This window comes from Dermochelys coriacea, chromosome 1 (genome assembly GCF_009764565.3).
Source record: "Dermochelys coriacea isolate rDerCor1 chromosome 1, rDerCor1.pri.v4, whole genome shotgun sequence".
NCBI lineage: Eukaryota > Metazoa > Chordata > Testudines > Dermochelyidae > Dermochelys > Dermochelys coriacea.
The window spans coordinates 337,621,702-338,747,951 of record NC_050068.2 but is presented as its reverse complement, the minus strand read 5'-3'; the positions used below and the strand labels follow the sequence as shown (position 1 = coordinate 338,747,951).

The 1,126,250-nt window shown below is 43.6% G+C and overlaps 6 protein-coding genes and 2 long non-coding RNA genes across 27 annotated transcripts; 2 read left to right on the top strand and 6 right to left on the bottom strand.

The window, feature by feature from the left end:
* Positions 1 to 5,282: 5,282 nt before the first annotated feature.
* On the bottom strand, positions 5,283 to 31,661 carry SEPHS1 (selenophosphate synthetase 1). Its single transcript, XM_038418484.2, is given in 13 exon segments — positions 5,283 to 6,592; positions 10,865 to 11,077; positions 13,511 to 13,610; positions 16,489 to 16,579; positions 17,477 to 17,519; positions 17,522 to 17,578; positions 17,581 to 17,629; positions 18,647 to 18,716; positions 18,718 to 18,752; positions 25,099 to 25,178; positions 25,181 to 25,201; positions 27,935 to 28,192; positions 31,505 to 31,661. Coding segments are annotated over 12 exon segments (1,167 nt in total). The 5' UTR covers positions 28,128 to 28,192; positions 31,505 to 31,661; the 3' UTR covers positions 5,283 to 6,377.
* A 69,383-nt stretch (positions 31,662 to 101,044) lies between these two features.
* BEND7 (BEN domain containing 7) lies at positions 101,045 to 168,828 on the bottom strand. Of its 6 annotated transcripts, none has more exons than XM_038409585.2 (9): positions 168,309 to 168,828; positions 164,050 to 164,133; positions 156,865 to 157,164; positions 149,925 to 150,047; positions 146,287 to 146,552; positions 138,324 to 138,549; positions 131,454 to 131,573; positions 106,219 to 106,269; positions 101,045 to 101,303 (listed from the first exon to the last, which is right to left on the bottom strand). In XM_038409585.2, the coding sequence occupies exons 1-9, from the start codon at positions 168,367 to 168,369 to the stop codon at positions 101,242 to 101,244; spliced, it is 1,293 nt and encodes a 430-aa protein (XP_038265513.1). In that variant the 5' UTR covers positions 168,370 to 168,828; the 3' UTR covers positions 101,045 to 101,241. The 6 variants fall into 6 exon arrangements, with proteins under 6 accessions (XP_038265513.1, XP_038265523.1, XP_043354238.1 ...); XM_038409595.2 differs by having other exon boundaries at positions 106,219 to 106,266; positions 168,309 to 168,736; XM_043498303.1 differs by having other exon boundaries at positions 146,287 to 146,567; positions 168,309 to 168,713.
* A 29,575-nt stretch (positions 168,829 to 198,403) lies between these two features.
* On the top strand, positions 198,404 to 221,953 carry PRPF18 (pre-mRNA processing factor 18). Its single transcript, XM_038383629.2, is given in 11 exon segments — positions 198,404 to 198,561; positions 200,440 to 200,517; positions 203,457 to 203,561; positions 205,585 to 205,698; positions 210,503 to 210,592; positions 210,595 to 210,667; positions 213,294 to 213,361; positions 214,861 to 215,001; positions 215,684 to 215,755; positions 217,757 to 217,909; positions 221,346 to 221,953. Coding segments are annotated over 11 exon segments (1,041 nt in total). The 5' UTR covers positions 198,404 to 198,495; the 3' UTR covers positions 221,427 to 221,953.
* Positions 221,954 to 226,428: 4,475 nt separating this feature from the next.
* Positions 226,429 to 772,331, bottom strand: FRMD4A (FERM domain containing 4A). Of its 12 annotated transcripts, none has more exons than XM_038383022.2 (24): positions 772,015 to 772,331; positions 771,428 to 771,564; positions 405,242 to 405,307; positions 355,318 to 355,412; positions 343,652 to 343,744; positions 330,993 to 331,077; positions 323,395 to 323,451; positions 319,156 to 319,178; positions 305,950 to 306,033; positions 297,687 to 297,752; positions 297,446 to 297,503; positions 295,326 to 295,412; positions 277,398 to 277,474; positions 271,465 to 271,603; positions 263,211 to 263,352; positions 251,937 to 252,070; positions 248,555 to 248,677; positions 244,647 to 244,875; positions 243,071 to 243,127; positions 241,620 to 241,857; positions 240,936 to 241,100; positions 238,621 to 239,480; positions 235,784 to 235,880; positions 226,429 to 230,246 (listed from the first exon to the last, which is right to left on the bottom strand). In XM_038383022.2, exons 2-24 carry the CDS (start codon positions 771,470 to 771,472, stop codon positions 230,144 to 230,146), a joined length of 3,123 nt encoding a protein of 1,040 aa, XP_038238950.1. In that variant the 5' UTR covers positions 771,473 to 771,564; positions 772,015 to 772,331; the 3' UTR covers positions 226,429 to 230,143. The 12 variants fall into 12 exon arrangements, with proteins under 12 accessions (XP_038238950.1, XP_043354188.1, XP_038238608.1 ...); XM_038382769.2 differs by lacking the exons at positions 771,428 to 771,564; positions 772,015 to 772,331 and adding exons at positions 233,676 to 233,747; positions 479,260 to 480,033 and having other exon boundaries at positions 230,109 to 230,246; XM_043498240.1 differs by lacking the exons at positions 771,428 to 771,564; positions 772,015 to 772,331 and adding exons at positions 233,676 to 233,747; positions 479,260 to 479,991 and having other exon boundaries at positions 230,109 to 230,246; positions 271,465 to 271,654.
* LOC122456829 lies at positions 590,719 to 621,548 on the bottom strand. The gene is made up of 2 exons (XR_006275918.1): positions 621,479 to 621,548; positions 590,719 to 593,091 (listed from the first exon to the last, which is right to left on the bottom strand). It is a non-coding gene; the product is annotated as an uncharacterized LOC122456829 (long non-coding RNA).
* Positions 599,416 to 603,856, top strand: LOC119848229. The gene is made up of 3 exons (XR_005290222.2): positions 599,416 to 599,498; positions 600,198 to 600,249; positions 603,662 to 603,856. It is a non-coding gene; the product is annotated as an uncharacterized LOC119848229 (long non-coding RNA).
* A 115,255-nt stretch (positions 772,332 to 887,586) lies between the features above and the next one.
* On the bottom strand, positions 887,587 to 967,072 carry FAM107B (family with sequence similarity 107 member B). 4 transcript variants are annotated; one of them, XM_038387601.2, is made up of 4 exons: positions 966,795 to 967,072; positions 902,012 to 902,195; positions 893,787 to 893,940; positions 887,587 to 890,908 (listed from the first exon to the last, which is right to left on the bottom strand). In XM_038387601.2, exons 2-4 carry the CDS (start codon positions 902,137 to 902,139, stop codon positions 890,792 to 890,794), a joined length of 399 nt encoding a protein of 132 aa, XP_038243529.1. In that variant the 5' UTR covers positions 902,140 to 902,195; positions 966,795 to 967,072; the 3' UTR covers positions 887,587 to 890,791. The 4 variants fall into 4 exon arrangements, with proteins under 4 accessions (XP_038243529.1, XP_038243524.1, XP_038243528.1 ...); XM_038387596.2 differs by lacking the exon at positions 966,795 to 967,072 and adding an exon at positions 931,465 to 931,554; XM_038387600.2 differs by lacking the exon at positions 966,795 to 967,072 and adding an exon at positions 912,185 to 912,229.
* Positions 967,073 to 1,104,091: 137,019 nt separating this feature from the next.
* On the bottom strand, positions 1,104,092 to 1,124,040 carry CDNF (cerebral dopamine neurotrophic factor). Its single transcript, XM_038413818.1, is given in 7 exon segments — positions 1,104,092 to 1,106,918; positions 1,106,920 to 1,106,956; positions 1,109,231 to 1,109,372; positions 1,111,608 to 1,111,630; positions 1,111,633 to 1,111,701; positions 1,111,704 to 1,111,733; positions 1,123,998 to 1,124,040. Coding segments are annotated over 7 exon segments (486 nt in total). The 3' UTR covers positions 1,104,092 to 1,106,776.
* Between the last annotated feature and the right edge of the window lie 2,210 nt (positions 1,124,041 to 1,126,250).

The window sequence follows — 1,126,250 nt, the reverse complement described above, 5'->3', positions numbered from 1 at the left end:
AAAGTTCTGTGTACTGTGGAGGAGTTGTAGTGCTGTGGAGTTGTTCCACTCGTTTTTGTGTCTCTGATCAAGTTTTTCTGATATTTATTTTGCATTTCTTGCATGATAGCCAGGTAGGTTTCCTGATCATTTTTTTTTCTTTCCAGTGCGTGGGAGCGTGTGATGATTTCTTGTTTGAGGTGGTCCCTTCTGGACTATGTGAGGTGCAGGAGATGGTGCCTGAGTTTTTCTGAAGTCCTTTTGTTCTACTTGTTTGAAGCTGTATATAGTGGTTAGAGAGTTATAGATGGTGAGACCTCTGGGGATTATATTTTGGTTCTTGCATTTGCTCAGCAAGTAGATGTCGCAGTTAAGTTTTGCTTCTTTTTCCTTCATGTTGTGGAGTTTTTGTTTCAGACAGCATAAAATCATAAACTCTAACAAACAGTGATAGCTGGGCAGTGTCACTTTAATTGTTTGATTCGTCCACTGCAAGGGACATGTATTTGGTGGGTTGTTGTTTTTTTTTAATTGGAAAGTAGTGCTGAAACAATCCTTGTAAATTACCTCCAATCTTCACAGTGCCGTGGAATCAGACAGGGGAACTTGCCTTCACGCAGTTCACACTGTCATATTTGTTTTCATCTCCAGCAAAAAGCTCTTCTAGCATTTCCAACAGGCACTCCTTCACAAGCTTGGCAACCAGAAAAGGCCTTTTCTTTTTAGCTAGTACCAACATTATCCAAAGAGAAGTGGCTGTTGCTTTTTCCTCTACAGTCGCTGATGTTGTAAGAATGACATTTGAAATGTGATATGAAGACTTCAGATTTTCAATTTTGTCACGTCTTGCAACACTGCCAGGAGGATAGGCCCCATTGAAGTTACTGCGCTTTGATTCAAAGTGGCACCTCACGTTGATGACCTTACAGACAGAGAGAGTGATTTTGCATATTAAACACAAAGGATCTGCATTTAAATGAGGTAGCATAATAAAAAGAAAATCCACTGTCCAGTTTGGGTTAAAAGCTGTTTTCACTGTCAACTTTGCAACATTTACTCCTGCTCACATTCATTTTTGGCTCCATTTTCATCACTAATGAAAAAATGGATGATGTCCTAGTGCATTTCATAGCCAATGCACTTTATACACATTCATCTGTCAGTAAAAAAAAATATAATATTGATTCCAAACACTGCAGTAACTTGTAGTGCTCTACACCATTTCTGTAGGATAACTAGCACTTTTGATAGAGTCTTGCAGCTGGTGGTATAGTCAGATTCTTTAACTATAGGGGAATTTTATAGATTTTTTCATTTTATAGCAGCTATATTTATATGATAGAAGGTTGGGTGATTAATCAATTCTGACTTTTGAATCCTGGCCTAATAAACAAGACAGGCTGGAGTGAGTTATTTTTATAGCCATGTGACAAGAGATACTGATGTACAGTTTGAACATTCTGAATATAGAAAAAGGAATGTAGGAGAGAGGGGGAAAAAAAAAACACAAAGGCCACCAGAAGCATTCGATCGAAGTTAATGGCATTTACCAGGGACAATGGCTTTGGTAAGTATTTTCCACTGCTGTCATTTTTCTGGATTTTATAGAACATTTTTATATAGCTGTTTTGCATTTAGCTTTAATGTTTTCTGTTCATTAAATCAAAAAAGTAATAAAACCAAATGATCAAAATTTCTACAGCAGTGTAGGAATAGACCTAATGTACAGTACTATAATTTAGCAAGCATCTTGATTGACTATTAAAATCCACATTAAGATCAGAACTGGAATACAGAAGATGTGGTCTCCTGAAAGCTTCATTTACTATAGTGGAGAGGAAGCTGCTGCTCCAACTCAGCAAAATTAATTAAAAAAATAATAATACAAAACACCCTTGCTCTAAGGTGATAGATCCACACTAAACTAAGCATATGAAGGTTTGTCCTCAACACCAGTGGTTTCAATTTATTTGCCTATTTTATCAATAGCTTGGACAGAGTGAAAATGACTGGCCTTTTTTTTCTTCTTTATGATGTAGCTGCTCAGATAATGGTAATGGGGCCATAGGTAGAGAACTCTAGATGAGTAGAGAAGGTCTGATAGAAGGATAAAGACTGGAAGTGGTATGGATTTTTTTCTTATTACCTTAGAAATATTAAATACATTCTTCGTTTCCCTGTTTTGGTCTCTCTGAAGAGCCAAAGAACTAGGATGGAAGCATTTTCCCCACATGTACTTGGTGGAAATTTAACAGAGGTGATTCTTCCCAGCTGTTTGCTAGATAAGAGTTAAAAAGCAACAAAACAAAATAAAGTATTCAACAATCTGCCTAAACATCCCTTCTCTTTGCAGTTACCCAGGTTTCATTTCCTTGGGGCTCATGTCATGATCCTGATAGTTTTACAATTTTTCCAGGAAGAATAGGGTAACAAGACCTGAATCTCTAGCAAACAGCAGCCACAAAGTAGAAACATTATATTGACAAAACCTTTCAACTTCTTTATACATCATAAAGAAAAAACTCCCCTCCCATTTGGGGTTCTCTCTACAGCAAAAGGCTCTGGAGACATTGAAAATAAGTTTAAAATGCTAGGTTTAAAAAAAAAAATAGTAGTATACTTTGCCTTCCAACTTAATTGTTTTGGCTTGTGAATTCTCTTTTTACTGCCTAGAAGCTTTCCCCCCTTGATTATATTTGTTTGAAGTCTGAACATTTAAAACTGAATGCATTTCTCTCTGCTTATGTACACCATGTACAAATAGCATTGTGTACTTGGCTGATGGAATCTGGCTTTCAAAATAATGCATGATCATTCATTATCTTTGGCACCCACATCTGAAAAATTTGGCCTGAAGCAACTTGCTAAAAACTGCATAGAAAGTTAGTGCCAGAGCAACGATTAGAACTCAGGAGTTGCCAGCTCTTTGTCCTAGGCACAACACTAGAGTATGCCCTCAGTTTTTTTGTTTTTTTAAATGTCTACAGCCTTCTTGCTTTGTTTGAGTTACAATCTGCATTTACCAAGACAAAACAAAAAAAACCTGTGACAAATTACATGTTTCTAGCAAGATTAGTTGTAAAGTGCTCTCTTATTGTCAACTAAATAATCACCCATTTGGAGTTTAGAATGGTTCAATTCTGACTAAGGATAACACTGCACTTGCACTTCAGAATGTAAATTCAGAGAGTTAAAAACTTATTTTAGAGTAGCAGCCGTGTTAGTCTGTATTCGCAAAAAGAAAAGGAGTACTTGTGGCACCTTAGAGACTAACAAATTTATTTAAAACAACTTGATTGCTTTGTCAGGCACTGCAAAATGAGAGAAGGTTTAGAAGACAAGGCACTGGTAGGAGAAAGTTGCTTCTCTGAAAGGTCAGTAAAAAAGGTTCTCAATGAGAAAAGTTAATGTGACCGCTTGATTGTTGCAGATTTTCATTCACCCATGGTCATTTGTTAGTTTTAAATATTCTACCCTTACACATCCTTATCTAAGATGTTGATCTCTTATAACATTCAAGCTATCTTCAGTAAATGTGAAATATTCCCTTCAGATGACTGGTCAACTAACCAGTGTAACAAGATAGATCCACAAAACAGTGCATTCTTCTGCTCAAGGCCAGTCTCATGTCAATCATTGGTCTGAAATGTGACAGATCTTTATAACAAGTTTTACACTCCTAGCATCTGAGGAATGCAAAGTGCTTTATAAATATTTATTTAGCCTAGATGAGATTCCTGAGACAATTAATTTACAATTGGTTAAAACTGATACAAAAGTAAAATATGAAGTGTAGTTGTAGCTGTATCATTCCCAGGATATTAGAGACACAAGATGGGTGAGCTAATATCTTTTATTGGACCAACTTCTGCTGGCTTGAGAGCTTGTCTCTCTCACCAACAGAAGTTGGTCCAATAAAAGATATTACCTCACCCCCATTGTCTCACAAAAGTGAAGTGTCTTCTCCAAAATCAAAAAGCAAGTTAATGAAAGCCAGACCCTGAGTTTTGAGTCTCAGTCCCCAAGTGTAGACCACAGGACATACAGAATGGCCAAAGAGATTTAGATCCAATTTTTTTGTAATGACAACTGGTTTTGGGTGCCCCACTTCAGACCTTTAGCCTCAGAACAAATGAGCACCTGCAGTTACCTTTGATTTCAGCTGAAGTTGTGGGTGCTCAGCACTGCAGAAAATTTGACCCTGGAATCTGATTTTGGGTGCCTCGGATCTGATTTCACAAATGCTGAGCTCCCACAGCTCCCATTTATGTCAATGGAAATTATGCTAATCTTCAGCAGTTGGGGCAGTGGGGGGAACAAGACCAACGTTTTCTAGAGTAGCCACTAAAGGCCTGATCCTGCTACCATTGAAATCAGTGAGATTTTTGCTAAAGATTTCAATGGAAACAAGACCAGACCTTTAAGTATCTGCTGGATGAACGAGCCAGGTTCATCTCTAATGATTATGGGTAACTCTTATTTAAAATTCTTAATTTACAACCCTTTGTTATTCTTGAGGGTGGCTCCTGGACACATTTCTTGCATTAACAACGAAGATTTTCTTCCTTCCCAGCCTGAATTTCAATCAGTTAATGAGACCCAGTGGGTGAGGCAGTACCGTTTGGTCCAATAAAAAAAAAAAAGTTACCTTACCCACCTTGTCTCTAATATCCTGGGACCAACATGGCTACAATAACACTCCATACAACAATCTGGCAAACACATTTAAAGCAATTGGTTCAGCAAAATATGCTGAATTCTATTCAGCAAGAGAGCTGTATAGAGTGCAAGTCTCACTCTTTAGTCTCTAAGGTACCACAAGTATGCCTTTTCTTTTTGGAAGGTGACTAAGCATATGCAGGGCTCTTCCTCCTGGTATGGTTGTTAGTAGTGTTCCTTACCCTAGGGTACAATTACACAGCTTAACCCATTGTTGGGGAAGGCAGGTAAGCTTTTAGGTAAAGAGCATGATGCATTCCTTCCACTCTTCAATGGAATCTCATTTGGGTGTTTTATAGCACTAGTTAATTGATGACTTATGGATAAAAGGATTAAAAATCATCCCAGAGTTTATGCTTCTTAATAAAAAGCATTAGACACTTTTAGATAATCAACTCATCCCACTACTTCGATATCACAAGAGATGTCAAGCTGGATGGAACAACTTTCACAACCTACCTATTCGGGCAAGAACAAGTTTTAATAATTCCACTTTTTTTTTTTTTTTTTTTTTTTTTAAAAGTGCAGGTAGGATTTTTCCATCCCTGTAATTTAAGTACAAATCAAAAAACGTCATGCACTTGTACAAGAGCAATAAAAAAAAATTAAATATTTATTTGAATAACAAGCTTAAGTTCAAGCTGCAAAGTTGGCAATGTAGATTTTAAACACAGATCACAGAAGCGTTCACAAAAGGTATTTGAGCAAAGAACAAAAATACTAAAAATATACTAAACAGCTGCTGATTTTAAACAAAAAAGGCTTGTAATCACTATACAAAATGTAAAATGTATTAAACACTACCATCCACAGAACAGAGGTTTGTTTTTAAAGTGATTATATTTAAAAATTATTTGTGTAGTTAATTATATAGTGAATTGTAAATGAATATTATACAGAAAATTCCTTTTGGTCTGCAATTCCTTTGTTGCACTATAGCACATCCAATCATGTTGCAAAACTGAGCAATTATTATTTTTTCCTTACTATCAATAAAGAAAACAATTATTGATAATACAGTAAATATTGTCAGGTCTACAAATAATGAAATTAAAATTTCTCCTTCAACTATGAAGTGCTTTCCATGCAAAGTTAGCACTTGCTTGTTTAACAGAGTGTGCTACCAAGCAATGTCCAGGGTTGTAGATGCTGTTGAGTAAAACTAAACTTTACAAATCAAAGATTGAATGTAATCATGCAACCCTCTTACTACTTGAGTATACTCACTGTGTCACCTATCAATTTACTGCCTTTCCAGAATATCATTCAAGGCATCCAAAATTAGACAATGATAAATATACATATAATGAAAGGACACACACTGCTATTTGACACTACTACTGGTAATGTCTGTGCTACGTGAAAGCACCTTTAAAAAGAGCCTATGCGGCAAGAGATAAGTGTCTAAAGATTCAAAATGAATCAACAGTATTGGATAACAATATAATTCTCAACTCAGAAGCTGCCTCAAGATTAGGTGCATCTTCAGTTAATGTAACAGGAAAAAAAGGCAATGGATTTTATTTTATTAATTGTATCCACTCAAACTGACCTAAGGCCATCAGATGTGCAGACACAATGAAGTTTTTTTTTTTTTTTCTTTTTACAGTTCTTTAAGTTGTAGGATGATAAAGGAATAGATCTATTTAAAAACAAAACAAATAGCTATTTTATCTAGATTAAGAAGTGGCACCAGGTGTCGGGTTCACGTTTTGAGTGGCCACTTGTGGTGCAACTTCAATGATTCGTGGTTTATCTATTATTCTGGCAGTACGATTGCCCTTCTCTACAATCCCAATAATCCATGCTTGGTGACCCTCGCCGTATTTTGGAGATTTGATCTCGGCGCAGAAACGTGCTGCCTGTTCACGTGGTAAACAGATAAGGAGACCTCCTGCAAAGAAAAAGGATCAGCACATTAACTTCTGGTTGCATTTCAACATCAAAACATTTAGAACCCTGCAGCCCCTATTCAGGCAAACTCTTATTGACTTCATAGGTTCTCTGGCAGAATAAGGACAGCAGAAGATGATTTGGTGGAGGTCTTTCTGCTGTCACTGTAAAACATGAAACTTACTGTTAAATTTATGGTTATAAATAATGTAAGTGTAACCAAATATGCACTGCAAAAGTTAGCAACATGCTACGGGCAACAAAAGATATATTGAAACACAACAAAGGCATGGCAAAACAACAACAAATATTGCAACTCACCCCTACTAAAAATTCACATATAATCATTATGATGAATAAAGGGCCCTATTCTGATACCCTGACTCCCATGTGCATAGCACCTTAATCCTCAAATAATTCCACTGAGTTCATTGGAACCTCACACGGAGTAAGGTGCTGTTCAAGGTGAGTAAAGATGTCAGAATGTGACCCAAAGTTATGTCCAGGTAGGACCCTACAAGTCTTGCTCAGTTGGTCTCTCCGATTTTCATAAGGTTGCTTATGTGAATAGCGTTTTCAAATATACAGTCTTCTCCAGAAATCCCTCTCCCACATGCTCATTATTGATTGAAAATAATACTGTTTGCTAATGAAAGCAGCATATTTATCATTCACTTAGTAAAAATAGGAAAACCATGGTACTTCAACACCTTTCTTTCAACTATTACTTGCAAGACCATCCTTTTTCAGTGCATTGAAAGGTACTGGAATGGATTTTTGGAGATCTGGGTTCTTCCTGTGAGACCTTGGACATGGTAATTCATTTCTCTGTACCTCAGTTTCTTATGTGTAAAAAGCTGAAAATACTTCCCACCTCATTGTGCTGTTGTGAAGACAAATCTAATAGTGTATGTGAAGTGATCAGATTTTATGTCAATAAGTGCCATAAAAAGATCTGTAAATAAGCTGATTTTACTAATCAAACCTTCACAGCACCTGATGATAGGGAAGAGACATATAGGAATTGATACGTTATTAAAACTACCACCACATTCAATACATAGCAATCTCACACAACCCTCTGGTACAGAAAATGGATAGTCCCTGAAGACTTTAGCCAGGGCACGCCTACCTTTATGAAAAATGCCACAGTATCTTAAGTGACCAGAAATAGTAAAGACTTTGGGTCTTATGTCTAATCTAGGATGGCACATCCAGCAGCAGAGTGCCCACTATCATCATAGCAGGTCACTGATTTAAAAGAGACTCTGGGAGCAGAGCACCATCTACTGAATCACCCACAAACATTCCAGAGTACACAGGAGTTTCTTTGAGCTCTTTTAAAAAAAAGTGTGCCAATCCTACTTATCTTGTGTGATCTTATGGATCACAGCTTGTAGGGGTATAGCTGCAGGCTAATAGCATGCCATGGACTTCAGATTTTTTTTTTTGTGCATACAGAGTATCTTCATGTACAAGATGCTCTTCCGATATATGCAAGAAGGGAAAGAAATTACATGGAACAGAAACCATCTTTAATTTAAGGCTGCAGAAGAAGCAGCTTTTCAGTAGTAATGGTAATTAAAAAATAATATATGGTAAACATTATTTCTAGGTGCAATGTGGACTCACTATGTCTGCTACACATGAAAACACCTACATCTCCCAGGCATTTGAAGATATTCACTCTTCTGTGTCTATCTTTAAACAAAAGCAACAAAAGCAGAAAGGCAAAAAAACACACCATGATGTTTAAACTATTCCAAACATAATGGGCCAAATTAATCCCTGGGGGAAGCAAGTGCTATTCCCATGGAAGTCTCTGGTTCAAATTCAACAGTTACTTCATTGGTGATGCAAATGGGTCAGAGAATAAGTTTAAATAATAAAACAACATAAGTTGTTCACTGAATGCCAAATGCAAGTTGCATACCAATTGAACAAAAGGGAGGAGTGGTGGGAAGTACAGTAGGACAAATGATTAATAAAGGTACAAGGAAGTAACCTGCACTCATCAATTTTCCCCCTCAGCCCCTCCTGTTAGTTACCTATCCTGCTATCGTATGACAATGATAAATCTACCTTATGATCTTTAGAAATAGAGATGTCATAAGTTGAGGCTATTTGCAAGTTTCCATTGAAAACAGGTTTCAGAGCAGCAGCCGTGTTAGTCTGTATTCGCAAAAAGAAAAGGAGGACTTGTGGCACCTTAGAGACTAACAAATTTATTTGAGCATAAGCTTTCGTGAGCTGAAGTGAGCTGTAGCTCACGAAAGCTTATGCTCAAATAAATTTGTTAGTCTCTAAGGTGCCACAAGTACTCCTTTTCTTTCCACTGAAAACAGTTCTCATCTGAACACCCCCCCAGTGTGCTGGCCAGGTATATGTCACCAACTCCTATGTGTTATTAAAGTCATGCCACCCTAACACTGGTGTTGGTGGATACTCAAGAAACAGCTGTTATGAGTGCTTTCCATCATTTGCTGTACTCTGCTACAAAAATCTGTTTGCAAAATATGAAGCTACAGATGTAATATTTCAGGAAATTTAAGAAAAAACAACAGGTAACTGCTCCAATTATCCTGCAAGTAAATACAGGAAATGCTCCAAATATCCATAAAGTCCAATTCATGTGTTCTGTAACACCTGTCAAATCCAAGTCCATAAATAGGTGGAAAACTGGCAAGAGGTATTCAAGCAACATCCATCCACATCTACACTGAATGTAAATCATGGAGAAGCCATTTGAAAGGAATTCACAACAGAGTTTGAGACACACACCTTCCTTATGAATCATCTAATTTGTTTTCCAGGGTTTCATCTTTTCCAGGAAAAGACAGTGCTGGCCCAAGGTGTGGGATGGACAGCCCTGAGATAGAAGTGCTCTATTTACAGAGCAGGGATAGCGCAGTGGTTTGTATACCACAGCCTCTCACTCATGAGGGAAGCGCATCAAAGAGTAAGGTTGTTCAATTCAGTCTCCATTCAGTGTTTGGCCTCTCTGTAACTGCTAACTAAGGTAGCAATTAGTCCCATTTGAGGTGGTGTTTGTTATGCAGGTATCTGTCCATCAAGAAAGGGACTCAGACTGGCAAACACATTCACATAGATCCTCAGCCAGCCACTATATGATATTTTTCATCTGTACTGACTGGGTCTGGTTTTGAACTCTTGAAAGGGATCATATTCCATATCCTAAACATTTGAACCACAAAGTCTCCCCAGGACAGAGCTTCTCTTTAAACACTTATGGCTAAAGAACAATTGAACATATTACAGCAAGTTGCATATTCACTAGGCAGTTTATAGCTCTCATTGGGATATCTCTTTCCAGATCTTCAGACTATGTTTTGCTTTCAGGGGCCCTCTTTCTGCAGAGAACTTGAATAATACTTTTTGGGGGGGGGGGGTTGGGGGGAAAGAGAGTGAGTGAGTGAAGAAACAGAAGGGGAGACCAAGAGGAAAAATGAAGTAGAGAAACTTCAAGGAGAAGAAAAGAGCTCTTATTCCGAGAGGCTATATGGCCAGGGAATTAACAAGATACAGAGCTGTTTACCTCCTAGTCTCCAGTTCAAATGCACCTCTAGGAGGTAGTGACCAACAGTTGGTGCCACCTGATGGCTGTTCAGAGGCTTATGTGAAATGAATTTGGTTTTATCAGCCTAATTTCTAATAGATGAATGCAAAATATGACAAAATCATCACTACAATCCGCATCTTACTTGACAGACTCTAGAGAGACCAAGTATTGAATGGGTCTTAGAGACTGAATTCCTTTCTCACTACTAACGATAATATCTCCAGGTCAGGTTTGTGACACATTCACAGGGCAGTGGGGGAATAAACCTGCACTGTTGATGCTTGTGCTATGTACGGATAGAATGACAGCTTTAGTCTCTGGGGTTGGCAATCCCGCACTAAAATTCATACACAGATTTATAAAAGAAAAATACAAAATACTTATTTGATTGGCAGTAGCATTGCAGGCAGTGTTACTTTTGAGAAAATGAAGTGCTGGCTATGTACAAATTCAAATATTCACTGATCTGTAATTTTAAAAGAAATAAAATTTTAAAGAAATTCAGAACCATCACTAACTGTAAATGCTAAATGTTTCAGATATTCCCCACAGGCTGAAAAAGTTAATTGTGAGCAGCTGTATGGCTAACACTCTTACCAACCTGGTAACACCATTCAGAACTCAACACATGTTATTTGTAGCTATACATCTGGAATAATGTGAAATTCTGAAGGGAAAAAATAAGTCACTCACCTGACGTCTCAGGACAAGTCCCATGCATGAGGCCAAACATATTGCCACATGCTTTGCTAACTGCAGCCATCTTGGCTAGGACAGGAAGGTTATGGATAACGAAGGACACCTCATTTCGTTGTTGTTTGGCTAGATTCTGTGCATGCCCCAGGATTCCAAATCCTGTGATATCTGTAGCTGCATGTGCATTGAAAGTGTGCATGAGTCCGGCAGCTTGACAAGAAAAAACAAAACAGGGAAAGTAACACTTACACAGTGTGACAGAGACAATTAAAATGGTGTTACAGACCTTTAAAAAAATAAATATGTAACCTCCCTGCTCTAATAAAAACCATCAAGCTTCAAATCTTTGAGTAGATTATATTGAATTATATTTATGAGCATGTTATATAAAAGTGCTAATGGTGCCAGATCCAAGTTTCCCCAACATTTGGGGATGGAGGTGTTGAGTGCCCCGGATTTTGGCTTGGCCCATTAGCTGTAAGGTTCAGATTCAGACTGAATTGGTTTGTTGGTTTCAAAATTTACTTCAGAACTTTTAATATGAGACCTGTGCGTTGCATTCCGAGGGCTTAGAGAAGAGATCACGTACAGGTCAGGCAGTAGAGACAGACAAGCAGAGCCAACTCCATAATGTTCTAGCCTCCCCACCTAGGCATTCACGGAATCCTTGGGCATTTGTAATTGCCAAGCTCCTGGCTGGTAAAAAGGAATTTTCACATGCAGGACAATAGCTTTAGTTAAGAGCGTTTAAATGCTGTTGAAGGTGACCTACACAAAGGGGAGCGAGAAAAATGTTTTGCCCTCTTTAAGAGCTTTCGGATGTATGAACAAGATTTGAGAGGGGTTTTTTACATTAGAAATGCAGGTCATCTAGTCTATTTTTTCCTGGAACGGGAAGGCAAGTACCAGGGAAGTAAAATCTGAGAAAGTGAGAAGAGAAGAGATTTTTAAAGCATCCCAACACCCTCAATTAAAGCTTAAAAAACTCCCATATTCAGTTTTATCCCCCTCAAAAAAGATGTCCAACAAAAAGATAGGGACACACTGCTTGCTATTTCTATGGTAAAAAATTTTTTAAAAAAGCCCCAAACACTAAAGGAAAGAATTGACATACCACTTTTTCCAGCAGGAAAAAGGGAGCAGGAGGGGGTGGGGAAGCAAGAAAATGAGATGGGGGAAGAGGCGCAAGGGAAAAAGATCCTGAAACAAACTTTTGAATTCAAAACAAATGAAAATCATCATCATTATCAATTTGAAAAGTTTTTGTGAAAATTAAAATTTAAAGTTTTGACCACCCCTACTTTCAGGGCTTCATTTGGCATCATAGAGAAATGCAAAATTAAAAAAAGCAAAGCAGCAGCAGAGACCCCAATTTCCCTTTAAAATATTCTCTTACTCAGGGGTTCTCAACCTTTTTTCCCCTGAGGCCACCCCAATAGTCTATAAAAATTTTAGGGCCCAGCCGATGGGGAGTGGGGGGGCAGCGCGGAGGGTGCCTTGGGTAGAAGCGTAGTTTGACTTCCATATTGTGGGGGCAGGGCCCAGCGGGGCTTGGGCCAGCTGTGTCTGGCAGGGCCTGGGGAAGACTGTGCCACCTCCACCCCTGACTCACCTCAGCAGGCCACCCAGCCTGTCTGGGACACAACCAAAAATTATAAACAACTCAGAGGGAGGAAAGTTAGCTCAAAAAGTTTGAAAACCGCTCAGGGTGCAGGCAAGGGGAAGCTAGGGGCTGTGTGCAATGAAGGCTGTTGGTAGCTAGGGGCTATATACAGACAAGGGGGTGGCTGAGGGTGCAGGGAGAGGGGTAGTTAGGGTCTGTGTGCCAGGAGGGCCCCCCCACCCCCGCATTTGCTGCTCCCCGAGGGCTCTGCCAGCCCCGGAGTCAGGTACCCTCACCTGGGTGGCTCTTACTGGCTGCATGAGCAATCAAACAGAGCTGGGAGCCGAGGAGCAGCCGCAACCCTGGACCCCAGCAGCAGGAGACAGGGGAACGCTGCGGCTGCCCATTCCATGGCACCAGACAGAGCAGCACCTGCCCTGCACTGCTTGGCTCCAGCCTCCACTCTGCCTGGGGGATGGGGCCTTGGGGGTGCTGGGGGACAGGGAGGAAGAGGGGGAGCTGACCCCAGGTTTGCCCCACTCTGCTTAAGGTACTGCAGTTTGGGGGAGCAACCCCCTTCCCCTCCATGCTCCCCGCAACTTCACCCATGGGCTTGGGGCTTCAGCCCTGGTGGGGGCACCAGAACTCCAGGATTCAGCCCTGCACCTCTGGGCATTAGCCCTGCAGGAAGCACTGACACTTGGGGCTCCAGGCTTCAGCCATGGGCCCCATGGACCCCCTGAAACAGCTCACAGCCCTCCATGGGACCACAGAACCCCAATTGAGAAACGCTGCTCTAACTCATGTTATTTACTTCATTCACCAGGAAAATGTTCATCTCAAGCACCATGTGTGCCTTTGCTATATAATTAACCGGGGTCTTTTAATTTTGCTTCATGAACATTGAACAGATTAAAGATGAGAGGCTGAGCTGATGTAGCTTATTTCCCCAATGCAGACAGCTGAAATCAAATGTGGAAAGCAAACCCAAACCCAAATCTAAACAACCTAGACCTCTAGGACATTCTCATTCTTCATACCTGTTCTGTTGAGCCTTGCCATGTTCATCATTGCCTCCTGGTATGCTAGCTCCACATCTTCTTGAGTTACTACTAGCTTTATTTTATTCCATTTTTCTGGCTATTGGTAGAAGGAGAGGCATGATTTAGTTTATTTTCTTAGTTTTGTAGATGTGTGTTTTAAAATGCATTCAAATACATGCAACTGTAATCCAGGATGTACTTCCACTTCTTGAATATTTAGTTTAATTTTTAAGGGGCTAACATTTTAAAGTCAGTGATATTTTACTAATGTTTTTACATTTGCAGAAATATAAAACAAGTTTCTCCATTTATATTTGGTTACCCTGTTGTGCCTAGATATTGCAGTTCATAGGGCATTGTATTTAAAGATTTATTAGACAACATTTAAGTGCTATACATATTTTACACTGCCCTTTGTGTGCAGATGCAGTATGGTAATCTATCCTTTAAATACCTCCCTCTGAGAGAGCTCATGCAGGATTAAAAGAGATGCACCTTACAACATGCCCCAACAACTAGCAAACCAAGGCACTTTTGGACAAAAAGGGAATAATTCCACAGCTGGCAACTCTCCACCAAGAAGGCTGGGCCACCAGTACCCAAGAGGTCAACACTCAGGACTGACAGTAAGAGTTTCAAATGATCTTTCATTGTTTCTCAGTTCTGAGCACTGTAGGGGAGAGCATGCTCATTTTAGCAAGCTGGGATCATATCATCCTGTAAGGTTCACCTCCATTTTAAAGTTACCTTCCTTTTTCCAAATGTTTTCATAGATTTACTCCACATTCCATCCTTTTCTGACATCATGTGCTAACAACAACGTGTATTTATATAGTGCCTTTCATCCCAAACAATCCCAAAACACTTCATGAACGGATACTCAATAAACAGAACTTAATTCATTACTGGAAATAATGCCATATCTAGATTAACAGTTGATTTGTAGTGTTGCTCTGAACTTTTTGAAACAAAACAGGATTAAGATTGGAAGTGAAAAGCATATGTAATGAAAAACCAGGGGAGAGAATTGGAATAGATGAAAATAATAATTTTCCAAGATGGAATCTGGTCAGGACATTGCAATTAACACTCTTATAAGAAGATCTATACAATCATTAATAACCACTAGTGGACATTGGTAGTAACCAATATCTGAAGGAGAGTACTTTTCAGAGCACTGGTTTGGTAATGACTCAAGAGAATTCCACCTACCAATATCATCATCACCACCACTTCCTGTGGCGCACAGTTTCATTTGTAAATTCTCCCAATCAAGTACTGACCCATCTTAGATATCTGCAAGTCAGAGCAATCCCACTCCATACTCTTCAATCTTTGCTCCACTCCCTGCGACTACACAACTGAAGGAGGAAGATGTGGGCTGCAGATCTTCCCTGCATCATTTCCTATCCTCAACTCTCACTCTAAAATCTTCCTTTTCATTTTTGCCTATGAATGACACAAAGCCCACTCATATCTCCTAATACAACATCCTTCCACTTCATTATCCCTATAGCTATACTCTGCAAGAACCTTTCACTACTTCTTTACCACATTTAATGTTTTAGCTCACTTTTTACTCTAATCAATCTCCATATTAAAGCTTTCCTTTCTTTCCTGTACAAAAGTTGCTGTACCGTACAGTCTCTCTTCAAAGCATTTTCTGGTACTAAAGAATCTATTTATATAATAATATAAAGTAATAACCCTTTAGAAGCTTTATATATAGATAAATGTGATGGGTAATCTCCATTTTCTCTTCTTTTTAAAAAAAGAACAAAAGAGGTGGTGCAATCTCAACAGAATTTTTCTTTTGCTCACAATTAAAGATATACATTTCTGCCTCTGTTTTTCCACAGCAGAAAGTGCTTTGGTTGACAGTCAAGGAAAATTAAAAGTACTTGAAATATGTGGCACTTCAGAATAGCCTTCATTTGTGAGTCTATGTCAGTGAAACATGTCAATAAGTGAGATTACGGTCAGAAAAGAGACCATAAAAAGGTCACCTTGCTGTTTCATGTTTATTTCCCACCAATGACTTTTACATTAGGTATTTTCTCTCAGGCCCCCCATCCTGAGATCGGATTGGCATGGGTGGGACTCTGCAGCTACGCAGATTGCAAGATCAGACCTTAGATCTTCTTTTATTTGAGAGAGAAAATAAGCGTTTTTTCTAGCTGCCCATTCTTCAGACTTAATCTAGGCTCTATGGGGGGGGGGGAAATCAAGCTAGTTTCCCACCCCACACCCCCTTTGCTAAAATAGAGATTCTGGAATTAGAATACATCTGGCAATTTAGTGGCCGACACCCAAGCAAATTAGATATCGGCTCACGCTTCTGCCAGTCTATTGGCTCTGCAATCCCCATAATAATAAAAATGCATCTTTTTAAAATGCAAACTAAGCAGTGGTAATTCTGAAGACATACGAGAGCCAAATCACAAACAGATGCCAATTTTACAATCAATCACTTTTCAGTTCAGTAGCTACATGTTTGCCTTAAGTACACATGGAAATATTTCCACGTACATAGTGCAACTCTTGATATTTTCTTAAACTCAAAGTGTAATATATGGACTCTAGAGATATTTTCATGTACCCACATACAGAAAGTCCATGAACACTGGGTGAAATCCTGGCCCTACTGAAGTCAATGTGGACAGTAATTCACCCAGGAGGTCAAGTGCTTTGTTCATCGACAGGCATCCAGATCACGTTTAGTACAGTAGTGCCTAAGGACCAACCAAATATGGACTCCATTGTGCTAGGCACTGTACAAACAGAGTAGCAGACAATCCCTGCCTGGAAGAACTTGTAATCTAAACACAAAAGGCAGACACAGGGTGTGGGGAAAGGGATAAGACAGCAATCCCCTTAAATACTACTTAAAACTAGAGAGTGTTCCAATTTAAAAATGTTGTGGCCCTTCATGCAATATCTCTGACACTTCACCCCATTCTAAGCAGTTTACTCACAATATCTAGCCATTGGTGGACAGCTACAGCCACTTGCGTTCCCAAGGGTTTAGTCAACACAAGCACATCTCCTGGCACTGCATTGTCTGGCCTGCAAACGAAGTGTTCACATAATTACAAAGTGAAATTTACACTTGAATAGGAGTATTAGGTTGGAAATATTTTCACAGTACCATACATTCCATTGCACTTAAAATTGATATTTTTAGAAGACATATACAACTTAAAAAACCCCCATATAATTACCCTGTGGGTTTTGCTGTCACAGGATATTATTGAGGCAGAGAGCTTATGAATATATTTAAAAGGAGATTAGATCTTCATATAAAGGATAGTGCCTGCAGTTGCATAAGATCATGCATTTTTTCCTATTAAGTTGTTGGGAACATTAGGACAGAAGAAACAAAGGACATGTTATCAGTCCTCATAATTCAAGGCATACTTGAATCACCAGCTGGGGGCATAAGAAATTCCTTCTTATGGTATAATACTCCACACAGGGAAGGAGTATTATACCTTCCTCCATAGCATTCAAACATTGGCCAATGTTGGTACAAAGTAATAGATAGCCTGAAAACTGTAAGAACAGCACTGGTGTGACATTTCTTGTGTTCTTAACTAGCATTAATATGGTAGTTCAGATACCATTTAAAAAAAATCAGCATCCTAACCAGTTTTTAAAAGCCAGGCTAGCCATCTCCAACTATCATTCAGATATAAAGATTCCAAAACTTAATTTTCCTCTTGGAAGGAGCATATATGAGCACAACGCTCTTTTGAAAAAGCAAAACCAGTGCGAAAGATGTTGGCAGCAATCTTAGATATCTCTAGGTATCCATCACAAGAGTACCCAAGTGCTGAGAAATACATCTTTATTCATCAGGAAAAATGAAAATAAAGAACATGATATGGTATTAAAGAGGAGAATACACTTTTATTTAACCCTTTGACATGGCACCATGCAATTTTGTTCAGTGATTTAACTTACATTATAAATTCATTAGGCTGACATACGGTAGTGGCCACTCCTCTAGAACAATCCAAGGATTTAACACTGTTTGGCCACCAGTCACAGATGTTCCTGCCTCTCCGCTGCATCTTTGAAACCCTGGATAATTAGAGGCATCACTTTGTCCCTTTCCTGTAGATCAAAATACAGAGGGTCAGCGTTTCCTTTTAGCAGCATTTACCTCATTTCACAATGGATCAGGGCATTAGGAACTCAATCCGCTCCCACAGAAGTCCACGGCAAGATTCTCATTCAGCAGAAGCTGGATCAAGCCCTAAAAAAACATTAGTCTCCAGGAATTGACATTCCACAAAGTACTGTCATGGATTCACAGTTCCTTGTAAAATGTTGAAGGAAACATCCCCAAAAGGTCACACAGGAGCTAAAAAGCTGGGACATAAGCAGGATCACATAGATCCAAGTCTCTGCTCCTTATGGACTGAAGAAAAGTCTGCAAATTCAGAACATCCTCCTTCTGTTTAATCTGGTGCAGCCACAGGATGCTAGTGCCATAGGGGAAGAGGAATTTGGCCCCTGTCCCTGAAAAAGATTGCTCTCTATTCTCTGCTTCCCACTATCCCACCCAGCTGAGCAACCACAGGGTCCCAGGTCATTTCTTCCTCCCAGAGGGCAGCTCTTTTTCTGCTCTGCCATCTGCCACAGATGCTGGTAGTTTCCAAAAATCCACCTCACTTTCTTTGGCACCAGATCAGTAGGGCTTCAAAGGAAGCACGACAACAGCTGGCCCAAAAGACCCCAGAGAGTACCTATGCAAGTTCTTATACCACACCTATCAACATGGTATTCAAGAGCTGTCTCGGGCCCCTACCGTACAGGGCTGAGCAGGAACAGGGACACTGTTTGGGAGAAGACAACTAAAGTACTGGCAGAAAATGTGCAGCCAGAGAAGAGCTGTTCAGGACCAGCCTGTTGGCAAACAGACACAGAAGTCCTATCAATATGCAAGTAACTGATTTTAGGAGTAGCATTCTATGAAACCACCACCGAGTCCCTTTTAAAAAGGCCCAAAACTTTGAGGAAAAAAGCATTAACATGTATACTGCAAAGCTAAATGATCATTTAGGGTAACACACTGACAGGTATAGTTATTTGGGTTCATTTGTTTCACAGTAATCTCATGGACCTTACCCTATCTTGTCATTTTATACTGATCCCAAGGAGCATCAACATGTTGTCACATTCTGTGACCCCATAGCATAAGGTCACTTAAGACAGTGGCACAGGCTATACGTCCCTGCAAAGAAACAAAGACAAAAAAATCCAGATCAATATTCCGTATGTTTAGATAACGCTTCACATGAACAGGACAGTTCTAGTCTTTAACACATGGTTATACTAGGAGATTGTAAAACTGGCATGTTCTCACTCCACAGACCTGCTCCCTGCCTCCACTCTAAATCAGAGTTTCTCTCTTTAATAACAATGTGCTCAGTTCCTCCATACGTCCACTGAAGTCAATGGAGCTATAATATGCCAATTTACATCAGCTGAGGATGTAACCCCATAAAGTTTATATTGCTTTCTGATTCTGTTAGCCCTCCAGAACCAGCATTGCTATGAGGCAGTGAGTTGGATTCTAATCCTTATTTTACATTATCTCAGAATTGTTTACTAAGTTCCCATCAGTTATACCTGTGCAAAACTACTGATGGATATCACTCAGGACCTAATGCACTTAGGCAGACATAACCAAAGGCCTATATGCCTACAAAACAGTTTTTGTCAGAATGTAGAGAGCAGAGAGGAGATAGCTTGATGAAGAATCAGAGCTGAAGACACTGAGCTCTCTGATGAAGAACATGCCTAGTAGGAAGGGATGTCAAAACAAACCTACAACATCAGCCAAATTCTGTTCTCAGTTACATTGGTGTAGGTCTAGGGTAACTCCACAGGCTTTAATACAGTACTCCTGGGGGGATTCTGCGCAACTGCGCACCCGCAAAAAACAGCTCCCTCCCCCACAGAATTCCTATGCTTCCCTGCAGAAAATGGCAGGAAAGCAAAGAGAAATATTGTTACGTATAATTTTTAGGCACAGAATTTTAATTTTTTTGTCACAGAATTTCCTCAGGAGTAATTAAAGTTAATCTGGATTTACATCTATAGAGATGGAACAGAATCTGACCCTATGTTTTTAATATCCATATTTCTGCAATTTCCCCAAAACCTTAATATGATAAAATAACTGCTCCACATATTTAAACACAACAGTTTGGGCCAAAGAAAAAAAAATCCTAGATAGAAAGCAGAGGAAAAAAATATTTAAACTAAAGTGCAAATCTTCATTGTAAGAGTTATATTAGAATGCAAGCTCTTTGAAGCAAAGACCATGACTCTCACTTTACTAGAAGGTGCCCAGCTCATCTTTTGAGCATACTGTTTTATGCCATACAATGTGACCACAATGAACCATCATCCCACTTCAGCCCACACACAGAGCTCCCCCGGAGGTTAGCGGGGCCTTCTGCATATATCTGAAACTGGAATATAATTGAGTATTTTAAATATTTTAAAAGGCTTGCTCACTATGCACACTGAATGGCTCCAAGGAGATCCACTGCTAGTTTTTTAAGAACAATGAGGAGTCCTTGTGGCACCTTAGAGACTAAAATTTATTTGGGCATAAGCTTTCGTAAGGAGGCTCAAACATGTCATTTTCCTTTCTGTACAGGGATTATCAAACTATTAAGCACTATCTTCAGTGTTTACCAAGCAAGCCGCTAGTTTATGCTCTCTTAAGAACAAGAGATAAGGTTTTCAAAACCACAATGACAACAGTTCTCTGGTTTAATGGTAGGAGGTCAATGCATACCCTGCCAATAGGTAAAACCCCAGGGAGACACACTCAGGAATTACAGATCTCAAGTCTGAGAAAACTGAGGTGAAGAAAAACTTGACAACACACTTACTTTGCCTCCAGTATTGGCAAACACCAGAAGGTTCATAATTGTGGTTAGCCTGGGTATAAGTGTCCAAGCTCTTGGATGTTTATCTGGGGCTTCACCCTGCAAACCTTTAGCCATATGATTAGTCCCATTGAAACAAATAGATCTACTTTTAGGAGTAAGGACAACTCATGAAAACAAAGCTCTCTTCTGCTCCTGTACTTAAAACATGACTCTCTCTTCCGCTTGAGGTGGCTTGTAAAACACTCTGCCTATTATTTATGGCTCCCTCCAACACTTCCCATTAGAAGAGCTGTTTCAATAACTTATAACAGGAGTGGGCAAAATTTCTGGGCCAAGGGCCACATCAGGCTTGCAAAACTGTATGGAGGGCCGGTAGGAAAGGCTGTGCCTCCGCAAAACAGCCTGGCCCCCTCCCACTTCCTGTCCCCCCTCAGAACCTCCGACCCATCCAACCCCCTCCCCGCTCTTTGTCCCCTGACCGCTCCCTCCCAGGACCCCTGCCCCTAACCGCGCCCCCCAGACCAACCCCCATCCAACCCCCCCTGCTCCCTGTCCCCTGATTGCCCCAACCACTATCCAAACCCCCGCCCCGACAGGCCCCCTGACCCAGCCAACCCCCATCCCTTGTCCCCTGACCGCCCCCTCCCGGGACCCCCATCCCTAACTGCCCGCTCAAGACCCCACCGCCCTATCCAACCCCGTCTGCCAGGACCCCTCCCCCCGCTCCCTGTCTCCTGACCGCACCCCTTCCCAAACTTCCGCCCCATCCAACTGCCCCCTGGGACCTCCTGCCCTTATCCAACTCCCCCATCCCCTTACCATGCCACTTAGAGCGGCAGAACAGGCTTATTGGAAAGCTTGGGAGGTGGGCAGGTGGAAGCAGTTCTGCCTGCGCAGTGGCATGGCTGCAGGGGAGGGGGAAGTGAGGGAGGGGCTGGGGGCTAGCCTCCCTGGCTGGGAGTTCAGGGACCAGGCAGGACGGTCCTGCGGGCTGGATGTGGCCCACGGGCCGTAGTTTCCCCACCTCAGGCTTATAACTTTGTCAAACTATAACCATTTGGACTGAAACTCTACATGCCTTGTATCTGCCCTCAGGCTGAATGTTGGAAAGTTTCAGCCAAAAATGGTTCAGCCATTTCCAAAATAAGGCTACAAAAAATGTTTGTCCCTGTTAAAAATTATTGCAACTCTTACTTCGAAACGACTCTAGCATCCCCATGCTTTGAAGCAAGGACTTGAAATTTGGCAGCAGGGGGTGGCCTTTGTGTCAGAGATGAGCCTTTTGCTAACCAAAAAATCCACCCAAATTTTGTCCCAGTTATAAGCCCTTGGAAGAAAAAATAATTTTTATATATATATAATATATCCATCCATACCTCCCCTCACAGTTCCTAATATTACTCAGACTGCTCATCATGTGCTACCCTCACAGAGCAACTGCCCCATGATTCACTCAGGGCTACGTGGACTCATAAGGCTTTTCCTGTAATGGTTGCTCCAGCTGGGGCTGAGACCAATCACCGGAACTAGCACTACGGCACCTATTTCTCCTTTCAGTGCCCCCAAGGTGTCACGGAGGAGTAAGCCTCTGACTCACTACAGATAGGAGGGAAAGGAGCAAATTCAGACAAGGAGTATGGTAAGACTGGGACTCTAGGGGAGAGAGAGGAGGGAGGTGAGACTTTGAGCCAGGTGGCTTGCAGGCAGAGAGAATATTGAGATTGGAGGGGGAGCTGGATGGAGGGAGATCTGGGGCTACCTCGACAGGAAGACAGACTCGGAACCAGTGTGTGTGTGGTGAGAGAGGAGATACACATCTTACAAGGAGCTGGGGTTCAGATGGAAAACTGGGAATAGCCAGGCAAAGAGACTGGGACAAGGAGACAGGGAGGGGATGGGAGGAGAACAGATTGGATGAGGAGCCAGGAGTGGGAAAACGAACTTGCTGGACAAGGATACTGGGACTGGGTGTGGGAAAGGGGAAAGACCGGGAGTCAGGGGAAACTGGAACCTCTGAGGGTGCCCATAGGGGGAGGCTAGGATGGGCTGAACAAGGAGACTGGGGTGAGATGTCGGAGGAGCAGAGGACTTGGACTGGAACAAGGAATTAGGAGTTGAGAAGAGACAGAACTGGGACAGGTTGGAAAGGATGAGACAGAAAGGGGTCAAACTTGGGGGGAAATGGTTGGAAGAGTCAGCATCCACACAAGACCCCCCCCTCTCTGGGGCCTGGAATGGAACTCAAGATTCCAGAGTCTCGTTGTTCCTCTGCTGTCAGCAACATCTAGGAAATCCACTGACAAATTGTGTCTCATCCCCCTCTAGTGCTGGTCCATACAGAGCTTTGACAACCTACTATTATATCAGTTACTCCATTAGTTCAAGTGGCAGAGGTCTGCGTGGTGGATTTAAAGGTTCCAACTCTGCTGATAAACCACAAGGGTGTCATTCTGATGCCACATGATGGAATTTGCTTTTTCAGTATACATTTTTTAAAAACCTAGAAAAATCACACACAAACTTTGTTTAAAGAACATTAGTAAGGTTGCAAAGTCAAGCACTCAGAAGTTAGGAAATGTCAAAATTAAGGCTGCCTGAGCAGTGTCCATCCTGTGTTCTGAATGAGGCATAGGTGCTGTAGAAAAAAAATAGAGTAACTCCTCACTTAACACTGTCATTATATTCCTGAAAAATGCTACTTTAAGCGAAAAGATTAATGAATCCAATTTCCCAATAGAATTAATGTAAGGGGGGCGGGGGGGATAGGATCCAGGGAAGTATTTTTCACCAGACAAAAGACATCAATCATTCATTCATTCATTCATTCATGAAGCTTGGTTGAGGTGGTCGAGTCAGAGGGTGGGTATTTCCCGGGAATGCCTTACTGCTAAATGATGAACTAGTACTCAGCTGAGTCCTCAAGGGTTAACACTTTGTTGTTAATGTAGCCTCACACTCTACAAGGCAGCATGAATGGAGGGAGACACAATAGACACATGGCAGTGGCTGCAAACATTCCGCGTGGAAAATGAATAGGATGATGAACCCATGCTGTCCCACAGGCACACCACTCCCTCCACTTTCCAAAGGGCCGGGATGGGGGGTGGGTAGTGTACTTAAAGGGGCAATGCATGTCTTTAAGTATGCTGACGCCACTCTAAGTACATTGCCTTTTTAAGTAGATCAACAAGTTGAGACAGCAGCTGCTGCCAGCAAGCTCCCTCGGTCCTGAACCCTGTTGTGTCCCCACCCTGCTCTGTGGAGATGGGGTACAGGACAAGGACAGGGACACCCTGACATCAGCACCCCTCTTCCCTCCCTCCCCCTGGACAGCAAGCAGGAGGCTCCCAGTAGGAGCAACGGGCAGGTAGCAGCACAGGGCAGTGTGGGGCGGAAACACCTGAACTGACCGGCAATTGATAGCTGCTGGGCAGCTGCTGCACGGACCTTCCGGAGCTGTTGGGGGCTGCCAGCCCATCCTGGTTCCAAGCCCTCCCAGCTAGATCCAACAGGCTGCTCTTCCTGCAAGCAGTGGACAAAGCAGGTGGCTGCCAAACTATGTTATAGAGGAGCATTGTGCAACTTTAAACGCGCATGTTCTCTAATTGATCAGTGATGTAACAACGAAAAAAACCACAACTGGGACATTAAGTGAGAAGTTACTGTATGTGATCGTGTTATTAAAGACTGTAGCATAATGCATATGCTCAAGAGAGATGTATTAAGGTTGCACAGGCAACTTAATTCAGGCATTTCCTAACTTTTGAGTGCTTGACTTTGCAACCTTAATAATGGTCTTTAAAAAAATTTTTGGTGTATAATACGGATCACCACCAGCACACATAGCACTGTAAAAACACATGCATCTCTTCTGTGAGAGAGGCAGTAATATAATCTGAGTACAGAACTGGAAACCAGCCACGAATCCTAATCCAGTTACTGTTCCTGGACTTTAATCCTCACTCTGCCACTGACTTGCTATATAACCTTGGACAAGTCATGTAGGCCCAAATCCTCACAGCTATTTAGGCACCTAATGTGCCTAAGTACCTGTGAGGATCTGGCCCATAATCTCTCTTAACCTCAATTTCTCCATCTGCAAGGTGGAGACAATAAAAAGAAGTGTTGGGGAGACTAGTGATTTTGCAAAGAGCTCTGAAGTTGAAGAGTGTAATATAATTGCCAAGTATGATTATTTAGGCTCTTCCAGTCCTGCAATTTTATCTAATCATTTCAGAAGCCGAGAAAACATCCTAATTGGAATCTGGGTCCCTGAGTAGGTCAGAGGATAAGAGGGCTTTCTACTTAATCTGAATCAGTTTGCCCCAGTGCCTCAGAGAGTACCCCATTTCCCTTGATAGCACTTTCCCAACCAAGTGACTCACTGAACAGCAGTATGGGGGCAACTTTGTTTTTAATCTTAGCTATTCTCCAGACATTCCCACCTTTAGAAGCATTGCTGCATCGGCAAATATGGGAATGACAAGAGAGTGGAAATCGAAAGAGTTTCTTTGTCTCATACATCTCCGAGAGACACAGAACATGACAAACCAACCAGTGCAATGGCTGATTGTACAAGACAGCAAGTTCTCACCAGCGGTAGACAACTCAGATTAATGAAAGCACAAATCAAGCCAGCGATACAGTAATTGCAAAATTTAGGCAACTTACCATCATATAAGGGTCATCCACAATGGGATAAATGTAATCTGTTGTCTGGACCAAAGACAAACCACCATGTCTTAAGGGATGACACAAGTGTCCATCCCAATTCCTGCAAGGACAGGAAACCATCAATCAACTGAATAATTAATTTATCCCTTAGATGACTGAAATTCTCAATAAAAGGGAATTTGTAAACAGGCCTATGAAATACAGCCACGGCTAAAGGAGCAACCACCACGATTTTGTTCCTTCAGGAGGTATATTGTAAACAAATTAAGATGAAGAAAAACTTGAGAATGGGACAGGAAACTGAAGTGGGAAAGCTATATATGCAAGAGCTAAACATCCATGAGTTACAATCTAATGCAATTTAATAATGTATGGCAAGTTTAATTATGATGGGGGTTTCTTCTTTTTTGAAAATGTTTGCCCTGTATTATATCATTCTGGGGGGAAACCTAGCAGGCGTACTTCAAGTTTGCTAGGTGGCTGTTCTCAGACCATCTTGCCAAAACATTTTAACAGTAGTTTTAATCTTCAGTAATAATTTATCACAATCATCATGGCAAATCACAAAGGCACATAGCCTCCTTGCAGATCAAGCACGAAGCTTTTGGTACCCACGAGATCACTGATTGTGTAGCAGCATTCCTTGGTAAACAAGCTTTTGTAATCCATGGTCTTCCATCCTAATAAAACCATACCAAGAAAAATGCCGAAACTGAACTACTCTGACAGAAGCGGTTGGGCTATATAGCCTCAATATATACTTTCCTCACTTTGGAAAAAAAAAATGCTAAGTGTGCTACAGTCCACATCTTAGGTCCTCATCCTGCAAGCTGATTCACGCAGGTGGACCCTCTGTAATTATGTGAAGCTCTACGATCTCAGTGGGATTTCACAGGGGCAAAACATTTCTGCCATACATAACAGCTCAGATGATTAGGGCTCGAGTGGCCCAAATCTGCACTCTCCTACTCATGGAAGTATTCCTGACTGCATTTGGGACTACTCTGAATGAGTCATAACTACTTGTGAGAGTAGGGGCCCAATTCTGCAAATCCTATTATTCCTCCCAAACAGCATCTCAGAAGTACCATCCATACACACGGATAAGGAAGTCACTGGCCTTCTTTTAAAGCACAAAACATCAAAAGAAATACTGCCAAATGCATTTCTTGATGCATTTGTTAAAGGGATATTCATCTTAAAGCACATTTTAAAAAGACTTAGCAAATCTATTAACAACACAGGTGAGAAAACTAAGTTTTGAAAATTCCTTCCAGCTTTTAACTTATTTTCCCTCCCCCCCATTTATTGTTTCCCATTCATAAGGCTGAACCATAAAAACTAAACTAGCAATTTCATTGTTGTTTAGAGCCAGTTTTGCTTTCTAGCTCTCATGAAACAGTTGAAAAACTGCAGAGGACTAATTAAATCCAATTAAACAAGCACCTTTTTTTTTTTAAAATAAAACATTTCTATTATTAAAAAAAAAAAAAAAAAAGGTGACACAAAAATTTAAATTTTGGGCCAAAATGAGTTCAGAGCGTCTCTTATCATGGGTCCTCTTAAATTATATTGCCACTGAGCCTCAAACACAATTACTTCATAGATATATTTCATACAAAGATTGCCCTTGTTTAAGTGGGAACATTGGCTTTCTATTGATTTTCACAGATTCTGCCCTCTTTGGGAAAACAGTGTTGTGACCTGTTAGTCTAATAAGGGTTATTTAGTTACATTAAAATTGTTTAAAGTGAGCTCACTGTATGCCAGATTAAATAATAGTAAAATATTTTCAAAAAAAAAAAAAAAAAACCCCAAACAACTAAGTTGATAAGCCTGAAGTGGAAGAATTTCTAAAATTTGCACTGTGGAGACTAGGCTAAATACACAGTGCTAAACAAACAGATGAACTGAATTAAAAACCTGTCATTAAACATTTTGTCTTGACTAATTTATCTGTATCAATATTAGGTACTGTAGCTGGTATCAAAATTCCCACACGCACCCTGTTCCCTGTGAAGGTTGCTTCTGCAGGTTACTTTTCTGTTCTCCTTGCATCACTATGCAAATACCAAAGAGAAAGCAAATCTGGCAAGAGCCATATAGGTCTTGTAGAGACAGTCTTTCCCATGAAACCTCTACAGGGAGAACAGAAAAGTTATAAAGAACATAACACAATGAGAGGACTGAAAGACTGATTCCTCCCTCCCTCCCTCCCCCTTTTGGCTCACAACAGTGGATTCAATTTAGAAATGAAGGCAGGCTAAACTTGGGAGCTGGATAATTATTTACAATCAATTCTCAGTTTCACTTTAAGTCAGAAAATAAACTGTTCAATATTTTAGGGGGAAAATCCACAACTATAGTCATAGTACTGTTTCAGAATTATCTATTTTGCATTCACCCAAGGAAATACTAAAATGGATACAGTTGTTTTTAGAAATCAGTTGTTACTATTTTGGTTACTGAACTTCCACATAATTCATGTACAGAATCTATTAGAGAAAAAGACTATTGTTCTTCTCATATTATAAGCTCTCTCTACTTTTAGAGAGATTTCATTGCTCCTTTTTTCCCCTTCATAGTTAAGTGCTTTGCAGAAAGGATATTAATAATTGCAGTACAAAATTATTTTTCTTGTACAGCAAGATGACAATCGCAGGTTTATCCTTCGTATTTCTGGACACAATCCCTGTCTTGTTAATGTATATGCATCTGACAACACCTTAATTTTAAAATAAAATAAATTAATAGGCTAACAGCTAACTTGATCTACTGTTTATGGAACAGGGAAACAACAGTATCGCTTGTTACTAGAGAAACAAATACTCACCCAACCTGGGCATAACTGCTCCCAGAAACTGTTCATCTTCTTGAAAATGGTTTTCTTGTAGGGACTCAAGCAGTTTCTGTAAAACATCCTGAGGCACTTTACAGCCTGTGCCTTTAAGTTCAGTGAATCGAGTCAGACGGAAGCTCTTGTCCAGTTCATAAGTTTCTGGGTTAAAGGACTCCCGAACAGACATGGTTCTGAGTGCTACCTCCCCCCCCACCTTGAGCAAGCGTATTTGTGGTTTCTCTGCTGATCAACCTAGTTAGAAAAATTGGGAACATTAGAAAATTCTTAGAACCTACAAGACAGCAAGTTAGTGTATGTACTGTAAATAATATATATCAAAATATTAACGTAGAGGTTTTGGGGAGGGATCTTTTTGTTGTTTTCCCCCCTCTTTACTTATTTTTTTAAAAAAAAAAAAGCAAAGCAAAGCATTGAGCAGACATCATTTGTTACAACAGGAGGGTATATCCCACAGATAAGTTTCCTGAGGCTACAAGGGAATGGTTCCTTTTCCATCTTTTGACATTTAAACTATAACACTGTCAGGCCAGTCAGAGGAATTATATGACTTTTCCCCTACAGTTATGCCACACCAGTGTTTAATTAAAAAAAAAGTCTACAGACCCCATTTAACACAGAGAGAGAGAGAGACAGATAAATAAGTGTTACAGTTTTAGTTACTGGGAACAATCCCTAAGAGGAGCCTTAGGCCCTGATCCTGCAACATGCTCAGGCCTAGGGGTCTTTGTACACTAAGGCTTTGTATACAATGGAACGTTGTCAGCAAAACTTTTGTCGTTTGGGGTGTTAAAAAAAAACAAAAACAAACAAACAAACCCTAAACGACAAAAGTTTTACAGACGAAAAGCGCCAGTGTAAACAGTGCTTTGTTGACAGGATAAAGCTACCCCCGCTTGTTGGGAGAAGAGCTCTCTCCTGCCGACAAACAGCAGGCTACAAAAGGTGCATACTGTAGACAAAGCTTAAGCTCACTGCAAGATCAGAACCTTAGACACTAGCCTCTTTATTTCAAGCTCAGTTCTGGTATAAGAGCACACAACTCATTTGGAGTCAGCAGAAATACACCTGTTCACACCAGCAGTATATTTTCCCTAGAAGGCCTATGTGCTCGTAATATAAAGGATTACAAAGGGAAAACGTTTAATCAGGATATTTCCTCTAAAAGCATATTTTATGATGTTCATACACGAAAGCTGTTCAATAGAAACAGAGTTCATGCCTCTCAGGACTTTATTTGGAACTGAACATATGTAATCAGAGTAAACTGCCCCTTAGAAAGTTAATGTAAAAAGACACTGATTAAATTCATTTAATAAAATTCTTAACAATGCATGTCTAATTTTAGAACTCTTTTTCCACTCTGAATCAGACATACAACACACTCCAAAACTAATAAGAGGCCTAACTGAAGCCTTTAACTTCTACATAGGAATGGTGGGGATATGGTGCCATTTATCTTCCTTGGAGAAAAAGCTTTCCTGGAATTATTTAAAGTGACCTACATACAGTTGTGTCTTAGAAAGCAAATGTCATGCCTATCAAAAGGGTTCAACAGGCAGCACTGACTGACTGCTGATCATGTTGTTACTGGGTTCAGCTGAAAAGTTCAACACCACTACTAGCCTCTATTCAGGACATTTGGTACCATTCAAAAAAAAAAAAAAAAAATCTACAGCCTTATGCAACTGGGTCTCCCAGCATACGGCTTATCAGAAGGCTGCCTCCTAAAAAGTTCTACAAACTCTCAGGGATGTTATTTTATTGACTATGGTATAGAATGGCAATTCAAGTTTTAAAGTCCCTGAAAACTTCTGATTAGGAACTGAACTCCTCTTTACAGTGTTTTCCCTCCTTCCCTGGGAGGCGTGTCAGTTATTTAAAACAAATCTTCAAAAACCCAAGCTTGGGCAATAATCCAAGCGCTCATTACAAGAACGTGTCTTGGAAGAGCAATGCATTTGGGTTGTAACTTTTGTCTTCAATGCAAGACAACAAGGACTAGCAATCAGAGAGGATACTAACTAGAACACAACCTGTCGAGAGAAGTAGGAGAAAAAAAGTGGCTTTTAATGGAAAGATATTTTGATATTTTCCAGAAAAATTGTAAAAAAAAAATAATAATAATAATAATAGCGTTTTCCAAGTGGGGAAACATTTCCCTTCACTTACCGGAACACTGGTGTATTCTTAGCACCCCCTATCCACTTCTATAGGAAAGGATTTAGAGGCCAAAGGCAACAAGCAGAACTTTTTGCATAATCTTGAGCACTAATACACGCACTTAAATATATTCCCTGATTTTAAAAATAAACGTTGGACTAGACAAGTGACAAAGTTATTTAGTTAAAAACCTCAATACGGAAAGGAGCATAAAAGACTTTGGTGAAGATCTGAATGTGCTGCCTGCAATAATTTTGTACACTGCCATGGAAGCAACCTTACAAGATCCAATTTCATGCGACTTTTGGCACCCTGCACAAACATGCATTTCTAGCATTTATATTTGTAAAATAAACAACCCTCCCCATTAGAACAAATCACCCCCATACTCCAGATGTTTGTTACTTTAAAACAATGACAAATATTAAAAGATAGAGTTTAACCCTTGCCACTCTACAACCCAGACCATAAATAAAAATGTACGTTGGAGGGTGGCAAGGGAAAAAATGACTGCAGAACAGGACCAGATACCTACCCAAAATAAACCCAAGGACAGGGAATAGCAACACAAGTGAGGGGTATCTACAAGGCGAAGAACTGCAACAAGCATTTCTCCATGGAGCGTAGCGCAGAGGGCTGTGGAGAGACATGGCTCTGGGACACCTTAAATTTCAAGCTGCTGCCTTTAAAGGCAAGCAAGGGCCTCTACTGCTGCTCTTTGTGCAGCCGTGTAGGAGCCTGGCTGGCTGTGCATAGGAAAGAACCATGCACACAGAAATCCCCTCCTATCCCCCCACAGGAGGCTCCTACAAACAGAGCTTTGCAAGGGGTGGGGGGAGAGAATGATCTCCTTTACGCATGAAATTATTAGCAGCAAAAGTGCGCGGAGCAGGGGGGGGGGGCGGCAGGTAAAATGTCAGCAGCAGCAGAGTTAACCCTTCGCTGGAAGCAGAAATGCAGGGGCAGCGTTTAAAGGCGAAGAACCGCAGCCGCCCCCCATTGCCGCCGCCGCCGCCCCGGGGAGGGCGCGGCGGGGATGGAACGTTCCCCGGGCGCGGCGCGCGCCAGGCTCCCCGGCCAGGGGACGCCACCGCGCGGGGCCCCAGCGGCAGCAAAAATGTCGGCGGGTGAAAAATTTAACCCATCGCCTGCCGGCCTCGGCGCCGAGACTTTTTTAAAGCAGCCCCGGCGGCGCCTCGCATCCCCTTCCCCCGCCCCCTCCCGCGGCCGGGCTCAGGGGCTGGGGCCAGGCATGCCCCGGCGGGCCGCCGCCGCCGCGCGGGGAGCCCGCTCTCCAGTGCGGGGCCGGGTGTTTAACGGCGGAGGCGGATTCCCCTTTAAATCTCCCCGCTTGCCCCCCCCCTCCCCAGGTCTCCCTCTTACCGGCTCGCTCCTCGCCCTCCCTCCGCCTCCTCCCGCGAACGGGACTCCCAACCCAGTCCCACAATGCACCGGGCGTGCCGGGCTCCCTCAGCGCCGCCTGAATGAAAATGTCGCCGCCGCCGCCGCCGCCAGGCGGGGGGGGGGGGTTACCCCCCCTCCACGATCCCTCTCCCAGCTCCGCGCCCCACGCACAGGGGGTTAAACCCCCTCTGCGCACGCCGGGCCCTTCCCCTCCCCGCCACGGGCTCCGCGCCTCACGGGCGGGGGGGTTAACCCCTCCCCACACATGCAGCACCTCCCGCCGGGCCCTGCCCCTGCCCCTGCCCCCCCCCCAACGGGCTGCGCGCGGCGCGAGTCGGCGGGTTAACCCCCCCCGCAACGGCCTCAGCGCAGCCCGGGCCAGGGGCTAACCCCGCGCCCTGCCCCCCTCCCCGGGCTCCGCGCGGCGCAAATGGCGGGGTTAACCCCCGCCCCCACCCACTGCTCCGCGCCGCACGCGGGTTAACCCCCTCCCCCACACCGGCCCCGGCCGGGCCCCGCATCCCCCCCCGGCTCCGCGTCCCACGGGGGCCAGAGGCCTTTAACTGCAGCTACCTCCCTTTAAGGGGAGGGAAGAGCAGAGAGGAGCCGAGACTCAGGGCGCCAGAGCGGGGGAATGAGGGAGAGAGCCCGGGGCGAGGGAGGCCTCTAACCCCCGAGGGGAATGGGGGTGAACCCCCGGTGATCCCTGGCCTGCTACCCCCGAGGGGAGTGGGGGTGAACCCCCGGTGATCCCTGGCCTGCTACCCCCGAGGGGAATGGGGGTGAACCCCCGGTGATCCCTGGCCTGCTACCCCCGAGGGGAGTGGGGGTGAACCCCCGGTGATCCCTGGCCTGCTACCCCTGAGGGGAATGGGGGTGCAACTGCTGGGGATCCCCGGCCCTGCTACCCCCGAGGGGAATGGGGGTGAACCCCCGGTGATCCCTGGCCTGCTACCCCCGAGGGGAGTGGGGGTGAACCCCCTGTGATCCCTGGCCTGCTACCCCCGAGGGGATGGGGGTGAACCCCCGGTGATCCCTGGCCTGCTACCCCCGAGGGGAGTGGGGGTGAACCCCCGGTGATCCCTGGCCTGCTACCCCTGAGGGGAATGGGGGTGCAACTGCTGGGGATCCCCGGCCCTGCTACCCCCGAGGGGAATGGGGGTGAACCCCCGGTGATCCCTGGCCTGCTACCCCCGAGGGGAGTGGGGGTGAACCCCCGGTGATCCTTGGCCTGCTACCCCCGAGGGGAGTGAGGGTGAACCCCCGGTGATCCCTGGCCTGCTACCCCCGAGGGGAGTGGGGGTGAACCCCCGGTGATCCCTGGCCTGCTACCCCTGAGGGGAATGGGGGTGCAACTGCTGGGGATCCCCGGCCCTGCTACCCCCGAGGGGAATGGGGGTGAACCCCCGGTGATCCCTGGCCTGCTACCCCCGAGGGGAGTGGGGGTGAACCCCCTGTGATCCCTGGCCTGCTACCCCCGAGGGGAATGGGGGTGAACCCCCGGTGATCCCTGGCCTGCTACCCCCGAGGGGAGTGGGGGTGAACCCCCGGTGATCCCTGGCCTGCTACCCCTGAGGGAATGGGGGTGCAACTGCTGGGGATCCCCGGCCCTGCTACCCCCGAGGGAATGGGGGTGAACCCCGGTGATCCCTGGCCTGCTACCCCCGAGGGGAGTGGGGGTGAACCCCCGGTGATCCTTGGCCTGCTACCCCCGAGGGGAGTGAGGGTGAACCCCCCGGTGATCCCTGGCCTGCTACCCCCGAGGGGAGTGGGGGTGAACCCCCGGTGATCCCTGGCCTGCTACCCCCGAGGGGAATGGGGGTGAGAACCCCCGGTGATCCCTGGCCTGCTACCCCCGAGGGGAATGGGGGTGAACCCCCGATGATCCTTGGCCTGCTACCCCCGAGGGGAGTGGGGGTGAACCCCCTGTGATCCCTGGCCCTGCTACCCCCGAGGGGAATGGGGGTGCAACTGCTGGGGATCCCCGGCCCTGCTACCCCCGAGGGGAATGGGGTGAAACCCCCCGGGGATCCCCGGTCTTGCCCCGCCGGCGGAGAACGGGTGAATGTAACTAACCCCTGCGGTGGGGAGAATTGTAAACTCCACTGGTTTCCTCAGGTATAGTTGTGGGGAGTGGAGTGTTCCCTACTCGCTAGCTCCAGCCATGCAGGCGGCGGGGGATTGAAATGCAAACTTCTGTGGGCCTCCTGTGTGAAGCCGGGAGAGTGGGGAATCCTAAGCATGCAGCGCCGCTGAGTATGCAAACTGCACTGTGCTCTTTAGTGAATTGTTTGAAAGAGTTGTAGCACAGACAGTTTTGAGATCAGTCTCTGTCTGGACTACTTCAGTTTCAAAGCATGCTCTTCTCTTCTGGGAGAGAAGTATCATTCACCTTTAGGGCATCAGTTGCTTTGTAAAAAAAATCTTTAGTTCATACTAAGACAGAGGGCTTGAAAAAAATCCAAGAAGGATTTTCCTTGGAAAATGCCGTTAACGTCTACAGAATTTAAGCTTTCATTTAAAAAACAAACACCACACAACTAGCCCTTACGTTGCCCAAATAATCCTGTATGGAGGATCACTAATGTGGTGCTGTCTTCCTAAGGGCTTACGTCTACACAGGGAAACCTACCAACATAATGACACCACTTTTACTCCCTGTGCGGGCACGCTTTTCCAGTACCTGTTCCAGTTCAGTTTATACCAATTATAGTGCAACAAATCTGCAGGGAGACAACTCTAGTGGTACAGTTAGGAGCAGGGTGTCTTGGATGTGCTGTGCACCCATTTGAGTGGAGAGCCTTTGGAAGGTGTGTCACTAGCTGGAGCATGAATCCTAGTACCCCGAAAGAAGTCTCTGCATGCTGAGGGGGAGGCAGTTGATGGTCGTATTCCATTAGTGGGGGTTGGCTCCTGCTGCCACCCAGCAGGGGATTTCGGCTAGAGTAGAGGCTGGTCCTAACACCACTTAGGGTTGCCAGTTTTGGTTGGATGTATTCCTGGAGATTTCATCACATGACATAATCTTTAATTAAAGATAAATCTTTAATTTCTGGAGCCTCCAGGACAATCCTGGAGGGTCGGCAACCCTAACACCACTCCAGCAGAGGGTTTTGCAAGATATAAGTGTGAACTCCCTATATGGAACCTTCTCTGCTTGCCTGGTAGGAGGTCTGCCCACCCAAGAGCCCTCTGTTTGGTGGGCTAATGTTGGCAGGGGACCTGTTACCGCTGGTCTTCAGGATGGATGTGGCTTCACTGCTCTTAGCTGCTTTTTCCTGTTTTAGGACAGGATGGGGGTCAGTCCAGGAGAAGAGAAACATCAGCTCCTACTTCTCACCCCAGAAGAGGACTCTGTATTTGGGGGCTAACACAAATTGATTGGAGGACTCTCCAGGTGGTAACTGATTTGGTATGGGGGGTGGTGAGGCAGCAGTAATTGGAAGCCCAGGGTCTTGAGGCCCAAGCAGTGGACTGACCATTAGTAGACAGAGGATAAGGGAGTGTAGCTTGGGAGGTGCATGGCTCTGCATGGTTGTATTTCAGCCTGATGATGAGGCTTAATTCTTGATTTAACAGGTATCAGGAACATTTTTTCAAGCCCTATATATAGGGAAAATACAGGGGTATTTGGGTTAAAAATCTATGCTGAAAAATAAGTCATTACCTCTTCTATAAATTATACTTTATTAACATCAAGAGAAAATTTAAAAATATGACTTTCAACCATTTACATTTGTGTGATAGACTAGAGTCAGTTTCAGGTTTTTACAGTAACTTTTTTTGCTTTCATGTGGTTTGCGTGGGCTGCTCCTATGTGGCAGTGTTTCGATTGCAAACAAATACTGTAAGGGAGTGTTTAAGTCCAAATCTGAAAAATAAAAATGGTGTTTGGTGTCTCAATAGGTACTTTAATACCACCTTTGAACATGTCTGCATTGGGCAAAAAGGTTGTATTTTTAACATGTTAAAATCCTAGTGTAGACAATGTAAGTTGGGGTTTTAGTACATTAAGTAGTAGAGGTAAACCTCACGAAGGAGCCTAAAGTTTACCTCATCCTGATAACATACTAAAATTATAATTTGCTTGTCTACCCTAGGATCATAATATATTTAAAAAATCTTTTAAATCTATTTTTCTAGCAAAGGCAAGGCTTAAGAGGTTAGTTTCACGGAGCACTCAGAAAGACTAAGGGCATGGCTACACTTGCAGACATAGAGCAGTGTGAGTTAAACCAGCCCTCAGAGGGTGCAGTAGGGAAAGCACTGCAGTGTGTTCACACTGTCAGCTGCAAGCGCACTGGTGTGCAGGGCTGCTCGGGGGGGGCAAGTGGGGCAATTTGCCCCAGGCCCCGTAGGGGCCCCCACGAGAGTTTTTGGCTGCACTTCAGCAGCGGGTCCTTCAGTGCCGCTGAACACACCCGGAGTGAAAGACCCGCTGCCAAAGACCCGCCGCCGCTTCTTCTGCTCCGGGTCTTCGGCAGCAATTTGGCAGTGGGGGTCCTTCCGCTCCATGTCTTCGGCGAAGTGCCCCGAAGACCCAGAGCGGAGGGACCCCCGCCGCCAAAGACCCCAGACCCCTGAATCCTCTGGGTGGCCCTGCTGGCATGGCCACATTTGCGTTACTTGCAGCCGCATTGGGGTGGTGCATTATGGGTAGCTATCCCACAGAGCACCTCTTTCCATTCTGGCACTGTGGCTTGTGGGAAGGGGGCGGGGCATTCTGGGTCCTGTCCCAACGCCCCGTGATGCATCGCTTTGCATCCCAGCAATCCCTGTGCTTCCGTCCACATTTGGCACCATCTTTCAATGTTTTTTGTACCGTGTGCTCGGTCTTCCCTTTCGGTCCGCAGGAATGGATCCCGCAGTGCTGAGGAATATGCTGATGGGTCTCACCAGCACATCACGAATGGCAGTCGAGTTACTCCTTAAGCTACAAACTGACAGTGAGGTGTCCGATGATGATGTCGACTTGCATAACACATACGACACAAGATTGCTTGTGGCATTCACAGACATGCTCACCGCAGTGGAACGCCACTTTTGGGCTCAAGAAACAAGCACTGAGTGGTGGGATCACATCGTCATGCAAGTCTGGGATGATGAGCAGTGGTTGCAGAACTTTTGGATGAGAAAAGCCACTTTTATGGGACTGTGTGATGAGCTTGCCACCACCCTGCAGCGCAAGGATACAAGATTGAGAGCTGTCCTGACGGTGGAGAAGCAGGTGGCTATTGCAATCTGGAAGCTGGAAACTCCAGACAGCTGCCGATCGGTCGCTAACCAGTTTGGAGTACGAAAGTCGACCGTTGGAATCATTGATGCAAGATTGCAGGGCCATAAATCACATCCTGCTCAAAAGAACCATGACTCTGGGTAACGTGCAGGACATTGTGGCTGGCTTTGCACAAATGGGTTTCCCTAACTGCAGAGGGGCGATAGGTGCGACGCATATTCCAATTCTGGCACCAGCCCACCTAGCCTCTGAGTACGTTAATCCCCAAGTGTTTGATTGCCTTTTTTGGCTGTGTCTACACTAGGAAATTTAGATGATGCGTTAGGGTCTGAACCTACAAACCTTACTGGGTTTGCCAACAGTATGATAAGAGGTGTTGTTTTAAAATGTATTAGATAACGATAACATGTAGGGCTGGTTGAAAACGGAATTCTGTCCCATGGGAAAGTCCAGTATTTCAACATTTTGTTTCATCACAGACTGAGACAAAGAGTAGAAATCTTGAAGTTTTTCATGAAACAAAATATTCTGATATATTTGAGCTTTAGGAAAAAGTTTGTTTTGATTTGGTCAAAATGTTCCAACTTTATCGTTTTGATTTTTATATTATATTCAAGAATACAATGTAAAAGTTTAAACAATCTAGTCAGAACAAAATGTTTTGATAATAGGTAGTATTTTAACACATTAACATGTTGTAGCCTAGGCTTCCCCGACCCTACGGTTCACTTTGACAAGCTAACGCATGTTAAAATATAACTTGCCCCGTTGAATGTGTTTTGAAAATACACTCTTTATACCTGAGGTAGACATGCCCCCTGAACCTAGTATTCAGTGGAACTTCTTGCTTCAGCAATAGTTGTGGGATTTTAGGGTATGTTTTAGCCCAAGTGTAGGATTGGGCTCTTAATTTAATTTCAAATGCATGATGTGACCATAAGGTGCTCAGATATTGTGGTGATCATCCTGGTATAAGAACCTAGATCGAATAGAATATCATGGTGCATATTTTTAAAGATTTCTTTGCTGGGTTATTACAAATCAAACATTTCTTCTGTTCTGTTCAGAACATTTCTTCTGTTACTGGCTTTTCCCCCTCAGTTGCAGTATAAAACTCTGTCATCATTTATAAGAGTGCCTCCTGCCAATCACCTACCATCAGCTATTTTAATTAACAAAATCAAAGTTTGGGGACTCCCACTCCTTGACAACATCTCCAATGTACTTGCCCTAAGCCAAAAAGTGAGTCAGTGCAAGACCCAGGGGTTCTTGCTGCTACTTTTAAGGCCGTGTTGCTGCCATCTCTCTTTTTAAAAGAGCTCTTATGTTTAAATTTGAAAATTTCGGATAAAATCTATTAAAAAAACCTAAAGACCCATAAGGAACATAATGACATTCAATCTAGTTCAGGGAGCACACACAAACCTCTCTGTGCCCCTTATGTCCCACTTAATACAGCACCTACATGGGATGTAAGGCTTATTATGGCCCTCTGGACTGGAATGTATTTTACCCAATAACTGTTCAGGGAGTCTAAATCTACTGTCATTGCAGCCTCAAGTCGCTGGATGCCCCAAAGAAATCAGTAGGTTTGTGCAGTTGTAACAGACAGCAGAATCTGGCCCACGTTGTATGTTCTCTTGATATGTTTCAGACACATCGTGTTTTATTAAGATAATAGGCCTGATTCTCCTCTCATATGAGTGTAAAATCAGATGCAACTCCAGTAGGGTTACGCTGATGTAAGCGAGAAGGGAATGAAGCATACCAAGTACAGCAATAGCTAAGGGGAATGGAGGGTAGGGGGAATTGCAACTGCTCAAACTCAATAAATTAAAACATGCACCAAGCTGAAACATTACAAATGCAGAGTCTCATTCCAGGGCATGTGCTGTTAACATGTTTCCAAAAATGAATCTGACCTCTTGGAATCTAAAAATATAAAAAGGGCCCAGATTTCAGTCTTTTTCATACAAATTGTATAACTCAGAAATGGTTTGAATTTTTTTTAAATTGATTTCATTTCCAAGAAAGAAAACCACATTAACAACAACAAAAAAAGCCAAGACGCTTTAGCTTAAAACTTGTTTGGCTGCACATGCCTGGTAAATTTTCTTCACAAATGTGGATATTTTGATTTTATGGATAGCATAAGACCCAATTTTGTAATTACAGACTAGATTGGAAAGGCTGTTAGTATATTGTAATGTGCAATTAAGTACCTAATTAAGTAATTGCCTGCTAATTCAAAGAGCCTCTTTTTGTGGAACTGTCTTTGAAAAAGTCCTGTCTAAAAATAAATAGAAACAGAGGAAAATAAATTGTTGCTTTTCTTTTCTGTTTTTAATTAATCTTTAATTTGTGAGAGAATGTAATGCTCCTGGGCCCAGTACTGCAAGATGCTGAGTCGTTGCAAGTTGGAGGTGCTCAACAATTTATAGGATGAGCCCCCATGAAAGGCCAGGACTAATAACATATAGCTTCTTTGCAAACTTCCCTATATAGATCTGTTAATGTACTTAAAGTTCTTCAACTAGTCCAGTCCTAACCCTCTCCTGAGTGGAGATTGTCTATTTGCATGAAGGTTTTTATGATGTGGACAAATGGGGACTAGAATGAGCAACCTCATACTCACTTCTGACTGACATTTTTAGAAGGAGGGTTGGTCTATGGCAAGGGACAGTTGGAGATCAGGTGATGTTTTATGCAAATTGAGCCAGTGTGGTTGTATCTGTTTTGATAAGATATGTACATGTGCCTAAAGGTTTTGACAGCAATTTTAATTAAGTCTAAAAAAATCATAAATGTCTCCCTAGGTGACAAGCTGGTTCTCTTAACCAGCGGTTCTCAAACTTTTGGCCATCACACTATTGCCAACCCACAGTATTCAAAAATCGTGAGTCAAGCACCCAGAGAAAGTAATGAGAGTAAAATAAATAACTCATGATTGTAAAGTCAAATAATACATTGTGGGTTCTTTTTCTTTGCCTTCTGATTTGAGTCTTTAGTGGTACTCAGATCTTCGAGTTTTTCTTCACAAGCAGGAGGGTTAGAAACATACTTTGGAAGAAAAGAAAGCTCAGATTCTCAGCTTGTTCCAGAAGGGTGTTGGCTTCAATCTGGCCCCAGGCCAGGGGAATTGGCAAGTTCAGGGGGGCAGGCAATGAGATATGGGGCCTTATTTCCTAGACCAGAGGTGGGCAAACTATGGCTCATGGGCCACATCCGGCCTACGGGACTGTCCTGCCCAGCCCCTGAGCTCCTGGCCCTGGAGGCTGTTCCCTCCCCTGCAGCCACACCGCCACACGGTGCTCTGTGTGGCGTGGCGCGGATGCCTGTTCTGGTGCAGCCATGCTGCAAGCCCCCAGTGCTCCAGACAGCGTGGTAAGGGGGCAAGGAGTGTGGGGGGGGGGGTTGGATAGAAGGTAGGGGAGTTCGTGGGGTGGTCAAGAGCGTGGATAGGGGGCAGGGTGGTCAGAGGGTGGGGAAAAGGGGGGTTGAATGGGGGCAGGGGTCCCGGGGGAGGCAGTCAGGAAGGAGAGGAGGGGTTGGATGGGGCAGTCAGGGGACAGGGGGTGGATGGGGCAGGGGTCCCAATGGGGGCAGTCAGGAAGGAGGGGGGGTTGGATGGGGCGACGGGGGGCAGTTATGGGTGGGGGGTCTGGGGGTGGTCAGGGGACCGAGAATAGGGGTGGTGGATGGGGCAGGGGTCCCCAGGGGGCTGTCAAGGAACAGGTGGGATTGGATGGGGCAGATGTCCTGGGGGGACGGTCAGGGGGCAAGAAGCGGGGGGGCGGGAGCCAGGCCATGCTTGGCTGTTTGGGGAGGCACAGCCTCCCCTAACCGGCCTTCCATATAATTTCAGAAACCCATTGCGGCCCTCAGGCCAAAAAGTTTGCCTGTCCCTGTCCTAGACCCTTTACCCACAACTCTGGGATCTGGGCTTTAAGCCAAACACCAAGTATTGCAAGAATTGTGATAAACTTCTTTCCTTTTCCACCACTCCTCTGGGTTTACCCTTCCCACAGGATCAGGATCCCAGGGTTTCCACTTTGCTTTCTCCCCACCAGGTTTCCTCCTCTCTTCACTTGCCCCAGAAAGCATCTGTAGACCACCACAAAACAGCCTTCTTCTGCTTTCAGTTCCTGGCTTTATACAAACCCCCCATCTACTCCTGCCCAGATAGGCTCCATCTTCAATTAGTGCTTGACAATCAAGCCTAAGTCTTTCCCCATGTGCAGTGTACTGGGGTATTAACCCTTCTGAGCCACCTGAACCCCTTCAGGGGTGGCATGGGGTGAACACCCCATCACAATTAGATGAGATGCATGCTCTCTATACAGTATTTCTCTTGGAGGAGTTTCCACTTGCAATTTCCCCCAATTTTCCCACCAGGGATGAATTTGTAAAATCTCCCCCTCCTAAAGTCATAGATCTCGAGGTAACGGCAGAGGGCAGGAACAGCTGCATGGGGCCCAGTGCTGCTACACTGCTCCTTCCTCTCCTGGGGACGACAGCGTAGCAATATGGTACATTTAGGCTGATAGTCAGCACAGTGATTCAGTCAGTTCAGGCTTTCTCTAACAACCGGGTCTGTAGTGTGGCTGGTGAGGACTGAAACTATCATGTTATGGCTTTATTTACAACCTTGAAAAGCACATCAGTGCATGGGATTTCTTTCAGATTCTCTACATAGTTGTTCCAGCTAATGTTTTTCTCCCACTGTGCTCTGAGCAGGTTTGCAAGGACTGAGCGTAGAGGACTGGCCTCTTATAGGAGCACACACCAGGAAATGCAACTGGTTGGTGCAGTCAGAGAGGTTTCCGACCAAGTTAAAAGTTTAGTTTGCTAGAACCTCTTCTGTTGCTTCTCTGTATTAGCTTAGCTGCAGAGGGTGAAATAGGGAGAAGCTGAGGGGTATGGTAATAAGGATTGAGATAGCAGCTATGGTCTGCACTGATTGTAGGATCCCTGGACTGGAACCTGGAGTAGTGGGTGGGCCTAGTTTCCCATACCCACCACTTAATTAGGAAGACTACCTGGAATGGCACCCAGCCAGTGGGTCTAGTAAGCCTTTGTTCCCCTGGAAGGAGAAGACTGTCTGGTGATCTGGATGGAAGGTCAAGCCATGAAGAGGAGCCACTGTGTCTCCTAGAGAGCAAGATGGACTGTGGTCCAAGGAAGGGGGCATCAGACTGAACAGAACTAATCCCAAGATACAGCTATGAGGACATAGGCACAGGAACTAGGGCATGGGGGATGCTGTACCACGCTCAGGTTTTACGTGGGGCTCCACTCCTGGCCTGAACACGGGGTCAGGGCTGCTGACCCTGCACCTGGGCTCTGCTCCTGGCTCCACACACAGGGTCCCAGCCTTGCACCTGGGTCTCCACTTCTGGCCCTTCCACACGGGGTCCCGGCTGCCGGCACCACGACCGGAGCTCTGCTGCTGGCCCTTCACCCAGAACTCCACTCCTGGCCCTGTGCCAGCCCCCAGCTGTGGCCCCAGCCTTGGCCTCCTTATACCCGTCCAGGTCTGTCGTCCCCTCCCCCCCCAGACATGATCCTGCTTGAGGGGAGCATGGACAGGGGTAAGGGGGCTGGCTTTCAGCACCCCACACTGTTAAAAGTGTTCCTGTGCCAATGTATGAGGAGGTGCACCAGTGGTGAGTAAACCCCATGACACTAATATTCCACACAAAATGTGTTAAGAGAACACTAAGACTGCATGTTTAAACACCTGGCAGTAAGGAAATGTCAACATTAAGGTTGCATATGTAATTTAACTGCTTCCTGCATTATCATACAATTCTTAAGTATAATCTTAGAAATACATACTTTTTTGTGTGGCATTGCCTACGGTGTTTTAAAGGATTTCTTTCTTGAGGACTTCAGAACTGTCTGGCTTGCAAAAAAAACCTGGCCATAGCACGTATAAATTCCATGATCTGGAACTGCTTGGCCATATGCCACTGATCTGGTCTACGTCTCTTCACTGCAACCCTTAAGAGCTACATGGCTCCTAAGCCGCATCAAATCAGGGCTGTCTCCTGTGTATCTTATTAAGCACGCAGCAACACTCCTCAATCTTCCTACATGTTAAAACATCCGCAAAAACTGTGTTTCTTAGGTCTCTTTCTCTGATGATTCAGTATTATTAGCAGTTAGATGGCTATGTATACTCTTTGGCAAAAGCAAAGTTACACTAAAGCAATGTTGCTTGGTCAGTTTAGCTGCCAAATTTAGGTTATGTAACGATCAATAGAAATATTTCCATTATTTTTCTTTAACAAAACAAATAAGCATCCTCTTGCAGGGTTTGTAACTAATACATTGTAACAGGCTGCTAACATGGGAGAACTAGAAAATAGAACTGATTAGAACCATAACAGTAAACCATGAAAGCAATTATGGTGGTGTCCTAGTTCAAGTTGTGTAGGGATGGAAAATGGTGATAAGTGATAAAAATGTATATATTAGTCCCCAATCCTGCAAAGACACCTTCATGTGCTTAGCTTTACAGTCAGAGTAGTTCCACTGACTTAAATGAACATACATATGCATAAACTCTAAGCACAAGCCTTTGCAGGATTGGGGCCTTATATGTTAAATAGTCTCATATGTTAGTAAAGAGTTTTCAAAATATGCGATTTCTGAATTTGATTGACGTTTTGAACTGCATGCTAAATTTAAATGGCCCCTGGGGTTTCTCCCACTCTTCCCGAGTTCTTGCTAATAAATGTTATTGTCCGCTTTCGCTAACTCACTTTCCACTTCCTCCTGCAAATCATTAAATACATAGTATTAAATAACCATGATTCCAGTACTGACCTCTGATACGCCTCAATATTTACTTCTCTTTACTCAGACAAGGAGATGTTTGTTATGATTTTGTTTTTTGTCACTCATTAGGGACTTTGCCCTTACTCTGTGATAAATTACTTTACTTCATAGTTTCTTTATGAGGGACTTTATCAAAGGCTATGAAAATCCAAGTAAACTATGTTCACCCAGCTCACTGTTATCCACGGTTTTATTACGTTTTCCCCAAATTATTGTAACAGTGTACAGAGTGCAATTTTCCTTTACGGAAGCTGTGCTTACTTATCCACATGTGCTACTACCCCCTTTCGCCCCTCCCCCCTTACACACAATGATGGGAAGGCAAAGTGCATATCTTGCAAAAAAGAAAAGGAGTACTTGTGGCACCTTAGAGACTAACAAATTTATTTGCGCATAAGCTTTCGGGAGCTACAGCTCACTTCACTTCATCGGATGTAATGAATGTAGCACACGAAAGCTTATGCGCAAATAAATTTGTTAGTCTCTAAGGTGCCACAAGTACTCCTTTCCTTTTTTCTGAATACAGACTAACACGGCTGCTACTCTGAAACCTGCATATCTTGCAACTGTCCTAATTTCGCAGCTGGATGTCATTCCACATAGATCTCTCTCTCCGATTCGGGCATTTATGTGACCGTCATTACTGTAGTATCCGAGCACCTATCAATTTTTAATGCATTTATCCTCACAGCACCCCTCTGAGGTAAGGAAGTGCTACTATCCCTATTTTACAGATGATAAATTGAGACACAGAAATTAAGTGATTGGCCATGGTCTCCCAGGAATTTTGTAGCAGAGAGGGAACTGAACGTGTGTCTCGAGTCCCAGATTAGAACCCTAACTGCTGGACTCTCTTTCCTTTCTCCGCCTCCTCTCACCAAAACTAACTGTACATGATTTTAACTCCTTTATTACTGGTTACTGCTGTTATTCCTGTGCCTCAAGATTCTCTGAAGTTCTTCAAATGAGATCCATCAACATGGGAGTGTTTAATCACTTAATGGCATAAGGGCCAGTAGACAGGATAGGGATTTAGGTTCTATTCCTGGCTTGGGCACCGACTTGCTGGATAAGTCACTTCTCTCTGTCCCTTAGTTCCCCATCTGTAAATGGGAACAATAATACTCCATCTCACTTCTTGTGTGTTTAGATTGTGAAGTCCTCAGCACAAGGCTCGTCTCTTATTCTGTAAAAAGAAAAGGAGGAGTTGTGGCACCTTAGAGACTAACAAATTTATTTGAGCATAAGCTTTCGTGAGCTACAGCTCACTTCATCCGATGCATTCAGTGGAAAATACAGTGGGGCGATTTATATATAGAGAGAGAATATGAAACAATGGGTGTTACCATACACACTGTAACCAGAGTGATCACTTAAGGTGAGCTATTACCAGCAGGAGAGAGGGGTGGGGGGGGGAAAGAGAACCTTTTGTAGTGATAATCAAAGTGGGCCATTTCCAGCAGTTGACAAGAACATCTGAGGAACAGTGGGGGGTGCGGGGGGGGGGGAAATAAACATGGGGAAATAGCTTTACTTTGTGTAATGACCCATCCACTCCCAGTCTTTATTCAAGCCTAAGTTAAATTGTATCCAGGTTGCAAATTAATTCCAATTCAGCAGTCTCTCATTGGAGTCTGTTTTTGAAGTGTTTTTGTTGAAGAATTGCAACTTTTAGGACTGTAATTGAGTGACCAAAGAGACTGAAGTGTTCTCCGACTGGTTTTTGAATGTTATAATTCTTGACGTCTGATTTGTGTCCATTTATTCTTTTACGTAGAGACTGTCTAGTTTGACCAATGTACATGGCAGAGCGGCATTGCTGGCACATGATAGCATATATCACATTGGTAGATGTGCAGGTGAACGAGCCTCTGATAGTGTGGCTGATGTGATGGTGTCCCCTGAATAGATATGTGGACACAGTTAGCAACGGGCTTTGTTGCAAGGATAGGTTCCTGGGTTAGTGGTTCTGTTGTGTGGTGAGTATTTGCTTCAGGTTGGGGGCTGTCTGTAAGCAAGGACTGGCCTGTCTCCCAAGATCTGTGAGAGTGATGGGTTGTCCTTCAGGATAGGTTGTAGATCCTTGATGATGTGTTGGAGAGGTTATAGTTGGGGGCTGAAGGTGATGGCTAGTGGCGTTCTGTTATTTTCTTTGTTGGGCCTGTCCTGTAGTAGGTGACTTCTGGGTACTCTTCTGGCTCTGTCAATCTGTTTCTTCACTTCAGCAGGTGGGTATTGTAGTTGTAAGAATGCTTGATAGAGATCTTTTAGGTGTTTGTCTCTGTCTGAGGGGTTGGAGCAAATGACAATTGGATGATGCCTCCAGGTGCTAGTGTATTTCTAGATAAATGCCAAACCAAGAAACTGAAATTCTGGCATTTCACCGTGTACATGTGAATATATCCCACATAACTTCTGTCTTTCTGCTTAGCTAGTCCTGCTGGGTGCCCTCGCTTTAGGTCTTTTGTCCTGTGTTTGGGTAGGCTGAAAACAACAGTAGACTATTCACTTCTTTGCTTTTATGTATTTATTTCCCCACTCATCCCATTGGTTTAATAATGGCTTGCAGCCACATAACTTTGCATGGATCCTGTTGGATCTCACAAGAAAGTTGGCCAGAGTCAGGGCTTGAATGAGGGAGTGCCAGAGAAAACTCAGCATGCCATAGGAATTGGTGTGGGTAAGTCAGTATGTGGGGCTCTTCCCACAATTCCTCCAGGATGGTGGGGTGAGGTTTGAAGTTCCAGCCCCTAGATGAGAGTTCCTTCACTTGTGATCATTCTCACATGAGCAATTGTTCTTGCGTGGTCCTGTTTGCAGGAGAGTGCAGCTGTTAATCCTGGTGTTCTGGTTAAATTCTTGTTAGGGTAATTATAGTCTGTCCACATGAAATTCTCTCTGAAGTTTCTGTTTGGTCTGGTATTTCTCCCTCTCCTCCCAATTTCCTGCCCTAACCAGTTGGGTAATGCTGCTGTGCCCCGTTCAATAGCTTCCCCACTTCCTCTCCTAGAGATACACACAATATTGGGAAAGTCTGTAGTAAATGCATATATTGACCCCAATCCTGCAACTGCATCCAAATGAGCCGGCCTCTGAACCAGCACAGATCCCATTGACTCTAGTGGGGGCTCTTTGGAGGCTTGGATTGCAAAGATGCGATTGCAAGATTATAAAAAAAACAGTGGGTGAAATCCTGACCCTACCGATCCAATATCTTACAATTCCTAGGTGACATCCACCCCCCACCCCCATCCCCACCCCCAACACACACAACTTTTGTTATTCTGGGAGCTGGGTTAAGCTTTGTTGAAGCTGATGGATGTAATTGTAACCCTTCATTCAGGATAATATAAGAAACAATCAAGCTTCTTTGTGGAACAGACAGCTGAGATGATAGGAGCCACGGCCTGGAACACAGGCCATATAGGGCTAGTCAGAAACTCAGCTAGGTCAGTAGAGAGGGTTTTCTGGGCGTCGTTTGAGGGAGCTGTGTGTGTGAAGATGCAGCCAGAAATACTGTAAACCCACGCAAGAAAGCATTAGACAGACACAGCACCATTAGTAGTATGACCCTGGGGAAAAAACAGAGCACTTTTGGGTTAAGCGCTGGCCAGAAGGGGGCTTGAAATTGCAGTGATGTAACAAGGTCCAAGCAGACCCTGATGCAAGAAAAGGTAAGGGGTTCCCTTCCTGAGTTTGAAATCAGCTCCTCCACAGCCCCTATCCAGTCCCAGAGCCAGCTAAAGGCAATCAGCCAGCCTCGGCAACACTTCAGTGTGCCATCCCCCATGCTACTCAAATTTGGCCTGCCTACCCCTCCATCATGACTGAAAGAGGGAGTAGCTGGATCAATCTGAATGAGTGGCATTGCAACCTGGTGCATGGGATCACAGTGCCAGGACAAAGGGGCAGTTGCCTAGAAATCTGCTGCCCTGAGCAGCTGCCTAGCTTGCTTAAAGCTAGATAGAGCAGCACCTGCTGGCCCCCCCTTTCCAGCTTCCCCCAACCCACATCGCTCCCTTCCAGTCCCCCTCACTCTCTGGCCACCCCCCTGCAGCCTTCTTCAGTCCAGCCCTAAGCTCCTTCAGCCCCAATCGAATCATCCCTCCAGACACTTAGTTCCCTTCCTGTTACCCCCACTTCCTTCATCTGCCCCACAAGCCCTCCCCCAGCTCCCCCCATAGTTCCTCCAGCTCCTCTCCAACCTTTCCATTCCTCCATGCCCCCAGCTCTGATCTAGAGCCCCCTGAGCTCCACTCCAACACCCCCCAACTTAACAGCTCCAAGCCAGCCCTCCAGCTCCACCCAGTTCTCTCCACTCCCTGCCCTATGCAAAGGGGCCGCTGCTTTTACCTTGCACTCCATCTCTACGGCGGTCACATCTCCTACCTTCAGACACCCCTCTTGAACCCCCAAACATCCCCGTGAATCATGATTCTCCTGCCTTCTCCACACATGCTTACTGGCTGCTTATACCCAAAGCCTTGGGTTATCCTGTCTGGAGTGGCCCATCATTCCAGCCCCCCCCCCCCCCGCCATGGGGGACCAGCAGGTTCCACTGTCCCCGGCAATGGCAACCTCAGTGGTTGGACTCCCATAGCTCGTGGGCCCTGGTGCAACTGTACCACTTGCACCATTGTAGTTATGCCACTGTGGAATTGTGAACAAACTGTCTCGGTCTGTGTTCAGGGAAACAGGACTTTGCACAGTCTTTGTAAATAAACAAGATGTCATCAAAAATACCTGACTATATCACCAATTTCTCTCCCTAAAGGACACAACTCACAAGACCCCAAATTTTGGCAAAGGGGTCATTTTTCATTAAAACGGAGTGATGTTTATTTTAAAAAGTTTAACTTTTAAATAAAATGGAAGTTGGAGTTTATAAAGCAATGTACATGAGTATTTCTAAAGCTTCTGGCGTTTAGATATTCTAGTTTCCAGATTTCAATCATAACTACAGCATTCTAGTTATGTTTGAAACTTATGAATATCTTATTTACAAGACTGACTTCAAAAGGTTTTATCTAGAAGTTTCCTTAATGTTTTTTTAAAATAGAATAAAAAACCCAAACCTTAAAAAAATTATTTTCGGTTTATTCCTTATGCAATTTCTAAAAAAAAATTGCAAGTCACAATTTTGGAGAAGATCGTGGAAAAATCGTATTACCCGTTTAAGTCCCAATTCATCAAAGTACTTAAACATGTGCTTAACATTTCAGTTCTAAGGACAGCAGTAAATCCAGTGCTCAGATTACTTTTTTGGTGTGACTAGGCTATTCTCACTTCAGGACGTGAGTCCATGCCCCTCCCCCCTATTTTCATTGGTTTTCTACCTGTCTCTGAATTCAAGCTAAGATGTTCTTCCTGATTTTCAGAACATCCCATGAACTTTATTTAATATATGCAATGTTCTCATTACCACAGTCTCTGGGGCATGTAAAAAAAAGACAATTCCTTTTTAAACCAAAAGTTAACTACAATGCCCCCAAAAGAACTACCATCACCATGAATTTCAAGCCTTATACCTTGTCTAAAGTAGCTAGTGCAGCTATACTGGCAAATCCTCCTAGTATAAACACACCTTATGCTGGAAAAGGTTATTTTACCAGTATAGTGTATACCAGTTTTCAAAACGAAATAAGCTATACCAGCAAAATAAAATATAACTGCATCCACACTAGGGCTTATACCAGCATAATTATGTCAGTTTTTTTTTAAAAATATACCCCTAATTAACATAGTTCTGCTGGTATAAGTTAAATGAGGATTTAGCTTCCCATCTCAGATCTGGGGGACTGCTCTCACTTATACTCTTTATCTACCAGGTATGCTGTCCCTTTTCCTTTATAAGTGACTCTAGAGCATTTTTGTGATACTGAATATTAACCATTGTTGCTCTTTCATTGGCTTTCTTTTTGAAACAATATATTACCCAGAACATAGATTCCAAGCCAAAAGACTTTGGCCAGGTCTACACTGGGACCACTAGCATGCTATACCGACACCCCACTCCTAGTATGAATGCAACTTATACTTGTGAAAGTGCAATCTTGCCAGTATAACTGCAACTACGCTAGGGGCTTTTGCTGGCTCTGTCAGTCAGGGCTCATACCGCCTCTCATCCCTGACCAACACAGGTATGCAGGCAAGAATTTGTATTGTAGATTTGACCTTTATTTCCTAAATGGCGTTGATTGCTGCTTTGCAAACTGTTAAGAAGGAAGCTTTGATCTGTATGTTTTTAATTAATTGCCCCACTGATGTCAGTCTCATTTTTCATTTAATGCAGCCAGCATACTCTCTATTTTTCTGTATCACCATTCTCTCTGCATCTGGAATCTGAACAGTCTAAAAGCCTCACCTTCTACCAGCGTCACTGCATCCCCCTTTGTTTCGAAAAAGGGTGCGTAATCATTGTAGCCAGATCTGGAGATACCCGATACGTGGGCTTAACTCTCTTGGGATGCACCCTAAACCCTAACTTCCTGAATTACCATCTCTGCAGTGGGACTGAGCTAGCTATCATATTCCAGCAGCTGGCAGTCACTAAAACATCTGCCTGGCCTGCATTGTGCACAGCTTCTAGTGAGTCATTTAAGAATATAAACTGAGTTCCTGAAAGTTGGAACCACCTGCTTCAGATAATTTTTTTTGGCATATAGTCTTTTTAGTAACTCTCAATCCAGGATTTTTTTTGTGTGTGTGCCAAACCCACAGCAGTAGCTCCTGATTTTAGCAACCTCTGCCCTTAAGTTTAACTATGCACATAGAGTGATTACTCTGCAGGGGCCCAGCACCAGATCTTGCACCACTTAAATCCCTTTTAATCCTCAAATAGAACTTGTGTGACACAGAGAGGACTCATACTCGCTTGCTGCACAGGGGCAAAGTTCACCTGTAGATCTTTTATCTTCAGAGCACAGGCTTACAAATCAGGAGAGCTGGGTTTTGCTCCCACCTCTGCCACTGCCTTGGTGTATGGGCTTGGGCAAGAAGTCACTTAAGCCTAAATCGTCAGAAGTGGCCTCTAATTTTGGGTGCCTAACTTGAGATAGCTTAAAAAGGCTTGCTATTCAGTGGTGCAGTGTTACTGAAGTCAGTGGGAGCTGCAGGTGCTTGGAACCTCTAAGAAACTCAGATTCTAGGTGTCAAGTTGGGCATCCAAAATTAGCAGCCACTTGGGAAAATTTGGCCCTTCACCTCTGTAGATCCACTACCTTATCTGGGAAATGGGCATAAGGATACAACTCCCCTCTGCACCATGCTTTGAGACCTGAAGATGAAGAGTGTGGTCAAGTGGCCTTAGTTATTAAATGCAATTATTTCCATGTGTACTGCTATTAAGTAAAGGCACATTTTTCCTTTCATTGTAGGGACTAAGTCGCTGCCAAACTGTTGCCATAGTAATTTTGCTGCAGTGTGGTCTCTATGAACACAAAAATTCCCATGTCCTATCTGTCAGTCCATCTAGTTCTAGGAGAGACAAACATTGCTAAACTGAGGACAACATTAGTAACTTTCCAGGAGCCCCTGATTTGCATAAAATGGAGTGGACTGCAAACATTGTTTAATGGAGACATGTGACCCATGGAGAGGATAGGTCCCAGCATGCAATACTCCATCTAGCTCAGTGGTCCCCAGACTTTTGAAGGTTGTGCCCCTCCTATCCCTGTGATCAGTGGTCCCCAAAATTTTGAGGGTTGTGCCCCCCCACTCCTGCCTGCCCCACTGCCAGAGCCGAGGTTGGGAGTGGGGCCACACCTTGAAAACTGTGTCCAGTTCTGGTTGCCCCATCTCAAAAAGGATATAGTGAACTGGTAAAGGTTCAAAGGAGAGAAGCGAAGATGATCAAGTGTATGAAATGGCTTACTATGAGGTGAGACTAAAAAGTTTAGGGCTGGTCAGCTTAGAAAAGAGATGGTTAAGGGGGGATATGATAGGTCTATAAAATCATGAATTGTATGGGGAAAAAATGAACAGAGAAGAGTTATTTACCCATTTCAATAATTCAAAAAGCAAGGTCACCTAATGACATTAATAGGCAACACGTTTAGTACAAACAAGAGGCAGTACTTTTTCGCACAATGCATAATTAACCTGTGGAACTCATTGCCAAGGGATGTTGGGATGGCCAAAAGGAGAACAGGGTCCAAAAAAAAAAAAAAAAAAAAAAAAACCTAGATAAATTCATGGAGGATAGGTCCATCAATGGCTATTAGGCAAGATGGTCAGGGATGCAACCCCATGCTCTGGGCGAACTTTAACTTCTGACTGCTAGAAGCAGGCAGGGAAGACAGGGATGGATTGCTCCAACTGCCCTATACACTCCACCTGAAGCTCTAGTACTGCACTCTGTCAGAGACAGGATACTGAGCTAGATGCACCATTGGTCTGACCCAGTATGGCCATTCATGTGAGCTGCATTGTGGACTTCATTGGATTCTCTCTGATATGCAGGCTGTAGCTGGTTCCAATTCTACCCAGATTGGTGGTGAGCAAAAGCTATTACTATTGGAGAGTAGTGAACCAAATTCATTTCACACAGGCTACTGGTACTTAGCTGCTTGAAACTGGACTCAGGCCAATGTTATGGATACCATAGCCAGGTATGAACCACCCTCCATCCCTAAAATTGGCCTTCATTCAGGAAAAGCTAGAAGGATACAGATAGGCCAACATAGAGAGGCTGCATTGGGCTGCTTGTTCTGTGGATGTGGAGTGGACCTCAGTCTTCAAGGCCACCTTTCACCAGCACTAACAATCACATGAAAAACAAAAGGCACATTGTACCCCCATTATCTCTTTTCTACTCTCTCCCATTGCTGGGCTCAATTTCTTTCTTCCTGCACTTCGCCCACATCTGGAACCCCTTCCTCTTTCATTATCTAGTCCAGTTCTGCATTTCCTTATGCTGGAAACTAGGCCTGTGACTGCATAATTGTCTGCTATGGGGAATCTACAGCTTTCTTTGAAGCATCTAGTGCTGGCTACTGACAACTAGACTGATCACTGGTCTGACCTGGTGTAGCATTTTTTGTCTCTCGAACTGGAGGCATGGTCCAAGGCACGAGCACAGCCTGATTTTCTGGTGCCAGATGAGCTCTCAGGGCTATTAGTTAAAACAGTGGTTCCCAAACTTATTCCGCGGCTTGTGCAGGGAAAGCACCTGGCGGGCTGCGTCTGCAGATTTGGCCGATCGTGGCTCCCGCTGGCCACGGTTCGCTGCTCCCGGCCAATGGGAGCTGCTGGAAGCGGCACAGGCCAAGGGACGTACTGTCCGCCGCTTCCAGCAGCTCCCGTTGGCCTGGAGCAGTGAACCGCGGCCACTGGGAGCCACGATCGGCCGAACCTGTGGATGCGGCAGGTAAACAAACCAACCTGGCCCACCAGGGGCTTTCCCTGCACAAGCGGCGGAACGAGTCTGGGAACCACTGAGTTAGAAAAAGCATCTCTTGAGTTGACAGCTGGGTGCAGCTGGTCTAGACTCAGATCATTATAACTACGGGACTCCACAGTGTTATGCTGACAGAGCCATTTTCCAGAGTGGAGGCCACTGGGGTGAGAAAGGGGAGAAGGCTGCAGCTGCAGAAAATGGCCGCAGCCTCTCATCTGCTGAGGGAGCAACACCTGCTCAAGGAGCAGACATTGCTGGCCAGGAAGGGTCCATGGCCAACTCGGGAAGTGCTGATTCAGCAGCCTCCACTGGCTTGGCTCCTGGGCTGCTACACACATCCTCTGGCTCTCTGCTCTGAAATGGGGGCACGGTGGGTTACTTCAGCATTAGTGATCTTGTGGGATGGCTTGGCAGGCACTCGCTAGCCTGGGCTAAGGACACCTCCCTCTGGCTACCGAGGAGCCCAGCTCCATGGGCTAAAAAACTTGGTCCCATGTGTGCAGCTAATAGCTTAATTTTCCTCTTGGAAGTCAAGTTTCTACTGGGCACGTTCATTCCCACATGTTCAAATCTTCATGACTCATTTTTTGAGGGACAACATTCCCCCTTGCCCTGCCCCTTCACCCCCTGTACATACTGCTCATTAAAATCTATTTGCAGATTCTAGGCTCTGGTCTGCACTACAGACCTAGATCGGTGTCACTACATCTCTCAGGGGTGTGAAAAATCCACAGCCCTGAGCGATGTAGTTATACCAACCTAACCCTACCCTCCATTTAGAAAGCGCTATGTTGATGCTCTCTGCTGTCGGCTTAGAGAGTCTTCATTAAAGTGATACAGCATTGCGGCTGTGCAGAGGAAGATTAGGGGTTTGTGGGGCCTTGGGCCACAGCAAGTGGGGGCCCCTCCCCCCCACCCCCAGCACTCCTGTGGAGGAGTGGGGTCAGGGTGCGGGGACTTCCCCTGCTCCCTGGCAGGAGCACCAGGCGGGTGGAGAGAGAGGGGCAAGCCCCTGCACCTGACCGAGCCGGTTGGAGTAGGGCACCCATTTTTCTGGGGTCCCCCAATTGGCCAGGGTCCCTGGGCACAGGCCCCGTTGGTTCCGTGGTTAATCTGTCACTGCAACAGGGCCAATGCAGCGTTTTAAGTGTAGACTTGCCCTAGGGAATGACCATGGTGTGCCACCTGCAGGAGACACTGCATTCTCCTGATTTCAAGTTCACAGGGTGCCAATCCCTTGCATAAAATACAGTCTCAAGGCCGCTCTGTCTTATGTCCAGCTGCCCATGGGCCATGCAGGCAGCTAGGAATTGGATGAAGGTAGCTGCTCCCTGGTCACAAATAAGGCTGGGTAAATAACTGATTTTTTTTTCAGTTTGGTGATCCAACCAAAAGCCTGAAAAAATCACTTAGGATCAACCTGAAACAAAATGTTTCATTTTCATTTTGGGGCTTTAAAAATGTGTTTAATTTTATTTTTAAATAAAATGAAGGTAAATTCTGAAAGAGAAAATATCTTTCCAAAATGAAAAGTTGAAGCATCTTGTTTCTGCATTTCTGAAACAACTGTTCTAAAATTTCTGAAATTCTTTCCCCCCCCCAAAACTATTTCCCAAATTTGACCTGAATTTGCAAATAGTTTGGGTCCACTTGAATCTGCATCTTTTGGCTATCAACCTATTTGCACAACAAATTTCACCCACTTCTAGTCAGAATTCCATTCCCCTGGCCACAAGCACAACCCTGCTCTATATTGAGGGCTTCAAAATGGGCATTTAAGGTAGCTGCAAGGCTACTTTGCCCTGTTGCTAGAGCAGCCCTACTGGGTGTAGAATTTAATCCCATGTTTGCAGCTCTAAAGCCAGGAATGAGCTAACTCTACAGGAATATAAGATGGTCAGAATGCTGTTGATTTTTGAATGGAAAACATGGTGGAGGTTCATGTGAATGAAAGTATTTCCTCTAACTTAAGCTAACAAAAGACAAAAAGTCACCATCTAGCAGACCAGAGACCAAGGAGCAAAAGTGAACATTGTGGGGATCTGATAATGTGTAAAGACAGGAGGTTTGAATAGAAACTGTTGTACAGCCTTCATTACTGCAGTCACTGCTAGTGGAGCAATGCCAAGTTTTTTGTCTGACACTTCCCCCCACCAAAAAAATTCAGATTTGGATTGACCAGAACATTTCATAGATACTAAGGTCAGAAGGGATCATTATGATCATCTAGTCTGACCTCATGCACAACGCAGGGCACAGAATCTCACCCACCCACTCCTGCGAAAAACTTCACCTATGTCTGAGCTATTGAAGTCCTCAAATCCTTAAAGACTTCAAGGAGCAGAGAAGCCTCCAGCAAGTGACCAATGCCCCATGCTACAGAGGAAGGTGAAAAACCTCCAGGGCCTCTTCCAATCTACCCTGGAGGAAAATTCCTTCCCGACCCCAATTATGGTGATAAGCCTAAACCCTGAGCATATGGGCAAGATTCACTAGCCAGCTACTACAGAAAATTCTTTCCTGGGTAACTCAGATCCCACCCCATCTAACATCCCATCACAGGCCATTAAGCCTATTTACCATGAATATTTACAGATCAATTAATTACCAAAATCATGTTATCCCATCATACCATCTCCTCCATAAACTTATCGAGTAGAATCTTAAAGCCAGATAGATCTTTTGCCCCCACTGCTTCCCTTGGAAGGCTATTCCAAAACTTCACTCTTCTGATGGTTAGAAACCTTCGTCTAATTTCAAGTCTAAACTTCCTGGTGGCCAGTTTATATCCATTTGTTCTTGTCTCCACATTGGTGCTGAGCTTAAATAATTCCTCTCCCTCTCCAGTATTTATCCCTCTGATATATTTATAGAGAGCAATCATATCTCCCCTCAACCTTCTTTTAGTTAGGCTAAACACGCCAAGCTCCTTGAGTCTCCTTTCACAAAACAAGTATTCCATTCCTTGGATCATCCTAGTAGCCCTTCTCTGTACCTGCTCCAGTTTGAATTCATCCTTCTTAAACATGGGAGACCAGAACTGCACACAGTATTCCAGGTGAGGTCTCACCAGTGCCTTGTATAATGGTACTAAAACCTCCTTATCCCTACTGGAAATACCTCTCCTGATGCATCCCAAGACTGCATTAGCTTTTTTTGCAGCCATATCACACTGGCAGCTCATAGTCATCCTATGATCAACCAATACTCCAAGGTCCTTCTCCTCTTCCGTTACTTCTAATCGATGCGTCCCCAGCTTATAACTAAAATTCTTGTTATTAATCCCTAAATGCATAACCTTATACTTCTCACTATTAAATTTCATCCTATTACTATTACTCCAGTTTACAAGGTCATCCAGATCCTCCTGTATGATATCCCAGTCCTTCTCTAAATTGGCAATACTTCCCAGCTTTGTATCATCTGCAAACTTTATTAGCACACTCCCACTTTTGTGCCGAGGTCAGTAATAAAAAGGTTAAATAAGATTGGTCCCAAAACTGATCCCTGAGGAACTCCACTGGTAACCTCCCTCCAGCATGACAGTTCGCCTTTCAGTAGGATCTGTTGTAGTCTCCCCTTTAACCAATTCCTTATCCACCTTTCAATGTTCATATTGATCCCCATCTTTTCCAATTTAACTAATTATTCCCCATGTGGCACGGTATCAAACGCCTTACTGAAATCTAGGTAAATTAGATCCTTTGCGTTTCCTTTGTCTAAAAAACCTGTTACTTTCTCAAAGAAGGAGATCAGGTTGGTTTGGTAGGATCTACCTTTTGTAAAACCATGTTGTATTTTGTCCCATTTACCATTGACTTCAATGTCCTTAACTACTTTCTCCTTCAAAATTTTTTCCAAGACCTTGCATATTACAGATGTTAAACTAACAGGCCTGTAGTTACCTGATCACTTTTTTTCCCTTTCTTAAAAATAGGAACTATGTTAGCAATTCTCCAATCATACAGTACAACTCCTGAGTTTACAGATTCATTAAAAATTCTTGCTAATGGGCTTGTAATTTCAGGTGCCAATTCATTTAATATTCTTGGATGAAGATAATCTGGGCCCCCCGATTTAGTCCCATTAAGCTGTTCGAGTTTTGATTCTACCTCAGATATGGTAATATCTACCTCCATATCCTCATTCCCATTTGTCATGCTACCATTATCCCTAAGATCCTCTTTAGCCTTATTAAAGACTGAGGCAAAGTATTTGTTTAGATATTGGGCCATGCCTAGATTATCCTTAACCTCCACTCCATCGTCAGTGTTTAGCAGCCCCACTTTTCTTTCTTAGTTTTCTTCTTATTTATATGACTATAGAACCTTTTACTATTGGTTTTAATTCCCTTTGCAAGGTCCAACTCTACTCGACTTTTAGCCTGTCTCACTTGATCCCTACATGTTCTGACCTCAATAAGGTAGCTTTCCTTGCTGATCCCTCCCATCTTCCACTCCCTGTATGCTTTCTGCTTCTTCTTAATCACCTCTTTAAGATGCTTGCTCATCCAGCTTGGTCTACAACTCCTGCCTATGAATTTTTTCCCCTTTCTTGGGATACAGGCTTCTGATAGCTTCTGCAGCTTTGATTTAAAGTAATCCCAGGCCTCCTTTACCTTTAGATCCATAAATTCTTCAGTCCAATCCACTTCCCTAACTAATTTCCTTAATTTTTGAAAGTCAGCCCTTTTGAAATCAAAAACTCTAGTTGCAGATTTATTTTTGTTAATCCTTCCATTGAACTGAATTAGCTCATGATCACTTAAGCCAAGATTATCCCCTACAACCATTTCTTCTATGAGGTCCTCACTACTCACCAAAACCAAATCTAAAATGGCATCCCCTCTAGTCGGTTCAGCAACTACTTGATGAAGGAATCCATCAGCTATCGCATCTAGGAAAATCTGAGCCCTATTATTATTACTAGCACTGGTCCTCCAGTCTATATCTGGGAAGTTAAAGTCTCCCATGATCACACAGTTTCCATTAGTATTTACTTTATTAAAAACATTAAAAAGGGCTGTATCCATATCCAAATTAGATCCTGGCAGTCTATAGCACACCCCAAGCACTATCCCAGGGGAGGCTCTAATAGTTTTCTTCCTCAATATAATTTTTGCCCAGACGGACTCTGTCTTATCCATTCCATTGCTTCTTATTTCTTTACATTCTACCTCATCATTGATATACAATGCTACTCCACCACCTTTACCTTTATTTCAGTCTTTCCTAAACAAGTACATACCCTTCAATACCTATAGTCCAGTCATGACTACTATTCCACAATGTTTCTGTTATCCCTATAATATCTAGTTTCACTTCCTGCACCAGTAGCTCTAGTTCCTCCATTTTGTTACCGAGGCTCCTCGCATTGGTGTACAAACATCTTAATTTTTGCTGTTTGGCCTCGCTCACATTCTGTACCGTATTAGGCACAGTCATTCTACAGTCAGTATCACCTATTAGACTGGTATCCACACTGCCCTTCCTCCTTATATACATTCTCCAACCCATGGCTGTATCCTTTCTTACTTTGTTTTCTTCCCTCTCAATGCTAAAATCCAGCGTGGAGATTACCTGGACATCTCCCAACCATCTCCCCCAAATGCCTAGTTTAAAGCTCTCTTAATCAGCCTCCATCCTAGAAGTCTATTTCCTTCCCTACTCAGATGAAGTCCATCCCAACAGAACTGCCCTCTGTCCATGAATGCCTCCCAGTGGCCATACATCCCAAAGCCCTCCTTATAGCACCACTGCCTAAGCCATCTGTTGATAGTCATAATCTTGTCACACCTTTGTTGCCCTTCTCTAGGAACAGGCAGAATCCCACTAAAGATTACCTGAGCCTCGATTTCCTTAAGTGTCTTCCCCAGCCTAGCATAGTCTCCCTTAATACTTTCCAGCGAGAATCTAGCCGTATCGTTTGTTCCCACATGAAAGATAATTAGGGGATTCTTTCCTGCTCCCTTTAGGATCCTTTTCAACCTCAGGTCTACATCCCATATCTTAGCATTTGGAAGACAGCACACCCTTTTATTCTCTGGATCAGCTCTGTTTATAGGCCTGTCTATTCTTCTCAGTAAAGAGTCCCCTATCACATAGACCTGCCTTTTCCTGGTGACGGTGCTATTCTCCAGTCTATCCCCTGTTCCCTCTGGCTGCAAGTTCTTTCCATTCCTATTCTCCCTTGTAATCCTCTTCAACCCATCCTGTATCCTTCTGGGGCTCATATTTGTTGTAGTCTCCACTGACTCTTCCCCTTTTCCTATAGGATTAGCCGCTCTTCTCTTCTTCCTTGCCCTTCCACCTTCAGCGACTACCTGCTGAGCCCCTTCTTCATTTTCCAACTCCACAAACCTGTTCCTGAGCTCTATGTCTCCTTCACTAGCCCGTCTTTTCTTCTGCCTGGTTCTTTTAGTCACATGCTTCCACTGACCACTTTCCTCACCCAGTCTCCCCCCAGAATTCCCCATCCCGGCTTCCATCTGCAAGTCTGAGCTTTTCCGTTCAGATACCTCAAGTCTTCGCTCCATAATCTGCTCAAACCCCTTCCTAAACTCAACCAGACTTTCCACCTGCATCTCCAAACCATGGATCTTTTCCTCCAACAGCTCTATCAGAATTTCAAGAATTCATGTTGATTTCACCAAATTATTTTGGTAGAAAAAAAACCTGGAACAATTCTGGGGAAAACACCAACCCTAAATGTTTTGTTTTGGCCTCTTTTAAATGAAAGATTTTGATTTTTTTCAATTTACTTCAATTTAAAATGTTATTTCTTAAAAAACAACTCAGTGTTTCATTTGATACAAAACAATTGTTTTAACTTTTTGTCTTCCTGAAATTTTCAAAAAAGTTTTCAGGTTGACACCCCTCCCCAATTTTTCAAAATGTCTAACCAAACAAACATTTCATTATTTGCATAGCACTCACCATGAGTCCGACCACTCAGATTTCCAGAAACATAATTACACCCCCCTCCAAACCTACCTCCCCCAAAGAAAATATTGAGTGAAAATTCAACATTAAAACAACACTAGTGGTCCGAGGACAGTAATGGCATTTCAAACAAAAACTACTAGCCTAAGTCTGATTCTCTTCTCACTTGTAGTGGTGTGAAGCAAGAGTAAAGTCAATAGAATCACAGGGATGCAACACTGGTGCAACTGATGTCAGACTCTGACAGGTTGAGTATGTAGGGGTTCCTTTTCAACAATACAACACAGAACCAGCTCAAGCCCCCACCCAGTGACCTGGGACAATTACACACACATGCCCCGGGCACCTCTAAGAGGCAATGCTTCCCCTCTCACAAGCACAGAGTCTGAGTGTGGCAAAAACTTTTAATAAAAGGAGGGAAAATTAACTCAGCATTGATTTGGGAAAACACCGCAACCAGGGTTCATAAACATAAACCATGAGGAAAAGACCCATCCCCAAGTAGGTTGGGCAGTGTCCTTTTCCCCTCAGGTTCTTAAGTCCAGTAACCCAAAAGTCCTTTTAATGTGCCTGTCCCTTCTCTGTACCCTACTCACAGTTGCTGTCCTTGGTCAGTGCAGCCCCAGAGTTCAGAGGTTCCTCCACAGAGTTCACCTCCCACCCTGTGTGGAGGGAGGGAGGGGGGTAAGGAGACACTTTATACACTCCACTGCTCAGGCACTCACTCCTCATCCCAAATGACCAGTTGGCACACTTCTGCAGGGCTCTGCTCTGGCCCTCTCTGCAAACTGCCTGCTTGCCACACCTCTCCCCTCAGCTGTCTATTCACCAAGATATCTTCAGGGCCCCCACACTTAACACAGCTCTCAGTAATTTCAGCTATTAGTGGGGGAGCCTCACTACTGGTACATACTGGGCAGTCTTCTACAATAAAGACACTAAAGTAGGCCTAATACCTAGCCCTAGGTATCAGTGATTTCAAGTCCACAGCATATATCAAGACTTTCAATTGAATTTAACTTAGCTCTTTCATTATACCATGGGGGGGGGAGGAGGAGAAAGGGTCAGATAGTCTCTAGGACCCTTAAACAAGGCTTGAGCCACATAGCCATCCCTGCCCCCTCTCAACTCTTTGGAACCCATGTCCACTACCTAGAGAGCGCCATTCAGTTGAGGGTGAGTCCCTCCATTGCGGTACACCAGGTACAGTTCTGCTGCCCTCGGTTCACACAACAAGGATAACAACCCTTTATTATTCCTTCCCCAGTAACAAGGAGACTGGGGATCCAACACCAGCCACAAGTGATCATTTGGGCAAGCAATCCCATCATGCTGAGCACCTAGGGAGGGTAGGTGTGTCCATGCAAACAAGATCAGCTTCTGAAGTCTTTTCCCACTGTTCACCACTAGATGTCAGGGGAGAGCTCATTCAGACCCTGCTTACAGGTTTATATATTACAGCCATTGGGGCCAAATCTTGTTTATCTCATTATCTAGATCTTTAGATATACTTGTATGGCTCCATTACCAAAGTATCTAAACACCTCCCAACCTTATTAATGGATTTATTCTCACACCACCACTGTGAGATTGGGCAGTGCTGTTGTCCCTATTTTACAATTGAGGAACTTGGGCACCGAGGCTTAGATATGGTTGACACACAGTTTTTGTACAGATGTAACTATGTCAGCTAGGGGTGTGGGTTTTTTTTTTAACTAATATAGCTATACCAGTGTAAGTGTTCCTTGTGACTTAATCCCCTTCCCATATGGTACAGTTAAAGAAATACAACTTTTGTGCTTAGACACGGTCTAAGTGACTTGCCCAAGTCACAGGAGTCTGTGGGTGAACAAAGAACCTAGGTCTGCTGGGTCCCAGGCTAGCACCCTAACAATTGGACCTCTTTCTCTGCCAAGTAGCACTTCTTGGGAATGAATTCCAATGAAGACAATGGGCTAGATTCCCAGCTAGTGTAAATCAGCAGAGTTTATTGATGTCAATGGAACTACTCTGATTTATTCCAGCTGATGATGTGGAGCTGACAAGATTATTCCGATGAGTAAGGTAAGTAGGTTTGGTCCACGGTTTGCATGCTCACCCACTGCTTAGAATCCGCCTGCAATATGCAGGGTGTGTTGCATTTTCCTGTGAAGTCTGAACTTCCAGGCTTTCATTGCTGTGTGATTTGACTATTATTAGAAGCAATGATATTTTAGAGGCTGTTCCCTTGTGTATGCAATGGTGTGATAGTATATTATAGGCCAAAGGCAGCAAAGATCAGGATAGAAAATTGCTAATAGGTTCTGTCACTTATGATATCAGAGGTAGTTTTGAGTCTCAGACTTACAGAATGTAAGCAAAACCACCTCATCCACAACCTCATCCACAGCTAAATATTTAGTCATTTTTAACAAGTTAAACAAAGCAAGCCCTTTGATTGGAATTATGCTAATGGCTCTTCTGTTGGCATTTCTAATTCATTTACATTTCATTTTAAAATTGCCTGTGTACATTTCCGATCCTCACTAATACCATTAGCAGATAAAGGAATGAGTAACAGGTCACAGATGCCACAAGATGGCAATAGTTGAAGAGCAATTTGTTTCAGTAAGAAGTCATTTGGATTCTCCAGCAAACTTGTGCCTTATTCAGAAGGGCACCACGCTGTAAAGGTCTGATGCATTAACCTTAGCACTAACATCACCTTTTGTCTTCTGAAAACCTGAAAGCAATTTCTACAAGGTGAGTCTCATTCTTCTTCCCACTGTTGATGGGGAAACAGAGGCACAGTGCAGGTAAGTGAGTTACCTAAGATCATTAGCAGAGCTAGGAATAGAAGTCACATCTCCTCTCCTTGTGTTTTATCCAACAGACCATGCTGCCAAATCTGTGCGGAGGGCTGGTAATTTTGGGACAAGAGCGAGTAACATTCAAATGAGCACAGCCCACTTCAGCTACCATCGATGCAGTTACCCAGGGGGTAAATCGTGGGTCCTAATTTTCCTAGTTTAGGCCTAATTTAAGAAACAATGTACGTTTTGGCTTTCCCTGCAGATTATCTGGCTGTAACCCCACTTATGCGCCTAACAACACTCATTTGGTCTGGCTGTGAGAGTGTGTCACTCAGAAGAGCTGTATCTTGCTGTGCAGGGGCCTACATTGACATTGGAGGAAGGCAACAGAAGAACTCTGCATCTCTGTGCATGGCCTTTGAACCTGTCACACCGTTACATCAGCATTCACATTGAAGCAGCGCTTAATCTGGCCAGGCAGGGCAGTCCTTAGGATTTATGGGGCCCTATGCAGTATTATTAAACTGGTGTCCCTATGCCCTACGGCAGCTTGGACTCACACTTGTATTTTAGATAACAGTGGTTTTTTGAAGGATTTATTGATCCAAGCATTTAAGGCTAAAGATGAATACTCAGATTGTTCATCTAAAAATCTATGCAAGGATTTTTTTAGAGATGTGATTTTATAATCTTCAGCAACGTACTAACGAAATACTTTTAAAGCAAATTTTCAACTAAGGTCCTGTAGATTAACATGTTCTGAGTAAATATTACAGTCATGCACAACTGTTTTTGTCAGTAAATTCGGAAACTGACAGTATATACTGGGGATTGGCAAATGCCTGTTAAATGACTTCAATACCACTTGAATGGCTCGTTAACAGTTTCACTGTTGTGCTAATAGGTCTGGCAGGTAAGAAGGCTTTTTCACTTTTAAGTACTAGATCTGCTCTGGAGGAAGAATCACCAGATTGCAACAGCCAGCTGTGGTGGGAGCCTGCAGGAAGGGTCAGAACAGGGATAGGAAGAGGCGTCCGGGTGCCCTATGTAGCCTTGTATGCCTAAGGATGGCCCTAGTGTCAGGGCTTGGCACTTCATAGCCCCGGCACCTCTGGGCTTGCTGCATCAGTTATGAATGTAAAAAAATTGCTTGAGCCCCAACCATAGGTGCTGACTCCGTGGATGCCCCAGGGCTGGAGCACCCACAGAAAAAAATTAGCAGGTGCTTAGCACCCACCCTCAGCCAAGCTCTCCCCTCACTCCTCCAGTGCCTCTTGCCTGCCACTGGCCCCGTTGATCAACTCCTCTCCATCCCTGTTCCGCAGTGTGCAGGAGGTGCTGGGAGGGAGTGGGCATGGGATGTGCTCCGGGTAGGGGGCAGAACTGGGGGGGAAGAGGCAAGGTGGGGGTAGGGCCTTGGGCGAAGGGGTGGAACAGGGGCAGGGCTGGGGGCAGGAAGAGCGGAGCGGGGATGGGAGTTTGGGAGAAAGGGTGGAGTGGGGGCAGGAACAGGTTGGGTGAGGTAGAGGCTTGGGGGCAGGGGCAGGGCCTGGGGCAGAGGGGGGTCGAACCTCCTGGGTAGAGAGGAAGTTGGCGCCTATGGGCCCAGCACCTCTTTCATTATAAATTAAGCATTGCATTTAAGTGACACAGGTTTGGATCCTTCTGGCTTTTGAGGGCCACATAATACCATGTGTTAAGAGTGCAAATGAAAGGAGTTGATGGAGGGGGATCTATTTTTGGAGAGAGGGCAGGGGAATCTAATATAACACTTACACTTTGTAGGGAGGTCAGTCCTGTACTGGATATGGGCTAAAGCCTGGTTATAGGACATGGCTAAATCAGTGTTAGGTCCTGAGCAGCCTAAAAGTTGCAACCATGTTGTAGCTGAGGGTCCCTGGACCTAGCTGTGTTTGTGGTGAAGATGGGCCCTTAGTATAAAAGCACTTTAAAGTGCCAGGTGCACCAGATCACTAGCTATTTTACTTATTCATTTGTTGATTTTTTACTGAAATATTCCTATTTCAAATACAACCATGAAACATCCCAAGCGTACAACTCTTTGGCACAAAAGCTGGGCCTGGAACAAAACACATGGCTGAGGTATCTATTTCATATCTGAGGGAGGAGAATCCCGAATTCCTCCAGCTTGATTAAAGGCCATTTACTGTTTAGTAAACAAAATGGCAGAGTGGATTGAGCAGTGCCCTGGGCCTCGGGAGACCTGTGTGCTGTTCCTGGCTCTGACACTGCCCTGCTGTGTGCTCTTGGGCAGGTTGCTTCCTCCCCAGTGGCTCAGGTTCCTGATCTCTATCCTGGGGCTATTGACACAGACTCCCTTTGTAAAATGCTCTGGGATCTATGGAAGGTAAGTGTCCTATAAAAGTTAGGTTTATACCAGTGGTTTTCAAACTTTTTTTCTGGTGACCCAGTTGAAGAAAATTGTTGATGCCCATGACCCAACAGAGCTGGAAATGAGGGGTATGGCATGTGGGAGAGGTTCAGGACTGGGGCAGAGGGGGTGAGGATTGCAGGGATGAGGAGTTTGGGGTGCAGGAGGGGGCTCTAGGTTTGGGGGGTGGCTCAGGGCTGGGGCAGGAGATTGGGGCATGGGGTTGGGGCATGGGCTTACCTCTGGCAGCTCCCAGTCAGTGGTGATGTGGGGATGCTGAGGCAGGCTTCCTGCCTGTCCTGGCACTGCAGACTGCACTGTGCCTTGGAAGCGGCCACCAGCAGGTCCGGCTCCTAGTTGGAGGTGCGCAAGTGGCTCTTGCCTGCAGGCACCCTCCCCCGCAGCTTCCATTGGCCGGGAAGCATCCAATGGGAGTGCAGAGCCGGTGCTCGGGACAAAGGCAGTGCATGGAGCCCTGTGGCCCCCCCCCGCCTAGGAGCCAGACCTGCTGCTGGACTCTTCTGCGGCACAGTGCGGTGTCAGAACAGGTAGGGACTAGCCTGCCTTAGCTGGGCAGCACCACCGATGGGACTTTTAATGGCCTGGCCGGTGGTGGTGACCAGAGCCGCTGCGACCCACTGCCTTCCATTCTGTGACCCTGTACTTGGTCGCGACCCACAGTTTGAAAACCACTGATTTATACATTATAATTGCAAAATTCTTTCCTAGCTAGCCCTGGAGTTGTCATTGCTGGGCTCTGGCCTTTTGTAGTCTGACTCATTGAATTACTGACACAGTGGCTTGACAGGAAACAGTGAGCTGGTAAATACTGGATATTTTGCCTGAAAACTTACAGGCAAAAGTTATGGGAAGCCTCAGAAGAGTGTTGCCCAGCTAGGAACAATTCACTCGGGGTCCGACTGTGCAGCCCTTACTCACAATGGTGAGTCTTAGTCACATGGATAATCCCATTGATGGGCAGTCTGGTCTCCTTAGGGGGGTGCCAGACCAGTCCAGGAAAGGGGGAAGCTGAGAAAAGAAGAGAAGTGGGGACAGGGAAAGCATCAGGACCCAATCCACCCTCTCTCAGCTGCAACCATGGAGCTCTGCTTCCACTGCTGTGAGTGGTTCCTTGCAAGCTGCCCAACTCCCTGCTCCCGCCATAGCCTTTAATGTAGCCAGCCACAGGATTGGCTCAAATGTACCTTGCTGCAGCTTCTCTGCTTGCACAGTGCTCAATTCAGTCGTAAGTGGCACCAGCCCATGTCCCCCACTCTCATGCTCAGCTGCATGTAACCTGCCGAGCTGGAGGGACGGGAGACGGGGAGCAAAACATATAATGGGGGGGAAAGAGATTAAGTGGCAGAAATAAAAAACCAAAGGGGAGAGGAAAGAAGTGTTGGCAGACAAGCACCTAGGAGAAACTGATTCATTTGACAAAGTGCTTGACAAAGCCCTAGCTGGGATGATTTAACTGGGACTTGGTCCTGCTTTGAGCAGGGGGTTGGACTAGATGACCTTCTGGGGTCCCTTCCAACCCTGATATTCTATGATTCTATGATTTTTTGGCCCCCACTGTGTGGTTTGGGTCAGGGCTTCAAAGGTTAATGCCCCTGCCACCGAGGGCCCACAGACTCACTGAGTCCAGCTGCTACTGTTATGGGTGGCACACCTGAGGCAGGGGTTGAGTCAGGAATCCTGAGGCTGCCCTGTGCTCTAGCTGCTAGACAAGACAACTTCCCCAGGGGAGTCACGAGAAGTTAACTGAAAGGTACACTGCTATCGATCACCTTCAGTAAAGGGCTGACAGTGAGCATAGTACTGCAATAAATGTTTGATGCAAAATAAGTTTGTGCACTAGGGTTAGGCACAGTTGATGCTATTGAGGTTATGCTGTCAGGAAGGCAATGACTTTAAACACACACAAGCCAGGAAATGAAAATGTTCTCATGGTTACATTATTGTATGTAGTTTAGGTAAGTTAATGTGCTGACTAGTTAGGCTGTTACTGTGTATCTTCAGAGAGATCTGTCTTTGCAGTGAAGGTGAGTTACTGTAACTGAGAGAATCATAGTGTTGCATTTTGAGAAGCAAGTGTTCTGACATCATAATAAAAAAGGCTGACAAAGCAGGATGCTGTCGTCCTCATGAATAAGTTGGAATATGAACAATAGGCAGCTCTCTAATTCCACATTTTACCGGTCATTACCCTCTGATCCCACTGAGGGTTACCAAAAGAAACTAAAAAGAAAAGGAGGACTTGTGGCACCTTAAAGACTAAATTTATTAGAGCATAAGCTTTCGTGAGCTACAGCTCACTTCATCCATCTACTCAAGAAACTCCCTGAAAAAGCACATGAACAGATCTGTGCAGACACACCCCTGGAACCCCAACCAGGTGTATTCTATCTGCTTCCTAAGATCCATAAACCTGGGAATCCTGGACGCCCCATCATCTCGGGCATTGGCACCCTGACAGCAGGATTGTCTGGCTATGCAGACTCCCTCCTCAGGCCCTACGTTACCAGCACTCCCAGCTATCTTCGAGACACCACTGACTTCCTGGGGAAACTACAATCCATCGGTGATCTTCCTAAAAACACCATCCTAGCCACTATGGATGTAGAAGCCCTCTACACCAACATTCCACACAAAGATGGACTACAAGCCGTCAGGAACAGTATCCCCGATACTGTCACGGCTAACCTGGTGGCTGAACTTTGACTTTGTCCTCACCCACAACAATATCACATTTGGAGACAATATATACCTTCAAGTCAGCAGCACTGCTATGGTTACCCTCATGGCCTCACAGTATGCCAACATTTTTATGGCTGACTTAGAACAACGCTTCCTCAGCTCTCGTCCCCTAATGCCCCTACTCTACTTGCACTACATTGATGACATCTTCATCATCTGGACCCATGGAAAAGAAGATCTTGAGGAATTCCACCATGATTTCAACAATTTCCATCCCACCATGAACCTCAGCCTGGACCAGTCCACACAAGCAGTCCACTTCCTGGACACTACGGTGCTAATAAGCGATGGTCACATAAACACCACTCTATACCAGAAACCTACTGACCGCTTTATCTACCTACATGCCTCCAGCTTTCATCCAGACCACACCACACAATCTGTTGTCTACAGCCAAGCTCTACGATACAACCGCATTTGCTCCAACCCCTCAGACAGAGACAAACACCTACAAAATCTCCATCAAGCATTATTACAACCTCAATACCCACCTGGTGAAGTGAAGAAACAGATTGACAGAGCCAGAAGAGTACCCAGAAGTCACCTACTAGAGGACAGGCCCAACAAAGAAAATAACAGAACGCCACTAGCCATCACCTTCAGCCCCCAACTAAAACATCTCCAGCGCATCACCGAAGATCTACAACCTATCCTGAAAAATGATCCCTCACTCTCACAGATCTTGGGAGACAGACCAGTCCTCACTTACAGGCAGCCCCGCAACCTGAAGCAAATATTCTCCAGCAATCACACACCACACAATAAAAAGACTAACCCAGGAACCTATCCTTGCAACAAAGCCCGATGCCAACTCTGTCCACATATTTATTCAAGTGACACCATCATAGGATCTAATCACATTAGCCACACTATCAGGGGCTTGTTCACCTGCACATCTACCAATGTGATATATGCCATCATGTGCCAGCAATGCCCCTCTGCCATGTACATTGGTCAAACCGGACAGTCTCTACACAAAAGAATAAATGGACACAAATCTGACATCAGGAATCATGACATTCAAAAACCAGTAGGAGAACACTTCAACCTCTCTGGCCACTCAGTAAAAGATTTAAGGGTTGCAATTTTGCAACAGAAAAGCTTCAAAAACAAACTCCAAGGAGAAACTGCTGAGCTTGAATTAATATGCAAACTAGATATCATTAACTTGGGTTTGAATAGAGACTGGGAGTGGCTGGGTCATTACACATATTGAATCTATTTCCTTAAGTTAAGTATCCTCACACCTTCTTGTCAACTGTCTAAATGAGCCATCTTGATTATCATCACAAGTTTTTTTTCTCTTGCTGATAATCATCTTAATTAATTAGCCTCTCACAGTTTGTATGGTAACTTCCAACTTATCTGTATGTGTGTGTGTGTATATGTATATATATAGTAATATATATGTTCCATTCTATGCATCCGATGAAGTGGGCTGTAGCCCACAAAAGCTTATGCTCTAATAAATTTGTTAGTCTCTAAGGTGCCACGAATACTCCTGTTCTTTTTGCAGATACAGACTAACATGGCTGTTACTCTGAAACCTGTTCTTCCTCCATCATGTCTCAGTGATTTCCATCTCAAGCAACTTTATTTTATATGCAAATGACACTGAGCCAGATTCTCTGAAGGGGTAAATCAGCATAGCTCTATTGAGCTCAGTGAAGCTACCCTGATTTACAATAGCTGAGGATCCAGCTCACCTTTTCCAACTGCTAACTCTGCAAACTGTACCTCATCCAGGAAACTCGGCATCAAGCCTATCACATCTATCTGAGCGTTAGCATCTCTCTCACTTAGAAAGACATCCAGTCTTGATTTAAAGACTTCAAGTGATGGAGAATCCACCACATCCCTGGATAACTAGTTCCTATGGCTTATTACCCTCACTGTAAAAATGTACTCCTTATTTCTAGTCTGAATTTGTGCAACATAGTCAAACTGACCTAAGCCCTGGTGTTCACACTGCTAGGGCAACAGAAGAATTCTTCAGTCAACCTTGCTACTGCTTTCTGAGTGGTGGATTAACTACAGTGGCTGAAGAACCCCTTCAGTCACGATAGTAAGTGATTTATGCTCCAGTGGTGCAGTTGTAGTATTTCTAGTATAGACATACTCTATACCTCGCATCATTACTGTCACTTTTTTCTGGACCCTTTCCAATTTGTCAACATCCTTTTTGAAGTGTGAACACCACAACTGGATATAGCATTCCAGCAATGGTCGTACTAATGCTGTATATAACGGTAATACCACTCCCTATTCCTGCTTGATAGTCCTCTGTTTAAACATCCATGGATCTCATTCACCCACTTAGCTACAGCAGGGGAGCTCCTGTTCATCTCATGATCTACCATGACCCCCAAGTCCTTTCTAGAGTCACCGCTTCTCAGGATATGGTCCCTCCTATCTTCTAAATGTGGCCCACGTTCTTTGTTCTTGACTCTGCCTTTGGCTGTGTTAAAATGCATATTGCTTAAATGAGCTGACCTTACCAACCAATCCAGGTCAGCCTGCATAACTGACCTGTTCCCATTATTATTTACCATTCTACCTGGTTTTGTGCCAGCTGCAAGTTTTACCCATAACTTTCTATTTTCTTACAGATTATTGATAAAGACATTGAATAGCAGAAGGCCAAGAAGAAATCTGGGCAGTACCCCTCCCCTCCAAATGATGATTCCTTATGTATAATTACTTCTGTGATCTATTAGTTACAGTTTTAAACCCATTGAATAAAGGCTACATTTGTGTCATGCTAAGCTGAGAGGCAAGCTAGGTTCTCTCTTTTTCATGCGGCCACGCCAGCACTAAATGTTCTGCAGGCCAAATTATGGCCACAATGTTACACATGTGCAACCCCAGCAGTTTTCAAATTGCATCCTCAACACCATTGCCTTGGGTGGGTGGAATATTATAAGCACCTTTAGCCAATCCTGCTCCTTACATCACAACTAGAGCTCTTGCATTAAACATGGGCCCTTTTTTTTGTCTTCTGTAAGCCAGGTGTGATCCTTGACAGGGAGAATTTGCAGTGCTAGTGATGGGAGGTCTTAATGAAACACAGCAGGACACGCCGTTCAAAATGGCTGCATACCTAGCGTGGTGGTCCCTTCTTGCTGCAATATTAGAATACACAGTGTGCTTCAAATGGGAGCTCTTGCAAATGCCATGAGAAATGTTAGTAAAGAGGCTGCTGAAGATCCAGTTTACTCTCTGACAAAACTCTAGTAGTACTTACTGTGACATCATACTGTCCGTGTGTATTAATTATATCACATAAACACACACTCCCAAAACTAGAAGGGGCTATCAACTTCCATCAGGGAAACTGCCCTCTTTACAATTTCCCTATGGCCCCATTGTGCAGCTCTGGTGAGCACTTACTGACCCAGATAAACCCATTGACGTAAATGGGAGTAGTCATATGAGTGAGTGTTCCCCAGCACAAGCAAGGGGTGCACAACCTGGCCCTAAATAAGAGGTTGAACTTTTATTTTCAAAGGGAAATAAAGATTAACCAGAAAAAAATACATGCAAATCATCATTGCCTTGTCCACTGCCGGGATTGAACACGGGCAATGGCACTAAAGATTTGCTTTGTTTTTTACTGACACATAATTTGACATTTGATTTGCCTTCTCTTTATTTAGGGCAAGAGAACATGGGCTATACTTGTATGCTTCTCACTCAGCACATAGGCGGATCCTGTCCATAAGTTCAATATGTTTGCTCAGTTCAGTAGGCCAAGTTCACCTCCAGTATGACTCCAGGAAAGTCCATGGGGTGTCACCAAAGATAAATTTGGACCATCTTGTTTGCTTCTCTCAATCAATGTTCTCTTGCTAATGATGGCTAAGGCCCAATTCTGCTTTCTAGAAGAAGACTGATCAAACCCTACTTTGATGTATTCTATTTTGTGTATTTCAGAGTTGGCCTCCCCTCATGATTGCTGCTGTTGTCTCATTGTACATAGGTGCTGGAACTAGAAGTGCTGTTACCTATCAGTTTTATGTTCTTGGGGAACCAGGGTGCAGTACCCAGCTTGTCTGACTCACGAAAGACCTTCCCCCTTCAGCCTCTGCTTGAACCAAAGCCAATCAGTAGAAAGACAAAAAGCAATGAAAAGGCAGGGAGAGACACACCTAAACCCCTCCGGACAAGGGTGACAGGATTAAGGAAACTTTCCTAGCCTCATTTGCATCCATTGCCTCATTAGCATACAGAATGGAGAACAGAGATTCCAAGGCAAGAACCGCATGGAACTCTGGGGCCAGAAAAGCAGGAAAGCACTGCATGATGGGGAATCTCTGCTCCAGATGTAAATGAACCCATGCCTGCACGGTAGTTATCAGACCAATTCTGGTAATAAACCTTTATTGATATCCAAAATACTGAAGCTCCCTAATTGCATTGTGAGCTCCCTCCAAGGAACACAGCCAATAGCCAGGAATCATCATTTCCTATTGTCTAGCCTGAACAAAACAACTTTGGTATACTCCCTTGAGCCATCAGTTTACCCATAAACAAATCTAGTGTTCTCCCTTGAACCATTGTGGTTTCTCTACAAAAACCCCTACCCATGCTCAAGTAAGTGCTCTGATGCCTGGATCCAAAATCTGTATCAGTTCCATTGGGACTTCATTTTCTCCTGCCTGATCATACTGGGGGCTCTGCCTGTCTCCAGCACTCCGGACCCTCAGCCACCACAACCATCTGGGACCCCTGATCGATTCAAGCTTCACGGAGTGGTGAGAACCCAGCTCTCTCTCTCACTCATTCACTCAGTGTAGCCTTCTGACCCTGACTTGTGTGATCAGTTATAGTTTTCTAAACCTGACTTTTATAATCAAATTTAAGTTAGATTTAATATTATCACTGTTTTGTTTGTTTGGCTCCCCTTGTATGGTTATTACCTGGCAATAAATAACTTTCATGGTTAAGCTGGTTGTGTGTCTCTGTCTCTCTCTCCCGCCTCCCCCGGAGGGTGTTTTTTGCTTCCCTATTCGCTCTGCAGCAATGCTCTTCGTACCTAAGCTAAAGATCCCTGCAGAACCTAAAAATCCTGTGGGGTTTGCTTATCAAGTGGGTTACTACCAGAACAACTGTAATGTGAAAGTGGGGTAGGGACGTGCTGAACTGGGGCATACGAGGGTGGCAGACTGAAAGTGCTGCTCGACCCAGCCTGCTCAAACATACTCTATTCCAGTGCGGTACCCATGGCATATGAGGGTGACAGCTTAGAGGTGCTGTTCGACCCAGCCTGCTGAGCCCAGGGTCATATAAAGGGTAAGCTTGGGAGTGCTGATTAACCCGGTCCTCTCAGATGCGGGGGGTGTGTTTGTTTGTTCAATCCTGGGGCTGGAAGAACCCAGCCCTAGGGAACCTAGGTCCTGCAGGATAGCTCCACTGGGAGGGAACTTTCAGCAGGGAGAAGTAGAGCTCCAGATGAGAACACAAGTGACAGAAGCAGTACACTGATAGAATTACAAAACCCCCCTCCCCAGAAGAGTAACCCTAATAAATGAGCATACCCCAAAGTAATGAGCAAATCTGGTAACGGCGCTGATGTACATAGGTGCTGGAACTAGGGGTGCTGCCACATAGGTGCTGGAACTAGGGGTACTGGGGGGTGCTGCCGCACATAGGTGCTGGAACTAGGGGTGCTGCTACACCCTGTGGCTTGAAGCGGTTTACATCATGTACAGGGTATAGTGTGGTTCAATGGCTCTCAGCAACCAATATAAAGATTGTTCCAATATTCCTGTCACTGTATGTTGTCAACTATGAAAAACTCAAGAAAGACAGTTCTGAAAAAAAAGAAAAACTCTTTCCAGTGCTGGTGTTAAAGGTAGAATGTAAATCATAGGCCAGAGATGGTCTTCTCATGCTTGGAAGCTTGTTCATTTCCTTCTTTGCCTGAGGGTGTTCTTTTCCCATTCCTTTTGCTTACAGAAGAAAATTCATCCTGTCTTGCATCCCTTGCTGCATCCTATCTTGTTGTAGGGTAAATTGGTGTATCCCACCACGGACACAGGCACCAGTACTGCTACAGGCTCTGTGTCTGGTGATCTCAGCTCCTTGCTTTAGTAATAAGCCTCTTTGCTGTCTCTGGGCATCACTGTGGTCTGCCTGCCATTCAAACATGCCTGTTCTTACCAACTATGAAGCGAGAGGCTGCTCTAAACCCATTTTGGGATCTAAACTACTATATGCCACAAGGGGCCACAACAATGGTTCCCGTAACCCACCCAGCAATATTGTTAATCTATCCAACTATACTCTTAGCCCAGCAGAAGAATCTGTCCCATCTCAGGGCCTCTCCTTTTGCCCCTCCACCCCCACGAACATGATACAGTTCTGTGGTGACCTAGAATCCTATTTTCGCCATCTCAGACTCAAGGAATATTTCCAACACACCTCTGACCAACATATTAACCCACAGAGACCTTCCTGCCAACACTACAAAAAGAAGGATTCTGGGTGGACTCCTCCTGAAGGTCGAAACAGCAGCCTGGATTCCTACATAGAGTGCTTCCGCCGACGTGCACGAGCTGATATTGTGGAAAAGCAGCATCGCTTACCCCATAACCTCAGTCATGCAGAACACTGCCATCCACAGCCTCAGAAACAACTCTGACATCATAATCAAAAAGGCTGACAAAGGAGGTGCTGTCTTCATCATGAATAGGTCGGAGTATGAACAAGAGGCTACTAGGCAGCTCTCCAACACCACTTTCTACAAGCCATTACCCTCTGATCCCACTGAGAGTTACCAAAAGAAACTACAGCATTTGCTCAAGAAACTCCCTGAAAAAGCACAAGAACAAATCTGCACAGACACACCCCTGGAGCCCCGACCTGGGGTATTCTATCTGCTACCCAAGATCCATAAACCTGGAAATCCTGGACGCCCCATCATCTCAGGCATTGGCATCCTGACAGCAGGATTGTCTGGCTATGCAGACTCCCTCCTCAGGCCCTTTGTTACCAGCACTCCCAGCTATCTTCGAGACACCACTGACTTCCTGAGGAAACTACAGTCCATTGGTGATCTTCCTAAAAACACCATCCTAGCCACTATGGATGTAGAAGCCCTCTACACCAACATTCCACACAAAGATGGACTACAAGCCGTCAGGAACAGTATCCCCGATACTGTCACGGCTAACCTGGTGGCTGAACTTTGTGACTTTGTCCTCACCCATAACTATTTCACATTTGGGGACAATGTATACCTTCAAATCAGCGGCACTGCGATAGGTACCCGCATGGCCCCACAGTATGCCAACATTTTTATGGCTGACTTAGAACAACGCTTCCTCAGCTCTCGTCCCCTAATGCCCCTACTCTACTTGCGCTACATTGATGACATCTTCATCATCTGGACCCATGGAAAAGAAGATCTTGAGGAATTCCACCATGATTTCAACAATTTCCATCCCACCATCAACCTCAGCCTGGACCAGTCCACACAAGAGATCCACTTCCTGGACACTACGGTGCTAATAAGCGATGGTCACATAAACACCACCCTATATCGGAAACCTACTGACCGCTATTCCTACCTACATGCCTCTAGCTTTCATCCAGATCATACCACACGATCCATTGTCTACAGCCAAGGTCTACAATATAACCGCATTTTCTCCAACCCCTCAGACAGAGACAAACATCTACAAGATCTCTATCAAGCATTCTTACAACTACAATACCCACCTGCTGAAGTGAAGAAACAGATTGACAGAGCCAGAAGAGTACCCAGAAGTCACCTACTACAGGACAGGCCCAACAAAGAAAATAACAGAACGCCACTAGCCATCACCTTCAGCCCCCAACTAAAACCTCTCCAACGCATCATCAAGGATCTACAACCTATCCTGAAGGACGACCCATCACTTTCACAGATCTTGGGAGACAGGCCAGTCCTTGCTTACAGACAGCCCCCCAATCTGAAGCAAATACTCTCCAGCAACCACACACCACACAACAAAAACACTAACCCAGGAACCTATCCTTGCAACAAAGCCCGTTGCCAATTCTGTCCACATATCTATTCAGGGGATACCATCATAGGGCCTAATCACATCAGCCACACTATCAGAGGCTCGTTCACCTGCGCATCTACCAATGTGATATATGCCATCATGTGCCAGCAATGCCCCTCTGCCATGTACATTGGCCAAACTGGACAGTCTCTACGTAAAAGAATGAATGGACACAAATCAGACGTCAAGAATTATAACATTCAAAAACCAGTTGGAGAACACTTCAATCTCTCTGGTCACTCGATCACAGACCTAAGAGTGGCTATCCTTCAACAAAAAAGCTTCAAAAACAGACTCCAACGAGAGACTGCTGAATTGGAATTAATTTGCAAACTGGATACAATTAACTTAAGCTTGAATAGAGACTGGGAATGGATGAGTCATTACACAAAGTAAAACTATTTCCCCATGGTATTTCTCCCCCACCCCCCACCGTTCCTCTGATATTCTTAAAAAGAAAAGGAGTACTTGTGGCACCTTAGAGACTAACAAATTTATTAGAGCATAAGCTTTCGTGAGCTACAGCTCACTTCATTGGATGCATTTAGCTCACGAAAGCTTATGCTCTAATAAATTTGTTATTCTCTAAGGTGCCACAAGTACTCCTTTTCTTTTTGCGAATACAGACTAACAGGGCTGCTACTCTGAAATCTGATATTCTTGTTAACTGCTGGAATTAGCCTACCTAGCTTGTCACCATGAAAGGTTTTCCTCCTTTCCCCTCCCTGCTGCTGGTGATGGCTTATCTTAAGTGATCACTCTCCTTACAGTGTGTATGATAAACCCATTGTTTCATGTTCTCTGTGTGTGTGTGTGTATATAAATCTCTCCTCTGTTTTTTCCACCAATTGCATCCGATGAAGTGAGCTGTAGCTCACGAAAGCTTATGCTCTAATAAATTTGTTAGTCTCTAAGGTGCCACAAGTACTCCTTTTCTTTTTGCGAATACAGACTAACACGGCTGCTACTCTGAAACTACTAATTGTGTTTGAGCAAGGACTACAGATTAGAATATGGCAGGGAATAGCTGGGACAGCTGAGAGCTTAGCATGGTAAAGTGCTCGAGCTGACCGAAAAGTTTGAGAATCACACATCCTGCAAAGCCCTTACTCATGTGAGTAAAGCTAAACATGTGCATAAGGAGCTGCAGGATCTGGGCCGAGGATGGCAAATATTGTGCAGGCCTATTAATAATCTAGTTGCTGGTCTTTGTGTGCGTACACACAAACACACACCACCACACCATTTGTGTGTGTGCGCGCGCGCGCGCGTGTGCGTGTGTGTGTGTATAAACAGACAACACATATGCCAAATCATTTCTCATCCTATTAGGAACCTTTAATTGTGCCTGTGTATCATTTTGATGATTTCTACTACTGTTTTACTCTAGATTCTGTTTTCTCTTCAACATCCTTTATGCCGCTGTTTTTAACATGACTGTTTTGGATCTTCAGGTGAATGCAAAATTTTCCCCTCAATTGCTTGTATTTAACATCCTTCCTAACTTCACTACTGATAACTCTGCTATCTTTACACGTGGTCATCACTGCTTCTGTTTTCTTTAATCTTGCAAAAAACGTTGATCTGGTCCTTTCCAACTTAGGCTGTTGGATGTCAGAATGTGGCAGTCCATTGACACTCATTGGATCTTTACAATAGAGCTGGGAAGCTTGGTGCTTGGTGGTGTAAACTGCTTTTGCAGGACTGTGCTGGAAATTAAGAGTCAGATCCTAGGCAGTTGTAAATGGTAAATTGACACAGCTCCAGCAACATCAACGGAGCCATGCTACAGGCACCAGCTGAAAATATTGCCTTATGTTAAATGCCTGATTCTCCACCACTTTTGTCACAGGAAGTATCCTTCTGAATCAGAGCCAAGGTTTATCTAGTCTAGCAGCCTGTCTGTAAATAAATAATAATTTATACCTACGTAACATGGAAGAAAGAGTGGAATGGAAATAAATACAGGTAAAAACACTGACAGTTTATGCTCACTATGCACAGCTACACATGAAGACATGAGATGAACGAGAGTGGAGAATCAAGTCCTAAAACTCCCTTGGGCTCAGTTTCACATGTATTAAATCAATCTCTTTTTCTATTCCTTTGCTATTAGAAATATCCATATATGGGATCAGTTGCACATTCTTCCAGGATACTTTTATTACAAGCTGATGATTTTGTACTTGATTGAACAGCACTGATGTGTTCAGACAAACATAAAAATCATTATTTATGATCATTTTAACCAAATGCCTGACAAACAGGGGAGAGAACAGTCACATGCACCAGGGAAACACGGAACAACATCTCAGCATTAAAAGAGACACAAGAATGCAAGTTCTTTGAAACAGGGGCTTCTTTTTGTTGTGGGGATGTATATTGCCTAGCACAATAGGGCCATGGTCCATGCTTGGGGCTCCTATGTGGTATGGTAATACAAATGAATAATAATAAATAATTTCTCTGTCTCTGTGTCTGTGTTGAGTCCACTGGAGAAGTTATTTCACTAAGATCCATGGGATCATTTGGACACTGTGGCCAATACATGTGGTTTTTCATTTAAACATTGGTAGGCCGAAGTACCTATTCCCCAGATTCCTGCTCCAACTAGCAGAACTTCTTTGTTACTACCAGGGAGCTGCACCCCCATAAAATGGTGTAACTGCATGCCCCCGGCCTTCTGATACTCCCCCAGGGCCAGGCAGACTCAGCACTTGCAAAGTCCTAGAGCCCAGGCTCCAGCTCGAGCCCGAACATCTACACTGCAGCTAAACAGCCCCTTAGCTTGAGCCCCAGCGTCAGCTGGCACAGACCAGCCGGCATGGGCCAGCCATGGGTTTTTCATCGCAGTATAGACATACTCTCAGGAGCACAGACAGAGGAACAGACCATTTAATATTATTGTTTCTAGCCGAGATTTCCAAGTCATGTTATTACTATTTGAAAGTGGGAGGGGGGATTGTAAGAGTTGACATAAGGAATCATTTGAGGGGGATGTGGGGTGAATTCTCTTCAATTGCTGCCCTTCTATTTTTTCAGTTAAGTCATGGGGGCTGAGAACATGTATCTCTGCCCCCTTTTTAGCATGTCTAGGCAATGAAAAAAATGAAACATTATTTCTTAGTATCAGAGGGATAGCCGTGTTAGTCTGGATCTGTAAAAGCAGCAAAGAGTCCTGTGGCACATTACAGACTAACAGACAGATTGGAGCATAAGCTTTTGTGGGTGAATACCCACTTAGTCAGATGCATGGATGCTCCAATATGTCTGTTAGTCTATAAGGTGCCACAGGACTCTTTGCCACTTTTATTTCTTAGTGTAACTCTTCCCCCAGGTTGCCAGTAGCAAAAAAGGTGGGGTTCAATATCTAGGGCAGAGGTAGGCAAACTATGGCCCATGGCACTGCCCTCCCCGGCCCCTGAGCGCCCGGCCAAAGAGACTAGCCCCCTCCCCTGCTGTTCCCCCTCCCCTGCAGCCTCATCTCACAGCAGCACGTGGGTGGCGCGGCTGACTCTGGACGGGCCGCGCAGCTGTGAGCTCCTGCCACTCTGAGCAGCATGGTGAGGGGGCGGGGGTTGGATAAGGGGCAGGGGGTCCCGGGGTGCAGGCAGGGGGCAGTGAAGAGAAGGGGAGCAGGGGCAGTTGGATTGGGTGTGGTGGTCAGGGGACAGAGGGGTTGGATAGGGGCTGGGGTTTCAAGGGGGCGGTTAGGGGCAGGGGGTCCCAGAAGGGGGCGGTTAGGGGACAAGGAAAAGGGCGGGTTGGATGGGTTGAGAGTTCTGAGGGGGGCAGTCAGGGGGCGGATAGGGGGCGGGGGCCAGACTGTTTGGGGAGGCACTGCCTTCCCTATCCAGCCCTCCATATAGTTTTGCAACCCCGATGTGGCCCTCGGGCCAAAAAGTTTGCCCACCACCAATCTAGAGGTTCTTCTTAAAATTAACAATGTACCACTGGAAAATTGTATTAAGGGGACACAGCATTAATTTGGGACAATCACAGCAACAATAAATCAACATGTTTATATGAATAATGAGTAAAACACCCACCTCAGTTTCCCCATATGATGCGGTAACCATCTGATGAACAGATGTGCTTTTAATATACCATTTTCCCTTTTTCCCCTCAGCTGCATCCCACTGATGGGATGTTGTGAGTGGTTAGCAAAGTCCAGAAGTGCACTGAGGCAGGTCCAGCTCCAGCTCCTAGGAAGAAGTGCTACTTCGCTTCTGTGAGGTGCTTGGCTGCTACTTCTAGCTGCAATACTATCTCTGCAGCAATTCAGCCCAATGGCTCCACCTCCTAACCCAGGTATAGAGGTTACAGCTCTAGTGATACTGGGTAGGAGATGCCTTACCACTCTCTGCATCATCTCTTGCCATGCTGCTACCCCTCACTGCGATGTAGCCTCTACACCATCTCTCATCACACTACTATGTCTTATCATAATGCCAAGTTTGGGTCCTCAGTCTCTTTCACTTTATAGAAGTATAATGAATTCACTTCTCGCCTCCTCAGAGCTAAGACCAAGTGTAAGTAGTCTCTCCGCCTATCAAAGGCTGTGATCAAGTGTCTTGATGTTTTTGGTCTTTTAGCCCCAAGATGAAAACCTTGTCTGTGTCTTTTGGACTATGAAGTACAAACATTATCTCTTGAGTTATACCTGTTCTTATGAGTTTAATATCATTGCCAGAGTACAGTAGCATATACAACCTCAAAGCAGAGTCCTTCCTACAAAACAGGAACATCTTCCTTGCCTAGCCAAACTTCAATAGCCAGCCATGCAAGACCAAGAATTTAGTTATGGTGACTCCCCACTCAGGGCATATTAATTACAGCTCTATTCCCCTTTTGTCACATAATCAGAATAACAATATTTCATTACCCCTACAGCCAAAACTTTAATCACTTTTAAACAAAATGACCAGGATGGTCACACTGGGATGGTAAGTAACCAACATGCAAATAAGGCCTGCTTATTCTCTCTCTTACTCTGGTTCACCAATAGATGGGCAGAGAGCGCCTTCCCTGTAAAACTCTCTAATGAGGCAAGTGGCTGCCTAATTCCCATTGATTTTCACATTGGTTGCTTTGCCCTTTGTGCTTTTGAAAACCTCCTGTGATATCAGTTCTTTGCCAGTGACTCATTATGAAACTGAAATACCTGTCACTCTCCTATCAGGCACCTTGGCTGAGCTCTATTCCCAAAAACTGTGCAAGGAATGCGAGTACGGTAAGCTTCTTATTTGCGAGAAGAAAAATAATCGTATCCGTGGGATCTAGTGGCGAATGCATCCAGAGCACTTTCACCTGTGTGGGAAGTTTTGTCTGCCTGCTGCCTTTGGCTGCAGTCCCTTAGACAGCTTATGGGGGTTGGGGAAAATGTTAATTTCTCCTCTTAGATGAAGTGGGACCAGGGGCAATGTTTTTAGTCCCAGGCCAGAGCACCAAAAAAGGTGAATGTATCAATCTATCCAAGAGTCTGAAAAGGGCAGTCAGGACCAAGGGTTGGAGCAGGGTCAAACCTGAGCCTGAGAGTAGCAGAAAAGTTTGTAGTCAAGTTCCAGGCCGGGGTGGATACCAAGGATAACAGTCCAAGTCAAATTTTAAGGTCTGGGTCAGAAGGTGAGATTCAAATCAAGTCAAGGTTGAAGCCAGGGGGTGAAGTGCAGGATTGGTCAGAGCAGCTACAGGAGACACACATTTTTGCCTGGACACTTCCTGGAACAGCCCTTGGGATTATAGAGGGGAAGGAGCCAACCAACAGCCATGAGGCTGTTGCCTGTTAGACTCCTTGAGACAGTGTCTACAGTGTGTCATGGGTAGCGGAGTGCAAGCGGGTTGCAGGCGCTGCTGAGTGGCAGCCTGGAGGTATTTGCTGCTTAGCAGCTCTGCAAGCCTGAGTCTGAGACCCCCTGGGCCCTACAACCACCTGAGAGTCTTTCAGTGCATTTACCCTCACAACACCGCTGTGAGGTGGGTAAGTGCTGTTAAACTCGCTAGGGTAGGGATTGTCTATTTAGCACAGTGTCAGTGATTAGATAACATCACTATGTGACTCTTTTGTGACTGTTCCCCATGCCACAGGATGCTGGGGGCAGCTCCTGGCAGGGCCAAAGCTGCCCATGCTGAATCAAGTCTGTGGAGAAATACGGGGCTGCAGCCTCCAGGGCTGTCAAGCTGGCTCCCCTCACTGGTATTACATTATCTTTAAACCCCAGACAGACTCCTGCACACATCTTGGCCATGCACGGTCTGTGAAGAGAATCATAGAATCATAGAATCATAGAATATCAGGGTTGGAAGGGACCCCAGAAGGTCATCTAGTCCAACCCCCTGCTCAAAGCAGGACCAAGTCCCAGTTAAATCATCCTAGCCAGGGCTTTGTCAAGCCTGACCTTAAAAACCTCTAAGGAAGGAGATTCTACCACCTCCCTAGGTAACGCATTCCAGTGTTTCACCACCCTCTTAGTGAAAAAGTTTTTCCTAATATCCAATCTAAACCTCCCCCATTGCAACTTGAGACCATTACTCCTCGTTCTGTCATCTGCTACCATTGAGAACAGTCTAGAGCCATCCTCTTTGAAACCCCCTTTCAGGTAGTTGAAAGCAGCTATCAAATCCCCCCTCATTCTTCTCTTCTGCAGACTAAACAATCCCAGCTCCCTCAGCCTCTCCTCATAAGTCATGTGCTCTAGACCCCTAATCATTTTTGTTGCCCTTCGCTGTACTCTTTCCAATTTATCCACATCCTTCTTGTAGTGTGGGGCCCAAAACTGGACACAGTACTCCAGATGAGGCCTCACCAGTGTCGAATAGAGGGGAACGATCACGTCCCTCGATCTGCTCGCTATGCCCCTACTTATACATCCCAAAATGCCATTGGCCTTCTTGGCAACAAGGGCACACTGCTGACTCATATCCAGCTTCTCGTCCACTGTCACCCCTAGGTCCTTTTCCGCAGAACTGCTGCCGAGCCATTCGGTCCCTAGTCTGTAGCGGTGCATTGGATTCTTCCATCCTAAGTGCAGGACCCTGCACTTATCCTTATTGAACCTCATTAGATTTCTTTTGGCCCAATCCTCCAATTTGTCTAGGTCCTTCTGTATCCTATCCCTCCCCTCCAGCGTATCTACCACTCCTCCCAGTTTAGTATCATCCGCAAATTTGCTGAGAGTGCAATCCACACCCTCCTCCAGATCATTTATGAAGATATTGAACAAAATGGGCCCCAGGACCGACCCCTGGGGCACTCCACTTGACACCGGCTGCCAACTAGACATGGAGCCATTGATCACTACCCGTTGAGCCCGACAATCTAGCCAGCTTTCTACCCACCTTATAGTGCATTCATCCGGCCCATACTTCCTTAACTTGCTGACAAGAATGCTGTGGGAGACCGTGTCAAAAGCTTTGCTAAAGTCAAGAAACAATACATCCACTGCTTTCCCTTCATCCACAGAACCAGTAATCTCATCATAAAAGGCGATTAGATTAGTCAGGCATGACCTTCCCTTGGTGAATCCATGCTGACTGTTCCTGATCACTTTCCTCTCCTCTAAGTGCTTCAGGATTGATTCTTTGAGGACCTGCTCCATGATTTTTCCAGGGACTGAGGTGAGGCTGACTGGCCTGTAGTTCCCAGGATCCTCCTTCTTCCCTTTTTTAAAGATGGGCACTACATTAGCCTTTTTCCAGTCATCCGGGACTTCCCCCATTCGCCACGAGTTTTCAAAGATAATGGCCAAGGGCTCTGCAATCACAGCCGCCAATTCTTTCAGCACTCTCGGATGCAATTCGTCCGGCCCCATGGACTTGTGCACGTCCAGCTTTTCTAAATAGTCCCTAACCACCTCTATCTCTACAGAGGGCTGGCCATCTCTTCCCCATTTTGTGATGCCCAGCACAGCAGTCTGGGAGCTGACCTTGTTAGTGAAAACAGAGGCAAAAAAAGCATTGAGTACATTAGCTTTTTCCACATCCTCTGTCACTAGCTTGCCTCCCTCATTCAGTAAGGGGCCCACACTTTCCTTGGCTTTCTTCTTGTTGCCAACATACCTGAAGAAACCCTTCTTGTTACTCTTGACATCTCTTGCTAGCTGCAGCTCCAGGTGCGATTTGGCCCTCCTGATATCTTTCCTACATGCCCGAGCAATATTTTTATACTCTTCCCTGGTCATATGTCCAACCTTCCACTTCTTGTAAGCTTCTTTTTATGTTTAAGATCCGCTAGGATTTCACCATTAAGCCAAGCTGGTCGCCTGCCATATTTACTATTCTTTCGACTCATCGGGATGGTTTGTCCCTGTAACCTCAACAGGGATTCCTTGAAATACAGCCAGCTCTCCTGGACTCCCTTCCCTTTCATGTTAGTCCCCCAGGGGATCCTGGCCATCTGTTCCCTGAGGGAGTCAAAGTCTGCTTTCCTGAAGTCCAGGGTCCGTATCCTGCTGCTTACCTTTCTTCCCTGCGTCAGGATCCTGAACTCAACCAACTCATGGTCACTGCCTCCCAGATTCCCATCCACTTTTGCTTCCCCCACTAATTCTACCCGGTTTGTGAGCAGCAGGTCAAGAAAAGCGCTCCCCCTAGTTGGCTCCCCTAGCACTTGCACCAGGAAATTGTCCCCTACGCTTTCCAAAAACTTCCTGGATTGTCTATGCACCGCTGTATTGCTCTCCCAGCAGATATCAGGAAAATTAAAGTCACCCATGAGAATCAGGGCATGCGATCTAGTAGCTTCCGTGAGTTGCCGGAAGAAAGCCTCATCCACCTCATCCCCCTGGTCCGGTGGTCTATAGCAGACTCCCACCATGACATCACTCTTGTTGCACACACTTCTAAACTTAATCCAGAGACACTCAGGTTTTTCCACAGTTTCGTACCGGAGCTCTGAGCAGTCATACTGCTCCCTTACATACAGTGCTACTCCCCCACCTTTTCTGCCCTGCCTGTCCTTCCTGAACAGTTTATAACCATCCATGACTGTACTCCAGTCATGTGAGTTATCCCACCAAGTCTCTGTTATTCCAATCACGTCATAATTCCTTGACATCACCAGGACCTCCAGTTCTCCCTGCTTGTTTCCAAGGCTTTGTGCATTTGTATATAAGCACTTGAGATAACCTGTTGATCGCCCCTCATTCCCAGTATGAGGCAGGAGCCCTCCCCTCACAGACATTCCTGCCTGTGCTTCCTCCCGGTATCCCGCTTTCCCACTTATCTCAGGGCTTTGGTCTCCTTCCCCCGGTGAACCTAGTTTAAAGCCCTCCTCACTAGGTTAGCCAGCCTGCTGGCAAAGATGTTCTTCCCTCTCTTCGTAAGATGGAGCCCGTCTCTGCCCAGCACTCCTCCTTCATGGAACACCATCCCATGGTCAAAGAATCCAAAGCCTTCTCTCCGACACCACCTGCGTAGCCATTCGTTGACCTCCACGATTCGACGGTCCCTACCCAGGCCTTTTCCTTCCACGGGGAGGATGGACGAGAACACCACTTGCGCCTCCAACTCCTTTATCCTTCTTCCCAGAGCCACGTAGTCCGCAGTGATCCGCTCAAGGTCATTCTTGGCAGTATCATTGGTGCCCACGTGGAGAAGCAGGAAGGGGTAGCGATCCGAGGGCTTGATGAGTCTCGGCAGTCTCTCCGTCACATCACGAATCTTAGCCCCTGGCAAGCAGCAGACTTCTCGGTTTTCCCGGTCAGGGCGGCAGATAGATGACTCAGTCCCCCGGAGGAGAGAGTCCCCGACCACCACCACCCGCCTTCTCCTCTTGGGAGTGGTGGTCGTGGAACCCCCAACCTCAGGACATCGCATCTCATGCCTCCCAACCAGCGGAGTCTCCTTCTGCTTTCTCCCCCCAGACATATCATCTGGTCCACTCTCCGCAATGGTACTTGTGGAGAGAACATGAAAGCGGTTAGTTACCTGTGTCTGTGTTACTGGAACCCGGACATTCCGCTTACCTCTTCTGGAGGTCACATGTTGCCAAGCTTCTTCACTGGCCTCTTGGCTCCTCTGTGCAACCTGCTCTATATCTTTAGAGCTTTGTGCCCCTAGAAGCCTATCCTGAGTTTGGTCCAGAAAATCCTCAGTCTCTCGTATACAACGCAAGGTCGTTACCTGTTGCTCCAGACCTTCAATCTTCTCTTCCAATATGGAGACCAGCTTGCACTTTGTACAGACAAAGTCGCTTCTGTCCTGTGGAAGAAAGACAAACATGGCACATCCAGTGCAGGTCACAACAGCTGAACCCCCCCCTTCCATATCACCTACCTACTATGAGCTTCCTCAGAGACGTTGGCAAGATGTAAGCCTCACTGGGCTCACTCCAGGCGAACTCCCAGGCAAACTCCTGCTGTGAGCTGCTCTGCTGTCCCCGCTGCTCAGCTGGTTCGCTGCCGCTCAGAGAAGTGCAGCCTGAGCTCTAGAGAGCTCTAGAGAGCGTCAGTCTCCAGGCCTAGGAGCACTGGACACTTTTGCTGAATGACATGAGACGTTCCCTTTCCTGAGGGGTTGAGGTAGCATGGTTCCTCTGAAGAATCCCAGCTCCCACTGCCTCAAAGCCCAGCAGTGGGACCTCATCCTAGGGCTCCTGCAGAGCACTGTGGAGAACGAGACTGTTTGGCAGTCTCCATTCAGGGCTGCAGAAAGAGTTAATCTGTCACGGACACAGGCTGGGGCACAGGATGCTGAGAAATGCTATCCCTTGGTGCGGTAAATGCATCTGCAAGGGCTGGGCCGGGGGCATGGCAGACAAATCTCACAGACTTATCCTGCATCTGTCATGAAAATGATGCAGGATGTTAGCTATATGAGGGGACTGCTAGTACATAAACCCTTTAAGACAAAGTTACAACAGGACTAGGCAGAGGGGAGGGCAAAATGACCATTCAGTGATGCAACAAAGAGCAGGCTAACTTGATGTTCACTTTGTTGTTTTTCTATTTGATTATTTTGAGTTTGCATTTTCTTCTTTGCTTTGCCTTGGCACCTAGGGCTGTGATCATTACGCCATCCTGCCCCTTTGGATTGCTGTGGCATCTCTATACACATGCAGTTAAGTCTCTCAGTGCCCCACTTTTGGCTTCACTGGATGCCGACAGCAGGCTCTGCCATGTACAGCGCCCTCACGGAGCTCACAATTTCAATGCAAGAGTCTGCCCCCCGGCTGAGGCGAGGAAGGACCATGTTGCAGATGGAGTTTGTCCAGCGGAGTATCTCCTACAGGACCCCGGTAGGTTACAGTACAGTGATAACTCCCACATGTAGATGAGAGAGCCTATTTGTTACACCAGCTAGCTCCATGGGCTGAGGTAGTGGCCCTATCTGCAGCAGCCATCTCCTTCCCCAAACATTGATCATGGTACTTTCAAAAGCACTCAGCATTGGCTAACTCTGCTTCTACTGACATCAATGGAAAACTCCCAATGAACTCATGAAAACACTAGAAGTAAGCAGGGACTATCCTCCCCAATGAAGTTCCCGCTAGTTTCTTCTAACTAACCGTGCACCTCAGATCCAACAAGGCCAGATGCTAAGAGAAATTACAAAGCAAGCTGTTTCTACAGCTCTTGGAAACACACAAAGCACCTGTGCTGCCGTGTGGGTTTCAGACTGACAAAGCCGCTAAGGCCTCCACAAAGAAAGGAACTAGAATAGAAACACAACAGGCTTGTTGCTGAGATTTCTGTCTTCCTTAGTGCTAACCATTTTTATAAACAGTCCGTCTTTGCACTGGCGCACAATAACACTTCTGCAGAGAGAAAGGCAGTGAAATTATTTCATTTCTTAAAGCACAGAATCAATGTTTACAGAGCTTAGCTAAATTATTTATACCTATAATGTTACAGGTTTCACATCAGTGGCATTTATTAACATTTAGTGTATGAGAAATCAGACTTGACCTACTTATGAAAAATGATCTAGTCTCTCTCTACAAAGATAGGATACACAGGGAAGGGGCTAGTGATGAACCTTCATTCTCTAGCCACGAGAGACAACCCGTACCCAAGGCTAGATTTAGGGGCAGACAATGGGGTGCCAGGCTTGGGGGGCTCTGGGCTTTGGGGGTTGTTTTTGTTGTTAGTGACAAAAGGGAAAATAGAATGTTTGAAGTAACAAGTTTCAGGTATTCTGTATGTGGATTCATTTTTCACTAACCTCCTAGAAAGTTCTGGACCTTTGTAGAATCTCGTGGAACCTTCTAGACTTTCTGAAAACTACATTTTCCTCAAACCTCCTAGGACGTTGTCAGTCATGCCCTTGTGGGTATATAAGGGGTGGGATGTTGACAGTTAGTCAGTGAGATATAAGAATGAACTGAAGTGAAGTGAGAGGAGAGCCCAGCTGCAATATTGTGAACCTTGTTTTATTGTGTAATTGTACTTGTGTTTTAGACTTAAAGTGTGTCAGTAATGACTAATAAAGGACATATATTAATGAAATGCCAGAGATATCTATTGAACCCCTATCTATGCAACAATATCTATTGAACCCCTATCTATGCAACAATTTATAAAAGAAATACTGTTACATCTTCTGCCATGCTTAACATGTAATGTGTGACTTTCTAAGACTTAGGGAGAGCAAAAGTCTATGTTCCACATACTGTCTATTTTCCCCCACAGAAAATAAAAGATACTCCCAAAGAAGCCTTCAGGAGCTCAGCATAGGATGTGAAAAGCTCAATTGCAATCTAGTTTGCAGCAAGAGGCAAATTTGATGGGAAAATATCTGAAACAGAACAACTTAGACCAGGCTTTAGGCAGTAGCAATTGTCCCAGTGCAGAAGAAATTGAGGAGCAAAGTGTAAATGATGGAAGTCCTATTACTAAGGAATTAGCAGATTTACCTGAAGATAAGGAATGGAAATGTGAGGAAAGTGATGGAGGATTGTCCAGTTTTCCTAGTGGTGTAAAGGGGAGTGATGATAAAGAAAAATCTGGCTTACATGAAAAGGAGAGAAATGATGAAGAAGAATGAGACTCGCATGATGACAGAAACAGCAGTGAGAAAAATTGCACACCACAAATAGATACGCCAGATCCTGTTTTATGGACAGTAATCCTAATCTAAATCTAATCCTAAATTAAATCTAAATTTAATCCTAAAATCTGCCGATATTGATTGTGTAATTTTGAATGGGTTGGAAAAAATTGAGGATATGACGTTTCCAGTAAATGAGCTGAAGAGACATTTCTCAAAGTCACACTGCAAAAGAGTGATTGAGAATAGTGAGAAACTGAATTGGCAAAGGCTAGTTTATTGAAATCAACTGACAAAGTGTTCTGTTTTTGTTGCAAAATATTTGACAAGAATGCCAAATCGTTGCTTGCGCCGTCTCGGTACAATTACTGGCAGAATTTTAGCTGATGCTCTGAAGCAATATGAAAAGTCACTCGGCCATTTTATGACCTACTCCAAATGGATGGAGGTTGAGTCCATGCTCAAGCTGAATAAATGCATAGATGCAGAAAACCAGCGCATTATTAATGTAGAAACCCAGGATTGGAAGAACATGCTCAAGTGTCTGATCTCAATCACCCTCTTCCTCGCAAAGAATAATTTGGCTTTCTGGGATGCGTTGCATAAATTGTTCACTGAGCAGAACGGTAATTTCTTCAGTTTGGTAGAGCTCCTTGGGAAATATGAGGACACCATGCGTGAGCACCTAAATTAAATTCATAAAGAAGCTATGGACCATTACTGCACCAAAAAAATTCAAAAAAAAGTACTGACCTTATGGTAAGGAATGTGCTTGATAACACATTGATGTGGCTCAGAAAAATGAAGTACTACTCATTAATAATGGACTGCACTCCCGACATTGATCACAGTGAAAAAGATGTCGTTTACGGTAAGATTTGTTGAAGATGAGCATGGTTGTATCCAAGTAATCTACTGGAAAAGGCCTAACAGACTGTTTATGAACATTTTGAATGAGAATAAAATAAAGCTTCAGGACTCCAGTGGCCAAGGCTACGACAACGGCGTGAACATGAAAGGAAGAAAAAGTGGCATCCAGGCAAGGATTCTTGCGCTGAATCCAAGTTTTCTCTGTGCCTTGGTTGCCATTGTGCCTAGTGAACAGGAGACCGCAAACAGGGGAATTTGAGAGGGAGATGTAATATAGTTGTTATGGTTAGGAAAGGCCACATCACCAGTGCCAATGCTACTCCTGTCTCCTCCACTTGCGCCTATATCCAGACAGACAGCCTAACCTGGATACCGCTACTCAGATCCTGGTGTGGATTTGCAGAGACTGTGGCCTGCATTTCCCACTCACAGAAAGCCAAGCTGGGGATGGGGTGGTGGTAGTGGGGGAGACCATCCAGTGCGAAAGGTGCCTGCTGGTGGAATCTCTCAGAAAGCAGGTGGGAGAGCTACTGGAGGAAGTGGCTAAGCTGAGGAGCATCCGTGCCCACGAGGAATTCCTCGAGAGTATTCATATGGAGACATCCAAGACTAAGGAAGCTATCCAGCTATAGAGGATTGCTGTCACATCACCAGGGGAAGAGGATATGGCTCTGTCACAAGCAGGATACTGGCTGCTCGTGCTGCAGGCAGTGCTCCACCCCTACTCCCAATGTACCCATCATGGTGATGGAAAACCAACTGCTGACCTGGCAACGAGCAATGAGGAATCACCCCCAAAGGAGGAGGAGGAGAAACCACGTACCCCCAAGGCTGGGAGGATCACAGCCACCACTCCCAGGAGGAAATGTAGGGGAGTGGTGGTTGATGACTCTCTTCTGAGAGGGACGGAGGCACCCATCTGTCACCATGACATGGCATCCGAAGAGGTATACTGCCTCCCAGGTGCTCGTATCCGAGATGTTATGGAGGGATTGTTGAGGATCATCTGGCCCTCTGACTACTACCCCATGCTACTCATCCATGTGGGCACTAATGATACTGCAAGGTATGACCCTCAGCAGATCAGAAGTGACTACAGGGCTCTGGGAGTACGGGTGAAGGAGTTCGGAGTGCAGGTGGTCTCTTTGATCCTTCCGGTCAAGGGTAGGAGCCCAGGCAGAGATAGATGCATCCTGGAGGTGAATGCCTGGCTGTGAAGATGTTGTCACCAGGAAGGCTTTGGCTTCCTTGACTACGGGATGCTGTTCTAGGAAGAAGGACTGCTAAGCAGAGATGGGGTCCATCTATCGAGGAAGGGGAAGAGCATATTTGGATACAGACTGGTTAAACTAGTGAGGAGGGCTTTAAACTAGGTTTGAAGGGGGCAGGTGACCAAAGCCCACAGGTAAGTCAAAAACATGGAGACCTGGGAGAAGGGTCGGAATTTGGGGGGGAGCATGGTCTGTTATAGCTGGGATAAAGGAGAGACAAGACAGAACTGGGGGATGGGGGGAGGAAAAATCAAATCAGTATCTTAGATGTCTGTATACTAATGTGAGAAGTTTGGGGAATAAACAGGAAGAACTTGAAGTGCTAGTCAATAAACACAACTAAGACATAGTTGGTATCACAGAGACTTGGTGGGATAATACCCATGATTGGAATATTGCTATAGAAGGGTACAGCTTGCTCAGGAAGGACATGCAGGGAAAAAAAGGAGGAGGTGTTGCCTTATATATTAAAAATATATACACTTGGACTGAGATTGAAATGGAAATAGGAGACAGACTTGTTGAAAGTCTCTGGGTAAGGATAAAAAGGGGTAAAAAACAAGGGTGATGCCATGGTAGGGATCTACTACAGACCACCCAACCAGGAAGAAGAGGTGATGAGACTTTCTTTAAACAACTATCAAAATCATCCAAAGCACAGGACTTGGTAGTGATGGGGGACTTCAATTACTCAGAAGTCTGTTAGGAAAATAACATAGCAGGGCACAGATTATCCAACAAGTTCTTGGAATGTATTGGAGACCATTTTTTATTTCAGAAGGTGGAGACAGCTACTAGGGGACAGGCTGTTCTAGATTTGATTTTGACAAATAGGGAGGAACTGGTTGAGAATTTGAAAGTGGAAGGCAACTTGGGTAAAAGCGATCATGAAATGGTAGAGTTCATGATTCTAAGGAATGATAGGAAGGAGAACAGCAAAATAAAGAAAATGGATTTCAAGAAGGCAGACTTTAGCAAACTCAGGTAGTTGGTAGGTAAGATCCCATGGGGGAAAACAATAAAAGACAGCTGGCAGTTTTTCAAAGAGACACTATTAAGGGCACAAGAGTAAACTATCCCACTGTGTAGGAAAGACAGAAAGTCTGGCAAGAGACCACTATGGCTTAATCAGGAGATCTTCAATGATCTAAAAATAGAAAGAGTCCTACAAAAAGTGGAAACTAGGTCAAATTATGAAGGATGAATATAAACAAATAATACAAGTATGTAGGGATAAAAATTAGAAAGGCCAAGGCACAAAACGAAAATCAAACTAGCTAGAGATATAAACAAGAAAACTTTCTACAAATACATTAGAAACAATAGGAAGACCAAACACAGAGTAGGCCCGTTACTCAATTGGGGGGGGGGGGGAGGGCAACAACAGAAAATATAGAAATGGCAAAGGTGCTTGATATTTTTGTTTCAGTTTTCACCAAGAAGGTTGGTGGTGACTGTATGTCTAACGTAGTGAATGCCCCTGAAAATGAGGTAGGACCAGAGGCTAAAATAGGAAAAAAACAAGTTAAAAATTATTTAGACAAATTAGATGTCTTCAAGTCACCAGGGCCTGATGAAATGCATCCTAGAATACTCAAGGAGCTGACTGAGGAGATATGAGCCTTTAGTGATTATCTTTGAAAAGTCATGGAAGATGGGAGAGATTCCAGAAGACTAGAAAAGGTCAAATATAGTGCCAAACTATAAAAAGGGAAATAAGGAGAACCCAGGGAATTACAGACAAGTAACGTAACTTCTGTACCCAGAAAGATAATGGAGCAAATAATTAAGCAATTTGCAAACATCTAGAAGATAATAAAGTGATAAGTAACAGTCAGCATGGATTTATCAAGAACAAATCGTGTCAAACCAACCTGATAACTTTCTTTGACAGGTTAACCATCCTTGTGGATAGAGGGAAAGCGGTAGACGTAGTATATCTTGACTTTAGTAAAGCTTTTGATACTGTCTCACATGACCTTCTCATAAAGAAACTCATAGGGAAATGCAACCTAGATCGAGCTATATAAGGTGGGTGCAAAACTGGTTTGAAAACCATTCCCAGAGAGTAGTTATCAGTGGTTCACAATCATGCTGGAAGGACATAACGAGTGGGGTCCCACAGGGATCAGTTCTGGGTCTGGTTCTGTTCAATAGCTTAATCAATGATTTAGATATTGGCCTAGAGAGTACACTTATAAAGTTTGCAGATGATACCAAGCTGGGAGGGGTTGCAAGTGCTTTGGAGGATACGATTAAAATTCAAAATAAACTGGACAAACTGGAGAAATGGTCTGAAGTAAATAGGATGAGAATCAATGAGGACAAATGCAAAGTAATTAAGTTAGGAAGGAACAATTAGCTGCACACATACAAAATGGGAAATGACTGCCTAGGAAGGAGTACTGCGGAAAGGGATCTGGGGTCATAGTGGATGACAAGCTTAATAAGAGTCAACAGTGTAACACTGTTGCAAAAAAAGCCAACATCATTCTGGGATGTATTAGCAGCAGTGTTGTAAGCAAGTCATGAGAAGGAATTCTTCCACTCTACTCCTCGCTGATTAGGCCTCAACTGGAGTACTGCGTGCAGTTCTGGGCACCACATTTCAGGAAAGTTGTAGACAAATTGAAGAAAGTCCAGAGAAGAGCAACAAAAATGATTAAAGGTCTAGAAAACACGACCTATGAGGGGAGACTGAAAAAGCTGGGTTTGTTGTCCGGAAAAGAGAAGACAGCGGGGACATGATAACAGTTTTCAAGTACATAAAAAGTTGTTAGTTACAAGGAGGAGAAAGAAGAATCGTTCTTCTTAACCTCTGAGGATAGGACAAGAAGCAATGGGCTTAAATTGCAGCAAAGGAGGTTTGGGTTGGACATTAGGAAAAACTTCCTAACTGTCAGGGTGGTGAAGCCCTGGAATAAATTGCCTAGGGAGGCTTTGGAATCTCCATTATTGGAGATTTTTAAGAGCAGTGTAGACAAACACCTGTCAGGAATGGTCTAGAACAGGGGCTGGCAACCTTCGGCACATAACCCATCAGGATAATCTGCTGGCGGGTCACGAGACATTTTGTTAATGTTGACCATCCACAGGCACGGCTCCCTTCAGCTCCAGGTGGCTGTGGTTCGCCGTTCCTAGCCAACCGGAGCTGTGGGAAGCGGCAGCCAGCACAGCCCCGCGGCTCGTGGTTTCCCACAGCTCCCATTGGTCAGGAACGGCTAACCACAACCACTGGGAGCTGCAGGGGGCTTTGCCCATGGAGGGTCAATGTAAACAAAATGTCTTGCGGCCCGCCAGCAGATTACACTGATGGGCCGGGTGCTGAAGGTTGCCGACCCCTGGTCTAGAATGATAATATTTAGTCCTGCAATGAGTGCAGGGAACTAGACTAGATGACCTCTTGAGGTCCCTTCCAGTCCTATGATTCTACGATTCCCTCAAAGTGTTTGTGTCAGATGCAGAGTCATCTTCTTTAGTTTCAGTATCTCTCTTCGGAGTACTGCAGATTACACATCCTGTTTTCAGCATCAACTCTCAGGTGGAAGATTCTCATGGACAATGTTACAAATCTGGCTGTGAAGCTGCTAAGTGACACTCGCTGGGAGAACCGCATTGACAGAGTAAGGCCAGTGAAGTATCAAGTGACTGAGGTTTACAACACCCTGATGGAACTGGCGCAGTTGAATAAAGCTGAGGCCGGAATCAGACATGAGGTGCAGAGCAAGGAAACTCATATTCATTGGAAGAAGAGATAGTTTGGTTACGAGGGCAGAGATGAGGTGACGGGAAGCTCAAGAAGGAGTTTTTTGCTCACTTGTTGAAACCGCTTGAGTGTCCATCGATGAACGGTTTGGACAAATTAAACACTACAAAGAGACCTGGCATTTTTTGTATGACCTGAGTAAGCTGCTGGTGGACAGGAAAACACTCTTGAACAATTGTATGGACCTTCACCGGTCGCTGACACATGGGGAATGTTTGGATGTCAGTGATAAAGACCTTGATGTTGAACTGGACAACATCTATCACATTTTGCCAAAAGGGAAGACTCTCCACTCCAAGTTCTCCAGTTCATTCATGATGCAGAGCTGACAGATGCTTTTCCTAATGTGTGGATAGCTTTGGGGATTCTGCTCAGACTCAGGTTTCAGAGTAGCAGCCGTGTTAGTCTGTATGAGCAAAAAGAAAAAGAGGACTTGTGGCACCTTAGAGACTAACAAATTTATTTGAGCATAAGCTTTCGTGAGCTACAGCTCACTTCATCGGATGCATTTGCAAAGTGAGCTGTAGCTCACGAAAGCTTATTTTCAAATAAATTTGTTAGGCTCTAGGGTGCCACAAGTCCTCCTTTTCTTTTTGCTCATACTCAGGCTCATTAAAACACATCTTCGATCTACGATGGCCAACAAGGGACTGAGGTCACTTGCTATTTTATCACTTGAAAATACCAGTCTTTGGATCTCTCAGATGTTGTGCTTCAGTTTGCCAAGGCAAAGGTGAGAAAAACAACCTTTTGAATTTAAGGACTAGGGTTAACATACTAACGCTGTCACCTACTGTAACACTATTTAATATTGGTCCACGCAATGTCGGGGCACAGTCCAATATCTTGATGTCATGTCCCCAGAGCATGAACTGCCATTTGTCTGGGTTTTGGTGAGCATATGTGTGGCCAGACTTTGTTGCGCACTCAGTCTCAGCTGCGACAAAACCATCGATTTGCTCAAATAGCTAAGGCTTTGCACAGGGTCAGGGCTGACAGAGCAGGAGTTCATTGTTGCCACAGCTTTGGAATTGGCTTGCTCTGGAGTGTTTCATGAAAGGGAGTCTCTCCAATGGCCACCCTACTGATTGACAGCTCTGCCTTTGTTCCAGTGAGTGAAGGAATCTCCTCACTGTCAGATCTAGTTCTATGGCAATAATCACTAGTTCTTATACTAACAGCAATATCACCACCACTTAATGTTCCTGTTTGGTGCTTTCCAACCAGAGATCTCACAGCAGTCTGCAAAAGGAAGATAATTATGATGATACCAGGCTGTTCTAGCTAGTGCACTTCTTCGGTAGATCTCAAAGCATTTTACAAAAGAAGTCAGTATCATTATCCCCCGTTTTTTTTTTTTTTTTTACAAATGGAGAAACTGAGGCACAGAGCAGAAAACTTGCCCCATGTTGCCAACAAAGCAGTGGCAGAGCTGGAACTTGAACCCATTGTGCCAGATGTGGCAATTTCCTGCAATATCCTTGAAAAACCCTTATTAAGTTGAAAAATTTTAGGGGTCCGTTGTTTTTAATGCAAAGGTTATCTATTATTGTGGGCCAGGATTATGTGTCTCTTTAGGGGGGAGAGGTGATGTGAACACAAGGAAGTGTTATGAACTTCAAAGGACTGTCCTGAACAATGGGCCAGACAAGAATGGACTTTTGGGACACTGTCAAGTGATTAGCCTGGGGAATCTCTAGGGGAAGGTGAATGCAAATTCCCCACCTCCTGTTAAGCAAACCCAGCCCCCTTTTGGAGCTAGGCCTGAAAAAGAGGACCATAGTCTGATGATTACTTGCTCCCAAAGGCTCAATATCAGATTCCAACCTGTATAAAGGAAAAACTGAGCTATTCATTGGGGTGCTAGTTCTGAGCTAAAGCTGGCACGAATTGACAGCAGAGAAATCCGTTTGTGGGGTTTGAAGGACTGACTCCTATCAGAGCCCTTGTTGGAGATGGGGTGATCTCATTAGCATACGTTTAGGTTCTTTTGTTTTAATATATTTTCTCTAATGCTTTCACCTTAGGAATAAATATGCTTGCTTAGAAAGAGCTGTGAGATAACCTGTGACTGTTGACAATTACACTGTTCAGAATCTTCTGAGAGAAAACAAAGCACAGACGGTGGCCTCTCTAGCAGTCTGGCTTGGTGGGAATATCACACTGTAGGCAGAGAACTGCAGCCTGGAAAATACTCCGGTCAGGAGGGAGAGAGAAGCAGCTCTCACCCAAGAGAGGTGATAGCTGGGGAGTCCGAAGCCTAGAGTGGGTGCCCTTGCTGGACATGGAGAGGAAATGCAGGTGCAGTTGACCTAATCTGTGACACCCAGGCCTCCTGAATCCCAGTGCAATGCTTTAGCTGCCCCTGGACCTCATCACCTCCTTTTCCCAGCTAAGAAGAAATTCTTTTTCCAATATGAAATCATCAGATTTTGGTAGAGTTGGTGGGAGTTTAACCCCTCGTGCCCCCCACAAATTAATTCTATGACATTTACGACTGATGTGTTTTCTTTGACCAGCTCTTGAATTGTTCTCAGGTGCTGTGGAATAGATCCGAAGAGTTTGAAAGTTTATCTTCATGCAGTTTTTCTAATATCCCAAAGGCTCAGACAGCCTTTTCCTCTGAACCAACGTGCCAAAGGCATTTACACTTCAGATGGTTTTCTTCTTGTCTTGCAATTAATACATTTTTTATAAAGCTCAGGCTTGAGTTTCCTTTCATGTTACAGAGAGGATATCCTTTTCCTGTTAAGCTGCACAAGGATTTTTCCCCAAAGTAATAATCTCTAGTGTAAATAGGTTAGATGAACATATTAGTCAAATGACAAGGCACTGGTCGCTGATGCTTTAATTGAAGCACAGGTGGCTAGCTACGTTGTTTGCTAGCACTTACCTAGCTGTCTCAACTGTGTGAAATGGCAGCCCTACAGTAACATTTGATATTTATTTTTTAGTAGATAGCAAGATTGACCATCAATTGGCTTTTGGATGATATAATGACAACACTGGTCATGTAGCTTAAGCTCCAATTTAGGTTTTGTAAAAATATTTTTAGAAGTTTACATTTCATATTTAGATACATTTAAAAACAAAAGATGACAAAATTAAAACAAAGTCAAATCACACTGAGACAACCTAAGTAGTACAGCACAGGGCAGTTCAGCAAAGTTACGAATGTGTTTGTGATTTGTTCCATCAAGCTCGATGAGCATTAATGGTAGGAGTTATGAAATATATTTGGATCGGAAACCAATTTAATTACCTGGAAGACCTAAGTGAACACAGCTAAACAATTTTTAAAAAGATATTCTACAATTAAAAGTCATGTAACTGATTCAAGCTCTGTACAGGCATGCAAGATTTCAGAAGCTCAATGCAACCTCTGAGATCTATAATGGAATGACCATCAGATGTTTTACTATACAATTCCTCAGAGGTGCTACTATAGACAAGGTGTGGTTGGCTGCTCATTCATTTCAATAGGCCATTGTAATTGATTGATTATTACTAAGGAACATGTTTTCACAGGAAATATTTTCTAAGGCTAAATAATGTTTGATGAGGTGTGATACAGTGAACCTTAGTTACGAACACCTCGGGAATGGAGGTTGTTCGTAACTCTGAACAAAACATTAGGGTTGTTCTTTCAAAAGTTTACAACTGAACATTGACTTAATACAGCTTTGAAACATCTATGCAGAAGAAAAATGCTGCTTTTAACCATCTTAATTTAAATGAAACAAGACAGAAACAGTTTCCTTACCTTGTCAATTTTTTTTTTTTTTTTTAGAAGTTGACATTTAACACGGTACTTTTTTTTTTTTTTTTCTTTTTTGGGGGTGGTGGTGGGGGTGGGATCTTTGCTGCCTGATTGCATATTTTCAGTTCCAAACGAGGTGTGTGGTTGACCGGTCAGTTCATAACTCTGGTGTTCTACTGTAATAAGTTATGAAGACATATGTTGTAGCAGCTTCTTTTGCATTACGAATACTGGTTTGTCTTTCCTATGCATTGTTTCCATAGAAGCGGAGCTTAACCTTTTAATGAAGATTATAAAGGCACCTAATTCAATTAAAATTAGACGTCAAGCATATCAGCATTTAATACTTATGAGATTTCATATAGCCATTTTTCTGATTGGCAGGCGAAATAGTTCAAAATTCAGATAGTTGGGAAAATCTTATTGCTATGGGTTTTTCCATCAGCTTCCCTACAAATGCCATTTTTTTGTACAAGGCTGTTAAAATATTAATAAAAATCTTTGAATTAACAGGTACCCCTTTCTGAAATACAGACATCTAGTACATAACACAAGACACATGTTCAATTAAAGTAATTTATTGTGGGTTTTTCTTTTCTGAACCGACAAAGAGGGTTTTCCCAGAGATTGGTAACACAACACAACGTTAGACACCATTTCACAACTAGCCCCTGGTTGTTTTATTAAGAACAGAGTAATTTAAAAATATCTAAATATTTACATATTAATAAAACATATATACAAGAAGATTGAGATGCTTTACCTAAACATGGAATGATTTTTCTAATAAACCCCATAAAAAGATTGCTGAAGAAAGTCTGAACAGTAGTCACAGTAAGTAAACACAAAATACAATTTTTTAAAATTTACAAAATGTTGATTCCATCAGCTAAGGGTGACATGTACCTGGCAGATTTGCTGCACCAGCTGTAGATTGCCACAGCCCTGCGCAGAAATCCAGGCCATGGGGGAAGCAGTCACATCAGCCTTTGAAGGAAATGCTCTTTAAGGTCTGCAGTGCACATTCAATATAGTCCACAGTTTTAAAGAGAACATCATCACCTTTAATAGTACATATTTTTTAAACAGGAGGGGAAAGATCAAAATTCTGATTTTCAATGGTGCTGAGAATCAGTAGCTCCTGTTGGCTTCAGTGTTATTTGCGGGCATTCAGCAGTTGTGACAATCAGGCCGCCTGTCTTTATGCTAGCTAATGATCATGACAAATATTTCTTTGTGAAAAGCAGCAAAAAACTTTAAATATTTTGAAAACAGTCCCACTCTCTGTAATAGCACTTCTGTTAACACACTCGATAAAAAAGACCAAATAGTTTCAAGGAGAAAGCATCATGATGGGCTGAAAATATACAAAGGAAAACGAAACACGAAAGCAAAGGCTACTGCACTCTGTAGCATTCCAGGAAACACACGCTATTAGTTAACTGGCTGGTGATCAATATATCTGTGGGATAAGATAAGTTCTATATTTTTTCTCTCTCTCTCTCTCTCTTTTTTTTTTTTAAAGTGAATTTAGTGCTGGTAAAGGTGCAGAGTTAAAGGTGCAGAGGGCAGCAGGAGATGTTGCATAAGAAGCAGCAGTGCAACTTTCCCCACCCTGCCACATCAGTAAGCCTCAGTCCTGACCTGAAGGGACCACTTATAGGGTGAGAGGGTAGTTCAATCACTTGGTCAATTCACTCATCCTAACTGCTGAGACTGACAATAGAGTGCCAGTAAATGATGGTGATTTGTATAGGTGGACCTATGCCCATAGGCCCACATAGGCAGTGGTTTTCAAACTGTAGTCAGTGGATGAGTAGAGGTCCATGAACCCTTTTCCTGGTGGTCTACAAAATAAAATGTTTTGAGAACCAGGCAGTGGGGGATTCTGAGAGGCTGGAGAGGAGGTGGGGCAGGAAGATTTTATGAAGTGAAAACGCTGGAGAACCACTGCACCAGAAACTGGCTGGAAACTCCAACTCCTTTCACAAACACATTCTGTATACTATCCACTAGAACGGACATTATCAGCTTTATCAGCATGTACCCTGCTCTAGTCTCCCTGTGGCCAAATACAGTGTGAGCATTGTTATTTAGACAGTGTAGGACAGGCAGTTTGTACCATCTCTCTTCAAACATAGTCAAATGGTGAGCAAAAAGGAAAAGTGGGTCTTCTGAACAATAGAGGACTAACTAATCCCCCTAACCAAACGTTCTTATTAGCTTCCAGGACCCATGAAGGGGGGAGATTCCATCACAGCTCCCTGAACTGTTTTATTTTACTTCTGTATAATTGAAGATGAAACACAGTTAGCATGCATACAATTATGTGGCAAAATACAATCATGAAGAAAAACAAAGGCAAGGGAATTTATTCAGTTGCAGTGGATACCACACTAATTAGACAATGTACTGGATATTGAAAAAAAATCATTTCTAATTATGATGGAAAATCTTGAAACAAATTTGGTGGCTTTATTATCCCATGTTTCATTAAAAATAGGTGAAAACGCAAACTTGAAGGGAAAACTGCACGGAACATCCCGCACCTTGAAGTATGCTGAAATGCCTACACGGATCTTGCAGGAATGCCATTCAAACTGAAGGATGTTTACATCTGCTAATGAAACATTGAGGCAGAAAGTAAAATTTAAGCAGAAAAATCTGGTTTTGAGTCGACCAGCTTATCTGTTGTGATCTCAAGAATGCTACCTGAAGAAAGAGAGGATTTAAATAAATTAGAAAAAATAAATTATATCAATTCAGTCATTTCCTAAAATTGTGTTCCAAATTAACTTACGTGAGTTAAGTAGTCAGATTCAAATGTAGTATTTGTGAGGTTGCTGAATTATCTGTGTGTTTAGATGGCCATGGTTGGGTATCAGTTTAGTTGTCTAAAAAAGATCCTATTATATATCGAATTGGTGAATAGAGGTTTTGCTAGCAAAATGCAGAACACATGAAGTGAGGTGTAAAGTGTTAGAATATTGTACAAATTGCACTACAGTGCTTATATCTTTGAAGTTATATGGCTCTAAAGAGGTGAACAAAGCACCGCATGAATTTTAAGCCTACAGTATGTACTCTGGGTTATTCTTTGGAAAACTTGAAAAATCATGATACTGTAAATGCATATGGCAGAATAAAAACCAGAGATAAGCTGCATGATTATATCACATCTTTTTTTAAACCACATTAAAGTATATTTTTAAACAGAACAATGGAAGATGGACAGAAGAATTACAACTATAGAAGTAAGAACACAGCGCATATACGAGACAGACATCAATCAGTGTAAGAGGCAAATACAACAAGATGAAAAGGGAGGAATTGTAGAATCATGCACTGAAAGGATAAAGAATTATATTACAATAAAGGGATTTATATTTAAGGGTTTGAAGAGGTTTCTAAGCATTTTCTTCACATTGTATTCCAAGAGAAAAGGAGGCAGACCATACAGGATTGGTTCATAGTTATTTTCTTATCTGTTTCTTTAGCAAGAGATCGTTCCCATCTTTTCACAAAGCTGTATCTCCCTGGGACCCAAAGATTGGGATTTGTACTCCTATTAGTGGTCTCAAATTCTTTCACAGCTTGAAATTCACTCCAGTGCAAAGGGACTATGAAAGCCCTTCAGCATTGCTTAAACCCCTTGCTCGGGGCTTAAAGAGGACCTTGTAGTATCCCTGGACATACACATCCTTAGTGTGTAATGTTTCGGCTAAAGATACATAACCACCAGTGCTGAGGTTGGCTAAGATTTGTTCCTGTTTGATATTTTAGGAAAGTGAGTCAGACTGGCGTTAATCCTCACTAATTCCAAATATGCAGTGTAAATCATATGCCAGTATCTAAGCTCTTTTGTCATAGCCACTATTCTTTAAGTAGGAAAGTTAAAGATCCTAATGGGGTGCCCTATATTCACTCTGCTCAATGTTTATCCAACATCTGTCATGGCCTCCACACCACCAAGATACCAATCAGGATCACTGGCTGCCTGGTCTCCCTCAATACAGGTCCCTACAGTTTGGATTTTGGCAGGTCCTAGGCAGTCTTTGCCTATGCTGAAGTGAATATGGGACTGTAACTCTACCAATACTTTCTAGGGGACCCTAATCACAAAGTTTGAAACAAAACCCAAGTTTTTGATAAGTTAAATTTTAACCACCATAATTCTTCCAGTTCACTTTCAAGGCCTCCGAATTCATTAAATCTTTTAAGCAGAAGGGAATAATTAGCATCAAAGATACTTTTTAACCACAACACGATTTGTGCTCCTAAACACAGAAATATGGCTAGGCAAAAAATCCTTCCTTGGTTTTAGGATTTAAAAATAATGAAAAATAATGAAACCTTTGGATGTCATGTTATCTTAACACAGGAAATCATCAGACCAGTATTTCCCTAACTGTAAGCACAAAGGCTAAGGGATCTAAACCCCTCTGTATACTGGGATTCCTCAGCCTGTATCCTCCATGTTCAGATTTTTTTTTATTTTTTTCCGCAGGGACAAAGAAAGGGGTGAATGGGCACCTCAGAGTCATCCCTCTATGCATCTTAAAGACATCTGATTTGTCCATGTTTATCCAAACCTTATTCAATTCACTTGCTCTGGACTCTCGTGTCCCAATTTTGTCCAGTTCTTGGATACCCAGGTAATAAGCGTTTTAAATATACACACCATAAATAGATTCAGCATCCCATTCTTGCTCCCAGTCCCACTTCCTGCAGTACTCCCTTCAAGTAATCTTATTCAAACTCTGTGTCAAAGGTTTTCTCTACATCATGGAAGACTAACATAATCAGTTTGCCCTTGACCATTATAGATTTATTGTTTGTCTTATGGTATTGCCTTGAGGCCCTCCAGAGATCAAGGCCCCATTGTGCAGGGCACTGAACAAACACACAGTACAAGAGCGCCTCTTGCCAGAGAGTTTGCAATTTAAACACACAAGCCAGCTGAAAAGATCACATCCAAGACTCTCCTTAAATGATCTGCCAGTGACATCCCTGCTGAAAACCAGCTTTGTACAAGGGAATCTAATCTACAGGTGAGGATCGCTATAAAGGTTATATTGACCTCCTTTACCAGCCTTCTTGATGGAAGGCATCTATTTTGGCTTCCTACTTCAGTAACCTTTATTATAACTACCATAATTATATTGGCTGTATATCACTTAAACTGATTTAGTCCCAAGAATGGTATAATATTAACTACTGATACATTCTATAAAGAACAGGAGTACTTGTGGCACCTTAAAGACTAACACATTTATTAGAGCATAAGCTTTCGTGGGCTACAGCCCACTTCATCAGATGCATAGAATGGAACATATAGTAAGATTTTATATATATATATATATATATATATAAAATATACACACACACACACACACACACACAGAGATAAGTTCAAAATTACCATACAAACTGTGAGAGGCTAATTAGTTAAGATGAGCTATTATCAGCAGGAGAAAAAAAATCTATATCTTACTATATCTATATCTTACTTTATGTTCCATTCTATGCATCCGATGAAGTAGGCTGTAGCCCACGAAAGCTTACACTCTAATAAATTTGTTAGTCTCTAAGGTGCCACAAGTCCTCTTGTTCTTTTTGCAGATACAGGCTGCTACTCTGAAACCTGTCATTCTATAAAGAGTCACTTGCACATATATAATAATGTGTGAAATTCAAATGCTTGGCTGAAAGCCTTTGGAGTTCACCTTTTTTCCTTCCACACACACAATCTGAAAAAGAAAATGACTATTTCACTGTCAATTTAGGCATCCTCCCACATATCCCAGGGAGATATATATATTGCAAGACAAATATTAAGCCTTAGAATTGTGCACACATGCATATTCAAAAGGTATATGGGCATGCAGTCTGCACACATTCAAAAACGAACACAGGTAATCTTGCAGAAAAGAGAATAAGATCCCCAGGATGGAAATCTTCTTTCTTTACTAATGTGGCCGTCTCAATGCATCACATTCATTTTCACCAATAATGTAAGATGTGAAATACTGAAGAAACTACATTAGGCTCCAATAAAATAATTCTGGTACTGAATAAAATTACCAGAGCAATAAAAAGATAACACTGCATAATAACATAACATTTATTAGGGTTCTCCTTTACTAGAATTGCTTCCATCCCTGATAACAGAAACAAACAGGATATCACTTGGAAGAGACCTTTAAAACCAGAGCTTCCTGCATCTGTTATCAGACTAGAACCATGAAATGCTCAGTGGGTAGCTAAGAAAGCAGCACTGCAGCTCCTATCAGCTAGCATGTGCTCACAGCCCCCCATGAACAAGATGATAGCTGTTTCACTGGTCCTGCTCCTGAGTAACTCCACATGGTCTGACAACAGGATTTCAACCACCAGTGCCTCACTGCTAGCAGTTCATGCTCTAACCCATAGCACCTCAGCACTGAGGATGTCTGAAGACCCATCACAAGCCTTATGTAGAGTAATTTGGAAGATAGTCTGCTGGGTCAAGTGTTGCAATACTGCTCTCATGACCACCACAGAGTGTTTGTAGGGTACATTACAGCACTGTGGGGAGCTGCTGTCAAAGTACTACCCTGGATACAGCAATTTGCTAGCAGTAAACAGCCTACACTTATTCTTTACAGACGTTGCATGACTAATTTCCAAGGAGTCTTTTTCATTAGTATTCATTATATTGTATTGATCTGAGAGAGAAACTGTAAACCCAAGGTCCTGATCATTCAAGACTTTTACCATATTTTTCTCGGGTCTAGAGGTATTAAGTTGCATCTTGGTGAAATTTTAAAACACAGGTAATTACCATCTACATAGTCAAGATTTTCAGAAACGATTAGTTATTCTGGATGCCCAACTTGGAACACCTGATTTTCAGAGGATATGTGCTCAGCACTTTCTAACAGTCAGGTCGTGGTAGGGTATCTCAAGTTCAGCATTCAAAAATAAAATCACTAAAAAAAAAATCTTGGCCTACCAACTTAAATTCCAACTAGAAGTTTCAATTGCACATGGAAATCTTCATCAGTTCCTGCCCTAGACTGTTGCATAATACTGCTGTTTGCTGTTAAACAACTGTCATGTTTGACTCAAGGGTGGGTACATTTTGAGGGAATGGGGTGGGGTTAAAAGTGATCCTTCCATATCAGATAAAGAGCTTTGCAATCCCTTTGTAAACCCAAGATATTATTGCTAGTAGTACACCAATGCAGAACTGAAATACACTATGATACAAATTACTTTGCCAGTCCTTGGAAGTAATGTTGTGTCAAGAATTTTGAAAGTACCCAGAAATATCATGAATGAGCACAAGTTGCCATCTGGAGTCATGAAGATCACTTACTGGTTTGTGTCACTTAGCCGTTACTGTCAAACTGGAGGTTTTATGAATAGGAAATCAAAGGAAAAATAGTGAAATTCTGGTGCATGTTCTCTCTCTCTCCCTCTCTCTTTTTTTTTTTAAAAACCACAAGGCATTCAAAACTCAGACATCTGGGCCTTGTGTGCAGACTACCCAGATTGTATATGCCATACCTAGAATATTGAAAACTGCTTTATGCAAAAATAAATAAATAAAGTGGAACCTGATAAAAAACTTAATGCATTTTACCTGTTTGCAGTAGAGAAATGTCCAGTTTCTCATCGCAGTCAGTCGTCTCTGCTGATTACAAATATAAACAAGAAATCTCATTACTTTTACTGAATATAGGAATATGATTAAAAAGCTACATATTGTAGAGTGCTTTTGCATTTTCTATCTACGCTTCTCACATGCAATTTGCTAGCATCCAGTTAAACAGTCACTGCTTGTGCGAAAATGTCATATAATAAAAATGCAAACTTAGGACAGGTAGTCTGGGTATTAATTTGTAGTTGTGCTGGCCATTGGATGGGTGTAATACACTACCCCCCTTGAAGAACTCAAACTCCTGCTGATATAGGAAGCTTACAATAATTTTGTAAATTTTACGTAACAATTCCCATCCCAGATCAGACCAGTGGTAACACTGAGGCTGGTATTCCGTCTCTAATGATGGCCAGTATCAGATGCTTCACAGGAAGGTGCAAGAATCCCTGAATGTGACCATTATGTAATAGCCTGCCCAAAAGTGATTTTTTTTCCTAACCCTAATCAGTTTGGGGCAGATTTACAAAAGGATTTAGGCACCTAAAGATGCAGACTGGAACCTAGTTGGGTAGATTAGGCCCCTAATTCCCATTGAAAGTCAATGGGAGTTAGGTGCCAAATTCACTTTTGTAAAACCCAGTAGGTTTTATCAGCAAGTTTAGGCAACTAAATCCCTTTGTAAATCTGGCCCTTAGTTGCTGGCTTATGTCCTGAAGCATGAGAATTTAAAAGACTGATCAAAAGCCCACTGAAGCCAAAGAGAGTCTTGTCAGTGACTGCAGTGGGCTTTGGATCAGGCTCTATACCCCATCTAATGTAACTTCAGATGTCCTCATTACACACACAAATTTGCAAAAAGAAAAGGAGTACTTGTGGCACCTTAGAGACTAACAAATTTATTAGAGCATAAGCTTTCGTGAGCTACAGCTCACTTCATCGGATGCATTTGGTGGAAAAAACAGAGGAGAGATTTATATACACACACACAGAGAACATGAAACAATGGGTTTATCATACACACTGTAAGGAGAGTGATCACTTAAGATAAGCCATCACCCACAGCAGGGGGGGGGAAGGAGGAAAACCTTCCATGGTGACAAGCAGGTAGGCTAATTCCAGCAGTTAACAAGAATATCAGAGGAACAGTGGGGGGTGGGGTGGGGGGGAGAAATACCATGGGGAAATAGTTTTACTTTGTGTAATGACTCATCCATTCCCAGTTTCTATTCAAGCCTAAGTTAATTGTATCCAGTTTGCAAATTAATTCCAATTCAGCAGTCTCTCATTGGAGTCTGTTTTTGAAGCTTTTTTGTTGAAGTATAGCCACTCTTAGGTCTGTGATCGAGTGACCAGAGAGATTGAAGTGTTCTCCAACTGGTTTTTGAATGTTATAATTCTTGACGTCTGATTTGTGTCCATTCATTCTTTTACGTAGAGACTGTCCAGTTTGGCCAATGTACATGGCAGAGGGGCATTGCTGGCACATGATGGCATATATCACATTGGTAGATGCGCAGGTGAACGAGCCTCTGATAGTGTGGCTGATGTGATTAGGCCCTATGATGCTATCCCCTGAATAGATATGTGGACAGAGTTGGCAACGGGCTTTGTTGCAAGGATAGGTTCCTGGGTTAGTGGTTTTGTTGTGTGGTGTGTGGTTGCTGGTGAGTATTTGCTTCAGATTGGGGGGCTGTCTGTAAGCAAGGACTGGCCTGTCTCCCAAGATCTGAGAGAGCGATGGCTCGTCCTTCAGGATAGGTTGTAGATCCTTGATGATGCGTTGGAGAGGTTTTAGTTGGGGGCTGAAGGTGATGGCTAGTGGCGTTCTGTTGTTTTATTTGTTGGGCCTGGCCTGTAGTAGATGACTTCTGGGTACTCTTCTGGCTCTGTCAATCTGTTTCTTCACTTCAGCAGGTGGGTATTGTAGTTGTAGGAATGCGTGATAGAGATCTTGTAGGTGTTTGTCTCTGTCTGAGGGGTTGGAGCAAATGCGGTTATATCGTAGCGCTTGGCTGTAGACAATGGATCGAGTGGTATGATCTGGATGAAAGCTAGAGGCATGTAGATAGGAATAGCGGTCAGTAGGTTTCCGATATAGGGTGGTGTTTATGTGACCATCGCTTATTAGCACCGTAGTGTCCAGGAAGTGGATCTCTTGTGTGGACTGGTCCAGGCTGAGGTTGATGGTGGGATGGAAATTGTTGAAATCATGGTGGAATTCCTCAAGAGCTTCTTTTCCATGGGTCCAGATGATGAAGATGTCATCAATGTAGCGCAAGTAGAGTAGGGGCATTAGGGGACGAGAGCTGAGGAAGCGTTGTTCTAAGTCAGCCATAAAAATGTTGGCATACTGTGGGGCCATGCGGGTACCCATCGCAGTGCCGCTGATTTGAAGGTATACATTGTCACCAAATGTGAAATAGTGAACTTTGTGACTTTGTCCTGACCCATAACTATTTCACATTTGGTGACAATGTATACCTTCAAATCAGCGGCACTGCGATGGGTACCCGCATGGCCCCACAGTATGCCAACATTTTTATGGCTGACTTAGAACAGCGCTTCCTCAGCTCTCGTCCCCTAATGCCCCTACTCTACTTGCGCTACATTGATGACATCTTCATCATCTGGACCCATGGAAAAGAAGCTCTTGAGGAATTCCACCATGATTTCAACAATTTCCATCCCACCATCAACCTCAGCCTGGACCAGTCCACACAAGAGATCCACTTCCTGGACACTACGGTGCTAATAAGCGATGGTCACATAAACACCACCCTATATCGGAAACCTACTGACCGCTATTCCTACCTACATGCCTCTAGCTTTCATCCAGATCATACCACTCGATCCATTGTCTACAGCCAAGCGCTACAATATAACCGCATTTGCTCCAACCCCTCAGACAGAGACAAACACCTACAAGATCTCTATCATGCATTCCTACAACTACAATACCCACCTGCTGAAGTGAAGAAACAGATTGACAGAGCCAGAAGAGTACCCAGAAGTCACCTACTACAGGACAGGCCCAACAAAGAAAACAACAGAACGCCACTAGCCATCACCTTCAGCCCCCAACTAAAACCTCTCCAACGCATCATCAAGGATCTACAACCTATCCTGAAGGACGAGCCATCGCTCTCTCAGATCTTGGGAGACAGACCAGTCCTTGCTTACAGACAGCCCCCCAATCTGAAGCAAATACTCACCAGCAACCACACACCACACAACAGAACCACTAACCCAGGAAGCTATCCTTGCAACAAAGCCCGTTGCCAACTCTGTCCACATATCTATTCAGGGGATACCATCATAGGGCCTAATCACATCAGCCACACTATCAGAGGCTCGTTCACCTGCGCATCTACCAATGTGATATATGCCATCATGTGCCAGCAATGCCCCTCTGCCATGTACATTGGCCAAACTGGACAGTCTCTACGTAAAAGAATGAATGGACATAAATCAGACGTAAAGAATTATAACATTCAAAAACCAGTCGGAGAACACTTCAATCTCTCTGGTCACTCGATCACAGATCTTAGAGTGGCTATACTTCAACAAAAAAGCTTCAAAAACAGACTCCAACGAGAGACTGCTGAATTGGAATTAATTTGCAAACTGGATACAATTAACTTAGGCTTGAATAGAGACTGGGAATGGATGAGTCATTACACAAAGTAAAACTATTTCCCCATGGTATTTCTCCCTCCCACCCCACCCCCCACTGTTCCTCTGATATTCTTGTTAACTGCTGGAATTAGCCTACCTTGCTTGTCACCATGAAAGGTTTTCCTCCTTTCCCCCCCCTGCTGCTGGTGATGGCTTATCTTAAGTGATCACTCTCCTTACAGTGTGTATGATAAACCCATTGTTTCATGTTCTCTGTGTGTGTGTATATAAATCTCTCCTCTGTTTTTTCCACCAAATGCATCCGATGAAGTGAGCTGTAGCTCACGAAAGCTTATGCTCTAATAAATTTGTTAGTCTCTAAGGTGCCACAAGTACTCCTTTTCTTTTTGCGAATACAGACTAACACGGCTGCTACTCTGAAACACACAAATTTCTGCATCTTTTTTGAACACTGCTAAGATTTTGATCTCTAGTGGCAAGAAGAGTAAACAGGAGCTCCAATACACCATCTCTGTACTATTATTTCATGTACCACTCCTTATATATTGATATTTATATTTTTTTCCAAGAGGATCATGGTCATAAAGCAACGGGTACATTCCCACTATAGTGTGCCCCGGACTTCGCAGATATCAAAAACTGGCCAAAGTAATACAGATATGTTGAACGACCAAATTCAGTGCACGTCCTTAACAGGGTGGTTTGTGCTGATTATCCTTAACAGTAGGTTGACCAGATAGCAACTGTGAAAAAACGGGACAGGGGGTGGAGGGTAATAGGTGCTTATATAAGAAAAAGTCCCAAAAACCGGGACTGTCCCTATAAAAATGGGACATCTGGTCACCCTACTTAACAGTTTTGTCAAACAGCACCAAACTCATTGAAAACAAGAATTAGTTTACTTTTTAAAAAAAAGAAAAGGAGTACTTGTGGCACCTTAGAGACTAACAAATTTATTAAAGCATAAGCTTTCGTGAGCTACAGCTCACTTCAGCTCACGAAAGCTTATGCTTTAATAAATTTGTTAGTCTCTAAGGTGCCACAAGTACTCCTTTTCTTTTTGCGAATACAGACTAACACGGCTGCTACTCTGAAACCTTTACTTTTTAAATAGCTGAAGGTATTAAAGCACTATGACTTGCTCAGAGCCAACATTAAACAGCCTATTTCAGAGCCCTCATCCAGTGAGCTCCCTTGGCTCCCAACAGAAGATGTTTCAGATGACTATCGGGGAAGCATGTCAAGCTAAGTTCAAGTTCACAAATTAGTAATGAACACCTTGACCCTACAAATGCTGAGGCAGATCACCCTTCCACATTCCATTCTAAACAGGAAGATGTAGTCTGCCTTCAAACACCACACCCATCAGCCATGAGCCAAATCATACTTGTCTCGACTTCAATGGGCCTATCTGCATGACAAGGCAAGCAGGATTAGACCCTCTCATTGGAATTTTGAAACTCTCTTGTATTCTTTGTTTAGAAAGAGTTTGGTAACTGCTGTAAACACTCCTGTAGCCATGTCCTTCAGACCTTTTTCCAAAATCACTTTGCTACTGCGGAATGTGCCCGTCTGGCAAATGTGCACCTGCTATTTTGCTGCTTGCACAGAAGCCTGTATGTGCAGGAATGAAGAGGTTAATAGAGAGGTAGCCCTTATTAGTTCTGCTGTCTTTATTCTCCTTAATCTAGATAAAATACTGGCCAGGAAAGCATAATGTTACTCCTGTGATTCCCATCCAACATACTATCTGCCCTTGTGTCTGCTGCTAAACATAAATCAGCACTATCAAGAATCTGCTATCTCACAAGACACAGATGCCTTGTGTATTAATTAGATCATGAAGAAAGGACCAGAGAAAGCAGAGGACTGAGAGGAGGGGCAAAGACACAAACAGAAGGGGAAAAGAATACCACAAGAGACATAGGAAGACGTGGTAATGATGGAGTGGAGGTCTCAACACATGGGTGGGAGAGACAGCACAGTCCAGCATGGATTTAATATTTGTTAAAAAAAATTCTCCTCTCGCTCCCAGCATTTTCCATTGTAATCAGGCAATATTTAAAATAAACAATAGTACAATGAGGCAACTACTATCATCATGTCAGGTGACTACTTCACGCCAATCACACCTGAAAAGTCTGAGCACATTTCATAGTGCCGCTTCATTTTCCTTTATTATGTATGGTATTTAAAGGCTTTTGAGTTAAACAGTAAAATCATATTGCATGAAGAGCTCTTACTCACGCTGTGCTTTAGGAGCATTTAGTCATACTGTACCAGCATTCCTGTCTATATGGAGGCTTTTAGCAACACACTGCCATTAAATAATGGCTCATATCCTTTTTAAGACATGAAAAGGGAGAGGACTTATAACAAGAGATGTGTGGCTCATGCCCCATTTTTTTATTATTGGAGATAGAGTGGAATAGCCAGAAGGTTTGGATGCAGAGATGATGAGAACAGCAGGGCTGTTTCCTGCTGAGACTAGCCTATTCATGGCCCTCCTTAAATCTCTGCGCCAACGGCTGCGTCTCTGGCTGTGTTGTCGCTGGCTGGTCCACTAACCACCTAGCCATATTCCCCTTTTGTAGCATGGCAAGACTACACAATGGGAGCTACTGCTGGTCAGGGCAGCTGTAAATCACAATGCAATTTGCATTGTAATTTATCCTGTTCTAAAAAGGGAAATGTATACATTTGATTTTCCCTCAACTTCATTTCCCTCTTTCCATGGCCATACTCCCTTCTTCCCCAGAAGCTGCAGAGAGCTGAGTCTAGATGTTGTGGAGGGGATAGAACTGGCAATATGATCCAGTGCTCCAGAATGCATACAAACGTGGATTTTTTTTGGCCATGCCAATTGCATGAAGTGGGACCAATAGTCAAAGGTGAAGAATATTATCATGCTATTTTATTTTAATTTTAACTTCTATTTGTAACATTAACCTCAAAGTCTTTTTTTCTCCCTTGTGACAGCCAACTTGTGAAATCTGAAAAGACTGAAGGCCAATAAAAATTTAATGGCAATGACAGCTTTATTCTCAGATCTAGCAAATTAAAAGAAAAAACCCAAGTCTCAGATCTAAGGCAATAATCTAATGGGACTGAGAAAAATCCAAAGCAAAATAAGACTATTTCCAGTTATGAAAAAATGTTATAGCAGATGCTAACCTTAAATTAATTTCTATTTGTATTAGGATAACAACCTTTCAAAACCTACTGAAGGGAAGTTTTTTCTAGAGAGAGAGCAGGGTTTTTTTTTTTTTAAAAACAGTTTGTTGATTAGCCTTCCCAGTCAGAGACTATTCTGTACCTAATTCTAGGAAATGAGCCAAACATGATAAATAAGGTTGAAGCTGGACAACATCTATGATCTTGTGATCAGAATATAATTTAATTTGAAAATACTCAAGAGGGTAAATACTAAAGAAAGCAGCACTAAAGTAGATCCTCCCCATTCATTTGCTGGAGTTCTCAAGGTATTACTGCCACAGACAGCTAGGGGAATACACTGGTGTTTACACCATTACATTATCAAATTATTAAACCACAGGACTGAGCATGGAAGATTACTCATGAACATAATTTGTCATCATTTGGACATGCAAATAGCTACTTGGCCTCAATAGAAAACCCAGTCAGAGGGTGGACTGAATGCATCAGAGGATTGGTAATGGAATAGAGCCTTTCCCTTCCAAGTCAGCAGTTCAAATTCAGCCCAGCTCAGTAGGGGCCAAACGGCTTTTGGTGGCATTTGTGAAAAACAACAGTAGTCTCAAGCCTGTCCACACACAGTTTGTGCAGCAGCTTAGCTAGAAAGTGAATTAGTTAAATTGGTGCAACCCATCAATGTGGACACTCTTGTATCAGTTTAACAAAGTCTTAAACCAGTTTAGCTTAACTCAATTGCAAATAAGATCTTTAGGCACCTTGGAACTTAGGACTTGGCTACACTTGCAAGTTAGAGCACATTAAAGCAGCCCCAGGTGCCCTAACTCCCAACCTGTCCACACTGGCAAGGCACGCAGAGCACCTGGACTCTGCAGCTGGAGCGTTCCTGGTAATCCACCTCCATGAGAAGCATAATGTTTGCTGCACCTTGGCTGAAAGGCCTGGGAGTCAGTGTGAATGAGGTGTTGCATTACTGCGCTCTGATCGGCCTCCAGAAACATCCCATAATCCCCTTAAATCAAGTGGCCACTCTTGTCATTGTTTTGAACTCAGCTATAGGAATGCGGATATCTCCTTTCAAAGCTCTGTTTCTGACAGCCGGCTGCTTATCTGGTCCAGGACAAAGCAACCATTACTGTGGAATGCTGCTTGCCGTGAGCATGTGAGAGAGAGAGGCAGGGGGGACGGGGGTCTGCTGCTGTCTGAACTTACAAGACAGCATGCTGACACATTCAGCACCCCAAAAACCAACTCTCCCCCAACATACACACAAGACACTTCCTGTCACACTCTGTCCACCCCTCCCCCCATTTGAAAAGCACATTGCAGCCACTTGAACGCTGGGATAGCTACCACAATGCACTGCTCTCTGTGGTGTTGCAAGAGCTGCTAATGTGGCCACGCCAGTGCGCTTCCAGCTGACAGTGTAAATACACGGCAGCGCTTTCCCTGCTGCGGTCTCTGAAGGCTAGTTTAACTCCCAGCGCTCTACATCTAGCCATGCCCTTAGGGTATGCAAGTCTAGCCATGCCCTTAGGGTACTTTTCCATGGGGAGTTATTCCAGAATCAGAGCACCCATACATAGAGTTAATCAGGAATAGCTCTTCTTTAATTACACACACTACTTCAATTTGAATTAATTTTTCTATGTAGACAACCCCTCTGACCTGGACTACACTGTTTATGCACAGATCCAACTATTTCAGTAAGGGGTGTAATTTTGTATGGAAACAGTTACATCGGTGGGTACAGTTATACCAATAAAAAAGGTGCCTTACAGTTTATTCCTATACACGTATACAGCTATAACTATAGGATTGTACTAGTGTAACTAAATCTGTTTCTATACTAATATAGTTAAAGCACTACAAAAACTCTGTAGACCAGAGCTTAAGCTGATTTAAGAGTGTCTGCACTAGAAGTTGCATAAATCAACTTAAAAATCAGGTGGGTGAGGTAATATCTTTTATTGGACCAATTTCTGTGGTGAAAGAACACATGTTGCAAGAAACCAGGGTTTCCTGAATTCCCATTTCTGGCCTTCAAACAACACCCGCAGCCTCACTAAGCTTACCATCAGAAGTAACAGGTTTCAGAGTAGCAGCCGTGTTAGTCTGTATTTGCAAAAAGAAAAGGAGTACTTGTGGCACCTTAGAGACTAACAAATTTATTAGAGCATAAGCTTTCGTGAGCTACAGCTCACTTCATCGGATGCATTTGGTGGAAAAAACAGAGGAGAGATTTATATACACACACAAAGAGAACATGAAACAATGGGTTTATCATACACACTGTAAGGAGAGTGATCACTTAAGATAAGCCATCACCAGCAGCAGGGGGGGGAAAGGAGGAAAACCTTTCATGGTGACAAGCAAGGTAGGCTAATTCCAGCAGTTAACAAGAATATCAGAGGAACACTGGGGGGTGGGGTGGGAGGGAGAAATACCACGGGGAAATAGGTTTCAGAGTAGCAGCCGTGTTAGTCTGTATTCGCAAAAAGAAAAGGAGTACTTGTGGCAAGGTGCCACAAGTACTCCTTTTCTTCATGGGGAAATAGTTTTACTTTGTGTAATGACTCATCCATTCCCAGTCTCTATTCAAGCCTAAGTTAATTGTATCCAGTTTGCAAATTAATTCCAATTCAGCAGTCTCTCGTTGGAGTCTGTTTTTGAAGCTTTTTTGTTGAAGGATAGCCACTCTTAGGTCTGCGATCGAGTGACCAGAGAGATTGAAGTGTTCTCCAACTGGTTTTTGAATGTTATAATTCTTGACGTCTGATTTGTGTCCATTCATTCTTTTACGTAGAGACTGTCCAGTTTGGCCAATGTACATGGCAGAGGGGTATTGCTGGCACAGGGTGGCATATATCACATTGGTAGATGCGCAGGTGAATGAGCCTCTGATAGTGTGGCTGATGTGATTAGGCCCTATGATGGTATCCCCTGAATAGATATGTGGACAGAGTTGGCAACGGGCTTTGTTGCAAGGATAGGTTCCTGGGTTGGTGGTTCTGTTGTGTGGTGTGTGGTTGCTGGTGAGTATTTGCTTCAGATTGGGGGGCTGTCTGTAAGCAAGGACTGGTCTGTCTCCCAAGATCTGAGAGAGCGATGGCTCGTCCTTCAGGATAGGTTGTAGATCCTTGATGATGCGTTGGAGAGGTTTTAGTTGGGGGCTGAAGGTGATGGCTAGTGGCGTTCTGTTGTTTTCTTTGTTGGGCCTGTCCTGTAGTAGGTGACTTCTGGGTACTCTTCTGGCTCTGTCAATCTGTTTCTTCACTTCAGCAGGTGGGTATTGTAGTTGTAGGAATGCATGATAGAGATCTTGTAGGTGTTTGTCTCTGTCTGAGGGGTTGGAGCAAATGCGGTTATATCGTAGCGCTTGGCTGTAGACAATGGATCGAGTGGTATGATCTGGATGAAAGCTAGAGGCATGAAGGTAGGAATAGCGGTCAGTAGGTTTCCGATATAGGGTGGTGTTTATGTGACCATCGCTTATTAGCACCGTAGTGTCCAGGAAGTGGATCTCTTGTGTGGACTGGTCCAGGCTGAGGTTGATGGTGGGATGGAAATTGTTGAAATCATGGTGGAATTCCTCAAGAGCTTCTTTTCCATGGGTCCAGATGATGAAGATGTCATCAATATAGCGCAAGTAGAGTAGGGGCATTAGGGGACGAGAGGAAGATCACCAATGGACTGTAGTTTCCTCAGGAAGTCAGTGGTGTCTCGAAGATAGCTGGGAGTGCTGGTAACGAAGGGCCTGAGGAGGGAGTCTACATAGCCAGACAATCCTGCTGTCAGGGTGCCAATGCCCGAGATGATGGGGCGTCCAGGATTTCCAGGTTTATGGATCTTGGGTAGCAGATAGAATACCCCAGTCGGGGCTCCAGGGGTGTGTCTGTGCGGATTTGTTCTTGTGCTTTTTCAGGGAGTTTCTTGAGCAAATGCTGTAGTTTCTTTTGGTAACTCTCAGTGGGATCAGAGGGTAATGGCTTGTAGAAAGTGGTGTTGGAGAGCTGCCTAGTAGCCTCTTGTTCATACTCCAACCTATTCATGATGACGACAGCACCTCCTTTGTCAGCCTTTTTGATTATGATGTCAGAGTTGTTTCTGAGGCTGTGGATGGCACTGTGTTCTGCATGGCTGAGGTTATGGGGTAAGCGATGCTGCTTTTCCACAATTTCAGCTCGAAATCAGTGGAAATCTGTCAACTTCATGAAAAAACTCGCACAGATACAGACAGACATCATCTTCCTCTCCAAATGCAAACAGATGGACATCATACCGAAAGGACTGAAGGTAAAAAATCCATTACAATCTACATACCACATAGACTATGCTGACAGCTTGTGGCACACACTCTCAAAGAAACTGCGGAACCACCTGATCAACATCCTCTACAGCAAACAGGGGAAGATTAAGAATGAGCTCTCAAAACTGGATACTCTCATAAAGAACCAACCTTCCACACAAACTTCCTCGTGGCTGGACTTTACAAAAACTAGACAAGCCATTTACAAAACACACTTTGATTCTCTACAAAAGAAAAAAGGACACTAAGCTATCTAAACTACTATATGCCACAAGGGGCCACAACAATGGTTCCCGTAACCCACCCAGCAATATTGTTAATCTATCCAACTATACTCTTAACCCAGCAGAAGAATCTGTCCTATCTCGGGGCCTCTCCTTTTGCCCCTCCACCCCCACGAACATGATACAGTTCTGTGGTGACCCAGAATCCTATTTTTGACGTCTCAGACTCAAGGAATATTTCCAACACACCTCTGACCAACATATTAACCCACAGAGACCTTCCTGCCAACACTACAAAAAGAAGGATTCTGGGTGGACTCCTCCCTGAAGGTCGAAACAGCAGCCTGGATTTCTACATAGACTGCTTCCGCCGATGTGCACGAGCTGAAATTGTGGAAAAGCAGCATCGCTTACCCCATAACCTCAGCCATGCAGAACACAGTGCCATCCACAGCCTCAGAAACAACTCTGACATCATAATCAAAAAGGCTGACAAAGGAGGTGCTGTCGTCATCATGAATAGGTCGGAGTATGAACAAGAGGCTACTAGGCAGCTCTCCAACACCACTTTCTATAAGCCATTACCCTCTGATCCCACTGAGAGTTACCAAAAGAAACTAGAAAAGGAGTACCCGTGGCACCTTAGAGACTAACAAATTTATTAGAGCATAAGCTTCAGCTCACTTCATCGGATGCATTTGGTGGAAAAAGCAGAGGAGAGATTCTCTCTGCTTTTTCCACCAAATGCATCCGATGAAGTGAGCTGTAGCTCACGAAAGCTTATGCTCTAATAAATTTGTTAGTCTCTAAGGTGCCACGGGTACTCCTTTTCTTTTTGCGAATACAGACTAACACGGCTGCTACTCTGAAACCTGTCAAAAGAAACGACAGCATTTGCTCAAGAAACTCCCTGAAAAAGCACAAGAACAAATCCGCACAGACACACCCCTGGAGCCCCGACCTGGGGTATTCTATCTGCTACCCAAGATCCATAAACCTGGAAATCCTGGACGCCCCATCATCTCAGGCATTGGCACCCTGACAGCAAGATTGTCTGGCTATGTAGACTCCCTCCTCAGGCCCTTCGTTACCAGCACTCCCAGCTATCTTCGAGACACCACTGACTTCCTGAGGAAACTACAGTCCATTGGTGATCTTCCTAAAAACACCATCCTAGCCACTATGGATGTAGAAGCCCTCTACACCAACATTCCACACAAAGATGGACTACAAGCCGTCAGGAACAGTATCCCCGATACTGTCACGGCTAACCTGGTGGCTGAACTTTGTGACTTTGTCCTCACCCATAACTATTTCACATTTGGGGACAATGTATATCTTCAAATCAGCGGCACTGCGATGGGTACCCGCATGGCCCCACAGTATGCCAACATTTTTATGGCTGACTTAGAACAACGCTTCCTCAGCTCTCGTCCCCTAATGCCCCTACTCTACTTGCGCTACATTGATGACATCTTCATCATCTGGACCCATGGAAAAGAAGCTCTTGAGGAATTCCACCATGATTTCAACAATTTCCATCCCACCATCAACCTCAGCCTGGACCAGTCCACACAAGCAGTCCACTTCCTGGACACTACGGTGCTAATAAGCGATGGTCACATAAACACCACCCTATATCGGAAACCTACTGACCGCTATTCCGACCTACATGCCTCTAGCTTTCATCCAGATCATACCACTCGATCCATTGTCTACAGCCAAGCGCTACAATATAACCGCATTTGCTCCAACCCCTCAGACAGAGACAAACACCTACAAGATCTCTATCATGCATTCCTACAACTACAATACCCACCTGCTGAAGTGAAGAAACAGATTGACAGAGCCAGAAGAGTACCCAGAAGTCACCTACTACAGGACAGGCCCAACAAAGAAAACAACAGAACGCCACTTCAGCCCCCAACTAAAACCTCTCCAACGCATCATCAAGGATCTACAACCTATCCTGAAGGACGACCCATCACTCTCACAGATCTTGGGAGACAGACCAGTCCTTGCTTACAGACAGTTCCCCAATCTGAAGCTAATACTCACCAGCAACCACACACCACACAACAGAACCACTAACCCAGGAACCTATCGTTGCAACAAAGCCCGTTGCCAACTCTGTCCACATATCTATTCAGGGGATAACATCATAGGGCCTAATCACATCAGCCACACTATCAGAGGCTCGTTCACCTGCGCATCTACCAATGTGATATATGCCATCATGTGCCAGCAATGCCCCTCTGCCATGTACATTGGCCAAACTGGACAGTCTCTACGTAAAAGAATGAATGGACACAAATCAGACGTCAAGAATTATAACATTCAAAAACCAGTTGGAGAACACTTCAATCTCTCTGGTCACTCGATCACAGACCTAAGAGTGGCTATCCTTCAACAAAAAAGCTTCAAAAACAGACTCCAACGAGAGACTGCTGAATTGGAATTAATTTGCAAACTAGATACAATTAACTTAGGCTTGAATAGAGACTGGGAATGGATGAGTCATTACACAAAGTAAAACTATTTCCCCATGGTATTTCTCCCTCCCACCCCACCCCCCACTGTTCCTCTGATATTCTTGTTAACTGCTGGAATTAGCCTACCTTGCTTGTCACCATGAAAGGTTTTCCTCCTTTCCCCCCACTGCTGCTAGTGATGGCTTATCTTAGTAGTGATCACTCTCCTTACAGTGTGTATGATAAACCCATTGTTTCATGTTCTCTGTGTGTGTGTATATAAATCTCTCCTCTTTTTTTTCCACCAAATGCATCCGATGAAGTGAGCTGTAGCTCACGAAAGCTTATGCTCTAATAAATTTGTTAGTCTCTAAGGTGCCACAAGTACTCCTTTTCTTTCATCAGAAGTAAGCTACCCACAGACCAGGACACACCAATTCAAAGTCACACCTGCCAGAGTAGTAGATGCAAAACCTGCAGCCATATCTCCACTGCTGTGATGATCAATACTTCCCACAACATGCCTTTCAAGATCCATGGTCCTACACGATTATCACAAGGTGGTGTACTTCAGCCAGTGCATCAAATGCAAGAACAACAACTATGTGGGTGAATCTAGACAATCACAACACTCTTGAATGAACTCACAGAGAAAAATGATAAAAGACAAAAACACCCTATCCTGCCCCGGGGCGAACACTTTGTACAAAATGATTGCTCTATATCTGACCTCTCAGTCCTTGTCCTCAAAGGAAAGCTGCACAACACCTTCAAAAGACAAGCCTGGGAGCTTAAATTCATAACTCTGCTAAACACCAAAAATCATGGACTCAATAGAGACACTGTCTCATGACAACAGTTTGTAACCCACTCTCTCTCATTTGTCCTACGCTACAAATATCTTAATTGCCAACTTCATTTTGAACAGTTTCTTGCAACTTGTGTAAACTCCTTATGCTTAACAATCTACTCCACCTTATATTTAACTGTGACACTCTGATTACCTTTCCCAGTACTGAAGAATAGCTCTGCGAAGCTCGAAAGCGTGTCTCTTTCACCAACTGAAGTTGGTCCAATAAAAGATGTTACCTCATTCACTTTGTCATTCTAATATCCTGGGGCCAACATGGCTACAACAACACTGTAAATTTAAAAATCACACATTTAACTAAACTGGTGCAACTGAGGCACACTGAAGTCAATGGGAACTAATCACCTAAATACCTTTGTGGATATGGGCCTGAGAATTCAGACCAAACTCCAGTTTGTGTTCTAATGGCAAAGCATCCCCATCACAAACCATTGCCTTTGGTACTAGGTTAGCAGTCTATACTCTCACTCCTGGAGAGTATAGACCGCTAACCTTGGTCTCTCCAAGGCAGGTGGAGTGTGGGGGAAGCTTGCACGGTCAGCACCAGCTGCATATCTGTGCTCCCTAATAAGGAATTTCAGTCTCTGGGACTGCCAAATAGACCAGCACCTTTCCCAGGTACTACGTTCATTATGCAGAGTTTTAAAGTAAGAATAAAGAGAACTGGCTTCAAAACATGAAGCAGCATTTTGGAGCTAGAAAGAAATTAGCCCCAAGGTGCTACAGCTCCGCTTTGAGAACTCTTTTGTTAGCATGTTCTGCTAGGAAAATTATTACATAGTTCTGTGATGATGTCAGAACTGAGGATGAGGTAAATAATGAAGAAAAAAAAGCAACCACATATGGAAGATGAAATCCTGGCCTCACCGAAATCAATGGAAGTTTTGCCATTAACTTGAAAGGGGCCAGAATTTCACCTCCCGGCCTAGTTCTCCTCTCACTTACTCTACTTCTACTCCATTGACTTCAGTGGAATTACTCCTGATTTACAAGTTTAAAGATCTACACACAATTTTTAGTTTTAGTGCCAGTATATGTCAATTAAGGGTGTAATTTTTTTAAAAAAATCGTTTTACCAGCACCACTCCTAGTAGGGATACAGTTATACCAATATATATTATTCCCCTTTCCATATGGGAATAGCTAAACTTGTATAAAGCATCGTTATACCAATGTAACTGCATCCACTCTGGGGAGATAGTGCCACTTTAACTGTACTGGTACAACCTGTATATAGACAAGGCCTAAGTGAGAGGACAACCAGACCCAGAGAGATTGGGCTGTAGGTGAAGGGCCAGTAGAAAAAAAATACAGTAAAATATAAGAAACATTGTAAAATAAAGAGTCTTTACAACAATTCAGCTTCCATATACTAATTGGAAAATGGGACTAATGGATTACTGTATTTTTTTTCATTGTCCAGCCACACACTGGGTTGATCGGTTCTCATCTCTGGGCAAGCATAGTTAGTATCCCACTTAGTTTAGTATACTGGGCTCACTATGGATGTAGAAGCCCTCTACACCAACATTCCACACAAAGATGGACTACAAGCCGTCAGGAACAGTATCCCCGATAATGTCACGGCTAACCTGGTGGCTGAACTTTGTGACTTTGTCCTCACCCATAACTATTTCACATTTGGGGACAATGTATACCTTCAAATCAGCGGCACTGCGATGGGTACCCGCATGGCCCCACAGTATGCCAACATTTTTATGGCTGACTTAGAACAACGCTTCCTCAGCTCTCGTCCCCTAATGCCCCTACTCTACTTGCGCTACATTGATGACATCTTCATCATCTGGACCCATGGAAAAGAAGCCCTTGAGGAATTCCACCATGATTTCAACAATTTCCATCCCACCATCAACCTCAGCCTGGACCAGTCCACACAAGAGATCCACTTCCTGGACACTACGGTGCTAATAAGCGATGGTCACATAAACACCACCCTATACCGGAAACCTACTGACCGCTATTCCGACCTACATGCCTCTAGCTTTCATCCAGATCACACCACACGATCCATTGTCTACAGCCAAGCTCTACAATATAACCGCAATTGCTCCAACCCCTCAGACAGAGACAAACACCTACAAGATCTCTATCAAGCATTATTACAACTACAATACCCACCTGCTGAAGTGAAGAAACAGATTGACAGAACCAGAAGAGTACCCAGAAGTCACCTACTACAGGACAGGCCCAACAAAGAAAATAACAGAACGCCACTAGCCATCACCTTCAGCCCCCAACTAAAACCTCTCCAACGCATCATCAAGGATCTACAACCTATCCTGAAGGACGACCCATCACTCTCACAGATCTTGGGAGACAGGCCAGTCCTTGCTTACAGACAGCCCCCAACCTGAAGCAAATACTCACCAGCAACCACACACCACACAACAGAACCACTAACCCAGGAACCTATCCTTGCAACAAAGCCCGTTGCCAACTCTGTCCACATATCTATTCAGGGGACACCATCATAGGGCCTAATCACATCAGCCACACTATCGGAGGCTCGTTCACCTGCGCATCTACCAATGTGATATATGCCATCATGTGCCAGCAATGCCCCTCTGCCATGTACATTGGTCAAACTGGACAGTCTCTACGTAAAAGAATAAATGGACACAAATCAGATGTCAAGAATTATAACATTCAAAAACCAGTTGGAGAACACTTCAATCTGTCCGGTCACTCGATTACAGACCTGAGGGTGGCTATCCTTCAACAAAAAAACTTCAAAAACCGACTCCAACGAGAGACTGCTGAATTGGAATTAATTTGCAAACTGGATACAATTAACTTAGGCTTGAATAGAGACTGGGAATGGATGAGTCATTACACAAAGTAAAACTATTTCCTCATGTTATTTCTCCCCCCCACCCAACCCCGCACTGTTTCTCAGATGTTCTTGTTAACTACTGGAAATAGCCTACCTTGCTTGTCACCATGAAAGGTTTTTCTCCTTCCCCCCCACTGCTGCTGGTGATGGCTCATCTTAAGTGATCACTCTCCTTACAGTGTGTATGATAAAACCCATTGTTTCATGTTCTCTGTGTGTGTATATAAATCTCCCCACTGTATTTTCCACCAAATGCATCAGATGAAGCAAGCTGTAGCTCACGAAAGCTTATGCTCAAATAAATTTGTTAGTCTCTAAGGTGCCACAAGTACTCCTTTTCTTTTTGTGAATACAGACTAACACGGCTGCTACTCTGAAACCTATACTGGGCTCAGTTTCACTCATCTTTTCATAGGAAGCCTATTACCGCTAAGGCTGAGATGCAGCATTCTCCACTTAGGCTCCCCAATATTGGGGAAAGAGCATAGGTGGGAGTGATTCCTGTTGGCCCCTCTTTAAAAGAAAACCTGGCCAATCATTGCTAACTCCCACGGTAGAGCTGCAGCGCTAGCTAACATCCTGGAGAGGCATATGAAAAAAAGCAAACAAGAATGTTGGAAAAATATTCAAAACAAACTAAATCAAATTAGGTCAATGGAGTTATCCACAAAAGTTCTGCATCTCTGCAGACACTCCAACGGCCCCCAGTCTCTCTCCCTGCCCACCTCCTCCACTGCACGTATGAATCTATGAATCTTCATGTCACTGAAGAACTGCACCATAGTATATTCTTCCAGTCGAGGAGGAACAGGTAGCTTTCTGAAGCCTCCATCAACGGCAGGAAAGGATGCTGCTGTGCAACAACAAGCAATCTGATGATTCTCACTAGCAAGCTCACCTCATAACCTCATGTTCAAGGGCAGAGAGTCGGTTTGATAGTCTAGGGGATTTGGTAAACTCACCTTTTTTGAAGAGGGGGATTATTTTATGCTAGCAAACGATCTGCACTTCTTTCCTCTTTTTTGTTTCTATTTCATCTCCTCCTTTCTTTTACACCCTTACGCTTTTCTGTGCATTTCCCATTAGTGTTGACAGAACTGTGCGATAGAAGAATGGAGCGGCAGCGAACCAGCGGGGACAGCAGAGCAGCTCACAGCAGGAGTTTGCCTGGGACTGGTAAGTATCCGAGTGTGTGTGTTTGCTTGCTGAGGAAGTATCCGAGCGTGTGTTTGCTGGGAGGGAGCCTGAGTGAGTGTCTGATTGGCTGCTAGCCTGCAGGGGGCGGGCATTAGGGTGTCTGTGTGTTTGCGTCAGGGAAGCCTGGCTGTTTAAAAATAGCCGGAGCCTCGCGAACCAGCTGAGCGGCAGCGAACCAGCGGGGACAGCAGAGCAGCTCACAGCAGGAGTTTGCCTGGGACTGGTAAGTATCCGAGTGTGTGTGTTTGCTTGCTGAGGAAGTATCCGAGCGTGTGTTTGCTGGGAGGGAGCCTGAGTGAGTGTCTGATTGGCTGCTAGCCTGCAGGGGGCGGGCATTAGGGTGTCTGTGTGTTTGCGTCAGGGAAGCCTGGCTGTTTAAAAATAGCCGGAGCCTCGCGAACCAGCTGAGCGGCAGCGGAGCAGCGGGGACAGCAGAGCAGCTCACAGCAGGAGTTTGCCTGGGACTGGTAAGTATCCGAGTGTGTGTGTTTGCTTGCTGAGGAAGTATCCGAGCGTGTGTTTGCTGGGAGGGAGCCTGAGTGAGTGTCTGATTGGCTGCTAGCCTGCAGGGGGCGGGCATTAGGGTGTCTGTGTGTTTGCGTCAGGGAAGCCTGGCTGTTTAAAAATAGCCGGAGCCTCGCGAACCAGCTGAGCGGCAGCGAACCAGCGGGGACAGCAGAGCAGCTCACAGCAGGAGTTTGCCTGGGAGTTCGCCTGGAGTGAGCCCAGTGAGGCTTACATCTTGCCAACGTCTCTGAGGAAGCTCCGTAGTAGGTAGGTGATATGGAAGGGGGGAATTCAGCTGTTGTGACCTGCACTGGATGTGCCATGTTTGTCTTTCTTCCACAGGACAGAAGCGACTTTGTCTGTACAAAGTGCAAGCTGGTCTCCATATTGGAAGAGAAGATTGAAGGTCTGGAGCAACAGGTAACGACCCTGCGTTGTATACGAGAGACTGAGGATTTTCTGGACCAAACTCAGGATAGCCTTCTAGGGGCACAAAGCTCTAAAGATGTAGAGCAGGTTGCACAGAGGAGCCAAGAGGCCAGTGAAGAAGCTTGGCAACATGTGACCTCCAGAAGAGGTAAGCGGAATGTCCGGGTTCCAGTAACACAGACACAGGTAACTAACCGCTTTCATGTTCTCTCCACAGGTACCAATGCGGAGAGTGGACCAGATGATATGGCTGGGGGGAGAAAGCGGAAGGAGACTCCGCTGGTTGGGAGGCATGAGATGCGATGTCCTGAGGTTGGAGGTTCCACGACCACCACTCCCAAGAGGAGAAGGCGGGTGGTGGTGGTCGGGGACTCTCTCCTCCGGGGGACTGAGTCATCTATCTGCCGCCCTGACCGGGAAAACCGAGAAGTCTGCTGCTTGCCAGGGGCTAAGATTCGTGATGTGACGGAGAGACTGCCGAGACTCATCAAGCCCTCGGATCGCTACCCCTTCCTGCTTCTCCACGTGGGCACCAATGATACTGCCAAGAATGACCTTGAGCGGATCACTGCGGACTATGTGGCTCTGGGAAGAAGGATAAAGGAGTTGGAGGCGCAAGTGGTGTTCTCGTCCATCCTCCCCGTGGAAGGAAAAGGCCTGGGTAGGGACCGTCGAATCGTGGAGGTCAATGAATGGCTACGCAGGTGGTGTCGGAGAGAAGGCTTTGGATTCTTTGACCATGGGATGGTGTTCCATGAAGGAGGAGTGCTGGGCAGAGACGGGCTCCATCTTACGAAGAGAGGGAAGAACATCTTTGCCAGCAGGCTGGCTAACCTAGTGAGGAGGGCTTTAAACTAGGTTCACCGGGGGAAGGAGACCAAAGCCCTGAGGTAAGTGGGAAAGCGGGATACCGGGAGGAAGCACAGGCAGGAAGGTCTGTGAGGGGAGGGCTCCTGCCTCATACTGGGAATGAGGGGCGATCAACAGGTTATCTCAAGTGCTTATATACAAATGCACAAAGCCTTGGAAACAAGCAGGGAGAACTGGAGGTCCTGGTGATGTCAAGGAATTATGACGTGATTGGAATAACAGAGACTTGGTGGGATAACTCACATGACTGGAGTACAGTCATGGATGGTTATAAACTGTTCAGGAAGGACAGGCAGGGCAGAAAAGGTGGGGGAGTAGCACTGTATGTAAGGGAGCAGTATGACTGCTCAGAGCTCCGGTACGAAACTGTGGAAAAACCTGAGTGTCTCTGGATTAAGTTTAGAAGTGTGTGCAACAAGAGTGATGTCATGGTGGGAGTCTGCTATAGACCACCGGACCAGGGGGATGAGGTGGATGAGGCTTTCTTCCGGCAACTCACGGAAGCTACTAGATCGCATGCCCTGATTCTCATGGGTGACTTTAATTTTCCTGATATCTGCTGGGAGAGCAATACAGCGGTGCATAGACAATCCAGGAAGTTTTTGGAAAGCGTAGGGGACAATTTCCTGGTGCAAGTGCTAGGGGAGCCAACTAGGGGGAGCGCTTTTCTTGACCTGCTGCTCACAAACCGGGTAGAATTAGTGGGGGAAGCAAAAGTGGATGGGAATCTGGGAGGCAGTGACCATGAGTTGGTTGAGTTCAGGATCCTGACGCAGGGAAGAAAGGTAAGCAGCAGGATACGGACCCTGGACTTCAGGAAAGCAGACTTTGACTCCCTCAGGGAACAGATGGCCAGGATCCCCTGGGGGACTAACATGAAAGGGAAGGGAGTCCAGGAGAGCTGGCTGTATTTCAAGGAATCCCTGTTGAGGTTACAGGGACAAACCATCCCGATGAGTCGAAAGAATAGTAAATATGGCAGGCGACCAGCTTGGCTTAATGGTGAAATCCTAGCGGATCTTAAACATAAAAAAGAAGCTTACAAGAAGTGGAAGCTTGGACATATGACCAGGGAAGAGTATAAAATATTGCTCGGGCATGTAGGAAAGATATCAGGAGGGCCAAATCGCACCTGGAGCTGCAGCTAGCAAGAGATGTCAAGAGTAACAAGAAGGGTTTCTTCAGGTATGTTGGCAACAAGAAGAAAGCCAAGGAAAGTGTGGGCCCCTTACTGAATGAGGGAGGCAAGCTAGTGACAGAGGATGTGGAAAAAGCTAATGTACTCAATGCTTTTTTTGCCTCTGTTTTCACTAACAAGGTCAGCTCCCAGACTGCTGTGCTGGGCAACACAAAATGGGGAAGAGATGGCCAGCCCTCTGTAGAGATAGAGGTGGTTAGGGACTATTTAGAAAAGCTGGACGTGCACAAGTCCATGGGGCCGGACGAATTGCATCCGAGAGTGCTGAAGGAATTGGCGGCTGTGATTGCAGAGCCCTTAGCCATTATCTTTGAAAACTCGTGGCGAACGGGGGAAGTCCCGGATGACTGGAAAAAGGCTAATGTAGTGCCCATCTTTAAAAAAGGGAAGAAGGAGGATCCTGGGAACTACAGGCCGGTCAGCCTCACCTCAGTCCCTGGAAAAATCATGGAGCAGGTCCTCAAAGAATCAATCCTGAAGCACTTAGAGGAGAGGAAAGTGATCAGGAACAGTCAGCATGGATTCACCAAGGGAAGGTCATGCCTGACTAATCTAATCGCCTTTTATGATGAGATTACTGGTTCTGTGGATGAAGGGAAAGCAGTGGATGTATTGTTTCTTGACTTTAGCAAAGCTTTTGACACGGTCTCCCACAGCATTCTTGTCAGCAAGTTAAGGAAGTATGGGCTGGATGAATGCACTATAAGGTGGGTAGAAAGCTGGCTAGATTGTCGGGCTCAACGGGTAGTGATCAATGGCTCCATGTCTAGTTGGCAGCCGGTGTCAAGTGGAGTGCCCCAGGGGTCGGTCCTGGGGCCCGTTTTGTTCAATATCTTCATAAATGATCTGGAGGATGGTGTGGATTGCACTCTCAGCAAATTTGCGGATGATACTAAACTGGGAGGAGTGGTAGATACGCTGGAGGGGAGGGATAGGATACAGAAGGACCTAGACAAATTGGAGGATTGGGCCAAAAGAAATCTAATGAGGTTCAATAAGGATAAATGCAGGGTCCTGCACTTAGGATGGAAGAATCCAATGCACCGCTACAGACTAGGGACCGAATGGCTCGGCAGCAGTTCTGCGGAAAAGGACCTAGGGGTGACAGTGGACGAGAAGCTGGATATGAGTCAGCAGTGTGCCCTTGTTGCCAAGAAGGCCAATGGCATTTTGGGTTGTATAAGTAGGGGCATAGCGAGCAGATCGAGGGACGTGATCGTTCCCCTCTATTCGACACTGGTGAGGCCTCATCTGGAGTACTGTGTCCAGTTTTGGGCCCCACACTACAGGAAGGATGTGGATAAATTGGAAAGAGTACAACGAAGGGCAACGAAAATGATTAGGGGTCTAGAGCACATGACTTATGAGGAGAGGCTGAGGGAGCTGGGATTGTTTAGTCTGGAGAAGAGAAGAATGAGGGGGGATTTGATAGCTGCTTTCAACTACCTGAAAGGGGGTTTCAAAGAGGATGGCTCTAGACTGTTCTCAATGGTAGCAGATGACAGAACGAGGAGTAATGGTCTCAAGTTGCAATGGGGGAGGTTTAGATTGGATATTAGGAAAAACTTTTTCACTAAGAGGGTGGTGAAACACTGGAATGCGTTACCTAGGGAGGTGGTAGAATCTCCTTCCTTAGAGGTTTTTAAGGTCAGGCTTGACAAAGCCCTAGCTGGGATGATTTAACTGGGACTTGGTCCTGCTTTGAGCAGGGGGTTGGACTAGATGACCTTCTGGGGTCCCTTCCAACCCTGATATTCTATGATTCTATGAATGCCTCAGCTTTTGCACAGTTACATCAGATACTTGCCTAACCGAATGCTACAGACAAAGCTCAGGACTGAAAACGTTGGCTCTTTGGTGCATGGATCCAGCAAACGGCAACAGTTCATTCATTTGCCCTGGTCTATCTCATACTCTTTGGCCAGCTGAGTATTCAGCCTTTAGAGTTCACTATGGATTTTTTTTTTTTTAAAAAAGGGTAATACATAAACACACACAATTTCAATAGGTTAGAATAACTACAGTTGGCTCAGAAGCCTAGAGCTTTACATTGTCATATCGGACACTTGGGTTCAGTGCCTCATCTAGTTCCTTGTTCCTTAAACCAGCACAAACAATGCACTTATTTGCAGCGAGGAGCAAAAAGAGAAAAAAAAAAAAAAAAGGATGCAAGCTAAGGGCTTGGCTACACTTATATTTTATAGCGCTCTAACTTGCTTGCTCAGGGGTGTGAAAAATCACCCCGAGTGCAGCAAGTCAGAGACCTTTAAAGCGCTAGTGTAAACAGGCTCTGAGCGCTGGAAGCCGCGCTCCCAGCGCTCAGAGCTAATCCCCTCGTGGAGGTGGATTACCAGGAGCGCTGGGAGAGCTCTCTCCCGGCACTTGCGACCACACTTGCACTTCAAAGCGCTGCCGTGGGAGTGCTCCTGTGACAGCACTTTGAAGTTTCCAGTGTAGCCATGCCCTAAGAAAGGTGGCTGTAAGGAAGGGTATTGGTGTGATGCAAATGATGTGCCTCACACAATGGGGGTCAGGTTCTAGGACTTCTGGGGACATATCCTATGCAGTGGCGGATTAGCCACTGGGCCAACGAGGCCCATGCCCAGGCCAATTGGGCACCCAGATGTCCCAACCCCCTCCACCAGGTGCTTCTGCCAGCGAGCAGGGTCGTGGCACGGCAGCTTGCACCACTCCGCCCACCCGGACCTCCTGCCGGGGAGTGGGGGAAACTTGCACCCTCCGACCCCGCTCCCCGGCAGGAGCACCAGGCGGGCGGAGCAGGGCAAGCCCCACATCCCACACCCATTTCCCTGGCAGGAGTGCCAGTGGGAGGGAGGACTGCAGGTGGAAGGGGTGAGAAGGGGTCCCCACTTGGTCTGGCCCAGAGCCCCATAAAATAGTAATCCACCTCTGATCCTATGATTCTTTGGGCTGCAATAAACTGAGCTCTATGATTCTCTCAGTGAATTGTGGGAGAACTTGTCTGTCCCTTTGGGTGTATGGGGGAGAATTGTGGGAAGGTACTGGAGGACTCTCAGCATTTGAGAAATTTAGCCTGTATCCTCACTGAGAAGCGGGAAAGTTACTAGCCCGAGTGAAAGCAGCCCCTAACCTCTAGTAGTCTATAGTCTCAGCTGGGAAGCTAGCTTAAAGCACCACTAAACTCAGGTGAGATGGTTGTGTATATGGTGGACAGGAAGGGCTTAGAGGCAACACTTGAGAAAGAGCCTGACTTAACTCTAGATTGAAGACATACCTTAAGACGATTACCATTCAAAACATATCAAAACACCACATTTTGCATTCTAGCGGTAACATGCCAAGAGCGTATAGGCTTCATTTTCAGAGATACTGAGCCCTCACAACTACAATTAAAGTCATTGGGAGCTGTGGGTGCTCAGTGGACTTCTGAAAGAAATCAGGCTCTATGATTTCAGTTTTATGCTAAGTTGTTATTTCTGACATTTTCATGCTTACCTGAGCCTCTTTTTAACCGTCTTCTCGCCAGTTTAATTTGATCCTGTAGAATCTGTACCCAGTCTCTGGGGCCAGGAAGTTTATCCACGTGGTTAGCAGTGCAATATTTTTCTGTGAAGACTAAAATAAAAGGTACCACTTTTTTTAAAGTGTCTTATCAAAATTGAGAAGGGGGGGAAAAGAGGAGGAGGAGAATAAAAACAACAACAAAAACTGAAGTTAAAGTGGCCAAAACTAGGGAGGCAAGGCCAGAGGTCAATTCAATGTTCTGTTTGTATTTATCTTTAAAAATATTATCTTGTGCCTAGATACTATATTGATTAACTGCCTATAAAAACGTGAGAAAGAGAGAGAATGTCTAAATCTCATTTATGTCACATACAGAAAATCTGTATTACAATAAATGGTGAACTTTGAACTAAGCCTCATGAGTGCAGATATTTATAACTGCCTGTTCACCATATTCATTTTGGCATTAGTGGAGAACTGCAGGTCCCCTCCTGGGCCTTCTGGTCTCATGATCTTGTCTGTCAGGCTGCTAGCAAACAGGAGATATGAAGAAGTCCTAAACCTTCAGTGGGCATTTATCATATTGGCAAAAATAGAAGAGGACCCTGAACTTTTATAAACATATATAAAAAAAACTGCTTTAAAGGGGACAATGTCAATCAGGTCCAAAATTTAGATTTTGTAAACAACAAGCTTTTGCAGAGCTTCAAATACTAGATATATTTTCAAAAATTGTTATAATTTCAATGACAAATAAACAGATAAAACATTCCCCTTCTGTGTCTGCAAACCCTAACACATTGCAACATTGAAAGCAAGAAATGAAACTGAGTATCAACAAAGGTGAAACTGACAAATTGTTTTCATTGTCCATCTGAGAGAAAAGTAAATCAGAACATAAATAGTCGAAGTATTACTATGATTAATAATACTATTGCAGTAGTGGCCAACTGTCTCAAAATCTGGAGCATCAGTATGTTAGGGCAATACACAGGAAGACATGGTCCCTGGCTCAAAGTGCTTACAATCCAAGAGGATAAGTGACATAAGAAGGATTTTATATATATAAATATATAAATAATATACACACATACACTCTTCAAAATATTAATAAATAAGTATAAAGGGTCCAAAAATAATGTATTTTTAAAATTATTTCAGTTTTAATAATGTAAGGCACTATTCACAATATACAGGTGTTTGTTTACAATCTATGGCCCCAATCCTGCAGTCTGATCAATGAGGGCATGGGGTAGCCCAACTGGAATCCACAGATGTCAACAGGGTCTCACATAGATGCGGTAGTCAGCTTTGCATGAACTGAAAGCTTTTTGGATCAGGGACTATCTTTTTGTTCTGTGTTTGTACAGTGCCTAAAACAATGGGGTCCTGGTCCATGCCTGTAGATCCCTAGGTGCTACTATAATACAAATAATAAAGTAATAATAATCAACTGATTACAATATCAGAGAGTCTATGATGTGAAAGATTACATTGTCCTTTGAAACAGACATCAACTTGAATTCTATAAATTTAAAAAAAGTTGATAGTAGTTTCAGCTTCTACTCCTCTGCCAATTTTTGTGATTTTACAATCACATTTGCTTATTTTTAAACAAGATTTCTCTCTCTATGTTGTGTGAAAGACACACACACACACACACCAGGAGGAAATGACTACATAGGGAAAACAGTGAAACTGTCGCTACACAAAGTGTGGACAAAGTAGAAAGAGAAAATTTCTCCTCTAATCATTTTCAGGTATAGAAATCTTATATATAACTTGTAATGATAGTAGGTAAAATGTTTTCAGACAGAAGGATGATTTTCAAGTTGACAGTGTGTCCTTAAGTTCTCAGCTAATTTCTCCAATGAATGTAGCTTTTTCTCCATTTCTGTATCTACGTCATGGAAAAGGACAAAAAACATCACTAAACAATATCTGTGAGTTTGGTAGAGTAATGTCTCAATGATAATGCAAACAACGTGATGTTGTTCTTGTGGAGATTTCATACTGGCTCAGTCATTACTTGGAATAAATGAAAGCACAGTGTCTTATAACATAGCTCCTCAGGGGAAAACAGTGCTATTGGAGCCAGGCTGAGTAAAGTTCCACACTGTGTCAACCCGTGGCAACTTGTTGCATTAGTCCCTAGGAAAGAACTCCCCTAATGAAACATGACAAAGGTCATGCACTATCATTTGGTTGATACTCTAAATGCAGTGAATGCAATGCTCTTATTATTGCAGTGCCTAGTAGTACCACCACAGACACATTTCTATTTCCATTACAAATTCTATTTTTGAGGGGTTTGTAACACAGGCTTTTCAACTGAAATGTGGTCATTTTTGTTTAACTGCTTGTGACCGCTGCTTTCTACAGTAGGGTGAGTTTTGCTACTTCAATGGTGCTGCCCCACCTACTGGAAATATCTGTCCCCTGCTCCCTTTCCTCCATGTCAGCAGATTTTAAAATTCATATTCAAACCTTACTGTTCTCTCGAATTTATGACTAACTTGCCCTGAAAAGCCTTTTGTGACTTGTATGAAGGATACCATGTAAAAAAAATAAGTTTTCCTTGTATGCCAATGTTTATCAGCAATACAGTATTCTGTACTGGACCTTTCGATGTTAATATATTGTCAATGCATTGGGACAAAAGAATCAACAAGATGTGAATGGAGGCACTGAGTCAATGAACATTATATAGAAACTGCCATTACAGATCAGATCAGTAGTCCATCTAGTCCAGTATTCTGTCTCTTGCAGAGGCCTGTACCAGATTCTTCAGAGGTGAGTGTGTAAGAAACCCCTCACTGGACAAATTAGGAAATAACCAATTTTTCCCCTGAGTTAGGCAATCTAAAATCAACCTTCTAATAGAAACCTAGTGCTACCACAACCAGGTTCAGAGTCAATACCAGAGAGTCCATCAGAAATATAAGTCAGGACTTAGACATGGTCACAATCAGAATTAGAGAAGAGTAGGACTGTAAGGGACCTCAAGTTGTCCTCTAGTCCAGTCCCCTGCACTCAAGGCAGGACTATGTAATAACTAGACCATTCCTGGCAGGTGTTTGTCTAATGTGTTATTAAAAACCTCCAATGACGGAGATTCCACAACCTCCGAAGGAAATTCGTTCCAGTGCTTCCAACTACCAATTCGTTCCAACTACCCTGACAGAAAGTTTTTCCTAATGTCCAACCTAAACCGCCCTTGCTGCAATTTAAGCGCATTGCTTCTGGTCCTATCCTCAGAGAGCACGGAGGATACTTTTTTGCCTCCTTTTAACAACTTTTTATGTACTTGAAAACTGTTATTATATACTTTCTTAGTCTTCTCTTCTGCAGACTAAACAAACCCAATTCTTTCAATCTTTCCTCACAGCTCATGTCTTTTTAGACCTTCAATCACTTTTGTTGCTCTCCTCTGGACTTTCTCCAATATGTCCATGTCTCTCCTGAAATGTGGCACCCAGAACTGGACACAATACTCCAGTAGAGGCCTTATCAGCACAGAGCAGAGTGGAAGAATGACTTCCCGTGTCTTGCTTACAACACTCCTGCTAATACATCCCAGAATGATATTTGCTTTTTTTGCAACAGTGTTACACTGTTGACTCATATTTAGCTTGCAGTTCTCTATAATCTCCAGAGCCCTTTCTGCAGTACTCTTTCTTAGGTGGTCATTTCCTATTTTGTATGTGCAATTGATTGTTCCTTCCTAAGTAGAGTACTTTGCATTTCTTCTTATTGAAGTTCATCCTTTTTACTTTAGATCATTTCTCCAGTTTGTCCAGATCATTTTGAATTTTAATCCTATCCTCCAAAGCACTTGCAACCCCTCCCAGCTTGCTACTGTTTGCAAATTTTATAAGTGTACTCTCTATGCCATTATTTAAAACAATGAAGAAGATATTGACCAGAACCGGACCCAGGACTGATGCAGGACCCCACTCGATATGCCCTTCTAGCTTTACTGTGAACCACTGATTTACATTCTGGAAATGGTTTGCCAACCATTTATGCACCCACCTTACAGTATCTCCATCTAGGCTGCATTTCCCTAGTTTGTTTATGAGAAGGTCATGCGAGACAGTATCAAAAGCCTTGCTAAAATCAAGATATAACATCTACCGCTTCCCCCAATCCAAAAAGCTTGTTACCCTGTCAAAGAAAGCTATTAGGTTCGTTTGACACATTTTTTCTTCACAAATCCATGTTGACCGTTACTTATCACCTTATTATCTTCTAGATTTTTGCAAACTGATTACTTAAATTATTTGCTCCATTATCTTTCTGGGTACTGAAGTTAAGAAGACTGGTCTGTAATTCCCCCGGTTGTCCATATTCCTCTTTTTATAGATTTGGCACTATATTTGCCCTCTTCCAGTTCTCTGGAGTCTCTCCTGTCTTCCATGAATTTTCGAAGATAATCGCTAATGGCTCAGATATCTCCTCAGTCAGCTCCTTGAGAATTCTAGGATGTATTTCATCAAGGCCTGGTGACATGACATCATCTAACTTGTCTAAGTAATTTTTAACTTGTTCTTTACCTATTTTAGCCCTCAGATCCTACCTTGTTTTCCCTTGCATTCGCTATGTTTGACTTCCTATCGCTACTATACTTTTTGGTGAAAACTAAAACAAAAAAGTAATTTAACACTTCTGCCCTATTTACATTTTCTGTTATTGTCTGTTCCCACTCACTGAGTACTGGGCCTACCCTGTCCTTGGTCTTCCTCTTGTTTCTAATGTATTTGTAGAATATTTTCTTGTTACCCATTAGGTCTACAGCTAGTTTAATCTAGTTTTGTGCCCTGACCTGTCTAATTTTGTCCCTACATACTTGTGTTATTTGTTTATATTCATCCTTTGTAATTTGACCTAGTTGCCACTTTTTGTAGGACTCTTTTTTGAGTTTCAGATCACTGAAGATCTCCTGGCTAAGCCAGGGTGGTCTCTTGCCAGACTTCCTATCTTTCCTACATAGCAAGATAGTTTGCTCATGTGCCCTTAATAATGTCTCTTTGAAAAACTGCCAACTCTCTCAAACTATTTTTCCCCTTAGACTTGCTTCCCATGGGATCTTACCTACCAACTCTCTGAGTTTGCTCAAATCTGCCTTTTTGAAATCCATTGTGCTGTTTTCCCTCCTACCATGCCTTAGGATCATAAACTCTATCATTTCATGATCACTTTCACCCAAGCTGCCTTCCACTTTCAAATTCTCAACCAGTTCCTCCCTATTTGTCAAAATCAAATCTAGAACAGGCTCTCCCATAGCTGCTTTCTCCACTTTCTGAAATAAAAAATTGTCTGCAATGCATTCCAAGAACTTGTTGGATAATCTGTGCCCTGCTATGTTATTTTCCCAACAGATGTCTGGGTAGCTGAAGTCCCCCATCACCATCAAGTCCTGTGCTTTGGATGATTTTGTTAATTGTTTAAAAAAAAGCTTCATCCAGCTTCTTCTTCCTGGTTAGGTGGTCTGTAGTAGATCTCTACCATGACATCACCCTTGGTTTTTACTCCTTTTATCCTTACCCAGAAACTTTCAACAAATCTGTCTCCTACTTCCATCTCAAATCAAGTTCAAATGCATACATCTTTGATATACATGGCAACACCTCCTCCCTTTTCCCCTGCCTGTCCTTCCTGAGCAAACTGTACCTTTCTATACCAATATTCCTGTCATGTGTATTATCCCACCCAGTCTCTGTGAAGCAACTCTCATAGTCGTGTTTATTCACTAGCATTTCTAGTTCTTCTTGTTTATTCCCCATCCTTCTTGCATTAGTATATAGATATCTAAGATGCTGATTTGATTTCCACTCTATGTTTCCTCTTGTCTCTCCCTTGTCCCTGCTATAATGGCCCATGCTCCCCCCAGATTCCGACCCTTCTCCCAGGTCTCCATAGGCCATATATTCTTAACTTCCAGGTTAGCTCATGGCAACTCATAACTAGGAATGAATCGCATATACTTTAAAAGCTCCAGATGGTACAAAATGTAGCAGCCTGTCCACTTAACACAGATCACCCCTTTCTGCACTAGTTCCCTGATTAAGTTGAATACATAGTCTCTGTCCCAATACTCAAAACCCTGGACCATAATTTCCTCTTGCAGCTATATTCTACCGGTTATCAATGGGGGAAGACAACTTAGAGGTGGACAGAACATTCACAGTAGCTTGACCTAGACTATGGAACTCACTCTCACAAGACAAGCAGGACCACAACCTCACTGACATCAGAATTAGATACAAAACTCATTTCCTTTACTAGATTTTCCTCAATAAGTTCTTCCCCACCTCACTGACAGCCACAAACTACTAATCCAGTTATTCATAGAACAGATATGACACAGTCAGGTGCACAGCAAGCTTTTCCATTCTACCCTGCCAATGTGCCTCAACCCTGATCTGGAAGGACCAAGGCAGAATTATGGCAATCCAGGACCCAAGGTAAAACTCAGGAGAGTTCTCCCATGACCCCACATCTCCATGTAGTGGCAGCAGGCTTCAATCTAAAGAATGAACAGTGCATTTCTCTAGTTGGAGCAATTGTTTCAGGCTGTCTTCTGACTCAAAATGGATATCAAGTGTTTTTCTTTACATCCATGAAGGCCAGAAAAAAAATTTAAGTTGAGATTCTTATCTCATCACATGTCTTCAGGGGGAACCTAGGCATGAGCCTCTAGCTTAATCAGAAATTATGGAAAAATTATAAAAAGAAGAATGCACATTTTTCTGACCCAAACGCTAAGGATTCTAAGTTCCTGGCATTACTCAATGACTAGAGCATATTCTCAGCTAAGGATGGAGATACATATATACAGGAAACAAAGCAGAAACATACCTTTTATTGCACCCACAATATTTTGGTCTAGTCCTTTTCGGTTGTCATTGAGTCCTCTTTTCCTCTTGCCATTGGGTAAAGAGTTAGCCAAGGTCTTGTCATCAAAAAATGCACACACCAGCTTTCTAAACAGCAGGCTTCCTGAGCGAGTATAGTTTGACAATATAGAGTCCAGCTGAGATTTGGGCATAAAGACATCAAAGCCTTCAGCAAGTTGCACTTCTGGCTACCAAAGGAAAACAAATATTTTAATTAAAATAGTGTTCACACATGTTATTTTACATGCACATCCAGCAAGACTTCATTGTCACTTAGTGATCACATCCATGAAGCTTATTCAGGAATCATGATAAAAAACGGTTACTCACCTTCTCGTAACTGTTGTTCTTCGAGATGTGTTGCTTATATCCATTCCAATCAAGTGTGTGTGTGCTGCGTGCACAGTTGTAGGAAAGTTTTCCCCCTAGCAGCATCCGTTCAGTTGGTTGTGGAGGCCCCTAGAGTGGTGCCTTCATGGCACTCAATATATGACCCTGCCAACCCGGCACCTCCTCAGTTCCTTCTTGCTGGTTACTCTGACAGAGGGGAAGGCATGTGGGTTTGGGATGGATATGAGCAGCACACTTAGAAGAACAACAGTTATGAGAAGGTGAGTAACCATTTTTTCTTTTTCGAGTGATTGCTCATATCGATTCCAATTAGGTGACTCCCAAGCCTTACCTAGGCGGTGGGGTCGGAGTTATGGAATCGCAGATTGGAGCACCGCTCTGACAAAAGCTGCATCATCTCTGGCATGCTGGACTATGGCATAATGAGAGGGACCGTATGAATGGAGGACCAAGTTGCTGCCCTGCAGATTTCTTGGATCGGGACTTGGGCCAGGAAAACCACCGATGAGGCCTGTGTCCTTGTGGAGTATGCAGTAAGTGCCTGGGCTGGTGTCTTGGCCAGCTTGTAGCATGTGTGGATGCAGGATGTGATCCAGGAAGATATTCTTTGAGATGAGACTGGTAGGCCTTTCATGCAGTCAGCCACTGCTATGAACAACTGGTTCAATTTCCTGAATGGCTTGGTGTGTTCAATATAGAAGGCTAACGCTTGTCAAACATCCAAGGAATGCAGCCTCTGCTCATGGCTCCTGATATGAGGCTTCGGACAAAAAAACAGGCAGGAATAGGTCTTGGCTGGTATGGAAATGTGATACCATTTTAGGCAGAGAGGCCGGGTGAGGTCTGAGCTGCACCATGTTCTTGTGGAAAACTGTGTAAGGTAGGTTGGAAGTAAGGGCCTTTAACTCAGACACCCTTCTTGCTGATGTGATGGCAATTAGGAAGGCTACCTTCTATGATACATAAAGAAGGGAGCAAGTCACCAGCGGAGAGGACCAAATTAAGGTCCCACGCAGGAACAGGCTGTCTAATCTGGGGATGTAGCTGGTCCAGACCCTTGAGGAACCATCCAACCATGGGGTTGGCGAAGACGGAGCGTCCAGAGGCTCCGGGGTGGAAAGTCAAGAAAGCCACTAGGTATACCTTTACGGATGACACTCCAAGGCCTTGCTATTTCAGATGCAGAATGTATTCCAGAATAAGAGGTAATGGAGCCTGAAGTGGGGGCATATGATGCTGGTCACACCAGCAAGTGAACCTCTTCCACTTCGCCTGATATGTGGCCCTCGTGGAGGGCTTTCTGCTGCAGAGTAAGACCTCCCTTACCTGCTCCGAGCACAGGAGCTCCATAGGGTTCAGCCATCAAGCTTCCAGGCCATGAGGAGGAGGGACTGGAGGTCTGGGTGACGAAGATGACTGTGGTCCTGAGTGATCAAGTCGGGGAGGAGCGGCAACATGATCGGAGTGTCGACCAACAGATCCAGAAGCGTGGTATGCCAGTGTTGCTGAGGCCATGCTGGCGCCACCAGAATGATCTTTGCCCCGTCTCTGCGGACCTTGAGCAGGACCTTGTGCACGAGAGTGATCAGGGGAAAGGCGTAGCACAGATGGCCTCCCCAGGGTAGCAGGAATGTGTCTGCGATTGAACGCAGGCTGCTTTTCTGGAAGGAGCAAAACACTGGGCAGTTCCTGTTGCTCCGAGTGGTAAACAGGTCAACCTGGGGAAACCTGCACCTCTGGAAGATGGAGTGAAGTCTAGCCGGATGGACCAGCTGTGGAAGGACCTGCTGAGGTGATCCACCAGTAAGTTCTGGGCTCCTGGCAGATATGATGCTTCCAGGTGAATGGAGTGGGCTATACAGAATTCCCATGGACTGAAAGCCTCCTGACAGAGGGCGAGGACCAGGTTCCACCATGCTTGTTGATGTAAAACATTGCAATGGTGTTGTCTGTCATGACTGCCACGTGGCTGGCCTTGCAGACAAGACTGAAAGGCCTGGCATGCAAATCACACCACTCTGAGCTCCTTGATAATGATATGGATAAAAAGCTCATCCTGTGACCAGAAGCCCTGTATTCGCAGATATCCCAGATGTGCACCCCAACCTATTGCTGATGCATCCTTGACTAGAGACAAGGACAGCTGAGGGCTGCTGAAGGGGACTCCTTTGCAGATTATTAGTGCATCAAGCCACCACTGGAGTGACTCTAGCACCTGCTATGGCACTGTGATCACTAATCCTAGGCTGTCGCGCCCTGGGCGGTATGTCCAAGTGAGCCACGTCTGCAGAGATCTGAGTCTCAGCCTGGCATGTTGGACCACGTATGTGCAGGCCGCCATGTGACCAAGGAGACTGAGGCAATTCCTTGCTGTAGTGGTTGGGTATTCTCTCATGCATGGAATGATGCTTGCTATGGCTTGGAATTGGGGCTCCAATAAACTCTATCCTCTGGGTCGGAGACAAGGTGGACTTGTTCACGTTGAGGAGGAAACCCAGTCTCTTGAACATGGATGTGGCCAGATGGACCTGTGACTCCACCTGTTCTCTGGTATGCTCCCTGAGCTCCCAATCTTCGAAGTAAGGGTATACGTGCTTCTGCCTCCTTCAGAAGAAGGCTGCTACCACTGACACGCACTTGGTGAACACTTGTGGGGCTGTCGACAGGCCGAAGGGAAGGACCGTGAACTGATAATGTTTTTGGTCAATCAGAAACCTTAAGAAGTGTCTGTGAGCAGGGCGAATCGCTATGTGAAAGTATGCATCTTTCATGTCAAGGGCGGCGAATCAGTCTCCTGGATCTAGAGAAGGGATAATTATATTGAGGGAAACTATACAGAATTTCAACTTTACCATGAACTTGTTGAGTCCTTACAGGTCTAGAATGAGTCCGAGACCCCCTTTGGCTTTGGGGATTAGGAAGTAGCGGGAATAGAATCCCTTGCCAGTGAGGAACCTCCTCCAACACTCCTATGGTGAGGAGCACTTGCATCTCCTGGATAAGGAGATGCTCATGAGACGGGTCCCTGAAGAGGGATGGGGGGGGAAACTGGGTCCTGCTGCGCCGATGTGGGTTGTGGTGTAAGTGCTGCCTTCATAAGGAACTGTTTCAATCTAAAGTCCCACTCCTTCTTGGTTTGGGGGCAAAAGCCCTTACAAATCCTGCACTTTTCTGACTGATGTGCTTCCCCCAGACACTTTAAACTAACGTCATGAGGGTCACCCGTTGCCATGGGCTTGTTACAGGACTTGCAGGGCTCAAACCCCTGGGACTTAGGCATGTAAGTCCCACAAAAAGAACACAGTCAGGGTGAAGGGTAAACCGTCCAGCCCAACAGCTAACTAACTACTAACTAGAAATACAATAACTAAGAACGAACTAAGAACTAAACTACTACAAAATATAGATCGAAAGAGAAGCTAGGGAAACATGGAGAGCTTGCAAAGCAAGACGCCACAGTTCTAACGACCATCACTGGCGGTAAGAAGGAACTGAAGAGGCACCGGGTCGACAGGGTCATATATTGAGTGCCATGAAGGCACCACCCCCGGCGGCTCCACAGCCAACCCGACAGGTGCTGCTAGGGGAAAAAACATTCCGATGACTGTGCACGCGGCCGGCACACACCTAATTGGAATCTATACGAGCAATCAGTCGAAGAACAGTTTATTTTACTGAAATAAAAGTAACCAGTGAATGAGCACATTAAAAGGCAAGTCAAATAATTATACAGATTGTCATCTTTATGTACCATTGCAGCTACTCAACACTTACTAAGCTACTTCTTTGTGCACAGCAAAAAACTAAACAAAATCAAAACCCAAAGGGCAAGGATACCTTGCAATATGTAATTACAGGTAGGGCCCAGAAGGTCAGCACCAGAACAATGTCATTTGGAAAAGCCTTTTAAAATAGGGTTTATATGACCCTTTAGTGGATCTGATTCACTCCCATGAGCACGGGGAGTACAATCTGCATCTTTCTGCACTAATGGAGTTCACTCATGGGGCACCAAAAAACAGATATGTTCCCAGGGAGGACAGGTGGTTGTATGGCAACCATCTTCCAGTAGGGTACTGGCTTTAAGTTCTATTCAAAGCTCCACAGGAAGTCAAGTCAGTAGGACCTCGCAGTGCAAGGACAACTCGTGTGTGTGAAAGATGGCAGAAACTGAGTGAATGATTGCTCCCAAATTCTGTGTTGGCTTGTGAATCACTCTCTTTCTCTAATAAATTTCTCTAATAAATGCTCTAATAAATTTGTTAGTCTCTAAGGTGCCATAAGTACTCCTTTTCTTTTTGCGAATACAGACTAACACGGCTGCTTCTCTGAAAACTCTCTTTCTTGTTAGCATGTAGCCTGAGTGCATCCTTAGAATATGATGACATTAAATTAACATCTTATTATAGCAAAAAGAAATTGTGGTAAATCATATAGCTAAATGACACCGCCAGAAGAAAAGGAGGAAAATATCACTACCTTGTATTTCCTACACAGCTAGACTCTCTTATTAAGCACTTTTAGGTCCAACATTTCCCATAGGTCTCTGAGAGGGTCCCCACCTCACAATACACATTGGGCATGAACAATGTGGATTTTTGTGCAATTACACATTTTGGGCAGGTTTGCTCAAGCAACGTTTTGTTTTATTAATGCAAACGTCCACCTGCAAATACTATGGGTATGTTTTAAAAGATGCATACACAGGCATAAGTGGTAGCGTGTACAGGGCTATGCTGCAGGAGAGCTTCTCTCACCCACATAGCTACTGCTGCTTGTTGGGGGTGGTTTAATTATGTTGACGAGAGAGCTCTCTCCCATCAGCGTAGAGGGCTACAGAAGAGATCTTACAGCAGCGCAAGTGCATCAGTACAGCTATGCCACTGTAAGCTTTCTAGTGTAGACATAGATTTCTAAGGCTATGTCTACACGTACAAGCTTACAGCGGCATATGTTATGCCGTGTTATGCCGATGAGACAGAACTCTCCTGTTGACATAATAAAAGCAGCTCATCAATCAGCAGTAGCTATAACACTGTGCACACAATTGTTTAGGCCAGCAAAACTTATGTCGCTGAGGGGGGGGATTTTTTTCAAACCTATGAGCGACAAAAGTTTTGCCAACGTAAGATATTGTGTAGATATTGTCTAACAAGATCCCAGTGATGCAAGGAGGAAATGCCAAAAACAAATTTAATTAATACTGCTGTGAATTACCTGTGGAAAACACCTGTGCATCGGGGGAGAGGGAAGAGAGAGAACAGAGTCAATGTAATGTTAGTTTAGGCTTTTTAAAATAAATTAATCAATTTGTACCTCAGACACATAAATTGAAGGTAAAATGCTGATTTATCACTGCATTCCTTTAGTAGCAAATTATTCTTCAATCAAAGGCAATCAGTACTTAATTGAGATTTCATGGACAACTTTGAATGTGATTTATCAAATGAAATAGCTCTTGTTAGCAGATAATAATCGGGGTATAAAGAACTGGTGGGTAACTATTCATGTATCTGCAAATTATCTGCATTAATAGTAAAGCAAAGACAAGAAAGTTTAACTATAAGTAAGTGATCATTACATTTAAAAAGAGCTAATCTGGTTCATGGGCCAGATTCTGAGCTCCATTGATGTGACTCCAGGGTACCTCAACTGAAACCTTAACATTGGTTTCAGTGAAGTTATCCTTGATTTACTGCAGTCGAATGGAGATCGCTTTCTAGGCAAAGATGTAGTGAAAATAATATTGGCATTGGTTAGTAATTGTACATACAAGGCGCAATTTGTACAATTTTCCAGTGAGAGTATTTATATACTGTACTTCAAAACTGCCTTTCAGTTTTCATAGGTGCTCAGACACGATGGCCATGAGTGCAATAGAAATGCCTATAAATAAATAGAAGGGAAAGAGAAAACAATGTCCTTATGCATTCTTTTTAAAAAGTGATATTATTTAACCCATTCAAAATTTTTAGAGATTTCATTTTATTTCCACTGGTAAATATATCCACCCCCCAACCTCAGCTTTCTTCTTTTGAAAATAAAACCCATATGGTTTAAATAATAATAAAAAAATCTTGCTTATTTTCAGAACTGTCCGAAGCTGCTTTGGTGGTGGGGAAGGTTCAGATGCTGGAAACATACTGAACCAACAAGCGTGTCAGATAGCGTTTGGTAGTTCCAAACAACGGAAGCAAGATGAGGCCCAATTTTTAAGCCAAGCTTCCATTTTCAGGGTGCAAAACTGCCATCTACAAGGAACTGCAGCCAGAATAAATCACCACAGAACTAGTGTGAATGAAACGAACCCTCAAAACTGTGGACGAAATTCCACTGTGCACACAAAGCTTCCTGAAAAATTGGAGATAACCTAAAAATCAAGCCACAAGCACAGAAGTCTTATAAATGTAAATTGCATATCTGAGTCAGAAGTTACCCAATATCTACAATTGCTTCAAACATTTCTAACCACAATACTGCAACAAAAGAACCTTTGAAAAGCATTAAACTACTGTAGTTGCTATATATCGTTACACAGACTCTCTTGCATGACACTGTAATCTAATGAGTGGTGTGGCTTGCATCTATATAACTGACTTATCATGACTGCTCTTTTTTATTATTAGTTTGCACTTCTAGAAAGGTACAACATTATCTACAGGATTCTTTTCATTTACGCTCATTGATACAAAATTTAATTATGTTCTTCTAGCTCACTGTACTTAGGAAATTGGAAATTGCCTTCTCAAAATTAAAAATATATTAAAGAAATTAATGATCAGCTTATTCATCAGTGAACCTTTCAGACATCACCCATCTGATCATTAAACAAAGCCAATCAGCCACCCCTATGGTCACCAGATAGACACTTCATTAATCAAAATATACATATTAACTGAAGTAAGGAGACAATGCCACCTACAACCTTCCAATGACCCAGTCATATACTCTAATAGTTGCTAATTCTAATCCTGCAACTGGATCTGCGTGGGCAGCCTCTTGCACTCAGACAGAGCCTCACTGACTTCAACAGCAGGATCAAGGCCTTTACCTGGATACAACAGGGATGAAAGTTAAATACCCCAATCTTGCAAAGATTTACACACATACTTAAACTTTATTCATGTGAGCAGACCCTCTGAAGCCAACAGAATTACTCAAGTGTGTAAAATTAAGTAAATAAATATGTTTTTTCAGGAGCAATGCTTAAGTGTGGAATAATTACATTAGTCAAGAAAGGCTAGAGTTGTGAATTCCTTACACTGCTCCTTGCAGGGGCTCCTGGACTTACTTTGGCCCTGGATAGCATGGTAGATGGGGACTGCAAGTTTATCTTGTGGGGCAAACAGAGCTCCTGATCCCTACAGAGCACCTACAGCGTGGTTTCTATGGGATCAGGGAAAGAAAATATAAGGCTTTGGAAGCAGCACTCCCCTTTCATGACTCCAAATCCAAATCCTCACTTTTTTTGAGGTAAAGGGAACAATATAGCCTCAAGTAGACTCAACATTGATCCCTAAGTGATAGTGCTGTAAAGTTCTCTGGCATTTTATGCAACTGAAATATCAACTTACATCTGAGGAAGATGATTCAAGAATGATACCAAATCCTGAAACATGGGTCTCCGGCTTTAGAGTATGTTCAGCTGCTTGCAGGCTGGATCTTTCAGAGTTTGCTGACAGCTTCTTTTCCTTTTCTACAGTACTGGGCTTCTTATTCACAGTAATGGGCTCAAGAGTCTTTTGGGGCAATTTTTTCTTTTTATTTCTCTTTCTTGATATTGTTGACTTCTGTGCACAGATCAGGGGAATTGGAGGCTGCTGTCTGTTTTGGGTGCCAACTGAAGGGAAAGCAGATGTGAATATATTTATAGAAACACGTACACCACTGCAGGTTAAACCAAGTTATTGACTTGCTGTATTCATCCTCTGGCTAAGCAGCACTATTTACAATACAGTTTGTGCATATGAAGCATTTCTATTTTCTCAGGTTTGCATAATTAACCCTTAATTTTGAAAAAACTACTTGAACAATGATTACAGTTGTGTGAAATTGTATATCCTCTGACATTATCAAGATCTCATGGTCTTTCAACATCTTTTACTGACATAAATAAGAAAACTCTATATGCATTAGCAATCATGCTCTTTTCTAAACAAAATTGGCTCAAAAAGAACATTTAAAAACTATTTTATCAAGAATTAATAAAAAATATTTAACAGCTTAATTTCTACATTCTGGGAAACTGTTACCTGGACTTCATACCAGTTGGCTTTTTTTGAAGCCTAATGGTTCTTATTTCTCACATATATTAATATTTTACATTTATACAGCATTTTTCAAGGACACGTAAGTGCCTTACAAATTAAGGCCCTACTCCTGCAATCGGATCTGTCTGGATTGACTTTGCGCAGATGTAAAGGTCCCGCCACATGGATCAGATTGCAGAATCAGGGCTAAATAATCAGTAATCAAGCAGCTCAGGGATTGTCTACACTTGAAACACTATAGCAGCACAGCTGCAGCAGCACTTCAGTGTATACACTACCTATTCCAATGGGAGGGATCTCCCATCTCATAGACTTTAAGGCCAAAGGGACCATTGTGATCATCTAGACTGACTTCCTGCATGTCACCGGGCACAGAACCTCACCCACTCTCTCCTATAATAGACCCAAACCTCTGGCTGATTTTCTGAAGACTTCAAATCATGATTTAAAGGACTTCAAGTTACAGATAATTCGCCCTTTACTCTAGTTCAAATGAACAAGTGACCCCTACCGCACACTGCAAAGGAAGGTGAAAACCCTCCAGAGTCTCTGCCAATCTGACCTGGGGGGAAAATCCTTCCCAACCCCAAATATAGTGATCAGACCCCAAACACGTTGGTGAGACCTACCAGCCGGACACCTGGGAAAGAATTCTCTATAGTAACCCAGAGCCCTCCCCATCTAGTGTCCCATCTCCAATCACTGGAGATACTTGCTACTAGCAGCTGCAGATGGGCCACATGTCATTGTAGGCAATCTCATATCACCATCCTCTCCATAGACTTATCAAGCTCAGTCTGGAAAGTTCAGTCAGGTTTTTTGCCCCCACTGCTTCCCTTGGAAGACTGTCTCAGAACTTCACTCCTCTGATGGTTAGAAACCATAGTCTAATTTCAAACCTAAACATGTTGATGACCAGTTTATATCCATTTGTTCTTGGGCCAACATTGGCCCTTTAAGGAAACAACTCCTCACCCGCCCTTGTGTTTACCCCTCTGATGTCTTTATAGAGATCAATCATATCTCCTATCAGCATAGGTAATCCACCTCCCTAAGAGGTGGTAGCTAGATTGACAGAAGAATTCTTCCATTGATCTAGCACTGTCTACACTGGGGTTAGATTAGTTTAACTACATCACTCAAGGGTGTGGATTTTTGACACTCCAGAGCGACTGTAGCTGGGTCAATGTAACGTTTTAATGTAGAACAGGCCTTATTTTTATCCATGGGCAACTGAAAGCCCCATTGAAAATGCTACAGCTTCCAGTGAACAGCAAACTGCCATCCTCTGCGAAGGTTTCTTAATAGGAACCCCATTCACAGTGGTATTTACTTAATGGATTTTGGAGAGCTTTCTGGCAATGATTACAAGGGCTGCAATTTGTACTTTGTCATTTAAATAGGAAGGTGCTTAACTATCAGAATAAATCATTATACTTTCGTGTACACATTTGTATTTTAGGTGCTAATTCTTTTTTTTAATAATAAGAGTGCCAAACAAGTGTCTACATATCACAAACTATAAACTATTTCCCAAAGCTTTTCATCAAGAGGTCCATTAACTTACCAATTTATTTATATTACAGATACACAGCATGGAAAGAAAAACACTCCTGTTATCCTGGATTCCAGTTTTTATTGAAAAAGGTCTAGTCCTGCATTTTTATCCACAAGTCATCCTTACTGATGCAAATAATCCCCCTGAAGTCAACGTAACTACTTGTGTAAAGGATTTCTCATGTGCGTAGAGGCTGAGGACCCTCATGCTTCTTTGAAACCCGAACACCTTTACTCGCAATAGATGACATTACAATACTCATCTCATTTATCCTTAGTTCATAGTAACATTATTTCAAGTATAATAATGTATGCATACAATCACCTTCTTTGTCCTTTCAACTTCCACCACATTTCAATTAAAAGAATTCCCCTCCCCTCCAAATTCTAACTGAGAGCTGTCATAGTTCAGATGACTGCTCCTGTGTTTCCCCCTCATGGTTCACCAAGGGCACCCACTTTCAGACCTCTGGCTTCCCAGCTGTCACCTCTCTTGGGCTGAGACCTGCATTTCTCCTCCTCCTGACTGGGATATTTCAAGGCTGCACAGTTCCCTGCCTACATTGTGAATTCTCCAGCATGACAGATGGCCTAAACAGGCCTGCTTTGCCTTCTCCTCAGAGACTATGAACAGCATAACTCCTCAGAGGTAGGGAACCCATTTAAATCCCTTCTCCCCATGAGGCAGAGTGGGGAACTGAACCAGGGTCTCCCACATTCCAGGTGAATACCCCAACCACTGAGCTAAAAGTTACAAAGGAGCTGCGGCTCCTCCTCCTTCTCCCCTTGCTCCCAGGCCATGTTATGTGGAGTTAGGTAGCTGCCTAATTTATTCCCATAAGAAATAACTCGGGATGCCTAAGAGGGGTTCCTATTAGTGGACCACAAGCAGAGAGAGAGGCCTTTCTGCAGCCCAGATTTAGGAGCATATCTCCATGAGAGAGGCAGGGTTTAGGACACAAGCAGCTGGTTGTCATCTCCCCACTTAGCATGCTGGCTTTTGTGAACTGCAGTCTAAGGTACCTATCTCTCCCCATTTGTTATACAGAGAGCCTAGGTGCCTAACTCAGGCTTTGTGGCTCACACTGTTGTTCTAGTGATCTTCCAGGCATCTAAAAGTTAGGCATTGTGATGCTTAGCATAGCAACACTTAAGTCTCTTTGTGGATCCAAACCTTGGGGTCATAACGGCCTTAATGGGCTGAGTGGGCTCCTATGGCACCTAGGCACTTTTGAAAAATTGACCTCCAGGGAGCAGGGACTTGAACCCTGGTCTCCCAAGCTAGATTCTCTAACCCTGACTATTCTTCATAGTGAAAGCACTTTAGAAATATCCTGACTAAAGATATCAGACACAGATTAAAGGAGAGAGAGAGATCATGGTACCTGCTTGAATCTGCATTAACTTTCTCATGGTCTTCAGCTCTTGGAGAATGGCCTGCAAAGTTGACTGGCAATTACAGGTACAACAGTTTGGTCCCACTGATGAACTGACCCCTGGAAGTTCTCCTGAAGAAGAAGTGAAATAAAATAATAATACAATCAAAAGAGCAGGACAGGATTTCGAAGCTAACAATGTACACTATTGTGAAATTGGACCCAAGGAAAGCACAGCCAATAATTACCAAAACATTTATTTTTGGGAGGAGGGGGCCATTGGGTTTTATCCAGTTCCCAGTATATGCGCTTACATATTCAGGGGGACATGGTATTATAGGGGTTGATGAGAATTGCACAAAACTGTGAACACAATGCACTCTCACAGCAGGGCTCTCTATTGTCAGGCTAGTTCATCTCAGATAACAATAGCTCCAAATCTCATTATAAACATACGTACTTTATCATGGACAAAAAAAACCCATCTCCTAGAACAGCCCTACAAAGAATGGGTAGCGTCTGTGTAATAAAGGTTTATATTAAGAATTAAATAGGGCTACCAATTCTAAAATTTCTTGGATGCTACCTACACATGTTGCTTTACAACATGAAGAACAGAGAATGAAAATCACATCCTCTGGTCACAGAAATTACTGATGGGAAAGAACCATCGGTAAGAAAACCTACATAATCTGCTCCATCCTTCTGCCAGTACAGGTTTGTTTCCTACAGCATGTTCTCTCATGCTGTGTCCCAGAAGATAGTGTTTGCACAACTCCCCTTGGGAGATTATTCAATAATCCAATAGATTGCTTTGTCCAGAATTTCTTACTGATATTTCAGCCTCATTTTCCTTTTCTTAATTTCATTCTTTTACTTCTAGTTCTATCCCATCCTCTAAAACCCTGACCTCTGCCTCAGTCTCCAGACTGTTTTCATCTTTCACATACTTGCAGGTCTTGAAATGGGGTAGCTCCCAAAAGCTCAGAGAGCTGGTACTTTCCTAGCTAGCTGTATCTTGTGCTGGAGAATCTAAAGTTTTTGTTAAAAAAGAATTAAGTTTTTAGCTTTTAAAGGTGCAAAGAAAACCTTCAAAATACAAATAGAATGTCAACAGCTGCAAAGATATCTGTCTGAACCTGCAATCAGACATGAACTGCCCCTATTCATTTCAATGACCATTAATAATGAAGACTTACGATGATTATTTAAATTGGTAACTATTTTACTGTTTTGCAAAGCACAAAAGAAGAGGGATGATCGTATTATGAAGATCTGAACAACCTAATACAAGTCATTTCATTTTTGTACCACATGTGTGCGGACATTGGGAGAGTACCATTGTTTATTTTTTCTCTAACCTGACTAGTAGAGTTATCATGTGCCCTTTAGTTATCATTTAGCAAACTCTAAGGATGTCTACACTAGAGAGCTTACAGTGGCACAGCTGTACTGATGCAGCTGTGGCGCTGTAAGATCTCTCATGTAGCTGCTCTACACCGACAGGAGAAACCTCTCCTGTTGACATAATTAAACCATCCGCAATGAACGGCAGTAGCTATGTCAGCGAGAGAAGCTCCCCTGCTGACATACTGCTGTCCACACTGGCACTTATGTCAGTGCAACTTATGTTGCTCAGGGGAATGTCTTTTGTTCATGCCCCTGAGCCACAAGTTTTGCTGAGTGGAAGTACAGACAAGTAATTAACTCATTTAATCTTCTCTCAGAAGTCCCTCCAGCCTCAATTACTTTTGTTGCTCTTCTCAGAATTCCCTCCTATTTGTTAATAACTTTCTAGTTTCAGCTCATACCTTCTGGATCAGATCCTCAGCAAGTGTAAATTGGCACAGCTCCACTGGCGTCATCCTAATTTATAGTGAATGAGCATTTTCCACAATTCACCCAACCCCTGGGAAACTATGCCTGATGTGGCCCACCATGTTTTACCCCTCTGTTCCTTCACGTCTCTCCTAAGAGTGTCTTCTTCCAAAAGTTCTGTAAGCACTAGTCCTTCCCATAGAGAAGTACTGGCAAAACTAAGCAACTGAATCTCCCACCGTCCCACCAAAAAAATCAAAACAAAGACTGGGAATCAAAGATTAATGGAAAATTTAATTATTTAATCACACTGCTTTGTGTGACATCCCCATAGATCAGACGGGGGGGTGGGATAAGTAGTGGCAATTCTCCCAAGAGCCTCCCACTTGTGGTATCAAAGTGAAATGTCATTCACAGTAGATTGCACAGAACTTCACAATATGACCCTTCCTCTCCTTTTTTACATATTTTGATTGCCATCGGCAAAGTAATTAAGAATGCCATCATTTAAAATTCTCTCCCTGGGAATTTACTGTTACCACCACATTGCAATGAATGGGGAACCTCACACTTCCAAGACCTGCTGTTTCAGGCTCTCTGTGAATTTAGCAAACACAACTGCACCAGTTAACTTGAGTCATGTTTTATGGTTTTGTTTGCAATCTTAAAAAGGTAGCAACTTGCTTTTTTCAAATAAAAAAATAACACCACCTTCCTGAGTGGCAGTGTCAAAGCTGATGTAATTAGGTCAATGCAATGTCAGCATAGACACTGTGTTGCTTATGTCGACAGTTACTGGCTTTCAGGAGCTGTCCACAATGCCCCATACTGACAATTGATACAAGTGCTCCTAATGAGGAAGCATACCACTGACACAAGGAGCCAACTGTGCACACACAAGCAATTTAATAACTGCGGTGGCTGTATGCTGACATAAGTTAGGTCGATATAATTTTGTGATGTAGACATGGCCTTAAGGTTCTTTGAAGGGAGGAATGGGACTTTGTCTTCCCAACTGTTCACAAAATGCTCAGCATAGTGTTAGAGCTACACAAACACCACATAAGGAAGATTTTTATTTTTAGTCTTGGGGCAGATCACTCAGGGTATGCCTACATTTAAATAGCTAGAGTGGCACACAGCAACTGTAGTGCTTCAGGGCTTGTCTACACCTGAAATGCTATAGCAGCACAGCTGAACCACTGCAGCTGAGCTTCTGTGTAGACACTGCCTATACGAAAAGGAGGGGATCCCTGTTAGTGTAGGTAATCCACCTCCCTGAGAGGCAGTAGCTAGGTAGATGGAAGAATTCTTCTGTCAACCTAGAATGGCCTACATGGGGGCTTGGTCGAGGTAGCTATGTCTCTCAGGGGTGTAGATTTTTCACATCCCTGAGACATACCTATGCCTATATAAATTCCCAGTGTAGACCAGCCTTCCAAGTCCCTGAAGAGATTTCCACCAACACTCTATCAAACGACAAAACTTTTGTCATTTACAGGTACTTAAAAAAGACACCCCCCCGCTCCCCCGACAAAAGTTTTGTCGCGGCAAGTGGCAGCGTAAACAGCTCGTTGTTGGCAGGAGTGCTCTCCTGTTGACAACGCGAACCCCGCTCAGATGGGGTGGAATTATTTTGTCTGCAAAAGTGCCAACAAACAGCATTTACACTGCGTGACTTTTAGCGACACAGCCATGTCACTAGAAGCTGTGTAGTGTAGACAAAGCCTTAAGGTCAGTAGAAGATTAGGTTCAAGGCAGCTTCCAAATGTGTACGTGCTTGGTATAAAAATTCAGCACCACCACCACTCCCTGTCGCCTCTAGTAAGGTAAACAGCTATACTGGATGTCCACAAAAAGTGAGTTAGTAATATGATCAACAATAACAAAAAAAATCCCAGTCACACCCTCCCCCCGGGCTTCTCGAGGTCAACCTATCTACTCTATCTTCTTTGAACAATAAACTCCTTGGGACAGGCCCAGTCTTACTTTCTCGCTTGCATGGCATCCAGCATATTGCAGAGGCTTAGCAAATAATAAATAATATTTTAAAGTAGGTATTTTCAGATTTTGCATATTTGTCTCTAGAACGTAGAAACTTTGACTAAACAAATACTGCCAGTAAATACCTGTTCTTCTTTACTGTTACAAATGTAATACATTCCTAATGAAGGCACAGAGGCCTTGACTGAAAACCAAAGGGTCTGTTTTCCCACTGAGGCATGTGGGATTTACATTATAATTCCCATTAGCATTGATAGAAATTACCCATGTAAATCTACCATATGTATTGTAAATGGGAAAAGAGACCACCAGTATTTCAGATCAAAGCAGACTTCTGCCAACTTCATACATATTCATGAAGAGTTTTTATTTTTCTTCCATCATCTCTCTTCCAGTGAATCAGTTACAATAGTGGAGTAAGAAATGGTAGAATGGTCTCAATCATTGTTCCAAGCACAACCGTTATCATTTTTAGAGGACAAAAGCAATTCTTTTCTACTGGTTATAAATCAATTTTTAATTTTAAAAAGAGAGCAGACTTTTTATTTTTATGGAGGAGTCTTTAAAGACCCATCTCCCTCCATTCTGCAGGCAAGCCAGCATGTGAATTTGATACTGGCTTATATGACAGAAGAGACACAAATACATTGCTTGGTGGTTCTCTCTGCATAATCAGCAAGTAACCTAGAATGGTTCTCTACAAATGGATCCGCTGACAGTAAATCATGTTGGTGTAACAACATTACTACATTAACAAATTTATTCTTGAAAAGCACTTAGTACAATTCATCAAAAACAATTTGAGTGTAACCAAAAAGCAATTAAGATGGCACATTGCTGCCAGATCCTCTAAAGAAAATCAGAGAAATAAAATAAAAAAAAAATTCTAAAAAAATAATTTTGGCCCAGATTCTATAAACATTTCACTTACATGCATGAGCGTTTGCAGGATTGGGATGTTAAGCCAGATCCCTGTGCCAGACAGACCTCCACTAAAATCGGTGGGCATTAAATGAGCAGAGGAATCTGCCCATCCTGGTCAGCTTGTAGAATTAATGCCTTAAGGCCTGACCTAATCAAAGCTCCCACTGCCTTCAGCGGTGCAGGATCAGGCCCTTGCTTTGTAATTATGCTTGTTATTTCTTTCCTTTGGTTACAATAATCCCTGCACCCCCTTCACCTTCTTCTTCCACTCTTGTCTGTGCTGTCTTCTACACTTGGAATTCCCACCCTCTCCCCTTGTGCAGGGCACTCATCCTTCATTCATTCAAATCTCTCCTTAATAAACAAAACCCTGTGAGGCCCATAAACCCTAAATACAGACTAACACAGCTGCTACTCTGAAACCTAAATTACTGTATCTCTAAAATATACTGTCACACTAAAACAAAAATTCCACAAAACCTGAGTTACTGTAACATCTTCTGGATCTCTCAATACATGTTTCAGAGTAGCAGCCGTGTTAGTCTGTATCCACAAAAAGAAAATAAGTACTTGTGGCACCTTAGAGACTAACAAATTTATTTTAGCATAAGCTTTCGTGAGCTACAGCTTCAATCTCTCTGGTCACTCGCTTACAGACCTAAAAGTCGCAATTCTTCAACAAAAAGAACTTCAAAAACAGACTCCAATGAGAGACTGCTGAATTGGAATTAATTTGCAAACTGGACACCATTAAATTAGGCTTGAATAAAGACTGGGAGTGGATGTGTCATTACACAGAGTAAAACTATTTCCCCATGTTTATTCCCCTCTCCCCCCCACTGTTCCTCACACGTTCTTGTCAACTGCTGGAAATGGCCACCTTGATTATCACTACAAAAGGTGTGCGTTTTTTTTCTCTCCTGCTGGTAATAGCTCACCTTACCTGATCACTCTCTTTACAGTGTGTACGGTAACTCCTACTGTTTCATGTTCTCTGTGTATATAAAATCTCCCCACTGTATTTTCCACTGCATGCATCCGATGAAGTGAGCTGTAGCTCACGAAAGCTTATGCTCAAATACATTCGTTAGTCTCCAAGGTGCCACAAGTACTCCTTTTCTTTTTGCCAATACATGTGAGTCCAATCATTGTCTATACAGGGATATAGTCAATCCAGGAGGACTGAAACCTAAGCTTCTGAGTGCACGGATAGTACTTTCTCTTGTACAGCATAGGGAATAACAACAGTCATCATTTTTGCATCTGCTACAAATGATGAATACATGTGTGTCCTTATAAGACACACAACAGATATCATTCTATGCAATTATTAATATCTCTGGGGACAACTTCAATTTAGTTGACAATGTTTTTGGATAGAAGCTCACAATTGCCATTTAAAATGTTGATAAACAAGATATCAGAATTGAGGCAGGTTTTATATTAGAAATTCGGAATTTAGGTTGAATGTCAGGGAAATTTCTTGGACAGAAAGATCTAGCAGATTACGGAAGAATCTCCCAAGGGAGTAGAGAAAGCTCATTTGTGACATTTACAGCACTAAGAAAAAATACATTTAAGAGCACTGGAACATCCACCTCAGAGAACAAGCCTACATTGGAAGTGGGACGGACAACATGCTCTAGATTCCATCACAATTTATCCCTAATGGTCTCATAAGAACAAAAGCCTACATGTGCATGTGCCCTGTGTTGAAAAAACTGGCATTTTAGATCATGGCTACAATGGTATTTCATATCTGGAGGTAAAAAGTAATTTAAGCCCGATTCTGCCACCCTTACCGACGCAGAGTTGGATTTTGCTCCACAAGCAGTCCTCTGATCTCATTGTGCTACTGACTTCATTGTGCTACTCAGTGTGAGTATGAGTGACAGAACCTGGCCCTTAGGGAGCTATGAATTCAGTAACAATGGTTTTAATAAGCACAGAAATAAATTCTATAGAATAAAATATTAATATTATGCCCTACCACTAGGAATCCACTTTAAAACTTAAGTCCTACGGGAGCAGCATGCACCAGGCCCACACCCACAGTCTTTTAAAGTGACAACTATATTTAATGTTGTTAATTATGAAGTATCATTTATCAATAATTTATTTATACATACTATAATTATCTGAACATAGGTACATATTTAGTATAGTAAAAAATGGTATTTGGAATATCTAATCTAGATCATACCATTGGATCCTACAGTTCTTGTTTCATTTTGGAAGCTTTTAGACCGAGTCCCATATTGCCCTGAAAAATGGCTAGTTTGAGGTGACACTTCATTCCATGCACCATTCTGAGAAGGATGGAGGCTCCCCTGGGAGTCTGCCAGGGCAGTCAGGCGCTGGGCCCATGCTATATCTAAATCCTGGGGTTCTTCCTTCAGTTTTTCTCCTTCTTTGCCAACTCGCTGATAGATTCTTCCAGTGCTGTCATTCAGTAATCTTCTCATCCCTGTAATTTGTTTTTTAATTTCCCGGCTTTCATCTCCTAATGAAAACAGAGCCACAGTTATCAGTGTAAATTAGCAAAAATGGTAATGGATAGAGATTAGTGATTTTAGATGCCAGTAAGAGTTTCTAGCTGCTGGACTACAAAGCAACGAATAAATAAAAATAAAAGACATACTCGAGTGGTAGTTACGTATTGTGCCATGCTTTAATACACAGCAGTATTAAAGCAGTAGTTGGGATATCCATGGTTAAAAAACCCTCTCATCTTGGCTTTCCTAATACTGTTTTTAAATACTGTACTCTTACATATACCATACCATGGTTTTTAAAACTCTTACGTATACCATACCATGGAATTTGGTTTGCTGTTTTCTGCTGAAGGAAACAACAATGGGTACAGTTGTTTCAAATACACTATCTTTTTATGAGCCTAATCCTATTCAGACATTGACATCAATGGGAGTTTCATCTGAGTTAAAGGGTGCAGGATCAGACTGTAAAGAGAGGAGCCAGATACCTATTAAGGGATAGACCCATCTCCCATTGACATCAACAACATAGCTCCCATTGACTTTAACGGGAAAAGGATCAGCCCCCTGGTCCACAGAATTTCATAATAATGGGATACATAGAAATAAATTAAAAAACAGCTAATATCTGTACAACCGTATATAGCCAAACTTCTGGCTGCCTTAAAATGCAGATTATATAAGAAGAAAATAGAAAATATAAGTACAAGAAAAATGTAACTGTTTCAAATAAATTCAGCACATTTAAATAATAACAATTACATACTTTAATGCTCTCAGCACCGTTTAAGTATTAATTTTATGTATGAAACTACTGATTGCACAATGAATATATATGTTTGGGGCAGATGATAGCTATTTTGCTCATTAAAGTAGGCATTATATTTCATTAGTAATAAGGAAATATTCAAAACTACTTCTGAAATATGAAGCTTCTATTTTTTACTGGTAATAGGAAAAAAAATCAAACGGCATAAGCAAGAGGAATAATGAAGATCAAGGAACTGATCAAATCAATCCTCCTCTTAGAATACATTTAAGACGGTGCTACTTGGCATCATCTGTTCTTTAGAAAAGATTTCAATTTCCATTCTTACATACCACCCCCAAAATAAAACATTTTCAGGAAAAATAGCTGTAAAAAACAGATTTTGAGAAAAAATGTGTAATGGCTCCACTTCAGCAAGGTCCTTAAACACATGCACAACTTCAGGAATGTAAATAGCCAGTCTCATCAACTTCAATGAGACTATCCATGAAAATTAGGCTGATGTGATGCCTAAAATAATTTGATAACTGTTAGACAGTTGAGAGCACAGCACATCATGTTGACCAACATGGTCTCATTGTTTCCTTGTACTCCCCCGTCTGTATCCATTTGCTGTCTCTTGTCTTATAGACTGTAAGATCTTTGGGGGTAGGGACTGTCTTTTTGTTGTGTCTATACAACATATTCTGGGGCGAATTCTGTGCCACTGCACAATGCAGAATTTTGCAGAAATTAACGTTGTGCGTGCAGAATTTCCTTTCCCCCACAGAAATGGGATGCAGTGCTGCTAGCCACTACTAGAGGCTACTGGACTCGACAGAGCCCAGCTTGCACATAGAAGACACTGCTGGGGGGAGGGAGAGGGAGCTAGAGGGTTCCTGGCAGCTGTAGTTTCCAGCGTATTCTGAGGGAAGGAGAAGGCAGCATGCAGGAAACTGTGCAAGCCTGGGACTGAGCATCAGGCTGTTTCTCCCTCTTGGATCCCGGGCTCTGTGGAGGGGAGGGGGACGGGTGTCTGGGTAAAGGGGGCGTCGGAGCTGGGCTCTGGGGAGGAGGGGGTTCGGGTATATTGGCTGGGGGTGGGGGCTAGCAACAGGTAGGCTCTGGAAGGGAGGAGTTGTGGGTGTCTGGCCCCCTGGCTGGGCTCGGAGGGACAGAGGGGAACGTGGCAGAGAAACAGGAACTGGGTTGTCATAGGGGTTTCTTTAACTCTCTACTCCCGGGGGAATTTTTGTGAGCGTCTGTATTGTTGATAGGTATTCTGAAATAAATTACCAAAATAATTGACACTGGCATGATTATGTAGTGTTATTTTGACAAATAAAATTTGCAAAATTTTAAAATATTGTGTGCAGAATTTTTAAATTTCTGGTGCAGAAATTTTAATTTTTTGGCCCAGATTGCCCGCAGGAGTAACAACACTTAGCGCAGTGGGGTCCTGCTCCATGACTGTGGCTCCTAGGTGATACAACAATACAAATAATAGCACCTATGTGCTTTGGTACCTTGCTGAACTGGAGCCTATTTTTTTTTTAAACTAATACACAATATGGGTCTGTAATTGTGCATCCTGCAACCCCAGTGTGCCCATGGGGCCAGCTATGTTGAAGGAGAGCTCTGGTCTTCAGTGGAGAATAAACATGGGAGGACAGCTGCAAAAATCTATCTCCCATCTGACTTGGCTTCAACATTGCCATGGCTGGCTCTGCTCCACTGCAGAGCTGTGAGTAAAAGTGGCAAAATCTAGCCCTATTTTAATATATCACAAGCATTTTTCAAGAGAAATGCACATAACCAAGGTGTATGACAAAATATACTTATTATTTCTAGTTCAACTATAACTCTTTTATGCCAAAATGTAACTAATTTATAATTTTCAAGTGGCCTAACTTCAAGCTGTTTTAATAAAGTTCAGATACTACTTATTCTGAGGAATGGATGTGCTCTCTTTAAAATAACGTTAAACTGTTTCCTTAATGAGTGAGAATTTGTGTACAGAATTTACAATACTGCTTTGAGAATCATCAAAATACTTCAAATTAAAACAGGTACAAACTGAATTCTCCCACTGACAAATGCAGGTGTGCTTCCAGGTGCTAAATATTTAACTGTATTAAGTAACAACAGTGTATTTATAGCAACTTGGATTAATGAAACATCACTGGTAATGTTGTAATGTAATGCCTAAACCCCTACTTCACCAGTATGTTTTCACTATTTTTCTTTACTGTTATACTTTACCTGTATGTAGTATGTTATCTAAATGCAGGTCACTGTGTACTTCTCATATAGATTAATTTCATGGGCTGTCTTTATCACAGTGTTACATAGAACTATGTAATTTTTCTACCCCACACTGTGAAAAAAAATTATATGATTATATGTAGTAGCTAAGAAATGGTATGTTATCATGAAATGAAAATCTCTACTGAGATTACACGTTCATCCTTTGCTTTGGCATTTCCTGACAGAGTGCATAAATTAAACAAATAATCTTAATGTTCTCTTAGCACAGCTTTTTAATTTAACGTCCCATTTTTTATTTTAAATAAAAAGTAGGAAATATTTTAAAAATATAGTCAGTTTTACCTTTTACTTTACACAGCTTCAAAGTTTTGCTGAATTACAAATAACTGCAAGACAGCATTCAAGTTCTTCTATTCAGAACATCACCAGAATGCTGCCTTCCTGGACAAAGGCCAGCAAAACTCAGCTGCCGTATTTGAAGAATTTACACGGACCAATTCAAAGCACTTCAGGGGACCAGGGAGTTTAAAGCACACAACTACACACATGTGCATGCGCAGTGCATCCTTTCTTACGTGCATCTGTAATGAGCCAGCCAAAACTATCATACTCAGGCTATATGCTTTACAAACACTTGGTCAAAAGAAAGTGAATTTCTCCTGGCACAAAAACATGCAACCCTCCTCTGCAAGGACTATTTCCACACCAAAACACAACTTTCAAACTCCAGCTGTTTCTGCTGTAATCCTCTTCAGACTTCACCAGATTATGGTTTTGAAGTACAGGCAATTATGAAGGCCAGTCAGTAGAAAAAGTGGGAATAGGACTGCCATCCTCATGCCTCCCTGCTCTGTGCACATTTCCCTAGATTAAGGAAGTATTTTGGCTGAGAAAGCAGAGGCAGGAAGGGGACTCTTTTTATCAGATCATAGGTTTTCCAAAATAATTGAAAAGTTGTCCTGGCTGTTTTGTAGCTATCTGGTATTAGCCATTTCACTTTATAGCTAAATTATGAACATCTGGTATAACAACATTCCTTCATTGTACACTTTGGCTCCAGTCCTGCAAGGACATGGGCCAACCCCTCAGCCCATGTGGAACCCCAGTGAAGTTAACAAAGGTCCACATGGGTGCAGACATCCAGCTCAGCAGAGCAATTTACAGGATCAGGTTCTTAGGGTCAGATCCTCCATCAGTGTGAGTTTTGCTATTAACTTCAACAGGAGCAGGAGTTAGCCCTGGATGAGCTTAGCAAAGGGGGAAAAAAGTACCCTTTACTGTGTGTACTTGGTGTAAGATTTCTAAAAGATTATAATCAGTCAGATCAAGAACATTTTCCTCTGGAGCAGGACTACTGTACTTTCATGCTACATTACAATGAATTTTTTAAAATGAAAAAGTGTACTTCAAATCCACCCCCCACTAGGAATGTTAGGAACCATTAAGACAAGGATAGATAATAAGACAGAAAATATAATATTTCCTCTATATAAATCCATGGTACATCCACACCCTGAATACTGTGTGAAGATGCGGTCGCCTCATCTCAAAAAAGATATATTAGAATTGGAAAAGGTTCAGAAAAGGGCAACAAAAATGATTAGGGGTATGGAACAGCTTCCATATGAGGAGATATTAATAAGACTGGGACTTTCATCTTAGAAAAGAGACAACTAAGGGGGAATATGACTGAGGTCTATAAAATCATGACTGGTGTAGAGAAAGTAAATAAGGACGTGTTATTATAACACAAGAACTAGGGGGTCACCAAATGAAATAAATAGGCAGCAGGTTTAAAACAAACAAAAGGAAGTATTTTTTCACACACCGCACATTCAGTCTGTGGAACCCTTTGCCAGAGGATGTTGTGAAGGCCAAGACGATAACAGTTCAAAAAAGAACTGGGTAAGTTCACAGAGGATAGGTCCATCAATGGCTATTAGCCAGGATGGGCAGGGATGGTGTCCCTAGCCTCTGTTTGCAAAAAGCTGGGAATGGGTGACAGGGAATGGATGACTTGATGATTACCTGTTCTGTTCACTCCCTCTGGGGCACCTGGCACTGGCCACTGTCAGAAGACAGGATACTGGGCTAGGTGGACCTCTGGTCTGACCCAGTATGGTCATTCTTATGTTCTTATTTGAAAACACAGCTATATAAAAGAAACCCTTTTGCAAGTTTAACTATACAGTAGTAGCTGCTGACAAAAAATCATACTTGGATATAATTCTATTAAAACTAACAAGTAACTTCATAGACTTATGTAACGTCAACTTTTTCTGTATGAATAAATTGTGGAAGATATTATTCCTGGAACAGAATATATTCTTGGAATTACTGAGTAATTTATGCACTGTTCCACCGTTCCAAGTACACATTATTTATTTTATCATGACAAAATAAAGATATTAATCTGCTGACTTCTATTTTAACAATGTGAAATGCTGTAAAATGCACAGACACCTGCATTACAGTACATTTCAGTTCCACTTTATATCAGCCATAAACATCTCTGTTTTGGACACCTCTTCAAAACAAATGCAAACAGCATACTGTATGTGGCATTCGATTTTATGAAACTATAAAAGTTCTTCACTGTTAATTACACAGACAAATGTCTCATCACACATTTGGCTACCAAGATAATAATTAGTTTTCCACATTAACCTTTCAAACATAAAGCATGAATTTCAAGTCAAAAGCACTGTAAAAAGACTCAGATAGGAGGTACCTTACATTATACTTTAACATTTTTGTGAAGATAATAAAACACAAAGACTGAAGAAAGGAAATTATGTATGCAATCAACTTTTTAAAAGCCATTGTGTCTATATGTAACAGTACTGTCTGCATGATACAGTAGTACAATCCTCTCAAGGACTTGCATGCTCATCTCTGAGCTAACATTTTTGTGCTAAAACAGACATGCTGTCAGTATCTGCCAGACAGTTATGGGGCTTTACTGATTCAAACATCAGACCCAGAGCCTGAGCCTGACAACCTTTACTCATATGAATTTAATGGGACTATTCAGGATCAGAGATACTGGATTTGCTTTCAAATGCACCTCTCATTGATGTCAACTGAAAGACTCATATTGACTTCACTGGGAGGTGGATCAGGCCTTAATGAGGTGATGTCTTGAGTATCTTCAAGTCCTGCTGAAGTCCATGGGTTAAGACACTTAGCTCTTTGCTGCAGAGGCTCAGAACCTCTCAAGATCAGACTCTAGATAAGACAGGAGTGGAAATGTAAAAGGAAGAGTACACAGCCACAAAAATGATGAGCAGTTCAGTGATAATCAGTTCTATCAAGCTGTAGTTAAGGCAGACTATATATTACATTTCTGTTTTCTTTACACATTTTTGACTGTTGATTTAATTCAATTTTGCGATGGCAGTATTAGCAGCCAGGCTACAGAGGTGAAAGGACATTACATTAAGACATTACATTAATCCTCTGTCCCACCCAGGGCAGAAGCAACACCAAACAAACAGCAGCTTCCTGGAAATTGAAATTCTGTTACCCAGATGTCAAAGATGTAATACCCCAATTACACAAACTATTGCCAGTGAAGCATGCCAGTGAATATGCAATGTAAATGGGGTGAACAGAGAGCTGCAAAACTGCCCAGTCAGCATCTGGCCCTGAGAGTGAATGATAATTAGCACTCTGTGTAGACTCTAATAAACATTTATGTCTGAAACTACAACTTTTAGCAATGTTAATAAAGGATATATTGGCAATCTGTAAAATAAAAAGGTCTTGAAGAGAATGTCATATTAAGCAATGGCATACAACTCCTGTCTTTACACTGTCCCCTAATTGCAAATGGCTATGCTGTGTTGCTCATAAATTAATCAACACAAGAACATACCTAAAAAAACCGACTGTGTTTCTTTGGTCTCCCCATTAACATCATTGCTGTAGTCAGAGATCTTGTATACCTCATGATGATAATCTGGAATGAAAAAGAATAAAAAAAATTAGAACTCAAGTGATCTGGAAAAAATGAACACTGAACACATTGCTACAGCTTTATTACATCATTTATCAATAAATCTGCAGTTTATTCCATGTACATCAAATTAACCACAGAAAATGTGCTCTGTATCAGCACTCCCTAAAAAACTTTGCACAAACTGAAGAGAAATGAAATATTTCACAGATTTTAGGGACAAGCTACGTCTGGCTTATATTACTATGTTCATTTTCACAGTAAATTATTTCACCAGATGCCTATTATCTGGATTCTTGCCTTACAGATGGAATGCAAATGTATAATGTAAATGAAAACTTTACCCTCTTATAGGCCAAGGGAAACTTTCACACTTTATCTCAAAAGAAAATTAGTGATATACATTATGGATAAATTTTTAGTTCTGTGCCATGATCCTGTGCTGCTGATGTCATTTGGCCATTGAATTCCTATGGGACCTGATTTGGGTACTATATATGGATAAAAAGAAAAGGAGTACTTGTAGCACCTTACAGACTAACAAATTTATTTGAGCATAAGCTTTCGTGAGCTACAGCTCACTTCATCGGATGCATTTAGCTTATGCTCAAATAAATTTGTTAGTCTCTAAGGTGCCACAAGTACTCCTTTTCTTTTTGTGAATACAGACTAACATGGCTGCTACTCTGAAACCTATATATGGATATTGACTCATGGCAATTGATTTCTACAGCTAACACTGATTTTCTATTTCAAATGAAATGCAACTTGGATAAACAGTCTGAGCTCTGACCACAAGTGTGCATTTAGTAAAAACAACTACACTCTTTACATGCACACAAGAAGAGAGTAGCATTTACAACAGGGAATACTGGAGAGAGCAAACCAGGATTCTATTTCTGACTCTGCTACTGACAAACCTGACAGTGACCGTGACCTCGTGACTGTGTGACCGTGCGAAAATCACTTTGGACTGAATAATAAGGTACTAAGTAGCTCTTGTGAGATGTTGCGCACACTCAGTTCCTACTGACTTTAATGAGACTTGAGCATACTCAGCACCTCACCAGGACCGGTTTCTTTAATTCCAGATGTCTCAGTTTCTCCCTTTGTAAAGTGGTTTTTATAACATTCACTTGCTTCATAAAGATGTTGTGAGGTTTCCTTAATTAATGTGTGGGAAAGTGCTTTGAGATATTCAGAAAAATGGCACAACAGAAGCGAGGAGTATTATGTTCACTCTTTTTATGAGATAGGCACCTGCCTCTCTGACAAATTAATCAGGTCCAGAATTTAAAGATCCCCTAATATACGAACTCTATTGTTACTTATTATTTGTAAAGCACTACTTTAGTGTGACTACCTCAAAAAAAATAAAATAAAAAAATAAAAAAAAGACTCTCTCTCCTGCAGCAAACCAAAATCACACATAATACAGCAACATGACAGACAGACAGAAGGGCTGTAAGGGAAGGATGAGGACTGTGAACGTAAGGAAGGAAAGGTGAAGAAGTGAGTGATGATAGGGAAGTCAGAAGAAATGGGGTTTGGTTTTGGTTTTTTTGGATGGGGGCAGGCAGATGGATGAAGGAGAATTAAGTTGCACAGCACATGAAACCAAAGATAAAGTTCCAGGTACACAGGTGGGAAAAGGTAGAGTCTTTTTTGTGAGAATTATAAAAAAAGAGGATTTACCAGAATCTGATACATTATTCATTTTTTCCCTATATTTTTATACCTCCTGATGAAGATTGTCAAAATCTGGGCAAAAGTGTGTAACAGTGCTTAAGAACTATAGTGAGGGGCAGATTCATAATGCTCAGAGAAACAGATTGCATGCTATCTCTATAAAATTTCCCCTGTGTCTTCAGTTACATATGGGACCCTTCACTGTTCCTTAACTGTTGTATGACAGGTTTCAGAGTAGCAAATAAATTTGTTGAATGACAGTTTCTGCATTTCGCCTAGAGGTGGTTGCATTGGAGGTATACACAATCTTATGTACACAGTAGTCTGAATTAGTTCATTATGATGATAAAGTGCTTTGAGATTTCTTGGGATGAGAGAGGCTACAGTATTCAGTAAACATGACAATAGTTTACATAATATAAGTCAATATAACAGTGGGTGTCTGCCTTAGTCCTTTCTTCTGCCTGTAATGTCGTAGACCAGGGCCTATGAAATCCCTATCAATTTCCTCACAGTAAACACTAAACTATGACATTACTGAATGACTCAAGCAGGAAGCACCAGCTGAGTAGCAGGGACACCTATTTATACATAATTATCTTGGTAATCAACTTGCATAGGAAATGGGGTGGGGGGGGGGAAGCAAGCTGAATCTTACTTTGTTAAAATACAATTTTTATCTTCTCCATTCTCCCAGAATCAAAATACAACTTTTTCAGAAATTGTGTTTAGTGTGGTTGTTCTCTTTAAATTTCTATAACCAGAAGGGTTCTCAGACAAACCAAAAATAGCTAAGAATTCACGAGTGAAAGTTAGTTCTCTCTGAAATAAAGTTAAAAGTATTATTCAAAAAATTATTAATCTACATTACAAATGACATCTTGAGACGGAATGTTTGTAAAATAATAATTTACTTTTGACTATTTGTGTTATTCTTCACATCTTACAGTTTTCTCAACTTGGAAATACAAACAACTAATCAGTTTCATTTTCAGATCCTCATACTAGCACAATTCAGCAAGGCTTATATTATAAGCAATAAGAAAAGGAGTACTTGTGGCACCTTAGAGACTAACAAATTTATTAGAGCATAAGCTTTCGTGAGCTACAGCTCACTTCATCGGATGCATTCGAAAGCTTATGCTCTAATAAATTTGTTAGTCTCTAAGGTGCCACAAGTACTCCTTTTCTTTTTGCGAATACAGACTAACACGGCTGCTACTCTGAAACCTGTGATTATAAGCAATGCAAGAGAATATATAATTGTAAAAAAAACCTGTTTCGTTTGGAACATTAAACCCCAAATACATTTCTACTGGCAACATGTTTGCAAATGCTTGTTTTTTACAAAACCTACAGTAATTTTTTGGCCAATTTTGACCTGACAGTATTCCTTTAGATTAAAAAATGATGTTATGTGCAATGCTCAAGATTCTACTGCAATGGTAAAATGAAAATATTTAATTGTTCAATATTTCCTCAAAGTGAGGTTATTTTCATTGTTTAATTCCTTTGCTTCCCGTTTGTTTTCATTTAACGTTGACTGAAGAGGGATGCCTAAATATACTAAGTGCAGAACCGTCACATACCAAAAAAAAAAAAAAAAATTGTGACATTACACCAAAGAAGTCACTTGCCTTGAACTTAGCATGCAGGACACACACAGCATTCCATGGAGATATTTCAGCTCAATACTTTAAAACACGGAAGTCAAATCAATGAGAGTAAAAGATCTAATCAGCTGGAGTAGCAGTACATACCCCCACCAAAATAAAACGCTAAGGCTGTAAAGTCCACCTGTTAAAATGACCACCAGCGACTCTGTCTTATTTTTTTTAAAAGATCGAAATTGAGCGGTCTGGTTTTTTTCCGACAAAAATCCAAGTATTTTCTTAACCATCCCTTTTAAAACACCCTCTTCTTTTCGTAAAGCAAACACACACCGAGCGAACAAGTTACATGCCAGGAATTCTTCCTTTCCCATGTACAATTAATTAGCTGCGTTTATTTTATTTGAAAGGCAACCTCTATTAGGCTTTTCTTTGAAATACGTGTATGTACGCAATCAACAGGAGGGGAGGAAAAAACAAAAAAAAAAAAAAAACCCCCCACAACCCGGAGGAGTTGAATATCGAAAGGGTTCTCTGTTCCCCAAGTGCCATTATTTTGATAATTTCCTGACTCGCTTTTTTTGTTTGTTTCACAGGGGGTTACAAGGAAATCGCCATCCAACTTTGTTTTGGATCGCATCTGCTTTGGAAGCCGTGCCCCCACTGGGGAGAGGGTTTTCAAAACAGAGCCCAGGAGTTAAATAATAAACAGCAGAAGGCAGCAAGACGCTGGAGGAGACAGAGGGGAAGGGAGAAGCCCACATTTCATAACACCCTGCTCTCCTCCTCTGAGACACGTTGAGCCGAAAGTCCCTTTGAGGGGCAAATAAACAAAAAGTCACGCACCCAGCCGCCCCCCCCCCGCCAGCGCCACTTTACCTTGGTTGATCAGTTTAAAGCTTTGGGATTTCCTGCTCCTCTTCCTCTCAGTAAACTCCATGGTGTGGGCAGAAGGGAGGAGGAGGAAGAAAGGAAGGAGAAAGGGGATGGCACTGAGCGAGTGGGAGGCTGAACAGCCACCCGGCCGCAGGACCAAGGTCCGTCCCTTTAATCAGCAAAAATAAGCCGGGGCTGGGAGGTGTCAGTTCCAACTGCGGGTCGGCGGCGATCCGGGACAAGTTGGCTCCGGGCTCCCTCCTCCCCCCGCGGATCCAACCCCTAACTTTGCGGGGGGCTGCTCGCCCGGCGCGGGGGAAGCCCTCGCTGTGTGCGGGGAGCCGGCCGGGCCGCCTCCGGGAAGCGCTCCGCGGCGGGCGTGGGTCGCTACCTCAGCGGCGCCTGGGACCCCCGCTGCCACCTGCTGGGGGAAGCCGGCGCGCACCACAGCGCGCCCCGTGGTGGCTGAGGGAGCCTGGCCCGCAGGCCGCCACCCCGAGGCCGGCCCGCAGCCCCACGCCACGCCGAGGCGGCGGCGGCGGCGGGCCCCAAGGGAGCGCTTTCAGCCTCATGCGAGGGAACGGAGAGGGCGGCGAGGGGATCCTGCGCCAGCCGCTCCTCTGCCGGCCCGGGAATGGGGGCGGATCGGGGGTCTGGTTGTCGGAGGGGGAGGGGAACGCAGGGGCGGCGCCATTTTGTGCCCCCGTCCCCGGTGCCGTCCCCTCAGGCGCACGGGCTGGCTCCCGCGACGGCCTCCTAGAGCCGCGGGCTGCTCCCTTGAGGGAGGCGCGGGCGGGGACCCCGCAGGGCGCTCGGGGGCGAGCCAGCTCCTCTGCTGCTCCCGAATCAAGGGGCGACATCAAGGCAGGCGGGTGGCCTCGCCCCCCTGGCCCCGGGGCTGCGTCCCCGCCGGGCCTGGAGCCCGCTTCTCTCCACAGGCCTGGCGTGCTGCCTGCTGGGGCCAAATCCCACCCTCCTGGCCCGCAGACATTGCTGGGGGGGGGGGGGGAGCCGTGGCCTGCAGTGGAGCTTCCCTGGGGAGCAACGCAAAGGGGGTGGGGCCCAGAGAGGAAGAGGCAGACTCTGCCCTCAAGCAGCCTCCATGGGGGTGAGATCCTGCCTCCCCCGCCAGCCGCTCTCCCCCCATGGCCACAGCACTGCTCAAGGAAGGATTTGTCATGTAAGCAAAGGTCAGGCCCTGGATCAGAAAAAGGCATCGCCTTTCAGACCAGCAGCCTACACCTTGACACCAGGCTTTAATTGCAAGCAAGGAAAAAAGGTGGATGATCCTGCCTGATTTTCATTTAGGCCTGGTCTGCATGCTGTATTTGTACCAGGACAACTATTTCCGTTAGGGGTGGGATTTTTAACCAGAATAAAGAACAAGGAGTACTTGTGGCCTGTGAGACACCAACAAATTTATTTGGGCATAAGCTTTCATGGGCATCTTTCTTTAACCAGAATAGTTATACTGCTACCAGTCCTAGTGTGGATACAACTATGCCAGTATAGAGGTGCCTTATGATGACATAGCTGGATCCACACTGGGGGTTAAACCACTTTTAAGTGCCATAGACCTGGTCTACACTTCAGGGTTAGGTTGATGTAAGCTGCCTTGCGTCAAACTAGCTATGGAAGTGTTCTTCACTTAAGTTTGGCTTCTGCTGATGTAAATGCCTCTCTACACCCATTTATCAGAGTGGTAGCCGTGTTAGTCTGTATCCACAAAAACAGCGAGGAGTCCAGTGGCACCTTAAAGACTAACAAATTTATTTGGGCATATGTTTTCGTGAGTAAAAAACCCCACTTCTTCAGATGCATGGAGTGAAAATTACTGATGCAGGTATAGATATATTGACACATGAAGAGAAGGTAGTTACCTTACAAGTGGAGAACAGTGGAGATCCGCTTCCTGGACACTACAGTGCAAATAAGTGATGGTCACATAAACACTACCCAATCCCGGAAACCTACTGACCGCTATACTTACCTACGTGCCTCCAGCTTCCATCCAGGACACATCACACAAACCATTGTCTACAGCCAAGCCCTTAGATACAACTAACTTGCTCCAATCCCTCAGACAGAGACAACCAACTACAAGATCTTTATCAAGCGTTCTTAAAACTACAATACCCACCTGGGGAAGTGAGGAAACAGATTGACAGAGCGAGACCCAGAAGTCACCTACTACAGGACAGGCCCAACAAGGAAAATAACAGAACGCCACTGGCCATCATGTAGAGCCCCCAGCTAAAACCTCTCTAGCACATCATCAATGATCTACAACCTATCCTGGAAAACGATCCTTCACTCTGACAGACCTTGGAGGCAGGCCAGTCCTCGCTTACAGACATCCCCCCCAACCTGAAGCAAATACTCACCAGCAACCACACACCACACCACAGAAACACTAACCCAGGAACCAATCCCTCTTACAAACCCCGTTGCCTACTCTGTCCTCATATCTACTCTAGTGGACCGAACCACATGAGCCACACCATCAGGGGCTCATTCACCTGCACATCTACGAATGTGATATATGCCATCATGTGCCAGCAATACCCCTCTACCAGGTACATTGGCCAAACTGGACAGTCTATGTAAAAAAAATAAATGGACACAAATCAGACATCAAGAATGGTAACATACAAAAGCCAGTAGGAGAACACTTCAGTCTCCCTGGACAGATTTAAAAGTAGTTATACTTAAACAAAAAAACTTCAAAAACAGACTTCAAAGAGAAACTGCAGAGCTACAATTCATTTGCAAATTTAACACCATTAATTTGAGCTTGAATAGGGACTAGGAGTGGCTGGCTCACTACAAAAGCAATTGTCCCTCTCTTGGTATTGACACCTCCTCAATTATTGAGAGTGGACCATATCCACACTGATTGAATTGGCCCTGTCAACACTGCTTCTCCACTTGTAAGGTAACTCCCTTCTCTTCATGTATCAATATATTTATGCCTGTATCTGTAATTTTCACTCCATGCATCTGAAGAAGTGGGGTTTTTTACCTATTAAAGCTTATGCCCAAATAAATCTGTTAGTCTTTAAGGTGCCACCGGACTCCTCATTGTTTTTACACCCATTTAGTTACAGCACCTTCCGGAGCAGCATACAGACACAGCTGATGTGTCACTGAGTCACTGGGATGATGCTCTGGAGCTCCTCCCTATGAAGCCAGTCAGGACTCTGGGGGAGCATGCCTCCTTTCTCTGAGCATACTGTCTCCAGGGCAAGTAGTTTACACAGCTTCGACCTTCTGGGTCTGACCTCGGAGCATTCAGCATCCCCTTCCACACCGTGCGCTTCCCACAGCGAGTCCAGCTGGGCAGGGCTCCTGGAGGAAGCCAGAGGGCCCTGCACCCCAACTCCGCAGTCAGCAGTGACTCTGAGCCAGCCGGTAAAACAGAAGGTTTATTAGTCGACAGGAACACAGAGTATGTTAGCACATGTTAGCACAGAAATCAGTGACTTTCAGCCAAGTCCATCTTGGGGGGGAGGGGAGCCCAGAGCTAGGGCTCTGGCCCTCCTCCTGTGCCCCAAGCCAGCCGAGACTGCCTTGCTTCCAGCTGCCTGGCCCCTGCCCTACCCGTTACTCCTCCTCCGGCCTTTGTCTTGCTTCCCGGGCTGGAATCACCTGGTCGCATTTCACTCCTGGATCTCAGGTTACGAAAGGGCAGCCATAGCATCCATGCAGGCAGCTAAAGCAGCCTCCGCAAAAGTCACACACAGCATTCATGCAAAACAAGGGAAAATCCTTACTTCATCACATGATGTAATTATGTCAACACGTTTATGATGACTGTTACTGGCTTTCAGGAGCTGCCCCACAATGCCCCACACTGACTGTACAATCGATATAAACATTCTTGGTGAGGGCACGCATTGCTGACACAAGGAGCCAAGTATGCACACACACAAGTGATTTAGTATCTGCAGTGGCTGTATGCCAACATAATTTAGCAAAAAGAAAAGGAGTACTTGTGGCACCTTAGAGACTAACAAATTTATTAGAGCATAAGCTTTCGTGAGCTACAGCTCACTTCATCGGATGCATTTGGTGGAAAAAACAGAGGAGAGATTTATATACACACACACAGAGAACATGAAACAATGGGTTTATCATACACACTGTAAGGAGAGTGATCACTTAAGATAAGCCATCACCAACAGCAGGGGGGGGAAGAAGGAAAACCTTTCATGGTGACAAGCAGGTAGGCTAATTCCAGCAGTTAACAAGTTAATAAGCTTCTTCCCCCCCCTGCTGTTGGTGATGGCTTATCTTAAGTGATCACTCTCCTTACAGTGTGTATGATAAACCCATTGTTTCATGTTCTCTGTGTGTGTGTATATAAATCTCTCCTCTGTTTTTTCCACCAAATGCATCCGATGAAGTGAGCTGTAGCTCACGAAAGCTTATGCTCTAATAAATTTGTTAGTCTCTAAGGTGCCACAAGTACTCCTTTTCTTTTTGCGAATTTATTCCCCCCCCTGCTGTTGGTGATGGCTTATCTTAAGTGATCACTCTCCTTACAGTGTGTATGATAAACCCATTGTTTCATGTTCTCTGTGTGTGTGTATATAAATCTCTCCTCTGTTTTTTCCACCAAATGCATCCGATGAAGTGAGCTGTAGCTCACGAAAGCTTATGCTCTAATAAATTTGTTAGTCTCTAAGGTGCCACAAGTACTCCTTTTCTTTTTGCGAATACAGACTAACACGGCTGCTACTCTGAAACATAATTTAGGTCAACATAATTTTGTAGTGTAGACATGACCTTACAGAGACAAGGTGGATGAGGTAGTATCTTTTATTGGACCAACCTCTGACGGAGAGAGACAAGTTTTTGAGCTTACACAGAGCTTTTCTTCTGAAGAAAAGCTCTGCCCTGGTCTACACAACAAACTTATGTTGGTATAATTACATCGTTCAGCAGTGTGGAAAATCCACATCCTTGAGCAACGCAGCCTAACTCCCGGTGCAGACAGCCTTATGTTGATGGAAGGGCTTCTCCCTTCGACACAGGTACCACCTATCGGGGAGGTACCTACACTGATGGGAGAAACTGTCCTATCGCCATAAGTAATGTCTTCACTAAGCGCTACAGCCCTCTTTGTATGTTCGAAACTTGCCTCTCGCCAACAGAAGTTGGTCCAATAAAAGATACTACCTCACCTACTTTGTCTCTAATATTCTAGGACCAACATTGCTACAACAGTGCGTAGGTATATGTTAAAGTAGTACAACTTCTGTGTGTAGACAAACTCAATTTCTGGGTTTGCTGAAACTTAAAACTAAAAGCTAAATGTTTATTTTATCATATTTTTACAATGTGCATATTTAAATTACCCATCAGCATAATATCAAATTTTGGGGGGATGCAAACCAAGATCAAAAAAAGTTTTGCACAAGCCTTTGTGAATTAAGGCTGACAAATTTCATGTAGCTTAGTTTAACGTGAATACCCAAAGTAAGAGAAAGAGTCTCCTCCAGTGAAGGAACATATCTTGGCATAGCTGGCAATTTGTGTAATGAATTACAGAAGGCCCAGTTTAATGTTTACATAATCGACAGTTGAAATTAATGCTTTAATTTATTTACCAATTGACACCTTCACACATTGGTATTTTACATTTCATGCTGTCTGGTAAAGTAGAAGAGCTAAACTGTTCCCTGGTGTAACTTCTTTGCCGTCGATATGTTAGGGGTGCATTTAGCACAAGTGTTTTGTCTGCAGAGAACAGCCTGGACACACAATCCTGGACCCAAAAACTCCCAAACTTTGGGGAAGGGCAGATCAGAATCTTGTGGATCAGACCCACTCCCAGTCACTTGTGAAATAACAACAAAAGGGGCACACAATAACTTGCCTACAGGTAGGGTTGCCAGCTTTCTAACTGCTAGTAACCAGACCCCCAAGGCCCTGCCCTGTCTCTTTCCCCAAGGCCCTGGCCCTGTTGCTCGCTCCTCTCCCCCATTGCTTGCCTCCACCTCCACCTCCCCTGCTCCGGGGCTGGGACGGGAGCTGCTGCAGCCTGACAAGGAGGCTTCCTGCAGATAGGAGGTGGCCTCGGCTGAGCTGGGGCTGGCATGGGTTAATAACCCGGCACCTTCCACTGCCCTGCAGTAACGGGGCTTTTGGTATCTGGTCAGTACATGTGACCGGACACTGCCATGTCCCATTTTTGACTGGACTTTCCGGTTGAAAACTGGGCACCTGGCAAACCTAAATGGTACCCAGACACAGAAGCCAAAAAACGGACTGTCCGGGTAAAAGCCGGACAAGTGGCAAGCCTACCTACAGGTATTTGAAGAAATACCTTCTTTGCTCCCATCAAAGTCCATACGAAAATTCCTGTTGATTTCAGTGGTACAGATCAAACCCATAGTTAAGAGTAATGATGTGAAATGAATAAAAGAAAAACAGCCTGAATATTACCATTATTATTTTTTATTACAGTTGTGCCCAGAGACTCCAATCAGATTCCTGTTGTGCTAGGTGATGTACAAACACAAAGTAAAAGACAGTGCCAGGCTCAAATCACAATATCAGGAAATATGCCTGATGGTGAGATTTAAATCTAGAATATTAGACTCTTAAGGGAAGTGATGGAAACCTCATAGCTTGGGCAGAGGTGTCATTTTATATTACATTGCTATGGGCACAATCCCAAAAGGCAATCAGTATGCTACTTTGGGGAATTTTCTAAACTTCAATGCTAGACTTTGTCAGAGGAAGTTGAATTTACATACTATCTTAAGTCTTACATCATATTTTGGGTATGGATGCTGAAGCAATGGTGGTAGGTTGATGTTGTAAACTGCGAGCTAAATTAAATGGCCAAAGTAATACCCACTGTAACTTCACTGAAGTCAGGTCTCAAACTCTACAGTGCTGTACCTTAATTTTGTTTGCAAAAATCAGGTTAACTACTGCTGATTCTATTCTGCTAACCTGACAAAAGATTTAAAACATTTGTGACTGCTATGATTAGCACTCATCTTTAATGAGGACAATAAAGGAATTTTATGAAGCATAAGTCCCTCATTCACTGCTATTCTAATCACATGGTAAGATTCTGCAGTGGCCCAAGGGATGTGCCATAACCAAAGAGATCTTTTCTAGTATTTCTGTGGTTCTATGTCTTGTGTTGTTCATTTCTGTGAAGCATTTTGGGATACAATTTGTGAAAGAGATACGCAAGATAAAGTTATATTGGCTGTTGTCTTCCTTTTTTGTTCTTTCCCTTTGTTATATTTTTTCCTTGAAGGGAAACTGTCAATTTGAAATTTTCTGTCTGAAAATTGTGTACACACTAGTTACAAGTAACACCTAAGGCTATTGTCACAGAAAGTTATCATAAACCAATTTCATTTTTCAGTTTGTTGTAGGGTGCCAACTCTGACTGAAGCTATTCTGGGAGATTTTTTTTCCCCAACATGATGTTATGTCACTTTCTTAAAATATCCTATTAAAATCTCCTGGATTGCTTTCAATAGTCACCGGGAGATTGATGCTGATTCCGGGAGACTCTAGGCCAGGGGTGGCCAACCTGTGCCAGAGAAGGAGCCAGAATTTACCAATGTACATTGCCAAAGAGCCACAGTAATAAATTAAAAGAAAAGGAGTACTTGTGACACCTTAGAGACTAACAAATTTATTTGAGCATAAGCTTTTGTGAGCTACAGCTCACTTCATCGGATGCATGCAGTGGAAAATATCACGTTAGCAGCCCGCATCAGCTCCCCGCAGCGTCTGCCGGCAGCCCCACTGATCAGCACCTCCCCCTCCCTCCCCACGCCTCCCACAGTGTGCAGGAGGCTGAGTGGGAGTAGGAGGAGCAAGGGCATGGAAGGCTCAGGGGAGGGGGCGGGAAGGGACAGGGCCTTGGAGGAAGGGGTGAAGTTGGGACAGGGCCTGTGGCAGAGCCAGGCGTTAAGCAGTGAGCCCCCCCACCCCTGGCACATTGGAAAGTTGGCACTTGTAGCGCCAGCCCCGGAGTTGGCGCCTATACAAGGAGCCACATATTAACTTCTGAAGAGCCGCATGCAGCTCCAGAGCCACAGGTTGGCCACCCCTGCTCTAGGCCAATCCTGGAGGGTTGGCAATTGTAGTTTGTTGCCTTTGTGCATATGACAGAACTTAGGGTACAGTCAGTTTCACTCTTTCCCCTGTGTAGTCAGAGCCTGATCCTGCAAACATAAACACCACACACATCAATTTACTCATGTAAGTAGTCCCACTGACTCATACACTTAGGCCCTGATTCCGCAATCTGTGCTGCATGGAAATGAATTAAATCTAGAAAATTGGACAGCCCTTTAGATCAGAGTCCTTTAGTTATTCATAGAATAGATATGACATGGGTAGCTGCTGAGCACTTGTCCTTACTACACTGACAATGTGCCTCAGCCATGACCTGATGGGACCTCCTTAAGAGATCACAGGGTGGTTTGGTCTCCATGTACCTTCATTACTGGGCCTATGGGTTGGGACTGAGTTGGTATTTTTATGCTCTGGACAACTAGGCCTCATCTACACTTAGAATTTATGTTTAAATAGCTATGGTGCACAGAGTTGTGAAAAATCCACATCCCAGAGCGCTGTAGCTATGCCATCCTAACGCTGGTGTAGACACAGCTAGCTCAATAGAAGACTGCTTCTGTTGACTTAGCTATTATCGTTCAGAGAGGCGGTTTTACCTTTAGTGATGGAAAAACCCCTTCTGTTGCTGGCTTAGTTATAGCACATAGCTAGAACTGGACTCAGACTATCAGCTCATTTGTCACAGGCCACTGCCAGATTATTCTAACTAGAGACCCACAGATAAAAGTCTTCTTTATTCTGTTACCATGGCTGCCATGTTCTACCCTACATACCCAGTACCTGCTCTTCCATGGAGGGCAAGTGACTGTAATAAAGGGAACTGGATCAAAGGGGTAGAAAGCTTTTAATTTCATCTTTTAATTCAATTTAAATCTTAGGGCTGCATGAATATTACATTTTAAGAAAATATTGTTCCTCTTTGGTGGAAACATGGGAGTATTATTTATCCAGTTCTAGTCAGGGTTTATTTGGGAATGTTTTATTTCAGAATAACACTTGAAATTTGTATATATTCACAAACAGTCAAAATTATTTGCTCAGTTAAAATATTCATTGAATAATTTGTTTTTTTAAAAAGTCAGTATATTAAAATAAAGCCAAGGCCTTATCTCACAACAAGCTCCATGTGGAGGCAGGATCAGTGCCGACATTGATCAGTTCTGTCCCTGACCCAGTCTCTCTCCTTCCTACTTACTATGTTCTGAGTTACTCTGCCTTCAAAACCAATTTCCCGAATCAATACTGGTCCTTCCAGGTTTGACACATGCACACACACACACTCTCTCTCTCTCACACTCACTCACTCCTGTAAATAGGGATAATGATACGGGTCTCTTTTGTAAAGGACTTTGAGGACAACTGATCAAAAATGCTGTATAAGAGCTAGGTATTATTACTCCAGAACTAAATAATAATGCTTTCTACCTCAGGATGTTCTAGACACTCAGTGCTTCTTTGCTCCAAGGCTTATCCTAAAAACGGGCACATTCAGCTATTTAAAATATGTCGCTGTGTGCAAACAATTATGAAGGCAGGATAGCTCAGGGAAGACAGGAGGAAAGGAGAGTGATGGTACAGGAGCACTATGTTCCCTTCGCCATTTAATTTGAAAACTATATGTTAAAAAAAGCCTTGACTTACAAATCTCCAGACTCAGTTCAAAGTATTACATTCACATGTATAAAGGAACCTGCCAGGTTTGTGCAAGCCAAAGTAGCTGTCAGTTGCAATATTAATATTACTTTTCTTGGAGATGGGAAAAGTTCACTGTGAAATGAAAGACCAGGAGACAGTTGAAGAGGCCGATGAGCGCATCCGGAGTTGCATAGGTGACTGGTTAGCGGGTTAGCAATTCAATTTCAGCTATTTGTTTTTAGTTGAACGTATTCGATTATTTATAAGCTGTGGTAACAATTTCTCCCTGAAGGTTTCCACTTTTCTAGACCGGTTCAGGCAGTCCTTTTTCTAATCTGTTCGCTTGCTAATAGGACACACCCATGCTATGTTTACTGCTTGGGGAGTTCTGCACCAAAAAATTAAAATTTCTACACACAATATTTTAAAATTCTGCATATTTTATTTGTCAAAATAACACAATGTAATCATGCCAGCCCCATGGCAGCTGGGGCTCCCACTGACAGCCACTGGCGGCCTGAGTCTCCTGCCGTCAGCTCCACGCGGCTGGGCTGCCATTATTTTTTCATGCAGAAATCACAAATTCTGCATGAAAAAATATTCTACAGGAAACATTAATTCTGTGCAGATGTGCATTGTGCACTGGCGCAGAATTCCAGCAGGGATATATCCTGTCTCTCTCATTGCAAAGCATCCCTTACATAGAGCTTGAATGTTAAAACAACTGGAGAGTGGGCCACTGCAGATATGGACATCTGGATGTCATGAAGAAATGCTTCTGAAGTTCTGCAGTAACCTGTTTTGTGATCTTCCACAATTTCTTCTTGAAACACTCTTACAACAGTACTTGAAATCTTACTCTGCCACTGCTCTTATTCTCTTTTTCATTTGAGAGAGTATTTTGAAAATTGCTCCTTGTCTTGTTCATTCCCCAGGTTGTTCTCATATAAGTAATATTACAAAATCAAAAAACCCCAAAACCACACAGGGCTACAAAGGGGTGTACTACTTCTTACTACTTTTTGCTACTTAATATCTTCTCTTTTCCTCAGTGAGACCTCTTGAGAAGAGCCATGAAAAGACAACTGACAAACCTGTGTTATTCCCAGCTGCCTTAGAGCCTTCTGAGCTAATATTCTACCTGTTCTCATCTGAAAGGGGCACTTCCCAAAACATTCTGTTGCTGTTTTAACAGCAGTACAGTGTGTAACCCGTACTCTCGCAGTGGTCCCTTCAGCTTCCATTCCTCAAACACAGTTACAAGAATACACCCATATTAGTAGTCAATCACTGCAGCTACACCTGGAAAAAATATCTGTAATCAGCTGCAGGCCCAATGGCACTTTGCAACACTATCCACTCCAGCTCCAACAGGTTATAGGAAGCTGTACAATGAACCTCCCCCCGTTTCCTAACAGCCAGCCTCATGTAAGTCCCGACTGAGGCTAGTAATGGGGACATTACCTCACACTATGCCTCCCCAGCTCAATCCTATCATTGCTTCCAGCTTGCCATAGGGATCTGCTTCTTGATTCTCCTCTATTTCTTGCACATTTGCACCAAAATCAATAGGACTTCGCAAACTAAAAGTAATGTGCGCTTTGGTATGCTACTAATCCACTTATTTGGATCCTTTTACTGCTCCTCTGGGTTGCCCTGATCTTCTCTATCAGCCCACCCAGCTGCTCTGATCTGCTCTCTAAACTTCCACTACGGCTATATTAGCATCCCTGTCAACTCCCAAGGTCACTCTGTCAGCTCCTCCAATCTCCTCTTCCAATGAGAGTCTCTGTACTAAAATATAATGCTTGTAACATAGAACACTGAGGTAAGCTAAAATCATGAAAAGTTGCTACAGCGCCTGCTAGGAAGCTGTATTTCCCCAAATGTTGTTTAAAATTCAGACAACTGAAATGGTTTAGGTCACATTAGGAAATAACAGTCTGCTTTTCTGTTCTGAAAATTAAAGCATTTTTGTCCCAGGGAGAATGTGGAAAACCCCACACCTATTTAGAAAATAGACTATGTGAATTTCATACTTGTGGGAGATTGACAGCCCTGGAGACCAATGTCCTTATTCATCAAGAGGATTTATAAAGCAGCAGTTTAAACTTCCTTGAACCTACCAACCACTGATATGTCTCTCTCTTGATTTGAAGAAGCTGTCTCTAGGGATGAAAGGATAGTTCAAGTCTCCATGACCCATTCATCCTTGACCCCTCTGCCGAAGCAGATGATAGTGTTAATGGGGGTGAGTTTTTTGGGTGACATGGACAGATTCAGTGGAAATTAACGGACTAGACCTGAAAAAGAGCTCTGTGTAAGCTCAAAAGCTGGTCTCTTTCACCAAGAAAAATTGGTCCAATAAAAACCAAAATACCTCACCCAAGTTGTCTCTCTAAAAAACAACTAGAAGCCATTGTGAAACAACTTTCAATAATTACCTTCCTGGGCTGTACTTGAATGAATAATCTAGGAATTAAAGTTACACCACTGAGCCATTCATCTTCAAAGACCATTCAAAAAAAAACAAGCTGTAATCACTGAGAAGTGCTTTCATAGGGTTTTCTACAGTTTCATTGGAAAATATTTGGCATTTGGGTTACTGTAATAGAAGGTCTATTCAACTATAATTTAAGTCAACTTCAAAAAAATGCCTGAAAATTAGGATTTGCACTCACAGGCTCCCTGAACGTGTCATCCTTCTCTCTTGCCCCCTGCCCCAGGTCTGTTGTTCTACCAGATTTTTTAAAAATACACCCTCATTTTTTATTCTTGCAGACCAGTGTGCATTTTCATTGACCAGCCCTTATCTTCCATTGCATCTTTCCTTGAAAGAGTTTCTATCAATACCGACAGCACTATGCTCCTATCACACTGAATGGTCACTGTTGGAAGCTATGTCTCCAGCTGTCACCGATACAATATATCACCAGCAAAGCGTGGAAACTTCATTGCCTGCAGATGCCCCACTTTGGGCTGTGTACTTGTTATATCACAACAAGGGTTGGACTGGGTCAATAGTTGTAGGCTGGAAGCCAAGCTGTGGGGCTGACTCATGCAGGAAGTTCTTAAATGTTTTGGATACATTTGTGCAGTATTGTCTATAATTATGTTTTACCTTGGATTTCTTGTCTTGCGTATGTGTCAAAGGGATAATATTAGTATTAAGAAAAGGAGTACTTGTGGCACCTTAGAGACTAACAAATTTATTAGAGCATAAGTTTTGTGAGCTACAGCTCACTTCATCGGATGCATACAGTGGAAAAAACTGGTAGTAACTGGAAGCTGTGTGAGGAGCTGTATGCATCTGATGAAGTGAGCTGTAGCTCATGAAAGCTTATGCTCTAATAAATTTGTTAGTCTCTAAGGTGCCACAAGTACTCCTTTTCTTTTTACAGATACAAACTAACACGACTGTTACTCTGAAACCTAATATTAGTATTGTAACTGATCAGCGTATAAATGGACTGGTATCTATGTGTATTCTAGCAATAACTTGATTTGCCTGGTGCTACTGAAGCAATAGAAACAATAAATGTATTGTGGCCAGGAAACCAGAGCTAACATCCACTTCCTTGCAAGAAGGTCTGTGAGCTTTCTTATGACCACAAGTGGTCAGGGCCTCCATTTTACATCTCAATCAAAAGAGAGCACACTGTCCCCTGACATACTGGAGTACTGATTCAATAGGGATTCAGATGACAAGAGTTCCACTAATTGAATCACCAATACCTTTTTCTAAAGCAACCAGGTTTTACTTAGAGATCTCCTGTCCCTCCTAAGTAACATTCATATGAAGAAGTAGGGTTTTAAACTCATGAAAGCTTATGCCCAAATAAATCTGTAAGTCTTTAAGGTGCCATCGGACTCCTGATTGTTTCTAAGTAAGAGTAATACTTAACACTTCATATATTTAGAGCACTTTACAGACATTAACGAGTCCTCATAACACTCCTGTAAGTTTGGTAGGTGTTACAGCTCTGTGACATTACCCAGCATACAGTTTTTCTGGACCAATGAACATCTGTGTCCCCGCAGTTGTCCCACCTGGGGTGCCTTTTACACTGCTTTATTGCTGGAGTTACCACTCCTGGTCTCCTCACACAGCTTCCAGTTACTCCGAGTTATAGTATATGAATGCTATGGTTAGTCACTCTTCGAACACACTCCAGAGCAACACCAGCAAATACCCAGTCCCAGACTTTCCCCCAGAAATTTACATCTGGTACTGCCCAGCTCTCTCCTGTACAATACAAACTCATATAAAGTCTGTCATTTTATTAATAGAAAATGATATGCACAAAGCCTCTTATCCCAAATGGAGTTTCAAACACACTGCAGTCCAAACACACTGGTTTAGATAAATCAGTAAAACAAGTTTCTTAACTACAGATTTTAAGTCAGAATTGGTTACAAGAAAATAAAAGTGACATGCAACTAATGACTAATTTAACAAGCTAAGTGAATTCAAGGCAAAGTCTCTCTCATGACATGTTTTAGCAGTTTTACTGGCTGAATCACCTTCAGTCAGGATCACTCCTTCAGTCCAATGCTGCTTCACTCACCATACACCTTCCAAGTTCTGTAACAAGTGAGGGGTTTTACAGACAACAGCATCAACTACTTTGACAAGATAGATGTATTCAAGTCATCAAAGCCTGATGAAATTCATCCTAGTCAGGGGCGGTGGGTATAATAGACCAGGGAAGGCTTAGCCTGCCCTGGCACTGCCGCCCACCCGCCGCTGGACACCTGGGCCATGGTGGCCCTGCCCCGTTCCTTCCTCGAGGCCTCCACCACCTGCTGCTGCTGCCTGCCTGCCATGTCTCCTCCACTCCATCCACCCTCTGGAGGTCCCCGCTGCTCACAGCATCCCTCCTCCTTGGGGTCGGGGGCGTGAGAAGGGACGCAGAGACTCAGCGACGGGTGGGGGAGTGAGGAGGCTCAGCCAGGCACTGGGGCCAGCGGTTGTGCCCAGGGGGGCTGGCATTTGGGGGGCCGGACCGGCACTGGGGACGGGGACTGCGGGAAGCAGCGCAGGCCAAGGGACGTGCTGGCTGCCCTTCCTGCAGCCCCCATTGGCCTGGAGCGGCGAACTGTGGCCAGTGGGAGCCACGATTGGCCGAACCTGTGGATGCGGCAGGTAAACAAACCTGTCCGGCCCTCCAGGAGCTTTTCCTAAACAAGTGGCAGACTGGCTTTGAGAACCACTGCTTTAGAGGACAGGATTAGAATTCAAAATGATCTTGACAAACTGGAGAAATGGTCTGAAATAAATAGGATGAAATTCAATAAAGACAAATACAAAGTTCTGCACTTAGGAAGGAATAATGAATTGCACAAGTACAAAATAGGAAATGACTGGCTAGGAAGGAATATTGCAGAAAAGGATCTGTGGGATTCCAAACTAAATGAGTCAACAATGTTACAAGTTGCAAAAAATGCAAACATCGTTCTGGGATGTATTAGCAAGAGAGTTGGAAGCAAGACACGAGAAGTAATTCTTCCACTCTACTTAGCATTGATAAGGTCTCAACTGGAGTACTATGTCCAGTTATGGGCAGCACACTTTAGTAAAGATGTGGACAAACTGGAGAAAGTCCAGAGGAGAGCAACATAAATGATTAAAGGTCTAGAAAATATGTCTTATGAGGAAAGATTGAAAAAATTGGGTTTTTTCTGGAGAAGAGAAGACTGATGGAGGACATGATAACAGTCTTTGAGTACATAGTGACCCCAGACTTGGGTTGTCAGCAGGGCTTTAGATACACAGCACAGATGTCTACTCCTGGAACTAGTAGAGTAAATAAGTCACAGTTTTTTAAACAGTGAGGGTGACTGGCTAAGCATTAGAACAAACTACCAAGGGAAGTGGATCCCTTTCTAGAGAATAGGCTTTAGTCAAATTATTGGGATCAGTCCATGGGTAACTGGGTGAAATTTTGTGGTCTGGTTATACGGGAGGTCAGACTAGATGATCCATTCTAATGGTCCCATCTGGCCTTAACGTTTATGAATAAATAGTAGCAGTAGTAGGCTGTTATCCTCTAGGAGGACCAGAGAGTGGAAGGGGGATGAGACACACACTTTGCCAGTGGGTTTCTCAGCTATTTGCTGATAACAGAGGAATGTAGAGGACTCCTGCTTCAATTCCAGGTTCTGCATAGAATTGTGCTCCAGCGGTTATTGTCCCCTGCACCTTTATTTTTGTGCCCCTTCTGCTCTATCAACACTCTCCCACCTAGGCTTCTGCCCCTTATCACTCTGCTCCCATCCAACTCCTCATCTACCCAGCTCCTTCCCCTCTCCCCCACTGGACCCTGGGCCTCTGTCCTCCTACTTCAACCTCCTCCCACCCTCTGGCTTCTACAATTCCTCTTCGTGTATCCCCATCATCGTTTCTCACCCTCTGCATTCCAGGATGTTGCTTCTTCTGTCTCCTCACTGCGTGGCTGCCAGCAGGGGAACCTACAGGGCACAGGAGAGACAGCCCCCTTGTTCTCATTTATGGTGCCCTCCTGGCAGCCAGGTGGAGCAATGCCAGGGAAAGTCCCACTCAGCCCCTGCAGCCCAGGGATGGAGCATACTCATTCACTCTGTGCAGATCAGACATGTTCAGTCCAGTCACATAAAGGTGCTATGAGGGGATGGAGCATGCTCAGTGCAGATGGAATATTAGATAATTTAGCTGTCAAACTGTAACAAGTCTCTAATGAGCATATGGAAACAGATTTTTCATGGGGACAGTAAAAGGCACATCCCTGACACCGGAGCGTCTCCTCCATCTCCCCCCACCCCACCAAATTTAAACTCATTGCTCCTAAGCCTGGAGAATGTTTTTAACATGGGCAGAACAATGTATTTTCCCCTAATCTTATTTTCAGAAACAACTGAACTGCTTTAGCTGAAATTTTAAAAAATTCAGCCCAAAGCAGACACAGCATAGGAAATTTCAGCCTAAATTGTTAATTTGGCAAAGTTATATGCAAATGAAAATAGGGTCTTGTAACAGGAAGTGCTGAGGCAGCTTAACTACAGGCACCACTAATAGCACCACCTCTAATAAATGATGACACACCTGCCTACTCCCTGATTAGTTTCAAACAGCTACCATTTAAAAAAATTAAAAGGAAAGAAACTGTGACAGGTTTCAGAGTAGCAGCCGTGTTAGTCTGTATTCGCAAAAAGAAAAGGAGTACTTGTGGCACCTTAGAGACTAACAAATTTATTAGAGCATAAGCTTTCGTGAGCTACAGCTCACTTCATCGGATGCATTTGGTGGAAAAAACAGAGGCGAGATTTATATACACACACACAGAGAACATGAAACAATGGGTTTATCATACACACTGTAAGGAGAGGTTTCAGAGTAGCAGCCGTGTTAGTCTGTATTCGCAAAAAGAAAAGGAGTACTTGTGGCACCTTAGAGACTAACAAATTTATTAGAGCATAACAACAGAACGCCACTAGCCATCACCTTCAGCCCCCAACTAAAACCCCTCCAACGCATCATCAAGGATCTACAACCTATCCTGAAGGACGAGCCATCGCTCTCTCAGATCTTGGGAGACAGACCAGTCCTTGCTTACAGACAGCCCCCCAATCTGAAGCAAATACTCACCAGCAACCACACACCACACAACAGAACCACTAACCCAGGAACCTATCCTTGCAACAAAGCCCGTTGTCAACTCTGTCCACATATCTATTCAGGGGATACCATCATAGGGCCTAATCACATCAGCCACACTATCAGAGGCTCGTTCACCTGCGCATCTACCAATGTGATATATGCCATCATGTGCCAGCAATGCCCCTCTGCCATGTACATTGGCCAAACTGGACAGTCTCTACGTAAAAGAATGAATGGACACAAATCAGACGTCAAGAATTATAACATTCAAAAACCAGTTGGAGAACACTTCAATCTCTCTGGTCACTCGATCACAGACCTAAGAGTGGCTATACTTCAACAAAAAGCTTCAAAAACAGACTCCAACGAGAGACTGCTGAATTGGAATTAATTTGCAAACTGGATACAATTAACTTAGGCTTGAATAGAGACTGGGAATGGATGAGTCATTACACAAAGTAAAACTATTTCCCCATAGTATTTCTCCCTCCCACCCCACCCCCCACTGTTCCTCTGATATTCTTGTTAACTGCTGGAATTAGCCTACCTGCTTGTCACCATGAAAGGTTTTCCTCCTTCCCCCCCCTGCTGTTGGTGATGGCTTATCTTAAGTGATCACTCTCCTTACAGTGTGTATGATAAACCCATTGTTTCATGTTCTCTGTGTGTGTGTATATAAATCTCTCCTCTGTTTTTTCCACCAAATGCATCCGATGAAGTGAGCTGTAGCTCACGAAAGCTTATGCTCTAATAAATTTGTTAGTCTCTAAGGTGCCACAAGTACTCCTTTTCTTTTTACTGTAAGGAGAGTGATCACTTAAGATAAGCCATCACCAACAGCAGGGGGGGGAAGGAGGAAAACCTTTCATGGTGACAAGCAGGTAGGCTAATTCCAGCAGTTAACAAGAATATCAGAGGAACAGTGGGGGGTGGGGTGGGAGGGAGAAATACCATGGGGAAATAGTTTTACTTTGTGTAATGACTCATCCATTCCCAGTCTCTATTCAAGCCTAAGTTAATTGTATCCAGTTTGCAAATTAATTCCAATTCAGCAGTCTCTCGTTGGAGTCTGTTTTTGAAACTTTTTTGTTGAAGTATAGCCACTCTTAGGTCTGTGATCGAGTGACCAGAGAGATTGAAGTGTTCTCCAACTGGTTTTTGAATGTTATAATTCTTGACGTCTGATTTGTGTCCATTCATTCTTTTACGTAGAGACTGTCCAGTTTGGCCAATGTACATGGCAGAGGGGCATTGCTGGCACATGATGGCATATATCACATTGGTAGATGCGCAGGTGAACGAGCCTCTGATAGTGTGGCTGATGTGATTAGGCCCTATGATGGTATCCCCTGAATAGATATGTGGACAGAGTTGGCAACGGGCTTTGTTGCAAGGATAGGTTCCTGGGTTAGTGGTTCTGTTGTGTGGTGTGTGGTTGCTGGTGAGTATTTGCTTCAGATTGGGGGGCTGTCTGTAAGCAAGGACTGGTCTGTCTCCCAAGATCTGAGAGAGCGATGGCTCGTCCTTCAGGATAGGTTGTAGATCCTTGATGATGCGTTGGAGGGGTTTTAGTTGGGGGCTGAAGGTGATGGCTAGTGGCGTTCTGTTGTTTTCTTTGTTGGGCCTGTCCTGTAGTAGGTGACTTCTGGGTACTCTTCTGGCTCTGTCAAACTGTTTCTTCACTTCAGCAGGTGGGTATTGTAGTTGTAGGAATGCATGATAGAGATCTTGTAGGTGTTTGTCTCTGTCTGAGGGGTTGGAGCAAATGCGGTTATATCGTAGCGCTTGGCTGTAGACAATGGATCGAGTGGTATGATCTGGATGAAAGCTAGAGGCATGTAGGTAGGAATAGCGGTCAGTAGGTTTCCGATATAGGGTGGTGTTTATGTGACCATCGCTTATTAGCACCGTAGTGTCCAGGAAGTGGATCTCTTGTGTGGACTGGTCCAGGCTGAGGTTGATGGTGGGATGGAAATTGTTGAAATCATGGTGGAATTCCTCAAGAGCTTCTTTTCCATGGGTCCAGATGATGAAGATGTCATCAATGTAGCGCAAGTAGAGTAGGGGCATTAGGGAACGAGAGCTGAGGAAGCGTTGTTCTAAGTCAGCCATAAAAATGTTGGCATACTGTGGGGCCATGCGGGTACCCATCGCAGTGCCGCTGATTTGAAGGTATACATTGTCACCAAATGTGAAATAGTTATGGGTCAGGACAAAGTCACAAAGTTCTGCCACCAGGTTAGCCGTGACAGTATCGGGGATACTGTTCCTGACGGCTTGTAGTCCATCTTTGTGTGGAATGTTGGTGTAGAGGGCTTCTACATCCATAGTGGCTAGAATGGTGTTTTTAGGAAGATCACCAATGGACTGTAGTTTCCTCAGGAAATCGGTGGTGTCTCGAAGATAGCTGGGAGTGCTGGTAACGAAGGGCCTGAGGAGGGAGTCTACATAGCCAGACAATCCTGCTGTCAGGGTGCCAATGCCTGAGATGATGGGGCGTCCAGGATTTCCAGGTTTATGGATCTTGGGTAGCAGATAGAATACCCCAGGTCCTGGCTCCAGGGGTGTGTCTGTGCGGATTTGTTCTTGTGCTTTTTCAGGGAGTTTCTTGAGCAAATGCTGTAGTTTCTTTTGGTAACTCTCAGTGGGATCAGAGGGTAATGGCTTGTAGAAAGTGGTGTTGGAGAGCTGCCTAGTAGCCTCTTGTTCATACTCCAACCTATTCATGATGACGACAGCACCTCCTTTGTCAGCCTTTTTGATTATGATGTCAGAGTTGTTTCTGAGGCTGTGGATGGCACTGTGTTCTGCATGGCTGAGGTTATGGGGTAAGCGATGCTGCTTTTCCACAATTTCAGCTCGTGCACGTCGGCGGAAGCACTCTATGTAGAAATCCAGGCTGCTGTTTCGACCTTCAGGAGGAGTCCACCTAGAATCCTTCTTTTTGTAGTGTTGGCAGGAAGGTCTCTGTGGGTTAATATGTTGGTCAGAGGTGTGTTGGAAATATTCCTTGAGTCTGAGACGTCGAAAATAGGATTCTAGGTCACCACAGAACTGTATCATGTTCGTGGGGGTGGAGGGGCAAAAGGAGAGGCCCCGAGATAGGACAGATTCTTCCGCTGGGCTAAGAGTATAGTTGGATAGATTAACAATATTGCTGGGTGGGTTACGGGAACCATTGTTGTGGCCCCTTGTGGCATATAGTAGTTTAGATAGCTTAGTGTCCTTTTTCTTTTGTAGAGAATCAAAGTGTGTTTTGTAAATGGCTTGTCTAGTTTTTGTAAAGTCCAGCCACGAGGAAGTTTGTGTGGAAGGTTGGTTCTTTATGAGAGTATCCAGTTTTGAGAGCTCATTCTTAATCTTTCCCTGTTTGCTGTAGAGGATGTTGATCAGGTGGTTCCGCAGTTTCCTTGAGAGTGTGTGGCACAAGCTGTCAGCATAGTCTGTGTGGTATTTCTCCCTCCCACCCCACCCCCCACTGTTCCTCTGATATTCTTGTTAACTGCTGGAATTAGCCTACCTGCTTGTCACCATGAAAGGTTTTCCTCCTTCCCCCCCCTGCTGTTGGTGATGGCTTATCTTAAGTGATCACTCTCCTTACAGTGTGTATGATAAACCCATTGTTTCATGTTCTCTGTGTGTGTGTATATAAATCTCTCCTCTGTTTTTTCCACCAAATGCATCCGATGAAGTGAGCTGTAGCTCACGAAAGCTTATGCTCTAATAAATTTGTTAGTCTCTAAGGTGCCACAAGTACTCCTTTTCTTTTTGTGACAGGTTGTCACTCCTGCGGTGCAGTCTGGGAGCTGTGGGAACTGCTGGGGTCCTCTAACCACTCAGTTGCCTTTAGCCTGGGTCCAGAACTTCCCCCAGTTCAGTCTTTTTTCCACAGGTGTTTCCAGGAGTCTTCTTGGGTGGGGAGTGAAGAACACCAGACGATATATAGCTTTGGTATATGGCAGGAACCCTTTGTTTCAAAGCTTGGTTCCCAGACCAGTCTGTGGAAAAATACTGGCATCCGAAGATGGAGTCCAGCATCATGTGGTCTGATCACATGGCCTTGTAGAGTCATAGCAGTCATTACTCAGAGGCTGTCTGTAGTGTTCTCAGGAAGGCTTCCCAGGTAGGAAATAAGCTTCTCCTAAGGCCTATTGTTTTTTCCTAATGGCCCATTGCCCTAAATACCCTTTCCTACCCACTATCTCGACTGAAAGCATCTTGTCTAGTCAGCGTTACCCGGGTGTAACTATATTTGAAATACAGATACATAGTCAATATTCATAACTTTAGATACACAAATGATACATGCATACAAATAGGATAATCCTATTAAGCAAATCATAACTTTTCCAATGACACCTCACATGACTTTTCTTGCATAAAATACATTATAATTATGTCATAATCATATCATCAGATCACTGCAAAGAATATGGGGTGCAGTGTCACAGAAACCTGCTATAGAAATATTTCTTCCTTCTCCCCCAGATGTGAAATCTCATCCAATTAATTATACAGTAGACAAAATTCAGTCATTAGCCAGTTACAGTGTTTCTGTACATAAAAATGTTATGCCTTCATCATGGCCCTGCTGAATTTGAATGAGAGGTTTATCTCATTGGAAATAGGAGATTCCAGGCTTTTCATTGGAACCCAGCTCTCACTTCTACTCCACTGAACTTCAATTTATAGATATCTTTGATGGATGAGATTATTATGGAGAAAGAGAGTTCTTCTAAGCCCTGATATAAGAGCTAATTATTATGATTATATCTATCAGCATCTGATTGAATCTTGCAGCTAGGGTCAGCTCTAACCAACTTCTCTTCATCTAGGTGGAGATTTCTGGCAGATATTGAGAAAGCTGGGAAAAGGTGCTATTACATATGATGTATGCTGTTACATTTGATGAGGCTGTGGATGTCATCTGTGTATTGCTGTCATTTTCAGTTCTCTTTATAGGCATGGATATTACTGTGGGGGAGGGGAGAATGAGTTCGAGGGATCACCAAGTGAGGGCTTTGGAAGTAAAGGAACAACCTTCTGGGTTCAGTCTGAGCAGAAGGACCTGAGCCAGTTTAGGGCAAAGAGATTCAGCAGGCTGAGTATGGATGTACGCCGATGTTTGTGGGATATCCACCAGAGCAATGAGTGCTGTCTTTTTAATGTGCCCTAGCCTGAAGCCTGACTGACAGGGATCCAGGTTACTGGCAGCTAACAGATGGGGTTGGAGACTGCAGGACTGGGACCATAGTTTGCAAAGCATTTTGGGATTTTAGGGGTTGAGATTTTTGAGACAAAGTCAGACATCATGACATTTTGGTGGCATAACACAGCATTGCCATTGTTAATGTTTCTTGACATCACAAAAGTGAAATCAGGATTGCGGATGCGAGACTGTCCTGGGGAAACTGGTATTGTCCTGAAAGTGTTGGGAGGAGTGGAGTGTGAATGCCTGATTTCCACCAATTGCAGGAAGAGTTCCTCATCTTAGATGGATTTTCAAAACAAGAATATTCTTAAAAAGGGACACCATTAGCTTCAAATCTAGTCAAAACTGTTTTACTAAGGCATAGTCACCTCGCCCACTTTCCGTGTTTGTTATACCTCTTTCCCCTAGCCTTGTCTATTTGTTTGCCCTTTTTTTTTTACATTGGGAGATCTTTGGGAAAGATACCATCCACATTTTCTTTTTTGTTTGTCCAGCAATCAGTATGTTGTGGGTGCGACATTTTACAATTGCAGTTTCCTATGTTTTCTCCCCCTGCTGCTGTGTGAAAGACCCACACAGTTAGGAGAAACTGACTGGCTCAGGCCCTGATCCCAGAACCTGCCCACAGGATGGGAGCCCTGTGCTTGTGCAGAACAGCTTGCAGCATCAGGCTTAACACAGGTGGGGAGACTCTGAAACTGTCTATGAACAATGTTACATCTGCAACTCCATATAAGCCAATCATGCCTTTTTCATTTATGAAACTTTAACTGAACCAAGACAACAAGAAAATAAAATCACAAAAATGAATCAAGCTAACTAGTGAGTGGATCCCTATTTACAAGGTGTATTGGGCACACCTCATTTTGGAGTTCAGTTTCTGAGTCCATCTGCAGTTGCCATTACAGGACCCATCAAATGTTCCATACCTTAATGATGTAGTAACCATTTACACCTGGGAGAATTCTTTGGAAAAAAATTAAAAATTCTGCACACAATATTTTAAAATTCTGCAAATGTTATTTGTCAAAATAAACACAAAATAATCATGCTAGTTTCAATTATATTGATAATTTATTTCAAAATACTAGTCAGGAAGTATGCCTGTAACAATACAGACAACAAACAAGATTCCAACCGGAGTAGAATTAAAGAAACCCCTGTGCCCACATGGATCCTCACTGCAGGATCAAGGTATAAGTTACCCTAAAGTAAGAGAGATGGGAAGGAAGGCAGACAGCAGATTAGTCAGTTGAAAAAATGCATTAGCTTAGTGGGGTCTATCTCCGGTCTCTTCCCAGGGAGAGGTGAGGTCAGTATTTTCCCCAGAAATTGGAATGGGGGCAGGGGAGTGGTTCAAATGTACAGGGAGGTGAGGGGTGTGGGGTGAGACCATGAGGGCGAAGGTGAGCTGTATGGCACCATAGTAAAAACTAAAACATGTTTCACTACCATTTTATTAGATTTAACTCATGTTTTAAAATGATCACACAAATTAAAGTTGGCTATTCAAGACTTCCGTGAAGCACTACATCTACATCCTTCTTGGTTTCTTGTTGTAATTTTGCACAATTCTGTTAATGAACTTCTCAAATGGAGTGTGCTCATCTTTGGTAGCTTCTCATGTGTCCGATATGCTGGAAGGGCATTGTCATAAATATAAAGGGAAGGCTAACCACCTTTAAATCCTTCCTGGCCAGAGGAAAAACCCTTTCACCTGTAAAGGGTTAAGAAACTAAAGATAACCTCGCTGACACCTGACCAAAATGACCAATGAGGAGACAAGATACTTTCAAAGCTGGAGGGGGGAAATGGTTCTCTCTGTGTGTGTTGCTTTTGCCGAGACCAGAGCAGGAATGCAGGTCAGAACTCCTGTAAAGGGGTTAATAAGCAATCTAGTTAGATATGTGTTAGATTCTGTTTTGTTTAATGACAGGTTTCAGAGTAGCAGCTGTGTTAGTCTGTATTCGCAAAAAGAAAAGGAGTACTTGTGGCACCTTAGAGACTAACAAATTTATTAGAGCATAAGCTTTCGTGATCTACAGCTCACTTCATCGGATGAAGTGAGCTGTAGCTCACAAAAGCTTATGCTCTAATAAATTTGTTAGTCTCTAAGGTGCCACAAGTACTCCTTTTCTGTTTTGTTTAAATGACTGATAAAATAAGTTGTGCTGGATGGAATGTATATTCCTGTTTTTGTGTCTTTTTGTAACTTAAGGTTTAACCTAGAGGGATTCTCTATGTTTTGAATCTGATTACCCTGTAAGGTATTTACCATCCTGATTTTACAGAGGTGATTCTTTTACTTTTTCTTTAATTAAAATTCTTCTTTTAAGAACCTGATTGCTTTTTCATTGTTCTTAAAATCCAAGGGTTTGGGTCTGTGTTCACCTATGCAAATTGATGAGGATTTTTTATCAAGCCTTCCCCAGGAAAGGGTGTGTAGGACTTGGGGGGATTTTGGGGGGGAAAGACGTTTCCAAGTGGGCTCTTTCCCGGTTATATTTTGTTAAACGCTTGGTGGTGGCAGCAATAAAGTCCAGGGGCAAAAGGTAAAATACTTTGTACCTTGGGGAAGTTTTAACCTAAGACGGTAAAAATAAGCTTAGGGGGTTTTTCATGCAAGTCCCCACATCTGTACCCCAGAGTTCAGAGTGGAGAAGAAACCTTGATACATAACAAGTGGGGTCGTGCAGGGATCAGTTCTGAGTCCAGTTCTATTCAATATCTTCATCAGTGATTTAGATAATGGTACAGAGAGTACACTTATAAAGTTTGCGTATGATAACAAGCTGGGAGGGGTTGTAAGTGCTTTGGAGGATAGCATTAAAATTCAAGATGAGCTCGACAAACTGGAGAAATGGTCTGAAGTAAATAGGATGAAATTCAATAAGAACAAATGCAAAGTATTCCATTTAGGAAGGAACAATCAGTTGCACACATACAAAGTGGGAAATGACTGCCTAGGAAGAAGTACTGCGGAAAGGGATCTGGGGGTCATAGTAGACCATAAGCTAAATATGAGTCAACAGTGTAACACTGTTGCAAAACAAGTAAACATCATTCTGGGATATATTAGCAAGACACGAGTAGTCATTCTTCCGCTCTACTGCGCGATGATTAGGCCTCAACTGGAGTATTGTGTCCAGTTCTGGGCACCGCATTTCAGGAAAGATGTGGACAAACTGGAGAAAGTCCTGAGAAGAGCTACAAAAATGATTAAAGGTCTAGAATACACGACCTATGAGGGAAGATTGAAAAAATTGGGTTTGTTTAGTCTGGAGAAGAGAAGACTGAGAAGGGACATGATAACAGTTTTCAAGTACATAAAAGGTTGTTACAAGGAGGAGGGAGAAAAAATGTTCTTTTTAACCTCTGAGGATAGGACAAGAAACAATGGGCTTAAATTGCAGCAAGGGAGGTTTAGGCTGGACATTAGGAAAAACTTTCTAACTGTCAGGGTGGTTAGGCACTGGAATAAATTGCCTAGGGAGATGGTGGAATCTCCATCATTGGAGATTTTTAAGAGTAGGTTAGACAAACATCTGTCAGGGATGGTCTAGATAATACTTAGTCCTGCCACGAGTGCAGGGGACTGGACTAGATGACCTCTTGAGGTCCCTTCCAGTCATATGATTCTATACTTCTAGTCCTTCAACTGATATACTCATTAGTTCATTCACATGATCTGGCAGGAGGCAACGTCTTTTTGAGCACAAAATTCTATTCAATGACAAAAAAAACATGCAACTGTAGCTGTTGTGACTTGGAGTAGTAAGAGATGAATTCCTACTTCTTTCATTCTAGGAAAGACAGCACCAAGATTGGGCTGAACCATTAGTGATGATAAAGAAGAAGTTGAAGTCAAATCTTCATTCATTTGTCATATGACTCTCTACTCATTGTTCAAATTCTCTATTCTGTCCTGATCACATGGCAGCCCCACTGCTGGTAGTGCCTCACTCCACTCAACTGTCAGTGTTTTATAAGACAGGCCTCTGTAAAAGCTACATAGAGTTGAGTAGAATCCAGAAGTCACTGTTGTATATTTGTAAGAATCAAGTCTGTGTACTTTTTCAGCTGGCTTAACAAACACTTCTTGTCTTCTTCACATAAGGATTCAATATTAGTGCCTTCATTAGTCAACTTCTGAAATACAATCTTTGCTTCTTCCAGTACATTTTCAATGGACATCTCTCTGATTGATCCAAGTGTAGCTTCTATTGCTGAAGTAAGATCTACTACTGTTGCAGCAGATGCCTGGATGGCATTGTTTTATGACCCGAAAGGTTTCTTGCCAGAGATTGTGTTAGTTTGTCTAAGTGTGAATGCATGTTATTGTGCCAGGGTGTGTGTGTTAGTGTATCTGCATGTGTGTGTGCCAGGGTGTGTTTCTGTGTGTCTGAATGTGAGTGCATGTGATTATGCCAGGAGATGCATCAGGATGTCTGAGGAAGAGTGTGTGTGCGTGTTTCAGGGGGTGCCTTAGTGTGTCTGAATGTAAGTATGTGTGAGTGTGCAGGGGGTTAGTTAGTGTATCTGATAGTGAGTGTGCCTGGATGTGGTTGATTGTGACAAGGGTGGGATAGTGTTCAAGAGTGTGACAGCAGAGGTCACTTGCAAGATCCTCCAGCACAAGTCAAAGATATGCTAAAGTGACAGTGGCAAATTAGAAGCCTCCTGGATTCAGCTGAAGGATGTGAATCTCAAACACCTCATTAATATCCCAATATTTTTTTACACAGCAGTTGAAAAAGTGAAGAACTGTCTCATCACATTCAAAAAAATTTCATACCTGGCTGATGAATGCACGGATGCAAATGGGCGTCAAGTATTAAGTCATTGTATATGTTATCTTCATGTCAGTAATAGGCCAGTACATGCACTTCTAGATGTTCAAGTTATAGGAGACACATTGGCTGCATCTGTGACAACTCACATCTTAGAAGAGTTAAATGCTTGTAAATTGGACCCCAAACAGATGGCTGCTTGTGCATTTGATGGAGCTGCAAACTTCTCTGGAAGACATGGTGGAGTACTCAGAGAAAAGTGTAACCTTAATCTCTTCTATACACACTGCAGAGGCCATCTTAACTTCAGTGCCCAGAAAGATAATGGAGCAAATAATTAATCAATCAATTTGCAAACACCTAGAAGACAATAAGTAGATAAATAACAGTAGCACGGATTTGTCAAGAAAAAATCATGTCAAACCAATCTAATGGCTTTCTTTGACAGGGTAACAAGCCTTGTGGATAGGGGGGAAGCAGTAGATGTGGTATATCTTAACTTTAGTGAGGCTTTTGATACTGTCCCACATGATCTTTTCTCACACAAACTAGGAAAATACAACCTAGATGGAGCTACTATAAGGTGGGTGTGTAACTGGTTGGAAAACTGTTCCTAGAGAGTAGTTATCAGAGGTTCATAGTCAACTGCAAGGGGATATCGAGTGGGGTTCCACAGGGATCAGTCCTGGTTCTGGTTCTGTTCAATATCTTCACAATGATTTAGCTAATGGCAGAGAGAGAACACTTATGAAGTTTGCAGATGATACCAAGCTGGAAAGGGTGGCAGGTGCTGTGGAGGATAGGATTAAAATTCAAAATGATCTGTACAAACTGGAGAAATGGTCTGAAGTAAATAGGATGAAATTCAATAAAGATAATGCAAAGTACTGCTTTTAGGAAGGAATAATCAGCTGATTGCATACAAAATGGGAATGACTGCCTAGGAAGGAGTACTGCGGCAAGGGATATAGGGATCATAGTGGATCACAAGCTAAATATGAGTCAACAGTGTAACACTGTTGTAAAAAAAGTAAATATAATTCTGGGATGTATTAGCAGGAATGTTGTAAGCACAAGAAGTAGTTCTTCCACTCTACTCTGTGCTGATTAGGCTTCAACTAGAATATTGTGTCCAATTCTGGGCACCACATTTCAGGAAAGATGTGGACATATTGGAGAAAGTCCAGAGGACAGCAACAAAAATAGTTCAAGGTCTAAAAAAAACAAGAGCTATGAGGAAAGAGTGAAATAATTGGGTTTGTTTAGTCTGGAGAAAAGATGACTAACGAGTAGCGTGACCAAATGTCCTGATTTTATTGGGACAGTCCCGGTTTTTGGGTCTCTTTCTTATATAGGCTCCTATTACCTCCCACCCCCGTCCTGATTTTTCACATTTGCTGTCTGGTCACCCTTCTAAGAGGGATATGATAGATGTTTTCAAGTACATAAAAAGTTGTTACAAGGAGGAAGCAGCAAAATTATTCTCCTTATTCTCTGAGGACAGAAGAAGTAGCAATGAGCTTAAATTGCAGCAAGGGGGGTTTAGGTTGGACATCAGAAAAAACTTCCTGTCAGGGTAGTTAAGCACTGCAATAAATTGCCTAGGAGGTTGTGGAATTTCTGTCATTGAAGATTTTTAAGAGCAGGTTAGACAATCACCTATCAGGGATGGTCTAGGTCAGCGGTTCTCAAATTTTAGGAACCCGAGAATCTCCGTTTTGATTTAAAAAAATTTCGTGGACCCCCCAAACCCTACCCACTCAGCCCCAGGCCCACTCCCAATTCCTCCCTCAAGGCCCTGCCCCCACCTCACCTCTTCCCACCCCTGCTCCAGAGTGCACCCTGTCCCTTCTCCTCCCGCTCCCGCACACCAGGGAACCGGGAGGGAGGGGGAGGAGTTGATCAGTGGGGCCTGAGGACCCCCTAGAGTAGCCTCACGGACCCCCCAGGGTCTGCGGACCCCAGTTTGAGAAACGCTGAGCTAGATAATACTTAGAGACTGGACTAGAAGACCTATGAAGGTCCCTTTCAGTGCTAGGATTCTATGGTTCTACGACCTACTCAATCAGCATTAGTACGAGCCGCAGAATCTTCAAAAGACATTTTAAAAAGCCATAAATTGAATGTCTTCATTATACTCTTTTTTTCAACGAGAGTCGAAAAAAAAGGAAAAAATAGATGCTCTGGGACGGAAGTTCAAATTAGTTCATGAGCGATCCCTGAATGTTGTCTTAGCGTGACGGCAACCCCTATTACTGGTTTTGAAATGCATCCGATGAAGTGAGCTGTAGCTCACGAAAGCTTATGCTCTAATAAATTTGTTAGTCTCTAAGGTGCCACAAGTCCTCCTTTTCTTTTTACCCTGATGGGGTGGATCTAAGTAGCGAGGCTGGTGGACTACTTTTGCTACTACACTGAACTGGCACACGCACTCACACCCTGACGCGCTCCTGGCACACGCACTCACACCCGGACGCGCTCCTGGCACACGCACTCACACCCAGGCACACACCCACCGGCTCACACAATCACCGTTCCGACCAAGCGCAGGGCCCCCCCACACTCTCCCCTCCCCCCGCCTGCCCAGCCAACCCCGCGCGACGTCCGGCGCTCGCTCTCCCGCCCGCTTGGTGGGGCTCGGCAGGGGGCGCTGCAGGCCCTCGGCTCCAGCCTCGCTCTCCCTTGGCCCCACTTCCGCCTAGGGCCCCGCCTGCCCGGAACTGACGTCAGCCGTGTTGCTGGGGCGCTTCCGGCGGCGGTGTGGGAGTCGGGTCCCGGCTGCGGAGCTCGGCGCAGGACATGGACATTCTCAAGGCGGAGATCAGCAGGAAGCGGCAGCTGCTGGAGGAGAAGGAGCTAGTGGGGGTGCGGGCCGGGGCCGGGGCCGGGGGCCGGTGGAGGGGTTGGGTCGGGTCGCGGTGGGGGCCCGGGAGTGTGCGATGGACCCTGGTTCTTGGGGGACCGTGGGGGTGGATTTAGTTCCTTTAGCCGTTGCCCGGTCAGGGCGCACGGCCAGCTCCTGCCAGTGACCCGCCCGTCGTCTCTTCCTCTAGCGATACCCCGACAGCCCCTCCCATGACAGAGACACACGAGATCCCTTGTTCCCATCATATTTATCCCCCTCCCCCGCTCGATGCCCCTTGGACTGACGAAAAATCTGTGTCCCCTTTCAGTGAGGGGCACAAAACCTCCCCCCCACCCCATCCTCAAGCTGTCTGATATATTCTGCAGCCGGGCAGGGGGAGCAGTGAGGTGGCAATGCTTGCAGTTGACCCAAAATGCTTTCCCAGCACACTGTATGACGTGGTGCTGACAACTGTTACCGGGGGATCTGGCAGCCTTGTAAAGTTTGGGATTGTTTCCTGTGAAATGGAGATGAAGAGAATCGATCCAGGTTCTTTTCTCTTTGCCTCCCCAGGCTTTTGCATTTACATTACGGAGTTAAACCCACTTCCGTGTTCATCAGTATATGGGTGACTAGAAAACAATAAAACTCTGTGGGGTTGTTTTACACTAGCTGACGTAACAAACCTGGAAAAGAAGCTAAAGTTTGTTGCTCAGTTTATTGCAAATGGTCTCGGGGGAAGTTGTTTTGGTGAACTCTGCATGAAGCTATAAACTAAAGTCTCTGAGGTGTGATCTCGTAGTCCTGAGACTGGCAAAAATCCTCCTTAAAGTCAGTGTGGAGTCTGGCCAGAATGAGGACAACAAGATCAAGAACTTTTAATCAAACTTTTTCTGTCTCACATGACTACGCAAATGCGTGGTTACATCACCTCCACCCTGATCTGGGAATTTTATTTAGCTGTTGCACGCACCACAACACCCCAACTTTGCAGGCCATCTGATTTATTTAGTTCTTTAGATGATAAGTTTTTATGCTGAAAAATCCAGACTTTATGTTGTTGTTATTAGAAGAGCTGAGATTATATAGTAGCCGAGGATACTTTATATTAAGTATTGAGATAAGTACACCATAATATCAATTGCCATCACAGACAGGACATAGTTTACTTCAGAGGATTTACTGCCTTTTTGTAGGCAGGGAGAGAGACTTTTGAGCTGGGTTCTATGCAGTGGGTGTTCCGGAGGTCCTAGAAAGCACTTGTACAATCACGGTTGCAAGCCGAGCTGTATTTGGACATGTCCACATGGTCCTGTCAAAAAACAGTGTTTCTATGTGGATGCACTAAACTGTTTTTAGGAAGAAATACAACAGCTAGCTATTGCAGACAAATGATATCCCTGAACAATGTCCTTGTTTAATGTAGATATGCTCACTGTCTCAAATGGTATCAGAAACTTTTAAAAAGTTAGGCCTTCTCAGTAGTGACCCAGCTACACTAGTTGAAACATTAAAATGGTTTCTTACACATTCAGTTTTGTAGCATAGCTATGGCCTCAACATGCACAATAAAGCGTGGGGGGGGGAAGTTGTATAAACCAGTTTCAAGTCCTGATAATATGAAAGCAATAATAGAGCAGCTTGTTCAAACCACTGGGTGTTTTGGAGTGATTGTAGTATCCATTGAACTTACTAGCCAACCAGATTGTACGATTCTTATTAGTATTACTCTGATGTAGTGACTGTCATGAAAGGAAAGTAAATTGGGAGTGCCTTTGAGAATATTTTCCTCTCTGTTAGGAAATCTAGTTGGACTGGTCAAATCTTTGAGGCGTTAGTGAACAGAGATTGGAATCAAGTTGTATAAAACTGTAAAACATTGTTTTCCTCCTCTCTAGGGAAACAGAAAATATTTCAAGCGCAGTGAACTAGCCAAGAAAGAAGAGACAGCGTACTTTGAAAGATGTGGCTACAAGGTACTGTAATTACTCCTTCAGTGGTTCGTGTGCTCACTTTGTCTATATTTAATATCAATATTCCAAATATTGTTGATGATAATTGTTGTTCTTTGTTCAATTTGTCAATGTTATACATTAGCCTGTAAATGAGAAGCCACCTGGAGAGGTATGAGTTTCCTAAAACATTTTTAATGCAGGAAAAAAATGCATGATATATAGCTATTTAAGTTTGTGTTATGGTTTGGCTTTTTTTCTTGTGGAAAGCATGAAATGGCTTGGGATCAAAGCTTGCCTTTTTCTTTTTAAATTGTGTTTTAGGCATGAACGCTGAATCTGGTATAGCCACCTTCTGTTATTTAAAAAAAAATAAAAATAAAGGCCAGCTTGTAAACTAAGAACAAGTTTAAGGTCTTCCTGTTGAAATATCCCAGAGAGATCAGCGGAGATTACATTGAGTGGGTGCTTTGGAAAAACTCAGCCAACTTGTTTAGTATGTGACTTGTTTATTATTGTTCTTGGCCCAAAAGATCCAGTGCTTGAAAGAGTTCAACACAGCACTTACTTTCTTTCAGGCAAAAATACTAGAAAGCAATCTTAAACTCAGGATGCATTTTGAAACAAATGAGTGATCTGGAAGGCTTTGTTTATTTCCTCTTTAACAGCATTGGTTTAAGTAGTTTGCTGGAATTGACAGCATGGTGGTTTATTTCAGGTGTGAGTGTGTGAAGAGATAGGGAGGTGCTCACTTCACTCTAAAGTTGGATGCTTTAATATACTCTTGTTTAATGTTTGTTAGTCAGAAATAAAAAGCCTTGTTTTTAGTAGAACTTTACCCAGTCGGTCAGTCAATCCAACACCTTGTTCAGATATAATGTTTGGTCTTTATAGATATAGACATACAATTTACTTGTCAGAAAGAACCATTGTGACCACTATATGTGCATCAGAAACTGTTCTGAGAATCTAGTTACTGTACAGTCATTTCAGCTTGGAAGAGAGTTATGCTTTGTATTAGTTGTTTGAAGAACCATAAGAAAAAACTGTGCTAGGGATAGTGGTTGTAGCATAATTTCAGTCCCTTGGGATAAGAAGGTCCATATATGTGAAAGGGGGGATGCTTGCAGGTTTTTAGGTAACCTGTAAAGGTTTTATTAACTACTTAAACTATACGTGTTTCCAGCACGCATGTGTCATTTGAATCCAGTCCTGCATGTTTCAGATTTGTTATTTAAATGCAGGATGTGGCTGATAGGAGACACAAACAAAAGTTAAGTTACCCAGGACTGGAGTTGAAATATCTATTTAGCTACAGGAATCTTCTTAAATTAAAACATGATCTATAGAGAGGTTTTAAATGAGCTTTCTAGTTAACTTAGTGCTTTCCTAGAGCCTCCCAGATTTCTGCATTTGAATTTTTAAAATTTATTACTAAGGGGTAGAAAGCAGACTGATTCTTTTTTTTAAGCGGGTGCTTTGCTTTGCTTATACTGCATTAGTAACATGTAAGCATTTGACTCACTTATAAAGAGAAAGAACTAAAGCAAAAATAATTGCAGCAAAGTTATTGCTTGTAACTTTGAGTCCAGCTGACAGAATGGCTTAAATCTTCCCTCATGTGCTGCTAACTGTTTGTTATAAACAAAAACAAAAAAAAAATGATTGTAGCCTAGAGAGTGTAGAAATTTTTCTGACATTGAGGTGTATTTCTCTTTATATGCTTCAACTAGTTCCTTTCTTATCTTTACTTACGGAGTTTTCTATTCCCCCCCCCCCCCTTGCAGTGATGAGTTTTATTTTCAGTAAGTATACTGTCCCCCATCCGCCGTTTAGATGCTAACCATTGGCTTGATCCTCCATTGCTTGCTGACCCAAAACTCCCATTGATATCAGTGGGTGTTTTGGGTGAATCAGTAATGCAAGATTGGTTCCTGTATTTGCTAGTGTAGCACTAAATACAGATTTGTGCCCTGGTCGTGTAGGTCCAAATAGGTAGACCCTTATGGTCCTTTTAATTTCTCATTGCAGGATTGGGGTCTTGGCCAGCAACAATAAAAAAGTTTCATTTCTAGTCTGTCTAGAACATCCATCAAGTCATTGTTTTAGAGAAAACTAGAAACTGGAACTGGCTTAACATACAGTCAAGATGCGGAGATGCCAACGTAATGTAATACACTGTTGAATAAAATGGAAAATAAAAGTACCCTTTTAAAACCTTAGAAAGTTTCTACACTGCTCACCCGCATCCTCTAATTTTTTCCCTTTGTTCCCAAAAATTACCAGCATCAATCTGCCCATCTGATTTTCATTTATTTTCAGCAACTTCACATGTGTAACTTATAGCAGGGCTTTTAAAGGACTCTGCATTGACATGAGTGCTGTTTGTCTTTAAATATCTTTAAGCATAAAAGTTTACAGCACTATGAAAACACCAAGTCATACAACTAAGAGGTGGTTCCACTTAATTCGAGAACCTCCTTTTCTGATGGAGGGGAACTGCTGATACAATGTTACAGCTATGATGAAGGCATGGCGTGTTTTTATGGTTTCACAATGAACTATGTTCATTTGACAAGTTCTTCTGAAAGAAGCGTTTCCAAAAAACAAGAAGTCATTTTGCTGTTTGTATTCAAAATCCACTGTGTCTTTGTATTGCCTTAAAGAGGTCTCCTTCCCCATCTCTTAGAAGTGCACTTAGGGAAACACTGATATTTGTAATAAGCTTAGCCATACTTCCATAGAAGTGTATACTGACATAGGATTCTATCTGTATTGTTTTACTAGTATTGTGGGTATGCCTAGAGGCCTGATCACAACCAGGACCCATTGTGCTATACAATTGCATAATAAGAAGCAGCCCCTGTTCCAGAGAGATTACAGTCTAACTATGTATACCTTTGACACTATAGGTTTACTTCCCTGGATTTGTTATAATAGATATTATTATTATTATTATGTAGGTACAGCAGGAGGAGGAGGAGGAGAAACCAGTGACTTCATCAAATCCAGGGTTGGAGCTAGAGCTGGCAGAAGAGAAGTTACCCATGACTCTTTCCAGACAAGAGGTAAAATCAAATATCACGAACTAACCTGAGACTACAGCAAATGGATCTAAATTTCCCCATTAGGGCTACATTTCTTAATGATCTGTAGCCCTCTATTTCAGGTTGTATTTATCCTGCTACAGAATAATAGTTTTTAATTAAATAATTGTAATCTCAGTGCTTACTGCAGTGGTTCTATTTAGTTCTCATACAAGGGCCTTCTTTTGTCATTGTGCAAAACACTAATGAGAGAGAGCAGTAGCAGGTAAATGCACAGGGACGTTGTTTGGTGGAGAGCCTCTTTTTTCCCCCCAAATCGCTGCATGAATTCTTGCTTCTACTACCCTTCCAGATGATCTTTTGAACTATCTGATGAATATGGGATTAGAGGATTGAAGGCTGCAGGCTGAATTTTTTCAAGTTCTGTTTTTCCAGCTTGTGTGTCTGTGACTTGTGAGTCCAAATCCAAATCAAGACACAAACTAGGTTTTAAAAAATGTTTCTACATCCCCCCCCCAAAAGTTAAGCTAAAGTTACTGATATGCTCTTTCACCTTTTTAAGAGTAAGTCTTACAAGCTCATCGTTAGTAAAACAAAACCTCTCCCCAAAAAACAGTAGAGAGCTGGGAAATTCAGAGTTAAGTTAAATTTACAATAAACTTAACCATGTGGAAGCGTGGAAATTCACAGTTAAGATACCCAGAGCATCTTAGCTGTGCTCCCTTAGCATTGCCAGACACCTATCTTTTCTTTCTGTAGGGAAGTATCAAAAATGTGCCCCGTAGGTTGTTGGTCTGATGTTTGGTTTCATCCATACAGTCTAGTATGGAATGTGATGTCCCATCACCATGCATCAGAGCTCCCCTCGTAAGAACTGTAACTTCATCTGAGAGGAGTTTGTGTCCACATGCCAGCTCTGTAACCACTGATGTTTGACTAGCTGTCTACCACATGGAACCACAGGGCCTGATTTTGCAATATGTACTGAAAGTTCAGTGCCTGTCTGAATTCAGGAGTCTGTGCAAAGAACCATGTTACAGAATGAACATCTCAAACTGCTGCTTTTCCAGACAGTCCGTTGCTATCCTAAAGTGGTGGCACTGCCAAATGTCGCATGTCCTATCAATGAGTGAGAGTGCTGCTTTGCCTATATTAAATGTAAGCTACCAGTGGGCCTGTTGTTTGTTTGCATAAAAGGAAACCTAGACCAAGTTAACAAATTTGCAGTGAACGTGATGAGGGAGGCTGTGTGATTTAGCAGATAGTGCATGGAACTGGGATTGTAGTCTTGACACTACCTGTCGCTTGGTATGTGACCTTGGGTAAGTTAATTTCTCTGCCTCGGTATACCCTCCTTTAAAATGAGGATATGTAAGCACCACATCAGAATATTGAGACTTAGTATATTAATGTTTGTCAAGTGCTCTGAGATCCATGGATGGAAAGGCTTCATGTAAGTCAGCCTTGCAAACACATCATGACATCTTAACAGCCCAAGCACCAAATCTACTCATCCACACTCATGTTGATGAGAGAGGTTTTTCTTTCCCCAGTCAAATGGCTGAGTAGAATTTTGCAAAGTTTAAAGATACTGGATGGAATTTTCTCAAGCACCAAAATGATTTAGATGCACAGGTACCATGGACAGCCGATGAGATTTGGGCTCTTAAGTCACTTGGGCGCTTTTAAAAATCCCTCTCTCCAATCAAAGGTTTATATTCTTGCATATTAGTTCAAAATAAGTCAGTAAGAAACTCCAGGAGTCTGTTTGAGATTCTAAACACAATTTAGATCAGTAATATTTGAATTGAAATGACCTTTAACTGAAATGCTGTGGGAATTTTATATTTAAACCACAAAGTGGAGCATTTTGCTGCTGCTGCTTACAATATAGCGTTTCTCTTCCCTCCTGGCTTAGGTTGCTATTTTATGCTAAGTAAATGAAGTGATTTGGATTTTTATTTTTCTCTCTCTCTCTCTCTCTCTCTCTCTCTCTCTCCCTCTCCAATTTTGCATAAGGGAATACTTTTTTGACTCTTTGCAGGTGATTAGGAGGTTACGAGAGAGAGGTGAACCAATCAGATTGTTTGGAGAAACAGATTATGATGCATTTCAGCGTTTGAGGAAGATAGAAATTCTTGCACCTGAAGTTAACAAGGTAAGTAACAGTTGTATGTGTAACTAGTTTTCTCTGAGCACTTACTGCAACTGAGGATTTTCATAGGGATGAAAATTCATAGAGCAATGAAAATTACCTTCAGTTCCCACCTATAAAGTCTCTGGGAGGATAATTTAAATATGATTTACTTTCTCTTGCCCTATTAAAATGGTCAAACTGGACATGTTAATTTGAAGAAAGTTTTCAGGGCTTTGAGTTGGAAAAGAGATCTCTGGAAGGCAGTGACATCAAAAGCTGCGCTGTTGGTTGCATTCCAAATATGGGGCGGGGGGGCAAAGCAGTGTAGTCTTTTGCTCTGAAACTTTAGCCTACTATAATATAGGCATCCTGTTTGGAGAAGAGTATTTTGAATAGCTTGTCTCTGAGCAGCGACAGATTATCAACAGGAGGGGTGCGCTGTTTCTGGTATGCAGTTATATTTTTTTTCAAATTCCTTACTTCTAGATTTAAAAAATTAAAACTTTTTTCCAATGTAAAGTACAATTCAGCTCTGAAAAGTGACTTACGATAGCATCTTAATTAACAGATATGTTCCTTGTGTGTTAGGGTAGGTCTTCACCAGGGATCGGCAACATTTTGGCACTGGGGCGGTCAGGGAAATCCGCTGGTGAATCTGCGCCGGTTTGTTTACCTTTAGCATCCGCAGGTTCGGCCGATAGCAGCTTCCCACTGGCTGTGGTTCGCCGCTCCAGGCCAATGGGGGCTGGCGGGAAGTGGCGGACTGAGGGATGTGCTGGCCACTGCTTCCCGCAGCCCCATTGGCCCTGTAATGGGATCGGCTGAACCTGTGGACTCTGTAGGTAGACAAACGTCTGGCTTGCCACCGGATTTCCCTGATGGGCTGTGTGCCAAAGATTGCCGATCCCTGGTCTACACGTACGGTGGCATGCAAAGTACAGATAATGCACGCCCAGCTAGCCCTAGTATAAATGTCCTTGTAGATGGTGAGGCATGTCTTAGGCAGGTTGAGCAGAGCAGAGTGCCTTATATGCCCAAACCTCCAGGGTATATTCCCTACATGGGATCTCTACCCGCCCAAGCAGTGCCTCCCACCCTACGCTGCTATTTTTAGCAGCGCGATGTTCCCTGCCACAGTCTTTCCCTGCTGCAGTGAAAAGCTCTAGGAGCAGGGGAAAGGCTCTGGCAGGGGGAGGCTGCAGGAAAATCCAGCAGCACCCTGCTGCCAGAGCTTTCCCCATTCTCTCCCCCTGCCAGTGCCTTTCACTGCCGTGTGTAGCTATACACCACAGTGACAAGTGTGGATGCAGCCTGCCTTTTACTCTGGCATGTAGCTACATGTGTAGTGTCTGTACTCTGTATGTTGCTGTAAGTGCAAACATAGCCTTAATCAGACATGATCTTTCAAGGAAGGAGATGTGTTTTAGAGCTTGTCTACTTGGGAGTGTGTCAGAGTACATTGCAGAACTTTTAGTGCATGATAGCAAGGTGCACACATTGAGTTAGTGTGTGGCAGGCTTGTGCACTGTAGATTCACATCCCAGCTTGCAGCACACTAACTCACCATGTAGACAAGCCCTGAATATTTCCCAGTGTACCCTGTTGTTATCTGCAACACAACTAGAAAGATTGAGCTGGATTCTATTCTCTCTCATTCATCATCAGCATTGTTTACTTAGGTGTCACTGGTTTGAAAACCCTCTCAAGCCTGTCTAAGGACTCCATCAAGCTGCTAAACAGGGGTCTGCCCAGTCAGTCTGGAACCCGGTGGTTTTGTGCAGTATCCATGTCTTTCTTTTCCTTTCTAAAGACTTGAAGCAGGATAAACAAGACAAATGTTTGAAAGAAGTCTTGCTGACAAGGTCTCATCCCACTGAAGTCAATGACAACGCTGCCATTGCCATTAATGGAAGCTGGACTGGCTGTAAGACAGTAAATAAAAATTCCTTCAGGAATTTTTGAACATGTTTCAAGCCCGTGTAGTCGTTTAGCTCCACTTCAATAGGGTTAAAAGTAGGGTGACGATTAATCGCAGTTAACTCGTGCGATTAACTCAAAAAAATTAATTGCGATTAATCGATTAATCGCACTGTTAAACAATACAATGCCAATTGAAATGTATTAAATATTTGTGGATGTTTTTCTACATTTTCAATATATTGATTTTAATTACAACACAGAATACCAAGTATACAGTGCTCACTTTATATATTTTGATTACAAATATTTGCACTGTAACAATGATAAACAAAAGAAATAGTATTTTTCAATTCATCTCATACAAATTCTGTAGTGCAATCTCTATCATGAAAGTGCAACTTACAAATGTAGGATTTTTTTTTTCACATAACTGCACTCAAAAGTAAAACAATGTAAAACTTTAAAATGTACAAGTCCACTCAGTCCTACTTCTTGTTCAGCCAATCGCTAAGAGAAACAAGTTTGTTTACACTTACAAATGCTGCCCGCTTCTTAATTACAATGTCACCTGACAGTGAGAACAGGCATTCACATGGCACTGTTGTAGCTAGTGTTGCAAGATATTTACATGCCAGATGCGCTAAAGATTCATATGCCTCTTCATGCTTCGACCATTGTTCCAGAGAACATGCTTCTATGCTGTTGATGCTCGTTAAAAAAAGAATGTGTTAATTAAATTTGTGACTGAACTCCTTGGGGGAGAATTGTATGTCCCCTGCTGCTTTACTCGCATTCTGCCATATATTTCATGTTATTGCAGTCTCGGATGAAGACCCAGCACATGTTGTTTGTTTTAAGAACACTTTCACTGCAAATTTGACAAAACGGAAAGAAGATACCAATGTGAAATTTCTCGAGATAGCTACAGCACTCAACCCAAGATTTAAGAATCTGAAGTGCCTTCCAAATCTGAGAGGGATGAGGTGTGGAGTATACTTTCAGAAGTCTGAAAAGAGCAATACACTGATGCAGAAACTACAGAACCCAAACCACCAAAAAAAGAAAATCAACCTTTCTGCTGGTGGCATCTGACTCAGATGATGAAAATGAACATGTGTTGGTCCAGACTGATTTGGATCGTTATCGAGCAGAACCCGTCAGAAGCATGGACACGTGTCCTCTGAAATGCTAGTTGAAGCATCTAGGGGCATATGAATCTTCAGTGCATCTGGCATGTAAGTATCTTGCGACGCCAGCTACAACAGTGCCATGTGAATGCCTGTTCTCACTTTCAGGTGACATTTAAATAAGAAGCAGATAGCATTATCCTCTTCAAATGTAAACACACTTGTTTGTCTGAGCAATTGGCTGAATAAGAAGTAGGACTGATTGGACTTGTAGGCTCTAAAGTTTTACATTGTTTTATTTTTGAATGCAGGTTTTTTTGTACGTAATTCTACATTTGTAAGTTAAACTTTCATGATAAAGAGATTGCACTACAATACTTGTATTAGGTGAATTGAAAAATACTATTTCTTTTGTTTTTTTTACAGTGCAAATATTTGTAATAAAAATAAAGTGAGCACTGTACACTTGCTATTCTGTGTTGTAATTGAAATCAATATCTTTGAAAATGTAGAAAACATCCAAAAATATTTAAATAAATGGTATTCTATTATTGTTTAACAGTGTGATTAATCGCAATTACTTTTTTAATTGTGCAATTAATTGCAATTAATGTTTTTAATCGCTTGACAGCCTTAGTTAAAAGCTATTTTGGTTCAAACATCTGAAACTAACAAAAATGGATGATTGAAGCACTCCTATAGTCAAGAACAATTATTGAAAAGATGGAAATAAGTAGATAGCTGTACTCCAAACTATAGGAGTAAAGGAACTTGCCTCAGGGTAAGGCATAGCCTATTGTATTATTAAAGACCTGTGCTATTTAGGGGGACGGTGCACAGATGTTTGGAGTCATTGTAAATAAATGTAAGTGTTTGTTCAGAGCAGAGCAGATGGCTGGATGAGGTCCCACTGATGTATTTTTTGTGTTTGTGAGTTTATTGCTCATGAAAGGTACCATACTGATAGCCCTGAAAGCTGAGTCAGTCCTCCTTGGTTTTTTTTGCTGAAAATATCCGTGTCCACTGGTTGGTTTTTTTCTTAGTCTGTGATCCTACGCAGACTTATCTAGGTAGTTAATTTTAAGCGTGCAAGTGATCCCATTGAGAGCATCCAGTGGAACTATTCATGTTCTTAAAGTTAGCCTTATATAAGTCGGCTTGGCAGAATTTGATTTTAATTGATAACTGTCAGTAAATGTTGATTTCAGCTGACGCTGAAATTGATAGGGAAAAAAATGTCCATCAGTAACAGCTGGCATGTCTGCGGGGATCTGGTGCCATCAGCCGTTTGGCCATGAAAGGAACCCTCTGCAGCTCTGCTGTCACGACCCTGTTGGCTCACTCACCAGCCAGGAGTCCGGGAGCCATCCCCAGGTAGGAGCTGTTCAGCAGCAGTGTGATTTCTCCTGCAGCTGGGGGCTCATCATTCTCTTATAGTTCTAGCCAGGGATCTCTGCTTCACTGGCCCGGACAACCTCTGCTTCCCTCGCACCCTGGGTGTCTTGGACCGCCTCGGCCGCACAGGGAGCCCCCGGCAGTCCTGTTCTCAGCACTGCTCTAACCTCAATCCAGTCCTACCCCCCACAACTGTAAATGTAAAAATAGTTAATAATAGAAAAAGATCTTAAAATAAAAAAGATTAAAATAACCAAAATTAGAAAAAAATAAAAATTGAATTCTGCCAAGCCTTATATTTGTCTCTGCAGGATTTGGCCCTTAATGAACAAACGTGGTAAGCTTCCTTGATTATCTAGTAACTATTCTTCTCCATTTCCTAGGGCTTGAGAAATGACCTGAAAGCAGCTTTGGATAAGATTGACCAGCAGTATCTGAATGAAATTGTAGGTGGACAGGAACCAGGAGAAGAAGAGACACCCAGAATGATCTGAAAGTCCATGAAGAAAATACTACTATTGAAGAATTGGAGGTAATGCAGTGTGGGGGTTTTAACTTTGTTTTTCAATACAGTTCGATGTCATTGTACTGCTATAGAGAAATTTACCTGGTGGTTTTAAACCATAGGTGCTTCCCTAGGGCACCAACATCAAAGGGTACCTTTGTAATAGATGGTCTCTTCCACCAAGAATCACATTAATACTCAGATTACTCCTTGTCCAAAGGACCAATCACCTACCCCAGTTAGGTGCACATTGGATCTCACAAAAAGACAATGCTTTTAGCCATCCTATAATAAACTATCTAAAGATTTATTAAATAGGAAAAAGAAGCGAGAGTTATCTACAAGATTAAAGCAGATAACATATATACACAAATGAGTTACAATCTTAATTTCAAAAGGTAAAGTAAGCTTCTGTAATAAGCAAGCTTGGTGATCCCTTGCTTATGCTTAGAAACCTTGCCTCTGAGTCCAAACAGCATAGAGATACAGTTCCTTCTGTGTTAGGGGTGTAAAGCCCCTTCCTCACTGGAAACTCAGCTGACAGGAGGAATTCACTTGGTTGGCTCATCTTCCTTGGGGAAAGGCAAACAACAAACATTTTTTGGTCTCTTTAATGTTCCATGATAGTTTGGTGTTGATGGACCTTCCCTCTGGGTCGGACATAACTTTTATTGGAGACCAGCCTTCATGCAGGTGAATGACTCTCTTCTGTCCCTTACACAGTCAGAGGCTTACAATACAAAATACTCAAATATTACCTTACATATGGGATATAGATGTTACAAGTGATATTAGTGCAGGCAGCAAGCACTCACCAGTATTCAATAAAGTCTGTACCATACTTATAATCCTAATACCTATTTTAACAAAACTAGCACACAGGGTGAGGGCCAGACTGCTCCAGCTATGTATTTGTCTTTCAATTAAGTGTAGCCGAGCCTAAGGGCTGGTCTGTGCTACAGGAGGGGGATCGTCTAAGTTCGCAACTTCAGCTACATGATAACGTAGCTTAAGTTGACGTTCTTAGATCTCCTTCCCATGGTGTCTTCAGTGGCGGCAGTTGAGACGGGAGACGCTCTCCCGTCCTATTCCCCTTGTGGTTTCTCCTTGAGGTGGAGTACCGGAATTGACGCTAGAGTGATTGGTGGTTGATTTATTGCGTCTATACTAGACATGATAAATCAACCCCTGCTGGATCGATCGCTGCCCGTCAATCTGGCCGGTAGTGTAGACTTATTTCCCTTAATTGTCAACTGTTTTCAGAAGTTAATCCTTTTAACATCTCTTGAAAGGTCTATTAAAAGAGCACGGCCTGATTTATAACTTGGAGCTCATTCATGGATTGCAAGGCCAAAGGGGCCATTGTGATCATCTAGTCTGACCTCCTGTAGAACACAGGTCAGAGAACTTCCCCAGAATGGATTCCTAGAGCACATCTTTAGAAAAATATCCAGTCTTGATTTAAAAATGGTCAGTGATGAGAATCCACCATAACCCATAATAAGTTGTTCCAATGGTTAATTACTCTCACTGTTAAAAATGTACGCCTTATTTCCAGTCTGAATTTGGCTAACTTCAACGTATAGCCATTAGATCACAGTACACCTTTCTCTGCTAGGTGAAGAGCATTATTAAATATTTGTTCCCCATGTAGATCTTATCGACTGTGAGCAGGTCACCCTTAACCTTCCCTTTGTTAAGCGAATAAATTGAACTTCTTGAGGCATGTTTTCCAAATGTTATGTTAGTTTAATTTGCAGGGCGTGACAGTTACTGGCCTATACACTCGTGTAACTAGGTTTTTTTCTCTTTCCAATAGGAGTTCTAATAATCACTAATTATGATGGAGATGGGGCTAATTGTTTTAAAACCTTAATTGTTTAACTTTGTCAAATATGACCTTTGGGTCTGTATTTGTACCAGCTTGGTCTGGGCTAAGAAGTGAATATTTTTGGAAAGTTTTATATTTGGTTGGCCATTTAGTGGTATCTGAACACACATCCACAGTTTTATGCCTTTAAATTGAGATGAGGCTGAACAAATAAAATGTTGTTTAAAGGGACATGACAGGTTAGGTTTTAAATTTGGGTTTTGTTTTAAAAACAAAACCACAATTTTAGGAAATTGATGAAATTAAATTCATGAAATTAAAAATATTATACCCGGGAAAGGGTCTTTTAAAGAATTTCCGTGGAAGTGAAGTTGACTATTAAAATAAAAAAACAAAATGAAAAACTGACCCTGTTAAGAGAAATGTAAAAAAGTAAACAGAAGCTAAATAGTATAAACAGTGGAATACTTCAAGGTGATTGTAGAGTTTTTGGAAACGTTGAGCACCCACAATTCCCATTGAAATCCATTTGAGCTATGGGTGATGAACCCCTTTGCAAATCAGGCAATTATTATAGTCAAGGGATGCTTTTAGATTAAAATCATTATTTAGGTTTCTGAAATGTAAAAACTGGTTCTTCATCACTCGATGTCATTCATTGTTTCATGGATGTTGATGATGTGCTGGGTTATTGTCACTCTGTTCCCAAAATGTTTGAGACTACTGGCTGTAAAAATTGCATTTCAAACACTGGTGAATGCATCTGACAACTTTCCGTTTTTGACAAATATGTATCACAGAACGATGAGAATTGCTTTGGCTTTCCCCCCCCTTTCAGCTTTGGGAGAATCCTTAGGACAAGGTGATGATCACAAAGACATGGACATCATAACCAAATTCTTGAAGGTAAAGAACTTTAACTTGGTTAATTAGTTATATTGAGCAGTAGCAAAGAATTCAAATGTGGCTGAATATCCTCAGGATAGAAATACCATTGTGGTTATTCTGCATGTCAGTTTTTATTTTCACACTTAGGGTGGGATTCTCAAAAGTGCACAGCGCCCGGGAGCTCTCATTATTTCCAGCAGGAGCTGTGGATGCTTAGCACTTCTGAAGAATAGGTCCTTATTTTCCAGTCTTCATTAACATGGTTTGGGTTATGCCTTGTTCTGTGACAATGAATTCAGTAGCAATTGTTCTTAAATTCAGAAAGATTAAGCAGGATTATGGTCACTATGTACTAATACGGTGCATACAAAAATTTCCATTTTTTAAAAAGAAAGCAGTGCATATTGGAGAAATGAAATTCCATCTGTTTTTACACCAGATTTAGTAAGGGGAATTAAAGAGAATTCCCTTGCCTCACCTATGGCTTCACTAAAGAAACTCATGTTTAGGCAACTAGGGTAAAGTAAACTGCTTTCCTGGCTAGAAACCCACCTGGTGATTCAGTCATATATCTTGGTCCTCAGGTAATTAATTAGAGTATCAAAAGTCCCATGACCTTTGAGCTGTAACTAGTCATGTGAGTTGGTATATTGAGTGTTTTTTGATGGTAACCAGACGTAAGAATTTTAAGATAAGCCTGGCTCTCTCCGACAGTTCAGGTATTAAAGTGAGGGCAAGCTGTATGTGTTGGCTGAGCTTTCGAGGCCCTACATTCAATTTGATGGTGTTTCTGTGTTTGTCTGGAATGCATTAATGCTGCATCTGATCATCTTTAAAATTTCAGGGAATGCTGTTTGCAGGTGTAGGGGAAAATGAGGGCACACAGAGCTTCTGCCATGGAGGGAAAGGGTGGAACTGGCTGGGGGCACACAGAACCCCTGGTGATGGGGAGAGAGAAGGGTGGCACACAGGTTCTGGCATTGGAAGAGATTTCGGGGAGTCCCAGAAATAGAGGCGGATAAGAAGGTGGCACACAGGGAGGAGTGCATGTAGTGTGTGTTGAGGGAAATAGACAGATGCAGGGAGCCCCTGGTGTGTCAGTGAGTTGGACCGGCACAGCTATGAAGTGTGGTGCCCCATGTCATGTAGTTGGCTTCACATATAATGCGTTTAACATTCTGCGGGCTGTGTGCTCTAAGGGAGGCTGGGCGCGTGTCCATTCCAAGGTGAGCCTGAGCTGTTGGCATCTCCCACCTACATCTCTGCTTTCAATTTATAGTCCACTTGCCTCCACACTGATGTCACCTCAGCATCTCCCTAGTTTCTTCTTCCTCTCCTCTTTGTACCTTCGTACCTGCCACTCTTATGGCATGTCCGTTCCTTGCCTCTTTCATTCAAGTCCCTCCTGAAATCCTGCTTTTTTAGTTTTGACATTTATGCTGCACTTTTATGCAGACCTTTTACTGGTGTAGCCACTAGGTGGCACTGTGGCATAAATTTACTCCTTCCTTTTCCAGTTTCTTCTGGGCGTCTGGGCGAAGGAGTTGAATGCCAGAGAGGATTACGTGAAACGCGGTGTGCAGGGGAAACTGAACAGCGCCACACAAAAGCAGACAGAATCCTATCTGAGACCTCTCTTCAGAAAACTGCGGAAAAGGGTGAGGGATCTTCAAAATGACCGGGCCCAGCAGGACTTCTCTTCACCTCTGCTTCCTAATTGCGTAGTGCTTCTTATTGATAGTAAGATTGTCTCCATTGTACAGATGGGGAAGTGGAGTCAGAGAGTGACTTGCTCAAGGTCAGTCACTGACACAGTTGGGAACAGAACCCTGGTCTCTGACTTGCACTCCTGTTTAACCACTGAATCCTAGTGCCTGCCTAAAATAAATGCCTTCCCAAATGTCATAATGTGTATCTGTGATCCAATGGGTTGCATATGTTTTATTCACAACTCTGGCACAAGTCACATAACCTGTGTGTGCCTCAGTTACTTCATTTGTACCAGTGGTTTTCAAACATTTTTGGCTGCGTACCCCTTTCCAAATAATGCATACCGCATATCCCTGTCTGAGATAGGGTCACAATATACCTTATGATTAGATTGCCAAGTGTTACTAAACAAAGTGTGTTGACCGCCAATACAGGATTTTTCTTGAGTGCCCCCTGATGAGAACTCGCATAACCCAGTTTGAAAACCCCTGATTTATACAATGGAGATATTTATCCTCTTTAAAGTGCTTGAGATTTGTGGCCGCAAAGCTCTGTGTAAGTGCAAAATACGATCACTTTCAAAAGCTATGTACTGCTCAGAAGTAAAACTAATGTTTTTTCCTCTTTCAGACTCTCCCTGCAGACATCAAAGAATCAATAACAGATATTATTAAATTCATGTTGCAAAGGGAATACGTGAAGGTATGCTTACTTATAAGATTCTAAAGTGTTCAAGCCATGTAGTATTAATTAGATGATATACTGTGAATGTTTCATTTTGGCTTCTCAGAGGCATGTCGTTAGAGAGAAACACATGTTTCAAACAAAACTTATAATCAGCCTCTGCTGGTTAGGCACCAGTAAAGGAGCGGGGAAATCACTGATTGTATAGTTCCTGGAACTGATGGCAAGTTTCCAGGTTCTGGTATGTATTCAATTTTCAGGAAAAGAGAGAAGCTTGGAAGTGTCTTGGATACATCTCCTCTTTATGGTCAAACCCTGGCTTGATTACAATCTGAGTGACTGTTGAAGTCAGTGCCGTTGCAAGTCCAGGCAGAATCTTGCTGTAAATGATTATTATTAACTTGCCAGAGGAAACTTGAATGGGAATTTCAACATATCTCTCTCTCAATTAATACCACATTATGTTGTTTGGTGCTGGTGTACAATATCAAACACATGTAAGACCTTGGTCCCTCCTACATCCTGTGTTGGACGTACCCACATCATAGTCCTGTACAAAACTTAAAGAGGGGGTGATGCTAGGGTAAATTATTGAAAAGTTTTGTGGACACAGTGTGCTTAAAGGAGGAGTTGAGAGGTTTGGCATACAAGAACAATCAAAGTGTTATATTTTACTTTGAGCGTTCTGTAGCCTCCTCCAGAAATGAAACTGGAATGCCAATGGTAGTTTTATACTAGCTTGTGTGGGTAGCAGGAGAAATGGAGCCTTGTAATTCCCTCACTTTCCCAGCCGTAGGATAAGAGCCTTGTGAGGATTTGGGGTAATCTGCCTAATAAACAAGCCTGATTTTGTCTCTCTGACTTTTCCTTAAATTGCTGGCCTAGGGGAATTTAATTCAAGTCACTTTAAGGCCAAAGTGTATTTTCAATTATGCTTTGGGTATTCTAAAGATCCCCTTCCAACTCCTTGCCAAGGAGAGCAATAGGGCTATGGTATATTAGTTGTGGATCAGCTGTGCCTATGTGTTTCACAGGTGCTTGAATTTATACTCACTAAGTCTATTGAACTGGGCACTTTGAGTACACACTTGGAAGCTTTTGTGAGGCTTGGAACTTTTAAAAACACATTGTCTCCTTCTTTATTTCCCCATCTCAATTCCTAGTGCGAGTTGTCCTTTGTCACGTTCCGCTGTCTTGGATACTCTTCGGTTTGTACAGAATGGTGTACACTATGCATGCTATGTATTTAATTACATCCAAATATGTTAAAAGATTGTTAAGGTAGCAAAATCAAGCACTTGAAAATAGGGAAATGCCAGAATTAAGGCAAACCATTAACCTCTGCATCACATACCACGCTGTGTCAAAGCAGGAACAGATGCCAGTTCTCCAGAGTGGAGTTCAACGTCCTTAAGCAGGAAGCCATCCTTTCTCTTCCTACAATCCCCTGCCTTGTTTGCTGTACATCTTCAAGCTTCCTCCTACAAACTGCATCCTTCACTACACAACCCTGACTCAGGCTAGCCTGTGCACTGAATGAGGCAGGAGTCCTGTGGAAAATACAGTATGCGATCATGTAACCAACTTTTGATTGTTACAATTGCAAAATTAAGCATTCTTTGAACATTTTGTAGTAGATTTGTAGTAGATTAGTACAATCCTAATTTAAAAAAAGCCCTCAAAAAAACAAATTTCATCATGTCGAACCATACTGATCCCCCCCAGCATGAGCTGGATATAGATCTTTTGATCTACAGCGCAGACCTCTGTTACTCTGCTAATTGAGTAACTGGTAGCAGTAGTAGGCTGCTATCCTCCGGACCAATCACTAGAGCCAGGGATAAGACTCAAACTTTGCCAGGGGGTTTCACAGCTAGTTGCTGACAGCTGAGGAATGTAGATTTCCAAGTTCTGCAGGCCAGTGCTGTATGGATTCTAGACCCTGTGCTTTTAGCCTGTCTGTGTGTCTCTCTGATTTTCTAAGTATTTATAAACTTACTTTTTTTTTTTTTTCTTCAGGCTAATGACGCCTACCTTCAAATGGCCATTGGAAATGCTCCCTGGCCTATTGGTGTCACTATGGTTGGCATCCATGCCCGAACTGGCCGGGAAAAGATTTTCTCTAAGCATGTGGCCCTGTTTGAATGATGAGACTCAGAGGAATATATTCAGGTAAGGGCTTAAGGAGTGTTAGACTCTGGATTCCAGAGGCTTCACGTTAAAAGTTAGGAAGACCTTTGAATAGTGCAAATTTTATAAGCACAAATAATATGGCAAAAATAAAAGGTAGTAGTACAGGCTGTGCCTTTTGGCTCTGACCGAATGCACTATCCGTTTAATAACCCATGATCCTGGACCGTTGGGGCTCTCCTGCTGTGGCTTAGAGATGGCGTCTAAATAAGTCTTTTTCCATCATCTATCATGATTCTACATTACGGCTGAAATAACTATAAACCCATGCTTTAGTCCTCCTGAGCGCCATCATTTTCTACCTGTAGCATTACATCACATATTGTGTGGAGTTTATCATACTGTTGTTGAATTGACTTACAGTATGAACAAGTTTCCAGGCTTGGTCTTGTATTTCTGCAGCCAGTAGACATGGTGTTTCTCTTAGTGTAACTCTCCTTAAAGGGATACCAACTCGGAAATGGGTACAAACTTCCAGGTTCAGATAGAGCCCCCTGTTAAATTACATCCTGAACTTAAGACTGATTCCTTTAAGACTTGGTGTATGAGCTTCTCTGGGATGTATGGTAGGGTCCCTCAGCAGAGGGGAGCAGGTGGGTCTGGGAGGATTACCCCTCTCCTTGTCCCATATAAATGCCGTTTGGCTGTAGCAGTAGCAGCCTCAAGTAAAGCCCTCCCACCTTCTCTATGGGACCGGCAGAATCAGGTTCCATGGGGCAATGAACTTCCCTACTAGCCAGTGGCCTCCACCCGCTGGGCCCTTTTGAGCGGTTCTTCCTGCCGCAGTACCAAGACTCCCATGGCTTCCAGCTCCTGCTATGAACCATGATGCCATCTCTGCTGTCACATTACCCTGGGGGAAAAGGAGGGTATCTTTTATTTTGCTGATCATCTGAGGAAATGTCTTCCTCACGTTTCCCCCCGTTTTGGACATTCACAGAAGCAGTATTGGCCCTGTAACTAGGGGATGTCACTTAGAGGAAAAGGAAGTGTTACTCAGATTGCTTTGGGGCCCCTGATCTGAGGGCATGTTTGAAGCTGTGTATTTCTGAAATACCTCAAGTTAAGCTTCAGTATCTTCATGCCATTCTCTCTGAATATACTGTACTTGGGGGCCTTTAGGCACTCAAGTCAGAGGAGGGTTTCAACCCTGGGGGCTAAAAACTGAGCTCTAAGGGGGCTTTAATATAAATTTTGTTTGTAGCCTTGGGAAGTCCCTCCATTTATGTTCCTTCTTCTCTAACATGGGGATAATCCTTACCCCAGAGTGCTATGTGATATCCTCTTCGAGTAGCCTTCTCAAGTTGCAGTGTTTGACTGTCCTGCAGAGGTTTCTCTTCCCATATCCCTAATACCGGCTAAATTTGCCTGTCCAGGGGATCCTTGGTTCATCTCCCAACTGTGCAGATTTCTGTACAAATCCGTCCCAATCCTCCTTCACTGTAGGAAGAATTTTCAGGACTACGCTGCTCACCACAAGGCTAACTGTACAATCATATGCAGGGTTAACTTTTAAGCATGTATATGCCTTTGTCTTCACTACCAACACACAGGATAGTCTTTAGTAGATACTGTTTGTGTTTGGGTTATGCAGGATCTTTTCTGCTCAGCCCAACAGTGCACTTGATTGTTTGCTAGAAGTCCAGGGTTACAGCATCCAAAGCAAAGGGTGATCATTTAGGGCTTCTGATTTTTGGTTTTAACCGATAAACACCAGTAAAATGCCCTGCTTTTAAAATAAAATAAAATAAAATAAATGGTGTTTATCCATAAGTACTGAGAAAACACCAGAATGGTTACTTGTCTCTAAGCCCTTGTCTGTGGAGCAGTGATGTGTCCTATGGGGGCATGGCTTTTTAAATCACTTTAAGTATTGCACGTTAATTGGACCATGCAGACCCTGCTGGTGCTCAGTAAAGGTTTCCTAGTGTGCTTTTAACCTAGTGCTGTTTGAAGCTGTACTACATGAAAGTGCATTGGTTCTCAACCAGCAGTCCAGGGCCCCTGGGGGGCCCCGTGAGCAGGTGTCAGGGGGCCACCCAGCAGGCCAATGTTAGACTCACGGGGCCACAGTAGAAAGCCGAAAGCCCCCCCGCATGGGGCTGAAGCCCAGGGCCCTGAGCCTGCTACCCTGAGCAATGTAGCTCATGGGGGGGCCTTGTGGCACGGGGACCCAGGCAATTGCCGCTTTTCTACCCCCTAATGCCGGCCCTGTCTTTTATATGCAGAAAACCAGTACTGTGACACAGGTGGACCTTGGAATCTTTAAGCATGTTGGGGAGGCCTCAGAAGAAAAAGGTTGAGACCCCCTGCAACTAGGGAACATTATAAAGAGTCTTCCTCATTATAGTATTTTACTACTGTAATGAGCAATATATATAATATACATTATAGTATCTAAAAGAGAGCCCAGAAACATTTTTGGACACCTACATAAACTCAAAAACTGCTAACCTCCCCCTTCCCCCAATGAAATTAATGAACCCTGAAAACCAGAAACCCTTGTGATAATGGACAGCACCAGGCCATCTCCAGAAATGTCACTTACCACAGAAAGGCCAAAGCTCCTGCAGTTGCCGGGGCTAAACCTTCTGCCTAAGTCATGTCTCCTGTCAGCTAGAGGTCACGTTCCAATCTAAAGCAGTAAGGGTTGCAGAATTCATGGCAAGCATGTGTCACACCTGCCAGCTAGTGGTACCTTACATTGCAGCCTAGCACACCACAACCGAAGCTGGGGTCACTTTATTCTTCACTCCGTGTGCTGCTTACGAGTGATTTTTTTTTTTTTTTTTTTTTGAGTCAGAATGATACTGTCAGATAGCTAGGCAGTAGTAGTGTATCCAGGATAAGAGAGAGACAAGGTGGGTGAAGCAATATCTTTATGGGACCAACTTCTGTTGGTGAGAGAGAGCAAGCTTTCCAGCTTACCTAGAGCTCTTCTACATACACTCGGTGGCTTTCGAGCTTACACAGAGCTCTTCTTCAGTCTTTTAATTTAAACCTGAGTTTAGTATAAGAAGCAAAACGTATAAAATGGTGAAAGTAATTATCACAGTTAACCTGATAGTGCCAGTTTCCTCTCCTGGAGGAGGTAACCAGTTTCCTAAGGTCTAATCAGCTAGTGACAGTTAGTGATACGTGTTGTCCCATGAATCTGTTCAAACGATGGACTAAATTAATAGATTATGCCCCAGTATTCCCTCTGCTGTTTGGAGCATTCAGCAAATCCTTTCCTTGCAATTACCCTGTCCAAGAGACGCGTGTCCTCCTGGAACATGCCTAACTTTTTGAAAAAACCTGGTCACACTGGTGTGGGTCGCTTCTGTGCCCGAAACTCAAAATTGACCAGGAAATAGTTAAGTTGGTTTGATTGCTGCTTGTTTATTACAGACCTCTCCTTGTTTTCTTGACTTTCTAGGGGTTGAAGAGGCTCATGACCATTTGCCAGAAACACTTCCCAACAGACCCATCCAAATGTGTGGAGTACAATGCCTTGTGAGTCTCTCGGCTGCCCACGGCGTAAATCATTTTCTGCTCTCCAAGACCCAGAGAGAGAGGAGAGAACAGCCCAGACTTCGCTTGAAATTGACTAAAAACTTGGGGTGCGCCTGGAGCAATAGCATAAAGCCAAGGGCTTTGTCTAGAGCTTGATTTCTACAAACCACATCTATTTACGTTTCTTTGAAGCTCTGTGTACGTTACACTCAACCAATCCTGAACCCATTTGGGATTTGGGGGGGGGTAGTGTCTTTATTTTAATTATTCTGGAAATCATAGGGGCTGAACATTATTTCTTTTACCACAGTTCAGAAGCTTAAGTCGCAGTCATCTGTTGCTTTTATTGGACTCTTTCCCATTGAGGTTGGCATGGGCAGATGATTAGAAGGAAACAGTTGAAACTGAATTCTAATTCTGTAAATATGAACATTCAGTGTCTAATCTTCATGTGGTATTTATCAGAAAAAAGACACACATATTTCTCAGCTGAAAAGTGCAGCCAAACTGGTAAAAGTTTTTGATCTTGAATGGATCTGTTTTTTTTTTTTCTTTTTGTAGTGGAGCTTTTAATATGAACCTTGTGAGCTTGGAGTAAGGAATCTTTGGGCTCTTTAGGTTTTCAAGTTCTAGTTTACACATCTGGAGAAGATTGTAGTCTGCTGGGCATTGCAGTTAGAATAATTAGTGGTGGAAACAAGACCTCCCGTGGCCAGGTATAGCATTTCAAGCAGTCACTGACCTTTGCCATCATGCACCCTGAGTAGGGAGGAGTGGGAATGATGCTCCCTCATTTACTTGTACTACAGAAACAGTGGAATATTGAATCGTTGTTGAAGCCGTAGCAATAGTGATTCCTGTGTGCTCAGCAGCCAGGCTGTTCTTCCAGTGTGCCTTGTCCTGTCCTGGAGAGACATTTCCAGGGTTGGAGGGTCGCTCACTTTTTTTGCTTATTTAAATCTTTGACCTCTCTGCAGAGGATGCTAATTACTTCCAGTGATGGGAGCGGTTTTTGTGGTAAAGGACAATTGTCCCAGTAGGAACTGGAGTTAGATCACTCACACACAACACAGGCCACCAGAAGGCCCTGACATGGTGACAACTTTTAGTCACTGCTGACCTGGGCTGGGTTCAAACTGTTTTTAGCAATGAGAGAGGCTTTCTCTCCCAATACCAGTCCCATCAGCCATCAGATTTTCTGAACAATGACACTTTTATGATGTGTACTTGTATGTGCTCAGATTCTATAGTGATAATCTGAATCATTCACAATCCATCCCTTACAAACCCTTGAAGTACCACCGAGTTTCATTTAGCAGTTTGGTGCTTATTTGAGTCCTGATCCTAACTGTGAAGGGGGCAAGGGAAATGTGGTGTTAGAAAATAATTGTTTCCTCCTAATTCATTGTGCTGTGGGGCGCTGATCTTTTGTGTCTACTTCTGCTTTTGGAAAACTTAGCAGAGCCTCTGGAGGAGTCTCCTGACCCTGCTGGAGTCTCTGGAGTTTTAAATGCATCTTTGATCAGAGGAATTCTTCAGTCTAAAGTATGGGAACCCAAGAGAAAACACAGAGAGCTGGTCTCTAAGGTGCCACAAGTACTCCTTTTCTTTTTACAGAGAGCTTCATGGGTTTAGAAGCAATAAAAGCAAGAGCCAGTGAAAAGAGCTTAGGGAAAGGGCTTTAGAGAACAGACTGGGTTTTGTGGGGAGGAGTTGGGCAGTTGTCAAGAGAGCACACTAGGAAGCCTGGTTAATAACCGAGCCTGATGCGTTTTGTACGCACACACACATACACCGCCCCTGGAGAGGGTTTAGTGCAACAGGAAATATTTATAACACCACAACGTTATCCTCCCAGATGGTTTGTTGATCTGATCCTACCTCTTTAGCTTGACCTTAGTTTTGAACCCTCTAAATAATTTAGGAACATTACAAGCCCTGATTGAAAAGAACTGTACTTTGCCTGGAAAGGTACAGTAAGTAAATAGCCCTGGAGTGATCTAAGGCAGAATGATGATATTTGCATTAGTGGGAACCAGATTCCCTTGGCATTTATAACACCATTAGCTAACTCTCCTGTCCCATTCAGGAACAACCAGGATTGTTTAATGTTGCAGCGGCTAATAGTTTAAATGGGGATGTTCCTCCTGGAGGGACCTGGGTTTTGTATGTGAATGTTGCTTTAATCTAATCAGATTTCAGCAGGAATGTAATTTAAGCAATGTCTCCTTGCTGACAGCCCCAAAAATACGGCCCTCCCAAGACAGAATAACTCGAGTCCCTTGCAGTTTATGGAATGGCACTGTATTTAGAGCCTAGACACTGAAAAATACTTTCTCAAGGCATTTTTATGTAAGAGCTTCCAGCTGTCCCGAGTGTGTGAGCCAGCTTCAGTCCCTGGAGTTTTATCACAGATTTGAGGCTCGTCGCATCTGGACTGGCCCAAATCACAGCTTCCAGACTGTGCTGAAATAGTTAACAGTGTATCTCTGAAAAATCCAAGGTAAATAGTTTGAGAGGGTGGATGTAGCCAACAAGAATCAGCAGCTGCTAAGCTGTTCTACAGGTTGGAAGGACACAGAATGTTCAGAGTTAGAGGTCTGGGGTTTTCCTCTGGATTTCACCAGATGCCTGTATATTTTTAAGATCTTTTTGACCGTTTTTGCATTAGCAGGAAACAGTCTTACTCAGAGGAGGCCTTGATCCTGTAGCCTTAGAGTAGAAAGATGGTCTTGTAGCAAAAGCTCTAGACTGGAGCTCCTTCTTTTAAGAACCTGACTGATTTTTCCATTGTTCCAAGATCCAGGGGTTTGGGTCTTTGATGATTTTGTAACCAATTGATTAGGCTATTATTCGCAAGCCTCCCCAGGGAAGGGGGTGTAGGGCTTGGGGGGATATTTTGGGGAAAGATGTCTCCAAGTGGGCTCTTTCCCTGTTCTTTGTTTAAAATGCTTGGTGGTGGCAGCATACTGTTCAAAGACGAGGCAAAGTTTGTACCTTGGGGAAGTTTTTAACCTAAGCTGGTAAGAATAAGCTTAGGAGGTCTTTCATGCAGGTCCCCACATCTGTACCCTAGAGTTCAGAATGGGGAAGGAACCCTGATGTGCTGAGCTAGTTTAACGCAAATGACTTGACCGCTGGCTCAGTTTTCCTATCTGCAAACTGGGCTAATAAAACTTTTTCCTATCATGGCTGAAAGCTGTTATTGGTGCTAAGTATATGGCTACAAAGATACTTATTTCAAATCTGGCTATAAAAAGCCTTCTGACCCAGCCTCCTGGGTAAAGGCTAAAGCTTACTACTCAGTAAGGCCAGCATAGTACTGTTCCACGTAGTTGGCGCTGGTTACAGTTTCTGCTGGTCAGTGGCTGAGCTGTGACAAACAAGAAACTGGGCCCTGACCCAAGAGCTTGCACTCTGTAGTCAGCGTGGCTACAAGACACAGTGTCACTTCGGACTAAAACCCCATGGTGTACAGGCTGTGTAAACAGCACCCGGGCTTTCAAGGAGTGTCTGTTGGGGACATGGCACCTATTGCCTAGGAGGCTATTTCTGGTGTATGGAGAGGGTGTGAATAAACGCTTGGAGTGGGTGAAGGAGACAAAAAGAACCATTAGGGAAGATGCCCTTATGGGAGCTCAGAGAGGGGGAGTCTAGGTACAAGAGGAAGGCAGAGTGGGAGGTTGCAATGGCTACTGATTCGTAGTTATATTTGGCCTCCAGGGTGTTAGTGGGCAGCTTTCTTTAAGCCAGCCCTATCCCAAGTGCTGGTGTGGACTTTCAGGCTGTGAGCAGAGCTGTATTTTCCACATCACAGAAACACCTAATGATTGTAAATGTGGCAGACTCTTCCACAGCGCTCCTGGTGGTTCTTTCCCACATTGCGATGGGAGGCGCTAGGTGCCAGTAGTAAGGCTTCTTTATTGGCACCTTAATAACACGTGATGTTGTTCCCGGTGTAGCAGGTGTTTGCAGGGGTGGTTTGGGTGGCCATACAATTTCCATAAGGAGAGCAGCTGCAAGGTCGTGGCCCAGAGGACACCCATAAATCTGAGAAAGTTACTACTACTTCTGGGTGTTTTATTTAATATTTATACAGGGCCATGGGTGTGAGTGGCACTTCACAGAAATGCACAGAGATGAGGTCTCTGCGTAGAGGATTTTGCAATCATGTTAGATCTTGTCTGGGAGCTGGTGGAAAATTTCTGGTACTTGTAGTGGTTGCTTGCCAATTTCCCACACAGTGCAGAGCCAGACAACCCCTAAACTGGGCCTAAGCCCCTCTGCAAAGAGTGTCCCATCCCCCCATCAAGGGGGAAATCTGCCTCTGAAAGGTTCTAAGTTGCAGTAACTCAGTAGAACTCCCATCCACCCCCAGGCATAGGCAGTGGGGGGACGTTTATTTCAGGGACAATATGTTTAATCTCAAATCAGCGTATGTTAACATGGGCATAAAAGGGTAACAGAAAACTCTGCCAAGCTGGCATTCAATCCAGACCCTCTGACCTTGGGAGAGGAGCCTCCCACAGGCCGTCTCCTCTGACTCCCAAGCACCCAATTCATAGTCCTCCCCAAGAATACCTGAAGGGAGGGAAACAGCTGAAGTTAACAATCTCATCTTCACTGGGAACCAGATAATGCCCTTGCACCATTTAGAAGCCCATGGTTTGATTATTTTTATGTATTAAGAATGGAATATTGTTGCCACCAGGTCCTAGGTACTGTCATTAAAATGAGCAATGTAATTTCCCACCACCCAAGATAGCCCCATAGTGACACTTACGTTGTCCTTCCTTTTACGACAACAGGTTGCAGATATTGGGCAAAACTACAAGCCGAGTTTTCCGAGCACTTTTCCACTAAAGGTCTCAAGGTGGGCACATAAAATCACAGGTTACTTTTGAATATCTCGGCCACAGTGTCTACAGGCTTCTGTAGCCAGACCATGAACGTACCCAGAGAGGAGAGCATTCAACCTTGTTTAATATCTCAGAGCCGCTGCAACATTTCATTTTGAAAATGCTTTAATAAGGAAGTGTTGACAACACTGTTTTGCAAAATGTAAAGGTAACTATACAAATTCTTAATACAAAAAGAATAAATTAAAAGCAGATTTTTTTTTTAAATTCTGCAATTTTTTCTACACCATACATATTTGTCCCTTGATTACAGGTGAACAGAATCCAGTAAAATCATTTTACATGCTCTAAAATCAGTTTCAGAGAGAGACCTAATTTTTTTCCTGTTTAAACTAGAGAATCCATTTTACACAACTTGTAATAAAACTATTGACATTAATATATATGTAAAACTTTACATCTAGTTAACTAAGCAGTAACTGGTCATCTGATAGCACCTGAATGGGGTTTGCTATGTCCAAAACTAAAACTAATACAGAGGGAAAACAAATGTGACCTTTTCAACACTCGACTGCATATAGTATCATTTAAAAATAAACCCTGCCTCACAATATGGCCTGGTGTATGCATACACCGTGCTTCTGGCTAAACCAAGGGAGTTTCATACGTAGAGACTAAGAATGTAACAGTGGCTTTATATCCGAAAAGGGCCTTTATTTAAAAAAAAAAAAAAAAAAAAAAAAAGAGGTTGGTAAGTTGGTAGTCAAGTGCTTGTATATAACAGTTCTGTTTTACCCCTCCATGTTATACTTAACCATGTTAATCTAATTTGATTAACATTGTATGTACATTTGTGTAGAATTGAATTGAGCTAAACAGTAAAACCTGTTTTACTTAATCTGTCTTTACTACCAGACTAGCTCACGTGTGCCTTGATTGCAAACCAGAGAAGCAGACCACAACGCAAAACCCAATCCGTTTCTCAAAAGATTTTTCTGATCTCCAGCCTGTTGGCAATGCAGGCTGACCAAATTGTTTGCAATGTGACTTACATCATGCACTTCAGGGCTGCCACCCCTTTGCCCCTGTGCAAAACTGCAGGGCCTGCTCTGATTCTGGAGCCATTAATTTTGATTAGTAATTTGTATTACAGTAGTCCAGAGGCCTTGTTGTGCTGCTGGGCGTGAATCCTTTTAAATAAAAAAGGCTACACAGAAAAATTATTTACAAGGGAAATGAAAATATAGACAGTTGCTCAAAGCCCCGGAACTTCTTGGGCTAATTCCTGCCTGGTGATTAACTTGGGCCCTCTGTTTGTAGTTAGACTTGGAAGGATTAGAGTTTAATCAGCAATGGATATTAATCAATGATGTCTTCTCTCCATCCAAAAACAGAGGAGGGGCAATAAGAACAAGCCCCTCGTTAGCAATTCATATTTAGAGAGGGAAAATTAAACACACTTGGTATTCTGCACTTTTAGATGAACAGGTGCACTCTCCTGGTTGTCAGATCTGCCTTGTGCTTGGTTAGCAAGATTGATTATTATTGTCAATTATGTTTTTTATTTCTAAATATCTAATGATTCTTGACTTCCACAGACGTTATGTTTGGAATGATTAGTATATAAGAATGGCCATATTGGGTCAGACCAAAGGTCCATCTAGCCCAGTATCCTGTCTTCCAACAGTGGCCAATGCCAGGTGCTCCAGAGGGAATGAACAGAACAGGTAATCATCAAGTGATCCATCCCGTCACCCATTCCTAGCTTTTGGCAAACAGAGGCTTTAGTGTTTTAAATTTAAATTTCCTGCCAGTGCAAAAATTTGTCAGCTCTATGGAGAGGTATTTTTTATAGCTAACAGCACAGAAGTTAGATCTGAGTTCTATTTCCTCCTACATGCTCTTGGGCAAGTCAGATAACCACCCCGTGCCTCACTGGCCCCCAGCCACAGTTCCTACGGTGCCTCCCAGGAGTATTGGGAGACTGCAAGGTAGCAGATAAGTGCAGAATATTAAAATAAGTCAATACATGTATAAACGATGTAGAAACAAGCACTTGTAGTAACTGCTAACATTCATTTTTAAACACTCTCCCTATCCCTGATCTTTCTAAGCCTAGTTATGGGGAATCTGTGCTCTTGAAAGCTTCTGGTCAAACAGTTTTCCAGCGATACTATTACAAGAAAAAGGTGTGGCAGCCCTCAAGTTTACTTTTAAATTTCCTGCCCTCCTTGTCTGGCAGACTAGCATTATTCTTCGAACACACACGCACGCACGCAAGCACACTTTATTTCTTTAAACTAAAGCTAACATCAGTTTCTGCTTTTCACAAAGTAACCCCCTCCAGCCATTTCTTTAATTGCCTTTCCCATAGGAAATCGTCATCCGCATGCACAAATGGGGCGAGAACCTGTCCCATCTAGTGACAATAAAAACAGCATAGCACCGTAGCGAAGATGAGACGTGCCAGTTTCAACCCCCCACCTAGCGTGTGCACTAGTTCAGTACAAAAGTGTCTCTGAGGCTGTTTGATGGCTCCACATGTGTAAAGCATTGCTCCAAAGTACATGTAAACTTGCCGCTCCTGTCACGACTCTCTCCTGTGTTTCCTTTTGGTATCCGTGGACAACTAGAGTCTGTGTCGAGTGCATCAAGGTTACTAATTAATTAGCTTTTATTTATTATGGTCCCTTCCTGCAATCTGAAAATTTGCCTAGTCCGCGGGTTAGTAGAGAACACGACTGAACCCTCCGCTTTATAACATAGCGGGGTCCCTTGGATAGCAATACTTTGGTGATGAGCCCTTTGCTACACTGGCACTACCAAAAGCGTAATAATCAGAACTGTTATGCTAATGTGGCGTTACCATGTCGATTAGCTTGTAATGTGCTTTCCTTTGATTTCATGTTAAACACTTTGTGCATAAATAGGATATCCTTTATTGGTTATTTCTATTCATAGAACGGCTTTTGGCAATTTTCACCTTAATTTATCATGTTACAAAAAAAATTATATGTGTTGGTGGTTAGCCTGTGTCAGCCAGAGATGCTAAGAGTAGCAGTACTTGCCTCTGCTTTAGATAATACCCTTGTAAACCTTTGTGTCTGTCCAGTTTAAACAGCAGCTTTTCAAGACTGATTTTACGATCCCAGTCCAGAGCTCTGGTGTGTCTTCATCCCAATGGGTGGTGGTGGTTGTTGTTTTATTTTTTGGAAGGGCTTGAACTGAGGAAGGAAGTAAAAACAGTTTTCAAATTGTAGGAAATGGGCAAATTTACAGAGACGCTGCCCATGCGCTCGTCTCGTAGGAATTCTGATATCTTGGCAGCAGTGAACTGATTGCGATATTCTGACACATCTCTGAAGCAAGAGGAGCTTTTCTTTACTCCAAATAAATACTTCAGGAGTAAGGAATATATTTCACAACTACTGTTTCTCGCCATCTTAACTAATGTTTTGTTGGCTTCAGATTGCAAGCTGTAGAAATCTTACTATTTTCCCATGCCATAGACCAATAAGATTGTACTTATACCTTGAAAGGCTTTCAGTATTTTAAAGAAAAAAAACCCTGCCATCTGGCTGCTAACATACTTATTCATATATGTTGTCCCCACCTCCCGGCCCTTTGAGCAAGAGGAGTTGTATCTCAGTCCATGGCAATCTGCTTTGAAACACTGCTATCTGTTGGTGGTTGCGGAAGCATCCTGGGGGCCAGTATCTGTAATGGCGTCTCGAATCGCATTTCGAGAAAAGTGCTTAGCACTGAAGCTGGTGCCGGGCGACAGTGCATCTGGGTAAGGCAAATGAGAGGCAGTGAGGTGATCTCAGAATGGCATTGATGTGATCCGATTGAGGTCAGGGGTTCACACTAGAGTCCCAGGCTTGGCTTTTTCCTGTCCATACCACTGGACATCTGCTAGTTCTGGATAGAGGGGAGAATCCAGGAAACAGCTATCGGTGTAGTTCCTACAGAAGAAAGGAGACTGCCATTAGAACGAATGCTACGGCAAGAGTTCATGCAAAAATTCAACCATAGACACACCGCCATGTGACGAGAGTGGGAAAGGAAAGAAAATGCAGCATGTTCGTTGGCACTTTGGGTTGGTGTTGGTTCTGCAGGCAATCATGGAGCTGGCAACTGGGGCCGATTCAGCAAGGAGCCAGCAGTAGTCCTCTCCAGAACAGCTCACCTTAGCGGAAGCAGTACTGGGTGAACAGTTCTCGCTCAGATCTCTCCATGCCAGTTTGGGTTAAGCTAATTTCTTTAGACAAAACCGAGTTCAAATGACATTTCGTGGCCCCTCCTCACAAAGGAATGCACAGAATTGTATATCTGTCTTATTTTTGCCATTTAGAGGTCAAGAGAAGCCTCTAGCCAGTAACACCTGTTCTCATGGGTGCTTTTGATACGACTGATGGCTGAAAAGACAGGGGTCATGTCTAGTGCAAAAGTACATACACCAATACTTTGTTTCTACATGCATTTGTCCCTAAATGAGATAGTGGATGAGCAGCTAGAGGAAGAACCCTCTCTACCAGAGCATAAAGTGTGGGTATATTTGCTCATTTGTATATATGCATGCAACTTGATATGTGCACTGGTTCTCTCTCACATTCTAGCAGCAGCCACTGACTTCTCATCCCTCATAAGTAGGAGGTTTTTTTCCCTGGAGTGATTCTCTGTAGGGTGCTCTTCTCTCTTCTGCCTAGGGGCCAGAGTTGGAGGATTGTGCGCTTGTTCATTGAGATGGGGGAATAAAACCTTGGTTCTTTTATTGACTGACTTGAAGGGGAGTGGAAGGACCTATGCTGTCATCTCAGTGCTTCTCTGCAGCACCTCTCACACATAGCTGTCAAAATGTGAAAACCTTTGTCAGGGCTGAATCTCTGACAAGGACAAGTGGACCTTGGAAATCATTTGAACAGGATAGGCCAGGAAACTAGTGGACAGACGTCCGGATGGCTTTTTTCCATCAGTGACTTCATAAACAAGAGGCTCACGCTGGCATATAGGATTAAAGGCATTAACGTTGCTGTTTGATGACAATGACTTTTGGTGACCGGAGGAGGTTCTGATGGAGCATGGTGCTGTGGCATCTTGGTGTTGTGGTGTTACACGGTGATGGATGATGCATCGCAACATGCTGACATAATGCCACCACCGCCTCACAATGTAAAGGGCTCATGGTGACAGACAGGGATTGCCTCATCAGACAGATTTTCAAAAGTTTCATAGCGTGTTTCAGTTCAGTTAGCGAATATCTTATATTTGGGGCAGATCTACACCAGACAAGGAAACTGTTGCTGGGGTACTGACAGCATGAATAGTTCATTGCTTTGCGAAGTCCCCTGTTGCCCATTCCCAGCTTTTGGCAAACAGAGGCTAATAGCCATTGATGGACCTTTCCTCCATGAATTTATCTAGCTCTTATTTGAACTCTGTTATAGTCTTGGCCTTCACAACATCCTCTGGCAAGGAGTTCCAAAGGTTGATTGCATTGTGTAAGAAATACTTCCTTTTCTTTGTTTTAAACCTGCTGCCTATTAATTTCATTTGGTAACCCCTAGTTCTTGTGTTATGAAAAGTAAAAAAAAAAACTTCATTTACTTTCTCCAAACTAGTCATGATTTTATAGACCTCTATCAGATCCCCCCCTTAGTTGTCTCTTTTCCAAGCTAAAAAGTCCCAGTTTTATTAATCTCTCCTCATATGGAAACTGTTCTGTACCCCTAAACATTTTTGTTGCCCTTTTTGAACCTTTTCCAATTCCAATATATATATATTTTTTTTTGAGATAACCACATCTGCACACAGTATTCAAGATGTGGGCGTACCATGGATTTATACAGAGGCAATATGATATTTTCTGTTTTATTATCTATCCCTTTCTTAATGATTCCCAACACTCTGTTAGCTTTTTTGACTGCTGCTGCACATTAGTGGATGTTTTCAGAGAACTATCCATAAAGACTCCAAGATCTCTTTCTTGAGTGGTAGCAGCTAATTTAGACCACATGATTTTATATTTATAATTGGGATTATGTTTTCCAATGTGCATTACTTTGAATTTCATCTGTCATTTTGTTGCCTAGTCACCCAGTTTTGTGAGACCCCTTTGTAACTCTTCGCAGTCTGCTTTGGACTTAAGTATCTTGAGTAGTTTTGTATCACCTGCACATTTTGCCACCTCACTGTTTATCCCCTTTTTCAGATAATGTATGAATATGTTGAACAGTACTAGTCCCACTACAGACCCTTGGGGGACACCGCTATTTATTTCTCTCCGTTCTGACCATTTATGCCTAAGCTTTGTTTCCTATCTTTTAATGGTTAACCAGTCCATGAGAGCTTATCCCATGACAACTTACTTTGCGTAAGAGACTTTGGTGAGGGACCTTGTCAAAGGCTTTCTGAAAATCTAAGTACACTGTATCCACGGGATTCCTCTTGTCCACATACCAGTTGATCCCCTCAAAGAATTCTAGTAGATTGGTGATGTAAGATTTCCCTTTACAAAAACCATGGTGACTCTTCTCCAACAAATCATGTTAGCCTATGTGTCTGATAATTTGGTTCTTTACTATAGTTTCAACCAGTTTGCCTGGTACTGAAGGTAGGCTTACTGGCCTGTAATTGCTGGGATCACCTCTGGAGCCTTTTTTAAAAATTGATGCCAATTAACTATCCTCCAATCATCTGGTACAGCGGCTGATTTAAATGATGGGTTACATCCCACAGTTAGTAGTTCTGTAATTTCACATTTGAGTTCCTTCAGAACTCTGGGGTGAATACCATCTGGTCCTCATGACTTATTACTGTTTAGTTTATCAATTTGTTCCAAAACCTTTTAGATTTTGTCTTCACAGCACTCCTGTGAGCTAGGGAAGAATTATCCCCATTTTACTTATGAGGAATGGAAGCACAGGGCAGATTACAATGACTTCCCTAAAACTGCATTGGAAGCCTGTGGCTGAGTTGGGAATTGAACCCACGTCTCCTGAGACTTAAGCCACCTTCCTCTCCATAGAAACATTCCCTAGCACTTGGTCCAGACTGCTTTGAAATGTCTCGAGCAAAGGGGCTTCCCTTGCTACCCTTGGCTAGCCATGCTTATCCACTTGCATTCCCACCCCAACTGGCATGAAGCCTGCCTTTACAGGGAAAACTAAGAGCTACAGACTTGCTGAAAGGGCCACCCACATATGCCGACGAGGTTTACAAATGCTTCCAACTTGCTCTTCCAGGAGCTGAGCTGAGCAAAGCCTTGCTATCACTATCCAAACGCCCACACAACCCAAACATCTGCTCCTTATGGATACTGGGATGTCAAAAATCACTTGCAGCACACGTTACAGGGAAGAAGGATGAAAGAACAAAACATTCCCTTACTATACCTCTATTCATCAGTACTTTGGTGAGTTGGAGACTGAGACTCATCCATAGTGGGTGAGTTGTCTGTTGCTTCTCTGAACAAAGGAGAGCGCCCAGGGAGGAAACAGTAAAGAGGAAATGTTAAAGAAAAGAAATGACACACATTGTTAAGAGCTTATTAATACAGTGGGAAAACAAGTTGATGAGTCGCTTTAAGACAAAAGAGTTAGTCACATAAGAAGACATGTCAGGCAGAATTTCAAGCCTTTGATTCATGTTGGGAAATAACAAAATGTGTTGCTGTGATGGCCAAGTCTGTATTCTGCACCTGGTAACAAATTGTACTTGCTTCTGTTTAAAATTTGTTTCCCTAATGGTTTTGTCATTTTACCCAGGGATGAAACCAATAATGGATTCATCTATTTGATTCCTTTTTGCACAGGATGTTGGTCCAGATCCTCGGATGATGTAAATCTACATAGCTCTGTTTCCACCAGCTGAGGATCTGGCCTGGTTTTTTTGTTGCGTGAAGCCTGGAGGAGGGGTTCTGGTGCATGGAAAATGGAGAGAATAATCAGAGTTCTTAAGTTTTTTGCTTCCTTCAACTAGGAGACTTCTCAACTGGTTTCAGATCATATTGCTTGTATCCATGGTAGGGATGTGCTGAGGAAGATGATTACAATGGGGGCTGAGGCAGAATCAAGGCTACGGCTTGGGCCTGGATCCATACCTTGAATGGGGCAAATTTCAGCTCTTCACCCAAGATTTCTGCCATTTTGGAGTCTTGCAATACTTTGGCTGCCTCTGAACTGGAACCAATAAAAATACCCACTCCAGTGTTGAACCTGACCCAAACCCACAACTGTTAGTATGGGTTTGGGGACCAAGAATTTGAATTTGAGCATGCTGAAATGCAGATGAACTTGTTTAGGGATTTGAGGTTCTGTTTTTATCCCCCATCTTTGTTTTAAAGCTCAATTTTCTCTTAATGTCTTCTGGGTTATTGTTGCTATAAAACCAAATGGCACATGTGGATGTCTTTTTGTTTATATTGGAGCATCTACAAATGTAGTAACGGTTGAGTTAAAAAAAAAATTTTTTTTTAGTCTTGTAAAATCAAGTATTTGGGTACAACAGAGTGACACAGAGGTAGACTAAGAACTTCAAGACCCACCAGTGTTTGTCCCCTGGAATGACCATGGGATAAGCCCACCACCTCTTAGTTCACTGCTCCTAGAGGACCATTACAAATGGCTCAAGGTCTCTGCAACCCTAGGGCGGCAGTTCTCAAACTGTGTTCCCTGAAGACTCTCCTGGTGGCTTCACAGAACACAACATTCTGAGAATCCAACACTGGGATATGGGGCACTGCGTGGATCCAGGAGAGGGCCCCTGTTTTACCTAGCTTACAACGTAGGTAGCAGAATGAAAATTCTGGAGAACGAGTGCCCTTGGGGAAGCTTCCTTTCTGATCCTTGAACCATGCGCCTCTGAGCAACCTTCCGGATGTGTGCAAGAATTACCATAGACAAGCATCTCACATTTATACTATAAGATTCCATTGATGTCTGAGAACTTGGACAACCACAATGGCATTCATAAAGAAAATTCAACATGTCCATACAGCATGGGTGGTGTCTACACAGCTTTTACAGACATTCTCCCACCACTGCTCTGACACTGGTGCTAGCACTGGTAGCAGATTGTATGCGGATGACAGACTGATGCAAATGCCTGAACCCATCTAAATTAGGGGTTTCCCCATTGCTAGAACTGCACTAATACTAGACCACGGGTGAGCGAATATCTAAAAATGCTCTGCGTAGATTAGGCTATTGAATACCTGAGAGTGTTCCTGTGCCCAGACCTATCCTCTTTCACCAGTGTCCTCTCCTTGCACTGTACAGCAAAGCACTGTACTAGAACTTGTTCTCTGCTTCAAGTGCCTGGACTATTGCGATCATCTACCTAAAGATTAAATCAAATCTACACTCCATATTTTAAGGCAACTCTGGCATGCCAAAGCCTGGAACCCTGCTTCAGCATCCATGATGGTGGTTTTGGAGTGGCTAGAGAAAACTGTGAAAGACCAAGGAATGCTAATCCTCTAACCCTGCCTCCCAAGACTCACCCAGTCTGCCATGCTACGATGTGGTGGGGACTGCTTGGTGGTGTAGCTGCTAGTTCACTAGATGGTGTTGAACTCCTCTGGCTGTGAGGTAAGGCAGCTAAAAGTGAGCGAAAAAAATAACCAGTTAGACAAGGAGAACAGGGTTAAGGAATTCCAGAACTGTCAGCTCATCAGAGCAGAAGAAACACAAGAAGTTGTGACTAAACACAGCCCAGGAGTTGGAACATCCCATTTACAAATGAATCTCGGCATATACTCCCTGAGCAGCACAGCTGCTGCGAGAATGGCCAGTCCGCATACTCCTGACTCCCTCTGCTGCATGCAAATGTGCCTGGCTCTGCGTTCAGATGCGTGGGGAAAATCTTGTCCCAACCCATCCTCCGACTGTGTGTGATTATATGGGCTGAAGATCCTTCCCCATCTTCCAAACTCACTGCAATCAAGAGTGGGAAATACCCAGTCCCTCAAAACATGAAAACAAATCACTGTTTTATTGCTATTTGAACCCACAGCACCCTTGTGCCATAGCAGTGGCTGGGCACCTGTCCCTCCACATGATCTGAAATGAAGGAGCAAAGCCAGCCTTGCACCTTGGTTGTCTCATTTCAGAGGCTTCACAGGCAGCTCGCAGACCATGGGAGGAGTTCTGTGCTGGTAGCTGTTGGGCTAGCTGGGAGCTTCCAGGCATAGACACCACTTGCTGTACAAAAACCAGCTCCATAGATTTCAAAGACCAAAGATGTTTTTGACCATGCACTAGTAGTAAGATTCATGGGGCTACAGTGAACTTACTAGCATGCGCCAAAAGTGGGCTAATCTTTGTTAATTTTATGTTAATGACAGCATCTACAAACACTGTAATGTAGCAGTAGTGGTTTTACAAGGCATTTCTGCTTTAAGGATCTAGTCGAGGAACCCCTCTTTTGGTTGTTCTATCCCAATGCTCAGATCCCTGAAACAGTGACCTCTCCAAATCAGACATGCTCAGGAGCATAGTCGTCTTTGAAGGACACTGGGGTCTGGTAGACATTTTAGAGCTATGGCTGATCCATCAAATGATTCTAACACTCTCCCACAAGCTGTTAAATTCTTTACCTGCAGTTAAATAACACTCAAAAAGAAGACAGAGGCAAAGTCTAACCTGTTCCTTACAAGTGAAGGTCCCATGTGCCACTATCATCACAATGTGGACTGGCTTTCAGAACATGACTAGGTCCATATTGGCATGGTCAGTGAAAGCGATTTACAGCTGGGGCAGCTAACAAAGGAGACAATAGTTTTTGTTTTCACTACTAGCATTTTCCTTCTTAGATGCCCCAACTACCTGAAACTAGGATTTCCAAAATGAGTCTCTACAGCTCAGGAGGATAAGCATGTTAATTAAATTTTAGGTACTTCCTGCTTCTGTTTGGGGCAGAAATGCCAAAACGTCCCGAACTTCCCATCAAAAAAGGGATAAAAGAATGTTTGCAGAGCAAAGAGGGCTGGGGTGGCTCAGGTGAATGGTAATGGACTGTAAAGCCTTTCACCATTAAATCTTTGGCTCAGATAAATCCAGCCTAGGGTCTCTAGTGAATTAACATTCCCAGCTGATGGCTGTTCAGTGGTCTCTGGGATAGGCTCTGTTCAGCTCTCAATAGGCAAATAGCAACATTTTACAAGCGTCACCACTATTAATTGGCATCCTGGCTGGCAATCTCAACAGAGGCTCCCAGGGCTGAGCAGGCCTAAGAAATGGGATCTTTAGAGGTGGTGTCCTCAGGGCAAGGTTGAGGCACATGGGTAGGAGTGAAATGAGGGAAGCTTGTCAAGATGCTGCCCAGGCTTTACCAGTTCTGTCAATAGAAGCCATCAATCCATCAACCTTCGCTCCCTCGCTCTCACCGAGTTGGGTTAGATTCACGTTTTTTGGCAAAGCCTCATGCATCCTGGATTGCCCAGCCTTATTCAAAACAGAGACTGATGGCAAACAGGTATCGAATCTTAAACTAGTTCATCTCATGTCAGGGAAATGTAGCACAATCTCTGCAATGTATGAACTGCTGCAAGGTCCTGCTATTATTTAATATGAATATTAGAGGAGAGGCCAGAGGTCCAAACAGGATGGGACTCCACCATGTTAGGTGCTGTACAAAGATATGGCCCTACTTTATAGAGCTTACGAGATTCCCCCAGGGGTAAGCAAGCACCTCTAGTAGTTGTATTGAAGGTACTGTATGAATCGAGGGTCTGAGCCTTCAACCACTCACCAAAGTCTTTTTTAGTGGGGCCGCTTGCTCTTTATTTTAAGGAACTGTGCTTTTTTTTTTTGCCATACCATATAGTCTTATGTTCCTAATATAACACTGATTAAATGCCTTACTCCTCTATGTATTTATTGGGGAAAATCTTGAGTTTTGCTACGTTTTTCCTCATTGCTTACTTCAGTGGACCCTGCCCACAGCAATAAACCTAACATGATGCTTAGGATCAACCCCCCACTAATGGGCTTTTTCTCTGCTACTACTCTAAAGGCCTGTCCAAAGCCTACTGAAGTCAATGGAAACATTCCCATAGACTTGTGGAGGCTTTGGCTCAGGCTCTCCTTGCCCTCTGAAGAAGTCATTCATGATGGATGAGCTCCAGGGGAAAACCCGCAGCCAATGACACTCTCTGATAAAGTTCAATCACTACTAATCCACCCATCCCACATGCCTGTGCTTCGCATTGTGCTATGTTCACAAAAGGACAGGGCATGCGGGCTGGTCTGGTTTCATTCATAAATTACCAAAGCGCAATGCAGGCATTAGACAGCCAAGAGTGAACTTGGATCTGCTTCCTTTGGGGCCAGCTCTCACCTGATGTTGCTTTACACATTTGAGGCATCCTCGTTACCCTGCTGTGTGCCACAAAGGTGCTTTGAGAAGATGTGCTGTATTGGGAGCTGCTGTCTGAGGAGGTGGAGCTTGTGTGCGACAGGCGGCTGTGCTCCTTGTGGGAGGCTGTGGACCGCTGGTACCACAGCCGGAGTTCGTCTGATACTGCAGTCCTGCCCGAGCCCTTCTCATGGCCTTCTCTGCCCAGAGACGGAGTCCTTATGATCTGAGAACGGGAGGGGGTCAGTCTCACCGAGTCCACTTCGTCCCCAGGCCAGTTCTCTTTAAACATCCCCCCTGCCGTGTAGGAGTTGGAGGTTTTAAATTGTGCTTTCACGCTGTAGTGTCCCTCCTGGTCGTTCTCCAGGCTGCGCACCACCACGGGTGTGGAGCTGCCTTCGATGTACAGGGGGTACTCTTTGATCCTGTACTGAGAGGAAGGCTGGCTCTGGCTGTGCAGATAGACGCCGGGGTGCCCGGTTCCGTTCCGTGCCGCCAGGTTGGGCATACTCCCTGAATTAGACGAGACCAGGTTTCCCGCAGATTTGTGTCTTTGTCTCTGCCGCTCTCTGGCTTTTGAGGGGGAATCCTCGGCCAGAGTGGAGTAGTTGGGGTTCATCTGAGCAGGGTAGTAGTGCTCAGAGCTGGAATGGCTGGTGCAGGAAGAGCAGTCGTCCATGGGGTCAGAGCCATTACTGCTACGAGTCCTTGGGGTGTAGAAATCGGGGCTCCCCGTCTCGTTCTCTGACCCAAGGAGCTTGCCTTGTGACTCTAAGCTGGAGCTTCTGTGTCTAAAGTGCTGAGCCAAGCTGTGCATTCTGGTCGGGCTGATGTCTACTGACCTGCAGGTGTCAGGAAGACAGGTTTTGAGTCTGCTTGGTTAACAAAGCATGCGGGGTCTGTTTTTAGCATTTAATGCCAAAACAGCATGCGCCAATCAGTGCGAATACACGGAGATAAGCCTGAGAGGTGCTGAGTGTTCAAAACTCCCCCCACCTCCATCAGCCCCTGGCAGAATACGGGGCATACCACGCGGGCATGTTAGTGCAGGAATTGAAGTAGATGTACCCATCTGAGGTGAACTTCCCACCTCCCTGCCCAAAGCCAGAGCAAGTGGGCTTTGTGGAGGGGAACTAAGCAGAGTTATGGGATTGGACTCCAGAGACAGCCTGTGGGGCTGCAGTCCCACTGATTGCTGTGGGTTCAAAAAGGAGCCAACGCCCCCTCCCCATTCCCTGTGTGGGGATTTGGGGCTACTAGGGGAGCACAGAAGCCTCCCAGCATAGTTACCCCACTAGCCACCTCCCTGGGCAATCCCCACCATCATGCACAAGTGGTACAGAGGGCACAGCCCCCGCGGGAGTTTCACCAGCACAGTGGAAGGGAACACAGAGTGCTGTGAATCTGTGCAAACCTTTCCTTTGGTTTCTGTTCTTGGGATGCCATGCCCCCTCCCTGCTGCTTTGCAATGTGGGGGTCCAATGACCCACAAAGCGCAGCCCCAGAGTGAGGTGCACTTTGTTTGCTGTCAGGTAGCTTGTGAAAGCTTTGCAGGCCTTTCCTCACGTTTAAAGTGAAATGGGGTAGTCAAGGCTAGTTAATGCAGCACCATCCCACAGGGAATGAATGTTTTTCTCCTCCCCTCTCAGAAGAGCCGGCTCCATTAAGCAGCTATGTTTTGCTGGTCTCTTGAGTGGCTTTAGATCTCAAGACCGTTACAGTCTGACTGTCCTTTATGCGAACGCCCAGATTTGCATGTGTAGAAGGGTGTTGATTCGCATCCAAATCTGAGTGATCTTTATTCATGCTGCATGGGCTCATCCCCTGTTTATAAAGTTTCAGTCAGTCACTCAAGGAACAGAAATGATACCATGTGACCAATCAGACCCACCTCTACTTGGTCCCTCGGATGGTCACTTTAGACAGGCTTTTCGGCATGCCCTGTTCACTGTAGCAGAGGTTTAACATTACCTAACCTTTCGTGTCCAAAAGGAAAGGGTAATTACCTAACCTTAATTTGAGCACTGATATTAACACCTTGTCACTTTCAAAGAGTTGCATGGAGGTTGTAATGCCCACGAACAGTCAGAACCGTTGGTTAAGATCTCACTTGGACCATTTTAGTTTTTATTTCTTTGAAGTAAGTTGAGGATTCAAGCTCTGATTCAGGAATGAATCCCCACTGAGGACACCACTTCCTTCCTGAATTGAGGCCTCTTGTTTTCAAAGTGTGAAAACAAAAAATACTTTTGTGTAAACAAAGGGAGGCGAATTGTTTTGGGAGCGGCAGGACTTACCTTGTGGAATGGACATAATGCGGACTGCGTAGCCGTAGATCTGGTGTGGATGGCATGCTGGACTGGGAATTCCAATGCGGGAGGCTCCTGATGGGGCTATTTTGCAGAGAGCTGCTCCCTCCTGCCTCTGCACAGCTTCCTGTGCTGGGGAACCGCTTATGACTGCTGCAAAGCAAATGCCGCATTTCAAACTTCAGACAGAAGCACTCTATAGCTAGGAGCTTGAGTCAAGGGCCAAATTCAGTTCTCAGTGACACACATCCTGCTGAAGCGAATGGAGTTCCACACACGTAACTGATCTGAATTGTTTTTTACAGTAAGAAAAGTTCAAGCACAAGCTGTTACAAAGATTCAGCAGACGTTTGAATGAGAGGCTGTCGTCTGTCCTCTCCAACTGCCTTTTAAAATAACCATCAGATATTGACCAGCACTTTGTGTGATTATAGCTGTTACGATCTTCTAGGGCATGATTATTTACCAAAACAGCTAAATATCATTCAAGTGAGTGATGTTTCTGCCATGAGATTTGGGAAGAGCTTTCATTATATAGGCTCAGGTTAAAGACAATCTCTCTCTCTCTCTCGCATGACATTATAAGAAAACATCCGTCATTACCATACCAAATGGGTATCTACAAAAAGGAGCATGTTTACATAGTGGGCAATCTCTGACTATCTGACTCACCTGGAATGACTGTGTGAGGAGCGTTTCTTGACCTTCTCGTAGGGTTCATCCAGGGATGACTCGCTCCACATCTTGGGCTTGATAGGGGATTTGTCATAATCATTCCGGTGGTAGTGCATTTGTCTGAGTCCTTCCAACGATTGTGGAGGAGGTGGTCGGTTATGTAGGGGCGGCCGGGGAGGGAGTCCTTTGTGAGGGGACTGTAAGGGGGATATTGTGCTGGTAACCTGAGAATCCTCTGCAAAGAGAAACAAGGAGAGCAGCTGATGCTTTTGAAGGACACTAGGCAGCAGTGTGGCTTTCACCCAGCATGCCCAAGATTACCATTTGGATACAGTGCCGCAGACAGAGATGCTTTTTCCAAGCATGAATTATATGGTAATGAACGTAGGCCTGATTTTAAGAAATGTTCCAGTTGATGCTCTAGTTCAGTGTTTCTCAACTGATGGTGGAAGGGTGGTGGTTATGAAAGGCAATCAGGGGGGATAATAAACTTTTCAATCTAAAGCGCAGAAAATAAAACTCTTCTAGACCCGTGTGCACCATAGTTCTGCCACTTTCATGTTTGTGCCAGCAACCATCTCCGATTCTCCCTTCCCCCGTCTCTGCCCACACCTTTCCCCTTCAAGGTCAAATATTCACTGTCAACCTCTTGAAAAACATACCGCAATTAAATAGGCTTAGCACTATTCTCATGAACACATTTACTGTAAAAGAGTAAAAAATGTAAGAGGGGGTGCAAATAGTTCTGGACTTTGACTCGGGGATCACCAACCTGGAAAGGATGAGCTACATTCCTCTAGTTCAAACACAAGTTATTGGACTTGATATAGGAATCACCGGGTGATCTTCTCCAGCCCGTGTTATGTAGGAGGTCAAACTAGAGCATCCTAATGGTCCCCCTTCTGGGGGAGCTATGGATGCTCAAAGGCCCTGAAAATCGGGCCTTTAGTGTGAGTCATATGCCCTATTCCACCAACTAGGAGGTCTTAAGGGGTTGCGGATTTGTTACAATATGTATGAGCCTTTTCCTACAGAATACGTACTTATTTCTACTTCTGTACTTTTTATATATAATTGATAAAACCTTCAGGTGGGTTTGATGGAAGGTGGCTGTTTGAAATTATCTGCTCTCAAATGGCAAGGACAGTGTTGTTGTAGCCATGCTGGTCCCAGGATATTAGACAAACATGGTGGGTGAGGCAATATCTTTTACTGGACCATCTTCCGGTGGTGAGAGAGACAAGCCACCGAGTGTATGTAGAAGAGCTCTGGATAAGCTGGAAAGCTTGTCTCTCTCGCCAACAGAAGTTGATCCAATAAAATATATCACCCACCTTATCTCTGTGAAATGACACCGGCATACAGGGGATTTACTCCATTTTCAGGGAGATGCAGTCATCCTTCCCTTTACTGTGCTAGATTTCTAGGGTCTGAGATGGACAACATACCGTCCTCAAGAACAAGGGCATCTGAGAGGGAGCTATCTTCACTGGCGATGTTTCCTTCTGAGAAGAAGAAAAAAAATAATCAAAGGGCATTAATATCACTGTGATTTAACATTGAATCGCAACAGAATCTTCCCCAGTTCATAAAACACAGTCATCCCTTGTTCTCCACCCTACCAAGAAGCAATACGATTTCTATTAATATAGGCCAGCTTACTCAGTCCTTACTCAGGCAAAACGCAGGGCAAAGCCAGAGTAAAAACTCCAGGCCAGCTCCCTTGACATGCTGAGCTCCCTCCTGGGAGTTGCTGAGTGCCTTCAACTCCCATTCGTTTCAGTGGGCTTTAGTCAGGCCCTCCAGAGCTCAGGATATGACCCCCCCTACCCTTATGAAGTTACCATTCCGTTGCCAATTAAAAACAAACACAAGGTGTTATGATTGTAGGATCTTCAACAATGCTTCCGAGTGCCCTCTGAAGCAACAAAAGGAATAGCACCCCAGTCCTTTTGCCAGAAGTGTTCTGACGTACATATCTCCCTGGTGTTTGTGTTTGTTGCTCTGACATATGTACTATTACTGAGCAAAGAGGAACTCAAAATGCTTTAAGGGCAGCAGAACACAGCTAGGTTACAAATAAGGAAGCAAGAGAAGCGGTGATAATTTCAGCTCTGTTTATAAACAGGAAGCGCAAAATCTCTGCTTGTCATGTGGAAAGGGACAAAATCAGCAAGAAAAAGCTGTTATTTTCAAGCTTTGAAGGAGGTTAATAGAAATGACTTTAAAAAACAATCACAGGTTTCAGAGTAGCAGCCGTGTTAGTCTGTATTCTCAAAAAGAAAAGGAGTACTTGTGGCACCTTAGAGACTAACAAATTTATTAGAGCATAAGCTTTCGTGAGCTACAGCTCACTTCATCGGATGCATTTGGTGGAAAAAAACTTTTTTTCCACCAAATGCATCCGATGAAGTGAGCTGTAGCTCACGAAAGCTTATGCTCTAATAAATTTGTTAGTCTCTAAGGTGCCACAAGTACTCCTTTTCTTTTTTTAAAAAACAATGTAAACCATAAAAAGTGTCCTGAGGATTATGCTTTTGTAAACAAATGTGATGATGATGATACTTGGATTTTATATGATACCTCTCGCCCAAGGTTTACTAATATTAATTAGGCAACATTCCTCTGAAGGAAGTATTACTATACCCATTTTACAGGTGGGTACACTGATTCACAGACAGGTTAAGTGCCTTGCTTAAGCTCACATAGCCTAAAATTTACCCATGTCTTCTGAGCCAGCACATCATCTAGGCACCACTCGAGTCCCATGTCAGCTCTCCAACCAGGACAAGGAAGGGATAGGAAAATTCATGGAGAAACAAAGACTCAGAGTCCATTAGAGGAAGAGGGGCACTACTGGGCTACAAGTTAGAGCAGGGCTTTGGGCACCAGGGCTCCTGGGTTCAGTTCCTAGCTCTGGCTCAGTGTGAGTGAAATTCACTCCCTGTGCCAAGGCCTCTATTCGAGGCCTATACATCACGCAAGGCCCACTTAAAGATATACCAGGCCCTGAACCACACTTACCGTCTATGATCAGGGAGGCTCTCTGCGTTGGCTTCTTTCCAGATTTGATGCGGTACTCGTTGATGGCGTTTTCGATCTCCTGCAGTTTCTTTAGGGCATTAAGGTAGGAGGTTTTCCTTTGTTTCTTCAGCTTTTTGCTGACATTGGGGTCGCTGGCCAGTCGCCGAGCAGCCTCAGTGATCTGTGACTGAATTGCAAATTCCCTCTCCAGGCGCTCCAGCTCGGCTTCCTGTCAAATTGGGAAGAGATTCTGGCTGTTCTGGCTGCAAGCTGTTGTGGCCAGATCCTCAGCTGCTGTAGCTGCATGGCAAAGCTCCCCTGACTTCAATAGGTCTATGTTGCTTTACACTGGCTGAGGATCTGGCCCTAAATGGCACTTAAGAAGAGACAAATCCATCTACCAACCTGCCCCTAGTTCGACCACAAGTGCATTGTTAGGACCAGCCTGTGCAACTACTCCTCAAATTTGTGAGCACTTGCTCACATGAGAGAACTCATGACTTCAAAGGGCTGCACAAGGTTGCACAATCTAGCCCAGCGGTTCTCAACCTGCAGCCCGTGGGCCGTGTGTGCCCCAATCAGCACAGAGCTGCAGCCCATGTGACATCCTCAGGGCATATGCAGCCCACAATTGTAAATAGGTTGAGAACCACTGAACTAGCCCTTATTTTGTGAGGATCGTCAATACAAAACTCAATTGATTCCGGCTGCTGGCCCAATATGGCCGTGTCTGCTATTTGTCTTGCAGAACAAACTCATGTATGCCTATGTGGGGGGTGTTTGAAAGCCCAACCTCTCTCCCACACATATTTCTAAGGTGTCTGTCACCATGGTGACCAAGTGCTGTATGAAAATGAAACATCAGGATGTCACACTAAGTCCCAATGCAAAGTCATGGCATTTCAACATAATGTTACTGGTTAGCACTTGTATAGTGCTGATCACCCGTTGAACTAATGTATCAAATTCATCCCGGTTACAGTCCAATCCTACCAAACGTCATTAACGTGAGGTGATGCATAAATGCACTGTGACATAATGTTAGCATGAGACATCACAGAGGTGTGATATGAGGCCATGCACAAGATAGGGATGTGTAATGGTTTTAATAGAAGGCTTTGGCCATGCTAGAGAGCCAAAAAGTTACACCCTGTTTGGCCATGGAAGAGTTAAACTGTGCTTAAGCAGGGTTAACACAGTTAGGGCCAAGTTCTCAGCTGGTGTAATTGGCAGTGATACTTTGACATTAAGTCAGTGGAGCTAAGGCAGTTTACACCAGCAGAGAATCTGACTCTTTGCTTGTAGCCCATGAAGATGAGCACATGGGTTGGAATTTTCAAAGGGGTCTGGCTCTCTTACACACCCAAGTCCTGTTAACTTCCAGTGGGATTTGAGCTGCAAATTAAAACATTAGCTTTGCTAAATGCTCGGTTCTCAGATTGCAGCACTTTTAGTCACATATTCAGTGAAACCCTATCGTTAGCCATATTCAAAACCTCTCCATTTACCAACAGGCATACACAGAGCAGTCGATGCTATAGGAATAACCCCTTCTCAGACTGGAATGGCTCTCTAAAGTTTTCAGTTTGGGCATTTTAGCTTCAAAATCCCTCTGCTGTCAGTGGTGAGTCAGCATTGTTTTAAATCTATAATTATAGCTTCTCTCACATTACTGCCAGTTGAAGGCCTGGTTTTGTTTTGTAGAATGAGTTTTACTTTGAAGATTTCATAAGCTCTGTCAACACTAAACTTATTAACGGTGCATTCGACACAATGGAGGTTTAAGACGGAGAGCCCAATCTGACTTATTCTGGCAAAACGCCCACTGAAAGTAAGCAAGGGTGGATTAAAAATAAATCCAGGTAGGGCTCAGGCCTGCAGTCCTTACTCAGACAACACTCCCAGTGAAGATACTGAGAGCTTGGCTTCAATTGCAGCTTCTGGCCTTAATGGTTTTTTTCGAATTCACCCTTAACATAGTAAACAGCTGTCTTCATTTGCCTCTCCCCCATTAATCTCTTTTTTTGATGGATGCCTGTATGGGTACTGCCTTGGAGCACCAGGGCAGTCATTTGCCTTCAGATGGAACCCTGCCTTGTTGCCAACTCTCTTGACATTTGATGTTTTACTTAAAACCCCAGCTCCTAGAATCACATGATCCTGAGAGAATCTCAACTTTCATTAAAAAAAAAAAAAAAGTTTGTAGCCCTCATGGTTACAGATCAAAGCTTGAAAACATGAACCCTAAAGGCTCAAAAATCAGAAGACAAATAAACAGATCCCAACATTTTTTTAAAAGCTCATGATTTTTAAGACAATCTCATGATTTTGGGGGGACCAGAGTCAGCATTTTTGAACGCTTGAGGTTGGCAGTCCTGTTTTACTGAAATGTACATTACCTGCAAAGGTGGAGAGTGGCTTTATCCTCTTTCCCTACAGAGGAGAATCATTCTCTTGCACGCACGGACCGTGCATCACTATTAATCGAAGGATCGAGAGGAAAACAGACTCCATCCAGCATCCCTGGCCTGGAAGCCATCTCTTAACACTAAGGTTAGGTCTGCACTGGCAGTGGCATGTAGCATACGTGTAGTTACATGCTGCACTGAGAGGCTGGCTGTGGCCACACTGCAGTGCATAGCTACACGTGTTAGGGAAAAGCTTTGGCAAGGGGAGACAGTGGGAAAGGCTTCATCAACTCCCTGCTGTCAGAGCCTTTCACTCAGAGTCTACACTGCCATATACCTGTGCTGGGAGGGGTGGCCTACATGTATATGTACACTACACGCTGCCGAAAAAGGTGTGCATTGTAGACGCACCACAGGACAAGACATGGGAACTTGAAGATCAGTTTAGAACCCTGCAGCAAACAGAGTGCAAAGCTTTTAGGAGTCAGGGCTTTCCTTGTAAAAGCTAAACAAAATGTGCAAGCTCATGAGTATTTTACTTCAGTGGAATTCCTCTCACTGGCTCCATCAAACACAAACCCTAAGAGCTTTGGTTGTTCATGTTTTAAGCAGAAAGAAAATACAATACAATAAAGGGTTAATTCTCCAGCTGACTCCGACCTTAAACCACAGATTCATTCTCTTCTATTATAAAAATAAAAGGAAACTCAAAACTAGAATATCCACAAATGTCTTGAGACCAAGCTCCACAGACAATGGCTTTTCTGTGAATTCTGGGCCCGCCTTACAGCTGCTCTAGGGCTGTTTTCACAGCCATGATTCAGGGCACTGACCCAGCCAATTGTGGGAGAGAGAGCACAGAACAAACACTCCCAGGCAAACTTACACAAACACAAGTCAAGCTGCCCAGAGGTAGGGAGGATGGCTCCTTTGTTTAGCAGTAGGAGGTAAAGTGTGTTTGTCTTGCAACCACAGGACCAGTGCGAAGAATTGATCCAACACTTTATTAAAGGACTTTGGCGGAAACCAATTTTAGTACTGAGTAAGGACTATTGCAGGAAGGGAGGGAGAACAGCTTGAAACACTCAGAATGATATCTGAAGTGGTTTGAAAGACCAGAGCAACTCAGAACCCAATCCTGCTACCTTTAGTCACATGAGTAATCTAGACCTGCACCAGCAATGTCATTCAGCTACCGGTGTGATTAAGGGCAGCTTGCACAGTTAACAGGATCAGAGCCATAAGTGACTCACCCAAAGCTACTTCCGTTTGCCTGTGTCAGAGCTGGGCCTGGAATTCAGGAGTTCCTGGCTCCCAGTCCTATGCTCAGACCAGCATGTTCTCTCACCTCTTCCTTGCCCCAAATACAAGCAAAGATGAGTAAACGAATAAAAAAAATAAATAAGTTAAATTAAAAATTCTGGTTCCCGAGTAATACGCTGAGAGATGTCCCAGGCGTAAGATAGATAGATAGGACTGGACTGGAAGGCAAGTCCTCACCTCTCCTTTAGGCAGTATTTTCTGTTCATCCAGTTTAAAGGCAGTCCCTATTCTTCTCCTTACAATAGGTGGCTCCTCCCCTGGATCTAGGGGGTATTCCCTGGGCAGCTTTCCTGTGAGCTCCTGAAAATATAAGATGCTATTAGTGAGGAGGGGAATACGCAAAAGCAAACCCATCCCGTGTATATTTTTAAAGTGCAGCAAAACTCTGAAAAATGATTGTAAAAATGGCACTGCTAGGGTTCCATTGCTTATCATCTTTCATATCAAATATGATCAGTTGATAAATACACAGAAGGTTTTTCTAACTTCCAGGCCTGTGAGCTCAGCCTGTGCTCTGAAAGTCAAGCCAAGGTCTTTTTTGGCTCGTGCATCATCAACGGGAATATATATTCCGCAACTAGGAGAAAAATTAACATGATCTGTCCATCTAGGGTCTTAGGTGCTGCTCATCAGCAGGATGTCAGAGCACGATGCATGAGCCAGGACAGATGCCAGCTCACATTCCTTCAGCAGTGTTGTCTCTATAGAGAAAACAGTAAGGAAACCAGTTATTTTTGATGGAGAAGCCAGCAGAGCTGATGCTGAATTCACCCAGGGAGCAGAGCTGTCGAGTGCCACTTTTACAATAATTTTTCTGATCACAACTGCATGTTAAAATACTATAATCTAATTCATGAGCTGTCTGAGACAGCTGCAGTAAAGATGGTGATTTAAAACAGTGCCTGGTACCGATATAACATTTTATGAATTGAAATCCTTGCCAAACTCCAAGCTATGTCACGTGCAGTTTTGGAGCAATATCAGACTGAACGGGTCATTTGCAAAGATTAGTTTCAAGTGTGAAGCAGCAGACCCTGCAAACTTTCACAGCCAGGGGATGTACACTGGAATAGATTTGAAGCAGGCAAAGGAGCAAGTGCCAGGATTGATGCAAACTCTGTTTTTTCTGGTACGTACAATACATCTACGCTGATCTGAATTAAAGACATTCAAATGCCTGCAGAGAAAGGCGAGAGTATTGCTACAAGGAACAACCCAGCTTCTTGAGCTGAACAGTCTTTGCACTGAGGACAAAAGGCTTTTGTGTTCTGCATCACCAGCCTTGAGAGAATCCAGCTGGCAGAAAACCTTAAATCATCTGAATCCCATATAACAGTGGCTGACCTTAATGTGCAGTGTGTAACTCGGCTCTCTGCCTCCCTCATGCCCCCACGACCCACTCTCTAATGGGGGCTTTCTTTCTGCTGTTTTCAGGTCAATGGGAAATGAGGCCCTGGCCATTTCAGTCCCTAGCTTAAGCAGTTCCCAGCACAATGAATTCCTAACCCAGCATTGCGGTGAAGTGCACAATGCCCTTTTTCAAGGTTGTTTAAATGCTTCCCGCTCCAGAGTGGCTGTTTTAGATCTTTTTCTGTAACATGTTTATCCTGTTGCACAAAATGGCTGGCTACAAATAGTGCATCAAGATACAGATTCTGGATCTTTCTACTGAACGTCACTGGGATCCTTTATAACCCCAATCTTAACATGAAGTGCAGGAGTGGGGAACGAGTTACATCTTTAATGGCTCCTTTGCCGACATTCCAGAATGCCCAAGGTTTTGTAAGAACAAAAGCAATGCGGGCTACTGCACTGCCGCCATAAACTGGAACGGATTTACAGGCAGGGACCTGAAATGGAATCTGAATTAATAAGCAAGTGAAGCAACATGATGCCACTGTTCTGAATGGTTTGGGCCATGCTAGTTTGATTAAGCCCATGCGTGAACCCCTTTTTCTTCTCCTGGCCTGTCTCTGCCTCATTTTAACTCAGCAATTCCCACAGCAAACAAACCGATTCAGGACCGCCCGAGACAAAACGTTTAAAATAAAAGAGCCAGTGAAACTTTTGACCACTTTCTGCAGCTGATCCAAGCTAAATGGTTTATGGACACTTGGTCTGACCTGATCCTGCAAACCTTACGCAAGAGAGTAGGCCTGTCGAAGCCAATTGAGACTTCATACATCAGGACTGCTCATGCAAAGAAGGGTTGTAGGATGAGGCCTGCACATATTTCCTCTGACATTCTTTGTTGAAAAGCTGTTTTCCTCCTGCTTATCCCAGCTGGTGTTCAAGTCAGAGCCAAGTCTAAACAAAGTGCAATGAGATTTTTTAAAAATGGGCACTGGTCTTTTTTCTGTTTGTTTTTTAAAGTGATACGCACTTTAAATATAAACAGCAACGTAAAGATCTCAGTACCGCTGCCCAGAGCCAACTCTCCCATTCTCTATTCCTGGCAGTGATCTTTGTTAAATTTGGATTTTTCCATGGGAAAACGGGAGTTATGTATGCACGTGTGATTGAAGTGTAAACTTCACATAAGCTGCTGCTAATATTTGTTATGTTTCCAGGCACAAACGCAGCAAGGATCCTAACTTCTCCAGTATTTGAAATGGTTTGATGTTCACGCTGACCTGCTTTAAAACAAGTCAGTTTAAATCAACCCCAACAATAATTAAACAGACACATGCCAAGTACAATATGACCTCATCATATGGCACCCCATTTGCCCCATGGTGATATTTAGGGCAGAAAGGTGATTTTCTCTTGACAATGTTACCTAACATTCTCTTCTACTAGTGGTACCGATGATGTAGCCAAGGGACCTCCTCAGCATTTGTCATGTTACATACAGCTCAGTGAAGGGAAGACCCCACCATGCTGCACACAAGTTCACCCCAAACTGTGCTATTTGTATTTGGGGGGCCCCAAATGGTGGTGATTTAACCTTCCTGCCAGGCAATGGGACTGTGCTGTGTAATAGCTAGGAGTTGGAAGAGCATGCTGAGAAATGAACATAGAAAGAGTGCACCTGAGGCCATGTCTACTCTAGGAAAAGAGGTGAGTTAGCTCACATGTTACAAACACACCTTTCTCCTACTGAAGATGAGGACCAAGTGGCATATACCAGGCCAGGTGACCACACAATGGCTAGACGAGATGTGCCATCTACAGGCCCCAGCTTATTCCCATTGAAGGTAATGGCAAACTGCCCATTGGGAGCCCTGTGGAAGGACGCTGAGTATCTACTAAGCATCCACCACTCATGATGACTTCAATAGGAGCTGCAGATGCTCAGCACCTTGCTGGATCAGGCCTTACGGGTGCACAGCTGGCTTGGCGTGAGTCCAGCTTCTCTAGTGTAAAGAAGGCCTTGTGCCGCACTAGACATGAAATGCCTGGGGATCACTCAGTCTTTAGGCACCACACACTTTCTGAGATAGGATTTAGGAAGGCTTTACTTCTCCTTCCAGTCTCCATCCATTTTCAAAAAAGGCTGTGAGCATATAAAAGTACAAGCCACAACATTTTCCAGGGTTATAAAATTTCTATTGCCTACCGCTTCTCGGATACACAGTTTCTTTAGTTCCTCCAGTCGCTGGCGCAGTGTCTCTTCCAGAGCTTCCTGCCTGGATTTCAATGCAGCCAGCATGTCTTTCTTGGCAGACTGAGAGCTATCCGACTCTTGGGAACCTGTCAATAAACAATGATTTCACTAGGCCAGCTGACAGCAGAACACACATCTGGAGCATTAATGAATTTCACCAAAGCCTACCCTTTGGACGGGTGCTTTCCAAAAAAGAATCAGACAATGAAATGAAGCAGGGTGTTACACAGTCATGTTTGTTTATGACAAGTTCTTCATACTTAAACTAACAGAATGAAGTCAGACATCTGAGCATAAAGAGATTTGTAATTCTCTTCTCTGTAAATAAAGAGTCGTAATTTTTTTAAGCTCCTCTTGAAAATACTACATACGGTTCTTACGAAAGCTCCCAACAGCAAATGGAATTTACAATGCATAGGAAACACATGTTCATCGCTTAAAGGCCAGAAGAGACCATCACAATCATCTAGTCTGACCTCCTGTATAGAATTTCACCCAATAATTGCTGCATCTAGCCCAATTACTTGTGGTTAATTCTAACCACGCAGAAGAAATGTAGTAACCGAAGCTAGATTTTTGCAAAATAGAAACAAAGTTAAAAACCCACAATAGCTAACAGAAGGTCTTTTCATGGCAGTTGTTGTTTCCCATGAATGTATATGTCACGATGTTCAAAGCTGGATGCATAAATCCATATTTAGATGCCTAAATAAGGGGCCTGATTTTCAAGTGACAAGCACCACTGAAGTCAGTGACATTACATTGTTGTAAAGCCAGAATTAACTGACATCAGCATCTGGCCTTGAGCTTTGTGTTAATCTTTGTACTTCGTTTCTTTTAAAAAGAGGTATTGATTGATCTCCTTATTTAATTTCACCACTGAATGGTGCACACATCTTTGTTCAGGGGCTCCCTGCTCAAGGGAATTGTGATTTTGGTTGCATCCATTTTCGGGTGCCCAACTTGAGGCATCTTAAGGGGGTCTGCTTCTCAGAAAGTGCTGAGCATCTAGCCTCTGAAAATCCTGGCCCTTTAAGGTGTCTCAGGTTGAGCCCCACTTTCCAATCTAGTCCTGTATACACTATGGGGCTTATCTGCCATTCTCCTACACCAGTTTCCTGATGCTGATTCGGCTGCTGCAAAGCAATGGAGTGCAGAATCAGGCTCTTATTACCTACCTTAGTCAGATTTTCCAAGAGGCCTTAACCAAGCCTCAGCTAGCATGCCTGTGAGCATCAGGATGAAGCTTCGCACGCCTGTGAGTATAAGGACCTACAGGTGCACTTTCAGCATTGACACCGAAGCGTACAGTCAGTATTCTCAGTCCTAGTTTGTCGAAATCTTTGCTGAGGTTCTGCAAACCTTTGGAGTGACCCTAGGGGCAAATTTATGGCTTTGCATCAAACCCTGATGAAACTCGTGTTTTCAGCTACATTTTGCTTTGAGTTTCTTTGCTCCTACTCTCCTCTCAGACACGGAAAGTGGGAAAAGGGACTACGAAATATACTGGAGGGAAACACCCCACATCAGCCCAAAGGGGATGGACTAGAGCTAATGGAGCTTCTTCCAGCACTACTTTCTGTGACTTGCACACCACAAAACAACATGCGCTTGTTCTGCACAGTGACCCTCTCCTGTGCAACGTGCGTGTGTCTACAGTGTTTACTGGGATGTATTGGAAGTGCAAAACCAGACTGCAGTTCTCTAGAGATCGGCTGGACTCTAGGACAGGACAGGTACCATTTTACAATGTGTCACCAGCAAAAATCAAGACAACTCTATAGAAACGCGGAGCGCATTTATCCAGACATGAAATTAAGAGCATCAAATGGATTTCGTTTGGGTCTTTTTATAGCCTTAACCACAAGTAAGGCCCAGAGTAACACAAGTTCAAGCCAGGGAATGCTCAGCACTGCAAGAGTTCAGTGCGATTTTCCTAAAGGAATTTCCATTTTGCATTCAAGCTCGCAGGGTAAATCCTCTCTAGCACCTCCCTAATAATAATGGCAGTGAGCAATCACTGGCAGTGGGCGAACTGCTGAACTCTTCTATGCAACTGGTGATGAACTGCTGACCTCCAACAACAAGCTGCTCATGATTCCTGCAGATGTTTCGCTCCTTTCTTTTTCTTTTAGAGTAACTGGCTGGAGCGCTTTTTCCTTTCTCTGTTTTCCTTTCTCCTTCCTCTCTTTTCCCCACCCAAATTTAATTATTTTTAAATTTTATATATATATATAAAACCACCTATCACCACAGCATCTAGACGGATGTTTCCGCTGCAACGTTTAAAAACACATAAACTATATGCACCACACCCAGCCGTTGGATGCTTGACCTGACACCTCTAATTATGGGCATGTCTACACTAGAGAATTAAACAGTTTGTGTAGTTGAACTGGTTGTGCTGAACTGATTTAAGCACAGTGCATTGCATCTAGTTGTGCTGTGTCAGCTGTGCTGTGTCAGTTTAAGAGCCATACTAGCCTTGTTCAAAACCCTTTCAGTTGCAATGCTTTCTGGGTACCCATCTCACAGTTCCTGGTACAGTTCCTAGAAGCAATGGATTCTGGGAGATTTCAAGAGGCCCCACCAATACACTGTTGGATAAGTAGGGGGAGGACTAGTGGAACTATTTCAGCTTGTCCACATTCACATTGGCATTAAACCAGTTCAGAATGAAGTGGGTTATTAGACTAATCTACTCCAACCGGGTCTTCAAATGATAAAGTTGTGCAGTGTAGACAAGATTTGTATGACTGAGGACAGGGAATTCTCAGTTCAAGGCCCCCAATGCTAGACTTTGCTTGGTCTGATAGAGTCCATGTCTGTTAATCTTGGAGGCATTTTGCAAGATCTATCTGTTACCACAGCCCTTTTCTGAAGAGATAGGATGAGCTGGGCTTTCTGTTTGAATTCTCTTTCATAAACCCCCCTTTTTTCTTAATGAACGTTTGGATTATTTTTGCATTTCCTAGGATTTTGTGGGCCTGATTCTCACCTCACTTGCACTGGTGTAAACCAAGAGCAAACTCCATCAAAGCCAATTGAGTCACACTAGCGTGAGATGGCTGCCAGGGAGAGAACTCAGCTCTGTATTTTTGTGCTCCTAGAGTGTCCATGAGAAGCTCTGTATATACTGAGAAAATTACTAACACTAGCAGACCTGTGACCACAGCCCCAAATCTCAGACCAATCACAAATGAAGAACCAAAAATCAGAACAAAGCAAGAGACCATAAAAGAAACAAACACTAAACCAAACCAACCAACTAGATGCTACACAAAATAAATACATCAGCCTTACTTAATGCCATTGAATTCAGGCCCATCAAGGCCTTCCAAACAGCACTATTAGCTGAGAAAAGATCACTTGCAAACTGATTTCCACCATACAAACCAAGAGAAGGTGCTTTCTATTGATCTTACCTGCTGCGAGGAGCTATATCTGGGAGGAGAGTTTGGTCCTTTCTAAACAATTTACACCCAATGTGTAACTTACACAACTGCTTACATCACTGCTGAACGTTTTCTGTAGCGATTAATGGCCTGATTCAGTTCTTGCTTAGGCTGGGGCAAATCAGGAGTAACTTCAATGGTGTTACACTAGTATAAAACCAATGTGAGAGCTGGGACTGTCAGACCCCAAGCGAATTTACCAAGGGTTATGGTGGAGTCTCCATTACTGGCAATATTTAAACCAAGCAGAATTTCTTCTAAAAGTTCTGCTCTGGGTATTATTCTGGGGAAGTTCTCTGGTCTGTGTGGTACAGGAGGTCAGACTAGATTATCACAATGGTCCCTTCTGGCCTTGGAATCTGATCAACGCAACACAATGAGTCAGAGGACGATTTGCCATCAGAATTCAGGAGCTCTTAGTTCCCATGTGCATGCGCCTCGAGCGTAGACCCTGCTACCTCTAAGACAGGGTATGTTTTGGTAGTTTGAATAGGTATGTTTACTGCTTTCAATATATTATTAATTATTATTATTATTTGTATTCCAGTAGCTTCTAGAGGGCCCAATCACGATCAGTGCCTCACTGAGCCAGAGACAATCCCTGGCCTGAGGAACTTACAGTCAGGATAGACATCACTGTCAAAAGTGGGGGAAGAAAGGAGTTTAATATAAACCAAAGTGATGGTTTATAAATGTCATGTTAGTTCTATTATTTTTCTGATGAGGGCTAGGGGGTTCGTTTATTTTTATTTATTCATTCTCTGCATTAAATATCTTCTAGGCGAGGAGTGGGGACAGGAGGGAAGGCAGGAAGGGATAAGCTAAAAGGAAAGACAAAGGAAGTGAGAGGGACATGGAGGGGAAAGAGAGAAGGATCACAGAGAGCAAGAGGAATGAGACTGGTTTAGTGACTGTCAGGGATAGGGCTGGAGCAGAGGGGAAAAAAATCCAGAGTAAAAAGCCACATTTTCATGGGCCAGTGACATCTCCTGTGGTCCAGATGTGAGATTCTTGATGGCTCTTTGATGCAATTTTTTCTTGCTTTTCACAAGCTTAATGTCACAAGCAAAACATAATGTAAACGTGGCTATGATTCATGCTGTATACTGGCGGCCTGCTCTAGTCGCCTGGCCTAAAGCAGGCATTTCATCCAAGTCCACGTGGAGCTGGGACTGACATTGCACAGTACGCTCCCCACGCCACACCACGGTATGATTCATGGCTGCAGGAGGTTGGGGAATGATTGAAAGTGACCACAAACAGCCACTATCTCCCAGCTCTGACTAACAAATAGGATATCCTCCTTAGAGACGGCCAGAGACCCGCTCCTGGCTTTCCAGTGTCCATCTGGAATTATTCAGAACAGGATGCACACAGATATCCTGCAGAGCTCTTCATTAGTCACTTCGCTCATCTGCCGTTCCATAGACTGGCCTAGTTGCTGTTTACCAACGAAAACACTCAGTGTAGAGTAGTAGGAAGTTCACCTCTACGGATGTAGTGGAAGTAAGGGGTGAATTGCCATGCTGGGAAGGAAATATCTATCTGCAGGACTAAGGCATTTTCAAATATAAGCAGGCATATTTACAGGAAACCTACAGTTGCAGAAGTGACTGTGTCCATGCCATGCCGTGGGGGAAGGGGATGGGTTATTTTAACACTTACATGTGCAGAGATAAAGCAAAAGTACGGCTCTTCTCCACAAAGAAATCCTACAAGCTCTCCTCTGCTCACCAACCTCCTATTGAAATGAATGGGACTTCTACAGGCAGAGGGGGCTGCAGAATAAGGCCCACACAGATGCATGGCAGCCCATTGACAGGAAGACATGGTCAGAGCAGTGCAAACCTTCACTAGAAACCCCAGAATCATTCCATGCTCAGCTGGGTTCATGTTAAAATGCAAACTATTGAGTTAAACCAGTGATAGACCCAAATCAAAATCCTTGATTTGAAAGTCAGGGGACTTGTCTGATCTCATTTACATGGCTGTATCTCTGTTGACTTCAATACTACAATGCATTTACTCCTGTTTTAAACCACAGTGAGATCAGAACCAGACCTCAAATCTCTACCATTGACAGAACTAACACTTCATATCCAAACAGCCCTAAACGTTAGGTTCCAAATCCAGGTCAGACCCTGGCCCAAACTTCAGAGTATCCTGATTCAGCACGATGCTCTGCGGAGAGAGATTCGAGCCCTGAACTCGGCTCTGCTCACTGGTTGGTCCAGGATTTTGGTTGAGGCCATTCTTTGCTCAAAAGACGGGCCAAGGTTCATGGGAGAGATTCTAAAGGTGCATTACAGTTTGCAGCAAAGACACATACGGAGAGAGGTAGCATGATGTAGTGGATGGGGCACCGGATGGGGAGTCAGGAGACCTGGGTTCTATTCCTGGCTCTGCTGCTTTTGCCCTCTGTTTTACCACTCATCCTTTGTCTGTCCTGTTTATTGTGATTGTCAGCTCATCAGGGAAGAAGCGTCTCTCACAATGTCTTTAGATGGCACCTAGCACAATGGTGCCCCATCTCAGTTGGGACTTTTACGTGTTGCTGTAATAAATAATAATAATATGTGGTTTCATGTGTCATCGACACAAAACCAGGGGACACTTGGCAGTTTCAATCTGAGCTCCTCACTGTGGTTTTTGGTTTGTTCCTTTAGGGGAAGACTTGAAGAAACTCTAAGAAAAAGAGGAGAGAAAAACAAGGAGCGGGAAAGAGGGCCCAGCAGTGAAAAAGGAAAACATTTTCTATTTTCCCGTGGTGATTCATGATAACTCCATGTATTTATAGTCTGGAAATTTACAGTGGCCTCTTAATCACTCAACTCTCATTCTCTCGAGATCCATAAATGGTAGCCCTCTGCTACAAACAATAACACACCATTGTTATGATCGTGTATTAATAATCGTCAGCACAAAGGGAGGAAATGCAAACGTTTGGAGGGAGCCTGGGGAATGTGCTAGCTGTGCACCAGGATCTGGAATGCTGAGCATTAATGACCGTTACACTCCCAGTTCTGGACTGCTCACATTAAACAACTTTTAGGGGCTTGATCAGTTTGACTCTAAGGAGAGATGAACCCAGCAAAATTTCTGTGTTTATCAGAAAGTTGAGTAAACCCAAACTTCAGCCCTTGTTAATGAATTGGCTCTCCGGGCACAGGGTTCTTGTGGGCCAGAAGGAAGCAACCAGGGGTCTGATCCAGAGCCTGCTGTGGTCAGTGGTGTCTTCCCACTCACTACATTGGGTTTTGGATGCAGCCCCAAGCTGCCTCCTCTTCCCTGAAGAGAAGAATGAGCTCCTGCAGCATGGGGTGCTTTGTGCTTGTACAGGGCCTAGCACAATGGGGCCAGAGCCCATGACTAGGTGCTACAGTAATACAAATAATTCTCATGGGTCAGCCATAAGCAGCCAACCTGCTCCTCCTCCCCAGGCAGCAGTTATAGCTTCCCAGCTATACGTGCATGTGGGATCAGTGTTGGGTTCTTAGGAACCCTGGGCTAGATCACTCTTGGGGACTGTAGAACTGCCCCACTCCTGCAGAACAGGGGTTAAAAGCAGCCCTGGAGAGGACTGTGGCTGGGAAAAGGAGTGAAAGCAGCTGAGAGAGTGGCTGACCACAGGTGTGGCCAGCTCACTTAGGGCCCAGCTGGCCCTGATAAGAGGGCTGGGGGCCAAGAGCTGTCAGAATCTCACTCTAGCTGTGGAGTGGGAAGGGCTAGTTGCTTGGGAGCAAGGTACCTGAAGCAGAGCAGTGGTGGGGAAGGGCAAAGGGAACTAGGGAGCTCCAGCCTGGTAAACCCCCAGGCTGCAGGCCTTGGTGAAGGCCTACAAAAGGCACTGGGGCTGCAGAGGGGCATCCCAGGGATAGGCAAAGGGAGCAGGTCCTACCCCCTTGCCAAGGATGAGTGGCCATTACAGACTGCTGTTTGCCCCAGTAAGCAGGGGCTAGATGACGACTGGCAGTAGCCACTGAGGCAAGGTGGGCTTAGAGGGTTGGGGGTTCCCCTGGAAGGGGAGACCCAGAGTGTGGGGATACTGCTTGGGCAGAACCCTGAGGTAAAGGGGCACTGGGGTCCATGAGGGACATGGGACCTAAGGCAGGTGAATCACTGCCAGAAGGAGGCACTCTGGAGCTGAAAAAGAGCTAATTCCCAAGATGACCAGCAGGAGGCGCCGCACCGGTGAGTCGTCGCTTCGCTACAGGGACCCAAGTTCCTATAAAGCACTCCTCCTTCCTACAGATCCCCTTTGTGTGTCCCCTCCTTCATTAGCTAAGGCATCACAGCTGCAGCCACCAGACAGCAGCAAGCTCCATAGTCCTCTATTAAATCTGAGACTGTCCTGCAAATGAGGGGCCCTTGACCAGAGGTTTGGTGGGCCCCAAAATCTGGCTCCGAGTATGGGTCTCTAACAGGGCAGCTGGAAGCTGATGTTCCACCTTGTCACGCCAGGAGCACAGCTTAAACCTTCACCAAAGCAAATACACATACTCCTGGGTTTTAGGTGTGCAGACACAATGGCGGCTGGATCCATCTGAACCACCTGCCCAGCTCCAGGTCAATTAACTCAGCATGCTCTTGGTCAATGTGGCAAGCCTGCTGAACATGTAAACCCAGCACTCTGAACTTATCCAGGTTGACTGGGTTTTAAGCAGGGAACAAAAAATAACAGGCAAAGATCTGCTGTCAGTGGGGTTGCTCTGAGTTACGCTGGTGTAATCGAGATCAGGATTTGGCCTAAAGATGTTTAGGGGCCGGATTTTCTCCTGACTTCCGCCTGTGAAAATCAGGGCTAACCCAGTGAAGTCAATAGAGTCAGACTGGTCTGAGCACAGAATCCAGCACTCTGAATTCCTTGGTATGCAGGGGGTTGAAAATCAGCATACTAACACAGACACTGCATTGGTGGCAAATAGCTTTTGAGCATGGGAATGCTGCCAGCAACGCTGGGATCTCTGGAGGGGCTCTTGATGTTATTTGCTTTCAACAGTGGGAGAGCCAAACAAAGAACTCCAAAAGCCCAACACCACACCAGAAACTGCAATTCCCAGAACAGATACTTGGCACAAACAGTGGATTGTGCGCTGCGTCCTGAGGGACAGGAGAAACAGAAAGGCATCTCTGTTCACAGGCTAGGAAGAGAATTCCAAAACAAGTTGCTCTCGACTGCAGCCAGCTTAAAACGTAACTCTTATTGCCTGTTTTCGAGGAATTTCAAGCTAGCCACAAAGGACGTTCTGCAGCACAGTTGATGTACAGAGACAGTATGGATTTGGTTTTGTAGCCAGTGGCTCTCAGAGGGTACATTTCCTTCTGTAATTATGAAAAAATCCTTCTCCCATGTCACATGTTTCCATTCTTGTGGATTTTAACGAGTCTAAGTGATGTCTTCTACACTTCACTTAAATGACCCATCATCGTGATAATAATGCTTTACACTTCTGGCGAGCTTTTCATCCGAGGAGTCTGCAGCCCTTTAAAACCATTAGTCCTCACACCACTCCTAGGAGGTACGTGCACTGCTGTACAGATGGTAAAGTTGAGGCAAAGCGTGGTTAAGAGATTTACCCAGTTATGGAAGAAGCCATCATGCAAGCAGGAAGTGTTGGAACCAGAAATAGACCCATAGGCAGCAGGTGGTTGGGGCTAGAGCAGACTCAACCCTCCCAAATCTATTTTTGAGCCACCCTGCCCAGATCATGTGCATGCCCAGATCAGCTGGGGAAGCCTCATGTCTAGTGGGGCCAGGGGCAGGATAGGGTGTCATGGGGTGTGGGTCCTGCCCGCTCGTTGGATTCCTGGAAGGTGGAGCTAGATTCCTCAGTCCCCAGGGGGTGCTGGCTCCTGACTGGTGCCTCCCAGGAAGGTTTGATGAGACAGGGTGAGAGTCCCAGGCATGGGGAAGGGATCCTGAGGTGACTGGTGGGGAGAGTCCCAAACCAAAGGAGAGGGAGATGAGGAGGGGGAAGGGGAATTCCAGGAGATGGGGGGTGGGGAATGGGCATCCCAGGATGTGGTGCTGGAGCAATTTTTATAGTGGGGGTGCTGAAGGCAGAAACCATGTATTTGGTTGTTGTTACTACTTGTAGCTGGGGGTGCAGCAGCACCCCCAGTACCCCTAGTTTCAGCACCTATGGTCCCAGGAGAAGGGAGGAGATCCTGAGGGGAATGGGGGAAAGGCGTGTCTCAGGAAGAAGGGGGAGATCCTATGGGGATGTGGTAAAAGGAGAATCCTGGAGAAGGGGGGAGATCCTCAAGGGATGGGGAGGGGGTGCAGAGTCCCCAGGGAAAGGGGGAAGATACTGAGGGGATGGAGAGAGGGGGAGTCCCAGGATAGGGGGTAGACCTTGAGTTGCTGGTGTGGGAGAAGGAGAATCCCAGGGGAGACCATGAGGTGATGTGTGTGTGTGGGGGGGGGGGGGGGCGGGTTGAGAATGGGAGTCCCAGAGAAGGGGGGAGATCTGTGGTTATGGGGAGGAGAAGGAGAGTCCAAGGATAGGGGGCAGACCCTGAGGTGATGGAGGATAGAAGGGGAGTCCCGGGGGATGGTGGAGATCTTGAAGCCCTGTGTCTGTGTGGCAGTGCTAGGGCCAGGAAGGGGGCAGAGTGGGGCATCGCAGGTGCAGGATTTTGCCTGAGGGTGGATACATGCCTCAGGTGACACTGTGGTGGGCTCCTCTGAATTGCCAAGCAGCAAGAGCCAATGGACTGGAGCAGGGAGCTGCGAGGAGACTGCAGGGTGGGCTATGTTGCCCACGTACAGACCTCGGCCTCCTGACTCCTAGTCCTCAGTGGTGGAATCTCTTTGACAGGGATCCCTGTTTGGCTTCTTCCATAACTACTGAGGATTCCACTTTATAAAGAAGCCAAACTAAGGGGTGTCTAATCCCTCCTGCCACTCATGCTGCTACACTTCTATTTTGAGCCCGCTAGCTCAATCAGAGCTAGCACAGGTATGTCTACTTGAGCTGGAAATGACAGCTTCCAGCTCCCCTTAGCCCTGCAGCCTATTACACACTAAACATCTTGACAGAAGCATCTAAGCATTTTCCACACAAAGAAACCTTATAAAACTTGGGGCACTAGGCAGTTCCTAGGTGAACAGTACCTGGAAACTGGCTCTTTGCGGAGCTGAGAGACCAGCTGAGCAGGGGGCACTTCATCTTGGAAGATGAAGAATGAATTTCAGCAGCTAAGAGACAAGGCAGATCAGTGCAGAATCTCTAGAGGAGATTCTACCTTTCTACTACCAGGCGCCCTCTTCAATCCCCCAGCATGTACTTCCCAAATGAGCCACAACGACTGATGGCCACCAACCCAATCATGGGGAGGAGGTGGCTGCATAGGCCGGAGGTCGTGAGAGACAGGCTGGGTAGCAGCAGGGAGATGGGTGCGTGAGGGATTTGGAGGAGCAGGGTGTGGAGATAGGTCAGGTAGCAGCAGGAAGCTGAGAAGACTGGAGATGACATCCTGGGGAGAAAGAGGAAACTAGCAGTGAGAATGGGAATGGGGTCACGTTGGCGCCTGGATCTCTTGTTGGGTTTTGGGGGGGGTGGGGGGAGGAGGAGATGAGAGACAGATATCACATACCCAGAGAGACAGAAGCTGAAAGGAAGAATCTTGTTACTGTCAGATTCATTTCTGAAGATTCATTCACCTCACCTGGCAGCTCTTGCATAATACAAAGCTACATCTTTCTCTTTTCTCCAGCCGAGGGGCAGGAGCCCATATTTCCCATGGAGTTACAAGGTAAAGGACTTACCTGATGACAAAAGACTGCCACTGCTGCCGCTGATAATTTTGCCTTTGCTTCCCATGTTGGCTAGTTTTGAAGTCTTCAGCGTTCCAGTTTCAGTCAGGTCAATAGCGATTTCACTTAGGCTTCTTGCAGCATGAATCTTGGACTGGGAATAGAAACAGAGCTGTGTTTTACAGTCTGGCGTTGCTTTGAGTCACAGAAGCAAAGAATCATTTCACCGTTGCAGGAAGCAGGCCCTCAAAAGCCAACTCAGATTATTTTCCCAAGAATGGAAGGAAACTGGCACTTGAATGCCCACGTTGTCTACTGCCCTTGTTATGTTTAGAATCTGGGGGCAATTCTGCCATTGCTTCTTTGTTTGTTAATAGCTCTGATTTGCCAGGGACTCCCTTCCCCTCTTCCCTGCCCTTAAACCAAAGAACCACATCCAGAGAATCTGAATGTTAAGAGCTACAGTAAGAAACCACCAAAAATGCCAACATAATTAGCATCCTTCTTGCTGGGTAGCTTCCGTGCAGAAGCCATCCAGTGCCCACTAAAGTCAACAGGACTCTTTCCATTGGCTCAGTCAGCTTTGTATCTGGGACTGAATGAGCACAGATTTTCTTAGGCCACCACATGGTCCCTTCATAATAAGGGTTGGGAAGATTGGTAGGAAAATGTGGCACCCATGATATATCTGTTAAGAACAGAGGACTTCACTCTGCAGGGCTGTATAAAGCTCTACAACAGAAAGCAATGCAAGGCTTCAGTCCTTTACAATGGCTGTGCTGTGACAAAAGGCTTGTCTTCACTGCAGTGGCTAGCCTGAGTTACTCCACTACCCCACTTCCACTGAGAGTGGCTGCATTGTGAAACAATACGTGGAGGGCTTTGATGAGCAGCACAGCGGGACTGGATCAGCAGACTCACTGGATTAGCAGCCGATGAGTTGTGCTACCTTGAGTTGCAGCCGATAGCTGCATCCCCACTGCATTACTAGGGTCAGCAGCACTAGAGCTTCAACCCACCCACACCCTGGATGGGCCAGCTAGCTCAAGTTGAAAGCACCACTTAGCTCAAGCTAGAGATATCTGCATGTGGCCAGGAGTTGGGTTGGGGCCAACACTTGAAGTATTCCAGAGCGATGCTGCAGTGAAGACAAGCCCTAGATATTAGCAGTGTTTTGTATGTACATGACAATTTTAGTCAATTCTTGTGTCTAGAATACGCACCTCATCTACCTTACAATAGGAATTGCCAGATTGCCAATGGTCAGCCTAGCCCCGTATCCTGTCTCTGATAGGGCCCAGCGCCAGATGGTTTAGAGCAGCGGTTCTTAAACTTTAGCAATCCGAGGACCCCCATTTTGATTTAAAATTTTTCACGGACCACCCCAAGCCGGCTTCTAATTTTCCCCGGGGGTGTTCAACCCCAACTCTGCCCCAGGCCTCGCTCCCTCTCCACCCTTTCCCCCAAGGCCCCACACCCGCCCCACCATTGCCCTGCCTCTTTCTGCTCCCTGCTCCGAGCGCACCCCGTCCCCGCTCCTCCTGCACGCCGCGGAACAGCTGTTCCGCGGCGTGCAGGAGGCGCTGGGTGGGAGGAGGAGGAGTTGATCAGCAGAGCTGGTGGCCCCGGACATAACTCGCGGACTCTCTGGAGTACCCTCGTGGATCCCCCAGGGGTCTGTGGACCCCCGTTTGAGAACCTCTGCTTTAGAGAAATGTGCAAGAAACCCTGTACTAAGCAGTTATGGAAGAATCAGCCCATGTGGAAAGTTTCTTCCCCCCCTTCAATTAATTAAGGACTGGCTTATGCAGGGCCGGATTAATCTTCTGTGGGCCCTGGCGCCTGAAAAGTGGCCCTGCCCCACACTCCATCCTGAGGCCCTGCCCCTGGTTGGCCCCTCCCCCCCAAGGTCCTTCCCCCACTCAGCCTGTTCCCCCAAGGCCCTGTTCCTGCTTAGCCTCTTCCTCCCCAAAGGTCCTGCCTGCCACTCTCATGGGGAGGAGGGGGCGGAGAGGAGTGAGCTGGGGGGTGGGGGAGGAAGGGGGTGGAGAGGAGTGAGTAGGGCCTTGGGGGGGGGGGGGGGAGAGGCCGAGCAGGGGCGGGGTCTTGTGGGCAGGGTGCGGGGTGCAGGGCCATGGTCTGGGCACCGGGGCTCCTTGTGAGTGTGGGCACAGTGCCATTGTAAACCCAGTATTCTGTACATTGTAAACCCTATTCTGTACATTGGTTATTAAATCCACTAAATAAACTAAAAAGCCAGGCTAAGCAAATAGAAATTCCTCCTCCAAAAAGAACCCAATTGGATGATTTGAGCATGCTGGACATGGATCTGAGAGCTGACTGTTATTCAGCCTCTGCTATGGAAATTGGCTTTTCTTTCAGACTAGTTTTGAACCTAAAATGCTTTTAACGGCTAACCCCCAGTTTTATAGAGGTCTCAGGGAAGGCTTCCCATGTGAACACTTTGTAAAATCCTGGATTTGGACAGCTGGGTGCCCAGGCCCAGCTCATAAGAACCTGAACCTCCACTGCTGTGTGGAGCTTCAATTAATGCCACCCTAAGGACATGCTGACCTTTGGTTAACCAGGAGTTTCTATTAACTCAGAGAACTGGTGTCACATTGTGCCGAACGATCCGGGATTTGCCAGTGGCCTGAAAATCTTCATTTCATGTTTAATTTTTGGGCCCAGTTGTGGAACCTGTCCCTCCATTGGTGGGCATTTACATTAGCAGTCCCATTTGATGCAGTAGGACTACTTGGGTGAGTAATTCCTCCCCCAGGCTAGGAGGGGTACTATAGTTTGGCCTTAATGTTTTCAAGTGGCAAATGTTCACAATGTTTGGACAGGCACCCAAAAACTAGGCTGCTTATGCCCATTGGAATGAAAACAGGGAATCCTAGAAATCTTGCAAGAAAACCTGGTTCTAGGAGATATCCAGCCTTACTTTTTGGACTAGATGACCTTCTGGGGTCCCTTCCAACCCTGATATTCTATGATTCTACTTTGTGCTCTGAAAAAGTTCAGATAGTTTAGATAGGTGAAGGAAGGCAGCAGGGTCTAGCACTGGGAAAGGAGAGTCTATGCTCCATTCCTGGCTCTTACTAATTTGCCATGTGACCTTGGGCAAGTCACTTAACCTCTCTGCCTCAATTTCCACATCTGTGGAATAATAAAGGGGATAAAATGGATCCCTACTTCACAGGGGGTTTTAGGTTTAATTTGTGACTATATGTAAACATAGTGCTTTGATCCTCATGGAAGGTGCTAGAGAAGTATTACTAGTCACACATCCTGTATCTATCTTAGGTAATTATGTGATATTCATTACTGTAATATCTGAGCACCTCACAATTTAACGTATTTATCCCCACAACATCCCTGTGAGATAGGGAACTGTTATTAACCCCATTTTACAGATGGGAACCTGAGGCACAGAGAGATTACGGGCTGAATGCCGAGCCTCCTAGCCATTCAGCCTTCCTCTCCAATAATACCTGCATCACCTCAGGTCAGAAACATGGGGGGAACAGTCTTTCAGCCTCTTGGCCTTGCTGTTTCTGGTCAAAACTGAGAAATGCTGAGGCACGTGAAACTGAACAATATTTTTAAAAGACATTCCCTTAACAACTTTTGACGGTTCATTTCAGTTCTAGCTGGTGGGTCAGGTCGCTTCATATTTTGTCTGAACTGACTATCCATAGAATCATAGGGTTAGAAGGGACTTCAGGAGATCATCTAGTCCAACCCCCTGCTCAAAGCAGAACCAATCCCCAATTTTTGCCCCAGATCCCAAATGGCTCCCCTCAAGGACTGAACTCACAACCCTGGATTTAGCAGGCCAATGCTCAAACCACTGAGCTATCTCTCCCTCCAGTCACTGACCGGGAGTCTGCGCATGACCTGCTTGATATTTGGCTGTCTACTAGTCTGATTTTCAGGGGGTGACAAGTCTTTGATCTATTCACACATTAGTGACTTCTTATCCTCATACAGCATGTGCTGAATGTATTTGTATTACAACTTCAGTGAGATGCACTGTGGTTCATCGCCACTGATCTCCAGGGTGTAAATCAGAGAAGAAATTTGGCCCATCTATCAGACTGTGCATTGGCTAATGTACTTATAGAACAATGCTGAGCAGAGGTAGTAATACTGGATGGTACGGTCCCTTACTGGCATGCAGACCCTGCTAATTGCTGGAAACATGCCTTCCTTTGTGTGTGCGTGTGTAAAGTTAGTGCTGATAAAGATCCTGGCCAGAAGTTCCTGGAGCCTGAAGTCCGCTACTCATTCAGACAACAGCAAGGAGAAGTACAACTAAGAACAAGCAGTGCAAGCTTCCCCAGTAAAAGGCCTGACCCAAAACCCACTGAAGTCAGAGGAAAGCCTCCTCTTAACTTTAACAGGCTTTGGATAGGACTCAGGTCCACAGTCTCTCTAACGTACCTAGAGGGAACACTTCTATAAAGGAGAAGGGTTTAGTTTCTATACTGCTTCTACCCTGGGCCTCTTGTTTGCCTTACAATGATGATGATTAACTTATGCGTTTTTTGTACTTTGGAGGGAACAGGACTCAAATCAATTAACTCATTTGACAGAGGCCACTGAACAGCTAGTTATGTGGCCTGGGCTGGATTTGTATAGGGGCACAGCAGTTAAAGGCTAGACTATATCCCATTACCACTCCCCTGGGCCATTCAGTCCCCCAATTCTGAAAATTCTGAATGAATCATTGCACAGACCTGGTAAGTCTCATTTATTTGGAGGGAAACGTGCTCATTTGGGATTAATTTCAAAGCAGTTTTTAAGATCAATGGTGTCATGTCAATGAGGTCAGATGGTCTATGGAGCCTGCAGTGGCACGAGGGATGGATTGACACCATGGATCAGTTTGGCCTTCTCACTTGCGCTGAAGGATTTTGTGCTGTGTGTGTTTCAATGGGACATTTTTGGACTCTCCCTCATCTTTTCTCACAATTTAACTCATTTAAGCTCTGGGCAACTGGAGAGCCCCGCTGCATTCAAGAGCATCTGTGTTATCAAAGTCCCCACAAAAACAAGTCTCTTGAGACCAATATGGCAAACGTTTGACTGACTTGGTGTAGTCACCAGTGCATAGACATGGCTCTTTGCCTTGATGACTTAGTCTGCTCTGTGCAGAAAAAAGGGGAACTGACAAGAATTTTGCACCATGAAGAGTTCATTCAGAGAGCTGGAAGTCTTGTAAATTTCCACATTCTGTTTGAATTCCAGAACAGAGCAGACAGAAACAGCAGCAGTAAGAGTTCAGGGTCTCCAGGGGCTGGCAAAATGCTCAGTTGTGCATATGATTGTGAACAAAAGCTGTGGATCGGTTTTGCTTCAAGCGGGTCAAAACCAATGCATATTATTTATTTTGGTTTTTAAATCCAGTAGATTGGCTTTGCAAGCAGAGCTATGCCAAATGTCACAGCAACATCTGAAAAGATGCAGGACTTGCTTGGTTTCAGGTTTTGTTATGAACTCAGAATTCAAGCCCGGCTTGTCAGAATGTATTGTGTCATACAGTGTTGCATCTAATCTCATCTCAATTGCTAGAACCAATCTGGGCCCAGTTTTGAGCAAGTTTCAGCAGGTTTATTGTCTTTTGTCAAAACCATGTGAAATTACAAGTTTTGTTGCAAAACCAGGGAATCCTGTACATTTTGCTTTCAAGTTGGGATTAATCTAAAAGTGCAACTGAGGGCTTGTCTCCACTGCGAAGTTGTCGACAAAACTTTTGTCTTTCACGGGTACTTTAAAAAGGTCCCCCGTGAAAGACAAAATGTTTTGCCGACGCAAGTGGCAGTGTGAACGAGGCGCTCCTGCCGACAATGCTGACGCCGCTCGTGGGCCTAGAAGTATTTTGTCGGCAAAAAGGCTGACAAAGTACTGAAAGAGCTTTGTCGCTAAAAGCTGCATGGTGTAGACAAGCCCTCAGATTGAAATTTAAAGGGGTGCAAACCCAAGTGAACTGAAAAAATATTTGCACAAACCCCTAAGAATGGAAGCCATCAAGTATCTCAGCTTCACTTTGGAGTGTCCATTGCTGGTTTCATAAAACAAACACACTCAGGAACAACACTTTGATCTGCTTGATTAGTCCTGCTGAACTATTAAACTTGGAGCGCTATAAAACTTTCATTTTATAGCGCTCTAATTTTCTGGCTCAGGTGTGTGAAAAATCACTCCCTTGAGCACAGCAAGTCAGAGATCTTTAAAGCGCTAGTGTAGACAGGCTCCCAGTGCTCGGAGCTAATCCCCTGCTGGAGGTGGATTACCAGGAGCTCTGGGAGAGCTCTTCCCTGCGCTCACACGTGACCACACTCACGCTTCAAAGCGCTGCCGCGGGAGCATTCCCTCAGCAGCGCTTTGAAGTTTCCAGTGTAGACATACCCTTAAATGAGCCCAGCTGAGAAGTTTATCCATCAGTCTTGGCAATGTCCCTTAAAGATGGGGACAACAGACTAAAATCCCAACCCTTTCAGAGAAAGGGACAAAAATATTTGTGTGTATTAACATCAAAGCAATAGCATGACAGTGGGATTATTGCGACAAAGCATTTTGACTGGGTCAGAAACATGACTGACTGATGATGGCTGGTGGGCGGTGTTGCCTGTGGGCGTGAGAGAGAGATCAGATGCGCACTCACAATCTGAAACACAATCTGCTAGCAACAAAAGAAGCTAGCCATGAGAAGTTCCGGACACTCAAAACCCACCCTCCCACCAAGAGGAAGGGAATCTGCTTTTGTTTGTTGGTGGCTTCTGATTTTGAAAAAGAGCTAGGCACTTTGAAAGTCTCCACAGGGTCTAATGTTCCAGGCTACATACAGGTTTCTCCTATTCACAGCTGCGTAGGGAGATGAGGAAAGTGCAGCTGCCCATGATTTCCACCTGGAAGGCAAAGCTCTAGTGCTGGAAGTGGGGGAAATAAAGCCAGAAGATGAAAGAATGGAGCACAATTCCCTGGAAGTGGGGCGCAAAGGGTATGAATATTTGGAACTTCCTGGGGAATGAGGGGAGAGCAGATGAGGGTTCAAGAATCTGGTGCCCCCAGTAGACAATTCCTACAGTGCCTCTAAGTTTTGGTACACCAGCAATGTTCATATTTAAAGAGACATCACCTGTTTCAAAATCACGTCTGTCTGAAAATTATCTCCCTGCTGCTCTTCTAGGGTGGGTACACCTAAAATGCTAACTGAACAGGATTAGAGAGAGGGGAAAAATACATTCCTCTCTATTTTTTTGAGGTTGTTTCCATTGTGCATTGGACAGCACTTTGTATATAACCAGATTAATGCTATGTCTACACTATGAAGATAAGTCGACATATGTTAGGTCAACTTACAGCCACTGCATTAATTATTGCGGTGGCTGATGTCCTCACCAGGAATGCTTCCACCAAATGAAGAGAGGCAGGAGGGGGCTAAGAGCAAGGGCTCTCACCTCCAAGCAGCTCCCCACTGGGAGCCCAGCTGCCCTCCAGGGCTTCTCACCTCCACGCTTCCAGCCAAGAGCGGTTGAAAGCTGCCCGGGGCTTCTCGCCTCCAGCAGGGAGATCCACAGTGGGAGTCCAGTTGGCTGCCAGGCTCCCAGTGGGGAGCAGGGACCCTAGAGGGCAGCAGGGCTCGCAGTGGGGAGCCCGGGCAGCAGCCCAAGCCGGGATCCTGGGTGGCAGCCTGGCTTGGAACGGAGACCAGGCAGCAGCCCGGGGCCTGGCTTTGGAGCCATGGAATTGACAAGAATGGCAGCCAACAGCCGATGTAAGGAACACAATGTCTACATAGACACTGCATCCCTTAGGGAAGTGTGATTATGACACCACAGAATGGTGCGGGGGTGGGGGGGAGGGGCGGATGGACACGGGACTCAGAGGCAGATGTAGAACCTGAAAGTATTTTTAATGGATTTATTTGAAACGGATCTGACTTCACGGTGGTATCTCTTTGAGAACTGGAGAATATGCTGAAACAATACGGAGAGGAACGCAATCACGTTTGGCTATTCTGGTTTGTTCCAACTAAGCCCTCACCCCCCCCCCCCCGATAGGCCTCTGGGGAAATCAAACTCCCTTGTTCTGGCACAAAACCGACAATATTTTAAGCCATTCCACCCTCATTTCGTTAGAAGCATAAAATGAGGCAGCCCAGGAACCACGCTGGGGACTGGAACCCGCAGGTTGGAGATGTGGTGAGTGAGCGGGAGTCATCTACAGCATGCTCCCCTTCCAGTGAGCGGCTTACCTTACTCTGCTTTCTGTCCAGGTAGAACTGGTGCTGGCTAATGGCCATAGCCCAAATGGACTTGATCAATGCAGGGCAGGCGTACCATGTATGCACAGCAATGCCACTGTGCCCAAACGTTCTCCTGGTCACAGATGCCCTAGACAAGAGGATAGAATGAGCTGTGTTTATGCCAGGGTTTCCTCTGACTCTAAACAGAGAACAAAAAAAATGATCAAACAGCAGGTTGGGCTGCAGAATAAAACCAAGGACCGTGCCAAAAAAGCTGCTCCCCTTATTATTCTGGGCTAAGGGAAAAATCACAGAAGGGAAATGGCGGTCACCTACAGTAATTGAGCCTTTACTTTACGTTAAACATTGACTTGCAAGCTGCAAAAACTGAAAAGCACTAATAGTGATTGCAACAATATCTTGGGGTAATATGGTTTAGTGGACAGAGTTTGGATTGGAGTCAGGGCTCCGGGTTCTCTTCCAAGCTGTGCTTCTGATGCACTGCACGTCCCTGGGAAGTCACTAAGTCCAAAACTTTTAAAAGTATGCAGCTCCATCTTCCCTGGACATAAGATTTGGATCAAGCCACTAGTCTATGAAGTCCAGCACTCTCCCTGAAAAAAAAAACCTGACTTGGTCAGATAAAGGGGTCCCTTTACTTGACCCTGGCTGGGCGTAGTGGAGGAGGCCAGTATCGAAAAGGCTGAGAACACTGCAATACAGGATAACACAGAAACCTGATACCAATTGTCATGGACTTTTGCCTGTGGTGTGTGGCCATGCAATGCAGGGTGGTAGTCAGGTGGTGCAGTGGTGGGGGGTGTCAATGCACAGTGCGGGGAGTAGTGAGGTGGTATCACTGTGATACACATGGGGTGGTGAGGGGGTGCATCTGTGGTGTGCAGGGGTGGTTAGGGGGTGCAGCTGTGGAATGGACAAGGGTGAGCAAGGGAATCTTTCTCCAATGCCCAGAGGTGATAAGATTCCCTGCTGAAGCACAGATTCCCCCCCCCCACATTCTGATTCCCCCCACCCCATCATCTCTTGCCTACAGCTTTAACTGGCTTTTCAGCATCCTAACTTTCACTTCCAATTCAATGCTATATCTGTCAGTGTTCAAGTACTCCTGATTTCATTTCTTTTTGTGAAAGTGGGAGTTTGAGAAATCGACACAAGAAGGAAAAAAAAAAAAAAAGAAGCCAAATTGCAAAGGAAAACTGAAACTAAGCTAAGAACAACTTCAGGAAAAAACAAACCCCAAATCCCAAACCCTGCGGATCCAGAACTGAAACTGCCAGCCCAGGCTTGGCTTTGGAGACCACAGCCACTGTTGTGTCTGGGGCCATTTCAACGGCACGTTTTTATCACAGAACCAAATCGGAAGAATTAAACAATGTAGGATTAAAAGTTTTCCAGCTGAATGTGCTGATGAACAGGCAGATGGTCACTGCTCAGAATCCAGTGAACGGTAATGGGGGGCGAGGGGTGGAAGACTCAGAGTGCTGAGAAACAGCATGATCCAGGAGCCAGGTGAAAGGCTGTCATTGTTGGTATCATGTTTCGGTGTTATCCTATCGTCCAGTGTTCTCAGCCTTTTCCATACTGCCACTGCTTACCCCTCCCCCCTGCACAGAGCCAGGAGCTAGCTGGAAATGCCCTCCCACTTAGCAGTATGGTCACAAACCTCTCCCACCAGTTCCCAATTCCCTGGGAGTTGAAACATCCAGAGTTGAGAGCCCCTCCTCTATTGTTAGGAGCTTTATATTTAAGCCCCTTGGCCCAGACACACTGGCACACTCCGGAGGCTTTGTGCTGGTCTAGTAATGCAAAGCAGCCACAGAGTACTGGTGAATTGAGCTCCTTATATATCCAGGGCCGAAGGCCCAGTTCAGCAAGGTACTTAAGCATGGTGCCTAACTCTAAGCACTGAAAGAAAAGGAGTACTTGTGGCACCTTAGAGACTAACAAATTTATTAGAGCATAAGCTTTCGTGAGCTACAGCTCACTTAATCGGATGTAAGGTGCCACAAGTACTCCTTTTCTTTTTGCGAATACAGACTAACACGGCTGCTACTCTGAAACCTGTCTCTAAGCACTGAGTAGTTCTACTGAGGTCAGATTTAATTACTTGCTTTGACCTCTTGAAAATGTCTTCCTCAGATGATTCTCCTAATCTCTTCCTCTTACTGTAGAGAGTAACAGCTTACATTTCTGTAGTGACTTCCACCCAAGGATCTCAAAGGACTCTACAATTATGAATGAATTAATCCTTTCAATGCTGCTCTTCTTCCCCAATCAACAGATGAGGAAACTGAGGCTATGTCTACACTACCACTGGATCTACGCTCCGGCGATTGATGCACCAGGGGTTGACTTAGCGGGTCTACTGAAGACCTACAGATTGTTCTCCGGTTGACCCCAGTTCTCCATCCCGAATGAGAAAAGTAAGGTAAGTTGACGAGAGAGTGTCTCCCGTTGAAGCAGCACGGTGTAGACACTGCAGTAAATCAATCTAAGCTACGTCGACTCCAGCTATGTTATTCACATAGCTGGAGTGGAGTAACTGAGGTCGACTTACTGTGGTAGTGTAGACATAGCCTAAGACACAGTTAAATGACTTGCCCAAAGGAGGAGGTCATTTGCAGCGCAAGGACTACAACTCATGCCTTCTGACTTCCAGCCTTGTGCATTAACCACTCACCCACACCTCTCCTTCCTTCCTATTCTGCTTGTGAGCGTGGGGAAGCTGACTCAGACTCTGGTTTGGATTGACTCAAAAGAAATGCTGAGAGCGCGCTGTTCTGGCCATGTCCCCACCCCACAGACTATGCAATTTAGCATGAAAAAGTCCACGCCCCTCCACCCCCACGCCAGGAGACTAGAATCTGAAATATGTTCCTTCAGGTTCCAGGACTCCCAGCTGCAACATGGGCTACTGTTTTACACTAGAAACGGCAGTTTGATACAAGGCACTAGAATTAAACATATGCTGTCTGGCTTTTAACATGCTTCTAGTCTACACAGTGAAAAATTAAGAGTAAAAATCATTTGCATAATATAGTGCCTAGTCCACATAGAATATAGGACATGGCATTTATGCAACTCAGTAAAGATTACAGGGAAAGAAATGGGGAGGTTTTCCATGTCAGGGATCCAAACCACCTAAATTCAGATTGCAAGCAGTTTGGCATAGGAGCAGTTCGACTGTGCAGAGATAAAATGGGTGACCATATTTTCCCGCATGCTATTGATTTGCAAATTTAATATTGTCTTCACGTCTCAAAAATACTTGCCTTCCTTTCTGGAGTGTTCTTTTAGTAACTCTGTTTAGTCCCAACTTAAATGACACATTCTGCCTTAGGGTCTAGAGTGTCTGTGGGTCTTTGATTTGTTTGTGGTATGGGCTTCCGCAGGACTGTCTGCTGACCAAGGGTCTGACTGGGTAAGGGAATGTAGGGCTCCTGATTCAGCTGGGTACCTAAGCATGTGCCTAACTTTAAACACATTCATAGCTCTGTTGGCTTCAGTGGGACTACCCATGCTCCTAAAGTTAAGCATGTGCTTAGGTACCTAGCTGAACTGGGGCCAGGAACAGGACCAATGGGACAGGATGGCCTGGTTTACACACCGTTTTTGTACTGCTTTAACAAATGTACAGAAATAAGCCATACTGATATAAGCCCCTTTAGAAGGGTGGGTGGTTGTACAGATACGCAGTGGCACAAAAACTGTATGTAGACTAGTCCTAAGAGAAATACACAGAGCTGCCATGGCTGTGCTGCCCACACGTCTAGCTAAGAGCCTGTTGCCTCTGATCTGGAACCCTTATTACCCCAGGTGACAGATCCGGCACTTTCCTTCAGAATCTTTGGGAGATCTCACTGTACTGTTTATGTAGCATTGTGGGCCAGGGATTGTACATCACTCCATGGGGGAGGGTGACCACAGCTCCTCCAGGAATTGAGAACAGTCTGGGGGGTGATTAGGCAATTTCACAGAGGTTGTGAACAACAACCAAAGAAAAGACTTTTGGATCAACAACCTGAGTTTAAAGTGACTCCGGGCCTGTGGTGTGATCCAGCAAATGGACAGGACCTTCTGTCCAAGGGGGGAGCCCCAATCCTGGGAAGGGTCAGAAAGTTTTGGCCTACTGAAGCCCCAGAAGACTGCCGCGTGACCTCTGGTCAGTGGTTAGCAGGCATGCATACAGGAACTTCTGTTGTTTTTTTATGTTTTCTTTGTAATACTTTCATCTTAAGAATCAATGGGCTTGCTTAGGAAGGGCTGGGTGGTAACAATCATGCTGTTCAGAGCATTCAAAGAGAAAGCGAAGCACAGACACTGGCCTGGCTTGCCGGGAATACCACAGTGTAGGAACTGTGCAGCCTGGAAAACCCCCTGGTCAGGAGGCAGAGAGACATGGGTCTCTGCCCAAGAGAGGTCATGGCTGGGAGCCTGAAAGTGGGTGACCTTGGTGGACCATGGAGGTGGAATACAGGTGCAGTTGCCCTTAACTGTGACCTCCGCCAAACCATGTAAGTGACACAATAGACAGTGATCTTTGTTGTAACATGAACTAGGATTGCAGGCTAATGAGCTGCAAAACATGTTACAGGGCAGCACCTAAATTAAATCTGAGCTGGAAAGACAGGACCAGCTTCTTCTACCCTGGCTCTTGCTGAGTAATACCTTGCTTTGCAAGCTGATTTTAACAGGGACTACTTGTGGAGTCATGTGCTACACACAATGGGAACCTTTCTGCTAATTTCAATGAGCTTTGGATCAGGCTTAATGTGGGGAAGACTCTGACCCAGAGTGATTAAAAGTGTTACAGTCACCTTAACTTGCAAGCCGTCTCCCAAATTAGAGTAAGCAACAAAGAAAAGTATCTAATTAAAAAAAAGAAAAGGAGGATTTGTGGCACCTTAGAGACTAACACATTTATTTGAGCATAAGCTTTTGCCACAAGTCCTCCTTTTCTTTTTTGCGAATATAGACTAACAGCGCTGCTACTCTGAAACGTATCTAATTAAAAAAAAAGAAAAGGAGGACTTGTGGCACCTTAGAGACTAACACATTTATTTGAGCATAAGCTTTTGCCACAAGTCCTCCTTTTCTTTTTTGCGAATATAGACTAACAGGGCTGCTACTCTGAAACGTATCTAATTGAGGAAACCTGGCTTAGATCCAGCTCTCACTTCTACCTGCATTCCCTTCAGTGAAAAGAAAAGGAGGACTTGTGGCACCTTAGAGACTAACAAATGTATTAGAGCATAAGCTTTCGTGAGCTACAGCTCGCTTCATCGGATGCTGTCGCTAGCTTATGCTCTAGTAGATTTGTTAGTCTCTAAGGTGCCACAAGTCCTCCTTTTCTTTTTGCGACTACAGACTAACAGGGCTGCTACTCTGATCCCTTCAGTGAATTCCTGCGGAGTCACACGGGGGTACTCCAGTCCTGAATATGCCCCTCAGTCTGTGAAGTGTAAGTACACTGAGATCCTCCCAGTAGCACATGTACTGCCAGGAAGATTCTCAAAGGCATGAATGAGACCCGCAGATAGCTAACGTTTGCGAGCAATCTGCAAGAGGGCGTTAGCTCCGCAGCAGGTTAGAAGAGAAGAAAAGCGGGGCGGGCGAGGGGGGGGACCCCCAAACCAAACCAGACCGTACGGCTAAACTATCGCCCTAAATGTGAAGCACATGCTGGAAACTTGACAGCAATCAGCAGCCATAAAAATCGCATCCACTGACATGCACCGCCGCAACCGACCCCGCACAGAGCCCAGACGCAGATTGCATTCAATTCCCTCAGTGTCCCCCTCGAACAGGCGCTGTCCACCACGCACACGGAAGGAGCCGCTCCCCTCCCTCCCGTGCGAACGGGCACGACTCCGGATTACACCCAGCGCGCGTGGAAACTCGCCTCCGGCAGGCCGGCTTACCTGCGCGGGTCATGAACTTCCACGGAAAACTTCTTCTCTCGGAAGTACAGGTTCTCCAGCTGCCTCCATTGGAAGATCTGCCGGGGGGGTGGGGTGGGGGGGGGAAAGACTCGGGTGAAACGCAGAGCTCGCCGCCGCGGCCCCGGGGCTCCCCCCGCGCCGCTTCCTCGCCTCCCTCCTCGCTCCGAGAGGCGCGAAGCAGAAATCTCTTTAGCCGGGCAGGGCGCTGCGTGGGTGCGGATTTCCCTGCCCTCCCCCCCCCCCCAACGAGAAACCAAACCGCCCCCCCCCAGCCTTTGTTCGCTTTGCACAACACCCCCCACCCCCGCCCCGGGAGTAAGCAGCCGCCGGTGGTGCTGAACTGAGCTTCCTCCCTCTCCCGGTGCTGAAACTGGCCGGCGCTCAACCCCCCCCATCCCCCTCCCCGGGCCGGCCCTCGACCCCCCCCAACCCCCTCCCCGGGCCGGCCCTCGACCCCCCGGGCCGGCCCTCGCCCCCCCCCAACCCCCTCCCCGGGCCGGCCCTCGACCCCCCCATCCCCGCCCCCGGGCCGGCCCTCCCCCCCCATCCCTCCCCCCCGGCCGGTCCTCAACTCCCCCCATCCCCGCCCCCGGGCCGGCCCTCGACCCCCCCATCCCCGCCCCCGGGCCGGCCCTCAACCCCCCGGGCCGGCCCTCGCCCCCCCCCCCACCCCCTCCCCGGGCCGGCCCTCGACCCCCCCATCCCCGCCCCCGGGCCGGCCCTCCCCCCCGGCCGGTCCTCAACTCCCCCCATCCCCGCCCCCGGGCCGGCCCTCGACCCCCCCATCCCCGCCCCCGGGCCGGCCCTCAACCCCCCGGGCCGGCCCTCGACCCCCCCCCAACCCCCTCCCCGGGCCGGCCCTCGACCCCCCCCAACCCCCTCCCCGGGCCGGCCCTCCCCCCCGGCCGGTCCTCAACTCCCCCCATCCCCGCCCCCGGGCCGGCCCTCAACTCCCCATCCCTCCCCCCCGGGCCGGCCCTCGACCCCCCCATCCCCGCCCCCGGGCCGGCCCTCAACCCCCCGGGCCGGCCCTCGACCCCCCCCAACCCCCTCCCCGGGCCGGCCCTCGACCCCCCCATCCCTCCCCCCCGGCCGGTCCTCACCCCCCCATCCCTCCCCCCCGGCCGGTCCCCAACCCCCCCGGGCCGGCCCTCACTCCCCCATCCCCGCCCCCGGGCCGGCCCTCACCCCCCCATCCCCTCCCCGGGGCCGGCCCTTCCTGCCCGCTAACGCGCGGCAGCCCCGGCCTCGGAGCCCTTGAAGCAGCCTGTCTGCGCGGGGCGGGGGCGGGGGCGGGGGCGGGGGCGCCGGCGGGGCTGGCGGACCATGCATCCGCGGGCCCTCTCCCTGGGAGCGGCTACGTGCCAGCAGCGTTTCAGCCACAGGCCCGGCGGGAGGGAAAGGCCCGGGGCCCGGGCGCCAGTGCAAATCGCCCGGCTCCTACCGCGCCGTTTCATCCCCCCCCCGCCGCCGCCGCACTCGGGGCTGCAAGCCGCTGCCCTCCGCGTCCTGCACGGCAGGGGCCAGGGAGGGTCTTTCGGCTCCGAAGGGGAAAGCAAAGAAGGAGCCTGGGTCGAGGAGCTAAATCCCTTCAGCATCTACACATCCCAACTGGCGCTGCCGAATTCCCAGCTCTCGCTCGCTCTCGCTCTCTCTCTCTCTCTTTTTTTTTTTTAAACAGGCCTTAGTAAGATATAAACCCACAAAAGCCACCGAAAGACAAGCAGGAGGCATTTCCTTTTATCTGCAAAGAATGTGCACTTGGCATGCGTTGTAGCAAAACACGTAGCCCTCCCGCTTGACACGCTTTCCTAGGGAAGAAGAGATTTAAAGGAGCCCAGGTGATATTCGCTGGGCCAGATCCCCAGCTAATGGAAATTGCCCCTGCTGAGGATTGACAGGTGAGCTATTTAGAGATGAGCTTTCATCTGTGATTAACTCCCAGCTTTTACAAACAGGAACTAACCCTCGCAATTTATGTTTATTATGGTAGCAGGGTGACCAGAGAGCACGTGTGGAAAAATCAGGACAGGGGGTGGGGGGTAATTGGTGCCTATATAAGACAAAGCCCCAAATATCAGAACTGTCCCTATAAAATCAGGACCTCTGGTCTCCCTATATGGTAGTCCCCATTGTGCTAGGCATTGTACAAACACAGAATGACCGAGGCCCCTACCCCTAAAGAGCTTACAATCTACATGCACAAGACAGACCAAAGACAGAAGAGAAGGACAGAACATACAGCAGAAAGAACAATACAATGGCTGCAAATGTCATGATGTTTCCAAGGCATCCTCTGATTATGATTATTAGAACCATCTTACAGAGAGGTTCATTGACTTGCCCGAGGTCACATACTGAATCAGTGACAGCGCCAAGAATAAAACTGAGTTCTGGACGCTCAGGCTACTTTTTTCAGCCACTGAACAACACTCTTTCTCCCATTTGTTTAAGAAAAGGCAGCAATCACCCACAGCATGAATGGGTATCTTGGATTCCTTCATCTCTGTCCCAGATTAATCATGGACAAATTGCAAAGCTGCAAACCCTGCAATGGTTATGTATCTGCTGCTGAACAGAAGCACCAGATCCCACCCTGTCTAAGCAAACGCACATAATAAAAGCAGCTTCAGTTGAATTCCTGTCGTAAGGAAGAAGCAGTAGCTTGTTACTTTGAGATAAACCAAAACCGCCCACCCCGTCAATATCGAAGTTACAAAGATAACTCAGTTAAACAGAAGATGTGCTTTGATCTTCATTGATTGAGCAGCCATGGGGGAGGAGGAGGATGAAGATCTAAAAACTAAAGCTATCTACAGCATAGATACAAGTATTCTCCCCTGTCACTACTGCAGTGGCACTGGAATTCAAAACCCGCCAGATATTTGTGTTGTGAAAATTTCCAACCAACAGATGTTTTTTTAATATGTGGGTGTAGAGAAGGAGGTGGAGGGTGGAGAACACACGCCAGCACCTCATGACCCCTTAGCACACAATCATGCTCTCCAGATAAAACTTCAGATGCCCGCAATAGCTGCTGGTGACTTGTCTCACTTTCAGTGCAGCAAAAGCTGCTCAGTTACACTGCATTCTGCAGTTGTCCCAGTGATCCAGCTGAGGCTGGCAAAATAAAATAATAATAATAATAATAATCATAAAAACCCAAAACAAAACCCAGCAGTGCAACATTGTCATTGAAAAAAGAAAAGGAGTACTTGTGGCACCTTAGAGACTAACAAATTTATTAGAGCATAAGCTTTCACAAGTACTCCTTTTCTTTTTGCGAATACAGACTAACACGGCTGCTACTCTGAAAATTGTCATTGAGCTAATTTGTTTCCCAGGTGGAAAAATTAATCACTACACAGAAATGAACTAGCCTGAGACATTTTCCTCTCATTAAAAATAACCCACAAATAACATGGGCACATGGAAGCATCCATGACCTTAGGCAGAGGGGAAAGATGGCCTTGTGGTGAAAGCACTGGGAGTCACGTGATCCGAGTTCAATTCCCCACTCTGCCAAGGGCTTCCTGTGTGACCTCGGGCAAGTCACATAAGAGGCAGATTTCCAAAGTCACCAATGGTAGTTAGCCATTTGTGCCTTGGAAAATTTCCCTCAGTCTCTCTGTGCTTCTAGTTGTCTATCTGTAACATGGGGATACAAAAAGAAAAGGAGTACGTGTGGCACCTTAGAGACTAACAAATTTATTTGAGCATAAGCTTTCGTGAGCTACAGCTCACTTCATCGGATGCATTGGGGATACAGTAACCCTACCGAAGTGCCCATTCTCACAGGGCAGGAGAGATGTTTCTAAATGTGTGGGAGGCGCTCACAGCAGGACACATCAATACCTGGATAAGCAGAAGCTCACAGCTTTCCAGTGTTTCTCCCACTGTTGACTTATGTAGATAAACAACAGATCCTTCCCTTAGTGCAAATGGGACTTTAAAGCCTCATCTGAGTGTCTGGCAGCAACTGCTCCCTACGTCTGTTCATATACAGTCACAGAACCAACCTGGCTAGAGACAGAAACGTGCGTCCGATTAAATCATCCAGGCCATCTTCCTTGACCAGTGCTGAACTGTTCCCTACCACCTATTCCCTTGATGCTTTCTCCAGTCCACTATTGAACAGCTCAAGCAAGGGGGCATGAGTCCATTTGCTACAGTTAAATTGCACTATATCTCTCATGTGATTAAGTCTAACCTGTACCATGCTGAATCATTGCACTGTGTTTCTATTTTCTCTACTTCCTTTTGGCTGTGCCCAGAAAGAGACAAGTCCGGGTCCTTAGGAGGAAAAGGATGAAAGTGATGCTACAATCTGATTTTTAGGGTCTTTTTCTTTGTGTAAAATGCTCGTGTCCTGAACTTGTACATATTTTTCCGTTGCTATGACTCTGCGCTCCTTTAAATTACTAGATGCTATTCAGTCGCCTCCCACTTAGTGCTCAGTGCTGATCTGAGAGTTTCACCCTTCTGATAGGGAATGCAATATGCAAAAATCTTAATCCTCAGAATTTTGGCTGATCACATCCCCAGCAAGAGAAACTATGTCTAATTTCTTTCTTCAGCTGGACCCAATGTAATGTAACCAAGATGTTTCCTTCACTTGTTCCCCAGTTTATTATTGTTTCAAATCGATATTGGTTATTCAGTGACATATGTACAGGGTGTCATTAGCCTGACCTTTTAATGGAGAGCATAGCTTTAACCCATCAAGAGCCATTTATCATGCTGCTGTTTAAATCTTCACAGGGGAAGGGAAGACAGTAAGAAACTGACCATGTGCTTAACATAATCATGCAGAAATCCAATTATAACAGGCAGGACTATTTGTTTTTCTCATTATGATTTTTGTGACAAGCATAAGTGGGTGCACTGACTTCACTTATGTGTTTGCCTGGTTTTACACTGCGACAGAATTTGGTTCATCCTTTAACTCAGTTATTTATAGGGTCAGATCCAATATTCATTGAAGTCAATGAAAAGACTCCCATTGACATCTGTGGAAGTTGGATTGGGCCCATAGTATATAGTAGGCTTGTGAAACTGACAGCCCTGGAGACTGACAACCTGCATCTATCCATAAACTAGGTACTGCTGGGATCGAGGCCACAACACCCCACCAATATAGCTCAGCAGAAGGGTCATTCTGAAACGTGAGAGGACAGATCAATTTCAATGCCCATTTAACCACTGGCATCACTCTTGAGACTGCCTGCAAGGGTGCCAATTAGTGGTTATTGTGGAAGTGGTTTCTCTGATATGGACACATGTCCATTGGGAACTATGCGGAGGTCACCAGCCCGTTCCACCTAGCACAGCACTCAGCTGCTTTCAGATGGGAATAATTTTTGGTGAGCACTGAATGTAATGAGATCATCTAGTCTTCCAATGAATACGGAAGGAGGCTCACCAAGTCTGGCTTTTCAGCACAGCTGCAATTACGTGGTTAAAAGAGATAGAAAAAAAAGTGGCTACTAAAAAACACCCCCCAAAAACAAAAGAAAACCATAACCTCCCCCCAAAAATCCAAACCAAAACACTGTCCCTCCCCCAGTATTTATCCTAGTAACCTCTGACACACATTGTGACCTCTGGCTCATTGCTCCAAGACAAGCTGAAACAAAGCAATCAGCCGAATTTGCAAGATTGCATGTAAATGTGTTTAACCTTTAAGAAGAAGCATTTGCATGGCAATAATAAATTCACATCAGGCAGCATGTGCAGTTTAAACTGGCTAGTGCCTTATTAACTGGTCCATGCTCGGGGGGTGGGGTGGTGATTCTGGTAAGAAGCTGGTGTCGAAAATGGTACAATACTTTTCTGCAAAAGTTGGCAGCTTGGAAAAGGAGCCGGGAGAGGGATTTCAACTGTTGCACAGCACGCTGTAGAGAGTTCAGGTGCAAGCTAGGAGATTTTCTCATCGGAAATTGTTCCAAGGAGCAGTCTAACTAGCCAGGCACCAGATGTTTGTGACTCGCAACAAAGAGCTGCAGTCAGAGCCTTTCAGTCTCCAGCCCCTTTTGTGAGAACATTTGTGGCTAGGGCTACTCCCTAATTAAGTTGAGCCTGGTGGAGAAGAGGCCCGGTGATCTGCATCCCTTTCAGCAATCCGAGTCTGAGCGAATCACTTGACTATGGGCCCAATCCTGGGCAAATAAAGGGAGTTTTGAATGACTTAGGAGCGGCAGGCTGGCTTTACAGAATGAAAAGAATGCTGGACGCTCATGATACGGAAGGAAGGATGGTTTTTGCAGCTAACGCACAGGACCGGGCGAAAAGACAGGGGTTCCACTCCTGGCTCTTCCACACACTCCCTGCGTGGCCTTGAGTGATACACTAAAAGCCAAGCTTTCAGGAGTTCGCGCCCACATGGTGTGACAGACAGCATGTGAGTCTGCTGAACATGTCCACACAATTCATCATGATGGCGCAGGCAGCATAATTGCACACAGGCGCACGCGCACACACACACACACACACACAGAGTTATAGTTGCTGTGCATGCAACTGCACATCCGGTGTTCTGAAAATCTGGCCCTTTGTGCTTCTGATTCCTCATCTGCACACTGGGGAGAATGCCTCCTTCCCAGGGCTGTCATGAGGCTGAATTAGTTAGGGCTGAATGCATGCCCTGCTCAGCTTCCTTTGTGCCATTCAGAATGGGAGAGGAAACTTCCTGTGTCCCTGCAAGGGGAGGTCCCCAGCAGGTGTAGAGAGATCATCTGGCTCCTATGCCTCCCTCCCTGCAGACCCCAGTAGAGGGTGTGCATTGGTGGTGGCAGAACTAGTATGTAGAGCCCATGCACTCTGGCAATCCCGAGGCAGCTTAGGGTCCTGAGGGAAACAGTCAGCTGATGCAGTTTAGAGCAGTCCCCAGATTGCTTCCCGTTGAGCCCAAGAGTAGATGGTGAATCAAGAGTTCCCTGACAGCCCCTTAGCCCTGGGCACAGCAGAGAATCTGGACTTGACATTTGTAAAGCGCGTTGTGATCCTTTGATGGAAGACACTGTGCTTTCACAGTATTAATTACCTTGCGGTAGCATCTATTAACTGCAGTGTGGAGACACAGCGGAGTTTGGATGGCACTGCTTTCATATCCAGTAAACACATTGCTAGATCTTCCCATGGCTGGGAAACCCCACTTCATTCTCAGGCAGTTAAAGTCACTGTCTGAAATCACAGCACTTGCGGGGAGTGATAATGCCCCAAATGCACCGACTGCCTAATGATAGGGATCCACTCCACGTACTTCTGCACCACTCAGTTGAGTCTAGCTGAAAGCTTCAATGTCTTCTAAAGAGCTTTTAAAAACTGATGCAGAAGTGTAATTCGTCCTGGGGTGAAATTTTACGGCCTATGTTGTGAAGGAGGCCAGAGCAGAGGTTATCAATATGGTCACTTCTGACCTTAAAAATTAATGGGTGAAATCCTGGCTCCAGTGAAGTCAATGGGAGTTTGGCACCTAAATACTTGTGAGGATCTGGGCCACAGTATCTAGCAAATGGGGCTCTGCTTCCAAAGGAAGGCTATCTACCAAGACACCAATCAATAATAAGTCTCTTGATGTGACAGTGATGGTTCTGGTTAGACAGGAATGATTAGAGAGATCATTCTTTTCCCTGATCCTTATATCTCTATTTTCCCTCTTCTTTTAAACCTCTTAAAATAAAAAACAGCTTATTCCTGCAGAGAAATTCTCTCCTTGCCACTTGAACTCCCCTCCCCAAACCCTGAAATGACTATACATTAGGGGTCTCCTTTTCAGAGCTGCTATGCACACGCAACTCCCACTGGTTTCAAAGCATGCTCTATGGACATCCCACCCTGAACACGCCTGATCACCTCTGATTTCAAAGGCTAAGCAGGGTCAGGCCTGGTTAGTAGTTGGCGGGGAGCCCTCTCTTGGGAATACTAGAGGTTGTAGCTCTGAAAATCAGGCCACGGGGAGTTCTAGGTCTGTGTTTTGGGTAGAGAAGGGGCTCACAGGGAATCCACTTGGCTTTAGTGCCAAACCACAAATGCCTGTGGAGGAAATCCTACCCCATGTCTCCACCCGAACTCCAAAGCTCTTGCCTAGGTTCTTTCCCCACTCTGAACTCTAGGGTATAGAGGTGGGACCTGCATGAAAGACCCCCTAAGCTTATGCTTACCAGCTTGGTTAAAAACTTCCCCAAGGTACAAACTTTGCCTTGTCCTTGAACCCTATGCTGCCACTACCAAGCTTGTTAAACAAAGAACAGGGAAAGAGCGCACTTGGAGATGTCTCCCCCCAAAAAATCCCCCAAGCCCTACACCCCCTTTCCTGGGGAAGGCTTGATAAAAATCCTCACCAATTTGCATAGGTGAACACAGACCCAAACGCTTGGATCTTAAGAACAATGAAAAAGCAATCAGGATTTTAAAAGAAGAATTTTAATTAAAGAAAAAGTAAAAGAATCACCTCTGTAAAATCAGGATGGTAAATACCTTACAGGGTAATCGGATTAAAAACATAAAGAATTCCTCTAGGCAAAACCTTAAGTTACAAAAAGACACAAAAACAGGAATATACATTCCATTCTGCACAGATTATTTATCAGCCATTTAAACAAAAGGAAATCGAATGCATTTCTAGCTAGATTACTTACTAACTTAACAGAAGTTCTGAAAAGCATTCCTGACTTGGTCCGAGCAAAAGCATCACACAGACAGACCCTCCTCCCTCCCCCACTTTGAAAGTATCTTGTCTCCTCATTGGTCATTTTGGTCAGGTGTCAGCGAGGTTATCTTAGCTTCTTAACCCTTTACAGGTGAAAGTGTTTTGCCTCTGGCCAGGAGGAATTTTATAGTTCCGTATACAGAAAGGTGTTTAGCCTTCCCTTTATATGCCCTATTATATGCTTCCCTCTGATGCCCCATTTCTTGTCAAAGTGCTTTTCATCTGTATCTTACTGAGGTTGATACTATTCACCACAGAATCCTTTATGACATGGTTATTCCATTTGTATATATGGCTACCCTTTAAGACCTGGATCCAGCAAAGCACATAAGCATGTGAGTATTCCTGTTTACTTTAATGGGGTTGCTCATGTGCTTAAAGTTAACCATGTGGTTATGTGCTTCACTGGTTCAGAGCATCATAGGACAGCAATGCTCTGCTCTGTGTGAATGCTGAGCTCCTGAAGGATGTTATATTAACAGCTCTGGAGACTGAATCCCTGGAGACCCTTTATGCACAGATCAGGGGCACAATACAGCTGGTAATGCCAGCTTCTCCAGTGTTCCAGCAATACACCCCAGATTCTGAGCAGCTTTAGGATCTATTCATGTTCTGGATGATCTGGCTGTGCATTTGTCGAGGCTAGGACAAGTGGCTCTGGTTAGGCTGGGGTTAGCAAACACATTTTAGAGACCTTTTCTCTAGGCTAGACACATATTAACACATTTCACTTTGATTTAGCTGGTGGGAGGAGCCTAGGGTTAATTTTTTTAGTTAATCAAGGTGAAAGACTGGGGTGACCAATCCATTAACACATTAACTAATCCTGATTTATACTCAACTTCTTTTCCTAATCCAGACAAACCCTAAAAGAGGGGCCAAGCTCTACCTACTACTCAAACTAAATGTGATCGGTACCTTGTCACAGGGCTGAAAGGTTGGCTTTGCTTTTTGAACAGCTGTTCTCATGGAATTTCTGGCCAGATCAGAAGGAGAAAGTCCTGGGTCTCTTCAGACAAAAACCCATTCTCAGGAGATTCCCAGCCTAAATTGAAGAGCTCATGACAGGAATTATTCTGACCTGGCTGCTCATAACTGAACTAAACAAGGGCAGCCAATGACACTGTGCTGCCATCCTGATTATCACTATAAAAGTTTTTTTTTCTCCTGCTGATAGTAGCCCACCTTAATTAATTGGTCTCGTTACAGTTGGTATGGCAACACCCAGTTTTTCATGTTCTCTGTGTATATATATATATCTTCTTACTGTATTTTCCACTGCATGCATCCGATGAAATGGATTTTAGCCCATGAAAGCTCATGCCCAAATAAATTTGTTAGTCTTTAAGGTGCCACAAGTACTCCTTGTTTGTTTTTTTGTTTTTTACTAACCTAGAGGGATCTTCCACCTGCATTTTGGTGTGTGTGTGTGTGAGAGAGGTTTAATGTGTTGAAGAGGGTGGGTCTGGGATACTCCCAAAGGATAAGAAGAACGACATTGCCAGGAAAATGTGGCTTTACACCTGGTCTGTCTCCTGTCTCCAACACTGAATGTTTTCAGAATTAAAACAAGCAACGAAAAATCTGGTGTACTTTACTAGGCAAAACCTGCCATAGCTTGAAAATCAGACCATGCTATCGCCAAGCCCATCATCCAAAAAGCATAAAGGTTCAGCAATGGGAAAAGAAATAAGCACATCTAAGCACAAGAAGTCAGCAGGTAGCCCTTAATAGAGAGTTAAGCACAATGAATAATTTGTTAGAGTAATGCCACTGAGACTTTGCTAGCCTTTCAAAGCCATATTTCCTGAAAATGTTCCCTCCCATCCCTCCATTACTTGTATACTGGAAAATTTTAATTCCTTCTTGTAATATAAAGATGTTTGCAATGATCACAGGAAACATTGCTATTCCAAGAACAGACCAATTACCCACTGAAGCCAGTATCCTGTCTCTCTGAGATGCAGCCAGTGTTGGATGCTTTGGAGGAAAAGTACCTAACTGTGCAATGTTAGGGCTTGTCTCCACTTACTGGGGGATTGACGCGTGGTCCACCAGGGGTCGATTTAGTGGGTCTAGTGAAGACCCGCTAAATCGACTGCCGATCGCTCTCCTGTCGACTCCGGTACTCCACCCAAATGAGAAGTATAAGGTAAGTCAATGGGAGAGTTTCTCCTGTCCACCCCGTCTGGTGCAGACACCACAGTAAGTTGACCTAAGATATGTCAACTCCAGCTACATTATTCATGTAGCTGGAGTTGTGTAACTTAGGTTGACTTAGCCCCGTAGTGTAGACCTGCTCCTATACAGTGGAGAATTTTGCATATCCCATATCCCTGAAGGTATAAGATAGCCTGTCTCCAGAGAAATTTCCTCCTGACCTTCAAGAGCTAGAGGTTGAAGCATGACAGTTTACATCCCTTTCCAAACTCTTGTTTATTCTTTCAATATTCACTGTAGTAAATATGGATGTTCTTTAATCCATATAAATGTCTAATTCTTTATTCAATCTTGCTTAGTTTTTGGCCTCAGTGACATGGATGAGATGACCTTTTCAGGTCCCTTCCTGCCCTATATTTCTATGATTCTGTATCATGTGGCAATACGTTCCACAGTCTAATCAGACATTGAATGAAACAGTGTTTTATTGTTTCAGAGTAGCAGCCGTGTTAGTCTGTATTCGCAAAAAGAAAAGGAGTACTTGTGGCACCTTAGAGACTAACAAATTTATCTGAGCATAAGCTTTCGTGAGCTACAGCTCACTTCATCGGATGCAGTCAGTGGAAATGCATCCGATGAAGTAAGCTGTAACTCACGAAAGCTTATGCTCAAATAAATTTGTTAGTCTCTATAGTGTTTTATTGTATCTATTTAGAATTTGCCACCTTTCAGTTCCATTGACTGTCCCCTAGTTCTTGTATTTTGAGACAGAGTGAACAGAAGCTCCTGATCTGCCTTCCATATACCATTCAGTATTTTGTATACTTTTAGCAGTATTCTACACTTTGTGTTTGTTTATTTTGAGGGTCTGTCATTCCTTCACCACAGGAAACTCAAGTTTTACCACTTAGTCAATGAACCTACCAACTTGACAATGCCTCTTTATGCCCTAAAGCAAAAAGGATTTCTATTTGTTCTGCAATAAAAGAGCTCTTAATTAGGCTGTTGTTCCACGCCTGTTAATACCCCATTTTCTGTCTGGATCTAGGGAATTTCACTCTGCTCCTTGCTGTTCAGATAAGGCCAAGTGAGATCACATAGCAAGGTTGCTCCTTCTAAACAGTTTATTTATTGATTACTAGGATCATACTCTCAGTACACAGGCTATTTCTCTCTTAGGATACTGGCCAGACTTGACTATTTTGTGACATTCAGAACTACTGATTGCACATTTGCTATATGCTGTTAGGCACTAGGGATCAAATTCTGTTCTCAGTTACACTTGTGTAAATGTAGAATAAGTCTGTTGCAGTTACTCTGGATTTGCACTGGTACTACTGGTATCAGAATTTGACTCAGTGTGGGGAAAATCCAGTAAAATACCTAGAGCTTTGTGGATACCATATGCCAGGAAATGGCAATATTTTGGCAAAATATCTTATTGCTCGACTTCAGAGAACGGACACAACTGGAAACGCTTTTCTGGCTGTCACAGGAGAAGCTTTGTATCACTACAAACTCAGTTGGGGCTTGAAGAGTTTCCTTTGTGATATTCCACATCTTTACCTTTTACTCTGTCCTCAGCATCCTTCAAACCCTGTTTCGGAACTACATTCCCTCTGGTTGAAGAAAGATTTTGGAGCACGGGGAAGTGAACACATCCAATGTTTTATTGCCGTAGACTATCGAGCTAATCCAGAATAGTGCTGTCTCCCATTTAGCTGCAGCAAAGCTACATAAAGTACATGTCATTCCTTCGAGGCCATTCTGTTTCCAGCTAGCAGTGTCTGTTATTGGGCCATATGGAAACACTTTGGCTGACTTTGTTAATCGTTCACTCCCCAGCCTTTTTTGAGTTAATTGTTTGCTAAAACTATTAAAATGTATGTATTGAAGGAAGCCTTTGGACTCTTAAAACAGTGGGAGCATCTCACCAGAACCACAGAGAGATGCCTATTGCTACTACAGTCACTCAAGCATGCACTATTCATTATCATACAGCCACAGGTTATGCCACTTCTGCTTGATCAAATGCTGTTGGGAGCTCTTAGAACACACTGGAGATACAGCTGACTAAACTGAACAAATGCCACTCACAGACATGACAGTTTCCAAGTGGCGCTGTGGTTACCATGCTCTTCATATTCCAACTGCTATTCAACTTCAGAAAAATACCTAAAACAAAGAATCCCTTCCTAATAACTGGTATAAGTCACTGTATGGAGTCTATGGACTCCAACACAAGTAGGCTAATTTATACCAGTTGAAGAACTGGCTCAAACTATGTTGTAAGTTTTATCATGAATTCAATGCCAGGGAAAAGTGCCAGCCTATTTAAATCCTGGGATGGTGGGTGGGGCCCATCAAAGCAATGAAAGACCTGCCCCCTCAGAAGAGGGAGGAGCCAAAGGACCTAAAATGGATGACAAGAAATGAACCAGCAGGGACAGGGGTGCATACAATGCTGGAGACTGAAGTCTTCTGTTTACACATGGAACAGGTACAGCATTGGTTTTGGAAGCGGAAGCTTGTCCAGAGCTGGAAGAACAACCTTAAGGTGTAACAAGAGCGTGAAATTTCCGTGTCTATTGCGCCCTTGCCCTCAATGCTGGAAATGCAAACAAGGGTACCAATTAGGGATAATAGCAGAGAGGGCTGTTGTGATGTAAACACGTGTCAATCAGGAACTGTCTGAGATCACCACATTCACTTCATGCAGATCACTCAACAGTCATCAGGTAACAATTTTCAGTCCTTGCAGACCAGATCTGCATTTGAGCATGTAATTGGGAACAGCATGGGAACTGGAGCATTGTCAGGAGTGGTGGCAGTGCCCTAAAAGCGGGGGGACCACCCCCATGCCATGCCACCCCCAAGTCCCCACCCCACCCCTTCTCCCTGAACCCCCACCCTCATGCCATACATTCCCCCCCGAGGCCCTGGCCTCGCACAGCCCCTTCTCCCCAAGACTCCTCCCTTGCACTGCCCCTTCCCCAAAGACGCTGCCCCAGCACCACCTCTTCTCCTGAGGCCCCACCCCCCGCTCGCTCCTATAGACCCCCTCACCCCATTGCTCACCCGTACTTGTTCTGGAGCTCCTGGATATTGCCGGTGCTTTCTGGAGCTCCTGGACATTGCCAGTGCTTAATTTGTGCCAGGGCTTGGCAGTTCAGAGCCCCGGCACCTCTGGGCTTGGCAGTTCAGAGCCCCGGCACCTCTGAGGTTGCCACGTCAGTTATGAAAGTAAAAACATGGCTTGAGCCCCAGCACTTATTTCATTACAAATGAAGCACTGCCCATTGCCAACCCTCCAAGCCAACTACTTACTCCAAATGTCAGTCAGAAAAACAGAGCGGGGTGGGAGGAAGAAGAAGATTCAGAGTGAATGCTAGTGTAACTGCACTTTGGCATTTCCAGTGATTCAAAGCATAAGCAGGAGGGGTTTAAAAGCACAGCCATATAGTCATATACAGCTCCATAGTGCACTAAGAGCTGCATTCCTATTTAATATCCCTACCCCCCCCCCAATCCATTTGATACTCTGGGCCAGAGACTGAGCCCTGTTGCAACCCCAATGATGTCAATGGAGTTACTCCAGATTTAAAATGGTGCAAATGAGATCATCCTCTGCATGAACTTGCCTCTCTAACCTCATCAGACTTGCTGACAAACCTAGTCAGGATTCCACAGATATCTCGCTGATGTACCCCAGCCATTCACTAGAAAGCTGGTTTTGACTGAATGCTAATGGACTCATGTGAGATCGGCTAGCTAGTGTGGATTACAGTTCCACTTGCACACACAATAAGCTCGGAAAACTCTTGCAGGTGACATAATAGGAAACCATTACAGTCTCTCTTATAAGACAAGCGAGGTTTTTATATGTATTTAATACACATTTCTTGGTTTCAGCTGGTTCCTCGCCACAATTTGCTGCCTGTGCATTTTCCAGAGAGATTTTTTTTTTCCCATTGCAATTTTTCAATTTGTTCTTGGTTTTGGCATCATAGAGAAACTGAATGAGAAGGATCAAAAAAGCCATAAAGCTGCAGGCTTTCCTCCCTACATACTTTGCTTTACATTTACAGCTTCTCTGCAAAAAGTTCTACAAAGTGTTTCTCCCACTCCTCCTGCACTTGGAAAGCTTGAGACAACTTCTGCTTGCATGGAGAGGTGAATCAGATACCACAAGAGACTCTCAGATGCCATGATGATGGGTGCAATGTAAAAACCTAACTAGGCAGAACAAAAATTGTGCCACATTGAATCAACAGGGGTCGCTCTAACCAGAGAAGTTTTCTGGCTTGGGCTTTTTACTGTGCCAGGGAAAGAGAGCTTCAAATAGCATTTGGGGATCCACAGTGCATCCTTGGCCCACCTAACTCATGCCTTCCTCCTGCCAAGCTGCTTATATTAGGGGCAACACTAGCTGTCTGCGTTCCCCCAGTGGATGGGGTCTGCAAGCACTTTGCAACTCAACAGCACTGGGTAGGGTGACCAGATGTCCCGGTTTTTATAGGGAGTGTCTTGACGTTTGGGGCTTTGTCTTATATAGGTGCCTATTACCCCCCACCCCCGTCCCGATTTTTCACGCTTGCTCTCTGGTCACCCTAACTCTGGGTTACGTCTGATAGACTCCACTGAGAAATCATCTAGCCTGCCCGTTCCAGACCCCAAGATTTGTAATCACTCCCACTAAGCCACAGATGTTTCTAAGTCAGGCGGTATTACTGTCATGGTCATCATGGCTTTCACACAACACACAAAACTGCCCATTTGCCAAAGTAAAAACAACAATCTCAGCAAAAGCAATGCAAACTTCAAACTCTCAGCCAGTTTTCCTTGCTTACTGCCACTGCTCTTAGGAAAGACTGAGAGGTACATGGACCCAGCTTGCTGCCATAGGGACGAGAGGGCAGGAGGCAAGTAGGGTGAGGGCCATGGCTGTAGTCAGCGCTAACCTACTTTGGGGCTGAGCAGGCAGACAAGACCGCTCAGAGCAGCAGCAGGGAGAGAAGGGAAGACAAAACACGAGAGAACAAAGGCCTGACTCTCCCAAAGAGAACAGCGCTGTTGCCTCAAGGAGACAGGGTGTAGTCTCCTTTCTCTTGGATTCCTCAGGCTGATTCTCCCTCCCTATCATCCTTGCTTCTGCTTCAATCCTATCATAGGAAGCAGGCTGTGGCAGGGAGGTGCCCTGGAGGAGCAGTTTCTGCTGCTGACCCTGACTTTTGGAAGCAGATTCTAAGGACGTTTCTATTGGGGATTTGGCACTGATGTAGCTGTGTGAGTGCAAACCCCCTAGTGTAGACGCACTGTAAACCATCACTTGCATGAATGTGGCTTACTCTGCACGTAACGATTTACCCCAGTGCAATGCATCTGCACTAGGAGTTCATAGGTGCATCTTTGGTGGCATAGTCACTCCCTGTGTAAACCCCCCCCAACTGTGACAAGGCCTTGGTTAACTAATATATATTCTGATCTCCGCAGCATGAGTTCTGTTTTCCACCGTGGACAACATTTCAGTTTATTATAACTAAAGAACTACATGTGATCATCACCTACAAACTAATTTGCACGAAGAGGAGGAAGGTTGATTCTGCTGAAGCAGGCTGCATGGCCAAATGACAAATAGCCATTTGGCACAGAAACAACGCAGAGCTCTTAATTTAGTGGAAGCATTTACATCTGCTAATGTACTATTCAGTGTTCTGGGAGCTCAGCTGTGCATTGCCCCCTGGAAGCCAGGCTAGGATCTGCCGCTTTCTGATAGCTCACTGGTTCCCAGGTAGGAGGAATATTGTTAGCTGATGTTGCGGGCCAGTCTGCGGAGCAGTGCTGAAAGGTGTTTCTTTCCGCATTAGGTTGCACTGCTAAGGAATAAAGGCTGGGGGCATAACACCAAAAAATGGGAGTCTATATCGGAGAATGAGCTCAGGTGACCCAAACATTCCTTCCGAAGAAATTCCAGGATGTTTAAGCTGATTTTATTAAAATTTCTTTGCCTAAATTATCAATGTGACTACTCATTTTGGGTGCCCCCAGCTTTGGGTGTCTAATTTGAGACACCTCAGTGGGGCCTGATTTTCAGAAAGCACTGAGCACCTCTTCCCTCCAAACCAGTCTCCTCTAAGGGTGTCTCAAGTTGGGCACCCAAAGCTGGGGGCACCCAAAATGACTAGTCACGTTGATAATTTAGGTGGATAAAGAGGAGGTGCCCAGCTTGGCTCATCACTTTTGAAAATGTAGGCCAAGCTTGTGCTTTAGAATAAAGCTGCTTGCAGGTAATGCCTTGACTTGTGGGGTTTTTCACAGCAGAGTTCCCAAACAAGTTAAAGCACAAGTGGGAATGCTTTCCTTCTCTTTCTTCAGGTGTGTGATGAAGCATTTTTATCATTGTTTGATTGATACGGGCCCTTAACCATTAAAATATCCACTCATCAAAGTTAATCTGGCCCCCTTAAATTTGCCATTTTGCTCCCTGAAACATGATGCTTTTTGTCCTGAGGGGGAGAAACAAAACCCAAAACTCCACCAGCCCCTTCCACTCTCACCCTTATTTATATGTCTCCAGTTCTCTTTACTTCTCTGATCGTTTATGGCCTGAGCCAAAGTGCCACCAGATCAGGTAATTAGGGATGACTCCTCTGAACTACTGAGCATCCTCAACGCCAACTGAAGCCAATGGGGTTGAAGGTGCTCAGTATCTTGCAGGATCAGGCCATACATTCCCATTTATGATGCTTTTGGAGGAACTGGGGCAAGACAAGATGAATACAATAGCTTAAGCTGCAGTATTTAACAGTGCTCAATTTTTCCCAGCATTACAGCACTTCAATAAAGTAGGGGCGAGTTCTGCATGTCAACTTTCAGTAGACACTCAGGCAGTGTTGGAAGAAACTCCTTATATCCTCCCCCACCATCCTTATACATCAGTGATATGACTCAGTGCCAGAGTTCAGCACCTTTTATGCTGCCCCTCAATCACGAGAGGTGAGCCCATCTCTTAGCAGCCTGGGAAAGAAGACACTTACCTTTCTTGGTTTCACTTTGTCATGGTAGTCGTACTGAAAAATGCCCTTGTAGCTAAGTCCTAACCACCAAGGAATTCCCTGCTTGTCCTAGGAGATAAAATAGAGGGAATGACATTGTATGGGAGGGGGACATTCTGGACACACCCTGGCAGGAGCTGTGGAAGCTACCTCAAAGTGTGTGTGGGGGGGCACTGTCGCCCAAACCCTGGCCCCAACCCCACACTGCCCCTTCCTCACAGGCCCCACCTCCACGTCGTCCCTTCTCCCCAGGCCCCCACCCTTGTACTGCCCCTTCTCCTAAGACCCCGCCCCAACGCTGCCTCTTCCCCCAAGGCTCCAACCCGTGCCACCTCTTCCCCCGCCAATACCTCGTCCCCACTCATCTCTTCCCTTCAAGACCCCACCCCTGCTCGCTCCTCTTTGCTCCCTCTCTCCTGTTGCTTGCCCTTACAGCTGGTAAAAAGTGGTGGGGCTATGGCCCCCTGATCCCCTCTGTTCAGGTGCCCTTGCTCTCTGGCCCAATATTCAAGGGAAGGATTTCTCTGTGTGTGAGAAGGATCATCTCGTACCATGCCAGAGGATCCCTGAGTCACAAAGAGCCCATGAACATGGCACTTTTATCTTGGGCATATAATAGTTTATGGAATGCACCAAATCACATCAAATTACTAAAAAAACATCCCCATGGAAGGATCTCCTTGGGTTCCCCTTGCAATGATTCATCCTCTCTGATGCCCCCCTTCCTGCAAATGTCTCAGTCTGAACACTGTTCTGTCTGGCCTTGGAGATTGGAGGGGGTGAAACCCAATAGCCCAGCTGACTTGGATTATGTGTGGGAACCCTGACATCAGTCGATAAAATGCAGCGCTAATGGGATCCGATGGCTACCAAGCGATAAGGTCTGACAGACTTGGACTGAAATGCTTTCCATCTGAGTGTGCCAGAAAACTATTTTATGGAATAATGAGTGATATTTGATACAAGCTCTGTTTAGATTTAGTGAACTGCAACCCTCAGTGAAACGATTCCAATTTGCCAAGATGCTGGAGAAGGGCAGGGGGAAAAAATAGCAAAAACAAAAAACAAATTATGCAGCAAGGTGGAAAATGACTATACTAAGCAGCAACATGGGAATCACGCCTCCTAACTGCAGTGTAGCCATACCCTAGGTCTGATTCAAAGGCCACCCAGTGTAATAGTTGCTAGCTGACAACTGACACACACTCACCAATCGAGAGGAGTTCACTGGAACAACCCTCAGTAGTAAGCACTGTGCACAGCAGCAAGCATTTGCAGGTTTGGGCACCAAAACCCAAATCATTCCCTGCAACTTCCACCCACTGAAGTCAATGGAAGCTGGGTGTGCAGGAGGGCTGGGGGACCCTGCCCTGTGACAAGGGATGGGCAAACCATTTCAGGTCAGCAAGATGTAGCCAACAGAGTTCTACTATCTGACTTGTGGCTGCCTCTCTCTGAATACTGGGTGTGGTGAGGGGGACGGGCCAGGGAGATCATATTTAGGGTATTTATTGTCAAAATTGTTTCTATTGTATCATAAGTGTGAAAGAGACTTTGTAGATGTACAAGAAAGTAACGTCCTTGTACCTAAAACCAGGTAGGTCAGTACAGATAATGATGCGAGCCATCAAAACTCCGTGGGTGCTAAACAGGGGGAAATGCTCTGGGGACAGCAAACCTAGCTTCCTTTTTTATATTTATTGATATCACTTGTTAAAAACCTCCACTGCTGGGCAGGCCTGGAAGTGGTAGAGGCGAGATCATGAGTCCACCTTGGTGGCGGATTGCTAAACAAACGGGGTGAGCCTGGAAGAGGGATTTAATGAGGGAGAATCCCAGCATGAAATCCAATCAGAAGACTGCAAGCTGGAGTCAATTGCTCCAGCCCTAGTGGAGGGGATGCTGGAATTTTATCTTGAAGAACAGGATTTTCCTCTACTGAATTGTATTTACCAAACAGTCACTGAATAGTTGAAACAAAGTTTATCTTAACAAAGGAAGTGAAACAGTACTTTCAGGAAAGTGCAGTGTAAACAGAGGCTAGAATTTTTGTCACCATCATCAGTTTAATTCAGTAAATGCCCTTTGTCGGTGGCACATACCTTTACTGCATAATAATGGACTCCATACGTTGGGAGGGATTCTACAATGCTCATGTAACTGCATAATGAAACATAAGAAGAACAACAAGACTGAGGAGTGGGGTTCTCCCGAAAAAGCATCTGCTTAAAAAAAAATAAGTTACTAGACAGGAGACATAGTTATGTGCAGAATTTACAGCCCAGTGTAGACTATCTCCTAGCAAACAAAGGTCGCCCCCCAGCATTGTCCTTCCCAACTTACTTTACAATTGCTTGGCCTCTTGTCTGACCACTCAGTTTCTTGTAATGCTCGATGACTCTGTCCTCACTGGGAAGGGAGACAGAATCTTGTTATTTTTATCTCAGCTCAATAAACAGAGAAGATTTCAATAGGGGAACAGGCATTTCTGTTACCTACGGCTACCAGCCTAGGAAACTAAGAGGGTGTGTAACAGAGACTACCCAGAATGGGACTGTATTCAGCTCCAGAGAAAAGGAAGCCAATGCAGAACACAAGATGGGATTGCAAAGAGAAAGGTTTCTGGATTGTGCTAGTTTTGTTAAGGGAAATGGGATCGACTCCCACAGACTTTCTTCTCTATGCCTCAGTCTCCTCCTCGTTGCGTTTTGTTTTGTTTACAAGAATGCAAGTTTTGTCTCGAGACAAACTGTGGCCCTGTGTTCCCCTTGCAGGCCTGAAGGAGCCTCTTGGCCAGTTGAGCTACTGACACTCACAGCAGGCTGGGTCCCGAGCCTTCAGGAGCACACCTCAGTCCTCATTGCTACCGCACAGAGGACAAAACCATGTATGGGAGTCAGCTTCACTACAGAGAGCAGGCTTGAGGCTTGTTATTACTCAGGGCCAATCTCTTAGCATCCACAGAGCTACAGAGTAAGCCAGACTTGTAACTCCATCCTTAACTGTATTGTCCTTCACTAGTGAAGCAGATATGGATCACAGGTCATAGAACCAGGGTGACGTGAGCTATACTATGAGTATGAGCGGCACTCTCAAGGGCAAATTATAGACCATATTTGGATCTCAGTGACATGGGTCTCCTTTGATTTCAGTGAAGTCACTCCTGATTTACACCCATGTAACAGAACAACCTAGCCCGATTACCCGCTCAAACTGGTTTTATATTGGTGTAGCTCCAGTGGGCCAGCCTGATTCTCTCACCTGCATCAATGTAAATCAGGAGTAATGTTAAAGAAGTCACTTGAGTTACACCAGTGTAAACCGATCTGAGAGGAGAATCTGGTCCTCAGGTGTAAATTAGAATCTCCTGGCCTTTGTGCCTTTTCACTGAAGGGAAGATTCTCTGCTGTGCTTTTGGTATGTCTACACTGCAGTTAGACACCCACAGCTGGTGGGCTGCAGATCCACCTCGCAGGGTCCTAGAGCCCGTGCTCCACCTGAGCTGGAATGGCTATACCACAATTAAACTGCCCTGCAATCCAGAGTCAGCTGGCATGGGCCAGAGGTGGGGTTTCAATTGCAATGTAGACATACCCTCAGACGAACAGCACCGAACTCACAGCCCAGGAGGAGGCTAACGTGTCTTTCAGCCAACTTTGTGCCCTCCCAGTCCTGGGCTGCTCTGGGGGCTACATAAGTCTCTGGCATAACTCAGCCAGCCTTGGAGGCCTGTCTAAGTTATGGCAGCCTCCCTACAGGCCACAGCACTGTCTGGAAATTCTGCAGAGCTGCATGCTGCGGCCCTGTCCCCAGCACACACCCCTATCCAGGGCTTGCAATAAAGTTATCAGGATGCAGCCTTATGGCTGTGCACTAGTGAGTAGGGTTGCCACCTTTCTAATTGCTGGTAACCGGACCCCCACAAGGTCCTGCCCCCAAGGACCCGCCTCTTCCCCCAAGGCCTGGCTCCAGGCCCCACCCCTGCTTTGCCTTCCCCCAAACCCTGCCCTCATTGCTCGCTCCTCTCCCTTCCTCCCCCACATTGCTGGCTGCAAGTTGGAGGCAGCCTCGGCTGAGCAGGGACTGGCTTAGGTTAATGACCCAGTGGCAGTGCCTCCCCCTTACCTGCGATAACTGGACTTTTGGTTCGGTTCCCATTTAGGGTTGCCAGGTCCCCTTTTTGACTAGACTTTCCAGTCAAAAACCTGGCACCTAGCAACCCTAAATGGCACCCGGACACAGAAGCCAAAAACCAGACTGTCTGGGTAAAACCTGGACAGGTGGCAACCCCACAGTGCCTGCCCTGAGGGAATCCTCCCCCCTCAGCGGGAACTGAATCTTTTGAGGCCCCTTTATGCTTCTCCTGTCCTTTTATATGGTGTAAATGGTCAGGTTGGGGTGGGGTGGGTGATGAGCTCACCCCAAGTACTTAGAGACCCCGGCCCTGGAGGCTTTGTGGAAATCTTTGCAAAACGTTTCACTTAGCAACAGTTCTGCTTACATAACAGTGTCTTCTCCTCTTTGTATTTCTTTCCCCTTGTGTTTATTATTGCGCCAGAACCATCCACGCGGAGACAGGATCTTTGTTGCAAAGGTGCTAACCTACCCCTGCAGTGCGGAGCTCAGCTGAAATCATAACCCCGTCTGTGACATCACAATTAGCTGCCATGCAGAGGACAGATCACTGTGACACCTTAAACAGGTGGGGAATCAGAAGCTTGAACGAAGGAGGTGAAGACCCTGTTTTCATGCAAATCATCCCTAATTTGGTCACCCGAGGAGGGCTCCTCCAGACAGCAAGCCCAGAATCCTTAGGCAGCCTCCCGAACCAGTAATCCGGATGGCTGATGTAATATGGGAGCATGTTACTGGCACTTTGCCGTAAAATAGAACATTTCAAAAAATAACACAAAGGGAAGGCGGAAAAACAAACACAAACAAGCAGACAATGGGGGAAAAGGGGTAGGATCATTTCTAAGGAGAAGATTTTTCAAGTCCGCTGCTCTTTAACATCCCTGCCATAGGTTTGTGTGCAAGTGACTTACTTTCCTCATTTATTCCCTCAGGCTATGTCTACATAGGCACTTTTGTCGCTAAATTTGTCACTCAGAAGTGTGAAAAAACAACAAACGTTTTAGTGATGAAAAGTGCCAGTGTGGACTTTGTTGGCAGGAGCCGCGCTCCGGTTGATGAAGCTGCTGTCCCTTGTTGGGGGTGGTCTTATTTTGCCGCTGGGAAAGCTGTCTCCCAGCGACAAAGAGCAGCCACAGAGCGCACCTGACAATGGTGTGGCTGCAGTGGCACAGCCGTGCTGTTGTAAGGTGCGCTGTGTAGATGTAGCCTTAGGTGTGATTCCCCCACTAATCCTGCCGAAATAACAGGTAAATGAAAAAAGCCTGTAAATGTCAGTCAACCAATGGGCACGAGGGAGGGGGGCGGGTCTCAGAGCCCGGGCTCCTTCCCCATCCCAAACCTCTACAATGCTACTTTTAGCCCCGCAGCCCCAGCCCCTGCTAGCCCAAGTCAGCAAACCTGGGCCCTGAGACTTGGTGCTGCGGGTTTTTTTATTGCAGTGTAGACATACCCAATGTGCACTGCAGTGAGGTCGCCTGCAAAGGGTGCTGCTGTTTGGGCAGGGAAAGGAGTGTGTTCACTCTCCTGACAAATGTCTCAGAATAAATGTAACATACAGAAAGTGACAGCCTTAGATTCAATAGCCTAAGATCCAGATTCCGGCCTTGCATTTGTGTAGGTGGCTCCCACTGAAATCAGGTGTGCCATCTGAAGGCAGAATCTGGCCCTTACCATCTAATAGTCACAGACAAGATTAACGTCTGGAACAATCATTGAGTTACATGACTACACAAATGCTGGACGGTCTCCAGCCTACATCATTCCCGCTGATAAAGAAGAACAAAGAGGACTTACAGTCCTTTGAAATGTCCTTGTAAGCCCGGTATTACTTAGGGGCCTGATTTGCCTCTGCTTCAGATAGATCAGGAGTGACTACACAGAAATCAATGGAGTTGCCCCAGTGTGTCGCATGAGAGTAGAACCAGCCTGCTGCGTGCTGTTTTGCTTTGGTTTTTGTTCTTTGTAGTTCAAATCCATCCTTGGTGTTAACTTCATTCACTTCACTCCCATGGCTGGACATATCCGCCTATCTGTGTATTGCCCTGTGCACTGCCTCTGAGTTTTGTTTGCTTTTGTTACCAATTATTAAAATACATAAAATAACGGAATGTTTCTTACATCATTTCCCCTTGAGCGTGGAAGCTAATCAATGGCACATTTTCCTGAAAAGCAAAGCCCTGTTTTTCAAGAGCCTCCCCAAAAGGCAGTATGGTCCCTGGCTGAGGCACTAGAATAGGAATCAGAAGACCTGCATTCTATTCCTGGCTCTGACTCAGCCTGCTGGGTGAACTCTGCCAAACCACGTCATCACCCTGTGCCTCAGTTTCCCCATCAGTAAAATGAGCCCCTTGTAAAATGCTTGGCGATCTACAGATGAAATGTGATATATAAGAGTATTAATCTTCCTTCCTTCAGTTCTCTCTCTTTTGCACCAGATAATAAAACCTGGATTACACTGATGCCATGAAAGTATACTGCCTTACAGACCCCTCTTTCACATAACATATTTTTTGCATCTTCTTTTTCATTGCCACTGCCACATGCAAGATATAATCAGACACAGGGGCTAATTTCTGTCTCCAGTTTTGCTACAAGGGTGTCACCTCAACATGTGCCAGTGAAAACAAACGAAGTCATTCATTCAACAGGACAAGCCTTAGCAGGGTTAACACAAATTCTCATCTATCCTTTCAGCTGCTCATCTTTTAGCTAACTGTTACTGACAGCTATGCAAGTGCTGGGGCATTGGCTGGGACCACCTGCTGGTATCACGGTTACAGCACTGACTCCAGATTGTCACCATGTCAGTGACATATAAATTCAGACATAGCACATGACAGTGACAGCAGCCACTTAACAAAGTGACTAATGCTTTGGTATTGATGAAATAACATGAAGCTGAAATCTGCTTGTCAGCTACTAAACATCTCCTATGAATGCTACAGAAGAACCATGTATGTGAATGATATCCTGCAGGAAAGATCTTATAAGCATGAAGATCAAGAATTTCCTTGGCCCTGGCAGCTTATAGAAATAGAAAGTAGGCAACTTGTAAGTAAGCATAGGGCCAGAATTCCAAAAGAGCTCGGGGTCAGATTTCCAAGTGCTAAGCTCCCGAAATCAGGGCCAGACTTTCAAAAGTATTCAGCTCCCAACATGCTGAGCTGTTCTTAATAGCTGATCGCTTCTTTCTGGTGCCTTACTGAAAATCTGGCTCATAGTTCTTCCATTGCCATCAGTGCTTTATAGATTTCAACTCTATATCCTGCTGAATACTTATATTCAGGGCTGGATTAAGGTGGATTAAACATATAAACCCATGTTTAGGGCTCCAGCTTCTGTGGTTGCATGGTGAGACCAGAATCTCCACATTCATTTTAAAAAATCATCTCACTAGCCCTCATGGATGCAAAGAAAAGCTTGCAAACGTAACCCATAACTGATGACTGCCTGAGTCTGCAGAGAGCCTGAAACAACAGCTCCAAGAGATGTGAATTGCCCCATTCATCTTTACTCTGAAGTCTGCTGCCACCGCAAGGAGGGGCGGGGCCATGGTGTGGGGGCAGGGCAACAGCATGGGGACAGTGCCATGAAAGTCTGTGTAGGTTGTGCCTAAGATCCCAGACTGACTTAATTCAGTCCTGCCTACACTTAAATGTCCAGCATTTGTCACACTTGTGTCTCTATACCTATTCCAACTTAAATTCAATGAGAGCTGTAGGGGGTTTGCTGCCACTACAGTTGAGAGGTGCGACACCCAGTACGGGCAGACAAATTTGCATTAGCTCAGTTTGAGCTAGCATGCTAAAAATAGCAACATGGATGTTGAGGTACAGCTGATGGCTGGGCTACCCACCCAAGCCCACTTGACTCCCTGGGTCTGAGCTCAGGGGGCTAGCCCCAGCCTCAGCCAATGCCACAACACCCACACTGCTATTTGCAGTGTGCTAGCTCAAGCTGAGTTAGTGCAAGTCTGTCTACCTGCGCTGGGAATCACACCTCCAAAATACAGTGCAAACATACCCAAGGTGATCGGCACTTCTCAGGGTTTGGCCCAGAGGAAGAATGTACATGGACACAATTACTAAAGTAGTGGCAGCTATGTAAAGGTGCCAAACTTTTAGTTTCTGTTCATACTGAGTTCACATGTAGCTGCATTATTATATACGGGTGAAGCTAGAAGTGGTCATATAAAAATCTGCAGTCGGTGAATATACACATATAACCAACATCTCTCTTTTGAGTCTTACCAATGCGGTTATAACTTTATAATCATTTTAGCTCGTTTTTAGGACTTAAAAATAAGTCAACAAAAGCAATTGAAAGAGCACTTTAAACATTGCCTTGTAATGCTGGAAACGCACAAAGCATAGCCCTGTGCTAATGCAGGAGAACCCAAGCATGAAACTGATTGCAAATGGCAAAGAGAAGTGTGAAATCTGCTTTCACCGTAAAATCTCAGTTAGACACCAAAAGCAGGGGCACAGCAGAAATGTCGAAAAGTAAATTGGAGTTAAAAATTCTTTCCATTTAGATCATCTGTCGTTTGACCAATATTTCAGAGAAGTGACTGTGGGCCTGATTTCCCATCAGAGGTTACAGTATGAACCTTATGTTACAGGGGTGAACATTTGGAGGACAAAAAACTATCATTAAAAATAATGAACAGTACATGTGATAAAGTTGTGTAAGAACTTGGTCAGTGAAGTGAAACCAGGATCACAAGGGATTCTAATGGCTAAAGTCACTTGGGTTTATTACCCTATTGAAAAAAAATGAACTTTTTAACCTGGAACCTGTTCCTGCATCCCTTATTCCTATGACTTTAACTTACTTGGACTCCCATTAACTTACATATGACTATGAGGAAGGATTTGTCTTTTGCTAATTGCTGTAAATCATAGTATTTTAAACAGATTATCTGGCTCTGAACTGATGGTTTGAGGGACGATGAAGATCAGGCTTGGCGAGGATGGGAAATGGACTTTGGAGTGGTGAGTGAGCCGTCCAGTTTCCTCTGGAAAAGGAAAGAGACCACACCAAGAAGTAGAAAGAGAGAGTGTGTGGGTGTGTGTGTGGGTGTGTGTGTGGGTGTGGGGAGATCAGGTCTCACCCGGAAGAGGAGACCAAACTCTTGGCCAAAGGAAACAATAGGCTCCTCAGCTGTTCCCTCCCCCATGCTTCACACATGAGCCCAGCCAGCCTGTCAAAGAAGCAGTGGGTGGTGGGCATCTTCGACTACATGTTTCAGGTTTTCAAAAAGGTTCCTTGTGCTGGGTCAGATACAGAAATACTGGCAATCTGCCAGCGCCCCAGCCTATGATTCTGAATTACAGCCTGGGACTCTTTCAACCTCTTCCAATGAGCTCAGAAAGTGCTTAGCAGATTAGCTCTTGTTCAGCTGTGCACCAGTTACAGCTAATTCCGGTGATGTAGCCCCGCTAAGAGAAATGGATAGGATCTCCCGGGGATCATAGATCAGAAAACGAAATCCATATTCCCAGCCATCATCAAATTACCAGGCTGCAGAAACTAAAGGAGTAGCAGATAAGACAACTATCCTCCCATCGTCAGGCTTGGGGAGCCCAATTCTTTAAAGACAAACATGAAAGCAAATCAATCCATCTCCCCATGCTCCAACGGCCTTTCCTCAAACTAATTCCTATCTGCACTGCTGAAAAGGCTGGGAGAGGCAGACAAAGAAGCTATGGTGGTGGTGGGGCGAGCGGTAGATGGGGTGCTGTGTCTACTCTGACACGCCAACAGATTTTGTTTTCAATGCAATAACATAGGAGGAGGAAAACGTAATGCAGCACTTAGCACCTACATAGTGCTTAATATGTTCCGAGAGCTGGATCTGAATGCAGCTTTCCATAAATGGACAGCTCCTGCCTATACAGGAGGAGAACCAGACCCTTTGGAGTTTGGTTAGTCCATGCAAACAGGATTTGCAGAATCAGGCCCAACAATTCCTTCTTGCTTCTGGGTTCAATCCTGCTCACCTTCCCCACACCAGCAGTCCCACAGGGCCCCACTCTCCGCTGCTTTGCAGCCTGTGTAGCCATTTACACCTGTGCAAAAAGAGTGTAAAGTGGGTATAAGATGCTACCGTACCAAACTGGGAGCACTCTACATCCACGTTGCACAGGTGCAAATAGTTGCATAAGGTACATGTGGAGAATCAGGCCTACTGACTTCAGTGGTAAGGCATTGCATGACTTGTATGAGTAAAGCAAGCAGCATTTGGGTCTCAAACCTCTCCCTTCAGGCTGGGGAGTACTATTGTACCTATCTGACAGATGCGGAAACTGAGGCATAGAGCAGTTAAAGTGACTTGCCCAAGATCACACTGTAAGTCAATGGCAGAGCCAGGACTAGAACTCAGGATGTCCTGGATTTCAGATCTGTTTGCTGGTAGCTAGCCGGGGCTGACTCACAATGGGTGAGACAATTACATGGATAGATAGGTTACCAGTAAGCAAGGGAAGGGTGCTCCTTCAGGGCTTGCGTTGGAAGGGCTGGAAGCTTCTTCAAGTCGGTCTTTACAATTTCATTGCTGAAAGAGAGAGAGTTGAAAAGGGGGATCAGACTACAAGAAAACCACCACAATATCGGATATGACCCAACCCAGCTGGCTGGCTGCTATGGCTCTGCATCTGTTCCTCCTTAACGAAGTGCACTGGGCTCTCCTTTCTTCCCTTTCTTTCTTTTAAAGGCAGCGTAGTCATTTTTTCCTCTAGTACCACACTTGGAATAGAGCTGTCCCAGCTGGCTACATTTGCTCATCTCATATAATCGCCTCAAAATATAAATACCCCACAATGGTACAGTTTCACTGAGCAGCCCTGTGGGTAAATGCATGTGGAAAGAGGAGTGGGGGGGAGAAATGGCTGCACAAGGCACCTTTGTTAAAACAATTCCCGTCTGGTGCAAAATGTAGCATTTTGTTGTCATAGCAACACAGGTTGCTTGTTAGCACATCACCACGGTGATCCACTCTTTGCACTGGTTCTTCACTGAGCAGGGGCCAATTTGAGGCCTATGTCCTATTATTCAAAACCCTCCCTGGGATCGGACCCAGCCACCTGAGAGAGTGGCTCCCCCTCCACTACCTCCTCTGGTGGCTATAAAGAAAAGGAGGACTTCTGGCACCTTAGAGACTAAGAAATTTATTTGAGCATAAGCTTTCGTGAGCTACAGCTCACTTCCCACTGGAACAATGAAACTGCAGACCAATAGGGGGAAGCGGGTGAGCATGGGCGATGAAGTGATTGCAAGAACTGGAGCTCAAACTGTGGAACTTACTTTTATAGAATCACAGCAATTCCTCCCCCCAAATAAGTAAGAATGTTAAAAATATTCTATAAACCAATCAGCCTGCTTCCGCTTCTCCTACAGGCTGGGAAGGAAAAACAGAGAGCGAGAGCACAAACATTTGTTATTTTGATTTCTATTTTTATATGTAAAAGCCACTCAGATACAACGGTAACAGGGGCAATATAAGACAGTCTGCGTGATGTGAAACGCCAGAGTTAATACGCTCACCGACTTCCCTCTTAACAGCAATTTTTCCTTCCTCAATAAAATGCCATACCCTCTCCTCCCCAAATATTTTCTGAAGGATTATCTAAAGTTGCTCCTCCTTCTGTTGTGGGTTCTTGATACTCATAGAAACATCTAATGCACAGACACAAACACTTTTCTTTGAAGTTCATTGGCGTGCTGTTGAAAGATGTCGGGCTGACAGCCTTGAAGCCCGAAACCCTCTACCCCCCTGCAAAACAGGTACAGAGCAGGCAACAGCAGCACCTGAGATGTCATTCACTCCCTGTGGCCCATTCAGTCTTGGGCCTCATTGCTGAGTTATGTGGATGCTTCTCCATTGAGAGACGGACTGAAACCACATTTCACTGAAGCTCATTTCACATAGGCTAAATCATAGCCATTTGGTTGATGACTTTCAGTCCCTATGAAGATGAGCTAGGCTCACATCCATGACACAGAAGGCGGAAAAAAGAACAATCACTAGGACACTAATTGATGATGAGATAGCAAGAAACCTCCCCTTGAGTAATAACTAGGGATCTTATTCTCCTTCATACTGGTGTAAGTCTGGAGTCTATTTAAGTCAATAGAGTTACACTGGTGTAAAACCAGTGTAAATGAGATCAGAATTGGCTAGAAGAAAGGTGCTGAGTTAATATACAGTAATAATTTGTGATTAGTTAGTAAGGAAAAACTATGGTGGTATTTAGAAGCCATTCAGAACAGGCAAGAAACTTCACTCTGGAGCCTGGTGACCATCACAGGTGAAATGATTTGCTAATGAACTATCTCTGGTGAAAGAAGAGATTGTGATGCAACTGACACCACTTTAGACATGTTTCAGAGTAGCAGCCATGTTAGTCTGTATCTGCAAAAAGAAAAGGAGGACTTGTGGCACCTTAGAGACTAACAAATTTATTTGAGCATAAGCTTTTGTGAGCTACAGCTCACTTCATCGGATGCAAGCATTTTGCCACAGCATTTCTCCACTCACATACCACAGTGATAGACACTGCTTAAGAACCTAGATGGATATGTCCAGACTAGAGTTTGTGGTCGTGTTTTAACTCATGTTAATTGCTAGGCTGAGCCAGCGGGTGAACGACAAATGTGTGCGTCCTGGAACAAACATTTGTGGAGTGTCTAGACTAGCATTTACAATTAAGTTAGTTAACTGGCAACCAATTAACTTGAGTTAAAACAGGATCACAAACTCTACTTGAGAAATCCCTTTGGAAAGCACAGAGTTTCTTGCAAAATGGGTTCTAGTTTCTCGTCTGGACAAAGATATGCTGGAAAGTACCCACAAGAAATTGCAAGGGCACAAAACCAGTGCAAACTAGTAAATCCTAGAATGCTAATGTACAGTGGCTAAAATATCAATATTTGCCAATATACATACTAAACTGTTTCCTATTCTACATATACAGAAAAATTGCAGTATCTCAGATACCAATGTCAGATGACTTTTGGCAAATGTTGACCTTTACAGGCTACCATTGTCTTCTACCCTGTCATTCAGTTGTCAGTCCTACTTAAGAACAAATGTTCAAAAATCATTCTGGTTTTTTACTTCTGCAGGACACACATTTCTGCACAAGTTTGAGATGTTGCTCTATTTAGCATTATCCGCTGATCTGACCTCTATGCTCTGTGGCGGACAGAAGAGACAACCCAGATAACACCACCTTACCATGTACATAATTCATTGCACTTGCTCAGACAGGTCAGTCTCCTCTACAGCAACCGTGCACTCGACCCTTGCCAACTTTTTTAACATTGCGAAAGGCTTGAAAAAGTCAATTCTCCAAGAAGCAGCCAGCACTCACATTGTACCTCTGCTCAGGTAGGTTCCATATAAGAAATTTGTCTGAATTCTGCTGTGACGTTGCACCCCATAATGCTTTATAGAAATATGCTTATGAGTGTAAATATGACATAACTGGAATATATTTTATGCTAGATATGCCATGTAACATATCTTTGCGAAGGTTATGGTCTACTGAATGTATTCATCCTATTTGTATGCATGTATCATTTTTATATCTGAAGTTATGAGCGTTGGCTCTATGCTTGTATTTAAAGTGTTTGCTGTAGGAAGCACCTAAGGGAGATTTGGTCAACATAGTGTGAAGGGGTTATTCAAGTAATTGAGAGTACTTAGCTAACAACTGACCTTGGGAGATGCCAATCCACATCTGAGCTTTCCTGGGAACGTTTGGGCTAACAGGTGGGCAATGGTGTTGGCATGTAGAGAACTGAGTCATGCATGGACATGTGACTTGCCCATGTGACTCCAAAACGCCATCTTGTAGCTGTGATTCTACACAGGAGGAGAGAGGGGTTTCCACCCACAAGAGAGAGACTATATAAACCCCTGGAAACCCCTCCATTTTGTCTTCAGCTGGCTCAAGAGATAGCCTCTCCACCCCAAAGAGATGCCTGAAAGAAACTGGAACAAAGGACAGCAACTACAGGGTAACTGAGTAACTGCTGGACCCAGACTAGGAGAAAGTCTAGTCTGTAAAAGAAGCTTATTGGAACATCTCTGAGGGTGAGATTTACCTGCATTCAGTTTCTTACTGTATTAGGCTTAGATTTGCGTGTTTTATTTTATTTTGCTTGGTAATGTACTTTGTTCTGTCTATTGTTACTTAGAACCACTTAAATCCTACTTTTTATATTTAATAAAATCACTTTTTACTTATTATTTAACCCAGAGCAAGTATTAATACCTGGGGGGAGCAAACAGCTGTGCATATCTCTCTATCAGTGTTAGAGGGCGAACAATTTATGAGTTTACCCTGTATAAGCTTTATACAGAGTAAAACAGATTTATTTGGGGTTTGGATCCCATTAGGAACTGGGTATCTGAGTGTTGAAGACAGGAACACTTCTTAAGCTGTTTTCAGTTAAGCCTGCAGCTTTTGGGGGATGTGGTCCAGAACTGGGTCTGTGTTTGCAGCAGGCTAAGTTTGTCTGGCACAACCAGGCAGAGCACTGAAGTCCCAAGCTGCCAGGGAAAATGGGCTTAGATGTAGTCTCAGCACATCAGGTGGCAGTCCCAAGGGGGTTTCTGTGATCTAACCCGTCACATCTGCCATCAACAAGGGGAAGTCTGAGAAGTTTCCAAAACACATCTGGGAAACAAAGGGAAGTGATTTCCAAAATGGGCCGTTCCAAGCCCCAAACCAGAAAGTTGTCAAACAGATGACAAGTCTAATGATGATGAACTGCCCTTGAGTGGCTGGAGAAATCCCAGAACTGGTATTGACAGCCTGTGAAAGGATGAACTAATCCTGTGAACTCTGATGCTTCCCTTGGTGAGGAATATAATTGAACCATGCAGAAAAGTAAAAGTAATTAATAGTGGGATTGGATGGGGTGGCCTTCATGGACAGTATCAACACAGGGTGAATCATAGAACATCAAGGTTGGAAGGGACCTCGGGAGGTCATCTAGTCCAACCCCCTGTTCAAAACAGGACCAATCCCCTACTAAATCATCCCAGCCAGGGCTTTGTCAAGCCTGACCTTAAAAACCTCTAAGGATGGAGATTCCACTGCCTCCCTAGGTAACCCATTCCAGTGCTTCACCACCCTCCTAGTGAAAAAGGTTTTCCTAATATCCAACCTTTAAATGTTTTAAATGTAAATGTTACCTTGGGTGGCAGAGTGTTTCTGTTCCACAGAATGGGTCCATCACCAGAAGAGATAGTTCAAGTTCCCTCATACCACCCTGCCAAGTGTAGCTCAGAGGATCACCTCCCGGGCTGAGACAGCAGTTTAGATTCCACGGCCCATTCAATCCCTAGGTTTCTGCTGAGACTGCCATGCTACTGCTTTTTATTGTGAGGACCCTGGTCTCACGAGAAATACACTGAGAATCCCAAACAGTCATCATGACTAATACTTGACTTTGGGTGGATTTGAACTGGTGACCTATAGGTGAAAGGCTGCCCTATATATAATTACCCAGTCTCTCAAGCAATTTGGTCACTTAGTTATGATGATTAATTATAATTATACTATACTAAGGAAAAGATTGAACAACAATATGAACATAGATTATAAAAAAAATCCATCTATAGGTCAGCTAAGGGGAGGAGGTAAGAGAAAGAGAATATGGTATGGCTGACTGATCTAAACCAGGAACTCCGCAGCTCTAATCTTGGTCCTGATACTGACTCCCTCCTTAGACAAGCAATTAACCTCTCAACCTCCCCATTGGTACATTAAAAATAACAGTATCTATCTACCTCAGGGTGGCTTTGCAAAAATTAGATGTTAACATGTTTCATTTGCTGAGCAACTTGTAACATACTGCTATTCCTGCAATTAATTTTAAGCTAGGTTACTTGTGCCATCTGCTCTCAGCAAATTCAGAAACTTTCTGCTACATGTAATATCAACCATCAATTGCAAAAGAAACTGTAGGCTAACTTTCCCTATTCTTATCAGTCTAATAATTGTCTCCATTGAATAAAAGGGAAGGAATGTGTTCTGAGCCCCTGGCAAAAAAGGTGCCATTACAGGAGCAAGGTTTTATGATCACTATTGTTATGCTGCAATATGAATGGTTGCATGTTGGCTCATGTAATTCTTAAACCCTAATTGCATAAATGCTGTTTTATTAAATGGGATTAAAACTAAGCATATAATTGTTTTTGAGATTACAATAGGCACCAACATGTATATTATTTTAAAATGTCATTTAGTTGCAAATTAGCCCTCTGCCTTCCTTCCCTGGCTGTTGTTACTATTCAACTTTTTGTGAGGGGATACTCGCGTAGTTTTCTCCCCAATGCATCATGATTCCTGACTCAAAAGAACTAACAAAAATGGACTGTTTGGGGAACTATTTAAAAAGGCTAGGTTTTTTATTTTTTAAATCAAGCTGGGGGACAAGTACTCTATGCGACGGGTGGCTAGATTTCTTGGCATTGTTGTTTAAGAGCTAAAATCCTAACCCTCCATTAAACGAAAGGCAACATGAGCTTTCCCATTGACTTCAACAGGTGCTGGATCAGGCCCCGAATCAGGTAGGATTAAATTGGGGGGGGGGGGGGGGAGTTCAAACACTAGCAATATGCTCTGCTCTGCTAGGGCAAGGGATCCATAGCAGTGCAGTATGTTTCAGATGAAGTATTCAAAACTTTCATAGATTCCAAGTCCAGAAGGGACCACAGGCCATAGAACTTCCCCAGAATAATTCAGACAGCAGATCCTTTAGAAAAACATCTACATTTTGATTTTAAAATATCCAGTGATGGAAAACCCATGACGACCCTTGGTAAATTGTTCCAGTGGTCAATTACCCTCAGTGTACCCCTTCATTTCAGCCTGAATTTGTCTACTTTCAACTTTCAGTCATTGGATCATGTTACACCTTTCTCGGCTAAATTGAAGAGCCCAATATCCAGTATTTGTTCCCCATGGTGGTATTTATAGATTATGACCAAGTCATCCCTTAATCTTCTCTTTGTTAAATTAAATAGATTGAGTTCCTTGAGTCTATCACTGTAAGACACGTTTTCTAATCCTTTAATCATTTCCATGGCTCTTCTCCGAATCTTCTCCAGTTTATCAACATCCTTCGTGAATTGTGGCCACCAGAATTGGATATACGATTCCAGCAGACTTTGCATTAGTGCCAAATATAGAGGTAAAATAACCTCTCCACTTCTATTTGAAATTCCCCCGTTTATACGTTCCAGGATTGCATTAGCCCTTTTGCCCCAATGTCAGACTGGGAGTTTATCCACCACAACCCTTATATCTTTTTCAGAGTCACTTTTTCCAAGGATAGAGTCTCCCATCCTGTAAACAGGGCCTGTGTTCTTTGTTCCCAGATGAATACATTTACATTTAGCTGTATTAAAATGCATATTGTTTGCTTGCACCCAGCTTACCAACCGAGCCACATCACTCTTGTATCACTGACCTAGCTTCTTCATTATTTACCATTCCCCCAATTTTTGGGTCATCTGCAAATATTATCAGTGATGATTTCTTGTTTTCTTCCAGGTTGTTAAAATAGCGTAGGACCGAGAACTGATCCCTGTGGAACACCCTTGGAAACACACCTGCCTGATGATGATTCCTCATTTACAGTTATATTTTGAGACCTCTTATCCATATTTTAATGCATTTAATATGTGTCATGTTACTGTCATAACATTCTAGTTTTTTAATCAAAATGTCATGCATACCAAGTCAAACACCCTACAGAAGTCTATTACATCAACACTTTTCCTTTACCAACCAAATTTGTAATCTCATGAAAAAAAGATATGAGAGTAGTTTGACAAGATTTATTTTTCATAAACTCATGTTGATTGGGCATTAATTATATTACCTTCCTTTAACTCTTTATTAAATCAAGTCCAATACCATCTGCACCAGTACTTTGCCTGGAATCAATGTCAGGGTTATAATTACTCAGGTCACACCATTTACCTTTTAAAATATTGGCACAGCATTAACTTTCTTCCAGTCTTCTGGAACTACCCCAGCATTTCCCAGTGTCTTATCTAGAGGCGCCAGGAGGGAGGCAGTCTGTGAGATTTAGGACTGGGTGTATCAAAGGAGTCTAAGCATAGGTGCCGAGTTTCTAATCTGCTGAGGGGTGCTCCCCCTGGCTCTGCCCAGGCCCTGCCCCCACTCCACCCCTTCCACAAGGCCCCACATCGCTTCTTCCCACCCCCACTCGGCCCCTTCCCCACCCAGTTCCCTCCCCTCCCTCGAGCACGCTGTGCGCTCACTCCTCCCCCTCGCCCCCCAGCACCTCCTGATGCTGCAAAACAGCTGATCCAGGGCAGGTGGTAGGTGCTGAGAGGGAGAGGAAGGCACTGATCGGCGGGACCTGCTGATGGGCAGGAGGCGCTGGAAGGGGAGGTTCTGATGGGGGGCTGAACACCCACCATTTTTTCCCCCATGGATGTTCCAGCACCGGAGCACTCACAGAGTCAGTGCCTATGAGTCAGAGAATTCAAGGCTGAAGTCGATAGGAATTTTGCCACGGAATTCAAGAAGTACAGAATCAAGAGCTAAGTGTCCATCTCCTATTGAAAGTCAATAGGATTTGGGCACCCCTTTAGAAATCTGAGCCTAAATATATAATTTTTCAGTCCAAACAACCATATCCTTTGATAACCCCTCCAAAACAAAGGTGAAAAATCAATTCCCCTTAACATACAAAGGGCTTTAACTTCTTTTTAAAAACCCAGCTGAGTAGTACATCCTCTGCTGTTCTGCCTCTCAAGCCATGTGAACTTGTTGGGAAATTCTTGAAACCCAATCGGCAGTAGCCGGAAAAACTCCATCTGAAGAGATAGTCAGGAAAATGACAATAATGCTTCTGTTGACTCCAGGGCCCTTGATAATTACTGTAGAACTCTGCTTGGAATCTAAAGAATTGGAGTGGACTGATGATAGCAAACACTGGGCCTTATATGGCTTATTTTTTTCTGTCTCTCCCACACCAGGGGTTTCCATCCCAGGGTTGGTGATGCACTGTGTTTTTGCTATGGCTACACTAGAGAGCTTACAGCACAGCACACAAGCATCTTTATGTGTTTCTAATGTGGGAAAATAGGCACATTTAGTGATAACCTTTTCTGTTCTACGTTTATAGTCAGGGGAAAATTCAGAAGGAGAGTCGGGGAAGCCAGAGTCCAAGGGAATGCGCTGAGGGGTGGCGCTGCAGCATGGCTGCAGTCTTTTGTATAACCCTGATGCTAGCAGACAGACATCCGCTGAATGGCAGCTTTTGGTGTATGATATTCTGCTACTGAATGGCCACTGAGCAAGCCCTTGCCTCCAAGCCACACAGACCTGTAGGCTGGCAGAGGGGTGGAGCTTTCTGTCCTTTGAAATTCTTAATAGTTAGATCACAAAGGCTGTCTGTCAGCAAACTCACTATAGTACCAACATTTCCTTCAGTGAAGCAACTCTTACCCATTGCAGACACTGGCTATCTGGCTCTGTCCAGCAGAGTGCATCTCGGGCCCTGGAACCAATTTCCACCCAAGGTTTCAACTGGTTCCAGACTCACGTAGCCATCTGCTTTGCTTTGAATGGTGATGGTTGCACATCACCTGTAACTCATTGAGAATGCATCTCAGCCACACACGGCTACTGCCACTTGAATCTAAGTCTGTGTCTATACTACCGCTGATGTCAGTATAACTTATGTCACTCCGGGCACAGGCGCTGACTCTCCTTTCTCCGGGTGGGTGAGGCCGTGCTGCCCTGAGGCACCATCCCCACTCCAGCCCTTCCCACCCCGCTCTGAGGCCCCGCCCTTGCTCCGCCCCCTCCCATGAGTGCACCTCACCCTCGCTCCATGTCTTCCCACCCCTGCTCCACCCCTTCCCCGCAGTGCCTTCCACCCGCTGCCAAACAGCTGATCAGCAGGGCCCACCAAACAGCTGACTGGCTGGTGGATGCTAAGCACCCACTATTTTCCCCCCCATGAGCGATCCAGCCTCAGAGCACCCCTGGAGTCGGTGCCTATGGCCCCGGGATCTGAATAAGCCACTCCTCTGAGCGACATAATTACACCGACCTAAGCGCCGGTGTGGACAGCGCTATGCCAGAGGGAGAGCTACTCCCACCAACATAGCAACTGAAAAAGTGGGTTTTTTACCCACGAAAGCTTATGCTCAAATAAGTCTGTTAGTCTTTAAGGTGCCACTTGTTTTTAAAACATAGCTACTGCCACTCATTGGGGGTGGATTAATTAAGTCAATGGGAGAGCTCTCCCACAGGCTTAGAGCTGCTACAGTAGAGAGCTACTGTGGCGCTGTGTGTCTGAAATGGTACATGACACCCTTTCGGGACAGGCAGGGAGAGTCCAATAAAGGATGGTTAGCATGCCCCAGCACTGGACAACTCATCTTCCCCAAGACCTGCAACAGGAGCAGCCATCACAGGAGAAGTGACAACTGATCAGATAAGAATGGCAGAAAGTTGCCACCTGGATTTTGTGAGGTCGCCTCTGATTTCCATGACGATTTGCACATTCCCAAATCATTTTCAGAATGCATGAACCCTCATCACCAGGAGACGTCACCTCTCAGGGAGATGATGTTTTGATGTCATCATGCCTATATTGCACTGTGCTGATGCCAAGCTGTGATGTAAAGATCACAGCACCATACGGTTAGATATCAAACCACAATAGTCCCCACAGGCAGGAATTCTGCAACAAATGCTTTCGTGGGAATTCTCCCTTCCTTAAAGTTAAGCACCCGCTTAAGTGCTTTGCTGGATTGGGGCCAAAGAAAGACCATTAGTCTCCTGAACGGTAAATCTGACACTGCTTTCAGGCAGTAAGTTTGCTGAAATTTTCCATTTTCATTCTAAACATGCATCTCTTAGATAGCTTTGTTTCTGCAGAAAGCAGAGTTCAATAGTGCAGCCTTCATGAAATTTATGCTGTCATTTACAAGATATAATCTTTAAATCTCAGTAACAAAGACGCTCTGTAACTGCAGAGCTTCTCCATATCAGACAATAGCAAATTCTATTAGTAACAACATTTCAACAATGATTTATCTCAAACGCAGATATGTAATAACAGGAGCCACCTTCAGCCCTCGCATACATAGGTACAACTCCTATTGTCTATAAACAAAGTTACCCCTGCTTGCATCTGGCTGAATTTATCCCTAAGACTTAAAGTTCATACATTGCTGTGTTGATGAAACCCATAAGCACAGATCTCAGTGGGTGAAATCCTGGCCCCAATGAAGTCAAAGGCAAAACTCTCATTGACTTCAGTAGGGTCAGGATTTCACCCAATAAGTAAACCCTCTCTAGCGAATGTGAAGTGCTCATGAAAGGTGCTGGATGGATGTCCCTAGAGAAAGGGCATAAAGCGGTGCAAGCTTCTCCTATGTTGCTCCTACAACATGCCTCAAACCCAGCCTACAGGCATGGAGGTCAGTCTCCAAGGTCCATTCATATCTTGGCCTCTGGATCATGAGACCACCAACAGGGTGCCAGTTATAATGGTGGGTTTTGGAAAGCAGACATTACACTGAGACCATCAGACTCACAGAGACCACCACACAATGAAGACTTTCATTCACTAAACAAAATTAGCTGGCTACACAGGGAGCATACCTTGCAGCAGTGTGGCCTACTGGATTGTGCACCAGAAGTAGACTCAGGAGACCTGGGTTCTACTCTTAGCTGTGGCCTACTTGGTGACCTTGGGCAAGTCATTGCCACACTCTGTGCCTCAGTTTTCCCATCTGTAAAATGGGGATACTGAGACCCTTTTTAAAGTGCTTTGAGATCTACAGATGAAAAGTACCATATAAAAACTAGGTACTACCTTCACCCTGACATGGAGGACCATTTAGCCCCACCTATGGTGGGGTTTTCTGTGATGTTGAAACCTGACCAACTCATTTGACACAAAGCAATGAACAGCCTTCAGCTGGTGAAAACCTTCCACTGCTACTTCTAGCTCTGCACTGGATTGGAATCGGATCCATCCAATCCTCTGAACCACCTCACCCAATCTGCTCAGTCCTCAACCTTATTCAAGTCCAGCCTGTGCATGTTTTTTTATGTACAGGATGCTCTGCTGTTCATAACTCTGTGTGTGCTATGGAGGACGTAGTTATCATGGGCTTTGATTGAACTGGGAAAGCATTTCTCACTTGACAATGTGTTTTAAATCAGCCTGCATGATAAAATAGCTAAATGTCTCTCCTAACTACAGGTTTCAGAGTAGCAGCCGTGTTAGTCTGTATTCGCAAAAAGAAAAGGAGTATTTGTGGCACCTTAGAGACTAACAAATTTATTTGAGCATAAGCTTTCGTGAGCTACAGCTCACTTCATCAGATGCATTTGATGAAGTGAGCTGTAGCTCACGAAAGCTTATGCTCAAATAAATTTGTTAGTCTCTAAGGTGTCACAAGTACTCCCTTTCTTTCTCCTAGCTACCTAACTAAATGGCACCGCTGATAACTACGCTGCTCTGAAATGGTTGGAATTGAGAAATAAAGCAAGATCAGGCTTGTGTTTCCTTGTCACAAATGTGTCAGGATTTCGCAAGCCGACTGGGACTCTGAAAAATGATAGGGCAGAACTAGAGTCCCTTTTTGTTGAGTGTCGTCTCACATTCCTGGTTGTTGCAGGGCAAGGTTACAGTATTTGCAACGCACATTCCATCTTTCCAGTTTTTAAAAAAAATTAAGTTTATGTTAGTGCTGCTTAAAGATCCTAGCCTGCCAGAGCTGGAGAATGAAGTCTCGTTTTATCTGGTCCTCTGTTTAGTCACAATCTTCTGTTCATCCCCAGTAGCACTGTGAGCATTCTGCCAATGCATCTCAGCCTTGACTGGAGGGACCTTCTCTAGGGGATGCCTCCCTGCCCATCCATTTACTGGCTTTCCTTCTGAGATCAGCTGCAAGGATGATTGATGGTGACTCCAGTTGCAGTCAGTTTGAGAGCAGTACAGTGTAATCTATGGTGGAGTTTGTTTTTGTAACATGGACCTAGGTTTGCTAAGTATCAGAGTGAGAGCATCCACGGATTTTCCACAGGGCACTGAACAGCCATCAGATGATAATGACTTTCGGTCACTACTGACCTGGACCTGATCTGTGCTGGTAACTCAGACGCTGTACATTTCATTAACAATCCCCTGAGCCATCTAATCCCAGCCGCAGGTAAAATTTTTCAGCATTTCTGAAAATCAGGCTCAAACTTGGCTCAGGCATTCAGCTCATCCATTCAGAGGCACCTAATACCAGTTAGTGAGAGACTTTTAACATCAAGTCCTGCTGGACATGTGGTATTACAACACTGATTGTGGGGGAGTCATTTCCTCAGTAATTTCCTTCTGCAGGCTACCCTGTTTCCTGAACTTCACGAACACATCAAGAAATTCACAAACAACGTAATCACAAACAATGCTGTTTTCAATATGTGGTCTGGGCCAGGGCAGCATTTTGGACCTAAGTTATTACAGAAAATATGATGTCTAGGCTAACAATGTTAAGAGTTCCCCATTGCAATACAGTTATAAACTGTCACATCAGTCCTCCAGCAGATATAATCAATTTCACTGTCAGAACAAATAATGGCACTGAGAGAACTTTCAACAAACTTACCTTGCAAAATCTCCTTTCGCCTCCTGTAAAAAGATGGAAAAAACCCAATAGTTGTCACTAAAATAGCAACATTTAATTCAGAAAAGATACATTTCTAGATTTGTCACTTACAAATATGAGTCAACAATAGTTTCCTTACTTGACAAATTTCAGTGGTAATGTCAGTATCAACCCTTTAAACTAAGCCGGGCTTGCCAGACCACTTTGGGCTACAATCTAGACATATCTTACAAATCAAATAGGGTTAGGCAAAGCAAGTTCTAGGGCTGATGACTCTCTACCCTGTTAGTGGATACCTATGGTAAGTGCTGCAGGAAGTAGTGCTGGTGAATTAGTAAGTGTGTTCTTAGTACTAAATCATTACTTCTATATGGTTAGGGGGAAGTGCATTGCTACAAGATCTCCAAAGTCCAAGTGACTAGTGGTCACTGAAAACCCCATGAGACCTTTTGCAAGTATTAGCCCCATTGCTTGGATCAGTTTCCAGTCGAGTAATTACATTCTGCATATCTAAATTTCCCATTCTGCTTTTTGTTGGACACAGTGTTTTTCTTAAACTGCTGTCATTCCTACCTAATTAAGTACTTAATTATTAATTCCTACTTAATTAAGTACTGAATATATATTTTAGATGTTTCGTCCATGAAAGCATTGTGATCTATCAACATCAGAGTCCAATCCTATACTGGTGTGTGGCGCTCCACTCCAGTGATGGCATCAGTACCAGAATTTGGTATCCGCTAGAGTCTTGTAGCCATATTTTGATATCTGAAGCATCCCCAAAATTGGTTGTGTCACATTCCCAATACGCACAGTGGTTGTCATTAGAAAGTCAACATTTACCAAGAGTTTCACACTTTGCTTTAACATGATTAAATTTATAGTGTAGACAGAGCATTAGTTTGCAACTGGCCAGTAATGGAGCCTCCACAATGGGCATGTCTTCACTAGAGAGCTAACCTGGACTCTTACTTGGGTGTTGCCTATAATTCCCCTCCGGTCCATGCACAAAATCCTCTCACACAAGTTTAGTGGTGCTTTAAACCAGGGCTAGTTAGCCTGGCGGGGTGTGCAGGCTAGAGCTCAGCTGCTGCTTTCATTTGGGTATCCCACTTACTTTGCAGTGAGGACACAAGCTGAACCATTTGAGTACTGACAGTCCTCCAATGCCTTCCCACACGTCCCCTTGTGTGTACAGGACACACAAATTCTCTTAAAATTCACTAAGAATGAATCAGAGTTGCTCAGGCTACTGCAATACAAAGAAGCCTAGGATATGCCCCCAGAAGTCCTAGCGACACACAAGGGTGAGTGCAGAATCAGTGAGGACACAGTAACTTGGGTTTGACTTTGCAGCATGGCTAACCTGAACTGACTCTGCAGTGCAGGCACTGAATCAAAACAGATAGCTGAACGATCCACCTTGTTCTCTACTGGAGCGTATCACACACAAAGGTTGTAATAATTACAACTTGGTCACATATAAAAGTACAGTTATGTTGCTTAATTTCATTAAGTCACACTTCAAACTACAACCGCAATGTATATAATATCCTGTGTTTGGTTGTGATGGTAAATACTTCAGATCACAGCAGTCAGGGGCTACAGTGGCATACTGGCTGGGGCTTACATCTATAGCTGCTAATTGCTCAAGCTATTCATTAGGATGCAGGGACAAACAAGATTCCTATCCCTAGCACTAATTCTCACAACGAGCCTGCTGTCTGAGATGTGTATTCACCCAGCAGGCCAATATGCAATTGCTGTAATGTGCTTTTAATTGTTTCTCTCCCCCCCTCTCTAATTTTTGCTATATTACTCTAAAATTGATCTTAATGAAGAATGAAACTCCCCAGCACTAATTGCTTCTGTAACACGAAAAGTGCTACAGAAGTGCAATGGTTATTATTTATTAACATATGCTGATGAGATGGCTTGGCTGTTCCACACGGATCCTTTAGGATCAGAGTCTCATGGTTGACTGGAAAGAGACTAAAAACTGCACTGAGAAGAAGAGAAAAAGAAGAAATCTGCTGACCATTATCTCTGATCTTCTCCCATGATAATTACCGCCCATAAAGAATGACATGCCCCAAAACCCCCCACCGTCTGCCTTTATGAATTATTCCTGCCAGGTCACTTGTACTGAACTGCAAGCATTACTAAACACTCTTGATAATTGGTGCATCATCCCCCCTCTGCTTCATGAATAAAGAGGTTGTCTCAGTACAATCATAGGCCCAACTTCAATCTTGGTTTAAGCAGGTGTAACTTGCTTTGTAACTTGATTTGGCCCCTGGATTTGGCCCACTTCAGTTTACCCTGATCTTTAGGTTGTAGGTTACATTTCAGCGTCTTGCACCTTGTCAGTCATCTACATTTGGGCAGTCAGTGCAAAATGCTGGCCATTTACATCTGTGTGAGGGAATGGAGGATTCTGATTTGGTAACATTCTGCATAGGTGCAAATGGTACAGGGGAGATAGGGAATCAGTGCTGTTTGAGACAACTTTGTTGCTCATCTGCTGAAGGATTAGGGCTTGTCTTAATTGCAGAGTTAACCTGAGTTAAAAGAGTGCGAAAAACCATGGGGTGGGCCATATATATATGAGCAAGTGTAGCACCAGTGTGGACGCAGCAACTTGAGTGTTATTTCACAGCTAAACTGTTTTCATAAGAACGCTGCTAACTCGAGAGGAGTAACTTGAACATAGCTAACTCAAGTTAATTGCAGTGAAGACATACCTATAGACATATTAAATCCTCATCCCCAGTTGAACTGGAAGCCTTGGGAGAATTTTGTGTTTCCTGTTGGGCTGTATAAAGCTGCCTCTCAACTGCTTTTCTTTTTGTGTGGACAAGGGAATCCCGCTATGCCATGTAACTTCCCATCCCCTTTCCAGTTTGTTGAAGTGCCCAGGAATAAGTGATTCATTTTGAACTGGAGATTAACTTGAACTACAAAGTTCAGATCTGGTTCCAGATCCAAATTTTCCAGAGTTTTAGTTTGGGCCAGTCTTTTAATTTGGATAAAATAAGATCTGACAAATCTTTTCTGAAGCAGAATCCTAAGGTGGAAATTTAAGGCTTGATTTTCAGAGGTGGTGATACTTGCAGCTCCCACTGACTTCAAGTGGATTTGTGGGTCCTCAACACATCTGAAAATCAGGCACAACCATGGGCTTGATTCTCTTCCCACACCAGTGTCCATCAGGAGCAACTCCACTAAGTTAGTGCAGTTATACCACTTTAGAATTGGTGACAGAGCAGAACCTGGCCTTGCTTTTCAAAACTGGATTTAATATTTTCATCTTAGGTTTCCTTTAGCTACTGGGTTGGCTCTGACACAGGGTAGTCAGCGAATTTGGAAACTTATGTCTCATATGAAAGTAGGGTGACCAGATAGCAAATGTGAAAAATCGGGACGGGGGTGGGGGGTAATAGGCGCCTATATAAGAAAAAGCCCTGAATATTGGGACGGTCCCTATAAAATCGGGACATCTGGTCACTCTATATGAAAGGAAAGAAGCGTGGTCTAACGGTTGAGCACAGCCCTGTCTGGGGCATCAGGAGATCTGGCTTTTATTCTGGGTTCTTACCTGCTGATGTGGTGAGGGTTAATTCATGACGAATGTGTGTAAAGCCCTTTGAGATCCTCAGATGAGCGGTGCTATAGACGTGCAAAGTATCACTAGATATGGATGCAAATTAGGTTCACTGTACACTTCAGCACAGGGGAATGATGGGGCGTAAAGAACCCCCTTACATCCCTGTGTGGGCGGCATGTGTTGCTGGAATCTCCAAGGAGGAGGACAGCATATGCTGCTGGGCTGCTATTCCCCTTCTCACACAGGTGCGCAAGGAGTGGATAGGCAGGGGTGGGAGTGAGTAGAACCATGGCTCCAGCCCCAGCATGCCAGCCAGCACACTGGAGCTGGAGAGGATGGGGAAGTAATCTGTGCCAGGTAGCTCACTTCCACATCCACTTCCAGTTGGTTCCCATCATGCTCCTGGGGCAGCGCAGCAAATCAATGCCCCTTGCTTGGCTGGGACAGCAGGGTTACAATCCAGCACTAAAGGGTTCCAACCTTTTCCCCCTAGCGTGGCAAAATACACCCTACCTTCTCTGTTCCTGTACACTTGGTGTAACCCCTTCCGAGGGTCTGTGATTTCTGAACCCCCAACAACAGATTTAAGCATCGCAGACACAGAAGGAACAAAAGACAGCTGCTACCCCTACCTGCAAGATGTAAGCGGCCAATTCAAACACCACCTCGCTGTCAACCTCAATGAGTTCCTAGGAAGAAAAGAGAAGGGAAAAAAGCAGAGTTCACTAAATTTCAGCTCCCCCAAGACGAACTTGCTCGTTCCTGCACAGTGAAATGTGCCTTCTCTGGCTCAGCTTCAAAGGGTTCCCATTACTCCCAGAGACCAACTGGACCTGCTCACAGCGATGTGGAGAAAGCAAAATACACAGAACTGTGTTCTGGTAAATGAAGCACGACATCAGAACTCAACCAGGGTGGATTGGAGGAGTTGTAGGGGAGGGGGCGCGGGAGGAGGAGAAATCATTCTTTCCCATGCGCTTTTAGGAGAAGGTTGTATGTAATATTTTTCTAGTCCCAAAATACCACTCAGGCTTCATGGGAACATGGCTTTTCCCCCTTCCCCTCAGCAGGGAAAACTGAAGGGCTGTATCCTCTGGAGCAGTGTGCTGTGTTTGCAATAAAACCCAGAGCCCCATAAAACTGACCGGGCCTCAGGTTTCACAGCCAGTGCTATGCTGAGCCCATGCTAATGCTGGATTCCAATCCGAGCTCCCGGAGGAAGGTTTTAGACCCAGTGGGCTGATTACAACCGTTTCTCTCACACAATTGCCTGGACTGATTTATAGTTTTGCACTGAAATTATATTCTTGACATTGCATGGCAGTAAAATGTGATCTGTTCTAAGCACTTCCTTACAATGCTCATCACTGTGGGATCCAGGCACCAAGAAAAGCAAAGGGAAACTGCTATTTTGGCTTCCGCCACAAGTTCAACTCCCCACAATACACATATCTGGACTCCCCAAGCAACAGGTGTCAGGAAACAGATGTAAGGAGTTAACACATGTTGCAAGAAATATTCAAAACGAAGTGGGCAATTAAAACTGTCTGCAATCATAGGACAAAGGAGAGTTAGTAGGTTACAGGTTGTAATGACACATAAAACCAGTATCTCTAACAATCTGTTCCACCTTGTATTTAGCTGTGGCACTCGGATTACCTTTCCCAAACCCGAAGAAGAGCTCCCTAAAGCTTGAAAGCTTGTCTCTCTCACCAACGGAAGTTATCCAATAAAGGATATCGCCTCACCCATCTTGTCTCCCTCAGCTGTCAGGGAAGTCATATAAATGGTGCTTCTTTCTGCTGCCACATGATGTAGGCCCTGATCTAGCAATTGCATCTGCATGGGCAGTGTCCTTAACTCATGCACAACTCCACTGAGGTCAATAGGGCTCTGCTGGGGCACCTGGGTCAGAGCCTTACTTTGTCCAAATCACCTTAGGGTGGATTCCAACTCTGGAGGTTCCTGCAGGGCTCTCGGAATTTAAGTTCATGTTTGAATTGCTTTACTGTCTCTGGAAAGAAAGGTGCATCCGGTACCCGAGATCTAAATTTAGACGATACACTCCATGCAGGTAATGGACACAGCTCATTTCACAAGCTATAAAACAAAGGTCCCCAATCTGAGGTGTGTGCCCCCCTACAGAGGCACCACGGAATGTTCAGGGGGGTGTGGCTGGGGCTTGGGCCAGCCCCCAGAGAGGTCGGGGAGAAAGCGCCACCCAAGCCGGCTCTGTGCTCAGGACTCCGCTCCTGGTCCCACTCCAGGGATCCTGGCTGCCGGCCCCGTGTCTGGGGCTCTGCTCCCGGGGCTCCACTCCTGGGATCCTGGCTCCATGCCCATCCCTAGCTGTGGCTCCAGCCTCCGCCCCCTTACTCCTGTCCGCACTCCCTCAGCCCCCTGGAGCCGGGGCTGCAGCTCCAGAAGGGGGGACACAGACAGAGGTAAGGGAGGGTGCGAGATACAAAGTTTGGGGACCAGTGCCGTAAGAGCTGTGCTGGCTCTGTCCCTGGCAAACAGAGATACTCTTGTGTAAGCATTGTGGTTCAGCAGAGCCAACTTTCTAGAAAAGCAGCTTACCTCATCGCCTCTCTAATGATCCACTGGGGGTTGCATTGAGGTGGGAGCAAAGAAAGGCTCTGTAGTTTGCAGTGAAGAGGTTCCTCTTGCTTCCCCCAGATTCAGCTGCTGCTTCAGTGTTTGATGAACTTGGGCTGATTTCATGCATGATGAGTATGCACCAAGGGAACACGGTGGGGGGCGCAAGTTACATCAGCACAAAGGCAGGGCCCAGTTAGGCACAGCCCAAGATAAGGGGTGGTATGGGGCTGCAGAATCCCAAGAGCAGAGGGAGACACAAAGCATCAGGAGCCAAAAGGCCTCCCAGAGGCAATGCATTCTCTCCTACACCCCTTTCAGGGTGCAGCTTATGCCCTGCTCTGCAGCCAGCCAGCTCTGCTGGCCAGCGTCGGAGGGGGCAGAGTACCATGTCTCCCCCTCCCTTTGGAGCACTGCGCGGCCCCAGAGAACGCAGAAATAGCACTATCCTGGCACTCCACTGAGTGCAGAGATTCTGCTTCTGCCTGACCCAGCCATAAGGACCATGCAGATGGGGGACGGTGCCTCATGCTTGCTCCCTCTCCGCATAGCCAGGGCCGGTCCCAGGCATGACCTGGCCCCAAATGAACATATTTCCTCACCCCAGTTTTCCAGGAGCCATCCGTGGTTATGGCTAGGTGAGCAGTAGAAGCCCTGCAGTGTAAGGAAAGACCTCAGGCCAATGGGAATGGATTATTGCCTATTATTCTGGACAATTGGTATAGGACCAATATGCCCAGACACGTACCAAATCCCCAGGGAGCTCACCTTCTAAGCAGGGTTTACTAACTAAACCCGCTACGCTGGCTCTATAGAAAGCCCTCAGTATAGCTCAGCCCCATAGGCCATTGGGAGTAAGCCCCGTTCCTCAGTACCCACAAGGCCCCTGGGAATTCCATGCATGGACAGAGTGACAGAGGGGCCCTCCTTAGTGCAGTTCCATGGCTGTTTGGTGGCCTCTGCCCAGTTCCCATCCACCATCGCACTGCAGTGTGGCCAAGCACCGTCTATGCATGGAGACTGAACTCCCTTCTGGCTCCCTGGCCGATCCCTGCACAGCATCACCCCAGCCTGGCCTCCGATTGAGAAGAGCAACTCGCTTTTCCCCAGCATCTTTCACAGGCACTAAAATTCAAACACTCGGTTTAAAACAAACCAAGACCCGAGCGAGGCGGGAAGTCAGACTGGGAAGGCCCTGGGAGGGAGTCTCGCCGTCAGAGAGGGCTATTTTTGTATTCGGATGACAGTAGGTTTGAATGTGCAAAGTAATGGTTTCAGGAGAGGTCAGACGGAAATAGATCGACCCAGATTTCTAGGCTCCCCCGACCCCCTCCGCTTTCTGTTATTAAGCCTCCTCCAGAATAAGAACAGCAGCATAAGCTTTTCCTGGCAATATTCCCAAAGGATGGTCCCTGGGCACCAAAGTGCATTGCGTACAGAGCTGGTGGCGGCTGGAGCCGCCAGTGGGCTGAGTAAGCATTTCGAACCGTGGCCTCTTTGAAAAGCAAAGCTCTTCAAAGTTACTGCTGGGCTAGGTTCATGGGGCCCTGCCCTGCCACCATTCCTGCAGAGTCCCCACCACCACGTCACAGATGCAGATAATGGTCTGTCGGCCCAGGGCCCAATCCTGCTCCCACTGATGTCAGTGAGACCTTTGCCAGGGGCAGCAGGATGGGACCATTAGTTAGCAACCCTGACAGACACTGTATTCTTTGTGTGCGAAGGTTCCTGTGGGGTTGGGGTGGGGGAAACCCAGACCTTCCCGCCAGGAACCCTCATCCTCATTCCTGCCTGGGATCTAGGAAATGCTGAAGACACATGTTAGCATGCGGCAGGTTGTTTCGCTTTTTTAATTAAAAAATATAACACAGCAGGAAGCTTTTGAGACGGTGCTAGATGGATTCAAATCTCAGCCAAGGGACCACGTGGCTGTCCAAAAACCCCATGGACAACATCCCCAAACCCCATGGGCTTTGTCTCTAACGGGCTTTGAGAGTGTTAGTTGTCAGGGGGTTTCAAAGCAGCCAGGATTTGGAGTCAGGAGCCAGGATTTCCCACACCTAAGTGAAAGCAATGATACAAACGAAGGGCATTTCGGTTGGCATTGTCCATTGGCCCCCTGGATTCCATCTGCCTTTGGGGAATGGCAGCTGGGCTGTGCTTTGTGACCCCAGAGCATCCAGCTTCGATGGAAGGTTGCATTATGTGTATTGCGGTCCCACCTAGAGGCCCCAGCCAACATCGGAATCTCATTGTGCTAGGTGCTGCAAGCAAGAGGCAGCTCCAGCTGGAAAGAGCTTACACCCTAACTGACAAGGCAGACAAAGGGTGGGAAGAAGGACAGTTACTCTCCCCAGTTCACAGGGGGAAGGACTGAGGCACAGACATGGTCACACTGGAAGCTGTGGCAGAGGCAGGATTTGAACACAGATCTCCAGAATCCCAGGCTAGTGCCTTCACCACAAAACAACCCTCTCTCAACGATATTACTCAGCTTTGCTTCTACATTTGCGCAGTTGAGCACGTAAATGTGCAGGTGTGCCTAGAGTCAGGGAGATGGCAGCTAAGCACCTGCTCTGCACACACAAAATCTGAGAGACCAATTGTGATCCTATTGAAGTCAAAGGGACTGCTGCTAGTGAGGATTAGGACATGGCACTGTGGGGTACACTGTTGTCAACTGGAGCCAAAAGCCTGTTTAACGTTTCTTACTGAGCAAGTCACTTCCCTGCTTGGAGTGCTGGGACAAGCATAATACCCTTGTTCTCAGATCTTAATCCCTCTCAACTTTCTCCAGCTGCTGCTCCCTCACTGGCAGATGAGTCACTAGGGATGGTTTCTGCCAGCAAAGATGTGAGGTGGACAGGGAATAGTTCCAGACAAGGGCCCAGCTTCCCAGCGATTCCCAGACTAGAGACACCCACCAGGGCCCCCCTCACAGCCTCTTAGAACAACCAGCTTCCAAGCAGGGCTCTCCAGGTTCAGCTCGAGATGCCAAGGCAGCACAGATGCAATGGGGGTGAAGGGTGTGTGATGGAGCTCCAGGAGCTGTGTGGAGGAACAAGGTCTCTGCACAGATGACCCCGATCCCCTAAGATCTGCGTAGATCCCTGGGAATCTGCAGGTCCAGCCCCCAGCCACTCCAAGCAGGTATTACACCAGGACTTTCAGGGTAATCAGATGACTCAGAGCTCCCCCTTTTCTCTTTCACAAGACAATTTTCTTGGCCACATAGGAGAAAGCAACTGTGTGGCCCATTGCCTCTGTGCAGCGCTTAACTCATCTCAACACATTTGAGTTCTGAGCCAGGAAGCTCCTTATCTATCTCACACTCAATTCTGCGCAAGGGCTAGTTTTGTTTTCAGTAACTAGTGACAACAGGCTGGTGTTTTTTCAATAGTCCACAAGGCCAGATTATTTTTGGCACAAAAACATTTCACCATGTACTGGTTTCACTCCTTTCCTCCCTCCCCCCCAAATGGGTAGGGGAAGCTGTTCCTGATCCTGACATTTACGTTAGTTACAAGGGCACCCTCTTCTGGTGGATTCCTCTCACTACCATTGCAGGGGTAACCTGCAACAATCACTCATTTCTATTCTTTATGCAGAATTTTTTTTTTTTTTTAAAACACTCACTTGGTTGTATACTTTCAGTTTCAAGCTCACATCTGCCTCTGGCACAATTTGATTCAATTTATTTTCAGGGGTTGGTTTTTTTTTTTTTTTAACCTCTAACAGATTCTGTGGAAGGGAAAATGTCAAGTAGACTAGGCCATAAAAACATAGGTATGTTGAGAAAAAGAAAGGCAGGGGGCATGGAGGGGACGGAAGACTGAAATGGTAGGTTGAGGACTGAGGTGGAAATTAAATGTCACAGTGGAAATATTTTACAATTTTTCTTTTTCAGTCCAAGACGTTTTTGTTTGGATGTGAACACTCCCACATTGTCTGGGAAACTGAAACAGCACTTTACAAACAGAATTATTTAGCATCCCAGCACTCTTGTGAGAGGCACTCAGACAGATATAAAAGGAATGGATGTGCTGCAAGAACTAGCACTATCTAGATTAGATGTAGGTATGTCTGATCAAGTATTACCCCTATTTTATAGCTATCGAGAAGAAGGCAGAGGGGCAAGGTGACTTGTCTATGACTACAAACAGTCATTGTCAGAGCGGTGATTACAACTCAAGAGGAATTCTTGGCATCTAATCATTTGTTCAAGCCCTCATCGGTCTCGTATGGCCTGTGCTCAGTGCATCTAATCTGCCACACACTTTCTATGTGACCCTGGGCAAGTTACTCGATCTCTCTGCACCTCAGTTCCCCACTTGTAAATTGAAGATGATAACAATCTACCTCTGAAATAATTAATATTTATAAAGCATCTTGACAACCTCACATGAAAGCTGCTGTACAAATGGGGCAGTCACTATTTGTTCCAACTCCAGGGACCCTGGAGAGCTAAAAGCATCAGTCTCCAAAATCTGAACTAAAGATCCAGGCTCTTCAAGCCAAGAGCTGTAATACACCATCGCCTCTGTGGATCGGACACAGAGGGGGATGTGTAACACATACTGACAGGTGGGTGCCCCAATGTGAAGTACAGAGAGCCTGATGGTGTGCTCTAGGTTTAATATTGAAGGTGTCCTCTTCATGGGCCAGGCTAGTCAGCTGCCCCTGCCTCAGGAACCCATAGAGAACTCCAAAGGCTAGAGATTGCAGGAGGGGAGATGGGGGGCCAGGACAGGAGTGTGCAGGACAGATAGCCTATGTGCACCATCACCCCACTGGCTGTACGGAGCTCACAACAGAAATGTGAGCTCTGTGCATGATGCCCCTACAGCATGATGCACCTGCACAGCTGTGTACATGATATACCTGCACCACTCAATTTGTGCTAGGGTCACTCTTTTAAAGGGCTCTTTTGTTCCCCAGGGACATGGGGCTTGATTCACCTTTCACACTAGTGTAACTCCATTCAAGGAAGTTACTTATTTTCCGCACTGTAAGGGAGAGGACAATCGATCCTTCAGTTTACGACAGATACCATAGCAACCTGTACGGAACTTGGAGCAAGGAGCACAGGTTGTAAGAGGGAAGAGTTTGGAGGAAGCACCAGGAACGGAAGTCAGTCTGTGTGCACAGGGCTGGAATGCTAGCGGCTGTTGCAGTGCCTCTGTAACAGTTCCCTGAATAAAGTGCCAGTTTAGTTTTACAAGCATGGAGTCCTTTCTTGTTATTACCCAGCATGCAGTACACAAAACAGATAAAACAAATGGCAGATCATAGATAAAAGATCACATATGAAGGTGCTCTGGAAAGGGCTGGGATATGGCATAAGCATGGTGAGACAATCCATAGAAGGAGAGAGTAAATAGACCAGGAGACTGTTGGAAGGCTAGTTATGCAAGGTCACCCTGGTCCAGCCTCTCTTATTCACATGAACTCTCTTATTTCTTTAGAAGTGCTGTAGGCATTATATTTCATTACAACCAGAATCACGGGTAGTGGAAGCGGATTATCTATAGCAGTATCCTTACTTATGGACAAATGGAAAACCCCACGTCCAGATGAGTACCCCATTTTTTTGAATCCCCCAGTCCCTTCCTTAATTCAAAGGAGTCCTTACCTTGTAAATACAGGACTTTGCATTCAAGAAAAACAACTCGATGGTGGCATTATCCTTTAAATAAGATATGCTCTCAATGTAGAACCTGAAAAGGAAAGGGATAGAGAGATGAGCCACACAAGAAACTTACCACTAGACTTTGATTACATGAAAAATGTGATCAATAAAGATATAAGGACTAAGGAAGTTCCTTTGTTTATAATGAGGATTCTGTGGTTTGGTGAGAGATCTGTGTGTCCTTTAAGACCCGATCCTTCAGCTTAACTGCATGTATAAATCCCGACCGTGCTGAAAGGAAAAGGATTGCCAAATGGATTATTTTATTTCTGTGTTGGATTTATATCTATATTTATACCTATCTAAACTTTCTCTGCAGTCTTGGTTGGTACATCTTTTTCACTCCCTGCCCTAAGACACTGGGTAGCATTGCTGGGCGCTGTTAAGAAATGGCTTCATTCTAACCCAGAAGAGGTTGCAGTTTAGTAATGGGTGAAATGATTCTGTATATACAGAAGAATTTTGTTTAGCCAAATCCTTATCACCAAAAAAACCCTCAAAACACACTCAAACAGATTTTATTTGTAGAGACCTGCAAATCCATAGTTATTCGCTTTATATCCACGGACCATGTTTGCGGATTGCATATTGGATGTGGATACAAATTTTGTATCCGCGCAGGGCTCTATTTACTTGCCATAAATGGAATTCTCCTCTCTATTGTTTTGGGGCCTGAATTCTGTACTACTGAAATCCACAGGAGCTTTTCCATTGGTTTCAATGGGCACAGGATCTGGCCCTTAATAAGTTGTGTGAAATAAATGCAAGTTGCAGTTAAAATCCAAAGCTATTTTTGTATAATTATTCTTGTACCATATGTGCTTCTAACATTACTATAGGGAGAGGAAACATATATACTCTGGATTCAAATAACGATTAAAGCACATTCTATATGTATTCTGTATTTTCATTGAAAGGGAAAAAATCAAATCATACTTCTGTCCACTCTGGTTCATGCTGATTTTTAAGTTGCACTACAATGGCAGATACAGCCCCCATCTAAACTACACTACAAACTGCACCAGAGGCAATTACAAGTGGGAAAGTGCCAGGGAAGTGCTGTCTGTATAATCAGGATCCATCAGAAAAAGAAAGACCCTTTAAAAATGCAGGCTTAAATTCAGTGCTGGTTTAAGCTGGTCCAGCTTCAGTGAAGTCTTAAACTCTGACCCTCCCAGATGATCTATGCCCGTGAGGAGCCCCCACTGAAGTCCGGGGGCTACTCACAGGGTCTGCCCGTATTAAGTAGTTAGCAGGGTTGGGGGCCTTAATTTGTAAGCTCTTTGCATGTGCTTATACAGTGCCACTCTAATCATGAGTGGGACCTTGGTACAGTGGGGCTCTTACCTTGACTAGGGTGATGGGTACTACTTCAATATGCACATTCAATAACAGTAATCCACAATCCTGAGTCTCCTCTGAAGACCCTTCAGAACTGCTTCTCTCTTGCCATATTATCCAAACTGTTTTACACATTCAGCTATGTCCTGAAAAGGAACTGTGTAAAACAGGCACCTTCTCATTAAGTCTGCTCTCTGCATGCATCTGAAGTTCCAGCTGCTGAAAACACCGACAAAATGATTGCTGTTGCTGGTGCCTGAGAGTCAATACCACAATGGAATGGAGACTAAATTCTACCCCACACATCACAGCTAAATGCTGACTGTGTGATCTTTCTTACTGGTGCTGAGGTAAGAAGAGAGAAGGGTTTGGTTTTCAGATCCCAAATGGAGTTTCGCAAAAAGAAAAGGAGGACTTGTGGCACCTTAGACACTAACAAATGTATTTGAGCATAAGCTTTCGTGAGCTACAGCTCACTTCATCGCATGCATTTGGTGGAAAATACAGAAAAAATGGAGTTTGTAGCACTGCCAGAGATCCTTGTTAGCGTCTTAGCTCAAAAACCAAGAACCTCCTGCTCAACGCTAGGGGGCAGTGTCGCATTTCTTGAAGCTGCAATGATGCTTTCTATGTGGGCACATACAAACCCCTTTGCCATGTAAAAGTGAGTCCCAGCATAACTGAGAGCTCGCACACGATACTTTAGATGCACAAAGAAAACCCAGTTCTCAAGTGACCTGCCTGGTGTAATGTATTCTGGGAAGGCGCTGGAGCAGACGCACCTCTCGAGAATACAATACATGAGCACAGGGAAATTGCTGTTTTTATTTAAAAGAAAATTGGTCTTTGCAGAGAACTCCTGTGCTCGGAATACCAGAACTGCAGCTCGTTCCCTTGAATTCACAGCCAGCACTGGAACAAGTGAGGGGGTGGGGTGGGAGAAGGCACTTTTATTTTTTTGTGCACACTGGTTATGATCCCTTCTTCCACCATCCATATTTCCAAATACATGGAAGGAGAATACACTTCACAATGACCAAATTGCTCTGATGAAGCAGGGAGGAAGAATGGCCCTGTGGTTAAAGCACTGAACTAAAACTCAGGTGATCTGGATTCAATTCCTGACTCTGCCACAGGCTTTCTGTATGACCCTGAGTAACTCTCTTTCGCTCTGTGCTGCTAGTCCCAGTCTGTAGAACAGGGATTATATTAATTCTTTCCCACACCCCTTGTCTATTTAGATTGTAATCTCTTCTGGGCAGGGACTTTTACTATGTGTCATATATTCATCCATTTTAAATCAGAAGGGACCATGCAGATCATCTAGTCGAACTTCCTGCATCACACAGGCCAAGCACATTACCCAGTATAACCCCAGCATCAAGCCCATAACTTCTGGCTGACTTGAGCATAGCTTTTAGAAAAGCATCTCTTTTTGGACAGTGCCTAGCACAATCAGGCCCACATCTCAGTTGGGGATATACATGCTATTGTAATATAAACAATAAATAATACTACATAGACAGCTAATTCCACTAGCCAGTAAGTGTTTCAAGGACAGTATAGTTCCCCATTCTTAGACCAGGAGGCATGAAATCTCCAAAGGGCTTTTGACTTCACAATCTACATTAAAAAGATCACGTTAATTACAATCCTGATTCTCCCTGTCCCCATCCCCTTGTCACATACTTCACCAAATACATTTTCTAAGCATTAATTAAATGGACCACTGAATATTGCACTGTGTAATGAACACAAAGAGCTTGTCTTGACGGCTACCTTTCAGTGGCAGGAAGATTATAGTGAGTGATGTGGATTCAGAAATCCTCCAATATCTATTACTACATCTGAACCGTTTAAAATTTCAACGGCACTAAAATCTATTAGTTGGGAGTGCACATCTGGCTCGAATCAGACCATGCTCATGTTAAATATTAGCAACTCACTCCTAAACAGCAAAGCCTCCGACATACCACGCAGTGATCAATGGCAATTTGTATCTCAACCAGCCAAAACATATTGCTGCTACAGTGTTTATTGCAAGCAACTGCAGAAATCCCAGATCTTCAGCTGATGGAAATTGGCATCGCTGCATGGACTTCACTGGAGTTATGCAGAGTTATAAGAGCTGAGGATAGGAGGGTGGGAGTGGGAGAGGGGAGAAGACAGTCAAAGGCATGAATGGCAATTAGGCGCCTAACTCCCATTGACTTTCAAGAGGAGTTAGGTGCCTAACTGCCATTTGGACCTTTGAAAATCTGCCCCCTGTTCCATTATCTCATCAGGAAGGTGCCTGATTCTGAGAGAGCCCCTCATCCCCAGTCTCCATTGCCCCTGATTATTATTTAATATACGTGTGTCTCAGTTTGCCCAAAGGTATTATGTGTTTAATAATAACACTTTCCTACTTCTCCTGGTTGTTGTGAACCTTAACTCATGCTTATGCACAGAGGTGGTCAAAAAGGTTTATGGAATGAAACTTGGCTTTTTGGACAAAACTGGTATAGATTTTTCCTTTTTTAATCAACGTTTTTCACTTGCAAGAAAATTTGAAAATAATTTTTTTGGAAAATGATTGAATAGTTTTCAAACACTTTCAAAAGTACTCTGTTTGCTTTGGTGGGGAAAAATAACCCACTTAGTTTTTTACTTCTTTCCTCTCTTTTTATATTCTTTAATCAGAGGCGGGGGGAGAAATACAGTTGGAGAGAGAGTGCACTCTAGTCCCCACTGAAGCAAACAAACAAACAAAAAACTAAAAAAAAAATCCTGTGAAAAGTTCCAAACAAAGGAACATTTTTTTTTTTGTTTCTTTCTAACCTATATATTTTCCTTTTTCCCCCCCATCAGCTCTATTGTGCAGTACATTCAGCTCCTAGGACGGAAGGCACAGGACAAGGGCAAAACATGCCCTGCTGGCCTGAAAAATCTATGAACGTTTCTCTTCTCAGTGGGATGCAATGTAAAGCTCTCAAAGAAGCAGAGACGCTCAGGTTTATAAACAAAATAATAGATAAAATTGGATTCAGTGTCCACTTCCCTGAATGGGGAGAGCTATCCGTTTGCAGTGTTTAGGATCTGGCCTGTAGTTTCCCTGCCATGTCATTTAAAACCTCAGTGGATAATATGGAGCGAATGGGATGATTTGCTCTCTGCAAAAATAAATTGTATGTATGAGCACATCAGATGGAGATGCTGTTACACCTAGCATCTTGTGGCAAATGATTATCTTAGACAGCTCAAAGTGCTGGGCTGCTTTTATGTTCAAACCCCATGTGTTAATGTTCATGGATGCACACTTTAAGTGTTGACATTTAAAGCACACAATGTTCCTTGGGAGGGAAAAATGACCCTGCTGCAGATCTGCTAAGTAATCAGACAGAAACAAATATGAAAATCCAAAGCAGTGACAGCCCCTTCCATCTCCCCTCTCTGGTGGAACCCTCACATCAATTTTAGCATTGAATGCCTCCCTCCTTTGAAGACTGGGAAAGTGGGGTTCCACCCCCTCACTTGGTGCTGTTCTCTTTCCATACCAGATACCAGCAATCAAAGCTAATGACAGGCAATTTAGTATGTGGGAGATGGGGCTTGGGAAGAGGGAGCATTATTTGCTTTCATTTGGTCACATGGTGGCTGCAACATTTAGTTTTACTTGGAAGGTGAATGCAATCCTACTAAGAGAGTGATTTGAGCCTAGAAAGCCAGGGCTATTATTTGACCAGAGCCAACGTGTTTTTCCCCTCCCTATCCTCTTCCTGTATCACATGCTATCAAGCCACTGCACATTTTCCATACTTACACCATCTCTGGAGCATTGACCAAAAATCCATCTAGAAGCTGGGGCAGACCGCGCTGGGAACTGGGAGCCTTGGCTCTCAGGTTTCTTCCTGACATGTGGGGTGGCTTGGGAAGATCTCTTAATCCTCTTAATCCTGTGCCAGAGTTTAACTGTCTAAAATGGGGAGATTAATATGAACTGACAGGCAGGGGCCTACTTCACAGGGGCAGCGTGAGGTCTGATAGGGCCAGATACCCTTCTGAACTGCATGTTAAGGGGGACCTACATAGTCCCGATCCAAAAGCCACTGAAGCCAATCAAAAGACCCCCATTGGCTTCAGTGAGCCATATCCACATCTTCCCCTTACCCTATGGAAGTGTGTGTGTGGGGAAGGTGGGGTGGCCAACTACCTCAGGGGCAGCATTCGCCCCATAGCCTTCCATGGGACCTGGGGAAGGAGTTCTTTGGGCCCAGAAACCACAATGGGAGGGGATGGTCTGGGAGGAAGGAACAAGTGGACTGAGTACCTGTATGGGGGCACGTACATTGTTGCTTCCAGCATCCAATGGTGAGAGGAGTGGAAAGTTAGATAGAGTCTCTGGCTGCATATTTCCCCAATGGAGCCTCCTCTCAGTTGGGGAACCCCCCCTTAAAGGAGCAGGGCAGAGATGACGAGAGGTTCTATAAATGTACCATTGTAAAAGCTGCATGTTACATGGGCAGGCAAGAAGGGAGGAACTGGGAGATGTTTCAGGCAGGTGCTCATTCCACTACAATGTTTAGGTGGGACATCAAGCAGCCTGTGCACAGGTGCTTAGTGAGTCCCCCAGCTGTGCTGAGCATAGACCTGCCAGAATCACCTGATGGAAAACGACGGAGCGGCACAACGTAGCGAGGTGTGTTCTGGCCAGAGGGGGTTGTCCCTGAAAGGCATCCTGGAGCCCTGACTCTGCACCTGACTCTGGTGCTGGGGAGTCCCCACAAGCACAGACACGTTGGTGGAGAGAGCGATTGGCTGAGCAGGTACTGAGAACTAGAAGGCAGGGCTAGTGCAAACAATCACCTCCCCCATCTCCTCTCCAACAGCCAATTTACAACAGAATCTAAGTGGAAAAAGAGGGTCTGAATGGGAATTTCCCATGCTGTCTCTTAAACTCCATGGCCCATTGTTCGACTTCCAAGTCAGATAGTCTTAGTTCTTCCACCAACAGTCACTTCCCAACCACAGATGAACCTGAGAGGGTGCCCTGTACTTCATAACACCACTGCTTTGCACCTATGGAGCACCTTTCATTCGAAGATCTCAAAGCAGTTTAGAAGTTTAATCACTTAAGCTTCAGAACATCCCTTTGATATAATTCACGTATCCATTTTACAGATGGACACACTGACCAGAAATCTTTTGGGTGAAATCCTGGTCCCACTGAAGCCAATGTCAGCTTTGCCATTTATCTCAATGGGGTCAGGATTTCACCCTTTGAAGCTGGTCTGGTTTCGAGCTCAGAATGTCTGGTTTCAATTCCTTGCTGTTACTGACTCATGGGATCAGTGTCTCCAGTGCCTGGCGTCTCGTGTAACATGCCATGAATGAAACACTCTCAAAGAAGCTCTACCCACTAGCTTATACAGGTGGTAGCACTGCATACCCACTCTGTACAGACATAACTGAACAAGGTGAAGGGCAGTGGAGGTGGTGACTATGTGATTTTAACCAAGTCTCTGTTTTAATGCATTAGCTTAAGTATTAATTTAGATAAACAATAGGTACAAATCTCATACTGACAGCTTTCCCATCTATTGTTTTTGTATAGTGCCTCTCACTACATTAACTAAGAGCTTCATAAACGCCACACAATCTTGCCAACACTTGAAACTTCAAAATGTGGCTTATAGGATTGAGTTTTTACATTACTTTTTTTTTTGCTGAAAGACTCACTGTAAAGGAAAAAGTGAAAACTACTTATCCCATTCTCTAAACACAGCTCACTTATATAAAATGTATTCCCAGTTAAGCAAAAGGCAGAAATTACATTAGGGGACTCTAGAGTGAAACTGCTTTTAAGATACGTGTTTAATGGATGGCTAAGTCCAGAACACAGAGATGTGTGTTAAGTAGCAAAGTCCCCATTAGTTCCTTTGTTCAAGCAAAGGTCAGTCCTCACACAAGTAAATCTTCTGGACGGAAGTTTCTCAAGCCTTAAAACAGACTCAGAGGAGTGGAGCTTTCCCACAGGCCATTTATTACACCTTCCCCATGGTGACTAAAACATGGGGCCATCCTGGGAAGGCAGTGATAAATTATCTGCAGGGTCTTTTTGCTTTCAGCAAGATGCAAACAAAGTCTGAGTTACTGTATTTATACACGGTGGCTAGACAAGCTACATATTCACTCGGGTGAGTGCCAAGCTTTTTCCCTGAGCACAGACAGGCCTGGTGCACACTGTACAAAGAACCCTGTTTACATGCAGCTGTGGAAAATCTGGTTTATGGCACTGCTTAGCCAGCGTTTGTGGAAGAGGCAGGTCCAATCATGGGGAACCTGGGTTGGCAGCTAGATTGGACCTGGTCATGAAGACAGATTTAACAAAGTTTTATTGTTATTGTTATTTATATAGCATCATATCCATGCATGGTATTGTACAGACATAGCGAGATATGGGGGTAGAGTCTATTCCCCCCCGCACATGCCCCACTGATCTGAGCAGAAACTGGCTACAGGTCTGGTGCTGTGGATTCCCCATAGGCACAGAGCTGATTAAGCTGGCTCCAACACCTTCCTCCCCACAGCTCCAGGTGCAGATGGGATGTTGGGGTGTATAGGGGCAGAGAGGGGGTTACCTCACAGCTCCGGCACAGGGAGAGGGAATGCCTCGTGCCCAGTCTGGTGGCTGGTCCCTTAGGGATCTTGCCTGCTGGTGTCAAACATTTCCTTTGTCCTGTCTATTTAGACTGTAAGCAATCTGGGGTAGGGACTGGCTCTTCCTCTGTGTATGGCCAGAGCCTAGTACAAGGGGTCCTCTGGGTTCTACTGTCATAGGCACAAAGGCTGGTGAAGAGTATCTGCTGCGTTTCCATTAAAATACAATGGGAAAGCACTGCTCCCTGGATTGTGAAACTTATTTTGATTGCCCCGTTTTAATATCTCATCATTAGTCCTTTGGCTCTGATCTCTGTGAATGCTGCTTCTATCCCACCTCAGTGGGCATAAGAGAGAGAGACAGGCCCTGAGGGGAGAAGGAACTTCTGGCAATGCAATGGAATGAGGCATTACACTATAAACTGTCCGCTCTCACCTAAGCATCAGTTTCCTGCCTCCCTTTCTCCAGCCTTACAGCCTGGTCCAGAAATGTATTCAGTGGCCATCATCACTAATCCTCCTCCCCTCACCCAAAAAAGGGAAAACCTCTGAATGTTGCATTCAATTCTTTCCGGTGGCGAACACTGTAGATGGACAAACGGCACCCGTTACATGCGAGATGAATACATTACTTTGGTTAATTTAGTGCGGTTACATTCACACCTCTATCTTCACAACACAGCAGGCTGCTGTCAGCACCACCCCCAATCTAATTTCTCAAAGACAAGAGAAAGCCAGCAGAAGCGAATGACACAAATAACAATGATGCGTTGTGATCACTGCTTAAGTGACTCAAGCAAGGTTGAGGACTCAGAGCTCCAGGGAACAATGTCCCATATTTATCCTCTAGCCAGCACTGGGAGCAATGGGGCGTTTCAGCAACAAGAAGAAAGGTCTATCTAGCCCCACGGACATTGCATTCATTAGTAGTTCATTCTCACCCTTCCACAGTGACAGCCACGCCCCGATGGTTTTGATTTTTTTGATATCAGCCCTTTTCTAATGGTGGAATATTGTTTTAAACACTGGATTTGGCAAAGATTGAAAAACTAAAGCAGCTGAAGGCCTAGTCTGGTCTGGACATTTATCCTGGTGCCAGACATTCATGGCCAGCCATCCATGCAAGCCCCCAGTGTTGACTGGCAAAGCCACTATTAGTACTGGTGGAGCTAAGCTGTGCTTGAAAGCAGCACAAGTGTAAACAGCAGCTTATAGTGGTCTGTCCTGCGTTCACTAGGGGTCACACCAGGACAGCTACACTGAGCCACCAATGGCTGGAGTCAGGGCAAATCTCCATTGTGGACAGAATACAAGGTAAAGCTAAATTACAGACAGCAGCACATCTGAACCTTGTGCTATTGATTTCATTGAGGTATCTTACAATACACTTGTAGCCATTTCATCCTACAGCAGCCCTAGTTACCCAGGAGTGCAACCCTCACTTGCTATATTTAGGGTTTCTGACCTCCCTTCCCATGCTGAATTAACCCAGCTGGTAACAATCAACCTACATTGTAGGCTTCATCTGAAATGGACATTCCTTTGGGGGATCAAAGCTCTGCCATAGATACAAGCTATTGGCTTCCATGGGGCTGGAGTGTTACCGATTCCTTCGCAGCACCCCAGGTCCTCCCCCAACCACAGGATGAATATTCTGATTTAGCATAGCTACTTCTGCAGAGAATGATTAATGGCTGCAGCGCAACGAGTGGAGTCTGGAATCCTCACCAAAAGGACATCGCACTGGAGAAAGGAATGAGTTCTACTGACTGTTTCTTAATGTCAATTAATAAAACGGAAATGAATCTCCAAAAGATAAACCATTCACACACTATCTATTCCCTGCTCACATATTCCCTGAATAGGAATTACTAACCTCCCATGACATCCAGACCATTGTTTCAGACTGGGGATTGCAAATCAAGACAAAATTCACTTTCTAATGGTCCACTTTATCTGGGCCCTGGTCCTCTCTCACCCAGAATACGGTGACCTACTCATCTCCAGGGGCCCCAGGTCTGAACTCTTCCTCCTGCATCTCAAAGAGAGATCACAGTGCTGCTACATCTTCCTTTCCCTTTGCATAGATAACATCACCCCCTATACTTTTCGAATCTCTCCATTGATTCACTGTGTCTTGCCTCTTAATGCCCTCATCCATCTGATATTGCGGTCTCTCTTTCCTAATCTTAGCTTCATGGCTTCTGACATGCTGCTCTCTGTGTGCGGTACAGTTTCTATGTCATCTGCCAACATACGGTTCTCAAATATCTCCCTAAAAATCTACCTCTGCAACCAATCCCTCCTGCTTCTATCAGTCCTCTCCATACACTCCCTGGATCTTTGTCATAAATCTCGGTTTCTCTGCCTTTTTTTCATTGTAAGCTCTTTGGGACTGGGAAAGGGTTTTACCTGTTTGTAAAAAAAGCATGGGGGCTTATGATGCATATTAAAACACAGCACCATAACATAATATCATGGGACAGTTCACATCTGACCAACCAGTTCTGCCCTCTCAGTGCACCTCCCATTCGAAACCTTACCAAGAAGTACTGTATAAAAACCTAAGACAGAGAGAGACACTGACGTCAGTGGGAATTGACTAAGTGACTGAGGAGAAAATTGGGCCCTTGGGAACAAATACTACCACGACTAACTCCTGTGCCGCCCCACTGATTTCCATAGGGAGGCACGTCAGAGTAGATTATTGGTAATGTAATCAGATGAAAGTGCAAGAACACAAGGCAGGTTTTACTGAGAAATGCTGTGCTGTGTAGCGAGGGTGGGGGACTGTGGCATTATTCCAGAGAGTTCAGATTAACTAAAAGGTAGAGAAATTCTCCCTGACAAAGACGTTACTGTTTTCATACTCTCAGTCTGCAGGGTATATTTTCCTCTCCGCCCAAAGCTTTTTAAATTTGGAGCAATTTAGACAGTGAAGTGTCTCAGGTGGGCACTTGACCCATCAAAACTGCTGTAGGCATTTTAAGGATAAAAAAAACCAATGATTTTCACACGAAATACAAGAGTTCTATCTTAGTTTCACCTTCCTGCAAATTACTATTTAACCGCTCTTTATCCAGGTCTTTACTGGTTTCATATTCTGGGCAAATGACATTTAAAATATCAGAGGATAAACACATGCTCCTTAAATACCAGTAAACAGAATTCTCTGTAATGAAGATCTGGTGTACTGAATTAGTCACGTTGATATCCCGGATTAGGGTCCGCGTGTTAAGCCAGGCTCTGTCCATTGTAAGTATACAGCAGTGATAATACAAGAGAGATATTTGCAAGCACATTCAACCTTCTACAATGATGGCGTCACTAACACCACAGTAGGTAACGTGCCATATACATTAAAGAATAACAAAGCTGCAGACACCTAAGGCAGGGGTTCTCAAGGGACCCTTCAGGGAATCACGAGGTTATTACATGGGGGGTCACGAGCTGAAACCTCCACCCCAAACCCCGCTTTGCCTCCAACATTTATAATGGTGTTAAATATATTAAAAAGTGTTTTTAATTTATAAGGGGGACGTGTCAGTGACAGAGGGGATAGAACACAGATTCTAACTACTTGATTAAGGAAGGATCTCCTTTAGCTACTAGCAGTAGAGGGCCAGGTAAACCAACGTGCATTCCTCAGATGGGGAAGGAAAAATAAAGTCCCCAGCTACAGGACTCTCCAAACCCCTTTTTTCAGGGCTCAAAACCAGAACAAACCAACCCAAAGTACTGGGTAACCAATGCCTTCCACCGGCTGGCATGGGAGAGGACAAACCCTTCTGTCTATTGCTACCTTTGTAGCAGCCACCCCTTTCTTTTGGCCGAGATCAGCCATGGGATAGGCTGGAATGCAATAACCTTTGCGTGCTAGAGAGCCTTTACACCTTGCCATAGACCTCTGCTGCACAGATGGGATGCAGCTAGATAGTAAACTAAAGGTAAGTAATCCATTACTGTCTCTCGAGCCTGCTGGTATCCCACTACCTTTCATGTTATAGCACAATGTACTCATTACCACCACAGAGGATAGTGGAGCCCACTGCTCAGTGTGCATCTCTGGCCTCTGAACATGGACTTTTCACCAGTGGTCACAGAAATACCTGGGGTCCTTCATTTAATGCTGAACTACTGTACTGATCCACAGCTCTAAGGAGGTTTCTTTCCTCACCCACAGTGGAATGGTCTCTTGGTTACAATATCCTGCCCTATGACATCAAATGAGGGTTTTCACAAGACCTATAGGGTAACACTTGTTTTGTTTTGTTTTTAACATCAGAATGGCTATTCTGTGTCAGATCAAAGGGCAAGTCAGTCTACACTACAAAATTAATTCGACTTATATAGGGCCCGATTTCCCCTCATACTGGGGATTTCCCTCTGTGTAACTCCACTGACTACAGTGGGGTTACTCCTAATTGACACTGGTGTGAACAAAAGAAGAATGACACCCAGATCAAAAAGAGCCTCAGTAAACAATTATTGTCATTTTTACATGCACTTTGCGGAGCCTTATGAAAAGCAAAACAAGAACAGAAAGGCCCACTTTGTTGACCTCTAGGAAATGTGTCATTTTAATTGTGTTCCATGGGGCCTGCTGGCAATCACACACTTACCTGACACAGAAGTACAAAACAACCGGTCCTGACTTTTTGGGAAAGTCATGTTCTAGCACTCTACGGTCCAGCTGAAGCCAATTTAAATGTCCCCTGACAAGAGAAGAAAAGAGGTACTTACTTAGTTTACATTAACAACAAGAGACTGCTTGCTACTCACTGTAATGAGGGCTAAGGTGTTAAAACACACACACACACACAAAGAACTGTAATGCATACTATTTGCCTTAGGCTATATTGTATGATATTTGAGAAACCCACATAAAATGTGCGGAGAAAAGAGGTGACATCATCTTGGCAACATTTCAGTCTAAATATTTAACACAAAGTTGTCTGTCAGGGTGAAAGCTGGTAGCATGGAACAAAAGCACAAATGACCAAAAAGATAAGAACTTCACCTTTTATTACAGTGCCCCTGGTGTGGCGCCATAATTAAAAGTCTGTCAGGATTTCCATTAAAAATCCTTATTGCTAAGAGTTCGTACAATGCCAGTAATATTTCACTCATGGCTAAACCCAGCCGTACAAAGTCTCAGACATTTTATTTGCCACCCCGTTCGCCTCTGAATAATGCCTGCCAAGCTCTTCTTTTTCCTCCTTCAAAGAGCTCCTGAAAAACACAGCTGTTCCATGGAGCCTCCTAGCTCTAATTACCACATGCTGCTCGCTTGTGTCTGGATGGTACCTGCCTCTATTGTTTTTGTCTCTAATTTATCCATTTGTGCCTTTATGTAACGAGCTTTCCTGGGCTGGAGTACTGTTCTTTGTCACGTTCTACACATTGTGAAGTGCCGTGTACACATACAGCGTTATAGAAAAATCATTATTTATATTACAAAAAGAACAGGAGTACTTGTGGCACCTTAGCGGATACAGACCAACACGGCTGCTACTCTGAAACCTATTTATATTACAGTACCCACCAAATGAGAGCAAGGCCTCACTGAGCTAGGCACTGCACAAAACACATAAGATGAAATGCTGGCCCCAATGAAGTCAATGAGCCCGGATTTCAACTATAGGAATTTTGCTATTGATTTCAGTGGGGCTAGGATTTCACTTGTGGTGAGAAAGCGTCCCTGCCCTGAAGAACTTACACTCTAAACACTCAAGAAGAAAGAGATGCAGTGACTCATCCAAGATCACACACCAAGTCATCAACAGAACTAGGAATAGAGCCCAGGTCTCCTGAATCCTAGGCCACTGCACTACAGGATCTCTCACTGCTTATTATTCTTCACAAAACTATTTGCATTTTACAGATGGGAAAGGCAGACACAGAGGGCCAGATTTATAAAAGTATTTAGGCACCTAAAGATACAGATCAGCACCCCACTGGATTTACAAAGCACCTAAGAAGGTTAGGCACTTAACTCCTAGTGAAGTCCACTGCACTATCCTGCCTCAGTATCAAAAATAAAAAATCACTGCTGTAGACTATAGCAATGAAAGAGGAGCCATAGAGATCATTTAGCTCTTCAAAGTCCAGAAATGGGTGGGGTGATCCAGCATGGCCAGAGGGCAGTAGGAGAGTGTTAGATGGGAGCCTTATTCCCTATAGAGGGAAGAAAGTTTGCTATAGATTAATTAAAGCACCTGAAGCCAATTAGAGCACCTGGAAGCCAGTCACCTGATAAGCCCCCCTCCCCGCTTCAAATGGACAAGGGAAGGAGTTGAGGCAGAAAGGATTGGTGTTGGAGCAGAGAGCAGTTTGGAGGGAAGTAGAGAAGAGTTTGGAGAAGTGCTGTGGTGGGCTAAGAAGACCAAGATCCTAGGTAAAGGGATGCCTGGTTTGTGCAGAGGGAGGGTAGGAAGCCCCACAAGCTGAAGGGGAGGAGAAGGAAGTAGTCAAGGGGAAGGAACTGCTAGTTCAAGCAGTTTACTGCTATCCCTAGGGCCCCTGGGCTGGGACCTGGAGTAGAGGGTGAGCCCATCCCTCTCCACTCCCCTCCTCTAGGATGCTAGGGGGGCAGTTAATACTCTAGTTCAGGGGCAAGAAATAGTGCCCTGAACCCTCCCCAAGAAGAGAAAGTGTGAGACCCATCAAAATAGTGCTGGCAATTTGCCACAGTAGTTACTATCCATGAGGAACTAGGGCAATTACAATCTTTTTGTGCCAATTTCCCTAGAGTTCTACCATTGCTCTCCCTGCCTGTCTCAACTAGGGACAGTCTCCACATTCTGTGAGGTTCACCTTTCTGAACCTTCCCTCTCAAAATGTTTTTGTTTGAGCTACAAACCCAATTCAAGTTCCCAAACTTTCTCTGCTTGTGATTTCAGCCTGTGTGTTTTTTCAAAGTTTGTTCAATGTTTTTTTTTTTTCCAGTTAATGGAAGCTTGTGACGGGTGCTAGGGATTGAAACACTCACCCAGCCCCTGACTAGCACAAGTGGGTGCCCTATGCACAGTGTAAACACTATGGCCAAGATTTTCAAAAATGACTAGTTATTGTGTGTGCCCAGCTCAAGAGCCCTTAAAGAGGCCTGATTTTCAGAGGGTGGGGGGTCAGCACCTTCTGAGAAATCGGGCCCCCTTTAAGGTGTCTCAAGTTAGGCACCGAAAGCCTGAGGCACCCAAAATCATGAGTCGCTTATGAACATTTTGGACTATTTTTTTATGCACATTTTCCCAGCTGTTATTCTCTATTTGCAAAAAGAAAAGGAGTACTTGTGGCACCTTAGAGACTAACAAATTTATTTGAGCATAAGCTTTTGTAAGCTACAGTACTCCTTTTTCTTTTATCTATAGTATCCCTTAAGTGAAACATGAATCCAGTGATGCTAAAACTTAGACTGGACTTTAGAAGCCACATTATATGAGGAGGTTGAAATTAGACAAGCGTATCTATTACTACTTAAACTGTTAAAAAGCAAGCATTCAATAAACTAGGGCCCATGTACAAAACGCTATCAAAAGCAAGGAAGAGCAACCCTAAGGCCACCGATCTGTCCGCAGCCTCTCCTGTTGCCTCTGTGTTACTAGGTTGGTCATAGTATCTGATGGCATTACACACCAGGAGCCAATCTCCTATTGAAATCAATGTGTTGATGGAGGACTTGCTGTGTAAGTCCTATGGGTTTCTTCAAGGGGAAGATCCAAGTTTGCCTTACATGTGCAACAATCCCCAACCACAGTCAAAAATACTGAGGGCAGAAAACAGCCATAAGCTTTAGGTGGTTGCTTCTTTTGGAAAGAATCATTCTATCTGCATTTTAGCCTAAGGAACTGGGTTAATCGGTGCAAAAGAATATATATATTTAATATTCCCTGTGTATTGCTGCCTGTATTGCACGAGTATCAAAGAGGTGGCAAGAAGAGAAGGCAGGAAAGCCAGCCACAAAACTAGTGCATCGAACAATTTTTAACATGCTCATCTCCCTTGTACCCAAGTGCAAAGAACTCTGTTGTTCTTTCACAAGGGAAATGATATCCACGGTTACCACTTAAAATGTTTAGCAAGGACTGCCTTATAGCAGATCACCACTTACCCTCTGCTTTTTCAAGCACACACATGCACCCTCTGACAAGTGTAAAACAGCTGCCAGAATCTGCTGCCGGCTACCAAGGGGCCAGATTCTGATATGCCATACAGCACTTTACTGCGCAAGTGGTCTCATTGTTGTACTCCTGGAGAAAGATGCTATTCAACACAATTAAGGGCATCAGAATCTGGCCTAGATATCTACTAGTCTTGATGTTTTTAAGTAACCACTAAGCAGCTTGCACAAAGAACCCGTGATATGCTCCAGCAAGGAAACGCTTCTCCAATACAATTTAATAAGAGGCACGTGACAGCTTTTGTCTTTATCTGCATTGGTTTTTGTGCTTAAGAATTTACATCAGTGGAATCACCAGTAATAGTCCAAACTGCACAGGCTCTACCCCGTCACAGAGGGGCTTGTATATTATTATTTAGTTAATCTTTTCTGAAACCTAGGTCATTTTTTGTTGTTGTCCCTGGAAGCTGTCAGGGTTACTTCCCCACTCTGAACTCTAGGGTACAGATGTGGGGACCTGCATGAAAGATCTCCTAAGCTTATTCTTACCAGCTTAAGTTAAAAACTTCCCCAAGGTAAAAACTTTGCCTTGTCCTTGAACAATATGCTGCCACCACCAAGCGTTTTAAACAAAGAACAGGGAAAGAAACCACTTGGAGACATCTTCCCCTAAAATATCCCCCAAGCCCTACACCCCCTTTCCTGGGGAAGGCTTGCTTATAATCCTCACCAATTTGTAAAGGTGAACACAGACCCAATCCTTGGATCTTAAGAACAATGAAAAATCAATCAGGTTCTTAAAAGAAGAATTTTAATTAAAGAAAAGGTAAAAGAATCAGCTCTGTAAAATCAGGATGGAAAATACTTTACAGGGTATTCAGATTCAAAACACAGAGGATCCCCCTCTGGGCAAAACCTTAGTTACAGAAAACAGGAATAAACTCCCTCTTAACACAGGGAAAATTCACATAAAACAAAAGATAAATTAATCCGCCTTGCCTGGTTTACCTATACTGGTTGCAATATTGGAGACTTGGATTAGGATGGGTTGGAGAAGATGGATTTCTGTCTGGCCTCTCTCAGGCCCAAGAGAGAACAACCAGGTAAACAAAGAGCACAAACCAAAGCCTTCCCCCCGCCCCAAGATTTGAAAGTATCTTGTTCCCTTATTGGTCCTTTGGGTCAGGTGCCAGCCAGGTTAGCTGAGCTTCTTAACCCTTTACAGGTAACAGGATGATGCCTCTGGCCAGGAGGGATTTTATAACAGTGTATACAGAAAGGTGGTTACCCTTCCCTTTCTATTTATGACAGAAGCATTGGAGTTAAATTGCTGTGTCAATAACAAATATGTAGCAAACAGAAATGGAGCACATTTATTTTATGGACTGAGTATAGATTTTTTGGCATGTAGTCTGGGCACTTGCAATTGCATAGAGTAGTTTCCATTTTCTCCCATCGGGGTTTTCCATAGAAAGCAGCATGTCAATGAACACTTTGCCTCAAGGTGGATCCAGTTATAAAGATGTACTGTCTAGTGTCCAGTTTTATAGCAAGTGGATCTACATTTTTTTAGTGTGCATAAAGCACTTTGAGATCTGTGGATTAATAGCTTGACCTACCTCCCTTTCAAGTCAAACTTCCATTCATTCCGGCAGGACAGGATTAAGGCCTGACTGCACTAATAATCTGTAGGATTTCTATATTATTATTATTATTGCAACTGCCATCAACTACTACAGCAGAACCCTATTAAAATTAAGCCCATGTTTCCCCAGAGTTAGGGCTATATCCTTGTCTTTGATGGAAAACTCATGGGAGGGAGACGGAGGGTCTAGGAAGCTGCACAGGATTCATGGTGCAGATTCAGTACAACAGTGGAGTCAGTAACATAGAAACTGCCATAATGATTAGGACTAGTAGCCCATTTCAGAAGAGCTGCATGGTCTATTGGCTGGGCCACTGAATGAGGTATCAAGAGACCTGGGGCCTCTTCCGAGCTCAGCTGCTGATTCACTACGTGACCTTCATCAAGTCACTTTATCTCTCTGTGCCTGTGTTTCCCCTCCCATCTTTGATCTCTCGTCTAATTAGACTTCAAGCTCTTTGAGGCAGGGACAGTTTGTACTGTTTGTACAGAGCCTGGCACAGCCTCCAGCACTACTGAAATACAAATAATAATCCTAGCACTGACGGGTCGGTACCAGACGCTTCAGAGGAAATTTCTTCTTCATCCAGGCCAGTTGTTCTCAACCTATTTATCACTGTGGGCCGTATATGTGGCCCACAATGTGTTACGTGGCCGCAGGTTGAGAACCACAGTGTCCCCCGCTAAACCACCCCACAAACCCCTATGCCCAGCGCCCCCAACCCGGAGACCTCTCCACAGAGCGGGGCCAAGAAGCTGGGACCCAGACCCTGCCGAGTACGAGGCTGAGCAGCTGGGACCCTAGACCCAGTGGTGAGCTGCAGCTGGCTTGCACCGGTTCGCTAGAACCGGTTGTTAAATTTAGAAGCCCTTTTAGAACCGGTTGTTCCGCGAGCACCCAAGGGGAAAATTTGGTGGGTACAAAGCACCCATCAGCAGCTCCCCACCCTGCCCCAGCTCACCTCCCCTCCGCCTCCACCTCCTCCCCTGAATGCGCTGCGCCGCTCTGCTTCTCCACCGTCCACCTCCCCCAGGCTTCCCACGAATCAGCTGTTTGTGCGGGAAGCCGGGGCTGAGAAGCAGGTGGGCAGCTTCACACTCGGGCCCAGGGAAGCGGAGGTGAGCTCGGGCGGGGGGGTGGGCGTGAGGAGGGCTGCCCGTGCTGCAGCTGGTAACCCGGGGGGGGCACGTGCAGGGGAACCGCTCCCCGCCCCAGCTCACCTCCGCCACCCTCGGCCTGAGCGGGAAGCTGCGGTCTGCTTCTCAGCCCTCCCCGGCTTCCCGCCGAACAGCTGATTCATGGGAAGCTGGGGCGCGGAGAAGCACAGCAGGGTGGTGGGTTCAGGGGAGGAGGCGGAGCGGAGGTGAGCTGGGGCTGGGCATGGGGCGTGGAGCTGCCAGTGGGTGCTCTGCACCCACCAAATTTTCCCCGTGGGTGCTCCAGCCCCGGAGTACCCACAGAGTCAGCACCTAAGGCGCCACTTTTGATGTGATCAGTGGGGGAGTAGCCACTCCCCAGATCCCCCCTAGCTATGCTCCCCCACCCCTAGGAGCCAGAGGGACCTGCTAGATGCTTCCTGGGAGCTGCCCCAGGTAAGAACCGCCGGGACTCGCCCCCTGCAGGTCCTTCTGGCTCTTAGGGGTGGGTGGGCACCCACTACGGTGGCCCACGAGACCCTCCTACCCAGATCTGGCGGCAGTTGGGATGGGGGTGGATGGGGCTGGGGTCCTGGGGGGCGGGGGTGGGCAACGACCCCCTCGGGGGGTGAGGAGGGAACTGGTTAAGATTTTGGCTGCTCATCACTGCACAGACCCTGCTGTATACAGATTGGGCAGATGGGATCTGGATTCTGGAACTCGCTGTGCATGGGGTCAGGCAGCCAGGACCTGGATTTTTTTCCCTACACACAGCTGGGCCGCAGCTGTGTGCTAATTGGGCCACGGGTTGAGAACCACTGCACCAGGCAACTAGTGGTTAGTTTATGCCCTGGTACTGGAGGGTTCCAATACACGTTTTTATCCTATGCGATGTGGCTGAGGTGGCTCCCCTTGCTCAGCTGGACCCACTCTGGTAAGAGGTTAGGGGCCTGCTTCAAAACCCAATGACTTCAGTGGGCGTGGGATCAGGTCCTGCAACAGGAAATGGGGAACAGCATGCCGTGGGAATAACCTGCAGTTTTGTAGGGGCTGAACAACCCCTGATGCAGACCTGCACCCAGCTCTAAGGCTTGACTGCAATGACCAGAATTCAACTTCTCTTGAGGAACAAAGATTTTACTTTAATGAACTTCGGAAATGTTGATGTTAAAGGAAAGAGGGTTAGTGGAGAGTCACAATCTCAGGAATTCAAAAAAATGCCATTTTCCCCCCATGTCCAGTGCCTTCAGCACAAGACCATCCTTCCTATCCAATCAGCCAAATCGTAACTTCAGTGGCTTTATATCAGGGTTGGTATTTGGCCCCAGGTATCTGACCTGCCATAAAGATGCCATCGTTTTGACCTTGCTGATCTTCAGCTAATGGTTAATGCTGTAAAGCATTTCTATGACCATTAAAATACCCCCATAATAGCCTGACAATCTAATTTCAGTCACGCTGAATGCAGTAATGACCCTATATTATCAGAAGAAACTATTAAGTCACCAGCACAAAGGTTGTTCCTATTGATTTTCTTCTCAGGTTGTCATAATATTCCCAGTCCAAATCATTCCTAAATAACTTACTCTCGTAGAGCTTTATACTCTTAAATTAAAGAATCGCTGTAATACTTCATTGCTTTTTCCCCTTTCTAAAACTGCAGCTAAGCCAACCTTGGACGATATTTATGAACCAGAACCTATTCTGCCTCAGCCAGCATAAGCTTCATGCAAGGAAGTGAACTCCTAGAGTCAGAGAAATTGTATGTCAGGGAGGAAAACCAGGGACAGCTCCTGGAGTCAATGTTGCAGAAATGTTCAGAATTAAATGATTCCTGGTTGTATTAGTAGCTGCCCAGGAGCCCTGTCCAATACCAGGGCCCCGTTGTACTAGGTGTTGCCCAAACGTGTAGTGCGAGACAGTCCCTTCCCCTAAAAGGTTACAATCTAAACAGAGGGTGGGCAAAGGGATCTTAAAAAGTTATCGCCATTTTACAGCTGGAGGAACTGAAGCTCAGGGAGATTAAGTCAGAGATTATATCAGAGGGATAAATATAGGAGAGGGAGAGGAATTATTTAAGCTCAGCACCAATGTGGACACAAGAACAAATGGGTATAAACTGGCCACCAGGAAGTTTAGACTTGAAATCAGACGAAGGTTTTTAACCATCAGAGGAGTGAAGTTTTGGAATAACCTTCCAAGGGAAGCAGTGGGGGCAAAAGATCTATCTGGCTTTAAGATTCTACTCTATAAGTTTATGGAGGAGATGGTATGATGGGATAATGGGATTTTGGTAAGTAATTTATCTTTAAATATTCAGGGTAAATAGGCCAAATCCCCTGAGATGGGATATTAGATGGATGGGATCTGATTTACTATAGAAAATTCTTTCCTGGGTATCTGGCTGGTGAATCTTGCCCATGTGCTCAGGGTTTGGCTGATTGCCATGTTTGGGGTCGGGAGGGAGTTTTCCTCCAGGGCAGATTGGAAAGGCCCTGGAGGTTTTTTTGCCTTCCTCTGTAGCATGGGGCATGGTTGACTGGAGGGAGGCTTCTCTGCTCCTTGAAGTTTTGAACCATGATTTGAGGACTTCAATAGCTCAGACATGGGTGAGGTTTTTCATAGGAGTGGGTGGGTGAGATTCTGTGGCCTGCGCTGTGCAGGAGGTCGGACTAGATGATCAGAGTGGTCCCTTCTGACCTTAGTATCTATGAATCTAAGTGACTTGCCCACAGTCACTCACAGGAAGCCTGTGGCAGAGCAGGGAATGAAACCCAAATCTCCCAAGTCCCAGCCCAGTGCCTTAATGACATGATTTTATTTGGCCAAATACACCCAAAAAGGCAGTCATTATTACATTTCACTGGCTGTGACCCCTATTGGCAAAAGTATTAATATTGAGGGGGAAAACAATGCATACACTAGTTAAAAAGAAAAGTAATTATTTCCCCAGTAGGCAAGAAGCCTTGCTGAAATGGGTTAGCACTCACTGAGGGGCAGTGACGGTCTGCAGACCAGGCTTTGGCTAAGCTAGGATTTAAGGGTGTGTCACTAGATTGTGTTAGCTTGCTTGATCTAAGAAAGCCCCCAGGCCTTAACTCGGTCAGTGTAGCACCTGTTGCAGTACATCTTACTTTATCTTGACTAGCTTTTTAGAAGGTGTTAGTATCATCGAGCTAGCAACCAGGATCTAGCATCCCATCTTGAAATCCTAGTCTAGACAGTGATCATCCAGACAGCATCATTTCCATCTCAGATGCTCTCCAAAGCTCTGAGCACTTTGCTTGACAACATTCGTCAGTCTCTTGCACTTTCCCCTTCTGTAACCTAGACCTTTAATCCCACTGGACTTTTTTTAAAGCCTAGTTTTCCCAGGTGAGTCTGAGATGTCTGCCTGTATACCTAGTTGATACACCACCTCCTCTTTAATATCTGCCCATGCTCCCAGGGGAATCCCACCCCCACATGACAGTGGGTGTAGACAGTGACCCCCACTTTCCCCAGTTAGTGCCTATGAGACTGATTAAACATTTTCAATCCCTATCTGTCTTGCAATGTATTTTCCCTTTTTAAATAGTGCCACTACCTTTATCCTGAGAATAACGGCACCAGCTGGTCCTCTCTGACTCTATTTCCCCCTGGGGCAATGCACATGGAGTGGCTCACCAGCTCTGGTAAAGGGATTGATTCCCTCTCAGAACAACACACGGAGCAAATAGTAAGGGAACACGGTCTCCTGTTTCTCTTCTTTTAAGCACAAACTCTGTCAACCTCCCCAAGGCTGAAAAGATCTTCACCAGCTGTGAAATCCGTGCCTGAGCGAGGCAGGATTCTGGGCCCACAAACAGGTGATCCTTATTCAGGCCCCAATCCAGCATATGTGTAACTTTGAGCATGAGTATCCCATTGCTACTCACTCGCATGATTGAAGTTACACCTGTGAATTAGGGCTTTGCTGGATCATGGCTCTTTTGCAGACTACAGACCTGTACTCCACAGAGGCTCCATAAGCCACTTGGGCATGGGAACAGGATAACAACGGTAGATCTGTAGTGTACAACACCCCCTTAATATAGCCCCCTGATGCATGTGTATTATTATCTTTCCACAGGACCCCTACCTCATTTCTTGCACCATCTATTCTGCTTGCCATTCATCCAGGAAAGTGAAACTGGGTTGGCTAGTTGCATTTACTAGTGATAGCAGCATTCCCAACCCCAAATGTTCAAAAACCATAGACTGGCTTAAAAATCATGACATTTTAAAAATAATACCTATGGGATCCTTTTTATTATTTGTACCGTGATAAAACTTAGGGGGCCCAATTATAGGCCAGAGCCCTGCAGTGCTAGGTGCTGTGCAAACATAGAACAAAAGGATAGACCCTGCCCTGAGGACCTTACAATCTAAGTATAAGACAAGAACCAACAGGTGGCTACCAAACAGAGAGGGAGCACACTAAGACAGTACTAGTCAGCATGCTAAAGAGTGGCCACAGCACGCTAGCTGTCTACCCACTGTTGAGTATTTATTTGCCTTCTTGCTTTTGAGCTACTAGAGCTCATGTTTTCAAGCTTTTCTCTAAAACCGTAAGGGCCAGAGATGTCCTTTTTTTAAAATGAAAGCTGCAGTTCTGATATCATCACATTACTCCAGGAGCTTGAGCTTCATGAAAAGCACCAAGAGAAGACAACACTGTGATCTTCAACTTTTGTTTTCTGATTCTCTGGCACATTCCAGGGGTGTTGTATTTGGGTTTCATCATAGCTCAGGGAGTCCAAAGCCCTATTTTCACTAATTCTTTACTTTAAACACTCATGAAAACATCTCTATTTAATAAAGTTTGCAACCCCTTCATTTCTCCCTCCACCCACTCCCCCTTTCTTTTTTAAGAAACATTGATGTAGGCCCTAAAATGACTGGGACAGTGTGATTTCAAAGGATTTTTTCTCTGTCCCTCAAATCATTTATCATTACTGTTGAACCTGCCTGACTGCATAAACCTGTTAACATGTTAATTATACAGTTCTGTTGTACTGATAACGATTGTGAAGAAGCAACTGGATTTTAAATCAAAGACTGCTTAAACTGACCTTTTGCCAATGCCAAATGTCAAGAGCTCATTTAACATTTGACTAGGATGGGATCGTTAATGTCTCCGTGCATCGCAGACAATGATTGATTCACAATAAATGACATTCTCCCCCGGCCCGGTGCAGTATGAGGCTTATGCACCTATGTAATTCCCTAGCCCCATAGGCCTTGTGTTAAGGGCTTAAGTGGTAAATAGACCTTCATGCTGCCCCTTGTGTATGGTGTGGAGAGATGACATTTAACTTTCTCATGATCTAAGAGTTGCTTCCCGGCATTTCTATTGTGGCACTTACGTTTCATCTGTGAAGGCAATTCCAAAGTATTCTTTCTCCTTCAGGTTGAAATGAGATGCCACCAGGTCGAGCAGCTCCTTGGCCAGAAGCTTTGGCTGGAAGGAAGGAAAGAAAGTGATCCATGAGGTTAGGTTTGATATACTCCCTTGATGCTCCCTAGTACAAGCAGTGAAATCTCTTACACCCTCACACAGACTCGCTAAGGGACAGTCCTGTCGAGAGGGGCTGGAATAGAATGCAAGTGTCACCCATTGGTGAGTGTGTGTCATGGGTCTTCCTCTGTGCCTGATCCACATAGAATAGGACTCTGTTCTAGGGATAGCTAGGGAGCGTTGGCTCTTTAGCTGTAGCAATTCATGCTTTTAGCTCTGGAAGCTCCTGCTTCAATCCCCAGTGTGTCTACCTAGATGGCAGCCATGACACAATATCCTCGTATCTGGAGCCAGTAATGAAAATCCTTCAAAGGGCCTGGTTCTATAAGGTAATTTACGTCCTGAAAGATTCTGAGCACCCTCAACTTCTGCTGACCTCATGAAGTGAATGGGAGTTGTGAGTGGTCAGCACTCTGTAGCACTGGAAGTCAAAATCAAGTAGTCATTTAAAGAAAAACTAATTAATTATTTGTGTTGCAGTAGCGACTAGAGGCCCTAAGCAGGGATCAGAGCCTCATTGTACTAAGCAATGTACACATGCACAACAAAAAGATCTCCCAAAGAGATGACAAGTTAAGTATGTGAGAAGGTAACACTATGAACAAATGCAGTGCTGCAATGGCGGGTCTGAAGACCAATGTCCTCTGTTTACTTGAAAGTGGGCCCCTTTTGAAAATCTTTGACTCTGGCTGAGTGTCAATAGCAAAACCTGAAATCGGGTGACTCGCATCCAGTTTTCACTGGGCACTGCTCTGTTAACAACCTCTGCTCATGATTATTACGCTAGGGCTAGCAAAGCATAGGAACTCTTAGTGGACACTTACAGAATCAGTAAGGGTGGATAGGATCTCTTGCTGGGTCTTTGACTATATCCAGCAGCATTGTAGGGATGCTATATCTATCATTACTGCCAAACTATCCCGTTATATAGGTATGCAGTCAAACCAGAATATCGATTCGATAGCCTCCCTATGGGATTGTTCCACTCCAGTATTTAAGCAGTCTTCTAATTGCAGCAGCTCTTTTAAGCAAGATTTTTCTCCTTGTGGACTAATGAAAATAGTTGGTCCCTGTCTTCTTTAGATCTTGTCTTCATTTATTTGTAGACAGAACATGCCTTAATTGGTTGTCTTTACTTCAGACTCACCATGCCCAGCTTTCTTATCTTCGTTTCCAGAGCTTTTTTATTGAGTAACCTTTAAAAGCACTTTTCTGACAATCTGATTTATTTGGGCATAAGCTTTCATGGGTAAAAAAACACTTCATCTGAAGAAGTGGAGTTTTTTAACCCACGAAAGCGTATACCCAAATAAATCTGTTAGTCTTTAAGGTGCCACCAGACTCCTCGTTTTTGTGGATACCAGACTAACACAGCTACCCCTCTGGTTTCTGACACTGTCATGTTATCTAGGCTTATGACATTAATAAAAACCGTAGCATCAGGAGATCGGGGGTGTGGGACAAAATGAGAAGCACATCAGTTGTGATGACAGAACAAAACTGTTGCCTGCTAGGTCCTCTCATTGTTTATAGGTGAGATTGTGTCATCGGGGTTAGGGTCTTGGGAGAAAAGTGCAGAAACAAAGGCATGTTTGCAAACTAGCTTTCACAGGAGCATCAAATCCAATTTTACCACTGAGGTTCACCAAAGGAGGTGTGTACCTAGCACTCCTGAAGCAATGTGAGGAGACCCTTTTGCATTGTATGCCTTATTCGCCCAGTTTATGTCTACAATTAGTCCTTTCCTCCTAAAATTTCCTACCATAGCAGCTCCAGTGGTGGCAGGCGCTCTAGTATAGACAAGGCACTGGAAGCCACTAGTGTTTACCACCATGTCACTGTGGTCTTACATAGACTAGCACTCCTACTGTTGATAGTACTGGAGGAGCTATGCCAATGTTAGCAATAGTGGGAAATTTTGGGGAAAAAAAGACTACTGTAAACAAGGCCTGTGGGACCAAAGTTCTGTTAGTGACAGCAGCATTAAAACATGGTTATGGCCAGTGGCTACTAGCACAGTTTCCCTGACCACTGTTGATACGGATTGTGGCCCTGTCTACACGGCAAATCCTACTGTTTTGGAAGACCCAGTTACAGTGCAGCAATTGGCAGGCTTGGTTAACATAACTCAAGTCAGCTAAGTGTTGGAGTCAACAGAGTTACACCAGGGATGAATCGAGCCTGGAGAAATTGAGTGATTTGACCATGGTTGTATAGGAAATACGTGGCAGAGCTGGGAGAACCATGGTGTCCCAATGCCTAGTCCTATGCCTTACCCACAATAACCTCTCCCATACCCTCCTGCAGCCCACACTAGGCAGAGTCCAGTTATTGCTGCACTCATAGAGCCATTACCTTATCCTCTGAAATACTTCCTTAAAACTTACCTCTGCCACGAAGCCCATAGCTCACTGGTATTGGTGAGGCAAGTGGCAGCCTAAGACATCTGTTGGTGTGTTTATTTAATTGTTACCTCATCCTACAACAGTTCATCTGTTTTGTCCACCCATTACATCCTGGCATCTAGAGTAGGGATTACTTCTCTGTACAGAGACTAGCACAGTGGGGCCTTGATCTTTGCCTGTGGTTTTTAGGTCCCACCACAACAGAAATAACGAAACAGCAACAGCTATGTTCAGATGTGGCTGTAGCTCTAACAGTTTGTTCCCCACGTATAGAGAGGGCCTGAGTTACTGGACAGGAAGGATGGCCTAGTTGATAAGGGAGTGGAATGGGTCTCCAGGGACCTAACTTCAGTTCTTGACTCAGATCTTCTTATGCCTGATCTTGGCCAAATCGCTTTGTCTCTCTGCTCCCCCTCTGTAAAATGGGGGTGATATTTTCCTACTGCAGAGGGGTGTTGGGAGGATAAAATCCATTAATTGTCTGATGCTTGGACACTATGGTGCTGGGGGCTATACGAGTACCTAGATGGATACACAGAGACAGCTTAATACTTCATCACACCCACCTCAGATTAGGAGGATCAGTGGCAGGACAGAGTAGTAAAAAAGGTCATTTCATTTAAATTTGAATGCTGATAACCCCTCCCCCCATGCCTGCCTCACCTAAATGGAACCTCCCTTGGGTCCTTTTCCATCCCCCTCCCTGCACAGGGGCACACGCAGCAGTCCTCAGAGTCGTATGCAGCCAGCCGGTGGCAGCGGAAGAGGAGAAAGGCTTTTCTGTTTTCCTACGATTCAATGATGACTTGACAAAGCACGTGTGTGGTGACGGCACTGTCTGTGCAGCCACGGCCATTGATTGAGGCCAGGTGAAGCAGGCTCCCCACAATGGCATAGATTGCAGCCCTGAGCTCTGCCCCTGGCACCGCCTGGCAGCTGCTGCTCTGCTACCACGCAGATATTCGATAAAGGAGCCATTATGCGGCCGAGCAGAGAAGCCAGATGTCAGCCTCAGCGGCCATGCTACCTGCCAGGGCAGAACCAAGCATGAGATGTGGTGACATGACACCTCCCTACTCCCTAGGGCAGGAAGTAGTGGGGAGGTCAGATTTGGTGTTTCACTGGGCAGAGAAAATAAAAGGAGTGCTAAATAAATGACCAGAAATAGGCACTCCTGGTCCTGCGGGGCATCAAGCGCCTCCCACTTTGCGTGGCAGCGGCCACAGTTGCTAGTGCTACTACCATTTACCCGTCATCCTCGGGGAGCTCCACTAATCTGAGTAAATGCAAAGTGTTTGCTCATTATTTCTGCAGAGTGGAAGCATCCGACTGATACTACTCATGATGTTGTCCAGTGAGGTGTGCACTGGGGTTTCCGCCTCCCTCACTTGCTCCCAGGTTGCTTGCTCTGTATTCTTCTGACCCAACACCCTTGACAAAACCAAAATGTCCTTCTTGGCCCTTTGCTGCAGTGGGTCAGGAGGGGCCGGGCGGGCGGGGGGGGGGGGTAGAGGAGTGGAGGGAGAGAGAAGTAGAGGGGAGACTACTTCCAGCTATTGGGTGGGTCTCTTTAAAAAAACTGCTGTATCAGATAAGTTGGGATAACCCTTGTCTTGGCAGATAAGGAAAAGAACAATAGATGCAGAGATGGCCTTGGCTCCGAGCCAGGTTAGTTACTGGCTCAGCATCCCTGCAGAGGCTTAAGACTAAAGTTAAGTCCTACTAGTGCTCTCCAAGATTACTTTCCTCAGTCATCCTAAACCTTGTCACAGCTGCGCAAGGTTATTGGCCTTTTTAGTGCAATGGAATGAGCCCCTTCCTTCCCTGCAGAGAGCCCTGGAAGGGATGAGTGTCAGTGACTCTGATTCCTGGTGGCGGGAACTCGCTGATGCTAAGGGGACGGCCCACTTGGCTGGGACCCAAGGCAGGAAAATTCTGGCCGCAGCCTGGATCCCCATCTCAAGACAGACCTGAGTGCTGAAAGTTAACAGTTAAGCAGATTGCAGTTCAGGATGAGAACGGATGAGCCATGACCTCCTTTCGTGTGAGCTACATAGACAAAGAGCTCATTAGCCATGTCCATGGCATGTATTAATTCATTATTAATTTCTGGACTTAACCTTCCAGAGGATGCTTGTTTTGCATTAATAAAACCTCTGCCTTAGACACAATGAAGAAAAGCAGGTTAGCCCAATGGAGCAGAGGGGTCTGCGGTATGACTGGGCATTATTGGGACATTAAGACTTCTCTGCATTAAAATACATCATCCAGACAGTCTGCAGGTTGGATCCTGACGTCAGTCCCACAGGTGTAAATGGGGAATACTGGAGTTACTCCCAATTTACAATCATGTAAACGGGATCAAAACGTGTCCTCAAGTGTGCAAGGGTCAGACCGAAGTGCATTAGTGCCCTACTAGGCCAGTATCTGGCACCCCTCTGCCTCAGCCAGTCTTTGTTTCCTTCCCATCCAGCCTACTCTGCAACCCACACTCTGCCCTGTCCTCAGTTATCTCCATTTCTGCTCAGTTGACAGCAACAGCCCCCAGAATCTTTTGTGCTGGCTGCGGCAACATTTCTAAGGGCAGGAAAGGATTATGGGGAAATATCCAACACGCAGCAGCAGGCTGCTGGGCCAAAACTGGGACAGGGCAGGTGATCAGAAACTCGCAGCTGGAGTAGTTAGGGCTGAAGGCCGGTTTGTTGGCGAGGGATGTGGTACCAGTGCTATTCTTCCAGTATTTCCTTCCACAGGGTGCCCTAGTTGGCTGCTTATTTAGTCTACGTCAAAGGCCACCTCTACAAAACCGCAAACTAAGAAACAATAATGCAATGGAATGTCTTTCTATTTCTAGCACAGAAATCACTGCAGCCCAGATCCTGGTCCTACTGCACAGCACGAGCTGGAGGAAAAGAGAAGGGAGAAGGAATCCTTTCTCTAAGCTGCAGCCTCAGGGATGGAACAGCTTGCCCTGGCAACTGGGCTCCCACTCTCTTGGAGGAAAGGTTGGTGGACCCATGTGCTGTTGTTGTGGAGCCCCTTCCTCGGCTGGCATGTGCCCTGTCCCCACGCCCCTGCTGCGTGGCAGCGTGTGGAGGAGAGCCCTTCAAGAACTGGATTCCCGCCTGGCCTCCTCAATTCCTACTTGGTCACATTGCACAGCAGATCTGCCAGGGCTGCATGGCAGGCTGGGCCCTCTGTGCCTGTGACAGTCAGGGCAGCGTCACCTCTGAATTATACAAGAAGCGAAGCTTTGGTGCCTAGACACAATGGTGATGGGCTCGTTAGGAATGGATTGACATGACTGTCTGAGTGGGTGACTTTTGACAGGCTAATAGTCTGGATATTGAAACCAGATCTGGCAGCTCTGAACAACTGAGGCATTCCTTCTGCCCCCTTGGGAAGAAAGACGAGCAGATGGGTATTCGTTAGAGGCTGCCTCCTTACAAACACAGCAACCCAAACACCCTGCAGCACGCTCTGGGCAATGTCAGAGAGGTATTTATCTGACATGGTGTTCGATGCACAGCAGCAGCTCATCGTTTCTGCCTCGATAGCGAGGCACAAAATCAACACCGGGCTGGGGCTTGGTTTCTGCAGCCTAGAAGCAATCAGCTCCTTACGCAGCTTGGGTCCTGTGAAACGGCTGCTGGGAGCCAACTTAGTGAATGAAAGCAGAGAGCATAGCAACACATGGCTTACAAGAGGACTAAGCAGTAGACTGGCAGGGGTGGGGAACTGGATGATCCAACTGTGTTGGTGTTGGTCCTGCTTTGAGCAGGGGGTTGGACTAGATGACCTTCTGAAGTCTCTTCCAACCCTGATATTCTATGATTCTAACAGGCCTTTGTCAGCTCCTTGCACTGACTGGTAGCAGTTTGGTACTGATTGGTAGCAGCAGATTGCTGAGCAACTAGAGGTCTCATATGCTCAACTGGAGTCATGGGTGCTCAGCATTTCTGAAAAGCAAATTTCCTGATGTCTGTGTGCCAAATCCTAAAGTCTTTGCTCAGACAACATTCCCATTGGGCCAGACCCTGAGGGCTGAGTAAAAATTGAGCAGGGACCTAAGAATTTGGCACCAGGATTACAAAGGAAGCCGTTTTTAATTAAAAACAGGAGCAGATTGCTCCATAATTTGAGATGTCCTGTATCAACCTCTGAAAGGCCTCTGTTTGCTTTGAAGAGCTAGTGAACACAATGTATATTTGATCACAGAACTGCCAGTGCAGGCTTGGATCTATTCACAGATCTGGCTTGGCCACACCACTTTTCTTTGCAGCACATGAAAAGAATGCAAATTTGGCTGACAGAGAACCCATCATAATATCCCTGATGCCGTGGCTGAAGCTGACATATGCTAGTGACAGCCCCAGAGAATTGCATGAATAGTTCTTTCATGCATGGCAAATGCTAACTACATTTTCTTAGGTTCATTTTAAGGAGCATTCAAAAGTGACAAACTAACATCAGCACGTTGTTCATTCCTCTGTGCGCTGCCCTTATCTGTGGACTGATAATATTTTACAGGTGTCTCTTTTTAATTGGACTTGCAGGCAACTCACTGATGTAAGGTTGGCTGTGGAGGAACATGACAAATAGTAAAAGCAGATTGAAAGAGGAGAAGCAGCTCTCCCTGCACACGCTGAGGAAGAGGGGAGATGGGGGAACACACCCTTCCCCAGGACAGGAAGAGGAGGGATATGCCTTCTAGATGAACGGAATCTGTGCCCCTCTCTGCTCGCCCTAACTTTAAGCCCTCGGAACTCAAGGTCAATTAAAAAGGGGGGAGGGGACTGCAAAGGCTGAAGTCATTTTTGTTCAACAAGTTTCAAAGGGGAACCATTTTACATGTTTTCCATGTTGCTACTGAAAGGCGAGGCGGGGGGGGGGGGGAGAGGATAAATTTGATAAATGGGAAAAACAAAACAAGAAGCTACATCTTCCAATTTTGTAGGAAATGTGGACATTGTTGGGCTTTCCCAGTTTGTTAAAAGGCTACTTTTGAATGGAAGAAAAGAGCTTTGCCTGATAAAAATTCAGCCAGTTCTAGTGGTAACACATGCATAAGAGTGAATGTGGTGCTCACAAGAGATAGCAGTAGCTCAACAGGCCTGGAGACCAAAGTGCTCTGTCCTAAGAACAGATATTGTTCCGAATGGAGCAGTGCAAACTACCCCTACCCCAGCAACATGCCTCACGCCTGACTTGGAGGAATCTCATCCAACAGCAAGGGAGCAATATCATTCCCTGCTCAGTCTCGCACCCCTTACCCCCTCCCACACCGCAATCCCATGTCCCAGCCCTGAGCCCTCTCCTGCACCCAAACTCCCTCCCAGAGCTTGCACCCTGGAGCTCCTCCTGTACCCCAACCCCCTGTCCCAGGCTCATCCCGGAGCCCCCTCACACACTCTGAACCCCTCAACCCCAGTCCATAGCCCGCAACCCACCCCTGCCCTGTGAAAGTGAGTGAGGGTGGGGGAGAGCGAGCAATGGAGGGAGAGGGAAGGGAGTGGGCGGGGCCTTGGAGAAGGGGCAGGGCAGGGGTTTTTGGGTTTTGTATGATTAGACAGCAACTCATAGGTGTGACACTGGCAGACCAGGTGCCAGTTCATGCCAAGGTCCCCAAGTCTCAGCTGGATACTGACAAATACATTGCTGGTATCAGTCTGGCTCATCTCAGTGTTAGTCTTGTTAAAGCAAACATTAGGATTATAAGAATGTGTTTAGTGTTTTAAACTTTATTGAATGCTTGGGGGTTGCTGCCTGCATTAATCTCTCTTATAGGATCCATATCCCCTATTCTCAGGTAATATTTAAGCATTTGTATTGTAAGACTATCTGACTCTGTAAATCACCAGATGAGAGATTAACTAGTATAACTAGTTATATTATAGATTAACTAGTATAACGTCCTGGCCAACAAGGAAGGCCTATGGACACCAGACAGACTATTGTGGAACATTAAAGAGAACAATACATTTTGTTGTACTGCTCTACCCGGCCGCACATCCCACGACGAGGAGCCACGCCAGTGAATTACTTCCATTAGCTGAGTTCACAGCTCAGAGCACAAGGGAGCTGGGAGAGTGGGTGGAAAGGGAATAATAACCGTTAACAAGAAGGAACTATATCTCTAGGCTCTTTGGACTCTGGGGGGCAAGGCTTTCTAGGCATAAGTAAGAGAACCCCAGCTGCTTAGCCTGGGTTAGCCCTAAAGGATATACAGAGCTTACTTACTATAGATGCTTCTATTACCTGTTGAAACTTAAGACTGTAACTGATTTGTCTACATACATTTACCTGCTTTAGCCTTGTAAATAACTCGTTTCTTTTTGAACAAATCTACCTATAATTTATTATAGGATTGGCTACAAGCATTGTTTTTGGTGTGAGGTCTAAGATACACTTGACCTGGAATAAGTAACTGGTCCTGGAGTGGGAGTAACATGGATATTGCTGTGGTTGGTAGGCCAAGGCAATGTTTCTCAACCTTTTTGATACCAGGGACCAGCCTGCTGCCTTCCTAAATTGTGTCAGGGAGATCTCAGGGATCTGCCCTGGTCCACAGACTGGTCATTGAGAAACTCTGGTTTAAGGGACCATCTATTACAAAGGCATGCTCATCTGGATGGTGAAATAGATTGGAGTACCCACAAGGACTATCTGTCATGTTTAGGCTATTAAAGTTCCAGAGGACTTTACACTTGATTGGTGAAATCCAAGTATAGCCCTCACAACCCATTTGGGGTTTGTGCCCTGGTTCTTAACTGTCTACCCTGAGGTTGATACTCATGCTCTTCAACCACTCCAAGCAGCTTGACAGCTAAGACAAATGATTTCCTCCTGGCACCACTGGTCTGGTTTTGTAAGGTGCTCAGAAAGATTTGGTTGTAGGTGGACATCCTAATATTAGAGCTATGCTATGTTCAGTGTAATTAGATTAGATCTTATGTACACTGGTGTAACTTCAGAGTAAAGCCATTGGGATGAATCCTCTAAGCCACCTGGCAAACAGGATTTCATTCCAATTTAGAGCAGCTAAAGGGCTGTTCTAACTTATTGTAGCTACAGTGTCCCTTAGGGGCCATTTGGCTAGACTACATCACGCTCTGGCTCTGCCCACTTCCACTCCTGACATGTCTCTCGATGCCCTCTCCCTGCCTCAGGGTGTGTGAAGGTGGTGAATAGTCAGCCATACCAAGGCTAGTTTAAAGGATCCTTTGTGCCATGGGAGCATTGCAAAGGGACCTTAGCTAGGGCCAGGGATTTGGACCATTGACTTCAATGGAGTCACTCCAGATTTCCATGAGGGAGAGCTCAGAATCTGACTCAGTAAACCAGATTCATAGAGATTAAGGCCAGAAGGAACTACTAGATCTTCTACCCTGGCCTCCTGTATATTACAAACTATTCAGTTTCACCCAGTTATTCCTGGATTGAGCCCAATAACTTGTTTGACTAACGAATATCTTCTTGAAAGGCATCCACTTTTGACTTGAAGATGTCAAGATATGGAGAACCCACCACTTTTCCATTGGCAATTACACACTGTAATCAAGTCATTTCTCAATCTTCTTTCTGATAAATGAAAGAGATTAAGCTCTTTACATTTCTCCAGTCCTTGAATAATGTTTGTGGCTCTTTTCTGCACTCTCTCTAGTTTTTCAACAGCCTTTATAAAACATGGACATCAAAAGTGTATATAGTATTCCAATACTGGTCTCATCAATGCCATATACAGAGGTAAAATCACCTCCCTCCCCCTACGCCTGTTTATACACCCAAGATCATATTAGCCCTTTGTACCACAGCATTGCACTAGAAGCTCATGTTGTGTTGTTTGTCCATGATGAGACCCCTAGATCTTTTGCAGAATCACTGCTTTCCAGGATACAGTGCCACGTTCTGTAAGTAAAAAGTATGTATGGCAAAATCAGAGATGGGCTTGAGTCAAATAGTTCAGATCAGGATCTGAACTCTCCCTGGACTTCACAAAAGGGGTTTGGATCTGATTTGTGTTTTGTCCCATGATAGAGAAGCGGCTGGATTCTCCACTTTTTTACACCAGTTTTATGCTGGTGTTGCTCCATTGATATGTGGGTAGAGAATCAGGTCCAAAGTTTGCTTCTGAGTCTGGACTAAAATTTCCCAAAAGCTGGGGTCTGAGCCGAACCATGTGATGGTGGCTGTGCCTGTCTCTAAACACATTTCAAACACTGATAGAATGATCAAAAGAGACACAAAACACCAAATGGATGGATCAAATGGACCAAAAAACAGGTTCCAAAATCCTGCTAAGCATCCTAGTGGTGACTGATTTTAGATGGTCCTAAATGAAAGTCCCCATCATGAGTGCATATTTCCCAAAAAGCAAGGGCTCAGATATCACAGTCGGACTCACCCATCCATTATGGACTTAGTGACCACTGCATCTATCGCCCTTTGACTCCCTAAACAAGTTTAGCTACTGCTGGAAGGACTTCAAAGTTAACCCAAAGTAGAACTCGTCTTATTCTGTGAGCGGGTTCAACTTCCTAAGTATTAGGTGGGTCACTGCTTGTAAAACACCTCTCCAGTTGTTCATCTGAGATGCAAGAAATTTACAGTCTGGGAGTGCTGTGCAATTGATCTTTCATATACTGGGGAAATGAGGCAGAAGAGAGGAAGCAAGTTGCATTAATACAAAATACATAATGTATCCAAAGCAACACTGACAGGCTCATGAGCTAACAACTTCCAGGGCTCCTTGGCTGGAGGGAGGCTCCCTGCTCCGCTAGATCTTGGAGAGTGTTACAGAATAGACGGAAATGAGAAAAATGGGAGTTCCACTCCTCCCTCTCTCCATTTCTCTAACAAAGTGGAGCTGTGCCTCTCTACTGTACAAACGGTGTGGCTGTTTATATGGCATTATAGGAATAACGATCATCAGCAAAACTATAAACACTATGCCCATGTAGCATGGTGATGAGTGCATTAAAAACGCCTAGATAGATAGAAATGGAAATAGAACACAGGACCTTTGTGCTCCCAGCATATAGGCTAAAGGAACACATTATTCAGAGAAAGGGCTTTTATCTACTAAAAGTCAGCAGTGCACACATATACCCACATGCATTAGTCAGTACATTACACTCCGATTGCTTATGTACTATAATTTTTCTTGCTTCCATAGCCCTTGTGCATGAAATACAGAAATCCTTCATTGAGGGGCCATTTAGCTGTCAGTCATTCACCATTCTTTCCTTGTCATATTGGTTCTACCAATGGCACAGGCACCTAATTGTTTAACCCACTTCGTGCACTTAAAAGAAAAAAAATTAAGTCGATCAGGACAAATGTTTTGTAAATACTAAATCACAGTCCTTTCAGCTATCTTTGCATCTCAATGTAAATACTAAATCACAGTCCTTTTGTATAAATCCACTCACGCTGAAGAGTTGAGGCCTTAGGGTTTGGAGCTTTGAAATTCCTCTTATGGGCTAGATTTACCATTCTTTAATTCCATATTAATGTGTTAACATACGGAGTGTGCATAATCAAAACAGGCTGAGATGCATTTGTGTGAAAAATTATTCATCAAAATTCAAGATGTCTGCAAAGGGAAGGTCTTTTTTTTTTTTTTTTATCGCAGAACCGTCAAACTCTGTCACTGTTGTAGACAAATGATGGGGGTATTATTCACAGTGGTACTGGCAGCGCCTCTTTCAGTGAGTCAGTGTTTGACTCTGAAACCTCTGGCCCCAATTTACATAGGAAAATGAAACAATTTGCCTCCAGCAACCTCCTCAAAAATAGAGGGTGTGGAGGGGGGAAGGGAGTGTAATTGCCTTCTTTCTTCAAAAGTCAGCAACTGCAGAATGTGTGCAACCATTAAGATTTATTAATGCCAGAAAAAAAAGAGACAGAATGCTTAATAGTTAGAAAAGCTAACTTTGGAGAAAGGATTGGATATACCACACTGACAAGACATCTTAAAATAAACCCCAGGTAACTGAGTTATGAAGTTATGCTAATACTGAATATTTAACATCTTCAGAAATCTTTACAGGCATTAACTAATTCTTCTTCACGGTAACACTGATACGGAGGTAAATATTATTTTAGCTAGAGAAACCGAGGATCAAGTCTGTGCCTCGAATCAGTGTCGGAGACAAGATTAAGACTCAGCACTGCTTGATTCCCAAGTCAGAGATCGCTTTCCTAGGTCACCTTAGTTCTGTGTTTCCAGCAAGGGGTTCAGGTAACGCATAAAGCACAAGAGCAAAGCCAGTGTGGTTTGCTTAATCTCCAACAGTCAGGGATGGGATAACTGTCCCGAAGTGCAAAAACCTCCTCCATGCAAGACACAGATCGGCAATACAAGCCACAGCTCCACAACTTTTCCCCCTTCCCTCTTTTCTTCCCCTTTAAATTCCTCTCTTTTCTTCTCCGGCCCACCTACTCCCCGCCTCTCCTCTTGGTACTTGCTGCTGGAGCAACTGCATTGCAAATACCTCTTGGAGTAATTCAGCTTTCCCAGCACTGCTGATGGCTTGGGATAGAAGGAGAAGCTGCTTCTTGTGACGGGTGCATTTTCGCACTGCGTTTATTCACAGGCCTTAAGCATGAAGCAAATTAAGTGGCTACTTAGATCACCACATCCTGTGTGGGACTCCGCAAACCCTAGGCCACCTCTCTGGCAGTGAGATCTGAAGAGGAAAGGACATTTTGCTAAGCACACACAGACTGATCTCCCATATCGCAGGAGCCTGGGCTACTACTCCTGCTTGGGGCTCCACAAGTCATATGCATGATGCTACTTCTGAGAAGGCTCTATTTGGATTGGGATAATTCATTGGGCTACCCTTTCCCTTACATTGCTTCAGGGCAGGGTATTTTTTGTGTAATGGCTTAGACAGTGAAGTTCTAATTCACACACACTCTCTCTCTCTCATTTCAACCTCTGCTCCCTGAATTCATACCACTCACGGGATTGCTAATATTTCTAAAGAACCCTATGCTAACATCTCCCTGGCCTGATTCTCTGTTCTCATGCAGACCTTTCCTCGTTTTCTGCAGCCCTTTCCACTGGATCTGGATCTTCAGCAGAGCCAAGCAGCATCAGCTGCACATCCTCAAAAGCCTCCAAAATAATGGGTTGTACTTGCACATCCTGCACAGGCAGGCAGAAGGGATCTGGATGGCCATAGACTATCACAGATTATGAGGAGCGCAGGGATGGCTCCCTTCTTTTTTAGGTGACTTGATAAAGGAAGTGTGGAAGTCCTAATGCCAAATGATGTAAAAATTACTTTTGCAGTGAGGCCAAAGTCACTGTCAGCTCAGCTAATCAGCTGCGTAAATGCCAGTGAAGCAGGTTAAAAAGTTGCTCCGAGTCAACCTGAGTGCACAACTTTATTATTCATCTTTATTTAGACTTGCTAAGTTTGACAAGTGGGAGCGTGGGAACTTGCACCTTCCCATTGTTTCCTCTTTACGCAGCCTCTCCCCTTTGGAAAGCAGGTCTCATCTAGAACAGCAAGAAACTTTCATTGTGAAACCCAGCACTACCTCAAACTCGCCCCGTTCTTTTCATTGCAGACTTGAAACCGAGCCCTGGTTTGCTGATTTGGTTTTTTAAGCTTTTAAGTGAACCCATGCCATGTTTTCATCAAATCTCCTCTCCCCTCCATGGCTGGTTTTGACAGACACCACGTAATGCAGATTCAGATGACTTTGATAAAATAAACCAGCCCACATGTGACAGTTTTGGCTGAGTTTTGCTTTGAATTTCCAAGGAACTTGAAGGTATGAACCCAGAAAGACTGATACACCCACCTTTGTAAACTGAAACAATCAAGTCTCACATGAACATGGGCCCATCAAAACAGAAAAACCAACTCCAAAGTCTGAGCTACATTTTCCCTTCAGATCTGCACTCTGGAGCTCCTAACCACATTAAAGATCTACTGCATACCCTCCACCTCATTCTGCACAGGTGCTCTCCATGACATCTATGGAATTTCCACCTGCAAATGAGAGCAGAATATACAGCTTGCTGGCAGTTCTGAGAAGAGATCTACAGGAGGGCAGATAGACGTTGCCCTAGTTTGGAGAATAACAGCTTCACGTAAAAAGAAAAGGAGTACCCGTGGCACCTTAGAGAGGAGCTTTGTTACAAAGCGATAATATACAGCCAAAGTCCTTCCACCCTTTAAGCTACCCATCTCATCTGATCTTCGAAGCCACACAAAGTTGGCCATGGTTAGTACTTGGGTAGGAGACTGCTTGGGAATAATAGGTTATGTAACCAGAAAATACATAGAGAGAGAAAGAAACAAATGATATTCTGAAGAATCTGGGCCCAAATTAGCTTGCAGTGTCTGTTTTCAACATAGCTTGAATTTCAGTCTCGAAACAAAACCCCAACCAGGTGACCTATCATGGATGGTTTTCATGTTTTGTAACAAAAGTTTCCCACAGCTCCAGGTACATGATATAGTTCAGTCTCACTCAGGACCTAAAGCTCTTTCAGGCTATGCCCTAAAAATACAGTGTAACCACAGGCAGTGATCTCAGTACAACACATTCTTGACGGTAACATTGGCAGGTGGAGTGTGGGTCTCTGTTCTCCTCTAGTGGCTAGACCACATAAAGAGGTATACAAGTCTACTACTGCCTCAAGGCTAATGGCTTGGGTCCCTTCGGTCAAGCAGTAGAGCCTGGCATGGCTAGAATCAGAGGTTCAGTCCCTACAGATGACTCTTCAAAGGGTGTGTGACATTGCACTCTATACGATTTGATGAAATATGCTAATGAGTGTAAATATAATGTAATTGGGATATGCTTCATGCAAAAGATCTCTTGTAAGATATCATTACAAAGCTTATAATCTACGGAGTATGGTCATCCTATTTGTATCACTCTTGTATCTGAAACTAGAAATATGAAATTAACTGTGAGGGCCTATTGTAATTATGCAAAGTGTGGGCCATTAATGGTGGTTTGGAATCTTGATGGCTCCCATCAACCAGGACAATTGACTGTGGATGGCTCTGTTTGCAGGCAGGCCTTCCTGTGAGTCAGGCTGGGAGGAATGAGGGCTTGAAGTTTTACAGTGACACGTGATCATGTCGCCTGAACTGGAATCCATCTTTAAGCTGGTGCTTCTCCATTTAGAAGGAGAGGTGGGAACCCAGAGAGGGACAAAGGATTCCCGCCTTATGCAAAAGATATACAAGGAGGTGGAACAGAACAAAGGTGGCTGCAATCATGAGGAATCCCCTAGCTACCACCTGAGCTGGAACAAGGGCTGTACCAGGGGAAAAGATTGTGTCCAGACTAGGAAGGCATCCAGTCTGTGAAAGAAACTTACTGAAACATCTCTAAGGGTGAGATTTGATCTATGTTAGGCTTAGACTTGTGTGTTTTGTTTTATTTTGCTTGGTAATTCACTTTGTTCTGTCTGTTATTACTTGGAACCACTCAAATCCTACTTTTTGTATTTAATAAAATCTTTTTACTTATTAATTAACCCAGAATATGTATTATTAATACCTGGGGGGGGGAAACAGCTGTGCATATCTCTATCAGTGTTATAGAGGGCAAACAATTTGAGTTTACCCTGTATAAGCTTTATACAGGGTAAAACGGATATTTTTGGGGTTTGGACCCCACTGGGAGTTGGGCATTGAGTGTTAGACAGGCACACTTCTTAAGCTGTTTTCAGTTAAGCCTGCAGCTTTTAGGGGATGTGGTTCAGACCTGGGTCTGGGTTTGCAGCAGGCTAAGTGTGTCTGGCTCAAACCAGACAGGGCACTGAAGTCCCAAGCTGCCAGGGGAAACAGGCTCAGGGATAGTCTCAGCACATCAGTTGGCAGTTCCCAAGGGGTTTTCTGTGATCCAACCTGTCACAGGGTATCATTACAAACACAGACTATTTACAACCCGTTGTCTCTTTCACCTAGTTTGTTTCTATTCTTCATTCCTTTACTACAGCTGTAGTACTACACTAGAACCACAGAGTTACGAACACCTGAGGAATGGAGGTTCATAACTCTGAAATGTTCATAACCCTGAACAAAACATTATGGCTGTTCTTTCAAAAATGTACAACTGAACATTAACTTAATACACTTTTGAAACTTTACTATGCAGAAGAAAAATGCTGCTTTTCCTTTATTTTGTTAGTAGTTTACGTTTAACACGATACTGTACTGTATTTGCCTCTTTTTTTTTTTTTTTTTTTTTGTCTCTGCTGCTGCCTGGTTGTGTACTTCCGGTTCCAAATGAGGTGTGTGGTTGACTGGTGAGTTTGTAACCCTGAGATTCTAGTGTATCTAGTATCAAAAGTAATGAATACAACCCTGGCTTAGTCCATTGGGGAATAGGGCCTTGATTCACTTCTCACACAGGTATAACTCTACTGACTTTAATGGAGCTACCCCTGATTTACACCAGCACAGTGAAAGAAGAATCAGACCCTTGGATTGCATGCTCCCATGCATTAACATTTTTAGGTGCCAGGTGCGTACCCCAGCCATTTTTTTTAAACCATGCCTTTAAAAAGCCAACCAGGTAAAATTCTCTAATTATGGCTGAGCTGACATTCAAAGACATCCAACCTGTGGAATTCACTGCTGCAACAGACTGAGAAAAAAACAGTGCCTGGATTTTTTTTTTAAAAAGGAACATAATTTTAACACAGTTAACATTTTGTAATCAATTTAAGCAAACTAAGATTTTGATGAGAATAACCAAATCTATTTCTTCAGGTCATGGAACTGATTACTAGAGTGAGTCACATGGGACTTTTCACCTTCCTCTGAACCTCTGGCATAGCTAGCGATGGATAGAAGGTACTGGGTTAGATGGAAGAATAAACTTACACAGCGCAGCAAAGTTAATGTTCCTATTCGGCTAGGACCTAGTGGTAAAGTAAAAATGGCTCAAGGCGTAAAGTTCAAATGTCCCAAATTTCAGAATTTTTGGATTCATGTTTTTGGTGCAGGCTCTTCTTAAATCAAATAAAAATAACGTAGTAGCACATGATAGTTCTTTGGAACATACTGTGGTCTGTAGTTAAAATGATCCAGGTTAAAAACACTTTTAAAATATGACAAATTTATAAAAGTCATTTGTATTCCAGATGGATGGCCTAAAATATTCTGGGTAGAACAGTCTTCACATTTACTTGCTTTAGGGTTTCTGAAGATACGTATAATTACCAAGAGGTTAGTCAATTGCTGCAAGAAAATCAATTGTCTTTTAAAACCATCCAAATGAATCACGCATGGCAAATCAAACTTTGAGCATCAAGTTAGTTTCAGAGCCAACTTCACTTGGCAGGAATACATTCTGACACACATTCTCAGAACAGGGCATGGTGGATGCAAGTAACCAACTGCCGCACACAAAAATTTTGCTTTCTCTTGCATCTGTTGGAGTTTTGCAGCACAAGTAGATTTTTGTTTTGTTTTGTTTTTTAATTAAATCTATGCCAACAAGGTCACCAACAGTAAGAGGTCAGCATTTTTATTTTGAAATATTCCATCATAATTCTACAAGCCCTTAAAGAATGGGTTGCTTGGGGCAAATAATTGAATTGGACAGCTCACAAAAACCCATTTATCTCTTCATCTGTGAACCTCCGAAGCTCTCCAGTTCATTCAGTTTCAAATCAGTTGTAGAAATGTCCATCTCCCTTCATCCCCAACTAAAGAAATTACTACTTGGAAATACTCTTGATCTCTTATCGCTGATGGGAAAACAAAAAAATCATTTTTTCAGGAGATATTACTTTGGAACCATTTTTATATTATTATATTTACTTTTAACAATGTAGCCTGCATACAGATGTTTATTTCTATCTCAAATCAAAGCCACCTCTTCATTGCTGGATACGCTCAAATAGGAACGGTATATTCATTTTGGTAGCATGCACTGGTAGGTTTCCTAAACCCATTAAAACTATTTACAAAAACATGCATCTACATGACCAGTTTACATGCAAAGATTAAATTTTAGTACATTTAATGGCAATAAATATAAAAGTCAACAAAATCAATAGCAGCATCAAGTCTAATGTGTAGAATTGCATCCTCCCATTATATCTCACCATTTGGATACAATTTGTGAGTGCAGAGAGACTAATTAAATTGAATAATTAGAGTTACAGACTGATGTGCTGAGATTCAGCAGCTACAGCGGAAACTCCACTGAAGCTTAACAGACCCAAAACCTCATATGTATTAATTATTAGTATGGTGGTAGTGCCTAGGAATCCCAGTCATGGACCAGGACTCCATTGTGCTAGGCGCTGTACAAACACAGGACAAAAAGCAAGTCCCGGTGCCAAAGAGTCTAAGAAGTCTAAACATGCACTGCTTCATATATGCACTAATTATTAGTTGAATTATTTGCTAAAATATACTACAGTATTCTCAAGCTACTGGCCCCAAACAGGTATTGGGAAAAACCCCCACCCAAATCAAAACATTACACACACTGTAGATGCAATTCTCCCTCTGGGGAGGGGATGAGAGAAAAAACAAACCACAGGTGACAGACGTTAGTCATAGCGCTTCCTGCACTATTGGAAGGTGCTCAGATATATGAGGGTAATGAGGGTGGAACAACAACAAATAGGGAACAGAATAGTAAGCGATTTTTAACCCCATAATGACCCAACAACCTACTTAGAACCAGATCCTCAGCGGGTGTCAATCAGTGCAGCTGCACTAACACTAGCAGAAAATCTGATCCCAAATTTCCTCAGCATGGCCTTGCCCCAGAGCCCACTGAAATCAATGGAAGGACTTCTCTTGACTTCAGCAGGCTTTGGACTGGGATCCTGCAACATGCTGACTCCTTTGACTCTCAATGACTTCAACAGGAGGACATGCACCAGCGCACAGAAGGTGCTCCGCCCTAGACAGGATCAGGCCCCAGATATGGCCAATGTTACTTTATGAGCAACTACTCGAAGATCTGAGAGCAAAAACCTCTCCACACTGGAAATGGATATACACAAGTACCTTGTCTGCATCTCTAAGACCTTTTATGGCTTAGCACTGTCCTAGCCAGATGCTCTGTTAACTCATCGTGGTGTTGACCACTGCTTTCAATAATACAAAGGTTATTAATTTACGGTAGGACCTACTATGTGCTAGACAATTTCAAGAAATTCACTAAGGAACAGTCTCTACTCTGAGCATCTCTTGCACAAACTAGAGACAGACAGATGAATGGATGGAAGTTGGGAGAAATGAGATATATACATATTGTTTCTTTTTACTTAATGTACCTAGCAACAAGACTTACTACAGGCAGCATTCCCATTCCCAACATTCGCAGCCTTTACCACCCCACCACTCAGATTCTCCACCAAGCACCTTTGGGCTTTCACCCAAACTGCCCTTTGTGTATGGGAAAACTTCCTTGGGGGGGAAAAAATATCTGCGAAGCTGCCTCCTTATCCTTCAAATCCTTAATTCTCACCACTGCAGTGATGCCTGCTGCCACCTACATGCTGATCTGTGCAGTAATGTCGCCAGTTTGGTACCACTCATGGTGGTAGGCAATGCTGAGGCACAACGCAGGAGGGTTCAAACCCAAATAGACCTCCTTTACTGCTGCATCTCAGAGATCCCACTGTCTGCAGCCCAAATGGATCCAGCCAGTTCCATTCCCAAGTGTGCAAGACACAGTCCACTACAATGGTGTGGCAAGTTGCGAGTGCGGCTTACTGTGTAAAACTTGTTCGTTTCACTGTTGCCACTTCCTCTTCCCCCGTTTATTGCCTTCACCTGTTTTGTCCAAACCAAGCCTATAAACTCTTTGGGGCAGACACTATCTTTTTACTGCATGTCCATACAGAGCATGGCACAATTGGGCTTTACTCCCTGAGGGGAGACTCTAGCTGTTACTAGCCCACATACTACTCACAGTTACAATAAATCATGATGGAAACTAACAAGATACTGAAAATCTTTGGCTCATAGGGAAACAGAGAAAAAAACAGCAGAAATACTTCCAACCCATGCTTCCAACCCAAACGGATTAAGGGGAATAAGAAAGACCTATATTCCCTGGTATTTGTGAAAGCACTATCAGTGAAAAAGTAGGCCTCTTAATAAAGGAGGAGGAGGAGGAAATGAATGACGTCTGTAAAACAGCTGAGATGCTGACTTTAAAAAAAAATCTATCTCCCATATGAAAAATGAAGAAAATAAGTCTAGACGATTAGGAGGGAATCCAGGCAGCATCAAAACTGTTAGTGATAAACAGCCAGCCAGGGAATAATTGGAAAACGTAAATGCATACCAATCTGGATGATGGGCTGTATGCTAGGGCGATCGAGGAATCAGCCAATGAATTTAATGAGCCGTGGAGAGATAGATTTGAAGACTTTATTGAGGATGGGGGACGGGGAGCAATTTCTGCAGGAGAGAGGAGGAATGACCCTGGCAAGCACCATCCTGTAAGTAGCACTTCAGCCCAAAGCCAAATATGAGAAGAAATATTCAAGACAAAGAGGAAAACATCCACAGGAGCAGATTGGTTTATCCTACCAGAGAAGCCAGACTGGGGTTTGGGGAGACAAAATTACAACAGTAGTTGATGAAAAGAGCACAGTAGCTGTGTTCACTTTGCTCCACCCCCTCCTACAACTCACCCAGGAATGTCCTTTAGGCTCAGGAGCAGGGGTGGATGACCTACTTGGTTCTGCCAGCTTTCCATCACCCAGGCATTTGCTCTAGGTCCAGGGAATCTCTGGTTGCCCCATTAGGACAGTTTCTGTCCCCTTTGTTGGATGGAGCTGGGGATCATGTATCTGGCTCTGGGTGTTTCTAACCACTGAGTCTGGAACAGACTTGCAAAGCTGATCAAGCTTCTCAGCTAAAGGTCAGCCACTTCTTTTAAGACGTATTATGTGCCCACCATAAGACTACGGGCACCTGGAATTCTGGATGCTGACCGAGGAGCTCTGAAATAGGTCAAGTGAGCCTAGTGATAGGACAGGAGCAGGTTCTGAAGGCAAATGGCTGACCTAACCAGGCATCTGGGAACTGGACAAAAGAGACAACGTACCACCACCACCACCAGTAAGGGTTTTAAGATAAGGGGACCTTGGGGACATCCCGCAAAGCTCATCTTCCACCCCAGGAGTTTTATAAATTTGGGGTGGGCGGGGGGGACTTGTAGAGGTGGAACCGGGAAGGACATTTTTGAATTCCCAGTTTGCTGGTCCTGGGTTAAGTTGCCTGATGCTGCTGTAACTTTTGGTTATAAAATGTCCAGGGTGCCCAGAGCATACGGACAGGTACCCTTTTTTGTGTTCACTCCAAGTCCAAATACACAGATACATTCTGCTGACCATGCCACGGATACAGGTTAAATCAATGGGCACTGCATTCTGGTATAGGTACTGGCCCAGGCTCCAACTGTTCAAAAGGCTTCCTTCAGCCTTGAGAGAAAATGGAACTGATGGGGAAGATGGCTTTGTGCAACTTAAAGCTGAGCCCAGCAAAAGCGGGCTGTTTCAGCCTGCACTTCTTCACATAAGGAGACTGCCTGCCCATCTTATACTGAGCTGGGGGAATGAGCTCCTTCACCGCAGCTGGGTCTTGCTATGCTTCCTTCATGGACAGGTTTCCTGACCAAGCAGCCCAGCTGCCTGCCCTCAAGAGAAGTTGTGGTCTTTCCTCTACTCAGGGACAGAATTAACTCTCTCCTTGCTGACTCCCAGGTAGTCTCAGTTGTGCACTTTAAAAAAAAAAACCCAACAGGGTAGGGGTTGTATTGCCTCCTACATGGCAAATTTAATCAATGGGAAAACTCTCACTGGCCTTAATGGGAGCAGGACTGAGTCCTAAGGTAGCAATGGCAGGCAGCACAATTACAGAGAGGAACTTCCTTGTTCCACTTCCCAGGCTGATAGAGCAAACATTTGAAAAGCTGGGCCAGGTAGGAGATCAGAATCCCTGTCGAGCTACCTACAGATGATGAAACCCTCTGAGCATCTGGGAGAATCAAGGGACCCAGAAGAGATCTTGACAAGGACCCTCAGGACATTGTCCATGCCCCCCATTGACCAGCTGATGATCACATTGTATAAGTGTTGGACTCCACCTCCTGGCATTCTACCAGACTGGTGCTTCATTACATAACACTGGGAAACCAAGAAAAGTTCACTAAGCAATGAAAACTGCCTGCCTGAGAACTTTTCAGATGAAGAAATATTATGATTTTTAAAACGGCTGCACTTTATACATCAGGGTGAACAAAACAATGATATTAATGTGGCATGTGAAATTTGAGGTGAATTGATTTGGGGGTTTTCCTTTTCCTTCGGTGAAGTTAGGGAGCAGGGGATAGACTATTGGTTTATAATAAGGAGTTAATTCTAACCATTGAAGGATTAGTGACCCCCAGTAGTTCAAATTCTCTCATGCCTCATTATTGCCTACACAATTTGACTGTGTCTTTCTTTCCTCCCTCACATTTAAAGCACAGCCTGGATTGAATGGACATCTGCCCCTGACAAATGTTCATTATTTAAGCGGATGGAACTGCATTTCTATTGATTCTTTTTTTTCAAATAACTTAAATAGTTGCAGATTAAGTGAAAGCTTTAAAAATCAGGTAAACGACTGTCTATAGCATGTGCCCGCAGTCTCTTTGGAAGTCAGCAGAAAGGAGGCAAGTCAGAGGCTCTACTGCGCTGATATAAGGCTAGGGGAGGGAAGGAAAAAAAAAAAAGACCTAGATAGCACAATGGAGCCAAAAGATGGGCTCAGGGGAGCCCAGGAAATCATTGCTTGCTGCTCAGGCAAGAAGCATTAAGGCTACTGGCGTTATTCAGCCTTGGGTTTTGTGCCTCCCAATGCAAACAAAGCAAGTATAACTGATCCAATGTACACCATGCCAGAGTGGGTGTCCTCTCATGACGGAGGGCCCAATCCTGTACCCACTGAAGTCAGTGGGATTTTTGCTACCAACTGAAATGGAAAACCTCAAATTCAATGTTCTGCTCTACAAAACAATATCTCAAAATGAAAACAGTTTAAGATGTGATACAGATTTAGGCCACTGTGAATGGATGGATGGTCAGAGTTGAACTTGACCTAGATTACCAGGGGCTAATGGAAGTATCTTGAAAAGACATTTTCTGATAGACTTTCAGCAAGGACTTGTAGCAGTGACTCTGGCCTAGTCTCCACTAGAAGGTGTGTGCTAGTATGGTTATACTGCGATAACTATACCAGCAACCCCTCCCACTGTTGACACTGCTTATATGGCAAAAAAAAAGGGGGGGGGCTTTTGCCAGTATAGTTTACACATGTTCCCCAAGCAAAATGAACTATATCAGCAAAAGCACATTTATACTGGTATAGCTGCATCTACAGTAGGGCTTTTGCTGGTGTAGAAATGTTATCAAATATCGCACCCATAACTGACATTACTATTGCAGCAAAGCTTTCTAGTGTAGATCTGGCCTGAGATGGACTAGGAATGATGATCTCTAGGCAGGTTAACATATAGACAGGTACTATACAAACAAAGTAATGTATACTAGGGTCAGATCCTCACCAGTATAAATGGCTGTGCATCCATTGACATCAATGGGGGTGCACCCATTTACTCCAGCCAAGGCTTTGGCCCACAATACTTTTGCAGATTTGCCAGAATTTTATTATACATAGAAGAATAGACATGGATACTTTAATATTGGAGCCTAATTTATTTACCCATTCTTTGAACAAGAAGCCCCAGTAGTGTGAATTATAATGGACAGGTGACTTAGGGCTTGATTTAAAGCTTATTGAAGCCAACAGAGAGACTTCCATTGACTTCAATGGGCTTATTAAGACAATACAAAAATGAGCCAGCTGGTTAGATTAGAAAAAAAAATGGTTTGGATTCTACAGTAAACAGAGAGATACAATAATCTCAGCTGAACCTAAACCTCTCTCTGCTGACAAGGCATTCACACATTTCTGAGTTGCTGAAGTTGAACTTGAAAACTAGGAGATAAAAAAAAATGCCTTAAGAGGAATCCCAAAAGGAAAACCTCCGGTGGTTTGAAACACAGCTCATTTCCTCTTGGCATGAATCAGGAGATAAGTGTCATGTATGTGCCATTTGGAGGCAGCATATGCTGTTCCTTCATGTATACTCAAGTCCTGTTTCAACTATTTTTCCAGCTGACAGCGCAGATGGCATTCACCTACATTTACTTTCCCTCGGCTGTCCTTGAATAAATCACATCAGTTACATGACATGTACGGCCATTGTGATAATCAACCTGAAATTTCCACAGAGCTCTATATGGTATAACCCTAAGAGGGGTACACACATTCTGTTCTATGAATGCAACTTACTTGTATTCCTCATTGGCCTTACACATTTAGACTGGACCCAACCCTGCAGTCACCAGTAAAAACTCCGATGGGCATCAATGGGAATTTTGCCTAAGCAACGACTGCAAGATTGGTCCATTATCTACATTCTGAGTCAAATCTTTTTCTTTGACTTTTTTTTTCTTTTTGGTTTGGGAAATGTTTGTTGATTACCAAAAAACTAAAACTGATACATTAGCTTCCATTTCTGCCGAAGACACAATGTGTCTTTTCAATATATTGTTTAATAGCAAAATGTAACTCAACCCAAATGTAAATTCCTAGAGAATCTATTACCTAATTTTCATGATTTCCATTTGCTTAATACTATTTGAAGCATCTGTCACTACTCAAATCTCCACACACTGAAAATAAATAATTCATGCTTTGACCCTGCTTTACAAACATTAATTAAGCAGCAGAGCTGGAGCTGTTCAAAATGTTTGCAACAAAATCAGAATAATGGAAAACTCCCCTGACTTGAGTTTTCATTACAAACTTGAAACTTAAACTTGTCTGCTGAACAATGTGAAAAAGATGCATGAAACTTACAAGTGATGGAGTAGAATACCCTGGAACTTTGGCAAAGCCTGGGTCTGGATTAACCACCTGGTCTGATAGATGATTTCCTGCTGAAACCAGGAAAAGTTCCTGTGGTTTACATAAAAACCCATTGAAACACAATGGTTCTGAAAGAACTTTGGTCGCTTGTACTTTTGGTGTCCAAAACTCAGAGAGTGCAAATTCATGATGCCCTGGGAATCAAAACTGCTTAGTTACCCATAACTGTATTCACAATAGTCCCATGAAGTAGGGGGGTATTATTCCCACATTGTGCCAAAGGAGTCCTGGGGCACAGATAGATTAAGTCACTTGCCTTTTAGTGGCAGGTTCTCCACAGGCCTTTGCCCCACAAGTGCACCCCTTCTTCATCTTTGCACCATAAGCGCTGACTCCGTGGTTACTCCAGGTGCTGAGCACCCACCGGCAGCCCCCCTATCAGTGCATTCCCCTCCCCCCAGCACCTCTCGCCTGCCAGTGGACTCACCGCTCAGCACTTCCCCCCGCCAATGCCTCCCACCACTGTGGATCAGCTGTTCTGCGGCATGCAGGAGGCGCTGGGGGGAGGGGGAAGGAGCGAGGGCAGAGCACGCTTAGGGGAGGGGGCGGAATCAGGTGGGAAGGTGGGTGGGAAGAGACAGGATCGGGGTGGGGCCTGAGGGGAGCACCCCCCCCCCCCGGCACATTAGAAAGACAGCACCTATGCTTTGCACATTTTAATTCTGAAAAGGACACCAGGTTCTAGGCCAGGGGTCAGCAACCTATGGCACACATACCAAAGACAGCACGCCAGCCAATGTTTAATGACGCGCTGCTGCCTGCTGAGTCCCAGCCACCGGCCCCGCACAGCCCGCTGCCGAACCCAGGCCGGGACCCCGGCAGGCAGCCGAGTGCCATTAAAAATCCTGCCCGCCCCCCTGGGGCAGGGTGAAGAAGCTTGGTCCTGCCGGCTGCTGCTGCAGAGCAGGAAAGGTCCCCCCTCCCCAGCCTCTTCCCCCAGCATGCGGGGTTCCTGCCCCTCCTCCTCTCCCTCCCTGCCGCGGATCAGCTAATGGCCCTTGCGCAGGAGAGGGAGAAGCGGAGCCGCAGCACACTCACTGCTCCGGAGAGGAGGCAGAGAAGAGGTGGGGACGGGGCCGTGGTGTGGAATCAGGGCATATCCCCTCCAGCACCCCCATGACCCCACAGCCCCAGCCCACTGCCCTGACCCCTGCATCCCCCTCACACACACCCCTGCCCTGACTCCTGCACCCCCCACACATACCCAGCCCGCCCACACCCCATGTCCTGACTCTTGCACCCCCCACATTCCCATCCCCACCCTGAGCACCAAATGGGAGCTCCTGCACCCCCCCCCCACACACACATTCCCACCTGCACCTCTTGCACCACATGGGAGCTGCCCAGGTAAGCACTCCACACCGCAAACCTCCTGCCCCAACCCTGAGCCCCCTCCCTCATTCTAGCTCCTGGCCAGACCCTGCTCCTTCACCCCCAGCCCTGTGCTCAGCGAACTCCCACCGTCAGCTCAGTGCAGAGAGAGAGGAAGAGAATGGGCTAGAACCAGGGAGAAGGTAGGTACCCACTGTATGTGGGCAGGGCCGGGATTACAGACCAGCAGCGGGCTGAGCAGGGCTGGCAGCAGGGACCCTGGCTGGCAGGAGCCGGCGGACGAAACCCCAGACTGGCAGGGGGCTGAGTGGCAGCAGGCTGAGCCGCTCAGCCCACTGCCAGTCTGGGGTTCTGGCTGACGGCCCCGCTCAGCCGGCTGTCGGCCTAGGTGAACGGAACCCCGGGCTGAGTGGGCCCGTGGCATAAGGTCAGCATTTTAATTTAATTTTAAATGAAGCTTCTTAAACATTTTGAAAACCTTGTTTACATACGACAATAGTTTAGTTATATAATATATAGACTTATAGAGAGAGACCTTCGAAAAAATGTTAAAATGTATTACTGGCACGCGAAACCTTAAATTAAAGTGAATAAATGAAAACTTGGCACACCACTTCTGAAAGGTTGCTGACCCCTGTTCTAGGCATATAGGCCCCAGCCTCACTGAGAGATGGAAGGCGTCATGGTGATCTAAATTACACTTATAATATTTTTAAAGGTAATGAGCACATTTGACCCAATCGTATAAGCTCCCTAGGCTCTGTGGATAGGAATAATAATGGGGATGGATCCACAGCTTAGAAAGTAAGGGGACAGTTTAGGCAAAAAGATATTAACATGAGGCATAGTAGCAAAACAGCCACTGAAAGTAAGCATCATAAATTAGCCCAAGAAACAGTTAGATGGTTTTGCTAAGCACAGAGGAAAACATTCTTCCTAGTTACCATGAGGACCCGCATTCTCACCTTCAGAGCATTCCATTTTTTGTTCCTTCAGCTGTTCCACAGCCCTACCTTTTAAAATCTATTCCTGTGCAACAGCCTGGCTTTTACACATGACTGAAGAGCGAGTAGAGAAGATGCAATAATAGTTGTCCTTAACAAAGATCAAATAGTACTCCTGAGGGAATTCTGCGCCAAAAGATTAAAAATTCTGTGTACAATATTTTGAAATTCTGCACATTTTGTCAAAATAACACAGTATAATCACACCATTTTCAATAATTTGCTGATAAGTATTTTGAAATAAATTACCAAAATAATTGAAAATGGTGCAATTACATTGGTATTGTGTTGCTGTGTTATTTTGACAAATAAAATTTGCCAGACTTTGCAGAATTTTAACATTTGTAATTTTTTGGCACAGAAATCCCTCAAGAGTACCAGGGTTCTGTGTGGAGCAATCTGGGTGTGGGGTAAATCTGGATGCACAGGGGCTTGGTACGGGGTTCTGGATGCAGGGGGAATGGGACTCTGCAGGGGAGTCTAGGTGAAGGTGGTTAGGGTGGGGGGGGGAGCAGGGGAAATGGGGCTGGGAGGGTCAGGGTGCAGCTGGTTGGGGCTCAGTGGGGTGTGGGTTTGGGGGCTTGTGGGGGGTTCAGAGTGCAGGGGGCTCCCGATGCAGGGGCTCCCGATGTAGGGTGAAGCTCGGGGGGGGAGGTAGGGTGAAGGGGGGCTCAGTGGGGGGTTCTGGGTGCAGGGAGGTCTGAGTGCCCCCCTCCCACCAGTGATTTACCTCTCCCCAGCTGCCCAAACAGACCCATCTGAGCTGCCGGGGAGGGGTGCGTGAGGAGCACTGGTGCAGCTTCTCTTTGCTTCCCCACAGAAACCATTTTCTGTGGAAAGTAAAGAGAATCTGCGAAGGGGTTGGGGAGCATTTTTCTACTGCACCACAGTAGCACAGAATTCCCCTAGGAGTAAAATAGGCATGAGAATCATTTGCAACCCCACTCCTAGACTGGATCATGAGTCAGACAGAGAATATGCTAGAATGGCTATAATAATAATACCTACCTCTTATTTAGCATGTTCTAGCCAAAGACCTAAAGCACTTTACAAAGGTGGTCACCCCATTTTACAGGTGGGGAAACTAAGACACAAAGAAGAAGCAACTTGCCCAAACTCAGCCAGCAGCAGAGCTGGGACTAAAACACAGATCTCGTGAGTCCCAGTTTCCTAGGCCACACTGCCTATGGCTGTTCTATACAGTGCCTGTGATGGGGGAACTATCTCTGACTGGCTAAGAGAACGTTACAGCAGTATATAAGGACTGCAGTGGAGGGGAGAATGGGGCTGAACTACAAAGATCTAGATGAGGGCGAGGCTCTAACTTTGAAGGATCCATCCAAAATTGAAGGATGCTTGGAGATGATGGTTTTGTTGCATCTACCTACAAGTGCTTGGGTTGATCCGTTACAGAGATAGTGGCCAGCTGCAAAGTTGTGCTCAAGATCCAAACTTCCTCCTAATTCTTGCACATCTCAGGGTTTATCCATGAGCCTCTCTCTGGTTAAATATGGCCACTTTAATGTAAGAGGTGATTGCATGAGGGATATTGATAGGTGCTCAGACATTAGAGTGACAAGCAGAGTCTGAATACAGATATTAGAGAAAGAGATTAGATCCATCAGTGGGTTCCTTTCATCTGAACAACTCTCATATACAGGAGAGGTCAGGAAAGGAATTTGAGAGCAGGATGAACACGTCCTGTTTCTCAGAATGAGGTCATGCAAGATTTTTTTTTTTTTTTTTTAAAAGATGACCCAATTCTGAGCCAACAGTCATCTCCTCTGTCCTGAAAATTAGGAGAGCTATCTTTGTGCATAAAAGCATCATGACATCCCACATCACAGCAAACAGAAAAAAATGCCACAGGGTTTTTTTCTGTACTTCTAGCAGGAAAGCATGAGGCTGGAAACTGTGTCTGCCCTGCTTGTTCTCTAGGCAGTGAGATGGCTGCAGTCAGCAAGCTAACATGTCCTTGGAGGAAAGGGGAGATTTGGAAAAATACATCACAAAAGAGAAAGACAAATTCATTTAGGCACCAGAATTTCTCAAGTCCTCCTTCTACTCAAGTCATGAACAGGCAATTCCCCAAAATGAAGACAAAAGAACAGACAGGCGGCAGGCTAGAAATATTGCATGGGTCTGGGGAATGGATATTTATGTTGTTAGAGAGACAGTGTTTTGTTTTGCTTCCTAATAAAATACACCATACCTTGAGAGAAGCCTTTGATACACTCTCCTGGGTAAACTTAAGGCGTAATTTTCCACCAATTGAAAACAGGGATCATTCAGAGGCAGGAAATATGAAGGAACAGAGGGGTTGCTGATCAGATACAGAACCTTTCCTTTATTGGTTCTAATGCAGTTACATTCAGTGATGATCTGTAGTTCGATTACTCTTCTTAAGTCTATGCAAAATGAATTAGTTGATAGTGTACTAGTGCTCACATCTCCAAAAAAACCCCACCATCCCACACAACTGGCATTCTTGTTTTTCAATGTCAGGAGTGGTTTTAGCATTAAATAGATATAAAGAGCCTAATTTCTCCATTGTCTTGCACTCATCTCATCATTTACACCTGAGCAAACTAAACAACTCAGAATGGAAGGATTTTCCATCCAATCTGCATAGGTGTAGATATGATACAAGGTGAAAAGCAATGAAGAAGCAGACCCACAGATTGAAATAACCTTTTCCTCCCAGACCTAAGTCTCTCCACTTCATGGTTAAAACATTCTGGGCCTTGTTTGCCCTGCTTTAGTTAAACTGGAGCAAACTCCTGTGAGGATACTTATTTCAGTTTAACCTGAACCTGTTCTCAGTTGCCATAAGCATACAGTGATAAGCCACTCTTAAACTGAAATAAATGTCCACACAGGGAGGGGTGTGCATTGGTTTAACTAAACTGGTTTAAAATGCACACTTTTAGGTAAATCAGTCAACATTACATGTAGATAAGCCCCAATTCTCCACTGCTCTGAACCTTGTAGAGACATTTCCACCAGCGTAAAGCGAGGGCACGAAGTTATTTGACAGTGTTTGACAACCACTTTTTTTATTTATTATTTGTATTGTGGTAGCATGTAGGAGTCCTAGTCATGGACCAAGTCCCCATTGTACTAGACACTGTACAAAGGAAGAACAAAGAGAGAGTCTCTGCCCCACAGAGTTTACAATCTGGCTCTCACATTGCACTGGCGTAAATGACTATTCCAGATGCAGTGCAATCCAGAACCAGCCTCATTCTCGGTCTATGCAGGCACTATACGTGCAAAGTCATGCCGCATGGAGGATTCCATTTTGTAGCACACGTGTGAGGATGCCATTTTGTTTCTGTATGTTGCCCGTGGAGGTGCTGCACAACTATGCAGGCTGCCCACGTCACTGACAAGGTTGGACTACTCTGGGAATTTTTCTGGGCTGGTGCTGCCCATGCTGTTTCTGCACTGTGGATGAACAGAAGGCTTCAGTCTTCGGAGCTGTCAAACTGGTACCTTTTGTCTGAACTATATTCCCTAGAATTAAAAAAAGAGAGAGAGAGAGCGCGCACACAGAAAACCTTTTTCTTTACACTGGGTAATGTAGTCAGTCTGGCACCTGTCAGTCATATGTAACCTACTATTTCCATCTGTGCAAAAAGAAGGACGTAGTAATAGGAAATTCTCCAACATGAAAGACTGACTCAGATTGGAAGCACAAGTTCTATACTTTAGATTGAAACCTAATCTACCATGCTAGTAGATGTCAATTTCATCTGTCTTTCTTCAGAGCTGCCCTTTCCTATATTATCCTGTATCTATTGAAAACACTAGCTAATATTTTTTAAACTCAGTCCTACAGAACGTGCCACAGAAAATTTGCTATTTTCACTTTCATTGACTCCCAGCAGGCAGGTTCCCAAGCTCTTGTTCTGTGCTACATTTCCTCACTATTTTTAAATATATTTTTTATCTTATTTTCCTTCAGGGAAGCATTGCCTAGTGGTTGCAACAGGAAACAGAGTCAGGAAACCCGGTGTCTAGTCCTGGTCTGCCACAGACTATGTGGCTGTGGATAAGTCACAATCTCTGTGTGCTTCAGCTTCTCTGTTTCTTAAAAAGAAATATGACTTGCTCTTCTTTGTAAAATACAACAAGATCTTCAGATGAAAAGCACTGAGTAGGTGCAAAGAATTATTGTTATTTAAAAATAATAAGCAGATCCTGACTTCTATTGAGGGGAATATGAAGAGTTATTGAACAGACAACTGAATATGCACCACTCAGTATTTACCTTGAGAGATGATAAATCCTGAAGTTCACTGAAAACATGCAGTCAATATGCTCTGTGTGTTTTTAATCATACATACCTTCTGAATGGCTCCATCCAGAATACTTGGAAGTCTCTCCATTACAGCTAGAAATTTCTAAAGAGTAATAACCAACATTCTAAAGGGAGATGAATTTAGAAACTTACTTTGATTGGGAGCTATTTGGGGGCAAAGATTTTTAAAAATAAGTGCCTAATGTTAAGGCTCCTAAGGCCATACTTAAGGCTACTTAAGACAATAAGGCTAATATTTTCAAAACCACCTAAGTGACTTAGAAATGCAAGCCCCATTTTTAAAAGTGACTATAAGAGACAGATTTTGAAAGATATTTAGGTGTCTAAAGGTACAGACAGGCACTTCTGGGATTTTCTAAAGTAAAATTTGTTCAAGTTAGGTGTACAAGAACTTTTGAAAATCTCACTAACCATCTCCCTGCATCTTTCTCCACTGAAATATCTTTTCAAAATCTGGACTTTAGGCACTTGAGAGTTTAAAATGGGACTTTTAGATTCCTCAGTCACTTTTGAGAATTTTACCCTAAGTTTATATTTTGACTTCAATGGAAGATGCTGGGTGCTTAGATCTTCAGTCATTTAGGGGCCTAAATACAAACTTTGGAGCCTAATTTTAGACACATTTTTGAAAATGTTGGCTTTTCTTTTTATTAAAAGTCTATACTTTAAAAGACTATATATAAAAGCACCTAGCAGAATTATCACCTAGTGAGTAGTGCTCTAAGCCAGTGGTTTTCAATCTTTTTTCATTTGCGGACCCCTAAAACATTTCAAGTGGAGGTACAGACCCTTTTGGAAATCTTAGACATAGTCTACAGACCCCCAGGGGTTCAGGGACCACTGGTTGAAAACCCCCAATCTAAGAACTATGGCTGTACAAATAATAAATAATAATAATAGGAAAACCTATTATTCAGCTCTGGTAAGTCAATCAAACAGGGATTGGCATGTCAGTAGTTCTGACACTGTAGTCTGTGAAGGGACTGCTATCACAACTGTGAAGCATTTGGGTCTTCAGGCAGTGAAAAGTCCTGCTAATTGTACCATTGTCCTTGAGCCTTTTCGGGTTTCAGCAGCTCTTTTGAATAACTAAAGTAGAAACAATCCTTCACCTCTCTGCTCCCTGCAGACTGTCTTCTGTGTCAGGCATTTCTTTGGTGTAAATTCAACTGTGATCCCACCTACAAACCATTTTCAACTGGAGGGGCAGCAAATACTCCAGAGGGCTGACCTGCAAGGTGATTGAGTTATTCAAGTACTGGGGCCTGCTGGCAAAGCAGGCAGAGTTAGTACTAAGACCTGTAAAGCCCTATATCCAGGAAGTAGAAATAGATAGAGAGCAAAATGAGGGGTTATAACCAAACCAACCACAGCCTCACACTTTACTGAGTTTGTTTTCATCTTGTCCCCTTTGTACTGTCCTGTTAGTCACTGTAGTTGCCCCAGAAAAGGGTCAGAATTGTGGTTGGGAGTGGAGATGGCCCTCAAGTGCCCTGTATCTTCAAAAGCATTCAGCTCATAACAATAAAATATTTAAGAGCCATTGTCATATACTATCAAGTTAGCTCAGGCGTGAACAACAGTTTCAATGAGCTCATCTGCAGCTGAGCGGGAGAGCAACAATAGAAAATTCCTGACTCATCATATGAGTGATTCCAACCAATCATGAGCCAAGCTGTTTTCTCTCCCATGTAACAGTATCTATTAGGTGTTGGGCATGTAATTATTAAAGTCAACTTTGTTTGTGCATATGGGTGTGCCTCGACCATGACATGTTAATTAGCTGAAACACAACATGATTTTGGGAGCTAACTCATCAATAGATGAATAGCAAATCCTCTGCTTTCCCCTCTCACCAACGCTGTGAGTTTGGGATGAAGTGAGCTGTAGCTCACGAAAGCTTATGCTCTAATAAATTTGTTAGTCTCTAAGGTGCCACAAGTACTCCTTTTCTTTTTGCGAATACAGACTAACACGGCTGCTACTCTGAAACCTGGGATAAAATGGTGTCTATTACCAAACCACCCCATGCTTTTAGTTTTGCAAATCAGAAACACAACCAGGTTAGGGAAATCCCAGAGCCCTCCATTTTTGCTCAATAGTAAGGCTGGTTGGAAAATTTCAACAATAAACAACAAAATCCACAGAATTTTTTTCTCCATTATTTGACCAGCTCCAAATAATATCCCATCCCTCACATATTTGGCATGAATAAAAAAATATGCTTCCAGTTTATCTGCCTTCCAACAGCTCACAGATAGCTCCAAGGCCTATATTATTTAAAATGCAATTCATTGTGGACAATTGATAATGGGGATATTGATTATGAGGGACCTTTGAAACCGCATCTTCATTTTATTCCCAAGGAACAGAACGATTGTTGTCCCCTGACATATTTATTGTTATGAGACTCAGCGGTTATCTATATGGGACCACTCTCCATAGCTCCTAAACCTTACAGAATTATGATCGTGTCATCCGAAATGCATGCAGTGCTCACTTATAGCAGATATATGTCAAAACAGGACAAGGCTAATGCACACTGGGACTGGTTCTCCATCTCGGTTTAAGTAGCTGCTGCATTAAAAAAAGCCTACAGCTTGGAAAATTGGGAATGTATAAAACTGAAATGCAGGGAAAGTCTGGACCCTATGCATCTGACCCCCTCCAGTTAACGTCCTAAGACACAAACTGGTCTTTGTTGTCCATTTCTCTCTGCTGCAAGGTCAACCATAAACTAGCGGGCTCATTTATCAGGGTCACTTGGCCCCCCAAGGGTTATTGGCCCCTGCCACCAGTAATTCCTCCTTCTGCTAATTCTCCTCCCCTCCCCATGTCCTCCCCCTGGCAGTTCAGCTACAAGTCTGGAGCAATCAAGTTATCCCTGCTGGGTTTCATTAATTACTAGCCTAACATTTCTTAGTCGTAGTGGGTTTCATTTTTCTACAGCTGCCTCCCTGGTATGACCTTTGTTCTTTGACCTTTATCATACACAGATAGTTTGCATTGCTCTTCGATAGTTGGCCACTCATTTATGTCCCCAGCTCACCTATGCCCTGGCTCTGTGCCTCACATTTTACACCCTTTTCTAATCTACCTGTCCACACTTGCGTCCCTCTTACTCATTTCTGCCGTGCCGCTTACAGCAAAACCGGACAGCTGGCATAAAAAGGCCCATCTTGTTCACCTTCCCCTAACTTCGGTTTACTTGTCTGTTTCTGGACTCAGAGTGCGTGCTCTCCGAGGCAGGGAGGATCCCTTCTGGGGCATCTGCAAAAGACCTCACCCACAGAGGGCCCTACTACAGACAAACAAGCAACAGCCATTACCCACAGAAATGCTAGCGTGGGAGCCTGAAAAGCAACCTGCAGCCCCACTGCTGGCATTCCAGCCTGTGGCACTCTGAAGATCAAGCCTGATCAGGTTTGCTGCCCTATGAATTTCTACAGAAATTCCAGGCCTGATCCTCAGATGAGGAAAGTCAGTCAAGTTCCACTGGCTTCACTGGAGTGAGGCCAGTTCACACCAGCTGAGGATGTGGCCCAGAGTCCCTGAGCCCTGGCAGAGATTTCCTCCAAGAGGTTCTCTTTTCTAGTCCCTCCCTGCCTTGACCACCCTGTCAGCTTTATCTTTGCAACCGCTTCATTTCTCTCTGAATGGCTGCGCTTGCCTGTCTCCTTGCCGCACGCACTTCAAGCTGCCTTTGTATCCTCCCAGCCACTTATCATCTGAATTGCTCAGTCCCATTTTTCACTTCTGCCCTTGCTTCAGTCCTTGGCGCCCTATTTCGCCTTCCTCATTGCTTTGGTTTCCCTTTGAATCCTTCCATTCCAGCTGCAGCTTCATTCTGCCCTCACATTATTCCACTTCATTTGCCCTTCAGTCACTCTTCTCCCCTCTATGCCGAGCCACCTAGTGCAGGGTCCCCTGCTGTCTGTGCCCCTATTTCAGCACTCAGCAGTCTCGGTCTTTGCATAGCTTTTGTATTCTAACTTTCTGTCATGTGGCTTAATTTCTATCCCTTTAAGATGACTCTGACCCTCTTTCTGTTCATACTGCTGCATTCAAAATCCTCCAGAGCTTTCTCTTTAGATTTTCAAAGCTCGACTTCAAAATACCAGCAAGATCCTAAAGTTTAGCCATTTCATGGCTGTCCTTCTGCCTTTTGGGTTTTCTCCAAATACTTTACACATTAAACCATCTTAGGAAACCAGCACTGATGTTCTTGCTGCTTCTCCTGAACTGAATACTGGCCCTGCACTGGTACAAAAGGGAAGCAAGAGAGTGCAAAGATTCCTCACCCTTCCCTGGTGCTACTAATGCCGTTAAAGAGATTTGTTCCTGCTAGCACCCCCGCATCATGAAGGTGTCTGAAAGGAAAGAAGGGGCAGGGCAGTGGCATAGGGGTGGCTAGGTGCAAAGCCAGGAGTATTCTGCAAGCTCGTCAAAGGTAGTAGAGACTGCTCTGATGCAAGGACCCTGGGAGAATTGTGTCTAACTCAGTTGGTGGGGAGCAGGCTTCAGTGGCCAAGAAGCCCCTTTGAACACCTCTCCAGATAGCTTGAAGGATGCAGAACAGAATCTTGTCCCCCAGTTTGATTTCAAAACAGAGGCATGCAAAATATTCCACAACGAAACTCAAAAATCACATGAAACTCATCCAGTTTGCATTTCATTACAAATCTGAGCCTCAGTCTAGGGTGACTGCACAGGTCTGTGATGCCACACTGATGTATGGTTTCATAGTGGACTGGAATGAATCAAAGCGATGGACCCCCAACAACCCTTAATGTGGTGCGTGTTCAGCAATCTAACTCAAATTTTCCAAATGTCTACTGGGCCTGATTCTGGTCTCACTGATGTGATGGCCAGAAGCTGGGACTGGATGACAGGGGATGGATTGCTCAAAAATTGCCCTGTTCCGTTCATTCTCTGAAGCATCTGGCACTGGCCACTGTTGACAGACAGGATACTGGGCTAGATGGACAACTTGTCTGATCCAATACTGCCATTCTTATGGTGTGAATCTGGACTCATTACTGATATCAGCAGAGCTACACCACATCCAAGTGGTGTAGGTGAGCACAGAATCAGGCTCCTTTTAGCTCTAAAATGGGCCAAAGCAAAACCCCAGATTGTCCTTCTGTCCTTTGGGTTTTCTGTGAAGATTTTACACATTAAACCAACGTAGGGAACTGGCATTCATGTTCTTGCTGCTTCTCCAGAGCTGAATACTGTACCAATGCAGGGCCTGGCCAGAAGTTCAGGTGATCTAGATCCTGAACCAAATTCAAATTTGGCAGTTTGAGTGATTTTTGCTGAGTGCAAGGATTTCCAAGCAGATCAGTCCACCTTGGACCAGCGTGGCCTCTGGTTTTCCACCATCTCTTCCTGTGGGAGATTTTTTGGTCCAGTTTGTTTGCACACTGGACACTAAGCTCAATTTGTTTTAACCGTGGTTTATTCTGCACAGCAACCCAACTGCTGCTGTGAGATGGGTGGGATAGAAACAAATAACCTATAAACCACTGCTAAAGAGTAGCTAGAGCTTCTGCACACATGGTGCCTGCATTAACAGCTAGGGACACATTTTGGTCACCATTGTGCAGGTGTCCTGGGGCGGGGTTGGAAGACAGATTGCAGGGAGCCTCTTTCTGTCACAACTCAGCTGTGCAGGAGGATGTTGATGCTATTGGGCCGTGTGTGAGAGGGAGCAGCACACCTAGCAGAGCTCCCTGGACCTGATGATGTGGCCAGACGGTTTGGGGTGTAATCCGGGTTGCATCCCCTGTGCAACTGCTACCACCTAAAAGCGGCCCCAGGAGAAGCACCCACTATGGCAGTAGTAAAGAGCAGTGATGTTGTGGTTAAAAAAAAAAAAAAAAAAAAAAAAAAAAAAAGAGGGAGATGGCTAAACTAAAGTAACCTAAATACCCTGTTCCCAAAATGAGAAATGGGTAAGTGCTGTTTACTCAGGTTCACCCTTGATTCCCTACTGGTATGGGGTATTTGTCAATGCTCTCCCCCTCACACATCCCTGCGGCAATTCACGTGCCACTGCCCTTGCTAGCGAGGCCACTCACAACGCCACGTCTTGGGGACTATATGCCTTGTTCTCCGTCTCCGTACCCCCTCATCACTTCATCGGAGCCACTCCTGATTTACACCTGCTTGAGAGAGAGGACACTCGGGCCTTGCCTCTCAGCCCCCACCAGCCAGCTGACCTGGCTGTAACACAGAGTCAGAATTTAGCTCTATATATCATTGCTCCAGGAGAGCACTGTGCGGACACTGGGGCAGTGCCAGTGACCGCCATGGGCTGGGGAGGGGGATTCCATACTCACATTTTCGCTTTCAGATTTCTCAGCTCACACCCCCGTGCTTGGGCCCGGGTAGCCGACTTCTGGGGCGTTTAAATCACTGGCCTAGGAACACTGTAGGGAATCGTGGTGACTGCTTCGCTGCGTGAGGACAGTTACTGTGATACATCTTTCCCATTTACGGTCAAGGCAGTGGGGTGCTGAAGCTGTAGCAGCTTCGAAGCCGGTTCCTTTAAAGGGCCACTGACTCTTTGACTCAGAACGTAGAACACCACCATAAAATGGGAAAATAAGTGGGTGTGCATGGGCAAATGCATGAAACTCAATTTAAAGAGAGGAACTGTGGCCCAGGAGACTAGGAACCACTTCTGTTTTATCTGTATGATTTTGGACAAGTCACTTAACCCATTCTGTGACTCACCTGACCCCTCTGTGAGGCTAAACTGTTTCCAAAGCTCTTAGTGCTCACATGAAAGCCTCTATACTCAGGGCAGAATGTGCCTCACTGTGTAAGGCAGGTGTCATCCTCAGGAACTTAGTGGGTTTGTGCAGTCCAAACTCATACCAGTCTGATTAAAGCCTTTGTCAATTTCCCCCCTACAGACCCAGATAAAACTGTTGAGATATTAAACACAATGCTACAGTCTATCACGAGCTCACACTGGCAAATCCCATTTAATTGGAACTCCATGGCCAGGAGGCAATGCTGAAAGGATTACAGGCAACACAAACTTCCTTTGGGAGAAGTTTCATTTGCTGGACATTTTTTTCTCTCTTATCACTGTGAGTGAAGTTAGTGCTCACAGAAGATGCCAGACCCACAGCCCTGGATATTTAAGCCCTCTGTTTATCCACAGAGCAGGAAAAGTATTGCACAGCCAACATGCCTGGCTGAGTCTACTTCTGGAGGAACTGTCTGGTGAAGTGAAAAGTTAGCTCAGTTTCGCCCTCTCGACCGTGGGCCCCTCTCTGCTAGAACTACCAAGCTGTGGAGGTAGCTTGGTGATGTGAACATTCATCCCATGGAAATAAGCTCTAACCACCTCTCACATCAGAGGACTCAAACACCCATCCATTGGCTCACAACTTTTAGTCTTTTCCAACTTGGGCTGGCTTTGAATGGGTACCTAGAAAGTAGCTGTTGTTTATCTAGCACCAAAACAAGCTGGACACTTTATAAACAAGCCCACCAGGCCAGAGGATTCCAAATCTAAAGTCAGTGCACAGATGGACAGCATAGGGTGTAAGAGGAAAGGGGGTGAGCGGGAAGTTTTGCACACACTTTGTTCACTTTGAGAGTGCGCACACGTGTGTGTCTGTGTCGTTAACACTTCTGTGGGTGGAGTTTAGAAATGAAATGCACCCAATATCCCATTATCAAATCTATGAGCCTTCCAGTCCCTGCAGTTTGCGTCTGCTGTAAACACTGGCTGAGCTCTGCATCTGGAAACTATTCTTCCAAAGAGAAAGAATTAGCGCCTTAACACTTTAAGATGACAATTCTTTGAGCTGAAGTCAGATAATGGGAACAGACATCCATAGCAGAAGTGAAGACAACAGCAGTCAGTACTTGTGATTCAACTCTCATACAAAAAGCTGTATTTATGAACCCAACATGAAAAGAAGCAAAATGTCAATTACATAAAACCTTAAAGAAAAGGACGCAAATAAAATTTGTGAGGCAAGCCTTTCATGTGCAATGGGCAAAGGGTGCACAGCAGCATGGAAATAGTAAATAACTAATGCAAAACAAGGCCGAGAAAGGGGAATGATTTGTATAAACCCATTATCCACAAGTAAGAAAGAAGATTCACTCACTGGAAAGGATTAACTGGATAAAGCCAAACATTTCCCTAAAAAACTTGCATTATAAATCTCACACACTTCAAACAGAAATGGAACTGTGAAAGAATTCAAATGTAAGGAAGATGCAAGGAGCCAGGCTCTGTTGCTTCTCAGAAAGAAAACACGGTCAAAAAAAAAAATCTTATGTAAACTCACTGCACGCAACAGAACATCAACAGGCATTTATCAAACGAAACACATACCAAATGCAACTCCTTTCCATAATCCCAAATCCAGCAGGCTTTGGATTTCAGAGCCCCAGGAAGAGATTTTCATGCAATGATACGCTGCCTGGTTTATGATTAGAGCTTTTCATTTTTGCTACGTATCTGTCAAAACACTTTTTTGGTTTCTTTATCCCCAAAGCCCATTTTTCTGCTTTTTCTTCTTTATGCTTCTGTAAATAAAGTTCTGTGGCCACTAAAGTTGGGAGAAAACTGCAAAAACAACACAAAAGTACCTTAGGGTCACTAGTTTAAATAAAAACAGCGTATTTGGCATGGTTGTATTTACAACCTTACTTTGCTTAAGAGCCTTCTTCACACAACACACAGTCCACCTGTGGAACTCATTGCCACGGGATGTTGTGAAGGCCAGAAGTATAACTGGGTTCAAAAAAGAATTGGATAAGTTCATGGAGGATAGGTGCATCAATGGATATTAATCAAGATGGTCAGGGACGCAACCCCACGTACTGGGTGTCCCTAAACTTCTGACGGCTAGAACCTGGAACAGGACAACAGGGGATCAATCACTTGATAAATTGCCCTGTTCTGTTCACTCCCTCTGAAGCATCTGGTACCGGCCACTGTCAAAAGACAGAATACTGGGCTAGATGGACCACTGGTCTGACCCAGTTTGGCTATTCCTATCTTCTTATGTTCTTAAACTCTTATATTCATTTTCTGCCAACACTGATAGAATTCAATTTTAGTTCACAGGAATGTTTGCAGAATATGTTGTGAACATTCTCTTTGGGGAAGGCACCATCGTTGTGTTCTGGGTAACATAAATAAATAATAATAATAATCTGTATCTGCATACATTCTCCCATTGGAAATGATCGCGGGACCATCTTGAGAATTATTTGAGGCTTTGGCAGTCCAATCAGGGTTCTGAAACATCACCACATGACTTTGGTGAGCTATCACACAGAGCCAAGGTCAAATACTCAAAGCAACAGTTGTGGCAAATTTCTCCCCTCCCTCCTTGGGCTGAGGTATAGGCCCATAAACCATGTGTTGACAGACTTTGGACAACTAATTCATAAGACTCCAAGTCCGATCACAGCTAATTCACAGACATAAAAAGAGGATAAATTTGTCCAGTAAATTCCTTTTAATAAATAATTCACCCTGCTCTAGAGGCCACCGCTGCTTTCAGCCAACTGCATGAGCATGGCTTCAGGAACAGACTTCACTTTGGCTACAAAATGGCACCCGGCTATCCAGTTTCCCTAGTTTGGCTGTAGGCACTTGGACATCTATTGCATCCAGCAGGGAAGTAGTACATATCCTCCTAGGCATATCTGACCCCATTTCCCTCCCCAGATACATACAGTCTCCCTCCCTTCAAGCTGCAAGTTCCCCAAAGCCTTCTGTAACAAGGGCAAGTGACACAGCAGTGCTGCTAAGAGACTATTCTTTGTTTCCTAGCCCCAATTATATGACACAGTTACAAAAAGACTAATATCTCCATTGGTGTGGCAGAAGTCTGTCTCTCCACTGATTTGGGTGACCACTGTTAGACCGTCACACGACAGTGACTGCTTGTCCTATGTAGCAACAACAGTTGCTAGGTAGAGGCAAAGCTTCCATCAGAGCTAGTGTTGCTGTGGAAGGCTCAAATTTCCATACAGGATTCACCATGGTTTGGGCCCTACCAAATTCACGGTCCATTTTGGTCAATTTCACGGTCATAGGATTTTAAAAATCATAAATTTCATGATTAAATTTAAATTTAAATCTGAAATTCCCAGTACTTTAATTATAGGGTTCCTGATCTAAAAAGGAGTTGGGGGGAAGGGGTCGCAAGGTTATTGTAAGAGGGGATTGTGGTACTGCTACCCTTACTTCTGCGCTGCTGCTGGTGGTGGTGATGCCTTCAGAGCTGGAGAAAGGCGGCTGCTGGCTGGGAGCCCAGATCTGAAGCTAGAGCTGCTGCTAGCAGCAGCACAGAAGTAAGGATGGCCTGCTATGGTATTGCCACCCTTACTTCTGCGCTCCTGCTTGCAGAGCTGGGCCCTCAGTTAGCAGCTGCCACTCTCCGGCTGCCCAGCTCTGAAGGCAGCAGCGCAGAAGTAAGGGTGCATGGTATGATATTGCCACCCTTACTTCTGCACTGCTGCTGGCGGGGTGCTGCCTTCAGAACTGGGCACCTGGCAAACAGCCGCCGCTCTCCAGCTGCTCAGCTCCGAAGGCAGTACAGAAGTATGGGTGGCAATATTATGAGCTCCCTAAAATAACTTTGTGATGCCCCTGCAACTCCCTTTTGGGCCAGGACCCCCAATTTGAGAAACGCTGGTCTCCCCTGTGAAGTCTGTATAGTATAGGGTAAAAGCATATAAAAGGCCAGATTTCACAAGGGGAGACCAGATTTCACCTTTTTTCATGGCCATGAATTTGGTAGGACCCTAACCATGGTTAAAGGCAACAGTATTGCCATTCAGGCTGCTAGGTACCAGTGCTGGGGTGGATGAGTCTTTTTCATCAGATGCAAAAATATAGCAGTTAATCCTCAATTTAAACTCTAGCATGGGGTTACCCAGAAGTAAATATTGCTTCCAAGTGGCATCCAAAAACCCTAGATATGATTCAGAGAGCAGTGTATTTAAACACTGTATTGGACACACAGCTGTTCAGCTCAGCTATGGAATAATAGCAATACTTAAAATTTACATGATCTTTTTTATCCAAGGATCTCCAAGCAATTGCCAAACAACAAGGGACAGATTGTGATTCCCTTATTCACACCGGAGTACCTGAGTACTTCAGTAATCTCACTGGAAACAACGGGACTAAGGAAGGAGCAATGTGCTACTCAGTCAGAATAAAGGGTCTCACAATCTAGCCCCAATTAATTAAGCCTCAAGACCCCTGTGAGACAGGTAGTATTACCCCCATTTTATAGACAGACAAATGTAAAGGGAAGTCTTGTCCAAGTCTACAAAGAAAGTCAGTGGCAGAGGTAAGAATTGATCCCTGCTTCCCAGCTCCCACTCAAAGCAACCTGTTTTCTACATCCCTTTATGAATATGATGTGCCATATAATCAGTAAAATGCTAGAGAATTGGAAATAAAGTAGAAGACTCTTTGAGATCACCAGATGAAAGGGGCTATATAAGCCCAAAGTCTTATTCACAGAGCTGGGTGAACTATCTGCAAAGATCAGTTATAAAGCAAATGTAATCCCTTTTTTCAGTCATTAATTTTCCATGATAAGACGTCTCACTTTACAAACTGGCATGTTATTTGAAAATATCCAATGGATGGTTTTGCACGGCCCAAACCCAGTCAATGGATCACCAACAAACTATTTACTCTGATTTATTGTGTTATTTGCATCAAGTGATGATTAATGGTCATTGCCATTCAAACTCTGTGAGCAATCACCTCAGTCACATGGTGTTGTTTCTGCTTTTTGATTCAATGACTCCACAATTCACCAAAAGTTTCAAGATGGCCTCCTGAACATTCACACATGCACCATGACACTTTCTCCTTCCCTAAACTTTCTTGTAAACAAAATGTTACTGATACACAGCGAATAAGCAGAGTCGCCAATACAGTACTGCCAAAGCAAATCCATCAATGTTCTTCCCTGGTACACTCCTGCGTACTTTCCTGAAATATACCTCTAGCTGTAATTATTAAAATTGCGAACAGTGCCTCATTAGAGCTGTTTGCAATATTCACATACATTTATTTTTCTAGAGCAGGGGTCTCAAACTTGTGGCCTGCAGGCCATCTGCAGCCTATGAATCTCCCCAATATGACCCGCAGGACTCCAGCAGTTTTGGGGCGGGGTCTCTCCCTTGGCCCCACCTGCCACCCACAGGCACTCCCCCCAGAGGTGATTTTAAATGGCCCAGGGCCGGCAGTGCAGCAGAGCTGAGCGGTGTAAGTGGGGGAATAGTCCTGCTCTCGTGGGGAACTTTCCTGGCTTCTGCATTACCCCAGTGAAGTGGGCTAGCAAAAGGATCTGAGTCCTCGCTCCCACTTCTTTAAACCAGAAGCCTCCCTGCCCTTGAGGACTCCCCTTCCACTCTCCTGTCTGGCAAAGTCCTCATAACCCCAACAAGGCTGGACCCAGGATTCCTGGAGGGCTCAACCCCCAACCCTGCTGTGGTCACCTAAGACAGGGGCTAGGGTGTCCCCACTCCGGGGTACTCTCTCTGCACTGGGCACTTCTCTGACCTACTGACCATTACATACAAGTTAAAGCAAATGCAAGTTATTTAATCAACAATTAATTTTAAAAAGAATAAGGAAAAATGGGAAAGGTTAAAGGAAACTCATCAACCTGCTCTGTGGCAGGGAACCTCACAAACAGTGTCTCTGGAATGTCAGGGCAGTTCACAGTCTGTTCCTTGTAAGTCCCCGGCCTTCTTCTCAGGCCCTGGCTGTGCTGCAGGGATGCTGTGGGTTGGACACTTGCTCTGGTGGTGGCCACACGCTCTCAGGCTCTAAGTGGCAGGACCCTTCTTCCCAGCATCGCCCCTGCCCTGTCAGGATTATGATCCAAGCCTGGCCTGCAGAGCCTCTTGGCTGAGGCATCTCCCTGTGCTGGGCCCACTGCCCAGGGTCCCCCTCGCTCTCCCTAGTTGCTCATCACACCCAGCTCCAGACTGCCCCAGCTCCACCACTCTGTCTCTGCACTGCTGCTGCTGCTGCTCTGCCTCCAGCTCCCTGGGTTGTTTCTTTGGCGCTCTGGCTCTAGCTGCTGCAGCTCTGCTCCCAGGACAGGTCTGCTCTGCAGGCTGCTTCTGTGACTCTGCTCCCAGCACTGATCTGCTTCCTGGGCTGCTTTTCTGGCCCCTCTGGCTCTGGTTGCTGCAGCTCTGCTCCCAGGGCAAGTCTGCTCTCTCTGGGCTGTGCCTCTGGCTTTGGGGCTGCAGCTCTGCTCCCAGGACAGGGTCTGCTCTCTCTGGGCTGCTTTTCTGGCCCCTCTGGGTCTGGCACAGCTCTGCTCCCCAGCTCAGCTCTGGCCCCTGCTTTCTCCTTAGCTCAGCCCCACTCTGTCTGACCCAGGCAAATCCAGCTTACGGGGAGGACAGGGCCTCCCTGGCCTCCTGACTCCCTGATTAGCCTGCCCACCCTGTCATTCAGGCTGATCTGGAGCATTGGCCTCTCCCCATTGTTCCTGGGAACTGTCAGTCTCAGGGTCCTGGTTTCCCCTAGACCCTTCCCCTTTTAGTACTGAGAGCTAGCAACTAAAATACCCCCACTGAATGTTAGTAAGGGGGCAACAGTCCCCTTACAGCGGCATCTGCCTGCTCACTCCAGTGGCTACCAGCCCCTCCCTGCAGCCCCGGGGCAATGGGAAGCTGCAGGGGTGGTGCTTGGGGGCAGCAGCGTGTGGAGGCCCCCCAGCCCGCCCTGCCTTGGAGCCCCAGATAAGTGCCGCACCACCCGACCGCCTCCCAGAACCTGCACCCCCACCCCCTTCCTGCCCCCAAACTCCCTCCCAGAGCCTGCAACCCCTCCCCACACACCCCCTCCCACCCAGAGCCTGCACCTCCTTCCCACACACCCCAGCCCACAAAATCCCTCCCAGAACCTGCAACCCCACCCCCTCCTCCTGCATCTTTGCCCCAGCCCAGAGCCTGCACCCAGCACACAAACTCCATCCCAAAGCTTGCACTCCCAGACCCTCTCCCCCACCCAAACTCCCTCCCAGAGCCCAACCTCTCACCCCTTCTTCACCCAAACTCCCTCCCAGAGCCTGCACCCCAATCCCCTACTCCAGATCCCCCTCCCTCACCCAAACTCCCTCCCAGAGCCTTAGGCAGGTGGGGGGGTGGAGTTTTTTGTGGGGGTGGATTCTGGGCGGCATGAGTGACATTATTGACCTACTGGGAGGATTTGAGGACTGGCACTGGCCCCTGGATAAAATTTCCAGAAGCACCTGATGGTACATCTACACAGCCTGCCCAGGTTGAAAGACCTGGGTTTGTGGGGCTTGTGCTAGTGCTCTAAAACTAGCTGTGCAGACAGCACTTCAAAGATGTGGACTGGGCCCCCTCCCTAGGCTTCAGAGCCCGAGCTCAAGCCTGAATCGCAATGTCAAAGTGCTGTCTACAGAGCTCTTTCTAGAGCGCTAGCACAAGCCCACAAATCCATGCCTGTCAATGCAGGCTGAGAGATTTGCTGTCATGGGCTGCCGCAGGCTGAGTAGATGTACCCCTAAGTGATTCAGGAACCCAAGACCCAATTTCACAAGTAACTTAGGTGCTTAGGAGCCTAATGCTCATCGAAAGACAATGGGATATAGGCTCCTTAGGTGCGTTTGAAAATTTTACCCTTTATTTTTTGTTACCTACAATTTTTGAACAACCGTCCAGAGTCACCTACAAATCAGTGCTGAACTGCATTTCCTGTGATTCAGACTGGTTCCAAAAGTCCCCATTCATCTTCTCCCTGTTTGCTATAGCGAAGCAAACACTCATCCTGCCTACCCCAAGCTTATCAGCTGCCGGACATTAATTTGAGTGCTATGGGAAGTTTCATTTCCTGTTTCTAGTGCCGCTTGTAACGAGGCTAGCAGCATTTGTAAGAAGAAAGTCATTTTTCTAATTCTTATTATTAACCCTTTGGAGAGCTGAAGGACAGGCCAGAATTTCCAGAGGGCTCAGAAGCTGCAATCAGGTCCCGATTTTCAAGAAAGCTCAGGTCCCGATTTAGGCAGCTAAATAAGTAGCCAGATTTTTCACAAGAACTTAGCACCCAGCAGCTTGCATTGGGAACATTTTTGTCAGACTTTTCCAGATTGGGGATTAAAAAACAGAAAACATTTATTAAAAAAAAATACCACCACCAAAATGGTTTTGAAAAAAAACAATAACTTTTTTTTTTGGTTTCTGGTTTTTCGATGGGAAACTAACATTTTCATGGGAAATTTTGATGAAAGAAATCATGTTTTTAAATTTCCTGTGGAAAATAACTTGACTTTTCCTACCAGCTTGATTCTTTTGAAAAAGCTACCCCTAACTGTGGGTACTGAACATTTTTGAAAGTCTGGTTCAGTTTCTGTCTCTCTGTAGCTATAGAGTGGTATAGCTTCCTGTCCAAGAAATGGGCATATTAGTGGAAATACGTTACCTTTTAAAATGAATTCATTCTAGTCATTGAATGAATTCTACAAACTGAGCTAGTGGATCTATGTAAATTAGGGAAATCCTAGCAGGGCCTACACGTCATGCACCTGTATGCCTGGATATTAAGAGTGTGGAGATGAAGAACATCTTGTCGGGTATCAATTTGTTATGTGTGCTACTGTACATTAAAGAGATGATGCGTTTAGGCTCTGCTCCTGCCCAGTGTAGGTGGGGAGCATTACACGTGTAAGTGAAAGGTAAAATAGTGCTAAACAGGAAAGGAAAAGCAGGGGAACCCAGCCCTGTATTAATGAGAGCTGTGCTAAATGGCTACCAGATTATTCCTGCTGAGTAGCAGGTGCAAGGCCTGTATCTCAGCCATTCATTGCATGAGGAGGATCAAAGGTACGCAAAGGTACACACGCTCAGATGTTCCTGCCACTCTCTGCCCACTCCTGGCCAATTTCATTACTCCGGGTAAGAGGACAGGTGTATGCGGGGGGTGGGGCCGGAAGCTTTATTCCCATGCAGTGTGGAGGCCATGTGCCCACGTGTCTCCTCCTCCACTCACGCAACTGCTATAGGCCCATCACCGCACCCATCACCCTCCCGTGACCTGCTTAAGGACTTGTGGGACCAGGACCTTAGTCAGTAAGCAGGAGGAGAAGGACCCAGAGAGTTCCTGGCAGGCACAGGAATCACTGCAGCAGGTGGGTGCACACATGCTCTGTTAGTAACATCACATCACTTCATTAGCATTAGGATCTAGACCCTAAAGGCTGCTGGCCCATCCCCTCAGCCCAGCAAGGAGTGACACCATGCCCAGGGTCTGGGACAGGCCCCTTTCCCAGGATTTCGGCTGTACTTCTTCCACATCAAACTAGCACAGCGCATCAATCATCCCTTCCCCCAGCCTGGGGTCTTTTATAGGGGCGTCCATCTGTCTATTCCAGTCTGTCTATTCCACTCCACAGGCCGTTTGCCTGAGAGTCATGCCGTGCTCCAGGGCCTCCTGCAGGAGCCAGCCTGCTTCAGTAGCAGTCTCCCCTTGACCCGAAGGGCCAGCCACCCTATGACAGGTCAAACCTGGGACCTTACTGTGACTGGCAGGAAACGCTCCCTTTCCTGGGCCATGTGGAATGGACTGTCAGCTCCTGCTTTTCTAGGAGGAGCTCAATCCTGACTGACGATATACCTTCAGAATCCCCAAGCATACAGAGTGAAGTATCTGTACTAAGAACCTACCTCCCGCGTTCCCTCACAGGTCTTATGCAGTTACAGCAAGCTATCCCGGAGATTGCCAACCCACAGCTGAGTGATCTCTCATCAAGCTGCAGGGGTTGGTGTGGGGGTCAGATTATACATTTTGAGTGGCAGGGATGATGCTTCGTATGGTGCCGTGTACAATAAAATTCTGATCCTGATTGGGACCTCAGAGTGGTTACTCTACCACAGTACAAATAGTACAGAGGAAGAAGAAAAAGTAGCCACAGATTTAAAACAGACACATATCCAGGAGATGTAAATTCAAATCCCAGCAATCAGATGAATGAAATAGCTATAGTTGGACTGCACACATGTTTAAGGCATATTCATGAATCCTACTAGGTACATTCTGAAATATCTCCAAAGATAAATTACCTCTTACATTTCCATATGCTGCCTTTTATTCTGAAGCATGTACTATAAACCTAAACTGACATGCAAATGACATATGTGCGGGTCACTTCACCCATGACTGAAGCGCCGCCATCTCCGACAGCAGTTTAACATCACCCAGCGATGATTTTGGAATTGAAGAACAGCGTGCGTGCAATTGACACTGCAGAGAGAATTTTAGGTAGGCAGAATGTTGTTCCTGGAGCTGAAATTTAGCCAGGACATGATGGTTAATGCCTCAGAAGGTGTCATGGGATTATTAAGGATCACAAGCGACCCTGACAATGTGGCCCCAGCTCCATTTTGGAGCACTGGTCCTGCTCTGACACAGAGTGAGGAGTGCCAGCTAATGAATCACTGCCAGCACTTCCTGCACCACCCTGGAGGTCTCCATTCTCTAAAGCCCTGACCCAGGTTGATGCTGCTTAGCTTGCAAGATCCAAGAGGATCCCAGAACAAAGTACCCAAATAGCAGAGAGCTTGCTACAAGCCCAGTTTACTTCATATGGCGCAGAATTCAGAGTTGTGGCAAACGCTGCCATCAGTGGATATAATTTATTACCTGCACAAGAAGTTCCAGCTTCCTGTCATCGAGGAGGTGCACTTGACATCGGCGGCCCTCCGTCATCTGCAAGAGAGATGCAAAGTATGTTACAGGGTGCTTCATTTACAGGCTTGGCAAACATCAAAAGCTGCCGCTAAAGCACTGCAGGCATGCTCCCTTGAAGCCCTGTCCCAGCAAAGGGTTTCATTCCCTGGTTTCCCTTCCCTGGCACCAGGAAAAGAAAAGGTTGCATGAGACAAAGAAATAACACCCTTCCAACTTTCACTGAACAGCACGGCTTTGACTCAGCTACAGAGAGTGGATCGCTCCAGTGTTGAAAATGAGGCCAAGGTGTGGAGTGAACGAGACCGTTAGTCCCATACCGACTACGGGAAACAGCCCAGACGTTTCATACGTCTGCCCCCATCTTTGGTGCTTTGCTTGGCCACCAGGCAGTACCAGGGGAAACTTCTGTACAAGTTACAAGGAAGTGGTTGATGCACCATAGTAAAGATTCAACCATAGCTGAAATAGTTTGAGGTCAATAGGTCAAGTTCTTCCATGGTGTAACTCTACTGAATTCACTGGCATTACACCAGGGATAAATTTGGCCCTGGATCTTTCCCACCTGCACTCGTCCACACTAGAAAATTGCACCAGTTTACCTACACCAATGTATAATTAAACAGGTGCCACACCCCCAATGTGGACACAGTATATTGATATAAACGTGCTTTATACAAGTACAGCTATTCCAGCTATTCACAGACATAATTATACCACTAAAATTTAAGTTTCAGAGTGGTAGCCGTGTTAGTCTGTATCAGCAAAAACAACGAGGAGTCCTTGTGGCACCTTAGAGATGAACAAATGTATTTGGGCATAAGCTTTCGTGGGCTATAACCCACTTCATCAAATGCATGGAAAGAAAAATACAGAAAGCAGGTATATATATTACAGCACATGAAAAGATGGAAGTTGCCTTACCAAGTGGGGGTCAGTGCTAACGAGGCTAATTCAATTAAGGGGGAAGTGGCCTATTCTCAACAGTTGATAAAAAGGGGTGAATATCAAAGGAGGAAAATTACTTTTGTAGTGCTAACAAGGCCAATGCAATCAAGGTGGATGTCGCCCATTTCCAACAGTTGACAAGAAGGTGTGTGTATCAGCAGAGGAGAAATTTACTTTTCCATTTAAAATGTAAATGTAGACCAGGCCTCTTCCAAACTCATGTAGACTGTGGTTGCATTGAAATGCATGAGAGTACTTCCATGGAGTCAGGGAAGTTTCTCCATGGTCAGCCGGGAGTTTTACAGAGTGCCCCTATGGACAAGCCACTATGACCAAAAGTGTGAGATCTCTATGCACTGTTAGGCATTCAGAATCCGATTCAGCAAAGCACTGAAATACATGCATAACTTTAAACACGTGAATAGTCCTATTGGCTGTCGGGGGATTTGTGCCTAAGTCATGTAAGGGCTTTTGAAACTTCCAGTCCTGTATTATACAGACACTCTCAGGGAGTAAGGCAGTAGCTTCATTACGCCCTTTAAAGGCAATGCAAGTCATGCATGGAAAGCCCCATAGCAGCACTTTCAAAGTTGACTTTTTAAGGGTAATGCAGAATTAAGAATATTCTTATCTTAAGGCCAAGGCAGATTTCTGTGTATTGAGAGGATTCTATACACAATTCAATAACATTTCATGCCCTGACAAGCTCTGTAGATGTTGCCGAAACAGAATTCTCAAGTTTCTGCCAGAATGAGCTACAATCTCCCCAGGATGCAATCTTCACAGTGCACCTGGAAAACAGACACTTCCTCCAGGACTAGCTCAGCTCTACGTATGGGAGATAGCAGAGCTGACTCTAAGTTCAGAGGCCTTCTTTTAGAGAACCAGAGCAACCAGGATACTTGAGTCCAATGGGTTAAGCAAGGACAGCTTTGCCTTTAGATCTGAGTTATCAGGATTCAATGGGTTTAAAACCACACCCTACTCCAATTTCACAGAGCACTCTGCGACATTAAACTTCTAAAGGTGAGCTTTATAATCAGCAATATTAATCAAAGGCACCTTTTCTTTTCAGTTACCACCAACCCATAAGATTTACCACCCCAGGCATGTACAAACATCACTCAAAACCCTGCAGGCTTTGTCTGTGTTGCTAGTTATACCAGAACATCTTTTGAATACCAACAATGCTAACTAATTCCGGTTTCTTAGGCACAATTGGAGCTCTGGCATCCAACTCAAAGAAAATCCTTTGTAAAACAAGACTTCTCATAAATGTTAATTGGTTACCGCCATGGCTACAAACTGTCTTGCTACAAGATATTTCTCTGGTAAGTAATGGCATGCAAAATATTGCTCTACATTGGTTATGTTACTTGGTGAGTGAGATGTGCAGTATAAACCCTGTTGGTATTTAAATGGTTTTCAACTCAGCTGTAAAGATGTACTCTAGGCTTGCCAACTCAGGCCTCAGAAAAGAAGGAAATGTGTGTGTCTGTAGCACTTTTTCCCCATAGATCTCAGACTGCCTTACGTAGTATTCCTGAGCAAGCAGGGACTCTCAGGATTTAGTAAAGGCTTTCATTTAACTGTTCCATCAACAACTTAATGGAGGAGACTGGATGCAATGTCTTACTTGGAGAACTTCAAAATAGTCCGTCTCCATGTCTCTTTCTAGCCTATTTCCTGTCCGATACCTGCAGAGTCCACAAGATGGTGCCATGCCACACCTAAAAAAGGTGAAGAAGCATGTATATCCCAGTTTTACCTGTTCAATTAATTGCGGCAGAAAACTGGTAAGGGACTTGCTCAGGGCCACATCTTGAAGCAGTGGCAGAGACAAAAATACAATCCAATGCCCCTGACTCTCAGTGCTGTGCATAATCCACTAGATCACAGCTGCACTTTTAAAAATAAGAACATAAACATAAGAGTGGCCATACTGGGTCAGACCAAAGGTCCATCAAGCCCAGTTCCTGTGTTCTGACAGTGGCCAATGCCAGGTGCCCCAAAGGGAATGAACAGACAGGTTATCATAAAGTGATCCATGCCCTGTTAGCCAATCCCAGCTTCTGAGATTAAACAGAGGCTAGGGACACCATTCCTGCCCATCCTGGCTAATAGGTCCATCAATGGCTATCTTCCATGAATCTATCTAGCTCCCTTTTGAACCCAATTATAGTAATTGCCTTCGTAAGAGGGTTTCTTGTTTTTTAAATGTGCAGATATTTTTGGTTTTGCACTATCATGGCTCAAAAAGGCCAAAAAAGCTTTTCAACTGGAACTTTATAGCTTCCTGCTCCTTAATTTTGTAACCTCCTAGTTAAGTTTTGTTAGTAAAAGACTTCCCAACGCAAACAGATGATATCCTGGAATTCAAAAATAAGTTACAGATATTGTGCATGACACAAAAAGAAAAGGAGTACTTGTGGCACCTTAGAGACTAACAAATTTATTAGAGCATAAGCCTTCGTGAGCTACAGCTCACTTCATCGGACGCACGGCTGCTACTCTGAAACCTGTGCATGACACAGTATCTCAATTAGTTGCAAAGTGTTGTGCATATTTTGATCACCTGCAGAGATGAGAAAACTGTAGGAAAAGTTAATTTATCTTTGGTTTTTGCAATATTGCTTATCACCAGAGTATCTGAGTGGCTTTCATGTTAGACTGGCAATTGCAAACTACCTAGCAGACTTCAAGGGATATGTAATAGTTTATATATAGTATGATCACATAGTATATATATCAGGGTGGACTGATTTTAAATGAAGGCAATACAAATCACAACTTTAATCATGATTTAAATTACCTCATGAAAAGCCATGATTTAACAAATTGATTTTAATCAAGTTTTCCTTTTGTATTTCAGTTCTTTTCTAAAGAAAGGTGCATTCTCATTAGTTGATATAATCATTAAAACTTGTTGATTTACAACAAAATAGAGCATTTACACTAGATCTGGCACATAAGTTTGCTACATAGGAAATATACTATAACTATATACATTTATATAAGCAATTATGTAGCTTAATATTCTCAGATGCTTATTAAGTGTCCATTTTTAGTATGTTAGAAAATGATGAATGATATATTGCTTATTTACTAGATAATCAACTTTTTGCTCCTGCTTTGTGTCAAACTACTGCATTAAAGTGGTAACTGGAATTTAACTGAACACACAAAACAGCATATACAATTTATTTTTATTAAAGAAAACAACCTAAAGTGTTTTGGATATATAAGCTTTTCATATGAAAACATGTTTCACATTACAACTAAATGATTTATTAAAAAGAGGGATTAACTGTAGTCAGTGAATTACACTGATTATTTCAAGTCAGCCTGGGAAAATTTTCAAATATGCCTAAGTGAAAGTGGCTGGAGCTTAACTTCCTATTTCCCTAAATCTCTTGAAAATGAGACTGTCTCCTAAGTTACTTAGGCTGACCTACTGTGCACTATTTATAAAACTTGACCTCAAAAGTTAGATGATTTCCCCTTTGATTCTTTCTTTATATACAAAAAAGCAGATTTTAACTCAAAATGTTTGATAGGGGCTCCTGGATTCAGCATCTTTATTTTTTACTGAAATGTTTTAAAGGGATTGTAATAAGTTTAGGCCTTCACACATTTTGTATTAAATTCAGATTTTAAATATAAACCTGTTTAAAATTAAAAGAAAAATTATAATTTAAATAAAACCAAAAAAATCTGATTTAAATAAAAAATTTGATTTATTTTGATTTTGTCAAAAAAATTCTCAATTTTTATCCACCCTGTGGATACATGTGAAGAGCAGGGCGGGTTCCTTCACAGTTCATGCACAAGTTTTATAGTGTCAGTAGATTCCTATGCTTCATATTGTTTCTGAGATTGGAATCACAATGTAATGAACTGGCTAATGGGCATGGGTACTGCTGCCCTCTACTGGGCAGAACCAGAACTTTTTAGCTGACTGTCATAGGCCTTTTACTGTGACCACAAATGGAGGTTTTCCTTGAGCTTATAAGGAAAGGAGTATTTGGGGCAGGAGGAGCTGAGTTCTAGTCCTGCTGTTGTCTTCAGATTCAGTGTGGCTGAGATGTGCAGCACTGTGATAGCTGGGAAGTTGCTATACGCCCAGAGATTTCTTACCGACTTTTCCCTAAGATCAGGACTCCAGGCTAAGTGTATTATGTGGTTTTTCTTTCCTCTGAAGCAACAGGTACTAACCAGTGAAAAAGGCAGGACTACCAGACCAGTTATGAGCTAAGAGATTATGGCAATGCCCATATTCCTGCTTGTTTCCAATTCCACAAGGGCACCTGCTCACACTGAAAGCTATTGTCCAGCAACAAAGTAAAACAAGCTCTATTAGTGTGTTGGAGTGAGAAGCAGGATTTCATGGCATTGCAAGAAAGAACTGATCCGGCACATTCTGGCTGCAATGAGGCTGCTGCGTCTGACCCTCCGCAAAGTTGCAATTTCACAGTGTCTGCTCCTGGGCCAGTGCCTTCATAGTCTCTCAGGAGATGAACCAAGGAGCAGCTTTGGATTGTCACATAACAAGAGAAGAGAAATCAATGCCAATGCTCAACAGATGGAACCAGGGAGTAGGAGGTCAATAACCATTAACAATTGCTCAGTGGCAGAGGCGTTTGATGGGGGAGCCTGCAAAGAGTGGCACAAGGTCTTTAAACTCCATCAATAAGATCTTGCTACTGTGAGAGGGGCACAGGGGGGAGCTCAAAGCAGAAAGGGAGACTGGGGACTTACTTTCCCTTAGTTACTAAAAGCATTTGGAGTATTCTGAGGGGCGGGGGGGAAGGGGAAGAAGATTAAGAAAGGGAGGATTATGGGTAGAAGACAAGTATGCTTGATGGTGAAGGGAAACATGTTTGAGCATAAGAGACTGTTCATGAACAAGAATCCTAGAAATCTGTTTGCCATGGAAAAATATATTTACATTTTGTGAAAAAATAAAAACATATACAATAGAACCCCATATATCTGAGCTTCCGTTATCCAGCTCTCTGGATTAACTGAACCGGAGCTGACAGCCCAAGCCCTGGGCAGCAAGGCTTGGGCTTCAGCTGAATTGCAATTCTATTAATTTTATTTTATTATAATGAGTGATGGCAGAAATAGGCTTTGAACTTGCTTAAAAATTATAAATATATCAATAAAACATTATGGTCAACTGATACCTATATATATTGTGGCTAGGAAAACTAAAGTTCAGCTTTTCAATATAATCACAGAAAAACACAGATTCTTATGGTTTTTTTATCAGAGAATTTTGGGGTTTTTTTACAATGGAAAACTAGGATCCCTGTTCATGAATACTTCAAAGCTGGACTTTGTTCTGAGCTGGGCAGGAAATTATGCACCGGAGTGTCATTGTAATACTGTAGGATTTATTACTTTCACACTCAGTTCAAGAATTGTACCTGCTGCTTGCCAGGGAGAGCATCTGTTTGGATTTCATTAATTTGTGGCAGGGCTTTAGGCTCAGATCCTCTGAGGTATTTAGGCTTCTAACTTCCAATAGATGTCGGGAGCCTAAATACTTTGAGGATCTGGGCTTTTAGTGCCTATGTATTAGCAGGAGTGTTGTAAGCAAGATCTGAGAAATAATTCTTCCATTCTACTCAGCTCTGATAAGACCTCAGCTGCAATACAGTGTCCAATTCTGGGCACCACATTTCAGGAAAGATGTGGACAAATTGGAAAAAGACCAGAGGAGAGCAACAAAAATGATTAAAGGTCTAGAAAACATGACCTATGAGGGAAAATTGAAAAAATTAGGTTTGTTTAGTCTGGAGAAGACTGAGGGGGGGACATGATAACAGTCTTCAAGTACATAAAAGGTTGTTAGAAAAAGGAGGGTGATAAATCATTCTCATTATTCACTGAGGACAGGATGAGAAGTATGGGCTTATATTGCAGCAAGTGAGATTTAGGTTGGGCATTAGGAAAATCTTCCTGTCAGGGTGGTTAAGCACTGGAACAAATTACCTAAGGAGGTTGTGGAATTTCCATCATTGGAGGTTTTTAAGAAAAGGTTAGACATACACGTGTCAGGGATGGTCTCTCTCTCTCTCTCTCTCACTGTGTGCGTGTGTGTGTGTGTGTGTATGTATGTGTGTATATATAAAATCTCTGAGGCAGTGTGGTCTAGTGGGTAAAGTACTAGACTGATACCTAGGTTCAATTCCTGACCACAGACAAGTTACCTCACTTCTCTGCCTCAGTTTTTCCATTTGTAAAATGGGGATAACTATACTGACCTCCTTTGCCATGTGCTTTGAGATCTAGGGATGAAAAGTGCTATGTGAGAACTACATAAACATTTGTTCATCCCAGAGTATTTCATCACAGCAGAAAGTAAATTGCTCTTAAAAGTTACTTGCTGACACTCTTAGATCTTTGCCTTTTGCATTAAGGAAAGATTTTTAGCTACATTTGTTTGACATCAACATAAAGCTTTAAATCTCATTTGGCGACGGCTGCCCAAATATTTACATAGTGTGTTTCTGAGGAAAGTGTTACGTAGAGAGGCTGGCAGTTGTTTTGCACTGTTATGTGAACTATTTTAGCAGCTCACCTCTTCTCCATTCATCTGGACTCTAAAGCCCAACACTGGCTCAGAGAGTCCTACAGACTGTCCCCAACATACACTGGAAACACACCAGAACACTCAGTTAAATTCTTGTCACAGGTCAGCCTGCCAATAAATTACAATGAGTGTGCACTGCTCACAGAATGGTTGTATTCAACACAAATAATGTTCTTTAAAAAAATAAACAGTTGCAACGTGATTCCTTTTCAGCTGCTCTTCAAAAAAAAAAAAAAAATCCTGTAGGTGAAAACTGACACACTAAATAACTCAAAGGCACAAAATGCAAATGCTATCTACAGTGGCAGTTCTATAAATATCCCTGGCACATTTCATTAGCAGTTGACTGCAGAAATAAAGAGGATACAGTGTATTCTTCCGTGACTCAAATAAAAAATTATAATTGGAAGTAGAATATTTCCTAAATGCTTGCTGCAAGTACAGGAGGTAATTACTGTACTGAATACACAAAACCTGTGTCACCGGAGCCTGTTGTTTGGACAGATCCATTGAAGGAAGGAGAGATTGATTCCTTGATTAAAGGGATACTATTAGCTTAAAAATCATGCTCCTGTGTGAAAACTTTTAACTGACTGGTGGTACAGGGACTCCTAAATTGCTCGATCTGGAAGAGATGAGAGAGAAAAAATATTTTGGTTTACTTTGTGCTTTTACCAGCACTTTGGCCCTCATTCAAGAAAGCACCTCTCTGACAAGATGGACAGGTGCTCCACAAGCCCCAGCGTACAAGGGGTTAACCCAGACCCCTGCTTGTTGGCTGACTGGCGTAAGGATACAAAAGTAGAAGGGAAGTGACTACCTTGGGGAACAGTGCGACCTTCCCCTCCCAGCTGGCTAAGGAGCCAGAAAAGTCTCAGGCCTTTGAGGTCTATTGTTCTGAGTGACTTGTTTACTTTTGGAATCCTTTGTTTTGTGACTTATTAAAAGGAAGCCCCGAGAAAAAGGACTGAGAGTTATTCATCTTCCCCAGCCAGTGGATTGGCCCACTGCTCCACAATCCCTATTAGGGAAAACACTTACACATGTGTTTAAAGTGAAGCACGTGTTTACATGCTTTTCAGAATCAGGGCCACTGCTTTCCTTTGTACAGTCTGTTAGTCAGGCATTTGCCCCTGTTGTTTGTATGGGTCTTTCATGAAGCACCAAGGAAGAGAAGAAATGTTATCAAAAGAGGAAAAAGTTACTGTAGAACTACAAAAATTGGCACAATTCGAAATACTTCTATTAGGGCTTAGCAGACTACGGTGCAAGTTGACAGTGTCTCTGATGTTTGTAAACTGCTCTGAGATCCCCAGATAGAAAGCAATACAGAAATGCAAAGTACTGTTCTCATATTTGTTCTATTATTATAAAATACCTAGGATCTTTGGTAGAAGAGACTAATGATGATTAGGAACCAGTGACCTAAATAATATTTTAGCAGCAAGTCCTACGAAGTCTCGGTGCCATTTTGGAGTCAGAATACACTAAACCCAGCAGCATTCTGTGGATTAATCTTCTTTCATTCACAGCTATTCATGCTGTTCTTTACCAAGAATGCTATTCAGCAGTCTATGCTAGAAGAAGTTAATTGTAAGCCTTGTGATTGTTCCCTAGGAAGGATGATGATCTTTGTTCTCTAAGCCCTGTCCTCAAGCATTGGCCATCTACTAAAAGTCTTTCTGTAGTGGAACTGACTAGGATCTATGGCAGCAACGGGCAGCATCCCTTTTAAAGTTAATGACAACCTTAATGGTGATAGTAGACATAAAATTAGATGTGAGCTCATAAAACACGACAGTGTTGAATGTTCCTAGTGTCCTCTAAAGCTGAATATAGGTAAATAGTTAGTTGGGAAGGTGCCAGCAGGTGGCACTGAAAAATATGTAGTATTGTTCCTGGGTTTTGTAGGCTATATGCAACTTATGTGTAATGCAGGCTTCCTTTGTGCTGCTTTTTACATCAGTTCTTAATGGTAAGAAAAAAACCCACAGTGAGATTGTGGGTTTCATACACTGAGACCATTATATCCCAGACCAGGGGAGTGACCTGACATTGGTGACGCTCCAGTTACAGTCCTGGCCCTTTAAAATTCCTCCTTTCCTGCAGGAAGGACATGTGTGGTGTGGCTATAAACAGGCCTTCAGTGTTATTCAGTGGACTTCACCTGACAGGGCAGGGCATCCTCTGCATAAAAGGCACTATTTTAAAGGGCCGGGAATGCGGAATATTGCAGACATTTCTGGGAATGTCAATGCCAAGAAGATAGCAACAAATAAGATGGAATTTAAGAGACCTATAACAAAAATGAGTAAGTGGTTAGTTAGGAGGATTGACTTCTTGGGAGGAAAGATTAAAACACAAAATATGTATAGCCTAAGGGGAATAACTTAACTATCTGGGGGATGGGAGCAGCAACAAGGGGATAAATTATTATGGGCTATCAGTGGAGTTAAACAGGAATAACGGGATGAAATTAAACAAAGAGCAAATTTAGATAGAATATGAGGAGTAACATGTTCCCTCGCCTGAGGGTGCGAGTGTCCTCTGTCCCCAGCACTTCCTCTCTATGCCTCTCCTTACGTTTTGAGTAATACTGCCCCAGGAGCTGCTGAGTTCACTGTTTTACCTTGACAGCTGCCAAAAGAACTCTTGGCCTACAGCTGGATCCTTTTCTTCTTAACGCGGGGAGGGTACCATTTATGCCTATATGACCATTTATGCCTATGTGACTCTGTCTTCACAGCAATTGCAAGGCGCGAATGGGCACCCCCAAGCTAGCTTTGACTGAACTAGCTCATTAGCAATAGCACCGTAGCTGTGGTAGCACAAGTGGCAGGATGAGCTAGCTGCCCAAGTACAATACTGTGGGTACGGAGGCGGGAGGTTACTCCATGCTGCTGCGGCTACGCTGCTGTTTTTCGCAACTAGTTGGATAAAAGCTAGCTTGGCGATGCTGTCCCGATTGCAGTGTAGACACCCTGAGGCTCCCAAGACACTTACACACTTTTGAAAATCTTTCCCAAGTGATTTTCTCCACAGGTTGTTTTTTCCACAAACACCAAGGGATGTAAAGGCCCAGATTCAACAAAGCATGTGCTTACACCCTTTTGTTTATGATAGGCCTTGCTGAATCAGGTCCAAGTGAACTTTCTCCGTCTGTCTCCTTATACCCTTATGTCCATTTACAGTACAAAGCAGAGATTCTCAAATGTGAAGACCTAGCACGCCTCGTCTAAAACTGGAACTGCTTAGTATTTGACTTTGTAGTTAGAATGGATTCTTAGTCTGACACTGTACTTTAAGTCAATCAGGGTACTACCCAACAGACTTCTGAATCGGCTCATCAGTGGTATATGTTTGAGAAACGCTGACCTCAAGGGCCTACTTTCAACAGTATCCTGAGATAAGGAATTTCTTTCCTGGACATGCCGGTTTCCTCACCAGAATGATTGCTATGTTGTTTTATGTCACCGATCGCTTTCCTCTCTGAAAATAATATGTGTCTATATTCTTTTGAAAAACAAAGGAAACCTGGACATTCCACTCCCCTTTCTTCCTTTCACGAATCTGACATTGTTTCAAAGCATCGGGGTATTTTCAATATTTATGTTTTGCCATTTCAATTATTTCACCCACCCACCCTAAAAACAGACCCTGCCTAGGAAAACAGGTTGTGCGGGCTAACGCATTTTAACACCACGCATTTCCAAACACTAGTATAGCGAGAGTTTAACCCCTTTAAGGCATGTTAGTCAGCCTAGGTTCCAGGGCTAGGGTGGACCATGAACAGCTAGCATGTTTTTCATCATGACCTATTTTCTTAGTCTGAGACATGGCCAAAGATTCATTGGTCACAGGGTCAGACCTCTCAAATGCTGCTCAGTTTGCAAAATATTCTGCATTTGGATGCGGACCCTGAAAATGCTTCTTCCTTCCCACATGCATGGCTCCTTACCATATAGGCTTCCATTCAGCAAGGCAGTTAAGCACATGCTTAACTTTAAGCACCTGCTCAAGTCCATCTTGCAAAGTTAAGCATGTGCTTAAGTGCTTATCTGGATCAGGGCCTTGCTGCCCATCCAGACTTTCCTTATGGTTGGACCTGGGAACTGTTTGTTGCTCCTGTCCGATGTCTGTACTTTTAATGTAATTGTTACAAACACCTCAAGATTATAAGAGCTATAGAAATGGAATAAATAATAAATAAATTAATGATCTATCCTGTCAGGACACCTGCTCCTCCCTCTGCCAGCTCAGGATTGTTCCCAGCATTACATTTTCCTCATGCTTTGTCCAGACTAGGTTAAAATGAGTCAAGTGATGGGGCTTCCATCACTTCCCTTGGGAGACTATTGCACAGGCTAATAGATCTAATAGATCAGTTTCTGCCTAGAGCTGACTGTAACTGCTGCTAATAGAGGGAACCCTGAAGTCACTCAGAAATGTTCTGCTCAGCTGCTTGTGACTCCTGACTGCGAAGTTGACATGTTGTGCGTACCGAACGCCGGGAAGTGGTTTTAGGTGTCTTGGAAGACACTTGATCAATGTGCCAGCTTAACACAGAAAAGTAAAGAGCAAATGCTACCAATGCTCTGCTTTCTGTGTGCATTGCAAAAGGGGGAGAGGGGGAAGCATCTACTAGCCAATGGAAATGACATGAATGGACTTGACAGTGATATACTGTCCTTACTGCATATGTATGGGCTTCATGATGAATTATTATTTGTATGACAGTAGCGCCCAGAGACTGTAATGAGGGAGTGAGGTGCCATTGTGCTAGGCACCGGACAAACATGTAGTAAAAGAGACCTGAAGAGCTTACAATTTATGTTAATGACAAGAAACAACAGGTGGATGAAAGAAACACACACTTACGTATATTGTAAGCTTCTTGGGGCAGGTACTGTCTTTGTGTCCTGTGTTTGTACAGCACCTAGCTCTGGGGTTCCTAGACACTTCAGCAGTACAAGTAAATAGGAAGAAGAAAGAGGTGAGGGGTTGGTTGGGAGGGAGGATGAAGAGTCTGAGAAAGGAGTATGTTTTTGCGTAGATTTGCAGAGCATCCAACATTGGGGTGGTTGGCTGATGGGAGTTTCGAACATATCTGTCGCCACTGACCAAGAGACAGTGTGGCCTAGGGAACAGGACTGGGAGTCAGAGTTCTAACCTCTGTTCCACCACTGATCTGCTGCATGATCTTGGATGTTATTATTAGTTTGTTATCTGTATTACCATAGAAGCCCTAGTTATGGACCAGGATCTCATTGTGCTGGGGGCTGTACAAACAGAACATGCGGTGCCTGCCCCAAAGAGCTACAGTTTAAGTATAAGACAAGAGACAACAGCTGGACACAGACAGATGGGGAAGCACAAGAAGTCAGCATGATAGGCAGTAGTCTCACACCACCAGTTGTCAAGTCACTCCACTTCTTTTCGCCTTTACTACCTTTTTTCTGACTTGTCTACTTACACTGTAAGCTCTGTGTGTTTGTAGAGTGCTTGGGACAGCGGGCCCTGATCTTGCGTAGGCCATCTAGACATTAATGTAACATAATTAATAATAAATTATTTCCCCCCAACGTGTTTGAGTAGCTGTTGACTCTTCTACTGCTGACTTTTAATTCTTTTTAACAAATCATCAAAAAAAATCAAAACTTTTTGATGTCACCTGCCTTTTACTTCATCATGTTTTCCACAAATGTCTCCTGGTATAATTCCTTTGTGGATGTGGACTGGATGGTAATTTTTACAAGAAAACAAACCAGCCTAATGAGAAAACATTTGCAGGAAGTTTGGCTTAATTATATAGGAGAACAGGACAATTTCTTTGTGGTTGAAACTAATGTGATCTGCAGGAAAAAAAAAAAAATCAATGTGGGTTCCTAGGAGACTGACCAAACTGACCTAGATGCTGGAAGCAACAGAATGTGTGAATTATTCTTGAAGGGCAAATCAGGACTTAATTCTTAAAATACCCATTTTAGTGCCATCTGTTGTGCTTATTGTACTGCTACACATTCAAACATTTAGGTGGTTTAGTTGCTTTTATTAGCTGAGTAGGCTGTTTGGGGTTATGCACAATACAGACTTTCAGTAACTGTACCATATATTTAATTCACAGAGCCAGATCTTCAGCTGGCATAAGTGGATGCTTCTTCATGGAAGTCAATGGATCGACACCAGATGATAGTATGCACCATAGCCCTGAAACTGTGCATCAAACTGTATTACAAGGAGGATGGGGAAGCACACAGAGTGTATTGGGCTTAAGGATGGGGGACTTACTGCCGAAGTCCTGCATGCTTTCTTAGAGGCAGGGCCAAGCTGCAAACTTTGGCTACAGATTGGAATTTCTACCTGAAAGGATATTGGAACAAATGATTAAACAATCAATTTGTAAGCACCTGGAGGATAATAGGATTATAAGGAAAAGCCAGCATAGATTTGTCAAGAATAAATCATGCCAAACCAAACTAATTTCCTTCTTACACAGGGTTACTGGCCTAGTGGATAGCGGGGAAGCAGTAGACTTGATCTATCTTGATTTTAGTAAGGTTTTTGTCACAGCCCCACTTGACATTCTCATAAGCAAACTAGGGAGCTGTGGTCTAGATTAAATTACTATAAGGTGGGTGCACAACTGGTTGAAAGAACATCCTCAAAGAGTAGTTAGCAGTCATGGTTCACTGTCAAATTGGGAGAGTGTATCTAGTAGGGTCATGCAGGGATCAGTCCTGGATCCAGTACTATTCAATATTTTAATTAATGACTTGGATAATGGAATGAAGAGTATGCTTATAAAATTTGCAGATGACACCAAACTGGGAGGGGTTGCAAGCATTTTGGAGGACAGGATTAGAATTAAAATGACCTTGAGAAACTAGAGAATTAGTCTGCATTCAACAAGTTGAAATTCAATAAAGACAAGGGCAAGGTACTATACTTAGGAAGGAAAAATCAAATGCACATCTACAAAATGGAGAATAACTGGCTAGGTGGTGGCACTGCAGAAAAGGATCTGGAGTTTACAGTAGATCACAAACTGAATATGAGTGAACAATGTGATGTACTCGCAAAAAAAGGCAACTATCATTGTGGGGTGTTTTAACAGGAATGTCTTATGGAAGACCAGGGAGGTAATTTTCCCGCTCTACTTGGCACTGCTGAGGCCTCAGCTGGAGTACTGTGACCAATTCTGGTGACCACACTTTAAGAACTTGATGATTACCTGTTCTGTTCATTCCCTCTGGCATTGGTCACTATCGAAAGACAGGATTCTGGGCTAGGTGGACCTTTGATCTGACCCCATATGGCCATTCTTATGTAAGAAAGATGTGGACAAATTGGAGAGTCCAGGGGAGAGCAACAAAAACGATAAAAGGTTTAGACAACCTGACCTATGAGGAAAGGTTTAAAAAACTGGGCATGTTTTGAAAAAACATGTGAAAAGAAGACTGGGGGAGGGGGACCTGATAACAGTCTTAAAATATGTTAGGGGCTGTTATACAGAGGTCTGACTGTGATCAATTGTTTTCCAGGTCCACTGAAGGTAGAACAAGAAGTAATGGACTTAATCTTCAGCAAGAGAGATTTAGGTTAGATATGAGGAAAAACTTTCAAACAATAAAGGTAGTTAAGCCCTGGAACAGGCTTCCGAAGGAGGTTGTGGAATCCCCGTCACTGGAGGTTTTTAAGAACAGGTTGGACAAACACCTGTCAGGGCTGGTGTAGGTTCACTTGATCCTGCCTCAGCACAGGGGGCTGGACTAGGTGATCTCCTGAGGTCCCTTCCAGCCCTATATTACATGATTCTATGCAGTTTTGGTCTGGGTCTGTCTCCGTACTGTGGGCTGGACTGTGCCACTCAGGCTCAGCTCTGAGCTGGGATTGGGGGAGAGCTGCCCTGGGAGGCATTATGACTCTTATATGGGCACAATACCGCCCCGAGGGGATGGTTCAGGATGTGGTGCCCCTCTGCATACACACAGCACTCCTGGCTGGGGAGTGTAGGCTGTGAGGTGTGGTCCTGCCTTCTCCCCACTCTCCTTTTGTGAGGCCCAGCTCCCACAGATGCACTAGTCTTGAGCAGCCTTTGCATTAAAGGAAGCATAGGAGCCACGGCGAAGCTAGGAGTGGAAATTTGGGTGGGCCCTGACTTTCGGGTGGCCAGGCAATGACAGTCTGTGCTATCCACTGGCCATGCCGGCTGGCTGTGCAGCCTGGCGGGGGCAGGGAGTGCTGGCCCCTCGGCTGTGCCCTGACTCTGCAGCAGGGGAAGAGAGGGACCCGTTGCCTCATTGCAGGGTATGGGCTGCTCGCCTTCAGCTGGGGGCTCGCGTCTTCTGTGGGCTGTACGGCCCCTGTGTGGGGTCGGCTCCAGCTGTGCTGCAGGGGCATGAACAAGGGGCGCAACCTGGCCTGGACTCTGTATTGAGTTGCCCAGCAAAGTGCATCCTCTCCTGGGAGCTCTGCAAAGAGACCGGCCTCGCTGCTGCTTCCCGCCGTGCAGGGGATGAACTGTGCGGAGAGAGCCACGAGCCAATGGGTAGTTCCCGAGCACCTGCTAGCTCAGCTTCTCCCCTGACGCCACACCCTCTTCCTGGCCCTTGGTGCTCCCAGACACAGGGCTTCACTTACCGAGCCGGGCATGAGCGAGGGTTGGCTCAGAAAATGGCAAGGTAGAATTGCCAGAGCTAAAGGGCAGGCCCATAGCTCCGTCCTGAAGTTCAGGTGTCTGAGTGACGCTCCGGGCCACTGTGGCAACACTAGACCCCTGCTCAGATTTGTGTGAGCCTGGAACCAAGACCAGCCGTGGCTATGCCCCGGTAGGAGCTGCAAGTGTGGCCTGCCCTTTAGCAGAGATGGGGAGGGGAAGACAGTTCGCTGGACACACAGCCAGTACTGCTACAGTCCCTGCTTCCTGCCCCCAGCAATGACAGGATCTTGTACTCGTGACAGCAATCAATTTACCCACCAGTGACATGTACCCACTTCTGGAGTGAACCACAGTGGCTATATAACAGCGCACAGCAACACTACACCAGAGTTTGGGACAGAAATTGAAGAATACCATACACAGTTTGAAACTGACTAGTGCCTAACTTCTGTCACACCAATCCATTCCGTGCCTAAGCGGGGAGAGGCAGCACAAGGGGCTGCCCCAGAATCTCTAAAACTAAAGAAAGAGCATTTCAAGGAGTTTCCTCCTGTTCTCATGCAGCATGTTTGATGCAGGCCGAACTTTCTAATGCTTCCCAGATGCTTCTGGATGGCCTCCAAATCTCCACAGTCTCACTCAGGTATACATCTCCCCTCCCCCCCATCCAATTTCATCTTGCTGCATAAGTCCAAGTGGAAGCCTTCTGTTGCCATGCCACCGTTTCCTAAATGGCTATAGAATTTCCCATGGCACCTAAACCTCTCCAGAGTTTGTTTTTTTTTAAATCCCAACAAGTTTAACATCACAAGAGGCTATAGGAGGAGCCTTAGCAATTTGCTTTTCTCCAGCCTGCTTCATCATTGCGCTGTGCATGCGCGTATGTAAACCAGGCACCATATCTTATTACAAATCCCCTAAGACACCCTCGTCCTCTACAGCAAATATTTCATTTGAAAATGAAGGGGTCCAATCGCCCCGCTTGATACAAAAGCATACGTGGCAGTTGGGTACCATGGTGACAGGCACCCTAGAGAAACCCAACATAGAGTTTCAGCGATGCTAATAAGAGTTACTATTCATGTATATATCAAGGGCAAAATAGACCTTTAAAAAACAGTGTGATCTACAGTCTCTCGCTGATGGGAGTAAAGTTTCAGTAACAAATGAATATGGTAAAAACTGAAGAGATTCTCTGTGACATTGCATAGGGCAGGCGCATGCTGATAATAAAGGGGTTGGAGTGGTTGTTTGGTTTGGGGATTTAGGAAGCTTAATTGAAAGTGCTGTTATGAAGATTTTTGACTACAGGATATTGTGCTGATTCTGAAAGCCATTTGCTTGATACAGCAGTTTTCACAGTAGACTTGTCCTATGCAAATACTGTCTAACAGCATTAGGTTCATATGTTTTGCTGTTCTGCCATTGGTAGAGTTGTTCCTGACTATACTGGTGCTTTCAGCACAGAAGGAGAGGATACCGATGATAGTTCAGTGTGTGTGGTATGGCTGTAGCCACACTGGAACCCATGTGGCTAGGAAACTAAAACAAGAGTGAATTTATTTTGATTGAGAGATTTTGAACTTCTAAGAAGGAAAAATCTAAACACAGAATCAAAGCCTTGCACATTTGCCAGCACAGCATTCATTGTCTAAAAGCACTCACACACTCTTACAATAATCACATCGCGTAAGGACTTATATGGGACAAAATGGGTTAGAAATTGTTTTGAATAATTTCCAGCGTGTTTTATGTTTACAAATACTGCAGCTCGCCTTCTAGACTGGGTATGAAGCAGTGTAATAGTAATACTTCGTTTTTATATGAAGTTCTTCGTTTGCTGATTTCAGTGAACTTTGCAAACTTCGCTTAATTAAGTCATACAACACCTGGTGAAGCAGGTAAATGACAAAAGGGTCACTTAACCTCCCAGCACGTAAAAGGTAGCCACCTCTGGGATGGAACGCAGCAACCAGCATGAGGCAACATTCCACAACAGAAAAGACGCAAAGAAGCAAGCCATATCCAATTGAAAACTGCAGTGGGAATATAAAGCAGAAAGTGTCTAGTTGCCTGAAATGGAATTTGGAACATTCCTACTCTTACGAAAGTGCAATGGGCTCTTTAAGTACCAAAAGAGGCCAAGACCCTGGGTTCGGTTCTATCTTGTGTTTTAAGTTCCTCCATGGATTTAAAGAGGATCCCCCTGGGAATACACTCATTGTACAGGGATACTTCATGGAGCTGCTGGAACATCTCTATGCCAGCCCTGGAATAGGGGGTGTAGCAGGGAAGTGATCATGACCAGAGCACACCATGCTCCAGTGACTCGTCTGGTGGATGGCCCTTAGGGGGCTGTTGTAGCCAAAGAAGTAGGTCATCAGTCCCCCAGCTGCCCCATAAGGAGCTGGATTGCAGAGGTGGCTTGGAAAAGAGACTCAAACCCCTTGAGTTTGTATTTCATCAACATGACAGCGTCCCCCCACTCACCACACGGGAGCGTCTATTCAGTATTGAATCAGAGAGAAGAGCACTTTGGCAGTCAGTTGTGGTCTCTACTGGATAGATCTCAATACCAGGAAGCCGGGACACCTAAACTCCACTATAAGGCCACAGAGAATCATTTCTCTTCTTCCATTTTTCCCATCTACAAAGTGGGTAATATTGATACTCACGAACCTCTCTTGGAAGGGGGTTTGGGAGGACTAAGCAACTAGTGCTCATACTTTGCAAAATGCATGTGCCAAGAGGTTGTTAGGTGCCCAGTCCCCACCACCACCTCCTGAAGCACCAAGGCAGTGCCCGGTGGATTGCAATCCACATTTGATCCAGTCCAGCCCATCTTAGCCCTGGTGAAAGATCACTGTGCCACCAGGCAACATCTTCAGGAGATGCTACTGAACAATGAACCCGTCTAACTCTTACTCTCCTTTCATATACACCAAGATACTTCCCTCATCACCCCACTCCTCATCGACCTTGTTCTCTGTCCTCTCCATGGCGGTCTATCACTGGCCTCTTTACACATCACACCTTGCTCGGTGCGATAGCCTCCTGCACTCCAGCTCCTGCCGCAGCTATAGCATCCACTGCAATGACTCTCCATCTTTTCTCTCCTGTCTATACCCTGTGGTTTTACTCTTCCTTTGCTGTTATTTAAGCCCCCAGGACTCTCCTGGTATTATACAAATACTAACCAACAGCAATAATCATCATCCTATTTGTCCTCCTCGCTGCAGTCTTTAAGTCTGTAAAATATGTTGAGATACTGTTTGTATGAAAGATGCTGTACATCTAGAGTTGTGCTGTCATGAGTCATATCACCCATAAAGGCTTGATCCAATAGCCACTGAAATCAATGGCAAGGCTCTCACTGATTTCAATGGATGTTGGTTGAGGCCCTATATGATTTGACAGCCAGTTCACAGGATGCAGTAGCTGAAAATTTTCACTCTCCATTAATAAATTCAGAGTGCCTGGGGAGGAGAGCACTAGAAGATGCCTATCAGATCAGGAGTGGGTAATACTTCCTCACTAAATCAGTGATCACTCTTGTAGCTAGCTTCATTTTCATAATGGCACAGGTGCTACATTCCTAGCATGTGTCTTAAAAAACAACTTTACCTAGAGCACAAGGGTTTATTTTACATTCTCACAGGGATAGATCCAGCCAGCCTTACTCCTGGTGAGTTGACTCCTCACTTGCAGACTAAGGTCAGGTCCACACTACAAACTTATATCGGTATAACTATGTCACTCCAGGGTGTGAAAAAAAAATCACGGTGTCAACAGTGCTAGGTCGACAGGAGAGCTTCTCCCATCAACCTAGCTACCGCGTCTCGGAGAGATGGATTAATTACGCTGATGGAGAAGTTCTCCCATCGGTGTAGTAGCGTCTTCACTAAGGCATGACAGCAGTGCCGCTGCAGCACTGTACAAGAAGACAAGCCCCCAGGAACTACTAATAGCAATTTCTACCATTTTCCTCCCCTCCTGATTGATCCCCTTTGCAGAAAATACAGTTCCCATTAGCAGCTCAGGTTGGTGTTGATTCCCGGGCATTTCAAAATATTGTATCTAATTAAAGGAAGCAACAGCTATTTAGCCACCAAGAACTTCTGCCACAGTGCCCTCCGCACGCTTTGTGCTTAAATAAACTCCATGTTCAATGGCAGAAAATTATCAGACTTGTCTGCTGCTGAAACTATACACCACCAGCGGCTTTTCCTCCTACAGCACAAGGCAATTTGGGTTTATTCCTGCACCAGTGAAATCAGTGGAAGATTTGAATGGGAACAGCAGCAGGCCCACATACGCTGCTGTGGATGGGCTGATTATACTGTTCCTAAAGGTTACATCCCAAACCAAGCTCCCATTAAAGGCTGCTTGAAAGAATTGCTTTGCCACCGAACCTTAGAGGTATTAAAAAAAATTATGAATGGACCCCAGGTTATTGAGAAAGGACAAACCCCAAATAGTTCTAACATATTGGGGCCAGATCCTCAGCTGGTATAAATCAGCATGGCTCTATTGTGTCTCTCTTCTAAAATATTACTTGCTGTACATTTTCAGCAGAGATTAAGCTTCTGGTAACTTGTGCCAGAAAGGTTAGAATAAGTAGCTCTGAGCAGCCATCCTGAGCCAAAGCACGATAACATTGCCAGGGTCAGCAGCAAGCAACGGGTTCAAACAGTGTGCAGTCAGCTATTCACACACCAGCCCTCCTTGTGGGCCCTCTGCCATCCCCAGAACATGAAAGAGACTCAATCTTCTAGTTTAGCACCATCAAGATCTCTCTGGGGCCAGGGATTCAGTTTTCGGCAGGGAAAACGGCACAGCCACACAAACCAGAGGTCCCAATACCTTGCACTACACACATCCTCGGGGCTGTTCACAAAATCCGAGTCGTGTGAATCCAGAAGAAGCGAACTGAAGTCGGTGGAGTTACTCTGGTATAAAACTGGCACAAGGGGATGCTGAATAAAGCTCCGTAGCTTTAGAAAAAGGCATGTGCACTTTAACTGTAAGCTCTGTGGCGAGCCATTAAGTGCCATACAGAACACACACACAGACACACACAGTACTCACCATTCCATTTAAAAGAAATCTAAGTGCAGCTATTTTTACTTTGCTCAGGACAATGTTTTAAAGGCTGTGGTTCACATTTCTCCACAACCTGGGCTGTCTCTGAGCAAGTAGTGCTGGATCACTCACGCGCCTGGATGTGCCTTACTAAACCAGTGCCAGAGCTATTATTAGAAACAATTGTCTCTCCTGGAAATTTTGCATTAGATGCTCAAATCTACTTTTCTAATTCTCCCCCAGCAGCAAACAGGCTAACAATGCAGTGCAGAAAACAATCTTACATGTACCCATTTGCAGTGCATATAGATATATATACACAGAGAGATTAGAAACAGGGCTATTTATTTGCCATTTCTAGACTTTATATGTAGCAACTTTTCTGCTGCAATCTAGGAAGAGAAGCATGCCTGAAGTGAAAATATTTCCGGGGCTTTGCTTTTTCAAGCCCCAGCTCTGCATTTAACTTGCTGCAGCCATTTGGAATGTAGAAAGAACAGTCCATTTTAGCAGTCAATGGAAGCATGCATCCAGATTTGTCTGAATTCAAACATCTCCCCAACCCCAATGAATTCATACTGCTAGCACCTCTGCTTCTTGAACACAACATGTATTCATTTTTTAAAATCCCTCACACACACGTCTGTCTCTTCATTTAAAATCTGTGGGGGAGGGGAAGCCCTTGTATCTTGTAGAGAGATTTGTTTTTAATTGCACATGATAAGAGATAAAAGATCTATTTTGAGCTGTTCTTCCAACAGCATTTTAAATATGCAGCCCAAGCCATGGCCCCATCGAAGTCCCTATCTGAAAACAAAGGCACACGTTACCTTTATTTTTTTCACCTCAGCGGCAGCAGCAGCACTTCAGATTTCAACCAGATTGTCCACAGAAAAAAGCATCCCATTAAATCCAGATTAAGCAGGCCTTTGGCCTAACAAGCAGCATCCATTTCCCTGTCCCTCCTCCTCTGTGTGGTTCGCTAGGAGGCAGGCACAGCCCTTTTCTCCTCTTCTCTCCCCTCCCTCTGTGTGTGTGTCTGCAAGGAGTTCCACAATGCTACCACATCCCATCTCCCAGCTAACGGTCTCCTAGATAGACACTGGCGGCGATCCAGAGCGAACCACAGCAATCTCCATCCTCAGCGCGCGCGAGAGAGAGAGAGAGGGAGAAAAAACAACAACAAACCAAAACCTGCTTGCAACATTGCAAGATTTCACACATGCAGAACATGCCACCAGAAGAGCCTGGGAGCAGCTTCAAACCATTAGCCCTTCTGCAGGCTTTGCTTCTAGAGCTTTTCCTATTAATGGCTCACGTGCAGGCAAAAACACACTTTAAATGAAAGGAGGCTGGCTGTGTTGGGGGGGGAAGAGAGGTGGGGGCAAGCATCAGCCACTGACGCTGGGTCATGTGAAACATATGAACCCTTGGAGCAGCGTACAAGTATATTCATCTGGTGATCTGCTGAGCTCTGCCTTCTAACATCTGGGTTTATGACTAATGCCAAACCTGGGAAGGGAGATGAAAGATAGGCTGTATGGCGGGGTGTATGTGTGTGTGTGTGTGTGTGTGTGGATTTCCCTACAATGTCTGACACACACACACACACACACACACACACACACACACACACACACACCCCTTTAAATAATAATACTAGTAATCATGAGAAGAAGTGGCGGGCTGTGTGTGTGGGGGGGAAGCAGCCTGGACTTGTTAATCTTTCAATTTCCTTTCCGGCATATGCAGTCAGGGCAAAGTTATGTCTTGAATTATGCTAGCAGCAGGAAGGAGCTATGCTGAGTCGGTGAAAATATTCCTAAGGAAAAGGAAGAGGAGGGAACAAATCAGCACAAGCCCAAAGAAATCCTTCACTCTGGAGATCCTGAGTCTGTTGGAAAAGCAGCATCAAAGATGCAGCAGTCTGGGGCTGTATCCTGTCTACACACAGTATTTGTACCACTTTAACTATCCTGGTATAAAAAGGTACAAGCCCTCTAGTGTGGCTGCAGTGCTTAGACCAGTCTAGCTATTCCTGTATGGGAAGGGGAATAAACTATAACGGGAAAAGGCACCTTTATGCCAGTATAACTGTGCACACACTAGGGGTTGTACCGGTATAACTATACCAGTATAAAATCACACCCCTAAGTGAAACAGTTAAATCAGTGCAAACACTGTACAAACCAGATCTAAGCTAAGATGACCAGGTAGCAAGTATGAAAAATCAGGATGGAAGGGTGGGGAGAGGAAGGGGGCTATAGGGTCCTATATAAGACAAAGCCCCTAGTATTGGGATGTCTGATCACCTTAATCTAAGCTCATGTGAAAAGTGGTCCAAACCACTACAGTTTACCTGTAGCATTTGGGGTGATTGCTGTAAAACACTGGAGGGTGTTTTTCCTATTCTTAGTAAGGGAGCTTCCACATTTGCTTCTCACCATTTCCCTTTGAGGACTGGAGTTTCTCTTGCAAGGTAACCGCTGAACATTAGCTGTTGTCGAATATTTCACAGAAACTCTAGTGGGAAATGCTTTCCAGAAATAGCACTGATTTGATGTGAGGAAAATTTGAGAATCAGGCTTTTACAGAAATTGTCTGTATTAATTTGATATTACAGAGGTGCTGCTTGCAGCTCAGGCTGAGTTCAGTTTTGCAGTTAAAGCAGAGATTCAATTTTTGTTCTATAGGAGAAAATAGTGTCTCCTCCCCAGCAATGACAGCCCTGGTCCTCTGAATAGTGACTGGGTTTGAACAAAGATTGATTCCTATAGTGGGACTAGCCAGGAGAACTTGGTTTTATTCCCACCTCTACTGGGTGACCATGGTCAAGTCATTTCACCGCTCTGTGCCTCAGTTTCTCCATCTGTCCAATGGCAAGAAGAGTGCTAGCTTCCTTTGTTAAACACCGATAGATCAATGGGTGAAAAGTGCTACATACAAGTATTATCAGAGATAACCCATTTTCACGCTCAGAAGGTGCAGCTCAGCATGGCCAGAAAGGTCCCTGTTTCCAGGGCTTCGTGGTCTGGGCTTTGTGAAATGGCATAGCACATCTAGACGCAACCATGCTCGCCCTGAGGTCTCCAAATCCCAATCTCTCCGCCCCAGGTTGCTGCTGGCACTGATTAAATAAGTAGAAAAGTGATTATGCCCTCCAAGCGCTAAGGGCCAACGTGAGGAGGAGGTGGGGGTGCTGAGCCGAAAGCTGGGCATGTGACTGACCTTCCTCCTTTGGACATGGCTCCAGAGGGCAGAGCCCAGAGTAGCAGAGATAGGCCAGGCAGGCGCGCTCAGCCTCTGCCCTTAACACTGCAGTGTGCGAGAGTCTGTGGCTTCCATTTCTTCCTTTCCATGTCCTCCCGCACAAACTTCCTAGCCAGGAGACAGGAGAAGGGGGACACCGCAAGAAGGCGGAAAGCCACCCCCGACGAGAGGCAGGAAAAGACAGGCTTGCAGGGGCCAGTTTTTTCCCAGTTCAGCGTGTCCTATCTGAACACTTCTCAGCCAAGTGCACCCGTGTGTGTCGGACCTGCCCACCCAGGGGAATAGAAGCTGTTGCTGAGCTCCGCAGGGAGATGGAGCAGTCCCAAAGGAGGCTGCTCCGATCACACTGTTGAGCGGACTTAGAGGAGCAGCTGCAATGCTTGTGGAACCATGCACATTGGTATGCAAAGAGTCAACGCAGGCAGAGTCTGAGCTGGAGCATCCACAGCAGCACTGGCCACATGTGGGCAAGAGGAGCGGCATTTTCAGGAGTGGTCACTGCCTGTTTTATAAGCTGGGCAGCACCTGACCTGCTGGTGGCAACATGCTTTCTTGCTAGATGAGATGGACCTAAATGGTGATGCCAATTAGTACACGGCAGCAGTTCTCAAACTTCACTGCACTTCTAACAACAAAAATTACTACATGACCCTGGGTGGGGGAAGAAGGGGCAGAGCCTGAGCCCCGCTGCCCCGGGTGAAAGCATTCAAGCTTCGGCTTCAGCCGTGGGTCCCAGCGAGTCTAATACTGGCCCCGGCAACCCCATTAAAATGGGTTCAAGACCCACTTTGGGGTCTCGACCCAGAATTTGAGAACCACTGATACAGCATATAGCCCTGCTTTCTGTTTATGTGGCAACAGCACAAATGCCAGCTGATTTGGTCCCTTGTGCAATTGCTTTGGAAATGGATCTTCCCCGTTTTATAGTATTGTCTCCAAATTTAGCTGAAGCTGGACCAGAACTTTAAACCCATCATTTCAGGGACGGGTCAGATTCATACCCATCCTCCCACAGTTCTCACCCAGGTTGGATGAAAGGGAAGGTCCTATTTTATGGATTCTCATTAGCTGCAGCCCAAGATGGCTGAAATCTCACTAGAAAGCTGATCTCAAGAGATTTTTGGCATTTGTGGTGATCGGAGGGGAACAGAAACACAGATGCTGGAAGTAGGGGTGCTGCTGCACCCCCAGGCTTGAAGTTGTTTCAAACATATGCAGGGTTTACAGTTTGGTTCAATGGCTCTCAGTACCCCCACTATACAAACTGTTCCAGCGCCCCTGACCAGAAATCTTGCCAGAATAGCTCAGGACCTGAACTGCAGCCCTCACTGGCCTTGAATCCGAATGCCATGCTAAATCTAGTTGAGCACAGAATGGGAACAAAGCATTCCCAGTCCATCTCTCCTCAAAAATCACTGGTAAGGAAAGATGAATTTGTCTCAGGACATCACTCACCATGCAAGTGTCTGCTCAGGCTTGTTCCAGCACAGAAATGTGTCAGTCCAATGGACTTCGACCTCAATCAGGCAGCTACTTCAATTAGAAAAGCCCCAAAGTAATATCCCTCACCCATCTTCCTGCATCTCAGACCAGCCTTTGACTGAAAGCCATCCTCTCTTGACACAGCTTCCCACCACATATATAACGAACCACACCCTGGCGGTGCATTATTCTGTTCACAGTGGGAAAGGACGGCTTTTATGTTAAAGAAACGGCAAGAGACAGTGGAAGCCTCTAATTGAAAAGTGACACAGTTAATGTTCAGTAACAAACCTTCACTGGAAGGTGAGGTTCAGTCTGCTCAGAAGTGCAATTTGCACATTTCAGTGCAGCCTGGGGGATTTTCATTATCCTGGGCTGCAAAGGCCAACTCACAATGGCCCAAATCCTCTCCCCTCTGCACAGGGCCCCAAGTAAATGGGCTGGGCACTGGCCAGGCATTAAGATGGGAAAGAATCTTTCCCCCGGCCCACACCAGAAGCGCTTATCGGTAATGCAGGGCCATTTATCTAGCTTAGGTACTTACATGGCCCACATCACCACAGTACTTGAGCACCTCCCAGACATTAACATCTCGATCCCCACACCACCCCTCTGAGCAGTGCTATTACTGCCATTCTACAGATGCAGAACTAAGGCATGGAGAGACCAAGTGACTTGTCCAAGGAAGTCTGAAGCAGGGCAAGAAATTGAACCCAGGTCTTCTGAAACCCAGGCTAACAGCATAACCCCTGGACTATCCTTCTTCTCTGAAATACTCCTGCATCATTCCATGCAGGTGCAACGGCTAGCTAGAGCACCCAAGTAGACGTGAATCTACCGGCCATGTTACTGCTACAGCCTCAACCCACCATCCCCTTACGTAGAGATAACACCTTCCCATAGTCTGCTGAAGCTCAAATATACGGGAAAGTCACCAAAAAGACGGACATAGGAAACACGAATGCAGGAAACTTTAAGCAATGAGGGACTCACTTCTGAGCCATTTTCTGCATCTTCACCGTCATGATTCAGTGTCTGTGCTTTAAATAACTGTATAGTCAGAGCAGAGATAACATCAGGTTTGTGCACAAAGGAGCAAATGTGGCAAAGAGGAAGGGGTGCAGACTCAGTTCCTTTTTCTGCTAACAGTGGACACAGAACTTTCTTATCCTAAGGAGAGAGGCATTATCCCCAAACTTGCCCTGCTTCAATGCAGAGCTGCAGCCTAGAACCTTCCCCAGCCTGGTCCCAACTGGCTTCCTACTTCAGATTTAAAGAAACAGTACATGTAACCTCACAGCCTGCAGGAGAGAAGATAGGTTCCCAAGGAAGAACCAGGACCAATGTTTTCACTGATTCTGATGGCCACTGATTTTGGGTGCCTTGATATTGGGGTATTATAGGACCCAGAAACCATGGATTCAGTTCTCTAGAAGAACAATGTTGCGGGGACAACAGTAAGTGGGAAAGGTGGGGCACACAGAAAACAGTAAAGCAGTAGGAAATCATTTGTTTTGAGGGTCAGCGTTCTTCCCATTTCCCAGTCTCATACAAATCAATCAGAAGGGATAGTAGAGAATGGTATATAGATTCCCTCACATAAACAGAAACAAGAGTTTTCATTTATGTAGTCCCTTTAATCCAAACATCGCAAAGCGCTGCACAATATCGATTAACTATGCTTTGCAATACCCCTGAGAGGTAGGGAAGTGTTATCCCCATGGGCAGACACAGAGAGGCCTAGTAACTTGCCCAACATTATCCCCTGAGTTAGCAGCACAGCCAAGAATTAAGCCAGGATTCATGACTCTTTATCCCAATGCTGAAACCACTAGTCTCCACCTCTTCTCATGGACATATGTATTGAAATGCAGAGTTACCTAACAATAATTCTTCCAAGTGTGACTATTCACCTTATGCTCAAACCTCTTTAAATGTCCTAGTATAATTCAAAAGCAATAGTCACAATATTTTTCTTCAAGAAGTTTCCATAGCTTCACAAGGTCTCTGGGGCTGTCAATAGCCAAACAATGAAACTACGTAACAACCATTTAGTCTGGACTCGTCTAAGCTACAGTCACCAGGATGATTAGAAGCAGGCCGTAGCTCGTTCTTGCTCCAGCCAGTTTGTATCATGGCAGGACCTGAAAAGGGAACAGCAACCCAAATATTTACCTTTAAAATATGCAGAGAGAAGCATCTAGCAAGCAGATTCCCAGACTCAAAAACAACAACACACCCGTTGCTTGTTATTGCTTTCTGATAATAAAGTTACAAAAACACACAATGGCCTCATGAGAAAGAAAAAAATGTTGACAATCATTTCCATTCTCGTTAGCAAAGATTAAAGTATCAACATGCTTTATATGGAACGTGATGCTAGACTTGTGGGTGCTATCCAAATGTGAGAGCCGTTACATGAGCATTTCTAGCTCTAGCATTTTCAGAAGTATAATTCCAGCCTTATAAATATTGCATATGCCAGAACTGCATTAATTAGTACGAAGGGGGTTAGACGAAATGTCGCATAATGAAATAATACTTAGAGTGCTTTGCATCCATAGACTTTAAAGGACTTTGCTAAACAGAATGTCATTATCCCTGTGTGCCAGATGGTGACACTGAGGCACAAGGAGGTGAAGTGTAACTAAGTGATTTAGGAGCCTGTCACATTTTAAAAAGTGACGTAGGCGTTTCGGAGTCTAAATCTCATTGAAAGTCAATGGTGCTTATGCTCCCATGGCCCATATCTCTCAGCTATTTAAGTGCCTAACTCCCATTGAAATCAATGAGTTAGGCACCTAAATACCTTTGAGACTTTAAGTCACTTTTGAAAATTGGACTTTGAAAATGTTATACTCAGCAACTTGTCCAAGACCACAGAGTGAGTCAGTGGCAGAGGTAGGAATGGAACTGGTTTCTGCACTGTCAGGTGTCCACTGGACAATGCTGCTGCTTACCATTAATGAAAGGAATCAGACAGACAGCCCTGGAGAGCGAGGACTATATTCAGCCCTGCTGTAAGTGGAAGCAGCTCCCACTGAAGTCAATGGACATTGCGCACGGTTACAACAGGGCTCACTGTGCTCCTCAGAGCTCAGTTCAGTAATGACAGATGTGTCATTGTCGCTATGTGGCAAACAAACCTCTACACTAGGAAACTAGGAACTGGACTGAGATGACCCACTCATTACACATATGCCGCCAAGGAGTTCTCCGGTCTGAACTTCCGTCAGCCGTTACTCTCGTGGGCCTGGATTTGAGCCAGCGACCAAGAGGTGAAAAGTTCCATACCCTGTTACCAACCCAGTCCGCTTCTATCTCATTTGTGTTCAGTAATAGCCTGGAATGAATTGTCTTTCTGACATTGAGAGCCCGAACCAACCACGCAGAAACCACAGATGACACTTTCAGAAACGTGAAATGGAATCCATCATAAACAGCACCTCATTCATGTAGCTGGATATGGACCGGATGGCCTGTAAACGATTCAGGAGATAGAAGCTATAAAATACTGAGAGAAGTGCATTTCAGGCTGGGACTATCTCCAAATTGGCTGCATTGCCCACGAAATGCATCCGATGAAATGAGCTATAGCTCACGAAAGCTTATGCTCTAATAAATTTGTTAGTCTCTAAGGTGCCACAAGTACTCCTTTTCTTTTTGCGAATACAGACTAACACGGCTGCTACTCTGAAACCTGTCAAGATGTTTCCAGTTAACTCTTACCCAGAAATCTTAAACAGCTGAGAAAACTATGCCTCTTTACTTCCATCCCATTTATCTACTAGTTTCCAGGGCAATCCCTTAAATCCTGGGAGTGCAAAGGAGGAAAGTGAGGGGAAGAGGGAGAGTTTGGCTTTGGACAAAATATGCCTGCAGGGCATCAGATCAGTTTTCACAGACTATACAGAATGGATCCCGGGAAGCTAGAGGAGGAAGAAAGCAGAGCTTGACGTTTCCAGAGAGTCAGTGTAATAAACTCTCGGTTCATTGGACTACGAAAGTGTATGTCAGCAGGATGCTGAGTGATTATCCAGGCAAATAAAGCCGAGCTGGGGTAGTGTCCATAACTTAGGCTCTCTGTGAGGTAATGAGAGATGGAATATGGGCACAAGCCGGAATACCAGCTACTCAGCACTGGGGCTTAAGACTCTAGTCCTGGGCTGCGGCCCTGTGGAGTGCCTAGACCTCATGGTGGCTGGCTGTGTCCCAGATTGACCTACTCAGGACCTACTACAGATCTGCCTGGGCATGCAGGGGGACATAAAAGCAAACAGCCCTGCGGCACAGGGGCACTAACAGAGCAGCGTGGGGGATGTGGAGCCCATGCCAACAAACTTCCCACCCTCCCGTTGGGACACAAGGGCAGTGGGAGTCACAGCAGTCCTGTGGGAAGGGATGGATGCTTGCTTATTTTGAAACTTGATGTGAAGGGCTTGGGCCTGCTCCATCTCATTGGGAAAGAGCAGCGGTTGGCAAGCTTTGGCCCTGGCTTCCACTCTCCATGATTGCTGTGGGGTGGAAGGAGTTTTTTGGCCTCTAAAAGTCCCTTCTTCATGCTGAGCAAAGCTCAGGAGTGCTCCTTCATGGAGAATTGTTCGTAGGCCTCACAGCCCCATTAAAGACCTTTGCCAGTCAGCCAGGGTAGCACCAGCCCCGCTCTCCTCCCCCCCATCAGGACGCTGAGAGAAGCAAGGAGCATTCTGTGTACTTCCTCCACCCGTAGAATCGGATTGCCTCTATGGCAGGGATGGGGCAATATCACTGACTCCACCCTGCGGGGGATGGGAAGGGCACAAAATCATAGCAATGCAGGGCTGGAAGGGACCTCAAGAGGTCTTCTACTCCAGCCCCCTGTGCTGAGGCAGGACCAAGTAAACCACAGACTATCCCTGACATGTATTTGTCTAATCTAGTCTTAAAAGCCTCCTATGATGGGGATTCCACAACCTCCCCTTGGAGGCCTAGTCCAGAGTTTAACTATCCTTAGAGTTTGAAAGTTTTTCCTAATATCTAACCTAAATCGCCCTGGCTGCAAATTAATCCCATTACTTCTTGATCTACCTTCAGGGGACATGGAGAACAATCAATCGCCTGCCTCTTTATAACAGCCCTTAATATAGTTGAAAGCTGGTATCAGGTCCCCCCTGGGTCTTCTTTGCTCAAGGCTAAACATGCTCAGTTTTTTAAGTCTTTCCTCATAGGTCAGCTTTTCTAAACCTTTTATCATTTTTGTTGTTCTCCTCTGGGCTTGCTCCAATTTGTCCACATCTCTCCAAAAGTGTGGTACCCAGAACAGAACACAGTACTCCAGCTCAAGGCCTCATCCATGCTGAGTACAGCGGGCAGTTACTTCCTATGTCTTACATATCACTCCTGTAAATACACCCCACAATGATATTAGCTTTTTTCGCAACTGCACTCCATTGTTTACTCATATTCAATTTGTGAGGCCCTATAGCCCCCAGATCCTTTTCAGTAGAACCACCACCTATCCAGTTATTATATGCACTTGGTTTTCCCTTTCTAGGTGTAGTACTTCATACTTGTCTTTGCTGAATTTCATCTTGTTGATTTCAGACCAACCTTACAATTTCTCAAGGTTATTTTGATTTCTAATCTTGCGCTCCAAAGTGCTAGCAACCCCAGTTTGGTGTCACCTGCAAATTTTATAAGTCTGCTCTCCGCTCCATTATCTGAGTCGTTAATGAAAGTATTGAATAGTACCGGAGCCAGGACTGACCTCTGTGGGATGCCACAAGATACATCTTCCCATTTTGATGGTGAATGGGGAATGGGCTGCTACTGCAGAAGACCTCAGGAGGCTGTATGCAAGGAAGAACTTCCCATTCAGCATACAGCTACCTCCGGGGCAGAGGGGCACCTTAAGGCTGAATAAAGCCTTTGGAGGGTTCTTGAAATGACTCTTGATAGTTCATCAGTAGGCTGGGCACTTGCCTCCTTTGCTACAGAAAAACAGTGTAGGTAGCAAAGGCCTGAGGACAAGCTTTAGGTAACTGAGATTGTTGACCTCTTTATGAAGAACGTCAGGGATTACAATTAACCAGTCCCAGTATAGACCACTGAGTAGCCTTCTCTGTTATGGAAAGACAATTGTGAATGAAATAAAATTAACTAGTTGACTGCTCTTGGGTATAGAGTATTCTTCCTCCTAAGTGACACTCATATGGCACCAAACTGGTACTTGTACTCTGTAGGACTTGCTGCTACATTATTACTTAGGTCAGCAGTGACTAGCGTCACTATAATAATAGCAGGTTTCAGAGTAGCAGCCATGTTAGTTTGTATTCGCAAAAAGAAAAGGAGTACTTGTGGCACCTTAGAGACTAACAAATTTATTTGAGCATAAGCTTTCGTGAGCTACAGCTCACTCCTGATGAAGTGAGCTGTAGCTCACGAAAGATTATGCTCAGATAAATTTTTCAGTCTCTAAGGTGCCACAAGTACTCCCTTTTACTATAATAATAGTCATTTTTGTTTACTTTGCTTCTTTCTTCCAAACTGCCCTATGTATTTTATAAGAAACCAGATAGAACAACAGTATCTTGTGTTTAAACAGTGCCTTCTATCTCAAAATTAATGTTGATCAAAAAGCTTTTCCTGCCAAAAATGGTGTGATTTTAAAAACAAAATTTTTTTCACAAACAGCTCTGTGCCTTTCTTTTGATATTTTAAATAAAATCTTGAAAACATAAAATGATATTGAAATGGAAATTGAAACTTTTTCTGGTAAATAAAAAAATCTCAAAAGCCATTTTGATAATGTTTTAGACAATTTTTCAAATACAAAGGTTTAAAGCAACTTTTAAAATTAAAAAATGTTTTATGGCCCCATGCAAACAAACAACAAGTGAGTGTGAAACACTTGGAAATGAAAACAATATCAGCAGTTCATATTTTTTTTCAAAAGTAAGATATTTTTCAACCAACCCTACTCAAAACAGGTTACAAACACTAAACGGGTGCAATCAGTTTAAAATCAGTTAAAAACATTTAAAAATGAGTTATATTCAGGCTCAACAGTTGTGGTACTCTCTGAGCCATCTCACAAATTTCTGTTATTTTACAATCACATTTTTTCTATTGTTATATTTTTTCTCTGCCCTGTTGCAGTATGAAAAACCCACACAAACAATAGGGGAAACTGGCTGCAATGATACAGGCCAAATAGATTTATGTTTTTTAAATTGATGTTGTCCTTTTAATTAAGACTCAGACTACCTCTGTGAGGTGAGATTATTATCCAGGTTGAACAGATGGGGAAAACTGAGGCACTAGAAGATTAATTTACCTAAGGTCATGTACCAAATCAAAGGCACATTGGGGAATAGAACCTATATCTCATGACTACTAGTCCTTTGTTTTAACTCCAAAATCATTCTACTTCCTCACACTAATTAATCAATCAGTATTTAACAAAGGCTATTTAACTTCTGATAGTTTAATCTCCAATTTCTACATCACATCTGATTTGTTTTTTGGAGTCTTACCAGGCAATGCTTGCACACAAAGCAAGTAAACAGCAAATAAATCTTCACATAATGGAAAGTTCAAGGGAAAGATATCTTTTGCTGGAAAATACTTTTCTGACTGATCATGTTTGCATTTAGGTCCAGTCAATCGCTTTAATAAGAAACACCCAAATTACACTTAATCCAAAAGCATTTAAAGTGGGTTTGGTATCTTATAAACAAACATTGCAACCATCATAATATCGTACTGCCAAAGCCAAGGGCTGAATGTTACTCAATTTGTTGTATAACTTGAATTTAATTGTTGTGTGTCTTATAGCTCCATGAGCATGTGCTGCTCTGAATACAATTTCCTTTTCATTAATAAAGCATGTATTTGGGGAAAAAACAGATGATGACAATGATGATCCTCTTTCCATTATTCTACTATCTCTGTAGGATGTTAAACAAGTGAGCTGTAGCTCACGAAAGCTTATGCTCTAATAAATTTGTTAGTCTCTAAGGTGCCACAAGTACTCCTTTTCTTTTTGCGAATACAGACTAACACGGCTGCTACTCTGAAACCAGCAGCTAGTAAAGTTAGACCATCTTTAAAAATCAGCAGGTCCAGATAACGTGTAGCCAAGAGTTTAAAAAAAGCACTGGCTGAGCAGCTCGCTCGACTGTTCATGTTGATTTTCAATAAGTCTTGGAGCAGCGGGGAAGTTCCAGAAGACAGAATAAAAAGCTAATGTTGTGCTAATATTTAAAAAGGGTAAATGGGGTGACCTGGGCAATTACAGGCCTGCCAGTCTGACAAGCAAGATAATAGAACGGTTAATACAGGATTTGTTTAATAAAGAATTAAAGGAGGGTAACCTAATTAATGGCAATCAAGCTTAGTTTATGAAAAATAGATCCTGTCAAACTAACTTGATATCTTTTTTTGATTAGATTACAAGCTTGGTTGATAAAGGTAATAGCGTTGATGTAATGTACTTTGATACCACATGACATTTTGGTTAAAAATCTAGAATGATAGAAAATTAACATGGCACAGATTAAATGGGTTAAACGCTCATTAACATGGATCTCAAAAAGTAACTGTAAGCAGGGCACCATCATCAAGTGGATCTGTTTCCAGTGGGGTCCTGCAGGGATCAGTGGTTGGCCCTACGCTACTTAACATTTTTATCAATGGCCTGGAAGAAAACACAAAAATCATCCCTGATGAAGTATGCAGATTTACAAAAACTGGGGAGTGGGAAATAATGAAAAGGACTGGTCACTAGTACAGCACAATCCGGATCTCCTGGAAAATTGGTTGCAAGCAATTACTATGTATTTTGATACATCTAAATGTAAATGTAGACACTTAGGAATAAAGAATATAGGCCGTATCTTCAGGATGGGAGACTCTATCCTGCAAAGCAGTGACACTGAAAAAGATTTGGGTGATGGTGGTGGGTGATCAGTTGAACATGTGCTCCCAGGGCAACACTGTAAAGGGCTAATGCAATCCTGGGATGCATAAACAGGGGAATCTCAAGCAACAGCAGCAGTGAGGTTATTTTACTTCTGTATTTGGCACTTGTGCGACCACTGTTGGAATAGTGTGTGTCCAGTTCTGGTGTCCATAGTTCAAGAAGGATGTTGATAAATTGGAGAGAGAGTTCAGAAAAGAGCCATGAGAATGATTAAAGGGTTAGAAAACATGCCTTAGAGTGACCAATTCAAAGAGCTCAATCCAATGAGCTTAACAAAGAGAAAGTTAAGGGGTGACTTGATTACAGTGCATAAGTACCTACATGGGGAACAAATATTTGATAATGGGCTCTTCAGTCTAGTAGAGAAAGGTGTAACACAATCTAATGGCTGGAAGTTAAAGCTAGACAAATTCAGACTGGACATAAGGCGTACATTTTTGACAGTGAGGATAATTAACCATTGGGTGGGGGAAGTGCCAAGGCTCAGGGCTTCAGTCCTGTGGGTGTGCTGGGGCTCAGGGCTTCAGCTGCAGGGTGGGAGGGACTCAGGGCTTTAGTCCCATGGGGGGATGTGTACGTGAACTGGGGTTTTAGCCCTACAGGGCATGGCACTGAGGCTTGGGGCCTCAGCCCCATGGCAGGTGCTGGGACTCCTGAGGGTTTGAAAATATTTACTGAAGGGCTCCAGCTGAATGTAAGCCCTGCTTTTAGGAATGAGGGGTTATTTTACTTTCTAAGACCTAACCTGCTTGGATTGCCAACAAGGGTGCCACTTAAGGTATCTTTGCACTGCAATTAGACAACTCCGTCTGGCCCATATCAGCTGTCTTGGGCTCGGGGGGTAATTGTGGCGTAGATGCTCGGGCTAGATCCTGGGCTGTAGGACCTTGCAAGATGGAAGGGTCCCAGAGCTTGGGCTGCAGTCCAAGCCCGAAAGTCTGCACCGCAATTAAACAGCCCCTTAGCCCGAGCCCCATGAGCCTGAGACAGCTGGCATGGGTCTAATTGCAGCATAGACATACTCTTAGTGGCACTTACAGGGTAGATTCTTTGATCCAGTCAGTTGTTCACAAAGAGCAGGCTGAGACACTAGGACATTTTTCAGATCACCAAGCCACCATCCGATAATAATAGCTTGTGACCATTACCAACCTGAGCTTGGTTCACAGATGTGATCATTGAGTGAAATGCTCCATTATCCCATAACCAGTCCCTGAGCCATCCAGTCCAATGATAAAACTCTTGACACTGAGTGGATTGACTAGAAAGTTGACCCAGTTGGATTCATAAAGTCTGATAACAGGGCAGACATTCATCACCAGATTTTAAAAATTAGGGATTAAATTCTGCCCTGAGTCACCCCTGTGTCACTCCAGAGGAAATGTGCATTGTTCCTTCTGCAGATTAATAGGAAGACTTCAGCTTTCATGCCTGAGGAAAGAGGGTCTGTGGTTGATGTTGGAGATCTGAGTTCTGTCCCCAGTTCTGCTACTATGCCTTGTATGGCCATGGGAAGTTATACAATTGCACATTGTTCTACAGATGGAGAAACTGAGGCAGACAGAACAGTACTTCACTACCTCCCCTGTGTGTTGTGAAGCTTCATTCATTAAAGTTTGAGTGTGGAGCAAATACTTCAGTTATAATAAATAAACAAATCACCACTTGCTAGTCTGACACTTTCCACAAACTGATCAATTTACAAAAATGGAAATTATTTTCAGACAATAACAGCCCATGCTAATGGAGATGTAAGATACACAGAAATTAAACTAAAGCTATACACACATCAAGTAATGTTCGGCCTTTGGCAGAGCAGTATTATGACTGTTGCAATGTTTATTTATAAGATTCTGAGCACATTTAAAATGTTTTCAGAGTAAGTGTAATTTGGGTGTTTGTTATTAAAGCAATTAATTGGGCCTAAATGCACATACTGTTGGTCAGAAGAATATTTTCCAGCAAAACAGATCTTTTCATTGAACTTTTAATGGAATGCTGCATGGGAGTAAGTGAGGGTGGAAAAAAAATTGGTCCCTAATTTTTAACATGTAAACTGCCTGGGTTAACCTCAAGTGCACCTCCAGAATCCATATGCACCCATGCAAACAGCTAATTACATGCACACATTATCTTTTGTACACACACAGATTGCAACTGAACAAACCAGTGCCATTTGGATCAACAACTCTCTTCTTTATATATCTATATCTATATATTTCAAGGGCTTTGGATTGGCTCCACTGTAAGATTCAAACTGGAAGTTCCACTATTTTGTGAATGCAGTTTAGGCTTCTGTTTTTTGAAAATGGGGCTCCTAATTTTTAAAACAGCAGTTCATTCCCAGCAAGTCACATCTCTCTCTTCCTTAACATACCAATCGCTTATTCCCTTCCACGACAGTGACCTTGTGCTTTGAAAATGCAGTATTGTTAACTCTCACAATTTTATTGCAAGTCTTCTGATATTTTAGGTTTTTCTTAAAGTCACAGCTCTTGGAATCATACCAGGATGTGAGAATCTCACCTTTCATTTTAAAAAAGGAAGTTTCTTGCATTCCTGGTTGCAGATAAAAAAAAATTGAAAAAAGTGAAACCTAAAGACTCAAACACCAGCTGGCAAATAAGAAGAAACCTAAAATGTATTATTTTTTAAAATCAATTGCATAATTTTGAACACCTGGAGTTGACAATAATCGCAGACTCCTGGAATTGTAGAATTGTAGGACTGGAATGGACTTTGAGAAGTCATCTAGTCCAGTCCCCTGCACTCATGGCAGAACTAAGTATTTTCTAGACCATCTCTGACAGGTGTTTGTCTAACCTGCTCTTAAACATCTCCAATGATGGAGATTCCACAACCTCCATGGGCAATTTATTCCAGTGCTTAATTACCCTGACAGTTAGGAAGCTTTTCCTAATGTCCAACTAAACCACCCATGCTGCAACATAAGCCCATTGCTTCTTGTCCTGTCCTCAGAGAACAATTTTTCTCCCTCCTTCTTGTAACAACCTTTTATGTACTTGAAGACTGTTATCATGTCCCTCCTCAATCTTCTCTACTCCAGACTAAACAAACACAATTTTTCCAATCTTTCCTCACTGGACACGTTTTCTAGACTTTTAATCATTTTTGTTGCTCTTCTCTGGACTTTCTCCAACTTGTCCACATCTTTCCTGAAATGTGGCTCCCAGAACTGGACAGAATATGGAGTGGAGCAGAAGAATTACTTCTTGTGTCTTGCTGACAACACTCCTGCTAATACATCCCAGAATTATGTTTGTTTTTTGCAACAGTGTTACTGTACACTGTAATGAAAATGGAGCATGTTTTCCTTTGTCACAGATACTTTAAGGTTGTTTATCATATTGCTTTTTTAAGCACATTATTGACTAGTGTATAATAATCCAATTTAGAAAGCCCCATGCCAGTGTTCAGCATTTTCAAAAGACCATTTTATATCAATAGCAGGTGATCTTCACGAGTCATAGTTTCATGATGCACTAGTAGGTTCAGATAGTTCAGCTGCCTAACTTTATTTAAAATGGAGACTGAAAGAAATGGGAAACAAACAAAAGGGAGGTTGACAAAGTCAGCAGTTAATGAGGTGAAAGAGACAGTGGCTGCTTCTCTGCCAGCGAAGAGTTGTTAAGTAATGCTCTCTCTCCAGATTTTGCCTTGTAAACACAGAAAAAACTATTTCTAGATTGAGAAGCTGACCTGGGTGGTCCAGTTTCGAAGTGGGGCAGCAATGCTGCAGAAGAAAGATATGTGGTTTTTGCAGGGGGTTTGAAGGAGGAAGAGATGGGGATTGTTCCAGACATAGGGGGTGGCATTGAATGAAGTATGAAAACCAGTGGTAAGAGACAAAGGAGCGACTAGGCAGAACAACAGAAACATGAAGTGTATTCTCTATAGCTTTGCTTCTACAAATCAGCGGTACTAATATCAATTAATTACAGTGAGAAAAAGTGGAAAGGCAGCAGGTACGCGTGGTATGGAGGCAAATTTGGATCTAAAGTGACGGGCAATCCTAATGAAGGGCAGTAGAGAGGTATATGTGTCTCCGATGCTAACGATCCAACACAGGGGCTGAGATCAGTAACAGCACTGTTGTCTGTTCATTAAATTTATAGCGCAAGTGCCTTTTTGCAGCGTTTTGAACAACAGCAGCAACATATTTCACTTGTAAAGCACTATTCATGCCAAGCGTCCCAAAGCACTTCACCAGCTAATATAATTACAACGCCAATAAATTAATGGGATCAGCCTGGGGATAAGATGAGAGCAGCGGCGGTTTGCAGTTCATATTCTGGCACGGTCTGGCCATTAGGACTGGATAGCAAAGTATGTGTTGTGTCCCACCAGCATCGATGCTCCCAGTCCAGAGAACAAGCCACCCATGAAAATAAAAACAACCCAAGATGAGATTAAAGAAAAAAAAAAAGGTAATTTCCCAGAGTAACACAGCCAGGGAGCTCCAGATTGAAGGACTTCAGCAATAGCTCTGCCCCCAAAGCAGTGATGCAGATTAGAGAATTAAGGGTACCTGACTGTACAGCGACATAGCTCTGAGGTGAACTGAACTGAGTAAACACTTTGTGCGTTAAAATAAAAGCATTTTAAACAGAAGGCAAAATTTAAAGGCCCCGATAACTTGGGACATCCTATTTACATACAATTCTTCCTGTAAGTCACAACTGCCGTTTTTCCCCAGTTTCATCATCAGATGGCAGCATAGCTTATTGCATACTCGGTGTTTGTCTACACTACAGTTCTGGGTCATGTTGTCACTCTAGGTAATTGATTTCCAATTCAGTGGAGTTAATTAACATGACTGTAAATCTAATGCAGGCGTACAGTGGTCACCATTAAAAAGTCATCTTCCAAAAGATGCCACATTGTTATTATGGGGGAAACGCAGAGTTGCCCTAGACTTAAAGCAGGGAATAGCTGCGGTGTCTGCAGTGCCCAGGTATGAGAACTGTTGGCTAATGATTACTTTTTAAATGGTGAGCACTTTACGTGGTGTCTGTGCGTGTTTATTCCCAGCCATCAGGATTCCAGGCACAACAAGCTGTTCTGTAAAGCTTTGTCCGCTTCCTCCCTCTGAGATCTTTCTCCTGTTTGTGACCCGTGGAAGTTATGTCACAAACAAAACATCCACTAAAAGCAAATGGGGCCAGACTCTTAGTTGTGTATTGGTGGAGGAAGTCAATGGAGCTCCATTTAAGTCAATGGAGTTATGCTGATTTACACCAGCTGAGAATCTGACCCTTTCTGTTTTTATTCATCAGGCAGAGACACTCTTCCTCTATGACTTGAACTCTCAAGGCACAGTTAAGAATCATACTTACTGCCTATACCGGTATATGGTACTTTCCATCCATCTCAAACTACTTTGTACATTGATGAATTAAACCTTACCCCACTCCCTGAGGGGCCATAAAGTATTAAAGTCCCTATTTTATAAAGGGGAAAGGTGAGGCACTGAGAGATAAGTGACTTGCCCAAGATCATACAAGAAGTTAATGGGGTTGCTTGAACTATAATCCAGCTCTCCTGACCCCCATTCACCTGCTTTAATCCTAAATCATCCATATGGCATATGCCACTAGTAATGCAGAAGCAGGTGAAGCGAAAGACAGATACTAAGAGTTTCTGCAGAGCAGCAATGGCTTTTTATTTGGGGATCAAATAGACTGTAGAATGGATATCAGCGAAGAACTCACTGTGCCGTGGTGCATCCCGTCAGTGGGCCAGCATGCAGCAATGCAGCATTCCTGGGTCCTGCTCCAGAAGCACTGGAGGCCAGGCCACACTCATTGCCAGCCAGGTGATTTGGGAAGAGGACCCGGCCTATTGGCTGCACTGCCTCTGCTTCTCAGAAACCCACACTGGAAGGGGAGTATATCTTTTGCTCATCTCCTAGAGATGCAGAAGAGGGACAGAAGGCTGCTGGGATCCACCTTTGGAGGCCATAAAAGACAAGGTGGGAAGCTAGGTTTTTGAGAGGGGAGCAGAGGAACAGAGGATTGCAGAGCTGGAGGTTGAAAGCTCTAGATATTTCAGATGAGCCTCAAATGAGCATCCAGTGCTGACCAGCATGCAATGAACAGCCCTAAAATAATAAACTGCTGTATCCATATGATGGAGGGTAAACTATGTACCAAGGAAACAGATTTCAGTGTCAGGCTTCCAAGAGACTATTTGTTAGGGCTGTGCCACGAAATTTGAACATCTAGGAATTCAGGTTGATGCATTTTTGTTGCTAATTTACTAAGGTTTTCAGGAAAATGAACAAAACCAACCAACCAACAACGCCTCTCTGCCCCCACCTCTACCTCAAACCCTGTGAAACATCCCCCAGTGTGTTGGGCCCCATTTCCAGACACTTTTTATTCCCTTCTAAACAAAATGATGGATGAAGATCAACTTTGTAAAAAGCAGAAATGTGACTGTTCCACAGACAGTGGTGCAAAATGGGTTATTCTAGAAAGCTACTGAAGAAAACTCATTTCTGAGCTGCCAAGTGACTCAGCACAAAGTTATATAAATTGTGGTGAAATGTTTTAAATATCCGTTTTACTCACTTACTAGCAGTAGCAGTGAATAAGAAGGGCGTTTAACAAAAGATTCATTTAACCCTCCATTTGATTGCTACAAGAGCATCATATTAGCTCAGAGTGCCACATATACAGATATGACTGTGTACATTATTTTTGTTGTGACCGGAGAACCAGCTTGCTGGAGTGCACTCCAAGAGTGACAGCTGTTTGCATGCTAATGCTAAGGGAGACGTTATACATTTGTGTATGCAGAACTTATTCCTAGAACAAATATAATGTCTGCTGGACATTTAAAAATGATCTTAATGAGCAGTCCTGTTTCAAAATGTTCTTTAAAGTAGAAGTGAAAGAGAGCCTGCCAGCCAGCTGTAGGAGAATACATTTTCAATGAGTTGGTTTACTAATGAATTTGTTTCCATTACAGCAGAGTATCATTTTATTTGTGTGACTGTTCATACATCCTTGTGCTAATGAGGTAATGAGTAACTAGGTGCCTGTATATTATAAGGTGCAGGCCCTGCTTTATTTCCTGACAATGCAATCCAAACAAATTGAAAAGCAGGTTCTAAAAATAAATATTAACAAACAGGAGATGGGGTGGAAATAGCGGTAGGTGAGTAAGGCTGGGCACCAGGAAAGATGCTGTAAACTTTGCTAGATTAAACCTCCCAGCACCCCTATGTTAGGAGGTCAGCATCGCTGTGCCCACAAAGGAACAGACCCAGAGAAAGCGTGGCAAGGGCTTGACTTTCCAATTTAGGGTTGCCAGGTGTCCGGCTTTCAATTGGGAAATCTGATTGAAAAGGGAACCTGACAGTGTCTGGTCAGATCTACTGACTGGACATGCAAAGTCCAGTTACTGTGGGCAGGGGGAAGAGGGCAGGTACCGAGTCATCACCCGCGGCAGCCCCTACTCAGCTGGGGCCACCTTCTACCTGTGTCAGGCAGCTGCAGCTCCCAGCCCTAGCTCCGCAGGTGAGTCCTGGGTGGGGGTGAGAGAGGGGAAAAGCAGTAAATGATGGTGAGAGGAGTGAACGGGGGTGAGGTCCTGGGGAGGGGAAGACGGGGCAGCGGGGGAGGTTCCAGCACTCCTGCTGGAATGTCCAGGTTTTAAATATTATGAAGTTGGCAACCCTAAATGTGCTGGATGCCTGCAACTCTGGCCGTCTTCAGATGGATTTGTGGGCATTCAGCCCTTCTGAAAATCAGGCTATAAGTTCAATAAGTGAACAATAGAAGCAGGAAGAGAACTGGGGAGTCCTGAATGCCATTCTTTACCACTAACCCATGCTGCGTCCCTCTGGAAACAAAAGCAAGTAACCTATATTTACCCCTATTGTCTGCACCTGCACAGAGCCCCAGAGACTGCAGAGGCACACCTGCGGGATCAGGGCCAAAAAACCACCAAGCCCCAATGATGGAGAGTAGGCTCAATCTGCAAACAGTGCATGGTTTGAGGGGAAGGGTCTGGTTTGGTACAGTGGGTGTGAAATGCACACTCATTTGTTTATGACTTCATCAGTCTAGAGCAAAGACTAGCAATAAATGGATTGCACTCTGCATAGCAGGATTGATTTGCTATTTAATAATAAGGCTAATGCTGAGCAGGTCCTCCATTGGTAATGGCATGCCTAGATATGAGCAGGCCTGATGAAAAATGCACTCAGAGTACAATGATAATCGAGAGTAGTCACTCCAGAGGTCCCCTATAAGGAATCTAACCCTCACCAGATGCAAATTTTGTGCTAGCAAATATTAAAACACATGCTCCATGGTATTTTTGGCCTCAAACAGAGTATTTACCATACTTGGCAGGGCTATTACTTAACATGATGACAAAGCACAGAGAATGTCTCTATTTTTCCCCACACACTGTTTTTCTGAAGGTCGCGGCTAACCCGCAGTACAGTCTGAAAAGGCCTTTGGCTGCCTGAAAGTGAAGTGTGGCATTTATATTTAATTATAGATCTGTGCTGGGAAGCAAGAAAACCCAAACTCCCGTCCTCTACTGAAGACAGCAGAGCCCAAAGCAATCGAAATACCACAAATATAAAACATAACCCGTGAAACACTCTGCAGCCATTCACATGGATGGGTCTGTTTCTCCAAGTTACCTCTTGCCTGAGATACAAGGCATCTCGTAAGCAGCTCAGGCTGCAAGGTGAGGCTCATTTACTCTTACCCTGATGCTCAGACACTGAGCGAGGCACCCTGATTCTAGCAGTGGCATTTCAAGACATCAGCCTGTGGGCTGGAACGGTGGTCACAGCCCCTCTGTTCACTTGAACAAGGCAGTAGGGCCCCTGGACATACATAATTGTAGGTCCCATGGCTCTGCCCCATGACTGTTCTCCACATAGGGCTCTGTCTCCGTTTGGCTAACTCTGAAGGGCATGCCATGGACTGCTGACCCTGTGGAGAGCCTCTGCTGGTGGAGCCCTGCACAGTGCCAGCACAATGCTTCAGTGGCTGTTGAGACAATACAGACCGCTGGGCATCTTGCACTGGGCAGTAGGGCCTTGGACACTTTCACCCTGGAGCAGAATTTCAGACCAAGGCTCGGCGGTAAGGTGTGTTCGACTGTGTAATGATAGCCCAGCGTTGGAGTCATCTAAAAAAGAACAAACGGCTGAAGAGAATCCCGCACTGGCAAGGGGTAGCAGGGATAACCCCCTGGGCCTCTGATTCTGTGAATAATACTGAGGCAACACACAAACATATTAAAGGCAAGTCCACTCTAGCTCTACAGCAAGCAGCCAGCAGCAGAGCACCATTCAAATGCAGGGCCGAAACCATGTACTCTGTAAGGAACCCCCAGCCACATCATTCAGAACTTTAAAACAAAAGACTCAAACCTTTGAAGTCGAAGGCGTGATGTGGCTCACTGAGATGCTCCTTCTCCTCTCTACTTATCCACCTTTCTTCCCTTGCAAATCGGTATGGTTCCTGGACTATGCAGAAAAAGTGGGCGGAGCCAGAAGGAGGAAAGGAACCACACTAAGCGGTGCTACCTACCAAAAACTACAGAATGTTCCGTAGGGGGCGATGTCCACAGAGGCAGCATTAGCTCTCTGCTCACAGAGCACAGCATGGGGCAGCCATCCAAAGGCTACTGGGGCACTGCATGGAAGGCAGGGGCTGAAAACCAGCTCAGAACAGGAAGTACTTCTGCAGGGTTCCCTCAGTTTGCATCCCCCATTTTTTACCTCTCCCCACACATCCAGTCCACTGCTCTGTCTGCCCCATAGACTGTTTCAACCTGAACAGAGCTTGGAAGGAAGGAACACAGGTTGCAGGATGGAAGCATTTGGGGAGGCAGTCTGTGTGCACATGGCTGGAATGCTAGCTGCAGTTGCAGCATCTCTGTAAGTTGTTCTCTTGATGAAGAGCCAGTTTAGTTTTACAAGCAAGGAGGACTCATTCTATTACCCAGCATGTGGTACATGAAACACAGACCAAGAGGTGGAGCAGGTAGGGGGGGGTCCTCTGTGAGCGATTCACAGGATGGGATCTGATAGGCCAGGTGTTGAAAGAGCTGTGAGCAGCATGCAGTTTGCTACACACGAAGGTCGTTAACAAAGTTTGCTTTGAGAGGTCACCTCCCCTTGAAGGATTGTCTGACTTGGATATACAAATAAGAAAAAAGCCCAGCAGTTGGGGGTTTGCATGCTAAGAGAGCCAAAGCAGGCTGGGAATGAGAACACTGCCTACCTCACTGCCTCCCTGTCAATAGTTTTTATAGCAGAAGCCTGCTGCTCTGGGAAGAGTAAAGCGAGACTCAGTGTAAGAGCCCTCTCCTCTGAAATCTACGGTGTGTTTACTACGCTCCATCTTTTCTCACCCAAAGAATACACTGAGCTGACCCAATTCCCTTCATAATGCATCGGCCTCATGGGAGGGGAAAATACTGCTGCATTGTTTACCCCGTTAGTCATGTTTAAATCAAACTATTTCAAAGCATCTGTTATCAAATAATGTGCCGGCAGCCAACAGTAATGGTCCAAACATTACGGCTTATAGGAGGGTTTGTTACTACAGTGTTCAGAGCTTTTGCTGTTGGACACAGTTGGCATAAGGGATGCAGTCAGAATAATACTGCAGAAGTGGCAGTTAATGGAACATTGACACGTTGTTTCTATGATGCTTTTTTTTTTAAGGCACCGCCACACCAGACTCTACAGACTAGAGATTTATAATTATCCACAGAACAGCCAGCGAGAGTGTAAAGACAGACTCCCACTATCTTAGCTAGGCTTTGCATCAGACTGTAAGGAAGGAAGCCCAATATGCCCTCATTGTAGATTCACTTCTCGGAGTACTCACACATCTTAAGAGCCGTATTGAATATGTACAGAGTCTAATCCTACAGTCAGTTACACTGGTATATTGTCCGGCAACCATGTTTACAGGTTCTAACAGTTTGATTCACTCTTAAAACCTGGAATTTTGTATCTATCCCTTCTGAATGAAATCAAAATCCATAATAATTCCGAATCTAATGATGACTGGCTGTGTGACCTTTGCTTGCCTGGCTCTGTTGCAATGTGCCAGCAAACTATAAATCCCAGTCAATGAGAAATCAACCCCTTTAGTTCAAATATTTGAATTGGCACCTTTTCCACTAGGAAAGGGAATTTGCTTCTTGGCACAAAACCAAATGTCCTATATAACAACATTCCTCCCCCATGACCCCCCCCCCCCGACATATCAAATAAAAGTAAAGTCTACTGCAAGGAGATTGGCAGTTAGTTCCTCGTTTTATAGATACCTTTTTGTTTTTTTGTTTTGTGGGGTTTTTTTAAATAGCACATATGGCTAGGGAACATATTTTCCTCTAATGGTGCATGTGAGTTCAACAAGAACTGGTGCACTGAGGTTGTTTTGAAGTACCTTTTTTTAGGTAACCTTGAAGCTGTGATGTATTACGCTCCATCACGATTTAACTGGAGCTGATGCTTATGGAACAACTGGAGTTGTTCAGCTGACACAGATTGTTTTCCCTTTGTTTGAAGTCATGGTTTTTCCTACCCTCACCTCGCCCACAGAGTTATATGTAAGAGAATAATGAAAAGCATGAATGAATAGGGTAGAAATTGTTCCTGTCTAGTACCATGTGGAATTTGTAATTCAGGATTGTAATTGTAATTTACATCAAAATGAAATGAAGCAGCCCAAGTATCAGAATGTAGTTCCAAAGAGAATTTAGCAAGACACATAGAGCCTGATTCTACTCTCACACCAGTTTCAATCTGGAGTTACTCCACTGGCTTCGATGGAATTACACTAGTGAGAGAAGAGAAGGTGGCCAGACTCTGATCTCTCTTATACCACTGTGACTCCATTAGATTCTGCTGAGTTATTCCTGACTGACACCAGAATAAGTGCCAGTGGATTCTTGTCACTGGACTGGATTCTGGTCTTGGATATGCTGGGGTATATGTAGAGAAACCCCTGTTTAAATCAGTTATGCTAGATGCACACCAGTGTAACAGAGTTCAGAGGCTTCGATTCAGGACTGCATTATTCCAGCTCTCCACTAGCGGAGCCTCATTGATTTCAGAGGCATCACACTGATGTAAAACTGAAGTAACATAGTAGTGAATCAGGCCCAGAATCCAGCTCATAGGTTTCTCTCTAAAGACCTGATCCAAGACTCATTGACCATGCCCTCTCCTCTCCCCGAACCTCTTATCATACTGTCTTCAGCAGGATTTGGATCAGATCCTACGTGCCAGCCCCTGACTCTTTGGGTCACATTGTCCATTCACTTATGTTCATGTAACTACTGAAATCAATGGAGTCCCACCAACATCACACAGGTCTACCGGAGCAGTCCATCAGGTCCTGTGTTTTACTTGATTAGGGAGAGAGGCAGCTGAGAGGAAAACTACAAATTATTCACAGAGTGACAGCTTGTAGCCAAATAAATAACTACAGGAAAACCAGGTAGTACCTAATGCAAATCCCCCTCCAGCACTGACAGACCTCATGTTTCACAATTTGCTCCATCAGTTCACTTTCCATATGGAATAATTAGCAAGCAGTCTGGAAGACTTCCTACTGGGCTGCCTTGTCTATGCTCTCCCCCTAAGGTTACCCTGCAATTACAGGCATCCTGTCTGCATTCGGTGAGACCCTCGCAAGGGGAAGGGTACCCTAATGACTCAGAGATAGGCTGTAGAGGATCGTGTTTCCCAGCCCCCTTTATTTTGGAGGAGGTGGATCATCTGTGCACAATGTGTAGATGCAGGAAGACAATAATGGCAGAAGCAGGGTTAAGACTGCTCCCCAAGGAAAGGGATCCTTCCTTTGAAGGGATTGGCAACGAGTAGCAAGGCACCCAAGAATCTAGTGTGCCAGGAGAGAGGCACTCAGCACTTTTTGATGGTTAGCTCACCAGCATCCAGGCCCCTGGAAACACTGAATACCCACTGAGCATCCAAAGGTGCCACCCATATTAACATTACATAATCTTGTTTGCAGAGGCATTCCCATGCAAATCACACAATAAGGCTTTGACATCTCGCTGGCTAGCTCGCTAGCCAGCTTCAACACAGTGTGTGGTGCTCACAATCTTTTTTTATCCTGGGAGGTAGGGGAAGCCTTATTGCCCGCATTTTAAGGTGGGGGAACTGAGGCACAGAGACACAAAAGTTCCAAAGGAAATGAGTGCTGAGGACTGAACCCATGTCTCCTGAATCCTGGCCCCGCCTACTTCCCTTCTTTGCACAAACTCATTAGAGTGAAGGATTCAGATTTACGACTGAGACACCATCCTTAGCTCACAGCTTTGAAACCACTGGTCTTTCACTTTAAAAAAACAAGATGTTCAGCCACGCAAAGAGCAAGCTCCCACACAGAGATGAAGAAACTCATTTGTGTAAATCTAATCTAATCTCTTTATTTGGGGATATTTAACAAGTCCGGCATTGTGATAAAAGATTCACCCCCACGTTTTCCCCTCCCTGATCAACAGTTATATTTAAGGTTGTCAGTATGGCCAGCTGTTGCGAGGAGCCATTATTGGAGCTGCGAAATCTCCAGTTGGACAGGTTTCCATCAGAAAATGCCTTCATTTGAAATCAAAACACGTCCTGAAACTGGGTTGATTTTGTGAAAATTTTGTTGCAGGGGTGGAGGGGGGAGAGAAGGAGACAAGGTTTCAGTGGTGTTGAATCGCCCTGGTGGAGCTGATTGGAAAAATCCCAAAGAAACATTTCTCCTTGGAATTGACCTATTCCTCAGGATAGAAACATTTCCCAGCGACAGTTCAATCCTGACGAAGTTCCGATGGATTCCAGGGAGTGTTCTGGTTGGTTTCCTGCCAGCTCAGCTCCTCGACAGCTTGTTTGGGGCACTACTGGGGAGACCAGACATCAAGGCTCCTTGCCAGCCCACATGTGCTGACGAGGAGCCTGAGTCAGGGGGGCATCTACACTGCAGCTGGGAGCCAGCCTCCCACCCTGGGTAGACAGACAGGCACTCGCTCCACTCAAAAGAGCAGCCCAGGAGGTGGCTCAAGCTAGCTGCCTGGGTCCATACCTGCCTGGCTTCCTGCATTTGAGCTCAGGTGGCTAAGCCTGTGTGGCCACTCATGCTGCAATATCCACACTGCTATTGCTAGAGTGATAGCTCAAGCAGAGCTTGGACATGTCTATCTACCCTGGCTGGGAGGCTCGCTCCCAGCAGCAGTGTAGATGTACTGGGCAAGCCCTGGGGAGTCCCTGCTCCCAGTCTGTCAGGGTCATGGCTCCTCAGCATGGGCTCCTAGAGTCCATGGCTCGTTGCCTCAGAGTCAGTGATCCCAGGACTGCCAGCCTCCACAGCTCTGGGGCAGCCTGCCAGATTTATAATTATCCACAGAACAGTCAGTGAGAGTGTAAAGACAGACTCCCACTATCTTAGCTGGGCTTTGCATCAGATTGTAAAGATGGAAGTCCAATATGCCCTCATTGTAGATTCACTTCTCGGAGTACTCACACATCTTAAGAGCCGTATTGAATATGTACAGGGTCTAATCCTACAGTCAGTTACACTGGTATATTGACCGGCAACCATGTTTACAGGTTCTAACAGCCGGGGCTCCATTCCCTCTCGCAGAGTTTGGAAAAATACTCGTTTTCATTCCGAATCAGAACTAAACTAAATCAAAGTCCTCTTGGGAACAGAATTTTCAGCTCCAATCATTGGGGTGGATTTGCTGGAGAAGTCACGAGGGTTACATGCATCTCTTGAAGTTTTGGAGAGAACTTGCTCTCTGCTATTTTGGAAAGCAGCCTGCAGATTCTTTGCAAAGCATGGACACAAACCATGCTATCTAGACAAAGTCCAGCCGCTATGTTCACACAAACATAGACCTGAGAAATGGAAAAGACCTTTCAGATTACCTACAGCCTTTGAAGGATTATTATTTATAACAGGGGTCCTCAAACTTCATTGCACTGCGACCAACTTCTGACAACACAAATGACTACACGACCCCAGGAGTGGGGCGTGAAGCCTGAACCCATCTGAGCCCCAGTGCCCTGGGCAGGAAGGGCCAAAGCCAAAACCAGAGCCCCATCACCCAGGCAATGGGGCTCAAGCTTTAACTTCAGCCCTGGGTCCCAGCAAGTCTAATGCCAGCCCCACTTTGGGGTCCCAATTTACAGTTTGAGAACTGCTGATTTGTAATCTAGTTTCCAAGGATTTGTCTGCTCTAACTTTAAATGTCTCAAAGACTGAGGCTTCCATAGTCTAATTGCTCTCACTTTGAAGCTGCTGACTTCATGTCTCTTTGTACCATGCTCAGTAATTTCCCTCCTTCCTTAGAGTTTACTTCCTTCAAAGATTTAGAGACAGTTAATGTTCTCTCTCTCAGTTCAGCAACATATGTCCAGGGCCAAATTCTGCTCTCATTTAACTCCACTAGCTCAGTGGAGTCACTCTGGATTCATATTGGTGTAACTCAGAGCAGAATTTAGTCTTCAGATCTTTCCTCAAGCTAGTCCCTTCATCCTTCCTCTGAGCTTACTTCACTTTGCTTCCATCTTTCTGCTCGCATGGATGCAAGCAGGTTGGCAACCCCACTCTGCTCTGTGTACACATACTGGGTCTGGTCCACACTTAGCACCTTCCCAAGGTTTCCCTTCATTTTTAATTTAACAACGAAAACAGAACATAAACCTCAGGCCTCTATTGAGGTTGGCTCTTCCTAATGTTTTTCCCTGCAGCACCTCTCTGTCTCTGACCTGAGTTTCCTCTGCCTGAGAGACTGACACTCAAATGCTTGGGTGGAAGAATCCAGGGCACACAAAGTTCGTTCTTTTCCTCTGCAAAAGAAGTGGAGGAACTATGAGTTGGGGCCACTATGGGTAAGGGAGTTTAAGCTGGTGTAACTCACAAACCAAAGGTCCAGAAGAGAGCAGGGAGAGCAACTAGCAGGAGGGTGTATAAAAGTGTAAGTTAAAGTTAATCACATTCTACTTCAAACATTCATGTTGAGGGGTCAGGAGGGTATACGTTACACAAGCCCAGGGAAAGTTAGATTCTCTCATGCCTATTTATCCCCCTCAGTCAATGTCTAACTCCTGCAAGCTCCTAACAACGGTGCAGGTGGCTGGCCTGATTGTCCTTTCACTCTAGTGTAAATCAGGAGCAATTCTACATGTGGGTCACTGGAGTAACACTGGTGTCAAACTAGTGACTAGCCTGGAACATTCAGCCTATGCTGAACAATCATGAGAAGGGAATGCCTAATGTCTCTCAGTAGACGACGGGCTCTCCAAGATGATTAAATAACAGAGTGGATGGTTCCCAAAGAGAGTCCTCTTCAGTCCTCTTCGCCAGGAAAGACACCAGCTGCTATTGTGAAGTCTTGAGCTTTGGGGTGGCAGTATAACAGAAAAAAAGTAAGAGGAGATTCTTCTGAGCTCCATCTAGGAGACTGAAGGCCTGTCCATTGGGAACACTATACTTCAGTGCCCTTTTATGAAACGGCCCTTTGTTATGCCACATTCAATCTGTACTTTCCTAGTGCTAGAGAGGGACACGCCTGGTAAAGATATTATTGTGTCCATTCTCAATAGTTGGCCTTTATCTTGTTTAGATTTTCTTGTAACTGTATTGCAAGAGTCCTATTCAGTAAAGCTGTGTTTACCCAGCTGTCTGAACTTCTCATGGACAGGTGCACAGCATAGATAGGATGCAGCACCAGGGAGTGTGGAAAATATGAAAGGAGCAAGACATTTTTTTTTTAAATAGAGAGAGATGTAGTAAATTGAGTGGATGAAGGGAAAGCAGTAAATGGCTCATATCTGGGCCTGATCCTAGCTGGCATAAATTGGAGTAGCTGCACTGAAGTCTGGGGAACTAAGCCAATTTATAATAGTGGAAAAACGCTCCAGAGTGGCTGGGATACAAATATTGCCACAACTATCCAATATGAGCTTGTAATAATAAATGACAATGTATCAGTTTGAGAGATGTTAAAGCCGCACAGGAAGCATTGCACAGATATCCTGTAGCAAAGGAGACCAGGCACTGGATAGGGTATAGGTAGGGTGACCAGACAGCAAATGTGAAAAATCAGGACTGGGGTGGGGGGAAATAGGTGCCTATGTAAGAAAAAGACCCAAAAATCGGGACTGTCCCTATAAAGTCAGGACATCTGGTCACCCTAGGTATAGGTTAAGTAGGCATTTATAACAAGATACAATAAAAATGGCCAGTGCAGATTTCTGCTGCATCTATTGAGATAACACTGAGTGGGAAGGGAGGGAAAACTGTGGGAGGCAATGTGGATAAGACACAGTCTTAGGAGACCTGGGTTCTACTCCTGGTTTTGCCATTGACCTGCGGTGCAACCTTGCTCAAATCATTTCACCTTTCTGTGCCTCTGTTTCCCTGGCCCCTTTTGTCTGTTTGCTCTAGTTAGGGTGTAAGCTGTCTGTGGCAGGAACTTTCTCATTCTGTGCATTTGTTCAGTGTGTAGCACAACTGGGCCCTGGTCTGTTGGGGCCTCTAAAGGCTACAATATTAATAATGTACACAGTGTTGTTGTAGCCATGTTGGTCCCAGGATATGACAGAGACAAGGCGAAGAGCTCTGTGTAGCTCAAAAGCTTGTCTCTCTCCCTAGCAGAAGTTGGCCCAATAAACGATATTGCCTCCCCCACAACATTAATAAGGCTGTGTGAGATTCCATGCAGAATACTACATTCAGCTTGGCTTGTCTCTTTAGAAGGTTGTCAGGTTCCAGGCTCGGCAGAGAGAAGCAGAATTATTTCAACACACTCTCCCCCATAGCCAGACAAGGTGAGTCGTCTGAACTCCAACCCTAGAGTTTGCCAGAGTAGCATAAAGCAGCCTTACTTCAAGGAACAGTCAAACCCAGATAGTGCCCACATTTGGAAGCATGGTGTGAGGGGGTGCTAGTGTTTGTGCTGGAATATGGTGGAAATCACATACAGATTCCTTCTATTTGAACTCTTAGGGCTTGTCTATCCTTAGAACGCTACCGTGGCCCCGCTGCAGCTGTGCTGTTTTAGTGCTTCAGCGTTGACATAACCTATGCCAACGGGAGAGGTTCTCCTGTCGGCGTAGGCAATCCACCTCCCCGAGAGGCAGTAGCCAGGTCAACAGAAGAATTCTTTCATCCACCTACTGCTGTCCATACAGGGACTTATGTCGGCTTAACTGTGCCACTCGGGGGGGGGTGGGGGTGGGTGGATTTTTTGTACCCTTCACCGACATAGTTAAACTGACCTAATTTTTTAGTGTAGACCAGGCCTTAGCTTTAAGACACTTCACTTAACCTCACCTTCAGCCAGAGGTTTGACTAGAATCCAGCCTGAATCCCCCACATCAGTGCGAACTGCTACTTGGCCAAACCAAAAATGTGTCCTTTGCATGGCACCCATTCTCTCTTTAAAAAGGCAAAAAGAAAGGCATAGTGAAAATAATAATAAAAAGGACAAAGACACACACTCAGCTTCTAGCGCATATAAACGCACAATTTAGTTTTCAGTAGGCAGTTCTTTGGAAAGGAATTAGTGGTAAAGGTTACAAGCTTTCACTTGAACAGAGCCACATCAGAATGCTCTTTGGCATTATTCACACAAATGGAACATGCCCATGGTATTTCATTTCACTTAAGATGCCCTCTGAGGGTATATTACTCACTGGACTTTGTGTTTTTCCTTTTCCTTTCTGCACAATGCACTGAGAAATTCCAGGCATATGACTCAGTGGGTGGTTTGTGCAGGAAGCAACCTGCAGTCTGAGTGTAATAAACACAATACTGCAGAAATACACCCATCATCAGATGTTCCTTCTGCCTTGGCATGACTCAACAATAAAACTATGTATCTCGACTTGAGCACGTAAGAGAAAATACAGCCAGAGAAAGAGCCAATACTTGTAAGATTAGACTGTTGCCAAACATAGTCTAGTCAAATATAGTACTACACATAACACAGCTGGGAACTAGGATTGTAGATCACACACGCAAACAGTCACCACATTGTACTAATGACTTCTTAAGGTGGACTTGCCCATCCTACTGTAGCTGCACTCTGTCACTAGGTGGTACTGTGTATTACATCTTCATGTCTTGGAAATCTACTTTATTCTAATCCTTCACTTCTTCTTAAGTGAGTTTGTTGTTCACAATGATTTCTGTATTTAGTTTATTGTGGGATATTTTACTTCTACATAAAGAATATAGCCCCCAGCTCAACAAGGTACTTAAGCACATGCCTAACTTTAAGCATGTGAGGAACCAAGGCCATAAAATCCTTCTGAACTAACTGCGGCTGAGCACTGGTGCTTGATTTATATCCCTGCTGTTAAAATACAAAACATATGAAATAGTGGTTAGCTGAGGGAATTGGTTGTAGTCTTTTGACTCTAGACAATAGAGATGTTAAAGAAAAAAATGGTTAAAAATTTCACAGGAATTTTTTTTTTCCATTTTTTTTTTAGAAAAAAGCTTTTGATTGTCAAATAGTTTCAACCAGTTCTATAGGTGGTTGTGAAATTTTTACAAAAAATTCCAAGCTTGTCAGGGTTTTCTGGGGTGTGTGTTTGTGTGTGTTATAGAAATCAAATGTTGGATGCAAAATTTGATCAAAAGTCAACATTTGGGTAATTTTCATCAGCTCTACTAGACAGCTAGTATGAAATCGAACAGTTCATTTGTCATCAAATTTATTACCAGATGAGATCTGTTTGGTGGCTTATGTTGGTCATTGCCGGTCCTGAGCTATGTCCATCGAACTCAGTGCCAAACCTTCTATCCATTTCTCCTGTTCAAGATCAGGTCCTTAGTCAGGTCACAGTGCCTGGCCTGTACCCATCATGCTCAATGACACTTTTGCCATTGAGTTCAAAGGTTGCAGGATCGATCCCTAACCATGCAGATGTCTGCACCACTGAAAACCATTACAGATGGACCCCTTATCTTAGCACAGAGGCAAAGGATTGAATGAGCATGAAGATTAAGCTACTCTCTCAACCTAGGGGGAAAGCTTTTGCTGTCAGTGCTCACGTTGTACATGTTTTATGTATGAAAAATGTCAGTCTTCAAGCCTGAAACCTGGGCATCACAGTCACTTAACAAAGATGTACAAACTAACCCCTCTGCAGCAACTTCACTTTTATTCACAAGATAAAAAGCCTATGACATAGTGCAATTATTCTGCATAAATTAGTGGACTGCACAATGTCCCATTCAGAAATCTACTCAGTATGTACATTATAGAAGCACCTAGAGACTCTTACTGAGATCAGCTCCCTATTGTGCTAGGCACATTGCACTTTTCAAATGCATAGACAAGAGACAATACTCTTGAAAAGAGCTTTCAGTCTAAATAGACAAAACATGGCAGGGGAAACAGAGGCAGAGAAAGGTGAAGTGACTTGCCCTAGGTCACATAACAGGTCAGTGGCAAGGCTGGAAACAGACCTCAGATCTCCTGAACCCCCAATCAGTGCACCACGCTCTGGCCTACACTACTGCTGTTACACAACAAACCAGTATTGTTGATTTCCCTGCACACGCACCAATATGAAATATCTTGCCCAGCATCTCACTGAGCTAAACTATAGTAAAAAGTGTTCAGGCTATGAACATCAACTTCAGAATAGAATATGCTGACATCGGTGATCCATTCAGAGGTCTATCTTTGTCCCACTGTGTCCAAACCATGTGCTATTGCTATTCAACTTAGTATTTTAAAACTATGTTTTCTTTACAATTATAAAACTGTCAAGCCCATCAGTGGCCCATGGATTGCTCAAACTTACAAACAGCAAATCAAGCCATTTCTGGTTTTTTAAATGCAGAGCTCCCAGGCAGTTTAATGCAAAAAGAAAGACACAAATTGGTGGGCAATCAAAGCTAAATCTGTGGTGGTGACTAAGATAGGAGGCTTCTCCAAATAAATGGCTTCCCACTACCCAGCTGCCAAAGTATAATACTCAATCAGTCCTCAGTCATTCACTCCCTGTGTGCATGAACCTGCACTGTGCTTCCGAATTCTAAACAGCATTTGGGTTTTGCTTCAGATGAGTTAGAAGCGGAATCATCTGCAAGCACTTTAAAAATGAAATTTGCTTTTGAACGGAAGACAGCGTGGAGCCGAGCACAATTCACAGCCTGTGAAGGAGAGAGAAGAATCCCAGGCAAAATGCAGGAAAATCAAGAGAACAAAGAGCAAATGTGGGGAAGGAATGTTTCTGCACATGCTATGCTGAATCTGCAAGAGAAAGAGACCCTAATTGTACAATATTATTCACTTTTTAAATAGCACCATTCATAAAAGAGTATCCTAACACAGGCGCTGAGTTGTTCGTACGGGTATCCTGGCCAAGTCCCAATGTGATTAATCACTTTCTGTCTACCTCAATTTCCCCTTGCAGTTTGCATTGGATATAGTCATATTCTTCACTTCCTGACCTAAGTTGTTCTGTGGTGTTGCTAGAACTTGATCTATTGGAAAGGCAGTTCTGAACAGACAGAGGTATGGAGAACACTTGCACAGTAAGAATAATACGGGTTGAACATGCCCTGGGAAAAGAGGTTTGACGTTAGCAGAAAGCTTTTGAGGCAACCTTTCCTTTGAAAACCTTTTGGGGAAAAATCTCTAGCAAGCATCCACACAAACACACACAAAATTCCCTAGAATGCATAACACACCAAAGCAAATGCTCCATTGAGAAATACTGTGTGTATCGCATATTAACAACAATTAATTTCTAGGGAACAACAAGGTGTTTGTAGTGTTATTATAGGAGGGGTCTCGTGAACTGCTTCTGATGTAATTAGTTCTACTGAGAATATGGTTTAAGAAATAAAAAGCAGTAACATAAACCAGCAATTAACAGGTAGGGTAAAAATTAGCTTCCATCTCCCTCTGGGAATACTGAACTCATTTCAACAGCATGGCATATATATTCCCTCTTGCATTTGGATGATCAGGTTTCATCTACCTCCCAGTCTCTCTAAGCTGATTAAAGAGGGACAGCAAGTTTTAGGAATTACCCACTAGACTTTCATTGGGGTGGTGGGCTAATACAGGAGGCATGGCACCATTAAGTGATTTAACTGAGTCTGATCCAAAGCTCTTTAAAGTCAATGGGAGTCTTTCAGTCTACTTCAGTGGGCTTCTGACCAGGTCCCTAGAGCAGTAAAGAGGGACCCACCAAAATTCACATGTGAATTTTGAACCTCCAAAGTTTGGTATTGGTCAGATGTGGAATTTGGGTTGGGTCAAGAGACAGTACTGTATGAAAGCAGACAATAGTACTTTTAGAAGGCAGCAGAGAGAGACTGGGACCTCAGGCTATGGGCTGCTCCTGCAATCCTGAGTTCATATAAGCAATCCTTACCGATGTGAGAGATGCCAGGGAAGACAATGAGGCTACTTGTGTTTGAATGGGTTAATAGGATCAGGCCTCAAGAAACAATGGCTGAAATCTTGGCTCCATTGAAGTCAATGGGAGTTTTGCTGTTGACTTCAGTAGGGTGAGGATTTCACCCAACAGCTCTTTCACATTTTACCCTTAGGTAAACCTCTTCACTGGATGTTGGGGGGATTGAATTAGTTAGCTTGTGTTAAGTACTTTGAGTTTAACAAGTGATCAGTTTTACTGTCACTGTTATAAAATTTGGAGCCAGGTCCTTTTTTATGGAGCCCATAATGAGAATGCTACTCCTTGGATAGCACAGTTCATCTGTGGTATCCTTCAAGTCAAGGTTTATTACTTCCTTTTAGTGAGAGGTTTAATGAGTTATATTTACTTATGCTACATTATTGGGTGGTGCAGTGTTCAATTAAAGCACTCAGCAGGGTTTGCTTCTATGACCTTCTATACCAAAGTGCAGACTGATACCACTTGAGCTCAAGGACCCAGGCACTGAGCCAAAAGTGCACTGAAGTCACTGGAAAGGCTTGCAGTGCCTTTACTGGGTTTTGGATGAGGTCAAAGATCCATTAGCTGGAATAAGGAGCAGTTGGTGGTCCTCTATGGAGCAACCACACAGAGAGAATGCTTAACACATTTACCAAAGGGATGACAATGGGATAAGACATTTCATTAGCTGCATGAGCATCTCACCACTTTCTGTTGCATTGCTTCACCCTAGTCATCACTTACAGAAACACATATCACTTCATAACAATTAAAACAAATCCATATACTATATTTCCTGCTCGGAAGACAAGAAGATTCATTAGAGCACCCTACATGACAAATGCCAGGAAGGCATTCAGATACAGTGGTGATAGCCCTGGCATAAGAATCTAAATAAAACAAACAAAAATATCACCACCTATGGTATTTTAACTTCAAAGTTCTATTAACAATTGATTGAGAGAGAGATTCTTGCTCTAAATTATTTTAACAAAGGTATTTTGACAGGGAAACATAGTGGAGTGGTTAATGTGTTTGTGTACTATTGCCCTCTAGTGGACAGAATCAGAACTACACCAGTGTGTCTTGGCCCCAAACTGGTAACCTCTAAGGAGGGTCTCCTTTAGCTGAAGTAGTAGGGACCTTGCTGCTTTTGAAGTGGGAGGAGAATTGCTAGCACCAGGATGATCCCAGTGGCCATTGTATGCACCGTACTGAGAACATTACATCTTAGGTGGCCCTTTAATTGTTACAATAGACAGCTTTACTTTGCTTCCTTCTCCCACTCTCTCTTGTTGCCACCACATTAGACCTTGGCTTTGTGACATGGGAAATCAGGTCAGTGGGAGAATTCAATGGTGGTGTTTTCTAAGCAAGGAGGTGAGGTAACAGAGGCATCTCTTCTATTCAGATGGAGATAGATCTGACTATAGCACATCACTTCCCACAGCCACATTGCAGCGTGCGCTACTGAATGAGATGCTGCATCCAGAGTCAGAAGACCTGTGTTCTAGTCCCAGCTCTGCCACTGACTTACTTCTGTGAGTTTAGGCAAGTCACCTCATCTCTGTTTTCCCTCCCCCTTACCTATTAAGGGCCAGCTGGTGAACCCATCCTTGGTGAGCAGTTACACAGCAGTCAGTAGGACTCCTGCAAATAATGGCTCAGCAGTGGGAGTGAGGATTTTAAAATGTAGCCATTAGATTGCAAGCTCAATGGGTCAGGGACTGTTTCTCTCTCAGTGTGTTTGCATAGTGCCTAGTACAAGGGGGACTCCAATCTCAGCTGAGGGTCTGTGAGCTTCTGTAGCAGAAATAATTAATAAAAGATCTCAAGCGGCAAAATCCCCCTCTTCAGTTCCATAGAATATTGTTTACATTAGCTCCCTTGCAGGAATTCAGGATTTTGGCTGGGCACTATATTTAGCCTGATAAACTGCAGATATTTTTAGGTCATTTGCCCTTTGACACACCAGTATATTTCTCCAAGGAGAAAATTTCAGCTCTCTCATAAATGATGGGAAAATACAACTCCCAGAAACTCTAATGGTTCTAAAATTGGAACCAGGAGTTAAGAACCGACAAGGATAGTTTACAGTATAAATACATTCTGTGTGTTATGCCAAATGTTTAAGGCATAGTGTCAGGGACCCTCCAGTTAAGCTAGCTGGGCTCAACTGTTTTCTGACAGTTAAGACCTCCCACTTATTTACAGTTTAGCTTTTACCATAAGAGGAAAAGCAGTTGCTGAGAACGGATCATCTCAAACAGAACATGCTGAAAATGTCACATACTTACTTAATGAAACATTTGCTGAAAAGCAACATCCAGAGTGTTGTGTGTTTTTTTAAAGCCCCTTAAGTTCCCATATCTGAGTCAAGTTACAGGGCTATGATCCAAAGGGAGAATATTTCTCCAAAAAGGGTTTTACATGAAAAAAATAACTTTTTAAGAGGATATGATTGAGGAATTACTGAAATATTTATGAATGAGATAATGGTGGCAATTAAGGAACTTTTCAACTGAGGAATGCTTGACAATATGATGAACTGCTCTAGATCTCTCTCTTCCAATGGGAATAGATTCCCAGAATGACTCTTTTCTGACTTGAATTCAAGGCCAGCCCAAGCCGCGCTATTTATCCAAATCCCTTATTACCTTCAAATTGCAATGGCTGATCTGATATAGTGGCACCTGGACCCAAAGCATCCCTGGTTTTGTTTTGTGACACCTCAGCTTGACTGAGGTTTTGCAGAACCAAACCTCACCACCAGTCCTGTCCATACTCTATGTTGTTATGTCAGCTGTGGTTTTATAAAGGATCCCTGAAAGCCTCTCAGAATTCTTACATCACTATTAAAAGAAAAATCAGTCAATCCAAGTACCGTAACATGCTTATAAAAATTCCAAGGACCAGCAAACAATCCCTACTCCAACAAGACAGCTATCATGGTACTAGCATGGGACTGACCATACAAATATATTAAGCCTTTGGGTGTACATGGTTTGAACTAGGCGTTTCCACAGGCCTGAGCAGTCCTCATGCAAGTTAAGTAATGTTGACTTATAGTTGCAATAGATGATATATTTGCCACAACCCAGGCTTTTACAAGATCTGCCAACCTAGGCTATGAAACTCACAGTGGTCATCAGCTCTGATGGAATAACCACCACAGGATTGCATTCGCTAACTCTTTGCAAACTCAGCTTTGCAGGGGTTATACGTTTATTGTTTGTGACAGAGATTACAAGTTAAGCAACCAAACAGACATCTTGTAACTTGTGCCAGGTATCTGCCAGAAGTTAATCCCCCACTGGGGTACCAGATGGGCGTTTACAGCATGACGTAATTTGACCTTGGAGAACTTTTTAAATTTGAAATGAAGCATTGTGAAATTGGCCTGATGCACAAGTTCTGCTTGAGGGCTGGTTACCAAGACCAGCTTGAACTATGTACAGCCAGCTGTTTTGGAGTTACGAGTGGACAAAATGCAGTTAACAGACTTCTCCAAAACAGAAGAAACAACTAACCCCCTCACTGAAAAACCCAAAAGCAAATGTTAAAATCCTATGACAAAAACAATTTTTTTTGCCTAAGAATTTTCAAACTCAGAAAAAATAAACTTTTCTGTCTTGAATCTCATCATGAGAAATTTCAGAGTGTCCGGTGGATGTGTTAAAAAACGAGAAGAAGGTCAAAAACTATAACTTTAATCACTAGTGTAATGTAGGCAGGACTCACAGAAGTGCCGGTAAAGGACTGGGCTGTATTTCTGGCCACAGTCACATTGCATGGGTCAGGGTTACAAAGGATTAACTCCCTGTTACATGACAGTGGGTGAGTATTCCTCAACTGTAGTGGCTATTGTTATAACTACCAGGACTGCCACCCCAACCCAAGTCCCCACCCTCTCCTTTCATTCCCTCTATCAGAAGACAGTGATTTTTAAGTGTCTAATTCAGGTTTGTTTTTCCCAAACATGCCCAATACCCCAGAGCGAGCTATTTTTCTCCTAACAGTTGGGTGCCATCTTTTGAAAGCGAAGAGTGCTTCTGCATAAAAGTGCAGATGATTCATCCTAACATTTTGGATCTAGTCACAATAAAATTAGAGAAGGATCTCACTAAAGACACTAATCAACTCCACGCCAAGGAGTGCTTCTTCATTGCAGTACAGCATTGGATGGCTTCTTTCGCAGAGAGGAAAGCACATTTTCCCATGGATGTTGTCTTTTATGAGGCAAAAGAAACTGATGAGAGCACTCCCAGTTTGGAGGCATCTCGAACCATAGCGTTAGCCTATAGATTAGTGCGCATTTCTCTCTTGTGAAGAGGAAACCCACCAAGGGCCAAATCACGCAATACTTACTCAGGCAAAATTCCCCACTGGGTTCAAAAACTTCCACAGTCCTGTGCCTCATACGAGAACACTACTGGGGAAAGGGACAGTTTCTTTACCAGGAATGGGCTGCTGGGTGAAGCCACTGATCTTTTTATTACAGACCAAGTTATGTGAATTTGAACAGTTGAAGTGAGTTGGTGTTTTGTCTGAATATAGATTGCAGGATCTGGTCTTAGGTAGTCTAGCTATGGGGGAGCTTGGAGTTGGTTTCCACCAATCATGGGGTTTGAGTGACTATTATGCACAGGCCAGAACCCTGGGTGGTTGTCATTTTTTAGGTGGATTTTATTTCTCACTGGATTGTCCCATGTGGGCAGAAGCAAAGAGCAGGCATTGGACAGCCCAGGGGAGGGGCAATGGGATTCAGAACCTTTACATTTTGTCATTATTCCAAATTCATTCCAGGCCAGTGTCAACTGAAAGTTATTAGTATCCGCTGTCTGGTTGGTGGCCCAAGCTGATGTTCTCACTTGACTTCCTACTGGTCAGGAGTTGACAATGTAAGAGACTATCTCCTCACCCAAAGTCTGTACTGGCCATCTCTACTCCCAAGGAAAGAATGGACCTGAAGGATCCTTTTACCCACAGAGGAGGTCTCTGCAAATCTAGGTTGTAACAGGGCAGTGTGGGGGAAGCTTCCACTGCTGTAGACCATGCTTTGTTTCTTCGGTAGATAAACCCTGCAAAGGAACTCAGTCTCCACACCGAGCCATCTGATCCCTTTCCACCAGCACTAAAAATGAACTTAAAATGGTACAGGTAGGACGATGTGGTTTTTGTTTTTGTTTTCTATGAGAGTTGGACAATTTGTCACATGACTGTGTGAGTCCTGCAAGGCTGGGTTTGCAAGGAGTTAGTGAATGCATCCCTGCAGTCCTACATGTTTCTTTATTGGCTCACTCAAGCCAGTGGCAAACCAGCTGGTGGGATAGCTTACAGGATCAACTTCAATAAACTTGAGCCTCCAAATGGAGTCCCTCAAGGCAGTCCATTCTCCTCCACTTCCCCCCTCTCTACTACTGGCAAGCCCCTAAGCCTCTGCTCCCATCCCAAAGCCTCCTGAAGGTAAGAGGGGTTGATGGTGTTTTGGGGCCAGTGAGCGAGCCATCTGATGGGAGGGAGATTCCCTTCTCTCTCAGCTGTGCAAACAACCTCTGCTCACGTTCACTGAACTTCAGCAAGTGTGGGCACTTCATCACATTGAAACTCGAACTCAGGGTTCAGTCCCAGCTAGTCTGGGGTGCGGCCTAATATTCCCCACAGCTCTCTTGTGCTACTTTTCACTGGAACGAGCCACTATTCTCCCATGGAGAGGCTCAGCTGGATGGCAAGGGAGTCCAACAAGACTCAGTCTGTGCCAATGTTCCCTCTAATTTTTAACAGGCCGTGTGCGCAAAAAATTTCTTCTGTGCCGTTGCCAAAGCAAAAAAAAACCAAAAAACCCCGAAGCCGGCGTGCGCGTGGTGTTTCGCCATGTGCGCGGGGTTTAAGATCTGTGTGCGCACGCACATGTGCACAGCTTAGAGGGAACAGTGGTCTGCGCGTGACAATTTGGCATCCTGTGCGGGACGATTAGCACTTGATTTAATTTGAATGTTTCATATTATTAAAGTTTCAGCTTCTTTCCTGCTGGTACCCACTCCACGGCCGCGTTATGGAGGAAGCAGACTGCGGTGGTGGTGGGGACTTGCCAAACTGCTGATGACCTTGACAGCTCTAGAAAGGCAGGGAAAGTGATCAGAGAAACTGGGCTGTGAGGAGGGAATATCATACAGAGTGAATTTTCTTTGTAAAATGTCTAGTGAAAATACCTCAGGCCAGGAACTTATTGAACACCTCATGTACTGTCTCCAACTGAGCTGTGAACAGGCATCCAGGTGCAGTTACTGCTCTTTCCCAGACTGGTTTTATTGCCCACTCAGATTAGTTTTCTGGCAAGGATGAATTTGTAATATGTTTGCTTTTTCCTCCCCTCCCTTTCCCACCTCTAATGAGAAGGAGGAGTGAAGCTTAAAAACCAGAAATGTCTTGAATACTTTATGAAACATGTGGGGATAATTATCCCTTTCTGGGATTCTAGTGTTTTAAGGAAAGCAGTTCAAGTCTCATAAATGCTTAAATATGTAGCAATAAAGGTCTCAGGGGTGGGTAGAGAGTCTGCTGACTCGCTAGGCGAAAGCGCTGGGGAAAAAGCACCACGAGTGCCTCAAAGCTGGGAGTTATATGAGCTGTCTCCCTCTGAAGTGCCTGACCCATTTACAATACCACAGGAGACAGCTCCTCTAGGGCCTGATCCTGGGCACCTTCAATTCTCACCGATGTCTGCACCTTACAGGACTGGGCCCTGGCTGAAGATAGGTTTGTTCATAGAGCCATTGCACAAAGTCTAGGGGCCTGATTCTGATCCCTCTTACACCATATCAGACAACATTTAAATCACAAAACAAAAGGAACAAATATTGTAGCAATGTCATGATGCTGGCTGCTATCAAGTTGTTCATTTCCTCCTTCCCCCCCACCCCCAGATCTGGTGTGTCCGTTTAGACTGGGGCCAGGACTGTCCCCCATTCTGTGTTTTTGCCGTGCCTGGCACAATGGGACTCCGTTCTCAGTTGGCCCCTGCGCACTACTGTAATAAACACAATAGGTAAATGTTGCACAAGTGAAACTCATTAGTGGACAGATTCCCCCCTCACACCACTGCAATTCAGGAGTATCAATGCAGTTAAACAGGCACAAAACCGAGCATCAGAGCAGCAGTAGGCTCATTGACTTCCGAGGAGTCACACCTGATTTACACTGCTCTGAGAGATCTAAATTAGGCCCCTGATCTCTCTTCAGCTAGTTAAATGATGAACTTATCTGGCTCTTTTCTTGCCCACCCCATACTCCCACACCCCTAATCCCTTGTTTCCTCAGACCGCCTAGATCCAGAGCTGACTAGATTAACGTGAAATGCTAATATGCCAGACGAGAAAGGAAAGCAAAGAGCTGGTTTGCTTGAATTCTACATTAATCTAGTCAGCTATGAAACTTTAAATCAAGAGCCCAAAGTTTTACCAGTTTGAAATGATAGGTTTAACATTTCAGCCCTCTCCTTCCTCCCTGCCGCATGCGCCCTGGCTCATTCGACTTTGTAGAGCCGTATAACAGGCCCTGAAAGGCAGACCGTCTCATTGTGGTTACTCATAATAAAATGTTTTCAGAGAGACTGGAATGAGAAATGACTAAGATGAGGATGGATCTTTCCCATATGCCTCCTGGGGGATGAAATCCATGTTACCCACATATAGTGCCTGAATGCCTGGCTGTCATGTGTGGGAATGCCAAGTCCCCGTCTCCCTCAGGCTGAGGACAGGGAGTTGGGTGGAGACACAGCCTCACCATAGCTGGTTTCCAAGTCAAAAGCTGCAGTGGTGGCTGCAGTCCCACTGCCACGTGTGAAGGGTGTTAGGGCCAATGCGATCAATGGGCTTGTGGGCCCAGCATCTTCTCCTACGGGCCATCCCCAGTGGTCACCCCTCATTGTTCACTGAACAGAGTCTGGCTGCTTTGCTCTTGCCTGCTTAAGTGGCTCACAGAGCTCTGTGTGAGCCTTCTATACAAAGGTACTGGAACTAGGGGTGCTGGGGGCGGGGGCTACCGCACCCCCTGGCTCGAAGTGGTTTCTATTATATACAGGGTTCACAGTTTGGTTCAATGGCTCTTAGCAGCACTCTCACTATACAAATTGTTCCAGCACCCCTGCTTCTACATCTGGATGAATGCCACCCAAAACCCAGAAATCCTTGACTCTCACAGCACACAGATATGTGGGCACCATCCCTTCCCTTTGCAGGTGGGGTAACTGGGTCACGGAGAGGTGGAGTGGCAAGAAAGGGCCTCCAAGCTCTTTGCCAGTGCCATGATACTTATTGTAAGAATTAACCTATATGAACAAAAATCAACTACTTTCTACACACTGAAGACAGGTTCCTGCCCTAAAGGCCTTACAATTTTAATGCTGCACTTGACAGACAAATGAGGATACAACATGCACAAAGGGGTAAGGGAGGATGAGGGTTACAGAGAGAAGATTATTTGGTTACTCAGTTGAGCACATTCATCTAGGGGAGCTGCAGATTTTATTTTCTCTTGTCAAAATGGAACGCATTCAGATGGTGTCAGTAGTGCCACAGAGGCAGCGTGCTTGTTAGGACATGATTATGAGGTACGTAAGTATTACACCCATTTCACAAGTGGTTAATGGAGGCACAGAAAAGCCAAGTGACTTGTTCAGGAGTCCTGGCTCATGGAAGCTTTGAAAGACAGAAGCCATGAATCAGTCTTGTGGTCAAAACACAGGACTACGCTTTCTCTCAGCCCAGCTGTAGTCTGTTCTAAGACTGCATACAGCAAGACAGATTTCAGCCTGCATGCAGAAAGGGAACATTGTCTCCAGAGTGAAACTTTCTCTGCTAGTAAACATGGTTAGGTGATGAGTTGAGCTCTTGGTTTCATCAACGGAGAGCTCTGTGGAATAAAGGAAAAGTCCTGGTATTATTTTTGAAGCCTTTCAAATGGATCTAGAAGACTATGGGCTGGATCAGGGAAGGCCAGCCAGGAGTCAATGTAGCTTCTTACAAGCTATGTCAAGCATTTTCAAGTACAAGGGTGTGCTGAGACTTAGGGCTCAATCCTGCCCTACACGTGTCAATGGGAGTTTTGCCTTTGACTTTAATGAGAGCAGAATCAGACCCTAACTGGGGTCTGGAGTCATCAAAACCACAGAACCCTACAGAAATCACTGAAGCCTGCCTACAGAAATTCTTTCTCTTGGATCACATTGCCTTTATCCTCCTCCTGCAGCTTCCCAAGAGAACTCTTCCTCCCTGTTCATCCCCCTCCTTGAACTCCATTCCCCCCATCTTACCCTTTTTTCTTGATTTTTTTCACAACCTGTCTGCTTCTCCTTCCCCTCCTCTGGATTTCCTTCATCCCCCCATTTCTTCTTTCCTGGCCTGCCAACCGGACAGCATCAAAAGGGCCAAATTTCAGCCCTGTGCAACTCCTTCCTTTTCAAAAGGGAATTGAAATTCACTCACACAAGGTTAGCCTCTGACCCTTTGAGTCTCAGAGGCTATAGCCTGGGTCCTTCCCCATGTGTTCATATGTAGACAGAGCTGGATTAAGGAATAGTGAGATCTAGTAAATAGGGTATTAGACAGAATACTGAGACCTTGTTTTTATTCCTGGCTCTGCCACTGACTCACTCTGTGGCTTTGTACAAGTCATGTCACCTTTTTGTGCCTCAATTTCCCCAGCAGTAAAATAGAGACAATGGTAATCTCCTTTGTAAAGTGCTTTGTGATCTAGGGACAAAAAGCACTGTGTAAATGCTAACTACTACTGCTATATGTTGTCTGTGAGCAATTAAACGTCTGCAAGGTTTGATAGTACAGCTCCACACAAAAGTGTTCTCTGTCCAATCTCCAGCTTCAGACATGCTAAGAACAGTCGGTAGGATTTTAAACAGACTGTAACCCAAACAGACTGTTACTAACATTATCCCCCTGTCTGCTGAACATTCTGACACTGCACAGACATGGCGAGGAAACTAAAAAATTTGCCTATGGACTCAGCTTGAATAAATAGTGAAGGAACTTTGAGAGGTCAATGTATATGCTAGAGTGGTTTAGAACTGTAATTACCAAAATCCCATTTAATTGCTGGTCAACCTCCCTCTCCCCCCCCCCCCCCAGATCCTTGATTTGTGAATAGTTCCATAAATAAATGCACTGTGTTTATTTCAGTATGGTTCATGGGGGTCACATTAGCTATTCATGGTATTCAGACAGCTTCTGGGCACTGGTGAAAATGCCCCAGATCCCAACAGTTCCATGAATTCTAGCACAAGCAAATGTTTGTCTCAAAGTTCCGGAAATATATTATTTGCTGTTTTCCTTTTTAAATGTGTTTCTGCCATCCAGTCTGGGTGCTTACCATGTAATTTAGGTGACCAGTTACAGGATATGAACACAGCATAGAAAACAGTAGAAGTGAACAGTTTGCAAACAACTGGCACAGAAGTTATTGCATAGAATCGTAGAACTGGCAGGGACCTCGAGAGATCATCTAGTAGCCCAGTTCCCTGCAAACTATTGTCCAACCTATTTAGAAAAGTACGGTCCAGCAATTAGCTCCCAAAATGATTCCCTGAGGAAAAAAGGGACTGAGGTCTACGATTTCAAGGGTGCCCTCTGAATCTGGGAGCATTTCATTTTGAGGTGCCTATCTTCCCAATGAGCCCCATGGGACCATTCGAAGTCAATTGGTGCGGCAGGTGCTCAGCACCACCGATGACTGGTCCAGTTTTGACACTCAAAATCAGAGGGCACTTTCAATAATTTCAGCCTAAATTTGTAACAAATATTACTTGTAACAAACAGCCTGAACCACTCCAGCCACATTTGCTTGCTAGTTTAGTTCCAGCTTTAAAGCTAGAGACAGCAATATCTAACGGAAAGGATGCAATTCCTAGCTCAGTCCAGAGAGCCCAGAATAACTCTGTAGAAATGCTACTATTCCATCTGAGCTCAGCTAATTCATTGCTGTTATTATAAACACGAAGCTGATGGTGTGAGATCTGAGAAAGCAAATAAAATACCAGTTGTCGAAAATAAAAAGGAGGATGCATTGATTATATTGAGGCCTGCAGTGCCTTTGCTTTGGGAAAACCCATAAAGCTGGCCTTCGCTAGTGTTCCTACGTCGATCTTGGAACGATGCCCTTCAGCATAGTGTCGGCTGCAATTCAGCATACCCGGGCTTAGCAGAAAATAGAACGAGGGGTTGCACTTCGTGGCTGTGCAGACAATATTAGGTGTGGCTTAAGAAGAAAAAAACCCCAAACCTGATGATTATTTGGCCAAGACCCACTAATTGTTTTCAGGGTTTGTATGTTGGAAACGGCACAGTAACCTCTAAGAAAAAAAAAATCAAAAACTTGCCCTGACCCAACAAAACCAGAGCAAATGCACATTAGTGTTTGCAGGCAAGACTGCCCAAACATTTGGCTATTGCATGCACAATGCAAAGAGTTAGACAGAGAAGTACCAGTTGGACTTGCATTGCAATGCGACACACACACACACATTTTTATTCATCCTTGGCGTTAGGAATCAGATGGCAACACAGTTCACTCACGGTTAGATTCAACTGTGATCTAGAGGTGAAAGATCTACTCTATTGCCAATCCCCTGAGCCATTCAGTCCCCATAGAACTACATCCTCTGAACAAACAGAAAATCCCTGCCCTAATATTTTCCTCCCCATAGATGAGTTGTTGCTCTGACACTGGATAGGAAGATCCGTAGAGCAATGGATCCTTCAGCTCCATGCACAGCCTGCCCCAGTCCTGCATGCGGCCATGCAAGAGCTGTCCAGAGCCCATAGCTCCGTTTCACGCAGAGGTCTGCATCGCACACACAGCTCTCAGAGACCCTACACTCCCCTTACCTTGCACAGTGGAGCTGCATTGCTTCAGCTGAGAAGCCTGAAACCCCATAATGCACTACCAGTGTTCCTAAGAAAATAAGGAGAAAAGAACTCTGCTTTTTCCAAATTGCCCTGGATGTGCTGCAGAGATGGGGCATTTCTAAGCCTACCCCCACTCTGGCATAACAATTTGGAAATGTTCTTACATAACCCCATGTAGGACTCTCCCCTCACTCCTGAGCACCCCGTATGAACACAAGGAATGTCATGCCAGGGAAGAACAACGGTCCCTCAAATCCGGTATCCTGACTCCAGCAGCAGCTAATGCTGGATGCTTCAGAGGAAGATGTAAGAACTCCAGCCTAATACACTCATTGTGCCATATTAGATCATGGAGGGGCGATTTCTTTCACACCCTTCTTTAAAACGCTCCCCTTCTCATAATATCTTTAAAAATCTGGACAGTGGGTAGCAGCTGGTTGTGCTCTGATCACAGCTTATTATGTTGATCATAATCACCTCATGGTTTCCTTGTGCTTCCTGGTCCACTGTCTCAGACATAGATAGTTAGCTCTGTGGGACAGGGACTGTCTTTTTCTTCTGTGCTTGGACAGTACAATCACTCTACACACTGCTATAATTCAAATAATACATTTCGTCCTGACCTCAGCTGGTATTCACCTTATGCCCTGCAGCATGAGGACTGATAGACCTAAGGACTGGGGCCTGCAGTTTGAAGGAGCCCTACTGTATCTGTGAACCACGGAGCAGCAAGCAGGATGCTGCACAGATGGCTGCTTCTTGCTGCTGGGTCAGGACAGAGGGAGAACCACCATTTGGGCCCAGCCAGTGGCTGGGAGGAACAAGATGGAGTGGTAGCATTCCGGAGACACCAAGCCTACTGTAACCTTATTTCACCCTGATAGTCCTTTATGGTTTTATAAATGATCTGTACATGCCACATCTGTTGTAGTTACCATCAGTATGAAGAGCTAGACGGGTGCAGTGAGTGTAGGCAGTAGCCCTTCACTCTCTGGAGAGCACAGCTCACCAGTGAAATAGTTTAGGTGGTTTCCTACCAGTACATCTCGAAGCCACCCACCTACAGAAATTCGGCACCATTGGCACTCTGTACTCAGGAGACAGCTGCTACTTGAATGTATTGAGCTACAGATCAGGACTGTGTGGGACGACAGTGCACTGACAGAGCCATATTTGGAAACGTAGGGTATGTCTACACTACAAACTAACACTTGCGGCTGGCCCGGTTCAGCTGTCTTGAGTTTGTGGGGCTTGGGCTGCGGGGCAGTTTCATTGCCATATAGACCTCCAGGCTTGCTCTGGGACCCTCCCAATCCACAACAGCTACTTAAGATTAGCCCGGTGCTATCAGTCTGCGACTGCCCTAGACATTGAAATCCAGCCCCCAGAAATTATGCAAATATTTTCCTTCTCCTCTTCCGTTCCCACCCACTCTCCAAAACATGACACGACTCAAGCAGGAAATGCTTCAAACTCTGGCACCCTCAAGCCAATCTCATGATAGGTGAACCGGTAAGTCCCCCACAGCAAATGCAGTTGTGCCCCTGAGTTATTAGCTCTGCTTTGTAACAGTAAAGCTGAAGCTTTAAGAAACTGCACAAAAGGAAGGAAGATTTGAGTGCTGGACAGAACATTGTCCCTAATTTGCACAGAGCTGTATAATTCTTTTTTAAGGACAGTTTAGTCGTGTGGCTGATGTGCACAATGCTTTCAAGATGAACTAGCAGCAGGGAATTAATATGCTCCAGGCAGACAAAACTAGGGTAATTGAGGCATTATTTAGATCAGCTCAATAACAAGCAGCTGAAAAAGTCTCAGTCTCAAAGTAGGAAATGATTATGCAGGCAAGCTCTCTGGCTAGTCACAATGTTATTAAAATATCATGTCAATGTTTAGAGATGGTCAGATACCATGGAAAATTATTCATAGAATACATAAAAGCACTGTGTTATGTGTCAGTAAAGGTCAGTCTGTTGTAATATAATTTAACAGAAAACCTAAGAAGCAAGACAATCAGTATTACATACCCACTACTCCTCCACCCAGGTAGCTTATCTACCACCATCACAACCACAGAGAACACCCCACAACCTTAACTCTGGCCAAGGATGGATGCGTGCCTTTCAGCACTTATTTCCCTCAGATTCCAATATTCTCCCCAACCGAAACACACCGGATTTGCCTCCCACTCCTTCTGCAAAGTTCTTGGAATCTACACACTCAGGTTTAGGGGAGATCAAGTGGTTTTGTGGCCATTTTATAGATGGGGAAATTGAGGCACTAAAGTGCAGTGACTTTCCCAAAGTGAAGCGACTTTCCCAAGGCTACAGAATGTGTCATTGCCAGGATTGGGATTGGCCATGAGGCCTGTCTCCTAAAATCACACATTTATCCATACCTGACTTGAGCCCTTGGCTGTGAAACTAGGCTAGAAATCCCACAAGAACAGATTACTTCACGAGATTTCCGCTACTTCCAGTTCCAGAAATCTTGAGGGCCCAATTCTGTGAAATGCTGAGCTCCCTCAAGCTTCCCCCTGAAGTCAGTGGAGTTGAGGATGCTCAGTGCCTCACCAAATCGGCCTCCCCCGCTGCAGTCTCTGTCAGCATTTTGGCACTTATGCTTCCATTCCTTTCTCTAACCAGGCAGTGCAGAAGAGCTTGAAAGGAAGAAGTGATCGACAGCAACAAAATAAGGAGGTGTGGATTGTATCGAAGCTCTGGAAAGGTTCACAGGTTCTGTCTGAAGAATGGGCAAAGGTTGGTTCTAAATCTTTCCAGCCCTGGGCAGTCATTCCTAATGGATGTTAGTTTTTAGAATGCATGCACCAATGTTTGGCCATGTGATTTCTCTGGCTGTTCTGATGAATGAATGGGGTCCCTGCAATCATTGTACAGTAGAGTTACTGCTTGTGCACATTGTAGAAGAAGCAATTTAGTTAAACAGGGTGAGCCAGCTTCACCTCTGACTACGGGGCAAATCCTGCAGTAAAACCGTTGACTTCAAAGGAATTACACTGGGGTTAGATTGCTTGGCTTGGATTAGGGACCCACGCAGGAGCATAAAGGAACTATCATAGCTGAGTCAGCATCAGGGGGAACATAATTTGCTGCTGGTATAGGCCAGCAGCTAATTACTAGTAACTAGGGCCAGGGGTAAGCAAGAAGGGAATTATGCCTCTCAGAAGCACAATTCCTTTCTTGTGTTGATCTGAGGTGCTGCAGCCACATTCTACCCCCACAGAGCATGTGCCAAACTCCATTCTAGAACTGGGGATTTACACTGGTATAAGGGAGTCCAGAACACAGCCAGAGTGTTTGGCTTTATTCACATGGAGTATGCATCAGTTCATTGCAATAACTTCCATGCTGCTTTCAGAAGCAGTCTCTGACGCAAATACAATCAGCATCTACCAGGGGGCAAAAAAAGAGGGACTGGGTTTCATTTTGTTATGACTATTCATTGATACCTTCCAGGGCAAACTGATATTTTAAAAAAATCAGGGGCCTGTTCCTGCTGAATTCCAAACAATACTGCAAATCTGTTGATAAAGTTAGGGGGACCAAAGCATCCAAGATTGTTCATAGTGGGAATGAACCAAAGGTTGCTGAAATCCATGGAAAGAATTCCAGTGATTTCAATGGGCTTTAAATCAGGTCTATTATGCACAACTATACTGAACATGGTGACTCCCAATGAGCAGAGAAGACACATTCTAAGCGAACAAGTGTAGCGAAAAATGCCTTTTCCAAACACAGATGTGGATCCATCCATCCAAGGTCTGATGTTATCTCAGTTATACAGTCCAATCTGTGACCACCCTAAATGTCCCGACTCAGTTGGTTAGCATTTCCCTTCATTAATGAGTAAAACCTTGCAAAATTATCAGGAAAATTCACTAGCCAAGGCACAAAATCTATTTGCCCACTCTTACCATAATGATGATAAAAAACACACACAGTATTTTACACACCAATCCAATTAAAACCAATATTATTTCAGATCAGCAGGTGAGTAGAACTTTGCAAGGCTGCATTAATACATAGGACTTCCACTGTTTAATTTTGTTACATTTTAAGCCAACTTTTAATCATTTTCTGCATGCAAATGATAGTTCTTCAGGGCTAGATTCAGCAGGTTTATTCATACTGAGTGACACCCTACTCCTTGTGGAGCCAGTGGGAATACTCAAGGAGTAAGGTGCTACTCAGCACGAGTAAGGGTGGCAGAGTCCAGCCCCTGGTGAATAGAGAAAGTTTCATGAGGAGAATTTATGCAGTCGAATGCAGTCCTGTGATCCCTAGTCCAGGCCAGAATTTGCCTCCCTTACGTATACACTAGGATATCTTAAAGCTTGCAGAACCTGGACCTTAGTTTTGACTCAGGCACAACTCCCCTGGATCGCAAACTGTTTTTGTCTGTCCCCACATCTCTTCCTATTTGTGCTGAGTAGCCTCAATTCCCATTGACTTTAATGGGGAGCTCACGGTGTTCAGCATTTTGCAGGACTGGGTCTTGCCTGACTCCAAGCAGGGACTGAGTCAAGGCCTTGGGATTTGGCCCAGGGTTTTAAAACCATTGCTCCCTACCTGGTAAACCGCTCTGGAAATGCACCATGGCTTCAGCATCAGCTGCAGGACCCGCAGATTTCCAAACCGGCAAGTCCTTAGAGCCCGTGAAGTCAAGTTCCACACCAGGCTGTCCCAACTGTAGAGCAGATCCTCAAAGCCAAAAAGTACGGCAGCCATGCCAGCTAGTCTCATGAAAGACCCAGCACCCCCTATCAAAGGCAGTTAGCTAATTCCTAGACTCCTTATGAAATGCAAGGTTCAAGTGTCACAATGATTTCCATCAAAGGAGAAACAGCTGCAGCCAAAATAAGCCGGTTGGGATGTTTCTTTCCCCTCCTTAAGGAAATTATTTCTTTCAAGGATCCATATGTATCTTCTCATATCAAATTCTGCTGCCCCCAGGAATCACTAGGGACAAGGTAAAAATATCTGTCCTGGGACAGGCAGGGAATCAGACATCCCTTACAAAGGGCTTCTCGGTTACTTTGCATCTCACTTCCCAGCTCTCTGCAGTGGAACCAAGAAACATAGTTAGATCCAAAGTCATCACTTAGCTTTCAGAGTGCTGGGATTCCATCCAGGGTGAAAAAAAAAGCAGCTCTCGCTTCTCTCTGCCAACATTCCCAAGACATTCCGGTTTTAGGCTTAACTCTTTCAAATGCTACAAAAAACAGCCGAGAGGATGGCTTTGCAACATGCAAAATCTTATCCTTTATTTTAACACACTGAATAACCACTGAATATTGACACCAGGGTCTTTTTACTACAGTGTGGGAGTCTTTTTGGTTTTGGGATACAAACTTAGCACTTACATAACACTTCTCACGTTCAGAGTGGCATAGTCATTAGCTGAGGGCTTGTGACTCCATTAGAAAAGTGGCATGGGTTAAACCAAATTGATTTAAAATCAGTCTAGTTAAACTTGTGTAAACCCTTAATGTAGACACATTTAACCAGTTTGGGAGAGGATTAGCCTGGGTGTATTACATAATTAAGTGAGGGTAAAACTGACTTAAGTACGTTTACATTAGTGGTCTCCACTGGTTTATCTAAAACCAGTTAATTCTACTGGTGCACCTAATATAGAGCCCTTCTAACTAAACCTCCTAACACCTCTGGGATGTAGATAGGTAAGTATTAATATCCACATTTTACAGTTAGGGATGCTAAGGCAGCGTTAAAGTGATTTGCTCAAGGCTACACAGCAAACCAGGGGCAAAGTTAGGATTAGAATTCAGGCCCACCTGTCTCTCTCTCCATGCTGCTTTCACCCTTCCATTCCACACTGCCTCCTGTAAGGAAAACCTGTCAAAGGCAAACTAACATGTACAGGGCCTGATCTTGCAGCTAAAGGGTGTTGATAGGTGAGCACCTGTTAGGATCAGACCCAGGGGCAGTTGAGCCACTCAGCACCCATAGGGGACAGACACTGGGACCTTGCAGGACTGACCCACAAGACGATGAAACCTGAGTATTCAGAGGTTCTAGAAGAAGTCTTGACACCTCAGATGATATCAAGAGAGCGAGCGAGAGAGTGGGGAGGGAATGTTAATTGTTCGTTGATCTTCCACAGTTTATAGAACAGTTACTCTGACCTTTGAGGACTGGAAAGACTAATACAACTGACACATAATAACAATACTACAACCAGCTCTGTATCAGCTCATTCACTAGTTCGGTGTAATACTAGGAAAATACAGCTGCAAAATTTATGTTCTCAGCCTAATTGCTTCTTCAGGTTTTATAGCAGCATCATAAAAATCATAATATTTCCTTCTGACTTATTAGATGCTGTTCATTCGGTAGCACATCATTTTCTTTCTCTCTTTCTGTGGGTCTGTCTTTCCTCCTCTCTGTCTCTAAATTGGTCTGCCTGCCTGTTTCTGAACCTTCCCATCCCTCTTTATGTCAACTTATGTACCTGTCTCTGGGTCTCTCTCTCGGTAACACTGTCCTTGTTCTCAGCAATACAGACAAAGCACTAGCAGCATTTCCATTAGAAAGCCCCATTTGGAGGAGGTTTTTATAACTTGACTAGAAAACGTTTGCTCCGGGCTACAGTTGGCATATAAGATCTCTATCTGGGAGCACTAAAGAGAAAGAAAAAGAAATGTGTTTGATTAAACAAAAATGAGGAGGAAAGAATCGGAGAAACCGATTTCTCCATAACTTGAGCTAACTGCTTTGGTATTCTGAAAAATGGGGGAGAGAAAAACAGATATGCTGCCATTTTTAAAATTAGCTACTACACATGGGCATTGAGTCTGTCCATATGGCTATGAACAGTTCCATCCCAAGTTATAATTACACAATAGATGGGAATGGTGCTAAAGGAACCCTTCCATGTATTGATAACATAATACGACTTTCCAAAAACAGTTTAGCTCTATATTTATTTAACAGATAGACTGGGACAGACTCTGCAGCGGCCATTTGAATCTACTGGCTATGTAATGAGCATTTTAATGTGCAGATTTATCTGCTCAATTAGAACAACCTGTTCAATCTCCTATGGACCCTTTCTGGCCAATTAGATGCAGAATGTTATTTTTGGTAGGGGTGAGAAGTTTCCTGAATACAGATTTACCAGAGAAAACCAGCTTACAATGAAATTCAAACCATGTACATTGCTCAGGCGAATATAAGGTAGATCAGGGGTTCTCAGTCTTTTTCTTTCTGAGTCCCCCCGCCACCCCGCCCAAGATGCTATAAAAACTCCATGGCCCACCTGTGTCACAACAACTATTTTTCTACATATAAAAGCCAGGGCAGCATTAGAGGGTACCAAGCAGGACAATTGTCCATGGCCCCAAGTCACAGGGGCCCCCCCGCAAAGTTACATTGCTCAGGCTTTGGCTTCCACCCTGGGTGACAGAGCTCAGGGCCCCAGGCTTCAGCCCCATGCAGTGGAGCTTCGGCTTTCTGCCCTGAGCCCCAGCGAGTCTAATGCTGGCCCTGCTTGGCGGACCGCCGAAACCGGCTTGCGGCCCTCCCAGAGGCCCCAGGCAGAGAACCCCTGAGGTAGATCATGCTCTCCTAGCTCTGAGTCTGGTCCTTCTGTGCACGGATCTTCCCCTTCCTGCATGGGCAGCCACTTCTGTGGTACCACACCCACTTTTCATGGATTCACACCAGACTCCATACATGGGGAGGGAGCACACAAGTCCTGCAGGAGACCTGTACAATAGTTAGCGCTGCCTGCGATTGTATTAACTTCCTTGCAGAGGCCACTACCCTGTCACACCCCACCCAATCTGGCTGGCCACTTCTCAGGCTGTTGTGCTTGGGGTCCACCCCTGTAGCATAAACATATCCTTTCCCAGAATTCCAGCCCTGTGGGTGTTCTGGGTTTACCGTCTGCCTTTTCAGGGCCACATGATAGTGGAAGTCAACAGACACGCAGACAGACTTGGCACAGGGTTCTAAATACAATTTACCCTTTGCTTGCCAGCGTGAGAACGATACAGATTGAGATGAAATACTGAACACACCTCTCCACATTTCCCTGCCTCAGTTTCCTCACCACTCTGGAGAGTTCTTTGGGGTTGGGCAGAGCCCTCTGTGGTACGCAGGATCCTTCCCCTTTCAGCATGTGGCATTGCTTCAGAATCATGGAGCTGCTTTAGATCAGCTAGCTTTCTCGGACCTTGGCTGGTCTCCCCACCATTAAACCGGACCCCCTTGCTGTGAAAGCCTGCCCATCTTCTCCTCTCTCCTGCCCAAAGCTTCTTGAGAGTCTATAGAGTTTCTATGTTCCACTGCTGCTGATTTCCCACTCTCCAAGTCACATGCCCTCTGCAGAGAAACTTGGTCTCCTCGCTCAGGCAATCTCCTTAATGTAACCGTTGTTTGGTCAGAGCGCAGTTGTTAATGTTAATGACTGACTATTATCCCTGGTCTGGTAAAGACATAATACAACCCTGTCAGCAGTGGTGGATTCCACATCCACATAGTGGCATTCCATCCATGAAACAACTATTTCATAATAATTCCATAACGTCAACCAGAAATTCATAAGTTGTACATAGACAGACACCCCGCCCCTCCCAAATTGTCACACCCCCATAACTCACACCAACAGAGTATTTGCTCTTTGTCCCACTCTAGTGGATAGACTTTGTCTGGGAGTTTATACTCCCTCTGAGCTAATGGAGCTGGTCCTTTAGCTCAAGCAACAGACACTCATGCTTTTAGATCCAGAGGTACTGGGGTCAGTCCCATCAGATGATCCCTCCCAGTGTGTTATTACAGACTTGAAAAGGCCAGCAGACTGAGCTCTGGCAGAGAGCTGGAGGAGGAGAGGAGACTTTGCAGTGGCATAGCAGGACAGATTCCCTTCGCATGTAAATGTAAAATAATTCTTATTGAAAGAACCCTATTAAATTCTATACGAAACAAGCCATTCATACGGTATATAAATCTATCGATATTTACAGATCTGTCCAAAATAGCCTCTCTAATTATTGTGCTGATTATTTCCTGCCACCCCTGAAAAAACGTCAGGCAAAATCTTTACTATAAAGCCTCCCACATTTTATGGACAGGCCAAAGGTTGTTACTAGGATATAAAAATAGCCAGTCACTTTCCACACAAAAAACAAACAAACAAAAGAAAACAAAACAAACACATCCATCGTGCCACTACCGTTGCTTCATTTGAATGTCAATGAGCACTGAAGGTGAAGGGCAGGCTTTCAAACCTGAGCTAAAACAGCAATAAAAGTCAGTCCTGTTCAGCACGATGCTGGGAAAGCTGAATTGACAATGCTCTGAACTGCACTAAGGTAAGCAGATATTGTCTGCATTCAGAAACTAGAAGTGACGGGGCATCTTTTCATGTTTACAAGTCACTCACATTTTCTTGTCCTCGGAAGAACAAAATCAGCACCACTCCATAGTGCACTCAAGTAATTCTCCACAGACAGAGGTTTTTGTGTGTGTGTCATGTTCAGAATTGTGTGTGTGTGTGCGCGTGTGTGAGTGAGAGAGAGAGAGAGAGAGATATTTTGGGTGAAAGTTAGCAGCTTTCCTTTGAGTTTACTGTGATGTACCAGACATCCTGTGTCCGCTCTCCATATGGTCCCAATGGTCTTTCAATTTAAAGCCACTGATCTGTTTAAAACCTACACTTTATTGCAAATCTTTCACTTTTCTTGATCTTCATTTTTCTATAATGTCAAGAGAATGAATGTTAGATCTTTATATCTAATGGTTCCTTTCATGCTATAGCTTCATGTGTTACTCTTTAGGGAAAGGACTGCCCAAGATCATTCACTATTCTTAACCCCCCCGCCCCCGACACACACACACACACTTGCTTTAACAGCCTTTCCTTTTTTAGGCTGACCACATTACGAAGGGGACACAGATGCTGAAGGACCTGCTCCCAAGGAGTTGCTACAGCTTTGTATATTCTTTGTCCCTCTTGATAAGGGCCAGTGATGCATTTTTTGTGTGCATATGGAATCCATGGCACCAAAAAGCAGAAGCCTCGATTCACAAAGAGATGTAGGCATTGCAACACTCAACAATGCAATGCCTAGGTTTTAAGCCACCTGAAAAAAATCACAGGACTCTACAAAGCCTGGGTTAAGCATCTAGGTTCCCTAAACAATGCATGGAGAGAGATGGACATCTGAGAATGAGATCCACAAAAGCCAGCATGCTAGGTGGGAAGCTTATCCAAGCTAACCAATGGGAGATGCCAATGAGAGAGGTGCCCTCCTCACAGAACTGGGCACCTATCTCTGCTGGCAACCCACAGCTGGGGACCCTCTTATGTCTTGGGAGACTGGCTTAGGAAACTGCCTAACTCCACACAGAATGCTTGGGTGGTAGGGGAGGAGGACCTCCCTTATAACCTTTGGCTCCGTGGTCAGGGAACTCACCTGGGAGACTCTGGGAGTTCCTCCCTCTGCCTGAGGAGAGGGGATTTGAACAGAAGTTCACCAACTCTCGAGTGAATAGCCTGCACCACTGGACTACAGAGTGATTCTCACACTCCAACCCAATTCATATTTAATACAAAGTGGAATGGCTTCAGCGAAAGAGATGGAAAGAGCCCCACATCAGAATATCCCGTCATCCCCTGGTAGGGCATTCACCTGTAAAGTGGGAAACCCTGTTCAAATCCCTTCTCATCCTGCAGAAGGGTCTCCCACATCCTGGGTAAGTACCCTAACCTGGACTAAAGGTTATAAGGGAGGCCTCCTCTGTCATCTTGTGTAGCGTTAAGCAGGCTCCACAGGCAAGATAGGTGGAGGAACACCAATCTCCAGGTGGTTTGAGGATTGCACTGGGACTTAGGTGGGAGGTAGGTCCGGATGCCTGTGTGAGGCAGCAGTGTGCATGCCAGGAGCGTAGATGTAGCACCTATGGAATTTTACAGAGAAAATTCAGGCACCAAGTGAGGTGACAGCCGACGAGGATTTGTGGATCCCAGTGGTGCCTAAAACTGGGATATATGCAATTAAAAGCCCAGATTTAGGAGACTAAGTCCCTTTGTGAATCTGGCCCTGAGTTCCTTTACTCAGTCTACAAGCACCTACATGGGGAAGAGGGTTCTCTCTGAAGATGGTTCTTCAATTTAGGAGAAAGAGGCACAATGGGATCTAATAGATAGAAAAGATGTAAGACTAGAAGTATGATGCAAATTTTGACCAGTGAATGTAATTAACCATTGGAACCATTTGCCAGGGATGTGGTAGATTCTTTAAATCACGACTGGCTGGGCTTCTAAAAGGTGTGCAGTCGCTCAAACAGAAGTTACAGACATGATGCATGAATTACCAGGGGAGGTTCTACAGACTTTTATGCAGGAATTCAAATGAGATGATCATAATGGAGCCTTCTGGCTCTAAAATATATCATTATGAACCATCTTTTCTGCACAATACTCCCAGAAAGTATCAGGTACCAGAATGTGATGATCTCTCCATCTGGTTTCCATTTCAGTGTCCAGGGGCATAACGTACAGAAACAATATTGGACAAGCAACGTGTGTCCTGACCAAATGCTTTGAGAAGGAGCCAGCCCGCCTCTCTTTCTGTTTTATACACACTCAGTCTCAGACCTCAGAAGGTGCCCTGGAGACTGGATCTGATCCAGAACATGAAAAGTTGTTGCTCAGTTCATTGAAATAAATTGGAACTTAAATACTGAGTCAAATCCTGAGGGGAGCTTCCTCAGGGCTGGGTCTTTCACCCTGTGGTAGAAACTGCTGGATGGGGCAGAGTGGGAGGAAATTTCCAGAAGGATCCTCTCATAGGTTGCTCCCCAGTTGTCATCAGGGGAGGGGTTGCTCTGTGAGCAGGCCCAGTCTCAAAACCTGGTGAAGTCCCCAAAAGGTTGACGTGTTACCCCAGTGGATCAGCAGGAAGCCAGAGCTTTTTGCCCCAGCACCCCTTCCCTCCTGGAAGTGCACCTCCAATGGAGCCAGGTTACCAGAGACTTGCTTGCTCCCACCTGCCCAAGGTGACCACCATAAAGGGGTGTGTGTGTCAATCATGGAGGGATAGCCCAGGGAAAGATAATAGTACTCCAGGCTATGTTACCTTTCCTGGGGACTCTGCACAGGGCCCTTGGAGAGGACTATGTGAATATACCCATTCCTGCGCAACATAGGACAACCCAATCCCCCAAATGCAGCCTATTCTGCCTTCTTCTCCTACTCCCTCCCATGGGTCTTGGGAAGGGAGAAACACTGATGTGGAGGTGACTGACCTCCCCTTCAGTTTTGGAGGGGGATAATACATACATGGATGGTCCCAAGTGTATGCAGATCTTGGGAGAACAATATGGAGGTCAATAGGAATTTACCAGAGTACAAGAACTGAGTAAGGCCCAAGTAAAGACCTCAGGATTTGGCCCATTGAGAGTTTTTATCAAGTAAGGTCCGAGGGCCAGTTTCTGATCTCCATTACACCAATGTAAACCCAGAGTAACTCTGCTGACATCAGTGGAATTACTCCAGAATTATACTAGCACAAGATCAAAATCTAGCTGGGCATAATGCCTATAGGATCTGGCTCATAACCCTTACTTTTGTCTTAGTGGAGCCAGAATGTTTGGCAATATTCTTGGATTACTGTGTATAAAAATATTTTGGAAATATTTGAAAAAGTACAAAACAGGCACTAACCCTTCTGATTAATCTCTCCAGAATAACAGGCAAAACAACCATTCCAAGAAACATTTCCCCAAAGATCTGTTAGCCATTATGCAAACTACCCATAATCGCTTAACTATTATGCTATAGATTTTAACTCAGAATTCCTGGTCAATTTCACTGAGGAGTTCTTAAAAATGGATGGCACAACATGGCCCAATATATTCCATAATGGCCTGACATACCACATTACAATAATATTGAATGAAAATATATTACTATTTGTGCCGTCTATATTGATCAACCTTGAAAAATGCAAAGTACTACAGAACTGCTACGTATTATCACAGTTATGTGAACGTCAGCTATTTGTGTGCAGGTTTATAAATGCTCATAACTCTTCCTCTTCTACAGGGACATTTGTCTTGTTCTTTGGGACAATACATCATATCCTTAAACTGTATTTTGTTTGCTGAATTAAGCTGTTAATAAGTTAGTATGATTTAAAGCTGGGTGGAATGCAAAGCGAAGTGAATCCTGAAAAGATATTTCTGTATTGGTTCAACTGTTCTAATTTCCATGTGAATGTGCTTCCACTATGTAGGTTTGGTATAAAAAAAAAGTTTTGATGGTGACTTTCCAGTGAACTCTACTTGTCTGTGAACATTTTAATGATAATAGTACTGTCAGGGATCTAGCTTGAAACAGCACATCTGAAGTGTCAATTGGAGAATATTAATGGAAAATGAATGGTGAGTTCTTAATTGCACGTATTCACTTTGGAAACCTGATGTTGAGTTCTCCTATCCAGTCCGGGAATGGAAACAAGGTCATGTGACAAGGATGTTCAGTAAAAAAAAAAACAACCCACACTTTTTCAAATATCTCAAATGAACATTCTACACACAAAAATTATTTGCGAAATTATCTGGCAAATAATCTTGAATGACAAATGAAACAGAAATTCATGATCTGCTCGCAGGTTATTTGTGAACAGAAAGAAAGGCAAAAAGTTAATGCAATAAATGATTCCCTACATAATATTCACCCACTTCCTATAGCATGCTATCTGGCCACACTCAGCATTGTTGTCGCTATGCTACAAAACTGTGTTTGGACCTCACCAGGCAGGTGGGCTGAAACAGCACATTTCTGCCTGATGGCTGAGCATATCTGACTTTGGCAAAAGCTTCCGCATGGAATAGAAAGTCACTGCCTATTCCTTTATCGACTTAGAATGCAGTCATGTAGTTCTTATGCTTACAAGTAGTCCCACTAAAATCTACCCACTTATGTATTTATACTGTGCTCATCCCAATGTCTTAAATAAACCATCAAAAATCAATGGAGCTACCCATGTAAATAAGGGTTGTAGGATTGATCCTGCATGTATATTGCAGTGTAAGGGAACTCTGCCGGGACTCGTCCCTCGGTGGGGTGGTGGGGCACCACACCGCCTCACTACATCCTCTCTGCTGGGGAATACCCAGTCTATGGCCCAGACCTTCAGGCAGGGCCCCGCAAGCAGTTCAATATAAGCCCGGGCCCTGGATCAGGGCGGGACAGCAAACAGTCAGAAGCTCAGGCCCTCAGGCAGGGGCTGAGCAAATAGTTCAATATAAGCCCAGGCTCCTGGCTTTAGTGACCAGGGAGAGGGGGAGACTGCCACCTGCAAGGTGGGTGGCAGGGGGGATGCAGGCCCACCCACTCCACTGCGTCCCAGCCTGGGGCCCTAGCAGCAGCAGACGACCCGCTGCTGTGTCTGTGGGGATCCTGGCCGTAACCCACTGACATTTGCTCTGGCAGTGCTGCAGCCAGACTAGGGTCGGCTGCCCCCGGGCTACTTCTGGACTCCCCCTCATAGGGTACCTGGGTCAGGGTGGTGTCCTTGGAGGGTTCCAGCACCATGGATTCCTCTGGGTTGCCGGCGACGGGTAGGCTTGGCAGCTTCTCTGGGTAGATGGCAATGGGTAGGCTTGGCAGCTCCTCCGTGCCAGAGTGGGCATCAGGAATTGGCCGATCCGACCAGTCCTCTGGTCAGCCTTGGATTACCAGGGTTTCCCAAGCCGGAGCCAGGCCACAGGCGTCTGGCCTCTCTGGCGGCTGCTGCCCAAGTGAGCTCTGGGGTTGGGATTTTATACTTCCTGTCCTGCACCTTGACCTCTGTGGGGCGGGCGCAGGATCCGCTGGCTCCGCCCACTTTGGTGTCTGGGGAGGTTCTTCCCTTGGTGGGGTGGTGGGGCACCGCACCGCCTCACTACATGCAAATATCTTTGATCTGACACTACCATATGGTATTGAAAACAAATCTGCTAGCTCATAAAAAAGACAGTCTACATTTTTGCCCCATGGCAGGATGGATAATTTAGTGAACAGCTTTCTAGAAGTCTAGATAACACAAGCTTGCATATAGCTTGAAGAGCCTGCTTAAATATTTCTTGTAACTCATCCTGCATCTATTTTTAAGTGTTCTGACAGAATGTGACCCACTCATAACAGTCACTGCATTCAGGGACCAACACAAAGTTCTTTCTGTTCCCAGAAGGGGGTTGAGCAGTACATTAAAAGATATTTAGAAAAATCAACTGATGAGATTTCTCATGCGTTTGATCTTGTTCATGTGTTAGCCCTGTTGGAAAGTCCATTGTTACTTATCAAAGTTGACACATTTCATGTTTATGAGGTTCCTTATAAACTATCATTAAAAATATTATCATTGTGCTGATCAGGACTTACATTTTCACTGGAAAGAATGAATGATAGGGTGGCTCAAATTTCCTCTTTATCATAGAAAGGAAGGAGAGACTTATTGTAATAACATGGGATAAGAAGTCCTGGGATCCAAGTTCTATTCCCAGTTGCACCACAGGTTTCTGGAGTGACCTTGGGATAAGTCACAAACTTTCTGTGCCTCAATTTCCCCATCTAGAAAACAAGGATAATGATATTTACCTACCTGACTGGATTAATTCATTAATGTTTGTGGAGTGCTATGAACTCCTTAATGCAAAGACTTTATAGTGTAGGGGATATTAAATGGAGGATACATTTAAGTGCTCATCATGGTAAAAGCCCACAATGTAATTGCAATTAGCATTAACTGAGTGTGTTTCTAGTGGGGTCCCATAGGGATGGGTTCTTGGCCTTATGCTATTTAACACTGTTTTCTTCAAAGCCATCAATAACAAAGTCATCACAGATAAAGTTTGCAGGTGACACAAAATTTGGAGTGGTAAATAAAGAGGAGGACAGGATCCTGCTACAGACCAATCTGGATTGCTTGGTAAATTGGGCGCAAGCAAACAATATGCATATTAACATAGATAAATGTAAACATATCTCTAGGAATAAAAAAATGTCAGCCATACTTCCAGGATGGGGGACTCTGTCATGGGAAGCAGCGACTCTGAAAGCAATTTGGGAGTTGGGGTGGATAATCAGCTGAACATGAGCTCCCAGTGCAACGCTGTGGCCAAAAGGGCTAACGAGAACCTTAGATGCATAAACAGAGGAATCTCGAGTAGGACAGAGAGGTTATTTTACCCCTGCATTTGGATTCAATAAGGATGCTGATAAATTGGAGACGGGTCAGAGAAGAGCCATGAGAATGATGAAAGGTAGAAAACAAACCTTATAGTAATAGACTCAAGGAGCTTAATCTATTTGGCTTAACAAAGAGAAGGTTAAGGGGTGACTTTATTACAGCTTTTAAGTACCTACATGTGGAAAAAGTATTTAATAACAGGCTCTTCAATCTAGCAGAGAAAGGCATAACACAATCCAATGGCTGGAAGCTGCAGCTAGACAAATTCAGACTGACCATAAGGCATATATTTTTAATGGTGAGAGTAACTAACCAGTGGAACAATTTACCAAGGGTCATGGTGGGTTCTCCATCACTGACAATTTTTAAATAAAGATTGAATGCTTTTCTAAAGATCTGTTCTAGGAATTATTTTGGGGAAGTTCTCTGGGTCATGTTATACAGGAGGTCAGACTAGACGATGGTCCCTTCTGGTCTTGAAATCCATTAATTGCTTTCCTACAATTATACAGTAAACAGCTGCAGTACTAAATATAGCTCACATTGACACAGAATTCTTTAAACCAGTGGTTCTCAAACTAGGGCTGCCACTTGTTCAGGGAAAGCCACTGGCGGGCTGGGGCAGTTTGTTTACCTGCCGTGTCCGCAGGTTTCGCCGATCACGGCTCCCACTGGCCGGGGTTTGCCGCTCCAGGCCAATGGGGGCTGTGGGAAGGGCAGCCGGAAAATCCCTCGGCCTGTGCCACTTCCCCCAGGCCCCATTGGCCTGGAGCGGCGAACCACGGCCAGTGGGAGCCATGATCAGCCAAACCTGCAGACGTGGCAGGTAAACAAACCGGCTCGGCCTGCCAGGGGCTTTCCCTGAACAATTGGCGGCCCTAGTTTGAGAACCACTGCTTTAAATTGAAGGATCCCAATCAAGGGCAGGTCTACACTACAGCCGGGATTGACGCTCTGAGTTTGATCCACCGATGGTCGATTTAGCGGGTCTAGTAAAGACCTGCCAAATCAACAGATCGCTCTCCAGTCAACTCCTGTACTCTACCCCCAACGAGAAGAGTAAGGTAAATTGATGGGAGATTTTCTCCTGTTGACCCCCCCGTGGTGTAAACCCCATGGTAACTCGACCTAAGGTATGTCAACTCCAGCTACGTTATTCATGTCGCTGGAGTTGCATAGCGTAGGTCGACTTAGCGTGGTAATGTAGACATAGCCTGATTTACAAACTCTATATGTAGGGCCCTACAGAATTTATGGTCCATTTTGGTAAATTTCATGGTCATAGGATTTTAAAAAAAATCTTAAATTCCATGGATTCAGATAGCTAAATCTGAAATTTCACAGTTTGTAACTGTGGGGATCCCAACCCAAAAGCGAGTCATGGGAAGTTGCAAGTCTATTTAGAGGGTCATGGTATTGCCCCCCTTACTTCTGCACTGCTGTTGACTCCCCCTCCATCACATAATATTTGCACAATGTATTGAGTTTCGAGAAGTAGTATAAATAGCAGCAAAGAATCAATTGTGGAGATGAAGTGAAGTTACTAAACTCCCTTGTGCTCAGCCTTAGAACCTGCTGATTTGCAATGTGATTCTGCAGTGAAACTCAAAGTCATTTTCTAGGTTGGCTGTTAATAAATTCTGAAAAGAAGGGAAAACAAATTGAAAGCAGCCAGACTGAACCCATGATTCTGTCGCTTCATTGTCTTCACAGACAGCAGATGGAAGCTGTTCAGAGGGTTAAAACCCATAGCCAACAGACAGGATTTATGCCCATGATTTAGAAATTTATGACTCATTCCCATTTTGGTCATTGTCTCAAAACGGCTGCCATTTCCCTTTCCCCAACACCATCCATACCATTCACTCTCCTTTTATCTTGATGCACAAAGAATTCAAATGTTTGCTGCTGCTATCTGGAACCTGACTTCCTGCTATTAAGAAGGACATCCTCATATTTAGCAGCACACAATATTTTTTTTCTTTTCCTTTTTTCAAACCAAGCAGAATGTCTAATGATTCTGGGGTTCGCTTCCTGCACATAATTAAGTAGGTCACAGCTGTGAAACAAGAGAACAAGAAAATATTCAGATCACACAAAGCCAAGAGTGATCAAATCATTTGCAGCTGAAGGATATGGCAGTGTTTTAAAAAGTACTGCAGGAGTTGAAGAAAAACAAATGTTGGAAAATTGGAGAGATTTAATTCTGCCCAAACACAGGGGTAATATGAAAAGAAGCGTGATCACGTGCTGGCTAACTGTTAGCCAGTTGAACAGCTTTGCATAACACAAATCAGTTGAAATAAAAAACCTTCCTCATTTGTTGCTTAGGGGCCATATACTCCATCCATGCAATTCCTACTGCGCCATGAAGAGTATTGCTCTTGCACCTCCATCCATGCAATTCCCATCTGCCATACATGGCACTAACCTCACTACCTCTTCTGTAGGTCACATACTGCTTCAGTCCAGGAGCACAAATCCCGTTGGACCATATCTTTTTCTGACTTCACATGCCTGACTCCAGTAAGGTCACAGCACAGCCTCGTTCTCAGCATGGAACTCCCACTGGGCGACATACATCATTGATCCATGCTTGTAAGTCAGTGTTACGTTGTCACTATTCTACTATGAAAACATTTCCCAATGGGCCATAGGCAGCTCTTGATTACATACAATTGTCTTCAATCCACACAGGGAACTCCCCTGGACATCAGCATACAGATCTTGGAAGTGCATGGTCCACTGATCTTAACAAGGGACATGCACACAGGTTGAGGGCATCATGCTGAACAGCCCAACAAGTGTGGTTTTAACTAGTGATGGGCGAACCTCAAGAGATCAGGAGTTTGGATCTGGTTAAACAGTGCACTGCCATCAGCAAATGAATCTATTCAACAACCCTGTGAGCGGTGGAAAGCTGCCATCAGGGAAAGTGAAGCATAGAGGTTAATTGGCTTGACCAAGGCTACACTGAAGTCAGTGACTCAGGATCCCCTGGTTCCCAGCCCTATGCTCAGTTACTAGAGCAAGCTCTCCAAATTAGCTAAGACTAATTGACTTTCTTCTGCTATAGAGATTTACCCACATTATCCCATTAGTTAACACTTCTATCCCAAAATGCCTTGTGTCACAGTGACCTTCCTTCAAGCATAGAAGAGCTAGATGGATTCCCTGGGAACCCACCAACACTCTTGTTAGATTGTCCAGAATGGTTAACTGCAGAGCCACACAAAGCACTCCCTTCCCAACTCCTACCATTGGGAGGGCATGCAGCCTGTATGCTATTCTTGGCATGGGAAATAAAAACTTGCATTGGTAGGTCAAACCCATGCCTCTCACAGGTTAGTGCAGAGCTCTGAGCACAAGGGTGGCTCCTATCTGTACATATGACTACGCCAAAAAGATATAGTGCTTTCCTACCAGAGACTTCTTTGTTATAAGATCTGTTCTATAATATGATCTGCAGAACTTAAAACACTCTAAATTTCAAGGGTCTGGGGTAGGATATAATCTATATGTGGCAGGTTGGATGCGATGCACAGGCTGCATAGGCTGTCAATGCCTATTGTCGGCATTCTGGCTCAGTGGTAAAACTCCTGTAACAAAAGCAGGACATATAAGCAGGTCCTCTCATTTTAGGAATCACTACAAACCTGCACCACAACCTGAGTTTCTCTGGGGACCATGAACCCTCGGCTGGCCTGAGCTCTGTTTTGTGGGAATCTCGGATGACTCATGGTTTCAGGTGGCAAATTGGTAATATGGGTTAAATTTGCCTAATGTTTTGGGGTTCATAAACCAGAAACCCAAAGGGATGTGAACCAAAACAAGATCCCTACATTTGTTATTTGTATGGTGGCAGTGGCCCAGAGCTCCAGTCCCAGAACAAGGCCCAACTGTGCTAGGCGTTGTACAATCACAGAACAAGACGGCGATCCCTCTGCCCCAAATAGCTTACAATCGAATATCAGTTTGTACCAACCCCATGAATAAAACCACATAAATTGCAGCTGTGTCAAAATCTATCACATTGTCCATGATTCAATGTCCTGCCCCAGTTCCACTTAAGGCAGGAATGGAGGGGTGGGAGCAAAGGTGGCTTTCTGCTGTCTTTGTGTCTCCTTGTATTCTGGGATGTGTGGGAGCTTGCCTGGCTCTGGGCATAAATTACAGCAGCAACAGTTCCCCTAAGGGCCACTGCATCAGCCAAGAATAGCTGGAGCACAATGGCACTCTGGCCACCCCTAACCTCACAGGCTTGGTCTCCATGCCAGCTCTGTGCCATCTAGGAAAGCCCACAGGCTAGGCTGATTAGCAGATCTCCTCTCCATGGAGTACTTTACAGCTCCTTCACACTGCTGAAGTAGGGCAACTGAAGGGATTGTAGGGCAACTGAAATCCAACCCAAAGGGTTTCTAACTGTGGCTATAGGGGATTTTGCCCCTTTTTTTGCATGGCGTGAGAGAACAGTGACAGCCATAACGCTGGCTGAGTGGATTTACATGTAGAGTACAGAAAACCTGATGTCATCCAGGACAGGCATCCAGTTGGACAAGGGACATTATTCTGACGGGCAAGTTCCCCTGGGAACCCAGTTGATTGCACGACTGGCTCCATGCTTGGGTTGTCAGCGGAATGGTTAAAATGCTCACAGAATAAAAACATTGGAATTCTCAAAAAAACCTCTGATTAGAGAAGAAGAGATTATTTTAAATTATTATACATCGGTAGTGACTTCATGTTCACTCGAGCTCTACTTGGGAAAGTTTCCTGGGAAAAAAAAAAAAGCAAGTACATTATATTTTGCTCTTCGTCCTGATTGGACCAGGCTCGATTAGTTCATTCCAGGACAAGAGGTTAAGGACAAGAGACCTCTCTATGCTAAGGCTTCTTGGCCTTGCCTGCCAGCAATCAGGAAAAACAGACACTACATGAACAGTCAGTAAGGAACCAGAGCAACAAAGGATCTTCCCAGAGTAGCATGATTTCGGGGCCGATCCTGCAGTCCCGGATTGGGCAAAACTCCCACTGACCTCAGTCTGCATTTAAGTGTATGTCTACACGGGAGTTGGAAGGTGTCATATCCAGCTCAAACAGACCTATTCATGCTGGCTTTGATTGAGCTAGCGCGCTAAAAATACACATTTTGCTGCAGCGACGCGAGCGGTGGGACAGCCTAGTTGCCTATGTCTATGTTATGGTCTTGGGCAGAATTGCACTTGGAGAGCCTAGCCCGACCTGCCATGCATGCCACAGCAGCACTTCTCATTTTAGCAAGCTAGCGTGGGTATGTCTTCTCCAACTGGAAACGACAAATTCCAGCTCCAGTGTTAGACATACCCAAAGTAAAGATGGCAGACTGAGGAGCTGTGGCCTAATGTGGTTGCCCCATCTCAAAAAAGATGAATTGAAAAGATTCAGAAAAGGGCAACAAAAATGATTAGGGGTATGGAACAGCTTCCATAGGAGGAGAGATTAATAAGATTGGGGCTTTTCAGCTTGGAAAAGAGACGACTAAGGGGGATATGATAGAGGTCTATAAAATCATGACTGGTGCGGAGAAAGTAAATAAGGAAGTATTATTTACTCCTTCTAATAACACAAGAACTAGAGGTCACCAAATGAAATAAATAGACAGCAGATTTAAAACAAACAAAAGGAAATATTTCTTCACACAACACACAATCAGTCTGTGGAACTCCTTTCCAGAGCATGTTGTGAAGACCAAGACTATAACAAGGTTCAAATAAGAACTAGATACATTCATGGAGGATAGGTCCATCAATGGCTATTAGCCAGGATGGGCAGGGATGGTGTCCCTAGCTTCTGTTTGCCTGAAGCTGGGAATGGGTGACAGGGCATGGATCACTTGATGATTCCCTGTTCTGTTAATTTAATCTGGGGTACCTGGCATTGGCCACTGTTGGAAGACAGGATACTGGGCTAGATGGACCCTTGGTCTGACCCAGTAAGGCCCTTCTTATGACTAGTGATTTGGGATACCTCTATTTCTGGGTGCTCATCTTGAGTCACCTGAACAGGTCCTGATTTTTTCAGAAAGGACTGAGCACCCCCCCTTCTCAAAACAAGGTCCGCTGGGGGCATCTCAGGCAGGCTACCCAAAATTATGCCTATGGATTTGGACTTTGCTCACAGAATTCGGTGGGGGGGGGGAGGAAAAGCAGTTGCAACGGACGCATTTTAGATAGCATAGAAATAATAGGTGCGAGGAGAATAAGGAGAGTTCAGAGGTCTCATTAGATTCTCTCCCCCTCTTTCTTTACAGGTAAAATGGATACAGCCCGTCTACATCACTGCTTTTAGTTTTTCTGCTCTTTCCCTTCAGACTAAACATCAGAAAATAGGTCCCAGTAAATGTCTTAGATTATTATTAACATAATAAAAAAGAAGTCAAGATGCTCGGGAATGAAAAGGATTCAGAGGTTAGTGCTGGCTGCAACACAATGCCTGGCCAGCAGATATCACTGTGATGCTTTTAAGGAGGCGGCGTCAGATCTGCTGTTGGCGCGCCAATCAGTTTCTCCTTCCACTGACTTCAACGGAGCAACGCCAGTTTCGGATCTGGCTCAAGACAGTTTAAAAAGTGCACTCAAAGACAATTGACTGAAACCATGGGAACCGGGTCGTGGATCCAAATTAAGGTCTTTAAACATAAAAGAAAGAAATGAAAAAGAAATCAATGTCCTCTGTCTTTATTGCTGTTCTTGGCAAGGATCCCCCCACTTGCAACAACGGTGAATCATTTCCCCAGGAAGCTGCTGTCATTGGTACATTGGAAAGTTTACACGAGGACACAGGATTACAGCAAAGCCCCTTGGGAAAAGGGGAGGTTTCCAACCATTCTGGTGGAAATACTGAAAAACAGAGACCTCCCAATCCCAAGTGTGGTTTCCATCAGGAGCCGGGTGGGGAGGTATTCAAAGAGAGGCACTGTGGGGTAGGAGAACAATCCCAGCCCTGGGGAGCCCTGAATTTTAATCCTGGTCTGACATGCCTAGTCTGTGTGGCCAGGGGCAGCTCTCCACGGGACTATCCCCGGCCTGCCAAATGGGAATGATGATATTTCCTGACTGTCCTTCCCAGGAGTGCGGTGGGGATTAATGTCTGCAGAGCCCCTCAACCGCAGGAAGCTTGATATATTATGAGGAACCATTTTCAATTGTGACCTAGAATTGAAAAGCCTCCCTCCTGCAATGGCCTGTCAATCATTAGGCCAAGAGAGATTTTCTTTCAAAAATTGTTCACTCCAGTCCCTGCCTGCTAACACCAGGAGTTGCTCTGAGCCAGGGTGCTCAATAGGTCTGGTAAGAAGAGGCTGCTTTTGAAATGCTTGCAACTTGATTTCCTTTATGGAAAAAAAATGCATTACACTTTCAAGTGGTGCAAATGCACAAAGATATGGGCCCTCCTGATCAATCTGATCTATCCGGGTTGTTTTACCTCCCCACCTTGGGATGCATCAAGATCCATTAATGGAAGACTGGGGAGAAAGCAACTTGTGATTCTGCTCATCTAACTTCCCAAGTCCTCGCAATGCATGTGTGTATAATACTGTGAGCCTCTGCAACTCTCACAGGGACAACATGCAACCACTTGATTAGAGTCGAGACAACAGGGCTAAGAAATGTGCAGAAGGAAGACCAGCCAATGAAAGATGTTGGGGAGTTTGCTCAGAACTGAAAAGCAAATCTGTCAACTTCTCATGGATCACTCTAAAGGGAACATTCTGAACCTGTGCTTTTTGCCTGAGACACTCAAAACACTTACAGTGAATCAAATCCTACAACATCCATTTGAGGTGGGAGGTGGTAGGGAATTGTTATGTCTGTTTTACTGCTATAATATACACAGAGAGGTTGTGGCTCCAACAACCACTGATGTGGGGGGCCCAATTTAGGACAGGTCTTGTCCTGATTTTCAGAGGGGCTGAGCACCCAGATCTTCAAAGGAATCAATGGGAACTGCAAGCTCTCAGTACCTCTAAAAATCAGGCACCCAAAACTGGAGGCATCCCAAAGTAGTGGCCACTTTATAAAAACGTTGGCCCAAGATCACATAGTGGAAAATCGGACACAGGTTCCTTACCCACAGGGCCTGATTCTTCATTTCTCCATTCCTTGCACAGTTCTTGTCATCGGTACAAAAGGAGGGCAATACACTTGACACTGATCTGGCAGCCTTCGACATTCACTTTGCATGAATGTAAACAGGGCCGGCTCTAGGGTTTTTGCTGCCCCAAGCAAAAAAATTTTTGGCTGCCCCCCTTTTTGGCCAGAATGCCACCCCTGGAAATGTGCCGCCTCCAGAAATGTGCCCTTAGGCGCCCACTCTGTGGGTGCTCTGGGGCTGGACCAGCCCTGGGGAAAAATTGGTGGGTGCTCTGCATGCACTGGCAGCTCCTCGCCCTGCCCTGCCCCCCTGCGCCAGCTCACCTCCACTCCACCTCCTCTCCTGAGCACGCTGCTGCAGCTCCGCTTCTCCTTCCTTCCAGGCTTGCCGCGAAACAGCTGTTTTGCACGGCAAGCCAGGGAGGAAGGGGGGAGAAGTGGAATGGAGCTGAGCTGGGGTGGGGAGTGGTTCCTCTGCCCCCCCCGAGGGTTACTTCCTGCGGGCCTCCCATGTCCCTTCCCCGCAGCTCACCTCTGCTCCGCCTCCTCCCCTGAGCACACCACCGCTCCGCTTCCCCCCCTCCCTCCCAGGCTTGCTGTGCGAAACAAGCCTGGGAGGGAGGAGTGGAAATGCAGCATGCTCAGGGGAGGAGGCGAGGCCTGGGCTTTGGGGAAGGGGTTGGAATGGGGGCAGGGAAGGGGCAGAGTTGGGGCAAGGCCGGGGGGGGCGAGCACCCACTGGCACCAGGTAAAGTTGGCGTCTATGAATGTGCTGCCCCTGGAAATGTGCCACCCCAAGCACGTGCTTGCTCTGCTGGTGTCTAGAGCCAGTCCTGAATGTAAATGCCATGACAAGGTGCGAGACAATCTAGAATTAGGCCCCTTGCGCCCTGCTCTCACCACTAGACACACATTCTCAATGCCATGCTACATTTTACTAGCCTGATAAGCTATAACCTATACAGGATGGGGTACAGACCCCAGCAGGGGTGGTCAGAGAGCTAAACAACTGCTGCATTCACTCCCTTGATTAAAATGATTTGTAGTCTGAGTATAAATAAAGCCCTGTTGCTGTTAAATCAAGAAACGACACTACAAGGTCACCTTTTGCAGCCATGTGGATTGAGTGGTTCTGAAAGGAGGACCTCTACTAAGGTATTAATATGAGGTACTGCTTTGGGAAATGCTGACCTAGCAAGGATGTAAACTACAACACCCTTCCTAGAAGAGTTTCTCTTTGCAAAAGTGTAGCTTGTTCTCTACCCCATCAGTGGGCTGGAGGCAGGGAGGGCACTCCCAAACACTGCGGTCGAGCTGACAAGAGACAAGAACGTACTTACGTAACAACCACCTGTTCTAAAGAAGATCATAACTGGTACTTGTGTTGTATGGAAATCTCAAAAGGTCAGACCCTTCCTCCATACCATAACTGCATGAATTGCAGGGTCCCTGTCCTTATTTATTGTTTCACAAGGAGTTTACCTAATATATGATGATGCAAAAATCTGCCGAGAAAATAGACACAGCTTTTCCGGTCCCACTGAAGCCCAAGTTTGCTTTTACAGAACGGCTGCTGGAAACTAAGACAAGGTTAAACTTCATTTAAAGAGACTTGTTTACTTATTTCAAATCGCGCACAACCCTAATTACACCTTCTAAATATACTCCAAAAGTACAGCTGGGTTGCAGAGTGTGTTTGCGTGACTAAACAACATTGTTTGTAGCCCATTATCTTTTCAAAAGCTTTTCATCCAATATCTTTGGGATGCAGAGACTAATTGCATTCTTTGCCTTGTGTAAATTAGAGAGTTTGATACATGTAGAGGCGGTACAAGCAAGACAAAATATGGTACAAAAGTTGCCCATTTCCATCTGCCAGTGCACTGTAAAGACCACCACCATTTCAATGATTATCTATATGGTCAGGTATGTAGGGTCAGATCCAGTGCCCATTACAGAAGTTTAGAATAGCACATGACAGGATGGGTGCATTGATTGCATGGTATTATATTTTTGAATGTCCAAAATATATCACTTGGGGGGTTGTTTAAATGTATTTCAAGGTAAATTTCAGTCACAGACATCGATATTCTTAAACCCAACTAGCCAACAAACAAGCAAAACAACAACAACAAAAAAACCAACCAATCAATCAAACAAAAAAAAAAAACAGATGGAAGAAGAGGCCAAATCTCTGATACCAATGGAAATTGATGAGCTATCTAGCCAGCATCTCAAGGCATCACTTCTACTTCTGAGGCGAAAACCGGAGTTGGTGCAAACATCACTAATATAATGGAAGTGCCTCCACTTACATCAGTCCTGTACTTGGCCACCAATGCATAAAGATGAAAAATAATGGAGGGGGAAATAATTAGTCATACCTTTTTATACCCCCCCCGCAAAAAAAAAAAGCTGAGTGAAGTTTTGGATTCAGTTCTTATTTTATCCAAACCTGTATGCCCCTCCTTGGATGCTCATTAAAAAAGACAGGCTGAACAGTATCCCAGCATGAAGGAAGAAGGATTATCCAAGAAAATAAGAAGTAGAAAAACACACAATCACACCTGGTTCCTTAAATACTACTCATAAATTCAAGAACCATGAAAATCTCTCTCCTATAACATTCAAAGGTCAGTGGGAACTAGAGTGATCCAGGTGGGGGCTTTCAAAACCAGTTGTGGGTTTATGTAATCCATGCACTGCAGATGGACCAGGCCTGGTTCTGAATTCAGACTAAAACAGAGAGCAGTCTGGAGGCTTGTGAGTAAGTCAGATCTTTTAAATACACAACCCAAAGCACCTCTGTACTGCTCTTCACAATCAATCACTATCCCTACCGGAAGTACAGTCTTCATATGAAAGAGGACCTCTGGGTGACTTCCCTGACATGTTAGTTTATGTCTCTGGGACTCAGGGTGGTACTTGATGGTAGCCAGGTAATGTGCTACCCAACTGTAATGCAAGAGCTTTGTGCTGGTATTGGAGATGTTTAAGGAACATGCATGTTAGTATCATATTGATAGCTAGCACTAGGAGCCTTTTAATTAGGCTTATTAGCAGGGATGAGCAAATAAGTGCATAAAAAGTAAGAACCATCCCCTCACTCCTTCCTCCAAGCCTTTGCCCTTTTTAAAAACTGAATTTTTACCAAAAAGAAAAGGAGTACCGGTGGCACCTTAGAGACTAACAAATTTATTAGAGCATAAGCTTATGCTCTAATAAATTTGTTAGTCTCTAAGGTGCCATCGGTACTCCTTTTCTTTTTGCGAATACAGACTAACACGGCTGCTACTCTGAAACCTGAATTTTTACCAAATCTCTTTTCAGGACATGAAGTATTCAGATAATTTTTCACCCCAACCCCTACCCTGCTACACGTCTTTGTACTTCTGGATTCCAGCCAAGGTTGGGACTGGAAGTACCAAATTGCAATGAGAAAGGCTTTTCATTTTCTGGTAAATATGATATGCTGAAGTCTCAGAAATTGCACAGAAAAGCTTCTTGTCATGAGGTCTCCAGCCTTGAAAGATTTGGATAATTCAGTTAAACTTCATTGTGGGGAGGCCTATCTGAGTAGAACTCCAACACTGATCTCTACATGGTTCGCCCATCACTATTTATTAGCTGATGCTGTTCTCTAACCTCTTGTATTATTAACTTGCCTACCCTTTAGGAGGAAAAAAATCAGGAACAATTCCTGATCTTTCACAGAGAAGCCTATTTTGATTTGTTACCGCTCTTGAAAGTATCACAAAATAGAATGTCTTTCAACTAACCATTGGTGATCCACTCATTTGGATATCTAGTTATAGGTCGAATTAAACCAGTTCCTCTAAAATTCTCATGCACAAGTCAGAAAAAATAAACATCAGATTAAACAGATACAACTGATGCTTCAGCACCCATAAGTGGTGTTCATATCAGAGAACTATACTGGTGATGGTTTTAACAGGCTAATCCTACCCCTCAGTTTCCTTTGATACACAATTATTTGTCGCCTAATACCAGTGAATAATTCATTGCAAATAATGCATGTCACAAAATATTGCATTTTTTCATTTATCCAGGTATATATACACTATACTCCACACCTTCAGATCCAAGCACCTTGCAAGAAAAGACTATTGAAGTTCATAGACACAAGATTCTCTCTCTTGTTCCAGGCAGCTCCTCCACTGAATTACCCCAAAAATCATTAGTTCTCCCCATTATTTGAATTGCTCTATTGCAAAAAGGTATCATTGTCACCCAGGCAGTCTATGGGACTGGTGAAAATCACAAGAGGCACATTTTCAACACACTTCACAGGAGACACACAGAGCAAGCCCACTAAATAAGCAAAGGGTTTGATGCGTGATGTTTTGAAAATTTGCGTTTAAGTGACTTCAGCTATGATCTGGAAGGATCAGCTTCTCTCTAGGGGAATTTGCTTTGTGGTGGGGCCTGCTCAGTTGCTGACACCATTACTCACCTATATCGTATGAAAGAGTTTTACAATTGAGCAGCACGGCCCCGCAAGAATTCCACAAAAACCATCCCATCTTTTACACTTGGGTAGGCTCCTACTGCAGCTCCTGGTACCAAAGTCTGTGTGATGCGGTATCCACCGCACACAAGGCCTGAAGGGGTAAATCAGGCCAATTAACCTTAGGCTGCACCTGGAGAAAACCCAGGGAGTGCTAGGACTTACTGCTAATGAAGTTCAGCTGGGCAGGATCTATAAAGAGAGGAAGTTGGTAGGCTGCAAGGGGGGAAGCCTGCAGTCATACTCCCAGATACAAGGGGGAAGAGTAGGAAGCAGTCCAGGGAAGGAGCAGTTGAGGGCTGGGAGAGTAAAAGCTCAGAGTTGCTGGGCTGAGGGTCCCTGGACTGGAACCCAGTGTAGATGGTGGGCCCGGGTTCCTCTACAAGTCACTGCTGGAGTGACACACTAGGGATAGGCCATTTGGGGCCGGTTGAAAGCACTCTGGAAGCAGACTTTGATGATACCCTGGAAGGGGGAAGAACTTTAATGTTATTTAGCTGGAGGGCTAAGCCATGAGGAGGAAAGGGATGCAGCTCCTGGTGCATGAGAGACCACAGAATAACTGAGGGAAATGACAAGCTGGGTAACAGCAGGAAGGGGTGTTGGACCAGGCAGCAGAGCTAAGTCCCCAGATGAGCCACAAGGAGGCACCACTGAGCGATTAATAGAGCAGACCCCTTCCTAGGTTACCTTCTGCTTTGCTCCAGAATCCATGCTGGAAGACATTTAAATAACAAAACAAGTGTTGTGAATTATGTTTTGTCTAGCAGAAAAAAGAAAGAACCAGTCAGTGGACCAGGAGAGTAATATTTCCAGCAGATTGTACAACAGCAGCATATATTGGGGACAAGAGTGTATGGCTGCAATCACTTAGAGGAAAATGAGTAATAAATACAATATTCTCTCTCCAAAAGCAAAGGTCACAATAAGCCAGTGGAATAGCGTGGGAAAACCTGTCATGGAGTTAGCCTGTGAAGCTAAGGCTGAATCTCATCTGCCCCAAGCTCTCTCTTCTCAAGAGAAATTTATTTATAGAAGGAACGAGGCCTCCTCCAGCATTCTAATGTATTTTAAGTTTGTGATAATGTGGGAGCTTATGCTGACTTGTCTCTGCAGTTTCTTTGCTGTCCGCTTTTAATAGTAATAAATATCCACTTAAGGATTTATCTTTGTGTGGTTATGTTTTAATGACTATGCATGGATGTACATTTGGACTGGAAGCATCACAGACATTGCACCAAATCCTGCAGTTGGTTACAGGGATGTAAATCTGGAAGGACGTTAGTGGAGTTGCTGCTGATTTACATCTGTGTTATCAACAACAGAGTTCTGGCCTGTGGCTCAGCGGCACCTTGCTGCATTCTAAATTCTTAGCTTATCCTTCTCAGCAGCTGCAAAATGGAAAGGGTCAAGAAATCAGGCTGATAATAGGCTGACCAGAATAAAATGCCAATAGGGCTAGATCCTCAACTGGCATAATTCAGCATAGCACCCTTGACTTCCACTGAAATCTGTGGTACTACATTGATTTACACCAGCTGAGGACCAGGAGCTAAAAAGCATGGATGCAAGCTGTCGCATCTCATTTAAAATTACTTTTCCAGCAATGTCTGTTTGATTGACCTTCATTTCTTACAGTCTTGAAGTATTTCATATATGAAACCCTTCATTTAACCTTGAGTCTGCCTTTTCTTTTTTTCCCCACAGCCTCTGTAGTGACACCCCTTCAAGGTCTGAAAAAATAGGAGGTGGCAGACTTTGCTATGGATGGGTGCATTGCTTTCTTTGCTGGCTTTCTGTCTTAAAGGCTTGTGCATGTGTTGAACAAGATTCCAGCAGCTGGAAAATAGCTGATGAAGCCTTGAAATGAGGAATCAACATGTGCTCTTAAACAGCTCCTTGCAATGATGGAAACAGAAACTTCATTGCAAACAGGCATTTGTCCGTTTAGACATTAACAACACTCCACTGATCTTCCTCTCGCATCCGGCCCATGTACATAATTTTATATGAATAGTATCCTCTGCCATTAACTATGAATATTATGTTGTTAACCACTAGATATAAGGCTTGTGGGGAAAACAAAGTGCCCAAGATAGAAGGAGTAAGGCACTGGATTTGATTCAGGAGATCTGAACTTATCTCCCAGCTAAGACACAGACTTCTGCATGACCCTAGGCAAGGTACTTAGTCTCTCTGTCTCAGCTCCCCACTAGTAAAATAGGGCACCTTTCTCCCAACCTTAATCTGTTTCATCTATTTGGAGTGTAAACTCTTTGAGGCAGGAGACATCTTCCTATGTGTCTGTGCAACACCTAGCACAATGGTGCCTTAATTTTGGTTGCTGGCCTCTGAGAGTTATTATAACGCAGACAACAATGCTGACTTGAGATGCAGACAGTAGATGAAAGAAGAGGTACGAGCTGTTGCAAACATGTTCCTTCTCAGAATATTCATTTTATTTATGCTCTACCTGATCACTAACCTGTATTATAGGTGCAGCTACATCTTTTGATTGAAAAAAACAAACCAACCAATCTCGGATTACACAGTGGGGATGAGCGAAATAAACCGTTTTCATTCATTTTAAAATACTACAGCTGAGGCTGATCCTAAGCTTGTACGCATAAAGAGAGCCATCAGAAGTCGTATTCCACACTGCCACTGATGCTCACTCTTCCTTTATATAAATACATGATGTGGTTTCAGAGAGCTCCTCTAAGCCAGCAGACAACCTAAGAAACGGTATTAGCATTGATGTTCTCGTACATTCATATTAGTGTCGCTACAGAGAACAGTGAAAAGTGAGCTAGGAGAGGTGCTTAAATAAGTCATGTCGAGGTGTGCTGCAGACGAGTTATGACCCTCGGCCTCACTTGTGGACAATTATGATTTATGCACTACAGAATGTCTCACTCCCCACCATTATGTATATTCTCTCGTCATGTATGTACACCCATGTGCGAGATATACTACGGACACATACATGTGTGTACTGTACCCTATACGGTGAATAGTATGTTCCAGTTGTTACCACGTAATTAGCGATTATTAAGCTCCTTACACTTACTTTCAAGGTTCCTCTGTCCCCCTCTACTTGTCTGTTTTTGTTGCTCCCAGCCTCTTCTGCTCGGCCAACAATGCCAACCTTGTCCACCTGTTTGCCAGCTTCTCATGAAGACATCTCTGCACCTTCTTCCACAATGCCCTTCCACCCAGAGTCCCTGCACTGATCTGTAAGGCCATATCCTTCTTCAGATCCTTCCCCAAGACACAACATGGCCACAAAGCCTAGGAGTCATCAGCCAAGTAATGAGGCTGGGTTCTATGTTTATATATTTAAATGGCATGGGCATGTATACAAACGGCCTATATCTATTGTATCCCTCTCCCCTCCACCTTCTTGCCTAAGGCCTTGTCTGTTATAGCCCTTTCTCTGCCACACTGGGGCTGCTTAGATCGTGACTCAGGCTGTAATGAGAAGAGCAGTGGCTACTTGCCCAATACTCTACTTGTGCTTTAGAGTAAGTGCTCAATGCTCCCTACTGTGAGTAGGTAAGGAGAAGAGGAGTGGGAGGAGCCCTGGCTGATGACTAGTGCTGGAGAGAGGAGCCAAGCGACTCTCCCATTTGGCAAGAGGTTTCTGCTGAGAAATCTCTAGGTCCAGAAGTCTCTATGAGCATAAAGACTTCAGCACAATAAAAAGTCCCAAAGGATAATGAAACAAACAGGCTCAGATGCTCTCCTGCACTCAGCCCCAGACCTGCACTGCTCACGAGTGCTCACGAGAGCAGCCCAGAGGCTGCTCTAACTCTTGGCAGCTGTGTCTGGGCCCATATGCCACCTGAGCATAGCTGGAGCATACCACACTTTGGCCACACCTCCTCCCTGCCCCAGGACTGAGTGTGGCAGTTGGTGCAGGGATGAGTATGTCAGCAGAGAGTTCATCTGTGATGGGAGAATTAGCAATTATTTCAAGTGGAAGAGAATTTTAAAGCAGTGCCTGAGTTTTTGGCTTCAGGCAATGCACACATTCTTGTAATCCCGACCATGAAGTCACTAGACACTGTCCCCTCTCATGTGACTGGGTTCAGGAAATAAAGTTCATGCTCCCGTGAGTCACACCCCCCTTATTACAAATCTCAGGAGCTGGAGGGTAGGTCTGGTCTGCAAAAAAACCCCTCTGTGGAAGCAATCTCAGGTGTCTACAGACATGGGCTTGTATGGCTCAAAATAGCAGTCAAGACATTCCATGGGGCTAGCAACGGGGGTGGGTCTCAGAGCCCAAGGAGGAATGTCTACCCTGCTACTCTTAGCCTCGTAGCACAAGCCTGAGTCTGTCGACCCAAGCTCTAAGACTTGCCACTGTGGTTGTTGGGTTTTTTTGCTGTGTAGATGGTATTTATCCCTGGGAATCTTTCCCTGCTGTTGCTGCAAGATGATCCAAGTAGGTGGACTCTTACCACCTTGCAGAGTCCTAATGAAGCCAAAGGGGGCTGACGAATGCACAAGGATCACATTGCAGGATCAGGGCCTATTTCTATGAGTGTACATATGTAGACAGGAATCCTCTACATTTTATCCTATATAACTACTATATATAAAGAGGTTATTGGTTTTTATTATGTATTTATTAATTATTATTATTATTAGTACTAGGATAGCAATGGCTTGTAGGAGCCCCAATCCTGGTGCAGAACCTCTCTGTGCTAGGTGCTGTACAAACACAGACAAAAAGACTGTCCCTGCCCCAAAGACCGAGACAACCTGACCCAGTAATTCTTAAATGAGTAGTCCTTACTCACACACATAGGCCCATTTACTCCATTAGGAATTGAGGGTCTTTCAGCAATTCCCAGTATCAGGACTTTAATTTGTCAAAGCCCAAATTTAACTAGGGCGACATCTATGAATACATTATAAGCAAACAGGACCAGCCTATTAGGGGAGCTTTTCAACTTCCGATCATATAGACAAGGCGGACTTATAAAGGTGTCACAATTCATTAATCAGTTACGAATTATGTTCCTCTAGTCTTAATCATGCTCTGCAATATCCAAGCCACAAAAAAGCCACGAGTATGCAAAGTATACTTGCGCACGTTAACTGAGCGAGATCTAAGTGCTGTAAGATGTACTGGCCTGGGTAGGTATTGTGCACACACCAAGAGTAGTCTCCATCTCCCTCAGGTTACACAGCACTTCCATCTGAACTCCCAAGTCTCTGGGTTTTGGACAGTTCATAGTGGGGTTAATCCACGATTTAAAGGCAGCCTTTAGTTTTCATTAGCTCACACTCACATCTGTCCTCTTTGGTCTCCACAAGTGCGATGTTATCAGTCAGCTGAGAGGCTTGTTTTTACTACAGCCATTTTATCATCTCTGTCATTCCTCAAAGCGAAGGGGATCTCATTCCCCTGGCTCACAGCACCACGGCCAACTAGATGTCCTTTCAGGAAATTAGCAATGCAATTATGATGCTAGCCCTATTGTATTAAAAAAATCAAATGATAGGCAGTGTTTTCAGAGCTGTTGAGGCATGTTGTTAAAACCACTAAAAACACCTTCACTTTTCCATCTTCTAAGTGTCACTTTGTTGTGCACTGTCACAGAGTGAAGCCTCTTTCCTGAAGCTAAGAGCACAGGGAAGATCCAAGAAACAACTTTGGATGCCTTCCTTAACAAGCACTTGCATATCTGACACTTATGCAGTGACCTGCTCCCTCCGTTCCTCACCGCCACACATTGGAAACAGGAAAGCAACAACACCTTCTCAAACTTCCCACCCTCGCCATCTGATTTACCCAGGGCTGTTTATGTGTGTGTTATCACATCGCCATCACTAGTACTGATTATTGCAATGCCCTCATTGTAACTAATGCAGTTTACTAGTGTGCATCATATAACTCCCATGAGTGCTAATTAACTTCTATACATCACCACTAGTGCTGGTTATTATGCTGCATTATCATATAGCATCTACTCATATTGATTCCTGCTATACATCATCATACAGCTCCAGCTAATATGGATTACTAGACATCCTATAGACCTCACTAGTACTGATTACTATCCTGCATTCTCACAGTCTCTGACCAGTTCTGATTATTAGGAATTATCCTATAGATGCCATTAGCATTGATTACTACCATGCATTATCATGAAGTCTGACTAGTATTGATTACTACAGATTATCCTATAGCTCCTACTAGCACTGATTACTATCATACATTAACACATCGTCTCTGACTTGTCCTAATTACTATACATCATCAAATAGGTTTCACTACTATTGACTTCTACACATTATCACACAGCCCCCACTGGTACTGATTACTAATAGTTAAAATATTATACAATGGGACCATCTCCATTCTCTAGGGCATTTACTCAGTACAAAGAAATCAGAGCTTACCCTTTCCACACTGTGTCTTCTCAGTGATCCATATGGTATTTTGAACAAGAGTCTTCGGGTCCTACCGGGAGTCACAGCTGTCTGCACTACCATAGTGCTGAGCTCAGAGAGTGAGTGAGTGTGTGTGTGTGTGTGTGTGTTCAGAGCAGAGAGAAGCTTCCTTTGAAATAACTTACAGTCTCCTGCAGATTTCCCAAATATCAAATAGCTGATTGGGTTTTTGTTTTAGACCATGTGTGTCAAGATGTGGCTTGTTTTGAAGGAAGGAAAAAAAATCCCTGCAACCTTAACATGTTTTAAGCAGCATATCTTTAGCTTCCTTTTGTTTCTCTCAGTATAGTTTGCTCAGCTGGATCGCTGTGCCAGAGAGGTGGAAGAATTAAGCTTCTGGGGAGAATGTTCCAAAAATGTCAACCTCGCTTCTTGTAGCTACAGATGGTAACCAGGTCAGTTGTCTAATCAAAGCTCTATCAGACTTCTTATACATTTCGTCACGTGATGGCAGACCCCTCTGGTTTGTTGTACAGTAGATCACATGTTCACCTTAAAAAGAATATCTGGTGTATCACCATCTGGCGCAGAGATTAATGTTAAATCCTACATTCAGATATTACTCTCTTCTAGACATAGGGGAGCACATACAGAGTAATTGGACTTTAAAGGACTCTCCAGGCTGCTCAGTTAATGCACCTCCCCCAGACTGTATATTATATCTAGCACGTATATATTATGTGTATGAATACAGTGCACATTTATATACGCGCACACACACACACACACACACACACACACACACACACACACAATAACTATACATGCACACATATACCAGTGGAAACATATAAAGTTATATGCCTATTTTAAAAAGTGTCTGCTACTTTCACCAGTACTAAAACAGTAAGTTAACTGGACTTTACTGTAACACATTCTGTACAGAATCGGAGTCTTAATGTGTACTTCTGCTTTCTCTTGGAATCCAACTGTACAGTAGAAGAGGATCACATTTTCTTTTACAGAAGATAAAACAGGTTTGATGATTACCTGTTCTTTTCATTCCCTCTGAGGCACCTGGCATTGGCCACTGTCGGAAGACAGGATACTGGGCTAGATGGACCTTTGTTCTGACCCAGTATGGCCACTTTTATGTTGAAACAATATCCATCGTTTTACTGGTATAGAGGCGATTTGAGCTTTGGCACATTTCTTTCAATTTCTGCAAACACCATGAAATGCCCCAAAGCAAATATATGTGATTTGACAATTGCTTTTAAGGTCTATTCTGTTATTTTCACGTTATGTTACAGGTACTGGGATGGATCTGCTTCTAAATTAACCTGTGCAAATTGAGAGTCACTCCATCAACTCCATGCTGTTTTTTTTATTTCACGTGGTCTACTAGAGCAGAATTTGGCTCACTGTTCTTTCCTTAAGATCAGTCCAATTTTGGCCAGATCTCTGATAAGCTTCAGAGATTAATCTCTTCTCCTATGGATAGTGCTCAATTGAATGTCTTACTTCTTTTGTTTGAGTTTTTGGTTCAAGTCTAAAAGCCCAAAAGAAGGTATTGGGAATGTGGCCTTCAGCACACCATTTATAACAAAGAGAAAAGAATGTATCTGTCCAGCATATGTGCATGCATTAAAAGGCAGTAAAAAAAGAAAAAGCAGCAGCTTAATGTGGGAAATTCCAAATATTAAAAACAATCGGCCTTTGTTCCTAATTAGTTCCATATGTGTGTTGCCAAATAGAGAGAGAGAGAGACAGGAAAAGATGGAAATGTCTTAAGCGTGGCTGACTGATATAGATTCTTTCTAGAGACTAGGGATAGGGTTACAGGTTTTGACTCAACTTTTTTTTTTTTTTTAAGTATTTTTTTCATGACGATTAAAAATCTCTCTCCAATGCTAACCACCTCCCTGTTTGAACCAAACATTAAAGGCCAGATGTTGTTCTTGTTGACACCAAAAACTGGGGAGTCACTCCACTGACATCAATAGAATTTCTTCAGATTTACATCAGTGTAATAAGACTGGCAATCTGGCCCACTGGAAATTTTGTCTGACTAGGGATGAGTCATGTCTGAGCCAGAACCTCAGGCTTTAGACCATAAAATGTACAGCAGGGCTAGCAGAGATCTCTCCAGTAATCTAATTTAAGGACCTGGGTTCTCAGGGTTCCGGCCTACATCATTTCCATTACGCCTTCCGCAATTTCTTCTCACATTTCTGCAGTGAGGGTGTAACAATATCCCTGGATGAGTCATTGCACGTGATTGGACCCAAGACCTACTCTACAAGCAAGAGTCTTTATGACCCGAGCTGGAGGACCAACTCCATTAACTCAGCAGCAACAGACTCAAACTTTCAATACAGTCTAGCCACTAGGGTCAAAGAGTCCCACTCAGAGCCGGCCGTATGGGTAGGCAACCGCCCAGGGCACCATGGTCAGGAGGCAAGGAGTGGGGCGGGCCAGGAATTGAGGCCGTGGAAGGGAGCTTGGAGCAATGGGAAGGGCAGGTAGCGGGGATCAGGGACAGTGGCAGGGATAGACGACACCCACCACCCTGTAAGCTACTGCAGGGCTGGCACAAGCAGGCACCCTGTATGCCCAATGACCATAATGGGCCTGATTCTTCGCTCACTTACAATGCTGCAAATCAGGAGTAGTTCCACTGGTGTCAATGGAGTTACGCTAAATGGGAGGAGAATCTGGCCATCTGCCTTAATTCTCTTAATTTCTCTCTCCTCCTTTCCCCACCGCCTTTCCCTTCCCCATATCCACGTTCACATTGCACTGTCAAACCCACAACAGCAAAGTGGCTTTGAAATTGGGAAAAATGGGTTCTCTCCTACCATGGGTCAGATCCCCCACCATGGAACAGCCCAGAGCAGATGGCCAGGTGGGAGGAGAACTCCATGGGCTCCTCCCCCACACAGGGGGTGGGGGTTTTGTTGCCTAAACATTGTGGATTTAGGGGAATTTGCCATAGATGCAGTGTCTTCAGCATGTCCCATCCCATCCACCTCCCTGGCAGTGGGGTTTTGTGAGCGTGTGCGGATAATGTGCTGCATAAGAGACTCTGACAAACTAAGGCACTCTCAGTAGGGTTGGTGAGATGGAACTATGTCTGTCTCCTCAACCCACTCCCTTCTTCCCCATTGGTTGGGGGATGGTTGACTAGCAGCAGCTGACACCCCCACAAGGGGAGATCCCCATTCAGAAATTCCCTCTGATCCCAGATCCCTGGGTCAGTCAGATACCTTGTCTACCACATGGGTAAAGTTGTTCTGACTGTTAAGAACCTTTTCCCTTCATGTCGAGCCTAAACCTTAGAGAGAAACCCCCTGGTAAAACAGAGTGGGACAATCAAATCAAATCCAAACTCTACTCCAACGGAGCATCTTGACCTGGCTCACCACAAGACCCACAACAGAGACACGAGGTATTTACTAACTGCTGAAAGGGGAAACTGTTTAATCAGACAGAGGCTCTCCAGCACTAATTGCAGGCTGCCAGGAAACAGTGGTTTGTGGTAATGACACATCACAGAGATTTATATTCCTATCTATTACTATATCAGATTTGACATCTTTTTGTCCTTAATGAAAAGGGGAAAGAAAATAATTTACTGATGCAAAATGCATGGGTGTGTGTTATATCTGGAACACGAGAGTCACATTTCAGGTCAATAAATGCCCAGTGGAGATGAGGAAATGGAAAGTAGCAATGGCACTGGCATAAATTGAAACAGAATGTGCTGTTTCAGAGTAGCAGCCGTGTTAGTCTGTATTCGCAAAAAGAAAAGGAGTACTTGTGGCACCTTAGAGACTAACAAATTTATTAGAGCATAAGCTTTCGTGAGCTACAGCTCATTTCATCGGATGCATAACCCTAACCCTAACCCTAACCCTAAATGCATCCGATGAAGTGAGCTGTAGCTCACGAAAGCTTATGCTCTAATAAATTTGTTAGTCTCTAAGGTGCCACAAGTACTCCTTTTCATAATGTGCTGTGTTGGTGCACTGTCAGTAACAGCTCCATTTGGTAAAACTATTCAGAGTAAAATAATTAAAAGGCCTGATTTTCAGAAGTGTTATGCACGTGTTGGCGTGTTTACCTCAGGTGGGTTATGAAAGGGTTAATACGGGCCTGAAATTATAAATGGGACTGTCGCAGGGCCAGTATACCCTGTCCTCCTGGGGGTGGGGCAAGGGTGGGATAGGCCCACGGTTAAAGCCAATAGGACTCCCCTGGACTGCAGGGAAGTGCAGCCCAATGGCCAAAGTCAGTAGGACTTCCCTTGCTGCAGGGAAGCATGGCCTAATGGCCAGAGTTAGTGGGGCTCTCCTGGCTGCAGGGAAGTGCAGCCTAATCATCAGAGTCAATAGGACTCCCCTGAACTGCAGGGAAATGTGAGCCAATGGCCAGGGTCAGTAGGGGCCCCCCTGGCTGCAGGGAAACATGACCTAATGGCCAAAGTCAGTAGGGCTCCCCAGACTCTGGGAAGCACAACCTAATGGCCAGCGTCAGTGAGAGATGGTTCAGTGGGCCACCCCAACAAAGGGGGCAGCCAGGAAGGGGGACCCAGACCCTCCCTGCTCCACTGGGTCCCAGCCCAGGGCTCTGGTAGTGGCAAATGGGTTCACCACTAAGTTGCCAGGCAATCCTCCCGCAACATGCTGACTGCTGCCGGGGCACTGGCTAGTCCCTCTCTGGGCTACTTCCTACCATGACTTAAGTTCTGCAGTTGAAGTTGGGGTGTCTTCGGAGTCTCTGTGCTCCTCAGGAGTCAACTGCAATCTCCCTGGAGCATCCACAAGTACCTGGGCCCCTGCCTGAGCCTGAGCCTCGTCAGCGTCAGCGTCAGCGTCAGCGTCAGCGTCTCCTGCTCCTGCTCCTGCTCCTGCTCCTGCTCCTGCTCCTGCTCCTGCTCCTGCTCCTGCTCCTGCTCCTGCTCCTGAGATCCTGGCTGCTTCTGGCTGGTGCATCCTTCTTCCTGAGTGAGCTAGGCTGCTCCCTTTTATACTGCAGCAGCAGTTGGAGCATGCCCAGCAGGGGCGCGGCTTCTGCTGCCAAGAGCGCCACTTTAACCCCTTCTGCTCCAGTGTGGGGCCAGTACACCCCATCACAAGGACTCAGCCCAGGAGCAAAATCAGCAAGGATCTTATTGAAAATCACACTTCTAACTTGGGCTTAGCAGGGGGAAAGAAAGTAACTCCCACGCACTTAGCTTTGCCAGTCTTTTATAAGGGGAACATATAATGGTTGCTCTAATGTGGGTGTGGTGGGGGGGAAAGGAAGGAGGGAGCCCCCTTTGCCATTTAAATCTCCTGCATAGGAGGCAGCCATGAGTTGACTGTCGGGATTGCATGATTGTAGGGGAGGGGCCTCTGGCTGTGCCAGCAGTGCTGAATGACCAGAAGGAGGCACTGCTGGGCAGAGTCAGTGTCCTGGCCCCACTCATCTTGGTGAGAACATGTCGCACGTAGCATGTGTTGTGAAGAGGTGAATAAACTCCCCATAGCACATTCAGTGATATTATGCCTGCTCCTACTCTGGGTAAACATGATGCTGCTGGCGTATGTGGCTCAGCTCCAGGAGCCTGGTTTTAGCTTTCCATAGGCAAACAAGTACTGTGGAACTAGCCTTCATTGATTTGCATGCTAAGGGAAGAAATTCAGCACGGGAGAATTCTGAAGGCTCGCTTTCCATTTACCTTTCCATCCAACTTGAAAAGCAGAGAGGAAAAGCCGTGCAATACAACGTACCTGCCTGACCTGTACTAATATGCAGAGAAAATTCTCCCTTCACCATCCACTTACCCAACCCCTCGCTCAGCTAACCTGGGCAGTCTGTGTCCTTTGCTATTAAATTAAACAGAAAGTTAGGGTGTACAAACACACCAGCTGTAACAGCCTGGTTAAGTGGCTGCAGGTCAGAGTTACCATGAAGCCCAGTACAGGACATGAATGAAGGCTTTTACTCTGTTCACCATACAAGCTTGTGTAGTGTATCCACTGGGCATGTTGATTGCTGTTATTGATGAATTACATTTCTAATGGCAGCTCTATGTTGCACAATACAACACAACATTAACTTTTACTGCCTGAAGTTCACTGGCACATAGGCAAGGCTGGTAGACATGGGCCCAATCCAACCATCTGAAATCAAGGATCTCTGAAATCTGGGGAAGTTCAGATCCAAACCTGAAACACCCTGGACTGAACCAAAGGCTAGTGCTGCACACTCGAACATCCAGGCTCATCTGTACTCTAAAGCATTAAGCAGAGGCCCAGATGGGACACAGGATTGGAAGGACCAATGTTAGGTCACAGAAGAAAGGGGAAGCAGGCTCTTCTCTACACAATACACCACAGGACTGTGCTGTTATCTGCCATATGTAGGAAGAGAGGAAGGATGGTCCAGTGGTTAGGACACTAGCTGATGACCTGGGTTCAAGTCCCTGCTCTGTCACAGGCTTCCTGTGTTACCTTGGCCAAGTCACTTGGCCTCTTTGTGCCCCTGTTTCTTACCGGTAACGTGAGGGATAACAGCACCTCCTTCCCCCACAGGGTTGTGGTGGTGATAAATGTATTTAAGATTGTGAAGTGCTCAGGTACTAGGGGAATGGGACCTGTATGAGTACGTCAGATAGCTCAACAGTACAGAGCAGGAGATGTCTGTTATGCCATGTGCAAGGCAAACTAAGGATAGATACTTTCAGGATCTTTTAGTTGAGTGCTTGAGAGTTTGCTGCTGGGCTGACAGGGTTTCAGTTGCTTTGATTTGCTGAGAAAGGGGATGGTAAAAAAAAGCATAATCCCCAAATGGAGCCCTAAACTGAACCTCTCCTTCCTGCTGGCCCAATCCTGTAAGGTGTGACTTCAGTGGAGTTGAGTGCCTGCAAGAGGCATTCACAATGGTACAGGAATAGATCCTACAGAATTGAGCACGGGAAATTCCCCAGAGGGCCTAACAAGCTAGCCAGAGGCTGTGTTTTGGTGAGAGGCCATTGGCCAAACTTCTTTATAGCAATAGGAATTAGTGGTTGTGTGTGTTCTAGCTGAAGAATTTTTCTTGTGTATATATAGTAGTTTTCCTTCTGTTTTACAGTCCGTAGGTCAATCTCAGTTCCCCAATACCCTAGAGCTTTCTTGTACATACTTAACCCCTGGTTTGTATAATAAAAGTTAAGAATAATTTAGTTTTACTAACTTTCCCACATACGTCAGAGAGCCAGTAATGAATTAGGGAGGGAAGTTGTTTGACACAAGTGCCCGGGAGACATGCCACTGCCACATCATCAGGCGAACAGGGAGTGACCTTTGGCCTTTACATAAATTAAAGATGAGATATTTGGCAGCAATACTATGTTCCCACATCATGGCCAGGCTGCAGAAGCTGGATGCGACACTTACAGGCGTAGGAATGCATTGATCTGGGCCTTTACCAGAGTGTAGTTTTTGTTAGTGGCCAGATGCTGAGCACCCATGACTCCAAGCAGAGATGCAGGTGCTCAGCATTGGGTCCAAAGGTATTAGGAGGTTGATTCTGAATGGTGCTGAGAATGCTCAACTCTCATTGACTTCAGTATGAGCTATGAGATGTTGAGCATCCATAGGAGGTACACAGAATTTATCAGGTTTGGGCTCTAAATAGGACTGTATAACAGCTAAGTGACATATGGACTATGTCAAACAACACTGAATATTTATTTTCTTTTATCCTTCATATACTTTGTAAGTTTCTTTCTTTCTTCAATTAAAGTAACACTTGTTAAAAAAAAAGACCTTAAACTGCAGGAAAGTAGGGGAGTGGCGTTGCTCAAGAGAAGCCATGTGGTCAGAGGGAAGGCAGCCATGACAGAAGGTCATTTGAGAGAGCAGAGAAGGAGAGGCATCCTGAGAGTTTTTAGGAGAATCTAAAAGGGCCCTACCACCCCCACAAAAATGAGGCTATTAAATAAGATGGCATTTTACTGTTGGGAGCCTGTAAGTAGAGGATGATGGGTACCTTTCTCCTAATAAAGTGAAAACTGCATTTGTACAAATTTGGAGGGGCATTGTCAACACTGTCAAAATAAAACGAAGATGGGTATTTAATTATGCTTTAACTTCATAGCTTTTAAGGCCAGAAGAGACCATTATGCTCATCTAGTCTGATCTCCCACATCACAGGCCAAAGAACCTCCCCTAGTAATTTTTGTAAGCCCATAACTTCTGTTTGAGCTACAGCATCTCTATTGGGAATGATATCCGGTCTTCTCTCCAGTAGACGTCAAGTGCTGGAGAATCCACCACATCTCTACTAAGTTCCAGTGGTTAATTACTCTCACTGTTCCTTGTGCTACTAATAACACCTTAAATCATTAAATAATTTAATCTAAGTCACAGCGCTACAGTCACACTGTCTACCTCGTGCCTTTCACTCGACTCAGACAAGCCATCCGATGCTGCACAGTTTCACTTTCTGGTTTTCCTGCAGTAGCACAAAGTTAGTGGTAGGTCAAATTCTGCCCCCCCCAGTGTAACCTCTCCCAGTGACACCCAGTTTGAGCTTGGTCACACATGGGACTCCCTAAATGGTCAGATCCAAACTGGCTGAAGGGGAGAAGAATACACTGGAGAACTGGCCCCTGTTTTGGAGTTTCCATCACTGTAGGAAATTTATAAAATAAATCCACACTCCTTTCTCCCCAGCTCTTTTCACTGGCATTTTCTATTTGGCTCTTAAAATATATATTTTTTATTCATAACAGGTTTTATAAAAGCTCCTTTAAATAATACTTTCTCCCCTGCCCCCCGCCCCTAAATCTACTTAATAGTATCCCTAAGGACCCAATCCTGCAAGCTACTCAGAAGTGCTGAGCAATCTCAACTCCTACAGCAATTCAACAACTAAGGGCCTGTTTCTGCTCCCATTCTGTCCAATGATAAAACTCCCATTGACTTCAACGGTGCAAGGTCAGACCTTAGATGAGTCCTTATTCTGTTGCTTAAAAAATAGGCAGCGGATGCTGAGGGTGAACCGGAGGATGCCGTTAATGCCAAAGGGAATCTCATTAGGGGCTGCTTCAAAGATCTGATTCCGCTGATATATAAATAAATGAGAATATCAGCTATTCTACAGGGGGTGACGTTAGCAGTTGCTCTCTTACATTATGCATGATTTGTGACTGCTCAAAGTACAAACTAGCTGCTCACTCTTCCATTAGCAAGTCCCGGCAGCTCAGCTAAACCAGGCGATTTACTGCCACTACCTAGGTTAAGGGATCACTTTACATTTTGATAATGCCTTATTATTGCATTTGTTATTAAGAGCGATGTAATCTCCAGGTAGCAGAGGCTTAATAATAGGCAAGAGAAGGTTTGCGTGACTAAAGCAGGGAAGGAGCCCACCACGCATGGGGTTTGCTTTGTGGATTTGTTTTCTAGGCACTTCCATCACAATCTTCTTCCAACAGCCTTCCCCTTCGTGTGCGGTCACCAAGTACGGATTTTGATAACGGGTATTGATCGCCCGTGTTTATGAAGTGGCAGAGTACAATATAAACCGTGTAATTGCACCGACAAGGAGAAAATAAACACTCTTATTTATAGTATTGATTGCAAAGACTATTTACTAGATACACTTTGCCGCTGGAACACAGGCTCTATGTGACATGTTGGGGATGCTTTTGGGTATGCCCAGGCCCAGAATAGTGGCCTAGCGAATACAGCACTGGAGTAGGACTCAGGAGACGTGTGTTTTATGCCTGACTCAGCCACTGGCCTGTTGGGTGACCTGGGGCATATTTCTTCCTCGCTTTGTGCCTCAGTTTCCCCATCTGTAAAATGGTACTGACCTCCTTTGTAAAGCGCTTTGAGATCTGCCAATGAAAAGCACTGTAGAAGAGCTAAGTATCAGTGTTATGGTTGCCTTGCGTTGACATCTCTATTCTATTAATGAAGTGCCTATTATATGAATTTGTTACGCTTGCTCATTGCTACAAAAGAGACACTGTCTCTGTCTTGGTACTTCAGACAGCAAAGGCCAAAGCATGTAGGTAATGGTGCTGGAACAATTTTTATATTCAGGGTACTGGGAGCCATTGAACAAATCTGTAAACTCTGAATGTGATGGAAACCTCTTCAAGCCAGGATGTGCTGCTGCACCCCCAGCACCCCTGCATGTAAGCATGGTCTACAATTATGTCAGAGTGGCATAGTCCTTTCCTGAGCAGTGCAGCCTGTTCCACCCAGTACTATCCAGCTCACTCCAAGGGACTGTATAATAGGGAATCCTACCCCCCCCCCCACAACTCTTTGGTGTATGTGTCCCCCAGGGCAGATGGAGGGATATCCCACAGTCCTTCATGGGGGATTGCAATTGTGGGCAGCCCTTGCATAGACTGGGGGGATATTTTCCAAGTGTTTCAGATTAGCAATGGTGACTGAAAGAAACAATCAGCAGAGAGTAATTCCCCCCCCCCCCCCCAACACACACACTCAAAAAGCTCAGCACAGCTCCTGTCAGTGTAACCAGAGTCAGGCTCCCTTTGGGCTCACTTGGTGCAGCTGCTGCTGACCAGAAGTACTGGTCTGAAATGGGCCTGACCTCAAATTCTAGATCTTGGTTTGTATCTCTGCAATGGACCGATTTCAAACAGCAAATTGGCATCCCCTGAAGATTTGGGATTCAGATGTTGATTTATGGAACCCCCCTATATGTTCGGCTGTCTTCCGATTTGGGGGTTGCGTCCTGCCTACTATAAAGACAGCAACGGGAGACCTAATTGGGTGTGAGAGTTTGGCTTAAACCCTTTTCTACTAGCTGCGCATCACCTGGAAGAAGAGTGAATAATAAGGAATGTAGCCATTCGGTCATAACAGGTAGCCAAGCCTTTGTTTTCCCCTACATAAATGCTGGTATTAATAAAGTATATTAAATTTATTTTCCTTGTTATTATTAGGTTAACTGTGTTGGGACCTGCGTACATGGAACTCTGGAATTAGGCACATGCCAGCAGCCCCATTACTGCCAGCAGAAGGCCTCATTTTATCTTGGGACAGGCTGGCTTGCATCTAGACACGGGGGTCATCATTATTCCCCACCTCAACCCTGGTCTTTCTGGTATACTTTGTGTACAGGGAGAGAGTGTTAGGGCTGGTGATTTTGGAAAGGTTGGCAGTTAGGAAGGGAAATGCACTGTAAATTGGGTTGTCGGCTTTGTTGATGACTGAGTCCCCCACAAGGCAACAGGAATCAGTCAGGTGTTTTGAGATCCACTCTGAGGTTCTATCTGTATTGGGATGGGAATTCAGCATTCTTAGCTCAAGGATCCTTGCTCAGAATATACCCATCAGAATTCTGCTACACTGCCTTCCAGGCTTGGTACAAAGCCTTATTTCTCAGGCCATTACAACGCTGACTCTTTTGAACTCCCTTTTCCATCTGGGTTATTCTCTCTTTACTTCTGGTTTTGTTGGAGAAGTTGACATTCTGGGGCAATGGCTCCAGTACTGGTGACCAACAAGTTTCAACATGCACAGCCCCCCAAATATCTAGCAATGACCCCCTTAACATGCATTTGTGTCCTGGATAAGTTGTGTCACACCACCAGCACTTGTCCCCTGGTCCCCAGACTTCCTAGATCTATTATTAAAGCCTTCTGAAATAGCCGATGACCTGGTCTCAGATTTGCGTCCTTAGTTTTGGCCTGTTCCTGTCTGTGAATCGTCGATTTGGGCTTGCAAACACAGCAGAATCTCCTCTCAACAAGCAGTTCCTAGGAAGCCCACTGGTGATGACAGCTAATTAGGAAATGTCATGTCTGATGTTTCCCTTTCATCTCATCTCATAGAAGCCACAGAAGCCAACAAAGCTCTCCAGTGCCCTTTAGTAAGGAGGGAAAGGAAGTGTCAATATGGGAACAGCTGCTTTTGAGATAGTAGAATGACAACATAACAAGTACATTATGTGCTGGAAGAAAGCTGTGGCAAATGTGAGGCGGATGCAAATTTTTAGCCTCTGCAAAAATCATATTCAAGTGGAACACTAGCTTTACGGGGGAAGTATGAAACACAACTTGTGCCAAATCCTGCCCTGGCTTCTACCCTGCAAAACTCCGTTAAGCCGCTCCTGTGGAGTTCCTCCAGTTTTACACTGATGTGACTGAAAAGACCCCAATTCCTGTTATTCAGGACTTTTATTCTGGTGTCCTCTAACTGATAGATCAGTATTAATAGCATAAAGCGTACTTAAGTGAGAAGAACATGCTTCAAGCTGAGCTGAACCGCCAGGACCAGTAAGTGACAATGGGCCAAATCCTGTAGTCTTTGCTGAAGTCAGTCACAGTCAATGGGGAGTTTGCCTGAGCAAGGACTGGACTCATGTTTAGATCCCCAGAGACTGCTTCTTATTTTCTGTCTGCTGTTCCCTTGTTCCACCCTATGATAAAATTAGCATGAGTGCTCATTTGTGCGATGAAATATGCATTCCTGGAGCTTTCAAATTCCACTTGCCTGGGAAGGGGGTTTTACTGCCCTATGAGGTACATTTTGTTGAAGTGACACCAAGTTCCAGAAAAGAAAAGAAAAAGAAACAAGGACAATCTTTTGACTTAGGAAAGGTGGAATTTTAACACTACAGCATCATACGCTACAATTACACAGTCTTGTAAGCAACCTCTTAGTTTGGAGCAATGGAGGGCACAACAGGATTGAAACAGCAGCAGTGATAAATCACCTCGCTCTTGAAGCCATAAAACTGATGTTGATAAAGATGTATGGTTTGGAACGTTCTTTCGGATCATTCCCGAGTGGTTCTTTTTACCTGATGGCGGAACTGTCTGCCCACAGCTCACTTCAGTTACTCTGGTATGGACAGTGCTAAGCTAAATATTAATTTTCCTGGTAATGGTAAAGTGCTAGGTAATATGCAAATGACTCTATATCAACTTGGTCACTAGAATGATCCATTACAATGGGATGTGCTTCATGTTCTGTCCATGCTTCATTTTGAATTTCACGTCAGCTTTTCTGTCTCCTGTCTCAGAGGCTCTTTATCAGCCCTAATGAAAAGATAATTTAAAGCAAACGATGACAAGCACAGCCACAGTGCATGGCAAGCCAACATACGAGATGCAAGTAGCACATCACTGGAGTTTGGTTAGAAGATTGTGCCTGACCCTATCAGTAAAAATGACTCCACATTTGTAACATCTAGGCTTAATTATGGCAAGTTGCTATGTCTAGGGATGAAGCTTACAACTAGTTCAGAACACAACAGCCTTGCTGCTCAATGGGATGACATAGTCCTGATTTGCCATTCTATGCAGTGGTTCTCCACTGAACACGGAGTCTAGGTCAGGGTCACCATCCCGACTTTCAAGCAATGTGTTACACTGGCTGGGTCATCGGCCACAAGGATTGAACCTAGGCCCCCCCACTACAGAAAGGATGTGGACAAATTGGAGAGAGTCCAGTGGAGGACAATGAAAATGATTAGGGGGCTGGGGCATGTGACTTACAAGGAGAGGCTGAGGGAACTGGGCTTATTTAGTCTGCAGACGAGAAGAGTGAGGGGGGATTTGATAGCAGCCTTCAACTACCTGAAGGGGGGTTCCAAAGAGGATGGAGCTAGGCTGTTCTCAGTGGTTGCAGATGACAGAACAAGGAACAATGGTCTCAAGTTGCAGATGGGGAGGTCTTGGTTAGATATTAGGAAAAACTATTCCACTAGAAGGGTGGTGAAGCAATGGAATGAGTTACCTAGGGAGGTGGTGGAATCTGCATCCTTAGAGTTTTTAAGGCCTGGCTTGACAAAGCCCGGCTGGATGATTTAGTTGGGGTTGCTCCCGCTTTGAGCACGGGGTTGGACTGGATGACCTCCTGAGGCCTCTTCCAACTCTAATCGTCTATGATTATATGACCTCAGGATTTTAAAGCACATACCTTTTATGCTTGAGTTAGGGTATCCACCTCTCTTAGCCAGGCCTGTAGCAGGCTCATTTTCTATATGGGGCCAATTCACCACCAGAGGGAGAGAGAGCACCATACTGAACTGGTGTGGGTTACACACACATAGGATTGGTCCTAAATCTACTTGACAAACCAGCTCTTTGCAACCAGGATCTCCATCTGACAGCTACCTTCCTCTGGGAGAATGAAAATGTTGATCAGTGCGGGGGAGGGGGATTCATGAGTATGGAATATGGAGCCTTCAGAGAGGCCAGACTAAGACTATAGAATTTACCACCAGAAGGAATAAGAATCTCATCACACCCAGAGCTAAATACAAAACCACTTATTCACCCAACCTCTCCCTCAGCACTACCCTTACTTGCATCAATATTCCTACTCTTTCTAGTCAATAAAAAGAAAAACAAACAAACCAGAGCCTATGTTTTGCTGACAGGGCAGATGATAGACAGACAGATGATGTCACCAGCAAAAGACAGGTAACATCATCAGGTGCCAGTAGAGGTCAACATGAGAATGTAGATAGACTGATGTCTAGATAGATGATAATCTGGCACTGACTAGGGCTGAGGAACCTTTTGATTTCTAATTTGGAAATGGTTCCCAACCAACCCCCCATATCAGAACACAAGGGCATTTAGATCCAGATCTGAACTTTGTGGCTAAGACCATCTGTCCATTCTAGGGGGTCTTTACCCAGAGCAGCATCCACTATTACAGTGATTCTGAAAGACAAGTGGAAAATGACTGTAAGGACCCAGCATGCCCTTAGGGCCCAGTCCTGCAAGGTGCCAAATGTTGCTGAGCTTTCTTGACTCCCATTGAGTTCAAGAGGACTGAGGATACTTAGCACCTAACTTGGAAAGTTGGCACTTAGGCACAATCCAAAAAGCTCCATCCCCAATTCTATTAATGTAGTTGGGGATTTTGTTTTGTGCATGTAAGGGGCTATGCCAATTTACACTTACTGAGAATTGGACCCGTATTTTATTTGGACTATTTTAACTTTTCCCCTGCATGTTGTCATAATAATGCTGCAGAAAGAGACTGAATGGTCAAGTGGGTAGAAAATAAAAATGGACATAGTTCAAACTGAAAAAGCTGTCACTACCCAGCCACAAGAGTAGGACTGAATGGGAACAGAGAGTGGATTGCTCTCAGTGCCAGAGGCAATCTATTTAGTTTGGCATGAAGCATGGTTGCAGGGCAGCGTAGGAAACTTGCACTGTTGCTCAGGTGTGACTGGACAAACATGGCATTAAAAACTGGACACTCGTGGCAACTGTTAAATTGACCATAGTATTTCCCATTCTAATGACAGGAAATACTGCAAGTACCACAATGTAAAGTACCTCGGTACAGTAAATGTCCATAGAATCACAGGACTTGAAGGGACCTCGAGAGGTCACCTCGTCCAGTCCCCTGCATTGTTTAATTAAATCTGCTGATCAGGAACTTCAGTCTCCAGGTCAGTCAATCCAGAACCTTTCAGTAGCACTAGAACTAACCTGATTAAATGAATCAGAATTATGAGTAGGCTGAAATGTATTGTGCCCCCAAATATTTTAAAGTGACTGCAACACTCCAAAGAAAACTTTGACTTGTTCACAACCCCTTCTGGTGCACAGAGATTCCTTCCGATTGCTGTTTGCATGAGAGATGAATGCAGAATCCTCTCCTTTGCACAGTGTTTTACAATCTTAATACACAACAGCCAGAAATGTTATACTTTGCTCATTACTCAAAATATGTCGCTAGTCAAGAAAAGTCATGAGAAATCTTGTTTAAAATGTTTTGTTATTTTTAAAAACAAACTCTTTAAAATGATTAAGGGATTTTAATGTCAGCTCCTCTAGTGCAGTGGTTTTCAACCTTTTTTCATTTGCGGACCCCTAAAAAATTTCAAATGGAGGCACAGACCCCTTTGGAAATCTTAGCTATAGCCTGCAGACCCCCAGGGTCCGTGGACCACAGGTTGAAAACCACTGCCCTAGGGTGAATCCAAAGTAGCTTCATTACTTTTAGAATAGGAGCCTTGATGATTGCAAGGGAGAAACTCCAGATTTACACCAGTGTACAGTAGCAGAGATCAGATACAGGTATGATTTTCTTGAAAACATAACGTACTTTGTTGGCTCATTCATCTATTTTAAAAGTAAAACAAAAACCCAAGATCAAGGTCTATGATTTAACAGCTATCAAAATGCTAAAGACAATGGCACTTGATGCTGAGGAGTACATAGTCTAAATGCTCTGTCACTGTACAAAATATTCCTAGAGCTATTAAATCCAAAGCCATCTCTCAACTGTGCATATTTTACAAAACAAGTGCAAAATATATTCTGCCTCCGAGTCAGACTTTTCTTGTTTTATATATTATCACTTGGAACAAAAGACATTGCTGTTCCATAGCATTCGGGGTATTGCTGGACATACTGTTGATCAGGAAACCTAAAGGGGTTAGAGGTCAATGAAACACTTTAATGTACTATTAAATTTGATATCTCTTTTTGGATTATTAGCATCTTACTTTGAATAGGAAATTGTGGTTTACTTACAAACACATCCATTAGCAGGTGCTCCAGCGTAACTTCAATGTCTTCTAGTTTAGCTGCTAAAGTCATTGTGAAGGCAAATGTTAGTTCAGGTCCAGCAAACAGAAGAATCCTCAAGAGCCCCAGTACAAATTGTCTGTCACTGAAGCTATTTCTTTAATTGTAACAAACGTGTTATTTACAGGTAAAGAAAAACCAGTGAAATAAAACATAACATCTGAGCCTCGGTAATTCTCAGACTAGGGCTGCCAGACCTAAAACGGGCTCTCACGCTGCTGACAGAGGATCCAAGGATTATTCCATATGTGGAAAGCAAAAGTCCAAGCCGAAATATACGCGCTGTCCTCCTTTTAGAACTTCACAGTCAGAAGCACAGTGTCGCATATGGGAGAGCACAACTGAGCGAGACGCACAGACCCACACCCACAGAGCAAGAGACAGAGAGCAAGTGGAATAAACTGCCTTTGACTATGACTGATATTTATAGGACTACATGGTTTTGACTCCAGTCCATTTCTCTGTTCATTTCTGACCTTTCACAAATGGCTCAGGACACTGGAGCGTATTGTAAAGAGGGGGCAGTAGGTCTCACAGAAGTTGGCTGTGACCAGCGCCGGGCCAATTCACACAAGCACACTATCAATAGTTCTTTGTCACAGCATATCAAGCTCTTCACTGTAGCTGGGGACAGAGGGGAGCACAGATGTGTAAAAAACAAGGCAATGAAAGTTTTTGGATACTAGTTTTTTCCTAGGAATATTATTAGATCCCCTTACCTACTCCTAAAAGAATCAAAATAGAGGCAAATCCGTGGCCCTTGTTCAGGGTCGGGATGACCCGGAATAACCTAAAATGATCTCCCAGAGTTCAAGCCTACAACCTGCTGACCACCCTCAACTCCTTCTGCAGCCAGTTTGGATCCTGGCAGGTTTTGAGGGCCTTCTGTAGCGGTCAAAATCCCTCACGTCCCATGGACTTCATTGGGGAGCCGAGTGCTCAGGGTTTTGCAATGCTTGGGCCTGACAGGAGTCCAGGGCACTGAGCCCTTTCCAAGAACAGAGGCTCATTTTTAATTTTATTTAAAAACTAGAACCAAGCCTGGAGCATGAGCTGAATGACATGCTACCTCCCTGCTTCTCCAAGAGTTTTCTCTTGCTCCCATTTCGATCAGTGGTGAAATAATCACAGTTGGTCTCACAGAGCACTTTTCACCTGTAGCGCTCATGTTGCTCTTCAAAGGAAGGGAAGTATCAGTGGGCCTGATCCAATGTGCATTCAAACCAATGGGAGTAGCTCTAGGGATTTCAGGGGGCATCGGATTGGACACACTACCCCTATTTTACAGATGAGGAAACTGAGGCACATACAGAGGACATGACCTGCCCATGGTCACTGGTAGAGCCAGTAACAGAACTCAGGTCTCTCAACTCCCAGGCGGTGTCCTATTTGCTGCACTATGTTGTCTCCCATTGGCATCAATGGGAGCACGATCAGCCTATGTATTACTCTACCAAACGCTTTTTTGTTTTAAATCTACTCAGACTCGCTAATATCTTTTGAGTGGTTTTGCATACGATGTATTTCAGAATAAAAAAAATAAAATAAGGGTCTTGACCAAAGAATGCAGGAATGGAAGCTCAATATTATTTATAAAGGTGGGAGATGGAGTCAGTCGATGCAGCTCAGCGGGACATTAAATCAGAAATTCCATCTAAATGTTCTCAGAGTTATAGCTGAGATCACATTTGCAGACATCTGGGACAGGCATCTGAACAGGATGGGAGACTTTTACTGGACAATAGCACGATAGACCATTTGGGGCATGCTGTGATGGATGATTTCAATAGCAAAGAAGGGTGTGTAATATATTTTCCTGATGGACAAACTCTGATACACACAAGCTTCCATAATCAGATAATAGGTTAGCCACTCCAGAAATAGACTCTGTGTTGGAGGGAGAATCTTTAGCACAGCAGCTGCCTTCAACAGCCTGTTCATCATGTACCTGTCACCCTTTTGTTAAAACTTAGATGAAGTATGTAACTTCACTGAGGTGGACAGAGTAGGTTTCTTAATAAGCACAATTAAAAAAAAATAAAAAATTGCAAGGAACAAACTCTGGAGGGTTATGCACTGAAGACTGCCAAAACTCAAGGAACCACAATCCAAAGTACAGACTGCTCACTCAGGCCAGAACCAGCAATCTCAAAAAAGCTGAATTTTACAAGCAAAGAGCCCAATCTTACAAATGCTAATGAGCATACTGCTTGCTACCATGAGGAGTCATGTTCACGTTAGTCTGACCACAGTCAAAAGCACTATGCTCAGTAGAAAGTATTTGTAGGATTGGGTCCTAATGGCCTGATCTTGTGAACTGCTGGGATCCGTCTACTCCCGGTGAGGTCAATGGGAGCTGAAGGTGCCCAGCATCTCACAGCTTTGCCACCTTGCAAGATCAGGCCCTAAACTCTTTGGATAGTCATTTGAATCAAAGGCAAATCCCAGCCCTTTTGCAGCTTACCCATCACTACTCAAGAGCTAATAATTGTGGGGCAGTGGACCTTCAGAGGAACTGAGTCAGCACCAAGTCAGAAAATGAACATTGATTTGGTCCAATACGGCAATCCTTATAGTCTTACTCATCAGTTTCCCCCCTCAAAGCTCTTCTGCAAACACTGACCAATTAATGGCAGTTACACTGACGTGGGGTTAAAGTCATCCTTGGTGTAATGTCCCTGGAAACCAGTGGCCACCAGGAATGAATCATACATTTGTTCACCTTCAAACTAATGTGAGTATCTGACTAGACTGGCTAAAAAGAACTTTCACTTCAGTAAAACAAGTGACTTCTTCTATATTTAGCACACAATAGCTATCTATTAAATACAGAAGTATTAATTTATAGGTTCTTTTCTATAGGATGCCTTGACGCACTGGTACAGCATTTTGTTCAAAGCAAAATTAGATAGAACATGTAAACAGTGTCTTTTCACTCTTCCTATAGCTGTATTACAATATCAGCCAGAGAGATTAAACAAGCAGAGATGTCTTTCAGGGCACAAAATGAATTTCCTATCTGATGAATCACTAAGACAAACACAGGCTCCATTTTCTATTCACAAAGATGAATTTCAAGATTTCAAAACTAATAGACAGTGTCAGGCACAAATAAGGGAAAAAAAAGGATGATGGTAACCCATAATGACTTCTCTGATTCTCCCTCTGTAGCCACCTGTCACTAACATGGGTACGTGCTCCACTGATCAGAGCAAGGCAGGGGTGCTGGAACAATTTTTATAGTGGGGGTGCTGAAAGCCATTGAAGCAAACTGTAAACCCTGGATATAATGGAACCCACTTCAAGCCAGGGGGTGCGTTAGCACCTTCAGTTCTAGCATCTATGTAGCAAGTAGGTATTTAAGGGTGAGCTGACTGATTTATGTGGCCTGTGTGCCCCATTATCACATTCAGAGATACTATAACCTTTGTAATTAAAAATATGCATTAACCCGTAACTGGTTGTATTACCGATATACTGGTTGTGTACAGAAGCTCAAAAGCTAGTCCCTTTCCCAACAGAAGTTGGTCCAATAAAAGATATTTCCTCACCCTCCCTGTCTCTCTCATATCCTGGGACCAAAACGGTTACAACAACACTGAAATATACATAGATATTCATTATAACTGGATCTGGCATTCTGGTTTCACCCACTATAAAAATATGCCAACTTCTCTGCAAAAATTTGTATCTGATTTAAGGTTTCAGAGTAGCAGTCGTGTTAGTATGTATTCGCAAAAAGAAAAGGAGTACTTGTGGCACCTTAGAGACTAACAAATTTATTTGAGCATAAGCTTTCGTGAACTACAGCTCATTTCATTGGATGCATTCAGTGGAAAATACAGTAGGGAGATTTATATACACAGAGAACATGAAACAATGGGTGTTATCATACACGCTGTAAGGAGAGTGATCACTTAAGATGAGCTATTACCAGTGGTGGGGGGGAGGGGAAGAGAAGAAAACCTTTTGTAGTGATAATCAAGGTGGGCCATTTCCAGCAGTTGACAAGAATGTCTGAGGAACAGTGGAGGGTGTGGGGGGGTGGGGAAATAATATGGGGAAATAGTTTTACTTTGTGTGATGACCCATCCACTCCCAGTCTCTATTCAAGCCGAAGTTAATTGTATCCAGTTTGCAGATTAATTCCAATTCAGCAGTCTCTCGTTGGACTTTGTTTTTTGAAGTTTTTTTGTTGAAGAAATGTCAGGCTCAGATTCTGAACATTCCCATAGATTAGGAAGGTTTGGACTGACCACAGTAATAATGAAGGACTTTAACTATCCAGACATCTGTTGGAAAAGTAATATGGCAAAAGACAAGATTTTCAGTAAGTTCTTGGAATGTGATGTGGACAACTTTTTATTTCAGAAAATGAAGGAAGTAAACAGGGGGAATGCCATTTGAGACTTGATTTGGCAATTTGAGTCAAAGTGATCATGAAATTATAGATTCCATGCTTCTGAGGAAAGCAAGGAATGAGACAGCAGAATTAGGACAATTATGGAGACTTTAACAAACTCAGAGAAGGGATAGGTAAAGTCCCACGGGAAGAAAATCTAAGGGAAACATGCATTCAGGACAACAGGCAGTTTCCCAAGGAGGCAAAATTAAAGATACAACTGCACATTATCCCGATGCATAGGAAAGATGGAAAGAATAGAAAGAGGCCAAAATGGCACTATCAGCTCTTTAATGACCTGAAATTCAAAAAGGATTCCTACCAAAAGTGGTAAAAATGGATGAATTGCTAAGGAGTACAAAAGAGTAATACAAGCATGTAGGGACAAAATCAGAAAGGCTAAGGCACAAAGTGAATTACACCTAACAAGGGACATAAAAGGGAATAAGAAGAGGGTTTTTAAATACATTAGGAGCAAGAAAAAGATAAAGGAAAATTCCAGTCCTCTACTTAGCAGGGAAGGAGAGCTAATAATTGATGGCATCAAGAAGGATGAGCAATTTAATGCCTATTTTGCTTCAGTCTTCAGTAAAAAGGTTAATGATGACTCAACACAATTAATATTAACACTAAGGGGGGGAGGAATGCAAGCTGAAATAGGGAAAGAACAGGTTAAAGAATATTTAGATAAATTACATGTATTCAAGTTGGCAAGGTCTGATGAAATTCATCCTAGGGTACTTAAGGAACTAGCTGAGGCAATCTCAGAACCGTTAGCAATTATCTTTGAGAACTCATGAAGAATGGGTGAGGTCCCAGAAGACTGGAGAAGAGCAAACATAGTACCATACCTGTGATTAAAAAGGGGAACAAATAGGACCTGGGGAATTATAGACCAGTCAGCCTAACTTCAATACCTGGAAAGACACTGGAAGAAATTATTAAATAATCAATTTTTAAGCACCTAGAGGATAATAGGGTTATAAAGGAATAGTCAGCATGGATTTTTTCAAGAACAAATTAAGCCAAACCACCCTAATTTCCTTCTTTGACAGGATTACTGGCTTCGGAGTTGGGGAGAAACAGCAGATGGGATATATCTTGATTTTTGTAAGGCTTTTAACACAGTCTCACATAACAGTCTCATAAACAAACTAGGGAAATGTTATCTAGAGGAAATTACTATAAGGTGGATGCGCAACTTGTTGAAGAGTAGTTATCAATGGTTCTCTGTCAAACTGGGAGGGTGTATCTAATGGGGTGTCAAAGGAATCTGTCCTGGGTCCAGTACTATTGAATATTTTCCACTAATGACTTGAATAATGGAGTTGGGAGTATACTAATAAACATTTGAAGATGATACCACGCTGGGACAGGTTCCAAGCACTTTGGAGGACAGGATTTGAATTCAAAAGGATCTTGACAAATTGGAGAAATAGTCTGAATTCAACATGATGAAATTAAGTAAAGACAAGTGCAAAGTACTTCACTTAGGAACGAAAAAAAATCAAACGCACAGCTACAATATGAGGACTAATCATAGTACTGCTGAAAAGGATCCGGGGGTTATAGTGGAACACAAACGGAGTAAGAGTCAACAATGTGATGCAATTGTGAAAAAGGCTAATCTTCTGGGATGTATTAACAAGAGTGTTGTATCTAAGACACAGGAGAAAACTGGAGAGGCTTTGGCTGGAGTATTGTGTCCAATTCTGGGAGCTACACTTTAGAAAAAGAGGTGGACAAATTGGAGACTGTTCAGAAGACAGCAACAAAAATTATACATCGTTTAGAAAACCTGACCTAGGAGGAGAGATTAAAATTTGGGCATGTTTACTCTTGAAAAAAGAAGACTAAACGGGGAGCTGGTAACAGTCTTCAGCTATGTTAAGGGCTGTGATCAATTGTTCTGGAAAGTAATGGGCTTAATCTGTAGTAAGGGAGATTTAGGTTATATAGCAAAGAAAAAACTTTCTAACTACCAGGTGAGTTCTGGTATAGATTTCCAAGGAAGGTTGTGGAATTCCCATCACTGGAAGTTCAAATAGGAATTATTTCAGGGAAGTTCCATGGCCTGTCTTGTACAGGAGATCAAACTAGGTGATCACAATGGTCCTGTATGGCCTTGGATGGCCTGTTTAGATGTTATGAGCCTGACAGAACACAGATCAGCTCCCACTGTTCTCCACAGGGTATGAGAGAGGAGCCTTGTCCTCAGTCACTCTCAAAGGAAGGTACTAGGTGATTAACACATTTGAAGAGCTGGCCCTGGCCTTCGAAGAGTGACCTTTTCCCAGGAGTAGAGTCTCAACATCTCTCCACCTCATTTGCTATGCATGTAGTCAGGCTGCTATGGTCTTTGACTATGGTGTGAGTGACTTGTTCTTCCCTGGCTGACTGAATGGGCTATAGCTCAGTGTGAAGATGTCTGCTTACTTGGGTGGTGGGGTGAAATGAAGGAGCCCTACCACAGAGAGAGAAAGGAGTGCTCCAACACAGTGGTGGTTGTGACGGGTTTCTCCCGGGGTGCTGCCTGCAACTGGGGTATGGCTAAGCCCTCTGACCCACCAGCCTGGGCTCCCTCTCATACTATGCTGCTGTGACAAGCTGTAGCCCCGCTCCTGGTCTTATGCTTCCATTAGCATATACACAGGTAGGGACACACCCAGCTGCAGTACCATGCAGGCTCTCTGACCAGCCATTGCATGTGAACCAACAATAGAGAGGATACAGCCAAAATAACCACCAGCTCCCCAGCCTAGGACCCCAGAGCTGTACCGTCCTGCCCTAGTCAAATTTGGCCAGTATATGGGTTTAATACCCAGTGTGCCTCTCCCTCAATGTGAAGAGGACATGCACAGATTGTATTGACCAAGTTGGGATTTTTCCCCAGACACTTCATTCGAAATTCACTGGTTTAGATAAAACATAAAACAAAGTTTAACTACAAAAAGATAGATTGTAAGTGATAGCAAACAAATCAAAGCAGATTACCTAGTAAATAAATGAAACCTCAAACTAAGCCTAAGATACTAGAAAGATTGGATATGAATAGCAATTTCTCACCCCGACTGGCCAATTCTTAAGGGACAATCTGCATTTGCTTTGCAGCTTGGGATCCTCACAACTGTTCCAAGTTCTTTTTCCTCAGAAGCTTCGCTCCGATGTTGAGTTGTGGGGGAGTAAAGAACACCAGATGATGTTACTTCCTGATTTATATAGCTTTAGCATGTGGCAGGAACCCTTTGTTTCAAAAACAGTTCCCAGCCCAGTTTGTGGAAAAAATACAGGCATCCAAAATGGAGTCCAGAGTCATGTGATCTGGTCTCATGTCCTTGCAGTGTCATAGCAGCCATTTCTTACAGGCTGGCCAAAACATCCAGAGGAAGGCTGAGCTATTCCACAGCCCATTGTCTTTGCTGATGAGTCATCAGGACTGTCTGGCTTCTTCATTGCTGTGCCTGAAAGGCTGGCTGTGGGTGTTTTCCAGAGTAAGCTTATTTGAAATACAGACCCATAGTCAATATTCATAACTTCAGATACAAAAATGATACATGCATACAAATAGGATAATCATGTTCAGCAAATCACAACTTTTCCAATGATACCTCACAAGACGTATCACAATGATCTCAATCATATCATAATAATATTACTATGACAACTCTGGGGTGTAGTTCACAGTGCTGTGAAGTGGTGCAAAGCTTTGGGTCCTGTTTGACTTCCCGCTAATCTTGGATGGCTAGGTAGTATCAGTTTCCAAAACTACCTTCTTTCACCTTCCTAAGAAATTTCATACCTCCCTCAAGGGCAAGGACCTGGCCACAGTAATCCTTGAACATGTCACTTCCAGGCTGGATTATTGTAACTTGTATTTGAAACTGAGCGTGAAGATAATATAAAGGTTCCAGCTTGTGTAGAATGCAGCTGTCTGCCTTATCCGTGGCTCAGGCTGCTGTGAACACCTCAGGCCGATCTCAAGTCTCTCCACTGGCTCCCACTCAGCTTCTGATGCCCGTCTAAGGCCTTGGTCCTAATTTTCAAAGCAATTAATGGATTAAACGTTGATCTTTGAACCATCATAACAGCAGCAATTCCCTGTGAGAATGCCCAGGAACAAGGGTATGAGAGCTGGGGACAAAGCATTCTCTAGCAAGGTGATCAGACTATAGAAGAGTCTTCCAGAGGAGATCTGGTCAATTCAGCGTCGTCTGACCATCTTTATGTTGAAAACCTTCCTTGCTGAGAAAGTCTTTCCACCATAAGTGGACATTCACAATTCAAACACCCAATTTATTCTCAAACCTCTACTGACTCCTCCCACACTCAACCCCTCCGCACCAAATGACAAAAACCCACGCCAGAGTTTGACCCTGACAAAGGGAGCAGTGCCAGAGATCCCATGAAGTCCACTAGGTACTACACTATTGCTATTAGTTTTACATAGAAGGCACTTAGGCACTATAGTGAGAGAGTTTCCAAGACCTTTGTCAACCAATCTAGAGCAGGAACCCAATACTGAACTCTTGCCTAGAGACCATGAGTTGGAAAGGATGGCCTTTTGGAAGGGTATTTGTTTATTTAAAAAAAAATTTTGGGTGGGGGAGGTGAGAAATAAAGACATCAAGTATCAGCACTGAGCTCTTCATTTATCCTTGTCCTATGTACCCTCCCAGGGAACATATAGCAGGGGGCACCTTGATGCATGCTGATTGCAGTTGAGGAGAAAGATAGCCTAGAAGAGAATCTTGATGAATGGAGAGATGTGCTGGAGACACATGGGCTCAAAATAAGTAGAGGAAAAGCAGAGCATATGCTATGTAATTTTAATTATGTGAACACCGAAGAATTATCCTTGAAACTAGATGGGCCAACAAAACTGAAACTGTAAAGTTTCAGGTATCTGGGTTCCAGAAATCAGGAAAATAGGGAAATTCAGGATGAAATTAGAGTGAGGATAAGAAATGCTTGACTCAAATAGAGAGAGAAGTATGTGACAGTAAGATTAAAAGGGAAAGTCTATAAAAGAGTGGTCTGTCCAGTTTTAGTGTATGGTGCTGAATGCTGGGCAACGAAGAAGAAATAGGTCTAACTGAAATCTGAATAGTTGAGATGGATGAGTGGTGTAAACAAGAAAGATCACATGAAGAAATGTGTATGTTCAAGACATGCTCAAAATAACACCCATACATGAAAAATGAGGGAGTGGAGAGTCAGATGGATTGGCCATGTAAAGCATAGTCCTAACAACTATGCTAGTAAGAGAGTCCAATGGATCAAGACTGAAAGAGAAATACAGAGGGTAGGTCTACACTGCCTCTAGGCACCCGTGGCTGGCCATGCCAGCCAACTTGGGCTCACAGGGCTTGGACTGCAGGGCTGTTTCATTGCTGTGTAGACTTCCTGGCTTGGGCTGGAGCCTGAGCTCTGGGACCCTCCCACCTTGCAGAGTCCTAGAGTCCCGGGCTCCAGCCCGAGCCCAGAAATCTACACTGTGATAAAACAGCCCCACAGCCCGAGCCCAGATCAGCAGGCATAAGCCAGTCCAAGGTTTTTCATGGCACTATAGACATACCCAGAAGGGCTGGCCCAAGACATGGTGGGCTGTTATAAAGGAAGACATGTTAGTGTGTAGCGTGATAGAGGATATGGCACTGAACAGAGTGCTTTGGAGGGAGAGGACTTGTGGAATGGACCCCATTTGATAGGACTAATGCAAGGAAGAAGACGAAGAAGACGACGACGACGACAGACCCATCTGTCTCCCACACCTTCTGATGACCATGCAGAGGGAAAGTTGCTCTGACCCTAGGAGCATGTCACCTTAGCTCCCATTGGCTGCATCACCACAGGCCTGGGAGGTGAGTGGGGGACAGAAACAGTGATAATAAGGTTTGGGAGGGGATAAAATCAGTTACATGAGCTCTTCTGCCCATAGGCAGAAACCAAAACCCTCTCTCCCACATGGCACAAAAAAGGTTGCAGATACAATGTGTTGTGCTGGACAGGACCTGAAGTTTGTGCTGCATTTGAATTGTACTAGTAGAAAACCCAGTGAAAAAGCTATGCAGTTATCAGTCTCCACTCCTGCTGCAGAATGGCATAACTCTCATTTCACATGCTGCTTGGGTTCACCATGATTAGGATGGCCATTCACAGTACAGTAAATTGAAGAATGAGCATGGGAGTCCCTCTTCTGACCTCTTGCCAGCAGTGGGATTGACATAAATCCATAACAGTGAAAAATGCAGCTTCCACATGACAAGATAAATGTTTTTATAAGAATCTTTCCAAATGAGAAGCACTGGGCAGGCCCGAGGTATTACAACAAAGAAAAGCAATGACCCAAGCGGAGTTACCCTGTCAAGTTTAGCCACTCAAGCTTTTTACAGCCTTGAAATATATATTTCTCTTCTCTCTCTTATGAGCTTAGAGCTGGAGAATCTGAGCTGCTGTGCGCACCCAGAAAACCTCTCTCTCATAGACACTGCACCCCATCCCACTAGCATGTTTCATCACTGACTTGGAGAGGCCATCTTTAGGCCTGAGGGAACATTCCATCTCTGTTTCTTTGGTAAGATTGCCAAAGGGTGTGCTAATTGCGAGGGTAATTGTTTTGAGATCTGGATATCTGTCTGTCTTGGCAGAGGCCTGGCTGTCTGTGTAGATGGGGAGGCCACCAGTTCATTTCACATATAGTACGTCACTGAGCCTGGCTGCCCTCAGAGGTTAATCTGTTTTAAAAGCAATAATGAAAACACCACTCTACTGGCACCATCCGCCATTTTGGCCCATCCAGTTCATCAACACCATCCTTTGCCAAGGTACTTTTGGTTGGTTCAACCTTTCAGGACTAAAATGCCCCACAGTAACTAGCAATATTTAGTGATACTATACCAGTGGCTCCATCTGTGGGAACAAGCAACTCTGATTGACTTTGATGGAAGCTGGGGGAGCTCAGAACCTTTGAAAACCAAGTCACTTCCCCTGAGGTGTCCAAGTAAGGTCTAAGGTGCCTAATGGTTCAATCTCAAGTTTGAAAGCAGTGGCCATAATTTCTACTTTATTTTGGCTGGACTCATATGTCCCCTCACCTCATGCTCTAACATAGGTGCTACTGTTTCTCTTCTCTTCTGTATCTGTTCTTTTTTCTTATTATTTTCCTCTGCCCTATTTTTCCTCCCTCGCTCTCTGCTTCCCTTTCACTTTTTTTTCTTGATTCCTACCCCTGGGGAAGCTCCCCTTCACCTTCTCGTGGACTCATAGATTTTAAGGCCAGAAGGGACCATCATAATCGTCTAGTAGTCTGACCTCCTCTACATTGCAGGCCACAGAACCTCATCCACCCACTCCTGTAGTAGTGGACTTCTGACTGAGTTACTGAAGTCCTCAAATCATGGTTTAAAAACTTAATTCCTTAAAAGACTAAATGCTGTTCAGGATGGAAGATTGCAAGAGGCTGCAGTGATGACTGTGTTATCAAGCCATTGATGCTTTCATGGCTAAACTGAGCGTTGCAGGAGCAGCAGATTTCTGGACTACAAGGCCGTTGTCTTTTGCCCTTTACAGTTGCGCTCTGAATTCAAAGCCACCACAGGAACAGTGAAAGAAGGTGGTGGGGCTTTCAAGAAACCAACCACAGCTTTACTCTCTACCAAACATGGGCTTGGTGTTGATAGAATTGCCAATTTTGAACCTAAGAATGACCATACTGGGTCAGACCAAAGGTCCATCTGGCCCAGCATCCTGTCTTCTGACAGTCCCGCACTGTAGTATACTGACATTAGTGGCAGGTGGATCATGTCCATAATTTCAACTGAGTGTTGCTCGAGTGAAATTCCCAGGTGCAATAATGTCAAGTTAAACATTGAAAAGCTGCAGTGCAGTGATGCAAAGACAAAGCCACTGCATTGTGCAAATTAATGAGATGTTAATTTGTTTAGGAGGAATACATCAATAGGAGGCACAGAGTATGCTTGTGGGCTGGAATTTGATGGGGAAATTTGGAGCTCTGTAGTAAGGACAGTCTGAACTTTGTTTCTATGTGTTGTAGTGATACACAAAGTCTCCTCTGTGTAGGGTGACCAGATAGCAAGTGTGAAAAATCAGGACGGGGTGGGGGTTAATAGGTACCTATATAAGACAAAAACCCTGGATATTGGGACTGTCCCTATAAAATCGGGACATCTGGTCACCCTACTTCTGTAGAATAACAAAATACAATATTTCTAATTGACTAGCTATTTTATAGAGGAGATTTGTGTACCAGTACAACACTGAGATATTACTGTCACAGATCAGGATATCTGCACCTGTGTTCCCTCTCCACGATCCACCAAGGACACAGACTCTAGGATCCCAGGTCCCCAGCCACACCTCTTGAGTAGAGACCTGCATCTCTCTCTCTCCTGACCAGGGGTTTTTCCAGGCTGCACAGTTCTCTGCCTAGACGGTGGTATTCCCAGCAAGCCAGACTGTCTAACTAGCCCAGCATCTGTGCTTTGCTTTCTTGCTGAAGACTATGAACAGTATGATTGCTTGCAGCTTTCAGTTACCACACAGACCTTTCTGAGCAAGCACATTTAATCTTAAATGAAAACATTACAGAGAAAAAACATAAAAAACCAACAGAAGTTCTTGTACGCCTGCTAAAAGCTGACCAGAGGGCACCTACCAGTCTTATGGGGCCTCAGTAGCCCAAAGCCCTTCCAGTTCTTCCCAGGAAGAAGGCCCTCCTTGGACAGAAGGTCCTGTCCATTTTCTGGATCACAAAGCAGGACCTGAGTCATTTTAAACTTAGGCTGCTTATCCAAAAGTCCTTTCTCTGTCTGTTGGTCTCTGGAGAATCCAGTTTGTTTGAACCAGTATAAGTGAGCCTCTCCAGGTGGTGGTACCTCTCTTGAGGTGTTACAACCCGAGGGAGATTGCCTAATCACCCCCACTGTTCTTAGTTCCTGGAGGAGCTGCTGTCACCCTCCCCTATGGAGTGACGTAAAATCCCTGGCCCACAGTGATACCTACACTTAATACAGTAAAATCTCCCAGAGATTTTGCAGGAAATTTCCGTATCTGTCAATTACCACCCCTATTTACAGATAGAGAAACTGAGGTGACCAAGGAGCTTAATTCCTCAAGACCATAAAGCAAATCAATGTCATAGCCTCATCTCCAGACTAACTTCTGTGCTTTAACCACTAGACATCACTTCCTCCCCCAGACCATGCTTCCTCCCTTGTTATCCCTTCTGTTATAGTTTACTTTGAAAGCTAATCACCCTAATGTGAAGGCTGTTCTTGGGGTAGGAAGATTTCCTCCCACAATTGGTCTCATAAGACTGTGTGCTTGTACTGGTTGGTTCTCTCAGTGACACAATGGATTTTTAGCATAGGGGGCTTACCAGCTTTTCCAAAAGGGCTGCCATGATGGGTTGAATTTTAAGTCTATGTATAAAATAACTTTTTGAGGAAAATAATTGCCAAGCTTGGAGTTTTCTATCTCTTATTCTAGTTTCATATTGGATCAGCTCTATTATATATAGTGGAGTTATTCCCGGCTTAATCTGGAGTAAGAAAGATCAGAATAAAAGGTTCAAGAGATGAACTTCTCTCTTCCAACTTCTCACTCGGTTGTGTGCATTGAAATTCTGAGAGAAACTACTGCAGAACACTTCCGCTTTATCCAAACATAACAGAGCTCTTACTGTCCCCCAAAATTCTTCAAAGGGTTTTGTTTATGACAATCTCCTCACACACTGTACTTCAGAAGTCTGGCTTTGACACAGGATTTTATTTGCATGCTTGGAAAAATCACAGCCCAAATTCTGCTCCACTCCTATGCCAGTGTAAATCCTGAGCTGCTCCATTGATTTCAGTGGAGTCACTTAGGGTTTACATTGGAGTACTGAGAGCAGAGTCTGGTCTTTTGTCTCTGAGATTATTTAGATGTCCCAGAATTTTGGCTAAGGATAAAGCTCCTTTTATAATTTGGAACCAGATGTTGACAGCAGCTATTCAGATATATTCATTTATTAATTCCTGGCTAGATAAGTATAATTCCATCCCAGCCAGTCTTGAAAAGTCTCATAAAAACTAGTCTCAGCTACTTAAATTTTAATTTGAAATGACATTACATATATATGGCTCCAATCCTGCTATGACTGGAGTCAGGAATAGAACGCCCTCTGATACTGCAATATCAAGTCCTATATTTCCTTCCCTCCATTATATTCTTTCTTTACTGGACTTCTGATCAGTTAGAAAGGACAAAGAATAACAAGAAAGAGGAGAGCAAAAAGAAACACACAGTATTTTTGGATGTATATATTCCCATTCTGTGCATGAACACAAACCAGAATAAACAACAAGGAGTCTTTGTGGCACCTTAGAGATTAACAAATTTATTTGGGTATAAGATTTCATGGGCTAGAACCCACTTCACTAGCCCATGAAAGCTTAGGCCCAAATAAATTTGTTAGTCTCTAAGGTGCCTCAAGGACTCCTTGTTGTTTTTGCTGATACAGACTAACATGGCTACCACTCTGAAACAAACCAGAATAAAGACATTGCAGTATTGCCAATCCTAAGCATTCAAAATATCACAAATCAGGTCTCAAAAAACATTAACTTTATTTAAAAACATGGGATTTTAAAAAATAATAAATGTGGATGTTTTTCTTTGCCTTCTGGTCTCTGAACCTTTAGGTTATTCTTGGGTCAAGTTTTCAAGCTTTTCTCCCTAATCAGGAGAGCTAGATGCTTACCACCCCTCTTTCTTTTAATGAAAGCAGAGAGTCTCACATATTCACCTGGCTCCAGGAACTGGGGTTTTAAGAAAAACAATAAATAGTGTGAGCCCCATGATAAACTCATGATAGTTGGCAACAGTGAAGTATCCCAGAGCCAGAAAATGAATTGACCGAGAAATTGACTAGAAACAGAAATGAAAGTGACCAAAACTGATATTCAAAGTTTAAAGATACGCCAAAAGTGTAAAGAAATGGTGCATGGACATGGATGCACAGGACTGGTCTCTGACCTGGGTTTTACCCCAGACATGTTCTTGAAATGTTCCCTTTACAAGCGATATGGTAGACCAGCCCACAGCTGGTTTTCACTTTGTTTTTAAAAGCATTTTAAGTACCACCAATGGCCATCCTTCTCTGAAAATTGCAAGTTGCTTGTGCAGAAAAAGATAAGGTCTTTCAAAAAGTCATTGTGCATTAGGAAGGCAAGAGAAGGTGTTTCCCCCTAGGAATAGCTCATACAGGTCAAAGGGAGAACAAAGATTTTGCTGAGTTCCTGATTTTGATCTTTTCCAATCTGAACCCTACTGTAGTGGGGTGATTTCCCCACTCCTGGAAAAAAGAGTTAAAAGCAGCCCACGAGAGGGCTTTTGCTGGGGAAAAGCTGATTGGCCAAGCAGCCTCAGCTGTGGCCAGGTTAATTAAGGCCCAGCTGGCCCTTATAAGAGGGCAGTGGGCCAGAAGCCAGAGGAGGACTCTCCCTCTAGCTGTTGAGGGAGAAGGGCCTGGCTGTCTGGAAGTTGAGAGAATATCAAAGGTGGAGCAGGGCTGGGGGAAGGCCAGAGGAGCTGGGGAGCTCCGACCTGGAAACCCCCCAGGCTGCAGGCCTAGAATAAGGCCAACTAGGTATTGGGGTTGCAGGGGGCAGCCCATGGGTAGGCAAAGGCAGCAGGTCCAAACCCCTCTTGCCTGTGATGAGTGGCAATTATACTGCCAGTCACCATCTAGCTCCAGTTCACTTCTCTTCCTCGCTGTAGCCCTCTCTAGGGCTGCTTTAACCCCTTCAGGGCCAGAGCGGGGTAACCACCCTGCTACACCTACATAGATGTAGCCTTAGAAGACACGTGGAAGAAGTGAGGGGCTAGTCCTGCTCACCGAACACATGGAAGCAGTCCCCTTGACTATAGTGGGAATGCACACCTGAAAAGATTAAAGAGGATTTGACCCCATCATTCCTATTAAGCATCCTTCTGCAAACACTGGGCCAAGTAGATCAATACAATAGAAGGGCCCATTCCCTGTGACATGTGAGCACCTAATGAGAAATTTATGGCAGTGGAGGGAGTTCAGCACCTTGCAGGATTGAATTCAGAATTAGAAGCACCTTTTTAGCAAGTTGCAGAGAATCCAAGTGGGAAGTATTGGTCAGTTTCCATTGCAAAGAGCATTTGTGGGGGCAGGCTATGTGAAGATTCCACTACACGTCTAATCGGTACTAGAAAGCTTAATAGTAATAGGATGAAATTCAATTTTTAGGCTTTGCAAATAAATACTAATAATAACCCTAAATAAATGCGTTTCCTCTTAATTGCAACTACAACAAAATCCCAGTTTTTATTCCTCCCTCCTGGCTTGTCATTTCATCCGGTCATTCAGAGTTTAACAGGTTGGATGTCACAAGCCTGTAAGCTACTTTCCACCTCCCCTTCCATCCTGCATCCCATGTGAAAATACTCAGCCATCTGGTACTGTATATTCATGTGCTTGGATACATTTGCCCAGTCTTCTGTCCCAATGCCGTGTGCATGCATCCCTGCTTCTTGCCTCATCTTTGTTCTCTTTGAGAGCAAAGTAGTAATGCAAGAATAGTCTGTTTCCTTTCCTCTCTCTCTTCCTCTATGAATTCAATAGGAAAAAAGGAAGATGCTTGCAGGGATTCTAGAAATAAAAACAATGTTCCCTGTACAGAGTGACAGGGCGTTTTATGCTCCCAGGTAGCCTTGACTGATCCATCAAGAAGCAATTAGTTATAAAACCCTCAAGCCTCTGTAAGTGAACCCATATCTCACTACTACATTTATGCTGTTCTGAAAAATCTAGTTGCTGGGAGTAACAAAGAGCAAAAGGTAATGAGCCTCTTTGGAGAGGTTTTAGGCACTTACTAGAAGAGTTGGAAGCAGAGGCCTTGAACACTACGACATCTTTTTCTATAGATCAGACTGGTTATAATTCTGTATTATAGTCAATGTTCAGATGCAAATCCCACAGCAATTTATATTGCAGCTGAGGCTGCAGGTGCAAGTCAAGAGAACCTGAATTTCTTCAGCAATGAAATACCAATGAAAGGTCTACATGTTCTTAAGTAAGGGAAAGTCCAGTAGAAGTTGGTGATCAGACATCTTTCCCAACCTCTCTACAAACAAACTCCATCTGTTGCATACAGTCAAACTCAAAACTCTGACCGAGTCACCAAAGCAAGAAGCATCAGGGCTTCGAGCACAACCAACTTAACTCTTTCCAATGAGGTGAACACCAGCTAACAGGATAACTTCCACGATCGAATGGGGCATCTGGGAGTAGAGCGACTGGAGGCCCTCATTAAAGCAAGATTCTATTGGCACCGGATGGTAGGGGGGTGACATCGCCCACCATGTTCACACCTGCACCAGATGTATCCGACAAAAGATTCTGCTTAAGCAGGCAGCACCTCTTGTCAGCATCACAAGTTCAGTACCCAGGGAGCTTGTCTTTATGGACTTTCTGTCATTAGAGTCTGACCACCGGGATATTGCAAATATCTTGGTGGTCACTGAATATTTTACTTGTTACATCCAGGCTTATCCCACCAAAGACCAAAAAGCTTCCACGGTTGCTAAGATCCTGTGGGAAAAGTTCTTCATTCACTATGGGTTGCCTGTGAGACTACATTCAGACCAGGGACGGGATTTTGAAAGTTGATTAATAAAAACTTTGCAAGATCACAGGGATCATAAAAAAAAAAAAATCACACACCACCCTTTATCATCCACAAGGGGATCCACTGCCAGAACGATTCAACCGCATGCTACTCAACATGCTGGGAACCCTGGAGACTCAGTAGAAGAAATACTGGAGCCAGCATATGGAGCACTTGGTACATGCCTATAACTGCACTCAACATGATACAACTAGGTACACACCATACGTGCTAATGTTCAGTCGAGAAGCCCACTTGGCAGTTGATCTCTTTCCAAGTGTCTTCAGATGGGGCACTACTGGAAACATATTTGGGGTATGTGACTCGCCTAAGGGATCAACTGAAGGAGGCATATCGGGTAGCGACGCAAGCATCTGGTCATCAGAATCAAAAGAATAAATTCCGATATGAATGAGTCAATGAGAGCTTCAGATTGGTGATTGATTTTTGGCCCGAAATCTCTTATTACAGGGAAAACACAAAATTGCAGATTGTTGGGAGTCAGACCCATACATTATAAAGGAAAAACTGGGGGATCTACCAGTATATCATATACGTCCAGAGGGCAGTCATGGCCCCACCAAAACTCTTCACCAGAGTCATCTGTTACCTGTGGGACAAGTATTGTTTCCCCTGAGGCTGTTTCCACAAATTCTGAGCCCCCCAGCCCTGCGGGTCCCAATGATGGAGATATACCCTGCCTCTGTGAATACCCAGCTCCTCGGAGAGTGAGGATAAAGTGTGGTTTGGCAAACATCCTGTTTGGGAGGCTCCGACCACAGTGGATCTGTTTATATTAGTAAGAGCAAGAGATGTTAAGAGTAACAAGAAGGGTTTCTTAGCAAGAAGAAGAAAGTCAAGGAAAGTGTGGGCCCCTTACTGAATAAGGGAGGCAACCTAGTGACAGAGGATGTGGAAAAAGCTAATGTACTCAATGCTTTTTTTTGCCTCTGTCTTCATGAACAAGGTCAGCTCCCAGACTACTGCACTGGGCATCACAGCATGGGGAGGAGGTGATGAGCCCTCTGTGGAGAAAGAAGTGGTTCGGGACTATTTAGAAAAGCTGGACAAGCACAAGTCCATGGGGTCGGATGCGCTGCATCCGAGAGTGCTAAAGGAGTTGGCGGATATGATTGCAGGGTCATTGGCCATTATCTTTGAAAACTCATGGCGACTGGGGAAGGTCCCGGATGACTGGAAAAAGGCTAATGTAGTGCTATCTTTAAAAAAGAGAAGGAGGAGGATCCGGGGAAAACAGGCCAGACAGCCTCACCTCGGTCCCTGGAAAAATCATGGAGCAGGTCCTCAAGGAATCAATTCTGAAGCACTTAGAGGAGAGGAAAGTGATCAGGAACAGTCATCATGGATTCACCAAGGGCAAGTCATGCCTGACTAATCTATTTGCCTTCTATGACGAGATAACTGGCTCTCTGGATGAGGGGAAAGCAGTGGACGTGTTATTCCTTGACTTTAGCAAAGCTTTTGACACGGTCTCCCACAGTATTCTTGCCAGCAAGTTAAAGTAGTATGGGCGGATGAATGGACTATAAGGTGGATAGAAAGATGGCTAAATTGTTGGGCTCAATGGATAGTGATCAAAGGCTCCATGTCTAGTTGGCAGCTGTTATCAAGTGGAGTGCCCCAAGGGTCGGTCCTTGGGCCAGTTTTGTTCAATATCTTCATTAATGATCTGGAGGATGGTGTAGATTGTACCCTCAGCAAGTTTGCAGATGACGCTAAACTGGGAGGAGAGGTAGATACGCTGGAGGATAGGGATAGGATACAGAGGGACCTAGACAAATTAGAGGATTGGGCCAAAAGAAATCTGATGAGCTTCAACAAGGACAAAGTGCAGAGTCCTGCACTTAGGATGGAAGAATCCCATGCAACACTACAGACTAGGGACCGAATGGCTAGGCAGCAGTTCTGCAGAAAAGGAGCCGGGGTTACAGTGAATGAGAAGCTGAATATGAGTCAACAGTATGCTACTGTTGCCAAGAAGGTCAATGGCATTTTGGGATGTATAGGTAGGGGCATTGCCAGCAGATCGAGGGATGTGATCGTTCCCCTCTATTCGACATTGGTGAGGCCTCATCTGGAGTACTGTGTCCAGTTTTGGGCCCCACACTACAAGAAGGATGTGGAAAAATTGGAAAACGTCCAGCAGAGGGCAAAAAAAAATGATTAGGGGACTGGAACACAATTTATGAGGAGAGGCTGAGGGAACTGGGATTGTTTAGTCTGCAGAAGAGAAGAGTGAGGGGGGATTTGATAGCTGCTTTCAACTACCTGAAAGGGGATTCCAAAGAGGATGGATCTAGACTGTTCTCAGTGGTAGCAGATGACAGAACGAGGAGTTATGGTCTCAAGTTGCAGTGGGGGTGGTTTAGGTTGGATATTAGGAAAAACTTTTTCACTAGGAGGGTGGTGAAACATGGAATGGGTTACCTAGGGAGGTGGTGGAATCTCCTTCCTTAGAAGTTTTTATGGTCAGGCTTGACAAAGCCCTGGCGGGGATGATTTAGTTGGGGATTGTTCCTGCTTTGAGCAGGGGGTTGGACTAGATGACCTCCTGAGGTCCCTTCCAACCCCGATATTCTATGATTCTATGATCCTTTTGTCGTTGCACAAACAGATGGTGAAGGGGAAGAACCCACAGTGAGCATCCCAGAGGCCCCATTGTCCGAAGCTGTGGTGACCACCCAAGAACCTGATGAGGAAGGTACAGTGCAGGCAGAGAACCCTGTACCACAAATAGCCACTTTAAACCCAGATGCCCTCGATTTCATGCCTCAAGGACTCATCATCTTGCCTTCATGTTCAGTTGTGTCACCCCAGCCGATGCCAGCTAGCCAGCCTAGATGTTCCTCCAGGGAAGGGAAGCCCAGGTGCGTGCTCATGTATGATCCTTTGGGGGAACCCAGTGACCTACAGATCTCTGGGGTGCCACAGTGGGCAAGTTGTCTCATGGGAAACCTGTTCCCCACCCCCTCGGACTCCTGTGGGTTGGATGATGGGGATGCTCTTGACCAATGGAGGCCCTGGGTCTCTTGCTGGGGATCCATGGCCTAGAGTTTCCCACCCTGCTGAGGACATCCCACCTTTTGGGGGGGGGAGAGAGTGTAACCCCTTTGAGGTTCAGAGAGCATGGCCTCTTTAAATATTTTTCCTGAGGGGGGAAGTGCTGATTGTTCAGGGTGGAAGTGCTACTGGTGGGAGGGGGAAAAGAGAGAGGGGAGAGAGCAACAGGGTGTGTGTGTGGGGAGCTCCAGACAAGAGGGCATGCACAGAGTGAAGCAGCCAAGAACCTGCCTGAAGCCTGGGAGGGATAGAGCAGCCGATCGGGGACACCCCAGGACAGGAGGAGCACTGTGCCAGGGAGGCATTGCCCGAGAAGGACAGGCTGGAGCTGGACCCAATATCATTGCTGCTCAGAGCTGCATGGGGCTGTGAGTACTAGGGATTGTGACTTTGCATTGGGAATAAGGAGGGAAGCTGTTAGCTAGCTAAGTGGGGAGGTTGTCACTCTGTGTGGCTTTGCAGAGAGCGGCAGAAGAGGGCACCGAAGTGGTTTGTTGGGGGAAGTTTACTGGTGCCGAAGATGACCAGGAGCACCCAAGACTCACCACCAGACTGGAACTTTGCCCAGACTCCTGATCTCTGTGTGCAGACACATTGCTCGGTGCCTGCCCTTTCAGACTGTGCTACCACTGGGTCTGTGGGGCCTTGAGCTGAATGCAACAGTTTTACCGCTGCCCCTACCTTTCCCCCTGTTTTTTTCCTTTCACCCCTCTGTAAATAAACGTTTCCCTTTCCTATATTCATTGTACTTTTCCAGTGTGGGTGTGTTCACTCGGGGCGGGGGGGGGGGGTTGGAACAGGTGCCCCTGGGGAGGAAGGGGATATCCCTGCTGTTCCTGCGTGCGCCGTCTCTTGGCCAGAGCTGCCTGCAGAGCAGACTCCATCTTGGCCATGAGGGCACTCAAGTTATGTGTGTAACAGGACTGGGGCCTATCTTATCACACCCTCCTCCTTCCAGAGCAGGTTTTGTTCTTGGTGAGTCCGCTCGCTCCTGGGGTAATTCTGTCTGAGCACGCTCAAGGAATCCAGGCAAGCAGTTCCCAGCAGGGTTAGTTGTTTTATTGTAAGCCTTCTCAACAAACCTTGCAAATTCTCCACTCAAACATTTGTGCAGGCTGAGTAGATCCTTCCGCAAATCTGTCTCTCACACCAGTAACGTCAGTAACCCAAAATTTCCTGGCTTTTACCTCAGAGCCTCATCAATAGAGGACTTCACGCAGTCACCCTTCTGTCACTTTGGTTTCTGGAGCAATTCCTCTCTGCGGTAGCTCCACTGGGAACCCAGCCTCTGCCCCCAGATTTCTGGAGAGTGTTGAAGTGCTCTCCTCCATTTCCAGCTGCCCTCTTTTATAAGGATCAGCTAATGAAGTCCCAGCTCTTTCTCAGGTGCAGAAGGCGGGGCCATCCAGCCAGTTGCGGGCCCCTGACTCCAGAGGAATGGAGTCCCTCAGATCTTCCCAGCGTGGTGGGACAACTCTGACAGAACGAGAACGTACCAAGCACCAAAGGCAAGTGATTGAGAGAAAGAGACAAGGAGAAATGGAATGATGGATAGGACCAACTCCCAGGGCATCCCCTGCTCCTTTTGAATCATGTCACATGAGCCTGAGATTGTAGCTGAACAATCATCTGAAGAACTGGAAAGGACCTCAATTAAATGTCCTCTGCCAAGGATTATATCTGCCATGGTAAAGCAACTTCACCTTTCTCACAGCCACACTGGATTAAATACTACCCTTCTACCCTGAATTGCTGGCAAGATTGACACTTGGGAAGCTGCCACTGTTGTCTAATAGCTACAACATGGGACAGGGAGTCAGGATGTACTATTCCCACTTCCGCTACTGCCTCACCGTTTGAGCTGAGACCAGTCCTCTCTGGCCTTCAATCTCTCTGTACAATACAGAGATTATGGTGGAGACTTTCAAAAGCAAAAGGGCAGTTAAACCTCCCAACTCCCATAGAAAGGCACCCATCTGTGCCTTTGCAAATCATCCCTGTCTCATTCTCAGGGATAGTGCAATGCTTTGTCCATGCATTTTCTAAAGAGTACTTTGAGATTCTCAGATGTAAAGCACCATAGAGATACAAAATATTAGTTATTGATCAATGCCCCAGTCATTTGTCACCAGCGAAACATGAATGACCCATTCTAGCTTTTTTTCAATTAGGTTAGCAGTAATGACGACTGGGCGTGCTGGTTCAGAGGAAATGAAAAGACCCCTCACATGTTAACAGGGCTCCTTTCACTAGGACAGGTGGAAACAAATCCCCTTTTTTGAGGTTTTGAAATATATTCTCATCCCACATTCCGGCTGAGATGACAAGAGGATATGCAGCAGATCCCACATGAAAGCCTGTTCTTCGGAGTTCAGACTGCATGGATCTGCAGTATCTGAACTTTTAGATGCACATTGGAAGCAAACAAAGTGTGAATCTGGTTACCCATCCTTAGCTATTATGGCTATAACTCTTATAGCGGGCCTCATTGTAAGAGGTGCTGAGAACCAACGTCTCCCAAGGATGTCAGTGGAGGTGGAGGTGCTCAGGACAGCATAGAATCAGGCCTTAGCTGTGTAGAGTTGCTATTGGATGCGAGGCTGCTAAGAAACACCCAAGTGGCTAGTGCAGTAAATAGTGCTGGAGATTTAGTAGGTTGCACTCCTTCCTCTGAGTCATCAGTGAACCACTCCACCCGCAGGACGCCAAGAGGCTTTGTGCTGCATGGGGTGCCATCTTTCAGCTGAGACATAAAACTGAGGCTATGCCCACCTGTGGTCATTAAAAATCTCATGACACTTTCTGAAAGTGCTGGAGAGTTAATCTGGGCATCCTGGTCAAATTCTAAATTGGGCTAATTATATTCTGCCTGCCCACATTTCCCCTGCAGTGATAAGTGTATATGGTGCTTCTCTTCCCTTTCACACCTAACATTTGCCACGGCCTGATGCGATGCACTCAAACATCTGTTATGTTGCACCCCAGAGGTGGCTGCATTTTAATAGTGGGCAAGGGGCCTGATTCTCAAAGGTATTTAGATGCCTAATGATACAGCTAGTGATCGCTTATCTTTTATAGGAGCGTTGTGAGGCTTGGTTACCATGTATCAAATGCTTTGAGATCCATGGACAAAAGCTAATATTTATTAAGCACTTTGTGACCATTATTACTACTGAGGATTTTAGGTCAAGTATCACAGAATATGGAACATGTAGTTTTGTCCCAGTTTGCAAAAGGAATGCCGTGAATATCCTTTCCCTGGATCAGAGAAAATTGAATATACAGTAACACACACAATGGACTGCATGGCACACACATCACTTTCATCAATTTCTTATTTTTAAAATTGCCACCATCCTAACCTTTCAAACCTCACCATACAAAAAAGTCAAGAAGAGGGGCATGCCAACCTTGACCGAGCACCTCCTGTGTAACCATGCCAGACTCAGAAAAGAATCATATGCCTCTATAAACATAAATCAGATCTGTAACCTCAGCCTGATAGAGGACAAGTGTATTTTATGTACTTGACCTGTAGGCAGGGTTCACTTCAGCGTGGCCCTGGTATAATTCTGCTTTATCATCTGGAAAGACAAGTTCGCCGACTATGTTATGCTCACACTCCAAACCCCCATGAAAAAGGTCTCAGTGCAGAAATACAATAACAGAGATTCCAAAAAATCCTCTGCTGAAATGATTGCTCTTTCCCCAAACACTCCCCACGCCCCAATCTTTTAGAAAGGTCTTTTTTGAATGTCTTTTTTAAGGGTGACGTACTGGTGGGAGGAGAGGTGTAGGCCAGGGTGTTCTTTGTACAATATCTAGGTATTCTTAAACCTTGCCTGCTTCCATTTCTATGGTTTTAATCTCCTTGGGAAAGCAAGGCAATTCAGCCACTCTTATTTCGGAGTCTGCATGACTGTTTGTGGAGCCATGTTCAGGAATATGCTGTACTCTCAGAGGATACTCACACACTTTGCATAGAGATATACCCGTTTGCATTTACCTTGAGATAGGAGTAGTCAAAGCACAGGTCAGGAACATCGGGCAAAAGATCTATCTGGCTTTAAGATTCTACTCGATAAGTTTATGGAGGAGATGGTATGATGGGATAATGTGATTTTGGTAATTAATTGATCTCTAAATATTCATGGTAAATAGGCCTAATCCCCTGAGATGGGATATTAGATGGGTGAGATCTGAATTACCCAGGAAAGAATTTCTGTAGTATCTGGCTGGTGAATCTTGCCCATATGCTCAGGGTTTAGCTGATCGCCATATTTGGGGTCGGGAAGGAATTTTCCTCCAGGGCAGATTCGAAGAGGCCCTTGAGGTTTTTTGCCTTCCTCTGTAGCATGGGGCACAGGTCACTTGAGGGAGGATTCTCTGCTCCTTGAAGTCTTTAAACCACGATTTGAGAACTTCAATAGCTCAGACATAGGTGAGGTTTTGCATAGGAGTGGGTGGGTGAGATTCTGTGGCCTGCATTGTGCAGGAGGTCAGACTAGATGATCAGAATCGTCCCTTCTGACCTTAGTATCTGTGAATCTATGAATGGCCAGATCAGACTATGGCTCATCTAGTTCAGTATCCTGTCTGACAGTGGCTTTTAACAGATGGTTGAGAGACCGGTGCAAGAAGCCCTGAAGTGAGCAAGTATAGGATAGCTTGTACACAAGGGCAGTTTCTTCCTAACCCTCATTAATGAGAGGTTGGCTGATGCATGAGGGTTTATATCCCTTCTACAATTTTCTTTTTACATCTAAAAAAGAAAAAAAACCAATGCACAAGGACTGAGATTACATCGCTATTTTTAATTCATTTTGGGCTCTTGCAGGGAGCTTAACTGCCAGATTTGGAGTGAAGTTCTCTGTTTGTTTACAAAATAGGTACAACACAGGCAGTGACACATCACACATTTGCTGCCTTGCCAATGCTTCTTGACCCAGCCTTGTAGAGGTAGGATGAAAGATCTGTCTCTACGGCCCATTAAGTCCTTGCTCTCTCTTTTGAGGCTACCCCGAAGGGCCTCAAGTGTGTTGGTGCTTTTAGAGGTGCAGACACAATTGTGCATGGAACTGGCCTAACAGTTTCACAGGAGGTGGACTGGGTCCACCAATGCACTGAATGCAGGCCACTGAACAGACAGGGATTGGTGGACCAGATTCACTGATGCACTCCTTTTGCTTTACGTCACTCTAGCCATTTAGCTGACCAGAGTCTGCAGCTTCTTGTGTGTTGCTGGAGTGGGGCAAAAACAGACTAATCGTAAAGGCAAATTTGGTTACTACCATCTGGGATAGGGTTCACATCGGCTATCTAAACAGTAAAAAACTCTCTTGTTCCGTTACTGATGTCATGAGTCATCATGTCCCCCAGAATGTCTATAAGAACGTGTGTACCTGAGAACCTAGGCACCATATTACTACAATGGGGATACCTGGGGAGGGCTTAGGGCTCAATTCTACAGGATAATTAAAGTTAAGTCAGTGTACTCAGCATGTGATTATGTCATTTGCAGCATCAATGCCAGAGGGCTCAGCCCCATGCAGGATCAAGCTCTTAGAGAATGCAGTAAGGCATGCTACAGAAAACCCATAGAAAGAAAGAACCTATATTAGGTGAGGTTCTTTGACCTTTGTTATGCAGGGGATCAGACTAGATGATCAGAATGGTCCCTTGTGCATGAATCGACATAGAAGTGTTAAGGTAACAGTGACACAGAAGGTGATATACTGAACTATCTAACTATAACTATACTGAAAAGCAGTTTGCTCTGTCCTCTGCTTCCAAAGTCACTGCCCTCCATACCCAGCGGTTTAATAAAGCCCAGTGCCTTTTGCTCAATAGGCCTAAGATTTGTGAAGGGAATAGTCCTTTAAGCACCCCAGCAGCAGCAACGACATCCTGTTAAATTAAAGGCAAACACTCAAAGCTTCTCGGATGCAGAGATGCGACACCCACCCAGGAGTCTTGCAGAGCTCAGAATCCCTAACCTGATTTCATATATTCATCTGAAAGCAAAAGAGACACAAAGTGGCTGTTTGACAGCAGCAATACAAAAAAACATTCTCTCTGGAAGTGGGGAGTTTTCTTTACTGTGTGAGGGAAACAATGTCAATACACCATTAAACTGAGCTTTTTCCCCTACTGAGAGACTGTATTACCTTGTCCCAGTCTGCTAAATGCTTAGCCTCCAGGTAAAATGGATTGAGGTATTCGCCAGTTCAGGTCATGCAATATACATAAAAACAATAGCCCTCTTTCCCCCCCCCCCCCGATGGATTCTGTCATATTTAACATCAGCAGGCAGTTGAGTTCATCTCATAGGCAGATTCCAAAGTCCTTGATGTATTTTTCCCTATTGAGCCCTTAATAGGAAAACAAGGGGTCTAGTTAAAAAACAAACCTGTGTCATAATTTTATAGAGATGGAATTATGCATAAACAAGGTCACCTCTCAATAGATCATCGGAAGGCTGGCTTGTTAGGAACACATGGAACTGCCTCAGATACTTGATGCTTTCCAACTAGCAGATGCAATTCAGTTCCCTACATGTCTCTGAACACCAGAACCATTCCATCACAAACTACAGCAGAAAATCAGACCAGACTGTCTGAGAGAGCCGAGTGAGCAGCCCTTGAATTGCAGCATACACAAGAACTAGAGGAAACAGCACAACCTAGTGTTACCTTTGCTTCCATCCAGCTCTTAATGAAGAGAGACAGAAAACTGGCACTTGATTCAAAACGCTCCGATCACAGCACTCATTAAGAAGCAAAGGTTTTATCTACAGCACCACCTCCTGCATTTGAAACTTCTGACATTTTTAACCTCCCTGTAGATTTGCATTTTGATCTGCTTCAGTGTCTTTCCTGCATCTCCTTTGCTTTTGTATTCCAACAAGTAGGATCTTGTGCCCAGAAGGAAATATTTTATTCAATAGGCTCTGCAGAAGGCAAAGTCTCTCACTTAGATGCTTAATTCCAGTGATCCAGGCTCCCATGCTTGATTTCAAACCGGTCACTGCATGTGAATTTGGGAAAGCATCTCCCTCCAGGGCACATTGGAAGGGACTTCACTAGATTTTCATTTTCGTCTGGAGCACCAAGCACGAGCAGAGGTCATCAGGGAGTCTCATGTAATCAGTCTCCTGTGATTGTAGGGAGGCTGGGGGCATTGAAGGACCCTGGTTCTGTCCTCTCTCTGTTTGATTCATGATGTCCATGCATTTTGACACTGCCAATTCATTCCCCCTCTGACATACAGAATCAACAGAGCATCATACATTGTGAGGCGATAATAAAAACTGATTCCATACAATGCCCCCCTGGCCAAGCCAGTACTATCTGAGTGACCGACACAGCCACGATCACATGAGTTCCCCCCCCCCCCTTTCCTGTTTTCCAAAGGGAAAGACACCAGCCCTAAGGATCTGTACTGTACTGTACTGTTGTACTGTAATGATGCAACTTCTGGGACTCCCATCTGCTCAACTGTCTGGTCACCAGGGATGGACCACTTGAATGTGCTCACACACTAACCGTGGATGTAGTGGAGTACATTATACATACATACATACTATTTGCCCAGCACTGTTAATCATCTAGTCTGGCATTCGAAGAGGAGCATTGTCCCCTTAAAGGCATATTTGCCATGCCGAACCAACACAACAGTCCATCCAGACTAGTTTCCTGATTCTGATGAAGGCCAATGCTGGACACCTTAAAGGAAGACATAAATACCTCATTATGAATGGAACTGTGCAATACAGTTGGTATCTGACAATGTGATGCAGTTACAAGAATGGCTAATGTCATTCTGGGATGTATTAAAAGGAGTATCCTATGTAAGACACTGAAGGTAGTTGTCCCATTTGGCACTTGAGGCCTCAGCTGAAGTACTGTATCTAATTTTGGTGCTACACTTTAAGAAAGATGTGGATAAACTGGAAAGAGTCCAGAGGACAACAACAATAGAAGGCTTAGAAAACCTGACCTACGAGGAAAGATTGAAAATCTGGGCATGTTTAGTCTTGCAAAAAGAAGACTAAGGTGAGCCCGATAACGGTCTTCAAATATGTTAAGGGCTGTTACAATGAGGATAATAATTAATTGTTCTCTGTGACCACTGCAGGTAGGACAAGAAGTTATGGGCTTAACCTGCAGAAAGATAAATTTAAGTTGGATGTATTAGGAAAAACTTTCTATCAAGGTAGTTAAGCTCTGAAGTAAGCATTCAAGGAGGTTGTGGAATCCCCATCATTGGAGGTTTGTAAGAACAGGTTGGACAAACATCTGACAGGGATGGTCTAGGTTTACTTGATCCTGCCTCAGCACAAGGGGCTAGACTTGATGACCTCTTGAGGTCCCTTCCATTCCCTACATTTCTATGATTCTATACTGTACCGTGGGGTAAGATTTCTTCCTGACCTCAGCTGGTGATTAGTTTTTGCCCTGAAGTAGGAGGTTAACCCTGGTAATTTTATTGTAGCCATTGTAACCATGGATGTCACTTGTGACTGACTGACAATATCCTGAACAAACCTTATGGAATTAAGATAACTTTAATTCAATAAGGTTTAAATTTATTGAATTCAGTGTAACACCTTTGAAGTACAATGTATGAAAATATAATTATGTATGTGTTATTGTGGCATCACATCTACCCTCTCTAGCAGGGAGGGGGATTAATGTAGTTCCTCTGTTGTCAGCCCTTTGAACCCACTCCCTTGAGAGGTGCACATATACTAGTTCAAACTGGATTTTCCAGGGACCAACGGACAAAGAAAGGGGTTTTGGATTAATAGCCTGGCTTTACACAGGCTTAGGGCCTTCCTCCTGATCCAGAAAATGAATAGGACCGCTGGTCTCTGGACAGCCTCAAACCTTAGTGTAGGGTTGGAGGGCCTGACCTTGTAACCACAAGGAAGCTTCTTGGATGGGGAGTTGAAGGACTGCTACTGCCAGAATCCATGTTAGGGTGAACTCCGGTGACGTTATTAGCACGTGTGTAGGTTCTTTTATTGTTTTTAATGTTTTCTGTGTAATGCTTTTTACCTTAAGAATAAAGTAGGCTTGCATAGGACGTGCAGCGTGTTACCTTATATCTTTAGCATTTACACCTGTTATCTGTCTCTGAAGAGAAAGCAAGCAGGTGTCCTTGGGCAACCTATTTATGCTGGGAATAACACATTGAAGGCAGGGACCAGTGCTGCCTAGAAATGCTGTGGTCAGAAGAGAGAGAGACACGGGTTTGCTCCCAGAGGGGAAACAGCTGGGGAGCTGGAAACCTGAGAGTGGGTGCCCTTGCTGGACCACTGAGGGGGACATACAAGTGTGGTTGCCCTGAACTGTGACACTACTGCAGTTATTCATATAAATGTAGGAACAGAAATTCCTCACCCTATAGGCTCCCTAGACAACGATTGGCATCTACTGGACCATATACCAGAGCCAGAACCAGCTTTTGCACAAAGTAATACATGTGGGTGGTACCTTAAGATAACCTTGATAGGTTGCTAAGTATCTCTGAAGATCTGGGCTTCGGTGACTTCCTCAATGCATTCAGGGGAAGGATTTGGGAGCTGGGTAGACTAGAGAATCAAGGTACTCATCATGGGGAAGAAAGTGTACGTCACTGTGAGGTCACAGAGGGCTGGCTCCTATGTTCATTATTCAAAGGAGGGGAGAAAAAGTGGGGTTACAGCTGTGTACAATAAAGACAGAGCAGGGTTCTCCCAAGCATTCTTCGTGGCCACAAATGTTGCACATGGCTAATGCTTCCCTTTATTTAAGGCTATGTCTACTTTACCTTGGTGAGTCAACCTACGCTACACAACTCCAGCTATGTGAATAACACAGCTGGAGTCAACGTACCTTAGGTCGAGTCACTGAGGGGTCTACACCGCGGGGGGTCGACGGGATAAACTTTTCTATCGACTTATCTTACTCTTTTCTTTGGGGGTAGAATACAGGGGTCAACTGGAGAGCGATCTGCTGTCGATTTGGCAGGTCTTCACTAGGCCCGCTAAATTGACCGCCGGTAGATCGATCTCAGAGCATCGATCCCAGCTGTAGTGTAGATGTAGCCTGAGATTGAGATGCACGTATGACATTTCTGAGTTAACCCACCTAGACCAGCCAACTGTTTTTTCTCCTGAAAAGGGCATTAACCAACCAAACATTTCCACTGGCAAAACTTCTCTCTTCTCAAACTCTGCATATAAACAAAACCCACAAACAACATTACAATGAGCCAGCCCTGCAAACGTGCCACATCTTGCCTAGCCCTTGCTCCATGCTGAAAATGGTGGCAGTGTAAACACTTCCTAGTCTCTCTTACACACACACACACACACACCCTTCCCTCGCCCCCCACATCACGTGTTGAAGGAGAGATCTTAGTCTTCTACTAAACCATATGGATGGATGCCCTGGCAACCCATGAAAAGTTTATTCTTTTACAGTTGCCCAAATCATCTGGGAACCTCTCTCCTTGCCCTCCCAACCTCAATTATTTTCACTGCTTAATCTAGAGAGATGCTCAGTTCAGAGTCGGCATAACCCATAACTGACCACGCCCAAGACTGTTGTCCCCTAGCTGACTGCTGACCTCCCAGTGCCATATTTTTTTTTTATTTCTTTGCCTGGGCACCAACTAAGTGCTCATGTGATCCCAGCATATTACCCCTCCTTATTTCACTCCCAGACTTTGGACCTTCCCATTTTCAGGGGATTATGTGCAAAACAGAAAACCCGGCAGCCCATGTTCTAACACTTTCTCCCAGTCTCTCAGTTCCCCGGGGAAGCTTCATCTGATCTCAGGTTACCATGTATAGAAATCAGCAATTTAATATATGGCCTTTTTTGTGTGCACGCTAATTTCAGATGCTGATTCTTGTTTGATCCTATTACACTGCAACTCACTGGAAAAAGAATGAAATCACTCCCAGTTTAGGATGCCAATTACTCACTAAAGCAGGTGGTATTTCTTTGCCTGCCCTTCCCTTATTTCCAGCAAGGTTTTTTGCATAGGCAATCTAGTGGCCTGGCCTCAGTGCAATAAATATTTCATGCTAACTTATGTACCTATTCACCTAACCATACAAGAACATGCTTAACTTCAAGCACATACTTCAATTTCACTGACAGACTTCAATCTAAGGAAAAATTAAGAGGAAACTTGATCACAGTCTAGAGCTGTCTACATGAGGAAGAGATTTCTGAGAGCAGAGAGTTCTTTACTCTGTTGATGCAAGAATTACTGGCTGAAGTTCTAGGGTTTGTGTTACACGGAAGGGTCAGCCTAGGTGATCATAGTGGTCTGCTCTGGCCTTAAAATCGATGAATGAGCACTTACCCAAGCGCTTTGCTACATCAGAGCCATAGTACTGAAGAACAAAGCAAGTTTGTTAATTACTATTATTAATGGCAAAGCTTTAACTGAATTGAAACTAATACAGCAGGCAATTTATTTTATATGCAGATTGCATCAGTGCTAATGAGATCCAAAAATAGCCACTGAAATGGTAGAGTTAAACGAGTAGAATGACATTGCACAGACATTTTATACTGAAAATTTTTCATTATGAAATGTCCAGAAGAGTTTAATGTAGCTATACATGACTTAGCCTAATGGGCCAATTTTTGTACCATAGTATTCTTGCCTGGAAGATACTTGGGACCTGATTCTCCTCTTGCACTAGTAAATCAGGAATATCTCCAGTGAAGTCAGAAGAATTATACAGACATGCAAGGTTGATTTGAATCAGGCCCTTACTGTTTGCTTGATTAAGGAGCTGGATTGGATCTCAGAATATGTAGGATCAATTTCTAGCTCTGCCACATTGGAATCTCTGTCTCTGGAGGTTTTTAAGAATGGGTTAGACAAACACCTGTCAGGGATGGTCTAGATACTTAGTCCTGCCTCAGTGCAGGGGACTGGACTATGTGATCTATTCAAGTCCCTTCCAGTCCTTCATTTCTATGAGGCTTCCTTTCTGACCCTGGGCAAGTCATGTAATTTCTCGGTTCTCAGTTCTCTACTGTAATATGGGGATAACAATACAGCCTTTCTCCCAGCTTTTGTCTCATCTGTTTAGACTGTAAATTCTTTGATGCGATGACTTTCTGACTATGTGTTCTTACAGCACCTGGCACCACCGGGTCCTGATCTGGGGTGTCTAGACACTATTGTATTAAAATAATTAATAATAGCTAGAGTCTTATACTATGACTGTCAGCATGGTATCTGAGTGCCTCTGTACCACAGCATGGAGATATCAGGAACTATCATGATAATGATCAGGAGATATTTCTCAGATCTTGAAGGGCTGCTGTTACTTGTGTAATTCAAAGTCCTGCTTACGTAGGACCACAAAAGTGTTTATATGATATGACCTACTAGCGAAGAACAAGAGCAAGGAGAGATGATTGTTGCCTATTACAAATTACAGCTATTGGAGATCCCTCGTTAGATTAAGTGGGAGGAGATTGCTTTTCTGTCTGCTGATGGAGGTCCGCCGTGGTCCAAACCTCAGCTTGTTGGAAGGATTCTTCATCAATTGAAGAGACACTTCTCAGATCAAAGAGACGGAAGAATGTTTCCAAATCAACCAGTCATGTGCAGCAGGAGACTGTCACAGTATTTCCTGGGGGATCACTGGGGAAGATCCAAGAGCTGCTGCAAGCAGACTATGAAGTTGCTTTCCCCAGAGGGTTGTGGGTGATTTCTGGATGTGCCATCCCCTTGCAGCTTCATTAATATAATTGAAACCAGACTTATTTAGCATTACTCAAGTCATTGCAAAGAGACTGATTATTCACTACTCTCCTGAGGCACTATTTCAGTCTGGGACTTGACGGGGGAGTATAAATAGGTCTGCAGCTGCTCCACAGAGGTACTCCTAAGTTAAAGCCCATGTCGAGGTATCACGAATTGCTCAAATTATTGCTAGTCTTAACAGGGCACCCAATTATGTTAAAGAACCTTTCAATAGCTCCACTAGTTCTAGCCACAAATGATCTATGTCCACTGCATTAATGCTGACAAACAATTATACAGGGCAAACATTAATGAAACCTGAAAAGTGGGGATAAATGTCAAATGAAAACCAACCACCATATGCCTGCCATATTGGTTCTGGCAAAATAAAGGGATGCTAAATGAAAAAGGGAAACTTTTTATAGGGGAATGGAGCAAGTGCAGAATTCTGCTCAGAGCCGTTTTGAACCATGATTTTGGAAATAGAACTGAACATGTTTTCTCCCTGGCTAGTTGCAGTGAAGCTCTGGGCCAGCCCCAGTTCAGCTGCATCTCTGGCAGACACCATCGTCAGCCATGGCTTATTTTTATAGGATAGTCAAGACTTATGGCTTCTGGACAGGTAGAGTCTGAATTATGACCCCAAGATTTCAGTGGAGGAGGCATCCCCAATGGCACAGTGAATGCCACTCTCCGCTCCTTTTTGGAGGCATTGCATCAAATTCATCCTTGTTGTAATTTCACTGGACCCAAAAGACAAATGATAATACTTAGCTCTCACACACTGCTTGTCAGCAGGTGATCTCAAAGTACTTTACAAAAGGAGACCAGTATCATCATGTGCATTTTACAGATGGGGAAACTGAGGCACAGAGAGGTGAAGTGACTTGGCCTAGGTCACCCAGTAGGCCAGTGGCAGAACCAGGAAGAGAACCTTGCTCTACTGAGTCCCACTATCCATCAGGCCACATTGCCTCTCACAGTTACACAAGTGATACATTTGGCCCAGTATGTCCCATATAGACATAAAACTAATGGAATTACAGTGGCTTTACAACAGTGTAAATGAGGCCCAATGCCTCCAGCTTTCATAGATTTTAAGGCCAGACAGGACCATTAGATCATCTAACCTGACTTCAAGAAGTCTGACTTGACTGATGCATCCTGTTCTCCAACTTCTAATACATCCTAGGCTCCACGAACCATAAAAGAGCTCCTGGTTTGCGAGCCAGGAAAAGGAGTGGCTAAGGCTGTAAGAAGATCACAGACTGTGATTTTGTTTCAGAACATGCAACCTGGAACACACACCACAACTTTTGACAGTTGGCCCAAATCTGAATGGCGTTGAAACCCTGTGTGCCAAGTCGCAATGCCACTCATTCAGAATATGCTGGGGCTTACGTGTGGGTGCACCACCCATTTCTGTTGTTCTGTTCGTTGGGTGTTTTATGGTATTGGAACTGACCACACCAAAACCACACCGTTAACAAAACAGTTGCCACAACTTTTGAAGCCCCTTCTCCCCCACAAAAGAATCACAAAATTCTGTCAGACTTAGGGATGTCATGGTTTCTGCAAACACAGAGGTTTCAGAACTGGATTATGATGCCTCAGTTAAAACAAATGATTCTATTAGTGAAACACCGTGTTAAATTCAAGTTATACCCCATCTGCCTCTTGACATTGGTGCCCTTTCTTTTTTCTTATACTTAACCAGTGAACTTTAATGTAAGAATGTGAAGGCTGAATCCCCACTCTGGGACTTCAAGTACAGAAGGTGGGGGCCCACAAGGATTCTAAAAATTAATACTTGTCACTCCAGGCTTGTAATAAACTTCCAAGGTTACAGCTTTTCTCTGATCTTGGCTTGGTAAATGCTGTCACTACCCAAATGCAAAAAACACCCTTGGATCCAGGAAGGAGCACTTGGGAATTCCTCCCTGTGGGGTACCCTCAAGCCCTTTCACCCCACTTCCCATTGGGGAAGAGCTGAGAAAGAAAACAAAGGGAATTAGCTGTTGCCACCAGCTAATCAAACAGCATAGGCACAAACCTCTTAGGACACAAAAATCCAAATCCTGTTCTTAAAAAAGGTAAATTTTATTAAAAACAAAAAGGAAGAAAATACATCTGGAACTTAGGCTTTTGCTAGATTTTTAAAGAGCAATTCCAAAAATTAAGCACCCAAAATAGCTTTCTTGGGGGTTCATCTTAAAGATTACAAGCAAACAAAAGCATCTGGGGTTAGCACAGAGGAATCCACAAGCCAAAATAAAAAAATAAACCTGATCGCATCTAAACATTCCCTGTCCAAATGATTCCTTCTAGGTATAATTTTTCATACCTGGTTCAAACCTTACAGATTTCAGAGTAGCAGCCGTGTTAGTCTGTATCTGCAAAAAGAACAGGAGTATTTGTGGCACCTTAGAGACAAACAAATTTATTAGAGCATAAGCCTTCGTGGGCTACAGCTCACTAAGTCGGATGCATTCCTGCTTATAGCATTGCTGCTCTGTGTCCCTGCAGCCCAGAGAGAACAACAGACAACAAAGGGAAGTTTTTTTCCCTCAATTTTAAAAAGTTCTAGCCCTCCCCTTAGCTCTTTGGTCAGGTGCCCACTCCCCTTTTTTCTTTTTTTCAACCTATGCAGGGAGGCTTTTTAACCCTTTACAGGTAAAAGCAGAGAACAGCTTCCAAGAGGGATTTTACAGCTAACTGGCTGGCTGGGTCCATAAAAGGGAGCTCCCCCCCTTCATTTATCACAAAAGCAATCCTTACTTTTCTTCCCATTTTTCTAACAAACATTGGGATTTTCCATGTAAGGGAAACTGCTCCGAAATGATGTGGGCTGCACGTCCCACTGCACTCCTGCTCACTGTTATCAACTTTCCCCCATCACTGCGCTGCCTGTGCAGGCTATTATTCCTGCAGGAGTCAGCATTCTGGTGTCAGACCGGAGGAATCCTGACACAATCAGTAAAACTTTATCTTCTACCCTCCTGAAGAAAATTGAAATATTCATGCATTACAGAACACTGGCGTGCTGGCACAAATGCCAGTCCATCTGCAGGCTTTCAGCAAGGATTCACAAACATCAGTGTTAAAACAATTATCATTGCATAAAGTGCTTCTGAGAGTAATATGAATAAGAACAAGACCAATAATATAGTGCACATCTGTTGTGTCTTTCACCTGAATCTCATAGTGTTTTGTGTAAATTCATCAATAACCCCCTTTTAGCATTCTAAGTACAGGACAGATCTTACTCTTTCACTGCATCTTGATTAGTCATTTACCCCTGTGCAAAGTATGGGTAAAATGTAAGCATTGTGAGAGTGTGATAGTCTCCATCATTGTCATCACTGGAGATAATCACCCAGGACCCTCAGAATGAAAGCATGAGTATCTACAGCTTGAGCTGATGAGCCAGGGTCTGTGGATGGAGGCTGTAACAGTCACACCTTCTGTGGATCAGACTCCGTGGGTTAGAGTAGCATTTTAAATCCAGTTTGCGGAGCATTAAATGACAAGAGGCAAGGCTGTGGAGAAATAGGTCCCCAATCTTCTTCTAAATATTATAATATTAGGAACAAATGAAACCCTGAACTTGCAGTTGGATCCACACACTATTGAAGTCCTGGATCCACACACTATCCTGCAATATGCCTTTCTGCAGGCACAAGGGTCCTTGGGCCTGCAGAGAGGCATATTGCAGGATCAAAGCCAAAGTCCATGGACCTTTCCTACCAGGCAGCACATCTACTGATTTTGATTTGCCCTAATAGTCTATTATAGTTATTTGTTCTGTGCCAATAATCTGATCAAACTATGATGTACCAAAAAAATACAGACACTCCCTGTCCAGAAAAGGCTGCAACTCAAAAGAAAGATGGATACACAAGGAAATGGAGAGCTCTGGATTGTTATTTTCCTCATAATTATAAACTCACTTCTCCTAGGCCTTGATGAAGATGTTTTTTCAGAGGGACTTGTCTGAAGAGACTTGGGAGCAGGGGTTTCTTGTTTATCTAAAAAAACATGCTTGCGCTATATAAAAACAGATGAATGCCCATTGGGCATATGCTACCCTAAATCATTCTGCAGAATGTCAATGCAAGGAACGAGGGCAGAATAATACTATACTCTAGAATTTTCACCATTCAAAAGTCAGCTAGCAATATTCCACTATGCACAGAATAGGATAGACCTGTGCTAGTTCACATACCACTGTGTGGCAACGCTGGATAAGAGCCGATTTTTAACGATCATCCTTGTATATTCTTATATACGCTCTACAGAGCAGGGACTTTTGGTCTCTCTGGGGGGCATTAGATCCAGTAATCTCATTAACAAATAACAGGACTGATGCATGCTTCCTCCCACATAGCAATCTGAACATTTACCTCTGTAAGCCTTTGGAAAACAGAAAAGGAGTACTTGTGGCACCTTAGAGACTAACAAATCTTTTTGCGAATACAGACTAACACGGCTGCTACTCTGAAACCTTTGGAAAACAGTTTCTTGTAAGGGAACATATGGGATGGAACTTCTGAGATAATCCAAGTCTGTGCAGTGTTTTGATTTTGCATGGATATTTCCCTTTATGTTTTACATGCTCACAGTACAGCAGGGAAGAAAATCCAGCAACCAAAGCTAGTGTTTGCTTGTTAACTGGTGCATTAAAATGTACTGCATGTACCTCTGCTTCCCTAACCACTGCAATCAAGAGCTGAAACATTACTCACAGCAAAGACCAGTGGCTTCAAGATAATTAACAGCAGCATGTCTTGCAGGAAAACAACAGTCATTGCTTGCAGTAATTTAGCCTTAATTTATTTAATCTCCATAGTGAAGTGTAGATTACCTCACCCCAAACCAGCCTGGAAAGCTCCTGATCAGCTACATCAATAATGTGAGCATTGCGAGCATTTCAACATGTTGATCCTGCTAAGCTTTGTAGTAGCAAATTAACATTGCACAGCCCGTGCTTTCAAAAGCTTCGCATTCAAAGTAATCAATACAGATTTTTGGAGCCCCACTGGGCAGTGGTAATGAGATGGCTGTTCGTGCCCAGTGCAGGACAGCCTGATATTATCAGCATTGGTGTTATTGCTGAAAGTTGATTTCACCTCTTACGTTAAACAAACTGCAGTGCTGGCCTCGCCTCGCTTATTTGCGGTAATGTTATGAGATTTAACAGCAACGAGATTGAAAGATTGCTAGAGGACTCTTGGGACAACGTCTCATGGTTTAAGAAGTGCTGTGTGTACAGAATTACAGCAACTTCACACTGAGTGGGTGAAGGGGGGAAAAAAATCTTTCATTTCCACCTCTCAATGCTTGTCCTGTGAAAGTCAACAGGAGTTTTACCATCAACTTCAATGGGACCAAAATTTATACTTTACTTTAAAAGGGCCCCCGGCCCTGCAAGGCTTCCCCACGTTAGCTGTACTATTGAAGTAAACAGGACAAATCCCATTGAAGTAAGGCCGAGTTTACCTGAAGATCTTATTGTGCTATTCATCTGTATGCAATTTGGTCCAATGGGTCTATTTGGGTGAGTGAGAGTTATAGGATCAGACCCTGGCAAGCAGAACGAGTACAAGCTCTGTGAAACTTGCAGCTCCAGGGGACCAGACCTGCATTTCCAGATCACAACGACCTGATGCCATCAGGGTTGGATTAAAATACAGGTAGAATGCATAGTGCTCTATCCTCTAGCCCTGCTTGGTGTGGAGTACAAGGTGCTTCATGCTGCTGAGAGCTCTGCAGTGATGATAACTTGATGAATCAGGATCTCTGTCTCTATCTCTGTCAGACTTGGCTGCATCTCATAGGTTGCTCCTGGTTAACAGGATGTCTCCATCCATTATCCTCCTAACGCCCTAGACACAAAGTTCTATTACTGTCTCTTTGGCCTGAAGTTCAGGGCCTTGCAGGGCAGTTTCTGTTAGCAGGAGAGATCGATGATATTAAATAGGAATAATCTTGGCATACTCTTGTTTATTTAAAGAAGAAAAAAAACACCGTAGAGACAAACAACAGCCGGCAGTTTCCTTGTTCTGAAACTCTCAAATCTGCCACATCAGTGAAGTTTGTGCCCAAGAAGTTCTGTCTCTGCTTTCTCTCAGGAGTATAATACCCTGGCTTTTTTGTTGCATCCAACATACACAACCTGAAACGTGTACCCTAGCCCTTGCACTTGCAACCAAGAAAACCCTGCAGCCTACTTGGCTTAGCCCTGACCTGCCATGTGGCTTAATATCTTGGGTGTGAGCTCCACCGCCCCTGGCTGTTTTCACTACCTCAGGGGGTTGATTGCTCCTTCTGTGGAGCCCAGAGAGTGCTTGGCACACCCATGGGCATTAACAAGATATTTAAGAGTAACACAGTAACTAGACACCCATGGCTGGCCCATGCCAGCTGACTTGGGGTCATGGGGATCTGGCTGCAGGGCTGTTTCATTGCTATGTAGACTTCTGGGCTCAGGCTGGAGCCCAGGCTCTAGGACCCGATGAGGTGGGAGGATCCCAGAGCTCAGGCTCCAACTTGAGCCTGAAATTCTAAACAGCAATGAAATCAGCCCCGCAGCCTGAGCCCCATGACCTTGAGTCAGTGGGTGTCTAGTTGCTGTGTAGACAAACCCTGATCGTCTACACAGCAAACCCTGTGTACACAAATCCCTGATTGTCTTCAGATCAATGAGTCACCTGCTGGCAGTCATAATGCCTTTCAGCATTACGCTATTTGTAGTGGTTTTATTAATCTAAGATACATGGGCACTTAATTTAATGTAGTATTCAGACAAGTCCAAAATGATGTACAGAGCTAAATAATGCAGGGATGAGATGTCCACTACTAAAATGGAACCCTGTTGGCATTAACAGAGTTGCAAGTGAATGGGGTAGGCCAGAATTTAGCTCACAGTCACCACCCTAAAATAAAAGTGATCGTGAAAGGCCAAACCCTCACATCCTTACTCACTTTTATTAAGTCAACGAGAGCTTGGGATTAAGAACTAGCGGGCAGATGCTGAGCCCCTTATACATGTTGAGTAGCACCTTACTCCCTCTGAAGCCAGGAGGCTACCTGTGGAGTAAGGTACTACTCATTGTTGGCAACAGTGGCAGAATCTGGCCCTGGATGAAAAGAGAGTAACAGCCTGAGGGTTTGAACCAGGGGAATAGAGAAGAAGTTAAGAAGCATGGCCTCATCCAATTCCCATTTACATCCCTGTATAGGAAAGGCAGAAAAGAGGTGTTTAGATGAGATTTCAAAACAGAGGATGCGCCTTATGATAGATAGGGATTTCATAAAAGTTCAGTTGAGACTGAATACGAACATACAATTCCAAACCTCCTTTTTAGCCCCGCCTTTTCAGAAGTAGCCATTTTCTTTGGGTGGCTCTTCTGTTCCGAGATGCCCGACTCAAGATACCAAATTTAAAAGGCATTTTCTTAAAATTCAGATTTTAATTCATTTGGCTACTGTTCACTGCCATCTAGTGAACGTGCCCAGGAGGACAATTACAGAAACAAGATAAAAAGGATGAGAGTTTTATTTTAAAGTAATGACTGTTCATGGAAGTGGTTATATGGAGGCAGGGGGAGAGTGATATTATGGAAGGAGCAGCTATGCACTTGCTGATCTCATTTCTGAAGGGTTTAATGACTCGGCAGACAAAGATTCCAGACCAAAAAGTACTAATCTGCAAACACTTATGCACATGCTCTACTCATGTAGTTAGTCCTATGGAAGTCAATGGAACTACACATATTAGTAAAGCTATGATTATAAATCAAACCAGAAAGGGGAGCTCTCACTACAGTAGCCAAGGGAAGAAGTGAGGAAGGGAGCCCTATTCTCCCAAAAGAGAGGGAGAATGGGGGAGTTGGGCTCTCCTCACCTCTTTGCTTCAATCCCTGAAGTTAAGCAGGTGCACGAGTGTGTTGGCCACCATTTTGGCTAGCACACTAGGGATTGAACCCAGGACCTCCAGAGCTGAAAGCATGAGTTGCTACAGCCAGGTCTCTCTAGCTGGAGTTGTAACAAACTCATTTTCTCTGCAGACCAACAGTAAGGGGGACCTGTAAATACACTCTCACCAGTGGGTTGCACAAGTGTTTGTGCAACAGCCATTATCTTGGCTAACGTCAGAGACTGAACCAGGGATTTCCATAGTTGAAAGTAAAAGTCCCTACCGCTGGACCTAAAGAGACAGGCTCTCAAATTGAGAGCTACAGACCTCTATCCTCTGTGGAGCTGGCCTAGAGAAGGACAATGCACACTGACCCTGACCAGTGAGCTACATTTGCAGGATCAAGGACCTGATGACTTCCTCTAAATTAATCAATCTGCAGCCTGTTCTAATTATAAGTGAGATTTAAAAAAAAAATTGTATATTTGGGTGGGTTTTATTCATGATACCAAATTAGAACAATTAGCTCCTTATAAAAGATTTGCAGGCACTTATGATCCGATTTCCAGGAGGAGGATTATGCCTTCAGCTCTCGTTGAACTCAATGCAGCTCTGAAATTCAATCCTAGAGCATCCTGTTCTCTCTGCTGTTCAATCCCTTTGAGTTGCACTCTGGCTTTGTCTGGTTTGGATATGCAGCATATATAGAAAGGGACAAATTCCATCCTCTCTAGAGACAAGAAAATATATCTTGTTGCATAATTTAGCTGAAAAAAATATATAGAAATATGTCCAATTATTCAATAAATATTATACAAGCTGCCCTTATCATGACTCACAAAGCAACTCCACTGAGCTCAATAGGGTCACCTGGCATGTCTCTTGGTACACATATGATTAGAAAATACGGGGATAAGTAAACTTCATGTAGTCTGAATAGCAACAACTGCACTATGGCCTGTCTCTGTAAGGTCAAAAGGAGTTCCAGGCATTTGACATCTTTCAGGAGGCGCTTAGCACTTCACAGGATCAAGCCCAAACTATTCCGATAGCCCAAGAATACCTAGATATGAGGTGTGAGATAAGGAAAATGGTCCAGGGTTCTCCAGGAGAAGCCCTCAGATTAGAACCAGCTCCCAGCTCTGAAATAGTTCAGGATTATTGAGCTTCAAGGCACATATCAAGGCTCCTCTGGGGAGCTGAAGAGGGTGGGGAAGCGAGTTTTGGTGGAGGGGAGGGGAGTCCTGCCTATTGGCTTGGTGGGGCTAGAGTTCTAGAGATTTGTTGCTGGGTTTGTTTTGGTTGTACTTTTATCTTAAATAACGTCAAAAGCCCTCCGAATAGAAGAAAGGAGCTTTATAAATCAAACTAGGTAAATATATATATATTTAAATGAGGACATTGCAGATTAACTTTTTATTCTGCTGCTGAGCTTCTGCAAACAGAAAAGTCAATACACCTCTAAACCTTGTGTCAAAACAGAACTAGCATAGACTGCCTTGAATTATTTTTATTGCTGTACCAATTGTTTTGCAATTTGTCTTTATGTTGACTCAACAAGAGAAGAGCTTGCAACATGGCTCCAGTAATGACAAGATGTATGCAATGGCAGTCTGCTCTGCAAGGTGCTCTCAGTACAGGCACTAATTTAGCATGATGTTGAAGTGCTCAGATCCTGTGAGGTGCTATTTATTCATTTGCCAAGACACCACAGTGCTATGTGCCACTAGAAACCCTGAAACAGATACAAGCAGTAGTTCCCAGTTGTGGAGCTTTGTTTTGGTAGCCATCTGAACATTTATGATCCAATTCTGCATTAAGATAAACCATTCAATGTGCATGCATATAGAATGTGGTATACAATTAAGTGTATGTAATGCAGTCTTCAGCTTGTTAACCAATGCTCCAAGACCTTAATTACACCAGGCTGTCTATCTGTGGTTTAAGATATTGCCCTTTGGCAAGCACTAAGAGCACCAAAGGGAGCTGCAGCAGCCTTTATGCCCTCACCAATCAATAGAGAGGGGAAGGATAACAAGATTACTTGGGGATTAAATTGAAGACAATGGAAATATCATGATGTATTGGAAATTTGGAGCATTTCATCATGAGAAAGAGCTGGGAAAAACTAAACGCAGGAAAATCATTGTAGAGAATGACTGCATCCTTTTTATTAGCTTTTAAGGATGTTTTTCATAGATTTTTAAGTCCAAAATGGGCCATTCTGATCATCTAGTTGGGCTTATTGTGTAACACAGGTCAAAGAATTCTACCCAGTAATTCCTGTATCAAGCCAAGTCATTTGTGTTTGAACTAGAGCATAACTTCTAGAAAGACTTCGGTCTTAGGGTAAGATCCTGACCCTACTGAAGTCAACTGCAAGACTCCTGCGGACTACAAAGGAGCCAGGATTTCACCTAGTATTCAAGTGAGGGAGCCCATCACTTCCCCTTTCCTATTCTCAGAGAGCAACTTGCATGTTTCCTGCAGGCACTCTCTTCCAGAAGCTTTCCATACTGCCTCACCTTCTAGAACTATGAAAGATAAAGCCTTAATATCCTAACACTATCTCTTGATAATAAAGTAAAAAAATTACATGAATTGAAGGATGAGGACACCAATGGAACCAACCACACCTACGAATACAACACAAATGTTTCAAGACTTTTACAAAAGGCTTTTCTGCATGGGGTGTTCGTGCATGGCAAGCCAGCACATGAATCTATAGTATATGAGTTTGCCAAGCAGTAACATCCTGCATGGACACTGCCATGGCACACTAAAAGTTCTGTATGTGCTTTGACATACCACTGTTTGAAATGGGAGCATCTTGAAGTGCACTATGGAACTTTTAGACTCTGTAGCAGGGTCCACATAGGGCATTACATAGCAAGGTACTGTGCTATGGATTCACACCTGGGCTTGCAACACCCCATGTAGACAAGCCTAAGAAGCAGTCACTGTATTCATCACTTGCCTCTTGCATTAAGTCTAGCGCTGAAGAAAATCCATCATTATTCCAAACATGTCTTTGGAAAAATAAAGCATTTTCAATACAGTGGGTTAACCCCACATAATTCTTGTAGAGCCATTGGCCGTGAGGAAGGACAGAGTGGTGTGGACGGGCATCATCAGTGCCATTCTTCCTTTCTATCCTTAGCCAATGGAAACCGCTCTGGGGGAAGTTACCATTGATGGTGAGGGGGCTGAAGGTGAGGTGGATCATGGCACCACGCATTGTGGCACATGCCTCCACAGCATCTTACTTGCTCAGTATTCTGTATGGAGATTCCTCATCTATGTTAACATTAAAAAATTTGGCCAGCAAACCCTCAGCCTTCCAATCAAGAACATTCCAAAGAGACAAAAATCAGTTTGCATTGGCTCTTGTTTTTGTGCCTTGTGAGCAACCCTAAAAAACTATAACCCAGGGGTTTTCAAACTTCCCTGTGCTGCGAGCCCCTTCTGACTACAAAATTGACTGCATGACCCCAGGAGGGAGGACTGAAGCCTGAGCCTGCCCAAGCCCTGCCGCCCCAGGCTGGGGCAGAAAGACAGCCTGACCACCCCAGGCAGGGGAGCCAAAGCTGAAGCCCAAGGGCTTCAGCCCCAGGCGGAGGGCCTGTAACCTAAGCCCTGCCACCCAGGGCTGAATCCCTTGGGCTTTGCCTTTGGCCCCAGGCTATGGGACTCGGGCTTCGCCTTTGGCCCTGGGCCCCAGCAAGTCTAATGCCAGCCCTGTCAACTCCATTAAAACAGGGTCCTGACCCACAGTTTGAGAACTGCTGCTATAACATGATCCACTTAATCATAAACACAACTGAACAGCTCTATATTCCCTGACAGCTAATATTTCTGTTAAACAACATTAATGCATCTTAAGTCTGACCCTATATAGGGCTGAACACTTGCTGCAAATTGCTGATATCAACTCACCCTGATGTCAATGGGAGTGATGGTACCCAACATGTAGCAGGATTAGATCCCACAACCCCAGTAGCACCAAATTTGCAACACAAAGTAGAAGATAGATGCTTAAATTTCTCTGTCTTGAAGACTGATTCACATTTTCATGGGAACTAAACCCCATTAAATGAGAATCTTGCAATCAACAATTCCTCTGGATCCCTCTCTGTAAAGAGTTACATTCTTCCCTGCTGCTTTGTGCAGAAGACTTTGCATTGATCATTGGCAAGCTCTGTACAATGGTTAGCTTTAGTCTATCTCCACATTCATCTATGCACATTATGGTCATGAAACCAAATGTTTCCTCCGTCTTTCTTTATACACAAAACTTATTTTTATGCTAACTGTTGCATATGTAAGAGGCACATTCTTAAATCACAGCAATGTTTTCCTAGGACATGAAGGCTGCCATGATATATGGAATCACAATCCATCTTAAATCAGGAGGCATTTATTAAAAAGACAACTATTAGTACAAATATAAATAAGTTTCCACATCTTGCATTCCAGCTTTGTCTTTTGTTTACCAGGAGCCACCTTCTGTCTGGAATCCTATCCCTCACATAGATGTCTAGTGGTTGACTAGTGTACTTCAAGAAAATATATTACAGATTATTTGACATAAATGCATACACTATCTCCACCAGAATCCTTTTTAACTTCTGATTATTCAACAGCAGGAGCTGAAGAATGAAGTCTCTCTTGCACACCCCTCCCAAAGCTGGATTGTTCTGACATTTTACTCCCTCTCACCTCCTCTATCACTTTAAAACAAAACAAACGAACAAAAAACCCACCCCACCACAAAGTTCCTGAAGACGTGGTTATTCCTAGCAGTTAGGACCACATCTCAGGAGGCAAGTCTTTCTTCTTCAGTACAGGCCATGGGTTGAGTTGCTCCCAGTCATCCTCTGTGACTCTGTTCTATTTCATGGAATGTTTTTGTGATCATTCACATGTGGGTTCAGCAATAGTACTGAATGGCTCAAACCTCTATTTCTTCTTTGTCCTATGATCTGTCTGCATTTCTGTTTGATCTTGTCATCACACATCTAGTCTCTCAAGCATTCAGATCTTGAAAATCATGAATGGCATGGAGAAAGTGTTATTTACCCCTTCATATAAACACAAGAACCAGGCCTCACCCAATCAAATTAATAGACATCAGGTTTAACATAAACATAAGGAAATACTTCTTCACACAACACACAGTCATCCTGTGGAACTCATTGCCAGGGAATGTTATGAAGCTCAAAAGTATAACTGGATTTAAAAAAAGAATTAGATAAGTCCATGGAGGTTAGGTTCATCAAAGGCTATTAGCCAAGATGGTCAGGGATGCAACCCTATAGTCTGGGTGTCCTTAAGCCTGGGACTGCCACAAGCTGGAACTGGACAACCGGGGATGGATCACTTGATAATTGCCCTGTTCTGTTTATTCCCTCTGAAGCATCTGGCACCAGCCAGTGTTAGACGACAGGATACTGGGCTAGTATCTGGTCTGACCAATAGTCCGACCCAGTATTTCCGTTCTTATGTTCTTATCCTTCAGAACTTTGGTTCTGTTCCACTACATGGTCTCTCTCTAGACCTTACTTCTAGTTCTACACGTATGCCTCGATACTTGTATAAGCTTGTTACAGAAACAACACTATATACTCTGGTTCCCTGTAAAAATTTAGTACTTTCATACTATTTCTGTTGTTGGTTGAGCAGCATAGAAGAGTCAAGTGTCTCTAGATCAGTGTGGTTTGGGGTCTTAGTGCTGTGGGATTGGAGGGCTGAAATTAATTTCAGTAATAAAACTATGAAGCTCACTTGGCTTCACTGGTTTGACGTGCAAAACAAGGCCCCAAGTCTCAGTACCGATGATCCCATGCTTGTGGGAGCAAAGGGTGACATAAAAGTGCCTTTAAGCACTTCTTATATTCATAAATTCCAAGGCCACTCTGATAATCTAATCTGACCTCCTGTGTAACACAGACAACAGAACTTCCCCAAAGTAATTCCTTTTCAACTATAGCATATCTTTAAAAAATAATCCAATCTTGTTTTAAAATTGCCAGTGATGGAGAATCCACCACAACCCTTGGTTAACTACCCTCACTGTTAAAAATGTACACCTTATTTCTAATCTGAACTTGTCTAACTTCATCTTCCAGCCATTGGATCATGTTACACTTTTGTCTGCTAGACTGGAAGATCTCATCATCAAATATTTGTTCCCCATGTGGGTACTTATAGACTGATCAAGTCACCCCTTAACCTTCTCTTTGCTAAGCTAAATAGATTGAGCTCCTTGAGTCTATCACTAGTAAAGCTCATTTTCTAATCCTTTAATCATTCTTATGGCTCTTCTCCTCTCCAGTTTATCTACATCCATCCCGAATTCTGGATACCAGAACTGGATAGAGTATTCTAGCAGTGGTCGCACCAGCATCAAATACAGAGGTAAAACAACATTTGTATTCCTACTTGAGATTCCCATTTATGCATCCAAGGATCAGGTTAGCTCTTTTGGCCTCAGCACCACACTGAGTGCTCGTGTTCAGGTGGTTATCCAAATCCTTTTCAGAGTCACTGCTTCCAAGGATAGAGTCCCCCATCTTGTAAGTATGGCTTGCATTCTTTGTTCCTGGATGAATACATTTAGCTGTATTAAAAACAGAGTCTGCTTGCTTGTGCTCATCTTACTAAGTGATCCAGATTGCTCTGTATCTGTCCTCTTCATTATTTACCACTCCACTGGGTGCCTGCCTATCCCCACTGTAAGCTACAGTAGCATCAGGTCTGCTCAACTTACACCCCTGCTTGCCATGGACCCTGGTGAGCAGAGAATAGCCAGAGCTCTGTGCACTCTGGCTATGACCCCACTTTCACATTGGCCTACCCTCTCTCTCTGCCAAGTTTTGGGAGCAGGCTTGTGTACAGCCCTTATGTCAGTTCTACAGTGGCTTTTCTTGAGCAACTATCATGCAATAACTCTATTGGTATCTTCCCACAGAGACTTCCCTATTTTGTTGCTGTTACATAGGCGCAAGATGTTCATTAATGTACACACACTCTTCATGGAGAGGATTTCTCATTCTCTGCAGCGTGGCCTCAAAGAGGTTCATGTGTTTCATAGATATTAAGGTCAGAAGGGACCATTATGATCATCTAGTCTGACCTCCTGCACAAGGCAGGTCATAGAATCTCACTCACCCACTCCTGCGAAAAACCTCTTACCTATGTCTGAGCTATTGAAATCCTCAAATCGTGGTTTAAAGACTTCAAGGAGCAGAGAATCCTCCAGCAAGTGACCCCTGCCCTATGCTACAGAGGAAGGCAAAAAACTTCCAGGGCCTCTTCCAATCTGCCCTGGAGGAAAATTTCTTCCCAACCCCAAATATGGTGATCAGCTGAACCCTGAGCATATGGGCAAGATTCACCAGCCAGATACCCAGGAAAGAATTCTCTGTAGTAACTCAGATCCCACCCCATCTAGCATCCCATCACAGGCCATTGGGCCTATTTACCATGAATAGTTAAAGGTCAATTAATAGCCAAAATCATGTTATCCCATCAAACCATCTCCTCCATAAACTTATTGAGTTTAATTTTAAAGCCAGATAGGTCTTTTGCCCCCACAGCTTCCCTTGGAAGGCTATTCCAAAACTTCACTCCTCTGATGGTTAGAAACCTTTGTCTAATTTCAAGCCTAAACTTCGCAATGACCAGTTTATATCCATTTGTTCTTGTGTCTACATTGGTGCTGAGCTTAAATAATTCCTCTCCCTCTCCAGTATTTATCCCTCTGATATATTTATAGAGAGCAATCATATCTCCCCTCAACCTTCTTTTAGTTAGGCTAATCATGCCAAGCTCCCTCTTTCATAAGACAGGTTTTCCATTCCTCAGAGCCAGAGGTGAACGGCAGACCCAGAGTCCCTTTCTAATCTCCTCAGCAAAACAGTCTGAAGATCTTCATGGCCAGTAGTAATTCTAGCCCCAGATTCAACAGCTAGCACCTCCTATGATAGGAGTATTGGAGTGAAAAGGAGTCTGCCAAAGTGGCACAGGCTCTGGGACGCAGCTCTCCCAGCAGACACCTTAGTCCTGCATTGCTCAGTCATTAAGTCCACATGGCAGTCTTCAGCTCTGCCGATTTAGTCTTTCTTTGCTGATCTTCAATTGGTTCAGCTCTCGGTGGTTGTGTGGAACCTACTATACTGCTTGTCCTTAATCCTGAACAGCTTCCAAGACAGCTACTGAGCATACTCAGGACCTACAGCATTCCCCTCCTCTAGATAACTCTGGGCCCTTTTAACTCAGGGCTTGTCTACACTACAGACCCTACAACAGCACAGCTATGGCATTGCAGCTGTGCCACTGTAGCGACTTAGAGTAGACACTTGCTATAGTGACAGAGGTTTTTCCATCACTGTAGTTAATCCACCTCTTCAAGAGCTGGTAGCTAAGTCAACGGAAGAATTTTTCCATCAACCTAATAATGTCTATACTGGGGCTGAAGTCAGTTTAATTACATCTCTCAGGAGTGTGAATTTTTCACACCTGAGTGACACTGCCAGGTCAGCTTAAGTTTTAGGTGTAGACCAGGCCTAAATGCCATGCCCTGCTCTCTGCACAAGTGCAGAGACACAGAGTGTTCAACAAAAATCCATGTCTCCTACACATTGCTTCTTTCCCATTTTTAGGTAGGTGTATAAATTATTAGGGCTGTCAAGCAATTAAAAAAATTAATCTCGATTAATTGCACTGTTAAACAATAACAGAATACCAATTTATTAAAATATTTTTGGATGTTTTCTACATTTTCAAATATATTGATTTCAATTACAATACAAAATACAATGTGTACTGTGCTCCCTTTATTTTTGATTACCAGTATTTGCATTGTAAAAAAAAAAAATAGTATTTTTCAATTCACCTAATACAAGGACAGCAAGTAATGCAATCTCTTTATCATGAAAGTTGAACTTACAAAATATAGAATTGTATACAAAATGAACTGCATTCAAAAATAAAACAAAATTTTAGAGCCTGCAAGTCCACTCAGTCCTACTTCTTGTTCAGCCACTCACTCATTTGTTTACATTTTCAGGAGATAATGCTGCTCTCTTCTTGTTTACAGGGTCACCTGAAAGTGAGAACAGGCATTTTCATGGCACTGTTGTCACCGGCATCACAAGATATTTATGTGCCAGATGTACTAAAGATTCATATGTCCCTTCATGCTTCAACCACCATTCCAAGAGACATGCATCCATGCGGATGATGGGTTCTGCTCGGTAAGTGCCATGCAAATGCCTGTTCTCTTTCTGGTGACACTGTAAATAAGAAGAGGGCAGCATTATCTTTTGTAAATGTAAACAAACTTGTTTATCTTAGCAATTGGCTGAACAAGAAGTAGAACTGAGTGGACTTGTAGGCTTTGAAGTTTTACATTGTTTTGTTCTTGAGTGCAATCATGCAACAAAAAAAAAATCTACATTTGTAAATTGCACTTTCACAACAAAGATTGCACTACAGTACTTTTATGAGGTGAACTGAAAAAGTTTAATTTTTACAGTACAGATATTTGTAATAAAAAATATACACTTTGATTTCAATTACAACACAGACTACAATATATGTAGAAAAACATCAAAAGTATTTAATAAATTTCAATTGGTATTCTATTGTTTAACAGTGTGAGTAAAACTGCGATTAATCATGATTAAAAAAACCGATTAATTTTTTGAGTTAATTGTGTGAGTTAACTGTGATGAATGACAGCCCTCATAGTTATACATTAAAAAATTGCTGTGGTACAAACATGTGAGTTATATTAACACTGTCAGAGTGGTATAAAGTGTCTTCAGGTCTTCATGGTGTTCAGTATGGTCTAATAAAATAGGAATGACAACCAATGCCAAATAATCAGTACAGATTCCAAGTCTTTGCCTTATACCAGGAGGGCTTGCCCTGCTCTGTTTTCTGCAAAGTTGACTGGCTGATCTTAACTCCCTTCTCTGGCTGGGAAACTAGAGTTCAGACTTTTGTGAACTAGCAGACCAGCTCTCTCATTGTCCCACACCCTGTCCCACTGAAGCTTTTGTTTGCATCCCAAACCCGGCAGATGAACAGGCTCATGATGGCAATTAAAAATTGCATCTGGTACAACAAGCTGCTTGGGTTTTTTTTCCTGTCATTTCACATATGAAGTAACAAAAATTAGATCTCTAGAGAACGCATTAAAAATGCTATACTACAGCCAGAGTTTGACACACTTGGTTACTTTGGGGAAACTCATGGATTAACTCCCAGTCAGAAGTACTTTAAAATTCTTTCATGATCTATAAAGTGAAGTGATTCTGGGAAATGAAGCATGGCTAGCAAGTTTAAAAACCCCAGAAACCCAACTGGAATCTTTAACACACAGCGACAAGACTTTTCACACATACAGCATTTGGCAGTTGAAGATTTCAAAGCTGTGCACAAACAGTAATGAGTTAAGCAACACCTGGAGGTTAAGATAAGCAGCGACTACAGGAGGGCCTATAAGTACCTATATGGAAAGAAGATTTCTCAGTAGAGGGCACTTTTCAACTAGCAGATAAAGGTATAACAAGCTCTAATGGTTGGACGTTGAACTTAGGCAAATTTCTGACTATAAATAAGGCACTAATTTTTAACAGTGAGCAATTAACCATTGGAACAGCTTGCCTGGAGATATGGTGGACTCTCATTTGAAGTCCTTATATCAAGACAGGATGTCTTTCTAAGGGTAGGTCTACACTACGAAATTAGGTTGAATTTATAGAAGTCGATTTTTTAGAAAGTGATTTTATACAATCGTGTGTGTCCCCACGAAGTGCATTAAGTCAGCGGAGTGCATCCACAGTACCGAGGCTAGCGTTGACTTTTGGAGCGTTGCATTGTGGGTAGCTATCCCACAGTTCCTGCAGTCTCCACCGCCCATTTGAATTCTGGGTTGAGCTCTCAATGCCTGATGGGGCAAAAACATTGTCACAGGTGGTTTTGGGTACATCATCAGTCGCCCCTCCCTCCGTGAAAGCAATGGTAGACAATCGTTTTGTGCCTTTTTTCTGTGTGGGTGCCATACTGCTTTCAGCAGACGGTGCAGTAGGACTGCTAACCATTATCATCGAATGAACACTTCCGCTGCCACTCTGCTCTCCTGCTCTGGCAGCAGATGGTGCAGTAGGTCGGAAAAACTGGTCTTCCGACCATTGCTTCCGCTGCCACTCTGCTCTCCTAGTGGTCTCACAGGTCCTCTATATGACCGTTGTCATCCACCACTTCTGCTGCAACTCTGCTCTCCTGCTCGTCTCGCCATACCATGGCAAGCGTGCAGCCTGCTCAGCTGTTGTGTCCTGGCAGCAGATGGTGCAGGTCTGCAAAACTGGTCATCCAACCACTGCTTCCCCTGCAACTCTGCTGTCCTGCAGACGCCATGCCACAGCAAGCATAGAGCCCACTCAGATCACTGTGGCAGTTATGAGCATTGTAAACACCTCACACATCATGCAGGAAATGCAGAACCAGAACCTGCAAAAGCAGGCAAGGAGGCGATGGCAGCATGGTGACAAGAGTGATGAGGACATGGACAGACTTCTCTCAAAGCACGGGCCCTGGCAATTTGGACATCATGGTGGTAATGGGGCACGTTCATGCCGTGGAACACTGATTCTGGGCCCGGGGAAAAAAGCACAGACTGGTGGGACTGCATAGTGTTGTGAATCTGGGATGATTCCCAGTGGCTGCAAAACTTTCGGATGCATAAGGGCACTTTCATGGAACTTTGTGACTTGCTTTCCCCTGCCCTGAAGTGCAAGAATACTAAGATGAGAGTAGCCCTCACAGTTCAGAAGCGATTGGCAATAGCCCTGTGGAAGCTTGCAACATCAGACAGCTACCAGGTAGTCGGGAATCAATTTGGAGTGGGCAAATCTACTGTGGGGGCTACTGTGATCCAAGTAGCCAATGCAATCACTGAGCTGCTGCTATCAAGGATAGTGACTCTGGGAAATGTGTAGGTCATAGTGGATGGCTTTGCTGCAATGGGATTCCCCAACTGTGGTGGGGCAATAGACGAAATGCATATTCCTATTTTGGGACTGGAGCACCAAGGCAGCCAGTACATAAACTGAAAGGGGTACTTTTTAATGGTGAGGCAAGTACTGGTGGATCACAAAGGACATTTCACCAACTTCAATGTGGGATGGCCAGGAAAGATACATGACGCTCACATCTTCAGGAACTCTGGTCTGTCTGAAGAGCTGCAGCAAGGGACTTACTTTCCAGACCAGAAAATAACCGTTGGGGATGTTGAAATGCCTATAGTTATCCTTGGGGATCCAGCTCACCCCTTTATGCCATGGCTCATGAAACCACACACAGGCAGCCTGGACAGTAGTCAGGAGCTGTCCAACTTCAGGCTGAGCAAGTGCAGAATGGTGGTAGAATGTGCATTTGGAAGTTTAAAAGCGCACTGGTGCAGTTTACTGACTCTGTTAGACCTCAGCGAAACCAATTTCCCATTGTTATTACTGCTTGCTGTGTGCTTCACAATATCCGTGAGAGTAAGGGGGAAGACGTTTATGGCAGGGTGGCAAGTTGAAGCAAATTGCCTGGCTGCTCATTATGTGCAGCCAGACACCAGGGTAGTTAGAAGAGCACACCAGGGTGCGCTGTGCATCAGAGAAGCTTTGAAAACCAGTTTCATGGCTGGCCAGGCTACGGTTTCTCCAGTTTGTTTGTTCTTCTGTTTGTTTCTCCTTGATGAAAAGCTGCCCCCTTGATTCACTTTACTTCCCTGTAAGCCAGCCGCCCTCCCCTCCCCCCTTCGATCATTGCTTGCAGAGGTAATAAAGTCATTGTTGTTTCAAATTCATGCATTCTTTATTAATTCATCACACAAATAGGGGGATCACTGCCAAGATAGCCAGGGAGGGGTGGGGGAGGAGGGAAGGACAAGGCCACACTGCACTTCAAAAACTTATTGAATGCCAGCCTTCTGTTGCTTGGCCAGTCCTCTGGGGTGGGATGGTTGGGTGCCATGTTCTTGGGCATCTGGGTGAGGAGGGCGGTTGATTACACAGAGGCTGCAGTGGCAGTCTGTGCCTTTCCTGTACCTCAACCACATGCCAGAGCATATCAGTTTGATCCTCCAGTAGCCTCAGCATTGCATCCTGCCTCCTCATCATGCTGCCGCTACCTCTCTGTTGCTCCATTTTGTGCTTTCCTGGCCTCTGACATTGTCTGCCTCCATGCCTTCTGCTGGGCTCTTGCAGTACTCCTGCACTGAATGAGCTCAGAGAACATTTCATTGCGAGTGTGTTTTTTTCCACCTTCTTATCTTCACTAGCCTCTGGGACAGAGATGGCAACATTGAAACATTTGCAGCTGCGGGAGGAAAAAAGGGAGAGTATTTAAAAAGACACTGGCCATTTAAAAGGCGGGACTGATGTTTTTGGGTTAACATGAACCACAAACTCAACTAATCCCCCCCGCCAATTCTCTGGGATTATCACTTCACCCCTCCCCCCACCACGTGGCTAACAGTGGAAATGATTTCTTTTCAGCCACAGGCAAACAGCCCAGTGGGAACGGCCACTTCCAAATGTCCCCTTAATAAAATTCCCCTATTTCAACCAGGGGACCATGAATGATATCCCACTCCTGAGGATAACACAGAGAGATAAAGAACAGATATTGCTTGAATACCAGCAAACACCGGGACCATATGCTGCTATGGTTTCTTATGAAATCATTCCAGACTATGTGCTACTGGCCTGTTGTGATAAAGTGTCCTACCATGGAGGATGCAATAAGGCTGCCCTCCCTAGAAACCTTTTGCAAAGGCTTTGGGAGTACCTCCAGGAGAGCTTCCTTGAGATGTCCCTGGAGGATTTCCGCTCCATCCCCAGACGTGTTAACAGACTTTTCCAGTAGCTGTACTGGCCGTGAATGCATCTCAAGTCTTCTGGGCAAATTAAACCATGTATTACATGTACAAAAGGTACACTCACCAGAGGTGCCTTCTCTGCCTTCAAGGTCCAGGAGCCTGGGTTGGGAGGGTACTATCTTCAGAGTGACCAACAGTTCCTGACTGTGGGGAGAACGGTTTCTCTGCTTGCCTGATGTGCGCCATCTTCCTTGTCCCCAAAATTCTCATCCCTGTTGGGTGAGACTCCCTTGCAAGAATCCACGAATAGGGTGGGGTAGTTGTAGGGGCACCCCCTAAAATTGCATGCAGCTTATCATAGAAGCTGCATGTCTGGGGGGGTCTGACTCCGAGTGGGCATTTGCCTCTTTGGTAGGCCTGCCTGAGCTCCTTAAGTTTCACACAGCACTGCTGCAGGTCCCTGTTATACCCTATGTCCTTCATGCCCTTGGAGATTTTTTCAAATATTTTGCATTTTGTCTTCTGGAGCGGAGTTCTGATAGCACGGATTCTTCTCCACATACAGCAATCAGTTCCAGTACCTCCTGTTCAATCCATGCTGGAGCTCTTTTGCTATTCTGGGACTCCATGGTCACCTCTGCTGATGAGATCTGCACACAGTCATCTGTGCTGATCAGCTTGCCACGCTGACCAAACAGGAAATCAAATTCAAAAGTTCGCGGGGCTTTTCCTGTCTACCTGGCCAGTGCATCTGAGTTGAGAGTGCTGTCCAGAGCGGTCACAATGGAGCACTGTGGGATAGCTCCCGGAGGCCAATACTGTCGAATTGCATCCATATTACCCCACATTCAACCCAGCAATGTTGATTTAAGTGCAAGAGGATTAGCTCTTATCTGTTAAGCATCCTAGAACTCAACTATGCAAGCCACCCTTCTTCTCTTCACAGAAGATCCTCACACCCCTTTATTGTCCTGGGCCTGGTCATACCTAATCTAATGGGGCAAGGGATGGGGGTTTATTTAGGTCTCTACAGCACTTCATAAATTTACAGCACTATAAATAGTTTTATAATAGGCAGGGAGCATCATCTGTTCTTCCTTCCATAGAGGAGATCCTTCCAGTGTAGGACTGACACGCTGGCAAACTTGTAATGCTGCTGCCAGCACTGTCCACTTTCTGTGGCTATTGCCTTTCACAAGCACTGAAGGCCAGATTGGTAAAGCAATTAAGCACCTAAAGATGCAGAAAAAAAAATCCCACTCAGTGCCTATCTGCATCATAGAATATCAGGGTTGGAAGGGACCTCGGGAGGTCATCTAGTCCAACCCCCTGCTCAAAGCAGGGCCAATCCCCAACTAAATCATCCCAGCCAGAGCTTTGTCAAGCCTGACCTTAAAAACTTCTAAGAAAGGAGATTCCACCACCTCCCTAGGCATCTTTAGGCACCTTTACAAATGTGGCCCTTGGGCACTGATTTAATGCTCAGGGAAGTCAAGTCTTTCCATTGATTGCAAGAGGCCCCAATTCCATATGAAAAAGAATGATACACTGACAAAATGTATCACACTAACTCAGCTCACTCAAAGGCTTGCAGGTATTTTATTTCAGCTCAGGACCCTCAATTAAAAACAAACACCTTGAGCCCTATTTATCATTCCAACGAGATCAGAGAAAATATTAAACACCAGCCTCTTCTCTTCATCAGGAAGTGAATGAAATTAGGTGATCCAAGGTTGTCAGTGAAGCACTTGAAAGAGACGGAGGCTGGGAGAAAATGTTTATGCCTAAAGTAAGCTGCAGAGCTAAGCTACAGAGCGGAGCGGATAACACAAAAAAGCGATTGCACAGGCTTTTGTGGCTAAAAGCAAGGCATTCAGGCTGAAGGTTATTGGCTGGAGTCAGATTACTTATTGTCTGAGTGCATTTCAATAGTTGACAGCTATTCATGAATGTCCAGGAAATTTGAGCGTTTTCATGAATTTTAGCATGACTGACTCCACAGTATTTGTTAATCGGTCTTTATTATTCTCCCATTTAAAAGGAAGAAGAAGTAAAGAATATTATGTGACTCGGGTGGCTAATTACATACATAGAATGAACCATGTACAGTCAATGGACCAGACCCTCCAATGGTGTAAATTGATATAGTTCCATTGGTGACAATATAGCCAACTCCAATTGGCCTGAGGTGTGTAACTTGGGAAGAATCCCTTGACTAAAGTTTGTCGGCTTCAACTAGTTGGCAAATACTTATGCATTAAGTAATGTGTTGCTATTGTGATTCCCAAACTGTGGTGCATGGACCACTAGTGATCCACAGAGAACTTGCTGGTGCTCTACAGAGAGAGATGATTGGTCACATGGGATAGTCTCCTCCTCCTCATTTCCATCTGCTAAGATACATTAAAAGAAACCGAAAATACAAGGATGGGATTTTCAGAAGTGCTCAGTGTTGGCCTTGTTCTGCTCTCCTTGAAGTAAAACTCCCATTGACAACTGACTTCAATGGGACACAGCTAGGGCCAACCCTTTTGAAAAAAAATCTAAGTACTTTTTGATGTCACTTTTCCATGGAACCAACTACTGTAGTTGCCACAGGACTGGTACACAAATGTTCTATTAAGAAGTTGTCCAACACTATGTTGGAGAACTTTTCATTAATAGTAAGCCAGATCAACCCACAATCAGCTTGTAAATAGGGAATGAAGGCAACTAAATTTTCCAACACATTCCTGGAATGAGGATTTGCCTAGCTCTAAGAAGTTGTGAACTTGATTTGACAAAGTTGTTTTTTTGTTTAACAAAACCTCAGAACTATTCTAGAGAGAAAACCATCTTTTTATATACTTCTGCGGTCCTCTTTTTTAATGCCTCAGATCTCCTGCAACAAGACTTGCAGAATTAGAGGCATTGGAGGCTAATGTTTTATGCCTCTAGGCATGAGATACATGCACTCTAGACTCTTACCCTTATCCAGAATTGTTTGAGGAGTTCTCTGTGTCAGAATATATTAACAATATGCTGATATGTGAGCAGTTCATAAAAACTGAAAACCCACATATTAAAACTAAATATTCTTTGTTTACAACACTGACATTATAATTTGACCTCTACAGGTACAAAGAAGAAAATTCAGTATACAGTCTATTCTTATAGGCCTCATGCAAAGTCCATTGATGTAAATGTGAATCTTCCCATCACCAGAGCCTAGGTTTAATTCCTTACATGTAAACTGTGATGTGATTGTGAAGACAGTGCTCAATGTTGCATGGTGCTGAGCACTCCTGAGACTCCATTTCCCCTCTGGTTGATTTCCAGAGGTGGTGAAAATGCTCAATAGATTACAAGATTGCTCAGCACCTTCTAGTATTGAGTTGTTAGGGTCTAATTGTGTCCCATATATTGTGATTTATCACCGGCAGAGCAGCATTCACTTTATTGGAGTTGCTCCCGATTTACACCTGCGTCAGTGAGACAAAAAAAATCAGGCCTATTTTATTTGAAAAGTTTTATAAAGAATTAGATTTCCCTCTGGGTGTAAACACAAAATGACTGAAATTAGAACCATGACTCTCCATACCTGGAATTCTTTGCAGTTTCAGCTCCAGATTACAGTAAGAAACTATTAAAATCTGTCCCATTCTAAGACGCAAGGACATCCTGTTGTATGCTCTGTTTCTGTGTTCAGTCACTGGCTATAATTATAATCATTATGTGAAACACACAAAGGGGTTATTAAATAGTTGCACTGGTTAAGTGCGCACTAATTATATATTACACTGTACAAGGACAGTGCAGAATGACTCCTAATAAGAATAGCCTGCATGTCTGGCTTCTATCTAAATTAAATACCTTCTCAAAATGATAGCCTTAAGTAACTGTGCACTTTAGAGGCTGCTGCAAGAGAGTTAGAACTAAATCAGCTAAATTAGGTGTAAAGGGCTGTTTTTATTAGCAGTCTCAAATGTATACAAATTTCAGTGGTGAAGCAACCACAACAAATGATTTGACACAGAGGAAACTGTTAATGGGTAATGGGCTAAACATTTTCCAACCCAAAGATTGACTCGGGGGGGAGGGGAGCCTGCTTGAAATTCTGCCACAGAAATGGCTTTTGAAGATAATAGAGTGCATCTTTTAAGAGACGTTTATAAATGCTTTGAAAAAAAAAGTCATTTTACAAAAAGCATGTTGGAATACTCTGTACAGTTTGAATTAGATTTGTAAATATAACAGGGCTTGAATGAAAAATATTAAACAAGACAAAAATCCCTCCTCTTCTCCTTTTAAATAGGAGCTGTGTGTCTTCCATTTGTCTCTCTAGGTTAATTCCTAGCCACTCACAAGGTGGGTGAGGTAATAACCTTTATTGGACCAACTTTCTGTTGGTGAGAGAAACAAGCTTCCAAGCTTAGAGAGAGCTCTTCTTCAGGTCTTCACTTCCAGTGTCACAGCTAAATGCAAAGTGTAAGGGCTAGTCTACACTAGAAGCACTACATCAACACAGGTGCACCGATGCAGCTGCACCTCTTTAGCATGTCTGGTGAAGATGCTCTATGCTGCCAGGAGAGAGCTCTCCCATCGGCATAAAAACCCTCCTCCCTGAGAGGCGCTAGCTATGTTGGTAGGAGTTCTCCCACCGACATGGGACTGTCCACACCGGCACTTCTGGCGGTGTAACTTATGTTGCTCAAGGCTATGTTTTTTCACACTCCTGAGTGACAAGTTTTTCCCACAAAAGTGGTTGTGTAGACATGGCATTTGAGTGTCCTTGCAGTCTAGACTGAAACCAGTGATCCTTAGGGTCAATAAAGGCAGGAGCTTTACTAACTGAGCCAAATGGACAACTCCTCCTATAGACTGTAGGAACTCATAGAATCATAGAATATCAGGGTTGGAAGGGACCCCAGAAGGTCATCTAGTCCAACCCCCTGCTCAAAGCAGGACCAAGTCCCAGTTAAATCATCCTAGCCAGGGCTTTGTCAAGCCTGACCTTAAAAACCTCTAAGGAAGGAGATTCTACCACCTCCCTAGGTAACGCATTCCAGTGTTTCACCACCCTCTTAGTGAAAAAGTTTTTCCTAATATCCAATCTAAACCTCCCCCATTGCAACTTGAGACCATTACTCCTCGTTCGGTCATCTGCTACCATTGAGAACAGTCTAGAGCCATCCTCTTTGAAACCCCCTTTCAGGTAGTTGAAAGCAGCTATCAAATCCCCCCTCATTCTTCTCTTCTGCAGACTAAACAATCCCAGCTCCCTCAGCCTCTCCTCATAAGTCATGTGCTCTAGACCCCTAATCATTTTTGTTGCCCTTCGCTGTACTCTTTCCAATTTATCCACATCCTTCTTGTAGTGTGGGGCCCAAAACTGGACACAGTACTCCAGATGAGGCCTCACCAGTGTCGAATAGAGGGGAACGATCACGTCCCTCGATCTGCTCGCTATGCCCCTACTTATACATCCCAAAATGCCATTGGCCTTCTTGGCAACAAGGGCACACTGCTGACTCATATCCAGCTTCTCGTCCACTGTCACCCCTAGGTCCTTTTCCGCAGAACTGCTGCCGAGCCATTCGGTCCCTAGTCTGTAGCGGTGCATTGGATTCTTCCATCCTAAGTGCAGGACCCTGCACTTATCCTTATTGAACCTCATTAGATTTCTTTTGGCCCAATCTTCCAATTTGTCTAGGTCCTTCTGTATCCTATCCCTCCCCTCCAGCGTATCTACCACTCCTCCCAGTTTAGTATCATCCGCAAATTTGCTGAGAGTGCAATCCACACCATCCTCCAGATCATTTATGAAGATATTGAACAAAACTGTGCAATGCTGGACATTGCTCTTTTCAGGTCTCATGCACTAGAGTCCAAGTTCAGTCCTTGGAGGTCCAAGTGTCTCCCACAAAGCAAGGGAGACAATTGTGGATTCAACAGTAGAATTTGGCTCCTAATTGCTTGATTGTTATAAGGAATGCTCATTCCAGATGCCAGGGTGATAAGCGCATGACAGAGAGAGATCTCAGTCCTGCTCCCAAGACACAGGTAGGGGTATGACTGAATAAACCCAAATTAGTTGGCAATCACTTTGCTAGTCTCACAAAAAAATGCCAGAGATAGAATATGCCATTGATGTTGAACTACTCTTTGTCTATGCTGCCCCTGCTTGATGAATTTCCTGCTCATTCCAGGAGCCTTCAATCAGCACTACATTTGCATGCACAAAAATCAGTGCAAAGCAGCTTCTCCCCACAGCTTTCATTGCCCACTAATGTCAACAGGCTGAAGTTTTAGATCCAAGCAGCCAGAGAAGAGCCAAAAGGAAATAATAAAAAGCTATAATTCAATCTTCTAACCTTAGTGGGCTTGGCATAATCACATATACAAATAGTACATAAGAATTTAGAGTGTGACAGCAATCCTACTGAGATCAGTGCCCCATTGTTGTAGGTGCTCTACAAACACAAAGTAAGAGAGTCCCTGCCTCAAAGATCCTACAATCTAAACAAGACAGAGAAATGAGTGGGGGAAAGTTATTAATCTTCCCACTTTACAGATAGGGAACAGAAGGGCAGAGATTAAATGACTTGCTCCTCAAGGACACAAAGGAGGTTTGTGGCAGGGTCAGGAACTGACCCCACCTCTGAAGCCAATCCTGTACCTTGAATCACCAGGCCATCTTTTCCTATTAAATGTACAGACTAAATATGGTGGCTTTGAATAGAAACTGTCAGAAAGGGATTTCAGTTGTTAAGAGGCATGGTTTGTAGCCAGAAGTGTTATGTGGTCAATATTAGGGTTGTTTAATCAGAATAGCCTTATTGTTGTAGTTCCAATATTGAATCTCATAGTGGATAATCAGTGATTGGAGTTAAGTTCAGATGTTTTAAGGGTTTATCAAAAGAATGATTGAACTATCAGGTTTACAAACAAACAATGCTGGGCTGGAAATTTCATGAAAACAGCTCATTTGCAGATATGTGGTACTTCTGGCTACCTCCTGAGCTGAAAACACAGCAAGGGAAATCCTCCCCGTTACTCTGCAATATCCTATTGCTTTATTTTTCTACACCTTGACAAAACCTAAAAGTGACAAGTCAGGCAAAAACAGCAAGTAACAGAGAAAAAATAAACCTTACAAACCAGTGTGTTTGACATGGGGGAAGTGGGTGATCTTATGCCTTCCAACCTAATTCACCCATTCTTTAATGTAATGAAATACAAACTACCATCTAAGGTTATGCTGTGAATGCTTTGTGCAAAGAACACCCATTGATTTTACTGGGAGTTCCACATGCAGAGAACGTAAGAGAAAGTTTGGGCACTAAACAAACACACTCATTACATTATGGGAAGGGAGCATCATCTAATGGCTAGGACACATCTGTGAGAAGTGGAGATTCTGACTGTCATTACTGGCTCTGCCAATGACTCATTATGTAGCCTCAGACTTGACCACTGTGCTTTAGATTCCCCACACGTAAAATGGGGATAATACTGCTCATGGGATTGTTGCAATGTTTAATGAATGCATTTAGAAATTGTTTCAAGAGAGGCATTCTATAAATGTTAAAGTGATACTATTCCATATTTCTCCCTTGCTTCCCAGCAATTGTTCTATTAATCTAAGCCACATTATAGGTTCAGAAAAATGTTTATTACAATGATAGCTCCAAGCTGGTACATTTCTTTGCTCTCTGCTAGAACCAAGATTGCTCTCATTGATTTTTTCCTTCAATCAAAAGTTTTGATTCAAATCTACAGAGAGGGGTGTATATATGTAAATAAGTAAGAGCAAATGTCATTACCCCACCACATAAGAGCTTTTTTCCCCCCAAATCAAGATCTTTCAATTACAACTGACACATTCATTAGCTTGTCAGTTTCCATTGGGCCTTTCAAGCCAAAGAATGTCAATACAAGAAATGCTGTTCAGTTAAGGTCTCATCCAAGAGCTCTAAGTCAATGGGAGTCTTTCCATTTATTACAGTGGGCTTTGGATCAGATACTTAATGTTCTGGGCCTGATCCTGCCACACCTATATTCACAAAAACTCCTGACTGATTCCAGTGGGAGTTCTGCATGCAAAGGTATTTACAAGATCTGACTCCCTGTGTTGAAACACTTTTAGAAGAGGCAAATTGAGACAATTGTAAGGTAATGATTTGCATCTGCAGAGAATTTGGTTTAAAGTTTAGGCCAAAATATAAATATGACTACCTTAGAAGTGAAGTCATCCAGCCTTCCTCACAGCATTGCACATGCATGCACTCTATTTTCTCCATCTATTATTCAGATAGAATTCCCATTGGTGTCAGAGCCTCCCTACCCCACCTACCCCCTTATTACTACATGAGATTATAGAATCTGGAAGGATCTTACACACTTGTGTTATTCAAAAAGAAAGGGTTTTTAAAAAAAATCCATTCTACATTTTAAGTAGTAGGTATGGTCACAAGAGGATATATTTAAGAGGAAAATGAACAAAAAACATGATTTTTTTTTAATACAAGTCATACTCCCTTAACATAATGTGGTCTACAGAGTCACCTGTATTGTCACAAGGAATCAAATAAATGTTAACTTGTAATTAGAGTTTTATTGTGAAAAGATTTGTTTAAAAAAAAACCCAAACCCAACATTAACCCAAAAGTACGTTGCATAAACACAAAAGGAAGATGCATGGCACCAAATGGCCAGTCACCACAAAAAATACACTGATGCACAGCAGCAGGTTGAGGGACCAACTGAGAACTAGCGCTGTTGTGCCAGATATTGTACACACAAGCAGAGAGAGAACCTGCTCCAAAGAGCTTAAAATTTCAATAGATAAGCCAGACAAGAGAGGTGAGAGTATCATGCTCATCAGGGAACTGAGGCACAGAGAGATTAAGAAGCCTGTGGAAAAATATAGCCAGGAACTGAGCTCACATATCTGAGTCTAGTGCCTTAGCTAGAAGGTTTCCTTTCCTTTTACCTTCTTGTTCTTAATTGTAGGAAATGTGTCTGTATGTTCTGGATGGTGCCCGGTGTACCGTGGATGCAATGAAGAAACAAATCAAACATCAGTAAGGTAGGCTGTGAATATCATCTATTCATTCTTAGATGTCAAAATATGATTTTAAAAAAAAAAATCTGAGAGGAGAAAGATAAGGGTAGAAGTGCCACAGAACTAATTTATTTTACGAGAGTCTGGTTTATCGGAGTCATTTGCTGACATGAACCAGCCATTCTTTGATCATTACTGATCAGAGGACACCTAATAATCTGGAGCTGGACTAATTAAAAAGGTATGATCTCTAACCTGTGTTAGAACTGAGTCATCTCTGCTCTTACTGATAATCAGAGTGCAGCTTCTTAGCTATCAGAGTCAAGCTTGTCTTACAGATGTGTATACATACAGTAAGAGGCTGTTACTTTGGCACAGGAGAGGAGGAATTTTGTCTTTCTATCCTAAAACCCTTTGCAAAAAAAAAAATTCCACTTTAGAGGCCACTGCACATTGCCACTCAGAGGAAACTTGTTGAAACCTTGTTGGCCACAATCTCCCCTTCTAAAATTAAAAATAATCTATTCCAAAAAACTTACTAGCCATTCAGCTACATATTTTATAATCCTAAATTGCAATGAAAGAAACTGGCACAAGGTTGCCTTCAGGGCAGCACAGGAACCAAACAAATGTGCCACTTCACCTCACCCCCCTTTGAATGCCTGTAGCAGAATGACTACTAAAGTTTTACAACACTGTCAAGTCTTAGGAGGAGTCAGGCCTTCCAAAGGTATGGAATTGGCTTTAAAAACTCCATGCAATTTACAAAATAAAATGGTTTTGAAGTGGTAGCCATGTTGGTCTGTATCAGCAAAAACGAGGAGTCCTTGTGGCACCTTAGAGACTAACATATTTAGTTAGTCTCTAAGGTGCCACAAGGACTCCTTGTTTTTTTTTTTTATATAAATAACATGCAAGTCCTTTTCATTTGCCATCTGGCTCTTGAGACTTTAGATTATGCTTGGGTCACCCTCTGAAACCACAAGGGCTAGGGTTTACCATATATATATATAAATAAATAAAAAAAGATTCAGCATTAGTCACATGACTCCAGGAGCTGAGGCGTGAGTAAAGATACCAAATACCAGAGGGCTTGTGATAAAAGTCATGAAAGTTGGCAATTGTGGCTTTGTATATGGAGATTTTCCAAGTTCAGTTTAAGCAGGAAGTTGAGAGTATAAAGCAGGGAAATGATTTTGGGCCTGATTTAAAAAGGGATTGAGACAAAGTGGCATCCTTTCTGCAGCCCACAGCTCCAGGGAGTGAGCGAGCAAGCGGATAGCCCTGCTTATGCCTGCACCCCTGAGCCAAGGTCTAAGGCAGCCTGCACAGGGATATGAAGGATGTTCTTCGTCCTTTGCTTGGATGGTATAATCCAAGTCACCATCTAGCTCTTAGTAACTAACATTGAATCATGGTCAGTTTATGAATTTCTCTCTTTATCACAGCATTTAGGGAAGTAGCCCATTCCTGCATTTCTGTAACACACTATGGGAGTTGTGTAGCAAAAGAACAAAGGATTGGGTCCCAAGTTGGCCAAAATACACACAGTTCATTTGAAGATGGTCAATTTCTGGTGGTTCCCTTCCAGGAGTTTCATCTCTAAATCAAACCTTGCGCTCTGACAATGATGTGCTCAGTGATAGGTTGTCCGGGATCTGGAGCAGGTCAGCATATACAGGACAGGTTACCATGATGCAACACCTGAAATCAACCTGTCTGCCTTCACATTTAAGACTTCCATTGATTAATGGTACTGAAAGCCTGAAAAATGAGAGAGGAAGCCACATTGTGCATACAGATATCTGGGCAGATGAAATAATCTGGTAATTAAAGACTGATACTTTTTACCTTTTTTTTTTTTTTTTTTTTTACTCCCCCACACACACACTTCCCTTTGCACAGACATTTGGAAGATTTTTTTTTGACAAACATTTCTAGAGACACCAGCAGTTAATGTTACTATGTGGGGGGAGGAGGGACCTGCTGCTTTGCGAACGTAAAAAAAAAAATCTGCATATACATATTTGAGCAGTAATGAGATCTCCAGGGCAAAATAGGACATCTGCTCCATAGCTATAAAATATGGGTTGACACCTCCAAAACCCCTTTAGAAGCCAAGCAGTTTGATTTCCACTTGTGGACTTAATGCAGTGATGGGCAACCACCACCCAAACCAAAAGAGCCTTGTCATTAACTCTCCTTTCCAAAGAGGATATCAAAGCACTTTACAAATGATAGAACCAAATTCACCCCTATACAGAAGACCGACACAAGATTTATGCACCACTTAATTGATTAATAGCCCTTCAGCCAGCTTTGTGCATGGGGTGAATTTCATTCATTAAGGAAATAATTAGAGCTGGGCAAAGCATTGATTTTTTACTTTGATGGCAGTGCTGAAAAACTGAAAACAAAATTTCTGTTCAGCTCAAAGGAAATCTGAAATTTTTCTGAATTTTTGGTGAATTGAAAGAGTCCACTTTGGTTCTGATCCAGACCATGGATTCAAACTGGGTTCCCTGTATCGCAAATGAGTGCCTGTGCCACTGGGCTAAAGATTATGGAGGAAGCGGGTAAAGGGGTTGAAGCAACACCATCCCCTCCTCTGACCATTTTGGGAATGGCCAAAGTTATGTGTGTCAAATTCGCAAATCGTTTCAGGTCAACCAAAACTACATTTTTTTGGTCAAATAGAATGTGTCCAAATTTTTTTTTGCCCAGATCTAGAATTAAGCACTATCATGTATTAGTTCCATTATAGAGATGGAGAAACGGAGGCACAAGGAAATTACAATTGAAAGGCTTGATAAGATTATACTGGAAGGATCTAAATGGAGTTGGGAATAGAACTGAGGGGTGAAATTTGGGTTTCATTGGAAGTCAATAGCAAATCTCCAGAGGTTTCAATGGAACCAGGATTTTACCTTAGATCTCCCAATCCTATGCCTTGAGTACAACACCATCCTGCATCTATATACCACACCAGTTTCATGCTGGGATTAGTCTGTACATTTCTCCACAAAACATTTTAGCATATCTGAGGCAGGCCACAATGCCTGCTCCTCTCACTTTCATAACAGGTAGAAGCTCTGTCTTGCCTTTCTTTTTTTTAAAAAAGAGACAAGAAAGCAAAAAGCTTTAACACTGCAATTTTACAGAAATTGTTTGAATTTCATTGAGAGGGGATTGAACTGAAAAAGTGGGATCTGAAATTGACTAGATTTGGGGAAAGGAGGTGGATCTGGGATTTTGATTCAGCTACAAAGATATGCACCATTGGAAAATTCACATCTGAATTTGGGATTGGATTCCCCCTCTGCCCCCTTTACCCCACAACTTGTAATTTCAGGGTGTTCTGATTGGGGGATTGATCTGAAGTCCATCTCACACTAGATCTGGGCCTTGAAAACAGTGATGAGTGAAATGCAGTCATTCCAGAATTAGGGTCTTACTCTGAGAAGCAGCCAGACAACTGTATTGTAGACTGGTGGAAACCAGCACTACAACACAGCCATCTAACACATTTCTTTGCATCTTAATGGGTCTTTTCAATTGTGCTAAGCTAATTTAGTTTATTGAAGGGAAAAAGAATAAGTGACTTGATCATGGTCCACAAGCCCATACATGGAGGAAGAGATTTTTGATAGTAGGCAGCTCTGTAATCTAGCAGAAAAAGGCAGAAGATCTAATGGTTGGAAGCTGAAGCTAACAAATTCAGACTAGAAATAAGAAGCTGCACTTATTTTTAAACAGGAAAGGCAATTAACCATTAAAAAACCAAACACACACACACACTTTACCTAAGAATGTGGTAGATTCTCCATCACTTCTAGCCTTGGCTTAGACTACATCTTTTTCCAAAAGCTATGCTATAGCTCAAACCAAAGTTATGGCCTTGGTGCAAAAGTTATTGGGTGAGATTCTTTGGCTTGTGTTATGCAGAAGGACAGACTGGGTAATCATAATGGTGATTTCTGACCTTAAAAAAAAATCCATGAACTCAACTGAGCTAACATGACTGAAAAAAAAAAAAAAAGTGATACACCAATTTTGTCTAAGCTATAAGGCCTAGATTTTGGCATAAGTGACTTCTGAGATTTGACAGTGCCACAAAAAACCCAGGTTTCCTCATTCCTAGCCCTGGGTCTTCACCACAAGAGCATACGTCTTCATAATAAGGGGCTATGTAGGTCCTAATCCAACAGAGCACTTGCTTAACTTTAAGCAAGTGAGTGGTCCCATGAGTGTTGCCAACTCTTGTGATTTTTTGTCATAGGCCTTGTGATATCTAATTTTTTCCCCTTTCAAGTCCTGGCAATTAGAGCCCTGCAAATCACATGTCAATCTGAGGTGTCAAAAAAATTTAACCCTCATGGCTCTGGATGAAAGCTTGAAAAATGTGAACCCCAAAAGCAGGAGGCAAAAAAAAGTGGAACAGGTTTAAAAAGTAATCATGATTTTGCAGGGCCTTATTCATGGCAACTGGCAATACTATCCCATTGACATTTGTGGTTCAAGTTATTTACACACTTAATATTTTGCTAGACTGGAGCCTAAACAATTGTCATCAAGATCAATTATTTCTCCTCGTCTGAAAGCCATGACAGATTATTCCTGTTGATGATGCGTCTGATCTTCAAAATATATATAGCAGAAATGTCTCATTGTAAACATCCATGCATAATTCCAAAATTCACATTCTAAAAAATATAGGAAGCAATATTACAAGTGTTCATAGGATCCTCACAGGCTACATAACAGCTATGCATACAGTGCAGTGTTTTACACATTGCAGTTCTGTTGGCTTATATCAAATTTCAGAAAGGATGCATGAGTAAATATATGTTGCATGTTTTGCATAACTTAAATGAAATTTTAAAGAGTTAAATTAATAGAGCAACACAGCCACGATCAGGAATGTAGCATGAAGCAATCAAGTACAAAATTGTTGCTCATGGGACGGTTGCCATGACATTCAAAAGCACTTACTAGGATCAAACTATGAATACTCTGTGAGCTGATAGATAGTCTGTTGCTTTACTTTTCTTGTACGCAAATGTGATGACCATATTGAGTAATTACTGATAATGTCACCAAACTGCTTCTCTGATGCCTGTGTGATAATATTCAGAATGGCCAAAGTAATAGCCAATGTATTAAAGTATGGTATGCTCTCTCTCTCTCTCACTAGCATTATGCTGTTGACTGGTGGCAGCTCAGCAGACTGAAGAAACATCCTCAGTAAACGTTATTGTGCCAAACACCATAGGGCTTATTTAGCTTTGATTAGATCGATGAGATAGTCTAAACACAACAATTAAAAATACAATTGGTGGCAATGTAGTCTGTAATAGAACGTGTGTGTGTCTGTGGGGTTAATGTAGGAATGAACTTTTCCATCTAGGATTCCAAGTTAGTCAATACATAGTCAAACTTGCTGAATTCACATTGTACATTAGTTTTGGTCAAATATTGCCTAACTGCTGCATGACAAAAGCCAAAGGGCTATGCTTAATTCACATGTAACTTAGCAGATTGCAGCCACCTTCTTCTTTACTAGCCACGTGAATCCTGCAGGGACTACACGTCTCAGCATATGTTTCATCTTGAAGCAAGATGAAGATGGCTTGGTTCAAGGCAGAACAGTGCATGTTAGGATCTGTAGTATCCAAGGGCTACAGAGCCATATTAAGAATTTTGGAGGCTGCAGACCAGGGGTAGGCTTGCGGGTTGTATTTTGGCCACCCATACTGTACATATGTCCAGTGGTCATCATTAAAACGTCACTGACAGTGATCCAAAATTGCTTGGTAACTGGCCATAAGCAAAGAATATGCATTTCAATATGGCTAAATGTAAACATAATCTAGGGAACAAAGAACATAGGTCATACTTACAGGATGGGGGGCTCTTATCATGGGAAAGAGGGACTCAAACAGATTTGTGGGTTACGGTGGATAATCAGCTGAGCTCCCAGTGTGATGTTGCGGCCAAAAGGGCTAATGTGGTCCTTGAATGCATAAACACTGGAATCTCAAGTAGGAGTAGAGAGGTTATTTTACCTCTGAATTTGGCACTGATGCAATTTTGTTGGAATACCACGTCCAGTTCTGGTGCCCACAATTTAAGAAGGATGGTGAAATTTTGGAGAGTTCAGAGAAGAGCCAAGAGAATGAATAAAGAATTAAAAAACATGCCTTATAGTGACTGAGTTCCTTGAGTCTATCTATGTAGCTTAAACAAAGAAAAGGTTAAGGGGCGATTTGATTACAATCTATAAGTATTTACATGGGGAACAAAAATTTAATAATGGGATCTTCAGTCTAGGTGAGAAAACTTCCAGCCATTGGATTACATTAAAGTAGACAAATTCAGACTGGAAATAAGGTGTACATTTTTAATAGAGAATAATTAGCCATTGGAACAAGTCATCAAGGGTCATGGTGTATTCTCCATCACTGACAGTTTTGAAAACCAAGAGTGGATGTTTTGTAAAAGCTCTGCTCTAAGAATTATTCTGGGGATGCTGTATGGTCTGTGTTACCACAGGAGGTCAGCCTGTAGGATCACAATGATCCCTTCTGGCCTTGGAATTTATGACTTTCTCCAGTTCTTAATGGGCATGTTACTATAAAGCATTTCCATCACAAAACTATCAGTACAACAGCAGCAGGGACTGGCAGGCTCAGAGAAGCCAATAACTGAATTGGCCATGAACTATCTTCTCAGTCTTAGAGGTGGGGTCCCTCCAGATTAGCGTAGAAGCATGTTGGTGAGCGATTGAGGGAGTGATATTTGCACTGCTCGTCTAAGGCATACTTCTTCCAGAGATGTGTTCCTTTTAGAAGAATATTTGGAGAGATGCATTAAAGCCCTTTTAGCCAGTTTAGAATTTCAGCTTAAAGAAGAAAAGAAAAATCCCTTCTGAACTCAATAAAGTCTTGTCCAGCATCAGGATTAAGTCTGGGCTGGCCCTTAGAGAGTTTTCTGTGTGACTTGTTCCAAGTGCAATTCAAAGCGCAGTGCCCTTTTCATACAGGTACATTCTGAATGGTAAGCAGAGTTTTAAAAAAAAAAAAATAAAATAAAGGGGATCAGCTTTCAGCAATGGAAAGCATGTCCCTGGCTCCCAGATAGTTTCTCCCAGAGCCTCAAACTCATTACAAAGCAGACCATTCCCATATCAAAGCAGCAAGCACAAAGACAAAGACTTTTATTCCCCTCTCCCACACACACTTTTATTCATGTATATGATTTTTACTTGTTTTCTTAAAGATATCCTAGACACTTGAATATTTGTCTGCTTGGGCAAGAAGCATTTTTATTATACTACAGCCACCTCAGCTCTCTCACAAGCCCCAATATCCCCATTCAGCAAAACAATCCTTTGTCCCTTTTTTCCTTTCTGCAAAAATTGTGTAACACTTTCACATGGTGCTATTAATTAATCCCTTGGAACAGGCAGGTCTGGAGAGCCCATCATTAGCACTATGCATTAGCATGTCAAGCCAGAAAATCCTGGTACCAGAGGGTTAATTCCAAATCACAGTGGATTTTCCTATGGAACAACATGTTATATCCACACCAATACCAACTAAGTTCTTGATAAATGTTTTCGGCACATATACCAGCAATTGTATTTGATTTGTCAGTGCACTTATATTGGACAGGAGCCGTATAATTAAGGGAAGGCCCTCACCACTTTTAATTTTTCATTTTATATAAAATGCTGTGGGAGACTTCAGCAGAAGTGCATAGTGCATTATCCTTTGCAGTGTATTACTTCAACAGTATTTCCCTTGCAATCCTATGTTCTCTGTGTGCAGGTGAGAAGGCCATTAGCATTTCATCAAGGAATTATTTTAACCAGGAAGATCATTCCTCACTTATGCACATGGACAAGATTCAGAGCAGGGCTTCATCAACTTCTTAACCCTGATGAAAGCAAAGTGTTGACCAAAAGGTCAACTTTTAGGGGCTAATGCATGTCATCATTGCTCCTGGGCTTAAAGGGAGTATGGCAATTTTCAACAGCTGTGGATCTACTGCTTAATATTCTGCAGGCATTTGTGCACTTCCGAGTGATTAGAAGCTACTATTAGGAGTATGGGGTTCCTTGGTTGAAGCTCTGAGTAGTCACAGAAGTTCTTCTTCTTCTTCCCCTCCAGGTAACTATGTTTTTTGGAGCAAATCCTCAGCTGGTGCAAATCAGCGTAGCCCCATGGAGGTCAACCATTATTCCCTGTATAACAGAGGGCTCAGCTATGCCTCGGTTGAGGCTGAGGTGCATTTGGAATGAGGTGGTGGCACAGGGTTGGGAATGCTGCTGGGAAGAGGCATTACATCCCCACAGTGCTTCTGCGGGATGCAGGGCAAGGTGTCCTTTATTAGATCTGAGGTGCCATTGTGGCATGCAAGAAAGAAACAGACATCGTTCCACCTATGCCCTGCCCAGATGCTCCCCCCCCCCCCCCCACTAGCAATGCTAATGGCTTCCACCTCCATTGTGCAGGTGGAAGGCAGGTTATGCCTCTAACCGCTGCCTGACTTTACTACAGGGTGTCAGAAGGAAAGCTTGCTCCCTCCTGCTCTCACTCCCCTGCCCCCCCGATACAGAACATCCAAATAGGGGCATAATTTCACCCAAGGACCAGATCCTCAGCTGGTGTAAAAATCAGGGTCACTCCATTGACTAATGGAACTACATCCATTTAGAGCAGCGGAGGGGTTTGTCTCAAAGTGTGACAGTGATCACTGTAGGGGCTTCAGTACCAGTGGTTACATTAGGAGGGTTGCCATCATTGTAACAGGTTGAATGCTGAATCAAATGAAAGGCCCACAACTAGTTATGATCTTGTTCAAATTAGGCAAAAATCCAGCCTATGTGAAGGTGAAGTGAGGGTGACAGAGAACCCTCAGGTGAGTAGCAAGAGGTGAGAGGTCCGATATTTATATAATAATGCTCCCCCTCCCGGTAGCACTACACCTACTCTACTTCTTTCTGCCTTCCAGCTGCATATGTCTCCAAGTATTGCCTGTCTCTGGGAAGTGGCACACATGCCAGATATTTCTGGGGTTGGAGGATAAGTACTGAACTTATTTTATGGAGCAGGAGAACAGATACATTCCATCCAACATATGTAAATGACCAGAGTTCAGATTTGCTTCTGGGGAGGTTTAACTGGTAACTCAGTCTTTCCCCCAAACATTTCTAAGATTTATAGTTTTTAAATGTATAATCTTTACATCCCCCACCTAAAGACATGGCACTTTGGGGTGTTCACTACTGGGTCAGGAACTGAGCAGCCTGTTGTACTCACTACACCTAAAACACTGTTGTCGTGGTATATACCCTACACGAGGCATGCAATACATCACTGGCAAACTAAACTCAATGATCATTAATATTCTTGTATGATGTATGTACCATGTGTACAAAGTTATTGATATGGGCTGGAGTTACGCATTGCTTGCCAAACACATTTTAAGACAATTGTCTGCCTAAGAGAAATGAATGTGTATTTGCTTTTCTGTGCAACCTGGTCAGACAGAGACAATGAAGGGTCATTTATGATTCTACCTACTTTTCTGTGACTTCCACCACAGTGTTTTAAGGCCACAAATGATCAACAGAATCAATTCTATCCTTCCTTTGATTCAGCCAGTCTTTAGCCAAGTTTCTTGCTAGTATAACTCCACTGACTTTAATAGAGTTAAACAAGCAGAGTATCTGCCCATATGGTGTAATCTCAGATGTTCTTTTGTTTTTACCTCCACTTCCTCTTTCCCTTTATCCTTTGTATCCATGAGAAACACTGCCATTCCTTAAATAATTTAGTTAATTAGGGGTGCTTCTGCTGGTGGTTTCTGAAGCACCAGAACAGAGTTACTATCTGGTCAAGAATGTCTTTAAAAAAAGCCCCAACCTATTCCTCTGGGATAAAGCTGTAGACTAAGCAAAAAAAAAAAAAAAATTATATATTTTAGAACGCCAAAAGAGCTCATCATAGATTACAGAACAGTGAATAAAGGTCACATTTTCTGCTTCGTCTCCTTGACATTTTACCTTGGTAGCAAAATTGTGCATGCTACTTAGAAAATTAGCACTCAAGGTAGTGAATACCACCAGAAAACGTGTGCGATTCAATAAAGATAGAATAACCACTATTATACAAGTATTAAAATGTCTTTAAAAAAATATACAATATAAAGTTGTTTTAGAAAGATTTGTCTACTGTCCCACCAAGTTACTGTAAACAAGCTAGTCCATTGAATGCATCTGATGAAGTGAGCTGTAGCTCACAAAAACTTATGCTCAAATAAATTTGTAAGTCTAAGGTGCTACAGGCCCTCCTTTTCTTTCTGTGAATACAGTCTAACACGGTTGCTACTCTGAAACTAGTCAGATATAGGCTTTTGTATGGAATACTATAGTTTACAGAGAAGTTACTTCAAACATGGAAGGCCACATATGCAAACTCCACCGTAAGCATGTCAGCCATAGGAAAAACAAGAACTAGGACATTTTTTTCTTTTGATAAAGCTATTAACATCTGCTCACACATCACTATCAGGTAGGGGGTACTCCCAAATACAGCTGGGCAAATAATGGCTGTTTTGGTTTACTGGCAGGGTAGGGCACAGCACCTGCTGGGCTGTGGGCTCTGAGAAAAAGGGCCTAGCTGGTGCAAAGGGGAAACGGCCCAGGGAGAGAGATGGACAAAGGGAGAGAAGGAGGGCAGGCAGGCTGCCGTCAAAGGGTCCCTGGGTCGGGACTCAGGAGTAGAGGGCAGGCCTGGGTCCCGTCCCCCCTTGCACTTCCACCTTGCTGTTAGAAGAGGCCATCATGGACTGCACCAGACCCCTGCCAAAAGGGGTTAGGCTTTGGGATGTAGTTGGCTACTGTGGCTGGGGTGAAGAGAAGGACTACTGATACCCCCAGCTTTGGTGCTGAGACCAGAGCAGTAGGCACTGCCAGAGGGCAGTGTCCTGAAGAGGATGCCGCAAGCTGGGAGCAACGCTGGTTGAGATGCCAATCTAGGGCGAGAGCTGGATGGGACACCACTGGCAGAGGGCATTCCACATGAACTGAGCTAATTCCCAGAGCGAACAGCAGGAGGTGCTGTGGTGCCAAGTCCCCACCCCATCACAGAGGGTCACCCCCAACTTATTAATTTTATACTTACAGTTGCAGTCCATGTGTAGGAAGGATTGTCTAGTGGATAGAAGATGGGACTAGGACTTGAGACCTAGGTTTAATTCCTGGCTCATTCACAAACTTAACCAAATACTTTAGTTCCCTATCTGCAAAATGGGGATAAGATACCACTTTTGTACTTGATAGTTGTCACGTGAGGATTAATACTGTTACTAAGGTACTAGGGTCCATCTCTGCCCATGCACCTCCTTGCAGCACAGAGCCCTGCCACAGCTACTGCCTCAGTTTCTCAAGTGTGGTTTCCAGCCAGCCTTCACTTCTCAACAGAGAGCAGTTTATCTGTTCTCCTTCCTAGTTATCTACAACTGCACCAGCTCTCCCCTTTTCATCCCCCTTCCTACAGGCCTGCCACTCACAGGTGTAGCAGGCAGGGCTGATTGCAGTGAGCACAATTCATTAACCTTTTCAGCCTGTGTGGGGTTTATATAGCTCCATCACAGGGTGATGTAATAAGGAGATAGATAAAATTCAGTGAACTTCTAATGCTTTTTAACTTTCTACCTCACCCAAACCATTTTCAAGGACCACAAAACATTACAGGCGAGACTGTGCCATCCTTACTTATGCAGAGTATAACCTTATACCTCAGATACTCCTAGCGGATCAGATCACAGAGCCCTTACTCAACTGAGTAGTCCCATTGGAACCACTGGTAGGGAATTTCTGTGGCATCAGACAGTATTTCCCTTATCCAACCTGAATTAATTTCTTAATAAAGTCTTTTTTTTAAAAAAAAAAAGAAAAGCAAAAAACAACTCACTTCCACAATCTTACTCCAAACCCAGCAATTCAGCGATCCAGCCTTAGATGAAACACTAATGTTTTCCCTTTTAATTAGCTCACTGCTTTAAATCACTGGAATTGATTGAGCATGTAATTAGGGAAAATCTACCTGAGAGACTGCCTCTACCTTTGTGCAATGCTGTGGCAGATGCAATCCTCCCAAGCACTGGAGCTAACAGCCCCTGGTATAGAAGAGGGGCTGAGATATAGATGCTCTCAGTGAGAAGACCATGGCTAAAGATCTGGCTTCTTGCCTTGGTTCATTGGAGTTGGGATTTGCTAGTTTATAACCTGCTGCTAAAGCAATCTGTTTTCTCATGCTTTTCCTAGGCAGGAAGACTGGGGAAAGAGATTCAGTAGAAATAGGGGGCGATTATGCTGGAAGCTCTGAAGTGAAGTAGTCTTTCATGGCAGCTGGATGATGTGATTATTGCCTGGGCTATGAAGGTGATTATGCTGGGTCTGGCAAGACTTTTGGAAGTTTGTTTTTTTAAGAAGATGATATTTTAATTGCAGTTTGTTAAAATGTGGGCCTTAAAATTGTAACATGCTTAGAGATTGTGATAGATGCAATGGACATTCAAATGTACTTGTATACACAGACATGCTTTGTGATTAAAGCCTATACAACATATACAAAATGAGGGTGACCGGATGTCCTGATTTTATAGGGTCAATTTTTGGGTCTCTCACATAGGCATCTATTACCCCCACCTCCTGTCCCGATTTTTGACACTTGCTATCTGGTCAGCCTATGCAAAATCCTAGAAGCGTTGGGCTGCTAGAGACCTCAAGAGGTCATCTAGTTTCCCCCCCCACCCCATGCTGAAGCGGGATTAAGTATACCTAAACCTTCCTTGACCAATGTTTGTCTGTGTGCGCACACACTCAAAAAGCTAGTGAAACTATTATGAGGCACATGCTCAGATAGCATAAATCTGTTGAGTACCCTTGAAATCCCTGGAGCTAAACCAGGGGTCTCAAACTCAAATGACCACAAGGCCACATGAGGGCTGGTACATCGGCCCGAGGCTGCATCACTGACCCCTCTCCACCGCTGCCCTGGCCCTGCCCCTGCCCCCACTCCACCCCTTCCATGGGGCCCTGCCCTTGCCCCACCTCTTCCCAACCCCCATTCCAACCCCTTCCCAGAAATCCCCACCCCAACTCCACCCCCTCCCTGCCCCCACAGGGTTGGGGTGCAAGAGGGGTGTGGTGGGGGTTTGGCTGCAGGAGGGGTGTGGCGGGGGCCAGGCTCCAGCCCAGTGCATACTGGGGGCAGGGCAGACTCCCCGCCTGCCTGCCCTGCCCCCGCATCGCTCCGGGAAGCAGCCAGAACTTTGTGGGGGGGGGGGGGGGGAAAACCAGGGGTCTGTGTGTTGCCCTGGCTGTGCCTCCAGGCACCACCCCCTGCAGCTCCCATTGGCCGGGAACAGGGCACCGCAGCCAATGGGAGCTTTGGGGGAGGTACCTAGGTCGCATGTTTAAGACCCTGAGCTAAACTGATTTGCACTAGCAAAGGATCAGGCCCACTGTTTGTGAAACCTGCATTATGCAAGTACTTTATTGCATGCCAAGTATTCACAAACAACTGGCTTAAGCACACACTGCGACCTACCAAGGATTTCCTTCAGCATGAGTTTACACCCAGAGAGCTGTGCAGTCAGTTTTCCTCCATAGATGAGTGCTTTACTATCATCATGAATGGACCATCATTTTTCCAGCATAATCTTCCTCTTAGCTTTCTGTTTTACAGCAGTACTGACTTTAAGAACCATTCACAACTGATACCTATGTAACCTTATGATTCATGTCTCACAGTGGGAAGAATTTTAATTCTTTATTTGCAGACAGGCAAACATGCTAGCCAACAGACACCCATGGTAAACTGCTTACTGAAATGACTAGGGTAGGTAGCCATTCAGTGAGATCTTTCACCACTTATTGAAAAGCCTTGAAGCCTCTACATTGTAGAGTAAGCTAATTGGATATGCAACCACGTGTCCTTCCCTTGTCGCTCTTCCTCTTTCGTGTTCCATACCCCCTTATTACATCTTGTTCTTATTTAGGGCTAGATTCGATTACTCTTGCTTTAGCTTCATAGTACCCGAATCTAGTCCTAGTGACTTCATAGGACTATTAGTGGAGTGAGGTGCTAGTCAAAGCAAGTAAGGTATCAGATTCGGTGAGGAAAATCTGTTCCCGTAGAAACCAATGTCAAAATTCCAGGGGCCAAGATGTCACCCTGTTTTTTAGCTAGAAAGCTCTTTGAGAAAGGGATTGGTTTGTCCTGCCCCACAAGACTGGGATCTTTTAAATAGAAACCACCATCTCTACCAGCAGTACAGCAGCCCAGTTCCCACCCAAGATATGCAGCAATGGTTTACTATATATTCTAAACAATGCACACTTGTTGACATTGTGCCCAAGGGCAGTAGCAGTCCAGACATTCAGATACAATACCATGCTGCACTGATACAAAGCAGGATTGGGGAAGGAAAAAAAAGCCCACTTTGTAATTTGATTTTGCTTCACATTTAAAAAAAAATGGAAAAAAAAATCAGGTAACACTATATTGACTGAAGAAATGTTATGAATAGACACCACCTCCCCTTTTTATATTCTACCCGTACTTTTAAAACCACAACTTTTCTATAGGAAAGATCTATTCAAATATGAAGCTAAATTCTGCTTTTGGTAACACCCAAACACCTACATGTGTAACACTATGATTACTTGTGGCACCTTAGAGACTAACAAATTTATTAGAGCATAAGCTTTCGTGAGCTACAGCTCACTTCATCGGATGCATCCGATGAAGTGAGCTGTAGCTCACGAAAGCTTATGCTCTAATAAATTTGTTAGTCTCTAAGGTGCCACAAGTAATCCTTTTCTTTTTGCGAATACAGACTAACACGGCTGCTACTCTGAAAACTATGATTACTAAAGACAGGCCTAGCTCTTCATTATTTTTTTGAATTATACTTTACTATCTCACAAACAGCATCATTAATCCCAGAGAGAGGCAGAGGTATCCTTCCAAGTTGTTACACAGAATATTGTACTACCCTTAGATATTACTGACACTTTGCAGATCACCTACTATATCTTATACATGGATAATGTACCTGGTGGCAGGGGGGAGGAGTTTAGAGCTTTGGATGCTCAATACCCATTAGAAGTTAATGGAAGCTAGATATTCAGATCCCTTAGGTGACTGAGAAAATTCCACCCTCTGTACACTAACAGTGCCCAATTTTCACAGGTAGATATCTAAATAGGACACCCAAATTTAGATGTACAACTGCCCCTTTATTATGTGATTTGAGTTTCCAATTGAGCGATGTGCATGTTCTGTCAGAAAACTGGGCCCACATGGTGACCTGTCAATGTTAATAAGTCATGCAGAAGTTACATGAAGGATTCCCATATATTGTATTACAACATTCATGTAATTCTTAAAGATGGAATAAAAATGCTTAACCCTGATTCACCAGGGTTAACTTTAAACAAGCTTAACTTTAAACACATGAGCAGTACCACTGAGGTTAAAGTTAAGAACACACTCAAGTGATTTGATGGATTGGAGCTTAATAGAAAATTGTTAGGACAAAAAAAAAAAAATGCACACCAGAGCTTCTCTATTGTTTCTGAAAACTTCATTGTTCAGTTCACATCCAGAGGAGACAATAAAAAAAAATATACAGTAATCAGACATCCAAGACCTCTAACTACTGAGTAGAGCTGATTGAGCATTTTCTACTCCAAAACTCTTGTTTAGGGCAAGTCCCCCTCCCATTCCCCTCCATCAATTTCAATGGCCCAGTGTCTCCATCTTCCAATGGCTGTCAAAGTAAGGCAGAACATGGATGCAATATCTTCCAGGGCTTATCAACATTGCTTCGTGAGAAATGAACTTATCTATAGAATACACAATGGGTAATTCAACCACTCGGAAGGTACGATCTAGTGGTTGAAAAAAATAAAGAGTTTTTAATGCAGCCCCAAGAAAGGTTCAACAAAAACCAGTAACACCATGGGAATTTGCTAATCCCAAGAACCTATAACAAACAGATAAAGTTAATAAGATTCAATAATAGAGACCAGCACCATTGAGAGCTCTATCTAAACATTGCACACAGTATTTATAGAGTTCCCTAGCTGAATTCTCTGTATACAAAAAAAAAAAACACACTAAAAATTCATTATCTCTAGATGCAATGCTTAGTAAATTCAATGGTAATTAATCTCCATTTACCCTCTGCATACATTTATGAACAGATGAAAAAAGTTCACTCAAAAGTTCTGTCAGTCCAAAGAAAACATATTGCTTTGATAATTCCCCCTCCTCCTTTTCAAACCCATGCTTCCCCAGGAGAAAAAGAATACAGTTAACCAATTTTGCATGGTTCAAGCCAGGTGCTCATTGCAAATTCAGTAGCATACATTGGCATGCATTAGCTGCAGAGAAACTGAAATTACTGAAATTCTTATGCCAGTATAATTCACTGAAGGCAGTGCATTGAGGATTAAGGAGAACTGTTGAGTGCTTGAGGATTATAAAACAAATCAAAAGGGAGTGTCTAGTTATATTTATACATTTCTTCCTTCTTTTAAAGACCAGCTGTATTCCATCAACTTCCTAATCTTTTAAGGTGGTATGCTGCATCACCATGGTATGTGTTCATTTGTTAAGATTTCTGTTAATAGTATTGCATATGTTAAGGAACACAAACCATGCTAGGCAGAACAAAGAATCCAATTGATATGTGCTGGTAATATTTAAAGTTGTAATTAAGTCTGATCATCCTAGAGTGGTAGTGCATCACTCCCTTATTTTAAATATGTGAAATAACCATCAGACAAAAATGCAGTCAAGGTGCACAGGTGCATTCCACTTAGCTGCCTTAATTTTAATTTACCATCACATTACTCTATTTTTCCCTTAACCTTACTCACATTTATGTGCCATTTAGGCAAATTTTAAGGTATAAATGCATTAAGCACCCATGATTTAGTCTGGTGAAGTCTATTACATGGTATACTGCAATTACTGTTTAATGTCCAAATTACCTCAAATATTTTCAACGGTTGCTAAGTTATTAAGTAATCACGCTATACAGAAACCTAGCATGCTTCAGTGACCAAATGGATCAACATTTTATGGAATCTGAAAAACTCAAACACAACTTCCATGCAAAATAATAGACTGAAGTCTCACATAGGAGCATAGCATTAGAAGAGAAAAAGGAGGACTTGTGGCACCTTAGAGACTAACAAATTTATTTGAGCATATACAGCTGTAGCTCACAAAAGCTTATGCTCAAATAAATTTGTTAGTCTCTAAGGTGCCACAAGTCCACCTGTTCTTTTTGTAGATACAGACTAACATGGCTGCTACTCTGAAACCTGTCATTAAAAGAGTGTTTCTAATCTTCAAATTAACTCACTCTTTACTCTTTTCTGACAGTGTTAAGAAAGGTGTGAATGAAGTTTACATCACTTGTTGGCCCCTTCACTCTGCCAGAGTACTGTAAAAGAGACTTGGTGTACGTAAGAAGCAGGCCTATTGCTTTTAATTATCCAAGTGGACAAATAAGCGTTGTGTGGGTTTGTTTTAAAATGCTCTCTAGATTTGAGCATTTGAAATAGATCTGCACGTGACTTCAGGAAATGGAAAGTTAAATTTTTAAAGCAAACATTTATTTGCACCTCATCATAATGCAATGGAAAAATTCTAGCTATCTGCATTTACAGTAAGATTTTATTTTGTGAGGTTATTGTATTTATATTCAATTCTCCATTAGGCAAGGACTTCAGAGAGAACATAAGTAAATTAAAAATATATCTTGAAGTAATTTTCATATTGCTTTTGCACACAAACCTAAATACAGACTCTGACCTTTGTTACATGGTGTTACTCTGGAGGAATTGCATCAGCTTCCATGGAGAAGCTCCAAATTTACTCCAATTTAACCAACTTCAGAATCTGGCCTTATACCTTCAGTGGAGTTACTCTGGCACCAATATAAACAAAACAGTGATTGTCTTTAAAGGGGTTACTCTGGATTTACACCAAGATAACTGAGATCTGAGTCTGATCCTTAGTATTCCATCAGAAAACAGGACCGAGAGGTCTGGGTCTAAATTCCCACAGATTCCTCTGAAGGAGCAATAAATAACCTTGAAGACATAATTGTCACAATGAAGTCTTAAGAGTATTACTATTAAATTCCAGGTTTCAGAGTAATCTACTATGTGTTCCATTCTATGCATCTGATGAAGTGGGCTGTAGCCCACCAAAGCTCATGCTCTAATGAATTTGTTAGTCTAAGTTGCCACAAGTACTCCTCGTTCTTTATTAAATTCCAGCTGCATTTATGATGCAAGTTAGATTGACATGCAGAATATATGGCCAGGAGGCCAGCCCACTGGCATTAAATTTCCAGCTCTTTTACTCTATCATTTTTATAGCTGTGTGTGCATTTAACATAAATGATACTGCAGGTGTGGATATTAGTCACATCCGAATGTAATTCCAACCTTAGCCTGATAACGCACCAATACCATGCTACCTTGCCTAAGGCGAGAATTTCAAAAGGGTGGATCTAGGAACGCACAATGGAAACATCACCCCAAACGTTACCGACTTTCCCCTCTGTGCAAAGGAAGATGCGGTTGTCAGTCTTTTATATCTTGTTGCAATTAGATCCGATTAAAAAAGAAAAAAAAACACGTTAGAAGAACTAAGTGAAATGGACATATTCACCTTTAATCATAGTAAGTGCAGATGCCTGACCCTAAATCATCATGCGAATCTTTCGTTTTCTAAAATGCCCTCAGCAACATTGGTTTATAACGCCCAGCAGAGGGGCTACACTAACGCGAACAAGGCATTGGGATGCCCCGATTTGTTTCCTCATTCCCAAGTTTCCCATGCAAAACAAAAAAGAAAAAAAGGAGCGAGACAGGGATACAAATGATCACTTGGATACAGGGTTCTGATGTCGCCCTTTGTTGGCAATATAGTGGTTTTAATAGTAAAAGCTTGGAAAGAGAGGTTTAAAAATACCCAATAGTGAAGGTAAGCGTATCCGTGCAGAACTCCGGGTGGCCGACATGGGGGAGCGGGTTCACACCTCTACCCAATCCAATCCTTCGTCTCTGCCCCTCTCCACACACCCCCCGAAATGGTTTGCACGCCAGACAGTCTTGCTGCTGCCGAGAGCTCATTCTGCACCTGTTCTCTCAATGCTGAGCTACGGCAGACCGGAGCTGGGTCGCCCAACGCAGCCCGGGTCGGTAGCGACTGGGTCATGGAGGATCGGGGTCCACCTCCCCCGTCTTGAAATCTGCTGCGAGCCCTGAATCTCCTTGGACGCTAGACGTGCTCTCCGCACACGAATACTTGGCCCGTGGGCAGGAGAGAGTCCTCAGTCCCCCTCATGCCCTTTAATCCCCCAACAGGGACCCGAGAACCCCTCTCTGGCCCAACAGATTTTGCAGAAGCAGCCCCACCACCGGGCGGAATGTGCCTGGGAGCTCAGAGTACCCGAGTGGAAGGCGGCCAAGGCTGCCCCGCTCGGGAGAGCGGAGAGGCCGGGGGACCCGCCGCTCAAGCCACGCCTGGAACCCGCGCCCCTTGCCCCTCTCTCCTTCAGAGCGTCGAGGCAAATGCTCGGCGCTGTCTCGCGGCCGCAGGTCGGCACGCGCCGGTCTCTGCCCAGACGGGCGCTTTTCCTCGCCTGGAAAGCTCCCCCCCCCCCCCCGGCCCCCGACAGCATCCCCACCGCCCCGCGGCTTGTCACGCCCTGGACCAGCGCCCGGGCTGTCTGTACGCACCCCCGTAGGCGAGAGGCTCAGATGGGAGACTCCGATCCAGAGCGGACGGTCTCCTCCAGAAGGGAAACTGGCGCACAAAGGTCCTCTCTGGCGAGAAAGAGCGATGGGGCCGGGGCTGGTCGCCCTTGGAGGCGGCTCGGCTCGCGTCTCCAGAGTCGCCCTCCCCAGCGCAGCTTTGCAAGAGCCGGGAGACAAAAGCGGAGCGAGTCTCCTGTTCGCCCAGGCAGCCCCGCGCCTCCCCAGGGCGACAGCAGCTTCCCCAAGGCATTAACCAGCCCTCCCCCCCCCCCCACCCCGCCTACCTTGGTTCTCATCGGAGACAGGAGCCCTTCCATTGTGGCCGGATCCTCATGCCAACCCGTCCTCCAGCTTAGTGCCTCTTCCCGTCCTCAGTCATCCCCCCCCCCGCCCCCATGACCAACAGGGACGCGTCCCTCCCAGCGGATGAGCCACCGAGCCAACCTGGCGGACTTGAGACCAGCAGCACCGTGCAGCACGGTTCCTGGTGGCGCTCTCCTCTCGCCAGCCTCCTCTCCGCGCAAGCTGCCTGCAGCCAGATTGGTACCGGAGCCGCTGACAAACGCTCCCCGTCTTACGCAATGCCTTCAGCACAGGACAAGCGATCTTAGCCCAAGCCCGGGTCACACGGGACAAGCTTGCAGGGCCCGGGACTCTGCATGGCCTATGGTAGCCTGAGGAGGGTCATTAATAAGCTAGCCTCCTTTTGTGTGGCTGACAAGTGGCCACTCTCTGGAGTCGCTAAAAAGACCGACAAAAGTCAGTTGTTACCGGTGTGGCTAGACAGTTGATTTTCTGGGGTTATTATTTAAACACCGGCTTCCAGATCCAGAGCTTTAAGCAACATGCGTTTCTCAAATACCTATTCACCACCGCAGGCAGTTCCCGAACAGCTGAGTGCAGCATCAACTCCGGAGCGCGGGCGCTGTCAAGGAGGATGCTGACTGCACCCGCCCCTGTCTGTTTCACTCCAGGGTGCTGCTCTCAGCTGTAAATGAAAAGACAGAGGAAAGAGGATGGGATGAAAGGAACCCAGTGCTCCAAGGTTGGAGAGCAGCAGGCCAGCTGCACTTGGCGTTTCCCTGTCCTCACTCCATGGGATCATGTCCTCATTAGGGACATGAGGATTTCGTGGCTAAGGCGCTGGATTGAGATCCAGCAGATGTGGGTGGAAGCCCTGACTCTGCCACACACTCTTCCTAGGTGACCTCGGTGAGATCACTCTCTCTCTGTGCCCGCAAAAAGAAAAGGAGTACCCGTGGCACCTTAGAGACTAACAAATTTATTAGAGCATAAGCTTTCGTGAGCTACCTGTCTGTAAAACCTCTCTCTATTTTCTTCGTGTATTCCAGCTATGAGCTCTTTGGGGCAGGGAATCTCTGTGGGGATCTTCAGTGCTTAGGTCCTTTAGAAGCAACTACAAAAAAAAAAAAAAAAAAAAAGCGCCGACACTAAACATAACCCATGGTATTTACTAATATTAGAGAAGCACTAAGAGGTCTAATTGCAATGAGCCCTGTACAAACACATGGTAATACACAATCTATGCACCGAACAGCCCTACTAGATATCCACCAACAACGTCACAGGACAAAAGCACCCCAGATCATGCTTCAGGGTCTTCTGACCAGAGGACTGGAAAGGACCTCCTGCACTGAGTCCAGTGTATGTCACAGGCAGTTTAGTCATATAATCCAGTTTATAAATTATAGATTCTAAGGTCAGAAGAGACCATTGTGATTACCTGACTTCCTGTACAACAGACCATAGAACTCCCCCAAAATAGTTCAGAGAGCAGATCTTTTAGAGAAAAAAAGAATCCAATCCTGATTTTAAAATGGTCAGTGATGGAGAATTCACCATGACCCTTGGTAGATTGCTCCAATGATTAATTATTCCCACTGTTAAAAATTTACAGTGGATTTCCAGTCTGAATTTGTCTAGCTTCAACTTCCAGCCATTGGATCATGTTATAGTATTCTTTGGTAGAAAGAGCCCATTATTAAATATTTGTTCCCAACATAGGTACATATAGACTAATCAAGTCACGCATTAGTCTTCTTTGTTAAGCTAAATAGATTGGGCTCCATGAGTCTACCACTATAATGTATATTTTCTAACCCTTTAGTCATTCTTGTGGCTCTTCTTTGAGCCCTCTCCAATATATCAACATCCTTCCTGAATTGTTGACACCAGAATGGGACACAGTATTCCAGCAGCAGTCACACTAGTGCCAAATATAGGGTAAAATAACCTCTTTTGGCCACAGTTTCACACTGGGAGCTTATGTTCAACTGCTTATACACTCCGACCTTCAAATCTCTTCATTGTCACTGCTTCCAAGGATAGAGTTCCCCATTCCATAGGTATGGCCTACATTCTTTGTTCCTAGATGTATACATTTAGCCACATTAAAATGCTTGTTTGCTTGTGCCCAGTTTACCAAGCTATCCTGATCGCTGAGTCAGTGATCTGTCCTCTTCATTATTTACCACTCCCCCAATTTTGGGGTCTTCACAAAATCACTGATAAAATTTGCAGTTTTCTTTCAGGTTATTCATAAGTGTTAAATGGTGTAGGGCCAAGAGCCATTCCCTGCAGGACCCCCTGGAAACACACCCACTTGATGATTCCCCCCAATTGCAACAACTTTGAGACCTATCAGCTAGCCAGTTTTTAAATCCATTTAATCCATGTTAATTTTATATTTTTCTAGTTTTCAAAGTGTCATGTGGTACCAGTCAAACACCTTATAGAGTCTAAGTATATTATGCCAATACTACCACCATTATCAGCCAAACTTGTAATCTCATCAACAGAAGACATCAGGTTAGTTTGGCAGGATCTATTTTCCAATCATAGAAGCATCCCAACTTTGATGCTTCTTTGAATATCCAGTATTTTTTTAGGTTTACTTGCCATTACCAGAGTTGAGCCTGAATTAAGCACCCCCTGAATGAAGCTGAACACCTGTAAACTTTGGGAAAGATAGGATGTGAATCCAGATACTGACCCAAGCTTTGAAGTTGACCACTGACAATAGATGAACCAATCCTCAAACTCCAAACACCCCCAAAGGCTGGGAAAGTTTAGATCATCTGGATCCAAACTCTGTGGCACTGTCTGGTCTTTAAGGACAGCTTGGTCTTGAAATATGTTGAGAGCTCTCAATCCCCTTTGAGGCAAGTGGAAGCTAGAAATGCACTCTACACAGGAACACTTAGCACATTGCAGGACAAAGTCCTAAATCATCATCATACCCTTACATAGAATTAAAATGATCAAAGAATACCTTTCTGGTACACCAGTCTTTGCTACGGGTGTTTAATCAAGAAGTGTATGGTGATCCAGCTGTCTTTATACACCAGTACACTGGGATACAATGAGCAAAAGGAGAGAGTCATTCACAATACAGTAACATTTCAGAGAAGTGGCAGTCATGCCTGAAATAAATCCCTGTAAAATTTCCTTATGGTGACCTGTATATTCACTATGTCACTAAACAGGACAATCAGATCAGCTGCTGTGTTACATTTTGTGTGTGCGCTGATCAGGGATCATGTGACCAGTCGGATCATCAGCTGAACAAAAAGGTAGCATCAAGGTGTTGCCACGGTGACTTCCCAGCAGTCTGAATTGCTATGGCATTATGGGGGCTAGGGGGAAAATCTCAATCATCTACTGTAGCAATGTTGAAACATACCTTATTTTTAGAATGTGCAGCATGTAGAACACTAATGAATATTTAACGTTGTAAGCGTCTTTCCTGCTTGGTTTTCTTTTTGTGGCTTGTTTGCTATAAATGCAATGTTTGCCTTTAAAAGAGTATGAACTACATTGCGATTATGCTTTTTCTTTCACAGCTTCTTCATCTTCTCCTGCATTTTGTTAGGCTCTTATTAAATAGCACATGCTAAAGATGGAGGCCAAAGCACTACACCTATAGTATCAGCAAACAAATCCCACATTAGAAGGGAGCAATGTAGTCCTGGGAATACGTTAACAGAACAGGAGACATGGATCTGGAATATATTCCAGGCTCTGCTACTGACTTCCTGCATGACATCAATCAAGTTACTCGGGGCCAAGTTGTGATTTTGAATACAAGTCCATGTAACAGAGTAAGAGCAGACCAGATACTCCTGCAGGCCCAACATCCAGGTGGCCTGCGAAAGGGTAAGTGGGAGTTTGTGTACCTGCTTACTCCTAACTAGAGCTGGCCAACATCTTTTCATTATAAAAAGGGCCATGGAAAAATATTTTGAAACAAATTCAGACAAAAACCACAAAAATGAAAAATGTACAGATTCTCTTTCCTCCCCACCCCCTTCTCCCATGCCCCCCTTTTTCAATGGTCAAATGGGAAAGAGTACAGAACCCAGAACCAAAAGCCTGAAAATTTCCTATGTTTTCATGACATGTTTTGAATAATGGGGACAGCAGATAGAAATAGATAATGTTGGCTCCACCCCAATACTCACTGGCTAGTGAGGCCAACCTTGTGCATGTGGTAGTAGAATTTGCTACTGGTATAGGCCAGCAAGCTACCATCTCCCCATCAAACAAGGGGGTAGTGGGGCACACTGCAACTCAGAGAGGGGTCTTTGAGGTCCAGTGCTACTGGGGATACTCTTAGGGTGATGCAGCTCATGCACTACCCTCTTGGTGAGGACTGGGCCTAAAGTCACAATTGAGCCCATAACCTCTGTGCCTCAGTTTCCCTATCTTTAATAGATGGGATAGGGAGTTCTAATCCTGTGCATTACCCACAAAACTACTGAAGATAAGTTAGACTGACATACAGAAGATGATTATGTTTTGAGTTCCAGTCTCAGTAGAGGATTCATTTTAAGATGAAGTTAGAAATCCCTCCCCCTACCCTCCAAGTGGCTAGTTGATTCCTTTCTGAACTCCTCTATTAATACACATAAAGAAGGATTTTTATCAGCAAGGCAAGTCTGTAACAATGTTGTGTTTTGGTCTGTGTTTATTCTAGCCTGTAACTTTCATAATCAAATGTGCTTCATTTACAAGTCATTTGCAGGGTTGTGGCTTTTGTTGTTTTAAGACTGCCAGCACTACAAATTCAATCTGGGGTGCCTTAAAACTAAGGCCAGGTCTACCCTACAGACCTACACTGATACAACTACATTGCTGAGGGGTGTGAAAAATCCACCTGGGCTAGCTCACTACTCTGGATTCCAGTCCGGGGACCCCATGTCTAGGAACTACAGTCTGCTTGCTCCCAGACCATGTGGCTATTTCCCTGGACTCCTTACTTCCTTATTCTATCCTATGCCCCCCTGGCTTTACTGGTCCAAACACTCTCCTTTCAGGGAAAACTATAGCCCCAAACTCCCCCTTCCCTCTCCCAGGGAGTGACTGTAGAATACTTCCTCTGGAGCGCCTGTCTCTTCTCAGCTTGCTGCTTTCACAAGCTCAACCTGCCGCTGCCCAGCTGGGGTTCTCCTAGGTCAATTGGCCTTTCAATCCCTGGCTTTCCCCCAGGTGCTGCCCATCAGGTAAATTGACCTAATTTAACCTGCTCTGCCTTGTGTGGGGGTGGACAGTCGATCCCACATGGCACTGATTTTATGGCAGTCAAAAAATAAAAGCAACTCTATTTGATTGCATCCTTAAGATCTAAATGACCCATTTCTCAGAGTTGTTCCATTCCACACACAAAGCAATATTATGACTGTTAAAGTCACTGCTAAGATTTTTTTTTTTTTTTTAAATAAGTGACAAGTCATTTTGGGTGCCCACATTGAGATGCCAAGCACTTTCTGACAATTATGACATTTTAAGTAGGGTTGCCAACACTCCAGGATTGGCCTGGAGTCTCCTGGACTCAGCATCCTCCTCCTGGTGACTATTGAAAGCAATCCAGGAGATTTTAATAGGATATTTAAGAAAGTGACAGTACATCATGTTGGGGAAAAAAAATCTCCTGGAATAGCTTAAGTCAGAGTTGGTAACCCTAATATTAAGATATCTATAAATTAGGCACTTAAAAAAATCACTAGGCATTTTTGAAAAATCTTAGACTAGATGTAAAGATCCAGGCCAACAAATAAAGTAGCTTAAACAAGAGTCATCTTAATAGTTAAAACTTTTGGCACAAAGGCAGCAAAACAATTATTTGCTCTCATATTGGCTCCATTGATTGCCCTCAAAGCAGTTTGATAAAGTTAGTCTCCCAACACACCAGGGAGGTAGGCAAGCATGATCATCCCCATTTAATAGATGGGGAAACTGACGCAGAAAAGATTGTCCCATGGCCACGCAATCTGGAGCCGAGAATAAACTGTGGGAGTCATCCACATCCTAGAGCAGGGATAGGCAGCATTGCCCAGTGGATAAGGCACTGACTGGGAATCAGGACACTTTGGTTCTATTTCAGCTCTGCTACTGGTCTGCTTTGCGATCTGGGTGAGTCTAGTGTTTGTCTCAGCTGCTTCTTTTGTAAGATGGGGCTAAGACTTACCAGTGTTTTGAGATCTATAGTTGAAAAGTGCTGGATAAGAGTCAGTTTTCACTATAGCAGAGGAGATGGGCCTCAGGTCTCCTAATTCCCAGTAGGGTGACCAGATGTTCTGATTTTATAGGGACAGTACTGATTTTTGGGTCTCTCTCTTATACAGGCTCCTATTTCCCCCACCCCACCCCCCCGTCCCGATTTTTCATATTTGCTGTCTGGTCACCCTAATTCCCAGCTAGGTGCTATAACCACAAGGCTACCTTTCTGCCTTGTCTCCTGATGAAGAGGTTGCATTGTAAATATGAGTAAGGGTAGATCATAAATGGCAAGTCTCTACGGTGCCACAAGGACTCCTTCATTGTTTTTGCTGATATAGACTAACATGGCTACCACTCTGAAACCTGTCATCATGCAAGGCACTGAATTTAGCCGTATGAAGTGGAAATCCATCAACTTCATGAAAAAAAAAAAAAAAAAAACTCATGCAGTTACAGACAGGCATCTGATGAAGTGGGTTTTAGCCCACAAAAGCTTGTGCTCAAATAAATTTGTCAGTCTTTAAGGTGCCACAAGTATTCCTTTTCTTTTTTCTATGTACTAGTATATTTGTGGTCCTGGCATGTTATCAAGGCATGCATGAAGCCTTTTATTAGCATACAAGTTGTACAAATATGTATTTTCAGCAGTAAAATGCAGGACTCATTCATGCACTTTGTAATCATCCAGACAGGGCACAGTGATATGTATATAGCAACAGACTCTAAGTGTGTTTGCATTGCGCTAATGAATCAACACAATGGGACAAAAGAAATCGTTTTTGCAGATAGCAATGTCAAGGACTCCACATCCTTGTCAAGATCCAGGTCAAATTAATCTAGATCTAGGCCGGTTTTTAAAGCTATGTCTTGGGCAAACCATAGCACTCTGTGAGAATGCTACCTCTGACCATTATGTTCTCTGTAAGAACAGTCTCTGATGTAAGGCGACTTCCCGCCTATCCTGTAAGTGACAATAAATACTCTCAGTGCCCCATGCACAATGCTCAGACAGGAGAGAAAACCTTAGCTCTATACAGGGCAGGCAGGGCATCAAAGAAGAAACCATCAGTATCACAGGAGGTGTTTGCATGAAAGGAACTGCTCACTGAAATGCTCAATTGTACAGGTAGACTCCTGTCCACCATGTTCATCAGTGGAAACAGCTTCTTTCACTGGCTGCCTCACCCTGATATTTAGAAAGACCAAGAAGCTTCCCACACAACCCACACCTCTACTTTGTGCTTGCTAGGAAAGCCCACCTCCCCCACCCCCACTTCCGGTGCTTTCAACAGTTCTTGAGAGGCACTGCACGTAGAATGGATTTAAACCTATGAGCAGATCCCTTCTCTTAACCTCCCTCTCACCCATTTGCCCAGACAGAATCAGCTCTTCAATACAAATCAGAACTGAGCAGCAGACTAAGCTTTTAAAGTGTGACTGTACTTGGAAGAGTGACTCTAAAAATGCCACAGAGAGCCCAGGATTTAGTCCATCAAAGCTCTAACTGTGAGCCCTGCTGTGCAGCCAGATGGTCACGTTTAACAAGTCCTGCCCCTCTTTCAACCTCCACATCCTTCAACTACTTGGAGAATCATGGCATCACCCTGTGTGACCCTAAGAACTGCTCAATGCCAACTAGGAAAGCAGGTTACAAGGATAGCCGGATGGTGGTACATACATACTTGTTCAACAACGACTGTAAATGTAAGATCTTAAATGAAAGCCAGGATCACACTGTTCATTTATATTGTTGTGAAATGTACATACAGATGCTATGTAAAAAAAAAGTTAAGTCTGAATCAAGGCAGAGTTGATAAACAGGTTTCTGCCAGACAAAGGTTGTCTATTCACCTGTGAGAGTTCAATGGATAAGAGGCTGAATGCTACAGGAGGATGCCTCAAACAGCTTGGGAACTGGGGTGCACCTACTGTTTACCTGCAAGGCAAAGTAAGAGCTGGCAGAGTCCAGAGCAGATTGTTTGCGTGGCTAACAGACTGGAGGTTTAAGGGAGCCAACATGCAGTTAAGCACAAACAAGTCTTCCTCTTGCTGGAGGCAAGATGGGATAAATAAGGTGACTCATGGTCCTGGGCACCCTGAGAACCATCACACCTTGGCACTGGTTAGTCAAACAAAACATTTTGGTTTTTTCCAATTTTTTCTCCAGCCCCTTGGTCATTTGTAGCGCTTCTCTGAATTTCCTCTGCTATCTTCGTGATGTCCTTCTGATAACAAAGAGCCCAGAACAATACAAGGTATTCTAAGCATGGTTTCATTCTTTACTCTGTGGTGTGATCCATCTATACACTCCTGCTGCTTTATTGCCATTCTTGCACCACAAATTCAGATCTACTTTACTGTGCTCCAGGAGCTCCAAATCTTTGCAATTCCCTTTTAGGGACACTCTGCAGCCCAGTTTGTTATTTTCCAGATTTTTTTTTTTTTGCACTTTTGTAGTTTGAATTTCATTGTATTGAGAGAGAGAGAAGCAGCTAAGGCAATGGACGGAGACTCAAGAGACCTAGCTTCTATCTCAGGCTCTCCCACGGACTTGTTTGGTGAATACGAGCACAATATTTCAACTCTCCATGCCTTTGTTTCCGGTCCCACCCCTTCACTATCCAAACTGGAAGTTATTTGGGACAGGGACGGTCTGGGACTATGGGTTTGTACAGTTCCTAGCCTGGTGGCATCCCGATTTCATTAGGAACCCTCTTTGTGCTAGTGTAATAAAAAGGCATTTCTGCACATCTTTCTGACCTTCTTAGATCCCTTCTCTGTCTTTATTGGTGCAATGGGTTTTTACCAACCTCCCCACTCCTTCCAGAATATTAATCAAGATGGAAGATACTGATCCCACCAACACCCCACCCCAACTAGATGCATTGATGTTTATGTTCATAGACTTCACATCTGTATCTCTGATAGTTTCAATCTACACAACTATCCTTAGTTTCTTCAAAGGAAATTTGAGTGAATATTTTAAGTAGGATTTCATGAGGAACTATTATCAAATGCTTTGTTAAAATTTAAGTGCCTGATCGCCTTCCACTGAAGTCAATGGCAAAGCTCACAGAGCAGGATTAGACACTATCTTACATCTACTGCATTCCTTGCATTCACTGAGTCTGTAATTCTATCGGACACAAGGATTAAGGCTGTATACTATGATTTTCATTCACTATCATAAAAAAAGAAGTGTGCTGATTACTGGTTATTGTTCCTCTTGGTGATAAGAGAATGTTGTGACTTACCAGGGTACAATCCAGACGAACAAGTAGCTGTATCACCCCTACCCTATAATCTTGGGTACCCTTTACAATGCCTTCCTAGTGTAGCCTTCAACCTGGACTGCTCACAAATAGCTTTCAGCAAGTAAATCACTCCCAGCTACATCTGTATATGTGCAGCAGCCAGCCACACTTGGGTTTTTACAAGCCTTAGATTACCACAGGGTGACCCCAGCACTCTTGGATTTCCCCCTAGTAACTTACATCTTGTACTGCTCCCAGACACTATAGATATATTAAGGCAGTTATTCCTTTAAGGGAATAATATGCACACACCTTGTTACCTCAAATGGAGTTACCCAGACACTTCAACTAGATTAGATAAAACAATAAAACATCTATTAACTACATAGAGACACATTTCAAGGGAGTACAAGTAACAAAGCATAAAAATCAGAAATGGTCATAAGAAAAATAGAGGTAAAACACTTAATGGTGCCTAACAAACTATATTAGATGCAAAGCAAAGTTTTCTCACCCAATGCTTTCAGCAGTTTTACTGACTAACATGTTTAGTCAGGACACCTCCCCTAGAGTCCAAGAACTGCTGCTTCCTGTCTCTTCAGGGGGTTTGTCCCTCTGTTTTATACTTTCAGTCCCCCTCCTGAAAAACGTTTCCAGCTGAGACCCAGGAGACAAGGAGTCTACATCCAACGGTGTTCCCTGCTTTTTTTCCCCACCTGTTTCAACTTCCTTTGTTTTCATTCCCTGCTTGTGAGTCTGTTTGCTGCTTAAATGCAAATTTAGGCAAGCCCACATTCCTTCTTTTGTTTAGGACAAAACTGACTTCTTCCTGGGCAGGGCTGTGTGGTTTGAAAGATGTGTTAACATCATCATACAAGGGAATCTTATAACTTCAGTTACAGTGTTGCCATATATATTTTACCAGGACAATACCGACAAGCAAATGATGAGTTTTCAAATTATGCCTTACAAGGCACACTTTGCAAAGATCATTACGATAGTGTGCAGGGTATGAATAGAGGGGTGTATTCCAAATGTATCTAATCGAGATACTTTCACTTAATATCCATTCCCTGTTTTACTTGGGACAAAGTTCAATTAACAAGAAAATCATTGTTAAATTTATTTGTCCTGTTTTGAAAGTTGGAACCAAGCCAGTTTTTCTCCTCCCCTCTCAGTCCTTTGAAAACTTCTCAGCTGTCCTTTATTTTTCAAAGATAATAGCTAATGGTTCAATAAGTTAATTAGCTAATTCACTTTACAGTGTTAAGTCCATGTATCACCTGTATGTGGGGACTGGTGGAATCCAATCTCCCAAAGCATTTCCATACCTGCTTTTAATCTACAATTACATGTACAAGTTCTTCTTATTACTTCTTGACTGTCCCTCCCTCTTTCCCTTACTTAGCTTATTAAAAACAATTTCAAACCAGTGGATAACACACGATTCTGAGCCTAAAATGGGATTAAATAGAATCAAAGTAAGAACACATGTAAGTAGTTTTCTCTCCTATTGACTGAGGGGGGATTTATAGGTTTGCCTTCCACTAGTGCTAATAGGAGTTATGCAACTTTTTTCCACAGTTTAGTGCATGTTACATAGAGAATAAGAGCTGGCAATAGCTGCTATATAGAGGTGCTACTCCTGTAGGATAAGCACTAGAGATTCTGCTTCGATACTGGCAGTCCTAGCTTTGCTTTTCACTGAAGAGCCATGATAGAGGATTGTTACACACATGGATTTTTTTAAAGCATTCATAGGAGCCTGGGCCTAATATAACAGTGTTGCCATACAGTTACCAAAGCTACAATGAGTAAAACTAGGAGGTAACCAGATGAAGGTGGTTAGGGGATTTATTTGTGAGCATTTTATCACTGGTATCCCAGTCTGGTTCACCCAAATACCACTCAAAGCAGTACTCTGAGTCATAGAGAATCAAGACACACCGTGACCAAGCCCATGGCGAACTTTATATTTCACTTGATCAACTCTACTGATTAATGGGCATGGAATAGTTTGAACATCTTGCTGGCTCAGTAACATGATTTCCTGAGGGAGGGACTGGTTGCGGTGTGCTTTCTTCACAATCCCTAAATGCATCTAGGTGCATTATGAAGAAAGGAAGGCCAGTCTGGTGGTTGAGAAGTAGCAATCAGAAGGTGCAGGTTCTATTCCCATATCTACCACATACTTCCTGGGTGATCCTGAATAAGTCACATGGCAAATCCTTCTATGCCGAGTTCCATCTCTCCGAAAGAGGGGATGTTATATACCTCACAGGGATGTTGTGAGGCTAGATTAAGTAATAGAGCTCCTCAGATGGAAGGTGTTACAGAAATACAAAGTATTATTTATAGAGAGAAATCGTTCCAGACCCAAAAGATACTCTTTCTCCATACTAAAATCAGTCAAGCAAACAGCTCATTGCATTTTAAAAAAGAAAAGTGTTTGGCACAAATACCAACAGCTCCTGTTGCCAATTATACAAAGCCTGAGCTGGGCATAACAGCAGAGCAGCTCACTTAAAATGCAATCCTGCAGTCCCTATCCAAGTAAGAGTCATATTGAAGTAGTATGGAGTTGATCTCGACGGACAAAGTATTGCAGGTTTGAGACCAGAACAAGCACTTCCATTCTGTATGGGTAAGGAAGTACAACTGTGGTCAGAGAGTCAAGAAGCTACAAAGGAAAATTGCAATCCAGGAAGTTCGAAGCCAGGATGCTGAGAGGTAGTGTGGATATAAAACCCTCAGAATATATGATCTTGTGCCCAAGTGTAAAAACTGGATACAAGCAGGGTCTTATGAGAAACCACCTGCTGCACTTGAATTAAAGTCACCGGAGCAGATAAATTACAAAAAAAACAACCTGTCAGAAATAAGCTATATGGTGATCAACTAGCAATGCACTACCACTGGTTCTAATTCTAAGAGAGTTGTGGTTGGCTAACAATTTATCAACAGCCCTCCTAATCTACACTAGCCACACTGAATGATGTTTGTGTCATACTTAAATTTAAACTTATTTGATTATGTTTGGGATTATTTTGCATTGTGTACCGGTGATCTCTGCGAAGGTCACCTACTATATTAAAGTGTCATCTCCCTATTTGGCTCTGTCCCATCATTATTCCTAATCACTTCAATTTTCACATTTTCAAATAATCTGCATTATTGGAGCCAGAACTGTGCTTGCATTCCTGTCCTTTCCTGACTCTTCTGCGTGATTAATCTCTCTCCCTGCTTCCCTGGAGTTGCCCTTAGAATCATAGAATCATAGAATCATAGAATATCAGGGTTGGAAGGGACCCCAGAAGGTCATCTAGTCCAACCCCCTGCTCAAAGCAGGACCAAGTCCCAGTTAAATCATCCTAGCCAGGGCTTTGTCAAGCCTGACCTTAAAAACCTCTAAGGAAGGAGATTCTACCACCTCCCTAGGTAACGCATTCCAGTGTTTCACCACCCTCTTAGTGAAAAAGTTTTTCCTAATATCCAATCTAAACCTCCCCCATTGCAACTTGAGACCATTACTCCTCGTTCTGTCATCTGCTACCATTGAGAACAGTCTAGAGCCATCCTCTTTGAAACCCCCTTTCAGGTAGTTGAAAGCAGCTATCAAATCCCCCCTCATTCTTCTCTTCTGCAGACTAAACAATCCCAGCTCCCTCAGCCTCTCCTCATAAGTCATGTGCTCTAGACCCCTAATCATTTTTGTTGCCCTTCGCTGTACTCTTTCCAATTTATCCACATCCTTCTTGTAGTGTGGGGCCCAAAACTGGACACAGTACTCCAGATGAGGCCTCACCAGTGTCGAATAGAGGGGAACGATCACGTCCCTCGATCTGCTCGCTATGCCCCTACTTATACATCCCAAAATGCCATTGGCCTTCTTGGCAACAAGAGCACACTGCTGACTCATATCCAGCTTCTCGTCCACTGTCACCCCTAGGTCCTTTTCCGCAGAACTGCTGCCGAGCCATTCGGTCCCTAGTCTGTAGCGGTGCATTGGATTCTTCCATCCTAAGTGCAGGACCCTGCACTTATCCTTATTGAACCTCATTAGATTTCTTTTGGCCCAATCTTCCAATTTGTCTAGGTCCTTCTGTATCCTATCCCTCCCCTCCAGCGTATCTACCACTCCTCCCAGTTTAGTATCATCCGCAAATTTGCTGAGAGTGCAATCCACACCATCCTCCAGATCATTTATGAAGATATTGAACAAAACGGGCCCCAGGACCGACCCCTGGGGCACTCCACTTGACACCGGCTGCCAACTAGACATGGAGCCATTGATCACTATTGCTTCACTATTGCTATATCCTTACAAAAAAATCATTCTGCCTTGCACCAAGAGAGCACCACATCTGGTCACAAGGAACCACCGTAAGCTTGGCTCAAAGGCACCGCATGGATGCATCACACAGTGTCATTCATCCTCTTGATCATGAGGTATTTGTCTATCAGAGTTTGACCAGTTGTGACTTACTACAGTATATCTTGGAGGTTTCTTTATATCCTGCAAGGTCTCTCATAAGAGATCCAGAAACATTTGAAGAAAGTGTCATTTCGCATGTTTTGCTTGCATCTGAGACTCTCAGAAACACTTTGCTATCATTAACGAATTTGTTCTACATCAGTGGATTCATAATTAAGTGGACTTAATTTACAAGTCATTTACAAGGTAGTTTAAAAACATTAATGGATTTATTGTCCACCAGTGACAACCAGCGGCTGAAGAAGGTGCTGTAAGTACTATCTTCATTTCCCACAGGGGGGAGCTGTGGCACCGACTGATTAAATGACTTGCCAAAGGTCACACAGGAAGAGGAACTTCATTTTAAAGCTACATTTTAACATACAACAGCTAGTCTCAGTATCACCTTATCATCTGAAACAGTGGGGCTGAATGCTCAGCCACCAGAATAGCTTTAAGACTCTGCAGGATTTCAACTTTTGTTGCGTGGGAAATACCACAGTAAATTTCTAGCCCTTTTAGTTTCAAAGAAAGTCTCCCTGAAGTGACCAGAGTGTAACTGATGAACAAGGCTGATTTGTCTTCCTGAGTTTATTGACAGCCTAAAACAACTCCTCTAAAAAATGGAGCAGTTCACAACTTCTAAAGTGTGACAACAAAGTGTGCTCCTCGGGCTGGAAGTAAAGGCTTGTCCACACATTGCTCTAGTCCACACCTGAGGGGAGTAAATGCTCCCAAGAGCATGTTGTGCACTAACTGCTCCACGTGGACCCTGCTGGCATGCACGAGAAGTTCCCTCGTGCGCATATTGTAATCCTGTTTCAAACACTACATTAACATGCACTAAGGAACTTCTAGAGCATGTCAGCAGGGTCCACGTGGAGCAGTTAGTGCACAATGTGCTCGTGGTAGCATTTACTCCCCTCAGGTGTGGACTAAAGCACGGTGTAGACAAATCATAAGATCCAGATTTTCAATTCATTTTGGTGTAAACTGGGCACCTGGTTTGCATAAATACCACATCTGGGTCGTCAAAATTACGTAACTGCTCAACAGAAGGCAGCAATCATAGTGGCCCCAAGAGCACCCCCGGTCATTTTTCTCACTGTGTTACATCAAATACATCAGTAGCTTTACAAACTAAAAGCTTAGTTACTATACAGGGACCATATTCTACTACAGATTCATCAATGTTAAGACCAGAAGGGACAATTACAGTCTAGACTGACTTCCTGCATTTCACAGGCCAGAGGCTTCCCTCTCCCCAACCCCCATTTTATATCCCCATTTTGGTGCACACCTTCCCACAGCACAAAATTTTATCAGCACAAGATTCCCTGTGGCTCAGGGCATGGGCGACAGGTATCATATAGGCAGGGGGAGGCTGTGCCTAGCCTAGCCCATGCTCCGCTCCCAGGTCAAGCTCCTGCAGTACCTAGCACTCTGCCCTGGCTGGCTCTGCCAGCCTAGCGCTCGGACTGCGCCGCCCTGTGCACCGGGGCTGGGGGCACAGCAGCCATGCTGCTGAGGCCATGGTGGGGGTGCTCTGGGCCCCTGAGGGGGAGGGGGCAGAAGAGGAGGGGTCTTGGGGGGCAGACAGAGAGGGGAGGGGCCTGGGACACAAGAGGAGGGGCTGGAAGCTAGCTTCCCCTGTGGCCGGGTCATCGGCTGCCCATGGATCAAAACTGATATATAGCTACAGCTTTATAGATCTCACTCATCATAATTTAAAATGCTTGGCCCTCTTCAGAAAACGAATTCAACATAGCTTCTTTAGCAAAGTCAGGATGAAATGCTTCCTTCAATGGAAGCGTGGGTCCAAGCAAAACCACAAGATTGGCTGCATTCAGAACATGCTGAAGACTAACACACAGTGCTGTCTGTTCCTTTCCAGAAACCCCATAGAATAGTTGTGGATCCAGCATTATTTTCAAGCGTTTCTAGTTTCCCTTTTTAAGCAGTTTCCTGTAATTGAGACTTTCCCCCTACCCAGTTACAGCCTTAAGGTACAGCCCCAGCATCAAGGGTATCACAGGTAACAGGCATATTTTCTTGATATCAATTCATTGTACCTTCAATTTGATCCCTCCAGAATACAGAGTATTAAAAAAATGCAGTTTCAGTTCTCACCCCTCTAGAGTTTTCAAAGCACAAAGAATCTTTCATTGAGATATTATCCCCCCATCAGAGTCCCTTTATATTCTACATCTTCTAAGCCCTTTACGTCTCTGCCCCTACCTCATTTCTTATTGTTTGTACTACAGCAGCACTTACAGGTCCTCACCAAGATCTGGGCCCCATGGTGGTAGGCACTGTACATACACATAGGCTATGTCTTTACCAAAAGTGTGATTTTACATTGGCTTAGCTATCTCAATGCAAAATCCTAGTGGAGGCAAGATACGGATAGTTTTTACTTCAGTGTAGCTAGTCGAGGTCAACACTGTGAAGGAAAAATCTAGTAGGCTTAAACTAATAGGCCTAAAACTTTGGTCAAGCTAACTGTGTATATGAAGCATAAGAAGAGAGTGAGGAAAATTCCATTGAGGGACAATTGCAATAGCATAGCTTAAGAAATGTAACCATAACTGCTAGAAGTTAGAAAAGACCGTTAATCGCAAAGGAAACACCTGTCAATAACAGGTAAAGCTTGTTTTGCTAAACTCCAAGTAAGGCAAAGCTACTGTTGAAGCTTGCACTATATGCCAAATAAGGAAAATGCTGTTGAAGGAAGTGGGTTTGACAAATTGTGGTTTTCAGCAATATAAGCTCCTGTATTTCTATTTACACCAAAACAGCTCTGACTGACTCTCCATGTATGCGCATGATTGAATAAAGGAGCCTCAGGTTTGTTCTGAACACAACATGTGCTTAATTTTCCACCACAATCTTGGTGCCGTGACTCGGATAGACAGCTTCCCCACCAGACCCCAGGCCCATCCGAAAATGTAAGAGACCTTTTGAAATCTCTATATTGGGTTTCTGGTGGAGGACTGCCCGTAGGCTCTGGGCTTGGGTGAGTTGTACACTTTATCCGGTCTTTTGCTGCCAGACACGCCTGACACCCTTGGGGTGGGTTAGAGTCCCATCCAGGTTTGGTTTCCCTGGGAAGAGCCACTGAGTGTGGCTGGGCAGGTCATGGATAGACCTGGTTCCATGTGCCAGTGTGAAAGTGAAGGTCGGTAGACTGGTGTGAGTGCGAGTCACAGGAAGACACCCAGAGCGCCCTGCGAAGCCTTGGGCTTATGACCGGCGAGGGGCCTGTCTGGGTCTAGGAGTGTGTGATCCTATCCCTTCCATCCTCAGACGATCTGTTTCCGTACCCTCTTTCCTCCCCTATCTCTGGTTCCTGCCTGAATGCAGTTTGATAAGCCACTGACTGGTCTGATCACCTCGCCTGAAGCGACAGAGTATGTGGCGCCAGCTGATGCTCTTTGCTGAAAGGGGACTGTAAGACAGTCATGGAGGCCCTAAACAAAACCTTCCCTGTGTGAGTGTGACGAGTGAATTGAGTCGGGCACTGGGGGCTGGAGGGTCCAAGAGGATCCCCGCCTTACCAGGAAAGGGCCCAGGATACTGGGGGCTGGAGGATCCAAGAGAATTCCCGCCTCGCCAGGTAAAAAATGGGGGCCGGTGAGTCAAAAAGGATCACCATCCCACCAAAAGGCACACTGGCGTACAACACATACACAAATTATAGTCTTTTTACTTGCAAGTTTTTAAAAAAAATGGAATTGGTATACCAGGGATGATCTGAAATTGCAGTTTCCCTTAGAGGGAAGCTTCGACCTTGACAAGATTGTGCACCTCAAAGGCGCACTTCAGGCCAAGGTGGTAGGGAAAAGTCAGTTTGATGTGTATTTCGATTGGTATGGGAAAACAGAAAAACGGCGCCGTGAATCTCAAATAAGGAGTCTCAAGGACTCCAAGGAGAAACTTACAACACAATTAAAAGAGATAAAGAGAAAATTGGCAAAGAATTTAAATCCAACTAAGCCAGCAAGAAATATTAAGTAACAGAAGCCCCTTACGTTCACCCCTCAGACAGTGTCTCCCCGTACTGAGGAAATGTTCCCCTTGCGCTAATTCCCGGGCATTGGTGCTTCTGGTCATGAGACCTCGGTGTCTGCACATGCACCTTGGTCTCCTAAGGAATTGTATAATTTACTTAAAAATTTTCCAAAAATAAGAGAGGACCCAGTTAAATTCAAAAAGGAATTGCACATTGTTATAAACTGTTAAGTCTGCCCATGTAGGGTTATAAACCACCTTCTACGAGGGGTCATGCCGAGGAAACACTGAATCGCCTTTGTGAAGAAGCTCAGTGGCCCAAAGAAAATCCAGGCCATGACCAGGAAAAGTTAAATAAAATCAGGGAGAAGCTGTTAGATAAAATTCTCACAGTCTGCCCAAAGAAAGCTGACTGGAGCAAAAATTAGCACCTGTAAACAAAGTAAAAATAAGAATTTGAATAAAACCCAAATACTCTCACTGCCACATTAAAACTATGTTAATGACCTTCCAGCTCCAGAACATACAGGACCCCGTAATAGCTGCCCATTGCCGGGGGAGAAATGGAAGGCCAAATCAAAGTCCCCACCGTCCACCTCCCCTAGGGACCATGATGGCGCATGTTACTATTGCAAGCAAATGGGCCATTGGTTACAATAAATGTCCCTACTGCCCTGTTTCAGAGTAGCAGCCGTGTAAGTCTGTATTCGCAAAAAGAAAAGGAGTACTTGTGGCACCTTAGAGACTGTTAGTCTCTAAGGTGCCACAATAAGGTGCCACAAGTACTCCTTTCCTACTGCCCTGGTTGATCCAAAAGTGGTAGCGGTGGGCAATACTCTTATTCCCCACCCTGTCTCTTCACCTCAATCTGTTTTTATCAGTCCTTTGTTTGACTGTCATGCTTTCCTCCTAAGCCCTTGTTCACTTGCTAACCTTTTGGGAAAAGACTTGCTGTGTAAATTAAATTGTATAATCTCCTGTATCCCAAATGGTGTGTATCTGGACGTGCCTGATCCCACTCACAATGAGGTCCTGGCAGTTTACAGGAGAAGCTCGACCCCAGCCCTTCCTCATTGCAACAGGAACTGCTAGTTAAGGTCTTTCCCTCCTTGTAAGACTTGTGAGCAGATCATGCCAACCAAGTTGGATGCACTGGGTCTGCCCAACCCGTTAAGATTTGCCTAAACCCAGCAAGACCCCTTCCCAAGGTGCAGCAGTACCCTCTATCAAAACAGGCCAAGGGAAAATCCAACCTGTTCTTACCTCCTACATTCAGCAAGGAGTCATTATTCTTACAGTCAGTGAGTGTAACTCCCCCATTTTACCGTGCTGTTAATGCTGCTGTTCTTCCTATCTTTCCCATTGTCCCTAGCCCTGCTACTATCCGTTCCTGCAAAGCACTGGTGCTGAGGGGTTATTACTGCCTCTAATAAGGGAAAGGTTGTATTAAGTCCAGACATAAAGGTTTAAAGTTATTGTAAAATAAGATGCATCTAGATATGAGGAATGAATGTGTGTATAAATAAATAAAAGGGGAGTTAGTCAAAAAGCCCACCCTCCTTGCTAAATTGGTAGTGAAACAATGCCTGTGTCCATGGAAAGAAATAATGCAACAAGGAAAAAAAAACAACAACGGGATCGGGCCCAGACAAGGAGGCAACCACAGTAGAGGAAGTTAAAAGAAAGAAAGTGAGAGGTTAACTCTGTAGTTACTGGAGGAAATTAAGCAGTGAAACTTTGTACAAATGCTAAAAGAAGGTGTTATAAAAATAAAATTCTTGGTTTCTTTGCAGCCATTCCTTTGGAGAAAGGGCACATTTCTCTGAAGGAATTTCTGTAAATAATCCAGGCAAAAGGTTATTTAAATGAAATCATTTAACTATGAACAAGTTAGTCAAATTTGCTAAAACAACATTCCTGGTGTGTACAATCTTTGTTTTATAAGTTTAAGATGAATTGGTGTTGTTTTAAAATGGTAAAACCAAAAAATATTTTTGCCAGACAAAAGAAACCAGTATTGTTTAATTTTGGTATTTAGCATTTCATCCTTAAGGTGATTTAATGCTTTACAAGATTTAAAATGTTTTTGAATAAAGACCAAAGTTGTGGCTGCAGCAGGGCAGTCAAAGCCAGGAAATGGGAAAAGATTTTGAATCTGTTTTGGTAACAAATAGCAGATAAAAGCTGTAGTAATGCCCCACACTAAGTCTTAAGGTGGCTCTGTGTAATCAATTGTCACTTTGCCAAAGGGGAGCCAAAATGGGTTGTGTCTTCCTTTTCAAATCAATGTGTGTTTAAAAGCAGAAGTTAAGTTAATTGTGTCCTTTTGAGACAAAGTCTCTAAGCGGCTGATAACTTGGAATCCAAAAGCAAGCCGAAAACGTCTGTGTTAATGCAAATCACCTAAATAATAAAGATAGAAGCCATTGAAACCTGACCTGCCTATAAAACAAATACAGGAAAATATGGGGAGTAATTCCTCAGTTTTGCCTGCAATCAGCAAGGGTATTTGTAAGAAAGGAATATTTTAAGCAATACTGCCAACAGTGTGTAATCTGCCAGCAACATAGTGTTGGTAAAGCTGTCGAGGTTAGGGAGGCAGCACATCCCCCTTCCTGGGGACCTTTTGTAAATATTCAGATTGATTTTATTTAAATGTCTAAATGTTGTAATTATAAGTGTGTTAGCTTTAGTTAATGTATTTTCCAACTGGGCTGAGGCCTTTCCCTGTAAAAAGGCAGATTTACAATCACAATCTCCACTGTCCCCACCGCCTGCAGTCTGCCGGGACAGTAAAACGTCAAAATGGGATTTTGAAAAATAAACTGGCCAAGATCTGTGCTAAAGCAAATGTAAAGTGGCCAAATGCCCTTCCATTAGCATTAATGAATATGAGGGCCACTCCCAATCGAAAGACTGGACTCAGCCCTCATGAAATTCTAACAGGGTACCTGATGCGACTACTGGCTGCGCTCCCACTGGCCCTGGCTCAGATGGGTAGTCCTTTAATGGCTAACACAATGCTTAATTATTGTCAGGCACTAACAAAATGTGTTAGGTCTTTTTATATACAGCAGCCCTGTCACTCACTGAAATCAGGAGACTGGATATACATAGAGGTCCATCAGCAAGGAACCGCCCTGACGCCATGCTGAAAGACCCTTATCAAGTCCTGTTAATTATCAACACCACTGTGAAGTGCCGAGAATTGACTACCTGCCCATGTTTCTCACTGTAATGGCTTTCCGACTGATGATCGGTCTATCTTTCCTTCTGGTGTTGTTGCTCCTTCTGGACAGCAGGAGTGAAGGACAAGGTGAAAAGTCGGTAACCTCTCCTTTGTTCGCTGACAGACCCACCATGCCTTTGAAGGCACAACCTCTCCACCTAAGAACATAATAAAGCCTCCAACCAAGCAAGGTGATTGTGCTAGTAACCCCTACCTTGCTGCCTCATTGCTGGACAGCTAAGTGAATTAAGACTACGAAATTTTGAAGGATAGCTTGCGAAAGCTTGCCAAAACTACCTGAAGATAAAACTTTTAATATTCCTCAGCCTCTCCTTCTTAACAAACTTAGTGTGGGAATGGGAAAGTAATATTTTTCTAGATCTTGACCAACCAGTAGCCTCACTAGTAAATAATCAAATGTGTACCCAAAAAGTTTGTTCTGCCACTGGAAATTTTGCCTGTACTGAAATTATCCCAGTAACTGATAATTTGACCTGCAACATATTGTAATATACCCCGTCTTATGCCATTGATGCTGACTCCTCTCAGCCCTTTTGTGAAGTTGTTTAGCCAACAGATGTGGTACAATACTTCATCAAAGAAAGATGGGTTGGAGTTTCAATGGACTGTAATTAATACTACACTAGGGACTGTAAAATTTACACTACCCTTATCTAGTTTTCAGATTACCTCTATATAGCCTAATTGTTCAAAAGGAGCTGCCATTTGGTTGGCACAGCAACAGACCTGGGTTTCTGCTAGAAAAAAGAGGAACTTGGCCGGACACCTATGGAATGGTATAAATAGCATAGCTGCAATCTGGAATATCCATAGAGGTCAGCAACATGAGGAAAAATTGGGACAGTTGGAAAAAGCCACGGGCCTTATTATTGGAGCACAGCTAGCCCAGGTTCAGGCTGGTGTTGGTGAATTATATGTTATATCCACCCTTAGTTCAATGACCCAAAAACTGTTAACAAAGATGGTACTAGGTATCACCAACGCTGGAAAGGTATTGCAGTGGGATCAGGCTTGTTCAGAAGTTCAGGATTTTCTGAATGACCAGCTTACGGCCATTCAGAAGGATCTTGAACATCAGGCGTGGCCTACTGCCCTTACAAATACCTCAGAAATTCCATCTAATCTGTGGCAATGGCGACATGCTTGGAGATTTTCTAAATGGAGATGCAGACGTTCACAGTGCTCCTTCCAAGCATATGGGCCGGTCAGAGGGATGTGAGCTCCCACCAACTGAATCCTGCCAGGTCCGTGGGGAGGATGCATGTGGGATTGGATAATTCACCGAGGCATTTGGAAACTTAAACTACCTGGTATGCCCAACCGATTCGTAGTCAGTTCTCCTGGAGTAAAGCCCAACATTTGGGTAGGGATTGGAAGCCAATGGACACTCTGGCCATTAGAACCCCCTCAACTTCAGTGTATATGTAAACTAAAACCAGGAGAGGTTGTCACTGTTCATGACAACATTTGTTGGGAGGGTATGGAACACGGGACTATCCTGACAGGACGCCTACTTTTCCAAGTTAATAATAGCTGTGTGCATGTTGAGACCACCACCTTGAATGACATACATTTTAATCTCACCACAGCCGCAGGCAATCTTATCATTTATTGACCTGCAGATAAAACTCTACAATTATCCCTTAGGTTCCAGATACCCTTTAACTGCTTTAGTACCTGACCGATTTCAAAATTTGCTTTCAATCCTACCAGAGGTTCAGAAAATTTCCGAATTTCAAGGACAAATTCACATGCACCAAAATATATATCACGCGGAAAAGAATGCCTTTTATACTGCCTATAGAATGTCTACTTTGTGTACCCAGACTAATGTATGGTGTTTTGTGACTAAAGCTATACAACAATCCCAACCGCATCATATTATCACCGTGGAAATGCTGTTGCTTTTACTGCTGTTTAGCATAGGGTTATGTTATTGTTGCTGTAAGAAATGTATTTATCATTGCCTATCCAGCCCTAGACCTGCCAACCTCAGCACAAGAAAGCAGATAGCACTAATGATTGTAAATGAAATGTGTGACACAGTTTGGGCAAAAGAACAGGAGGACGAAAAGGAGGAAATTAACAGGCTCATGGCTATAGAAGTTTAGGCCTAATTAATGGTGCCAAAAAGGCACCAAACGGGGGAATGTGAAGGAAAAATCTAGTAGGCCTAAACTAATAGGCCTAAAACTTTGGTCAAGCTAACTGTATATATGAAGCATGAGAAGAGAGTGAGGAAAATTCCATTGAGGGACAATTGCAACAGCACAGCTTAAGAAATGTAACCATAACCGGTAGACGTTAGAAAAAACCATTAAGCACAAAGAAAACACCTGTCAATAACTTGGAGTTTTGCTAAACTCCAAGTAAGGCAAAGCTACTGTTGAAGCTTGCACTATATGCCAAATAAGGAAGGAAGTGGGTTTGACAAATTGTGGTTTTCAGCAATATAAGCACCTGTATTTCTGTTTATGCCAGAGCAGCTCCGGCTGACTCCCCCTGTATGCGCATGCTTGAATAAAGGAGCCTCAGGTTTGTTCTGATCCAAACACAACGCATGGTTAATTTTCCACCACAATCCTATACCACCATGACTAGTAAAAACTACCTGGGCCTCATTTCCACTAGGAATTTTCATCAAGTGAACCAACAACATAAAAACCACACCTGTTTTGCAGTGAAGATGCAGGTCTTTGCTTCACTCCAAAAATATGTGCATTCTTATCTTGAGTCAGCTTACTTGAGTGAACACATTTTTTCTTTTTCTGGGGTAAAGACAAGGCCATAGCCATAGCGAGAGGCAGTCTCTGTCCTGCAGAGCTTGCAATCTAAATTGACAGGGCAGAGAGAGCAAGCATCGTCATCTCCATATAACAGACGGGACACCAAGACACAAAAAAGTTTAAGTGACTTGCCCAAGGTCCCATTGGAAGCCTGTAGCCTTAGCCACAAGACCAGCCTTCCTCTCGCCACATCTTTGCTTGACTCCTCCACCAAAGTATTGTTAACCCCACATGTTTCCTTCTTCCATAGTATCTGTGCATTTTTCCGCTGGATCCCCATGCACGCAGTGCCCTCCCCCTCCCTTACCAAGCCACTGCCAACTCACATTAGCTAACCCATGTCACAAAACCAGTGAAGACATGGCAACTCTGTTTTTAACTCAGCTTAGCAGAACAAGTTCAACCCCAGGTTCTCCCACACAGGTTTTAGCTGAAGCTAGTAACCAGAGTTAAAAGTAACATCTTCACTGCTATTTTAATGGGAGATAGCTAGCCTCAGTGAAGAACACACTTTTTTTTTTTTAAAGTGTAGATGTAAGTAAGCACTCAGCCTGTAAGCAATCTGGGAAAGGAGCTGTCTGTGAGCTGTACGGTATGGAATACACTGTTTGAGCTAACCAAACAAAAACCGTAAGTGCTGTGATGGAGAATGAAAAAGCCTCCATGAACTCTCTTGAGCCAGTCTCTTTCCGGATTAGATCTCAGATAAAGAGCCACCGCAGCTGTGGCTTTTTCTCCTTTGGTGGTGGTGAAATCACAAATAAGCAGCAGCAGCTGCCACCATACCACCACGGGTGCATAAGCCGTGTACCAAGATTCACACAGATTTGGGGAGCGACAGTAAAAGTAGATTTCACAGCATCGTTATCTTGCTTTCCACCCTGTAAAACATGCATGGATGCTGCCACAGAAAGAGGCCTACAAGATTTTACAATCAATGCTTACAAATCTGGGTGCCTAGACTCCTACATCCAGACTGTAGGTATTTAAAAAGAAGCGACTTGTTTTTCAGAGGTGTCGTTTACTTTAACGGGAGCTGGGGCTGCTCAGCACTTCTGAGAGTCAGGCTGCTTCATTTAGGTGCTTAATTATAGATTTAAGAGCCTGATTTTAGGCTCCCAGGTCTGAAAGTCTCCTGGATTCCAAAATTGCCATAGTGAGAGTCAAATCCTTTTCTGAAGAGCTTGCAGTCTAGATGGGCAGTGCAGAGAAAGCATTTGTGGTTAAGTCCCTGGTACTCAGGAAAATGGGGGTGTATTCCCAGCTGCACCATAGGCAGCTTCCTGTACGAACATGGTCTTGTCAATTAGGTACCTAACTCCCACTGATTTCAATGAAAGGTAGAAGTCTAAAAACCACTCTTTTTGCCTTGGGTACTCATATCTGTGGATGGAGATATTGGTTGGACTTCCCCACCTCATAGAGATGTTGCAATACATTAAAGATTGATAGCTGCTCAGATGCTTCCCTAATGGGGGCAATATATGTACCTAGACATCTAGAAAGATAGCTCCCTTTCTAGGAACATGCAGAGGAAGAAAATGCAGTGATTTCAATTTCATAGTCTGCCCTCATCTCAGATGTTGATGTGCCAGACATCTTATACAATGTTCTCATTTTGTAGTGTTCATATGTTCCAAGAAAAACTTTTCTTAAGTGAATAATCAGAAGTCTAATCTGTCAAAACTCATTTAGCTGAACCCTATTATCAGAAAAACTCATTAACCCAAAATGAGGTCATCCCCCCCCCCGGGTCCAAATACTTTGAAATGCCCCCACTCATCTGAACTGCTCTATATTTGAACTTCTTCCCTGCTCTTCGATCTCATCTAGATAAATAAGGTTAGACCATAATCACATTTTATAATGGTTTGGAAAAGTCATCTTTCCAAGAAAATACATCATTAGTGTGTTCACAGCAGGGTTTTATTTTGCCTTGAAATTTAGAGGCAGTATCTTCCCCACCCCCATGATTTTCCTCTACTAGATTTTTTTTAACTAATTAAAATCTGCATTTTTAATATACTGATATTGTAGAAACTGTCACACCTAATATGAACAAGAAAAAGAAAGATGAAAGCATTCTCCTCATTTCTGAGCAGCTGGGAATGGCACTGAGAAAAGCAGAGAAATTGAGATTAGTACAGAGCTTTCACAGGGTAAGAAAACCCAGCTGTTTGGAGGGAAAAAAAATCAGATCTATTGAACATAAAGACTTCATGCAGCAAAAACCATCTTGCTGATAAAGGAAAGTAACAATGTACATGCAGGGCTATATAGTCTTGAATTATACTGGAAAATAAAGGGGCAGCTCTCTATATTTTTTTCTCTTTAGAAAATACACGAGCTATTCCAAACTATGCACACTCATTGCCTCTTTCCCCATCTCTAAACAATCAACTCCAAGATTTTCAATCTCCAATAATTTACCCCATGGTTCAGCAGACAGGGCACTGCATTAAGAATTAGCAAACCTAGTTTCCATTCCCAGCTATGCTATTGACTTTGTATAAGCCATTTAACTGCTATGTCTCAGTTTCCCCATTTCTAGGGACATCACTACCTTTGTGAAGTGCTTTGACATCTCTAGATGAAAAAGCACCATTCGAGCACTATGCATTAGTTACCAATATCTTTGTACTGCTGACTAACCAGAGTTCAGCATTCAGGACCTGTACAGAATACAGAGAATTGGTCCTTTCACGGAAAACTGGTATTTTATTAAAAAAAAACCCAAAGATTCAGTTGAAAACAAAGTTTTCAGCCTGAAAGCTTTTGGTTTTCAATGAAAATGCAACATTTTCTGAAGAAAGCAGATGCTTTCCAGGGAAAAATTAGTTCAGCTGAATACCCAGTTTTCCATCCAAAAACAGCTTCCATGAAAAAACTTCAACCACTTGAAGTTGCAGTATGTTGCTTTATTATGAGGTAAGGTTTCAGTGGAATCCAGCAAAAAGAAAAGGAGTACTTGTGGCACCTTAGAGACTAACAAATTTATTTGAGCAAAAGCTGTCGTGAGCTACAGCTCCATTTCCTTCCCCACTCTGAACTCTAGGGTACAGATGTGGGGACCTGCATGAAAATCTCCTAAGCTTACTTTTACCACCTTAGGTTAAAACTTCCCCAAGGTACAAACTATTTTATCTTTTGCCCTTGGACTTCCACTGCCATCACCAAACGTCTGGATTTATTTTTAAGAAAGCGTTGTTTAGAAATGTCTTTCCCCCAAAATCCTCACCAAAACCTTGCACCCCCCTGCCTGGGGAAGGCTTGATAAAAATCCTCACCAATTTGCATAGGTGACCACAGACCCAAACCCTTGGATCTTAAGAACAATGAAAAAACATTCAATTTCTTACAAGAAGAATTTTAATATAAGAAAAGGTAAAAAGAATCACCTCTGTAAAATCAGGATGGTTGCATCCGATGAAGTGAGCTGTAGCTCACGAAAGCTTATGCTCAAATAAATTTGTTAGTCTCTACGGTGCCACAAGTACTCCTTTTCTTTTTGCGAATACAGACTAACATGGCTGCTACTCTGAAACCAGTGGAATCCAGCTCTCTCTCAAGTACAATAGATTGTCCTTACAAAAATATTTGGAAGGTCCAAAGACTAAAATGCCTGGAACCAAGGGAGCCTCCAGAAATCCCCCCTCCCCCCTCTTGGTATGCACTTTCAATCCCTGTGGAGCTAGCCCTGCTGCAGCTGCTGGTCTCAGTCCTTTGTCCACCAAGTCTGAGCCACACTCAGCTCCCATCTTCCAGCCCTGCCTGCCCAGGTGCAGTGTCACTCCTGATCTCTGAGAAGGGACATGGGTGTCTGGAAGTGGGATGAGGCCAGGCAGGCTCCCCAAGTGCAGGAGCCAGCCCCATGGCAGTGGAGAGGAGGAGCAGGGCTGACCACCCACTGTCCACTAGGGTTTGGCCCCACAGCCCCAGTGGAGGGCCAAAATTGAGTGAGTGGTACTGCAACCCCTGTGCACGCCCTGCGCGCCCCCCCCCCACATGGCAGAAGGCCAGAACGGACAAACCTGAGTGAGCAGTAGAGTAGCCAATGCTGCCTCTTCTCACCACTGCCAAATGCGGTGCACTTGTGTGTGAACAGCTGTGGTTGCCGCTGCCGGGAAATGAAGAACTTAGAGATTTAGTCATTTCCCCATCGCCTTTGTTACACACTGTGGCCATGATAATCACACTAGTAAATGTTTGCAAGATCCAAGCACCTCATCCCATCCCAACACTATTCTGTCCCCCTTCCCCTCCAACTTACATTGCTCATACAAACTTAAATTTTCTCCCCAAAATAGGTAAAAAATATCCCACTATAAAATCCCGTTATAAAATCCCATGCCTATTTAAGGGAACCACTTCCAATAAGATCCTAGTAACCCTGACTTTTTTTTTTAAAAGTGCAGTATTTTAGAACAAAGTAACACGTTTTGGATATTAGCTGGAAGCCAGAGAAACAATAACAATCTTAGTTCTTTCTAACAAAGACCTTTGTCTCTGAATAGGTCTATTAAGCAAAAGAGGCCTAGTACCATTTCCTTTTGACACCCCACTGTTAACCTTCCATTTGAATAACTGACCAGCAATTCCTACTTCTTTCTGTAAAATTTCTGTAGCTTTCTAATCCATGACACAGTACTTTACTTCTCACCAAACGCCTCTAGGGTCTTATTAACAGCCTCATACGAGGGATTTTGTCCAAGGCTTTTGCAGGGTTCAGATAAACTGTGTTAACCCATTCTCCTGCACTCATTCTGGTGATGCAGAAAGGATTCTAGTAGATTGGAGAGACATGGTTTTTCTCTACAGGAACCATGCTGATTGGTCCTCAATACATCATACTCTAGCAGAGAGGGCTGTCTAGTTGACAAGTCTATGTACTATGTTCCCAATGGTAAGCAACAGGGGGAGTTTACCTTCACAGAAAGCTGGTGTGTACAACTGCAGTCAATCAAGTGCACTCTGCTCCTGCTTAGATAGGCAGTAATGTGTGCATTATGTGGTCCTCAAATCACCCTATTGGAACACACCCTTGTCAGCTTGAGTCCCTCTGCAGAGGATGCAACAGGAAAGGTCTCGGCTCCACCACTGTCTGCTAGCATGCCCTGGACTGAGCCTTTTATTTCTTTACCTCAGTCTCATCTAACCCAAAAGAATATGATATAAGTGTTGCCATTAAAATGAGAGTAAATAGTCACATAAAATCCACATAATTGGGCCTCTTCTGAAATAAGTGAAATCTTTCCTTTTAACTCTTGAATACGCATGAGAGGTAGATTGCCCTCTTTTTGGCTGACTCCTAAGGCATATAGCAAATCCTTTCTAACACAGAGAGAAAGCAATCAGTGGATTGTGAGAAAGTTTTCCCACACGCCACTTTTTTTTTCCTGAATAATTTCCTGGAAGGAATCTTAAATATTTATTTTTGTTCAAGGGGGTCCATTTCTGCTACTGTAGGTTTTTCTAGTGCACTGCTCACTGTAGTATCTAGGAAATGAGAGGTGGCAAGGCTCTCTCATTTTAAAGATTCCTGAGCTTATGATTTTCAACTGAGAATCATTCTATTTAACTCTAGAGCTTTAGAGTAAGATGCAAAACCCATGGCTCAGGAATGACGGGTCTGATCCAAAACCTCTTGATGTTCCCGAGAGTCTTTCCCTTGATGTCAATAGACTTTGGAGCTGGTCCTGAATGGGAATGAAGCACCTTGAGATGATGCCAAGCAAGATCTCAGCCAAGCTGATGTGACTGCACCTCCTGCAGGCTGATGGAGTTTAGTGCTCTTGGTTATCTTCTTTTCCAGTGGGCACTACGGTAGCCTGGGGAATGCATCCTAGTGCAAGATGGTACGTGGCAGACATGGAGCAGGAGTTTTCCCTTTGAGAAGGACAAGATTTTCAGTCCTTTCCCTTCATAGTAGAGCTTCGCTTTAATAGAAGCAGTGATAGTTGACCTATTAGGCACAATTCACATTGAAATCAGCTTGTCAATTCCCATCGAAGTTAACAGGTGGTTGGGTCAAGTAAGTATCACAGGATCAGGCCCCTTAACTGGAGACTTTGTCCTGTTTTCTTTAGGGATTCAATCACAAAGAAAATGTGAAGGGTTAAATTCTGCCTTCCAACGTGCACACACCTATCCCACTGATTTCTGTGAGAGCCCCTCTGCTGCAACCAAAGGCAGCATTTGGGTCGACATTAAAGTCATAATTTGGACCTACATTGGCATCTACACATCGGTGCTGGAACTAGGGGTGCTGGTGTGACAGAAGATTTTGCCTCAGTTGTTTGAATTACCTTAAATTGAAGGTTTGCAGAAAAACCTCAGAAGGGGGGTTAAAAATCGGGAAAATTAGAACTTGCTTAATTAGACATCAAAAGAGTGGTGATAGCGTCAGGAGCCTTTGGGGTGCTTAGACTAGTAATTAGTTTTAAGACTAAATCATTAATTAGATAGCAATTAATAGTAGTTTAAATTAGAAAATCCAGTGATGGCAGCTATAGGGTGATATAGTGGAAGATTCCATTTCTAAGGCACATAAGGGTCCATTACCTATGACGTAATTATTTCACTTTCTGTAAAGCAATGGCAAATTCCATTTCCGGTGGGGAATGACTCAGCAAGATGCCATAGAGATACATTATAGTCCATAGGAATACATGGGGCTTCCAAACAGGAAGTAGCTAGGGGTCATCCACAGTTTCAGTTTTCTTCTGAAAACCCCCCATAGGAATACATTATAGCCCATAGGACTACATGGGACTTCAAGTGAGGAGGAGGAGCTAGTAGTTATATGTTGGTACATGTGACTTAATTAGCATACACCAATCTGAAATTAGCATATGCTGATCCCGGGAAGCTGATTGGCTGAGCCTGAGTGCCATGTGTTGGTACACATGACATAAATTAGCATATGCTAATCTCTGAAAGCTGATTGGTTGAATCGGTGAGTGATTTATGTTGATAAGCTGACCAAATCATATATAAGAGTGACAGCCCGCTGGCTAAACCCTGTAGTGGGATCTTGAAGAGAGAAGAAGCTGCAGGACACCTAGAAAGAAGATGACGTGCAATAAGAGCGGCAATAGCATCGGTGGATCCTTACAAAGCAGAAGCTGCCTGAAAAGCAGTTACGACAGCAGCAGCCACAGCCATTCCAAGGTTGCCCCAGCTGACGGCTGTTTCTGCTACCCAGCCAGCATGGGGCCACTGCAGCAGCTACCAAGCCGGCTTCCGTCGCTCCTGCAGCTCAGCACAACAGCTGCTGGAGATCACCATCAGCAAACAGCCATTGCTCACAAACTGACCGAGCAGAAGGACCTTTTGAGATGGATCAGAGGGATTCTATAAGAAAAACCCTTGTAAATTCAGCCTTCTTCTGTTCATTATCCTAGAGCATATGGGTTCTGCTTGGAAATAAAGTTGGGTGTCTGTGATGTGAGTGAGATCTTCCCCTACCCATCTAGTAACCACCTGGCCAGCGCTTACTGGATGTCAGGCTTTATGTATTTAGTAGTGAATGTTTAAATAATATACATAATGATATATCAATATCAACTGAAATTGTTATTACAGCATTGTGTCTTCATTTGCTGGGTCACTTCATTCCCTTTTTAACTGTAACCCCTATTATCTCACTCTCTCTATTCTTGTACTATAACTACTCATTTCTAAACAAATATTATTTTTGTTTTTGAAGACTTACTGCTTACTTGTCCTTTCCTGATTGGAGGGCTGTCTCTTTGTCTTTCAAGGGCCAGCAAGGCTAGCTTGCTTCCCTGGCAACTTCTTTAGGGTGGGCCACAACCTTGGTTACTGGTTTAGATAATGATAGAATAAAGGTTTTAAATTAAAAGCAGCATCTTAGGCAACATCACCGGTATAGTATAATTGAATTAAATCTTCTGGTAACACTGCGGGTGCTGCTGCATACCCAGGCTTGAAATGGTTTCCATCATATACAGGGTTTACAGTCTGGTTTAATGGCTTTCAGCACCCCACTATAAAGATTGTTCCAGCACCCCTGCCTCTTCTGTGTTGTTGTAGCCATGTTGGTCCTAGGGTATCAGAGAAACAAGGTGGGTGAAGTAATATCTTTTACTGGACCAACTTCTATTGATGAGAGTGACAAGCTTTCGAGCTTACCGTGGGTTTTTTAATTGCAGTGTAGACATAGCCAGAGACCTCAGTTTGCTTAGAACCATGGCAAACACACCATTAAAAATCCTTTAAACCTTTTATTACAAATATAGGAAGAGAAGGGCAGGCAGTTAAAGCATTTAAAATGTAAAGTATTACATAGGGCTTTCATTTTAACAACATTCCTTGGTCCCTTTCCCTTTAGCTGAAGAGAGTTTTTAGGGAGACAAAACCTTGTTTGATAATTGTCCTTTTTTGGGAAAAGAGAAGAAGATAGTAGAAAGGGGCTGGAACTGTCATTGTTGTTGTTAAGTCTGATTCAGTTTCCTAGAAGACAAGACAAGACAAACATGCACAAGAAAGAGGTAAAAGTAGCAAAGACAGAAAATGCAGCTTTTGTCTCTGGTGTTGACTTTTACATGCAACCTTATTGCTGGAGAAACCCAGGCATGGCACATAGTCTGATCAGTCATTCTGCGACCTGCAAACTTGTATTGGTGTTGAGCTTTTTTAGGGCGTTGCTTTTAATTGCCTCTCTGGTGGCAGGCTCACAGCAGTGTTGCAAAATATTCAGTCTTGGCCAGCTAAGCCAGGCTCTTACTGGACAGATGGCAAAACGAGGGGGTTAGGGGAGAGAAGTAATAAGGTGGGGAAGGAGAAGGACACACTAAGGAGGGGTGTGTGACGGTCTTACATCCCACATGGTGCTTGGGATTCAGTTGGAGCTGGCGGAGGCGATGATGTCAACTGGCTCCATCTTTCTGGTCCAATCTGGTCAGGACATCTCTCAGAATTAGTGTGAAGAAGATCTGGGGTCCCAGGTTATGGTGGTGGTGGCAGCCATGATGGTGAAGCTCGCTCGAGTAGCCAATTTTTCTCCCAAGGTTATTCTAATATTCCATGAACTTTCACTCACTTCTTACAGTTAAGCTTACAATTAGGGTAAATTTGTAGGCCTAAATATCACAACACTACCCCTTGAACGTTAGGAGGTCTCCCTTAACTGACATTAGCAGAAGGTCTCTTTAGGCATCTTATTGATTATGTCCAGTGCTCTTCCAGTCAATTTTGTGACAAATGTGGTCATCTTGTGAGCGTCAGGAATTTTATGGTGTATGCACAGGCTCTCAAAGGTGAGAAAATATTCAGCAATATCACTGGATTCATCATACTGTGGACATAGTCGCTCCTATTTGTGGATTGTTGGGAAGGATTGTTAGGGTTATTCGGTGAGCTCTTGCCTTCTCTATCTCCAGTGCATGCTTCCTCTCTTTTTCCCTTTCCTCCATTTCTTTTTCTTTTGCCTCCATAGCTCTCTTGTGGGCAGCTTTTTCTGCCTCCACCCTGGCTTTTTCTTTGGCCGCTTGTGCATCAATCTCCATCTGTCTGAGTTCTACCCGTCTTTCATGTTCCTTCTGTCTTTCCTCAGCTTCCAATCTGGCTAATTCCAGTTTCTGTTGGACATTGTATTCTGTCATCCTAGCCTCTCTGTGTTAACCTAGCTATACCCAAGAGTTAGAAAGAAAAAAAAACCTGGCTTGTAAATTTGCTGTGCTATAACTTGATACCTTTGTCTCTGATAGCTGTTCCTAGCCTACAGAAAAATCCTTTTGTTAAAACCACTAATACCTCTGCCTCCAGGCAAAGGGACAGAAAAGCTCTAACTGCTTTCAGTTTTTAAAAAAACAACCTCTTTAGGTCTGTGCTTTTGGTTCAAAATGATCCCACCTCTCTGCCACCATGTCAAGGTTCCTTCCCCACTCTGAACTCTAGGGTACAGATGTGGGGACCCACATGAAAGACCCCCTAAGTTTATTCTTACCAGCTTAGATTAAAACTTCCCCAAGGCACAGATTTCTTTCTTGCCTTGGGAACCAGCTTAGGTTAAAACCTGGTACACTGCCACCACCAAGCAATTTAACAAAGAATTCGGGAAGAGACCACTTGGAAACATCTTCCCCCCAAATATTCCCCCAAGCCCTTACACCTCCTTTCCTTGGGAGGCTTGAGAATAAACAAGATGAGCACAAACCAGCCTTGGATTTTTAAGACCCAAAAACCCCAATCAGATTCTTAAAAACCAGAACTTTATTAGAAGAACAAAACAAAAGATAAAAGAAACACTCTGTAAGATTAGAATGGAAGCTAATTTCACAGGTAATCAGAATCAAAACTTAGAGAATCCCTCGAGGCAAAACCTTAAGTTACAAAAAGAGGAATACACATTTCCTCCAGCACAGCGAATTTACAAGCCAAACAAAGAAAACCTAACACATTTTCTAGCTAGATTACTTACTAACTTTCTAGGAGTTGGAGGGCTTGCATCCTTGATCTATTCCTGGCAAAAGTTTCACACAGACAGACAAAAGCCTTTTTCCTCCCCTCCAGATTTTAAAGTATCTTGTCCCCTCATTGGTCATTTTGGGTCAGGAGCCAGTGAGGTTACCGTAGCTTCTTAACCCTTTACAGGTGAAAGGATTTTGCCTCTGGCCAGGAGGGATTTTATAGCACTGTATACATAAAGGTAGTTACCCTTTCTTTTATATTTATAACAGTCTCTTACCCTCTTTTGGGCCAGCTACTACTGGTCATTCACCCAGACATGCAATACTGTACATCATAACCTCTGCAATCATCTCTTACCTAAGGAAGTTTCTGCCATAGTTAGCTCATACCCTTCAGAGACAGATCCTGAATCTTACTGTGAAATGATCAACTTTCAAGACTGAAAAAGAGAGCTCTTGAAGTCAGACAGAAATTGAGACTGGCTGCTGGTGATTTCATGTTAGACTGGTTGCCAGGAACACCAGAGCTCTATTCCTGAGTCTAACTCTGACTCTCTGAACATAGAGCCAGAAAGGCCGGTGTTCAGAAACTTTCAGATCTGCCCCTTTCTCCCTCTACTTCTGTTTCCCCACCTGTCAAATGGGCGTGATAACACTTACCTAGTTCCCAGGTCAACATGAGGATCAGCTGGTGTTTGGGTAAAGCACTATATAAACAGTAAATAATATTAATATTTGTAGGGCTTGATGCTGCGCCTATTGAAACAGATGGCAAGACTTGCACTGGCTATAATGAGGCCATTAAAAACCCAGTTGAGTACCTGCAATATGCAACAGCCATTTTGTTCTATTTGCAGCTCACACACTATTCCAGCCTTCCCATTCTCAGCCCAGCTTTTGTTATTTCATCTTAGTGTATTGGAATGCAGGGCTCCTCAATACGAGTCTGGGGGAAAAAAAAGGACAGTACTCTTTAACTGCTGCCACTGCTTGTGGAGAATATAGTGGCCACTCAAAATTTCAGCTACTTTAACATCATAGCCATGCTTACAACTATGTGCATGAGTCTGAACAGTCAGACAGATCATCAGCTGTGAAATACATAACCCATGGATATTTTACAGTGCACAGTCATTACATTTTACCAAATGGATGAAACACCAAATCATGAGTACGTCTCTGTTACTGCCTGAAACGTTGGGTAAATGTGCCATAGGACTCTGGTTCCTACAAGAGCATTGATAATCTTCAATGTAAGGTGCTATGGATGTGCAATTATATATGGCACAGCACAAAAATATGTAGGTATAAACCACCTGTGATGGAAAAGTAAAATATAGTATAAAATATACTACTTTGATGTCAGTGGGATTACACTAATTTACATCAGCTGAGGATCTGGCCCTTGATGCATAGCTAGTGGCTCCCATTATTTTAAATTGGGATTGTAATTATTGTGGGAATATATAAATATGTGCTGGACTTTGCAGTGAGTCGCACTGTACTGCAGTAAAGTGCAGTACAATACACTTTGTAAACCTTTACCCGTCACTATTGATCTCAAAACTAGGTGCTATTTATACACTTTATGGTATATAACTTGTCACATGCATGTTAAATTCCACATCCAACACCTTATCAATGATGTGGAACCTCAAATGAAGTGGAGGTTAGGTGGTGTAGTAGTTTAAAGCCATAGCCTTTGACCTTGAGGTCAAATTCTGCTTCAGTTAGAAGTGGAAATAAGTTTGATGCGCACAAGCCAGTAATGAGTGTACAGTACAGTGGAGTCTCTGCTCAGGAGAGATCCATAATTTTTGTGGAGGTGAGGCCAGGGATAGGATTGATGTGTTAGGTTGGGATTGAAAAGAAAGTAGTTAAGGAAACTAACTATAGAGCTGCTGCTACTAGAGTGCCTGGAGCTAGCTTTTGCTAATAGTTCAATGAGTTTTTAACCTTCCTGGGAAGGCACATACCTCTATCTTAGCACTAACAGGAGTTTTGTGGGGAAAATACACTTCTCTGGCTTTCAGACACACCAAGAGGAAGATATATGATGAGCAGAGATCTCATCCAGCATGGCGAGCTGCTATGGAACCATTTGTTGATCATGTTGCAGTAGTTTGGCTTCACCATGGTTATTATGGTACACTGGGCAATGAGTAACCCTGAGATAAATCACTTCAACATTCTTTCTGTCTCTATTTTACTATTAGTGAAATGCCTTTGATTACCAAGGGGCAGGAGAGACTGTTTTCAGACTAACAGAAGCTCAGCCTTTTCTTTCCCTCAGAGGACCTTGCCTCTTATTTATTTGTATTGACCCAGTCTGCCTTTCCCATTTGATTTACAATGCCATGATTGCCACTAACTGCACATTTAGCCATTTTCCTGGTTGCTTGCAACCTTTTAAAGTAAAGCAATCAGAACCCATTCAAAATCCTTACAATTTCCCACCCTGTGGACTTGTTTTTCCCCCTTCCCACTCTGTCAACTTACTAGTCCTTGGTCAAGTACATTCACTCAGACTTTCTGCAGTTCATAGAAAATGATTTGCACACTAAGGCAAAACTGTGGCTCCTACCACGCAAGGATTGGGGTTGGCAGGACAAGGTACAAAAAAGATTCTTCTTCCCTCATACCCATGCCGTCTCCAGCACAGCACCTAGGGTCACCTAGCTAACAGGGCTGGAGGTTCTCTCCACCACACAAGTCCTACAGAGTGCTGGGGACCTGACTGCTTCCTGAGGCATCACAGACTGAATGCACCTGCTCCACTAATGTGCTCATATAACTAATCTGGTTTTTGGATTGCATTCTCCTTGGGGGCATTGATCTTGTCATTTTGCTTGCCCACGAAACACCATGCCTACCTCGTCTACTATATCAAAATGACTAATAGTGTGCAATGTGTATTAATTCTCTAGGATTTATTCACCCCCAGTCACATCTCCTTAGACTCTGTTGGAAGCAGCAGTCAGCTAGTCAGCTGCTGCAGCCTAATCTAGATTGTCATCTCTCTTTATCAGATAGGAAGTACACTGCCGCAGATGATGGCCCAGGGCTCCTAGCAAACTCCATTTTCATTAATAGTGAAATTGATCTACAGTCCTGATATGGCAAATCATTTACTCCAATCTAAAACCATCAGTACATTAAGCCATCCACCTATGCAGAAGAAGGGCTAGATTATTTCTCTGGGTGCAGTGGGGCACCAACGAAGAGGTGCACCTCCAACGTCCAAACTACAATGGAAAGAGAACTTTATTATGAAAGTCACACTGCCTCTGGAATAAGTGGGGAGGTGCAGTGAGAGGTGGCTCTTGCTGTGCTGGCAGGGCATCACTCAGCCTGACCCCTGTGGGTCTGCAGTGAGAAGCGGGCCTTCGACCAGCCTCTGTTCATCTCCCTCTAGACTTGTTAGCATTGCAACAGTAGCAACCAACCTCTTCCTTGTGCTTCCTGTGGGAGCAAACTGTGTCAAAAAGGAAAAGAGTTCCTGAGCCCTCTCCCCACTCTAAGCACATCGCCAAGGATTCTCTGCACCCCCAAAACATCTCCAATAACCTGAAGCACACTGACATCTCCTGTGATCCCAAAAGCATTATCTGCAATATTGCTAAGAAGACACCCAGGTTTGCTGCCTTACCAAGACTCTTTTGGAGTCACAGTGACATAATTAACTCCAGCTGATTATAAAGAGACTCCCTCGCCTTGACATTGCCTATAATTTATTTCTCTCCGGGATCTAAACCAGATCATGAAGAATTCCCGAAGCAGCCCGTTTTTGTGGAGTTCAGCTGAGCATTGCGACACGCAGGACTGAATCTGGAGTCAAAGCGACTTGGATTCCCAAAGAGGCATGTTCACCTAATCACTTCCAGTTAATTATTTCAGCGAGATTATAGCAAATGTAATGGGTTTGGGTCATAGAATCTCAGGGTTGGAAGGGACCTCAGGAGGTCATCTAGTCCAACCCCCCTGCTCAAAGCAGGACCAAGCCCCAATTTTTGCCCCAGATCCCTAAATGGCCCCCTCAAGGATTGAACTCACAATCCTGGATTTAGCAGGCCAATGCTCAAACCACTGAGCTATCCCTCTCCCTCTGTCTAACTTAAGCCGGTTAGACTGGAGGTCGAGTAGATGTGTAAATAAAGGGGATTAAGTTTGACTGTTTTATTGACCCATAATGGCAGCCAATCAAGGTGGAGAATAGCAGTTTATACCATCAGCGCTTCTTGGCATTAATGTCACTAAGGACAGTAAGTGCAACCCAGTGGCACCATGCATACAATAGTAGTTGGCACAGGAGTGCTGGAGGACAGAAACAGGGTGATGAAATAATTAACACCATGAATATGCACCCCTTTTAAAACCAGAGACTATTTCTCTCTTGTGGAAAAAGACAGGGTTTGATTCTCCTCATGGCAACACCATTGGGTTCAGTGTAAATTTCATGCATGTGAGATCAAAATTAGGACCACATGGCCAGATCCTAAAAAGGTGTAAATCAGCATAGCCACACAGAATTCAATGGAGCTATGATGATGGAAATGGTGAGGATCCGGTCCTTAGTTGCACAGTTCAGTTATATCTGCTTTATGCTATTTGTTTTAAATAGCGCATGGTGATAATTACAATTTAACACCTGAGTTCAAAAGATTTTGATCATAATGACTGCATGCAACACAACACTCAGCATGAAACATCAGATGAGTATTTTCATTTAGATGATGCAAATACTACAGGCAAAGGAGGGAGTGTTTGGGTTTTTTAAAATTATTATTATTATTCTTTCATAAAATAATTCCCTTCTGGATAAAGGCAACAAGAAACAAGTGTTGGGAGAAAAGTACCATTTCATGGCAGCATAGAAAATAAGGTGAGTAATGTAATAAATGAAATTCATTGTGATCTTATTAGTAATTAGAGAGGACCTAACAGTGAGCCCTGTGCAAACTTTTATCACAAATGAGTTACTGCTACTTTAGTGCCTGCACTGGCAAATACAGATGTGTCGAGATTCAGTGTCCAGCGAGCTTTACATTGATTAAGCAGACATCAAAGGGAGTCTTCAAGTAGGTTGTGGGGGTGCTGATTTCTTTTTCTTGGTAAGTCTTCTATTTCAAGAACAGGAGAATACAGGGAAAGGATACACTGTTTGCTGACTGCAGACATTAAACTGTCATGGTCAGTAAATTAAACCATGCCAAAAATGTGAACAGCAAAAACCCATTGTCAGAGGAAAATCTAAGGGAAAAAGTTATTCAGGAGAGCTGGCAATTTCTCAAGCAGACAATAACTGCTCAGGTGGTAGTACTACTGAAAAGGATCTGGGGGTTATAGTGGATGACACACTGAATATGAGTCGTCAATGTGATGCATCTGCAAAAAAGGTTAATTGTGGGAACATGGTGTATTTGTGAGCTAGTTAAGAATATTTATGAGCTAGTTAAGGTCGCGGTGAACCTTTAATGAACTTTGAGAAAGAATCACAGGCTGGAAAGTGACCCAGGCAAACTGGCAACACCAGACTTTGTTGACAACAGATAGTGGACAGCTGTGCTCCAATCAAGAGGAAGGACGCACGTGCATAGCCCGTGCTGAGGCTGCTCGACCAACGAGATGTCTCTGTGACCGGGTGATGGACTTTGGAGGGGGTTGAAAATATTATGTAAAAGGAGTGTATAAAAGCAATGAGAAAATAACAGATAAACGGCTTAGCTACCAACCATATTGGCTGTTGTGCTTTGTCCAGCTCGCATGAAACCCCACAGTTAATATGATTCTAAGGTCTATTAACAGGAGTGTTGTATTTAAGAAACGGGGTAACTGTTCCGCTCTACTCGGCACTGTGAGGCCCCACTTGGAGTACTGTGTCCAATTGTGGGATCCCCACCATACTTGATGAGGACCTCACCCTGAAAGAAATCTTTCTTGAACCCCATCTTCTGATCTTCAGACAAACCTCTCTTGACCCCTCCAAGCTCATCATCAGAAGCAACTCAACACCAACTCAAAGCAGCACCAGACCCTGCCAGAACAGATACAAAACCTGCAGACATATTTCCACTGTTACACTGACCAACAGCCCCCCCACAACACATCTTTCAAGATCCATGGGTCCTACACATGCCTATCACAACACATGGTATACCTCATCTAGTGCACTAGATGCCCCAAGAACAGCTCTGTGGATGGATGCAGACAATCACTATGCTCTTGAATGAACTCACACAGGAAAATGATAAAAGACAAAAACACCATATCATCTGAGGGTGAACACTTTTCACAAAGCAATCACTCTATATGTGATCTATCAGTCCTTATTGGAAACCTGCACAACATAAGACGAGCCTGTGAGCTTAAATTCATAACTCTGCTAGTCACTAAAAATCATGGACTGAAGAGAGACACTAGATTTATGGCTTATTACAACAATCTAACACCCATTAACAACTTCTCCCAGCTGCTTCCCCCTCTTCCTTTCCTCCCTATGACTGGAGGTGTATTAACAGACTGCTTCACTTTGAATGGTCCCTTAAAATATGCATTAACTATTCATGCTAAACAATCTGTTTCACCTTGTATTTAGCTGTTACACTCCGATTAAGTTTCCCAGACCTGAAGAAGATCTCTGTGTAAGATCATGTAAGCTTGTCTCTCTCACCACAGAAGTTGGTCCAATAAAAGATATTACCTCACCCTCCTTGTCTCTCTAATATCCTGGAACCAACACAGCTACAACAATTGATTTTAGTAAGGCTTTTGTCACAGTCCCACTTGACATTCTCATAAGAAAATTAGGGAAATGTTGTCTAGATACAATTACTATAAGGTGGGTGCACAACTGGTTGGAAGACCATCCTCAAAGAGTAGTTATAAATGGTTCTCTGTCATACTGGGAGGGTGTATCTAATGGGATTCTGCCGGGGTCAGTCCTGGGTCTGGTACTATTCAATATTTTCATTAATGACTTGGATAATGGAGTGGAGAGTTTGCGTATAAAATATGCAGATGACATCAAGGTGGAATGGGTTGCAAGTACTTTGGAGGACAGGATCAGACTTCAAAAGGACCTTGACAAATTTGAGAAATGGTCTGAATTTAACAAGATGAAATTCCATAAAGACAAGTACAAAGCACTTCACTTAGGAAGGAAAAATCAAACACACAACTATAAAATGTAAATAACTGGCTAGGTGATCTCGGGGTTATAGTGGATCCCAAATTGAATGTGAGTCAACAATATGATGCAGCTGCAAAAAAGACTAATATCATTCCGTGGCATATTACTAGAAGTGTTGTATGTGAGACACAATTTTCCCCACTCTATTTGGCACTGGTGAGGCCTCCAAGCTGGAGTACTGTGTCCAATTCTGGAAGCCACACTTTAGAAAAGACATGGACAAATTGGAGCACTTCAGAAGACAGCAACAAAAATGATAAAAGTTTAGGAAACCTGACCTATAAGGAGAAGTTAAAAAGAACTCAGTATATTTTTTCTTGAGAAAGACTGCTGGCAGCAGACCTGATAACAGTCTTCACATATGTCAAAAAGCATGGTGATCAATTGTTCTCCAGACACACATAAGGCCGGACAAATAGTAACTGGTTTAATCTGCAGCAAGGGAGATTTAAATAAGATATTAGGAAAACCTAACTATAAGGGTAGTTGAGATCTGAAATGGATTTCCAAGAGAGTTTATGGAATCCTCAACACTGGAGGTTTTTAAGACCTCTGGAGGTCCCTTCCAGCCCTAAATTTCTATAATTCTATGATTTTACAACCACTGATATTTTCACACAAAATAAAGCGCATTTGCAAAGTTGTTTTAGAGAATGTTGTTCTCAGAACTTTTGAAAAACAAGCACTTTTGGACAGTAGAGAAAATGTATATTTTTGTATAATATAATCTGATTTGTGTCAATATGGCCTGCTAATTGGGAACACTTTCCAGCACTTACCAGGGGCCACTTAACACCCAAACTGTTCCAAAAGTTCCACCAAATCGACACCAATTCACCTACACAAACCTACTTAAACAAACAGCATTATGGGCTTGATCTGAGGCCCTGCACTGCTGCATGGCTTGTGAGGACAATTATATACTAAAATAATAATAATAAATTATAATGTTACATTTACATAATAGCTTTAGTCATGTAGGATCCTGAACATCAGCTATCTGCCTCATTATGACTGCCTTGAACTCTATCAGCTGCACAAAACAGCCTTAAAGCTGGTTTAGCTGGCCAGTTGGGAATTCCCTCTGTATCTCGGGAATTTTTACAAAGTACAGGGCTGTCCTTGACGCTCCTACCCCATCTACTCAAAAGAGAGGGTGTGACTGGGGGAAAGGGGAGTGACCGGAGAGGCCCTGCACTCCAGTCATCCCAGCTGGCAGAATAGTGCCTGTGGACCACTGGCAGCTGGTAAATTGACAGCAGCCCCCTGAGGCTGATCCATGTTATTCCTCAGGAAAGGCCGCAGAAGGACCTGGCCCTTCAGGTCAAATTCTCCTGATATATGCTTGACGTCAGTGGGAGTACCCAAACTTTAAGTGAGGGGAGAACTTCGCCTTCTCTCTCTCTCTGGATCACTCATCCCCCAGTTAAATGCAACCAGCTCTGGGGTAGTAGGTAGCAGCCACCTGTACAATCAACATCATGCAGAAGGGGAGTAAAGAATAAGTTTTCCAGTTGAAACCCCAGGTATGACTGTAGGTAGGCAGAACGCACAGTAATATAACACCTAAGGACCATTTCTTGTGGGAAATTTCAAAGACAACACAAACAAATTTCTACATATGACAATTCTCACTCCCTGTACACCACAGACTTGCTATAATATTCTAGTGACTAATTGTAAATAGTGATGGATGAACATCGAATTGTTCAAAGGGTTTGGTTTGGAGAGCCAACCAGAAATCTGGCTGCTTATACAAATCCTGTTAAAAAAGTATCTGAATTTACTGGGTCTACTTAGAGCTAAGTTTTGATTTGCATTTGCAACACTGAGAACAAAAAAGTGTCAAATGCAACGCTGGAAAGGCTCAGACCCTCATCACGGATCAGGCTTTGCTCAAACGGAGAGTGCACTAGGATGAATTACAAGGAAGATGGAATGGAACCAAACTAGAATCAGTTCCTCCAGTGTCGCCAACGCTCATGATTTTATCATGAGTCTGGTAGCATGTGGTGTTTTCTTAAAGATCCAGCAGTTCCTGGACTCATCTGATTAAATGTAAATCAAAATTCTCATGTGAAACAAAAAAGTTTCTAGCCCGCATTGCTGTGGGGAAAAAAACATTGAAATGTGAAGCTAAAGACTCAAACACCAGAAGGCAAACAAAAAAAGCCCCCAAATGTATTATTACTTTTTAAAAAGTATCATGATTTTGAACATTTGGGATTGGCAGGTTAAAATATATACCAGTGAGTTAGAATGCTTGCCTAGGACTCTGTGAAAAGAGTTTGGATTTTTGTCAAACGAAAGAATTTAAGCCTTTTAAATATACATAAGGAACAATGTCTGAGACAATGTTTTGTTAGCTTGGCTAAGATGCCAAAGAATACAAGAAAAACCAATTGACTGAAGTCCAGCTCTTCAGCCATAAAGGAGGTAAGCCCTAAAACAGCCAAAACAAAGAAACTGACCCATTTTTTATTAAAAAATAAATACCATTACATATAAACACAGACAGAAATATTTTCATGATTCTCAACACTATGCTCAGGATTCAGGCTGAAATGTTATTGAAAATGCTGCAATCAGTATACTGGACATGTAAGGTGGGTAAGATAATATCCATCTTTGACTGGACCAGCTTCTGCTGATGAGAGAGACAAGCTTTTGAGTTACACAGAACTCTTCACCTTGTTGCTCTAATATACTGGAACCAACCACATCACAAACAGCAATCAGTGTAGTTCATTAATTTTGGGTGCAGAACTTCAGACACCCACAACCTCATTTTCAGGAGGCGCTGAAAATACTTGTCTCTAGCTCCACTCAGAATCCCAAATAAACCCACAGCCTCAAAACTGCTGGATCCTTCCCCCTAAAAGATTGACAGCACAATAGTTAAAAACGTCACTAGGCTTCAGAGTTAAAACCCCATTATGTTGAAAGGCGTCAGCCCACCCCCTTTCTCTTTCTTCAGATGCAGTAATACAACATTAAGTCATGTTCAGAAGGCTTTCTTCACAAGGGACAGAAACAATTTTTTTTAATAGGTTAAGTTCCTCAGAAACTGATGAGGTCACCAGAGAAATGCTGACAGAGTGTTACCAAAAGCTAGTTCAATCTGACCCAAAAGCTAGTTCAGTCTGACCCTGGATTATATTTAGACTACCGTGGTATTGTTTTGTAAATATGGGCTAAGGAAGTCATGATCTGTAGTCTTCATGCTGGTGAGGTCTGTGAATCTATGGGGCTGCATGGATCACTTGTGATTGGTGGTGAAAGTCATCATTTGTGATTAAATATATATCTCCAATAGGAACCTCAGACAGCAAAACAACTACCGGGTAAAACTTAAGAAAATCAACTAAAGATGCAGCTTTTCTCTTGTTTCACTCTGGCAGGGCTCATGCAAAGCTAAAGCTTATATTGTGACCAACAATATTTCATTTCTTTTTTTGTCTTTTTTTTTCTGCAGAAGCGATGACTGGGCTAATGTGGAGTATATTGGCTTGCTCTCATTTATGTTGCTTGGAGCAATTTCCTTAAGAAAGGAAAAAAAAGTGATCCGGGTAACTACAGGCCAGTTAGTTTGACATCTGTAGTATGCAAGGTCCTGGAAAAAATTTTGAAGGAGAAATTAGTAAGGACATTGAAGTCAATGGTAAATGGGACAAAATACAACATGGTTTTACAAAAGGTAGATCCTGCCAAACCAACCTGATCTCCTTTTTTGAAAAAGTAACAGATTTTTTAGATAAAGGAAACGCAGTGGATCTAATTTACCTAGATATCAATAAGGCGTTTGATACCGTGCCACAGGGGGAATTATTAGTTAAATTGGAGAAGATGGGGATCAATATGAACATCAAAAGGTGGATAAGGAATTGGTTAAAGGGGAGACTGCAACGGGTCCTACTGAAAGGCGAACTGTCAGGCTGGAGGGAGGTTACCAGTGGAGTTCCTCAGGGATCAGTTTTGGGACCAATCTTATTTAATCTTTTTATTACTGACCTCGGCACAAAAAGTGGGAGTGTGCTAATAAAGTTTGCAGGTGATACAAAGCTGGGAGGTATTGCCAATTTCGAGAAGGACCGGGATATCACACAGGAGGATCTGGATGACCTTGTAAACTAGAGTAATAGTAAACTGGAGTAATAGTAATAGGATGAAATTTAATAGTGAGAAGTGCAAGGTTATGCATTTAGGGATTAATAATAAGAATTTTAGTTATAAGCGGGGGACGCATCAATTAGAAGTAACGGAGGAGGAGAAGGACCTTGGAGTATTGGTTGATCATAGGATGACTGTGAGCTTTCAATGTGATATGGCTGTGAAAAAAGCTAATGCGGTTTTGGGATACATCAGGAAAGGCATTTCCAGTAGGGATAAGGAGGTTTTAGTACCATTATACAAGGCACTGGTGAGACCTCACCTGGAATACTGTGTGCAGTTCTGGTCTCCCATGTTTAAAAAGGATGAATTCAAACTGGAGCAGGTACAGAGAAGGGCTACTAGGATGATCCGAGGAATGGAAAACTTATCTTATGAAAGGAGACTTAAGGAGCTTGGCTTGTTTAGCCTAACTAAAAGAAGGTTGAGGGGAGATATGATTGCTCTCTATAAATATATCAGAGGGATAAATACAGGAGAGGGAGAGGAATTATTTCAGCTCAGCACCACTGTGGACACAAGAACAAATGGGTATAAACTGGCCACCAGGAAGTTTAGACTTGAAATTAGATGAAGGTTTCTAACCATCAGAGGAGTGAAGTTTTGGAATAGCCTTCCAAGGGAAGCAGTGGGGGCAAAAGATCTATCTGGCTTTAAGATTCTACTCGATAAGTTTATGGAGGAGATGGTATGATGGGATAACGTGATTTTGGTAAGTAATTGATCTTTAAATATTCAGGGTAAATAGGCCTAATCCCCTGAGATGGGATATTAGATGGATGGGATCTGAGTTACCCAGGAAAGAATTTTCTGTAGTATCTGGCTGGTGAATCTTGTCCATATGCTCAGGGTTTAGCTGATCGCCATATTTGGGGTCGGGAAGGAATTTTCCTCCAGGGCAGATTGGAGAGGCCCTGGAGGTTTTTCGCCTTCCTCTGTAGCATGGGGCACGGGTCACTTGAGGGAGGCTTCTCTGCTCCTTGAAGTCTTTAAACCACGATTTGAGGACTTCAATAGCTCAGACATAGGTGAGGTTTTTCGTAGGAGTGGGTGGGTGAGATTCTGTGGCCTGCGCTGTGCAGGAGGTCGGACTAGATGATCAGAATGGTCCCTTCTGACCTTAGTATCTATGAATATCATCTGGTCCTGGTGACTTGAATCTCTATGAACCTAAGACTAACTGGACTATACTTTTGTGGCTGTCTTAGTTTAAACAGTTTAGAAGCTAGATATTCTGAGCATGTGCCTTGAAGTCTAAAGGCCCAGTTTGTAAATTTCAGGGCCTAAAATTAAATGCCCATTTAGCTGCTCAAGTTCCTAGCTTCACTCATAAAATACTTACCAATTATATTAGGCTTCTCACCTCCTGAGTGCCTTACACACATGAAAACTGGGCCCATACAATGACATCATATTTAGGGTGACCAAATGTCCCAATTTTATAGGGACAGTCCCAATATTTGGGATTTTTTTCTTATATAGGAGCCCATTACCACACCACCCACATTTTCAATCTGGTCACCCTAATCATATTCCTCAATGGGAATTTGGCCATGACTTTCATAGACGAGGATCCAGCTCTGATTGGCCTTGACCCCTTCCTCAGGGAGAATTACTGCAGAATTTTTCAATGTTTATTTCACATTATCCTAAGCTTTGCCTGCTATCCTGCACCATACTGGAACAGGTACAGAGAAGGGCTACTAGGATGATCCGAGGAATGGAAAACCTGTCTTATGAAAGGAGACTCAAAGAGCTTGGCTTGTTTAGCTTAACCAAAAGAAGGCTGAGAGGAGATATGATTGCTCTCTATAAATATATCAGAGGGATAAATACCATGGAGGGAGAAGAATTATTTAAGCTCAGTACCAATGTGAACACAAGAACAAATGGATATAAACTGGCCATCAGGAAGTTTAGACTTGAAATTAGACGAAGGTTTTTAACCATCAGAGGAGTGAAGTTCTGGAACAGCCTTCCAAGGGAAGCAGTGGGGGCAAAAGACATATCTGGCTTCAAGACTAAGCTTGATAAGTTTATGGAGGAGATGATATGGTGGGATAGCCTAATTTTGGCAATTAATTGATCTTTGACTACTAGTGGTAGATATGCCCAATGGCCTGTGATGGGATGTTAGATGGGGTGGGATCTGAGTTACTACAGAGAATTCTTTGCTGGGTGTCTGGCTGGTGAGTCTTGCCCACATGCTCAGGGTTTAGCTGATTGCCATATTTGGGGTCAGGAAGGAATTTTCCTCCAGGGCAGATTGGCAGAGGTCATGGGGGGGTTTCGCCTTCCTCTGCAGAATGGGTCACTTGCTGGAGGATTCTCTGCACCTTGAAGTCTTTAAACCACGAGTTGAGGACTTCAATAGCTCAGACCTAAGTTAGGGGTTTGTTACAGGAGTTGGTGGGTGAGATTCTATGGCCTGCGTTGTGCAGGAGGTCAGACTAGATGATCATAATGGTCCCTTCTGACCTTAAAATCTATGATCTATGATTCAACATCTGAATTAGTCTGCACGCTATGATTATTGTACGACAGCCTTTGAAATTTGTATTTTAAAATAGAATGCAGACAAAGCACTTTCATGGTTCAGTTATAGCGTGGTCAGGAGAAATAGCATTGGAAACAGATCACTGTTTTTGTGGCAAGTTCATAAACACACTTACTTCCCCCAGCCCCACCAGGTGCATACGACACAAGTGCAAAAATAAAGAAAACTTCACGCCCCACAACATGTCTCCTCTCTAAAGAAATACTCATAGTGATTATCACTTCTGCAGAAACCAGTATACTTAGCCACAGAGGAATCAATCCAGGTGTGTCTTCTGCAATCTTCCCATTTCTCTATACAGCTATTTTTGTTTCCCTGCCATTGCACATTCTTCCAAATATAGTCCCTGCAAACTTCAGTTCAACAATTGAATTCTAACTGAGATTTACAAGGCTCCCTGTGTGTATGTGAAGAGCCACAACTTGGATACACAAATGCATGAACACCCAGCTGGCTCAGCAAAAAATTTCAGCCTCTAAAATCAACGTGGGGACACAACAACGGAGGTACTGTAAAATGAAATGAACGCATTTAGGCAGATCCTCCTCGGTGCACAGACACATAACCACCCTTCTCTGCTAATATCCAACCACTATGTTCCCTGCATTAAGGCATCAAATCCTTTGACTGCGTACTATGAAACCAGTAATCTGTCTTGAGATAATATAATGGACTGCATTGTGTATTCAGCAGTTTGGTTCCTGCAGAGATATGGGAACCATACCCCTGGTTCTAAACATTCAGATCAAAGTTCTCAAGGACTCCACATTAATTTTGGATGCCCTCAAGCTTTAGGTGGCCAACTTTAGACAATTAAACATCTCAGGTTGGTCACCCCAAAACTGAAGCACTCGACACTTTTGAAAGCACTGGCCTCAGTAACTTTGCAACCAGGGAGCACTTAGTATTACACAGAGGAAGGCAGGCTTGCTGATTAAGGGACTGAACTGGGACTCACTGGTGAGAAGTGCAGTGCTTGCATCAGAGCACCCAACATGGATATTCCAGCTCCATATGCCATAGAAAGCAAGGACAGAATGTGGCATTTCAATCTGTGTATGGGTCAAAGTGCCTTCACTGCCACACTGTACTGCAATATAGTATCATGTGCCATTGTGTTACACACCCTTCCCCCTGCCCAGTGGGAGCTCACCACCTTTTCAAGCAGGACTTTCAGCTTTGTAGCACTTGCTTATTTTTTTTTCTTAGAGTCTCAGCTTCTGGAGTCATGGGATTATAGGAGAAACTCAGTTTTCATTGAAAAAAAACCCTAAAGTTTCTAGCCTTCTTGGTTAGAGAGAAAGGTTTGAAAAGGTGAACCCTAAAGGCTGAGAAACCAGACAGAAAGATAAAAAAGTAAAACATTTATTATTTGTAAATACCTCATGATTTTTAAGCCAATCTCATGATTTGGGGGTGGGGGCGACCCATCAGAATGCGTGGGGTTGGCAATTCTGTAACATATTAAACAGGCCCTTTTTAAAATTTTATTTCATCCACATCTAAACAGAAGTGTATATACTGGGCATCCTATGTTAAATCTTGCTTCCATTTAGTAACATCAAGACTAATGCACAATAAAGATCTTCCAAGAGAGGGAGAGTTCAAAGAATAAATTCAATTTCACTTGTAGGCTATGGTTGAAATCTGACCCGAGGTATAAACCAGGCTACATAACAAAAACCCACTACAGTGCATGAGAAATTCTCTAGCCAGAGGGAAGCCCACAGCAGAGACAGATTGGAAAATTAATTCCATTTCACCTCCAAAAAGGGGCTGATGTCACCAGGTTAAGAATAGCATTTCAGAAACACAAAAGAGGTCATGAATTGAAGTCTGCTTACACAATGCCTGACCAATGCACAAGACACAGCTCAGACATGAAAGTACCCAGACCTTTCCCATTTATCCCTTTGCATAAGGAAAAAAATAGAATAAAAATTTTAACAGCACCTTGCATATATTATAGGCCTATCATTAAGGTTGCCCAACACTTCCCATTACAAGCCTCTCTTGCCAGACTCCAAGAAGTCTATTGACCACGTTCAAACTGAGACTTTTCACAGACTTATAACTTGGCCAAATTTTCACAGCAACAGCAAAAGGTAGAGCCCTGACACCAGGGCAGCCCAAGCTCTGCGAAATTTCAAGCACTTGCTTTGGGATGAAATTTTCAATGCTAGCTGTCTGCTTCAGTTTGATTTTTTTAAAAAAGCTTCAACAAAAAACATTCAACCACTTCACAGAACAAGGTTAAGAAAAAAAAATGCTGTCTTGCCTATGTGAAAGGATTGGATTGGAGCAAAGAGTCTACAGAGGAGATTGAGACTAGAAGCTGGGATGGGGGAGAGAAGAGCTGAATTTGGACACACTCATTGCAGTATAGACCAAGAGAGAGCCCTAAAAACCCCATATTTTTGGACATCTACATAGACTGCAAACATTGGTAAAAATAAACCTTGAAAAACAGATGCCCAACACATAATGAACTTTAGTGGTTTGTTTGTTTTAAACAAAGCAAATTATACACAAAAATACTTTTAACGAATGTTAAGGTTGCAAAGCCAAACATTCAAATCTTAGGAAAGGCCAGAATTAATGTTGTCTGTGCAGCCATAATTTGGTCCCTTGGCATGTTTGCAGTGTACTGTAGTCTTTAATTACATAAAGAAATGCTATTTTTTCCACAGGAACCCTGCCTCATTCAGTGCACAGGATGGAGGAGGGTTACATGAGGAAGGAGACCGTTGTCTGTAGGACTCAGGCTTCATCTATTGCTCAAGTTGGAAGGTTTAAAGTGCATGAGATAAGGACTGCAGGAAGAACAAGTCCAGTTTCACAGTTAGGGCACTTAGATGTACAGCTGCATGGGAAAATTGTGTTTCCATCCCATGAGAGTTGAGATTTTGAAATGATTCCCATCCTGAACGAGGATGAAAAGTCAAAAATCTTCACAAATTAATAATGCAAAAAGGTTAAAGAGACAAGGTGGTGAGGTAAAATTGTTGATGAAAGAAACAAGCTTTCAAGCTGCAGAGAGCTCTTCTTCGGGTCAACTGAAATGTTTCCTTTATTTCAAAATGTTTTGTTTCAATTTTGTATAGTTTAAAAATGAACTACAATTTAAAAATGAAAAGTCATTTTGAACCAGAAAACAAAACTGTTTTGAAAATGTTAAAATGAGATAATTGAACATAAAAATGTTTGAATTGGGAGATTAAACAAAGACAACTACTTGCTAAAAATGGTTTCAATTTTTCTGACCAAAAAAAAAAAAGTTTAGTCAGAAAATTCCCAACCAGCTCTAGTCAAATGCCACCCTGGAGAATTGGTTTCTATTCCTGCCTTAGCTTCATGGTTCCTATGTGACGCTGGAGAAGTCATTTGAACCAAACTTTTCACAGGAGGTCACTAACTGCAGTTTTCAGAGTGGTAGCCGTGTTAGTCTGTATCAGCAAAAATAACGAGGAGTCCTTGTGGCACTCCTCGTTATTTTTACTAATTGCAGTGTTCCTCATTTTCTGGATGCCCAATCTGAGATCTTGGAATCTGATATGTAGAAGTGCCAAGCACCCATATCTGAACTGAAGTCAATAGGATCTGTGCTTTAAACGTAAGTGCTATATAATGCTAAGTACTCTGAAAAAATAGGCCATTGGTGTTTCAAATAGAGCACTCAAAAATAGTGGACACTTTTGATTTTAATCTCTTTGTGCCTCCACTTCCTTATCTGTAAAATGGGGAAAATCTGACCCTTCCCTCTCACAAGGGTGTTGTGAAATAAATTAGTGCTTACCATAGCAATGGGCATAATAAAAATACCTATGAGGAAATAAATAATTCTGTATTCAGAATAGGGTTTGAATAGTGAACAGAAATAGTGAGAGATTCTTTTAACATACTTTTGGGGATATAATTTAAATACAGTATTTTAGTCAACCAGCAAAGTTTTTTTTAAAATGACATTTTTCAATATTCAAATGAGAATCAATCTGGCAAAGAAAATTACATGATGCTAATTATGCTTTGTGCATTTAAATCAGCTGTGAAATCATTTGAAACTCTTGTGTGTTTCGGATCTTTATCAATGAGGCAGAATAATCATCAACAAACCTCAGTTAAGCCGCACTTTAAAAAGATCTCATTATTGAATATGAACACAATTCTGCACTTCAAAGTCAAAGCTGTTCCCCAATGGACTAGGCAGATATCTAAACTTCCATGCACCATTGTGCATATCTGAAAAAATTAAATTATAATTATTTTTATGTTAAAAATAGGAATCCGCCCCCTTCTATCCCCCTTATCCTTTTATTATGGCAACTACTGGTGCCTATTGTGACCTAGAAACAAAGTGAAGCTTGGTTAAATGTAATGCTGCTGTGCTGAATAACCAATCTAAATGCATGCTAATACATAATCTAAATGCATGCTAATACACATACGACAAGCATTGATACAATTTCCAGTAATGGAGAGCACCTTAATAAGCATGGAGCATTTTTGTAATCTAAAGTACCAATCCGTGTACAGATCAAGCTATAAAAAGCATCGGTTTCAATCTCAGATCAGGTCTATTAAAGATAATAATAGATTTCTGTAAGACAGCCTCAAAATGAAGTTTATTATTTAACCTGAGTAACGAAATGTTAAAAATTAAAAAACCCAAGTCTCAGCCACTTTATCACACTGCCTTTTGGAAATGATGGCCATATCTCCTTGTGTAACCCACACTAATAGTGGGGCTTCGTCCTTTTGCACTGGACAAATCACATGGAGGTTTATTAGTCTGCATGATGGGGTGTGTGAGCCCCTCGCTGGTAGACTAAGGGTTAAATAGCAGCTCTGGGCCAGAAGCCCTGCCCAGCTGCACCTGCTCGGGATGCTCACATTGGTGGCTGGGCTCAGAAGGGAGCAGCTCAGCTCAGTTGAGGTGGACAGAGAAGCAGAGCAGTTGTGTGATGCAGAGAAGCTGCTGGGGTTTCATGTGGCTCAGACCTAGCCCCACTGCCAAACTGCCACAGGCCCTTCATCTCACTGAGGCTAGTAACAACGGGCCATGGCTGACAGAGGAAGACCCTCCGGAGTGCGATCAGAGGGAATCCAGAAACTGTCCAGTGGCACCAACGGAAGAACCAAAGCCAGGATAGGAAGTGGCCCAAGGAGCAGGCGAAAGGGTGCCTGCCCATGGGCCACACATTTAAGCTATTATTCACAGGCTCCTGAGTTCCCCTATCCCCGGATCACTGCCACTAGGTAACACTACCTGGTTTGGGCTTCAACCCCCCAACACAGGGTGGAGAATGCAGGCAGTCAAAAGGACAGCAAGTGTAATAGTTAACCCAACCCAAAAGAAGCGATGGATACTGAAAAGTTACTGAAATGGATGGTGGAGAGCTAGCGACAGGCGAGAGCTGCTTTGTTCAATTACATCACAGCAAACTGATGGGCAGGTGGTGAGGGGACTCCCACTGACAAACAGGAAGTAGGGAGGGGTGGAGCACAGTTTCATCCTCTTATACTCTGGGTAACTCAGTTAACCCCATGATGACCCCTTTGCTACTGTTTCCAGCCATTACTTCAGGCATCCAGCCCTTTCTTTGCAATGAAGAGTCTGGTCTGGATGCTTGTAGGAAGAGATGGGCAGATGTGTAGGATGAGCCATCATCACATGCCTGGCCAGCTGTCTCTGACCATCAGCAAGTGCTTTGTAGATGAGATTACAAGAACCACTGATCTAGAGCAATTGGGAAAAGCAGCAGGATAGAAAGCAGCAGGCTAGCAGCATGTATGCTTTGTATCTGATGTGGAAAGTGCTTAAGAAGCTGTCCTCAAAGTGTTCAGAAGAGTCACGTCTTCAGCTTAGGGTGGCCACTTGTGCATTCGCAGAACATCAGACATTCCAGCACTTCTGGAAATAGCATGAGCCCTCCCCCCATCTGTGTGAATAGCATGAGCCCTCCCCGCAACTCCACTGGCGTGAGCTCTCACCCACCATGCATGCAAAGCCATAACGCGTGGAAAATGCCATTTTGAAGAGTGCACTGCCCTGCCCCCATTGGCAGAGCAAGTGAGGTCATGTTGGCAGGGACACGGTAGAGGAGTGTGCTCTTCAAAATGACGTCCCCACATCCAGTGCCGGACAAAATCATGTATGGTTTTGTCTCAGTACCAGACAGGGGACAAACCTTAGAAAAGGAGGACTGCCTGCTTTAAAACCAGATGAATGGCCTGCCTACTTCAGTTCATCTTATTTTTTAAAAGAAACTGGTAAAAGAAAAATCGTTCAGTCTTTAAAAGCAATGCTGTAGCTCAAACAGAAGTGATGGGATTGATTCAAAAGTTATTGTCTTGTGTTCTGCACAGGGTCAGATTACACGACCATACTGGTCCCTTCTGGCCTTTATTCAGCATGTCTGCCTTTCACCAACACTAAATTCACACCTTAGTTCTTAAAGTTTACCTGTATATGCAAATTAATTGCAGATATTGAAATTAGGTCACTAAATAATCTGCATGAAATGCCACACATGGAGCAGTACAGAACTTGGCTGGTGTGAATTGCTCCAAAACAAATAATTAAAAGCATAGAGTCTCACTGTGGTTGCAGTCTCTGGCAGAAGTATCGTCCTCTTTAGTTCAGAGCAGGCAGTTAATTCCTCCAGTTACTCCTTCCCCCTATCCTGAGTCTGGATCAGGAGCTTTTGAGGTTAGGGGGAACAGGACAGCAGCTCCGCTCCTCTCCTACGAGCTCCCTTTCGTTTCCTAGCCCTCCCAGCCTCCCCCCCATTTCCTTTTTTTGGTGTCCCTTCAATGAGTTGGCACAGCAGTCAAATCCATCTCCAGCAGCTTAATGAGCTGCAGGCTGCAGCTGCCAGCATTTTCTACCGGGTCTGGCAGTTCAGGCAGTCTCTAAGGATCAGCTCCTCCCTACTGATAGGTGAATGGGCTTAACCTCTTTCTGGTTTATACATGCAGGGGCACATAAGCCCCCCCTCACAGGAAGCCCTAAGGAAACTCATGTCCCAGTGCAAGGAGCCCCATCAAAAAGATATGGAACCGAGCCAATATTTAGGAATCTGTCAGACATTACTGCATGCCACAGCAAAAGGGAACACAGAGCTTAGTAATCACATTGTGTTATAACCGTATTCTTCCCTCCTTTTCTCTCTGATTGTCTCTTACCCTTACTCATTGCAGTGTGTCTATAATTAGGCCCTAATCCTACAACTGACAGCACGCAGACACACCGTCAATAGCAAGATCTGGGCCTTGGATTGTAAACTCTTTGGGGGCAGAGACAGTCTTTTTGTATTTATGCTGTAAGGTGCCTAGCACACCTTAGAGCACAGTGTAAATATTACTACTGATTACTGGTCAGCTGGAAATGGCAACTGTGAAGGCAGTTCCTGACTAGAACTGGTTGGAAATTGCAGTTGTGGGGGAGTGGCTCGATTGTGAACATTCGGATCCAAATTGGGGTTTTTTTTAACTGAACCTTTCTGAGCAGTTCAGTTTCTGGCAATGCAACTGTCATGGAGTTTCCAGACAGAGAACAGTCCTTACAGAAAACTCCCATTGCTGTAGAAAATATTACTTCACTAAAGGAGGAAAAAGAATAGAAGTCGTGACAAATGCATGTAGATCTGGCTGAAAGTATGCTTTATTAGCCATGAAGTGAGCTGTAGCTCACGAAAGCTTATGCTCAAATAAATTTGTTAGTCTCTAAGGTGCCACAAGCACTCCTTTTCTTTTTGCGAATACAGACCAACACGGCTGCTACTCTGAAACCTGTTTATTAGCCATGTTCTTTTAGTGTTTGTAAAGGATAATTAACTGGTTTTAAACCCCAGAGGACAAGTTACTTATTTGTTTTGCAGTAGCATCTGGATGAGATTGGGGTTACATTGAGCTAGGTATTGTGCAAACATGTGGTAAGAGACAGTCCCAGCCTGAAGAGTTTACCATATGAAAAGAAAGGGGAATAATACCCTCTTTTTATAGATGGGGAAACTGAGGCACAGAGACCAAGTGACTTGCCCAAGGTCACATAGGAAGTCTGTGGCAGACCATGTGATTTGAACTTGGAGCTCTTGAGTCTCATTCCAGTGCCTTAACTGCAAAAATTTGTTAAATTCACTTTTAAAATAGCTAGCTCCCCTTGGAAGAAGTCAGACCCAGCTGGGTAGTTAAATAATATATTTGGCCAGATTCATAGGGATAAAAAGCACTCGGGTCCTCCCCAACTTGCCCATTGTGTTTAACCCAGGATTTTTTAAAATTAATATTTTACTGAAATGTACCAGAAGCACATACAAAAGGAGGTCAGCTGTGCAAAAGAGGATGTTGGCAACAATCTGCTGACAGTCCAAGAGAGTTAAAGAGAAAAAACTCTAAGCTAGTGCATCCACTCTGCCTTGCTGCATAGCTCAACAGTTCTAGGTGTCTAAGCCTCATGCTATGAAGAATGCTATGAATTATATCATGTCCTGGCATAGGCAGGTGGATGAATGAAATTAGTATCTTTGTTGTTTGGACTCTAGAGACCAAGGCTCAGAAGACAAGGGCCTAATGTATTGATGTATTGTATTCTGTAGGACCTCAGGGAAAAAACCTGGTAATGACTGTATCAACACATTACTTTAGTGTCCTGCAATCTATTTCTGGATTGTGATTTTGACTTTTAAAAGGGGAAAAAATCATCCATTCTTAACTTGCTTTTGAGAGTCTCTCCAAAGAAAGGTATGTAAACCTTATGTACTCAGGAACACTGCAAAATGGATGGGGTCAAATTCTTCCAACCATCTCCTATCAACATTTATTATTATTATAAATTATTTGTATTACCATAGTGCCCAGGAACCCTAGTCAAGGGGCAGGACCTCATTGTGCTAGGTGTTGTGCAAACACAGATTGGTGTTCCAGTATTACAGTAAGCAACAAGAGCAGAATATGGCCCTCATCTTTAGATCTTCTTAGTGTACCTATATGAAGAGAGTCCAAATTTTATCATGATCTTCTTAGATGCATTGGTCATTTATGGTACCCACTTATCTCTTTCCTTCTAGGTTCATTTTCAAAGAGCTAAATTTGTTACATCTCCTTCTTTCCAATAATAATAATGTTTAGCACTTATGTAGTCCTTGTTCACCAATTCATTCTTGCAAGACCCCTGAGTAGATAGATAAGTAAATAGTGTCATTCTCCTTTTACAGATGGAGAAACTGAAGCAGAAACTGTAAGTATCTGCCCAGGTTCACACAAGAAATCATTGTCAGAGTCAGGATTAGAACTCAGGGTAGGTAAACTCAGACCTGTGCACAGACTTTTAGACTATGATGTCTCTATGACAACAGACTGAGTAGATTTGTTTTTGTTTTTTTAAAAAAACAACCCAACTCCATCAGAACTCTTTTTTGACACAAAATACCTGTTTGACCATAATGAAAATGTTCACCAAAGTTTTCATTTCAGCAAAATTTTTCAACAAAATTTTTTGAAATGGACAACTTTGTTTCATTTCAATAGGGCAAAACACTTTTTTAAAATCCCTTCCTGAACATTTCATTCGTTTTTTTAAAAAGTTTTTTTTAAAAAAAGCATTTTTCCTTCTCCAAAATGTTTTTTTTAATCAAAGTAACATTTCACAGAAAATCTTGAATGAAACAAAAACTGATTTCTTTTATAATTTTTCACAAATCTTTTCCCAAGATCTGGATTCTAATTTTAACTCTATTGTAGACTCACCATATGATCTTGGACCTCATGCTATTCTTAATATCTTCCTGCCTCACTTCTACCCTTTAGTATAAAGAGAGGAATTATATTTGCTCATCCCACATCCTGCTGGATGAGGCTAACTGATGTTTGCAAAACACATTGAGCAAGGTGCTAGCCAAGTGTAAGATATTATTATTTAAAACTGGAGTTTCATTTCACTGAAGGATCAAGCAGAGGCAACTCTGGGAAGAGAACAAAGTTTATGGGTAACAATTTCAATAGATTCATAGATTCCAAGGCCATAAGGGACTCTTGTGATCATCCAGTGAGACCTCCTGTATAACAAAGACCATAAAACTTCCCCAAAGTAATTCTTAGAGAACATCTTTTATAAAACATCCAATCTTGATTTTAAAATGGTCAGTGATGGAAAATCCATCATGGATCCTTGGTGAATTGTTCCAACAGGTAACTACACTTGTTAAAAATTACAACTTATTTCCAGTCTGAATTTGTCTAGCTTCAACTTCCAGCCATTGGACTGTATTATACCTTTCTCTGCTAGATTGAAGAGCCCATTATCAAATATTTGTTCCCCATGTAGGTACTTACAGACTGTAATCAAGTCACTTCTTAACTTTCTCTTTGTTAAGCTAAATAAATCGAGGTCTCGGAGTCTGTCACTTTCAGGCATGTTTTCTAATCCTTTAATCATTCTCATGGATCTTCTCTGAACCCTTTCCAATATTTCAACTAATAGCAGCAGAAGACAGAAAATGATTAGCAACATTTTGTGCGTGTGTGTGTGTGTGTGTGAAATGTTCTACATTATTCTAATTTTCCCCAGTGTTCCTGCTTAAAGCCAATTTACAAAGAAAATTACTATTAAAAGGAGGGAATTAACTACCCTTTGTAGTTAATTATTATCGTTATTCACATTACCGTAGCACTTAGAAGTAATGTGACCATATTTCCCAAAGTAAAAATGGACACTGCTTGCCCGAGTCACCTGGCGTCGCCACTCGCCAGAGCCGCCTGGCATCACCTGGGGCTGGGGCTGACCACCCAAGCCCCATGTTGCCCAGGGCTGACAGCCCAAGCCCCATCACCCATTGCCTCATAGCCACTCACCCCCCTGAACATTCCTTTTTTTTTGGCAAAACTGGGCATTTGTTTGATTTGCTATTTGCCAGCTGATGATCAGTTGGCAAGAGCAAATGGGACAAATGCCCAGTTTTGCACACACACAACAAAGATGTCTGGGACAGGGCTTAAAAAGGGGATAGTCTGGCCAAAACAGGATGTATGGTCACCCTACCTGGGAGGTCCAGTTACAGATGAAGACCCCATTGTGTTAGGTGCTGTATAAGTACAGGTAAGGCACTAGAATGGGACTCAGGAGATCTGGATTCAGTTGCCAGCTTTGCCACAAACTCCCTGTGTGACCCTGGGCAAGTCACTCTGTGCCTCACATCCCTACAGGGATAATAATGCTTCCCAGGGTGTGTATACTATGGAGACCTGGACTATACAAGTTCCCTGATGTGGAGAAAAACACCAGGGCCTCAAATTTCAGAAGTGACTTTTGGGTGCCCAATTTAAGTGCTCAGCACTCTCTGAAACTCAGGTCCCTTTAAAATGTCACAGATTGGGCACCCAAAATCAGTAGTTACTTTTAAAATTTGAGGCTGGGGCAACTAAAAACCCCCAAGGGAGATATAGTAAATTTACTGGCAATGGCTAAAAGTGCATGGACTGTCCATTTGTCTATTTAAGTCTAAGATCAGGGCTAAGCAGCTGAAGCGCCACTGTTGATTCATATTACATTCCTGATTTACTCATTGTTCTCATATTTCTTCCACCTACTATCTGCTGCAGCTTTCCTTTTGCTTTTCTGGGTACTAATTGGTGCCACACACTGAGGTGGATATTGGAGACTCACCAAGTAAGCCAGCTATGTTCTAAATTGCTGGTGCCCTCGTTCCAGCCATGAAAAGCCCCAGTGTGATAGAGACTGATCATGCTCTCACATCATTATCATCAGCTTGACGATGCCGCTGAATGGGGTGCTTCTCAGTGCAGCTGCCGAAACCAATAACTATCATTCACACATTACTGTGCGTGCAATATCCAAGCATGAATGGTACAAGAAAAACATACTGAGAAATTATTTGGTAAATGGTTATAGGATTCTAGCCAGACAGAACATTTATTACACCAGGAAAACTGTTGAGGCCAAGGAAGAGGATAAAACATTGCTGCTTTGTTAGCCCACTTCTGGCAAATGCAGACACGATGTCATAGAATTATAGAATATCAGGGTTGGAAGGGACCTCAGGAGATCATCTAGTCCAACCCCCTGCTCAAAGCAGGACCAATCCCCAATTTTTGCCCCAGATCCCTAAATGGCCCCCTCAAGGATTGAACTCACAACCCTGAGTTTAGCAAACCACTGAGCTATCCCTCCCCCTAATTTCATAATCGTTCCCCACGACTGTGGCTATGAATGGGCCCTGCAGAGCCTTTCCACCACTATGTCTCCCAAGCAAGAGGCTGGAGGTACCCAGAGACTCCAAGGGGCGGGGGAGAGGCAATAAGGAGTCTATCCCCCATAGACACTATGCTCCAAGACTCTTGCAACTCTTTGGCTATGTCTACACTTACAGCGGCATGTAGAGTAAAGGTACTACATGAGTAGCTACAGGCTGCAGGGAAAGGCTCCAGCAGTGGGGAGAGACTCTGGCAGGCAGAGGGACACTACGCTGCTAAAAGCAGCAGTGTATACGTGGAAGGCATTGCTTGGGTATGTAGAAAGTCGTGGGGTATACCACTGGTGGTTCATTATGTTCATTTATGTAGCAGACTCTACTCACCTAAGCTGTGCCTCACCATCTACACTGATTTATAACCATGCTAGCTGGGCATGCCATGTCTGTACTCTGCACATCACAGTAAGTGTAGATATAGTCTGAGAGGCACGTCCTTATTGGCTAGTTCCTGTATGACTGAATCCCCTTATATTGCTATCTTCTCACACTCTGGCGAAGAGATGGGAAAGGGGAAGAGAGGAACAGAAAAAGGGCATTCTTGTAGACCAGAAGAAAAAGCCATTGTAATCAATGGAAAGCTGCCTACTGACTTCACTGGGCTTTGGACCAGGTCCTTAGAGAGGAGGGATGGGGTCACAAGAAAAATAATAATGGAACTAATGAGATGCACCCCAGACTTCCCCTCAGTCATTCCACTGGCACATTATATCCCTTTCCTCTGCCTGTTTAAACTGTAAGGGCTTGATCCACAAAGGGATTTAGGCACCTGACAACTACTTGAGGTGCCTAATTCCAAAATTTAGATTTCTCAAACACCTGCTTGGCTGTTGCCTAACCCTGTGGACACCTACCATCCCTAGATGCCTATGTTTCTGCCAATAAAGTTCCCTTGGTGCCTAAAAATTGCCAGTGGACATGAGTGTAGCCTCCTAAGTCCTTCATTCAGGCACCTAGCTCCAGGCTAAGCCCCAGTGGGATTCTCAAATTAGGCATTTCCCTGCCTGTCTCACCTGTGGGACCCAATCCAGTAGCATTCTTAGAGGCTGCCGTAGAGCAGGTCCATTGGATCAGGCCCTGCACAAAATGGTAGGGTGGTGGCATGACTACCCTCCCTTATAACCTTTAGCCCAGAAGTTAAAGTACTCACCCAGTATGTGGTAGACCCAGATTCCATCCCTACTCGGCTTGATTTGGATCCACATCCGTCCCTTCTCAGGAGGGGAGCCCTAACCATGAGGCTTTGGGATGTTCTTGAGTGGGTCTTTTTGTGCCTCCCGTTGAAGCTGTCCCACTTTGTATAAGTAACTAAATTGTCCTTGGGTCAGAGAGTGAGAATGACTTTATAGTGGTTAAGGTCCTCCCCTGGGATGTAGAAGACTCAAGTTCCTGTTCTAGTGATTTAGGAGTTTTGCCATTTACTTCAATGCGCAAGGATTTCACCCCTTCTATGCAAAAAATTGCATTCTTTTTATTCAAACATTATAAACAGCAGGGAAGTCAGAAACTGCTGATCCCTGGTCTGCCCTGAACTTCAAGGCCGCACCTTCCAATGTGGAGTGACCTCTGCAGCCACACCCCAAATCCTTTCACAACAACATCTGTTCCACACAGCACCATTGGCCCAGAGCGCCAAACCTAAATTATGCTGGCTCCTGGATTAGGGGAGCAGAAAAGTAGTTTAAAACCAACTTCCCTGCCCCTGCTCTCCACAGCTACTTGATCCACTTTTCCCGGGCTCGCTCAGCTACTCCAAGTCCTCCACCAAGCACTTTCAGCCGCAGCAGGGATCTGGTGCTCAATAAGGCAAGACTCCAATTCAGCCTCCTCTCTGCTGATCAGCGTGTTCCACAGCCCCAGGAGTGCTGTCTCTTGTCCTGAAAGAGTTCCACCAGCTACAGTGCCCTCATCTGAACGTTTAAAGGAGCCCATCCTGGGAAACTGGGTTCTTTATGGGTTTTTCTTTTTAATTTAATTTTATTTAACACACAACTCAAACGTCTTTATAGCTGCCTGCTAACTTACAAAAATGTGACAAATGCATCCTTGCCACGAAGAAAATGGCGAGGCAGGTATGCCATTTCACCCTGAAGCAGCTAATGTAGCTTTAATTATCTTAGCTACAAGAAAAATTGCCCTGAGATGCCTAGTCACTACTTAATTTACTCACAACTGGCCACGAACACTCTCCCCCTCAAAAAAAAAAAAACAGAAAAAACCCCCATCACTTGGCACTCAGTCCCTGAAACCCAAAGACCATTGGAGGTGCTTAATGGCTGCACTAGCAACAATCATAAGAGAATTAATAGATTAATTAGGTTGCACTGTCTTTTCCATTGAGCAGGCATTTTTAACCAAGAAGGCTCCTTACCAAAAAAATATAAAAAACTAAACAAATGGTCAATAATGTTTTTCTGATCTTGAATTAACCTGCGATCTAAAATGCCATATGAATGCTGAGATTATATTGATTAGCCAAATTGGAAAGGATAATGGGGAGAGAAAATTTATTGTTCAAGCAGTAGCTAAAGTGAAGGAGCAATAGGAGAAAATGGAGATGTACTCGTCCCCTCCTCTCTAATTACATTTTGTTAATCCGTTCAATTAACATTGATGAATTTTATGATGAAAAGCATAATGAATCCATTAAACAAAAAACAAGTATTGGCATAAACTCTTTTCACCCCAGGAAGTGAATTATATCAGAAAGGCTGTGGTAATTTACTAATAAAGTGATCTAATGAAAAGAAGTCATTCATTCTGTGGCCAGTTAGAGACAGATTTGAGGAGGCTAGAAATTAATAGGAATCACTCCTTCTTTATACCACTGTAACTGAGAATAGAATTAGGCCCAGATCATATGTAGCTTGTTACTACCTAATAATAATATGTAACACTGATGTCAGTATTTCTCTCTCCCACTCCCAAAAGGTACTTCCATGAAAAGTAGATTTGTTAAGCAGTTAATCGCTGTCTTATAATTCATAGACTCTCCTGGAAGTTTTAACCAGAAACCACAAAAGCAGTGACAGATAAGTACAAACTGAGAAAACTATTTATGATTCACAAATATTCCTCCTATAATACAATCTCCTCTCGCAATGTATGCATGACATTTCTATCATGTGCACACTAGATGTCTATGTCATGCATTTTCTTAACAAGAGTATTCATACAACTATGATAAATAGTGCCATAATCTGCAGCAATTTCAATCCTTCCGCATGCCAGCAAATGTTGCTTAGCAACGGTTGTTATGGGCAACACCAGCATCTTTCGCGGAATTCAGTGGCAACCAAGCTTCTACAGGCTTACAATTGAGGCTTATACCTTAGAGAATATAGAGCCCCTTCCCCCCACAAATCCATATTAGTTATAATCTCCCTTTGCACAATGTATAAGGCTTAGCAATTATTAATAATTATCAATTTAGTAAGATCAAAACTGCCATCCTGGAGATGATGCACATACCTCTTTCTATTGCATTGAAGAGCCATTAACTGATATTGCAACAATGTGACAGCTTGCCCTCTCCCCAGGCTACTTAACATTCACAACATCATCTTTAAAATGAATTGGGGACCTATGTAGAGAGTTATAAAGAAACCCCTTTACTAGCCTCCTGCTGAGATGCCTAGCTTTAATGCACTTCCAGACTTTTAAAACAATGTGCACATCGGTATATTACAGGCATGCTCTTGATGCTCCTTTATTTCTGGGTCCTGACTATCACCTAATGATTACATCTCCTAATTGTTTAGTGTTTCACATAGAAGGAGCTGTTACACATTTATCCTCTGAGAATTAACTCCGGATGCCATTTTTTTCAATGAGAACTCTGTCTTGTGCTAAGATCCAGAGCTCTCCAGATCTTGTAAACCACCTGAAGAACCTTTTGAGCTAGAGAAAAAATTCAGTCTGGTAAAATCCAACCATAAAAGTGACAGGTGATCCTGTGCCATTCAAAAACTAAGTGCACATTAAGCAATGCTGGCTTTAATGATGACAGCTGTGATATGGGTTAAGAAAGGCATCACGCTACCTGATCACAGGGGAATATGAATATTTTATCTCAAATCAATTACACAGTTGCTATTCCCACTGCTGTCCTTAAGGCTATCAGCCTGCCCACTAGAAAATCCTGTTCAGAGCGGGTGACATCTCGTCCTTAAAAAATACCATAGTGGGAGCTGAAACTTGGCATCAGTGGGATTAATCTGGAATCATTTAAAAATATGTTTAGCTAAATTGCAAGTTTTCTTTCTATGTTTTAAGCAGCAATTTTCACATACCTTTATATAATTTGCATTTAAATTACTTCATTAGCCTGCATGGCATATTATCTGTATCCTATTTGTCCCCTGTGAAAGATTCCCCTCTTTAAAGAAGTGAAAACTGAAAGTTAAACCCAAGCTCTGTGTTTGAGTTATTATTAAGATTGTAACCAACAAGAGCAAGACATGTCAAAGTTATGGGTGACAGTCCATTGTAAGCAATTACCAGGCTGTCAGATCAGTACATGAGATGAAGTATTATTTGCTGTAATACCTTGGTACTGCTAGTTGATTTATGGATTGTGGGTCAGACTTTGGTTTGAATTTCCTTGTTTATCCTATGGTTGAGCCCTTCCATGAGTGCTAAGAGGGTACTCTGAGTACAGCTACTGTTTGCCAAAGAATGTCCCACCCTATTCTCTCTGAAGTAAAACTTTCAGAATGGAACAATGAACCTAATGTTGTCAGTTCTTCTTCAAAACCTTTGGGCTCTTTATAGTTGAGAGGAAGGATAGTCTTCTGTTTAGGTCCCTTGATTGGACCTCACAGAATCTGCATTCAAATCCATTTTTTCCATAGTCTTCTTCCGTGACCTTGAGCACATGACTTTATATTACAACATAAGAACATAAGAACGGCCATACTGGGTCAGACCAAAGGTCCATCAAGCCCAGTATCCTGTCCTCTGATAGTTGCCAAAGTCAGGTGTCCCAAAGGAAATGAACAGACAGGTTGTCATCAAGTGATCCATACCCTGTCACTCAATCCCAGCTTCAGGCAAACAGAGGCTAGGGACACTATTCCTGCCCATCCTGGTTAATAGCCATTGATGGACCTATCTTCCATGAATCTATCTAGCTCCTTTTGAACCCCGTTACAGTATTGGCCTTCACAACACCGTCTATGTTCACAACATAGTCCTATGTTGCCCATTCAAAAATGGGGAAAATACTTCATTTCTCTCTGACTTGTCCATTTAGATTGAACACTCTTCAGGGAAGGGACTATTCTCTTACTGATGTATATATGTGTACAATGACTAGCACAATGGAGTCTCAATCTCGGTTGGGACATCTAGGAGTTATAGTAATATAAATAATAATAATATCACTATGTTTAACCCCATACTCTCATAGATTCATAGGGTTTAAGGCCCTAGGGACCACTATAGTATCTAATCTGACCTTTTGCATATCACAGGCCATTACATTTTACCAAGCTATTGAGCCCAACAACTTGTGTTTGGTTAAAGCATATCTTCTAGAAAGGTATCCAGTCTGGATGGGAAGACATCAAGAGATGGAGAATCCACCACTTCTCTTGGTAGTTTGTTCCAATGGTTAATCACCTTCATGATTAAAAATTTGAACCTTATGTCTAATTTAAATTTGTCTGATTTCAGCTTCCAGTCATTGGTTTTTGTTATTCCTTGATAAGATAATCAGACTGTGCTCCTGAAGTATCTCACTGGCAGGCATTTTCTCCAACCCCTGGGGCATTTTTGTGGATCTTTTCTGTACCCTCTCCAGTAGACCTGTTCTTCAGTATGCATGGCTGAGTGAGTATAAGATTGGGACTGAAATCCTGGGAAAACACCAAATTTTTGCTACCCTTGCTGGAGACCCATGTCTGACTCCTGTGGAGTCATCAAAGGTGGTCCCCTTGAGAGGGAAGCTCTCTATAGGGCTGCCTCATGGGTCTTTGACCCGGCACCGATCACCTTTGTGTCACCGGTTGCTGGCTCCCCAGCAATGTTCCCTGTCATCACAGCACCAATCTTTGGTCTCCCAATCACCAACTTTCCAGCACTGCATCTCCGGCACCAAGTCAACAATCACCAGCTCCGTGCCATTACTCTCCAGTGTGGCACCACTCTCCAGCTTCCCATCACAGCCAACTGTGGATTTTTATACACTGGTTGATGTAATGTCTGTGGACTGCTCCATGACCTCAACTGTCTCAAAATACCCATGGATGTGCTGCCTGTATATATTTTTGGATATGTGGACTTTCCATGCCTAACATTACTGGAGTGGGGAAGTTCTTTAATGTCATAAAAGTGACCCATGTGGACCCCATTGGGTGATGCCATAGTATCACAGAGTCTAGTACAGGGAAAAGGAAGAGGACTTATCCAAAAACAATTAACATCGAGTTTCTGCCATATCAGATTTTTATAATCCAATCACAAAAATCACTGAATGATCAGATGCCATCGTGGTAGATTCTATATGAACCTGCGCAAAATACCACTTTTTGCTACATGTTACAGGCATTGGAGCAGGACAAGGCAAAAATCCTATTGATTTCAATGGTTATGGATTGAGCTCTCATTTATATGGTCCTCAAGTGTGAACAATTTACAGATCAGTTAAAAACAGACAAGGAAATGTGGAAGGAATGGAATGGAATTGTAACAGGAAGGTGAAGGGAAATAGAAAAAAAGGAGAAAATGGATGCTGGACTGTATGATTCATGAAACATGATTCATGAAACAGTTTAGCTCTATCACCCCACCACAACTGGCATCCATAGTGGCAATCTTGGTACAGGAGCCAAGGACTGAATGGACCTCCCTATCACCAGATGAAGGCGTTCTCTCTGGGACTTGGTTGAGGCACGTTAGTAGGAGAGAAAGATTTCTTGTACCTCTTCTGTGGAAAGAGCGCTTCAGTCTCCAGAGGTGTCAGTCTGACACTGTTCACTCCATAACCCACCAGGGACATCACTTGGTGGGTTCTTCATGGATGTTGTGTTGGCACTGTTCACTAATGTGGCTGACACATACCCTCTCTGCAGTGAGAGGGAGACCCTGGCTCATGCTTGTCCACAGTGCACTGGGCTGCAGCCCCTCTCCTGCCTCCTCCAGAACCTCTTTAGGTTCTGGCTGCACTTTCCCCCTCATATTTTAATTTATGGTTAGCCTGTCCAAGACCCCACTAAGTCCAAAGACCTCCTCCTCATCAACCTTATCCTGACACTGGCAAAAATGGCTGTGAATCAGTCCCAGATGAAGAACGTTGACTGTGAGGAGGACCTCTGTGATTGTGGGGTCTTCTTCCTGCTACTCATTTGAATAGACTTCTGGACAGGCTTCCTTGGGGCACCATCCATTGACTCCCTGAAAATGTCTTGAAGCAGTGGGTTCTCTGCTTCATTTTCCTTTGCACTGTTCCTCTAACTTCACTCCTATCATAGATTCTCTTTTGGTTGTCCCTGTACTTAGCTGACCTCTGTGTCTTTTTTGACCCCTCCCACTCTCCTGAGGGGTGACCATTAAGAACATAAGAATGGCCATACTGTGTCAGACCAATGATCCATCTAGCCCAGTATCCTGTCTTCCATCAGTGGCCAGTGCCAGACACTTGGGAGGGAATGAACAGAACAGAGCCATTATTGAATGATCCAGCCTCTGTCATGCAGTCTGATGACAGTCAGAGGTTTAGGGAGACCCAGAGGAAGGGTCCCTGACCATTTTGGCTCATAGCCATTAATGGATCTATCCTCCAGGAAATTATCCTAATTCTTTTTTTGAATACACTTATACTTTTGGCCTTCACAACATCCCCTGGCAACAAGTTCCACAGGTTGACTGTGCGTTGTGTGAAGATTTACTTCCTTATGTTAGTTTTAAATCTGCTACCTATTAGCTTTATTGGGTGATCCCTGGTTCTTGTGTTATGTGAAGGGGTAAATAACACTTTCCTATTCACTTTCTCCATACCAGTCATGATTTTATAGACCCCTCTCATATCCCCCCTCAGTGATCTCTTTTTTAAACTGAATACTACCAGTCTTTTTAATGTTTACTCATATGGAAGCCATTCCATACCCGTAATCATTTGTGTTGCCCTTTTCTGAACCTTTTCCCATTCTAATATATCTTTTTTGAGATGGGATGACCAGAACTGCACGCAGTATTCAAGATGTGTGCATACCTTAGATTTATATATGGGCGTTATGATATTTGCTGTCTTATTAGCTATCCTTTTCTTAATGGTTCCCAACATTGTTAGTTTTTTTGACTGCCGCTGCACACTGAGTGGATGTTTCCAGAAAACTATCCACAACGACTCCAAAATCTCTTTCCTACATGGTAACAGCTAATTTAGACCCCATAATTTACATGTATAGTTGGGATTATGTTTTCCAATGTGCATTACATTACATTTATCAACACTGAATTTCATCTGCCATTTTGTTGCCCCACCATGCATCTTAGTAAGATCCTTTTGAAACTCTTTGTGGTCAGCTTTGGACTTAACAATCTTGAATAATTTTGTATTGTCTGCAAATTTTGCCACCCCTCTGTTTACCCCCTTTTCCTGATTATTTATGAAGATGTTGAACAGCACAGGTCCCAGTATGGTTCATTAGGGGACCCTGCTATTTACCTCTTTCCATTGTGAAAACTGACCATTTGGTCCCACCCTTTGTTTCCCATCTTTTTAACCAATTACTGATCCATGAGAGAACCTTCCCTCTTATCCCATGACTGCATAGCTTGCTTAAGAACCTTTGGTGAGGGATCTGAAAGTCCAAGTACACCATATTTACTGGCTCTCCCTTGTCCACATGTTTGTTGACTCTCTGAAAGAATTCTAATGTATTGGTCAGGCCGGATTTCCTTTACAAAAGCCGTGTTGACTCTTCCCCAACATATTGTTTTCCTCTATGTGTCTGATAATTCTGCTCCTTACTATAGTTTCAAACAAACAATTTGCTTAGTACTGAATTTAGGCTTATTGGCCTGTAATTGCTAGGATCACCTCTGGAGCCTTTTCAAAAATTGGCATTACATTAAGTATCCTCCTGTTTGATACAGAGGCTGATTTAAGTGATAGATTACATACAACAGTAAGTACTTCTGCAATTTCATATTTTGAGCTCCTTCTGAACTCTTGGATGAATGCCATCTGGTGCTGGTGACTTATTACTGTTTAATTTATCAATTTATTTCTAAACCTTCTCTATCGACACCTCAATCTAGTTCCTCAGCTGTGTCACTGAAAAAGAATGGCTCACATGTGAGAATCTCCCTCACATCCTTTGCTGTGAATACCAATGCAAAGAACACATTTAGCTTTGGCCTTGTCTTCTTTGAAAGCTCCTTTAGCATCTTGATCATCCAGTGATCCCACCAATTGTTTGGCAGGTTTTTTGCTTCTGATATACTTAAAAAAATTTCTATTAGTTTGTGTGTCTTTTGCTAGTTGCTCTTCAAATTCTTTTTTGGCCTGCTTAGTTATATTTTTACACTTGACCTGACAGAGTTTATGTTCCTTTCTATTTTCCTCAGTAGGATTTGACTTCCAGTTTTTAAAGGACACCTTTTTGCTTCTAACCACCTTTTTTACTTTGATGTTTAGCCATGGTGTTATTTTTTTGGCCCCCTTACTGTTGGTTTTTTGTTTTGGGGTATACATTTAGTTTGAGCATCTGTGGTGGTGTTTTTAAATAGCTTTCAGGCAGCTTGCAGGCATTTCACTTTTGCCGCTATTACTCTATTTGTGATTTAACTGGCTTCCTTGTTTTTTGTGTAGTTCCATTTTTTTAAGTTAAGTGCTAATGTGGTGGGTTTCTTTGGTATCTTCATCCCTACGGGGATGTTTACATTTACATTGTTATTATCGAGCAGTTCAGCTATATTCACCTCTAGGACCAGATCCAGTGTTCCACTTAGGACTAAATCAAGAATTGCCATTGTCATTCTATGGTGGGACTTCAGAGGTGAAATAGCCTAGCACCCAGAACTATCCTTTGGGAAAGGAAAATGGGGGCAACTGCTCCAGGCCCTGCGCTTTGGGGGGCCCCGCAGGCCGGTGTGATTGGCCGGTGCGGTCGGTCCCGGAAGACGAATCCATCACTTCCACAGGGCCCGCCAACATGTGGGCAGTTAGTGGAGACGGCGCCCGGCTCAGCTGCCCGTGCTTTGGTGCAGTGAGTCCCCTGTCCTAGCTGGAGCCGTGAGCTGCCGTGGCGCTATGGTCAACAATAGCCCTGTGGTAGGCACTGGCAACTGCCAGGAGTAGCAGATGGCCCAGCACCTGGCTGGATCTGTCCTGCCAGCCCAGCCGCCGATGCAGAGTGGGGCCCCCAAGCTGGCGGGGGCTGATTAGACCCGGCCCCTGCACACCCCTAGAGACGACCCTGCTGGCACCTTTCACTAGTACCTCACTCAATTAGAAATCCTGAAAAAAAACATACATTACAAAGAAAAAGTTGCACTGAAAAGCATGGTCAGACAGTGAAGACATTAAGGACCAGATTCTCGGCTAGCATCCTCGACCTCAGTGGAGCGATGTTGATTTACACCTGCTGAAGATCTGTCCCTCAGTTCTTTGCACCATAGACTAGACAGGGGACCCTTGCCTTTTTAAGCAACACCAGAGCTCCAGGTTTCTGGGGAACTAAAAATCTGCCTAATGAAACGAAGGCTCTGTTAGACTTCAGTGATGTAGTTTTGCCATGTTTCCCAATTTGAAATTGCCGGCTCCTGGGTTAGTTTGAGGGGAGAGAAGTAACAGTGGCATTTACTAATATCATCAGGGCTGACTGGTACAGCGTCTGTGATATCTTTAAAAGAGGAGCATGTGTGAAATATGCAGGGTGCTCCCAGAAGTATCTGAGTGTCTGCATTTTACAGGAACACCAGTCTGCAGGGAAATGTTTGCTGTAGGTTTGCATTAGTCATATAGGAGATACAGTTTCTTTGTGACTGGAACTAATGCAATCTATAAGAAAATCAATGCAGGTTCACATGAAATTCACACATATTTCTGGGAGGCCAGTGCAATCTAACTAACAGAACCATGCTCTGCTAACACAGAAAAATGGTCAATAGCCATGCATTTGATCTCGCTTCTTCCACATTACCTCAAGCCTTCCAGTCCACAAAGGACACATCTTCACACTGCTTCCTTCTGCTTCAGAATATATTTCAGACTGGGACGCTGTCTGCTCTGATCTTGCATTATAAAGACCAGCTTGATTATGTTGAAGCTGGATCCAGAGGCTCAAAGGCTCTTCCCACAGCTGTGGCATAACCAGGGTGGGGTGGGGGGAGGGGGGAATCCTACTGCAAGGAAGCCAGAAATGAGTAAAAGTTGCAAAAGGGGAGGACGGTCATGGATAACGCAGGAGGCTGGAAAGGCTGAGTGACATAATTTTTGACACACATGCGCTGAATAGTTTCACCCAGAATTGTTTCCCTTCCCCCCCCCCAGCTACAGTCACAAAATGGTGACTTGTAGGAGGCAGTGCTCGTCTCATAGCTGGTTTTTAGTCCAGTGGGGAGAGCACTCTCCTGGGGGCTGAGATGTCCAGGTTCTAACCCCTGCTCTGGTGCAAGGATTTGAACATAGCTGAGTGCTCTAACCACCAGGCTATATTGATTTTCATGCTCGTCTTCTGATCCAATGCCTAGTTAAGTATTTTATACACAATTCAGCAGGCAAGACTGAAAGAGGGCCCCCTTCAGAGTATGCTATGGCCTGGTGATTAGGACTCTAACCTAAGAATGGGGGCTTCAAACCTAGGTCTCCCTCATCCCAGCTGAGTACCACTTCATTCTCCAGCCATTTTGTGAATCTGGTCCTTTAAAAATGGCCCAGGAATAAAACATTTTGGGTTGAACTATGTGTTTTGTTCGACCCTAAAACGGATTCTTTTGATTTGCCAAAAAGGTTTTGGGAATTTTTTTTATTTGATTTGACCTGAACTGAGAATTATTTTGATTTTTTTTTTTGGAACAGACAGCAAACCAAAAAAATCAGTTATTTGCCTAACTTTAATTCCTAGACACGGTGACAGTATGAGAAGTCAACAACAGCAGAGATAGCACCAGGCATGTGCTGTTTTGTATGATCTGATCTGGATTTCAAACCTGATGAGTTTTATCCAGATATTACAGTTTTTACTTAAATTAGAAACAAAATGATTATATAGCCTGATTTTTTGATTCATAGTCTCAGGCCAAATGTAAAGACAGAATTAAACATAAGATCAAGGAAAGGGGGGCAGGGTAGGTGGAGGGGGAGAAAGTCACTAAAACCAGAAGAATAAAGAGAGAAACCCTGGCATAGTAGTCAAAAACCGAGCAGAGAGAATGCAGACACAGATACTTTTAGGCAGTCACAGCAGCAGCAATATTTCAGTTTAATTTATTTGGGAGGCTTAAACCACAGACTGAAAACTGGGACAACCACTTTATTTGTTTGCTTGTTTCTCCAGAACAACCAGATTTTAAGTCTTTGTCCACAAACAGCAAAAAGATCAGATTTTTTTCTTTCAGTCTATGATCCAGCATCTCCACACCTGCACTGAGAGATGTGCTTGGGTATCATACTTTAGTGGCGTGACTTCTTAGATGGTGAAGCTGTGGAGAAGCCCCCAAGTGGCTTCAGTTACACCCTGGTCCTCTGTCATGTGTCTGTCTTGTCTGTTTAGATTGTAAACTCTTTTCCATGTCCATTACTTATCAAAGCATCTGAGCTCTTCTGTCAAAAGAACTAAAAGCCACTATTCCAATTCAAGGTGATTTGCATCCCTGATTAAATTACTAGGGTTGTAAGGGGAAGTGCAGAAATTAGCCCTGAAGTTATTTAATTAAAGCACAGACATATTACAACAAGACTCCATGGGTCCCTTCTGTTGAGGCTTATAACCAGGGTTCCATATAGTGCCAACTGTAGTGGTGGCTTGCATGTCATGGATGATTGTCCATTAGGAACTGTATAGAGACCACCAGCTTACTTCATACAGACCCACCACAACTAGTTCACGACTTTTCAAGGGAGGGCAGAACTTTTTAGATATGTTAGGTGGTGTTTTCTGTACGATGGACTTTAATTAAACCAGTTGTGTGTGGCTCACCAGTTTGACCAGCTGGAAGAACTGATTTCAAAAAGCAAGCCACCCTATCAGAAGATTTTTTTATCCAGCACACAAAGTTGTAACAAGATCTAATAGCTGGAAGCTGAAGTCCACCACAGTTCAAATAGGAAATAAGATGCAAATAAGTGAGTGTATCTAACTGCTGGAACTGATTACCAAAGGATGCGGTAAATTCTGTCACTTGGAATATTTAAATAAAGACTGGATGCTTTCTAAAAGTTATTCTCTAGGTCAGCTTCAAATTGTTGAACTAGATGTAGGAATCACAGGGTGAAATGTATGGCTTGTGCTAGGCAGGAGGTCAGTCTAGATCATAATGGTCCCTTCTGCTCTAAGAATCTATTCAGCATAGGTGGTATTTCTCCCAAGCTCTTCCAATTCCTAGCTTTTAAAGTCTGAGTTCCAAAACCCCATATTCCAGTCCCTTGGTTTTTGCAAATGAAGCTGCTTTTATCATGATTTAAATGAAAGGGATAGTTTGAATGGATACCATGCAAGATATTCACAGCTGTGTAAACTGACTGAAGAAGAAGAAGATAAAGATGTGAATTAGCAGGAAAACATAAACTATGTGAGCATGGCTTATACTTCCATCACTTTGTTCTTTTGTTGTAGCTCATGTAGGACCCCTAGTATACAAGGTAATTAGGCAGATAGTGTATTACAGGCAAATAAATGCCAATGGTTCCCTTGTTTGTGGGCAGGTTATAACTTGTTGTTTATTTCATTATTATAACACAAGTCCTCCTACAATGGCTGCAAGGCTATGATAAAGCTATTATGAGGACATTAAAAAACAAAGCTCCTTTTGAGAAGACCTTTGGAAGAAATCTCTGTTTAAAATACAAGGTTGTTTTACACTCAGAATTTTAAATACTGGCAAATCAAGAAAAACAAAACCTGAAATAAAAAAACATACAAGGTTGTTTTACACTCAGAATTTTAGATACTGGCAAATCAAGAAAAACAAAACCTGAAATAAAAAAACAGACTAACTCGACTGTCATTAATGCATGTTCATCTTTTTCAAGGATATTGCTGTCAATTAAAAAGCAACAGAAAAAATATCCACAGCAGGCCACAATGTTTAAAGAGAGTCAGATCTAGTAATTACACTCACAAAGAATGTTTCAAATTTGGATCCAGTATCCTGGGATAAACTCTGCCCTATATTATGTCATTGAAATTACATCGCAATCAACGGGGTTGCACAGCCATTACTAATGGCAGAATTGAAATGAATATCTTAAAATTGGTCTTATTCTAAAAACTTTAAACCACTACTCAGGAGATCAATAAATGCCAGGAAGTGAGGCCCTGGCCCTGCAATGAGCTCTGTGGAGACAGAAAGAAAAGAAGTACTTGTGGCACCTTTTTCTTTTCTTTTTGCGAATACAGACTAACACAGCTGCTACTCTGAAACCTGTGGGGACAGAGTACCATTGACTTCACTGAGGATCCACATATGTTAATGGATTTTAGTGCCAGAAGGGACTGTTATGATCATCTAGTCTGGCCTCCTGCATCCCACAGGTCAGAGAATTTCACCCAGTGATATCTGCATCAAGCCCCTGACTGCTGGTTGAGCTAGAGCCTCTCTCTTAGGGCTTGTCTACATTACCTGCAGGATTGATGGGCAGCGATTGATCCAGTGGGGGTCGATTTATCTCATGTAGTCTAGACATGATAAGTCGACCTCTGAGCACTCTCCCGTTGACTCTGATACTCCACCGGAGCGAGAGGTGCAGGTGGAGTCGACGGGGGAGTGTAAGTACATTATTCATGTAGCTGAAGTTGGGTAACTTAGATATTTTTCCGCCCCCCCCTCCCCAAGTGTAGACCAGGGCTTAGAAAGACAGTCAGTCTTGACTTAAAGTCTTCAGGTAAAAAAGAATCTACCACATCTCTAGGTGAGTTGTTCCCATGATTAACTAACCTTCCTGAAATAGTTTGCACTTCCTATGGAGGCCATTGAAGGATCAGAACCTAAATGTCTCTCCAGCCCATCAGTGACTGTGATACAAGTATACCATCCACTTTCAGAGCTCCCTTCATTCCAGGAGCTCAACATGCCTTAAAATAGAAACAGCCTCACAATATCCTTCTTAAAGGCAGAAGTATTATCCCCTGTATATTTTTACATATACAGATATGGAAACAAAGGGAGATTTAAGGGTTACATTTTCAAAGGGCTGAATCCAGGATTTCCTTCTGGGGGGAACAGCTTGTACTCACATTTTGTACCTATAGCTGCATTACAGGTGCAAAATTCAGGTGTAAGTTTTGTAGGTGAATTTGCACCCACCAAGAGGACATCACCGTTTTGAAATGCGATGCCAAGTGACTTGTCTAAGGTCTCACAAGGAGTCAGTCGCACTTCTATTCAACCTTCACCACCACACCATTTGTCCTTCCTTCTTAGAGTCACTCATTCTACAATATACTGATCTCTGTTACACAGGGATCGACAACCTTTGACACGCGGCCCGTCAGGAAAATCCGCTGGCAGGCTGGGACGGTTTGTGTACCTGCAGCATCTGCAGGTTCAGTTGATCGCAGCTCCCACTAGCCACGGTTCACCATTCCAGGCCAATGGTGGCTTCAGGAGGCGGTGGCCAGCACATCCCTTGGTCCACACCGCTTCCTGCAGCCCCCATTGGCCTGCAAGGGCGGACCGCGGCCAGTGGGAGCCGTGATTGGTTGAACTCGCAGACACTGCAGGTAAACAAACCATCCCGGCCCACCAGCGGATTTCCCTGACGGGCCGCATGCCAAAGGTTGCCAATCCCTGCAACTACAGTATTGTCTCCTCACAGTAAAAAAGCCCCATTATTTGTGCTCTTTTACTTCTTGTAATTGTGTTGGTAAACAACCAAGACACTGGCTTAAGACCAGGGGCGTGCACACATCGGGGGCAAGTATGGGCACAGCCCCCCGCCCCCTCTGTAATCATCAGGGGGACAGAATTTCTCTAGCTCCGTGGCCATGGAGGCAGAGAAGAGCGAGTTCTTGCTGGCGGTGGGGGGTAGGGTAGGGAAGAGCAAGCTCCTGTTGGGGCTGGGGCAGTGGGGGCAGTGAGCTCCTCCCAGGGCCCAGTGGGGAGGGGGCAGAGCGAGCTCCTGGATGGAGAAGCACAGAATGTACACCTCCAAAAGGTGTCAAAGTTAAATTTCTGCACCCCTGCTTAAGACAGACAAACCATTTTTGCTCTCATTTATAGTCATTAAAATCCACAATGATTCCAGACTTCAGTTACTCCATTTATTAATTATTAATTATTATTATTAACTTACCTTATGGTGTGGCCTAGGACACAATGACCCCATTATGCTAGGTACAAACACAGAATAAAAAGACAGTCCCTACCCCAAAGAGCTTACAGTCTAAATATTGGACAAGAGGTGGATGCAGACAGAGTGGGGAGCACAAGGAAACTCCATATTTACAACAGTGTAACATAAAGTAGAATTTGGCCAGCAACCTTCTCATGCAGGAAAGACACACTCTCCATTTAAGACAGCACTTCTGGGCAAGAAACCTAAGGATGTAAGTGTTTCAAGGTGCAAAAAGTAAGCCAATAGAAAAGCTGCATTGCCTGTGTACTGATTCTCTTTCAACCAGACCTAATTATTCATTTACTACTAAATAATGTACAAACACCTATGACTTTTTCACAACAAATTAGAACATATGAAAGGTGCCAGATTGATAGACCTAAAGACCTCCAATCAAGAGGTTCGGAACAGGGAGTAGTATTGTTCAAGATTATCCACACTGCCCTGCCATCGTGCCTCAAACCTGACCTCTCAGGGTATGTCTACACTGCAATTAAACACCTGAGGCTGATCTGTGTCAGATGATTCAGGCTTGCAAGACTCAGGCTGCAGGGATGTAAAATTGTGGTGTAGACATTCAGGCGTGGGCTGGAGCCTGAGCTGTGGGACCTTCTCCCATCACCTAAAGGCATGTTTACACTGCAGTGTGAGCCCAGGGTTAGGAGAACTTGAGTTAGCGGACCCAGGATTTGTTAACCTAGAACTTGAGTGTCTACATTCATTTGTAACTCCGGGTTACAAATTGTTGAACTCTGAGTCCTAGCCTGGGGCTCCAGTGTCTACACTGCATTATAATGAGTCCAAGCACCCATATCTCAAACTTCCTAGCGCCCTCTCAAAATGTGGCTGCTCTAGCCCTTTGTCTGCAGTGCAGTGTGGGAAAACTTGACCAACCACCAAACTTGACTGTTCAGAGGACAAAGAAAGTGAGCCGCTGGGATTGTGGGATACTTTTGGCTGACTCCCAGAGCACAAGTCCAGTAGGACTGTATCTACATTGCAAAGCAATAGCGCTTGAACCCTGAGTCCTGGCTTGTCTCAGGCTTGGACCTTCCACCTCTGTGGGATCCTGGGTATGAGCCCTAGGTTAGCATGATTTGTGTTTAAACAGAGGGGGGTTAGGCCTGAGCATGAGTTCCAACCCTAGGCTTACACTGCAGTGTAGACATATCCTAAGGGCATGTGTACTCTGCAAAAAGCCCCTATAATGGCAGCAAGTCTCAGAGCCTGGGTAAACTGACTCTGGCTCGTGGGGCATGTGCTACAGGGCTCAAAATAGGAGTGTAGATGATTGGGCTAGGTCTGAAGCCCAGGCTGTGAGACCCATGACGGGGGTGTATCTCAGAGCCCAGGCTTCCGTCCAAGTGGGAATGTCCACACTGCTATTTTTAACCCCATAATGTGAGACCAAATCAGTTGACTGAGGCACTAAGACTCACTGCTGGGTCTTTTTTTTTCTTTTGCTGTGCAGACTTATGCTAAGGGGCCACCAGTTGTCAGAGCATAGTCCAGCTTCTGTGGCCCATTCACTGCATGGCCCATTCGCTCTTTAAGTTGTACGGAAAGACTACCCAAAAGAGGGTCAACACATGCCAACGTGGTGGGTATTTTGTATTGTGGAGTATCTGAAGAGTTGATTTTAATATCTCTTTTTTTCCTGCCTTAGGGATACAGGGATCCCTTTTATTGGTGAGCCAAATACATTATTACATACAAGCTTGGGGGACAAAGAGATTTGGGTAATTATAACAGTTGGTTGAATAAAGAGCCATCACACATGGCTCTATTAAGCTTATTCTTTACAACAAAGAATCTTGGCCAGGTATTTTCATTTTCAAAGCCTTGCCATTGCAGAATTGCTAATCATTTTCCTGATTGATAAAAACTGCAGCTGCAATTTACTTCATACGCTATCATTGTCAACATCATTATTCATTATTTTTGCATATAGGAAGTCAAACAGTGAAAACAACCTTTCTTTAAAAGTATCAAGGGGTAGCCGTGTTAGCCTGTATCCACAAAAACAACAAGGAGTCCGGTGGCACCTTAAAGACTAACAGATTTATTTGGGCATAAGCTTTTATGGGTAAAAAACCCACTTGTTTTTCTTTAAAAGAACACCATGTAAAGGGCCTGACTGAAAGCCCAATTGAGTCAATGGGAGGCTTTGGATAAGGCCTATACGTGGACAACTAGATCACAATTTCATCAATATTTCCAGGATGGTAAGGCAGTTTCATTTAAATGATTTCTTCTACTTTCTCTTCTGACAGTCACATCAACCTGAGTTCTCAACCAGGTTGTATTTGGGGCCCTGAGTCAACTAATAAGGAAGGGTTTTAGTCTATATAATAGAGCAATTTGGCAGCAGGAGACTGTCCAGGTTTTGCTGACAGATGCAAATATTTACAGCAGACAGTGAACGTGTCATGAGGTCAAGCAGCAGAGCAGCTGCAGTAACAGCGTAAAGCCACATAATGTTCTCTTTGGCTCCATGTTCACATAATTGATTGAATCAGTAGGTAACCAGTTATACTAAACACCCGTTAAAATATCTTGTTGCCAGTAAGGAAGCCACTTCTTTTATAGAAAGACATCAAATAGATCAGCTAAGGTCATTTTTAACACCCCACCCAAAGTAGAACAATGGGTATTTAAGATTTGCAATGTGCGTCTTTATACTTGCCACCCTGGCCTACAACTTTTTCTACCCCCAGTGAAATGTAAATACACACAGCACAGCTTGGTTTTCTTCTTTAGTTGCCAGGTATAATATTACATAGACTAAGGAAAACTTCTGTGCAATATCAGAGTAAGATAGATCAGGGAACACACCCTTCAAATTAAAGATTTGCAAAGCGATAGCAAAAAATAAAAATGACATGAAAAATAATTTGGCTCTGAGTTTTATTATGAATATAAAGACTTCGTCTATATAAATCCATTCCTCCTTACTGATCCTCCTTGTCAAACTTCATGTCATCCTCCACCCTGTCAAATTTTGTACCCTCATCCATTCACCTATCAGTTTCTGAAACAATTGCCTCTGTGACTTCTCCCATGTAGTCTCCTGTGCATGATATGGCCTCCCTGAATTCATTTGAAAGACACTTTCCCTTCCCACTTAGGCCTCTTTTAAAGCACCACTTTTCTTGTTGATTTGTATAGAAAATCACTTTTCTTTGTTCTTCTTTCTTGATCTCTGCCTACTTGTCTGTCCTTAAACTGTGAGTTGCTTGGATGTCTGGAAGACAACTTTCACCCCATGTGTGTTATGCGTCACACCAATAATAACTAGGACTAAGTTTATTGTAATGTTCAGGATCCTGGGCCAATGTATGGTTGAACGGCGTATCCACTTGAAATTCACAGTTTCAATGTGAGACCCAATGGTTTAGTTTCGCTTTCGTTTGGGGGCTTAGCTCTGGAGTGTTCACCGAGTCAAATGTTCTTGGGAAACTCTGAGAAGGAGAAGCAAAGCTGCTGTGTTTGTGATGGTTGTCAGGGACATGCAGTATTCACCACTGATTAGTGCACAAAGTTATTTTTTCTCTCTTGCATTTCTCAAGAGAAGCCACTGCTCTAACCTGATTGTTATAAAATGCAGCACAAAAAAGTAATACAAAATGAATAGATGTAGTTTGTTTCTGGGATGGAAAGGCAGAGGTGAGAGACATCATGGGTTTCCTTTCACTGCATTCAAGCCAAGTTATGGGAGATCCACCCTGTACTTTGATTTTGCCTAAGGATCAAATCACTTCCATACATGTAAAGCCACCTGTTTATACTTAATAACCTCTCTTTCCACTCTCAAGTCTTCCATTCTTTTTCCCCTTTCCAACTTCAGTTGGGTTGGTTGAGCAAAACCTGCCTCAGTACAGACAGGTTATTTCCTGAAATTGATATCAAAATCAAGACCCATGCGGCGTGTTGGTGGAAAGGGGTGAGGAAAAGCAGAGCCTGAGAGTTCCCCATTACCAGTTGAGAGGGAACAGGAGTCCTCAGGTTGCTTTTGAACCCAGATTTGCCTCTTTTGCATTAGCTGCTAACTCCACCTAGGCACTGATGAATAAACTCCAACGTCAGCTCAGAGCTTTTTGATGATGTGGGGATGGACTGATTTGACGAGGCATCCAAGGAGTGCTTTGCAGGATGCTGTTTTCCTTTACTGTACGAGAGCCTGGCCATTATCAAAGAATGTATATTTCCTTGACAGTGTAAGGAAAAAAGGAAACCCAAACCCTATAGCCTCTTTATCACATGCCACAGGATTGGGGGCAGGGCTGGGGTTACCATACATCTGGGTTTTCCCAGACACTGCCTCTTTTTTGATGTTTGCCTTCTGTCTGGGTGGATTTTTCAAAAACAGGCGATATCCAGGATTTTTGCAGAGCAATTGTTGCAGCTCAGAAAGAGCATTGACTGGTCCGCTTCCCGATTAGTCCCTCCACAGCTGATTAGTCCATTCCCCTGCAGCCACAGCTGCCAGATCTCGCCCACCCAGGCCTTGGCTCCCAGCCCTGGGGAGGAGGTCCACACAGGGAGGTGCTGATTGACGGCTGGTGCTGCATCCTGGGCTTGCAGCTGCTGCCTTGCCACAGTGACAAGGAACAACACGGCCCCTCACCTTCAGGGAGTACCCCCGCTGCAGGTACCCCCTCCAGTGCCTCCAAATTCCCCTCCTCGTATACACACATGCCTCCTGCACCCCTCAGATACCCTCTCCAGTACTCCCAACTGTACCCAGCCCCACCCCCCAGCAGTGTCCTCTTTTTGGGAACCTGAAATATGGCAACTATAGCTGGGGGTTCTCATATGATTATGCCCCACAGCATTTTCCCTCTGCTGGCAAATCATTTGGACATCTGCTCCAGGAACAACAGTGTTTGGAGGCATAATGTTAAAAAACACCCACAAAACTCCAGAGCTTAAATATGTGGCCCAGCATAAATAAGTCATGAGCAGGGCAACGTATTTAAAATTCGTACAGCGACAAATGAAAGCAAAAAAGAAAAGAAAGATGTTCCATTTGAATAAGCTCCGTGGGACGCATCCATCTCTGGTGTAAACCCCTATTGACTTCAGTGGAATTACACCAGGGATGTAGTTGATTCCAGTGCTTTTGCTTTGAAGGTTTTATCTGCCCCAAAAGCCATAGGTTTGCTCTGAAAAAATGATAATTCAAGTGCTCTTCTGGGGAGGGGCGGGAGGGGACCTCTGATGTTTGAATTTAATACAAAAAAATACAATCATTAGCAAACAGCTGCATATTACAGCAGCGTGCCAGAGACACATTGTATGGGCCTGATTTCCAGAAACATCCTCCCATTTTGTGAGAACAGTTTTGCACTTGTAATTAGCTGTGGCCACATAGTATACAATTTGGACATCTAAGCAAGCACAGGCCCTGGGGGAGAGATGGTGGAGTCAGGAAGTGGCCCTTGTGAGATGGGCTGGCAGAGGTGGGAAACCTGCCGGGGGAGGAAAGCTGCCACAGCAGAGGTTGGGATCACCTGAAATTGGTAGGGAAGTCTGACAGAGCATTGCTACATTCTCTGGCTCATGTCTCTGTCACCGTTCATCTGATCTCCTTTTCTGTCTCACCCTATCGATCTAATGTACTTACATGGCCCCCATCTCTGCAGTGTCTCAGCACCTCACAGTCTTTACTGTCTTTTTCCCCACAACACCCCTGGGAAGTAGGCAAGTACTATTATCCGCATTTTACAGATGCGCAGAGAGACCAAGTGATTTGCCCAAGGCTGCGAAGGAAACCTGTAGCAGAGCAAAGAATCAAATCCAGGACTCATGTCCTAGGCTTGCATTCTACCCACTGGTCCATCCTTCCTCTCTACTGGCTCTGTACAAACTAGGGCTCCACCCTGCCTATTCTGGAACTGGGTCTATATCTTTGTCCACTACAGAGATAGTTTAGACAGGAAGGTAATTTCTAGAGCTGTGCAAAGCTCAGCAGTTTTGCTTCTCAGGGTTTCAGGAGAACTTTGACTTCAGCTTCAATCCATGGGGTCTTGGAGTTTTAGGTGCAAATGACCAAAACACTCACAGTGAAACAATAATAATTTTGACTTTATGAATTGTATTCTGGTAATGCCCAGAGGAGTTTGAGGGTCCACTGTGTGTACATGTACACACACACACACACACACACACACACACACCATTCTCCAAAGAGCTCACAATCTGCATAGACAATGACAGACAAGAGGAGACAGAAAGGAAGTAACTGGGGTACAGCGCGATTATGTGAGTTGCCCAAGGTCACAGGTAGTCTGTGGCAGAGCTGGGAATGAATTCTCCCAAGTCCCAGCCTAGTGCTTTAGCCACAAGACCTTCATCTCCCTGGAAGGACTATCAGACAACATATAAGGGATTTTAGCTAACAGCTGAAATCCTGTCAATTACTGGGATTTTGACCTGACACCAACTGGGTTTGAACAGGTGTTTGGCTCTGAGAAAATCTTCCAATGACCCTAGGCCTAAATTGTTATCTAACAACAGTAGATCAAACAAGCAAGAGTTGTGTGGCTTTGGTTTCATAACAAAAGCTTTAGACCACTCTCAAAAATCTCCTCTGATGATCTCAGACAGTAGACACATCTTTCCTCATGGGGAAGCTATTATTAAACCTGGACACTGTGGATAAATCCATAGCTACTGCATTTCAAAAAGAAGTCTTAGACACCAAACTAAGAGGTTGACCACAGGGCTTTGTGTGGGTAGAAACCAAGCAGAGTAAAATTAAGTGCCTGGTCAACCGTCTAACTCAGCTTGTCTTATTTTACTTGACCTGTTATGATACAATATGCTCACATTTAAAGGAATGTCAGACCTTGAACATAGCACAAAGCCATGGGCTAGAGAGGAAAAGGGCTAGAAATCTACAGGATGCCAACTCCTACAGCACAAGATGAGCTGATGAAAATATAGCAGCTTGAATGGACTCTAGCATTGCAACTCTAAAGAACACTTTCTATACACACAAAAGTCGTACCTCTTTAACTACACCAGTATAATTAAAGCAGTGCAATCCTCCTAGTTTGGATGAAGTTATATTAGTATACAGCTGCTTTGTACCAGACCAGCTATTCCCTATGGGAAGGGGAATAATCTATATTGGTATCAGGCACCTTTTACACCAGTACAGTTGTTCCATGCTAGAGGTTGTATTGGTCTATTTAGGTGAAAATGTCATACTCCTAAAATGAAATAATTATATTGGTACAAAAGCTCTGTATGGACCAGGCCTCTCATAACACAAAAACTAGGGGTCACTAAATGAAATTAATAGGCAACAGGTTTAAAACAAACAAAAGGAAGTATTTCTTCCCACAACGCATAGTCAACCTGTGGAATTCTTTGCCAGAGGATATTGTGAAGGCCAAGACTATAACAGAGCTCAAAAAAGAACTAGATAAATTCATGGAGGACAGGTCCATCAATGGCTATTAGACAGGATGGGCAGGGATGGTGTCCTTAGCCTCTGTTTGCCAAAAGCTGGGAACAGGCAATAGGGGATGGATCACTTGTTGATTACCTATTATGTTTATTCCCTCTGATGCACCTGGCCACTGTCAGAACACAGGATACTGGGCTAGATGGACCTTTGGTCTGACCCAGTATGGCCATTCTTATGTTCTAGGCCTAAGGCAATGATTTTTTAGAAGTTTCTAGTGATTGACTGTCTCAGTTTCTAGATGCCCAGCTTCAGACTCCTTCAATAGTTTGATTTTAAGAGGGTGGATGCTCTGCCCCTTTCAGGTGTATGAAGTTGAACATCCAAAATCATTAGTCACTTTTAAAAAATCTTATTCATATGGCCCTATCCTACAACCTTTTCTCATGTAACTGCAATGTGGCTTCTTGCATAAGTGTGACAGAGATCCCAGGATAAAATGTCTCCTTTCCTTGCAAACATCTCCCTGACAAACTCACTATATCAGTGATTCTCAACCTTTCCAGACTACTGTACCCTTTTCAGAAGTCTGATTTATTTTGCGTATCCCAAGTTTCATCTCATTCTAAAACTACTTGCACTACTTGTAGATGGTATAGTGCTTAGAAAAGCTTTTTTCATTTTAAGCTGGCAAGTCTGGAACTCAGAAAGCTTTCTCTGAAAAAATTCTATTGGCTTACCCACATGTGCAGGGATTTTTTGTCTTCATACGTTGTTGCATATGTGCCAGCTTCATACTGTTATTTGATAGAGTTTCTCCACAAAGGAAACACAAAGCTTGAGGTGGATCACTATGTGCAGAAGTGAATACAAAAGAAATATATTCCTCGCGGAACTGACGATGGGGATTTTTTCAGTCATTTTCAATTTCTTGCAATTTTCACTGTCACCACTACCACTGCTTCCAGCTCCTCATTTTAAAAATGTATCCATTTTTGCATCACATCCGCGTGCAGACCATGACAACTTCAACCTCATTAATGTGCTTGCACGCATCAGTAAATGACATAATGTGCATGTTTAAAGCAGTAGAAACAAGTCATTGTCTGTATGAAATTTTAGTTTGTACTGACTTCCCTAGTGCTTTTTATGTAGCCTGTTGTAAAACTAGGCAAATACCTAGATAAGCTGAAATACCCCAGGAAGACCTGTGTGTACCCCCAGGGGTATGCGCACCCCTGGTTGAGAACCACTGCACTACACCATACATGTGTTATGGGATAATAAAGAGTAACATGTAAGGCATCTACAGAAAGCTCATAACTTGTCAAAATTCATAATCACTGTGAGATGTATTTATGGGTAATATTTAGGGAATAATGTATTTATACTGAAAGCATGGCTTATGGATTTGTAGTAAAAATTAGTCACCAGGAGACAATTCGTTTTTGTGATGAGCCATTCAGGCAAGAGGGAGTTGTTACCCTGCCCTGTTTGGCTGGTGATGCAATGCTAGGCTCAGTTGTTCAGCCTTGCTCAATCCCAAGACTTTCAATGGGAAACCATTGAGACAACAAGAATCAAAACCATTTAAAGATTAAAAAAAAAAGAGAGAGAAACTTTACAACAAGGCAGGGGTTCGCTCTGTCTGTAAATAGGAACAAAAGACTGTTTTCAGCGTAATGCGGAGGAGGGAGAAGCACTGAGGAAACCTCATTATGAAGCGGAGATGCTTTATTGAACATATGGAACCTAGTTCTTGAGAAACCAGCCAGCTCTGCAACAGTCTGAACTTTGGTGGGAAAATCTACTTTATGGGATAGGAAAGGTAACTCTTGATCAGAATAGACCCAGGCTCACTTTTTATGATTCTGCTTTGTATTGTAACCATTTGTATCCAGTTGAATCCTTATTTTTTTTTTTAACAATTTTTTCTTTTGTGTCTTAGTATAAGTGCTCTCAGGTGCTGTGTGGTGGCTTAAGGTTAAACTGGGGTTCACAGCATCTTTGGGGGCAGAGAAGCAAGAATTTCTGTGGTGAGCCCAGCATCAGAAGCTGGATATCATAGGGGAACGCTTCAAAAGGATTTGGGGAGTGGGTGTGCCTATTGTTAACTGGCAAGGTGAAGACAGGGCCAGCATAATTTAGAGGAGAGTGCATGAGTGGCTGAAAGGTGGGGAGGGTTAGGGAGCCTACACCCAGCTACAAGACAGACTCCCTCTTGCTGGAAGCAGGGGGTAACCAGATGCCCAAGAACCGTCCCAATAAGTAAAAGCTATTTACATGAGTGAGGTCTGAGGAACCAGCCCTTTGGCCATTTAGATGTTGAGATTAGTGCTTAATGCATCAAATTATCTTTGAGACTTGAAGACACAGAATTAATAACATATCTCTGTACCAAAATGTCATGTGCAGCCCACGAACCACTAATTTCATAAGACACTCAATAAGATTATACCAAGCATGGTTCAGAAGAGTCCCAGGGATTCTTCTTTACACATAAATAAATCAGATAACCTTGTCACGCCACACTTCAATTCAGAAGGGGAAACAGGGGGCAGACTGTAAACAGAAGGAAATTGCAAAAAGGCAAATGAAACCCAATTCTGATCTCTTGCTGCCAGCCAGACCTAGGCAACTGGGAAAAATAAAGTCACATGATTCTTCCACATTTATGATTCCTTCTTACCATTGCTTAGCTCTCCCCAGAACAAACACAAGAAATGTGGAACCATATGGTTGTGAGTCAATTCAGCTGTGGAAGCCAGGAAATTAATCCGCAGATTTATTAGAGCTGGCAAAAGTAACCCAAGTGGCATTGCTTCTTTCGTTTTCTGCCAACAAATCCTCTGTGATGTGGAAATTTACCTTGAACAGCAATCGCTTGGTAGACATATGGGCTTTATTCCTGCAAATGGCAATGGAGATTAGTATTTGCAAATCAAATTGGAGCTCTCTTCCTCCTGCAACCCTAGTTTCCTAGGCAGGCTTCACTCCTGTTAGGAGGAGCCTGGATTTCCACCCCCTCTCTCTAATGTACTTGCTCTGTTGATTTAAGATTCCTTTCTGGTGTGGCACTGTAGCAGGAAGAACAAGAAGACCATTTAAATGTCACCAGCCAAATAAAGGTTTTTCCAATAAAGTGCTTCAACTAATAGCTTAATGCATAAGCCTGGATCCACAAAGAGACTTAAACCCAAATTCTCATTCGGTTGCTGGTCCAGTTCAGATTTAAGTAAAGTGGAATGGCTTCAACAAGAGAGACTCAGAGAGACCCACATCAGAATATCTGCTAGCCCAGTAGCTGGGGCATTTGCCTGAGAGGCCCCTCTTCAAATCCCGGCTCCTCATCAGGCAGGAGGGGGAATTGAACCAGGGTCTCCCACAACTCAGGTGAAAGTGCTCAAGCAGTGGCTCTCAACCTATTTACCATTGTAGGCCGCATATGCAGCTCTCTATGTTTTATGTGGGCTGCATTCACACAATATACATACTACCTGCATGGCCTTGAGGATGTCACATTGGTTGCAACTGTGTGCTGATTGGGCAGCAAGCAGCCACGGGTTGAGAACCACTGCTCTAACTACTGTGCTAAAGACAATAAGGGAAGCTGCTGCCGCTCCTTCCCCACAGCCATTCTGTGTGAAGTTATGTTCCTTCTATGTTCTGTGCTACCAGATCAGGCCTCTCAAGGAAAATAGGTGAAGGGATGCCTATCCTCACCTGGTTTGAGGATCACACTGGGGCTCAGCCATAGGTCAGGCATCCAGACGCTTGCCTGAGGCAGTAGTGTGCATGCTTTGAGGCAGAAACTTAGGAACCTAATGAGCTTTTACAGTGAAAATTTGGATGCTGAGTGAGTTTAGGCACCTATAAGTTTAGGTGATAGCCAAGCAGGGGGATTTATGGATCGGACTGTTGCCTCGAATGGGGGCTTAGATGCCTAAAACTGGGATTCAGACACCGAAATCCCTTTGTGGATCTGGCTCATTGTGCCCAATTGCTAGAAGACCTTCAAGAGTCATTATCATGAGATGCTTGGTATTCTTATTTTTCCTGAAAAAGTTCTCCCAGCATGGACAATGGCACATTAGGGTCTGTAATCTATTTAGTGCACACAATCAGCTGCTAAGCTAAAGCTCTTTTTCTTTTCTGGTGGAATCAACATTCCCAACACTCCTTTGGGCATACTCAGAGAGAGGTATCAAAGGGTTGTCTTCTAAAGAGAGAGGGATTGAGGAAGAGTCTTAGAAGCGCAAATGCAAACATGATTAGAATTTGGAAGCAGCCCAGTGCAGCTGTAGAACATACAACACATAGGGGGCCTTCAGGCTGGCACTGGAAATCTCAGGAAGAGAATTGCTACAATAACACTAACTTTATTTCAAAGGTTTCTCCTGAGTTAATGATACACAACTCTGAGGAGAAGACTCAGTAGCAATAGCAGAAGACACCATGCAACTAATAGCACTTCTCAAGGGAGTTACTACTGAAATGAACATAGAATCATAGACTATCAGGGTTGGAAGGGACCTCAGGAGGTATGTTATCGTACCATAATATGAATCAATACTGTCCTTTCTACGGCAAAAGTAGGAGTATAATATAGGCACATCAGAAATAATAGGAATACCTAACTCTTATATAATGTTTTTCATCAGTAAATCACAAAGGACTTCACATAGTCTGTAATATATTTATCCTCACAACACCCTTGTGGCATAAGAAAGTGCTGTTATCCCCATTTTTACAGATGGGGAACTGAAGCACAGAGAGGCAAAAGCCCAGATTTTTAAAGGTATTTAGATGTTCCTGCACTCAGCATTGCAATGCCTAACTTGATTTAGGAGCCTAGATCTCATTTTCATAAGGGATCATGGCACTTAGTAGTCTAAGTCCCATCGACAGCCAACAGGATTTAGACTCTTAAATGGGCCTGGTCTACATTGGGCAGGGTGGGGGGAATCAATCTAAGTTACGCAATTTCAGCTACGTGAATAACGTAGCTGAAGTCGACATATTTAGATCTATTCACCGCTGTATCTTCACTGCGGTGAGTCGACTGCAGACGCTCTCCTGTTGACTATGTCTGCGCCTCTCGCACTGGTAGAGTACACGAGTCGACGGGAGAGCGCTCGAGGGGGGTTGTCTATTTATCGTGTCTAGACTAGACGAGATAAATCGACCCCCGCTGGATTGATCACTGCCCACCTATCCGATGGGTAATATAGACAAGCCCTTAAATGCCTAAATCCCTTTTGAAAATGAGATAGGCTCCTAAATCAGTTCACCATTGTGATGTAGTGCACCAATGCCTAGATACCTTAGCGACTTATCTAGGCTCACAGAGAAAGTCTGGGGCAGAATAGGAAACTGAACCTAGATATCTTAAGTCTCAGGCTAGTGCCCAAACTACTGGATCATTCATGCTGTAGCTCTACCTGCTTAGCCCAATGATCCAGCTAGTCCAGTTTCATGTCTTCAAACGTGGTCAGCGCCAGATGCTTTAGAGAAAGATGCCACGTACGGAAAATTTTGTAACATGTCTGTGACCCCTAGGCTGCCCATTTCCTAGTGGTACATTTGAAGATGGTAAGTCAAGGAACTGAAGTAGCTTGTGGAATAAACCAATTCCATCAAATCTTGTTGTAGATCTAAAAGAGATTATGATGCATAAGGGGAACAAGTCTGTGTGTGTTTAAAAGCTAATATTTTAATATTCTATAAAATGTAGGGCTTGTCTACAGTTAGTGCATGGCAAGCCAGGGTGTAAATCTGCAGCACACTAGCTTGCCATGCACTAACTGGCTGCACGGACCCTGCTACTGCACACTAAAAGTTCCATAGTTCACTTTTCAGAGTAGCAGCCGTGTTAATCTGTATTCGCAAAAAAGACAAGGAGTACTTGTGGCACCTTAGAGACTAACAAATTTATTTGAGCATAAGCTTTCGTGAGCTACAGCTCACTTCATCGGATGCATTCGATGGAAAATACAGTGGGGAAATTTATATACACACACAGAGAACATGATTCGCAAAATAGTAAAGGAGTACTTGTGGCACCTTATTTGCAAAAAAGAAAAGGAGTACTTGTGGCACCTTATTCGCAAAAAAGAAAAGGAGTACTTGTGTGTGTATATAAATCTCCCCACTGTATTTTCCACCGAATGCATCCAATGAAGTGAGCTGTAGCTCACGAAAGCTTATGCTCAAATAAATTTGTTAGTCTCTAAGGTGCCACAAATAGTTCACTTTGATTTATTGCTGTTTCAGATTTCTCCCACAGCTGGTTTCAAACTGTAGCAGGTTAAAGCACTCTATGGAACTTTTAGCGCCTGGTTAGCAAGGTACACATGGGAACTTCATGGGGCAGCAGGCCATAGTGCTGTACATTCACCCCCTAGCTTGTGGCCCACTAACTCTCTGGGAGGACAAGCCCTTAGTAAAGCTATGACCACAAAAATATTGTTGAAAAATTACATATGTCCTGAAGAATGTGTTAAAACTGGAGACTAACTTCAAATAATTAAAGCCTTAAATAGAGAGATTGTAGTCCCACTTTAAGTGCAAGTCTCAACACAGCCTAAAACTCTGGGTCCTCTATAACGAGAACTTTCTGAGGTTCATCCATCTATGTTGTAACCTTACTGTGACTGGTTACCAGGTCCATGCAGTACAGCAGTGTCTCCATCTCTTCCACAAATAACTACAGCATTCACAATCTCCTCCCCCACTCCTCCAAGCCTCTCTTATTTACCATAGGAAAGAGAATAAAAATGGTTTGTTAAAAGCAATCACATAGGAATGAAAAATACAAAGGAGCCTGAACCAGGAAGCTGGACTAAAGCAACCCAAAACGTCAGGGATTAATTGGGAACAAAGGGGCGAATAGCCTATTTGACTGGCTACACAGGGGTGAATTTCATGCAATGTCTGTAACAATACATGTGCTGGGCCAGTTTTAGTTACCAGAAAACCTCATTTTAATGAAGCAGCATTACATGTGGGTAGCCAAGAGCAGTATCAAAGCTTCACGTTTCAGTGAATATTGAACTAAATAGTGGCCATCAGGTTAAAAGTTGTTGATGTTCACTTACCTAGACGTCAATTCCTGCACAGATTGTGAAAGGGAATGTGTGAGGGTGTACCTGCATTTTCATATCTGAAAAATCCTATTAATTGTATGGACATACACATCAGTTTAACTGTTTTCTCTGCTGCCTACAAGAAGAGACAATAGCGTACGTATACAAAATTTAATTACATGGGAATAATTTCATATTTTACTACTTTAACTTATCACTCTAATACAGGAGGCAGTAAAATGCTTCATTTTGAAAGAAGTATCTACACGCGCACACACAAATGCATTAGTCCACATATTTGTATCACTAAAATAAAATAAAGAAACATTTGAATCATCCACATCATGAAATTAATGCTTCCTGTGATCATATAAATCCATTGTCTCTGCAGAGATGATTTTTAGAAGCAACTAACCTTTAAAATATTAAACAGTGTAAATCTGTGAGTTTGCCTCTGGCCATTTGGAGGAAAATGATCTAGTTTAAATCTAACCCTGTGTATTTGTTTGTAATGGAAAAGTTTCATTTACATCTGAACCATGGAACCTTAAAGACGCACATGGGCCAAATCTGGCCCACAGAATCCCAAAATGTCACCTGTGTTCACGCTGTCCCCATAACTGGAGGATAAGGACAGAGTTTGATCAGCTGGGGAACTCTCCTGATGAGGAACATCCATTCACCAGCCAAAGAAGATACAAGTGCAAACAGATATCAGGGTTGGGTGCCTCAAATTTTTTATTTAATAGATGATGTAAATGGACATTCAATCTTCAGGTTCCTGACCAGTCGTTAATGTGAATCGCTTTCTCAAACCATGATGCAAATAAAGGAGTATTTAGAGATCCGAATGAGACCTAATGTGCAGGGCTGTGTCAGAGACAGGATTTTATTCTGTGTTTGTACAGCACCTAGCACAATAGGATGCTGGCCCATGATTAGAACTCCTAGTTGTTATGGTAACACAAAAATAATAAAATAATAACAACAACAACACTAGACTACATGGAGAGGACAAATTTCAGATCAGATTAAAATAGATCGAAATTTTTATGTAGGGTCAAGTTCCGACACCTTTACTCACACTGAGTCATTGATTTTAATGGGACTACTTGCAGAGTAAGGTGCTACTCAAGTGATTCAATGTGGCAGAATCAGGCCCTTAGACCTACACACATAAACATACCTACCCTGGGCTCTGTGTATCTTTGCAATCATACAAGTAACAGATCAGCTGTAAATAATACCAAGTCAGTACGAGAATAAAGTGTCTCGAACCTCTCACCCAACCCCTCCTGCAAATACAGACCCTAATCTCATGAAGGCTTCAATGAGATAAATGGGTGAGTAAACTGCTCTGATGGATCATGCCCACAGCACTTCCTTAAAATGGATGCTGTGTGTCACATGTGCTGGTCCAGATATGTAACATGTCTGACAGGCAGCATACTCCAGGGGACAGGACAAGTTCAGGTGATGTGAATCGCTTTCCTGGTTCAGCCACTGACCTGCTGTCTGACCTGGGACTTTGGGGCAAAGGTTGTCTCTTACTATGCATACGTCAGTGCATAGCATAGATCTCAGCTGGAACCTCTAAATGCCACCACAAGAATAATGAATCTGTTCTTATCGGCAATGTGACCCTGGTGGATTTCAGTATGCAATGTTGAGTAATGCTGAATTATGACCATACATGTTATGTAAGTTGCCATGACAGAGCATCACATAGTGTAATGTATTGCAAATGGCATAGCATAACAATCAGAGCCTCTAGAATGGCTATAATTAAAAGTGTATGTTCCCTTTTCAGTTAGAAACACAAGGTATATCTATTGCAAGTGTTATAGTACTCAGTCGGCTTTGAAGTATAAAACAGGAAAGTTTAGAGATATCATGTAACCTGAAGCTGTTTAAAACAAAAAGTTTGCTTCAAATTGAAAATTACTCCTCCCATCTACTTCCTCTGTGCTTAGAAACAAGCAGCTTAGCTCAGTCTACAAATCATCAGTAAAAAAGGCCATTCCTTGCAGTGCCCTCCAAAGACTCCTTCCACTGTTGCCTGGTAATCCATAATCAAAATGAATGACAGATCACACGGTGCGATTTCTGTTTGTAGATCTCTGAAGTCGAATCAATGAACACATCTTAACGCCCCTCATCTATACTACTTGAGCCCTAGATCTATTTATTTTCCACAAATAGGTCTGAACACTCCAATTTAATAGATTGCTGGGCCCTCCTGTTCATTTCTTTGTTCATTAATCTTCATAAAGAAATATGGCAATGCTGTAGCCCCCCTGCACTACCTGCTTCTCTGTGGGCTCCAGTGAATAAATGAACAGTAATATGTGGAGAGACAGCTGTAAGTCTGGACTTTTTTTTTTTTTTTTACATTTTCCACTCCCTATGGAAATGTAAAGCTTTATATAGATTAATTTATTATGCTGTGCTCACACAATAGGGCAGTCTGAACTGTTGTTCTAACAAGAGTTAAAACAATATAGTAAGTTGCAGGCAACTTGGTGCTTCCTGGTATAGATCAGTCATCTTAGGCCAGGCAATGAAATTTTAATTTTTCTTGGCAATGGTCACATTTAATACCTTTTCTGAAATTCTTCTGAAGGTGCAAATTATTTAAAGCATGTTCATACAATAAAGCAAACATATTAGTTTTCAAATAGCAAGGGAAAATTTTTTGAAATGGCCACTCTGCCTGCAAAATCTGTGTGCACCCGCATTTGCACATGCAGAATGGTCAGCTAAAAGTTTTAGGAGCTACATCCATAGATTTTAAGGCCAGAATGAACCATTAGATCATGTAGAGTCTCCTCATATATAATACAGGGCAAAACATCCAGGAGGAGTCACTAATGAACGTAGACAGAGCACAGCTAATGCACACAGAACATTCACAGAAAGCTGCAAGGACAGGACTTGAAGACCCAGTAGGTGGTGCTTACATTTAGTGGCCTAAGCATGTCACAATGAGTCCAGGGGCAGTCAATTGTTTTTTGACAAGGTCCAATTCTCTTGGTCAAGCTACAGTCAAGGTCCAGACCCCAGAGAAAATAATAAAAAACCCAACAATAATGACAATGATAAGTAAATAAAAAGATTTGTTCAAAAGAGTCTGGTGTTCTGGATTTGGCCCATAGTCTGCCTATTGACTACATCTGCCTTAAATCATGTTAAGTAACATCTTGCCCCATGAAGAGTCCCGTTGAAGACAATATGACTATTTGTGGGGTAAGATACTCCTCACCCTGAGTAAAGAGTCCACTCCTCAGCTCATGTCATACAACGTAACTGCATTGGCTTCAGTGGAGCTATGCCAGTGGACACAAGATAAGGAGCAGGCTCGGTAATTTCCTCTGTAGATATGTAGTTACCTGTTTTGGGCCTGATCCTACACGGCACAGTTGCATGTACAAATGCAAGATTCAAAGACAGTGGGCGCAGCCAACTGGATTCTGCATTAAAGCAAATGCTATCGCATGGCCCCAAAGTTCCTGTGGCTAGCACCAAGCCTGAGAGTGGGAATAGCTAAGCACCTCATTAGCATGAGGATCACCACATTCAAATCTGTCTATCTTCAGCATGCCCATTCTCCATCCTCAAGTCCACCACACTTGTGAGTAAGACAGCAGGTGCACAAGGAGTATGAAACTCACTACTGCTCATTGGGAATGGTTATGCATAGGCTTGAGCCTTACTTGTACCTGTGCAAAACCTAGCCAGGAGCCCAGAAGTATTGCCCACTGTGCAGAATCTTGGAGGATCAAGGCTGAAATATGGGCTTTGCCTACTAGCCTTCTGCAGAATTTCCCCTATGTTACTCTATGCTTGATATGACAGGAGCAACCAAACTTCCACTTGATTTGCCCCCACCCAGCTCCAACATGGATTTGCTCGGCGCTTTCCTCAGGAGACGCAAGGCTTGTTTGAATAAATTTAGTTAGCAAATGTCCATAAATAAGCATCCCCTCACTGAAACAACACATATGTGGTTGCCATGCAGCATCTCCGTGATAGAGATGGGAGAGAGGAAAACCACATTTTCTCAATAGAATGAATATTAACAATATTTGTCAGCTGAGTAATGCTGGCTGCATTTGGATGACCGACTATTTGAGTGATTGTCCTTTTAGCCTGCAGTGCTGCTGCCAGTAGCAAAAAGTCCACAAAGAGGGGTATGAGAGTTCTGCCTGGTTGCTGCATTTGAAATGCATCAGCTAGCCAGGCATTCCTGTCCATATTTTCACCCACATAAGTAGAATGAAAGGAAGAGCCACTCCTTCAGCATCCCCTGCCCTTCACCTCTTTGGGGGAGAACCTCCATGTTTTTCCCCTACACCATCCCATCCCTAGACTTCCCTGAGAGGAGGGAAAAGGATATCTAGCTCTGCCGATGCTTCGTGAGGCAGAGACCAAAGATAGCCCCACCCCATAGGCAGTCCAGTGCTTCTTGCATCCTCACCACCATGCATTCAGCTTGGTTTCCCAGGATGGTTAAGAAAATTTCCAGAAGCACTAGGCAGTCCATGGGATGGGTAGGTTTGGATTCAACTCATCTGATTAAATCCAGGTATTATCCAGGTCCGAATACGTTATTTGCCAGATCTCTCCATCATGCTGAGGATTTGACTCTATATATTTGCATTGATCTCATTTAAAAATATTGCATATCATAGCACAATAAACAGACAGCAAAGACAGGATTAGAGAGAGAGGCTGGGTGGGCTGAATATAGGCCTAAAGAGTCTTCAGTGTTGTATGGTGAGTAGCATGCTACAGAGTTTTTGCAAAAGTATAGTACTCCAGATAATCGCTTTTCCTCTTCAAAAACAACGTCACTTTGTGCGAAGTGCCCTGTGATCTGTTGCATGGGCAACAAAGTCTTTGATAAACAAAAACCATTAGTCCCATCCGTGTAGGTTTGCACTGCTCCGATATCCAATAGCTACATAGATACTTGTTACTGAGAAGCGGTGAGAATGAAATACATGGAGCTGAAGCCCCAAGAGACAGAGCTTCATATCATGTGGAAGGAGGATCTGAGTCTCTTTTTGTTTAAGGGTTTGAACTAGCTAATGTTTGATACATTTTCCTACAGATGAGAAAGCATTGGCCTGTCTCAAAGGTGAACTTGACATTTGTCAGTAACCTTTAATTTCATCCGTACTCCCGGAGACAGTAGCTGTAGACTGAAGCAGCAGGAGTAGAACTTCCTCTTCCCAATAATCATGCTGCCTCATTCTGCATTAGCTCCATATCCCAGATCAGCCGTTTAGTGAAAGGTGGATTTACACTGCAAAAATTCAGCTCAAGATTTCACACTCTCCCCTCCCCAACCTCTGTTTTCAGATCTTGGATTTAGGACTGGGCCAATGAGGGATAAAGACCAACTGCAAATTTCAGATCTGGATCCAGATTTGGGTTATAAAAACCGCTGGCCCTCAAGACTCAGGAGTGTTAAAATCGAAAGTGTGGAGCCCAAGCCCCTCTTTGGGAAACAGCCCACTGACGCTTCATTACTGAAATGTCTCAGACTATATGGACACAGCAACCAAGGGGTGTCATTTGCAGTTTGTGTAGACATACCTGTGCTGGTGTTAATCTAGCCAGCTCGCTAGAAAGAGCAGTGAAGACAGAGCAGCACGGGTTTCAGTGCAGGCTGCACAAACCCAACTGGCCAGCATGAGCACACAGGCCATGTTGCTAGCCCACACGAAAGCCCATGTTGCCTCGTCTTCACTGCTTTTATTAGTGAGCTGGCTAGATTAGAGCTAGTGAGTGTCTGTCTACACAAACTACAAATTACATCCCCAGATGCAGTGTAAACATAGTCACAGACAAGCAGGATATGCCCATCCATGGTGTGAGAGGAAGGGATAGGGCTCAGATGGTGAAAATCTGCTTTGATTGTGCCTGACAATCCATCCTCTAATGTCAGGCCTACTCAGTGGCCACGCTCAACTTATATTTGCAGTGCATCAGTTCCCTTTGCTAATGAAAATGCTTTTTTAAATTCTTCCCAGCTGCTATATGCTGTCGTCGATTTCCACACCTGGAACAGCCTTTCATAACAGCCAGGGGTGCAGATCAAGTGTTAGTCATGTCATGTGACAGTGGGCCAACAAACTTTGTGAGAATACGAAAACGGCATCAACTTCAGTCTGCTTTTTCTCTTTTTTCCCCTTCATTGTTCAGCTTCCCACATCTCCTCCCTGTTTGACATCTTCATCCAGATTTAAAGAAACAGTATACATATCTTCACCATATATGTCCCTTCAAAAAACGAAACAAAACAAAACAACGAAAACATCTTGGTAACTTGCTTTTCCAGTCTGGGTGATCTGAAATAAGTTCAAAACAGGAATAGCCAAATAATGTATTATGACCTGGATGATACCTGGGACACAGTAATACCAAGGTACAAAATATATCGGAAGGACAGAACAGGTCATACTGGTGGAGAAATGGCACTTTCTGTGAAAGAAAACAGAGTCAAATGAAGTAAAAATCTTAAATGAACCAAACTGCACCACAGAATCTCTATGGATAGTAATTCCATGTTTGAATAATAAGAATATAGCAGTAGGGTCATACTACCAACCACCTGACCTGGAGTGTGATGGTGACACTGAAATGCTCAGGGAGATTGGAGAGGCTATAAAAATAAAAAACTCAATAATAATAGGGGATTTCAACTATTCCCATATTGACAGGATACACGTCACCTCAGAATGAGATGCAGAGATAAAATTTCCTGGAACCCACAAGAGGAGAGGCAATTCTGGATTTACTCCTAAGTGGAGCACAGGATCTGGTCAAAGAGGTGCATATAGCTGAACTGCTTGGTAATAGTGACTATAACATAATAAAATTTCAAGTATCAGAGGGGTAGGCATGTTAGTCTGGATCTGTAAAAGCGGCAAAGAGTCCTGTGGCACCTTATAGACTAACAGACGTATTGGAGCATAAGCTTTCGTGGGTGAATACCCACTTTGTCAGATTCATGTAGTCCGATGAAGTGGGTATTCACCCACGAAAGCTTATGCTCCAATATGTCTGTTAGTCTATAAGGTGCAATAGGACTCTTTGCCAATAATAAAATTTAACATCCCTGTGGGGGAGGGGAGCACCAAAGAAGCCCACCACAATAGCATTTAATTTCAGAAAGGGGAACTAAACAAAAATGAGGGTGTTAGTTAAACAGAAATTAAAAGGTACAGTGCCAAAAGTAAAATCTCTGCAAGCTGCATGGAAACTTTTTAAAGACATCATAATAGAGGCTCAATTTAAATGTATACCCCAAATTAAAAAGCATAATAAGATGATCAAAAAAAGTGCCACCATGGCTAAACAACAAAGTGAAAGAAGCATTCAGAGGCAAAAAGGCATCCTTTAAAAAGTGGAAATTAAATCCTCATGAGGAAAATAGAAAGGAGCATAAACTCTGGAAAGTGAAGTGTAAAAATATAATTAGGAAGGCCAAAAGGAATTTGAAGAACAGCTAGCCAAAGACTCAAAAAGTAACAGCAAAATATTTTTAAGTCCATCGGAAGCAGGAACCCTGCTAAACAATCAGCGGGGCCACTGGATGATCGAGATGCTAAAGGAATACTCAAGGAAGATAAGGCCATTGCAGAGAAACCAAATGAATTCTTTGCATGGGTCTTCACAGATGAGGATGTGAGGGAGATTCCCAAACTTGAGTCATTCTTTTAAGATGACAAATCTGAGGAACTTTTGGTTTTGGAACAAATTGATAAATGAAACAGTAATAAGTCACCAGGACCAGATGATATTCATAGATACTAAGGTCAGAAGGGACCATTCTGATCATCTAGTCCGACCTCCTGCACAATGCAAGCCACAGAATCTCACCCACCCACTCCTATGAAAAACCTCACCTATGTCTGAGCTATTGAAGTCCTCAAATCGTGGTTTAAAGACTTCAAGGAGCAGAGAATCCTCCAGCAAGTGACCTGTGCCCCATGCTACAGAGGAAGGCGAAAAATCTCCAGAGCCTCTTCCAATCTGTCCTGGAGGAAAATTCCTTCCCGACCCCAAATATGGCAATCAGCTAAACCCTGAGCAAATGGGCAAGATTCACCAGCCAGATACTACAGAAAATTCTTTCCTGGGTAACTCAGATCCCATCCATCTAATATCCCATCTCAGGGGATTAGGCCTATTTACCCTGAATATTTAAAGATCAGTTAATTACCAAAATCACATTATCCCATCATACCATCTCCTCCATAAACTTATCGAGTAGAATCTTAAAGCCAGATAGATCTTTTGCCCCCACTGCTTCCCTTGGAAGGCTATTCCAAAACTTCACTCCTCTGATGGTTAGAAACCTTCATCTAATTTCAAGTCTAAACTTCCTGGTGGCCAGTTTATACCCATTTGTTCTTGTGTCCACATTGGTGCTGAGCTGAAATAATTCCTCTCCCTCTCCTGTATTTATCCCTCTGATATATTTATAGAGAGCAATCATATCTCCCCTCAACCTTCTTTTAGTTAGGCTAAACAAGCCAAGCTCCTTAAGTCTCCTTTCATAGGACAAGTTTTCCATTCCTCGGATCATCCTAGTAGCCCTTCTCTGTACCTGCTCCAGTTTGAATTCATCCTTTTTAAACATGGGAGACCAGAACTGCACACAGTATTCCAGGTAAGGTCTCACTAGTGCCTTGTATAATGGTACTAAAACCTCCTTATCCCTACTGGAAATGCCTCTCCTGATGCATCCCAAAACCGCATTAGCTTTTTTCACAGCCATATCACATTGGCAGCTCATAGTCATACTATGATCAACCAATACTCCAAGGTCCTTCTCCTCTTCCGTTACTTCTAATTGATGCGTCTCCAGCTTATAACTAAAATTATTGTTATTAATCCCTAAATGCATAACCTTACATTTCTCACTATTAAAGTTCATCCTATTACTATTACTCTAGTTTACAAGGTCATCCAGATCCTCCTGTATAATATCCTGATCCTTCTCTGAATTGTCAATACCTCCCAGCTTTGTATCATCTGCAAACTTTATTGGCACACTCCCACTTTTTGTGCAGAGGTCAGTAATAAAAAGATTAAATAAGATTGGTCCCCAAACTGATCCCTGAGGAACTCCACTGGTAACTTCCCTCCAGCCTGACAGTTTGCCTTTCAGTAGGACCCGTTGTAGTCTCCCCTTTAACCAATTAACCCAAGAGTTCTGAAGAAACTCAAATGTGAAACTGCAGAACTACTAACTGTGGTATGTAACTTATCATTTAAAATCAGCTTTTGTGCCAAATGACTGGAGGATAGCTAATGTGATGCTAATTTTTTAAAAAAAGGTTCCAGAGGCGATCCTGGCAATTATAGGCCGGTAAGCCTAACTTCAGTACATAGCAAATTGGTTGAAACTATAATAAAGAACAGAATGATCAGACACACAGATGAACACAATTTGTTGGGGAAGAGTCAACAGGGTTTTTGTAAAGGGAAATCATGCATCATCAATCTACTAGAATTCTTTGAGGGGATCAACAAACATGTGGACAAGGCTGATCCAGTGGATATAGTGTACTTGGACTTTCAGAAAGCCTTTGACTAGATCCCTCACCAAAGGCTCTTAAGCAAAGTAAGCCATCATGGGATAAGAGGAAAGCTCTTCTCATGGATCAGTAACTGTTTAAAAGATAGGAAACAAAGGGTAGGAATAAATGGCCAATTTTTGGGATGTAGAGAGGTAAATAGTGGTGTCCCCAGGGGTTGATACTGGGATCAGTACTGTTCAACATATTTATAAGTGATCTGGAAAAAGGGGTAAACGGTGAGGTGGCAAAGTTTGCACATGATACAAAACTACTCAAGATAGTTAAATCCAAAGCAGATTGAGAAGAATTACAAAGTGAATGGGGAAGTGTTATATACTCCTACACATAACACAAGAACCAGGGCTCACACAATGAAATTAATAGGCAGCAGGTTTAAAGCAAACATAAGGAAGTACTTCTTCACATAATGCATAATCAACCTATGGAACTCATTGGCAGTGGTGGTTTTGAAAGCCAAAGTATAACTGGGTTCAAAAAGGAATTAGATAAGTTCCTGGAGGATAGGTCCATCAATGCCTATTAGCCAAGATGGTCAAGGATGCAAACCCATGTTCCAGATTTCCCTAAACCTCTGACTGCCAGAAGTTGGGAGTGGACAACAGGGGATGGATCACTTGATAACTGCCCTGTTCTGTTCATATCTTCTGAAGTATCTGGCACTGGCCACTGTTGGAACACAGGATACTAAGCAAGATGGACTATTGGTTTGACCCAGTATGGCCATTCTTATGACCCCACTGGAAACAGACCCTCTCAGTGACAATTCTGCATTTACAATGACTTTTTGAGGCCTATCAGTTAGTCAGTTTTTAATCCATTTAATGTATGCCATATTGATTTTATATCATTCTAATTTTTTAATCAAACTGTCTTGCATCCCCAAGTCAAATGCCTTATAGAAGTCTAAGAATATTACGTCAACACTATAACTTTTATCACCCATAAAAAAAAGAAACCAAGTTAGTCTGATAGGCTCTATTCTACTTAAACCCATGTTGATTTCATTAATTACATTACCCTCCTTTAGTTTTTATTAATTGAGTCCTGTATCAGCTGCTCCATTATCTTGCTTGGGATCAATGTCAGGCTCACAGGTCTATAATTAGAGAGATAAGGTAAGTGAGGTAATATCTTGTATTGGACCAACTTCTGTTGGTGAGAGAGACAAGGTTTTGAGCTTACACAGAGCACTTCTTCTGTGTATGCTGAAAAGCTTGTTTGTCTCATGACTGATTCTATAAAAGACATTACATCACCCACCTTGTCTCTTTAATATCTTGGGACCAACACAGCTATAACACTGCATACAGGCCTATAATTACTTTGGTCATTTGGTTTATCCTTTTTAAACATTGGCACAACATTAGCTTTCTTCTAGTCTTCTGGAACTTCTGCAGTGGTCCAAGCATATTGAACATTAATATTGTTATGTTTCTTATCTAAATTGCATAAGAACCTATGACATTTCTCTCTAAATTTCCACATCCTTTATTGGTAATAATTTCAATATTTTATTCCAAGCAAATTGTGTATGTTTTACAAGAACTGAGCTCTAAACATGAGAACCAAATAATAAGTTTGGATATCACAGCCAAATGAAACAATTTTATTAGGGCTGGCTGAACAGGTTTTGTTAGAACTTTGATACAAAATTGTGTTTTTGTCAAAATTAAATTTTTCACAAAATGTCTGCTGTCTTTGGAAAAGGCTGACTTTTTGTTGAAAAACTAAATGCTCCTAAACCAAACACTGCAAATTGTATTTTGATTAGTTTTTTAAAGGATTTTTAAACAAAAAATTCATTAAAAATTTTAGTGGAAAAAATATTTTCTAATCAGCTCTAAATGTTATGCACACTGGATCTGATCATCAGGTAATGTAAATCAGCATAGCTCCATGCAAGTCAATAGACTGTTGTTGATTTACTCCTTTCTGAGAACATGTCTCAGATTCTTTAAGGTAACCTCACTTTAAATTATTACAGACCATTTTCAAACCTCCAGTAAATTATGATTGTGACATTACCCAGGGTACAATCTGGACTCTTGCACAGCTGTGTCCCCTCAATTCTCAACCTGGGGTGCCTTTTACACTGCTTTGCTGTGAGAGCAGCTACTCCTGGCCTCTCTGGCATGCAAAATCACTCTCAGATGAGTGATATGAGTGCTTCTATCCAGCCACTCCTGAATTACATTGCAGAGTGACACCAGCAAATTCTCAGTCCCAGATTTGTTCCCAGAAATGTGCATCTTATACTGTCCAGCTCTTTCCTTCTGTGCAGTACAAGCTCATGAAAAGTCCATCATTTTATTAATAGTAAATTATATGCACAAATGCTGTTATCCCAAATAGAGGTTCCCAAATACTTCAATCCAAACACACACTGGTTTAGATAAAACGATAAAACAAATTTATTAAGTCCAGAAAGATAGATTTTAAGTGATTACAATTAATGAGGCATAAATGTCAGAATTGGTTGCAAAGAAATAAAAGATAAAACACAAACTAATACCTCACTTAACAAGCTAAATGTATTCAAAGCAAAGGTTTTTCTCACCACATGCTTTTACTGGCTGAACTCCTTCAGCCAGGACCCCTCCTCCAGTTCAGTATTTCTTCAGGTGTCATTGATACCGTGAGCAGAGCGAAAGGGAGAAGTGTTTTGGGGCTTCTCTTCTCATTTCTTATAGTTCTCTTTTCCCTTTGAAGCTCATCTCCAGCTGGGGTTCAGGTAACAGTAAGTCTGTCTGTCAAGATGTATATTTCTCACTTACACTGCTCTTTCCTGCTGAAGAATGGCTGCTTAACCCAGTAATCATCCACTTGATTATGTTAACACTCGACTGAGGTGCTGGCTAACCTTTTGTCTCTGAGGAGCTGGTTTGGATGCTTTTCTAAACTTGGAGCATGTGCCAGCAATGTTGTACAGTAGAACCTTATAACCTTACATACAACGTTGCTACACACATTTTACCAGAACAATAATATTCAGTAGATGATGAGTTTTCAAATGATGCCCCACAAGGCATCCTTTGTACAAAATGTACCACGGTCTTGTAAAAGTGGTGACCATAAGAGCACAGTGGGTCACAGTGATTTCTTCCATTAATCACTAACAGAACTGACCATTTAACAAATGTTAACAATTAGGGGAGAAAAGCAGCAGAGGTGTAAAGGTAGATGCATCAGGCCACTGCTGAACCAGGAATCTCTTTTTTAGCCCTAACTCACAGATACTTCTGAAGAGCAATTTTCCCCCCTGGCCTTTAGAATTGAACAGATTGCTCCAAATAATACTTGGGTTGAAGGATGGAAGAGGAACAGTTCCCCCACAAGGGAGTTTAGCACAAATCCCTATATAAAAGGCAAATGGCAAAGTCAATGGCAAAACTCCCATTGACTTAAATGGAACTAGGATTGCATCCAAAATTATTCAGTTGTATTTAATGGCTTTTTAGAACAGACACTTGCTAAATCCATTAGACCAGACACTGAACAGATTTTTAAAGTGGCACATCAATCCTCCAGTGTTGAATAATTTAGAAAAACAAGGGGAATGTGCTCTGTTACCCCAGTTCAGACTCCTCGGGGTAGGCTCTCCATATCTTTACTAGAGTATGACTTTGCACCTTCTTGTAAATAGATTGTGCACACATTGCTGTTTGTCTGCTTGGCCTAGATATCATTGCTTTGCCGTTTCTCACACCAGCTCATGCCCATGGACCATCTGCTATTATAACACACCATTACTGGAGCCAGATAAAGTTCTGCATTTACAACTGAGGGTTTGTCTACATGGGGATGCTTGGGAAAGTTAGTCCAAATTAATTTTTAAAATGGTTTAGTTAAACCACATTAAACCCTGGTATGAATGTTTTTATTCAGAGCTAAAGTGGCCTTAATTTGGATTAAAGATTAAAAGAACTAAACTGGATTAAGGCTACTTTAATTCTGAATAAGAGTGTTCTGTGGAGGTTTAATGCTGTTGAACTAATCCACTTTAAATTCACACCTTTAGTAAATTCAGATTAATTTTCCTGTATGTCCTTATGTAGACAAACCCTTAGACAATGGATTTGAGTTAGTGGGCCACATCACTCTTATTTTAAAACCAGAAGGGATCAGTATGATCATCTTGTCTGATCTATATAACAGGCCTTCAAATTCCACCCAGTGATTCCTGCACTGAAGAGAAATATTCGTCCCTTCTACATAAGTGAAGACTATGCAAGTCCAAGCATCAGTGCAGAAATGCCCACATACTACCTTTAGCTGTTCAGAGGAACCTAACCACTTTTTGCCTAATGCAGCTAGGCAATGGTGTAATACTGAACATGGAGGGGGAAATCTTTCCTGACCACTGTGGAGACAGCCATTTATAAGTTACATCTTTGCCATCAAGGACTTAATAGTGGCTTTTTAAAACCCAGTTTGCCATCCTATAGAAATGGCAAATCTATAGAAGGATCATCTCATGTCTTCAGGCCAGCTAAGTTACCAACAGTGCATTGAGCCTATGTCCCCTATTACCATAATATCTGACCACCTCATACTCTTTAACGTATAACAAAACCCCTGTGACATAGGGAAATGCTATTATCTTCATATTACAGATGGGGAACTGAGGCCCAGAGGCTCAGATTTTAAAGGTATTTAGGCATTGCTGCATTCAGCATTGCAATGCCTGATGTAGCTTGCTGATGGGATTTAGACTCCTAAGTACCTAAACCCCTTTTGAAACTCATAAAATCATAGAATTGTAGGACTGGAAGGGACCTTGAGAGATCATCCAGTCCAGCCCCCTGCAGTGACAGAGTCCATGTCACGGCTAACCTGGTGGCTGAACTTTGTGACTTTGTCCTCACCCATAACTATTTCACATTTGGGGACAATGTATACCTTCAAGTCAGCGGCACTGCGATGGGTACCCGCATGGCCCCACAGTATGCCAACATTTTTATGGCTGACTTAGAACAACGCTTCCTCAGCTCTCGTCTCCTAATGCCCCTACTCTACTTGCGCTACATTGGTGACATCTTCATCATCTGGACCCATGGAAAAGAAGCCCTTGAGGAATTCCACCATGATTTCAACAATTTCCATCCCACCATCAACCTCAGCCTGGACCAGTCCACACAAGAGATCCACTTCCTGGACACTACGGTGCTAATAAGCGATGGTCACATAAACACCACCCTATATCGGAAACCTACTGACCGCTATTCCTACCTACATCCCTCTAGCTTTCATCCAGATCATACCACATGATCCATTGTCTACAGCCAAGCTCTACGATATAACCGCATTTGCTCCAACCCCTCAGACAGAGACAAACACCTACAAGATCTCTATCAAGCATTCTTACAACTACAATACCCACCTGCTGAAGTGAAGAAACAGATGGACAGAGCCAGAAGAGTACCCAGAAGTCACCTACTACAGGACAGGCCCAACAAAGAAAATAACAGAACGCCACTAGCCATCACCTTCAGCCCCCAACTAAAACCTCTCCAATGCATCATCAAGGATCTACAATCTATCCTGAAGGATGACCCATCACTCTCACAGATCTTGGGAGACAGACCAGTCCTTGCTTACAGACAGCCCCCCAATCTAAAGCAAATACTCACCAGCAACCACACACCACACAACAGAACCACCAACCCAGGAACCTATCCTTGCAACAAAGCCCGTTGCCAACTCTGTCCACATATCTATTCAGGGGACACCATCATAGGGCCTAATCACATCAGCCACACTATCAGAGGCTCGTTCACCTGCGCATCTACCAATGTGATATATGCCATCATGTGCCAGCAATGCCCCTCTGCCATGTACATTGGCCAAACTGGACAGTCTCTACATAAAAGAATGAATGGGCACAAATCAGATGTCAAGAATTATAACATTCAAAAACCAGTTGGAGAACACTTCAATCTCTCTGGTCACTCGATCACAGACCTAAGAGTGGCTATACTTCAACAAAAAAGCTTCAAAAACAGACTCCAACGAGAGACTGCTGAATTGGAATTAATTTGCAAACTGGATACAATTAACTTAGGCTTGAATAGAGACTGGGAATGGATGAGTCATTACACAAAGTAAAACTATTTCCCCATGGTATTTCTCCCTCCCACCCCACCCCCCACTGTTCCTCTGATATTCTTGTTAACTGCTGGAATTAGCCTACCTTGCTTGTCACCATGAAAGGTTTTCCTCCTTTTCCCCCCCCTGCTGCTGGTGATGGCTTATCTTAAGTGATCACTCTCCTTACAGTGTGTATGATAAACCCATAGTTTCATGTTCTCTATGTGTGTATATCAATCTCCCCTCTGTTTTTTCCACCAGATGCATCCGATGAAGTGAGCTGTAGCTCACGAAAGCTTATGCTCTAATAAATTTGTTAGTCTCTAAGGTGCCACAAGTACTCCTTTTCTTTTTGCGAACACAGACTAACATGGCTGCTACTCTGAAACCAGTCCTAATTCAGTTAGGTATTGTGACACAATGCAGCTGTGCCTAAATACCTTTAAAGATGTGACTTATCTAAGAGTCAAAATACCATTGACAGTCGATAGGATTTAGGTGCTTGAGTGCCTAAGCCCTTCTAAGGCTCTTAAATCAGTTAGGAATTGCAATGCTGAGTTCAGGAATAGCTAAATACATTTACAAATCTGGGCCTAAGAGACTTGCCAAAGGACACACAAGAAATCTGTAGCAGAGAAGGGAATTGAATACAGGTTTCCCAAGCCAAAGGCTAGTGCCATAACCACCAGCTTGCTTTCCACAAATTCCTGAAAATTAGATCAGACCCAGTCTTGCAGCTATGACTCAAGTTAGAAGCCCTTAACCACATGATTAGCGCCCCCCATCAGAGTGATGCATGCAATGTAAAGAGATGTAACCTGGAAACTCATATGCACATGCAGAGTCTATGGAAAAACCCTGAAATCTGTATAGAAACCCACAAAAGAAAGTGCACAGCACTAAGTGTTACTTGAACACTCTCTTTAAGATCAGTTCATCAAAGCTTTTCACACTCTCAATATGACAGGGCGAGGGGTTTGTTTGGTTTGCGCTCCTGACAAATACAGTTTTTGTGAAAGACAACAAGAGATTTAGAAAGCTAATAAAAAGCCATGAATAAAGCACCTCTTGTAAAATTGATCATGATCTTATTTGAAAGGGGCACAGTATTTTTACAAATGTGCTTTTAATTCCATCCCTCAGCCAAAGAGCACTCATTTTTCTGTCAACGTTATTGATTTTAATCTGTTTTGAAACCACTAGAGGAAAAAGAAGAAAAAAAAATCAGAAAGTATCCAGACACCTCTTCAAGTGTCCTCAGAGGTAAGGTTACAAACTTTCTCTCATGAGTGTGATGCTGTGACCAAAAGGGTTAATGCAATTCTGGGATGCATAAACAGTAGGAATAGAGAGGTTATTTTCTTTTTATATTTGGCACTGGTGCAAACACTTCTGGAGTCCTGTGTCCAGTTCTGGTGCCCATAATTCAAGAAGGACGTTGTAAAAAATTGGAGAGGTTTCAGAGAAGAGCCATGAGAATGATTAAAGGGTTAGAAAACCTGTCTTATAGTGAGAGATGCAAGGAGTTCAATCTACTTAGCTTAACAAAGAGACGGTTAAGGGGTGACTTAACTCTACATGGGGAGCAAAATATTTAATAATGGGCTCTTCAGTCTAGCACAGAAAGGTATAACATGGCTGCAAGTTGAAGCTAGACAAATTCCAGCTGGAAATAAGGCATATATTTTTGACAGTGAGAGTAATTAACCATTGGAACATTTTAGCAAGGGTCACGGTGGATTCTCCATCACTGACAATCTTAAAATCATGACTGGATGTTTTTCTACAAGATTTGCTTTAGGAATTATTTAGGAAAGTTTTGTGGCCTGTGCTACACGAGAGGTCAGATTAGACAATCACAATGGTCCCTTCTGGCTTTGGAATCTATGAGTCTACGAAAAGTAATGTATTATATTGACCCAATCCTCTGACATACATCAGTGTGACTCCATTGACTTCAGTGGAGCTATTCCTGATTAACACCAGGGTAAGTAAAAGGAGAATCGGGCCTCAAGTCTTTTCATGGTGTAAAATGTTCAAAAGTGACGTAGGTCCTTAAAAACTTAAGTCTCGTTGAAAGTCAATGGGATTTAGGCTCTGAAGTGCCTAAAGCACTTTTGAAAAGGGGACTTAGGCACTTTTGACATTTTTTCCCCTTTTTTATTTGTTATTCCTTTGAAAGGGAGAATGGGGCAAAAAGCTGGTGGCCCAAATTCTGGCTACTCCAGACCTGGCAGGGAGTACAACAGGGGATGAGTGAGCAATCAGGAAGCATGGTCTGCATACTTATGCATTCTGTGACCTAGCAGTGGCCTTTGCAAACAGGATAAGGATTAGGAGACTGGTTGTCCATCACAGCAGATCCAGCCCCAACCACCAACCGATTACTTAAGATTACTAAGTGGCTGAGTGGGAGAATTCCAATGAGCATATAAGGCTCGCTGAACATGGTGTTGGAAATTTAGTAGGTAGCCCTGTTCCCTCTGTGGTGACTTAGCCCCATAATGTTATACAGATCAGTGCTGTTGGAGGTGCCACCTTCCAGAGCAAGCATTATCTCATGGCCCTGACCATGATCCTGTTCTTTCTCTCACACATTATAAGGATGCTAAACTCAGTGTCTTCGCAAGATCCCACATTCATTCAACCTATGGTCACTATGCTTCCCTGGTAGTTTCAGTGGGCTAGGTTACTGCTCACCTCCTATCCTGACCTGCTGGATACCTCTGCTCTGCACCTAAGTAGCTACCATGCTTCATCCCACATATGGAAGAAGATGCCAATAAGCAATTCTGCTTGTGGTAGGGCCATGGTCTAAGTAGCTTGAGACAGTTTAGAAGTGGCTCAGTTTGAAACCTCCCCCCACCCCGCTCTGATCCTTCCTTGAGTTTTCCATTCTGGCCAAAACAAAATAATACAAATGAGTAGGTCCCTGATCACATGCCTTCCATGCAGCACAACACTCTGTAAATGCCCAAGACAACAAAGAGTCAAAGTAACAACACAACCAAAACAGTTCAGCCTTCCAGTTTCCCCATACTTCCCTATCCTAGTCTCTATTCAGCAAGTCCCTGACTCTACCTAATTGGAGTCACATGAGTTTTCTTTAAGGTGCTGAGTTTAATTAGATTCAGCTGCACCTAATTAGTTCCTAGTTGGGAATGCCTCCCTGAGGTGGCTCCAAAGCCTTGCTGGGAGTTGAGCCGCCCAAAGAAACAGGTCTAGCTGTTGTCAGGAAAGCTGGAGGGCAATTGAAAGATCCCTACACCCTGTCACAGTATTTCATAAATGGAAGATCTTTAAATGGGATAGGCAAGAGATCAAGGTTTACAGTCTTACCAAGTATCTCAAAGATCTAGAGCCTGATGTATTGGTGTAAATCAGGAATAAGTCTAATTAAGTCTGTAATGGGGTACACTGGCTCTTTGAGAGTAAGGGCGGGGGGCAGAAGACCAACTCCCAGGGAGTTGGAATGAACAAAGGAGCAGGAAATGGCCAGGTAGTGGAAGAGAGGAAGTGGTCCTGGGAAATTAGGAGTTGGATAGGGGAAAACCCAAGGGCATCATTCCTTTAAGGGACAGGCATCAGAGCCCCATAGAGTAAGGTGGGGCAGAGTTCCCTTCTCTTCTAGCCAGTTGTGAGGAGCTCTCTGGAAGAGGGCAGTACATAGACTGTCCTCACCCTCAGAACAGGGGAGACACTGACCAGAGAAAGAAACCAGAGCCAAAAGGCTAAACTCCAGGGAGAGAGACGTGACACTGGGAAAAGCAGGCTGTGGCAGGGGAAAATCTCTGTAGAGCTGGCAGAAGAGCCAGAGATAAGTGTAAATCTTTGGATTGCACTGATGGACTTCATTGGTGGGACTGTTTGGAATGAATCATAGAATCATAGAATCATAGAATATCAGGGTTGGAAGGGACCCCAGAAGGTCATCTAGTCCAACCCCCTGCTCAAAGCAGGACCAAGTCCCAGTTAAATCATCCCAGCCAGGGCTTTGTCAAGCCTGACCTTAAAAACCTCTAAGGAAGGAGATTCTACCACCTCCCTAGGTAACGCATTCCAGTGTTTCACCACCCTCTTAGTGAAAAAGTTTTTCCTAATATCCAATCTAAACCTCCCCCATTGCAACTTGAGACCATTACTCCTCGTTCTGTCATCTGCTACCATTGAGAACAGTCTAGAGCCATCCTCTTTGAAACCCCCTTTCAGGTAGTTGAAAGCAGCTATCAAATCCCCCCTCATTCTTCTCTTCTGCAGACTAAACAATCCCAGCTCCCTCAGCCTCTCCTCATAAGTCATGTGCTCTAGACCCCTAATCATTTTTGTTGCCCTTCGCTGTACTCTTTCCAATTTATCCACATCCTTCCTGTAGTGTGGGGCCCAAAACTGGACACAGTACTCCAGATGAGGCCTCACCAGTGTCGAATAGAGGGGAACGATCACGTCCCTCGATCTGCTCGCTATGCCCCTACTTATACATCCCAAAATGCCATTGGCCTTCTTGGCAACAAGGGCACACTGCTGACTCATATCCAGCTTCTCGTCCACTGTCACCCCTAGGTCCTTTTCCGCAGAACTGCTGCCGAGCCATTCGGTCCCTAGTCTGTAGCGGTGCATTGGATTCTTCCATCCTAAGTGCAGGACCCTGCATTTATCCTTATTGAACCTCATTAGATTTCTTTTGGCCCAATCCTCCAATTTGTCTAGGTCCTTCTGTATCCTATCCCTCCCCTCCAGCGTATCTACCACTCCTCCCAGTTTAGTATCATCCGCAAATTTGCTGAGAGTGCAATCCACACCATCCTCCAGATCATTTATGAAGATATTGAACAAAACGGGCCCCAGGACCGACCCCTGGGGCACTCCACTTGACACCGGCTGCCAACTAGACATGGAGCCATTGATCACTACCCGTTGAGCCCGACAATCTAGCCAGCTTTCTACCCACCTTATAGTGCATTCATCCAGCCCATACTTCCTTAACTTGCTGACAAGAATGCTGTGGGAGACCGTGTCAAAAGCTTTGCTAAAGTCAAGAAACAATACATCCACTGCTTTCCCTTCATCCACAGAACCAGTAATCTCATCATAAAAGGCGATTAGATTAGTCAGGCATGACCTTCCCTTGGTGAATCCATGCTGACTGTTCCTGATCACTTTCCTCTCCTCTAAGTGCTTCAGGATTGATTCTTTGAGGACCTGCTCCATGATTTTTCCAGGGACTGAGGTGAGGCTGACCAGCCTGTAGTTCCCAGGATCCTCCTTCTTCCCTTTTTTAAAGATGGGCACTACATTAGCCTTTTTCCAGTCATCCGGGACTTCCCCCGTTCGCCACGAGTTTTCAAAGATAATGGCCAAGGGCTCTGCAATCACAGCCGCCAATTCCTTCAGCACTCTCGGATGCAATTCGTCCGGCCCCATGGACTTGTGCACGTCCAGCTTTTCTAAATAGTCCCTAACCACCTCTATCTCTACAGAGGGCTGGCCATCTCTTCCCCGTTTTGTGTTGCCCAGCACAGCAGTCTGGGAGCTGACCTTGTTAGTGAAAACAGAGGCAAAAAAAGCATTGAGTACATTAGCTTTTTCCACATCCTCTGTCACTAGCTTGCCTCCCTCATTCAGTAAGGGGCCCACACTTTCCTTGGCTTTCTTCTTGTTGCCAACATACCTGAAGAAACCCTTCTTGTTACTCTTGACATCTCTTGCTAGCTGCAGCTCCAGGTGCGATTTGGCCCTCCTGATATCTTTCCTACATGCCCGAGCAATATTTTTATACTCTTCCCTGGTCATATGTCCAACCTTCCACTTCTTGTAAGCTTCTTTTTTATGTTTAAGATCCGCTAGGATTTCACCATTAAGCCAAGCTGGTCGCCTGCCATATTTACTATTCTTTCGACTCATCGGGATGGTTTGTCCCTGTAACCTCAACAGGGATTCCTTGAAATACAGCCAGCTCTCCTGGACTCCCTTCCCTTTCATGTTAGTCCCCCAGGGGATCCTGGCCATCTGTTCCCTGAGGGAGTCAAAGTCTGCTTTCCTGAAGTCCAGGGTCCGTATCCTGCTGCTTACCTTTCTTCCCTGCGTCAGGATCCTGAACTCAACCAACTCATGGTCACTGCCTCCCAGATTCCCATCCACTTTTGCTTCCCCCACTAATTCTACCCGGTTTGTGAGCAACAGGTCAAGAAAAGCGCTCCCCCTAGTTGGCTCCCCTAGCACTTGCACCAGGAAATTGTCCCCTACGCTTTCCAAAAACTTCCTGGATTGTCTATGCACCGCTGTATTGCTCTCCCAGCAGATATCAGGAAAATTAAAGTCACCCATGAGAATCAGGGCATGCGATCTAGTAGCTTCCGTGAGTTGCCGGAAGAAAGCCTCATCCACCTCATCCCCCTGGTCCGGTGGTCTATAGCAGACTCCCACCATGACATCACTCTTGTTGCACACACTTCTAAACTTAATCCAGAGACACTCAGGTTTTTCCACAGTTTCGTACCGGAGCTCTGAGCAGTCATACTGCTCCCTTACATACAGTGCTACTCCCCCACCTTTTCTGCCCTGCCTGTCCTTCCTGAACAGTTTATAACCATCCATGACTGTACTCCAGTCATGTGAGTTATCCCACCAAGTCTCTGTTATTCCAATCACGTCATAATTCCTTGACATCACCAGGACCTCCAGTTCTCCCTGCTTGTTTCCAAGGCTTTGTGCATTTGTATATAAGCACTTGAGATAACCTGTTGATCGCCCCTCATTCCCAGTATGAGGCAGGAGCCCTCCCCTCACAGACATTCCTGCCTGTGCTTCCTCCCGGTATCCCGCTTTCCCACTTACCTCAGGGCTTTGGTCTCCTTCCCCCGGTGAACCTAGTTTAAAGCCCTCCTCACTAGGTTAGCCAGCCTGCTGGCAAAGATGTTCTTCCCTCTCTTCGTAAGATGGAGCCCGTCTCTGCCCAGCACTCCTCCTTCATGGAACACCATCCCATGGTCAAAGAATCCAAAGCCTTCTCTCCGACACCACCTGCGTAGCCATTCGTTGACCTCCACGATTCGACGGTCCCTACCCAGGCCTTTTCCTTCCACGGGGAGGATGGACGAGAACACCACTTGCGCCTCCAACTCCTTTATCCTTCTTCCCAGAGCCACGTAGTCCGCAGTGATCCGCTCAAGGTCATTCTTGGCAGTATCATTGGTGCCCACGTGGAGAAGCAGGAAGGGGTAGCGATCCGAGGGCTTGATGAGTCTCGGCAGTCTCTCCGTCACATCACGAATCTTAGCCCCTGGCAAGCAGCAGACTTCTCGGTTTTCCCGGTCAGGGCGGCAGATAGATGACTCAGTCCCCCGGAGGAGAGAGTCCCCGACCACCACCACCCGCCTTCTCCTCTTGGGAGTGGTGGTCGTGGAACCCCCAACCTCAGGACATCGCATCTCATACGATACGAATGATTTACAGAGGGATGATAGGTCCGTGGCGAGACCATAAGGGGCCCTGAAGAGGGAGAACAGAGGGAGGCCACTCAAAGGGAAATCTGGCCACAAGGGACTTCTCGGGAAGCAACAGCCCTGTTACAAAGCAATGGAGTTGGTATTAAATCAGTGGGAGAGTAAAATTAGGCCTCTAGGCCTCATATGCAGAAGCATATTACCTTGGATCTTGGAAAATCCATCATTTCACTTGCACTCACATGTCTAGCAGAGAGTTTGCTGGTAAATGCATGCTGGCCTGAAGAAAAGCTCCGTGGGGCTTGAAAGCTTCTCTCTCACCAACAGAAGTTGGTCCATTAAAACATATTACTTCACCCTCCGTGCACACAGACTGGTATTTGTGAGGTTAAAATTGAATCCTGTTTGCTGGAGGTATCTATTCTCTCTAAATCAGGCACAGTATACTTTCTGGTTGATACTCTATACTTGACCAGATGTCAAATTCAAGTTGATTAGCTTAGCAGCCATATCTAGGCGAGCAAGAAGTAGCCTGGCTGAGTAAGTGATGATCATAAAATTAATGACCTGTTGGTGCCAGCTCTACTGCCTTAAAATTGCATTAGCAATTACCCTACTGAAACATTAAAGAAAGCAGTTACTGTTCTAACACAGGTTTCAGAGTAGCAGCCGTGTTAGTCTGTATTCGCAAAAAGAAAAGGAGTACTTGTGGCACCTTAGAGACTAACAAATTTATTAGAGCATAAGCTTTCGTGAGCTACAGCTCACTTCATCGGATGCATTTGGTGGAATGCATCCGATGAAGTGAGCTGTAGCTCACGAAAGCTTATGCTCTAATAAATTTGTTAGTCTCTAAGGTGCCACAAGTACTCCTTTTCTTTGTTCTAACACAAGATATCATTATAAGATGATTCAGAGGATGAAAGCATAACTAATTATAGACCGAATTTTGCAGGAGATGTGTTGTTAGGACTGCAGACAATATTTAAAGACATGTGTGGGCAGTTACAAAGTACTTCCAGAAACCCGAACACAGACATTTGCTGATTATAAAATTGGTAAGTATTTGAAGAGCAGAAGGAACACATTAGCCATGTCCTTTCCTTCAATGACATTACTAGACTGTCACTCGTAGCTGCTAATAGGATTCCAGATACAAAGCACTTTAATCCATCGCTAACACCCAACATAATATACATTCTGGGTTTTGGAGCAGCTGTAGTGAAGAGCTGCCCTGTTAGAACTTCTGTTGTGGTGGGCTGTTTGCAGTTAATGCCCTTTGATCTCTCTCTAGCTATCGAGATATATACTAGAGAGAATTATAATGTCTATAAAATTGACTGTTTCCCCACTCCAAGCACACGCCTTTTTTTAAGGGTATAAAATTCTGTTACAGATCATGTTAATGGCTTTTCCTATAACCAATCATTTTTGTTTACAAAGCTAATAAAAAGCAAACCTAATCATGTTAATTAAGGCAAAGGAGATGACAGTGGAGATCACTTGCATTCATTAGCAGGGGACAGAATGAGCTGTTAGGACCAGTTCTGCATATGGACTGGCATGTAGCCGCATAACTCTAGGAGGAGCTCTAGAGGGAATTGTGGCTCAGGGTATGTCTACACTGCAACTAAAAACCTGCAGCTGGCCTGTGCCAGCTGACTCAGGCTTGTGGGGCTAAGGCTAAGGGACTGTTTAAGTGCAGTGTAGACATTTGGCTTAGGCTGCAGCCTGAGCCCTGGGAACTTCTTGCTAAACAGGGTCCTAAACCCCAGGCTCCAACCTGTGCCCAAGCGTCTACACTACAATTAAACAGCCCCTTAGTGCAAGCCCTAGTCAGCTGGCCTGGGCCAGCCATGGTTGCCTGATTCCAATATAGACATACCCTCAGAGTCACCATACCTACACTGCTTCCCCCTCTTGAATGTAAGTTACAACACTTGACTTCCCCAGATCTGGCCAGTTCTGTCCACCCCTGCCTGCCCATTTGCTCCTGGAGGAAGATGATGGGATGGGAGGGCACATCAGGCATCCATACAGCTCCTGCCTCCCTCCACACCTGAGCTGGGATGCAGACAGATCCAGTGTGACTACATAGGATCAGGGCATAATCTTGTCCTCTATTATGATTAACACAAAGCCATAGATGTAGAGCTAGACAAAATTTTGCAACCAAAGCTCGTTTTTAGTGAAAAATGAAGAGTTGGCGACAGTGAAACATTCAACAAATTTGTGCCAATTTCATGGAATTGTTTGTCAAAAAAACAAAAAACAAATTAACCCCCCTCATAACATTTCATTTCAACATTTTTGAAACAAAATGTTTCTGTTTGAAACTACCTTTTTTCCCCCAAAATTTCTTTTAATTTTTTTTTAAATAAATGTTTAAAAATGCTCAAAATCAAAATGAAACATTTCCTTTCAGGTCAAACAAAATGTTTTGTTTAACCCAAAAGATTTTTTTTTTACTTTTCAATACACCAAAAAATTCTAAAAGTTTTGTTTTTAATTTGACCTGAAACAAATTGTCCATTTTTTTTCAGAATTCCCAGCAGACCAAAAAAAAAAAAATCTGCTATTTGTACAGCTCTACACAGATTTGCACGATACTTAGTGATATGGCTATTTAGAAGTGATAAAGTACACACCATTTCTGTTTTTTAAGTGTTTGTTTTAATTTTGATTTTGGGAGTTTATTTTTAGACAAATGTTATGCCTTATTGATTAAATATTTTTCACATTGTATGCAGTCTCTCTCTCTGCCCTGTGCTCCTGGAGGTTAAGAACTCATCTAATGTGACCACTGCTAACCTCCCTTTCCAAACAAACATTCAACATGACAATGCTTGTTAATTTCAGAGATTTTCCACTGGCAAAACTAGACTTTTCCTAGGAAGTATGTCACCTGTTGTAAAATACAAATAAGGTTTCAACTCCTTTCGGAAGTGGCCATGATTTCCGCTTTTTAACCATATGTATGCAACTTGTATTTATAAACAAACAAAAATTCACCAGCAGTTCAGTAAAGGCTTGGTCCACAACTCACTGAAGCCAACTGAAAGACTCCCATTGCCTCAGTAGGCTATGGATCAGGCCCCTATTGCATCGAGCATTCTTATTGGTCAACTACTTTTGGTAATAGGTCTCTTAGGTTATTTTCCCTGTAATCGATTGACTCTCTGCATGCTCAGTGATGATGAACACAATTACTGACAATGTGAAGACAAGATCGCCTGATATGAAATATTAGAAAAAACCTTTTGATTGTGCTGCAGATTCATAGGTTAAATTTTTCATTATTTCATCCCAAAGGTGAATACTTTAGTCTTATTCAAAAGTTATCTTAATTTATCTAAATGTCTTTGGAGTCTAGAAATCCATTTGGATGCCTTCAGAAAAGAGGCTCGTGAGAGTTTGTTTTTTTGTTTGTTTGTTTGTTTTTTAAGACTTCCTTTGTTTTTAGGCCATGACAGTGATACAAGAAAAATAACTTTTCTCATGGTATTTCCAATTGTTATTTACAGCTTCCCCTAACACCACTAAATCTAATGTAATTTGCTTCTAAGGCATCTATTAGTATAATAGCTACACGTGCAAGATGGAAAATCATACTTGTGGAAAGAAGGGAACTGTGAACTTTTTGTGCTCCAGGGTTCAAGAGTGCAAATCAGGGGCCATGCTGTGACTTCAAATTCTCACCTGCAGTTACTGTTGGCCCTTATCTAACCCCACAACATAGCCCTAAGATGCAGTTATCATCCTGAGCTCCATGGGCTCACCGATCCCTTTGGCACTTCTGAACTAGTGTAGGTCCTCTGAACAAGTCAGCAGGATGGAATAAAGATTTAAGATGCACAGTGTGGGGGTATGGAAGCATACCACAGTATTTTGGAGCAGGTGTTGTGTCTGGATATTGCGCTAAACCATTGGTTTCTCCAGGTACAGAAAATTTGCAATTTGCCATGACAACAACAAGAACTTTCATGTGGCCTAAACAGACATCTTGGTGACTCATAGACTAATCTGGAAGTTTAACACAGCTGCCTTTGAAGCAAGACTTTCAGCATTTTTAAAATAGGGATTCTGCTTCAGCCAAATGAAAAATGCAATTATGAATGGTTTCAGAGTAGCAGCCATGTTAGTCTGTATTCGCAAAAAGAAAAGGAGTACTTGTGGCACTTTAAAGACTAACAAATTTATTTGAGCATAAGCTTTCGTGAGCTATAGCTCACTTCATCGGATGCATTTGGTGGAAAATACAGTGGGGAGATTTATATACACACACAGAGAACATGAAACAATGGGTTTTATCATACACACTGTAAGGAGAGTGATCACTTAAGATGAGCCATCACCAGCAGCGGGATGGGAAAGGAGAAAAACTTTGCTTGTCACCATGAAAGGTTTTCCTCCTTCCTCCCCCCCGCACTGCTGGTGATGGCTCATCTTAAGTGATCACTCTCCTTACAGTGTGTATGATAAAACCCATTGTTTCATGTTCTCTGTGTGTGTATATAAATCTCCCCACTGTATTTTCCACCAAATGCATCCGATGAAGTGAGCTGTAGCTCACGAAAGCTTATGCTCAAATAAATTTGTTAGTCTCTAAGGTGCCACAAGTACTCCTTTTCTTTTTGCAATTATGAATGCCTTGTTTACATTTTCTGTATTATTTATTTGTTCTCTCTATATTTTGCAGAATAGGTTTAAAAAAATCAAATCAAATCTCTCCTTCTGGTATTCTCTTTCAACCGTCACCTACATTGCTGTTTAATTCAGGTCAGAAGAAATTTTAAGAGGCATATTTCTCAGTGGCATTGTCTAAGATTCAAAGCAAGCAATCCCTCCGTTAGTTGGTTGTTTGCCACGGCAACTTCTCTGATCCAGATTGCATTTATTAATATTCATTGCAGTGGTTCTCAGGCCTCTGCTTGGGGGAAAAAAAGTGTTAAAGAGAGGTTGAAAGTGTTATGAGAGACAAAAGCTACATAGTGAGGGGCAAAACTGCTCAAAACTACCAGCCAAATGTTCTATATAATAGCAAAGGACTGACACAGTTATATTTCACATGGAATACTTTCAGCACTCACAGCCTCAAGTACTATCATTTCATTTCAGCTGCAGCAAGTGGTTAGCAGAAACTCTAAACAGGACAAAGCTTTTGTTTTGTCTGGTAGTGTAAATTTTGACAAATAGGGTAAGAGGCTCTGAGATGAACCACTAAAGTCTGCCTTCTCATCAGAATTTCCACTGCAAGCACATTCAGAGAAGACTTAGGTATTACATGGGGTGAAAGTAACTTAAAGGATTTACCGGTGAGCGGAGTCCTGAGCGGGGGTATGGCCTCAACCGGAAGAGGCGGGACCTTTAAATCAAGATTTAAAGGCCCTGGGGCTCTGGCAGTGGCCACGCTGCTGGAGCCCCAGGGTAGCAGCAGCTCTGGCAGTGATTTAAAGGGCCAGGGGCTCCGGCCACTGCAGGGAGCCCCAGGCCCTTTAAATTGCCAGCCTGGGGAAGCTGGTCCGGTCTGGCATGCCGTACCGGACCGGACCGGCTTACTTTCACCTCTGGTGTTACACGTTCAGAAGCTATTTTATTTCTCCATGTTCTATCATTCACACGATTCATCTTACTCAAATGTCTTCCCTTTCCCTCAACTCACAGTCACCATCATCTTTGGATCCAAGGGCATGTGTACCTTGATAGGCCAGGTTTCCAGAAGACCATAGATCAAATCAGACAGCTGCAGCGGCACAGGAGCTAGCAAACAGAACTGTAAACAGGGGAGTTTGAGTGGGAGTTTGAAAGGGGAGTTTGTATTGTGGTGCTTGTTTGGGGTTTGTTTTTGCTGTGTGGGGGGGGTCTTTTTGGTGTGGCTTGTGTTTCCCAGATTAACAGGACTTAGGTGGGAAGGCTGTGATGGATACGGAGGCAGCTGTGGGAGTGATTCCTGTAGTGGAAGACACAATGAGGATGACTGGATATGGAAGCTGCGGTATGTACATGATCCTGGAGGGGGGACCTGGTAAGAGTTTTTTCTGCATGAAATGCCGTCTGATAGAGCTGATGGAGGAAAAAATCCGAGGTTTGGAGATGCAGGTGGAAAGTCTGGTTGAGTTTAGGAAGGGGTTTGAGCAGATGATGGAGCAAAGACATGAGGTATCTGAAGGGAAAAGCTCAGACTTGCAGATGGAAGCAGGGCTGGGGAATTTTGAGGGGAGACTGGGTGAGGAAAGTGGTCAGTGGAAGCATGTGACTAAAAGAACCAGGCAGAGGAAAAGACGGGCTAGTGAAGGAGAAATAGAGCTTAGGAACAGGTTTGCAGAGTTGGAAAATGAAGAAGGGGCTCAGCAGGTAGTTGCTGAAGGTGGAAGGGCAAGGAAGAAGAGAAGAGAGGCTAGCCCTATAGGAAAAGGGGAAGAGTCAAGGGAGACTACACCAAATATGAGCCCCAAGAGGATACAGGATGGGTTGAAGAGGATTATAAGGGAAAATAGGAATGGAAAGAACTTGCAGCCTGAGGGAACAGGGGAGAGACTGGAGAATAGCACTGTCACCAGGAAAAGGCAGGCCTTTGTGATAGGGGACTCTTTATTGAGAAGAATAGACAGACCTGTAACCAGAGCAGATCCAGAGCCTAGAAGGGTGTGCTGTCTTCCGGGTGCTAAGATACGGGATGTAGACCTGAGGTTGAAAAGGATCCTAAAGGGAGTGGGAAAGAATCCCCTAATTATCCTTCATGTGGGAACAAATGATACAGCTAGATTCTCGCTAGAAAGTATTAAGGGAGACTATGCAAGGCTGGGGAAGACGCTTAAGGAAATTGAGGCTCAGGTGATCTTTAGTGGGATCCTGCCTGTTCCTAGAGAAGGGCAACAAAGGTGTGACAAGATTATGACTGTCAACAGATGGCTTAGGCAGTGGTGCTATAAGGAGGGCTTTGGGATGTATGGCCACCGGGAGGCATTCATGGACAGAGGGCAGTTCTGTTGGGATGGACTTCATCTGAGTAGGGAAGGAAATAGACTTCTAGGATGGAGGCTGGCACAACTGATAAAGAGAGCTTTAAACTAGGAATTTGGAGGAGATGGTTGGGAGATGTCCAGGTAAACTCCATGCCAGATTTTAGCATTGAGAGGGATGAAGATGAAGTAAGAAAGGATACAGCCGTGGGTAGGAGAAGGTATATAAGGAGCGAGGGCAGTGTGGATACCAGTCTAATAGGTGATACTGGCTGTAGAATGACTGTGCCTAATAGGGTACAAAATGTAAGCGAGGCCAAACAGCAAAAATTAAGATGTTTGTACACCAATGCGAGGAGCCTAGGTAACAAAATGGAGGAACTAGAGCTACTGGTGCAGGAAGTCAAACCAGATATTATAGGGATAACAGAAACATGGTGGAATAGTAGTCAGGACTGGACTACAGGTATTGAAGGATATGTGCTGTTTAGGAAAGACAGAAATAAAGGTAAAGGTGGTGGAGTAGCATTATATATCAATGATGAGGTAGAATGTAAAGAAATAAGAAGCGATGCAATGGATAAGACGGAGTCCGTCTGGGCTAAAATTACATTGGGGAAGATAACTAGTAGAGCCTCTCCTATGATAGTGCTTGGGGTGTGCTATAGACCTCCGGGATCTAATTTGGATATGGATAGAGCACTTTTTAATGTTTTTAATAAAGTAAATACTAATGGAAACTGCATGATCATGAGAGACTTTAACTTCCCAGATATAGACTGGAGGACCAGTGCTAGTAATAATAATAGGGCTCAGATTTTCCTAGATGCGATAGCTGATGGATTCCTTCATCAAGTAGTTGCTGAACCAACTAGAGGGGATGCCATTTTAGATTTAATTTTGGTGAGTAGCGAGGACCTCATAGAAGAAATGGTTGTAGGGGATAATCTTGGCTCAAGTGATCATGAGCTAATTCAGTTCAAACTGAACGGAAGGATTAACAAAAATAAATCTGCAACTAGGATTTTTGATTTCAAAAGGGCTGACTTTCAAAAATTAAGGAAATTAGTTAGGAAAGTGGATTGGATTGAAGAATTTATGGATCTAAAGGTAGAGGAGGCCTGGGATTACTTTAAATCAAAGCTGCAGAAGCTATCAGAAGCCTGTATCCCAAGAAAGGGGAAAAAATTCATAGGCAGGAGTTGTAGACCAAGCTGGATGAGCAAGCATCTTAGAGAGGTGATTAAGAAGAAGCAGAAAGCATACAGGGAGTGGAAGATGGGAGGGATCAGCAAGAAAAGCTACCTTATTGAGGCTAGAACATGTAGGGATAAAGTGAGACAGGCTAAAAGTCAAGTCGAGTTGGACCTTGCAAAGGGAATTAAAACGAATAGTAAAAGGTTCTATAGCCATATAAAAAAGAAGAAAACTAAGAAAGAAGAAGTGGGGCCGCTAAACACTGAGGATGGAGTGGAGGTTAAAGATAATCTGGGCATGGCCCAATATCTAAACAAATACTTTGCCTCAGTCTTTAATAAGGCTAAAGAGGATCTTGGGGATAACGGTAGCATGACAAATGGGAATGAGGATATGGAGGTAGATATTACCATATCTGAGGTAGAAGCAAAACTCAAACAGCTTAATGGGACTAAATTGGGAGGCCCAGATAATCTTCATCCAAGAATATTAAAGGAATTGGCACCTGAAATTGCAAGCCCATTAGCAAGAATTTTTAATGAATCTGTAAACTCAGGAGTTCTACCGAATGATTGGAGAATTGCTAGTATAGTTCCTATTTTTAAGAAAGGACAAAAAGTGATCCGGGTAACTACAGGCCAGTTAGTTTGACATCTGTAGTATGCAAGGTCCTGGAAAAAATTTTGAAGGAGAAATTAGTTAAGGACATTGAAGTCAATGATAAATGGGACAAAATACAACAGGGTTTTACAAAAGGTAGATCGTGCCAAACCAACCTGATCTCCTTTTTTGAAAAAGTAACAGATACTTTCGATAAAGGAAATGCAGTGGATCTAATTTACCTAGATTTCAGTAAGGCGTTTGATACCGTGCCACATGGGGAATTATTAGTTAAATTGGAGAAGATGGGGATCAATATGAACATCAAAAGGTGGATAAGGAATTGGTTAAAGGGGAGACTGCAACGGGTCCTACTGAAAGGCGAACTGTCAGGCTGGAGGGAGGTTACCAGTGGAGTTCCTCAGGGATCAGTTTTGGGACCAATCTTATTTAATCTTTTTATTACTGATCTTGGCACAAAAAGTCGGAGTGTGCTAATAAAGTTTGCAGATGATACAAAGCTGGGAGGTATTGCCAATTTGGAGAAGGATCAGGATATTATACAGGAGGATCTGGATGACCTTGTAAACTGGAGTAATAGTAATAGGATGAAATTTAATAGTGAGAAGTGTAAGGTTATGCATTTAGGGATTAATAACAAGAATTTTAGTTGTAAATTGGTTATTAGTTATAAGCATCAATTAGAAGTAACGGAAGAGGAGAAGGACCTTGGAGTATTGGTTGATCATAGGATGACTATGAGCTGCCAATGTGATATGGCTGTGAAAAAAGCTAATGCGATTTTGGGATGCATCAGGAGAGGCATTTCCAGTAGGGATAAGGAGGATTTAGTACCATTATACAAGGCACTGGTAAGACCTCACCTGGAATACTGTGTGCAGTTCTGGTCTCCCATGTTTAAAAAGGATGAATTCAAACTGGAGCAGGTACAGAGAAGGGCTACTAGGATGATCCGAGGAATGGAAAACTTGTCTTATGAAAGGAGATTTAAGGAGCTTGGCTTGTTTAGCCTAACTAAAAGAAGGTTGAGGGGAGATATGATTGCTCTCTATAAATATATCAGAGGGATAAATACAGGAGAGGGAGAGGAATTATTTCAGCTCAGCACCACTGTGGACACAAGAACAAATGGGTATAAACTGGCCACCAGGAAGTTTAGACTTGAAATTAGACGAAGGTTTCTAACCATCAGAGGAGTGAAGTTTTGGAATAGCCTTCCAAGGGAAGCAGTGGGGGCAAAAGATCTATCTGGCTTTAAGATTCTACTCGATAAGTTTATGGAGGAGATGGTATGATGGGATAATGTGATTTTGCTAAGTAATTGATCTTTAAATATTCAGGGTAAATAGGCCTAATCCCCTGAGATGGGATATTAGATGGATGGGATCTGAGTTACCCAGGAAAGAATTTTCTGTAGTATCTGGCTGGTGAATCTTGCCCATATGCTCAGGGTTTAGCTGATTGCCATATTTGGGGTTGGGAAGGAATTTTCCTCCAGGGCAGATTGGAGAGGCCCTGGAGGTTTTTCGCCTTCCTCTGTAGCATGGGGCACAGGTCACTTGCTGGAGGATTCTCTGCTCCTTGAAGTCTTTAAACCACGATTTGAGGACTTCAATAGCTCAGACATAGGTGAGGTTTTTCGTAGGAGTGGGTGGGTGAGATTCTGTGGCCTGCGTTGTGTAGGAGGTCGGACTAGATGATCAGAATGGTCCCTTCTGACCTTAGTATCTATGAATCTATAAATCAAGGTTGGATGTATTTCTAGAAGATATCTGTTGCTCAAGCAGAAGTTAACAGGCATGAAGCAGGAATTACTGGGTAAAGTTCTTTAGCATGGGTCATGCAGGAGGTCAGACGATCATAATGGTGTCCTCTGGTCTTAGAATCTAGGAATAGATATTGGAGGTGGGTCTGATAGTCATGTAATCTTGCTGCTAACATAAGATTATTCCCCCCTGCCAATACAAGATTATTACTCTCCAGTAATACTCTCCAGCTTCTGTCCATTAAAGGCTAGGCAGCATACCCAGAAGTACCCTGGTGCGTCTAGGACACATGCTCTACCAAAAAGGAACCAAGGTGATATTTACAACAAATTTTTGGTCAGCCAGCTAGTTTTGTTCCCTGCTTCCCTATGAACCTTGGTACCAATGGCAAGATTTTCAAAAGACCCCAGCTCCTAGTTAGACACCTCAATGAAATGGGATGGTTTTCAAAAGCGGAGAGCACCCAACAATTCTCACAGAGAAGAGGAGCAGCCGGAAACTGAGCTCTTTTAGAAATCTGGCCATCAGTGGCAATGTTACAACAATAAATCACAGCAGGCAGGATACATCTTATAATGTATTTCACACTAAAAGAGTCCTGAGGCAAATCCTTTGCAGAGGTTCTTTTGCTACAAACATGAATATTCCCATTAGAGGTGCAATGAATAATCTTAAAAACCCAAACCTGATTGCATTGGGAGTCTGGGACAATCTTTAAGAGGAGCCTGGGGCAGAAGTCCAGGCCTACAGGCCTGTGTGTGAGAGGGAGGAGAGAGAGTTTACATAGACTTTTAACTCATTTCAAAACCAAAACAGTCTCAAATAGCTGAAAAAAGACATTCTCAAAACTATCCCAGTTGTTGGGTCCTAACACATTTAGACAGGGGCACCATCCAAAATCACAGGCCTTTATCGTCATAATGGTATTTAATATGATTCATGAAATATTCTCTGTGCCCTTTCATTTTCCAGCCTGATTAGCTAACAAAGAGGTTCCAGTAAGAAGCAGCTTTAAGCATCCTACCCAAAGCTCTGAATTTTGAAGATTTGCACATCATCAATAAGAAGCCTGGCAGATTTTGGCCTTGTCTACGTGAGACCTTGATTTTTAGACTTTTGCACCATCGCTACCAGGTTGCCGCTCCACTGGTTGTAGCACTGGTGGGAATTTCAGTGTACGCTAAGTGCCAGCAGTCACTGGGATTTTAGCTATTGTGTTGCCTACGGCCTGCTCTGAGCAAGGTTAGATGACATGGTTAAAAAGCCAAGCAACTGGTTTGTACTATCTGTGTAGCTACCTATGGTATCTATATGGTCCCCCATTACTGTATTCCTTGAGTGCCTCACTATCTTTAATGTACCTATTCTTATTCTCAAAAAAACCCAATGAGATAGGGCAGTGCTATGATCTCCATTTTACAGACAGGGCATTCTGGCAAAGAGAGGCTAAGTGACTTGCCCAAAATTACACAGAAAGTCTGTGGCAGAGCAAGGACTTAAAGCCAGGTGTCTGAAGTCTAAGGTTAGCACCCTAACTACTAAAAAAAACCTCTTCTCTATTATTGTTAGAGTCATTGTTGCTGCTACAGGCAGACTAAAATGGTGGTAGTAACAGTGGAAAATTTTAAGAAAAATAGTGCTATGTAGACACAATCTTTGAGAACTTCAGGCACCAAATCAAACAAAACCAGTTTACTAACCTAGACGGGTTTCCCCTGTTCTCTTTCAGCTCTAAACTTCACGAGCCACATGATTATTCCCTTCATGTCAATGTATTGCAATAATCCAGAGAGTGATATGAAGGAAACTGACAAGTGAGGAAAAAACCTGGAACCATTTGATTAAAAACCATCAATAATAGAGTCAGACAGAATCTAGTAGGTGAGAAGCATAGACCGCTTAGGGTGGAATAATGAAAAAGACCAGATAAACAAAAGAAGAATAGTCATCCTTCTCCTCTCACATGGCTGGAGGCAGATAGAATAATCAGGACATGATTGTGGTTTCAAAGTAAATGCAATAACTCTGCCGAATATTGCAATCCATAGCTCGCTGACCCCTGACTCTATAATGATTACCATGCTCCTCTCCTGTGTATAGTAATCTTCTGCCCCTGATTCAGAGGGATTCAAACAGGCAATGCAATGAAACTGAACCCTTTAGCCCAGCTCAGAAAAACTAATAAAGAGGTAAAAATCTTTTTTTTTTTTTACAGGAGTAAATGCATTCTGCCTCACGTTAACCTGCTGACACCTTTTGTTAAGGGATAGCAAGGTCAGGGTATCCTAAATCTTCTCACAGGATTTGTCTCTGCAAGTCATCTTGAAAATACTGGGGCTATATTGCATTACTATCTCACAGACCCCTGACTGGTTAGGTGCAAAAATGCACATGCCAAGAATATTGAGCAATCACAACCATAATTTAATATGCACGAGGCTGATTCTTAAATCCTACTTCTTATCTAGCTCTCAGAGTAGCCACCTCCCTAATTCACTAGCTCTGAAATGTCCATTCAGGAACATGTAGTTAATATCTTAGGCCTTGTCTACACTAAAAAGTAGCTTTTAACTATACTGACCTGAGGAAGAGCTCTGTAGACCTCAAAAGCTTGTGTCTCTCACCAAGAGAAGTTTGTCCAATAAAAGATATTACCCCACCTTCCTTGTCTCCTTAACTATATTGGTATAGGCAGCAAAGAGTCCTGTGGCACCTTATAGACTGGTATTCACCTACAAAAGCTTATGCTCCAATACGTCTTTAGTCTATAAATTGCCACAGGACTCTTTGCCATTTTTACAGATCCAGACTAACACAGCTATCCCTCTGATACTATACTGGTATAGTTAAGTGATACAGCCCCCACCCCAGGTGAGGACGCAGTTATATCAGTTAAAAGATGCTTTATACTGGAATAGCTATTCCCAGTATAAGGGTATGTCTACACTACGAAATTAGGTCGAATTTATAGAAGTCGGTTTTTTAGAAAGCGTTTTTATACAGTCAATTGTGTGTGTCCCCACACAAATGCTCTAAGTGCATGTAGTCGGCGGAGTGCATCCACAGTACCGAGGCTACCGTCGACTTCTGGAGCGTTGCACTGTGGGTAGCTATCCCACAGTTCCCGCAGTCTCCGCCGCCCATTTAAATTCTGGGTTGAAATCCCAGTGCCTGATGGGGCAAGAACATTGTCGCAGGTGGTTCTGGGTACATATAGTTAGGCCCCCCCCCTTCCCTCCTTCCCTCCCTCCGTGAAAGCAACGGCAGACAATCGTTTCGCACCTTTTTCCCTGAGTTACCTGTGCAGACGCCATACCATGGCAAGCATGGAGTCCGCTCAGCTAACCATCACCATATGTCTCCTGGGTGCCGGCAGACGCGGTACTGCATTGCTACACAGCAGCAGCTCATTGCCTTTTGGCAGCAGACAGTGCATTATAACTGGTAGCCATTGTCGCTGTACTTCTGGGTGCTCTTTTAGCCGACTTTGGTGAGGTTGATCAGGGGCGCCTGGGCAAACATGGGAGTGACTCAGCCAGGTCATTTCCCTTTTTAAGTTTCGTCTCATGGAGATTCAGTCCTGCCGGCAGTCCTACTGCATCGTCTTCTGGCAAGCACCCAGGAGATGACTATGGCTAGCAGTTGTACTGCACTGTCTGCTGCCAGCCTAAGATGTATAAAGATAGATGAAGTGGATCAAAACAAGAAATAGACCAGATTTGTTTTGTATTCATTTGAATTCATTTTCTCCCCCCTCCCTCCATGAAATCAATGGCCTGCTAAACCCAGGGTTTTGAGGGAGCCATTCTGTTTCTCCTTGATGCAAAGCCATCCCTTTTCTTGATTTTAATTCCCTGTAAGCCATGTCGTCAGTCACCCCTCCCTCTATCAGAGTAATGGCAGACAATTGCTTCGCACCTTTTTTTCAGCCCAGACGCCACTGGGAACATGAAGCCCGCTCAGATCACCGTGGCAATTATGAGCACTATAAACACTGCACACATTATCCAGCAGAATATGCAGACCCATAACCTGCAAGAAAAGCGAAACCAGGTGAGGAGGAGGCAACTGCAGCGCGGTGACGAGAGTGATGAGGACATGGGCATAAACTTCTCACAAAGTACGGGCCCCTGCAATGTGGACATCATGGTTTCAGTTGGGCAAGTTCACGCTGTGGACTGCTGATTCTGGGCCCAGGGAACAAGCACAGACTGGTGGGACCGCATAGTGTTGCAGGTCTGGGACGATTCCCAGTGGCTGCGAAACTTTTGCATGCATAAGGGCACTTTCATGGAACTTTGTGACTTGCTTTCCCCTGCCCTGAAGCACCAGAATACCAAGATGAGAGTAGCCCTCACAGTTGAGAAGCGAGTGGCAATAGCCCTGTGGGAGCTTGCAACGCCAGACAGCTACTGGTCAGTCGGGAATCAATTTGGAGTGGGCAAATCTACTGTGGGGGCTGCTGTGATGCAAGTAGCCAACGCAATCACTGAGCTGCTGCTAACAAGGGTAGTGACTCTGGGAAATGTGCAGGTCATAGTGGATGGCTTTGCTGCAATGGGATTCCCTAACTATGGTGGGGCCATAGGCGGAACCCATATCCTTATCTTGGCACCGGAGCACCAAGGCAGTGAGTACATAAACTGAAAGGGTTACTTTTCAATGGTGCTGCAAGCACTGGTGGATCACAAGGGATGTTTCACCAACATCAATGTGGGATGGCCGGGAAAGATACTTGACGCTCACATCTTCAGGAACTCTGGTTTGTTTCAACAGCTGCAGGAAGGGACTTTCTTCCCACACCAGAAAATAACCATTGGGGATGTTGAAATGCCTATAGTTATCCTTGGGGACCCAGCCTATCCCTTAATGCCATGGCTCATAAAGCCATACACAGGCAGCCTGGAAGTCAGTAGCTGTTCAACTACAGGCTGAGCAAGTGCAGAATGGTGGTAGAATGTGCATTTGGGCATTTAAAAGTGCGCTGGCACAGTTTACTGAGTCATTTAGACCTCAGTGAAACCAATATTTCCATTGTTATTACTGCTTGCTATGTGCTCCAAAATATCTGTGAGAGTAAGGGGGAGACGTTTATGGCAGGGTGGGAGGTTGAGGCAAATCGTCTGGCCACTGATTACGTGCAGCCAGACACCAGGGTGGTTAGAAGAGCACAGGAGGGTGCTGGGCGCATCAGAGAAGCTTTGAAAACCAGTTTTATGACTGGCCAGGCTATGGTGTGAAAGTTATGTTTGTTTCTCCTTGATGGAACCCCCCTCCCCCACCGCGGGTTCACTCTACTTTCCTGTAAGCTAACTACCCTCCCCACCTCCCTTCGATCACCGCTTGCAGAGTCAATAAAAGAAAAGGAGTACCCGTGGCACCTTAGAGACTAACAAATTTATTAGAGCATAAGCTTTCGTGAGCTACAGCTCACTTCATCGGATGCATTTGGTGGAAAAAGCAGAGGAGAGATTTATATACACACACACAGAGAACATGAAACAATGGGTTTATCATACACACTGTAAGGAGAGTGATCACTTAAGATAAGCCATCACCAGCAGCAGGGGGGGGAAAGGAGGAAAACCTTTCATGGTGACAAGCAAGGTAGGCTAATTCCAGCAGTTAACAAGAATATCAGAGGAACAGTGTGGGGGGGGGGGGAATACCATGGGGAAATAGTTTTACTTTGTGTAATGACTCATCCATTCCCAGTCTCTATTCAAGCCTAAGTTAATTGTATCCAGTTTGCAAATTAATTCCAATTCAGCAGTCTCTCGTTGGAGTCTGTTTTTGAAGCTTTTTTGTTGAAGTATAGCCACTCTTAGGTCTGTGATCGAGTGACCAGAGAGATTGAAGTGTTCTCCAACTGGTTTTTGAATGTTATAATTCAATAAATTCAATAATAGTAATAATAATAATAATTCAATAATAGAGTCAATAAAGTCATTGTTGCTTCACATTCATGCATTCTTTATTTATTCATCACACAAATAGGGGGATAACTGCCAAGGTAGCCTGGGAGGGGTGCTGGAGGAGGGAAGCACTGGGTGGGGTGGTGGAGGAGGGAAGGACAAGGCCACACAGCACTTTAAAACTTTAAAACTTTTTGAATGCCAGCCTTCTGTTGCTTGGGCAATCCTCTTGGGTGGAGTGGCTGGGTGGCCGGAGGCCCCCGCACCGCGTTCTTGGGTGTCTGGGTGAGGAGGCTATGGAACTTGGGGAGGAGGGCGGTTGGTTACACAGGGGCTGTAGCGGCTGTCTGTGCTCCTGCTGCCTTTCCTGCAGCTTAACCATACGCTGGAGCATATTAGTTTGATCCTCCAGCAGCCTGAGCATTGACTCCTGCCTTCTGTCAGCAAGATGACGTCACCTACCATCTTCAGCCCGCCACCTCTCCTCGCGTTCATATTGTGCTTTCCTGCACTCTGAGATTGTCTGCCTCCATGTATTTTGCTGTGCTCCGTCAGTGTGGGAGGACAGCATGAGGTCAGAGAACATTTCATTGTGAGTGCATTTTTTTCGCCTTCTAATCTTCACTAGCCTCTGGGAAGGAGAAACATATGCAGCTGGTGCAGGGGGAAAAAAATGGAGAGTGGAAGTTAAAAAGACACATTTTATAGAACAATGGGTAGACTCTTTCACAGTAAACCTTGCTGTTAACATTATGTAGCACTTGTGCTTTCATTACAAGGTTACATTTTGCCTCTTATTGGGGGTATGCCAGTTTGGTGTGAGAGATCACTCACGCAGGGCCGGGCAACAGAATTCAGCTTGCAGGCAGCCATGGTAAGCCACCGTCTTTTGGCTTCTTTAACCTTCATAACATGTGGGAATGGTTTCAAACAGCAGCGCCCTCATTTCCCATATGAAGTAGCCATTGGGTTGGCCATTTAAAATGGGTTGGCAATTTAAAAGGAGGGCCTGCAGTTTCCGGGTTAACATGCAGCAGAAACCCAACTACCCCCCCACACACCCAATTCTCTGGGATGATGGCTTCACCCTTCCCCGCACCACGTGGCTAACAGCGGGAAAGATTTCTATTCAGCCACAGGCAAACAGCCCAGCAGGAACGGGCATCTCTGAATGTCCACTTACAAAAACCACGCTATTTCAACCAGGTGACCATGAATGATATCACTCTCCTGAGGGTAACACAGAGAGATAAAGAACGGATGTTGTTTGAATGCCAGCAAACACCAGGACCGTACGCTGCAATGCTTTGTTCTGCAATGATTCCCGATTACATGCTACTGGCCTGGCATGGTAAAGTGTCCTACCATGGAGGACAGAATAAGGCTGCCCTCCCCAGAAACCTTTTGCAAAGGCTTTGGGAGTACATCCAGAAGAGCTTTATGGAGATGTCCCTGAAAGATTTCTGCTCCATTCCCAGACACATGAACAGACTTTTCCAGTAGCTGTACTGGCCGCAAATGCCAAGGCAAATTAATCATTAAACACGCTTGCTTTTAAACCATGTATAATATTTACAAAGGTACACTCACCAGAGGTCCCTTCTCTGCCTTCAGGGTCCGGGAGTCTGCCTTGGATAGGTTCGGGGGGTACTGGCTCCAGGTCCGGGATGATAAACAGTTCCTGGCTGTTGGGGAAACCGGTTTCTCCGCTTCCTTGCTGGGAGCATCTACAACCTCCTCCTCCTCATCTTCCTCACCCCCAAAACCCGCTTCCATGTTGCCTCCCACTCCTTGGACGGAGTCAAAGCACAGGGTTGGGGTAGCAGTGGCTGCACCCCCTAGAATGGCATGCAGCTCATCATAGAAGTGGCATGTCTGGGGCTCTGAACCAGAGCGGCCGTTTGCCTCTCTGGTTTTTTGGTAGGCTTGCCTGAGTTCTTTAATTTTCACACGGCACTGCTGTGGGTCCCTGTTATAGCCTCTGTCCTTCATGCCATTGGAGATTTTTTCAACTGTTTTGGCATTTCATTTTTTCGAACAGAGTTCTGCCAGCATGGATTCGTCTCCACATACAGCGATCAGATCCCGTACCTGCCATTCAGTCCATGCTGGAGCTCTTCTGCGATTCTGGGACTGTATGGTTTCCTGTGCTGATGGGCTCTGCATGGTGACCTGTGCAGATGAGCTCACCACGCTGGCCAAACAGGAAATGAGATTCAAAAGTTCACGGGCCTTTTCCTGTCTACCTGGCCAGTGCATCTTAGTTGAGAGTGCTGTCCAGAGCAGTCACAGTTGAGCACTCTGGGATAGCTCCCGGAGGCCAATACTGTCGAATTGTGTCCACACTACCCCAAATTCAACCCGGCAAGGCCAATTTCAGCGCTAATCCCCTCGTGGGGGGTGGAGTAAAGAAATTGATTTTAAGAGCCCTTTAAGTCGAAAAAAAGGCTTCATCGTGTGGACAGGTGCAGGGTTAAATTGAGGTAACGCTGCTAAATTCGACCTAAACTCATAGTGTAGACCAGGCCTAAGAGAAAAAAGCTACAAAGGTACATGGCACATTTATACTGGTGTAACCATGTCTGCACTGGGGTTTGTACTGATACCTATATTGGCAAAAAAAAAAAAAATCACACTCCTCACTGACATAATTATACCGATACAACTTTCAAGTGGTGTTGGCTATATCTATTGGAAGGATAGGTCTGGCTGCTTCAAGACATTGGCTTAGTTCTGCTTTAACCATTTGATTGAGGGGTTTAAGGGATTCAGCAAGGTAACAAACACATGCCTAACTTTAAGCACATGAATAGTTCTTCAAAATTATTAGGCATGTGCCTAAGTACCTTGCTGAATTGGGGCCTAAATGAGAATGTGAAATAAAGCTAACTACTTGCTGGTTTTTCTAGACAGTATAGTTATACCAGCAAACCCTCCTACTGGAGACATGGCTTATGCCTGCAGAAAAATGGTTTTGCTGGTAAAGCTTATACCGATTGTCTGAGCAAAATAAACTATACCAGCAAAAGCACTTTTATGCCAGTATGACTGCGGATACACGAGGGCTTTTGCTGGTACAGAAATGGCATACAACAAAAATCACACCCCTAACCGACATTACTAGACGGCAAAAGTTTCTACAGTGTAGACTTGGCCTAACTTCTCCTTGACCACACTGTGCTAGAAATAGATACACAAACAATGCCCAACATCACATTGCCATGTAAGAAATTTCTACAGGCAACAAAGCAGCAATCTGTCAACTGGTCAGGTCCTATCCACATCAGTCCCACAAATCAAATCTTCCCACATCCGTAGGATGCATCCGATGAAGTGAGCTGTAGCTCACAAAAGCTTATGCTCAAATAAATTTGTTAGTCTGTAAGGTGCCACAGCATTCCTTTTCTTATAGCAGCTAGAGACATACTTAAAAAACAAAGAGAAAGCTGATACCTTGGAGAACAACGAAGAGATCTATACTTGTCCCCTATCTTCCACCCCTCTGTAAGTCCTTCATCCTTTCCAGGGGGAGGCATATCCCACACATTGGGAAACACTGCATTGGGCTGTGGAAGTGGAACATCTCCCAGCGAAAGTAATGGAAGCCCCAAATCTCAGTTCATTTAGTATTAGATGATAGACCAGACTATAAAAGTTACCATAGAGAACAAGCCCACCTTGATAAGGGTGTGGACTTCATAATTTAACATCTTTTCCTTCTTGCTAACTTCTCTTGTATGACAGAATCCTCAGATCAGCAATATGGGATACAGAAGTTGATATAGCTTACGTGCCAATAAGACCCCTTTATATATTTGAATGCTGGCAATAGTGTCACGGAGTCCCACGAAGTCCCTGGGTGATGCTCTGGAACTGCTCCCTATGAAGCCAGTCAGGACTCTGGGGAAGTTTCCTTTCTGTGAGCAGACTGTCTTCAGGATACACAGCTCACCCAACTTCCACCTTCCTGGGTCTGACCTCGGAGCATTCAGCATCCTCTGCCCCTCCATGCGCTTCCCACAGCGAATCTGCCCAGGTGGGGTCCTGGGGAAGCCAGAGGGTCCTGCACCCCAACTCCGCAGTCAGACATGACTCTCAGCCAGCCAGTAAAACAGAAGGTTTATTAGATGACAGAAACATGGTCTAAAACAGAGCTTGTAGGTGCAGAGAACAGGACCCCGCAGGGGTCCATTTTGGGGGGCAGTGAGCCAGATAACCCCATCTGCACTTCACTCCATGTCCCCAGCCAGCCCCAAACTGAAACTCTCTCCAGCCCCTCCTCCTCTGGGCTTTGTCCCTTTCCCGGGCCAGAAGGTCACCTGATTCCTTTGTTCTCCAACCCTTTAGCTCTTACCTTGCAGGGAGGAAGGGCCAGGCCATCAGCTGCCAGGAAACAGGATGCTGGCCATTCTCTGTGTCCAGACCCCTGCACACACCTACCCTCTAGGGCTCTGCAATAATCATACGCCCTTATCCCACCACCTAGATACTTAAGAACTGCATAGGGGAAACTGAGGCACCCCCACACTATTCAGAGGAAACATTAAGAACAGTCCCGCTTCGTCACAAATAGCATAACACATTTTCTAATCAAGGTTGCCTTGCGTACCAGATGTTCCACTCTGGAGTGCACTCTGTGGTTTCTTGCACTCTGGTGCCTCCATAAATACTGCAGCTCATAACTGCCATGTATGGATCTACACAATAAAAATTAAGACACTTTATGTGAAGCTTTGAAAGCTTTTCCTAGGGGGAATTTTATTCCTATTTAGACTGGCAGAACTAGAATTAAAACTAGCAAAGCTCAAGTAGAACGAGAGACGGAGTCAAGCGAAGAGGAGAGGAAAAAACACCTTTTACAACAGAGAGGCCTGCCTGATCTTCTGTCAAGGGGAAAGGGAAAAAAAAAGGGTGCTGGGCTATTAGGATTCTTCTGGCCACATCTTCTTGGAGATCAAATGGGGATCACAAGTTGTCCTTCATTAATGTACAAAATAAAGCGAGCAGCACTGCAAACAGAGAAGTGAAAAGGAGGACTAACATGGCCTGAAAATAGATAAAAGAAGCTACTTGATGGCTGTTCCCTGAACGTATAATGAGTGTATAACTAGAACTGGGTGAAATGTTGTTTGGTGAAAAATGCAGATTTACCAACACTGAACTGCTTCACAGATTCATGCTACTTGCACTGAATTATTCGAGTCAAAAACAATAAAAATTTAATAATCAACATTTCATTTAGAATTTTTTGAAACTAAAGGTTTCAATTTTTTGGTTTGAAACAACTTTTTGGTTTCAAATTTTCCTTTAACTGTATTTTTTTTAAAAAATTCAAAAATATTGAAAAATGGATAAAATCAAAATATGTCATTCAACCCGAAATGAAATTGTTTTTAAATTCACTTGACTGGCATTTGTGAAAACTATCATTTTTGGTCTTACCAAAGACATTTTTTTTGTTTTGCTTATCAAAACAGCCAAAGAACCAAAAAAAACCCAGCTATTCGCATAGCTCTCTATATAACTACCTGTGTACTGCACCTTTAAAATGTTGAGGCATTTCCTGCTTGCTGCAAGTGCAGCTGTAGGGCAGCTGCCATTTCTTGTTTCATTTCACAGGCACAGTATTGCAGTGTAAACCATTCTCTCCAGTGAGACTTTATATTTGTGCTTTCTTTCTTTGTTGTTTTCCTTAAATTGAAATAAGGATAACCTGGATTAAGAAGCATATGGTAAATTGGAAACTGTGTTAAAATTACAAGCTATCACTGTAGTTAAAAGGGCACTCCTAGTCCCGCTTGCATGCTAATGGAGGAAGTAGAGAAGTGTGCAATCTAAGGGCATATCTTCACTATAAATGCTACTGCTGCAGTGCTCAGGTTTCAGAGTAGCAGCCGTGTTAGTCTGTATTCGCAAAAAGAAAAGGAATACTTGTGGCACCTTAGAGACTAACAAATTCATTAGAACATAAGCTTTCGTGAGCTACAGCTCACTTCATCGGATGCATTAAGGGGTTTTCTGTCACAGCAGGAAATCTGCACCTCTCCGAGAGTTGGTACCTAGGTGTGGCGTTTAGATCCTGCTTGTAATTATTAGAATTGGGAGCACTGGCTGTTAGGAGTCTGAAAGGACAGGAAACAGGAAGGAGGGGGTGGGAAGTTGAGGAGGCAGAGTGAGAGCTACCAAGGGTGCAGCAGCACCAAACCTTGGTAAAGAGGTTTCCACTTTAAAAATAAAGTCCTGTTGAAGTTTGTTAGTACCTTGCCTGGTTGCTAGAACATTTTGGTGATGAGGGTGGGATCTTCTGCCTCTGAACCCACCTGTACCCTTTCTGCAAAGCCCAGGTGAGCCTCCAATTGCTTTTACTGTCTGGATCCACATATTTGAGACTTATCTGCTTGCAATCACTGCTACATAGATTTCTTAAGTAAGAAAGGGTGCTCTGCTAATTCACTGCCTTGGAGCAGAAGGGCAGCGTATATTTTACACTTTTCCCCTTGCAGATGATAAATATGAGACTGCACTCGCTGCATTACTTTTTTGTGCTAAAAGTGAATGTAGTAGCTAATCGCTACAGATTTCGCCAGCGTGAGCAGAAAACGGGAGACTATAATGCAGTAAATTGCTTCCCTGAGGAGTCTGATTGTAATTTGTGACTTTGGGAATATGGCAGATGAGATTATTAGAGACCAGCTCATTGAGAAAACAACCATGCTTCGTGTAAGAGAACGCTTACTTCTAGAACCACAACTTATACTAGAAAAAGCAATAACCATTGCTACTCAGATTGAGTCAGCTACAGCTGAAGCCAAAATAATGAGCATGGATACAAGAGGCAACTTCAGGAACAGTCCAGGCTGTGACTCCTTTGCAGAAAAGTTCGCTATTGCTGCAGACAAACGATTACAAGAGGAAAACTAATGGAAAACCACCAACTCAGCAAATTCAAACTACAGTAAAAGCATGCTTTCGCTGTGGATCCCCACAACACCTTGCAAGCTACACAGGATGTCTGGCAAAAGTAGCTCAGTGCAATCATTGCAAAAAGATTGGGCATTTTGCTAAAGTATGTCCCAGCAGACAGTTCAATCAATAGGTGCATGCAGTTACAATACCAGATGTTACTGTGCTGAGCGTGGACAAAATCACTACTGCACATATTCCAGAACGAATAAAGTACACTGTAAACGTTTCCACCATACCCTCAGGCAAACCACACTCTATTCCGCTAATGTTGGACACTGGCTCAGCAGTGTCTATACTACCTGATTCCATCTATTTGCATTACTTTAAAGATGTACCTCTTACTGAACCCAAACTTCACTTGGTGTGCTATTTGAAAAACCGTATTCCAGTACATGGCTGCCTGCCAGCAATAGTTTCTTTTGGCAATTGATGTGTAACTGCAGAGTTCTACATTGTCCACAAAGGCACTCCTATCCTTGGCAGAGATTTATTGGCTGCTTTAAATCGCAGGGTAGTTAATGGACAAATTGATCTTTTTCAGCAAAGCACTCTTGCGGTACACACACCAGTTTCAGCTGGGACCCAACACCAGGTTGAGGAGAAACTCGGCTGTGCTTATGGGTTTCTGCATAAAGTTAAAATTCGGAGTAACGTGATGCCTGTGCTACAGAAGTTACGGCACTTACCATTTTCAGTCAGGGAAGCTGTTTCAGAGGAACTTAGAAAACTTGTTCAAAAGGACATTATTGAAGAGATCAACTCCTTGGAATGGGTTTCACCTATAGTAGTGACGCAGAAGAAGGGTGGAGGCATTCGCCTTTGTGTGGACTTAAGGGAGCCAAATAAAGCTATTGTGATTGACAGCCATCCTCTTTCTCACATAGAAGAAGTATTTGCAGAACTCTGTAGAGCAAAGATGTTTTCTACTCTTGATTTGCAGCGCGCATACTACCAGGTTATGTTGCATGAAGATAGCAGAGACCTCTCAGCATTTATTACACATGAGGGACTATTTTGTTTTAAATGTGTTCCATATGGTCTCGCATCTGCCTCAAGTGTCTTCCAAAAAATGATGTAATTGATTCTGAAGAATTAACATGGAGTTCAATGCTATCTGGATGACATTATTGTGTTTGGAAATACTTCTGAGGAGCATGACAATAATCTGCAGTCTGTACTAAACTGCATCAGAAAAGCAGGCCTCAAGCTCAATAGGTCCAAATGCCAATTTAGACAAACTGAACTCTCTTTTCTGGGGCATACAATTTCACAGGCTGGACTAAAACCTGATCCAGATCATATCCTGGCAATTTCAAATGCTCCTCCTCCAACAGATTTGCAAACCTTACGTTCCTTCTTGGTCTTACCTCCTGGTATGCAAAATTCATTCCCAATTATGCTTCTGTCATTGAACCGTTATGAGAATTACTATGGAGAAGTTCAGCCTTAGTGTGGACAACAGATGCACAAGCTAGTTTTGAAACGGTGAAAGACTTGATTGTACATAGTCCAGGACTTGCATTATTCACTCCTGCATTGCCCACAATTGTAACTACTGATGCTTCTGATTATGGACTTGGGGCTGTCCTCACAACTGCATGAGGACAACACAGAGAGGACTGCTGCATTTGCTTCAAGGACACTAAGTAATGCTGAGAGGAAATATTCAGATGAAAAAGAAGCACTTGCTTGTGTCTGGGCTACTGAAAAATGGAGAACTTATCTGTCGGGCTGCATGTTCAGGTTGTGCACAGACCACAGCCCTTTGATGACATTGCTCACCACGAAAGGACTGGGAAACGCAGGATATCATATTGCTAGATGGTCTGCAAGACTACTCTCTTTCCATTATGAACTGGAATATAAACCTGGAAACCAAAATGTGGTCGCTGATTGCCTTTCTCGCCCGCCTTTGCCTTCACCAGATGGTCCAATGGAGGATGAGGATGTAGCAGTTGCGCTTATTACAAGCACTCTCACTGCAGTTACAAGAGAACAATTTCAAGCTGCTTGTTCAGCGTGTCCAATTCAACAAAAACTATGGGAATTTCTGACAAAGAGAGGCCCAGTAACCCTAAAAACCTTGACCCAGTTTTGCTGCCTTATTTTAGAGTTTGGGATGAACTTTCTTTGCTTGATGGCTGTGTGCTACAAGGTACACACGGTCTACTTGTGCCAGAAGAATTACAGTTAAAATTCATACACCTGGCACACGATACTCATCAAGGAATTGTCAGAACCAAACAACGACTACAGGATCTGTATTGGTGGCCAGGGATGGACTCTCCAACTGAAGCACTCATAAAATCCTATGTCACTTGCCAAATGCATGATAAGACAGCAGTGACATGTACCCCTCCATTACAGCCTGTTTCTCTTCCTAAATCTGCATGGGAAAAAGTGGTGATTGACCTTGTAGGACCCTTTGATACTGCTCCAAGTGACTGCCATTATGCCATCACTTTAATAGACTATTTCAGTAAATGGCCTGAGGTAGCGTTTACATCGCAAATCTCTTCTGCTACAGTAATTAAGTTCCTCTCTTCAGTTTTTAGCAGGGAAGGTAACCCCAAAGAACTGCTTTCAGATAATGGTAGTCAATTTACTTTCCTGGAGTTTGAAACTTTTCTAGCAGAGAGAAACATTTTACACAGAAGGTCATCCCTATATTACCCTCAAACCAATGGGGAAATGGAACGGTTTAACAGAAGTTTGAAAGAGAGTTTGCAAACGGCTAAACTGGAAGGGCGATTGTGGATAATCTTCACTTCTGATTTCTTGCAAGCATACCAGGCTACACAACATGCCACAACGCAAAGATCACCCACAGAGTTACTGCATGGAAAACTGATGAATACTAAACTGAACATTGCTGGATTGTTAAAGGCACGACCTGAGGCCCCAACCGAGGATGATGTGAGAAAAACAGTTGAACAGAACCAAGCAAAGTCTAAGGCTTTCACAGACAAGGGGCGGGGTGCTAAGGAACCAAAGTTTGAGTGTGGTTCCTTTGTTAGAATACGAAAACCTGGAATTTTATGCAAAGGGGACCATAAATTCACAGCTCCTCTTAAAATCATAGCAAAGAAGGGACCTTACACCTATCGACTTTCTGTTGGGCGGGTATGGAATGCTTCTTATCTTGCACCTGCTTATGCACCAAGAGGAGATTATGCCAACACCCAGTCTGCATTGGATGACTTCACCATAGTATCAACACAACAAGACATTGCACTGGAACCGGGGCTTGAGAGACAGCCTGTCAGACCCAGACAACCACCTGTCTGGACTAGAGACTATGTTATGTAGTATCTACACTGTTTTCAGTGTAATATTTCTGCCAACAGTATAGTATCTTGTTTCATATTTGTTCCTTGGTTAGCACAACAATGTTTATTTTAATTGGGAGAGTTTCTTAAGAGAGGAGGGAATGTGGTGTTTAGATGCTGTTTGTAATTATTAGAACTGGAAGCACTGGCTGTTGGGAGTCTGAAAGGGCAGGAAACAGAAAGCGGGGGGGGGGGTGGAGGGGAAGTTGAGGATGCGGAGTGAGAGCTACCGAGGGTGCAGCAGCAGCTTGGTAAAGAGGTTTCCACTTTAAAAATAAAGTCCTGTTGAAGTTTGTTAGTACCTTGCCTGGTTGCTACAACACTACGTCACAAAAGAATTCTTCCATCAACCTAGTGGTGTCTACACCGGGGCTTAGGTTGGCTTAATTACATCACACAGGGCATGATATTTTTCACAGCCCTAAGCGATGTAGTTAAGCTCTCCCAACTTTGTAGTGTAGACTAGCCTTAGGTCTTGAGCATCACTCTGGGGCGAGGTGAGTTGAAATATGCCTCTCTGCTGTAGGGGGCAGTTTGGTCTCTCTTTCTCTGCAGTTGGCTGTTGTGTGCTAGATTTCTGGGTTTCAAGAAATAAAGTATTTTTATGTTTGTTTTGTTTCTAACTTTCAGTGTGTATGCTGGGATTATAAAGTGCATGTCTTGCTTTTAAAATTTTGGAAAAAACAACACTCCAGGATAATATAATTGTCATAAATATAAAGGGAAGGCTAACCACTTTTCTGTATACAGTGCTATAAAATCCCTCCTGACCAGAGGCAAAATCTTTTCACCTGTAAAGGGTAAAGAAGCTAGGATAACCTCGCTGGCACCTGACCAAAATGACCAATGAGGAGACAAGTTACTTTCAAAGCTGGGGGGGCGGAACAAAGAGTCTGTCTGTGTGTGTGATGCTTTTGCTGGGACCAGAACAGGTATGCAGGTCAGAACTCCTGTAAAGAGTCAGTAAGCAATTTAGTTAGTTATGCGTTAGATTCTGTTTTGTTTAAATGGCTGATAAAATAAGTTGTGCTGAATGGGATGTATATTCTTGTTTTTGTGTCTTTTTGTAACTTAAGGTTTTGCCTAGAGGGATTCTCTATGTTTTGAATCTGACTACTCTGTAAGGTATTTCCCTTCCTGATTTTACAGAGGTTTTTCTTTTACTTTTTCTTAAATTAAAATTCTCTTTTAGGAACCTGATTGCTTTTTCATTGTTCTTAAGATCCAAGGGTCTGTGTTCACCTATGCAAATTGGTGAGGATTTTTATCAAGCCTTCCCCAGGAAAGGGGGTGTAGGGCTTGGGGGGATATTTTGGGGGGGAAGACATCTCCAAGTGGGCTCTTTCCCTGTTCTTTGTTTAACATGCTTGGTGATGGCAGCATAAGGTCCAAGGACAAAAGGTAAAAGTTTGTACCTTGGGGAAGTTTTAACCTAAGCTGGTAGGAATAAACTTAGGGGGTCTTTCATGCAGGTCCCCACATCTGTACCCTAGAGTTCAGAGTGGGGAAGGAACCTTGACAATAATTAATTAATTAATATTGGTCAATAATTTGGCAGCACCTATAGGCCTCAGTCATGATCAGGACCCCACAGTACTGGCTCCTGTTCAAACAGAGGACCAGCCCCTACCCGGAAGAGCTCACAATCTAACGGACTATCATGTTATTAGAAGGATAGTGATAGCTAATGATCACAAGAAGTCATTTGCTTCCTGCGTGCTGTGTTATTTTTTCAGTTTATTATTATTATTTTTTTAAATCTCTTGATATTGTCAAAGGCTGAGATTTGTTTATTATTGAAGAGCTACATGTTCTAATACATCCATTTACACTGATTGAAAAAGTGAGTGCCGCACACAATCCCCAAGGCAGCATTCAAAATCTGAGCACAGGGAAGTTATGTTAACAGCCAATTTAGGAGCAAGGAAATTGTCAGAGAGAGTCTGGTGATATTCAGTTAGCTGATTTGCCCGATAGGCAGACAGCATCTGGTCTACTCCTTCCTCCTCCAAAGCACCCCCACTTCCAAGACCTGGGATCCCAACTCCATGCCTTCCCTGTGTCTGTGCTGGTGTCTACTCCCTCCCCATATCCTCTTTCCATACCCATTTCAAGTCTCCATCTCCTCTGCATTTCTCTCCGCACCCCACCAGTCTCCCACTCTCCTCATCCACCCATGCCTTCCACTCCCAACACACTTCTGGCTTAGCTCTGCTGGTAAAACACCACAGCCTGGAGCTTGAGCATGTTAGATTCTGAGTTGGTGTACACTGACTTCAGAATGATTCTTTACCCTAAAAAGGGAAGCAAAAGCTTGCTTCAGGCCCAAGAAGATTAGAGCTCTCCTTTGCCACAAAGCCTACAAACCATTTGACAAAGGCTGTTCTGATGACTAATATTGTCTCATTGTTTCCTTGTATTCCCCCATCTGTCATTATCCATCTGTTGCCCCTTTCCTCGTCTTTGATTGCCAGCTCTTTTGTGAAGGTGCTGTTTTTTCTGTTCTGTGTTTGTACATTGCTTAGCACAATGGGGTCCTTGTCCATGACCAGGGCGACAGTAATACAAAAATACAGAATATTTTACATGTATAGATTCCCTTTCATCCAAAGATGTCAAAGCACTGTAAAAAATATTATAAAACCAAGTAGGACCCTCCAAAGAGAAATTATATGGATAGTGTTAACTTAAAAAAAAATCACACTTGTCTGAAAAATATTTATCACAAAGGGTGTGTCTACACTGAAAACAGGATATGTGATTGCAGCATATTTAGACATACACGAGCTAGCTGATCTAGTTAGTTTGATCGAAGTTAGTTTGAGTAACAATAGCACTGCAGCAGTTTGGGCATCTTCACTGACTAGCTCCACCTAGACCCTGGCTATATACTTAAGCAGCTGCCGCCCATCCAGCCATGGCTTCATTGCTATTGTTACTCAAGCTAGCTTTGATCTAGATAAATAGATCAAAACTAGCTCGGACATGTCAACACATGCTGCAACCACACCTCCGCATTCAGCTACAACAGTGCTTTAACGTGGCTTGTGTAGTCGCGGCAGAGCTCTGGGAGAGAGCTCTCCCAGCACTCTAAAAAACCCACCTTCATGAAGGGCGTAGCTCCCTGTGCTGGTACACTGTCTACACTGATGCTTTACAATGCTGAAACTTGCTGAGCTCAGGGGGGTGTTTTTTCACCCCCCTGAGCAAGAAAATTGAAGTGCTGTAAAGTGCCAGTCTAGACAAGCCCTTACTGTTGTTACATGTAACATCTAGCATGACTGTAAGAGAGAGATTAAAGAAAAAACATTTTCTCTGTTTACTTTGTATATTTGACAGCACTAGTAGCTAGTCAGCTCCACAGTTTCCCATGTCCTGTCAGTAGGGCTGGCCAGAAAAGAAGATGTCTATTCCATGAAAAATGTCAAAGTTTCAGAATTTGTTTTTGTTCCTTATCGGGACAAAACAGACCTTTCAAAAAAAAAAAAAGTTGCCAAAAAAATAGAGGTGATCTTTTCAGGCAGCAACAGGGAAGAGAAAAAAACATCTACAAGAAACATAAGGAAATGTGATTTTAAAACTACAAAATTAGAAGGAGGACTTGAGTACTGAAACTTGAGGCTATACCTGAAACTTTTAATTCTTTGTTTTAAAATTGACTAGATTTCAAGTTGAGGGATGTGTCTTTTTAAAGCAAAACAGGATCCGCACAGATCAGTCAATAATTTGGTTAAAAAAACAAAACAAAAAACAGTAGGTGGGTTTTATTTTCAGGAAGAATCAAAACAGATTAGAGATGTTTCCAGTCCCTCTCGCAGTTTTATCTGAAGGCTCATGATACTTGATGCTTTTATTAAGGCCCAAGTTCCAGTTATGAAATTACCAGAGAATCTCAGCTTTCAATTAAATAAATACATAAATAAAACAAACCAAATCAACAAAATTAAAAATATATGCTTCTTTATGCTATGGAGACAAGCTTGAAAATGTGATTTGAGTGGAATGTAAAGGCTGAAAAACCCATGTCTTCCTCCCCAATACCAGTCTAGCAGTTACTCAGGTCTTTACTTAACCCTTAAATACCCCAACAACCTGCTATGGGTTCAATCCGATTATCATCTGTGCAGTTCTTCCAGTGAAGAAAGCTTGCCTTTCATTTTACAGTTGGTCTTCTGATTTCCAAAAACCTAAACATTTCTGCCGCTGAAATGTTCATATTTTCAAATGGGAGATCTACATTTCCACATAAAAACAAAAACCTCTCCCTCTCTATAATCCGAGTTATAAGGCATGGATCCTAATTAGTGCAGAAGATTTGTTTATTTCTGGGAGTAACATTTTAATTTTTCTAACAAGCATTTCGGCCTAAAATTGTGATTTTACAGGAGTGAATGGCGTTCTTTGAAATTTTTAAAATGTCAGGCAGCTTCTTATCTATTTACATCCTAGTGCTGTAACATTTTGGCTTGGTTTATTGCAAATTATCTTTTACTGCTTCTACCTTCCGGGCGCTAGGAAAGATAGTTATACTTCTGGTAGGGAACAAGTGAAGAGGAGAATTCTCACATGGGTATTTAGAATCCCACTGTATAAACTCTTATAGCATTGAATGTCTGCAAAAATCAAGTGGCAAATCAGCAGTGAATATCAATTATACATCTGCTGCATTTCAGAGGCAGATGGTACTTTAATTATATATCTAAAATGTTATGGACAATTTTCACAACGCCAGCTTCATTGAAATGGTGTCATTAGCACCTAAAAATATCAGTGCAAGGTACACATTTGATGACACATCACTACTAAGAAGTCACCCTTTTTTGAACAGGAATATTCCACCAATAAGCCAATAATAACCCCAAAAAGTCAAACAATGCACATGCCCGCAGTCCTGTTACCCTCATCCATATGAGAAATTTTTACTGATTGAAACCATAGGACTACAGTGTGAAGAAAGGTTGGACTGAGCTTTGTGTGTTGTAGTTTCTGACAACTATATTAGGCACTAAGAGAAGGGCCGACGTTTGCTCTTTATTACACTAGTTTAAATCAGAATTAACCTTACTGGGGAAAATGAAGTTACTCTGAATCTACACTCATGTAGCCAAAACCAGAATTTATCTGCAAGAGAATTAGGATCCAAGCATGTTCCCATTGAAGTATATGGCAAAAATTCCACTGAAATTAATAGGCCTAGCACTGCAACCATCAATCAAAGAGTGGTCAATTGATATGGGACTACTTGTGTAAGTAAATACTGCTCAGGTCGATTAAAGGCTGCAGGAATGGGGCCAATGATGGCAAGATGACTCCCTCACTGTCTCTAAGAAACAAATTCTCAAAATTCTGTACATATACATTCTACTCACAAATAATAGAATTTGAGCACCGCTTGGCAAATATCCACCTGACTGCCCTCTTAGCAAGGGGTTAGTCATTAAATAAGACAGAAAGTATGTATTTTACATATATGGACTTTGGTAATAAAGTTATTATTGCCCATCAATGAGTCAATAATTCAAACACATCTAGGACTGGATTGTATTCTTCAATTCCATTATATTATATTCCAAAAAACCTGTTTTCAGTCAGGCACACTTTGGCACATGTCCAAACTAGGTCTTGAAAGTGTCCAGTGTGCACATTATGGGTGTGCAGCTTGGCAGTGCTTAACTACACAGACATTTTTTACAAATAAACCTGAGGCTATACATGAAAAATGTCATGTGCAAAGTATGTGTGTGTGCATAGGTGTGTGAGCACACAGGTATAGAAAGTTCAAAACTGCAACTTGTGTTTGAAAGTGGTTTCTTCAAACTTAATCACAGCACTACTGTTAAAAATGTTGTAATGAGGGGCAACCCAAAGTTGGAGTGTTTGGAAGTGGATCCAAATCCAAACTTCCCCAATGTTCAGAGAGGTCAGGATCTGAGGCTTGGTTTTGGGCCATCTCTAATCAATGTTCTTTTGCTGATCTTCCCTGCAGCATTGATTCACAACGTGCTAAATAAAGAGTGGTCCCTAATGGAATTTAAATCCTGCATCCAAAGGCAAGAAGCCTCTTATTCTAACTGAGAACTATTTCCCAGGAAAAAGCTGAATGTTCATCCATCTAGGCTGACAAGAAGCTATTAAAAATGTGTTCATACTATAAGAAGCATGGGCCTTCCAAAACAGAGACATGATTAATGAAATTACATGCATGTCCCATTGCAAGGCATGGGAAAGCAAACAGAAAGCATCAACTATTGGATATACAAAGAAAATAAGAGATAAAGATGAGAGACCTTTACTTTCACTGAATCAGTGCGCATACAGGTGTTTGTAAAGTCTGCTTTGATATGGATGCAGAAAGTGATATTGGCTCCATCCAACGTGAAATCAACTTATGCTGTTTGATTAAGCTGCCTTTCTTGATCAGCACCTGACTCAAAAAAAATAACTTAAGAGGGGAAAAAATCTTAGCACTAATAAGTTGTACATCACACTTCAGTGCAGTCATTGCTTGTGTGCTCTTTTGCTTTCCCCATCCTGGTCCCTATTTTGGCTCTTTAGGGATCATTGTAATCCACGAGTGCCCCCGTGCAGTCCCATTGCAAGAGTGGGGCCTTAGAATAACACAACTCTCTGCCCTGAAGAGCTCAGGGCTAGGTTTTTAAAGGTATTTAGGTGCCTAACTTCCATGGGGCTGTGCTCTTTTAAGCAGGAAGCCATCTTATTCTATGGGAGTCGCCTAGCACACTTCTGGACACTTGATGAACACAACCAAACAAGATATACCATCATTATTGTGCTGTGTTTAATGTAATAAATATGTAAAACCTTGGCCACCAGTGAACATGACTATCACCATTTTAAAAAGAAAGACGTTACTGTAATATAAGTTATCCTTACTCGATAGTTCTTACTGTAATTATTTTCAATTAAAAAAAAAGAATTCTTAGTTATTTTGGTGACTCTCAGGTTTCTTTTCAAGATATTATTTATCATCCTTCTTTCAGTGAGTTTAGGTTTGGTGAGAACCAGCTGGACAATTCTGGGTACTGTTTTATCCTCAGAACAGGTGGAACATGAGAAACAGTAGGACACGCTCCCCCAAAGCATTAATGTGCCTCAGCTCTGAGCTGCAGGGAAAATTTGTAGTGATTATAGGATGATAGTTGGAACTGGAGAAAGGGTCAGGTTTCATGAGGGATCCTGTTTAGTGTAACACCAAGGTCTCATAAATGCAAGCTGATGCCAGGCTGCTAACACACACATAGACACACACTACATTTTCAGCATGTAAGACTGGCCAGTCAGAATGCTTAATAAAGAATTCTTTCCTACAAAACTGTCTGCTGGATGCAGTGTGAAACAGACATGAGATAACAGTTCAGTCTCCAGGGGCCACTCATTCCTCAGCCTACTGCTGAAACGCCTAACAAGAGCATGCCTTGTAGTAGTTGTTTTCGGGTTATGGACACTTATCCACTAAGAATTGGAGTGAGATCAGACACAAAGAACATTTGCTTCTATCTACAATGGGCAATGGCATCAGATGGAATAACACAATTATTTAATTTAAATGTTTAAGACAACATGCCAAATTCTGCTCAGATTGATACCTGTATAAATGCTGAGTAAATCCATTAAAGTCATTATAAATCCAGAGTAATTGAGGGCACAATTTGCCCTGTATCATTGAAGAGAGAAGAGAGTGGGGAAAAGGGTTTTAATACAGCTAATTTTCATGCTTTCCTATTACAGTAGCCTATACCATAGTAGAAATAATGACCTTGACTAGGCATGTCCCTGGCTACTACTGACCTAGGGTTAATGGCCCAAGGTATAATTTTAGGTTATCAACTATCATGGCCCGTAATTAATTACCCAGAAATACATTGTCCTTTGACCATTAAGTTTCAATTATGTTCATATTATTCAGAATGAAAAACATTTCAACCAACATTTATTGCAAAGCTGTGTCTCTGGCTTTACTTTAATACATTAGTTGCAAAAATCAAATGCATATTAGTCTGAACATTTGTTATACAACATTTCTCCATTAATGTTACCCAAGTTACTAGTAACTAAACCAGAGAGGCTTCAAGTGTTAGGATCACAGGCTGCCCAGAGATGGGAAATATGCTCAAAATGGATTTGATATCTATATTACTGGAGCACCCCATAAAGGAGTTACTTTTTAGATATTTAATGGTTTAAAACTAGTTAGACGAGTTGGGAAGGGAGCAAGGGAGAACTCATTGTAGGGAACAATCCTTCACTGGCAGAGAGAGAGAAAGAGAGAGAGAAAGAGAGAGAGTATTTTAGTTTCGGTAGCTCTAGCTGAGCACCAGATAAGGTAATTAAGAATTGTACAATTGTCCTTAGTGGATTCTGCTCTTTGCCTTTCCTACATTTGGCCGCTTTGTACCATCTTGGCCATTGCAATTCTTTGTCTTCAGTTATCAAAGGAAGGCTTTTGCAAACAGGTGGGTTTTGTAACACACTCTGAAAAGAATTAAGCTTGGGCTCAATCCTATCTTCTCTGGTTGGCTGTTGGCATCATTCAAGGAAGCTTTATCCCCAGCTCTTCTAGGGCCTTAAAAATTAGGACCAAGGACTGGAACTGGCACTGGAAGTGATCTACAAACCTTTCACCACTGCCTTTTATTTCTTTGAACGGTAGCCAAATTGCCAGTTCTCATAACCTCATCAGCTTCTTGGGCTTCATTGCTGAATGCCCCACCTTAATACCTTACACTTCAAACATCTTTCAGCAGTGCTCAAGGAACATTAGTTGTGTGCATTCATATCTGAGCCTCTTGGAGCATGAGATGCCCATCCATATTGCTCAGGACAAGTGCATGCTATTATTTAACAGTTGGTTTGCCCCAAAAGGCCATGCTGACACCACAACATGTGCAGGAAGCATCTGCTCAATGTCAAGTGACAAGGGACTGGATCATGGATTCAGCATTGTTATTTTTTATATAGGTGTTTTAAGGATTAGAATAAATTTAGGCCTTAACATATTTTATATTAAATTCAGATTTCATTTTAATTAGTTTTATTTTTAAAAAGAAAAACATACTGTAATTTACATAATAAAATCAAAATAATCTGATTGAAATTTTAAAAATCTGTTTATTTTTTCAAAAAATATACATTTTTATTCACCCTAAAGCCAATATAAGTGGCTGAAATATAGTTGCCAGATTACAGAAACTTGCACATTCACTGTATTTATTGAGAAGTAACCATACAGAAATTTTGCAACTCCCTATACTGTGACTGGTTCATATCATTAGCTAATTGGAATAAATGCTTTTCATTGTATTGAGAAATAAGTGTAGAGTTACTATGGAAATAAGGGCTTGTCTACATTTACCGGAGGATCGACGCTGTTGTGATCGATGCATCGGAGGTCGATTTAGCGGGTCTAGTGAAGACTCACTAAATCAATCACCAATCGCTCTCCCGTTGATTCCTGTACTCCATTTCATGGAGAACAGTAAGGGGAGTCAATGGGAGAGCATCTCCCATTGACGTCGCATAGTGTGGACCCTGCGGTAAGTAGATCTAAGCTATGTTGATTTGAGTTACGCTATTCATGTAACTCAAATTGTGTTGCTTAGATCGACTTTTCCCTTTAGCGTAGACAAGCCCTAAGAGTTGCATAGCCAGAGTTCAGGGAATTGAATAACTACAGTAAGAAAAGACTGGACTGTTACACACGTGAAACTGAAATACTTTGGATGAAATAATATAATTACAGAATAATTTATTATTAATTATGGCTTGGGGATAAATCAACACTGTCAAATTAACAAATAATCAATTTTTGTTTAAAAAATATACTCTGAGAACTTTCATTGTCAATACACTAAGTGATCCATCCATACTGCTAATTGACCACTTGTCTCTTAATTGTACAGAACCTCACATTAATCATATTGAAAGCCTACTCAAATGTCCACTAACTCATTCCCAGAAACATCCAATTTCTATAATCTCATACAAAATTGATGATTATGTTTTGGACAAAAAATAAATAATAATTAAAAAAAATTAGAATGACTTCCCAGTCATTCTGAATGAGTGGTTGAAAAATATTCCTGAAATGAAAACCACCACCTTATCCTTAATAAACATCATCAAATTAGCATTCTGTTTTGTGCCTGGATTTAAAAGCATGGTAATAAAGGGGAAAAGTCAGACATGGAAACATTGCCATCTGCTCATTCACACTTTAAAAAAAAAGTGTGCAGAAAAGAAAGAAAAGGAAATCAATCACATGTGCTGTAACAGAATTACAATGGTAATAATTTCATCATTCTCCAGCTAAAATAGCACAGGTATCACATAACAGATCTCATCACAAAGAGGCTAATTGCAATCCAAGGATTCAACCTGACTGAGTTGAATTAAGTGGCTTCTGTATTTGTAATATTAACATCCTGGCCTCTTTCTCTCACCAGTTTACACTGAGAATGGAGCCTCGATATCATTGTGGTGAGTGTTTCAGAATTACACAAAAAGAAATGAGGGCCAGAGTCCAGGCCTGGAGGGGTAATTAAGAGCAAGCATTATAGAGTTTAAGGCCGGAATGGACTACCAGATCATCTCATGTGGCTTCCTGTTTATCACAGGCCATCCACACCACCCAGTGCCCGCACACTAAACCCAACAACCAAAATTAGACCGAAGCGTTATATAAAATGCTGGGCATCGGCCACTATCCCCCCCCTCCCGAGCAGGTACTTGACTCCTCCACCCCCATCCTCCAACACATCAATCAGCAGAGCTGGCCTGTAGGGAGGGTGAAGCATCAATCCCTTCCCTTGGGTGATCTTGGAACTGTACAGCTACTCATCAGCTCGTGCCCAAGGCTTGTCGTAAAACCACAAATTAGTATATTTAGCAAAAGTACCTGCAAGAAGAGGGGTCCTGGTGTATGACTGGGACTCTTAGGTGCTAGGATTATAATAAGCGCTATGTGATCATCTGGTCTGGTGACTTCATTTCACCCTTTCAGATCTGAATTTGAAACAGTGGCATGAGAGGGTGAAAAGGCAGCTGCTGGCCTGATTCTAGGCAATATTGCACTATCCATTTCTAAGCAACAGAATGTTCTCCTTACAAACTGATGACACAATGTTGTCCTCCAACAGGTGCTGAATACCCCCTGAAGTCCAATGAGGACTGCAGGTGCTTCTGCATTAAGCCCTGTGTAGAAATAGCTGCATGCTTTTCGCTTGCTTGAAAGGAATGAGGCAGCTCAGATCTACATCCGAGGGGCTGAGGTCACTTAATTGGTAGGTAGAGGTCAGAGCCAGAAGGTTAAAATGTCACGTGCTTGTTACATATACTGAGCGAGGGTAGTAAACAGTGAGATAATTTCAACCTGAGAAGTGACATTTACAGTTAGATAGTGAATGAGCTCACCCTTCTTTTGTAACACTGCTTCTCCCAAAGGCATTAATATGATCCTCCAAACCAAGCTTTCTTGCCATAGATGTAATGGGCACAGCCTGAATAGTATAGAACACATTTCCTTCAGTTCAGGGATCTAAATTTGGGCTCTGTGGTCCAGCGTCTGCATGCCCAAAACTTGCATTGCACATGGAAGCTGGGTAGGCTGCTAACTACCCAATTTGCACTCATGAGGATGGGTTTAGTGGATGTAAATTTAGCTGTCCATCTGTGCACTATGTTTATGAAGAGTCAAAGCTATTATCAAGATCAATACCTCTAAAGCCAGCAAAAGCAAGGCATTGCATTTTATATGTTTGGTAGCAATAATAAGCACTACTACTCCTATATAAAGGCTTTTCAGCACAAGGGCCAGCCCTTGAGGTTTGTGCCTTTGACTTCAACAGAAGTAAGATCAGAAACAAACATTCTGAAGTGTTTGAGATACTTTGAAGAGTTAAATCTAACTTCTGAGAGGGAAGTATTATTAATCCCTTTTTAAAAAGGGAGAAGTCGAGGCACAGAGAAACAGACTCTGGGATTTTCAAAGGAACCTAAAGGGGTTGGAACTGAGTGCCCATTGATTTAGTGCAATTCAGGCACCTAACTACATTCAGCTCCTTTGAAATAGCCTATTCACAAAGATACAGGAGTGGAACCCAGGTATCCTGAATCCCACCTTGTGCCTCAGCATCCTCCATTTATAATGTAACTGGATATTATAGATAGGTGTTGTCAGTGTTATTTTTATTTCATATTGTTAGTGATGTTTTTAAACTTTACAAACCCCTTTGGGACAAAAGATGCCTCTACAAGCAATTGTCATTACTATTGTACTAAGCTGTATGTGATTTCTAAATGGAACATTATTTACGGAGGGCTGATATTTATTATTGATCATTTATTTAGCCCTAGAAGGTATTGGAAGGTTAAGTCCAACAATGACCATGAGGGGCTCAGATACTATGGTAATGGGGGCCAAATAAGCACCTCAGTGTAACCATCAAGGGGCTTACCTAGGTTCCTGGGTCTCTGGGCGCTAACAACTCAGGGGGACGCACTGTCCTGGGGAGGAACGGGGGGCCACGGGCAGATTCAGAGTCTGCTAGGCACCCAAGTAAGTGAGACACTATTTCCAGGGACAGGAGCCCTGCCAGCTTGGGGGAGAATAGCAGGTGTGGCTGGATGGCCACCAGTGCACCTCATCAGGGGAGGGGTAGTGTCTGAGAGAAAGGAGGGGGTAGAGTCAAATGATTGACAAGTAAAAACCTTAGAAGAGCTAGCCTGACCAATAGGAAGTGAGATGTGCCCTCTGGGAGCCATAGGCGCCGAGTTTCTAATCTGCCAGGAGGTGCTCTCCCCCAGCTCCACCCCTTCCCTCAATGCCCCAACTCCGCCCTGCTTCTTCCCACCCCTGCTCCACCTCTGCCCCTCCTCTTCCTGTCCCCCCTCTCCCCTGAGCACGCTGCACACTCGCTCCTCCCCTCCACCCTCCCAGTGCCTCCAGACATCGCGAAACAGCTGATTCGTGGCAGGTGATAGGCACTGGGAGGGAGGGGGAGGCACTGATTGGCAGGGCACACCGGCAGACAGGAGGCACTGGGGGGAGGGGGAGGTTCTGATAGAGGGGCTGCCAGTGGGTGCTAAGCACCCACCATTTTTTCCCATGGGTGCTCCAGTCCCAGAGCACCCTTGGAGTTGGTGCCTATGCTAGGAGTCCTGAGAGGGAGAAGCCCAGAAAGGGTAGGACTTACTGTGGGACAGCTCATGAGCCTCAGGGTGCATGCAGGGATCCCCCTGAGAACTGGCCTCTGGGTATCTGGAAGCAACGGCCCTCAGCTTGGTCCTTTCCCTCTTCAAGGTGGCTCCCAATTTAACGAGTTTTGTTTGGAAAACTCCCCACCCAGGCAGGCCGAGCTAGTGCTTCAGTGCCTTAGGTGAAATCAGTCTCTACTGCTCTGGCAGCTAGCTCAGGGCTGCCCTACTACTGTCAGTTTATCGGAGCTCTACGGGAGTGAGGATGTTTAGTGGAGTTTTGTATCTGCACCTGACCCCTGCATCCCTTTGTGGTGAGAGGAAATCTTGGGACAAGAAGCAGCCTGATTCCTGCATGAAGAGGATCCCTGCCAGCTGTGATCATCAGTTATTCGGCAGTGGTCGGCAGTGGCTGAGGAGTCAAGATCCATCTCTGAACTGGAGAATCATTGGTGGAGTTGTGAATGGACCATCTTTTAGATGGTCAGGGAAATTGTCTGGGAGACTCCCTGATCTGTGTCCTCAAGCCAGGGGCTGAAGGTTTGGGGATTTTATTACCAGCAGCCTATTAAATCCATGGAAGGACTTACCATTTTATCTCACATGAGAATCTTTTGGGCTGTACTGAATCAAGTCAGCTAGGTTGTTTATTGCTGCTACAGAGGATATTGTTGTCACGAGTTATCAAGGGCCCCTACAAAATACATGTACAAACAGGACACTAATTTTTTGGTTTGCAATATCAGGTCATGTGACAGGGGAAATTCATGGGTATTATCGGCATGGCCACCAGTGACCGTGAGAGTAGTGGTTTACCCTGTTATGTTGTATTTACTTCCTGTTTAGTATAATGACTGTGTTGCATATATTGTATGTGGTTGTGTTATTGCAATTTTCCTTCCAAGCTGCCCTGGTGACCCTGCCCGAAAGTAGTGAGGGGGGTGGAGGCACCACAAACTAAATTCATATGGGAAGAAAATAAAGAAGTTACACCCTGCTGAGCTGGAGATGGGATCCAGAAGAACCAGGCCTGTCCATCAAAACCTGTAAGGAGATTGGCATTAAAAGAGATATCCAGGCAGAAAGGGATGCTACATTAGCTAGATAGGAGGCAGTGAAGACAACGTGAGGGGAAGCAGGAGACGAAAGCTCAGATGTGAACGGAAGTAGGGCCCACCACGCCCTTGCTGAGGAGAAAGAGAAGCTTCATCGTGAGATACAGGGGAAGCAGAGCCAATGGAACAGGTGAGTGACATGACAGGAGGAGATTGTTTTGTGCAGCAGCATTTTGGCTTAACTGCTGAGGACAGCTGTGGTTGATGCCTTCCCATTCTGAACCTCTGCAGTCAATCAGTGCATATTAAAAGGTGTTTTAACCTATGGTACTCTAAAAGGTCACATCCCTGAGAACTAATTGTATGAATTGCTGTGAATCCATCTCAACGGAAACCAGGTAACATAACTTACTATGTCATTAAACCCCCCATGATCAATACCAGTCTGCTGCTTTAAAACATTGCAGCAGACTAATCAGATGAACATAAAATTTGTACTGTTGTTGCATCAGTGCTAAAGAGCCTAACACAGAAAATGCAATGGCTTGTCTGGGATGAAGATACACATGCTATTACACCCTTATAATGCTCACTCCTCCTGGAACACAGAGGCTGATGCAACCTGGATGCTAGTGATCAGGTGATCCTACAGATAAAATTGCTGATGCTCTGTAGCAGGCTACTTCCTCAGTTCCAGCTGAAGTGATACTGCTTGTCTTTTGCAATCTGTGCAGCTTGGTAACATGAATTCTGCAAGGCAAGGCACTGCCCAGGCTCAAGTCATTTCTAATAATGAAGGATCATTGCCAAGAAAAAGGGATTCACATTTAAACTTTTCAGTCCGTTCCCATTTGTATTAAATGTAACAACTCTACAGCAGGAAAAACCCAATTTGGATTTGTGTAAAAAAGCCCTTTCATTGGGCCTCTTCCCTGACTTCTGTCTATAGGGGAAAGTTGCACCAATTGAACTTGAATCTGTTTTTAAACCAATTTTTTTTAGCTAGTTCTAGCCTGTGTGGACATGATTATTTTGATGTAAGAGCAGACACAAAGACAGTCCCTATGGGGCAAGGGCTGTCTTTTTGTTCTGTGTTTGTACAGGCCCTAGCACAATGGGAGTCCTGGGTCTATCACTGGGGCTGCCAGGCACTAGTGCTATACAAATAAATAAATAAAAATAATAATAAACTGAAATAAGACTGGTTTCAGAGTAGCAGCCGTGTTAGTCTGTATTCGCAAAAAGAAAAGCAGTACTTGTGGCACCTTAGAGACTAACAAATTTATTAGAGCATAAGCTTTCGTGAGCTACAGCTCACTTCATCGGAAAAAAAAACTTTTTTTTTCCCACCAAATGCATCCTATGAAGTGAGCTGTAGCTCACAAAAGCTTATGCTCTAATAAATTTGTTAGTCTCTAAGGTGCCACAAGTACTGCTTTTCTTTTTGAAATAAGACTGTCCACACAAGGTTTGCACTGATTTAACTAGATCACACCATTAGTTAAACCTGCCTGCCTGTTTTTGCTTAATCTGTGAGCCCCTTGGGCATACTCAGCTGGTACATATGGGAAGTGCCTAGCATGCCGTGGGCACTACCACAAATGATAATTTTCCATTACAATTGCCAGTGGCATTTGGGAAAGCAGTATGGTCCAGTGTTTGGGTCAGCTACGTTCCCATATCTGCCACTGACTTACTGTATGTATGAGTTTGGGCAAGCCCATTAACTGTCTTGATTTCCCTATCTGTAAAATAGGAATAACATCACCATCCCAGGTAAATGCCTGGAGATCTCCAGTTGGAAGAATCATTTAAAGGCTAAGTAGTAGTAGTCTTATAGCATGCACAGAGAAGTAACCCCTCTCCAAAAGCACTGCTTTTGTGCCTGAAAAACAACAACAACAACAACGGATGATGGAACCCTTGAGGCACACATTACTGATGGGAAAGTGTGGTACTGAAAATGTTTAGAAAAGGTTCTCTTGATGTGGATAGCCCACCACAGCATTAAGAGCTATTTCCTGAAGGTGAAAGGTTTAATCCTTTTAGTGTAGGGGAATTCAGAGAAAAGGTTCCATTACAGCAGGATGATGTAGGTACTTGTTGCTGACCCCAGGGCAGGCTGCTCAAGCATGCATTTTAAACAGAGGCAAAGGCGGGGATTCTGATTGGTGGCTACATCTTGCCATACACCAGAAAACAAAACAAAACAAACAGCAGAGGCAAAAGGGCAGTGGAATTTTTTTAGCTACAAATCTTCATCCCGTTCAGAATACGCCAGAACAACACCCCTTTGCACAGAAGCCCCAGAGAGACATTTGAACCTAGAAGCTTGGGGCATTTGTTACTGAGTTTCAATGCATATTTACCTGTCCCAGCACTGTATCATCCCTCTAAACAGATTGCCAGAAGGGTTAGAAACCAAGACTTTCAGATCCATGGCACACAACCCTACCACTTGAGCTAAAGGAGTAGCTCCAATAGCTGGTAGCAGTATTGGGCAGTTATGCACTAGTGAAGTAGCCACTAAAGGGATCTACAACACAAACTTTGTCGATGTGTTACATATGGGTGCATGAGAATTGAGATAACAGAAGCTGCAGTATATTTAAAGATTAGATGCACCGTAAACTGCAGAAAATAGTACTGCAAGGTAGAATACAGGATACATACACATGTGGGCATGCCTTGTTGTGCACAGAGCCACAGAAACTCAGATTTTTGGGTGCACATTTTTCAGGCAGCTTTGCACAGTGACAGAATTTCACCCAACAGACAGAACTGGCTAAAAGAAATAAAACAAGGTGGGGGGTAAATTGGAAACATAAAAATACAGGCTGAGAATTAAGACAGAAGTAAAACAAAATAAATAATTCCTACTCCTACTATTTGCACTGACTCCTTGAGAAACTGGGGACCTCTTAGTATACCTGTGAAAGGTCAGAGGCAGGGAAAAGGAAGAGACCATTTAAAAAGCCTGGGAGGGATGGAAGAAAGAAAGGGCAGCCTGTATAGCACATTAGTCTCCAACAAATATAAAAACAAATCATCAGTACATTTAATAGCGTATTTAGAGTTTCAAGCACCAGACGTAAGATTTGCCCTTCTCAACTTGACCTTTGTTAACAACTCAAGATGTTACAGACCTATTATCCTGCAGCATCCCCTATATAAACTCATCATGTCTGCAAATGCTATGTTCCAGGAGACATTCCCTTTCTCAGTCAGAAAGCAAAGATATATATATATATATATATATATATATATATATTGCACTTGCTCTTTGCTTGTAAAAAGCCTCTTGTGGAAATGTTATGGAGACATTTGGACACAAACAAATCCAGCAGAGATCTTACACTAAAATTCCTTCTTATGCTACAGCATAGAAAATGGCAAGACAAATTATTTTTAAAAAAGAGAGAGAGAGAGATTGAAAAAAAAATAAAGCTTAACATCCATCTCTGATGCCACCAAAGGTTTATTTTAATTGCAGCAAGATATCATTATTTTCCTGGACTCAGACTCCACATTTTATGCAAAATAATCTTCTTTGAAATATTATAAATCTGCAGAACTTTGAAAAGTAGGTCAGTAGCGCAACATGTAGTAAATGTCTCATATAAACACTAGCCATTTCTCTCTACAGGTTGTAGTCAACATCACATCCAGCATACTCATTAGCTAGTCAAGTGACTATTCACTGGTTTACCAAATGATAACAGCATCATCTCTAAGCATCCATTCATTGTTAACGACATATGTACATGGATTGATGGGGGAAAAGACTCCTTGGCATTTAGCTGTCTTGCAATTAGCAAGGAAAAAATGAGAGAAAGCAGAAGGAAGAAAAGACAGATTTTAGATTGTCATATGATGAACTATGTGGAAGTCTCTACAGGTTGGGATAAACCAGGATGCAAATATACCTGTATATTAAAGGCATTTCAAAATATGAACATTATTAGTGGTCAATATGCTTAAAACCACCATCAGAGGAATGTTTCTATGTACATTCCAAATGAACTCATTTTCAAAGTTCTCCAGGACCTGTTAAAGAAAAGCATGTAGTCAACACACTCTCAATGATTTTCTATTCAGGATCCATGCAATCTCCCCACCAGCCCCTCAATAAGCTCCATTTCAGCAAGCACTTACCATCAACAAGCTAAGAGCAGATTCTGGAGCACGCTGAACAGCCATAACCTACTCTTCCTACATACAAATCCTCCCTCGGATTTGGTCAGCCTTCGGCCCTGTATCACAGCAAAGCATCCAGCAGCACCTACAGCAAACTACAAAAATAGAAATCCAGAATCAGGGTCAGATAGCATTTTCCTAGAGGTGGAGTAAGAAAAAAAACACAATCAAAAAACAACAATCCCTTCTCAATCTAGGAAAAAAGCTGAAGCTAGGCCAAATTTTACACTAGAGGGAGGAGAGAAATGGAATGGAGAGCCTGCTGGAAGAATGAGATATCGGAAGCTGCAGGATATTTAAAGATTAGATTTACAAAGCTACAGTAAGCTGCAGGAACACAAGACTCATATCAAACACCTACATGAGAGATTAGAATACAGGATATAACCCTCTCCCTCCCCCACATACCCACCATACTGAATAGGATTAATTGATTTAATTATCATTATCTTTATTGTGGATAAAGCACTAATAGCCCAGTCTCTCTGCTCCTTCCCCCCTGCAGTACTGATGCAGAAACAATGCTAATAAATATCACAACATACCGCTTCCAAAATGGTCAATTTTCTTCTCTCTTCTCATAAAAACCTGCTCCTCTCTTTGGAAAGCAGACGTCTGCATAATACAGACATGAGCAATGAATGAGAGGAGCAGAACCAGGAAGCGCCAGGCATTCACTTCAGAGCAACAATTACCTTTATCGTATTCGAGTGAGAACTGGGTTATGCACTGACCCTTTTCACCTTACCCAAAAAAATAAAATCTATTTCTCCTCCTCTCCAAATGGGCTCAGCTCCCTGTGGAGCTAACACACTTACTAGAGACATGTAATTACATAGCCTTCTCTGTTAGCGCTCTGAACACACTGGCTGTACCACATGCAAACAGCAGAGCCAGGAATCTTCTCCCCCCGCATTCCCCTCCATAAGGCTACATGTTATGATCCCCTGTGGAGTGTCTACAGCTCAGGCAGACGTCGAAGGCTAATTGTGGGGATGGGAGACTGTTAAGACACAGGACAAATTAGCCCGAGAAGAAGCCCCTTGTTTAAATATTGGATTTAAGTGAAAGAGATTGATTTTCACAGAACTTTAGAAAATAAAGCATCCTATTGTGGAGGCCACCAGTTTAATCTTTTTTTTAAAGTGTCAGCATATCAAGATAATTATCTGAACTTCCCCTGTGGAATACTCTATCTAAGGCACTCATAAGGCACCCAAATCTATTGTACCTGAGCTCCTCTATAATGTTTTTATCCTCACAACCCACCTCAAGGTATCATTCCCACTTTTTTTTAAAGCAGGTGGGAAACTGAGGCACAGAATGGTCACACAGAAAGCCTATGGATGGAGCAGGAAATTGAAGTAAAATCTCCCCACCCCAAGGATCTCACCCTAACCATCAGGCTACCGTCTCTCTCTCCACTGGGTTATTCTCCCTCTCCTTCCAGCATGGGATGTTACAAGTTGTTATACCCCTGGACCCCACCAAAAATAAGCAAACAAAACACTCTGAGGAGAAGCAGGAGGTTGACAGTATTCCAAGGAAGACAGAGACAAATTCCTTAAATAACTCGAGACAGGGGAATTCGGGCGGGGGGGGGGGGGGAGATGAAAGCAACCTTTTAAAAAATGTCTAAGGGCATCAAAATATAAAATATGTAACAGAAGATTTTAAACATCAACAGCAAATACCCACAGGCTACAGCTGTTCAAGTTTTCCCTGTACTAACCCGCATGTGGAACTGTACAGCTCTGTATTTGTGTGATTACAAGGATAACATAGCCACGTAAACAGCCAGCTCTGCAACTCTAGGGTCTGCCTGACAAATGTGAGATACTTTCACAATTCCCAGGCAAGTGCCTTTAGGGTTGGTGGGTTGTTTGGTTTTTGGAGCCACTCGTTACAATTTTCCAGAGATGGGTGGGACCAATGTAAAGTCAACAGTCCTGCAATGGCAAGATAATAAATTGATCACAGAGGTCTCTTCAATCTCCAGCTTCTATGAAGAGTACAGTATTAGCGTGAACTCCTAACCAAAGACTGGGAGCTAGTTCTGGTTTGTGGTGCCTGCAGCTGCTGCTCTCCTCCCTCCCCCAAGTGCCTCCCACCAGCCACCAAACAGTTGATTAGCAGCACCGCCAAACAGCTGAGGCTGGTGGGTGCTTGAGTCCCAGAGCACCCACAGCATTGGCACATATGGTTTGGGTACAAAGTCATAGGCGAGGAAGAGACTGTGGTCCTCCCCCCTGACAAATAAATGCCAGAGAAGGGCTGGTGAGACCCATTGTGGGGATGGTCAGAAAGTACAACCAGATACATTAGCAATGCTCCAGATACAGACTCTACCGCTAGAGTTGGTTGGCATTTATTGATGAAACAATTTTTTTTGGAAAATGCCTATTCATTGAAACTGAAACTTTTTGTGGAAATGTTCCAACAAAAATTTCTTAGGATCAGGATGGACTTTCTGGTTACACAGAGAAAGAGAGAGATCCCAGGATAGCCAATAGCCCACCAGATCAGTGGTTCTCAAACTTTTGTACTGGTGACCCCTTTCACACTGCAAGCCTCTGAGTGCAACCCCTTTTAATATATTGAACACCATTATGAATGCTGGAGGCAAAGCGGGGTTTGGGGTGGAGGCTGACAACTCGTGACTCCCCACCAAATAACCTTTCAACCCCTTGAGGGGTCACAACCTCCAGTTTCAGAACCCCTGCACTAGATAAACCACATACATGGGAAATGGGAGACCCAGGTTCAGACTCAGCCAGAGCAGGGACTTAAACCTGCATCTCCCATATTCTATGTGAGTGCCCTAACCGCCAGGCTATTGGCTTTCTAGGGTGGCTTGCTCTTCCCCTCCCTACACCGCAATTTTTAAAAAAACTCTTGTTTTCTTCCCAGTGTGGAACAGCAAAACTCAGAAATTTTAATGGAATGAGGAAATAGTACCCAGCTCTATTCACCATCCCTAAGTCACTGGTAGTATGTCGTGGGGCTGAGGGGATAATGTTTTCCTATCTGGAAACTAGGCAAACAGTTTAACCCTCGACTGGAGCACAAACCAGGCTGTGTTTAGAGGGATGTGTACCCATGCAGTTATTGCTGCTGAATACTGAGCACTTCTTAAAACCTGATCCTTATTTAGGTACCTAACTGGTATTTGATATATGGAAAATCTTACCCCAATGGTCAGAATTTGAGTCCTCTAGGACGTTAACAAGAACTGAAAACAAAAGAGAATATAACAATTACCCTCCCCCCATACATACAAACACACACATTTCAGATCCAACTTTGTCAAAGGAAACCTTCTCAGCAGGACACAAGCCATGCTGCCAGAAAATCATAGCTGTTAAGGCCAGAAAGGACCATAAGAACATAAGAATGGCCATACGGGGTCAGACCAAAGGTCCATCCAGCCCAGCATCCTGTCTACCAACAGTGGCCAATGCCAGGTGCCCCAGAGGGAGTGAACCTAACAGGTAATGATCTAGTGATCTCTCTTCTGCCATCCATCTCCACCCTCTGACAAACAGAGGCTAGGGACACCATTCCTTACCCATCCTGGCTAATAGCCATTAACGGACTTAATCTCCATGAATTTATCCAATTCTCTTTTAAACCCTGTTATAGTCCTAGCCTTCATGACCTCCTGAGGCAAGGAGTTCCACAGGTTGACTGTGTGCTGAGTGAAGAACTTCCTTTTATTTGTTTTAAACCTGCTACCCGTTAATTTCATTTGGTGGCCCCTAGTTCTTATATTATGGGAACAAGTAAATAACTTTTCCTTATACACTTTCTCCACACCACTCATGATTTTATATACCTCTATCATATCCCCCCCTTAGTCTCCTCTTTTCCAAGCTGAAAAGTCCTAGCCTCTTTAATCTCTCCTCATATGGCACCCGTTCCAAAGCCCTAATCATTTTAGTTGACCTTTTCTGAACCTTTTCTAATGCCAGTAGATCTTTTTTGAGATGAGGGGACCACATCTGTAAGCAGCATTCAAGATGTGGGCGTACCATGGATTTGTATAAGCGCAATAAGATATTCTCCATCTTATTCTCTATTCCTTTTTTAATGATTCCTAACATCCCGTTTGCTTTTTTGACTGCCGCTGCACACTGCGTGGATGTCTTCAGAGAACTATCCACAATGACTCCAAGATCTTTTTCCTGATTAGTTGTAGCTAAATTAGCCCCCATCATATTGTATGTATAGTTGGGGTTATTTTTTCTAATGTGCATTACTTTACCTTTATCTACATTAAATTTCATTTGCCATTTTGTTGCCCAATCAATTAGTTTTGTGAGATCTTTTTGAAGTTCTTCACAGCCTGCTTTGGTCTTAACTATCTTGAGCAGTTTAGTATCACCTGCAAACTTTGCCACCTCACTGTTTGCCCCTTTCTCCAGATCATTTATGAATAAGTTGAATAGGATTTGTTCTAGGACTGACACTTGGGGAACACCATTAGTTACCCCTCTCCATTCTGAAAATTTACCGTTTATTCCTACCCTTTGTTCCCCGTCTTTTAACCAGTTCTCAATCCATGAAAGGATCTTCCCTCTTATCCCATGACAACTTAATTTACGTAAGAGCCTTTGGTGAGGGACCTTGTCAAAGGCTTTCTGGAAATCTAAGTACACTATGTCCACTGGATCTCCCTTGTCCACATGTATGCTGACCCCCTCAAAGAACTCTAATAGATTGGTAAGACACACTCTCCCTTTACAGAAGCCATGTTGACTTTTGCGCAACAATTTATGTTCTTCTATGTGCCTGACAATTTTATTCTTTAATATTGTCTCAACTAATTTGCCCAGTACTGATGTTAGACTTACCAGTCTGTAATTGCCAGGATCACCTCTAAAGCCCTTCTTAAATATTGACGTTACATTAGCTATCTTCCAGTCATTGGTACAGTAGCTGATTTAAAGAACAGGTTACAAATCATAGTTAATAGTTCCACAATTTCATATTTGAGTTCTTTCAGAACTCTTGGGTGAATTCCAGCTGGTCCAAGTGACTTGTTACTGTTAAGTTTCTCAATTAATTCCAAAACCTCCTCTAGTGACACTTCAATCTGTGAAAATTCCTCAGATTTGTCACTTACAAAAGACGGCTCATATTTGGGAATCTCCCTCACATCCTCAGCCATGAAGACTGAAGCAAAGAATTCATTTAGTTTCTCCACGATGACTTTATCGTCTTTAAGTGCTCCTTTTGTATCTCGATTGTCCAGGGGCCCCACTGGTTGTTTAGCAGGCTTCCTCCTTCTGATGTACTTAAAAAACATTTTGTTATTACCTTTTGACTTTTTGGCTAGCTGTTCTTCAAACTCCTTTTTTGGTTTTTCTTATTACATTTTTACATTTAATTTGGCAGTGTTTATGCTCTTTTCTATTTACCTCACTAGGATTTGACTTCCACCTTTTAAAAGATGCCTTTTTATCTCTCACTGCTTTTTTTATATGGTTGTTAAGCCACGGTGTATGAGAGGCTTGGGGTGCAGAATGGAGCTCAGAGCTGGGGCAAGGGGTTGGGATATTGGTGTGAGGTACGGGATCCGCAGGCACAAACCCCCTTCAGCTTCCATTGGTCATGGTTCCTGGCCAATGTGAACTGTGGAGCTGGCACTCGGGGCAGGAGCAGCACACAGAGCCTCCCTGGCTGCTCATGTGCCTAGGAGCCTCAGGGACCTGGCAGCCACTTCTGGGAGCCATGCAGAGTTAGGGCAGGCAGGGAGCCTGCCTTAGCCCCGGGCCCCTGCTGTGCTTCCAACTGGACTTTTAACGGCCCAGTCAGTGGTACCAACTGGAGCCGCCAGGGGTCCTTTTTGACCAGGCATTCTGGTCAAAAACTGGACGCCTGGCAATCCTATCCCACTGTATAGATAAGCCCTAAATCTATGCTACAATGATCCTTTATGCGCAAAGAAGAGCAGCGAGAAACCTTCTCTCCTGTCTATCATAGAATGACTTTTGGAGGTATGAATAGTGTTGAACAGGAAATAGTGCAGTGTGAGAGTCTGTGGAACAGGGAATGAATATAGTAGTTAAGGGGTTATTATTCAGGTAGTAGGGAGATATCATTACGGACTAATATAGGGAATTATCATTATTATTTTAATTATTAAAAGGCAGTAGGAAACAAAGGATAGGAATAAATGGTCAGTTTTCAGAACTGAGAGGGTAAATAGTGGTGTCCCCCAGGGGTCGGTACTAGGACCAGTGCTATTCAATAGATTCATAAATGATCTGGAAATGGGGGTAAACAGTGAGGTGGCAAAGTTTGCAGATGATAAAAAGCTTCTCAAGATAGTTAAATTGCAGGCAGACTGCAAAGAGCTACAAAGGGATCACTCAAAACTTGGTTACTGGGCAACAAAATGGCAGATTAAATTCAATGTTGATAAATGCAAAGTAATGCACATTGGAAAACATAATCCCAACTATTCATATAGAATGATGGGATCTAAACTAGCTCTTACCACTCAAGAAAGAAATCTTAGAGTCATTTTGGATAGTTCTCTGAAAATATCCACTCAATGTGCAGCGGGAATCAAAAATACAAACAGAATATTGGGAATCATAAAGAAAGGGATAGGTAATAAGATAAAAAATATCATATTGCCCCTATATAAATCCATGATTACTGCGTGCAGATGTGGTTGCCCCATCTCAAAAAAGATATATTGGAATTAGAAAAGGTTCAGAAAAGGTCGATAAAAATGATTAGGCTTATGGAACGGCTTCCATATGAGAAGAGATTAATAAAGATTGGGACTTTTTAGCCTGGAAAAGAGACGACTAAGGGGGGATATGATTGAGGTCTATAAAATCATGACTGGTTTGGAGAAAGTAAATAAGGAAGTGTTATTTACTCCTTCTCATAACACAAGAACTAGGGGGTCACCAAATGAAATTAATAGGCAGCAGGTTTAAAACAAACAAAAGGAAGTACTGCTTCACAAAATGCACAGTCAGCCTGTAGAACTCTTTGCCAGAGGATGTTGTGAAGGCCAAGACTATAACAGGGTTCAAAAAAGAACTAGATAAATACATGGATGATAGGCCATCAAGAGCTATTAGCCAGGATGGGCAGGGATGGTGTCCCTAGCCTCTGTTTGCCAGAAGCAGGGAATGGGCAACGGAATGGATCACTTGATGATTACCTGTTCTGTTCATTCCTCTGGGGCACCTGCCATTGGCCACTTTCGGAAGACAGGATGCTGGGCTAGATGGACCTTTGGTCTGACCCAATATGGCCACTCTTATGTTCTTAAAAGGCAGTATTGTCCAACCCTTACCCATGTTGAGCAGTACTTATGCATATGAGTAGTACTATTTACATTGAATGAGTAAGTGCTACTCAAAGTGAGTAAGGATTATGGGATCAGGCACCCATTGGGACCTGATCCAACTCCCCATGAATCGATGATAATCTTACTATTTTTTGTTTAGCATTGAGAGACAGGCCCAAACCCAAGCCCCACATCCAAATATCTGCAAATCATTGTGGTGTTCAGAATTCAGATCTGACTGTTGCCATTTAAACTCAGCTCCAGTGTCAATGATACAGGCTAGAATGACGTTCTGTTCAATAATGTTTGCCCTCTTTTATGTGTTTTCTTCCTACCTATATTCAAGTGATCAAGTTCAACTGGACGTTCACTCTCAAAAACCAAATTCTATGATTTGCATGTGCCAATACACATACCAGAAGTGCATCTGCATTCATCCAGAGTACAGAAATCATTCCATGGGACAATCTGACAAATTGCAACAAAGCGATGCCGCTTGAATTTCTGACAGTCATAACCAAGCAGCAGAGAAATACATTTAAAATCACATAAACTTGAACAGGCAAATCTGAGGACTTCTTGATTTACTCGTAGAATATCCTCAAGCAGGGAAAGAGGCTGACTCTAGCAAATAATTTATCCTTTGTGAATTATTCATTCAGCTGTAATAAAGCCATAGAAAGAGATTTATCCCATTATCTCTTCTCTTCTCCTTCCTACACTCCCCTCCACAAACCCAATTGCTCAAAAATCATTAATCATGCCCTCTGAACAGATACCACTAGATCCTAACTGTTTCTTTCCAGAATCTTATCAGAAGCTCCTGGAAAATATAGTTATGGGTCAGAGGATTCTACTACCAAATTTAGAGAGAATTGGATGATACTGGGGCCAGTAGGCAGTCAACAGAAGAGACAACACTGGAGCCCTGAGGGAGAAGGGAAGTCTGTGGTTACTCCATCATTCTTCCCTGCTAGCTGGCCTGGAACACTGGAGGCAGCTGAAGAGGCACCATTTGTTGTCCCACATGAGGACGTAACATGGAAAAATATCATTAGAAAATCAGCCAAACTCAATATAGGGCCAATTTTAGACACAGACAACCACATTAAAGGGGTGCTGTGAAGAACAAGCCAATGGCTTGGTCCTAATTCAAAGCAGGGTACTTGTTATGAGCCCATTTTTTTTCCCTTGCTCACTTTCAGTTATACCTTATCTGGTGAATGGACTCTGTGACAGTCTATACCTTAGGGGAGTGCCCTGTAACCCCCATATTCATCATTGATATACAATTGTGATATTTCATATAAAGCAGGCCATGTGAGGTATCGAAAAAGGTTATGATCTGCTGAAAGCCATCGTTCGATCTAAATATGTATATCATTAGGGTATATGAAGTTATGAGAATTGTTTCATATGGCTGTCACTAAAATATGCTGAGAGTTTGGGAAATGCCCAGATACTAGCTCTCCAGAGACAATGACAAGGGAGGTAACCAATGCCCAGGAGGATGCTGAAGTGACATCACCAGCCATTGTTCAGCAGAGGAGTTAAAATTCAATGACTGGTTTCAGAGTAGCAGCCGTGTTAGTCCGTATTCGCAAAAAGAAAAGGAGAACTTGTGCCACAAGTACTCCTTTTCTTTTTGCGAATTCAATGACTCACTCAAAGGAGATACACCAGAGGTATTGCTTCATCTTGTGAATCAGCAATACCCACCGCACATGCCTGGACTTGTGTTCTCCAAGCACATGGATTAAGGGTATAAAACAGAACACAGTGGTCACATGCTTGGCCTTTCTACTTCCCCCACCTTTGCTGCAAGCAACAAGGACACTCAGAAGACTGAAGACTCCAACAGAGGAGACTGGCCCAGGTTTCAAGGGTGAAACCTGCATACTATGAACTGTAATATCCAGTGAGGTGAGAAAAACTGCTTAATCTAGATGTTGTCCATCTAATAGGGTTGAGAGTTTAGACTGTGTGCTTATATTTCATTTTCTTTTGGTAACCACTCTTTTTGCCTATCACTTATAATCACTTAAAATCTATCTTTTGTAGTCAATAAATTTGTTTAATGGTTTGTCTTGGGGACGCATCAATTAGAAGTAATGGAAGAGGAGAAGGACCTTGGAGTATTGGTTGATCATAGGATGACTATGAGCTGCCAATGTGATATGGCTGTGAAAAAAGCTAATGCGGTTTTGGGATGCATCAGGAGAGGCATTTCCAGTAGGGATAAGGAGGTTTTAGTACCGTTATACAAGGCACTGGTGAGACCTCACCTAGAATACTGTGTGCGCTTCTGGTCTCCCATGTTTAAAAAGGATGAATTCAAACTGGAGCAGGTACAGAGAAGGGCTACTAGGATGATCCGAGGAATGGAAAACTTGTCTTATGAAAGGAGACTTAAGGAGCTTGGCTTGTTTAGCCTAACTAAAAGAAGGTTGAGGGGAGATATGATTGCTCTCTATAAATATATCAGAGGGATAAATACTGGAGAGGGAGATGAAATATTTAAGCTCAGCACCAATGTGGACACAAGAACAAATGGGTATAAACTGGCCACCAGGAAGTTTAGACTTGAAATTAGACGAAGGTTTCTAACCATCAGAGGAGTGAAGTTTTGGAATAGCCTTCCAAGGGAAGCAGTGGGGGCAAAAGATCTATCTGGTTGTAAGATTCTACTTGATAAGTTTATGGAGGAGATGGTATGATGGGATAATGTGATTTTGGTAAGTAATTGATCTTTAAATATTCAGGGTAAATAGGCCTAATCCCCTGAGATGGGATATTAGATGGATGAGATCTGAGTTACCCAGGAAAGAATTTTCTGTAGTATCTGGCTGGTGAATCTTGCCCATATGCTCAGGGTTTAGCTGATCGCCATATTTGGGGTTGGGAAGGAATTTTCCTCCAGGGCAGATTGGAGAGGCCCTGGAGGTTTTTCGCCTTCCTCTGTAGCATGGGGCACGGGTCACTTGAGGTAGGCTTCTCTGCTCCTTGAAGTCTTTAAACCACGATTTGAGGACTTCAATAGCTCAGACATAGGTGAGGTTTTTTTGTACGAGTGGGTGGGTGAGATTCTGTGGCCTGCGCTGTGCAGGAGGTCGGACTAGATGATCAGAATGGTCCCTTCTGACCTTAGTATCTATGAATCTATGAATCTTTACCGGTGAGTTTTCCTGAAGTGTTTGGTAAGGGTGTTTGCTCAGCTTTACAAAGGCTAGTGTATATCTACTTTCCATCGATGAATGGAAAATAAATTTTCACTGCTCATCTTGAGCAGTGCAAGATGGTATATTCTTGAGGTACCAGGCTGGAAGCAGGGGGGATTTGACTCGTGCCTTTCTCGGTGTGATTCATGAGTGGCTCTGGAAGCATTCATGCAATCTAGCTGGGTGTGGGGCTCCACATGCAGTTGTGCTGAGTGATAACAGCTCCTGGAGGTGTTTGCTGCTTGTCACTAGCAAAGCTTTGTGAGAGACAGCCCAGGCTGGAGTGTTAAGGGGGCACAGCAGTCCCATGGTCCCAGGCTGCACCCTAGGGATCCTGTCACAGTTCTATTCACTTCAGTAGGACAATTAGATAAGTAAGGTTCTCCCCAGACTGAATGAGGGTACCTGGTTTCATGTGCTATCTAGCCAGTTGGCATTCTTCTCGTCACCAAACTCCAAAGCTGTGGACACAACCACTAAGATGTCTATGGCTGGCCAGGAGAGTGGGGTCCCCAGAGAAAAATTCTTCTTAAGGGACCAAGAGATAGATGGCCCTGAGTAACTAAAATCACAGGAAACCTATTCTAAACTCACTTATACCAAGTTTACACTGGTGTAACTTCACTGATTTCAGTGAAGTTATTTCAGATTAAGGGTTTGTCTGCATAGGATATTTTTCCAGTTGTACCAGTATAATTAAACTGATATGGCTAAATCCTCCCTGTGGATATTCTTAGGGCTTTTTGCGGGGGCTTATTTTATACTACTTCCAAAGTGACATAAGCAAACCTGGAAAAGGCATTCATTCTTATACCAGAAGAAGAGTGGCCACACAGAGTTATACTGGTGTAACTGTAGTTGCTTAAATTCACAGCCTACCTTATACCTGTGAAGACAAAGTTTTAATCTGGTGTAAGGGCCTGATTCAAAGTCCAATTAAGTCAGTGGGAGTCTCTCCATTGACTTCAACAGGCTTTGGATCAGGCACTATGTAAGGTCAGTAAACACAGTGGATATTGACACCAATGTTGCTACAGAGCAATAACCTATTGTAACCTTTACTATGAAGTCAGAAATAAAGCCCAGCCTCTCGCTAGCACTCCTGTGGGTGTCACACCTTTATTATTGATAGTCGTCAGGCTAAGGTTCTCAAGAGCACAGTTAAATTAAATAGAATAATTATTGCATGTTGGTGCAATACTAAAATATTTTAATGATTTTTGAGGCTAATGACTGGGCAATAAACATATTATATAGCAGTTAATCATAAAGACTGTCTTAATGATGACATGATAATTAATTAACAGTCTATAACGGTCTTACTCAATTAAAAGCCTCAGATTTTATATGATGGCTGGTTTGGACTGATATGAGGTTTATAAGATAATAACCCAGACAGGCTCATTCAGTGTTAATTAAAAAGGCTGGATTTATTAAGGCCCCACATAGGGCTTGGAGGGCCTTTAAAATAAAGTAGCTACACAAACTTAATGTAAGTGTCCTGAAAAGCCTAATCACTGACATTTTAAGTGACCTGTTAGGCTACATGTGTGCTGACTGACCTACTTTTCAGAGGCATAAGAGCACCTGGAATCCCCAAGAGCTCTCAAAAATATTTTTAAAACAGCAGCAGCTCCTCTTCCAAACACAACTGCACACAAGTTAAATGCCTACCGGCCTTCCCCACAGCTAGATTTGCATATTGGGTCATGCAAGAATTTTACTTCCAGTAGCATTACTAAGACACCAATTGATAAGAAAAAGTAAAAGGTAGAGGCAAGGAACCTTGCACCGTAGAATCATTTGGTTCCAGTGGGACCTTGCTTTCTATCTCTCTGCATTAAGGAAGGATCAGTTTCACAATTTTTAATTCATTTTTAGTAGACGGATGTCTATTTTAGTGCTAGATTGAGACTTTACTCCCAGCCCTGAGTGAGGAGCAGTGTGTATCTGCTTCATCCCATTAGCAGCCTAAGGAAGGACCCAGTCTCAGAAATCTTACCCTTGCAACGGGAAGGAAGTTCTTCAGTCTGTGAACATGAAATTAGTGCAATCTACTTCCATCCACCTCACAACTGGTTGGCTATTCTGGTCAGCTCGTGGAGGGGTGTAGCGAGGAAGCGTAGCCTCCCTCAGAGGCGGACTAGAAGGGAATGCCGCAAGCCACTTGGTGGGCAGAACCAGGAGGGCCATGCCCCAAACACTGGAAGCAGAGGGATGGGACAGGAAGAGGAAGTATAAAAGGCCGACCCAGCAGGTTAGTTGAGAAAGAGCTGCCAAGGGAGACAAATACTTCTTCCCCGCTACTGGAGCAGGATGCCAAAGTGAACCACTGCTGCCCTGAGGCCCGGCACAAGCTTCCAGAGAGCCCTGACCCTGAGGAGCTGCTACCACTACTCTTGGTGGTGTATCCAGGAAAACTGAGGATGACCCCTGGATGCAGGTGCACCCGAGGGGGAGAGTAGGAAGCAGTCCAGGGGAACCAGACTACCGTCTGGTTGTGATGCCACCAGAAACACAGTCAGTGTTGCGGGTGGATTCCCCGCTGACCCAGTGGCAGACCACTCTGCCACTGTTAGGGCCCTGGGCTGGGACCCAGTGGAGCTGGGTAGGCCCGTGTCCCCCTGCCACCTCATCCCTGGGGTGGAAGTACTCCCCCTCTGTAGGCCAAGAGCCCCTACGTTTGTCTGTCGCCCACCAGAGCCAGGACAACAGACTGTGCTTGGTGCTACAGGTCTGCCTGACTGCAGGCCAGAACCCTGACTGTTTGCTGCCCCGCCCTACTTGAAGACCAGGGCCTATTGAGCACCGTTAATTCCCCCTTTCCTTGGTTGTGAGCGTACTCAAGCAGACCAGACTGCGAAGAGGCATGACCTCCCTCAGAGGCAGACTCGGAGGGGCGGCCGTGCCACCTTGCAAGGGAATGGAGCCAAGGCCACTCCCACTCCCCGCCCCGTGTCACCAACTTGCAGCAAGGGGGAGTATCTGGAGATGAGGGGCTGTGCTCTACACCAGATCTAGACCCAAAGCTATGGGGATGGTGAGCAAAGAGGTGGGGCGAAAGGTCTTCGGGCTTGTCTACACTGGCAAGTTTCTGTGCAGTAAAGCAGCTTTTTGCGCTCAAACTGCAGCCGTGTACACATTGCCAAGCCACTTTGTGCACAGAAACTCCTCAGTTGCAGCACTGCAAAAAAACCACCTTGACAAAAGTCATGAGTCTATTTGCACGGAGGCTCCAGCGCTCTATTGCCAGTGTAGATATTTGATTGCTTTCTGCGCTGTAATTGCCCTCCAGAGCTGTCCAATAATGCCTGAAGTGACCGCTCTGCTCATTGTTGTGAACTCGGCTACCCTGGAGACATGGCCCCTCCCCTTTCAAAGCACCGTTTCTGACAGCCCTTGCATGCTGTGCTGGTCTGCTCCGGGACACAAAGCAAACCATTAATGTGGAATGTTTGTGCTGGTGAACCCAGAGACGGGTGTGTGTGTGTGTGTGCGTGCATGTGTGAGAGGGAGGCAGGGGCTGATGTTGGGGTTCCCCCTCTTCCTGCCTCAGGACTGGTTTGCTGCTTGCCACTGTCTGAACTTACAAGACAGCATGCTGATGCTCTCTGTTCCCCAAAACACACAGTCTCTCTCTTCTCCCCCCCATACACACACACACACACACACACTCTTCCCCCACCCCTTTCAGTTGAAAAGCAGGTGGCAATGTAGTAGGATGCCCATGGAACAATGGGATTGGGAAACCTGCATCATGTGACCCTGTGCCTGCCCCATCAGGCATTGCAAACCCTGAGGCCAGTTGCACAGTGGAATAGCTATCACAATGCTCTGTCTTTGCCATCGCAAGAGCTGCTAATGTGGATGCACTTCAGCGTCACAAGGAGCGCAGCGTGGACATGCAACAGCGGTTCAATTCCAGCGGTTTGATAAAAGTGGTATAACTGGTGGCGCAGAAACTTGCCAGTGTAAACATACCCTTAGATTCCTACCTCAGTGAGTAAGACAAGGGCTCAGATTGGTTCTTAGTCTTGCACATCTGCAGTGATGGCAAACCAAAATCATACTCAAAGTTTTCTTAGCCCTTTTCTCTGCTGCAGTTTACGTACATTACACCTTTGTTTTGTCCTTACTGAGCAGCCACAATAGTTGATCCCTCTCCTTTTTAAATATTTCCTATTGGCTATTTGTAAATAGCAGCTGTCAGGTCACCTGCTCACTTATCTCAACTCCTTCTCCTAATTTCTCCAGTCACTTTAACCTTTCCTCTTATGTACATTTCCAAAGCTTTTCCTTGTGTCTGTTACTCTCCAATCAGCTCTTTCCAGTTTTATCTCTTTGTAACACAATGTTCAGAAGCAAAAGCAACACTCCAGCTGAGGCCTAGCAGGAGCCAATCAGAGCAAAATTACCAGCTTGACTGGTTTAAACATGAGATCTGGGTTTCTCTGTTGTACCCAGCACCATGGGAGGGGGATGATGTCTTCTATCATTATGAAGTGAAACTGTAAAGATGATCTCTGTGTCTAGGAAGGTGAGGTGGAAATGGGTTCTGCATTTTGCTCTGAAGGGCTGAGATTCAAGGTGGTGCTGATCAGATTTGCACGTCGTGGCCAAGAGTTTGGTCTGTCTCACTCCTGGAGGCTGCCTTCTCCTGGAGGCTGACAGTTCCACTGTTCCAGTGGAACACAGCTGTTGTGGACAGGGTCATGCTCACACAGGGCGAGGCACTTCCCTCAGATAACTTGGGCCAGTCCGGTGGAGAGCCGGGAAGATGAGGAATAGAACCTTGCACATGGCTTGCTATTCAGAGAGAAGGCTGCAGAGCAAACTCTCTGAGCCGCATTCTGAACCAATTGTAGCCTGATGGTCGGCGATTTCATACCTACTTTCAGAGTTACAGTAATCAGACCTGGGATTGACATGCCTGTGAAGCTACGTCTTGGCTGAGTATGAATTCAGTAAAAGGGGACACAGTTGTCAACCAGCCAGAGATGGGAAAAGGACATTATTTGCCACTGTCACTATTTGACTGGGAGACCACTGAGGCTGAAGACTGCCTTGATGATGTGAGGGCAGGTGCCCTCAGTGGGGGGTGAAGTTAGTGATGAGGTGAATTCTTCAAAGTGCTTCCCCTTCCTCAACCACCATCACCCAGAACAAAGTGCACACAGACAACATGCTCTGGCTACAGAATGAATCACCAGAGTTGCTCAAACTAATATGGAGCTTAAGAACTTCTGGGACAATCTATATTAACATTAAGATACTATCAAAGTGCCTCACAATCTTGATTAGTATGCATTATTTGTTCAGTCATGGACTGAACCCCATTGTGCTAAGCGCTGTATAGCCACGGAACTAAAAGTCAGTTTACCCTCACCACACCACTGTGAGGCAGGGAATTACTGTTATCCCCATTTTACAGATAGGCACTGAAGACACAGAGAGGCACTTAAATCAATGACAGGCATCCAAATACCTCTAAAGATGTGGTCCTAAGTGACTTGTCCAAGGTCACACAGGAAGTCTGTGGTGGAACAAGGCACTGATTTCCAGTTTCTGGAAGTAGCTCTCTAACCACTTGTCCCTAAGGCAGTCCCTCTTTAAGAATGTCACCACAACAAGAGACAGAACTTCAAAAAATAACAATAAATAGTGGTTTAAATACAAATAATATTTAAATGTTTATATAGATGTTGAATGAAGAGCAGTCTGCTATATCCACTAAGGAACTTGCTATGCAGATTTAGTTTACATGGGAAGTGTCTGGAGTACTTAAGTGACTAGTGCTATACAATACCCTAAGACACATGGGAGTTAGGATGAACAATGTTCATTATTATGTTCATCTCTCCCCTTAGAATACCTTATTAACTGTACTATAGTAATGCCTAGAGAATCCAACTGATATACAGTCCCTATTGTGCTGGGCACTTCCAAACACAGTAACAGACAGTTCCCGCTTTGAAGAGCTTCAAATCTACATAGCCAAGCCAAAGGATGTGAGAATGCTGGTATAAAAGGAAAAGCTTTTCCACTGTTGAAATTAATAGCCATAATGGTAAGATGTGCAGATATTTCTGATGAAATCATTCAGAATGTATATAGCAATGCATTTGTTGATAATAGCACCATTTGCCAAAGCAAGTTACCAAAGCTTTAAAAAATTCACACTCAGTTGCGGTTTCAAAATATACTTAGGATAGTGGTGTCATACTTAACATACAAATCTATTTGAAAATGGAAAAATTTAATTCACATAGATATTTATAACAATAATTAATAGTTTAAAGGAGTAGTAATAAAACATCATTGTTGGCAAGGCATCATCTACAGTTATGGAAACATTTGTGAATATTAAATACTTTAAAAATGAAGGTGCTATTTTAATTCCTCTATTTTATTTTAGTAATATGTTCTATGGAAAACTCACATAAAAGAATGAGAGAGCCAGCAGTTCAGTGTAGGTTTGCACTGGTAATTGGCCTAAATATTGTGTCTGGTAATTTGCAAATTTCATTATAAAACTCATTGAATATAAACTGATGCTACGATTAATTGCCTTTGCATTCTCAGCAAGTAATTTGCAAGACAATTACCGTAGTTTATATATTAATTGTACTAGACATTTAACAGTGATTTCACACTAATGCACTTTCATAGTGAATATTATTCTTTATGAATCTGAAGTCCAGTCATTAAATTCTCATTAATATTTATTCTGAAATATGCTTATAGATGATACAGATCAAGTTATTTGAGTAGCAGTTATCCAGTCAGAGCCCTATCCGGCTCCCACTGAAGTTACAAACCATAAGCCCCAATCTTCAAAAACAACCCACTCACATTGACCCTATGTGAAGTCCCACTAATTTCAACGTCTAAAGATGCTCATATGGTCTTCTCACTGTAGCATCTGAGCACCTCATCATCTAACATATTTATCCTCACAACGCTTCATTTTACAGTTGGGAAACCGATGCACAGAGAAATTAAATTACTTCCTCACACAGGAAATCTGGGGAAGAACAGGGAATCAAACCCTGGTCTCCCTCTAGTTAGCACCCTAACCCCTGGACCATCTTTCCTCCTGATGGGATTCCATCCAACCATAAGGTCCAGCTGGATGAATTGTTTGCAGGATCAGGGTCACAAACAATAATATTTTAATTCGGCTAGCGATTATTATTATATTTAAATTAAGTGGGCCAGACCCTTACTTGGTTTAAATCAGAGTATGCTTATTTACACTGGCTGAGGAAAATGGTCCTAAGACTTCACCTTGAATGGTCTCTTAGAATGTGTGTTAACTACTTATGCTGAACAATATCTTCCACCTTGTATTTGGTTGTGACACTCCGAGTACCTTTCCCTGAAGAAGAGCTCTTTTTAAGCTTGGAAGCTTGTTTCTCTCACCAACAAAAAGTTGCAATGAAAGATATTACCGAACCCACTGTGTCTCTTTAATATCCTGGTAGCAACACTGTAAATATAAATGTATTACACTTTTGAATAGATAAAGAACAGAACCAGTGTGTTTTTATTACTTTACTAATTAACATGAATTTTGGTTTAGGAATCTAACATTTCACAAGAGGGTCAAGAATTTTCACAGCAGAAGAGCTTATGGGTTTCCCTTATAGAAAAATCCTAGCAGTGTAATAGAGAATGAGATCCTTTCTACAGAATTACATATAAATTCTCTATTTAATTCTACAGAGTTCTATGAAATTCTTCTACAGAATATAATGGATAATCATGTCACTGCTATAGAATTTCATTGGTCGGCTTAGAAATTCTGTAGAAATTATCTCAATTCTCTATTAAATTCTGTAGGTTTTTAGAGTAATTGCAATTAAATGCTACACGATGAAGTGAGCTGTAGCTCACGAAAGCTTATGCTCTAATAAATTTGTTAGTCTCTAAGGTGCCACAAGTACTCCTTTTCTTTTTGCGAATACAGACTAACACGGCTGCTACTCTGAAACCTGTCATCCCTATGTATTTCTATATGGCTTCTTCACCTTGGGCTCTGCACCTAATGAATGAGTCTATCAAAATCCAACTTGACCAAGCCACTGAAGTTGCATTTCTTATGTTCCCCATGAAAGATGAACAGTGAGGACACAACGAGTCTGCCTGATCTTGAGAGGTGATGAGCTCCCTCTGAGATCTATCTAGGTACTAACATATCCTCCATATCCATAGTAACCAAGCACCTCCCAAGTATTTAAAAATAGAAATGACAACTACCACCTGCCGATGACAGAGATTCATTAGTTTATAATGGAGGAGGCTGTTTAGTTTGGGCTGTGCTTGGGTGGTGGAAGCAAAGGGCTGTACATGCTATAATTAATGAGGGAAAGGCCAAGTTGAATAAAGCAGCTTTGCATTTGGTTTGAATGTGATGAGGATCATGGTCACTCTTAGCTCTTCTGGGAGTCAGTCCCAAAGTCTAGATCTCCTGCACTCCCAAACCACTCCCCATTGGGCGACCATTTCATTGTTCAGGATGCAGCTCTCATTGGGGATCACAGAGGAAGAGGTGATCTCTGAGCTTGAGAGAGCCAGTTTTGAATATCAGGACAGAGAACTTGAACTGGAGCCTGCATGCAAGGGGGAACCAGTGAAGATAGCAGAACACCACAGTGATATGTTCACAGTGACAATGTTGCTAAGTTGATGGGCTCATGCATCTTGTACCACCTAAAGCTTTTTCAGAGTGACATTCAAAGACATAGGAATGCAACTTTGGCAGGGTTTGGACATTTATTTTGCACAGCATACTGATAAAAGAACAGAAGAACGAAAGAAAAAAAAAGGAAAGTGAAGAAGTGGAACCCCTCTCCAAAAATTCCCCCATTCTAAACTTCATTTATTTTATTGCTGATAGTGGGAGAAAAGGGGGGCGGGATTAAAAAAGAGAAATATTTTAAAAAATTTAATGAAAAAAGTAAAAAAATGTTGTTTTGAACCCTGCACAATGGAAGCAACTTCAAAAGTTTCAATTTCTCACCATTTTCCAATCAGTTCAACTTATAATTGATTGTGGCAAAAATCTGCTTTAGATTTAGTGGACAGTAGTCAAGTTTTGAGTGGCATTATAATAATTTATGTTTACGCACCTATATATGCTGTGATATGGGCACTTAGCAAACAATAGATGGTAGAAGATCAACAATGTGTGATGTACCTACATGACCCTAACAGGTGATCCCCAGGGGAAGCTGAAAAATCACCAATTTCAGCCTGGTCCATATTTTTTTGTTGAGCTTCCCTTTCCACGACACATGTGGCAATCAGTTATAGCCTGCGTCTGTGAGCAAGTGTCATCACTGGTTAAGTATCAAGTTCCATTTATATCCCAGCTTGATCTACTTCTGAATTTACATATGCTGCCATTATAGGAAAAAACCCTGATGGGTATTAAAACCTGCTTTGATAGAATTATAATTTATACTGGAAAGTTAAAGTTTTAAAAGCTTACCTCAGGAAAACAGAAGGCACCATTTCCTGTGCTAAAAAAAATAAGTTAATAAAATGGAGCAGATGGAGTAAATTTTCAAAGCTGCATGTGGGAGTCACACATTCAAATCCCATTAACGAACAGTGGAATTTGTGGACCTGACTCCCATACACAGTGCTTTGAAAACTACAAACTTCACAGTTCAATGGATTCACACCTTTCTTATGTGTCAGTGAAGTCACTTAAACTTCTTTCTAAGGGCTTGTCTACACAGTGCTTTAGTCCACACCAAAGGGGAGTAAATAATAGTGTGTCATGCATTAACTGGCCAATGGGATCCTGACTAGTACACGCTAAAAATTCCCTTGTCCATATTACAGTTGTTCGTGTCAAACAATATTACACTAATATGCACTAGGGAATTTTTAGCATGCACCAGCAAGGTCCACTGGGGCAGTTAGCATGCAACATGCTACTGTGCACTAGAATTTACACCCCTCTGGTGCAGACTAATGCACCATGTAGACAAGACCTAATGTGCAGATGTTTAAGCAATGGGAAAAAGGAAAGTACATTTTTATAGGCAGGTCAGGGCTCTTTATCCACTGAACAGGACTAATCAGAAGACAAGATATAAAGCATAGTAACTGCTTTCTGGGATGTTACGAAGCTCAGAAGCCTGTTCAATATTTTACTCATATGGCCAAGTCCTGCAAATGCTCAATCATGTAAGTAGTCCTACTTTGGTTAATGGGATTGTGAGGAAGGGTCTGCAGGATCAATCTCCTAGACATCAGAACAAATATGGACCACTGTGATCATTAAGTCAGACCTCCCCTAGTTTTGAAGAACTGTTTAAGACAGGTACTCCCCTGCAAAAGCTTATTCCCATGAGTTAGCTCAACCACCTCATTTGGGAGCCTTGTCCCCTACCTCACTATAAAGGACAGTTTTCTAATATGTTGCCGAAACATCCCCTTCTAAAATTTCAGGCAATTGCTCCTTGGTCCCTAACGTTTTTGCCTCAGTGAGAAATGGTGGCTTTCGCTGCCTATTATTTGACTGTGGGACCGAGTAGCTTTAGTTTTGGTTGACATTTGTCAGCCAGTTATTAAGAAATAAAAAAAAATGTACATCCTATCATTGGAGATTAAATAATTCCCAATCATAAAAATCACATATCTACCTTGGGTATAAAGTACCTATGGGCTGATCATATTATGTATTGTTTGCATTATGTTAACTCCCAGGAGCACAAGTCATGGTTCAGGACCCTTTTGCGCTAGGTGATGTACAAACAAGAAAAAGACAGTCCCTGCTCCAAAGACTTTATAATCACATTCCCTCCAATCTTCTCTTTTCTGGACCTACTTCATTCTCTTCTAAAGCTTTGCAATGAGTATGATGCACTGTATGGTGCTTATTCCACTTCTCGTCTGAAATACTGTTCCTTTAAAACACCCTTTAAACTGAGACCCATGCATTAATTTCATTTAGTTTGTTTAGAACACTGAAACTAGGGACCGGTTGACAGGACCAGGTGGAATTCTGAGCTGTCCTTGACTGAGTCCAACTAACCCACCCAAATGTTGCAGGTCCTGTCATCAGACAGCATGTTGCAAACATCAGATTTTAAGCCCAGAAGAAGCCAGGATCTCTAAACCCATTCCTGGAGCATGGATGCAAGCAGAGTAAGCAGCTAGACAAGAACAGTTCCAAGAGCCCAGCTCTGGAGTAAGGAAGAATGCTACTTCTCCATGTGGCTTCCATACTTCCTCCCTGCCCCCTCCGACGATGGGCTCTTTTAGACTGGAGTGATGATGCAAAAACATTTGCACACCAATACAAGCACCACCACATTGTAATGTAGCTCCAGTCCCAGGTACCAAACTTTGTGGCTATATAACTTCTGCCTTGCTCACTCCAATCACAACCAATAGGACATGATGGTTTCCGTGAGCAGATTTATCTGTCTTCCCTTAACTAGATGATCAGTGCCTGCTAGCAAACCTGCTAATTTCAACCAGCATCAATTACCTCGTTCACAGTGCAGCAACTCTTTCTGTGTCGCTCTTTGTATTAGAGGGAAAAGAAGCCCTTTGAAATCTAGCTCATTTGACATGACTCAAACCAAACCAAGAAAGCTCAGCGTTGTCCCAGTTTATTTACAAGTCTGTGTAGTGTGAGATCATAAACATAAAGAGCCATGCTTTAAGCAGCAAACCTCCCTAACCAGGAAGTTGCTACGTTTATTAATCATCCTGCTACAACACATCCTGGTCCACTCTGGTAACTCAGGAACTCTATAACTGCTCCATATCTCCCTTTCTTTATAATAAAAAAGAGTAAAAAAACTTAAATTATAAACAAATGTATATACACAAACAGTTCAAAATAACCTTCAGATTCCTTAAAACTATTTACACTGCTACGTCCCTTTATCAATTGCATTTAAATAGTCCTGAGGAGTATTTTAAAGATCAAGTCTTTCAATGGGCCTGATCAGTCTTCCAGACCATGTTCTCACTTCTGTTGAGTTTGTGCATGGAGATCCCTGGAGAGGTGGCTCACTTCCTGACAGAGTACCTGCAGGTCCCAGATACACTCTTCATTGTGTTGGGAAACATTGAAGATGAACCCGATTCCTCTGGAGATGTCTTTCTTGTAGTCTCCACCAATTGGGATCTGTTTGTTTCTGTCAAATTCTGACCAGTTCCAAATGTCTGGGAGCTTTTGAGCCAAACTTTGCTCCCTGGTCTCAGTCCAGGAAGTGATTTTGTTCTTGTAATGGAGAGAGGGCGGAGGAGGGTCTTTAGCAGTCAGTTCCTCCTTGTGGTGAGGCAGGGAGATACACAGATTCAGCTCATCCACCCATGTATTGTCACATCTGACTCTGCTTTGTTAAGTCCTGGTCGAGGATTGGGCCCTGCTGAGTTAGTACTCAGTAGTCTGTTCCCCTTTGAGGCAATGGGGAAATGAAAGATCCGGACCTGTCAGAAGTTAATTGGCCGTAATTCCTTTCTTTTCTGAGAGTCGCTGGCTGGGGAACTGAGGCCCACTCACTCTGCTGTGTTCCAGCTCAGGACTTTTGCTGAGGAACAGCCAGAAATCAATCCTCCAGAGTTGTTCACTCTTTGCTGAGCTACTTCCTAATCTGGGAGTCTTCCTCAGCTTTTCACACTGCTTTTCCCCTTTCATTGAGTTGCTATCTTTGGCAACTCCTCCCCAGTCTGCTGGAAGGATGCTCTGGCTAAGATCCCTCAGTCTGTTTGGTAGTCACCTCACCCTCCTGCCTCTCAGCTGCTGGGAGGTCGAGAATCAGCCTTGGCTAGGCCTGCAGGCAGTTGCTTTGTTTAACCCTTTGGCTGCTCAGCTACTATGGGATATGTAGACCCCATGCCAGTTCTGTGCTGAACACTGAAGGTTTGTTGTTGCCAAATTTATATTTCGGCATCCCATTTTCAAAATTCCTTCAGGTTGAGCTATTTAGGTTTAAGTTAAAAAGAAAAAGAGGACTTGTGGCACCTTAGAGACTAACAAATTTATTAGAGCATAATAAATGTAGTGAGTTGTAGTTCACGAAAGCTTATGCTCTAATAAATTTGTTAGTCTCTAAGGTGCTACAAGTACGCCTTTTCTTTTTACGGATACAGATTAACACAGCTGCTACTCTGAAACCTTAGGTTTAAGTTGTATTGGTGCCACTGGTAAAGGCATCCTCTACTCATCTTTCCATCAGAAGTTCTGATGGAGATAGTCCAGGCATAAGCATTGTTGACCAATATGCCAGGAGTGCTTTATATGGGTTCATTTTCAGATGTCTGTTTAAAGTTTGCCCTGCTCTCTCCACCTCACCGTTGCTCTGGGGATAAGGCAATGTTCAAAATCAAAGTCCTGTGCAAATGCTAGGATGTTCAGAAGTAAATTGAGGTCCATTTTTGGTTATTAGGACTTCAGGAACACCAGGTCTTGCAAATACTCACTTCAGTTTCTGGATAATTTGTGCCAATGAGGTCGGTGTAAGAATATCCAAGTCAATACATCTGGAGAAGTAGTTGACTACAATAATGTATGTGTGTCCTTTCCAGAAAAACAAATCTGTGACTTCCTGCTGCCAAGGTCCATCAGGTAGCTTTGCAGAGATTTCATTTTTTCTTGTTACATATCCTATAACTCTCTACTAAGCTCTACTCAGACTGGGCCACCATACAGATTGTTGTGCTTGTACCCCACACTTGTTTATACCTTGGTGTGCCTAATGGATTTTGAAAAGCATCTCTTTCTGAAGTACTGCCAGATAAGAATGTGCCTTCTTGTCAGAAACAGGCCATCAGCCCATCGGGCATGTGAAGGTCATTTTTGTTCTGCCACTATGGTAATAGGTCTATTGGAAGTTGACTCCTTTGACCCCCACCCTTTTTGACAGAGCTGAGTCAGTTTCTGGCAAGTCTCATCTTTTAGTAGGCTCATCTCCAGTTTGCTGAAGTCAGCTGGCAGATGCTGAAATTGCTGCCAGAAGAAGGTCAATGAAGACAATGACATCTTTCTCTAAGGCCTTTTCATCTTCCATTGGTGGCTACTCAATTGGGGCTCTAGAAAGAGTGTTTGCTACTATGAGTGCTTTCCTGGTATGTGTTCAGTATTGAAATGAAACTGTATCAGCTGTAGTTAAAATCTTTGAATTCTAACTGGAAGGTCATCCAGAGGTTTTGAAACTGATAATGCCACTAAGGGTTTGTGTTCTGTTTCTCTGTTAAAATTCAAGCCAAACAGATGTGCACGGAGCCAGTCACAGGCTCAAGTGATTGCTTTCTTTTCCATTTGAGAATATTGCTGTTCAGTTTCAGTGAGGCTTCTTAATATGAAAGTAACAGTTCTCTGGTCTCCTTCTGGTGGCTTTTGGGTGAGCACTGCTCCTAAACCATATGAAAATGTGTCCATTGCTACTGTTGTTGGATAGTTTTATTGAGTACTGTGCCAAAACAGGTGAGACCATGTCAGTAGTTCTTTTATTTTTGTTAATTATATTGTATTTGTGAACATTCAGGAGATATCTTAAGGGTTTGTTAGATGAGTTAAATTTGGCAAGAATTTCCCAACATGATGTGTCATGCTCAGGAATCTTCTTACAGCAGAAACATCTTTGAGTTCAGATAAGGCGAGTAATGCCTTCAGTTTGTCTGAATCCAGTTGAATTTCCTGTTTGCTAATTATGTGCCCTACACATTTTGTCTGCTCCTTGCCAAATTCACATTTCTCATTCGGAGTCAGGTCAGCTCACTGGAAGTGTCTCAAGACTGCACATATTCACTCATAGTGTTCATTTTTTCATCTCTGACATGTACCAACGTATGGCACAGGTCACTAGGCATAAACAACATGATCTGAGAGATGCTCTTTTGGAAATGTTCTGGTGCTGAAGATATGTTGAATGGAAGATGATAGAAACAGTATCTTCCAAACAGAGTGATGAATGTAGTTAATGGTTAACAGATTATTTAGCAAGGGGGATTTTCCAGAAGCCTGCTGTAGCATCTAACTTTAAGACTTTGGCTTCTGATAACTGAGCTAATGTCTGGTCAACTGCAGGAAGCATGGTTTTTTTGCACATACTTTTATTAAGTTATGTAAGGGCCACATAAATCTGGATTTTGCCATTGGGCTTTGGTATAACTATCCTCACGTGCCAGTCATTGGGTTTTTTTATATCTGGGAAATAACCCCCATATCTTCCATTTTCTTTAATTCTTCTTCGCCTTTCCCTAGCAAGGGTATAGGGATGCAGTGTGGAGCTGTGAAAGCAAAGGGAGTTACTGATGGCACCAGTTTTATTTTGTATTACCCCTGACACTTTCCTAACCCTGTGAAGACATGTGGATACATCTGCTAGATAGTTAGTTTTTGCTAGTTTCTCTATTAGGTGCAATTCTTGTATTGGAGGCAGACTTGGTAGGCGTAGTCCTTGTATTTTATATAAATAGTTAATATAATCGATCCTGGGATGGAGATCTGCAAAGACTAAATAAGATTCTATGTGGGACTAGTAACACCACATTGGATATTTGTGGCCAAATTCTTGGGAAACTGGAGAAAGTTCTTCCGCCCACCCACTGCAATCAGCTGTTTTGTGGTGTGCAGGAAGATGGGAAGGAGGGAGGAGAAGCGAAGACACAGTGTGCTCCGGAAAGGGGGCAGAATAGGGTGGGAAGAGGCGGGGGGTGGAGTGGGAATGGGAAGAGGCAGGGTGGGGGCAGGGTGGGAAGAGGTGGGGCATGGGTGGGACCTTGGGGGAAAGGGTGGAGTGGGGGCAGGGCCTGGGGCACAGCCAAGGGTTGAGCACTCCCCGGTACTTTAGAAAGTTGGTGTCTGTGCCTGATCCAGCAAGGTCTGCTGCCTGAGTGCCAAAATCAAACTTCTCCAACAGAGGGATTTGTGCCATGGGCTCCATTGCTGTGTAGAGACAGGGCTCTGCCTCCTTCCTGCTGCAGCTTTCACAGGTGCTCTCCCAATTTCCACTTTCCATGCTCACCACTCTGGAAATTTGGGGGTCTCTTTCCTTTCCTTTACTCCTTCTTTTGCTATGTCTACACTACAAGTGAAGGGTGTGAACCCGCTGTTCATATACACATGCTCACACTAGCTTTCATCAAGCTAGTGGAGGTATAAATAGAAGTGTAGATGTGGTAGCATAGGTCGCAGGAGAGGAGGCATGATGGTTTATCTGTGCCAAGTGCAAACCTGCCTGAAACCGGTGGGTACATACTCAGCCCAGCTAAGCTGCTGCCACTAACTGTACTACCACTGCTACACTGCTATTGATACTTGTACTAGCTTGAGTGAGCAGAGAATCACATCCCTTGCTCGTAATGTCGATTTAGCCTTAGAAAGAGATTCACTTACTTCTGATACCATATAGTGTGAGGTGAAAATCAAACAACCATGTTTTAAACAGCAACTAGAGAACTCCCTCACCAGGAATTTCCTACTGCAACACATTCTGGTCCTCTCTAGTGACTGTGGAGGACCAGGAATTCTATAACCACTCCACAGTCTGAAGCTCTTGGTGAGGAAATATATCATGCAATTATGAAATAAACAAGAGGCTCTACTGACATTGGAATTCTTCCCCATGCATCTGCTATGCAGGTGATTGGAAGGTTCTTCTCAGAAACAGAATGCTGGAAGCCATGTAATTTTTCCCCCCATGTTCCCTCTTAACTTTGCTTTGCTTCTAGGACTGTTTTCTCTCAGAGAGTTTCGGGAGTTAACAAACAAAACCTTTATAAAATGATGATGATGAAGCAAAAAATATCAGCAAATATAAAATAAGCCCTGGAGAATTGCAAAAATTCACCCCACCATGAGGGAGAAGGGCCAGCAGCTCCCCATGGTACCAGCCAGATTCTTAATACTCCCAAAAACTACCCCTGAAGCTTGGGAAGAATAGAACTAGCACATCCTATGAGTATGAGCAAGACGGAGCCTTGGGTTTCAGGACCCGATTCTTGGAATATAAGATGACAGGGGTAGTTCTATCCTATGCACCTGCCCAGAAGGCAGCCTGTCCTCAGACCACAGGATGACAGGGCTTGCACCTTCCTAATCTCCCCACTTAGCAAAACCCATCTTCTGCATACAACAGGAAAGGGACAATGTTTTCCCACACGCTTTAGGTGGACAGGGGTTTTCCTGGAAAAGAAGGCCAACCACTTGCCATGCAGCCAGTCACAGGAAGCTGTGCATTCCAGAATCATATCCTCGGAGCAAAGAAGAGAGGCCAATCTAGAAGCAGTGTGTTCCATGAAGTAGAGGGAGAAAGAAGGACTGGCTGTCTCCAATCCCAGAACATAGGAGAGTGAATCTGCCATTTTCCATGTAGTGCCAGCTCCTGGTGGACCAGCATCTACATCACAAAAACCCACCACAGTGGCTACTAGCCTCATTGGCAGCCCCAGCACAGATGCCAAGTCTAAGCAGATAAAGACAGACAAATTAACCTTTTCACCCCAATGGTGATGTCTCTAGATCAGAGGTACGGCACATTGGCAGGGGTAGTTTCTGCTCTGTGGATATCCAGAGGGTTTCATACTATCAGGCTGGCAAACACTGCTTACATAAAAAAAAATTAAAAAGAAAACAATGTCTTATTCAGGAGTTCATCTGTTGGATAGAGCACTAGACTGGAACTCAAGAGACCTGGTTTTTATCTGCCACTGACATTCTGAGTGACCTTGGGCACATCATTTCATCTCTTCATGCCTCAGTTTCACCTCCTTAAAATAGGGACAATGATACCGAGTCTCCTTTTGTAAATATCTTTGACATCTACTGATGAAAAACACTATCTAGCAGTTAGATATTATTATAATTCCTCCTCTGAAGTCCTAATCTATGCAGATCCTGCCTTCATTCAATTATCTTTCATAATAAAGAAAATATCTTAATCATCAAATATAATTGCATAGAAAAGCATTTCATGATAGGATATCAAAGTTGGCTACGAAGCATCACTGGCTCTTTAACAAACAGTTTTCCTGCTCATTAATTTCCTTCTCTGAGTGTTTGTGGGTTCTTCATGATAGTAGCAATGGCTATGTTTTTCCACATACAACCATGAGCTACCAGGTACTTTCTATCAAAATAGCAATTAATTTCATATTAGGAGAATAACAATATAAAAATGAAGCAAAAGTGAAGTCTGCATAAGACTGCTTAGAGTGTGTATCTTCGATAACATGCTGCTTCTGTCCTGGATTCAAAACAACAGCTGCTTCCAACACAACAGTTGACTCCTAGAAATTTAAAGGTATAGTGGCCCAAAATAGATGCATTGCTTGTATGCTAATCAAACAACAATTGACATGACATCAGGATATAATTTCATGCAAAAAATACAGGTCTTCACTGTTCAGGTAATAAAAGGTATAAATCAGAAATCATTCAAAATCACATCAATCCCCAGAGAGGTGAATGCTCTTCTTAGTTACATAAAACTAAATCAAAACCTGAGCTCCAAATACCCACCAGATTTTGGGGTGTTCAAAAGCCAAACCCCAGCCTGGTGTTGAATTTTGCACATGGCACTGTGACAGGTTTCCTGAAATAGCATTGAAAAATCTTACTGAATTAAGTTTAAGTATCTTTGGGGTCCATTGTATTAAATGCTAAATTTATGTATTATTGTGGATTGGGATTGTATGTAACCTCTCTAGGGGGGTGATATGAGGCCTCGGAGTTCAAAGAACTATGTTGAAAATGTGCCAAGCAAGAATGGAATTTTGAGACAATAAGTGTGAAGTGAATTTCCTGGGGAATACATAAGGCCAGTTTAATGCAAATTCCCCACCTCTCATCATGCAGAAATCCTGCCTGTTGAAGCTACAGCCTGGTTGGAGGTGTGGGGAGTGATCTCTGGTAAGTTTTTTAACATGTGTGTGGGATTTTTTGTTGTTTTTAATATATTTTCTCTGTAATGCTTCCACCTTAAGAATAAATGTGCTTGCTTAAAAAGGTCTGGGTGGTGACTTGTAACTATTGGCAGTTGCACTGTTCGGAGCCTGTGGAGAGAAAGTGAAGTGCAAATGCTGGCCTGTTTAGGCAGAATGGTTTCCTGGGAATATTACAGTGTAAGGCAGGGAACTGTGCACTCTTAAAAACTCCCAGTTGGCAGAGGGGAGGAGAGACAGAGAAAGAGATGGCTGGGAGCTGGAAACTTTTAAGTGGGTACCACTGGTGGAGTGCCAAGGGGGACTACACATGCAGTTACCCAGAAACTGTGGCAGATACCATCTTCATAAATGTGCAGATTCAAAACCCAAGAGCCAAACAACCCCATACTTTGGAAGGTCTAAATTCTGAGGCGTTAGCCCATCTCTCAGTACCTGATATCTCTTCCTGCTTTAGGAGATTACAAAGAAGGGACTCTCGTGTTTACAGTCAATGTCTTCTGCTTTGTACAGAGCAGAGGGGTACCACCTGATTGACAAACCACCAAACCAACTCTCCATTCTCCATTTAAAATGAATGTATCTGTAATATTATTCTGCATGTCAACAGTTCAGCCAAATTGATGGATTCTAGTTTAACTAGTTAGCTCTGCCAGGGGTAATATGTTCAATCATGCATTAAATTAAAAATGACACTTGAAAATATGTATATTATGGACCAAACACAGCACACAAATCAAGGGAAAGATTTAAAAGGCTGTCTAGTGGAGGATTACCAGTGAATCTCATTACCCAGAATCACACTGAGTACACTCACAAAGCCCTTTGCATTTAGATGCCTTTCCAGTGGCCACACGAGTGCTATCCATTTGGAGAAACATTTCTATTTATTTTTCCATCATAAAAGGGCTTGCTGTTGCCTGAGTTAAAAGATCTGTCAAGCACTGCGTTAGGTTGGACAAACTCTTGTGAAGTCAGGCTGTGTATGCATTCCTAAAAACAATTTAGGCCAGATATCAACTACACGCCCTATCAATTTTGCATTGCTGCATGATCAATTTGGGACACCATCCTTCCCTCACTACTCCTATACCACAGCCTGAAAAAGAGCAGTGTGTCTCTGGAACCAGTCACTTAAGATGATAGCAAATGTAATAATAATGATATAGATGCACTTTACATTTACTATTATGTCTTTCATCCAGAAAGATCCCAATTTTCTTTACAAACTATGGGTTAGAAACAGCCCTGAGTTATGCCAACTTCTGCCATCATAACCCAGGATCTCCATGTAATATATCCACCTAGCATGCGGTCTCAGTAGTTGTACATGTTTTCTTCACTTCAGTCTTCTTTTCAGACACTCACCTCTGCCCTTCCCATTGATGGTTTATTTTTGCAGCAGCTGCATAACCACCACCCACATGGGCACAACCTATATAAGAGATATTTAGGTTTGGCAGCCAGTCATGCTAAAGAATAGTTTCCATTACTAAACTACAATCCATTGCTAGGTATTTGTTTAGTTATTCCTTGGAGTGAAAAGACCCCTCCAGTGGTAGGCATTTGAGGATGGTTGTGACTAGGAAGAGCAATTTGAGTTTGGTGTCAGTTCTGTTGAGGGTGGTTGTGTCTGTGCCTGTCTGTGAAAAGATGGCAATAAAATAATGCGGTAGAAGCTGTTCACTCTTCTTGGAGTTGCTGCTAGCTTCATAACTGCACTCTCTTCCCTTATGGGAAAGTCCTAAGGAGGATAAACTCTTTACACATTTTTAAATCAAACCTCTATAAGAATTGCCTATTAAATTCCATACATTGGTTTAAAAATTCTGTGGAAAGGATATCCGCTAATAAATATAGGCAGTTTTAGGACAAGACCTACTGGTTTCATCCCCATTAAATCCTGTAGGACATTGCCATAACAGTTGCACTGAAGAAAGGGCACCTTAGTAAAAGCAGCTGTTAACTATAATAATCTCATTGATGCCGCAAGGAGACATCCGATCCATCTTGTAGCCATTGATCCAAAGGCCAGTGAAGTTAATGGAAAGCGTCCCATTGACTTCAGTGAGTTTAATGATCAAATACCTAATCCCAAACAGCTGTGCCAGAATGATCACAGCATTCATCTCTAGGGAGAGCAAAGACACTCTTATGCAATAGTAGAAAGAGCTTGTCAAACCAAATCTGAACCTCTGGCCATTCTTATAATTAGCATGAAGCTCAAAAGGTTTGGAAATTCAGTTCAGACAAACAACCAAAAGTTGGCATTGTTTCTCCAGATCTCTTGGGGTCTACACTCTGGAGCCTGAATTACCTTTAATGAGACTACCCCCTATCTGACCAGAAAGTGATGGAACACTTGAAAGGAGAACACTTGGAGGGAAAAAACAACAAAATAAAGTTAACCATCCATATTCAAACCTCCAAGAAGGTTCAGTTCAGGCTTGGTTTTATTCACACTGGTTCATCCAAATCCTACTAATAATGGATGAAACCAGTAAGTACAACCTAAAGAGAGTGGGGAAGAATAAGAGAAATGCCTAATTGACCCTGTTCATTTTGAACAATGATTCCTTTCACTCAGAGACAGAGGAATGTTTGCCCAACACGTGGCTCCCACTATCAATGTTTGGATGATTTTAAATTCATTAGGCTGATTCCCAGATATTCACAGTGCACATCTGCCATGTGGGTGGTTTAGGAACCAATCGTGCAAACACTTGTGCAAGTGTCCTACTGAACTACTCACTGGCGTAATGTTATACATGTGCTTCAGTGCTGGCTGCCATCTTGGCTAACACAAGGAAGAATTATGCACATGTGTGGCTACAAACTGAGCCAATGATCTGTAGCTGGGGCTGTAACAGACTTGTATCCTCTGAGGTGGGCTGGGGGACAACTTGGAGCACACACCAATGGGTTATGCTTTCCGGACCAGAGGTCTTAAAATGGTTTCCCTAAAATCTGGGGTAAGAAATTGAAGAGGAGGGTGGGTCTATTTCACACCTTTGAAGTCTTTTAATGGGCACTGTAACAGAAGAGACTGAAGTCAGTGGACACTGACCCCTACCACGTGACAGGGCAATAAATGTTTGTAACCCTAACCAATGTCATGTGACCGAGGCCAAGAAATAAAAAAATCACTCTTCCAAGCACTCCTGTGTGGCATGTCTTAGTTTACTGCTGCCAAGCTGGGCTTCCCTGAGAACAATGCCTTAGGTAGAATCTAAAGTCTCAGAAATCCTTTACTGGAGTTCTCATTAATCATTCATATTCATTAGGGTTTATCAGCATGAACCCCAGTCCATATTAATTAAATCCTTTTTTGGCATTTGGGAATTGAGGGTTTATGTTTGTTTATAAAGGAATAAACTTATTTTACATAACTTACTTTAAGATCTTTACCTGAGTGCTTCTGAGAAAGTCATGCCCAGGAGCAAGTATTGCAAGATATATTCATAAAGATAAAAAGAGCACATGAATCACAACTGAATTCACTCACAACATTCCTAGCAACACTTTGCAAACATTAATTATTAAAGGTGGCAAAAAGGAGAAATAGAAAAATATTTCCTCCCTTACTGGTTTTCTTTTAAGTAATAATTCCCCACCTGAATCAAAATCAATTGCCTTCATTACCAGATTAACGCATCTAACTGTAACTATTTCCAGTCCTCAAAAATCTATTCATTTACAACATTAACACCTGCAAAAATTAACAGCCTTACAGTTAAGGATATAACTCTACATATATGCTCTATAGACATATTATAGTAGACAGAGACAGACAAATCTAAAAGCTCCTCTCACTTACTTGGGAGTAATTACGACACCTAGTGGCTTAAATGGAGAAAGTCACTAAGTGAAGTAAAAAGAAAAGGAGTACTTGTGGCACCTTAGAGACTAACAAATTTATTTGAGCATAAGCTTTCATGAGCTACAGCTCACTTCATCAGATGCATCATCACAATCATCAGATGAGCTGCTACTCTGATAAGTGAGGAAGTGGGTGGTGGGGTGGGAGGTGGACATTACAAACATGGAAGGAATCATCACCGGACTTAGAACAAGACAAGTGAGGAGTGAAGGTGGGAGGCAGAAACCACAGTTCTGTTAAGAATTTGAATAAAGATGTTTCATTGAGAGTAACAAGTGTTTATTACTGAGATCAACAGAACTATGACTTTCAACTAAGGCAACTACCTGTCTCTCTATCAAGTCATCATCGAGAATGTTTTTGTGCCATGTTTCAGTGCCATGTTTCAGTATTCATCCTGCAAGGATTGGAGATAGGCAATTTTTTTAAAAACTGGCAAATGTTATTTGAAAATTGTTGTAAAATTAATTTACATTCTTGAACATTAATGGTTTGTTTGTTCATGAAAATCAACTGTCATTTGAAAAACTGCAACATTTGTAAATTTTGTTAATGAATTAATATTATTTGATCAGCTCCAGAAAGGAGAATGCACGGTGATAACGTATGTATCATTATGTACTGGGTACAACATTGTACCACAAATAGAATGTTAAGGGGTGCTTCCCCCTAAACATAAGCTTCATCCCATATTTACCAGTTCTCTGAACCATGAGGTCTTTAAATCTCTCACCCTAGTCAATGCTAGATCTCTGCATACAAGGAAGATGTTGAGATAGGAGATATGGTTTGAGGCTAATGGCTGAAATTACAAGATAACGTTAAAAAGGTTTCCAACTGTTACTGGGCAGAGCATTCATGCTGTATCTTATGACAGATGAAGAAGCTGGATGGGAGAGAACTAAAAGCTACTAGAATTCTTCATTCCAACAGAGAGGAACTGTGGGTATGTGGGTCAGGAATTGGTCCTTGGGCCATTACAACTTTTTTTCTTAGCCTTTCCATTCATGTCCATGACTCTTAATGGAGCTGTAATTGAACCCACAAGACTGACTTATGAATAGACATGATCCCTGAATCTCACATGTGAACACTAATCTGAGTTAATACTAATAGCACATGTGGCACTCAGGACAATCGAGTTGCTAGCTCAGTCTCTAAAAGGCTTTGAATTCAAGAATGTGAGCCATTATTTACACCATAAGAGATACATAAGGTTTAGACGCACATTCATAATGAGACAAATCCTGCAGGAAAATTTGCAAGAGTATAGAGTGACTAAAAACTAGAAGATTTGGCCCTAGCACAGGCGAATTTTTCTGAAATATTTATAGATTAAACCTACAGTGGGAACATGGTGCACAATACATTTTATGCTAACTATGTAATGATTATCCAGTGGATTCACTCAAAACAATAGTAACTGCATGGTAACACTATTGCTGTTTAATTATTCTAGAATCTATAATAGAGTCACGTCTGTGTAATGGGCAGTGATGCTACACATGTACAGTAATTGAATCCCATTAGGGTCCCTTTGTTCTGCGTGGGAGGCAAGTAGCTTGAAAATATGCTTCTCCCTGGTAACTTGAACCACTAATTGTTTGCAGAAATTACCATTAGGAATTAACCAAATCCAGTGAAAAGCAAGTTGGGAAAATGGAATAATGATTTTTTTTAAGGTGAGTCATGGTCTTCTCTTTTGATTATTTTTCTAATCCAATGAAAATTGTGACACAAACCTTTTCTGGTTTTGACATGCGTGTCCTTGTAATTCAGGTGAGAAGTGTGATACTGTATAAATAGGAAGGTAACCATATTTACATTATTATCATCATAACCACTGTTGCACAATTGCAATAAATCTTGTACAAAGTATGCCTTGCAAGGTATAATTGGAAAAGTTATAATCTACTAATTATTATTATCCTGTTGAAATGCGTATATACAATATCACCATTGGGTATGAAGTTATGAAATTTTACTGCATGCTTGTTACTAGACATCCTGCGTTCCTGGGTAACACTCCCAAAGACCGATTTATGTCAAGACTAGCCAGCCCTATGGTGATGGGCCCTTAAGGAGAATCAACTCTTCCAGTAGACCCCTCCCAAGGAAGCCTCAGAGAGCATACAGACTATGGATGCCCATGATTCAGCAGGGTACGCAGAACATGTGATGCATAGCTCCATGTTTGAGCCAGTATTTTTCCATGCACGTGGACTGGGGTATAAATTGGAGACTGTGACATCATCTCCTTGCCTCATTCCTGCCCTAAGTCTCTGGACTGTGATTTCTAACAAGGGGAGCTTTGAACAATGGACTGAGGACCCTCAATCTTTTGGGTGAACCAGAGAGACTTACTGGAAGCTAGCAGATTTAATATCACTGCTATTATTCTGATCTACAGACTCTGAAATCAACTGTAATGTATCTGATTCACTTTAACCATTTACAAAAAGAAAAGGAGTACTTGTGGCACCTTAGAGACTAACAAATTTATTAGAGCATAAGCTTTCATGAGCTACAGCTCACTTCATCTGTAGTCACTTCATCGGGTCACTGGGGTGAGATGGGTTGCTGGACAATGGAGAATGGCAGGACGATAAGGTGCCTGGAGTATTCCTTGGTGTGTAGTCGGGGCCTTGGGCTGCCCTCGGTAGTACGGTGTGGTCTGAGGGTGTCCCTTCTGGTATCTGCTCCAACTGCGACCAGGATTGTTCCTCTCTCCTCCCTCCACCCATTTTGTTCCGACTTGCCCCGCCTCTCTGGCGGTCTGTGACTGCTCGTATCCATCAGCATAAGAAGCAAGACTTTCTGCTGAGTCCATTTCCTTATCCCATAAACACTGTTTTATTTCCTCCTTGGACATATTCAGGAATTGCTTCTGAGCTATCAAATCACACATTCCTTCAAATCTAGTGACACCCCTTCCTTGGACCCATTTATCTAACAGATCCTTCATCTGGTTTAGATAAGCCACATTACTTAGTCCAGGCCCTCTCTTAAGGGTTTGAAATTTTACTCTGTACATTTCAGATGTAATTTGAAATTGCCTTGAACTTATTATAGTCAGAAGCCTCATCAATAGGCATCTTATTGAATATGTCCAGAGCTCTTCCAGTCAATTTTGCGACCAATGTGGCATCTTGTGAGCTTCAGGAATTTTATGGAGTGCACAGTCTTTCAAAGGTGAGAAAATATTCAGCAATATCACTGGATTCATCATACTGTGGACATAGTCACTCCCATTTGTGGATGGTTGCGGAAGGATGGTTAGGGTTATCCAGTAGATTCTGCTCAACCTTTGCCTTCCGCATCTCCAGTGCATACTTCCTCTCTTTTTCCTTCTCCTCCATTTCTTTTTCCTTTGCCTCCATAGCTCTCCTGTGGGCAGCCTCTTGGTTTTTTTCTGCCTTGGACTCTTGTCATGTTTGCCTCTCTGTTTTTAACTAACTTTACACCCAAGAGTTAGAAATAAAACAAACAAACAAACAAAACAAACAAAAAACATGGCTTGTCAAAAAAAAAATAGGTTGTGCTGTAACCTGATACCTATGTTCTCTGATAATTATTCTCAGCCTGTAATGAACACCTTTGTCTCCAGGCCAAAAACCCTCTAGCTGCTCTTAGCTAAAAAAAACCCACCTCTTCAGGTCTGTGAAGAACTTATGAATTTCCCTGCAGGAGGTTTACTACCCTGCCTTTAGGTAGAGAAACTCCCAGCTCACTAAAGCAAGCTCCCTTTTGTTATGCTTGTTGCTTTGTCCTCTTTTACAAAACCCTTTAAAATCTTTTAAAATCCTTCTGTGCTTCTGGTTCAAAAAAAAAAAAAGCTCAAAATGATTTTAAATTAATCTCTGTGCTTCTGGTTCAAAATGATCCCACTGTGCTTCTGGTTCAAAATGATCCCACTGTGCTTCTGGTTCAAAATGATCCCAAAAAAATCTCAAATTGATCCCACTACTCTGCCACCATGTCAAGGTTCCTTCCCCACTCTTAACTCTAGGGTATAGATGTGGGGACCTGCATGAAAGACCCCCTAAGCTTATTCTTACCAGCTTAGGTTAAAACTTCCCCAAGGTACAAACTTTTACCTTTTGTCCTTGGACCTTATGTTGCCCCCGCCAAGCGTGTTAAACAAAGAACGGGGAAAGAGCCCACTTGGAGGTGTCTTCCTCCCCAAGCCCTACACCCCCTTTCCTGGGGAAGGCTTGATAAAAATCCTCACCAATATGCATTGGTGAACACAGACCCTTGGATCTTAAGAACAATGAAAAAGCAATCAGGTTCTTAAAAGAGAATTTTAATTAAAGAAAAAGTAAAAGAAAAACCTCTGTAAAATCAGGATGGTAACTACCTTACAGAGTAGTCAGATTCAAAACATAGAGAATCCCTCTAGGCAAAACCTTAAGTTACAAAAAGACACAAAAACAAGAATATACATCCCATTCAGCACAACTTATTTTATCAGCCATTTAAACAAAACAGAATCTAACGCATATCTAACTAGATTGCTTATTAGCCCTTTACAGGAGTTCTGACCTGCATTCCTGCCCTGGTCCTGGCAAAAGCATCACACAGACAGACAGACCCTTTGTTTTCTCCCCCACCCCCCCAGCCTTGAAAGTAACTTGTCTCCTCATTGGTCATTTTGGTCCAGTGCCAGCGAGATTGTCCTAGCTTCTTAACCCTTTACAGGTGAAAGGGTTTTGCCTCTGGCCAGGAGGGTTTTATAGTTCTGTATACAGAAAGGTGGTTACCCTTCCCTTTATATTTATGACAGCTGGGAAGGACACTTTGAATACCACTGTGCAGAAAAATCCAAAAGCTATACACATATTTTTGGGACTTTATGTTGATAACCCAACTGCAAACAATTTTTTATATATATTAGTCTACAATACCTTCATTTCTGGATGGTATCAGACACCCCAAAAATAATAGTGAAAAAATGCAATAAAAAGCAGCTATTGTACCAGTACTACTTTTTTGTTTTGTTTTGTCTTGACTTGACTTTTGCGAGCATGCATTTAAAGTTGTGAAAGAGACAAGGTGAGTCCAATATCTTTTATTGCACCAACATCTGTTGGTAAGAGAGACAAGCTTTCAAGCTACACAGCTCTCATCTTCTGGACCTACTGCAATAGGAGCTTCCGGACTTGAAGAAGAGTGCTGTGTAGCTTGAAAGCTTCTCTCTTTCAGTAACAGAAGTTTGTCCAGTCAAATATATTACCTCACCCACCTTGTCTCTCTCATATCTTGGGACCAGCATGGCTACAACACTGCAAACAATGGTTTAAAGCTGTGAAATACTATATGCTAGACAGAGTTGGTAGTAGGTACACCCAATCAAGGGTGAGCATGTAGGGCACCATCCAAGGAGATGCACTACAAGGAAGGAATTCTGACTCAGAGGCACAATTCCTTCCATGCTCCCCTTTTGCTGTATAGAGAAAGAGCTCTTGAAAGTGCGCAGTTTATGTCTCTCCCAAGGATCTGTCCAGTCCCAGTTCCTCTCCACCGCCTTCTTGCCATGGGGAGAACGTGGTGGAAGCATTTTACACTCACTTTACGAGGACTACGCTAGGGTTACCCCCAGTGGGTATTTGACTGGTCTGGCTATTTTTTTAATGGATTTACCAGTTGCCAGAAAAATAATTCAACCTGATGGAGTTTTTTTCATGTGGGTCTAAAGATTGGCATCATCACAATACACTGGGATATCTAATGTTAAAAGTTTGTGTCCAGCTAAAGATGCTACGACGTTACCGTTAAAAATAAGAAATTGCTGAAAAAGACACAATCAAAAGGCAAAAACAATTTCAAGAAATAGACTCAATGGATGTTATTAATGTATAAAATTCCAAAACGTTCACATTCAAGCATATAGTTAAAATGTAGACCCAATGCAGTTTGGGAAAAATAATCTCAGTGAAGACGGACACAAACAAAGCAGCTTGGAGAAACGCGACCCTGGTAAGAAAATGAGGTTATCAATCTTATCTATATGTGTTCTCTCTCTAGGTACTATATGTGGCTGTTGAAGGGGGAGAATTGCAGAGTTGCCTTGTGATTCAGGTTGTGGCTGGCTTGGCTTGTGGGGGAAGTTCTGAGTTTTTGGTTTTTTGCATATCTAGACTCTAGATTCTACAAAGTGAAGGATCGAGGCCTGAATCATTCTGTGCTTGTAATTCCTAGTCACATCATTTGTTTCAAACTTTAATATTTTCTAAACAGCTTTTCATAGCTCCAGAAGGACTCATCTGCATGACCTTAATAGGCTATCATTGTTTCTCTAATGTTGGCTGGTGACAGTGAGAGTTGAATGTCTGAATCATGGACAAGACCCTAATTCCACTTCTAACTACTATTGTCAGGCAGACAGCAGCCCTGATTCACCTCACATGCCAGTGTATCTCATTCAGTGTGGTTATTCCTGATGGAAGTAAGGAGGGGATGCGGCCCAGTGATTTGATTACCCATAAACCTTTGCTAGACCGTGATCTACCAATTCATTCCTTTGAGAATAGTGGATGCCTGGCTGTGCCTTGTTTTTCAAATCCCGATATCTCAGAACACAAAGCTCCCATTAGCTTCAATTGTATTCTGGATGAAATCACATTTGGGAGCAATGCATGTATTATATCATGTACAGCATGTCACAGAGACACATCCTTTACTAGCAAACATACACAGTAAATATCATATAATTAAAGGCCATGTTTCATCAGTAATAAGTGATGCAGCAGGCAAGCAGAATTGTAGAACACAGAGCTTCCTTAGGCACACTGAGTGGCTAGTGTCACATGCTGAGGCTCCACCATGTGAGAGCACGCAGCTGGACCCCTCCTTGCAGTAGAGGTCCCTTCCTGAAACCTGACCCTTTTTCTCCAGTTCCAGTCATACTGCAGCCATTATCTGGAGCTAAGTGAATTTTTTTTTTTTTTTTTTGGTTTGGGGGCCAAACTGAAAAATCCCAAAGAATCCAATTCAATTCAAACCCAAACGCATTTTTTTTGTCAAATCAAAACTCAAAACAAAAACAAAAAATCATTTCAAATCAACTAGAATGTTTTGGTTGACCTGAAACAACTTTTTTCAGCTGTTCCAGGTGTTTTTCACCTTGTGTGTGCTTTTTAAAAAAAAAAAAAAAAATTGGCCAAATTTGAAATTGAAATGAAATGTTTCTAAAAAAAAATTTCAAAACAAGAAAGTCTAAACAAAACATTTTGATTATTTTGTAAAACAATTATCTCCAACCAAAATTATTTGTTGCATTCAGCCTAAGTTTTGGGCCTCAAAACAATGCATTTTTTTCTAAGGAAAAAAAACAATTTAAAAAAAAACCCATGCTGCTCCACCACTATATGCTTACTGGAGATTTTTGACAAACATTCTATTTGGTTGTTATTTTGGTTGTGTACAACTTTCTTCATTTGGCTCAGTCTTTAAGGACATTTATATATTCTGTTGAAAGAGGCACCAGCACCGTCTGGCATTAGGAAACTCTGAAACACTTCCAAGTCCATCTACCAGTTCGAATGTATTGAGGCCCTGATCCAGTAAAGAGCTTACGCACATTCTTAACCCTAAGCATTCCAGTAGTCCCATTACTGAAATCATGACTGCTCTGGTTTCTGAGATTGAGTGTCTGAGATTTTGTCTGGTATCTGAGATTGAGTGTTCTGCAATAGAGATGGGCCCAAAGCCTGCATCCCAAATTTTCAAGGTGGGGAACGTGTTCCGAAACCAAACCCAGATACACACTTGAATTTACAATCTGTCCCTATATTAATAATAGGGTAAAACAAAGTCCCAAATCTTAACACCCCAAACTATAGGGCTCTGATGTTGAAATGCAAATCCAGTTGAAATGCAAATACAGAATAGGACCCATATTTTCAAAACTCAGGAATGCCTCTAAATTATACCGGGTCAGATCATTCCCTAAGTGGGGTATTCTTCGAAATTCGTCTCATGCTTTCCAGATGATATTTGCCTTGGGATGGGAAAGTGGGTGTTTTGCACATTATAAAATAGGGGATTCTGCTCAAGGAAGCTGTGGATATACTGAGATCTATCAAGTAGTACTATGCATTCAGACTATTTCCACCCACTAGCTCCATGGCAGATGACCTTGCAATTTTAACTCACACCCTTTGACTTCATAGTTTTTAACTGTACATCCTAAATGGTATTTATATGGTAGTTCATAAAATGATCAAATTTTCTTTAATATGTTGTGTAACACAAAACATGTGTCACTACAGAATGCATTTTCACCACAAAATATATGTATTTCATTATACGGTCTATATGATGTTTCGTCCCACTGTGGAATCTCACCTTAGATTAAATTTCTCATGAGACTAATTTGCCTTTCACATGACTTTTATGGTATGTTTTAATTTAAGTGACCTTAAAAGACATACATGTATTTGTTATAAGTCTGAAAAAGAAGTACAGATCCTACATTTCAGGCTTTTGTTTATTAGAGTATATATTGCAGTCATTATTCACAGAGAAACATTATTTGTTATTTTTAAGATGATCCTTAATTTTGTAAACGGACAAATTCCTGTTGTCCCTGCACCAAAATTTTGATTTTTGGTGGGGGGGATTTTCAGTAATAATATGGGAAAACTGTAGAGAAAAACGGCCTGATTCTCCATTGCCCTGTGTAGTCATTTACACCAGTTAAAAGAGTGTAAAACATTACCAAAGCAGATTTCTCTTCTTGCTTGCGCTGGTGGTAGCATTATACACGCACTAATTGAGATCCTCAGCTGGTGAAAATTAGCATAGCTCAGATGATGTAAGTAAGCTGAGGATCTGACCCACTTTAATTAATCTTCCTCGGAACACTGTGCTAATGATGTATAGACAGTGCTTTGAAGGTACAGGGCCTTATTCGCAACTGCTTCATCCACTTTTACATGGCTGTAAATTAACTCCATTGAAATAAACACCACCAAAAAAAGGTAGTGCAGCGATGAACCATATTCACAAAGGGCTTAGTATTAGAACTAAGGGGACTGCACCCAATTATCTTTGATTGTAAACAGAAGAGTGAATTTCTTCCTTCACATCAGGGATCAGCAACCTTTGGTACACCGCCTATCAGAGAAATCTGCTGAAGGGCCAGGACGGTTTGTTTACCTGCAGCGTCTGGAGGTTCGGCCGATCGCAGCTCCCACTGGCCGTGGTTCGCTGTTCCAGGCCAATGGGGGGCTGCGGGAAGTGGTGTGGGCTGAGGGATGTGCTGGCCGCTGCTTCCCACAGCCCTCATTGGCCTGGAACGGCAAACTGCAGCCAGTGGGAGCTGTGATCAGCCGAACTTGCAGACGCTGCAGGTAAACAAACTGTCTCGGCCCTCCAGCGGATTTCCCTGATGGGCCACATGCCAAAGATTGCCGATCCCTGCTTCACATACACCAGCAAGATTGCATGGGTGCATGTGGAAACAGAATACTAACCATAATTTTAATTCCCCTGTCAGTGATTCATTAATTATAAGGACACAATTTACCAATGCCTGTTATTAAGGGTGCCCAAGAATTTTTGTACTAAGAGGTCTTTTTAAGTTGCTTGTAACTTTTGCAGTCTTTTTTCTTTCTGGCTGAAATTTGGCAAGTTTGTTTCCAGTTTAGGAAGGAATGTTTCTGGAAAGCTTGAGTCAAAATAGTACATTTACTTTCAAGAACTAAGATATAAAAAAAATACACTTTTCCAATTATAAAAATGTGGTGGTGGATTTTTTTTAAAGAAAAAAAAACCAAACAGTTCTGGCAGATCAGTGGTACAAATTTGAAATTGTGCAGGAAGATGGTCCCAAGGTCACAGCTGTCTCCTTTGGGAGTCTGGTGAAAATTGGTTGTTACTTGCCTAAGTTATAAGGGTTTAAATAATATACTTTGCACATGCACATTGGATTTTGTAATACTTTCAGTTAATGGTCTGCCAATGTTCTGCTGATCCCATCCATGCATATGTAGCTTAACAAAGTTAGTTGGCAGTGAGTACCTTTTTCTGATATGTGAGTTTATGTATGGAAGGAAGAGTCTTTCATTCAGTGAGTGAGGCTGCATATGGAAGGAGGAGAGGCGGCCAGAACTCATGTCAACCCTTTGTGCATATGCAATATGACACAGAATGATTATTATTCTATTACGATAATGCCCCAGAGGCCTCAGCCAAGGTCAGGGCCCTAGTGCGAGAAGCACTGTACATAGTAAGAGACAGCTCCTGTCATGAAGAGTTATACAAGACAAAGCTATGGGAAAATAAAGTTATAACCCCACTTTACAGAGAGATCAAGTAACTGGCTGAAGATCATACTGGCAGTGTGGGGCAGAGGTGAGAACTGAACCCAGCTCTGATGAATTCTAGTCCAGGCTTGAATCACATAATAATCCTCTCTCAATACGAGAACTGATTTTTCCTTAAGAGTCCTACTTTATTCAGTATGCAGCATGGCCAAAGAATAAAGCAGACTTGTGTCACAAATTGGTCCGTTCTATTGTATGGTATGTATCCTTTGCCTCAGTCTTCATGGCTGAGAATGTGAGGGAGATTCCCAAACCTGAGCCATTCTTTTTAGGTGACAAATCTGAGAAACTGTCCCACAGAGTGGCTATCCTTCAACAAAAAAACTTCAAAAACAGACTCCAACGAGAGACTGCTGAATTGGAATTAATTTGCAAACTGGATACAATTAACTTAGGCTTGAATAGAGACTGGGAGTGGATGGGTCATTACACAAAATAAAACTATTTCCCCATGTTATTTCTCACACCCCACCCCACCCCCCACTGTTCCTCAGATGTTCTTGTTAACTGCTGGAAATGGCCCACCTTGATTATCACCATAAAAGGTTTTCCTCCTTCCCCCTCCCCCCTTCCTGCTGGTAGTAGCTCATCTTAAGTGATCACTCTCCTTACAGTGTATAAGATAAAACCCATTGTTTCATGTTCTCTGTGTGTGTATATAAATCTCCCCACTGTATTTTCCACCGAATGCATCCAATGAAGTGAGCCTTAGCTCACGAAAGCTTATGCTCAAATAAATTTGTTAGTCTCTAAGGTGCCACAAGTCCTCCTTTTCTTTTTGTCCCAGATTGAGGTGTCATTAGAGGTTTTGGAATAAACTGATAAATTAAACAGTAATAAATCACCAGAACCAGATGGAATTCACCCAAGAGTTCTGAAGGAATTCAAATGTGAAATTGCAGAACTATTAACTGTGGTATGTAACCTATCATTTAAATCAATTTCTTTCCAGATGACTGGAGGATAGCTAATGTGATGCCAGTTTCAAAAGAGATACATTGGAATTGGAAAAGGACAACAAAAATGAATAGGGGTATGGAACAGCTTCCATCTGAGGAGAGATTAATAATACTGGGATTCTTCTACTTGGAAATGAGACGACTAAGGGGGGATCTGAGAGAGATCCATACAATCATGACTGGTGTGGAGAAAGTAAACAAGGAAGTGTAAACACAAGAACTAGGGGTCACCAAATGACCTTATAGGCAGCAGGTTTAAAACAAACAAAAGGACGAATGCCTTCGCACAAACCACAGTCAAATTGTGGAACACTTTGCCAGAGGATGTTGTGAAGGCCAAGACTATAACAGGGTTAAAAAAAGAACTAGATTTAATCATGGAGGATAGGGCCATCAATGGTTATTAGCCAGGATGGACAGGGATGCAAAACCATGCTCTGAAGTGTCCCTAGCTTCTGTTTGCCAGAAGCTGGAAATGGGCAATAGGAGATGGATCACTTGATGATTACCTGTTCTATTCATTCCCTCTGAAGCAGCAGCCACTGGCCACCACTGTTGGAAGACAGGATACTGGGCTATATGGACAATTGGTCTGACCCAGTATGGCCATTCTTATGTTCTTAATGATTGAGGCGGGGTGCATGGGAAGAGGAAGAATGGTCGGTGGTTAAAGTACTCATCTGGGACGCAAGACATTTATTTTATTCTTGCCTCTGTCACAGGCTTCCTATGTGACCTTGCACGAGTCATTTTAATCTCCCTGTGCCTCAATTCCCCATCTATAACATTTTCCAAGCTCACAAGGGTGCTGTTAAGATAACTTAACTGTTTATAAAATGCTCAGATAACACACTGATAAGCACTTTGAAGAGTTTATGGGCACGCTTACACTGAAAAAAAATAAAACCCTGCAGCAGTGAGTCTCAGAACCAGGTCAATAAACTTGGGTTTGCGCGGCTTGTGCTACAGGGCTAAAAAGAGCTGTGTAGACATTTGGACACTGGCAGGAGCCCAGGCTCTGAAACTTGGTGAGGGAGGAGAATCCCAGAGCCCAAGCTTAGCTTGAGCAGAATTGTCTACACTGCTATTTTTAGCCCCATAGCATTTCAAGCCCCACAACCCCTACATGTTAAGACTTAGGACTTTGTTTTACCCAGTTATTGATCTAGGGACAGGTTGTAAATTCACAGTTAATCAGATAGAATGAGGAAGACCAAGTCTATGAATTAAGCTAATTCCAATAGATGACTTCATCTCAAAGCAGAAGCAATGACAAGAAAATCTGCTATGCCCCCGTTACTTCAAAGCTTTTTCTGCAAAGTCAGGAAAAAAAGAGTTGTGCAAGTGTTACGCAGGGTTTTCAGAACCCATAGCAGTGGTAACTTAACTGTTTCTCCCCAGGCGCTGTCAGGAATAAATCAGTGGGGGCACAGCTCATCTGTCTGATAAATAATTGATACAAACCAGAGTGCTTTCACCTAAAACTCCTTTTATATTGTCAAGCACACACACAAGCACACACACACACGCTCTCACAATAGGGTTAGAGTATTTCAAAATGTTTATATTTACCTAAAGTCAACAAATGGTTTCAAGGGATCAGTGGCAGGCTTCAGAGGGGCCCTGCCTTCCGTCTAGCTGCTGGGGACCTTAGCTGTCAGATCCTTGCCCAAAGAAAGCTTCCTTGGACTGCTCTAAAGCAAATTCTTTCACCTCATCTTTTATAGCTAACTTCAAACAAAGCACAGAAGCTATAGTGACTCCTAGTGGGTCACCATAATAATCCCAATGGGTCACCAATTCTCCTAATTTCAGCAAAATTACTCATTATCTCTTATCAAAACATTTCTAGTCATAACAATAACTAAACTTACATATTAATGGTGCCAGAGGTGCTCAAGACCAAGGTCAGCCACCCAAACATTCCTTCTATTCTCACAATGCATTCACTTCTTAGTCCATCCTCCCATTCTGATAGCAAACATGCAGTTATTTGGCCTGGCCTCTCAGAGCCTAAGATTTTCTTAGCTATGTGATTGTTTGGTCTTCAGCTGGCAGCAGCTGAACATACAAAATTGCTCACTCCAGTACTATCAAATTCTGCAGTACATGCAGGAATGTCAAATTCTGGGGTAACAAAAAGAGCAACTTAAAATTTAGGCTCTGATAAAGCAATTAAACATATGCTTAACATTAAGCATATGCTCAAGTCCATCTCTAAGGCCATGTCTATATGTAGTATTCACACCCCTGAGCAACATACATTTTGCCAGCATAGGCTGTAGTGTAGACGTAGCCACCCTCAGGCTGTAATCGAGTGACTGGAGAGATTGAAGTGTTCTCCGACTGGTTTTTGAATGTTATAATTCTTGACGTCTGATTTGTGTCCATTTATTCTTTTACGTAGAGACTGTCCAGTTTGACCAATGTACATGGCAGAGGGGCATTGCTGGCACATGATGGCATATATCACATTGGTAGATGCGCAGGTGAATCACATCAGCCACACTATCAGAGGCTCGTTCACCTGCGCATCTACCAATGTGATATATGCCATCATGTGCCAGCAATGCCCCTCTGCCATGTACATTGGCCAAACTGGACAGTCTCTACGTAAAAGAATAAATGGACACAAATCAGACGTCAAGAATTATAACATTCAAAAACCAGTCAGAGAACACTTCAATCTCTCCGATCACTCGATTACAGTCCTGAGGGTGGCTATCCTTCAACAAAAAAAGCTTCAAAAACAGACTCCAACGAGAGACTGCTGAATTGGAATTAATTTGCAAACTGGATACAATTAACTTAGGCTTGAATAGAGACTGGGAATGGATGAGTCATTACACCAAGTAAAACTATTTCCCCATGTTATTTCTCCCCCCCACCCCACCCCCCACTGTTCCTCAGATATTCTTGTTACCTGCTGGAAATAGCCTACCTTGCTTGTCACCATGAAAGGTTTTCCTCCTTTCCCCCCGCCCCCAGCTGCTGGTGATGGCTTATCTTAAGTGATCACTCTCCTTACTCTCCTAAGTAAAAAGAAAAGGAGTACTTGTGGCACCTTAGAGACTAACAAATTTATTAGAGCATAAGCTTTCGTGAGCTACAGCTCACTTCATCGGATGCATTTGGTGGAAAAAACAGAGGAGAGATTTATATACACACACACAGAGAACATGAAACAATGGGTTTATCATACACACTGTAAGGAGAGTGATCACTTAAGATAATCCATCACCTGCAGCGGGGGGGGGGGGAAGGAGGAAAACCTTTCATGGTGACAAGCAAGGTAGGCTATTTCCAGCAGTTAACAAGAATATCTGAGGAACAGTGGGGGGTGGGGTGGGGGGGAGAAATAACATGGGGAAATAGTTTTACTTTATGTAATGACTCATCCATTCCCAGTCTCTACCAACACTACAAAAAGAAGGATTCTGGGTGGACTCCTCCTGAAGGTCGAAACAGCAGCCTGGACTTCTACATAGAGTGCTTCCGCCGACGTGCACGAGCTGAAATTGTGGAAAGGCAGCATCGCTTGCCCCACAACCTCAGCCATGCAGAACACAATGCCATCCACAGCCTCAGAAACAACTCTGACATCATAATCAAAAAGGCTGACAAAGGAGGTGCTGTCGTCATCATGAATAGGTCGGAGTATGGACAAGAGGCTACTAGGCAGCTCTCCAACACCACTTTCTACAAGCCATTACCCTCTGATCCCACTGAGAGTTACCAAAAGAAACTACAGCATTTGCTCAAGAAACACCCTGAAAAAGCACAAGAAAAAATCCGCATAGACACACCCTAGAACCCCAACCTGGGGTATTCTATCTGCTACCCAAGATCCATAAACCTGGAAATCCTGGACGCTCCATCATCTCAGGCATTGGCACCCTGACAGCAGGATTGTCTGGCTATGTAGACTCCCTCCTCAGGCCCTTCGTTACCAGCACTCCCAGCTATCTTCGAGACACCACTGACTTCCTGAGGAAACTACAGTCCATTGGTGATCTTCCTAAAAACACCATCATAGCCACTATGGATGTAGAAGCCCTCTACACCAACATTCCACACAAAGATGGACTACAAGCCGTCAGGAACAGTATCCCCGATAATGTCACGGCTAACCTTGTGGCTGAACTTTGTGACTTTGTCCTCACCCATAACTATTTCACATTTGGGGACAATGTAGACCTTCAAATCAGTGGCACTGCGATGGGTACCCGCATGGCCCCACAGGGGGCCATGTATGCCAACATTTTTATGGCTGACTTAGAACAACGCTTCCTCAGCTCTCGTCTCCTAATGCCCCTACTCTACTTGCGCTACATTGATGACATCTTCATCATCTGGACCCATGGAAAAGAAGCCCTTGAGGAATTCCACCATGATTTCAACAATTTCCATCCCACCATCAACCTCAGCCTGGACCAGTCCACACAAGAGATCCACTTCCTGGACACTACGGTGCTAATAAGCGATGGTCACATAACCACCACCCTATATCGGAAACCTACTGACCGCTATTCCTACCTACATGCCTCTAGCTTTCATCCAGATCATACCACACAATCCATTGTCTACAGCCAAGCTCTACAATATAACCCCATTTGCTCCAACCCCTCAGACAGAGACAAACACCTACAAGATCTCTATCATGCATTCCTACAACTACAATACCCACCTGGTGAAGTGAAGAAACAGATTGACAGAGCCAGAAGAGTACCCAGAAGTCACCTACTACAGGACAGGCCCAACAAAGAAAATAACAGAACGCCACTAGCCATCACCTTCAGCCCCAAACTAAAACCTCTCCAATGCATCATCAAGGATCTACAATCTATCCTGAAGGATGACCCATCACTCTCACAGATCTTGGGAGACAGGCCAGTCCTTGCTTACAGACAGCCCCCCAATCTGAAGCAAATACTCAGCAGGAACCACACACCACACAACAGAACCATTAACCCAGGAACCTATCCTTGCAACAAAGCCCGTTGCCAACTCTGTCCACATATCTATTCAGGGGACACCATCATAGGGCCTAATCACATCAGCCACACTATCAGAGGCTCGTTCACCTGCGCATCTACCAATGTGATATATGCCATCATGTGCCAGCAATGCCCCTCTGCCATGTACATTGGCCAAACTGGACAGTCTCTACGTAAAAGAATAAATGGACACAAATCAGAAGTCAAGAATTATAACATTCAAAAACCAGTTGGAGAACACTTCAATCTCTCCGGTCACTCGATTACAGTCCTGAGGGTGGCTATCCTTCAGCAAAAAAGCTTCAAAAACAGACTCCAACGAGAGACTGCTGAATTGGAATTAATTTGCAAACTGGATACAATTAACTTAGGCTTGAATAGAGACTGGGAATGGATGTGTCATTACACAAAGTAAAACTATTTCCCCATGTTATTTCTCCCCCCCACCCCACCCCCCACTGTTCCTCAGATATTCTTGTTAACTGCTGGAAATAGCCTACCTTGCTTGTCACCATGAAAGGTTTTCCTCCTTTCTCCCCCGCCCCCCGCCCACTGCTGCTGGTGATGGCTTATCTTAAGTGATCACTCTCCTTACAGTGTGTATGATAAACCCATTGTTTCATGTTCTCTGTGTGTGTATATCAATCTCCCCTCTGTTTTTTCCACCAAATGCATCCGATGAAGTGAGCTGTAGCTCACGAAAGCTTATGCTCTAATAAATTTGTTAGTCTCTAAGGTGCCACAAGTACTCCTTTTCTTTTTGCGAATACAGACTAACACGGCTGCTACTCTGAAGCTTGGTAAAGATACCTTACAAGAGACCTTTTGTAGGAAGCATATTCCAGTTACATTATATTCACACTCATTAGCATATTTTCATAAAATCAGAGTGCAATGTGACATGACATAGGGCTGAACAGGGCTGAGCTTGATCAGTACTTGGTTAGGGAACCCACAAAGAAAATCCAAATACCTCAGTGTGCTGGTGATTTGGTAAACAGCACTCTCCCCTTTGAGTTTCTATTGAACCAGCACCCCAGCCTGGTGCTAGAACTTTGGAGGAAAGCTAAAACCAAGTCCTGATCGCTAGTGGGTTATTCAAAATCCTGTAGCTCTTTTTGGAAAGTTGAGACTTGGGAGGGCATGGGTGGAAGAGCGGTGTAATTCCAAAGTCTGTTAAATGTTTACAAAGATAATAAATAGCTTTCTTTCCTTCTTCCCCTTCCAGTTTCAAATGAATAAGGTAGATTTCATTTTCCGTTCCAACCTGGTGTGAAATGGCAGTCTGCTCTGAGAAACACGTGCCATGTTTCACCACACAGGTGGTAGTATTTCAGTGGTGGATTAAATGGTGCCTATATAGACTGATTATCAGTTTGTTAACCTTAAGTGCTATGGGATCGTTACACACTATGACAACATTTTGGGCTACGTGAGCATCTTCCACTGATGGATCTCAAAGCACTATGCACACACTGAAGCTGATTAAGACCAAACTTGCTAAGTTTGGAAAAGCACAATTCAGCACTTAAATTTATATTTAGGCACCTAAATAAAAGTACCCACCCCACTCATGGAATCAAAGTTTTAACCCAAAGGACTTGGCTAAGGTCACCCATGAAGTATTTGTCTAAAAAGAATTGCAGGTCCCCTAGTCCTATGCTATAAATACAGAATTATGGTGACCCTCACAAAAACACAACTTATAAAGGGCCTGACTTTCCATTGCCTTGCCCCTTGGGCAGCCATTTATACCTGTGCAAACAGGATGTAAAACACTGTCATTCCTGTAGAATTTTACACTCAGTTTGTACCCTCTTTACACAGGTGTAAATGACTGCAAAGATGGAGAATCGGGCCCATAATTCTTATAATATAAGGGCAGAAGACAGAGCTGCTGGAAGGTGCTTGCACCAAGTCTGAATTTAGCCCTAAATATCATTTGTAAGCAAAAACTGAAAGCACAATGAAGTTCAGGGCTATGCTGCTGAAGAAGCGTTTGAGCCTGTTAGGTATTTACAACAACCCTGACCCTGCTGGGTAGTGTTTGTCTGTAACAGATTACAAAGTAGAGTAATAGTGTTTCATTATTAATTGTAATACATTCCCAAGCTGTTAAATCTCATGGTCCGATAATCATGCTTGACCCACATATGGAGGTGTGTATATATATATAGTTTAGTTATAGTTATAGTTATAGTTATAGTGGGGGGCGGGAAATACACTCAAGAGGGCAGATTTTCAAAGGAACTCAACCTATTGAATACTGACCTTTATTGAAAATCTTATTTAGGGTGCCTAAATAGGACTTGAGCTCTTCTTTCAAAATATAGCACTGACTTTTGGGTGCTGAATACATAGAAAATTTGGTGCAAGACGTCTGAGCACAGATTTATCCTTTGCTCCACCTTGAACAGAGTGATTCCCTTTGGTATCGCTGAGCTTGTTATTGTAGAACCAATATCCACTGAAAACAGAGACAACGAAACTCTAATTGCAACAATGCAGCATGAACATCCCCACATTATGCATTGTAATGTGCACTTGCAACTCAAGTTGCAGGGGACCTCTGCTGCCAGTGTGAAGCTGTTCTGTGAATTAAGTGACAGGTTTCAGAGTAACAGCTGTTTTAGTCTGTATTTGCAAAAAGAAAAGGAGGACTTGTGGCACCTTAGAGACTAACAAATTTATTTATTTGTTAATCTCTAAGGTGCCACAAGTCCTCGTTTTCTTTTTGTGAATTAAGTGACTCACTATAAAAACATTCCAATGTACTTGGGAAATAATAGGGCAAATTCTCCACCACAGGCCTTCCTGTGGCAAGCTGTCCCCAGACATTTAACACTGCTCTGAACTGGAAGCTGAATCCTGACTCAGAGTAATGAGCAATGCAGATTTCATCCTCCCTCCACCTTCCCTCCCTCCAACCCCGCCCCACCCCCCAAAAAAGATGTTAGCATCTTATCTTCCCTGATGCTGCCAGGAGGTGATGGAACCCAGCTATCCATGTGGCCAGGCAACACCCTCGCCGTTGAACCATCAAATCATTATTACTTGTGATAAGTGTCAATAGTGTGGTTTTATACTCTTAGCAAGTGCAATGCATTAAGTCAGTGCTAATTTTTATAGCTGCACTAGGACAGAGGAGGGGCCTCCATGATTTTCTTTTTTTTTATAATGTGTCAGATCCTTAGCTGGGGTAAATTAGGCAGCTCCTCTGCAGTGAAGCCCTGACAATTTACACTCTAAGGGTCTGTCCCTATATCCTGTCTCTTTTCAGATTGTTCAGCCTGGTATTTGATCAAAAGAACAGACATATTTCCCCCTCTTGATTTTGTCTGTCTCCCCAGCCCTGCACTGATTAAACACTGTGGGCTAAATTCCACCCTTCTCCAGCCCCACTGATTTCAACATAGCTGCACAAGTGTAGCACAGGGCAACAACTGGTGCAATTAACAATTCTAAGTGTTACATCCCAATACAGTATTTTACAACATAGAAGCAAAATTTCCCTAAGTCATTAGGAAGTGGGCTAAGGAATAATTTGAACTGCTCACATCAAAAGTCATTCCATCAATCTACACCGAGTTCTATTAGCACCACTGTAACATATCCAAGTACCTTGATGGCCTCTCAGCCTTCAATCAGGAAGTCTTGGTTATGCTACCTAGGCCACAGATATGTGCATAGAAATACACTTGTACCTGCATGCTGCATTCATACAAATATTGAGTGAAATGAACTGCCTACACTCTGGGACTTTAAAAGGCTTTAGTTTAATTTAAAATGCGGGTTTTTCTCCATCACGCTCTTTTCCCTGCCATATGCATTTCTAATTGAGCGACGATTTAGCAAACATCAGTTTTATCCATTGTTACTTTTCTCAGTTTAATAAATCTCTGTGTGCCACATTCCCTGGGGTACTATTATTAGGAAATGTTTGCTGTGGCTGAAAGAATAGTGATTGTGTGGACACATGACTAATTTACCAGGCATGAGAGAGTATATTGAATGAGGCTAACTAGCAGGATTTACACTCCACATAAATTTATATGGTGCCCTAAAGACCTAGAGTGATTCGTAAACAGCTTTGGTTTAGTTACCAACTAGAGCACAATGAGTTAAGTGCTGGACCCTGCTTAGGTGGCTGTAGGAAGAGCACAAACTACTACAGAGAATGTTGTAATCTAGCTTTGCATTGGCCAGACCGAAGGGACCAATGAGTACTCCATGACAATGAGGCATGGAACTTGTCATAACCATACAGCTAAGGGTAGCCTAGAATTCCTCCTTACTTGTAAGGGGTTAAGAAGCTCAAATAACCTGGTTGGCTCCTGACCAAAAGCACCAATGGGGAAAGAAGATACTTTAAAATCGTGGGGTGGGGGAGGCTTTGTTGTGTGTGTTCTCTTCTGATACTTCTCTGCTTCCCGTCAGAAAACTCCTTCTCCTATAAACCATCCTAGAAGTCTCTAATATTACAAAAATTGTAAATAAAAGCCAGGCAATGTGTGTTTGTTTTGCTTGTGAATTTTTCCTTTGCTGAAGAGAGGTTTATTCCTGTTTTTTTTTGTAACTTTGAAACTAAGCCTAGAGGAAGTTCTGCTGTGTTTTTGAATCTTTTGTTACCCGGTAAAGTTATTTCCCATCCTGATTTTACAGAGGTGATTTTTACCTTTTTTTAAAATAAAATCCTTCTTTTAAGAACCTGACTGATTTCTCTATTGTCCTAAGACCCAGGATTTGGGTCTGTGATCACTCTGTAACCAATTGGTTAGGATATTATTCTCAAGCCTCCCCAGGAAAGGGGGTGTAAGGGCTTGGGGGGATATTTTGGGGAAATAGGAACTCCAAGTGGTCCTTTCCCTGATTTTTTATTAAATCACTTGTTGGTGGCAGCGTACCCTCCAAGGGCAAAGAATTTGTGCCTCAGGGAAGTTTTAACCTAAGCTGGTAGAAATAAGCTTAGGGGGTCTTTCATGCAGGTCCCCACATCTCTACCCTAGAGTTCAGAGTGGGGAGAGAACCCTGGCAGAGCTATTTGGTGGTGGGGGCAGGAACCTGTTGTTCTCTGCTTGTCTAAGTAGCCCACTATTGACCCTGCTTATTTCCTTGTTTCCACTGTATCTAGGTACTGACTTGCCCCATCACTGAGCTGTCTGATTTCCTTAGACATATATTTTAAAGACTCAAAAACCCAGGCAAAGGGCAAAAGGATTATTTCCCCCCATTTTATAGATACAGAATGACAGAAATTAAGGGCCAGATTTTTAAAGGTGCAGACAGACAGGTGCCTATCAGGATTTTGGATAGTTTAAGTACATGACTCCTATTGATTTTAATGGAGTTTAGGCACCCACCAGGAACACCTACTTATCTGCACCTTTCAGAGCCTAAATACCTTTGAAAATCCAGAAGAATGTAACTTGCCTAGACTCACATGCAAATTGTGTGGCAGAGCTGTGATTTGAACCTAGAGCTCCTGAATGCCAATCCCTCACCGCAGTGCCCAGCCCTCAAGTTCCAGGCTAGTTTCCAACAGAATTTTCTTAATGTCACTTGAAACGACAGGACAAAAATACAGTTTTACTTGAGAAAGGTCTCATACCAGATAGGATAAATGCAGATTAGCAAAATATATATGAGGGGACTAACACATTCCCCCTTCTGGGCATATGCAATTTCCTCAGCAACAAAAAGGGAAAACATACCAGTTATTTATCAGCTTGAATAGAAATGGATGAAGCCACTCAGCTACCAATTACAAAACAGCTGCTTTAGGGCTGTAGCTTTTCAGTTTTGCCAAATTTAAAGTGCCTGTCACAACAAGGCATGCTGGGAATGTTCCTATCATAGGGCAATTCTGTACCAAAGTTAATTAGAGTCAGGAGGTTGCTATCACCATGGTATCACACCACCGGCCTGAGTAGCCATATGTGATCCTGTTAATAAATTGCAGAGCCATGTGATCAATTATGTATAGTTCGACTTCTTCACTTGCACTTTGCCCACAAATCCATCTACCCTGTGACTGCGTTTAACATTCCAAACCTCTGAGCGGCTACAAATAGCCATTGCTCTATTTGTTGTCAGTTTCCCCAAAAATATGAATTTCCCAACACTAAGTTGAAAAAGTGAGGGAGAGGCAATACTCATCAATAGCTCAATCATGGGGTGGGGCAGGCTGGTCCAGCAGTTAGGGGCACCAGTCTTAGGTGTAGATAAACCGGTGTTCAAGTCCCTGTTCTAATACAGACTTTCAGTGTGACCTTGGCCCAGATCTCAAAGGTATCTAGGCTCCAAACTTCTATTGATTTTAATGGGAATTTGGTGTCTCAAGAACTTTGAAGATCAGCACATGCAGGGGTAGGGGCAAGGGATAGCTCAGTGGTTTAAGCATTGGCCTTCTAAACCCCAGGTTGTGAGCTCAATCCTAGAGGGGGCCATTTATTGATCTGGGGCAAAAATTGGGGATTAGTCCTGCTTTGAGCAGGGGGTTGAACTAGATGACCTCCTGAGGTTCCCTTCCAACCCTGAGATTTTATGATTCAATTATCTTAATTTCAGTTTCTCAGTGCTTCCATTCCCTATGCGTGAAATGGAGATAACAGAACTTCCCTACCTCACAGGGGTGTTGGAAACTGTGTGAAATATTGGGAGGTACTTGCATACTAGGGTAATGGGAGTCATATCAGTACCTTAGCACTTACAACCCTTCAGAACTAGAAACAGGAGCATTATACCTTGGATAAGGCGAGATTTCAAACTTACCACAAAATACAAGGTGTCTAGCCCTGCTCAAGCAATCAGACTTCAACACTTCCAGATGGTTATACATGGGAAAGCTTGTTTAGGTGATTTTTATAGGTTTTAAAATGTGCACGTTGTGTATTTTCCTCTTTCGAGCTCCTTAATTCATGTTAACTAACAACACCTGGCTTAACAGTTGGATGAATGCTAAAAAAATACCCCCAATATATTGGTTTATTCATTTGCCAAATAATTTTTCTATAAAACTTGTGGTGGAGACTGATTATTGTTATTTGTGTTATGGTATTTGTCTTAAGGTTCCAAATGAGACTGATGCCCTATTGTGATAGGTGCTGTGCATATACATAGGAAGAAACAATCCCTGATCCAAAGAACGAACAATCTAAACGGAGACAGAGGCTAGGAGGAGAAACAGAGAAGTGATTTGCCCCACAGAGCAACAGAAAAGCCAAAAATCAAACTTAGAGTTTCTGAGTTTTAGTTTGGTGCTCTATCCTCTGAATAACACTGCCTCCTAACCACGTCTGCTTGCACGCTGTTGTATAAAGATTATGGTTTTGGTTTTTTGGGTTTTTTTTTGTGGGCAGCCCCATATAACTGACTTCAGACTTCATCAGCCTCATGAAAAAACTCATATCAATAAAACCTTTATACCACATCTCATGGCTGTATATTCTCTCCCATTATTATACATATATTTGCACATATATTGATTGACTTGCCATACATTATGCTATATCATCATGCTGTATGAGGTATGCTATCCCATTTTCATACATTTGCTTTTGGATTCATCCCACGTGTTGAAAGAAGGAAATTTGCTGACCTTCAAAATGGAGCTTTTCCTTGTTATGGTGAAAGAGACTTAAGGATTCAACAAACAAATATTAGCACCAAAATCCATAAAGTTGCTGGAGACTTTTCTGCTTCTCTCTTTAGCAGTTATATATTCTGCAGCGAAGTTAAACAAAGCAAGGAGTACAGGAAGGAGTGTAGACTGGATGTGCAGAATCTCTGGGTGCAAATAATGACTCTTTCAGTGGCTCTCCCGTGAACCTATATAAATGATAAATCATTTGGGTTTTCCTGTGGCATTTTCAAGAAGCCTGCTATTTGTAGTGCAATATTCCCCCCCTCCCCCGTCCCATTAAAACCTTCCACCTCCCAAAAAGGTCTGACAGTACTTCTAATGAAACTGAAAATTATCGCTGCAATTTTTTCCTTATATAGGAGGCATCAAAATTTGGCTCATATTTATATCTCCTGCTGCTCTTCCAAGTATTGTGCGGTAGTGGTTTTCTTTTATCTCATCAGTCCCTGCCATTCAGCCTCCACATATACTCCAGTGCATTGCAATCTCTGTGCACAGAGTGTTGGAAGATTATGTTTGCACATTGATGGCTAATTGCCAGGCACCGGCATAATGCGAACCCTGAAATAATTTGGGAAGTAGTTTCAGACCTACTACACTAACAGTTCACTTCAATAACTGACAGGCAGGGAGCAGTTTGGTATATTTAATGTCACTTTTCAATCTGTGGTTCTTGAGCTTGAAGCACAACTATTTTAAAGGGAACATGAGCCCCAGGGACAGCAAACAGGGACCAACAAAACAAATCTTGTTAATACACAAAAAAAGCTTTTGACATTGCGAAGCCAAATGGATTATCCTGTAGAATGTGCTGAAAGAAAGAAAGCTGCTTCCCATCCAATATTTATGTGTCCCTAGCTAGTACCCTTCACTAAGATGAGTTGGTCAGAGTTAGAGAGCTTAATGTCCTTTTATGGTTAGTTTCTCTTTTTTATGTCTAACAATAAACTGTGCTGATGCTATATATTAGAACATACACAGTAGCTGTATTCCACGAGAAGCCCAGAATACAGGTGGGTGACATCCTGATTCCAAAAATGCCTATAATTTACAGGACTTTGACAAACTATGTAAATGTAACAAGAAAGTATTGATTCTTTCCACTCTTTCTTTACAGATTTGACACCCGCACTTACAGCTCCATATAAATGAATCATAACAATAGCAATAATGACAGGTTTCAGAGTAGCAGCCATGTTAGTCTGTATCCACAAAAAGAAAAGGAGGACTTGTGGCACCTTAGAGACTAACAAATTAATTTGAGCATAAGCTTTCATGAGCTACAGCTCACTTCATCGGATGCATGCAGTGGAAAATACAGTGGGAAGATTTTATATACACAGAGAACATGAAAAATGGGTGTTACCATACACACAGTAACGAGAGTGATCAGGTAAGGTGAGCTATTACAGCAGGAGAGAAAAAACAAACAACCAACCTTTTGTAGTGATAATCAAGGTGCAGTTCCCATGCAGCTTTCTGTCTTCACCTTCAAGGCTCTGCACACTCATCCAACCTCCAACTCTGTTCTATTTCCCTCATGCTTCCCCTTGCAGTAGCTCCAGAGGCACCCATCAGGAGTACGGCCCAATTGTGAAGATCAGAGGTTCCTCTGTGGTGGGACAATAACACAGGAAGAAATAATCTCTACCCTGAAAAGTTTACAATAGAATTTGCACTATGACACAGGTCGTGAGTGCAACAGATGCAACTAGTGAACATCTCCTACTGCCTCATCTAAATGCCCTGCCTCTCCCACTCTTGCCTGGCTTGGAATATTCTCCCCCTCCTAATTCAAATTCCTCCTTAAAAAAACGCATTTCTCCTGCAAAGCTCTGTGGCTATAATCCATCCACAGAAGAACCCATGCATACAAGTGACTTAAGACCAAGATTTGGAATTCTGTTCTTTAGTGAACATGGAGCCAGTGAAGTTCAGGAGAGAGGGGATTGCACCTATCTTTGTTGCTGCATCAGTTTCAGCCTGCTGTGATGGTTTTGTTCAAGCACAGATTCATTTGCTCAGCAAACATAACTAATACTGACTAGTAATGTAGGTAAGATGGACCATGTAGCATCCTTCTTCTTCAAAAGGTTTGGGGCAGGTGAGCAATTGTAAAATTTCAGTGGTGCCAACTTTCATGAGTCTTACGATATTTGCTGTTTTTTTTTTTAAAGCCACTGCTCTGGGAAAGGGCCTGTGATTAGCCGAGAATCTCAGTTTTCATTTTAAAAAGAGTAATTTTCAAGCCCTCATGGTTGCAGAGGAAAGCTTGAAAATGCAACTTGAGCGTGACTTAAGAGTCAAAAACCAGAAGAAAAAGGAAAAGCGCCCCCAAAGATGTTTTTTTTTATTTCATAATTTTGGAGGGGCTTGCCTCGTGATTTTTTTTAAATGCTTTGGTTTGGCAATACAAGGGTCAGATGCTTGGTGAAACTTCTTTGGGCTGGAAACTGGGACGGGCTTCTTACAAGACAAAGCTTCCTCGTGCTTCATGTTAGGCTAGAGACTGCATTAAAACAATCATTATTGTAGTATTTCTGTGCTCCCTATTACATCTGCCATGAAGGAAAACCACAGAAATCCTAACCCTTGTTTTTAAAAAGGCATTCACCAAACTCTTTCAAACCATATATACATGCAAACAAGCTCAGGGAGTTTGTAATAAAGATTTGGGACTTTTTATGCTAAAAATTAGTCTCGCATTTTTAAAGAGAGATTTGTAGTGAGTGGGAAGTTAACAGGGTTTTGAAATCAGAGGCACCATGCTAGTGAAGCTTGGCTGAACAGAAAAGTGATTTTATTCAGGCTTTTTAAAACTGTGTGTGTGAAATCCTAGCCCCATTGAAAGCAATGGAAGTTTTGTCATTGGCTTCAGTGGGGCCAGGATTTCTTGTTAATCCGAAGTCCATAACTCAAATACCTGTGAAAGGCTTGGGAGAAAATATGTCTTTGTTTGCATTCAGCCTCTCTCCAAGCTTTCAAATACAGGCTGGCAAAAGTTTACAATCCACATATGACACCTTTTGAGTCCTCCACCAAAACCAAAGACGATCAGGAATACATTCCTGATATACTTAAGATAAAAAAAAACAAAACAAAGCAGGTGTTTTAAAGAAAAAAAAATACAACAATTTTTGCACATTGCAAAGAAGCCAAAAGGGCAGAACCACAATTAATTTTTATTTTAACTCATTTTTAACTATTGTGAATTAGAATTACTGGGCCTTGATGGTGCTCTTTCTGTTGTTATTCGATGATCCTCAGAGTTTTTGATGGTCCTCAAAGCTGATGCTAGGATTTCCCTAGTTGTAATCTCTTAGCAAGGAGGAAAAAAGCGGTGTCTCGTGATAATAGCATGTCCCCAATAGCAGGGCCAGCTCAAGGCACCAGAAAAACCAAGCATGTGCTTGGGGCAGCACTTTTCAAGGGGCGGCATTCCACCCCCCCCCCCTTTTTTTTTCAGCGCTTTGGCGGCACTCCGCTTGGGGTGGCAAAATACCTAGAGCCGACCCTGCTGTGTAGGGGTTGGGACTCACCACCGCAGCGCCTCCCACTGGCACATATGGCTCAGTCCATGTGGCGCACCCTCCATTGGTGGTGTCCTGTCCATCTTTCACCCTCTGTTGGCGTCTGGATTCGCATTGCTCCCTTCTCTCGCAGCATCCTCTTCAGGACACTGCCCTCCAGCAGTGCCCCCTAGTCCATGCTCACCACCTTCTGGGGCAGTGGGGTTAACAGCAGTCTTTCCACTTTGCCCCAGTGGGGTCAGGTGCAGTCCGCTATGGCCACTTCTAATGGCTGGGCGTAAGTGCAAGGGGGGTGGGACCCAGGCCTGCCCTCTACTCTGGGTCCCGACCCAGGGACCCTTTGGCGGCAGCCTTCCTGCCCTCCCCTTGTCCGTCTCTCTCTCTGGGCCATTTCCCCTTTGGCCCCTTTGCATGGGCTAGGCCCTTTTCTCAGGGCCCGCAGCCTGGAAGATACCAGGCTGGAGTTCCCTCCTGCCTCCTGCCTCCTGCCTCCTGCCTCCTGCCTCCTGCCTCCTGCCTCCTGCCTCCTGCCCAGTACTGCGCTGTCCCTGGTGCTAGTCTCCTCATGCAGGAGACAGACCTTCACCCTCTGAAGGCCTGGGAAGCCTTTATATAGAGCTTAGCCTGGCCCTGATTTGCTGCCTCTTGCTCAGCCCTGATTGGCTCCCTGCAGGCCCTCTATGATTGGCTGGCTGTCCGAGCAGCCACTCTGGCCTGCTGTAGCCCAATCTGCCCTGGGGGTGGGGCACCACCCCACCACACCAGCCCAATAGTCACCCACTTTGGGTTATATTCTTGGTTCTGTCACTGACGTACTGGAGCCCAGATCCTCAAAGGCATTTAGGGACCTAACTCCCTTTGACGATCTGAGCCTGGATGTCTTTGGGCCTTAAATTGTGCCTCGCTTTCCTCTTCAGTAATAAAGGATGAATGATTTTTATCAGTTTCATCCAGGGGCTGGGAAGATTATTTGTAAAGTACCTTGAGTGCTTCTGATGCAAGGTGTTAGAAATGCATAATATTATTGGATTATCTTTTTCTGGGGACAGCTGAGAATGTCTCTAATTTTAAATTATAGTTTTTGAAGAGAGAGTGTGTGTGTTAAATACAAGGAAACAGACTTCATACTGTTCCTTTTAATACATTAAACTGTTTTGGACATTTTTGATGGATCAGCTCTATCCACTGGCACTTTGGAAGAATTCTAACTGAATTCAACTTCTGTTCCCTCTGTCAACACATATTTCAACAACTTTTTAGCATGCCTGACATATTAGAAATACTTGGCTGTGGAATCAAAACACATCAGAGCTAAGAAGCTTCTGACACTAGCTATTTAGACTGAAGGGTTTCATTTCTTATCCTCAGAGGAATCCCAGACTTGTTTTTTTTAGAAATGATGGTTAAAAAAATCCAGTATTTTTCTTTGTTGCCTTTTTATTATTATTATTATTATTACTATTATTATTAAACTAAAGTACATATTTAATCTTCTTACCAGGCCTGTAGATGTTTTGATGTCCTGTTCAAAAACTTTCCATCAAAACTGTTTTTCAGTGGAAAATTGGATTTTCATCTAGACAAACATTGTCTGCTTTTTGTGGAGAATTTTGACAAAAAAGTGAAAACCAAATACTTTTTGGCCCCAAACCAAAATCTTTTCAACAGAAAACCAGAAAGTTTTCAGGTTTTTGATTTTTCAGAAAACACTTTAAATTTTCCTTGGAACCCTCACTCTCTCTCCCCCCCTACCCCCCCACCCCCCATTTTCTGCCCAGCTCTCTAAAATATGTTTGGTTTTCTCATAATGCCCATACTGCATTAAAAGTACTTTTTCTTTGTAACATGAGCTGTTGTGAATATAGCTGGCAATCACACACTATTCTAACAGTAACTCCTCAGTTTGACATCTTACAAGACTGCCCAGCGTTTACCTATGGGGATATCTGTACTCAGTATCCTAAGCTCAGGTCAGGAAAAAGATCTTGTACAGCCTCATCCTTAGTTTAGTCCTCATCAAGTCCAAGTGCTGTTTACTAAGTGCTCAGGAGGGAGGTCAGCAAGAGAGAAGGCACAGCACTTTAAATTAACTACACTACATAGTTTTGTTGACAAAACAGTGGAGGTGTACACACTACAATACTCTTCCCGCTGATGAAACTCCCCTGCTATGACAACATAATAAAACCACCTCAGTGAGCGGCATTGGGATTTTTGCAACATAGGTAGAGGAATGCAGCATCACTGCAATTGCTTATGGTGCCCTAATTGGCCTCCAGGTGGTGTCCCATAATGCCCATCCTAACCGCTCTGGTCAGCAGTTTGAACCCTGGCTTCCACTGCCCAGTGAATATTTGCAGAGTGACCTCAACACTCTCCCCCCATCCTGAATTTTCCCAAACCTGTGTCCCTGCAGTGTCCTGCCCTCTCCTGGAACACGCACAGAAGTTAGAATATCTGGGTTGGAAGGGACCTCAGGAGATCATCTAGTCCAACGCCCCTGCTCGAAGCAGGATCAATCTCCAATTTTTGCCCCAGATCCCTAAATGGCCCCCTCAAGGACTGAACTCACAACCCTGTATTTAGCAGGCTAATGCTCAAACGACTGAGCTATCCATCTTATTACATTCATTGCTGAGTGTCTGTTGCGGGGACAGTTTGTCAGTTTGACCATGTGCTTGATTGTTTGTTTGAAAAGTGTGAATTGGGAGTGCTTTGTTCCAGGTGAGCCTTGAGTGGGCTTGACTGTTATAAAAAGCCAGTCAGCTGCGAACCAGCTGAGTGGCGAACAGCAGAGCGGCTAACAGAGGGAATTTGCCTGGGAGTTTGCCTAGGGAGAGCCCACTTAGGCTTACATCTTGCAGGCTTCGCCGAGTAGTTACTACAACTCCTGAGAAAGCTCGTAGAAGGAAGGTAATATGGATGGTGAGCATTCAGCTGTTCTGACCTGCACAGGATGTGCCATGTTTGTCTTTCTTCCACAGAACAGAAGCGACTTTGTCTGTACAAAGTGCAAGCTGGTCTCCATATTGGAAGAGAAGGTTCAAGATCTGGAGAAACAAGTATCGACCCTGCGTTGCATAAGAGAAACTGAAGATTTCCTGGACAGATGTCAGGATATGCTTCTATGGACACTACATTCTGAAGATTCAGAGCAGGCTGCGCAGCAGGGACAGAAGAATAGTGAAGAAATTTGGCAGCATTTGACCTCCAGAAGAAGAAAGGGGAGCGTCCATGTACCAGCAACGCAAATACAGGTAAGCAACCGTTTTCATGTTCTCCCCACAGGTACTAATGCGGAGAGTGGTCTAGATGATACATCTGAGGGAAGGGAGCAGAAGGAGACTCCGCCGATTGGAAGGCATGAGATGCACTGTCCTAGGGATGGGGGTTCCACGGCCACCGCTCCCAAGAGAGGGAGGCGGGTGGTGGTGGTCAGGGACTCTCTCCTCAGGGGGACTGAATCATCTATCTGCCACCCCAGCCGGGAAAACCAAGAAGTCTGCTGCTTGCCAGGAGCTAGGATTCACGATATGACGGAGAGACTGCTGAGACTCATCAAGCCCTCGGATCGCTACCCCTTCCTGCTTCTCCACGTGGGCACCATGATACTGCCAAGAATGACCTTGAGCAGATCATTGCAGACTATGTGGCTCTGGGAAGAAGGATAAAGGAGTTTGAGGTGCAAGTGGTGTTCTCGTCCATCCTCCCCGTGGAAGGAAAAGGCCTGGGTAGAGACCGTCAAATCATGGAAGTCAACGAATGACTACGCAAGTGGTGTCAGAGAGAAGGCTTTGGATTCTTTGACCATGGGATGGTGTTCCAAGAAGGAGGAGTGCTAGGCAGAGACGGGCTCCACCTAATGAAGAGAGGGAAGAGCATCTTCACAAGCAGGCTGGCTAACCTAGTGAGGAGGGCTTTAAACTAGGTTCACTGGGGGAAGGAGACCAAATCCCTGAGGTAAGTGGGGAAGTGGGATACCAGGAGGAAGCACGTGCAGGAGAGCGCGAGAGGGCAGGGCTCCTGCCTCATACTGAGAAAGAGGGACGATCAGCGAGTTATCTCAAGTGCCTATACACAAATGCAAGAAGCCTGGGAAACTAGCAGGGAGAATTGGAAGTCCTGGCACAGTCAAGAATTATGATGTGACTGGAATAACAGAGACTTGGTAGGATAACTCACATGACTGGAGTACTGTCATGGATGGATATAAACTGTTCAGGAAGGACTGGCAGGGCAGAAAAGGTGGGGGAGTTGCATTGTATGGAAGGGAGCAGTATGACTGCTCAGAGCTCTGGTATGAAACTGCAGAAAAACCTGAGAGTCTCTGGATTAAGTTTAGAAGTGTGAGCAACAAGGGTGATGTCGTGGTGGGAGTCTGCTATAGACCACCAGACCAGGGGGATGACGTGGACAAGGCTTTCTTCCAGCAACTCATGGAAGTTACTAGATCGCAGGCCCTGGTTCTCATGGGAGACTTCAATCACCCTGATATCTGCTGGGAGAGCAATACAGCGGTGCACGGACAATCCAGGAAGTTTTTGGAAAATGTAGGGGACAATTTCCTGGTGCAAGTGCTGGAGGAACCAACTATGGGCGGAGCTCTTCTTGACCTGCTGTTCACAAACCAGGAAGAAATAGTAGTAGCAAAAGTGGATGGGAACCTGGAAGGCAGTGACCATGAGATGGTCAAGTTCAGGATCCTGACACACAGAAGAAAGGAGAGCAACAGAATACAGACCCTGGACTTCAGAAAAGCAGACTTTGACTCCCTCAGGGAACTAATGGGCAGGATCCCCTGGGAGAATAACATGAGGGGGAACGGAGTCTAGGAGAGCTGGCTGAATTTTAAAGAATCCTTATTGAGGTTACAGGGACAAACCATCCCGAAGTGTAGAAAGAATAGCAAATATGACAGGCAATCAGCTTGGCTTAACAGTGAAATCCTTGCTGAGCTTAAACACAAAAAAGAAGCTTACAAGAAGTGGAAGATTGGACAAATGACCAGGGAGGAGTATAAAAATATTGCTCAGGCATGCAGGAGTGAAATCAGGAAGGCCAAATCACACTTGGAGTTGCAGCTAGCAAGAGTTGTTAACAAGAAGGGTTTCTTCAGGTATGTTAGCAACAAAAAGAAAGTCAAGGAAAGTGTGGGCCCCTTACTGAATGAGGGAGGCAACCTAGTGACAGAGGATGTGGAAAAAGCTAATGTACTCAATGCTTTTTTTGCCTCTGTCTTCACGAACAAGGTCAGCTCCCAAACTACTGCACTGGGCATCACAGCATGGGGAGGAGGTGACCAGCCCTCTGTGGAGAAAGAAGTGGTTCGAGACTAGAAAAGCTGGATGAGCAAAAGTCCATGGGGCCGGATGCGCTGCATCTGAGAGTGCTAAAGGAGTTGGTGGATGTGATTGCAGAGCCATTGGCCATTATCTTTGAAAACTCATGGCGATTGGGGGAGGTCCCGAATGACTGGAAAAAGGCTAATGTAGTGCTATCTTTAAAAAAGGGAAGAAGGAGGATCCGGGGAACTACAGGCCAGTCAGCCTCACCTCAGTCCCTGGAAAAATCATGGAGCAGGTCCTCAAGGAATCAATTCTGAAGCACTTAGAGAAGAGGAAAGTGATCGAGAACAGTCAGCATTCATTCAACAAGGGCAAGTCATGCCTGTCTAATCTAATTGCCTTCTATGATGAGATAACTGGCTCTGTGGATGAGGGGAAAGCAGTGGACGTGTTGATCCTTGACTTTAGCAAAGCTTTTGACACGGTCTCCCACAGTATTCTTGCCAACAAGTTAAAGAAGTATGGACTGGATGAATGGACTAGGTGGATAGAAAGCTGGCTAAATTGTCGGGCTCAACGGTTAGTGATCAATGGCTCCATGTCTAGTTGGCAGCCAATATCAAGCAGAGTGCCCCAAGGGTCAGTCCTGGGGCCGGTTTTGTTCAATATCTTCATTAATGATCTGGAGGATGGTGTGGATTGCACCCTCAGCAAGTTTGCAGATGACACTAAACTGGGAGGAGAGGTAGATATGCTGGAGGGTAGAGATAGGATACAGAGAGACCTAGACAAATTGGAGGATTGGGCCAAAAGAAATCTGATGAGGTTCAACATGGACAAGTGCAGAGTCCTGCACTTAGGACTGAAGAATCCCATGCACCACTACAGACTAGGGACCAAATGGCTAGGCAGCAGTTCTGCATAAAAGGACCTAAGGGTTACAGTGGACGAGAAGCTGGATATGAGTCAACAGTGTGCCGTTGTTGCCAAGAAGGCCAATGGCATTTTGGGCTGTATAAATAGGGGCGTTGCCAGCAGATCGAGGCACATGATTGTTCCCCTCTATTTAACATTGGTGAGGCCTCATCTGCAGTACTGTGTCCAGTTTTGGGCCCCACACTACAAGAAGGATGTGAAAAAATTGGAAAGCATCCAGCAGAGGGCAACAAAAATGATTAGGGGACTGGAACACGTGACTTATGAGGAAAGGCTGAGGGAACTGGGATTGTTTAGTCTGTGGAAGAGAAGAGTGAGGGGGGATTTGGTAGCTGCTTTCAACTACCTGAAAGGGGGTTCCAAAGAGGATGGATCTAGACTGTTCTCAGTGGTAGCAGATGACAGAACAAGGAGTAATGGTCTCAAGTTGCAGCGGGGGAGGTTTAGGTTGGATGTTAGGAAAAACTTTTTCACTAGGAGGGTGGTGAAGCACTGGAATGCGTTACCTAGGAAGTGAGATGTAGCTCACGAAAGCTTATGCTCTAATAAATTTGTTAGTCTCTAAGGTGCCACAAGTACTCCTTTTCTTTTTGCGAATACAGACTAACACGGCTGCTACTCTGAAATCTTTCCTTTGAGGTTTTTAAGATGAGGCTTGACAAAGCCCTGGCTGGGATGATTTAGTTGAGGATTGGTCCTACTTTGAGCAGGGGGTTGGACTAGATGACCTCCTGTGGTCCCTTCCAACCCTGATATTCTATGATTCTAACTCCGCTGCCGTGCACCCAAATACAAACGTATGTTCCCCGCCCCCATTTAAAAGCCTGGGAATTTTTGAAATTCCTCTTCCTGTTTGCTCGGTATGCACTATCACACAGCATCTTCCCAGCTGACCATGCCAGCTCTACACTTAGAGAGACTTAGAGGCAGGTCTACACTTAATACATTGCACTGGTGCAACTGCACCACTGGAGCACTCCAGTGAAGAGGCTACTATGCCATGGGAGAGCTTTTCCAGTCAGCATAGTTAATCCACCTCTGTGATAGGCGGCAGCTGTGTCAGTGGGAGAAACCCTCCTGTCAACATAGCGGTGTGTACACCGGGAGTTAGGTCGATATAACGGCATTGCGTGGGGGGTGTCGATTTTTCACACTACTGGGCGACATAGTTATACTTATGTGAATTTGCAGTGGAGACCTGGCCTTAGGCTCAAATGGTCCAGCTCCTCAAAGATATTTAAGCCATGTCTCCACTAGCACTTATGTCTGCAGAATACTAGCACTTATCGGTGAAACACACATCGCTGAGCGACATCAGTGGCTACACAAGCGTTCTTACAGTGGCACAGCTGTATTCGTACAGCTGTGCCGCTGTAAACACGTAAGCATAGCCATGGCCTTAGACACTTATGGGAGTTAGATGCCTAAATATCTTTGAGGATCTGGGCCATAGGAGCCTTTCTCCTACCCTTTGTTTATTTAGATTGCAAGTAGTATGAGACAGGGCTGTCTCTTACAATGTGGGGTGTTGATGTTGCAATCTGTAGTCACTACTGTAATAATACTACTACAGGAAAGTGTTGGAGAAAGGGTTCCTGACTCTTCAGGGAACTTTAGCTTTTGTATTTAATAGTCTATTTGAAAAATGAATGGAATGGAATCTTAAGCCTCAATGTGGAAAGGTTTGTTAATGCGCACTGAGATTTCATAGAGATCTCTAGGAAACTTTCCTGGAGGTACTCGACATCCTCTGCCAAAGGTTCCTTGGCAGAGCTGCTTTGTTTCTTCCCCCTCTGCAGGAAACTTTGCCATGCTAATTGGCAATCGCTTCTGCAGAAACCAAAGCGGCACACAGATGAGCAGCATATGGACCCACTCTGAAGGTGCATGCATGCAGGAGATGCACCCTTGCATCTTCGGTTACCCTCCGCTTCAATCACCCCCTCTGGTGGAAAATAGTGTCCCTAGGTGCTTGCAGTGTTCCCCTTAAAAAAACACCTAGATCCTTTGTGCCATCTTGGACTTCCCCCCACCCCACCCCAGGCTGAACTCACCATGTTTAGGGAATTTGCCAAGCTGTCTGCTTGCCAAGGGAGAGTGAGAAAGAGGTGTGTTTAACTATTATTCAATGCTGTGAGTGCACTCACAATGCTGCCTCTGTTTATTGTTTTTTGTGCTTCTGCAGCTGTGCCCTTGAAGGGAACCCCCTGCACACCAGTGGAGTGCCTCCATCAGATAAGGAGGCAAACCAGAAGGAGTAAGAAGCACATGTTTAGGGAGGAGCTCCAATCGTCTAATGCCAAAGAACATGATAACAGGGCATGGGAAGAGACAATAATGAAAAATTGAAAATATCAGGGCCAGGAGTAGATGATAAAACTGATGGAGGACCAAACAGAGATTCTGAAATCCCTGACTGCACTGCAGTCAGAACACATGGATTCTTGGCTCCCCTTGCAGCCCATATAGAACTGCATGCCATGCCTCCCCAAACTCCCCTTACACATTCCTTGCATATTCCTGGCCCATCACAATACCCCTTTCACTCCACCCCTTCAGACAGGTCCCCTGTCAGCTGGACCTACACACAGCTATGAGAGCCTCCATTAAGAACGCGCTCCTCAGTGTTATGTCCCTTGCAAGAAATCAAATTCTGTGTATTGGTTATTTCTGTTTAATAAAAATGTAGTCACAGAAATAATATAAATCTTTATTTTTCTCCTAGACATGGTAGTTGTTGCTGGAATTCATACACAGTAGCAATTGGCACAGTTTCAGACTACAAGTTACACTCAGGAAGCAATCATTAAAAGGGTCCGTTCAGGCAGCAAGTAAAAAAAGCCAGGCTGAATGCATTACAGAAACACAGATTACTGGAACTCATTGTGCTTCAAAACCTCCCTGATTTGAATAGCCCTCCATTGAGCCCTTTTAATAGCCCTGATATCTGGCTGCTCAAATCAGCCACTAGGCAATCTATTTCAACCCTCCACCCCCAGGGAAACTTTTCCATCTTGGCTTCACAAATGTTATGCAGAGCACAGCAGGCTGCTATGACCATAGGAATATTTTCCTCACTGAGGTCTAACCTGCCAAAAAGGCATCACCAGCAAGCCTTTATTTTGCCACATGCATATTCAACAATCATTCTGCACCTGCTGAGCCTGTTGTTGAAGTGCTCCTTGCTGCTGTCATGTTTCCAGTGGAAGGTTCATGAGCCACAGGATCAAGGGGTAGGCTGGATCATTGTGGGCATTTTAACATCCGCCATTGGAATCTTTTGGTCTAGAAAGAAATTCTCTGCTCTCAGCTTTCTGTACGCACCAATAGTCCTGAAGATGCATGCATTGTGCACTTTCCCTGACTACCCCATGTTGATATTAGTGAAATGACCGCAGTGACCCACCAGCACCTGCAATATCATAGAGAAGTAGTCCTTTCTACTGAGGTACTCTGTTGCAAGGTGATCCGGGGCCAAAATTGCAATATGTGTGCCATCTATCACCCCGCCACAATTAGGGAATTCCATTGCCTCAAAGCCACCCACTATTTCATGCACATTTCCAAGAGTCATGGTCCTTCATAGCAGGATGCGATTAATGATCCTGCACACTTGAATTGAGGGGAGTTGGGTGGGGAGAGAACTGATGAGGCACTGGGGGACAGGATTAATTGCTGGGCAGGAAACAGGCCAATGAAGGGGTAAAAGGTCATGCAGCAGGGGCCAAAAAAATCCCCTTATTCAGTACATGCGGGAGAGTGGGCAGGAGGAGTCCCATGCACATGCTCTGGGGGTGGGCAGGAGGAGTTCAAAAGTCAAGAGCCTGACTTAAAAAACACATCATCTTTTTTTAAAATGTCATTCATGGGACTGGCCTATGTTACTTTCTAGACAACCTCGATCACCATAACCATGATCTCTCAGGACACCTGTGTTTCCCTGGAACTACAGAAATGTCACCATTAGGGAACCGGCTTTCCCAGCAACTGCGCCAAGACTCTAGAACTTGTTTCTAGGAAAGATTAGACATATCATGAATCTTGCTACCTCCAGGGCAAAATGCAAATCCCATTTCTTTGACTTACCATTCCCACTGGAGTACTTATTAAAAAAAAAACCCTAGGTGTGGAGGAAAGAGAGGGAGATCATATTAATATAATGTTTTAAATGGCTTGCTAGGTACTCAGCAATGAGTGCAGCATCAAAACCTAGAAAGATACAGTTAATATAGGCAGATAGAATGGATTTACAGATGAAACAAGGCATTTTTTGAGAAATATGGTTGCACAGATGAAGAAGGAGCAAGGCTTTGGTTTTCAGTGATAATTCTGCATGCAGAGAAAGCAGGGAGAATTATCCAGATAAAGGATACACTAACCTATGAGATGTGGTGGGTGCTACAATAAGTTGTCATCCAAAAGGGGCTTTCAAGCTGTGATGATGTTTTGTAGTTATGGAGTTGTGTAGAGCCCTTCCCCCAAAAGCCATTGTTGACCTAGGGCAGGGAGGGCACCACCCTTCTCAGTTCTTGCCTCCTGGGAGGAGATAACCTGGGGACAAGAGATCAGCTAAGAGGCCCCTGACTTTAATTTGAGGGAGGAGTTTCCCTCCATAACAAAACCAGGCAATTGGTTGTTGGCACTGGTGGGAAGGGATGTCCTTACAAAACAAAGAGTGGGAATTGGCTATAGGTTACCTCCTTGATGCTGGGCCACTCAGCTGGCCCAAGGCTCAGAGGCTGGAAAAAAGCTACTGTGGCTGCCTCCGTTTTCACTTTGTGCTGGGAGAGTAGAGAGAAGGTGCGTAGAGAGAAGTGCAGCTGTAATGGGGCTGTTGATCCCATATTGAAACTTAGTGGGGTTTTGGTTGTCCCTCTCCCAATAGCTGGAGAAAGGGGGAGGGCAGTAGAGGAATCAGGATCCTCTACTGACAGTCCCCAGGGCGAATGGGGAAAAGCCAGAGCTCCAAGTCAAGCTGGCTAGACAGGGCAGGCAGGCCAATGAGGGAGTCAAGAGCCCAGGGCCTGTCCTCCATGTGAGCTAGAGCTGCCTAAGGGAGAGCCAAGGAGAGAGCAGTAGCCAGAGCCATATCTGCCGGAGCAGCAGCCAAGCAGCAGAGCTGAGCTGGAATAGTGGAAATGAGCCCCACCAACAGTGATTCAGGGCCAGGATAGCGGATGCTGGCAATGCCACACATAACACTGGAGCTGAGTGTGGCAAGCGGCTGGGGAAAGCAAGGTGGGGCTGGTCAGAGATGGGCTGGGAGGCATCACCAGACGATGACCTTGCAGACTGGGCACGAGGTTGGGATGCAAATCTGACGGGAGGGCTGATACTGGGGAGAAGGGTCCCACCACCGAGAGCCTGCAGGTGTGTTGCTGCCACCAGAGCAGGTGTCTCACCTGGGATATCACCGCAGCGCAACCAGGCCCTGGGACGTGTGAGGAATAGACTCCGAATTTTCCTGAGTCTCAGAGACAACTGGTTACGGTGTTCCCGTGCCCATCAGTGTTGGTTCCCAGATCCTTTAACCTTTTCCATTTTTCCCTTATTTGTTGACAATGGCTGTTTAATAAATTGTATGTGGTTTAAACTCAATGTAGCAGTCCCTGGGTGAGGAGAGAGCACCCTGGAGTGGAGAGACTCTAGCCCCTGTCCTGAGCATGAGGATTAAGCCTCCCAGGGGATCCTGGGCCCAACCTGATTGCTCAGGAAAGTGGAATAGGAGCCCTCAAGGGCAGGCAGGCATCCAGGTACAGGAATTGGGGCGGGGACTCGAATCCTTTATATCGGCCGATTCCACCAGGGTAGTGCAGAAGCCAGGAAAATTCCCCACAATAGTGGTACCATTTCCCCGCATATACAGTGGTGGAGGTGTTGAGCCAGGAGAGCAGGGAACATCACAGCTGGGAGCAGCAGGCTGCAGCCGAGAAGCAGAGACCAAGCCAGCAGCAAGGAGGCCAGAGTCAGCCTATGCTGCAAGAACAAGGTCTCATGCCTCTGAGGTCACAGTGCCCTCTAGAGAGCACCAAAAAGGCAACTAAACATACCTTTTTCCAGCACTGAGAGGCTGGGCATTGGACTGTATGGACACTGGATCAGGTCAGAGAGTAATAATCTGTATATTTAGGCATTGGGGACTGGGCATGCTGCCCTCTTGCTGGTGAAAGTATACATGTAACTCCCTTTGGAGTCTCCGCCAGGGATCACTCCTGGTACTGACTGAAGGCTTGCCCCTACTCACCAAATAGTATTGCTCCTATGATTGCATGCAGTCTGTGCCTAGGGGTTAGTCCCCTGCCACACCAAAAAGGATTGGGGCTTAATTAGACACATGTAACCTAGGACTTGGAACCAGGAACTACTCTGCCACCCTACCCGCACCCAGCAGTAGTGTGGCCACAGCATGCGAGAAAGGTCTAAGCTGCTCGTCCATGAGCATACGTTTATTCATTTTGAAGGCAGACACTAAATCCAATCTTTATTCTGAGATTTCACTTGTGTCTCTTTGAATTTTCTTGTTTCTTGCTGGTGCCACTATTTGGACATGTGTCGAATCAAGTACAACAGAACTAGAAGGTGAGGATGACAGATATCCCTACATTTCACTTCACTTTTCCAGGTTCATTTGGCTAAAGAAACACAAGTCAGAGGCAGGAAGGACTGAGCTTACATGCATTTGAATGATTGTTCACAAAAAGCGATCGTGAAATGGACACTGACAATCCCTGGGTTTAAAAGGTGAGGGCATAGTCACAGAAAGCTTTTCCAGAGTTCACCCTGGTCTAATATACTTATGACAGTGTTTGTATTACATGCAGAAAGCTATGTTAAAAGAACACTGCTAAGATTGCAAAGTCAAGCACTCAAAATTTAGAATTTTGAGCCAGAATTAAGATCACCTGTGTAACATGAATTATGATATAGTCTTTAATTATATGATTACAAACCACTTTTTCTGTGGAAAAACTTTTTTCCACAGAACCCCTGCCTCATTCAGTATACATGATGGTTGGTGTTCAGTGACTGAGCAGCTATTCAATATTTTGTTTTATGCTCACTGTTTAAAGTGTCCCTAGACTGTATTGACTGCATGCTAGTCAAATCCTGCTATGAAGGCATAATTATTAATTGCCCCTGGGCTTTTCTATGATGCTCATCATTAGAGTTACCTGAGTGCTTTACGAAACCTTAATTTATACTCAACAAATGTATGAGGGAAGGGGCTGGTATTATCCCCATTTTACAGATGGGGAGCTGAAGCACAGAGGCTCAAAAAGTATCTACTAATTCTGGGTGCCCAATTTGAAACCCTTCTGGTCTGACTTTTCAGAGTGCTTAACATTATATAGCACTTCGTATGCTCAAAGGGCCGCTCCTGTTGACTTCAGTTGCAGCTGTGAGTGTTCAGCACTTCCACAAATCAGACCCCACAGTTTTGGGTTGGGCAGACAGAAAATGAGGCACACATAATTGGGGACCACGTTTGGCTTAAGTGATTTGCCCAGCATCACATAAGAACTCTGTGGCAGGGGCAGGGATCGAAGCCAGTTCCCTAGGACTGCACTCAACTGCCTTAATCCTGAGGTCATCCTGGTCTCTTCCAGCCGCCAGCCTCTCTCATTCACTGCACACGTTCCAACTTCTGTAGCACTTGAGGCAGGAGACCGAGAGCCGTCAGCCTCTTTCACTACACAGCCCAGATTCATTTCCAGAGCACGGCTTTTCTGTGCACTGAATGAAATATGGAAAAAATAAGTATGTGGTCATGCAATTAAAGACTGTATCATAATGTATTTGTACAAGGGGGATGGATTAAGGTTTCACAGGCAACCTTAATTCTGGCATTTCCTAACAGCTGAGTACTTGACTTTGAAACTTTAATAATGTTCTTTTAATGTAGTTTTTTATATGCAAGATATATTGGGTGCATGCATATGTATTGTGCGTATGGCTGTATAAAACATACACATACTCTATACATCTATCATGTATGTATGTGTTCTCTGCACAAGCCACGCACATAAATCAGTTATAGATTAAAAAGATGCAGCACACAGAGTCCTACCCTCCTCCCTTTGGGGAAATCTGCCACTCAGTGCCCAGCAACAGATCATGGGGGAACTAGCTTAAGCTGAGAAGTGGGGTGCACTCAGACACTGAGACAGATCTGACAGCACTTCAAGAGTAAGAAGCTTGTGGATGTTGAATGAAGAAAACTGTGACCTTTGTACCCGCTTCTCTCACCCTTGCCCCTTTCATTCTTCAGATAAATGAGATCTCCCTCCATGGCATTCTGTGTTGTCTCACTTCCTCAGTTATTAGTGGGGCCTTTTACTTAACGCGGAGGTTTCGATTACCTGAGTCACCTAGGCCTTTTTTTTTAAGCTTTCTTCCCCCGCCCCTCACTCTTTGGCTATCTTTCTTCCCTTTAAAAATTTCACATCCATGTGGCTACCTCCCACTACATGGCATCTAGCCTGTTTTTGCAAACACTGGCTCAGGTGAGCGAGGCAGGCGCGAGATTTCTTCAGCTGGAGCCTCTTCTAAAGGAGAAAATAATGAGAGCTGGCAGGTCTGATGATCTAAAGCTCAGAAACATATGCCTCTTTTATCTCTGTAAATGACTTTTTTCATTCCCATCAATTGGGGCTTTTTTTCTGCCCCCACCGCTTTTCAGTGTTTCTATTATCAGAGAGTGCAGCATGGACAAATTTGTCTGGATCTTAAGGGATGCTGCCAGGTAGCTTAGGCTACAACAATGTACAGATGAGGGGTTGTAGGGGATTACGGGACCCTTTGTTAAAACTCCACTGTTAATTTGGTAGGAGGATTGAGGTGATGTCCCAGATGCTAAAGGAGTCCACCCTTTTCCCAGATGCTGTTTGGTCATTCCCACCAGAGATGACTTATCCCGGGGGCTGATAAAAATAGGAGCTTATATTTTTATTTTTTGCCTTAGGAATGCATCAGATTCCTCTTAGTGTTAGGTAGGTTTGAAAATACCCCTGCACATAGTACAAGGCCTTCCTCTATTTCCACTTCCAGTTACACAGGCTGGCCCTAGCAATATACTGAATGGGCCAGAGTCTTTTAGTTACACTAAGGCCCCTTTATGCCATTCCAGCAGTGTAAAGAGGCCTTAAAGTGAGCGGAAACAAATCTATGAGAATGGCCCTGAGCAGGAGACCTTCCCAATTCATGTCAATTTGGCTTAGGCCTTTATCCTGGCTCTGTTCCCAACCCTTGGTGCTGGGGCAGTTGGTGGTGTGGCTAGGGTACCCTGCACTACTTCTAGTCTCTGCTTCCTAGGCTAATGAAAGCGAAGCATAATGTATTCATAGCTGCTCTATAATCTGGGCACATTTTATGAATATTACTCTATGCTAGAATTTTTAAACTAATTAACTGCACCTGCATGCATCCCCTTTTCATGAACATTCACGCAACTGAGCTGTTTTATCCACAAGAGCTGTTTTAAATTAAGAAAGCTGACTAGAGTAACTCATCCAATCAGTGAAGAAGAAGAATACCATGCAATTTATGTGGCCAGTTGCAAACAAGCAACCCATTTCAAACTGGAGAATGTAGAGTAAATTCATAAACAACTCTGTAGAATAATTGAAAACAAACCCTTCAATGACATGCAGAAATAGCAAACAGAAAAAGCACCAAAGTTAGTCAAATGAATTATTAAATTGTTTACCTTATTTCATTTTAAATTAAAATCTGTACATAATTTTAAAATTATTTATAAAACATTACTTGCAAATTTTTTGTCAAAAAAGAGAAGAAACAAGAAAATTCCTGTCTTCACCTATTTTTGTTGTTTTCACTTAAAATCTAAAACAACTTTTTTTAAAAAACAAACAAGCAAACAATGGACAACCAGTTCTTGGAGGGGTTTAATTTCTCTTTTTTTTTCTTTTTGCACAAAGAACTATGTTGTTTTATCAGTTCTATTATTCACTGAGCTGTAGCATAAGGGATGCATTGCATACACCTATTTCATTCTGTATTTGAACTGTTGGTGTCTAAATTATATGGTAAACTTGCTGGAGCTGAGACCATATCTTTTCTATTTGTACAATTCCAAGCCCACCCTCAATATAACATAAGGGATGCTGGTCCTCCAGAGAGCAGATGTTATGTTACAAGTAAAATTAACCTCTCCAGCCTGCAGTGCAGGTCTCCATATTCTGCATTTATGCGCCACGTACCTCTCTCATTCATGTTCAAAGGAGAACAGATTTTGTCACACCTGAGCTGCCAGTTTGTCTCTCAACTCCTGTATCCTGACTCCATCAATGTCCAGTAATAGATGGAAGTTACAGATATTAGCAGGGTCTCAATGAATTCTCCCCTGACAGCTAGCTGGGAGGGGGAGAGATTTCAGGAGCAAACTGTATTTACATGAAAAGAAAAGGAGTGAGCTGTAGCTCACGAAAGCTTATGCTCTAATAAATTTGTTAGTCGCTAAGGTGCCACAAGTACTCCTTTTCTTTTTGCGAATACAGACTAACACTGCTGCTACTCTGAAACCTGTATTTACATGAACACTCTTACTCTGCAAAGATATCCAGCAGATGGAGCTGTGTTGCTCAAAGTGATCAACTTTGGCTGATGTTGGGTTACAACAGGGGCCGTTCTTCTCTTGGTCTGCTGCTTACAAACAGGGAAGAATTGGTAGGGGAAGTAGAAGTGTGTGGCAGCCTGGGCAGCAGTGACACAAGATGGTTGAGTTTAGGATCCTCACAAAAGGAAGAAAGGAGAGCAGCAAAATACGGACCCTGGACTTCAGAGAAGCAGACTTACACTCCCTTAGGGAACTGATGGGCAGGATCCCCTGGGAGGTGACTATGAGGGGGGAAAGGAGTCCAAGACAGCTGGCTGTATTTTAAAGAAGCCTTATTGTGGGCACAGGAACAAACCATCCTGATGTGCAGAAAGAATAGCAAATATGGCAGGCAACCAGCTTGGCTTAACAGTGAAATCTTCGGTGAATTTAAACACAAAAAGGAAGCTTACAAGAAGTGGAAACTTGGACAGATGACTAGGAAGGAGTATAAAAATATTGTTTGAGCATGCAGGGATGTAATCAGGAAGGCCAAAACACAACCTGAGTTACAGCTAGCAAGTGATGTGAAGGGTAACAAGAAGGGTTTCTACAAGTATGTTAGCATCAAGAAAAATGTCAGGGAAAGTGTGAGACCCTTAATGAATGTGAGAGGCAACCTAGTGACAGATGATGTGGAAAAAGCTGAAGTACTTAAAAGCTGAAGCTTTTTTTGCCTCAGTCTTCACAGACAAGGTCAGCTCCCATACTGCTGTCCTGGGCAACACAATACAGGGAGGAGGTGAGCAGCCCTCAGTGGTGAAAGAACAGGTTAAGGACTATTTAGAAAAGCTGGACATGCATAAGTCCATGGGTCCAGATCTAATGCATCCGAGGGTGCTGAGGGAATTGGCTGATGTGATTGCAGAGCCATTGGCCATTATCTCTGAAAACTTGTGGCGATCAGGGGAGGTTCTGGATGATTGGAAAAAGGCAAATATAGTTCCCATCTTTAAAAAAGGAAAGAAGAAGAACTACAAACTGGTCAGCCTCACCTCAGTCCCTGGAAAAATCATGGAGCAGCTCCTAAAGGAAACCATTTTGAAACACTTGGAGGAGAGCAAGGTGATCAGGAACAATCAACATTGATTCACCAAGGGCAAGTCATAGAATATCAGGGTTGGAAGGGACTCAGGAGGTCAGCGAGTCCAACCCTCTGCTCAAAGCAGGACCAATCCCCAATTTTTGCTCCAGATCCCTAAATAGGCCCCCTCAAGGATTGAACTCACAATCCTGGGTTTAGCAAGCCAATGCTCAAACCAGTGAGCTATCCATCCCCGCACAACCTGATTGCCTACTATGATAAGATAACTGGCTCTGTAGATATGAGGAAAGCAGTGGTCGTGATGTATCTTGACTTTAGCAAATCTTTTGACATGGTCTCCCACAGTATTCTTGCCAGCAAGTTAAAAAAATATGGATTGGATGAATGGACTACAAGGTGGATAGAAAGCTGGCTAGATTGTCAGGCTCAAAGGATAGGGATCAATGACTCCATGTCTAGATGGCTGCAGGTATCAAGCGGAGTGACCCAGGGGTCGGTCCTGGGCTGGTTTTGTTCAACATCTTTATTAATGATCAGGATGATGGGATGGATTGCACGCTCAGCAAGTTTGAAGATGACACTAAGCTGGGAGGAGAGATAGATAAGCTGGAGAGTAGGGATAGGATACAGAGGGACCTAGACAAATTGAAGGATTGGGCCAAAAGAAATCTGATGAGGTTCAACAAGGACAAGTGCAGAGTCCTGCGCTTAGGATGGAAGAATCCCATGCACTATTACAGGCTAGAGACTGACTGGCTAAGCAGCAGTTCTGCAGAAAAGGACCTGGGAATTACAGTGGATGAGAGGCTGGATAGGAGTGAGCAGCGTGCCCTTGTTGACAAGAAGGCTAACGGCATATTGGGCTGCATTAGTAGGAGCCTTGCCAGCAGATCGAGGGAAGTGATTATTCCCCTCTATTCGGCACTGGTGAGGCCACATCTGGAGTATTGCGTCCAGTTTTGGGCCCCCCACTAAAGAAAGAATATGGACAAATTGTAGAGAGTCCAGTGGAGGGCAACAAAAATGATTAGCGTGCTGGGGCACATGACTTACGAGGAGAGGCTGAAGGAACTGGGCTTGTTTAGTCTGCAGAAGAGAAGAGTGAGGGGAGATTTGATAGCAACCTTCAACTACCTGAAGGGGGGGTCCCAAAGAGGATGGAGCTCGGCTGTTCTCAGTGGTGACAGATGACAGAAAAAGAAGCAATGGTCTCAAGTTGCAGTGTGGGCGGTCTAGGTTGGATATTAGGAAACACTATTTCACTAGGAGGGTGGTGAAGTACTGGACTAGGTTACCTAGGGAGGTGGTGGAATCTCCATCCTTAGAGGTTTTTAAGGCCGGCTTGACAAAGCCATGACTGGGATGATTTAGTTGGTGATGGTCCTGCTTTGAGCAGGGGGTTGGACTAGATAACCTCCTGAGGTCTCTTTCAACCCTAATCTTCTATGATTCTATGGTGGGGCAGCCAGCCAGCACACATGCTCAGATGGTGGCACAAGCAAGGTGCCTTCTTCCCCCGGTGGGAGGTGAACTCCTATTGCTGCATCTTTGAACCCTGGGTCCTCACTAACCAAGGACAACCACTCTGAGTGGGGTATGGTGAGGGAGCAGAGAGGAACACAGAAAATGAACTTTTGGTTGTAGAACTCAAGAACATGAGGCAGAAGACACTGCCCCATGCACTCTGGGGTAGGTGTCCTGCTCACAATTTTATGATTATGAATCCTACTTGTGGCATTTTCCCTAATTAATGTTGGTTGATGTCCCTCCTTTCATTAAAAGTTTCTTTTCTACACTCAGACTCTGTGCTTGCTAAAGGAGAAGTATTCCCTTTCAGAGGCACCCAGGGACTGGTGTGTAATTTTCCCAGGTTACGGGGTTGGGGCTTGAGCTAGTTCTGTGTTGTATTGTTGAAAAGGACCCCTAGATATTGAACCCAGCCCTGATTGCTAAGTCCATGGAAAAGCTCCCACTGACAATGGAACAGGAGCCAGATGTGCTTTGCATAATACATAACAAAGTTTGACATCTATGCCTTTATGAAACACATATGAGCTACAAGTGTGAGTGAGGAGAGGTAGATAGGCACATAGACTTATACTGTATCAGTTCTTAATGAGGCAAAACACTTAAATAATGGAGCTAGTAATATTGTCTTACACACATTGCTGATATTTGTACCAGAAAATAGGTTTCCTAAGTAACCAGCAGCATACCAGAGATCTGACAGCCCACTAGAGAAGTTGTAGACAGACTGAACTGTAAAACTCAGCTGGGATCAGGACCCAAAAATTATTTAACAGACCTCTGACACCAAGCAAACTCTTGTTTCATCTTCAAGTATCATAAGGACTTAACGTGGAAAACAAGAAATCTGAACCTGCATGGTTCACTTCTTGTCTACATAAATGACTTTTTCCAAAAGCTTCTAATTTTCACAAGCAGCAGGGGTTATAAGTCAGCAGAGCAACATAATTATATTCCAAGGATCTTAGTACTGACAGCGCTTTTCTGAAAACTGTGGGACTCTTCTTGCTGATTTTTTCAGGAGTTCATTAAACATTTTCCGGCAGCCAATTCTCACTTAATCATTTGCTTTCATGGGAACTGTGAAGAGAAGGTATAATTTGTAGGTGATGAAAAAGGTGCTTTGTGGAATCCCCCAATGTTCTAATCAAGGATTTTGAAGAATAAACTCTGAGGATTTGGGGATTGGTACGGGAGAAGCTCTGATATGTATTTATTTAATCATGGCAGATAGCATAACAGATCCACACAGATTGTGTATTATAAAGAATATTTGCCCAGTTCCTCTCTTAGATATTCTGAATGTAACCCAGTATAACTCCATTGACTTCAGTGGAGTTATCCAGATCAGAAACCCAATACTGTACTTCAGCATGTTGAGCACTGCTTGTGAGGTTCTGAATCCTCAACTCCCAGGAGGCTCTCATCATCTCCCAGGAACAGGCCCTTGCATCCATCAAAATGAGATTAGACTTTGATACGGTGGGTCAGATCCTCAGCTAGTGTAAATCAATGTCGTTCCACTGACGTCAATGAAGTTATGTCAGCATAGACAAGCTAAGGATCTGGCCTTATATTCAGCGTTACCAACCTCAAGAGCTCAAAAATTATGATTCAGATCCCGCAAAGTCATGAGATTGTCCCCACAAATCATGAGATTTTAAAATCGATGTTTTTTAGACTGACTTTTGACTTTTTAACTCCCCTCTACTCCTCTGGCTATGCAAGTGTGATCCTTTCAGGTTGAAAAATCAACCTTCAATGCACACAAAAATGCATACCTCTCCCTGGCTGCTCAGATGGAGATTCCACTTCCCCTATTTTAGGGGTGAGGAGAGGGTTGCCATTCCTGCCCGTGCACTGCCTTACTACCCCCCACAATTCTCCCCCTTTCTTTGGACCTTTCAGCACCAACTCCCTGACTCCTCCTGGGGCTTCTCCTTTGCCCAGATACCAAGTACAGAGATGCCAAGGCATCAAGAGGAGGGAATTGTTTCTCTGGGCTCAGGTCTGTGTCCTCAGCCCCAAGGCTGTCACACAGAACTGTGCCCAGACCTGAAAATCATGGGATCGGAGGAGCTTCTTGCATAATCATGACAGCTCCTCCTGCAGGTGCAAAATCCCATGATTTGAGAGAGATGACATTATTGCAACACTGCCTTCCCCTGGGTGCTAGAATGGGGCACCCCGACCCACCACCACCACCCTCAAGACTGAGGAGCTGCCATTTTATCCTTTCCATCTCCTGCCCCGTCATCAACCTCGCCTGTCCCCACATCCCCCTACGGCCCTCAGGTCCCCCTTTGCTCCCTAGCCTCCAGCTCCCACCAGTGCCTTGCTCCCCCTTCCCCTCCACTTTTCATAATGTGTCTGCTGCTCCTCACAGTCCGAATGTCCTGTCCGGCCCCCTGAGCCATAGAGTGGCAGCCATGTTGCCTATGAACTGAAGACAGTGGGAGGTGGCAGCCACATTTATTAAGGGTAGCCTCACTCCCTCATGCAGATAGACTGTAGGGAAATGGCAGCTGTACTTGCTTTAGGAACATGTAAAGGCACATGTCAGATGCGATTTTCAAACCTGCCTGAGAGAGTTGGGTGCTAAAATCCCAGCTGTAATTTTCAGTCTTTCAATTGCTGTCCCTAGTCACTAACATCTATCTCACCTGAATTGAGGCTCACCAGCCAGCTCATTCAACCAGCTTTCACCCACCCCAATCTCCACCCACCACTGGGGAAGGCACTCACCTGTGCCAGCTGAATCACGAGAGACAAAGACATAATTCTGGGGGTCATTCTACTAATGAAAATGCATAATCCAGGTTTCCATACTAATCCAGCCTGCAATCTCATGTGCAGATTGAAGAAAGGGGCGAACTAGACAGAACTCTGTAGAACTCCAGATAAGTGTCCTGGCATAGAGATCACCATCCTCTGGGACCAGGATAAAAACTAAGCTTAATAGCACCCCATTCACATCAAACCCCTCTTTGTCTTCATGCACAACAACATAAAAGGCATCTAGCAGATTTAATCCTATCAGCACAGATATTTAGGTGAAATCCTGACCCCACTGAAGTCAATGGGAGTTTTGCCATTGACTTCAGTGAGTCCAGAATTTCACTCTTGGTTTTCTTCCACCACTATTAAGAAATCATCAATTGCTATGACTGCTGCAGTAGCTCCCACATAGACAAATTGGTATCCAGATTGAGAAAGACCAAGGAACTCCAAAACATCTCAATATGGTGAGTGTTGTCTCTCCTCAACAAACTGGGCATAGCAGACACAGGATAATAGTTGGCCAACTTGTTGGTGTCACTTGCTAGTTTCTTGTCTTTTCCTTCAGGGAGGCAATGACAATTCACCAGCCAGGAAGAATGTGGCTCCAGACTACAAAGATCCTCCATCATCTCCAGTACCTCAGAGAATGTGTGGCCATGCTAAAGGGATGCAGCTGCAAATAAGGACCCCACATAGCAAGCTACAACAGTAGTCACTCCAACCCAGAACTGACCCTAATGCCTGCATCCCCTATGAAAACATCTCACTTCAAAACAATGTAAACAGGAGCTCCCTGAACTCAAATCCCATGAGCCTTCTGTACCCAGAGGGACTGACCTAAAATAAGTTTTTTGTCAGTGTAACTCTGTGACATTCTGTATCTCAAAGTAGCACCCTGGAACCCCTATATTCCCCATTGTCATACAATTATTATGTGTTTTGTATGAAGTATGCCTTGTGAGATATCATTTTAAAAGTCTTGATCTGATTAACATTAATATCCTGTTGGATTGTAGGTGCTATCACTGTATGTGAAATTGTGAAGTTTTGCTATGTGCGTGTTACTGAAATATGTTGTGAGACTGGGAACACCCACAACCAGCCTTTCAGGTACACCAAAGGACCAGCCAGATGCACTGATGGCCCATTAAAGGGAGTCCACTCCCAACAGTCATCCCAGAAGTCTTCTCAGAGAGAACACGTGGACAATGGAGATTGCTTGACCAATGGGGACTGCCTGATCCCCATATCAAAATATCTTTCCAGCAAGCTGGAAGAAACTATAAAAAAGTGATGTGGCCTCACTCCCCCTGTACGGGGAGACTTTGGCAAACCAGTAAAGTGCCTGAAAACACTATGGCTTATTGCTAAAAGCAGCCAAGTCAGCAGGCTGTAAATTAGCCAAGTCAGCACCCTCAGTTTGACCAAGGCAGGAGGGGAGGGGGGGAGTTTTGGGTGCTTGACCCCGCATCCGTCCTGATAAGAATTGTGTTGAAGTGGCCGATACATGCATTTTCAAAGAGCAGGATGTGCCCCAGGAATGTCTATTGGGGCCTCAAGTCTGAAAACTCTGGAAAAACCCACACTTGGTTAATCGATAATCAGAAGGAACCTCTTGCTTGACTATTGAAACTGCATACTTAACAAGTTTTCTTTAAGGGACATGTCATTCTATTACTCATGTATAAATAAGGGGAAAAATTTGAGGTAGTTGGACTCTTTTTGGACTCTCCCTCTGGATACATCTTGCAGTCCCCACCGGCAGATGGAAGATTTGGCCACCGGAAGCCTGCTGCTGTGCCACTCGAGAGCCACACTCAGCTATCAAGGGTTGGGGGTGTTTTACTAACCTTTTGCGGATGTGTGTTAGTGCTTTAGACTAAGTAAAGTTTAGATTTAAGTGAAAGCACTCTTGTGTTGTCCTGTTTGTGCCAGCCATCTATCAGTCAGACAGCCATGTCTCCCCTGATTTATTTCCTGACACCACCTCGCACAGAGTAAAAGTTACTAAAAGCTTTGGGTTGAAAGAACTCCAGTAACACCCCCACAACTCAACACCTACAAACGCATCTGGAGGACAAAGGCTTTTAACTGGGAAGGGTGGTCCAAGGCTGGAAAAGAGTCCCAGCCTGTGTACTGAGGAACTATACCATCTGTCAGGGTGAGACACTGCTTGATTCAAATCTGATTTAGTTTGTAGAATTCAGACTGCAACTTTACTTTTATTTCTTAGGTAACCAACTTTGACCTCTATGTTTGCTATTTACAATCACTTAAAATCTATCTTTCTTTAGTTAATACATCTATTTTATATTTTACCTAAAACAGTGAGTTTTGGTTGAAGTGCTTAGGAAATCTCAGCTCAGTTTATAAAGGCTAGTGTGTGTCCTCTCCACAGCTCAGCGGCTCTGTGTGGCTCTCGCCCACAGGCACCTCCCCCCCAGCTCCCATTGTCCAGGAACTGGCCAGTGGGAGTGTAGAGCCAGTGCTCAGGGCAAGGGCAGTGCATGGAGCTCCATGGTCCTCCCACCTAGGAGCCGAACCTGCTGCTGGCCACTTCCAGAGCACATTGCAGTGTCAGAACAGATAGGGATGAGCCTGCCTTAGCCGGTCAGCATTGCCGATGGGACTTTTAACAGCCTGGTCAGTGGTGCTGACCAGTCGCCACAATCCAGTGTCTTACATTGTGACCCAATACTGGGTCATGACCCATAGCTTGAAAACCACTGTTGAAAACCAAACTAACAGGCTCCCAAGTCCCTGGCTACTACCTAATCACTGGAACCTCTCTTGAAGTCTATGGAGAGAATTTGGCCCTATGTTTTTCCTAGAATTCTCTTCCATGAATCAGTGTTCCATCATAACCTTGCAATAAGAAACGGTTTAGTTACTGATCACAATGTTCATTGAAGTAATTCAGTACTTCCATTTTAATAAGATCAATGGGCTTTAGTAAAACCATTATCAAATGCATTATCAAATGCAATGTCTACTCTTTCACTTCCACCATAAATACATAAGCCACAGACCAGATCCTGACAGGAGCCGAGTAATCTCAGCATCATGCCAACCGGATGAGTGCTCAGAATAAGTAATGAGATTAGTTACATCAATGTGCACACAGTGAGAGCATTTTACCAGACTTGCTCAGTTATATAAGCAGTGATTATGTCATGAAACCACTGCTAACAGGTATCATGATGTGCAACAGGGAAAATAGAGAATACAATCACTACTCAAAACACATCCAAGATTTAACTCAGAATCCCCCTTCTGGTATTTGATCCCTGTGGTGATATCAGTGTAAGACTTGATCTCCCATCATCCCTTCTTTGAGATACGGGTGCATTTTTACCATCCAGAATAATTGTTTGAAGGTCATGCTTTGCTAGCGGGCATAAAGTTAATAAAGCATTGGCATTTCATAACTATGAAATGCTTTTAATAGCAGCCAGCCAGGAAGAAATAGTTTTGAAGTTTAGCTACCTTGGATTTTTCCTTCTATTTCTCCTTCTGGTTCTTGTTATTCCTAGTTTTGCTTTTTTATTTATTTATTTTTTTTAATGATTGCATAAATAAATGAGGAGGAGCTGGGAGAGGGTTCACCACAACATAGGAAAATTTGCCTTGTTGAGGTTGATACGGCAAGCGACATGGCAAAGGAGGCAGTTCATAACAACATTTCACATTTGCACAGAATGCCTTACACTGTCAGTCACTCAGTGAACTATCATTTGTAATAAAGAAGGGTCTGAGCAGTTACATTTACTGCTCGGGCCATGTATCTGTGCTGAGCAATCCATTATTCGCTGTTTAGCTTGGCATTTAGATCTTTTCTGATTGGGACTCTTCTGAAGATTGGAGGCCACAAAGAGCAATTAAAAAAAAAAAAGACAGAAAAGGGTCACAGTCATTGGAGATGTAAATTAGATCTTCAAGGGCCTGATCCAAAGCTCACTGAAGTTAATGGGAGTCTGTTGACTTCAATGAGTTTTGGATTAGGCACCAAATTTATCTTCCCCCAAGATCCGGTGTCCCTCTGGTTGATGCTCTGCAGTAGCTTACGAGCCATCAAAAAGAGTAGGGAATACAAGTGCTGAGAGAGAAGGGATGCCTGCTCTACTTGTAAGCAATGTGTTATTTCTACAGCTAACAGAATTTAAAGGGGAGAATGATTTTTAAATAGTCTTCAAGAGCATTTTATTCAATCACAGCAAGCTCTGAAGATAAGTTTGTAGTGGAACTATCGACAAAATACAGTAAAAGGGAAGGTTTCAGAGTAGCAGCCGTGTTAGTCTGTATTCGCAAAAAGAAAAGGAGTACTTGTGGCACCTTAGAGACTAAGGTGCCACAAGTACTCCTTTTCTTTTTAGTAAAAGGGAAGTGACATTGCAATAACCACATGTGACAGATGCTAGCCATGTCGCTTAAGGTCCCCTTGGAAGGTGCTCAGATACCCCTGGAGTGGATGCAGTGTGGGGAATGGAACTGAATAGAATAGAATACTGTATGCTCTTTGGGACCATCTCTCTTTCTCTCTCTCTCTCTCTCTCTCTCTCTGTACAGCATCTGGTACAAATGAGCCTTAAGCCAAGGGAGTGCTTTGAACTACTGCTGTCCTTTCCCTGATCAGCTGCTCCCCTGCTGGTTAGTCAATTAATTACAGGGGAGAGAAGAGAATAACATTAGTTGTTCCATTGCCTTCTCCCCTGCTAGCTTAGGGGAGTCCCAGGGAGAGTTCAATGTTGCCAGCTCATGGATTTTGGAATATTTGGTAAGACTTGTTTAAAGCTCTACTCCTGCAGTCAAATGATTATGTGGGAATATCAGCCTTCATTTTAAAGCAAAAAGAAAGTTTCTAGCCCAGATGGCTGTGAAGAAAAGCTTAAAAAATGTGAGCCCTAAAGGCTCAACCACCAGAGAGGAAAGAAAAGAAGTCCAATAGTAATTAAAAAAAAAAACTCATTATTCTAGGGGACTGAATCATGATTTTTGAATACTTGGAGTTGGTGGTGCTGAGAAAAGGGTAGACACTTGACTATCCTATTTCTGGGAGAGCAATTAGCAAAGGATGGCTCCTGGGCCTGCTCTAACTTTCAGTATCTGGCAATATTTTCTAGGCACCAGAGACCGGCTGTGGATATCTGGAGTGCACTGCACTCCAGCTACCTCTCTTCCCTGGTCCCTGTGCCAGGGAATGAGGGAAGGAGGCATAAAAACCTGTTTTATCACCATGAGAGACTTCCCTCCCATTCTGGGAGAATCACCAGCAGCAGATTTCCGGGACATTTCCATTTGCTCTAGGCTAAGGATTAAGCCATATTCAAGACCAGGTGAGGAGGAAACCATTTCCAGCCACAATTCAATTTCCAAGCGTAGACACAGCTTCAGTGATTATGTTGAATGTGATCTGATCCCATTTACACTAGCAGTCAGCTGAGAAGATTGTTGAGCAGGGATAGTCCAGAGCCATGGTCAATGTCAATGATGAGTCACTTTCGTGGTGCAGATGACCTCTTGATCATCATAGCGCTAGGCTTTTCCAACGGGAATATTCTTTGACCCATGCGTTCCTTGCTCTCCGCAGCTGGAGCCATTATAACTGGAGTAGAGCTCACTGAAACTCAGGATTTCCAGTTGATGAGAAGTTTTGATGTTTCAGAATTTGGGTTCATTCCACTTTGGACCAAAACCAAATGTTTTGAAATTTCTCAGGAACTAGAAATTTTCATTTGAAACTGACATTTTTGTCAATTTCATACAACAGTGCCGACTCCAAGCCAGGATTCTCCAGATGTTGAGGTTCCCTGTTACCAAGTCAGGAGCCTAGACTCTGAGAGACCTGACTAGAACCAGGGCTGCCAGTCTCCCAGCTCCCTGGCAGGGATCCAGGAAATACTGAATGCCCCAGAGCCACAGACCCTACTAGCCCCTGGTTCCCGGGGAAGTCTACATTACAGGGCTGCCCTGGTGCTGCAGACCATGGAAATTGAGGGTCTAGAGGGGCTCCCAGGCAAGCTAGCAGGAAGACAGGCAGGTTTCCTGGCAGACAGGGTTCCATCAGAATCTTGCCGATGATTTGGCAAAAGTTCATCAAACCAGACTGCGCCCTGGGGATCCTGTCACATAAGGAACTGATTTGTTAAAAAAAAAAAAATCCTGATTTTTTTGGTCTGTATTGTTACAGATATACTTGCTAACCGGTATTTTGAAATAAATTACCAAAATAATTGAAACTGGTGTGATTATATTGTGTTATTTTGACAAATAAAATGTGCAAAATAAAGCAGAATTTTAAAATATTGTGCACAGAATTTTTAATTTTTTTGGCATAGAATTGCCCCAGGAGTAACCATCATATCTATGCATTTCTTCTGCATGTATATACAATGATGCAGAACATTATCCACAGTCAGCAGTTTGAATCTTGTCCTTTTTAAACTGGACTCTACAGCAACATGTTTTATTTATTGTGACACCATTTTGACTCTGGGGTTTGGTTTGGTTTTAAACCAGGCTTCAGTTAGAATCCTTGAGCTGTGAACACATCACAGCTGGTCACAACCTACATCTGCTACACATCTTTCCATGGAGCTCACTAACTGTCAAGGGCATGTGCCTTCCTGTAGCTCTTTCAAATGTAATAAGACAACAACAAGGAGTTTATGTTGAGTTTAAACACATCCTGTCTTAGTGCTTACAGTGCTGTAGGATTTAGCAGAGCTAAGCATTCTGGGCTTTCTTAGCTCATCTGGTATTGTCCTCCCTTCTCTTCTTATTTACATTAGAAGTAACCAGAAAATAGGTCAGAAGTTTTAAGTGACTTTAGAAAAGATCAGCCTTTTGCACATGTATATTTGGCATCCTCCTATATTGAAGATCCCAAATCACTCTAGCAACTGGGAGCTCAATCCTGCAATTGCTTATGTAAGCCATCCCACTGACATGAATGGAGCAGACTACTCATGAGCATAGGGGTTTGCAAGAATGAACCCCAGATTTCTCAAAGTTTTGTGTCCACACAGCAGCATTTAGCAGGCACTCTATATTTTTGGAGGAAGCTTTCATTGACTGGGTCTCCTAAAACTGGACCTTCAAGGATCTGTCTGTAGGAAGCAAGCTAAACAAAATGTTGTTGCCATCTTACGTTGCCAATGAGCCAAAGAGTGTGGGCAGGAGATTTGGATACTAAAGACAGGTCCTAAGTACCATTCTATCCAGTTAAGTCCAGTATTGTCCACAGTAGAAGTCAAAGTTGACTAATCTGGCACAGGGCTGCCGACCAGTTGCTTGTGGGAGAGCCATCACCTCACTCTATCCAACTACTCACAGAGACTCATTGATGGTCACTGGCAACTCCATTGACTCCATTACCACAGAGAAATGTAGGGTGGGATTTTTGAAAGCACTCAGCATTTCAGGAGTACAAACAGGAGTTTGATTTCAGTGGGACCATGAGTTACACCAATACTGAGCACTTACAAAAATCCCACTCGGAGTGATTCCTGCTGGTTCTCCCTGCCATAGAGAAGGAGAGTAAAAACTAGATACAGGTATCCCTGTTTTCGCCACAGACACTACATTGCAGGTCAAGAAATTGCACCTGAGGAATGAAGAAAAGTTATAAGAGCTTTTTTAAAAAACGTACTGCCCAGCTAGACTGAGAGACGTTGACTCCCTATCTTAAGAGTTAAAACAATTTTCACTTCACCTAGGTTCAAGGTTCTTTTGTCTTTCTTTCTATAGATTTTGTAGCAAATGAGTCTATGGACCAGAATGTTCACTGAAGTAAAAAAAATTGAGCAAATATGCAGAATATTCACCAACAGTGAATTTCAGGTTTGTAATTACAAGTATTAGTGTTTGCGCCTGGAAGCTAAGAATGGTAGGCATTTAATCAAGAATCGACTTTCCATATGATCAAGCAAAACAGCTCAAATTTTGCATAGGAACCCTGCTTGCAACCAGGCTGCTGGGAAAGAATTGTTTCCAAATGCTCCTTAGCAAATAATTTCACATAGTACAAGAAACAAAGAATGTGTTTGTAGACTCCTTACAAACTGAGAAGTACATAAGTGATTCCATTCAATTAATTATTGGTTATGGATTTTTCATGCAACTCTAGTTAAAATGTTTCTTAAGGAAAACATAAAAAGAAATATTTAAATAACTTGTTGGACTTTTTATTGCCTGAAAAACTTATTGCTGCTTATCTATACAGCCCAATTGTGTAAATGCAGCCAAGAAACAAAGTTGACTAATAGAGATGCATGTTGCTTGTTGTGATGTTTTGTTGTTGAATCTCTTTGTTATAAGGCCAAAGACACTGCAAATGGTAGGACCTTGTAGATATGGAGAGGGACTCTAATGGAACAAAGAACTTCTTGAGTTCAGCTAGTTTGCTCTCATATTGGAATGAACTCATTATTTTTCAGTCTTCTTTCTGGAAAGAACTATATTTAAAATTCTGTTTGTATGTTTCTTTTCTTTAGCGCCTCTGGGGCTTTAGAACTTCGGAAGTTTAAAAACGAAAACTCTAATGAGCTTATTTAGAAAATCTTCAATATACTAGAGCCCCTTTGAAGACCCAGGTGCAGCATGGTGTCTTTGATTATTGATACAACCCATTCAATCAGTGTGTCTATTACACCTTTTCATCTGCACACTACAGGGTGAAAGATTCCCTATCCAGCTGCTGCCTTAAGAAGCATAAAAATGTTTGAGCCTCCTGAATCCTCAGTTCTGTCAACTTGCTATTGAACTAATATGTTGGTGTTTCTATGGAGCTGAATCTTTAGTATTATCAAAATCCTTTCTTCGTTTAAAGCACATAGGAAACAGACCACCGCCTTCATCTTATCATTCCACAGGGTGTGGCTGGAGATGCCACCTTTCAGATGAGCTGTAAATCCAATACCCTGTCGTAGAAAATAATGGGCATATAAAATTCCTAGCACTGTTTGTAAGAGTAAGTTAGTTATTCCTGACCTGATCAAATTACATTCTCTCTAGTTAAATGCCTCACAATTTCAGTTCGATACAGTGGGCCAGACCTGGCACTGGTAACAATCGGCATAGCTCCATTAATAGAGTCTTGCCAATTTATGCCGCTTGAGGACTGGGCAGAGTCTTTGGCACATCCTCTTCTAAACTACTGAGAGCACTAAGCTGTGTACTCATAAGCAGGCACAATAAAGAGCATGGAAGTGAGAGTTACTTTCTCTTCAGTCTCACATGTAATAAACTAGGGCTGGTCAAAAATGTTCCACCACCTTTTTTTTAAAACACTAAATTGGGTTTTCAGCTGAATGAAAATTTCCATGGAAAGTGACTGCTGTCCTAAAAAATTTTAAATTTTTCATAGAAAAAACTAAGAAAACCCAAACTTTTCAGTTTTCAGCCATAAACATTTCCACTTTAGGCTTTTAGTTTTTTTTATGAAAAGTTGAAATTTTCCACTCAACTTCTACAAAACTATATTGTTTCATTTACATCTTACATGGGAAGTTTTTCTCCCAGCCAGCTCTATAATAAAGTATCAAAAAGTGACTAGTGATTTTGGGTGCTTGACCAGGACACCTTTCAACAGCCTCTTTTTCTGATTGTAGACCCACTCTGAAAATTAGACCCTTTTATGATATTTCAGGGTGGGCACTCAAACACTGAAGCACCCAAAGTTGCTAGTCACTTTTGAAAATCTTGGCCAGAATTATTAACTGAGTTCCAATGGCAGAATCTGGATTGTAATACTCAGGGTAATGCATAAACCAAAAAAACCTTAGCACAACTTTCAGATTCCAGGGTAAATTGGCTGGGCTTGAAGTTAGAAAAATGATCAACCAAGCAAACTGAATCTGGAACATGGAACCCTATAGTGCCATTTTTATAGATAAAATGCAGTTACACTTTGAAAATTAAGAACATGAATATTTATTAGATTTTCCTTGGTTAGGGCATATAAATAATCCACATCACCTATACAGTCTTCTTCCTTTTAAAGTGTGAATTATATTTCTCTGAAAGCATTCTCTGAAACTTGGAAATATATCAAGGCAACCTCTCAAATATCAGAGTTCCGAAACATTGAGCACCATTTGCTTTATGCCAACTTGCCTAGTCAATTGTAATCATGAGGAGGTACATTTTAAAAGTAGCACTCAGAGTTTAGATGCACACAAATCCTGTTACATTTTAACAGGATTTCTGACTCTAAATCCCTATGCACAACTTTGAACTGTTACCTTGAGAGGCCCCAGTTTTCTGCCTAGGCCTAAATCCAAGACACTAAGCAAGGTACAACCCTAAGAGAGTAGGTCCATGAGAGAAGGAGCTAGTCTGAACTTTTCTACTTAGGGAACCAGAGTGTTTCTTTGCATGTGTTTAGGAAATACTGTAGACTTTTGAAGATATAAGAGCACTTAATAATAATACCTATCCTAGCCAGAAGCCAGGAATGAGCAACAGGGGATGGATCACTTGATGATTTCCTATTCTGTTCATTCCCTCTGGGGCAACTGGCACTGGCCACTGTCAGAAGACAGGACACTAGACTAGACGGACCTTTGGTCTGACCCCGTAAGGCCATTTTTATATTCTAATGTTCTTAATTAGCACTTTTCATAAGTAGATCTCAAAGCACTTTACAAAAGAAGGTCAGTATTGTTATCCCTATTATACAGATGGGGACACTAAGGCACGGAGACATATGGTGACTTGCGCAAGGCCACCCAGCAGGCCAATGGTGGAGCTGGGAATAGAAGCCAGATCTCCAGCTCCTAATCTGGTGCACTGTCCATGAGGTCACACAGTCTCCCCTGTCGTGCTCAGTGCTTCATGGGGGATGTTCACCTGTGCCCACAGGGCCAGCACAAGGCCAGTGTGTAACCCACCAGTGAGTTTGTGTTACAAGTTTCCCCACTGTGCCAATCCAAAGAGCATAAGTTGTTACAGCTCCCAGTTACACGGTCTTTAACTCAAGCTGTAGCAGCTCCTGCTTTTAACTCTGCAGGTCCCTATGAGTCACATGCACCATATTCGCAAAAAGAAAAGGAGTACTTGTGGCACCTTAGAGACTAAAATTTATTAGAGCATAAGCTTTCGTGAGCTACAGCTCACTTCATCGGATGCATTTGAAAGTGAGCTGTAGCTCACGAAAGCTTATGCTCTAATAAATTTGTTAGCCTCTAAGGTGCCACAAGTCCTCCTGTTCTTTTTACATGACTGTGTGTGTGTGGGAGAGAGACTGGGTGTTGGGGAGCGTGAGACTGGGGGACTGACTCGTGAGAAGAAAAGGAGTACTTGTGGCACCTTAGAGACTAAAATTTATTAGAGCATAAGCTTTCGTGAGCTACAGCTCACTTCATCCGACAAAGAAAACAACAGAACGCCATTAGCCATCACCTTCAGCCCCCAACTAAAACCTCTCCAACGCATCATCAAGGATCTGCAACCTATCCTGAAGGACGACCCATCACTCTCACAGATCTTGGGAGACAGATCAGTCCTTGCTTACAGACAGCCCCCCAATCTGAAGCAAATACTCAGCAGGAACCACACACCACACAACAGAACCACTAACCCAGGAACCTATCCTTGCAACAAAGCCCGTTGCCAACTCTGTCCACATATCTATTCAGGGGATACCATCATAGGGCCTAATCACATCAGCCACACTATCAGAGGCTCGTTCACCTGCGCATCTACCAATGTGATATATGCCATCATGTGCCAGCAATGCCCCTCTGCCATGTACATTGGCCAAACTGGACAGTCTCTACGTAAAAGAATGAATGGACACAAATCAGACGTCAAGAATTATAACATTCAAAAACCAGTTGGAGAACACTTCAATCTCTCTGGTCACTCGATCACAGACCTAAGAGTGGCTATACTTCAACAAAAAAGCTTCAAAAACAGACTCCAACGAGAGACTGCTGAATTGGCATTAATTTGCAAACTGGATACAATTAACTTAGGCTTGAATAGAGACTGGGAATGGATGAGTCATTACACAAAGTAAAACTATTTCCCCATGGTATGTCTCCCTCCCACCCCACCCCCCACTGTTCCTCTGACATTCTTGTTAACTGCTGGAATTAGCCTACCTTGCTTGTCACCATGAAAGGTTTTCCTCCTTTCCCCCCCCTGCTGCTGGTGATGGCTTATCTTAAGTGATCACTCTCCTTACAGTGTGTATGATAAACCCATTGTTTCATGTTCTCTGTGTGTGTGTATATAAATCTCTCCTCTGTTTTTTCCACCAAATGCATCCGATGAAGTGAGCTGTAGCTCACGAAAGCTTATGCTCTAATAAATTTGTTAGTCTCTAAGGTGCCACAAGTACTCCTTTTCTTTTTGCGAATACAGACTAACACGGCTGCTACTCTGAAACCTATCTTCTTACTATATGTTCCATTCTATGCATCCGATGAAGTGGGCTGTAGCCCACAAAAGCTCATGCTCTAATAAATGTGTTCGTCTCTAAGGTGCCACAAGTCCTCCTATTCTTTTTGTGGATACAGACTAACACGGCTGCTGCTCTGAAACCATGCACCATCTAAGTTTTCAAAACAAGATTGCAGCTTAACTCGTGCCCAGGCCTTGTCCTGAGCCTCTGCACAGGGCTGAATTGAATCCAACCTTTTTGAAAGCACTGTGAAAAATAACGAAATAAACCCCACAGCACTCATGAAAGGTAGGTAAATTCTTAAACCCATGTTAAAGAGGGGGAAATTCTATGTCCCTTTAGGGAGATGCGCGAGCAAAACCTGCTTCACCTCAGGCTTTTGCCCTGACACTAACTGTAAGAAGGCGACCACCCCTGGAGTGCCCTCCTGCAGCAGGCCATGACATAAAAGGCCCCACTGCCTCAGTTTCCCCTTTCAGAGTCCCCAGAAACTCCACATCAGGCTCTCTTGGTTAAACAATTCCCCTCCTTGGGACTGGTTTATTCCCAAATCACAGTTCATTGAATCCCCTACAAAAGTCCCAAACATTGTCCATTTCCCATACCCAGTGTGCATAGTCCTTAAAACCCCACTCTTCCCAGCGGGCATCCCTACCAGCCTCTCTGCTAGGGGCCCTTCCATACCATACTCCAATGTCTTCCACCACACGTGGGCTCTTTGTCGGTCCTCTTCTGTCTCTCTGCCAGCACATCTAGAGTTCAGCCCCACTCTTCCCTCTCTGCTGGGAGATCATCGTTACCATGGCAGTATCCTCCACTCCCCCTGGCTCCTCACTGTTCCCCTGGGCCCAGTCCTCCAGTGTGGAGATATCAGCAGGTAAGCCCCTCCTCTACTTCCCTGCCTTCAGCCCTCTCTAACCCTTGGCTCCAGCTCTCTGGCTTACAGACAGCCGGCAACTTCCTCTTCAGCCTTCTCCCAGGAACCACTGCTCTAAAGCAACCCTCGCTCACTGCATCTCTGCCCTCTCCAGGACTCAGGTGCCCCCTTTTAATCTCAAATTGGACTGAATTAATGAGGCACAGGTGCTGTCCCTGCTCCCTCTTAAAGGGCAATAATCACCCAGTGACACTTACTCTTTTGGGGGGACATTGACAATAGGAGGAGAAATAGAGTGATGGGCTCTGTTTCTGCAGACAACAAAGATGATCATTCTTGACCTCAACATTGTTCAAGTTCTTTTGCAGTGAGGGTTATTGTCTTTACTGGATTTAGCCGCACTAATCCCTTTGAACCAATTTTCTGTTGCAAAAGGTGAAGAACAGGAAAATTTCAGGCTTTTCATTGCAGGCAGATCTGACTTTAAGCCAATAGTAAGTATAGTACTAAACTTAAATGCCTAGGCCAATATGTTAGAATTAGAGCCACAATTAAAACGCAGGAGTTTTGGGTTCCTAGAAACTCATTCAGTCCACAAGGCCAGGCTGTCTCTCTCTCTCTCTCTCTCCCTCCACCCCATGATTGCACATCAGAGCAGTAAATAAAACTAGGGGGAAATATGGGGTGGGGGTTCAGCTAGGCTACCATTTTTGTAGGCACATTTTTGCACTCACAATAAATTTTATCTCCTACAAGCTGTACATGCAAATATTTCTTTTGGGCACTAAACTGTGAATGCAATTCATTCCAGGCAAAAATTTGTGCTTTATGAGCAGAAGTCCAGATCGAAAATTAAGCTCTAAAAATTGCAAAATATATAATTGCAATACAGTTTGGAAGGGTGAGGGGGGCAGCATGCCATTAATTGGAATCATAGAGACTTGGTGAGTTAAGTTGCATGACTGGAATATCAATACAGGTGGGATAGCTTGTTGAGAAAGGACAGACAGGGTAAAAAGGGAGGCGGTGTATGAATTTTACATCCATAATATATATTTTTGTTCTGAGGTCCAGAACAAGGTGGGAAGCAGACCAGTTGAGAGTCTCTGGACAAAGATAAGATGGGTAAAAAATAGAGGTAACATCATGACAGGGTCTACTTTGGATCACTAAATCAGGAAGAGAAAGTGGATGAGGCATCTCTATAACAAATAACAGAAATATCCAAGTTTCAGAGTGGTAGCCATGTTAGTCTGTATCAGCAAAAACAACGAGGAGTCCTTGTGGCACCTTACAGACTAACACATTTATCTGGGCATAAGCTTTCGTGGGCTAAAACCCACTTCATCAGATGCATGGAGCGAAAAATACAGTAAGTAGTGTATATATATTACAGCACATGAAAAGATGGGAATTGCCTTACCAAGTGGGTGGTCAGTGCTAACAAGGCCAATTCAATTAAGGTGGAAGTGGCCTATTCTTAACAGCTGACAAGAAGGAGTGAATATCAACAGAGGAAAAATTACTTTGGCCAAACCGGACAGTCTCTACGCAAAAGAATAAATGGACACAAATCTGACATCAAGAATTGTAACATTCAAAAACCAGTAGGTGAACCAGTAGGCGAACTCTGGACAACTCAATAACAGACTTAAACGTGGCAATTCTTCAATAAAAAAACTTCAAAACAGACGTCAATGAGAAACTGCAGAACTGGAATTAATTTGCAAACTGGACACCATCAAATTAGGCTTGAATAAAGACTGGAAGTGGATGGCTCACTACAAAAAGTAATTTTCCCTCTGTTGATACTCCCACCTTCTTGTCAACTGTTGGGAATGAGCCACAGCCACCATGATTGAATTTGCCTCATTAGCCTTAAGCTGATGTTCTATGGAGGGCTGCCATTTTAGGGCTAACCCTGTTTTACCCAGCTTTGCTTGTGAGAGCTGGGTTCTAGGTGCCACAGTTGTAGGAAGAATAAACCTAATGCATGGTCAGTAGCCAAGCTGAGTTAAGGGAAGACATTGTGGGCCAGATTCTCTGCTGGTGCAAATAAGCCTTGCTCCACTGACTTAGATGGTACTACACTGATTCATTTACCCCAGTGGAGGATCTGGCTTTATGGCTGAACTGGTTTATTTCACTCAATCTGCTGAAAGAAATCTGACTATCTCCATTCTGTCTTTAATACTAGTGTTGCATGAGAATACGACCACTCCACCCTAAATATAACAGGACAATCTCTTTATGGTCAGCAAGATAGAGCTCAAAGTGGATTATTTTAACTACCACCAAATATCACCAGTGCAGTAACCTGCATGGAACTTGGAGGGAGGAGCAGAGGTTGCAGGTAGGAAGAGTTTGGAGGTAGCGCTAGGAAGTCAGTCTGTGTGCACATGCCTAGAATGTTAGCTGTTGTTGCAGCACCTCTTTTACTAAAAAGCCAGTTTAGTTTTAATAACACAAGCGGCCTCCATGTTCCCACCCTGCACATGGTCCATGAAACACCAGTATTTGAAGTTGTGGCTTGTTGGCAAAGAGTTTAGCAACTTTTGGAAGGTTGCTGGTATGAGAACAAAAGGCCCAGAGGCTGCGGTTGCTAAAACAATCTTAGGGGAATTTTTTTGTTTGTTTGTTTGTTTTAAACCTGTGGGTTTAGAATATTTGTTAATTGAAAAACAATAGCTGTTGCTGCAAGATTAAGATCCTAATTTATTTTGTCTGAACCGGAAAGTCTGATATATCATCTAAGAATCGTCTTCTGTGATCACATTCAATCTTCTGTAGTTCACATAGAATCCTGACTGAACAGGATTTTTTCTGCAGCAGGACCGCTGGGGCGAACAAATTGCCTGTAGGGGCTTCATTATTCCCACCTCAGCATTATTGAAATGTTCTCCTTCAGGTTATGAAAGCTTTTACAGCCTGATGGCTGTTTGGTGGCCTGTATTTAAAGATTTGTCCATCACCTAGGTACTAGATAGATGCCTACAAAACAATAGTTAGACAGTTTGTTAGCAGTGGTCACAGCACATAAAACTTATCATAATTGTCTCACTATTCACTTGTGCATCTTTTCCCCAGCCCAAACCCCCACACCTGCTGTATTTTGCCTTATACGTAGATTGTAAACTCTTTGGGGCAGCCTTAATCCCCAACTAGGGCCTCCCAGTGATACTGCAAAACACCAGATAGATCAGATAGCTAGGTTAGATAGATTCTAGTACTGACTGTGCAGGGCTTTGTTTTAAGCAATGGAACTGAAATACACTGAAGCAATGTGCCTAACTGAGAGCATAGCTGTTATATTTGGACACAGTTGTGTTTAAATCAGCCCCCTGTGCGTCTGTCTACTGTGGTGACTTTATTGTTCCAGCAACAAACTGGAACCAATGGAAGTGAGGCTCTGCACTGCATACAGAATGCCCAACCATTTAAAGGGGCAGGCTATCACAACAACAAAACATGAAACTTAAATAAAATACATCTGACATACATCAACAAAATCCCCTAGAATATTCAGAATCAGTATTGGAATACCTACTCTAACTTTAAATTTACAGTCTTTCGTCACTAATGAAATATTGTCTTAATTTAAATAAACAATGTCGGTATGCTGGTCAAAAATATGAAATTTTAGTCAGTTCAATAAATTAGCTTTCATTGGAATGACAAAGATCTTGTTTCTAATTACTTATAAAAATATCCACCTATGACTGGCTGAAAATCAGCATTGATACAGCAGTTTCGAACGTTACACAAACCGCAATCAGTGAGACTGTGTGTGTGTGTGTGTGTGTGTGTGTGTGTGTGTGTGTGTGTACCAAAAATACACTCTAAAGAGGGACAGACTTTTGAAAGAATGCAGCACGTTTTGAAAATCTGGCCCAGTGTCTGTCATCTCAAAATGTTCCACAAACCAACTACAATAGTGTTTGCAGTCATCACTTCTTCCCCCACCTAATTACATACAATTCAGAAAAAAAGAAAAGGAGTACCCGTCGCACCTTAGAGACTAACAAATTTATTAGAGCATAAGCTTACAATTCAGGGAGCACTTGTTCTGGGACAGCAGCAGCACACAGCAGCTTAGGACAGGAAGTATAGACTACTGTATTCAGTTGAAAGTCCAGAGGGAGGGGTTTTTTTTTTGTTTTTTTTAAAGAGGTGAAATAGGATTACCTCCACACAGCCAGTGCTAAAGCAGCAATTCCAAGCCTTCCCTCCCAATCTGACAGGATTCGGGGCAGCTTGCATCTTCATAACTTGGGAAGCAAGAATCCTGAGTCATTCATTTCAATGACAGTGCAATTCTTATTATCCCTTATTATTTGTTTAAAGCAGTGAGTACATGCCCCAATCAGTATTGGGGGGGTCCATTGTATAACACGCTGTATAAACACTGGAATATCCATGGTGGTAGTGCACACTGAAAAATGTTAATACAGGTTTCAGAGTAGCAGCCGTATTAGTCTGTATTCGCAAAAAGAAAAGGAGTACTTGTGGCACCTTAGAGACTAGCACATTTATTTGAGCATAAGCTTTCGTGAGCTACAGCTTACTTCATCGAATGCATCCGATGAAGTGAGCTGTAGCTCACAAAAGCTTATGCTCAAATAAATTTGTTAGTCTCTAAGGTGCCACAAGTACTCCTTTTCTTTTTAATGTTAATACAGAGCTGCATGGCTAAATCTCCCATTTGGCTTTTAAAAATCTCAACCCATACTTGCAGTGCAAGGTTTAAATCTCTTTTTCCGCTCTTTATGCTATTAAATTCCCTGAATTTCACTTAGCTTGGACACTAAAACTAGACCAGTCAGTGCCTTAGCACCATGCTGTTGAGTTTGGGTTCCCAACGCTGTAGGTAGAAAATGTTTTCTACGTAGATTTTCCCTCATTTTTATTACATGAAAATATTCCTGTTCACTGGAATGGGTTACCTAGGGAAGCAGTGGAAGCTCCTTCCTTAGAGGTTTTTAAGGCCCGGCTTGACAAAGCCCTGGCTGGGATGATTTAGTTGGGGATTGGGCCTGCTTTGAGCAGTGGGTTGGACTAGATGACCTCCTGAGGTCCCTTCCAACCCTGATATTCCATGATTCTCTTATTAGATTTTTTGTAATTAATAAAAAACAATGTCCCCTACATTTTGTGGTTTAAACTACTTGACAGGCTCAATTTGACTATTTTAACTCTAGCAGAGGAAGACAAAGACAGCCTAGGTGTAAAGGGGTGTAAAGGGAAAACAATCTGCAAAGGGTCAAAGGGGAAAGCACATCCACAGTCTATAAGGAAGTGGCTGATCTCTGATGCTTAGGTGTGATTTTCCTAACATTCATCAAATGTTGACAAATGGATATGGATCTATAGCAGAAGTGGTAGTTTCCCTGGTCAGTCGAGCTGGGAGGGGAGATTGACCTTCTGGTCCTGGAAAGCTCTGGGTTAGAATAGCAGCGGATGCAGGGGTCCTATCACAGGTTTTGCTATAATGCTCATCACTGAAACATCCCCAAGCACCGAAAAGTCACATTACACAGCAGCAACAAATCTCCAAAAGTCTCATTTTTCAACATTTTCTCCCCACTTTATTTACTGCTCCGTGAAATTGTGAGAGGAGCAGCTTTGTCTAGTAAATTGTGCAAGGCTCAGAGCCAAGAACTCCTGAATCCTAGTCTTGCCTCCATATGGTTGCATAGTGCCTTGCACAATGGGACCCACCCTTGTTGTGGTCTTTGGATGTAAACATTAAATAATCAAGAACTGTACCCAGGGCCCAATCCTGCACTTCCAAACAGGTGCTGAGTACCTTCAATTCCAATTAAATGTAATAGGAGCTGAGCAGCCAGCTCTTTTCAGGATTGGCCCCTAAATTCTATACTAAGGAAAAACATACTGCCCATGAAAATCCTTGTTCCAAAATTCTGCTCCTGTCCTTGTATTAATAAAATAAGTACCCGTGCTGAAAAATGCCTGTTTTGGTATCGCTTTCAACCACTAGATGGCAGCATTATGTACAAGTTGAAACGAATCATCATTTTTAAAGATGAAAACCCAGCCACAAGCATATTGGAGGGTAAGGCCACCTGGAAGCCTCCATAAACACTCAAAGCCTCAGTGGAAGGTATTAGTGTGATTTTTTTTTTAATTTCAAATACTACTAATCAAAAACATTTATTCTGGATTCTATAACAAGTCTATTATGTCGATAATAAAAAGGAGAAAAATACACCTTTTATAGCTTAAACAGGGAAACATAATAGGTGTGAATTTGTCATATGATCAGTTTTCTTTGTGTATTTTAGTGCCCATAGTCTCTGGCCACCTCACAGTCTTTAATGCATTTACTCTCATGCCACCCCTGTCAGGCCAGGAAGTATTATTGCTCCTTTTGTACAGCTTGGGATCAACAGCACAGAGAGACGGAGTGACTTGCACATAGATTCGTACAGTCTAAGGCCAGAAATTGGGATAAGAGAATCATAGAATATCAGGGTTGGAAGGGACCTCAGGAGGTCATCTAGTCCAATCCCCTGCTCAAAGGGATCATCTAGTCTGATCTCCTGTATATAACACAGGCCATAGAACTTCGCCAAAATAATTCCTAGGGCAAAGCTTTTAGAAAAACATCCAATCTTGCTTTAATAATTGCCAGTGATGAAGAATTCACCATGATCTTGGTAATTTGTTCCAATGGTTAATTACCCTCCGTGTCAAAAATGTACACCTTATTTCCAGTCTGAACTCATCTAGCTCTTAGAGATTGAGTGACTTGTGCATGATCACATAGAATATCTGCAGCAGGGCATGGAAAAAAATTCGGATTTCCTGAGTACGGTGCTTTGTCTGTCCATTCTATCCCTAGTAGGGTTCTTTGCAGTTATAATTGACATTTTTCCCTGTGTATAAGTCTCTTTCTTTCTTTTTCCTCTCTCCCTATAAGTAGTGAGATGGGGTTTCTTTTTATGATGAATAGCAATGCAGTTTGCAGTCCAAAATACTCATTTTACAATCGAGCCATAGGGCTCATATCTAGTAAGTGTTCTTCATTACAAACTGGTCCTGAGAAATCAGCAATGTACAAGGAAGAATTCTCCTGTTGACCTAGCACTGTCCACACTGGGAATTAGGTTAATTTAGCTAAGCCATTCAGGGATGTGGATGTTTCATGTCACCGAATGACGTTACTGGGTTGACCTATCTTTTTTAATGTAGACCAGGCCTGAGGTGGTCCTGAAAATTTGACCCTAAATCCCACTGCTGCAGATGTAGGGAAACTAATCTATAAACGGATTTTAACAATGAAATCCTGTTGATCACAGACCAAATCCTGAAGTAACTGAACAAGAAAAACAGAGATGGACTTTAATTAAAATTTTCCCCAATGAAAGGCTGAATAAGGACTTCAGGGTCTTGCAGTTTAAAGAAAGTCTCTTGCCTCCTCTATTACTAATGAGAAAGCCAATTCCTGTTCAACTTTCCATCAGTAAATGATCGTTTTGTCCCGACAGCATTTGCCAAAGGACATCTCTCTGTGGACTCTGTGACGGGGTGTACCAACTCTGCATGGGGCCAACAGGGCCGGACCAATCACTTTGAGCCCAGGAGACCACGTTACCTTGTCCCTGCTGTGCATGCTCCAGGTGGAAGGGAGAGATAAAAGGAGGCAGATCAGCTCAGTCTGGGCTGGCTGAGGAGGTGGAAGGACGTATGTTGCAGGCTTCTGCAGAGAGGTGCCTGCAACTCTCCGAGCGATGCGAACCGTGGACCGGACTATGCTGCAGATGACCAGCTGGCTGTGGAGACTGACTGGGATGCCGAGCCGCTGCCGAGATGAACTTTGCAGTAGGAAGTGACCAAGGGAATGTATTAGAAACCAATGCTTGAACCCTTAAAGGGGAATTTCCTGGCTTCAAAGGGCCCTGGGTCAGAACTTGGTGGAGTAGGGTTGGGCCCGGGTTCCCCTACCCACACCCCCCACACACACTTGCCACTAAGGGTGGCTACTGAGGACTCCAGCTACAGACTGTTTGCTCTGCCCTGTCCAGTGGGCCAGAGTCCCCACAACTGCTATTGTGTGTCCCAGCCAGGAGGCTTATAGATTCATAGATACTAAGGTCAGAAGGGACCATTCTGATCATCTAGTCCGACCTCCTGCACAGCGCAGGCCACAGAACGTCACCCACCCACTCCTATGAAAAACCTCATCCATGTCTGAGCTATTGAAGTCCTTAAATCATGGTTCAAAACTTCAAGGAGCAGAGAAGCCTCCCTCCAGTCAACCATGCCCCATGCTACAGAGGAAGGCAAAAAACCTCCAGGGCCTCTCCAATCTGCCCTGGAGGAAAATTCCTTCCCGACCCCAAATATGGCAATCAGCTAAACCCTGAGCACATGGGCAAGATTCACCAGCCAGATACCCAGGAAAGAATTTTCTATAGTAAATCAGATCCCATGCATCTAATATCCCATCTCAGGGGATTTGGCCTATTTACCCTGAATATTTAAAGATCAATTACTTACCAAAATCCCATTATCCCATCATACCATCTCCTCCATAAACTTATCGAGTAGAATCTTAAAACCAGATAGATCTTTTGCCCCCACTGCTTCCCTTGGAAGGTTATTCCAAAACTTCACTCCTCTGATGGTTAAAAACCTTCGTCTGATTTCAAGTCTAAACTTCCTGGTGGCCAGTTTATACCCATTTGTTCTTGTGTCCACATTGGTGCTGAGCTTAAATAATTCCTCTCCCTCTCCTATATTTATCCCTCTGATATATTTAGAGAGAGCAATCATATCTCCCCTCAACCTTCTTTTAGTTAGGCTAAACAAGCCAAGCTCCTTAAGTCTCCTTTCATAAGACAAGTTTTCCATTCCTCGGATCATCCCAGTAGCCCTTCTCTGTACCTGCTCCAGTTTGAATTCATCCTTTTTAAACATGGGAGATCAGAACTGCACACAGTATTCTAGGTGAGGTCTCACCAGTGCCTTGTATAACGGTACTAAATCCTCCTTATCCCTACTGGAAATGCCTCTCCTGATGCATCCCAAAACCGCATTAGCTTTTTTCACAGCCATATCATATTGGCAGCTCATAGTCATCCTATGATCAACCAATACTCCAAGGTCCTTCTCCTCTTCCGTTACTTCTAATTGATGCGTCCCCAACTTATAACTAAAATTCTTGTTATTAATCCCTAAATGCATAACCTTACACTTCTCACTATTAAATTTCATCTTATTACTATTACTCCAGTTTACAAGGTCATCCAGATCCTCCTGTATAATATCCCGATCCTTCTCCGAATTGGCAATACCTCCCAGCTTTGTATCATCTGCAAACTTTATTAGCACACTCCCACTTCTTGTGCCAAGGTCAGTAATAAAAAGATTAAATAAGATTGGTCCCAAAACCGATCCCTGAGGAACTCCACTGGTAACCTCCCTCCAACCTGACAGTTCGCCTTTCAGTAGGACCCGTTGCAGTCTCCCCTTTAACCAATTCCTTATCCACCTTTTGATGTTCATATTGATCCCCATCTTCTCCAATTTAACTAATAATTCCCCATGTGGCACGGTATCAAATGCCTTACTGAAATCTAGGTAAATTAGATCCACTGCATTTCCTTTATCTAAAAAATCTGTTACTTTTTCAAAAAAGGAGATTAGGTTGGTTTGGCACGATCTACCTTTTGTAAAACCATGTTGTATTTTGTCTCATTTACCATTGACTTCAATGTCCTTAACTAATTTCTCCTTCAAAATTTTTTCCAGGACCATGCATACTACAGATGTCAAACTAACTGGCCTGTAGTTACCCGGATCACTTTTTTTTCCTTTCTTAAAAATAGGAACTATATTAGCAATTCTCCAATCATTCGGTACTATTCCTGAGTTTACAGATGCATTAAAAATTCTTGCTAATGGGCTTGCAATTTCAGGTGCCAATTCCTTTAATATTCTTGGATGAAGATTATCTGGGCCCCCCAATTTAGTCCCATTAAGCTGTTTCAGTTTCGCTTCTACCTCTGATATGGTAATATCAACCTCTATATCCTCCTTCCCATTTGTCATGCTACCATTATCCCCAAGATCCTCTTTAGCCTTATTAAAGACTGAGGCAAAGTATTTGTTTAGATATTGGGCCATGCCTAGATTATCTTTAACCTCCGCTCCATCCTCAGTGTTAAGCGGCCCCACTTCTTCCCTCTTAGTTTTCTTCTTATTTATATGGCTATAGAACCTTTTACTATTGGTTTTAATTCCCTTTGCAAGGTCCAACTCTACTCGACTTTTAGCCTCTCTCACTTTATCCCTACATCTTCTGACCTCAATTAGGTAGCTTTCCTTGCTGATCCCTCCCATCTTCCACTCCCTGTATGCTTTCTGCTTCTTCATAATCACCTCTCTAAGATGCTTGCTCATCCAGCTTGGTCTACAACTCCTTCCTATGAATTTTTTCCCCTTTCTTGGGATACAGGCTTCCGATAGCTTCTGCAGTTTTGATTTAAAGTAATCCCAGGCCTCCTCTACCTTTAGATCCATAAGTTCTTCAGTCCAATCCACTTCCCTAACTAATTTCCTTAATTTTTGAAAGTCAGCCCTTTTGAAATCAAAAACCCTAGTTGCAGATTTATTTTTGTTAATCCTTCCACTTAGTTTGAACTGAATTAGCTCATGATCACTTGAGCCAAGATTGTCCCCTACAACCATTTCTTCTATGAGGTCCTCGCTACTCACCAAAATTAAATCTAAAATGGCATCCCCTCTAGTCGGTTCAGCAACTACTTGATGAAGGAATCTATCAGCTATCGCATCTAGGAAAATCTGAGCCCTATTATTATTACTAGCACTGGTCCTCCAGTCTATATCTGGGAAGTTAAAGTCTCCCATGATCACGCAGTTTCCATTAGTATTTACTTTACTAAAGACATTAAAAAGGGCTCTATCCATATCCAAATTAGATCCCGGAGGTCTATAGCACACCCCAAGCACTATCGTAGGAGAGGCTTTACTAGTTTTCTTCCCCAATGTAATTTTTGCCCAGACGGACTCTGTCTTATCCATTGCATCGCTTCTTATTTCTTTACATTCTACCTCATCATTGATATACAATGCTACTCCACCCCCTTTACCTTTGTTTCTGTCTTTCCTAAACAGCACATACCCTTCAATACCTGTAGTCCAGTCATGACTACTATTCCACCATGTTTCTGTTATCCCTATAATATCTGGTTTCACTTCCTGCACCAGTAGCTCTAGTTCCTCCATTTTGTTACCTAGACTCCTCGCATTGGTGTACAAACATCTTAATTTTTGCTGTTTGGACTCGCTCACATTTTGTACCCTATTAGGCACAGTCATTCTACAGCCAGTATAACCTATTAGACTAGTATCCACACCTTATATATATATATATATATACACATTCTCCTACCCATGGCTGTATCCTTTCTTACTTCATCTTCTTCCCTCTCAATGCTAAAATCTGGCGTGGAGATTTTCTGGACATCTCCCATCCATCTCCCCCCAATTCCTAGTTTAAAGCTCTCTTTATCAGTTGTGCCAGCCTCGATCCTAGAAGTCTATTTCCTTCCCTGCTCAGATGAAGTCCATCCCGAGAGAACTGACCTCTGTCCGTGAATGCCTCCCAGTGGCCATACATCCCAAAGCCCTCCTTATAGCACCACTGCCTAAGCCATCTGTTGACAGTCATAATCTTATCAGACCTTTGTTGCCCTTCTCTAGGAACAGGAAGGATCCCGCTCAAGATCACCTGAGCCTCAATTTCCTTAAGTGTCTTCCCCAGCCTAGCATAGTCTCCCTTGATACTTTCCAGCGAGAATCTGGCCGTATCATTTGTTCCCACATGAAGGATAATTAGGGGATTCTTTCCCGCTCCCTTTAGGATCCTTTTCAACCTCAGGTCTACATCACGTATCTTAGCACCCGGAAGACAGCACACCCTTCTATTCTCAGGATCAGCTCTAGTTACAGGCCTGTCTATTCTTCTCAATAAAGAGTCCCCGATCACATAGACCTGCCTTTTCCTGGTGACAGTGCTATTCTCCAGTCTCTCCCCTGTTCCCTCTGGCTGCAAGTTCTTTCCATTCCTATTTTCCCTTACAATCCTCTTCAACCCATCCTGTATCCTCCTGGGGCTCATATTTGGTGTAGTCTCCCTTGACTCTTCCCCTTTTTCTATAGGACTAGCCTCTCTTCTCTTCTTCCTTACCCTTCCACCTTCAACAAGTACCTGCTGAGCCCCTTCTTCATTTTCCAACTCTGCAAACCTGTTCCTAAGCTCTATTTCTCCTTCACTAGCCCGTCTTTTTCTCTGCCTGGTTCTTTTAGTCACATGTTTCCACTGACCACTTTCCTCATCCAGTCTCTCCTCAAAATTCCCCAGCCCTGCTTCCATCCGTGAGTCTGAGCTTTTCCCTTCAGATACCTCATATCTTTGCTCCATCATCTGCTCAAACTCAACGAGACTTTCCACCTGCATCTCCAAACCTCGGATCTTTTCCTCCATCAGCTCTATCAGACGGCATTTCATGCAGACAAAACTCTTACCGGTTCCCCCCTCCAGGATCATGTACATACCACAGCTTCCACATCCTGTCATCCTCAATGTGTCTTTCACTACAGGAGTCACTCCCACAGCTGCCTCTGTATCTGTCATCTCCTTCCCACCTAAATCCTGTTAATCTGGGAAACACAAGCCACACCAAAAAGACCACACCCCCCCCAGCAAAAGCAAACCCCAAACAAGCACCACAATATAAATTCCCACTCAAACTCCCCTGTTTAGAGCTCTGTTTGCTAGCTCCTGTGCCGCTACAGCTGTCTGTGCCGCTGCCTGACTGGCTGGCTACCTTTATAGGGCCCCTAGGCTTAAGAGACTAGAGACTGGGCATTTGCTTTGCCTGCCCAGGGTCTGAAGACTATTTGTTTTATCCTGCCCAGAAGCTCAAAGCCAAGATATGATTGTTTGCCCCAGCTAGGAGGCATGGACAGAGTGTTTACTGGGCCCCATCAGGAGCCCTGAGTCCCCCTAATTGAAATTGCCTGATCCAACAGGGAGTTCCAGCAGCTGTGTGACTGGGTGTACCAACCCTGCACTGAGCCAAGGGGGCGGTCCTGTTCAACACAAGACCCCTGTGACAGACGCCACCATTACACACCGTACCAAACCCACCCCTGCCCGGCCCTTCCTCCTTTTTCCAAATGGGCAAGAGCAGGCAATTTGCTAACATACCCCCACTTACGGTTTGTGATTCACCTGGAACATCTTTATCTTTACATAAGGTGATCTAAGCTATCACAGTTGTACCGCATAAGGGACTTGGGTTTGTTGGATGCTCCTTGATATTCCAGCACCATGAAAAGGGCTCAGAACTCCAATTGCTGTAGGAAGCATTCACCTCTCTTCAGGTGAAAAAGAGAAAACTGGCAGGAGATACATTTCTTCTTGTTGTAGAGTCAGATGCTGGGGGTTCCTTCACACCACACTCAATCTTTGAGCTATGTTTCTTGGACCATCAGCTGGGGATATTACACTCTGCTTACATAGTAAATAGCACTCAGAAGGAAAAGTTATTATTATTTGTATTATTGTAGCATCCAGAGACCTCAGCTTAGATTAGGGCGCCATTGCAGTAAGTACTGCACCCACTACAAGACAGTCCCTGACCAAGACAGATAAAGGTGGGACACAGGATGCATTATTAACCCTGTTTAACTGAAGCACAGAGAGAGATTAAGGCCTAGATAGTCAAAGGCTTTTAGGATCCTAATTTACTTAAATCAATGGATATTAGAAGCCTAAATATCTTTGTAGATCTAGGCCTACATGACTTGCCCAAGATTACATATAGTAAGCAGCAGAGCCGGGAAATAAAACCCAGATGTTCTGTTTGTCGTCAAAGTGTGTACGCCTTCAAGTGGTGAATGTGCAGACGCCGAGCACGGAGATGTTCTGCTATGCTCTGAACACAGCTCTGCTAGAGTGACTTTTCAATGACAAGTAGACACACTTGTCTTGTAAGCAAATAGGAAACTGCAGCACCTATACACCCAAACCTTGTAGCTGTCATGCCTTTGTTCTCCAGTCAGGTGCATTTTTAATTAATCGTGCATGCACGCTGCCTCCTTGTTGATAGAGCGAGCAGTACCAGCTGGGACAACAAAGACAGCAAAATGTTCTAGGGAATTCCTGAAGGGGAATGGTACCAGAGAAGCCTGCAGCAGCAAAGTTTACACACCTCTTAGACCTTCTCCTCTGCACTCCAAGTAATGGTGGTTGGAAGGCAGATGATGGCTTTTCTGCCATAGGTATTTAGGCTGGGATTTTCAAAGGAGTTGAATTTCAGTCACTTAGGCACCTGACTCCCTTAGGCTCCTCTAAAGATTACAGTGCCAATCACTGTATAGGTACCTAGATACCTAATGATCCAAGCATAGGACTGGGGGCCAAGGCCGCAAGTCTAATCCTGGCTCTGACACCAAAGCATTGTGTGGCCTGGGGGCAAGCTGCTCTGCCTCAGCTACTCCCATCTATGAAATGTGCATAATACATGCCTGGTACAGTGTCTGAGAGCAGTTCTGTGATAATTAATATTCATGCTTTGATGTGCATTGATGTACGGCACTAGGTAAAATCTTAATATTATTGTGTGTGTCTGTGTGTATTTGTCAAAGTGCTTGAGCTTACCATTCGAAGGCAAGGAAATTAATATTAATAAAGAAGTTGATCACTCAGAACACTGTATTAAATGAAAAGATAAAGTGGGGATTTAAAAATCCCACCAGTTCTGCCAATACTTTCTTTATTAGAGTCACAGAAAATAAACCTAGACTATCCCTGACAGGTGTTTGTCCAACCTCTTCTTAAAAACCTTCAATGACAGGGATTCCACAACCTCCCTAGATAGTTACCCCCTCTGACCAAACAAACTGTGAGGCGACATGCAGACACTGGGCAACACATTCACAATCACTCACCTACACTAAGGAACCAGCCCCCAAACAGCTGCATGAATGAACATGTCAACAAAGGACTATACATACTCCTGCTCAAAGCTTCTGCGTGCTAGGCCACCTCCGTCCGGGTCCCCGCTTTTTCTGCGGTTGTAGTCAGAGCACCTCTCTCCAGTGCAGACTCATGGCAGGAAGGAAGCTTCTCAGTGGGTGGTTGACCTCTGTCAATGAAGCAGGTTCAGCCCCTGAAGCCAGAACAGGAGCTCCCAGTTTGGTTAATTAAGGGGATGGGGCAGCCTGGTGGGGAGGTTTATAAAGTCCAGGGAGAATTTGAGAGGAAGAGAGGCCCAGTGAGTTAGGGCTGACAGTCACAGGGAGGTCTCTTGGACAAGCTGCAGAAAACAATCTGGAGGTCCTTCCTGGAAAGAGGGGGAATTTGCAGGAAGCCAGCGGAGGTGCTAGCCTGCTGAGCTTCCAGAGGGTGTACGTTTTTAACAGTGAGCAGTTAACCATTGGAACAATTTACCAAGGGGTTATGGTGGATTCTTTATCACTAACTATTTTTAAATCAAAAGCAGATGTTTTCCTGAAAGATCTGTCCCAGGAATTATTCTGGGGCAGTTCTATGGCCTGTGCTATACAGGTGGTCAGACCAGCTGATCACAATGGTCCCTTCTGGTCTAGGAATCCATGAAAGAGCCAAAGCCAACACCAGGAGGCTAAGAAGGGCTGATGGCTAGGAAGCCAGTGGAGGAGACAGCTAGCTATCCTTCCTAAGACAGAAAGCCATGGCCAGAGAAGGCTAGAGGGGGCTGAAGGCTGAGAGAGCAGCAGGGGGAGCTGCCTGCTGGTTCTTGGGAGCTGGGAGAGATGGGGCAGGGCTGCAAGGGCTTTATTTGATGTACTGTATAGGTTATGGCTGTGGGGCTTGGTACTGGGACTTGTTTTCTTATGGTTTATGTGCAGGGGATGTTTATAATGAACCCCACAAGGGCTATATTTGTACTCAAACTGTTTGGACTATTTCTAAGGACTCTGAAGGAGGGAACCAGAGATAGGCCCACTTGCTGTGCCCCTGCCAACCATAGAAGGGTGCTCCAGGCATGCCTGCTCTATGACAAAGCCACTGTCCCTGAACTCACATGTCAAGGTGACATCTACTTGACATGGCTTCTGGTTAGAACTGCTCCCGACTGGCGCTCCCAGAACCAACTCTAATAAGGCCAAAGCAAGGCTGGTGCTGGACAGTTGGAGGTGCCAGGCTGCTGCTACCAGCCGGTGCAGTGGAGAGGCTCCCCACTCTAATGCTGTCCCACCTGGTGGTGGGTTAGTCTGGCTGGAGCTTCTCCTACCACATCAGCCCCCAAGATGGCTATATAGCCTGCCCCTCAGGCTGGCTCCGAAAGCTGCTTGTAAGCTAGTCAGTCTGTGAGCCAATGTCATACTGAAAGGCTTTTAAGGGCTTGATCTTGCTGCTATTGATTTTAATGGAGCAGATGAAGCCCATCTATAGGCTTGGGGAGTCCTTCTCCCTGTCACTCACATACAAGTGTCACAGGCAGCATAGTTTCCTATCTCCCTATGTCCAGGTTCTTAGAATTAACCATCACTAATGTATGCGAGTTCAATCCCTGACGGTTCCGAAAGCATGGCCAGCCCTGTGACACTGCACACCATACTCTTCACAGTGATATGATGATATGATTATGGAATAATTATGATGCATTTTATGCAAGATGGGTTGTGTAAGGGGTCATTGGAAAGGTTATGATTTGCTGAATAGGATTATCCTATTGGTATGCGTGTATCATTTTTGTATCTAAAGTTATAAATACTGACTATGTATCTGTACTTTAAATGTAGTTGCACCTGGGTAATGCCCACTAGACAAGATGCTTTCCATCTAGATAGTGGGTGGGAAAGGGCCTATTCAGGTTAACGGGCCATCAGGAAAAATAGTAGGCCGTAGGAGAAGTGAGCCTTCCTGAGAATGCTACAGACAGCCTGTAAATGATGGCGGCTATGATACTACAAGGCCATGTGACCAGGCCACATGACGCTGGACTCCATCTTGAGATGCCAGTATTTCTCCACAAACTGGTCTGGGAACCAAGCTTTGAAACAAAGGGTTCCCACCATATGCTACAGCTCTATAGGGTACGGAGTGACATCATATGGGATTCTTCACTCACCACACAAGAAGACTCCTGGAAACACCTGAGGAACAAAGACTGAACTGAGCGAAGTGCTGGGCCCAGGCTAAAGGGATTTCTAGCCTGTGTGTGGGATTCCAAGCTGTAAGGCAAGTGCAGCTTTCCTCTTAAGAATCTGTAGCCTGCTTGTATCATTTCTCAGGGTGAGAATCTGCCTATTCATATCTAATCTATTTAGTTTATTAAGCTTAGTTTGCATTTGTTGTTTATTTGCTAGGTAATCTGCTTTGATCTGTTTGCTATCATTTATAATCACTTAATCCATCTTTTGCAGTTAATAAACTTGTTTTGTTTTAATCTAAACCAGTGAGCTTTGACTGGAGTGCTTGGGGAAAATTTCTGCTTGGTTACAAGTGTGCATTGTTCTCTTCACTTTGAAGGAGAGGCAGACTGGGTATTAAACCCATATACTGGCCAGATTTGACCAGGGCAGGATGGTACTGCTCTGGGGTCCTAGGCTGGGAAGCTGCTGGTTAAAGAGCCTGTATGTAACTGTAGCTGGGTGTGTCCGTGTGTTAATACTGGTGAAAGTGCAGGCTGGAGGGCTTTGCAGCTTGTCACAGCAGCACTGTGTGAGCTCAGGCTGGTGGGTCAAAGGGCTCAGTGGTACCCCAGTTCCAGGTAGCACCCCTGGGGGAACCCATCACAAACCCCACCAGTGGTTTGTCTACTCTTTGCATTCCCTTTCCTGTAAGACACCCCTGGCTTTTAACTTGGCCTAAAGCAATGCCAAAAATTTGGGGGAGGGACCATGGTCCAGTGGCTGGACCATGGTAATGGAGATCATGAGTTCCCTGTTTTGTTAGCATTGCTCCTACCTACTTTTGCGTGACCTCGGACAATTCTCTCCCCTTCTCTGTGCCACGGTTCCCGCACATCAGTGAACTGAATTAATAAAAGCTACCTGCATCATGAGGGGGTGACAAGTCTTTATCTCCTCAGATGAAAGGCTGTTAAAGTGAAAAGAACTTAAAGCAAACAATCTTCAGGTTTCCAGATCTTGTCCATTATCTGGGCACATCGGCTTGCTACTAATAGGACACACCTTGCCTTTGAGGATCCTCAGTAGTAAGAGTGCTTGGGAATCGCACCTAATCTGACGTCCTCCCATTACCAACCTTGATGATACTGGTTTTGACCCATCGAAAGTTGCACTGCCTAGTCTGCTTCCTCCCCACTCCAGGTCAGAAATCATTACATCAGTTGGATTTATGGCATCAAGTCTAATGAAGTAATTTTTAATCGGGGATGAAAATCTATGGTCTGCTCAACCTTTGCAGCGACCACGCTGTCTCCCCACGCAGTATGTCATGCCATCACCAGTTTGCACACGACAGCAGGAGCAAAGCTGAAGAGGCTTTCACCCTGTAGTGAGCATACAACAGACATGTAAGTGTAAAGTCATTTAACACGATGTAATCTACATACATACAAAGGAGGACAATTTTGTTTTTGTTTTTGCTGGACTTGCTACAAAAGCAGATCAAACATCCCACGCTCTTTGTTTTCTTTCTTTCTGAAAATGGAATGAAATACCTAGAGGATAATTTGAAACACATTTCTATACATTTGGGGTTGGGGGGATGGGAAGCGGCAATGCTTCTAACCGGCCATAGAAACTTATCCCTTTTTAAAACACTCCATTCCCTCCTACCTCCCCCACCTCTGACAGCTCCTGGAGCGGCTCCAGTTTCTGCTTCAGCAGCATTGCCAGGATCCATTCCACATGCTGAGTATTTTCTGAAGGAAAAAAGCATTTCCTGACATCTGGTCTAAATTCACAGCTCTTCTCCTCCCCTACCTCCACCCCATTATTGGCCTTTGAATCTCCTATCACCATCTGTACTACGCTGCCATTAACACCCAGGTTGACATTTTCATTCTCTTTAAGGATTTAGGCAGGGAGGAGTGAATTGTACACCCACATTTTCCCCTGGCCTATCTTCTTCCCTCTGTATTTTTCCAGTCTGCTTTTACAGATCGTTATCTTGCTCTTAGAGGCCTCAATCCTTGAAAGTGCTGAGCACACTGACCCCAGCCCAGCAGATTATTTAAGCATGTGCTTTACTTTAAACCCAAGTAGTCCCCATGGGAATCAATACGCTTAAATGCTTTGCTGGACCGGGAGCAAATTGCAGGACTGAGTCCAGGACCAGGCTCATTGCTTTTTCCTCGATACTTTTTTTTTAAATGGGCCAAATGTAGCCTGGTTGTCAATCAATTGATTTCTGCAAGCCCCATGTGCTTTAATAAGGTCAGCAAAATTATATACACAATAGCTTCCAGGAATTATTTAATCCCATCAAAAACTTTCCTAATACTTTCTACCCCTTTGTTCACTTGTACTAGCTGATTAGCTCAGCAGTCCTTTTCTTTCTTAAATCACTTCTCCATGCTGCCTAGATTTCAAGTGTCTTTAAAAAATTCTCAGTGAACATAAGATGCAAAAAACAGCAAGATTTAGCTGCCTCTGCCAAACTAATTAGCCCACTATGTTACATGCATACAAATATGGAGGCAAGTTACAGGAATCAAGTCAGTGTGGCCTTGAAATTGTTTCTTGCAAAAAGACAGATAGAATATAATTTTAAAATGACCTGGATAACTTTCAGCAGAGCTTCAAAGCTCCGTTTTCAGTAGGTCAGAACAGAGATGGTTGCATATTCCAAGCATGTAGTAGATTTTATTAAGCATAACTTTGGTTCTAAGTATTCCACCATCATTTTTGTAATACCTTTAGTTAAAAACAATTATACAAGAGCAAATACAAAAATTATTAAATTATGAAAACACACTTATTAAGGCTCCCATTTTATATTTATATATATTTATATATGTACACTCAAACAAGTACAGATATTAACAGAAGGGTAAAGTCAGCTTTCAGAGCTAGAAAAAAATCCTAAATTTACTAATAAAAAGCAAGTTTTTTTTTTTTAAAAAAAAGTCTTGCCCTATTACAGACAAAAAGTGGTAAAAGCGAGCACTTTTAATTCAAGAAGATAGCTCAATGAAAACACAGAGGATTGCTTAAAATTTCACATAACTAAGGGCCAGATTATAAATCCCTTTCCTCACATTGGTGAACAGATATTCACACAAGTAGCCTCTGAACTTAATGGGATTTCTGGTCTGATGAACTGGTCATCTATCTAAGGGCTGCATCATCTAAGCCAATGTTGGACCTGATTTAAAAAAACAGAGTTTTGCCTGCCAAATCCACATGAAATTGACTTTTGGGTTCCTAGACAAAGTGCAGCAGAATTCTAAGATTTTTTTTTAAAAAAAAAACATGGTCATTCTACTGATATTTAGTCTAGTAATGCAGAATTGGATTTTTTTTTTCATAACTACTTCACGCTGTACATGCAAGAAATATTCAGGCCTTCCATCTTTCAGAAAGAGAAACTCTACCTTTAACCACAAGTCAACTGGTTACACCAGCACGAATGGGAAGTGGAAAATGTCCATCCTGTATTCCCAGTAAGGCCTGAGCCAAAGTCCACTGAAGTCAATGGGAAGCCTTCTCCACTGACTTCAGCATGCTTTGAATTAGGCCCTGTTTCTTTTATATTTGAGTATGAGTAGTAGGGTTGCCACATATGTTGAGGTGAAATGGCAGAGGCTGAGCTTCGTCTGAAGCAATGTACTGGTCAAGCAAAATGAGGTTGTCTCTTCAATTTCTGAAGACTTCAGGCTGGCTGTGGAAGTGGAATCCAGCAGATCTGAAGGACTTCACAAGGCAGGGAGTGGGTGAGAAAGATAAACAGCAGTGGCTAAGCATCAAGGTACGATTTCTAAAGGAGTATTTTCAACAGCCCTTGTACTGGGGGATGCAGCACAGAAAACTGGAGCATAGGGCTGTCTGAACAGAAGACAGGAGGCAAATCCAGTCAGAATGCGTGTTTGAATGACTGGCTGCTAGAAAGCAAGAAAGGCACAGGGGAAAAAAACTGCAGCAGTTACGTCCTGTTTCCAAAAATACAATATGGTAGAGTTTACAAAATGTGGTTTCTTACATTTTGCCTTTGCGTTTTGTATGACCACAGACTGAACGGCTCTGTAAACCACTTGTAACATTTAATCTTCTAAATGTGAACTGCACTGTCAATTTAAGTTAATGGTAATAAGTTTCCCAAAATTTAAAATTTACTTCTAATCTAATTGTGTCCTCATTTAAAAAAAAAAAAAAAAAAAAAAAAAGCTTGATCTTGATAACTTTAAGGATATGCCTAAGAAACCCTGTTAATTGTGAACGCTATGTCCCAAATCCAATACTGAAATTGTATTTAAATTTCCATTACCCTGGGAAAAGCGAGAGAGAAAAACAGCATCTTACACACACACCCACCCACCCCTGATGTTAAGAGAAAATATTCTCAAGCAGCTAGCTCAGATGTAATTACAAAGGAGCATTTATTTCTGTTTAGCGCCCTAGGGCCAAAACGATGAGCTGGTGTGGATAAAATCCCTCTCATGAAGGCATTGGTAGTGTGCACACTTACCCGAGCGGGGCCTCTCACCCTTCATGAGCAGTCTCCTCCCCAACTCCAGGCTTTCCTGACGGGGAAAAGTAGTAGTCACAAGCACTAAGGGTCAGATTCTGTCACCCTTACTCAGACCAAGTTCCATCTTACTCGGTGGCAAGTCAACAGGGCTACGTGTAGGGGACAGAATATCGCCCTAAGACTCAGTGATGAAATAAGGGAATCAAATTATGAGACAAGAAAAGATGGGATAAGTCAGAGCTTACCTAACATTAGGGAAAGTTTCTCATTTCAGTAGCCTTGGAGGGCTAGTTTGGTCTCATTTAAACCTGATTCTGTAGCTGATCTATGCTCAGCATTCCCATCGTCTTCATGGTGCTCTGAGCAAGGCCCCTAGTTCAAATGCTCACAGTCAGTCCTGTGAGTTTAATGCTACTGATCTGTTAACACTGAGTTTAGATCTGTAGGTCTCGGAGGAGAAAGACCATGCCAGCAAACCAAGTAGAACATAAAAACTAGAGGATGCATCATTTTCCACTAACAGTTGATAGGAAAAAGGTACACCAGTGGAGCTACATGGGCCTGTACAGTGTAATTGCTCTGGGGGGGAGGGGGGACAGAGGGGCGGGGGAGGAGCAAGGGAAGCGTTTGAGGAGAGAGGGGAAACCAGCCTTTGATTTTTGCCCAGGGGAGGAAATATTCCATTTTTTGCGCTCTCAAGAGCCAAATTCTACATGCACTGCCAAAGACAGAATTTGGTCCTAAAATTTTTTTTAGCTTTTTCAGTGCCCTGGAATTTTAAACATTTCTATATCTGTGCACCAATTTGCCCAGTGGTAACAGCCAGTGCAGATGCCCAGCAATGACAAGGACACACCACTCATTTAACCCCCATGAAAATTAAATGCAGGAATCCACATTTTCAAAATAGAGTTTACACAGACTGAAGGGACAGAAAGTGTACTTCCCTACACAGCAAAGTTCCATAAAATATGACCACAGAATTTTTTTTTTTTTTTTTTTTTTAAAAAGCAGAATATAAGCTTGATGTCTTCACTAAACTGGGACCAGAAGAAACCAAGCAGTGCAACACTCAAAGGGTTTCTCTAGTGTCCCTGATTTCAGTCTCTCATTAAGCACTTCAGACATGTCAATAATCCTGATCTGAAAGCAGGTCTCAGTACTGTGTTTGGCGAGTTTGATCTGTTTATGTTGCAGACTTTTAATCCACACAAGTTCCAGGAATTCAAAACTCATCTTCGGTAAACACCACATGGATGCCGTATATCTTCCCTCTCCAGAGCAAAGGGATCAGACAACTTGCAGAAGCCTTTCTCTGCAGCCATTAGTGGAATGTTGAAAGTCTTAGCAGGTATTTCCTCTATGAGTCTGGAGCTTCTGCCGATTCTTGGGCTGTCCTCCTCAAGTTGCCTTTGACTTTAACAAATTCAGGCGCATTTTCCTGCTCCTCCTGGACTTTCTGTTTCTCAAGTTCCAGCTGAAATGAGAGTCACATTTATAAAAAGATAAAATACATTAACGAATGAAAAGTCACAGGCCAAAAGTAAAGCTATGATTTCATACAAAAGGAAATTTAGCCTCAAAGACTTAGAAGTACCAGAACATACTTTAACAAAAAGAGGTGAAGTGGCATTTAGACGAGACACAATCTCCTCTAATCAGTCTCTCCTGGAAGATTCACCCAGCTTGGAAATAGCTTTGCCATGTGGGGCAAACCATACTCACATGATGGGACAATAGGATTAAGTCTTTGGAGATATCCATGAGAATTTCCTTGTAATTTAAAAATAAATAAAGTCCTCTCCTCTGGCTTTCAGTGCAGGAGGAGAACAATCATGCCCAAAGAAAGAATACAGGAGATCAGAATTATTAACGTGCATGATTGTAGGATCTCAATATGGATTTAGGTGTCTAATGGAGACATCTCCAATTGCTTTGCTTATCTTGAGCGGAAGAAGAGTAAAACAACAGTTCCCCCAACCCCATCTGTTGCAGACATTTTGAGTGTCCAATTACTAACATTTTTAAAGCACGTGGCGTTCCTGCCCATACATGGCAGCCGTCAAAAAACATTATGGCATGTAGTTGCTTACTGTGCACCATGACGTGTGGTCATATATTGCTAGTAAAGAAACTCTGTTTATGAATTGCTTTGAACAACAATTACTCTGGAAGTCCTGAGTGCAAACCTATGAGCCAATAGGCAGGAAGAAGCAACTCTCTGGAAAGCGAACAGTAAATACAGTCCTGAGATGAACTGTTCATTTGAATATATTAGGGTCTTCCTGATGATTAATGGGGACCACATACCACTCAAACAAACTCTCCTTTTTCTGGCTCTGTGACAAGTGACTCATCTGATTATAATAAAGAATGGCTCTGTTCCACAATGAATTATTTTGTCAATTGATGTCACTTCACTCCTGCCACACATGCAGAGTTGCAACACTATTTGCTCTGGGCAGGTTTTCCCTTTTGCAACAGGATTTATTTTTCCTGATTTGAACTTGAGCCAATCAAGGACATTTTAGGGAGCTTCCAAGTGGTGACTGTTTTGAGACTGGGCTCTTCATCGGGGCGAGGATTTTAAAAAACAGAATCTCTCATGCGCCAAAATTTGTAATTTCTAAATTTTTTGTGTGGGGCTTGGAATGTAATTAATTAATATTTAGATAGACAACTAGCAGGATTAATTGTATTTTAATTATGATAATTTTTAACTGATTTTTTTATTTAAATGGATTTTTTAAATTAAAAAAATGCTTCTGAGTAAGTTATTTTGTTGTTTGAAGGCATGTTGGTGTGTGTTGGATTGTCTTAATGCAAACAAACAACAAACCTAGTTAAGGAACAGACAGACCTTTGGGCTGGCCCTTTGCATCAAAGTGAAATTTCACCCCAAGAGAGTCAAACATGATTTAAAAACTGCAATGGATGATGAATCCACTCCATCCCTAGATATGTTGTTCCAAAGGTTAATTACACTCATTGTTAAAAACTGGCACCTTATTGCTAGTCTGAATTTGTCTAGCTTCGGCATCCAGTATGACTTTTTTTGCTGGGTTAAAAAACTGTCTACTATCGGAAATCTCTTCCTCATATAGGTACTTGTAAACCATGATTAAAATCACCTCTTAACCTTTTCTTAGATCAACTAAATAGAATGACTTGTGGCACTTTAGAGACTAACAAATTTATTTGAGCATAAGCTTTCGTGAACTATATCTGATGAAGTAAGCTGTAGCTCACGAAAGCTTATGCTCAAATAAATTTGTTAGTCTCTAAGGTGCCACAAGTTCTCCTTTTCTTTTTGCAGATATAGATTAACATGGCTGCTACTCTGAAACCTGTAAATAGAATGAGAGCAGCTCACTTTAAGGCACATTTTCCAGATATCAAATCACTCTTGTAGCTATTTTCTAAACCTTTCCAATTTTTCAACATTCCATTTTGAAGTGTGGGCACCAGAACTGGACACAGAATTCCAGTAATGGCCATATTACAATGTATACACAGGCAATGCCACTCTCCTACTCCTACTTGAGATACTCTTGTTTATACATCCAAGAATCCCATTAGTTACATCACTGCACTGGGAGCTCATGTTCTACTAGTTTTCTACCATGACCCCTAAGTCCTTTTCAGGAGACATTCCTCTAGCTTATAAATGTGACCTACATTCTTTGTTCCTGGATGTGTGACTTTGCATTTCGCTGTGTTAAAAGAGAATACACAATAACATTGCATGCCTTTAAAACAAACGTTTGTTAAGGGAGGGATAGGAAGGTTGGTCTAGTGGATAGAGCACTGGACTGAGAATCAGGACTCTGGGTTCAGTTCCAGGTTCAGTCATGCACCTCCCTAAGCAAGCTGCTTAGGCTTGGTGTACACTTAAAAGTTTTGCTGGCATAGCTATATTGGCTAGGGATGGGATTTTTTTTTTTTGCAGCATGGCTATGCCAGCAAAACCCCCAGCGTAGATGAAGTTAAACTGGCATAAAAGTGCATATGCCGGTATAGCCTACTTTATTTGTTTTACTGGTATATACTATACCAGCAAAATCACTTCTGTTCTGCGTCTATATACTGTACTACAGCTATGAATCCTCCTAGGGTAGGCAGGCCTTAACCTATCCTGAGTCTCAGTTCTCCATTTGTACAATGGGGATACTTCCCTACCTCACAGGAATGTTGCAAGGATAAAATCCATTAAGGATTGTTTAGTTGCACACAGAGAACACATAGATACTTACATAGACAGAAGGCTCCTGTAATTCCCCCATCAATCCCAGTCCATTCTAATCACTAGCCCAGTGATCTTCTCCGCCTATTCTTAATGCCATTTCCTTTCTCACCTGCTCCAGCTTCTGCTGTCGTTTCATTAACTCTATTTCCAGGTCTGATTTCTTCTTTTGCGCTTCCTCTTCCTTTTGTTGTTTAATAACTTGATCCCGTTTCCTTTTCTCCATCACCTTTTGCAACTCTGGTTTATTCTGAGGTGCAAGACCCCTTTGGGGAAAAAAATAGAGATAGAGCTTTTAATAAATTGTATATTCGCACAGAAATGTATGCACGTCTCCCTCAGGTTAAGATAAATATCTCTGTATTAATATGTAATAGTATTAACCTAACAAATGAACAAAAGTTAGAGAGGAGCGCCCCATTACTACTAAAAACATCTCCTTTTAATATACATATCAGTTTTCCTCTTGACTAATTCACGCTCTCAGCAGTTATCTTCACGCTGCTCTCTCCATTCCAAAGGAAATGATGTAACAATGGTCACAAGTCAAGTTGGGGCAGAGCTAGGAATGGAACTTGGGACTCCTGTCTCCTGCCTCCCTGTTTTAACCAACAGACCACACAGATTTTATCCAGTCAGCTCTGCACAGAACGGTCTGTCCAGAGGAGTTTGTTATAGTGGAGCTGAACGTTTTTCCCCATCTGGACTTTTTGTCACATTACTCTTGGGAATTGCGGTTTCTACCATTTTCTCAACATTTGGGAGTTTTACATTTGGGTGGCTGTGATGGTCAACAGTTGACCCATTTTCACTGTCACGTGAAACCCAGAGCTCCATGGGAAGCTAACAGGGAGCAGACCCCCACAACAACATTGCGATCGCGCCAGAGACCAGACTAGCCAATTCCCAACAAGAAGCTTCAGTTCTTCCTGGAAAAGATATAGGGATTTGACGGCTTAAAACCTGCCAAAGGATTTTAGTGTTTACTCCCTTCCTCCCAATCCCAGAAAAGAATTAAAAATGTAGCAGCCCCTATCTCTCTCTTTTAGTAAAATGCTGCACGACAGGAATACTTCACTTCACTAGAAACAAATGAGGTTCTAAAATTAAATACTGCTGCTAATCAAAATGACAATCATAGCAGTGTGGATACTGCAGGCAACACAGCTCTTCCGTGTAATAGGATATTCCTCTACATAAGAAAAGAAAAATTCCAGACTCCATTAAGGTGCTTTTTGCTTTTATAAACCTTAAAGGGAAAAAGCAGATTTAATTCAGGGCAGCCTAAACGTGCTTTAGATTAAAAGCGTAAGAAAGGAAACTCCAAGCGTCTCTCAATGCCTTTAAATGTTTTGGTGCTAGAAGTTAGTCTTTGATGTTTAATCCCATTAACCCAAAATAGGACGTGCACACACACCGAACTGCCAACTTTCTCTGATCCGCTTGGCCTCTATGTAATGTATCCATTTCATTGGAGAGCTATTATACTGTGTATAGGATTCATTTAGATTTAGATAGCTGACCCCTGGCATTTGGGAGAATTTCAGCATTAGATATGCAAAAGGACCCTTCCCTCTTCATGTCCCACCTCAATATCTTATTACACTAAGACAAAAGGAGGAACATTCAGAACTAGACAGGAAGATTAAAATATGGAAATCTAGGCTGTTTGGATGTCATAAAGCGATGACACTCCTGTCTCTCCTACATGGGGAAATGTCTCAGTCAGTTTAATAAAGACTGATTGGCTGTTCATGGTATTTGAAATCACCAATTAATTCTGAGCTACCCTGTCCCCATTCAATTTCCTTTGTCACCCATCTCTTACCTCAGGAATAGCCACATGGGAGACATTCATCAAACAGCTGTGCCTTGTGTTTGCAGACACACTGCAGGGTGAGGGAGATACTATTATGTGCTCAGTCAATATGAAATGGGTGCCATAAACATTGTACATAGAAAGTTTGATAAACAGATATAGACAGAAAGGAGCAAGGGCAATAAGAGAGAGTGGGCTATGAAACTTTGTCATCCTGCCCCCTTAAAGCAATGGACAAAGTTAAATGTTCCTGAGCAATGGATGTGGAGAGGAGCCTCTCCTCTACCAATGTGACCTTGCTGTGGAAGGAGCAGGATTCCAAATATCACACTCATTAAACCTCAGGACGCTGATGTTTTAGCACCATACACAGCGTATATAGTAGTGTTTGCTGAGCTATGCTTTTCATGAAAAGGCAGCCTGTAAAATATGCATGTATGTTAGAAAGGCAGCCAAATATAACCTCTTTTAAAAGCTGGTCTACTTTAGACAAGCTCACAGGAGCACTGTGAAGCTAAAATAGTGTTTATAAAATGCACTGTGATCAAATGGAATGTACTGGACAAATGCAAAATATTAAAATAATATTTAAATGATCAGGGCCGATCCACTGAAAAACACTTATATTCGGTGTTCTAAAATGACTGAGGATAACCATTCATGTTCAGGTTTTTTTCACTACTTCTAAAATCTGATCATTAAAAAAACCTGTCATTTCATCATACTAATTTTATATTGATATAGTGGGTATATATGTAACATTTGTAATTAACATTAAAATTATTTAAAGTGTGTGCGTGTGTATATATACACACACACACACACACACACACACACACACGTAAAAAGAAAAGGAGTACTTGTGGCACCTTAGAGACTAAAATTTATTCGAGCATAAGCTTTCGTGAGCTACAGCTCACTTCATCAGATGCATTTGGTCCACCAAATGCATCCGATGAAGTGAGCTGTAGCTCACGAAAGCTTATGCTCTAATAAATTTGTTAGTCTCTAAGGTGCCACAAGTACTCCTTTTCTTTTTGTGAATACAGACTAACATGGCTGCTACTCTGAAACCTGGCATATATGTGTGTGTATAAATACACACACACACACACACACACACACACACACACACACACACTCTTACACTTTAAAACCATACTCCAAAGCATGTAGTCTTCTGCAATTGTGAGAATACATTTCTGATTTTAGAAAAATCCATGCTTCCAGGCAAAGCCAACTGAGATATTTACTCATTACAAACAAAAAGGAAAATATATAGGGATTGGAATGCTTAAAACCTGCCAAAGGATTTTGGTGTTTACCCCCTTTCCTCCCAGTTCCAGAAAAGAATTCAAAAACTCTCAAACTAAGGATTTTAATCCAAACTTGGCTGGGACTTGGACAATACTCTAACGTAGAAGAGCTTTATAATCAGAGAGTCACACCAACACTGGCCATAGACCCCAAGCAATGGTACCACAGCAGTCCTATAATCTAAAACAATCTACTTGAACCCATTCCAGATCCTCTGGAGTTGACATATCCATGAACGTCATTGACAAAGACAAGAATGAAGAACAAATTATCAGACAAAAATCCTAGCTATCTATAACCATATCAATTTACCTGACCATGGATTATCTATAACTGTGACATACTGGGGCACAATCCTGACTAATGAGTAGCTGTGTCAGCCCTGCCCTGTAACCAGGGTTTCCTGGAGCCTCCAACCTGGACTGCTCACAAAAAGCCTCCTGCATGCAAGTCACTCGCAGCTGTGTCTGTGCGTACTGCAGCCAACCAGCCACATAGAGGCTCTTACTAGCCCTGGTTATGCTTCAGGGTGATTCCCCCCACCCCATCCCCATCCCAGATCTTCTCCCTGTAATTTAGATCCTGTACTCCCCAGCCCTTTCCTGGACAGTACAAATATAATAAGTCTGTTATTCCAAAAGGGAAGAATGTGCCCGTTTATTATTTTAAATTGAGTACCCAGACACTCCAATTTACACACTGGATTATATAAAACAGTAAACCAAGTTTATTAACTACAAAGAGATAGATTTTGAGTGAGTACAAGTAATGAGGCATCAAAGACAAAAATGGTTGCAAGAAAAATAAAGATAAAATGCTTACTGATGCCTAATTTAACAAACTATATTAGGTTCAAAGCAAAGTTTTCTCACCACATGCTTTCAGCACTCAGGACCTCTCCCCCTAGAATCCAACAGCTGCTTCCTTTGTCTTTTCAGGGTGCAGAGAATGAGGGAGAATGGGCGGGGGAGGGTGATGTCTTGGTGAATTTGCCCCTGTTTTTATAGTTTCAGTTCCCCTCTTGAAAAAACATTTCCAGCTGGGAGCAAGATGTGAAGAAAAAACTCCATGCGGTTTCTTGCTAAGATGTAGATTTTTTTTTTTTTTTGCCCCGTCCCCTTTCCTGCCAGTGAATGGCCACTTAGCAGGTAATGATGCACCACCTTTGTTGACACCTGGCTGAGACAAAAGCTCGCCCTTGGTCTCTGAGGAACTGGTTTGGCCACTCCCCAGACTGATCTGGAAAACATTCTTTTAGTCATGATTTCAGCTTATGTTTATAACTTCACATCCAACGCTGCTACCTACATTTTGCCATGATATTATTGATCAGCCAATTATGATAAATGATACCTCACAAGGCATACCTTGTACAAAGATCATTACAACAGCTTGTGGAAACAGCAGGGGTACATTCTGACAACAACAACTAAAAACAATCCTTTTTTCATCTCTCAAGGAGTTGGGGTCCAAGTCTACAAACCTTTACTCATGTGAGTAGTTCTTATTGACCCAAGTAGCCATGATCTTTCATCTGCTTGTACATACTTACTCCTGGGGAAATTCTACACAACCACGCATGCACAGAATTCACGGCCCCTGCAGATTTCTTTGCTTCCCCACAGAAAAATGACTTCTAACGTGGAAGCATAGGGAAGCCGCAAAAGCGGTCATGCACTTCTCCTCAGCAACGCAGGCACGTCATTTCAAGCACCTGGAGAAGTTGCCGGAGAGGTAAATCACCACTAGGGGAGGGGGGGAGCAGAGCAGGGGATACCCTGCCTGGACTGGGAGCAGGGGGCGACAGAACTTTCTTTTCTCTGCAAGGAGTGGTTGGGACAGGGGCGGGGGGCTGGTGGTGGGTCAGACCTATCCCCAGAAACCTCCTCTGGCTGCAGGAAGCTCCACACCCCCTCCACCGCTTTCTGCCCCCATTGCTCCTCAGCTGCAAGGGGGAGGGGTCACTGTACGGGGAGCTGCGTCCCAGTCTGTCCAACTCCTTTGCATCCGGATCCCACCATACCCAGATCTTCCCAACTAAGCCTCATTCACCCTGCACCGAGAACGCCCACACCAAACCCCCCCTGCACCAAGACACCCCTGCCAAACCACATCCTCCCCGCACCTGGACCTCTCCCTTGCATCTGGGCCCCCACCCCTGCACCCAGACATCCATCCCCATTGAGCCCATTACCCCCACCCCCGCTGCACCTGGACCACTCTGACAAGCCGCCCACACCCAGATCCCCACACTACTGAGCCCCAACCAGCTGCACTCAGACCCCAACCCCACCAAGCCTCACTTCCCCAGCAACTGGACCCCCCCGATGACATACCCAGGCCTCTCTGCCAAAACCCTTCTCAAGCCCCAACCACCTTCACCTGAACCCCCCTGCAGAGTCCCATTGCCTCTGCACCTGGAACTCCCCAATGAGCCCCTGTGCATACAGATCCTCTCCATACCCAGATCCCCCACTGAGCTACCCGCACCCAGAACCCTCTCACCCGACACTTGGATCCTGCTGGGCTGAGCCTGACTGTCCCACACCTGGTTCAGGGGCCAGGGTTGGGTATACGTCCAAGACTCTCTCCCTCTTGCTTGCTATTTTAGCATGTCTGGCATGTAGGGACAGGGCCTCAGAGTATTTCTGGGCAGGCCCAGCCCTTGCCCTGTGTCAGGGTCAGATGCAGCCTCACTGCCAAGTCCATGTTGCGGGGTGGAGGAGGTTGGGGGAAAAGGGGGCAAGATTGTAGGGTGATCTCCCACCTCCGTGCAGCCAGTGGCCTGTGCTCCCCACTGCCATGCTGGAACCTCCACATTTATTTATTGACAAATAAAATATGTAAAATTTTAAAATATTGTGCACAGAATTTTTAATTTTTTGGTGCAGAATTCCCCAGGAGTAGTATACTGAAACTTTCACAAACACTCCTGCAAGGTCGGTATGTATAATTTCCAATTAACAGATGTGAAAACTGAGGTTAAATGGTTTGCCCAAGGCTGCAGAGCTAATAAGTGTCCTCGTTAAGAATATACCAGTTGCCAGGTCTCTGTGTTAAAGCTCAGACCAGGGATTTTACTAATACATTAATGAAAAAGAAGGGAGTCAAGTCTGGAAACATTAGTTAATCTGACACAGCATGGACTGAAAAGCACAAGAGGATACCAAGTTTCTCAGCAAAGTACTGGCAAAGGGATATCATCTCCAGTCAGCCAAATCTTTAAAACCATTTAAATTGACAATTCTTTCAAGTAATCTGGCTCATTTTACAGTCTGGTTGTGTGCATTATTTTTAAATTTTCCAAAATTATTCCTCTCCATTGCTGACTAATTTAAAACAGAATCCCAGCTAACTTTGAGCCGAGTCCTGGGCCTACAGATGTCAATAGAATCAGGATCTGAGCCCTTAGCTCTTAAGCAGTACATAAACAAAGCAGCATGCTTTGTATCATCTACCAGCATGAAGGAAGTAGCATTTGCATAATGTATAGTAATACATATGCATCAGGAAAGCAGATGCCAAATATACACCTAACTTAGTTGTAAAGAAGACTATAGAACTGATGAGAAATTTTATCTTCAATAATAAATGTGACCTAAAGGTGTCTTTATAAATAAAGAGTCAGGCTGGAAGTGGCAAAAACCAGCAGTAGCGTTTTCCCAACTGTGCCCACAACTCAAACTCTGCCTACTTGTGAGGCCAAATGAAATGCCGTTTACAGCAGATTTTGCAGCACTTCATGATATGATCAAGCTTCTTCTTTACTGTGATCTCTGATCAGCCGTGAGACAGCTCATGAATTACCATCACTTGGTTCCAAGTCATCATCCCATTGAGATAAATGGGGCAAGCTTGCACTTTTCTCAGAAATATTGTTCTGAGCTGTTTGTAGAATGCATCAGTTTATGGCTAGGTCTACCATGGTAAGTCGACCTACGCTATGCAACTCCAGCTACGTGAATAATGTAGCTGGAGTCGAGGTAACTTAGGTCGAATTACTGCAGGGGGTAGAGTAAAGGAGTCAACTGGAGAGCGATCTGCAGTCGATTTGGCAGGTCTATACTAGACCCGATAAATCGACCACCGGTGGATCGATCTCAGGAGCATCGATCCCCGCTGTAGTGTAGACCAGCCCTATGTATATACAGTTCAGATTCTGAAGATTATCTAAGGGCTTGTATACATGGCCCCACAGTTCAGACTACAGGGGTGTGAATTGCAATGCACACCAGTGTGCTGCATTGTAACTCCCCAGTGTGAACGCAGTAAGCACAAACTAAAAAGGTACCTAGCACAGACAGACTAAAATATTTTTGGACAGAGTCTGTCCTACATGTTTGCACACCACCTAGCACAACAAGACCCAACCTGGTTGAGGTTTTTAGGTGTTACTGCAATATAAATATTTATTTATTTAATAAAATAATAATAATAATAAATATTTTGAAAAAGAAACAAGATTAGGTTCTGGAACATAAGATACAGCTACCAAGGGAAAAGGACTAGTCAACTCAATCCAGCACACTCTTGAAATAGAATTAAATGCTATGGGTAGCAATTGTAATTTAGGGCTTATCTACACAAACTTTTAGTTTGAAGCAAACTGGGGTGTGAATCAACCCTGCACTAGTCTGCTGCAGACTCATTGTTCCCTGTGGATCCTGCAGCTGTGCACTAATAGGTCATTAGTTCACTTTGATCTAGTCCCATTTCAAAAGTGACTACATCAAACTGAACTAATGACCTGTTAATGTGTAGCAGCAGGGTCCACACAAGGAAGCAAGCTAGTGAGGAGTCGATTCACACCCCAGTTTTCTGCAAATTTAATGTTTGTGAAGACAAGCCCTAAGTCTTCCCAACACTGAATCTTTAAAGCTACATAAAATATTAGTCAGGTTTTGGGTAGCGTGACACTTTGGCCAGGTCTACACTACAGACCTAAATCTGTACAATTATATTGGTATGGGGTATGAAAAATCCACCCCCCAAACGACGTAGTTATACCAAGCTCACCCCTGCTGTAGACAGCACTGTTGATGGGAGAAGCTACCGCCTCTCGGTAAGCTCTCCCATCTGCGTAATAGTGTCTTCACCAAAGCACTACAGCAGCACAGCTACATCAGTGCAGCCGTGCTGCTGTATCGCTGTACATGAAGACGAGCCCTTTGATTACTGAGTAAAAGTTCAGTTGAATTCACCTTTTCTGATTCATAAGGAGCTCTCTGTGAAGGTCCTGATGATTCCGGGATGATTTCACAGGATTGATTAGTTTCTGAGGTCTAATTAGTTCAGGATTCTCTTCATCTATGTAGTCTGGTTCAGCCATGATATTTCTTGGAATAAGATATGGATCTTTGAGTTCAGTGTCCTCACTCAAGTTATCTGTAAAACACAAGGAACAATCACGTTAAAACAACATTTAAAGACCTTTTTTCACAAAGGAATACAGAATTGGTGGCTGTGTCCACACAGCTAAAATATGTTATGCTGGTAACATTTACCTTTTTATATATAGATAGATATAGATACAGATACATTTGACAGTAGGTAGAGATAAGGCTCTAGAGCAGTTTACTTTAGCTTCTTAAATTTTACTAAAATCACAGTATTCTTGGGTTGATGGGAGACTGAGGAACAATTTCCTCTTCAAAATTCTTCAGGCTATGGACTTCAATAAACTAGACCTTCTTAGTTATCAAATCTTAACAATGACGACTAAGTTCAGCAAAATAACTAAGCACATGCCTAAACTCAAGCATGAGATTTGTCCCATTGACTTTAGGAGACTTCTCAGATGCTTAAGTCTGTTTTGCTTCATTGGGACCTAAGAGCATAAACTACAAGATACTGAGGTCTGAATACATACATACATACATACATACAGTCTATTAGGATTTCATTTCCCACTACCAGTAACCCCATTTAATAACTACAGTGGAAAATATGATCTCTCTTAAGTATGTCCAGTATTGTAATGCAGCACTACTAAGCAACAGAATCATGTGTTAACAAATCATTTTACCCTCTTTTTTTGTTTGTTGTTACTTAGAAAAAAGAATAATTTAATTTGGAAAATATTTCCCAAAATGCACAATGAGAATTCACATCTTGATTACAGTTAGATTTTGAATAAAACATCCAAACTTTGACCTGGGAACTTTAACAATTAAGGGCCATATTTTTAGCTCGTGTAAATCGGCACAGCTCCAGTGATTTGAAGTCAATGAAACTACATTGGATTCACATGTACGTCAAGATGTAAAAAGCGTATTCTTATCATACATAAATCACAATGAAAGATTTTTATTAGCAGCTAATCCACAAATAAATTTTGAAATTATCTGTTTGCAGCATTTAATACCTAGTTACATTTAACAGCATCAGTCACAGCACACAGAACTCCTGCATCTGAAATTAAACATTTTGAGCCAAATTCTGCCTTCATTTACTATCACGGAGCCCCACCAGTAGAAGGTGGCACACTGCAACTAAACACTCACAGGAGACAACCAACAACTCACTTCAAAGACAAAAAATGCCTCACAGCATGCGGTGTTTCAGAGATAAACTGATTCGACATTGCATAAAAAAAATACAGACCTCAATCCTCATGGTTGATGGAACAGCTGAACATTGCAGACCTTTTAATATAGAGCTACTGAGAGAAACTCAAAGACCTCTTCGTTTTTTTCCAGAGCGAAAACTGAATCCATGCTTTAACTAAATCTGAGCTCTGATCTCCCTCACTTTATTACTCAATGGAGTACAAAACCAGCAGTTTCACTCCAGTTAATCATTAGACAGGGACTGTTTATTTACTCCCATATAAAAGAGCTCAGAGCTTGGGTCCCACATCTGTTCTATGGGCCCAATCCAAAGCCCTCTGGAGTCAATGGAAAGAATCCCAAATCCATTGGCTTTAATGAGCTTTAGGTCAGGTCTTTTTGTTATGCCAGTAACATTCCCAAAGCATAGAGGTGAGTGTGGTATAGAGGGAGACCACAGATCCAGAGTATGGCTATATTTTTTTCAATGGAGTCGATGGAATTACTCTGCATTTCTACCTCTGAAATAAATCAAGCCCTTTGGCTTCTCCATTTTAATAATTTATCTGAATCATACAATTTCTTCCCTTACCCATCACACATCAGCTGTGGACTTCACTGGAACTACTCCTGGGAGTACCTGTTCTCCACAGTGAGTAAGAGGATCACTCTAGGCCTTAGCCTGTTAACCCTTCAAGGCAGGGACTTTGTTTTTGTATGCACGTGCCCTGTGACGAACTCAATAGCCCCCCAATCCTGGTTAGGACCTTTGGGTGCTAATGTAAATATCAGGTAACAATGGTGATTGCAGTAACTCAAGACTTGGCTATTACAGGGTTCAAGACATGTCATGAAAATCCTTTATTGACATCAAAAATATAGAGATGTTTAAAAAATAACAAAACAAAACCCACCACTTCTCCCCACTTTCTAATGCATCTTTATCATCACAGGGTTATCAACATTTTCTCATATGCTGCGACTAACAATTTATCGCATGTCTCTCAGTTTATTATCAAGATGCCACATACAAAATAAAAAGGTACATTTCTGACTGGAAGGACCATACTGTGCACCCCACCATTGGTTTATGCCAGGGTCCATTCTCTTTATTGCAGCCTTTGAACAGGCTCTGCTACACAGCTTTATACCTGTTTGTTTTTAAGGCACAGGACAATTCAGATTCTCTCAGCGTTAACACAAGGTCTGTCAACTCAAACAGAATCAAATATGTACAATGCAGGCTTATTATAGATGGAGGGTAAATATATATTATATTTTTAAAAGCATTTATGATCACAAAAATAAACTAGCAACGCACTTATTGCCACTTTCACACAGAGATAGCCAATGCAGAATTACCTACAGCAGGTACACCACAACTGAGGGATCATTTTTCTAACACAAGAGCCCCTGGAAATAGAATACGAGTCAGTCTCTTTGTCTGGGAATGTTCAATAAAGCATTTTGCAGAACGTAAGTCTACTTTGAAAGGCATCACAAAGGATCCGTCTGAAATTTCATAGGGTTTATTTTAAATATTGCTCGAATACTGTTCTCCATTTCTTTTTTAAAAACATATAAAAAGTTTTATCCACCATTGTAATCTTGATCGTTAGTGTCAGGAATTGAGGTCTCCTTGTGTAAAAAGAACGACTGGTGACAGACTTGAGTTGATAACAGCTTGCTCAGGAGCTGAAAATCTGGCCACAAGGCCCTTTTGGTTTTTAGTTTTGTCTAAAATTTCCCAGGAACTTACCAGTGTTTATTCCAAATTTTTTAAAGAGAGTGAAAACGTAACAAAAATCACAAACAAAGGGCAGTAGGAGGCGGGAGGTGCCCGGTACACACGACATAGCTCTTAAGGAAACCACCTGCTTCCTATTGGTGGTCGGGTGGCTCAGCTGCCAGCCCTGGCTCCCTGCCTGTTTCGCTCCCCACTGTTGCAGATGGGGGGGGAAGGGGGGGGAAGGAATAGAAGTCTTGGTTCACCAAAATTCAGGTAGAAGAAAAACAACAAAACCAGTTGTCATAAATATAAAGGGAAGGATAACCACTTTTCTGTATACAGTGCTATAAAATCCCTCCTGGCCAGAGGCAAAGTCCTTTTACCTGTACAGGGTTAAGAACCTCAGATAACCTGGCTGGCACCTGACCCAAAATGACCAGTGAGGGGACAAGATAGTTTCAAATCTGGAGCGGGGGGGGGGGGGGGGGGGCTTTTGTCTGTCTCTGTGATAGCTTTGCCGGGAACAGATCACGGATGCAAGACCTCCAACTCCTGTAACGTTAGTAAGTAATCTAGCTAGAAAATGTGTTAGGTTTTCTTTGTTTTGGCTTGTGAAATTTGCTGAGCTGGAGAAAATGTGTATTCCTGTTTTTGTGGGTTTTTTTGTAACTTAAGGTTTTGCCTAGAGGGATTCTCTATATTTTGAATCTGACTGCCTGTAAGATTATCTTCCATTCTGATCTTATAGAGTTGTTCTTTTATCTTTTTTTGTTCTTCTAATAAAGTTCTGTTTAAGAATCTGATTGGGGTTTTTGGGTGTTAAAAATCCAAGGCTCGTCTGTGCTCATCTTGTTTATTCTCAAGCCTCCTGAGGAAAGGGGGTGTAAGGGCTTGGGGGGATATTTTGGGGAAATTGGAACTCTAAGTGGTCCTTTCCCTGTTCTTTGTCTAAATCACTAGGTGGTGGCAGCATACTGTTCAAAGACAAGGCAAAGTTTGTGCCTTGGGAAAGTTTTTAACCTAAGCTAGTAAAAATAAGCTTAGGGGGATCTTTCATGCAGGTCCTCACATCTGTACCCTAGAGTTCAGAGTGGGGAAGGAACCCTGACATCAGTAAAGCCCAAATACTGACTTTTTCAAAACACACTAATTTTTTGGAGAAAAACTAGTAAATACCAAAACCTAAGGACCTTAGCTGTCAATTACTCCAGCTGGGATTTCCAACTGGACATAAGGAAGCGAGACAACTCCCATTCAAGTCATTCCCGTTGGTGCCTTTGCAAAATCCCAGCCTTAATCACAAACTGTGGGCCCAATCCTGCATTTCCCTACACGATTATTATTATTATTTATTATTTGTATTATCATAGTGCCTAGGAGCCACAGCCATGGACTAGGAACCCATTGTGCGAGGTGCTGTATGAACATGGAACAAAAAGTCAGTCCCTACGCCAAAGAGGTTACAATCTAAGTAAATAAATAATCAGTGACAATATTGAGCAGAACTAACATTATTTCCATTCATATATTCACAATGTATTATCCCCATTTCACAGATGGAAAAACTGAGGCACAGTGGCAGAACTGGGAGTAGAACCAAACTCTGGCTCAGATGAATTCAGAGTACTCCCACATTGATAAAATCCTTTCTCAAGCCACAACATGCAAACAATTAATGTCCCAACAAAAATGCCTCCATTGCACAACATTAGATTAACTGTTCACCAAACACTTATCTACAGCATGTAAACTAGTCATTAAATACACCTGCTCATTTTAGAAACATGCCAGTACTACATACAGTAATCATTTCCTTTTCCTACTGCTTTTCAACATAATACACTCTCTCCCCCCCAAACAAGTAGCAAAAACAGATTTCAATTACTTTTCCCATATTATTCGTTTTACTTGAATATTCTTAGTTGTAGGGCAGGCGGGTCTTCTTGATGACACCGTTTTATAACACATTAGATCTCACTGGAAGCAATGAAAGGGGTTTTTTTGTTTCGTTTTTTTCCCTCTCACTAGGTTTCTTCCCCATTTTGTCTTTAAAAAGTTTAAAGTACACAACTGTCTTTGTCTGCATTAGCTTGTAAAAGACTGAGCCATTGTCCAGGGCCATACAATTCTCACTGACTGTACATGCCATTTATCAGTAGTGGAAAAGCAGAACTGAATACGGAATCTTGCTAATATGCAGATTACTAAAGGCAAATTCCTAGACGCATAGAGGGCTTGAGTATTTTACCAGACATAAGAGCCAGAGGACTAAACTTATTAGCCAAAAATTAATACCCTGGTAACAAAGCATAGCCCACCACCAGTATGTGGTGAAGGGAGGAAAGTGCTCTGTTCTTCTTAGTTTCCCAGCTGTCCATGGAATTCTGAACAGCAGCAATGAAAACTGCCAAGACACTGATCGGTTTTCATATTGTTGCAATTATTTCCCAGGTGAGTGCCAACAGTTTCTTAAAAATATAAGATTCCCTATTTAAGAAGAAAATAAATTACAGTTTCTAGTCTTCAGGGTTGCGAATAAACCTTCCATAAGTGAAGTGAATGTAAAAGGATGCAGCATTATCTTCCTGAGTCTACAACAGGTGCCTCTGCTGCTGCAAATAGCTTTGTCAAGCTGCAGCAAAATGAAAACCGAATAGCGTCCTGTCAGTTTTCACTGCTGCTATTCAGGACCCTAATGGGCAGCAGTGAAACTTACGAAGAATCATGTTAAACATTTTAGGTTGGTATTTTCTTGAGGGATGGTTTAGATATAGAGAAGCTAGGGCCTAACATTAAAAATTTCCCAAGCCCTGTTCTTGAGGGATATAGAAAAGCAGCTTAGGTCCTAAAGGCCTTTTGTCTTTTATACAAAAGTCTCTGAAGCAAAGAGAGTCCTTGTACAAAGCTAGTATTTGGATATCCCAGATAGGTGTCATGGCTTCAGTTCTGTGGCAATACTGTACTTTGGTACAAAGAATTAAACACAAATATTTTGTTTTGAAAGCATTTGAGAGGCTCCACTAAATTTCTGTTAGCAGTATTTAAATCTACTGATGGTGCATAGTTCACTTCACTATATTATTGGTACCTTAATTCAAGGATAAGAAACCTTTTGTACAGATGTTGGATATGTTTGGCTGAGTTTGAAACTCTGGGCCAAAGTAGGTTTCAGAGTAGCAGCCGTGTTAGTCTGTATTCGCAAAAAAAGAAAAGGAGGACTTGTAGCACCTTAGAGACTAACAAATTTATTTGAGCATAAGCTTTCGTGAGCTACAGCTCACTTCATCGGATGCATTCGGTGGAAAGCAAAGCAGTAGCATATTATTTTTCTCAGTGTATTTTGTAACAAGTTGCCCCAGCAGCAACATAAAAGCTGTGTCTAGTACTGTAGACGGGGGTTTGGCAGAATTCAATTTTATTTTTTTTTATAATTCCGACAGATAATATATCAATGTTTATTTTTAAGTTTTTTTTTTTAGACGTTTATTGACGTTTTCACAATAGTCGGAAATTATGGGGGCATCAGACAATGGGGGAATTAGACAATGGTTATTTAATAACAGCAGATGTTGAGATTCAAAAAGTTAAAGTTTTATAACCATTAAAACACAAATTGTCAATGTCGTGTCAAAATATACAAAGTAAATATCCTTAAATCAAACTCCAATAAATTCTCAAACAGCATTTTTCTTACTTTTCCTATCTGTAAATTTCTGTAATCATCAATGGAAATATTTTTTCATTGTGTGTGTGTGTGTGTGTGTGTGTGTGTGTGTACGTACACATGTGTATACAGTGAAATTGATGTTTATTGATATTTACTGATAAAAATCTAATTCTTCCAAGTCTATGTATACAAGTAGATTCACATGAATTTTGTATGCACCCCTTATTTACCACGGGTGTTCTCTAGATAAATTTAATTTGCCATACTAAACAGAAACAAAAAAGTTTTGACTTTTCAAACATAGCAGCGTGGATATTTGGGTATCCAAATAGCCAAGGAAAATGTCTACTTCATACTAAAGCCATATGTTAAAATGATCCAATCAGCTACAAATTTTATATTTTCAGAGGTATGAAAGCTATTTTCAGAGTCATTCAAAGCTATCCTATCAGCACTTCAGTAAATCAAAAGTCAGGACCAGATCCTGCCTGTTTCCATTGAACTCAATGGGAGTTTTGCCAATAAATTCAGCAGGATCAGAAGTGATCCATTAATCTTTATTATTTTACACATGCAGATAGAACACTATGGTCTGAGAACCTACAAATTGAACTGTGGCGAGTCTATCCATAAATACACTCCAGTGTACATTTTTGGTTTTAAATGTTCTTCATATTACACATTTTATTGTGTTTACACTAGGATATTTTGGCTAGGTCTACTGGTGTTAGTAACAGTGCAAGCATTAGCATAAAAAGGGCTACAGGTCGCCACTAGCATTTTTAACAGCATCATCTGACCCTTCTCCAAGGCAGGTCTTTATAACATGGCAGCTGAAGGAGTCTTCACTACACTAGTGTTCCTACTGGTTCTTGCAACAATGGGAAATTTATTCCAAAACACCCTAGTGTCACAAGCCCCTTGGGAAGTCTCAATATTTTGCTTTAATTGCTTTACAGTGGAAAACACCTTAAATGTGGTGTTTTCCTAACAGAACTAATATAGAATTTGAATTTCAAAATTTTGAGAGAACAAAACCACCATTAACGTATGCTTATGAAGCATTTACACATTTCAAGTTGTGCACACAATTATCTCCAGCTGTGAAAGCAGAGGCAGAGTTGAGGCCCCTTTAAAAAAAAATAATAATCAAGGCCTATACATATATATCAATAAATAATAAACTTATCCAGGCCTCAGAGGGTTACATTGAAGCAAGCAACTAGGACTATTCACTTAATTTTTAGTTTTTGCCTAGATAAACTATGAAATTAATCTTGCACAGAAGCGTTCACTCAATTGCTTAACGTCTCTGGACGTGAAATTTTATTCTTTAAAGAGCTTGAACATCTGTTCTGAGCGTACTATAACCCATCAAACACTATTTTTGAAAGGCTTACATTTTTAGAGCTTTAAAACTACTACATAGACTTGTGGTTTGTAACAAGTAACCCTAAAGCATTCTTTTAGGAGAAATATGATTCCACTCTCACTTTCTGCTTTCAAGGGGCATTAGAATGAAAATACTTCAGCATGCCTCTGATCAGAAGTTACATAACTAGCGCAGCCTTGCACAGCCATGCTTGGGTGGAAAAGGCCGCTTAAATCCATGCTGCACAAGCTTTCCTACTTCCCTTCCGAACTGTGCACATTGTTTGCATGCATCAACTAAGCACCACTATAATTTTTTTTAAATATCTTTTAAATATTTTTTAAATAAGAGATCCCAGATTAGGAATGTTCATATTAACTCCCCTTTAAGAACTAACTCTCCAGTTACTGTTCTTTCTCTTTCTAATCTAGGGGAAGAGTTCTCATACTTTATCCACCTGGGATCCCAAAACCAGCTGTGATTTATTAGCCTGACTCTTAACCCAAGAATCCTTTGGGGGTCCCATGGGATTATGGGATTAGATCAAGGCAAGAATCAGACATTTGTTTTGGGGGAGGGGAAGATGGGTGGGGTTGGCAAGAGGTGGGTTCTGGTGCTGCTGGCTGGGAGCAGTGGTAGAGAAAGGTAAATGATGCATCAGTGCCCGATCGTGCTCTTGTTCTAGGTAGGTGCCATTAAAAGATGGCAAGAATTTTGGGTCTAGATTATAAAAGGCAAGGGTTAGGGACCTTGTGGCCTTTACTTGTACCTATGGCATACATAAGGGATACACAAGGCATACATAGGGATACACCTATGGCAGTACATAAATGATAAACATATTGTAGTGATTGTTTTAACATCCTCATAGTAATACACTACCACATATGCTATTTACACCAGGTGAAGGGCACACTTTTGGCACAGGTCTAGGAATCTGGAGACCTGGCTTCTGTTCCTGGCTCCAGCATGGACTTCCTAGGAGACCTTGAGCAAAATCACAGAACCTCTGCATGTCTCCATTTTTCCATCTGCAAAATGGGGATAATTTAGCTATTTCCCAGGAGCACTGGAAGGTCAACTTCATTGTTTGCAAAGCATTTCAAAACCCTCTGATGGAAGAAGCAATCCAAATATAATGTATTATACAAGGTTGTGTGTGAGTGTTTCAGTGTAAAGCACGAGACTGGTCAAAGATGCTATAACACATGAATGAAAAACAGTTTTCATATGGATGGATATTTTTTCCTGGAAAGCTAAATCTGCTTGTAGCGAGTGGGAAAGAACAAGCAGTACCTATATAGTCCACTAAGTCATTAAGACTGTTACATCATCCTTCCAGAATGCAATATCAGCCTAGGTGATTGTACTCCAGAGCAATTTGTGGAAAACTTTTTACCCAGTCTTGGTTGGAGTTAGACACTCCTCCTTTGTAGGTTATTTAACAGCTGGCAAGCAGTGGACAGCCCTTGGTAGGAGGAGTCCTATCTTCCCAGTCATGCCACGCAAGATTCGACCTTATACACCAAGTGTAAATTGGCAAGATAATCAGCTTTCAGCGTATTCATGATTCTATTTGTGGCCAGTTTATAATCTAGGGCAGTGGTTCTCAAACTTTTTTTTCCCACAGACCACTTGAAAATTGCTGAGGGTCTCAGCAGATCTTTCCAAATGTTGTTTGCACCGTTATCTAACTATCGTACAGCGCTTTGGATAAAAGCACTGTATAAAGAAAAACATAATAAAAAACTTTTTTTGCTCTACAAATAAAAGCACACAACTCATATTTTAATATCAATAGTCTTACCTTTCTAATGCAATGGATGTGCCCTCTCTCCCCCTCCATGGCAGCCCCTGAGCTGGGGCTGGGGGGGGCAAGGGGGATCTTCCCCACCACAGCAGCCCCCGAGCTGGGGCTGGTCTCTCCCCCTGGCAGCCGCAGCCCTGGAGCTGGCGCAAGTCGCCTCTTTCTCTGGCCGCCACAGCCCTGCACATCCCAAATTCCCCCACTACCCCCTCCCACATACCCCCTATTTCCCCCCAAGGTCACCACCTCACCTTACATGAACGTCTTCTCCAGGGTCCAGGCACCTAATTAGTGCACGGCTTCACTAATTAGGTGGGTGGCCCTTCATTCTCTCGTGTGTGGCCACCCAGGCATGCAGCTTAGAGGGAACTATTTGCAGACCACCTGAATGGAGCTCACGGACCACAGTTTGATAACCTCTGATCTAGAATAAGAGATAGTTTATGGTGAATCTAACATCAGGGAAAGGAGGGAACTGGTACAAGGTGAGCCCAGCAGGGTGGCATATAGAGTTTCATAGAGTTTAAAGCCAGAAGGAGACCGTTACATCATCTAGTCAGACTTCCTGTACATCACAAGCCATAAATTTTCACACAGAATCCCCTATATTAAGACCAAAGACTATTTAGTGTCAGAAAGTAAGTAGTTTTCAATGTCAGGGGTCAGCAAAGGTAGAAAATCTGGAATATCTGGATCTCTACCATACCCAGAGCAGCCCGACATAAAACTTCCCTTAGACTAGGAGGCTTACTTTTGTAACCACCTAACTCCTCATCCATGGCGTACAGATTTGAAAGCCCTGGATTACTGTGTTGGGAGAAGGCAGTAAGAAAGAGCCCATTGTTTTAACATTGTGTTTAAATGCAAATGGTTATGATTAATTATTGTTAATCTCGTCTCTAAGACAGCTGCAGTCTTTCCCCCTGGAATCGGCAAGCTATGTGATAATGGGAGATAGGAAGTATGAACTTGAAAGTTATGAGCCTGGGGTAAGTGATGTGAAATCAGAAGTTCAAGGACAGCTTCTTCAGGCTTTACTGTAGTGAACATCAAGAATACTGTCAAACAGTGTCACCCAGTGGTAAAGGACTTCCTACAGACAGCAGCAGAAATTACCATGGAAAGGAACAGAAGATAAAAATCTTCAAGGAGACAAGGAGAATGGTTACAATTTAAAAAATTATGGCATTGGAAATCTTACTCATGATCCCAAATCCGGTTTGTTTGGGGTTTGGTTTTTTTTTTTTTTAAACTAAAAAAACCCATACCCCAGCGGTTCCTCAGTTTAACATACTTCATTTAAATAGGGCCCATATTATTTTATTTTTTTTTTAATACAGGGCAAGATTTTCAACATTGCTAAAAGCATGCACAACTAGGACCAGATTTTGTAAGACCGCTTAGCACTCGGCAGTTCTTATTAAGAAAAAATGGAGTTGGGAAGTACTGAGAGCTTTTAAAAACATGACCACTTCATTTAGGTGCCAAAACAGAAGCGGGGTTGGGGGCTTGCCCTGCTCCGCATGTGCCGTGGCTCTGCACGGCTCCTGGAAGCAGCGGCATGTCCCCCCACTTCAGCTCCTAGGTGTAGGGGCAGCCAGGGAGCTCTGCACACTGCCCCACCATAAGTGCTGCTTCCGCAGCTCCCATTGGCCGGGAACTGTGGGTAATGGGAGCTGCAGCAGCAGCACCTACAGACGGGGCAGCATGCAGAGCTGCCTGGCTGCACCTCCGCATAGGAGCCGGAGCAGAGACCTGCTGCTGCTTCCAGGAGTTGCTTGAGGTAAGCACTGCCTGGAGCCTGCACCCCTGCCCCCCTCCCGGGCCCCAACCCCTGCCCCTGATCCCCCTCCCACCTTCCAAACCCCTCAACCCCAGCCCTGATCCTCCTCCTGCACCCCACACCCGTCATCCTCAGCCCCACCCCAGAGTCCTCCCCCCCTGCGCCCCAACCTCCTGCCCCAGCCCTGATCCCCCTCCTGCCTTCCGAACCCCTCAGTCCCAGCCCAAAGCACCCTCCTGCACCCCAAACCCCTCATCCATGACCCCACCCCAGAGCCCGCACCTCCAGCTGGAGCCCTCACCCCCTCACGCACCCCAACCCCAATTTTGTGAGCATTCATGGTCCACCATATGATTTCCATACCCAGATCTGGCCCTCGGGCCAAAAAGTTTGTCCACCACTGCATTAGAATAATTCCATAAAACTAGATTTATTCAAAACTGGGGTGGGGGGGGGGGGAAGGGGGAAGGGAACAAAAGAAATGGTGGCTTAACATACCAAGGTTTAGTCCTGCCATCAGCCAGACACACACTCTTCCTTAGAGACAGAAAAACTAAAATTTTATATGCCCAAACTGCAAGTCTTGGCTCTGGCCTCATTATCAAAGATCCATCCCCATGCTGTGTTGAAAGGCAGAGGGACTCGCTCTCCTGCCCCAACCTGTTTTATTAAGTCTTTGTTTTCTGAGATATTGTTAGGCGTGGCACCCTTAAAAAATTAAGTACATAAAGCAAAAGAGGATCGAATACAAAGAGAAGGAGGAGGGTTTGTGGGAGAAGGCAGTATATAAGGGACCAATAATAGTTATACTAATAAGACATCATGTGACAGCATGGTCTTACAAGTGGAGCGAGAGACAGAAAGAAAGGCGTCAAGCAAATCCTAGGGCTCACCATAGCAATGGCACAGCGTTTTGTAGATTTAAACTGCAACAGTGGGATCCCTGACAGGTGGGGTGAGCACAGATACTTGTCACACCAAGGCTCAGGGAAATCTCTAATAAAGCTAGGTCCTATGCCAGAAGGGGAATAAGGACAGTCAAGATGAATAAGTCTGCAAAGATTGTAAACAGTAGTTATATGAGGTGGCAAGATACAACAGAGATGCCTGCGTGCACTAGTGCATTTGCTGGGGCTTGTCTACACTACTGGCCAGATCGATGGTCAGCGATCAATCCAGCGGGGGTCAATTTATCGTGTCTAGTATAAAACACGATAAATCAACTGCCCATCGCTTTAGCGTAGACTCCGGTACTCCAACTCAATGAGAAGCGCAAGGGGAATCGATGGGAGAGCATCTCCTTTCAACACACCGCAGTGAAGACACCACGGTAAGTAGATTTAAGTACATCGACTTCAGCTACATTATTCACGTAGCTGAAGTTGCGTAACTTAGATTGATCCCCGCCCCCCGTAGTGTAGACCAGCCCTGAGAGTCAAAAGATGCATTTTTAAAATTGTGTCTAGCAACAGGAATAGCTCCAAAACCAGAAATTAGCAGAGAACAGTATCCTGAAGATAGGTCAGTTTCCAAGCTACCAGCCTTGACAGATATGGCCCTTTTTTTTGCTCTATGGATAGTTACAATGAGCAGATCCCATCACAGCCTCACAAATCAGGAAGCAAAGACACTAGAGCAAGACTAAGCAGCAGCCAGCCTACAGGAGATAAAGGCAATGGAGCCTGCACCTCTCCCCAGACAGAGGGGCATCGTTTTCTAAAGAAATGTATCTCTGACCAAACAACCTGTAGATCTTTTCCTCACAAAGTTGAGGATCATTTGGACCTTTCATCTCCCTTTCACAGAGGAGTCAGAATGGCATGATTTTAAAATAAAAACCAAACATATTCAGAAAGCTTTGCACAATGCAGATAAAATTTATCCTCCAGGAGCACAGATTAGAAGCTACATGAATGTTGATCTCCTTTCAGGATGTAGTGCGCAAAACTGGAAGCTGCTTTTCATTAGAGATAGTTGGAGGAAAAATGAAGGGGACACTGCTATAGACTAGTTACACAAAGTGACGGCTGAGATAGTTTGGGGGCGAGAAATCATGTAAGGGAATATTAGAGTTATCATTCCCCTACACAGTTTATCTGCTGTCAAGCCCTTGGAGACCAAGGAACCAGGGCAGTAATCCAGAGACTGTCCACCCTCAAACATTCAGGGGGTCCAGCAGCCCCCTTGGAAGTGGTAGACACCCCCCCCCATCCTTCTTTCCTGGCACCTTCAAGCGATGGCTCACTTGCACTCTGCTCTGAAGAGGTGAACTTAAAATCTCAGAATTGGCTGGCCCAGTTGGAGCAGAGGTAGACAAAGAATAGCTTTTAAGTTCCCCCCCAGTGCACTTGTGGGGCTTTCAGCACATTACACACATGACCTAATCAATCTTCACGGTCTTCCTCCAAGGAAAAAAGCATCACAGTCCTCTCAATCTTATAGAAAAAAATACTGAGGCACGGAGAGGTTAGGGGATTTCAAGGCCACACACCGAGCCCTGGGCAAAGACAGGAATGGGACGTTGGAGGTCTTGGGCTCCTAGCCTCCTGCTGACTAGCCAGAGTGCAGCAGCAGCAAGGAAATCAGTGCCCAGGTCAGTGTCTGGTTCTTTGCTCGTCAGACTGGGAGGAAGCAGCACACGCAGCTACCAAGGAAGGGCGTGCTATTTGTCACACAGCAGCTGGGAGGTGTAATTCCCAGTGTGGGTAGACATACACATGCTAGCTCTGTTTGAGCTAGCACCTAAAAATAGCAGTGTGACCGCAGAGGCACAGGCAGCAGCTCAGACTAGCTGCTCAAGAACATTCTGCCTGACCCCCTTGGCACATACAGGGGTGGCTAGCCACACTGCTGTTTTAGGAGCTAGCTCGAACGCAGCTAGCTTGGGTACTTCTACTCAAACTGGGAATGACACCTCCCAGCTGCTGTGCAGAGGTACCCTAAAGCAATGGTTCTCAACCTTTCCAGACTACCGTACCCCTTTCAGGAGTCTGATTTGTCTTGGGTACCCCAAGTTTCACCTCACTTAAAAACTATTTGCTTACAAAATCAGTCATTAAAATACACACACACACAAAAAAGTCACAGCCCACTATTACTGAACAATTGCTGACTCTCATTTTTACCATATCATTATAAAATAAATCAATTGGAATATAAAATATTGTACTTACATTTCAGTGTACCATAGATAAAGCAGTATAAACAAGTCATTGTCTGGAGGAAATTTTAGTTTGGACTGACTTCACTAGTGGTTTTTATGTAACCTGTTGTAAAACTAGGCAAATATCTAGATGAGTTGATGTACCGCCTGGAAAACTTCTGTGTACTCCTGGTTGAGAACCACTGCCCTAAAGCACTCAAATATGGCCAGCCAACACAACAAGTGGCTCTGAAAGAGGTTACAGCCAGCTCTTCTACAGCCTACACTCAGGACAGAGGAAAAGAGACGGGGGATCTGAAGAAACCCTTCTCCACTTCCATTCGCCTTACATTAGAGTCCCCTTGCAAACACTTTCTCTGTGCCCCAGATTATCTATAAGACAGACAGGCTGAAAAGATGTCCCTATCTCAGATTTTGACAATAGCTACCTAATTAATAGGATAAATAGCTATTCCTTTGTAACAGTAACGGCCAGTTGCCAGCTGTAGCACTTCATTTCTGAAGTCATCTCTGTTCTTTATTCACCAGATGAACAGGCAACTCGGTGGGCTGTCTGTTAGGCCCAGCTTCTACTACCCTCAAGGAGAAACTTGCAAGCCAACAGATATCCCTGCTCCCCAGCCTGGCAGCAAGCAGCTGCTAAGGAGGTATGGGGAGAGTTACCATATTGAGGCCACCTGGAATGAGACCGCAGTGTTACCTTCCAGTTACTGGCAGGAGGTAGGAAGAAAGGGAGAGGAAGAGCCTGTGACCGGATGCCTGCACTCTTTTAATGGTAAACACAGCCCATTTGTTTTTTAAAAAAGCAAGGGGATGATAATGCCGAAAGAATGGGTTGATGCATTTAATTAAGATCCTGTAACACCCCCTGAAATGAATCTCATCTGAAATGAATCCTCATCTAAATTCCTCATCTTCTGAAGCTCTTCTTATGGAGCCCTCTCTTTCTTTACCAAACAGGGGCACGATGGACTTCCTCTCACAGCCTAAAACAACTCTATTCATACTATTGTTCATGGACCACTGGTGGTCTGCGGAGCATAAGCTGGCAGCCCCTGTTTAGGGGGATGGTCACATGATACGGCCCCTCCCTTCCAGATGCTAAACTGCATTAAAAGAACCAACCATATACATTAAGGCAGGGATTTTCAGAGATGGCCCAACTCTGCTTCCCTTGAAATCAATGGTAAAACTTCCATCGACTTCACTGGGATCAGAGATTGGCCATTGCTATGAGATTTAGAAATCCCACTCTAAATACTTCCTGGCTACTAATTTTTCACATAAGCAATTGCGGAAGATGCCACAGGGATATTACACAATTTTGAAAGAGAGGGAACTGGTCCTTGCAATCAAGACAGAGTGGATGTGGTCTATGAAATTGTGAATGGAAGAGGGTACTGAGTTGCACCTTTCTCTCTGCAAATGTAGCTCATTCTGTGAAATCCCTGGTCTAAAACATTCTTCAGCTATTGAAGTTGCTCCATGACCCTGAAATGCAAGCAGAGTAATTTTAAAGAATGGATGCGGGGGTAGTTCTTTACTCTTTGTCAAATTCCTGGCCTAGCACCAATCCTATTAATCCAAATAAGAGAAACTAGTTCTCCCCAGCCTCTGCAAACATTTCCACTAAAATTGCTCGAGTTCCAATCATCTTTCTACTTGCAGCATCAATAGTTTCCCAACCCATTTGCTTAAAGTTACTGTAACAGCACCAAGCAACAATGGATTGCCAAACAGAAACTTAACACTTCCCTTTTAGGTCAGACTCAGACGCTTCATTTGACCAGGTTTTAAAATTTACTTGCAGCGTAAACGGCCTGCAGCACCGAGGAAAGGGCACACTTTCCATGAATTAAGTAACTTTTATAAAATTGGATCTGTACATTCCAATAGACACAACCACAAAAATTCTATCATATGGCTAGTGTGTGGCCTAGTAATTAGAGTGTAGGGTGAGAGAGAGAGAGAGAGAGAGAGAGAGAGAGAGAGAGAGATTCTACTCTACGATACCACAGACTTGCTTTGTGACTCTGGGCAAGTCACTGAGCTCTGTTTTCTCAAAAAGTGTCCATTAATTTTGCGTGCTTCAATTTTTGGGTGCCCAACATGAGACACCAAGTTGGGCACCTGAAAATTGAGATAGCAAAAAATAGTGGTCACTTTTGAAAATAAAGGCCTCAAACTCTGAGTTCAATTGCCCTATTTATAAAATGGGAACACCACTCCCTTCCTTATAGGAGCAGTGAAGCCTACTTTAATAAAGTGCTTTGAGATCTTAAGATGAAAGCCTCTACAGAAGGCATACAAATTCATTATAACAATCTTACACTTTATTTTAGGATAAGAAGCACCTTGACTAAACTTCTGGAAGAGATACAGAACAATTTCATTATGAATATCTTGTTTTTTAAAAAAGTAATATTATTGCTTCTAAAAACAAATGTTCTGTTCAAAAAGCAAAACCCAAATTCTACTAAACCAGTAAATAATTTTCACTTGTATATTATGTTAGCAAGAAATCGTATTGGTAGTACTGAAAAGCAAGCTAAAAACTAGGGGTTAATAAAATAACAGTGGAAATTTAAGAAAATCGATTGGAATCATCATAATGGCTATGAAATCTCTTTTCAGCATTGGAGGAATAAAATACCTTGGTTTTATGGCTTGAAAGCCTGAAGATGCCGATATTTTGCTTTTCATGTACTTTTATGCATTTTCTTTATTTCAGTCATTATAGCACTCTTATTCTTTTCTGATTTTTATTTTTTGTCCACAACTTTTCACGCAGAAATACAAACGTATAACAAAAAAGATATCCATCGAGCTGCACTAATAAATATATACATTTAAAGAAAACTCAGCTCCTTAGAGCTTAAGGTCCACATTGAAAAAAACATCAATAAAAGGCCAAAAGCCTGAGGGTTTAAGCCTTTCCTAGTGCATATAGCACTGTCCTCAAGAGTGTCTTAGCAATAACAATCATTTATCAAAAACGATCCTCCCCTAAAACAGCATGGGCTCTTCAAATGTCTCAAAGCACAAATGGGAGAAAATATGCCAGTTTCAGACAGTGTTTCAGTGTGACTTTTGTTTTTTACATGTTAGATTTTTCAAACTGCATCAATTACTAGGAACAGCTAATTCACCGTTCCATCAAGAAAATGTGCAGTAATCCTATAATTTTGATATGAAATATTAACAAGTTTCTCCTTCGTGTTTTTTTTGCACTGTATAATTTTCTGGAGATCATTTCAAATACCAACTTGACTAAGCCCTCCCTGCCATTCCACCATGCACCATTCTTACATCTAAGACCCTATCTACACAAGGGACATTTACTAACCCTTTTAAAAACTGGTCCAGCTAAAGCAATTTAAAAACTGGATATAACCATAAGAAAGATTTGGTGGTTACGTGGTTTAAGGCAGGCTGACCTGAAGTTTTGAAAACCATTCAGTAAAAAGGGATCAGGTCACCAGAAGCAACACAAAATTTTCCCAGCATTGACAGTCCTTCAGTGTTTATTACTCCTTGGGTCTTCTCTTCACCTGCAGCATTACAGTCCCACCAATGGTAGTGCCATTGGAGGCATTAGTGGTAGTGAGTAAAACTAAGTCAGTTAGAGTTGTGATTTTTTACAGATAAATCAGTAAAAATCCTCATGTGGACATTGTTATGCCAGTATAAAGGTGCCATATACTATTCTAACTTATTCCCCTTCCTGTATGGGAATAGCTTTACTAGTATAGAGTACCTTTATACCAGTATAACTGTGTCCACACTGTGTGGATTGTACCGCTTTAACCATACTGGTATAAGGTTGTACAACTTTTTAGTGCAGACAAGATCAAAGTAAATTATCTATGGCAACACTTCAGGATAAAATTGGAGTGTGCCAGAGTGAAAAATTGAAAAGATTTCTTCTCAAGAAACTTTAGGAAGGAAACTGCTGCTTTGCTTGTATTTTATGACAACTTGCGAGTAAAGAATTATAGCAGGCTGATTGAAATACACAAGACAAAACACTCAAATGAAAGCCATGCAAGATATATTATTTTGTATTACAAAAGTGCCTAGTGTCCCAGCTGAGATAGTGATTCTATTGTGTTAGGCACTATGCATACACACACAGTCAGCATAGTGTCCCTGCCCCAAAAACAAACAAACAATCTAAATACACAGAGATTAAGGGATGCCCTATATTACACAAGTCTGTAGCAAAGCTAGGAAGTGAACCTGGACTTGCTGAGTCTGAAGTTTCCTTTCAAAGAACTAAGTTACTGCTGTAGACCACCACAACCTACTATTTCTGCAATCCTGCTTAGTGAATTTTGGGTGCTATATAAGGAAGTAAAGGTGGACACAGAATTTCCAGCAACTCCAACAAGTGTTTTGCATATAGGAAAATAGAGGGATCATGCCTATTAGTTTTAATGGAGAAACAACTTCTACTACTAAAACTAGCATTTTTCTGAGGCTACTGAAAAATATAAATGTATAACACCCATACATGTGCGTATGTGTATGTATGAGAGAGAGAGAGAGAGAGAGAGAGAGAGATTCCTGACTACTGTCTCCTCTCTACCAAAGAGAATTGTTGAGATAATAGAAATGCTCAATATCTTCCCCGCACTTGCCAGATTTCTTGATTCATAAAAAAAAAAAAAAAAATCCACTATCTAGTCAGTATAATTTCCACTGAAAGATTGAAAATTATCCCAAAGACCTGACTGGTTGGGGGGCTGAATAGTAATATCCTAGACTGTGCACAATGCAACAGCTCTCACAGAAGCTTTAAAAAAGTTTCCATGATATTAGCAATGACGATAGCATGGCAGGGATTCTTTGGGCACCGAAGAGCAGCTGGGACCAACAGCCTGAAGCCAAGTTAATGACAATCGGCTCCTCCCAACACTTAGTTATTCTTCATGAATATATCCCACCTCTTGAATATTAGGTCTTAAACATTAAATTATTGCTAAAAAAAAAAAGAAAGAAAAAAACTCATGGGATACAGAGCTTTGGGCTGCTAGGTCACTGGCTCAATGGAGACCGCTGCTGTAGTCATTCAGCCACCGTCAGACAGCCCTAAAGAACTCTACTCGACTACGAGCATCTGTAGTGACACAATGGGTGCCCTTTTAATGTGGAATATGTTCTCATGATGGCAGAGAAAAGGTAAAATGAACTTACAGAAGGTAGGGCTAAGAATCATATCAGGCACCACATAACTTTACATTATCTTGTTAAAACCTTCAAGAATAATCAGAATTTAGATAAGGATGTATATTTTTTTTGATACATTTACCTGCCATTTGACTAACTGAAAATAACGCATGGACTTGGGTTAAAATTTTCAGAAGTTCCTAGGTCCCCGGTTCAAAAATGAGGTAGGCATTTAGGGGGGCAAATATTTAAAGGTATTTAGGTGCCTAAAGATGGAAATAGGCACCTTGTGGGATTTCAATAGGGTCTATGCTTCAATAGATTCAGGATTTCACCCCAAGTTTCTTAAATTACTTGCACCTGATAAGTCTAACCTGCCCATGTTTTCAACAATATTTCCAGTGTGCCAGTTGCTTCCAGTGTCAGACACCAGGGAACAGGAAATCATGGAAAGTATCCTTTGAATCATTTCCTGTATTACTCGTCACGTTGTCTACTGTACTTTTTATACCAGTGAGTCTTAACCAAGGGTACACATACCTCTGGGGGTATGCGGGGAGTACATCAACTCATCTAGATATTTGCCTAGTTTTACAACAGGTTACATAAAAAGCACTAGTGAAGTCAGTACAAACTAAAATTTCCTCCAGACAATGACTTGTTTATCCTGCTTTATAAACAATAAACTGAAATGCAAGTACAACATTTATATTCCAATTGATTTATTTTATTATTTTTACCATATAATTAGAGTCAGCAATTGTTCAATAATTGTGTGCTGTGACACTTTTGTATTTTTGTCTGATTTTGTAAGCAAGTAGTTTTTAAGTGAGATGAAACCTGGGGCTACACAAGACATATTAGATTCCCGAAAGGGGTACAGCAATCTGCAAAGATTGAGAGCCACTGTTTTACACTAATCACATGATAATAAAATGAATGCAAGTAGCATCATCATCATTGGTCTGTAGTAATCAGCTAAAGAATCAGAAGCTACATGTTCCTGTTATCTGTTATGAACGCTGTCAAAATAGATGGGGTTCTGCCTCAGTTCAATTTTCTTGCACCAGAATTTCCTACCAAATATGGCATATGTTGGAAAGCCCCTTTCCTGATATTGCAGAAACATATTGCAAAAACATCATGTAAATAGGTGAAATAAGCACTCATGCAATTAGAAGAAGTTCCAATGTATAGGACGGGGAGAAGGGAGAAATATGCCTACATATTTGAAGGGAAGAAATATACAAAATTAACAGCAACAGAGCAAAAGGACACGAAGTTTAAAAGCAAAGACTGTTCACCTGAAACCAAATGAAGAGATAAAGCATTATTTATGTTAAATTAGTATGCTGTAAATGTTACACAGTGAAATCCACTTAATTGGGGTGCTTTTCATTCCAATAATGCAGAATTCCTCTTTCTGTAGTAACACTGCTTTGCAGCTGACTGCCCACACAGTTACCAGTCAGGTCCATGGACTTAGGAGGCACCAGTAACCAGGGCAGCTCTGAGGTATCTGGCACAGTGGCCAAAAGTGTATCACTGGAATGGAAAGATCAAGTCAGCAATCCCGAGAAGGCAAGACACTCATTGCACATATCACAGCTTTAAGAAGCAAAAGGAGACAAAACCCACATGGAACCGACACACACACACAGACCTAAGAACCCCACTAAATCAACTGCAGACATTCCTAGAGTGGAATTACTCTCCCCATTAACAGCTGGGCTTAACCATTCAGTAGGAAACCTCCCATGTAATCATATCATGATCAGTGGAATGCACACATTTCTTTTTAAAAAGGCTATAAATATTGCACCACTGGAAATACAAGTGGAAACCCTGCTGTTATTTTCAGGCCACTGCCTCAAGCAGCACGTTAACTTTAAGCAAGTGCTTACGTGCTGTCCTGAAGAGGGTTTACTTTTTCATTAAAAACTTCGAGCTCATTGGCCCTGGGGGGAAAAATGTCACAGAGAAAAATGCATCTATTTTTTAAACCACTGTAGCAGGAAATAGGTATTGCTAAGCGGAAGAAAGATTTACATCTCCTATTTCAAAACAAAGTACTATCAGCAAAAATATTAGTTTATTGATGTAGTAGAGTATAGAGGAAGATACAAAGCTGCTTAACATTTTGAAAAGCTGTAAGGCTTATTACTCAGTGCGATAGATGGGGATAATTAAATGAAAGTGTTCTCTGAGTAAGATTTAGTAACCCAATAACAGAAGTCAAATAGATTAAATGCTGCATCTGTTGTTATAATTAAATTAACAAAGTACTGATGGAATCATGCATGTTTTCCTCTTGTGTACCAGACCCGGGGCGAGGATGTGCTGTAGCTACATACACATCCTGGATAATAAATAAAATACCATGAGCCAAATTCATCACTGATGTAACTCCACTGAAGTCAATTATATTAGGGATAAATCTGGCTCAAAAATGTTCTCTATATGTTTAATTTCTACCACACTAAATTTGACACAGATGTGGCTGTCTGAAAAATGATAGTGTCTTCCCTGATACTTCCAGAGGTCCAATTGTAGCTGTTGACAAGAAATTTGAACATTCCACTTAATTACATTATAGTAAAGATTTTCAAGAGAAACTAATGATTTTGGACCCCTCAGTTTCTGGCTGCCTAACTTGAAATCCTTTAAAAGTCTGACTTTTAGAATGTGCCAAGCAACTGCCTTCTTAAAACCAGGCCCCTTTAATGTGGCTCAATTGGGCAAGGCACTCAAACATAAATAAATAAATAAAATAAAATCGCTAGTTGCATTTGTCTCTTGGACATATATTCTTAAGTTCAAGAAGTGTGAAATTCAGACTGATAACATGATCAAGATTTCTGGCACACACTTTAAAATACTACAGGATGGGATCTTCAGCTAGTGTAAATTGGCCATTAAAATTAATGGCTCTTCCTCAGTTTACACCAGCTGAAGATCTGACCTCTACTTTTTAATATTGTAATTCCCCATGGACTCACATATGTAAAGATAAGCACATCCATAAGTGCTTGGAGGACTGGGGACTCTAGTTAGCATGTGCTGCAGTAGCACAATGTCGCACAGGTGTATCTTCATTTAAAAAAAAATGCACCCACAGCCCCCCACCCCTTTGCCCGTATGAACCCATCTACTGAATTTTTTAAAAGCCATAAAAACATTTCTGTCGTAGCAATTGCCTATGGTGACTGCTATAGATACATTAGCACCACTAATGTCTACTGCAATCCCCAGAAGGTTTTGGGTAGAAATGTTTCATGCTTGGTCTCAATCCAAAAGGGAAAAAAAAAAAAAAAAAAAAAAAAACGAACAAGAACACCCCAAAATTCCCAAAATTGTTATTCAGCCTTTTCAGGGTTAGGAGACTGTGTGGTAAAACCCCACCTTGTCCTAACTGCCAGGTATTGTGCTTTTACTGATGACAACTAAAAGCTACTGAATGTTGAATCCTTGTGTAACACCAACAGACCATGGTCGTCAGTGGGCAGGATCGAACCTAAGACCCCGGGAGCTTAGTGCATGAGCCCCTACTGCATGAGCTAAAGAGCAGACTCATTAATCTCTGAGTGCCACTAGATGAGACAGAGCACCACACCCAGGAGGTGTGTATGGGTTACACTTGCACATGAACAGTGCTTAACCCAGAATTGTGCCATTGCTAAATTTGCAGGAGATGAGGGGAAAGGACTTTCTTCTTTAGAGAACTAGAATTAAACAGGATACAAAAAAAAACCCCCGATATATGTATTCTCAGTGGACGCTGTTTAAGTTTAAAATTTTCATGGCATAACCAGATGAGAATACAAAGGCCACAGGAAAGCAAGTTTCTCTTCGCAGAGTTCCTCTCAAATCTTCCTCTTTAAGGGAAGGTGTTGGGGGAGCCGTTAGAGGAAGCAGGATGTGCATTCTTCCAAATCCACCACATCCCAGAATGCAGAGATCAGGGGACACCCAGTTCCCATGCAGGGTCCTTCCCTCCACACTGTTGCTCCAATCAAATCGACTCCCAGCAGAGAGTAGGGCTCTTTCCTGGCCTTTAAATGATCTTACCAGAGTCCTCTTGCAACTGCACAATCACAGTCACTGATTAGACAGGCAGGAATTAATGCAACTTCAAGACACAGTAACTCCCACTCAGATTTCACACCAGAAATCCATGGGTGCGGAAGACGAAGACACCACAGACAGCGACTCCATCATTTCCTGCCTCCAGCTCCACCTCCAAAATTCCAGGAAGCACAGATCCAGAGGGGGAGCACTCATGGGATCTAGTGATGCCCGGCATGATGCTGCAAAGGCAGCACTCTCCCACCGCCCCAGGCCATTGGATCAAGCAGCCCGCAGTCCTATAGGTTTTTGTCACCTCTGCTTGGTGAAATGGACAATCTGGGCCACATTAAGTGTGTGAAACACATACTCACACTTATTCTCTAGATTCTAAATGGTATATAACATATTTCTTGTATTTTTCCATATATATTTTTGCATGCAATTATGCAAACAAATCATACAACTCAACATGTATGGATCCCAGTTCATTCTGATAACTGAACTTTTCATCGGATTTTACTGTTTTTGAGGCAAAGTTATTTTGGGGGATTTTCCCTTTTTCAGTTACGGAAAAACTTCTCTTCCCCCCACCCCCAACAACTTTATTGCTTATTTTTGTGCTATGACATTTTCATTTCATCTCATAATAAATCTCTCAATCTATCCTGGATTACAGAGATGTCTTATTCCTGAATTTAGAAATTATAAATACATATCTGGTTTCTCTCCCTTTTTCCAAACAATGTATGAAAATTAATTTCATTTTTTAAGAAAATTTCGAGCTACAGCAAATGACACACTAAGAAATAACCATTTTAATAAGATACAAATCCATTATTGTAACTCTCACATTAAGTGTAATAGAATTAAATTCTATTATTAGTCTGCATGCGCTGATCATTACTTTTAATTAAGGAAGTTAAAAGAGTTTACCTATGAGATGCAATTTATTTTTCAAAACAAATATAAGTCAAGTCTTCTGGGAACCTCTTTGTTCTCTGTATTAAAAATCCTCAGTAACCATAACCCTCAGTAAGAGAAGAATACTCCTTAATGTGTGGTGTAGCCTAATTACTCTATTCCTTTATGAACCACTGACATGTAAAATATTTCCCATGATAAACGGGGGTTTCTTTCCGTGAACCATATTAGAGATGCAGAAATGATTCTGATGAGAGAGTTTATAGACTGGCAGTTTTCCAGCTTGATAGTTTAGGGTTAAAGTTCACTGAGAATTTGTTCCCACAGCTGCTAGCCCATGAGTCAATGAGCTTTCTGGTCTCCATTGGCATTCTGTGCAAGACAGAGTAGCACTGCCATTTATCACTGACCTTCATGCAGCATGCTGAGCATTCTGTGCCATCACCTCCCCTCTTTAGAAAGGAATCACTGACTCCAACCAGCCTAACAGGGCAGCTGAGATCATGAAATCGAGGTGAATTGGGAGTTTTCCACTTTCAGAATGAGCGCGCCCAAGAGTGCTGCTATGACAACCAGTTCTTCCCCAACTGATGAAAGAGTGTGATGGTGGCATGTCCTTATATTAGTCAGAGAAGTCTTAAAAAGGGGCCCATGGCTGTTATTTCACTGGCGAGCTCTTCCATGGGTGACTGGTTAGCTAGGTAGGTGTGTCTGCCATGTTCCTGTCTTTGTAAGACCTGATGGGAAAGCTGAGACTTAGAGCTGGAGTAACTACTAGTTTGCTGAGGTCTCAAGCAGGAGGAGGGTGAAACCTAAAAAAACAATTTACTGAACATTTCGCAAAAATTTACCCCACAGTCACAACGGCGGAGGGAGGAGATTGGGGTAGACCCCCCCCGGGGTGGGGAGTGCTAGAATTGGGTGGGTGAGGGAGGATGGACCTTAGCAGATGTGATCCTTAACCATGGAGTTGAATTGCTAAGTGGGGTCGGTGCTTTTCTGTGCTCACGTCCCCCCAGAAGTTGGGCTGGGCCCTTTGCTCTGGCCAGTGCCTGGGACTGAGCCAGTCCAGCCCCGACTCAGGCATTACTAGGAGACAGCAGGGGAGTTCAAGCTGCTAGGTGGAACCACAACAGGCTGCACAGAAAGAGAGACCTCACAGCAGCACCACCATTCACCAGGCAACCAGCGCCCCCTCCCCAGAATCAGCACCTCCAGCTCCTCGGCATCCTCCCTTCCCATAGGCAGCGTGCGGGGAGCCCTGCAGAGGCAGTGCCGACCCTCCCAGCCAGCAGCAGCCTGAGTTCCTCCGTCACTGCTGTTCCCTATGGGTAGGGGAAGGAGATCCGCCAGCTCAGTATCACGTTGAGGCTATGAGGCCATAGCAGCAGAACTACTAGCCAGGGGACAAAATTTTACCAAATGAATTGGGGGTGGGGGTAGGGGGCAGGGGGCTTCGACCCTCTCCACCCCACCTGTTGTGGCATCCTTGCATATAACTCGCACTCACGCAGTGGGATACGCGTCCCTCTCAAGTGGTGGCTGGGCAGAGGATAAGCCTGCTACAGCCCTAGCTCAGAGGGGTGGGTCCTTTAACTTAGGCAGAAGACCACACTTTTACAAATAGGAGATCCCAGATTCAATCCCTGGTGCCAACAGCCCACCCAGAGGTTCAGTGTTACAATCACAAGAGAAGATGGGTAGAATAAATTCAAGCTAATAGGGCCAGAGTCGTAAGAAAGTTCAGTTGCTTTAGTTCACCTCTCAGCCAGCAGATCATACGTTAGTGTTTACTTCAGAATGGATTTCCACAGACAAACATTCCTATTTGATATGGCCAAGTTCTTCAAGTGGGAGTAGCCTGGACAACCATGGATGTACATTACTGAACAGAGACTGTAGAGGTATGTTCCATTTGTACAACTTTTCTAGTTTTAACTATATTTCTTTGCCAGTTAACTACACAGAGTCACAACTCCGCCCATTTACAAAAACATCTAACGCTAATTGGGGGAAAAAACTAGGGATTTGGGACATTGTACTATGTACACCCAGGTACAATTATTGTACGCATCCTTTATTCACATTGCTCAGCATCACAGACCTAGACATAATGTCCTTCCAGTCAGAAGCTTTTACAGACAGAGTTGTAAAATCCAAGTCTCGTCAGCCATTGGTGTTGGAACCACAGGCTGAAAAAAAGTGCCTGTGGACATCTTATTAGTTCCTAGATTTCCTAGTGAGCAAAACAACAAGAAATGGCTTGCCTTTCTTTGGGTTATTTGCTTCAGGACTGAGCCCTCAAGGTATTCCATGCCAGAAAGCAAAGTATTCAACTGCAAAAGTTACTTTTCTCATCTGGTGAAAAGCTAAAATTTCCCCAGTTTCACCTTGGATGTGATTATTTTTTCACACTTCTCTAATTCCTCCACCCAATAAATGCATGATCATGCACAGATTGCCTCCCTGCAAAGAAAAAGTTAAAAAATAATTTTACTAGATATACCCATTCAGGTTAAAAATGAAGGGAAGTGAACAAATTTTTAACATGCTGACAATCATTTTCCATATTGGTTTAGACACTTATTGTCCATGTTCTGAGTAAATCAAAATCCAGAGAGAGAAGAAAATTGTGGGCCAGATCTTCAGCTGGCATAAGTCAGCGTAGCTGCTTTCACTGGTGCTATGCATTTATGTTGCCAAATATCTGATGAAAATCTTCAGGAAAAAGTCAGCATATGTTTATGAAATATCTGTTTGATAATTAAGTTCTTCTCCAGAAATGAGGCTAAGGTGCATAATGAAAATGACAGAATACATTTAAAAACACATATGGTCAGAGTGTGCCATTGGCTTATAAATAGAGCAGTAAGGCACCAGAGTCTACTAGTGACCTACCCTATTTAAAACAATTATGCTATCCAAAGCAAGGTAGGAGGAAATTCTAATGCAACAACAGCTACCATACACAATATACTGGGAATTAGCAGGAAAGCTGGCTCTAAAGTAATTGCTTGGTATTATTACTAGCACCACAGTGTTGGTAGTTTAACTAGGAAGAGCTACTGTTTTAATTTTCAGTGGAGGCGCATCTTTGAACTATCATTTTGTAAGAATATAAAATGAGTGCACAAAATGGCACAAGACTTAATGAAGGTTACATTTAGCAAAGTAATATTGCCTTAAGGATGTTTTATGACTAACCACTAATGTTTCATTTTTGTTAGAAAGAAGCACAAAATATAGCTGTCAATAAAATGAAGAAGGCTGTGCCTTCAGAATGGCAGCAAGTGAATGTTATAGTGGAGATACACTCTGCAAAGATTGCCCATGCTGTCAGACTACAATATCTAATAATTCAAATGACCTGCATTACACTGATACCAGGTTTGCTGCACACACATCTGCCAGTTGTCTTGCTGGATACTATTGAACAGCAGATCTCTAATCCCCAAATAGTGAGATTTCCCCTCATATTTCAACATTATGTTAAACCATTTTATTTGGTTCATGAAATGTAAAAAAAAAAGAAGTCCCAATACAATGCCCCATTTCAACTGAAATAGTTGAGCAAAAAAACTAATAAATTCAATTTATTTGAAGGGGAAAAAAAACATATACGGACTACAAATTATTTCAAAATAATGATTTGTCAGATCTGTGCTTTTACAGGTAATGCACAAATGAAACCAATGCTATGTAGAACAAAAGACAAGCTCAGCTTTTCCCCGCAGAATCCATCATAGAAACAAAACATCCAATAAGGAAAGTAGGAAGACAGACAGAAATTACCATACTGTATAGACCCGAGTTCTATCTTGTTCAGTATTTTATCTCAAAGAGTGGCCGGCACCAAGTGCTTTAGAGGAAGGGCAAGAAACTCTATAGTTTCCATACATAATACTTTGTCATGAAACTATTGTAGAGAATCTAGTGTTAACATGAAAAATGTTCTATCACCATGCGGCTTCAGAAAACTGAACACTTTAAATTAGCATGAATCAAGTGATAAGATACCTAAAAAAATATGGCCTCTATATAAATATGAACTTGGAAAGGAATTTATAATACTATTTTCATTAAGTAGGAATGCCCAATGCAGGTACAGTAACATATATTAACATCAAGCACATACACTCTAGATACTAGTAGATACAATCCGAAAAGCTGTGGTCAACCCAGATCACTGCTGTGCCCCAACAGTACAATTAAAGGAGTTAAAATGGCACAATTAGCCTGAAGAAGAAAAAAAAAAATCACAATTCCAACTGAAAATTTTGTATCTACCATTACTCCAAGTAACCCCCCAGATGACTGACTGAAAGATTAGAGACACTATATATTTATATATAGATTGTTTTTGTTTACTTTGTGCACTGAAAACTCAGAACAGAGTCAATTTCACTGTTTTGTTGAAGCTCAGTTACCTTTCCTGTCTTGTACACTAGAAGGATGACATCTCTCTTATGCGCTGCTCTGGCAGGAGTTATTGTGCACGCTATTTTTCATGTGCACATTCTGGCTCTGTTTACCAGCAGCAATGCTGAAACTGAAGACAGAGAAGGTAGGTATATGCACAGAGAGGAAGGGAAGTAGGGAGTGTTTGAGGTCTGAGAAGTTCCTTTTTGATAGCCCCCCCAGGGGTGGGGAGAAATCAGCTGGGCACCAGAAAGTCCCAAATAAATAAATTTTAGAAATTTAAAAACAAATGTTGTACACTATCTCAGAACCCTGGCAGGGAGTGAAGGAGAAGCTATGATTCGCAAACATAAAATCCAGTCCTGGCTTTCTTCACTTGCATTAAAATATTTTGACATGTCTCTGTCTCACCATAATCAAGCATTCATGTGTTTTGATTTATCAAACATGTAGGTTAAATACATGTATAGGCAAGCTTTCACCAGACATACCATCATTTCTGTATATGTCTGAAAGATGTTTAGTATTTTAGATGTGCACACACAGGGTAGGTTTTTTAAGACTTGAAAGCAATTACGTCTTATGGGAAGAGGCATGTGTAGTTCATTTATCTTATGCTTTTTTTTTTAAATGAACTTTTAACATCAAACTTAACTCATCTTAATCTCTGATCACAAACAGCTTTTGTTCAGATGGCTTTAAGGATGTTTTATTCTACTGTTTCATCATTCTTACTCATAAATGTATATTTTCGCTGAGGTGCTCATCTTCTAAAATTGTTTCTTTTGGCAAATGCAAGGATCTTGGTTCCCCCCCCCCCTTCTCACAAACCCCCACCTTTGAAAAGAAAACTGCAAAAAAATATGAACTTGGAAAGGAATTTATAATACTATTTTCATTAAGTAGGAATGCCCAATGCAGGTACAGTAACATATATATTAACATCAAGCACATACACTCTATGACATTACTATTGGATATTCCGACATGATCATATCAGTCTTTTAATCAATTTTTTTTAGGATGGGAATGGCAAAAATAAAGAGACATTAATAACAAAGCCTGTTGTCCTGCAGATGAAATGCTAACCAAGGTATCTTCTCTTGGGTCCCTAGTGGCCATTCAGAAGGAAGTTAAAGATCCTGTGGTTCATTTAGAAAAATGTGGGCCTGATCTAACTCCCACTGACATTACTAAAAATAAACCCATTTATTCCTGTGGAGGTGGATCAAGCAATGTGGGATTAAGCACCAAATCAGTACTTCACAAATTTTTTGCTAGCACAACCCAATTTTAATAAATTATTTCCTCCCAGGACTTCATGCAGCATTGCAGAACAAAATGGCATCGTCTGCACAATGTGATCTTGCACGTACCATGAGAGTGAGGTCATAACACACGGGGAGGGGGGGGCACCATTTTGCTCAAATGGCAACTTCCATGCATTGTGACCTTGCTCACACCATGTACGCAAGGTCATACTGTGCAAAGCAAAATGGTGTCCTCCGCAAACTAGCAATTGCCACAACCCCATCTGCTGATGGTACGACCCCACTTGGGGTTGCAACCCACAGTTTGAGATCTGCTGCATAAAATATAAAGATGCAGTATGAAACCAAGTTCTAGTTGTGATTTTTAAGATACGAATTAGGTGAGGTATAAAGATTGTTGACAGAATTTCAGTAAGTGCAGCCTGGACTACAGCCTTGTCACACTGGTCCCCAAAAACTTGTCTGTTGAACATTTTGTAGGAAAGCTTTAAGTTAAAATAAATTTAACAAAGTTAGAGCACAGATACCGCTCATAATATCTATTCAATATAAATCAATTTTAAGTAGATATGTTGCATACAGTAGAGATGCAGGGAAAATTTTCAGAAATAGGAGCCTATGTTTAAGAGCCTACGGGTCAGATTTTCAAAAGTGACTAAATACGAACTCAGGAGCCTAACTGTGAGAATTTCAGCCTGAGAAAAAAAGTGTTCACTCACCAGTAGGGTGCCCCTTCTGGCCAGGCACAGCAAAACAGCTGTTTTTTGGTCTGGTGCCCCCTGCCGACAGTCGCTCCATCACTGCAGTCGTCTCTTTTCCAGTAACTCAGCCCTCTGACCTGATCATGATTTAGCCCACCTCTTCTGGATAACAGAAAGCCTAATATAAAACAGTTCAGTGTCCTCACAAGAGGGTCTTTGGTCCCAACTCTTGGCCCCTGGTCCTCACACCACTGCCTCAGGGCTTTCCAATGTTCTTGTCCCCTTCTGCAGGCTCATGCCACCTTGCCAGTGGCTGATTAGGGAACCAAGGCCGTCCCCACTTCACCAGGTTCCAGCCCAGGAACCCTATAGCCAGCAGCCAAGGTCTTGGCACGCCAGCTTCTTGCTGCTTTTTCCCTGGGCTCCCTCCTACCCAGCCTCTCTCACACTTGCCCTTTTAAGCCTCTTAAGTTCCCCATACTCGGTTCCTCCGCAGAACACCTCACAGGGATCTCTTTCCCTGGCAGTCCAAATCCTGCCCTTCTCTCAGAGTGACAACAGGGCCTGCTCCACCCCAATGGCTACTTTATGCCTTCCCAGCTGTTTGCCAGCCTTCTCTAGTCAAGCTAGGATCTCAGGGCTTCTTCCATACCACCTCTATTCCCAGAGAATGACTGCCGACTTACACTCTGCAACTCCCTTTTGTGATTCCTCCCTTTATGCTAGCCAGCCTGCTCTTGCCCTGCTGGCCTACAAGATCAGTTAAGCCTGGCACTCCCTCCAGGTGCAGCCAGATAACATACCTGGCCTCTCAGGCCCACATTAATCAATTCACAGCCTGTGTATGGTACACACACTCCATCACGTAGCCATAAAGAGAGGAAAAAAACCTGTCCAACTCGTCAGCATTTGATCTGTTCCTGATAGTACCAAGTTGCTGCACAACATTCTTCTGCATATTACAGGATAATTGTCCCACAACATCCTACCTGAAGGTTGCAGTACAGATAAAACTTGATTGCCCTTACTTATTTAGAAGGTTCTGCCTAGACTTATTAAACACACGTGTCACTTCCAAAATACTGAAACACTGACATTTAAAATTAAATTTGTCAAAGTACGGTATCTAAATGCCAAGACATTAGAAAGGAAAATTCCTCAAATAAAAATGAGTATTATACCTGCTATCAATACAGAAAACTTTAGTAGAAATATTCTAGATTAGACAGATCACATAGATATTACCATCACACAAAATAAATGCAGCGCCTGTCTAGTTACTTATGTGACTCCCATTGCCATAGTATCTGAGTGCTTAATTAACACTCCGTTTATCTTGACAGCACTCCTGTGAAGTTGAGAGGTATGATCCCAATTTCACAGACTGGGAACTGAGAGAGCCAGAGAAATTAAGCTACTTGCCCAAAGGTACATAAGAATCTGTGGCATAGCCAAGAACTGCAGCCAGATCTCCCAAGCCCGAGTCCGAGTCCACTACCATAATGTTGTCCTTCTTGCATTTAACCACATCACCTACACCCTGCCCACCAACACATCTCCACATATTTCAAATTAGCAGCCGTGTTAGTCTGTATTCACAAAAAGGAAAGGAGTACTTGTGGCACCTTAGAGACTAACAAATTTATTTGAGCATAAGCTTTCGTGAGCTACAGCTCACTTCATTGGATGCATTATGCTCAAATAAATTTGTTAGTCTCTAAGGTGCCACAAGTACTCCTTTTCTTTTTGTGAATACAGACTAACACGGCTGCTACTCTGAAACCTGTCATTATGCAAGGCACTGAATTTAGCTGTATGGAGTGGAAATCTATCAACTTCATGAAAAAACTCATACAGATACAGACAGAAATCATCTTCCTCTCCAAATGCAAACAGATGGACATCATACCAAAAGGACTGAAGGTAAAAAATCCATTACAATCTACATATGACACAGACTATGCTGAAAGCTTGTGCCACACACTCTCAAAGAAACTGTGGAACCACCTGATCAACATCCTCTACAGCAAGGAATGCATCCAATGAAGTGAGCTGTAGCTCACGAAAGCTTATGCTCAAATAAATTTGTTAGTCTCTAAGGTGCCATAAGTACTCCTTTTCTTTTTACATCTCTACATAGTTGACTTATAACATTCCAAGCCTCAGAGAAAGCTACACATGCCATCTTTTGGTTAAATTTTTAACCAACCTGCCAGGGAAATATTTCCTTCTTTTCCACCAAACATGGAATTTATACTGGTCTAAAATAATTATACTGGCCTAAGGCCCAGGGTGGGCAATATCCAATCCTGGACCTGTCACAGGTTTAAAGTCCAATATCTTGCATTTTTTCCCCAACTATTTTAGGCTTTTGGGGAAAAAAGGAAATTACTAGTTTGAAGTGGTATGTACAATATTTGCTTGTAGTCCTGAAGCGCCTAGATATTTTGGACAATTATGTTTAGGGCCCTACCAAATTCACGGTCCATTTTGGTCAATTTCACGGTCACAGGATATTTTAAATCATACATTTCACGATTTTAGGTATTTAAATCTGAAATTTCATAGTGTTGTAACTGTGGGGATCCTGACCCAAAAGGGAGCAGTAGGGGGAATCACAAGGCTATTGTAGGGGGATTGCAGTATTGTCCCCCTTATTTCTGTGCCGCTGCTGGCAGCGGCGCTGCCTTCAGAGCTGGGCTCATAGCCAGCAGCCACAGAGCTACCTGCAGCTGGGGAAGGTTCCAGAGATGGATCTGACTCAGCCCTGGGAGCAGCGGAAGTCCTGTTCCTCCCTAGTCCAGCCGGGACTAGCATCTGGAGACTGGCATGCAATAAGAGCCCCCAGCCCTGTCCCTCCCCTACACTAGCCAGATTTCACCGGTGAGTCCAGATTTCACGGTCCATGACACGTTTTTCATGGCCGTGAATTTGGTAGGCCCTAATTATGTTATTTCAATTTCATGTGCAATAAAACTATTTTAGATCACTGTATTTTTCCTCTCCTTCCACATTCAGTACAGTTGTATTCATGACAACTAGTCATTGGTACAACCTGTGTGAGTAAATTGTGAATCTACTTAAATCCTGAAGTACTGAAGGCTACTTTTTAAGACTATATTAACTGAGAGAGTTCATTTCTCTTCAGTTTGCGATGATTGCCTTCCATTAGGATTTTCAGTAATTACTATACTGTAAAAAAATTATACCCCTCCTAATAATATCAGATGTGAATTTATTCTTTTCAGATCAGAACTTAAGAATAAAATTAGTTGACCTTCTACAATACCATGAGACTTCTAACTCAACATTTACATCATGAGATCACCTTTTCCTCCCTCATGTTCTGTGAAGTCTAATATTCCATTTTTGTGTAAGTCCTCACCCAACTATTCATTTCACTCGTGTTAAAAAATATGAAGCTGGAAAGTAATAAAACACATAGAACTGAACTTATGCGAAGACAGCAATTAACTTTTAACCACACTTTCAGCTATGCATGGCCTTTTAGTGGTTCAGCAGTTCTCAATGACATAGTCCATATGTCCAGCCCTAGAAGATTTTATGTAACACTGTTAAGTTTCTGTTTACTAAAGATAACATAACTGATTCCTAGAGGCTTCCTCAACCAATAAACACCACATAGAAAGCTGTTCACAACTTTTATAAATGCAAATCTTGAATAAATGAGGAACCAAAGACTATACTCCACAGCATCAATGAATTACATGTGTGTCAGGGAAAGGAAATATTTTAAAATTGGAAAAAGAAAGTTAACATTTCACTTTCATCCAAGAGTCACGCCACTGGGATTAATACTCGGAGGTCCTGAAAACTTTATGTTTAACAATACAAGTTTGACCTTTAAAGAGCAAGTTCATCGATTCTGTTAATTTCCTCTGATGCTGCCTGAAGTAGGTGGTCCAAGGTCACAGAAAATCTATTACAGATCACATGCAGGTGGTACAAACTCAGAGTTCAACTGCCGAACAAGAGGGTGCTAGAGTTGGCTGACCCATGGAGCAGTTAATAAAACAAAACCCAAAACAACATGCATCTGTATCAGCACCAGTTTTAAGAATGGCAGCTTGCACGTTTCCTCACGGTCTACATTCCAAACCATCAAACTTAAGGATAATAAGCAGCAGCTATTTGCTTCTCTGCCCTAAAGGAAGTAAATGGTTTTCCATCCATCCTCCCAGCTCCCCTAAACGTACACCACCTACCACTGTGGGTTTGGAAAGCAGAACAGCTAGTCTATTTCAAGTCATATATCACTTGGGTTCTATTATTTTCATCATGCAAATCCTATCCGTTGATTCTTTCATGATGTGGGTCAGAATTCTCCACTAGTATAAACTGGCGCAGCGCCAGCGAAGACATGGCACTGTGCCAATTTACACCCGCCAAGGAAACAGCCCTGTGTTTCTTTTGCAGTCACTCTCAGAAGCTTCCCTCCTCCCTCCTTAGTGTGCAAACCTTGTGAATGTTAATATCTACTACTGTAGGTTAATACTCTTAACCTTCAACAGCTCCCAATTACTGGAAAACATTGTTCTGTTTACATTCAGCCATCCCTACATTCCAACTGTAACACAAGGCACCTGCTTCTCATTTACATCATGTCCCCTTTACACTACTCTGGCAGCATAAAGGGGCCTTAAGCTACATTTAAGCCCATGTTAATCAGATGCAGAGGGGCAGGGGGTGGTTTGGAAAAAAGAAAAAAAAAGCAGACATCTTTAGTCTCGATAAAACCATTTTACACTAAGAACTTTGTAATGTATCAGTATTATACAGCAGAGTTATAGGAAATGAGGGGTTTATAATGGAAATGTTGATGTAACCTTAACTACAGCATACAGCTTCGTGAAAACACTTTGCTGTCATTCTAATGGAAGAGATGGGTTTCAGACTGATTAGTCTGTACAAAATAATAATAATAATAAAAACATGCACTACGTATGTACTCTTAGGAAGATCTTCCTTAAGTGTGACTTTTTATGGTGTCAGTGAACTACATTCTCAAAAGACACCAGTACACTATGTGGTCCCATTATCATCAGCAGCTGTGTCCGTCACCAAGATAATAATGAAGTGAGAAGCGAGCTGGCATGGTGGGAAAATAAAAGAATCTGCTCTAAATTAGCTTTGATTTTTCCCATTGAACATATTAGGACAGCAGAATCCATAGCAATAGAAACATTCTTTAATGTTACTTGTGCTACCAGTTCAGACGGAGTTGAGTGTTTCCTGCCTCCGTCTATTGCACACACAGTTACCCATTGCTTACTTTTGCAACCTACCCTTCCTCTGACAACCAGCGCTTTCTCATCCCCCACCCCCTTTTGTCTTTATCATGCTATCAGTGATTCTTTCTTCATGGCCATTTCCTGAAAATTCTAGCCACACATGTTGTGGAAAGATCATCATATTCTGGTAACTAAGGGTTCAGCATGCAAGCTGCTGAGCACCGTAGGTTTCTGTTGGTTTGGACTGGGCCATAGAAACATTTTACAGACAATGTATGGATCCTGTTCTAGATTTAGGGATTGCAGTCAATGAAAGGCTTTGCCTCGACTTCAGTGGGCTCCGAAGCAGGCCCCACAGCATTTAATGAACACCAGCAGCAGCTTTTTGCAAACAATGCAGCTGTTTTTGAAAGAACATAGAGTACAGTAAGTTTGCAAGAGTTTCTTTTCAGCTTAAAAAAATCCAACTACAACCATATCTGTACACACAGAACAGGTTTAAAAGCAGTGTAAAATTATGATTTATATATTCCATGCAAAAATCAAGGAATTATCGTAGACAGACGAAATCTTGTTCACCTTAGTAAACCTTAGGCTATGTCTGCACTAGTATTTTGGTCGGTAAAACTTTTGTTAGTCAGGGGTGTGAAAAAAAAAAAAAGACCCCTGACCAACGCAAGTTTCACCGACAGAAGCGCTGGTGTGGACAGTGCTATGTCAGCGGGAGATGGTCTCCCGCTGACATAGCTACTGCTGCTCGTTGGGGGTGGTTTAATTATGCCGATGGGAGAGCTCTCTCCCATTGGCATAGAGAGCTACACAGGAGACCTTAGAGCAGCACAGCTGCATCGGTACAGCTGTGCCACTGTAAGGTCTGTAGTGTAGACATAGGCTTACAGTTAATGAGGCTACTTGCACGAGCAAGATTTGTCCTGTTACTAGGTATGCTATTACAGAGATATGTCTCCAGGTTTCCAAATTACTTTGTTCATGCAAGATGGAATTTATTATTAAAACTATATTTTAAAGACTGCATGTAAAGCTTAATCTATTAAATAATTATTTAATGTTTATACTGTAGTAGTAGAAGGCTTCAACAAGTCAGGGCTACATTATGCAAACATACAGTACATGACAGTCCCTGCCCCAAAAACTGCAAGAGGATAAAACAAACAAGCAGGTGGGATGGGCGGATTGGAAGAGAGGACAGAGTAACAAAAAAGGATGTTTTAGCACAGGCTAGCCGGGTGCACAGTTCTTGCACAATTAGTAGCTATAAACACAATTCTCTACTCATGTGGCCTTCATCAGATGACATTTACTATAGTCATTACAGAAGAGATGAGTTTTATAGATGAACTTGAAAGGACTATAATATGGCGACTTTATAGATTTTGACTGGGAGTTTTGCCCTCCACCCCATGTAAAAGAGGTGATGGAAAAAAACAATAAGGTGCTTATGGTGAAAGTGGACAGTCAAGCTGGTATTGTTAATAGAATTTTATTTCACTGTTCAAATTTTTACCTGTCTATAGATGGAAAGAATATTTTTTACTGAATGAGCTTCTTCATATGTGACAGGAGGAGCACTTGCATATCTCATCCATATAATGTTCCAAAAGAAGAAAAGAATCTATTCAAGACAGGTTATCAGAAATACAGGGAAGAAATGAGAATTGTGTATAAATGCAAAATATTTCCAAGGCTATTGGCTGCTTAGGAGCCTCTTAAGGATGGAAAAAACCAAAACACCTCTTCTCACACCCGAACCCTGGCAAGAAGAGATATGAACGGTTGTTCTGTAGGGCTGCTCTAATGACCCTCCTGGCTGTCATACAGATCCTTGGGGAGACAGCCAGTCTAAAGGGAAGGTCTCCGGATACTAGGTGCAGAAAAGCTAGTGCAAATCTAGATATTGATGGCAGTTCTAGGCTATGGAGATTAGAAAGCCATGCATCTTGCATGTCTGTTGATTCAATACCCATCTAAAAGACTTACTGGTTAAGCCATTTCACATTCAACATTGGCAAATCCCCTCCTCACACTTCTGGTGCTTAGGAACTACATTAGATGGTCTATCTAATAAAAACTAGTAGTAACAAGTTTGCACCGTTCCCTTATGAGTTATGTCTGCAGTCGTCAAGGTTTGTTTGTTTATTATATTGGGTCCATATAGAGCACATCACTATTCTATTAAAGTGCATTATATGTGGCTTAGTTTAGGCCAGTGGTTTTTTTCATCTGCGGATCCTTTTGAAGATTCAACCCGTGGTCCATCGACCCCCACCATAGAAAACAGACTGAAAACTGACTGAACAGAATTCAACTATTAATGTTGCACATGTTCAGCACGACATCTGATGTATCATGAGAAAGAATGCTAAACTGGGCTTTTATAGTAATGACTACACTTTCAAGCTTTGACATGGAAGTGGGAGTATTCACATACTTATGATTGATCAGAAAACCGGAATGCCTTTGCTGGGATCTGAAACTTTATTTTAATAGCTGCCTTTTGCAGACCCTTAGACATAGTCTGCGGACCTCCAGGGGTCCACGGACCACAGGTTGAAAAATCACTAGTTTAGATTAGCCAACTCTCAAATCACGTAAGTGTTGTTTCCAGAGAGCATGCTCAGTGCCATGGCCTGAGAGGGCTTCATTAAATGTAGGTCCATGGCTGATATATTCCCCATTACTGCCTTTGGTCCAAGCTTGTTTTTGTTTTAGATGTCCATATGAACCCAAGGTTCTCATTCTGACTTTACCACTCTTATTACAAAAGAGCCATCAGCATATTTGATCTGCTTACGTATTTCCAGAGACTTTGCTATCTCCGGAACTTGCATCTGAAAATGTGAGGTTTATCTTTTGTATATTCATTTTTTATTTCTGTATCCAAAAATATATGTATTTTTATTATTTGAATAATAAAGAAAGTACATTTCCATGTACATTACTTTTAGACTTCCTAATAGCAATTTTTATTTTGGCTTGTAGATTTAATATAGTACATACACCTTAATTTCATCAGATAAGATGTAGACAAGACCACAGGCCTTCACTGCATTTATCACAAGCCAAGTGCTTCTGAAGTGTAAATGCAGATTCATAATACAGTATTTACAGTTTTCCTCTTGGTTTGTCCCGGACAATTAATTCAATATATATATAGTACTTTGTGTCATAACTCCCTCTCTCGTTTTAAATTCATATTTCCCTTAGCTTTTCAGTATAAAGAAGGCATGAAAAACAGGAAGATGATCAAAAGATATCACTTTTCTTTAAGTACATGTTTAATTCCCATTAATTTCCATAGGTTTATGTCAATTCTAAACAGCTGAGGTTCTGGCTCTCTATTTCTTTCTGGTGCTGTGCATTTTTTTTGAATGGACAGTAAATGTACATTCTTACTAATAACTTTAAGCAATAATCCATATTCATTACCTGTACACAGATTCAACAGGTCTTATGGACAAACAGGACATTTCTCCTCAACCTCCTCTGATTTTTTACACTCCACTAGCATTTCAGTGGAATCTAGGCCTCAATTTTTGAACCATGCACTTTTCAATACCTGCATTACAGCCTTCTCAGATCATCTTTCCTACTACATACTTTTTTTTTTTTTTTTTTGGGGGGGGGGGGGGGCAAATTATCCTAGAAATCCAACAACATGGGCCTGATTCTGCAATGGGAGTTGGAGGCTTGAGGCCTTTCAGAATAAGGCCCCTTTGCATCATCTTGGCTTTGTTTTTAATAGATCATCACCCAAAGTCTATTTCCTACACTTTGGTTATAAAACTGTTATTTAGCTACCAGATTAAATCTCAATTTAAATTGTAAATTTTTAATCCATAATTAACATGCAAACTAAGGCCTTGCTTTTGTTGCTTTTGCATATCTGCCTCTTCCTCCCCGTTCAATGCCAGACCTTTCCATTTGTTAATATTTTCCATTATCTCATCAACATTCACTCTCTCTCTCACTGGTTAGATTTTCTATTGAAGTAGAAACGCCTTGGATTCAGAACCATGCCCGGCAGTGACTAGAGAAGCAAATTTACGAAGAATAGTACAATGCACTAAATACAACCACTGTCAACCCGCCCCCCCCCCAACGTCTCCATTCCCACCCCAACCCCCACACTTTTACTTCAAAACTGATATTTAGATAGATACAATGGGGGGGGGGGGGAAGAGAGAAATCCTTCAACTATTTCAAAGGGGGGAAAAAATCTACTAGAAACATATTTCCAACAGTTCTATACTGGAGAATAAACAAACACCAGAGGGCGTAAATTCATCTCCACTGTGCTAATGTGAACGAAAGAGCTTCCTCCCCTGTTTATCCACCTCTCGTCCATCCATGGCTGCAGTGGCAAGGACTACAGTGGAGTCAAGGAAACAGCTGTTCTATACTGCATGCTCTCCTCTCAGGGCAGCCATAGTTTATGATAGCTCAAGGCAGCAGTGCAAAAATTAACAAATGACAAAGAGGATTAAAGGTCTGCAATTCCCAGAAGCAGCCAGGGAATCCATGGCTGACAGACTTATAAAGTTGTAGGAGAGCTCAGAGGCACTCTTTCAAACTAAAGATATAGGCGAGAAGCTTGGAGTTCAGTTCATGGCAATCTGACATTAACCAAGCTATGTCACAGAAGGACTGGAGAAAGAAGGCTAACAGGCCAAGATCAGGAGGCATTAGAACCATTGCATATATAGATCTTGGCCAGTCACTTAAAAATGAACTGAAGGATATAGCGTAGTACAAAAACAATCCTGTATTGGTAATAGGGACAGACTAGATAAAAATAACCTGTCAGGTCATTTCTATCTCTGACTTCTGTTATTCCTTCACCTGCCACTGGTACACCTATTAAAAACCTTCCAAATATGCACCTAAAATACTTCAACAATTCAGATGCTGTAAATTGTAAATCAAGTCATGAACGAAAGGAAATCTATCAGAATCATAAATTACAGTATAACTTGCTGGATTTGTCTCCATCAGTAGAGCTAAGGTTTTAAAGCATTAAAATATTCTTTAGTCACCTCTGAAATTTGACCCAGAGCACAGTTTTAAACCTTAAACCTTAATTGATATCCTTTATCTAAGCATCTATTAGACCGAAAGCACTCAGCTCCTCTGAAGGAGTCACAATGAGCTTTCATATTGCACTTTAGGCTGAGTGATTCTTCCTTGGGAGAAGGGAGAAGCAGTTTAGAATTTGGGTGTACATATATCCAGATACAGACCTAGAAGGAACTTCTCTAAATCGAGGTTCCCCAAGCTCTGTGAGTTTCAATGTTTTACATGACAAGCAAATGATTTGGCGGTATTTAATTCCCTCCCATCCTCATTATTCAATCTCAATTAAAAAGGAAGCAAGTTGATACATCGCAGGAGTTGTAGCTGGCATTAATTTACATTCTAGAGATGAACCCATTGAGTACATTCAATAAAATGCCTTACAAAGGGCTTTAGAAGCAGGAGTAGGTAGGGCAGTGTGAAGAGACTGACTGACTTACTGAGCAATCCAGCTTAAGGATGGGTATCTCACATCTAGGAGGGACAAAATCAAAGTTGTCACAGACACAGGGATATGAAGTACACCCTCTTGTGGCAGCCTCCCAGGGAAGATTCACCCCAAAACTGTCACTACGGCAATGTCGTCAAAACTATGGGGATGGATTTTTCTAAGATTCCAATTTCCTAGGCTCTCTATAAAGAGTCTCCACATACACACAGATGATGTGTGTGTATTAGAATAAATTAAGGTAGAGGTAATCAAAAAGATCACTTGTATAACAAAAAAACAAACAAACAAAAAAGCCAGGTACAGGAGCCTGGCTGCGTCTTGAGGTACAAATTCATAAGTGAGCAGTTTACATAAGCACAACAAACAAAGCCTAAACAAGTCTGCCAGCTTTATTACATTAAGAGAAACTTAAACTGGTTTCTTTGGGCCCTGTCCCTTATTAAATAGTTACATCTCCCAGACCTGCCCTAAGGAATGCAAGAAAATGCAAGAATATAAAGTCACCTGAAAAGGGAGAGTGGAAAAAGCAACAAGACAACAAGCACTTTTTTTTTAAAAGTGTAATCTAATAAGCAGTGCAGAAAGAATAATGGATTTTTTTAGAACTGAAATTATTATAAAGGCAGTAAGGTTGCTTATGGGAAAAGTCAAACAAAACGGCCAGAAAGAATGTTTACTTCTCAAATTACAGCATCATGACACTGGGATTTTCACTGAAGTTCTGAAGAGAAGAGATATCAGATGACACCAAAATGTACCGTTTTGGGGTGTGGTTATCCTGGGGGGGAGAAGGGTGGGAATCTCTCTTTTTGACAGCAATGCCCTAGAATGACATCACCCCAACCCAAAAGATAGCAGAAATGTAAGGTCACCAAGAAATGGGCAAGCAACATGAACAGAGGCACAGAATAATGCCCATGAGTACTTACGCAACAAAGGCACTCCATAAATAAAATACAGTTTATAGACCTTTCAATATCACGCAAAGCCAAACAAAGATTCAATTTATTTTAGCAAAGTCTACAGTAGATTCTGACATCTCAATCTCAGGAGAAAAAAAGTCACATTTGAAAAGATGGTGGTGAAGTGACACAGATCATGTGATTTTGTGAGCACTGGTTGACATTTTATCTCAAAGTTCTCACACACCACTCATTGCTATATGTGGTTATGGGAGTTTACTCTGTGTCATGAGATCAGGTCTATGCACCCCTAGATAAATTATGCAAGTTTTGCCATAACCAGTCTAATGTATCCCTTTATTGCACAGCCACTATAAAATATTATCCCATCCATATTCTATTACGTCCAGAAAACTTTGCTGGCTTTTGGAATGATCCACTCTTCCACATTAAATCTTGAGCTGAAATGGACATTTAACTCATTGTAAAATGAGTTAAGTTATAAATAAAGTCTCCCTTAGCTAAACCATTTTAATTTTTCATAAAGTAGAAGTTTTTTCTTCCTCAGAAACTATCCCTCCAGAACTAAAGTAACAATATTAAATAAAATAGGTAAGAGATCAAAAGCATTTTGCAATGAAATTAACATTGAAGATTTTATTTTAAAAAGTCTCAAATGCAAGAAGTTTAATTGCTTGTGTAGGACAACTGCAAAAGAGATTGAAGGAGGAAGGTTTTCATTAAAGAGGTCTAAAGTGGTTCAACAGTAATTTGAGCACAGTAACTCTGTATGAGCTCACCGCTCGCCATGCCACAATTAGCAAATGACTGTGGCAAAGGAATGGCAATTTGCAACTAGACAATAATTTACTCATACCAGGGTGGGTCAAGGGGATGAGAAAACAAAAGGAGACATAGTGGCCACTCCTTAAATAATCACAGACTTTTGTTTTTTCAAAACAGCCTCTTTTGAAAAAAACATTTCTTCATTTTAAAGGCTACAAATCAAAACAAAATTTAAATAAAAATTAACTCTGAGGCAAGCCAGGAAATTAAAAAGTGAGCTTGAGCAAAAAAAGGGATATTTCCTCTGTCCCTGGGCTGACCACTCAGCTGAAGTTCCCACTTTCTATAGTGTGATAAAATTAAAAGTAGAGTACCAATTAAATTTCAGTTGCCAGGGGCTGGGTGGAGGATTACTATACTGTACGGTGGGACTTCCGTGTGATGTTTCCTTTCTTCCGTTCCTGCCTCTTAAGTCTAACCATCATAGATTTCACTGCACAACAGCCATTTTGCTGGTCACAAATGCCACGTGGTCTCTGACAAAGGTTCTCTGAAAGTCCAATTAAATTATAATCTAGTTCTCCTTTATGCATGGCTTTGCTGACATGCTCAAAGAATTCTAGTGAATTAGAGGCACGACTTTTCCTTTAAAGATAAGCCAGCAGGGATTCTGTATCATATTATGCACATCTTCGAAGGTTGAGGATGACTGCACCCTGATGGGAGTGAGTTATTACAGAGAGAAGGGAGCTAGATGCCAGTGGGAGCGTAGCATTCTTCATGTACTACCTGAGTAGTTCCTAGAACTCTGGACTTTGCACAGCAGGAACCTGTGGCTCCCATTTCAGCCAGCAATCATCAGCGGCTGCTACAGGTGTGTTCCAGGGATGGGGATGGAGTTGCAAGAGAGACACTCTGTGTGCACTAGCACCCACTTCTGCAGAGTCCAGGTGATGGTACGCTGGGTGAGCCGAGGGGCTCCTTCAACCTGCATTCCCATAGCCATTCAGGTTCACTCTGCCATCCTTCATGGATTCCAGGTGGGAAAGATAGTAGGAAAAGAATACAGCCTGGGTTCCCGTGCATAGGTGACTGGAGGCACCCAGCCAGGAGTGGAACTCTGCCTGCCCCAATCTAATACCAGAAGGATGGGGTGGTGCAATGGGGGGGGGGGGTTGGGTGGGAGAATCTAGATTAGGGCAGAAGAGAGGGACACTGTGCCATAGCCTTGTGCACCTGTGTGGCAATGGGGCCCCTTATACATACATGGGAAATACCTCACATGCTTCTAATTCTTGGCCATCTTTTCTTCATCTTTGCCATTCTGAAGTATCCCCTGGAGTGGTTTGGTACTGTTCATTCTGAATCAAGGCAGCACAGGCTCACCGACTGGGGAGCGGGGGGCAATTGCCCTGGGGCCTGGGTGATTTAAAAGGGCATGGCAGCGGCAGCCCCAGGCACTTTTAAATTGCCCAGGCAAGCCACAGGGCTCCTAGGCACCTGTGACCGCTCTGGGCCCCATGCTTTGGGGGTCCCCATGGGGCGTTGCAATCGGTCCCAGAAGTGACGGATTCATCAATTCTGATCTGAGCCGCACCCCCCACAGGGATGGCCATGGCCCTGGAGCCCATAATTGCTGTCAGCGGGTCTGAGGCAGCAACATCATTGTAGTGTATTAAATAAACTCACTGAACATTAAATCTCACCAAATGAGGTAAATCCATCCTCATCATCGTATCCACCCATTATATTCCACACCTGAACATAGCCATTATATGAACAACATACCCTCATATCTCAATATCTGTACTTTGACCCGTTAATCTTTTACCCCCAATTGGGGATATTGCAGAGTATGTCTCCTTACGCCATCCAATCCTAAACCGAATTTAGAACCCCTTGATAATCTGTACATTATTCCCTGATAACCAGAAACTTCTATGCTTAAATTCTGTACCGTTTCCTTTTTATTTTATCATCTTAATAAAATTCTTAAATCTCCCTAAAAAAAGAAACCACTCAGGAGCAAAACAAATGCCGCTCCATTTCAAGCAGAGACCGGGCACAAGCCTTACCCGCTTCCTTTGAGGACTTCTATCCATTTCATCTCTCCAAGATCTCTGCAACAGTCACGAGGAAGATGTTCAGTACTTGGATCTGTGGCTACACCATTATCCTGAAGATAAGACAGAACCAAGATGCAGTGGAAGGGGATCAGGGAAGGAAGTGAGAGTTATTACTTTCCCCTTTCGTTAATTCATCATCTTCACTCTGTGCTCTAGAAAAAAATAACCTGACAGACGGCATTAGGGTTGTTTCTCCAAGCAACAGAAAGCTGGGCCTGACCTGCGGAAGCAGTTTCCTAGGACCACTACAGTGTATAACAGGCTGCTCACACCCACAGATGAGCTTCAGGAAACGTTGAACAAGGAGATGTTTCTTCCTGGAATAAAGAGATGTCTGCCTGTTCTGGCTAGAGGGATTCCAGCTGTCCAATACCAGCTCAGATATTTTAAATCCAGTAGGGCCCCAGTAATGTTGAGGAGGACTTCGCATCAACAATAGCCATGTTAATTGCACAGGACTAGGAGGAGGAAGGTTTGCCAAATGGGAAAAAAGGCCAAAAACAGGAGAGAAAAAAGTTGCTTTCAGACTCTGACGATGGCATCACGTACAATACATAGTGCCGAAGTCCTCTGAAACAAATTCCATGCAAGCACCCTAGCATATTTTCTCATTCGTAGGCACAGGGAAGTTTAATGTTCATCAAGTTTGGAAAGAGAGGAACCCTTTTTAAAAAGCAACAAAATAAGGACCAATGTGACATGAATAGCCACGATTTGTCTGAATGGAGAATATTCACTAACGATCTTTGCCTTGTTGTATAATGTCTCCACCCCAGTGTTTAACTCTCAGAAAGCAGCTATCATTCCACTATTTTAAAAAAAATGGGCCATAACAGCTTAATAAAATACATCTATTTTTACTTACTACACAGGCAGGGAGCCAGACAGTGCATTTAGTTAAATCAAGTTTTACTGAAAGCAATATCAGAAACAGTCTTAAGTGGCGTGACTGCTCCATTCCTCCTGGGAGAACATTGCCCTAAGACCTCTGTAGATGTAATATAAATAAATAAATAAATAAATCCATGCAACTCTCACCCCTGCAAGATACACGTGAGCATCAGTCAGATTAAGGCCCAGGCATATGAGGCCTGAGAGTTCATCTACCCACAAGAATTGTGCCATTTTAACTAGACTGATAGAATTAAAGCAGTACAACCCCTAGCGTGAGCACCGTTACAATGCATCCGATGAAGTGAGCTGTAGCTCACGAAAGCTTATGCTCTAATAAATTTGTTAGTCTCTAAGGTGCCACAAGTACTCCTTTTCTTTTTACTGGTATAACTGTGGTGATATTTTTACAGCTTATTCCCTTATGCCAGTATAACGCACCTTTTTACAAGTATAACCTCATCCACACTAGCAGTTGTACTGTACTGATAAAAATGTCATACAGTTAACCGACATAGTTATACCAGGAGAAAACCTGTGTAGACTATGCCTGAAAATTGGGAAGCATCTTATGCTTATACTGAAACCGACACAAGTCGAAGGTGCTTAGAACCTCAGAGCTGGTCACTAAAAGACTAAAGTTGGTGACTGGGGGGTGGGACGGGGAAGAAATGGGTCAACTTAAAATATAAGACTCAAAGGGATGAGGAGGGTAGGAAAGTTAGATTCCTCTATTTTATAGGAATATGCCAATTGTCTCCATCTTGGCCAAGTGTACCCAGATCCTGTGATGATATCTTTACTTGCAATATATTATTCAGCTACCAGGTATCTTTTTGGTATTGTTCCTGGTAAGCAGAGACGCCCAAGCTAGAACTCAAGCTATGGGAAAATCGTTTTGTGTCTGTAGTTGTAACAGTTTTCTTTAATCAATATCTCCAGTTTAAAAAAGGACTCCAATTCCACACACCATGACAGACCCTTTGCTAAAACTGCTGTACTTTCATCATGCTAACATCTGGCTATCTAGTTAGTTTAGTAGTTAGTTTTTAAAAGCCAAAGAACCAAAATGAGGTGCACTTGCAAACTGCTGTGTGTGAGAGTGTAACGATGTGCATTTCCTACTACGTTTTCTAACATCTAAGTTTCAGGACTTTGATATCTGAGGTCAATGATGTACAGAAATAAGACATGCAGATAAACACAAAGTTTATAAAGGACAATGATAAATGAGCAATGTACCTTGGTAAGTAATGAGTGAGAGGGGAGTGGAGGTACACACACATTTTTTTTCCTCTCAGCCTCATGAACTCTGTGTGGTTTACAGGTTAGAAAGTCAACTCAAATGGAAGTGTAGCTGTTATTTCCCCATCTCAGATACCCACCATGTGGCAGTTAAACTGTGTTAAGGAAATTATGGTGGTTTTCTTTCACAATCAGTTTTTTTTGTTTTTTTGTTTTAAAGTTAGCAACTATGTTGCAAAGCGTTTAGGGACTGAAGAGAAGGAATCTGAAGTACTCTTCAGTTGCACACATTTTAGTTAAACCTGCCTAGTTGTAGTACAGACTGGGCTTTAAAGGGTTCATTGCGGAACCACATTAGACCGTCCTTTGGGTGGCCTAATATAGGCTATATAAAAACATCTAGCATCACGCAAACACTCAGAAGGAGCAAACAAGAAGGATTTCATAACCAAAAAGCAAGGTTTGATATAATCATGCATTCAAATAAAGGGACATTTTCTAAACAACGGGCTGCTTATATTTTAATCAAGGATTCCTACATTGTCCCCCTTAGTCCGGGATAAACCCCACATATGGGGAGTGTGTTTGCTTGCAGAAGAGAAAGATGAGGTACTGTGAATGTATGAATTCATTTTTCTAGTCAAACAAGACACATTCTCTTATTCTGCCCGCTCTGCAAGGTGCTGAGCATTCTGAAGCCCTCCTGACACCAATGGGAGCTGAGGGCATTCATCACCTTGCAGGAGTAGGCACCAATGGGAGAAGGCAACACCACTTGGCAAACATATTTACCATATATTAAGTGTGCTTCCTTGGAACTCTTTTTACTTCCTTCTGGTGAAATATAACTAATAGGATAGCTCCATGTTCAGCTTGAGTAGCTTGGGTTGAGTATGGGCTGGAGGACCTGTGCAGACTTCATAGGGGATTCCAAACAAACTCGCCTGAGAAATGTATTTGACACTTGGTGATTTGGTGCATTCCAAATGCAAAAGGTTTGCTCTACCTAAAGATTTTTATGAGCTTCACCCAGGAATAAACGATCTCTGATAGGGAATGATCTAGTGTAACAAGAAAGCAGGGGCAAGATTCTTCAGAAGTAGGTAAATCATCCCCAGCGCTATGGTCAATTTGGAGGCTAAATGTTAGCAAAAGCTCCTAGGAGCTCATTGCTATTTTGGGGGAGCAGGACTGGAGAATCATTTCACCCAGTGGCACCTGGGTGAGTGCGTAAACAGGATCTACGTTTTTAGTTGTGTACTTTTAAAAGAGATTAAACTGATATGGGAAGGGCGTGCACGCACACCCATCTCACAGGGCTATCAGATTGTGCCTGTACAAGTATCAGCTGGAAAAGGAAATGCACTATATACAGACACACCACAAAGAAAGCATTTTTTTTTTTAAGTTTGCACATTTCAGTCATACTGTTATAACCATGCCCCTCTCCTTCTGAACTCACAAGAGGGAGTCTTAAGCAACTGACATTTCTTTACTAAGTAGTAGTAATATATCCTTTCCTGTATCTACCTAAAACATTTTTCCTATATGTGATTTTATGGCTTCTTGGAGCATTTTCAGTGTCCCAGCTTCAAATATAAAAAAGTCAGGTTTACAAGAAGAGAGATATTGCCATTAGAGAGACTTTGGTTTAAAATCTGTTAATATTTACCTGCCTTGATTAAATGCTACATCAATTAACTTAATTCAGATTTTGCCAGAATGGGTTTGATCATTCTACATTTCTGAACGTTGACCATAGCTACACAATACCATTACTGTGAAATATATTCTACATTTTATTTGTGTGAATAAATCTAAAAAAATCGCTTTCTACTGGATCACACGAGATCAAATCCTGATCGCTGAAAAGATAATTATTTAAATCCAGCCCAATCCCCAAAAGCCTGCATATCTATATTGCAAAAGACCTTACAATCTCCACTGCTCCTATCCCCTTGTTTAGTCTACTGATGCCAACAGTAGGATCGGAATGCAGAAGAGTCTGTTTGTATGAACCATTGCTTGGTCCTGGACAATGCATACATATTTGCATCATAACATGCAGCCCTTGGCTACTTTGCTTTATGCTTTGCCTATCAAAGACAACATATGGAGTCCAGAATGGGGTGGGGCAACAGCTGCAAGGCAAATTTTTGTTTGTTTTTATGGTGGGTGTCTCTACATATAAACGCCTACCAAGATTTTAGCCCAGAGCCTTTAACTTTTGAAACTTGTGTTTAAGCTTCAAAATTGTTGCCCCACTATAAAAAGAAAGATATGCTTTCAAAAAATTACTCAGGGGGGCAAGGGGGGAGTACCCAGTTAAGCGAAAACCTCCATACAGCAGAACTTGAAAACACATGGGTGTCACACACACACAAAAACAAAAAAAACCCCGAACCCCAGCACAAAAGGAAGACAGCACAAAAATCCTATCACTTAAGCTGTCTGCACTACACTTGGCCTATGTATTAATGCTCTAGATGCCAAGATCATCCTCTAACCCTTCATAAGCACGATCAATCCATCATAAAAAACTAAATTGATATCAATAATACACTTTACAAAAATACTTTCCTTCCACTCTCTGCCCCCTCCATTATAAGCTTCAAAGTCCTTACATGCAAAACTAGTTGAGTTATAAATGCCCAAAGTTTTAATGATTCCAATTTTTGGGTGCTATTGCCAAGAAATTCCAATTATCCAATTTTCTACTAACAAAAACAAATTTCTTCAAAGCATTTAATGCAATGTTTTAGAAGTCTTGCACTTTCACTGCAGGACCTTTTAGTCCTTTACAGCAGTGATTTTCAAACTTTTTTTTCTGGCAACCCAGTTGAAGAAAATTGTGGATACCCGCAACCCAACGGGGCTGTGGATGAGGGGTCCGGAGTGTGGCAGGGGCTCAGGGCTGGGGCAGAGGGTTAGGGTGAGGGGTGCGGCCAGGAATGAGGGGTTCAGAGGACGTGGAGAGGCTCAGGGCTGGGGCCGGGGTGCAGGAAGGGGCTCATGGCTGGGGCAGGGGATGGTGACGCGGGGTGCAGGAAGGGGCTCATGGCTGGGGCAGGGGATGGTGGCACGGGGTTATCTCCAGCGGCTCCCTGTCAGCGGCACAGCCGGGGTGCAGAAGCAGGTTTCCCGCCTGTCCTGATACTGTGGACTGCGCTGTGCCCTGGAAGTGACCAGCAGCAGGTCTGGTTCCTAGGTGGAGGCATGCAAGCGGCTCTCCGCAGCTCTCACCCTCATGCCCCGCCCCCTACAGCTCCCATTGGCCTGAACTGGCCAAAGGGAGTGCAGAGCCGGTGCTCAGGGCGGGGGCAGCCTGTGGCATCCTCCCTCTGTCCACTTAGGAGCCAGATCTGTTGGCCACTTCCAGGGTACAGCACGGTGTCGGAACAGGTAGGGACCAGCCTACCTTGGCTCTGCAGCATCACCAACAGGACTTTTAATGGCCTGTCAGCGGTGCTGGTTTGAAAACCACTGCTCTACAGTTCTGATGCAACATATAGCCACTTTTTACCTTAGATTTTCCATTAGTTAAGTGTTGACTAGCATCTACTAAGCTGAAGCCCAAGCATTAGAGAGAGTCCAGCACAGTCAGGCCAAAGGAATCTAAATGATTTAGTTATGAATATTATTTAAGCAGTGTATAGTGTAAAAGAAATATATTAATTTAGAAAAATAAGAGGAGGAATTTCCACCACATCAATAAATCTAGGTATAAGCACCAACAGTACATTTTCTTTCAAGGGTCACCCAATACTTTCCCATACTATTCATGCAAAAGTATCAATGAACCCTACCGTTATCTGCAGCTTTTATTATGCATGTGCTGAAATTTCTAAAAATTATGTTGAAATAGAACTCCCTTTCCATTTCCATTTCATTTTAGTATCTTACTCAAGCAAGCTGCCTGAAAAGACCACTGGAATAAGCCTTTCAACATCTTCTTCAAAAAAGAAAAAAAAACCTTAAACCCTATTATAGGACTACAACATTATAGCTAAATTCTTAAGTACCAAAAGCCACAAGACTCATGATTTAATCAAAATTAATACAGAATGGATTGTTACAATCAGACCACTTTGGAACTCCAAATTATTTGAATGGAATAGTTGCACTGGTGACTTATTGTGAAATCCAGACCCTATTTAAAACACTTCAAGCAGTTCCCATTGACTTCAAAGGGGCTGGGATTTCACCCTCCTATTTATATTATTTGACATGTAACAAATAAGTTACACTCTGAAGTTTGTATATTTCTAAGAGCCAGATCTCAACTTGCACTCAGATTTAGAGCAAGAGAAAGTACCCTTCGTTTGTATAAGGCAGTATTTCTCAAACTGGAGTCCATGGACCCTCTCCAGGGGGTCCGTGGGCCCCACTGATCAATTCCTCCCCCTCCCTCATGCCTCCTGCACGCCAGTGAACAGCTGTTCCCTGGCAATCAGGAGGCGCTGGGAGGGAGGCAGGCAAGGGGAGAAGCAGGGACAGGGCATGTGGGAGGAAGGGGCGGAAAGACATGGGGAAGAGGAGGGGCAGGGTGGAGCAGGCACGGGAAGAGGGGCAGGGTTGGGTCCTTTGGGGGAAGGGGTGTAGTGGGAGTGGGTCCTGGGACAGAGCAGGGAGTTTGGAGGTCCATGAAAAATTTTAAAATCAAAATGTGGGTCCTCAGGGTTGCTAAAGTTTGAGAACTGCTCGTATAAAAGGTTTTGGAGCTCAAGAACAAAGAAGAGTTAAAAATGTAACTAAAACATTCTGTGATTAAAGCCACCAATCCTCAATCTTAGTAACATCTCAGGACTGGCCTCTGGTGCTATGATCACATCTGATCTCTCAAGCTTAAACAGGGTCAAATAAAAAGTGGTGTTGGTAATTCTGCAGGTGGCAGACTCCAATTAGAATTTTCTCTGAGCCCCCAGCTCTGAACTGAGCCACCAGCATAGTGTAGGGAGCAGTGTGTTACTTATGGGGATGAGTCATAAAAAACAATATCCTGAGTACTTGTGTTCTTTACTGACCCCAAGGCACTTTTCACAAGAGTAAGGCGTGTTTATCCTCTACACCCAGTCCAAATTCTAATATAGATAGTTACGTTCTGTGTACTTTAATGAACAGGGAAAATTTTAATTTAATGAATTCACTTCACTTTCTGTTCTAAAACTCTTGTGTGACATCTAACGAAAAAATGCCATATCACACCCCTGAGTTGGCTGCATTTCAGCATTCAGTAAAGCCACCGTGGACAACTTTCGCAAATACTGGATCTGTCTAGGAGAAACTCAAGATGGTTTCCTTCACTTTATTTATGCTGCTGCCACCAGGCAATTGTTACAACTTTTCAAGACAAAGTGGAATTACCCCCAGGTTGCTTTTCTGTGTCTGCATAATCTTGAGATTGGAGCAAATGAGGCAATTTAGGAATGGCACAAACTAACTTCCCCTTCTGGACATTCAACTCAGCAATAAGCAGTGTAGAGGTGACATGACGTAAAGTATCATGCAGACAGTTAACAGAGGAATCACTAAATTGTGTCAGACCAGTTATCCATCCAGTCTAGCACCCTGTGGTCGGTATCAGATGTTTCAAAATAAGGTGCAAGATAGATCACTGGTCTGACCCAGTATGGTTATGTTCTACTAACCTGACATTCTGATTTTAAAAAAATTAGTACTACATAAAATCAAAATAGCATATATTACATGCATTAAAAATTCACTAACTGATAGATCTCTAAACACATAACTGCCTAAACTACCCATTAGGTAAGTTTCTACCTCACTTTTGCCAGTTAGCAGTTAGTTTAAGCCCTGAACCATAAGACTGTATCTTACTTGTATATTATCTCATTCTGTTCCCATATAAATGTCTAATCCTTTTAAAAATCCTACTGAATTCACGAAGTCCAGGGTTCAAATTCTAGCTAGCTCTGCCTCCAATTATATATGGCCTTGGGCAAGCTCTCTGCTTTCTTTTCCCCATCTGCAAAATAAAAACAAATATGTGTCTACTTCAGAGGGATGTTGAAAGGATTAATTTGTATTTGTACAGCTTTCAACATATGGAAAGCTCTATGTAAGTACGAAGTAATGAATACTCTGGTCTACATTCTTTTCTGTTAATTAATGTATTTGGTGTTTGCAAACCTTGAATATCTTTTTGTTTTCTTTCTGTATATGTGGTTTCCAACACTACATTTCTGAGTCTCTCATTTGAGCCAACAATGTTGTTCTAAATTGGGTTTGCACATCTTAATGAGGGTGCATAGAAAATCTGTGCATTGATTACAGAGAAGTTTAATCTTAAAAATATTCTAAAGCATTGTACCTGGCAGCATGCAACTTTTGTCCCTCTTTTGTGGCAATAGGAGTGGGAATTCTTCATTTCATTCCTCCTATAGTGATGCCTAATTATCCATACATGACAGAATTTGACTAGTATTGGTACTTCCCAAGTGCAATCTTTGCCTGATATAACAACATTGTTTTTCAATGTCTGGGTTTAGAAAGTAAATGTTGCATGTTTGTTGTCATTTTGACAGAAAGCTAGCCAGTTTTCTTTAAAAAAGAAAAAATCCTATATCAATGACTGATTCTGTAATTAAAACAAGAAAAACTCTGAAATCTACAGTGTTTTCAAACATGAATAGTACATCTAAAGGGGCACCAGCATACAGATGGACCTGTACTTAAATTTCAGTGAGAGCTGGATCATCCCTTTAAAAACTATCATTTCACAAAACATGGTTTGTTACACAGATCATGTGTTCTGTTTGATAGTGCTCTTTTATCAGTTCAATTTCTCTAAGCATTTGGAAAAATAAACTTATTTTTAAGTATATATTTCTTTAAAGGATTTAACAATAATTTGTTTCAGTGCACAGAATAGTACTTTAAATCTGCATCTACTTCATTCAAGTGGGTGTTATTCAGTTTTGACACTTGATTTGTTGAAAAGCCATAACAAAACTTTCCATTACTGGAGGATGAACTGAAAAATGACATTCACACATGATAAGTTAAGCTGTGCTTCAGCAGCAAAAAAGTTTTAATTGTAGAGTTTTCCACACAACAAGAGAAACAGCTTAGAAAACCACACCCGCCACAACTGAATAGTAAAATACGTATCTGATTGGGATTCTCAGATTGCTGACATGAAGCACTTTATTAGCTTGGCACTTGCTTACTTATTTAGCACTTTCCATCCAGAAGCATAATGTCTGAAATGTTCTTTATGTGTACACCACAGAAAATGAAATACCTCTCCAGTAGAATGCAGAAGCAATTCCATGCCAGCAACACCCAGGACAGCTTTCAGGAAGGGAAAAATAATTTAGCAATAGGAAACCATAAGCAGCAGATTTGGGAGAGGCACAATGTAAATACATGAATTACAATTTGGCCAGGATCCCTCTGTCTCTCTCTGTGACATACTTATATGGCCCCTCACCATAGTATCTGAGTGTCTCACCATCCTTTAATGTATGGCCACGTCTACACTACCTGCCGGATCGGTGGGTAGCGATCTATCTATCGGGGATCGATTTATCGCGTCTAGTGTAGACGCAATAAATCGATCCCCAATCGCTCTGCCATCGACTCCGGAACTCCACTACGGCGAGAGGCGGAAGCGGAGTCGATGGGGGAGTGGCGGCCGTCGATCCCGCACTGTGAGGACGTGCGGTAAGTGATTCTAAGTCGATTTAAGATGCGCAACTTCAGCTATGAGAATAGTGTAGCTGAAGTCGACGTATCTTAGATAGATTTCCTCCCCCAATGTAGACCAGGCCTATGTTATCCTCACAACTTCCCTTGGGAGGTAGGGAAATACTGCTGTTTCCATTTCACAGATGAAGAACTGTGACACAGAGAGATTAAGTGCCATGTCCCAGGTCATGCAAAGAGTCTACGGTGAAGCAGTAAAATTGAACCCAGGTCTCCTGAGTCCCAGGACAATGCCTTAACCACTGAACATAACCCTTCTTCTATCACAGGATATGGATTCCAACACCTGTACTATTGCATACAGTGCAATTGTCTCTTTCAAGACAACCAGTGAATGGCACCTTCATTATACTTCATCTAGAAGACCCAGCATCTCTGAACTACTCTCATAAAGTTCTGATGAGGACTGTACAGCATTACTCATTAAGCTTTGGCACAAGTGGACAGAATCCACAACAGGGGCTAGATTTTCAAAGAAGTTCAGCTCCCAGAAGTGCCCAAAGAAAAGAACAGCAGTTGCTGGGTGCTGAGCTCTCTTAAAAAAATCTCGTACCAGATTTTCAAAGTTGATAACGAGACTGTTGCATGTGACTAGGAGGAGGTGATAAGCATGGTTCAGCGGAGCGGGTGCTAGAATATGGGCTTGTCTGCACACAAAAAATGGTACCAGCATAGTTCAAGCAATGCAACTCCCTAGTGCGAACATAGTAACACTGGTATAAAGGTGCTTTACTATAAGTATAGCTTATTCCTGTAAGGAATAGTGAATGAGCTAAACCGATACAAGGCACCTTTATTCCAATGTAACTACATCCCCACTAGAGGCTGCACTACTTTAACTATTTTGGTGGGGGACGAGGGGGATCACAGCCCTCGCCAAAACAGTTAAATCAGTACAAAGACCTGGCCTAGGATACAAGAGACATGGGTTCAATATCTGAGTCTGCCACTTATCTGCTTTTTACCATGGGCATGTCATTTCACCTCTCAGGGCCTCTGATTCCCCTCCACTCATTGTCCCTCTTGTATAGTTATGCTGTAAAGTCTTTGGGACAGGGACTGTCTCTTATTGGTGTTTGCACAGCGTCTAACACAATGGGGCCCTGATGGCTGGTAAAGTCTCTAGGCGCTACTGTAAGGCAAATAATTATTAACGTTGGCGTGTAAATTTTTTAGTCAAAGGCATTGGTTGATTTTACCTTCCTCAAAGCAAGAGAGATCTGTTTTATTACGTATTCTGACATACTGACAATTCCAGTATGTAAGCACAGTCTAGTGAATGCTCAGTAAATTCCTGGATTTATGAGGTATGAATCTTTGGATTATGCGGCCATAGTGAAAAAGGTATCATAGAAAGTATAAAACACATCCAGCCTGAACTTACAGGCTGCCTTTTCTTTCAGCAAAAGTCTCTTTTGTTGATAAACCACAATTCCACACATGTAGTAAGATAGTAGAAATGCACTCAAGCTGAAGAGTGCAGACTTGGATCTAACTTTCCCAAAATTGAAGGGGGGTTTGGATAAGGCTCATCTCAAATGTGTGATTTGTTGCATAATAGCCCTTTCACAAAACCTTCCACACAAAATGATTTACATGGACATTTACCAAGTTTTTCAAAATAGACTGCAAGATTTAAGATAGACGAGACAATGTATTAAAATAGCTTACCAAAGTAGTATGTGTAATACAAGTGTATTCCATATTTGGCATGTTACTAAGCTACAACATTACATTTTCAGAATCATTACAGGGTTCCAGCAGCTCACCAATCCCTACATTTAATTGGGGGATTACTGGCATTCTGTACATGCATTCATTCAAGGAGGGAATGATCACACACACCAAGTGCATTGCAGACAGAGGAAACACACACCTTACCAGAACACTTCTCAGTTGGATGTTCCTCATAACACAATGCAGCTAGTGACATCCCTAGAACCTTGTTATGAAGATCTGCAGGAGTATTATGAATTATAGGAAACTATGCTGTTTTTCAAAAAACCTCACACACACAAAGTTGGCATGAAATCTTAAGTGACATTCCTTTCAGAATCTAAGCTTAGTGGTATCTAGCTAGTTCTTTCATTTTACAAACAATGACGGTGTTGCTTTCAGTTGCTGGAAATTTACAGAAGTATCTTTGCACATCCTTCCAATTCAACTATGCGTAAGGAAACATTCCCCTATCTATAGAGCACCAAGTTGCTGCTTTTCAGAGAGTGGGGATTCTTTAGTTCCAGCAATCACTTTTTTTTAAAAAAAAAAAAGTTATTTGCTGAAAAATATAATTACAATGAAAGAAAGGGTGCACCGGCAATGATCCCCACAAGGAAATGAGAAGAAAGCATGTATGGAATAGGTGGACCAAAATAAATGTATGCTTGGCTTCTTCATTTTCATCTCTATAACAACATATGTCCCACCATATAGTTTCAACTTGTATAATTGCTCAAGAACAAACTGGAAAAAATATTGAGAATTAAAATTATTCTGTCAGTTAAATAGAAATTAGGGAATTCTATGCAGCCAGCCTACATTTTATGACACACTGTACTGCACCAACATTATACAGGATACTGAACTAGATACTCGGATCTGGTATGGTAGTTCGTATGTTCCTATTCTTTTTATCCTTGGACACCATTCATTCAGAGCTACAAATGAGCAAATATCAATCTGAGATTATCTGACCCCTGAGTTCTACATATATCAAGGAATTCAAAGCTACTAGAGATGAGTCAACTGTATTTTCAACTGAAGAAAACAAAGGCAAATTATACATGAACAACACACAACTAAACTGTAAGAAAATAAATGCTTTTGTAGGGCCACAATCATCTTATTATTACTAGTCTTCTCTAATAGTAGATTGCAGGCTTCTTGGTAGATCAGGCACGATGTCTTGCTTTGTGTTTGTAAAGCACCATATAAGTTTACAGACATAAATAAGTGAATAATAAGTAACACGCAATAGAGAAATGATTAAATGACTATAATTTACTGCACAAAACCTGGTGCTAAAGCTTCAGGCACCTCCGTTTTTGGGGTGTATGTTACTTTTTAAAGGATACTAGTTTAAGAAAGAAAAACAGAAACCTAGGAAATTCAGAGTTAAGGTTGCACTTCCACAAAAAGCCAGTCACACCCAAGTAAATCACAACCCCAGCTCAGTTGCAACGGAGTAGCATTCTCTGAACAGTCTTAAAGAAACGTGTGTGTTCAGCTGGACAACTTCAATTGCAGCTTTATCTATGAAGTGACTACCACCACCCTGCAATTTTAGGTAAGCTATTGGTTTGTTTTTTGTTTTTTTAAAACAATCAAGCTTTACAAAAGTGACATACAAATGGGAACAATGGATTTGTAGCTTTTTGCTACTATTAAGGCAGCCTGAAATTTTTTGGGTTGGGTGGGGGGAAAGGGGAGAGAATTGGTCATCCTTTACATTAGAAATCTAGCTCTTGTCTAGCTTTTTTTCTTGAAAGAATATAGGGACAACTGGAGAACTTGTAAGGCTATGACATCACTGGCACCAAAGGAAAGTGAAACCTGGTTAATTGAGAAGGGAAGTAATTTTTATCGAGATTTTGCATTCCTGTTAACGTCCATTTGACTCAACGGCCTGAGAAACCGTTAGAAGAAAAGCACTTTTGTTAAAGGATGGTCACTCTCACCCCTTCACTTAAGACCAGGGCCCAATCTTGTAAACACAAAAACATGCAAGTAACTTTTCATATGCATGTAGTCCCACTGGATTTAGTACTCATCTTAGTAAAGATCTTCATGCACAACCATGCAGGATCGGACCCTAAGAATTGCTTGGAAGGGATATCTCTGGATTCTCCAGATACTTCCAGCATGATGGGAGATGACCAGATTTGACGTTACTGACATTTCTAAAAGTGAACATTTTTAAAACACCCTTGAAAATACCTTTCAGGCCTTCTTATACATCAGGGATCAGCAAACTTTGGCACGCAGCCCGCCAGGGTAAACCCCCTGGCGGGCCGGGCCGGTTTGTTTACCTGCCGCGTCTGCAGGTTCGGCTGATCACGGTTCCCACTGGCCACGGTTCGCTGTTCCAGGCCAATGGGGGCTGCGGGAAGTGGCGCAAGCCGAGAGATGTGCTGGCCCCAGCTTCCCACAGCCCCCACTGGCCTGAAGTTGCAAACCGTGGCCAGCGGGAACCGCGATTGGCCGTACCTGTGGACGTGGCAGGTAAACAAGCTACCCTGGCGGGCTGCGTGCCAATGGTTGCCAATCCCTGTTATACATTATAAAGAAGCAAATCAAAAGGTGCAAACAAAACCCATTTTCTCCATCTTCTGTATTCCTGTATTTGGAACTGTCAGAAGAAAAACTGAATTCCAAATTTCTGGCAGTTCTTGCTGGGCAATTGTGTGTATTGGGGTGGGAGGGTAGCAAGCAGGGTTTTTTTAAAAATATAAGTTGTTTTCAGTACTTTATTCAGTACAGCTCTCCTTCAAGGACAAGTTGCCTTGGAAACCTTCTGAATGAAAGGCACCATATAATACAAAATTATCATAATCCAAACTGACCCAAAATAAAAAATAAATAAATAAAATCCTGATGCTGCAAGTGAACATTGGCCGCCTGCCTCTGTTACCTCATGGACTGACCTCCAGGAGACAACTGTATCCCATCCTGCATCTCAGAGAAAGCACAGACATGATTAACCACATACACTCTTTCTTGAAGTACTTTATGGAGCACAACTAAGGGAGAAAACCTAGAAGAGGACTTTAGCAAGTTAACAGGACTGTTCAGTAAACCATCCATTTCCCAGGCGCTTACACTTACAAGGAAACTGAGGTAGTAAAGACATTTTTACATAAGAACGGCCATACTGGGTCAGACCAAAGGTCCATGTAGCTAATATTCTGTCTTTTGACAGTGGCCAATGCCAGGTGTCCCAGGGGGAATAAACAGAACAGGTAATCATCAAGTCATCCATCCCCTGTCGCCCATTTTCAAATTAAATAGCAAGTCAACGTATACAGGATTTATTTTTAAGTGCTGCTCAGCAACCTAACCTACCAGTCTTCTTCTTAGCATATGCGCAACATGTCTAAGGTGGCACGTGACCAGGATTCATCACCAAATTTGGTCTGCTGATTGGATCATTAACTTTCCCAGCCCGGGCCGGGTACTGACGAGGAGTGCGACGTGAACGCTGATCCATGCCCCTTGACCTGCCAATAAGTAATAAAATTTCACTTGGTCCAAAACAGGTTCCTTGCCTTCCTGAGCTACCCGACAATAAGATTTCCACTTTACTTTGAATCTGAATTCAAAAGGTAACTAAACAATTTTGATCCCCATACTTAAGTGCTTTGCTCAGCAGGAGTCCAACAGCACATCAAAAAGTGTAAATTAACACCTTAGAAATCATTTAAGTTTGTGTAGAAATATCATACATACATGCCAGCCTAGATTTGGTGTGGTGTGGATTGCACTCTCAGCAAATTTGCGGATGATACTAAACTGGGAGGAGTGGTAGATACGCTGGAGGGGAGGGATAGGATACAGAAGGACCTAGACAAATTGGAAGATTGGGCCAAAAGAAATCTAATGAGGTTCAATAAGGATAAGTGCAGGGTCCTGCACTTAGGATGGAAGAATCCAATGCACCGCTACAGACTAGGGACCGAATGGCTCGGCAGCAGTTCTGCGGAAAAGGACCTAGGGGTGACAGTGGACGAGAAGCTGGATATGAGTCAGCAGTGTGCCCTTGTTGCCAAGAAGGCCAATGGCATTTTGGGATGTATAAGTAGGGGCATAGCGAGCAGATCGAGGGACGTGATCGTTCCCCTCTATTCGACACTGGTGAGGCCTCATCTGGAGTACTGTGTCCAGTTTTGGGCCCCACACTACAAGAAGGATGTGGATAAATTGGAAAGAGTACAGCGAAGGGCAACAAAAATGATTAGGGGTCTAGAGCACATGACTTATGAGGAGAGGCTGAGGGAGCTGGGATTGTTTAGTCTGCAGAAGAGAAGAATGAGGGGGGATTTGATAGCTGCTTTCAACTACCTGAAAGGGGGTTTCAAAGAGGATGGCTCTAGACTGTTCTCAATGGTAGCAGATGACAGAACGAGGAGTAATGGTCTCAAGTTGCAATGGGGGAGGTTTAGATTGGATATTAGGAAAAACTTTTTCACTAAGAGGGTGGTGAAACACTGGAATGCGTTACCTAGGGAGGTGGTAGAATCTCCTTCCTTAGAGGTTTTTAAGGTCAGGCTTGACAAAGCCCTGGCTAGGATGATTTAACTGGGACTTGGTCCTGCTTTGAGCAGGGGGTTGGACTAGATGACCTTCTGGGGTCCCTTCCAACCCTGATATTCTATGATTCTATGATTCTATGATTTAGGTTGCATTTATGTACAGCAGAACATTCTTGATCCACGTCTTGTCACGTCCTCTTAAATACCCAGGGATGTTAATTCTATTTTATTATTTTCAGTAGAACAAAGGATAGTGTATAAACATGAAGTCACATGAATGCCTATTCACTGTACACACAAGGCACTGAAAGAATCATTCCATTATCTCCCCCTCATAGAAGCACACTCTCCTCAGAACCCTCCCTCTCATCAAAAAAGACTTTAGTGGATGTTATCACTATAAGCTACCTCTGACTGGCACAGCCTCCTTCTGGAGCAGATGAAACTGGACTCCATGTATTAGCTAGCCCCAGCTGGCACAGGGGTGGTGAAGTCAATGTCCTTCACCAGAGGGGGAAACCTCTGAATATTCAAACAAACAAAGTTATGGGCATAAAGGGACACTGCCTTCAGAGCTGGGTGATCACCCAATATCTGCCGCTTTCTGACCGCTCAGCTCTGAAGGCAGTGCAGAAGTAAGGGTGGCAATACCATGAAACACCCATCCCCCCCTTCCCCAAAATAACCTTGCTACCCTCCTGCAACTCCCTTTTGGTCAGGACTCCCAATTTGAGAAACGCTGGTCTCCCTCGTGAAATCTGTGTAGTATAGGGTAAAAGCACACAAAAGACTAGATTTCATAGTCCGTGACATGTTTTTCATGGCCACAAATTTGGTAGGGCCCTAGCTATATCATTCAGAAATACCTCTCTCTTTACTGTGTTTTAATTTTACTATACAAAGTCTCAATGAAACCAAATGTTCATGTGTTCCTCTCCCATTCTTGAGAGTTTGCTACAAACATACATGCACGTATACTAAACTTCAGGCACGAGATTCATTACTGAGATCCTGTGCCTTGTCCCACAAACCCTAACAATCCAGTCAAGCACACACGTACTGTATACTAGTCAGACTACGTATATCTGATGACCCAATATCAAATGATGTAACAGAAGTAAAAACTTTACATGTAAAGTTACATATATAGATATAGATATCCTTCCCCCTACCATCTCAATCAAATGAACGCACAGATTTTATTAGCAAAAATATATCTGGGCTGTTAACTTTTTGTACAGGGTTTTAACCCAAAGTACTATGAAAATCTAGTAAATTACAGCCTCAAGGCAACTAAGGGAAATTTTGACAAAATCATAAACTGTAAGAGTTGGAACCAAGGAAAGAGAAAAAGAAAGAACAAATCTCTGTGGTTTGCTACGCAATTTTTTACCATAGGTTTGGTATGACTGGCCCAGGCCATTCATAGCCCATCCTCCTACCCATCAGAATTTCAAGACTGAACACTATTTTCACATTTTAAAAGGTAGACAATATAGGGAATAATTCTGCAATGCTAGGATGATCTAATAGGTCTTGCCACCCTACAGCATCTCTGATTGTCTGTCCAAGGACACATACATACATTCCTAGACATGTTAGACGTCTGTGAATAATGGAAAGAGGATGCAAGCAGCACACACCTTCCTTTAGCAGGCAGAAGCTGTATGGCACAGCAATGAACTGTTAACACGGAAAAGAGACGTAGGAAAGAGACTCAGGAAATAGTCAGGAGAAGAACAGGTTTCAGAGTAGCAGCCGTGTTAGTCTGTATTCGCAAAAAGAAAAGGAGTACTTGTGGCACCTTAGAGACTAACAAATTTATTAGAGCATAAGCTTTCGTGAGCTAAGCTAGAGCTTATGCTCTAATAAATTTGTTAGTCTCTAAGGTGCCACAAGTACTCCTTTTCTTTTCACGAGAAGAAGTTACTTTGGAGACACATGCTGGCGAACAAAGATACCCCACAAGCTCAAAAAAAGCGTGGTAGCCAAATGCAGGGGAAACCTACCATTATCTGGAAACACACACAACTGTTCTGCTCCAGATTAAAAATGCCTCATGGCCAAGAACCCTGATTTCAAACGCAGACTTAGCTCAGTATCTGTCCAGGGAACCACATGATTCACTGAGCACGATGCATCCTTCCTTTTAAAGGAACAATTAACTCTCCGTGAGGTTTTTGTTTTTTTAATTCCCTTTTTAAGAAAAACCCTACAACCGAGGCACAGAGACCCCCCTTCGTTTTCTCTCTGGGAGCAGAGAAGGGGCACTCGCTCTGCCCCCCCACCCCACCCCCAGCTCAGCTCCCTTGATTGCACCCTACGGCATTTGCACCCCACATGGGGCTGCCAGAGGGAACTTTTCCTCAATGAAAGCCCTGGAGCTGCCGCTTCCCTGACTCACACGAGCAGATTTCCAGCACAAGGCGGCGGGGGGGGGGGGGTTAAATATCTGTCTTTGCTATTCATTAAGTTAGATCAATTTGGGAGAAGGGAGGATGCTTCCCTCTCCCGCCCTCCCGGCCCTGAGCCTCTCTTTAGAAAACAAAAGCCCTGGGTTTTATTCCCCCCCCCCCCAACCGGCCCCCAGCAGCGTCTTTGTGTGCAATGCAAAGGAGAGCGCGAGCCCCAGACACAAACACCTACCTCGCCGCTCTGGGCGGCTCTGCCCCTGAGCTGCCACAAAAGGCACCTTCCGCCCCAGCCGCGGCCGCTCCGGGCCAGGGGCTCCCACGCGCGGCGCTGCCCGCGGCTCCTGCCACACGCGCTCGCGCTCGCGCAGCCCCTCCGGCTCGCGCTGCCGCTGCTGCTGCTGCGCTGCCCGCACACCCAGGCAAGCCCCGGCTGCTGCCTGCACGGGGGCGGGGGCTGGCTGCTGAGTCACAGCTCCTCCTCCTCGGCTCCCCGCCCCGCGGGCTGCGTGCCGCGGCTCCGCACCTAGCCAGCCCGCGCCTCCTTTGTTGTCACGGTCCCCGGGAGGCGGGGGGAAGGGGTCTGCAGAGAGGGGAAGGGCGGCTCGCTCGCTGCTGTGAGTTTCCAAAGAAGGGGGCTGGGGGGGGGGGGGTGAGAGAGGGTTGTGTTTGGGTGGAAGGGAGAATGAGAGGGAGTTGTGACTAGGAGCCTGAGCCCAACCCCCCGCCCCCCAAGAGAGAAACCCCCCTATGTGCCCATGTGCCCCACACCACAGTGCCCCTGTGGCTCAGAGAGGAGCAGCAGCGTTGTGTTGGTGATAGGCCAGGAGCCGGCTTGTTTTGCATGATTAAAGTTTTGGACTGGGACTCAGGAGATCTGGGATCGTGTCATGGCTCTGCCACAGACCCTCTGGTGACCTTGGGCAAATCACTGAGGCCTGGGCTACGCCTCAAAATTAGATCGACTTAGAAAAATGTCACACCCTTGTGCAACATGGTTAGGTCAACCTACCTATCCCCCCTGCAGACGCAGCTAGCTTGACGGAAGAATTCTTCCGCCGACCTACCTCCCACCCTAAGAGAGGCAGATTTAAAAATGTTATTAAAGTTAATAGAAAAGGAGTACTTGTGGCACCTTAGAGACTAACAAATTTTCTTTGAGAGCGTGTGGCACAAGCTGTCAGCATAGTCTGTGTGGTATGTAGATGGTAATGGATTTTTTACCTTCAGTCCTTTCGGTATGATGTCCATCTGTTTGCATTTGGAGAGGAAGATGATGTCTGTCTGTATCTGTACGAGTTTTTTTCATGAAGTTGACAGATTTCCACTCTATACAGCTAAATTCAGTGCCTTGCATAATGACAGGTTTCAGAGTAGCAGCCGTGTTAGTCTGTATTCGCAAAAAGGTGCCACAAGTCCTCCTTTTCTTTTTGCGAATACAGACTAACACGGCTGCTACTCTGAAACCTGTCATTAAAGTTAATGTTTAAAATCAAATTTACACAAGTTAAGAGGGAAGGTACTGTACATCTGGGGTTTGGCTTGGGTTATGGGGGATTGCAAGTATCGGTTACAAAGTTCACGAGGTACATACATATCACATAACCAGCATAGATCCAGATTGGGGTGTGGGAGTTTTTAATGCGTTAGTGGATAAATGGGCTCAGGTATGCCACCCATGGAATGTACTAAGAGTCTGAGTCAGTGTAGAGAATAAGTACGTGGGTGGGGTGCGTCCCTCGGTTCGTCAGGGAAGGAAGCGGGTTATTTCCCTGGTCAACGTTCTCGGTTACTCGACATGGTACTGTCGGTGTCCTGTGATGTGTTCCATATAGATGTCTCTGGACCACCTGATGGTGTCGGACACCACGAGCTGTCTCATGAGCCGGGCGTAGCGTATTACAGCGACAGAAAAACTCCTTCCGTCAATGTAAGAAGCATCTCCACGACAATGCTACAGCAATACTGCTGAAGCTGTAGCTCTGCCATGGCAGTGTAGACATGCCCTTCATCTCTTTGTGCTTCAGTTTCTCCATCTATAACATGGGGATTAATTTTTTTCCCTCCCATCCTTTGTCTATCTTGTCTATTTAGATAGGGCGGGGGCTGTCTCTTAATACGTTTTTGTATGGTCCCCTAGCACAATAGGGTCCAAGTCTCTAGGTCCCCAAACGGTTAGGCGTGCCCTCCTACGGGAGGCGTGGATGAATGTTTGGGGAGGCGCAGCTGGGCCCAGGACAGCCCAGGGGTGGGGAGGGAGCATCACCCAGCTCTGATCCTGGCTACGGCTGCTGGCCATGGCTCCCAGATCCCTTACTCCGTCCATGTGTCCCCCCCCCCCCCGGAGCCGCAGTCCCGCTCCTGGCCTCAGCTCAGGGAGGGGGCATGGACAGGGATAAGGGGGGACATGAGGTAAAAATTTTGGGGACCACTGCTTTAGGCAGTACCATAATACAAATAATGCATAACAAAAAGGGTAAGGAAAGAGAGTGGGAAAAGAGGCAGCTATGGATGAAAGGGTTTCATGTCAATTGTATAATTCCCAGGCTTTCCAGTTTTACTCACCGGTTAAGAGCTGTGATTTAGGGCTCCTTAATTTTGTGGTTGTTTCTCTCTTAAAAGAGGAAACAGATCAAATTGTAGTGGATTGAACCTTAGAGCAGGGGGGAAACATGGCTTGCTTTAATTGTAGATATTTTCTAAAGATATCAAGGCATTAAATCCTTTGGGTGACCTCATTTATCCAAGAAAGTGACTCATTCCTTTCTTTGTCAGAGGGTAATCTCAAACTGTATTTTTGTTTTTCCCTTCCCCCACCCATTTATTTCTTCTCTTTTCTTTATCCAAAAACAACAACTCCATCCCATTCCCCATTTATATTTCTGCCAATCACTAAATGCGAATTGAGGCCCCAGTCCTGCCATTGGATCCCTGCGGACAGATCTATACATCCATGTGGATCCAACGGTAGCATGAGGGTGTAACTGATAATTATAGTGTATCTGAAACTGCAGAAGATCAGATGGAAATCTGTTTCAGTACAAGTAAGACATGCAGGAGAAGTGAAAGACAATTTGGAACAATGGTACGGATACTTTGAGAATGCACAAATCATAAATGAGCATTCTTGGATGAAGTGTTAATTGGAATGCATGTTTTACATATTTGAATTCACCCAGTCACTCTGTATACTTATTACAGGGAAACTTTTCTTTAGCAAATGACTTAGATTGCAGTGAAGGATGATTGCAATGACAGCAGATTTTTGAATCATACAAATGATGATTGATCGTTACCTGTTAGGTTCACTCCTTCTGGGGCACCTGGCATTGGCCACTGTTGGTAGACTGGATACTGGGCTGGATGGACCTTTGGTCTGACCCAGTGTGGCCGTTCTTATGTTCTTATGGATATCTTTATGACACTCAGCCATGCCACCTCAGGCTCACACCTCGTGAGCTAAGCAGGGTTGGGCAATAAGCAATATAGTACTTGAATATGGGAGACCTTCAAGAAAAAAACCCAACAATTTGTTGAATAAAAGGTTCCAGGGATTCAGAAGGTGACGAGGCACTCTTTCCACTGAGTCAGTGCCTCAACACAGTGTGTCCAATGCCCCAGCGTGGTTATGGGCATTAGTGTGTGGTTGGAATTACTGTTTTTTCAAGGGTAAGATGTAAAGCTGAAGCCATGACCACTTGTGGTTAGTAAGGATTGCTTGGCACTTTCTGTGAGGCCATGTCTTCATTCAGAGAAAAGGCGGTGATGCTGGGCAAGTCACCAAAAACAACATTTTTTTTGGGTGGCCATGAAATTGTGTGTTCCTTATTTTCTGGGTGCCCTGAATTTAGGTCACCAAAGATCAGATTTGTAGATGTGCTGAATGCTCACAACTACCACTGAAGTCCACTGGAGCTGTGCTGTGAACAAAGTACTATAAAATACTATGTCCTCTGAAAAATCAGCCCATAGGCATCTCAAGTTGGGTACCCAAAATTAATGGACAATTTTGACAATTTCAGCCTCAGTCATTCAATGCCTCAGCTCCCCATCTGTAAAAGGGGGCTGATAATACCACTACCGATGCATTGTGAAGATAAATTTATTAATGTTTCAGGAGCACTCATACACTACAGAGAGAGCACCACAGAAATGTCTAGGAGGAAATTAACAATTCTGTATTGAGTGCAGGGTGTAGATAGTATGCAGTAAACATGGCGTGGGACCACACACTGAATGAGGAGCACTGAATGAAGCAGATGTCTGAGGAAAAATAGTGTGTGATCATGTAATTAAAGGTTTCAGAGTAGCAGCCGTGTTAGTCTGTATTCACAAAAAGAAAAGGAGTACTTGTGGCACCTTAGAGACTAACAAATTTATTAGAGCACACTTCATCGGATGCATCGGATGCATGTAATTAAAGATTCTTGTATTGCATATGCACAAGGGTAATAAATTAAGGCTGCACAAGCAACCCTAACTGTGGCATTTCCTAACTTTTGAGTGCTTGACTTGCAACGTTAATATCCTTTTCACATAATTTTTGTATATAATTATTAGTAATTCAGTAGCACCTAGAGGCCCAAGATTGAGTCTGCACTGTGCTACGCACTGCACAAACACATAGTGAGAGACAGTTCCTTCCATGAAGCTCTCACTGTCTCTATAGACAAGACAGACAAAGGGTGAGAGAGGCGTGGGGCATGAAATGACTTCCCAAGGTTGCACATCAGCAGCAGTCAGGAGCGGAACCCTACTGTCCTAACTCCTCGTCTGGTGCCTTTTCCACTAAATTACACTGCCTCTTGAAGTAATGGGTGTAGTGAACTCTAGGCAGCACTGGCAAAATTCTTAGGGACCCTTCTGGGTAAAAGGCACTATACAAACGTAAGATATCATTTTTTACCAAAAATAGTTTATTGGAATCCCAGCCATGAATGAGCTGACTGCACTTCAGAGCATCTCTCAGACTGAAAGATACACTGGAAATATTTAACAAGATACGCCTTCTTTTTTATTAACATTTATGGCCAAAAGTACATAGTCATTTCATTTTATAAACATCATGTGACATGATCACTTGGTATGCTTGTTACCTTATAAATCAAATGGTTTCTATTACATATCTTGATTTTTCTTATCTGATTGTGTTTATATTTTGTTAAAAAGAAACAATAAAAAACAATATTACATTATTTAGATTGTAAGCTCTTTGTGGCGGGAACTGTCTCTTAATGGATGATGCCTAGTGCCCAGAAAAATGGGGTCCTGGTTTCAGTTGGGGTCTCTACATACTATTGCAATAAGATATTAAATAATCATAATGTATTTTATCTGCCCCATGTTTTTGTAACAGACACTGTTTGCGTCAACCAGAGTCATTCCATTGAGTTCAAAGGAGCAACACTGATTTACAAACTCTGTGTTCGAGTTTGTTTATTTTTAAAATGGTTGTCTAGACTTTTAATAAACTAAAACAATATGACTGTAGGTTTCTAATGTCATTTTTCTGTGCTACAACTTAGCAGAGACATCAGTTTTGTATCTGAACAAACATCTGCTATACACATATATACAGGATATGAACAACATGAAATTTTAATTTTCTCTTTTTTCTTTACATTAAGCCTGGGGCATAAAAGGGATTTCCTCAGAGTTTTCCTATGTATTTGAAATTAAGATTGGGATGCCACTTTGGTTTCCTCTTTTTCTAAGCATTCAGTGAGAGGAAATGATTCTGGATCAAATCACAAAGAGAACTGGAAAAACTAGAATACTGCACATGCAGTCATTCAGAAGCTTAATTATCTATTATACTGTATCTTTATGTAGGAGTGATAATAGATACATCCCATATGTTAATAGTTGGACCCTGTAGTTGGCCTACAGCTCAAATAATCCTTATTGTGATTAATACTACACAGCTGGATACAAAATATGTTTGTTCCACAGGCTGCAGGACAAAGCGGGATTCTATTTTTCCTTCTGACAGCAGAATTTTGATAACTGCTTTAGAAACCATTCTACATGTTGGGCTCTGTTATGCTGAGAATCTTAACAGATACTCAGTTGGTACTCCTTTGACTGGGACTTAGAAGTTGTGGGGTCTCTTCCTGTCATTGCTATTAGCCTGCTGGGTGATGTTGGGCAAGTCACTTTCTGTGCTTCAGTTTCCCCCTCTGTAAAATGACAGAATCACAGAAATGTAGGACTGGAAGGAACCTCGAGAGGTCATTTAGTCATCCCCCGTGCAGAGGCAGGACCAACTATACCTAGATCATCCCTGTTTGTCTAACCTGTTATTAAAAACCTCCAATAATGGGGATTCCATAATCTTCCTTGGAAGCCTAGTCCAGTTCATAACTAGCCTTTTAGTTAGAAAGTTTTTCCTCATATCTAACATCAAGCTCTCTTGCTGCAGATTAAGCAAATTACTTCTTGTCCTACCCTCTGTGGATGTGGAGAACAATTGATCAACATCATCTTTATAACAGCCCTTAGCATATTTGAAGACTGTTATCAAGTCCCCGCTCAGTCTTCCTTTCTCAAGATTTAAACACGCCCAGACCTTTTGCCTTTCCTCATAAAAAAAATGATCATTTTTGATGCCCTATTCTGGACTCTCTACAATTTGTTCACATCTTTCTTAAAATGTGGCCCTCAAAGCTGGACACAGCACTTCATATGAGGTCTCACAAGTGCCAAGTAGAGTGAGATAATTACCTCTTATGTCTTAAAAGTAACACTCCTCTTAATACACCCCAGAATAAGATTAGCCTTTTTGGCAAATGCATCACATTGTTGACTTACTCAGTTTGTGATCTACTATAACTCTCAGATCCTTTTCAGCAGTACCACTGCCTAGACAGCTATTTCCCAGCTATTTCCCATATCTGTGCATTTGATTTTTCCTTCCTAAATGTAGTACTTTGCACTTGTCTTTATTGAATTTCATCTTGTTGATTTTGGACCAATTCTTCTATTTGTCAATGCCATTTTGAACCATAATCCTGTCCTCCAAAGTGCTAGCCGCTCCTCCCAGGTTGGTGTCATTTTCAAATTTTATAAGCATACTCTCCACTCCACTATCCAAGTAATTAATGAAAATATTGACTAATAATAGACCCAGGACAGACACCTGCAGGACCCCACTAGATGGGGGATAAAATGGGGATAATGATACTGACCTCTTGAGTAAAGCAGTTTGAGATCTAATATTGAAGAGTGCAATATAAGAGATGGGTATTATTATTCACAGGATTAGGTCCTGTATGCCATCTATGCTATGAATTTTTTTCTGCACCTTCCTTCTTATCTTGTATTTGTTACTTGTACATATCTAGTTACTGCCCGTTAACACAATCATTTTAATGTTTGCCTTCTCTTGTTGTCATTATTCAAAATTGTTATAGCACCATAAATTGTAACACTGTGCATGACAAACAGAGGGAGATACACTCCTATAAAGAAAGTCTATATTTCTGAGACTATATATGGGTTTGGTACTGAATGTATGAGTGATGTCTCTCTAGACACAATGCACATCCCATAAATGTACAGCATATGGTACTGTGGAACACTCATAAAATCATGAAATCAAGTTCTTCAACAGAACAACTGTAATATGTGGTAAGGGAGTGCCCATTATAACCAGAACTGTAATATGTAAATTGCAATGCATTGCAATTTGAGACTATCATTTACTAAATGTTTGTACAATATCTAGCACAATAGGGCTTTCATTTGATTGGCCTTTATGTACTATCAAAATATAAAATGTTAAATAATAAATGTTAATATTCCACTGTAGCCTCTGAGAAGTTCCAATCTGTACATCTAGTCATTACACATCTGGGCTGTAATGCAGGCCGGGGGGGGGTTGTTAGTTTCCTGATTATTTTATTTATTAAAAATGTTACTTCATTAACTGTCTGTGCTGTGGGTGCCTTTACAGCAATTAAAATTGACAATTTCACATAATTTCCCGCTAAAACAAACAATCAACAGCTTAGTCCATCAGGGAGGGAAAAATAAACAAACATTCCCCTCCACAACGCTCCTAAAAACACAGTTTTAAAAAATGTAACAACATCTGTCAAACAGTTTGAGTCCCCTTCCTCCCACCTTTCCTCAGTGTAACCATTACACTTCCATGACTTCAATGGGATTATTCACATGCTTAAAGTTAAACATTTACTTCAGTGCTTTGGTGGATTAGGGCTCTTTAGCGTCTTTCATCTAACACTCTCAAAATACTTTACAAACCTTGGTTAAACCTCAGCACTCATATGAAGCAAGTATATAACTTCTATCTAACTTCTTTCCAGTGTGCCCATCATCACAGCATTTGAACAACAGTTTAACAGATGGGGAAACTGAGGTTAAGGGCCTGATTTTTGAGGGGCTGAACACTCATCTCCACTTGAAATCAGTGGGAGCTGTACTTCTCAGTCCATGTGGAAATTAGGCCCTAAGTGGTTTCCCCACAGTAAATTGGTGACAGAGCTCAGAATTAAACTCATAACTGCTGACTCCCAGTCCCATAGTCCAGCAGTTCTCAGACTTCATTGCACTGTGACCCCCTTCTGACAACTAAAACTATTACATGACCCCAGGAGGGGGAACAGAAGCCTGAACCCACCTAAGCCCCACTGCTCTGGGGGGGGAAGCCCAAGGGCTTCAGCCCTAGGCAGGGGGCCTGTAACCTGAGCCCCGCCACCCAGGGTTAAAGCCGAAGCCTGAGCCCCCACTGCCCAGGGCTTTAGCCCTCTGGCTTCAGTTTCGGTCCTTGGTGGTGGGGCTCAGGCTTCGGCTTCTGCCCTGGGCATTAAAATGGGGTCGTGACCCACTTTGGGTTCCGGACCCACAGTTCGAGAACCCCTTCCATTGTCTAACTACAAGACCCACACCCCGCTCACTGTATGCTCACATATAATATGTACAAATATTTCACAATGTGTTTTCATTTTTCTTTCCTTATAGTTCTCAGTGAAATATACTTGAACATGTGGGATGAAATCCTGGCCCCATTGAACTCTGTGGGAATTTCACCCATGAACTATACTTCTGGCATGGACTGTCTCATACTCTATGTTTGCACAGTACCTAGCAAAACGGGGCCCTGATCTCAGTTGATCTCTGCACCACCATAATAGTAGAAGCTATGAGAAATTCTAAATTTTTAAACAGCTTTTAAATATGTATTCCTGGTTTCCCCTTGAAATTAATCATCATCATACCCAGTTTGCCATGTTTCTATCTCTCCCCCCACCATTTTAGTAACCAGCTGACATTCCTTATAAAGAAATCAGCAGGCTGAGCAATATTGTGGCTATTCTTAGGTCCTTTGAGGCTTTACTATTGACTGACCATGTCACAGCTGAGGTTGCTGGTAAATTATATATCCTCTGCCTACAAGCATCTGCCCCATGGTTGTTCTCCCCTCATAATAAAACCTGATCAAATCCTGCATGTTTTGTGCAATTTCGGAGATTACAATTTCAGAAGTGGCATTCCCAATGAGCACAAGTGAGATAAATTACTAAGTATGGTAAACACAAATGCTCAGGAGTATGGCTTAACACTTCCAACCCAGTTTCCATCACAAACAGTCACGTGCAGCTTTCAGTTAAATAACACATCACCAGTCCCATTCATGTTGACAGCTATGTCACCACAAAAGTGAATTAAAAACTCGATGCCTTTCTGCCTAGCAATAGGGCTGCCCACAAACAAATACTTCCACTTCTAGGAATTATGCGTGTGACAAATCAATATCCTAGTGGCAACCCAAGGGAAAAATACTAGATAGGCTGCTCTCTTCCAAAGGTCAGTCTGTTTCTTCTTTGCTTTACTACAGGCAGGATAAAGCCTTGGGAGATGCCTGACATTCAGTCCAAATTACAAGTAATGCATTTAATTTATGAAACAAATGAATGTCAGAAGGGAACTGGAAAGAGAAAGAGCTTCTTTGACATTATAGCATCCCAGGCGTTGCAATGTACAGGGAACTTTCCGATCCAAGAAGAGATCAAACTGTATCAATGCTGAGGAGAATCCATTGGTCCAGTTTATAACTCCCTGAAAAAAATCTAACAATATGATGGAACATTTTTATTAGCAGAGTTAGCACTATAAACTTCTCTGATTCTTCATTTGTATTGCAGCTTTTATTCAGACTCACGTCTTTTTTCAGTCAGCCTTAAAATTATGACTGTGTGGAGTTTATGCTGTCTTTTATTGCAAACCAATCATGTATATTTCGGCACTAGTACATGGTGTATTTTTTATGCATGATTAAACTTTTTTATCTGTACAGTTAGAATTGTAGAATATAAGGAGGGCTTTTGGGTTTGCCTGGTTGGGTGGGTGGGTGGATGGTGTTTTTTGTTTTTGCATCCTACACTACAGATAGTTGTTTCTGGCAATCAAATTAATGAAGATCATGACTAAACTCTTCCAAACCAGGGTTCCACAGGAGTTTAATGCAATGTGTGATTGATATAAGTTACTCCAATCATAAATTACAATCCTAAATACATATTTATTTTCACAGAACTTCTTCTATCAACTTATACCCCCCTACCCCCAGATCCACACATGGAGTGGTCTCTTTCATCTCCCAGGGAAGTAGAGACACAGTTGTTTCCATGACACCATCCCTTGTGCAGGGTATTCAGTAGGTCCGGATTGGCACTGAGGAAGGGGACAGAGACGGGACAGGCTGGGGACAGGAATCAGAGGGCTGAGATTTGGAGGGGGCATCCTTCCAAATTCCACCTACCCTGCATAGATTCTGAGAAAAAAATAAACAGAGCCTAAGGCAGTATTTTCCTTCCCACAGATCACTTAGGGTAAGCTGTGGCCAGAGACACCCTGGTAGCATGGTTGTAATAGACCCACCCCACTAGGGAGTGGAGCAGTGTACTAGGGGCAAAGAAATAGTGTAGGACCCGCTGTGCCCAAATGGCTGTGGTCTCCATGGATACTTCAGGTTCAGCCCTACCACCTAATCTGCAAAGAAGTAAACCCTGCCCCCAGGGGCATGTACAATGGGGGACAAGCAGGACCACAGCTCTCTCCCCTACCCCCACCCCAAATCATCAGGGGCACAGCGCTCCTCTGCAGCCAGGGCCATGAGAGTGAGCTCCTCTGACCCAGCCCGGGTGAGAGCTGACAACTCCTCCGCCCTGGGGCAGTGAGAGGAGATCCAGCTCCTCCAGCTGCCGGGGGAAGAGTGAGCTCCACCGACCCAAGGACCACTGGGGGATTGAGGGAAAGCCAGCTACACTGGCCCCAGGGCCACAGCTGGGAAAGATATAGCCACAGGGCAGTGGGGAAGACAGCTCCTCCGACTGTGAGGGCCACAGAAAGTGCCCCTCCAAAAGTGGCCAATTTTTTATTCCTGTGCATACCCCTGCCTGCCCCGCATTTCCTCCCAATGAGATACTGTGGGCGGTCAGGATCTCCACAAGGAAATCCTCCTGGAGATTTCCTCCCTCATAATCTCCTTCTACAGGTTTTCCCACAGGAGGAGATGATCTGCAACTACTGATAGGAAATGAGCTTTTATAAATAAATAGTAATACTTAGTACAAATTTCCTCATGGAAATCAAGATTCTGCAGCCATGGAAGAGAAACCTCATTGACTTCAATGATGAAGGAGCTAGACCATAATGCTTAATACAAAGCCCATCCAAGTTATCTGTAGCCTTTCCATTGACTTCAATGGGCTTTGGATCAAGCCCATATTCTTCACTGCCATATAAGATTATCCTGAATATATAGAGAGACTCTAAAACTTAATGTGACTACTCAAAGCAAGGTTTACTCTCCCCTTTGTTTTGGATTTGTAATATTTTCTCAGTATAAAAGAAAGCACCATGATACTCATTTCACCTGGAAACTGGACCTTATTCATACAGATATCTCAAGGAATGACAAATGCTAATGAATAGTGAATCAGGCCAGCCCTGGCTGTGAGCAATTACAGAAACAAATAGCTTCAATAAAATGCTTTGTCCTCATTGACATGAGTGCAGCTCCCATCTAGCTAAATTCTGGGCCTTTACAATGTTGGATGTAAAGCCAGACAGTCTCACTGTAGTTACTTCACATATATATCATCTTTTAAATCAGCTATTTTTTATTGTGCTAACAACAAGTACAGAGGTAGGCTGAAAAGTAAGGTACTGTATTGTATGTGTATTATTTTTGGATATAACCCTCAGTCTTTTCCTAGGTTACATACACCACCACCATGCCCACCATATATATTCAGTATGCTTTACATTTGTATTCTTTTATTATGTTGAGTCAGTTGCAGAGCTAGAAATTGAGCCCCGGGGGCCCTCATTCCTACTCTCACCAGGGAGCTCTGCCTCTCAATTGTAATAAATAAATCCCTGTAATCACAGAGAGAAAAAGGAAACAAAAAGCTTCCTGCTAGCTTTTCCTGGAGGGATAGCAGTGAAATAATTAATTCCTGGAGTGTTCTAAGGAAATACAATATAGTTATAAAACACCAAAAAATTATCCTAGCACGAATACAATGGTATGGTTGAAATATTTAGCGCCTCAGTTTTGCAGAATAATACAGTCCTCTTAAAAAGAAAAGGAGTACTTGTAGCACCTTAGAGACTAACAAATTTATTTGAGCATAAGCTTTCGTGAGCTACAGCTCACTTCATTGGATGCCACAAGTACTCCTTTTCTTTTTGCAAATACAGACTAACATGGCTGCTACTCTGAAAACAGTCTTCTTAATGCATTTCCACATCTTTGCTCCCCTCCACAATCTGCAGAAGAAGGGAACACTTATCTGCTAAGACAAAACTCCCCTTGACTTCCATATGAAAACAACAGGGGTGAAGAGGCTGGATACATGAGATTATGGGATGATTTTCTGTCAGTATCTCTTATAAACTGCTCTGCTCTTCTTTACAGAGGAACAAAATTCTCCTTTCATTTACTCTCAAGCCAAATTCTAGTCTTACTATAAGAGCTGGTTGGGACATGATATTTTTTCCTGTCAAAAAAGTGTCATTGAAAACCTGAAAATCCGATATATATTTTTTCAGTTTAAAACCAAACGTTTCTGTTTTTTTCTTTTATCAACAAAATCTCTCAATGAAGATGGACATTTTATACAAAAATTTCCATTTGGTTGAAAAAGCCATTTTCCACCAGCTCTTCTGATTCTGTCACTCATGCAGTAGGGTTGCCAGGCCTCCAGGATTATCCTGGAGTCTCTAGGAATTAAAGATTAATCTTAAATTAAAGATTATGTCATATTAGAAAACCTCCAGGAATATGTCCAACCAAAACTGGCAACTCTACTCCTGGGACAGCTCCAGTGACTACACCATCATCTGAAGGTGTTTGGGGCAAGGAAGGGATATTTCCTTTCCTAAATTCTGAACAGATAACTATAGGGTTTCCCTCCTTATTCCTTAGTGGAAGGGAGATTATGGAAAATAAACATATATCAGTTGCAGGTGGGGATTTTGGTGCTGGTTTGGAAGTAAGTTTGATAATATCTAGTCAAAAAACATTGCTTACTTCCACTGATGTAGTCGACTTGACCCATGGCATGCTGAGGGAAGTCATATGTTGTATTAGCAATAAAGTAGATGGAGCACATTTGGCAAAGACTTTGCACACTGAACACTGATTTCATGTCACTGACAGTGACAACAAGACAGCAGGTGGGCAGCCTAAGGTTTACAGTTGGTGAGCCATACAGTCATGTGGAGTCCTGCTCTTCTAGGAATCCCCCACATCTCACACATGCCTGATTCACCAGTCAATGTGTCATCCTCAGCTCCCCAGCTGTGGCCCTGTCTGTGACCTGCCAGACAGAAGGTAGTGAATCCCCACTCTGACCTCCTCCCTCACTCTATAAATTGTGCTTTGGCTCAGCCTATCAATTCATATTTGGGGAAGGAGGTCGCCAGAGGCCCTGGACCCTCATGAACTGGCAAAGCATGAGGCAAGGTTTCAGGCAAGCCAGAGATGCCTGGGAGGAGTGGTGTGAGCAAATCTGGGTGAGAGCCATTACAGGTGGGGACAAAGATGGACTGGATCCTGAAAATACGTCAGGACAGCCCTGAGCAGCGACAGCAAGGCAGATGATGTAGATTGTTTTCAGTTGTCAGTTGAAAGCTCCATCTGGGAAGGGAACTAGGCTGTATGCTAACAGTATGCTTAGCATTGAATGGGAAGAGGCCCAGCTGTTGGATATGCTTGAGCCTTGCCCTGGAACTCCTCTGGGACACTGGCAAAGGGACAGTAAATGTGTGTGCCTGTTTGGTAAGACAGAACGTTGAGAGGAGAACAGGGAGAAAGTGCCAGAAATTCAGCATGACGGGGAGACCTACAGACAGGCAAACCCAAATCCTGACCCTGTGCTGCATGAATGCACAAAACAGGGAGCCGGGTGAGTGTGTGTGTTTGGGTTTTGCAAAAACCTTATCAGGTGGGTTTTTGTTCCACACTACCCAAACTGAGGATGGTGCGGCTGCAGTTCTCATTTTGTCTACTTTCCTGGATTGTAGGGAGGTTAGAGAAATGGTTCTGGTTTCAACCCATCTCCAGTGTTAATCCCATTATTTGATCACAGCTCAGAGTCATCTTGTGATCATTCAGACTAAATACATCACCCAATTAAAATGATCCTGAGCTATTTGAGCTACTCTAGATTAAATTCTAGTGCTGCTGACCTATAAGTGATTCACAGCTTCAGAACATCAGTCAGTCTAACAGGGGGCTTGGAGGGCCTGGTAGCCTAGTGGTTGAAGTGCTTGATTTCCAGCCCCCTGCTTGGTCAAGGTGCCTCAGCCTTTAAGACGTGGGGGAGCAGGGCTGGCTCCAGGCACCAGCTTTCCAAGCAGGTGCTTGGGGCGGCATTGAGAATGGGGCAGCAGTCCATGTCCCTCGGCGGCAATTCAGCGGCAGCTCCCCCACTCTTCTGGGGGCGGCGGCAATTCGGCGGTAGCTCCGTTGCTGTTGCAGCGGCGGCAATTCGGCGGTGGCTGCTTGGGGCGGCAAAATTGGTAGAGCCGCCCCTGCGGGGGAGGCAGGGAATTGAGGCCCAGGCCTTTCCCTCTCCACCAGGTTCCAGTCCAGGGTTATGTGTAAATCAATCTCTGAGTATGGGACCTCCCAGCTGGGAGTCTACATCCACTGCCCTGGGCTACTTCCTCCCACTGTCCCTTCAGTTTGGGGCATGGCCCTTATAGTCCAAGTCACTGTGGCGGCTTGTCTCTAGCTGTGCTCCGTCATGGACCTTGGACAGCATCCTGTTGAGGCCCCAATTTCCTCTGGGTGGGCAGCCATAGGTTTGGCGGGGTCACAACCCCCCAAGGTCTCTATGCTTTGGTCCCACCCAGGTTTCTCTAAGGCCAGGTGCTCCTAGGCCTCTTCCACACACTCTCCTTTAGCCTGGGAGACGGTGCTTGTCTCCTGGTGGCTCCCCTGGCTGGCAGGCTAGTGCTCCTTCTCCCAGGTAGGGAGGCAGCTAGCTCCTGCCTCTTCGCCAGTCAGCCCCAAACTGAACCAGGTTCCCTCCTTTTCTCTCCCCTCCAGGCCTGGCATTGGCTGCAGGTATGATGGGGAGGGGTAGCTAGGCCCAAAGGGTCTCTTTAACCCCTTCCGTGCTGGCAGGTAGTTTCTCTACCTCATCATATTTCCCCCCTATATTTTCTTCTTTATATTTTTCGGTATATTCCATGGATGATGCAATCCTTATACCCAGCTAATTTCCTTAATAGAATTTTACAACATGGCAGAGGTTCTAATGGCATACCATGCACATTCATATGTCCCACGACTAAAGCATCATAAACCTGCACCTAAAATAGAAATGAAAATATAAGCCCACTGATGTGGTTCTATTGCAGGAAACAGGAAAAAGCACTTAGGTTTGAAAATTCACTTGGGTCCCTGGGATCATGGGAATGTGCTGAAGTGGAGGAAAAGAGAGGGGCAGAGAGAAGGAAAAGGTGGAGCCGGAAGTATTCCATACATCTGCAGCAGCATTCCAAGCAGATCTGGAGGATTACCAAAAGGGCTTCATGGCTACCTCCTTTGCTATCAGAAATAGGCTCTGCTTGTTAGAAAACTGGGGTTGGAGGGAGAGGAAGAAAGGTCAGGTAAAACAAAGAAATGCTTTTCTCAAAAAGTGTTTTAAAATGAAGTTGCAAGCTGACCTGTTTGTTAGGGCTAGGGCTAGCCACTACGTTTCACAGGACTCTGGCAAAGCTGTGCCTAATAACAAGAAACACTGAAGAAATCACAATGAACAAAGAAATAAACTAAAAGAAAAATAGGAAATACACTACAGACAGAGCCGAGTAAAGAACTTGAAATGATTAATTTAATCTGTGAATTTTGCATTTTTCCTGTTTGCAAAATGTACACATTTATTCATTATTCAAATTTCTTCTAAGAATAATTCTTGGTCTGTAAATCATCCATCACATTTCAGGGGGATTATTTTCATTTCTCAAACTGCACTATGCTGGCTGGATACAGAAGTTGTGTGGTATGGTTTCTGATCTGTGATTGGCGGAGCTATGTATCTAACCTACACATTGTGAACTGAGAGCCTCAAGGCTTCAAGGGGATTGAATGGTATAGGCCCTTGTGCTTGTCCTGTACCTGGGGGTGAATTTCACCCAGAGGCTGCAGCCAATGTTAAGGGAAGAATGTATAAATGACACTATTTTAGGGCAGGTCTACACTAGAAGCAGCGCACAGCAGCTGCACTGATGCGGTTGCCTGGCTGTAGCACATCTGGTGAAAACACTCTATGCCAATGGGAGAGCACTCTCCCGTCAGCATAATTACTCCACCTCCATGAGAGGCAGAAGCTATGTTGTCAGGAAAGCATCTCCTGCCAATATAGCACCATGTGGACAGTGCTTAGGACGCTGCAACTGGAATTGCTTGGGGGGGGGGTGTCTTTTTTACACCTCTGACTAACCTAAGTTAGGTAAACTTAAGCAGTAGTGTAGACCTCCGTCAGACTCACCTTTGAATTTGGTCCAGACACTTTGGGTCAGATCCTGCATGCCTTCATCACACACAGGTAGTCCTGTTGACTAGAATACTGGCTCTTTTTTGCAAGACAGACAGGTGTTGGCCTTTGACGGGTTAACAATTTAATGCGTGAAAGGACTGGAAATTTTGAATGAACACAACAGATACAGTATAAAATATAGACAGTAAAATGCCATACATTTACTGTATGTATCAAAGATCAGCTGTAGTAACTGCTTGTGGTCTCCTATACCTTCAATAGCAGAGATCATGACAATGGGTTTATTAGTCAGCATGCTGCTCCCACACATTTTACTCTCTCCGCTTGCCTTCCTCCTCCCGCTTCCTGCCTGGAAATGATGCCCCCACCCTCAATTCCCCAACCACCACCAAAGCGCTTCTTTTCCCCCACCCTCTTCTCATTTCATTCCAGAGTGTCCTTTTACACTCCAACTACACGTGCAGGCCTAGCAGCCATTGGCCTCTGCTCTGTGACAAGGTCTTTATCTGCTCCAGCCAAGGTCTTGTATCAATTAGGGCTCTGTTCTGGCAAACTCTGCTGGGAGCAAACACCGCAGGAAGACATGAGGGACTAAACCTGCTGTAAATGCAACTGTAACACAATGTGCCAGAATAAACATTAGCAGGGGCAGTGCGGGGAAGAGAAGTGCTTCATGCTTAGGCTTGGCCGAATTCAATTTTTATTTTTTTATAATTTTGACAGATAATATTGATGTTTATTTTAAGCATTTTTTTTTTTAGTTTTTAATCAACTTAAACTCACAGTTCTGTGAAATTATATGGGGGTCAACATCATATGTCAAAATATACAAAGTAAATAACCTTAGATCAAATACTAGTAAGTTCTCAAGCAGCGTTTTGCTTACTTTGCCTCTCTGTACATTTCCATCATCATTAATGGAAATATTTTTCATCAGTTTGTGTCTGTGTATATAGTGAAATTGACATGTACCAATATTTACTGATAAAAATCCTTTCAAGTCTATTCATGCCTGAATTTCAGTGTAGTGTCTTACAATTCAGATCTAATGGTATAGACAGACAGCCAAACTCTGCATTGACTTGCACCCTGTGAAATACAACTGACTCCCAACAGGATTGTGCAGTGTGGAAGGCAGAGCGGGATCCAGCCACTCATGAAGAGAAAATCTGGATCCTGATTTTTAATGGAGCTTCAAACCGAGCTCCTTTTTTGTACCTGCAAATAATTGTTCATGTGCATTTTTTTACTTCAATTATATGTGGGCATAATTTGTGCCACTTAGATGGCTGATCCAAAATTATACCAACGGCTTTTCTGCATAGCTCCAGTGCAACCTAATACAAATTCTATGGCAGTTTCATTTAATTTTTTTAAAAATTGAGGTGCTTAAATATGAAAATGAATGATACACTCAATACACTACTAAATTCCATTCATTTAGTGCTCTGCCACATTTTAATATGGCCCATGTTTTGATGACTCATTATATCTTTGTCACAGAAGTTATTAGGGGAAAACTGGAGGTTTTGGCAGTTAGGCAGGGAACAGCTGAGACTCTCATCTCCTGGGAAGCTGTTTGGGACTGGTTTCAAGGGGATATGCAAGGCTAAAGCCCCCGATTGGCTTTGAACGTTTCAACCATTCACTGCACGTTCCTCCTAACATGATCAACAGAGAAATAGTTAATGTTGACATTTATACTGCTACCCTTAGGTTTCAGAATTAACATTGAAAGAAACGGGGCACTTCATACCTCTTAGTGTTATTCTTTCAGGCTTTGTGCAGACTCAGGAAGACCATTCTAAACTGGTTACACTCTGTTCTTTTTTTCAAGGTTATCTTTTAATAACAACATATGAAAGCCTAGTGTGAGGAGGCTACTTCCCCTTCAAGCACTCAGGTGTAGCCATGACTCTCTTTCCTTCCTGGGCCTGCTGTAATCACACATAAACATCTAAAGTTCCAAAACAAGTCTCCCCTCCTGTGCTCTGGTTTAATAAAGTCTCAACACACAGCATATATCTGGAAATTGCTCCCATACACACTTTCTCTTCAGGCTTAATTCACCAGCCTCTATGCACTGTCTCTTAGGCCTCCACAGCCCACTCATGAGGACAAGGGTGACCAATTTCCCTTATCCTGGGGGTTCCTCAGTCCTTGCACTGTGTTGCAGGGGTTCATCCCTAGTGGTGGGGCACCAGGCAGTCTCTACCCTGACCTGGAGAGAATTTACATCTCCTGGTGCTCCCCTTCAGGGCTCCCAAGGGTAAAACTCCCTACCCTCTCCACACTTCAGAAGCAGGACCTGTTTTTTATATCCTGTTTCCCTCCTCCCATCAGGCCTTGTTGTGGTGCACAGTGATCTGGATTTGTTTGAACCAAACACTGTGTGATGAGGTGTCCGCCCCACACAGGGTTAAAAGGGATTTAGGCGGCTGGACAGGCCAATCAACTCCACCCAATACACCTGGAGGAGAAGCCAGAGAGCACACCACTAATTAGAAGTAGGATCAGCTGGGTAGGAACAGGTGGGATCAGTATAAAACCAGGAACAGTCTGCAGCAAAAGGGGCTGCAGGAAGGCAGGTTGCAATTACTCCCTGACTGAAGGGAGCTGGGAATCAGGAATCGGACAAGCCCAGACAGGGGAAAAATTAGATGAGTAGGAAGAAGCCCAAGGAAAAAGCAACAAGGGGCCAGACTGTGTAGAGACATTGGCTTCTTGTGATAGGATCCTGGGCTGGAACCCAGTGTAAAGGGCAGGGCTGGGTTCCCCTACCAGCCACTGGGAAGTGACACTGGTTGTTAGAGATGCTAGCCAGTGGGTCTGGAAGGACTTTGAATTCCCCAGAAGGGGAGGACCTTAGTGACCTAGCTAGAAGGCCAAGCCACGAACAGGAGACTGCAGATCTGAGAGTGAGCAGGGCTGCAGAGCAAGACAGGATGGGGAAGACACCACTGGAGGGAGAGTGCAAGCTGGGTAGAGCTAATTCCCAGGATGGCCAGCAGGAGGCACCACTAACGGTGAATGTACCCCTATGGCACAGTGAATTGAGGACAATGAATGGTCCTTGAGAATGTTGAGAGCTAAACAAGTCCCCTTCTGAATGGAGACCACTCCCTTTCACTGGATGATTAATGGAAACCTTATTCCACAACCCATTATTAACCTGGAATTATCAGGTTCCAATGCAAACACTGAACCCTGTTAATTCAGTGCTGTGGTTCCGTTAGCATCCAAACAAGACAAAAATTAAGTCAGCTAACTCATTTTCAGAATGCCATCTCCTCTTTCCTGTACTGCCCACATTGCAGCATATTTCTAGCATTGTTTAAAACATTAATGGTAAATAATATCATTTTGTGCATCATAAATAGAAATCAGGCAGCAAATTAAATTAAACATGGACTGTAGGACACAAATTCATGAGCAAAGGAGTCTGTTTGTCTGACAAGAAATACCAGAACTTTTGTTAAATATACCCATGACTAACCTAATTTGATTGTGTTTTTTGTTAAAATGTTGTACAACAGTATCTGTGAAACTTAAGAGTGTCTTGAAACCAAAAACAATATTGCTGAAATAAGATATCTCATTGGGATCCAAACTGCAAAGTCTTTTGAATACTGACGTTTCCAGTGTTCTTGTACCACTGATATAGTTAAACAGTAGCTTAAAAACACTGATTACAAGGCATTCCAGCAAAAATGCAGCTCAGTGATAGGCAGCCTTGAAGGTGATTTCAGTAGCACTCTCCCCCTTCAGTTGTATCTGAATTCTGTCAGTGTCCTGAGATGAGGATTTTAGACTAAAAAAAAATTGATTCTAGTGATACTCAGGCTCCTACATTGTGCGGGACAACAATTCTGCTGGAGCCCAAAGTATTTTGAATAGAGCTGGTCAGGATATATGCCTGCCTATTTTAATCTTTTATACTCCCACCCATCTCCGAGTATCTGAGCACCTTCCACATAAAATCAATAGCAATAGCAAAGTCCACAGTGGATCTCATGGAGTTTTTTTAAAACTGTGATTAATCGTGATTAATTTTTTTGAGTTAATCGTGTGAGTTAACTGCAATTGATAGCTCTAATTTTTATTTTAAATTTTTTTAAATTAGTTTTCGTGATAGTATATAATTTGAGGTGAGTTTGGGCAAATACAGTATCAGTGTTGTGAGTGTCACACTTGCTGTGGTGGAAAGGCCTTTTTGAAGATGAAGATTTCAGGGTGTCTCTTAAAGCTGGTCAGATCCTGGATTCACCTACTCTGCTCTGGAAGTTCATTCCAGAGCCAGATCCCTTCGACCAAGAATATTTTGTCCCCGACTATCATGCTGCAGGCTGGGCTTTGTGATCTGCATTGTCCCATAGGTGTCTCGGTGGTTCATAAAACAAAATTTCATATTTAACGTAGTGGGGGCTTGATCCATTAACTGCTGAAATGATTGTTTTCTTTCAAAATTTTTGGGGTTTTCATCAAAAACCAAAACCATTCAGTTTTAAAACAATCATTTTTAGTTTTTGTTTGCAGACACTGAAACATTTGTATTTTATGGTGACAGTGGACTGTTTTCGTAAACATTTGCATTTTGGCAAAAGATATTTTCCACTGAAAAACATTGGGAAGGAAAATTTCCCCCCAGCTTTACTTTTAAACTCTGCTAGCAAAGCAGGAGGAGCTGGTAAGGCCCTAACAGCTCAGGAACAAGACATTACAAGCTTTGCTAGCAAAACTAGCAGAGTCCATGAGCTCTGCAAGGTGAGCAGCAGCAGATATATTTATTTTCCCACTTTTTTAAAAATGTGAGAAATGAAATGCAAAGAAACCTAACATGAAGGCAACATTAGGAGTAAGAAATCATGTGCTTGGTAGTCGGGTATTTGGATATGATGGCAATGAGAATCAGTTCAGAAGTCAGTCAGGTTCTATGCAGGCATAATCGTGCTTGCTGAAATCCATGGCCAAACTCTCAGCGATTTTAATCATGCAAGAATAGTGGCTTGATGAGCAGAAATTGAAATGTTCCATGCACAGGGTATGCTGTGAAGTAGTTTAAACCTAAATTCTTGTTTTAAAAAAACACTACCATATTTTACAGGGACGACAAGGAACACTACAAGCATATTATAACACCACACTTGGAGTCATTACTAGAATATTATTACCAAGGGAAGTTTGCCCATGAGTTTTATCACTGGGTTTCTTGTCCAGGGTGCCCCCTATAGCCTGGTCCATGCCCTTGCACTTATCCAGGCCTCTGCTTTGTGATGCCCAGCTGTAGGAGGCTCAGCCCTCCAGGTGAGCCCCAGACAATCAGCTCCTTCTAGGATTGCCAGCAAACACAAAAAGAAATTAACACAAATTGTCCCATGGGTGGGACAAGACTCTCTTCACAGGGCTTCTGCTGAGCTGCAGCCCCAACTAGGTTCACAGGCCAGTAGAGAAAAACACTCGCAACAAAGATGGGTCAACATGAGGTCCTGCTGTAGGGACCGGGCACGGGCAGTCAAGCCTAGTGCTCAGAGCTGAGATCAGAAGCAGGAACCAAAGCTGGAGTCCGGATCACACCAAGCACTGGGGCCAGAGCTGAGATCAGGAGTCATGCGAAAGGCTGAGCCATAACCAGTGTCAGAAGTCACGCCAAGAGTCAGGACTAGAGTCAGACAGCCATTCCAAGGGTCAAGCCAGGAATCAAGGAACCGTGCCAGAGGTCAAGTCAGAGTCAGACAGCAGTACCAAGGATCAAACTGGAGTCAGGGAACAATGCAAAGGTTAAGCCAGAGTCAGTAGTTAGTGTCCAGTGCAGCAGCAGATTGGGAGTTCACTCAGTTGCTCATACAGCTTTCTGTGCCTCCTTCTGGCATAAGTAGTGTGTCTAGGCCAATCGGTGGGGCTGGATGTCTGCTCCAATCAGGGGCTTCATGGGTGGAGCTTCTGGTGGGCCAGAGTTGGGAACGCCCCTCCCATGGTGGTTCTGGAGAACTGTTGAGTGGCGGTCACTGTCTGGGCATCACTTGGGGACCCTTGGGCTCAGGTTCAAGACATATGATCCCTCACATCACCCTGCAGGGTGCCCTCTGTGCACCGGTGGGCTAGGTTTTTCCAGGATGGCTCTCCTGAAAGGTTTTTACCAGGCCAGAGGTCTGGACATTCTCTGCTGGATCCCAGGGGTGCTCTTCAGGACCATAACTTTCCCAATCTACGAGATGCCAGAATCTACCCCATCTCACTGTGGAGTTGAGGATCTCATGGACAATATGCTCATCATGATCTTGAACACATGCTTGGAGGGGCGGGGGAGATGCTTGGAAGTGGTGAGGGAATGGATCCTGTACGTGGGGCTTCAGGAGTGATATATGAAAAAAAGGGTGTATCCAGAGGGATTAAGGTAGGTGGAGTTTAAAGGTGACTGGATTGATTTGGCAGCAAACTCGGTAGGGACTGAGGAACTAGTCGTCCAGTTTATGAGATGGCCTGTCCATGTGTAGGTGTTTTATCAAGAGCCATACCATCTGGTCTTCTGAAAGGGAAGGCATGTCCTGTCGACAGTGGTCTGCATATTGTTTGTAGCTCCTTTTGGCATCTTCCAAGTAAATCTTTAGGTCATCTTGGATTTGACAGAGTTGTTGTGCCCAGTCCAGGGCTGCTGGGTAGGGGGAGTTGCAGGTAGCTCTGAGTAGAGCGAAGGGTGGAATCCATAGTTCGAAAAGAAGGGGCTTTGCCCTATAGAAGCATATTCCGCGTTGCAGTATGTGAACTTTGCATGAGATAGCAGAGAAGATCAATCATTCTGAAGGTAGTTTGTATAACAGTGAAGATACTGCTTCAGAATCAGGTTAGTTCTTTCCTCTTGATCATTTGTCTGAGGGTGATATGCAGAAGAGAGACAAAAGCAAATGCCCAGCATTCAAAGGACTTCATGTCAGAATTGCACTCCACACTCACAGATGATGTGGTCTGGGAGGCTATGGAGATGGATGACTTAATCCAGCCATAGCTGGGTGGTCTCCTGGGAGAAGGGAGGCCAGTAAATGGGATGAAGTACGCCACTTTTGTGAGTTTAGCCACCACCATCAAAATGGTTGTGAACCCATTGGATGCGGGTAATTCTACTATAAAATTTAGGACAATGACTGACCAGGGGCTCGAAGGGGTCTTGAGGAATTGCAGCAATCTGAGGGGTTTCTTGTTTGACATTTTGGAGAAGGTGCACACATCCAAGTCAACATAGGCCCGTTCCATGGGTCACAAGAGAAGCCATCATAAGGCACTGAGTCTTTATCTGGCCTAAATGTCCCCCCACGAAGAGTTGTGACATATTTGCATAGTTCTCAAAAGTCCAGGGGAAACATATATACACCCTTTCACATAGATTACCCTTTCTCGGACATCATGGGGTTCCTATGGACTCCTTTTCATCAGGAGGGACCTCATGGACTGAGGCTACTTATATTAAGGTAAGCCAGTCTTGGCGAGACATTGCATCCAGGAAGTTATGAGGTATTAGGGTGGAGGAGATTTCAGGGTCTGAATCCTCTAGATCAGTGTAAAGTTTTGGGACAGTGCGTTGGCATTGTTATTTTTGGCTCCTGGGCAATAGGAGATTATGAAACTGAAATGTGAAAAGAGCAGGGCCCACCGAGGTTGTCACTGGTTCCAGGGCCTTGGCCCTACACAAATATTCTAAATTCTTATGATCTATATACACCTGGACAGGGTACCAGGTGCCTTCTAGATAGTGGCACCACTCTTCAAGAGCCATTTTAATCACCAGGAGTTCCTGTCCAAAATCTCTCAGTTCTGATCCAGGGGTGTGAGTTTCCTGGAATAAAAGATGCACAGATGTAACATCTGTTGGGGACTGTGTCTCTGAGAAAGCACAGCTCCTACTGTCACATTGGAAGCGTGCACTGTGTCGGATGAACCAGTAGGGCAGTAGTGAATACGAGTTTTCATTGCTCAAAGGCCTGTTGGGCCTCAAGGGACCAGAGACACGTGGTGTTTTTGTGAGGCAAGGCACTGAGGGAGGGTGATACGCTCCAAGAACCTCAGGACAAACCATCAGTAAAAATTTCCAAACCCCAGGAAGTGCTATTGTTTTTGAACATTGAGGGGTGCTGCCCACTCGAGAACCACCTTCACCTTCCAAGGATCCATCTCAATTCCATTGGTTGATAAGATGAACCCTAGGAATTCTGTGGAGGTCTGGTCAAAGACACATTTCTCCATTTTAGCATAGAGGTCATGTTGACATAGCCTCTTCAGGATCGAATGGACATGCATGATGTGCTGCTTAGCATTCTCTGAAAAAATAAGCGTGTCATCCAGGTATACTACCCTATGTTGGTCCAGAATGTCCCAGAGCACATTATTAATAAAATGTTGAAACATGGCGGGTGCTTTCATCAAACCAAAGGGCATCATGGGGGTACTCAAAATGGGGTTTGGAAAGCAGTCTTCCACCCCGCCCCAGGTCTAATACAGACTCGGTTCAGAGATCGAACTTTGTGTAGATCTGAGAGGCCCTCACCCAGTCCAATAGTTTGGGGATTGGGCATAGTGGTTATTGATACCTAATGGTGACTTGATTTTAGAGCCCAATAGCCCATGCAAAGTCAGAAACTGATATCTTTTTTTTTTTTTTTTTACAAAGAGCACTGGCACCCGATGGGCAAGGTGGACTTGCAATAAAGCCGTGCATATAGGTGCACAGAGTAGGCTAGTTCAGGCTCAGCTATGATGCCAATGTGACAGAATGGAAAGTTCACCCTATTTGTAACTCAATTGGGCAATTGTAACTGCTGTATGGGGGCAAGGCACCTGTGTTTTTCTTTTCAAGATGTCAGTTTAGTCACTATATTTGGATGGGAGTTGAGAATTGAGGTCAGTGGTCACCTCTGGTGGCCTTGCTATCCCAGCCTGTGACCACTGAGAAACGACTTCATGCTTCCCATTTCCTATGGTCAAGCAGTGCTGCTGGCAAAACTCTGAGGAAAAGCTGACTGTTAGTTTGTGTCAATGGATAAGAGGATTGTGGAGGACCAGCCAAGAGATACCTAATATCAGAAGAAAATGTGGGGAACTGATGGCACTGAACTGTAGTGTGTCTTGATGCCCTTGAATGGATGGTAACCTCCGGGAAACAGTCTCCATGGCCACCAGCCCACAGGGCAGGAGGGACTCATCAATTGTCTCTACTAGGTCCAGAACAGGCTTGGACTGCAGGGGAATTTGCAGAGATCAGGCTGCCTCCATGCTGATAAAGTTATCCACTGTGCCCAAATCAATGAGTGCCACTGCTGAGGGGATGGTTGGGAACTCAAATAGTACTAGTAGATGGGGTACTGGTTGATGGGAATCAGCTCAAGTTCCTTTTAGGACCTCAGCTTCAGACTCAGGGGCACACTTTGTCAGAGCACTCAGGCCAGTCCCCTTCACTGGGCCTGGCTAGCTCATTTACCGGATCCCTTCAGGATGGGTTCCTCATGGGACAACTGGACATAGTGTGACCCAGTTCACCACAATTGAATCATAGCTGAAGGCGTCACCAGCATGCTCTTTCCTCAAGGGAGAGCTGCCGGTGAGTCAGATCTGCCTGCATCAGCTCATCTGGCTGAGCAGAATCTAAGGATCCGAGAGAAGGGAGTGCAGTTGTGATATTTCTTTTCTTTCTTCCCATCGCTCACATAGCCAATTGTTGATCCTAATTACCAGATCAATGAAGGCGTCCAGACCCATTGAGATCTCAGCTCAGATCAGTTCGCCCTTGATCTCATCCCACAAGCCCCATCAGAACGGTAAAAGCAGGACTCCATTCTGTGTCTGATATGAGCCGGCAGAGTGTGCTGCATAGGAGGAGACAGCCCCAACAAAGCAGCTATGATTGGGGTCACCCAAGATGACTGGTATCACCCTCTGGAAGGAGTCCCAGTTAGACAGCACTGAACTGCTGGTGTTCAACAGTGAGGAGGTACAATCCAATACTTCCCCAATCAAGTAGGCGTATTACCAGGTCTATCTTGGCCGGATGGAAGAGTGCATCTGTGGTCAAAGCAGGAACAAGAGGTGGCACTGGTTCATGAAGCCCTGAAATTTTGAACAATGTCCATTGAAGCACTCCAGGAGGGGGATAGCAAGTCCCAGCCCAGATGGCAGTGCAGCTGGTCGCGCACAGAGTGCAGTATTCTCTGCACAGAGTTGATGGGCTTGCTCCCACAATACCTGATTTTCGGCAGCCAGCTGTGCAATCTGTACCTCCATTGCTCAGTTATCTACCTGGAGCCAAGCTGCCTTCTCATGCGACACAGATGTTCTTTGGGGGAAGGGGAACTTTGCTGGATCCGTACTTGGCTGGGCCCAGTTGGAGGAATAGTGATCCAAGCAAGGGACCAGAACAAGGGTGGTCATGTTTGTTGGTCAGACCTGGGGTTGGGAGCCAGGAACCAAAGCCAGAGTCAGAGCTGGAGTTGGAGTCAGGATCACACCAAGGGTCAGGGCTGGAGTTGGGGTTCGGAGTCACCTAAAAGGCTGAGCCAGAATCAGTGTCAGGAGTTTCGCCAAGGGTCAGGACTGGAGTCAGACAGCCGTACAAAGGGTCAAGCTGAAGTCAGAGTCGGATAGCAGTAACACAGGTCAAACCAGAGTTAGGGTCCAATGCAGCAGCAGATCGGGAGTTCATTCAGTTGCTCAGACAACTTCCTGTGCTTCCTTCTGGCTTAAGTAGTGTATCTGGGCCAATCAGAGAGGCCAGACAGCTGCTCCAATCAGGAGTTTCATAGGCACAGCCTCTGGTGGTCCAGAGTTCTGCTAGTCACCTCCCCTGGTGGTTCTGAAGATCTGTCAGGAGGCAGTTGTGGTCTGGACACCACTTGAGGACCTGGGGTCTGAGACCTGTGATCCCTCAGGTAACTTTAGCGCCCTCGTGGCCAAGATGGAGTCTGCTCTGCAGGCAGCTCTGGCCAAGAGATGGCGCATGCAGGAATACAGCAGGAAAAATTCCCTCCACCCCAGGGGCACCTGTTCCAAAGCCCCCAGAGTGAACACGCCCACCCACAGGAAAAGTACAATGGATATAATAAAGGGAGATATTTATTTACAGAGGGACGAGAGGAGAAAAACAACAAGGGAAAGTATAGGGGGAGCAGTAGAACAGGGTTGCATCCGGTAGCACAGTCTGAAAGGGCAGATACTGAGCAATGTGTCGGCACAACAGAGTTCAGGAGTCCTGAGCAAAGTTCCAGTTCAATGGTGAATCTAGGATGCTCCTGGTCGTCTTTGGCGCCATTGAACTTTCCCCAACAAACCCCCCATGGTGCCCTCTTCTGCCGCTCTCTGCAAAGCCACACAGAGCAACAACCTCCCCACTTAACTAACTAGCAGTCTCCCTCCTTATTCCCAGTGCAGAGTCACAAGCTCCAGTACTCACAGCCCCATGCAGCTCTGGGTGGCAGTGATACTGGGTCCAGCTCCAGCCTGTCCTTCTCGGGCAATGCCTCCCTGGCACAGTGCTCCTTCTGGAAACTTCTGAAACTTCTGGGGTGTCCCCGATCGGCCACCCTGTCCTTCCCAGGCTTCAGGCAGGTTCCCTCTCCTTCACCTTTTTGTCCAGGGCCTCCCGGCTGCAGCCCTTCTCTCCCCAGGCTCCAGAGCCATACCGCCAAGTTTCCCTCCTTTCTTTCACTGCTCCCCCTCTCCACTAGGACAAAGATTTAAAGGGGCCATGCTTTCTAAACCCCAAGGGGTTACATTCACATATCCTTAATAGAGGTCATCAGGCAGTAGTCATCCAAGGAGCTCTTGCCTTCAGCCAGCCCTGGAGCTGAAGACTGGAGGTCTGGTCTGCCATGAACTGAGCGGTATTTTCCCTTTTTAAATTCCTCTCTTCAGGTCTGACATCTCTCACAGTTGTGGCAGAGTCCAGTGGACTGAGCCCATAATAGCTTATTAACCCTATGTTGCCCAGGGTGGGTATCCCCACTGCAGTTTATTTATAGAAATGATTACATAAAACCTTAAAAAATTCAGTGAAAATCAGGAGTATTATTTATTTAGAACATTTTCTCTGCAGGGTTTACAACCCAAGCATTTCAGCATTGTCCTAGCACATAGGATCCGAGAACAGAAATTTACCATGAAGAGATTGGTTGAATCCTTGTCCAAGCAAAGGCCAGTCAATCAGCAATAAAGGATGACAATTACATTTGATTTTCTAAACTTTTCCTCTTAAAAAGCTAAGTTGTTGTTAGCAACACAGCTAAGGAGAGAGGTTTTTTTAATGTAGGATTTTAGCTAGATAATGGACCAAATTCATCTACAGATTTCAACTGAGTTACACCAGGGATGCATTCGGCTCAGTCTGTCTTTAGACACAAACCAAGCTGTTTGTATTTTGTTCATTGGACTAGCCCTGACCCAAGAGGATACATTTTCTTGGCAACAACAATTAAGAGCATGATAAAAACCAATATATATATTATGAGCACAATTTTTTCCTTACACAAAGGCTGCACTTTGGGGTCTTTTTTTAAAAAAAGGAAAGAAACACCGATTAAGGGCTCTATCTTGCTTCCTGTGGAATCAGTGACAAAACTCCCACTGGCTTCAACAGTCAGATCAGAGCTTACATCCAGTTCTAGTTATTTATCAGATTCAACAGCCTATTCCAGACAGCAACATCTATGGATTCTATCTCCATCTGGCCCTGGAGTTGACGTTTTGGTTGGTGATACTAGTTCTATCTACTGAAAGGATACATCAAGGAGAGGAGAGATGCCCTTCTGGTCAAAGCGTTGGCTTCAGACTCAAGAGATCAGGGTTCCATTCACACTCCCTAGGCGCCCCAAGGTCTTCTGTGACCTTGGACAAGTCACAATCTCTCACTGCCTCTGTAACTTGAAAGTCTTTAAATCAAGATTTGAGGGCGTCAGTAACTCTGCCAGAGGTTATGGGCCTATTACAGGAGTGGGCGGGTGAGATTCTGTCGTCTGCAATGTGCTGGAAGTCAGACTATATGATCATGATGGTCCCTTCTGGCCTTAATGTCTGAGTTCCTAATCTGTAAAATGGGATCAATGCTACTTCCTTTCTTACATCTGGTTAGACTGTTAGCTCTTCAGGTTAGTCTCTTAATTATGTACTTTTACAATGAAGCCCTGATCTTGATGGGCCTTCTATGCATTACCATAAAATAATAGTAATAATAATAATAGCATGCTGAGTCACAAAAACACTATGTTTTTTCTTACTGTTTATTTTGTATATTTTGACACATGCTAATGCAGTAAAAGAACACTGATAAGATTTCTCTTCCTAATGCAAAATGGCTCAATAAACAAATATTACCACACTTGTATCTCTAATAATTCCACTCTTTTATAGAATTACTTTCCCTATCTTTTGCTACACATTGTGATGAAAGGGGCTGTATACATATAAGATGTAGCAATTATTAGCTATGTAGTGAGCAGAGTTGTGCTCAGAGTTGCACAGACAAAGTCCTTTCTTCAGGGAACCTGCTTTCTATGGGCCCAGTCTTGCAAAACCTTACACACATGGGAAGTCCCATTGATTTCAATGAGTGATTAAGGATTTACAGTCTTGGGTTTTCCATGGTTACTGCATTTGTAAATGGTTTCTTTATTAATATATTTCCTTCAAGGGAACTAAGCTGGTGACAATGGAAACTGACTGCAATGAATGTTCACCTCTGTTGGATAGAAAACTTGCTTCCGCTAACTTCAGAGGCCTAGACCTAACTGGTAGCCTTTTAGCAGTCATCATAAGAAGCCAGGAAATAACGCACAGTAGCCACATTCAGCAGAGACACTTTAATCAATGGCACAACAGTACAGTATGTCTATTGATCAGGACTAAGAGCCCCAAGTCAGGCACCACATTCAGGTTTTACCTGAATGATGGCAGTTCTGAAACCTAAATAATCAAAATCTCTGCTTTCTCTGTCCTTTGGTCCCCTGATTCACTCCTGCTCAAATGGCAACATGATAATGTCACAATCAGGATAGCAGCCTTTGTCCCTTAGAAGAAATAGATAATATAAATGAAGCTGACACAGATCACGCACAAGACAAAGAGACCAAGTCTGCTTTTGGCTCCTTTTGACTGACAAGCTAGGGAGAAATTTCCACATCTGTTTCCTTCATTCATCTCTTATTTACAGCCATACATAACAGGAAATGCATTGCTCCATGCACCAGTCACTGAGAAAAGGAGTCCTTGTGGCACCTTAGAGACTAACAAAGAGGTGCTGAAAATAAGGCAAAGAGTTCTTCATAGTTCTATTACGCCTTAGAAACATGGATCGTTATTAAACCAAACTAAACTTGCTGTGTCAGTGGTTGAGTCTGAACTGAGAGTACATTCACATCAGGTATATATATATATATATATATAAAAAAATCCAGTGAAGGGGAAAAAAGAAAGCGATGGTCAATGGAAACCATTCCTTAACATGAATAATTCAATTACTGTGCACATCATATGGAGACTTCAATTCTTTCATGGGTATGACCTAACTGTCCTTGCGCCCTAAGTTACAAATCATGATTGCAGCTACAAAGAGTTCCTTTATTGCCTGCCTTGCACTCTCCACTTCATAAATCTGCTACGGGACATCATCTCTACAGGAGAAAGTGAGCTGTAGCTCACGAAAGCTTATGCTCTAATAAATTTGTTAGTCTCTAAGGTGCCACAAGTACTCCTTTTCTTTTTGCTATTTAAGGGTCTCTGAAGGTTTGTCACTTGGCTAAGTTAAGAATGACTTTCAGGAATGTGTTCTCCGTTAGACTCCCAATGACATAAAGAAAGGGGGCCAGATCCTTAGCTGGTATAAATCAGCCTAGCTCCTTTGACTTCAGCAGAGGTACACTGATTTACACCAGCTGAGCATCTGGCTGAGCGTTTGCTCTCTTTGGACTTTTGGAGCCAGATGCTCAGCTGGCATGAATCACCACTGAAGTCAGTGTGCCTGTGCCAATTTACACTAGGTGAGGATCTGTCACAATAGGTTTATTCTCTTTTCCAGCACTTTCCTCTGTAATATGTTCCTTGCTGGATGTGGATGCACAAAGTCAAAGGCTTGTGGGTTGTTTTCATACACAAGGATTTATCGCTTTTTCTAAGGCTTTGGATGTAAAAACATATTGTTCTTCCCTACCCATCCACTAATGGAAAAGAATGCCTGTGAGCAAAGGAAGATAAACATTTGTCATTCAAAAGCTCTTTTCCCAGCAACCTTTAGGCCATTGGCCTTTGTCTTTTATCCTGAGGCCCAGATAAGTTGTCTTCCTGACTCCATTCAACTCATTTTCACTCTTTATGAAACTAAAACGTGTGTGCCTTCCTGTTCTGCAGCCCGCTTAAGACGAGATATCTTTAAGTATAAACATCAGCAAGCTTTTCATTATGCAAAATGCAACAGCCTGTTCTATCTCCACAAAATTCCACACCACAGCCTTATTTTGCAATATTAAGAGCAGAGGGGAGGATCATTAGCAGGTCAGAACCTCAGTTTGTCAGTCAGCATGGTTCCATCGGCTTCCATGGAGCAATGTCGATTTACACCAGTTGAGGATCTGCTCCAAGAGGCAAAGAGGTTTTCAGATATGATTTTAAAGAGATTTAAAGCTCCTGAAGCAAAGATATAAGGTGGCAGTGTAGTGGATTGTGCCTGTAAGACACCCAAGGCTCAGAGGTGCACAGGCAGATGTAGTATGTACAGATTGATCTCCAAGGACCCTGCAATCTGTTTGGTGGAATCTCCTGAGTTATATCTCTGTGCCTGATACCAAATGGTGGACATTCCAGGCATTGGGGCAGTGCTAGTACCCCTGTTTTTACAGATGGGGAATGGAGGATAGAGAGATTAAGTGACTCGCCCAAGATCACACAGAAAGTCTGTGGCAGAGCAAGGGCTTGAACCCACATTTCCAGCTAGTGCCCTAGCCACCAGACCATCCTTTCTCTCTACAGCCCCAGCATGTAATTTGCTTTAAGGAAAAAAAGATGCCAAATATAATCCATCCTACCCTGATAGAGCTGGGAAATCTCATTTTAATTAGAGACTGGGGATCATAGAATCAGAGAATATCAGGGTTGGAAGGGACCTCAGGAGGTCATCTAGTCCAATCCCTTGCTCAAAGCAGGACCAATCCCCAACTAAATCATCCCAGCTAGGGCTTTGTCAATCCTGACCTTAAAAGCCTCTAAAGAAGGAGATTCTACCACCTCCCTAGGTAACCCATGCCAGTGCTTCATCACTCTCATAGTGAAAAAGTTTTTCCTAATATCCAACTTAGACCGCCCCCACTGCAACTTGAGACCATTACTCCTTGTCTGTCATCTGGTACCACTGAGAACAGTCTAAATCCATCCTCTTAGGAACCCCCTTTCAGGTAGTTGGAAGCAGCTATCAAATCCCACCTCATTCTTCTCTTCTGCAGAAGACAAGGGATTCTAGACACACTTTGTTTCTCCAGAGGCTCATCCTAGACAACAAGGCCTGCACTCATGCCAAGGGAGTCCTCCTTATTCTGGGGCTGCCCCCCCATGCAGATCACAGCAGCCTTGAATATGATTCAAATTTGCACCTTAGCCACAAAGATCCCTGTGGACATTGTTCTACTGCAGAAGAGATGAGGCCACATCCCCTCCAGCTCCCAGTCAGCTCCTGACGTATCCTGTTTAGAAAGGCTCCCCATGTAGGCTAATTCTCCAGTGGGGTGACTTATGGCTGCTTTATGGCCACATTATGCTGGTTCTGCACAATGCACCCTTGAATTCCCCATTGAGAACTCTTCTGGTTATCCCATTGCTGTTGATTTCTGGGATTTCTTCTCTGTGCTTTGCCTCTGCAGGCCTTCTTGATCCAATTTGCTCTTGCTTTGTAACTTGTAGCTTCTCACTGAAGGACTTTACTAAGGTACTAACCCACTTCCTTTTGTAAATACCCCAGCAGCGCCTCATCCTATTTGTCTCATCAAAGCCTCAGCTACCTCTCTAGGGATAATCTCTCACATCACCCACAGAACAGAATTTGGATCCCTTGCATAGCCTCTACCTCTCTATCTAGGTTTTTATACCCTGGTATCCTCTCTGTGGAATGGTGTTTTCTGATTATCTCTGGGTGTAAGGGTGAGTTGGTGGTGAGATTTACTTCAAGTCCACAAGGGATTAGATAGCTCTCACAAGGTTGGCAGTCTAGCCAAATTTATTGGGTGGACACAGATCTTGACTAGAGCAGGATAAAATGCATATTGTTAGAATGCACTTGCTAAGCCTTTCTAACTAACAAATGTGAAAAGTCAATGTAGCAAAAGCCCCACAACCTCTAACAAGTCCTGAGCTGGTTTAAAGCCTAAAAGGGAGCCTAGATTTTAACTTGACCATGCTGAAGTATTACACTGCCTTGTCTACAGACCTTTTATCCTACTCTAGACAAGGCCTAGGATTTCTAGGACTCCTGGATGTGCTATGGTTAGCTTCAGGCAATCCTGTCAGGCACTGAGTGAAGTCCTTTTTCTAACTACCCCAGGCATCAGCTCACAGCTGCCTTCTCCCAGCATCACCTTTTGTTCTGTTCCACAATCCTCACTACGACTGGGGAGGGAGGGTTGGAAAAAATAAGCAAGCACCCACCTGCTCCAGCCCTGTTTGAGTTTGCCAGACAAAATCCTACACCATCAGTTTGTGTTTGGAGTTTGCCTCTGCAGGATGTAAAACTTGCTTCTTCCAACTTCAGAACTCCAAAAGGACTTCTGGTTGCCTGAAGCAGAATCCATCCTGCACCTCCCCGTGGGACAGGTAACCACACACTTATAGATTATTGGATTCATAGATTCCCAGGCCAGAAGGGACCATTGGATTCATAGATTCCCAGGCCAGAAGGGACCATTGTGATCATCTAGTCTGACCGCCTGTATTGCACGGGCCAGACAACTTCCCCAAAATAATTCCCAGGGCAGATCTTTTAGAAAAACATCCAATCTAGATTTTAAAATGGTCAGTTATGGAGAATCCACCACAACTCTTGGTAAGTTGTTCCAATGGTTAATTATTCTCACTGTTAAAAATGTACACCTTATGTCCAGGCTGAATGTGTCTAGCTTCAACTTCCAGCCACTGGATCATGTTATACCTTTCTCTGCTAGATTGAACTTAACCCAATGAGAGGAAAGTTGGTCCAATGGTTATGGCACTAGCCTGGGACTGGATTTAATCAGGGCTGCACAGAAGTTTTTTTGGGACCCAGGACAAAATCTGAAACTGAGTCTCTCCCTCCCCCCCGGTCCAAAAACATTCATGGAAGAGGGGCATTTGGGCCAAATCTGAGTAGCACTGTAACCCCCTGTGCCAGGTCACTACACCACTCACTCACATTTGGCCTGTACACCCTTCTGTTGTACTAGACTGCAGAGAATATGTACCATGCACAATGGAGTCCTTAGCACTTGGATATGATGTAGATAGTTTGTATAGAAACAACTTAGATAGTATGTACATTTAGCTCTCTCAGCACTCCTCCTGTCTTATCCAATCCTATAATTTCCATTTCATTGGTCTCTGCTTCTTACTAGTTTTCCAATATTCCTTTTAAACCCCTCATCATTTCCTACTGGCTCCTCTTACTTCAGAGACTTAATATGAGAGAGCGTATCCCCTCCTACAAAGATGCCCTTTGTGAAGATTATAAGAAGATAAATGGAAGGATGAGCTACTCTACTACTAATTTTTTTGGCAGTAAAGGAGCCACTGTACAGGGCTTATGGCTCCAGAAGAGCTTTGGGTTTTAATCTCCTGTCTGAAATGACAAATAGCAGACTTACTTAGCAGTGGGTGGTTGAGGAGTATCTTGCTTCATTACAGATGGCAAAACAAATCTCTCTACAAAGATGCCGCCACCTGTCTGCCTTTCCCATCTGCAGGAAATTCAGTCTTCCTCCCTCGGAGAAGACATCTGTTGCTCTGTTTACAGTTCAAGTTTCAGAAATAAAGCAAACACTGAATAATATAAACAGTGACAACTTTGCACTTGTAAAGCAATATTTGAAACTCTTGAAGACAGTGCCCTTTATGCTGACATCAGTAACATACACTGTATTGTCCTCTGCCTACCTGCATAGAGCTCATTATCATTATTATTATTATTACTATTATTTGTATTACAGTAGCACCTGAAAACGCCAACCAAGACTGAAGCCTCATTGTGCTAGGCACTGTACACGCACATCATGAGAACCACTCCCTGCCTTGAAGAGCTTAAAGTCCAAATAGCCTTAGCAGAAAGGGAAACACAACAAGAGAGATGAAGTGACTTGCACAAGGTAACACAGCAGTGCAGCTGGGAACAGAGCCTCTTTCTTCTAACTTCTAGCACAGTGCCCTATCCAATAAACCACCTTTCCTCTCTTAGTGACTAGCTACACATTTTAGTCTTACAGGACATAGCTATCCTGCTTCCTGAGCATATGTTTAGAGGCTGATAAGGCCAGATACTCAACAGCTATAAATTAATGGATCACCATTACAATCAATAGAGCTATGTTGATTTGCACCAGCTGTGAACTGGGCTCTTAATGAAAAGTTCAGCTGGAAGGCTTATGGTATGTGGACCATGAAAGTAACACAGGAATTACAGAAACCTGGGGCTGAGAGAATCTCAAGAGGTCATATAGTCCTCATACATACACACCATGCTGAGGAATTGCCAGACCCAAAGTGCCTCTAGTTCAGTATCCCATCTCCAACTTTGGCCAGTACTGGATTCTTCAGAAGATGGCGCAAAACCCTCTGTAGTAGCCAGTTCTGGAATCCTCTACCCACAAGGAAAGTTTCTTCCTACACCCATGTAGTTAGATGTTGGCTTGTGCCCTGAAGTGTGATCATTTATATCCCTTCCACAACCCTTATTTAATCTTTTAAAATCCTCAAATGAGACTTTTCCAGGTGGTTGTAGACTGCACTGTACATTCTAGGAAACTGACACCTCCAAATGAAACTGGGGATGTATGAGTTTACCTCCTTGATATTCTGCCTGACCACATGGAGTTAAATCAAAGACGACTGTTAGGAAATCATGAAACAATGACGGATCTGAGGTACCTCCAGAAAGAACACCTACAGTCCTTAAGGGAACAGTGGGGGAGCAATTAACTGGAAAATACCCACCTGCCTCATTCCAGATAAAATAGTGAGTTTATTTTTCCCAGGCCTCAGCATAGGCTCAAAAGCACACTAAACTGTTAAAGACCCCAGCTAGAGAGGGAGGAGAAAGAGCTGGCAACAGCAACTAGAGGTGAGACTCTGACACAGAGACACAGAGAATGCTGCAAAGCCAGACCAGGAGCAGGGCATCTGGGCTGAGTGGAACTGACCCAAAATTTGGAAGTAAAGAATGAGGTTTAGGTAAGATTAATGGGTTATTTAATTCTTTGTTATTTTAACCATTTCTCTGAGTACTGTGGTGCTGTTGACTAATAAATAATACTTTGTTTTGAAAATTCTGTACTGTGTCACTACAGACAATCTATGATTACAAAGCTCCTGCAGGTAGCCAAGCCAAATTGGCCCGGCTAACATAGTCACATTAAGAAATAGGGGTGCTGAAGCTGAGGGACCTAGTCTAAGAGTGGCAGCTTCATGGGACTGTCCCATGAGTGATGTAGAGACCCAGGGACTATAACTGGAGAGGCTGCAGAGTCTCCAAGGCATGGCATGCTCTATGATCTGTGGCAATGAGCATTAGAGCTGAGTGGGAAATAGTTTTCCCTTCCTGTGAACATTTTTGATATTTAGAAAAATGTTCCTGTTCTGCATTAGGACAAATCAAGATCTTTCACGGTTTTTCTCTCTCTGACTAGAAATTCCATCCCAGATCTGAGACACCTTTTGTGGTGCAAGTTTTGTCAAAACTGATACATTTCCATAAAAGTTTCAGTTTTATCAAATCAGCATTTTCCAACAAAAAAAGTTTTGTCAAAAAAATTCCCAGTCACCTCTAGTGAGCATCATGCTAGTGAATATGACCATCCTCCAGGAGAGGCTTTCTTTGTGGTTGGTCTGATGAACAAAGGTCTTTGCTAAAGTTCAGAAGCTACTGGAAGTTCATGCTTAAATCTCATTACTATGTTTGAATTTGCTTTTCGTAAGCAACTTTGTAGGTTTAAAAGAAGTTTAAATGTATCAGAAGTTTTGCTGATCAGTCTCGTGGGTATTAGTATTTGCATTTATTGGGCCATGGTCTTTGTTGGCATAACACCACTAAAGTCAGTGGGAGTTATGCCAGTAGAGAATTTGTCCCTAAAATGAAAGAATGACAATGAGGCCATTTTACAAAATGGGAGACAGAGGTGGGGAAAGATTCATGGACTAAAATTAGATACCCCTATGGATAAAATAATAACCAGGCTGTACTGTCAGAATGATCCTGTTTACTTTACAGAGATGAGAAAAGGGTTGGTTAGCACATTTTGACCCTTTGTTTTTCACATGGCTCTTCCCTTCAGTTTGCATGCCAGCACTGGCAGCAAAAGGGACAAGATGCCGTGATAGAGGTTGTCCCTGTGCTATTTTTAGCCTGACCAGAAATAGGAAATAACAAATCTCTCAAGGTTTGCAGCCCAGTTTGGCAGCTCCATGAGGCACCAATAAGATTCCCCAACTTCTTGATGCTTAGCCTTCAAACTGAAGGGAAATGCTAAACCTTTGGAGCTTTGCCCCCCACCCACTATCCAAAAACAGACATCATCACAACGCAGTTTGCTTCTGGTCAAGCCAATAGATTCATGCTTGCCACTCTCTCCATGACAGCAAATAACTACAATCGAAAGAGACTCCAAGTGAGGAGGAGCTGTTAGGTTGTGAGTGCTTCTATATAGTTCCATTGCTAGGGAAACCACTTTCTCTGTCTGTTCATGTTTGGAAGAGCTAGTGTAAGAGCTCTAGCTCTTGGGATGGTCAGATGCTGGGATAGCCCTACTACGGGCAAAAGAAAAGAAAATGCTCTCAGAACCTCAAAATAAAAATGTTATATAGCAATTGTATGTCAGATAAGTTACATATAATGTTTTAATAGCACTCAGTATGCAAGGAGTGTGGTAGATGCTTCTGTAAAAAAATGTTTTCTAAAATCGTCTTGTTTTCATCACAAACAAATGGATTGCGTTTTGGAGGAATTTTCTGCTAGGCTCCTTGTGCTCTCTTATGCAATGCACAGCAGCAGGTTAAAGTTCAGTGTCAACCAAAAGAAAAACCCATTTTGTTAATGGGGATATAAACCTTGTCAAGTTCCCTTTAAAAAGAAAATACATGATCCTAGCTGGTTCTTTTTACATTGGCAATACATACTTCCTCTAATTTTCTGTATTTCCATTTTTACATGACATTAAACATAGACACGAGCCCTTACCCTAAGTTACACATATATTTCGTAGCAAAGATAGATGTAGGGTCACAGTCTCATGCTTTTACCACAAGTCTAGCTTTCCATCCTTTTTCCCTTTTCCCAAAGGATGGATCTTACAACAATAACACTACACTGGTCAGTCTTTAAGGCATATAATCCCTTCACCCCTGGGCATTCACAAGGAGCATACAATACTCTATAACCAAGGCTTCGTGAAAAGCAGAAAGTAAGAAGCAGTTTGATACATGTTGCGTTTTGTAGAGGACCTCCTCCAGGGATGAATTTTGCCCCAATTCCAATCATTGTTCTTTGGCTGTATCCTCATCCATTCTTGGCACAGACAAATTTGGGTACATCTACAATGCAACGTAAGGAGTAATTGCAGTTATTAGATTATACCCATGCTAGCTTTAATCTAATAGTGAAGACATGGGAGCACAGGTGTTAGTTCAGGCCAGCCACCTGAGCACAAGCCTGCTGGGGACGCTAGCTATGTATTCAGGTTCCTAGCCCATATTGAGGTCCATGCTACCACATCTTCACTGCTGTGATTATCCGCGCGAGCTACATTGAAGATAGCACATGCATGCCTACTCGCGCTACAATCACACCTCAATTTACAGTAACACCACAGAAACAAGCGTATTGAACATTCCCAGCTTTCTTCATGTTAGGCTGCTATATCTTAGACAAAACAAAGACCCTGAATGATCAGCAATCTGACAGAAAGTTCCCCCCACATTACCTGAAACAGGAGGCTGTAGCTCAGGACAGTTTCTCCTGGATGCAGCCAATGCCCAAGATATTCCCCAAACAGCGATAAGGTAGTAAGCACACACAGAGACTGATTGAAACATGACTGCCAGCACAGTTGCAGCTCTTTTTACCAGTGGGCAATACTATGCGAAAGTATTTAGGGCCTAATGCTGCTGAAAACAAAGTCAATTATTGCCATTGATTTCACAGGGGGCAGGAGCAAGCCCTTGAGCAGTGGAGTAGTAATAAAACATCTAAAAATCATTCTGGAACACTCAACGATAATAACAGGTTTCAGAGTAGCAGCCGTGTTAGTCTGTATTCGCAAAAAAAAAAGGAGTACTTGTGGCACCTTAGAGACTAACAAATTTATTTGAGCATAAGCTTTCATGAGCTACAGCTCACTTCATCAGCTGCATTCAGTGGAAAATACAGTGGGGAGATTTATATACATAGAGAACATGAAACAATGTGTGTTACCATACACACTGAAACGAGAGTGATCATTTAAGGTGAGCTATTACCAGCAGGAGAGCGGGGTGAAAAACTCTTTTGTAGTGATAATCAAGGTTGGCCATTTCCAGCAGAACAAATCCGCACAGACACACCCCTGGAACCCCGACCTGGGATATTCTATCTGCTACCCAAGATCCATAAACCTGGAAATCCTGGATGCCCCATCATCTCAGACATTGGCACCCTGACAGCAGAATTGTCCGGCTATGTAGACTCCCTCCTCAGGCCCTATGTTACCAGCACTCCCAGCTATCTTCGAGACACCACTGACTTCCTGAAGAAACTACAATCCATTGGTGATCTTCCTGAAAATACAATCCTGGCCACTATGGATGTAGAAGCCCTCTACACCAACATTCCACACAAAGATGGACTACAAGCTGTCAGGAACAGTATCCCCGATAATGTCACAGCAAACCTGGTGGCTGAACTTTGTGACTTTGTTCTCATCCATACCTATTTCACATTTGGGGACAATGTATACCTTCAAATCAGCGGTATTGCTATGGGTACTCGCATGGCCCCACAGTATGCCAACATTTTTATGGCTGACTTAGAACAACGCTTCCTCAGCTCTCGTCCCCTAATGCCCCTACTCTACTTGTGCTACATTGATGACATCTTCATCATCTGGACCCATGGAAAAGAAGCCCTTGAGGAATTCCACCATGATTTCAACAATTTCCATCCCACCATCAACCTCAGCCTGAACCAGTCCACACAAGAGATCCACTTCCTGGACACTAAGGTGCTAATAAGCGATGGTCATATAAACACCACCCTATACCGGAAACCTACTGACCGCTATTTCTACCTACAGACCTCCAGCTTTCATCCAGACCACACCTCTCGATCCATTGTCTACAGCCAAGCTCTACGATACAACCACATTTGCTCCAACCCCTCAGACAGAGACAAACACCTACAAGATCTCTATCAAGCATTCTTACAACTACAATACCCACCTGCTGAAGTGAAGAAATAGATTGACAGAGCCAGAAGAGTACCCAGAAGTCACCTACTACAGGACAGGCCCAACAAAGAAAATAACAGAACGCCACTAGCCATCACCTTCAGCCCCCAACTAAAACCTCTCCAACACATCATCAAGGATCTACAACCTATCCTGAAGGACGACCCATCACTTTCACAGATCTTGGGAGTCAGGCCAGTCTTTGCTTACAGACAGCCCCCCGACCAGAAGTAAATACTCACCAGCAACCACATACCACACAACAGAACCACCAACCCAGGAACTTATCCTTGCAACAAAGCCCGTTGCCAGCTGTGTCCACATATCTATTCAGGGGACACCATCATAGGGCCTAATCACATCAGCCACACTATCAGAGGCTCGTTCACCTGTACATCTACCAATGTGATATATGCCATCATGTGCCAGCAATGCCCCTCTGCCATGTACATTGGTCAAACTGGACAGTCTCTACATAAAAGAATAAATGGACACAAATCAGACATCAAGAATTATAACATTCAAAAACCAGTTGGAGAACACTTCAATCTCTTTGGTCACTCGATTACAGACCTAAAAGTTGCAATTCTTCAACAAAAACACTTCAAAAACAGACGCCAACGAGAGACTGCTGAATTGGAATTAATTTGCAAACTGGATACAATTAATTTAGGCTTGAATAAAGACTGGGAGTGGATGGGTCATTACACAAAGTAAAACTATTTCCCCATGTTTATTCCCCACCCTCACCCCCCACTGTTCCTCAGATGTTCTTGTCAACTGCTGGAAATGGCCCACCTTGATTATCACTACAAAAGGTTTTCTCCCTCTCCCCTCCCCCCCGCTCTCTTGCTGGTAATAGCTCACCTTAAATGATCACTCTTGTTACATTGTGTATGGTAACACCCATTGTTTCATGTTCTCTATGTATATAAATCTCCCCACTGTATTTTCTACTGAATGCATCCGATGAAGTGAGCTGTAGCTCACAAAAGCTTATGCTCAAATAAATTTGTTAGTCTCTAAGGTGCCACAAGTACTCCTTTTCTTTTTTCAATAATAATAGTATTTTGCACATATGGTATGTAGAACTTTATATTTCACAAAGTGGTATGTAAATATTTACTTTAACATTAGAAGCAGCTTGGTGGCTGGGCCACTGGAGTGGGAATCACGAGGCCTGAATTCTAGTCTTGGCTCTACTACTGATGTGCTGTGTGACCTTAGTAAGTCACTACACCTCTCCATGCTTCTGTTTCTCTTCCACTGTTTGTCTGTTTAGACTGTAAGCTCCTCAGGGCAGGGACTGTCCCATACTACGTGTTTGTATAGCACCATGGGCCCAAATCTTGGTTGATGCTACTGTGATAAGTAATAAATGCATGCTGCAAAATAGGTAGGTACTAGAACTCAGCAAGCTATTCTCAGTGATCAATTTATTCAGTGAATTTGGACCCATTTTCTCTTTGCAAATTACCTCCAATAAGTCTGAGGGCTGTCTTTTTTTCAAATTTGTGTGTTCTGTAATCTGAGCCAGTGAGTGGTTTATGCAGGTAATGAATGGTTTGCTCTTGATGTAATGCATAACCACACTATCTCAGCAAGGCAACCATCCTATGAATTTTCTTTAGCACAGAGAAAATAACGTTGGCTTACTCCATTGGTTTTTCCGTTCCTGTGATCTGCTTTCAAGTTTAGTACAGGTGGGTTGGATGATTTTAGCTTTGTCCTTGGAATTATTTGTTCTTCTGGCACCATGCACCCCATGCAGCTTGGCATCACTGCTGACCTCTACATAAGGAAGCGAAATGCTGGACTGCTTAAGTCAGAGTTAAGATGGCAAAGTGGTGAAGGCCAAGACTATAACAGGATTCAAAAAACAGCTAGATAAATTCATGGAGGATAGGTTCATCAATAGCTATTAGCCAAGATGGGCAGGGATGGTGTCCCTAGCCTCTGTTTGCCAGAGGCTGGGAGTGGGCGACGGGATGGATCACTTGATGATTATCTGCTCTGTTCATTTCCTCTGGGGCACCAGGCATTGGCCACTGTCAGAAGACAGGATACTGGGCTAGATGGACCTTTGGTCTCACCCAGTATGGTCATTCTTATGTTCTTATGTTCCTGCAGACTGTGTTGTCTGCACTGCACTGGGCTTATACCAGAGCTATTAGCACTGTTCCGTGCTTCAGGTGTTCCATAAGAATTTAAGAATACAGAGAAAGACAGAGAGAGACTGTAGCATTGACAAGTCAAGTGACACAAGATCAGGGGAAGGAGAAACAACGCTAAAGGTCTGAGTCTATCTCAACAATTTAAGACAAATGAGTTTCCTACAGCCAGAGTATAGCATATGAAGGCAATGAACTTCTCCCAGTCACAGCGTTCCTCACAGTGTCAATCCGATTTTTAACTACAACCCCACTCGAAGTAGCAAGCAACACACCACCTCTCTCCCTGCACTTATGATCTCACTAACAGAACAATTAGTCCCACCTGAGTCATAGTACTGGAAGGGACCTTGAGAGATCATCTAGTCCAGTCCCCTGCGCTCATGGCAGGACTAAGTATTACCTAGACCATCCCTGACAGGTGTTTGTCCAACCTGCTCTTAAAAATCTACAATGATGGAGATTCCACAACCTCCCAAGGCAATTTATTCCAGTGCTTAACCACTCTGACAGTTAGGAAGTTTTTCCTAATGTCCAGCCTAAACTGCCCTTGCTGGAAGTCCAGCACTATTTCCCCCCATCCTCACCACAACTTGCTGAGGCCCTGGCAGTCTCTGCAATGAGGGCCCACACCTGCATGAGCCATACTCTGCCAACCTCAAGATAGGGTCTATACCCTATCCTGGCCCAAACATAGGGCTCAATCCAGCTCTCCCTGGTGGAAAGAAATCCACTGACTTCTGTGGGAGTTGGATCAGGCCCTTTGTGCTTAATGCTCTCATCCCACTGGCGCTTTGGAGGATTTAACCCTGAACTGGTGTTGCAGTACAGACCATCTTGAACACTTTGGTCCAGATTCTCAGCTTCATTCCAGCCCTTTATGCCACTCGTGTGGCACCAACAGCTGGAAAGCAGCTAGATCTCCCAGGTGGGAATTCCTCCAGCACAAAGGGGTCCCCTCCTCATAGCCCCCAGCGCAAGGGTGAGCTGAGGACAGGGAGGCTGGGAAGGAAAGCGGCCAGACTCATCAATATTCCAGCTATTCTTAGCTGTGGAATAGTCCATGGGCAGCTCTGGGCAGTAGCTGTAAATTAGAACAGCCTATGGAGCTGCTCTTGCTTATGCTATAGGCTACACCAGCCTCCATACCACCCCAGAATTTGGGAATGGAAGGGTGATATAAAGCCACCTCTACCTTCCTTCCCGCTCCCAGGGTTGCATCTCTTGAGCCTCCTGAGAGACGCTGCTCAGAACCTGGGCCTTCAGACAACAAACTGCACTTTTCTTATGTGTACTACATGTTAGTGCACCAGAATAGTCTAATTACGCTCAAGAGTCCATTTCCTCAAGTAATCTGATTTCTTCACAGCTGGGTGCAGCAGAAACATCTCAACAACATAAGCTAGAGAGGGTCTAAAGAAACCAAAATATACTTGAGAGGCTTGAAGTGGCTAAAACTGTAGTAAAAGCGTTCAATCTTTAAAGTGTCTAAAACAGATATTCCAGAACTACAGCATGGATGAGGCTGTAGATTAGATTGGGTCCCAGGAATCATTAGCAGGTCTGACTGTATGCTTCATTCCTCTTAAAAACATTTTCAAATAATGGATGCAATCTGAAGAATACATCCAGGCATTTCCCTTTTATAAGCCTGAAAACACCCTTCCGTCAGGTGGTCAGAATAACTCTGCTTTGCATTTTTCTGAAGAGCTCACATCATGTTACCACAATCAATTAATAAAGCCTCACACTTTTCCCATAGGTATCCCATTTTAAAGATACTGAGATACAGAGAGGCTAAGTCTTGCTCAAGGCCATACAGTGAGTCAGCGGTAGAGACAGGAATAGAACCAAGGTCTCCTTGTCTAGTATGCTAACCACCAGATGACTTGTCTATACAGGGAAGTTAGTGTGCAGTAGGGTGTGAATTTAAAGTGCACTAGCTATGCCACACTAATTCCCTGTGAGGACACTCTGAAATGGAACTAGATCAAAGCGCATTAATGAACTGGCAGTGTGTGAGAGCAGGGTCCACATGGACAGTTAGAAGGGGCAGCAGGCTAATGTGGGGTAGATTCACATCCCAGCTAGCTGCGAACTAAATGTTTGGGTAGACAAGCCCTTGGTCACAGCAGCCAGTGCCCATCACCTCCCAGTCAGGTGGGAGTACTCTGATGCACTATGCTTGCAATACTCCATAACTCATGCTAAGAGGTACACAACTTCAGCATGTCACAGTCCTGGTACAAAGGCTTACCGTTAAGATAAGGAAGACAAGCCTAGTATACCAGTCACAAAAGTGTTAGGTATTAGGAGTGGTACAACTGGTCTAAATCATCTGGGAACCACTGATCTAAATAGTGTCCACATTGTTAAACAACAGGGGAAGAAAAGGAAAAGGCAAATCTGTTCTAGCCCCATTGAAGCAAAATTCCCATTGACATGAATAGGGTCTGGATTTTACACTCTGTCTCCCATCCCAGCCTGCATCTAGACAGTCTTAACCAGAGATGGTGAAAAAGGCTTGTTCAAAAGATTTTGATGAAAAATGGCCTTTTTTCAAAAGAAAACCAAAAAACTCATGGAAAATTTGCTTTTATTTTGAAAGTTTCTAAGTTTTAAATAAAAAACTGGAAAAAAAATCAATTTTGAAAACCAAAATAAAAAGTGTGGGTTTTCCATTTTCACATTTCTGTGAACAATTTTGAAAAAAATAATGACATTTTTTCTGTTTCATTCAAAGTTGTACATGGAATATACCCACCATTTGCCAAACCACCTCCTTTATTCACAATCCTTGTTCAGATTCTTTCTTAAACGGAACACTGATAAATTGCAAACCAAGGGATAACTCTTGGAAGGGGCATTAATGCCAAATGCCTGTGAAACCTTATGGCAATCCCAACACACTGAAGCAGACACTCTATATTACCCTGAGAATGACTGCTCATTGATTTGACTATTGGAAAATGAAAAGAAGAGTCAAGCCTCTTGTTTGTCTGTCTTACACAGTGAAGAGGGCTCATGAAACTGACACTGACAGACATATTGGTGCAATCAGACTTGTTTGTAAAAATGATCGTGTGGAGCATTTGCTTAATTCTGTTGCCATTTCACTACACAGCTTCTTCCGACACATGGCATAAATATGGTATTAACTATGTTAAAGGAGTGTTACTAAGGCTATAATGTCAGCCACTTGGAAGACAGGAAATGCCAAATGTAAGGTTGCATGGGCAACCTTAATTTGACCCCCCTTGTGTATGTGCATTTATGATACAGTCTTTAATTACAGGTCACATACTGTTTTTCCGACTGCTGCACCAGGGCAAATCACTGCTTACAACAGCTTTTGCCTGTCTGTCCTATACTGAAGTGATAGGCAACCTTAATATAGGGGCCACTACCATGCCCCCTACAATATAAAATACCTTGGAGTTTTACATGATGCCCCAACTAGTAACATAGGCACCAACTCTGTGGGTGCTCCAGGAGCTGGAGCACCCACGGGGAAAAATTAGTGGGTGTTCTGCACCCACCGGCAGCCCAGTTCTCCTACCACCCCACCTCACCTCCGCCTCCACCCCTGAGCGTGCCACGCCCCACTTTTCCACCTACTTCCCAGTGCTTGCCGCCTCAAAACAGCTGTTTCGTGGCATAACAAGCTCCGGGAGGGAAGGGAGAGGAGTGGGAACGCGGTGTGCTCAGGGGAGGAGGAGGGGCTGGGGCGGGGATTTGGGGAAGGGGTTGGAATAGGAGCAGGGAGGGGGCAGAGTTGGGATGGGGACTTTGGGGAAGGGGTTGAAATGGGGGCGGGGCATGGGTGGGAGGGGGCAGGACAGGGGTGGTGTCAGGGTGGGGCCGGGGGCAGAGGGGGAGTGAAGCACCCACCAGCACCAGCAGAAGTCGGCGCCTATGAGTACCACAGTAATTTCTCCTCTCTGTCAAACAATCTTAGGTTCATTAAGATGACATTGCCCCTTTTTGTGGCCCTTACTAAGCCTCTGTGGTTAAATTTAGAGCTCACTAAGGTTTCATCACTGGTTGTTATGAGGCAAGTAATACAGTTGCCCAGAAAATTGGATTGATTCTAAATGGATACATGGACAGGCTTTCAAGGGACCTTTTTTTTTTTTTGTCTTGGATCACTTAGTTACTATCTGGGTGGTCCTCTGTCAAAATCCAGCCCTGATTGCACACATAACCTCAGACCCGCTGAGAATGCATACATTTTACAGCAAACCACAATAGGAGGGGGGAGCAGGAGAGAGAGCATATATTGAAACGTGTTTGTTTTGTCTTAGCAAGAAAACTGCTACAGTAGAACCTCATGTTACGAACACCAGAGTTATGAATTGATCAGTCAACCATAAACCTCATTTGGAACTGGAAGTATGCATACGAGACAAAAGCAGAGACAACAACAAAAAAAAGCAGCAGAGACAAAAAAAAAGGAAATACAGAGCAATGTGTTAAACGTAATCTACTACAAAAATAAAGGGAAAGTTTAAAAAAATACACATATCCCTCATTGTGTATTTGCTACATATTAGATAGATAGATAGATAGATAGATAGATAGATAGATAGATATACATATATATATATATATATACATATATATATACAGTATTTTATAAAATATGTACTCCCTGCATATGTTATTATATATAGGGAATACATGATGAGAGATCCTACCTCAATGCATGTTAAAGATAGGGGACGTCCAAGTAGTTGTAAGATAAGTTCAATCATTAGTCAATTTAACACTGGAAAGTATTTATAGATTCATAGATTCCAAGGCCAGAAAGGATCATTAGATCATCTCATCTGACCTCCTGTATATCATTGGGCATAGAATTTAACTTATAATAACATAGGTAGGAAATGCGCAATGACGACTCCTACTTCAATGCACGGTAAAGGGGTGTGTGGGTGTGGGTATGGGGGTGTGTGTAATATAAACACACACACACTTACATCTACACCAACACTGCAGATATAGAATTCAAAAACAAAAGGTTTAATATTTCCAGTGAAGGGTCCTTAATAGAAACTTGTCTACCCCGCAGTGTTGCCTCTCTACTTGGCTATAGCTGTAAGAAGGAGTTTTGGGTTACATGGAAGATGAATAGATTCCCCATTCACTTCCTCTATAAGCATATGTCCCTGGTATCCAAGATTCTTTACAGGTTGGTGGGAGGAGAATGTTTACCCCACATCACTTGGACATATCCAGGGCTACTGTGTTTCAAAATGGATTCATCCAAAATACTTTTTATTGCATACACGGGGTAAGGGAACTATATATTCTTGTGGCACTCACACTACTTAATGCTACTACTCACACTACTTAATGCTGTTGAAGAGATGCCAGGGCCCTGGACAAGCCCTAAAGGTTCAGTAATGAGCCTCAGAGAGTTCAGATTGTATAAAAGAGGACTTTCTTACTCATGGCAGCTGAACACCAATAAAATGGTCTGTTATTCATATGGCATATCTAGTAATCCACTGGAGTTAAGGAAATCTTTAGCCCATATGTTAAACATGACTCAAATGTAACCAATATGAAAACTAGTTGTCATCATGAAAAAGTTTGGTGAATGGGATTTTTTTGACCAGCCAGGGAAAAACCCCTGGAAATTTTGTGGCAATTTTTGCTCATATCAAAGTAAATCTGGAGTAATTCCAATGCAGACACTTGGGGTGGAACTGACAGGTGAATTAGACCTGTTCTCAGATTTTTAGACTTGCTATTTTAGGTATACTTGTCATGTGTGCTGATCTGAAAATCAGCACTTCTTAGGGGATGGTCTAAAGCAGATTTAGAAAAGCCAGGCCATGCTTTGTACAGTGCATGGCAGTCAGGAAACAAATTGCAAGTGCCACCTAATGCATTCTACCTGATAACAGCTCGTTGTCCAACACTGGCAAATCTATATCCTTCTGTGACTCCGCTACTTCTTGCTGTTCCTGTTAAGTTGCGTCCCCCAAAAGAGAGCAGAAAAGAGAGAGAAAATGCAAATAAACTGTTAATTAGAAAGATATGGAATAGTTAATAATAATCATAATAAAGGCATTTCTAAAGCATCTTCCATCAAAGGATCTCAAAATACATTACTAACATTAAAATCAAGCCTCATAACTCCCCTGTCAGAAAGATACGTACATTATTATCCCCATTTGGCATATCAGGAAATTGAAAAACATAGAGTTTACATGACTTGCCAAAAGCCAGACAGTAAGTCAATAGCAGAGCTAAGAACAAAACCCAGGATTCCTGGCTGCCTGTCCCATGAGCTAACCACTCGATACACTGCCACTGTATATTTATCCATGTCAAAAAACAAAAATACAATACTACTAAACTAATTCAAGCTTTAGTTATTAAAATACGAATTCAGTTAACTTAAACGTGACAGCAACATCAAATATAAAATGCAATATTTTTTCTCTACAAGTAAAGTAATGTGCACTCAAACTCTTTCTTTTGCAATTGTGTGGCTTCTCAATTTGGCCAAAATCTTTCAAGACCCAGATCTACAATGGTCATCTTCCAACATTTAGTTGAGAAAAAGACTCCTAACATTCTTTCAATATGGGCTTTGAGTGGATTCATAAAAGGCATAATTAGATAAACTAAATGGTATTTACTTAACTACATATGGAGAGATGGAATCCATAAACATATAGCTACATTCAACAGAATGGATGTAGTATTATTAAAACTCTTTGCAGAAGAGAGGAAGGATGGTCCAGTGGTTAGGACACTAGCCACTCCTAGCCCAGATGTGGATTCAAGTCCCTGCTCCACCATAGACTTCCTTTGTAACTTGGGGGAATTCACTAAGTGTCTCTGTGCCTCGTTCCCTGTAAAGAGAGGCTAATAGCACTTCCCTACTTAACAGGAAGAATACATTAGAGACTGTGAGGCATAGGTGCCAACTCCATGGGTGCTCTGGGGCCAGAGCACCCACAAAAAAAAGTAGTTGGTGCTCAGCACCCCCATCATCTCCTCCTCTCCCCAGTGCCTCCCATCAGCTGGCGGCCCTGCTGATCAGCTCCTCCCCCTCTCTGCTAGCGCCTCCTCCCTGCCACGGATCAGCTTTTCAGCGGTGTGCAGGAGGCATTGAGGGGAAGGGGGAGGAGCGAGGACAGGGCGTGTTTGGGCGAAGGGGCAGAATGGGGCAGGGCAGAGCAGGGGCAGGAAGAGGCAGGGCAGGGCAGAGTGGGGGCAAGAAGAGGTGGGGCAGAGGTGGCGGCTTGGGGGAAGAGGAGGAGTGAGGGCAAGGCCTGGGGCGGAGCAGGAGTTGACCACCCACTGGCAACTCATAAAGACGGCACCTATCCCATGAGGTCCCATATAAATACTAAAGGCAGAGAATGCTTTGGTACTTAGGCCAAACCACTGAAGACAAGACTAGATATCATGAAATTAGCAAGGTAAAATTTAAGCAGGTGAGCAACAACAAGAAAAATCCTCTCAGCAAAATCTATTAATCTTTGGGATAGTGTCCTGTGGAAGTGCCATCATCTGAGTCATTTAAAACTTACAAAAAACTTGAAAAATTTCATTTAAAAGAGTGACGAGGTGGGTGAGGTAATATATTAGAGCAATTTCTGTTGGTGAGAGAGACACGGTTTCGAGCTAACACAGAGCTCTTCTTCAGGCCTATCTCTGTAAGCAAACCAGCAAAAGTTGGTCCAGTAAAAGGTATTACCTCAACCACCTTGTTTCTCTAATATCCTGGGATCGTCATGGCTACAGCCACACTGCATATTTAAAAGAGTGACATTTTTGACAAACCTGGACCTAGAGCTGGCAATGGACCCAGGAGAGCTTCAGGTTTTGTAACAGAAGTTTGGAAGAACAAATGTTATTCTAAAGGGCTCACAACATGCACAACCATATCCAGCAGCCGCACCACTGCATAACTCATATTTTCCCTTATCAAAGGGAAGGCAGTGAGGTTTCTGTGCTAGTGCAGCACATGGTACAGACTGTTGGGCTCCACCAAATGCTGGCAAATGGATGTTTGAAGCAGGAAGGTGAGCATGTGTGGTTTCCTGTAACCTGCTGCGATGGGCAAGATTATCAGCAAGCAGCATCAAAAAACATGTTGATAAACTGGAGAGGGTTCAGAGAAGAGACAGAAGAATGATTAAAGGATTAGAAAGCAGTGGTCCCCAAACTGTGGGGCGTGCCCACCTAGAGGGGTGCTGTGGGCCCAGGCCAGCCCCCTGGGAGGTGGGGAGAGAGCCCTGCTCTGCCCCCAGTTCCAGCCCAGCCCCAGCTGTGGCTCTTCTCCCAGCTCTAGCTCCCAGCCACGGCCCCCCGCCCTTAGCCCTGGCTTAGGGTTGCCAGGTGCCTGATTTTCAACCAGAAAGTCCAGTCTGAAAGAGAACCTGGCAGTGTCCAGTCTGCACTGCTGACCAGACACTAAATGTCCAGTTACCCGCAGTAACTGGCCTCTACTACCGAGTGGGGACGGGAAGAGCAGCAGCTGCTGCTGGAGTCTGGAGGAGCAATGAAGCACTCAGAAACATCTCAGGCGAGAGGGGTACCGGCAGCTCCCCCATCCTGCCCTGAGCACGTCACCACTTCCCCCACCCTGCCCCAGTTATCCTCCACCCCCCCGAGCGTGGCCCTTCTAACCCCCCCATCCTGGATCCCAGGGACGCACGGACCAGGTAAGGGGGGCATGACTGAAAAAGTTTGGGGACCACTGCCTTATAGTGATAGACTCAAGGAGCTCAATCTATTTATCTTAACAAACAGAAGGTTAAGGGGTGACTTAATGACAGTCTATAAGTACCTACATGGGGAACAAATATTTGATAAATGGCTCTTTGGTCTAGCAGACATAGGCATATCGTGATATAATGGCTGGAAGCTGAAGCTAGACAAATTCAGCGTGGAGATAAGGCATACATTTTTAATAGTGAGCATAATTAACCACTGGAACAATTTACCAAGGATTGTGGTGGATTCTTTATCCCTGACAATTTTTCAATCAAGTTTGGATTTTTTTTTTAAAGATATGCTCTAGTTCAACAGGAATTATTTTGGGGAAATTCTCTGGCCTGTGTTATACAGGAGGTCAGACTAGATGATCACAATGGTCCCTTCTGGTCTTGGAATCTATAAATAGACTCTCACTGTGCACTCATATATTTATGTCAAAGTATTCTGCTAACCACAGGATGATCCAGGGATTAGGGAAACCTAGCCTAGGGAAACCTAGCTTCAGTTTTCTGCTCTGCTATATACCTCCTATGTGACTTTGATTAAGTCAGTTAGTCTCTCTGTGCCTTGGTTCCCCATCTGTAAAATGGAGACTGTAAACCTGTTCCAACTCACTCCTCTCCCAACAAGGAAATAATCCATTCTTAGAGTGCGAAGCTTTCTTGAATGCTTGGAAGCCAGAAAAATCACATTTAATTTTTAAATTGATGTTTTCAAACAAAAAAAGGAAAATTTGGAGAGGGCACACACTTAAGATTCACTTTCACCCACTTTCATGACCCATTCACCATAAAAAGCTGAGAAAGATTAAATGTATTAAGGAAATGTTCTGCAGGTAGCAAATAAAGTGCTTCTACAAACTAATAGCCATAAAGAGGAGGAGGATGGGCAGGGACAGCCCACAACCTTTTGGCACCTGAGGCGGGGAGCTCAAATGATGCCCCCATGCTCCCTCACTTGAACCAAAACTTTGAAAGGTCTCAATTCTGCCTTCTTCCTGTTCTACTCCTCTCATGGTACTGCTCTGCTACCTAACCCAATAAAGGAGAACTAACAACTTAAAATGCCTTGTTCAAAAATTTTAAGTAACATTTAACTTTCAAACGCCTGAACAGCAAATGTAACTTTTCTTGTCTGCATAGTAAACACTGGTATTTTTATCTGTTTGAATAATCAAAGTGGTGCTTTCTGTGCCTTCTTGGTTGCAAAGATTTGAACTGCTTCCAGAAGGTCCACAGTCTGGGCCAGTTCATGCTCTATTGAGATGGTTGCAAGGCCAACCAGCCTCTCCTGTGTCATTGTGGAGTGTATTAAGAGTGTTTTTATTAACTTCAGCTTGGAGAAACTGCGTTCTCCACTGGCAACTGTTACAGGAAGTGTTAGAAGTATGCGCAGAACAACAAAAGCATTTGGAAAGAGGGTGGTCATCTTATTTTTGCACATATATTCCAGAACAGCCTTTGGAGTTGATCCTGCTGAAATTTATCTTGAAAGGGCTTTCATCACCTAAATCACTTGCATCAATATCACGCATGTCATCACGTGTCAACACTGTCTCTAGTGCCCTGCATTACTGCTGTAGGTCTTCTTCAGGTATAGTGAGGAGTTTTGGAATATCATACAACATCCTAAATATACTGCTGTGTTCCTTGAGCTGCACGAAACGTTCTTCAACTGACTATATTGCACAATCTAGCACCTGGTTAAAGAATTCAACTTTGAATTGTTGTTTGGGGTCTCTTATGGGATTATCCCGTACCTTGTAATCAAAATGTCTTCTTCTTTGGTGACTCTTGTATTCGTGAATGGCTGGGAAAATAGCTTCAGTGCGAAATTCCTCTGCCAACTTCTGTGCACTCTTCAGAACGTTTTGAAATCCCTCATCTGACCGGTAAGACTGCAGGTATGACTTTGCTTTGTCCACTTGTTCCATTGCTCCAGATATATCAAGGTCAACACGTTGCAGTTTCTTGCTTACAACATTTATTTCAAACAGTCATGCCACAACACTAAGCCACCACAGAAATTTGAAGTAATGTATGTTTCTGGTGATTCCATTTCCCTCTGCCACTGTTCTCCCATGAACAGTTCCTGTCATAGCATTATCTTCCATAATGGCAAATATGGCATCATCTATCTTCCCAGTCTGGTGTTTGATAGGCTTTATCGACTCCACTTGACTTTCCCATCGTGTGGCACTTAGTGGTTTCAGTGTCAGAGAGGATGTTCCCAGATGTTGCTTCAAAATTTGCCATCAATGAGTTGATGCAGAGAAAAATACATAGATGCTTTGAATTACATTAAAAAATTCAGCAACCTCACTAGAAGCTGATGCTGCATCACTGACCACCAAGTTCAATGAATGAGAACCGTATGGGACAAAAAAAGCTCGAGGGTTTAACTCTTGGATCCATGTCTGCACTCCTCTTTTCTTTCCTCTCATGTTGGCACCATTATCGTAACCCTGACCTCTCACGTCAGCTATCACAATTCCCGTATCTTCCAGCTTTTTAAGAAAAAAAGCACATTTGTCATACCAGCTCCTGTGGTATCATCAGTGTCAATAAATTCTAGAAAATGCTCTCTGACAGTCACCATTGCAGGGACATTTTCAAGAGGTTCTGATGTTGTTACAAAACGCACCATTAAAGTCATTTGTTCCACATGGCTGATGTCAGGTGTGCAGTCCAGAATAACACAGTAATATCTTGCTGACTTCAGATCTGCCACAATCTTTTGTTTGACTTTTGTTGCCAGTAACTGTATGATCTCATTTTGAATGGTTTTTCCAAGGTAGTGGTGTGTGTACATTTCTTGGGTGGTGACTCTTCTTAGATGCTCTTGGAGTACAGCATCAAACTCAGCCATCAGCTCCACAGTTTTAAGGAAGTTTCCATTGTTTGGCACATACAGCTGATCTGAAGTGCCACGCAGTGCTAGGTTTTGGGTAGCAAGCATTCTCACAATGGCAATGAGCTTTTTCAGAACATTTTGCCAGTAAAGAGACTCTGATGCAGTCTTCTCTTGATGCTGATCATCTATGGTGGCCTTTAACCTTAGTCTCATCTGAAGCTCTTTGCACCTATGGAATGCTCTCTGGTGATTTGCTGCCTTCTCATGGCATGCCAGGTTTCTAGCGAGATTTTTCCAGTCCTTTGTTCCCATAGAACCCAATGTGGCGGGAATATTAGACTGGAAGAGTTTTCAACAAAAACAGTATGCAGCATTCTGGGTTTTTGAGTATATAAGCCATGGCCTCTTCACTTTGTCACCATTGGAGATTTCACGCCAGTAATGTGTTGGATGGAAACCTGTTTTCATTGTCTTTGGGAAACATGAAGTTTTTCACTTGCTGTGGCCCATGCAGTAAAAGAAAGTCCCTCAGGCTACTGCTCAAGTGGCTCCACAGTCCTGGATCATCTAGCCTTAAGGAACTAAACTCAGCAGCAGCTGTTTCTTGCGCCTCTACCACACTCTTCTCTGATCTACACTTTTCTTCAGGAATGTGCATGGTTACATCTATTTGAGATGGAGATATGGATGCTGCAGTAGCTGCCAGGTCACCTGGACTCTGACTAAACTGGAAGATCAGGCATCTCTTCACCACTCTCATCCTCACTGGGGCCAGAAGGCTCACTGTGAACATTAGTGTCTATGTATCTCAGGAGAGCTCCTTCCTGCTTAGATAGAAAAGCTTTCTTTGCTTTCTTTCTTTTTCTGAATGCTGCCCCAGAGCGGCATTTTCTTCTTTCACTCATGACTGCTGTTCTGTGCCAGCTATAGTGGCTCTCAACACTCAGTTGAAGGAGACAAATCAGCAGGCTTGTAGCAGGGCCTGAGTGAGGGAAGATATCAGCATCTTAAGGGCCTAACTGACTCCTACTACTTCAGTTGACTGCCTGTTCTCCTCAAGTGGGTTCAGGGAAGCAGCAGGAAACAGGAAGCTCCCTGAGAAGTCCAGGCTCCTGGGGGTGCTAGAGAGGTACATAAGAGGCTCCTCCTCCTCTCTCTCTCTGCAGCTCCTGCTGCTTTTTGTTATTCCCCCTCCCCTTTTCTCCTGCCTGCCTGTTATGTCTCTTGTGTCCTCCTTCCTCCAGCACAGCACTCCACCATCTCTGTGCATCTAGAGCAGAGAGAATACACAGACACCAGACACCTCCGTTCACCTCCTGGTAAGGCCAGCCCTGAGAATGGGTGAGGTAATTTCAGGGAAACCTGTAAAAATACTAACTACTCAATTACAGGTATGTGGTTGGTTCAGTATTGTTTCGAGAAAAACTCTGCAAAGCAATACTTTGGGCTTGCATTTTACATGCTCATGCATTTTAAGGCATCTTTACGATGCCATAGTGGTGACAAGTGGCCATAGTGTAACAGAGAATAAAGCCCTGAATTTGTGTCATAAGCACAATGTAGGGAGAGACACACAATGGAGAAAGAGAGTGAGGTAGGGAGAGGAAGTATTGAGACTGGGGAAAGAAAGAAGAGAGGGGATAGAGATAACTGAGGACAGAGACAGGAAGTGCGCAGAGGACAGAGACACATTGGGGAGATACATGTGCTCTTGGAAATGACTAGAGCTGTGCAAAACTGAACAGTTCTGGCTTGTGGGAACATTTTCTCGAGTTTCTGTTTGCCTGAGTTCCCATCCTCTGGATTTGATCCTCAGTTCTGAGTGGTGAATGAACCTCAGCTGGTGTAACTTGGCTTAGCCCCAAGTCTATTTGTCTTCCATTGAACGATGTCAACATACACCAGCTGAGGAACTGGCCCAATGTGAAATGTCGTGATGGTAGCCACTGTAGCTGCAAATCAAATGTAGTCTTGCAGCTAGCCCATGTACCTCAAATTGCACACTCCTTCCAATCCCCCTCCAATGGCTTCATGCCTATCTTTCATTGTTTACCTTCACTAAAGTCCCAAACCAGTTATTTGGCGTCCATCTGAAAGCTGAGGATGTGGGTGTAACACTTGCCTAATGACAACATGATTGGCTGTGATTTTAATTAAAACTAGTTGGAAAAAAAATTTCCCCCAAGGAAAATTAGAGGGTGGGGAGTTGGTGAAAATTCAAAAAACAAAATATTTCAGCCTGAAAATAAAATCGTTCTATTTGGAAATTGCCAAAGAACTGGAAAATCCATTATTCCACCCACTCCATTTATAACCTTTCTGGGAGCCAACAGCCTGATTCAGTGCAACTTTTTTTCCATTCAGTTCACTGGGAATTACAGAATCCCAGAGTTGTGATGTGCCATGTCGCTCAGATGGAAGAAGCTTTTCCTCTTGGTATTTTTCATGGCTACTTCATATGTCATTCATCTTCTGGGATTGTGATGCCAATGGGAATTAGGTGCAAAGTGGGATAGGAGAATAGCAAAGTCAAGATCCACTGGGTGAGTCTTAGAGGAGAAGTTTATCTTTAATTATTTTTTTTTCTGAGAAAGCGGAGAAGCCAAGGATTTCAATCACTACTTTTCCCTCTATTTGCTTGTACGTATATGAAAACAAGTTACACCACATGAGCAAGGCAGCTAAGAAGAGACGCTGTATGTTAGTATAGTCTCTTGCCAGTCAGTGTTGCAAAATGTCTCTTTAGCCTCAAAAAGACAGATCTGGTCCTGTGCATCTTCAGAAGCAGCTGGTGGTGCTCAAACTCTCAGGAGAAATTGAATGTTTAACACCTCTCAGGTTCTAGCCTCAAGCTATTAATTTATTAGCGACAGTCTTGAGGTTGAAACTTCTTAGACACCGTTTATATCTCCATGTGGAGATGTACAGTTTTCACTTGTTTTGTAACATTCCATTGTCTTTGAAGAAGGTGGTTCTCTTTACATTACATATCTGCATATGGCGCATCTGTCTCTAGACCACTGTTTCTTGTGGAAGGCAGAAAATACACAATAGATAAAGCTAACTGATACTGCTCAAAAGCAGATGCAGGGAATCTTTCAGATTCCTTGTCCTTGTCCAGTCGTTGTCAGTGACAGCATGGCAACCAATCCTTCCCAAATGTAAAGATGAGCATATGTGTTAGCCCTTGAAGTTCCACACTCCTCCCACTGGCCATGTGGTTTTGTGCTTGCATCTGTCATAATGTGCAAGACTTAATAAGATAAAATGGTTACGGAAATTAAAGAGGCCCAGAATCATGAATACTCCTCCTCTTAGAAGTGGACTGACCTGGGACTATGTGGTTAATGATGTGCCAGACAATGAAATAATGTCTTGACGGAAAGCACAATGAGATACAATTAGGTTATTTACAGTGCATTGGGCAAACATAACTTCATCCATATTTTAACACTTCTGGGATAAAAGAGAAGGTCTTCTTATATGTCTTATGGAACAGACAGGAGCTACGCAGACTTACATGAGCCAAGTTTCTAGTCCATAATCTTTAGAAATGAATGTATTTGGTCCCAATGACAAATATGATTCAAAGGTAAAAGACATGATAGCATTGTCCTGTTTTTTGTTATCTGGGAAATAGTCATTTCAAATGATCTTTAGGGGCACTCTTCATATTAACACAATCTTTATTATACCACCTAATGTGTCATTTCTGTTTGATGTGTTATTTATTGCATATAGTTTGGAATAATCAAGTGTCTGGCAATGGGTTATGGATAGCCACCTTAAAAGTAAGCCCAGGTCAGTAGCACCTTCCCATGAAATTTGCTTAGCAGTCTATCTGAAATGTACTGGTGATCTCAGTCCATTTCTGAACATCTGCATCACAGCTGCAACTCATTTAAAGTCTGAGCAGAGACACTAAGCAAGAGAAACTCAAGTACAAATTCTGCTGTCCTGCCTAGAAGTGGTCCCTCCAAGACTGAGTGGAGGCACAGTGCTGCTGACTCCTGTAACTGTGGAAAAAGTGTAACCCACACACCTCCTGGGTGTGGTGCTCTGTCCCATCTAGTGGCACCAACACCACTTAGAGAGAGATTAATGAGTCTGTTCTACAGCCTTAGCTAACAGCCAGGTGGCTTTTAGCTCATGCAGTAGGGGCTCATGCATTTAGCTCCAGACGTCCCAGTTCGATTCATAGATTCATAGATAGATTCATAGATACTAAGGTCAGAAGGGACCATTCTGATCATCTAGTCCGACCTCCTGCACAGCGCAGGCCACAGAATCTCACCCACCCACTCCTATGAAAAACCTCACCCATGTTTGAGCTATTGAAGTCCTTAAATCATGGTTCAAATACTTCAAGGAGCAGAGAAGCCTCCCTCAAGTCAACCATGCCCCATACTACAGAGGAAGGCGAAAAACCTCCAGGGCCTCTCCAATCTGCCCTGGAGGAAAATTCCTTCCCGACCCCAAATATGGCAATCAGCTAAACCCTGAGCATATGGGCAAGATTCACCAGCCAGATACCCAGGAAAGAATTTTCTATAGTAACTCAGTTCCCATCCATCTAATATCCCATCTCAGGGGATTTGGCCTATTTACCCTGAATATTTAAAGATCAATTACTTACCAAAATCCCATTATCCCATCATACCATCTCCTCCATAAACTTATCGAGTAGAATCTTAAAGCCAGATAGATCTTTTGCCCCCACTGCTTCCCTTGGAAGGCTATTCCAAAACTTCACTCCTCTGATGGTTAAAAACCTTCGTCTGATTTCAAGTCTAAACTTCCTGGTGGCCAGTTTATACCCATTTGTTCTTGTGTCCACATTGGTGCTGAGCTTAAATAATTCCTCTCCCTCTCCTGTATTTATCCCTCTGATATATTTATAGAGAGCAATCATATCTCCCCTCAACCTTCTTTTAGTTAGGCTAAACAAGCCAAGCTCCTTAAGTCTCCTTTCATAAGACAAGTTTTCCATTCCTCGGATCATCCTAGTAGCCCTTCTCTGTACCTGCTCCAGTTTGAATTCATCCTTTTTAAACATGGGAGACCAGAATTGCACACAGTATTCTAGGTGAGGTCTCACCAGTGCCTTGTATAACGGTACTAAAACCTCCTTATCCCTACTGGAAATGCCTCTCCTGATGCATCCCAAAACCGCATTAGCTTTTTTCACAGCCATATCACATTGGCAGCTCATAGTCATCCTATGATCAACCAATACTCCAAGGTCCTTCTCCTCTTCCGTTATTTCTAATTGATGCGTCCCCAACTTATAGCTAAAATTCTTGTTATTAATCCCTAAATGCATAACCTTACACTTCTCACTATTAAATTTCATCCTATTACTATTACTCCAGTTTACAAGGTCATCCAGATCCTCCTGTATAATATCCCGATCCTTCTCCAAATTGGCAATACCTCCCAGCTTTGTATCATCTGCAAACTTTATTAGCACACTCCGACTTTTTGTGCCAAGATCAGTAATAAAAAGATTAAATAAGATTGGTCCCAAAACCGATCCCTGAGGAACTCCACTGGTAACCTCCCTCCAACCTGACAGTTCGCCTTTCAGTAGGACCCGTTGCAGTCTCCCCTTTAACCAATTCCTTATCCACCTTTTGATGTTCATATTGATCCCCATCTTCTCCAATTTAACTAATAATTCCCCATGTGGCACGGTATCAAATGCCTTACTGAAATCTAGGTAAATTAGATCCACTGCATTTCCTTTATCTAAAAAATCTGTTACTTTTTCAAAAAAGGAGATTAGGTTGGTTTGGCACGATCTACCTTTTGTAAAACCATGTTGTATTTTGTCCCATTTACCATTGACTTCAATGTCCTTAACTAATTTCTCCTTCAAAATTTTTTCCAGGACCTTGCATACTACAGATGTCAAACTAACTGGCCTGTAGTTACCCGGATCACTTTTTTTTCCTTTCTTAAAAATAGGAACTATATTAGCAATTCTCCAATCATTCGGTACTATTCCTGAGTTTACAGATGCATTAAAAATTCTTGCTAATGGGCTTGCAATTTCAGATGCCAATTCCTTTAATATTCTTGGATGAAGATTATCTGGGCCCCCCGATTTAGTCCCATTAAGCTGTTTCAGTTTCGCTTCTACCTCTGATATGGTAATATCTACCTCTATATCCTCCTTCCCATTTGTCATGCTACCATTATCCCCAAGATCCTCTTTAGCCTTATTAAAGACTGAGGCAAAGTATTTGTTTAGATATTGGGCCATGCCTAGATTATCTTTAACCTCTGCTCCATCCTCAGTGTTAAGCGGCCCCAGTTCTTCCCTCTTAGTTTTCTTCTTATTTATATGGCTATAGAACCTTTTACTATTGGTTTTAATTCCCTTTGCAAGGTCCAACTCTACTCGACTTTTAGCCTCTCTCACTTTATCCCTACATCTTCTGACCTCAATTAGGTAGCTTTCCTTGCTGATCCCTCCCATCTTCCACTCCCTGTATGCTTTCTGCTTCTTCTTAATCACCTCTCTAAGATGCTTGCTCATCCAGCTTGGTCTACAACTCCTGCCTATGAATTTTTTCCCCTTTCTTGGGATACAGGCTTCCGATAGCTTCTGCAGTTTTGATTTAAAGTAATCCCAGGCCTCCTCTACCTTTAGATCCATAAGTTCTTCAGTCCAATCCACTTCCCTAACTAATTTCCTTAATTTTTGAAAGTCAGCCCTTTTGAAATCAAAAACCCTAGTTGCAGATTTATTTTTGTTAATCCTTCCATTTAGTTTGAACTGAATTAGCTCATGATCACTTGAGCCAAGATTGTCCCCTACAACCATTTCTTCTATGAGGTCCTCGCTACTCACCAAAATTAAATCTAAAATGGCATCCCCTCTAGTCGGTTCAGCAACTACTTGATGAAGGAATCCATCAGCTATCGCATCTAGGAAAATCTGAGCCCTATTATTATTACTAGCACTGGTCCTCCAGTCTATATCTGGGAAGTTAAAGTCTCCCATGATCACGCAGTTTCCATTAGTATTTACTTTATTAAAGACATTAAAAAGGGCTGTATTCATATCCAAATTAGATCCCGGAGGTCTATAGCACACCCCAAGCACTATCGTAGGAGAGGCTTTACTAGTTTTCTTCCCCAATGTAATTTTTGCCCAGACAGACTCTGTCTTATCCATTGCATCGCTTCTTATTTCTTTACATTCTACCTCATCATTGATATACAATGCTACTCCACCCCCTTTACCTTTGTTTCTGTCTTTCCTAAACAGCACATACCCTTCAATACCTGTAGTCCAGTCATGACTACTATTCCACCATGTTTCTGTTATCCCTATGATATCTGGTTTCACTTCCTGCACCAGTAGCTCTAGTTCCTCCATTTTGTTACCTAGACTCCTCGCATTGGTGTACAAACATCTTAATTTTTGCTGTTTGGCCTCGCTCACATTTTGTACCCTATTAGGCACAGTCATTCTACATCCAGTATAACCTATTAGACTAGTATCCACACCGCCCTCACTCCTTATATACATTCTCCTACCCACGGCTGTATCCATTCTTACTTCATCTGCTTCCCTCTCAATGCTAAAATCTGGCGTGGAGATTTTCTGGACATCTCCCATCCATCTCCCCCCAATTCCTAGATTAAAGCTCTCTTTATCAGTTGTTTCAGAGTAGCAGCCGTGTTAGTCTGTATTCGCAAAAAGAAAAGGAGTACCGGTGGCACCTTAGAGACTAACAAATTTATTAGAGCATAAGCTTTCGTGAGCTACAGCTCACTTCATCGGATGCATTTGGTGGAAAAAACAGAGGAGAGATTTATATACACACACACAGAGAACATGAAACAATGGGTTTATCATACACGCTGTAAGGAGAGTGATCACTTAAGATAAGCCATCACCAGCAGCGGGGGGGGAAAGGAGGAAAACCTTTCATGGTGACAAGCAAGGTAGGCTAATTCCAGCAGTTAACAAGAATATCAGAGGAACAGTGGGGGGTGGGGTGGGAGGGAGAAATACCATGGGGAAATAGTTTTACTTTGTGTAATGACTCATCCATTCCCAGTCTCTATTCAAGCCTAAGTTAATTGTATCCAGTTTGCAAATTAATTCCAATTCAGCAGTCTCTCGTTGGAGTCTGTTTTTGAAGCTTTTTTGTTGAAGTATAGCCACTCTAAGATCTGTGATCGAGTGACCAGAGAGATTGAAGTGTTCTCCAACTGGTTTTTGAATGTTATAATTCTTGACATCTGATTTATGTCCATTCATTCTTTTACGTAGAGACTGTCCAGTTTGGCCAATGTACATGGCAGAGGGGCATTGCTGGCACATGATGGCATATATCACATTGGTAGATGCGCAGGTGAACGAGCCTCTGATAGTGTGGCTGATGTGATTAGGCCCTATGATGGTATCCCCTGAATAGATATGTGGACAGAGTTGGCAACGGGCTTTGTTGCAAGGATAGGTTCCTGGGTTAGTGGTTCTGTTGTGTGGTGTGTGGTTGCTGGTGAGTATTTGCTTCAGATTGGGGGGCTGTCTGTAAGCAAGGACTGGTCTGTCTCCCAAGATCTATGAGAGTGATGGCTCGTCCTTCAGGATAGGTTGTAGATCCTTGATGATGCGTTGGAGAGGTTTTAGTTGGGGGCTGAAGGTGATGGCTAGTGGCGTTCTGTTGTTTTCTTTGTTGGGCCTGTCCTGTAGTAGGTTTTATCAGTTGTGCCAGCCTCGATCCTAGAAGTCTATTTCCTTCCCTACTGAGATGAAGTCCATCCCGAGAGAACTGACCTCTGTCCATGAATGCCTCCCAGTGGTCATACATCCCAAAGCCCTCCTTATAGCACCACTGCCTAAGCCATCTGTTGACAGTCATAATCTTGTCAGACCTTTGTTGCCCTTCTCTAGGAACAGGAAGGATCCCGCTAAAGATTCCCCCTGTTGACAACTGGTGTCTGTCAGTGTTACAAATGCACCTGATCGAAAACCCACTGAAGTCAATGGGAGACTTTCCCAGTGAACCCCAGATCAGGCCCAAAGAGGACTTCATTCTCCAGGGTTGTCAGCAGCTTATCCAAGCCCTTTGAAAATTGAAATGTTAGATAAGTTGTGAAAGACACAAGCACAAAAAAGACACAAGCAGAATGACCCCTCACTTATGCATCAGATTTCAGAGTAGCAGCCATGTTAGTCTGTATTCGCAAAAAGAAAAGGAGTACTTGTGGCACCTTAGAGACTAACAAATTTATTTGAGCATAAGCTTTCGTGAGCTACAGCTCACTTCCGATGAAGTGAGCTGTAGCTCACGAAAGCTTATGCTCAAATAAATTTGTTAGTCTCTAAGGTGCCACAAGTACTCCTTTTCTTTATGCATCAGAGTGGTTTTTATTGTGTTGTCTTAGTGCATAGATCTTTAAGTGCAGAGATACCAAATTCTCCTCCCATCTACGCTGGTGCAAACCCACCAAAGTCTATGGGATTACGCCTGTGTAAATAAGGGGTCCCTGCCCAAAAGCTGCAAACATGGGTACCTGAAGATACACTCCTAAATTTACATCTTTAAGCACCTAAATAAATGCGGCTGTGTTTCAGAAATGCAAAGCATGCATAAAAGTCTTTACTCAGAAAAATCAAGCAAACTTTTATGTTAGCACCTAAATATGGATTTAAGTATTTCACTTTGAGGAACCTGGATTTGAAAGTGTTGGCTTCTGGTTTTAGGAAACCTTTCAACCTGCTGTAATTCTATTGCTTGTGAATGGTGATGTTTATACAGCACACCCCAACATTAGGGTAAGTTTTGCTCCTAGTAGAGGTCATACATTCTGGCTGTCATCTATTCAAAGAGATTGCAGAATTAATGGGGCAGAACACTAAGAGGACCTCAACTGAAGTGTTCTCTCTGGGAGAGGCGGGGGGGGGGGGGCGGGTTTGGGAAGGTGTTGTAAAAAGTCTCCATTTTCATCCAGTAAATCTGTATGTGCATTCTATTAAAGGAGCTTTCTAGCTCCCAGAGGTAACGTGCAGAGAGATGTGATAGTTGTTAATGTACGTGCATGTGTTTGTAACTACCGGAATAATGTCCCTCAAACAGAACTCCTTTGGCTGATTCAATACCAGAATTTTACACTGGGGACCAGATCCAACTGCAGCGTCAGCTGGTACCCATTTCTGGGCTCCACAGGGTGGAGGAAGACAATGAACACGCAAAGCCCAGAGAGAAAACTGAAGCTGGTGTCAGAATGATGCATGCAAGGTGTCTCCCAAGAGTAAGGAGCAAACTGTGCAAGCAGGCAAACAACTCAGGGGTGACTGAGACAGGAGAGGAGAGTGGAGATAGCAGAGTCTGGGGATGGGGGGGTGGGAAGAGCTACATTGTACCAGGTTTTCTTTCCAGCTGTTGGAAGTTATGAAACTAATAGGAGGAGGTTGGCTCCGTGAAGGATGGTCTGGGTCTTGCAAAACCACAGCTGCACACTTTGATTGTGAAAAACAATCATAGGTAGATTTGAGAAAGGGCAGAGGATCTGCTGCCACCTGGAGCCTCCTGCCTCCCCGCGTCTATGATGTAAAGGTTCTTGTTCTGCACCTATCATTGTGGTATCTGAGTAGTAGCCAAGAAAACTTGCAGCTGATCATAGTCTTAGAGGGGCAGAGACAGAGCATCCTTCACATACGCTCTTCCCCAACTCCCTGCAGTGGTAACCAGTGCATAGTTTAGTACATGAGGCATGCACTGGATCAGTGGATTTGGGCCTGTATGTGCACACATCAGATTAATCATGTATAGACTTGGCAACCCCCCTTTGAGCTGAATCCACCGCCTGTGGCTACACAAATGATAAGCACATGCAAGGGGAAAATGAGTATTTAAAGAATTATAGCAAATAATAGCTTTGGGGGAATTTTAGCTTTGACTCATTCTCCTTGATTGAAGCTCCCCAGCAGGAAGTGGCTGGATAGCCAATCAGCACGCAGCATGTCCCTTTGATTATTCACCAGGGGAAAGTGATACTAGCTGATGATTTGTCAATGAATTATATGAATGCAAAATGGTGGGGGAAGCCTGTATAAGGGCTGGTCGGGATGCTCTTATCCAGCAACCAGTTTCCCTTTTTTAATTACACTGCTGACAATTTCTCTCCAAAGAAGAAAAGAGCCCTTGACTTGCATGTATTTCATGGTACTTTAGCAGGTGTCACTACTACAGAATCCAGATAAACAACTCCCCTAGATTGACTCCCCAGTTGAACTTCATTCCAAGAAAGCAATTTATCTGTACAGGGCTTCTTTGCCCCTTTTGGTGGCAACAGGGGAGTTAATGTTGCGGCAGACAGACTATATCAGGGATAGCCGAGATATATAGCCTTTTATCAAGAGAGTTGAACAGTCAGGGTGAAGTTTATTGCTTGATGAGTTGTAGGAATCCTGACTATTCTGTGCATTGCTCACAACCAATTTTTTTGTACTTAATTCATTGGAGAGGTTTGATGTATTGCTCTATACATCAGGGTCCTGCCAGTAGGTGAGGTGTTACTGATTTCCAGAACTTACATGGAAAACCCAGGGAGATTCACTCCCCATAGGACTGTGCTCTGCCCAATGGTTCCCCATGGCTCCTTCTCCCAGTCCCACCTCAGTGTATCCCCTCCCCCCACCCTTTCTGCAGTTGGAACAGCTACCTTTTCCTCTTTCAAACCTCACTTCTTCTCCACAGCGTTTTCAGTTCTATAATACTTTGGCATGGCAAGCAACAAAAAAGATAGACCCCCACCAGGTGCAATCCAGCCAGATCAGGGCTTTGTTCTGTTTTGGGGGTCTCCTCTCATTCTCATGCCAGGTCCTTTGTTGCTGTGTTTTACCAGCCTGCATTTGCATCACACAGTCATTCTCCCTATCCCATCAGCAAGTTCCTTCACCTATAGCTCCTGGCTAAGAGTCACGAAGGGGAGCATGTCTCCCGTGCCACTTCCACAGCCTGCTTCCTAACCCCTTCCCCCCGTAGCTACACAGGATCCCATTCTGCAGGTTGAGAAGGGTGAGCAGAAAGGAAGCCATGAGCTAGGCATGCACTACAGGACTCTCCCGCTTAAATCCCGTGGTACGGCTTACTGCTCAGCAGTGCTGGATCCCATGAAGGGAATTCTGGGCAGAACCAGTGGTCAGGGAGCCCTTGGCTACTCATACCTGTGTTCATACACATTCATTGGTTTATTGTGTGTCTTCGCAGATCATATTCCACAGTCACATATCTATGAAAATCGAAACAGGTCTCCACTTTGTTCTGCAAGTATCTGCACGTCCAGTGGAATCCGAGACATCCTCCATCTTAGGCAATTGCCACTAGGTTTATGCATATTGCCAATGGAACACTAGCAGGCAGTATGCTTTATTGGTTAACATATTCTAGGAAGCTTGCACAAATGCAGTTTTAAACCCTTTACAACTCAGCCCAATCAAACTGAATTTTCTCCAGACCAAGGAAAGGCACATTCATGAGCTAAAGATTATGGCCCTGGGCAAATTTCCAGTTTCTGTCATCACCTTCCTCTGTGATGCTACACCTGTTCAAAGACAGGTCACAATCTTTTTCTCTTAGCAGAAAAACTGCATTAAATTCACTTCCTCTGCACTTGATAATGACTCCACCATTTTCATTTACTCTTCTAGGGAAAGTTTTCCCCCCAGCTCAGCGCAAGTAGATAAAATCTAAGCTGAAAAAGATGAAGCATGGAGAAAGTTATGTGCTACCAAAAATGACCTCTGATAATGGAAACATGCTGTCAGCCTGAACAATGGGTACCCATACACATGCTGTCTCTACTATCTTTTAACTGCTTATCAGGGTAACAGTGTCCATCTGCTCTAATGAGCTTTGTCAGTCAGGAAGCACAGCTGCTTTTTCTCTTGGCCTAGCCAAGCTGGAGAGGAACTCACACCCAGCCACTCTTCAGGAGTACTGCTCCCAGAGACTCATAAAGCCTACCAAGCATCTAGACTGTCCTTTATCAAAAAATGCCCTGGGAGTAGCAGCCGGCTCGAAAATATCTATACTCCAGCCAATATCTATAGTCTATGCAGAGACTTACAGAGTTGTTGGTTTTCGTCCAGTGAAAAAACCTGCCTCTGGTTCTTCCAGCTCACAAGAGTTCCCCCAAAGGCACCTTGAAGGTTACCCTGTCACAGACACCTAGGACCGATTATCCACCTCACTCACCTTCCACTTGCAGCAGCAGGAAGATGCCATCAGGGAGCTGGTAATGGATCCCTAACTCGCACAGTGGATCTGTCCTGCCCTGAGTCCCAGCATAGTTTGGAGCAGCCTGAGAGCTAGAGTAGCTTATGCCATCTGGCTACAACCCCTAGAGGACCAAACAACAGCTGGTATAGCCAGAGCAGCCATGCTCCCAACATGGCCCCTAGTTTAGGATTGAGCAGATGGGGCAGTACAGGGGCCATGTATACCAGCCCTACATAAGCTGCATTTCCCCCACACTGATGGAATTCTTAGCTGTAGAGCCCTGCATGGATACAAAAATTTGTGTTGCATCCGATCCAGGATTTGCAAACATTTTTCATGAATATCTGCAGATATCTATGGATTTGCAGGGCTCTACTAACAGCTCCATGGGTCACCAAGCAGCAGTGAGGCAGAGCTGTTACAAGCTCCTAACCCCCAATCACCCCCCACTTCTCCCCAGAGACCTCCTGCACCACTGCCTGCCCATCCCCACTGTACCTCCTTCCCCACTCCAGGCAGGGAGGCTACAATCCTGGGTCCCCGTATGCAGCACTGCCCTCCCAGTGGGGGGCTCAGACACCCCTATGCAGCCGCGACAGCTCTAATGCAAACAGACCTGGCTGGGATAGACAGCAGCAACAACTACTCTCTTCACAGTGCCTGACGTTGCCACCCGCTAGTTTAAAGCAAAACCACACCTCTTTAAAATGACACTTGGCTCACTCCCTTCTGGAGTTTACCTCCTCTGAGCAAGCTGGAGACTTGAACTCACAGAATGCCCAGCGGGCTGTTGCTTCTGCTGAATGATTCAGAGAGCTGAGCTGGAGCCTGAGGGCTGGGTGACAACCCACTCCATTTGGGTGAGTGTTGACCCGGGTGAGTGTTGACCAATTCCAGCCAGATCAAATTCCAACACACTAACGAAGTACCAGTTTACCTTTATGAGTTCCACCACAGAGTTTATCTTTATGACTTCCACCACAGAGTTCAGATCTGGATTTGTTGGTGAAACCAGACTTGGGGGAATTGGATCTGCTGTTCCAGCTGGAACCCATTTCTACACTTGAAAACTTTGTTACCCTGCAGTAACAGCTCTGGTACCCTAAACAGGACAGAGGAGACCATCAGTGTTTGGAGCACAGCTTGCTGTACTTAGTGACATCTCCCTGCAGAGGTATGTCTGTACTTGGGGAAATTACTATTAGTTTGTCTGCACTGGTGCAGGTACAGCAATGCTACCAATGGTGTGGAGAGCACTAGAGTAGGCCAACTGCTGGTTTGTTCACCATTATATCATGAAACCCTACTCAAAACAAGGCACACAGGCTATACTCCAGGAGCTCTTTCGAGGGGTTATATTGTTCCTTGCACTGCCTGATTGGTGCAAAGCGCCCGGAAAACAGACAGATCTGCAGAGCCCTGCAAATCCACAGATATCCTCTTTATATCCACAGACCATTTTTGTGGATGACAGCTCGGATGAGGATACAAATTTTGAATGAAGCACTTGGATTGACAGAGCGAGTCAGAACTGAGTCCATCCAGAAACAGGGATATTGTGTGACATACACAAGACACATGGTACCCTTCACAAGTTCTCTGGGACATGAATGATTGCTGAGCATATTTATTCCTTTTTTGGAAACTAATCTATTTTTGATGTAAACTGTTCTTGGTTGAGAAATTTCCCTCCCCCTCAACAAAACTTTTCCTTAACTTCTGTGACAGTTATAGCAAATACTCTACCCTTTGGACTCTGATCAAAAGCTAAGACTAACATTGAGTCTTGAAAGGGAATTTGAGAAAACCCAAACACTTCTACTTGTAGGAACCATGAGAAAAAAGTATCTTAAATATAGATGTCACTTTGAGTACTAGTTTTGAAATATGATTATAGATGTTGTCAAAAGCAGACTGTTACTCCAGTTAAGTAGCTTTATGCATCTAGAAGATAACTGAATACTAAGGCCAAAATGTTCAAATTTGACTGTCTAAAGTTTGTCTTCAAAATGCAGAGTTAGGCTCCTAAATAAAAATGGCCCAGTTTTCTAACGTGCTGAGCCAAATACTGCTACCAATAGCATGGGGATGACAACCTACTCTATATCTCCTTTTTCCACAGAGTCAACTGATACCATCACAAAAGTGTGACCACACCTATTAGAAATTGGTGCCTTAATGAAGAACAGTTAGTTAAAACTGAGTTCAGGCAAAACCAAACTGATGCTGGGGAAATGCTTTTGAGAACTATCTGGTCCACTCATCTCCTTCCATCAAAGATACCTGCATCCTGTTCAAAGTAGGGCAAAGTTTCAGGATCAAGTTTTATTCTTTACCTAGCCTAGAAAACCATGTACTATCAGTGGTGAAAAATGCCTTTGTACGTCTCCAGCTTGCTAGGAAACTTTGCCCTTTACTCTCAGACATGTATCTGGCCATATTGATCCATACATTTGACACCACCATACTGGCAGCAATGCAGAGACTCCAGCTCAAGAACAATCTGTCAGGTCACCTACTCAGTGGGATGGGCTGCCATGAACATATCATACCCTGATCTGACTCCCAGTCTATTGCATGGCCCTTGTCCTGATCTACAAAGCCATGAAGAAGCTACAACAACTACAGCATCTCCATCTGCTGTCTACCCAGGGCCAACACTCACTGGAGTTGATAGAAAGATTCCCATCTATTTCAATAGATTTGAGGTAAGACCCTAAGATGACCACATTTCTCTTTGAAATTGCATCTTACAAAGCCCAAAACAAATCACGTGGTAGCCAGAGAAAAATTGTCCTTGATCAAAGGGGTTCAGCTCTAGTACAAGCTTCCAGATCTGAGGTTATATACTGTTGCCCATCCCCATAGCATCTTCAACATAAAATCAATAGCAACAGCAATGTCCCTAGAGGAATATCTGGCATTTCTACCCTTTTCAGGATGAAAAATCTACTTGGGTACAGTTTTTGTTTTATTCCCCCCCACTTTTTGTTGGTAGGTGTTTAGTGGTAGAAGAGAGTTTCAGTGTTGTGAGTGTCATTCTTATTATAGAAAGTCTTTTTCAAAGAGGAAGGTTTTTGCAGTGTTTTGTAAAAGTGGTCAGATTCTGGATCTCTTCTGGAAGTTTGTTCCATAGTTGAATCCTCTCAGCCAAGAATGCTTCATCCCTGGGCTCTCAAATGCTTTATCCTGGGCTTTTTGATCTGCATTGTCCCACAGGAGTGCAGCTGTCACAGAGGTTCAGAGATGAGTAGTTGTCAGGCTACTCTGAAGTCTAACCATTGCTCTCCTCTGACAAAGTTTTCCCATTATAACCAAATTGATGGGACAGTTAAGGGATATCCCAAGCATAGCTTCTTCTACCAGGTGGGGGAGAAAAGCAGAAGACTCATGAAGAACATTAGGGACATTTCCATGCAGACTAATTTACCCAGAAAGAACTCTGATGCTATGGCAATGGGCACCGTAGACAACACTAAGATAGAGAATGAGAGGAAAGATACACACTTCCAATTAGGGAACAGAAACAATACCATGTAACATACATGTCCAATCAAAACTAACCAACACAACTTGAATTGCAAATATTAGACCAATACTTGCAATGAACTGCGTACTTACCCTCCACAAATCAAGAATCATTTGCTCAGAGTATTCGGCTACCATAAGCTGTTCGCATGCAATTCTTGAACAGGAAAAAGGTAAAATTCATCTGATAAATTTGTCATTATTCATCTCCCTCTGGCTCTGATAGGTTTATAATGTTCAGCTATTTTCAGATATATTTTCCCCCTCAACTTTTAAAATAGAGGAGGCATTGTCATATAAACAGTTTTTGTATTTCCTGCCTGAGAAAACATCTTTCTTGTCTCCTTACAGAAATGGTATTCCATTTTCCCGTGATTTATTTGAGCAGAAACCACTTTCTGATTGAAATATCAGCCTCACTCTGGCTATTTGTAAACCTTTTGATTATATTGACATGCACGAACAAATTTTAATTCAACCTCAAGAAGAGAGGCCTCTCAGACACTTACTACTAATGTCTGGGCTTAGGATCATATTCCATTCTTAGATCTTTTTATAAAGGAAAATTAGCTCTTTTTCCCCCTCCAGGTTGCAGAAGCAGTCATTTAAGTCTGATAGTCTATACATTTTTTGTTTATTTCTAGGCTGAAGAGGAGGGTATAAAAACAAACTAAACTAAATGGATCAGCAAGGGTGGGGGGGAAACTGTGCTTTGTCTGGTCACATAGTGACACTGAAATCAAATTAAAACTGCAGCAGATTGAATACCACTGTTAGAATCACCAAACAACCTTTAACTCTGTGAAGCAAGTCCTGCAGTTCTTACTCAAGCAAAACAAACACGGAGGGGACAAAATTAACTTGAAGTCTTGTTTCTTTCAAAAAACTAGTTTCAAGCGTTCTCAGTAGTACCTTCCCAGTATACCCTAAGTGAGATCAGGGGCCCACTGTGGTATATACTGTGCAAACAGCAAGATAGCTAGGAACCATCATCATAGTATCAGAGCACCTCACAATACTCCTGTGAGGTACGGAAGTGCTATTATTCCCATTGTACAGATGGGGTACTGAGGTACAGAGCGACCAAGGGCTGAATTCTCAAAAGAAGTCAGGCTCCTAACTTCTCTTTAGGCTCCTAACTTATATTAATTTCAATGACAAGGTATGTGCAGGTGTATTTTTTATTGGACCAACTTCTGTTGGTGGAAGGGACAAACTTTTGTGCTTCATAGAGTTCTCCCTTAGGTCTGAAGAAGGTAACCCAAGTGTCCGAGCTACATACCAGGTGGGACAGATTGTTAAATATAAAGGGTTCACACACGCTGTAGCAGACCACTTTAAAATGAAGTAGAAAATTAAGGGTTAGCAGGCAGTAGGGAGTTGTTGTAATGAGCCATAAAACCAGTGTCTCTGTTAAATCTATGGTTTTTAGTGTCCAGCAGAGTTATGTATTTAAGTTCCCACGCTTGTCTTTTGAAAGTGCTGTGCAGGTTTCCTTTGAGAACAAGGACTGGGAGGTCAGCTATATTGTGATCACTTTGTGAAAAGTGTTCATCCACATTTGATAGGGTATTTCTGTCTTTTATAATTTTTCTGAGTGAGTTCATTCAAGATCATAGTGATTGTCTGATTTCACCCACACAGATGTTGTTGGGACATGTCATGCAACATATGTTGTGACAGGGACGTGATAGGGACTCCTAACTCTTGAAAGGTGTTGTGGAGGGTTTTGATCATTGTAGCAGCGGAGATATGTTTGCAGGTTTTAGATCTGTTCTTCTGGAAGGGACTGGTACCACTTTGAGTTCATAGATTCATAGATTCATAGATATTAAGGTCAGAAGGGACCATTATGATCATCTAGTCTGACCTCCTGCACAATGCAGGCCACAGAATCTCACCCACCCACTCCTGCGATAAACCTTTCACCTATGTCTGAGCTATTGAAATCCTCAAATCATGGTTTAAAGACTTCAAGGAGCAGAGAATCCTCCAGCAAGTGACCTGTGCCCCATGCTACAGAGGAAGGCAAAAAACCGCCAGGGCCTCTTCCAATCTGCCCTGGAGAAAAATTCCTTCCCGACCCAAAATATGGCAGTCAGCTAAACCCTAAGCATATGGGCAAGATTCACCAGCCAGATACCCAGGAAAGAATTCTCTGTAGTAACTCAGATCCCACCACATCTAACATCACAGGCCATTGGGATTTGGCGTGTCCTGGTCTACAGGGAGCTTTCTTCCGATGATAAGCTTGGAGAGGTTGGGGGGTTGTTTGAAGACCAAAAAGAGGGGGTTCTGGAAAGATTTATTTCAGCACATGATCCCCATTAAGTATGGGTTGTAACTGTTTGATGATATCCCATATGGATTCTAGTGTGAGATGGTAGGTGACAACTAGGGGTTGCAGTCAGTGTGTTTTTCTTTTTCGGTACTGAAGCAGGTTATCCCCCGGGGTGTCCATGTGGTCCGTTCCCTGATGTGATCTACTTCTCTGGTAGAGTGTCCTTGTTTAGTGAAAACAGTTTCAAATGTGTTTAGATGGGTATCTGGACTTTCTCTTCAGAGCAAATTCTGTGGTACTTGAGGGGCCTGACTGCAGAAAACAGATTTCCTGGTGTGTGGGGGGTGATTATTGGATTGGCGAAGGTCGGTGTGGTGATCCATGGATTTCTTGTATATAGTTGTCTGCAGGCTTCTACTGTTGAAGCTGATCGTGTTGTCCAGGAAGTTGATGCTGGTGTGGGAGTGTTTTAGAGGGAGTTTGATGGATTGGTGGTTGTTGAAGTTGTGGTGGAAATCTATGTGGGAGTTTAGGTTGTCTGTCTAGAGGATGAAAATACATCGATGTACCTACCTTGTCTTTCTCATATCCTAGGACTAACATGGCTACAACCATTGATTTCAATGGCAGTTAGGAGCCGAACTGCTTTTGAGCATTCCACCCAAAGTGCCTAAAGTCACACAGAAAATCTGTGCCAGAGCAGGGGCTCAAATGCCATTCTTCCAAATCCTAGGCTAGTCCCTAACCACTAGACCATTCTTCCTCTCTTTCTGCCAAAGAGAGCTTACAAATAAGGTAGTTGCAAACACTACACCTGTTCCGAGTCCTCTTGTGATCGTAACAATAATGTTGGTGATTGTAACAATCACATTTTCCTTTAATGTTTCTCTCTGCTCTTGTGTGAAAGACCCACAGGAATTATTGGATAAGGACTGATCCAACTCCCACTGAAGTCAGCAAGTCACCAGGCATTGACTTCAGTTTCCTCTCACAATTTCTGTGAAGAAGTTGGGGCTATAACAGCAACCTACAGTGGTGGGGCGGGTAGAGAAGGGAAAGCGGGTTTTTGTAGGAGTTGGTAGACCGGGAAGTTAATAAATCAAGGCAGGGGCACTAGTTTGGGAGAGATTCCTGGTGCTCTCTACATCTACCCTGCACCAGGGGCAAGACAGGGAATCTGCTTTGTAGCCACTTTGCACCACTGTAAAACAGCTGCAGTACTCTGAGGCATTTCCCACAACTGTGTGATTAGAAACTCAGGAGGAAAAAGCACCATCAAAGCCAAGAAAGGGCAGGCTGCTAAGGAGGAGATAGTGATCCACAGTGTTAAGTGCAATAAATAGGTCAAGCAAGCATAATGAGGATGGAGTAGAGGCCTTGACTTTTGGCCAGGAAAATGTCACGGGAAACTCTGGAGAGAGCAATTTCAGTGCAGAGGAGTGGGCTGAAGCCAAACTGGAATGGATCCAGCCATGAGCTGGCAGTGAGGAAGTATGTGCAGGAGTTTCAAGGCAAAGGGAAGAGGAAAGCTGGGACAGTAACTGGAGAGGCAGGTAGGGACATGAGTGAGGTACCTCTGCCCTGATGATGGCGGAGACATGAGTACATTTGTATACAGATAGAGTAAGCCAAGGCAAAAGAGAGGGACAGGCTCAATGTAACCTGGACCATCTCTCTCACTGAAACTTCCCAAAGCACGATACATCCAGACTTCCCTACAAATCCTCAGCACACTCTCCTTCAAGTTACAGAACCAGAATATGGTGCTATATTGCTTTGTGGGACACTAGATGGGGAGGGCTCTGTGTTACTACAGAGAATTCTTTCCCAGGTGTCTGACTGGTGGGTCTCGCTGACATGCTCAGGGTCTACCTTCTCACCATATTTGGGGTCAGAAAGGAATTTTCCCCCAGATCAGATTGGCAGAGACCCTGGGGGGCGGGGGGGGGCTTTGCTTTCCTCTGCAGCATAAAGCATGGGTCACTTACAGGTTTAGACTAGTGTAAATGGTGGATTCTCTGTAATTTGAAGTCTTTAAATCATGATTTGAGTACTTCAGTAACTCAGCCAGAAGTGATGGGTCTATTACAGGAGTGGGTGGGTGAGGTTCTGTGGCCTGCAACGTGCAGGAGGTCAGACTAGATGATCATGATGGTCCTTTCTGACCTTAGAGTTTACATGCTGTGTTCTTCCCATACTCCAAGAAATATAGTTTAAACACTTGCAGCATGGAACACTCAATGTGCTAATTTGCCAAATAGGAATGGTCCTTGGTTCTTGTTAGGGGACCTACGATAGGTCATCAGTAGGGTTCAAATATGGAACCTTCATAACCAAACCACTATCACCTGAGCTACAGGCATAACCCCATTAGTGGGTGGCAACAGCAGACTACTACTCTCCCTGTGGACCAGCAAGTAGACAGAAACGACACATTTTACAAGGGCATATTTGTTTAAATGAATACATTTCCCCATTCCCTCACCCCTGTTTGTTTATAAGCAGATGCACCTTGGGCACATTAGCTTATCACAGGCTAAAAGGGAAATGTTTTGTTGGGAGCCTGTTGGTAACTTATGCACAGCACATCACTGTCTTAGTTATACACATGCTTGAGACCACCCTAAACAATTCCTCTCCCTCCTTGGTGTTTATACTCTTCAAATACTTGTAGCATTGAGGTAATCTTTAGTGGAAGGGCCAGCTCATAAGTTGCATTAATTTATGTGCCAGCATTTATATTAATAGTGGAACGGGATTTATTAGAGACTTGGAAACTGATCGTGTCAGGAAAGCTAACAGACAGCTAAAGCTTTGCAGCTTTCAGGAATTAAATAGTTTCCAAAAGCCCTAATTAGAGATCATTAGAAAATTTAATTTAGCCTCCTTCTGAGCAAACAAAAAAATCATGTAGACATAAAGAGAGCAGGTTCCTACTGGCTCTCTGTACATCTAGCAGGACTTCCCATGTATAGGGATTTTGAAAGTTAACAAAGTCATGAAAACAGATTTTCCAGCTCTGAAACGTCAACTCAGTTTAGGGCAAAGTGAAAATAAAATTAAATCACACTTTTTACAGCAACATGAACAGATGACAGAAAGCTACGGCCAAGTTGTATAATCTTGCTCAGAGCTTCAAAACCAGGATTTGGAAAGCAGAAGCTGCTTGGTTTTATACATATGTAAAAAGGTTGAATACACGGGACTGAAAGAGGGACCACGCCATGGACATACCTGCCTAGTCCGAGGCTTCTGCCTTGCAAAGCAGACTTTTGGCTGGGATACCAGGAGTCTCCAAACTCTCATCTACACTATAGACTTTGGTTGACACAAGTTACATTGGTGTAAAGCCACCGCAATTCGTATTTCACTTGTGTGTGTGCATACTTGGCTATTTACAGCGACACTCCACACTTACCAGGAGTGCTTGTCTATGTGCAGTGCAGTGCACCAAAGACAGGTATCCTAACGTGCGTTTGTCTATGCACAATGCCTTTCGGAAAATTTCGGCAATGCATGGTGGGACAGAAATGAGTCACACAGGGGTGACTGGGAGCAAGAGTTCAAGTTCCCATCATGCAGCTTTCTCCATCCCATAATTTCTACACCTTTCTAAAAAATCCTATAAACCTTCATGGCCCTTTTCAGTGTCCACACTCTTTGAGAGAATCATGGAGCCCACGGAGCTCTACACTGTTGTCCTGAATGTTGCAGACTCAGGACGAATAATCCTCTGGTATTTGCAGAACTGCAAGAAGAACCACAACAACAGGGGGCATGGTGAGTTGCAGACGGTAGAGCACCACTTCAGGGCCCAGGAAAAAAGCACTGACTGGTGGGATCGCCTCGTAATGCGGGTTTGAGACAACAAGCATTGGCTGCTCAACTTTCGGATGCAAACGGCCACATTTCTGAATCCGTATGCCGAGCTACCCCCAGCCCTCCAGCACATGGACACCAGAATGAGAGCTGCATTGAGAGTTGAGAAGCCAGTGGCAATCTTACTCTGGAAGCTTGCAGTGCCAGATTGCTACTGGTCCATGGGCAATCATTTTGAAGTTGGAAAATCCACAATGGGGGGATGTTGTCATGCAAGTGCATAGGGTAATTAGTCATCTCCTGCTCTGCAGAACTGTATGCAGGACATAGTGCATGGATTGCAGAAATGAGGTTTCCAAGCTATGGTGGGGTGATAGCTGACATGAACCTCCCTATTTTGGCACCAGCCCATCCTTGCCCCAGAGGACAGCCACAGAAGGGTCTACTTTTTTATGGTTATGCAAGCACTGGTGGATCACCAGGGATGCATCACCAACTTCAGTGCGGGCTGGTTAGGGAAGGTGCATGATGCTTCCATCTTTAAGAACACAGGACTGCAGCAAACAGGGACATTCTTTCCTGACCGGCAGATTACCACTGGTGACGTTGAAAAGCCAGTAGTAATTCTGTGGGGAACTGCTCATGAAGCCATTCACTGGCTGCCTTGACAGCATTGAAGGAAGATTCAGCTACGAGCTCAGCTGGTGCAGAACGACAGTTGAATGTGCTTTTTGGCAGATTGAAGAGATGCTGGCGGTGCTCACAAGAATGGATCTCAGTGAGAAAAATATCCCAATAGTCATACCTGCCTCTTGCACCCTGCACAACAAGTATGAGGCACAGGAGCGAAAGTTGTTCATGGGGTGGAGGGTGGAGGTGGATCAGCTGTCTGCTACGTTTGAAGAGTTCAGCATAGAGCTATGAGGCTCAGAGAGGTCTTAAAAGAGCACTTTAATGCTCAGCCCCAGCATGGGTGGATTGTTCTCTACCTGGTCCTGAAGTTGTAGGGGCCATTAGGAATTATGCAGTGCTTGCTGTACATTTATGACAGTGTTTTTCACTGAACCTATGAGCTCCATGTTCCTGTACAATTACAAGTAATGGGTGCTAGGAGCAGCTGTAGGCATTCTGCAGTAGAGGTTGTAAAATAATGAAAATGAATTTATTTTTTGCACAGTTTTTTGGAAATAAGGTGCAGTGAAAAACATATACAAGACAAACTCCTACAAGAAATGAATGGAACAGAACTTTAATTGGAAAGGTAGAAAATATCCTGTCCATTTTGCATACACATAGACCAACCATTGCTCTCAGAGGTCAGTGCATGTGGAGGTGTGATTATCTTTACTGTCCCCCTGCATGGAGTGGTAGGGGAAGGAATGTGGCCCCAAATGCCACAGGGAATGTTGGGGGAGGGGAGGTGATAAAATTGAGTTCTCCAGTGACTGCAAAGCGAGACAAGCCAGTGATTATTTGGCCTGTAGGTCCACAAGAGTCTGCAGCATTTGTGTTTGCTTCCTGAGAAACCCTGCTATGTCCTATTGCATTTCCCACTCCTTGTCCTGCTGGGTCACCTGGGCCACTCTCCTATCTGCTCTTTCCTTCTCCATGCTGTCTGCCATATTCACCCTCCAGGCCCTTTGGTCATGGTCCAGTGCAGCACTGGCTTGCAGAATCTCACTGAATATATCCTCCCTAGTCCTCTTTCTCCTCCTCATCAGGGTCAGGCATTTCCCGAGGGTGGAGGGGGAACCCAGCAAGGCTCCAGCAGCAGCAGCGACAGCTATAATAGCCAGATGAATCATTTTATTTACAGTCACAGCAGAAAGTGAAAGATAAGTTTCAGGACTCACTTCCCTTATTCCCATAAAAGTCTTATATAAGACGTACTTGTTGATACTTCGGCTTTGGCACAGAAAGCACAGCTGCTGCTGAAGTCCCGAAGGCACCCGGGCCTGCGTGCTGCTAGCCTGTTCACTGCAATGGTGCCTGCCAAAGTTATCTTGGAATGGTATGGGAAAGTGCCCTCCTGCAGAGGAAAAGATAAGGCTGCCACCCCTAGAAACCTACAGAGCGGATTGCAGAGTATTTCTAGGACCATTTCATTGAGATCGCTCAGAAGGATACAAGGTACAGCCCTATGGACATAAACAAACTGCTCGGTATGCCCCTCATCCATCTAACCCTGCAGGGGAATGAAAAGCAGATAACTCTCTCTTTGTTGTACCACTCCCTTTTCTCATACAAGAGAAACAATGAAAAGTGGACACCTGTGTCCTGCTAATTTGGGAATGGGCTAGGTGCCATCTTTACATTTAAAGACTGTAAGGAAAAAATGCACACATACACTCTGTCCTGAGGTTCCTTCCCCTTTATTGGGCTCATCCGTGCGCTGCTGGCAGGACTGGCTAGACTGTGGTGTAGCCTCACAAAGATCCTGGCTTGTGGCATACCTGGACTCCCCCACCACCACATGGCAGGGGTCTGTGTCTCGGGCTCATTGGAAGTACCCACAGTGGGCTGTGGGGTGCTGGTGGGGGTCTCCACCTAGTATGGCAGACAGCTCAGCTGTAAAAGCAGCAGGCTTGCAACTCACCACTTAATCAATTGTCGGCCAGCCTGGCCTTGTGGTTTGCCTGCTGCAGTTCTTTTGCTTTCACGTGGCATTGCTGCTGATCCCTGAAATACCCCTCCACCTGCATCCCCTGTGCAATCTTTTTGTAGATGACTGCATTTCTGTGATCCCTAGCTGGGCCTGCACAGATTCTTCTCCCTACAGGCCCAGGAGATCCAATACCTCCTGTCTACTCCAGGCAGGAGCATGGCTAGTGCATGGAGCTGCCATGGTCAGCTGGGCATTTGCATACAATAAGGGAGAGATGCTAGGTGTGCTCGCCAAGCTGGGCAATCAGGAAGAGGCATTTAAAAAAAATACATGAGGGTTTTGAGTGGGGGTCAGGGGTTTTCCAGTCTGTGACCCCTGGGCAGTGGAGTTCAGAGTTGTGACCAGAGCAGTGACTATAGGGCATTGTGGCACAGTTGCTGGAAGACTGTTAGGGTTAACACAGGTCACACAGTGTGAACACTTGCACTGTGTTGGCCTCGTTGGTTGACCATGGCTCAACGCCATTCAGGGAGGTGGTGTTACTTCAGCACCATCATGGAGCGCTTATGTTGGCCAAAAACAAATTTGAGTATAGACACATGCACAACTAGGGCAATCCATCAACCTAACTTTGTAGTGTAGACCAGGCTTCAGGACTGTGAGAGACCTGCAGCAAGAAAACTAAGGGCTAGATTCATCCCTGCATGGGCAGAGTCAGAATAGGGCTGGCTTCTACCTCCATTATGCTGGTGCAGCCTGATAGCACAGGCTAGCACCCCCCACAACTTGTGTCCCACTGGAAAGGGGCTACCCACCGCCACATCCACTCCTGCCCCCAGTTTACCACCTCCTTTCCTGATTTACCCTCCCCCTGTCTAGCCTCTGCAGTAGTCCTTCCCAGTGCAGGGGGCAGAGCAGAGGTAGCATAGAGCTGGGGAAGTCTGCTCTGCAGCTGGTCTACAGGCCACGTGCTCCACGGGTATTCTCTAGGGCTGGCTTATACCTGGCCTGTGGCTCCTTTACACACTGATGGATCAGCCCCTCAGTAAGCTAGCTGGAGACTGCATCCTTTGAACAGCATTCCAGACAAGAAGGTAAGTTAGAGAGGGACAGTGAAAGCCTGGAACAAAGAAATACAGTTTGTGTTATAACTGTATGGCTGCTGACTGTGTTTGTCATTTTAATGGTACCAGAAATGACTGAATGCGAATGACGTCATCCTGCCAGCCCACACAGAGTGGAATCACATGATGATCAGCCACACAGACAGCCGCTTCAGAAAGAGAACAGGGCGAGACATTAAGGCTAATTTAGCAGACAGAGAACCACCATAACCTGCGTGTGCAAAAGGATTTACAGAATGAATACAGCATACTGGCTTTTGTTGGGTTTTTGTTTGTTGGTTTACACAGATCCTTTCAGATAGAGGTAGTTGACATATTGGAGGATGGGGAAGTGACAAAACCAGTCATTTTCATTCTCCAGGTTTTTGAAAAAAAACAATTTTCATAAAAGTTTGCATTGAAAATGTTTGGTTTTGAGATTTTTTTTCCTCTATAAGAATATAAGAATGGCCATACTGGGTCAGACCAAAGGTCCATCTAGCCCAGTATCCTGTCTTCTGACAGTGGCCCATGCCAGGTGCCCCAGAGGGAATGAACAGAACAGGTAATCATCAAATGATCCATCCCCTGTCTTCCATTCCCAGCTTCCGAGAAACATGCCCCCTGTTACTGAAAGGAGGAAAAAAAATGGGGGGAACAACTTTTTTGTTTTCCAGTTTCAGTGGAAACACTAGAAACAAATTTTTTTTTGAAAAAACACACACATCACCTTTGAGGGACAAGGTGGGTCAGATAATATAGTTTATCAGACCAACTTCTGACAAGCTGTTAAGGTTCACAGAGCTGGTCAGGAGAAGATAACCAGTGTGTCCAAACTAAATATCAGGTGGGTCAGATTAAACATACAGGCTTCACACAAGCTGTAGGGGACCACTTAAAATGAAGTGGGCAATTAAGGGATAGCAGGCAGTGTTAGCATGTTACAAGTTATTGTAATGACCCATAAAACCAGTGTCTCTGTGAAGTCCATGGTTTTTAGTGTCCAGTAGAGTTATGAATTTAAGTTCCCCGGCTTGTCTTTTGAAGGTGTCGTGTAGGTTTCCTTTGAGGATGAGGACTGAGAGGTCAGATATGGAGCTCCATTTAAGAGAGTCCTGATGTCTCACTCTAACTTCATAACACAGAAGATGCATTGCTCACATTCACCAAGAGGACCAGGATTTTTACACCAGAGAATACTCGGGATCTGCCAGGGTCAGTTTTTTTTATTCTTCATCTTTGTCTATTGAGTTGTAAGTGCCTCAAGATTGGGACTGTACCCATTGCAGGAGAGGAAGGATGGACTTTGTTAAAACACAGGCCGGCAACTCACAAGCTATGGGCTCAACACCCAGCTCTGCCAAAGATTTCCTGTGGGACCTGTTTAAAGTCTCAGGAAATCACAAAGCCAACATTCCTTGCTGTAGGGGAGTGTCATCTCATCCGGTATTGGACCCCACTGCTGCTGCCACTTGGGTTTCCCAAGAACTGCACCAGGCCCCTATGTCAGAAAAATAACACCCCCGCTCGGGCTCCAGTATATCGACATAAAATGACAGTTTCACTCTAAACTAAAAAGTCTCCCACCCCTTCAGTCCATTATGCACCGCCTGGTCTCCTCATTCTCTCTCAAGGATTTTGCTCCTGCCCTGCCCCTTAGCTAGTAAGGGGAGCTTCTTTCCCCATCCTCTCCATCTCTAGATCACCTTTGTATCCCCTACAGTTGCCTCTCTGCTGGTGTCTCTCCTCTTTACCTTTGTATCGGGGCATCTGACCCCAACTTTCTTAGCTTCCCAGATCTCTGTCAGGCCACTCCAGAGAGCCCTTCCCTAGCTCCAGGTCTCCCTCCCTCAGCCTCTGCAGCCACAGTTTCCATCTTACAGAAAACCCTGCACTTGGCATAGCATCACACAATGCCTAGTCACCTGACCCAGCCCCATCATTTTGGGAGGCATGTAGCCAGGTGCAAGTGGGAGAGAGCCAAACTCCTCTTAAAAGGCTCTCGCACCCTGTGACACTTCCCTGGCATAATCATGAACTATATGGTAATAAATGCTAACATTTTGCTTTTTAACATGTTTACATCCCCTTTCAGGATCCATGTACCACCACTGAAATTGCAGCCACTTCTGGGATTAGATTTCTATCCCCCTCACAGGGGCACATGTCAAATCATGTCATACGGACAGCAATCTTAACATACTTGCCAATGCTAGCAACTCAGTTCTCCAGCAAGAACAGAGTCATTGATCAGAATATTTTCCTCTTTAGATTCCATTGCCAGTGCGCATAAATTCACAAGAGTAGACAAATTTAGAGTTCAAAACAGAAAAATGGGATTTCCCTCTGAACAGCGTGACTTACTTGCAATACGAGCCACAAGACCCAGACACAGCAGGATATACAGGATGGAACAAATTCAGATATCATGGTGATGGGTGACTTAATGAAAACCTAGATTAACAGACAGCTGGAGATACTTGCTAACACACACCCCGATATATGATGAAGACCATTACACTTATCTCGATTAATTATTACTCATGGGAAACTTGGTGGTTTCACTTCTCGGGTATTCGTGTTACCCTTTTATTTCATTTTGATTCCTGGGGCTCTATATTATCCTTCCCAAAAGCTTCACTGCATGCTTCAAGTTTGATCAAACCCCAGAACTTCAGCTTCTGGAAAGTTTCTAGGGAACTATATATGCATAACTGAGAGCGGAATTTATCTTATTAGAATACTATGATAGGCAATATCATGAATGTATAACAGCATATACCCACCTGCTGTTTCTCTGTTGGACCTAGCAATCTCTTTTGGGATCACATGAACCTTAAGTGCAGGGGCACTGAATTTTTGGAGAATTAAAAGAAAAAGAACCCACAGTCAAAATCCCCCAAATCACTTCTGTTTCAGAGTCCCACTATTCAAATTCTTGCACTGCTCACAAATCTGCTGAACCAAAAATATTGGATCGTTGCAAGGGGAAATCCATAAATCTGGCCTGCACAAGTCACTATCAAACTTGCAAGATAAAACAGTATTCTAAGGTCACCAGTTTGGTTTCATTTCTATAATCATAAGTGTCTTTTAACACTGAAAAATAATGGAATTGAACTACACATCGGAAAAAATGTGGTGGTGTCATAGACTAAACTCAGTCACATGATCCTTAACACACCAGACGATGGTCCAGTATCAAAGAGGCAAATATCTCATGAAAGATGCAAGTGCTAATGTTACTCACTCCTTAACTGGAGGACCAGGCTTCCTAGAAGAAGTGAATTTTAAGGAAGGATTTGAATGAAGAAAATGTAGTCAACTCAGATACAAAGGTGTTGCAGGATCTCCAAGTATAGAGAATACATTGGATCAAGGCATGAAGATAGTAGTGAGAGGAGGATAGAAACTGGGTGGTTAGACGGGTGCATAGACACAACAGAAGGGGCCAGCAGTGTAAATAAGGGCTGAGATGCAGGCAATGGCAGTCGGGCAATATGGCATAAAGCCTTGGGTATGAGGAGGAGGAGCGGCTTGCAGTTGATACAGATGGCATGGGGAAGAAGTCCAAGTGAAAGAACTCAGGGAACTGACTTGGTCTGAGTGGTGGAAGAGAAAGAGATGTTTGTCAGCAGCTTTTCAGACATAGGGGTGAAGTGAGATGCTTCGAGGCCAGGGCAGAAGTTACAGTAATAAGCCTCCCTTAGTAGCGAAGGGCTGACAGTGGGCTTTACTGCTTTTGGTATGCACATAAAGCAGATTCCATAAATAACCTTGCACAACCTAAACGCACAGCAAACACAAGATATAATTACTGTCAGGTCAGCAGATCAGCTACTTTTCCCTCAGCAACCCATGCCTGACCTGCAACTAATTATTAACTGAAGTCTCAATCAGGTGCTCATTATAATCAGTGGCAAAACTCCAGTGGTGCATGAGCAGTCCCTAAAAATGTATAAGGTACTAGGGCCACAGAAGACTCTCACTGATAACAATACCGATGCAACACTATGTTCAGTACAGATGGACATGCGTCAGATCCCTGCATCCAAGTTTGCAGCTAGAACCTTTTGTATCTCAGAATCTGAATATCCCACACTGTAGCAAAGTTCAGATTTGGTTCTTAACATCAAACCCCTATGTTCTGGGGTGTTTGAATGTGGGAGTTTGGAGAGATGGTGCTTGATTCTGATTGCACACGTATAACTTCATTGACTTCAGTTCATGTCCATCTCTTGTTTGTGGATATCATAAGGCACCCAACCAAGCATGTTCAAGCCAGTAGTGTCTCTTCAGCAGGTAAAAGTTCTAACTCCTCTTCAGAATGGGTTATAGGCACACAGTGGAAAAACTACATAGTTGAGGCATTTCCTTTAAAAGGATAGTATGAAGTATTTGAAAAATACCTACTTTACAAAAATAAAGAATGAGAGACAATGGTACTTCATCACCGTAGAGATATTCTTGCTTTTCTTTGTGGCCCTTACACTCTCCCCCAAGTGAGCACATAAACAGCAAAACAGATTCTTTCTAGTTTCTTGTTGCCCTTTAATTTCTGTCTTCAGGCCTAATAGTGCTTCCACTGATGTCAATGGCAAAAGTTCCCTATTTAGTTATATTCTTATTTATATTGCAGTAGCACCTAGAGGAACCAATCAATGACTGGGATAAATACTATCCATACATATAAGAAAGAAAATGCCTCGTAAAGCTTACAATTTTAGTATGTTGACACCCAATAGGTAGACACAGCAAACAGAGGAAGACAAGGTAACAGTGAAATCATACACAGCAGCAACGGATAATAAGTAGCAGTCAGAGCACACCAATTGCCAATATGACACAGAAGCCAGATCAGGCCCTTTTGTGAGTGATCCGCCAGGAAGTGAGAAGGTCTGATGCAAAATAGACTTTAAGATACTTCATGATGCCCCTTATGAGCATTCCTTGAGTAAATTTGTTTCGATACCCTACAGAAGTTAGAGGTGAAAGGCTGACCCCATTGAAGTTCCTGGAGATTTTGCCATTAACTTCAGTGAGGCCAGGATTTCATGCTAGGACCCTGAAATACACCTCAATGGAATCATAGACATGGGATATGGTGACCTAACTGGGAACATGCAGGCAATTCTCTGTGCAAACACCCTGTGGCATTTTATACATGCAGATCTTTGTTAGGGTCTTGGAAACTAGGATACAGACCTTCCTTAGTCAAAGTGTTTCCTGTCCTAGAGGGGTACTTTTCTCATGAGGTCAACAAAAATAGAATAAATGTCTATGTCTGAACACATGCAAGAGTTATGGGCCTGAAGTTGTCAAATTCACCTCTGGACCTGAATTCCCTGGGGATTCAGAGGGATTTGGACGCAGGGTATAGATCCAGGTCCAGTGTTACTTTAACAGTAATACCTAGAGGCCTCAATAGCAATCAGAGCTGCATGGCACCAAACACACATAGTAAGATGTGGTCTACCCAGTTTTTGTAATTATTTAACTATTTCGGTCATTAAAATGTTCTTAAATGTTATTAAATCCAGTTCTTAAAAAGGTAAGTTTTATTAAAAACAAAAAGAAAGAAAATACATCTGGAACTTAGGCTTTCGCCAGATTTAAAAAACCCACTTACAAAATTTAAACATGAGGAATAACCTTCTTGAGGTCCAGCTTAAAGGTTACAAGCAAAACAAAAAGCATTTGGGGTTAACACAGAGGAGTCCATAAGCCAATAAAAAATAAAAGAAATAACCCTAACCATGTCTTCCTAGACATTCCCTAATTTGCTTACATTTCTGGGGTTTCAGATAAGCAATCTTTAGGTATGATCTGATGGTTTTGCATACCTGGCTTAAAGCTTTTCACAGCATAACTGCTCCCTGTTCCCCTCTTTCCTAGAGAACCACAACACACAGACAAAGGGACGTTTTTTTCCAAATTTTAAAAAGTTCTAGCCCTCCCATTGGCTCTTTTGGTCAGGTGCCCACTCTCTTCCTTTTACCTGTGGGCTTGTTAACCCTTTACAGGTAAAGCAAGTAGAGAACAACCACCAAGAGGGATTCCACAGGCAACTGGCTGGCTGGGTTTCCACAAAAGGGAGCTATCCCCCCCTCTCATTTATCACAGGTGCCTTATAAGGCTATTGCTTATGTCACTAGTCATGCTGTGATAAGCACCTTTATACTAGTACAACTGTGTCCATGCTAGCAGGGTTGTATAGCTATAACAATACCAGTATAGTTAAAGAAGTACAATTTTGTGTGTAAAAAGGTCCTAGGAGACAGCCCTTCCCCCAAAGGACTCCCAGCCAGTGAAAAAAGGGGAGTGTTTGCAAGTCTAAGGGAAAGGAGATTTACTCTATACTTTGGAATTGCCACATGTGTGGGGGTGCGAAAGATGAAGCAGTAATGAGTTGATGTGTTTTGCTTTCATAGGTTTTGTTTATATTCATGGATCCCCTCCCACATATACCCAGTTCAATTTCATGGTAGCTAGAGAATGAGAATGAAGACCAAAAAAAAAAAAAAAAAAAGATGAAAGGGAAAGAGGGATGATTTATTTCAGTGGAGCAATTCACCTTGAATTTACTCCTGGAATAAGTTTTCCCTCCCTGTATCAGGATACACTCATCCCCTAAAAGACTCAGAACACTAATTGTACATTTTTACCACATTCCCCTTAGGTAAGAAGAGAGACGGTATGATGCCAAATTCCAGTACCAGTGCAGAGGCTTTATGAGGCTATTCCTTTCTGTACAATATTTCACACTGTATTTATATGTGGAACATGTATATTCTATGCATTCTCCCTTCAGTACCTCCCACATGGATCAGCCTACCAATGCACTTCTGAGTCGAGTATGGCAACTGAAAACATACACCCATTATTAACTTATTATTCTTTGTTAGCTCCATAAATTGGGGTGGTTGAGGTCCAAAATACATTAAAAACCAGAGTTGAACCAATCATTTCCAGAAGTTCAGCAGAATCCCTTCAGAATAAATCAGTGAGTATTTCAATGAGTTTGCAGGTGTGTGGATGTGATACTGGTTTTGGACATTTTAAGATGCACACCGGGAAAGGTATAAAAAGAGAACTGCAACATTCATGTTGGAATTGAACCTCAGTATTTTAAGCAAATGTTCATATTATACAAGTGTGGTCTTCTAGTTCTGAGATTTTTTTATTAATATTAAAAAAACAAAAAAAATGTAAACCGAAAACTGAAACACTTTAGAGTTTTAGTTCACATTTTTTTTCCACTGAAAAACTAAAAAAAGTTAATGGAAATTTAAATTCCCCATGAAAAAAAAATTGGTATTTTTATCAGCTCTAGTTCTGATTTTCATATGATACCTTTCATCCAGATGGATCCTAAAGTGCTTTACAAACTTCACTAACTGATTGTACAAGTTATTCTAGATAAGAATTATTTTGGTCACCACTGAATTGCAGCCATCTCTGGGGTGAAATACAGCAACAACCATACACAACAATTTAGGCTAGGAATTGCACACTGCTAGCCACCCTGTTAGTGCTCAATATTATTTATTTGTATTATCATAGCACCTAGGAACCCTAGGTAAGGACAAGAACCTCATTGTACTAGGAGGTGTACAAACACTACCAAAAAACAGTCCTTACCCCAAAGAGCTTACAATCTAAATAATAATATCCCCCCATTGAAATTGCTAGGAAATGCAGGGAGAATATAGTTATCCATGGTGGAATTTGCCCACAATGATTTGGCTCACAATTATCTTTTCAGAAGAATATATTTGATAGGAATACAAAGACACTAATAATTCCATTCACAGCCTGATCCAAAGCCCAATCAATGGCAGCCTTCCAGCTGTCAATGGACTTTGCATCAGGCCCTTAGTCACCAACACCACTTCCTGCAGCATCTAGATCTCCCATCCAAGTATGGTCCCAGTCATGCTTCGTTTGGGATCATGAGGTGCAACAGCTTTACAGGTTAAAGTGGTACACTGCAGAGGAACAGATATTCGGCTCAGTCCTGCTGCTGTTAAAGTCCGATTGGACTTTTGCTATTGAATTCAGAGGAAAGAGGATCAGGCCTCCCTAAAGTGCAGCTTTACACTGTAACCTTCATTTTAATACCTCTCCCACCATCTCAGATTTTTATGAGGCTGCCAACAGTAAGGTTACGTGGGGGTGTTTTTAAACAAATACAGTTGTCACCTTTAAAATCTTCCCAGTTCCACCCTTGATAACATTTCCTGACATTCCAGGCCTCCAGTTTGCAGCCTTAACATTCTTTTTAAAGTAGTTCTTTGTATGGAATTTCCTAGGTTATTTTAGTGGGAAATGATGAAAGGAATTCTATCATGTGGAACTATTTGCTAGATAGCAGTGGACAGCTATGCCCTGCTCAGGATGTACACTCAATGAGGAAAGAGCATGCCCCTTACTCAGGAACACATGGGCCTCCTGCCTCTTTACATACCACCTTCAGCATTCACCTGGAGAGGGCTCTGGCCATGATAGCTGGTACTGGATTGGGGGCAGGGCCAGAAGTCCAAGGCCACCCTAAGGAGAGTGCACCCCACCCCAAGGCACCCGGCTGGGCTGCAGCAGCCGCTGACCAATGGCAGCCCTCTTTGTTAGACGTGTTGCTATTGATCAATCCAACCATTTTTCCAGAGGACATCAGGCTTGGCAGGCAGGCAAGGTATCACCCACAAATGGCAGTACTGGAGAAAGCAGGGCTCCTCCAGCTTCATCCTCCCTTCCTGTCAATTGGCTGCACTAACACAGTCAGGCAAGTTCAAAGGATGCCTCTTCCCCAGAGTGGTTATGTCTATTGCACCTTGGGTCATTGCGGATTTGTTCTCTGTGTCTGCTTTCATGGCTTTTTATTTCCTACACCTTGGCTGCAGCTGCACAGGGCACACTGGACAAGTACCTAAGGAAAGCATGGGCCAGGTGGCGTCTGTAAATTCTATGTTCATTTCTTGTTTTTACAGGATTGCAGCTCTGGGTGGTTTGCCCTGCAGGGGTCAGAATGGACAGAAAATGGGATGAAAGATACAGCAAAGGCCAATATTTTCAAATTGGGGTGCCCCAAATTAATTTCCTAGATGTCAAAACCCACCAGCCTCAAATGTGGGTCCACAGGAGCAGCCACGTTTCAACCCTCTACTTTCAGCCTGCTGACTCTGATTGTGATTCTGGTTTCCAGATTGTCTCCTGCTTCTGAGCTCTTGGTGACTGACTCTTGACTCCTGACTGTGGACTCTGGCTCTGTCCAATAGGTCTGGTTGCCCACAATCCAGCCTTGATACTAGATCTATAGGCACCTATATAGAAGTGGCTTGATTTTCAGAGATGCTGAGCAGCATCTGAAAGTCAGGCTATTTCTATCTAGGCACATATATATGGAATTATGTTTCCAGCTTTATGTGCCCAATTTTGCAAGTGCTGGCCAAAGTATGTGGGTTTTATTGCTTATGTTTAGTATGCAACTGGTTATCTCCACACTTTCTAGCATTTTTCTTTATATATTTATCTAATTGCTCAGACTTTTGGAGGGGAAGGTCAGGGTATATAAGCCTTTTGGAAGAAATGTGTTTAAAGGTGAGACTTGAGTGAAAAAAGGATGAAACAGACCGGATAAGGGAAGAAGTCCAGACATATGGGGCTGTGTGGAAAAAGGTATGGTGACCAGATGGCCCTAATGTAACATTTGAGATTACATCAACTAACTTGGATGAGAATTGGAACCCATTGTAATCACTAGATTACATAGCTTCGTCAACCACTTCCTTCTAAAATCTTGGCTAATTGCATTTTGACACAATGGCTCATCTCATCTTTGATTATTCCCATTGCTCTAGTAGATATTATAATGTATTTATCCTACAACACCCTCATGAGGTAGGGAAATGCTGTTGTCCCCATTTTATGGATAGGGAAGAGAAGGAGAAAAAGACCTAGCAATTTGCCCAAAATCAATGGCAGAGTAAGGACTTGAACTCACATTTTCCTAGTACTAGATTAGTTTCCTAAGAAAAGGACCCTCCTTCCTCTTTGAGCCAGCCTTCTAAGATCAGTGGAGCACTTCCAGTTACTGCAATTTGTGGACCAGCACTACGTGCACCTTCTGACAATCTGCCAAGTTGCTTTGTGGCTTGTTTTTGATCAAAGTAGACCCATAGTTTGGGTAAGGTAGAAACTGTTTATGCAGGACTCATTACTCCGTAACACCAACTCTATCTTTAATATGATAAACCTTCAGTCTAGCCTACTCTGCATGCCACAGGAAGGAAGTAAAAGTGCAAGTGTATTACAGCCAGGGTTGTTAGGGACACTTAGGTCATGCAGATTACAGGAGATGTCAGTGTATTTTCAGCCCACTATTAGTTAAAGCCAAAAATAGTACATGTTTACACTCCTCACCACATAACGTGTTTAGTCTTAATGCAGTCCTGCTGGCTGACAGGAGAAGCCTGTCTCCAGAATATTATTTCTGAGAAGTCTGGCCATTTAGTTATTGCAGTAATTTCTGAAGTCAGATCTACACTAGAAACTGTTACCAGTACAGGAAAGTTGACTTTTCTTCTTCAAGTGACATCTCTGATGCAGAGGTTGTTATAGAGTTTAAGGCCACAAGGGACCGACAGATCATCTAGCTTAACCTCCTGAATGACACAAGCCACCAACACCACCTAGCACCCACACACTTAACCCAACAACTACCTTCCATCTTTTGCAGTCACGACAGAGTTGTAAGACCTCCACTCTCCTTTGGATACCAGTCTAGCTGGTGATGTTTTCAGTGTGGCTGGCTCTCTTTCTTCAACTTCCTGGTTTGTCTTCAATATTGCCTGATAGTCTGAGTGCTGGATGCAAGTCGCTGTGTGATCAGCAAGCAATGCATCTGCAGAAAGATGTTATTCTTTCCCTATGCTCTCAGGTAATAAATTCATCCTTCTCATCACCATCAACACCTTTGGTTAGCCAGCGAACTTTTAGCATTCTTCTGTAACACCAAAACTCAAACACTGAGTTTTCTCTGTGTCCTTTTTAAGCATCCAGCTCTTGCATCCATACGGGAGGGTTGACTATATATTGCACTAGAGCAATCTAGTGCTGAGGGCAAAAGTTAGGACTGCACAAAACTAGAGTATTTGAAAGTTGTCAATTGTATTTTTTGCAAACTGTGTCCTCTCTTCATTTCTTCATCACATCTTCCATCTCATGGTATTAGGCTCCCTAAACAAAGAAACTAATCATTTGTTTCACCACTTGACCATCAAGGTATAGGTGTTGCCTACCTTGTGCATTACAATGTTTACATATTATCATACTTTGTCTTCCTAACATTGATCGTCATTCCATATTTCTTGCTGATATTGTTCACACCAATTCACATGTTTTGAAATTCTTTCCTAGTCAAAGCAATGCAAACTAGGTTGTCAGCATATTTTATTTGGTTGATATATATTGTGACAAAGTTCCTGCTCTACCTTGGTGGGTCTTGCGCTTATTGGCAGATTTGCTCGCCTTGGAGCTTCACGGCAGCCCTCAGCTTGGCCCTTTTTCTGAATTCACAGTCCAGGTCGACTCCTCCTGTGTCTGACCAGGAGTTGGGAGGATTTGGGGGGAACCCGGGCCCGCCCTCTACTCCGGGTTCCAGCCCAGGGCCCTGTGGAATGCAGCTGTCTAGAGTGCCTCCTGGAACAGCTGTGCAACAGCTGCAACTCCCTGGGCTACTTCCCAATGGCCTTTTCCCAACACCTTCTTTATCCTCACCGTAGGACCTTCCTCCTGGTGTCTGATAATGCTTGTACACCTCAGTCCTCCAACAGTCCGCGTTCTCACGCTCAGCTCCTAGTGCCTCTTGTTCCCAGCTCCTCACACGCACACCACAAACTGAAGTGAGCTCCTTTTTAAAACCCAGGTGCCCTGATTAGCCTGCCTTAATTGATTCTAGTAGCTTCTTGATTGGCTGCAGGTGTTCTAATCAGCCTGTCTTAATTGTCTCCAGAAGGTTCCTGATTGTTCTGGAACCTTCCCTGTTACCTTACCCAGGGAAAAGGAACCTACTTACCCTGGGGCTAATATGTCTGCCTTCTATTACTCTCCTATAGCCATCTGGTCCAACCCTGACACAATATATATATTCCATTGACCTGTTTACGATGTTTTGTGTCTTCTAAACTTTCCCTCTCTCTACCTTCGACATAAATATTGAATAGTTGTGGAGATAGGATGCAACCTGGGCGTATATCTTTCCTGATGCTGCAATACGCAGCTATTTCATTGTTAGTTTGGATTGCAGCTTTCTGTCCCAATTATAGACTTTTAAATCATTGTAGATCTTGGAAGTCAAATACTACTTTCTTCAAGAATATGTATCATCTTGTAATGTATGATTTTATCAAATGCCTTCTCAAAATCCACAAAGCACATATAAATTTCCCTTTACATTTCTATCACACGCTCACATAAGATCCTTCGAGCAAAAACTGTCTCCAGGGCAGGAACCGAACTGTCTTCTACTAATTCTTGTCTTGAGATGTTGATGTATCTGTGTGCCAACAAACAGTGGTTAGGGGTGTGATTTTTTCTTTTTTACAACACTTCTGTACTGGGCAAAGTCCCAGTGTAGATGCAGTTAAACGGTCATAAAAGTGATTTTGCTGGTATAGTTTATTTCATTCACCAAACTAGTACAATCTATATCTGCAAAAGCCATTTTTTCCTGGTATAAGCTGCATCTAACACTAGACGAGTTTCCCTATATAGCTATACCACCAAACCTTTTCTATTGTAGAGTTGGCTTGAGCTTCAGAGGAATCCATGGGATATTATCACAAATAAAAAGCAAATTCATTTGTTATCCATCTTTTCTCATTGCTCACAGAGATCTGTGCTAGTGGAACTTTGTGCTAGTGCTGTGCTAGTGGAACTTTTGCACATACACCCTATGTATTTGCTACCACATTTGTTTAAGCAAGTATCCTGCCTTATTGATTATTTTAAATCCAATAAACAGGCCCCATCTGTTAAGCATAAGCCACAGAAAGTCTCTCATTTTACAATAGTATTTAAGGGCATTGATGAGCTATGTTTAATTCCCTGCAGAATGTTAAATATTGGCATACTTGACCTTCAGTGACTAGCATTCTTTAATAAATAGCACTTACTATGTTACACAACAGAAAAAGTGCCACAAAGATATTCAGTTAAAATAATCCTCTGATCCATAGGCTGAAACATAAATAGGTGGCTGCACAAACATGGAATATGGAAGGACTTCATTTTCAAAAGCCTAATATAAGACAATGAAATTCAAGATAATACTTTGTGCTTATTTACAGATTCCTCCATCCAAGGATCAGACTCACATTAAGTCTCACAATATACCTGTGATTAGATAATATTCCCATTTTACAGATAGGGAAACTGAGTCCCTGAAGTTAAGTCACAGTATGTCAGTGACAAAACAGGAATAGATGCTAAGAATTCTGACTCTCAGTTCCCGGTTCTAATTACTAGATAACAGTGCCACCATAGTGATATGCACCCACATTGTGCAGCATACACCTTCAAACAATCCTTTGAAGACCACTCAGGAATTGGTCAACAAATATCAGCTTATCCACCTGCAAAATGGAGAAAGGACAGCACAGTTTCTACAGTTGTACGTAAATATGGTGTGACTGAGAGACAAAACTATTTATAATGTCAATGTCGCTACCAATATGGTTGTTGCTTTGTCTAGCGCCCAAAATAATTCTCTTGAAAACAGTCATAAAGGGAGCCAGCCTGCATATGCTTATTTAGATCTCAGAATATGCAGCCTTCTTGCTCCATGTTTAGGAGCTGAGTAGATTTGCTGCTGACTTCAGGAAGGCCAACATGCTTAGTCTGCCTTTTGCAGTACAGATGACTCTCCGAAATGAAATAGTGAAACACTTGCAAGACAGAGAAAAATATAACAAAACAAACAGAATAAATCAGTACTTTGTCATTTGACACCCCATGGTCGCTCTCTCTCTCTCTTTCAACTAAGAAGCCAAAGGAACTGTTGAATATTGAGCCCTTACAAGGGCAATGGACCTCTACTATCTGAACTGCCCAGGAGAGGGCTGGACAGTGCAGAACACGTTTGGCGGTGGGGGGGAAATAGGGACTGGGAGTGCGTTGAGGTCACCTACAGGTAGTGACCAAGGCTGTTGGAAGCCAGAGTGTGCTGGTGGGTTGCTGACAGGCTGCTGGGGTCAGAGTTGCTAGACCAGGGCTGTAGCTATACACAGACACTCAAGGCGCAGGCTGTTTGCTGTTTGTGAGTGGCCCAGGTTGGGAGCTATAACAGCAAAGCATTGTGAGCATAGGCGCCGATTCCTTGGGTATTCGAAGGCTGGAGCACCCATGGAAAAAAAATGGTGGGTGCTGAGCATCCACTGGCAACCCCCCAATCAGCACCTCCCCCTCCCCCCAGTGCCTCCTGCCCTCCAGCAGCCCCACCGATCAGCACCTACCCCTCCCTCCCAGAGCCTCCCACAGGCCATGAGCAGCTGTTCCGCGGTGTGCAGGAGGCGCTGCAGGGAGAGGGAGGAGCAGGGCTGGGAAGAGGTGGGGGAGGGGGCGAAACAGGGGTGGGAAGAGACAGGGTTGGGGCTTGGGGGAAGGTGTGGAGAGGGGGTGGGGCCCAGGGCGGAGCAGGGGTCGAGCACTCCCCGGGAATCAAAACGTTGGTCCCTCTGATCGTGATGCACCCAAGGTTGCAGGGTAGGCAACCCCTCACTGATCTGGATTTTACCCCAGAATGTCACACACACACACACACACACACACACACACACACACACACACATTCTGTGGAACTGTCCACTGAATAAGGGAGGCTTTGGGGAGATGGGGACCATCTTGGCAGCAGGTCTGCAGCTGTAGAACTCCTTCCCAGAAAAGACACAAATACCCAAAAATATCACCAGCGTCAGGAATAAATGCAAGATCCATCTTCACAATATTAGTCACCCTTCCGATAATTCCAGCCTACTGAAGATGAGGCAGATAAGGGAGAATAAAAAACATACACACAAACTAACCCATGCCCAGGAGAGGATGGAGATTAACCAAGGAAGATGCCTGAAACCTAGCCATTTGTACCTAGGATTACTTTGATCAGCACTTAAATAACATGGTGATGTATGCAGTATTATAAATACATAGATGAACAGCACAGCAATGAGAGTGGGAGAAGGGGGGAAAGGGGTGCTGCTGTTAGCATGAGCAGAAGAGGCAACCCAGAGCAAATAGAGATGGGAAAATGTAGGCAGGGGGTAAGATGTGCAGAGCCTTAAAGGTGAAGAATCAGTTCTATGGCCTGTATTACACAGGAGATCAGACTTGAATCCTAGAATCTATGACGATGAGGCACTTGAGTTTGATCTGGAAGACAAGAAGGAGGCAGGGTGGCATTTGAAGAGAGATTGAATTCCACTCCTCTTTCAAGTTTCAGAGTAGCAGCCGTGTTACTCTGTATCCGCAAAAAGAACAGGAGTATTTGTGGCACCTTAGAGACTAACAAATTTATTAGAGCATAAGCTTTCATGGGCTACAGCCCACTTTGTCAGATGCATAGAATGGAACATATAGTAAGAAGATAGATACATAGATAGATAGATAGATAGATTAGATAGATAAGTTGGAAGTTGCCATACAAACTGTGAGAGGCTAATCCTCTTTCAAAGAGTTTATCTACTGCAAGGTACAATGCAGTACTCCAACCCCCAGATACAGTGTTGCATTTGCAGCTAGCCTAGAGAAAGCACTTAGAAATGTACTGTAGGGAACAATCTTGTCTTGCCTGGGAGATGAAGGGGATGACCTCATAGGCTGTTTACTGATCTAGTGCCTCTGATTCTGTAATTCTATGATTCATTTGGAGCACTCCGTCTTTCCATTATTCATACCAATTTGCAGGACTTTGTATCGTGGCCATTTGAAATCTCATTGAGCTGAAATTTGGCACATGGTGTCACTTTGCACTTATTGTTTGGTTTCCAAAACTGCTGCAAATCAGTTAATCTGCCTTTCAGCATAAAGCCATCAGAAAAACTGGTATTATTCTTTTATATATAGAGAGAGAGAGAGAACAATATGTAGGCCCACACTTACACTAATGGCCTCTAATTTTTGGTGTGTCTATTTTCAGGTGCCACACTTTAGATACATTGGGCCCAATTTTCATAAGTGCTAAGTACTCACAACTCCAGCAGAGATCAATGGATGCTCAGCAACCCTGAAAAGCAGGCCCAAGTTTATTAAGGTGCCTAAATGTGGATTAAAGTGCCTACCTTTAGGCATCCAAGTTTGAAAACATTGGTCTTAATAATTTGCCTCAGATCACACAAAAGGTGGGGAACTGTTTTCCTTTTCAGGCCATTGCTTATATTTTGATCTGAAATTGCGGTCAAGGAATGTATTTCCTCTGGGTCTGAATAATGTTTAGTGGCTTATGTAACAAATAGTTTTATGTTATTGCAACACTCTTTTATTTAGCTTGTGTGTGTGTTTGTGTGTGAATGCAAGAATATATGCAGGTGTGGCAATGTATTGTACAGCTACAATAACCATCCTGTCATGATGGGAGGCCACAATGTGGTTAGACTGAGGCCATCAGTTTGATTTACTTCAGGGCAGCAAGCTAAGGGACTGTTCCCCTTTAGTTTGCATTACATCCATTATGTAATTAAAGAGTTACAAATAAGAACACATCTAAACAGACAGCGTGGAGGCCCACATCCTCTAAGTCTATAGTTTATATAAAGTGGCTGACACAAGAAGGCTGCTTTTCAAATCAATCATCAGACCCAAGTTAAAGGACCCTGCTGCTAATTGCAGAAAGAGGGGCATAGCCTCTGCTGCACTTTACCCAAAATAAACCACCAGATGCACAGTCTAATGCTTTTTGTGGGTATCAAAGCTTCATGGGGTCTGCAGGTGACAGCATTTAGTAGCCTGATGCTATGGCCATTGAAGTCAATGGCAGAGATTCCATTAACTTTACTGGTGCAGGGTCAGACCACAGAGCCTATCACCTAGCCTACTGGTTCAAAGGCAGCTCATGCTGGTAGTGCCAGTGTGGTTATAGTATGAGGACTAATTTGCAAAATGAATTGGTGGATTACATTTACACATCTGTTTTGAGCCACTAGTTAAGTCTTCTGGTGTGTTGCCTGGTGACTTTACGTATGGTGTCCACCTGCCAGGTGCTATAGGTCTTGAAGCCAGGGGTTGCTGAGCAAAAGCCTTACCTTCTGTGCTATTGCACTACAAGCTCAGCTGAGGGAAATTCAGCTAAGACCCCACTGCCAGAGGCGACACCCACTGTCTCAGGGGGGCATAAAGCTCCTGGTTCCTGTCCCACCCCTTGTCTGAGCAACTAGTTGCTAGGCTACTGCTGATCAGACCCCTGAGACTAAATTCCTGCCTCCTGGCCTTGTTCCCACTCCTTGCTCTTGTTACCACACCTTGATCCTGCTTCCTCACCCTAATACCAGTGACTGACTCCAGCCTGACCCTTGGTGGGACTTCTGACTCTGATTCTGGCTTAATCCTTGGTCTGCTACTGACCCTGGGCATGGTTTCTGACTCTGGCTTGATCCTTGGCATGACTTCCAACTGTGACCCCCAACTCCGCCCCTGGCTCAGTCATCTAGGTCAGACTGCCCCGCTATGGGCCCTGACACCACCGGTATGATTAATAGTTGACAAGTTATACAAAGGCAATTGTGCAGCTGCTCAGAAAACTTCCATCCAACTGCTCCCACACTTCAATTCCCCCCTATTTTGCAACCAGCTCGTTTTTTGAACTCCAGGGAGCACAACAAGGTCCTGTGTTCCTCTCCCCCACCACAAATCACTAGAGATTTCTTTGAAGCAAAAACAACCCCTCTTTCTCAGAGAAAATTCATTTATTAGTTTGAAGACCAACAAAACAAAGGAATTCTGACTCAGAATCCCCACCTCCTGTGCCTCTGGAAATAAACCAAATGGCATACAGCAAAAGATCTTGATTCCTTGGAATGCCCCGAGTAGATTTCCCTATACCCCACTGCTCCTGGGGACATGGAGAGTAATCCCCATATCTCTTCACTTGTTATACAGTGCAACATCCCCTTTTGAATCTGGCACCCCAGAGACCGAACTCTTCTCTCTCAACTCCTCTGGTTCCAAACTCCCACTTCAAGATTAAAGCAATGTAGTACAGAAGAAAACCCTGGTTGCAGAAAGCAAAAAAAGAATCAGGATTTTGATACTGTTTTTCTTGATTGGTATGAGAAAAGCAGGTATTATTAGAGCTACAGCACTAGAGAGAGGGAGAGATGCAGGTCCAATTCCCTGCTCTGCCACAGAATTCCTGCCTGACCTTGGGCAAGTCACTTGGGTTCAGTTCCTCAAAGGCATTCAGTGATTTCAATGAAAGTTAGGCACCCATATACCTTTGAGGATCTGGGCCTCAATTTCCCCTCTGTAAATAGCACTCCCTTACCTCAGCTGGGGCGTGGTGAGGAGAAGTACATTAAGGTTGTGAGTCGCTCAGATACTACAGTAATGGGGGCTATATAAGATTAATGGGCTTCTCAGACGTACTATAGTAAGAATGTGGAATATTGATACCATTTACTTTATCAATGAAAAAAGTTGCAGAGTGCAAAACATCAAAGCCACAATGTGTGAGGTCACAAAGAACTCCTTCTGAGGAAAGTGTGCACCTTCTGGGCGGGGACCCATAGCATTCCTCCTTAGGTACGCATTCAGATCAGTTCCATTAGTACCATTTTCTTCTCTATTTACTCCATTGATTCTAATTTTGTCCCATCACCCCCTGAGTGCAGCTAACAGCCTCTACTGAGAAACTGAAGAGATTATAACATTAACATCAAATCCACACTGTACTCAGGGCAATGATATGTAATGTGCAAGAGGGACATTTGGGTCAGTGATGGGTCTGGTGCTCTAAAAAGGCTGAATGGTGTAGCTTTTGCAAGTTCTTTCTCTGGGGAGCCCACAACACTTAAATTAAGTGATAATGGGATGCAGCGTTTGATTACATAGCAGCATCCCACTCCCCTCCTACACACATTGAGAAAGAAGGAGGAACATGCTCAGAGTGACTAACATTTTGATGAACTTGTCATTAAAACTGGCCTGAGTTTTGTTTTAGTGATGAAATCCAAAACCAGGCAAGTTTCCTGTGGTCTCTAGTTTCTGAATGAGGGCTTTAGAGTGTTCTGATTACAATACCTTGCTTTCAAATGCTTTCACGTGCACCTTTCATAAAACTTTTTACAAACTCTCCTCTCTAATCCACTTAAAGTGAGGATTGTGAGACTTCCAAGAACTCTCTGAAGGTACTAGTCATTATTGGCAGGCAGGAGTTTCATTACCACCTGGAATTATTTTAGTACTGTATTAGTGAGTGAGGGTTTGAAAAAAGCTCTTAGGTTTTATTGGAAAGGCTCTCTCATCACTGCCTCAAGGGGAAGCTGTCAGAGAATATTAGCTGCAAGCCATGTGATCCTGTTTTCAAAAATCTCACAATCTGTGGGAGTTGAGAAATATGCTTGTGTATCAAAAACTTGTTCCTGTTCAAAACAGAGGGAACTGTGCAATTTTGATCGAGGAATCAAGATCATATTGGGGCATTCACGGGCATTTACCACGGAGATCTGGCTTGAAAGATGCAAGAGAAGGAAGAATGGTGATTGGGCAAAGAATCATCGAGTAAGAAGAGGATGGCTGTCTTCAAGCTACCTAGTGATTTATAAACCGAGAGCAAGAGCCTCAGCTGGTAGAAACTGGTGTTGCTCCATTTATGTCACTGGTCCTATGCCAACATACACCAGCTGAGGATCTGACCCCAAGTCTTTCTGATCAGAGCTTGCTACTCTGCTTGTAGAATACATCTTATTTCAACTATGTGCAGCTCACAATAACAAGAATGTTGATGGAGATAAATGAGTTAAGGGTTGGCATGGGCGAAAAGTTCCATGCAGTTCCTTTCATACACATGTGGGAGTGTGACGGAAAGATGAAGCAGCAATGAGACAATCTGGTTTCATTTAGGTCTTGTTTATATTGAGAGTCAGGAACCTCCAGCCCACACACAACCTTCCCAGGCAGCAGCCAGATAAAGAATAAAGATGAAAAGGGAGAGGTGAATGGGAGAAATATTTCAATAGTTTGTTTCGGGAGGAAGGATGATCTTGTGGCTAAGGCACTAGGAATAGGAATCAAAAGTATGTTCTAATCTTGGACTGTCACAGGCTTCCTCTGTGACCTTGGGCAACTCATGAAGGCCAACATTTTCCAACTTGTGTGCCAAAGGGTAGGCATCTAAATCCATATTTAGACACCAAAATAAATAGTCTAATTTTCCAAGGTGCCGAGCATCCACAAAACCCACTGAAGGGAGAGGTTAGCACTGTGCATCTCTGAAAATCAGGCCACTCATTTGGGTGCTTAATTTTAGACATTCAAGTTTGACAATGTTGTCCTTAATCTCTGGGCCAAATTCTGCTCTCCATTAAACTGGGGTAAATCCATTTTGAAGGAGTTACTCCAGACCTACACTGGTGCAACTGAGAGCAGAATTTGGCCCTGGGTGTCTCAGTTTTTACATCTATGAAATGGGTGTAATATCTATTTCATTGAGGTGATGCAACAGATACAACTGGCTGATAGTTGAAAAATGATTTGTGAATATATTCATGGAAGACAGCTTTCATTCAATTTGTTGCTATTCATGGGCTCATACTATTCATTATTTGCTAATATTCAGCTGACTCCCGATAGCCATCAAAATGTTTATAAATCCTAAATGGTTTGTGAACATGTAGCCACAGTGCATTATTCACCAGTCAACATTCATTCTTTTCCTTTTCAGAAGTGTCAGTCATCCACTCAGAGAGCAAAATCAACAATGTGACAGATCATGAATATTGAATAGTTGTAGAGAGAAGCACTTGAACAAATCATGGGCTGAAAATTATGCATCCAAATGCCATTGAATAATCAGTGCATTCATAGAAATTGGAAAAAGTTCTCAGAGGATTTGTGAAGCAGTTTAAAAAAAAGTTTAGTGAATTCTCTAGTTGTGAAGCTTTGTCCATGAATGTTTATCAAAAACGTTGATAGCCTCAAATGGAAGGTGCTCTATCCATTAACAAGCTATTACTAGAATGTAATTAATTTACTTCTAATTGAGGTTTTGCCTCCCTAAATAAAATTATATTCCCCTGTAATATCCTCTGTCCATTTGTCTGCTCCCCTTCACAGCCAGCTAACTCTTGGGGCTGTTCTCAAAATATGGCAGACGTGGGACTTAAATGATGCGTAAACTTGTGCTGGCTCTTCTGCACAGTTGTTAATTCCATCCAAACTGAAGACGTAGGGACCGATCCTGCAAAGACTTATGCTGCATTCGCTTCAGTTGGACTGTAAGCACAAGAAAGGTCCAGTCACATAGGACCAGATTCTAAGGACCTGCCTTTCAGCATTCAGTGCAGGTCAGACAAGGGTTTTGGAGGTGGGTGAGGGTTCAAAGTACCTATTGGCAACTCTTGTTGCTTACTGATCCAGGGGCCAGTAGGCAATGGGCTTCTCTAAATTGCGTCAGCTGCCAATGGACTTTAAGGGCCATTCTAGGATCAACAACTGGATTTCTCTGTTGGTATGCAACAGGTACTTGAGGATATCCCATCTCACCTCTTTCCCCAAGACAGATTTAGCAGTGCGGAGGCTCTGGTCCTGTAATCTTTGCAGGATTGTGTCCATTGACAACAATGCACTGTGCACATGCTTAAAATTAAGCATGTGCATAAATCTGTAGGGTTGGAGCTTTAGATTTAAAACTATAGGGAAGGGGGTTCTGGGACCTTTTGCAGTCATTTCCTCCTGTGTATTTCCACTGTTGTAAATGAATGGAGAATTCTGATTTGGTTGCATTTTACACCCTCTTTGCACCGGTGTAAATGGCTACCCAAAGTGGCAGGCAATGGAGAATTATGCCCTTATGTTGTATCCTTTCTGTAGCATGCCGTTTAAACTCACTAATAATCATAACAATTAGAGCTGGTCAATAAAATGTCAATGGAAACAAAATATTGATCCAAAATATGGAAACAGTTTCTGGAACATTTTCATGAAACTTCTCTTCAATAATTCATTATATTGAATAATAACTTAAAGTTGGGTTTCAGCCATCTCTCTTCATTGGCCTACCATTCAAATCAGACCTGATCCAGAGCTCAATGAAATCAGTGACTCAGTAAAGTCACTCAGTCTTTCCATTGACTTCAGCATGCTTTGGATCAGCCTCATTGGGCCAAAGCCACTTTCTCACTGCTCATTCAAATAGCTAGCCTTGGTGTTGAGAAGTTGCAGAGGGGAAAGAGCCCTCATGGTCACAGAATAGCCATGGAGATGACATGTTAATGTCCTTCTAGCCTAATGGCTGAGGAAGCCTTTGTGGCACCTGGCCCAGCATTGGTGATAGAGAAGGAAGAACACTTGATTTCCATGAGACTGCCCAGGTATAACAGAAAGCAGAACTTGCCCCATCGTGCATATCATTCACAAGCTCTGTTCATGTAGGTTTTTGCCTGCTGGATGCTTTGAATCCCAAACAATGTGAATGGCTCATCACTCTGGGTTATATACAGAAATGATTCAGGAGTGCACTGAAAGAAGGTTAACTTGATGTTCCATGTTTTGTTTTATTTGGTTTTTAAAACAACAACCCTGAATTGAAAGCTTAAAGTTCAAAATAGGTGACAACATCTCTCCTGTTGGAAAGAGTCTCTACATTCCTATTATTAATGTAGCACATTTACTGGACAGATACCAAGATTATTGGCTCAGAATAGTGAAGATTTCTCCTGATTTTTTCCGTCGCAGCAAAATAGTTCAATGTTTACTCGTGGATGAAATGGGATTTGGAAACAAAAGATGGATGCTTAGGTGCTGTATCTGGGGTTTTGAAGCCTCAGCATGCTTAGATGTATAGTTCTGACAGGTTTGATTTATAGCCTACTAAAGTGGGATGAAGACCCTTAGGCCTATATACAAAATGCAATAGAATTAATTCACCACATGCCAAAATTGGAACAAAAGGGGACGCTGGATGCAGAGAATCACATTGGCATTTTATCTAGGGTGACCAGATGTCCTGATTGTATAGGGACAGTCCCGATTTTTGGGTCTTTTTCTTATATGGGCTCCTATTACCCCCCCCACCCCGTCCCAATTTTTCATATTTGCTGTCTGGTCACCCTAATTTTAATCACACTGTATTCATTGGGCAAACTTTAAATATTAGAAATGTGGTCAACTATTCATAAGAAATTTTGTGCCACAAAATTAATTTGCACCTAAAATAGTCAAAATCAATCTCTTTTACAATTATGTTTTGATCTAATTTTTGAGGAGGATAAAATTTGTCAGATTTAAAGTTGGCTCCATATAGAGCAGATGGAATTCACTGTTGTTTTCAGTACAAAGAATAATTGATCAAGTTCTGGATTCAATTACATGCATGCAACTCCATTGTATTTCAAAATCTTTGAGTGTGTCCCGGTGGGGAGGGTCAGCTGGAAGAGCTAGTTAATTAGTTCATTATCTGCTCAAATTTGAATTTTATTCCACCATTAGTTAAAAATGGATTGAGCCTCTGTTTGAAAAGGATTATATGTTGACATGTAGACAGAGGGTTTTTTGATGTTGGGAGATCCTATAATATTTGTTGCGAGCTCTTTTGTTATGTGGCTATGAAATTGAAGGAGGAAAAACATCTATATTGTTCCTGATATTCCCTTAACTCTCTGTATGAAATGTTGATGTGAGCTCATGAATTTTAAGTCACTTTGCTATATATTGATCTTTATCTTCTTATAGAAGGGCATTCTTGTTTTTATGATCATGTATTTGTCTTTTAATAATATTTAGCACTTATATTGGTCTCTTAAGCCATAGATTTCAATGTATTTTACAAAGGAAGGTGGAAAACCATTGTTTCCATTTTATAGATGGGGAAACTGAGGCAAAGAGAGGTTAAGTGACTTGCCCATAGTCACACACACCGAAAGGGAAACTGGGTCTCCTGACTTTGTCCTTTGGACCTCACTGCCTTTCTCTGTAATGCATGGATTTTGAACAAAATTATCAATTGTGCTGAAGACCAAATTTATTATTATAAAGCTAAAGCTTCTGAGATTTGGGGGGGGGGGGCTGCTTGGTTTTGGTGATTTATTTTGCAAAATTCAGAGCCATTAAAAAAAAACCTACTTAAACTGCCAGGCTCTCAAGCCTCTTCATTCCAATCAGTTAGCTACCAAAAAGATTTTTCTGTTTTCCTGTGGGATGAGGAGAGTGAAGGTGTTTTGCAACTGGTGGAAAATACTTCTTGTCAACACACTTAGGGTAAAATCCTGCTCATCTTAGTTCCCCACCTACTCGTTGAAGTCAATGGGACCTTTCTGTGAGTGAGTTGACTAGGATTTGGCAACAGATCTATGTCCTGGCCACTATATAAAGCCAGGTCAGCAGGGAACTGAAGCTAACAGAAGAGATGAGTGAATTAATTCAGTTAAACCTTCAAGCCTACATTGATTAATGCAAGCCAAACTGAACAGCACTTTTTGATGTTCAGGGAACTTTACACACATTCTCCTACTGAAGATCCCCAGTATGGCCTCTCTGCCCTCCGTGACTCCTAACCTTCCACATTATTGCCCTGCTACGGGAAGCCAGCAGCTTGCTACTTCCTGCTAGTAGTTCCCCTTTTCTTTCAGGGACTTATGTTCTAGAAGGTCACACAATTTATTTCTGTAGGCCAAGTTCATACTAGGGGCTCTTTCTATCCCTCCCTTCTTCCCACAAGCTCCCTCATGCCATCCTTGCATCCCCCTCTATTTCAGGGGCTCCTTGCAACACTACCCTAATACCTCCCTCGCCGAGCACCAGGATTTCTCCTTTCCGCCATGCCAGGGGGTCTGTGACCCACCCTTCTCCCCTATGTTCCCCATTTCCCTCCATGCCAGTGGCTCTGTGTGCTTCTCATTCTCTTCTCTGTGTATGCCCGATGTCCCTTTCCATACCATTCTCCCCACTCCCCACAATGGTAGGAACTCTGTCCCCTTCCCCATAATGTTGTCCCTCATTCTTCCCCCACCCCACATCAGGGGCTCTGTGTGCCACCTAGGTTCTCCTTGCCTCTCACCATTCTTATTACTTTTCTTTCTGTCTGAAAGTTAAGTCATCCAGGGAGTCAGCATTTTAAATGGTGTGGGGACTATGGGCCGAGCTGCAATGGTGGGTATTGGTCTGTTGGAAGGTGTTAATCACCACCCTCAACCAGTTCTTTCATCTACAGAAAATTACAGAGGTGGCTGAAACTCTGCTAACCAGATGCAAGGGGCCCCACTTGTCCTCCATTTCCCTCTTCCAGTTTTCACTAAAATCAACAGGGTTCTCTGATCACTGATGTTCCCCACAATTTTGGAATGGATTGGATGCAGCAATCAATATGTAGCCTGTTACTAACAGAGAAATGCCACCAAGCTGAGGGTAAAGCCTTGCGGGGCGGGGGGAGGGATAGCTCAGTGGTTTGAGCATTGGCCTGCTAAACTTAGAGTTGTGAGTTCAATCCTTGAGGGGGCGATTTGGGATCTGGGGCAAAAATTGGGGATTGGTCCTGGTTTGAGCAGGGGGTTGGACTAGATGACCTCCTGAGGTCCCTTCCAACCCCAGTATTCTATGATTCTAAGCTCAGCCAACAAGGCCCTGCTCAACCTCAGGAGTTGGGGCTTCATCTTTGGATGGCTCACTCCCTAGCTGGGGCACTGAATTCCTTCAGGGGCAGCCCACCTCGCAAGAAGGCAGCACAGCAGGTAGAGGGAACCAGCCCTTGCTGAGGGGTCAGGGAAGTTGTATGGGGGCTTGTAAGGGTTGAGAATCGGTTGTGTAAGGCTTAAAGAGACAGCCAGGACTTGGTGGGGGAACTTGGAGATTTGAATAAGCCACATCCTGCTGTGCCTTGGGACCACTTTTTGTTGTTATAATGGTTCAAAGGAGCATAGCAGGCTATGCAAGAATCACCTCAGCCTAAGGTGCGGTAGCGTCAGTAAAGTGGTTCCTCCACTACTTCCTCTTCCTGAAGTCACAGATGGACCTGTAGACTGTGACCTGTATGTTCCTCAGTACAGGCCTGCAGTACAACACCAACAGCCCCTCTTGGGGTAGGGAGCACCGAGTGGGCTTTCTGTTAACGGTAGGGAATCTGCTCTGCCACTGCTATAGTTTGGCCAGTGATGTGTATGTTGGCGGCGTCCCTTTGGCTGCAAAGAAGAGAACCGTGCTGTAAACAAAGGCAGCACCATTTGCTTCCGACAGAACAGATGTGTTTATACAAAAAGAACAGGGAAGATGGTTGCATGAGCTTCATAAAAGCATGCTGGTCTATTCCATAGCTGTGTCTGTGATGCCCACGACATGTACTACACCTAAACCCTTCCCTTATTTTCATAGGCTCCAAGGTCAGAAGCGCCCATGATGAGCCTCTGTCTGACTTCCTGCATAACACTGGCCATAGAACTTCCCCAAAATCATTCCTAGAGCAGATCTTTTAGAGCTTGATTTAAAAGTTATCAGTAATGGAGAATTCACCACAACCCTTGGTAAATTGTTCCAGTGGTTAATTTTCTCTCCGTTAAAAATGTACATCTTATTTCCAGTCTGAATTTGCCGAGGTTTTGGATTGTGAGGCAATTATTGCTCTATTTCGGTGCTCCAATCATCCCTCCTTTGGCCTTATGCTTTACAGAGGCAGTTGTAGTCTACGGCAGGAATGCTCAAGCTGTGGGCCTTGGAGAACTTGCTGGTCATGTGTAGACCTAGCTGGTCACATGGTTCTGGTTCTCCTCCTGGACTGCAGCAGCTAAATTATATTATCCTTTTCCAGTAATGCTTTTCCAAGTAAATGATTGCTGTCGTTGCCAAAAGGATATTCCATGAGTGTGAACAGGAGGGGAGGTGGGTCCATGCAGTCACTAATGGGAGGGGAGGTGGTCTGTGTCATTGTTAGGGCCCTACCAAATTCATGGTCCATTTTGGTCAATTTCATGGTTATGGGATTTTTAAAATAGCAAATTTCATGATTTCAGCTATTTAAATCTGAAATTTTACAGTGTTGTAATTATAGCGGTCCTGACCCAAAAAGGAATTGTGGGGGGATGTCGCAAGGTTATTGTAGTGGGCGTAGTGGTATTGCTACCCTTACTTCTGTGCTGCTGGTGGTGGTGGTACTGCCTTCAGAGCTGGGCAGCTGGAGAGCGGCGGCTGCTAGCCGGGCGCCCAGCTCTCAAGGCAGAGCTGCCACCAGCAGCAGCACAGAAGTAAGGATGGCATGGTGTGGTATTGCCACCCTTACTTCTGCCCTGCGGCCTTCACAGCTGGGCCCTTGGCCAGCAGCCACCACTCTCTGGCCGCACAGCTCTGAAGGCAGAAGTGCAGAAGTAAGGGTGCATGGTATGGTATTACCACCCTTACTTCTGCACTGCTGCTGGTAGTGCACTGCCTTCAGAGCTGGGCACCCAGCCAACAGCTGCCGCTCTCCCAGCAGCCCAGCTCTGGAGTCAATGCAGAAGTAAGGGTGGCAATACTGCAAACCCCCTAAATAAACTTGTGACCCCCCCCCACAACTCTCTTTTGGATCAAGACCCCCAATTTGAGAAACACTGGTCTCCCCCATGAAACCTGTCTAGGATAGGGTAAAAGCACACAAAAGACCAGATTTCACAGTCCATGACGCATTTTTCATGACCATGAATTTGGTAGGGTCCTAGTCATTGTGAATGGCCGAGGGAAGGAAACAAGAATGTTCTTATTAAAATATAGCCCACATTATTAAAAAGTTGAGTCAAGAGACCTGGGTTCTATTCCTTACTCAGTCACTGTCTGGCCTGGTGGAAATTCACATGATCATCAGTTACCAAAGCTGGGAATGATCACATCTGTTTATTATTATTTATTGTTTGATAGTGCCCATAAATGTGCTACTTGCTTTATTGTTTCTCATTAAAGCAAGGAGAGATTGTATTTACAGAAGACATGGAGAAATCCGCCATAAGATGTGTACACTCAAACTTAAGACATGACCAAGGGCCTGATCCAGAGCCCAGTGAAGTAAATGGAAAAACTTCAATGGGCTTTGGATCAGGTCCAAAAATAAGTGAGGGTCACAAAGAATAGGGAGAGATCTGTGAATGAAAAGCACCGCAGAAGTGCACAGTATTATTACTAACATTCTCCAGGCCTTCCTATAATAGCCCAGAAAAGCAATAGCTGTTGTGTTGTGTTATTTAAGTATGAGCAACCGTTAGCCCTGTCTTGTTCCAATCAATACAAAATAGATGATGCTTTTGCTTTTTATGCTTTGGTTTATTAAAGAGACACTTCTTCTATCACTCCGTATATCAACATTTAGAGCACTCACCTTTGGCGCGCCAATGATTGATGGTCTGGGGATGTGAGTCTGGACTGTAATGGTATCATGTGTCCAGATGTGATCGTTATCAGCAAACATAGACGAATCTGTAGGAATAGGTGCAGGCTGAGCAACAACATGATTACTTGAATTGCTATTTGCGCTGCTGTGTTTTTCTGAGCAGCTGCTGGCTTGGAACATCTCCTCCCCAGTGTTCTCTCCCCTGTGACTCTCACTGCCAGCTCCTTTTGTAGATGGTTGCATGCATATCACTGAGTCCATTTCAGCCTTTTGCACCTCAGCGGCTAAGGGGCTCACGTCAGTTTGGTCGAAAGGAGTGTTTTCTCGCATGCTTCCAAAACAGGTAAGCAGGGCTGAACAAGGGAACTGATGCATCTTGGATAACTGGATGTTGTCTCTGCCTAGCCTGCTTTCCACCAAAGCATAGTCAGCAGCCAGCGTTCATATCCTAAAGAGAACCAAAAATAACGGCAGGTAGCATAATATCACTCCAGGCTTCCTAGAGAGAGAGTAGCCCCTTCTTTGAAGTCAAGAACATTCCAGTGGCTTCTCTGGCAAACCCCTAGGAGCGGGGTACCATCCAAATATTTCCCTCAGTCCACCAATCTCTAATATCCTCTGGCTGCTATCGTCTTTGGGCAGAAGAGGTGCAGGTACAGTGAAAATGTTTGAGACAGTTTCAAGCTCTTCTCCAAAGCTGTCAGCGGTTAAACAAAGCTCTCACAAAAGCACCATATCCACAGCAGGCTATGGTTACAGCACAGATGCTTCAGCGTTAGACAGGGCTAAGTCAATAGGGCTGTGGCCTCAAGTTACCCGGCCAAAGCAGCAAAAAGATAATGTAGCCTGATCTTCCCAGCTATAATAATATCAACATGTGTATCAGTGACATCACAACAATAGCATAACCGGCTCCAGTGACACAGCTCAAATATTGATTAACAAAGCAAAAATTGAAATCATCCTCCATCACTGATGAAAATCAAAAATGTACTTTCAGGCCCCGGCTGGATCATTCATTATTAAAGAGGGAGGCTGGTTTTATGCTTTCTTCAGAAGGGAGAAGATTAGGTCCTATATTAGCCCTGCATAGTCAATTATATCACGCATCTTTTCAGACCTACTACTGCATGCGCACATAGGCGTCCAGCCCTTAGAGACTTTCCTTCCTTGTGTCATGGAAGCAATGAATAATGCACTGCTCGTTTCTTTTTATTAATTTATCCACACCTCCCCACCCCTCTCAGTCAGCACATGCTGTTCTTACTGACCTCCAACCCCTTGCAGAAATACACAGGGGAAGAGTTTCACTTAAAGTCAGGCCAAGAACCCAAGACAGATGAAATAACATGTAAGGGGAGCTGTTTGCTTTCTCAACATGAAGTGGCTTGATGCTGGCCACTGAAATAACAGGGACACTTTGCTCAATGAGGAAGGAAGACTGCGTGGTTACAGCACCGGAATTGGACTCACGAAATTCAAAGAGGATGGCTCTAGACTGTTCTCAATGGTAGCAGATGACAGAACGAGGAGTAATGGTCTCAAGTTGCAATGGGGGAGGTTTAGATTGGATATTAGGAAAAACTTTTTCACTAAGAGGGTGGTGAAACACTGGAATGCGTTACCTAGGGAGGTGGTAGAATCTCCTTCCTTAGAGGTTTTTAAGGTCAGGCTTGACAAAGCCCTGGCTGGGATGATTTAACTGGGACTTGGTCCTGCTTTGAGCAGGGGGTTGGACTAGATGACCTTCTGGGGTCCCTTCCAACCCTGATATTCTATGATTCTATGATTCTATGATTCTAAATCTGAGTTCTGTTCCCTGCTCTAACCCAGACTTCCTGCGTGATCTTGAGCAAGTAATTTAGGCCCAGATCCTCAAAGGTATTTAGGCACCTAACTCGCATTGAAATCAATTATTTTGATGTGTCCATTTTGGATTGTGAGGCAATTGTTGCTCTATTTAGATGACTCCATTCATTCTTCCTTTGGCCTTATGCTTTCAGAGGCAGATGTGATCTACAGCTGCTCAAACTATGGGCCATGCACTGTTTGCTGGTTGTCTGTTGACATAGCTGGTCACATGGTACTGGTTCTCCTCCATGATGGCAGGAGCTACATTGCATTAGATCCTCTCCTAATATTACGTTCATAGAATCATAGAATATTAGGGTTGGAAGAGACCTCAGGAGGTCATCCAGTCCAATCCCCTGCTCAAAGCAGGACCAACACCAACTAAATCATCCCAGTCACGGCTTTGTCAAGCCAGGCCTTAAAAACCTCTAAGGATGGAGATTCCACCACCTCCCTAGGTAACCCAGTCCAGTACTTCACCACCCTCCTAGTGAAATAGTGTTTCCTAATATCCAACCTACACCTCCCCCACTGCAACTTGAGACCATTGCTTCTTGTTCTGTCATCTGTCACCACTGAAAACAGCTGAGCTCCATTCTCTTTGGAACCCCCCTTCAGGTAATTGAATGCTGCTATCAAATCCTCCCTCACTCTTCTCTTCTGCAGACTAAATAACCCCAGTTCCCTCTGGCTCTCCTTGTAAGTCATGTGTCCCAGCCCCCTAATCATTTTTGTTGCCCTCCCCTGGACTCCCTCCAATTTGTCCACATCCCTTCTTTAGTGGGGGGACCAAAACTGGACGCAGTACTCCAGGTGTGGCCTCACCAGTGCCGAATAGAGGGGAATAATCACTTCCCTTGATTTGCTGGCAGTGCTCCTACTAATACAGCCCAATATGCCGTTGACTTTCTTGGCAACAAGGGCACACTGCTGACTCATATCCAGCTTCTCATCCACTGTAATCCCCAAGTCCTTTTCTGCAGAACTGCCACTTGGCCAGTCGGTCCCCAGCCTGTAACAATGTATGGGATTCTTCTTTCCTAAGTGCAGGACTCTGCACTTGTCCTTGCTGAACCTCATCAGATTTCTTTTGGCCCAGTTCTCCAATTTGTCTAGGTCACTCTGAACCCTATCCCTACCCTCCAGCATATCTACCTCTCCCCACACCTTAATATCATCTGCAAACTTGCTGAGGGTGCAATGAATCCCAACATCCAGATCATTAATAAAGATGTTGAACAAAATCGATCCGTGGGGCACTCCGCTTGATACTGGATATCCCATGTAACAGGAAAGTAAGTGGTCTGTGTCATTGAGAATGGGAATGGAGGTGACATGAGAATGTATATTCTATTAAAATATGGTCCACACTATAAAAAAAGTTGAGTCAGGACACCTAAAAATGGGAATGCAGGACATACAGAGGTGGGGTTTTCCCCCGTTTTTACATAAGTTAAGGCAAATGGTGCCCAATTTCTTTAGGTTTCTCTGAAAATTCCACTGTAAGTGTTATGATCCTCTTCTTGTGAGCCCCCTGGAAGAAGTGGCTTCAATAAAGGGATGTGTAGGAAGAGCACATGGGACTCTAGTGGTCTGTGTGAGGAAGAATGGTCTAGTAGTTTGGGTGCTAGCATGGGACTCAGGAGACCTGGGTTCAGTTCCCAGTTCTGTTGCAGACTTTCTGGGCAAATCACTTAATCTCTCTGTGCCTCAGTTCCCCACCCATACAATGCGGATAATAACACTTCCCTATTTTATGGGTGTGGTGTAAGGATAAACATACTAAATATTATGAGCGGCTCAGATACTGCAGTAAGGGGGTGGGCATATAAGTTCCCTAGAGCAATATCCATCCCACTTATACCAGTGAACCTCCAAAAGCTCAGAGTTCAAACAAGGACCCAACAGCCTGGGTATTTACTTGAATGATACAGACATGCTGGGTATGTGAGACTGGGCTGGGAATGTCATGAGAACAAACTTTCTCACATGATTTATGGTTCCTCTGTTTTAGCCTGGCCTCAGAAGTACAAAGGGCATGGGGAAAATATTCTTAAGACATTTTCCATACATTTCAGAACCTCCAGAGAGGTTCAGTTTGATTCTAAACATGGGCAAAAGTTTGGAGGGATTCTTATTTTTTTCCAAGCCCATTTACCCTTCCCTAAAAATATTTCCTTCTACTAATCTTAGTGCATCAAGCTATTTCGGGGGAATGGGTTTTTTTCTATTCCCTCCCAAGTTTTCTATGCCACCTTCTCCCCTTAATTGTGTATCTTGTCTATGTCTTTGAGTACTTAGTATATGATTGCATATATGAGCTAGATGGGATATTGTACATTACAGCACGCACTTGCTCCAGGGAGCTACAATAATAACAGAGGATGGGAAGTGAAACAAATGATAGTTACAGACATAAAGGCATCATGGTCATAGGGGGGATTGAACCTGAGACCGTCCATATCAAAAGCTAAGTCTTTCCACTGGAGCTAAAGGAGTAACTTCTTTCATAAAGGAGTAGTATGGTTTTTTAGATTAAATAATGGCTTAAAAAGACACCTATCCAAGGCTCTAGAGCAGTGGTTCCCAAACTTGTTCCGCCGCTTGTGCAGGGAAAGCCTCTGCGGGCCGGGCCGGATTGTTTACCTGCTGCACCCGCAGGTTCGGCCGATTGCGGCTCCTGCTGGCTGCGGTTCACTGCTCCAGGCCAATGGGAGCTGTGGGAAGCGGCGGCCAGTACATCCCTCGGCCCGCGCCGCTTCCCGCAGCCCCCATGGGCCGGGCACAGCAAACCGCAGCCAGAGGGAGCCGCAATCGGCCGAACCTGCGGACACGGCAGGTAAACAACCCAGCCCGGCCCGGCAGGGGCTTTCCCTGCACAAGTGGCGGAACAAATTTGGGAACCACTGGACTAGAGGCTCTAACACACCACTAGTACAAAAAAATCCCAGAAGCATTAAAGTAAATTCAGCAGCAACTCCGACAGCCACCTACAAAACATCTTTCTATCCCTTCATCAGCTCAGGATGTATACCCTCAGTCCTCTCCAAAAATGCTGTGTATCTAGCAGGTTTGGGTCTCTATGGGTATGTGTACACAACATAGCAGCTGGGAGAATGCTAGCTAAATACAAGCTAGCCATACTTGAGCTAGCATGCTAAAAATAGCAGTGTGGTCACAGCACCATGGGTGGCAGCTCAGGCTAGCCACCCAAGCACATGCCCAGGGGGTCAAGTGCGATTGTACTAGGGTGGCTAGCATGAGCCACTGCTGTGCCCACGCTGCTAGTTTTAGTGTGCTAGCTCAAGCATCACTAGTGCGTAGTGGTCTACCTGTGCTGGGAAGCACCCTCCCAGCTGCTCTGTACACGTACCCTTAGAGGGCCAGTCACTCGAGAGAGACATGATCATAGACACTAAGCCAGCCTATTACTGTGCATGTTGGTTTGAGACAGGGCATGTGCTATAAACAATGCATAGTCCTGTCTGACCTCTGATTGGGAACTGCATTAGCTGCATGTGTCCTATCATACACAGATCAGCATCTGTAGTTTGTGAATACTTTTAAAAAACACTTTCAATAAACAGAAGGCCAAATCCTCAGTTGGTGTAAGTCAATAGAGCTGTGATGATTTACACTAGCTAAGGTCTGGCCCTGAATTTTAAAAAGACTGAGAAACCGCCTTGACCTGTGGAACTTGCAAGACAATCTTTAGGTGACATCTCTAATTAGTGATGGATCTGAGCCCCCGTGTTCTGATCTGGATCTCAAACTCCTCAAAGTCTGGGGGTATTCAGCTTTGATTTGGAACCATCTCTTTTGCTAACCTTGAAGGTGTAACTCCAGGTTTATTTCATTAGCACAGCTTTCCTCATACAAGCCAATCAAGCATGTTAGCTACATTTCTATTTGAAACAGGTCCTATTAGGACAAGTGAAAAGACTTATTGTTCTGTGAATTTGCTCATAAATTAATTACGAGCTCAAATGTACTGGCTTAATGCTTCAGTAGGTTGGACATTGAGTGTAAATGGAGAAGGCCCAAGCCACCAGGATGACCTGTCCTCTGAATCATTAGTTCAAAACTACAGTTCCTTTGACGTAGTTTTTCTTGTACTCTTCTAAGGCTCAGAAGGACATATGGGGCCAAATTCAGCCCAGGTGCCCACCTACATCTGAATTCGGCTCTTAATTGTTCTGTTAATTTTGAAAGGGCCTGTTTAAAAGCTTATCACCCTGGGCGCATAGAATCATAGGACCAGAAGGGACCTCAAGAGGTCATCTAGTCCAGTCCCCTGCACTCATGGCAGGACTAAGTATTATCTAGACCATTCCTGACAGGTGTTTGTCTAACCTGTTCTTAAAAATCTCCAGTGATTGAGATTCCACAACCTCCTTAGGCAATTTATTCCAGTGCTTAACCACCCTAATAGTTAGGAAGTTTTTCCTAATGTCCAACCTAAACCTCCCTTGCTACAATTTAAGCCCATTGCTTCTTGTCCTATTCTCAGAGGTTAAGAAGAACAATTTTTCTTCCTCCTTGTTGTAACAACCTCGTATGTACTTGAAAACTGTTATCATGTCCCCTCTCAGTCTTCTCTTCTCCAGACTAAACAAACACAATTTTTTCAATCTTCTCAATTTAACATACTGCCATTTGTTTTCTTCTGTTGCACACATATGGTACTACTCACTTTACAAAATACTTTTCAAGGGATTGTCTGTTAGCTGAACTACACTTAAATGACAAACTAATGTATCAGACTCTTGACTCCCTGCTGTACCTCATGATAGACCTTTTTCCTGTCGATCTCTAAGTGGCAAACTAATACATGTTAAGAAAAATGGCCACTGATATATTAATAAAATATAAAATGGTGTATAATGAAAACAGCTTCCACTGCTAGTCAAACGCATATAGAAACTCCCCACTGATGTTCAACTTTATGTGTTTATATAGTCGTGGTATCTTCCCTTACAAAGGAGGTTTGGAATGTCAGGTGATTGGTGAGACAATCTAGAATACTGAGTTCAGTTAGAGACATCTGTGTATCAGAAAGGTGGAGATTGACTGGAGGGAGTTTGGAGAAGAGGAACGCATGATGGATGGACTGGTTTATGATGGGAGGTTTAAAGAGCTTTGCCCAGCAAAGCAACAACAAAGCGAGATAACATTATATATATCTGGAAGGCATAAGCACCAAGAATGAAAAGGAATTCTCCTTCTACGCCTTATCTCTGAGTAATCTCATCCACAAACACAAATTCAATTACCAGCTCTATGCTGACAACTCACAGGTCTATGTCTTTATTCCAGACCTGTCTCCTTCTGGCCAAACTAAAAATCACTGCCTGTCTCTCTGACATCACTCAACATGATTAACACACAGGTCATTATCTGCGCCCTGGAGCCTTGCTGCCCCCCCTCAATCACTGTAGACCACACCACCGTCCTGCCTGTCATTCAGGTATACAACCTGGGCATCATCTTCAGCTTGGACCTCTGTGCTTTCTCCCATACTGCCCATCATGCTTGGGAGGTGCTCATAAGCATCTGCAAAGCTCACTCATTATCCTCCTTCAAACTCTCCTTTTCCATGATATCTACAGCAAACTTGACAACAGTTGGACTGCTGGTGAGCTGATACTACAGTCTAGCATGCTGCCCAATACAGTCTCATTGTTTCCTTGTACTTCCCTGTCTGTATCTATCTATTGTCTTGTCTTATACTTAAATTGTAAGGTCCTTGGGACAGAGACTAACTTTTTGTCCTGTGTTTGTACAGCGCCTAGCATAATGGGGTCCTGGTCCATGACTAGGGCTCCTAGGTCCTATGATTATGCAAATAATAATAATTAATAATAAATAGAGTGGTCAGGTAATCTCATGTAAACTGCCAGATTTCTTGCACTTGCTTCTGAAGTGTGTGGTAGTAGGCACTGTCAGAGATAGAGACTGAACTAGATGGACTGTTGGTCTGATCTGATTACGGCAATTCCTATATTCCTAATGAGGAACAATGCACTGAAATTAAGAGAGGGAAAATGTAGGCTGAATATCAAGAAAAGCTGACAATGGGCTGGTTTAAAAAAAAGTTAAAAAAAATTACCACAAACATTTTTGAAATTTTTCACTGGTACCTGACATTTCAAAAAAAGTTGACATTTCACCTTTTGGGCGGGGGGGGGGTGTAAATCTGGATAAATTGAAGCAGCCTGGTCAAGTAAATTGTAGAGCATATTCCATGGGTAATCCTGGAACTCTTATAGCTTTGAACACTTAAAACCAGACTGCACTGAGGCCACCAGGGTCTTCTAACCAGGAGATCTTCAATGATATGAGACTCAAAAAGGAATCCTACAAAAAGTGGAAAACTAGGTCAAATTACGAAGCATGAATCTAAACAAATAGCACAAGTATGTAGGGACAAAATTAGAAAGGCCAAGGCACAAAATGAGATTAAACTAGCTAGAGACATAAAGGGTAACAAGAAAAATTCTACAAATACATTAGAAACAAGAGAAAGACCAAAGACGAAGGACAGGGTATGTCTGTTACTGAATGTGGGGGGAAACAATCACAGAAAAATGTGGAAATGACAGAAGTGATAAATGACTTCTCTGTTTTGGTTTTCACCAAAAAGCTTAGTAGCAATTGGATATCTAGCTTCATGCATGTGAGTGAAAATGAGGTTAGATCAGAGGTTAAAATAGGGAAAGAATAAGTTAAAAATTACTTAAACAAGTTAGAGGTCTTCAAGTCACCAGGGCCTGATGAAATACATCCTAGACCTACATTGAATACTCAAGGAGCTGATTGAGGAGATATCTGAGCCATTAGCAATTATCTTCAAAAAGTCATGGAAGATGGGTTAGATTCTAGAGGACTGGAAAAGGGCAAATATAGTGCCAATCTATGAAAACGGAAATACAGACAACTCAGAGAATTACAGACCAGTCAATTTAACTTCAGTACCCAGAAAGATAATGGAGAAAAAAATTAAGCAATCAATTTGCAGACCCCTAGAAGGTGATAAGTAACAGTCATCATGGATTTGTCATGAATAAATCACGTCAAACCTTCTAGCTTTCTTTGACTGGGTAACAAGCCTTGTGGATGGGGGGAAAGTAGTAGATATGTTATATCTTGACTTTAGTAAGGCTTTTGCTACTGTCCCACATGACCTTCTCAAAAACAAACTAGGGAAATACGACCTAGATGGAGCTACTAAAAGGTGGGTGTAAAACTAGTTGGAAAACCGTACCCAGAGAGTAGTTAACAGTAGTTCACCGTCAAGCTGGAAGGGCATATCGAGTGGGGTCCTGCAGGGATCTGTTCTGGGTCCAGTTCTATTCAATATCTTCATCAATGATTTAGAGAATGGTATAGAGAGTACACTTATAGAGTTTGTGAACAATACCAAATTGGGAGGAGTTGCAAGTGCTTTGGAGGATAGAATTAAAATTCAAAATGCTCTGGACAAACTGGAGAAATGGTCTGAAGTAAGTAGGATGAAATTCAATAAGGACAAATGCAAAGTACTCCATTTAGGAAGGAACAATCAGTTGCACACATACAAAATGGGAAATGACTGCCTAGGAAGGAGTACTGGAGAAAGGGATCTGGGTTCATAGTGGACCACAAGCTAAATATGAGTCAGTGTAACACTGTTGCAAAAAAAAAAAAAAAAAGCAAACATCATTCTAGGATGTATTAGCAGGAGTGTTGTAAGCAAGACACAAGTAGTAATTCTTCTGATCTACTCCGCGCTGATTAGGCCTCAACTGGAGTATTGTGACAGTTCTGAGCATCACATTCCAGGAAAGATGTGGAAAAATTGGAGAAAGTCGAGAGAAGAGCAACAAAAATGATTAAAGGTCTAGAAAACATGACCTATGAGGGTAGATTGAACAAATTGGGTTTGTTTAGTCTGGAAAAGAGAAGACTGAGAGGGGACATGATAACAGTTTTCAAGTACATAAAAGGTTGTTACAAGAAGAAGGGAGAAAACCTGTTCTCTTTAACCTCTGAGGATAAGACAAGAAGCAATGGGCTTAAATTGCAGCAAGGGCAGTTTAGGTTGTACATTAGGAAAAACTTCCTCTCAGGGTAGTTAAGCATTGGAATAAATTGCCCTAGGGAACCGAACAGACAGGCGTGGCTCGGCCCCCGCCCCCTATCCGACCCCCCCCCGTTCCCTGTCCCCTGACCGCCCCCAGAACTCCCACCCCTGACTGCCCCCCGCTGCTCCATCCAACCACTCCTCTCATTCCTGACTGCCCCCCAGGGACCCCTGCCCCATCCAACCATCCCTTCTCCCTGACCGCCCCTGGAACCCCTGCCCCTGCCTGCCCCCCGCCACCCCATCCAACCCTGCCTCTCCTTCCTGACTGCCCCCCCAGGACCCCTGACCCCATTCAACCCCCCTGTTCCCTGCCCTCTGCTGCCCCTGATCCCTATCCATACCCCCACCCCCTGACCACCCCCCCGAACTCCCCTGCCCTCTATCCAATCCCCCCTGCTCCCTTACCACACTACCTGGAGCACCGATGGCTGGTGGCGCTACAGCCACGCCACCCAGAGCACCAGGACAGGCAGCCACGCTGCCCGGCTGGAGCCAGCCATGCCACCATGCAGCACAGAGCACCGGGTCAGGCCGCGGCTCTGCAGCCCCGCTGCCCAGCAAGAGCGCGCAGCCCCGCTGCCCAGAGCATTGTGCCAGTGGCGCAGTGAGCTGAGGCTGCAGGGGAGGGGGAACAGCAGGGGAGGAGCCGGGGGCAAGCCTCCCGGGCCAGGAGCTCAGGGGCCAGGCAGGACGGTCCCGCAGGCCGGATGTGGCCCACAGGCCATAGTTTGCCCACCTCTGGGTTAGCTTCATGGAAGAAAAGTGATTAAAACTTAAAGCTAGCCAGTGAGACCAAAGAGACCGTTTCTGCCCTTTATTTCTGTTCTGTCCAACAAATTATGTAGTTCTGGTATTAGTTCTGAACAAAAACTGGCTGCTTAAAAAAGATGCATCCCTCCTCTGCTTCAGAGCAGCTGAGGGCTGCATGTATAAACTCTTCTTAGTAGTGAAGCAGAAGTCCTTGTTCATATTTTCTTGTCTACCCAGGCACATGACGGTCACAGAAATCCATGCAAGGGGCATGGGACTGGGCACCAAGAACACCTGAGCTCTAATCTTGGTTCTGCCGGTGAAATCTGCAAAATAGAGATAACAATACTTACTTCCCTACCTTCCAGCAGTGCACTTAACATTCATTAGCTAATATTTTGAAAAAGAATATCTTATTAATTTACAGGCCATGTGAAACCAAGCATAAGAGGACATAAACTTGGTTTCCCAGGCAGTGTCTCTATTGCTATTGTGGATAAAGCCACAGTTGATAGACTTTTAAGAGATTCTCTTGTCTAACTTGCAAATGACTCTTTAGATAAACAGTATGCTGTTCTATAGTTTTTCCATGGCCAACCTCTGGCCACATTGCAGGAAGGAATAGCCTGTGAAACATAAATGAAGTTAACCTTTGACACATTGTCAGTCCAGAAAATGTCATACAAATAAATGTTTAGAGAATGTGTGTGCATATGTAAACATCCCATACTTCTAAATAGATACATTTGTCCACATTTTCCAAAGGGTGAAAGGAAATTAACAAGTGAGCAGATTCCATGTGGACAAAACTATGGGCCAAACTTTGTTCTTATTTTTTTGTATATCCCCAAGGCCTTCAGTGGAGTTGCATGCCAACCCCAAACACTCAAAAATCATGAATCAGACCCTCTCCCCCCATTCCAAAACAACAAAAATGGCCTTGGCTTCTTTTTATTTGCCTTCTGGGTTTTAAACCTTTAGGTTTTGCTTTTTCAAGCTTTTCTCTGCAACCATGAGGACCACAAAGTTTTGCTTTGTTTGTTTAATAGAAGCTGAGATTCTCATTAAATCACATAGCCCTGCAGCACTTGGGCTTTAAGAAAGACACTAAATATTGCAATTCCTAGAGCTGGCAATACCTCTGAGCCAATGATTTTAAACTAATACCTAAATAATAATAAAATACCTAGTTCTTATATAGCACTTTTCATCAGGCGATCTCAAAGCTCTTTACAATAGAGATAAGTATCATAATACCTATTTTACAAAGATCCTTCTCCATTACTTCCCCCAGAGTTCTGCAGACGGATATTGCAGAGCATCCCCTTCTTCACCTAAATTGCAATGTCAGTTCTGTCCACAACACACCCCATTCTTAACACTGAAATGTGTTTTAGGAGGGTAAGCTTTGTTCATAGATTAAGACTTTCCCAGCACCAATTAACAAAGTAAAATGTTCCCTGCAAGTCTCTGGTCAGAAGCAGTCAGGAGTAAATGAGATTTTTTATTTAATACAACTCACCATGTAACTGCCTTCTGTTTTCCTCCTTTCTTCCCAGATGTCTTCCTTGAGCTTCCTCCTTGTTCTCAAGTAAATTTTACATTGGATCACTCCTCTTCAATCAGCCTTAACAACAATAGTACTTGGTACTTTCCCCATGGCACTGAGATAATATGGTGATGAGTAGTATCAAAACAGATAGATTTAGAAATTTGGTGCTAAATCCAGGTTGCTTAACAGCGGTGCAAATAAAACAGCAGCTTCTAAGAACTTCACTTCCATTTAAGACAAGAACAGAATTCTGGTTGTCCATAGTTCAAGAGATTCAAAGATAATGCCAAAGATAAAACCCGTATATGTTTTTAAAATGTACTGAAGCAAGCTACTGACACCTTGAGTTGCTGACTTAAAATAACATTTTAATTTTATTGGCTTTTCATTGATGGAGTTGGGAGGGTGTTTGTTGCTTTTTTACTTTCTGCACTTCACTCAGTGAAACTAGATTTGTCAGCTTCACTTTCTGTTTATAATCAGCTTCAGTTTCCAGTTATCGTCCTCTCACAAGAATCTTAGATTGAGTTTGCAGCACTGCAGGGTATTCAATATGTTCAAAACAACACATTTTCATGGATTAATCATTTTAAGAGTCAGGAAATACTTTTCTAGTCATATTTGAATTTGTAAAAAAAAATTCTCTTCCCTTATTTAAACAAAATTTAAATGTGGGGCTATTTGGTGAGATTTGTAAGCCCAGTCAAAGGCAGTTTTCTTTAAAGCAATGAAGGAAAGGGAATAAGTTTGTTTTGTGTGTAAGCTCTTCAGGGAAAGGATCTGTCATTCGATTTGTGTAGTACACAGCTAGTGCACTTATGGGCACTATTGGCCTCATCCAGTGTCCACTGAAGTCAATGGAAGTCTGACCAGGAATTTCAGTGGGTGTTAGATCAGGACCAGTATAAATGAAGGATGATAACTGAAAATGGAAATTACAATTCCAGCAAGACTATCTCAAGGCAGGCAGCTCCTCAGCAGCATAAGTGGGAGCAATGCCAATTCAATAGACTGGCATAGAAATACAGCAGATGGCGAAGACACCACATGCACGTTTGAAATGTATTTGCTAAAGGCCCATCTGGGAATACTCAGCTCTGATTTCTTTGCTTCCACATACCTATTGTCTGAAGGGATGCACTGCCCTTCCTTTATCTAGCCTTCAGCTGGGTCAACATTCAGCAACAAAAAAATAGATTCCCGCTCCGTGTAAGTAGAAACATCGATCTAATTGAATCAAGGAGAATCATACTCTGGTCTTCCTCTTATTCTTCCACAGAATGAACCAAAACAGACTTCCAGTTCCCCAGCACAGATGGCTAATTAGGATCCTGGCATGAGGAAATCTGTTCAGTGGCCTTCTGCACTTGGAATGGGCCCTCTGTGATGCAGCTGATACCGAGACCTATGTACCTTTCATAGATCCAGCCTTTCCCTCACTTTCTCCTGTGCACATGTAACCAAACTGAAACAAAGTGGACTCGCAGCCTCCCCTCCAGTCCAGATTTTTTACCGTTACGTATTCTTAACTCCAGGGCAAGAGTGTACATTATACTGCCCAAAAACATGAGAGATTCACAGTTCCAGCCCTAAGGAATTCCCAGTCTGATTCAGGCCCCGATGATTCTGTATGCGCTGAGCAATGGTGCAAACAACAAGACGTGGCAATGTCTAGTAAAGAGCACCGCAGAAAAGCATTACACTCGAGAAAGTTGCCTTTGCAATATTCCTCCTTCCTGGAGCAACATTCGAAGCCCTTCATTCAACACCATCTGTGCAGTGGTGCATTCATCTCCAGGATGTGTGTCCCTGTCTTGAGCCTTTGCCCTTTTCTACCAAGATGATGGACAAGACCACCACTTGTGCTCCCAACTCCTACATTCTCATTCCCAGAACCTGTAGTCAGACCTGGCAGTATCATTAGTGCCTGCACGGATGAGCAACATGGGGTAGCGGTCAGAGGGACAGATGAGCCTCTGCAGCCTTTCAGCGATGTCTCAGATTCAGGTTCCAAACAGGCAGCACACACTCCGGCATTGATACCGGAACTAGGGGTGCAGGGGGTGCTGACTTGAAGTGGTTTCCATCATATACAGGGTGTACAGTTTGGTTCAATGGCTCTCAGCACCCCCGCTATACACATTGTTCCAGCACCTCTGACCCCTGGGAACATCAGGTCAGGTCAGCAGGGACTCCTCTCAGAAGGGAGTCCCCAGTCACCAACACCCGGCATCTCTTGGGTGTGGTTGCCGTGACCCTGCCAGCCTTGGGGGGCAGGGGGCTCTTCTTCCTCAGCCTTGGGAATCTGCTCCTCTCCTCCTGTTGACAGAACAGCAAACTGGTTCCTGATGTTTATTGCATTGGAACAAATTCTTTGCAAGCATAAACTGGCACAGCTCCATTGACTTTTAATTTGCTAATGGTTAGCTCAGTGCTCTTCACTATTTTTGAAGTGGGCACCACTTTGGCAAAAAACCTTCAATGTAAGAGCCATATCAACCCGACACAGACGGTTGAACACTCCGAGTTCTTTGTTGGTTGATATGGTAATATTACTGTTATTGGTTATTACTGCTATTGGTAATATTGCTTAGGGTGCAGGAGGGGTTATGGGGGGCTGGCTCTGGGAGGGGGCTCAGGGCTGGGGCTTGGGGTGCAGGAGTGGGTGAGAGGTGCAAGCTCTGGGAGGGAGTTTGATTACAGGAGGGGACTTCAGGCTGGGGAAGTGTGTTCGGGTGCAGGAGGGGTATGGGGTGCAGGCCCTGGGAGGGGGCTCAAGGTGCAGGAGGGGGTATGGGAGGCTGCTTCCGGGAGACTGCAGGTTGGGTGGTGGAAGAACTATTCAGAACCTGCCCATTGAAGGGGGCGGCACTTACTTCGGGTGGCCCCGGCCCCATGCCGCTCCTGGAAGGGGCCAACATGCCATAGTTAAAAAAGTTAATAGTTAAAAGAGGGGGAGAGGTAAGAGGTTTTTTTTGATGGAATTTTTTTAGATAGTTTTAAATAACTCCTCCTCCCCCACGTAATGGTCTTAAGTAGGAAGATGAATAGTGACAAAAGGTATTTGCAACCATTTTGATTCTTTCCATTTCATTTCAGCTATGTTCACACCTCATTGTTTGCTTTTTTTGCAAACATTCATGCTCTATGTTTGTGGAAATCAATGGTTGTGCCGGTGGCTAAATATATGCTTACTCAATAAACAACATTCAATTGTGACTAAATAAAATTCATTTCAGGCAGAAGCAAAGTAAGTTACAAAGTTAAAGTCATCCATCCAATCAGCACACAGAAACAATGCTATGTGACATAGCTGACTGTGTTGGGGTTTAATCCCCATCACCTGCAAGGCAAGGGAAGAACCCCAGTTAGACACGCTCTGCACCTGGAGGGGGAGGGGTGATTAACCAATTGCCTCCTGGTCAGAGGAAGCAGAGCTACCTATAAGTAGACTGAGGGAGCTCAGTTGGAGAGAGACCACAGCTGAGATAGGTCTCCTTGGAAGAGCAAAACTCTGGGACAGGGTTTAACCAGACATATAACAACAGAGGAAGAATACTACAGGAGTAGGTTAGGCTCCTACAGGGGAAGCTCTGAGGTACAGCTTGCAAAGGAACTCCACTAAAGCCTGAGAGAGGCAGATGAGCTATTCAAATATTACTTTGAAGATTTGCTTGGAATGGGTTTAGACTTTTGTGGCCTGGCAGGAGGGCCAAACCACAGAACACTTAGAGGGGGAGTTGAGAGAAGAAGCAGGTCTGAGAGCACAAGAGATGAGGACTCCCTGTAATGCTGTACCCAGGCATAAGGGGGGTCCCTAGAGGTGAGGACACATGCTTAGAGTGGCCAATCCCATTGTTCTACTAGCAAACTGTCAATACAGAGGGCTGGATTATAAATCAGAGCAATTTGTGGAGTGAGGTGCTATTCAGTCTGCATAAGGTCGTAGAGTCTGGCCCTGACTGACTGGTCAATATAGACAAATGGGGAACAATTTATAAGCTGAAATTTTTGTGTACAACACTAGCCAGGTGTGTCCTTGTCTCCCTCTAGTGGCTGGACTATGTAAAGATCCTCGAGTCTGCCATTGCCCCCAAGCTAATGAATCCACATTTTTGTTTAAACTGATTGATCCCTGCAAATGACCCATCCCAAGGTGGTGTTATATTAACGAAAACTAAATGCCTCTGACTTCAGTTTGTGCAGCCTGGTTGCCATTAGCCTCAATGTATATAGTAAAAAGGCTAGTAGCTTATACAGAGGTCCTGAAACTTTCCTAAACACTGATAGCTCCTTTGGGAGAGACCCTGAACCATTTCTTATTTTTCTTTGCAAGACAATTAATAAGTGATCTCTTACAATACGGCCTCCATACAGCTGCTATGTTGCTAGTTTCACTCTCATTTGATTGAGTTCCGTTATTAAGACTTCCTTCCCTTCTCAAAACCACCCAAACAGGCGCATACACAATGTGCCAGGTGCAGGCTTCCACTTACGAGCTTTTCTCAATTGGTTTTGCTGGCTGCAGCTGGCTGCCTGATCACAGGCTGGAATTCCTGTGTCAATGCCCCAAATGCTTCTAACAGCTGTCTCATTTTCACAGGCATTCCTGATTTCTTTTCTATGGTTATTTTCCCCCATCCCACACCCCTTCAATTGTGATTTAACAAGGTCAGAGTAAACCACAATGTAGGCAATTTTACAACATCTTCAAGAGCAATTGTTTGCCTGCATCGATGAAATTAGTGGTAGTAGCTGGGTGCTCAGACCACTTAAAACCAGGCCACTTATTTAGGTGCCTCAAAAATTGACTTAAGAGCCTAACTTTAGCTAGCGGCTTTGAAACTCTTGGCCCAGCAAAATGTCTTTTCCTGAAGATAAGGGCTACCAGGTTCCTAGGGGGAATGTCATCTAGTGTGGTGTTTCTCAACCCCAGGGGGTCATAGGATGGGTTTAGCGGGGTGCAAGTGCAGGGCTGGCATTAGGGGGTGGCAAGCAGGGCAATTGCCTGGGGCCCATGCTGTAGGGGGCTCCGCAAAGCTAGAGTTACATGCTTCAGCCCTGCTACCCGGGGCTGGGGCTGGAACCCAAGACCAAGCTTTAAGGTAAAGAGTTGCAATTTGTTCAAGTGGGGGAGGGTCACAATTTTTGTAAAGTCCAGAGGGGGTTGCCAGCACAGAAAGGTTGAGAAACACGGGTCCAGTGACTGGAATATAATAGTAGGAGTCAAGAGTTCTGGGTTCTGTCAGGGCTGGGTTAAGGCAGGGGCATGTTGTTAGGGTCCTGGATCCCAGAGGCATGTGATGATATTAGAGTCTCAGATTAAGTTTTTAAAAAACATGTTTTTAGTATAACCTTTCTGCTAGTCAGAGTTGGCAGCAACAAGGGCAAGGTTCAGTATCTACGGGTTCCTTTTCAACAACACAACACAGAACTGGCTCATGCCCCCACCAAGTGACCTGGGACAATTACACCTCACCCCCTGGGCATCTATAAGAGGCAATACTTCCCCTCTCGCAAGCACAGAGTCTGAATATAGCAAATAAACTTTTAATAAAAGGAGAAAAGTAACTCAGCATTAATTTGGGAAAACACAGCAAACAGGGTTCATAAACATAAACCATGAGCAGAAGACCCACCCCCAAGTAAGTTGGGCAGTGTCCTTTTCCCTCATGTTCTTAAATCCAGCCACCAAAAATCCCTTTAATGTGCCCGCCTCTTCTCTGTGCCCCATTCACAGTTGTCCTTGGTCAGTGCAGACCCAGAGTTCAAAACACATCTGCAAAGTTCACCTCCCACCCTGGTGCTAGTGGGAGGAGGAGTAAGAAGGCACCTTACTCTCTCCACTGCCCGGGCACTTACTCGCCACTCCTCTTTGTCAGCTGCCCTGCTGGCCAATCGGTGCTCCCTGCCTCTCTGCCAGGCACCCTGCTGGCCAAGTGCCACACCTCTCCACCAGCCGCCCTGTTGACCAAGTGTCACACCTCTCTGCAGGCTCTGCTCCAGGTCTCTCTACTGACCAATTGCTGATCCACCAGGGTGTCTTCAGGTCCCATTACTTAACACAACTCTCAACAATTTCAGCTGTTAGTTGGGGAGCCTCCCTGCTGGTGCACACTGGGCAGTCTTTTACAATAGAGATACTGTTCCAAAGCAGATCTAACGCTTAGACCTACATATCAGTGATTTCAGCTCTGCAGTGTGATCAAGACTCTCAATTAAGTCTAAATTAGCTCTTTCATTACACAATGAAGATAGGAAGGATCAAACAGTGCCTATAACCCTTCAGCAGAACCCACACAAAAACCTATCCCCACCCTCTCTCAACTCACTGGGCTTTGGAACCCATGTCCCCAGCCTAGAGAGTGCCATTTAGTTGAGGGTGAGTCCCTCAATCAGGGTATGCCAGGTACAGTTCTGCTGCCCTCGATTCACACAACAAGGATAACAACCCTTTATTACTCCCGCCCCAGTAACAAGAAGACTGGGGATCCAATGCCAGCCAAAAGTGATCATTTGGACAAGCAATCCCATCATGCTGAGCACCTAGGCAGGGTTGGTCTTCCCTTACAAACGAGATCAGCTCCTGAAGTCCTCTTTCCAGGCTCATGACTATATGTCAGGAGAGAGCTCATTCAGATTCCTCTTACACTAGCAAAGAAAAGTAAAGCTTGAAAACATGCCCAAGGCAACCAATGCACTGATATCTGCCTGACTCTGCAGACAGATTCCAGCAGGGGAAGGAAGAGCAGCCTGTAGAGCTTAGGAAGGAGATTCCTGCTGCCAGTCTTACCACTGCAGCCCTTTCTCTGGGAAGGTGGCCACTGCCACCACTGCATGCTCTGAGACAGACTATGATGAGAGAGCCTACTGTGAGGGGTGAGTGCCTAGAGCCTTGGGCTACCTTAATCCAATCCTGGGTTGTGTGCCTCCCCATCTGTAAAACTGGGATATTATTAAAACAGGGATATCTATAAGCACCTAGAGATAATAGGGATATAAAGAATAGCCAGCCATGGATTGTCAAGAACCAATCATGCCAAACCAACCTAATTTCCTTCTTGACATGATTATTGGCCTAGTGGATAGGGGGATGCTGTAGCTGTGATATACCTTGATTTTTAGTAAGGCATTTGATGCAACCCTTCTGAAGTTCTCATAAGTAAACTAGAGAAATGTGGTCTAGCTGAATTACTATAAGGTGGACACACACTGGTTGAAAGACAATACTCAGAGTAGTTATCGGTGGTTTGCTGTCAAACTGGGAAGGTGCATCTAGTGAGCTCCCATAGCGGTCCCCTATTCTTTCTATGTCCAGTACAAGTCAATATTTTCATTAATGACTTGGATAATGGAGTAGAGTATGATTATAAAATTTTCAGGTAACACCACACTAGAAGAAGTTGCAAGGACTCTGGAGGACAGGATTAGAATTCTTGGCAAATTGGAGAATTGGTCTGAATTCAACAAGATGAAATTCAATAAAGAGAACTGCAAAGTACTACGCTTAGGAAGGAAAGATCAAATGCACAACTACAAAATGGAGAATAACTGGGGTAGTACCACTGAAAAGGATGTGGCAGTAGTGGATCACAAACTGAATGAGTCAACAAAGTGATGCAGTGCAAAAAAAGCTAATGTCATTGTGGGGTGTTGTATGTAAGAATAGGAGGTAATTGTTTTGCTTTACTTGACAGTGGTAAGGCTTCAGCTGGAGTACTGTGTCCAGTTCTGGGTTCTACACATCAGGAAAGATGTGGACAAATTGGAGAGATTCCATAGAACAGCAACAAAAATGACAAAAGATTTAGGAAACCTGACCTATGAGGAAAGGTTTAAAAACTGGGCATCGTTAGTCTTGAGAAAAGAAGACTGAGAGGGGACCTGATAACAGTCTTCAAATGTGTTAAGGCTGTTGTAATGAGGACGGCCATCAAGTGTTCTCCATGTCCACTGAAGGTAGAACAAGAAGTAATGGGCTTAATCTGCAGAAAGGGAAATTTAGATTAGATATAGGGAAAACTTTCTGACAATAAGGACTGTTATGCTGTGTAATAGGCTTTTAAGGGAGTTTGTGGAATCCCCATTATTGGAGGCTTTAAGAACAAGTTGGACAAACACCTTTCAGAGATGGTCTAGGCTTATTTGATCCTTTCTCGGTGCAGGAGGCTGGACTTGATGACCTCTTGAGGTCCCTTCTAGCCCTACATTTCTATGGGTATGTCTACACTACGAATTAGGTTGAATTTATAGAAGTCGGTTTTGTAGAAAGTGTTTTTATACAGTCGAGTGTGTGTGTCCCCACACAAATGTTCTAAGTGCTTGTAGTCGGCGGACTCTGTCCACAGTACCGAGCAACAGTCGACTTCCGGAGCTTTGCACTGTGGATAGCTATCCCACAGTTCCCGCAGTCTCCACTGCCCATTTGAATTCTGGGTAGAATCCAGTGCCTGATGAGCTAAAACATTGTCACAGGTGGTTCTGGGGTACATATCATCAGGCCCCCGTTCCCTCCCTCCCTCCATAAAAGCAAGGGAAGACAATCGTTTTGCACCTTTTTTCTTGGGTTACCTGTGCAGACGGCATACCACGGCAAGCATGGAGCCCGCTCAGCTAACCGTCACCGTATGTCTCCTGGGGGCTGGCGGACATGGTACTGGATTGCTACACAGCAGCAGTTTATTGCCTTTTGGCAGCAGATAGTGCAGTATGATTGGTAGCCGTCGTCGACGTAGTCCTGGGTGTTCTTTTAACCGGGCGCCTGGGCATACATGGGAGTGACTCAGCCAAGTCATTTCCCTTGTTTCGTCTCATGGCGATTGAGTCCTACCGGCAGTGCACTGTCTTTTAATTTGCAGCCAGCAGAAGACGATGGCCAGTAGTCATACTGCACCATCTTCTGCTGAGCAACCAGGAGGTGACGATGGCTAGCAGTCGTACTGCACAGTCTGCTGCCAGCATGATATATAAAAGATAGATGAAGTGGCTCAAACAAAAAATAGACCAGATTTGGTTTATATTCATTTTCTCCTCCCTCCCTCTGTGAAATCGACGACCTGCTAAACCAGTTTTGAGTTCTATCCTTGAGGTGGGCCATTCAGTTTCTCGCAAAGCCACCCCCTTAGTTGATTTTAATGCCCTGTAAGCCAACCCTGTAAGCCATGTCGTCAGTTGCCCCTCCCTCCGTCAGGGCAACAGCAAACAATCATTCCACCCTTTTTTCTGCACAGACACCATACCACGGCAAGCATGGAGCCCGCTCAGATCACTTTGGCAATTAGGAGCACATTAAACACCACACGCATTATCCAACAGTATATGCAGCACCAGAACCTGACAAAGCGAAACCGGGCGAGTAGGCGACATCAGCGGCGGTGACGAGAGTGATGAGGACATGGACACAGACTTCTCTCAAAGCACGGGCCCTGCCAATGTATGTATCAAGGTGCTAACGGGGCAGGTTCATGCGGTGGAACGCCGATTCTGGCTCGGGAACAAGCACAGACTGGTGGGGACCGCATAGTGTTGCAGGTCTGGGAAGATTCCCAGGGGCTGCGAAACTTTCGCATGCGTAAGGACACTTTCATGGAACTTTGTGACTAGCTTTCCCCTGCCCTGAGGCGCAAGAATACCAAGATGAGAGCAGCCCTCACAGTTGAGAAGTGAGTGGCAATAGCCCTGTGGAAGCTTGCAACGCCAGACAGCTACTGGTCAGTCGGGAATCAATTTGGAGTGGGCAAATCTACTGTGGGGGCAGCTGTGATGCAAGTAGCCAACGCAATCAAAGATCTGCTGATATCAAGGGTAGTGACCCTGGCAAATGTGCAGGTCATAGTGGATGGCTTTGCTGCAATGGGATTCCTAACTGTGGTGGGGCCACAGACAGAACCCATATCCCTATCTTGGCACCGGAGCACCAAGCCAGCGAATAAATAAACCGCAAGGGGTACTTTTCAATAGTGCTGCAAGCACTGGTGGATCACAAGGGACGTTTCACCAACATCAACGTGGGATGGCCAGGAAAGGTACATGACGCTCGCATCTTCAGGAACTCTGGTCTGTTTCAAAAGCTGCAGGAAGAGACTTTCTTCCCAGACCAGAAAATAACCGTTGGGGATGTTGAAATGCCTATAGTTATCCTTGGGGACCCAGCCTACCCCTTAAGGCCATGGCTCATGAAGCCATACATAGGCAGCCTGGACAGTAGTCAGGAGCTGTTCAAACTACAGGCTGAGTAAGTGCAGAATGGTGATAGAATGTGCATTTGGACATTTAAAAGCACCCTGGCGCAGTTTACTGACTCGGTTAGACCTCAGCGAAACCAATATTCCCACTCTTATTACTGCTTGCTGTGTGCTCCACAATATCTGTGAGTAAGGGGGGAGACGTTTATGGCGGGTGGGAGGTTGAGGCAAATCCCCTGGCTGCTGGTTTACGCACAGCCAGACACCAGGGCGGTTAAAGAGCACAGGAGGGTGCGGTGCGCATCAGAGAGCTTTGAAAACCAGTTTCATGACTGGCCAGGCTAAGGTGTGAAAGTTCTGTTTGTTTCTCCTTGATGAAATCCCCCGCCCCTTGGTTCACTCTACTTCCTGTAAGCTAACCACCCTCCCCACCTCCCTTCGATCACCGCTTGCAGAGGCAATAAAGTCATTGTTGCTTCACGTTCATGGCATTCTTTATTAATTCATCACACAAATAGGGGATAATTCCAAGTAGCCCAGGAGGGATGGTGGAGGAGGGAAGGACAAGGCCACACAGCACTTTAAAAGTTTAAAACTTATTGAATGCCAGCCTTCTGTTACTTGGGCAATCCTCTGGGCTGGAGTGGCTGGGTGGCCAGAGGCCCCCCCACGTGTTTCTTGGGCGTCTGGGTGAGGAGGCTATGGAACTTGGGGGAGAGGGCGGTTGGTTACACAGGGGCTGTAGCGGCGGTCTGAGCTCCTGCTGCCTTTCCTGCAGCTCAACCATATGCTGGAGCATATTGTTTGATCCTCCAGCAGCCTCAGCATTGAATCCTGCCTCCTCTCATCATGCTGCCGGCCACCTTTCACCTTCAGCCCTCTCTTCAGCCCGCCACTTACTCTCTTCAGCCCGCTACCTCTCCTCCTGGTCATTTTGTACTTTCCTGCACTCTAACATTGTCTGCCTCCATGCATTCATCTGTGCTCTGTCAGTGTGGGAGGACAGCATGAGCTCAGAGAACATTTCATCGCGAGTGCGTTTTTTTCTCCTTCTAATCTTCGCTAGCCTCTGGGAAGGAGAAGATCCTGTGATCCTTGAAACACATGCAGCTGGTGGAGAAAAAAAAAGGGACAGTGGTATTTGAAAAGACACATTTTATAGAACAATGGTACACTCTTTCACAGTAAAACCTTGCTGTTAACATTACATACATAGCACATGTGCTTCGTTACAAGGTCGCATTTTGTCTCCCCCCCCACACGTGGCTAACAGTGGGGAACATTTCTGTTCAGCCCACAGGCAAACAGCCTAGCAGGAACAGCACCCCTGAATGTCCCCTTAAGAAAAAGCATCCTTTTTCAACCAGGTGACCATGAATGATATCACTCTCCTGAGGATAACACAGAGAGATAAAGAACGGATGTTGTCTGAACACCAGCAACATACACTGCAATGCTTTGTTCTACAATGATTTCCCGGTACGTGCTATTGGCCTGGAGTGGGTAAGTGGTCCTACCATGGTGGATGGAATAAGGCTGCCCTCCCAGAAAACCTTTTGCAAGGCTTTGGGAGTACATCCAGGAGAGCAACGAATTCCAGGACAAATTAATCATTAAACATGCTGGCTTTTAAACAATGTATACTATTTAAAAGGTACTCACCAGAGGTCCCTTCTCTGCCTGGTGGGCCAGGAGGCAGCCTTGGGTGGGTTCGGGGGGTACTGGCTTCAGGTCCAGGGGTGAGAAAAAAATTCCTGGCTGTCAGGAAAACCGGTTTCTCCGCTTGTTTGCTGTAGCTATCTACAACCTCATCATCATCGTCTTCCTCATTCCCAAACCTGCTTCCGTGTTGCCTCCATCTCCATTGAAGGAGTCAAACAACACGGCTTGGGGTAGTGATGGCTGAACCCCCTAAAATGGCATGCAGCTCATCATAGAAGCGCATGTTTGGGGCTCCTGACCCGGAAGCGGCCATTCCTCCTCTCTGGTTTTCTGGTAGGCTTGCCCTCAGCTCCTTAAGTTTCACGCGGCACTGCTTCGGGTCCCTGTTATGGCCTCTGTCCTTCATGCCCTGGGAGATTTTCACAAATGTTTTGGCATTTTGAAAACTGGAACGTAGTTCTGATAGCACGGATTCCTCTCCCCATACAGCGATCAGATCCCGTACCTCCCGTTCGGTCCATGCTGGAGCTCTTTTGCGATTCTGGGACTCCATCATGGTCACCTCTGCTGATGAGCTCTGCATGGTCACCTGCAGCTTGCCACACTGGCCAAACAGGAAATTGAAATTCAAAAGTTCGCGGGCCTTTTCCTGTCTACCTGGTCAGTGCATCTGAGTTGAGAGTGCTGTCCAGAGCGGTCACAATGGAGCACTCTGGGATAGCTCCCAGAGGTCAATACCATCTAATTGCATCCACAGTACCCCAAATTCGACCCAGCAAAACCGATTTCAGCGCTAATCCCCTTGTCAGGGGTGGAGTAAGGAAATCGATTTAAGAGCCCTTTAAGTCGAAAAAAGGGCTTTGTCATGTCGACGGGTGCAGGGTTTAAATCGATCTAACGCTGCTAAATTCGACCTCAACACCTAGTGTAGACAGGGCTCAGATTCTATATCAACCTACTTCATAGGGTTGTTGTGAACTGGTAGTAATTTATAATGTTTGAGATCCTTTGATGGAAGGTACAAGAGGCCAAATATCAGTATATTTCTGAGACCAACAATTTTATCTCTGAATCAGTATAACAGAGCCCTAACTTTACAGGAATTATTGGCTCAGATAAGCACAGTCACGCATACAGCAGAGATGTCTCTCCTGGTACCAGCCTCTCCATCTTCAGCTTACAGTAGCCCAATACAGGAGACTGAACAAGCTTGTGTCCTCTTGGCAGAATCATCCTTTATGTCTCAGTTGGCTAGTACAGTAGCTAGTGTTTCACACTTCCTTCTTCACCACCAGTTCTACTATAGGTGAACAAAGGGCTTTCTCTTCTTGTCACAGGACCCAGGGAGACACTGTACCTCTTCTGCCAGAGTATGTGGAATGGCATCCTCAGCAGCATGGAGGAAAAAATAGTTGGTATCAACAAATGCAGTTGTTTTTAGAGCCACACAATTCCAAGCTGGAGTATGCTGATAGCAGCTATTCCTCTATTGGCTGACAGGGTGTGGCAGCCATCCTTGGTATGCAACAAATTGCACTGTTCCCATATGTTGTCAGTAATGTTTCCCTCTACCCTGGTTTAAAGACTATTGCTAAAATGGCCATGAGTATCCACCCATGTATTATTTTGATGATAAATATCAGGCAAGCTATGAGCCAGATTCTCAGCTGGTGCAACTGGCATCGCTCCATTGACATCACCTGACATAGAGATGGGTGAAAATCTGGCCATAGGTGTTCACTTGGCTCCATGGTAGTTTCATATGAAAATGTAATCATGACTGAGTTAAAAAAACAAATTCTTGAACAGAAAGCGAAACCCGTTTATCCGACCCTTTCTTAACCGTCTCTCTGCATTATATTTACACAATAGTAAATATAGGTGTATATTGCTACAAAGCAACCTGTGGCACTTCACAAAGTTTAAACTCATGTGTGGATAATTTCATGTGAAATGCATCTGAGACAAAATGTTGCACAATTTAACACCATGCAGCAAAACTAGACTGTAGTTTGGGTAGGAAATGCAAAATATCTTATTCAGATCAAACTGGGAGGGACATGCAGGTTGGCAGAATGTTACTAACCAAGTTGGAGTTTGTCTAGGAACTCGGCGTTAACCACTGATGTTTTGATTAAAAAATGCTTGAAGATCTTAAATGTCCATGAGAGGTCAGAACCTCAGATTTGTTTCTTGCAGAAGACAGTACCTCCAGTAGAACAGTGACATTAACACCATTCCAGGGCATTAGTTCATTACTGATTTAGAAGGAACAATGCCACCTACTGACACACCAGTATCACTTCCTAAGTTTTCAAGAGCCAGCCACACCTGGACAAGTTTAGCTTGTGAGATATGAAAGGATCATACAGCATTACGTGATACTAACTTGTGTATGTGTGGGGGTGGAAATTAATCAGTCTTAAAATATTAAAACACAAGTTAGTTACTGGAAACCAAGGGCCAAATTCTCCACTGGTGAAGTCAATGGAGTTACATAAGCAAAGAATTTGGTCTAAGGACCTGGTTTCGCTAATATTTACAACAATGTAACTCTATTGAAGTGTGTGGAATTGAACTATTTTAAATGAGATCAAAACGTTTCTTTGAAGCAGACATTACATTCTGTCTTTTTTCATACAAAAACTGGACTGACATTAATTTAGTGCATAGGCAAGCTAAGATTCAGCCAGCTGGTTTCTAATAAAAATAGACAACTGGTTTGTTGTAATAAGGACCAATCTGATTTTTTACCCATAAGTCAAACTGCACTTGAACCATTTCTGAAACTCAAAAAAGATTCTACTTAATTCTCTTTAATCCAATTTTCACACACCACTGCAGTTCCTTCTTTCAGCGAGAAGCAGAAGTACACAAATAACACGTGAAAGGGTAATTCTGCAGCAAGAAATACTATAAAAATGTATAAGAAACCACATATTGCAAGGATACCAGATCACAGATGGCTGGCTATTTCACACCTCTACAGTTGGATGCATATCTGAATTGTACCTCAAACCCTTTTGAGATCTGTTCATTACTAGTGTATAAGCCTGGTTCTTTCCTACTACACACACAGCGGACATCTCAGGCTTGATTCTTTTCTCACAGCAGTTTACACTGGAGTAACTCCACTGACTTCAGTGGATTTACTTTTGATTTATACCCATGTAAAGGAGACAGTCATGAAGCCTGTTCTCTAAGAAACAAAGATGCAATGCCTTTTCAATTCAATGGGAGTTGTCTCTGTATCAAAGAATAGAATTTTGGCCCACATAATTTAGGATGTGGGCCCACTAATTCCTGGATCTTCAAAGACACATAATGCCTAAATACCTTTGAGGATCTGGGCTTAAATATTTTTTGCAAACATAAAACATTAATTGTGCAAATCACCACTGGATTTCAATTAAATGCAGGGATTTATGCAATCAAGATGAAAATATCTGGCAGTGAATTCATAGTAACCTTTCTCTTCCATATTTCAAATACTTCTAATGATAAGCACTGAAATAGCTTTCTCCAGTGTACACAAAACCTTCTTTTCTGAAATGTAAATGTTTGAGTATTAGGTCACTTTCATATTGCAAAGTCAATTGGAACTCTGTAATCATAATCAGTTAGCCCCAATCCAGAAGAATAATTAAGACCTACTTCTTGATTTCAGTGGGACTTTTCACATGCTTAAAATTGAGCATGTGCTTATGTGCCTTGCTGGTCTGGGGCCTATGTGCATACATGTAAAGTAATGACTTCAAACAAACTTGGACAAAACTTCTTGATTTAGTGGCACTCTCTGTCAATATTAGTGGTACAACTCACTAACTTCAGGGAACTCAAAGAAGACCAAACAAAATATGTGAGAGAATGAAGAAACTGAGGAATTCTCAATAGAGTCTAAGGGAGTTCGGGGCCAAAATTCCATTGAAATCCTTTGAAAACCCCATCCTAAAAGAGCAAAATATGCTTGTTGTGGCCAAGCAGCAAATAAGTTGGATATGCTAGCCAGCTGCAAATACTTGAAGGGTATCAATACCTAGGAAGGAACCGAATTAGTTAGAATGGACCAAAAAGGTAGGTTGGTTTGTTTGCAAGTTTCTAAAATGTTCTAGAGCAGCGGTTCTCAAACTTTAGCAACTGAGAACCCCCATTTTGATTTACAATTTTTCCCAGATCCCCAACACTCACAGGCCCTGCCCCCACTCCAGCCCTTCCTCCAAGGCCCCACCTCTTCCTGCCCCCTCTCCACCCCTGCCCCTCCTCTTCCCCGCCTCTTTCCACGCCCCCGTGAGCGTGCCACATCTCTGCTCCTTCCCCTCCCTCCCAGCACCTCCTGCACACGGGGAACAGCTGTTCTATGGCATGCAGGAGGCACTGGGGGGGGGGGAGGAGTTATGGGAAGGAGGGTGAGGAGTTGATCAGCAGGGCATGCGGACCTGCTGGAGTACCTCAGCTGGCAGGAATATACTAAATAATCAAATAGGTCTTTTCCACCTCTAATTTCTGTTTCCAAACTGCTTAAATAAAAATATTGTTTTTCCCTGAATATATCAAGGTGTCGACCTAGGACTGGAAATGCACAAGATGGACAGTGGATGAGATAACAGCCTCATTCACTACACAATGCTGTTGTAAGGCCCCTGCCTCATTCCCTGCAGGAGTTAAAAGGTGTGTAATGAATGAGGCAGAGGCTGCAAAGAAGATTTTCTACAGAAATTTCACCAATTGAATTCAACTGGTGCAAGCCTCTGCATGGAGACTTATTGCATTGGTTTAAACATGGCTTGTTTATGTACAAGTTATGCCTGCACATTACAAGTTATACCAATATAAGCCAGGTTTGAATAGACAGAAGAGCTGGTCTCCACACCGTTTGTGTATTGATTTAAACACATTGGTTTAGAAACAGATGTAGTTGAACTGATGCAACCCTCTACTGTGGATCAGTTATTATTATCAAATTGCTTATAATGGTATATGATGTCATGGAAAATAATAGTATTTTGCTAATAATATTTAATGAGTTTTTAAACCAATATGATCAAAGCAGTACAAGCCCTAATACTGTCTACACACAACATTACACTGGTTTAGCTAAAGGTCTGTTTTGGGTTTGTTTGGGGAAGCAGGTTGGTCTCTCCTCTTCTACTTTAGAGCATAAGCTCTCTGGGGCAGGGATCATTTTTTTGTTATGTGTGTGTACAGAGCTAGCACAGTGGGGCTGAGGACTCTATTTGCTATTGCAATACAAATACAATTTGATTCTTATATATTATGTTCCTTGGTGCAGTGACCTTGTCTTGTCTGTAAAGTACTATGTCCTTCTGTGGTGCTAAATAAGCAATTATTAATAATAACTCTATTTTTTGGCACTTGTGAGTTGTAACCAAATAATAAGTTTTTTAGCCTAGCTATTCCATTGTCAGTCATTCTTTGTGCACAGAGAGATGACCTACCATAGAAAGCACTGGGCTGGCACAAGTATCAATCAAAGGTCTGATTTGGGGTTTGTAAGTGTATACACTTAAGGTGCTAGCTCCTTAATCAAGTTCACAAAGTCTGTTTTCTCTGTGCATGCTCTGCACACTTCTCCCCAGCTATCCAGGATCTTCCTCAGCTCAGCCACTTCTCTTGGAGAGATCCACCAAGTTTAAGTCCAGTTTCCTTTCTGCAAAAACAAAGAACACGAAACATACTTCAGAGACCACAGGAGAGTTCATATTTGTCCTCAACTCCTCTGTGCTGCCAAAGAAAAAATTCCAGTTCCTACAAATGTTCCAAAAGGGTCTCCTATAACTCCGGTGGCAGTTGAGTGAGGGACAAAAAGTTAAATATAAGGGGCCAGATCCTCACCTATTGTATATCTGCATAGATCACATGCAAAACAATAGAATTACACTGATTTATACTAGCTGAGGACCTGGCCTATAAATTCTGATTCAGGTCCCATTAACACACTGATGTAAAAGTGGAAACCCCATTGACTTTAATGGAGTTACTCCTGATTCACACCCATGTGAAAACAGGATCAGACCCAACTTTTCTTCTCAAAGTGACCACTTGTATAAGAAGTACATGGTTGAAGCTATTGAAAATTGAAGTTTTCAACAAAAATCCATCAATTGGGTTTTTTTTCAACCAGTTACAGATTGTTCAATGTTCTTTTTATTGTTTTTTTTCAAAATTTCAATAACATTTTTCAATGATTTTTGTAAAATTTGGAATTGTTTTTTGGCCAAATCTGATTAAAAGGACAGATCTTCCTCTATCTACTGAATATCCTACCTTCTGTGGCTCAAAACAAGGTCTATATAAAAAGGATGCTGATTCGATCTTTGAAGGAGCTACGACACAGAGCCTTACAGCCCTCATGTAAAAAGACATAGACTCATACAAAGAAATTTGGCAACCATTTTTCTGCCTTATTCACCTGACACATGTACCCAGCAGGACCCTTGCTACACATAGTGATGTAATTCCGATCTTTGTTTTAAGGCAAGTAAGAACATTGGTCTGTCCCATCATTGCTATTCCTATGGTCCATCTAGACCAGTATCCTGTCTGACAGTGACCAGTGCCAGATGCTTCAGGGGGGATGAGCAGAAGAGGGCAATTATCCAGTGATCCATCCCCTGAAATCCAGTCCCAGCTTCTGGCAAGCAGAGGCTTAGGGACACCCAGAGTTGGAGTTGCATCCTTGACCATCTTGTCCAATAGCCTTTGATGGACCGATCCACCATGAACTTATCTCATTCTTTTTTTAACCCAGTTATAGTTTTGGCCTAGACAACATCCCCTGGCAATGAGTTCCACAGGTTGACTGTGCATCGGGTGAAGCAGTACTTCCTTTGTTTGTTTTAAACCTTTTGCCTATTAATTTTATTGGGTAACCCCTGGTTTGTGGGTTTTGTGAAGGGGAAAATAACACTTCCATATTCACCTTCTCCGCACCAGTCATGATTTCATAGACTTCTATCATATCCCCTCTTACTCATCCCTTTTCCAAGCTGACCTGTCCCACTCGTTTGTTAATCTCACCTCATATGGAAGCTGTTCCATACCAGTAATCACTTTTGTTGCCCTTTGCTGTACCTCTTCCAATTCTAATATTTTTTTTAAGATTGGGTGACCAGAACTGCATGCAGTATTCAGGTATAGGTATACCATGGATTTAGATGGTGACAGTATTATCCATCCCTTTCCTAATGGTTCCTAACATTCTGTTCGCTTTTTTGACTACCACTGCACATTGAGCAGATGTTTTCAGAGAACTATCCACAAAGTCTCCAAGATTTTTCTTGAACAGCAATGGTTAATTTAGACCCCATCGTTTAGTATGTATAGTTGGGATTGTTTTCCAAATGTGCATTATGCACTTATCAACATTGAACTGCATTTGCCATTTTGTTGCCCAATCACCCAGTTTAGTGAGATCCCTTTGTAACGCTTTGCAGTCAGTTCTATCTTGAGTAACTTTCTACTGTCTGCAAATTTTGCCATCTCACTGTCACACCCCCCTTTCCAGATCATTTATGAGTATGTTGAACAGCACAGTATTTCACGTCTACTTAATTCAAACACGTGCAAAAAAGCTCTCTCTTTAAAGAGTTCCACACAACTGCCCCTTCATATAAGGGCTGAGAGAGTGCCCACCCACATACCTAAGTCAGCCAAAGAATCCTCCAGCAAAAATAGTGAAGACAAGACTTAATGCTCCTGATAGTTCTAATTGGGGGAGGGCATTTCTGGCCTAATTTTTGAGAAGCAAAAAGAGTACAAACCTATTTATTTTCCTTTCTACAATGAGGAGAATTCTACAATCCATTTGACAATGAATATGGTATGTAGGCAGGAGCCAATGGGGATACATGGGGATAATAAGTAGGTACAGAATGCAACTAGATCTCTAGGCCCACTAGTTTGCTCCAGACTCTGGCCCTACCATATTTGAGCTCACAGATCTGAATGTCGTTCTTCTTCAGTTTCTCGCATATCTTCGAAACAGGCACATGAGCACTCATTGGGCGGCTGACCTCACTGATGATCTTCGTGGCTGCATCGCTTGTTGCCCCAATGTAATAGCACTGAAACAAGCAGGACACATCATCAGCACTAAGACAAAACCGGGAATGGCTCCTGCCAACTGCTGAGGGGTTCACATGAAGTACTGTATACCTCCAGCTCCCATTGAAGTTGATGGGATTTGAAGATGCTTAACACCCTGAAGGATTGTACCCTAAAACTCAGACTCCTACCCCTTCCTCTTTTGACAGAAAGACCTTCCCCGTAATGTGTGTTAAATGGATGCTTTGTTATGCTTGGTGGAATGCTGGGATATTGCAAGTCTGGCACATCTCACAGGAGATGAGGGTGTTTGTGTTAGATGTATCTTATATATGAGGCAGCTTGGAAGCTGTTATTGTGCAAATAACAGATTTGTGCAAATAACAGATTCCTCTGACTCTGATTACTACTTTGTACAAAGTATTGTTATTAAATAAGCCACTGACAATATGAAATACTGTCTCCAGGACATGAATTATATCACCCTGTTAACTCAATCAATCATAATATGTTACCAATGGGACAATTCCATCTCATCATAACACCTTCTAGCATGGGGTGCATCTGATGGAAAACAATGGCCCATTTTTGTTACATCTTTCAATAGGCAGAGAGCAAATAGATACTTTCTATCAGAAGGACCTTTGTTTTGTATTAGGGGTCAGATTTTGCCACCCTTATTTATGTTGAATAGTCTCAGTGAGGAAAACGGGACTACTTGGCATATGGGGTACTATTCAGCATGAGAATGATTAGGCGGTTGGTGTGCTGAGGCCACGGCCTATCACACTCACCAAGACAGTTTTGTTGCTTCCTTGTGCTCCCTCATCTGTCTGTCTGTATTCACCTGTTGTTTCTTTTCTTACATTTATACCATAGACTCTTTGGGGCAGGGACAGTCTTTTTGTTCTGGGTTTGTATGGTACCTAGCACAATGGGGTCCTGGTCCATGACTGCTTACACAGTGTAGGTACTACAGTAATACAAATAATAACAAAACCTGGCTCTAGGAGGCTAACGAAACAAGAGAGGACATAGTGACGCCATTGTGTGACTATGCAGTGTGGGTGTGTTGTTTAACAGTCTTCAATGAACTGAAAACAAAATGGCTGTCAGTCTTTGCAAACAGCGGTCCTTAAAGATTTAAAGTGGCAGAATACAGACCGCCCATGCATAACAAAGCTAAAGACACCACAGCTCTCACTGGGACTGTCTCTAGCCTAAAGCCAGGCTGGTGAGGTGCTGAATAGAACTGCAGCATTGTGCCCTGCCCAGAAGCTCTTCCCTATGGGGCTCAGTGATTCCTCTCCCACTCCTTATCATTACTTGGCTGCTTAGCAGAGCAGAAAGAAGAATGAAGAGCATTTTTTCTCCCCAGCGAACACTGGGAAACAGCTGAAAAGCCTCTGAATTGTGAGGGACTCAGCATTAAGGCATGGCAGGAGAACTTGGCTTTAAAAACTAACATAACATAACATAGCAGTTAGATACTGCAACAGGCTTCCGCCAGCCCCAGTCTCTTCTGCGGTCCAGAGGCCCCCATTTCCAAAATGGAGGGTGGCCTAATGGCCTTTGGTCTCTGCAGCTTTAGCCCACATCCTTGCACAATGACAGCTCTTCTACTACTCAATGCTGTGCAGGACACAGCCCAGTAATACTGAGAAGCACCTGCCACAGGCTTGAAATATGTGGTGTCCCCATCGAACTGTAGGGTGTAGGCCTGTGATTAGTGCTACCCCTGAGCCCAGGAAACAGAAACCATCTGTTTATCCACAGAACAGGTACATCATGGGTGGCAGCAGGGCAAACCTCTCCCACATGGTCCCACCAGCTTTGATCTGGAGGGTCATTTCTAGGAATGAAAGGGCAGCTAAGTCCCCCACCTTGCCCTCTTAGCTAAACTGCCCAAAAGGGTGCTAACTAATGCCAATTGTGGTGGTGCATTTGGGGTCCCATCCAATGCCCAGTTAATGAAGGGAAAGATTCCCATTAATTTCAAAGAGTGTTGGATCAGGGTCTTAATAATGTGGACACTTATACACCTGAAATTAAACGAAAACCTTCAAACTTATTTTATTTAAGCTAGCAGTTGGTAATAATTTTCAGCCACTATTGACATAGCTGGATTTGAACCAGTGCCCTACGGCTCAATACTAAATGACAGTGCAAATGAACCAATATTATTTCATCAAAGAACCATCTAATCAGTATTTTTTTCAAAGCATCATGAATTTAAAGACAAAAGAGACTAGTACCAAGCGGTGTTCTTTTCCTTTGTATCCATGCAGCTGTTAACCAGTTCTTTCTCTATGGTGGCCACAGTGAAGTCAGAATGTTTTTCTTTTAATAGTTGTAAAATCTGTCCAAAAATCCTTTACACACTGTAATAAGAAAATAAAATATAAGCCACCCAGTAGGATCTAACAAAGCCTAAGGAATTTTATTAACTTGGCTAAAAACAGGGATCCATTAGCACATCATAAAAACAGAAAATGACAGATTTTAACAAATGAAGAATTTAAAAAAACAAACAAAAGTTTATTTCAGCATTTTAGCTCCCAGTATTGCCAACAACAGGAATGGAGGAATGGAAGGAATATGTAGGAATGGAATTCATCCTGTCAGCTCTGGATGTTTCTCCCGTCTTAAGTCTTTTATTATAACAGGAGATCAGAATACATCAGCATTTTGATCTTGGTTCGATTAAGATAATCTCAACTAGAAAATTTAATTGTGTTTAATCACTATTAAAAAAAATCAGTTTAGGTGAAATACTGCCCAGGACTGGCCAGGGAAGACATGAAAAGGCTGTTGTGTTCTATCCCTTTTAAGTGAGCATGCTGCCCCCATTACCATAGTATCTGATTACCTCAATCTTTAAGCATTTATTCTCCCAACACCTCCAAACTCTGTAAGTGCTGTTATCCCCATTTTATGGATGGGGAACTGAGGCACAGAAAAACTAAATGACTTGTGTAAGCTCAGACAGGAAATCTATATGGCAGAACAGGCATTTGAACCAGGGCCTCCCAGCTAGCACCCTAACGGTTGGACAAAAACCAAGGTCACAGGAAGGTTCACCCATGACTAGCTGACATGATGCTGAAATGTAGTACTGGAAGGGATTTCAAGAGGTCATCAAGTCTACCCCCAATGCTGAGGCTGGACCAAGTAAACCTAGTTCATCCCTGCCTTTTCCATGTTTATATGGACCAGTCAGCATTGTTTCAGGTGATTCAATTGGTAAAGCAGCCAGTTTAAATGTGATTACAGTTCTTAGTGAGAACAAGATCACACAGGATTAAATTTATCTTGGTGTTGAAGGTCCATGCAAGGTCCACCATAGTGACTGTGCAGAGCATTAAGGTGTTTTTCATGCATATGCTAACTTGGCAACATGATAGCATCTCCGTAACTGAGTGTTCAAGGCCTTGTGGTCCTACTACACCCTGCCCCAGGAAATGAGAAGAGAAGGTGGTTCCTTCAGGCCTGCCAAGAGAGGCTGTATGGAAGAAGTCAATCAGAGCCCAGCAGGCTCAGATAAAAGGAGCTGCAGGGCCTTAGTAACTCAGTGCCTGGCTGGCACTAGAAGGGTGAGGATTAAGGGGGCTCCTCTCTGGCCACAGAAGTGCAACTGACTGCATTTCCTTAAGCTGGGAGAAAAAGGCCATGAGAACTCCACCTCTGAGGTAAGGGGTAAAGATAGAGGGGCAGGTGGGAAGAGGCCCCAGGGAAGTTGCAGCAACCACTCAAAGGAAGCAATATGTGGCTGCTGTTTATAGGGTGCCTAGGTAGGAACTGGAGTAGTGGGTGGGTGGGCCTGGGTTCCCCCAGCCACTGGCAAAGTGACTTAATCCTCAAAAAGGGGTCCAAGCTTGTTTAAAAGCTGAGTGAAGGGCTGAATTTAAAGGCCCCAGAGCTGGTGCTGAAGACCTGGCGAGGGCTGATAGAGAGTTTGTTGGACTTTTTGTTACCCCGGAAGAGGTTCCTTTTTGACTGTGTGATCCAGCTGGAAGGCTGAGCTGCTGAAGACCCACCAAGCGAGGGCAACAGCTGCAGGGGGTGCCAGGAGCATGAAAAGGCCTGCAGTACCACACACAACAGCAGGAAGTGCTCAAGAGTTGAGTGCCCCCCATCCAACTTGGAACTAGCAGTGGGGTGTGAGTCCCCGCTCCTATCAGGGACAGATATTGATGAAGAGCAATGCTTGGGTCCATCTCAAGCACAAGATGTCTGATATCCCGCATATGCATATGGAGGGCCAGCAACAGTTGCAGGAAGACCAGCTCCCTTCCGTGTGTGTGTGTGTGATCCAGCGATGGGGATGAGACAGTTGCTGTAGATGCCAAAAAGGGAGAAGGCATGGGGCTTGTCCAACTGTGTACACTTCTACAGGCAAGAGGGGCACGTAAACTGTGTGCCCCCCTGTAGGAACAATGACAGGGAAACACTCTATTGTCCAGAGTACGTAGAGAACTGGGGAGGTTCCACCTATTAAAGATGCTGTTCCCAAAGGTAGTGGGACCCAGATTACAGAGTACAAAGAAATGTGGGGATCAAGTTTGGGACAAGACAATGTGAAGCTGTAGGGGCCCCTCGGCCACATAGAAGGATCTTGCCCTGCTTGGACAGAGGGATTGTAACTATGGGGAGCTTGGAGTCCACCAGAAGAGGTGCATAGTGGGAGTCAAGAAAATAGACTCTGGGATATAAACCTAAGTGGGAGAAGTTGGCCTGTAGCTTCCAGCTCTCCACTGCTTATGGGAGGAACCCTGACTCCATATTTAGTCCCAGTGGGTAAGAACTTGGGGACATTGACTACTTTGTTGCAAAAGCCAGGTCAGACCCAGCAGCTGGAAGGGGCTCCACTCAAGAAGGACCTGGCCAACTGTCCTCAAGGACAGCAGAGTTGTAGGGCTGAAGGCACCCATATGGGAAGTGACACCAGGGTTCTAGAGAACCAGGGAATTGCTGGGCCCAGGATTGGTGCTGGCAAACAATTTCAGAAACTGCAGTCCCAGGAGAAGGATTTTTGCCTAGAATTGGCTAGTTGGCTAAAAGTGCAGGAAGCACAGATCCATGAATTACAGACACATTCCCAGGCATTGCTGGAGAAGATGACTACACAGCGTGAACAAAGCAGGTAGAAGAAAGTTTATTATTCTGTGCTGGCCAATGAAGTTAAGACACATCTACTTGGCAAAGAAAACGTTTTGGACAGGGGAGGACAAGTAACCAGTAATCGTCCCCTACACCACCGCCAGTATGAATGTTGGCTCAGGACGGCTGAGCCAGGTGGTCAGCAACTTTCTCACACCTGTGGACACTGGGGGGCTGTCCACAGAGAGCACAAGAGTTCTTACAGAAGAGCGGTGCCGGACATGGAGTCCTCAAGACCCAGATGGAGGCAGAGAAGACACACTTCAAAGAGCAGATGTGTGAAGGAGCCAGACTGAACAGAGGCCTTGAGAAAGGCAATCGCTCATCTAGACAACAGACAGAAGGAGGGTGGAACGTCTGCTACTTTTGGAGAAGAACTGCTCCGCTCACTACAAGACATGTGGAAAGGCAGTAACTGAAGCTCAGGACACAGAGAGCTCATGCTTGTCCTGGAGCAGCAGATGACTGAGCTGAAACAGGAGGAACTTAAAATGGGAGAGTGAGAAAAAGGGAAAAAGATGCTTCTAAAGGAGCAACTGAAAAGTCTGCAGGTAACAGAGCAGCTGAGATCTCCTAGCTCCAAGAAGAGCTAGTCACGCTCACTGAAGAGTTAAAAGGGAAGCAAGAGTTTCTCACCACTACACATATAGAAGGAAGCTCTTCACAGTGACAGCAAGACCGAGATTGTGGAGATCCAGAAGAGGACAGATGAGCGGAAATCTCCACAATTTTGGAACCTGAAATTAAAATAGACCTACAGAACAGCTATGCAGAATGTCTGTGAGGTACAGGGCCAGCTACAGAGGTAGCCTAATGAACATGCAGAGGCTCTGCAAACACTTCAGACCCAGATTCAGGTGTTGGAGACCCAGCCAATGAGTTTGCAAGACTGAAACGCAGTGCTCAGATGGGAGCTACAGCAACAACGGAGCAAGAAGGAGATGGTCACAGAGAGCAGGATGACCTCAACATCCAAGCCAACAAACCACCTCCTGGAAACAAATGGAGGAAATGAAGAGGACTGAGTTTGAATGGTCCAGAAGAGGGCAGAGAGGTGTGATAAGCACACAAGCACAGTGACCGCTGACCAGAAAGCTTGTATTCCCACAGGCAAATGGAGTAAGGATTCAAGCACCTGGGGAAGATTGTATAAGTGTGTGGATTCACCACACAGTGACAGATTGTAGTATCAACAGCACCATACAGAGATTGTGTCGACAATAGCCTTTACACCACTCAACAAACCCAACCCTACTGGAATGGAGAAAAGTAGAAGACAGGTTCAAAGAGGAAATCATGGCTCAACTCAATATCCTACAGGCCCAAAGGGTTGAGCACTTGCAAGAACTCGAAGAGATGTACTCCTCAAAAGACAGGATGTGAGCTCAAGCTATACAATGGGAACAGGACTTGGTCAGAATTGAAAAAAGAGATTGGAGAACAAGTGTTTGATGATGCAAAGGAGCAGACTAAGCTCCAGAACTTAAGGCCCAACTTGCTTCAGGTCCAGCATGATAAAGGTAAAGAGCTGGAGAGCCTGAGGAGCCATTCTTATGGAACATTGACAGACTCTGGTTGTCATCGGGCGGGACTGAACCTGGAATCTCTGGAGCTTAATGCATAAGCCTCTACTGCATGGGCTAAAATCCACATGGCTCTTAGCTAAGGCTGTAGCAGACTCATTAAACTCTAAGTGGTCTCGGTGTCACTAGAGGGGACAGAACACCACACCCAGGAGGTGTGTGGGTTACACTTAGAAAAGAGTTGTAGTGGTTGCACCCTGAATGATAGCTTGAGCCAGGAGGAACCTCAAACAGTTGAAATTAAGAGCTGCCCCACCCTAGCTCAGATGGTACAGGAACACAACAAGGCTGTAAGGCAAGGCCACAGCCAGACCCCAACTAAAAAGAGCTTTCCCAGAGGAAAAAGGAAGACTAAAAATGATCCTAACCATACTGAATGACATCCATGCAACAGTGTGGGTACAGAAAGAACAAAAGTGGGTGTTGCTAAGCCAGATATTAAAAGCTGTGGGCAAAACAGTACGGAAACCTGCTGAACGTGGATAAAGATATCCTTAACCAGCCACTGGCGAAGTGACCTAAGCCCTGAAAAGAAGACAAGGCTCGTTTAGAAGCCCAAGCAAGGACTGAATTTGCTCTAGAGCTGCAGCTGAAGACCCGGGCAAGGCAGAGAGTTTGGGCTTTTTTGCTACCCCAGATGGGGTTCCTTTTTGACTGTGTGACCCGACCAGAGGGCCAAGCCACTGAAGACTCACCAAGGAAGGTCAGCAACATACAGGGGGCTCCAGCTGCAGATAAAGGCCCACAGTAACTGCTTGCAGCAACAGGAGGCACTCGAGGAGTGTCCCGTTACAATTTCTCATAACCCATCTCCTATCTTGGAGCTATGTCATTAACACAATACTTTGCATGTATATGGTTCCTTCCAGCGTAGGGTTTCAAAATGCTTCATAAACATAATTAATTAAGCCTCACAACACTGCTGTTGACATGTTGTTAGCACCATTTAATAGATGGGGAAACTGGGGCCCAGCGAGGTGAAAGGCCAACATTTTCAAACCTGGGCGTCTGCTACTGGGCACCTAAATCCAGATTTTAATGCTGCAGACAACATCAACTGAACATAAACTTAAAGGGGCCGATTTTCCCCCCTCATTTCATGAGTTAAAAATACTTGAACTTGCAGAGTAAGTCCTGGCATCACCAGTTCCTACTACCAGTTGAAAATGTTCAGTGGGGTTCCCACTAGTTCCAGTTGTTAACTAGGGATCCAGTTCAGCAAAGCACCCCTATTCAGTAAAGTACTTGCTTAAAATTCTGTGTATGCTTAAGTGCTTTGCTGAGTTAGGGTATAGGTTTGGAACAGAGTCTTTTAGTTCCTGGGGCAGTTGATCCTCCAGTAAGAACTACCAGAGGCCAGCAGAATCTGCCAGTGACTACTTGAATGATTTTAATGGAGTCTATTGAAAGTTTCCATTAGGGTAATCTGGGGAACATGCTCCTTATTTGTTCTTTTGTTTTATTAATGTGAAGTGCAGGTGTAACTTTCTTTGCAACATCCCGGTGCTTACCCCTGAGGATAATCCAATGTCCACATGAATATGATGATTTGCTACAAACATTTTTTTTAAATGGTAACTTGTCTCAAGTCTAGCTATCAAGTATGGAGATACGGAAGATAACTTGGTGGCCTTGTGTAATTAGCCATGTGCACTCTTTCCAAAGTGAAGAATTAGACAGGGAGCTGCTGACCGAATGGAGCAAGAGAAGGGATTTAGCAAGTCATTGATTATTTTATTCAATTCAGTGCTGTTTACAAGCAAACAAAATCAGTTGGTCTCACTGGTCAATTATCCCAGGGTTATTTGGTGCAGGAAAGCAGCTTTGTCTAGGACAGTAATTTAATGACTCTTATTACGGGTCTGGATTTTGCTTGTTTCAGGCTGTCAGACAATAGAATTTTTCCATCTCAGTGACTAAAACTTGTGACTCAGTGTATTATAAAGGAGGTGTAGTTACCACTTACCAGGCTAGCCACGTCCTTTCAAGGAAAAAGAAGAAAAGCAACAACTCAACTCTTGGACAACAGCAAAGGGAATTTTATAGTTGTTTGTTTTGTAATAACCTAACAAAAAGCCCAGTGATGTTGGTTATAAATTCCTTTGGCACAAGCTTTCCCAATGCTTAAAACTTTACTGCAAAATCCCCAACCTGTCAAAACAGTCTCCAAGCTGCAAAAGACTTATCAGGTGGTAATTGTATGATATGTTCATGCCACCTACAGGAAAAAAACACATCCCTTCAAGAGATTTTGCTTGTAAAGCTTTGCATTAATACATTTTTTTTTGAATGGCTGTTGTGCAAGACTGATGATCTAGTATCACTGGACACCCTGCTCATAAAAAAAATCCTATTCAGTTATCATTAATTAACCAAAACATTTAATGCATCTAATTCACTAATGGCAGGTTTTATAAAGTATTTAATAGACACTTTCCCCTGTCTCAGGTTTCAGAGTAGCAGCCGTGTTAGTCTGTATTCGCAAAAAGAAAGGAGTACTTTGTGGCACCTTAGAGACTAACAAATTTATTAGAACATAAGCTTTCGTGAGCTACAGCTCACTTCATCGGATGCATTTGGTGGAAAAAACAGAGGAGAGATTTATATAGAGAACATGAAACAATGGGTTTATCATACACACTGTAAGGAGAGTGATCACTTAAGATAAGCCATCACCAACAGCAGGGGGGGGGAAGGAGGAAAACCCTTCATGGTGACAAGCAGGTAGGCTAATTCCAGCAGTTAACAAGAATATCAGAGGAACAGTGGGGGGTGGGGTGGGAGGGAGAAATACCATGGGGAAATAGTTTTACTTTGTGTAATGACTCATCATTCCCAGTCTCTATTCAAGCCTAAGTTAATTGTATCCAGTTTGCAAATTAATTCCAATTCAGCAGTCTCTCGTTGGAGTCTGTTTTTTGGAGCTTTTTGTTGAAGTATAGCCACTCTTAGGTCTGTGATCGAGTGACCAGAGAGATTGAAGTGTTCTCCAACTGAGTACCAAGAAGTCACCTACTACAGGACAGGCCCAACAAAGAAAACAACAGAACGCCACTAGCCATCACCTTCAGCCCCCAACTAAAACCTCTCCAACGCATCATCAAGGATCTACAACCTATCCTGAAGGACGAGCCATCACTCTCTCAGATCTTGGGAGACAGACCAGTCCTTGCTTACAGACAGCCCCCCAATCTGAAGCAAATACTCACCAGCAACCACACACCACACAACAGAACCACTAACCCAGGAACCTATCCTTGCAACAAAGCCCGTTGCCAACTCTGTCCACATATCTATTCAGGGGATACCATCATAGGGCCTAATCACATCAGCCACACTATCAGAGGCTCGTTCACCTGCGCATCTACCAATGTGATATATGCCATCATGTGCCAGCAATGCCCCTCTGCCATGTACATTGGCCAAACTGGACAGGTCTCTACGTAAAAGAATGAATGGACACAAATCAGACGTCAAGAATTATAACATTCAAAAACCAGTTGGAGAACACTTCAATCTCTCTGGTCACTCGATCACAGACCTAAGAGTGGCTATACTTCAACAAAAAAGCTTCAAAAACAGACTCCAACGAGAGACTGCTGAATTGGAATTAATTTGCAAACTGGATACAATTAACTTAGGCTTGAATAGAGACTGGGAATGGATGAGTCATTACACAAAGTAAAACTATTTCCCCATGGTATTTCTCCCTCCCATCCCACCCCCCACTGTTCCTCTGATATTCTTGTTAACTGCTGGAATTAGCCTACCTGCTTGTCACCATGAAAGGTTTTCCTCCTTTCCCCCCCATGCTGTTGGTGATGGCTTATCTTAAGTGATCACTCTCCTTACAGTTTTCAGAGTAGCAGCCGTGTTAGTCTGTATTCGCAAAAAGAAAAGGAGTACTTGTGGCACCTTAGAGACTAACAAATTTATTAGAGCATAAGCTTTCGTGAGCTACAGCTCACTTCATCGGATGCTGAAGTGAGCTGTAGCTCACGAAAGCTTATGCTCTAATAAATTTGTTAGTCTCTAAGGTGCCACAAGTACTCCTTTCTTTCTCCTTACAGTGTGTATGATAAACCCATTGTTCATGTTCTCTGTGTGTGTGTATATAAATCTCTCCTCTGCTTTTTTCCACCAAATGCATCCGATGAAGTGAGCTGTAGCTCACGAAAGCTTATGCTCTAAGTAAATTTGTTAGTCTCTAAGGTGCCACAAGTACTCCTTTTCTTTTTCCCCTGTCTGTGTCCCAGTTACCTCAACTGTGAAATGGGGATAATGATAATGACTTCCTTTGTAACGCGTTTTGAGATCTATTGATGAAAAACTCTATGTAATATTGTTATTATACTTTACAACTATATCACAAAAGTGCTCTGAGAATTATCACTTCACACTCCGTTGAAATCCATCCACCTCTGGGGAGCAGCAAGTTAACAGACACGCCACACAATTTAGGACAGGAAATGAAGAGTACCCATGTCCATCTGAAACTGAAGAAAGTATTCTGATGTGGGCAGAATGTAGCTACGCTGTGTGGAATTTAGCCCCGGGGGGGGGGGGGGGAAGGGGTTAATAGCCATAATTTTACAAAAACTTCCATGAGAACTTTCATGATCACAAGTGATCAGAACCTCAGTTTTACATCCCTTTAAAAAGCCAACACCTCCAGTAGCACGAAGCTACTAATACCATAATGAGGAACTTGGTTCTGTACAAACTCAGAGAGGAAAATGCCACCTACTGGTTCACCAACACCACTTCCTGCAGCATCTGGGTTTACCCTGGGGATTTCCTAAATATTGACTCAGTCTGCCCCTGCTTACCTCCTGGGATATGATAAGAGCATAGACAGTGATGATACAGCTGTCATCCACAGCCTCCAACAAGCTTAATTTTCAAGGAATTAAGGCAGCACATGCAAAAATAATTAAAAGGGTTTTTTTTTACCTCCGCAGGGACATTTAGAGCACATATTATTTATTGAGCACCAGCAGTGGGCTGGGCAGTAGTGCAGTCAAGGGTAAATTCAGGTAAATTGAGTTTACCTGCCTCTCATTTGGGGAATATGGAGTTTAGGTTAGATTAGTTCACCCACTTCTTTTTTTTTTACCACTACAGCACTGATGCTGGGCACTGCATACATGTCTTTGCTTCCCAGCTACATATCTAACAGATGTTTCTCCTTGTTTTTATCATGTGATTTTACTACAGGTACAGGCTAAAATCCAAGGGAGAGCTCTTTGAATTTCAGCGTTTCAGGCTGACCTTGGGCTTTCAATGCAGTAGTAGCTTGGATTCCTACAGTAGAGAGGCTCACAATGTGCTAACAGTGCATCTCGCTGGCAGGTCTGGTCTTTGAATTTGTGAAGGGCCACAAGTACTCCTTTTCTTTTTGCGAATACAGACTGACACGGCTGCTACTCTGAAACCTGAAGGGCCAATGTGCCAGATGGGAAGAATCATGCCATGAGCTGCCTCCCACTCCTGGGAGGGGGCCTGGAGATTATGCAGGCCTGTGGCAACTTGTGTTCTTCTCCACAGGTCTAGATACTAAGGAAGGAAATAGGTCTGCAAGCTGCAGACTGGGAAGTGTTTGCTTTGCTAAGAGCCTGCCATCAGTAGTTTATAGTGAAGGCTGGTGCTGATAGTTGGCCATCTGAGTTGAACTAACAGATTTCAGCAGAACTCTTGGCTTAAACTCTACCTCCCTACAATTCAGTGTGAGAGCTCTCTATGGAGACTTAAAGGAAATTGAATCTCTCTGTTCAGAAAAAAGAAAAGGAGTACTTGTGGCACCTTAGAGACTAACAAATTTATTTGAGCATAAGCTTTCGTGAGCTACAGCTCACTTCATCAGATGCATTCAGTGGAAAATACAGTGGGGAGATTTATATACATAGAGAATATGAAACAATGGGTGTTACCATACACACTGTAATGAGAGTGATCACTTAAGGTGAGCTATTACCAGTAGGAGAACAGGGAGGAAAAAAACCTTCTGTAGTGATAATCAAGGTTGGCCATTTCCAGCAGTTGACAAGAACGTCTGAGGAACAGTGTGGGGAGGAGAATAAACATGGGGAAATAGTTTTACTTGTTGTAATGACCCATCCACTCCCAGTCTCTATTCAAGCCTAAGTTAATTGTATCCAGTTTGCAAATTAATTCCAATTCAGCAGTCTCTCATTGGAGTCTGTTTTTGAAGTGTTTTTGTTGAAGAATTGCAACTTTTAGGTCTGTAATCGAGTGATCAGAGAGATTGAAGTGTTCTCCGACTGGTTTTTGAATGTTATAATTCTTGACATCTGATTTGTGTCCATTTATTCTTTTACTGTCCAGTTTGACCAATGTACATGGCAGAGGGACATTGCTGGCACATGATGGCATATATCACATTGGTAGGTGTACAGGTGAACGAGCCTCTGATAGCATGGCTGATGTGATTAGGCCCTATGATGGCATCCCCTGAATAGATATGTGGACAGAGTTGGCAACGGGCTTTGTTGCAAGGATAGGTTCCTGGGTTAGTGGTTCTGTTGTGTGGTTGCTGGTGAGTACTTGCTTCAGGTTGGGGGGCTGTCTCCTTCATCGTAGTATCTGAACATCTCCCAAGTATTTATGGATTTTAGCTCACAAACCCCTCTGACACAGGGAAGTACTACGGTGTCCATTTTACAGAGGGGAAACCAAATCTTACGGTCTGATGATGGTGCACTGGGGAGGTCTGATTGCACAAGGGGTAGACATACCTGAGCCGGCTTTGACTGAACAACAAGAGCAGTGAAGCCACTGCTGCACAGGATGTACGAGCCCACCCGGGACCCTGGTGACTCTAGCAGCTAGTCCACACTGGGCTGCAGCTTCACTGCTTGGTATCCAAGCCAGCTTGAGTAACAACAGCCGTGAAGCCCTGGCAGCATGGCCTAGCCCCACCCACCTAGAACCCCTGGTACATACGTGAGCAGCTGCTGCACATGCTGCCACAGTTCCACTGCTGTTGCCACTCGACCTAGCTTTGATCTAGCTGGCTTGGGTCTGCCTACATGTGCTGCAATCCCACCTCCAGTTGCAGTGTAGACATACCCACAGAAAGTGACTTGCCATGGGCATGTAGGAATTCTGCAGCAGACCCAGGAATTTAATCCAGATCTTCTGAATCCCAATCCAATGCTCTCCTGACCATCCCTCCTCCCCATGCAGGAGAGTGTACACCATTAAGCCTTTAATACACTTACAATACATTGCTATTGCAAGCTGGGCATCTCTTCTATTTTCCTTATTTAAGTGTAACTCTTTGGTAGCTGCCCCATGTGCCAGTTAAGTCCCAAGATCAGAGCAGCTCCAGAGCTGCCCATGCATCTTCTGAAGTACTACCTTGCCAATGGAATGGCAGCACTGAGAAGTCTATCACTATGCTTTACTGCAGTGGCCCAGAAATTAAAGTGACGGTGCTTTAATTGTTGAAAGTAAAATGTTTAAAGGATTTATTTGCCTGTGCTACTGTTACCATCTCAGATTGTTAAAGACAGAAATTCTTAAAATTTCATTTACTTTCCCCCAGTTATGGTATTTGTAGCCTTTTAGTTAGTTTGGATCAGGGGTGGACAATCTTTTTGGCCCGAGGACCACACCTGGGTGGGGAAATTGCATGGAGGGTCATGAATGGAGGGCTGGGGCAGGGGGTTAGGTTGCGGGAGGGAGTGCTGGGTGTGAGAAGGGGTGTGGTGTGCAGGAAGGGGTTGGGGTGCGGGATGTACAAGGGGGCTCAGGGCAGGGGGTTGGGGGCCAGGAGGGGTGTGGCAGGGAGATCAGGGCAGAGGTTCAGGGTCAGGCTCCAGCCCGGCACTGCTTACTTGGAGAAGCTCTGATGTAGCAGCGGCAGGCTCCCTGCCTGACCTGGCCCCGCGCCGCTCCCGGAAGCAGCCGACACCACGTCCATGCTGCCTCTGGGGAAGGGGGAGCAGAGGGCTCTGCGTGCTGCTCTTGCATGTGGGTACCTCCCCCGAAGCTCCCACTGGCCACGGTTCCCCATTCCCAGCCAATGGGAGCTGCGGGGGGCGGTGCCTGCAGGCGAGGGCAGCACACTGAGCCCTCTGCCCCCACCCTCTTCCCCAGAGGCCACAGGGACGTGGTGCTGGCCGCTTCTGGGAGCGGTGCGGGGCCTGCGGCACCATGGGGGTGGCAATCCTGCAGGCTGGATCCAAAGCCCTGACAAGCCAGATCCAGCCCATGAGCCGTAGTTTGCCCACCCCTAGTTTGCATTGTGTAATTAGATTGCTCAATTTCACTTTCTGGTTGGCATGCACTAGCACCATGCTGTTATTACACTGCAGTGTAACACTTAAGATCTTGATCCTGAAACCTGCTCCACATGGGCAGACCCCTGGGCCTCTGTGGAACCACATTGGCTTGGGCCTTTGCATGGGAATGGTTTCCAGGATCGGGGACTCAATTCTCATGCACTAATACAATGCTGCATTTAGGATTCACGGTATTTGAGGTTTTCATTTTTAAAGTGTTTACAGCATAAAACATTTTTATTCATTTTACAATTTGGATTTTGTTTAAAAAAAGATTCAAACGGGCCTAAAATTTTTAGTTGACACATTCCATTTAAATCAAACGTGTTCTAAAACATCACACACACATATAAGCTCTGGGGAACTATGTTTGTTTTCCGTTGCCTAACAGGACTGGTGTGTCACCCTGTCCCTCTTACTGCGAGAAGAAAAGCTGATAGAGAAAACTTTTGCGTGCATTATACCAACATTCATCTAATGTTTATGTACTGATTGGGTGTATATTTAGCATACAGGATCTAGAGAAAACAAGGGGCTGTACAGTGAGAGATAAGAGCTTTTAAAGAAAATTCACACCACCACACAGATGGTAGGTTAGAAAATTTTATTTACACATTTTATTTAGCATATATTATTGTACACCTGTGGCTGATATGAGTCACAGTTTCATAAGCTACAAGCAAGGAGAGACATGATGGCAAAATGGTGCGACTTGAGTCGAATTCTTGCCATTGTTGCTCAAAGAATCTGATTTAATTGGGCATAGGGGGTTATTTTTACAACTGTCAAAGACACAAGTATCATCCCTCCTTGCACCCCAATTCCAACTTTTGCAACCCTGTGCACATACCAGTTTTGACACCCTTGTCCTCTTTTCCCACACTACCTCTTTATGCTCAAAATGCTCTTTGTCAACCCCTCCTTAAGACTCCCTTCTACAAGCCATTAACTAATGTAATGGGGAGGGAGGAGGCATGAAGAAAACTTTCACTGTGTTTTATCCCTCTGCCCTACCCTTCACCTGTTGCTTGACTGCTAGATTGTGAGTTCTTAGAAGCAGAGACTATGTTTTGTATATTTGCACAATGGTTAGCATATTTATGATGCTAAAGTTACAAATATTATTTATAATGCAGTATTTTCTACAGGTTTTCATGTTGACCCTATTAAATCAAGCAGATGTAACGGACTGAGCCACATGGATCCAGGCAGAGATTCCTAAAAGATGCGCAATATTTTGTTTTATTTACTCTATTTCTCCATCAATGGCCAAGTATAACAGGCCAGAGCAACCAGTGCTTACAAAAAAGCCCTCTAATAAATGGAGGCCTGGCTCCATGAAACTATGGCCTTAATTTTGACAACTGAATTCCAACCTTGATTTCTACCTGTGATGCATGACTAGAAAGGATTAAGTGTCCTGCAGGATGAATGACTCAAATTCAACCCTTAAAAATATGTGGGGAGATAATGTTTGTGTTTTTACATATATATATTGGTAGAGGTCAACAACGTAATCAAAAAGAAAAGGAGTACTTGTGGCACCTTAGAGACTAACAAATTTATTAGAGCATAAGCTTTCGTGAGCTACAGCTCACTTCATCGGATGCATTTGGTGGAAAAAACAGAGGAGAGATTTATATACACACACACAGAGAACATGAAACAATGGGTTTATCATACACACTGTAAGGAGAGTGATCACTTAAGATAAGCCATCACCAACAGCAGGGGGGGGAAAGGAGGAAAACCTTTCATGGTGACAAGCAGGTAGGCTAATTCCAGCAGTTAACAAGAATATCAGAGGAACAGTGGGGGGGTGGGGTGGGAGGGAGAAATACCATGGGGA

What these genes read in the sequence shown, in the direction of transcription:
- BEND7 (XM_043498303.1), bottom strand. Translation starts at nt 168,369, where the DNA reads ATGGAGTTTACTGAGAGGAAGAGGAGCAGGAAATCCCAAAGCTTTAAA. An exon ending in GTTAATGCAGATTCAAGCAG is followed by an intron (nt 146,568 to 149,924) that starts GTACCATGATCT and finishes ATATATTCACAT; the next exon opens with CTGCTTTCCCTTCAGTTGGC. An exon ending in CATTTCTCTACTGCAAACAG is followed by an intron (nt 101,304 to 106,218) that starts GTAAAATGCATT and finishes CTCTTTCTTCAG; the next exon opens with GTAGCATTCTTGAGATCACA.
- FRMD4A (XM_043498232.1), bottom strand. Translation starts at nt 479,433, where the DNA reads ATGAGACTAGCTGGCATGGCTGCCGTACTTTTTGGCTTTGAGGATCTG. An exon ending in GTTTTGTACTTCTGTGTCAG is followed by an intron (nt 331,078 to 343,651) that starts GTAAGTGTGTGA and finishes TTTCCTTTTCAG; the next exon opens with GTTCTACATTGAGAGCATAT. An exon ending in AGAGGCCAAGCAATTGTAAA is followed by an intron (nt 297,504 to 297,686) that starts GTAAGTTGGGAA and finishes TTCATTATGCAG; the next exon opens with TTACATGAGCATTGTAGAAT.
- FAM107B (XM_038387601.2), bottom strand. Translation starts at nt 902,139, where the DNA reads ATGGCTGAACCAGACTACATAGATGAAGAGAATCCTGAACTAATTAGA. An exon ending in CTCCTTATGAATCAGAAAAG is followed by an intron (nt 893,941 to 902,011) that starts GTGAATTCAACT and finishes TTTTCCCCAAAG; the next exon opens with GGGTCTTGCACCTCAGAATA. An exon ending in GACAGCAGAAGCTGGAGCAG is followed by an intron (nt 890,909 to 893,786) that starts GTGAGAAAGGAA and finishes CTCTCATTTCAG; the next exon opens with CTGGAACTTGAGAAACAGAA.